The 1,153,433-nt window shown below is 40.4% G+C and overlaps 9 protein-coding genes, 2 long non-coding RNA genes and 1 pseudogene across 24 annotated transcripts; 9 read left to right on the forward strand and 3 right to left on the reverse strand.

Annotated features, from left to right (window-relative positions):
* The first annotated feature begins 34,650 nt into the window (after positions 1–34,650).
* CHRM3 (cholinergic receptor muscarinic 3) lies at positions 34,651–550,341 on the forward strand. Its single transcript, XM_032608221.1, has 6 exons — positions 34,651–34,703; positions 172,381–172,489; positions 268,680–268,732; positions 303,991–304,093; positions 451,788–451,908; positions 547,042–550,341. Exon 6 carries the CDS (start codon positions 547,061–547,063, stop codon positions 548,831–548,833), a length of 1,773 nt encoding a protein of 590 aa, XP_032464112.1. The 5' UTR covers positions 34,651–34,703; positions 172,381–172,489; positions 268,680–268,732; positions 303,991–304,093; positions 451,788–451,908; positions 547,042–547,060; the 3' UTR covers positions 548,834–550,341.
* Positions 550,342–552,364: 2,023 nt separating this feature from the next.
* On the forward strand, positions 552,365–566,685 carry LOC116741911. Its single transcript, XM_032609085.1, has 6 exons — positions 552,365–552,416; positions 563,236–563,334; positions 564,220–564,413; positions 564,997–565,103; positions 566,042–566,235; positions 566,505–566,685. The coding sequence occupies exons 1-6, from the start codon at positions 552,365–552,367 to the stop codon at positions 566,603–566,605; spliced, it is 747 nt and encodes a 248-aa protein (XP_032464976.1). The 3' UTR covers positions 566,606–566,685.
* A 3,909-nt stretch (positions 566,686–570,594) lies between these two features.
* On the forward strand, positions 570,595–632,472 carry LOC116741520 (zinc finger protein 33B). Of its 2 annotated transcripts, XM_032608219.1 has the most exons (5): positions 585,513–585,722; positions 586,795–586,927; positions 600,235–600,379; positions 601,031–601,126; positions 627,938–632,472. In XM_032608219.1, exons 2-5 carry the CDS (start codon positions 586,913–586,915, stop codon positions 630,022–630,024), a joined length of 2,343 nt encoding a protein of 780 aa, XP_032464110.1. In that variant the 5' UTR covers positions 585,513–585,722; positions 586,795–586,912; the 3' UTR covers positions 630,025–632,472. The 2 variants fall into 2 exon arrangements, with proteins under 2 accessions (XP_032464111.1, XP_032464110.1); XM_032608220.1 differs by lacking the exons at positions 585,513–585,722; positions 586,795–586,927 and adding an exon at positions 570,595–570,741.
* A 19,228-nt stretch (positions 632,473–651,700) lies between these two features.
* ZNF37A (zinc finger protein 37A) lies at positions 651,701–705,662 on the forward strand. 3 transcript variants are annotated; one of them, XM_032608224.1, is made up of 5 exons: positions 651,701–651,774; positions 655,474–655,532; positions 689,403–689,529; positions 689,810–689,905; positions 700,915–705,662. In XM_032608224.1, the coding sequence occupies exons 2-5, from the start codon at positions 655,518–655,520 to the stop codon at positions 702,363–702,365; spliced, it is 1,689 nt and encodes a 562-aa protein (XP_032464115.1). In that variant the 5' UTR covers positions 651,701–651,774; positions 655,474–655,517; the 3' UTR covers positions 702,366–705,662. The 3 variants fall into 3 exon arrangements, with proteins under 3 accessions (XP_032464115.1, XP_032464114.1, XP_032464113.1); XM_032608223.1 differs by lacking the exon at positions 651,701–651,774 and adding an exon at positions 653,449–653,747; XM_032608222.1 differs by lacking the exon at positions 651,701–651,774 and having other exon boundaries at positions 655,403–655,532.
* Positions 683,597–754,133, reverse strand: LOC116741524. The gene is made up of 7 exons (XR_004346186.1): positions 749,584–754,133; positions 748,939–749,193; positions 748,510–748,823; positions 747,701–747,852; positions 717,364–717,447; positions 716,471–716,564; positions 683,597–683,769 (listed from the first exon to the last, which is right to left on the reverse strand). It is a non-coding gene; the product is annotated as an uncharacterized LOC116741524 (long non-coding RNA).
* A 1,821-nt stretch (positions 754,134–755,954) lies between these two features.
* On the reverse strand, positions 755,955–786,846 carry LOC116741525. The gene is made up of 3 exons (XR_004346187.1): positions 786,719–786,846; positions 756,185–756,301; positions 755,955–756,046 (listed from the first exon to the last, which is right to left on the reverse strand). It is a non-coding gene; the product is annotated as an uncharacterized LOC116741525 (long non-coding RNA).
* A 64,469-nt stretch (positions 786,847–851,315) lies between these two features.
* Positions 851,316–940,964, reverse strand: LOC116741793 (zinc finger protein 33B-like). The gene is given in 6 exon segments (XM_032608864.1): positions 851,316–854,122; positions 898,461–900,571; positions 926,084–926,179; positions 926,440–926,566; positions 938,367–938,425; positions 940,684–940,964. Coding segments are annotated over 5 exon segments (3,120 nt in total). The 5' UTR covers positions 938,382–938,425; positions 940,684–940,964; the 3' UTR covers positions 851,316–853,351.
* On the forward strand, positions 856,469–882,564 carry ZNF25 (zinc finger protein 25). The gene is made up of 6 exons (XM_032608863.1): positions 856,469–859,412; positions 861,697–861,810; positions 876,005–876,131; positions 876,431–876,526; positions 878,551–878,614; positions 879,106–882,564. The coding sequence occupies exons 2-6, from the start codon at positions 861,796–861,798 to the stop codon at positions 880,187–880,189; spliced, it is 1,386 nt and encodes a 461-aa protein (XP_032464754.1). The 5' UTR covers positions 856,469–859,412; positions 861,697–861,795; the 3' UTR covers positions 880,190–882,564.
* Positions 940,965–951,534: 10,570 nt separating the features above from the next.
* On the forward strand, positions 951,535–970,189 carry LOC116741790 (zinc finger protein 248-like). 5 transcript variants are annotated; one of them, XM_032608858.1, is made up of 7 exons: positions 951,535–951,642; positions 952,602–952,655; positions 953,394–953,495; positions 953,588–953,629; positions 962,077–962,203; positions 962,480–962,575; positions 967,249–970,189. In XM_032608858.1, the coding sequence occupies exons 4-7, from the start codon at positions 953,615–953,617 to the stop codon at positions 968,727–968,729; spliced, it is 1,719 nt and encodes a 572-aa protein (XP_032464749.1). In that variant the 5' UTR covers positions 951,535–951,642; positions 952,602–952,655; positions 953,394–953,495; positions 953,588–953,614; the 3' UTR covers positions 968,730–970,189. The 5 variants fall into 5 exon arrangements, with proteins under 5 accessions (XP_032464749.1, XP_032464748.1, XP_032464751.1 ...); XM_032608857.1 differs by having other exon boundaries at positions 951,553–952,655; XM_032608860.1 differs by lacking the exon at positions 952,602–952,655 and having other exon boundaries at positions 951,555–951,642.
* A 13,312-nt stretch (positions 970,190–983,501) lies between these two features.
* LOC116741913 (zinc finger protein 33B-like) lies at positions 983,502–994,689 on the forward strand. Its single transcript, XM_032609090.1, has 8 exons — positions 983,502–983,618; positions 984,270–984,396; positions 984,661–984,757; positions 985,258–985,316; positions 985,743–985,783; positions 990,640–990,766; positions 991,019–991,111; positions 992,250–994,689. The coding sequence occupies exons 1-8, from the start codon at positions 983,502–983,504 to the stop codon at positions 992,648–992,650; spliced, it is 1,062 nt and encodes a 353-aa protein (XP_032464981.1). The 3' UTR covers positions 992,651–994,689.
* On the forward strand, positions 992,762–994,689 carry LOC116741792 (annotated as a pseudogene).
* A 17,521-nt stretch (positions 994,690–1,012,210) lies between these two features.
* On the forward strand, positions 1,012,211–1,058,228 carry BMS1 (BMS1 ribosome biogenesis factor). 7 transcript variants are annotated; one of them, XM_032608832.1, is made up of 24 exons: positions 1,012,233–1,012,275; positions 1,013,974–1,014,049; positions 1,014,160–1,014,369; positions 1,015,097–1,015,287; positions 1,016,269–1,016,348; positions 1,019,805–1,019,993; positions 1,020,630–1,020,772; positions 1,021,513–1,021,634; positions 1,021,946–1,022,139; positions 1,023,198–1,023,337; positions 1,025,133–1,025,890; positions 1,026,106–1,026,207; positions 1,027,114–1,027,271; positions 1,032,341–1,032,422; positions 1,047,623–1,047,696; positions 1,048,297–1,048,473; positions 1,051,647–1,051,835; positions 1,051,924–1,052,104; positions 1,052,304–1,052,362; positions 1,053,345–1,053,467; positions 1,054,233–1,054,380; positions 1,054,710–1,054,885; positions 1,056,989–1,057,150; positions 1,057,683–1,058,228. In XM_032608832.1, exons 3-24 carry the CDS (start codon positions 1,014,194–1,014,196, stop codon positions 1,057,911–1,057,913), a joined length of 3,855 nt encoding a protein of 1,284 aa, XP_032464723.1. In that variant the 5' UTR covers positions 1,012,233–1,012,275; positions 1,013,974–1,014,049; positions 1,014,160–1,014,193; the 3' UTR covers positions 1,057,914–1,058,228. The 7 variants fall into 7 exon arrangements, 6 of the variants coding, with proteins under 6 accessions (XP_032464719.1, XP_032464725.1, XP_032464720.1 ...); XM_032608828.1 differs by lacking the exon at positions 1,013,974–1,014,049 and having other exon boundaries at positions 1,012,211–1,012,275; XM_032608834.1 differs by lacking the exon at positions 1,013,974–1,014,049 and having other exon boundaries at positions 1,012,211–1,012,275; positions 1,054,752–1,054,885.
* Positions 1,058,229–1,153,433: the final 95,205 nt, after the last annotated feature.

Below are 1,153,433 nucleotides of genomic sequence, written 5' to 3' on the forward strand. Positions count from 1 at the left end.
ATCCATACCTCCTCTTTTTAGCAAAATTAATTCCAGATTCATTACAGTTATGAATGTAATAATGTAAATCACATAGATAAATGGTCTATGTCTCATGGGTTGGGATGGCCCTCTAACTGTGCTGCCAAGGCCAGAAAGAGTTATGAGTAAATTGGTAGATTTGTCTACATAATCTTCAGTCAACCAATTACAAAATAGGGGAAATATTTGCAAACACACGTAACAGTGCCCAGTCAAAAAATATATAAACCTATCCAGTAACATAGCAATTACATCCCTAGGTAAAATTTAGCAGAGATTGCAAAAGAGGTTTTTTTTTTTTGCACTGCTAAGTCATTAGGGACAATCTGGGTGCCCATTCTTGGGAGACTGGACTCATAAAATGTGATTAATGAACAGCACAGAATATCTTGCAGAAATCAGAATTAATCAACTAGATATACACCCAGCAATACGGATTCTTCTATTTAAAAAAAAAACATGGTGATGAATGAGTTAATTATAAAATAGGATGAGATGTATAGCGTATAAAATTTATGTAAACTAACTTCATAAGTGCACAAAAGGACAACATACATTCAGAAGCACATGCAAACCAAAAAAGTGTACATTAAATACTTTAGAATGGATATCTGTGTGGGAGGAGCTGAGAAATAAAACAAAGGAAATGGAATATATAAAAAAACATAAAACAAAAACAAAGGAACAAAACAGAATTAGGCTTTGCAGAGACCAATGATAATGTGCCATACCGTTGATGAGTGTAGTTATCTCAGTGCACTCAAAGTTCAAAAAATATATCATCAGTATTTTAAAAATAGGCTAAGGCATGAAAAAGTAAATGAGCAGCTAAGAAATACAAATAGGTAGTAAGTATATGAAAAAGACTTCACTTTTACTATCAATTAAGTACTTACAGATTAATATAAAAATTGCTATGTGTTTATTTATTGACTAGTCCATTGAGAAATGTGATACCAAGTAGGAAGTATCATTCATAACCATTGCTAATGGCACTAGACAGTGGTAGAGAAACTTTCTGGACCATTCAGACAAGGCTCAAACAATACTTGAACAAAAATGTGTATTACAACAGTCTTTATAAAAGCTAACAGCTGGGAAGAAATATCCAACCCTTAAGGGTTAAATCACATAAATGCTTCATCAAACAGTGGAATACTTAGAATTGATGAGTTAGAGGCATTTTTCTCTGTCTCCATATTTTTAAATCTTTCTACAATAGACATGCATTATTTTCTGCAAAACATGTAAGAAACAAATAATAAAAATAAGATGAAATAAATTTGGAGGGGTTTCAGAAATTAAACTCCTGTAGAAGAAAAGCTCTACTGTTTATATTCTGTTCTGTGACAAATAACATTAGAATTTTAATGTATTTTACTATGCTTCTTTTCATATAGATAACCTGAAGTGGTCTTTATTAACCTGTAACTTCATACATTCCCTTCCCACAATTAAGAAATGTTTGTGATTGTTATTAAAAATCTACATGGACATTTACAATATAGTTAAGAGGGAAAACATACTTAGATTTTTCTGCAATAAAAAGGCTTTTAAAAAATATGTGTGCTAAACCAGGCGAAAGAGTTTCTTGAATAGGAAATGGCATAAAAAGGTGTTTTTCCCTCATTAAATTAATTCAGTATTACATTTTGATAAAATGTAAAATGAAATAATTGCAAATTTGATATATTTCATGTGATTTCTCGGTTCATGGGTAAATAGTAAAATTTATGGACAGCATTGTTTTAAATTAAGACTTGATTTTCTAATGTGCCTTTCAGTTGGTGTGGAAGATGCCAGACTCCATGAAGACTGGATAATCCCACAGGCTTCTAGGAGGTCATAAACACTTTAATGTCGGTGGAAGGTGAGAAAACAGGAGGCTCAAAGAGGCAAGTTCAGCAACTTTCATTCATTTAACCTCATTCATTAACTATTTATTGAGTACTTCCTATGTGTCAGTATTCTGGAAAAAAAAAAAGAAAGGACGGTTCTTTTAGAGCGGTTTGAGGTTCAGAGCACAATTGACCGGAAGGTTCAGAGATTTCCCATTACTGCCCCATCCCACATATGCACAGCCTCCCCCATTATCAACATCCGCACCAGAGTGGTACATTTGTTACAACTGGTGAACCTGCATTAGCACATCATAATCACCCAAAGTCCATAGTTTACATTACAGTTCATTCTTGATGCTGATCATTCTATGGGTTTGGGAAAATGTATTACAACACGTATCCATCATTATAGTACCACACAGAGTAGTATTTTCACTGCCCTGAAAATCCTCTGCGGTACACCTATTCATCCCTCCTCACCCATAACCCCTGGCAACCACGGATCTTTTTGTTGTTTCCATAGTTTTTCTTCTTCCAGAATGTCATACAGTTGGAATTATACAGTGTGTAGGCCTTTTCAGATTAACTTCTTTAACTTAGTAATATTCTTTTAAGGTTCCTGCCTATCTTTTCATGGCTTGATAGCTCACTTCTTTTTAGTGTTAAACAATAGTCCATTGCCCATATATACCACTTATTTATCCATTCACCTACTGAAGGACACCTTGGTTGCTTCCAAGTTTTGGCAGTTGTGAATAAAGCTGCTATAAATATCCACGTGCAGGGTTTTGTGTGGACATTCTTTTTTAACTCCTTTGGGTAAATACCAAGGAGTGCAATTATTTTTTTTTAACAGATGTTTTTCAAGCTAATCAGATGTTTCAGGTATCCAATATTGAACCTTCACAGTCTAATAACTTTTATTCCTTATGAAATGGAAAAATAGTTTTATTCTGAGCTGAGTGCTGGAAGTTGCCTTGCGCATCTGTCTTTGCCAGTGAAGTTGTCACTTACAAGAAAAATTTGTCCTTCACATCATCTGACCACACAAACCTGTATTCCCCCTGTGTAATTCTCCTTTCCTGTTGTCAGACTTATTTACTTTTTTAACAAGATGTTTGTACTCTCTCCATGTACACTCTCATCCACAAAGATGCAAATGATTAAAGTACAAAAAGGTATGACCTTTTTGACCCAGAGGTGTGTCTTGGTCAGCTGTGTACAGTGAGAACTCTGAGAGATGAAGGGCTGGAGCAGAGTCTTATCTTGCCAAAAAAAGTTTATCACTTTTTTTTCCTCTGCAGCTACAAGGTATGAAGAATTCACTCTTTTATTTGTGGTCTGATGACAGTTTAAAGTTTTATTGAGGATGTGGTCAGGCAGTGGTAATCTGCAACCCACATACAAAATATGGCACTGAAATCTTTACAATTAACTGTGTATGATTTAGTAGGGTCATTTAGAAAGATGATTCATCAGCAGTAGGTGTAAACTGGTTCACTAAACCTAAAGCTTAAGGGGAAAGAAGAGATAGAACAGTTTCTTGATTCCACTTTAGGCTATTAGCCAGGTGATTCAGAGTCCTTAAGAGTCCTGATTCAGGCTTCATTTCTCACCTCTGATAGGATACTGGAGTTTCATGCCAAAACACTTATCTTTCCACACTTCAATTATGTAAATCTCTGAAATAAGCCTCTAACAGGGGTATAGGGATTATGCTACTTGTAAGCCTGTGTTCCAAAGCACTAATATTTTTCTTCATTCTTCTTTATATTTGAGTGTGTGAATTATTTGTGTACAGGGTTTTCTTTTCCCAGTGAGATTGCACATCTTGTAAAAATTGTGTGATGGGCACTGCTTTCTTTTGGTACCTTTTCATCTTTTCTCAGACTGGTCATACCTAGTCTTTTTATGCTTCTGAGCCCTGGCAGACACTCTCAGACAATTATAACAGACACTCTCTCTGGGTAGCCCTTAGCCTCGGCAAAAATATTCACCCTTTTCTCTTTAAAATCTGCTTTCAGCAAGCTGTCAATTTAAAAAAATCTGAAAGTATCTTCTTCTAAATGGTTAATAACAGCTCACTGGAGTTCACTGGTATTCTGCTTAGCAGAGCTTGCAGGAAAACATATCCTTTTATGATAAAAGGAAATGGATCCTTTATTTGAGGCAGTGTTCCACAACTAAGGGCAGCAGAATCTCTTGGAATGAATTTTTAGGAATGCAGGTTTCCAGGGTACCAGACATGTATCCTTTAAACAATCTCCTGAGATTGAGGTTGGGAAATAAGAATGATTTTACTGGAGCAGACACATAAGGAACACTCTGCTCAGCTTCAGAGTTAGGGTTAAAGCAAGGGGCTTTTCATACCCCTTAAATATTTTCTACCATGACCTCTAAAGAGATTTTGTATACAAGGTATGATATTATATGAGTGCTATAATTTGGCCTTATGCCAAATGCCAAGAGGTTTAGAATCAAATATTGAGCATTGTACATCTATTACAACCTCTAAGACATATATGGTCAGCTCAAGATCAAGTTCTAGAACATTCGTTGATTGTATATTGTAACAGCTGCATCTCTTATTTAGAGGAAATTACATTCACTTCATCAGCAAGGTAATTCTGTTTGACCACTGGTTGTCCACATAGTCCAGTCTCCAGTGGTTTCATAATATTTTTATTAGTTTATTGCAAAGCCTTTTGTTGTAATTTTTATTCCAAAAGTAATGTTTGTTACAGCAAATTTAGTAAAAGCAGTAGAATGATTTCCGATGTTTATGTTACTACTATTAACATTTTAATGATGATCCCTTCATTCATTCATGTATATATTCATCCATCCTTCAGTAAATGTTCCAGGAGCCGCTGTAAGCCCTATGGGTACATCTGTGAACAAGCTACATAAAGCTCATATAGTCAAGATAGCAGAAGTGGTACAAGAGAGCAGACAATAATGAAACATAAATTTTGAAAAAGACAAACCTGAGTAATGTGACTAACATGGTACAGAGAGGGACTGAAACTTTAGATTGGATGGTAAGGGAAGACACTTCCCAGAAGGTACTTTTGAGCTGATATCTGAGCGATAAGAAGGAGCTCACCCTGAGATGCTCTGGAGAATCAACACCCAGACAGAGAGACTGGCAATGCAAGAGACCTAAGATGGGAATACACTTGCCATACTTGAGGAATAGAAGGAAAGTCAGTTTGACTAGAGTATGGTCAAAGACGTGGAGACTGATAACAGCAGAGGTAGGAGAAGTAATTAGGGCTAAGCCACGTGGAGCTGCACTGTCCAATAAGGGAGCCGCTGGCCCCGTATAGCGACTGAGCGCTTGAAATCAAGCTGGTCTGAATTGAGATGTGCTGTAAGTGTAAAACATAAATACACACTGGATTTTGAAGAGCTAGTGTAGAAAAATAATATATCATAATTTTTATATTAACTATATGTTGAAATTATGTTTTTAGACACACTGGATTAAATTAAACGTACTTTGACTATGAAATCGTTTGTTTCACTTTTTCTAAAATTGCTGCTGTAAATCTTAAATTGCATGTGTGGCCCACATTATATTGTCAAGGGCAGCGCCAGCTAGAGACTTGCATGCCATAGCCTGGAGTTTCAGTGTGCTTTAAATACAATGAGAGGTATTCAGTAGATTCTAAGGAGGTGATATTATTTACCCTTTAATGAGATTACATTGTTGCTGTGTAGAGAAAGGACAAGAATGGTGGCAGGGAAACCAGGCATAAGATCAATGATGGTAGTTTAGACCAGTATGGTATAAATGAAGATGGAGAGAAGAGCATAGTTTCAATATTTGCTGTGAAAGTTGGGCTATAGGAAAAAGAGATGATTTCCAGTTACTGAGTAACTGAATAAGTGGATTCTTGGGGTGCCCTTTTCTGGGGTGGGGAAAACTGGAGTAGAAATGGGCTTGAGAGCAGGGGCAACAAAGAGTTGTGCTTTTGAAATATTTTGAGATGCCAAGTAGACTTCAAAAATGAAATTGTTAACTGAGTCCACGCTCTATACTTCTCATCTAATGACAGGCCAATAAATCAAGAGATAAGTTGTTGTTGAAGCAAGGAATAGCGACTTTATTTGGAAGGACAGCAGACCAAGAAGATGGTGTTCTAGTGTCCCAAAGAACCATCTTCCCCAAGTTAGAATTCAGGTTTCTTTTATACTAAAAGAAGGGAAGTGGGTAAAGTCCTGGTTCCAGCCAGACTCCTGAAAGGGTGTGTTAATTTCTTTCTTCCTGCAACCCTGCACTGGTTGGCCTGTTCAAGATGTTTCCTGTGAGTTAAACAAAGGTATTTTAGCTTAACGCTCATTACCTGGGAGGCAGGGTTCCAGGAGATGGGTCACTGTGTATGATTTAAGCTTATAGGCAACATCCCTTTAGTGACTAACTTGTAGTAGAATACAAAGGTTCTTCCCTTTTACAAAATCAAGTAGAGGAGGAAGAAGGGCCAGTAAATTGCAGGACAATAATACATGGCAATGTCCCCAAGGTCAAATAAATAACTTGCTTCACATTATTTGAGAGTGGTTCACAATGTCACATTCTGTTTAGTAAGCAAGGAAGATGTGAGCAGAGAATTAGCCATTACCTGTGGCAATGTGGAGATAGGTAGCAACCTTGATGAGAATAGTTTCTTATAGTCATAGTGATGAATGTCCAACCGACGTGGAAGGTAGAGTAAATGGGGGTGATAAAATTAGAAAATCACTTCGCTGTACAGTAGAAACTAACACAACATTGTAAAGCAACTATACAACAAAAATTAATTTAAAAAAAAAGAAAATTAAAAAGAGGTTAGCAGCTCATTTGAGATTTGTTGTGAAGATAATCAGACAGAAGGAGTAGTAGCTGGAGAGAGACATGATGTCTGTACTTCTTTTAAAAGTGAAGGCCTATTGGGGGATTATCTGTGTGCTAAGGAGAGTTATTCCATAAAGTTGGGAGAAAACCAATGCAGTAGAGAGAGAGGATAATCGCAGACACAAGATTCCCGAGTACAATACCTGGAACAAGATCCAGATCTCAAGGACTTTGATATGACTAGGATGCTTTTCCCACTGTATCTGAAGAACAGACAGTGTAGATGAGTACAGATACAAATGAATATTTGTCCTCTCTCTCCCCACTTTTTTCTGTCCTCCCACTATGTGTGTGTGTGTGAGTGGGTGTGTATTTACAAATCTCATATCATTCCAAACTTATCAGTTTGTAATATTTGGAGACAGTTTTGAATGCATTGATCAATGTGTTCTAGCTTCAGATATCATTACAGAGAACTCTTGTGCCTCTTTCAGGGTTAGGACCTGTCACTTCACTTTGGTCAATTTTATAATATGATATTAAAGTCTCCTAAAAATGTGACATTGATTAAGTCTTTTGCTTATTAGTTCATTATTCTGAACACTTAATGATTCACTTCAGTTTGGAGATTAATGTCCTCCACTTTGGGGAATTTTCTGTATTACTTCTTTGATTATTTCCTCCTTTCCAATGTTTATTTTCTCTCATTGTGCAAACCCTATTATTTGGGTGTTCCATGGATTATTCCTACAATGGTCACACCTTTATTTCTTATTATCCATTTGGTTGCCAATATGTTCTATTTTCTAGTAGTTTCCAGTAGACTTTAACACCCTAAACTTCTTCTTTTCAAAAGAAAAAAAATGTTACACGATGCTTTTAATTTCCTAGAAGTCTTGCTTTGATCTCCGTTCTTCTTCACTACATTTTACTCTTCCCTCATGGGTTTGGTATCTTATGTCTCTGAGTATATTAATTACAGTTTCTTTGAAGTTTTCTTTGCTTTCAACATTGCTTCTGATCCTTCTGAGCTCCTTATGTGTTATTTGTTTGTCGGTTTCTACCTTTCCTGTTAGAGACTTACCTCATAAGTTTTGAGATACTCAGCTATCTGTTCATATTTAAAAATTGTTTTAAGCTCTGTGTGAATGGCAGAATATACTGACTGGTAGGATTCATTGTAAGACGATCAGATGGCCTTTGGAGAATACTAAATAGCAAGACCTAGTTTTTTTTCTAGAATGGTTCAGTTTATCTCAAGAAGGATCCCTCAAATTCTTGATCTTGTGTAAAATTTGATTGCTTGTGTTCCACAGCCAGGTAGGGGACAGAGCTTGGGAGGAGGGTAGCAGTTCAGCATTTACTATATGAGCTTCCATCTAACACACCTCTTGAATCTTGCACCTCACCCTACATTTTTCAGTATCTGGTTTTCCTTAACCTACGCCTCTCTGGTTCAGTTTTCTCCAGAGAGCAGTTCCCCTTCCCTAAAAAGCCTGGAAGCCGTAGTTGTCTGACAATGTAAGGTGGAGGTGGGAGCTAGGGATCTAACTCCTTCTGTAAATTCCAGGCCACCCCAGGCTTCCATCCCATCTCCAAACATACTCCTTTCTATAGTTGTGATGCCTTAGCTTGTAAGTTTTTCCAGAATTCTAAAGAACAAAATCTGCTTTCTTCCTGTTGATCACCTACTTTGTAGATACACATATTTGATCTTTCTCTACTTTGTTAAATAACTTAATTCCTACTTTTCCTTTCCATCTTCGTATGTTGTAATTCAGAATTATAGATGTCTTCTAATTTCATGAGAAATTAAACCGGTGTTTCTGCTTCTCGGCAGAGGTAGCAACATTGCTGAGTTGCTAACGTTGCTAGGTTAACTGTTTACATTTAATTTCGACAATGGAGTTCTTCTTAACAATCAAGATTCTTGAATATATTGCCTTTCAGAAACTCTAAATTAATAGCAGCATTTACAGTGTTCTATACCCTCATATGTATGCTGAGTATTACTTTTTATCCTAAATATTAATCAAAACATAGTATGGTGGGCTTTCCTCATGGCACAGTGGTTAAGAATCCGCCTGCCAATGCGGGGGACATGGGTTGGATCCCTGGTCAAGGAAGATCCCACATGCCACAGAGCAACTAAGCCCGTGCGCCACAACTACTGAGCCTGTGCTCTAGAGCCCACGAGCCACAACTACTGAAGCCCGCACGCCTAGAGCCCGTGCTCTGCAACAAGAGGAGCCACTGCAATGAGAAGCCCACACACCGCAACTAGAGAAAGCCCGTGTGCAGCGACAAAGACCCAATGCAGCCAAAAATGAAAGAAAAACCAAACATAGTATGGAAAGAATAGCTTCTTGTTCAAATTCTCATACTTAAAACCCAAAAGGGTTATTATCTTCTGAAAAAAAGAAGAAAAAATAAAACCTTCAGAACCAGAATGGAACGCAACTAATTCTGGTTTCCTGGTGAAACAGAGGTGACTTCATGAAGGAACTAATATTTCACCTATATCTTGAAATATTTGCCCACCTTTTTTTAAAGGCATTTAAGGAAGGGATTATAAACAAGAGAATGGAGGCAAATAGGAGACCAACATGTTCAGAGAATAATGAGATATTTGGGAGGAACAAAGAGTTAATGTATGAGAAAGGATTTTGAGAAAAATAAAAAGCTTCCATAAATTCAAAGAAGCATTACTTTTATTGATATAAGTTCCATCTTCATCCTGGAGTTTCGTGTCTCCTCAGTGAATAATATATATGCTTAATGGTCTAGTTTACAAGGAACCCACAAATCTTTTTCAGGAGAGCCCTAGAAGAGATTCCATTCCAATTTCACAAGAATTATTACTTGATAAAAAAGTTCATAAAATTGTCTTTTGCTTTTTTTTTATGATTAAGAATTAGGCTATTGTCAATGGTTGTGATACATCATGCAGAATTCCCTGAGTCCAGCTGATTTCCACTCACTGGTGGTGGACAGTTCCAAGCATGCTGCCAGTGGCCAACATCTTGAGTGCCCCTCTGCTTTGCTGCTTCAAGGCCCTCTTCTAATCCACAGGAGGCCATCCAGCTGCAAGCTGGCTTAGCCTGCAAAGGTAGGAGGACTAACCTCCTGGGAGCAATCCGCCACAAGCTAGAGACAGGAGTCTTGATAAATGCCCCAGCCTTCCTGTCTTCTGTGGTGGCAATGCTAAGGCAGGTTCTACACAGTTCCTCACCAGGGTCCATGGTGGAATTGAACCTCATTTGCTCACAGTGGCAACTGGATCATCAAAACATAGAGCTGGCTCTTCTTCCTTCTTTTTCTCTTTTTATACACTTTTAATTCTGCTCCATGAAATTTCTTCTGGGATAATTTACCTACACCCAATTCCTTTTCTCAGGTTGGGCCTTTGGGGAAATCAAAATAAAACATATACTTAACAAATTATGTGCCTCTACTACTTACCTATTTCTATTAACTCCACGTAATTTGCAAGCATCTAGACTTTCCTATCTCTTTATCTTAGACTGACAATTTAAAATTATGGCATTTTTTCCCAAATTGTTGGCATTGATTACATTGATATACTTAGAAGAAAGATTCATCAATGATACATAAAGGAAGAACACTGACCTAAGAACCAGAAAACCCATATTGTGTTCCAAGATCTCGTATCACCTAATGGGGAGACTGTATAAAAGTCATTTTACCGCTCTAAAACCTCCGTTTTCTGGTTTATTGAAATGAAGGTGATATAGAAGGTTATTCCAAGGCACTGGTTTTATGATTCCATGAAATTGTTAGAGACAGGCCTGCTTTAGACAAAGCTGTCAATTGAGCCAGCTGCTAGGTGGTCAGTTGGTCACGGTTTGGAGGCCCACTTGCACGTGTGTTGGTCACGGTTTGGAGGCCCACTTGCACGTGTGTTGGTCACGGTTTGGAGGCCCACTTGCACGTGTGGCCTGCCATCCTCAGGCCCAGAGCAACTTCTCACCAGCCTCCCGTCCAAATCTGTCACTTGCTTGGAGAGTTCCTAATATTTCAACTGCCCATGGCCTTAAATATACATAATAATTAATTTACGTAAATAGCAGGTACTGTCTGCTTCTAGAGAGTGCAACAAAGTAAACCATGTAAACAGGAAACTTGCTAAGGAGGACAAGCCTAGAAATCCCATGCTAACCCCAGGTTCTTCCCCTTTCTTAATCAGCCCTCTTAGGTAACACACATGAATATGTGACTTTCTCCATATAAGTCACCTGGCTTTGTGTTGGCCCCCAATCTTGGCTCCAAAGGTGAAGTGTCTAGACAAAAGGGAGGTGGATAACCAGTGGTGGGAGGAGCTTGGAGGCAGGAAAGGCTTTACTGCACTTTGCAAGTCATCCTGTGTCACTGGTTGCCGATTCACTTACCCTGAAGGCTGGCTCTGCCAGAAGGTATTACAAGAAGAAAGTAAAATAATCTCTTTGTTCTGACTCTAGAAATGCTGAAAGGAAATTCCTGTTCACAGCAGGTGATTAAACAAGCTTTATTAGAGGCCATTACATGGAGTCACTAATGCTGCTTTGTTGCAGTAAAATGGTTCATTTTCCCATTTTCTCATTCTCTGAAATTTCAACTAGAATTAATTAGATTTATCAACAATTTTATAACTCCAAACTGGCTGCCAGAGTCTCATAAGAGCACTTATAACCTGGGCTCTTAAAGCAGTAAAGCTCAAACTTACCCACCAAATTCCCCCTAAGTTAGAGGAGAATGGAGTTACATCTTGAAGAAAGGGATGTCCATGAAGTTTCCGCTACAAGCATGAGAATTCTCCAGAGCCTTCTCTTTCATCTTAAAAATTCATATGAATTTGCCTTCTACTCAGTAATAAACCTCAACTTAGGTCAATTTCAAAGTAATGTATGAAATTATTTACTAATTATTTTACCCCATCAAAATGTTTAAGGAAGAATAATAATTTGGATTTTATGTTTTATTCATATATGATTTGCAAGGATGAAATAGAAATATTTCTCTCTCTTCTCATGACACCTCTAAACTGCTCCTGTGTCATATATTCAAACTGAATTCACTATGAAGCATATTTTTGGTGCATCTGAAATCCTATATCACATCTAAATATGCAATTCATTGGGATTGACATATATACAGTGATATGTATAAAATAGATAACTAATAAGAACCTGCTGTTTAAAAAAATAAATAAAATTCAAAGAAAAAGAAATTCAAACGTCAACTCCATTATCCTTGCAAGATTAACATAATGATCAAAATTAATTATCTATCGAGTGAAACTGGAAGAAAGAGGATATTATGGTCTTTGTGTCTTTAGGCTTCAGAATGTATAGGTTTAGCATGATAGCTACATCAGCTGAACAAGTCCAGAAATTACTTTTTACTGCTGGCATCTGACCTGCCACAATATCTAGGGCAGGTTCAAAGTGAGCGCACAGTGTTCAACAGAAACATTCATTTCTCTTCCTATATCCCCTTTTTCACCTCACAAACTCATCCTTTTCCTTTCTTTTCCTTCCTTTTACTTTATAAACCCAATCACTGCCCACTTCAGAGCACATTTTTGCAATTTTGTTTCCACTCCACATTCTCCTGCATGGTAGATACTGTTGTTTTGTCTCATTAGAGAAAGGCATAAATATTCTTCCTCCTTTCCCTTTAGCCACTCTCTTTGGATTTTGTATTAATGAAATCATTACATTTCCTTGCCTAATCAATTATTACTCTGCTATTCATAAATCCAGTAAGTTTGATGGCAAAACTTTGATGGCAAAACTCTGCCAAGTCCTTTGGATATCAGAGAATGGAAACCTCTATATAAATGTCTGCTGTGATTTCTATTAGATGAAGACACTTTATGGTATGTTTTATTGCCCATTAATAAATGACCGGAGTGGTAAAGATATCTGGCGAGAAGCCTCGTTTCTTGCAAGCACAAAATATGTGGGTTAATGGAGCAATTAAACATACTTTCATATCCCAAGGCTGTAATAATATTAGGAAGAGTAAGTGAACTATTAAAAAGGAAAGACAACTTTAAATACAGAGAAAGAACCAGAAGCTTAACTTCTGTAAAAAGTGAGCAGGAAATATATGACAGAATTTCAAACAATAAGCAATTTATAGGGCACCAGATAAATTGATATCTTTATATCTTTTCTTGTCCAAAGAGGTATCTTGTTTTACTGAGGTGAAGGAAATATAAAGTGGGTAAATAATCCTACAAAAGAAGCAAACAGGGCTTCCCTGGTGGCGCAGTGGTTGGGAGTCCGCCTGCCGATGCAGGGGACGCGGGTTCGTGCCCCGGTCCGGGAGGATCCCACATGCCGCGGAGCGGCTGGGCCCGTGAGCCGTGGCCGCTGAGCCTGCGCGTCGGAGCCTGCGCTCCGCAACAGGAGAGGCCGCAACAGTGAGAGGCCCGCATACTGCAAAAAAAAAAAAAAAAAAAAAAAAAAAAAAAAAAAAAAAAAAAGAAGCAAACAATAGGGCAGTAGTAGGTCCTGTGGGGGAATAGTAGTCAAAAAGCATTTTAAGAGGTATTAGCAGTTATGTCATTATGGGATGTTGGTATAATAGGCTGTTTGTTTGGGAGATATAGAGGACATGAGGGTTTGTAAAATGAAGTGCAGGGCCCAACATTGGTCATCTTTGTATTCCTAGGACGTTGCACATTTGTGGCATGTAGTGCTTGTTCAATAATTGGTAATCTGCCAGTATTAGTATACCAGTAACTGGTAATAATGGTAATAAAGGTAATAGAAAGATTGGGTTTATTGGTAACTTCTTGACAAAGTCAATTTGAAAGATAAAGTTTAGAGGAAGATTTACCCACTTGATATCAACAGCATATACATCCTCCCAGGACTCTCACCTTCTTTGCCTTTCCTCTTCTATCCAGCCTGTTTCTGAGACTTCTAGTCTCCCCCTTCTGATTCCTTTGTACTCTAAGGCTTCCACCACCCAGACTCAGTACACTCATTATGATAATCGAACTTCTTAGCTCCTATACCCTGCAGGCTGAGGGTTGCTATAAATAACTGCCTAACCATAAACTCTTGTGGCCTTAAAAGTTAGCTGAGACTTTAGGGCAACTTGTAAAAATTTCACTTTTTTTTTTTTTTCTTGCGCTGCTTCTTTCAACTCCCTCAGTAGCTTCCGAAGATTTCTCTTCTTCATTACTCTCCTTACACTCTCTAATCAAATTCCATCCTCCACACTACAAATGAACACTTGCCCCCCAATGCGTGAGCTCTGCTTAGTTAACCATTACGCTTAGTTCCCATATTCTTCCTCACCTATGACAAATCATGTGTATATGTGTGTAAATCTTGGCCTAAAGTCATTTGTAGATGTCCAAAAAAGCCACAATTTTTACTTCAAATGCATTCAAGAGTAATGAAAGTCTATGCTGAATTCCCCAGAGTAAGTACTAACAGGATTATACAAATAGCAAGATGTCATAAAACTTCCCCAAATTTCGACTAATCATTATAGCTACTGTCCTAACATCTTTATTTTCTTATTCTCTAAAAATTTTTTGCCTGTTGCTTCCTTATCCAGATGTGTTAGGGTTTCCTCTCCCAGAGGAGTGCCATGTATTTCCTTACATAACTCAGTTTTGCTTGCAGAGACCTCTTCCAATCTGTCATCAAAGAGGCCATTTGGCGCTTCCCTGGTGGCACAGTGGTTCAGAATCTGCCTGCTAATGCAGGGGACATGGGTTCAAGCCCTGGTCCGGGAAGATCCCACATGTAGCGGAGCAACTAAGCCCGTGTGCCACAACTACTGAGTCTGTACTCTAGAGCCTGCGAGCCACAACTACTGAGCCTGCGTGCCACAACTATGGAAGCCTGTGCTCCTAGACTCCATGCTCCGCAACAAGAGAAGCCACCACAAGAAGCCTCGCACTGCAATGAAGAGTAGCCCTGCTCGCCACAACTAGAGGAAGCCCACGGGCAGCAACCAAGACCCAACACAACCAAAAATAAATAAATAAAATTTTTAAAAATGTTTAAAGAAAAGGCTCTTTGTGGCAAGTCACAGAGTGAGCAAAGACTCCTTAGAATGCAGTGAGAACCGTGAGATGCTTTGAGTATATGTGTTTCTACATTCATGCTTGTCTTTGCTTTCTCTCCTTCAGTTCTCGAAGACAATTATGCCAGCTCTTTTCAGCTAACCCTGCTGTCTATTCCTTTGAGCACACACCTTTCTGTCTTCAAGAAATTATCCATCAGTATTTCTTTCTTCTATCCCTGTATCTAGAATATATTTAAAAAACACCTAACTAAGTAATAAGAAAAAATAGTTTAAAAACAGGCAAGGGACTTCCCTGGTGGCACAGTGGTTAAGAATCCGCCTGCCAATACAGGGGACACGGGTTCGAGCCCTGGTCCAGGAAGATCCCACATGTCTCAGAGCAGCTAAGCCCATGTGCCACAACTACTGAGCCTATGCACCACAACTACTGAAGCCTGCATATGCAGAGCCTGTGCTCTGCAACAAGAGAAGCCACTGCAATGAGAAGCTCGTGCACCGCAACAAAGAGTAGCCCCTGCTCGCCCAATTAGAGAAAGCTGGTGCACAGCAACGAACACCGAACGCAGACAAAAAATAAATAAATTTTAAAAAAGTAAAAACAGGCAAAATAACTGAACTGACATTGTACTAAAGAGGGACCAATGACAAATAAGCAACATGAAAAGATGCTCAACATCAGTAGTCATTAGGGAAACACAAATTAAGACCACCGTAAAATACTACTATACAACTATTTGGCTAAAAGTAAAATGACTGACCATATCAAGTGTTGGTGAGAATATGGAAGGACTAGAACTCTCATACGTTGCTGGTAGCAACATACAATGGTACAGTTTGGTAGTTTCTTAAAAAAAATGAACGTAAACTTTTTGTATGATCAAGCCATTTAACACCTTGGCATTTACCCTAGAGAAATGTAAGTGTATATCCAAAGAAGATTTGTACAGAAATGTTCATAGAATCTTTATGTGTAATAGTCCAAACCCAAATGTCCATTAACAGGTGAATGGATAAACAAACTGTGGTACTCAGCACACACACAAAAAAAGGGATTAACAACTGATAATAACTACAGCATGAACAAATCCCAAAATACTACACTGAATGAAAGAAGCCAATCCAAAAAAAAAAATACAATATATAATACATGAGTCCATTCATAGAAAATTCTAGAAAATGAAAACTAATTTATAGTGACAGCAGATCAGTGGTTGCCTGTGGGGGTGACAGGGAGTGAAGACAAGGAGAGGTGGGAGTGACAAGTTACAAAGGGTCAGGAGAAAACTTTTGAGGGGCTAGATATGTTCATTAAATTGTGGTTATGATGTTACCAGTACACATAAAAACACTCCTGTGTTTCTCCTTCAGTCTCACAATAGTTTTTTACACCAGATATGTGATTTCTCCACATGTCAAGCAATTCTGCAACACTAACTGGGTGTCCTACGTTTCAATGCAGTCCTGACACTATCTACTTGGAGTTAGCATCAGATCCTACAGGTTAAGGGCTCAGTCCCACAAGACTGCCCCTACTTCAGATGTCATTCCCAAGTCCCAGGCTGTCACATGTACTTCTCATCAATGGGCTATAAATAGAGATTCTCATGACTCTTCTTTGTGATCAATAATTTGCTAGAATAGCTCAGGGAAACACTGAGTTACATTTATTGCTTTATTGTAAAGGATATAATAAAGGTAACAGATAAAAGATAGCAGCCAGATAAAGAGATGCATGGGGCAAGTTATGTGGGAAAGGGCATGGTCCCTCTGTGCTCTCTCTGGGAATGCCACTCTCCCAGCACTCCATGTGTTCACCAATCCAGAAGCTCTTCAAACCTATAATATTGGGATTTTTATGGCAGCTTCATCATTTAGTCATGGTTGAATATTAACTCCATTTTCAGCCCTTCTTTCCTCTCTGGAGAATGGGAGGGAGGCCTGCTGAAAGTTCCAAGCTTCTAATCATTGGTTGGGTCTTTCTGGCAGCCAACCCCCATCCAGGAGCCTACTGAGAGTTGCCTCATTAGAACAAAAGATACTTCTATCACCCAGGATATTCCAAGGAATTTAGGAGCTCTATGTCAGGAACCAGGATCAAAGACCAAAAATTAAAACAAAAGATGCTCCCAATTCTCTTATCATTTAGGAAATTGCAAGGGTTTTAGGAGTTCTGTGCCAGGAACTGGGAGCAGAGACTAGAATATATATACATATTTTTCCTATTATCTCATTATACGTATATATATATATATATATATATATATATATATATATATACTTAACCAATTTTGCACTTTACTATGTACACTTTATTGTAAGTCAGTTATACCTCAATAAATCTATTAACATTTTCATACACTTGCTTTCCTATTTATGTCTTAACCCATTAAAATTTGGTTTCTATTCCTATCACTTTAGAGAAACAGCTTCAATAAGATCTTCATTGATATTTGAATTGCTATCATTTATCTATCTATCTATCTATCTATCTATCTATTTTATCCTTATTTTACCAGATCTTTCTGGTACATTTGATAATTGTGGTAAGTTCCACTACTTGAATTCCTTTACTCCACTGGCTTCTGTGACACTGTAGTCCTTTTTTATTTTTTAATAAATTTTTAAAATTTTATTTATTTATTTATCTTTGGCTGTTTGGTCTTTGTTGCTGCGTGCCAGCTTTCTCTAGCTGTGGTGAGCAGGGGTTACTCTTCATTGCAGTGCTTGGGCTTCTCATTGTGGTGGCTTCTCTTGTTGCAGAGCCCCGGCTCGGCACGTGGGCTTCAGCAGTTGTGGCACTTAGGCTCAGTAGTTGTGGCGCACGGACTTAGTTGCTCTGCGGCATGTGGGATCTTCCTGGACCAGGGCTCGAACCCATGTCCCCTGCATTGGCAGGTGGATTCTTAACCACTGCAGCACCAGGGAAGTCCCTGTGACACTGTAGTCTTGTAGTGGTCATCATACCTTTCTGAGAGTTTTTGTCTTTTTTCTGTACGTACTCCTTTTTCTTTTCTGATTTCTAAACCGTGGTTGTATCCCAGGATTTCACTGACATCTCGTCTCAACCTAAATATTCTTCCTGAATATTCTCCTTGACTGTCATTGACCCAGCTGTCTCATAGATGCTGGTCACCCACATCTACATTGCTAGTGTGAGACCCACACTAATCTTCAGAGTATTATTTCCAAATGCTTGATGGACATCTCCACTTTTATTTCCCATAGAATAGTGGATACAACAAATGAAACACTGAAATCACCATCTTCACTCTTAAACAAAGTCATACTCCAGAACTAACAGCCTGGATTTTAAATATCATAAGCCCACCTATCACCCACGAATCACTCTTGCATTATCCTCTTAAATCACTTCCTCCTGATTTCTTGCTTGTATTACCTGAAACAGCCTCTCAAGTAACCCCTCTCTTCTAGTCAACTCCTCTTCAAGCCCATGTTTCCCGTAACGGCTGCCATTTCACACATCAGCTGTGATGCTTTATTAACCACAAGATGAAATGCAAACGCCTTATAGGACTAATCAGATACAGAATTTTCTAAGGTCTGGCCTTATCTATCTTGTTAGCAAACATGTACATTTACCTTCTGCTACCAACACTCTGCTCTGGCAGTAGTCAAACAGCTTTTAGTTCTGCACATACACTGTGCTACATATTGCTAACATGTCATTACTCCCACTGTCCTTCCTGCCTGAAATGCTCTTTCTTCTTCTGTTTTTTTCTGGATAACTGTGCTTGTCTGTCCAGATTTAGCAGAGGCTTTAACTACTCTAGGAAGCCTTGCTCAATCACTCACCAACTCAGTCACACCACAATTACTACTGTTGCATCCAGAGCCTTTTTCAGTGCTCTCCAAATATGGTTTGATCTAAATCACTCTACTTATTAGTTATTTATGTAATAATCACATTTTACCAGAATAATTTAGTGTCATTCTATGCCTAATACATATCTAATATGTCTCAGGTACTGTGATAGTAACCTTACAAACAATTATTCCTCTAAATATTCCTTTGAATCAAACATCCCCATTTTTAGGGTATAATTTAAGAAATTGAGATGTAAAGAGATTAATTAACCAGTTATTAGTGGGGAGATATGGGATTTGAACTCATCTATGTAACTACAGTAGCTTAAGCTCTTAATCACCACTATAACCAATTTTGTTCTCTCTCTCTCTCCTTCTTCTCCATCTCTTTCTCCTCCTTCTCTTTTCTCTTCTCTTCTCTGTTTCCACCTCTCTCTCCCTCTCTCTTTCTCTCACAGCAGAAATTGTGTGTTCACTTCAGAAATTGTGTGTTCTTAGGGAAGAATTGGACCTACACAGCTGGCGTTCAACATACATTTGCCCAGTGAAAAAAAGAATTCTGACAACTAAATCATTTTCTTTCCACTGCATCAAATTAAAATTGGAAAAAATAATAACTTTTAGTAGGAACAATTCTGAAAAGTCATCTGCTCTGATTTGATCATATTTTTTATACTGATAAATTAAATGTCTGGTAAATTTTATTCTCCAGTGACCCTATTCATTCCTCAATCTTAAAAGTGGAACAAATATGGATCTGAATATTATGAGATTTTTTTTTAAATCCCAAATAAAATGCATTCTGTAACTGGCAAGAGGCTGATAATATAATGAGCCTGTGGTAGAACTCATTTTACATATATTAGAAGACTGAGTTAGTTACAGAATTTTGGAATGGGTACAGAAAAGAAAAAAAAGACTGAGAAATGAAAAATTGGTTGAAATGTTGGCAAAGACTTAATAACTAAATGTCCTTAAAAATAATGATATGCCAAACTAAAGGAACTTAAAGAGGGACTTCCCTGGCAGTCCAGTGGTTAAGACTTTGCCTTCCAATGCAGGGGTGTGGGTTTGAGCCCCTGGTCAGGGAGCTAGGATTCCCACATGTCTTGTAGGCAAGGAAACCAAAACATTAAAAAAAAAAAAAAAAAGCAATATTGTAACAAATTCAATAAAGACTTTAAAAAAATGGTCCTCATCAAAAAAATCTTTAAAGGAAGTTAAAGAAAAAACTTTAGTCAATATGAAGGAATGATGTGGGGTGAGTTCTAATGCCAAGAGTGCTTGTAAATCCTGAAGTGGTATGCCTTAATGAGCTCAGGGAGTTCAGAGATAAGGCATTGATTCCGTGGGTTTGTGTACTTTGTGTTATCTTCGGTTTGAAGGAAGTTTAATTTTAACATGCATTGAGGGCCCGCAAACTATCTGTAGCCATAGGAGGTATACTAGATATATTTGTTCAAAATGTGCCCAGTCCTTTGCAGAAGGCACAAATACAGAGCTAAAAAATAGTCAGCTAATAAGTTTTTTTTTTTTTAAGTCAGGTTGCCTGTATCAGTGAAAGCGCCACAACTTCTAAGAGTCCTGGAAGATTTTTTGCTTTTTCTCAATTAATTTGTATTCTCATTTATGCATCTTGACTAATTTTTTATAAGGTTTTGACTAAGTTTGGGGCATATGTAAATGAATAAAACTTATTTTCTACCTACATGAAGCCTACAGTTAAGAAGATGAAAACAACCTTTAGTACCTGATATTCCCATATGATCTTCAGCTAAGTGTTAGATCCTAGGCTTGTTTAGGATGATATAGAAATGTACATATAGCAATATAATCAGTTATACAGATTAATCTCTTTTATAAATAGGGTGGTGATGTAGATTGCACTAGAATTATAAAAGGATGAGTAAAATTTTCTGTGTTAGGGACTGCCTTAGGGCTAGAAGTAGGTAATACTTCTAAATATGGTATACCTTAATCCTAAGAGAAAAGGGAGTATGCAGCAGAGATCGTTAGTGTTTTTATCTGGTATTCATTTTCCCTTTCTTGTTTACAAAACTGCAATTATAGTCTAAGCAAAGAACAATGTTTCATAACCTCTTTTGCAAATGGAATTGATAATGATAAGTAAAGGGGAAGATGTTGGATGGATCTTTTTGACCTTAAAGTGGTCTATCCCAGGCTAGAGGTTATCCTTTTATTTATTTATTTATTTATTTTGCGGTACGCGGGCCTCCCACTGCTGCAGCCTCTCCCGTTGCGGAGCACAGGCTCTGGACGCGCAGGCTCAGCGGCCATGGCTCACGGGCCCAGCCGCTCCGCGGCACGTGGGATCCTCCCGGACCGGGGCACGAACCCGTGTCCCCTGCATCGGCAGGCCGACCCTCAACCACTGCGCCACCAGGGAAGCCCGAGGTTATCCTTTTATCTTCCCTCCTCTCCACTTCCTCCTTTTTCTTGCTTCCAGCACAGACATCATTACAGGAACTCCAGCAACCACTGTAGACCATGAAGAGATCTTGATGAAAGCTACAGATTTCTGTTGAAGCAGAATGCTGGCAGGAACATGCCTCCCTGGTGATTGCAATGTTACCATACTTCTAAGATTTTTTTATGGGTGAGGTAATTGAGTCTCTATTATGTCTAATGGTGAAGTTAATTTGAAGTTTTATTTTATATGTATCAAATTTAATCCAAAAAGCACCCATACAGAAATAGGATAAAAATAGTCAGCTAATAAGTTCAGGTAAGAGTCAAGAACTTGATCTGACCAGAATAGAGAGTAAGATCCCACTAATGTCACTGACAAGTATTAACACCACTTCTCTCGTATACAATTCGAATTTTCAGCCTCCCCTATACAATTATAACTCTTCATTTAAGATGGCTTCGGACCTGTTGAGTACATAACCTTCAAATGTAGCTCTATGTTATTGACATCTATAACAATCAACCCAAATTTTCCAAGGAGAACAACTAAAAATTGTGGATAATGTTCTTTTAAAAAAATCAAAGATATTAAACTGCTGTCAATGCAGCCTGGATTCAGGGACCAACATCTCCAGGAAGAGGAAAGTATATTGGGGTGAGCCTTGTGATTCACTACTTTTCCCTTAGAGACATTTGTCTCTGTGAGCCAAGTAGCTGATGTTGGTTTGCAACTTCCGGGATCCTCAGGTGAAATTGAAAGTGGCCCCCTTATACACAGGGCAAGGAGAGACTGAAGAAAGAGGCAAACCACCCCAGATTGGCAGGTAGCAGATTGAATAAGCAAGGGAACTTACATACAAGACTTGTCTTGGGTGGCTGCAAGATGAGATCTCTGCCAGAATCTGAAAAGTTTATACAGAGGCTTTAATGAGGTGCAGTTACATATTGTCCAGATGGTCTCAACAACACTTTACTCTCTGAAGATTGCATCCTTGAAACAGCTCAGGCTATGGGAATGGTGGGTGGAAGGTGCTTTCCAAGGACACTGGGGACGGTAAGGGGCCGCTGATTGGCCGGATCCAGTTCACAAGTCAACCAACGCTCAAGTCCTTTTGATGACCTCCAACAGCTGAATAGCCTAGCAGAAAGCAGGGACTAAAATGTTAAGTAGCAGAGCAGACTATCAGCAATCTCTGGTTGATAAGAAAACCAAAATTGAAGTTCAGGGCTGGCCAAATATAAGGGTCCTGGTAACCATCCCAGGCATTCAGGTGGAGCCCTTGAAAAACTAAACCCTAGATGGCAAACTGGAAATTGTGCGCTCTCTCTAGATTAAAACTGAGTTTCAAATCAACTCATGCTAGACTTGATTAAGGTTGTCTAAGTCTAGACTAACTGCTTGCATTTTTGAGAAATTAAAGAATATTTAAATTAATGATGGGATATATCATATTCATGAATTGCAAGATTCAATATTATAAAGGTGTCATTTCTGCCCCAAACTGATCTGTAGATTGAATGTGATCCCAATTAACAATCCGGCAGGCTTTTAGTGGGAAGCTACCACTGGTTGTAAAAGTTTTATGGAAATGTGAAAAATTAAGAATAGCCAAAACTTTTAAAAAAGAACAAAATTGAGCTACTAGAAATACAGTGATGAGAAAAGCAATGAGGTCGCTGCCACTATAGGGTGCACAGTCCTATGGGAACATCAGAATATGAGCATAAGTTTTTTTCAAAAGAAAAGCATAGGCTATAGGGGCAATCCAACCTAGTTTAGGGAGCCTTCCTGAGAAACTCATCTTTAAGCTGAGCTCTTGAGGATAAAGAGTCGTTATCTAGGAGAACAGTAGAGGTAAGAACCTTCTAGGAGAGGGAAGAGTTGGTGAGAATTCCCTGAGAAAGAGAGAGGGCTTATAAAATAGAGTGGAGGGTGGGACATGGGGATTGGAATGAGGATTGGAAAAGGATAACTATAGATAGGTAAGCAGGGACTAAAACTTGGTAGGGCTTACAGGGTGTGTGAAATAATTTGTACTTTATGCTAAAAGTCAATATTTTAAGGGACATCCTCCCCCAGGGAATACAGATATAGAATTTGCATTATCAAAAGACTTCAAAATATTATTCTATCTGCAGTGGGGAAGATCAAATAGAGAAGTTGGGAGAGAAACTAGCAGGATCTTCCTAGAAAACTTCATTAGAGAAATGCAGTTGTTTAGAATAAGGTAGTAGAGGTAGAGAAGAGTAGATGCAATAAAAACTAAGACACACATATATGGTACTAATAAATGCTAGTACATTGTTGTTAAATGTTGGGAGAGAGACCTATTGATTTATGAACCTTGGAATACTGGGGAAGAAGGAAGGAGGAAAGGAAGATAGGAGGAATGGAGCAGCGGAGGGAGACAGGAAGAAGGGAGGGAGGAAAGGGAATTCAGAATCCCACAGTGTCTGGGAGGTATGGCAGCAAAAAGAAGGAGGGGGAATCAAAACTCCAAAATTCGGGCTTCCCTGGTGGCGCAGTGGTTGAGAGTCCGCCTGCCGATGCAGGGGACACGGGTTCGTGCCCCGGTCCGGGAAGATCCCACATGCCGCGGAACGGCTGGGCCCATGAGCCATGGCCGCTGAGCCTGCGCGTCCGGAGCCTGTGCTCCGCAACGGGAGAGGCCACAACAGTGAGAGGCCCGCGTACCGCAAAAAAAAAAAAAAACTCCAAAACTCCAAATGAAAGGTTTATAGACAGAGATTGAAACAGTAATAGAAAGTTTTGTTACAAGTCAAAATACAGTCTTCACACTGTTTACACAAGATTGTGGGTCCTTTTAGCACAATCTACATGGTTAATAGCTCTGGAAGCACCAGTCAATATATTTGATGATAAGTAAATAAGTCTTAATTATAATCATTAATAATTCAACAGATAATCAAGAATAATGTATAGATGCCTTTTAACTTGGTTTTATGATATTTTTACAAGGACATTCAATTTCTAAATTACGTATTTCTTACTTTGGCAGCTGTTGTAATTATTTTGTGTTCCTGGGCACAGGCTCTCTAGAGCACACAAACTCCAAAGCTTGTAAGATGATGGGAAGGAAATTCATGAGTTAAAATTACACCATAGGTAATCCATGGTAAATGAGATACATGATAAAAAAAATTAAATTTATATATTATAAAAAACTATATGAGCAGAGTCATTTGAGTCATAATAAACAGCATAAAGTTTTATTTCATTTTGTTTTACTTAAGAACAACTGTTCCCATCACCAGAATAATTTTATTTGTAGGCAGAAATCACCACTGTGTGATTTTGAGCTTGATGGAAAACTAAATATGAATCCAGCTTCTGCCATCTATTAATTTTTGTCACATTTAATAAGACATTCATGCCTATTCTAGCCTGTTTTCACCCCTACAGAATGAGTTTCATCAAAAGATCAAAATAACAGAAATAAAAGTATTCAATGTATTAAAATATTACCTGTAATTATCATACACAATATTGTTCCCAGATATGACATTGCCTCAGCTACCAAGTTAAAGGTCATTTTCTTGCTTTAAAATTGTTCTCAATCTTGATATTACTCATTAACATTCTTATTTTTGAACCTCAATATATTTATAAGTTTATGAAATTTTTAAAGAATGAGTTCAATGACAATTAGTGGTTTGTTTAATGTGTAAGGTGATGAGTCAAGGGAATATAGGACTGTTATGTAATAGACTGGAGAGGTCTGTCACTAGGTGACATGAAACATTCAGAAGCAAAAAAGGTTTGGAAATGGAGGAGAGGAGGGAAGATGAGTTCCACTGGGCAATGTTTAATATGTCATCATTAAATCTGAGCTAGTGGAAGTCTTGGCTATGGATGGGATGGCTCAAGTATAGAACACAGAGCAACAGGAAGAGGGCCAAGGGCTCCGGGGAACTAAGGGAGCACCGAGACACAGGGAGAGAAATAAACCAGAGCTCCAGTTAAACCACATTCCAACAAACAGTATTGTCAGAAGAAATAGAGGCAAAAGCAGAACAAGAGAAAAGGAAATATGTGATTACCAACATGTTTCTCACCAGCTAGTCATGGACCCCTTTTCTCTCACAGCTACTTTCTTGGGTCACTCCCTGTTAGCTGTCAAGGTGTCCTAGAGCGGAGGTCCAGCTGTCATCTCCGTTTTCCAAATTCTGCTGGAGAAACCCGTCATAAGCAGCTCCTTACCAGAGGCATTTATGACAAATTGGTAGAGGGTGACTAACTTGGAAGCGAATAAGCTCAAACTTCAGTCTCTCCTTGTATGAGCACTCTTCTAAGGCCTTGGGGCTATTTTAGTATTCATAAATGTATGTTATTTTCTCCTGAAGAAAACTCAGCCCCAAACCAGGGTCCATCCATGCATACTGGATAAATTCACACATCTTTGATTTGGAAAGGACTTTAAAGGTCATATGTGTCCTCCAACCTTACAGGAATCCCTCTGCCAACATTATTTAAAAATCATCATCTAGGGCTTCCCTGGTGGCACAGTGGTTGAGAGTCCGCCTGCCGATGCAGGGGACACGGGTTTGTGCCCCGGTCCGGGAAGATCCCACGTGCCGCGGAGTGGCTGGGCCCGTGAGCCATGGCCGCTGAGCCTGCACGTCTGGAGGCTGTGCTCGGCAACGGGAGAGGCCACGACAGTGAGAGGCCCACGTACCGAAAAAAAAAAAAAAAATCATCATCTAAAGGAGGTAAATGGCCAACTGTGTTTGGATTTTGCTCTGTCACTTGCCCAGTTTCCCCATCTCTAAAAGGGCAATAATATGAATTTCCTGAAAAGGAAGCTGTTGAAATAAATAAAAAGTTCATAGCACCTCATCTAGCACAAAGGTGGGGTTCAAGAGTGATTGTTACTATTGTTCTGTATTGGAATGTTTCCAGAGATTAAAATCTCACCACTTCTTTAGGACAGATGGACACTTTATAAAGGTTAAGCTACGTCTTCCTTATCATGAGCTGGAGCCCATATCCCCATAACTTCCTCTAGAACTACACAATTTGTTTACCCTTTCTTCAAAAGTTTAAAAGAGCCATTCATGTCCTCTAAGTCTTCTAAGAAGAGCTACATTCTTTAACTATAACTTGACGTGTCTTGAAATCTAGAAAGCACAGCTTAGTGTCTGGCATTTAGCGAAATTCAATGAGTGATCTAAAGTAAGTGAATGAGTAAGGGGATACATGAAAAAATAAAATTAATCTCAATCATTCTATCCTTGGTTCTCACTACTTAAAATCTGGTGGACTAACTCTGAAGAATCAAAAGTATTCTGTCCAAAAGAGAGTGCTAAGGAATTATCTCCTTATGTAATCAAATTACTACTTTTATTCTCTTGACACAAAGAAAATTGTACATGTTTTTAAACAAGTTAATCCCAAGTTTTTGTTAATGAGCTTTAGACCAGCCAGGTATCCCCATTCTTGAGAGCAGGAATTCGGTGTCACTTAAGTTTGCATTCTCCACCTCGTCTTGGACCTAGTGCTTTGCCTCTAGTAGATACTCAACATATAATTTTTAAAATTTGAAATATGACATACACATAGAAATGTGCACACATTGTAAGTGTGCAGCTTGATAAATTTTTACATATGTATTTACTTCGGTAACCACCATTCAGATCAAGATAGAACATTATCCGCACCCCACAAATTTCTTCTTTTCCCTTCCTTGTAAATACTCCCCTCCAATCAAGTAACTATCTACCACCATAAATTCGTTTACTCTTTTCTTGATTTGATTGTTAAGTTAAAATAAATGTGTGAGTTTATTTATGGATTTTCCATTACTTTCTACTGTTTTTTAAATTTTATTTTTTTTAAGACTTGGTTTTTTTAGACCAGTTTTAAGTTAACAGCTAAATTGAGGGGAAGATACAAAGATTTCCCATTACCACCTGTCTGCACACGTGCACGGCTTCCCCCATTATCAACATCCCTCACCAGAATGGTACATTTTCTACAACTCATAAGCCTACATTGGCACAGCATAATCACCCAAAGTCCATAGTTTTACATTGCAGTTCACTCTCAGTGTTGTATTCTCTATAGACAAATTTATCATGGCATGTAGCCATCATTTTGGTATCAAACAGAGTATTTTCACTGCCCTAGAAATCCTCTGTGCTCCATCTATTCATCCTTTCCTCCCCTCCAATCCCTGGCAACCACCGATCGTTTTACTACCTCCATAGTTTTTCCTTTTACAGTATATCTCTTACAGTTGGAATCATACAATACATAGACTTTTCAGATTGGCTTCTTTCACTTGGTAATATTCATTTAAGGTTCTTCCATGTCTTTCCATGGCTTGATGGCCCATTTCATTTTAGTGCTGAATAATATTACATTGTCTGGATGTATCCGTTTATTAATCCATTCACCCACTGAAGGACATCTTGGTTACTTCTAAGTTTTGGCAATTATGAATAAAGCTACAATACACATTCATGTTCAGTTTTTGTTTGGACATGTTTCCCACTTCTTTGGGTAAATACTAAGGAGTGCACTTGTTGGATCATTATGGTGAGAGTATATCTTGTTTGTAAGAAACTGCCAAAATGTCTTCAAAATATCTGTATCATTTTGCATTCTTTCCGATAACGAACGAGAGTTCCTTTGCTCCATATCCTCGTCAGAATTTGGTGTTCCAGATTTGGGCCATTCTAATAGGTGTGTAGTGGTATCTCACAGTTGTTTTAATTTGCATTTCACTGATGTGAAGCATCTTTTCATACCCTTATTTGCCATCTACATATTTTCTTTAGTTAGGTGTCTGTTAAGGTCTTTGGCCCATTTTTTAATAGGATTGTTTGTTTTCTTATTGAGTTTTAAGAGTTCTTTGTATATTTTGCATAGTGGTCCTTTATCAGATGTGTCTTTTGCAAATATTTTCTCCCAGTCTGTGGCTTCTCTTCTCATTCTTTTGACATTGCCTTTCACAGAGCAGAAGATTTTAATCATAATGAAGTCCATCTTATCAATTATTTCTTTCACAAATCATGTCTTTGGTGTTGTACCTAAAAAGTCATTGCCATACTCATGGGCACTGAGTTTTTCTCCTATGTTATCTTCTTGGAGCTTTATAGTTTTGCATTTGACGTTTAGATCCGTGATCCATTTCGAGTTAATTTTTGTGAAAAATGTAAGCTTTTTTCCTAGATTCAGTTTTTTTGCATGTGGATGGATGTACAGTTGTTCCAGCACCATTTATTGAAAAGACTATCTCTTTTCCATTGTACTGCCTTTGTTCCTTTACCAAAAATTAATTCGCTATATTTTTCGAAGCCTGCCCCTGGGCTTTCTATTCTGTGCAATTGATCTATTTTTCTATTCTTTCGCAATTCCCACACTATCTTGATTGCAAAGCTTTTTAAAAACTTTTTATTTTTTATTGGAATATAGTTGGTTAACAATGTTGTGTTAGTTTCGGGTGTAAAGTGATTCAGTTATACATATACTGTATAGATATATGTAGATATACATGTATCTATTCTTTTTCATTCTTTTCCCATTTAGGTTGTTACATAATATTGAGCAGAGTTCCCTATACTATACAGTGGGTCCTTGTTGGTTATCCATTTTAAATATAGCAGTGTGTACATGTCAATCCCAAACTCCCTCACTATCTTGATTACATAGCTTCATAATAAGCCTCGAAGTTGGGTAATGTCAGCCCTCCAACTTCGTTCTTTTCCTTCAGTATTGAGCTGGCTATTCTGTGTCCACAGTGTCTTTGTACAAACTTTAGAACCTATATTTGTCTATTTTCTTTTCCTTCGGACAATACCATAATGTCCTGATTACTGTAACTTTATAATAATTTGAAAATCTGGTAGGACGCCTAAAAGTCCAATTTCTAAATTCTTCAGTGCTGTTTTAACTACTCTAGTTCCCATGCATTTACCTAAAAATTGTAGAATCACCTTGTTAATTCATACATACAATGTAGGGATTTTGATTGGGATCACACTGGAACTATAGACCCATTTGAAGAGATTCAACATCTTAAAGTGTTTAATATTTCCATGGTAGAATTTTTCCATCTTTTTATTTTCGACCGTTCTATATTCTTACATTTAAAGTTTGTTTCTTGTAAACAACAAATAGTTGGGTAATTTTTGAACCCATTCTGAAAAATATTTGCCTTTTTAAAGGCCATTTATATTTGATATAATTAATAATACAGTTGGATTTTACGTTTTCTATCTTGCTATTGTTTCCTATTTGCCCCATCTGTTCTTTGTTCATTCATTCTTCCTTTGCTGCCTTCTTTCACAGCAATCAAATATGGTTGACAATTCAACTTTATCTTCTCTATTACCTTCTTCTATAGGTATCATTCTTCCATTGGTTACACTAAAAAAGAATCATCCTTAATACTCTATACCTTAAATCATTACCAAATTCAAGAATAGAATATTTAATCTTTCCACCTTAGTGTTATTGTTATTATACGTTTGACTTCAGTGAATGTTTTAAACCCCACAAGGGGGACTTCCTTGGTGGCACAGCGGTTAAGAACCCGCCTGCCAATACATGGGATGTAGGTTTGATCCCTGGTCCAGGAAGATCCCACATGCCACGGAGCAACTAAGCCTGTGCACCACAACTACTGAGCCTGTGCTCTAGACCCTGTAAGCCACAACTACTGAGCCTGCAAGCCACAGCTACTGAGCCCGTGTGCTACAACTAATGAAGCCCACGCACCTAGAGCCCGTGCTCCACAACAAGAGAAGCCACCCCAATGAGAAGCCCGTGCACTGCAGCGAAGACCCAATGCAGCCAAAAATAAATAAATTTATTTTTAAAAACCCCACAAAATAGTCCCATTATTTATGCTTTAAACAACAGTCTATTTTCTCATACATTTACCTTTTATGGAGCTGTTTATTTTTCCTTACACTTCTCTGATTCAGACCAGGATCACCTTCCTTCACCTTAAAAGGAATATCCTTCAATAGATATTGTAGTTTATGGTTAGCTGACAATGAATCCTCTCAGCTTTTGTCTATCTGAGTGTATCTTTTCCCACCTGCAATTTTAGCTTTTTCTTCAATGGGCATAGAATTCTAGCTTGACAGGTTTCTTGTTCCTTTCAGTCCCCTAAATATGTCTTTTATTGTCTTCTGGCTTCCATGATTTTTCTGTTGAAGTCAGAAAAACACTGTTGAAGTCAGTGTTCATTCATATTTTCCCTCCAAAGGTGACATTTTTTTCTTCTAGCTGGTCTAAATATTTTCTTTTTATCTTTGCTTTCCAAGAGTTTGAATCTTACAGACCTCGTTGATGTTTTCTTTGCTTTGGGGTCATTGAACTCCTTGAATTTCTGGGTTGACACATTTCATCAGACGTGGCACGTTCTCATGCATTGTTTCTTTGAATGTTGCTTCTGGTCCTACTCGTCTTTCCAGATATTTCCTATGAGCTTGTATATGAGACCATCAGCCCCATCTCCTGTTTTGCCCCGGCGCCATCCATCTAGTTAGTTCTTGATTTAGCAGTCCAAAAAGCTCATTTTATTCTTTTTCATAGAATGTAATAATCTGCTGAAATTCTCTATCTTTGTATTCATTTCCAGGGTAGTTTACTTAATATATTATTTATGGTTATTCAAAAGTCCTTGACTATTAATTCCAAATCATTTCTTGGTCTCTATTAAATGTATTATTATTAATTTTTGTCATCAAATTTCTTTTTTCCTTCTTTTCTTCTTCTTTTCGTGTCTACTAAGTTTTTATTGCATACTGCATTTGTAAAAGTTCTAGCTTAGATTTTCTTCCTCTAATGAATTTTGAGTTGTGCTGTGGCAGAATAGTTAAAGCGTTGGTGGATCACCTTAATGCTGAAAAGGCCTCGTTTTTTGTCTTTGTTTTTTTTTAATTAATTAATTTATTTATGGCTGTGTTGGGTCTTCGTTTCTGTGCGAGGGCTTTCTCTAGTTGTGGCAAGCGGGGGCCACTCTTCATCGCCATGTGCGGGCCTGTCACTATCGCTGCCTCTCTTGTTCTCTGTGGAGCACAGGCTCCAGACGCACAGGCTCCGTAGTTGTGGCTCACGGGCCCAGTTGTTCCGCGGCATGTGGGATCTTCCCAGACCAGGGCTCGACCCCGTGTCCCCTGCATTGGCAGGCAGATTCTCAACCACTGCGCCACCAGGGAAGCCCTGAAAAGGTCTAGTTTTATTAGGGCGAATCTATTTTGGTTTTATTCATTTTCCTAGGGCGTTATTTGTACACCCAGAAAGTATCCTTCGGGGTGGTCTCAACCAAATGTCTAAGGTGTTCACCAAAGTCCCAACTTGAATATCTCCCCAGAATTGTGTGATTTTCAGGATCTGTACTCAGATTTCCACTTCTTAGCCACTATACTCTATCAGGCTTCCAGAATCTTGCCCTGGGACTACGCAGCGTAGGCATTCGGCTAAGGAATGCACAGGAATTTCCGCAGAGACTTCTGGGGTTTCCTTTCCATGCCCCTCTCTCGTGCCCTCCCAAATCTCAGTTACCTTTGCAGCTCCAAGCTCTTGAGCTATGTGTCCTCTGCCTGGTGAAACTCGCTGCTTAGTCTCAACTTTCCAGTACTTCTGCTGGAAAAAATGGCCCCTAGGGAAATATCTGTGTGAGTGGGCTCCTGATTCAAACATTGTAGCCCCGTGTTGGTTGCTTTTAATAACTGAAAATGTAGTTTTTTATATTTCGTCCAGGTTACGTAGTTATTTTATGGTAGAAGGCTAAACTATCTGTCTTGTCCATATCCAAAGTCTTGTCTAATAATTAAATGAATAAATCTTTTGCTTATCCTGTTCTTTTTAAAAACAAACCTAAAATGCAAGATTTCAAAATACATTTTAGTTCTAGTTTATCTCCTTTGTTTTAGATCAGCATCTGAAGTAATGTACTCTTTGGGTCTGATTTTGGCATCTCGCAAGTTAGTACTGCCCCTCCTTTGGCTCATCCTCAAATCTAATAAGTATCCCTTTTATATTTTTCTCTTAATTATAATTTGATAAATCTGCTGAGCAGTAGGGCAGTAAGCTCAGAATCAAACACCTTACTCTGATCTAGCAAGAATCTACTTACTGGGACATTTGGGGCAACGCTGTCCAAACTGTTAGTTTTTAGTTTGTTTAATATTAACACAGTTTACATTTACCTTGTTCATAAAGATAATAGGAAGGTTGGCTGAAATTAGAAAATGCCGTATGTATCAGTTTAATGGCTACTTACAAAGAGAAATGAAGTTAACCTGGTAAGATATTTTTACTACATTGTAGTTGTTTCCTATTCTTTTCTGGCTACTGCCAAAAAATTCATTTCAGGATCCTCTATAGAATATTGCCAGGGAATCCATCTCAAACTTAATCACTGTGTAGATAACAGAATCTACTTAAAAAAATAGAACATATCTCTATGCCCATTCTTCTGGCCCCTTGTCTGTTACTTATGGATTTACCAAATATTATCAAAGTTACCCCTGTTCCCACAGGCAAATAGCAATTTCATACTCCTCTTACTAGCTATGTAACAGGCAATTTACTTAGACCTTTAAATTCCTGTGCTTTATTAAATGGGGATGAAATATTTGTGTGAAAGTTTGCTTTGAAGATTAGGGTAATATATGAAGACAACTATTGTTATTTCCTCTGAGTTATCCAAACAAGATGGCTTATATATTGATATCATTGTCATTCTAGTATTCTGCATGTAATTCACCTGAGCTTGGATATTTGAATTAATTTAAGTAGCCACACGTTTTCTCATTATCTTTTTTCCTGTTATGATCTTTAATCTCTGTAATCAATGTTTAGTCCCTTCTCTCCTAAAGATTGTTCTACCTAGAAGGGACTATATAGACTCAGAAAGGAAGGTGTATATGTATATTTCTCTCTTCCCTTAGCATTACTTACTTTCTCCAAGAAGAGGTTTACCTTTTTCTGTTTGTCTTGCTCCAAATAGAATTAACAAAATCATGGCGCCTCTTTTAATATTGTTAAAAAGTTTAATTTCATACTGTGCTTTTTTTTCTTGTTTTTTTCCCCAGTTACCACTGTTGATTATCTTTGTTCTTTGTGGGATTCTCTTATAATCTTTCCTTGCATACTCTTTAAAATACCCTCAGCCTTCTGTGGGGTAACCTCATTGGCATCTTTGCCACTTTGAGATCTTTCCACTAGTTAGCTGAAAGTATTTAGTAAGAAATTTATTTTTCCCTCCCTTCTTTCCTTTTCCCTCGTTTCTTTCCTTTTTCCCCCTTCCGTTCCTTCCTTCCTCCCTCCCTCCCTTTCTTCTTTCCCTTTTCTTTCCTTTTAGCTTCCCATTCCTCTTGAGTTATATATGAAACTTAAAAGCCTGGCTAGCAAGTCCTATCTTTTTTTTTTTTTCTGATTAAAAAATAAAACAACTGTGTGTTTGTGTGTGTCCGCACACCTGTGTCTTTTCCACACACGTTTGTCTCATTTACTCCTAAGGCGTAAACTTCCAGAGAAGGAAAAGCCAAGAAGTCCTTTATTAGTACATTGCTCTGTATGAACAAACTCTCACTAAATGTCAAAAAATGAATGCATCAGGCTGCTCTCTGGGGAAAGGTTTTCAGCCGAGTCGTATACCGTAATTGAGCTGATGTTCTTTCATCAGTAAGTTGTGCCCAGGAATCTACGTCCTTCCAATCCTTCCAGGCAGTTCAAGCAAACCAATTTATAAGAGAACACGACGAAACTAATTGGCCAACAAAAGCCGTCCTTGAAGCACCAGGCGCACGATTAGGGGACACGTGTGCCCGGGCTGGGTGGGTGGGTGAGTCTTGCGTCTTCAGGGAGCCCGCCCGAGGAGGACGCTGGGCTCTCCCACAGCCGGGCGCCCTCGCCCCCGACCAGGCGCGACCGGCGGAGCCGAGCGAGCACGGGGGAGTCGAGCGCCACGCCGGCGGGGCAATTGGGCATGCTCAGAAGGCCGGCAGGTTTGGGTCTCACCCAGGCAGCTTGTGCATTACACCAGCACGCAGCCGGGGCGGGGGTTGGGGGGGGGAGGAGGGAGGAGCGGGGGAGGCAGAAGAGGAGGAGCGGCCAGCAGTAGCCACGACCGCCACCACCAGGCAGAGGAAGAGTTCGCGAGGAAGGAAAGACCCTCCTCGCACTTGAAGCGGCTGGCATTTGCTTTTGGAAAAAGAGAATACAAGATAAAGGAGGAGACGGGAAGAAGAAGCGGGGGAAAGAAGTAAGGGGGGAGATAGAGGAAAAAAGGACGTGAACCGAAAGGGTTAGATCGTGCAGGGAGCCCGAGGCGCGGGGGCGGCAGTGCGGAGCCAGGAGCGCCGCCGCTTGGGCAGGTGCCGCGGCTGCTGCCCGGAGGCGGCATGTGACGCGCGGCCGCAGCTGCCCGCGGGCGGAGCGCTCTCGGACCCGGGAGCGCACACCGCGGGGCAAGTCGGTACCATCCCGAATCCCCACGCTCCTCCTCAGTTCGCCGGGGCGGCAGCGGCGCTTCTGGAAAGACAGGCGATGAACCGAAGGGCGGCTCCGGGCATGGGCGCGCGGTCCTAGGACACTCGCTTCCTGAACGCCGAGCGGGAGGCGACCAACGGACGGTGGACCGGGCGCCTCCCGCGCTTTGGGGAAGCGCAGACGACCGGCGTGGGACGGCCACCTGGAGCGCAGCGGCCAGGTAAGGACTGCCCGCACCAAGCCGGCGCTGGGTAAAGCGGGTGGCGGTAGCGGTTGACCTAGTTTTTTGCCTTGTCGCGTTGCAAAAGGAGGAAAAAGTTTTCTGCGCGAGTAGGAAATGTCCTTGCTATGGGGAGTTTAAAGCGGGTACTGGGGAGGGAGGAGAGAGTTGGTCTGTCGATTTGGGGGGCCGGGCGGAGGCTTGAACCTGGAGAGAGCGGCATCTGGGGCGGAGTTGGAGTTCTGGGACCAAGGGTGCGAAACGCCGGGGTGACCATGTGCGGGGAAAGCGACGAGAATAATGCGAGCGGTGGCCGGGAAAGAACCTGGGATGCCCCACCCGGCGCTCCTTCGCTTGGATTCTCTGTCCCCCGAATGCGGAATCCGAGGCACGGAGTGTCCGGACAAGAGGAGCTTCTTGGGTCGGTGTGTGTGTGTGTGTGTGTGTGTGCGCGCATGTGTGTGTGGTGCGTGTGTAGGTCCCCCCATTTGATTTCCTAACGCTTTTAAGAAGGTTAAAGCAGACACCGGCCAACCTCGCAGTGGGGCCGCTACCTCGGATTGCATTTCAGGGACGAAAGAGGCAAATTTGGCACTTAGTGTAACACCTGGGCGAAGGTACTGAGCCCGGGTGCTCGTCTTCACTGACCCAGGCAGAGTTTGCGCTCGCGGAGCGGCAGCCGCTGGATTGCGGCGGATCTTTTCTCTGGAGCCCTCCCCCAGCGCAGCTTCCTTACAGCTGGGTTAATTTCTGTGTGATTTGAAGCGGTGGGGGTTAGGGGAGGGTTGACTCAAGCAGCAGAATTCACTTGTCTACTTGGCGCTTGTGCGTGCTGGCATGGTGATCCTGTTCGGCGTGTGTGCAACTCTCCTAGCACGCAGGTTGGAAGTGGTAGAGGAAGCAGAGGTTTGGGAATTGCATCCCATATGGATAGATTTCAAAACGCAAACATTCATTTGTCTGCAAGTGCTGTTTGAACCTGTTCGATGGCTGTAAGGATATGCTTCCCTCCCGGTGTCCGTGTTTGCAATGTGAAACGATGGCTCTCCTTAGGAGGTAATTTAAGTGTTTATGTTGTGAAGGACACTGATTATTTCACTGTATGCTTTGCACAGACCTATCATTTCTCTCTTGGCCTCTGAATGCCAGCAAGCCAGTAGTCCTCCATGTGGGGTCTTTTGGGGTTATGATTGGAAAAATAATCTTTGTAAAAAGTATATTGGCTGGTTATATAGTGCCAGATAATCTTATGTTGTGAGATCATTGTATTGCATGAAGCATTCATCACTATTTTCTGTGTTTAAAACAATGCCCCTGTATTTACTTAAGAGGCACTACACAAGAACATACACTTCAGAAAGGGGAGAGCTGACGCTGGAACAAATCCATGCATATAGACAGGGTTGTGGTAGTAGCTTATTAATTAAGAAGAAGAAGAAGAAAAAAAAAACCTGAGGTCTTTCTGTTCCAAATGTGGTGGGATAGATATGGTGGTGGGATAGATATGGCGTTGGGTGCACCCTCTTGTTATGGGAGCTGGTACTGTGGAGTATACGTAGAACACGCGTGCCTCTCCAGTGTGGATTCAGCATGCCACAGATACGTGGTTTTGATCATACACTCCTATCACTGAATAACCCATCTTTAGATTTTGTGTACATGGTTTTTTGCAATTAGCTTAATATGTAAATAGCTATTGTTGAGCTAGAAAGCACATTAATTTTGAAATGGGTTTCCATATGGAACTGTAACTTGAGCTTAAATTACTAATTTAAAATTAATTACATTGCAGGTCTGATTTAGACCGTTTCTGTAGGCTGGGGAGGATGGTATAAGATTGAATTTAATATGAAAATAGTAGTATTGAAATACTGACTTTTAAATAACAACCCATATTCCAATGTGCTTGATATTTAAAAAAGAATATGAGATGAAAAGTAGATTTTGAAAAGGATCCTTGACAGTGTATACCTTTTGCGTGGAAAATTATGAGAAAAGTGTAATTTGGGGAAAAGTAAAGCAAGTTTATGGAATTGGTTAAGATTTACAGAATGATCCAGAGTGTTACAGTAATGAGTAGCTCTGCATTAAACCTGCATTTAAAGTTATTTAGGAAACTTTCCTTTAAAGTTTAGAGAAATGGGTGATTGTTTATTACCTCATTTGTCTTCCTGGGACAAAAGGTAAAAATATAACTTCAAAAATATTATTTATTTCTGAAGATTATTTAGGCATACTTAAAAGTTCTTTAGGGCGCACCCTTTCATTTTCTCATCCTTATAAAGACAGCTGATTTATTTCCTTACAAAAAGAAACTTTGTTATTTTAAGTTTGTAAAAACATGAACTTCTTTGCATGATATTTTAGCATTTGATTGCAGACAACCTGTTGAACATGAGTCTAGAAAAAAATACGAAATTTGCAGAACTAGAATTTCTTGAATCCATACCAGGAAACTGATTAGACAGAAAATTAAACCATATGATTAAAAGCAAAGCTGCCTTGTGTATTTGAACATAAGAAAGTAATTTTCTCTATCGTTCCCGGAGCCAACATAGTGTTCTCTCCTAATAAAGTTGTTAACATTGGCAAAATTAGTTGCTTACCCCTAAATGGCCTGGACGTTGTCAGTGTAACTATTAAGAAACTGGGTCTTGTTTGCAGTGCAGGGAAGTTTATGTTGAGAACAGCTGTGATGTAGTGGCACTTCAGATAGGAGATGAATGAACTGTGACGCCTATGAAGCGTGAGCCTCTGATCGGGACGCAGAGAGATGCATCTGCCCTTCACTTATGGGGCCTAATTTGATGTCATAATGTATTGTGACTAATAGCATTTTCCTCACGTTGTGGTTCTGAAGTATCAGTGAGTGACTGGAAATGTTTTATTTTACACAATAGGTTGGTGAATTTAAAACACGTTTTTCTTACAGAAGAGTATCAAAAAGGCATATATGGCTCCAGTAAAAAAAAAAAAAATCAAATCCCTCCACCATGATGATTTTTTAAAATTAATCAGGATAATAAAATGTGTCTCATGCTTAATCCTTGAATGCAGTGCTTTCCCAGGTGTGATGGCAGTGACGTGTTCCACAAGATTTTTCACCTTTCAATCTCATTTAGTCCAGAGGAATCCCTATCCTGGTTATTAGTCTTAACAGAACTTTGAGATAAAATTTCACCGTGAATGGAAAGTTTTAATTTTAGAGGGAGAATGTGAAGAGATCATTGAAGGAATTTGACAGGAGGCAAAGCTAGTCAAATTAGAAATTAATTTCAATTTCTCGAATCTGACAGTCTCTATCTTCTCCATTAAGGAAGTGGTCCTTGCTCCTATCAAATTCAAAGTAGCCGCTTTGAATCCTAAATCAGTTGTCCCTGTACTTCTTCCTCCATGGACGCTCCGCAGAAAGGCTGTGCAAATGCAAAGGTTCCCCCCCTTCCGTTGTGAACCCAGCGTCTCTAGAGAGCTCTGTTAGACATCTCCATTCCCTAAAAGTTGCATATCCTGTGCAGTACAGATCTGCATTAGCATTGTCTTCAAACAAAGAAATAAAGAGTTTTGATGCAGTGAAGCTACTGCAAATGTCGAATCACAGTGGGCCTTACAGGAAGACTGTTCCCTCTCCAGAGCATTTCTTTCCCAGTGCACAGATGGAGATGATCGGACAGTAGTTGCAGAGTGGGTTTAAGAGTTGAAAGGCATGATGCCTGTGCACACACTTTTTGATCAGTCTCTAAAGCACTGTAAAATGCCGTGCGCGATTTGGTTGCCCACCCACCTTTCTATTCCTTGGCGTGGAGCATGGAGAGCCAGTGTGTAGGTGTCCCTCTGGCTCAGTAGTTGGCTACTGTGTGTTCCTTTTTGTCCAGAAATTTGGGCAGCTTGCAGACTCCCCTGCCTCTGGCAGGCTCTCCCCTTCAGGCTGGCAGTTTTGTTCTCCCACCTGTTGGAACTTCCTGCTCATCAGCTCCCAAGGGCCAAGTTCTCTGGCTGGCGTGCACCTTCTCAGACTTCGTCTGCGGAGGTGCAGCCGTGGCTTGCCACGCTGACACAGGACCTGGGATCTACTGGTGATGACAGCAAGCCAACAGAAGGAATAGTTGAGCCACTGCCATCTTCTTCTCACCAGTTGTGCCAGCTCATCCTGAAGCCAGCTAGAATGTGAACACTTTGAGGAGGAACAATGGTGGAAAAAAACCACAGTAGCTGGCGGGTGCGCTGTGGGGTTTGAGCTCTTGCCTTCCCCAGCCCTGTTCTGGTGAGACTGGGGGTTGGGGGAGGGCTGGCCTTCCTGATTCATCAACTGGTGCAGAAACAGAAGGGAGTCTGAGACGGGATTACCTGCCCTAACCCTAGTGAGCTCTACTAATTGCCATGCCCAGCTAGCCTCGGTTTCTGCAACCCTTGTCATATTTGCCATTTCATAGGACTAAACTTTTCTCATGTTTTCAGTTTGCATTTGCAGGACTGAAGTTGTGCCTAGAAAGACTTTAGCGTGACCTTGACAGTTAGTCTCACCCTTTCCAAGAACTTCTGTCCAGAAGCAAGAGTTTACTCCCTCCCTTGCCAGTCTCTGCTGCAGTCCTGAAGTGGACAAACCCCTAGCTAGGCCTGAGGCAGGGCCACCCTTGGGACAGTGTATCATTTCTGCCTGGAGACTTGTGCTGCCAGGTTCCACTTGACAAATCTCCTTGTGTGTCATTGTTGGCAGGATCAAATCTCTGTTCTCCACTCTCCTCCTGGCCACTGTAATTTGAGTTGTTGACTCTCCGCTACGGAATTAATCCTTCATTAGGTCATTTGTTCTAGCCTAGCCCCAGCTTATTTCCTGTCCCCGGTGTTCCCTTGAAATCCGGCACACCAGCTGAGCCATGACATATTCTACCTTCAGTCACCTCTACTGCAGGAAGTGATGCTCGTCTAGACATCCTGGGTTGAGCAGGATATCCTCCAGTGACTGCTGTTTAGATAAAAGTCAGGTGAGGTTAAACCAGAGTAAAATACTACCAGCTGGTTTCAGAGAGGAGAGGGCTACCAAATGTCTACTGCAAAGGCTGTGCCTTTATGGTCGTGAGGTGTTTTGATGTTCTTCCACTGAAGCCTTCTAATTGATCACAAGTAGCTATGGCCATGGCATTAGATTCATACAAAACTATCCTGTCAGTAAGTAAGCTCTGGGAAAAGGCATCTGCTGACAGTCTGTGTCAGTATTTTTGTATTTATCACTTTGGAGTAGATTACCTCATTAGAATTGCTGGCGCGACCCAGTCTGGAGAGAAACCTAGTTATTGCTTAGCTAGGTACCACTTCTTGCCCACAGCCATTTGAAGTTTCATCCAGCCAGCTCTCACCTCCAGGGGACCCCAATCCAGTGGTATTGTGTAGACTCCAAGAATCCGTATACATTTCAAGTATCATTGGGTTCTATGTATCTGTATCTGTGTGTCTATGTATCTATGTTTATCTCTATTTCTATGTCTTTCTATCTGTATCTATCTGTGTACATTCATTTAAAAGTATTATTGAGCACAGTCATTTTTTTGGTGATTTTCAATTTTTTTTAGTTCAAAATAGTCTAAAAGCACAACGTCTCTCATGCAGAGATCCCTCAAATCAATTGCATTGGAAAGAAGTTCTCATACATGAAATGGAAGCAGAGAGCCTCCTGTCTTCCTTGCCTATGATTTCTCACATATGTGATAACACACGTCACATGCATTACCTCGTGGGAAGGGAGCCCTGCAGGGAAACTGGCATTGCCACAAGGTTCCTTTACATGGGGTCCTCCTTTCTTCCTTCTTTATCCCCAAACCCTTCTCATCACACAATAACCAGCCAACCTTTTTCAGCTTTCCTTGAGTGCGGCTATCACCCTGCTTTCCCTCTGATAAATTATTTTAAATCCCTCAATTCATTTAATAATAAGAAACTGAAAACGTATCTAAGCAGCTACAAGCCACATGTCCCTCATCTGAGTTCTGGTTGTTCTCACTATCTTTAATATTAAAGTCGACAGTCAAGGGTAACCCAGGTAGTATTTATGATTCTTTCTAAAGAAGTTAAGTTCATGAGAGTGTTTAATAAGTACATTTTAATAAATACTTGCTTGAGTAAAATGAGTCTATCTCTCTGTCTGTCAATCATCTGTCTACCTATCCAGCCATCTCTGCTTTTCACTTATACACAGGAGTGTATATCCCTGTGGTAACTAGTGTTATCTAATGTGCCAGGCACAGTGGACATTCTTTTTTTGGGTGCTCAGAAGGGTGAGTCCAGGGCTCGGCCTTTCAGGAGCACGTGATCAATAGGAGGTGAGAGCAGCTCCAGAAATCTCAGAATTGGAAGGTGATGTTAGACATTGTATTCGCTCCCTAGGGCTTAAAACAACAGAAATGTACCGTCTGGTAATTCCCACACTCCCTTCAAAGGCCCTAAGGGAGAACTCGTACTTGCCCCCTGCAGCTTCTGATGGCTGTGGCTGCATTCCCCGACCTGTGACTGCCTCTCACCACTGCCCGGAGTCAGATCGTCTCCTCCCTTTTCTGTCTGTGTGTTTCCTCCTTTGTGTGTCCATCTTATAAGGATACGTGTGATTGCATGCAGGGCTCACCCAGAAAATCCAGGACAAGCTCCTCCTTTCAAGGGCCTTAGCTCTCACACCCTTTTACCATATAAGGTAATATTCATGGGTTTGGGGGATTAGGACGTAGACAGACATATCTTTTGGGGGGGGCGTCATTCGGCTCACAGCAGAAGTCATCAGTGAAGGGCATCCTACTTTGTGACTCCCCATTGATGATTGTCCAACTGTGTGGTTTGTACGATTTGAGAAATTAACGCCCGCAACGCGTCTCATTCCATTTCCAGAGAGCAGGGAGAGGCAGAGCCTCCTTACAGCTGAGGCAGAAATCCAATTCCTACTCACTGTGCCTGTTGGCCTTCCTAATCATTCTGAAAATTATGATGGGAATACTTCTGATCTTTCTTCCATAAGAAAATCTTTATCAAGTTCAATAGTTTCAAGTTAAGTCAACCTAGCCCTTTCCGCCTCTTCTAACTTTTCATGTTCATTCCTAACATCTTCATTTACACTCGGTGAGTAACATCCACATATCTCTAATTTTACCGACTTCTGACTTCCATCCTCAAGAGGTTCACAGAAACCGCTCGGCCAAAAACCACCTGTCCCCTCTTAGTCACAAACAAAAGGCCCTTTCCCGGGCATCCCCCTTCATCTCTTAGCAGCACCTTCAACCACCCTTCATTTTCAAAGCATTGTACTTCCCTGGCTGTCTTCCTCCTCTGGTTCCTCTTCCACCTTCCAGCCTCCCTGCACCATCTCCCGAGCTGCGTGAGGCTCTGCAGGTCTTTCTCCTCCGTTGACTCCCATGCCTTTCTTGCACCCTTTTCCTTTTGTGACTTCATCCATTGTCATGATTTCCACTACTTTTCAATGCGGGTCACGCATCTCATCATCTCCAAGCCTGGTGTGGCTTCTGGAAGGGGCATTTCCGTGAGCTTGCTGGGTAGCACCGCCTTCATTTGTTTCCTCCTCGCCCTGCTCCCCTGAGGTTTCCCGTTTACATGCCTAGGGTGGCCACCCTGTGGCTCGGAGTTTTCTGAGTAATCTTGATTTGCTCTCTTGCTTAGCTTCCCACATTTAGTCAGATACCAAATTGTAATAATTCAACCAAGTAATAGCTCACTCAACCTCTTGGCTTCTTTTCTTTCCTACTACCAACACCTCCGCTCAGGGCTTTTCCAACTTCCATGTGTAGTCAGGTCACATGGGGATCTTGTGATAAAGGCAGACTCTGATTCAGGAGGGCTGGAGCGGGGCCTGGGGATCTGCATTTCTAACACCCCCCCAGGTGATGCTGATGCAATCAGACCTTTATACGTTTCTCTGAGTCTCCAGGCTTCCCAGCTGATTTCACTGATTATAGTCCCTTCTTCTAATCCACTTTAGAGATTACTTTTATTGAAGATCAAATCTGATCATTTTTTCCCTCCTATCCTCAAAACACTTCTCTGACATCCCCTTCTATTACCTACTGAATAACAATGAAATCTCTTACATCAGCATTCAGCTAGCATTCCATATGTTCCATGGTTTGGATTTACATTAAATTCAATCTCAAGTCTCAAGGTCACCTTTAACTTTACCCGCAGTACTTGCTGTTCTGTACACCTCCTCTGCCATTTTCATGATTTTCACATGTTCTCATGCTGCTTGGAATGCCCTTTCTTCCACATCCTCATGGGTCCAAATTTTAGCAATTTGTCAAGGACAAAGTGCTTGAAATGCCACTTTTCACTGTGAATTCATCTTTTAGTACTTTATCAGATTCTCAGTTTTATCACTGATCACATTCACTCTTATTTGTGTGTATGTGTGTGTGTGTATAAATTATTTCAAATACTAGAGTGTGAAGTGCTTGAATGATGATGCCATGTTTCACTTGTCTTTGATTGCCCTGAAGTACTTACGATGGAGTCATCCCCATAAAATGCTCAGTATACATATCGACATATAAAGTATGTAAATATAGTGGTTTTGATGTTTTTCTCATTATAAAAATAATATGGATTACACAGAATTCAGTCATGAAAGAAATATATTATGTCAAAAGTAAAGGTCCATCATGACCCAGTGCCCGCAAAGATAACCGAGGTTAACAATTTGATGCAGAATCCTCTGATATTTTTCTGTACATATCCTAACATTCATGCAAAACTGGGATAATAATAGACTTTTGTGAGCTGACTTTAAATATAAATCTACCTCCTTAATTTTTAAATCTGCAGTGTGTTCTAAAAGATTGACTGATTTCACTGCATAAAAATCAATCCACTTAAAGTGGCCCAGCAATAAAGAAATCTGTTTGCTTTGAACTTCTGATTAGTTAAGCATGTCTATGTTCAGCACTTTCTCTGCCCCCAGGATCATACTAGACACTTCGGATTTGTAAGAGTAACACACAAACACTGCCCCAGAAGACACAAGCTGTTCTTATGCCTTCAGGCTAATGTCGGCCAGTGGACTAATGGAGGTGTAGTGGTCACTCATTTTTGATGCCAGATTAAAATCATCATGTTTGATGACATGCACTCTCAGATTGTTAACTTTTATGTTGAAATTGAAGCTTTTGCATTATTTAGATCCATAAAGTACAAGTGACTCATTTTGAATTCTGAATGTGGACATTTTAGTCTGTCTAACGCACACATATATATGTGTATTTGGTTTTGTTTCATGAATGAATATAAGTTTGGAATAAAAACAGAAAAACTTTAACAAAGACAACAGAATCTTGTATGTGCAATAAAACTACAATTTAGGGAGAAGTCTGGAGAAAAAACACCATAATGATCTGTGTCTTAGAATGCCAGTAAGTCAAGACAGAATATGACACATCTGTTGAAAAGAGAATTCCTTTAGAATTTGTAATCAATATTCCCCTAAGAATTTTGAAGAGAGAAATCTTTTTTTTTTTTTTTTTTTTGTGGTACGCAGGCCTCTCCCTGCCGCGGCCTGTCGCGCTGCGGAGCACAGGCCCCGGACGCACAGGCCCAGCGGCCATGGCCCACGGGCCCAGCCGCTCCGCGGCATGTGGGAGGAGAGGAATCTTAATAATGATGAATGTTTGTTATTGCTACCCTATTTGTCATTTAGAAAAATGTTTGTGGTAGAATTCTGGAAGATAGTTTTCCTGGATAGTGGGAGGGCAGGTATATGGTCAGGGAATCTAGAATTGTCAGCAAAATTGGCTGTGTCTTAAGAAGAAATACTTAAAACTAGAACGCCAAGACAGTAAGGGGAAAAAACTTTGAACCTGTATGAGATTTCTGCAGTGTGAGTTAGTGAAATTATATAAAGAATATTTCTGCGTCCTGTTGAGTGATTCACCCAGGGTCCCAAAATTCACAGGCCTGGATCTTTTGACTCTGTGTCTGGTTTTCTCTATTCTTTCATGCTAGATCTCTTCTCAGGACTCAACTCACCTCTTTCTCGCTTGACATCCTCTCTCGGTGATTTCAGCTGCACTTAGGGCTTCAAGTGTCAGTAGACATAGTTTTGTAGACCATAGCTCTTCCCTTGAGTGCTAGATTTCCATGCTGGCACCCTGTTGGACATTTCCACAAAGAATATCAATCAGGCACCTCTCATGTACCATTTGGACTCTGGAACCCATCATCTTTCTCCAAAATATGCTGTTCCTCCTATTTTTTCCTATATTAATTGACTGCATCACAGTCATCCTAGGAGCTCAGACTTGAAGCATCTCGAATCTGCATTTCCTTTATACCCTCCCTCCTCTCGTGCAGTCTCTAAATCCTACTGGATTTTCGTGAACCGTCTCATCAGTTCCTTCCTTCCTACTCCCACTCCCATTTTCTTGATACAGGCCTTCGCCAACCCCCCCCAACCCACCCCCGCACTGTCCCGATGGCCTTTGACTTGTCTTTTTGCTTTGTTTGCTTTTACCTATTCTACAGTGAGATCAAAGTCCATTACCATTTCACTCTCCATAACTTTCAGTCCCTTCTTCCTTTCCCCCCTCTGCTGTGGCGCTGTAGCCACGTCAGCCTGCTTTGAGGGTCCTGCGATGTGCCTCTAGGTAGACCCTCCACACTTCCTGAAATGTGCTCCCTAGCTTTGGCCTTAGCAGTCCTGCAAACAGGAGGAGGCCTACGTGCCTCCTCTAAGACAATTCGTCTCTTCATTCCCCATGCCCCTTGAGTGTATTATTCTTTGCCATACTTGTTTCCACTAGAATAAACAATGCAAATATCAAAGTTTTCCTCTGGATTTTGAGCTTCTTATCAGGAGCCACCCATTATTTATTTCTCTATACCCAGGACTTACACATTGTGAAATGGGGATGAGCAACTCACTATATTGAATGATGGTGTAGATCTCTGTCAGGGCAGAGATGTTTATGTTATGTTTTATTCACGATACAGTCCAAGGGTCTAAACAGTGCTTGGCAATAGTACTCGCATTAAGTATTTGTTCTTGAATGAATTCCTTCTTACTGTTCCTTTTGGGGTGGGGGAAGAAATCTGAGGTTTAGAAGTTTTCAGTGTATTTTGATAATGACAGGATAGTTTACATGTTAATAAACAGTAAGGAGTTCTTGATGAATATGATACAGAACATAATAAAATTATCCCAGGTCAGACTCAGAGTTTCACTTGTTTGAAGCGTTGTCTGCAAGGATATAATGGTTGCCCTGGTGACCCTAACATTTTGAGAGGCATTGTTCTCTCAGATAACATCTAACAAATTAGGGCTCTTCCCACCAACTTGTTCTAGTGGCCAGGACTTTTGAAGGAGTCATTTTTCATTGATCACCAGTTGCTATAAGTAGCCAGGTCTCCTAAGGGCTTTTCATAATCACTGAAAAGATTTCCATGACAGGGATTTAAGGTGATGTTTCTACCATTGTGGCCTAGGATCATTTGACCAAAATCACCTGGGGTAGTTGTTAAACTGTAGCCTTGGGGATTGAAACCAGATCAGCTGAATTAGAATGGGGGGAGGGACAGGGTCTTGTCAATCTGCATTTTAAATAAATACCTTGAGTGATACTTCTGCCCGCTAAATTTTAAAATCCACTAATGGAAGAGAGAGACAGAATATTTTGTTTGAGAGAACGATTGAATGAGCTAGAGAAACACTTTAGAAACACTTTGTATTTTTTTTAGGTAGATTAATAGCCTGGATTGGCAAGGGGTACATTATCTTAGGCTGCTCTCTGGTAAAATGAGCCATTCAATTTAGGGTGTTTCTCAGGCTCTGAGGAAGGGCAGAGTGTTCTTTTCCACTGAAATTTAAACACAATTGAGGAATGACTGAGGTCTCAGGTATAGAATTAAGGTGAAACCATTTCCATCACATGTACCCCTTGGTAACTAAATATATAGATTTTTAAAAATATGGATAACATTGTTCACAAGGTGCTATAAAAACAAATTATCTCAAATACATCTAGTCCTGAACATTTTTTCTTTGTTTCTTGTGTTGTACCATGGAACTATATCAGAAGCGGACCACATTTTTGCATGTGTATAATGCTATATTTAGAGTCTAACTTTCTGAGCAAGTACATCACATATGTTATTGATGTGAACAACAGGATGTCAATAAAGGAATGACAAAATAGTCTATAAATGCTGCATATGTGCACAGTAGTTTAATTATTATGAATGGTTTTAGAAATGGACATAGATGAGTTTTGCTCAATTAAAGGGCATTTTATAATAGATCTTCTAGAGGTGAGTGTATTTTAAAAAGCATATACAGTACAATTAATACTTTCACACAGATTTAATGTAAACTATTACATAAATTTTAAGAGAATTAAACAAAATTGTCAATCACTCTGTTCCTTAGAACTTTAGAAATTCCTCTGGTAGGGGACCCACACAGTCTGGTCTATTTTCAGCTTTTCTCCCGGCCATTCACTTGTTCATTAAATTTAAGTTCCTGAATTGTTTCAGGCACTGTTCTAGATGCTAGAGATAATTAGATGAATAGTCATTCTGCTTTCATGGAACTTATGTCTTTGTGAATTCAAATCCATAAAACCTGAAATAATATTCCCAGGGTTTTCTAAACAGGCCTGTTCCTACTTAGTGTCAAGAAGAGAGGAGATGGGGGTATTAGGATAGTGTAACCAATTAGATGTGTGATCTTCCTTAGGCTTTACTTTCCCCTCACCTCTTAAACATGGGGTTTAGGTTAAATTTATCTCGGCAAAATACTGCTGCTTTTCTAGAAAAATTAGACTGCTGATACTAACTTTTGCCACTAGATGGCAAACGTCTGCATTTGTGTGTCCAATGAGTGAGTCAAGTTTTGAAAATTAAAATGAGGTTGAAAATGATTCACTTGATATGAAAAATAATGTTGTCAGTCTCACATGAATGAGAGGTAGCGGTTGCTACTATGTGCCATGGTTTCCATCCTTTAAACGTGACCATTTTAAAACTCCCTGGCATCTACTTTTCCATGTGGCTACCTGCTCTGTTTCTTTTCAAATGCAGGGCAACCCATTTTTGAAATGCTTTTTGAAAATCACATATATTGCTGAAGTTATGATATAACAGTGAGTCTTTAATGTACTTTTACCAGTGTTCTTTTTGTATGAAAATTAAAATAGTCTTTTCAAGCTGAGGCATAGATGAATACACTGGGTGGATCTAGAGAATGTGTTAACTCTATCAGATATAACATGAGAAACAAATGTTTCATTTTCCTGTGACAGAAGAAACAAAGATACTAGATAGTCTCTGCCTGACTACTTCATTTGATCTACTTTTGGCCACAAGAGTCCAAAGAAAATGAAACAGGAACAGAAGTTACGTCTGGCAAATCACATATATAAACCAAGATTAGCATCACTGTTACAGAACTGAAAGCTGGCCCAAAGCCTGGGGATGAAGAGCCCACCTGTATCCCCTTTTCAGCAAGGAAATAACTAACCAAAGCATGAATACAAGCATGTCTTTTGGAAGACCGAGGGTGCCATATCAAGTCCAAACAACACTAAGCTATGAAAAGTAGTGCCCACTGACTCTAAATTTCTGGGAAACCCATACCAACTACACATACTGCCTTTGACTTTCTAAGACAAGATTGTTTTGAGGCAGCTAGGTTCAGAAGGGGTTATACAAATTTGCAGCAAGTCTTGACCCTAGATATGTGTTTATAATCTACAAAGATGTTCACTTGTAAAACAGAGTTTTCTGGGCCAAGTTGTTCTTGGGATTCAAAGGGTGAAGAAGCCAGATCTTTTTGGAGGGTTACCAGGTACTTGGTGGTATAAAGGATTTCACTTGAGAGAGATACTGTAAAAGGACCAGTAAGGTTTAAATAGATGGAGACGCAAGGTAGAATATTTAGGCAAAACTTAACTTACATATGAAAACCCCTTGCCGTTTTTGGTCTATACCATGAACACTCCATCTCAGATCCTTTGCACTTACTGTTCTGTTTGGAACACTCTTTATCCAGAAACCTATACAGCTTGCTTCTGCACTTAAGATGTGTCCTCAAATATCACCTTGTCAGGCCAGCATTTTGTGATCACCTCATCTGAATCAGCATGCACCTCTTTCATCATTCACCATCTCCTTAATCTGTTGTTTTTCTCTTCTGAGTATTTATCACCACCTGATACAATACATATTAATTTTTTTTTGTTTCATTTATAGTCTGTTTACACCCACTACAGCATGAGCTCTCTGAGACCAAGGAATTAATCTTTTATTTTAATTGCTAAATATCCAGTTCCTAGAACACTGCCTGGCCCAGAGTAGGCTCCTGTCAAACCCTAAATGACTAAATGGATATGCAATGCGCTTTTCCTAGAGCCTGCAGGAGTGACGCCCTGCTGACTGTTTTTTTTCGTTTTATGGCTTCTGGCATCTTAGTTTCCTGACCAGTGACTGAACCCGGGCCTTCGGCAGTGAAAGCTTGCTGTCCTAACCACTGGACCACCAGGGAATTTGCAGTGCCATGTTTATTTTTCTTATTTATTTTGTTAACATCTTTATTGGAGTATAATTGCTTTACAATGGTGTGTTAGTTTCTGCTTTATAACAAAGTGAATCAGCTATATGTATTTATATATATCCCTTCCCTCTTGCGTCTCCCTCCCACCCTCCCTATCCCACCCCTCTAGGTGGTCACAAAGCACTGAGCTGATCTCCCCGTGTGATGCAGCTGCTTCCCACTAGCTATCTATTTTACATTTGGTAGTGTATATATGTCCATGCCACTCTCTCACTTAGTCCCAGCTTACCCTGCCCCCTCCCCATGTCCTCAAGTCCATTCTCTACGTCTGCATCATTATTCCTGTCCTGCCCCTAAGTTCCTTAAAAACTTTTTTTTTTTAAGATTCCATATGTATGTGTTAGCATACGGTATTTGTTTTTCTCTTTCTGACTTACTTCACTCTGTATGATAGACTCTAGGTCCATCCACCTCACTACAAATAACTCAGTTTCGTTTCTTTTTATGGCTGACATATTCCATTGTATATATGTGCTGCATCTTCTTTATCCATTCATCTGTCGATGGACACTTAGGTTGCTTCCATGTCCTGGCTATTGTAAATAGAGCTGCAGTGAACATTGTGGTACATGACTCCTGATGAATTATGGTTTTCTCAGGGTATATGCCCACTACTGGGATTGCTGGGTTGTATGGTAGTTCTACTTTTAGTTTTTTAAGGGACCTCCATACTGTTCTCCATAGTGGCTGTATCAATCTACATTCCCACCAACAGTGCAAGAGGGTTCCCTTTTCTCCACACCCGCTGCAGCATTTATTGTTTGTAGATTTTTTGATGATGGCCATTCTAACTGATGTGAGGTGATACCTCATTGTGGTTTTGATTTGGATTTCTCTGATGATTCATGATGTTGAGCATCCCTTCATATGTTTGTTAGCAGTCCGTATCTTTCTGGAGAAATGTCTATTTAGGTCTTCTGCCCATTTTTGGATTGAGTTGTTTGTTTTTTTGATACTGAGCTGCATGAGCTACTTGTATATTTTGGAGATTAATCCTTTGTCAGTTGCTTAATTTGCAAATATTTTCTCTCATTCTGAGGGTTGTCTTTTCGTCCTGTTTATGGTTTCCTTTGCTGTGCAAAAGCTTTTAAGTTTCATTAGGTCCCATTTGTTTATTTTTCTTTTTATTTCCATTTCTCTAGGGTGTGGGTCAAAAAGGATCTTGCTGTGATTTATGTCATACAGTGTTCTGCCTATGTTTTTTTCTAAGAGTTTTATAGAGTCTGGCATTACATTTAGGTGTTTAATCCATTTTGAGTTTATATCTGTGTATGGTGTTAGGGAGTGTTCTAATTTCATTCTTTTACATGGAGCTGTCCAGTTTTCCCAGCACCACTTATTGAAGAGGCTGTCTTTTTTCCATCGTATACTCTTGCCTCCTTTATCAAAGATAAGGTGACCATATAACATGGGTTTGTCTCTGAGCTTTCTATCCTGTTCCATTGATCTATATTTCTGTTTTTGTGTCAGTTTTGTGTCTTGATGCCTGTAGCTTTGTAGTATAGTCTGAAGTCAGGGAGCCTGATTCTTCCAGCTCCGTTTTTCTTTCTCGAGATTGCTTTAGCTATTCGGGGTCTTTTGTGTTTCCATACAAATTGTGAAATTTTTTGTTCTAGTTCTGTGAAAAATGTCACTGGTAGTTTGATAGGGATTGCACTCAATCTGCAGATTGCTTTGGGTAGTATAGTCATTTTCACAATGTTGATTGTTCCAATCCAAGGACATGGTATATCTCTCCATCTGTTGGTATTATCTTTAATTTCTTTCATCAGTGTCTTATAGTTTTCTTCATAGAGGTCTATTGTCTCCTTAGGTAGGTTTATTCCTAGGTATTTTATTCTTTTTGCTGCAGTGGTAAATGAGAGTGTTTCCTTAATTTCTCTTTCAGCTTTTTCATCATGAGTGTCTACGAATGCAAGAGATTTCTGTGCATCAATTTTGTATCTTGCTACTCTACCAAATTCATTGATTAGCTCTAGTTTCTGGTAGCATCTTTAGGTTTCTCTGTGTGTAGTATCATGTCATCAGCAAACAGTGAGTTTTACTTCCCTCTTTTCCTATATGGATTCCTTTTATTTCTTTTTCTTCTCTGATGGCTGTGGCTAAAACTTCCAAAACTATGTTGAATAATAGTGGTGAGAGTGGGCGACCTTGTCTTGTTCCTGAACTGAGAGGAAATGGTTTCAGGTTTTCACCATTGAGAACGATGTTGGCTGTGGGTGTGTCATATATGGCCTTTATAATGTTGAGGTAGGTTCTCTCTATGCCTACCTTCTGGAGAGTTTTTTCTATCAAAAATGGGTGTTGAATTTTGTCAAAAGCTTTTTCTGCATCTATTGAGATGATCATGTGGTTTTCCTCCTTCAATTTGTTATTATGGTGTATCACATTGATTGATTTGCATATATTGAAGAATCCTTGAATTCCTGGGATAAACACCACTTGATCATGGTGTATGATCTTTTTAATGTGCTGTTGGATTCTGTTTGCTAGTATTTTGTTGAGGGTTTTTACATCGATGTTCATCGGAGATATTGGCCTGTAGTTATCTTTTTTTGTGACACCTTTGTCTGGTTTTGGTATCAGGGTTATGGTGGCCTTGTAGAATGAGTTTGGGAGTGTTCCTCCCTTTGCTGTATTTTGGAGGAGTTTGAGAAGGATAGGTGTTAGCTGTTCTCTAAATGTTTGATAGAATTCGCCTGTGAAGCCACCTGGTCCTGGGCTTTTGTTTGTTGGAAGATTTTTAATCACAGTTTCCATTTCAGTGCTTGTGATTGGTCTGTTCATATTTTCTATTTCTTCCTGGTTCAGCCTTGGAAGGTTGTGCTTTTCTAAGAATTTGTCCATTTCTTCCAGGTTGTCCATTTTATTGGCATAGAGTTGCTTGTAGTAATCTCTCATGATCCTTTGTATTTTTGCGGTGTCAGTTGTTACTTCTCCTTTTTCATTTCTAATTCTATTGATTTGAGGCTTCCTTTTTTTCTTGATGAGTCTGGCTAATGATTTGTCAATTTTGTTTATCTTGTCAAAGAACCAGCTTTTAGTTTTATTGATCTTTGCTATAGTTTCCTTCATTTCTTTTTCACTAATTCTGATCTGATTTTATGATTTCTTTCCTTCTGCTAACTTTGGGGTTTTTTTTTTCTTCTTTCTCTAATTGCTTTACATGTAAGTTTAGGTTGTTTGAGATGTTTCTTGTTTCTTAAGGTAGGATTGTATTGCTATAAACTTCCCTCTTAGAACTGCTTTTGCTGCATCCCATAGGTTTTGGGTCATTGTGTTTTCATTGTCATTTCTCTCTAGGTATTTTTTTATTTCCTCTTTGATCTCTTTAGTGATCTTTTGGTTATTTAGTAGTGTATGGTTTAGCTTCCATGTGTTTGTATTTTTTACAGTTTTTTTTCCTGCAGTTGATATCTAGTCTCATAACGTTGTGGTTGGAAAAGATATTTGATATTATTTCAGTTTTCTTAAATTAACCAGCACTTTATTTGTGACCGAAGATATGGTCTCTCCTGGAGAATGTTCCATGAGCATTTGAGAAGAAATTGCATTGTGTCGTTTTTGGATGGAATGTCCTATAAATGTCAGTTAAGTCCATCTTGTTTAATGTGTCATTTAAAGCCTGTGTTTTCTTATTTATTTTCATTTTGGATGATCTGTCCATTGGTGAAAGTGGGGTGTTAAAGACCCCTACTATGATTGTGTTACTGTCGATTTCCCCTTTTATGGCTGTTAGCATTTGCCTTATGTATTGAGGTGCTCCTATGTTGGGTGCATAAATATTTACAATTGTTATATCTTCTTCTTGGGTTGATCCCTTGATCATTATGTAGTGTCCTTCTTTGTCTCTTGTAATAGCCTTTATTTGAAAGTCTATTTTTTCTGATATGAGAATTGCTACTCCAGCTTTCTTTTGATTTCCATTTGCATGGAATATCTTTTTCCATCCCCTCACTTTCAGTCTGTATGTGTCTCTAGGTCTGAAGTGGATCTCTTGTAGACAGCATATATACGGGTCTTGTTTTTGTATCCATTCAGCCAGTCTATTTCTTTTGGTTGGAGCTTTCAGTCCATTTACATTTGAGGTAATTATTGATATGTATGTTTCTATTACCATTTTCTTAATTGTTTGGGGCTTGTTTTTGTAGGTCTTTTTCTTCTCTTGTGTTTCCTGCCTAAGAAGTTCCTTTAGCATTTGTTGTAACGCTGGTTTGGTGGTGCTGAATTCTCTTAACTTTGGTTGTCTGTAAAGGTTTTAATTTCTCCATGGAATCTGAGTGAGATCCTTGCCGGGTAGAGTAATCTTGGTTTTAGGTTTTTCCCTTTCATCACTTGAAATATGTCCTGCCACTCCCTTCTGGCTTGCAGAGTTTCTGCTGAAAGATCAGCTGTTAACCTTCTGGGGATTCCCTTGTATGTTATTGGTTGTTTTTCTAACTTGCCGCTTTTAATATTTTCCTCGTATTTAATTTGTGATAGTTCGATTAATATGTGTCTCAGCGTGTTTCTCTTTGGGTTTATCTTGTATGGGTGTCTCTGCGTTTCCTGGACTTGATTATTTTGTTTCCCATGTTAGGGAAGTTTTAGACTATAATCTCTTCAAGTATTTTCTCAGACTCTTTCTTTTTCTCTTCCTCTTCTGGGACCCCTATAATTTGAGTGTTGGTGTGTTTAATGTTGTCCCACAGGTCTCTGAGACTGTCCTCAATTCTTTTCGTTCTTTTTTCTTTATTTGGCTCCCTGGCAGTTATTTCCACCATTTTACCTTCCAGCTCACTTATTCTTTCTTCTGCCTCAGTTATTCTGCTATTGATTCCTTCTAAAGTATTTTTAATTTCAGTTATTGTGTTGTTCATTATTTGCTCTTTAGTTCTTCTAGATCCTTGTTAAATGTTCCTTGTATTTTCTCCATTCTGTTTCCAAGAGTTTAACTCAGGTTAACTATCATTACTCTGAATTCTTTTTCAGGTAGGTTGCCTATTTCGTTTTCATTTATTTGGTCTTGTAGGTTTTCACCTTGCTCCTTCGTCTGTAACATTTTTTTTTTGTCATTTCTTTCTTTCTTTCTTTATTTTTTTGATGGGTGAAGCTGTATTCCTGTCTTACTGGCTGTTTGGCCTGAGGCATCCAGCACTGGAATTTGCAGGCAGTTGGATAGAGCCAGGTCTTGGTGCTGAGATGAGGACTTATGGGATGTGTCACTCTGATTAATATTCCCTGGGGTCTGAGGTTCTCTGTTAGTCCAGCAGTTTGTACTTGGAGATCGCACCACAGGAGCTTGGGCCCGACCTCCCACCTGGGAACCAAGATCCTGCAAGCCGGTTGCTGGGGGTTCCTCCCGTCCCCTTAGGTGCCGTGCCCTATCGGTGCCTGGTAGGTGCCTTAGTTGTGCAGAGACACGAATTCTGCGTCCTCCTTTTCCACTGTCTTGGCTCCGCCCCTATTTTTCTTATTGCAGAAGGGAAAACTGACAAACCTATCCCATATTTTCCTTTCAACCAGGGCCTTTTCTTTTGAACATCCATGTTGAAATAGTCACTAATAGCATCATTTACAGTGAATAACAGATTACAGGTTAACAATTGTAGGCTTGAAGAATAATGAAATAAACTAGCACATTCAATCAAATTGAATATGGCCAGCTTTCTTTTCAATAATGCTATTTGACCCTGTTTTTCTGTTAGAATTAGATAAGAGAGAAACAACTTGTTGCCTTCTTATTCTTTTCAATTCTATTTTTGTAAATGCCCACTGACTTAATTATGAACATATGCTTTAAAAAGGAAGTAAAGAAATTCTTCTCGTTGTAAAATGGAAGAGGAAGATGGAGTAGAGATTTTCTGTAGTTGGGATTCTGTGTCATACTTTAGGAGGTCAGTGGTTGAGTGCCTACCGTGTGCCACTGTGCAAAACATGATACACAATCAAGAGTATGTTGGCCTGGGATGCTCTTGACATGTCATAATATACTTAATTTTCTACGTTACTTTGCTAACATGATTTATAGTGGTTCAGTTATGCTGAGTCTCTCTAAAATAATGAAATGGTATACTCTGTTAGCGTTTTCACAACCAAGTCCAGGTTTTGAAATATTGCTAAACATGCTTGAAGGTAATGTTTTCTGTCTTTCCATCCATCACACCTTTATTAAGCAGCCGCTAATGCCAGGATGCTGCTCCATGCTGGAGACAGAGTGATGAGGAAAGAAGACAGGGTCTTGCCCTAATGGAGTTTGAGGTTTGAGTGAATCAACTAATTTTTCTTTCTGTTGAGAAGTAGCTTTAAAAAGTAGTATAATGTAAGAGACAGTCTGGTTTGAAGGATGCTGATGTGGGCATAATCATGAGAAGATCAGCGTCCCTAATACTGTAAATTGTGTTCTGTTGGTGGTTGGGTAGAAGGCACTCCCTGGAGATACGGTTTCTTTGGAACCTGGAAATCACCAAATCACACACACACTCAAGTTTAGAAACTGTCTTGACCTCAGTTGGGCCTGAATTTTTCCCATCTCAGATCTTGAAACCATATGTGTATGTGAAAACCTTTGATGGTCTGGGCTCTGAATCAAGGCAGAAAACCATATTTGTGTAGGTGTGGCTTCAAAGCAGATATTTGGAAAGTTAGGAAGATATCTTTCTGGGATCACATAGGTTAGTGGTCAAATAGAATTTGGGATGGTCGTGAGCTTGGCTCATTGATCTCTGAAAGGTAATGAGATGCTTGGGGTTGGTATCAAAGAATTCACTGAAGAGAGAATGTCTTTTGTTAAAACAAAATCAGTGATCTAGGTAATAGGGCAGTTTTGATTTGAGGGTATCTACTGTTCTCTTCTAACATTTTAAAGAAGCTTCTGGTGTATGGTATTAGATGTCTGATATTAACCTTAAAAATGGTTTCAATCACAAAATGCCCTCATGCTCCCAGAATTTGTAAGGTCCTTCTGAGTGTTTACCAATTTACATTCCCAAGTTCTCCAACCATTATTTCTTCTTTTACCTTTTCCTTTAATCCAGTGTTTCTCAAGTGGATTTTCCTCATTAATGCCCTCCCCATCCTAGGAGCCTTTTAGACTTTTTTTTTCCTTAATCATGAAAATTTTAATGCCATACATTTATTGTATATTTGTTTATAAAATGTGACCATTTAGAGAGTCAGAAACCATTGCAATCTCTAAGACATTTTCACCCTCTAAGAACTCATTTTCACCCCCTTTGGGGTGATATCACCCCCATAGAATGCATGCTTTAATCATTTATAGCAGGACGATATGAAGGCAGGAGTGATTCCATGCCCCACCGCACTCACAGTCCCTCAGTCCCCTTTCTCTCTCCTGTCCCCAGAAGTTCTGCAGTGTTGACATGATTCCCTCACTGAAGTCTGCAGGATCCCTTCTCACCCCCTTCCTCCATTGCCGTCTCTTAGTTGAATGCTCTGATCCTTCAGGACTGGTCCCTGTGAGACTCACCAGCTATCCCTAGAGAAGGATTTCCATTAAAACGTCGACAGGGATGTCCCTTATTACTTGGTTTCTGAGCAGTAGAAAAGATCAGTATATTTTTTTCGGAGGCAAAATGAGAAAATCCAAGCACGATTTCATGTATCTTCCTGCTTCTTATTGCTTTTTTTCAGCCCCATTGGCTCAGGGAGTCCTAAGCTGGTTGTGTTCTTCCTGGCAAATCTGCCTGTTCTCAGCACCCAAGTGCAGTTGAGATACAGGACTGCCTAGATACATCCACTCTGTTGTGTTTTTAATATGATTTTACACAGTCCTTGCATTCTTGTGCCACCAAAGAGTTTTCAAGCTTTTGTAGTACCCCAGGCCTTTAGAAAGTCGCAAAGTTCCCAAGGCTGCAATAAAATGATAGCATCCTCAGTGCCCACCCTTCCTGGATCCCCATTCATGAGAGGCAACCATTTTCATCTCTTTAGGCTCTTTTTTCTGTTATTTACTTCCGTATTTCTAAATAGCATGCCCAGACGGCTATGTTTTGCTTTTTGACTTTTAGAATTTACTTCTTACTATATAAAATGAGGGCCGTTACTTCTTACTATATAAAATGTTTTAGCCCGTTAGAAATCATTTTACTCCCAAGAGAATCATTAAAATTTTTGTTATATCAAATTCATTACAAGAATGTTTTGACTATATGTTTTACTCATTACTGAACCATTTAGAGACCTATGATATTTTCTTTTTTTTGTATTATTTTTTGGTTTTCTTGGAATTAATAGTGTCTCATACTCTCCCTTCCTCTCCTTCCTTCCTTCTCCCTCCCTTCCCTCCTCTCTCCCTCCCTCCTTTCCTTCCTTCCTGTCTTTCATCTCCTCAGGAGTCTTCCAGCCTTTTGCTCTAGTCAGGACTGGCTGCTCTCTAGAACTGCCAGGTAGCTGTCCTCTAGGATTTTTCCGTCACTATACCCATCCCCATATTGTTTCTTTTCTTCAGAGTTCTTCAATTTTATTATCTGCAGAGTGAGAAGGATAATTACTATCCTGGCCTCTCCTGGTTCTCAGGAGCATTAAATGAGTGTATATGCAAGTACATATTAGAACTCGCATGTAGGACTTCCCTGGTGGCACAGTGGTTAAGAATCTGCCTGCCAGTGCAGGGGACACGGGTTCGAGCCCTGGTCCGGGAAAATCCCACATGCCACGGAACAACTGATAAGCCCGTGTGCCACAACTACTGAGCCTGCGCTCTAGAGCCTGTGCTTCACAACAAGAGAAGCCACCGTAATGAGAAGCCCACGCACCACGACGAAGAGTAGCCCCCGCTCGCCACTACTAGAGAAAGCCTGCATGCATCAACAAAGACCCAGTGCAGCTGAAAAATAAATCAATAAAAAAAAATAAAATTTAATTTAGAACTTGCATGTAGTACACACCCCAAAAAGGTAATAACAACTTACTGCTACTGTGTATACTGTTGTATACTCATTTATTTTTCCGTTACATATCTTAAATGGAAAGTTTCTGTGGGACAATATGAGTAGAGTAGGAGCTTACCGTAGAATAAGTTAAGAGTCTTGTACAGTGGTAATGTAATCATACTTACTGGAATTACTATTAATGGTCTACCATACTGCAGACTTTTTTCAGGGATCAATCAGAGCAGATACCACTTGAAGGAGAGAAGGGTAGTTCTTTTCAGTGTGACTGAGGTTTGCTGGTTAGCCACTGCTGCCCTCACCTTCCTACACTCTGGCCCTGACAAGACAAGCCCATTTTCTATGAAGGTGGGAACGTTCTGTAATCTGAATGTAAGTTGTATGCTGTCTTTTAGGAGTGTTCTATATTTTATGAACCTCAATCATATTAAAATCAATATTATTTGAAGAAAACTGAATCATGAAAGAGTGAGTGTCTATGTTGGAATGGAGAACTCACTTGTCCAGGGTATTTAGCTAATTAATTAAATGGAAAGGCTGAAAATCAAGTATATTTAGATGTTTCTTTGCCACTAGTGAGGTTTGGAGATGTAGAGGATACACATATACATGTACAAACACATTTTTAACAAATAACCAAATGCCAGCTTGTTTCCCGTTGTTATTATTTCCATTGCAAATGTTTGCTTGGGTGCTTTAAAATCATATTGATGATATCAGAATAATATAAACCCAAGGGGGAGGTGTTTGTTGAAAAGAAACCAGGGTTCTTGACAAAAATAATTTGAATTTTAGGCTCTTCTAGGCTCTCATCATTAGTGGAGCCTCCACAGTAATTTTATAAGCAGCCCCTGTGTTGCCATTAGGAACAGGTGGTGTTTGTCAGCTGAATATCTAAACGTTCTGAATCTCTGGGCACGGGCACACCTCATCACTGCTATACTGTTTCATCTATTCCTTTGCTTGCTTTCTATTCATAATTAATTTTGTATTGAACCCACTGGCTTTGATGACAGTTAAATACTTGTTTTTGACATAATGAGAAGAATACTTCTTCAGTGAATCACACAAGTGGCCTACCTTTTTTAAAAAGGGTTAATCCCTTCCTTACTTTGATTTTTCGTAAACTTAAGTAATGTGAATATTCATTTAGGTTGCATCTACCTAAGGCAAGTGTTTACAACCATTTGATGTTATTTGGAACACACTATCTTCCATCCGGTCCCATTGGCTTCTGCTATGTGACATTACACAAGCATCAACCTCTACCTTATGTTTGCTCCGAAGCAGGTAGTAAAAAATCTGGAACAGAGCAAAATAGTTGAGATCACATAACAGACATTTCGAGACAATGGACTAGCATAGACAGTATGCCTAATTTTATATATTTCTTTAAATTCAGTCCAGCTGAGATTAAGGAGGATTAATTCAATGTATAGAGTAGAAGTTGAAAAGGTATTTTATTTTATGATCAGTTTATTGGGAGCTCCTGCCCTTAATGGAACCATGGCTCTTAGTGCAAATACAACTAGGTTATAGGAAACCACAGTTTGAGCCTTTCTAGAGAATGATTCACTGACAATAATATAAATATTAATATTTACAAAATATTGTGTGCTTACTCTGTGTTAGAACAGTGCTAGATACTTCCCTGTGTAATGTATCATTTAATTCTTGAAACGATATACAAGATAAGTACTCTCTCTTGTTTAATGGATGGATATAGTAAACCACAGATAGGTTAAATGACTTGTCCAGGTCAGGTTTCAAACACACGAGTGTTCAGTTCTGGTTAAAGACGTTTGCAACCTCTGGACTAAAAACATGAATCTCACAGACTGATCAGAGAAAAAGTTTTCTTTTTACAGAAGTTACTTCTTATATTCCTTTCTACGTGTCACAGTAACAGCTCATTAAATTAAAAAAATTAAGGCCACAATAAAAATATGAAAAGCAGGAAAATGAAATTAACTGGAGGAAAAAATAAAGTTGTAAACAAGTAAGGGACCCAAATTTGGATAGGGAAAATTTTAATATATCTAAAAGTATAATTCTTTAGCTGCATTGCTGTGGCATACCCATGATAATTTTCATTACCAGTGAAGCTAAAACAAGAAAGATTAGTAACTGCTTAAGCAGCAGCTAGAGAGGAAAAAAAAATTTTTTTAAGTCAGACTTATAACCAGATTCCAGTAATATGTGATTTTATTCATTTAAGTAGGATCATCCAGGGCTCTGAGTATAATGTTCTCTGTGCAACTTGGAAACCGATTCAGTGGTCTTATGTAAACAGTGCATAACTGATATAAAAGATGACAAGTAGAAATCCTAAATTTCTATATTTGGTATAGATTTTCCAAGTAGATGAAAGGGAAGCAGAGCAGACTGTTCAAATATGAACATGGGCTAGTAGGACATTGCCATTGTACCTACCTTCCTTGATTATCAGTCTGTTGAGAGCAATAAAAGAAAGGCTCTTCAAGAACAGAATTAAGTATTGTGGGGAAACCATATTTGCTCTGAATTTCAAAATCTGTTTTTAAAAGGATAAAATCTTAGAGACCATATTTCATATGGTCATGGGTCTTCAGTGATTATAAGGCTTTTTTTAATTAAATGATAGTTTAGTTTTGTAGAATAATTTTTATCTACACTGACTTTCCTCTAAAGTTTAGATTCAAACAAATTACAACATGTTATCAATACATAAACTAACCATTGACATGTATGGTAAAGTAGAAGGATATTTCCCCTTCATAAAAGATTTTCTCTATAGAACACCCTCTCTGGGGTGGGGAGGAGAACCTCTGACAGGCATTTCATTCGCTTCCTAATGAGTCTCATTGTTTTGAAGGATAACTGTTCAGCAGTGTGTACTAGAATGAAATATTCTGGTATCTTTTTTCCAAGGAAAAATATCCACCTGCACTAATGACTGAGTTATCAGTAGTGGTGTAAACTATGTTCTCTTTTTGCTGCCAATTAATAGTTTTCTTCTTTTCAGAAAGTGATTTCATGGAGTGCTACTTTGTAAGTCAAAAGAAGAGGGGGAAAGTGTAAGTTAAAAAGTATAAGGTTTAGGGCTTCCCTGGTGGCGCAGTGGTTGAGAGTCCGCCTGCCGATGCAGGGGACGCGGGTTCGTGCCCCGGTCCGGGAGGATCCCACATGCTGCGGAGCGGCTGAGCCCGTGAGCCATGGCCGCTGAGCCTGCGCGTCCGGAGCCTGTGCTCCGCAACGAGAGAGGCCACAGCAGTGAGAGGCCCGCGTACCGCAAAAAAAAATAAATAAATAAATAAAAGTATGAGGTTTAACAAAGATTATGCTCTGACATATCAGACTCATTCCATGGTTGGTACGTTACAAGACTTCCAGAAGGGTACATCTATAACCCTTCTCCCCTCCAGCGGATATGGTTTGGCAGCCCAGATTACTGCCAGCTAGTAAGCTACCTCAGCTCTCCCTTTAGATACGAGGATGGACAGTTCAGAAAGATGAGGAACTGGGTCATGCCATTGTTGAGGGTGGAGGCAGGAGACCAGTAGGAAGGAAAGTGGTGCCAAAATCGCTTCTCCAGTTCGTGGATAAAGGGTATTGAACAAGGGGATAAATTATTACTATTTGAGGCTTTAAAGTTCATTTGTAGGATGAAGAAGAAAAAAACCTTGAAAAGGATGGAAACCCATGGTATCAGAGTCTACCTGATAACAGATTGACTAGGTGATTTTGCAGTCACCCTTACCTTCTGCTTCTGAGTTTCAGGAAGAAAGATGCATGTTAACATTTCATCATCCTCCTAAGATGTGAAGAAAACAACTTCAGCTGTGAATATGTGTTGCTCACACATGCTGTTTTCAAAAGAAAAAAAATGTGTCGATGGAGAAAGATTTTGTGAAATGAAATTCATAGGCTTCATGATTGAATAAAGAATATGGTATATTTTAGAACAAGCGGTCTGTGCTTCTGGGTAAACTTTGTGCTTGTTCCATTTAGTTCTTAAAAGAAAAAAGAAGTTATTCCTGGTTGCCCTTCTCAATCGCTTCATCCTACTGGCCAGTCATCGCATCTTTTGTTTCAGGAGATTGCCATAGATATCAAAAGGTTAACTTTGTAATGGACAACAAATTATGAGTGCATGGTGGTATGTTTATTATCCTAGACAGTCATTGTAAATTTATGTTTTAAGCCGGCATATGAGATTGGAAAATTATTAAAATTAATGTTTTAATTTTTGCTTTCCATAATTTTACACATAATATGTATATCCCCTAGAATGTAATTTGGTACCAGAAATGACTTTTTACTGTCCAAAGACATCTGTTTTCGATATTCCTAAATTTAAATTTTAGAAGTTGACAAGGACTTATTAACTTTGAGTTCCATAGGTTTCCCTATAACTAAATACAAATTGAAAAGCACAAATCTTTAAGTCTAGACACATGAATACAATGAAGAAAAAAATAATCCAGGTCATGATTTTTGTTATAACTATTTAACAGCAGATAACCAATTGTAACAGATTTATTTTTCCTTTTCAACAGATTTTTAATTTACCTTTGCCAAATATTTGCTTCTGAGCTAAAACCTACACAAGATAGGATGCCTATACATCTTAATAAGAAATAAAGCAGACTAAGTATCAGATTTCCTAGATTGCTCTATTAGTTAAAAGTTTCATAAATGACTGCTAAAACATATATACGTTAGGGTGTTGAAGCAGGGATGCTAAACTCAGATGCCTACAGCAGTGAGGCAGTGGGCCAAGTGGATGTAAAGTGTAGCCCCTGGGAGAGGGTAGGGACTCAGGCCAAGTAGATGGTGCACACCATTGTGAAGGTGACCCACTGCTCACCTGAGCCTGTCTTTATAACACGACAGTGCTGACCCTCTGTTGTCAGATGTTCTATGCGTTTAACAGATGCTTAAAATCAAGTTTTTAACATGACTTTTACTAATGTTTAGATGTTGCTTTATATGCATATATTTATATGCCATAGATGTTTATATGTGTTATTTTTTAAATATTGCATAAGCAAACAAAAGATTTACCAGGATCAGATCTATCTGGGTGGCAGGCACTTTCAGTCTGCATTAAGGAACTCATTTGTGTGTGCACACAGTGTCCTATAAATTGTCTGAGAAGCATTTGTGATTTTTTTTTTAGTCCATTTGATATATTAGGGAGAAATTTGGTTTTTTCAGGTTATCTTTTTTTTCTTGAAAACCTTGAAAGGTTTAAAATTATTTTTATTTATCCTAACCATGTATAGGAAGAATGTCCTTTATTTTCTTCATAAAGAATAAGTAAAATATCAGAACTTTGTACTACTTGGTTATGGTCATATGTAATGTGTATTTTTGTTTTTTTAAGAAATTGCATCTACATCACTCTAGAATGGACTTGGTCATTATTAATCTATTATTAAATCCAATGTTAACATACATCATACACCAAAAGTCAGTGAATAAATGCATGAAAGAGTGCCTACATGGATTTCTTTTCAATGTAGAAAAACACTGCAGGAAAGCCCCCCACAAAATGAAGTTATTTTGTGCTAGCCACTAGTGATAAAATGATGAGCAAGAAAATCTGTGTGCATAATAGAAAGTATGATAATGGTAGTTATCCAATTTGTAGCATGCTGAGTATCAATAGATAAAATCTGCTTGCTTTAAATGAAGGAACTGAAATTTTCAATGTATTCTTCCTTTTATAAACTCAGTGCTTCTCAGGGAGAAATTATGTTGATATTGATACTGGAGTGGGACAAAGTGTAACACTTGAGAAGGAAAACATCTCCCATGACAATGAGTCATTTGGTTGGTTGGTTTCCTCATTGCGGTTTCATGGGACACGGGTGCAGTCACTCTGGGTGTCTGCACATTCTAGTCTAAGGGTTCTTGTATTTTTTACCTCTGTCTGTTAGATGTCTAGCTGACTTATGTTTTTGACGGTAGAGACATCTGTTCTCTCTCTAATCCACAGTATTGCCTCAGTGAATTTGACTTGATCTGACTCTATATGTCCAGCTCTCAAGAGGATTCTTTTAAGTATAGTCTACTTATTCAAGTCAAACAAATTTTAGTGCTGTGAGCTCCCACCCAACCTTTTCATATGGATTAACTTTTTTGGAAGAGTCAGGTTGGAAATGTTTTTTGGAAGAGTCAGCATAACATTTCCATGTGTAGGTATAATTTGTATTGACATTTAGATTTTTCTTTGCGTTTATAACAACATACAAGTTGGATTTAAGCTTTGATGTCAGGAAATCACAAGAGAAGAATATATAAGGGTATTTAATTCATCTACCTTTTATTTTGAAGGATGATAGTTTACAGAAGGATCAGACTGTATATGATTAAAGTTTTCAGACTTGAGTCTGTAGTCCATATTGTTCATATATTCCAGCAATTCAATAAATTAAATGTTAACAATGTCCACATGTAATCGTCAGGATGCAAATGGGGAGCAATTTATTGTATTAAAAAGATTAAAATTGAAATAACTTCAGCCTTCTCACTCTGCTTTGCGTCATTTTTCCTGGTATTATTTTACACCACTTGAACTAGGGAGCCGTTACCTTGAACAAGCACAACTAGTGTGGTGCCAGTGAAAGCAATTGTATTTATATCTTTCTCCCATTGCTGCTTCATGTCATTTCAGTGGGACTGATCATTTACCTGCCCCAGAATGAAAATCTACAGTCCAGTGACTTTCTGGTCCTCCTGTCAGATGCACGGACTAAACTCAGTGGTTAGACTGTATACTCCATCTAATGGTCAGAGGTCTAACATGGTTTTAGGGAAGGTCTTTTCTTTATTCTCAGGCTCCCTGAAGATCAGGACCTTTAGTCAAAGGAAGAGAGTGAGAAGGCTTCTCATTGTTGAGGACTTGAACTCTCTCACAAAACCACATCTGGCTTAGGGGTTCCTTTTCATTGTTCCAGAGCACTCTGCTTGCCTCTATCTGAGGTAAACTTATCACTCTTACCACAAACAACTGTTTCCCCTCTTTATCGACAGGACTTGATGTTTTCTGCATCTGTGCTTTCCACACGCTTTACATGGTAGGCACATAGGCTGGATGAATAAACTCAGAACTGGAATGCTCAGAGTTCTTGCACAGCTTTTACGAAATTCAGATGCTCTGACTCTACCTGCGAGATTTGAGCCGGCAGACTTTTTAAAGTTTCGCAGAGGATCTTGATTTACAACAGAGTTGAAAGCCACTGAGCTTGATGTTTACGTTTTGGCAAACTTAATAGCGTCCACACAATTTAATTAAGGGAAATTTACACTTTTAACCTAAAAATGAGTTTCAGAATAAGGAATCTTATGAGGTCTTTCTAGTTTTTCCTCATTCTGAATAAAATTATTAAAAGTACCCTCTATCTTTTAAGATTGATAAGTAGGTATTGATTTCAGTATAAATCCTCTGGGACAGCTATGCCAACTTTCCCAGTTATTCTCTTTTAGTAAGTTTTATGCAGGTGGTCAAAGTTTAAATGTATCTTTGACCTCAATATATCTTTATTTTTTAAGAACAAAGAAAGCAAAAGTTATATAAATGTATTATGATAGTAAAACATTGAATCATCAGGGCACCATGATACAAGTTGTTTCCCCTTCGCATATTGACATGTAGGTCTAGTGGCTGTTTGATAACTTCATGTAATCTCTTACAAGTTATTCTACTTAAAAAAAAATCATGTTTTTAATGGTGAAAAGAGGCAAAAGAGTCTAGAGGAAATGAGTAAAACCTCTAAGATAGGTGGCGTGTGGGTAGAGTTAGTTTTTTATTTTTTTAAAGGAAATGGATACTACAACATTCCAATTTACTGATTTTTTTAGACTACACCAAATTTCTTTAATAATTCAGCAGATATTTATTGTGAATCTATAAGGCACATTTGGTTGTCATGAAATGGCAAGATTATGCTGTATGTTTAGCATGCTTGTTAAAACAAATTCTTCCTGATTTTATTACTTTTTGATTTTCAGGTTTAGTAAGCAGTTACCTTGGAAACATGGTGTCTATTAGTGATAACTAGGAGCCTTATGTATGCTTTTCATTTTCTGACTGCCTTGTATGAAATGCCACAATGTTTTAAGTTCTTTATTTGGGGTCCTTGACCTTTTCATTAGAGTAGGATAACTTGGGCGGGGGATAAATTTGCATTGAGTTATATAAACTTAACTATCTTTTTGCTAATAAGTACTTATCATTTAATTACACTTAAATATTAAACTATCCTTTAAGACTGTAGTCCCCGACCTTTTTGGCACCAGGGACCGCTTTCGTGGAAGACAGTTTTTCCACGGACCAGGCGGTGGAGTGTTGGTTTCTGGATGATTCAGATGCATTATATTTATTGTGTACTTTATTCCTGTTATTATTACATTAGCTCCATCTCGGATAATCAGGCATTAGATCCGGAGGTTGGGGACCTCTGCTTTAAGATACCCTGTAAATAATGTCAGTTTTAAAACTTGCATTGATGCATTGCTTTTATATGTGTTAAATATGTGACTTTCTATTTATAAAAGTTTCTTTGCTCTCCAGAGATTGAGCTATCGTTCTTGATTTGACCTCCAGAACGTAGTTTAGGAAATATTAAGTGTTCTTAACTTTTTATTGAGAAATCCCAACCATCAGTGTGAGGCTTACCCTGTGGAATGCTTCACCTCTAATATATTCTTTATCTCTCCATTTCTCTATATTAGGCTAGTTTTACAGTGTCTAGTTTTCATTGCCAAACCACACCATACTGATGCCAGATTTTTTTTTACTGGACTAACGAATATGTTTAATTTTTTTTAACATGTGAAGAATTCAACTTATAATTTATATTACACCATGGAATGTGCAAAATACAATAACTTTAACATGTGTACAGGTAATTATGCTCTGTATCTGACATGTCACCATTGCTAAATTATAACACAGATAACATTACAGAAAAGTGAAGGCCATGTTGACACCTTAGCCAAGAGATAATAAATGAGGCAAGAAACAACTTACCTATTATGGCCAAAAAAGGGGGAGTTTATCTTCCTTTTATATTTTACAAAATGTTTTAATGCAAAAATTAGCAGTGGTCTCAATACTACCATAAGGAAGCTTTTGATTACAGTGTTTAGACATAGACTACGTTCTTTCTGTTGCAGACTTCAGCTGAGGGTTGTGAATTTTACTTTGTGCAGTAACTTCGTGTGTTAGACCCTGTAAATCCTGAGAAATGACTTGCCCAGTGCGTGTATTTGGAGATTTTCTGGGAAGTCAGTAAACAGTCTTCTGTTTTATTTTCTTTTTTCTATTTTACTTTTTTTCTTCGGAACAAGTGTTAGAAAAATATGGATTGTGGTTGTACTGTGTTGAGCTCCACTTTTTTATTTTTATTTATTTATTTTTTTTGCGGTACGCGGGCCTCTCACTGTTGTGCCCTCTCCTGTTGCAGAGCACAGGCTCTGGATGCGCAGGCTCAGCGGCCATGGCTCACGGGCCCAGCCGCTCTGCGGCATGGGGCACGAACCCGTGTTCCCTGCATCGGCAGGCAGACGCTCAACCACTGCGCCACCAGGGAAGCCCCCACTTTTTTATTTTTAAAAGACAGTCTCATGCCATTGAGAAGGTTAAGTTTTTATAATGATAATGACTTGTTAAGTGGGAATAAAACCCATTTAACACATGAAAGCTGTGATCTTACAGAGCAAGTCATTGGGGAGATCACTTTGAGTTGAGAAAATGTGTGGTAAGAGAGGGTGAGCCTCAAGTTAAAATATTCTGGGTGCCAGTTCTGTTTGATCTTGGCCAAGTTTCGTAACTTTTGTTTGATCCTTTGTTTTCTTATCTGTAAAATGGAGGTAATAATACCAATCCCAAAGGGCTGTAGCTAGGACAAAATGAAGTAAAGCCTGTTAGTGTCACCTGCATGGTGCCTGTATCTAAGGAATTTGGGGGGAATTAATTGAAATTCCCAAGAAACTGTCTTTCTCATTCTTTTCTTGGTCTTTTTAGGACATTCATTAAAAAATATGAACAGCAGGTGTGCAATGTTGATCCTCATATTTTTGCCTTTAAAAGAAAATCATATGCAGTTAGGAAGTTAAAATTCTCATGATGAAGATAACTTGTTTATGCAACACTTTTGACTGGCATAGAATCTCTACCACACATGCTCAAAGACCACCTGGATTCCATTTATCCAAAGGTATCTATTAATCAGTTACCCTGCATCTAGCACAGCACTGTGGAGGAGGATGAAGAGTGGGGATGAGGGAAAATACAATATCAGATTACAGTTTTTGAGCAGCATTTGGGAAAGCCAAGCCAAGTAAGTGAAACAATACAAATTACAATCGTGCAATGTATATTTGGGTGGGATTTTGTTATGAAACCATGTCACTAAAATTTAGAGTCAGAAACTATTATGAGGTAGGATTAAATTAGGAAATTGTAAAAAGCTTCGATCAGAGTGACTGGTACAGAATAGAAGCCCAATAAGTAGTAGGTTTAAATGTACTTATAGGGCTTCCCTGGTGGCGTAGTGGTTGAGAGTCCGCCTGCCGATGCAGGGGACGTGGGTTCGTGGCCCGGTCCAGGAGGATCCCACGTGCCACGGAGCGGCTGGGCCCGTGAGCCATGGCCGCTGAGCCTGTGCGTCCGGAGCCTGTGCTCCGCAACTGGAGAGGCTGCAACGGTGAGAGGCCTGCGTATCGCAAAAAAAAAAAAAAAAAAAAAAAAAAAAAAAAAAAAAATGTACTTATATATGTCATTATCATATTTTTCCTAAGAAATAGAAAAACATTCAAGAAAAAAGCCGTAAAACTGCAGTCCAAATGCTTCTTCCTTTGTGATGCTATCTTGAATATCCAGAGAGTATTAATCTGTTTCTCCACTGTGCTTCCATAAATTCTAGTCATACCGATATTAGTGCTCCTTACACATAACGTGGCAATTAGTGGTGTATCCTCCTGGGTAGACCAGGCATCCTCAGGGGAGATGGTAAGAACTTATGCAGCCATATAGTCCCTGCCCCAACACAAAACCTGCAACAGAAGAATTTGTTAATATTCGTTGCATTAAATAATGGGTTTTTGAGCTGGGCATGGAAAGAAATGTTAGATTTGCATTCATGGCAGGACATGAAGGTGCAGGGTGGTAAGGTCACTCCAGGAATGAGAACAATCTTTCAAGATGTGGAGATTGCAATGAACATCTCATTTTGTTCATTCATTCAACAAATAGCTATTAAGCAGCTATTTTGTGCCAAACACTTGAGTGAAAGCAGATATCGCCTCTCCCTCTGGAACTTACGAACTAGTGGGAGAGATCAGCATTAATCAAACAGTTGTAAGACTTAAGTACACATTTATAACTGTGATAAATTCCACACAGGAGAGGTACATGGAGCTCTAAGGCAGCATCTGACCTGGTCAGAGAGGACAGAGTATATGTGCAGTTGGGTGATGAGAGAAGGGGGAGGACTCCCAACAAAAGGAGCAGCATTGCAGGCACCACTGGATGGCCTAAGAGAAGGCTGTGGGGTCAGCACAAGGGGATCTATGGACAGGGTCGTGGGTATCAGCCTGAAGAAGGCACTGGGGCCGGAGCAGATAGGGCCTTGTAGGCCGCATTAAGGAGTATTGACTTTCTTATGAGTCAAACTTATCAGAACAGTCCAAACCACTGAAAGACCTTGAATCTCTTTTTTGAAATTTATTCAAGTATAGCTGATTTACAATGTTGTGTTAATTTCTACTCTACAGCAGTGATTCTGTTATATACATATATACACATATATATACATTCGTTTTCATATTCTTTTCCATTATGGTTTATCACAGGATATTGAATATAGTTCCCTGTGCTATACAGTCTACAGTAGGACCTTGTTGTTTATCCATTCTACATCGGTGCTTTGTGACCACCTAGAGGGGTGGGAGGGGAGACACAAAAGGGAGGAGATATGGGGATATATGCATACGTATAGCTGATTCACTTTATTATAAAGCAGAAACTAACACGCCACTGGAAAGCAATTGTACTCCAATAAAGATGTTTAAAAAAAAAAAAAAGAAAGAAATAGCAGCCTTCACTTGTCTTCCCTCGCATAGAAACAGCCCAGGTCTCAAGCATTAAGTCATTCCACTTTACTTGTAAACCTTGGTCAGAGAGCTTCTTTTTCATGTTTGGCTTCTTCCACTGGAACAGAGACCCACAAAATATAGGCATATGGTAAATGATTATTCAAATGAGTCAAATGAAAGAAAACAAAGGTGGGAAATTTTTCATGGGGCAAAATTAAATTTTCTCCAAATGATGATCAGATTCCCATGATGCCTCTAGCTTTATGTACTATTTTTATTATTTTTCCTGTAGAATCTTAAGATACTCTATTCCTTGTAATTGTGTTCTTTCAGAAATCTCTGATGTATCTTTCAGTGGCATGCTGGAGCCAGCTCAGGAGAGCCAGATGTGCCCATCTTTTTCTAGCTCCTTCTTCAGTGATGTTGCTTTGGTAGCTTGAAATTGACAATGATGGCAGTGTTTTCACCATGGAAATTGGCACATGCTATAAATCAGAGATGTGGCTTTTTTTCTCAGAAAGCTGGTTATTAATTAACTTCTAGCACACCATTGCTATGAATTCAAAATACAAAGCAAAATTAAGTTTGGTGAATTAAATTAATTCTCAAACAGATGTGTGTGTGTGCATCGTGTGTGTGTGTGCATCGCTCGTGTGTGTGCATCGCATGTTTGTGCGTGTGCAAATTGAAGTGATCTGAAGCTGTTTGTAAGACGTGTGGAAAAAGTGAAATTCTATTATTCTAATCTTCATTTTGTACTTCACTCACTCAATCACTCATTCAACCAATGCACTTAACTGGTTGTCTCTTTCCTCAAATTGATTACAACCTAGTTGGTGAGAGACAGCAGGGATTCCTTCTCAATATAATGAAGATGGATTCTAAACTAAAGGAGAGGCCGTGCAGATGAAGAGGAGGAAATAGATTTAAGAACTATATAGGAGACAAAACCAAGAGCACTTGATAAACCAGCAAGAGAGTGAGCAACAGAAGATAATTGCCAATTTCCTAGATGGTGCAGGTGGTGGATGGTTGTTTTTCTCTAAAATGAGAATGCAGCCAGAGACATGGATTGAAGGGACATGTGGGTTGAAGGGAAGGCAGAGGTGGGTGAGAGAGATGAGTTTAATTAGGGGCATGTTAACTTGATGTTATTTTAGAATACTTAGACGGTGCTTTGAAATATATATGTATTTGGAAATTGGAAAGAGATTGGGTTCTAGTGAATTAAAGTAATTACCATTGGGTTCTAGTGAATTAAAGTAATTACCATGTAGTGGTAATTAAAGCTGGGTGAGACTATGATGGAGTGTTAGTCAGGATCCCAGCAGGAAACAGATGTCATTCTCAAATGGGTAATGAAGGAGAATTTGATGAGAAGACTATTCATAAAGGTTATGGGAAGGATTAAGGAAACCAGCTGAGTTGGTGAAACACTGGGATTAGCAATAGCAGAGAGCTATTACCACTCTTAGGCCTGGGGGACCCAAAGGGAAGGAGATGGACAAGTGGAAGCTGAATCTGTAGAAGTGGCTGCAGGAGAGAGTTGCCCAGTAGTATCTATAGCCTTCAGTAGAGGAATGTAGCCACTGCCAGAACTTGGCCCAGCAAGAGAAGAGGTTGGGGGACACATCTGATGTCCCGCCTCTCTGCCCTTTGGCCTCCCATTAGCCAAATCCATAATAAGACCAAAGGGCAAGGAAACGCCTTGAGGCTCCATAGAGGTCATCTTCCTTGGGTGCAGAGCAGGGTAGAGAAAGGTAGAGAGTATGATAGTGGATTTAGAATGGCAAGTGGAAAATAACCAATGAGATGATCTAGAGACTGAGCCAGGACAGAACCTTAAGAAGCACCAACACTGAAGAGACAGGTAGAAGAAGGAGCCTGAGAAACGGCATCCAGAAAGACTAGATGCAAACCAGGAGTGGGTAGTTATGCTGAAAGGAAGAGTGGTCTAAGAAAGAGGAAACAATTGTCACATGCAAGGGAACAATCTAATAACAGAAGTCCAAAGAATGCCCAGAAAATTAGCCATTTAGGGTCCTTGGTGACTATCTTTACTTCACACTGTGATTTTCAGACAAAGTTACGCAATTGGTGGTAGGCACAAAAACAGATTTGTAAAATCCAGTGTCAGTGTTCTTGAGTCAAATGTGAAGAGAGAGGTAGAAAGTGTGCCACCCTCAAAGGTGGACCCCTCCTCCCCCCACGGTATCTCCTGTTCCATGTGTGCTCCTGTGTCTGCAAGCACACATTGTGAAAGGTAGCTGAGGGGAGATGGGTAAGTATCACCTTGAGTCCACCATGACATTATCCAGGAGAGGAAGACAGTGGTAACTGCCAGCAACAATAAAGGAGGAGAACACTCCTTTCTGAAGTCTCCTGGAGTCTGACAGTAGCAGACACATGTGCGAGAGTTCAGTATTTTCCATTGCAAAACTGGTGGTGACGTTATTGTTGAAAACTTCCCTAATATGGGAAAGGAAAGAGTCAGTGAAGTCCAGGAAGCGCAGAGAGTCCCATGCAGGATAAATGCAAGGAGAAACACACGAAGACACATATTAATCAAACTATCACAAATTACATACAAAGAAAAAATATTAAAAGCAGCAAGGGAAAAACAACAAATAACACACAAGGGAATCTTCATAAGGTTAACAGCTGATCTTTCAGCGGAAACTCTGCAAGCCAGAACGGACTGGCAGGACAGATTTAAAGTGAGGAAGGGGAAAAGCCTACAACCAAGATTACTCTACCCAGCAAGGATCTCATTCAGATTCCACAGAGAACTTAAAATCGTTACAGACAAGCAAAAGCTAAGAGAATTCAGCACCACCAAACCAGCTTTACAACAAATGCTAAGGGAGTTTCTCTAGGCAGGAATCACAAGAGAAGGAAAAGACCTACAATAACAGACCCAAAACAATTAAGAAAATGGTAATAGAAACATACATATTGATAACTACCTTAAATGTAAATGGAGTCAGTGCTCCAACCAAAAGACATAGACTGGCTGAATGGATACAAAAACAAGACCCATATATATGCTGTCTACAAGAGACCCGCATCAGACCTAGGGACACATACAGACTGAAAGTGAGGGGATGGAAAAAGATATTCCATGCAAATGGAAATCAAAAGAAAGCTGGAGTAGCAATTCTCATATCAGACAAAATAGACTTTAAACCAAAGACTATTACAAGAGACAAAGAAGGACACTACATAATGATCAAGGGATCAACCCAAGAAGAAGATACAACAATTGTAAATATTTATGCACCCAACATAGGAGCACCTCAATAAATAAGGCAAATGCTAACAGCCATACAAGGGGAAATCAACAGTAACACAATCATAGTAGGGGACTTTAACACCCCACTTTCACCCATGGACAGATCATCCAAAATGAAAATAAATAAGGAAACACAAGCTTTAAATGATACATTAAACAAGATGGACTTAATTGATATTTATAGGACATTCCATCCAAAAGCAACAGAATTCACCTTCTTTTTAAGTGCTCACGGAACATTCTCCAGGAGAAACCATATCTTGGGTGACAAATTAAGCCTTGGTAAATTTAAGAAAACTGAAGTCATATCAAGCATGTTTTCTGACCCCAACGCTATGAGACTGCTATCAATTACAGGAAAATAATCTGGAAAAACTACAGACACATGGAGGCTAAATAATACACTACTGAATAACCAAGAGATCACTGAAGAAATCAAAGCGGAAATCAAAAAATACCTACAAACAAATGACAATGAAAACACGACCAGCCAAAACCTATGGGATGCAGCAATTCTAAGAGGGAAGTTTATAGCAATACAATCCTACCCAAGAAACATCTCAAATAAACAACCTAACCTTACATGTACAGCAATTAGAGAAAGAAGAAAAAAAAAAAACCCCAAAATTAGCAGAAGGAAAGAAATCATAAAATCAGATCAGAAATAAATGAAAAAGAAATGAAGTAAACAATAGCAAAGATCAATAAAACTAAAAGCTGGTTCTTTGAGAAGCTAAACAAAATGGATAAACCGTTAGCCAGACTCATCAAGAAAAAAAGGGAGGAGACTCAAATCAATAGAATTAGAAATGAAAAAGGAGAAGTAACAACTGACACTGCAGAAATACAAAGGATCATGAGAGATTACTACAATCAACCCTATGCCAATAACATGGACAACCTGGAAGAAATGGACACATTCTTAGAAAAGCACAACGTTCCAAGACTGAACCAGGAAGAAACAGAAAATATAAACAGACCAATCACAAGCACTGAAATTGAGATCGTGATTAGAAAGCTTCCAACAAGTGAAAGCCCAGGGCCAGATGGCTTCATAGGCGAATTCTATCAAATATTTACAGAAGAGCTAACACCTATCCTTCTCAAACTCTTCCAAAATATAGCAGAGGGAGGAGCACTCCCAAACTCATTCTACGAGGCCACCATCACCGTGATAGCAAAACCAGACAAAGATGTCACAAAGAAAGAAAACTGTAGGCCAATATCACTGATGAACATATGTGCAAAAATCCTCAACAAAATATTAGCAAACAGAATCCAACAGCACATTAAAAAGATCATACACCGTGATCAAGTGGGGTTTATCCCAGGATTGCAAGGATTCTTCAATATACGCAAATCAATCAATGTGATACACCATATTAACAATTTGAAAGAGAAAAACCGTATGATCATTTCAGTAGATGCAGAAAAAGCTTTTGACAAAATTCAACACCCATTTATGATTAAAAAAACCCTCCAGAAAGTAGGCATAGAGGGAACTTACCTCAACATAATAAAGGCCATATATGACAAACCCACAGCCAACATTGTTCTCAATGGTGAAAAACTGAAGCCATTTCCTCTAAGATCAGGACGACGACAAGGTTGTCCACTCTCACCACTACTATTCAACATAGTTTTGGAAGTTTTACCCACAGCAATCAGAGAAGAAAAAGAAATAAAAGGAATCAAAATCGGAAAAGAAGAAGTAAAGCTGTCACTGTTTTAAGCTGTCACTGTTTGCAGATGATATGATACTATACATAGCGAATCCTAAAGATGCTAACAAAAAGCTGCTAGACCTAATCAATGAATTTGGTAAAGTAGCAGGGTACAAAATTAATGCACAGAAATCTCTTGCATTCCTATACACTAATGGGGAAAAATATGACAGAGAAATTAAGGAAACACTCCCATTTACCACTGCAATAAAAAGAATAAAATACCTTGGAATAAACTTACCTAAGGAGACAAAAGACCTGTATGCAGAAAACTATAGACACTGATGAAAGAAATTAAAGATGATACAAACAGATGGAGAGATATACTATGCTCTTGGAATGGAAGAATCAGCATTTTTTAAATGACTCTATTACCCAAAGCAATCTACAAATCCAATGCAATCCCTATCAAACTACCAATGGCGTTTTTCACAGAACTAGAACAAAAAATTGCACAATTTGTATGGAAACACAAAAGACCCCAAATAGCCAAAACAATCTTGAGAAAGAAAAATGGAGCTAGAAGAATCAGACTCCCTGACTTCAGACTATACTACAGAGCTACAGGCATCAAGACAATATGGTACTGGCACAGAAACAGAAGTATAGATCAATGGAACAGTATAGAAAGCCCAGAGGCAAACCCACACACATATGGTCACCTTATTTTTGATAAAGGAGGCAAAAATATACAATGGAGATAAGACTGCCTCTTCAATAAGTGGTGCTGGGAAAGCTGAACAGCTACATGTAAAAGAATGAAATTAGAACACTCCCTAACACCATACACACAGAAAAACTCAGAATGGATTAAAGACCTAAATGTAAAGCCAGACTCTATAAAACTCTTAGAGGACAACATAGGCAGAACACTCTATGACATAAATCAGAGCAAGATCCTTTTTGACCCACCTCCTAAAGAAATGGAAATAAAAACAAAAAGAAAGAAATGGGACCTAATGAAACTTCAAAGCTTTTGCACAGCAAAGGAAACCATGAAGATGAAAAAACAACCCTCAGAATGGGAGAAAATATTTGCAAATGAAGCAACTGACAAAGGATTAATCTCCAATATTTACAAGCAGCTCATGCAGCTCAATATCAGAAAAACAACCCAATCCAAAAATGGGCAGAAGACCTAAATAGACATTTCTTCAAAGAAGATATACAGATTGCCAACAAACACATGAAAGGATGCTAATCATCAGAGAAATGCAAATCAAAACTACAATGAGGTATCACTTCACACCAGTCAGAATGGCCATCATCAAAACATCTACAAACATAAATGCTGGAGAGGGTGTGGAGAAAAGGGAACCCTCTTGCACTGTTGGTGGGAGTGTAAATTGATACAGCCACTGTGGAGAACAGTATGGAGGTTCCTTAAAAAACTAAAAATAGAACTACCATATGACCCAGCAATCCCTCTACTGGGCATATACCCTGAGAAAACCATAATTCAAAAAGAGTCATGTACCACAGTGTTCATTGCACCTCTATTTAGAATAGCCAGGACATAGAAGCAATGTAAGTGTCCATCGACAGATGACTGGAGAAAGAAGATGTGGTGCATATTCCATAAAAAGAAACGAAATTGCGTTGTTTTAGTGAGGTGGATGGATGTAGAGTCTGTCATACAGAGTGAAGTATGTCAGAAAGAGAAAAACAAATACTCTATGCTAACACATATATATGGAATCTAAGAAAAAAAAATTGATTCTGAAGAACCTAGGGGCAGGACAACAATAAAGATGCAGACGTAGAGAATGGACTTGAGGACACAGGAAGGGGGAAGGGTAAGCTGGGACGAAGTGCAAGTGTCACAGACATATATACAGTACCAAATGTAAAATAGCTAGCTAGTGAGAAGCAGCCGCATCGCACAGGGAGATCAGCTCGGTGCTCTGTGACCACCTAGAAGGGTGGGATAGGGAGGGTGGGAGGGAGATGCAAGGGGGGGAGATATGGGGACATATGTATATGTATAGCTGATTCACTTTGTTATGAAGCAGAAACTTAACCACTGTAAAGCAGTTATACTCCAGTAAAGATGTTAAAAAAAAACAACAACTGGTGGTGAATTATTTGACATAAATGTTTAATAGTACTAGGCTTGGTCTCCAACAGTTTGAGTAGGTAGTTCAGAATGCAAAGTATGACCTGGTTGTGAATTGGACAAGGAATCCCAAATCATTGCATGGAATAGTTTAGAGGAAAAAGATAAAAGACTTTGTATTTAGTAGGCAATGTCAGGAGACTAGCATTTTGAATTATGAGTGAAATGCATATAGGGAAAGGAATAGTATATAGAAAACATTCCCTGAATGTTTGTTAAGTAAAACAAAATAAAACTTAGTTGCAGAAACGTTTAGTCATGAAAATACTTGATAGGAGAATTGTTCTCTTCTTAAACTGTTGGTCATCTCACCAAAGGATCAGCAAAAGTAACATTTGCCCTATATGTTTCTAGTTGATTTTTTCCATTACAAAATATAACTTCAGTAACAAACCAACTACACCAAAAATTTTAATAGGCAAACGTAGCCATCCCTTTGATAAATTCCTTTCAAGGTCGTTATTCTCTCTGCCCTCTTTTTCTACATATTATATATGCAATAATATATAGTTTTCCTTACTAGCTTTATATGATGGGCATTCTATTACTTTACAGCCATCACTTTTAGTGGCTGAATAATAGTCTGTCCGGAAGATGCAAGATGGTCTTCTTAGCTTTCTCCATGTTACTGGGAGTTTGTGTTTTTTCATGTTTTTCCCTATTATCAATATACTTGTGATGAGGTCTTTGTACCTAGAATTTTTCCCCCTGAGTATTTGGTTGTTTCCTTAGCAAATCTTTTGGAATTCCTGAAATCAATTTACTAGGGTCAAAAACATTGGTAGGGATCTTGATGCAATTTACAGCTAGTTGATATTACTGTTGCTTAAGCTCGCCTTTGAATAAATACAGTTTTAATTGCTTCAGCCCTTTGCATATCTAACAACTCCCTCAACCAGGTAAACCTGGTGGTTTTTAATCTTTAGGCCTGTAGAATGCAAATGGTAGTAGCTCTGGGTAAGAGGGAAATTAACAAACAGACTTAAAATCCATTATCCCTGAGTACGAAGTTAAAGATTAAGTCTGAATACATGATTCTTAAGTCATTATCTGTGATTTATTTCCATCTAATAATTATTTGCTGTAACACTTCAAACTAGATCAAAAAGGCTAGCTGTGATCTCTGTAGTCATACCCACTGTAACATATGCTGTAAAACCGTGATGTAACTGTTATTAACCAGTACTTGTTTAATGGGTTTAACTCTTGCCCCAGCAAACACCGCTAGAGCTCAAGCACGTGGCACATATCTTCTCTGCTTTGCTCTTTTACACTTCTGAGAATGTGTTGATTTTTCATATCTGGTGTTTTTACTTGGCTAGTCTGATTGCATTTTTCTTCTCTTTGCATTTAATTATTTTTTCCCTTCTGTCAGTATTTTCTGCCCGTCTTTATTATCATGAGTTTTTCTCACCATCTCACGGTAATTCTTTTGCATTTTCCAAAACTACCTACACAGGATTCTGCCATCTTTATACTTCTTAAACGTATTAAACATGTGATTACAGTTAAATAAAATACATGTTCAAATTACAAAAAAGCATTTGATTAAGTAAATAAATGCCCAGACAGTCCTTTAAATATTTTTGCACTGTGCAATAATAGGTGAAATCTGTAATTTTACACATTTTTTGAATTTTCACTTCTGATTCCAAGTTAAGTCAGTAAATGCCCCAAATGCATAGTTTCATAAACTCTCACAAGCTACCACCATGCATCTGTCTAAGATAGGCTCAACATTGATAAGTTAATAGGTTAATTTTCATGTAACCACTGGATACTTTTTCATTCATTGGCCAAAGTGATCAGAAGAAAACCATGTTCAGCTGGATTTTGGGAAAATATTGACACAGATAAACTGGTAGACTCACTATTTTTTCTTGAGATTATTTTTAGAGCAGTTGTAGGTTAACAGAAAAGTTGCAGAGAGGATACAGAGATTTCCCATATACCCACTGCACCTGAACATGCATAGCTCTCCCCATTACTGTCAATATCCCCCACCAGAGCGGTACATGTGTTGCAACTGATGAACTTAACACTGACACAATCACCCAAAGTCTGTACTTTACGTTAGAGTTCACTCTTGGCGTTTATTGTATATTCTGTCGATTTGGACAAATGTAAAATGACATGTGTGCATCAGTAGAGTATCATACAGAATATTTTCACTACCCTAAAAATCCTCTAGGCTCTGCCTATTTCACCCCTTCCTATCGCCCCTACTCCTGGCAACCACTGATCTTTTAACTGTCTCTATAGTTTTGCCTTTTCCAGAATGTCATACAGGTGGAATCATACAGTATGTAGCCCCTTCTGATTGGCTTCTTTCCTTTAGTAATGTGCATTTAAGTTTCTTCCATGTATTTTTATGACTCGATAGCTCACTTCTCTTTAGAGCTGAATAATACTCCATTGTCTGGATGTACCACAGTTTATTGATCCACTCACTTACTGAAGAATATCTTGGGGCTTCCCTGATGGCACAGTGGTTAAGAATCCATGTGCCGGGCTTCCCTGGTGGCGCAGTGGTTGAGCGTCCGCCTGCCGATGCAGGGGACATGGGTTCGTGCCCCGGTCTGGGAAAATCCCACATGCCGCGGAGCGGCTAGGCCCGTGAGCCATGGCCGCTGAGCCTGCGCATCTGGAGCCTGTGCTCCGCAATGCGAGAGGCCACAACAGTGAGAGGCCCGCGTACCGCAAAAAAAAAAAAAAAAAAGAATCCGCCTGCCAATGCAGGGGACACGGGTTCGAGCCCTGGTCTGGGAAGATCCCACATGCTGCGGAGCAACTAAGCCCGTGTGCCACAACTACTGAGCCTGCGCTCTAGAGACCATGAGCCACAACTACTGAAGCCCACGCACCTAGAGCCCATGCTCTGCAACAAGAGAAGCCACCGCGATGAGAAGTCTGCGCACTGCAACGAAGAGTAGCCCCCGCTCGCCGCAACTAGAGAAAGCCCGCGTGCAGCAACGAAGACCCAACACAGCCAAAAATAAATAAATAAGTTTATTTTATTAAAAAAGAATGTCTTGGTTGCTTCCGAGTTTTGGCAATTATGAATAAAGCTGATATAAACATCCATGTGCAGGTTTTTGTGTGGACATAAGTTTTCAGCTCCTTTGGGTAAATACCAAAGAGCATGACTGCTGGATTGTAGGGTAGCGTATGCTCAGTTTCTTGAGAAACTGCCGAACCGTCTTCCAAAGTAGCTGTACCATTTTGCATTCCCACCAGCAATGAATGAGAGTTCATCTTGTTCCGCACCTTCACCAGGATTTGGTATTGTCAGCGTTTCAGATTTTGGCCATTCTAATGGGTATGCTGATATTTTGCTTGTTTTAATTTGCATTTCCCTGATGACATATGATCTGTGGGGAAGACTGAATTTTAGAAAAACACTTTCCATACCTAAAAATAAGGTTTTTTTACCTTCCAGATACAAGTATGTGTGTATATATGTATATCTTCAAATATCTAAGTAAGGATATCTTAGTTACTTTTAATATTCAGTGAATAATAGAAAAGCATTTTCAACATACCGAGCATCATAACATCTGTTCCTCTTAGTGGACATCAGAGTTCCTTTTAAACGAGTCTCTGCTTCTGATCCATACGTTACAGTACTGAGCCAAAGTTTTCACCGTGACTGATAGAATAAGGCTTTCATAACCCTTACATATTGAAAAGTCTAATGATATTAACTCATTTATTCACTTGTTCATGAAATATTTATAGGTACCTACTATGCTTATAAAATGCTCTGGGGTACAATAGGAGTAAAATTAATTTCCATAATAAATCTATGCAACCTAGCTTATTTACCCCCTAAGGTAAATTTATAGGTTCATAAGGGTCATATAACAGGTTTTTGTTCAGTCAGTCCTCCACAGATGATCAAGTCTGCCTCATTGATTTTCATTTCCAGGAAGAGGATTTTTAAAGCCTATAAAATAGTAATTAAATTGCCTGAGGATAGAACTAGGCTTGCCAAATAATGAAATTAACAAGGTTCAGTGGATCTACAAGACACAATAGCCTCTTTAGGAACAAGGAAATAAATAGTATCAACAAAAGGTACTGTGTGTGGACTTAGGTTGGAGCAAAAATAAACTTGGAGTTGAAGGTCAGGCCCTGCTTTTCGAAGTGAAAGACTTACTGTCTGTTAGCCGTGAAGTTCCCTGAGGTTGCTTGCCTTTCCCATGCGCTGTAATTGAAAGTCAAGGGATAGCATCAGTTACCACTTGAGTGTATAATGATGATTCATTTCCTTCTTTAGTGCTTATTAAGTACTATGAGAGATACAAATAGATAGTGTTTGGTGCCCTTTGAAGAAATTAAGCTAACAGGGATACCTTTTTCCTACCTTGTGGGATTTTGAAATGCTGTTTAACTAACTAAACTTCTGGGCCATGATCCTAAACTACTTTCATTTCCATTTTACTGTATCCAGATACTTTTTCCCAAGGGTCAGGGATTCTTCTGCTGAGGGTACATCTCCAGGAGTGCTAGAAGCTGTAACTGTTTATTAACTGAGTTAATAAACACTCAGCAAGCCCCTGCCCATGGCTCCCCTTGGTCCTCACTCAACCCAACACAAACTTTTTGTAACCATCTCTCTCATCCTCAAAGAATGTGGATTTGAAGGGAACTAAGATGGTTTCTGGATGCTGTCAAGGGGGTCTAGAGGGGGAAGGGGAGAAAGACAAGTGAGAAGTTCAAATTCAAAATCCCATCTGGAGGTGGTCTGTTAGGTGATGACCTTACTCAGTCATTCCATAAGCAGTTTTGTTATCTTCTGGGAAAATTCTGGGAACATCTTGTTGTTGGTTGATAACTTCTCAGGGGCATTAAATCAGCCGGTCTGTGCTTCAGTGATTTGACATGATAGATTTGAAAATGCATTCATCTTCTATATTTATAATGAAACACATTAATCCTCTTCTTTAGTCATCTAGGTTTCATTTGCGTTTAATCTTACCTAATTAGCTGCCGCTATGCTGCCGCTGTTTGCTACAAGGGGAGTTACTGGGGAAAATGCTCTGTATGTAGATTGTAAGCAGAGCTGCTTTTGCAAAGGTGAACTAATTTTGGCCTATCCTGACCCCGTGGTACGCCATTTATAAGTGCTATGCTAGGATATCTACTTTGTTTACTTTGAAAAGTTGGTTTTGATGCTCATTTATGAATATATGGTATGATAAACAGCAGGATATGTATGAAAATGGAGTGTATGAAAGCCAATTATGGTATCATTTAATAATCTAATTTAGAAAGAAGATGAGTTTTCTTTGGTACCACAGACTTGAAAGAGAAACTCAAATTCCATCTAATGCATTTTCTACCCAAAGACAGTCTGTTAAATAATACACAAATATCACTGTCTAAGCTGCTTTCATAGGCTCTTTTATTTTTGAGCACTGGGGCGTCCCAGGATATTATCCTGGGTCCTTTTATTCAACAATTTTTTATTAAGTTCTGTCCTCTTCGTTATCCTCTCCCACCGCACTCTGGGTTACCTTAACCCCAAACATGACTTTATCAGTTAAGGCTTTTCAGCCAGCCCAGTGCTCTGTCTTCATCTCTACCAGTGTTATTAACTGTCTGATCCATGGCTCCATCAGTTGCCCCAAACCTCCACTTCAAACCCAGGACCCAAACTTATCTCTCCCCAAATATCAGAACCTCTACAGCCACCTTTATCCATGGTCTCAGTGAATGGAACTCAGAGGCTCTCAGTTGTTCAATTCAGAAAGCTCAGATCAGCCTAAATTCCCCTGCTCTCACCGTGAGTCATTTAGTCATGACAATCCCATTTCCTAAATATCTCTCTTATCCATTCTCTTTCTTTTAAAAGCACCTCTATGGCCTGGGTTCAGGCTCTTCTCATTTTTTGCCTCAACAAATGCACTTAATCCTTAGGCTTCAGTCTTGTCTTGTCTTTTTTTTTTTTTTTTTTTTTTTTTATTTTATTTTATTTTTTTTAACATCTTTATTGGGGTATAATTGCTTTACAATAGTGTGTTAGTTTCTGCTTTATAACAAAGTGAATCAGCTATACATATACATATGCTCCCATGTGTCTTCCCTCTTGCGTCTCCCTCCCTCCCACTCTCCCCATCCCACCCCTCCAGGCTGTCCCAAAGCTCCGAGCTAATATCCCTGTGCCTTGCGGCTGCTTCCCCCTAGCTATCTACCTTACTACGTTTGTTAGTGTGTATAGTCTTGTCTTTTCTACCTCTCCTCCTACCCCTACCTCAAAACTTGCTTTTGAAGATCACAGTCTGATCAAATCACTTCTTTGTTTAAACTTTTTCTTTGGTTTCCCGTCAGTTACACTTGAACCTTGATAATGCCTGGTAACTTCTGCACCGTCATCTCTAAACAAGCCTCTCAGTAGCTGGGCAGGCAGTATGTTGTGATCCCATACTCCAAGTCTTTACATTGTCCTATTTTGTCTACCTGGAGGGCCATTTCTTGCCTTGTCTGTATAGCTAATTCCTGTTCCTCTTCAGAGAAACATCTCTTGGATATTTCCTAAGACCCCCCATCTATATAGGAGTAGAGTTACTATGCTGCCCTTCTGTATTCCAGGAACCTTTTGTTCATGACTCTTATAATTTACCACATAGCACGTGTGTTTATATGATAATCTGGTCTGTTTCCTCAAATATGTAGTGACTGCTTTGAGAGCAGGAACTGTGTCTTATTTACCACTGTTTTCATAGGAATGGGCATATTCAGTGGGAGTCAACAGATACTGAGCACCTACTATCTGCTGGGCACTAAGTGTTTATAACACATCAGCGAGTGAAACAGTGAATGAAAAATCCCTGCATACATGAATTTATGTTCTAGCATAAATAATATTTGGTTGGTATTGAGAGAGAAAGAAGGAAGCAGGAGGACAGAGAAAGAAGGAAGGAAGGATACCTTGAGATGAAATGATGGAATTGTAATTGCTTTGACAGGAAACAGGAATGGGTATTTTGGTTGAGAATTTGAGATTTCCAAATATCAGTCTGTAGAAAGCGAAGCAGACCTCTTGAGATCTTGTGTTTTTTTCTCATGCTGGCTGCCACCTTAGGACTTCATTGTAGGACTTTACTGCCTGTGGAGGGCAGTATTGTTCCCATGTATTTCCAATTAATAAATGTTTTATAAAACTTAAAGAAAATTATATGAACATTTATTTAACTTTTTTTAGAAATTTAAAAGAAAACTAGTAATGTTCGATGCTTTCAAGGAGGGCATAAAAAGTTTCCCCACTATTGCTGGTGGGATTTTCTTATCCCAAGGAAATCCTGAGTGAATAAGTGAATGAATGTTTGCATTGATACCTATAGCTTTCCTACAGATCAGTATCTGAGGTAGGCATTTGGAAGTTTCATATTTATTTTTGGCAAATGTCCATAGTTTTAAAAAGATGCTCTGCTGTTTTTCATGCTTTACAGATAAAGTCTAGAAGGTGAGTTCCAACATGTTTCTTCAGTGCCTAGATTTAATCTTGAACTCAAATGGACCTTTGCTTTTCCTGGAAATAATTTTATAGCCTTATTTTTTTAAAATTATGTGCTATATATTATAACTTAGGCCGAAAGTCTAAGCTTTTCATAAATTTATTTATGTATTTATTTTTAGCTGCGTTAGGTCTTCGTTGCTGCACGCTGGGCTTTCTCTAGTTGCGGTGAGCGGGGGCTGCTCTTCGTTGCAGTGCGCGGGCTTCTCATCGCAGTAGCTTCTCTTGTAGCAAAGCATGGGCTCTAGGCGCATGGGCTCAGTCGTTGTGGTGCACGGGCTTAGTTGCTGGGCGGCATGTGGGATCTTTCTGGACCAGTGCTTGAACCCGTGTCCCCTGCATTGGCAGGCAGATTCTTAACCACTGTACCACCAGGGAAGTCCTACCTTTTTTTTCAGCATTTCCATAGTGTGATGTTTTGCACTGCTAGGGCTTTATGTAAGGCATTGTTAGGAGGATCACATTTCTCTTTTGAGAATTAAAGATATGTGGTACTTTCTGAAAATAAGTTTGAAAGATACTGTAAATAATAATGAGACAATTTTTTTAAAAAAAATCTGTATATGCACATGTGTGCATGTGTGCGCTCATGGGCATGTAAGAAAGAGAGGGAGCGAAATCTTGGCTATTTAGCTTAGTATTTTAAAAGACAGTAGGATTGGTTTGGAAGAGTTTTCTTGAAGTTTTCCAGCAGATTGTAAACACGTTAATTTAAAAGAGACCACTTTCACTAGTCAAGGCGTCTTTGAACTGGCTAGTTTGAGGGACACCAGCCATTTGGAACTTGGAGGTTCCCAAGGGACCGTTGGTCCTGAGCGTTCGGGGGTAGAGGCACCAGGATGAGCACGTGCTTCCCCACGGCAAACAGAGCTGTGGGTCCTGAGCAGCTCTCGCGAGACCACCATGAACTGAGCGGGCAGGTGGCCCCTGCCCCGTGGCATTTTCCTGTGGGCAGCCCGGCGGTGTGTGGGGATGACACAGCTTTCTTTGCTCCTGTGTCTGCTGCTGTACTCTTTCCTCTGTTTCACCCACCTGTCCGAACCAGCCAGGGAAAAGTCGCTGGTCCTTGTTTTGTTTGAAAGTGAAAGAGCTTTATGAATTTCTCTCACTTCATTAATTGCACTCAGATACTTTTTCTATATGGGATTTCTTGTAACCTCTTTTTCAAATGTTATGCAAATGAAAAACGTCAAAGAAATGGTTACTTTTTCTAGGGCAGACATATTAAGTTTAGTAGTAAGGTAGGCTTCTGTCTTTATGCCTTGTTGTTTTCTCCAGCACCTTCTCAGATAAAACCCAGACTTGAGTGTTACTCTTACTCCATCTTTATTGGGAGGTATGCTTTTGCCTACCCAGTTTTTTGTTTGACCTTATCACTGAAGGAAGCCCCCATGAAGTGACCTCTCATGGGATTTCCAGTTCTAGACCATGTGAATGACTCACCAGATACAACATAGCTCACACAGGAAGTCTTTTTTTCTCTTAAATAAGTGGCCTCACATAGTCTGTAGTCTACTGAGTAATGCAAACTTGAACTTCTGTCCCGGTTAAACAATTCTTGATGCCTTTGTCATGCTTCGTTCAGAGCTTTGAAATAATACTACCATCTCTGCTCTGGGACACTGTCTTCTCCCCCACCCCCAGTGGTCTTGGGGACCTTGGGGATTGTGGTGGCATGGAGAGCCTTTCTGATTGGACCGTTGAAGTGGCAGAAGACGAAACAGTGACCAAATAGAAATGAGTCCAAAAGGTTCACCAGAAGAGCTCAGGGAATCTGAGACTGGAATCTGAAACTAGAGAGCATGGACAGCATTTGATCGCTGCTGCTAAAAGTACAAAGCATTTCATCTGTTTAAGATGAAAACTAGAAGGATTTTGGAATTATTCTTGCAGATTTCTAAGGCCTTATTGTCTTCCTAGTGCTTTGCTTCCTGAATAACTGTGCTCCCCACTGGGGTCATTGAAGTAGAGAATGGAGGAATCACATGGTGTAGGTCACAAGGAATAGAAATGGCAGATGTAACCACGGATCTAAAGCTCGTTAACGGCTCCTTATGCACTGTATTTCTTCTTCAGCCATAAGCATGTTGCATTTTAAAATATACCAAAACACATTCTCACCTAAACCGTCTTGCATGATATTATAAGTACATTAACATTTATTTCTACCCCGGGATGTTTCTTAATAGTTAAAAAAGATGTAATCTCTCAAATGATAGCTAAAGTGTAATTGAGATGTAAAACTTACATAAATTATAAATAGTGCAGATTTTCAACACATGCATAAACACAGACATATTCAAGTAAAGCCAACTCTGTGATTTCAAATTCATATCCAGCTGAAAATGGAGCTGCCCTTTATAAACTAACTAATAAAGAACAAGATTCTGCTTTGATTGGCTCAAGCTGAACAAGGCATTATGCTGTTTATCTTAGAGTGCTGACCCTGGTGGAGTCTGGAGTCTGATTTTTTATATTTTCCTGTGATACACCAAAGTTTGTCATATAAGCTCCTTCCTGTAGATTATCTGTATGACATGGAGTCATAGTGAACCTGCAGTTACTATGAAATTGATAGAACTGTTTTGTCAGTCCCAGCAGTGACTCAATATTTGAGTTATGAGAAGCTTTTCTGAGCTACAGAAGGTTTAAGGGATCTATATGTTAGAAGAGATAATGGATCTTTTTATCAAGTTATGTATCTCTTATAAAGAGCATCGAGGCTTTCTGATTGTGTGCAATCTAAGAAAACATAGTTATTTCACAGTGTAATATTTTTCAGTAGTGATGGGCTTCTGAAACCTATTCCAGAATTCTGAAAGGGCCTAAGCAAAAGGTTGCCCAAATATGCACCACTCATCAAAGAATAAAAAACCAAATCAACAGAACTTAGGGACTCTGGAAACAAAGAATGTCTCCTGTGGAATCAAAATACAACTCTGATTGTAATGAACAATAATCACCCTCCTTCTAAAGAGTTGTGTAAGTTGAGCCTAGCTTATTATCCTGTTTCTTAAATAGTTGCAGGAGTATCTTCTCTTGGAGTACTTAGTGTGAAAATCTAGACTCAGACACATTAGTGGCAGTTACTGAAAAGGGCACATGGCCCTGGGTAGCCCAGCAATTCCATTGAAGGCCACTAGATAATGGTTAGTAACAAATACAGTTTCGAAACATGTGCCTTGGGTCTGTGTTGGATTGGAACTCCTGGGTTATCGTAGGTGGTCAGGTCAAGATGTGGCTGTCTTTTGAGACCTAAATCCAAATGGCTCTACGGACTTTAATAATAACGCTAGCACTTTGTAGCTTTTGTATTTAGTCACTTGTGGGAAAAGGTAAATTTATGGAGGAAGGAGAAGTAGAATTAGAATTTGTGGTGCTTCTGAGGACAGTAGCTTCTGGGGGGGCTGGGGTCAGAGCTTTGGATGCAAGTGGCCAGCACCAGGACACTGGATACCTGGAAGTTTGTAAGGACAGGAAAGGGGGAAATTGAAGTAGGGTACAAAGAAAGATAAGAGAGGGCTTGTGCACAAATTCTAATTATTTGTGTTTTTTAGAATAATGGAGAAGGCAGTCAACCAACATACTGTATGAAGTTGATCTTAAAGATGTCCAGGTTGTTAAAATTCCTTTAAACTTAGGTTTCATTGGGGTATTAGGATCTATTATAGTCACTTCGAGATTGTTATGCCTAAGCCTTTGCACCTGAATGGTGCAAGCTGGGCATGTCTAGGACGCTGGGGCTGTCAGTACAGAGAAGGTTTGCTAGGGAGCAAAAGGCAGTCATGTCTTCAGTTAGGACAAGGCATCTGCCCATTAGATCTTAGAAAATAATGTGCGAGAAGATGGTGTCAGGAAGTTTAAAAGACCTCACTACAAGGCCAGGAGGCCAGTAGGTTTAGACGTGAGTGAAAAGTGAAGAAGCTAGTACTTGAAAATGAGTCACAGGGGAAAAGAAGAGAGGACAGGAGACCAGCAAATCTTGGTCTGCTGGTCTCAGACAATGTGTGTGTCCTGTTTAGGAGAAATACTGGCATTAAGGGCAGGACTAACTCTATATGCATGTGTTAGGTCATTCCAACTTGGAGGAACATAAGGCATTTTTATCATTAAAGTGATGTAAAAAGGGTCAAAGTATTCCTATCTCATAGTCATATCAGTACTTACTGAATGTAATATTTTTTGCCGGAGAACAGGTCTCAGTGCTCTGTTGTTCTTTAGCCAATTAACAAATGTATCCTTTCGCATAGTGCTAAAATGGCACGTCACCCAAACTGTACCTAATTAAGTAATTTCTTAATCCTTGCCTGGAAACCTGTAATATTAGCTCTGACATCTTTATGGTTAAACTCCGTAAAGAGTTCAGTCTCCCCTGGGTGATTGAATTTGCATTTACTCTTTGTAAGGCAGACGGTACTCTCTTTGACAGTCATCCCGTTGCTTGGTCCTCTGAGTATTGACAGCTAAATTTATAAATCAGCAGATTGAGGACAGAAATGGAATAAAAGCAGAAATAAATTCTCCTGATAGTGGTGATTAACTAGAGGAAAGGTTTATAAAGTTTCCCCAAATTATTGGTTATTATTTTAAGCATGCATCATCATTTGCTGATGAATAGATCTGAAGTGGAAACAAAATGTGAAAGAACATTTATAATTGGAAAAATTATTAGAGCTCTTGGTTCCTAGCCGAGTTAAGCAGAAGTAAGACAAAACAAAAAAGGAAGCAAAACCATGACCATTACCTAAATCGGAGCTAGTTTTCATGCTTTCCTGTGTCGTTCTGAGTAAGGCTTTGGACACTTGTGCGTTTCATCAGTATCTCTAAGATGTTTTAAAGTCTCTTTTCCCTATAAAAAGGTAGAGGGGCGAGTTGACATTTCTTTTGCTTCATTTTTCATTCAGAGCTCCCAGTATTTCTCTACATTTGAGCAGAATGGAATCTACAAATGGAGGGTATAAGAATTAGTAGATTTAGAGCTGGGCATATCTGTCTGCAAACCAATAATAGGCTGGTTTTCAAATGTTGGGGAGGGGGATGGACACTAAATGGACCAAACCAAGTGCCAGGACATTTTGAAAAGGTCCTTAGACGGTGGAAATGCTTGTGACCTGTGCTAAAATAAAGCAGTGAAAATCCTTACAAGTGAGTTCTTGAGAGAGATTAGGAAAGGCTTTCCCAGGTTGTTAAAGCTCTTCCTTATTTTTCGTAGTTGTAATTAATAATTTTAAATAAGACAAAATTCTTAATTCTTGCCCTGACCAGTTTATTTTATAAAGCTGTTTGTGTGTGTAAGAATCCGTACCCTTCTCATTAGCCGAACTCAAGTTACCACGCACAGGTGAAGAATCTTAAAGTCCTTGAGAACAAACACCTAAGAGAAATGAAGATACAACTCCAAATACATCATTTATGTCTTTAGCATACGGTGCTATTTGAATTTCATTGTATACCTAGAGAAGAGGCGGCCCATATATTAATTGTCAAAGTGTATATAATTGTGTGTTTTCTCAAATGCTTCCTTTCACATAGCGGGGCTGAATATCAGGTCCTGTCAGATTGTATGTCGTTTAGCATTGAAGACATCAAATGCATGTTAGTTCTTGATGCGGCGTAGATAGACACGACGTTTTTCTTTCTTTCTGTGTTCTTGAGGTTAATGAATTTTTCAGGTTGAGAGGTATGGACTATCTCTGGAAACAAATGTGTGCAGCAAGAACTGGCCTGGGAGAGAAAATCAGAATACTCATTTCCTACTTAGAACCTGTGTAGTTTCTTTTCTGGTGAATTCTTTGTGCTGGTTTCCTCTCTCTACCCAACAGTGGGCGTGCCAGTTGTTAATATGCACAAGGCCTTCGGCTACATTTTACCCAAGGCTGAGGTTTAAAAAAATGTATTTACAAATAAGGATAAAATGTCAATTTAATAGATGCACCTATCTTTAACATTTTGTGTTTAATTTATTGTGAGATAACAAAGCTTACTTTATTCCATTTACTAGTGAATTTCAAAAGTCTGAGGTAACTGTTCTCACTTATAAAAATATTTGAAGTGAATTTACAGTATTTTTCTCCTCCCATATGTGACTTGCAACTTTTGGTGTTCGTAGGGGATGAAAGTCATTTATAGAAGAGTCATGTATTTGAGGAATAATCTGATGGTTGCATAATTTCTCATGAGTCATATAGTCTCCTAATATGGTATCAAAGTGAATATTTCTTACTGAAGTCTTCGGCAGCTAAGGAGAACTTTTTTTGTAGTGTTACGGGTATAAAATTGATACCAGTTCTTCTAAATTAATAATTATGAGAACATCAAGTCTGGAAAAAATTGCAGTAAACTATTACATTTACATAAGCACAAATGAAGTTGGAATTGCAAAGATCACATCAAAGTGTCTGTGGGGAAGAACAGATGCTAGGATGAGATTTTGGGGACTTTTTTTAAGTTGACTGTGACATCAAAAGTTGTATATAATAAGTACAGAGTACTTTGTTGGAAACTATTTACTTTAATGAAGATTCTAAGAAATGGTTAGGAAGTGAAAATTTAAAGAAAATTATTTTTTTTTTCGTTTAAACATTAGTCATATAATATTTTGACTTGTCAAAGGCTAGGTATGCCTCAAGTTGGTTGAGTGGAAACTTGAGTCATCACAGAGAATTTGAGAGAGACTGAAAGAAGAGTCAATTAAACATTTGTTGAGGTCTTCCTTTTCTCCTAATTGTATTATTTGAGCTCTTTCGTATAAAATGTGTTTCATATTTTATAGTTAACAAAATCTTTCTACACTTACTGTGTTATGCAACGCCTACCAAAAAAAGAGCTTGTGAGACATTCACTTTTAATACTTGCAATCATGACCTTTTTGTACTAAGAACCAAGCATGCCAGGTACATCATGTATATGTCTTCTTCGATTCTTACAAGAACCCTTCAGCTTAGTTATTAGTATTCTTGCTTTAGAGATGGGCTAAAAGAAAAAAAAAAGAAAAAAAAAAGCCTTAAGCTGGTTGTGGGTCTTCCCTCAAGAGTCACACAATTCCTATGTACCAGAGAAAATATGAAAGCCCATCATATTTTAACTCCATCTGACTTCTCTCTATATATTTTTAATTGCTCTCTCTTTGAAAAAAGAAGAAAATAAGATGAAAAGAGTTAAATAACACACACACACACACACACACACACACACACACACACACACACAGATTCTACTGGATACAACCAGTCCTACAAAGGTAAGCAAGACATTTTGCCTTATAATAGGAGAGAGAGGCATTTCATATACAACTGAAATAAAAAGAGTGCTTTGAATAAATTGAGGAGGATATAAAATACTAGGGATTTATAAAAGAGGAAGCAATTAATTCGTATTGGAGGGAATAAGAAGGACTTCATTAGAGGCCCTGATGGGCGAGCTTGGATCTGAAAGGTGGGTAGATCTTTGTTAAGGAGAGACGTCAAGTGTGAGGAGTAGATAGGGATGGAGATGGAAGACTGCAAGGCAGGGGGTAGGGGGTGGGGTGGAACTAGATCAGGGAACACCTGGAATGTCACGCTGAAAAGTCTGTTCAATTCAGTTGATCTCAGAGAATTTAGGGGGGAAAGTCAACTGAATGTTAGAATGATAACTCTGATGAAAGAATATAGCATGTTTTAGTTGAAGAAAAAGAGAATTAAAAGAGAACAGAGAATGTTGCATATGTCCTAGTGGCAAACAGGAGGGACCTGAAATAAGAGAGTTGGAGTGGAAAGGATGGAGAGCCTCTCTAAGGTAGAAGGATTGGATTGGATGATTTTTCGTTTGATGATGATTTACTTGTAGGGGCACATGGAAAGAGAAAGAACTAGGATGGTACCAAGGTCTCTGGCATTAGTGACAGGGAGGATGGAAGGTTTGGAAGGTTTAGGGGGATGGATGATGATTTCATTTTGTGCAACAGGCCAGCAGATTTGGCACTGAGGAGATGATTGACACTGGAGGTGGTTATCTTCATGAAGCGTAGTCCGATTGTAATGTGGAAGAATGTGTGAAAGTTGGGGAAGTTGAACCATACAGATATGAAATAATAATTTTTCAGAAACTTGTCTAGCTTGGCAAAGGAGAAAGAATGAAGACACAGGTGATGCTAGCTTGTCTAATAAAAATGATGCTGGTGATCATAGCTGAGAGTTTTTGAGCTCTTCCAGGGGTCAGGCATTGCCCTAAGTATTTCCCCATTTACTCCTCATTGCACCCTTATGAAAGAGATTGTATTATTATTTTCTTTCTACTGATGAAGGAAAAAACACACATAGAACGTAATGGAAAGTGACTACGCATATAACAGACACGTTTCAAGACTAAGGCATCTGAGTTTAGGAGTGAGAAAATGGGTTCACAACAGGAGCTGGAATGTCATTAATGTTTCGTGGCACTCTGCGTACTCCTTTATTTTACAGTTGCTGGTGGATAGTGTGGCCACCCTCTAAGGCATAGGGTGGAGGCATAAGTTTGATGTTTATTCTCTAATGCCCCTTCATTAGAAAAGCAGGCTGTTTAACATGGATCTGTGACTCTTTCCAAGATCATTATGTAGGTATGATTAAGAATAGAAACCTCAGTGCGTCAAGTTAATGTTTATAAAAGTGATTAGAACAGTGCTTAATAAGAAGTCAAATAATATTAGCCATTATTATTAGCATCATCATCCATCTTTTCATCCATCCATAGAGCCAGTAAATATGGAGTGCTATTTACTAAGCACTGGGGATTTGAGATGAAAGACAGAGCCTGCCATTAAGGAATAGTCCAAGGGGGAGGAAAGCAAAGCAGGCAACTACAGAGGGTACTGATCCCTTAAAAATAAAAGATTGAGTTAATTATCGAACATCTCAAGTGGTGTGTGCTTTCTAAGCCTTGAAGACAGAAGATATAACAAATAGAATTGAATGCATTTTTATTTATAACTTTTATACCAAATGAAAAATCAAATTAGGAGCTTATTAACCTGTGAATATAACTTGTAGCAAAATAAAGGGAAACTGTCTTTAGTATATAATGGTATCGATTAAACTGTTAAGAAATTAGTAAACATCTGAGATTAACGATCAACGTATGTGACTAACCATTTGCCAAAGAGTGATCAACATGTCTAAACAAGAACAAAAACACTGCAACTTAAACAGTAATCAGAAAAATATAAATTAAAACCATTATGAGCTAACTTTTCCTTTGTAGATTAGACACACATTTTTAAGACATTTTCATTGATAATGTGCAGTGAAATGGGCTAACTCATGAATTACCAACAGCAGTATAAATAGTACAATTCTTGAAAAAACAACTTAGTAATATGTGTGATACTGTATGGCCTGTTCTACAGCAATACTGTTATGTGTGGTGAAAGCGATGTGCATTTCCATTTCAGCCCTATTTAAGCAGAAGAAATTGGAGTAATCTAAATGTTCATTTAGAAGTGGGGAATGATTAAGTAAGCAGCGACTCTATAAGGGATCTTTTAGAAGGGCGTTAGTAATATTATTCAATACCATGGAAATTGCCCATATAATATTAAATAAATAAAGCAGGATACAAAAATTATGTATGTAAAAATATAGGCATTAATAAAAAGAGAGGACATATATATTGTTTTTTTAAAAGTAGATAATCTTTTTAAAGGTTTTTAAAGTCTTTATTGAATTTGTTACAATATTGCCTCTGTCTTATGTTTTGGATATTTGGCCGTGAGGCATATGGGATCTCAGCTCCCCAACCAGGGATTGAACCCGCACCCCCTGCATTGGAAGGCGAAGTCTTAACCATTGGACCACCAGGGAAGCCCCGAGAGGATATATTTTGCTATTGTATTGGGTTTGGGAGTAGCAGGTCTATAAGTGACTTTTTTGGTTTTTCCACATTTTACAAATTTTATTTAATTAGAATCTATTCATGAATATGTGTGTACGTAATCAGTTTCATCACCAACTTAAAATTGATTAAGATTTTAAAATATTTACTAAATGACTTCACTTTGATTTTTCAGAATAGCTTGTAAGATAGGGCTGGTAATATATTTTTCTTTTTAGAGATAAAGAGGGATTCATGACTTCCCAATATTAAAAATATTATGTTAGAAAATGTCTTAAGAATCTTTATACAAAAAAAGATGTAGGAAGACAGGATTAAGTGAAAGTGGCTTTTCTAAGTTAGTTTCTATACGTATTTTCTTAGAATATTCCAAGAATTTGGGGAGAGAGAGAGGGAAGGGCAGAAAGGAAAGTTCTGGAGGAAAAAAAAAATGCATGCATTTTTTTCAAGAGCAACTGAGTGCCAGAAAAGCAAACAGAACATTTACAAATTCTTAATACTATAGTAGGAGCTTTTGGTTCAAACAGGAAAAAGAGAGCCTTCAAGTTGGAATCAACTTATCAAGAAGGCATCTTTGGAGTTGACATTATGAATTAGAGTGTTTTTCTTGGCCTCTACACTCTTTTTAGTATCTTCTCAGTTTTGGGCTGGGTTTGGTGTGTCATCATTCAATGCTAGATGCATCCCAGCCACACTACAGGGTGTAAACCCCACCCAACACTTTGTCCTTGAGAAAACACACACTTCAGGTCAGACAGACCTGGATTCCAGTCTGGATTCTGCCACTTCACCATCACAAGGTCTTGGGGGAATTATTCCAACTCTCTAAGCCTTGTTTTTATACTAAAGGCACCTTGTAAAGTGATTTGGTGGGATTAAATGAAACAACATAGGAAAAGATTTAGCAAAGCGTCCAACACATCATAAATGCTCAAGAAATGTTTCTTTCCTAAATCAGCCACTGTCAGGGTGTTGTTTACTCTGCTCTTGGTTCTGAAAGGTGGACACAGTGTTCCTATATAATTCACTTTCTATCAGAGTCTTAGCCAAATTATTAACTTTATTTTTTAAATAATTATACATGAAATAACATACTTGGCAAGTTATTAATACATTAGGTTGGAGCCTAGCATATATTTCATTAAAAGATATCTCAAATATAGTGAATTATTTTGCCAAGAAATGATATGTAGTATTTGTTACAAACTTGAGGTAAAAATACTTGTTTTTTTAGAACATGAACACTTTATCAAGTTTGTAACAGATATTTAGCCCAATTTTACCTCAGAAGAGAAGAGATGACCTAAGTTGCCTAAAAATTGAAATAAATGTTCTTTCGTAAACATTCAAAATGATGTTTCAACAGACTTATTTATCAGGACTAAAATATTGCTGTTGTTATAAGATAATTTTAAAGGAAGTATTGGTAATAATCTTCCCATAAAACACCAAGTAATTTTACTTCAGGCAAAGAGTTAATTTTTTTCAATGTGGTTGTAAATCATCTAAACCATGAAAAAGGATACTAGAGGATGGACTAGAAATAACAAACTTAGACCAAAATTCTCCGTGGGTCAATATTAGGAATTGAGAGCCTTTCTACTTTTAAAATACTCTGTTCTGTGGGTCTTCGGTATCACAAAGTATAAAGTTGAGGAATATCAGATTCTTTTCAACTAGAGGATGAACGCTGAGCCTTCCATTTGATTTTTAACACAACGGCTCTGTTTATCATAACCGTTTGTTACCATAAAAGTATAAACTGAAAGGTAGCAATGATGGGTGAGTGTAATATATTACGTTAAATAAACTTGTCCTGCGCGCAGTGCAGGGAAAGCTCTGTTTACATTACAGTAAGCTGTTTTCTGCTACATTTACAATTCTGCTGGGCAAGGAAATTAAGAGGGCTTATGACAGCTCAATTTAGTTTATCTGGTCAACCCCCCAAGACATTATTAGTATAATTTTAGCATATTTAACTCTATTTAGGTATTTAGCAATGCAATACCAACAAAGTCTTTTTTATTTTTAAAGGAAAGAATGTTTTAGCTTTATCATTTAGAAAAAAGAACAAAAGAAAATTACTGGGCCAAAACCTGAACAATACAATCCAACATCGTCAAACTTGCAAAGAAGGTGATTATGAAGATCACTGTGTGAGGCTGAAGGAGACTTGAAAAATGGAAGGATGTTTAACATATAAAAATAATTTTTCATACTCCTCCCCACAAATTGATTCTGGTTTCAACTTTGGTTTGATCCCAGGGTAAAAATGGAGGAGTTGAAAAGAGGTGTGGAATTTGCAGATAGTTCTAAATTCTATTCTGTATTAAGTAGAATAGATACCAAGACAAGAAATTTACTTAATGACAGTGTTTTTTTCCCCAGACTTCATTTTCTCAGCTTTCTATTATTTAGGATGACTTGTCACTTTCTGCTGTGTGTGTGTGTGTGTGTGTGTGTGTGTGTGTGTGTGTGTAGTTGTAGCATAAAGTGGCAGGGCAGCAACGTGCAGTGGAAGGAGACATGGGTTTGGGATTAGAGCACCCAAATTCAAGTCCCTGCTCAGCCATGTGTCAGGTAGGTGCCCACTTACACTAAGTAAATTGTTGGAGGCTTAGTTAAGGCTCTCAAATTCTGGAAACTCAAAATTATATGATAAATATGGGTTCCCTGTTCCTGTTAATCATATAGGGACCTTTGCAAGTTACACATTTTGTGCCTTTCAAGCCACTGTTCTTTACCTTTTCCTCCAGCCGAATAGATCCCACTTCTCTTAAGCGTCTCATGGCTCTGCATTTGCACATGCTGTTCCCTTTGTCAAGAATGCTTTTCCCCTCCTCCTCCAGGTGAGAGTTTTATCATACTTCTGTGCCCATCTCAAATTCCCCCTCTACTCTAAAGCTTTTCTCTGAGGTACCTTTAGTTATCTCTTGTTTTAAATATATATACTGCTTCCAACAGACTCACAGACATAGGAAACAAAATTATGGTTACCAGAGGGGAGAGGGAGGGAAGGAGAGACGAATTAGGAGTATGTGATTAACAGATACAAACTACTATACATAAAATGGATAAGCAACGAGGATTTACTGTATAGAACAGGAAATTATATTCAATACCCTGTAACAACCTATAATGTGATATAACCTGAAAAAAATATAACTGAATTACTGTGTTATACACCTGAAACTAACACAATATTGTAAGTCAATTTTATTCCAATTTAAAAAAATATATATACTGCTTCTAAAATTAATATAAATACATTCTATAAAAATATAGAAATAAAAAGGTAAAAATATCAACCATAAAATATCAACCATCTAGACATATCTCCATGTCTGGAGATAAATATCATTAGTATTTTAGTGTAGTTTCTTCCAATTTGTTTATGCACACCCATTCTCCTCCTCCGAAAAGCAAGCAGTTACAACAACAAAATCAACTCAGGAACTGATATGTATATACCTCTGTATTCTGTTTTCCACTTAATATTAGGTCATGTGCATTTTTTTTTTTTTTTTTTTTTTTTTGCAGTATGTGGGCCTCTCACTGTTGTGGCCTCTCCCGTTGCGGAGCACAGGCTCCGGACACGCAGGCTCAGCGGCCATGGCTCACGGACCCAGCTGCTCCGCGGCATGTGGGATCTTCCCGGACTGGGGCACGAACCCGTGTCCCCTGTATTGGCAGGCGGAATCTCAACCACTGCACCACCAGGGAAGCCCAGATCATGTGCATTTTTAAAAGCTTTAAGTTTTCTTAGAAAACATTATTTTAATATTTTCATAATAGACCATCACACAGGTAGAGTGTAACTAATGTAAGAGTTCCTCTCTTGTTGGCCATCGAGGCTATTTAACATACTTTTCTTTTATAAACAAAGGATTCTTGTGCACATCTAATACTATATCTGTAGGACAAATTCCTAGAAGAAGAATTCCTGGGCATGTGCATTTCTAATACTTTTGAAATATACTGCCAAATGGGCCCCTAGTGAGGTTGCATCATTTTTCACTTCTGCTAGCCTAGTGCAGTAGTGCCTGTTTTCACTGAGCTCTTCCTGCAAGGGCAGCACTCATCACACCGTATTTTAATGATTTATTACTTGTCTGTCTTGCTCCCTAGACTACATACTTCTAGGTGGCAGGGGCTGTATCTTATTCATTTTGAATCCTAGGGTCTAGCGCAGAGCCTGCTCTGGAAAATAAGTGCCGAGTTAAAATCTACAGAATGAATTATACTTTACCACTTTTTGTTTCTAATCTATTTGTCATGTATTTCTATAAGTTGATTCTTAATTGTTGATGATATTAAAAAAATATGAAATTCTGCCATTTCTGTCACTTCGTTGAACAACCCTGTCATTTCAGTATGTTAATTTTAGGACTGGCCTCGTTCTAGCCTATGACAGATTTCCTCTCTCACACAGTGTTAGCTGTGTAGAGGATAAATATGGTCATGAAAACTGAGTTTGTAGCTATCCCACTTTTGCTTATGAGTGTTTAGAAAAAAATCATGAAGCTAGGTGTAAAAACGTCCTTTAAAAAAGGATATAGACTTTTTTCACAATGCTTGGGAGTTCCTTGCTGCTGGTATAATTTTCCTTGGTTACTCAGGCTCGTAAATGCCTGCAGTGGTAATATATTCATTTTGTATCGTGTGGCATTACAAGATGTTGATAATTTATCCTTGGTTAGGTGTCTCTCCTTAAATCCCTTAATCATTCTTCTCAAGCCGGTATTGAGGTATTACTTATAAAATAGAACATTTGTGGATCTGATCCTAAGAATCGCATTATAGTGGTGAAGTGATAGATGGAATGTGTCGGTGCTGAATGGCACTGTATATTATCAGCCCAGTAAGTGCTCAGTGAGTGGAGAAAGCACACCCTAGCCATCTGAATTTGAGGTAAAACAGCCTATATTTTATAATCCGGCAGAATTAAATTTGTAAGTCATACCGGACAACACCAAGATTACTGCCAAGGATACATATTGAGGTAAGAAGAGACTGTTAAGTCACAAACGTGGCCTCTCATGGTATTGAGGGCACAGAATGGGGATTTGGATGCTGGCTTAGATGTGGCCGTGGGCAGCTTACCCCAGCTCTGGCGCCTTCCTTTCCTTCCGGCATACCAAGGATAGGAATGGTACAGACTCATTTCACAGATGTCGTGCAGATTAAACGAATTCAGCGCCTGTGGAGCACTTTAAGCAGTGCCTGGAACATATTTTTTTAATCAGATTTTCTAATCAGGGTTGCAAACTTCAGTAAGATCGTTTTAATGATTTTAACCTGGTAGCCAATAAAAAAAAAATCCAGCCAAGGGATGGGAAAAAATAAAAGAAAATATATTGTACAATGCAGTATTACTGAATGCAAAATAGATGAATAAGGTAGTCAAAATGAACATAATACATAAAATATTTGATCTTTGTTTCCTAAATCCTATTGCCTTTTTAAATTGAATACTATATTTTAATACAACTTTTTAATTAGATTCTAGAAATAAAATTATCAACTGATTAAATGCCATATACTTAAAAATTAAGCAAAGTGTGAAATTTAAACAGACTGGCCTGTATTGTTATTACATTATACAACATTCTAGCATAAATATACTTTCCATAAAATAATATGCCCATCCTTTAAAAGGTGGTGTTTATCCATTTCCCATAACTATGTAATACAAATTGATGCCCACACGTTATAAATCAAAGTCCCATTTTACCCAGATTTTGGACACATGAAACAAAAATTCACAAGTTAAAATAATTGTGAATACATGTGTCTTAATTAGTTTTTAACCTGAGTTTGGATTCCATAAATGTAGCAGAAATCACTGGCCGTTTATTCAAGCTAATCGGAATATATTTCTTTAAAAAGTTGATATAGTTTATTATTAAACAGTTAACAGTACTCTCATTACCCAGCCACGAAGAGCTACAGCGATAAGTGATGATGACAGTTCCACGGGGTTGCGACTAGAGTGAGAAAAAGACCAGGAATTCTAGAAATTAATTGCTTCATTAAGCCCAGATTTTAAAAACAGTTTCCTGTTTTAAAATATCTCTGCCTGAAAAACCACTGAACTGCTGAATATGTTCCAGTATTTCCAGTATCAATTTTCACTGTAGCCAAGATATTTCACCAAGATGTAAGTTCACTGTAATAATGTTGGATCAATCAGAGTCTATTGCCTGATGTCAGCAAACAAAGAAATAATGGAAGTGTCAAAATGCATTACCCAAAGGGAGTATAAATTGTAAGAAAACTCTAGATTAATATCTGACAGTTACATTTGAAAAGAGTGTCGTTTCTATTCCAGAACGCAGTGAAAGTTGGAAGGATGAAACAGACTCTTGATTTAGCCTTGCTTCTAATTAAACGATGGTGGGGAGAAGGATGGTAAGAGAGACGAGGAGGACAGGAAGTCTGCTCAGAAGCCCCGAAGTTCAAGCTCAGTGTACTGTCATGAACATAATTTAACTTCTCCATCTTATTTCAGCCCTACTTCCAAGAAATAAGAAAGAGGAAGTCTTTTCGCTGTTAATCTTTCATTCCTACCTCACAGTGTTTATCATTGTGAACATAGAGCTAATTCAGAATAATAAATGGAAATGACTTTGTTGCTATCCCATGTGTTGTAGCAAAAGCTAAGCTAAAATGCCTACTTTTAGAAACAGATTTAATTTTTTAATGTGGTTTCACCTAAATATATGCGAATGTCTACAACAACATCCATGTTCTCATCTTAAATGGCAAAGCTACATCTCTGTACAGTTGTGCAAACTGTCGCATGACCACATTTCATATCACATTAGAAACGAGATGTTGCCCACTTATATTTCCGCACACTGAGCACAGACACGTTCCAAAATGAAACAAGTTTAGCTGTTAAAAAAAGGATGCCCATAGATGTAAAGTACACCTTCTACTAGACAAGACATTAATTATGCATCCTATTAGACAATCTTAGATACTGCAAAGATTCTGAAACAAAGTATTCTTATTCTCATGAGCACATCTAACTCTGTCAGTTCAGAAACAGGCACCAAAATGGATGCACCGGGGATTTCTTGGGGGAGGTGTCTGTGAAGGCTGAAGAGGAAGGGTATGGGGCTAGGCAGGAGGACCTTCAAACCACACTGCAGGTCTGGCATCTCTGAAGGGGGAGGGAAGTAATAGGATGGGAGAGTCTCAGACTACAGTGCAGTTTGGAGAAAAGCTTGGCCAGGTTGATAGGAAGTCTCCGAGGCACAGAGATGGGCAGAAGTAGCCTGATTCTAGGACCTGCCCTTGCTTGGCCACTGGCTAGGAGTGCCTGGAGGTGGGGCGGGGACAGGGGTCCTGGGCCTGATGGAGGGCACGTGGCCTGCTGTGAACACCACAGCGGATCAAAAAATACATTAACTCCGGGCTGAGGCAACGACCCTTCCCAAAGCAGGTTCTATCAATGGGAGCTCTGAGCAGGCAACGTTGTGGCCACCTTAATGACTAATACGTAAGAGGTAAAAATTCATCTTTTACAAATGAGCGGCATTTGAAAGTGTATCTACCTCTGACCTGTTTTATTGTTCATAGATGTTACATGTATTTTGTGGTTTGGTTTCTAAGTGTCAGCCCTCCTGTTTCTGAGTGCCAGCAGTGAAGTAAGCAGCCTGCTACTGTCACTCCACAGGAATCCCCTGCTTCTTGCATCTTTGACGTTCGTATGATCCTTTCCCGGTTCTAACCAGGGCAGTCAGCGGGAGTTCGGATTCAGCCCTCCACCTGGCTTCTTTGTATGATCTTAGGAGGGTTACTGAACTTTTTAATCCTCAGTTTTCTCGACTTGTAAAATGGTAAGAATAAAATAAAAGATGGAAAGTGAGGATTAATGAGAGAACACATATACACCTCTCGATATGATGCTCGGCATGTGGTAAGCACCTTAAAACTTGAGCAGTTTTTATTTTGACTGTAACTTTTGAGTATTCTTCTATTATCTATCCATTTCATACTCTTATCCAGAAATATCTGGGTTACTATATATGTTATATTGCTTCCATTTGAGCTGAGGAGCTTTGCTTTGAAAGCTCCAACTGAGTCTTTCAACTTAATATTTAATAGAGAATAAGTGATGTCAGAGGTCCATAAAGTACCAAATTAGGCCCGTGTCTAGTGCTGTAGATTTTAAATGTGACATTGTGCCTATTTGCAAGCAAAATGCAAGTTTCATGAAGTGTACTAAGCTTTCATACTTCTGAGAACAAAAATAAATGTCAAGGACCCTGAGGTTTATGGATAAAAGGAAGCGTGTTACCTGTCTGGATGGAGGCCAGGACACCTGCAGTTCAGAGACCTGGTTTACTAATCAAGAAATGATACACATTTTGTTACTTTTGTTGCTTTGTGAGAAATGCTCACCATAAAATGATAAACTGCTTGAGAATGTGCATGATGGATAGTTTAAAAAGTAAAGGATTTCCCTGGTGGCGCAGTAGTTAAGACACGGGTTCGAGCCCTGGGCCGTGAAGATCCCACATGCTGTGGAGCAACTAAGCCCGTGTGCCACAACTACTGAGCCTGTGCTCTAGATCCTGCGAGCCACAACTACTGAGCCCACGTGCCACAACTACTTAAGCCCACACACCTGAAGCCCGTGCTCTGCAACAAGAGAAGCCACGGCAATGAGAAGCCTGCACACCACAAGGAAGAGTAGCCCCCGCTCACCGCAATTAGATAAAGCCCATGTGCAGCAACAAAGACCCAATGCAGCCAAAAATTAATTTTTTTAAAAAGTAAAGTATTTTGAGAATTATAAACAGTGGGATTCAATACAGTATTGTGTGGACCCAAACCAAGTGATTTGTGAAACTGTTTTATCACTCGCCCCTGCCAGTGATGGAAGTTGCTCCTCGTGTGAAAGTATAAATTTGTGGGTTTCAGTTGTGCTGCCCTTGTGTTTTGTCCAGGAAGTTACATACCACAGAGACAGATGAGTATTAGTAGCTTGCATATAGTTGGGAGAAAAAAGAATAGAATATATATTCTAAGAAACTATATAAAGAAAGGGTAGAGGGCTTCCCTGGTGGCATGTTGATTAAGAATTCGCCTGCCAATGCAGGGGACACGGGTTCGAGCCCTGGTCCAGGAAGATCCCACATGCCGCGGAGCAACTAAGCCCGTGCGCCACAACTACTGAGCCTGCGCTCTAGAGCCCGTGAGCTACAACTACTGAAGCCTGTGCGCCTAGAGCCCGTGCTCTGCAACAAGAGAAGCCACCGCAATGAGAAGCCCACGCACTGCAGCTAAGGGTAGCCCCCGCTCGCCCCAACTAGAGAAAGCCCGTGCACAGCAACGAAGACCCAGTGCAGCCAAAAATTAATAAATAAAATAAATAAAAAAATTTTTTAATTAAAAAAAAGAAAAGGTAGAATATATAGTATGTTGAGTGCTGATAAATCTATGGAGAAAAATAAAACTGAAATGAAGGCTTTGGTTTTGAGTGACGAGGGTTACCGTAAACTGTGACTGTTTTTCCAAAGGCCCATATTTTAAGATACTGGCTGGGTTTAGGGGTGTAGTGTGTGGCTGGGAAGCAGAGCTGAATGCATGGTCTGGGTGATGTTGGGATGGTTCTTACTAAAAGAGCACTAACTGTGTGTCACACACTATTCAGGGACTTTACACATATTCATTGAGATCAATTCTCGGAGCAGCCCTATGAGGAAGGTACTTCTGTCTCCATTATACAGATGGAGAAATTGAGACACGGCATGGTTATATAACTTGGCTGAAGTCACGAAGTTAGTCAGTGGTGGAGTTGAATTCAGACCCACGGAGTCTGGCTCCAGAATATGTTCTGAAAAGGAAAATGTGTCTGGGAAAGAAGGGCTGGCTCCTGTTTCTCCATTAGCTTGTAAGGAAGTATAAGGAGTAAGTATTAGGGAAGAATGGAAAGGTAAAAGAAAAAAATGGCTCAGGGAAGAAGTGGATCCATATATGCTTTTTCTCCTTCTCTGTTCTCTCTCGGGCATGGGCTTCCAACTCCCATTTTTTTCCCATCATAACTGAAGGGTTGATGCTTACTGGGGAAATGCTCCAGTGTATTAAGAGAGCTGTACCTTAATTCATCTTTTCCGTGGTGAAAACCAATGAACTCATTTCGTATTAGGGGATGGGTTTGCCCAACACAGACCATTTGAGAATGATTTGTAACTAGGGAAGCTAGTGGTTGATTTCAACCGAAGGCTGCATATCGTATTGTCTTTTTTCTTCTTCATTAATGCTTTGGGCAATTATCCTCCATCTTTATATATTATTGATCCTTGCATCTAAGTAAAACATTTTTCCTTAACCTAAATTCCTTTACATCAAAAATAAAGATTCTATACACCTTTTTCCAAAAAAGATTTAAGGCAATTTTCAAAAATACTTCAAATATAACACAATAAAATGAAATAAAGGAGATAAGGAAAATAATGATAGGAAAGAAAACAGAACTGGCAATAAGTTAACATCAATTCATGTGTACTTAAAAGTGATGGGAAACAAATAGGATTATAGACTCCTGGTAATCCACACAGAAAGGAAAATATAAAGTAAAATGCAGTGTTCTTTGGGTTTGAAAAGATTAATAGAAGTGTAGTTATCTGTGTACCACAGAGAGAAACTTCCATAGTTCCTTATATAGAGATATTGTGTGAAGTAATGAATATCATCTGTGATGCTGATGGTAAATTAAAAAGTGTATACAAAAGATACATTGGGGGCTTCCCTGGTGGCGCAGTGGTTGAGAGTCCACCTGCCGATGCAGGGGACACGGGTTTCTACCCCGGTCCGGGGAGATCCCACATGCCGCGAAGCGGCTGGGCCCCGTGAGCCATGGCCGCTGAGCCTGCACGTCTGGAGCCTGTGCTCCGCAACGGGAGAGACCACAACAGTGAGAGATCCGCATACCGCAAAAAAAAAAAAAAAAAAAAAAAAAAAAGATACATTGGACTGTTTCTTAAAATGACCTTTATTGAGGTCTATAACATAATATCCAAGAAAAATTCAGCCAAAACAGTTCTGCTACGGTCAAACATGACATGGTTCCCATGTGCATGTCCTGATTATTCTGGCTTGATTCAAGGATCAAATTCAGTGTGCTTGCAGAAGAAAGTTCAAGATTATATTCTCTGACAAATGCTTTAAATTTAGATATGATGTGCCAATAAAGAAGGACAGACTTATATGAGTTATAGTTTCTGATCATGTTTATTTTAAAAATTAAGTTGTTTTTCTTTTATTGTATAATGAAAGCATTCAAATTTAGAAATTGTGTATGACTTCCTCTGAGAGGAGATGTAAACTGATGCATTTTCTGTTCAATATACATAGATGATAATGACGTTTGAGTCTCAGACCATCTCAGGGAGAAATAAAGATGACAGAAATTGCAAAAGCTTACGTTATTCTTTTTTCCCCCTGCGGTATGCGGGCCTCTCACTGCTGTGGCCTCTCCCATTGCGGAGCACAGGCTCCGGATGCGCAGGCTCAGCGGCCATGGCTCACGGGCCCAGCCGCTCCGCGGCATGTGGGATGTTCCCAGACCAGGGCACGAACCCATGTCCCCTGCAACGGCGGGCAGACTCTCAACCACTGCGCCACCAGGGAAGCCCTTCCGGACGTGCAGGCTCAGCGGCCATGCCTCACGAGCCCAGCCGCTCCGCGGCATGTGGGATCCTCCCGGACCGGGGCACGAACCCGTGTCCCCTGCAACGGCAGGCGAACTCCCAACCACTACGCCACCAGGGGAGCCCGCTTATGTTATTTATTTATCTATCGATCGATCTATCTATCTATTTATTTATTTATTTTTAAACAAATTACATTGTGGGAGAATTGGCTTCCTTTACACCTTCACGGTTCCTTTACATCTGTTTTTCTTTGGTGTATGCTTAGCAAACATTCTACACAAGCAAACCTTAGAGAATGTGCTTGTCTCTCTATATATTGATACAATACATATATATATGTATGTGTATATGTATACACATATGTACATATGTGTATGAAAGTCCCCTGACAGGATGGGCTCTTCAGGTGGTATTTCAGTTTGATTTACCATGTGGTTTCATCCAACACATGCAAACATAGACCCTTTCCCTTGGAAGGTCACTAGTAACCGTTTTCTACCCTAATTCTCTCCCCACTTCCTACCACAGCCCATCCCCAGCCTATCCCAGCCCCTCCCAGCTCCTCTGGGGACATCTTTGCCAATTACAGGTTGCCTACTTTTCTTCACTGTTTCCCTTCCTACCAGGTCTTTCTACTTCACATTCTCAATTCCTTCCCCTTTCAAAAGTAAATAAGTAAAATGACAGGAAAAACCAACCTTTTGTCGAACCATCCTTGGGCCCCTCCACCCCCAGATAATACCATGTCTATTCAAAGGTAAGTAGAAATATTAATTTTTAAAATTATATTTGATTTAGCTATGAGTTGAGTTTCTGTTTCCTGCATCCATTTAACTAGTAAATAATTGTGGAACTTTTTTTGTCCTTTTCTCTGAAACATAAAAAGCGTAAGTGCTGAATTTATTTAAAGTGGAAAATGAGATTTAGGGGCATATACTAAATTTGAGAACTCAGGAGGCATTCCTTTTATTTTTCCACAAACCGTTTCCTCTGAGCAGAAGTGTTTACCGGTTTGTTATTGTTATTTTGTTTGTCACTGGGAAAATAAATAATGTATTTTGGGTTATACAAGGTTAGTCATATTAACAAGAACCAGTTTTTGTTACCTGAAGTTATTTGTTTCAACAGTTGTGATTCTGAAAGCCCACTGTCATCAAAAGAAAAAAAAAAAAGTCTTTCGTATTTATGTTTGTTCCAGATCATAAATACTTTTGTTTTTTATAATATAATGCATCCCAGGGATACAAAAAGCAGTCAGCATTTCATTTTGTACATTCACACTTTTACAGCTGCTTGCAGGGTACGTGTAAAAATAACTGGACTACAAGTTCACTTTTCTGGCAGATTAGGATAACAACATAGATGATTGATATTAAACTACTCAGAAATGCTCTAATAGAGATAACTTTAAAATGTGTAAGATAAAGTCTTAGATTAACTTTATGTACATAGTGTGTTGGCAGCTAAAAATCATTTGATAAAGTTTTGAACTTATATCTCAAGTTTAGTTGACAACTATTTCTGCAGCTTTTTTCTTAATTACATTAACCTAAAGTTTTAAAATCCCATAGTGTGAACTAAACTTAATTTGTACATTTTATGGAATCCGTTTTGGACATTTGGTATAATATCTCTCATACTTTGACAGAATTTTCTGATCACCGTTCGGCAAGTATATGACAAGAGGAAAAGAGAAAATTAATGAGTCATGATTCCTAGAAAAAGCAGTTTATTTTATGTAGCTAATATACATGACTGCATTTTGATATTATTCCAGACTATGCATAATTACTTCATTAATTGGGCAACATAGATGGCCAAGTGGAGGATATTAACATCTTCTTGTAGTGGTTGTGATGATGACATGAAATAATACTAAGCTCCTGGCACAGAGTCTTGTATGTAATAAATAATGATAGTAACTAGTAAGCAAATAAATGAAGTGAATAAGTAAAAAAATACAATCGGATTATATTAGTGTTGCAATGATATGAGACCTTATTTTCAACCAAGGAGAGAATTTTTTTCCATATATAAGCTAATTTTCGTAAATTTTCTTGGCAAGGTCTGAAAGCCTTCCAAGGCTTTCATGACAGTGTTCCATTCTGCCTCTCCTTATTCCTCCTTGCACATTCCTTTGCTCTTTTCCTAGAAGAACTGCGCTTCTCTGCCATCCTATTTGATGTTAGCAGCCTAGCTGACTTTTCAGAATCAGGCTCTCCCAGTTGTGATCTATCACTGCCATATTCATTTTTCTTAAATAGTACTTTCACAAGACCTCTTCTCAGCAAGTAAATGTTCAGCTATCTCCCATTTGGCCTTAGAATTAGAATCTAAAAGCCAAGTATCTTACCTTTCCACCTCTCATCGGCATGCGTTCCCTGTATTTGCCTGGTGTTTCTTCTTCCTGTGGTGGACTTTACTTCCCATTCCTGCCAACTCCTTATAGCCTCCACTGCCGTGGGGGAACTTCTCCCCTTGTGTGGACAGTGCTCTTTTCTCATCCCCAAAGCCAATGTAACACTTGACTCTGCCATAATAGAAGTATACCTGCAGTTTCATGTTTATTCTGGGTGTGATGGATTAAAGATGACCACAAATTATTTGACTTTCTTCCCATGGAGGTGTGATGTCTGTGTGCCCTTCCCTTGGCCATGGACAAGCTCTGTGATGCTCTGACCGACACAATATGGCAGAGGGACACTCTGCCAATTTCCAGTCCTGGGCCTTAAGAGATGGGCAGCTTCGGCTGCTTTTGTCTTCCTAGAGCGCTCGTTCCCCAAGCCTCCGTGTAGAAAATCTGACTACCCTGAGGTGGTCCTGTTTCTTTTATGAAAGAAAGGACTGTAATGGGTTCCTGACTCTGACTTATGTTTTATATATATATATATATATATATATATATATATATATATAAATTTATTTTTTTTATGTGTTTATTTATTTTTGGCTGCATTGGGTCTTTGTTGCTGCGCGCAGGCTTTCTCTAGTTGCGGCGCGTGGGGGCTCTTCGTTGCGGTGTGCGGTCTTCTCATTGAGGTGGCTTCTCTTGTTGCGGAGCACGGGCTCTAGGGCACGTGGGCTTCAGTAGTTGTGGCGCGCAGGCTTAGTAGTTGTGGTGCACGGACTTAGTTGCTCCGCGGCTTGTGGGATCTTCCCGGCCCAGGGCTGGAACCCGTGTCCCCTGCATTGGCAGGCGGATTCTTAACCACTGCACCACCAGGGAAGCCCTAACTTATGTTTTAATTTGAGACTTTCCCCAAAAGAGTAGTCTCCAAAGTACAGTGTGAAAGACAGTGTGTTTAGGTGTAGGAAGTAAATATTATAAATTGCATTGCTAAGTATTTTTGTTGAATATTTTAAAATTTCCATTGGGTGCATCATTTATATTTTAGTAATGTGTGGTATGGAATACATGGTTTTGATTTATGTATGAATATACATCTACTTGAGGTATAATATATATTTTAATGAAAAAGTGCATTGTTAAAGTGTTCAAAGTTCCAGGAGTCTGTAAAAATAATCCTGGACCTCTGTGTGTATATGTACCTACCTGTGCCTCCTAGAAAAAGAGTAGTAATTAACTTCTGATGCAGAGTTACAAGTCCCTGAAATGTGGAGAACGCACGTATAAAAGAGACGTGAGCCAAAGGCTCTCCTTGCAGATTTCCAGATCTATGCCTCTAATTTGATTTATTCTTCCCAAACCAGTTCCATTTCTTTAGGTGCCTACATAATTTCTCTACACGTTTCATAATAATATCAAAATGTAAAATGGAGATTTGATATTTTCTGAATTTTCTTTATTTATACAGCAAGCAAATCAGTCTTGAACACCCATGATAGCTACATGGCGCTGGGCTAGGTGCCGACATGGCAGAGATGTGGAAATTGTGGTCCCATCTCTCAGCTCACAGAACGTTAGTGAAAGCTATGCCCTGGGCTGTCTAGAGAGGAGTGAGGTAACAGAGAACTTTCCAGGCTTGTGAGAAGGCGTAAGGGAAAGGAAAACTCTGGAAATGACCCAAGACATTTAGAGGCCAGTGAGCTGTCCATTTTGGTTACAGCATAGGATATGTGTCCAGTAAAACTGGACTGAAGTTGGAAGGATTAGATAGGAGTAGAGAGTCTTGAATGATGGGGTGAGGACCTTGACGACCCCTCCATAGGTGTGAGATACAGCCCAGCAGGTGGTTGAGCAGGCTCCAGATGGAGTAGTGTAGGTGCTTTGCTTATCAGTTTCCCCCTGTGGTGATTGTACTTTTGTTCGCCATTTGTGGCTCCTGTTCCACAGCCAAGCTAGGAGGTGTGCAAGGTTAAGGGTCATTGTTTTGCTCTTCCGTGTCACTACAGCCACGTTGATGACCAGGTAGCTTAGATTCAGATGATGCTTAGTTGGACTACATAATTCCAAACCTTCAAATCTGAGTAGTGAAATGTATTTCTGAGAAGGAAGATTCTTCACTTTCATTTCATTATTATGTAGCATTTATTATTTTAAATTATAAATTACACTTCTATTCCAATTTGGAAGATCCACCAAAAATCCCATAATATGGACAGGATGATGATATTATCTGTAGTTAACAAATGAAGAAACTTGGTCCAAGAGGTTTCAATCAGCTTCTCATGGTCACTTCTCTGATTAAGTGCAAGACTAGGAATAAAGTTCACATGTTTGGAATTCCGTCGCTATGCTGTCTCTAGTTACTCTAAAGATATTATAATCCTGGAGAAAGAGAAATTGAGCTTTTAAAATAATAAAGAAACATTGTGCTGTTGCCCTCTTTAAATGGAGCGGCTGGGCCCGTGAGCCATGGCCGCTGAGCCTGTGTGTCCGGAGCCTGTGCTCCGCAACAGGAGAGGCCGCAACACTGAGAGGCCCGCGTACCGCAAAAAAAAAAAAAAAAAAAAAAAGTGATAAAGTATACTGAATTTTTTCCTCTGGTAATTTAGTATTTTTTCTTTAACAAGGTACAGTTGGCAATTAGGAAAGTGATCCTGTCACTTTAAGAACTCCATCCATGGGAGCTGCATGCCTTGAAAATAAGTGCTTGTTTTTCTTTTATTTAAAAAAAAAAAAAATTCTCTGTGATGAACAAGTCCCAGAGATAGGCAAATGCGTACAGGTTGTTGAGTTAAATGCCTTTAGATCTTGAGTAAGAACACACAGACATTAAGAAAAAACATATCTGGGGAAAATTATTGCTGTGACACTGGGTATATTCTATAAGCTTTACTTATTGACTTTATTTAAAAAGCATAACACTTTTGCTGAGATAGTTTGAATCTTGAGTTGAAGGGAATTATGATGAATGTCATGCTCTTCTTTGGCTCAGGGGGTTAGATCAGTTCTATTTTAAGGATGACACTCGGGGAAATAAAGAAAATAAAACTGGCTTAGTAATGGAATAGGCTTTCCTATTCTTGTGTAAGGCTTAAAGAAATCTCTGCTTCTCCCTATTCTGACTCACTGCTGTTTTCCCAGAGTGCGTGTCCATTTTGGATTAGCAGTTGAGAAATGATGATTTAATAGACTCTCACTGCCACTTCTGAAGTGACCATGATTCTTAATTTTATTGAGAAGGGAAATAAAGTATAGCAGGTTATGAGAGTAATACTGAGTTTTCTCTGAAGCTTCGGAGTCTTCAGCTGTCTTTATCATTAGAGTGTGTTTCTACCATTACATAAATGATAAATATATTTTTTCTATAAATAATGACTCAGTAGCACTAATTTTAAAGTATAGTTTTTCAACAAAAATTAATTTTGTTGAAGTCAATATCTGGCATTATGTTTCTGGCAACGTGAGGGTGACAGTTGCCAGTCCTCTATGAATGAAATTTGCTGTTTTAGGAGGAAATGAAATTTGCTGCTTTGTTAGCTCCTAGACACAGCAGTAAGATCTTTAAATTCTTTGCTTTAGATGGTACACTCAAGTATTTGGAACGATGCCATTTTACTATTTAGCATTTGACATACTGAAAATAAAAACAGTGAAAATTGAATGTCATTCCTATGACTCTATCTTCAAATTTAGTGTCAAAAATATGCTTTAAATGGTTAATGTGTAATAACTGTGTAGTCTCATGTGCAAAAAAACGTTGAAAAGACTTAGTATGACCCTGTCACTTTGAGAACTCCATTCCTGGGAAATTCAAATACAGATTGCAAACTATGAAACTCCGGTACCTACTATGTGGATCCTTAGGTCCACTCTCTTAGCCAGATTAGGAAAGATAGGACCAGAAGCCCAAGTAAAGCAGGAGACAACTGTACACAAGTCCAGCAGATTCATTAGCAGACCATTATTAGTAAATAGTATCAACTTACTAATACATTCCTACAGAAAGAAAAATGATACTGGGATTATAAAAGCCAGAATTAATAAGGGAAGACCAGAGGTGGTTAATTCATGTGAAAGGCAAGTGTAAAGAGAACAGTAAATCTGACTAGGAGTCAAAAGTGCTAGTTCTAGTCTGTAATTGACTCCAACAGGGAAATCTGGGTAATTTATTCAACCTGGGTTTCAGGGTCTCCTCCTCTAAAGCTAGCACTTATCACAGAATTGTTATGAAGGGTCAGATGATACCCTTCATAAGGGTATCATCTTTCCACGTAGAATAGATCATACTTGTGTCTTTGTCTCCCTTCCTCCCATACCTTGTCCTTGCAGTTTATTCTATTCTTTTATTTCACATGTCCCTCTCTGCCTGTTAGACTGTCAGCTCATTAAGGTTTGATTCTGAATCATCTTACCTCCAGCTTCTAGCACATTGAAAGTTCTTAATAAATGTGTGATTAACGTTATTTTCCTAATCATTACTATCACATAAGATCTTCACACTAACTTTAAATAAGTAAATAAATTTGGGGTATCTTCTGGATACAAACCTTGAGTACTTTCTCAGATTCCTTTCATGGCCTCCTTTCCAAAAGCACCACCTGTTTCTGGGACTGTGTCCACCCCTGCCCTTGCCAAGTTTCCTGAACAGGCTGGAGTCTGCAGTGAAACCCTAGGGCTGTGTGGCCCTTGCACCCCACCCACTAAGCTCTATCTGTGCCATTCACCTTGTGAGGGATTGAATAGTGGTCCTCAGAAATGTATGACCAACTCCTAACCCCTGGCACCTGTGATGGTGACCTTATTTGGCAATAGGGTCTTTCAGATGGCATTAAGGATATTAAGACGATCTCTCTGAGTCCCATAACTGCTATCCTTATAAAGGAGAGAAGAGGGCGATCTGAGCTACAAAGACACAGATAAGAAACACGGGGAGAAAGTGATGTGAAGATGGAGGCAGAGGGTGGAGGGATACAGCAAGAGCTGCCAGCAGCCACCAAAAGCTAGGAGAGATCCACGGAAAAGATTCTCGCTCACAGCCTCCCCAGGGAACCAACTTTGCCAGCACCTTGGTTACTGAGTTTTGACCAACTGAAAACCGAAGCAACCAGCCAGAAAACATCCCTGTTCTTCCTTCCGTCCTTAGACTGTGCCACGATGTGGTTTCTTCTTGCACTCTTTCCAGGGAAGCCTCAGTGTCTACCTGTCACACTTGCCAAGCTCCCTGCATTATCTCTTCCCAGTTCATTGTGGAGGCCAGCACTATAATAACACCATAGGGCATTGTTTCGTGTTTTCACAATTAGATATAAAGTCTATACATTTTTATAATCTCTTAAACAGTCCTAAGAAATGGGCGTCCATTCACTACACTGATATTACACTGATTATATGAGATAACTCAATGGCTCATTAATTGTACTTTGAAGAATTTCAAAATAACTTCTGCATTAATGAGACTAAATTTTAGTTGGTATTTCATTGTTGCTGGACTCTCTTCTTTTTTTTGGTCAAAGAGTGGCTTCAGGAGCTCAGCTGAGCTGGGAGAGGGCTGAGCTGCCAAGTGTGGCATTGCCGGAACACTCCATTAAAGCGCCAAGCCCAAACTGAAAGAGTTAAGCCTTTAATCACTTTCCGAGATGACGCAAGCAACAGGCTAAAGTGGGAGAAAGTGCTGACTGCCCCTGACCCATTTTCCCCTACAGAACGGCGCACTGGTGGGTGTCAGGTGGGTCAGCCCAGATGGCTCACTGTGGAGCCAGCCCGGAACTATAGGCTCCGGCAGATTTATGGGCCCTGGAGTGGGGAAAGGGGAGCCAAAGGGGTAAAGGAGTGGAAGAGTACTGGGTCCTGAGTCAGCGTTGAGAAAGGTGTCTTCAAGGTTTTGCTCTCCTCCTCCACGAGGAGGTTTTGGCAAAGACTCTTGAAGAAAACAATTGCCCAAAGCCTCCGATAAAGAGACCTAGGAATGAAGGCACCAGGGCTAGTTATGCAAAGCTGTGTAAGAGCACGACCAGCCAGAGGAGGGGGTAAGTCTTGACTGCAACTCCTTTCTTATAAATTGATAAAAGTCTACAACTTTATGCCGTATTTACATCAAAAAGTTAAATTTAAATAAATAATAAAAATAATAAGTTGGTAATACTTACACTATGCTATTGTATTTGGGGCTATAAGCAGAGCCAGTGATACTGCCTACTCACAAGAATAGAGTTAAACTATATTTCTACTTTTGTATTAGCTTTGGGGCACCAGAGTACCAGACAGATATATACAATTAAGAGGAGGTTCTGCGAAGAACAACAAAACTGTTAGGAACATGGGATGATTTATTTACTAAGTAAAATTAAGTTGACAAAATACCTGAGAACTGTGGGATAATATCAAACATTCTTCTGTTAGTGTAAGTGCAGTCCCTTTAAGAGAGGGGAAACACATGAGGCAGAAGAAATATTTGAATAAATAATATCTTTTTTTCCCAAAATTAAACAAAGACAGCAATCTACAAACCCAAGTTTAGTAAACCCAAGCAAACGGAATACAAAGAAAACCATACTGATATGCAATATAGTCAGACTGCTGCAACCAAAGATAGGAGGGAAATCTTTTTTTTTTTTTTTTTTTTTTTTGCGGTACGCAGGCCTCTCACTGTTGTGGCCTCTCCTGCTGCAGAGCATAGGCTCCGGACGCGCAGGCTTAGCGGCCGTGGCTCATGGGCCCAGCCGCTCCGCGGCATGTGGGATCCTCCTGGACCAGGGCACGAACCCATGTCCCCTGCTTTGGCAGGCGGACTCTCAACCACTGCACCACCAGGGAAGCCCAGGAGGGAAATCTTAAAACATCCAGAATAGAAGGTGCATAACCTACAGGAGAACAAAGATAAGAAGAACAGCTAACTTCTCATCAGATACGACGGAGGCCAAAAAGATGATGGAGTGTTTTCAGAGTGATGAGGAAATACCTGTCTACTTAGAATTCCACATCTAGAAATCAATATTGTTCTAACATGAGGACTCAGTAAAACATTTCAGGCAGACAAAAGCTAAGGCACTGTGTTGACACCTTATTTGCACTAAAGGAAATACTGAAAATAAAAGAAATGATTTAGGCTGAAAGGTAATACCAGATGAAAACTCAGATCTGTAGAAAAGAATGAAGAACAGCAAAAGAATGAAGATAAAACAAAGGGCTCTTTTTGGTGTATGTCTGTCTGTCTGTTCTTATGTCATATATTTATTTATCTGTAAAGCTTAACTATTCAGAGCTTATATATAGCAATGCACTGGGAGATGTAGAGCACATGAGCGCATCTCACAGTACTTCATACAGTCTTACAGAAATAAGAGAGATGATTTATTGAGTGCCTCCTGTGTGCCTGGTTACCATTCTTTGTACATATAGCTCAAGTTTATAGCCCTTACTTTATGGACTAGGAAACCAAGGCTCAGATAAGTGAAGTCACTTATCTACAGCCTCTAAGTTGCAAAACAAAAATGTCAGCCCTTGCTCTCATATACTCCAAAATGGATGAACAAGGTTTTAACATTGTTTGTATGAATAGGAGACTGAAAATAACTTGATTCTATACATAGGAAACTTTAATAAATTATTGTGTTTTTATTTGGTGGAATATTATGCAGCTGTTGGAGTCAGAGACCTAAGTGGGCTAACCTAGAGCAATATCCACGACATCATTTTAAGTGGAAAAAGTCCAGATTGAATATAATGAGAATAGTGTATTTATGTCTGTGTGTGTATGCATGTGCGTGTGTATATATATATATATATATATATAAATATGCATATTTTGATGATTTTATGCACAAACACACATTCAATACATATACACATAGAGAGAGACCAGCTCTTAACAATGCATAAGAACTGCTAAGAGATTTTGAATCTAAGGAGAAGTGCTTTAGAACTTGAGGGTCAGGATTGAAAGAGAGACCTCCTTTTTTACAGCACTCACTTTTGGTGTTTTTAAAATTTTTACTACATACTAGGATTTTTTCCCCTGATTTTAAAAAGCCTAGTTTTTAAATAAATAAGTGTTTTGCTCATTTCACTACACTAAATTAATGGAGGACTCACACATAAGCTTATTAGGGGCAGAGGCTGTTACTTCTTTCCTTTTTACCCAGCTTAATGTGCTGGTATATAGGCATTAATATTCATTGACCTTAAATTAAAAGGGTGTTGGTAATATTAAATAGTAAAATTTCTTTTAAATACTGGTATAGGGCTTCCCTATACCAGTAGTGGCACAGTGGTTAAGAATCCGCCTGCCAATGCAGGGGACACGGGTTTGAGCTCTGGTCCGGGAAGATCCCACATGCCACAGAGCAGCTGAGCCTGTGCACCACAACTACTGAGCCCATGTGCCACAACTACTGAAGCCCGTGTGCTACAACTACTGAAGTCCGCGTGCCTAGAGCCCGTGCTCCGTAACAAGAGAAGCCACCGCAATGAGAAGCCCGCGCACCGCAACGAAGAGTAGTCCCCGCCCACTGCAACTAGAGAAAGCCCACACGCAGCAATGAAGACCCAATGCAGCCAAAAAATAATAATAATAAAAAATAAATAAATAAATTCTAGTGTAAGAGACAAACACAGAAATAAATAGGACTGTTTAGAATAATACATAATGCAGAAAGTAATATTTGAACAGATGCTGAATGGGTAGTGTTTTGGGGGCTGAGCTATGAAATATATCACTTTAGGCAAGAATGATACACAGATGGGGAGGCAGAAAAGTGTAGATATGTGTTGGCGAAATGGAGTCTTTTTTTGGAAAATGATGAGCTGATGAAGGTAGGTTGGTGCCCTATGTGGAGTGAGGGGGGTTCCATTGACGGGTTTTGAACAGGGTGTCCCTCAGACTTAAGAGTATTTCAGAAAGATTAATCGGCAAGGAGTTCTTTCTCTGAAGCAGAGTTTTAAGTCAGTCCTCTTTGCCATTATAAGGACCCCCTTCGTTTTCTCTTCTCCTTTCCTACTCTTCCAGCCTCCCCTCCCATGTTTTGACTCCACTTCCTTTTCCTCTGCTCTCTTTTTCTGGCACTTCTTCCCCTGCCTGGGCATGGCAGTGACAGCCCAGTGACACCCTCCTGCTTTTCTGAGCGGCTCTGCTTACTCATGGAACCAGTATTCTCTCACACCACTGTTGAATATACCATTTCTTTTTGTTTTTTCATTTCTCTTTTCTGCATGTCTTTTTTTTTTTTAAACTTCTGTCCACATGGACATGAAACTGTGATGGGAAACAGTATGGATCTTTCAGGGAGAAATACCCCCACAGGCCTTGAAGCCAACAAAAGGGACAGTTTTCATATTTCTGCTCCACAGAGTAGCAGGTTGGAGCTTGGAGTAGCACATACCCTACAAGACTACAGTTTCTTTTCTCTGCAAAAAAAAAAAAAAAGATAACATTTTTTGCCTAGAATACCTTTCTCATCCCCACTCTGCCCAGCACCCTCAGTTCACCTGGCTAACCCATGCTCATCCTTCAGTTCTCAGACTGGATTCACTTCCTCTAGGGAGGCTTCCCTGACGTCTCACACCCAGGTTGCATCTACACAACCCTGAACTATATATTTCTGTTATTACACTGAATTCTCCACTGAGCTATAAATTTCATTCAGTTTTGTTTCATATCTGTCATATTCATCTTTTATGACCACTTCCTGGCTTAGATGCTGGAATTTAGTAGACTCTCAGCAAATATTTGTTAAATGAATGAATGAATGACGTGATATAAAAATATAGCGAGGTATTTCCATATTGTTTTCTTGAAACTAAATTCCTGAGAACTTTTTTCGTGTCTAGCATTTTTTGTATTCATGCAATTGTAAAGCATTGCTTTTTCCCCCAGAAGACACTACAGTATATCTGTGCTGACTTCATAATCATGTTTGTAAGAGGCACTATTTGAATCAAATGAATTCTTTAGTTTTGGTTTATTGCCTTCTGAAGGTAAATTTGAGAGGGGTAAGGAGAATATTTTGAGGATACTAGTGTGAACTTAGCAATAATTAACAGATTTGTTCAAGTGTTTGAAAAGACTACTTCACAGAAAGTCAGTATTACAGGTCTTCCAGCTATTACATGTCTGTTCTACATCTTTTACATTCTAATTATTCTACCCTTTATTATACAGGAAGGCATTAAGGATTTGCTGGCTAAAATGAGGCTTAAGAATATTGCACCAGTAGAAAAATGCTCCTTTCCAGAAGCTGTTAAGAAGCTCTCACTGTCATAAGCTCTCATTGTAATTCTAATCTGCTCTTCTGTGCTTCTGTGAAATTAGCTAATCATACCCTGCCTGGGTTCCCAGTGTGGTCTTTCATATCCTGCACGCCACCGTAAAAGAGGCCGTTCACTGTTGGACTTCCCAATCAGATGGAGCCCAAGTAGTTGAATATGGTCGCCCCGCAAAAGAGTGGACGGGGGAGGCACAAACTTGGGTTTGCAGGAGCAAATGGGAGTGGTTTGCCCTCCTTTTGCAAAGCTTCTTCAGCTGGGAAGTCGTTTTTGACAAGATGCTTTGTCACATGCTTGACATCTTTTTTCTTTTTTTTAATGAGGGAGTGACTGGAAGATAATTTAATCTGAAATGCTGACACCTACCTAGCTACAGATTAATGGGATACTGTCTGAAAACTTATTTCAGCACCAGAGACAGAGTCTATATAAACAGAAGATGGTATGAATAAAGTAGCGGCACATCGTGCCCCTTTCTTGGCTATTTAACTAGGCTGTGGGTAAACCATTGCCCTTGCTTTGTGTCTACCCTCACATTGGCTGAAAAGATAATTTGGAATCACGGCAAATGTGGACCTTATAAGACCAGGATATTGCCTACTTGTAACACAGTTATTAATTTAGCGACCTATCTTTTGGATGCTTATTTTATATAGGAATGAAAACAATAATTCCACTGCAGTGGACGTTGTTGAATCACGTAAGGTTATTAACAAAATGTGTAATCTTCTCAGCTTTGAAACATTCCTTCAGGATCTCCAAAAGATCTTTATTTATTTATTTTTGCGGTAGGCGGGCCTCTCACTGCTGTGGCCTCTCCTGTTGCGGAGCACAGGCTCCGGACGCGCAGGGTCAGCGGCCATGGCTCACGGGACCAGCCGCTCCGCGGCATGTGGGATCTTCCCAGACCAGGGCTCGAACCCGTGTCCCCTGCATCGGCAGGCAGACTCCCAACCACCGCGCCACCAGGGGAGCCCAAGGTCTTTATTTTTAGAGTGTTTCTAGGATCTCACTCCGGCGAGAACAACACAGTCACAAGCATGGAAGGGAGTCAGACATGGGGACGGGGGCAGGAGTGGACGTGTTGTAAGGGCTAGGCATCCTGCCTCGACCGAGGCAGTGACATGGTGCGAAGCTCACAGTGTGAAGCTTAGACCCTCAGGTTGCTGTGTTCTGAGAAAGCAAAGTTAAGATCTAAAAGGAATCTTATGGCAAAACCTTCTGTAAAATAAAACCTCATATAAGAGAAAATAATGTAAGTGAACTTCAATGCATACGTTTTCGTAAACCTGTATGTTCACCTGTCCGATCTTGCTGGGAAGGGGAAGATAGTGCACAACTCCATTATGGCAATCTTGAAGTCAACTTGATTTTGGCTAAACATTTCCCCGTTCATTATGACATAAGGTCATAATTAATATTCTGAAACGGAGCATTATTAATTTTTATCTATTGTGTTTATCTATTTTATCCCGCTATGAAAACATTACTTTATGGACAAATTTCATTATCTTAGGGTGCCTGGGAACACAGCTGTCACCTGTGTCTTCGCCGTGTCTCAGATTCATAGGATTAGGGCACAAAGCTTACCTGTCCACAGGAGTCACAGAGCAGGCCGGGAGTTTGCTGTTAAATGGGCAAGGCTAGTCTTTTCATTCTCGGACCATATGCCACCTCCCATCTCTTTTCTGAAACATGCACCAATCTTGGTCTGCCTTTTCCTTCTCTCTCTTTTTTTGTTTTTTGCGGTACGCGGGCCTCTCACTGTTGTGGCCTCTCCCATTGCGGAGCACAGGCTCCAGATGCGCAGGCTCAGCGGCCATGGCTCACAGGCCCAGCCGCTCTGCGGCATGTGGGATCTTCCCGGACCGGGGCACGAACCCGTGTCCCCTGCATCGGCAGGCGGACTCTCAACCACTGCGCCACCAGGGAAGCCCTCCTTCTCTCTTTTGATAAGAAATGTGGGAATAGAGAAGTATATCTCCACTAGGGAAAGATATAAATTCCAGCTCAATGATAAATTGCAAATGAGATTCGGCCTCAGTGTTGGGAAGCATCAAGGGATGGCAGGGCTGTGGCCCCCTGGGGACCCATCCCGTCCTGAGCAATAGTCCCTACATAACTCCTACTCGTCCCTGCCATGCATGATCAGGGCACAGTGTGGACCAATTTCCCGATTATTTCAAGAGAAAGCAGGTATTAGGTTTTCATTTTAAAACTTCTTGATTTTAAAAGATTGCTCCCCAAAAGCACGTGTGTCACCAGTGAAGCTTCCTTACTAAGATCCTTGACTGCAAACTCTAGCCCTGCATTTGCAGATGTGAGATGGACATTTTCACTGAGCCGTCTTTGCTTTCACCTCGAGTTTGGTTTCACTAATGCTAAAGGGACTCCCTCCTGTTAAAGCTAGAAAATTTGCTCCTCTGCTTAATATTTTATTTCAGTTAATGACCCCACCCCTCCCCAGTGCTCCTTTTAATGTTATTTTTAAGTTCCTCGCACTGTTAGGCAAAGTCTATTTTTTTTTCTTCATAATCCTCTCAAAATTATCTTTCCCTGTTCATCTCCACTAAGCACCTACTCGGGTTATCATTAACTTATTCCTGAACAAATGCAATAACTTGGCTACTTTTCTTCATTCAAGGAGAGAAATTTATTAGTCGGTGGGTGTTGAACATTGTGTGATGTGCTTGGGACACAGCGCTGAATAAGCCACGTTCCCCGACTGCTGTGATGGTTCTCATTCAGCTGTCTTTTTTTTTTGCAACATCTCCTGTACAGATGTCAGGTGTATCTTTCTTAGTTTCTATACTGATCATGCCCCACCCTCTAGAACATCTATAAATCCCTCCTGCTACCAAATGGATTCTAAACTGCTTAGAGTTGAAGGCTTTCCTTAGTCTAGCTGTGGTCTGCCCTGTATTCCAGCCTTCATTTATCACAGTGCCTTCTGCGGACATGACAGTCTTGTATCTTAACTCCCAGCTTACTTCTCCACAAACCCCATCTTCTCTCCATCCTGTTACCCTTCAACTGTCCCCCACAAACAATGGAAAATATCTAGTCCTTTTCTATCTATAGGAACTTGATCATGACATGGTTTAGAACAAGCGTTGGCAAACTTTTTCTGTAAAGGATCAGGGAGTAAATACTTAGGGCTTTGCAGCCCACATGGTTTCTGTTGAAACTACTAAGTCTGTAGTTGTAGCCTGAAACCAGCCAGAGAAGATGTAAAGGAAAAAGCATGTTCCAGTAAAACTTTATTTACAAAACAGATGGCTGACAGGCTGTAGTTTACTGACTCCTGACTTAGAATGTCCTCCTCTATGAATGTGTTGCCGAATTTTCTGTTCTCTGATGCTTTCTCATCGTCACCACCAGGAAAGAATTCTTGTTTTGATTTGTGGCACTCACCTCTATCATATCTACTGTAACAAAGTGGTTACCTCCTCAGCAAGATGGCAGATTCCTGGGTGACAGGGTCAAGTGTCATTCTTCTTTATATCTCCTGTATTCAGTGTTGAGTGAATGAAAATATGAAGACATGAAAATTATATAATGTAATAAATCAGCATTACCTCAATAAAAAATAGATCTAAAATTTTAGAAATAAACATTTGCTCTATTTCACTGAAATTTCTGGATTTTGACATGTATCACAATTCCAAATGTTTAGATAGAACTTAGTGGAAAAAAAGCAGTAAAAACCAATGCAGGGAAGACCAAATTCTTGTTATAGTTATACTACTCTTTCTTCCTTTCAAATATGGAAACCAATAAGGAAAATTGAAACCATACATGTGTTGAATTTTGTAGCATCAGTCAACTCCAATTAAGTGTAAGGAAAAAAGCTCTCATTTAAAACATTAAAGTATGATAGAAAGACAAAGCTATTTTCTGTGATTTTTGTGCATGATAGTTTAGGTAAAGAACATTCAAAATCCCAATTAAAATCTCATTAGCCTTTCAAATTAACTATAAAATTATCATTAATAGTATCTATGATAAGCCTGAAAATCTCAGTGAAAACAAATTTTAAAAAAGAAGAGAAGTAGTGTCTAATTTTTAAAAGTATTGTAGGAAACTTAGTATAAACTTTTTTTCATAAACACAACAAATAAATACTTAGATTTTGGAAGAAGAGCCCTCATGTATAATATCAATAAAAAGGATAACATATCTGGGAAGAAATTCAGTAATAAGTATGTAGGAACCACATGAAAAACTTCAAACCTCCACTATTGGCCTAAATGAATGACTGAATACATGGAAACACATGGCATGATTTTAGGTGGGAAGGTTTGGTATCGTGAAAATATCAAGTCTCCATAAATTAATCTCTAACTACATTGCATTCCCAATCAAAATAACAAAGTACTGTTTTAGGAACACTTACAAAGATGCTAGAAAAATAAACCTAAGATAATATCAAATTTATCAATCATATCAAATTTATAAATCTTAATCTATAAAGGAAAAATATTTTCCTTTCAGAAAATCCATACTACTATATATACAAAGTCAAATGACAAACATGCTTGTATAATAGTTGCAAAAACAATAAGAACAACAACAACAGATAGACAGAAGAGAAATATCCTTAAAATACAAAGAGAGGAATACAAACCACGAAATAGAAAATTAAGCGTAGAGCAACTCACAGTTAAAGAAATTTGAATAAGTAGACAGTAACCATATGGGAATAAAGCTCAGCCTCATTACTAAGTAAAGAAATGCACATTAAAATGAGGTACTTTTTTTAACTACCAGATTGGCAAAGATGAAAAGGTTTGTTAATTCTCAGTATAGTAAGGGTATCGGTGAACGGGCACTCTTCACAGCCTCTTGATTGAGAGTGTAAATCGGTATAGAGCTGTTGATAGGCAGTTTGGCTAACTTTGAAGTGTGAAATGCACATCTCCTTCAACTCTTCCCAAGAGTCAAATTCCCCCCTTAGGAAGATTTCCTACTTGTGTAATTTTGAAAGATGTTATTGAAATTACAGTGGTCACACCTAAATGTTCATTAATAGGAGACCCACTGAATTATGGTAGATCAGTACTTTGGACTACTAAATAGTTATTAAAACGAATTAGACAGTTTTATAGGTATTGAGATAGGACAGTCTTCAAAATATAGAGAGAAGAAAGCAAGATGTAGACTGTTCTATGCATGTTACAGTTTCTTCTATATAAATTGTTTTGCACTTGATATGCATAAAAATTTCAGAAGAGTTGGTAAGAAATTAGTGTTGTAGCATAGTGTCTATAGTAGGTCAGGAGATGGTGTGGAAATTGATTTTAGATATATCAAAATTTATATCTATTTTCAATTTAATCATATTCTATTTTTATAACAATAGTCTTGTTGCAAATAAAGATTACCAAGCTTTGCCTAGATACTTTGCACCAGAGAAAGGCAGGATGCAATTTTTGAGTATGAAAAATACTTAGTAGGTTAGTAACAACACAGCTTCTCATACTAAGTATCACTTATATCACTGTAATGAATGTAATCTAAACCTTAACATATTTTCAGGACCTCCTGCCTCATAGCTGGGTATGGCAGGAATCACAGTTGAATTTGTTAAACTTTTTGTTTTTCCTCTACTCCTGATTTCCTGGAAGGTATTTTTGCCCAAACGCACTTGGTCTCAGTGTACTCTCTCACTCTTTCCTCTACCCTGCCCCCGGGAAAATGAGTTAGCAGAAATGTGGGCAGAATAACCTGGTGGGGTGTTTGCTGCTCTGGGCCAGGCTGTGAACTGGGGGGTAAAGCCCCCACCTTGGCAGAGGGGGCCCGCCCGGTCCAGAGCTGTCAGCAACAAGGTACGTGAAGTCAACCTCAATCAGCCTGTTCTCCAGGACAGATATTATCAGGGTGATGAAGACCTCCATATTCTGACTCTTTGGTCTTACTGTTCATTTGTCCAAAACTCATCTGACAAGACAGATGGTACTTACTGAGTCTCCTCAAAACTCCATTGTTACACTATTCAAGACCTGAAATAGTCCTGAGAACTCACCATTGCGAGCCTCTCAGTGTATAGGTAAAGAAACTGAGGTTCAAAGCAATGAAGAAACTTGTACAATTTGAGACAGTAGCTGAACTGAAACTAAGGCACAGATTTAGTTCTCTTCCAGTAATTAAAAGAGTTTGGGGGCTTCCCTGGTGGCTCAGTGGTTGAGAGTCCGCCTGCCGATGCAGGGGACACAGGTTCGTGCCCTGGTCCAAGAAGATGCCACATGCCGCAGAGCGGCTGGGCCCGTGATCCGTGGCCGCTGAGCCTGCGCGTCCGGAGCCTGTGCTCCGCAATGGGAGAGGCCACAACAGTGAGAGTCCCGTGTACCACAAAAAAAGAAAAAAAAGAGTTTGCAAGGAACCACTAATATTAAAAACAAAACACTCTTGGGAATTGTGTTTCATGTAATTAAATATTAGAAATCTACAACTGAGGGACTTATACATTGCTGATGTATTAATGGTTTTCATGTAGACTCATGCAAGATGACCAATACAATTTCTCAGTAAGAAATCTGGATCCGCCTGAAAGATCCCCAGTTACTATTTGGAGAACTGTGTTTTTGTTGCTAAACTAGACACAATAGGCCAGGCTTTATTTGGCAGGTTATTACCTTGAACCACAACCCAATTATTACATGGGTTTTATAAAAAATCCTGTCCATCCTGTACTGAAAATATCTCAGCTAAATTAATCTCTGTGGGAAGTTGCTCTTACCACATATTTATAAGCTGGAAGTTTATTTATAGTTGAAGTTTCTTGAAAACTTTGTTTAAAAAAAGTAGCTTTAAAAATTATTTGGATAGACTTCCAAACACACAGTAGGGATTTGAAAAGCACTAAGGCTAATAAGGGTTTTGTATTTAGTTAATAGGTTCCTACTGAGCAGAAGATCAAAATCCCCAGCTTGCAATGTGATTTAACTCTAAAGTCAACTAATCCAGGTTCTGCTGTTTAATAGTGTCCAGTAGGGTCCTTAAATACAGACTGTGTACTAAGGATAAAAGCACTAGTTGAGCCTGGCTGAATTCATGTTATGTTCACTTCAGTAGACTATTAACCTGATATTGAACATACATATGTGGATATTTGCACATATGACACCTAAATAGGTTACCAAAAATATTTGCATATTTTCAGCTTTTTACTTCATCTCCTCCCTAAGGAAAATGTTTCTTCCAAGCAGATACAAATAATTTCTTTGCCCCCGGGTCTTCTTTTTTAATCATCTTGATATTAAAGCATTCATTGCCGTTGTTCACTATTCCATTTTTCCATGTCCGTCTGGGGCAGTCGGTTCCTCATATCACAGCTTCTATTCTAATGACATACAAAATTCTTAGTGGCTCTACCTGCAGTTTTGCAAAATTCACATAATAGGTACAGGACTCAGCAGTATTTATGTTGCTTCACGTATTGTTACTGAGTTTGTCTGCCAACTGTACTACAAGAAGGAGGGTTACATCAGTGTCCTTAGAATTAAACTCATTGGAATCCATGTAGATATTTGCATTTTCTGTGCATTAAACCATCAGCTCTTAGACAAAAGCCCAGACCAAGAGAGCAACTCAAGAAACAGGCAGGCAGTGGACTTTACCCCTATCTCTCTTCCCTCTAATTTACCTTCCTTTTAGCTGAAGCCCTCCTTAACCACTCGCTCCAGTGTGCAAATTTGACTCTTTTCTGTGAACCACCCACTCCTTCCCACCTCTGAAATACTTCTGTTTATCCTGAGCTGGTCTGTGGTAGGACTTACATTCTCTGTGGGCACAGTGGAATGGGGGTTACGGCTGCCTAAGTAGCAGACAGATCCCGCTTGGGTGTCAGCCTTACCTCCCTTTGAATCCAGTTCTGCTCTTTGCCAGTTGTGAGCCCTCAGACTAGTCACACTCAGCTTCAGATCCCTCGTGTGTAAAATGGGGATGATAGTAATAATTGCTGTTGCAGAATACTGAAGAGTCAATCAACAAATCCATGTAAAGTCCCCAGCACATAGTAAGCATTCACTAGGTATTAGCTATTATTGTTCATGATGACTGTGCCACTGCTCTTGTTTTTGTTCATTCCTGCACACCCTGTCTTGGATTTCCCTTCTCCTACCCAAATTCAACCTATAAAATAACTAGGATTACAAGGGCAAAGGGGTGGAGAGTATATCTGCTATTATTGGGTTGTCAGAGGGACCGGGGTCCTGGAGCAATATTTCCTGATACCGCCAGTGCCTAGTTCTGTGCTGTGCTGGAACCTAAGGACATTCATCATCTTTCATGCATTCTCTAAAATGATGCCTCCACCATGCCTTATTTTCTTATGTGTCTCTATATTTCACTTTTTCTTGGGGATGTAGATGCAGAAATCATTCAAGGCCAAACCAGATGAAAATAGCATAATGGTGTCATCTGAGGGTAGGCTAGCAGGAACTGGCCTTCCGCAGTACAGATACTATTATTTCCATTCTATGTGTTAGAATTCCAAGGCTTGGAGAGACTGAACCAATTATCTACATTCAAATTACAGCCCTACACTTGCTAGTTTTATGAGTTTATTTTTATCTTACTAAGCCTGTTTCTTTCTTTGTAAAATATGTATAATATCTACCATGTGGATTATGTTAGAGATTGAAGAAGATGATATCTGAATAATGGCTGACATAATCTATCATATATTATATATGTGTATATGTATATACACATATATACATATATATAACACATATGGAGATAATAAATATTTTTCCTGCAGTGATAACTCTTGTCTCTTTTTTCTCCAGATTTTACTACAAATTAATTAATTATTATTATTATTTTTTTTTTGCGGTATGCGGGCCTCTCACTGTTGTGGCCTCTCCCGTTGCGGAGCACAGGCTCTGGACGTGCAGGCTCAGCGGCCATGGCTCACGGGCCCAGCCGCTCCGCGGCATGTGGGATCTTCCCAGACTGGGGCACGAACCCGTGTCCCCTGCATCGGCAGGCGGACTCCCAACCACTGCGCCACCAGGGAAACCCACTACAAATTAATTTTAAGCAGCTCCTTGTCTTGATACTTACAATTATCCAACACAGGTGAGGCATTTTTAACATCACACAGTTTTTATGTGGGAACCATAATTACACACACTGAAGTTTTGTTTAAATTTTATTTTTTTTTAAACTTCTGCAGTCAGTGTCCTTTTTTTAGCAGACAATTATTGAGATATAGTTTATTCACATGTTCAGCTTTATAAGACAATACAGATTGTTTTTCAGAGTGGGTTAAACCAGTTCACACCCACGCACAGGGCATACAATTTCCATGAATGCACATTCTCAACAATAACTTTTGTTGTTTGATGTGTTTTTTAAAAACCCATTTCTCAGGTGTAAAATACCATTTCATTATGATCTTAAGTTCCATTTGAGTCTGGGTTTTGTTTTGATGAATCCCTGATGTTCTCTGCTGAAGAAAAGCTACTACTGAATCCATTCTGTCTGCTTCACCATTGCTTTTGAAAATCCACTTTCCCTGGCCAGTCCTCTTATCTGTATGTGTACGTACGTTTGCTGAACTCCACCTCTTATGCTTTTAGTGAGGAGTATTTTGGTTTGGGTGTATGCTAAAATACCTAGGCAGACCCAGAAAACACAGTTGCACTGAAAGTTCCCAAATATGGCCTATTGAAAAGAGTAACCAGGATCTTGTTTTTGGAGAGTAAATTTAGAGAGAAATGTTATTCCAAGGAATGTGAAACGGTGATAACTTTTTGGAAGACGGTTGGTGATGATGATGAGGGTCAGTCTGGTCATTCCTTTTATGCTTTGGAATAGGGGCTCAAGGCCCTGCTTTTGCAATTACTTTTCATTTTATCCAGTGTTCTCTAGGGATTGTAAAAAGGCTGATTAATATACATTCCAGTTAAACAGACTTTGGAAAAAATATGTCAACAAAGACATTATTACGTAGTGTTCCATGCGGTAGTAATGATGGCAAGTAGTGACGGAGCAGGGCAGCGCCAGAGACTGTCACTAAGCCCTGCAACACACTGAGGGTGTCGGTTGAATGTCTATTTGTGCTTCTTTCATTGTCTTAGTACTTTGCTTGTTCATGAACTATTTCCCCAACACATTACTTGGATGAGGAAGAAGTAGATCACAGTGCTGTTTCGAGGTCTTCCTTTCCTTATCTGGAAGTTGCTGTCTTTAAAGAATAATAGAAAGTGGAGAGACTCTCTAAGGCTGTAATACTCTACATCTATAATACTCGCTTTTTGTCCTTGCTTTCTTTTTCCTGAGGTGATAGGAGAGAGGTAAAACGGCAGTATGAGTGAGGCCAGAGCAAAGTAATGGTGATGGGCCTAGCAAGGAATGAGGCCATTGCCAATGCTTGGAGAAAATCGGGAGGAGAAACTGGGTATGAGTGAGATGTAAACCATTTAAAACAACTGGAATAATAGAGACGGCAACCGGTCAGAAGGGATGTGGCCATGGTGCTGGAGCGGGGAGCCCACCATGCCACTCACTAGGTCTCCAGTGGAAAAGTTCTAGAGTGTCTTGGGTTATGAACCAGGCCTGTCCGGGCAGCATGGGAACAACTGGGGTACAGCTATTTACTAACTGATATAAACATGTCTTAATAACTCACTAACTGCTATGACTATCTGTCATAGGGCTGCAAATGGAGCAAGATTGAGGTCCCAGTGATGAGAACTGCTAGTCAGATATGGACATTGAGCACTGTTGATTCGGGGAATTACATATTTGCTTTATTCAGCCTTTTTTTAATCATATATAAGTCCATATCAAGACATTTGCCTGGTGGAACGAAAGATCTTGCAAGCGTCAAGTTTTACTATAAACAATAAGAATTAAACTTATGCTAGGGATTTAGGGATTTTGAAATACCTAGCACTTTAAATTTGATTATTAGTCACACGCATTCTTGGCTTTTATAGTCACTGTATTTATTATTCAAGATAACCTAGTAATTACAAAAATAGATTGCAGGATATAGTTTGTTCCGTGAAAAATATATTTAATTTAAATAAAATTAAACTTCCACTGCATGAATTCTACAGCTTTTTGTGTGTGTGCAATCTAAGTTTCCTAAAGAGCAGGTGGACCCAAAGGAGACCAAAGGTTGCTTTATTAATAAGCCAAATAGAGGAACATACACCATGAGTATAGACTTCCAGAGAATTTTAAGAAAACTGTCTCTGATGAATAAATTATTCATCAATGTTGCAATAGACAACACCCTAATATCATGAGCTGAAAGGTAGGTGTCTGGCAAAACCTGATGTATTTTGTGTGTAAACTAATAAAGAGTTGCATGTAAAATGTATCTTTTTCCTCTTGTCCTGCTGGAGAACAGATAGTTAATAAAACTGAGAGATCAGCTCCAGCTTCTAGGTATTTACAAGCTACTGTTCAATTACATTTTAGACGTACCTGCCACCTCCATAGTATGCTATGCCTATTTCAATTTATTTCGCACAATCTCTTATGGAAATCCACATTCCCTAGTAAACGTAAACATGCTTGCATTCAAGAACTTTTATCTTTATAACCTCTTCAGTGCCAAGCAATGTGGAAGACTGTTAGGAACTATTTGACCTGAATTTCATTCGTGGCTGGGATTGTAAAATGGAAGGCCACCTTGGGGAATGGCTAGAAACAAAGTGGGAACTTCTCCAACTTGGTCTGTTACCTCTGATGGTCCCATGATTTAGAAAAGATTTGGCTTCTGGATTTAGGAGATCACTCGCTAGTATCACAAGCTTTTAAGGAGGTACAAATAAAGGACTTTTGTAGTTCAGACTGAGAGATTATTTCTAGCAGGGACATCAGGATTGACCTTTCAGAGGAGATAGGATTCAAGATCAGGTTTAAAAGGTAGATATTTTAGGCAGAAGGATGAGTTACTCATGACTTCATTCAGTAAGCATCTATTGGATACTTGTTATATGTTAGGCAAAGGAAACAATGTTGAGATATGTATGGCTACAACAAGGAACTTTCAGTGGCTTTGGAGGGTAGGAGTTAAGCGTGGGAAGGTGTAGGGCTGGCCAAAAACTTCGTTCGGGTTTTCCTGTAAGATGGTATGGAAAAACCCGAACAAACTTTTTGGCCAACCCAATAAATTGGGACCTTAATGTGCAAGGCTGGGTGAAAGATTGTGTTTTATTTTGTTTTTAAAATAAATTTATTTATTTATCTTTGGCTGTGTTGGGTCTTCGTTGCTGCGCACGGGCTTTCTCTAGTTGTGGCGAGAGAGGGCTACTCTTCGTTGTGGTGCGCGGGCTTCTCATTGTGGTGGCTTCTCTTGTTGCGGAGCATGGGCTCTAGGCATGCGGGCTTCGGTAGTTGTGACACGCAGGCTCAGTAGTTGTGGCTCACGGGCTCAGTAGTTGTGGCTCACGGGCTCTAGAGCACAGGCTCAGTAGTTGTGGCGCACGGGCTTAGTTGCTCCGCGGCATGTGGGATCTTCCCGGACCAGGGATCAAACCCGTATCCCCTGCATTGGCAGATGGATTCTTAACCACTGAGCCACCAGGGAAGTGCCAAAGATTGTGTTTTTGTTTTTTTATTATTTTTTTTTATTAATTTGTTTATTTTATTTAATTTATCTTTGGCTATGTTGGGTCTTCGTTGCCGCAGGCGGGTTTTCTCTAGTTCCGGCGAGCTGGGGCTACTCTTTGTTGCTGTGCACGGGCCTCTCCTTGCGGTGGTTTCTCTTGTTGCAGAGCATGGGCTCCAGGTGCGCGGGCTTCAGTAGTTGTGGCGCATGGGCTTAGTTGCTCCGTGGCATGTGGGATCTTCCCAGACCAGGGCTTGAATCCATGTCCCCTGCATTGGCAGGCAGATTCTTAATCACTGTGCCACCGGGGAAGCCCCAAAGATTGTGTTTTTAAAAAAGAGATGGAACCATGTCTCCCATCCCATGAGCTCTTCTTGGACTCTGCCACCACCACCACCACCATCAAGGGGTAGAGTTTGTGTCTCTTTCCCTTGAACCTGAGGAGATCTTCTGTCACTGCTTTGACCAGTAGATAAAGTGGAGGTAACTTCGGACACCAAGTCATAAAAATGACATGCACTGCCACCTTGTTCTCTTGAAATGCTCATGCTAGAAACCCACCTACCATACTGTGAAGAAGCCCCAGAGCAGACTAAGACGAAACCCACATGGAGAGGAACCGAGACCCCTTGCCCTCAGCACCCACTGGGCTCACAGCTGGCAGCTAGCAACCAGTATGCTCGCCCTGTGAGTGAGACACCTTGAACGTGGCTCCTCCAGTCCTCGGTTGAGCTGCTCCAGGTGCAGAGGAGCCATTCCCACTGAGCCCTGCCCAAGCTAAAAGAATGGATTGTTACTGTTCAATAACTCCATATTATAATGGAGTTTAATGATAATTAAATAGATTTAAGCCTTATTAATTAATTATATCATCAATCTATATTACTACTCATCTACATTCATATATAATTTTAGTATTTATTATATAGCGTTAATTATTAATACATAGTTATACTTGGAGTATAGTTAATACGATAGTATACTATAATTGATGATATTAATAAATCATAGTTTAATAATAACTAGAGACATAGTTTAATAATAACTAAACAGACCTGTTTACCAGCTCTGTATTTTGGGAAAGTTCTTGATCTCTTGAAAATTCTTGGCCTTGGTTTCTTCAACTTTAGAAGTGGGGATCATACTAGTACTTGCCTCTTAATGGTACGGTAAATAAGTGGAGTTAATGAGGAAAGCGCCTGGGATGTAGTAAGTACTCGGTGTCTGTTCGTCGTGATGATGATGACAGTGATCATGATGATGTTGATGAGGGGGATGAAAGCAAAGCGATCACCTTTACATGGGCTACTTGCTTCCTCTGTTATATTTTCAATGTTATTTTTATGGACTGGTTTATGTGAATTGACTAAAACTCACGGAATTCAGGGAATTGGTCTCATTTATTATTATTTAGTTAGTTAGTTTGCTGTACGCGGGCCTCTCACTGTCGTGGCCTCTCCCGTTGCGGAGCACAGGCTCCGGACGCGCAGGCTCAGCGGCCATGGCTCACAGGCCCAGCCGCTCCGCGGCACGTGGGATCTTCCCGGGCCGGGGCACGAACCCGTGTCCCCTGCATCGGCAGGCGGACTCTCAACCACTGCGCCACCAGGGAAGCCCTGTCTCATTTATTTTTGTATGTCGAGCACAGCTGTGCTTGTTGGACTGTCGAAGAACAGGCATTAGAGTGAGAAAGATAACTTCTGTTTTGGACTTCTGGGGTTTAGGATATGAGGGGCATATCCCTATAATTTGTATAAAAGTCCCTGAAAATATGAGCTTTGTGCTTATGAGAAGAGCAGACATTTGACAGATAATTGAAGACACAGTTGAGAAGACCTCCATGGTATATGACTGATAAGAGTACAAGGCAGAGTGCAGTAATTATTTCAAGCACAAGCTACGGAACCTGCAGCTTCCTCTGACTGGGGAGACAGAGAAGAATTCCCAGAAAAGGTGATACTAGAGAAGCTTCTTCTTTAAATCTTGGAGAGTCACTGGACATGACTATCAATTTTATTCAAATTTAGTTTCCAAAGCAAAGAATTAGATCCGCTCTCGCCGGGTTAGTATTCAGAGAAAAATGGGAAGTGAAGCTACACATTTTCAGTTTTAGAGTTGTTGGTAGTTGAATATGGAAGGGCTGTTATGAAGTTGGGCACTTCTGTACAGTGAAATGGGGTCTCAAACTGTGTCCCTCAATATTTTCTAGAATTTGAGTGAATTATCATGAATGTCAGAAGTTCTCATTAAAATATAAAAAACATGTTTAAGCACCAAATACGGACACAAATGAATTCCTTGTGTTGTTTTTGTTATTATTGTTTGTTTATTTTTTTAACTTCACCACCTCTACTTTGGCCGTGTTTTAATTACTTTTGCTTTTGCTGTTCTCAGTTTAATACTTGTAGTATTCTTTCCTCTTCTAAGTTTTAGGGTAAAAGTGGTCTCTGTTCTCTTTCTCAGCTCACCAAAGTCTGGTTTCTGATTTTCCTTATGATTGACTTATGATCTGGCCTTCTGTTTTTACTTCAAGTATAATCACCCATAACCTCCTATTTATAATTCCAGTTGGCACATTCTTATGGAAAAGAGTAGAAGCTTACAAAGAGGACCAGAATGTTTCCCGTATTTTTGCCTATTTTTAGAGCATGAAAGTTAAAGTGTTATGGGTCCTCTTATGAACAAAGGCAACAAGAATTATGTTAATCATGTTCTACAGTCATCTGTCTCCTGTGCATACTGTCATTCCACAAACATTTATTAAATACTTTAGTGTACATGCCAACACAATTTTTATACAGTGGGATATAACACTTGACAAAGTAGGACGAGGTCCTTATTGTCTTGGAATTAACATTTGGGTACTCTAAAATTTGATGTTTATTAAAGACACCTGTTCTGCTTGTTTAAAATTCAGATTTCTAAGCTTCATTCCAGATCTCCTGAATCATAACCTTGTGTTGAGGCCAATAAGTGTAACAGGCAATTCTAACATTGGAGGTCCAGAAACTTAGCCCCATACTAAGCCTTTGAGTGTGCCCTTCCTCTTTCTTAGTATAACCAGCCCAGACCTCCCTCTTACCTATATATGTATTATCCTTCTTAATATACCTCTCTGGAGTTCTTCTTCCTGTAAACTTAATTCTCTCCTCCGTAGCTCTTTCCTCCTCTAAGTTGTTAGTAGCTAAGAACTTCCAAAACCATCCGGCAAGTTAATCCTGTATGAACTTGAGCTGGCTCTTTGTCTTCAGTATTCAGTATTTGTCTTCAAATATTTTTCTTCTGTTTGTATTCCCTTTGGATCTGCATTGTAAGTTCCATAAATACACAAACATGTGTATGATGCTTCTGTAATCACTCCTAAAGCTTAGCCGGGTGTTTTTGACGTAGTACATCTTCACCGTATAATTACTGATCAAATGAACCATGAATCAGGTATCAAATAAGCTCTGTTATGATTCCAGTGCTCTGTGACTAGTTGTGATATAGGACAACTCATCAATCTCCTTCAACTCTGGCTTTGTCATCTGTTGAACTGTGTACTCCTGAGGGCCCTTTCAGTTCTATGTTGTGAGATGATGATTTGAAGAATGTGATAAAAGTCAGCTTTGCCTGAATTGTCAGCAGTGCATAAGACTAGAAGAAGCAGGATTTTTTTTCAAAAGAAACAATCCCAAATAAATATACTGGATAAACTGTTAAAGGACTAGGTCTTAATCTCATGCTGTATAAATTGCTCTAGTGTAATAAACACTTATAACGCTCTCTGAACCAGGTATTTTAGTGATAAGGAACTTGTCACGTTAGTTCCAACACAAGTTCTTCAGAATCAAGCTACTATTTTACTTTCTTGATTTAACTAAACCATCCAGTGAAAATGTACAGGGGAAGAATAAATATATTTGATTAATATTATTTCTTGAAAAATATTCTTTCTTGTTACATCTCTTCCTGGACATGTTACAGCTAGAAGATTTTTTTTTTAACTCTTGAGTAATTACATATCCTATTGTGGTCTTGAAATTATTTTAATAAATTCCACTAATGGGAATACGCAGTTATAGGCTATTTTCATTTATATAAAGAAGAAATTAACCTAGAATTTTCTTCCAGCAACCATGCTTTTGACTCTGGGAAAATCTGTGTGCAAGATACTTGCAAATGTTTCCCTTAAGGTGCAGCTGGAGTTGGTTTCCAGTGATCACTCCAGCCAGAAATTCCCAAGATTCTGGGATCACGTGAAACCATTCCTGTTAACAGAGAAATGTTGATACTGTAGGTAGCAGATAGAAACAGTGTTGTTGTTTTTTTTTTTAAGAATGTCATGCTGGGGCTTCCCTGGTGGCGCAGTGGTTGGGAGTCCGCCTGCCGATGCAGGGGACACGGGTCCGTGCCCCGGTCCGGGAGGATCCCACATGCTGCGGAGCAGCCGGACCTGTGAGCCATGGCCGCTGGGCCTGCGCGTCCGGAGCCTGTGCTCCGCGGCGGGAGAGGCCGCAGCAGTGAGGGGCCCGTGTACTGCAAAAAAAAAAAAAAAAAAAAAAGAATGGCATGCTGTTCTGAACTTTATTTATGCCATTGTAATATCTATAAGAATAACATTATTTTTATGTTTTAGAATAAATTCAGTGCATAAAAATATGTGTCTGTGCATTTCTGAGCATGCATTTTGCTTTGGAATTATGTCTTGATGAGTTTTATTTGCTTAGTCAACACTTGAAAACTTTTAAGAAGTAAAAGCTATTTATCCTGTGTAAGAATTCTGAGATACCATAGAAAAAGCTGTAGTTTTCACTGAGGTTGATTTGTCAAAATATATCCTACTTCCAGATTATTAGGGTAAGCCAAACAAGGTAACTCTATTTTTCCTACCAAATACTGGTTTAGAGAAGAGTAGGTGCAGTAATCCAGGCCTACGAGACATGAGCAGAGTCAGCTGGAGACTTCTGCCAAGTTTTTTTGTTCATTAGAAAGAGACGTAAGAAAAGTTGTTCCCTCTTCTTTCTCTGGGTGTTAAGAAATACAGATGCTGCAGCCATCCTGTTACCATCACTGAGAAGGTACCGGCACAGCTGAGAGAGGGGGACAGCCTGCATCTTTAGTGGCATCATTGGATTGGATCGTGCCTGGAGCCCTTGCTGACGCCCTAGGCTTATTGTAACGTGAGATAATAAATTTCAGCTGCAATGAAATGACAATTTCATTGAAATTGTAATTAAATTACATTAAATTTCAGTGTCGTTGAAAACCTCCTAACAGATAAAGAATAGATAATGAAATCTTAGGGGTGAGATAGAATAGTCCAGAAGAACAAAATGAAACTACAGCAACAAAGATAGAATATTAAAGAGGGAAACAATTCTATATGAGGAGTGAAATGTCCAAAGGCGAATCAAAGAAAAGTACCAGATGCAATTAATTGAACAGTATTCCGTGTTGATCATCACATGGTCGGTGTTTATAGCTTATGCACTCCGATGCAGGAGGTTGGAGAGAGATGTTCATCAAATTAATTCCATGCAGTTTTATTTTATTAACAACTATGAGGGCAGTCTAGAACCATGGATATTACTTTCCAGTACTGTGGATAATATGTTTGAAAAATTAATTACACATGGAATAAATCAGTCATCTACAGCTGTGAGGTTACTGGTTCCTGTTTCCATTTTTTTCATAGTTGTTATCTTGCAGATGTATTTAAGATCAAATCATTATAAAGGTGAGATTTATAATTTGCCCTTGTAATTTTGTTACTCCGTAACTGAAAATGAATTCATTTTCTTCTGGTGAGATTTAAGTGTTTTAAAGGGTTCAAAAATGAAAGTGTCAAGTCTGATTTCTATGGTTATTTTTCTCCTTAAAAAATAAATTTCCAAAAAGATTAGATATGTCTCTTGCATTTTTGTCTTTACTTTGTTAAATGATTTCAACTATGGGGGAATCATAGCTGAAATCATTTAAAAATAAATAAATAAATCAGGTTCAATTTATTTAGGAGTTGGACCAGGTTATGTTGGGAGAAGAGTTTGGAGAACTTTTGCCTGGCAGATAACCGATCAAATATTTTGATTAAATTGAATTCCATAAAGTACAGACTGATACTTACTTTCATATTTACTTCTTGATTGGAATGAAATGTGTTTCATGGGAAGTTCAGAAGGAGAGGACAAAAGTTAAAATCCTGCCACTGCCAAATCCGTAGATCAGGGAAACAAAATAAGCTTTTTGTAAGGTAATCAAAACTGTAATAAATGATATCTTTGAATTTTTATTGCAAGTACATTTTTAATTCACTTATTTAAAGAGAGGAATGTTATAGGATTACCAACTGGTTATGATATGTGTACGTGGATTGGAGGGTTAAGACTAAGAGAAGAAAGATGGAACGAGGGACTTGTTTTGGATGAGGTTTTGGGCTAGGACACTGACATGGCAACTGGATGGAAGGAACCAGCATGAGGTGAAAGACTGACTTCACAGGTGAGCAGGAGACTGAGTTGAGTGAGAAACAGGAATCCAGAAGGGCGATCCAATCTGGAGAGGGTGTGGTTTTGGTGGAAACCCCAGTTCACTCTCGGACCATCATGATGCAAAAAATGGGATGCCCACGTCCAGGTTTTCAAGCCGCAGGTAGCATTCAGGGCTCCAGTCAGGTGCATGGAGATGTGGGGGCCTTCTGAGTTCAGGTGATAGCTAAAGGATTTCAGTTCAACTCAGCAGATTTTGCTTGAATGAATGCCTAGTCTGTCTGGGAGATCTCATGGGAAAGTGGCTAAAAGTGAAAGCACAGGAAGTAGCAGAGGCCTGAGCTTCAGGACTGTGTCCTTGACCCCCACCCCCTCCTCAGTCTCTTGTTGACTCCACTACTGTTTGACAAGCACTTCAGGGTGTTTATTCTCTTTAGAGGCTCGTTGTCACCTCCCTCCTTCTCTCCCTCCCTCCCTCTCTCCTTCTCTCCCTCCCTCCCTCCCTCCCTCCCTCCCTCCCTCCTCCCCCCTCTTCCTCTTCTACTTCCATATCCTTTTGCTGATGGACATTCATTTTCTGGTGCCCCATTTTCTTGAAGGTGTATCCAGTCCTCTAAGGGACTTAGCTTAATGTGGAGGTGTCAGTTCCATACCTTGTATGAGTCCAAGGCTTAACCTCTTTACCCAAGAAGAACTACTAGAATCGAGACTCCTGGTTGAGCCGTGAGGCAGGGATGTGTCTCTGAGTATCTGTGGTTCTGCAGCAGCCCAACAGCCCAGCTGTCAGAGTCCCCCTTCCACCCCAGGCTCTGGTGATTTTTCTCATGTTGCTGTGAGGTAAGCTATGCAGTCGAGCGATGCACATTCTCATGCCCTTTCCAGCATAGGTAGGTATTTTATATTGAAAAAGATTTTACATTTTAGGTCACATTTCTGATATTAGAAATCTGTATTTGGGAAGTTAGTCCAATGCCAGCTGATTTTCCAGTGATATGTTTTAAATGTTTTAATAGGTATTGTAAAAAATACAATAGAAGATAACAAAAAGAGCATACAGTTATGAGCCTTTTGGTATCTTAACCTGACGCTTTCTTTTTTTTCAGATTTTGATTAAATTAACTTAAATCTGTATATTTTTTAATTTTGTCTCTGTTTTTCTGAAAAGGATAACTTATTTATTTAAATATCCATCGATGCTGGGTTTTTTTCCTATTTTCTACAAACTTTATAAACTTTCTAACAATTGGAAATAGAACATTTTCTGTAAAGTAGATATTCAAAATTCTAAATTTTTAAATGATCTTTTTATAAGTCATTTACTCGTATTATTTAAGATATTAATTAACCAATCCGATCAATTAGCCATTTAACAAATATTCACGGCAGTGGACAGTTACTGTTCTGGGCACTAGAGATTCAGTTGTTAATAAACTTTCCGATATCACAGCATTTACAATCTTCTGGAGCAAACACATTATTTACTTATTTCAGTTAGAATTTCTTTTGTGAATGAAAATAAAGATACCTTTGGAAATTGTGCCTTAAAGTACAGCTTACTTTGAGGTGCATGTTTGTTTTTATACTGGGCTTTATTTTTTAGAGCACTTTTAGGTTCGCAGCAAAATTGAGGGGAAAGTACAGTGGGTGCCCCTATACCCCACACCCTCCACCCATACTCTCAGTATCACGAGAGTGATATATTGTTTGCAATCGATGAACCTACATGGGCACTATATCATCACCCAAAGTCCTTAGTTTACATTAGGGTTTACTCTTGGGATTATACATTCGGTGGGTGTTGACAAATGTATAATTCACCCACCATTATATAATAGTATCCTAGAGAGTAGTTACACTGCCCTAAAAATCCTCTGTGCTCGGCCTGTTCATCCTTCACTCCCTCCTAAACCCAAACAACCATTAATATTTTTAATGACTCTACAGTTTTACTGTTTCAAGAATGTCATATAGTTGGAATCATATAGTATGTAGCCTTTTCAGACTGCTTCCTTCACTGAATAATATGCATTTAAGATTCCCCCATGTCTTTTCCCGGCTTGATAGTTCATTTCTTTTTAGCACTAAATAATATTGCATTGTCTGATATACCATAATTTATTGATCCATTCACCTACTGAAGGCATTTTGGTTGCTTCCAAGTTTTGACAATTATGAATAAAGCTGCTATAAACATTCATGTATGGATTTTTGCGTGGACGTAAGTTTTCAACTAATTGGGATAACGACCAAGGAGAGTGAGTGCTGGATCACATTGTAAGAGTATGTTTAGTTTTGTAAGAAACTGCTAAACCGTCTTCCAAGGCAGTGGTACCATCTTGCATTCTCACCAACAATGGATGAGAGTTTCTGTCACTCTGCATCCTTGCCAGCATTTAGTGTTGTCAGTGTTTTTGGATTCTGCCTATTTTATTAGGTGTCTATCTTGTTTTAATTTGCAATTCCGTAATCACATGGAATGTTGAGCATCTCCCCACATGCTTATTTTCCATCTGTATATCATCTTTGGTGAGGAGTTTGTTCAGGTCTTTTGCCTATTTTTTTTCATTGCATTGTTCATTTTCTTATTTGAAGTCACGCTTATCAATTATTTCTTTCATGGATTACACCATTGGTGTTGTATCTAAAAAGTCATTGCCATACCTGAAGTCATTCTAGATTTTCTCCTATGTTATCTTCTAGGAGTTTTACAGTTTTGCATATTAAATTTAGGTCTGTGACCCATTTTGTGGTTGTGAAGGGTGTGAAATCTCTGTCTAGTTTTTTTGTTGTTGTTGTTTTGTTTGTTTGTTTTTGCATGTGGATGCCCAGTTGTTCCAGCACTGTTTATTGACAAGAGAGTCTTTGCTCCATTGATTTCCTTTACTCCTCTGTCCAAGATCAGTTAACTATATGTGAGTCTAATTCTTGGCTCACTGATCTATTTATTCTTTCTTTCTCAGGTACCACCCTGTCTTGATTACTTTGGCTTTATAGTAAGTCTCGAAGTCAGGTAGTGTCAGTTCTCCAACTTTGTTCTTCAATATTCAGCTGTCTATTGTGTGTCTTTTGCCTCTCCAAGTGTAAACTTTAGAATCCCTTTGATAATACCTGTAAGATAATTTGCTGGCATTTTGGTTGGGATTGTGTTGCGCCTATAGATCAAGTTGGAAGGGCTGACACCATGACAGTATTGGTTCTTCCTTTCCATGGACATGAAATATCTATTTGTTTAGTTCTTCTTATTTTATTCACCCAGAGTTTTGGGTTTTCTCAGGTAGAACTTGTTTTATTTTTTGTAAATTTATAACAAAATGTTTCATTTCTGGCTGCTAATGTAAATTTTATTTGTACTTTCAAATTCTACTTGTTCATTGCTGGTATATAGGAAGGTGACTGACTTTTGTGTATTAACCTTGAACTTGCAACCTTGCTACACTCACGTATTATTAGTTCAGGAGTTAAATTATTTTATTGGACATTCTCTATATAGACAGTCATGTCATATGTAAACCAAGTTTTATTTCTTCCTGCCCCATCCATATTCCTTTTATTTCCTTTTCTTTAAAGTGCATTAGCTAGGACTTCCAGTGGAATGTTGAAAAGCAGTGACCTGATCGGAGGAAACATCCTTGGCCTGTTGACGATCTTACCGGGAAGGTGGCTAGTTTCTCATGAGGTCCCTTTTTTCAGCTAACTGGTTTTGAGCGTTTTCTATGTGCAGAACTTAAGTGTTTTACTTGCATTACTTAGTTCAATTCTCAAACCTGACTGCTGTCTGCTAAACTTGATCAAGAAGAAAATTTGCAGGGGGAAGTGTTCCATTATTTGGTGTTGGACCATGACACAAATAAAATTTTGAAATTTGCAAGACTCAGTTCATAAAGTCCTCTCTAAACCCAAATATCACCCAAAAAATGAAGATTAAAATTATCCCATTGAATTTTTGAGAACTTACAAATATTTTCCTTTGTCAACATCATCTATTTTTAAATAAATAACAGAAATGTGAGTAAATATAATGCTCATGGAAATACAGTGGTTTTCTCTATCAGTATGTGTATTCACTGGCCATATTTTAATGCTTAAAATGTTGCCAGTGTTTGATAATTGTATATATTTTCCTACAAATACACTAAATATTCAAATCAAAAGTTCTTTAAAATTCTTATTAAAAAATAAATTAAAATTTTATCTGAAAATTGGGAAGACTTCAGGTGGCTTCTGAATCATATATTGACTTTATGAATAAACAATAAGATTAAAAAGTACATACGAATCAAAAGGCAGAAAATGTGTCATATCATTGTAACTTTTAATGGAACATCTAGAATAATTTGTAATTGTGCACTTTTTTAAAAATTCTGGGATAAGGATGGGGTAGGGGCAATACGTTTTCTTAGCTTAAAGAATTTCACAATATTTATACTTCATGAAAAGCAATGTCTGTTGCAAACCTGGTTTTCTGCCATAAACAAAGGGAGAGTTATTTCTCTGGATTTAACTTTTTATTTTTCTAAAGCATTCTGCATGGTTTCAGAAGCATTGCAGACAAACAAATATTGTGAGAAATGAGAAGTGACAATGTATTTAACTCCTTGCATCAGACTTTTAAGCAGGCGGAAGTCTGTATGTCTAATGAATAAAATGTGAATACACTGAACTCCGTCATCGTTGCCAAGATAGTACAAAATGATTTTGACGTATTCACTTCGCAATGAATAAAAGTGTAATACCATTAATAACCAGTTAGATATCTAAAACATGTTATATTTTAAATTTTTATGACTTTTATGTTTATTAAGATAAAAGCTCATTAAAAGCCTCTGGACATTTTAGGAACATGAACTATGAAATTAAGACTGCTATTCTTTGGGCTGGTTATTGAATGGAACCATAGGGCACCTTCTTCCTGATAACCTCCTTATAATGGTATTAAGAGCTAGATAACTCATTGCTTCCCCCCTGCCCGTTTTTTTTTTGTTTTTGTTTTTGTTTTTTTTTTTTGGTCTAGATTTGCAGAAAGCTCAGAGTTAATTTTTGCTTATGTTTTTGCTAATGTTTTGCTTATTTGCAGCAACCATTTGTAGGCTAGTCCTTCTAGTATGATATCTCGTTCTCTTTCTAGAGGGAATCCACCATATGTAAGAGGGCCTTCCTAGCAGGAAGAATATTGTAAGCAATTATGAAAACATATTAAGTAAAGGGATATAGCTAAGAAATATGCTAAGAGATTTATTTGCAAGTAGTTTCTCTGCAAGCTTGAAAATAACACAAGCTCCAGCCTTCAATTCCCTTTTCTGTAAAATGGGCATCAAACTTACCTTGCAAGGCTATTGTGAGAATTAGGGCAGATGTTGCCTGTAAAGATGTTTTTGCACATACATAGCCTGATAAATATTAATGACAGCTACATCTGAGTATTTTCTGAGCTCTTATTCTCATGTCAGAGACTTTGGTAATCCTATTATCAAAGACTCTGGTTAAGCCCATATTGATTTCTACTAGAGTGTGAGATGCTAGAAAATCTATAACCTCTTAAAGCTTCAGTTCCCTTCCTCTGAATTGGGGAAAACCAGTGCATCAACCTCCAAGGCTTTCTGAGAGAATTAAAGGAGAAAATGTATGTAAACCTTGGCACGTTATAAGTGCTTGAAAAATGCTAGCTATTGTTATCACTGACTACAGTATTTCAGTAAAACCTTGACGCTTAGGTTAGGATGGTTATTTCTCTCAATTCACAGATTTAAGAGCTGAAGTAAAAACAGACTAAGTTGCCTGACTTCACTCAGTTAATAAGTTAACTAAGCAAAGTGTTAGTTTCCTTAGTTCCAAAATCTTAGCTTTCCCATTTATGTTACATCTGTGAACATTGCTGTGTTTTTCATTTAGACCATGGACAAATGAACAACGTGAGTTTACCATAAACATAATATATACCTTATAAAGTTGCTCCAGAGTTTAGTGAAGTTGTGATACATGGGGTGTTCAGTTATCAGTTGATATTAATGAAACTCAGGCAAAGAGTGTCCTTCAGACTTTCTAGGAGTTATATAATGGAGTTAAGAAAATTTTATCATCTGAATTATTTTTGGTTTTTCTCCAGGGACTGCTTTTGTCTTAAGGAATAAACATTTTGGAAGGACACATTTTAGAAAGCACTGTTTTGATTGTCTTATATATTCTACTTTACAATTAACTAAAGCAAACCGGGGATAAATAATCAGTGTATCTGATGAGATAAAGACAGTTTCCACATGTTTTAATTTAATTGCTTTTTAAAGAGCACGAGGGAAGACTAAATAGTCAAATTAATTTTCTAGGCCAACTGTAATACGCAAAAACAATAAGCTCATTCAATATATGCAGTGGAATAGTAAATACAGATGAAGCATTGCAACCATTTATAAAAGAGAATCAAGTAAATGTGGATTTGACCCTATCTAAGTCCAATCATCATTTAACCCCACTGCACCCCTTTTGTCAACCCAAATCGTTCTCAACTTTACAACTGGATTGGGGTTGCATAATATAAGCACAAGGGTAGTTAATTGGTTTCAGTGACATATGCTGTACAATCTCCCAAACTGAGGTCCACAAAAGACACATCCCATGAGGTGCTCTCGGTGGAAGGTGGAGAAAGCAGATGTGGCCAGATGTGGACAGTTGTTAATCTGGGTGAAGACCGTTACAATTTTCTGCAGGTTGGAAATTTTTCAAAATCAGAAGTTTGGGGGGAAAGAAACAGAAGCTAGTTCCAGAAAGTTAACCGGTGCTCGAAGTTGACCTTTAAATGCAGTGAAGACAATAGCATGATTTAGGGTCATTATGAGAAATTGTGTACACCAGTACTTAGGAGGAGGAAGTTTATGTGTAATTGTTGCAGATGAATCCCCTTGCTTAAAAGGCCGAGGGACAGTGGTTGGGCTGCCGAAGACGGGAAGACAGCGTGCCTTCCTGTCTAGCGTGATCTCATCCCTCTTCTGAGTTTAGCCCAGTCTGTATTTGATACAGAGGCTACTATAGACACAGAATGATGGACTAATGGTATTTGCATTAGAATGATTTGCCTCTCAGAAGTCATAAACCTATATTTTTGTTTGACTGTAATTTAGGGATAATTGGAATGTAATTTCTTCAATGTAAATAATATAAAAATTTAGTGTGTGGTGCACACTTATCTAGATAAATAAAAATTTGTACAGATTTTTCTCTGTAGTAATTTAAACTCAAATTTTATGATTACATATTCTAGTTTAAAAATGCATCTGTTATGAGGCAGTCTTAACAAATATAGCATCTTCCCATATGTTTTAAGACCTACCAAAATTAACTTGCAAAGTTTTTTTGTAGTTCTTTCACTGATATTAGAAATCTGGTTTTCTGTGTTTGGCACTTGAGTTGTTAGGGATTCATATGTTAAACAGTTCATTAATTGGGTGAAGGTAGGCATAAGTATTCTTTTTATCATCAAAGCAAGACCTATTTTGAAATAACTCTAAACTATTATTAGCAGAGAGATTTTTTTTTAAGAGTTTTAGAAATTTTTATTTATTTAATTTAGTTATTTTTGGCTGCTTTGGGTCTTCGTTGCTGTGCGCGGACTTTCTCTAGTTGTGGTGAGCGGGGGCTACTCTTCATTGCGGTACATGGGCTTCTCATTGCGGTGGCTTCTCTTGTTGCGGAGCACGGGCTCCAGGCGTGTGGGCTCAGTAGTTGTGGCTCACGGGCTTCAGTAGTTGTGGCGCATGGGCTCAGTAGTTGTGGTTCACGGGCTCTAGAGCGCAGGCTCAGCAGTTGTGGCACGTGGGCTTAGTTGTTCCGCGGCATGAGGGATCCTCCCGGACCAGGGCTCGAACCTGTGTCCCCTGCATTGGCAGGCGGATTCTTAGCCACTGCGCCACCAGGGAAGCCCCAGCAGAGAGGTTCTTAACAGAGAATATTCAATGTTCATCAGATTTATTTTGACATCGCAAATATTTATCTGTAAGAATTGCTCTCCCAGTTTCCTTGCCATTTAAATTTACTTTGTCATTTTCTCCTGCTTAAAAGCTAGCTCCTTGTTCTTATTCTTTTCCTTTCTCCATCTCTTAAGGTTCAAAGTGTATTGTCTCACATGTCAAATACCAAATGTTTAACTGTAAATGTGCTCAATTATTCCTGAGGAAAAAACCATTTTAATTCTCATAGTGTATTAGTATTCTTGTATCCAAGAAATGCACACAAAAAATTAAGTTGAAATCAGGACAGTTTGAGGATAGAAATGTTTTATGGTCATCAAGTACTCTAGTGTTTAAGAGTAGAGCAGATCTGTCATAATTTAAGTCAAATCAATAACTAAAATAGCAACCTTCCCAGGTTCTTCCAGGCCTTGCAGCAGTAAGCTCCCTTGAGCAGATCTAATACTGACCCTGTTTTAGGGAAGCTTTCAGGTATTTGTCAAGGCATTTGTTGACTTTCAAAAGGCAGCTACAATGCAAAGCATTTTGTACGTACATGACATACTGTTAGTACAGACTTATGAAGAGTTTCAAGTGCACCTTGGTAAAAATACTGTCTGTTTGGAGTTACATAATAATAAAGCACAGAAAAGACAGTGATCTGACCCAGTATGAACTTGAAGGAATCAGGGTTGGCAGTGAGAGTGCAAAAATAGACATATGCAGGAAATCCTTTAGAATGTATTTGATTATTCTGATTTCTATTAAAATAACTGGATTAGATGGTCCTCCCACATTGTAGCAGCATCCAGAAATCTATTAGCTTTACTTCCAAGCACAGCCATAAACTAGACTTTGTCTATCAGCCGAAGACCAAAGATCTTCTTTTGTAGTAATCAATACACAGACCAGTTTGAAGCTCTCCCGTGGTCGACAGATGGTCATTGCTAAGCGCAGTGTTGCCCTGTTCCCACCTCTCTTATGACATGAAAACTATTTTCCTGGACACAGGCCTTCAGGGTTATGGCTCCAGTAAAGCCAGAGGACTACAGGTGGCTTTGTGAAGACAGTGGGTCTCTGAATAACACAAGAAAACAGTGGATCTTCTTCAGCCTCCTGGAAGACAGCTTCCTTCCAGGATTATTCACTGAAAACTTGTGCTTCGCATAAATCTATAAAATTCTCCAGTGTTGACATAGTAATAATCGTTCCCATAAATAGAATGAATATATACTATGCATTTTTCGGTTATTCACTAAATGTTTGAAGTAATTTCTAATATTGAAATAATATACCATGTGAATTCTGCTAAACTGTCAAAGGATCTCTTCAATGCATTAATTTTATGAAAAGATAGTGAACTTTTTTTGCACAGCTGGACATACATATTTACCCTCTGTTGTGTATGTGGGAAGGTTGTATATTGTTTTGGCCATAGTACTGTTCTTACAGCGTGATGCTGGTAACTCTCTGTCAAAAGATGGGAATGTGTTCTCTTTCCTTGAACATGGGCAGACTGTTATTACTGCCCCAATTCTTAGAATAAGAGGTTTTGATTTCCATGCCATCGAAGACGTTACAGGGTCCATCTTGCTCTCCTGGATTGTTGTAATTACGGGGCCAGGTGTCATGTCAGGAGGACCTTGAAGCATCCTATGGAGCAAGAGGGCCGTGCAGAGGGTCTGATGCCTTAGGCCATCAGCCGGCACCAACTTACCAGCCATGTGAATGAGCCTCCTGGGAAGCTGATGCCCCAGCTCCAATCGAGCCCTTAGTTGGGCCTCCAGGCTCGACCAACACATGACTACACTGCATGGAAGACCCTAAGTAGACATCCCCAGTCAAACTCTTCTCCAGATCCTGTCCAACAAATACTATGAAGAATAATAAAGCATTATTATTGTTTTGAGCCACTATGTTTTTGATTACTTTCTGCAGTAAGTGATGGCAGACACTGATCTTTGTTGGGCATATGTATTCATTATATGTTCTCCTTTTGTGCCTGTAGGGAAGTGGGCTTTCTGGCCACTGAAAATCAGGAGGTAGAGACATTGTTCGGATAAAGGCCTTTGAGTCCATTTTCTCCTTCCAAGAGGTATGTGGCCTTGCAGATGCTGAGCTTAGTTTAAGAACAAGGCACTCGCAGTGTTTCTAATCATTCCCCTACGAAAGTTGATACATCCATCGTTAGTTTAAATGCTTCTGGAAAGGTTATATAACCTCACAGAAGAAAAGGTGGCCTTCTAGCAGAAACTTGAACTTTTCAGACCTGGTACAATCCTTTCTTGGGTCCGCAATGTCAACTACATCTGGGGGTGTCCATATGGACTCCAGGGCCCAGGAAGGCTCTGCTGTAGGAGGCTGAGTCAGCTCCAGCCTTGCCTCATAAGATCAGACATCGTGATTAACGGAAGCAGAGAATTAATCTAGCCCCCAGGGGGTGGTGTCGTGTGGTCTCTTCCCACCTGTCTAACCCACGTGAAAAGCAGCACTGGAAAAGCCGAAAATGACAAAAGTCAAGCTGATTGCATATGTAGATGGGTTAGTCAGGATTCTCCAGAGAAGTAGAAGCAGCATATATAGTTGACCTTCGAATAACGCCAAGGTTAAGGGAACCAACCCTCCCCGCCCCCACAGAATTTTAAGTGGGCCCTCTGTATCTGTGGTTCCACATCTGCAGATTCAAGCTGTAGTACTGTAGTTCACATTTATTGAAAAAAATCCACATATAAGTGGACCCGAGAAGTTCAAACCTATGTTGTTCAAGGGTCAACTATGTGTATATATTTATCATAAAAAGTTGACTCACCCAGTTATGGAGGCCGAGAAGTCCTAAGAGCTGCAGCGGGCAAGCTGGTGTCCCAGGAGAGCCCATGGTGTATTCCAGTCTAAGTGCAGGCCTGAGAACCAAGAGAGCCAGTGGTGCCAGTTCCAGTCTGCGTCCAAAGACAGGAGAAGACAATTAATTGTCCCAGTTCAAGACCTTCAGGCAGAGAGAGTAAGTTCTCACTTTTGCTCTAGTCAAGTCCCACACTGGGGAGAGGGCAGTTTCCTTTATGCAGTCTGCCAATTCAGATGTTAATCTCATCTTGAAACACCCTCACAGACACACCCAGGATAATGTTTAACCAAGTATCGGACACCCTGTGACCCAGTCGAGTTGACACAAAATTCATTATCACAGTAGGTAATGTATGTTATATGTACATGCATGTAGAAACATATTTATGACTATATATGTACATATGCACACGTACACATACATACATATATTCTAACCATTTACCGGCCACTTACAATGCACCATAAATAACCATTTCCAGTGTGTCAAGGCAGAGATGTCACCTCATAAAATTTTCTCAAAAATCTTCATAACCACTATTTACATATTTTATAGATGAAGAAACTTAAGCTGAACAAGTTATCTGCACTAGGTCCATCCCAGAACTAACTTCAGAGCGATAATTTGAAACAACTCTGATTTTAAAATCTTCCCACTATGCCTCAAAAATGTATCATCACTCAGCATCAAGAAATAATTGTGTTAATTAGTCTCCTCTAATAAATTAAAGAACTCTAGTGTAATCGTGCCAGGTACACGACAGGCATCCACAGAACACCTGTGGAGGGGTTGACTGCATTTCAAAACACGCGTAATGGAAAGCTGTGCAGCAGAATCACCCCAAAACCTAGGCTTAACTTTTACTTTTTTTCTTTTTGGCCCTGCTGCACAGCAGCTTGTGGGATTCTAGTTCCCGGACCAGGGATCGAACCAGGGCCCTTGGCACTGAGAGCATGGAGTCCTAACCACTGGACAGCCAGGGAGTTCCCTAGGCTTAACTTTTAGAGAGTAAATCACAGACAGCATCTTATTCCACAGCCATGCCTGTTAACTGAGCAAACATTGATAATGATATTCTTAATGCTGACCCGAGGTTCTTTCAGAATCATCAAAGGATTTGTGCCATTTAGTTTTACTGTTTCCTGCACTCGAGTTTTACAAATTATTGGAAAAGAGAATATCTGTCTATACCAACTTGCTATTAATGAATTATTTTATCAAAAACATTCCTCTAGTGATTTCAGATAGGAGTAAGTATTGTCAAAAATGGTGTATCAAAAATATGGACAGTGTCCACACAGTGCAATTCAAAACTGCCCCCAAATTTTCCAAAGCAGTCTCTCATGCATTCCAAGGTGGAATAAATGGGATATTATTGAGTGAAAATGCCGTGCCGTTTTCATTTGCAAATCATCATTGCTGCCATCCAGCAGTTTCAGCCTGCTCTAGGAGTTCTCATATTTTGCCTTCCACAAATATGTTAAAAGATAACTTTTAGAAAAGTTAAACGTTGTATGTTACATTTGGAATGTTTCACTAAATTCAGCATTTCAAAATGAGATCAACTTAATTCTAAGAAATTGAATACAATTCTTCTGATGTAGTTAATTTTCTTTATTGCCTGCATTTCTGAACCTTTCATTTGGGGGCCTTTCATGAGATTGGGCAGTTAAATGACAGTACGTGAATATAGCACCATAGAGACAGGCACACATGTGTGTACTTGTCCAAGTTTCCTTTTCGTGGAAAGCTTTTCCTCCACCTCTGCACATGACTAGTTCACTAACATCCTTCCGGATCCTGCCCAAAGTCACTCCCTTAGAAAAGAAGTCATCCTATTCCCCACTGCTTCATTGCTCTCTGTTTATTTTCTTCCTAGCAGTTGTCACAGTGTAATTACCTGTTGAGGTATTTGTTTACTTGGGTATCATCTATCTTCCCCACTGGCATGTCAGCTCTACAAAATCAGGAACAGGTAAATTTTATTCCATGATATACTCCTAGCTCCTAGCAGAGGGCTTGGCACACAGTAGGTACCCATTAAATATTTGGCGAATTGTTGAATAGTTGGCTTTTATTTCAGCTGGTATCTCAGAATATACTATAGTAAACAAGTCAGTTCTGTATATTGGTCTGTTCCTTCTTACTAAGGAAGGGGCAACATAGTAAGAATCCTTGAAACTTACACTCTTGAAGTTTGAAGTAGCTTTATGATCTCTTTAGTCCTGCTTGGTCATTTAATGGTGGAGTTACAAGTCTTAAATGTAAAGATAATGCCCAGGATTACACATCATTAGTAAGTAACATATGTCCAAGCAAGATGCCTGGCTCACAACTCTCTACTCTAGATGCTAGCACTGCAATAGGAAATTAATTTCTCAGTAGTGATGTTTTGCAAACGAAAATATCATTTCACAGTTCCAGATAAGCTGATGAATGCAAATAATCAGAGTGACACATGTGGTTTAAGATAAAAAAAAAATCTGAATCCATTGTCCCCCATATGTGAAAATGTTTTATCTTAATTTTTTTTATATTCTTACTTTATGTCTCTGTTATTGTCATATTGTAATTCTGAGATTCTTATTTCAGTTTATTTTCTTGATCAAAATAGAACCAGGAACATAAAAGGTACCATAGAGGCATCCAGTAACTATTAGCAAGAAACTATTCACTCTTTGGTAGAACAGTGTTTCAGAAGGGCCAAAAGTATAGCTGAAGTGATAGAGGTAGAATGAAATTAATGGGAAGAAACAGTGTAATGGTGTCACATAAAACCTTGCTGTTACGATTTCTGTGATTTAGTACAAAAGTTACAATCAGAAAAAGAGTGGTCAGGTCAAGAAATTGAATAAATAAAAGAATAAATTAATAAATGAGACATTCATGATGAGTATATTAAATCAGTTAAGTTTGTTAGAAAGTAGGATCTATAGGGTGGAACTGATAACAGAAGGGCCTGAGTTGTGGAATGCCTGTATAATTTCAAGGCACATCTCTCAGCTTTTAAGGGTTAAAACCACCCAAATCGTTAAGCCTGCACCCTACCCTTCAACAGTTTTGAAAATCCAATAACCCCACCTGTTATAATTCTGGATTCCTACTGATTTAAATAAAAAATATATATACCAGTTTTGCATATTATTATTTGCTATTTTTTTCCCAAAAGCAGGCCTTCTATGACTTTCAAACTAAGTGCAAATTTTATTGACAGCGTATGTTTTTATCTTCTCAAGAAGACAGCTCCTTGTCATTGTTGTTTCCAGCAATTTGGCATTTGATTTCAGTCACTTCCTCTCCTGTTTGTAATACTTGAGCCATCATCCCAGCAACATTGCTCTGTATCTATATAGAGGTGTAGTTTTTTGAAAACATGGACAAAGAACTCAGTTATTTGTTGCCAAGTCCATCCTTTGGGTTGGCTATTATCCAGCTAAAATTTCATAAATGTAACCAAGAAAATTGTTATCGTAGGGGTTTTTCTGTTAAATATAATCAGTGAATTACTCAGACTGAAGTCATAACCTGAGCATGAAAATCAAGTTTCCTTTCCAGTTTTAAATTTCATTTTGTTTTTTAATAATTATTTTTTTTACTTGGAGTACAGTTGATTTACAATGTTGTGTTAATTTCAAGTGTATAGCAAAGTGATTCAGTTATATATATAATATATATTTTTTCTTTTCCATTATAGTGTATTACAAGGTATTGAATACAGTTTCCTGTGCTATACAGTAGGACCTTGTTGTTTATCTATTTTATATATAGTAGTATGTATCTGTTAATCCCAAGCTCCTAATTTATCCCTCCTCACAATTTCCCTTTGGTAACCATAAGTTTGTTTTCTATGTCTATGAGTCTGTTTCTGTTTTGTAAACAAGTTCATTTCTATCATTTTTTTAGATACCACATATATATATATGATATAATATATTTGTCTTTCTCAGTCTGACTTACTTCACTTGGTATGATAATCTCTAGGTTTATCCATGTTGTTCCAAATAGCATTAGTTCATTATTTTATATGACTGGGTAATATTCCATTGTATATATACCACATCTTCTGTATCCATTCATCTGTTAATGGACATTTATGTTGCTTTTATGTCTTGGCTATTAAATTTTAATCAGAGTGAACCACGTCTTACCTCCACAGTAAAAATAAATAAAATTAAATGATTAAACAAACATAAAATTTTGAAAAAAGAAAATGATAAAATGTAAGTAGATTATTTGAGCGGCAGCTTCTTTAGTGTTCTTCCCAGTCGCCTGGCTTAGTTCAGAGGCCTGATCAAGAAAAATTGCTTCCATCACTATTCTTTGATTTTTCTCAAATCTATCATTTTTTTAGGGAAAAAAATCTAATCCCTTATTTTAATACTTGGATAAATGAAGAAGTTTTTTTATATTGAGTTTTGTAAAATGAAAATAAGAGCAAGTTCAAGCATTCCAGTCTGTCAACACAACATCCTTTACAAAATACTAACCAGAATACATTATTGTGCATTTTTGGCTTCATATTTCTTATACAGATATCCACGTATTAAGATAGCCAACCTAATGTTTACTTTCCTAGCCATATGATGTTGTATTGCTGTATCCTAGTTTGATTACTGGTTATTATATTGTTAGGCATTTTGGTTTTCTCTCTTTTTAAAAAAACTTTTAATCATGTATAGTATTAACAATCGTGTACAGATTCAGCTATTTATTTGGGTTTAATTCAAAGGCTCAATTTAAGTTGAATAATGCGAATCATAACATATTCCCAGGTTGTTCTTTAGAGAAAATAAATGAATTAACTGGCAATATACGTATATGTACCACTTCACCTTCCCCCAACCCACTATCTCATGACAGCATATATTTTTTTATTTTAATGCCTGAAAGTAGATTAAATTTGTGGCTCTTTACTCACTCTCAGGGTGGTGCATTTTTCAACAGGACAACTTTCTGTCTGTTTTATCATTATTTGGAATAATGGCAAGTAGGCAGGAAATGAGGTACTATGCATAACATATCGTCCACCCCAGCGGTTCTCCACGTTGGCTCCATGTTACCATCAACCCAGGGACCTTTTAGAAACCCAGTGCTCAAGACACCCCAATTCCACTTAAGTCAGAGTCCCTAGGAGTGGTAATCAGGTATCAGTACTTATTAAATCTTCTCAGATGATATTCCACTGGGCAGCCAGGTTTAGGAAGCACTGATTGGGAGTTTCAGCTTGGTTGGATGGGGGATTGGAAGGAGAGAAGTAGTCGTAGCTGCGTCTTATGGGGCAATCAAAATTAAGTGGTATTGCCTGCCTTACTCGAATCTCTTGTGCTGAAGCAAACTCTGCCTCGCCCCTGACTCTTCTCCTGTTGTCCACGTCCTCACCCATCTAGTCTCCACGTTGGAATAACCCATAAGACAGGGCTCCTTACCCAGTAGTCCCTCTTCCGCTATAGTCAGTATGATCAATGTCTATCTTCTTGTGAACTTTTTTCTGCTCCTTTTCTTTGCAGAGCTAAATCTTGCTTCCTGAACCTCCAAATTATGGCTCAAGTTGTACTCTCAATGAATAACTGGTATTTTTATATTAGAGTCCCAACAACTCTACTTCGTCCCAGTGTTTTTACAGGTACCAAGGCACACCCTGCCCATTGGATTTGACCTCTGTGTTGAATATGGAGGCTGGCCTGGGTACCAGTGATTGCTAGTGGCCCCTGGTTGGGTTGGGCTCCCATAGCGTTAATAAGCAAGACATTTTCTGGCCTCAGCAAACACATTCCTGCTCTGATTCCTTTGCTGCAGTTAAGTGCAAGTGAAATGTTGATGCTATATTTGAGGACCGACTCCTATCAGATAGTAGGGAGCAGGGGAAAGGGACCCCTTTTCATTTATTAGATTTTTCCTTTTTTCCTTTTATTTTCTACCTGCTGCAAACTAAGTCTGTCTCATCCATAATGATAATAAGCATATAAATAATGATGAGAATAACTTTCATTGGATTCTTTTTACATTTACATACCAAAATGTCTTCTACAAGTGCTATATCTCATTTACTGCTGTAACAACCTACAAAATAGTTACTATACTTATTCCCATTTTACAGATGAAGAAACAGTGGGTTACATAAAGTTTCTTAGTCAAGGTAACATATTTAATAAATGATAGAGCTAAGAGGATTCCAACCTAGAATTATTTTATTCCCAGAGCCTGAATTGTTAACCATTGTGTTGTTCAAACTGGGCTTCTTAAAAAATATGCAAGGCCCTCAAACAACCTACTCCCAAACTCCATTTTATATCCTTCTGTGTTCTCACTCACTGCCACTCTCACCCACCCTTTCCTCAAGCACTACTGACCTACTGGTTATTCCCTGAACCTGTGACAACTGCATATCTTTCCCTGTGCTGTTCCTTAGGTCTGAAATTTTTCCTCTCTCCTTCCAGGTGAACTCCCACTCACAAATTTCAAGCCTCAGTTCAAATGTCAAACTATTCTCTTTGAAGCTTTAACTGAGCATCCAAGTTGGTTAATTGCTCTTTTCCCTGTGTTCTTACAGCATACGGTAAATATCTCAATCATAGCATTCATCACTTACTACCTGAAAACTTCTGACAATTTAATTAACCTCTGTAAGCCGCAGTTTCCTCATCTGTGAAGTTAATCAAAGAACCTATCTCAGAGGCTTATGAATATTAAAAGATAGATAATGAAAGATACATAACTGCATATTATTTAGAAAGCATTTTTAGAATATTAACTATTTTTATTACCATCTCACTGTAGACAGTTTTTTAAAAATCTGTTTTCTCATACTGTACAGTTAGTTTCTATAAGGATGGGTGTGATGACATGTATTTTGTACTTTTGTATTTTGCTAAGTGCTCAGCACAGAATGGAAACCTGTGAGCTCTTGCAAGTTCCTTAACTTCTCTATCTCCAAAATGAAAACGCTCATAGAGTTGATATGAGGATTAAGAGAAAATGTAAAACTGATTAGCATAGAAGGCCTTTAATAAATGTCAGTAGCTATCATTATTTAATAAATGAGTAAATGGATGGATGAATTCAAGAGGGAGTAAAACCCTTTCATGTTGCTGCTTTCTTTGTCTTATACTGAGATGATGGCAGATCACAGCTGTCCATGTCAGCCATCTCTTAGCTAGACCTTGTTGTGTGATGGGATATGACAAGTCTTGAGATTCTGTCTCATTAATACTCAGCAGAACTGATTCCTGCTGTCGTGCAGGGAGTATGTGATGTATTGATCAGTGAGAGGCTTGGCACATCTTGTTGAATGTCTCTTGTGACAACAGGATAAACACTTTCTGTAGATCCTTTCTGTTCTGCACTGGGCTTTTGGCTGGCCATCTGTTGGAAGGTGCAGGTCATCAGGATGACAGAGTAAACAAGGTGTCCTCTAAATTCTAGTTGATCCAGCTACAGTAAATGCCAAAACATGACTTGAAAAGTGTAGTTGACAATCTTTGGTACAAATAGGACCTGTAGATCCTGGAACAGCAGAGGTTAGAGATGGAAATAAAAGAGCCTCCACTTAGCTTGGGATGGAGACCAGTCGTAACAACATATTTTCTTCTGGACTAACTCAAAAAACCATTATGGATATTCCCCTTCTTATTCAGGCTTAAAAGACTAGTCTACACTAGCTGGATCTTCTTCCTCCTCTTCCATTCACTTTTCAACCCACTGATGTCTTTTTCTAGTACTTGAAGTGTTTCAGCAATGGTTCCCTTTGAGGAAAGAAAACAAGATTTTAAAAATTGTTACTGAAGAAATACTTGCAAATCTTACCCTGTTTCCAGGGATAATACATCATGGAATATAGCATATCTTCAGTTTAGTGAGTACCATCTGCTCTGATATGAAGTGAGAAGTGAGTATAGAAAGCCCTAATTTAACATGCCTTTCATTTTGAAGCTTAGATAGCTGATAGTTATGAGGTGTCTTGTTAATTTTCTGTTACTTTCACTGACGATGTATTTCCTACCTCAGTCCATTTATTATTCACCTTTACATCAACCCTATAGTCCTCCATCTTCAGAAGTTACCTGATGCAGACTCAGTACTAGCTTCAGGTGCTAGTCTCAATCCTTTTCTTCTACCAAAAATAGCAAACCAAATCAATGTATAAATTAACCAATATGTATAAATTAACTAAGTATAAGTTGTTGTTTGAATGCAAAATTGGTTTAATAGGAAAAAAAATCAATTAATGTAATGTACCAAATTCATGGAATAAAGGGAGAAAACACACTGTCATTTTAGTAGATGCAAAAAAGCATTTGACACAATCCAACATCCATTCCTGATTTAAAAACAAAAACAAAAAACTTTCAGCAAACTAAGAATAGAAGGACACTTTCTTAGCCTGTGAAAAACGGTATCTACAAAAAACCCTACAGCTAACATTATACTAAGAATGAGAGAGGAGCTTCAAGATGGCGGAAGAGTAAGATGCTGAGATCACCTTCCTCCCCACAAATACATCAGAAATACATCTACACGTGGAACAACTCCTACAGGACACCTACTGAACGCTGGCAGGAGACCTCAGACCTCCCAAAAGGCAAGAAACCCCCCAGGTACCTGGGTAGGGCAAAAGAAAAAAGAATAAACAGAGACAAAAGAATAGGGACGGGACCCGCACCAGTGGGAGGGAGCTGTGAAGGAGGAAAGGTTTCCACACACTAGGACCCCCTTCACGGGCAGAGACTGCGGGTGGCGGAGCGGGGAGGCCATGGATCCGCGGAGGAGAGCACAGCAACAGGGGTGCGGAGGTAAAAGCGGAGAGATTCCCGCACAGAGGATCGGGGCCGACCGGCACTCACCACCCCAAGAGGCTTGTCTGCTCACCTGCCGGGACAGGTGGGGCTGGGAGCTAAGGCTCAGGCTTCGGTCAGAGCTCAGGGAGAGGACTGGGGTTGGCGGCCTGAACACAGCCTGCAGAGGGTTAGTGCACCGTGGCTAGCCGGGAGGGAGTCCGGGGAAAAGACTGGACCTGCCGAAGAGACTTTTTCTTGCCTCTTTGTTTCCTGGTGCGCGAGGAGAGGGGATTAAGAGCGCCGCTTAAAGGAGCTCCAGAGACAGGTGCGAGCCGCGGCTAACAGCGTGGACCCCAGAGACGGGCATGAGATACTAAGGCTGCTGCTGCCGCCACCAAGAAGCCTGTGTTCGAGCACGGGTCACTCTCCACACCTCCCTTCCGGGGAGCCTGTGCAGCCCGCCACTGCCAGGGTCCCAGGATCCAGGGACAACTTCCCCGGTGTTAACTTCATTAACAACTGAAGAGGAAATAGACAGTCTACCTGAAAAAGAATTCAGAATATTGATAGTAAACATGATCCAAATTCTTGGAAATAGAATGGAGAAAATACAAGCAACGTTTAACAAGGACCTAGAAGAACTAAAGGGCAAACAACAGTGATGAACAGCACAATAAATGAAATAAAAAATTCTCTAGAAGGGATCAATAGCAGAGTAACTGAGGCAGAAGAACGGATAAGTGACCTGGATGATAAAATAGTGGAAATGCAGAGCAGGATAAAGAAAGAAGAATGAAAAGAATTGAGGACAGTCTCAGAGACCTCTCGGACAACATTGAAAGCACCACCATTCGAATTATAGGGGTCCCAGAAGAAGAAGAGAAAAAGAAAGGGACTGAGAAAATATTTGAAGAGATGATAGTTGAAAACTTCCCTAATATGGGAAAGGAAATAGTTAACCAAGTCCAGGAAGCACAGAGAGTCCCATACAGGATAAATCCAAGGAGAAACACGCCAAGACACATATCAATCAAACTATCAAAAATTAAATACAAAGAAAAATTATTAAAAGTAACAAGGGAAAAACAACAAATAACACACAAAGGAATCCCCATAAGGTTAACAGCTGATCTCTCAGCAGAAACTCTGCAAGCCAGAAGGGAGTGGCAGGACATATTTAAAGTGATGAAGGAGAAAAACCTAAAATCAAGATTACTCTACCCAGCAAGGATCTCATTCAGATTCAATGGAGAAATTAAAACCTTTACAGACAAGCAAAAGCTAAGAGAATTCAGCATCACTAAACCAGCTTAACAACAAATGCTAAAGGAACTTCTCTAGGCAGGAAACACAAGAGAAGGAAAAGACCAACAATAACAAACCCAAAACAATTAAGAAAATGGTAATAGAAACATACATGGGCTTCCCTGGTGGCACAGTGGTTGAGAGTCCGCCTGCAGATGCAGGGGACACGGGTTCATGCCCCGGTCCGGGAGGATCACACATGCCACGGAGTGAGAGAGTGGCACGGACATATACACTACCAAACTTAAAATAGATAGCTAGTAGGAAGCAGCCGCATTGCACAGGGAGATCAGCTCGGTGCTTTGTGACCAACTAGAGGGGTGGGATAGGGAGGGTGGGAGGGAGGGAGACGCAAGAGGGAAGAGATATGGGGACATATGTATATGTATAACTGATTCACTTTGTTATAAAGCAGAAACTAACACACCATTGTAAAGCAAGTTACACCAATAAAGATGTTGCAAAAAAAAGAATGAGAGACAATCTTTTTTTCCCTATGACAGAAAAAAAGACAAGGCGCTCAATTTAAAACTCAAAGTTGTACAGGACATTCTGGCAACTGCAATAAGGCCAAAATTAAATATAGGGATAAGTAATTAAAGACATCCAGATTAGAAGAGAAGTAAATTATGCTTATTGGCAGTTGTAGAAAACCCTGTGCAATCCATGAAAGTAGTATTAGAACTAGTAAAGTGTTCAGCAAAACCAGAAAATATAAGACAATGTGCAGTCAACTGTATTTCTATATACTATCAATGAACTTTCTGAAAATGAAATTAAAATAATTTTATTCACAAAAAATATGTAGGATTAAATTTAGCAAAAGGGGTACAATACCTATACAACAAAAATTATGAAACATTTCTGAGGGAACTTTCTGAAGGATGAACATGTTATCTTAAAGAAGTTAACGAAGATTTGAATAAATGCAGAGCCATCGCATGATCATGGATTGAAAGGCTTAATATTGTTAAGATGGCAGTTCTTTCCGAGTTTATCAGTCGATTCAGTTAAAATCTATTAATATGCACTCAGATTTTTTGCAGAAGTTGATGAGTTGATCCAGACATTTATGTGGGAATTCACAGGACCCAAAATAATCAAAAGTTTTTTAAAAAGACAGATATACAGATCAATGGAACATAATTCAGAATCTAGAGATAAACTCGTACAATTATGAGTCTTCCACATATTAACATATGCTCAATAAAAGAAACCAGACACAAAAGGGTTTAATTTGTAAGGCATTCTGGAAAAACTTCAAGAGTAGAAAGCAGAGCAGTGGTTGCCGGGGCTGGGGAGGTGGCAGGGTACTAACTACAAAGCACACAGGTAACTTCCTAGGGCAGTGGAGATGTGTATCTTGATTGTGGGCATGGATACACTACAGTGAACATTTATGAAAACTCAACAAGCCGTATACTAAAAAAGGGTGAATTCCACCGTAATTTTGTATTTTCTTCATGCTTTATCTTAAAATATAGAAAACAAGAATTGAAAATTGAGGGATTTTTTTTAAAATTTGTCTTTTCTGTTTTTGCCATTTCAAAGACAAAGGCTTGAAAGGAGCACATTTATTTGCCCTTTGCTTATCCTGTTGACCAAACCTTATTCTCCAATGCAGGCAACCTAGTTTTCTACACTAGAATAGCTGACTTGCCATCACTAACAAAACCTCTGTCCCATGTACAGCTCCGTCTGTCCTTTTCTCGAATTTTTCTGCTCTCATCGAGTCCAAGTTCAAATAGATGTATTTTGGGAAGCTTTCCTCAATCAACCCAATTTGATGTGCATATCATCTCATTCTCTTCAGTAGCCCCCACATTCAAATGTATGGAAATTTGTATGCATGTGATTTCTTTTATACATTGAATTATTTGTCTCATGTGTCACTTCATAAAGTTATATCAAAATGTATCTCATTCCACTGCTTGGTATACTTTTAGAAGAACAAGATTTCCCCTACCCAAGCCATATGAGCCTCATGGTGACTAGAGTCAAGCTTTGTACCAGGACCACTCTGTTGATGAGTTTGATGGTAATGATAAAAGAATAAATAGGACTCATTTCAGACTTTGTTTCTCATTATTGTATTTGGCCATTATTTTTTAAAAGCTTTGGGGCCAAAAACAGGAAAAAACTACATATTTGTTAGAGATGATGAATTTAGATGAGGGAAATTACATTTTCCCCCCAGTTTTATGGAGAAATAATTGAATACATCACTGTGTACGTTTAAGGTGTACAGGAAAATTATATTTTAAAATGTTAGAGGATCATGAGAACTTCTGATAAGAAACTTAAAAAATAGTTTAATGGAACCAATGATTTTATTTAGGGATTGAGTATAGCTCATATAGTTTGATCATGTCAGGTGTCATAAAATGTTAGAAGCATTTTCTGTGACTCTACTTAAAATAGAATTTTTGTGGATTAAGTGTTACAAGATACCATGCACTTAATTAATTCTAAGGAAAATATGTCTCCTTTTTACTTTGTCTTGTAGAAAAGAATGTCTCTAGAATGGGCTTCTAAGATGAATTTTTCTTACAAGATATGTAGGAGTTCACTCTACCTGATAAAGTTTAACGTTAAGATCCTAGAAAAAAACAAAAAAAGCAAAGTGTAATGAAAATTGGGAGGTTAAGTATGAAAGTAATCAGGAATATACTGGAAAAATGTAAGAGAAAGGATTGCCTGGTAGTTTAATATAATTTTGCTCTAAATGTATGCAGAATCACCTCTAACGAAATGAGAACAAAAAGGATGCAAGCAGATTCAGCTGAGATATCATTTATGTCTTTTAGATTTTCACTCTATTAGTTGCATGAAACAAAAGATTTATTTTTGCAAAATGCCCCCTTAATTAAAGCCTTAAATAGTAATATATTTGGGAACATTTTCATTCTCCTTTAGGGGGAAAAAAGGCCAAATCACTCTGTTTTTTTTTTTTTTTTTTTTTTTTTTTTTTTATGCGTTACGCGGGCCTCTCACCGTTGTGGCCTCTCCCGTTGCGGAGGACAGGCTCCGGACGCGCAGGCTCAGCGGCCATGGCTCACGGGCCCAGCCGCTCCGCGGCATGTGGGATCCTCCCAGACCGGGGCACGAACCCGTGTCCCCTGCATCGGCAGGCGGACTCTCAACCACTGCGCCACCAGGGAAGCCCTCACTCTGTTTTTAGAAAAGAAAAGCATTCTGTTCTTCCTATTCGTCAAATTTTATGTGAATATGATAATAAAACCTACTGAATAAAACCTCCATAATTAAGCTCAGTCTTCCATGATGGTAGACTACTACATTAGCAGTGAGGCTAATCTGCCTGCCACCTCTGTTGCCCCATTGAGTATAGGCTGACTTGGCAGTTCTGGCTGGTTAGCTGGTTGTCCCCTGCTACTTTCCCTCATCATTACATGAGTGTCAGAACGGAAATGTTCGTTAGAGAACACACACACTGATATACGCTTCTACATCCTTAATTTTCAGAGCATTTTCACGTGTTTATTAACTTATTTGATCCCATTTCATAGATGGGGAAGTGAATCCCTGGCTAGATTACTTTCATATAACAACATCATCGTGATGCCAGAATTTGCTGCCACCTCTCACCTCCAGAAGTCTACCTATTATTTCTGATTTCAGGAACATTCTCTGTGACAGAAGATAGAGAAATTATTGTATGGTGGAAAGTGAATGAAATTTGGCAAAATTCAACCTAAGTTTGAATCATCAGTTTCTTAATCTGTTAAATGAGGCTAATATATATTTTCAAGGTTGTGATAAGGATTAAATGATACAGTCCATATTTGGAACAGCTAGCATTTTACCTAGTTGGTGGGAGAAGATGACTAAATGATACAGAATAATAAAAGTAATAATCTGTGCTGTAGTACAGCTGTCATTGATTGAAGGGTGTAATACCACTGCTAGAAGCTGCTAAACTTCAGTGAAGACTTACTTAGGAGATGCTGTCTTTCTATAAGCATGCTCATCCATCCAAAGATATTCCACTACCTTCCAGGCAACTGTGCTACATGCTGTAGATGCAGCAGTGAGCGAGTTTCTGCTCTCATGCAGCTTAAGTTCTAGGTGGATCTTTAGCATTTGCAGCCTGGGCTGCTTTTACAACTTTCTTCCACCAAATGATTATACTTTTATCAGAGCCTGAGTAGTAGAATTAATTCAGCACCAAATCTTTGTTGAGGGAAGGAAGATAGATTAAAACTTGGAAGAAATCTTTCTGTTAGTTAATATTGGTATCATGCACTCAGCATATCTGGGGCAAAAAGATCTCAATCTATCTGTCTCTTCTCTCCTAAAAGGGAAGTTCATCACGTTGCTGTCATATTACCAACTTTCGGTGGAACCCCAGTCACCAGGTCTTACTTGAGACCTTTCTTTCCTATCTAGTATATTTTAAGTCCTTTGCATTTCTTTTTTTCCCCCTTAGGCCCTGTGTTTCTAGAACCCCAGACTCACATTGAGTGTGGGATCTACCTTGTGAAAACACTTTCACACTCTTGTCAGCAAATTCTTCAGGCTCCTTGTGTTGCGCTTGGGTTTTGCTTAGGCCTAAGAATCCTGTCCTATTGGGAAGATCTTTTTTCCCCTCATCCCTACATTTGTTTTTTTGTTTGGGAATCTCAGCAGTTTTCCTGGCCTGGACCTGTTGTTGGTACTTCTGAAGCTTGTTCCCTAGAATCAAGGAGTCAGCCTCATGGAGGTCAGTGGCTTTTGAGGGCAGGGCCATCGGTTAGGCTGGAGTAGAGGCAAAAGCTGTGAAAGAGGCTGTCATCCGGGCCTTTGGGTACAGGCTGTTGCAGCTTGACCTTGAACCAGAGGGATGAAGCCTCACCTGGAATTGCTGACGAGGCTGAGGCAGATTAGGTATCTTGAATAGCATGCACTGTTTTCAAGTTGCAAGCCTGCCGCGTGTATGAGAAAGCATGCTTTAGACTTCAGCAATGCATTGCTAGTTCCAAGCCTGTGAGGCGTCTTAAGTCTGTCGCTCCCGACTCCATTCTGTATTTGGAGTCCAGGAGGCAGGAATAACATTTGCTTTAGGGTTATGTGACTATCCTCATGGTGTCACGTTTCCTTCTTTGGATGAATTTACCTAAATTCTAACCTTGGCTTTGGTTTTCCAGTTCCCAAAATGCCCAGAGGAGAACGTGGTTTGACTACTCCCCATTCTATCTCAGTAATTTATTTCTAGCTGAATAATGTACTTCTAGTCCTAGATGGAGGACATGGTTACTAGCATTCTCTTGGCTAAAGGCATTCTCCTCCAATGGCAAACAGTCTCTACTGGGATGGGGAACATAGCTTCAAGATTAATACTCATGAGCTGTGACTGAGGAAGAAGGGAAACTTTGTGAAGAGTGCGTTCTACTAACTGGCTTAGAGTTTACTGGTGGGGCTGCCAGCCCGTGTTCTTATGTCCATCAGGAAGTTGGAGGCTTATGGAATTCAGCGGGTAACTGCCAGGAAGGTCAGTAATCTTAATGGTTGGCCTCACTGTATAAATGCATAGTTTAAGAACAATCTGTGTATATACACATATGGTAGAGGAGTTCCTATCCAAAGCCTTTATCGTGCCCTCTACTTTAGGATTATTGCTTGTTCTTTGTTTCTTAATAATATCCTTGATATCAATTTGTAAGTAACCTAAAACGTACTTTCTCTAATATATAAGTGAGAAGGCCCTCTTTTTATCCTTATTTAAAATGATACTTCCCTTGCTTAAATGTAGAGGTTAGAGGAGACTTGGGCTAAGAGAGACAGCGGTATGAAATGATGCATCTGAAGTACTGAATGCAAAAGCCACACTTGCTGCCATCCTAAGTGATGAGGTTGTCCTCTTTCTGCCCTAAGCACACAGTATCCTGTTGCCCTGTTTACTTGCAGTCTTTCTCACTTAGTCAAGAGAGATCTGAATATTAGTACTAAGGAATGCTTACCGCATTTGTCTTTTAACTGTGCCCTGGGATTAAAGGAAGTGCGATCACTTCCAAAGACTAAATAGCATTTGTGAAATTTGTAAATATTTTAACTCCAAAACATACCCGAGGCATCTCTATACCCAAGATACTGGGAAGCCCTCAACTTTTTGAAAATCGTCATATCCACTTGAGCTAACTATGATTTCTGAATCATAAATCATTTCATTTCGAGACAAAACTAGGAAAGTATCCAAAGACATGCACGAAGATAGCCATCTAAAAGTCCAGGCTGGTAATGTGAAAAGAGAAAACCCCAACCTGAATATTTTCTATGCTTTTTTGGCTGTCTTCCTTCATACTGTGCTTCCAGGAAACCAAAGGCCTTTTCAGGTTTCAGAATCAAGAGTGCACGGGCTTCTCAAGTACTTGAAAGTAATTATGCATTCTAGCAGACAGCTTAGAAGTTGTAAGGGTGCCATTTCCATCTCAATGTAAATGCATATTTTGCCTCTGTGGATGTATTCCGGTAGAAAGCTTCCTCATTCCAATAGTGGGTCCTATGAGGTCTTAAGGTAATAATTAAGCTTGCTTTTCTTTCTTTGTTTCTTCTGTTCTTTCATTTCTTAGGTTTCAAAGGTGACTTTTAAGTTTGCTTTTCTTGGGTTCCATCTCTAATATCCCTAGCATATTTCAGGTGGCCGAGGTAGTCATAGACTGCTAATTTTGTTGCAGTTTGGTAAAGAAATACCCCTTTAACTACCCTGCCTGTTTACAGATCTGTTGGTCTAGTAACAATTGTCTGTCTTTGTTTTAACTGGTACATTGACCCTATTGTCCCTCCTAACATTAAGGTTCAGAAATTACTTTCATTTGTTCCTAAACTTATCTGTTGCTGTTATTTGAGAATGTTTAAGTGAATAGCTCTCTGATATGGAATTGTGTTTTGAAGGATAACTTAGTTCAGCTCCCAGATTCCACCACCCTACCTAACATCCTAATACCTTAGATGCTCAGGGTCTGTGATGTTCTGCTAAATTCTGCATTTGCAAAGAGTTCTATTCCCAGGAACCTTTCTTTTACTAATAAAAGAATTAGATTGAATCAGATTTGATTCCTACATTTGCTCACTCACTGGCTATTTGGCTGTAAAATTCACTTGATAAGAACTGCAGCTTTTTAAAAGACGGATAGTAATAGCAATTCTGGAAGACATTGAAAAGAAAACAGATACGCGTGTAAAGCCCCCATCAAAGTGTTGTGCACAGGGGAAGGCACATAAGTAACACTGATTGTGATGATGCTCCTGCTAAAAAAGGACAGGTAGAGGGCTTCCCTGGTGGCGCAGTGGTAGAGAGTCCGCCTGCCGATGCAGGGGACACGGGTTCGTGCCCCAGTCCGGGAAGATCCCACATGCCGCGGAGCGGCTGGGCCCGTGAGCCACAGCCGCTGAGCCTGCACGTCCGGAGCCTGTGCTCCGCAACGGGAGAGGCCACAACAGTGAGAGGCCCGCGTACTGCAAAAAAAGAATAAAATAAAATAAATAAAAATAAAAAAGGACAGGTAGAAGAGGAAAAGGAAGAGAAGCGAGGGTTGGGGAGAAGCAGAAGAGAAAAAAGAAAGGGGAGAGCAGGAGCGTATAGTGGCTGAAATGATGAGATTGTACCATTTGGGGAGGGCTTTCCAAATATCTCTTTCTTTCCTGTACATAGTTCTCACCTACAGTGCAATTACAAAGCATGATGAGAGACTCTGAGAGGTTGTTTTTCCTCTTTTTTTTTTTTTTTTTTTTTTAAAGGAGAAGCCAATAGAAACTGCTTTCCACTTTCTCTGTGTTGGCTTTGCCCTAACTTTTGACCTTCTTTCTGCATTAGCTCACCTCCCCAACGCCACTGCGTCTGACAGTTTAACCACTTCTGTACCATCGCGACAGCACTGATTCATAAGAGAGCCCTTTATCCACAGTCTGTCTAATGGTTGTGTCAACCCAATTAGATAATGTTGGAGCTTGATTTAAAATTTAAATAGAGTTGGAGGCCGGCTGTCTCTGTTTTGTAAACTACATATGAAAAATAATCCACTGATTTTTGTCTAGTTAATTTAACTGTACTTTAGTTAAATTGAAGAGAGAAGAGTGATTGGAACACTAGGAGAGCAAATGTAGACTAAACACAGAAGTTAATTTTCAGTACAACTATTCTTTAAACTCTAATAGCCAATAAACGTAAGCATGAAGTGACAGTTGCCTCATTACAAATGTAAACACACATATAAACCCGCCCGGTAGCAATTTAAACCAGACTTAGAGATATACGTCCTACTTTGCTTATGCCTGAGCCTTTCTCACCGAGGTTGTCATTCTTTTTGGTTTATTATTTTCTACCTTACCACTGTGGCTATCAAATGCAGTTACTAAAATAGTTAAGCCTAGTGAAAAATAATTTTAGAGTCAACGAAGAAAGAAAAAATACTCTTCAAATAGTCTTCAAGTTATGGAAAACCTAGCTAAAATGTATAGTTTCATCCGGAATATCACTATTTGCCTCAGACCTAACCATTAGTTTGCTCAAACCATGGATAAATCAGGCGTTAAACTCTTGACATAATCATCATAGGGAAGAGAAGCCACCCACTCACACAGGAGGAGACGCTTCTGATTCCTAGATGAGTAGGTTTCATAGCTTTGCAATCAAGGTCACTTTCCTGCACCTTCACTGGTAAAAGGTGCTTTTGATCAAACAGAATTCTTTGAATTTTTGTACCTTTGTGCTCTTATAATGTGATGAGAATAAAAGAACATTATATGCTTCGTGAGTGGGTGACACTGATTAGAACTGCCTTCAGAGGAAAGTCTGAACCTAAAAAGAGCAGTGAGCTGGATAGCCTCTGGTGGGGTTAGTTTTCAGATAGCTGTCTGAGCACAAATCCACATGTTTTTGAGCCTCAACTGTTGCTCTTGTCAAATATTCTCACCCTTTTTTGGATAATAACTTTTGACACTGTTCTTTTTGAGGTTCTGCTGAAATAGCTCTCTCTTTTTCTCATATATATGTGTGTGTATATGTATCACATATATATAATATATACATATGAAACCTTTGTGTATAGGAGTTAGCATCATCATATGTTGATTTCTTATGCTAATTGGGAAATATTAAAGTAAACTATGTCTGTTTTAATTGGAGTAGATGGTTTAAATGATTCCATTTCAAAGAAAACTTCAGTCATTCTTATTTTTTAAATCAGCCCCTAAACGTTTCCACTCCTAACAGCAAAATAAATAAATGGACAAACAAACAGCTCTTTACTGAAACAAGAGTAATATATTATCTTGCTCGGAGAAAAAAATGAGCTTTCAAATGCGGAGAAGGTCTAGGATGTTATCACCACTTTTAGAAATGTATATACATATCTGTTTTTTTAAACATAAATTTGAACTCAAGCAAATTTTCACTTGCTCAAATAAATTGGTGAACTTCAAATAAGTTACCTATAATCGAAAGTTTTATTATATGTATCACACTGTCTTCTAATTTTTGTTAAGCTACCCTATGTGGAACTGCCTGTAATTTTAATGAATCTATATGTAATGTTTTGTATTCTGCATTTATGTACACATTTCCTTATATCAGCATAACTTTCCTACTTATTATAGCAATAAAGCATCGTATACGTTTAACAGTGTAACATTCCATAGTGTTGAACTGATTCCCCTTTGTTGGGTTATGGTATTAATAATAGTAGTAATAACAGCTACCATTTATCAACTGTTTACACAATTAGTGTTCTGTTAAGAACATCTTTTTACAATGTAGAGACCAAGCTTAGTTTCTTGTATGGCAATGCCTAGACTTTAGAATTTGATATACTTAAGTCTCTACTACCTGTGTGATACTAGTCAAGAAAAAATTCTCTTGTTTCCTCACCTTCAATTTTCTCCTCTAAAAAAAAAAAAAGAAGAAGAAGAACAGCTACTTAGAGGTTGTACCTACCAGAGTCTGGCACATGGTAGATGTTCAAGATATGGGAGAAGTTTGTCATTGGGGACTACTTCTAAAGATGATTTAATAACCAAGTGTGTAAAATGAAGACATTTGTACGATTTTGTGCATATTTCCAAATGGTGTTCCAGGATAATTAAGTGGTCAGGGTCACCAACAGTGTTCTAAATGTCCATTTTTTATGTATCAAATCCTCACCAACTTTACCTTTCCATCATTCTTTATTTATTCCTTAAGAAAATAATAGAGCCTGTTGTTCACCAAGCATTGATGAAGTCACTCTTTGACTCCAGATTGCATCTTGCATGAAGGAGGTGCTGTCCATTCAGTAAGGATCAAAAGACTTGGGGGCAGTGTCCACTGTGAGGTCAGTGAATAGGCAGAAATATAGGCCAAGTGTGTGTGTGTGTGTGTGTGTGTGTGTGTGTATGTGTGTTTCCATTGCCATGTCTGTCTTCCCCATGAGACCATAGTTTTTTCTCTTGATGTATCCTATCAATGCACTTGACCAAGATATAGCCTCCTGGGAAAGACACATGTAAATAAATAATAATACAGTATTAATCATAAAAATAGATTTAATGCGCAAAATCTTGTGGCTGTATATTTCTGCCTAAGGGATTAAGGATGGCTAAAGAATTCCCTTCTGAATTAAATTCTTTTTCAAGTGAATACTGTCTTACCAGTTAAATAGAGAAGAGCCCAAAGTTAAAAGGTGTAGTCCACCTAGAGAAAATACGGTGCAAAGTCAAATGTGACAGCATAGATGAGACCTACATGTCCGGCAGCTATTTTCCTACAGCTGTAATGATCGCGGTAGTTGATTGCTGTTAAAACAAGAGGGTGAGAAAGTAAGCAGGGCCAGAAAGAACATACGAAGCTGGTAAGTATCCTGGGCCTCCCATGTGACAGGCAGTATGCTGGATTTCTTATGCATATTTTGTCCTACAACTCTCAGAATAACCCTGTTGAAGAGGTGATGGGAATAAGACTTTGAATAGAAAGTAAGTTGTCCAAGGTCGTACAGCAAGAAAATAAGTGGAATTGATGTTCAGACCCAAGTCTCTGAGATCAAAACCCCTCTTCTCTTCACCAACATGCAATTAAAATGTAAATGGGAAACCACTTAAGTGTCATTCCATTTATTTGGGTGTAATTAACTTCTCTAAAGATAAATCTTTGGGATTTTATTCTATGTTGTCTCAAACTTCATCAAAAGCACAAAGCGGATGTGCTACAAAACATTATTTTAACTTTCTTTGATATCTTTCAAATGCAAATACTTCATCTATGGTTTCCTTGTGTTACGTAGCAGATTCTTTTTTATATAGTCTTTGTGCTTTGTTTTGTTTTGCTTCATCACCTGTTTATCCATCCTTAGATATGGCCCACCATTTGCCCTTCTATGGGATAGATGGAGTGTCTTTTACCTGCTTGGGGTTTCTCCGTTTGCTCTTGTAATCTTCTTCAGACCTTCAGCAAAAAAACAAAACAAAACAAAACTGGTTATCTAAGTTATCTGCCTTTCTTGAGGCTGGCACATATGGGAAGAGAATCAGAGCCCTGGAGGTTTGATTTCCTTCATAAGAACTTCATTCTGCTATATTGAAAAATGACATCCTGGTAGCCAGATTTCTCCATCCATCCTCATTGGCCCAGCTTGTGTGCCAGATTGAGTGTGGCTGAATTTACCTTCCTTTCTGGTGCTTCCTCCAGGGAAGAACCCCACTGCCCCCAGAAAAATTCCTGCTATATTCATAATATTGCATCGTCCATGGGTCTTTGTACGGAAGTGGATTCCCACCTCCTGCTTCCAATCTGCCCTGAAGCAGCCCCTTTCTCTAGTATCATCCCCTCCAAATTGAGAACTAACAGTTTTCTAGACCAGAAATCAGCCAGTGATTTCTGTAAAGGGTCAAATAGTAAATATATTTTAGACTTTGCAAGTCATACTATTTTTTTCACAACCTCTCAACTCTACTGTTGTAGCATGAAAGTAACCAGAGACAATATGTACGTGAGTGGTTGTGGCTGTATTCTCATAAAACTTTATTTATAGACTCTGAAATTTGAATTTCAAATAATTTACACTTATATGATTCTTTTAACTTCCTCCAACGATTTAAATGTGCAAAAACCATTCTCAGCTCACGGGCTACCCCAAAACAGGCAGCAGGCTATGGTTTGCCAGGCCCTGCCCTACATAGGCAGGGTGCTGAGACGCTGTTCGTCTGCAGGGTAAATTAGGGTCTGACCATCAGAGTCTCCAGTCTGGCTGCTTCTCTACAGCATCTCCAATCCAAAGCAGCACTTCTTAGTTTCCTGTGATCATGAAGTTTCTACCTGGAGTCTTTAGTCATTTCAGTTTTCTCCTCTGTTGGGATCTGACCACAGGAAAGGTGATTAGGTTTTGTTAGCCAGCTGATGGCCAACCTAGAAGTGAAAGGTGGATTTTTTCTTTTCTCCCTCTCTGGAAAATTTTTGTTATTTTCCCTTTTGCTGTTCTTCAGAAACCTCTCCGATTGAACTAAATTAAACTGACTACTGACTAGTTTGTAATTCTTTGAATGATTATATTTGAACTCCATTCACATGATTTTTACATGTTTCTTCCTACTTTTTCCTGAGATTGCGTGGCAAACAGGAAGACAAGTTTGGCAAGTAAGTGAAAGGACTGACAAAGCGAAAAATGTGACTTGAGACAAAAGATATATGCCAATTCCTACTTCTGTTGTTGCTGTTACTCATTTATTTACTCAGCAGATATCAGTGTGTGCCAGGTACTGTGTCCCAAAACAAGATCTCGCTTTACATTTTGACATACAAAGATGAGCAGAATAACAGTGCTTGTCTTCTAGGGAACTACAGGGGAAACAAAGATACGTCTTTATGTAATCCTCCTGGTATCTACTTTTTATATCGCAATTTACATGGAGCGCAAGTAAGCGTAGGAAAAAGTGTGTGCTTGGCACACTCCACACGATATGGAGAAGAAGCGTAAGCTATAGAATAGGGACTTGGACCCACTGCCCTGCTCCTCTAAGCCTTAAATGTTGTCAAGTGAGGAGATTACCTACATTGCAGTTTTGTTGTCAAGACTAAATGAAATTTCATACAGAGATGTGCTATAAATGCTCAGCACATAGCCCCGCCCCCCAAAAAAATTTACATCAGAGTATGTTAATTTTTTGGGTTTAGTTTGTTATTGATAAGTTTATAGCCTCCAGTAATGTGATACCAGTTTACTACTAAATTTATTACTTCCTAATTGCTACATAATCACTAAATTTATTACTTCTTTACTGACTGTACAGTGTGTTTCCACTGCTATATTACTCATAATATGGAAAACAGAGGTGTGTAAATTAAAGCCCTTTCATTGGATTGCTTGTCAGACTTTTTTTTTTTTTTTTAATGCTGCAGGTTGGAAAGCTGCTCTTGGGCAAATGGTATGAAATGGTGTTTACTGACTGTCATCTCTTTGTGTGCCTGTTTAGGTCTGAACAGTGATGGCGCTTGTTTCAGTTATGAGTCACTCAGTGGACTGTGGATTGACTGAACTGTGCCCATTCCCATCATGATGTACACCACCAAGGCTCCTCACTAGTAAGTATTCTCTATTCAGTATCATTTACATGGTTATATATTGAGGTCTTCAACACAGTATGCACTTACCTTGCAAGAAGTGTACAAAATACTTGCGTTTGTTTTGCTGTTATGAAATTGGCTAGACTTAGTCTATGTACCAACCAAATGCAAAAGGAAAAAATAGGTTCAGATGTATCTGTTATGTATATGTGTGCATATTGATATGGTAATACATATGTATCTAAATAGGCAGAGTTTAGAAGTGTAGAATTTTACCTCTCTTTTAACTGAATAAAAAGTTTCAGTGTCTTTTGGTTCTTTAATATCATATAAATCAGTGTAAGCCTGCAAATTTTACTTAGTTTAATATTGTGAAACAGTTCAATTTTATTGCAGTTTTATCTAACAGGGTATCTAATACACTTTCACTTACACAAGTATCATACGGGTAATTGACATAGGTTGTTTATGGTGTCACTGAAAGGAAATTCTACTCAATTCCCTTAATTTTAGTTCCAGCTCCGACATTTATCATCTGACTAGTCCCTTAAATATGTAGGGCTCAGTTTCTTCATCTGCAAAATGAGAGGAAGAATTTCTGCTTTACCTAATTCACAAGATTAAAGGACAAATAAGATAATGAATTGAAATTATTAACAGTAAAACCCCATAAAAATAGATATCGTCTGTGGCTGACTATTATTACAAGTAGGGAGCTGGAAATAAAGTTGTGACCACAGTGTTCTTTTTAAATTGGTTAATAGAGTCTAACATTTTATTTGTTATTCACCTAAGAGATAAATGATAAAATTACACTTAACGTTAACTCATGGCCCCAATTATTTTTTGTATTTCAGAAAGTTATGTTTAAATGAAATATGAAAAAACACATGTTTCTCACACACAGTGCACACACAAATCCCCACCAACCATAATAATTAGGTTTCTACTTCTGATCTCCAGGATGTTTACTCTATTATAGTTTATTTTTAGGTGTTTTATTCTTGGAGGAGACAAGATACACTAGATACTTATTATGTATCATTTAATTTCAGGATCCCAAGGGAGCAACATAGAAATTCGATCAAATATTACTCCTTCAGTTTAATGTGTTAATTTTTTTGTTTACTGAAATCTCTTTAACACCTCATCTGACCATTCTCTTTAGCCAACAGAATACAGCTAGCCTGTTTAAAATAAAAGACTGTAAATGAAAATCTTGACAACTATATTTAGTAATATTGAGAAAGACTTTTCCACTAAAATTAAACAAATTATTACGTAACCGAGTCAGTGCAATAAAACTGGTTTGGAAATTCTTTTCCAGAAATTAGTTATGATTACCATTGAAGAGGCCATGGTTTATTACACAAATAAAATTTTTACATATAAGTGAAACAAAAATCTTAAAAATAGGTAACATACATTCACTTGCTGATATTGTAGTGTAGTCCTTAAGTATGGTGGTGGGGCCAGGGGTGGGGCAGGGAGTGGTAGAGTCAGATTGCCTGGGGTTACAACCCAGTTTCATCATTTTCCTGCTTTGCAGTGTTGAACAAGTCACTTAACCTCTCTGTGCCTTAGTGTGCTCATCTGTAAAATGGGTCTAATAATACGAGTATTTATCCCATAGGGTTGTTGTGTGAATTACAAGAGGAGTTAATGTGGTCAAGCTCTTGGGAGCGCTGTGTGACAGTAAGTAACCAATCAGCATTAGTGATTATTATTCACTGGATGAGCATGGGATTTTGGTGCTGACTATGTACTTTGGAATCAGAAAGTCCTAGGTTCAAAACCATTTATGAATTAATGGTGAAATCCAAAGTAGTTACTGAACTTTTTGAAGCCTCGGTTTATGAGAAATAAAATGGAAATAATTACAATATGCTCCATAATGCTTTTGTTAGGATGGTGGAACACAACATCTGGCAAGAAAGGGTGGGCTATCACCATTGGGAATTGTGAAGGTATAATTGCAAATTACTGTGTAATGCAATTATAAAGTAACGTAAATGAGAGATTCTCTGATTCTGAAAGTGTCTTTGCAATACGTTTTATTTAGGGGACTTTTAGAAATGTGTTCAATTATAGGATTTGCTTTGTTAGATCCAGAATTTCAAAAAAGACAATAATTTAAATCAAATTACAAGTACAAACATAACAAATACAGCATCCTGATTTAAAAAATAAAGGTGACAAAAATCCATTGGCCTTCTTTAGGCCTAACAGAGAACATCAGCTCGTTATTTAATTTGTTAGGAAGATTGGGCTGTTACCACATTTCAAATGACTTTCTGGAAAGAAAAGGAAGAAGGAGGAAAGGAGATGGAAATGTAGAATATGTGTCACAAAACAATGGAGAGGGAGGGTTTGAACTTCCACTTTCATAAGCCTAGGCTCTAAGACAGACTCTCTACTTGTTCTTGTTATGAAGAAATTTAAAGTATTGTCTTTTGGATTTGTATTGGACAAAATTCAGTGGTTGGAATGGGTGGCATTTTTCGAATGAGTCATGATTTGTTTCCAAGGTGGAAAATACTGATAAGCTGGGGCCGTCATCCAAGAGTGGATTGTCTGGCTGCTATGTATCAGTCAGAACAGAAAGCTCAGTCTCTTTCTCTCACATGTTAATTATACACCATCTGAAACAATGGCGGTGTTGGGTCTGGTCCATCTCTGTATCCATCTAAATCAGCAGCCAGAGAGTCTTTTGCATGTAAATGGGATGTGACTTGTCTGTAACTCAGATTATAACATTATTGAACGCTTCTGTGTGCACTCCCTTTTATTCTTGTTGCTTATTTTTGCAATACCTTTAGCCTTTATAGAGTTTGTGCCTGACATGGAAAATCATGTTTCTGGAGGAGGCTTTTGAGCGTAAAGGTTTTGGAGGTGGATTCCTGGGTAGGAGCCCACAAACCATGGATGTGGTGTTAGGCTGGACGGCTGCTTTGCTGACCCTGCTTGGGGCCCTGGGTGAGAGATGACCATGGTGCTTATTCCTGGGCCCTGCCTCATTCCATACTTGCAGTCCTTAAATGTGGCCAGCGTTCACATTTTGACCTCTCATATTAGGATTTAGGATGTAATAAAATGAAAAAGCAGGGTCATGATGTTGGAACACAGTCGTACTGAGCAGATAGATGCTCATGTGTCCTTATTTCCATGACCATTATGGATTTGTGATGTTAATCTTAAAAACTGTTCGTGACTTTAGATGTCTCCTTCTAAAGGAGTCTGACTTAGATGTCAGTCTAGTACTTCATAAAACAATATCTCTAAAAACTAGAGAGAAGTACCAGAGTTTGGAGGAGACCTCGGGTATTCAGAACTGAAGTCTCCTGTAATTTGGAGATAGAGATAGATGAAGTGTCTGTATCAGTGGGACTTTAACAACAGGCACACTTTGTCAGGCTATAAGTCTAAGCGTAGCATCATCGTGATAAAGGGAACAGTTTAAGCCTCCCATTCACAGTTGTGAATGAGCGGGAGGTATTCGAGGACAAGCGGAAGATGAGTCCATTAAAGTTGAATGTCTGCTGCAGAGTCACCGGAAGTGGAATCAGATGAGTTATGAGTGCTCTGGGGCGGGGGGCTTTCTGTGGCCCTCTCTTGTTTTCCTGCTGCAGATCCCCTCCACCTATTTGCTGACCACCTGTTTGCTGACCAAGCCCTACCTAGAAGCACCCCAGCCTTACCTGTGTGACACCGCAAGCCTCCTAATGTTTGCAGATACTGCCCATCAGACTCTGATGCTTCCTTCCAAACTCATTTTACCTGCTCTGCCACCTATGAAAACTTCCTTAATCCTCTTAAAATTGACTGTTGCCTCCTTTTCTTTAACCTCTGTACTGTATAGATGCCTCTTTGACAGAACACATTCACTTCTTTTGCAATAATTGGTTGACATTTCTGTCTTTGTCTCTTTGGTCTGCTAAAACAGCACCATTAACTGAGTAGCTTATAAACAACAGAAATTTAATCACAATTCTAGAAACTGGGAAAACCAAGATCGAGTCACTGGCAGATTTTATGTATGGTAAGGACCTGTTTCCTAGAAAGCCATCTTTCTGCTGTGTCCACACCTGGTGGAAGTGGCAAAGGTGCTTTCCTGAGCCTCTTTTATGTTTCATAAGCGCACTAATCCCATTCATGAGAGCTCCGCACTCATCATCTGATAATCACCTCCCAGAGGCCCTACCTCCAAATACTCTCACATTGGGCATTAGGATTTAACATGAATTTGGTGGGGCGTTCAGTCTGTAGCAGTATCCATCTTTCCTGTTACATTCTTGGTTTATTGAGGGCACTCCTTGTCTTATTCAGTAAAATTGTTATTAATGTAAGTCAGTAAAAAGTATAAACAGAAAAATGAAAAGTGGCCACTTTCAGCATACCATGAAGGTTGTATCATTTAAACATTTTTAGCCAAAGGTAACAGGAATTTTGAAAATATATAACTCACCCTACTGACTTCCTTAGTAGTTTATCATTAAGCATATTGTTTTTAGAACAACATTTCAACAATGATGAGAATTATTTGACCTCACCTTGACTGAAGTTAGCATGATTTCCTCCATGTAAATTAATAAGACAACAATAAAACAGTTCTTAGGGTTTTATATTATTATATTAATTGTATATAATACATTATTACATATATGTATATATATATACACACATATATATTTCATGTTCATAGAAGGTGTCAACTACTAATTTTATCTGAGAGAGGAGGAATATATCAAGTGTAATCAAAGGTTCCTATAGGTTCAAGCTGTTTTTTAAAAAAACTTAGAGGGAAACATAACCAAATCCCCAAAACCCCTCTAAGTCAATAAACAAAACCTTTGTTATAGAGCCAACTGAAATTTTATCTGAAATTTATTTCGGTAACTGTATATCACTCAGAGGAGGACTTAAAATTGTTTAGGTTAAATATTCTTGAGTAGTACTATTTTAACAGGAAAGCCCATTAAGTCCACCAAATCAGTATGGAAACACTCTGACTCTCATCTTTGTTACTTAGTGTACATCAGTCATACACAGAGGAGTCAATATGGGCTGACTAGGAAGAGTTGTAAGTAGCACAGGGTATCTCAAGCCATTCAGCTTTCACAGATGGCTGTAGACAGATAAGTGGAAAGCATTAAGCTAATAAAGACATCTTTAAGAGAGGAAAATGGGCTGACAGGGTACTCCAGTTTTCAGTGCATGAGCTATTTTAGCTTGACATGCTTTAAGCAAAAAGGCATAATGTTTGAATGAATCCTTTATTAAGAATATTCATCCAGTTGTGTAAGCAGAAATATAGTGGAGTAATGTAGGTATTATCACAGTATGCAAGCTTTGATATGCTCAAGTAAGTAGAGCAATGCAGCAAGGATAATAGTCTTCAAAGACCTGGGAATTTTAAAAATTGTGCCCAAAGGTAACATTTGATAGAATTCCAGGTTGTTTCCTGATAACTTTGTTAGTCTCTATTTTATGTATTAGTCTTGAAACTACAGTAACTTGGTGACCATTTTCTGACATTCTTTTTAGCTAAAGGACCTAGAGTTGCATGTTGAAATTTAATGATAATGCTGATAATGGCCACCATCTACTAAGGTAGTAACTATGCAGTGGGCTTTCACTGCACAGCATCCTTTAATATTCACAACAGCTCTGCAAGGATGGCTTTATCTTCTCTTTACAAAGGAGTTGTATAATGTGCAGGGTACCCTACCAATTTATATGCATAGTTATATAACCTAAATTTGTGACAGCTTCACCACTATAGAATGATACATAAATATGGACGCACATAATATTTTATATGTGGAACTAGAAAGCTAATTTTACTTTTAAAATAAAATTAATTTTGAAAATATAATATGCTTCAGGTTTTAAGTCATGCTTATTTAATATTCTGAAGAATAAATAGCTTATAACATTATAATTAAAGATTTCCCCTTTTATCCTTCTCCAGCAATTGATATGGATAAAAATGAGAATCTGTATCTGTTAGAGACATGTCCTCAAGCAGATACAGGCAGGTGTCTTTCAGGAGAACGCATTAACCATTTTCAAGATTGAACCGTTTATCCTTGAAGTCGGATAATATCTTCATTTAACAAGTTTTATTCCATTTTATTTTTTTCACATTAATGGTCAGTGTCAATACCATGGTATGAGCATGTGTGGAAGCATTAATTGATTGATTCCACAAGATGAAGACTAATATTCTTGGTCTCAATAAGTATCTTATATCCACTAACATCCCACCAAATGCTTTCACATGAACTCTTTCTTTTCAGCTCAATTAGTTGAAAAGAATTCTGTTGATTCACCTCACATTTTGCTTCTCTGTATGATGGACAGAGACCACCAGGGTTTTACTGTCCCTTAGATGTGCCACTCAACTGCTCTATTTACCCAAACAAAGAAAATATAAATGTAATACCAAATATGCCTAGGAAGCAGAGATAGTTTTGAAGAAGCAGTGTTTTTTTTTTTTTAATTAAACAGCAGATGCTTTTTAAATGAAGCACCTGCTGGGGCTTCCCTGGTGGTGCAGTGGTTGAGAGTCCGCCTGCCGATGCAGGGGACACGGGTTCGTGCCCCGGTCCGGGAAGATCCCACATGCTGCGGAACGGCTGGGCCCGTGAGCCATGGCCGCTGAGCCTGCGCGTCCGGAGCCTGTGCTTCGCAACGGGAGAGGCCACAACAGTGAGAGGCCCGCATACCGCAAAAAAAAAAAAAAAAAAAAAGAAGCACCTGCTTTTTAATAAAGAAGATAATTATAATATTTGGAAGTCATTTGAAATTTAAGGGGATTACATTACCTGAAAAGAAAGTCATGTTTTAAATTATGTTAGTTACATATATGAAACTGGAGAACTTAGGTATCCCATGTATTCATTCAACAAATATTCATGGACTTACTTCTATGTAGTAGGCCCTGGGCTATGAACAATAAACAAAGTTCCTGTCCTCATGGAGTTTATATTTCTAGGTAGCCACTGGGGAGTGAGGGGACTGGTGGTGGAAAGAAAGGAAGTAGAATAGAATATGTGTGCGTTTATGCATATATATATATATATATATATATATATATATACGCACACACACGTATACACATATATTTATATAGAGTGATATATATCACTAAATACATGTATATACAAATAGTAATAAATTTAATTTTAAATAAAAGCCACTTCTTTTATAGCAAAAAGAATTCTTGTTTTGAACTTTTTCTAAAACATTTCTGTAGCAAAAAGAATTCTTGTTTTGAACTTTTTCTAAGTTTCAGATTACAGAGTTTGAAATTCTTACTCACCAAAATTTCATATTTTAATCATTTCCAGAAAGGGAAATTCTGATAACATATCTCAGTCATTATTTTTAAATAGTTCATATGTTTGCTATCTTACTTTCTTTATTCATTTTAAGAATATTTGTAGGTGTTCCAGAATCTAAAGGAGAAATCCCCGAGACTATTTTGTACATCACCAGGTTGCACTGAGAGTGCAGTCGGCTGATGGGGGACAGAAAACTTGAACCCTGTGAGACCCAAAGGGGGAAAAATGACACTGAAGGAAGAGAAGCGATTTCTAAATTTTTTTTTGTTCTTTAATGGAAGTTCAAGTCCTCTCTGTGTTGAAACACGGAATAATGCGGGCATGTTGTGCTTGTATTACCTAATTGCACAAAAGTTGGTTATGGAACCAGATTCGTTTCATATAGGTTATTTAATAAGAAGTGTGATATCACACGTGCACCTAGTGCTTGTGACAAAAGGAACAATTCAAAAATTGGAAAAACAAAGCGTCAGCCGTGCATTCACTGTTATGAGCCAGTTTTCCAACTGGACAGTGAGTCAATCATTTTTAGTGGTTTTGGATACAATATAATGACCTCTTTATTAAGCTCAGCAAGTAAGTGGATATTAAACTCTGTTTACTTTGATTGCAATGATAGATAAAGTAGACCATTCCTTTGGGGGAAGACGAAAAACCTTATAACAGTGCAGTCATTTAAAAAATATTTCTTTCTTTCCATGAATCACAGGTTCATGTTTGAAAACTTACCTACTTTTTAACTCTGAATACATGGTTTTGGTGACTTTCTCAAATCAAGATAATTTAACTTTAATGCCACTGATGTAAAAATCAGTGCTTGATACACAAATGTGCCACAAAAGATTTCGTAGCTGTTCTTACTTCATTTTTGAATTTAGTTTTTAAAAAAAATCTAGGTTAGAAAATAATGTCAAATGATTAGGTCTAATGGCTTTTTGATGATGGGGTAAAAAGAGTGTTGAGGTGAAGTAATGCCAATAGTGCCTCAGTGCTAATTTTGCTGTTTTTCATTACTCCATTTAGGGAGCAAAAATAAAGAAATGTCTGCCAAAGTAAAAATTGTTGACAAATTGGGTCCCTACCCTAGGTACTAACAACCTGCAAAATGTAGCACTTGAATAATAGAGTAATTAAAACTGAATTTTTTTGAGTGTCAAACTGTATAATCATATCAAATAATGCAGAAAAATAAATCGACTGAAATACTCTGAATATTAAGCCTATTAAAATACATTAAACAGATTATGGTAATGTCAGAGGCTTCCTTACTTAGGTTAGGGTTGCATCTGTACCTTTCACAAGGAAGAGGCACGTAAGTTGCAAGGTAGAGGTGGTAAATTTAAGGCAAAGAAAAACCCTTGTATATATAAAGAGTTCTAGGTTGTTTATTTCATTTTTTTTATAGCTCTCCCTGGAAAATTAACACAAAGCGGGGCACATAGGAGAAGGAAATAAATGTTAGATGAATTGAATGATGCTCCTGTTTATTAATTTGAGAGATCAGCTACAAGTTTAGAATACATTAATAAAAGTGTTTATTTTTTTTAATCTTAAAAAGTAACTGGGTCATGGACTTTAATCTCATTCTTTCCTTCATGTGTTGGGCTAGGGGGCCCTCAAGGGCTGTGCAGAGTAAGGAAAAGATAATTAAGAGAGAGAATCCTCTTCCTTTGTTCAGACTCTCTTCTTCCTGCTAATGAGAAAGGTGAGAAAGGCGACTTGATCACATTGTTCCTGACACCCACACTTCTTTGTTTTGCTGGCTGCTGAACAAAATTAGTCCTGCCATCTAAATTCTCTGTCAGTGTTGTTCAAACTTCAGGGATGACCTAAGAATCAATCATAAAATCAATTTAGTATGTTATCATCAGCATTTTAAAATGAAATATAATAAAATAAAGACTATATTCCATAATTATTTTTAATAACTTGTATATACACGTGTGCCTGACTTACATGGTAAAATGTGTTTTTTACTGAGGGTCACAGTCAAAACAGAAAACCAGTGTTATTAATCTAATCCCCTTAAATTCTTCTCAGCCTTTTCTGTTGGGTAATTTGTCCTGTGTAACTCACACATTTTCAAAATCTTCACCTCATTTACTTTTTTCTGTCAGTTTAGATAGTAGCTCTTTAGTTTCTCAGTGTCTTCATCTTTATAGCCAGCTCTTAGTATAGTGAGAACTGGAAGAAGTGCTCACTAGATGTTTGTTGTTTGAAGAAATGAATTAATGGTATTCTAAAAAGAACTACAATTTTGTGAGTGCAAATGCCAATTTATTTATTAACGTCACCCTTTTTCTCTTCCCTTAAACCCTATTATGATTACTGGCAATTGCCACCATGCAGTTACACTTTGGAATTTGAGTCATTTTCTCAGTTCCTTGGCCTCTTTAATCAAGATGAGTGACCAATCCAGGTGACTCTATCACTTAATAGCCTTTACAACAATCTTCTTCTTTACTTTGCCATGACTACTATGTGGCCCTGCAGTTTATACCTAGGTTGTGGCCATAAACCTTTTAATATCTATCTGACTCCAGCACTACTCCCTACTAGCATGTCATTGCCCTTGCCATTGGGATTCTTTCGGACACACAAATCTGAATATTTTACTCTTTGGGTAAATATCTCCTGTAGCCATACTCCCTTTGCCTTAAAATTTACAATCCAGACATATTTGAATGAGAATAAAATGCCCTACAATATCTGATTTCAAGATATACTCCAAATGTATCCAGCCACACCCTACCATGCACCAAACATTTGAACTTGGGTTGGCATTCTAAACTATTACCTGAGTTACAGTCTTTTGTGTAACTCGGCCAGTGGACTAACGCATGTTCTCCTCTTTGCCTAGAATGACGTCACCTTTTCTTTTTTTTTTTTTTTTTTTTTTTCCTCTGTGGTACGCGGGCCTCTCACTGTTGTGGCCTCTCCCGTTGCGGAGCATAGGCTCCGGACGTGCAGGCTTAGCGGCCATGGCTCACGGGCCCAGCCGCTCCGTGGCATGTGGGATCTTCCCGGACCAGGGCATGAACCCGTGTCCCCTGCATCGGCAGGAGGACTCTCAACCACTGCGCCACCAGGGAAGCCCAACGTCACCTTTTCTTATGCCTGGAAAATGACTACACATCCGTCAACATATGGGTCAAGGTTTTGCCTCATGTCAGAATACTGAGTCATCTCCTCTGCTGTTACTACTAAGTATGTAGGGAACTGATAATCCTTCGCTGTCTGTATGTTCATCCTCCTGTCCCTAATTGGACTCTGAGCTTCTCCTGCAGAAGTATTTTCAGTTCTCCATTGTAACCCTAGATAGAACCTATCACAGTGCTGGACACTTGGAGGATGCTCAGTAAACATGGGCTGAATGAATTCTTGTCTCAGAAACATCTAAGAACAGTCACAGCCATTCCCCATCACTTTTCCTTTTACTTTCTTTCCCTAAGACTGTGAGTTTTATAACCTGTGAAAAGATCATATAAGCAAAGCAATTTCTCTACGTTGTTGTCTGCAGAAAGCCACTGATAACCAGTGAAAGCCCTGAACTTGGGTTATGATCTTTTTATATGGATTCACCAATTCATAGGTCTGGTAAGAGTATCCCTACGGTGTATTTCCTAAAGGAATGTTCTAATATGAGCTTGAATACTTATCTAAACACATAAATTTAAAATCAAATCTTGGGTTTCAGCTTAACTTTGACCTTAACCTTGACATTGAATACCATTATATAACACATTTTCCCTAATTTCTTCATTACACTCAAACATTTTTAACTAAATGCCAACAACTGACGTATTAAACTATTGCATCAGATTTTAACACCAAATTCATAGGGGTTGATTTTTATAAATATAAGATTTCCTTCATAAGATTTCAGGAAAAATTAGGTAGAATTTCAAGACAGCACAGTGATTGGGTTAATTTGGTAAATAAGACATTACTGTTAGTGCAGGAAGCTAATTAACATTTATTGTGCCTGAGTTAATTATATTGTTACATTTCACTGGATGATCATGGGAATGTATATTTTATAAAGGAAGATATTTCATTAACTCCTTAACTGCATATATATGTAACACCAGTCCAGTGACTATGATATACCTTACCCACTCTTTCCCCCTTTCTGTCCTTGCAGAGCCAGTTTTCACACAATTGATCATTCCCAATGTGGCATGCAAATCAGCCATTAAGGGGAAATAAAACATTTCATGTCCCTAGTCTGTTTGTTTTGGAATTAACAGCAGTGGATGTCACATTGCATTTTTCCAAGTAAATTTAAGAGTGATGGATGAACTAAATATGTACCACTTATTCATAATAAAAGGTACAAATGGTGAAGTATGGCACATTGTATGCAGAATTCTCTGGGACCAAACATTTATGTATGCAAAGAACAGGAACAAAACATAGAAAATTTTTGTTTTGTAAAAATTGTTAAGTGATATACAAGCAAATTAATTAGAATATGTATCAATACTTCTTAGTTAATAAATTTACAGTAATGTTTACAAAATGAAATATTGTTAAACTATTTTTGCTAAATGTCTTTTAGTACCTTCAGCTGTTTTATTATAACTCATAAGCTAACTGATATTTTTAAAGACATTTGTTTCTATGACCATTAATTTTCCATATTTTTATAAACTTGAAAATACAAAAAGTAACACAAACACCTCTAATCTTAGCCATGAAAAACTCCAAAGTAAGTTTTTTCTTTTTTTTTTTTACATCTTTATTGGAGTATAATTGCTTTACAATGGTGTGTTAGTTTCTGCTTTATAACAAAGTGAATCAGTTATACATATACATATGTTCCCATATCTCTTCCCTCTTGCGTCTCCCTCCCTCCCACCCTCCCTATCCCACCCCTCTAGGTGGTCACAAAGCACCGAGCTGATCTCCCTGTGCTATGCGGCTGCTTCCCACTAGCTGTCTATTATACGTTTGGTAGTGTATATATGTCCATGCCAATCTCTCACTTTGTCAAAGCTTACCCTTCCCCCTCCCCATATCCTCAAATTGATACTCTACTAGGTCTGTGTCTTTATTCCTGTCTTACCCCTAGGTTCTTCATGACATTTTTTCCCCTTAAATTCCATATATATGTCTTAGCATACGGTATTTGTCTTTCTCTTTCTGACTTACTTCACTCTGTATGACAGACTCTAGGTCCATCCACTTCATTAAAAATAGCTCAATTTCGTTTCTTTATATGGTTGAGTAATATTCCATTGTATATATGTGCCACATCTTCTTTATCCATTCATCCGATGATGGGCGCTTAGGTTGTTTCCATCTCCTGGATATTGTAAATAGAGCTGCAATGAACATTTTGGTACATGATTCTTTTTGAATTACCGTTTTCTCAGGGTATATGCCCAGTAGTGGGATTGCTGGGTCATATGGTAGTTCTATTTGTAGTTTTTTAAAGAATCTCCATACTGTTCTCCATAGTGGCTGCACCAGTTCACATTCCCACCAGCAGTACAAGAGCTTTCCCTTTTCTCCACACCCTCTCCAGCATTTATTGTTTCTAGATTTTTTGATGATGGCCATTCTGACTGGTGTGAGATGATATCTCATTGTAGTTTTGCTTTGCATTTCTCTAATGATTAATGATGTTGAGCATTCTTTCATGTGTTTGTTGGCAGTCTGTATATCTTCTTTGGAGAAATGTCTGTTTAGCTCTTCTGCCCATTTTTGGATTGGGTTTTTTGCTTTTTTTGTTATTGAGCTGCATTAGCTGGTTGTAAATTTTGGAGATTAATCCTTTGTCAGTTGCTTCATTTGCAAATACTTTCTCCCATTCTGAGGCTTGTCTTTTGGTCTTGTTTATGGTTTCCTTTGCTGTGAAAAGCTTTGCAGTTTCATTAGGTCCCATTTGTGTATTTTTGTTTTTATTTCCATTTCTCTAGGAGGTGGGTCAAAAAGGATCTTGCTGTGATTTATGTCATAGAGTGTTCTGCCTATGTTTTCCTCTAAGAGTTTGATAGTTTCTGGCCTTACATTTAGGTCTTTAATCCATTTTGAGTTTATTTTCGTGTATGTTGTTAGGGAGTTATCTAATCTCATACTTTTACATGTAGCTGTCCAGTTTTCCCAGCACCACTTATTAAAGAGGCTGTCCTTTCTGCACTGTACATTCCTGGCTCCTTTATCAAAGATAAGGTGACCATATGTGTGTGGGTTTATCTCTGGGCTTTCTATCCTGTTCCATTGATCTATCTTTCTGTTTTTGTGCCAGTACCATACTGTCTTGATTACTGTAGCTTTGTAGTATAGTCTGAAGTCAGGCAGCCTCATTCCTCCATCTGCGTTTTTCGTTCTCAAGATTGCTTTGATTATTCGGGGCCTTTTGTGTTTCCATACAAGTTGTGAAGTTTTTTGTTCTAGTTCTGTGAAAAATGCCAGTGGTAGTTTGATAGGGATTGCATTGAATCTGTAGATTGCTTTGGGTAGTAGAGTCATTTTCACCATGTTGATTATTCCAATCCAAGAACATGGTATATCTCTCCATCTATTTGTATCATCCTTAATTTCTTTCATCCGTGTCTTATAGTTTTCTGCATATAGGTCTTTTGTCTCCTTAGGTAGGTTTATTCCTAGATATTTTATTCTTTTTGTTACAATGGTAAACGGGAGTGTTTTCTTGATTTCACTTTCAGATTTTTCATTAGTGTATCGGAATGCCAGAGATTTCTGTGCATTAATTTTGTATCCTGCTACTTTACCAAATTGATTGATTAGCTCTAGTAGTTTTCTGGTAGCGTCTTTAGGATTCTCTATGTATAGTATCATGTCATCTGCAAACAGTAACAGCTTTACTTCTTCTTTTCTGATTTGGATTCCTTTTATTCCTTTTCTTTATTCCTTTTATTTGGATTCCTTTTATTCCTTTTCTTCTCTGATTGCTGTGGTTAAAACTTAGAAACTATGTTGAATAAGAATGGTGAGAGTGGGAAACCTTGTCTTGTTCCTGATCTTAGTGGAAATGCTTTCGGTTTTCCACCATTGAGGGCGATGTTGGCTGTGGGTTTGTCATACATGGCCTTTATTATGTTGAGGAAAGTTCCCTTTATGCCTACTATCTGGAGGGTTTTTATCATAAATGGGTGTTGATTATTGTCGAAAGCTTTTACTGCATCTATTGAGACGACCATATGGTTTTTCTCCTTCAATTTGTTAATATGGTGTATCACATTGATTGATTTGCGTATATTGAAGAATCCTTGCATTCCTGGAATAAGTCCCAATTGATCATGGTGTATGATCCTTTGAATGTGCTGTTGGGTTCTGTTTGCTAGTATTTTGTTGAGGATTTTTGCATCTATGTTCATCAGTGATATTGGCCTCTAGTTTTCTTTCTTTGTGACATCCTTGTCTGGTTTCAGTATCAGGGTGATGGTAGCCTCGTAGAATGAGTTTGGGAGTGGTCCTCCCTCTGCTATATTTTGGAACAGTTTGAGAAGGATAGGTGTTAGCTCTTCTCTAAATGTTTGATAGAATTCGCCTGTGAAGCCATCTGGTCCTGGGCTTTTGTTTGTTGGAAGATTTTTAATCACAGTTTCAATTTCAGTGCTTGTGATTGGTCTGTTCATATTTTCTATTTCTTCCTGATTCAGTCTTGGCAGGTTGTGTATTTCTAAGAATTTGTCCATTTCTTCCAGGTTGTCCATTTTATTGGCATATAGTTGCTTGTAGTAATCTCTCATGATCCTTTGTATTTCGCAGTGTCAGTTGTTACTTCTCCTTTCTCATTTCCAGTTCTATTGATTTGAGTCTTCTCCCTTTTATTCTTGTTGAGTCTGGCTAATGGTTTATCAATTTTGTTTATCTTCTCAAAGAACCAGCTTCTAGTTTTATTGATCTTTGCTATCGTTTCCTTCATTTCTTTTTCATTTACTTCTGATCTGATCTTTATGATTTCTTTCCTTCTGCTAACTTTGGGGTTTTTTTGTTCTTCTTTCTCTAATTGCTTTAGGAGCAAGTTTAGGTTGTTTATTCAAGATGTTTCCTGTTTCTTAAGGTAGGATTGTATTGCTATAAAGTTCCCTCTTAGAACTGCTTTTGCTGCATCCCATAGTTTTTGGGTCGTCATGTCTCCATTGTCATTTGTTTCTAGGTATTTTTTGATTTCCTCTTTGACTTCTTCAGTGATCACTTCGTTATTAAGTAGTGTATTGTTTAGCCTCCATGCGTTTGTATTTTTTTACAGATCTTTTCCTGTAATTGATATCTAGTCTCATAACGTTGTGGTTGGAAAAGATACTTGATACAATTTCAATTTTCTTAAATTTACCAAGGCTTGATTTGTGGCCCAAGATATGGTCTATCCTGGAGGATGTTCCATGAGCACTTGAGAAAATTGTGTATTCTGTTGCTTTTGTATGTAATATTCTATAAATATCAATTAAGTCTGTCTTGTTTAATGTATCGTTTAAACCTTGTGTTTCCTTATTTATTTTCATTTTGGATGATCTGTCCATTGGTGAAAGTGGGCTGTTAACGTCCTCTACTATGAATGTGTTACTGTCGATTTCCCCTTTAATGGCTGTTAGTATTTGCCTTATGTACTGAGGTGCTCCTGTGTTGGGTGCATAAATATTTACAATTGTTATATCTTCTTGGATCAGTCCCTTGATCATTATGTAGTGTCCTTCTTTGTCTCTTCTAATATCCTTTATTTTAAAGTCTGTTTTCTCTGATATGAGAATTGCTACTCCAGCTTTCTTTTGGCTTCCATTTGCATGGGATATCTTTTTCCATCCCCTCACTTTCAGTCTGTATGTGTCTCTAGGTCTGAAGTGGGTCTCTTGTAGACAGCATATATACGGGTCTTGTTTTTGTATCCATTCAGTCAGTCTGTGTCTTTTGGTGGGAGCATTTAATCCATTTACATTTAAGGTAATTATCGATATATATGTTCCTATTCCCATTTTCTTAACTGTTTTGGGTTTGTTATTATAGGTCTTTTCCTTCTGTTGTGTTTCTTGCCTAGAGAAGATCGTTTAGCATTTGTTGTAAAGCTGGTTTGGTGGTGCTAAACTCTCTCAGCTTTTGCTTGTCTGTAAAGATTTTAATTTCTCCGTCAAATCTGAATGAGGTCCTTGCTAGGTAGAGTAATCTTGGTTGTAGGTTTTTCTCCTTCATCACTTTAAATATGTCCTGCCAGTCCCTTCTGGCTTGTAGAGTTTCTGCTGAAAGATAAGCTGTTAACCTTATGGGGATTCTCTTGTGTGTTATTTGTTGTTTTTACCTTGCTGCTTTTAATATGTTTTCTTTGTATTTAATTTTTGACAGTTTGATTAATATGTGTCTTGTGTTTCTCCTTGGATTTATCCTGTAAAGGACTCTCTGTGATTAACTTGATTAACTATTGGACTTGATTAACTATTTCCTTTCCCATATTAAGGAAGTTTTCAACTATAATCTCTTCAAATATTTTCTCAGTCCCTTTCTTTTTCTCTCCTTCTTCTGAAACCCCTATAATTCGAATGTTGGTGTGTTTAATGTTGTCCCAGAGGTCTCTCAGACTGTCCTCAGTTCTTTTCATTCTTTTTACTTTATTCTGCTCTGCAGTAGTTATTTCCACTATTTTATCTTCCAGGTCGCTTATCCGTTCTTCTTCCTCAGTTATTTTGCTATTGATCCCTTCTAGAGTATTTTTAATTTCATTTATTGTGTTGTTCATCGTTGGTTGTTTCATCTTTAGTTCTTCTAGGTCCTTGTTAAATGTTTCTTGCATTTTCTCTATTCTATTTCCAAGATTTTGGATCATGTTTACTATCATTATTCTGAATTCTTTTTCAGGTAGACTTCCTTTTTCCTCTTCATTTGTTAGGTCTGGTGGGTTTTTATCTTGCTCCTTCATCTGTTGTGTGCTTTTCTGTCTTCTCATTTTGCTTATCTTACTGTGTTTGGGGTCTCCTTTTTGCAGGCTGCAGGTTCGTAGTTCCCCTTGTTTTTGGTGTCTGTCCCCAGTGGCTAAAGTTGGTTCAATGGGTTGTGTAGGCTTCCTGGTGGAGGGGACTAGTGCCTGTGTTCTGGTAGATGAGGCTGGATCTTGTCTTTCTGGTGAGCAGGTCCACGTCTGGTGGTGTGTTTTGGGGTGTCTGTGGATTTATTATGATTTTAGGCTGCCTCTCTGCTAATGGGTGGGGTTGTGTTCCTGTCTTGCCAGTTGTTTGGCATAGGGTGTCCAGCACTGTAGCTTGCTGGTCGTTGAGTGAAGCTGGGTGTTGGTGTTGAGATGGTGGTCTATGGGAGATTTTCACTGTTTGATATTTCGTGGAGTTGGGAGGTCTCTTGTGGACCAGTGTCCTGAAGTTGGCTCTCCCACCTCAGAGGCACAGCCCTGACTCCTCTCTGCAGCACCAAGAGCCTTTCATCCACGCGGCTCAGAGTAAAAGGGAGAAAAAGTAGAAAGAAAGAAAGAGGATAAAAGAAAATAAAATAAAGGAAGGTAAAATAAAAGTTATTAAAATAAAAAAATATTAAGAAAATAATTTTTGTAAAAAGTAAAAAAAACAAAAAGGACGGATAGAACCCTAGGACAAATGGTGAAAGCACAACTATACAGACAAAATCTCACACAGAAGCATACACATACACACTCACAGAAAGAGGAAAAGGGGAAAAAATAATAAATCTTGCTCTCAAAGTCCACCTGCTCAATTTAGGATGATTCGTTGTCTCTTCAGGTATTCGACAGATGCAGGGTACATCAAGTTGACTGTGGAGATTTAATCCGCTGCTCCTGAGGCTGCTGGGAGAGATTTCCCTTTCTCTTCTTTGTTTGCACAGCTCCCAGGGTTCAGCTTTGGATTTGGCCGTGTGCTGAGTGTAGGCCGCCGGAGGGCGTCTGTTCTTTTCTCAGACAGGACGGGGTTAAAGGAGCCGCTGATTCGGGGGCTCCGGCTCACTAAGGCCGGGGGGATGGAGGGGTACGGATGTGGGGTGAGCCTGCAGCAGCAGAGGCCGGAGTGACGTTGCACCAGCCTGAGGCTCGCCGTGCATTCTCCCGAGGGAGTTGTCCCTGGATCCCGGGACCCTGGCAGTGGCGGGCTGCACAGGCTTCCCGGAAGGGAGGTATGGATAGTGACCTGTGCTCACACACAGGCTTCTTGGTGGCGGCAGCAGCAGCAGCCTTAACGTCTCATGCCCGTCTCTGGGGTCCGCGCTGTTAGCCGCTGCTCGCTCCCATCTCTGGAGCTCCTTTAAGCAGTGCTCTTAATTCCTTCTGCTCGCGCACCGGGAAACAAAGAGGGAAGAAAAAGTGTCTTGCCTCTTCGGCAGGTCCAGACTTTTCCTGGACTCCCTCCTGTCTAGCCGTGGTGCACTAACCCCCTGCAGGCTGTGTTCACGCCACCAACCCCAGTCCTCTCCCTGCGCTCCGACCGAAGCCCGAGCCTCAGCTCCCAGCCCTGCCCGCCCCGGCGGGTGAGCAGACAAGCCTCTTGGACTAGTGAGTGCTGGTCGGCCCCGATCCTCTGTGTGGGAATCTCTCCGCTTTGCCCTCTGCACCCCTGTTGCTGGGCTCTCCTCCGCGGCTCCGAAGCTTCCCCCCTCCGCCACCCGCAGCCTCCACCCGCGAAGGGGCTTCCAGTGTGTGGAAACCTTTCCTCCTTCATTGCTCCCTCCCACTGGTGCAGCTCCCGTCCGTATCCTTTTGTCTCTGTTTATTCTTTTTTCTTCTGCCCTACCCAGGTACGTGGGGAGTTTCTTGCCTTTTGGGAGGTCTGAGGTCTCCTGCCAGCATTCAGTAGGTGTTCTGTAGGAGTTGTTCCACGTGTAGATGTATTTCTGATGTATGCAAACTGAAAGACAGTCTCGCTCTAGACACTGAAACTAGTGAAGGCAGGCCGGAGAACCCGAAGCTCTCAGGAAGGAGCGCAGCTGCCACCTCAGTTGCGGTCAGCCGAAGTCTCTCTTCAAATAGTTTTATATTCTTGTCTTCTAAAATTTATATATATGTATACAAATGTGGGATCACAGTACTTGTACCTTTTTCGTCTTAAAAGTATAATAGTGCATTCCCATTTTGCATTCCTCTAAATATTATTCTAGAAGATAAGGGCTACTTAACATATTGTATGGATAGATCATAATTTATGGTGTGTTATGGTGATACTTTAGTTTGTTTTCAATCATTCTGTATTACAACTTTCTTTAACATCCTTGCATACTTTTTTTTTTTTTTTGCGGTACATGGGCCTCTCACTGTTGTGGCCTCTCCCGTTGCGGAGCACAGCCTCTGCACAGGCTCAGTGGCCATGGCTCATGGGCCCAGCCACTCCGCTGCATGTGGGATCTTCCCGGACTGGGACACGAACCCATAACATAAGCCCCTTGCATATGTTTTTTGATTGTGTCTAGGTTCAGATGACAGTTCCAGTTCTGATCCCTTCTCTGACAATAAGATTCCATGCAACAAAGATGGTGTCTTTACTTGAATGCCTAAATTAACTTGTCCAAAACAGACTCAGAAAGCAAACTTGTGGTTACAAGGGGAAAGGTCGGGTGAGAGATAAATTAGGAGGTTGGGATTAACATATGCACACTACTATATATAAAATAGACAATCAACGACGACCTACTGTATAACACAGGGAACTCTACTCAATACTCTGCAATAGGGCTTCCCTGGTGGCGCCGTGGTTGAGAGTCCGCCTGCCGATGCAGGGGACACGGGTTCGTGCCCCAGTTCAGGAGGATTCTGCATGCCGCGGAGTGGCTGGGCCTTTGAGTCATGGCCGCTGAGCCTGTGCGTCCAGAGTCTGTGCTCCGCAACGGGAGAGGCCACAACAGTGAGAGGCCCGTGTACGGCCAAAACAAAAAAAACAAAAAACAAAACAAACAAAAACAACCTCTGCAATAACCTATATGGGAAAAGAATCTGAAAAAGAATAGATATATGTATTATAACTGAATTACTCTGTTGTACATCTGAAACTAACACAGCATTGTAAATCAATTATAGTCCAATATAAAATAAAAATTTAAAAAAAAAAAAACTTGTCCAAAAAACTCTGTAGATTTTGCCCACTTAACCCCAAACTTGCTTCTCCCCCATCTGTCTAATCTCCCTTTTCCAGACTTTATTCCCAGGGGATCCAGACCAAAGGCTAGATGTTTTTCTTCTTTTCTCATTCCCCATGTTCAGTTCATCCATAACTTTATTGACTCAGTCTTCAAAACACATTGTGAATCTGCCCTCTTTCTTCCAACTCTGCCAGTTCCATCTAGTCCATCAGTCTTGCCTGGACCCTTCCAGGTGGTCCTTTCTCTCCTGCTCTCCCATGACCACTCTTGTGTCAGTCATATCACTCACTTGTTCACAGTGCTGCAGGGGCTTTCAGAATACCTGAATACAATCTAAACTTTTCTATGGCTGTCACGGCTCCCTATGATCATGACCTGCCCGTTTCTCATCTCCTCCCACCATCCTCCACTTTCCCTCTTTATCTACCAAGCTGGCAACTTTCTGTCTTTGTGGGCTGGAATGCTGTCCCCTCACACTCCAGATGCCTCTTCCCTTTTGTTAAGGATTCAATGGATGTCATCTCTCTCAGTGGCTTCCTGCCTATTGAGTGCAAAAGGAGCACTCCAACCACTCTGAACAGACCTCCACATTGTGTTTCCTTCATATATGTACCATTTCTTAAACACTCATGCATTGGCTTATTATACAGTACATCTGTTCATCAGAATGTAAGCTCCATGGAAGCAGAGAAAGAACCTGGTCTTGTTCACTCACAGCTCTATCCCTAGAACCTAGAATAGAGCTTACTGTGTGGTAGACACTAATTAATTACTAAACAAATGAATAAATCCATGAAGATTTACTACTATAAATTGTGTAAATAGAATTTCTCAGTCAAAAAGAAATTTTTAATTGAAGTATAGTTAATGATGTTGTGTTAGTTTCTATTGTACACCTAAGTGATTCAGCTAGACTTCTCTGGTGGCACAGCAGTTAAGAATCCACCTGCCAATGCAGGGAACACGGGCTCGAGCCCTGGTCCGAGAAGATCCCACATGCCGCGCAGCAACGAAGCCTGTGCGCCACAACTACTGAGCCTGTGCTCTACAGCCCGTGAGCCACAACTACTGAAGCCCGCGTGCCTAGAGCTCACACTCAGCAACAAGAGAAGCCACCGCAATGAGAAGCCCGCGCACCCCAATGAAGAGTATCTCCCGTGCACTGCAACTAGAGAAAGCCCGTGCACAGCAACGAAGACACAGTGCAGCCAAAAATAAATTAATTAAAAAAAAAACTAATTCTAAGTGATTCAGCTATGTGTATATATATACAATATATATGTATATACTTTTTCAGATTCTTTTCCATTATAGTTTATTATAAGATATTGAATATAGTTCCCTGTGTTATATAGTAGGACCTTGTTGTTTATCTATTTTATATATAGTAATTTGTATCTGCTAACCTCAAACTCCAAATTTATCCCTCCCCTGGCTTCCCCTTTGGTCACCATAAATTTATTTTCTATGTCTGTCAGTCTGTGAGGCTCTGTGTTGTAAATAAGTTCATTTGTGTCATATTCTAGGTTCCACATATAAGTGCTATCATATATTTGTCTTTGTCTGTCTGTCTTCACTTAGTATGATAATCTCTAGGTCCATCCATGTTACTGCAAATGGCATTATTCTTTTTTATGGCTGAGTAATATCCCATTATACATATACATATCTATCCATCTTCATCTGTTCATCTGTCCATGGACATTGAGGTTGCTTCCATATCTTGGCTATTGTAAATAGTGCTGCTGTGAACATTGGTGGTGCATGTATATTTTTGAACTAGAGTTTTCATCTTTTCGGGATATATGCCCAGGAGTGGGATTGCTGGATCATATTTTAATTCTATTTTTATTTTTTTAAAGGAACCTCCGTACTCTTTTCCATAGTGGCTGCACCAATTTACGTTTTCACCAACAGTATAGGAGGGTTGCCTTTTCTCCACACCCTATCCAGCATTTATTATTTGTAGACTTTATGATGATGGCCATTCTGGCTGGTGTGAGCTGATACCTCATTGTAGTTTTGATTTGCATTTCTCTAATAATTAGCAATGTTGAGCATCTTTTCATGTGCCTGTTGGCCACCTGTATGTCTTCTTTGGAGAAATGTCTATTTATGTCATCTGCCCGTTTGATTGGGTTGTCAACCTCTTTGATATTGATGTGTATGAGCTGTTTTTATATTTTTTGAAATTAATCCCTTGTTGGTCACATCATTTGCAATTATTTTCTCCCATTCCATAGGTTGTCTTTTTGTTTTGTTGATGGTTTCCTTTGCTGTGCAAAAGCTTATCAGTTTGATTAGGTCTCATTTGTTTATTTTTGCTTGTATACCTTTGGCCTTGGGAGAAATGTTTTGCCTATTAATCCATAGTCCCCATACCCCAAAATGCCAGTTTTCCTTCCCACCAACCCTTGTACAGCAGGACTAACTTTACTGCACTCCCTGCCCAACACTGCATACATAAATTCGTTTTGCGAGTTCACTGTACCATGTTTAAGCAATTGTTTTAATTTCCATATTAGTGTCTACATATGGGGTCAAAACATTTGGAAGTTTGAAAATCTTTTTCATTAGAAGCTGCAGTCACTTCTGACCCAGTCCCTGTAGGCCACATGCATCTGATGACTTCTGCAAGAAAAGTATAAAGAAAGTGGGGACCCGTTTAGTGAGATAAAATGTTAGGGACCATCCTCATTATTAGTTTTTCATTTACATATTTACATTTAAGTCATTTGATCCTCCTAACAATAGGATAGATACTATTCCCCTTTGTCAGATGAAGCGACAGCCTTTGAGATTATGGTTTGTGAAGCTAATATGTCATAGAACTGAAATCTATACCCAAGGTTGCTGGTGCCCAAACCCAAAAACTGTTAGTACAACATCATAAGAAGAAAAGGTTTGTGTCTTTTACCCAAACTTCCTGAGACTTAATGACTAAATTTCATGTAGATTCTGGATGTTAGTGTTCTATTCAGAGCATTTTTAAAGGAGACAAGTGTCATTCCTTTAGAAGATTTCCACAGACTCAAATATTTGTTTTACTATGTAAAGTTACACAGGTAGTGAAATGGAAGAGACTGGAATTCATCATTTATATGGACAAAGAAACAATAAATTACTTTTGAAAATTTCAACGGATGTTTTATTTATGCCATTAATATAATCACATCATTATAATTTGCACTGAAGGAATTTATGTTATCTTCTAGAAATGCTTACAACCTCAGAGACTTACCTACCTTCTCAAGAAGGGTAATGTTTTCCTTATTCCAGGGTGGATGTGGAGCAAAAAGAAAAGAGACTGTAAAAAGGTCTATCCAGGTGCAAGTTCTCTCTTTCAGTTTATATAATCAAAATTATGAGTATTTATTTGTTTCCAAGAATAAGTAGATCATCACAGACATAGCTTACCTCAAATCAGGAAGGTAAGTATGCATCAAACTGTTAGTTTCTCAGATAGCTAACTTAATACAGAGTCATCAGAATGTCATTAAAATAACCAATATTGGGGAAAATAGGAAAGGTAAGAGATAAGAATGGCTTAAGCTAAAAAACTAGAAATAAATCTGAATTACTTTTATACTAGTTCTCCAGATATTTGAATGACTTTTCATGATTGCTGTTTTTTAATCCAAAGCATTTAACAGTGTAGTAACTCAATAATCATGCAGAATTCCAAATGGGTTCATAGAATTTTGATTTTTTTATATTATAGCAGTGATCTGTTTTAAGACACGGAGGCAAAATGTCAGTGAAAAAGTTGTGTTTTGTGACTTTATAATTAAAGGGAGATGGGTGTAGTGAATTGGAGGGTCTCTTTATTTATGGTAACTGTGTGGATAGCTAGGTATGCATTTGACAAGAGGCTGTTTGTAGGAAGCTAATTTAAAGTGGAAACAAATAGTTGTGAAAAATGAGGAAATCCTGCTGGAGAAAAAAGTGTGGCAGGATCACCTCAAATAGGAGTGTTAGAATAATTTACTATTGTAGGAAATCCAGCAGCTGGTTTATCTAAAGCATTCCTCTTTTTCATGAGCACGGGAACAAGAACAGGAAATGGTTCAAAAAGCACGCTGACGTTCCGGTCACAGATTTCTGTAAACATTTAATAGCAAAAAGTGATTTTTAGAAGCTCAGTGCTTAGCCATGTCAGGGAGTCTTTAATGAGATAATGCATATATTTCTAACCTTGGTTACTTAGAAATGATTCTAGAATGAAGAACTTCAAGTAGAATAAAGAGGAAACAAATTTCGGCTTATGTCATTCATAAAAAGTACACTGTATTTAACTCAACACTTAGAATTGGTTTTACAGAATAATGAAGATTAACTAAACATTGAAAAAATTATCCAGAGACCTAATGTAAAGTAGAATATGAGTAACATTTTATAAAACAACACTTAATTGTTCCAAATAAGGAAATAGAAGGACTGGTATAAAAAGTAGTTAAAAATCCCCAAAGATACAAGAATTAGAATAGACAAAGGAAACGTGTAGATCACATGCCATAAAACATATCTAGGTCATTGCAAAGCACCGAGTCGATCTCCCTGTGCTATGCTGCTGCTTCCCACCAGCCAACTATTTTACATTCGGTAGTGTATACATGTCGGTGCTACTCTCACTTCGCCCCAGCTTCGCCCTCCCACCCCATGTCTTCAAGTCCATTCTGTATGTCTACCTCTTTATTCCTGCCCTGAAACTAGGTTCATCAGCACCTTTTTTTTTCTAGATTCCATATATATGTGTTAGCATGTGGTATTTATTTTTCTTTCTGACTTACTTCACTCTGTATGACAGACTCTAGGTCCATCCACCTCACTACAAATAACTCAGTTTTGTTTCTTTTTATGGCTGAATAATATTCCATTGTATACATGTGCCACATCTTCTTTATCCATTCATCTGTTGAGGGACATGTAGGTTTGTTCCATATCCTGGCTATGGTAAATAGAGCTGCAATGAACATTGTGGTACATGACTCTTTTTGAATTTTGGTTTTCTCTGGGTATATGCCCAGTAGTGGGATTGCTGGGTCATATGGTACTTCTATTTTTAGTTTTTTAAGGAACCTCCATACTGTTTTCCATACTGGTTATATCAATTTACATTCCCACCAACAGTGTAGGAGATTTCCCTTTTCACCACACCCTTTCCAGCATTTATTGTTTCTAGCTTTTTTGATAATGGCCATTCTGACCAGTGTGAGGTGATATCTCATTGTAGTTTTGATTTGCATTTCTGTAATAATTAGTGATGTTGAGCATCTTTTCATGTGCCTCTTGGCCATCTGTATGTCTTCCTTGGTGAAAAGTCTATTAGGTCTTCCACCCTTTTTTTTTTTTTTTTGCGGTACGCGAGCCTCTCACTGTTGTGGCCTCTCCCGTTGTGGAGCACAGGCTCTGGACGTGCAGGCTCAGCGGCCATGGCTCACGGGCCCAGCCACTCCGCCACATGTGGGATCTTCCCAGACCGGGGCACGAACCCGTGTCCCCTGCATCGGCAGGCGGACTCTCAACCACGGCGCCACCAGGGAAGCCCTTCCACCCATTTTTTTTTTTTTTTTTTTTTTTTTTTTTTTTTTTTTGCGGTACGTGGGCCTCTCACCGTTGTGGCCTCACCCGCTGCAGAGCACAGGCTCCGGATGCGCAGGCTCAGCGGCCATAGCTCACGAGCCTAACCGCTCCGCGGCATGTGGGATCTTCCCGGACCGGGACACGAACCCATGTCCCCTGCCTCGGCAGGCGGACTCTCAACCACTGCGCCACCAGGGAAGCCCCCTTTCCACCCATTTTTTAACTGGATTGTTTGTTTTCTTGATATTGAGCTCCATGAGCTGTTTGTATATTTTGGAAATTAATCCTTTGTTTTTTCATTTGCACATATTTTCTCCCGTTCTGAGGGTTGTATTTTTGTCTTTTTTATGGTTTCCTTTGTTGTGCAAAAGCTTTTAAGTTTAATTAAGTCCCATTTGTTTATTTTTGTTTTTATTTCTGTTACTCTAGGAGGTGGGTCAAAAAAGATCTTGCTTTGGTTTATGTCAAAGAGTGTTTTTCCTATGTTTTCCTCTAGAAGTTTTATAGTGTCTGGTTTTACATTTAAGTCTTTAATCCATTTGGAGTTTATTTTTGTGTATGGTGTTAGGTAGTGTTCTAATTTTGTTCTTTTACATGTAGCATCCAGTTTTCCCAGCACCACTTATTGAAGAGGCTGTCTTTTCTCCATTGTATGTTCTTGCCTCCTTTGTTGTAAATTAGGTGCCCATATGTGCATTGGTTTATCTCTGGGCATTCTATCCTGTACCATTGATCTATATTTCGGTTTTTGTCCAGTACCATACTGTCTTGATTACTGTAGCTTTGTGATATAGTTTGAAGTCGGGGAGCCTGATTCCTCGAACTCCATTTTTCTTTCTCAAGATTGCTTTGGCTATTTGGGGTCTTTTGTGTTTCCATAGGAACTGTAAGATTTTTTTGTTCTAATTCTGCGAAGAATGCCATTGGTAGTTTGATAGGGATTACACTGAATCTGTAGATTGCTTTGGGTGGTATAGTCATTTTCACAATATTGATTCTTCCAATCCAAGAACATGGTATATTTCTCCATCTGTTTATGTCATCTTTGATTTCTTTCATCAGTGTCTTATAGTTTTCTGAATACAAGTCTTTCGCCTCCTTAGGCAGGTTTATTCCTAGGTATTTTATTCTTTTTTTTGCAATGGTAAATGGGAGTGTTTCCTTAATTTCTCTTTCTGATTTTTCATTGTTGGTGTGTAGGAATGCAAGAGATTTCTGTGCATTAATTTTCTACCCTGCTACTCTACCAGATTCATTGATTAACTCTAGTAGTTTTCTGGTAGCATCTTTAGGATTCTCTATGTATAGTATAATGTCATCTGCAAACAGTGACAGTTTTACTTCTTCTAGAGGGGTGGGATAGAAACGATGGGAGGGAGGCTCAAGAGAGAGGGAATATGGAGACGTGTATGCATATGGCTGATTTGCTTTGTTACACAACAGAAACTAACACAGTATTGTGAAGCAAGTATACTCCAATAAAGATCTATTAAAAAATTAATGTAGAAAAGCAAACTAGTCTACCATCAGTTAAAAGGAAAGCATATTTGTTATGTGGTTCAATAGCCTTAATGTAAAATAGAAAATTGATTTTCATTAAGTATTCAGAAAAGTCACATTTCTATGGCCCAAAGAATAAAGAATGTTCAATAGAAAGAAAAAAAAAAACATATCTAGAGGAAACCTGGAAAAATACTTTAATGGAACTCATTCCCTGTAAGGACTATTATTATTACTTTTAAAAATCATCCCAAGAAATTTAAATGTAATCTCTTTATAAAGACCTCATAAAGAAAGAGATTTCCATTACAGGGGCTAGAGGGTGGGGGAAATGCAGAGATGTTTGTCAAAGGGTACAAATAATTCAGTTATAAAATTGAATATGTTCTGAGGGTCTAATGTACAGCATTAAGTAATATTGTATTGCATATTTAAAATTTGCTGAGAGTAGAAGTGTTTTCATCACACACACAAAAGTTTTACTTTTCTTTCCATTTTACATAGTGAAACAGAAATTAATTCTTTATTCCCTTCAAAATATTACCTAAATATTTAAAACCATTTTTGTTCTCATGGTTGCCAATAGAATCATATTTCCTAAAATATCTATTGCAGTGGTTAGCCACTGCAACTAACTATATTTTTAACAGAAATACATGTGCATTGGAAGTTTTGCCTTTTTCTTGTTTAGGGTCATTAAGAAGACACAGCTAGGCAAAAAATATGTTATGACACGTTTTAAATGATACACGTCTTAGTATACGGGTCTCCTTGATTCTAAATTTTATTTGGATTGAGAGGAACAAAAATCAAATGCTGTGTATTAGTTTTCTATTGCCACTACTAAAAAGCAGAACAAAACAAAATCTTTGTGGCTTAAACAATAGAAATTTATTCTCTCACAGCTGTGGAGGACAGAAGTCCAAAATCAAGATGTTGACAGGGTCTCACTCCCCCTGAAAATTATAGGGAAGAATCTGTTCCCTGACTCTTCCAGCTGCTGGTGACTGCCTTTATTCCTTGGTTTCTGGCCACAGCACTACTATCTCTGTCTCCATCTTCACATCACCTCCTCCTCTGTATAGGTCAAATCTCCCTTTGCCTTCTTCTTTTTTTTTTTTTTTTTTTTTTTTTTTTGCGGTATGCGGGCCTCTCACTGTTGTGACCTCTCCCGTTGCGGGGCACAGGCTCCGGACGCGCAGGCTCCGGACGCGCAGGCCCAGCGGCCATGGCTCACGGGCCCAGCCGCTCCGCGGCACGTGGGATCCTCCCGGTCCGGGGCACGAACCCGCGTCCCCTGCATCGGCAGGCGGACTCTCAACCACTGCGCCACCAGGGAAGCCCTGCCTTCTTCTTATACATAAGTAATACCTTTAGGGCCCACCTAGATAATCCAGGAAAATCTCCTTACTTCAGGATCCTTAATCACACTGGCCAAGACCCTTTTTCCAAATAAGGTAACATTTACAGATTCCAGAGATTAGGGATTTCATCCTAATCCAGGGATTAAGATATCTTTGGGGGGCATCATTCATCCTACTGAATGCTGCAACATGTAGTTTTCTATTCTCTAGTAGCTTTACATCTGACACAGTTTGGGAATATATTAGAATGTAGGTGTTAACTAGAGCTTTTAGTTAACTAAAACTAATGAAAGTTACCATAACTGTAAATAGTGCAAGGTGGAAAGTGTTTGGGGTGAAAATATCTTTGTATCCAAATTACTTTTCACCCCAAATATTTAATCTGTTTTCAATTACTGAGGTCATGCTATAAAGCTATCTATTGTTCTGTGCCAACTAAGTGCTGTAGAAATCAAGTTTTAAATGTTTCAATAAAAAGTGATTTGATTTACTATAAATTATTTTTACAAGGTTTCTTGTAAAGAAACCTTGCTTGAATGGTTTGCCTAAATGTCTAAATTCCTAAAAAGAATTTCTTGCCTAAATGTTCCTCATGGTGTTTATTGGAAGTAGATTGGAATACTTGCTATTAGGTGTTTCTAAATTTCCACAATCAGGTGAAAAACTCTCTTGTTTTTGTTTTGTTTTCTGGTGATAATTTTCCTCACATTCAGGCAATTTGTTATCATGGTTAACAAAATTAAGGAGATAAGATAACAAACTCTGATCTGGCTTTGTATTATATAGCATGTCCAACTGAGAAAATGATATATGTTAAAACACCACATGGGTCTTTAGAGAATGGACTTGAGGACACGGGGAGGGGGAAGGGTAAACTGGGGCAAAGTGAGAGGGTGGCACTGACATATATACACTACCAAATGTAAAATAGCTAGCTAGTGGGAAGCAGCTGCATAGCACAGGGAGATCAGCTAGGTGCTTTGTGACCACGTAGAGGGGTGGGGTAGGGAGGGTGGGAGGGAGACGCAAGAGGGAGGGGATATGGGGATATATGGATACATATAGCTGATTCTCTTTGTTATACAGCAGAAACTAACACAACATTGTAAAGCAGTTATACTCCAATAAAGATGTTAAAAAAACAAACAAACAAAAAAAACACCGCATGGGTAAAACACTGTTTTCATTTCAAGCATCTTTAATTTTGATTCAGCTGCACATCCCCAAGAGCAAGCTGAGCTCTAGATATTAATGTGAATCCGGAGATTATGTCATTGTGTCTGTTATTATGTTAATCAGTTGAAGTGAATTACCAGTGTCCAGCAAGACATTACTCACTTTGCAATGCATTCCACTAGCAATTTATCTTAGTAATAAGAGGTAAAAGAGACATATTAGTTGCTTAAGTGGCAGCAGTTGTACCTGCTAATGGAAAGGGAGGCTGTAGTTATTAAAACACATTATATCTTTTGTATCTGAGTTATTCATCTTTACTTAGATGCCTAATTTCCATTCCCTTTGATTCAGATTCTTCTGTATATGTTTATTACCTTTGAAGAATTCTTTGGATCCAGGCTAATCATTTACTTTCTATCCTAAATTGCTGTGAAATATGATGGGACACTAATTCCCTTTGGGACGTGAAGATTTCTCCTAGGAATGTAGATTGGAAGGGAACTTTGAGGAAGAGTCCTTGCTCTCCTTTAGGTCAAATGTTTGTAATTCAGTATTGAGTTTTAAGCTCATCAGCACTGCCAGGCTCTTAGCCTATGGAACAGTAGGTCCAGTGGCAGAGCAGTGGCCCCAAAATGAAGGGTTACCCACAAAGTACAGCTTTCTCCAGGTAAACAAATATGATTCCTTTCCCTAATCACAAATACATATAATGTGTCTGGGTACAAGTGTATTCTCAATGATAGACTAAAAATTCTTTGCAGAAATGTACCACATTTGTATAGAGTTAAATTAACTAGCTCAAGATCTTTATTCCAGAATGACTAGAAGACCTTATTCTAAGAAAAGCATCATTGTATTAGAATGATTGGCTGGAGTAATCATTTATTTCATAAATATCTCAGAAAGTTAAATTTAATTCTTTGCTGAAATTTCAGCAAAGAATTGGCCCTTCTCAACAGTAAACAAAGTTGTAACTATCCCATCAAAGAAGTATTTAAGAATTACTGTTAGGGACTACTTAAGCTATCTATGACCTCATTAAAACTGATAAACTCTCTTTATGTACATGCTAGTTTAAAAAAGAATTCTTTATGATGTAGTCAAGATTTTCGTTCTCTCTACAACACAGATATGCAGATAAAATTCATTCCGTCTATGGTAACTGTAAACTACTGGTTAAAACACTTGGAGAATTTATTTTGAAGCGATTATTTAAACAGTGCCTTAGATACTGCACATTCTCTGATGGAAATGATCAGCCTCAGGCCACCTACCACCCCCACAGGTGAAGACTGCTTCTGTGAGTGGAGGTGAGTGTATGGCTTCCATTATATCATAGAGGATGTGATGCACATCACTGGGGACCAGGGCCCTCTGGCTGTCTCCATCGGGCTCCAGGATGCTGCCCTCCTTACCTCTGCTTTGCTTGCCCTGTTGGCGTGTAAGGATGAAAGGCGGATTAGTGGAAACATGGAGACTGCTCTGTTTTGGCACCGAGCCTGGTGGCTTTCCCTGCCTGACTCCCCCTCTCCGTGGCACCCGCTGGTGGGTTCTCTCTAGGCCCCCACGGGGTCTTCACTTTATCCCATTGGGCTCCAACTGGGCTGGCACTCAGCAGCCCCTTCCCCCTGCTATGACGACCTGCCCTAGTCTGCAGGCAGCCTCTCAGCTAATTCCGAGCCCATCTGCACCTCACGTGAACAGGGGGAGGCCAGGAAATGGAACTTGCATCGTCTCCCATGCTCAGTCCTGCAGGGCGGCCACACTTCGTTTCTCATGGCTGTACCCCAGACTTGTGTGGGCAGCCTCTTTCCTGAGTCCAAGGTAGGGAAGTGAGACAAAAGCCCTGCTGGGCATGCTTTTTTCTCTCTTCCTTAACACACCCTCCCATCCCGTGGACAATGCAGGAAGAAGGGCAAAGTAGAGAACACCTACCTCGCACCCTTGTGTGGGTCCTGGAGAAGAACAGACACCCAGGACCCACACAAGGGCAGCTTTTCCTGGATGATATGCTGCTTCTTCTGGATACAAGCCTAATAATTAGTCCCAGAGAGAGAATAGGGGCATGGTCTCTGCGCACTGGGACATCTGCAACTTAAGTGTCTGGGCTTAGCTCTTGAGAAATTAAAGGAGAGAGACTGGAATTCAGCAAGTCTTTTCTCTGTGTATCATGCCTGGCTCTCATGTCTCCTGCTAAATTAGACAGTCAATTTCTTTTCATTTTGTGTCCAGAAAAGGAAAGGCTACACTGGAACATAATTAAAGGAGAAAAAGTAGATTACGTTGGTCTAATATTTACAGTCGTATTATCTCTAATATTTAAGTATATATGTGATGCATGTGCGTACCTACGTATGTAAATACAATAATCTTGTCATCTGTTAGCTACACAGCAGTAAGAAAGTTGCTTCATTTTGTAAACTTTAATTTGCTCTGTGGATATAAAAGTACATACATCACAGGATTGTTTTTTGTTTTGTTTTTTGTGGTACACGGGCCTCTCACCGTCGTGGCCTCTCCCGTTGCGGAGCACAGGCTCCGGACGCGCAGGCTCAGCAGCCATGGCTCACGGGCCCAGCCGCTTCGCGGCATGTGGGATCTTCCCGGACCGGGGCACGAACCCGCGTCCCCTGCATCGGGCAGGCGGACTCCCAACCACTGCGCCACCAGGGAAGCCCAGGATTGTTTTTTTTTTAATGGTAAGCAGAGCTTAGTAGGTGAAATGACAGATAAAGGCTTTAAGAGCTTTAACGATCTCGTAGTGATCCTTTTTGACCCTTGTTCCCACGGTAACCATCCCTGTGGCCCCTCCAGCTTTGTGCAGTGTCACACACTGCTTTGCACTTCTTTTCCTCTCAGTGATCTCTGTCCCACACTTCGTTACTCTCTCCTGCTCTGTCAGGGCAATTGCAGCCCATCAGCAAGGTCCCTAATGTGCCCAACCCCAAGTGGAAATGGTCAAAGATCCAGCTCCTTTTCTCTTAAAAGTGTTCTTTGTACTAATTTGTAAGTGCAAATAGATACGTGGGCATTGGGCACGTGCCTCTTTCTTCCCACTCAGATTCAACCTCTTGATGCTGGTCAGTGCGTTGGAACAGGGCTGACTTCCTTGATTTCTTTTCCCAAGGATAAAAGCTCAGCCAGTATGTCCTGTCTCGCCATGTGTCAGATGCCACGCTAAGTAATGTACATATAATGTCTAAATTACCTTTACAAGCATCCTGTGGGAAAGTTGCAGTGCTCCCCATTCTAAATTGGATTTGACCTAAAGCTGCATTTATTAGCTAGTTTAGCAACTCCTATGAGTTACCAGCTAGGACTTACACATGTGCACAGGATTATAGATGCAGGAGCTGGGGGAAGTATTCCTTTACCCAGAATGATTTTTGAGCCCCGGGGGGGTTTCCATAGTGACTGCTGAAGAATTCCTGGGCCACCTTGATGAGGTGGAGAAGAGATTTCAATGGATCACTTTTTCACAAATTCAGTCCTCTTTTTCAGGCAGTTATGTGGATACCAGATACTGCTAATTTTCCGGTCCGAAAATGAGAAGCTTTAGTTATTTCTAGGCCATATGTCAGTGAATTACTGCTAGAATTCTGATATTGTTGGGGGTCATGTTGGATGAGGTTTCCTAATTCAGTATAAACTGGCATCAGGATAATGCACATGTTTTCCAGCCAGTATTCATCATAAAGAATAACCATCAGCAATGAGCAACTTCATAAATTTGTATTTGTCTCCACTGCTCTTTTAAACCATTTTATTTAAATGATGGCTTCTATTTCCATTAGGTACTTAATATGTCAAATCTTTGTTCTCAAGAATTACTGGATTTCATACATCATTTTGAGGCAACGATGTTCCCCTGGTCAAATAATTAAGTTATGTGATCTGGTACATGTATTATATATACGTAGCCATTGTTTCAAATTTCTTTCAAAGTGATTGGTTTCTTTCAAAGAACAAAGTCATGTTATTAAGGATTCCACAAAACATTTCAAAGTAAAGAGAGAGAAAAATAAGCCTGTATACTTGATATATAGCCTTCTCTCGCTTGTGATTATTTATAACCCTTTTTGAATTTGCCTTTCAAGCCCAGCACTCTTTCTTCTCTAAAACATTCTTCTGATTCACTGAATAGGTATCGTATTCTCTCCCATTTCACCCAAGCTTCCAGGGGTTCTTTGGCATATGTGACCCTTGAACTACCATATGGAGTATACACCATATATACGTGTGTGTGTGTGTGTGTGTGTGTGTGTGTGTATGTGTGTATATATATATATATATATATATATATATATATATATGGAAGACATAGCGCACAAAGGCCTTATATCTTTTCTTCATTCCCTACGCCTTTCCATTACAAGGCTCATCTTCTTTTCCAGCATCCTTTCTCCTACTGCTATTCAGACCCGTTTTTTTCCCCCCTTTAGCCATCACCTTCCCTTTTCGTCTCTGATCTCTGGCTCTACCCTTCCAGTGCTCTGCTGATTAGCTAACCAGACAGTTTGACAGTGCCCTCTAGGTGATGGAGATCAAAGAGATGAAGATGCTGAGCAATATTACCTTGATACACAACAAGAGATTCTCTGTAGGAAGTTTCTTTGATCAATTTAACATCGATACATCTCAGGGCCAGAATTTGGCCCTGGTTCCCTGGCAAGTCCCAGGAAATTCTCTTCTCCAAGCCATATTCTTCCCAAGGTGATCGCTAAAGTTCTTTAATGATTTCACTACATAGCGTAAGAACAAAATTGTATTAAATGCACATAACCTGTATTAAAGAACTTGTACGAATGTACATAATACTGTATAACAATGCAGCATAGGTCCCCATAAACCATGCTCTTAATCCCCTTCAGCTCTCTTGCTGGTAGTAGCCATTTTGGCCAAGATCTCCTTTAGGTGACCCTCAGGTTCCGCAGTCAAATCTCTTTACAATTGTCCTGTTCTCTTCTGAGTTTTGTTCAGATCATCTCTCTGAGCTGAAATCCCCATTTTATAACTCTGTTAGTCTTGTATTTCTTTTAAGTCTTTCGTTTCTGGCCCACAGTTTTCATATAATTCTATCCCCATAGCTTTATCATCCTGGACCTTGTCTTTCACACGAGGTCACCGTCATGCCCTAGAGAGACTCCTAGTTAGTTATGCAGTTAGTGGTAGAGGTTGGATCTGATCTCTTGTCTCCTGATCTAGTGCTCTTCGCACTGTACCAAGGCAGCCTTGATAGCATCACACCTACAAGCAATCCACACTGACCTACCCTGACAGCCCCTGAGAGTCGTTCTTTTATCTGCACACAACGGTTGTTAGGTGGAAGAGAGATTCGATCTGCCTACTCCTTGCCCCATTTTCGCTTACTCTTAGCAGAGCAGCCACAGTGGCCCTTGTAAAATATACACCACAGCGTACTGCCTTTCTGCCATATCCCTACCAGGGCTCCCCATTGCACACAGTGTCAAAGCTAGAGGCCTCACATAGTCCTGAAGCTCAGCGTGGTTTGGGTGTCCATGTGCTGTCAAGCCTCCTCTCCTACTTCTGCTCTTCACTCCTCTCCAGCCCATCATCCTTGCTGGTCCTCATACCTGCCACACATGCTTCCACTGTGGCCTGGAGCCCTCAGCTCCCAGATGCACTAGGACACGCCCTTCAGTTCCTTCAGGTCTTCAGTGAGATCTAACTTCCTGTACCAGGCTTACCTGGACTGCCTTGTGTAACAGAGCCAGCTGCCCTTCCTTTCTCCCCACTGAACCCTAGGCATTTCCCGCCACTCTTGGCTTTCTCTACTTATTCATTTTTGCCATGTTCTTATCACCTTCTGATGTTGTATGTAATTTACTTTTTTATTGGATTTATTGCTTATTGTCTTATTTCCTCTGCAATAATTTATATTCAATAATGGCAATGATTTTCATCTGTATTATTATTACCATCATCAGCATCACCTAGATTAACAATGCCCAGCATATATTTGGTATTCAAGAAATATTTATTGGATGGAAGTATTCATCTTAACCGACCGATGATTTGACCCTAATATTACCCATAGAACAGAAGACGCCATTCCAGAATTTTAAAGTGCCGATTTTATAGTGGCAGAAACTATGCCTTGATTCTTATGTAAAATAAATATGTCAGTGTAATGAAACTCTTTAAACTTTGTATGTCCTAAAATAAGAATGGAAGGATTTAAGTTAAGGAGTTTTTTGTTTTCCAGCTGGGATATTACTTTTGTGGTGAAGTTTCTCCTTTAGGACAATAGATTTTAAAGAAAGATTCTTCATATTTATTAGCACTCAGCCCTTAAAATTCTCTGAGTAAAGTAGAACAGAAGGTGGTGATGGTTCCTCGTTTTGCTGAGTAGGCTTAAGAGTCTTGGGGGGTGTTTTTCATTCACTTCTGATTAACCAAGGTCATCAGTCTATCATGAAGGCAGAGAGAGAAACTCCAAGTCCTAGGAAAGCCCAGGGACAACCAAAATAGCTCCCATTATTTTATTCCTAATATCTTACAAGAATCTCCAAGGAGGAACCAGAGTACTTTCTGACTTACTGTGCTTTAAATTGGTTGCATCTCACCACTTCTCACTTCGCAGAGAAAGTAGAACACCTTTGAGAGTGAGGATGGGCCTGACATCATGCCCAGGACACAGAGTCAATTCTGGCTCCTGGTTTAGGTCTCTGTCACCAGAGATAGGTGTGGGCTGAAAGTCCTGGATGTTTCGTGGTATCTGGCAAAGGGCTTCATGTTTTCCCCTAGGTCAAGCCAGTCATTTAGATTCTCTGCTAAAATAAGATTCCCTTCTAGAGGTTGGGAAATCTATGGGATATCAGAGCCAGGAAGGTGTCACCTCTGGTCAGTTACGGCCATATGCAGCCATCCGTCAGGACTTGAGCAGGACAGCTATGTGATGACAAGCTGGGTCTGAACATGTGCATGCGTGCCCTTCCATGGGCTGTGTACAATTTTAATATTTTGAACACACACACACATATTTAATTATTTTTTTATTGTGGCAAAAAAAGCAAAACCATGGCATTAAATTTACCATCTTAACCATTTCTAAGTATACAGTTCAGTTGTGTTAAGTATATACACATTGTTAAGTGCAGTGAATCTCCAGAACTTCTTCATCTTGCAAAACAGACTCTCCTCATTAAACACTAACTTCCCGTCCCCTCCTCTCCCAGCCGCTGGCAACCATCGCTTGGCTTTCTATCTCTATGAATCTGACTACTCTAGGTGCCTCATATGAGTAGAATCAGACTTTTTGCCTTTTTGTCTTATTCTGTCTTTGTCTTCTTGGTGACTGGTTTATTTTACTTAGCTAATGTCCTTAATGACCATCCATGTTGTAGGCTGTGTCAAGAATATCCTTTCTAAGACCAATTAATATCCCATTGTGTGCACGTACCACTTCTTGTTTCTATTCATCTTGTGAGACTAGACCTCTCCCCGCTCCGTGCCCTTCCTCTCAGGGTCACAGTTAATAGCATTTGTAAATGAAATTATAGTGGTTATAGGATGTGCTTGAGATGATTCAGAAAGTGGCCTCAGAGAGTATTAGAACAGCTTCTATTTTTAAGCGAGGAATAGAGGAGTAACTCGTGAGCAGTTTGGTTCATGATGAGGAAATATGAAAGTTCACCATTTCTGCAGTGACCATGGCCTACAGGTGTTTTATCACCGCAAAGAGACCCACGGCTCCTTTTGTGTCACTCAGAAAGACACGCATTGTGCACGCAAACATGCACAAGCCCAATCCTCCGTGAAGATCAAACACATAGAGATTTTAGGTGTAAAGCTTGACTACTTACTTCTCCATATAAAAAACATTTCCAAAGGCAAAAAAAATGATCAAAAACAGTTGAGAATTTTCAAGACCATTTGAAGACTTTAAGTTGAAAGTGAAACATTAGAAACTTCATCTGTTTGTAATTGCTCCTCTGACATGTGTAAAGGACTTCTAATGGATCTCTGACTAGGATCCAGAGGCTTCTGATGGATCTTCGACCAGGGGTTATTCTTGTCTAACCTTTCCTCCCTCCCTCCCCCTCTTTCTTTTCTTTCTTTCTTTTGGTGTTTATTCACTGATAAAGTTATGCTATGACCCTTGTCCTTGTAATTTCAAAATGAGAAGTATATTTCTCATTTATATTTCTTCAAATACATTTTGAAAAACATAATGGACAATAAGCTGGTCAGAGAAAATTCATAATGAATGCAGCTCTTCACCTGAGATGAGAATGGCCAACTTGGTTGGGATTGACACGTGATCTTCTCCTGCACGGGAGCCAAACAGCACGTGTTCACACGACACCGTGCACACCGCGCATCGTCCCCTCCCCTTCCTTGCCGTTCCAGAGTGATCAGTTATATAAATCCTTACAACTGTTAAAACGTGCACTTGGGTTTCAGAATGATTGCTTCTGAGTATGAACTGCTTCCTAATTTTGCATTGGTACCTATTCCATTGTAAAATTCTGCAACGAATTGGTCACATTTGAATGTAATATCCTAAATTTTTTCCTAATCTTATTTCCTGTCAGATTTATGTGTTGGTTGCTATGTCACATATGCCCAAGCCATGCATTATCTTGAAGGAGTCAAGTCCTCTTTGCAGCATCCTCACTTCCCCTTTTGTTTGCGTTCCCTTAAAGTGACCATCACAGGCATTGGGATCCCTCGTGAGAATAATTAGCTTCTAACAAAACCTGGTTCCTGAAGGAAATGATAGACTTATTGGTGTGAAGACATTAATGTCTGACAGGGCTTATTATGTCATTCTTCCCAAGGGTATGTGCATTTTTGTAACAGTCAATGCTGTAAGCCTGAGGAACAGAACACTAATGGTTAGGTTTTAAATGCACGCAGTGGACCAAGGAAATGAGTGTTTGGTGTTTTTTTGTAAGATGTATGCTCCTGAGTACCCCTGAAGTCCTGTCACACAGATGATTGTCTTTATGGGAGGCCAGCTAGGTCTTTTGGCACCTTCCAGTCATTTTTAGCACCTTCTAGTCATTTTTAGCCCCATCTGTGTGTGCAATTATGGTAAATACATTCATGAATTTGTGTCTTGTGCCTTTTCAGTTTCTTGTACAAGAAAAGTTTGCGTATATTTTAAGATTTTGTATATTACATTTCATATTTTATGTTTACCAAAACTATTTAAGTTTTACAAAGATGTATTACATATATCTCAGTGATACCACTTTCTTCGGGAAAATTATTGACAAGTTGATTATGCACTTTATTAATATTATTTAGCTCTGAAAAACTGGAAAATTTCCAAAAATCAAATCTATCCATAATGGTCAAAATTTACTACCATGGTCAGCATTCAAAATATCACACTGCAGAATCTGAAGGGCATTCCAAAAGAGGCACTCTATCATGTTTTAATCAATGATATTTTCTTTGTCGTTAGTATATAATCTCTTACGTGACTATTGTGAAGATGACCTGACTTACTAGAAAGTATAGATTGGAATGTGTTGGATTTTATAAAATGAATATGATTATCCCAGGTTGAGTTCTTCATTAAATGCTGTCTTTTCAGCGGTTCCCAAGCCTAGATGAATATCAAAACCACCTGAAGGGCTTCCCTGGTGGCGCAGTGGTTGAGAGTCCGCCTGCCGATGCAGGGGACGCGGGTTCGTGCCCCGGTCCGGGAAGATCCCACATGCCACGCGCGGAGCGGCTGGGCCCGTGAGCCATGGCCGCTGAGCCTGCGTGTCTGGAGCCTGTGCTCTGCAATGGGAGAGGCCACAACAGTGAGAGGCCCGCATACCGCAAAAAATAAATTAATTAATTAATTTAAAAAAAAAAGAACACCTGAAAAGCAAGTTACACCAGGACTCTGCCCAGTCCCCTGACCCAGCGTCTCCAGGTCTCCTACCCAGGATGCACAGATGTAATTGGCTTCCCCAAGTGATTCTTACGTAGCCAGGTTGACACCTTTCGATGGACCATTGGGAATCATTGATCTCTGTGGCCCTAGTTCAGAAAACTTGGAGCAACCTCAGAGTTTCTCATCCCCCTTCTATTAAGTAACAAGATCCTATTGACTTTATTTTTTTATAAATTTATTTATTTTATTTTTTGCTGCGTTGGGTCTTTGTTGCTGCTCGCGGGCTTTCTCTAGTTGCGGCGAGAGGGGTCTACTCTTCGTTGTGGTGTGCGGGCTTCTCATCTCATCGCGGTGGCTTCTCTTGTTGCGGAGCACGGGCTCTAGGCGCGCGAGCTTCAGTAGTTGTGGCACATGGGCTCAGTAGTTGTGACATGCGGGATCTAGAGCGCAGGCTCAGTAGTTGTGGCACACAGGATTAGTTGCTCTGTGGCATGTGGGATCTTCCCGGGCCAGGGCTTGAACCCATGTCCCCTGCATTGGCAGGTGGATTCTTAACCACTGCACCACCAGGGAAGCCCCATGATCCTATTGACTTTATAGTTTAAATATCTCTCTGTCCAGCTTTTACATGTATTAACATAAATGTCTCACCATTTCTCTCAAATAGAGGAATTAGATTCTATTCTGGCATAATTTTAGCATGTACTAAATACCTGTTGAATGCATGATGAAAGGAATGAATGAAAGAAATTGTGACAGACCTTGTTAAATGCCTTTTTGACCCCAGGTTTTATGATATTACACATTTCCCTAAGTTACCAATCTACCAACTCTACCAAAGAAAATAATGAAGTTAGTTTGACACATACTGGTTTTATTAAACCCATACTGGTTCTTAGGGATTTGCAAGTCTCTCTTCATGATGTCCATTGCTGTGCTAATCTATTATAGAATCATTAAACATATTAATCTCAATATTTGGGAATTACATTGCTCTTAGAAATTAGAATAGCATATGTCATTTTCCAGAATTGTAGGGACTCTTATTTTGTATAATGTTTTAAAGATCTCCAGTCATAGAGAAGTTTTCTTACTTGTGGGTCCTTTCAGTACCTCTAAAGGTATTTTCCCTGAGGCCAGGATACTGGAATTCACAGAGCAGCCCTGTATAATCCCTGTATTCATGTCGTGGAGTTTAGATTTCACCTTCGCAGTTTTCATATTCACTTAGAAGCTCATTCTCCTTGACAGAGAAGACAGAAATTTATGAAAACTTGAAGAGTTTTCACTTTCATTTTCACCTTTTCATCCAGTAACATAAGTCCATTGTTCAGAAGCACTAAATGTGAGCTTACTTACTCCTAAAACAGTTCTTCTTACCTTTAATAATTATTGTTCACTCAGTGTGAGTTTTAGATTTTTTTAAATGGTGTTATTTGTCCTTAATAACAGTTCATACTTACTTAGTACTCACTGTGTGTCAGGCATTGCTGTAAGTATTTTATACACGTATATTAACTTATTAATTAATCTTCACAAAAACTCTATGAGATAGGCACTATTATTATCACCATTTTACAGAGGAGGAAACCAAGGCACAGAGAAGTTAAGTAATCTGTTCAGGGTCATACAGCTCAAAGATGTCTGAGTTGAGAGTTAAATTTAAGCGGTCTGGCTCCAAATATTAACCACTGTGCCAGACTGTCTCTTTACTTAGCTGTCTTCCGTTATGTACCATTTGTCCATATATTTCATCAATAGCTTAATACTGTATGAATTCACATCCACATTGATTCTCTTAAGGGTTACCTACTCCTTCTTCTATTACTAAGAGAACTTATGAATACACAGAAGAACATTACTTCTCTCCCCATATTTTCCCAAGTCTCTTGGAACCAGACGGTACTATGCAGAAGACAGACAGACACACACACACACACGTGCACACACAGTTACATGAACACGTACGTTGTGCGTTGAAAAGAAACTAAACATATTCGGCTGAGTATTACTGTCAGTTTCCATATTTTCTTCACTTTTAACCAAATTGTTAGTATGCTATTATCTACCAAGGAAGGAAACTAAAATTCCTCCATGCAGTTCACACTTTTCAACTATTTATATAATCTTCTGTTTTGGCAAATAGTTTAGCAACTGTTTATGCCTTGTTGAGAAGTCACTGTTATCCTCACTCAACAAAAGAAAAAACTGTTAAGTGATTGATTTGTGGTCCTCGAGAATTTCTGAAAACTGATAATCCAATTGAATGTTTCTGATCTCACCCCCAGACCTAGTGTCAGAATATCCACCAGAGCTGACTCCCACTTGATATTTGTATGTGGTTTTATATGGACCACTTTTCCTATATATAAAATATACTCGTATTAGTCATATACGTGAATTATTAAGAGATGTGATGTTTAACATGATTCCAGTGAAAATGCGCCTTCCTGTTGGTTTTCTGGTGAGCACATCTCTCTATATTGGAAGCAGACGATTCTTTACGTCTAGGGCATTTGACTACCAAAACGTATGTTGATTGGGTCTTACTCAGAGCACTTGACAGTGACCCAGGGGCGTCGTGGCCCTTTACACAGACCTCAAGATGCTGCGAAGTTGCATTTTGTCCCCCTTTTTCTAATCCTTTCAAGACAGATGCTCATTTTAATTTAGGGTTTCTTGACAGGAAGTTATTATATGAGCCATATGGTACCACTACAGACCCTGTACTCTCATATTTAAGGTTTTGTTTCTCAAATGAGAATGTTAAAAACATGAAGGAGGAGGAGTATGTTATCATAAACAAGTTATCTTGTTTAAGTTTTAAAGCATCCTTATGAAGTAGTTATTGTTCTTCTCTTTTGGATGGAAACAATCAAAACTTAGAGGGTAAGAAATTATTTAAGGTCACACAACTGTTAAGTGGCAAGGCTAGAATTCAAATTCAGGCCTGTCTGTTACCAGCACTCTATCTTGCCTGTGTATGTGTGTGTAAAATGCTTGCAGTTTCCTTTGGGCAAACATTTGTTGAGGACCTGCAAAGCTGAACTCCCTGTGCTGGTCACCTCTGGGTACTGACATGATTAAGGCCCAATCAAAGTGAATACAATTCACCATGGTTAACTATGTGTCGAGTGATTGGTAGGTGACCAGCACTGTGCGAATGTCTTGGTGGCATTGTCTCATTTAATGCTCATAGTAATCCTAAAAGGTTGGTAATATCCCCATTTGATAGATGATGAAACTGAGGCTCAGAAGATTAAGTTGTCACTTAGTATGTAAACGGAAAAGCCAAGACTTGAACTTAGGTTGCCTGACCCCAAAGCCTGTGTATCTAACCACTTTTCCTTTCAGAAGAAAAATTTTCCTACTTTTCAAGAGTATACAGAGCAGAGAAAAATAAGTTCTACAGATGATTTGTGATGTCTTTCTTTTTATCCTTTTTCATCCCTGCCGTAATGCTGTGACAATAAAAGAATACTTATAAATATCCAGTATTTGTAGGACATTTTTTAACCTACCCACTTTGCAAATACGTGTCACTTAAATAACTAAAACTTTGGATTTCTGGTAAGAGGGCACAGTGACACTAAATTGTGTGCTGAGTACAACCATAGTTTATGTGCTAGAAACTTTGGATACTGCTGGGTAATACAAATTATGCCAACCTGCTAACCTCTATGCGTTTTTTCCTTATGTTCTTGTTAACTTGACAGCCTCAAACCAAGGAGGACTCAGGCTGCACTGTAGAATTGGAGAAGTTACGGGCCTAGTTTGTCTGCTAAAAATGCTTACTTCTAATCTATATTATCATCTCACTGGGAAAAATGAACCATTGTATAATAATGTATGCCTGGGGTACTTACCTTTTGAGTATTATTTTATTGCTAATGCAGTTTGTTACCTGTAGAAAAATTGTTCACTCAAGTGGAAAATCTCTCAAGACATGGTCTCCCTGAGACCCACACACAGCCTGGCTTCAGTTACCAGCCGTGTGCCTGTGGCTCTCAGACGATTTCCCTGGTCAGCAAGAATCCGCTGAGCTCCAGAATGATACATCCTCCATTTCATTGCGTATCACCTGTTCTGTGCTGCAGGCATCTCATACCGAACACGTTGTTTTCTCTCATTCCCTCAAAGCTACCTCTCCAACCCCATCCTAATCCACAGTGCTACCGTCTCTAACCTGAGTTACTGAAACACCACCATAGCCTGTGCCTTAACTAATCTCTCCCCTCTGGAATCCGTTCTTTACATAACAACTAATGTGAACCTTCCAAAATCACGCAGGGCCTTACTGATGGGATCAAGCTGTGAGTTCACGCAGAACCCTTCCATGTCTTCCATGACGATCAAGTCCAGTGGCTTTAACTTGACTTGTAAGACACTCTCTGATATGGTCCTGGGTGAGCTCTCCAGAGTCTGGCTAAGCCACTTTCTTTTTTCCCTGCTGCCCTTCAGCCAGTCGGCAGGTCTCTCGGTTTTCTGGATGAGAGCTTACACACACCCATGCCTTCACATGAGCTGCTCACTGGTCTGGCTAACATCTTCCTTGTCACCCATTCAGTGAAACGCTGCTCACTTTGGACCAGACTAATTTCCCATATCACCACTCACCATACTACAGTGATAGTTTAATATCTGTCTTCCTTGGGAGGGTGAGATTCTGTGAAGGCAGGTCACATGTGTGAATAAACCATATGGGAAGTCAGTATGTTAATAACTATCTGTGTATTTTGTATTAAATATGCATATGTGTTTATAGCTTAATTACAAATGACTTACTGAGGATATAAAACATGGAAATACTCAAATACATCAGCAGTCTCAAAAATATTTATGTTAATTACTATTATGTTTATTACTAAATGCTAGGCACAAGAAATAATGCGTTTGTTCAGTAAATATTTAGTAAATTCTTCTGCTCTGCCTTGAAAATGTGCTAAATATAAGAGATATGAGGCATAGTGTGTCTTCAAAGTTTTGGACAGTTTAGTTGGGAAGATAGAACACAGACACAAAGAACTATGGTAATTGAGGCCAATCTAGTGTAGGGGTACTAGGTCTCAGAATCTATCCTTAGTGACTAATTACTTAGCTAGGAATTACTTTGAAAGTAATTTTACTAATTTTGACTTGCTTTTCTCTCTGTTTGCTCCTCCCACACACCCACTTTTCCCAGCAGAAATGTAAGATTTGTTTAATTCCCTTCATTTGGCATCATGACAACATAAAGTTATCAGCGTAATCACTGTAAGAGGACTTTGTTTCATTTTTTGTCACCCAGCACATTTTTATTGTCAGAATGGTTACTAATCATTCATTTTTATTTACTCTAGCTGGGGAAGTTTTGCAAAAAGTCTTGTGACTATTTAGAAAAAAATGCTTTAAATAATGGGCTCTCTCCTAGCCTGTTGACCAGCGAACACACCATAGACTCAAACCTCATGACTCCATTAGATTAAGCCTTGAGTAATAGATAAGGTCTGTTTCTCCCCTTGCCGACTGGGGCTTCCTGGCCACAGAGCCCCCTTACTCTTCCAGACCATGCTGGGCCCCAGAATGTCAGAGCAAGGCTGTATATTTCTCAGGTTCAATTAGAATAACCATTCTGAGTGACTGAGATAGAAAACAAAGATAGAGATGATTCCTGTCTATTTCAAACTCTTGGGCTCTTAAGTTTTTTGTGTTTTTTTTTTTTTTTAGTTTTGTTTTATAGTTTTGTTAAGCTGAATTCGAATATTTTAGTGGTGTATTTAAGAACACGTGGAAGAAAAGAAGAGAGATGGGGTAAGGGTAAACATAAAATAGACTAAAAAATAGTACAGTAACAGAAATGATGAATTCTTTGGAAGCTGATGAGTAGCTAAAACCTTGTGTTGAGATAGCGTCAAGGAGGGTTGGGATTAGAGTAATTCTCATGGGTGTCCAGATTTAGCCTCCTCTCCTCTGTTTACAGTGTGTTCCTCATAATCTCGTTCAGGATGCCAGTTTGAAACGCATCTGTTGGTTTTGTGGCCATCACGTTGACCAGCAGTGTGTCACGTCAGTTGTAGTTCCTGATACTCTTGAAGTTCCTTAAGACCTCAAATTCATATTGACTGAGATATCCATATCATAATTCTAAAGTCGAATTAATTTTGTGAACTTTTGCACTAGGTTCTGGGTGGAGTGATTCAAACAGGTCCATGGCTTACTACTGTCAGAGGCAGTAGTTCATCATGAAAGCAACAAAATAAAACTTGAAAAATTACATAAGTGATCATTTGGAGATATAATGAATATATATAAATCTATGCATACTTTAGGACCCATATTCACATATGTAAAATATAGTCAAAGTCTAAGGACTTAGATGCTAAAAGGATGATAGTCTGGAAGTTCCAGTTGAAAAAGGGGTGGTTGCCCTTCCTCCCTTGGGATTTTCCAGGTGTGTTATCTGGGAGAAAAAATAGGTGCTCAGGACTTTTATGAGAGTCAACTAGCTGCTCAGGAGAAAAGGGTGTTTCAGTTTGGTGAGAGTGGAGAGATAGGTGAAGCTGAGGTCAATAGGAAAAGATTTTGACCAGTTATGTCTAATGTAATTAAAGGAAGTGACTCCTCTTATTAAAGGAAGAGATAATATGATGCATTCGTGGAACAGATCCCTTTGTAACCTGTGGTAATTCAGAGAAGTTTAGGAGAAACCTCACTTTTGATCATTTTGTCATAAAAGTCACCCCTCAGCCTTTCCCTAAATAGTATTCACGAATAAACATGGAGCTGACTGGATCCAGGACAGCTTGTGTCTAATGATCGCAGTTGAAGTTGCTGGAAATGTTTGCCAGGCATATCATTACCTTCGTTTTCAGGCTGAATCTCACGAAAGCCAATGAGGAGTTCTATTTCAGTAAGTCCTTGTACTTTAAAAGAAGACAAAAAACCTGAATTCTGAATGGCCACATAGGATTAACTTGGTTTGTAAACTATAGTAACCACCTTATATCGAATTTTCAGTAGGATGCAAGGAGGAGAAAAAGAGCTAGTTGTTAATGGACACTTGTGATTTCCTAGGCGCTTTGCTCTCATTTTTGCCAAAAAAAAAAAAAAGTTTTTACTCTGCAATGTCAGTTTTACTTATCATTCCCATTTTAGAGATGAGAATACTCCAGCCCAGTCAAGCAACCTTGCTAGAACTCAACTAATCAATCATGATGGAAAGCCAGAACTTCTAGGTCAGCAGTCCATCTACTTTCTATCCCCCTTGCTGCCTTTCTGAAGAATATTTCTCTCTACCCTGTTCTGCCTTAGGAAGCAGACAGCCCCAGACAGACCTCCAAAGTCTGTGAATTAACGTGTTAAAGATGTTTAGATTCTTCACGAAATAACACCTGAGGCCAAGTCACAAAAAACACCTATATAACTTGTATCAGAGTCAGAACTGATACAAAGTCATATAGGTGTTTTTTGTTGCTGTCTCTTAGTGAATTTTAGCTCTGGAATTACACCATAGCCTATTAATATATAATTGTGGTCCACACCGCCATAAAGGTCTCTCTGTGAAAACCACAGAGGTGAGCTTGGACTGCAGCCTATTTTCTGCAGCGTGGAAATTTCTCAAAGCGAATGTCAGGGCTTTGGATACTCATGAATCAAAACACAGACAGAAATAAAATTTTAGGTGCCTCTTAGAACCAAAACTAAAGGCCAGAATATAATCCCCTTCTCATTCTTCAACGTCCGAAGGAGATTATTCTTAAATTCACCATTAATTTATCTGTAAAGTATTCAGGTGTTCTTTGCGAAACATTTCAGTTCTTTTCATTATATGTATTCAGATGTTATAAAGCAGATATGTTGCACACTTCCTTTTTCTTCCTGTGTGAAAATTATAAGTTTGACATTCAGGGGGAAAAATGTGCGATGTAAGCTTCTTAAATTTTTTGAGTAAGTTAAAATTATTTTCTTGCACTTTATGTGATACTCCCTGAGCGACAGCCAGTTCCAGGGTTGGTACCGGAAGTTTGGTGTTCCGGTTTATTACCTCTCTTCTTTTTAGAGATAAAGAGGAAGGTTGAAAGGTCAGCTTTATTTAGGATGAGTATCGGCACCTCTTGAGAGGCAGGTGTTTTGGGTAAAGCTGGATATGAAAACACGGCTGGTGGCGAAATCTGGGCTCCTTGTAAGTCCTCAGGGCTGTCCCTTTCCAGACTTGTCAAGAAATCTGAGTGCACGTCCCTTACCTGAGCCAGCAGGTGGTCGACCTCAGCTTTACCTCACACATTCAGACCAGAGTCAGCAGGGTGACCCTCCTGGTCACCCTCTGGGAAGGTGGGCCCTGACCCTTACCACCAGTGTTGAAGGGAGCAGCCGGCTGGGTCCTGGTGCCTTCCTGCAGGTCTGTGATGTGCCCACAGGGACGGGGCAGTGACGTGCAACCCACCCCCACCTAAGCAGTAAGCTCAGCCATCCATCCTGTAAATGAAAACACCTGTAGAGGCCAGCCTTTTAGTCAGTTTACTGCAGCTCCCTTTCTCTTGATGAAAAATATAGTGGAAAGAGGGATATAAAGTTGAAGAGGGTCTCCTCTCCCTAACCCCACTCCCACCCCCAAACACACACACCAGAAAAGACTTTGCTTCTCCTCAAGAGATTCCTTCATTGACAGGCAGAGTAGGGATGCGGGGAAGCAGTGGGGTGCCCATGCAGCAGAGGGGTGCCCATGCAGCGCAGGGGAATTTCAGACCGTGCACTTAAGGGTAGTGGGGTTGGCAAAACTGTTTAAATTACCTACAGACACTTTCTAGTCTCTGTTTTATTTTTCTGTTTATCTGTCTGTCTCTCTGTCCTGCTCTCCCTCCTTTCTCCATTTCTCTTATCCCTAAAAAGTAACAAAGTCATTTTTTGTAGGGCTTAATTCAGCAGTTTTGGCCAAGGTTACAAAAGCATGTTCTGGCAAAGAGAAACATCCTGTCAGATTCATATATAAAGAAATTTTCTCCTGTGCTAAGCAACAAAAGAAGCTCCGGAATGTTTTTTTTTTTAATTTTTTTACGTTTTGGCTGTGTTGGGTCTTCGTTGCTGTGCAGGCTTTCTGTGGTTGCGGCGAGCAGGGGCTACTCTTCGTTCCGGTGTGTGGGCTTCTCATTGCGGTGGCTTCTCTTGTTGCAGAGCACGGGCTCTAGGCGCGCGGGCTTCCGTATTTGTGGCTCATGGGCTCAGTAGTTGTGGCTCACGGGCTCTAGGTGCGCAGGCTCAGTAGTTGTGGCACCCGGGCTTAGTTGCTCCGCGGCATGTGGGATCTTCCCGGGCCAGGGCTCGAACCCATGGCCCGTGCATCGGCAGGTTGATTCTTAACCACTGCGCCACCAGGGAAGCCCCAAGAATTTCTTCAATTCTACAGACCTGACATAACCAATATAGTTTTCTCACACATGCTAATTATACTTTCATTAGACCAGTGAACAGGCTAATGCGTTGCGATTTTCTTTTTTTCTTTTATTTAAGTGCAAAGATTTCTGAAATTTGGGTTTTGAATATCCTATTAGACCCATAGATCAGCTACATATCTTCGCTCTCCCAGTTCAAATCATGTAGCTTATTTTTAATTCTATGTGAATCCTCCATAAAAAACATTATGAATTGAATACATTATGCCATTTTCTAATTTTGAACAAACTTGATTTAAGCATGTATGCAGATGGGTTCATTTGCTAGTTAGAATACCACCCCTGCAGCTCACAAGGGACAGGTGAGGGACAATATTTATGAAGCCATCGTTTAGAATATTGTTCAGCCTTCATACTGTCCAGTTGGACATGAAGTGACATATCTGCAAGCGCCTCTCTACTGTGTGGAGGTATTTTTATTGTTGTTAACAAAGTACCCATCTCAAGAACTCTGGTATGCAGAGGACCTCTGGTGTGCAGCACATTGCATGGTATCTGGGAGCAATTCAACAAATAATTGTTGCCTGAATAAATGCTCCTGTACTTAACGCATGGCCATGATCAAGCCCCCATTAGAAATGTTCAGTTGTCCTTTGCATTTTACATTTTTAGATGTTATATTGCAGTGATTTAGTGCACAATCATCCTGTGAACAAAAGACGATTTTGAAAACCTAAAGCAAAGTTAAAAAGAAAAAAGCATTGAGACACTTTGAAAAAAGAAAAAAGAAGTCTATATATGTCAACTGTCATGTGCCCCACTGTCCTGCTCTGTGGCAGAGGAGCCAGAATGCCAGCAGGTCTGGGTGCACTGCTGCTCATAATAGCATTTTACAAAATCCTGCACAGTCTTTGGATATGCAGAGCAGTGGAAGGAGTATATGCACGTGTATATGATGGTTCACAAACGCCCAGGGCACTTTGTAGAAAAGGAAGTTGGTTTATGAATCCAGCTTAGACCTCCAGGTGTTACAAGAAAGCAACACTGTTACCCTAGTGAGTTACTGAAACATCATTATAAGTGAGAACTGAAAAATATTAATTTATGAAGAATCAGTGTACTGGTTACAATGCAAAACCAAATTTTAATATCTACTAAATCACTCAACTGAGTGAAAATAGCCTCCTACACGTGCAGACATCTCTCTGCCAAAGATGATTCAAGGTGCTAAATGTAAGCACTGTCCTGGGCTTCCTTGGTGGCACAGTGGTTAAGAATCCGCCTGCTAATGCAGGGGACACGGGTTTGAGCTCTGGTCCGGGAAGATCCCACATGCTGCGGAGCAACTAAGCCCGTGTGCCACAACTACTGAGGCTGCACTCTAGAGCCTGCGAGCCACAACTACTGAGCCCGCGCACCTAGAGCCCGTGCTCCGCAGCAAGAGGAGCCACCACAATGAGAAGCCCGCGCACCGCAACAAAGAGTAGCCCCCGCCTCGCTGCAACTAGAGAAAGCCACAACGAAGACCCAATGCAGCCAAAAATAAATAAATTTATTTTTTAAAAATGTAAGCACTGTTCATGAAAAAAAATCATATATTAGTGCATAGTATTAGTGCATAAAATTACATAAAATTATATATTTCTGACTTTGCATCTGAAGTACTGTATAAGTCTCCATTAAATGTATGACTAGATACAAGACCATTTATTTACAAATGCCATAAAATGCCTTAGTGATAAACATAAAGTAGTGGTATCTTTTATTTTTATATGAAAACCCACATTTTAAGTATCACTGATATTTTTAAATCTTATTTTAGATTTCTCTCTGAGGCATGTTGTATTGTTTGTCTGTAAATTGTCTTGGACCTAAAATTATGGATGTGATGGATCCACAGCACTCAATATCACCTTCATAGATCACCTGGTCTGTCTGATTCCCTTTCTCTCATCGTCCCCCAGGAGGCCAAGATGGTGACCTTGCCCCTGTGGATCTCTAGCTCTACCTTCAATATAATAGGTGCTGAAGGTTTGTTGATGAGATGACTGAATCCTTTTTCTTAATACTTTCATCTTCAATTCATTCACTGGTTTATTAAGTTAACCATTAAAAATCTGTTAAATGCCCATGATATATCTTGGGATATAAGGACCAATAAGATATGATTCTTATCCCCAAGGATTTTACAGTCTAGCATAAAAAGAGGACAAATAGGCAAAGAAGGGCAGTACATCTTACCGGTTTTATGACCTACGTATAAAACAAGATGCATGTGGGACTCAAGGAAAGGTTGGCCAGTTCTCTTTGAGGCGGGGAAGAAAGTTTACTTAAAGGACTATGGTTTAACCCATTTTTAGTAAATTGAAACTTTATAATTAAAAAAAAAAAGTAGAGACCAAAAATTTCCCTATATTTATTCTAGCTTCCCTGATCTTCCCAATAGGAAATTCTTTATCTTTTACCCAAATTCTTCATGATGCATTTTTAACTTGAAGTCCCTTAGTTTCTCCAGGGAAGATAGAAAATAAAGGATTGGTATCCCTTATTTAGCAGTCTGAATTTTTGGCAGTCTGAATTGCTGGATCAGAACCGAAAAGATTAAATATAACTGGAATAAACATAAAATCCTATATTTAAATTAAAATTTTTATCATACGTATAAGAGATAAGAGAAGCACAGTTTTACATGGGAAAAAAAAAAGGTCTGAGGATTTTAGTTGGCTACAAACTTAAATATAAGCCCATTGCAGGATGTAGCTGCTAAAAATGTAACTCACCTCCTTGCTCACAGTTGGCATTCATGGAAAATGTCTTCACATCACAGTGAGAATTATGCTCAACTGTGCTGGGCACTGGGCGGAACACATCTGAAAAATGATCCGTTTGGTTCTGCATGTCATATTGAAAACTGTGGAAAACCTGAACACTTCTTTTGGAGAAGACCATCCACACATGCATCTCTAGACTAGCCCTGGCCAGCATCCTGATCTTCAGCTCCAGCCATCTGCTGAGCAGCTCTCTCACCCATTTGCACCAATTCTCAATTGTTCCATCACTTCTTTAATCCAAACAGTCCACGATCAGTTATGTAAAATCGAATTGCTCTTGCTTCCCTCCACAAGCACTCTCCCTGTAATGCAGGCTTCCATTCGTAGCATCTCTGCTCTACGTCCACCCAGATGGAAGACTTTGGGTTTCTTTCTTCTTTAACCTCTCCCTTTTGCCTCTGCTTCTCTGACATTCCCTGGCACCAGCGACAGGGCTTACACACGTCATTGTCTCTCCTTTACGTTTAATCAGCCTGTTCTTCTGTCTCTTGTATTCATTTCACAGCTAAGGTGAAAGAATATTGTCACACCATCTTAAAAATGCTAAAACAAGGACTTAAACTTACTACTGATGAAGGGTTATTTTTTCTTTTTTAATTTTAAAGTAAAGACTTCGGCAAAATTCACCCTGCGTGTGGTCTTTATTTTAAAAAAAAATACAAGAAATAAGAAGATGACTCTGAACTCATACTCTAAACTGGAGTTTTCATAACCACGTAAATGAATGTATGGGGGCTTCAGCTGAGAGTTGAGAATAATTGAGTTCCCACCACACACGTTTTCGGGGCCTTGTGTCTGAGAATGTAGCAGAGTAACACAGTTTGAGGTTTATCTAAGTAGAACTGCTACAAATTCTATGTCCTGAAAAATGACAGTGTTTCTGAAATTAAAAAAAAAAAAAAAAAAAGACAGTATTTTGTCTGTTTTTGTAAGGAAGAGGGGTGCCATTTCCACTCCCTCATTCCCCTGGAGAGAAAATGCAGTAAGTGAAATGGGAGATAGCTGCCTCAAGCTTAGGCATGGGATGTCAGAGTTCAAAGGTCTTGATTGGCGAGCCCCAGAGCCCTGCTCCAGAACTCTGAGCTGGCAGAACACAGGGTCCCAGGCTTGCAGAGTTCCAGTCTTTTATTTTCTCTCTTGAAAAGAAGCTGGCTTTCTGTAAGTGGAGCTTATTCATTTGAATTAGGACTTCTCACCATGTCTTCATTAAAAATAGATGGAGTCCCTGATATATGACACTAGTACATTCCTTAGTGGCCTAGATGTTATAGTGGCAGAGCTGTATTGAAAAATGAATTTTAGTCTCAGAAAGCTTCATTGTAGTGAAGAGGTTTTGGCTTTTTTTTCCCCGAAATACAGCTGGTCTAGAAACGTGCCCTTATATTTATTTGAGCACAAAGTGATCTATCGTGATTGACCTTAAAACTAAAATTGAAATCTGCATCTATAGTAGCCCTGCCACTTTTTTTCCTCTATAGAAATCGTCAGGTATTTTGTTTTTGCTTTTTGTTTGTTTTTTAATCTTCATTCTAGTGCCTGAAGGACCTGATTTCTCCTTTAGTTTCCAAAATTTGTTTGGGTGTCAGACCAAAGTATAATAACTGGATTAACTTGATTTATTTCTTGCTTTATTTCTTACTTTAGAACGTTCCTTTAAAAAAAATATGAAGCTCAAATATTTTATCTCGTTTGGCTGAGATCAACTCTGTGATCTGTTTACTAGGTTTAAATAATTTCAATATTACTTTCAAGCCATCTAAAAAAAAGACTGTATTAACTTATATTTAAAAGTAAATAATTATATTAATTTCAGCAGCTGCCCCCAAACTTTTCCCTTCTCCATTTCTATGAACAAATGAGTAGAGTTTTGGTGTTTTTTTTTTCATTTTCTCTTATTTTTACTGATTTCTCTAAAAATATGTACTTACGGACCAACTTAGAAGAGCAATTTCAAATCTGTTGCCTATTTTTAACCTCAGTTTAGAGAATATAGACGTTTCTTTATCAGGCTCAGAATTTCCCTAAAAGCACAACTTGAAGTAATTTGAGTTAAAAGATGAATAATACCCTGAGTAGTTCTGGACTATGGCGAGTCCAGTAAGGTAGCATTTCTCAAGTAGAGGACACAGTGTCAAGCCGTCCGTGAACCACCAGGTGAAGAAAAACATCAACTGATAGAGACCTTCATTCAGGCCTAAAGATGTAACTGACATATTACAGCAGTTGAACAGTTGGTTATAAAAGCAACCAATTTGTTCAAAAGCAATCCCTAGCACCTTTAACCCTTACTCAAAAGCAATTGCTATTAAGTTGAAAATAAATCTTCAGGATTGTAATTAAACCCCTGAAGTTCAAATCCACAGATAAGCAAGTTTATCATTTGCTGCTTTATATAACCACTTTAATTGTGCTGTTAGGTATTTTCCATATCATTGGCATCTTTTTTCCCCTTTGAAACGGTATTGATTACCAGTGGCCTTGGGATATACCAGGAATTTCTGTAAAACATGTAAGTAGATAAACTTTTTCTCCCTTTTGATGTCCAAAACATTCTGCTAGGTGTAAAGTATTTCTGTATTCTGTGTTCTGACACAACATAATGTTATTAGTTTTAACATTTGGAAATCAGAAGTGAAGTACTTTGCACATGACTCGTTTGATTCACAAGCAAGGCACTAAAACTGCATTTGTAAAACCAGAAAAATTTGATAAGCACAGTTGTACTACAGGGAGTTTGTTGACTTTTGTTTTAGGAGACTAAAAGTGGCAGCAACAAAGCTTTTCCCCAGATGGTTCATTTTCTATATGTGTTATGTTATCGTGAGATGCACTGGCAGAGAATGCATTTTGCAAGATGTTTGTGTTTATAACAAGCACTGTTTGTATCTGTACAGGAATATCTTAATTGTGAATATAGCAGTCATACTGTTGTACCTATAAATTACTGTCTAAAACCTCTGAATTTATTGTTCTGGAACCTACTTGATATTGATGGAAAGGCTCATCTAAGTTCAAAGTCTGCTTAAGACTGTCTTCAGATGTTGATGGTATTTTGAGAAAGTATAATTTCAGATACATTTGTGGCCATTTCTAGGTTTGATCAAAGGCTCACTATATTTCAATTTTTGATAGCTAGAATTCCAGTAGCCTGCAGAAAGCTGCCAGCATGCATGATTAAAGTATTTTAAGAAAGGAAGTAGTATGAATTTGTTAACTGAAAAAAAGACTTAAGTCTTCAGAAATATTTCCCATAACTTAAGGTATTAAAATATGCAAGTTGACCTCTACTATAATCACTTATCTATATTTTATTTTTATAAAGCGCAAAAACATTGGATTTATTTAAGTATTCAAAACTCATGTATTTCCAAGATGTTTCTTATATTAAAGCATTTTTCTAAACTTCTCTTTCAGTTACCCAGCTCTTCAAGGTTGTGGATGTTGTGAGTAGTCATTGAAATGACGTTTTGTATTTATTCATTTCGGTGGAAGAGATTAGAATTTTCCTCCAACAAATCTAAACCTACCTTAACCGTTTTGCCATAAAATGGTAAAATTAGCTCCAGTGCTGCTTGGAAACTGGATTTATACCAGGGGAAATATGTTCAATGTAAACATCATTGTCAAAATTTAGTTCTATTTTTCTACTTTCAACTTTACTTCCTTAATTTTAGAGTTGATTTTTAGAATACTGCAAGTTTTTGCAGAGAGTCCCATAATTTTGACCACTATTACACCAGTCTTTCTTACTACATGTTGTTACATGTGTTTTATTTAAGAGACAGAACCTTGCCTACAACATACAGCATCTTTATACCAGGAATCAGTGTTTGTTCATGCTTCTTAGTTTTAATTAGAGAAAAAAAATCCACTTTAAAGTACATTTCACCTGGATGGACTTATGAAACTCAAATTTTTTAAATTCGGTGTGTAATATTTCTTCCATCTCTCAACTTTCACTAGACTGTTTGAAGTCACTAGAAATAAATCAATGCTGAGATAACCCCTCTAAGAATGCCTTCTTTAAATCTAGTAATTTTCCACCTCTGACTCTTCACAAGAAAAGCATTTGCAGCTCCTGGGACATTTCAGCTGTTGACACTTCAGGAACCTCCAACTCTGTGTAGGTGTTTTGAAGTAAATTTGAAACGTGGAGGTGGAAGAAAAGCCATATGTCCCTGAAAGTTGTATTTTATTTTATTTTTTAAGTGAAAGATTGCTGCAAGTACGAAAGGAGAGACAACAAGCAGCTCATCCATAAGGAAAGTCCTAAGAAGAGAACCAAAGTAGAGCCTCTGGTGTTTAAAATATTCTTAGCAAAAATAACAAGCCATTGTTTTACTCCTTGGAGAGTATGACAAATAAAAAAAAAAAAAATAGCTGCATAACTCTGCGGTTTCTGTTTGATGGATAAAAAATTCTAGCAGCAATGAGTATATCACCTGATGATACTAAATTTTAATTCATAAAGAAATTGATTAATTTTAAATCAGAGAATGGACTCCAGCTCTAACCATCACACTTTTTGAGAAGGGTGCTTTCTTGCAGCAATGCATGTATGTCACAGTGTTTCAGAATTTGCAGCACTTTCTGAGGAAGCAGAGGTACTCTTTGTTGATGATTTTAAAGTAGGTTAATATTTAATGGACAAGAGAACACAAAAATGTTTTTTTTCTTTTGAGTATCTGCACATAAATACAAATACTTTATATATTTGTTAGTGCTGTGGAAGTGACCACAATTTTTAAAGCAAGATTCAGGGGAACAGAAAACAAAAGAAGCTTCATTCTCCTGTGTGTTTCTGAGGGAGAGAGGGAAGGAGGGAGAATCTGAGAACCAGAGCCTTTTCACAAAGAAAATAAGTAATTTTTAAAATTTTCCAAATACTTCAGAGTTTAAGCTGAAGAATCAAAATAAAAAGTAAAATAAACACATCTGAGTCAATTGAATTAAATTAAAGTGAAAGATTTATGGGTGAGAATTCAATTATAATTCACTTCAACTTATATTTGGGGAATATTCCTCTTTTTACATCATCCTACCATTTATTATCATCATCACAATGCATTTTTGGACATTTCCTGTGAGCAGGGCCCCGAGGACACAAGAGGGTATACAGAATGTTCTCCGTCGTTGAGTGATTCCAATCTGTTTTCACTTTTTATGTTGGAAAAAAATAATTGCACCTTTTTTTTTCTTTCAATGGCTTTATCAAGAGGGAAATTTATTTCCGAAAGGTAAAATGGTATATAATAGCACAATTACCAGTAGCTAACATGTAGAGGATGCTGAGAAATCTTGTCCAAAGTATAAAGTAAAACCACAGTAAAAACAGTAGTGTTAGAAGTTTCTGGTCTAGTGGGTTCTTTTGGTGGTTGTTTTTAATGAAGTGACTGCAAATTAGCTTTCTCATCATGAATTGTTTCTAATGATACCTTTTGATTTTTTTAATCTCATTAATATTAGGCTAAATGATTACAATATTAACTTGTGTTTATTCTCCCAGCTGTCCCCAGACCCCACTTCAAGCATATAGCCATGCTTTAGTATTTTCTTACCTCTGGTTAGGTTCTTGTATTTTTTTTTTTTTTCTATCAGGAATATTTCCTGTTTTCTGTTAAAGCCTAAACTTGTTGACAGGATTGTTTGCCACAGTGTATCTTGTGAGGGCAATAAGAAGAGAAGAAATGATTTGCTAGAGCTTTCCTTTCCCCCAAAAGTACAACTCTTGACAGTTGAGGTCTCTGAGAATAGGGGTCCCTTGTATAATTCAGTGCGGGACACAGCACGTCTTCAGAGGTCGTTCTAGAAAGATTCTGGGTTTAGACATCTAGTTCTTAATTGTACAGTTAATTCTCGTGCCTCATCATAGCACAGAGCCGGGACGTTGAAGGTAGAACCCAAAGCGGGTAGCTGACAAATGACTGCTAGGGTGGGTGAGGGGCTCCCTCGTGTTTCGGTGGTGCGTAAGACACCACCGGGACCTGGGAAAAGCCTCAGTCGTTATTGAGATTGTTATTATGTTATTATTCTTTAGATTTCCTTGTCAGCCCAGCAGAACAGAGGCTTCAAGTTGGATCTTTGTTGATTCAGAGAGGATAAGAAAGCGTGTTATTTCCTGGTTCCCTTGCGTCTTGAATGTGCCCTGAGACACATCGGGATCCATTACTTTTATATTCTTGTGAAATTGATGTAATGAAAAGGTCGCTGGACTAGCGCTCAGGAGACTCTGATTCTAAGTCTGGGATTGCAACCTTGTCTTAGTAGAACTTGGGACATAAATAACTTCGTATTTTCACTGAAGTGATGTTAAATGGAGTTTGCTGTATCCATGACCCCAAATTTAAAGGTAGGGTCACTTGATTCAAGGTTCCTGATTACGGATAATACATGAATATGACCCATGGACAGAGTCACAGATGACTCAGAGCAGGGTCGGTGCCCCCCAACTTGTTTGGGGAAGCAGCGCTAAAGGTTTCCATTTTTACGCTTTAATTGGCTCTCAGATTTTGAGTGGATGTAAACTGCTCTGAACTAATTTTTCTACACACCAAAGTGCCCTCTCCCCCCTCTCCTCTCTCTTTTTTTTTTTTTTTGCCAAAATTGAGAGTGCTTTTTCCAAATGTGGGCTGTGAAAGTCAGAAGAGATGAGCTTGAGGGCTAATCGTATTCTCCCCCAAGCCCCAACCCAAACCTGTGCTACCACCAAGGTCTGCACAGAGGCCACCAAATACAACCAAGACTTCCCATGCTACCACCTCCAAGTTCAGGCCCCCCTCGCGCACACTTTGGCTCTTCCATCATCCTGTCCCAGCTGCTCCCTCCTCTTGTGACATGTCTTTGGGGATCTTATTTCTTCTCTGTGTTTTCAATCCCTCTCTCTTTTAGCTTCTTTCCACAGCCTGGACTCAGCTTTCTTTTCTTTTGAAAAGAGATCCTTCCCTTTGTTGTGTGTTCCGTGTAGACATTGCTGCACACCTTCCCGTCACCAGCAAGCTTCTTCAGAGGTCAGAGGGACTTGGCTTTGTCCATTTCTTTATCTCCCATTTACAGCTGCACCGGCGGCCATGAAGATTCTGCCTGCAATAAAACTGTTCTCTCTCAGATGAACAAAGACCATCTCATCACCAGACTCACTGGACCCTCCTCCACTTCTCCACCCTTCTGCCTTTCAGCTGTCTCTCACGGTGACTCTCGACACAGCTCTCTCCTCCCAGACTTTCGCTTACTTCTCATCCTTTGTCAGTCTCCTTTGCAGGCTCTAGGTGGCTTTTCTTCCTCTCCTGGATCCTTAAACATTAATAGTGTTCCACAGGGTTACTCCCTGACCCTCCGTTTTTCTTTCCTGACACCATATGCAAGGGCTCTCCATCCTTTTCCCTTGGCTTTAACTTCTACTCACTTGCTGATTATGCCTAAAGTTGATGTCTTACCCATACCTCCTGCCAAGGTAGTATAAGACCCACACCCAGTAACGTCCATTATATGCCCACTTGGCCACTCCTTTTATGCACACATAAGAGCTAATTTTCCCCTAAACCTACATGTTCATGTATTTTTCTTCTCCTGGTTATAAGCCATGCCACTCACCACCAAAACCGGGAACTTCAAAGTCGTCTGTGAATGCTTCTCTTTTCCCCCTCTTCATTCACATCCAATCCACAACTAAGTCATATTTAGTTTAACTCTCAGATCATCTCTGGTGTCCTCCTCTGCCTCTCCATCCTCGCTGCCGCTCCCTTTAAAGCCCACATCATCTCAATAGTGATGGTATCAGTAGGCATTTTGACGGTTAGTCTCCCTTGGGCACCCCCATCCCATTACATTCTCTGCCCTTCCTCCTAGATTGAGCCCTGGGAGGCTAACTTCCATGTGGCTCTTCTTATTGAACTAGATTCATGGGAGGCTCTGAAGGATGACAGGGAGCGAGGAGAGAGGTTGGGTCCCCATGGTTTTGATTTGTTTGCCTTTCTCCAGGGACACAGCTCCTCCAGGGAGGCCCTCCTTCCATCCCCAGTTTTCTCCAGGCTCTGACATGGCTCCCTCCTGCCCCTTTCTGCTTTGGGCTGGTAACAGGTTTTCACTGTTACCGGTCTCTGGTGCTTCACCTTTTTTTGGTGGTTCTTTGTTTCCGCTCACACCTCTGTAAACAGCCCCTTTGGTAAAATGTCTTCTCTTAAACCCTTCAAGTGTGCCAGTCTGTTTCCTGCCAGGACTCAGACGGATGCACCTTTTAACTAGTCTCTCTCTTTAGCTCTGCGTTTCTCCAATCCCTCCTCCACCCTCTTTTTGCAGGATGAACTTCTTAATGTAAATTTGATGTCACCTACCTACTTAAAACCCTGCAGTGACTTCCTCGGCTCCAAGAATGAGAATGAAGGCTTCTGTGGCAAACAGTGTCCTTTATGATTCGCAGCCCCTCCAGGCTTTCCCCACACCACCTGCCCCTTCTCAGGGTGGAACTAGTTAAGGCCAAGTGCTTGTAAGCCGAATCAGTACAGAAAGCCCTGTGCTCTAGCTCCAGAGAGACTGACTCTGGCTGTGCTCTGTGTGACCTGCTGGTCCCCCTCTCCCAGTGCTACCACCATGTGAACCAATAGGTATTTTTTTCAGATTTTGTCACTTAGGTTAATATCCAAGAAGAGGAATGGAGATGAGAAAGATTGCTTTTTTCCCCCAGTGGATGACTTTTTTCCTTGGAAGATGTTAAATTGGAAATAAGGATGAAAACGAGACGGATGAAATGAGGGTTACTCAGGGAAGCTCAAGAAAGAGGCATTTTCTCCTGTATGCAAGTACCTCTGGATAGATCAAAGGAATATTTCCCCCCTCCCTCTGTTCCTCCCTTCTTTCTTTCTACTTTTCTTTCACTCCTTCCGTCTTTGTTTCTATTCATGTTTCCCTTAGCATTAATCTCCAGGCATGACATGTTTTCCTACATTATCTGAAGTGTATTTGAGATTTTTAAACCCATTGATTTAAATATGTGGGATGGGAAAGAGGGAGAGGGGTAATTTTAAAGCCCAGTGATCGAAGGCTGCGGCCATGGTTCTCCTTTGAAATATTACTTTCAAGAATCCAGTGGAGAGGATTATGTAATTTCTTAAGTGGATCTTCACATTTCAGGAAAGGTATTACTTTTCCTAAGGGAGCGAATTTCATGCTGGATCATTCCTTTCAGCAAGCCCCACCTCCTGCCATCCTCCACTCTCAAATCTCTAACTGTTTCCTCCAGTTAATTTGCTGAGGTCTGGGGCGGGTGATTGATGGGAGTTTTTAGAGAAGCATAGACTCTTGAGTGGTGGTGGTACAAGGAATGACAATGTTGGGTTGTTTCCTGATCCATAAAACAAGCAAATAATTTTTGTGACCTGATTGATCCCCTGTGACAGAAGTGGTTTTTAACCTGTATTTTCTTAAAGGAAATGTCAATATGCATGAAAATCTGGGAGAGAGTATTGAATAATAAAGTGGAAAGAAATGGGAATGAGTTTAGAGTTTTAGAGAAACTTCTGAGTTTTTTTTTTTTTTTTTTTTTTACAGTTTTGTAGTTCTGTGACCAATTAGGGGGGAAATAAAAGGAGGCTCATGAAAGCAAGACTGTGTGACATTGGACAAATGACTTAATTTCTCTGAACCTCAGTCTTATTTCTGAAATGAGGGGAAAGAGTATACCACATGTACTTATTGTGATGATTCAATAAAATAGATAACCTAGAAAACATGTAAGAGGGTCCAAAGCCTGAGTGCTCAGTAAATGGGTAAATGATGGCTCTTGCTCTGTTCTGGTGGCTGGTCTCATGGCTGTTACTTAGACATTCTTGGACTTCTCATTGTTGTCTGTATGTATGCTTTTTATGTCAATTTGGTCTCAATCCTTTCGTTCCTAGTTGTGCAATAACCTTTCCACCGTGTTAATCTTCAATTTAAAGCTTCCGTAGTTTCCTCCTTTATTCTCATAAAACCTTTAATATCAATGCCAATAATTTGGTCCTTTTTAAAAAATCCGTGTTTTGAGTAAGAGGAGTTATGTCTGACATTAAGATTATGATTTTATAATAAAAATTTAATTCTAGTAACAACTCTGGACAACTTTCAGTATTTTTTTTTAAGATTTCTTTTTTCATGTGGACCATTTTTAAAGTTGTTACTGAATTTTGTTACAGTATTGTTTCTGTTTTATGTTTTGGCTTTTGGGCCGTGAGGCACGTGGGATCTTAGTTCCCTGACCAGGGATCGAACCCACACCCACTGCTTTGGAAGGCAAAGTCTTAACCACTGGACTGCCAAGGAAGTCCCAACTTTCAGTATTGTTAGGGGTGAAGTCTCCATTTAAGATCATGAATTTTGGTATGAGAAGAAACTAAATAATTTGGAGTGTGAAATACTGACCTAATAAGGGGTTTTAATTAGGGATGCATTCAGGTAGGAGAAAACAGATATCTGTCTGTCAAGAAAAGCACATCCTGGACTCAAACCAAAAAAAGTGTTTGTTGATAGATCTTTACACAATAAAAGGTAGCATTTTAAATAACATGTAAACAATAGATGCTTAATACATACCTTTTGAAGTAATGCTCAGTATTCAAGCAATTATTTATGAAGCCTGCTGGAAGTACGTCTTATAGGACTAGAAGCACTTTTCTAAAAATCTGTAGAAAAATTCACTTTTGCAAGCTATTTGCAATAATAATGTAAGGAACTTTAACCATTTCTACATGTGCAGCTCAGTTACATTAAGTACATACACATTGTCATGCAACCAATCTCCAGAACTTTTCGTCTTACAAAACTGAGACCCTGTCCCTATTAAACAACTCCTCATTCCCCCTAGCCTTTGGCAACCACCATTCTTTGTTTCTTTTGTTTTTTTTTAATTGGACTATAGTTGCTTCATAACGTTGTGTTACTTTCTGCTGTACACGAAGTGAATCAGCTATATGTAGACATGTATCCCCTCCCTCTTGACCTCCCTTCCATCCCCCGCTCATCTCACCCATCTAGGTCATCACAGAGCACCGAGCTGAGCTCCCTGTGCTATACAACAGATTCCCACTAGCTGTCTATTTTATACATGGTACCATTCTTTGTTTCTCTACGTCGACCACTTTAGATATCTTGTAAATGGAATCATACAGTAGTTGTCTTTTTGTGACTGATTTATTTCACTTTGCATAATGTCCTAAGGTTCATTCGTGTTGTAGCCTAAATCTGAAAGCTGAATAAATACTCCATTGTTTGTATTGATATATACCACATTTGTTTATCCATTTATCTGTTGATGGACACTTGGCTTGCTTCCAGAACTCATGGCTGTTGTGCATAGTGCTGCTATGAGCATGGGTGTGCAAATATCTCTTTGAGATTCTGCTTTCAATTCTTTTGGATATATATACACAGGAGTGGAATTGCTGGATCATATGGAAATTCAATTTTTAATTATTTTGAGGAGCCTTTATACGGTTTTCTATGGGGACTGTAACATTTTAGATTTCCATCAACAGTGCACTTTGATTTCTCCACGTCCTCAACATGACTTGTTATTTTCTTGTTTTTGATAGTGACCATCCTAATGGATGTGAGGTGGTATTTCATTGTAGTTTTGATTTGCATTTCCTTAATCATAGTGACATTGAACATCTTTCCATATGCTTATTGGCCATTTGTATATCCTCTTTGGAGAAATGTGTATTCAAGTCCTTTGCACATTTTTCAATCAAGTTGTTTTTGTTGAGTTGCAGTAGTTCTTTAAACATTCTGTATATAATCCCTTATCAAATATATGATTTACAAATATTTTCTCCCATTCTGGGGGTTGCCTTTTCACTCCGTTGATTATACTCTTTGATGTATAGCAGTTTTTAATTTCGATATAGTTCAGTTTGTTTCATTTTTAGAATTATTTTTAATTTCTTAAATATATAGTGAATGAATATAGAGTTGTATTATAGTACTTCTAGTTCATTGTTGTTGTTTGCTATGGAAAAGAAGTAACATGGAGATATTAATAGTAGTCCCTTATCACCACAGGATAACATTTTTAAGATGTTTAAAGATAGTCCCTTATCACCACAGGATAACATTTTTAAGATGTTTAAAGATAGTCCCTTATCACCACAGGATAACATTTTTAAGATGTTTAAAGATAGTCCCTTATCACCACAGGATAACATTTTTAAGATGTTTAAAGATAGTCCCTTATCACCACAGGATAACATTTTTAAGATGTTTAAAGATAGTCCCTTATCACCACAGGATAACATTTTTAAGATGTTTAAAGATAGTCCCTTATCACCACAGGATAACATTTTTAAGATGTTTAAAGATAGTCCCTTATCACCACAGGATAACATTTTTAAGATGTTTAAAGATAGTCCCTTATCACCACAGGATAACATTTTTAAGATGTTTAAAGATAGTCCCTTATCACCACAGGATAACATTTTTAAGATGTTTAAAGATAGTCCCTTATCACCACAGGATAACATTTTTAAGATGTTTAAAGATAGTCCCTTATCACCACAGGATAACATTTTTAAGATGTTTAAAGATAGTCCCTTATCACCACAGGATAACATTTTTAAGATGTTTAAAGATAGTCCCTTATCACCACAGGATAACATTTTTAAGATGTTTAAAGATAGTCCCTTATCACCACAGGATAACATTTTTAAGATGTTTAAAGATAGTCCCTTATCACCACAGGATAACATTTTTAAGATGTTTAAAGATAGTCCCTTATCACCACAGGATAACATTTTTAAGATGTTTAAAGATAGTCCCTTATCACCACAGGATAACATTTTTAAGATGTTTAAAGATAGTCCCTTATCACCACAGGATAACATTTTTAAGATGTTTAAAGATAGTCCCTTATCACCACAGGATAACATTTTTAAGATGTTTAAAGATAGTCCCTTATCACCACAGGATAACATTTTTAAGATGTTTAAAGATAGTCCCTTATCACCACAGGATAACATTTTTAAGATGTTTAAAGATAGTCCCTTATCACCACAGGATAACATTTTTAAGATGTTTAAAGATAGTCCCTTATCACCACAGGATAACATTTTTAAGATGTTTAAAGATAGTCCCTTATCACCACAGGATAACATTTTTAAGATGTTTAAAGATAGTCCCTTATCACCACAGGATAACATTTTTAAGATGTTTAAAGATAGTCCCTTATCACCACAGGATAACATTTTTAAGATGTTTAAAGATAGTCCCTTATCACCACAGGATAACATTTTTAAGATGTTTAAAGATAGTCCCTTATCACCACAGGATAACATTTTTAAGATGTTTAAAGATAGTCCCTTATCACCACAGGATAACATTTTTAAGATGTTTAAAGATAGTCCCTTATCACCACAGGATAACATTTTTAAGATGTTTAAAGATAGTCCCTTATCACCACAGGATAACATTTTTAAGATGTTTAAAGATAGTCCCTTATCACCACAGGATAACATTTTTAAGAAGTCCCTTATCACAACGTCCCTTATCAGAAGTCAGTATCAGAAGTCCCGTATCAGAAGTCCCTTATCACAACATCCCTTTAAGGTGTTTAAAGATAGTCCCTTATCACCACAGGATAACATTTTTAAGAAGTATAGTGCTTATTTTTTTTTTTTTTTTTTTTTTTTTTTTATGCGTTACGCGGGCCTCTCACTGTTGTGGCCTCTCCCGTCGCGGAGGACAGGCTCCGGACGCGCAGGCTCAGCGGCCATGGCTCACGGGCCCAGCCGCTCCGCGGCATGTGGGATCCTCCCAGACCGGGGCACGAACCCGTGTCCCCTGCATCGGCAGGCGGACTCTCAACCACTGCGCCACCAGGGAAGCCCTAGTGCTTATTTTTATCTGAAGTTTTTTGTAAGGAATTCCTGCAATTAAAGGCAAAAATTTAGGCAAAGTTAACTTTTTGGAAAAGATAGATAAGGCAAGAATAAATAATAAAGTGTTACTTCAAGACTATCTGAGTTATTCTAAACAGATGCTATAACTACTACTGCTATTCAGTGATAGGCAAGGCCATGTATCCTGTATCCTGGTGGGCATTCAGTTGTCTTGGACAAAATAGACACATGCTATTTATAGACTACTCATCACCAAGTTCTCACCTGAGGTTGGTTATTCAGTCTTCCTTAGCCTTTGGAAGGAAGTTGTCTCTAAAGTAAGCATGTATAGTAAAAGCCAGTGAGCTCTGGGTTTGACCTTTATTATAGCCAAGGGTTTTTCAGTCTGGGTCTAGAAACTGACCCTCTGTTTTACCAGAGAAAATGTATTAGTGACCCATGAAAAAGAGCCTTATATGATTAATGAACTTCAAGGTAAGTTGGGGTGCATGGGCATTTCTTTTAACCTTAACCATGTATCATTTTATCTATATCTGTCTACACATACACACACATATATAGCAAAATTTTATATACACACGTAGACACAGACACATTATGGATAGTTCATAGACACGATAAATTTCACAATAAATGAACAGCTTTACATTAAGTTCTGTTTGGAGTGAAAAGTATAAGTATTTTTCTGTAGCTTAGTCATTTGCCACTGGAGAGAGTGGTTTTATGGCCCAAATTCTATTTGATTTTCTTTGGTGGTATTATGAAGTTTCAGACATGCAGTAAAAGATGAACTTTGATAAGAACAAGAAGATACCTAGTTACATGTTAATAAAAATGAAGAGGGCTCATAAATTGTACATTTAAAAATTGAAATATATTTTTAAAAAATTTCACTCCTTAAGTAAATCCTTTTTCTTTGAATTAGACATCCTTGTTGTTGAGTTTGAGATTTAAGATAAAGGAGTAGACATTTCTTGCCTGTGTGTTTGTGTTCCGTGAGTGAAAGATGTTGATTATTTACACTCTAAGATATAGTATTTCTTTGGTTGGAAATTTAATAAAACTGTAAATGGGTTAGAAAACTTAGCCCATCTGGGAAAACTGAGGTTGGATTCTTTCTTTTTTAATGACAAAAGCAATGTGAAAAAATTTAAGTTTTCTAAACACAGCTTTAGTATGCTGCCATGATATTCGTTCACTTCATTGATTTCATCTACCTGACCCCTGTATTTCCTGGGCTAGATGAATTCTTGAATATATTTTCACCTATTTTCGAAATTATTGAGAAACGGAAAGATTCTCCGCAGTCTCTGACAGTATGTCTAGCAATATACTTGCTTCTCTGAGATTTATGTCTAGAGCCAAGGGAATCTTGGCTGGCTCTCTTTCCCCTGTACACTCAGCGTGTCAGGCGACAGTTGCCCTCTAATGAAGTGGTAGACTGTGCATCTCCAGAGACTGGGGTCATTTTCTGTGGCTTACAAATAATCCAAGAGAAATAGGTCCCAGCATCAATGTCATCAGAAGCATTTCAACCTGAGAATTTTTAGCTATTTCCATCGTTCCTTTAATCTAGGCATTTGCAGATATCTTTCCTCTGAAATGGTGCCATTGGGGAAAGTGGAATGCCAACTAATATTTTAAATTTCTGTACCTTTTAAAGGTACTATTTCTGGAATGATTAATTACAGAGTAAGTTACTTCAGTGTTGCTTTCTTACTTTATGATTGTGTGAGTTCATTTCATTAAGGTCTCTTTATTTTCAGTCAGAATGCCCTATTTAATGACTAAGATTTTTAATAGAAAAATTGGATTTGATAATATATTTCTAAAGGTAGGATGAAATACATATCTCATGAGTCATTTATGGGTTGAGTTACACTGGTTTTTACGCCAGGAAGAACCACATGAGCTATCCAAAATTTAATCAGCTAACATTTTAAATATCTGTATGGTTGTATGGTCCAGATAATATAAACGAGTGAAGAATCATTGTCACGTTCAAAAGTTTTTATGCAAGAAGACATTTACATATCTTAAGATCTAGATATATTCAAAATCTAATCAAGCCATCAGCCTGTGTGAAAGTTTCAGACTATTTTAGTAGAAGGAAAAAATAAGTCATGCCCATAACTGAATTTAGGGTTATGGAACATGTGTTTTCTCCCCTCTTGATAGTCAGTGATGGAGCCATTGATATAATGACCATGTGGAGTTGAGTGCCTCTCATAATATTGAGCAACAAAACCCTGGCCCAAGGAGCAGGTCGAAAGGACTCACAATCAGGCTGACAAAGCAAGCATCTTTCAACTCTGAGAAGATGTGGAATTAAAATATAAATGTTTAAAAGAAGCAAGACCATAATATTACCATTTTTGTTTTAAGGAGAATCCGTGCATATTTGGTAATTTATGGACATGTCATTTTAAGATTGTCTTAGTAGAGTTACAGTCTGATAATTCTACTTTAAAATGTGTCATCATTTAAACTTGGGATTTTGACCAGAAATCTCACTGTTTATATTTTCCATTAGAATATTTAAGATAAAGTTTCTGGCATTTGTAAGGTTAATTTATCAGGTTATGAGAACTACCTAATACTTAGGGAAATTTTCCATTCAAGCATGTATAACACTTTAAAAGGATTAGACATACCAATTGAGAACAGCTATCATTCAAGGTCACCCTGGGATCAGTTTCCAAAGTGTGCCTTGGTACCCTTTGGGGTCCTTCCAGGTCCTTTAAGGGGTTTCATATGGTCAAAACTATTTTCATAATACTACTAAGAGACTATTTGCCTTTTTCACTCCTACCCCTCAGCATGTCCAGTGGACTTGCCCATAGACTTCATGAAGGTACTATATTGCAACAGAGAGATTGCAGAAGCAGATAGAATCCAGCCGTCTTATATTAAGCCAGACATTAAAGAGATTTGCAAAGACGTAAAGCAACGCCACATTTTTACTACATTTTGTTTTGAAAAACATAGTTATTTTCCACCAAAACATATTTTTTATGTTAATTTTTTATGAATTTATTTTTTGATTTAAGCGAATTAAATATGTGTTTTAATTTCTAAAACAGTAAATGTTGACAGGTGTAATTCATTTAAGAATAGCTCTTTTAGGGTCCTCAGTAATTTTTAATAGTGTCAAGGGATCCTGAGACCTAAAACTTTGAGACTCACTACTCTAATGATTGCTAAAATTACCAGATTTATAAAGTAAGACAGTCTAAGTAAAATGCCTAAGGAAACCTCGATTTTGATTTGTGAATTTAATGAATTGAATTCCAAATTCAATTTGAAATTTTAATTCCGAAGTAAACCTAAAAATAGTCTCTTCTATGTACCAAAAATGCTCTTGGGCTTCCTGGGTGGCGCAGTGGTTGAGAGTCGGCCTGCTAATGCAGGGGACACGGGTTCGAGCCTTGGTCTGGGAAGATCCCACATGCCGCGGAGCAACTAGGCCCGTGAGCCACAACTACTGAGCCTGCGCGTCTGGAGCCTGTGCTCCGCAACAAGAGAGGCCGTGATGGTGAGAGGCCCGCGCACCGTGATGAAGAGTGGCCCCCACTTGCCACAACTTGAGAAAGCCTTCGCACAGGAACGAAGACCCAACACAGCAAAAATAAATTAAATAAATTAATAAACTCCTAACCCCAACATTTAAAAAAAAAAAAAATGCTCTTAACATCAATAAAAAATGTGTGATTACATAAATCAGGCAACACCTAAGTTTTAGTTTCCTGACTGCAATCCTGTCACACACTCTATCTGAAGAGGGTACTGGGTTTTCACTGTCATCCACATGCCCTCTCTTCCCTCTTGCTGCTAAGGTTTCATTTAGGTAGAAAAGTGTTATTTTCTAAACTTAAAGAGCAAAATAAAGTTTCTACATAAAAAGAATATTAATAAAAGTCTGTGTGTTATGGGCAAGCCCAACAGGCTAACCCCATTGTTTCCCTGGGACAAATTACCTCATCATTCTGGGCCTCGGTGCTCTCAGCTATACCAGGCTGATAATAATGCAATAATCCTGCATAGGATTGTTGAGAGGGATGAATTAGTAAATTTAAGGTGATTATAATAATTCCTGGTACATGGTAGCTGTAGAAAAAGTACCCAATTATTGTTTGTATTTTTATTTAAAAATTGTCAAATTCCCATTAACAAATGCATAGGCATCTTGCTGAGACAACTTTTTCTTGGTTAGCAGGTTGCCTGTATTCCTTGCTTTCATATACCTAGGGAAAATAAAAGTACCTGTAAGACTGATGTTAATTGTGGGCCCAGTTTCTTTAATAATTTGGAATACTGGCAAATTTTTTAAAAATTCCTGACTCAGCTTTTTCTTTGTCATAAAAATTTTATTTTATTTGACTTTTAAAAATTTATTTTTATTTTATTTATCTCACTGGTATGCCACTAATATAAAAGTGAAAACCAAAGAAAGTTCAATTTAAATCAGCCATTCCATTATATGTATATGTATGTGTATTAAAAATTAATTTTGGAATTTATTCCTTGATCTGAAAAACATCTAAACTTAACTTGCATTCCTTAGATTTATTTTGAAGTGTTTTTGCAATGTAAGTCGTGGTTGTAAACTTAAAACTATAAGAGCAAGTGGGATCTATTCCAGGGCTGCAAGAATTGTTTTAACATCCACAAATCGATCAGTGTGGTGCACTACATTAACAAAATGAAATATAAAAATCATATGATTATCTCAATAAAAGAAGAAAAAAATTTGACAAGATTCAGTATTCTTATATGATAAAAACTCTCAACAAACTGAGTATAGGGGGTATGTACCTCAACATAATAAAGGCCACTTAATGGGACTTCCCTCGTGGTGCAGTGGTTAAGACTGCATGCCCACAATACAGGGGGCTTGGGTTCAATCCCTGGTCAGGGAACTAGATCCCACATGCCACAAGAGCCCACATGCCACAACTAAAGATCCCACATGCTGCAACTAAAATGATCTTGCACGTGGCAACGAAGATCCCACATGCCACACAGCTAAGACCCGAAGCAGCCAAATAAATAAATAAATAAATATTAAAAAAAAAAAGTAAAGGCCATTTATGACAAACCCATAGCCAACAGCATACTCAACAGTGATAAGCTGAAAGCTTCCTCTAAGATCAGGAACAAAAAAAGAATGCCTACCCTTAGCACTTTTATTCAACATAGTACTGGAAGTCCTAGCCAGAGCAATTAGGCACGAAAAATAAATTACACCCTATGTTCTGTTTTAATATTGGAACATCAGTGTTCGTTCTTTTGTTTGCATTTAGAATTAGGGAAAGCTTTCATTAGGCGATTTCCCATTGCCTTCTAGGAGTCTGTGTATTTTTAAAGGAAGGTGCATTTTCACTGGACAAAATGCCCAAATATTTATTAATAAGCACAGCAGTGTTCATACTCTCTCAGGTTCTAAGTTTCTTTATTTTATGGGGCCATCCTTGTATCATAGTAAATATAATAAATTGCAACAACATCCTATGTTAAATATAATATTATTTGTAGTAAAACTTTGAAGTTTATGTATAACTTTATTTTGGAATCATTTAGTTACAAATGAATCAAGCTTATTTGTCATTGGCTGAGATTTCTTGATAAACATCATGGTAGATGCAAAATTTAACCCAAGTATTCTGCCATCTGAATCCTTAAGTGCTTATCACATCTAACTCCTTCTCTCAGAGGTTGCTTTTGAAAATATTCCAAACATAGTTACTTGAAATGAACTTTTGTGGGTTTCAATAAATTACAGTCTTGGAAAAGAGTTGCTCTGACAAAATTCTTGTTGGCAAGGATATTTCCTGCTAGATACTTCCATCTGTTTTAATTGTTCTGTATGCCCTAAAGTAAGCAACATGGATATTTTACATGCAAGGAAGTACCATAGTTCTCTTGCCAAACCATAAAAGAATAAACCTTGGTACTTCTGTGATTTAGAACATGGAAAAACTCATTTGGTAATTTTGAGTACTACCATGCTAATGCAGAGAGTAACAATGACACCACTAGCCAGTGGCACACACGCAAGAACATTAAGGAAGGGCAAAGTTTATCTGCTCCATTACTCAATTCTAGACAAAATGTGACAATTTTCATCAGAACAAAAATTTAAATACAAAACTATTAGACATGATGTTAGCAAAAAAAGATTTTTGACTTCACAGATTCTACATGCTATATAAAGCAATTCAATTCAAAATTATTTTTCTTGCACAGCCCCATTTTTTTTAATATTTCATCATTTTTTTTAACATCTTTATTGGACTATAGTTGCTTTACAGTGTTGTGTTAGTTTATTTAGTGAATCAGCTATATACATATGTATATCCCCATATCCCCTCCCTCTTGTATCTCCCTCCCACCCTCCCTATCCCACCCCTCTAGGTGGTCACAAAGCACCGAGCTGATCTCCCTGTGCCATGCAGCTGCTTCCCACTAGCTATCTATTTTACATTTGGTAGTGTATATATGTCAATGCTACTCTCTCACTTTGTCCCAGCTTACCCTTCCCCCTCCCAGTGTCCTCAAGTCTATTCTCTACGTCTTTATTCCTCTCCTGCCCCGAGGTTCATCAGAACCTTTTTTTTTTAGATTCCACATACATGTGTTAGCATACGGTATTTGTTTTTCTCTTTGTGACTTACTTCACTCTGTATGACAGACTCTAGGTCCATCCACCTCACTACAAATAACTCAATTTCGTTTCTTTTTATGGCTGATTAATATTCCATTGTATATATGTGCCGCATCTTCCTTATCCATTCACCTGTCGATGGACACTTAGGTTGCTTCCATGTCCTGGCTATTGTAAATAGTGTGGCAATGAACATTGTGATACATGATTCTTCTTGAATTATGGTTTTCTCAGGGTATATGCCCAGTACTGGGATTGCTGGGTCATATGGTAGTTCTATTTTTAGCTTTTTAAGGAACCTCCGTACTGTTCTCCATAGTGGCTGTACCAATTTACATTCCCACCAACAGTGCAAGAGAGTTCCCTTTTCTCCACACCCACTCCAGCATTTATTGTTTGTAGATTTTTTGATAATGGCCATGCTGACCAGCGTGAGGTGATACCTCATTGTAGTTTTGATTTCTCTAAGTATTAGTGACGTTGAGCATCATTTCATGTGTTTGTTGGCAATCTGTATATCTTCTTTTGAGAAATGTCTATATAGGTGTTCTGCCCATTTTTGGGTTGGATTGTTTTGTTTTTTTGATATTGAGCTGCATGAGCTACTTGTAAATTTTGGAGATTAATCCTTTGTCAGTTGTTTCATTTGCAAATATTTTCTCCCATTCTGAGGGTTGTCTTTTCGTCTTGTTTATGGCTTCCTTTGCTGTGCAAAAGCTTTTAAGTTTCATTAGTCCCGTTTGTTTAGTTTTGTTTTTATTTCCATTTCTCCAGGAGGTGGGTCAAAAAGGATCTTGCTGTGATTTATGTCATAGAGTGTTCTGCCTATGTTTTCCTCTAAGAGTTCGATAGTGTCTGGCCTTACATTTAGTTCCTTAATCCATTTTGAGTTTATTTTTGTGTATGGTGTTAGAGAGTGTTCTAATTTCATTCTTTTACATGTAGCTGTCCAGTTTTCCCAGCACCACTTATTGAAGAGGCTGTCTTTTCTCCATTGTATATTCTTGCCTCCTTTATCAAAGATAAGGTGACCACAGGTGCATGGATTTATCTCTGGGCTTTCTATCCTGTTCGATTGATCTGTGTCTGTGTTTTTGTTCCAGTACCATACTGTCTTGATTAATATAGCTTTGTAGTATAGTCTGAAGTCCAGGAGCCTGATTCCTCCAGCTCTGTTTTTCTTTCTCAAGATTTTCTCTATTCGGGGTCTTTTGTGTTTCCATACAAATTGTGAAGTTTTTTGTTCTAGTTCTGTGAAAAATGCCAGTGGTAGTTTGATAGGGATTGCATTGAATCTGTAGATTGCTTTGGGTAGTATAGTCATTTTCACAATGTTGATTCTTCCAGTCCAAGAACATAGTATATCCATCTGTTTGTATCATCTTTTTTTTTTTAATTAATCCATTTATTTATTTATATTTTTGGCTGTGTAGGGTCTTCGTTTCTGTGCGAGGGCTTTCTCTAGTTGCGGCGAGCGGGGGCCACTCTTCATCGCCGTGCATGGGCCTCTCACTGTCGTGGCCTCTCTTGTTGCGGAGCACAGGCTCCAGACACACAGGCTCAGTAGTTGTGGCTCACAGGCCCAGTCACTCCGTGGCGTGTGGGATCTTCCCAGACCAGGGCTCGAACCCGTGTCCCCTGCATTGGCAGGCAGATTCTCATCCACTGCGCCACCAGGGAAGCCCATGCTTGTATCATCTTTAATTTCTTTCATCAGTGTCTTATAGTTTTCTGCATACAGGTCTTTTGTCTCCTTAGGTAGATTTATTCCTAAGTGTTTTATTCTTTTTGTTAGAGTGGTAAATTGGTGTTTCTTTAATTTCTCTTTCAGATGTTTCATCATTAGTGTATAGGAATGAAAGAGATTTCTGTGCATTAATTTTGTATCCTGAAACATTACCAAATTCATTGGTTAGCTCTAGTAGTTTTTTGGTGGCCTATTTAGGATTCTCTAGGTGTAGTATCATGTCATCTGCAAATAGTGACAGTTTTGCTTCTTCTTTTCCAATTTGGATTCGTTTAATTTCTTTTTCTTCTCTGATTGGTGTAGCTAAAACTTTCAAAACTATGTTGAATAATAGTGGTGAGAGTGGCAACCTTGTCTTGTTCCTGATCTTAGAGGAAAATGGTTTCAGTTTTTCACCATTTAGGATGATGTTGGCTGTGGGTTTGTCATATATGACCTTTATTATATTGAGGTAGGTTCTGTCTATGCCTACTTTCTGAAGGGTTTTTATCAAAAATGGGTGTTGAATTTTGTCAAAAGCTTTTTCTGCATATACTGAGATGATCATATGGTTTTTGTCCTTCAGTTTGTTGATATGGTGTATCACATTGATTGATTTGCGTATATTGAAGAATCCTTGCATTCCTGGGATAAACCACACTTGATCATGGTGTATGATCTTTTTAATGTGCTGTGGAATTTTGTTTGCTAGTATTTTGTTGAAGATTTTTGCATCTATGTTCATCGATGATATTGGCCTGTGGTTTTCTTTTTTTGTGACATCTTTGGTTTTGCTATCAGGGTGATGGTGGCCTCGTAGAATGAGTTTGGGCATATTCCTCCCTCTGCTATATTTTGGAAGAGGATAGGTGTTAGCTCTTCTCTAAATGTTTGATAGAATTCGCCTGTGAAGCCATCTGGTCCTGGGCTTTTGTTTGTTGGAAGATTTTTAATCACAGTTTCAATTTCAGTGCTTGTGATTGGTTTATATTTTCTATTTCTTCCTGTTTCAGTCTTGGAAGGTTGTGCTTTTCTAAGAATTTTTCCATTTCCTCCAAGTTGTCCATTTTATTGGCATAGAGTTGCTTGCAGTAATCTCTCATGATTCTTTGTATTTCTGCAGTGTCAGTTGTTACTTCTCCTTTTTCATTTCTAATTCTATTGATTTGAATCTCCTCCCTTTTTTTCTTGTTGAGTCTGGCTAATGGTTTATCAATTTTGTTTATCTTCTCAAAGAACCAGCTTTTAGTTTTATTGATCTTTGCTATTGTTTCTTTCATTCCTTTTTCATTTATTTCTGATCTGATCTTTATGATTTCTTCCATTCACCCAACTTTGGGTTTTTTGTTCTTCTTTATCTAATTGCTTTACATGTAAGGCTAGGTTGTTTATTTGAGATGATTCTTGTTTCTTGAGGAAGGATTGTATTGCTATAAACTTCCCTCTTAGAACTGCTTTTGCTGCATCCCATAGATTTGGGGTCACTTTTTTTTCATTGTCATTTGTTTCTAGGTAATTTTGATTTCCTCTTGGATTTCTTCAGTCATCTCTTGGTTATTTAGTAGTGTAGTGTTTAGCCTCCATGTATTTGTATTTTTTACAGTTTTTTTCCTGTAATGGATATCTAGTCTCATAGCATTGTGGTGGGAAAAGTTACTTGATATGATTTCAATTTTCTTAAATTCACCGAGACTTGATATGTGACTCAAGATATGGTCTGTCCTGGAGAATGTTCCATGAGCACTTGAGAAGAAAGTGTATTCTGTTGTTTTGGGATGGAGTGTCCTGTAAATACCAATTAAGTCCATCTTGCTTGATGTGTCATTTAAAGCTTTTGTTTCCTTATTTATTTTGGTTTTGGATGATCTGTTCCTTGATAAAAGTGTGGTGTCAAGCCTCCTACTATTATCATGTTACTGTCGATTTCCCCTTTTATGGCTGTTAGCACTTTCCTTATGACTTGAGGTGCTCTTATGTTGGGTGCATAAATATTTACCATTGTTGTATCTTCTTATTAGGTTGATCCCTTGATCATTATGTAGTGTCCTTCTTTGTCTCTAGTAATAGTCTTTATTTTAAAGTCTATTGTGTCTGATATGAGAATTGCTACTCCAGCTTTGTTTTGATTTCCATTTGCATGGAATATCTTTTTCCATCCCCTCACTTTCAGTCTGTATGTGTCCCTAGTTCTGAAGTGGGTCTCTTGTAGAGAGCATATATGTGGGTCTTGTTTTTGTATCCATTCAGCCAGTCTGTGTCTTTTCGTTGGAGCATTTAATCCATTTACATTTAAGGTAATTATTGATATGTATGTTCCTCTTACCATTTTCTTGATTGTTTTGGGTTTGTTATTGTAGGTCTTTTCCGTCTCTTGTATTTCCTGCCTAGAGAAGTTCCTTTAGCATTTGTCATTAAGCTGGTTTGGTGGTGCTGAATTCTCTTAACTTTTGCTTATGTGTAAAGGTTTTAATTTCTCCATTGAATCTGAATGAGATCCTTGCTGGGTAGAGTCATCTTGGTTGTAGGTTTTTCCCTTTCATCACTTTAAATATGTCCAGCCACTCCCTTCTGGCTTGCAGAGTTTCTGCTGAACAGTCAACTGTTAACCTTACGGGGATTCCCTTATATGTTATTTGTTGCCTTTCCCTTGCTGCTTTTAATATTTTTTTGTTTGTATTTAACTTTTGATAGTTTGATTAATATGTGTCTCAGTGTGTTTCTCTTTGGTGTATCCTGTATGGTACTCTCTGTTCTTCCTGGATTTGATTGAATATTTCCTTTCCCATGTTAGGGAAATTTTTGACTATAATCTCTTCAAATATTTTCTCACACTGTTTCTTTTTCTTTTCTTCTGGGACCCCTATAATTCTAATGTTGGTGTGTTTAATGTTTTCCCAGAGGTCTCTGAAACTGTCCTCAATTCTTTTCATTCTTTTTTCTTTATTCTGCTCCCTGGCAGTTATTTACATCATTTTATCTTCCAGCTCACTTATCCGTACTTCTGCCTCAGTTATTCTGTTATTGATTCCTTGTAGAGTATTTTTAATTTCAATTATTGTGTTTTTCATCACTGTTTGCTCTTTAGTTCTTCTAGGGCCTTATTGAATGTTTTTTGTATTTTCTCCATTCTTTTTCTGAGATTTTGGATCATCTTTGCTAACATTACTCTGAATTCTTTTTCAGGTAGATTGCCTATTTTATCTTCATTCATTTGGTCTTGTAGGTTTTTACCTTGCTTCTTTGTCTGTAACATATTTTTTTGCCGTTTCTTTTTTTTTTTTTTTTTTTGATGGGTGGGGCTTTATCCCTGTCTTACTGGGTGTTTAGCCTGAGGTTTCCAGCTGTGGAGTTTTTAGGCAGTTGGATATTGCTGGGTCTTGGTGCTGAGATGAGGACCTCCGGGAGGCCTCACTCCAATTGATATTCCCTGAGGTCTCAGGTTCTCTGTTAGTCCAGCGGTTTGGACTCAGACCTCCCACCACAGGATCTTGGGTTCACTCTTCTGCCTGGAACCAAGATCTTGCAAGCTTTGTGTCATGGTAAAAAAAGAAAAAACAAAAAGGAAGAAAGAAAGGAAAAAAGGAGCAGTACAATATCAAAGAATAAAAAATAAATAAAGTTAGAAAGATAAAAAAATGTATTAGGAAAAATAAAGCTATAATTGAAATAACCGGTCACTGGGGGTTCCTCCCATCCCTTTAGGTGCCCATGGTCTACCACCGGTGCCTGGTCAGTGCCCTAGTTGTGAGTAGATGCGAATTCTGCATCCTCCTAGTAAGCCATCTTGACTCCGCCCCCCATTTTTTCTTTAGTTTCTATTTGTATAAATTATAGGACATTGAAAAATACTATAAATTAAAATATACAGCTGATTTATTATTTTCCAGCTTTATTAAAGCAAGAATTTTATCTATAAATTGCATATTTAAAGTGTACCGTTCTGTCTTATAACATAATGTATACATATATGAAGCTGTCTACAAAAGATAATAAGTATGCCTGTCACTTTTTAACGTGTTGTAATGTAATTCTTTGTAATCCCTCCCTTCCACCTCCCATGGGTCATTCTCCATCATCAGGAACCACTGACGTGCTTTCTGTCAGTATAGATTCGTTTGCATTTTCTGGAATTTCATATAAATGGACTCCTGTAATAGGCACTCTTTTTTTTTTTTTTTTTTTTTTTTTTTGTGGTACGCTGGCCTCTCACTATTGTGGCCTCTCCCATTGCGGAGTACAGGCTCTGGACGCGCAGGCTCAGCGGCCACGGCTCACGGGCCCAGCCGCTCCGCGGCATGTGGGATCTTCCCAGACCGGGGCACGAACCCGTGTCCCCTGCATCGGCAGGCGGACTCTCAACCACTGCGCCACCAGGGAAGCCCTAGGCACTCTTTTTTGATCTACTTTCTTTCACTCAGCATAACTATTTTAATATTTATTCATATTTTTGTGTGTATCAATAGTTTATGCCGTTTGTTGCTTATTATTATTCCATTATGCTTATACACTACTATTTATTTATCCATCCGTCTTTAATAGACATTTGGCTTGTTTCCAGCACTGAGTTGTTAAAATTAATCTGCTTTAAATGTTTGTGTACGTGTCTTTGTATGGAAAATGATGTCAGTTCTCTTAGTTCAATATCCAGGATTAGAATGTCTTACGGTAGGTGTATGTTTAACTTTGTAGGAAACTCCTAAGCTGTTTTTCAAAGCGGTTATAGATTTTACATTCCTAGCAGCAGATGGGAGTTCCAGTTCCTCTACATCCTTGCTAGAGTTTGCTATGATCAGTATTTAGTTATTCTAACAGATGTGTAGTGGTACTGATTTTTATTTGCATTTTCCTAATGGCTCATGATCTTGAGCATCTATCATGTTGCTTATTTAACATCTGTGTATATTCTTTAGTGAAGTGTCTAATATATTTTGAAATATTTTGTTCATGTTTTCTGTTGGGCTGTTCATCCTATTATTGAGTATAACAATTTTTTGCCCACTTTTCAGGTATAGTTCTATAAACTAAAACTTAGAGCTAATTTGATGCTGTTTAAAATCACCTTTTATTCCATAAATTCATCAAACTAGATTTCCATATCCTTTAAAATTGATCTTAAAAGAATAGTCCAAAATGTGAACCATTTCTAGTGTTACTGTTCATGCTTTGAGAGCTGATATCATTATTTGTGCCTGTTATATTTTAATGTGTATGTCTTGTATATATGAGATTATAATTTCTTCTTAAACGATATATTGCTGTCCCATTTCTCATGCTATGGTTATCAAGTTCTTTTTAATGCTTTTCCATATCTGTAGTATATTTATAAAACCTTGTAGCTTTATATAGATATAAGAATAGCTAAAACTTGCCAGGCACTAAGCAGTTTTAAGCCCTTTACATGCATTAAACAAATTAGTCCTCACAACAGCTTGGGTGTACTATTGTGATCCCATTTAGAAATGAGAAAACTGAGTCTCAGAAAGGGAAGACACTTGCCTGAGGTCCCGAGTAAGTGGCAGAGCTAGGATTCACATCAGGCTGTGTAGTTCCAGTACGTGCCTCTGTTAAAAGCTTGAAATATGTGCTTCTGTGAAAAACTTGAAATTTTTCTTTTCAAAAACTGCTCCTGACAATCATCTTTTTGCAGAGTATCAGCAGAATATAAATCATGCCCTAATTTTCTCTCTCCAGTTAACCTTTGTACAAAAGAAAATTTTCAGTTCTATCTTATTTTCCTTTTTAAGCAGTGAAATTGCCGAAATATATGTAATGGGAGGAAAGAAAACAAAGTTTAGCTTACTGGAAAAATATGTAAATTGTAATCTGAGTTCTTATCCATTGTACAGATTGAATATGATACACTCTTACGTGCTAATTTTTACAACATGACTGCCAAGAGCATAGTATCATATGAACAGACACTCCATTAAGCATTGGCTAGATCCAAAGTTTGTAAGTGGAATTTTTTGCCTCAGAGAAAATTTAAGGAGGGTCATTTCTCTATGTAGCCTGTGTAGACAAAATTCTCTAACATGGCAAATTTGGACAGATCTACCTAAAACTTATTGTCAACAGGTTATAATTAAGAAGTTTATGATATCAATGTTAATGAAAAATGAAGTAAAGAGAAAATTTTAATTGAAGTTAAGAATTCTAAGTACAATTTATAAAATTCTAATTTATGTAAATTTATGCAATTAGGTTCATTCATAAAATGACTGGGTCATAGAGCTAGAATGGCTCTTGTGGCTTTTCTAATGTGGATCTCTGCCTTTATCAGCTCCTCATGAACCTGGCAATAAACTCTCTCTGCTTAAAGATACTCAGAAATAGAAATGCCGTGTCTTTTTTTTTATCATAAATCTCAGCATTTTATCATGTCAAAGGGATAATCACAATTTCTGCTGCCCTAACCTTCTTAGAAGGGAGACTCTTAGAAAACATTTGCCAGATTTTAAATTTTATTTGCATTGGTATGTCACAAGACATAATACCACGTATCATTTTGCAGCTTTTACTTAATTTTTATTAGGTAATTTTATTAACTGATAGATAGCTGTAGTGTGCATTTTTGCATGATGAATTGCCACTTCTATAAGTCAAAGATAGCAACACTTTCGGGGTTTTGCAAAGTCCTCTTTAGGATTTAAAACTTTTCCTTAAATCAGAAAATATCTTTTTTCTCATTCTGTAAATTGCATGCCCTTTTTTCAGGCGGCTAAGAAAAAAGCAATCAAACCCACAGATAAACAGAACCCAGCCCATTCCTCACTGCCTGTGAAACTCACTCTTCATTATGCAGTGAGAAATATCAACTGAGACAGGGTCTTGTTCACCATCCCAGAAGCAGCTTCATTTCTTTGGGTTTTTGGGTTTTTTTTCTTCTTCTCTTCTCCATCATTTCTTTTCCCTTTCCCTGCAGGATGCACCTAAAAGAATGCTGACTGTTGTCTCACACTTATGTTTCTGTACCCACCATGGAACTTACTCCCCACTGTGTTTCCTTGTGGGGTGAGGTGGGATTTACTCACCCAGCAGCAGTGTGGAATTGCATTTGGGGGAGAAGAGCCCCAGTTCTGGGGCCTCACGGCCTAGGTTCAAACGCTGCCCCTCACCACTTGTGTCATCTTGAGGAAAGCTACTCAGTTACAGGGATGATAATAAGAGTACCCTTGCCATTGAGTTATCATGAGAATTACAGGAGGTAATTCATGAAAATCCTCTGGAATATGTTAAGTGCTAGGTATGTACGCTCTTTCGTCTTTGGATGTAAACTCAGGATTAGGGTGAAACTATATTGCAGAACAGGCAGATGTGATTTGGGGTGTCCTCTCGTCCTCTTCCGTATGACTCTTCCAATACTCCGAGGGGGACCAAAGCGGGGAGCGAAGAAGTGATGTGACATTCATGCAGCCCAGGTTTTTGCTAAGCCAAGTTCAAACTGCACTGACTGTGCACAAGCAAAGGCTAAATTAGGTAGGCTCCTGCTTATAGCCTTTTCTGCCCTCTTGCCGATTATCTTTGAGGAGTAACTGATGACTTGGAGAAGAACAAGCCGTTTCAGAGCAACACACTGCTGTGTTTTTTTTTAAAAATAGAATTAAGACAATGTGCATCTTTATGCATATTTAAATATAGGGTTTGTAGTTACAGAAAAATGAGGATCACACAGATGATGTATTTTTTGAAATCTCCCAGCCTCAAGTACCACATAATATAACTTAATTCACTGTCAGTCTCATGCCAGCACACAAAGGCAAAGCCTAAAGTGAGCCAGGCCTCAAAATGAGTAATGTTAGTTGCTGAAAGGTCTGTAGGTACAAGAGCAATGAAAACAAAGAGACCATAAGGGGAAGAAAAGCAAATCTCTGTCACTGTGTATATGTGTATCTATCTATGTTTCTGTCTATGTCTCTCTCCCTCTGTTGGTCTTTCTGTGTGTGTGTGTGTCTTACTCTGTCTCATTCTGTCTCATGCTGTCTCTCTCAGTCTCTCTCTGTCCTACACATGTGCACACATACACATATGAATGACTTTAATTATTCAGAAATGGAAATATAACAGCAATAATCAAGAAAGATGCAGCATTGCATATAAGAGAAAAGGATAAGAATAGGGAAGTTAAGTATCCCTTTACCTGGCCCGTGCTTTCTTCAAGATCGATTTTGTGTCTCAAGCTGACTAGTTACACGTCAAAAATTAATCTCTCATGAGCCTGACTTAGGAAGAAATACACAAGCTGGGAAAGTAGCCACTTATTTGAAAACAAATTTGCAACCAATATTGATCCCTTACAACTGTTTAGTTGTAAAGGATGCAATGAAAACGTCAATTGGATAATATTTGGATGAGCAACCAAAAGATGCAAAAGAACAATGTTACGTATGAAATTTTCGACAAAATGAAAATCTGAGTTTAAGGATTCATCATATCGTGTATGTGCGGTAGTGGTTGTCAGGTCACACTAGGAAGACATGGAAATAATTGTTATAATTTTAATGCTTATTCACAGAACAGGCTTATACTAGACCTAGGAAACGTAAGTCTTGGATTAAGTTCCAACATCTGTTTTTAAACTGTACCTCAGATTCCCAGTGATTCGTGCTGCCCTTCTAGGTTGTTACAATGCCCGGCTGTTACCTCGTCCAAGAAAACTTGTATTCTCTCAGTATAACTCGTGTGATTAAAGGAACATAGTGTGCTTTAATACATGCAAAGGTGGAATGATTTCATGTATTACAGAAATGTTTACACTTAGAGTATTTTTTGAATCCCTAAATGAGTGTCTAATTTCCAAAAATGTAGGTAATCTCTTTCAAAGTAATGAATATTTCACAGTGGGATTAGTGTATTTTAAAAAGCAAAATGGAATACAAAGGTTTAATATTCAAATAAAAATACCCTACTGTTAGCTTGAAAAGTATTCACTTCTTTCTAGTCTCCATTAGGTGGGAAAAAGTCAACATATATTTTCAAGTGTTATCTGGTTGACTATTCCTTAAATAATTCTTACTGTTGTTTTTTAACAAGTAGAGGTTTTTTAATTGTAGTATGGTTGACTTACAGTGTTGTGTTAGTTTCATGCGTACAGCAAAGAGGTACAATTATACATATATATGAATGGATAAAGAAGATGTGGTACACGCGCGCGCGCACACACACACACACACACAAAATGGAATATTACCCAGCCATAAAAAAGAATGAAATAATGCTATTTGCAGCAACATGGATGGACCTAAAGATTATCATACTAACTTCAGTAAGTCAGACAAATACATATGATATCACTTATATGTGGAATCTAAAATATGACACAAATGAACTTACAAAACAGAAATACACTCACAGACATAGAAAACAAACCAATGGTTAACAAGTAGAGTTTTATTAAAGTCTGTTTTCTTCTTCCCTTAACCTTGCCCATGAGTTTGGCAGGGGTGATCTCAGAAAAATGGGTGTTACTAGAATGAGACCGTTTCTGTAAAATCCAGACGGACCTTTCTAAGGGAAGACAGGGACCCCTCCATTACTGTCAACCATCAATCAAGAATAAGCTCCCCCCCTGGCCTGGCCCTGGGCATCCTTCAGACTGCTTCTGGTTCACAAAGACTGGGGTATAGCCTTGCTTACTAGAAGGCATTGATTGTTCAACAAACACAGCCCAAGACAAAATATAACGTCTATAGGTATTTTCAGGATTTTAATCTGGCAACTCACAAATGAACTAAGGAGAGTCAAATATCTTAAGTGGGAAAGAAGAATAATACTACATGAATAATACAAATATCTTCATTACCATAGTGCCTATTCCCTGATATAATTCGTGTCATTCTTTTGTTCCACTACTTGGACCCAAACTGAGGGAAGTCTTTTAACACTGGATACAGCAAACATTTTTTTCCCCAAACTCTGGGAAGCCAGGATCCTTTCTTACGTATCAGTTTTATAGTGAGATGTGGGAATCCACATATGACTTTTGAAAATGATACCTAAATCACAGTCCACACTCTTCCTTCGGTTTCTTTATCTTCCCCCGCAGTAAACAACCTAGTGCTTTCATTAACGTTTTTGCTTCTGTGTCTTCTTGTAAAAGTTTAAAGGTGTATTGTATAAAAGCAATGAGAACTCATTGTGAGATTTCAAAAATAAGCGAAAGAACACACACACAAAGAATAAAAGGGACTGTCACAGCCATTTGTTCCAGACACAAAAGAAACCTCCAGGGGACCATTCGAGTGGTCATCTGATCTACAATCCCAAGTTCCCAAGTTATAGCCACTGTTAACATTTTGATCTGCAATTTGACCTATATGAAATTGCTGATAATTGACTGTTTGGGACCTGTTCAATCAGCAAATTCATTTGGTTAAACCTAAATTTTCTGTGTCTTTTTAAGGATTACTTTATGTGTGTATTTGTGCTTTTAAGATTGTAGACAGGTTGTCCAGACAACATTATACCTAGGTTGGTTTTTTTATCCTAATATAATACAGAGTACATTTTGCCATGTGACTGTTCTTTAAAAGTATAATCTTTAAGTGAGAGTTTCTTTTAAGGATCTCTTTCATCTGTTTTTTTGCTTCATAGATTGGGGGTCCTGGGCTCCAGGAGGGGTGTTATTCAGCAACATGTGTTAACCGTTTACCAACCAAAGGCATTGCTTAAGCCAGCAGAAAAAAACTATATTAGCTTAGGACATTTGAGCATTTTCTGAAAGGTATTTAACAAGAAAAACTCCAGGGAAACTGATTAAATACATTATTTACGCCACCAACAGTATTATATTTCCTGAGAACAGCTGTGCAATAGGAATTGACAAAATTATAATTCTTCATATCAAAATTGACCTTTCCAAACATTTGAGAGGTTGGAATTTTAGCTAAATCCATTTTGAAGAGTTCGTTCGATTTTCAAGATTGTATCTAAGAATGTCATGGTTGCATTTCAAAATGTGGTATTCGAAAATATGTATTTCTAAATATTATCATTGAATGTTTTTTCTATCCCAGATCAATTAGTTTTTGTTTTGCAACATAGCATGCAGTATTTCGTTTTCAGAAAAATAAATTTATTTTTCATGATGTCATGGAGTCTTTGAATTTTGAGAGAAATACTTATCCAGACTCAAGAGCAAATTAATTTTCAAGATAGGCTAGACTCTGACGAATAGATTTTTTTTTTCTGAAGTACAAAAGGATCCTGAGCTGTTTGTGCAATGCAGCATTTACCCTGGTTCCCCTAAGGAAAACCTCACCTGGCCAAACAAGATTGGGAAAAGCAAGAGTCAGGATATACATGCCTTGAGGAAATTCCAATGCATTGCTCAGTTTTAACATTTCTGACTAATCCTGTTGTAAAGATAATGATAACATAGTATTTAAGCCAGTATTTCCCAAATTTATTTGAGCACCAAATCTCTTTTTGGAATATTGTGGAGCTCCTAGGACTTGGGGTGAAGTCTAGAAAATACTGTAAACACCTATGAAGAGTCCTTTGATTGCTCGATTTTGTCTCCTCTACACACTGTCATCTTGGTCATTTATTAGAATCCCGACAGTTAAGGTGGCTCTCTACTACAATGCCAGCAAGCGTTACTTTTTATAAAGATGATAAATTGTTGTATCAAAAGCTTTGATCTATAGTGTGGCATTTAAATATCAATATTTTTAATAAGCAAAAGTATACAGCACTGTGAATGATGATGAGTTCTAATATTAATTTCCATTGTGTTCCTTATACACACATATACACACACACACACACACAATGGATGACAGATTGTAGATCAGATGACCACTCGAATGGTCCCCTGAGGTTCCTTTTGTGTGTGGAACAATGGCTGTGACCGTCCCTTTTATTTCCCCACACAGTTACTGTTTCATGACAGTATCCCTGAGTACCCTGCTTATCTTGTATCTTCTAGAAGCATTTACAAATCTTCTCAGTCTCTACCTGTAGTTAAGTTTGTTTCTTTTAATCACCTGTATTCCCATGGAGTCTGGCCTAGCTGCATTTCTCTCTGAGAAGTGCCTGCAGTTAAGAGTTTACCAGGCAGGACCTCATTATTTGCTCTGGTCTTCTCTGTGTGTCTACTTTGGTAGCAACGTGGACCTAAGGGCACATTTGGGGCACACAGTCCTTACCTACAGTCTTGTGAAAGAGATGGACCCATGAATAGATGAGTGGGGGTAACTTTTAACTACAGGGGGTGTGGGAGTCTCAGAACCTAGCAGTCCAGAGAGGGAGTGTGGTGAGGACAGAAGCTGAGAGAGGCCAGCAGGGCATCAGGTGGGGCAGATCCTCTCTGACTTGGACAGGAGCTCAGCCTTCATCATGTGGAGGCTTTGTTTTCCAGTTACTTTTCCATTAGAATGTAATATATGGCCATTAAAAAAAAAAAAACTTAGAAAATAAGAATGTTAGATTTTTAAAAATCACACACATTCCCATCATTTAAAAGACAGGTACATTATCATTTAGCTGTAGTATTTCCTTCCTCTTTTTCACAAGGGGCAGTTATTTTTTTTATCATTCCTGTGAGGTAGGTTGATGATTTTAACTTCAGGCTCTGGATGAGAAAAGCAAGGCACTGAATCACATTAACTACCCAGAGTCCAAATTGCTTCTATTGCTGAAGACCCAGCATGGAAATTTCCTGAGTCCTGAAACGAAGAGTAAAAATTGGGGGAAAAGAAAGAAAAAAAGGAAAACTTTATTCTCCAAACAAGCAAATTGTAGGTATAGAGAAAAATATGCCTTTATTATTATTAATTTTAACTTTTAAAAACATATCTGCCTTAGACGTTTTAAACTGAGCTAATATGATTACTAATTCTTCATCATCTAATGAATTCCAAAGTGTAATAATAGTTTGGCTGTCTCATTACCAAGGAGAGATCTTAGACTACAAATTTGTTAGTGGTCCTTTAAGATGTTTCTCTGATTCCTGTGTTTTTCCATGTAGAGCAACTTACTGAAAGGAGTGTTTACTCATTTTCACTTGATACAACACAAGCCTTTAAAAATCCTTTCTCTGAATAGTAGTTCTTGTTGTTTTCCTGAAATATATTTTTCCAAGGATTATTTCCCTTTTATGACACAGCATTGGAACACTGGCTAAAGGTTGTTTCCAGTCTGCCCTTGGTACAAGACTGCCTCTGAGAACCAACAGATAATAAAGAGATGCTGCTGAGAACACTGTTTTTCTTGCCAAAAATCAGATAAGACTTATCTATTGATCAGTAGATAGACAGAGATAATACCCAATTACAGTGGAAAGTGGGAAACAAATTGCTAAATATTTTTGATAAGTGAATAGCATTTCCTACTAAAATAAATGTGATGATCCTAGGACCTATAAGTTACAGTTTTAGGAATATATAACTATAAAAATTAACATACATGTACAGAGACAAAGGATTATTGTTGCTAAATTGTTTGTAATAGAAAAAAGGAAACAATCCTGTTCTCATAAACAGTAAAAGGAATTGAATAAAATGTGGCACATCCATGCTGAGGTGGGTTCATCAGCTCTCACAAAGCGTGTGTTAGATCCACTGGGATGGATGAGGAATTTGTGCTGTATTGTTTAGTGAGAAGGGAATATGCATAATAATATAAATGGCAAGATAACAGTAAAGGAAATGGGTAAGTTTGAATGAAAAGTGAAAGCACATGTAATGATAAACATCAAACTGTAAACATTCAAGGGATTAAATTTGGGAGTGAGAATGGGAGGAAGACAAAATCTTTTTTTTCCTTTTATGTAACTAAGTATTGTTTGGTTTATTAAGTGAGCTTAATAAGTGAGTGAGTAATAACTTTATAGCTTAGAAAAGAAGAAAAGCGTTTTATTATGTATTGTTATATAGGAATGGTCATTTACTTCTGTTTCTAAGTTGCTAGGCTGCCTAGAATTCAGGCTGACAGAGATTAAGACCTAAGAACAGAAAATGAATGACAGAAGCAGGGTGAACAACACAGCTTCCTGCCCCTTAGGATTCTTCCCACTGTTTCCATAGGTTCCTTAGAATTGTAAATAAGTTAGTCTCCTAAACTTACTCACAAGTGCATGTATCAACTCATAAATAACTCTATCTCCACTATGAATAAAAAGGTAGAAAATAATAGTTTTTCTGGATAAAAGGAAAAGTGAAAGTTTGTAACCCATGGCCCCTCTTCTCGCCTCATTTCTACCAGTAATACAGATTAACTACTTTCTGACCACTCTGTCTTACCAGTTTAAGAAATATTATGGTAAATCTCATGCAGTAAATTACTTTCACCCTTTCATTCAGATAATAGGTCCCACAGAATATCCAGTGGTGTGAGTTGCCTTCAAATTAATTGTTATGAAAGGAGCTGTGGTTTTGAAATGTGCTTGTTTGTTTTTTATCCTTATACCGAAAGGTGTTAGTTAGCAAACAGGGATATTTCTCTTCTGTCATCATACATGTTCTACTTAAAGGTCATATTTTATTTTAAATCCACCACTTGGAAGAGAAGGACAAAATTCAGAAATGGTAGGACTTGGGCTAAATGATTCTTTAATTCTTTTCAGCTTCAACATTCTATGATTTTGTGATTTTAAAGAAAAATAAAAGCCAAACCTACAGATAAAGCTAGGCATAATCTTCCGAAGGCTTTTGTTCACTGTAGGACTGAATAGAAAATTGGGAGTATCTTAGTCTTCTAGGGCTGCTATAGCAAAATACCAGATTAAGCTTAAACTGGAGGCTGATGGGCCAAGATCAAGGTGCCAGCAGCGTTGGTTTCTGGGGAGGGCTCTGTCCTTGGCTTGCAGACAGTGCCCTCTCAGTGTGTCCTCGTGGGGCCTTTCTTCTGTGCATGGGGGGTGGCGGTAGAGAGAGAGCAAGAGAGAGCTTGTTCTCGAGAGCACTGCGTATCTCCTCCTCTTCTTATAAAGACACAGTCCTATTGGATGAGGGCCCAACCCTACGACCTTGGGGGTTAGGGCTTCAACTTATTATGACTTTGAGGAAGACACAGTTTAGTCCATAACAGGGAGAAAAATAGGCATAGGATACTGTAGGATACTAAAGTTGTGTATGTTTCACTTTATGCTAAGTTTCTGCTTTCTGAGTTTTCAGTGCATCTTTTAGTAAAAGCAATAAATTGAAGTGACATTTAACTGCCTTTTCCAGCCAGCAGTCATAATCTTTAAAGTCTGATTTTATAAAGTCATGCGTTATTTCATTAAATTGTTAAAATGTCTTTATGGTTAACATTTTATGCAATATATATATATATGCATATATCTTTCTAAAGGGTTACATTTAAAACTATCTTTTAAAAAGTTTTACTTTTAAAATAGCTTTAGTGTTGAAAGAGCTGTTTAAACTTCAGTTAGATGTTAAATGTCATCAAGTTTCTGTTATTTAACTGGCACTGTAGAAATACTAATTAGTTGTTAAATACCTTTTTTTCAGAATTATAAAGCCAATTAAAATATAGAACACAAAACTCACATCTAATTACAGAAAGAACTAACCAACAAACATTCATATTATTGGTTAAGTTCCTTTCAGTCACTTTTCTGTGTCCACAGAGCAAAAAGTGAAATTACAAAATTTGGGGAATACTCTTCACCCTGTTTTATGTGTCTAGCTGAATTTAGCCTCCAACTTTTACCTCAGCAGTACGAGATTGGGTTTGCTCAAATTGGATTGACAAGCAGTCCTTTTCCATGAATGGGGGTAGTGTTTCCTTCTCCCATTAAGACTCTGTCAAAATTGAAATGAAGAACAACACTTTTCACTTAATTGTCTGTTGATACTGCCTCGAATTTCTGGAACTCTTGGCCTAATGAGATTTATAGGAGTCTCAGTATCCACTCCTGCAGGCCTCAGGCTCAGGTTGTGGTAAGAATTGAAAACCAGCAGGCTGCAGGTCTCAGGCCTGCCCAGTCTCTGTGCAGTAAATGGGGAGATTCATCCCCTTCTGTTAGTTTCTGGGAGAACCAACAAGAGATCTGGGGTAGACCTTGGCAAGAGACAGTTTGTAGTTTATCTTCCCCAAATCCTGGTTTGCTCTCCTCATTCTAATTTAAACGTAGATGCCATCCACCGCCATGCCAGCACACCTCCTGTGAAGGTAAGGGACTTAATGATCTGATCTGCTCCACCATTACCAGCCCACTCACCCCAAAATACTGAATCTTGCCCATGTTCCCAACCACTGGCTGAGGTCTTGTTAGCTTATATGAACCACCAAGTTGGCTACGGTCTTGATAACAAGTGTGGAACCTGCCTGGAAGACTTCTGAAACTGTGCTCCCCGTCAGCCAGCCTGGCCCACTGGATCTCATTCTGGGTTTGCAGTGTCTCCTTAGATACTTGTCGACTGAAAAAAATACACAAGCTAAAAATTGAGGATTACGTTTATTCGGCAGACATACTTAAGCCTAGGTGACAGCCTCTGAGGGATTGCTCTGAAGAGGTGAGGGAGGAGCCGGGATACAAAAGAGTTTTTGCAAAATAGCTAGTAGTCGGAACATCAAAAGGTTACTGTTAATTAAAGAAAAACAGACATGTCAAGTTAACGAACTTAGCATTTTTCTATGTAGAGGAAGACGCAAGAGTCTAGACTCATTGAAACCATTCCTTTGATGTGCCCCTTAACTATCTAGGGCCAGTGTCTTGCTTTTCTCCTTCCTGAATCCCCTCAGGATGCACAGTCAGGGGGCAGCTGCAGCAGCGGGCTGACGGCTTGATGGCCACAACATCCCTTGTTTACTGATGTGGCAGGCAACATTGTTTGTCTCCACGCTGAAGTCAGTGGTGATACAATACTCACTGATTGAAAAAAAAAAAAACAACTCCCAAAGTGGATGATTTTCTTTAGCTCCGGAACGCCATTCCCATTTGCGGTCTCCTCCCTCCCACAGTGTTGTGCTGTCAGGAATGCCCAGGTAGAGCCTATCTTAGAACACTTGGTGTCCACCAGGAACTCTTGTTGTGCTGCTCTGAGCAAGGCCTATTGACCAAAACAGCCAAATGACTTCCCAGAATCCTTGTAGTGATTGATGGACCAAAGGAACCTCTCTACTCATTCCGACCAGGAGTTGTGTTCATTTCATAAGCAAGATGAAGTCAAACAAGGATAGAGAGAGGAGGATAATGGTAAATAGAAAAAGATAAAGCAGCACCAAGTTTTCTCTCGACAATCCCTGTAGAGCTGTGGTTCTACACAGAGCAAGCAAGCATCTGTTTCTTTATCTATAAAATGCGGGTAGCAATAGATAGGGCTGTGATGATGAAATGATTGGGTGTATGTCAAGGGCTTGGAATAGCGCCCGGAATATGGAGAACATTCAGTAAATGTTTGTTGTTGCTATTGTTGTTCCTACTATTATTAAATGGAATTTGAAATGGAAAGGATCTAAGCTAGTTCCTTAACTGGTCAACTTGGAGACAGTTATTTGATCCCTGAGCCGCCTCTGCAAATTGGGAGTAATACCAGTCTGGCACACAGGAAACAACACTTATTCTCTCACCCTCTTTCACCTGCTGTGATTTTTGTTTTCCTTCAGTTACAAAGGAATGAATGAGTTTATTCGTAAATTAGTTCTGTCTCTCCCTCTCTAGATGGTGTGGATAAAAAAGAGAAGATGGGCTCTGAAGGGAACAAATAAAAATGCAAATCTGAATGAGCAAAGATATTTCGTGAATGCTGTTTTTGAATAAGAACTGAATGCAAACCAGACCTAGCATAATATATACATTTTTGGAACTATATTTATCCTATTCCCATGAAATAGGCTGTCAGGCTCAACTTTGTCAAAGCACTTGTTATCGGATAAGGAGGTTAAAAGACTAAAGATACGTGGTGAAATTAAATAGGGGAATATTCTAGGTCCTCCCTGAGAGTTTGGGGTCTAATTTCCACCAAATACTAGGAGTTATTCTGTCTCTGGCTTTGTTTTCCTCATTATTTGGCTAACTGCATAATTCCAACAACGATCTCTAGAATCGCCAATTATATTTTGATTATGAAACCTTTTGAACCATGTTTACTGGGATTTGGAAGAACCTGTCAGTTATACTGAGAGATTTGAAGCTTACCCCTAAATGAATGTCATGTGCAATCAATTTGCAATGGAGTGAATGTGAAGCTAGGATGAAAGCCAGTTCCCTCGCTGGTTTTCAAAATGAATGCTTTGCTGAATCTAATCTAGAGAAACTTAGATAAACTTCAGGGTGTTCAGTCTTATTTATTGTTCTCCGATTCATTTAGCGAATAAGGTCTTTTTATTAGCAGACACGTTAATGACTGAATGGTGTTCGTTTCTTTTGTCATTAATCGTGTCACTTAATTTTTATTATTGAGAGATATGTATTTGCTTATTTTCAGTTATGTGAATCTCAATATGTAGGCATGTTGGGACACTCTTAATTGGAAATTAGACAAGTGTGTCCTGGATATTTATTAATTTTAATGATAAAACCCATATAACAAAGACATATTGAGCAACTACTAGGTGCAAGACACTTAGTAAGTTACTGTGAAAAGACCGGCACGTGCTTAGTGGAATTCACTGAGCACTTGCCCTTTAAGTCGTTAGATTCGATAAGGAATCTATGGTGAAAGATGAATTCTAGGCTCACGGGCATGCCCCGTATGGCAGAAAACGTCTATTTGTTAGATAGAGAGGAGAGACAGAAATCAGTATTAAAGAGGCCTCCATATTGGTTTTTGGTAGACTTCCTTGATTATACTTTCTTTATTTTAGACTTTTATGGATTGCATTTTTTGGCAACAAGGTTGATTTTCCTTGTTTGATGACTTACCCATCACTTCCTCTGGTAGGAATGGGTGTTTTAATACACCGTTGAATTTTCTCCTGAAGTTCCCATTGTAGAGATACTGTTTCCTGAGGAGATGCTTGTATCTAAAAGGAGCAGGGCAATGAGTGGAAAGAGAAGACAGACAGCCTGGATTCAAGTGACCTCTGCTCACTCACACCCTCAGCCTCAGTTTCCCCACGCATAAAGTGAATGGCTCTCATGAAAGAATGGCTCCAGCCACTTCCTTCCTTAGGACACACTTCTCAGACTGGGGCCCCCAAGGGAGGAGCAATCTGAGAGGCCTCGCTTGAGTCAGGTGCCCGCCTTTTGCCAAAAGGAGGAGAGGATCCCTTGATTGATAGTTCCAGTGCTGGGAGCAGTAGTAGAGGGAGAGGCTCTGGGCATGGGGGGGATGAGTGGTTTTGAGCCAGGAAAGTGGCTGATGTTCCCTGAGATACTGCTTCTCCAGCTGTGAAGGACCAATGACTTTTTTTTCTTTTCTTTTTTCCCAATCCTTTGCAGGTTGATACTTTTTTTAAAAAAAGACATGTAAAATAAAACTCTATCTTTAAATTATTAATCAAACATTTCTCTACCTCTGGGCTTATCCTGTCACAGACTCTCAGAGGAGTTCCTTGCATCCTTGCTGAGGAAATCCCCCTGCACATGCCCCTAGGATCCCTCTACTTCTTACCTCGCAGCCTCTTCTCATCCTCCTGTCATCTGACTTACCCTTCACCTCTCTAGAAACTGCAAAGTCCTCCTTTGAAAAATCCAGTAATATCTTATCAGGTCTCATCCTCAAGTTCTCCTGTAGCACTTACTGTTCCTTCCAGACGGATGCTGTGTCCTCAAGGACATCCCTCACAAGAATACACTTCCCTCCTCCTCTCATGGAACTTGGTGCCTTTTTCCTTCTCTGGATCAACCTTCTAAGAGAGATGCTCTTCTAAGATTCTGGCCCAAATGTCTGGCTCTGTACTCTTTAAAATGTGAATATCAGTGTCCAAAGAGGGGTTAGGGGATTTTCTTTAAGATTTGATTATATCCCAAGATATCTGCAAACAATGTATTTGACAAGGGACTGAAATCCAAAATATATTTTAAAAACTTATACAACTGAATGTCAAAAAAAGAACACCAACAACCCGATTAAAAAATGGACAGAAGCGGTCTTCCCTGGTGGTGCAGTGGTTGAGAGTCCGCCTGCCGATGCAGGGGATACGGGTTCGTGCCCCGGTCCGGGAGGATACCACGTGCCGCGGAGCGGCTGGGCCCGTGAGCCATGGCCGCTGGGCCTGCGCGTCCGGAGCCTGTGGTCCGCGGCGGGAGAGGCCACAACAGTGAGAGGCCCGCGTACCGCAAAAAATAAAATAAAACAAAATTTCAAAATGGACAGAAGACCTGCAGATACAGTTTTCCAAAGAAGGTATACAGGTGGCCAACAGGCATATGAAAAGATTCTCAACACCACTACTCATAAGGTAAAAGCAAATCAAAACTACAGTGAGATACCACCTCACACCTGTCAGAATGACTGTTATCAAAAAGACAAGGGGCTTCCCTGGTGGCGCAGTGGTTGAGAGTCTGCCTGCCGATGCAGGGGACATGGGTTCGTGCCCCGGTTCGGGAAGATCCCACATGCCGCGGAGCGGCTGGGTCCGTGAGCCATGGCCGCTGAGCCTACGTGTCTGGGGCCTGTGCTCCGCAACGGGAGAGGCCACAACAGTGAGAGGCCTGCGTACCGCAAAAAAAAAAAAAAAAAAAAAAAAGACAAGAAAAACAAGTGTTGGCGAGGATGTGGAGAAAAGGGAGCCCCTCGTACACTGTTGGTGGGAATGTAAATTGGTGCAGCCACTATGGAAAACAGTATGGAGGTTCCTCAAAAAAGTAAAAGTAGAACTACCATATGATTCAGCAATTCTACTTCTGGGTTTTTATATGGAGAAAACAAAAACACTAATTTGAAAAGATATATGCACCCCTGTGTTCATTGCAGCATTATTTACAATAACCAAGATATGGCAGCAACTGATGTGTGTATTGATAAACGAATGGATAAAAAGGTGGCATTCTGGAATATTACTCAGCCATAAAAAAGAATAAAATCCTGCCGTTTGTGACAACATAGGTGTACCTAGAAGATACTACGCTAAGTGAAATAAGCCAGAGAGAATAAAACAAATACTGTATGATTTCACTTATATGCAAAATGTAAAAACCAAATGGACAAAATAAAACACAAACAGACTCATAGATACAGAGAACAAACTGGTGGTTGCAAGAGGGGAGAGGGATGGGGGAACAGGTGAAATAAGTGAAGGGGATTAAGAGGAACAAACTTCCAATTGTAAAATAAGTCAGAATGATGTAATGTACAGCATGGGGAATATGGTCAGTGTATTGTAACAACTTTGTATGGTGACAGATGGTCTCTAGATTTATTGCGGTGATCATTTCATAATGTGTACAAATGTCAAATCACTGTGTTGCACACCTGAAACTAATCTAATATTGTATGTCAATTATAATTCAATTTATTACAGATTTGATCCTATCTCTGTGTGAGAATTGAACCAATCATAAGATAACGGTGTGTGTATACTTCCAGTAGTGTCTGGGAGAAGATAGTGGACTGGAACTTCTAAGGGTCATTCCTGTGACTTCTCTTTGAAAGTCGACAGCACTAAGTCATTTACTGAAAAAGGAAGGCACCGTCACTAACATGTAAAATTAAGGGATGAGCAACTTTTTTTTTTTTCTCTTCTTCTTACTTTATGTCCTTTCACTGTGACTGGAGCTTTGGCAGGTATGAGGAGTGGAACTACAAAGAGCCTTTCATCCGAAGTCAATAGATGTGTTTCTTTTGCCAATAACAGGTGCCCTAACTCTCTGACCACCTGTGTCCTCACAGTTATGAGAGGCGGTTGGGCACCATGATCTTTGAAGTCACTTTCTAGAAAATTCTGTGATGTTCTTACATTTTTAGAAATCATTGTGTGTAACCTAGTGACTTTCCCTTTTCCAGGGTCCTGGCTTAGTGTAAACCCTATTTTCTTGTTCTCTTCTAGCACCTGTTTTCTGATTAGAGACGAAATACATGACATTCAGAACTTCCACTAAGGTACTGTAAGGTAAGATCTTTTTTTGAGTTGAGTTCTTTGCTTTAAAAAGGGGGCTGATGGCTTGATCTGTGAGCAGAGGTTAATGAAGAATAGGAATTTCTAGGTTGGTGTCTTTCAGTACAATTTATAATTGTTACTGTGTGCATCTTATATAAATAAGTCATGCTCAACTTTCTGTGTCTCAGTAAAGGTACTTTTTTTTTTTACTAATTTGTTCATCAGATTCAAAATTACAATGAAGGAGTTTGTTGAAATATGAAATAAGTTGATTTTATTTCAGAAACGTATTGTATCTTAACTGTAGTAATGTGAGGGCTTTTTAAATAGTGGAAAATGTTTGACGTTTTAGCAAATATAGGACCTTATAGCTTGTCTAATTCATAGCTTAAATATTATCTTTTGGTTATTTATATCACCTTATTTGGAATCCTGTACAAAATCCGATCGTAAGTATGAAGAAAGAGCAACATTGTGAAAAAGCTCAATCCTTTTTAAATGTTATTGTTCATAATACTTTTTCTATTCAGCAGACAGTGCAGATAGCCTACCCAATATACATTCTCCCCTATTCCTTTCTTAAAAATTCCTGGAGTTTTGAAGGACAATAAGACTTCCCAGACTCCTTTGCTGCAGCCACATGACCCATTTCTGGCTCATGAGTTCTGAGTGATGGGCCCTGGGGAGGGTTTCCCTTCCTGAATTAATTCCCTTCCTGAAATAAAAGAGCAGAGCTTCAAGAGGAGAATATTTTTGGAACATTTTCCTTTGTTATTGCCCCATCTTTCTACCTGAAAAGTAGTTCTGAAATTTGTAGCTGCAGGGTCTTAATTTATGAAAGTGACTGAGTGATGACACAGAGAAGTCAGTGTCACTGGAAGAAGAATTTATTACTTGCATTTCCCGAGAGAAGGGGGCACTCCATGAAAGGCCATCTGAGGAAGACCAGGTCTGGTCAAGGGGCAGAAAACAGAAATGAGGAGAAAGTCTAGGTCAGTGTCTTTCTTGGGAGTTTCCTCAGGAAAGGAGAGGCAGGGCAGGGTAAACAGATTAGGACTGGCCAGTTAGAATAATGTCGGTGGGCCCTGGGCTGCAAGGGTGGTCTCTGGTTGCCTGGTACTTGGCAGGGTGTTGATTTAGGCAGGGGAAATATTGACTTGGTGTGTGAGTTAGATAAGAAGGTGGATGGGTCTATACACTCAGGATTGTTTGGTTTCCATGCGAAAGATGTGCTCCAGGCCAAACCCTTTGCTATTTCTAAGAACTGGCTAGTCTTGGGACGGACAGTTTCTCCCTGGTCAGCAACTTTTAAGATGTCAAAACATCACAAAATACAGAAAATAAAAAAACATGATTAATACAAAGCACAGCCCCCATCTTGTAATCGCAAGGACAAAAGCCACAACCAGGGATATTGGAGCAGAAAGGTAAAAGGAGCTTGACACCTTGATGACACTCTTAAGCTCTAGTGAAGCTACCATTACATTTCCTGTTGTAGGAGACAAATAAATCCCTTACACAAGCTTGTTAGGTCTTCTGATACTCGGAGCCAAATGCAGACTTAGCTGATTCTAGCGTTCATATCTGGTCATGATGCTACATGTATTTCTATACCTTATATAGTCTTCACAGTAGTGCCATCCGGGTAAGTATTATGATCCCCATTTTACAGTGAGGAAACTGATGTTTTGAGATGTAACAACTTTGTCCTATGATAGTAAGTGTCAAAGGCAAGGTTTGAACTTGGACCTGTCAGGTGCCCTTCCCGGTACTCTGCTACGTCAGTGCTGGTCCTGGCATTATGATGCCAGGAGCCTGTACTGTTGTTGTGGCATCATCAGTGCACTAATCCTTTGCATGTCCTTCGATAATACAGAAATTCCACTAGATTATCCATTTATAAAACTAAGTGAACTGGGGCTATTCCATATTTTTTAATAAAAGGAAAGAGGGGCTTCCCTGGTGGCGCAGTGGTTGAGAGTCCGCCTGCCGATGCAGGGGACACGGGTTCGTGCCCCGGTCCGGGAAGATCCCACATGCCACGGAGCGGCTGGGCCCGTGAGCCATGGCCGCTGAGCCTGCGCGTCCGGAGCCTGTGCTCCGCAACGGGAGAGGCCACAACAGTGAGAGGCCCGCGTATCGCAAAAAAAAAAAAAAGGAAAGAGAAAACTCTGGTTTGGGGGAATCAGGATGAATTGAAATTGCCTATGAAAGCAGGTGAAAGAAGTACTAATTCCAAGTTTTTTATTTTGCTTTTTGTTCTTTTGAAATAAAAGTTTAGGACTAATGGTCTAAATATGGCCACCAAAACTAAGCTTTTAAGCTACAGTCCTAATATTAAATACTTTCCTTCTATCAGTGTCTATTACTTCACTCAGTAGGCTCAGAAAAAAATGCAGGAAAAAGATAAATTACATAATAAAATTCCTTTCCAAAGAAAGACATGCAAGATATTGAATAAGGTACTGAGCTGAGTCGGGGGAGGAGGTGCTGGATAATGGAAAAGTCCCTGGGCTGGAAACTAGGAGATGGGAAATCAGGTGACAGCCAGCTCTTTGGAGGCTCAAAAAAGCTCCTTCACCTCTCTGGACCTTTGCTCTTTGTTTGTAAATGGAGGGTGTATGATATTCTGATATTCTCTTAATATAAAATAATAACTTACCTTGTTGGATGTCCATTGCTAATGCAGGGAAATGCTGTGTCTACTAAAGTCAACTTTTTTCTTTTTGGCCATTAAACTAAAGAGTTATCAGTTATTTTCCTTTTGCTGTCCTTTATTTCAAATACATCCTGAAATTCTTAATTTCTTTCTGTATCTTCTGTTACAACCCTGCTCCAAGTCATCATTCTCTCTTGCCGGGACAACTGTGTAAGCTTCCTGGTGGTCTCCTGGCTTCTATTCTTGCCACACCAAAATCCCTTCTGTGTGCAAGACCAGTGTCTGGGGAAACTAAATCAGAGCTTGTTATTCTCCTGAGACCTGCTCAAAACCCTTCAACTCCTTTCTCTGCATTTAGAGTAGAACCCAAACACATGACCACATCTTACCTATCTGATACAATCAGGCTTCTGCTTGTGCCTTTTCTCCCTGCTTCCTCAACACCAGTGTCCCTGTCTTTCATTCTGTTCCTTTGTGTTCTTGTCTCCCTAGGGCCCTGGCACGGCAGTCCCCTGGCTTGCAGGGCTCTGTCCCTGAAGTTTCCCATTGAGATCTCAGCTGCAAATCTTCCCTAACCACTGTCTCTAAATGAGCACTATTCCAAGTTTAATTCCATTTAAAAACTAGAAGTTTTAGGGACTTCCCGGGTGGTCCAGTGGCTGAGACTCTGTGCTTGCAGTGCAGCAGACCCGGGTTCGATCCCTGGTCAGGGAACTAGACCCCTCATGCTGCAACAAAGATCCCGTGTGCTGCAACTAAGACCCGACGCAGCCAAAAAAATAAATAAAGTAAGTATTAAAAAAAAAAAAAAACTTAGAAGTTTTATTTTTAAGGCATATTAAAATACCCCCATATAGGGGCTTCCCTGGTGGCACAGTGGTCGAGAGTCCGCCTGCCGATGCAGGGGACACGGGTTCGTGCCCTGGTCCCGGAAGATCCCACATGCCGTGAAGCGGCTGGGCCCATGAGCCATGGCCGCTGAGCCTGCGCGTCCGGAGCCTGTGCTCCGCAACGGGAGAGGCCACGACAGTGAGAGGCCCGCATACCGCAAAAAAAAAAAAAAAAAAAAAAATACCCCCATATGGAAAAAGTACTTATTTGTATAGCTTAAGGGATTTAAGCAAGACATGAAGAATTCTGACATGTGTTTATGGTTTGTTGTATGGTCTAAGCTCCTTGAGGGCAGGGCCTCTCTGGTCTCTTTTCCTCACTGCCTGAACCGCAATACCTATAAAGATGCCTGTTCCCTGCAAGAAGCTTAGTAAATATTTACTGAATGAATGAATGTAGAGTCAAAAAATGCCTTAGGCAGAATATCCCAAAAGAAATTAAACAGTGCTTATAGATGTCCCCGATGGGTTTATTGCTCTAGACTGGAAAGAAAGAAAGAAAAAAAAAAAAAGATGAAAAAACAAATTCTGAGAACAGGGACAGACAACAGTGCACACAGAAAATAGCAGTAAATCCTTGGGAGGGACCACTTTTGGTATTGGCACTAGTGGCATTTCTGATCTATGGTGATGGGTGACAGAGCTCAGTGCTTTGGATCTTACATAGATTTATTAGTTAAGCCTGGCACATAGTTGATTGGAAATGTTTGTTGAATGAAGGCCCAAAAGAATGAAATAATAAATTATCGAACTACTAAGAGCAAAGCTGCCTTTTTTTCCAGTGGCCAACATAATATTCCCATGATGCCAATATTTAGTCCCTGTTAGTAACAGACATTCCAAATACAGTGAGTGTGAAAAATTTTCCATGAAACTGAGTTCAGTTACTGTGCTAGGCTTCTCCCTTAGAGAGCTTCAGAGTTAATTCCATCTTCCAAGTCAGTTGTCACAGGGACGATCCAGGATGGCACACCATGCAAATGTATTAAAATGCTGATGGGAAAACGGAAGCTCGAAAAATGTCTTATCTGTCAATTAAATGATGTAGGCTCGTGGTTAGATTACAGTAATTCGGGGGGTTTTTGTTTTCTGCCAGTTGAGATTTGACAGCTGTTTATAAAATATTTACGTTCTGATTTCAGTCACATTGACAGCACTTTTGGATCTTTGGAAGATGATAATTATATGTTAGGAAAATGTTTTAAAAAGTTTGAAGCTGATCTGTTGAGGGGGAAAATCTGTTTTTAAAATTGTACAAAGGAAGGAAATCCACTTTATAAAAGGATATACTTCTAATAAAAGTCAGAAATAATAGGCATTTGTGACCTGAAGACACACTGCATGTGATGGGAAGGAGTATCCTTCTCCACTCTGCCTATTTTGGGTCCCTTAGCTTTTCTTAACTCTGTCTAGCTGGGTATAAGCTTCTCACCTTTTTTCACTTAATTATGTATGTGTGATATTTGTGTGGTAGTTATTTGGGTAAATTAGATAGGATTTGGGGGCATCCATATGGAATTTCGTGAAAAAAAATTTCAATGCATATACTTTGTATTAAAAGAAGAGAAAATAACGAAACAGAAACAGACTCATTGATGCAGAGAACAGACTTGTGGTTGCCGAGGGCGAGGGCGGGTGGGGAAGAGATGGATTGGGAGTCTGGGATTAGCAGATGTAAACTATTATATATGGGATGGATAAGCAACTGTATAGCACAGGGAACTATATGCACTATCCTGTGATAAACCATAATGGAAAAGAATATGAAAAAGAATGTGTATATATGTATCACTGAATCACTTTGCTGTACAGCAGAAATTAACACAACATTGTAAATCAACTATACTTCAATAAAATAAGTTTTAAAAAAAGAAGAAGAGAAAAGAAAAAGTATCGGGAAGAAAACTAAGTATTGAATATCCAAATAAAATGTTTTCAAATGTTTTAATGAAAAGCGTAAATTCACAAATAACTTTTTCTTATGAGGTATTATGTTAGAAACGCTGACTTGTAATTTCCAATCAGTGGTCTGTCCAAAGTCTTGATACCTGCTGTTTGTGGGATGCTTTGTAAGAACAAGGAGATGATAAAAAGTTTAAAACCTATTTTATAGCCATTCAGAAGTTTCCTGGAATTGAAATTATACCTAGAGAATTTGATGACTATTACTTTCTTTCATTGACAACTGTAATGTTGAAATTTCTTAGAATAAGGCAAGTGATTCTGGAATCCAGCCTAACATGTTAGTATCAAATATTTAAAATTTTTGTAGAAAGCATATATTCTTTTGTAGCCATCACCCTGCCCATAGCTTGGACCCCACTAGATGTGTATATCAGCTCTAAATGGACAGAAGTGGGCTCAACCCTGTCTAAAGGGACCAGGAGCAAAAGTATAATTGGAGGCCCTGGACCCGCCCTCCTTCCCACCCCTGGCGCTTTCCCGCTCCTCCAGGGCCTTATGTGGACACTCAGCCTGGAAGTCCAGCCCACCCCTCCCCACTGTGTCACAGCTGTCTCTTGACCACCTGCTGGGTCCTGGATGCAAGGGAGGATGTATCTTGTGAAAACAACACTGTATACCCTAGAAATGAGGAGACTTGGGCCTGTGGGCAAGGGATTCTGGGGACCTGAGTATGAAGCCTGGTCTAAAAGGAGCCCAGCTCCCCTTGGGCATGTCCCTTGGAAAGGGTGAGGGCCAGAGCGGGTCCTCTGATGCAGTGCTTCTCAAATGCAAATGAGTGTACAGTCACCTGTGCAAATACAGATTCTGATTCATAAGGGCTAATGTGGGCCTCCGCTTTTGCATTTCTGCGGTGCACCCAGCTGCTGCCGTCAGTGACTGCGCTCGGAGAAGCAAGACTGTAATGCACAAACCGTGGCAGGAGTCCCTTGGCTGGGTCTCCGGGAGGTACTGGACAGAAGTACCAGCTTTAGGTAAAGACAAAGATGTGGGCCTGCCATGGAGAGCTGTTCTCTCCAGGAACCCCCAGCCCGGATCCTGTCCACCTGGTCCTCCTCCCTGTTCTGCCCCAGACCCCTTGGCAACCTGTCCCTCCACTCCCTCCATCTGCTTACAGCACCTAGTCCCTGAGGGGCGGCAGCTCACTCTCTGTCTGGACACTGAACTTGCCGTCCGGGTGACAGAGCCCACCTTCTCTGTGCTCAGAGCATCTCGGAGGAGCAGCAGGCACTGGGAATCCCCATTGTCCTTGCAGCCTGCGAGACCTGAGGCTCAGCACAGACCCGGCTCAGCCACACCTGCCTCTAAGGATTGGGCCCCATGCCCAAAACCTGCTGGCCACACGGGGGTCTCAGGGCATCAGTGTGAATCTTACACACCAGGGTACTGCTGCCTAACACGTAGAATGCCCCACAATTAGGCTTAAGAAGGCACTGTAAGTGAAGGTAGTAAATCTAATAGTTCTCTAGCAAGATTTTAATACATTACACGGAAATAGATGAAAAAGCAAATTCATTTTCAGAAATGACCCAAGTGAAAGCAATCCATTTTTTAAAAAAATACTTAGGGGCTTCCCTGGTGGCACAGTGGTTGAGGTCCACCTGCCGATGCAGGGGACATGGGTTCGTGCCCCGGTCCGGGAAGATCCCACATGCCACAGGGCGGCTGGGCCCGTGAGCCATGGCCGCTGAGCCTGCGCGTCCGGAGCCTGTGCTCCACAATGGGAGAGGCCACAACAGTGAGAGGCCCATGTACCACACACAAAAAAAAAAACAAAACAAAAACTTAAATTCTCAGTGGAACATTTGAACTAAAAGGAAAAGAAAATCCAGATCAGGAACAAAATAAAGCAGAAAGTCACAGATGGTATTTTTAAATAAAAGGAGCATTTGTTTGTTATGCAATACACAAAAGAAATAAAATGCAAAAAAAATCAAAATAAGTTGATCAGATGATCAAAATATATCACAGAGTAGCATTTAAGACACAGAACAAAGAACCCACAAAAATAGTATCAGAATATGAAAATAAAATAAATCTTAGGGGATAACTAAAAATTATAACGAGAGTAGCTGTAGAAAACTAAGAGTGATAGGTAAAGTAATAGAGATGATTTATTTCATAAAAATCCAAATTTGGAGTTCGTAGATGATACTTTTTAACTAAAAGAAGGTTTTAGACACAGTTTCATAACATGGATAAATTAAATTACATTCTAAGAGAAATGAGGAAGCTCATAGGCTTACAGTGAAAATCACAGAAAAGAATGTGAAAATGAGAGGCACAAGCTTCACAGGAAACAACATGCAGCATGCATGCAGGTATAAGAAGAAATAAATCCAAAGCACATATAAGAATGCCTTGAAAAAAAAAAGATCTCATAATGTGATAAAAGGCAAAAGCTGTGGAAGTGCTGTGTTTACATTGCAGCATATTATAGGGGGAAAAAAGAAAATTCAATTTACACAGTTTCTTATTATTCTGAGATTGCAAATTCTGTCCAGTTTCCTTTCAGCAAAACACTTATTCAATTCTTGCTGTATGTTCCTGAGGTGAAATTTCAGACGATCTGTGCTAACGCTTTAATACACAGCTTCTCTCTTGAAGAGCTTGCAGTCCAGTTTTGATGACAAGGTGCACACATTTTTTAGTAAGTGTTAAAATATAAGACCAGATTTAAATAACGTGACCAAGTTGTTTAAATACCAAACAGATTATGACCCCATAGTTGTCATGGATTGTATGTTTAGCATGTTTATATGCTTGATACTTTTCACAGTGATAAACATATATAACTTTTGGAAAATGTTCATGATGTGTTGATGACCTGCCAAGGTAGGATAAAAGATAACATTTTTATGTGGCTTCAAGGGCATGGAGACCCCTCTATAAGAAGAGGGTGACATATTATGAGGTTTCAGGAAAAGTAGGGCTTATAGAGGCAGAAAAAAAAACCAACCCAGTAGGCATTGCAAAGGATCACAGGTATAGGGTAGAATGTTACAGCCTCAGGACTTGGCTTGTGTGGAGGAGGGATGGCGCTCTAAGAACAGGGCAAAGTGGGTGACACCAAAAGGAGAATAATTATATTTCTAAAGGAGCTTGGAATTTCATTTGAAAATAACAGAATACACTGAAAGAGTAGGAGCAGGGGAATAACATGAGGAAAATTAACTGGGCAACATTCTGTGGAAATAGATTGAAAGCGGGAAAATACATTGATAACATTTTCAGGAAAAAGGAGATTCGAGACAAAAGAGGAAACTTCCAGCAGGAGGAAAGAATAGCCTCAAAAGACAGCATGAGGCAGTCTGGCCCTGAGTCCTTCCTACATCCGTTCTGTGTTTGCTGCCTCTTGGGTCTTCACACTTTCTGGTTCTTTGGAAGAGTTGCCTCTCATATGTAAATGGAAAATGGGCTCAAGTCGCAAAGAAAAAGCAAACAACACCCCTGCCTAGGTTTTCTTTTGATTTCTGTGTCTCCCTCCTTCTCTTTCTCCCGTCTTCCATGACCCTGTTCTTTCCTTCAGTTTCCTCATGTTCCCAGAACTCCTCAAACAGCTGCAGTTTGGCCTCTGATTCCACCCCTTCCCTGGAACGGCAGTTGCCAAAATGAGAAAGATCCCCTGGTTGATAAACCCCAAGAATTTTTGAGTCCTAACTTTCTTGACTGCTCTACAAAATTTGTTACCAATGACCTTTCTGAAATTCCCTCTTTCCTTGTATTCCAAGGAACTTTCCCCTGCTTGAATCTCCTGGCACTCTTTTCCCCTCATTGTCTTTCTCTCTTTCTCCCTCCCTCTTTTCCTTCCTTTCTGTTTCTTTCTTCTGTCTATTGCTTAAGTACAAATCCCCTTCCCTGCCCCTGCCAGAATTCTGTTCAGAATTCTTTTCTGCCTAATTCACTTAACTTCCAGGCTTAAGCTATGACCTTTAGCCCAGTGACTCAGATCTCTGCCCCCAGCCTAGACATCTTTCCCTAGTCCACTTCTGTGCATCCAGCTGGACCACTGTAGCTGGACTTTCACCCCAGACCCCCAATCACAATGGCGGAACTGAACTGCTCTGTTCCTCTTGCCCCTCCCCACTTCTCCATATCTCTGTCCTAGCCTTCTGTGCATCATACAGGAGCAACCCAGAAACTGAATACATCCCTTTACCTTTCTGAAATGAAAGTCTCATTATCATTCAACTTGAGCCTCTTCCTAGCTGTCTGACCTTCAGCATTACTTAACTTCTGTGTCTCTCTGTTTTCTTATTTATAAAATGGAAAAAAAATAATAGCACTTGCCTCACAGGAGTGTTGTGAAGATAATAAATGGCACATTGTAAGCTCTCAGTAAATATTAACTATTTTATTGTTTGAAGTAAGCAGACTCCCCTTGACTTGAAAAAAACAAAACTAGTTTTCTTAGTGTGTGATTTGGTTTTTGCCTAATTCTTGAGCTTTGTTTCCCACCATTTCCTAACTTCCACCCTGATTTCTTTCTTTTTTGTGTGTGTGGTACGCGGGCCTCTCACTGTTGTGGCCTCTCCCGTTGCGGAGCAACAGGCTCCGGACGCGCAGGCTCAGCGGCCATGGCTCACGGTCGCAGCCGCTCCGCGGCATGTGGGATCCTCCCGGACCGGGGCACGAACCCGCGTCCCCTGCATCGGCAGGCGGACTCTCAACCACTGTGCCACCAGGGAAGCCCTGGAATGAGGTTTTATATTGAGAAGTGACATTAATTACCACATTATATCAGAGCATCTGAACAAGTACACTAAAATAGTTACAAATAAGCTAAATTTATTTAATTAAATTACTGGGTTTTGTAGCATCATGCACATAATATAAAAATAGTGTAATAAAATATATATACATTATGTTTTGATTTCCAAATGGAACAAAGGATCACGAGGGCAAACCTAACATAGTGAGTGCCTGGTGTACCGTAGCAGCCGGACAGTGATGGGTGGATAAATGGATGAATAAATCCCACATTTGCAACTCCTGTGACTTACATTGGACCTCTCCATCTTAGAGAAAAATAGCTAACACATTCTATTTGTTTCTTTACAAAAAAGTGCAATACAAAGTGATGCTTAATGATGGAAATCTAGATAATTAGGGACTTTTATATGAGTTGCTGTGTCACGTCAAAGAGCAAAGCAGGGCATTATGAAATACATGTAAGGTAAGTGTAGATAGGATTGTGTTCCAGACAAAATGATACCATTAAGTATCATCTGAAATAATGTCTTTTGTGTTTCAAGATGAAAATATTCTTATGAGAAAACAAGGGAGGGAAGAGTTAAAGCTGGAAGCAATGGAGCATAGCACAAGGAACAGTGAGGGGCATTCAGAGAAGCTTGAACGGTAGGCTTGGCTAAGGCAGTCAGGATCCTCTCTCCTTCCCTCTTTCCCTGCCCCCAGCTAGTCCCCAGAATTGGAACATCAGTGACTTGAGTTGCTCACTCTAGCACTGTCTCAGGGGAGTATAAAGAAACTGGTACTTAAAGCGTGGTCTCTGGACCATCAGCCTCAGCATCATCTGGGAACTTCTTGCAAATGCAGAGTCTTAGCCCCCCGTCAGCCCTACTGGATCGGAATCTGCAGTTAACAAGTTCTGCAGGTGATTCACATTAAATCACAGATTAAAATTTGAAAAGTATTGGCATAGAGATGAGAAGTGTGGGCTTTAATGCAAATTGATCTGGATTCAAATCCCCATGCCACCATGGGCAAGCTAATTTTCCGATTTTGTTTCATCATCTGTACTCTGTAGTTATAGGTACCTCATAAATACTATTATGTAAGGTAAATGAGATCGTTCCATGTAAAGTGTTTATGTAGTGCCTTGGATGTTTAGTAAGCATCCAGTAAATCTTAGGTGTTTTTCATTATTTCCCTTCTGCTGAGCAAAGGAAATAATAGTGAGGAAGATGACTTCTCACTGTGACCTTTCCCTCTGCTTCCTCCATCTTATACTTAGCACACACTTGCAGATAGATCTCATAATCTTTCTGAGTTTACTTCTGCCACTGGAAGTTTTTTCCTGTTTACATTACTATGGACAAGTCACTTAACCTCTCTGAGCCTTGTTTTTCTCCTCAATATTATGGGATGGTCACATCATCCCATCTCACAGACTTGTAAAAATTGAGTGAAGTGGTTCATAAGATAGCATTTCATTCATTGTGGAAACTAACACAACAGATTTCACAGAAGAATCATCTGAAGATGAGAGGGTAAATAACATAAGATGGTAAATTAGATCATTTATAATAATGACGGCATCAGTGACTGATACGGCCATTCCCCCTTCGATAGGGAGAGAGAAGGTGGGCTCTGGTTGCCTATGGGGAGGAGAGGAAATTGGTTCCCTCTTCAGAGACAGAGGCCTCTGCATGTAGATCCCAGAAAGTCTATCGTTGAAAAATGATCTAGACTTAAAAGGGATAAGCGTTTTGCTCTTTACCTACATAGCAGCAGAAAATGAGACACATATACTTAAAGAGTAAGACAAAATTAAACAAGTAGGCATCGAGGAAAGTTTCTAAGGAGGAATTAGAGGAAGGACTGCATCTGGTTGTATGTCAGCAGGGCTTCGGAGACAGAAGGTGTTTATGGTTGGCCTTGGGGGAGAGAGACTCCTGAGAGGGAGTTGCAGTGCAGTCTTCTTGGAGGGAGTAGCATGAGGAAAAACAGAGCCAGAAAAGCCTGAAGCACATAAAGGAAGGATTAAAAAAAAAAAAAAAAATCTACTTTGGAAACTCCAGATTACAGCGGGGTGGAAAGAAAAAATGAATGGTACGGGTAGGTGTGGGTCAGATTTTGAAGGACCTTGTTTGCTCAATTCCTAATTTCTCGTTGATGGCTAGTCATTTATTATTTTGGAGGTGGGAATTGTCACGACCAGGGACGTGTCTCAGAACATTTATCTGGCATCCAAGTGGGAGTTGCTTTAAATCAGGAATGAGTAGGGAGACTAACTCAGCAGATATTTTGTGGCCCAGGAAAAGTAATAAGACCCTGAGCTGAATTTGTAACACTGGGAATGGAAAGGAAAGAACAGTTTGCAACAAATGCCTTTCTAACAGGTTTAAGTTGACTCTTTCATGTCAGCAAGAAACCTCAATGTTAGAGGAAAATAAAAATGATTCACCTCATAGTGGGTGTCGTTCTTGCCAAGTTCCATCTCTCGGTATATTTTTTAACGTTAGTGTGAGTAGATGTGCAGATACACTAGTTACTTATTCTATTTTTACGTCCCTGTGCAGGCAAAGAGAAAAGGGAAGAATTCTATTCATGTGTCATACTCTGAGACTTATGGTAGTTTGCTAATAATAAGTTCTATTGTCTTGGTCTCAAAAGGCATTCAGGGGCTGAACCAAGTATAGTAGGGTCTCCCAGACCCCACTGATTACACAGCTGCAAAATTTGTAGCCTAAATGTCAAGCTGCCCTAGTATTTTTGCAGGCCAAAACACCAAGCAAAGTCAAGTCAAATTGTTTCTTGTTTTTCTTGAAAATTTGCAGGATCTAACAATAGAGGTCAAGTCTGGCTCAGAAACTTTAGTCCCTTCTTTAACCTCCTGGATTGTTGGCTGAGCCTGGTTTTTTCCATCTGTTGAATGAGGGACAGTCATACTTTCATCTATTCCTGCCTTTCTAAGAAAGGCTTTTTGAGCTCCTTGGTTTCAAGATATTTTCGTAGAGTTGAAAATTAAATATACTTCAGATGTCCTCCCACACGTGGCTCTAGGCCAGTTTCACCCTTGGTGTAATTCTTTAGACTGAGGATTATCTGCGTTCATCTCACTTTACTCTCAGAGTTTGGTGCCTACCTGCCTTCTCATCTCTATAGTTCATTAACCTGCAAATCAGGCATGATATTAGTGTCATCTTGAAACATCTTCTCTGTATAAACAGTGTTTCTAAAGGCTTCCCGAGTAATATGAAATGAAATAGTCGACTTGATGCCATCCCTTTTTTTGTAAATATAAATATTAAGAAAATGTAAAGAAAAAAAACTGACATATATATAAGTATTGGGATTATAAGTGATTTTTAAAATTTTTAATTATTTCTTCTTTTCAACTTCTCCATAATGAACAAATATTACTTACATGAGTTAAAAAAAATATTACTAAAGTACCTTTTTCTAGCTTTAGTCATCATACTTCATTTTTATAACTTCTGTGTTTTATTTCTAAAAGACATATCCTTGAAATGTTTTGATGATTGTGTGCATCAAAGAGTTATTTGTTTCTATAGCAATGGTTCTCAAATTTTAGGATTTCAAAATAGCTTAGGAGGCCAAGAGAGAATTATGAATTTGGGGTTTTGAAAATGGGGATCACTTAAAGCAAACTAAGCTTTGCTGACAACATTTTTAAGGGAAGGATATTATAATACTATGCTTTTTATACAATATACTTTTTATAATAGAAAGGATTTAGTCTAAGAATAAAAAAGGACCTTTCACGAGAAAGGCCATAGGTATATTTGCAGCAACGTTTATGCATGATATATTTATATATGTATATACTATTTCAGCTTCATTAAACTTCTATTTAATGACATATACTGAATAAATTATTTTGGAAACAGCCATTTTACAGTGGAACATGACGAGGAGCTGGAATACCTAAAACGTCTCAGTGTTCTCTCTGTAATTTTATTGCCATTATAAAATTACCCAGCTCTACACAGGATATTGAGAAAATGGAAACAATAGTCTTTAATACTATTGCACTCAATTTGGAATGTTTCCAGTAAATCGAGAGAAACCAAGGTAGAACACCGCCCTGCCAAAATTTTTCCACTGCAGAACCTGGTATTAAGGATTGAGCTGACTGGCTAACAAGGTGGGCTCAGCAGTTATGGGCCCTGATGATTCAACACACAAAGGTCAGAAGCTTATGTGAACTATTCATCAAGATTGCTACCAGAATAGGTGTTTGAGACTCCCTTTTCTTCTTTAATTCCCTATTACACTATGATACTTTTTTCTCGATCGGAAATCTATATTAGGTACTAAATCTCATGATAACACCAATTTTTAACTCCCGTTTGATTCTGTGATTTGAAGTTTGGACAGGTAAGTCACTGGACCTCAGAAAATGTTCACAGTGGTAGGCTGCCTTTTAAAATAAAGCAAAACCTCATGAAAAATCTCATCTGTCTCCACTGCCCTTGGTTGCTTTGTGGGCTTCATATGTCCTTTAAATAACTAACATATTCTTCCTCCTACATTCCTTGGAGAGAAATGGCAAGGTTTATCTTCTTACTCTGACAGCTTTGTTGTTACATCCTTGGTGAAAAATTGAGGGCAATGGAGTATATTTTATTGGGGTTATCTTAAGTGGTCTAGTATGTGCCTCTTTCTTAATTTCAATTTGCAGTTATTAATATGCTCTGTTTATGGGTCTCTCTAATAAGGAAAAGTTCCCAGATTACGAGTTAAATATCTAAAAGAGCTGAGACCATCTATTGAGGTCTACTCTTTTATTCTGATGAGTGATTCTCTTTGGATTTCAAACAGTGAGATGAGTGTATTGTTATCAAATAAATCTGTAGCTTTACCACGGGCTTCCTCTGTGTGATTCACTATACAGTTCTAACGTCATTTGTACTGATTTACAAATAGGTTTTATTTCTCATACTAACTAGTAGATTGAATGTGGGTCTTGTGTTGGAAGGCATCCCGAGGCTTCCTTGGGCTCGACCAGAAGGAATGTCAAGATTGATTCATGATTTCTATAAAACGACAAGAGCAACAAGTTGCAGCCTGAGCGCCAGAGGGTTGCCACCCCTAATTTGAGATAACATGTTTAAGCTGTACTCTGTAACATTTATTTATGTTGTTCTCCAAGATCTTTCCATAAATCCAGACTTTCAATTTCAGTATGTTTGCTTAGAATGCCTGGTATGCCTGGTATATTAGGATCCAATGCATAATAATAATTGTTTGATTAATGGATATGAAAATTATCAAATTTTGGCACCTAGAAGTTGCCAAGTTGTAAAAAGTATCTGTGCATCCTCTTGGCTTCTTCAAAATAATTTTACTGATTTTGATTTTCAGTAAGTTCACTTATTCCATATCCACTGTGTGAAAACACTAGTCCAGTCAAAGTTCTTTATTCTCCATGGCTGTTTTTCCCTCTGCTCCAGGTTTTCATACCTGCACAGGTATGAGTGTCTTTATCTTCTGTTTCAAACTGTCTGCTTTTGTGCCTGTCCTCTGCTCCTTATGTCTCTGGGGAGAAGGGGCTTTTCCCCTTCACCTCTAAGTAAGCCTCTGCTCTGCCATTATCCTCTGTCCCTCCTGAGCTCTTGTAGCTCAGCTCAGTTGTTCCCAAGGTTTCTAATAACTGACCTGTTGTCCTCTTGTCTGGAGCCTTCCCCTCTCCATAAAAGATGTACTCGTCTCTGCTATTTCAGTATAAGCTGCACTTCATCTTGCTCTCTCTGTCTCTCACCTCCAGCTTTCATCCCCTTTTTCCCCTCTGACAGGTGCCTCTCTAGCCTCCAGACCTTCTTTCTCCTAAGAAGCTTGATTTGATGATGGAAATGTTCTACATCTGTGTAGTTCGGTGAAGTAGCCACTAGGCTCTTGGGGTTACTGAACACTTGAAATGTAACTAGCGTGACTTGAAGAAATTATTTTTTTCTTTGCATTTAATTTAAATTTCAACCATTCCCATATGGAAAATGGCTACAATAGTAGGCAATGGGTCAACCTTCTCACCCACAGAACACCGAGAATTATTTGAATCTATCTTCTCAGTTCTCCAAGGATAACCGGTACTATTCCAAGATACGTAGAAGAGAAGTTAAGTCCTTACATACAGTAGATGCTTGACAGCATTAGAACTTTCTGCTTTCTGCTTAGGTAACTGAAGTCTTTCTTCCCTGCCCATTGAAAGAGGAAGTTTAAATATCTGTCCTTTGCGAATATGACAGAAAATATCTGTCACCAGCATGTCTAAAAGGCAGTCAACGTACGTTTCTCATTCACACCTCCTAACTCTCTACTTTAATCAAATTGATCACTGCCCTCCAAATGCTCCTTTTACTTCTACTGCTCAGCCCAGTATTATGCTATATCCTCAACCACTTATATCCTTCTTCCTCTCTCCACTTACCAAACTATATACTTTCTTCAAGGCTCACATCTTGGCTTTTCTCAGAAGCTTGCACAGACCAAATTAAGCCTATGAAAAGTGGAATCCTCCAGTCTTTAAAAAATATTTATCTGTTGAAGTTTTACTACATTCTAGGCAAAGAGAAGAGTGGTTAATAATAATAGATTAATATTGGCTGAAATCTTAAGTGCCAGACCCTCTTCTTAGCTCTATGTGCATGATTCATTTACTTCTCATAGTACACAGTGTGATAGATATTAATATCATATAAATTTTACACGTGAGGAAACGGAGGCATCCAAAAGTACCATGCTCAGTCTCCTGGTCAGTAATTGACAGTAAGGTCCTGCTCTTACAGAGTTTCTATCAGGGGACTTGCCAGTTCTTCATGTTCCTCAACAGTACTAATGGATTTCTAGTTCTGTTCTGTTTTACCCTTTGGTTACTAAGCATCTCACAGATGTAGACCTTTCCTTCCCAGTAACAGTCTAAACTCCTAATATAGGGACCAAGCTGTTTGTTCCTTTGTGTCCAGCAAGAACTTAACATCACATTTTAGGCAATAGTTTCCACACTACAGATATGACCCACTCGTAGGTTCTGAAATCAGTTTGCTGTTTGCCTACTTCACAGCCAGACTATTTTAATGAGATGGAACGCAGTAATATCAAACTGTGGTACATCCATACAACAGAATATTATACAGCAATGAAGAGAATGAGCTGTCGAACACATGGAGGAACCTCAAATTCATAGTGCTATGTGGAAGAAGCCAGTGAAAAAGCTCTGTGCTGTGGGATTCCGATGATATGACTTTCTGGAAACAGTAAGACTATGGAGACAGTAAAAAGATCAGCGGTTGCCAAGGGTTGAGGGAGAGGGAAGGAGTGAGTGATGAATAGATAGAGCCTGGGGGGCGGGGGCGGTTTAGGGCAGTGAAACGCTTCTGTAGAACTGTAGAATACTGTCATGGTGAACACATGCCATTATACATTGTCAAAACCCATTGAATGTACAACACAAAGAGTGAACCCTAATGTACACTATGGACTTTAGTTAATAAAGATGTATAAATATGTGTTTATTAATTGTAACAAATGTACCACAAGAATGCAAGATGTTAACTATAAGGAAAACGGAGGCTGGGGGGAGTGATGAGAGAGATATATGGAATTCTCTGTGGTTTCTGTTTCAGTTTTTCTTCAATCCTAAAACTACCCTAAAGAATAAAGTTTATTAATGAAACAAAGTGGAACAAAATATCTAAGCACACCGTGCACTGTGAGAATAAATATTGCTACAGGAAACGTTTGTTGCAGTTTTAGGATCCTCATTTTGTGTACACAGGTACATGGGTACACTTGGTTGCAATGTAAAAAAATACGTATCTGATTGCCGCGTAAGAAGTCCAAAAAAGGTTGAAGGTCACTGTTTCAGAGATTATTGTAAATACAAAACAGCTATTTTCCAGCTGATTGAAAACCATCTTAGAATTCTGGTAATGATTGTAAGCTTGCCTCACGTAAGTAGGAACAGTCTTTCATCCAGACTTTAGTAGGTATGAAATATCACCGGCGTAATGTATCCGTTTTCTAAAATGATTATACATGATAGTTATAGGATGCTATATGAAAGCCTTTAACCATGTGATATAACAGAATTAACCCAAAAGGTATAGATGACAAAATGGCTCTGTCTGAACATTTTTCAGCCTTCCTGACTGGATGTGGTAGCTACCTATTCAGGTTTTAGTAAGATACTGGGAGTATCTTGATTTTTTTTTAAGTTGAGGTATAGTTGATTTACAATGTTGTATTAGTTTCTGGTGTACAGCAGAGTTATTCAGATATATATGTGTGTGTGTGTGTGTGTGTGTGTGTTCTTTTACAGATTCTTTCCCATTATAGCTTATTACAAGATATTGAAAGTTGTTCCCTGTGCTCTACAGTCGGACCTTGTTGTTTATCTATTTTGTGTGTAGTAGTTCTGCTAATCCCAAATTCCTAATTTATCCCTTCCCCCCTTTCCCCTTTGGTAGCCATAAATTTGTTTTCTATGTTTGTGAGTCTGTTTCTGTTTTGTACATAAGTTCATTTGTATCGTATTTTAGATTTCATACATAAGTGATACCATATATTTGTCTTTCTGTTGTCTGACTTACTTCACTTAGTGTGATAATCTCTAGGTCCACCTGTGTTGCTGCAAATGGCATGATTTCATTCATTTTTATGGCTGAGTAACAGTCCATTATATATACGTGGTATGTGTGTGTGTGTGTATATATATATATATTTATATATATATATATGCCACATCTTCTTTATCTGTTCATCTGTTGATGGACACTTTGGTTGCTTCCATGCCTTGGCTATTGTGAATAGTTCTGCTATGAGCATTGGGGTGCATGTATCTTTTCAAATTAGAGTTTTCTCTGGATACATGCCCAGGAATTGGATTGCAGGATCATATGGTAACTCTATTTTCAGTTTTTTTAAGGAACCTCCATACTGTTTTCCTTAGCGGCTGCACCAATTTACATTCCCACCGACAGTGTAGGATGGTTCTCGTTTCTCCACACCTTCTCCAGCATTTATTATTTGCAGATCTTTTGATGATGGCAATTCTGACTGGTGTGAGGTGATACCTCATTGTAGTTTTGATTTGCATTTCTCTAATAATTAGCAATGTTGAGCATCTTTTCATGTGCCTACTGGCCATCTGTATGCCTTTGGAAAAATTTCTGTTTTGATCTTCTGCCCATTTTTTGATTGGGTTGTTTGTTTTTGTTGTTATTGAGCTGTATGAGCTGTTTGTGTATTTTGGAAGTTAAGCCCTTGCCGGTTGCATCGTTTGCAAATCTTTTCTCCCAGTCTGTACGTTGTCTTTTCTTGATTTTTCTTTTCAATACAGCAGAACTGGTTTATAGCCTCAAAACAATATCAGGCCTAGTTTTTAGGAAATATCTGAAGTAACCCATGAGCATAGAGACTGTATTTATTTGGTTCCTACTGTTGTCCCCTAAGCTTGCTCAGAATAGGTGCCCAATAAATAGAAGTCGATTTTAGACTGACTAAAGTTAGCAGTTTTATGCAATTGTTAAAAAAAGGATAGGAGTGTTTATTTGGTGATTTTGTTTTTGTTACAGGTTGGTTGGTTTTCATCTTTCTTTTCTTTCTTTTGGGGTTTTTTGGTGTTCTTTCATTTTTTCTAAATATCTCACATGGATTCCCATGTCTGAGAAACAGGAGGTGTTAGTTTGGGAGCCAATGCGGTCCTGGTGCTGGGGCAGCTCTGAGTTGGAGCTGAGAGGGGCTGCTGTCCTGTCTGCTCTGCTTCCTCAAGCTTTTCAATCTCACCTCTTTTGTTCCTTCTTTTTCTTATCCCCTCTTTCAATACAGATGACCCTGAGAGCTTTGACTTTTATCTCAGCAAACTTACAAGAATATCAGAAGAATGAACACAATGAATTTTAATTTTGTCAACAGTTTGCTAAACTCCCAGACCCCATTTACTTCACATTTCTTTTTCTTACTTTTCTTTACCTTGCTGCCCATCCCAAGAGAGTGAAACATGAATGCTTCCCTGTTGCAAATATACTGGAAGGTGATCTCATCACATATCAGTGCTATAATGGCCAATGGAATGGAATCATAGGAGAAAGGAAGAATGGTAAATTCTTCCTTTAAAGTGGTAAATTAATTTCTCGTTTATGGCCTAATTATCTTTAGTCCAATTTATACTCTTAAGGAGGAATAAATAAAACCAAAGTCGTTCATATTAGGTTTCCAACGCAGTAACAAGCTAGTCTTATATCTGGGACAGGAGTTGACCAATGCCAGTTTACTCTTATATTTCGTACACTGTCAATCAAAATACATTTATTTTGCAGTCTGTTAATTATAGTCAGTCCTTACCAGTAGAAGACTCTTTCAGTATTCCTTTGGAGACTTTTTGTAAAAATACAGATCCTTGTGCCCAGTCTCTGGCCTCTAGAATTAGAATCTCTGGAGATGTACCAGAAATCTTTCCCTCTAAAGAAGTCTCTGGGGAATTTCGATGAGTTCATCAGCTTAGGGAACCAGTGGGATAAAATCTTGGTACAATCTTGGATGGTAAGTGAAAGTCAATTACACATCAGAACAATTTTCTAATATATATACATGAAACACATAAAAAATAACAGTGTTATGTTTCTTCTTAGTCATGAAACCAAGTTTCACAAATGTGATACTCAGATTTATCCTCTGGGTCTTGCCTGTGGTCCCCATGAAGTATTGAAAGCTACCAAAATCCTAATGTCATCTCCACTTAAAAACTACTTTTATGACGTCAGAAAGCAATAGATAAGCATTCAGTTATCTAAGAACCCTCTTTGTCTGTAAATACTTAAGACTCCTTTCTTTTCAAGCATAAAACAGTATCTTCACTTAAATTGTTCTATTCAGTCCAGCTCTATTAGGTCATGTATAGAGCCAGGGAAGAAAAATAGCTGTTACTCCATGTTTGGTTTATCACTGATTCAGTGGTATCAAAAGCGTTTTTCAAATTCCTCCTTGTGTGTGGCCCCGTTCTTTGTGCCCTACACAAAGTGAAAGTTGCAAGCACGCTGGTCTTGCTTCCTTTGAACTAATGGGGCCTTCTATATATATCCAAAATACTTTCCAAACATTTTCATTTTTTATTCTGTGACATAGAGAACACAATTACCCTTGTTCCTTTGGTGGAGGGACCTGTACCATGTAGAAAGTTTATTTTGTTCGCCACACCTTATTTTTTTAATTTTTTAAATTTTTGGCTGCATTGGGTATTCATTGCTGCGCTTGTGCTTTCTCTAGTTGCGGCGAGCAGGGGCTACTCTTCGTTGCAGTGTGCGGGCTTCTCATTGCGGTGGCTTCTCTTGTTGCGGAGCGTGGGCTGTAGGCACGCGGGCTCAGTAGTTGTGGCTCATGGGCTCTAGAGCACAGGCTCAGTCGTTGTGGCGCACGGGCTTAGTTGCTCTGCGGCATGTGGGATCTTCCCGGACCAGGGCTCGAACCTGTGTCCCCTGCATTGGCAGGCGGATTCTTAACCACTGCGCCACCAGGGAAGCACGACCACACCTCTTATCTTCAGAATCTTGCCTTGTGAATTCTGGGCTCTTTTTCTTCCTCAGTCTCCTGCGGAGACTGTGCTGCGAGTTCCCTTCAGGCCACACCAGGCATCTTGTCCAGACCCCTCATTGCCACCCGCTCTGATGCTCCGGCCTCTCTCACCCCTTCCTCTGGACTTGCCCCGTCACCCTCCTTGAAGCCCTCCTCTTCTCATGTTTCAGTGTCACAGGATATTATTGGGCAAAGCCACAAGGCTTGTAGACGAGGCTCATTGTAACTGTGGCTCCTCCTGCCTCCTCAGTACGCTTCCGGTCAGCCTTCACCATGGCTTAGTCCACTCTCCAGAGTGGCTTTGCCGAAAGTTCCCCTTCAATTTCCACCCCTAATTCTATACACTGCCCTTCTGACCCAAGCTCTCTTGGAATACCCCCATGACCTGCTTCTCTGAGAAACCTAGAGCCCACACATCTTTCCTCCAGTCTCTTCAACACATCTGTCCTCATTCTGCCCCTTTCTCTGTCTCTGAAGAGGAAGTGTCCCTCCAACTAAGACATTCACATTTCTACCTGGATTCTCATCCTCTCCCTGGTCTCTGACATCTGCCCTTTCTGCCTATTTCCTGACTTCGAACCCTGGTGTTTTAAACATTAAAACTCAATTTTATTCTTATCACGAGAAAAAAAAAAGAATAACTATGTATGATGACAGATGTTCACTGGACTTCTTGTGGTCATCATTTTGCCGTGTTTACAAATATCGAATCGTGTTATGCCCTTGAAACTCATATAACATTATATGTCAATTGTACCTCAATAAAATTTTTTAATTAAAATTTTTTTCTTGGGAATTCCCTGTCGGTCCGGTGGTTAGGACTCTGCACTTTCACCGCCGAGGGCACGGGTTCCATCCCTGGTCTGGGAACTAAGACGCGGCCAAAAGAAAATTTTTGTAATGTAAAATATTTCTTGACCTCACCTCCCAGCCTCTTACTCCTTCGGAAGGATTCCAGTGTCTGCTGTGTGCCTGGCGCTGTATCCTCCAGCTCGCATGCATTTTCCTGCTTCGCCTTCACAGCCAGATTCATCAGCGTTGTCTGCCCTGCCCTGCCTTCCCCTCCCCTCTCATCTGTAAATCACTGTCATTTAGTGTCTCCACTTTAATTATCCTGAAACATTGGTCTTAAAGGTTATCAGTGAACCCTTCTTTGAGGTTTTGTGACACTGCCGTCAGTATCTTAGCATCCTTGGGTTCTTCTGCTTTCTCTTGTCGGTCTCTAGGTTTGGGCTGGACTCTTCTTTTCCACCTCCTGCCTCCTGAAATAGTGATTCCCTAAAAATGAGTCTTCCTCTACTCTTTTACACTCTCTTTGCTTCCTTTTCTACATCTCTCAAGTCACTCTCCCAGCTGTTACGCAGGTAGGTCATCTTCATGTTTAATCTTTCAACTCTCTCTCCAAAGCTTAATTTCTGTGTTATTAGTTGTTTGTATTGCTGAATGAGTCCCCCTCACCCCAGACTCAGCATCTCGAAAACACAGATCTATTTACTATCTTTCCTGAAATACACACACACCCCTTTCCCTTTTTATCTCAAAGGAAGTACTGTTCTTCTGGTTCCTTGACCATGTAAAAATATGTGAATAATCACCTTTGTCTTTTGTATCCAGTCTGTTGAGAATTTGTCTTGTTGGGTGTCAGAAGGTTGACAGTGACTGATAGTGAACTGATAGGCTAAGAATGCCTGGGCCTGTATTATTACTTGTATTGACCCACCACAGACATTTCCCCAGCTAGAGCCAGAGTTGTGGCTTGACCAGCTCTTGTGGTTCCTATTATGATTGCAGGATGCACTGTAGCAAAAACCATTAGGGAACTTTGAAGAACAAAATTTATTACTCACAGGTCCTGGAGGGTACATGGCACTCCTGAGAACCGGACAGCAAGGTCAAGGGTAGAGAGAGGGGGTGGGCTTGTAGACCCGAGACTCTGTCTTTATTGGCGTCTAAGGGTGGGGTCACTAGGGTTTCTCAGGTTCACTCTTTATTGGCAAATTTAAGACAGAAGAGCAGGAATTAGGGTGCAGGAAGGGAAAAGCAGGGTCACTCCAGTAGGTTGTTATCTAGGTCACCCAGTTCTTTCTACGAGGGGAACTTTGTGCGCGGGACAGCACGGTTTCTTATCTAGTGGCTTTATTAGCGGCTGTGTCACACAGCTGGCAGTATGTTTATCGAGACTTTGAAATGGGTGCCTCGGCAATCAAAAGCTTAATGTCAGGAACTTACATTACAGTCAGAAAGCTCAAAGTCAGGCACTCACACTCAGAACTCTGGTGACACGTTTTCTTTGGCACCTGTCCCTTATTCCACCCACCTGAACATCCTTCTCTGTTTCTCTGTGCCTGGTACATTGCAGTCATCTCCCAGGATCTATCAAGACCTCATCTTTTCTTATGATCCCCACCATGACTGCACCCCACGATCTCTCTATTTCATTGCTCTCAGTTACAGGGTGATTATCATTTAACTTCTGGGCAGGTCTTCAGTGTGAATTTAAACAGTAAAAATATAAAGTTCCGTTGCAGGAAGGGGGACCCCTTCCAGGGCCTGAGAGTGGACTCATCGTGTCTAACACTTAGAAATGAATTGTCCGAGGAGACACACGTACTGACAAAGCAAAAGACCTTGTTAGAAAGGGATGCCTGGGCGGAGAGCGGCAGGGGAAGAGAACCCTCGTGGCTCGCAGTCTCAGGTTTTCTGGTAATGGGGTGAGTTTCCGGGTTGCCTCTGGCCAATCATCTTGCTTGGCCCATGCTGGGTCTGACTCAGACTCCTTCCTGGTGGCACGCGCATCTCTCAGCCAAGGTGGATTCCAGCTTGAGGGCTTCTGGGAGGTTGGCAGGGCATGTCGTCGGTCCCCTCCCTCCTCCTTTCGGCCCCTCCCGAATTCTTCCAGGCTAGTGTAACAAGATGTACTGTGGGCTGGTGTGTCCTCCCTCCCTTCTGCCCCTCCTGAATTCTCCCAGTTAGTTTTTTCCAGAGGCAGTGGGATCTCCTGTTTTGAGACAACTCAGGCAGGCAGCTATCCTCATTCCTGGCTAAGGCAGGTGGTTTCGGTCAACAGTTCCCTAAGAGTTCCATGAAGAATCTGAAGCCCAAAGGGGAGAAGTAACTTTCTCAAGGAAATATTCCTTCATTTTCTCCTTACGCACGTGCCACCTCCTATAAATACAGGGGCAGGCACTCGTGGACCCCCCCTGACGTGTTCGCTGCTGCTGCCTCCCGACCTTTTCCTGATCTCTCTGTGTCCGGATCCCCTTGTCTTCAGTGTGTTCCTGTCAAAACCTGACCCCACTCCACAGGTTCTAGCACAAATCGACTTCCTCTTTGTCCTCTTTCACTGTCTTCCGGGGCCTGAGGGACACCAGACTCATCCTTCTCTGCTCTTGTGGCTTTACAACCCTGTGATGACCCCTGTTGTCTTTCTCATGCAGCTTAAAGCCGTGTGCAGTCAGTGTTTTGTGTTGAATCACTTTGAAATTGAACAATGTGTGCAGACTCTGAGCACTTGATTTTATCAGGAATTTACTACTGCTTAGAAATGTTCCTTAGTCATCACTTAAGGTCGAAATGCTTTGAAAATTTGATTTGGCCTATGGTTCTTTAGCCTCTTGCCCTGTGTCCAGTCAGCATAGCTTCTAGATCTCTTTGATGTAAAAACCACCTCTAGTGCGTCAGTCTCCTACTCAAAACATTTCAGCGACTGTGCTGCTCTCAGGCTAAAATACGAGTTCCTGAGGACCAGCGTTCAAGGCTTTCCCAAGTTGGGCTCCAACCCGATTTCCTCTATCTCAGGTCAGTGTCATTCTCCCTTGGTCCCATGGTGTGTCCTCTCTGTTCTTGATTCTTAGCCTTTGTTTTTATTGTTCCCCATCCCTGAAGCACCTCCCTCCTGTTATTTTATGAGTTGTACTCATAATTTGAGATCTAGCTTATCTCCCACAAAGCATTTCCTTCTCTCTCAGTTTATCCTTTCTGAATCTGTGCTTTTCCCATGACGCTATAGTCCTCACTGCCAATAACACGAGCACCACGTTAGATAGAGAGATAGATAGATAGGTAGGTAGGTAGATAGATAGATAGATGGATAGATGGATAGATGGATAGATGGATGGGTGGATGGATAGATAGAGAGATGAATGGATGAATACATAGATGGATGGATTCACATTATATATATAATATACATATATATATATAACTTTTTATCATATTACTTATGACGTGATTATCTTTTTGCCTAAAAGATAAAATAAACTTCCCAAAGGCAACGAAGATAATTACACTTCTCTACATCCCACAAAGACACTAGTATATCATGCTTTCTACCTGTGCATTTCTTTGGAATAATTAAATGTAGAACATCTTGGTAAAGAGACAGGTGTCATATGTCCCTATCCTAGGAATTTTTCTATATCCCTTGTTCTATAGTCAGACTCTTTTTTAAATTTTTGTTCTTTAAGTTTGCTCCTAAGGTGAAACGTTTTAGTAGAAGCTATACTTAGAAAAGGAATGTGTCTAAAGGAAAATGAGAGCTCTGTGATAATAGGATTGCATGTAGCCCCTGCACAGCTTCCACTCTTAAACACCCTGTGCCTTATTGTTCTAGTTTAATATTAGGAACAATTCTCAGTTTGTCCATAATGGGTTAGGTTCTGGAGAACAAAGTTCTAATTTAGCACATCGGAGTGTGATTGTAGCACTTACGTTCTTTGTTGGTAATTAGTACATGTTTTTTGTCCACTCTTTTGCTCATTAGAAAAACAGTTTGGGATCTTATACACAGAAACAACGGGTGGTTCTAGAGATAATAGGATCGGGGGAAAACACCATTTTCTATTTTATACATCACTAAGAAACTGAAAGGAACATTAATGTCTCTAAAGACCATCCCTGCCTACATAGTTGAACACTGCCATCTATTCAGTATATCATTAATCAGTCTATTTTGACCGACTTCATGCTGAGCTTCAATCTCCTGGAAAATCTATTAAATGATTTATAAAATCTGTAAAAATAATGTCAGCATGGAGTCTGTGCACACTCTGTGTTAGCCAGAACTTCCGGACCAGAACCCTACTCATGTGACTGGGAGCCTGGAGCCAGCTTTGCCTGAAGTTGGCAAGACTCCGAATGCCTTAAAAGGGAAAGGTAGGATGAAAATAATTAAGTCCAATTTTCTTTCCCTTTTAAATTTTTTGTACTCTTTATTTGTGTTCACTGTGTTGAATTGGTTTCCTTGTTCCATTTGTTTCAGTCATCACGTTAAGCAGACTGTCAGTCAGCTTTACTTAACAAAGTGGTGTTTCTCTGCACCTTGCTGTTTCATTTGTTCCTGAAAGGGCCTCTCTTCTGCAGGTAGGCTTACTGAAATTCGTGATTGTCGAATATAAAGGACCGGACCGAGAGGTTTAATTAATTTTCTCTCAAATTATTCAGGTCTTGACTTATCCGTGTCACACAAGTTGATTCTGTGAAAATTGCTGTTGACTAAGAGATGAAAGGAGAAAAGTAGAGGATGAAATGGAAAACGTAACAAAGATGCAGAAAGACGTTACACAGGATCAGGAGATAAGGATGTGGAGAGGAAGTAGTTAAGGCAGACATCTACCGCTAACTAATATAGTAAGAATATCTTAATTAAAGAAACACAATCCACTAGATGTTTAAAACGTTTTAAATAAAAAATTGCAGACATGTTCAAAAGTAGACAGAATAACGTAATCAGTCCCCTGTGCTGACCACCTTTCTTCGGTAAGTGGCAGTACATGGCCAGCTTATTTCTTTTCTGTGACACCCTTTTCCCACAAACACTGGATTCCTTTAAAACAAATGTAAGACCTGTGTATTTCCTTTTGTACCTAAATTAATATTTTAATATTAAAAATTACTTAAAACTATTTTAAGAGATCAGTTCTGATATTATAAAAGAATAAGAAGGGCTTCCCTGGTGGCGCAGTGGTTGAGAGTCCGCCTGCCGATGCAGGGGACACGGGTTCGTGCCCCGGTCTGGGAGGATCCCACGTGCCGCGGAGCGGCTGGGCCCGTGAGCCATGGCCGCTGGGCCTGCGCGTCCGGAGCCTGTCCTCCGCAACGGGAGAGGCCGCAACAGTGAGAGGCCCGCGTAACGCATAAAAAAAAAAAAAAAAAAAAAAAAAAAAAAGAATAAGAAACCAGGTAAAGTTAATTTTAATCTCAATATTATATTGAGATATAATGTATATACAATAACAAGCCCTCACTTTTAGTACATATTTGGTTGAGGTTAAACAGATTTACCTGCCATGCTGTTACCACTAAATCAAGCTGTAGGACATTTCCATCGCCACACAGAGTTCCTGTGTAGCCCTTCCTCGTCAATTGACACACACCCTATCCCACCCCAGTCCCAGGCAATCACTGTTCTGCTTTTTGGTCCTTCGATTAGATTTCTCTTTTCTAGACTTTTATAATAATTGAGCCCCACAGTATGCACTTCTATATCTGGCTTCTTTTGTTCAACGTAATATTTTTGAGGTTTATACATGGTATTGTGAAATAGTATCAGTGATTCATCCCTTTTTATTGCATTGCATCCCTATTTAATTCCATTGTATGACAGTAACAAGATTTGCTTTCTCCCTTCCATCTGATGGACATTTTTTTCCAGTTTGATTATGAATGAAGTTGCTTTGCTTATGAACGTTGATATACAAGTTTCTCTGTAGACATATATTTTCATCTCTCTTGGGTAAATAACTAGGAGTAAAATTGCTCAGCTACATATTAAGCGTATATTTACCTATATAATAAACTGCAAAACGGTCTTCCATAGTGGCTGTATCATTTTACATTCCTACCAGCAGTGTAAGAGAGTTACAGCTACCTCACATCCTTGCCAAGGTTACGATAATCAGTTGTTTTAATGGTGTCATGGCATCTAATTGTGGTTCTGATTTACCTTTTCCTAGTAACTAACGTTGTTGAGCATCTTCTTCATAGGACTACTAGACTCCTCAAACTTTGATCACCACTTCCTCAATTTAGTAAGGCAGCCAAGCTGTGCCTGACTTCCCCTTCCTGTGCCCACTTCCCAGAAACCTCATCCAAACCAAGAGCCCAGTTACAGGTTTCTCTTCTCTTCTTGGTTTCCCTTCTCTGTCATCACAGTCCTACACTACTTATCCAATTCCTCAAAATAGTTATTTCATTTATTATATTTTCTCGGGGTTTTGGGGGGATGGGGGGTGCCAGGGTATAGGTTATACTCCATCGCTGTACTCTGTTATGGCTAAAAGTGGAAATCCAAGTTAGTTTTCGAGAAAGAATTTTCTAGATTTTTTTAGTTTATCAAGGGTCAGCCCAGAAAATGCCAGTCATATATGGTGGAAAAACCCTTCAACTTATTACATCTAGGCTCACTCTCTGATATTAATAGACTACAACACCAAGAAAGAAAAGGGAAACATGACCCCTTGCTGAGTCCGAGGAATTCTGCAAAACAAGCATGACGGTGGAAGGAAGGAAAGTGAAGCAGTCTAATACGTGCCTCCCAACTTTCTCTCTTGGAGTTTCAGCCCAGAGAATGAGGACTGTATTTATGAGAAGGACATGTGTACCAAGACAGGCAACTACTTCATATGCAGCCCTCTGCCAGCATCATAGCAAACTTAGCAGTTCAGCCTGGTCAATCGGAGGAAAGCCTTGGAACTTCCCTTCTGGTGTGGCATAGATAGGACCCTGCAGAATGTGTCAGTGGTTCTTACCTGAGGGCTGCAGCACCCCAGGGCTGAACGTGCATCGCAGTCAGACGTCAGAGAAGGCTGCACAGTCAGCAGGAGGTTGGATGAGGCTGAGTTAAACAGAAATGTCTATCCAACTTTAATTGATCAAGAAGTAACAAATGGTATGCATGCCAGTGGCGAGCCTAATTCTAAATGTCAGCTGGGCTAGGAGCGCCCAGATGGATAAGGAGCCCTGCCGCAGAGGTCAAGGGAGATAGACTAAGTCATGTTTTGAGATGCAGAATGTTTCTTCTCTTCCTGAGTTTACTGAAGCCATACCCCTCTCCAGTGTGTGTGTGTGTGTGTGTGTGTGTGTGTGTGTGTGTGTGTGTGTGTGTGTGTTTAAAGAAAGAGTGAGAGAGGAACGCTAATGGAAAGGCTGACTTACACAAAAGAGATTGAGCAGTACTTGAATTACATTTAATTTTGCATTTCTCTTTATATGTAAATGTATAAACAACTGCCGGGGGAGAGGCAGGGGATGTGGTTTGTGAATTTCTTTTTTTTTTTAATTTTCTTTACGTCTTTATTGGAGTATAATTGCTTTACAATGGTGTGTTAGTTTCTGCTTTATAACAAAGAGAATCAGTTATACATATACATATGTTCCCATATCTCTTCCCTCTTGTGTCTTCCTCCCTCCCACCCTCCCTATCCCACCCCTCCAGGCGGTCACAAAGCAACTACCAAACGTAAGGTAGATAGCTAGTGGGAAGCAGCCGCATAGCACAGGGAGATCAGCTCGGTTTGTGAATTTCTAATGATCTGTGAGATTTACAGACTTAGAATGGATGTTCCTTTGCTTTCTAAGAGCTATTGAGCCAGGAGATAGGCAATGTAGTTTTTCCACCTTAATCTCACTTCTAGAGGGTAGGAGATATTTTGGAGCAGCAAATGCTAGAAATTTACTGCCTACAACCAGGAATGAGATCACGACTAGAGAGAGATGAATAGATACCATCTGAGACAAATGACGAACACTTGCTAGTTCACCCTTGTTCTTATGTGAGACAGAAGCCAGTAGCTATGAGTTAGCTATTGTCTCTTCAAATGCACCTTCTCCCTGCCCTGGGAAGACTAAATGGCTTCCCAGGGATGGAGGAGACCCTGTTTGGGAGATGGGTGATGTCTTAAGGAAATGAAGAAATGGGAGATTCTGAGGCTCAGCCAATTTTCTTTAGCTTTTTTTTTCCTTTAGAAAATGGGATAGAGGGAATGTAAGAAGGTGAAAGTTATGTTACAGTGTGGAAAAGACTGTTGATCATAGATTCATTTAAAATCACATGCATTAGCAATTATGTCAACAAATCTTCTTGGTTTTGTAATCTAATCTAAGTTTTCTGTGGACGGTCATTATAAGAAATTGATTTTCACCATTCTGTTAAAATATGTATATATATATATAATCTCAGCCTCATACTTAGTATATCTCTTTCATCTCCTACCTCCTTCCTCCACTATCAAATACTTAACGATGTAACAAAATAATATTTTATGTGCTGGAGACCATTTCACCATGTAAACACGTATTCCAAATATATATCATGTTTGTGGGTGTGTATTTTTATTCAGTAGGTATTTCAAATGAGTACAGTTTTAAAATATGAGAATGGGGTTAAGATTTTTTAATGCACTCACAGCTACTCTATCCTAGCACCACAATTTTCTTTATTCTGGTTACGTGGCTAGTATTTATTCACATATACATTTTGTACCTACTTATAATCAGAACATACAGTTTTCTATACCACTTTCTCTATATTGTGCCTTAGTTATTACTTTATTGGCTACTTAATATACTGTGGAGTTAATATACAAACATTTTCTTAGATGCCCTGCTGTGGGATACACAAATAGTTTCTGTTATTCACTAGTATTATGAATAATGCTACAATGAACATTTTCCTAATTTTGAATCGTTTCTTTGGGATAATTTGTGAGTGGGATTAGTAGGTCCAAAGATATGAATATATTTCAGGACCCTAAATATAGGTGTGGGTGAGATCGGTGATTCAGTGGGTTCTACATATGCGTAATACCACCAAGATATATGAGTTTATCCATTGTTTTCCCAATAGTCCCATCTGCATTTTATTATTTATAATTGTAGCTAATGCAGTCTGTGTCATTTTTTAAATTTTGGCTTTGTTTGATTGCTATTGAGATTTTTTAATTTACATAGTGCTTACTGTTTGAGGATTACTGTGGTTTTAATTAGGAAAATCACCTAAGTATCAGGCAAACGTAGTTTCAGATCCCAGCTCGGGCCACTTCTTGTTGTGTATTAAGTAAATTAGCCTCTCAAAAAAAATAATAATTCATTTGTAAACTAGTGACGATGATACCTTCTTCACAAGGCTCTTGAGATGATCAGATGAGAAATCAATGCCTGGTGTGTTAGTACCATAATGGAAATAATTGATTCTCCTTCCCTCTGCCTGTACCTCCCTCATCTCATCTACCAATCCACCTGCCCCGACTTCTTCTTGCATGGATTAAGCATCCAGGTTCTTTTGGTACAAATTTTCATAGAACCCGATTTCTCATTCCAGAGTTTACAGGGGCTAGTTGTCAGGTTTCTCTACAGAACCAATTTCTATCGTGCCAGCAAATGCTGGATTGTACAGCAAGTCACTGAGGTCAAATCTGTTGGATCCCATGAATTTCCTAAGTATTCATACAAACAAATGGGAAATGCATTCGAAATAAATTTTTTTCCATAAGTTACTCATTTTAGAATGTTGTGTGTAGTCCAGTTTCTCTTTTAAATGACTTAGCCAAGTTTTCTTCCATTAGGTTGCTCACAGGTATTTTTGATTCGTTTATTTGCTTCTACGTTTCGGTTTCAAACAATGCTTCTGCTTCATCTGCTCTCTGCTGCGTGTCAAGAACAAGCTTACTTCTGTGGTAACAAGTGTGGTTTGTCAAGCAGCTGTAACACAAGGTCATTGCTGGAAGTTGCATATCTGGATGATACTGTCATTTGGATTTTGTCTGTCTTACATCCAGTGTCTGTCTGTATTCTAGGCATTGCTGTTCATCTGTTGCCTGGCATTGGTTTCTATCTTGAGAGCCTCTGTAGCAGAAGCTGCCTTTTTAAGCCATCACGCTTCTTTAAAGCCAAAATAATTCCTAATATGTTGTAAGGTCTCAGAAAGCCTGTAACAGGCATACAGTTTCTCAACTGGAAAAGCATTGAAAATAAAAACTGCTATCCTCTTTCATGAGGGCAAGGAGATTTCAGGGCTACCGAAATACTTTTCCAGTCTCTCACCTTCATGATGAGAAATTGAACTGAGTAAGATGTATTCTAAGCAGTTTCACTTCAGGAGTTTAAAAGAGAAAAAGTGGGAGGAGAGAGAAGAAGAGGAAGGGAAAAAATCCTCTACAATCTTTCCAGCCTCAGCAACTATATTTCTCATCCTTTGGAGAATGCCACAGGCTCCTTTAGAGTTTTTCTTATATAAGCTATGTGTCATAGACAAGGTTTCTTCATTTTTGCATTACTAAACCTGCTTTGCCCTCATCTCCATGCTTTCTCTCCCCATTTTTACATGTTACGAATGAGTGCTGGACTCCATTCCTCTCTGAATAGATGCACTAATTCCAACCTCTGCCTAGAGTTCAAAGCCCTTTTATCCACACACTACATCAGCAAAGTTATTAAAGTGCTGGTGAAGTCAGAGGCGAGACCCTCCAGGCCTGAGAGAGGCTCATATGTAACACTTAAGTCCACAGAGGGCGTTTGAGGATCAGAGCTGGGTGTAGACGGAATCACCGGTTTCTCCACGGTTGCTGGACCAGTCTTGCCTTCAGTATGGCCACACGGAGAAGTCTTTTATTAAAGATATCAAAATCCAGGAGGTGAAAACATGTGGAATTAATCACAATTTTTCTACCCCATGCTTGACTTCCTGAAATTGGAAACAGGAAAGGTGATGGTGGCCGCGGTTTGGTTGTGCCCGGAGTCCACACAGCAGCACAGTCGGAAAAGCACACGTCATGAAATAGGACAGAGACTGGAACGTCCATACCACATGCCACATGCACCGCTCCCTGCACAGAGAGGGCACTGGACTGGTCTACACGAATCACTTTTTTTTTCCAATTGTATGAAGCTTTTAAATTTTTTATTTTTATTAAATGTAGGTGATTTACAATGATTCAGGTGTACAGCAAAGTGATTCAGTTATACACACACACACACACACACACACACACACACACACACACACATACATGTATGTAACTTCAGATTCTTTTCCATTATAGGTTATTACAAGATATTGAGTAGAGTTCCCTGTGCCATACGGTAGGTCCTTGTTTATCTACTTTATATATGGTAGTGTGTATCTGTTAGTCCCAAATTCCCAATTTATCCCTCCCCCACCTTCGTTTTGGTAACCATAAGTTTGTTTCCTATGTCTGTGAGTCCATTTCTGTTTTGTAAATAAGTATATTAGTCATAAAAAAGAATGAAATACTGCCATTCGCAGCAACATGGATGGACCCAGAGATTATCATACTAAGTGAAGTAAGTTAGAGAGAGACAAATCCCATATGACATCCCATCGATGCAGAATCTGAAAAATGATACAGATGAACTTACACCAGTTATCTTCAGGTCTTGGGCAGACCCCTCAACTTTGTGAAGCCAGGATGCGATGACGTGTGTAGAGGAGCTCGGGAATAGGTTCAGCTTCTATACAATTATTGGAGTGGGTGCTTTCGTTTGTACCGCCGTGCCGTGGACTGATTTACAGCCCTTTAAATCTGTAAAAGGATGTTCTGCCGTTTCCTTTGTGCATGTTCTGTTCCCTCACATTATTTATTGTAGGCCCGATATAAGGCAGCTTTCAGAACACGCCGTTCTCCCTCACAGCTTCCCGTGTTTGAACATGCTGCCTGAAAAACACCCTTCTCCTCCCTCACCCCTGCTTCGCTGGCATGTCTTTGTCTGCCTGTCACTCTTCTACTCAACATTCAAGGCTCAGCTTAAAAACCCTCTGCTCAGTGATGTCACCCCTGTACCCTGTCTGCACTGTGAACACAATGACTGAGTCCTCAGGGTTGATGAGGGTCCAACGTGGCCTTGCCCACTTGAGTGCACTTGGGTTTTTTGAAGGCAGGACCAAGTCCTATTCATTTTCTCAACCCAATATCTGGTTCATGTTATTGACTCAGTAAATATTGATCAAAATGATGGATGAATGTCAAATACTTGTTGCCATGAAATAAATTGTACTAGTCAGGTGAGTGGTTCTTCGCTAATTCACTATGAAACTTGTGAAGGAAACTCAACACTTAGCTTTCTATATGTGTTTTAAATATATGTGCCTTGTGTGCATATTTTAATGGGGAAGCATATAAAGTACTCCCAGTTATTGGAAGTTTCAACCTGAGAACTTGTGACCGTATATGACAGAGTCTACGAGATGTGGCATCTCGTGGAAAAGTAGGGTACACAGCTCACTGTTTCCCCAGTAACTGCCGTGGATCACTCCTGCAGCAGGATGCCAACAGGTGTTGTGGAATGAAAGGGTTTCCTTGATGAAGTCCATTTGGGGAAAGTCTGGGATAAATCTCCATTTATGAAATCTATCATTTAATTAAAATACCATTTCACAATCAAGTGATCCAAGTGTCCTACTTCTTCTTTTATCTTGTTTTAGATTTATTTACTCCTTCTTTATTTGTTTGGTTTTCAGCTTTTGTGGTGACATGGCATCTGGTTTTTTTCTACAAGGAGAGTTCAGCACACAGCACAGTCCTTGATACACTGGATTGGTTTGATGATCCTACCTGGAACAGGTACATAAAAGCTTCAGTGTTTGCTTACCCATTCTTTGAATCATACCTAAGGATGTATATCCATGTCTGCTTTTCTTGTAGTTGACTGAGGATGAAATTTGTTCTGGAAAGTAAAATTCTCGTGTCAGAGATGACCTTTGTCTTTTCTACTTAGCGTATGTGTTTATAGTATGACCTACAAGACTCCCCAGGACCCTTCATTTCCTTTGTTATGGGATTAATACAAATTAAGAAGACATTCATGCCAGTAGAGAAAGGAAGTTCCATGCTTATATGGTTCTGAAACTAATAAGATTTAATATACAACTCTATGGAACTCAAGTATATGAAATATGACAGATCCCCTGGTATGTTTATAAATATAGTATCTGTAGCTCAAAAGTCTAACAGAAGGATGTAAACTTTTTTTTCCAAAATTAGTTCAGTCTTGGACAAAATTGAGTACCAAATTATGAACTAAATGGGAATTAATTAATGATCCTTTGATCCTCTTAGGTTTTGTGACAAGTACTCCCTTGGTATATAATGACATAAATATGACATAAAACCAAAAAAAATACAGTATTTGAAAGTTTCATTGTTTAATGAATACTCTTGAAGGGAATATTCTGAAATTAGATTCTCATGAGATATAAGCCTTGGAGCTCCTGATTTAATTCAGTTCAGACTACTTTGATGAGTACTCTGTGTGTGTGTGTGTGTGTGTGTGTGTGTGTGTGTGGTATTTTATCACTAACAGATACTTTATTACAAGATTCATTGCTTTATTGTATTCATCTTGCAAAATATTGTTGGGAATGTGGTAGACTTGTTGAAATTCTGGTATGTATTTAGAAAAGCGTCCTATGTATATAAATTGTATTTTCAAAAGTAAAACTTTATAACAGCTCCCCTGCCCACCCCCTCCCCCCAAAAAAGTCTGCTGAAAACCACATTTGAGAAGTAGCACAGACCTGAGACTTAATAAGATATAAGACCTAGCTCTGCTCCTTAACCCATAACCTTGGAAAAACAAATTATGCTTCCTTAGAAAGGGGGAGGGGGGAGGGAGGGAGAGAAGGAGGGAGAAAATAAATTCACAATTGCAGGGCACCAAATACTCCAGGTCACCTTTATTCTTAATGAGGTATCAAGTAATTAATCGATGTGTTTCCAGGAGTCTCCAGAGAATTTCACTCCTGCATTCTGTGACAGTCTGAAATCCATTAGAGTTTAACCTCCCTGATTTAAGGCAGAAGTTGCGACTCGTCCCCTGAATGTTAGGGCTATCTTAGGTTGTTTATTTTATAGTTTTGGTGAGTTTTCTTTGGCCTACACAAAATTGATACACATGTGTTTAAAAAATTGCCAAATCAAAACCATCAGGAGAGTTGACATTCAAATCTGGGCTTCCAGTCTTCTTTTCCTCTGGAAATTGCACTACAAGTAAACTAGTTACTCATCTGCCACAACTGTAGCTGTCATACAAATTACCTCCCTCGTCTTAACCTCTCCACGTCTAATCCATCAAGTCCTCCAAAGCCTTGCTGGGACCCAGTGGTTCTCAGCCCTCACTGTGAAAAGGTCATTTTCTGAGAGCTCAGGCTGCACCCAGAAAAGTAAGCCAATAGCTCTGAGGGTGGAGCTGGGCTTCAGAACTGTAGAAAGCTCTTCAGATGATTCTGATGTGCAGCTGAGGTTCCGAACCACTGACCTAAATAACATCTTCTTGTCTCTGTGTCAAAGGCCGTGCCCCCAGTCCAAGTCACATTCACCACTTTCTGGTCTCAGCCGTCTTCCACTGTCATCCCTAAATCACCTTCTCATCTTCACCCAACTGCCAGAGTCATTGTTTATAAATAGAAACATATCTGGTCAATGCCTGGCTTAAAGCTCAATCTCATCTTCACCCAACTGCCAGAGTCATTGTTTATAAATAGAAACATATCTGGTCAATGCCTGGCTTAAAGCTCTTCAATAATAATAGCAGTAATGATATCAACTGATGACGATCATTGATACCTGGGTTGAATAAAGAATCTGAGTTGAGGCTTTGTTGAAGGATCAGGTCATTCATTGAGACATTAAGTATCAGAAGCAAATGGGGGAAAGGGCACAAAAGGTGTGACTGAAGGTACCAAGGAAATTTTATTCCGTTTCCACATGGGGCCTGTTGCCTAATATGACGATACCTTCCCCTTGCCTGCCCCTCCAGGTAGTGACCCTTCGGCCAAAAGCATTGCCGACTTCTACCAATTGCCATCCAGTCAGTGTCCTGATGTCACACCACTGTCAGAAGCACAGGGGTTTTATAGTTTGGCAGTGACATTATTATAAGATTGATGTTCGAGCACAGCTACCAAAGTTTATTAAATGTCACTCCTTCGTAGCTGCGTGATTCACCCAGCAAAATAAGTTGATACTAGTAAATTTTTTAGGCAGAATAACTGAATTAGGGATGTGTGTTTGTCAGGGTTGGTAGTTAAACCTGGGATCATATCTCTTGCCTGTCTGACATATAGTTCCTCCTCTTCACCAACAAGAAACGTAAATCCGATTATTTATTTGAGCTGCAGTGGAGACTTTTTTTCTCAGAATGACTGTGTAATGACTGTGTAGACCATAGAGGTAGTTACTGAAGTCTTTCCTTTAGACTCCAACCACCCATAACTGGAGACGGTGTGCTTCCCATTGGAAGGGAAGAAGATAAGGTGTCATCAGAAAGTTTTCATCAAAGACACCTTCTGACATACTGTGATGTTATTTTATTTAGAGTTTAAAAATAAACGAGTAGGGCTTCCCTGGTGGCACAGAGGTTGAGAGTCCGCCTGCCGATGCAGGGGATGCGGGTTCTTGCCCCGGTCTGGGAAGATCCCACATGCCGCCGAGCGGCTGGGCCCGTGAGCCACGGCCACTGAGTCTGCGCGTTCGGAGCCAGTGCTCTGCAGCGGGAGAGGCTGCAACAGTGAGAGGCCCGCATACCGCAAAAAAAAAAACCAAAATAAACTAGTAAATGCAAACTTCTTTGAAGCTGAGTGGAAACTTGGGTCCATGTCAGCACTCCTTATGTACAACATACTCAACTTTATTTCATACTGGTGACATTCTTTTCCTTCAATATAAAACCATCAGTGTTTCACAGTTGACATTATAAAAAGTTCAAGTATGTGTGTTAAGACAAAAATGTGCCTCCGATGTTCAGGTAATGGAGACCAATAAAGATGTTGAAAACTCCGTTACCTAGGTATTAAATTAATGCTTGAGGAATAGCTATCTCCTTTACCTTAGGGGACCTAATTTACCCAAATAATATGTCTGGGCAGAGTTATCCTACATTTAAGGAAACAGTTGATATTTTCAGCTCTCTCCTAAATATTTATTTTGGAGGACAAATGGAGAACAAAATACACAGAGAGGCACAAGCGCATACACACAGAGCATCCCTAGACACAGTACAGGATAGTGCTTTTTGACAAGATGCCTTTGTATTTCCTTTGGGGATCAAGCTGGATTGGCCTTGCGTATAATTCTTCTCTGTGGTGAATAGAGTTGTAATAAGGCCACAGATTCTTCTCATGTAGGAATTTCTTTGAAAGGATTCAGGCAGGGATGTCCATTATGTTTTAGGGTTCTACATTAGTATAGACAAAGCTTTTCCAGTAAGATAAATCCATTTTTCTAAATTCTTTATATAACTGAGTGCCTGGGATCTGGACAGAGGAAGATTAAAAATCTCTCTAAAATTTACCGTATTGCCACCACGTGAAACAGCTGTTGAGAGGGAAATTAATAGTGTCTGAAATGAACCTTGGGTTAAGCATACTTCACTTTGCATTTTCTACTATTTTTTTTCACTTGCCATTAACTCCCTTTAATCAGAGAGGTTCCCTAAATTAATTAGGATTAATTTTTCAAATCTAATATAAAAGATAAATGTATCCTATATTTATTATAGGGCAGGAACAATATGGACGCTGAGTTGATTGTGAAGACCTGTGTTATGTTATAGTAATACATCAAACGGCTCCAAAAATATACATGTTTGTCGTAGATATTTACTATTATATCAGACTTTTTCTTATTCCCATCATTATTCTAGCACTTTGTGTTGACTTTTAAGAGTGAACATTTTGGAACAAAAGATACATTCTTCCAGGATCCTCCATGCTTGAACAATATTAGACTTTAGAAAATATTTGTGAAATGAATGATGAATAATTCAAATGCATTTTAATCTTAGGCACAAGCAGATGAAATTATACCAAAGCTAGGAACTGACTTAGCCAGTGAACTAAATATATAAAACAATGACCAAGAAAAATGGTAATTCATCAGATCAGATATTATATCCGGTATGCTCTGTGGAATCAGAGAGATGGGCATCATTTTTAAAGGATTTGGACAAAGTCAAAGGGCCAGCAAATCTAATATTTTGGTGAGCAGCTCATCCTGATTCCATTAAGGCATGGCTGTTCACTTCCCTCTTCTCATTCACCAATATTTTCATCTTTAAAATCTTTTTTTTTTTAACCTGTCATGTTAAGGGGACATTCTAGTCTCAAGACTCCTGATTGAGGTGCCTTATCTTTAAAAACTTTGCTAGGGGCTTGTGGGACATTAAGAGGTAAAACACTATAGCATTTCTGCACTTGTGAATAATTGAACAGAGTCTAATGTTGTCTGATCAGGTAATAGTGCTACCCAAGTAAACTCTCTAGGAAGTACTTGAGTCATTCTTATGCCTCCATCTACTTACCTATTAAATTTCTGACTTCTTGGCAAAGCTCAAAGCCAATTAAAGTCCCATATGCTTTACATTGCTTCCCTTTTGCATTTTAGAAAAAGAGTAGGTGGTCCAAATGGATGTGATGATCTTATCAGCCAACAGTAATATAAGCCCTTCATACATAAAATTATTTTTCTTGGAAGAATGTGAAATTTCACTTTGAAATTATATTGCATTCTTAGTATCACATGTGATACTAAGGGATACATAATCTCATATATTTAGGATCCCTAAGTTATATTTCTATATTGAAGAGATATTTAAAACAAATTATTTTACTTTATCTGAATATTAATAATATGACCAGTGATAACTTTGATTACAAGTATTCTGAAATTGGGAACTTTACCATATTTAACTTAGCCATCTTAATGTTCAAACGTATTTCTCTTTATATTATTAATTTTTTTTCTTTAAACATTTTCATTCTCTACTGTTCACTTGTTTGTATTGGTGTCTGCCCTCTGCTTTTTTTTACCCCCCCCAAAAATACTTTAAATAGATTATAAGAAGAATAAAACCTAATAATTATCAACGAAATAGGAAATGAAGGCAGAACAAATATAAATAAAACTGTAGAATCAACTGAGAAATAAACACCAGTCACAGGCAGACCCTAGGGACCAACAGCTGCTGCTGCTGATTATCAGACATGACTCTGGGTTTGGTGGGGTCTAAAGCAAAATTCTGTTGGGCAATTCTGCTATCTGAAAAAGATATATTTGCCTAACGTTAAAATACTCATTCTGTAAAAACAGAAATTACACATCTGAGAGGAATGGAGGGGCAAAGAGTGTTTATGATACTGTGGGAACGTGGGACTAATATTTGAGGATTACTGATGTAGGAATGAGATACAGCTGTCCTGAACCATGTGTGTCTGTCATCAGCCCCTTTTTATTTATGTTTGTAGTCATGCTTCGGCTGATGGTTGAAAGAAAACCATTGAAGTCAGAATTTTATGTATTTTATTCCATTGGCCTTTGAACCTCACTGTGTTCAGAGGTCTTGATTTTGTTTTCTGTTCTCTACCACAACACTAAATTTTAAATGATGTTTTATGAAAACAAGTAGAAGGTATAGTTGCAAAATTGTGGGACTTATGTCCACATAAAAGTGGAGATGGTTTTATTGAGTTAACTTCTGTAGTTTATTTCCCTTGGCATAAAATTACGTGTTTGCCTAACACTTTTTATTTATGATATTGGCTACTACTAGATATGTGTATTTTTTTTTAACATCTTTGTTGGAGCATAGTTGCTTTACAATGTTTTGTTAGTTTCTGCTGTATAACAAAGTGAATCAGCTATATGCATACATATACCCCCGTATCCCCTCCCTCTTGCCTCTCCCTCCCCCCCCTCCCTACCCCACCCCTCTAGGTGGTCACAAAGCACTGAGCTGATCTCCCTGTGCTATGCAGCTGCTTCCCACTAGCTGTCTATTTAACATTTGGTAGTGTATGATACATGTATTTTTAATTTGTTACTCTTTGAGCTTTTTTGGGAAAAAAAAAGACAAGTCTTTATATTTTCTTTGACTGAGACTATTGAACAAAGAGAAGTAAAGTGCTACTTATTTTCCTAGACAGCAACTTGTTGGATTCATGACACAAGCTTTATATCATTGTCCTGCTCTTGAAATCTACCCCATTTTAAATCTTCTATCAAATCCTTTGCAATATGAAAATTGTTGTGATTAATCCTCATAAAAGCACGGCACACGATTTAATCATTTTAAAAAGTAAAAGAGGGGATCATATTTTGCAAGCATCATTCTATAAGGTAAAAGGGAGTTGGGAATGCCTACACATGGATTCTGGCCTTAGAAGATTGAAGACTTGTTTTCATTTTGGAAAACCAGTAGAGATAGATCTATAAAAAAAGATGAGTCTTTAATTTAAAAAAGCTTCTCCTCCTGGTAAAGTACTTAACGATATATTAACATATGGCTTATTTCCAAGTACCACATTATAAACTACACACAGTTTTGAAACAATGGTAGCAAATAGAAGCAAGTAATGAGTGGCCAAAATCTCAACTTAATGTTCGTCTCCCATGAGTTACCTATGACTTCGAGGATAGTCTTAACTTCTGGTCGCAGTGCATTTATTTCCTGTTTAGAAAAAAAAGATAAAGACATTTGAGAGCCTGTCTCAGAGTTGTAAACAAAATATCACCATGGTGGTTCTGAAAGCTATCCTTCTGGGACATTTTTTTCAACTAATAAAAACCATTTTAATCTAAACTGATTATCTGTACAGTGCAAAACAATGAACACAATTGAGTTTCCCCTTTAATATGCTGGACCATCTCACATTTACAAGGCACTGTCATGGTCCGGTCCCTGTGTGAGTCCCCTAACACATACGTTTACTTCAGAATCTCTTATTTAGTCTTCAGAGTAGCCCTGTGAGATAAGTAATATCCTCACTTTACATGTAACAAAGAAAAATGGGTTACAGAAAAATTCTGTCATGAGTCATTCCTGTCTAATTACTAAGAAGGATAAACTGTGATAACCGGAACTTTTGCTCTCTTAATGCAAAACCCTTTTCCTCTAAATCAGTGCTTCTCAATCAGGGTGATTTTGTCCCCTAGGGGAACATTGGGCAATGTCTGGAACCACGTTTGGTTTTCATAACTGAGGGGGGAACTCAGTTGGTTTCATGACTGAGTTTCTTTGCAAGCTCGTATAAGCTACTGTCTTCATGCGTCCTACGTATGCTCCACATTCCGGTGTCTTACTGTTTCCTCGGAATTATACAAACACTGTGCTTGCACCTACTCATCATTCTGCCTGGAGTACCCTGAACCCCCTTTCCTGACAAATGTGTATTCATCTTCAAGACCCAGATGAAATCTCACCAGAATGCTGATGTCTTTCCCCATGCCCTGCTCATCTTCTCCCCAGGCAGAGTTAAGCTCACCACGTTCTTTCCCCAACCCCTCCCTTCATAGTTACCCAGCACTTATGGCTCTGTATTGCAACTTGTTGATTTCCTTGATTGTTTACCCCTGAGACTGAGTTCTTGAGGACTGACACCCCCATCGTATTCATCATAGTATTCCTTAATGGCAGTGCAAAACAGTCACTAAACAAATGTTTTATTGTGAATTGAATAAATGCTAAGTGATCCATGAATCCCTCTTGATTTACCGTTCCCTTGCAGCTAGGGAAATGATGCAATAAATTAACTTGCCCAAGCATCCAAAAGGATTAGCAGTGAGTTTCATTAACTTGAGCTTTCACACTCTCACCCTTTTTTAGTTGGAAAAAAGTCCAAATAGAGAAAAATGTAATGTTTTAGAAGGTGACTCCTAAAACTTGAACACCTTTAAAAGATGTAGTGTCGGGCTTCCCTGGTGCGCAGTGGTTGAGAGTCCGCCTGCCGATGCAGGGGACACAAGTTCGTGCCCCGGTCTGGGAAGATCCCACATGCCGCGGAGCGGCTGGGCCCGTGAGCCATGGCCCCTGAGCCTGTGCGTCCGGAGCCTGTGCTCCGCAACGGGAGAGGCCACAGCAGTGAGAGGCCCGCGTAACGCAAAAAAAAAAAAAAAGAGATGTAGTGTCATTCAAATTCCTCTACTTATGAATATAAGTACTTAGAAAAAATTTAAGGTATTAAAATATTAAGAAAAAAGCTATCACTGAAGGTCAAATGTTGTCCATTCAACGGATTTGTATTGATTGCCTAACATGTGCCAGGTTACCTGGAATACTATTTTTTATTAATACTATATTTTAATAATTATAGTAAGTTGGGGGGAAATTAACAAGCTGTGAGATGTGTCTTCTAATGCCCTAGAATAGTTAATTGATTCACTTTTGCTTAGAAAATATCTACACATTTTATATTTGATCTATGACTTTAAATTTATTTGTTAATAATTTTCTTTAATGGAAGCTGATGTTACCTGGTAACCCTGGTGCCGGGTTCAGAAGTTATTCATCAGTATTGTTTATAAGTGAGTATATTCCAGAACAATAACTTCATGTAGTATTATCACAGCATCATCTTTCTGAGTAAATTAGATCATAGATACTTAGATATACTTTAAAAAATCAGTTCACTGCATAGTTAAATCCATTCTAAGTTTCAAACCCTTTAATATAGAATAAGAAACAAATTTGTGGTCTTCGTATCACAAAATTATAAAAAAAACTGCCTTTACTAATATAAATGTGACCTATTTTAACTAGGTGCACTCAAGAAATATATACGTTAGAGTTTATAATTATATTTTTCCCACCATCAAATACTACTGTTATCAGTGCATCGTGCCATACTGTTTCACATTAAGCCACAAAACTGTCTGCTGCTAAAGTAGTTTCCAGTCTGAAAAAAGGATATACCTCTTTTACTTTTTGTAAATATATTGCAGTATTTTTCATTGATCTATTTGCAGAAGGGACTGATATAAATGTAACAGTGTGTAAGTAATAATGTATATAATTAATGTATAACTCTCTGTGTGTCTGTGTATTTCCCATCAACTTAAACACATTGTTTTGGGTTTTTCCCCCAAATATTTTATCATGCTGATTTTCAACAAAGATCTAATAACCATTTTTTTAACTTTATTGAAACTGCATTATCAGTACAACATTTAGTGTTTTAGTCGCTGTCTATCTGAATGCTAAAATTATTCAAGCTTACTAAGCACACTGTGCATATTAGCATAATTTGTACACATGCTCATCTTCCTTTAAGAGTAACAGTATTTTATGTTGGTGTAGCTACGGTTTAGCAGTACTTCCATAGAGTAAGGAGTATAGTTAGTGGATATGGGCAGCAGCTTTGCACCCAGCAGCTCTGGATTCAAGACCTGGATTAAAACCCACCAATTGTGTTTCCCTGTTTCTTGACTTATCTTGGCCTCTGCTTTCCCATTCACTCTGCCCACGAGGGCACTCAGGCCCACTTTGTGGAGTGGCTGTTGAAAGGATTCAGTGAGATGAGGTATATAAAAGGAATGCCTGGGCATGGTGAGAGTTTGGAGAATGGTGATTTTAATTTAGACCTCACCAAGGTCCTTAATAGTTTAATTCTATGTCAGAGGGAGGGACAAAGGGAAAAAGTGATGTCCCCAGAGACTATGAAGTGTCTAACTCCAGGTCACACAGCTTTGAGGTTCTAGCGTGAAGGCTTCCCTCCTACAGGCCAACATTAGGCGTGACTGATCTTTGCATCCTCTACGTTCTGACACATAGTAAGCATTCCAGAAACAATGAGTAAGTGAGTTTTAAGAATTCCTGTGAAGAATTAAAGTCATGGATGAGCACATGGAAAGTGACCCACAGTACTGTAGCAGAAAATCATCTTTTGTGCTGAGACTGTGTTTGTTGCTCTCACACCCCATGAGCAAGAATCCTATATTACTTGTTTTTATGTTGCCAGTACTTAAGCGAGGGCCTTGTGTAGATACTCAGTACAGCTTTATTTAATAATTGAATAAATAAATGGATGAACTTGAAAAACTGAGAATTAAGTTTTATTGAAAATGTTTTTAATTTTAAAAAGATGTTATATTATTATTATTATTTTGCCACTAACATTTTGGAAAGAACATATGTCTTTCAGAAGTTTTTTTGTTTTGTTTTGTTTTTTTAACATCTTTATTGGAGTATGACTGCTTTACAATGCTGTGTTAGTTTCTGCTTTATAACAAAGTGAATCAGTTATACGTATGTTCCCATATCTCTTCCCTCTTGCGTCTCCCTCCCTCCCACCCTCCCTATCCCAGCCCTCTACGTGGTCACAGACCACCTAGCTGATCTCCCTGTGCTATGCGGCTGCTTCCCACTAGCTATCTATTTTACATTTGGTAGTGTATATATGTCCATGCCACTCTCTCACTTTGTCTTAGCTTACCCTGCCCCCTCCCCATATCCTCAAGTCCACTATCTACTAGGTCTCCGTCTTTATTCCCATCTTGCCCCTAGGTTCTTCATGACCATTGTGTTTCTTTGTTTTTTAGATTCCATATATATGTGTTAGCATACGGTATTTGTTTTTGTCTTTCTGACTTATTCACTCTGTATGAAAGACTCTTGGTCCGTCCATCTCACTGCAAATAACTCAATTTCATTTCTTTTTATGGCTGAGTAATATTCCATTGTATATATGTGCCACATCTTCTTTATCCATTCATCTGTCGATGGACACTTAGGTTGCTTCCATGTCCTGGCTATTGTAAATAGAGCTGCAGTGAACATTGTGGTACATGACACTTTTTGAATTATGGTTTTCTCAGGGTATATGCCCAGTAGATGGATTGCTGAGTTATATGGTAGTTCTATTTTTAGTTTTTTAAGGACCCTCCATACTGTTCTCCATAGTGACTGTATCAATTTACACTCCCACCAACAGTGCAACAGGTTTCCTTTTCTCCACACCCCTCTAGAATTTAATGTTTGTAGATTTTTTGATACAGCCATTCTGACTGCTGTAAGGTGATACCTCACTGTAGTTTTGATTTGCATTTCTCTAATGATTAATGATGTGAGCATCCTTTCATGTGTTTGTTGGCAATCTTTATATCTTCTTTGCAGAAATGTCTATTTAGGTCTTCTGCCCATTTTTGGATTGGGTTGTTTGTTTTTATGATATTGAGCTGCATGAGCTGCTTGTAAATTTTGGAGATTAATCTTTTGTCAGTTACTTCATTTGCAAATATTTCTCCCACTCTGAGGGTTGTCTTTTCATCTTGTTTATGGTTTCCTTTGCTGTGCAAAAGCTTTTAAGTTTCATTAGGTCCCATTTGTTTATTTTTGTTATTATTTCCATTTCTCTAGGAGGTGGGTCAAAAAGGATCTTGCTGTGAATTATGTCATGGAGTGTTCTGCCTATGTTTTCCTCTAAGAGTTTGATAGTGTCTGGCCTTACATTTAGGTCTTTAATCAATTTTGAGTTTATTTTTGTGTATGGTGTTAAGGAGTGTTCAAATTTCATTCTTTTACATGTAGCTGTCCAGTTTTCCCAGCACCACTTATTGAAGGAGCTATCTTTTCTCCACTGAATATTCTTGCCTCCTTTATCAAAGATAAGGTGACCATATGTGTGTGGGTTTATCTCTGGGTTTTCTGTCCTGTTCCATTGATCTGTATTTCTGTTTTTGTGCCAGTGCTGTACTATCTTGATTACTGTAGCTTTGTAGTATAGTCTGAAGTCCGGGAGCCTGATTCCTCCAGCTCCATTTTTCTTTCTCCAGATTGCTTTGGCTCTTTGGGGTCTTTTGTGTTTTCATACAAATTGTGAACTTTTTTTTCTAGTTCTGTGAAAAATGCCAGTTGTAGTTTGATAGGGATTGCATTGAATCTGTAGATTGCTTTGGGTAGTAGAGTCACTTTCACAATGTTGATTCTTCCAGTCCAAGAACATGGTATATCTCTCCATCTATTTGTATCATCTTTAATTTCTTTCATCAGTGTCTTATAATTTTCTGCATACAGGTCTTTTGTCTCCTTAGGTAGGTTTATTCCTAGATATTTTATTCTTTTTGTTGCAATGGTAAATGGGAGTGTTTTCTTGATTTCACTTTCAGATTTTTCATCATTAGTATATAGGAATGCAAGAGATTTCTGTGCATTAATTTTGTATCCTGCTACTTAACCAAATTCATTGATTCACTCTAACAGTTTTCTGGCAGCATCTTTAGGATTCTCTATGTATAGTATCATGTCATCTGCAAACAGTGACAGCTTTACTTCTTCTTTTCCAATTTGGATTACATCTATTTCTTTTTCTTCTCTGATTGCTGTGGCTAAAACTTCCAAATCTATGTTGAATAAGAGTGGTGAGAGTGGCCAACTTTGTCTTGTTCCTGATCTTAGTGGAAATGCTTTCAGTTTTTCACCATTGAGGATGATGTTGGCTGTGGGCTTGTCATATATGGCCTTTATTATGTTGAGGAAAGTTCCCTCTATGCCTACTTTCTGCAGGGTTTTTATCATAAATGGGTGTTGAATTTTGTCGAAAGCTTTCTCTGCATCTATTGAGATGATCATATGGTTTTTCTCCTTCAGTTTGTTAATATGGTGTATCACATTGATTGATTTGCAGATATCGAAGAATCCTTGCATCCCTGGAATAAACCCCACTTGATCGTGGGTGTGATCCTTTGAATCTGCTGTTGGATTCTGTTTGCTACTATTAGTTGAGGATTTTTGCATCTGTGTTCATCAGTGATATTGGTCTGTAGTTTTCTTTCTTTGTGACATCTTTGTCTGATTTTGCTATCAGGGTGATGGTGGCCTCCTAGAATGAGTTTGGGAGTGTTCCTCCCTCTGCTATATTTTGGAAGAGGATAGGTGTTAGCTCTTCTCTAAATGTTTGATCGAATTCACCTGTGAAGGCATCTGGTCCTGGGCTTTTGTTTGTTGGAGGAGTTTTAATCACAGTGTCAATTTCAGTGCTTGTGATTGGTCTGTTCATATTTTCTATTTCTTCCTGGTTCAGTCTCGGAAGGTTGTGCATTTCTAAGAATTTGTCCATTTCTTCCAGGTTGTCCATTTTATTGGTATGTAGTTGCTTGTAGTAGATCCTTTGTATTTCTGCAGTATCAGTTGTTACTTCTCCTTTTTCATTTCTAATTCTATTGATTTGAGTCTTCTCCCTTTTTTTCTTGATGAGTCTGGCTAATGGTTTATCAATTTTTTTATCTTCTCAAAGAACCAGCTTCCAGTTTTATTGATCTTTGCTATCTTTTCCTTCATTTCTTTTCATTTATTTCTGATCTGATCTTTATGATTTCTTTCCTTCGGCTAACTTTGGGGGTTTTTTGTTCTTCTTTCTCTAATTGCTTTAGGTGTGAGGTTAGGTTGTTTATTTGAGATGTTTCTTGTTTCTTAATGTAGGATTGTATTGCTGTAAACTTCCATCTTAGAACTGCTTTTGCTGCATCCCAAAGGTTTTGGGTCATCGTCATGTTTTGTCATTTGTTTCTAGGTTTTTTTTGTGTGTGTGCTAGGCGGGCCTCTCACTGTTGTGGCCTCTCCCGTTGCGGAGCACAGTCTCCAGACACGCAGGCTCAGCAGCCATGGCTCACGGGCCCAGCCGCTCCATGGCATGTGGGCTCTTCCCGGACAGGGGCACGAGCCCATGTCCCCTGCATCAGCAGGCGGACTCTCAACCACTGCACCACCAGGGAAGCCGTGTTTCTGGGTATTTTTTGATTTCCTCTTTGATTTCTTCAGTGATCTCTTGGTTATTTAGTAGTGTATTGTTTAGCCTCCATGTGTTTGTATTTTTTACACATTTTTTCCTGTCATCGATGTCTAATCTCATAGCGTTGTGGTCTAAAAGATACTCGATACGATTTCAATTTTCTTAAATTTAACAAGGCTTAATTTGTGAGAAAAGATATGATCTGTCCTGGAGAATGTTCCATGAGCACTTGAGAAGAAAGTGTATTCTGTTGTTTTTAGAAGGAATGTCCTATAAATATCAATTAAGTCCATCTTGTTTAATGTATAATTTAAAACTTGTGTTTCCTTATTTATTTTCATTTTGGATGATCTGTCCATTGGTGAAAGTGGGGTGTTAAAGTCCCCTACTATGATTGTGTTACTGTCGATTTCCCCTTTTATGGCTGCTAGTATTTGTCTTATGTATTGAGGTGCTTCTATGTTGGGTGCATAAATATTTAAATTGTTATATCTTCTTCTTGGATTGATCCCTTGATCATTATGGAGTGTCCCTCTTTGTCTCTTGTAATACTCTTTGTTTTAAAGTCTATTTTGTTTGATATAAGAATTGCTACTCCAGCTTTCTTTTGATTTCCATTTGCATGCAATATCTTTTTCCATCCCCTCATTGTCACTCTTTATGTGTCCCTAGGTCTGAAGTGGGTCTCTTTTAGACAGCATATATACACGTCTTGTTTTTGTATCCATTTAGCCAGTCTCTATCTTTTGGTTGGAGCATTTACTCCATTTACATTTAAGGTAATTATCGATATATATGTTCCTATTACCATTTTCTTAATTGTTTTGGGTTCGTTATTGTACATCTTTTCCTTCTCTTATGTTTCCGGCCTAGAGAAGTTCCTTTAGCATTTGTTGTAAAGCTGGTTTGGTGGTGCTGAATTCTCTTAGCTTTTGCTTGTCTGTAAAGGTTTTAATCTCTCCATCAAATCTGAATGAGATCCTTGCTGGGTAGAGTAATCTTGGTTGTAGGTTTTTCCCCTTCATCACTTTAAATATGTCCTGCCAGTCCCTTCTGGCTTGCAGAGATTCTGCTGAAAGATCAGCTGTTAACTGTATGGGGATTCCCTTGTGTGTGATTTGTTGCCTTTCCCTTGCTGCTTTTAATATTTTTTCTTTGTATTTAATTTTTGATAGTTTGATTATTATGTGTCTTGGCGTGTTTCTCCTTGGGTTTATCCTGTATGGGACTCTCTGTGCTTCCTGGACTTGATTAACTATTTCCTTTCCCATATTAGGGAAGTTTTCCACTATAATCTCTTCAAATATTTTCTCAGTCCCTTTCTTTTTCTCTTCTTCTTCTGGGACCCCTGTAATTCGAATGTTGGTGCATTTAATGTTGTCCCAGACGTCTCTGAGTCTGTCCTCAGTTCTTTTCATTATTTTTTCTTTATTCTTCTCTGCAGTAGTTATTTCCACTATTTCATCTTCCAGGTCACTTATCCGTTCTTCTGCCTCAGTTTTTCTGCTATTGATCCCTTCTAGAGTATTTTTAATTTCATTTATTGTGTTGTTCATCACTGTTTGTTTGCTCTTTAGTTCTTCTAGGTCCTTGTTAAACGTTTCTTGTATTTTCTCCATTCTATTTCCAACATTTTGGATCATCTTTACTAACATTATTCTGAATTATTTTTCAGGTAGACTGCCTATTTCCTCTTCATTTGTTAGGTCTGGTGGATTTTGCCTTGGTCCTTCATCTGCTGTGTGTTTCTCTGTCTTCTCATTTTGCTTAACTTACTGTGTTTGGGGTCTCCTTTTCGCAGGCTGCACGTTCATAGTTCCCATTGTTTTTCGTGTCTGCCCCCAGTGGCTAAGGTGGGTTCAGTGGGTTGTGTAGGCTTCCTAGTGGAGGAGACTAGTGCCTGTGTTCTGGTGGATGAGGCTGGATCTTGTCTTTCCGGTGGGCAGATCCACATCTGGTGGTGTGTTTTGGGGTGTCTGTGGCCTTATTATGATTTTAGGCAACCTCTCTCATAATGGATGGGTTTGTGTTCCTGTCTTGCTAGTTGTTTGGCATAAGGTGTCCAGCACTGTAGCTTGCTGGTCATTGAGTGGATCTGGGTTTTGGCATTGAGATGGAGATCTCTGGGAGATTTTTGCCATTTGATATTACATGGAGCTAGGAGGTCTCTTGTTAACCAATGTCCTGAACTTGGCTCTCCCACCTCAGAGGCACAGCCCTGATGCCTGGCTGGAGCACCAAGAGCCTGTCTTCCACAGGGCTCAGAATAAAAGTGAGAAAAAAAAGAAAGAAAGAAAGAAAATAAAGTTATTTAAATAAAAAAATAAAAAGTAATTAAAAAAAAATTTTATGTAATTAAAAAAAAAAGGAAGAGAGCAACCAAACCAAAAAACAAATCCACCAATGATAACAAGCACTAAAAGCTATCCAAAAAAAGAATAAAACGGACAGATAGAACCCTTGGACAAATGGTAAAAGCAAAGCTATACAGACAAAATCACACACAGAAGCATACACATACACACTCACAAAAAGAAAAAAAGAGAAAAAAAATATTATATCGTTGTCCACCTCCTCAATTTAGGATGATTCGTTGTCTATTTAGGTATTCCACAGATGCAGGGTAGATGAAGTTGATTGTGAAGATTTAATCCGCTGCTTCTGAGGCTGCTGGGAGAGATTTCCCTTTCTCTTCTTTGTTTGCACAGCTCCCGGGGCTCAGCTTTGGATTTGGCCCCGCCTCTGCGTGTAGGTTCCCTGAGGGCGTCTGTTCTTCGCTCAGACAGGACAGGGTTAAAGGAGCAGCTGATTCAGGGGCTCTGGCTCACTCAGGCCAGGGGGAGGGAGGGGTGCGGATGCGGGGCGAGCCTGCGGCAGCAGAGGCCAGTGTAACGTTGCAACAGCCTGAGGCGCGCACCGTGCGTTCTCCCGGGGATGTTGTCCCTGGATCCCGGGACCCTGGTAGTGGCGGGCTGCACAGGCTCTCCGGGAAGGGCGGTGGGGATAGTGACCTGTGGTTGCCCATAGGCTCCTTGGTGGCGGCAGCAGCAGCCTTAGCATTTCATGTCCGTCTCTAGGGTCTGAGCTATTAGCCGCGGCTTGCGCCAGTCTCTGGACTTCCTTTAAGCAGCGCTCTTAATCCTTTCTCCTCGCGCACCAAGAAACAAAGAGGGAAGAAAAAGTCTCTTGCCTCTTCGGCAGCTCCACACTTTAACCGGACTCCTTCCCAGCTAGCCGTCGTGCACTAACCCCTGCAGGCTGTGTTCACGCCGCCAACCCCGCGAAGGCCAAGCCTCAGCTCCCAGCCCCGCCCGCCCCGGCGGGTGAGCAGACAAGCCTCTCGGACTGGAGAGTGCCGGTCGGCACCGATCCTCTGTGCGGGAATCTCACCGCTTTGCCCTCCGCACCACTGTGGCTGCCCTCTTCTCCGCGGCTCCGAAGCCTCCCCCCTCCGCCACCCGCAGTCTCTGCCCGCGAAGGGGCTTCTAGTGTGTGGAAACCTTTCCTCCTTCACAGGTCCCTCCCACTGGTGCAGGTCCCGTCCCTATTCTTTTGTCTCTGTGTTTTATTTTTAATTTTACCCTACTCAGGTACGTGGGGAGATCTTTGCCTTTTGGGGGGAGGTCTGAGGTCTCCTGCCAGCATTCAGTAGATGTTCTGTAGGAGTTGTTCCACATGTTGATGTATTTCTGATGTATTTGTGGGGAGGAAGTTGATCTCCACGTCTTACTCTTCTGCCATCTTGAAGCTCCTCTCCGGTAGGTTTTTATCTTAGAGTCCGCCTTACTGTATTCTTTTCTACATTCAGTCTAAAATTCTACAGTTACTTTGTCTTCTCTTAGTTTTTTGTTTGTTTGTTTATAAACAACTGACTTTGTTTTCTCAATTTTCATGTTTTTCTTAAGACTCTTATTGAAATAATATGAAACTACTCATGTGTATTAAATTAATAAAAAGTCAAGACTTGTAGATATTTATTTGCTTTGGTTTATACATAGTATATAACTCAAATTCAGGTAGCAAAGTAGTGATGGTGGTGCTTTGAGGAATCTGTGTTACAAGGTCAAAAAAGAAAGATACTCACTGGGCATAACAAGTTGCAGTAACACAGACACTTGTAAAGTCCTTTAAGTCATTTTGTGTTTTCAGGACAGTTAATCTTGCACTGAAATCTTATTTGCTCTCATGTTTTTGACAGTGAAATGAAAGACTCTATCACTTTGGTCCCAATATTATGTTAAATTCACTGTTGATTAAGTCACAATTAAAGATTTAGCTCAGAGAATAAAGACTGAAGATATACTTTTTGTTTTAAAATAAGGTAAACATCACTAGGTCTCTCCATGGAAGTCTTTAGTAACAGAGTAAAAATGTGATTTGTTTGAATGTCACTACTTTGTTTTGTTGAAAGATGCAGAATGAGATTTTCTCAGTTTATTTTTTTTCTGGGGAGAATTCTGTATTGAAGTGTCACAAGTTTTAGTTGCAGGAAGAATGATGAATAATAAAATATTAATGGGGCCAAACGTTGCATTGGCTTTGAGCACTATCTTTGTATACAAAGAGATTTACATTGAAGCTTAGTTTAAGTAAACATTCACATAAAACAGTGATAAGGGGCTTCCCTGGTGGCGCAGTGGTTGGGAGTCCGCCTGCCAATGCAGGGGACACGGGTTCGTGCTCCGGTCCGGGAAGATCCCACATGCCGCGGAGCGGCTGTGCCCGTGAGCCATGACCACTGAGCCTGCGTGTCCGGAGCCTGTGCTCCGCAATGGGAGAGGCCACAACAGTGAGAAGCCCGTGTACCCAAACAAAACAAAACAAAACAAAACAGTGATAAGAACATGAATAAAAATGTAAATTTCTCTGATTAGAGTGTGATAAGAGTGAAAAAATTGTAAAATAGTGGGGCTCATGAATTAGATTTTTGAAAATGCTGCACATTAAAAAACATAAACTCCCTCCACAAATATAGGAAAATTATTTTGTATTTGGTATTTCCTATACTTCACCAACCTTGCACTATATCTTCAAAAAGAGTATATTTTCTCTTTTGAGAGATCCTAAAACTGGGATATTTATTGACTACATACTGTGTGCCAGACATTCTTTTAGGTACTGAGGCTCTGACAGCAGATAGAACAGAAAAAGCTGTGCCTTCATAGAGGTTATATCCTAGTAAGGGGCAGATAGAAGGAACATATGTAAATATACAGTGTCAAGTGAAATCAGTCTTATTAAGTGTATTAAGGCAACAGAGAATCATGGCAGTGGGGGGAAGGGGGAAGCTCCAGTGTTTTTTAATAGAGAGTGTTCAAGAAAGTCGTTTTTAGTAAGGTCACATTCGAAGCGAGACCAGAAGAAGCCCAGGCAGGGGAACCAGCCATCAACAAATGCCCTAGGGTTGGGGTATTGGAGGAGAGACAGAAAGGAGCCATCAAGCCTAGAAGGGAGAGCAGGAAAATGGTGAGTAAATGGAATCAAGCCAGAGATGAGTGGAGGACGAGCCATTCATGCAAAGGCCAAGTAGACCATTGTAAGGACTTTGAATTCTGTACTAATTGATCTGCGAAGCCATTGTAAGACTTTGAACTGTAAGGGAGGAAAACTTTTCTTCTACCCTTCTAGGTATTTTAATTTAAATTGACATAAGACAGATTAACTGGAGAAAAACAAATTTAATTTTGCACATAGGGGAATCTCACATAGACATGAGAAGCTCCCAGACGGTCAGGCAACTGAGGCTTATGCGCCATCCTGAGCTCAGGGGAAGGGAGGAGGGGTCTAGGGCTTCAAAGGGAAGGAAGACAATTCACAGGACGGTGGCAAGAGCAAATGTTTGGTAAACAAATGTTTGCCATGCCAGGTGGAAGCCAACGGACCCAGAGGGGAGTTTGAGCAAACACCCTGCCTGGCTCCCTGCAGCTTCTCACACCAGCCCACAGTCTTTATAGTTATCCCTGGTGATGGTTCTCTTCCTGGACCAGGTCTTCTATCCAAATGCTTTTAGGCAGTTAAAGGAGAGGTAAAAAGCTCCTCCTGAGTCTGTTGGGCCTTGATTGTCTTCAGATCAAGATAATCCACTTGCCAAAGTGACACATGCTGGGGCTGCCTGCCCTGAACCCCATCAGAGCTACAGAATGAACTAATATAAGGATTTTTTTTAAAAAATAAATTTATTTTTGGCTGCGTTGCATCCCCGTTACTGCGTGCAGGCTTTCTCCAGTTGTGGTGAGCGGGGGCCACTGTCTGTTGCGGTGCGCGGGCTTCTCATTGCAGTGGCTTCTCTTGTTGCGGAGCATGGGCTCTAGGCATGTGGGCTTCAGTAGTTGTGGCACGCGGGCTCAGTAGTTGTGGCACGCGGGCTCAGTAGTTGTGGCACACGGGCTCAGTAGTTGTGGCTCGTGGGCTCTAGAGCGCAGGCTCAGTAGTTGTGGCGCACGGGCTTAGTTGCTCCGCGGCATGTGGGATCTTCCCGGACCAGGGCTCAAACCCGTGTCCCCTGCATTGGCAGGCGGATTCTTAAGCACCGCGCCACCAGGGAAGTCCTATAAGGATTTTTTTAGAGGAATCATTCTGGCTTTTCTGTGAAGAAGAGATTAGGGAAAGGGTTGTATTCCATCAACAACGTGCAAGAGCGTGTGGAGTAGAAGGGAGTGTTTCTCGTTCGTGCATAGCCACGCCTTGCTGCAAGGAAGGTAGCCATGTGACCAGCTCAGTGTCTGAGGGATTTATGATTCCAGGAAAAGGGAGAATGGCTAGAGGTGTGTAAAGGGCAGTGTTGGTGTTGCTTCTAGAAGTAGGACCTGGAGTAGGAGGGGTTAGTGGAGGGGAGGTCATGAGTTAGGATTTGCACATGAAGAATCTGAGGTTCTTAGATGAATTCCAAGGGGACGGTTTGGGAGAGGCCCCCAGGAGGTTTGGATTTCAGGAGTTGTCTGGTTGGAGAAGATCTGGTGGCATTTCATATTATTATATGGCAGTTCAAGGCCTGGTAACGAGAGCATGTAAACTGAGAAGGGATAAGAACCCTGCTGGTGCTTCTAAGCCCATATGGTCCTAAAAAATACTCAAAGGGTCACCTAACCCTCGGGAGGGAAAGGAGAGGTTGCTGGGTGGACTTCTCTTTTTCTTCAAAGTCTGTACATTTCCTTTTGCTGTAACTCCCAGAGTCCCATGCATTCACATTCCAATTTGTGGCTCCAACTTAATGTGAAAGCCAGTTTGGGGAGGTATAATACTTGAAATTCCCAGATTGATCCCAACTTGGCAAAATAATCACCCAGAGAAAGGGCTACATTAACATAAATTGAGCAGATTTCTTGCAAAAGTACTTTCTCATCTTAAAAAAAAAAAAAAACACTTAAAAATAAGACTATGTTTCTCAAAAATTACTCCTTATATGGAAATTCACAGTAAATAATTTTTTCTGCTTTGGAAAAGGACCGTCGTTGAAAAGAGTTGCATATAGTTGTTTTTGTTAGTATTCCTAAAAATTCAAAATGTTTGTGCGACATGTAGTGGCTGAAACTTTTAACGTATATTTATTTCTAATTCATCTGTTCATCACAAAATACCTAAATATATAAAATCCAAGTGAAAGGAATCCAGAAAGTTGAGAAACTGCAGAGTATCTGAAGTTGAAGTCATTAAGGATGCTTGGACCCCAGCTGAGAGCAGCCCCAAAAAAGCAGAAACCCTTGGTTTCTAGGTCCCTAGGTGGGACCAAAAGAGCTAAGGAACCAGCATCGCTCAGGAAAATGTGTCACACTCAGATGGGAGTTGTCAAGGGCTGAGCCCTTGATGCTGGCTAGAGGAAGCTGCTCTCGGGTGTGAGAAGCCAGGAAGTAGTCCTGTTCAGGTAAGGAATCATCCAGGGTCACGGAGCTGGGCAGAGGGGCTTGAAGGGCTGATTCACGATCTCCAGGAAGCAGTAGGATTTCATGGTAAACCTGTAGGAGGCCATCTGCTTGTAAAGGGAGGCATTGGTAAGTGTGATTAAGGACTTTCAAAGGTTTCAGTTATAAGAGTAATTTTTTAAAATATCATGGATGGATATGATTTGTGTTTGCTCAGAGCATTTTTGTTACTCAACATGTTGTTTGAATATTTTCTGAGTCTTACCCAAAATCAAGAAAAAGAAAATATTTTAAAGGTCAGAGGCTATAAGCTTTTCATCCTTTAGCGAAGAGACATAGGTAATATAGTCCATGTATTCAGTTTAATTTAAATTGGGGCTTCCCTGGTGGCGCAGTGGTTGAGAGTCCGCCTGCCGATGCAGGGGACACGGGTTCGTGCCCCGGTCCGGGGGGATCCCACGTGCCGCGAAGTGGCTGGGCCCGTGAGCCATGGCCGCTGAGCCTGCGCGTCCAGAGCCTGTGCTCCGCAACGGGAGAGGCCACAACAGTGAGAGGCCCGTGTACGTGTACGGAAATAAATAAATAAAGTGTCAGCTTGAGGGCGTAATTACTAAGCAATTGTCTGAAGATAGATTAGAGTGACATTAAGCCATGTTCCTCCTGTCTACCTGGGGATCTCGTCATATAGTAATTCATACATTTTAAGTTTTAAATATTGTTGCTATGGAGAAAATATTCATAATTTTAAATGAACTCTAAGGGTTTTATCTTCAGTCATGATGATGTCTCCTAATTTGGAGGCGCCTATAAGTAGTGGAAGAATTGGCTCTCTCCATATTTTGATGAGAAATAGAATGTCCCCTCTTAGACTCAATGCTTACAGCCCCCTAAGGCACACCATTTGAGGATTTTCCCTCAAGACCAAGTGTCTGGAAAGATCAATTGTGAAGTAATGAAATCAAAGAGTACTTATTTCCATGTTTTGACGCGTATCCTGAGGCAGTAGACCCCAGGGGATGCAACTCTCTCAAAATGAATTAGCAATTTCAAATGTCATGGTATGTCAGTTTCCTCTAGGCTAATTCCCTGGAATTTGTTCTAGGTTCTTTCTCTTGAGTCTGAAAGGTGACCACCTTTTAGGCATCTTGAGCAAAACATTTAATATCTTCCAGATAAATATTCAGAGGCTGGACTCAGTGGAGCAGGGAAAAAAATAAGTGCATCTTTCTTTTGAAGAAATTGGCTTTGTGGATGACAGTGCCTTTCATCCTCCAGAGAATTTTGCATATGCAGTGGGCTAGGGAGTTTTATGGCGGGGCACTGAATCTATGGAGTTTAAGAGAATTAAGCTTTCAAGGAACAACACTCTGGGATTTAAACTCTAGTTCGAGATGATTTATATGTCAAAAGTAATTGAAGGCTTGTGGTTAGTTACAGTTGCAAAAGACAGACTCCCCTGGAATAAGAAATAGCAGCTGAGATGGAGTAAGGAACTGTCGTGCCTTTCTGTTTTGAAGTTTTGCCAGCTATTTTCAAAAATAGTAAGGTAATCCTGCTGTTATGCTCAATACTGGTGAGACCGTAATGAGTGTATTGGTTCCATAACTCAAGAGGAGTGTGGAGAATTTGAAGAGGGGTTGAAGGATAATCACAAAGATGAGTAACAGAACAAAAGGTAGGAAAAGTTAGGAAAACTGAAGAACTCATCAAGAACTTCAGCGTTCTTGAAACTCGTGAGTAGCTCCTTGAGAGAAGATGGTGTACATGTTTACTCTCTTCCTGGCTGGAGGGCTTTCCACTGCAGAAAGAGAACGGTTCCTTGACAGTGAAACTTGGGAAATAGCAGGAGAGGGAACCGAAAGAGATTGTAAAGTTGAATAGTAATAGTTCAAAGAGTTAGGGTGAGTAGAAGATCTATTTTCATCTATTTTTTGGCTTCAGTAAATTCTGACCCAGGTTGACTCCTTAGCCTTTTCCAACCATTTCTATGAATTTATTCATGTACTCCAGAGAAATACATCTTAAGTGCCTTTAGGAGTAGGAAATCAGATCATGCCTCGTGTTTGTATTCTTTGCGTTCACGCACATCTCTGTCTCCTCAGTATTTTCTTCACATGGCTTTGTAAGAAAAGTTTGACGGTCACTGCCCTCAGCACTCTACAAAATGATGGCCACATAGTTCAAAATAGACTCTCTCTCCACCTCCTTTTTGTTCACAAAGCTCCAATAGTTCTTTGCCTTTTCAGGGTGCTACTGATTCAGCTGTCTCCCCTCAAGTTCATATGTTGAAGCCCTAACCCCCAATGCAATTTTATTTGGAGACAGGGCTTTCAGGAGGTAATAAATATTAAGTGATATCACAAGGATAGGTCCTAATAGCGTAGGATTGGTGGCCTCTATCCCCACACCAGGAACCAACTCCACTGGAACCTTCATCTTGGATATCTTAGCCTACAGAGCTATTAGAAATAAATGTGTGTATTATCGAACCACCCAGTCTATAGCACTTGGTCATGGCAACCTGAGCACATTGATACACAGAAGAAAGTTTGCTGCTTGACTCTCATAATTTCATTTGTTTCAAATTGGTTCTCATGAGAAGAAACCTTAGAAATTTTTTTCTCATAATTATCTCAACAGAGATGAGAGGTGGGGAAACTCAAGGTATCGGGGAGAAGATGAGGGTGGTGAGAAAAGCTTGAGGCAGGTTTACCTTCAGCCATTTTTCATCAGAGTGAAAACAGAGACTTGGTTGACCCCATACCTGAGAAGTGCCAGAATACTCCTTTAATCTTTAAATTGGGCTTACTTAATCTAATGATGATATTAGATTAGTTGATAAACTTAACAGAATGTCCCCTGATTTCATAAGTTCCCCTGGAACTTATTTTTCCAATATGATTACAAGATAGCCTCTGACAAATATATGAATGACAGAAAGCCATACTTCAGAAAGATGATTTTCAGTTCCTTTACACATAGCAATAGTTTTTTTAAATATGTATTGGGATGCCATGAGCTTTATGTTATGTGTGGTATGCAGGTTTCAGACCTTTAGGTATCTGCGAAGTTTAAGACATTTAAGGACAGAGGTCGACACTCAGAAATGTAAAATATAGTTAGAGAAGAGTCATATTTGAAAAACAGTTGAAGACTTGTGTTTGCCAGTTGAAGACTAAGTGATCTGATGCCTACCCCCCAGTACAATAGGAATTCAGCTAAGGAAGGCTTCAGTTAGGAATGGAACTTGAACTTAGCTTTGTTTTCTCTATCATTACTGTTTAAAACTTCACTGAACAAAAAACTGTTTCGTTCTTATATCCGTGTATTCACATAGATGATAACAGTTGCTTATAATGGAATGAATGCCCAGAATGAAAGACTGAACAAGTAATAGATATTAATCTAAGAACTGTCTCAAAGACTGGTGATTTGCTATAGAAGCTTATAATTGAATGCAGAAGCCTCTTCATGATACTGGCTGGATTTATTATGATCTGGCAAATTTAGAGAATCCTCAGACCTAGAATTTCTTGAGCCATAGAAATTTCTAAGGATTTTGCATTTATTAATTTCTCTCTTCCTCATAGCAGTCCTCCTTTGAGGTAGACACTGATCATTGTGCCCATTTTCCAGATGAGGAAGTTAAGACTGTAGGATATTGCCTGTGCAAGTCTCAGGGAAGGGAGCTGAACTCAGCAGTCTTGAGTCCATACCTCCTCTGGTCTATACTGCCTCTCACCAGTTCTAGCCTCTGTAGAGTCTGTACTGCCTCACCCTTAAGCTTCTCTACCTCTCAAACTTGTCTTATTCATAAAAAAATAGATCAATATATGACCAAAACTTATGGTCATAATGAAGAAATGTTTATATTCTCTTAAGATATGAAGTCACATAATGTAGGCAAGGTCTTCTGCCTCATTTTCCACCAGGGCACATGGGAGCTCCCCTGGGTCGGAAGGAACAAATCATCTGTCACAGGTGATGGGCACCTCAGCCAAATCAGGCATATGATTATGTCTGTGCTCCCACATGGTAGCCTTGTGTAAATGAGCCATCTAAGTTCTGAATCTTTGAAACGAGGTTAGATGTTCCAAGAAATAAGAAAAGGTCTCTGGCACTATTGGCTGAAGTGCTTATATAATGTAAATTTGCTCTTGCATAATGGTAAATTAATTTTTTTTTCTGTCTGGTGTTAGAACAGTAGAGATTTCCCTCCCTCTGTTTTAAAAATATTTTGTTTCATTTTTACCTTGAGACTCTGGGCTTGAAAATCAAAGCAATTAAAATGTTCCATTCTCTTGCACATTAATGAACATATAAAAATGGAACTGAAGAAAAAATTCTGAGTCATCATTTGTCTTCTAACATAAACTTAACATCCTAAAATTTATCACACTAATCTTTTTTTTAAATATATATATATATTTATTTATTTTATTTATTTATTTTTTTGGCTGCATTGGGTCTTCGTCGCTGCGTGCGGGCTTTGTCTAGTTGCAGCAAGCGGGGGCTACTCTTCGTTGCGGTGCGCGGGCTTCTCATTGAGGTATCACACTAATCTTGATCTGCGTCTTCAGTGTAAAGAAAAGTGTCCTCAATTTTATTACTAATACGCAGGTAATTTTAATAAAAACTACTTTCATTTTCATCAATTTTCATTTACCTTTTAGAGATGTATGTTTGTTTTTCATTGACATCTGTGCTGCAGGCAAAAACAAAAAGAACCCTAGAAATGACACGTAAAGTTGGAGTTGAATATTAAAGAATATTTTAATTTTACATTTAAATTTTTTTCTGATAATTTAAAAAAATATTTTACTATACACAGCACTAACAAAATGGTATTTTGTGGGTTATTTTTATTTAGGAAAATTTGGTTTACTGCTTTGACATGTTGGAACGTTTATATTACTCATAAATTTATTTTTTCTTACTTTCACAAGAAATGTGGGAGATCTTGAGGAGCCAGTGGCTAAAATCATCACCCTAAACTTTGTGTAGTCAACTACAGTCATTAAATGTAAAGCGATAAAGGTTGAAGTTCCTGCTAAGAGCTTAAGCGATGAAAATTCAACCTATGCTATAAGAATTTTTTTTAACTATTTTTGTAGTTAGACAAACTAACTTTTTTCCCTTATATGCCTCAGGGTAGGCATATTTAGATAAAATGAAAGGAAACTCACTTTTATGAGTCTGGTTCTCAAAATTATGTTTAAGAACCAGAGAAAGAATTTTCATTTTCTTTGAAATATTTCAGATTCACTGTTCTATAATTGGATTTTGAACTAGACTTACGCAGTTATTTAATTTCACTTATTTGGAAAATATGCTAGACGATATGTACAATTCAAGTGACCTAATTGCCTCAAAATCATTTACCTTGATTTTTTTTTCATTTAATGTATGCATTACATCTGTAGGCATAATAATATATAAGAAGCGTTACCTCTAACGTCAACATCTTCTTCACCCTTTCTGTCTTTGCACTAACAAATTACCTCTTAAGAATATTATTTACAACACAGAGAGTATGTAAACCATCTTTATCAAGTAAAGTAATAGAAAGCACATATTTGGATTTGAAGCCAGAAGACATGATTTCTGGCCCTGTCTTTGTTACTTGCTAAAATTCTGGCTGTGGGTAAGGCACTTAACTTCTCTAAGCTACAGGTCTGCATCATTAAAATAGAGATAATGATACCTGCTCTGTGGCTTGTATGAAAATCTCGGGTCAAAAGTATAAGTGCTGGGCTCCCCTGGTGGCACAGTGGTTGAAAGTCTGCCTGCAGATGCAGGGGACACGAGTTCGTGCCCCGGTCAGGGAAGATTCCACATGCCGCAGAGCGGCTAGACCCGTGAGCCATGGCCGCTGAGCCTGCGCGTCCAGAGCCTGTACTCCGCAACGGGAGAGGCCAAGTGAGAGGCCCGTGTACCGCAAAAAAATATATATATATAAGTGCTATCTTTTGTAAACTGTAACGTACTATAAAAAGACAAGCTCCTGTATGCTCTCACTTTGTAGAAGTTGAAAGCTGTTAAGAGAGTAGATCTGAAATTTTATCACCACGAAAAGAACTGTAATAATATATGGGGATGGAGGTGCTGACAGACCTTATTGTTGTAATCATTTTGCAGTATATACATGAATCAAATCATCACATTGTACACCTTAAACTTATATAATTGTATGTCAGTATCTCAATAAATCTGGGATTGTTTTAAATAAAAAAGAATAAATAACAAAAGAAGAGAGACATTATAAGAAATAATATAAAATTATGAGTAGAATACTATCTGTGGCTAGAGTATCCAATAATGTAGCCACTTGCCACATGTAGCTATTCAGCACTTAAGATATACTCCAAGTATGAAGTTCATCATGTTATGAGGACTTACTATGAAAAAAATGTAAAATATCATATTAGTAATTTTTATTTGACTACATGTTGAAATTCTAATATTTTGGATGTATAGGGTTAAATAAAATATATTATTAAATTTTTTTTAAGCGCAAGCTCTCATTGGGGCCGCAGAGTAGGTGTCTTGATGGCAACATGAACACTCGTGTCCTCCTCCTACAGTTCATCCCATCCCTGTCATTTTTACCAGCCTAGGGACTTAGGATGAGTTCCTTCACCTTTCTGAGTTTCAGTTTCTTCATTTATAAAATAAGAATTATGAAAACATTCCCTTCCTGGGGCAAAGTGAAATTTAAACAAGAAAGTACATGTAAAGCATTTGTAGAAGAACCTGGAAGGTTCTGAGCATAAAATAAATAATAATTATTATTATCTTCGTTAAAGGTAATAATAATTAAAATACACATATTCGGCAGCATACTGACACATTTTTGTACTTGGCATTTGCAGTACATGCTCAGAGTAGTCTGTATGTTTAGAAGAGAAAAAAAGTGATTTTTCAGTTTTTATACTATTTCTTTTTCTGTACTAGATAATACATATGTGCTGTAAAAGCTCAAAATATACAGAAAAGCACTGAGAAGAAAACAAAAGCACCAGCCATCCAACTATCCAAATATAATCACTGTTTAGCATGTTTCAGAAGGAAAAATACTTGAGCAAAAGTGATTTCAGGGAAAACGAAGGTAAACAGATGACAGCAGTAGAAAGTGGACGGATTTGGGTTGCAGAGGAACCAGTCCCTAAGAATGGAAACCAGTGGATGGGGTGGGATTGGGTTGGAGGGCAGAGGCATGGACTCAGGAAGTATAAGAAGGGCAGTTTTAACAAGGACTGATAATTACTTCAAAATGCCAGAGACTAAGCAACTAAAGCACTTGCCCTTGCTTAGGGTAGAGTCGCACTGATTTCAGTTGCCTCCATAGCATTTGGCTGCCCTACTATCAGTGATGTCTGGTTTACAGAGTTATCCACACAGACACAGGGAGAGGGGTCAAGAGGTATGAACCACTTTCCAATCCTTTCCCGAGAAAAATAAAATAGAAAAAGGAAAGATCACTAAATTCCCTCTATCCTTCCCTTCATAACTTATGGTGTCAAAAAAACACTGTCCTCATGGACAGAGAGTGAGTAAGAACTGGCAGCATGGAAAACGAGGAAGAGAAGGAAATTTGACATCCTTGGATTCATGCTGATGGAACTGGAGAATTATTCATACACAGGGGCAATTAAAAAAAAAGATTCTAAGAAAGAAATGACAAACCAAGTTTGTCAAATTCATTTTCTAGAAACAGGCATTAAGAGGTAATTATTATTTTGTAAAACCATGCACTGTGACAGCTATTATGAACGCTACAATGTCTGTACTTGACATTACTACATAATTAAGAACAGATTATTTCAAATCTTGAGAAATTACTCTCTTGTTTCCTCCTTAAAGGTCATTATTCCTAAATCATTAATCTGAACTATTACAGTGCTTTAATAGCATATATAAAAAATAGTTTAAAAGTTTAAGGCAGGGCTTCCCTGGTGGCTCAGTGGTTGACAGTCCGCCTGCCGACGCGGGGGACACGGGTTTGTGCCCCGGTCCGGGGGGGCTCCCACGTGCCGCGGAGCGGCTGGGCCCGTGAGAGCCATGGCTGCTGAGCCTGCGCTCCGCAACGGGAGAGGTCACAACAGTGAGAGGCCCGCGTACCGCAAAAAAAAAAAAAAAAAAAGGTTAATTAACTAAAATACATACACTTGCTTGGGGAAGAACCACACTGAGTTTCCCATTGCCCCTGTAGTATTCAGCCCGAAGAAACAATAAGTTCAATAACTAGTTACTGAGGGTAGACTGTGTGTCTTATGGGCTGTGACTGCAGTGTATGGTCCCTACCTCCACATGGCCAGGGTCCTGGTTGTCTGTGTCTCTCTTGCCCCTGGGAGTCACTTGTATAACACAAGTGGTAGAGGCTCAGTCAATTCTTGAGGGTTAATTAGCAGGTGTGTTCTCACAAATTTAACTCTCTAGCACAGTTTTAAAGTTGTATATACTTATTTATCAAAACCTGGAAAATAAAAATTTAAAAACATTCATAGTCTCAACACACACACAACCACAGCTAGCCTATTGATATTTTTCTTTAAAGAGTTTTTTAATAAGTTTTTCTCACCATGACTTTAATAATATTACATGTGTAATTTCTGACTTCTTTATTTAATGTATCAAAAGTATGTTCAGCTTTATTACATAATTTTATAAAACTCATGGATGAGTGGTGTCATGGATTGAATGTTTGTGTCCCCCCCAAATTCCTATGTTGAAGCTCAGACCTCCAGTGGTATTTGAAGATGGGGTCTTTGGGAGGTGTTAGGGTTAGATGGGATCGTGGTAGTGGGGCTCTGGTCTGACAGTATTAGTGCCCTTTTAAGAAGAGATAGCAGAAAGCTCATTCTCTCTCCATACAAGCACAAAGAGGTCATGGGAAGACACAGTGAGAAAGTGGCTGTCTGTAAGCCAAGACAAGAGAGTCTTCATTAGCCTGAATTGGCTGGTACCTTGATCTTGGACTTCCCAGCCTCCAGAACCATGTGAAATAAATGTTGTTTAAGCCATCTTGTCTGTGCTATTTTGTTATAGCAGCCTGAGCAGACTAAAACAAGTGACTATATTATATACTGTTTGATTGTTTCTAATTGTTAATAGCAATCAATATCATTATGATATATATCTTTTACATAAAATATTTTTCTATATTTCATATTACTTTTGTGCAGATTCTCAGAAGTGGAATTATTTGACCAAAGAGAAGAACGTTTGCTAAGGGTTTATAAACTGTACCAATTTACATAGCCAAATGGAATATGGAAAAAGGCTGTCTTCAACCTAACAGCACTGAACAGAAAAACGTGATTAAAACTCTAAATGTTAGTTAAAATATCAGAGCTATGTTTGAAACCAGCCTCAGGAAAATAGGGAAGACATTTAATTTCTTTTATCTTTACTTTTTCCTACTCTTAATTTTCTTCCCATTCAGCAGGATTGTATTTTCCTTCACTCTGGAAGGAAAAGGAATCCTGGATCCATATGCCTTCAGTTTTTAAATTTATTCTGTACCTTTCCGCCAGGGTACCAATATTCTTTTCCGTTCTCCCCTGCCTGAGACGTTGATGTTATATAATGCTAGAATCTTAGCTGTGCAAAGGATTTCAGAGGCTATCAACCAACATCCCATCTAATACATGCTATTCACTCTGTGACATCTTCAGCAAGTATTGATTTAATCTTAAATCACCTTCAGTGATAGGAAACTCACTATCTCACAAGCCAGTCTCATTTACTGATATCCATCTCTGACTGTTGGAAAATTGCCCCAGATGGCAAGCCCAAAACTCTGACACCTCGTCCTGTTAATACTGATACTACCTTCTGGAGGGATCATGAAGAACAAATCTAATTCCACTTTGACTTGAAAACCTTCAGAAATTTGAAAAGAGCAATCAAATCCACCTTCTCCTGGATAACTCTTTATCAGTCCAGCCCCTGTCCCTGTGTGATATGACTTTGAGTCTCATTAGCATTCTATCACCCTGGGGATACTCTCCACTGTGGGCCTGTTCCTGTGAAAGCAGATGTCATAAACCCACAGCCTGCAGCCTAGTTTTTGATCCTTGAGTATTTGGGAGGAAAAAAAGAAGGATCCGAAGGGCATGATTTCCTTGGTTTGGCAGGTTCCCCCTTATTTCCTACTGCTAGAAGTTATGAGTCACCTAAGTTACCTGCCGACTTTTGGAAGCATTTCTGTGGCCTCTGTCTTAAAGGGTAGATTCCTCAACTCACCTCAGTACTGTAGGTGATCTGAACAGTTTGGAGGAAAAGAGAGCTGTCCTCTCCCTCATTTCATTACATTTCACTAATGGGTGAAAATCAATGTAGTACTTTTATCAGCCATTTGTACTCTTGGCTTTTGTTTACTCTTCATTTGTCTTCTTAATAGTAACTCGAGTTCCTAAGACATTCTTCCACCCTTTGACATTCCTGATGAGTCATTTCTCGGCTGTCTTTTACTTGTGCAGTTAGTTTTTTGAACCTAAGTAAGACTTTGCATTTGTTACCACGGCTTATCTTTTCCTAAAGTCAGTCCACCAAGGCAAAATGGGAGAACTTTTTGCATCCTGGTTCTGTCAGTCCTTCACAGGATTGTGTTGTCTGCAGAAAGCTTTGTCTCTGTCATATGCTGATAAGCTGGTGAGCAGGACCAGGCTGAGGAGGTATCCAGAAACAGGGTTCTGCAAACGTTCTTCTTCCCCCCAAGCTCAGCTCTCCTTTCTTTTCTTTGAGTCTTTCCTCCTTCACCAAGACTCGACACTGAGGTGTGGGAGTTCTGACTTTCAAATGGCCTTCAGGTCTTTCTCCTCATTCTCATGGATGGGAGCTGTCCCTCACCTAATTAGGCCTAGAGTTTTTTTGTTTGTTTGTTTGTTTTGCGGTACGCGGGCCTCTCACTGCTGTGGCCTCTCCCGTTGCGGAGCACAGACTCCGGACGCGCAGGCTCAGCAGCCATGGCTCACGGGCCCAGCAGCTCCGCGGCATGTGGGATCTTCCCGGACCGGGGCACGAACCCGTGTCCCCTGCATCGGCAGGCGGACTCTCAACCACTGCGCCACCAGGGAAGCCCAGGCCTAGAGTTTTGTGAGTAATTACCTAGTTTGGCCAGCTGACTCTTTCTTTTAATCCATCTTTCATAACATTACCCAACCATTTTCCTAATATATCACACTCATCATGTCTGCTCTGCTCCTGGTCTTTTAATAGACGGTAGTTAGCCATGCAGATTCTTCTCTGTGGGGTACATGGCCTCAACGATCCCCTTCCTTTCAAACCCACCCATCGTCCTAGGCAGCCTGGACTTCTGTGTTTGCGTATGCTCACTCCTTTCTTGTTCTTGCTATTTCTTTTGCTTAAAATATTCTTTATTCTCCTTCCCGTCCGTCCAATTCTTACCTGTTCGTTAAAGGCCAGATTTAATCCTTTTCCTCTATATAATTTATTGACCCTGGTCCACACTAGTCAACTTTAAGTCAACTGCTAAAATCTAGGTAATAAATATTCTGTTATCACTCTCTTAATAGTTCCAGTTGTGTTATGTTCCTCCTTCTGGGCTGGAGAGTAAGTGCCTTGAGAAGGCACCAGGTCAATTAATGCTTTGGTCTAAACCACTTCCTGAAATAGCATCAGTCCTCTAGTTGATGCTTGGTAAATATTGCTCTTGGGTTGAAACAGTTATCTTTCAAAGGAATGTGGTGCTAAAATGAATCGCTGATTAATCATGGAATTAATTTGATTGATGGGTTGAGTGTGGAATTTACACTGAGGATAATATTTGGGGATGATCAACTTATTTCCAGCTCTTCTAACAATATTTCTGAAGAGCTGTCGACTTGCCCCACAAGCATGGCTGTCTTGATTCAATTCTGGCATTCCTATCAAAGAAGGACACTGTGGGCAGTTCTTCTTTTAAAAACTCTGTAGGTAAATTCTTCCCTTTGCTGAGTAATGGGCACTACTCCGAGCTGTCTTTCACAAATGCTGATTCAGAACACATTGTGTGTGTGTTCAGTTTACGTCTAGAAAAGCAGGCATTGCCTTTTTCTCCATTCTTTTTTTTAAATTCATGTCATATACTAAATCAATGTCTAACATTTACAAAAACAAAATTCTCCTCATTTGCTACACAATAACATCTTAAGACTTGAATTCGACCCACTGAGTTATATATTTCTATAGAGACTTGAGTCTCCATCCATAAAAGTAGCATGCAGTGAGTAATTTCTTTTGTTTGTCCTGATTTACAGTGTCTTTATTTCAACATTTACAGTCTTCAATAGATATCATATATGAATTGATAAAATTTTAAAGTGCTTTCAAAATTCCACAGACTGAGTTATCCCATCCCCCTCCATTATATATTGTTATGATTAATTCAGAGTTGTATCACCCACTGCAGAAATATATTGATTAGGCCCCTAATTAAGAGTGGCATTGGGCTCCATCTTGCATAAAGAGAGCAACACAGATAAGCCATATTTCTACTCTCCTGGGACACTCAGTTTTGCTTGATTCTTTTGCACATTTACACCAGTTTCTGGTTCCTAGGGTGACAGAGGAAGTTTCTAAATTGTCTGGAAATTACATATCCCTACACACTGGAATCCCTTTAACTGGGTGATGTAGCTTTCACTACCGCTGTGCCTGTGGGCAAAAAGCAAAGTGCAAGGCGCTTCCAGTTCCCAGTCACATTCAGGAGGCGCCAGGTTAAGGAAAACACAAAAACATTCGTGTTTACTAATATGGTTTGATTTCTATTGTTTTGGGTAGAGGTGTGAGAAATTACTACAGTACGAATCAAGAAATGCATAAGGGCAACCAGCTGATGACTGTTATCTGGTAATATTTCATTTTCTCTTCTTTTTACCCCAAATATGTGTCCTCTTATTCCCGATAAAGGAAGCAAAGTCTTCTTGCTCTTGTGAGACGATAACATAATAAGCATTAAATTCAAATTTTGGTATACCTGTCTTCAAAGCTTTAGGCTGAAATGGTTTAATCAAATTATAACACAAATTGATGTGTATATACATCACTTTAATAAGTAATAATGTCATCTTGTAAGAATTAGTTGAAATTTGTGTTTGGTTCACCTCTATTCAGAATTTACTTGTTTATTAATTAATGCAGGAATAACTCTTTTTTTTTCATAAATTTGACATTTCAGCTGGAAAGAAGTGGAAGAACTTTGGGGGAATAGTTCTTTGGGACGGTAATAAACATTTGTCCTTTAGATATTTTATGAAAGTCTCAGAGGCTTAATCCAGCTTTGTTCATTTTAAAGAAGAAATCTTGTTGGGGAAAGTTTTTAAAACACCCTTTCACAGCTTTTTTGGAAGTAGTCTATATCAGCTGTGATTTCTGCACAACATATAACTTTGAAGGTAACTAACACAAAAAGCAGAAAGAGCTGCACATATGAATCAAAAGTACGTGCAAACTTTAGAGTGGTTCTGCATCTTGTGCCCTTGGGGAAGTGTGGGGTGAAACAAACAATGAAGAGCTGGCCATGAAAATTATAAATGAATGGGAGAATTCTTCCTCCCATTTAACTGATGTATCAGTCAGGAAAGAACTTTTTGCAGAATGGTGATTTGAATTTTTGTATGGATTACAAAAAGGGAAATTTTGGTAAACCAGATCCATGAAGAAGACGTGATTTGAAAGAATGTTGAAAAGACGATAAACTATCAAAAGTGTATTTTAGCTTCTTATCGCAGAAGCAGGAAGACAGTTCTCTGCAACCTTTTTCCAAGCAGCTGGATCTCTCTTGTGCAATACAAGTAGCAAAATAAATATGAGGTACCTTCTCTGTGTAGAACACTCCGATCAACATCATGAGTGGTACCAGAAGGAGGAAGAGGTAGCCCTCGTCCCAAAGGACTTGGTTTATTTCTTAGAGGAAGATAAGATGTATACGAGTAGCTACAATGCAAGAGAGAATTTGTTAGTATTTATAATAAAGATACAAATAAAGTGCTAGAGAGAGCTTAGAGGAAATAAATTTACTCCAGCTAGGGATTTTGCAGAAGAATTTACATGGAAATCATCTTTGTGCTAATCGTAAACGTTAATGAGAAATTCTCTACGCATATGAAAAGAAAAGGCTCTCCAGATAAATTTGGAAAAGAAAAAAGTATGGAACATGGTTGCAGAAAAGCAAATAGCCCCCTTTGAATATAGTTCAAGTTATACTTGCATATATTAGTGTCCTAGGACTGCTGTAACAAAGGACCACAGATGGAAGGACTTAAACCACAGAAATTTATGGTCTCAGAATTCTGGTGGCTAGAAGTCCAAATCAGAGTGTTGGCAGGGTTGGTTCCTTCTGAGTGCTGGAAGGAATCATCTGTTCCATGCCTCTCTCTTAGCTTCTTATGCCTGTCAACAATCTTTGGTGTTCTTTGGCTTGTAGATGCATCTCTCCAGTCTCTGCTTTTGTCTTCAGATGGTGTTCTCCCATGTCTCTGTATCCAAATTTTCACTTTTTATAAGGACATTAGTCATAGTGGATTAGGGCCCACCTGGATGACCCCATTTTTACTCGATTACCTCTGTTAAGACCTTATCTGCAAATCAAGTCACATTATGAGATGCTAGGAGTTTAACATATCTTTTGGAAGGGAAACAGAACAACCCATAACAGTATGTAAAGGAGAGAAAAAGGACAATTGGGGCTGGAAAAGAGATTCACTTTTGTATCAAGTGGCCTTGATGTTCAAAATAAGGAACATAGACGTTATTTTAGGCAGTGGAGCTGTGTGGCCAATGTGTGCAAGGTGATTACATTACCTTGGGATACCAAGTAAGCTTTTATACACGATTGGGATGTAAAGTTGTGAAGGAAAGGGTAGACATAAATGATATTGAAGACAAAGAGAAATGCAAATTTAAAAAATTTAACTCTGAGATGAGGAATTTGGATATAAGGGAGGATGGTTAATTGATTACAAGATGGAAGGAAAATTTATTGAGGAAAATAATACCTTCATTCAACTTCCAAGAGTTGGAAGAGACACTGAACACAGCAAGGACCCAGCGTGCAGACCATTTCCCCACTCCACGTTATGACAGTATCTAAAACCCTGTTTTCAAACACCATCTTGAATGGTGTTGGATGGGCTGTCTTCTTGGAAGTTTGGAAGGAGGAGAATTTGCTAGCCACGAAGCAGAATTGGGAGAGACTCCCACTAACTTCTTAAAACTAGAAAAAAAAATTACTTCCTCTCTGCCCTACACATGCACACACACACGTGAGAGTATGAACAGGCATACTCTCACACACCAGAGACAGGGAAGTGCTAAGGGGATACATACAGAAACTAAATTTATTGTACAAGTGATTTCCAAACAAATGTAAAAAACAAAATGATGTCTTTCAACATATGTGAGGAAAGTGAAGGCAGTATACAGGAGTGGAAGGAACAGAGTTTGGAGTCTGGGAGGCAGCCTTACACAGAGCTCCATAATCTGTTTTCTGGGTGACTGTGGACAAATGAACTAATCTTTCAAACTTAGGTTAATGTGCTATGTAAGGTGGGGATAAATATGTCATACAGTTATTTGGAGGATTAGGTGAAATAAGCTATATAAAGAACACAATAAGTGTTCCATAACTCTTTCATTATTATGAATTCTAATTTTCATAAGCCAAAGGATTCCAGACGTTACTCCCCATAGAGTTAAACATGTGCTTACGCACAGACTGACTTGCTATCTTATTCTTAAGCCGAAAGGAAATTAACTGGATAATAAAAATTTTAATCTGAATCTGTGGATGGAAAAACACATGGCTTTTGTGGCACTGTGATGATTCTTAGTGAAAGTGGTAACTATTGTTTGTGTAAAGTTTCCTTCAGTTTGTTTAGCTTTGCAAACCTAGATGTTCTGAATAATGAGATACTTGTTTTAGAAGTAAATAAAGTCTACATTTTCAAATGAATGTACCAATAATTTTGTTGGAAGAAAACTTAAGGAACAATTCTAAACTTTTAATGCAGATGTGTGATATTGGGCCTGCAGAGAAATAGAATAGCACGGAAGCACTGGTTTTGAAATAGGATGTAAATAAAACATCTTCCTTTTCTCGTTGCTTTTGTATTTTTTGGTACGCAATAATTCCAGTAGACGTTTTCTGGGCAACAGAGTTTGTCAGCATTTACTCTGTTGAGAATGTAGAAAAGAAAGCAGTAATTAAATACCTTCACTTATCCTACTTTACCCCTGACTCTGTAGCTAAACTTAAGCATAGATTGAAAATAAACATACCTTGGGATAACTTAATATAGAAAAGTATTGGGTATCCTTGCCCTTGAAGCAATCTTTTATAAGGTTATAGATAGTAAATGCTTTCGTGTATACTACTTTAGCTTTTTCTTTCAATCTGTCTCTGACTTGGTAAATAAATGCCCTGGGATATTTTGTTAAGTGAAATACCCACTTATCTTTTTAAAGAGTAGACTATGGCAGCATCTGAACGTAGTAATTCTGGAACATGGGAGAGAATGTAGCCTGCAGGATGTTTGAGTCTATGTAGTAACACCTTATTTTATGGATTGAAAAAATAGCCAGGAGACAAAACAAAGCAAAAACCAATCCTACCAATATAACACTACACAATTTTTTAGAAAATAGGAAAAAAATAGTCATAATTTCACTCAGCTATTAACATTCTTATTCTTTTTCCTAGTTATAATCACAGCATGTGTAAAAGTTTACAGACATTATATTTTGGAACCTTAATTAAATTTCCCATCATAATGTGAACTCTTACATTGCTTCATTAGATTTATAATTATCATTTTATTAGATATATAATATTTCAGAAAATAGTCCTTCATCTAATTAAATATTTCCCTATTGTTAGGCATTTATAGTAATCTCAATGTTTCAATATTTTCAAAATTATAAATAACCATGCAACAAGTTCTCTCTTATATTAGCTAAGATTTCATGTTATGTGTCTTACCTGAGAATATAATTCCTGAGGTTAGATTGTTCAGGTTTCCACTTCTTAGAACCAGGAAAGAAAATATATTTCGAATTAGAAAAATGTCTTAGCAGAGTTACTATGAATGTGTCTTGAGTTTTTTTAAGAAAATAAACCTACAATGTTAGCATTAAATATTCCATAAAGAAATGATAAAATTAATTTTCTGAGAAATTAGGATATCCAAATTGATATTACTTTGTAGGCTTAAGCAAAAATAGATCAAAAAGCTTTTCCTCCTTCCTGGAAGTGGTGTTTATGAGCATGTAAGATACATATTTGAGTTCCTTTTATGAAATATGCAAGGTAACTTAAGAAGGTAGCTACTTCTCAGAGGCAAAAGGGCTAGAATGGTTAATTAATTAAATAACTTTTATGAGTCTCTAAGCTTGTCTTCCTCCTTGGGTGTAGAAATGGTTTCTGAGCCTGAAGTGTAAAGGTAGACTTGATCTTATTTATCGTTATCTTTTGTTGGGCTGTTAAATTGTTTCATTCGCAATAGTTTGTTCCTATGGTCCCATGACAAGTTCAGTAACATCAACCAGCCTTCAAGGTCCATGTTGCCAAAAAGAAATTTGCAACTTAAAAAAAAAAAAAAAGTTACCCAAAACTCTTATCTATCTAGTCCTGCCTAGTTATTTGCATATTTTAAAATATATAATGCTTCCTCTTCCTATTTTTCTGCAACTAAATAGAGTATTCATTAAAAGTTTTAACAAACAGAGTACAGTCACACTGACATTGCAGCTACTTGAAACCGTGAAGCCGGTTCCCACCCCAAGCCTTTGCTCTCTCTGTTGCCACTGTCTAGAATGCTTTCACAGACTGTCCCCTGGTGAGCAGGGGCCTGCTCAAATGTCTCCATCCTCAGGCAGCTTTCACTGACGACCAGATCTAAAATAAATAGTCATACTCCAGACAGTTACTCCTTTTACATACGTACCCTGCTTTATTTTCTCAGTAAAGCAGCTAATGTTATCTTATTAATTTTGCTGCAATTTTGTGTTCCCCTCTAGAATACAATTCCTTTTAATCAATGACGTTATCTGTTCTGTCCATATAGACCAAGCTAGAATAGTCCTTGTTATGTGGCAGGTACTCCGTATTTGTTGAAATAATGAATGAATTGCGAATAAGTGAATTAATGAATGAATGAAATCCATGTTATAGACATGGATCAGCTGAGAGGGGTTGGGATCCCTTTAAATGGTTATTGGCTGCTTTTGGAAATAATTGGTGTTAGAGACAGGCTTTTAAGAGTTCTCTGACTTAGGAGGCAGTTTCTGGCAGGTTCTTATTTGTTGGGAAGTTCTAGTTAAGTAACTAAATAGAAATAAGTTTAAAGAGATAGCCAATGGTATATCTAAATTCTTCATTACTGACAAATAATTGCTTGGTAGCAAAGCTGCTTGTTTAATTTTATCCTTAAAGCCTAAGTGTTTAAAAAAAGTCAATACCATAAGTCAAAACAATATCCATATTAAATAGGTTAAAAATGATATTAATTGGCATTTGGCACAAAATGTCATTGTATCATGAGATACAACTAAAAGAAACTATGTGGTCCTCCTATACCATGGCCGGATAAGAAAGGAACTGATGATGGTTCTTATAATGGCAATTTCTTTTCACCATCATTGACCCTGAAGGCTGGTTAATATTGTAGGACTTATCATGGGAACCCAGGAACAAAAGATTGTGAATTAGACAATTTAATAGCCCAATTACATACTAAAAGATAAACAACCTTTCTATCTATATCTATATTCGTATCATTGAAGATCAATCGTTGCAAAATTCCCCGATCTAAGTTGGGCAGAGATTTCTTAAAGTCTTAGTAATTTCCTATCAGTAGGTAGGCAGATAATGCCAGAAAATACGTCAGGGCTGTCTGAGTAATGACATAGCATTGTGAATGATTAGTATTGTTGAAACTGTAGAGATAGATGTGATGTGGGTCTGTGTGTGCAACACATGGGGAGGGACCCAGGAAGGGGGCAACCTGAGGTTCACTTCCAAAGCAAGCCTCAATTAAGCATGTAAATTAAAATATTTTCCTGCATATTATTTAATCATTTAACCAGGTATAGTGCAGAGAATTTGATAGCTATAGAATATCAAGTTTAAATTAAGTAATTTAATAAAATTTTCTTATGTGTCATTCTTGGGAAATCACTCCTTTCTGTGCATAAGGACAAAAAAATACAGCCTGTCTCTGAGCACCTGTCATCCATGTACCCAGCATTTTTCAGTACTCCCCAGACAACCTACTTGTCTTCCTTGTCAACCTCATTCATGCTCTGCCCTCTGCTGGGAAAGCCCATCCTCCTCTTTTCTGGTTTTGTTCGGCTTCATTTTAGGGAATTGAAGGGATACTGTTCTGAGTTTTCCCAATTATTTGACCACTCGTGCTCACCCTGTTAGACCTGCCAAAAATGACACCTCCCCTGTGACACCTGCCTGAGTCCCCAGGTGAGATAAGTGGGGGCTTCTTTGGGGCCCCCATGGCTTTGTGCAGATGCGACCACTCTGGCTCTGGTGAGATTATTTAGGTTTAGTTCATTGCTTACCCATCTGTCTGTCTCTCCTTCCACACCATGAGCCCTTGGGGCTCTGCATGGATTATATCTGTAACAAGTTGGAATTTTTCTGCTCCTCTGAGATCTGGTAAACTTTATTCACCCATATCTAACTTTGCATTGTCTTAGAGTCCAGAGTTCGCCCCACAGGTCCTGAAAATTACTGGAGTTAATTTCTGTTCAATCACCAGTGTCTTCATTCCAAGCTCAACGTGCCTTAGTAATTCCCTAGCACCCAGACTCACCACTCAGCCCCTTCCCAATTTGCCAGAAAAAATATTTGACTTTCTCCAGAATTTGATGAGCTTAGTTAATGATTCACCAAATATTTGAGGGGTTAGGAGGAAAGGGTCACAAAACACAACAAACCCTCAGTCCCCTGCCACTCTCCCGGTCCCCCTTTCCCTGTGTAAAGCGTCAGCCAGATCCTTCCCCAAAGCTCGCTCAGGGCAGCTCCTCCTAGACAGGCTCCTCGTGTTCTCAGCTTTTATCCCTAGCAAGCTTGTTCAGAAACATTCCCACAAAGGAAGCTCCCCCTTTAAGAGAAACTCTCAGACTACCCAAAAAGGGAACAACTGCTTTGATCTCAGGTCTTATTCATCTTTGTCAGGAGTACAAGACCAAGATTTTTGTAGATGCTAAAAAGAAAATAGGCTGGACTCTGTTGTCTCAGTTAACTTGGTCCCTGATCAATTTCAGGCAACTTCAGCTGTCTTCTATTTTGGTTATCCTTGGTTGTGATTTGAATGACTTAATTGATTTGTGAGCTATTTTAATTTTCCTTTTGCCCTTCACAAAATTCTCCTCAGATCAGAAGAGAAAAGTAGATTGTGTGGAAGTCATCTCTTACTTAGAAATACTTGTGTAAAATAAGTGAAATCTATTATTTAAAAAAACTAAAAATATCAAAATTCACCTTTGAGTTTATCAGTAGGATCATATACTAATAGAACTCTGTGGTTGGAATGAATGAACACCCAGAGGTCTCTGTAACTGGGAGGATATGTGTGACTATTGAAAACACTCAGCATTTTAATGAGCTCCTCTTGCCAACATTTAGGAGGATATAAGCACGAGGGCGTATTGCTTCTATCACCATAATGGCAATCTCAAAAGCAGTTTCCCTTAAGAACCTGAGAAAGGTGATAGAAAGATCTATTTTGTGAAGACTGAAAGAGAACCCCGAAGCACCAATAAATTAACCCTAACCCTAACCCTAACCTTATTAGAATTCATCTGTTAGATTAGAATTCACCTGTTAATGATAAGGTAAAATGTTCCATAGTGGAAGGATAACCATATTTTGTGTGGTAGAGATGGTCTGTTATCCCCAAGGGTAGAGTGACTATATCTGGACTATTTCATTGCTCCCCTGAAGTGGAATTTGACCGTAAAGTAAAAGGACATGTTTTTGGCCTTTTAATTTACCCAGGATTTAAACATGGGTATGATCTATGACGAGCCAATCAGAGATGTGTTTGGCATTCTAAAGCCCCTTTAAATCCTTGTCACAGGGCCAGTTTCCAGTGCCTAAAAAGGAAGTCCACACAGGCAACACAAACACTGCCTGCTGAGCCTGGGCACAGTCTGCTTCTGCAGAGACTGTGTAAACGTTCTTCATGGGCGTTCCTATGTGGTAGTAGACAAGAACATAAAACACATTTAAGAGTGTCATCTCCATTTTGGTAGCTTAGCCAAATAAACTAAACTCTGAACTGGAAGTCAGAGATCTGAATTACAATTCCAGCTCTGTGATCTACTGTCTGCATAACACGACCCAAGTCATTTCTGAGTTCTGGGTGCCAGTTTCTCCATCTGTAAATATGGGCGATACTACTTGCCTTATCATTAAACTGTCCATGCTGTAGGAGTGGTTGATATCTTGTGTATCCTTCACATCTGCAGTCGTGCCTGGTGCAGTGCTCAGTAAGTGCCTTTTGAGGAACTGATTTGGGTTTGTCGTAGTCATCAAATAAAATGATAAGCAGAACAAGGTCCAGATAAAATATGGAATGATGAATGCAATTATATTATCGATGATACGTCATTGGAGATGACGTTACTTATTCAACAGTTTGTACGAACACCAACACCACATGATTTTGTTGTTGAAGTATGGTGGTTGTTTTTTTCAAATTGAAGTATGGTTGGTTTACAGTGTTTCAGGTACACAGCAAAGTAATTCAGTTATACATATCTATACATATATACGTATATATATATACATCTTCTTTTTCAGATTCTTTTTCATTGTAGTTTATTATAAGATATTAAATATAGTTTCCTGGGCTGTATGGTTGGTCCTTGTTGTTTATCTATTTTATGTATGGTAGTGTGTATCTGTTAATCCCGAATTCCCAATTTATCGCCCCTTCGGTAACCATAAGTTTGCCTTTTATGTCTGCCAACACCACATTGTAAGAAGCCTTCTTGTGTAATGGATTTGGTCATTCTGTGACTCCAAACACAGTTTCCCATGCTCAGAGAGTTTTGCACTTACCTATTTTATTCTGTTATGTCAGCTAAAGCTAGTGTGACCACATGTCCCAGTTTACCAGGGACCTCCACAGTCTACCTATGTTGTCCCAGCATAATTATTAATAATTACCCCCTTTCACCAGCAAATGTCCCAGTTTGGATGATAAATCATATGGTCATTCTATTTAAGCCTAAATAATGATGTTCTATTTATATTCTATAAGGAAAAGAGACTAAGCAAGAAACTGGAGAAATGTATACAGCTCTTTATGGTTTTACACCTTGATCTTGAGACTAGACATAGTGTTAAAACAACAGATTTCTCTTATATCACTTGAGTAAGTCATCCATCTATGTCTAACCAGCAATGCTTACTAAGTCAGATTCTACCTCAAGGCCTTAATTTCCTGGCTTAGAAGTGCTTTCTGCTTGCCTGCAGGAGATCTAATCTTCTACCAGTTTCCCCACCTGAAAAACTGGAAAGTCCCAGGGTCTGCATTCATTCATTCTGTAGATATTTGTAGGATCAGCACAGCTAGCATGACATAGACAGCTAGGTGTGCAGTTGTGAGCATGAATGTGACCATCCTTCATGGAGGTCACCTTCTAAAGAGAGAAACAAATATTACTAATCACCCAAACATAAAGCTGTGCTTCTGATAATGTTCAAAAGAGAGCTGGAGGTGTCGGGTGCTCTGAGAGCTGATAATAGGTGGATGTGAGCTGATCAAGAATATTCAGGGAAGGTTTCTTTGAGGAAGCTTCAGCCGAGTTGAGATCAGAAAGGTAAGTCAGCATTACCTTGGTGAGGGAAGAAGAGTAGACGTGGAAGATCTCTTGGGCCAAAGTCCTGTGGTGGGAGGGGAGTATTAGAATAAGAGTGGGAGGGTACAGAAAGACCAGAACTTGCCCGGACACAGTACAGCAGTCAGGGAAAGCCTTGTGGGAAATGAAGCTGCAGAGGTATCATAAGAGGTAGGGAAGAAACAGAAGTGTCTTAAACCAGGGGGTTGTGATCAGATTTGTGCTTGGAATATATCAGCTCACCTAAGTTGTGTAAGATAGATTGAGGGGCAAGGGAACCAGAAGAGGCAAGATTACAAGGTAGGAGGCTTTCATAGCAGTCCTGGCTGGAGATGAAGATGGACAGATTACAAAAGGAGAGAAATATGCTGGCTTGATACTCAGGAGGTAAAATCTGTAGATCGACGTGATGTTGGTAAGATATGGGAGGGGGGAAGGTGAGGATGGGACCAAGGATGACTTCCAGTTTCTAGCTTGGGCATTGCGTGGTTCACAAATGCATCTTGGCTGCCTTTCATCTTTCACTTTGTCCATCTGACACCAGTCTTGTGTTCATTCTGCTGCAGGGCATGGGATGCTATCCCCAAGAGTGGGCAAAGACCCTGATCTTAATTCCCCAGGAGGATAATTGTGAGACATTTTTCTTTCTTTTAGAAGACTGTACTAAAGTTCAGGGAAAACAGAAGAGAATTATAACACAGAGAGTAACTCAAAACTACCCAGAAGTAACTACTTTTGGAGCCCAAAAGCCCACACTCATCCTTATGGAGTCTACAGCAAGGTGTATCACTACTTAACCTAGAAAATACCACCAGGTTGCAAGGGTAGACTTACATTCACCAATGGGAGTGATTTCGCACATGTAGATGCTTCTTGATATTAAGGCCCTATCCTCCAAAATTCTGCAATAAGGCCATGTCTTTCTTACCCTATTATAATGCCCTCGTTTCCTTTCCCAAGATTACCTTCTTCCCATAATTGACTCTGCAGATGACCCTTCAACTGGTAAAAAACCAACCTCCCAGCAAAAGGGGTGTCACCTTGTCTTATGATCTCAATAGGTCAATGAGATGGAAACACAAAATCAGAACATTCTGTGATATTCGGACTTAAATTACCCCCTGTAGTTAAACCCTGGAGAAGGGTGTGTTATGAGCAGATTTCATTAGCTTTCTTTGGCTGCAATGTGGATGATGGAGTAGAGAGAGGCAAGACTAGGTATATGGAAGTGAGAAAGAGACTTCCATAGCAATCCCAACATGAGAAGATGAGAATTTGAACCAAGGTAGTGACAGTAGTGGCAGAGAGACACAGAAGAAAAAAAAATCAAAATCATTAAGGCTCAATGATTAAGGCAATACATCATAATAATTAAGAGTCAAGGCTCTGGAGACAACAAATCTAGTTTCTAGACTTGGTTTACTATATACTAGAAATTTGACCTAAGAAAATTGCTTAATTTCTCTAAACCTCAATAACCACATCTGTAAAGTGAGAAGGGTGATACCTACTTTACTAGATGGTTGTGAGGATCAAATGGGTTAATGTTTCAGAACACTTTGTTGCCTGTCACAGAGTTAAGTGTTAGGTTGAGCTAGGAATTTGATGGGCTCAATTTGGTGAGTTTTGGGTTAGAGGTGCTTGGTGTCTTGGACCATCTAAATAAATGGACAGTTACACAATGGTAAGTGCAACAAGTGAAAAAGATGTGGGAGAGAGAGTGATAGAATTGTGTGGATAAAGGCACTAACTATCGCGTAAGACTCAAATGAGTGAGGTATTAAATAAATGGAGGGAAAAAAAGGTTGAGGAAAGACAACTGGAGAAGAAATTGTTAAAAGTGGGCAAATGAATGGTCCCTGGGCAGGGGGGTGCAGGGGGGAAGAAAACCCTGGAGAAGAATGGCCAGAGAGGTAAGGAGAAATTCAGGAAATGGTGATATTCTAGAAGCCAAGGCAAGAGAGAATTATAAGGAGGGAGTGGCAAATAGTATCAAATACCACAGATTGAGTTAGTAAAAACTGAAAAGTATCCATTAGATTTATCAACCAGGAAGTTATCGATTGCCTTGAAAATATAAACTTCAGTGAAGAACTGGTAAGAATTGAAGACATCTAGATTGGTTAGGAGTGAATGATTGACTGAGTACACAGTACATTTTTAAGTAGTTAGAACATAAAAGGAAAGAGAGAGGGTAGTATAACTAGAAGAGGAGATAGGCTAGATGCAAGGATTTTTGTCAGTGTTCTGGTTTCTTTTGTTTTGAGCAGGCTTGTGTGCAGTGGTGCCCTGATAAACCAGCAACCCGCGGATGGGAGAGGAGACAAAAGCCCTGATTTGTAGCTTTTGCCATCGCCTTGGTGCACATAATCCCACCATGACTGAAGTCAAGCTATAAGTGTAATATTACTGAATGCAGTTAAAAGATATACATACCTAGGGGCTTCCCTGGTGGCGCAATGGTTGAGAGTCCTCCTGCCGATGCAGGGGACACAGGTTTGTGCCCCGGTCCGGGAAGATCCCACATGCCGCGGAGCAGCTGGGCCCGTGAGCCGTGGCCGCTGAGCCTGCGCATCCAGAGCCTGTGCTCCGTAACGGGAGAGGCCACAACAGTGAGAGGCCCGCGTACCGCAAAAAAAAAAAAAAAAAAAAAGATACACACACCTAGAATCAGCCACCAGCTCCAATGTACCACTGCATAGAAGCCAGTGCAATGGGAAAGCTTGAAGGTTTGTATGAGAAATGAAATATCTGATCGAATAGGTAAAGAGAGTGAGGGTTAGGAGGCAAAGATTTGGGTTGGAATAAATTGATAGTGAGGAGATGAAGCGGAGTAAGTTCTCACTTCATGGGCTAGCACAAGCCCATGTACATTAGGAAATGAGGGCTTTGCTGAGAGGGAGCAAGTGGTGATTGGTGTCTAATATTGGGTTGGAAGGAACAGATAATGTTCGAAGGAAAAGTGGGTGTGGTAGGAGAGTTGGACAGCGTCGAGGTCCCAGTGATACTGAGACCAGGGCTTTGTATCAGCACCATTCTGCAGTCACATGGATTTTTCCAGAAGAACTTAGCAGCGCAGAAATAAAAATTATTATATTGTTCTCGGGTTAAAATTTTGCAGGAGAATGTGGAGGGTGGGCAAAAATTCAGGGGAGCAGTGGGTATTGACAAAAGCATGTTTAAAGTGATAGGCTCTGACGTCTAGGATGAAGAGAGGGAAGAGTGGAGCCAGAAGCATCGATTCAACCATTGCCGTTGAAAAAAGAAAGTGGCCTTTTTTTGGGGGGGGCTGTGTTGGGTCTTCATTGCTGCCCGCAGGCTTTCTCTAGTTGGGGCGAGCAGGAGCTACTCTTCATTGCAGTGCGCGGGCTTCTCATTGCACTGGCTTCTCTTGTTGCAGAGTACGGGCTCTAGGCGCATGGGCTTCAGTAGCTGTGGTGTGTCAGCTCAGTAGTTGTGGCTCATGGGCTCTAGAGTGCAGGCTCAGTAGTTGTGGCACACAGGCTTAGTTGCTCCGCGGCATGAGGGATCTTCCCGGGCCAGGGATCGAACCTGTGTCCCCTGCATTGGCAGGGGGATTCTCAACCACTGCGCTGCCAGGGAAATCCAAGAAATGCTACTTTTAAGAGAGTTAAAGTCTTAATGAGGTTGTGGAACAGATATAGAGGAACTACGAAATCGAGAAAGCTGAAAAGATGGGGGGGGACGGTGCTGGTGAGAGAATATCACAGAGTGAATAAGTAAAGAGGGAACAGAGTTTGGGTGACCATGAATGTGACGACTGAAGCAGAGTAGAGGTGAAGATCATTAACGTGAGTAAGGCGAGGCGTGGATGGTCATTCAAAAGGGACATTATAGTCACCCAGGGTCTTGGATTGGATACTAAGATTTTAAACCACGTGTCAAAGTCTTTGTTGGATGAATAGGGGGGTCACTGGGTTTACAGCCGTTCGCAGGGGAAAATGGGGTATAGTTAAACAGTGCAAGCCTCAAAAGAGAGCATGCTCTATAGAACAGTGAAGAATAGTATTTTTTTAAAGTGATAATGAAGAAAGCTAGCCAGTGAGTCCTGAGACAGTATGATTTTCTTTTTTTTAGTTAAGAGCCCGCACTTCAGTAAACATTAGGAGACGCAGGGAGAGCCCAGGTGCAGCTAAGGTGGAAATCAGGGGAAGGCAGCTCTCTCCAAGATGAGAATCACAAGAGGGTTTTTGGTTTATTTGGCTTGGTTTAGGTTTGTTATTTAATTTGGTTTTAGCCATTTACACAAGCATATTTGAAGAATATATGTTTCTGAAGATAGTTATAAGATGACATTTTCAGGAATAGTAATTGAAATGTCTTCAGTTCAGAAAGACAGGTATTCTTAATCACCGTCCCTGTTCTGTGGGGGTTTTTTTGTTGTTGTTGGCATGAGTAAAGCTGTCATGAGTGCATCTTCCAGAGAAGTAAAAGTTCAAGTGTAAGATCTGAGATAAATTGTGAGGTTCTCAAAAAGGCTTATACCTATGCTGGACCCACATGCTTGCTGAGAAAGTAGCCACTGGCCTTGAAAGAAATCAGTTGTATTGACTTTGTTATGCTGGCACCGAGAAAGCACAGAACAGACTCTTTTGAATAACGGGAACCTTGCTGGACACTTCAGCATCACGGAAGGGAGTTAGGGCCATTTCTTTGACAGAAATAGAAATATTTTTCTTACCAGACAATTCCATCATCATTGGAAAACACTAATACAGAATTTAAGAAGGAACAGACACACCACATTTATCATAGTTATGTTACTAAAGAGTAAATTAAATGTGGTTGTTGATTATTATCAGTTGGTTAGGGATTTAGGGATTGAAGTGACATTTCTTCAGATATAAGCAGTGACCTATGTGGTAAAGTCCTTGTGTGGCAGAAATGTGAGGTTGGGGACGCTTATGCCTTTTGCTTTCTCAAAGTGTGGTTTACTCTTTTATGCTACCTGTCACTTCTAGCTTAAACGTTGTCCAGGAAATTCACCAACACTGAACAAAGAACCGGCTCCCAGACTTGGGTTTTATCCTTCCTCCTCTTGAAATTGACTTTCCTTGAGGCAGTGTCCTGAAATGACTGTCCTGCCCTGGCTAAATGGTAGTAATTTGTGTTTAACTCCAGTACTTTATCAAGCAAGCTCATTTTATGCCATGTCAGTGTCTAGAGTGATGTAGCTACAATAGGACAGGGAAGTGGATTTTTCTACATTTATTTCCGCTTCACGTGAAGCATGATTTTGCATACTGACAAGTAAATGTTATAGGTGTAAGGGAAAAGGGTAGCAGCCACATATTATTTTGCAAATAATGGTATACAATGGTATCAAAAAATGCCAAGAAAGATAACAGTGCATGTTATAATGTTCCTGTCAAATAATGGCAAAGCTTTAATCAACGGATATACAGACACACTCAGGATTGAAATGCAGCTTCCAAGGTTGAAACATGGCAAGTGGTTCATTGAACACTGCACAGAAGGTAAATGAACTGTGTATTTTCCGATCACAATTGGAATTTTAAGTGAGTGGAATGGAATAAACTCAGTTTGGAATTTGAAATAAATTCAGTTGGAATGTGTCTTAGAGACCAAGGTTTACACAAGAGCTACACAAACCTCTCAGCATGGAACATGGACACAAGGTGAAATTTTCCTGGCATCTTAGAAGAGCCATGATATGGATTTCTGCAGGACCAGGGCACAGGCAGTTGGTCCAGAGCTATTTGTTTCCGCTTGGGGAAGGAAACGTAGACACTTATTTAATACCCTGGGGTGGGAGTAACATTCCATCTGGTGGATGAAGTTGTGTATGCTTTCTCAGAAGGCGCTATTTTTAGCTTGGTGTTACCAATAAAATATTTTCATCCTGTTTCCATTTTTCTTTCTTTTGATGTCTACTTCAGTAGTTCTAAGTGACTTTATCTATCACACATAGTAAAACTAGTTAGAAAAAAGAGAAGTGTCTGGAGAGAACACAAGAATCAACTTACAGTAATTCAGAAGTAACCACCAGGAGCAATTTCCCTGTCTTGTTGCCAAAGCTGTTTTCTCAAACTATAGATTCTCATGAGCCCGTAACTTTGCAGGGGAATCGTAAAGGAGACTAGACTTTGCATGCAAAACTGAAGAAGCAATTGGTAACTAACAGTACATCTTTTTTCTAGGTAAGTTTAAGTCACAAAAAAGACTTAATCTGCAGAGTAGAAAAACCTACGTATTTCTTAGGAGCTTAGAAATACTGGGTTAGTTAGGGCTCCAGGGAAATGCAAGGTGCTAGACTTCAAAAAAGACATCATCTGTAGATTGACACACTGGAAAAGGCGGATGACTCCAAGAAAATGGAGAAAATAAAAAGAGCACGGGCTGTGGATTAGAGGTTCATAGTTAGAGTTCAAGGGTTTCGGAAGTGAATGATGAAGTGTGTGAGCTTCAGGAATGTGGGATAATCAGGTTTGATGGATTGCTTGTTCTGAGTTTATAGTTGTTTGGAGGATGGAATTATTCCCTTGTACTGCATGTTACATTTTCCACTAAACATATTTCCATTCAGCAGTAGCTTGTGATTATTTAGCCCTCGTTTGCATTCAGTGGAAAATCAAGATAATGCCCTAGAATTTTAGCAAATATTTGTTTTCCTGGCAGTGACAGACTTGCCAGTATTACTCTTTCGGGGGCAGATGTACAGTGTTTATAGTTTCCACTGCTTGGAGCTTCTATACATTTATCCTTGGATTAGACTCAAAGTAAGCTGATTTTAGCGAGCCACGGGTAATTCTGACCATTTCATCTGGCGATTTTAGTCCTGTATTGTTGCAGCTGACCTGTAGACATAAGGAATTACTGGGTCAGCAGCTCACGGAAATGTCTTTTGATTATGAGCACACTTTCAACATGTGTCCACTGAAGGTAAGGGGGAAAATATTGCGTGATCTACTTGAATGCCAATTTTACTTAAATAAAAGTGGGATTTCAGGCATGGCCTAGTTGTATCTTCTTAAATTTAAGTAGTTGTTCAGCAATTCTGTGTAAAACAAGAGGTCTTTGAAGAACTGAACACTCGGATGAAGCAACTGTGCCCTTCAAACCACATCCTTCCTGCCGCCTGTGGGAAAGAGGAGGTGTTTGTGTTGGGCTCTGAGCACATGCAGAATAGATCTGTGTGTATTTCCACAAATAAAAGGACATTGTGTGTGTGTGTGTTTGGCACCTGTCATGGCAAGAGCAGTTGATTGCTTCCTAAAGCTTTGTTCCAACTCCAGGATCAGCAGGATTTTTAAACACTGAACTAGGAACTAGGCACTAAAAATACGTACACAGGAGACCTATGATAGCATTAAGTTTCGGAAGCAAGGCGAAGACTTGCAAACTGTGTTAGAGCTGTGTCATTACTCTCCTTATTATGGTTCAGGGGAAGGGATTTGACAGGCTGTGTATCCAACCTGCAGACTAATGAGCCATGCTGTAGTAGCGATCTGAGGTAATGCTTATTGCTTCAGTGAAGATGATCCAGAATGTATAGAACATGAGCATGTATTTCGCTAAAACTGGAAATTTTGCCCTGTCTGTTTTCTTTGCTTATGTTATTCATATTGGGTTTCATAGAGCCACTGGCAACTCACGATCTTGTCATTTATTCAGAGACAGAGGAGCACCCAATCAAAAAAAGTTTAAGATAAAATAAAAGTTATATTACAAATTAAGCTTGGATCATTAAAATGAAACAGTAATTCTGTAATGCCACTTGGCTCCAGTTTTCTCAGGGCAAAAAAATCGGGACTTTTACATGTTGCAAATAGTTACCAAGTGAACAAAGAGCTCAGTGTGATGTTTTAAATATGCCTGGTACTTCCAAACGCTTACTCCCAAGTCTTCAAGGGTTTTGTCTGTAGAGATATGGGAAATTTGAGTGGTTTTTTTTTTTTCTCTTTTAGATTTTCTCTTACTTGATTCTCAAGAGCTTTTACTGTATAAAAGTTCATGAACAGGCAGGATTTAAAGAGAAAACAAAGTCTTATGAAATTCACGTGGAAATCATGAGTATTGTATTTGATCCTTACATCAAAGTGGTCACCTCCTTGAATATGATGAAAATAAAGACAAGTGCCATCCCCTTAGGTTTTTTCAAAGGCACTTTTTTCAATGTGAATTAAATTTCCCTCTTGAAATATCTATGGCAGGGGAGTGATTGTGTCGAGAGGCAGTATGCATTTTTAAATTTTGTTTTTGTTTTATTTACACTCAACTGAAATAGATTGAGAAGAATATATATTTATTTAAGGAAGGAGCTCCATCAATTATTATAATATGGGAATTATATATTGTGAATTTTTAACATAATGATAATTTTATTCAGGTGATCCAATTAAAGGAGCACTCTTTTGAAGAACTGGAATATGTCAAAAGCCCAAACTCCATGCTGTGTAAGGATGTCTATTTCTCAGAAAACCCAGTGTGTTTCAGTTCTCAGAACAGATACTATAAAAGACTCCCTGTATAATTCGGTGAGTGAAATTCTCTTCAAAGAGAATGCTGCATACAGAAGATGAGGTTAGTGATAGGTAAGAAAGGCATGTCTTTCTCCAGCTCACCTTACAGTAGGACCACCATTCCCCCCAGCTCAGATAGCTCTACTAAGATCATAATCCCAGAGATTTCATGATCAAGTGGGAAGAACCACGTTTAAATGATAGGCCTGGCATTTAACATTAAGAATGGCATTTTATTGAGTAATCATTAATGGTTTCAGGGCTTCTAAAACACAATAATGTGTAACCCATGAACGATATAAATGCATTTCATTAACAGGCAGTACAAAGTTTCCAACTGAAAGTAACTCAGAATGGGAGTTTATATGTTAATGAAGGTCAGAAAAAGTACCCTCGTAACAGATTAAAAAGAATGAGAAAAATCTTTTACATATTGTCAGTTCAAATAAAGAACATTTCATTGAAATGATTCCTACATTGAAAATTCATCATGGAATAATCAACGTGTTCTCTTTGTACAGTATGGGAGAAACAAAAGAAGTGTTATATAATCTGGTAGGAGATTATAATGCACTCATTTGTGTTATATGCACCTGCGAAACAATTGGAGAAAAATGCAAACAAGACCAAAAAAACATAAAATTGTAGCATGAAAAAGTAATGTTGCAGAAGGTGAGGGAAGGGAAAGGGGTTGATGTGGGAGATTTCCAGGACAGTGAGGTATTTTTAAGAAGGACCTTGAAATGGGTAAAATTTGTACCCTCAACAAAAAGTAGGGAAAAGTATTCCAGACGATGAAATCCTAGAAGAAAATGAAAAAAATAATTATTTACCCAGTTCTCGTTCAGCTTTTGGTTCTAGGGATAAGCATTTAGGAACAGTGCAACTTATTTGATCTTCTCCTGCATAAATTGTTCAATTTCTTTAATGTTCCAGCCAACGTCTGTGAAGCAGTTTAACCACTTGATTTTGCCAGGCAATTTATAAAGATGTCGTCACCTAGAAAATGCTAAAAGGATTGACTGAAACCAATTTTCTTCTACTCTTGTGAAATATGCCTTTGTTTCAGTCAGGTTGACGTGATAGCTAAGAAAACAAAAAGAACCCACGGGACACATTTCTTAGCGCCCGTTGGCCATGTGGGCCTAACCACTCAGATGTACCTAGTTAGCTGCACGAACAGATATTATTGCTATCTGCCCCCTCCCCAATTTAAGTATTATTTTTACCAAATGAAAAATCTTTCCTCTCGCAGTTTAATAGTAAAAAGGACACAAATAACAAGATCTGAAGATGTAGATTCTAGTCTTGTAGTTACTTCTATTTGTGACCTTGGTCAAGTCAATTGCCTTATTTTCATCTTAGTTTTCACTCATTGAGTTACTGTTCATTAAGCACACTGAGCAATACAAATGGCTCGTCTGCAATGCAAGTATACTGGAGTTAAGAATCTTCAATATTTAAACTATTAAATATAACTTTAATGTACAAATAATACATTTCATTTAGAGCTAAACCAACATATGCAAGAGTTGCGTTTATGATGGTCATTCAAGTGAATTATAAGCCTGGAAAAGCTATGCACTTTTTTAAGAACACAGTTCATAAACACAATTGTGCTGTATTGAGTCCCACATTTCTTTTTCGTGAGTTTCTTAAGTACATTCCAGTGTAGATATAGAGCAGATATCACTTAAGAGATTATAAAATGTTAAAAGGGAAATAAAATTCAAACTAGGTTTGGTTGATTGTGTCATCACTGTAGTAATTTTTTGGATTAAAGCTTGATAGTTCCTTATTGAGAGAGATACATATATAGAGAGAGAGAGAACCTAGATGAGCACTTGAAGTCAATGGAGACTTAGGAATTTACTCAGTACCCTCTGCTTTCTATCTCTCATTTCCTCTGTGTAATGTGAAAAATATTGCTGAGTTGCAGTGTCAGTGCTATCTAAATCTGCTTTCATGAGAAAGAGGCCATCACTTCAATTTATGTAGCCATATGCAAGGCATCATCACTCAGTTATTTACCAGAAATACCAAACACAAGTAACAGTTCCCTTCAGTAAGCATAAAACAGGGCCTAAGTAATTTCTAGAGGTACTTTATTAGGAGGATAAAATAGTTTTCTAAAGTATAATTGAATTATAGCTTTTATTTTTTAAATTTTAATGTCAATATTTTTCTTTGAAAGATTAATAGTTTATATTATCTTTTGACAGCAATGACATAAACAGAATTAGATTTTTTACTTTTTTGGGACTTGATATTTTCAACTTTATCTTTAAAGTGCATAATGGGTCACAAGGACTGGCAAGTTCAACAACTGGGCAAATGTTTATTAAGTTCCCCTAATGTTATTGCTAAACTATATTACCACAACTTATAATAATAATAGCTGACAGATATTGAACAATTTGTTTGTGCCAGACAGAGTGTTTGGTGCCTTATATGCTGTATCTCACTACACTAATCTTGTGTAGGATGTCAAGTGATTAACTATGATCCCTGTCCTTTGGGGTGAATTGTATGAAATGTTTCTAGAACTAGATTGGAAATTACTGTGGTCAGTGTGACTGACCCAGGGCTAATACAGCTCTTTTGTGGCCCCTTCTCTTCTCACCACTGAGCCCCTGTAGACTAGTAGCATTTTGCATCTTTAGAGCCCCAGCTTGGTTGAGTGCCGAATTGTGGAGCTTGACGAAAATCCAGGGACTTTCACTACAAAAAATCAGGAAACAAACTCCATTTTAGGAATGAGTATATTTGGGCCCTGAGTTGATAGTCACTGAAGCCAAGCTGTACAATCTCTGTTACTTTCAAATATAGTTGAAAACTTACAAATCTACCCTTTGTCTCTGTCCAGATCAATGTTGGCCAAAGCCCGAAGCCTTGCCTTTGTTGGCCATGTTGTAGATGCTGGAACAGTGGTCCACTTGGCAAGGATGTCGGCTTAGGAGGGCATGAGTACATTCCAGTTCTTATAACCCTCCCCGATTAACAGAAGCATGTCCTGAGCTCCTCGTGGAGTGGAGTGAGTGTGATTCTCTTTCTCAAGTCGTTTGTTGATGAGACACATGGCAAAGCCCAAACAGTGCGCCTGCGGGGCCAGCACTGAGAAAAAACAGTAATTTTTTGGAGTGTTCTTCAGATTGAGATATTTTATTATCACAAGATATTATAGTGGTTAAGAGTCAGTTTGAGAAGTATGAATTAATGGGTTAAAGTCCAGACTTTGCCATGTATTTAATTGTGTGTGCTTTGGGAAGTTACGTAACCTCACTAGACTTTAGGTCCCTTACTTGTAGAATGTGTATACCAGTAGCGCTATCGTGCGGGTTCAATGAACTTGTACAGTCAAGTGCTTAGCACAGTTTCTGGTGCAAAGAACACATTTAACAAATGCTGATGTTAGAATAGTTTATAATAATGGTTCACCAGTCTGGCATTTTCTCCACATGGATGTTTTAAACATATCTCAAATAGAGCACGTTAATCTTCTTTTGGCATGCCGTATTTCAGCTTTTCACCAAATCATCTAAGCTAGAAATTCTAGTTGCTTCCTCTTTTTTTCTCTTATCTCCCACGTGCGATCAATGACCAAGACCTGATGATTTTACCATGTAAATATTCCTAAATTTTCTGCATTCTTATACCAGGGCCTATTTCAGGCCCTTGTCATCTCTGGACCTGATTACTAAAGCAGCCAATCACTTATTCGCTCATTTAATCTTGCCTAGTAACCCCTCGTCACTCCCTCCCCAGCAGTGTTCTACAGCGCATGCTCCCTCTGGCACTCTTCCCATCACCTGTAAGTGTTTAAGGGTAGCATCTTCGTTGATCTGTCTGCTGCTTCCCTCTCTAACTTAATTTCCTTCCTCAACGTACTTTGCACTTTGGAAGTTACCTAGGAAATGATTTTTTGAAAATAATTTTGCTATTAGAAAAATTCTAGCTTTTTCATTGTCTGGAGAATAATGGCACTATATTTTCTTTGCTCTTGTGGTATAATGCTAGTATACTTTACCAAGTGATGGGGCCGTTTTTCTACCATCGTAACAGTTAAATTGAAGCTTGGAAAATGAATATTAAGTAAGAACCTAAAGTCAATAAATTATTGATAATTTGTTGGCAAAATATAAATTCAATGAATACACATATTAGGTAGAAATATACATATATAAACTAAAATTGAATATATGTTTACTTAAAATGGATGCAGATATACAAGAGTATACATGTTTTTGTATACTAGAATAATTCCACCCTCTGCAACCTGATGTGCTTTTTGTTTCTTGTCACTAGACACGCCAGTTGTTTCTATGGATGTTCATACTTTTCATGCCAAATGTCTCATTGCATAAATTAAGGTGATATAGTTGCCTCACCTATTAGGTTTTAAGCTTCTTGACAACAGGGAAACTCTTACAAGTGTGAATCCCTACTGTGCTTAGAAAAGGCAAAACACTCTGTAACCCGTCTGTGAATACTTGTTGATTGGCTGATTGAGGGTCAGATCGTGAATTTTGAATTATTTACCCAACAATAATGAGAGTTCTGCTGTCTGGCAAAATAGTTTAGACAGACTCCCTGCCCTAAAATCCAGCCTGGAATTTGCAAACTGTTTCAAGGGAGGAAAGGTGAAGTGGGTTAAAATAAAAATGGTTGCTGGCTTGAATTCAAATGAGGAACAGTATAGTCTGATTCTTGAGATGTGCACGTTTTCCCCTTTTTAAAATTTATTAAACTTTTCCATACTCCCATAGTCTGACACAGGAGTCAGCAAACCAGGGCCCTCAAGTAAAATGGGCCCCACTGACTGTTTTTTAAATGAAGTTTTATTGGAACACAGCCATGCTCATCCGTTTGCACAGATAGAATAGAAACTCTCAGGTCCTTTAATGGAAGTTTGCTAACTCCTGATCTAGCATATTAGCTCTTCTAATTTTTTTGTCTAGATTTACTTATATTAATATGTAATTTTGGTACATTGTGAGTGGTTATATGTTTTATCTGTGTATTATAAATAATGTTCATCTTGGCACTGAACTTTTGAATAAAAAATAATGGTAAATTAGTTCCCTGGTGGTCTAGTGGTTAGGATTCAGCGCTTTCACTGCCGAGGGCCTGGGTTCAATCCCTGGTGGGGGACCTAGGATTCCCACAGGCCACAGGGCACGGCCAGAAAAAACAGAAATAAAAATAAATGGTAAATTCATAATACCCGTGGAGTTCATGTGCCCTATATTACTAAACTAGACCCCATTTGTTGGGCATTTAGTTTTTTTCTATTATATTTTGACTGATTTTGATTTACCTTTTTAAAAATATGACTACCATAGACTTCAAAGTATAAAGTATTAATGTAACTCCTGTATCTAGAGAGGTTTACCAGGTGGTTTACCAGGTTTGGGGGGATAGAACTCACCTTTATGGCCTCAACAATTACTTTCCTGATTATCTACAAGACATATGGTGATATTTAGTGGACAAAGCACTTGCCTGAAGTCAATGGGGAGTAATTCTGTGTTCCACTGAGCATAAAATCCTGTACAGTCTCTATTTTAGTTTTCCTCTGTGAAAACAGACACGACAATAAATGCCTTATGGAGCCAACTCCAAGAAATGATGCGCTGATGAAACTGTGTGTTTGTGAATAAATAAGAATGATTTATTTACTCTTATGATGTCAGCATCTCACAGTGCCTAACAGATAGCAGTGCTTATTAGATATTTATCATCTGAATTAATAACGATGCAGTAGAGAACTGTAGATGTTCTGGAAGGCTACCAGAACAGTAGTTAAGCGTGTCGCCTCTAGAGAGTTAGCAACCCTGGGTTTGGATACTGGCTCTGCCACTCACTACCCCAATCACTTTACACGCATTAGTTAAACTCTAAGCCACAGTTTGGGCACCTGTATGATAAGTATAATAACAGTACCTACATCACAGAGTTACTGTGAAGATCAAAAATGGTAAAATCCAAATACAGCACTAACAATGTACTTAGCACATGGACACTTCTCTGTGTACGTAAGTTATTATCATGTACTAGTATGAATCTCAAGTGAAGAGGTATAGCCTGTTTTGAAGGTAATTCTTCCTGGAAGGTCTTCATCTTCTGTTTGGATATCATTGTTATTCTGAGGAGCCTGGACCTGACCCCAAAAGAATGAATATTCAAATCTTCTCTCATTTCAAAAATGTCAGTTTCATAATTTCTTTGCCAATCGAGCCCTCGACAGGGAGGCACTCTCTCTGACCTTTTTTTGGTATTATCAATGGTTTAAAAGTCTCTATTAAATTTTAAAAAGCTCTTGTGCTACTTCTCCTTGATGCTTATTATAGGTTTGGAATCGTGTGCTATAAAAAGCATTTGGCTGTATGTGCTTGTATAATGGAAGTAATTTAATTGGGGACTCTGCCTCCACAGATCAGCAAGGGTCAAATGACTTTTTTAAGAGTACGTGAGAGAAGTATTACAGAAGTGGGGAGAAAAGAGGAAAAAAAACAACCTCATCATTTGCTTTCAGCACTGAGTTGTTCATGCTTCATTAAGGCCATTGGTGAGTCTCCCAGGCTGTATATTTGCAAACCTGCTCCACAGACAGACAAGCTCTCCACATGTGTGCTCCTAGAGTGGACAGCTAATCACCTCACATCTGTTTAGTTTCTAGCTGCACAATTTGAAAATCCTGGGACACGGGCACCTCAAACACGCTGCACCTAATATACTTACGCACTATTTTGTCAGAAATTCTTGCTGCCTTCGAAGTTTCCTTACTGAACTTCTCCAGGATTACACTTGTCACTTTGGAAGAGTACAAGAAAAAAGATACCTTTCTTAAAAAGGGGATAGATGACCCAACCAAGTTCATCTACATAACCTACTTCCTTTTCACACAATGTCAGCAGAATTAGAGTTAACCGCCTCTCTGCCTTTTTTTTTTTTTTTTTTTTTTTTGCGGGTTGCAGGCCGCTCACTGTTGTGGCCTCTCCCGTTGCGGAGCAACAGGCTCCGGACGCGCAGGCTCAGCGGCCATGGCTCACGGGCCCAGCCGCTCTGCGGCATGTGGGATCTTCCCGGACCGGGGCACGAACCCGTGTCCCCTGCATGGGCAGGAGGACTCTCAACCACTGCGCCACCAGGGAAACCCTCTCTGCCTTTTTTGATAAAGGTTTCCTGTCTAAGTGGAAGAAACAGCTTGCCTCTTTCTGAACATACACACACTCATGTCACCCCCCACCGAGAGATGCTAAATTGGTGATCAGGGTTACAGGCCATTTGAATGAGATTAGGATAGAAGAGATTGCGACCTTAGGGGTCCTGGCAGAAATCCCTAGTTTCTGATTTATGCAACATTAGGATATACGCATGTTGTGGCCAACTCTCTGGTACACGAGGTACTGTAGGTACAATGATTAGGGGAGAAAACTAAATCTCCTAGAAAACACCACGTCCGTCTGTCAGTATTCCTGACTCAGTTTGGTTGAACGAGTCTTTTAGATCTTTCAATCTTTGTCCCCTGTTTTGTAAGTTCACGATAGTAGTTTGGTTATGTGTTATGTACATAATTTTTTTCAAAATAATTAAAATAGAGTACATTGACAAGTCTTTATAGAAAATGCAGCAGAAATGTTTTATTCCCTTGTAGCTGATGGTGTTGCAATTAATGGAATAACTTCATCCTTTCCCTTTAGGATATTCCCAAATCAGAATGGAAATTTGGGCACAAAGTCTCTGTTTTTCATTCTAAATTTGACTCAGAGGTCTCTCTTTCATAAGCAGGCAGGTCTCCATTGTGCACACACACACACACACACACACACACACACACACACATACATGCATGCATACACACTTATTTGTATCCTTTGAGCCACCAAAAGGACTATCACTGCTATAGATAAAACCAACACAGGTTCATTCATTCAGTTCTTCATCTGGAGTCTTTTGAGTACTCATCGTGTTTAAGGTGTTGTCTAGATCAGCAGTTCTCCAAGTGTGGTCTGTTGAGATGGTTTTTGTTTTTTGGGTTTTTTTCAAGACTCTTCCAGAAGGGAGTACACCAGGTCAGAACTCTTTAAAATATTAAGATGATACTCTGTGGACATTTGCACTGATGATATAAAAACAAGAGTAAATAAAACTGCTGGTTCCTTAGCAGGAATCAAGTTAGGGATACAAAACTACCAGTCACTGTAGTCTTCAGCACCCCTTGCCCACACAGATTTCACTTAAGAATGTTTGAGATGAAGCAGTTAAAAAATAAAAGCCAACTATTTTGTTAAATCTCTATCCTTGAGGACACATCATTTTAATATTCTCTGTGCACAGTATGAAATATGCATAAATTTCTGTCTCATACTGAAGCGTGATGTTTGGCTTAAAAAAAAAACACGTGCTTGTTTCAGACGCAAGCTGAACAAACCACTTTTTTCATGGAACACCATTTGTATTTGAAAGAACAGCTAACAGATAAATTCTGCTTATTCAGACTTGAATATTTTGCAGATATTTTCTTTAAAATGAATGAAATGAGCTGTGAGTTAAAGAAAAATAGTTGACAGTACTTGTTGACAATGGTAACTTTTAACCTTTCAAGTAAAAATTAAAATTTTCAAAAAATTATATCCACCACATGAGTTTGACAGCTTTATAATATTTTAAAAGTTTGAGACAGGTGTAATGAGACTGGTGACATTAATTAATGTGACTATTTTGTATTGCAAAAAACGTGTTGAAATCTGGAAGATCTACATAAGTCAATGAACCAATGTTTATTTTAAAAAAAGCAAGATGGTACAGAATTATGCATTGGTAAAAGATTCATTCAAAATACAGTGGATTTTAATATAACATTGTATGAAAAGTGTGGTTTTAGATTTCACATTGCATTTCATAGTTAAGAAACGACTACTGTTGAGTTTGGGTGTATTTTCAAAGTAAAATATCCACAATTATCTGAAATAAAAGTATTAAAATAATATTCTCCTTCTAACTATGTACTCTGTATGAACCCTGATTCTCTTCATGTATATCAACCAAAACTATTAATATATATCTCATTAACAAATTCAGAAACAGAAACAAGAATCTGTCTTCTGTAAAGCCAGACATAAATGCAATCTGCAAAAATGGAAAACAGTACTACTCTTACTAGGTTTTTGTTTTAGAAAATACAGCCACTTTTCAACAAAAATATGTTATCTGTGTTAGCATGTGACTGGCTTGTTATTATTTTTAAATTATCAGTTTTAACTTCAAATATGGTAAATACTGTTATGTATGGCCCCATAAACAAATGGTCTTTCGTGTACCCGATAATTTTAATAGTGTAAAGAGGAGTTGAGACCAAGAATTTTGAGAACCAGTGTTTTAGACATGGAAATGCAGAATCAAAGACACATAGTTGCTACCTTCAAAGTTTAATAGAGGAAGCAGAGCAAGCAATACAGCTATTATATTTCGTGCAATATTGAAATAGAAATTTGTAAGGAGACCATGAGAAGGCAGAGGCAGGACTTCTCACTCACAGGTGGGACAGGAAAGGCTTCTTGAAAGAAATATCACTGTATCTGAGTCTTAAAGTTCCTCTGAATCTTGATGTTTATCTGAATCTTGAAGATCAAGTACACATTAGGCCAGTAAGGAGAGAGTGGGCATTCTTGTAGAGAGAACAGTCCATTCAGAGAAACTGATGATAAGAGCACAGTTTTCTGGAGACTGCAAATTTAGGTTGCGTGAGCGAGCCACGGGTGCTGAGATGGGAGCAATAGAAGTTGGCCGTGGTTCTGACTGTGGTGAGAGCAATTGAAAGATTCCCCTGGTAGAAGGATAAACTTCACAGTAGTATGGATGCTCACGTGGGCATTAGGAAAGACTGGCTTAGGGAGAAGTAATTTAGGACTCTGTTGCAATAGTCTGAAGAAGGATTGATAAAAGCCTGTACTAAGGCAGTAGCATGGCAGGGGTGGGGAGAATGAAGGAGTGGATTTGAGCAATGTTAATGAGGTCATGTTTATAGTACTTGGTAGTCAAGTCAGCTGAATGCAGAGGAGGATAAAGAATGTGGAAAATATAACTAAGTTTTTAGGCTTAGGTGGTTGGACAGCAGTGATGCCATTCTTTGAGTGAGAGAAAAAAAGGAGGGAAGACATTGGGGAAGGATGGTGTTGATAAATATACTTTAATATTTTGAGCCGTATATGACTGTGGATCTTCAGTTGGAGAGAGCCAGTGGGTAGCTGAATGTATACATCTGTTAAGAGAACACAGAGGCTAAAAGTAGAGATGTGGGAGCTATCAGTATATAGATGTCAGCCAAATCCGTGGGTCTGATACTGAGATCACTCAGACAGTGGGTACAGGATGAGAACATAGCAGGTCTGAGGATATCAGTGTGGAAGAGATGAACAAGGCACAAGGTATTATACTGCAAGTTATATTAGCTATTGTAGTACATTTAGCCTTATTGGATATAGTTTTGTTTTCAACTTCAGTTAACCTAAGATTGAGATTAAGGAAGATCTCAGTTAGTGACTTATTCATAATTGAAGAATTCAACGATTGATTCTCTGTCACAGTTAGTTTGTATATGCCATTACTACTTTGCTATCTGTATGCATTCTTGCATGTGAGCGAGAATAAGAGTGGGGAGAAGGGGAGGGTGGCTTAGAGTGTAGTGAATGTGAATGTGTATAGAAACTGTAATGCTTTCTAGTACAGATCTTCCCTTTTTAAATAGCTGGCAGCATTTAGATAATTGAAAGCATTTTAATTTTGCTTTAGACTCACATGCATCTTTGGCCAGTCATTTATGGTCTATAATAAATAGCCATTAGAATTGTTCCCTCAAAAAACACTTGAAAATCCTTACTGCTGGCCTCAATGATTTGGCAAAAATGATGATCCAGAACTGGAAAAAAATTAACCAGTAATTAGACACTTGTGTTTTACATTTTTAAATGTCTGTTAAACTGCTTTATGAGGATTGTGGTTCTGGACTATAAAGAGCATATGTAAACAATTAGGTTCAAACACAGTTGTTTAGCAACCTGTAAATTTCACTTCTAACTCAGAAGAATCTCTAGAAAATGCTCAGTGATACAGCCGTGGGACACAGCTTGCTTGAGCAGAGGCCCTTCTTCCCCAAATTGGTACTCGGTCCGCCCTCTACCCACATACAGATGAAATTCAGTGATTCAGATGAAGTTGTTTAAAACATATCACATAATCACAATTAATATCTCATTTTGTTTGATTAATTGGGCTAAATTTATCCAAAAAGAGGAACAAATGTCATTTTAACGTTGCTTACATTCTTAGAAGTGTTGTTTTCCCTCCAGATGTCTCTATTGTCTACATGCCATTTTATTCAGTTAAGATTTTACGGCATCTTATCCTTTCACCTTCTGTTTTCCTGGTCACTTAATCCTGTTGACCAAATTCTTCTGTTCCCTGAGTTCTCCACCTGTTTAAGTTACCTTGCTGTGGCCTCTAATTTCAAACCGTAGGACCAGCTACCTCAGTCAGTCATGAGACAAAGCGGAGACAGCTCCAGCAGCTGGACAGCTCCCCAAGCTGTGCAGGCTAGGAAGAGGCTCCAAGAGCAGGAAGGATGCTGAGAACTAAAATGAGGACTCCAAAGGTTTCTCCAGCTGTCTCAAAGACTTAGGAACAATTGGAGAGAATTGAGGCAAAAAGTTCTATTAACAGTGGTCAGGTAGCTATTTGTAGATATATATGCCCAACATATAGTAAGCATCTAAGAAATACTTCATTATTATTATTGTTGTTTAGTCATTTTCAAGGTATATAGTCTTAAGTTAGAGACTAGCAATAAATTCTTGTTCTGCTACCAGTCTCTGTAGGTGCTTATAAAGGTACTTGAGTTTTATCACAATGTACATTCATTACATTTTTAAATTTTTTTAAGTATAATTAATTTATAATATTTTATCTATTTTATTTATTTTCGGCTGCGTTGGGTCTTCGTTGCTGCGCACGGGCTTTCTCTAGTTGCAGCAAGCAGGGGCTACTCCTCGTTGCGGTGCGCGGGCTTCTCATCGCAGTGGCTTCTCTTGTTGCAGAGCACGGGCTCTAGGCTCGTGGGCTCTAGAGCGCAGGCTCAGTGGTTGTGGCGCATGGGCATAGTTCTCCGCAACATGTGGGATCTTCCTGGACCAGAGCTTGAACCCGTGTCCCCTGCAGTGGCAGGCAGATTCTTAACCACTGCACCACCAGGGAAGCCCTATAATATTATATTAGTTTCAGGTGTACAGCATAGTGATTCAGTATTTTTACAGGTTATAAAAAATGAAGTAAAGTTGAAGATGAGGATTAAATAGGAAACTGGGTTGAGTCAAGAATTAAACTCAAATATTAACTTAAGTATGCCTCCAATACATTTTCCTCGTGTAGGGAAGGGTGAAAGGAGGTAAATTGATTTTAAGCATCTGTGATCTTTCAGACATTGCTAGGTCCTTAACAAACCTATTTCATTTAGTTCAATTTGATATAAAGCATCTCCTCTCTTAGACTTCTTCGTATAAGGTATTAAACTATACTAACTTGATTCGAGATGTTGTGAATCCAGATTTTATTTTCATATAAGCAGTTTTTCAAATGACAGAAACCATTGTATCCTGCAGACTTTCCACACGTTTACACAGCACAGAGGGTACTAGTCAATCGTTAGTTATTTTTATTTGTGGCATTACTATTACCTCTGGCTCTGCAAAGCAGAACTTTTATTCATGAAAGGCAGCTAACCTAATATTGATAGCAATGAGCATCTCAAGCATTCAGATTTTGGTCTCTATAAATCATTTGCCATTTAAAGAACAGAGTCGCTCTTGTGGAAATGGCTAGCTCCAAATCTGCGATAGGAAATGTTCAGAGTGAGCCTAGAGTATCTTGTGCTGACAGTGAGGCCAAAGACCACTGGGGTCATGTCACAATGACTTGGATTCAACTTGAACGGACTTCTGTTAGTCAGAGATGGGACAATTTGAAAATCAAAAAGTGTATTCACAAATAATTGAAATATATTAAATGTGTTACAATTCTATGGATTTGTGATAATAATGCCAAAAAATTGGTAATTTTCAAGGAATGCCAGGTACTCGACTTAATATTCTGAAAGCTGGTTAAAAAAAAAAAAAGGAAAGAATTTTTTCTGCCTTTCCTTTGCAAACTGTATCTTGGGCTGTACCACATAATTGATGAGAGAAGTGTTGTCTTTTTAGAACTCCAGTTAACCTATGAAGAATGGCAAACTTGGAATCACTACTTTTTAACCTGTAAATGAAATAATGAATTTGAGCAGTGATCACCAATCACTGTCAAAACCATTAGTAGAAAAAGCTGATGAGAAATTTACACATGATAAATAAATCAGGATCTTCAACAAAGGGGGAAAAAGGGAGGGCCCATATATTAAAAGAGAACTAAGGCCAGACAGTTGCAGTGTGTGGATCCTGATTTGAACAAACCAACCATAAAATAACATTTACGATACAATCAGGGAAATGTCATTAGTGAACATCAGGGAATCTTTGTGAACTGTTTAGGTGTGATACCAGTATAGTGGTTATGTATAAGTGGTTATATAAGCAAATCTGGGATTTGCTTCAAAACAATCCAAGATAGAGAGAAGTAGGTGGAGATTTAGAAGAAATAAGATTGCCATATGTTGGCAGTTGTTGAAGCTGGGTAATGGAGTTCATTACAGTATCTCTACACTTGTGTACGTTGGAAATTTTCCATTATTTAAGATAAAAATAAATATTTTTTATTCTGTAGGGTAGAGTCGTTTGAAATACAGTGCATTTGTATTTGCTCCCAAATGGTGGTTACGTCAGAATGGGAAAAGTATTATTATACTTTTAATTTACCTATCTTTTTAGGGGAGAAAACAAGACTGAACATATGTCCTCTGACCCAGAAACGTAAAACTTTACTATAAAGTCAGTGTAGCATGAGTTTATTATCTCTGATGTCACCCTGGCTGAGATCACTGTGACTGATCTCAAACTCCAGTGGCTCCACATGGGTCTTCTTTCAAAGCAAAAGTCAAGTCGTTTCTGCCACCACATCATAGATGATGCTAACTTGCTTGATCCATAAATTGGGTATTCAGAGCACATTGCACATGCCTGTTTCCTGTACTGCCAAATGGTCGTATTCGGCAGTGTCTTCTGCAACAACGTGTTTCCTGTAGCCGACAAGTTTTAAACGAAAGACAATTTTTCCCTGCTTTTATTATTTTTAAAAAATGATAAGCCAATTTAAAAATCATGGAAGAGTTTTGACCGAAACAAGTCACTGTCATATTTTTTCCCAGACATGGATTCATGACTTTTGAATAAACTAAAAGCAGTGACTAAAAATAATAAATAATAAATGAAAGGGCATTTGGGCTTGAGGCGTAAGTTGCTGTCACATTTCTTTTTTCTGACCATCTATAGTGCTTCATTGGATTGATCATTACCTCTGGAGGACTGAATTTTGTTCAATTACTGCTTTTTTCTTGTCCTTGGAATGTGCCACCCAGAGAAAACTGCCTCCCCTAAGGTGAATGCTGACAAATGAACATTATGATATAATTTACACGAACAAAATACATCAGAAAAGCAGTTACACTGAAATCATTTAGCTGCTCAAGCCACACAGGAGGATTTCATTGGAGATGCATGGATATGCCATAAGTTTTGCTGGTCACACCCTTCAGCAATAAGGAGTCCTGTAAACATTGTGGACAAATAAATTAATGACCTCCCGATCCCCATTTCTACTACCTCTTCCCTTGAGATTTGAGCCTAGAGGACAAGGAGAACTAAAGCAACATAATGTTATGATGTTCTCCACTAAATGACAGCAGCTAACAGAAACTGCTCTCTCTCCATGTGCCATATGTAGCTCTAGTGCTTTTTTATATATCAAGGCCTTTAATCTTCACAGAAGTCCCATAAGGAGGGTATTCTTTTTTTTTTTTTTTTTTTTTTTGCGGTACGCGGGCCTCTCACTGTTGTGGCCTATCCCGTTGCAGAGCACAGGGCCCGGACGCACAGGCTTAGCGGCCATGGCTCACGGGCCCAGCCGCTCCACGGCATGTGGGATCTTCCCGGACCGGGGCACGAACCCGTGTCCCCTGCATCGGCAGGCGGACTCTCAACCACTGCACCACCAGGGAAGCCCGGGTATTCTTTATTATTGTAGGAAGGTATGTCACATGAGGAACTGGTGGTCTAGGAAATAAGCTGTGCCGAAGCCAACAGGCTAGGCAACAGGTTATAGAACAAGGATTTGAACTCTGCATTCTGCTCTGAACCCTGCGCTTTTAATCTCTACTCAACACAGCTGCTTTGAGAATGAATAGGTTAAAATATCTGCTTAAAAATAATATCCAGTTAAAGAATATAACAAGAAGAAAGAGGAGGAGGAAGGGAAGGGGAGGAAGAAGAATTTAAAACTTGTTGATAAATCTTTGTGTAACTCCATCTCCACTTTAATACTGTCCTGAAGACGAATGACACCAGCTTCAGCTGCATTATATGCAGGGACATGGGTGTGCCACAGTTATTGCTATGGGAATAAAGGATTTATTTTAGGGTATCGTACCAGATGTTGAACCTAATGACTGTAAGATTAATATAGGATGCTACAAATTTTGCTTTCTGTCATAGATTTGAAACTCCATGTCAGTTTATTGTTTTTGAAATGTTTCCAAGATTAATTGCTGATCTCGCTGATGTTAGTTCCATAACAGAGGATGTCAACAAAATTCACATCCCCAGCGTTGAATTGGCAACATTGAGTCGTTAATGTTTTGTTTCTTTAAACATAATAAAGTGTAATAAAGTAACTTGTAAAGAAATTGCCTTCTAAAATGGCTGCAACTTGGCATCTACTTAAAATATTCCATCGAGTAATCACAGAAACGGATTTTCTGCTCTTAATATAATTTAGCATGAAAGTTTAGTCTGGCTAAAAAATGTGTGAATACACTTATATAACACATTTGTATTCGTATGGAATTACTGCTACTGCAGAAATATTTTTAAATAGTTTATTGTTGGGTTTATTTCAAGGATTTTCCCCAAAAAACACTAACTTCTGGGCAATTAAGTATATATTTGAGTTAACGTCTATGTTTCCCATGTACAAATCACACTGCAATATAGCATTCTAAAGTATACATATTGAGAATGATGTACCTGAGTCTATTTACAATCATTAGTCATCCGGGGCATATTTATTTTATTTACCAGAATTTTGAGCCACGTTTTCATAAAATGACGAAGTGACTTTTGTTGTCCTCTATCACCACAGGTAATGGGTAGAGCCACTTTGTAATGATCTCTTTGGAAGAAAGGAATTTTCCACAAAAAAATTAAAAACTTAAATCTAACCCCTAGATCCAAGATCCCTCAAGGAAAGTGTGATACTGTTACTGTTGGGGTAACAAGTTTATTTAAAGAAAAAAACAAAACACCACTAACCATAGGTACAGGTGTTTAAATGCTTCAAATGTCATTTACCAAAGTCCCAAACACATAATTCAAAGCTGGAGCTCTGCCAGGCAGCTCTGACCTTGCTTCCTTTTTTCAGATACCCTCTACTCCTCGCCCTGGAGATATAACCACTTTCTTCTTGCATATTTGTATCACTACTCTTTGCAGCTTAGACCTGGCACTGTGGGTTGACCTAGAGCAGAGGAATATTTTCCGGAGTTGAACTGCCTCTGTTCGTAACACGATGCTTCTGTCTCTGCCACTCAGATTTGTTTGAAGTTAATAGATAATTCAGAAATTCTTCCTAAAATACCCTGCCTAGGAGAGAATCGTGATGGATTACAAAAATGCCTGTCCAGGTATCTTTGAGATCACACCTTTGAGAGTCCACAAATGGAAGTAAACTGATCAGAACACATGTGAAAACTGTATTTATTTCTCACGGTCAATTAAAATTAATAGTAATTACTCATGGATGTAGCTTCCTTCGTTTGCCTATTTCTTTAATTGCCCGCAGAAATTAAGAGAACCTCTTACAATAGTGAATTGGAGTGAGGGTTGCGAGTTTCATTCCATGACAGTTTCGCAGGAAAGCATCTACGTGACTGGACTTTTTCTTTAATCGTACTCTATACCTGCGTTTTGGAAATCAGCTTTTGGTCCCTTCTCTCAGACCCATCCTCATCCCTGATAACCTTGTGCTTTTCATTTCTCACTCTGATGCCATCAATAGTTGTAGGGTCCACCTCTGTGGATCAGGGTAAGCCTCCGTATAAATATTAGGGTGGGGCTTCCCTGGTGGCGCAGTGGTTGAGAGTCCGCTGCCAATGCAGGGGACACTGGTTCGTGCCCCGGTCCGGGAAGATCTCTTCCACGTGCCGCGGAGCCATGGCCGCTGAGCCTGCGCGTCCGGAGCCTGTGCTCGGCAACGGGAGAGGCCACAACAGTGAGAGGCCTGCGTACCGATAAAAAAAAAAAAAAAAAAAGAAAATTTCCTCCACAGGGGAAGTTTTCAGTCTTTCGACGCTGCTCTTGGATGGCTGGACGTGGTCAGTTTGGTATTAGAAACCCGTTAAATAGATGTTTGGACATGAGGAATAAAATGAGAGAGAGAGAAAGCCAAAGCCTAGCCTAAACTTTCTTTTCCCAGTTCTTATGCACTGGGAACAGAGACTGAAAATCAACCACTTGGGCAGTCTTTCTGCTCTCAGGAGGTTTGCAGAGTGTCCTCAGTGAACTGTGTACAAAATAGATATTATTCAGAAAGTTGTGTATTATTAGGAAAGGATTGAAAATGACCATCCATGTAGGGCCCCGGAAAGGATGGGTTTCACGTAAGACTTGTTTTTCAGGTAGAAGCCTCGTCTCAGTCACTGCTGAAGCGGGGAACGTGTCACGTCTTTTCTGAGGTTGCTCCTGAGGGATTCTATGCGCCCGCTGCCGCATCCCCCTCTCACTATCCCTACCTGTTTCCATAGATTTCAATAGTTTTGTTAATGTTCACTACTGGAAGAACCTACGAATTGACTCGCTGCCCTGAGCAGGTTCTATCTTGGGACATGATGGGTGGAGAACAGCCAAGAACATTGTAGCAAATAGGTGTCCCGTTGGGCTTTTCAATATTATGTATTTGACAGAGCGCGGCAGCACCAACATGCATCGGCATTGAAAAAACGCAGCGCCCAGTGCTGTTTGAAAGCTCCCCGTCATTTCAGAAGCACTTGGAAACAGGCGTGCACTGGGCTTTGCTGCTGTGCTTGCAGGGTCTATTAATAGGAGTTCAAGACTTGTACTTGTATTGCCCTTCTTATCTGAGAAAAAAAAGTCCGAAAGCTTTACTTTTCCAAAACAGTACCAATCAAGCCAGCTGTGGCCATCTTCCCACATTACATCACGTAGCTCTTAAAACTTGTCGGGTGAGCTGAATCACATTCACTTTTAGGCAAGATATTTCCTTTGTGCAGAAGATATTATAGGATTCACATTGAATGAAGGTGGTGAATGCTGGACTTCCCTACCCAGTCTGGGAACTAGCCAACTCAAGGGATAATGCCAGGGCACTGGGTGATTCTGAAGGGCTCAGCTGCATATTATATACCCCGATAGCCACAGTCACGTGCCAGAGGAGAGTTAGGTATAAGTATAGATATAGGTATAGATGCTTTTTTTGGCTTGTTTTAAATACTATAATGTAAAAAAAGGGAGTGTGTTCCAATCATCTCAGGGAAAATAGTGGAAGTGATGTTAAAAAACTTAATGTCTTTGTTTTCAGTAAGCTAATATTTTTATTTTTTACATGAATTTTCATAGCATTTTTATCTATTACACTCGTCCATCAACTGGTAAATAGATAAACACATTGTGCCATATCCCAAAAAGGAATACTACTCAGCCACAAAAAGGAACAAACTATTGATGCATGCAACAACATGGATGAATCCCCAAAGCACCATGCTGAGTGAAAGATGGCAGACACCAGAGAGTACAGAATAAATAATTCCATTTATATGAAATTCTAGAACTGAAATGATGGAAAACAGGTCGGCGATTGCCAAGGGTTAAGATAAAAGAAAGGAATTAACTACAGATTGGCAAAAAGGGAACTTTCTGGGATGATAGAAATATTCTGTATGGTGATTACAGTAATGCTTCAGGAACCTAATATTTTTAAAGACATCGATTTGTCTTACACACTGCTAGCTGGTGGGTGCTTGGCACCTGGAGGCCAGTTGACTTTGCGTTTTGTCCTGTTACTTAATGGGAGAGTGTGAGCTGCTTTACGTAGGAGAGCTGTCCAGGGAGATGTCTTTTTGTATGGGACTTTACTCTATGGTCATTAATGGAGTAAATGTGCTAGTTTCTGAGTCAGAAGAGCAGAAAAAGGAAGGGAAATATTCTACAAAGGACAGAGCACAGTGATTCAGTAGTGGAGCAGAGTCAGCCTGCTGGGAGGAGTATGGGTGCCTCTTGCAAGGTCACTTTCCATCATACAACCGTCTTCTTCCTGTCAGGGAAAAGGATGTTCTCTAGGTCAGGAATTTTAGAGGTTGAAACTGAAGTTAAGAAAACTATTCTCCTTTAAAACAACAACTGGAAATCTCTTGAAAATAATACCATGAAGTGCTTTGCCTAGGATTTGAGGGAAAAAAATATTTCTTTTTTCCTTACTATTGTTTACCAATTTTCAAAGCTGGAAGTTTGGAATTTTGACAAGATGTCCTAGGCTCCATCAGAGCTGCTCAAGCAGCAACATGAGTTCTGCTCGTTCTGAGGTGCCGCTGGTTTCCAAGCAAGTTGACATTGAGGATGTTTTTACAAACATGCACTGAGGTGAGGGTGAAGGTTAAATTTAGTTAAATGAATCGTTACTGTTTTTCAAAATGATTCCCCCAGCCTAATCTCATTATCACTCCCTGTTCTTATTTTTTCTTGATGTATTCATATATTTTCTTCTCACCTCTGTGTGTGTGTTCTGTAAGCCATCTCATATCCTTTTAGTGAAACATCTGGGCTTGAACCAATAAAAGAATTCCATCACTGAAACCAATGGAATATTGGCTGAATTCAATCAGTTAAAGCCTTCTGAGATGTTTGCAGTTAAATAAAGTCACCACACCCACTCACATATACTTACATTCACACACACACACACACACACACACACAAAATCTTATATTTGTATGTAAACATAGTCAAAGCTATGTTTCGCTCTACAAAGATAGAGTCACGGCAGATTAGGAGAAGAAAATAAGACTTCTTTCTAAACAATAAATCTCATTTCCTTTTGCCCATCAGCCTCCTTTCCACCTACCCATCTAACAGCCTCTGCATGGGGCGGAGTCCGCCCCACATATCATGGCAGTTGTGGCTTCTACTCATCCCTTAAGCCCTTCACCTTGTCACCATCTTCTCCAACCAACTTTGCCCTATCCAAAGCCTTCTCACACTCCTCCAAATCCCAGGCCTCTCTCATTCTTTCGAAGATCTGTTCCATTTCAATGATGACCTATAGGCCCTAGCAGTTAACATTATTTATCCCTTAAATAATTCGACATTTTTGCCTCCTAATTATGTAGTGTGTAAAAGTACATATGAGTTCTGCGTCTCATGAGTCACAAAGTACAACATGAGGCACCTAAAAGTACTTCATGATTTCAGTTAGTCGAGAACTAATGTAGAAGTTGGTTTCATAATACACTTTTGGAGAAATGTCTCTCAACTTTTAAATTTCTTCCAAGATATGATGAATCCAACTTTTTTCTGGGGAAAAAAAAAGATAAGTGAAAACAATTGCCATGTGTATTTGCTTGAACAGAATGTTGCAATTTTCGCCGTATCACTGCAGCATGCATACATATTTTGGTCCTTCTCTGTCTATGTGGCTTTGGCTAAACTTGACACAAGAGAAATTTTATGTTAAAATGACCTATTTTAGGAAATATTTTTGTGATTTAAGTTATTTTAAGAACTGCTGTCTCGGTTATCAGCTGCGGTACAACCACCCCAAATTTTAGTGACTTAAAGCAATAACCATCTATTGATGACATTTCTGTACTTTGGATTGGTCCCACCTGGGGTCACTCATGAATCTGGAGGTTCAGCAGAGGCCACATGGCCCCACATTGTCTCACTAGTCTGGGTGGCAGCTGCTGGGGCTGTCTGCAGGTGATTCAGCCCTCCTTCACTTGGCTGATCTGGCAGGATAGCCTGGTTTCTTATGACACTCTAGCCAGTCCAAGAGGGGAAGAGCAGAAGCAACAGACAGGGCAGTTACACGTTAGGACCTTCACATGCTCTTGGTCAAGGCAAGCCACAAGGCCAGCCTAGATTCAAGGGAAGAGAGGAGATACACTACCACAATGGGAAGAGCAGGAAATAATTTGTGACCATGTTTAATCTATCATCGTCTTAATTTTTATCAAATTCATTTAATTAGTAGTAGATATGCAAATAAGAGAAATAAGATTTTCATGTTGCAAGACTGAATATTAGGCAAGCCACAGGCCAGGCTGGATTCAAGGGAGGAGAGGAAATACACTCCCATGAGGGAAAGAGCGGGAAATAATTTGTGACCATGTTTAATCTATCATGGTCTTAATTTTTATCAAATTCACTTAATTAGTTGTAGATATGCAAAGAAGAGAAATAAGATTTTTACGTTGCAAGACTCAATATTCATGAAACAAGTATCTGGTGTCATTTTTAAACCTCTAACAAAGTTCATTCAGAAACTATGGCCCTGTGATAGTTGAAAGAAAACCAAAGAGCTGTATTGCTGTTTTCCGTTTTCTTTGTACTTACCACCATCTAGCTCTACCTAAACCTCAACTGAATATAGATGTTTTAAAAAGCTACCAATTTCTATAATTTATTGTAAGAGGGAACAATTTCAGGATATGTTTAACATCTAGTCATATTTAATGGAACCATGCCTTGGAACCTAAAGTAAAACAAGTCAGACGAAGAAATAACTTCTATTTAAGTAGAAGCTAACAATTGTTTAGGAAATGAGGATGCCTTCATTTTAGTACCTACTTTATTTATAATTTGAACTAAAAATTGAAATTGGTTTTCTTTTTTTTCTAAATTAGCTACACATTTATTTGTTTCAGTGTTTTAAAATCTAAGCTTTATGTCTTTTCTGAACACTCAGACTAATTGAGTTGAAGTGATTTAATGATATAACAGCTCAATTAAGTAAACTCTCAGGATATCTTCCATCTTATGAGTCTATTAAAAATAGCCCTCTATCCTGTAATAAACCATAATAGAAAAGAATACAAAAAAGTACATATATATATATATATATATATATATATATCTCTATCTGAATCACTTCGCTGTACATCAGAACCTAACACAATGTTGTATATCAACTATACTTAAATGAAAACAAAATAGCCCTCTTGGTGTACCTAGTACCTAGATCTTGGTCTTTAATACCATTTTGCACTAAAAGGAATCCTTGGAGAAATGGTTGAGTCCAGAGCTGGCTCGGGAAATACACAAGATGAGCCTAGAACATCTTGTTAGGCCACAAGTAAGGAAGTGCTCAAAATAAATAAATAATGGAGTATGTTACAAAGACAGGGGAGAGGGCTTCCCTGGTGGCGCAGTGGTTGAGAGTCTGCCTGCCAATGCAGGGGACACGGGTTCAAGCCCTGGTCTGGGAAGATCCCACGTGCCACGGAGCAGCTGGGCCCGTGAGCTACAAATACTGAGCTCTGCGCGTCTGGAGCCTGTGCTCCGCAGCAAGAGAGGCCGCGACAGTGAGAGGCCCGCGCACCGCGATGAAGAGTGGCCCCCGCTTGCCACAACTAGAGAAAGCCCTCGCACAGAAACGAAGACCCAACACAGCCAAAAATAAATAAATGAATAAATAAATTTAAAAAAAAAAAAAAAAAAGACAGGGGAGATAGCTTGAAGGTTTTCAACTGGTCAAATCAAAAACAATTTGAACACAAAATAATTAAGTACACTAATGAATTATAAGCAATTGCAAAAAATCAGAAATCATGATTCATATTAATAATATAATAAATAGGTAAATAAATAAGTAGGGGTGAAGGGAGTACTCTGGAGGAATCAGGCTCCCTGACTTCAGACTATACTACAAAGCTGTAGTCATCAAAACAGTGTAGTAGTGGCACAAAAATTGAAATTGGTTTTCAAAGGAAAGAGAGAATTTTTGTTTTTTTTCCATTAGCAACAAGTTTCTTTTTAGAGGATTGTAGGCTTGAGTTATTTAAGGAGGGATCCCCTAATCACATGCTACTATAAAATTAGCTAATGATGCAAACAATAATAACAGCTGCCATTGCACTAAGGTTTCTTGAGTGTCTATTGCAGTTTTAAACAATTATACCTTTTAATCCTAGTTTGTGGAAGGTGGATATTGAGGATCTTCAAGATTATGAAATTTGCTGAGGGTTACACAGCGGAGATTGGAAGCTGGTATGCCTGACTGCTACTCACCTCTACAAATAAGGGCAGGCATCACACCTTCTAACAAGCTTCCTCTGTCAGCCTCACTGAATTGAAATTTGGCGCCGAGCTCGCCCATCATGCCTGTAATAAAATATATAGCATATAAGTAAGTGATAAAAACTGTAGGGAAAATAGGAAAAGGGAAGGTGTATGGGGCAGGGGTGGTGATGGGGGAGTCATCAAATCAGTTTTAGATGGAGTTCAAGGAAAGCCTCACTGAGCAAGGGGCCAGGTAGCTAGGGAAGAAGGATGTTCTGAGCAGAAGGAAAGAAAATTGCAGATGTCCTGAGGCAGGAGTATGAACGGCTTGTTCAGGAAAGAACAAAGGAGGCCAGCATGGCTGGAGGGCAGCCAGGAAGAAGGGCAGGTTGGCAGGGGAGGGTTTGTTTTAGATATTTTAATTTTCATATGCTTATGAAACATCCATGGGGAGATGTAGAAGAGACACATAAATAGATAGATGTAAGAATCCAGACTGCCAGGAGGACATCAGGGCTGGTACCTACCTGTAGACGTCGTCGGTTCATAGACTGTTTCAATCGGTGGCAACTCAGATTGGGAAGAGAATAACAAATCTGTGGTGACTTGTCCAGGGAGAGATGCTATCAGGGCAGGATCCTGAGGAAGTTGCCTGGGATCAAGGAGCAGAAATTGGGGAAGAGGACATGGCAGGTGAAGGGATCGGCTTTATGCAAGGACACCGGACGTGGGGAGGTTTGGAGTGTGGGGAGCAACATCAGATGTGGCCGCTTGCAGGACACAACACTGAGGGAGAAGAAAGGGTGTAGGAGAGGGGCTAGTAATAAGGTTAGAGAAATAGATTGGAGAGCCAGATTGCTAACATCTTTATATGACACACTAAGAAATATAGTATTTGTTCTGCAACCAGATGGGAGCCATTGAAGGCTTTTAAGCAGGAATGTGACATGATCAGATGCATCCTTTAGGAAAATAACTAGCAGACCAGTGAAGGTTGAATTGGAGATGAGAAAGATTTAATTCATGTACATAATAACTGTCGACAATGTTGAAAGTGATGGTCACACGATGTACAGGTTAAGTGCTATGGAAAGATTTATATGTACCTCTTTAATGTTGAAAAATATCTCTGAAAAGACAAATAGTGATCTGTGTGTGATGTTACTCATTTTTTTCTTTCTTTCTACATAAGTCCAGTTTATATCTTTTAACCTTATAGTCTGTAATTTAAGAAGAAATTACAGACTTTAGGAAGCAGGTTCCAAACCCAAGTTAAAAGGACCCCTGTTTGTAACAGCTACAGCATCATTGTTTTTCATTTCATTTTAGTTTGTTTTGCCTTCCAGTTAAAATCTCTAAATATATTTATTTCAGTTTATATAGCGCCCATCAGGAAGACATCTACCTGGGTGCCTTACAGTTTTTTATTTAATTTTTATTTTATATTGGAGTATAGTTGATTTACAATATTGTGTTTGTTTCAGGTGTACAGCAAAGGGATGTTACTCTTTATTATAATTTTTGTTAGACAATAATATGCTATGATTGACTTCTTTTTCCTAAAGGCCTTTCTTATCTTGAAAGGTCTAAAATTATAATCTATTTTGAAATGTGAATACACTGTAAATATTCACATCTCTGTCCACAGGGCCGAACCCTCAGGTGCCACAGTTAGCTCACCATTTTACTTGGTTCCTAAAGAAACCTATCCAACTCACTTGTAATTAAATCCCATTTCAATGGGATATGAGAAAAAAAGAAAGATGGCAGTTCAGAAATGCCCTCGTGTTTTCTATCCCAGAATACCATCAGCCATGTAATACTGGTCAAATTGTAGTATTTCATTTTGGAAAAACAGTGGAGCATTTAGCCCAAACACAAGGTATAGGAGCCAGAAATACGCATCCCTTGAAGCTTGCTTAAAGGAATTCCCCTTAATCAGACGGGAGCCTATTCTTCCTGTTGATGGAGATTGAGAGCAAAGCCACATTTCTTGCATGTCTGTTCTGTGCCAGGCAACTTTCACATGAATTTTCATTTAACTTTTAAAACGCTGTGGTATAGGTGTAATTTTACAAGTGACAAAATTGAGGCTCTGAGATTTAAATAACTTGGCTAAGGATAACAGCTCTTATCTGAAGTGATTGTTACTTCCATTTCACCTCTGCTTACCTTATTAAGAGAAAACATACTTGATGTCTAAAGCAAAATCTCCACAGACAGGTAGCAGAAAGGTCCTATGAATATTGTTTCTCATAGAAGGGTTTGAGTGCTGTTGACGATTCATCCATCTCAATAAATATCCAGTCTCTTTCTTTCTAAGTATTTCTTTCTGCATCCCTGGTCACGATGCAAGTGTTGACTGAAAAAATGCACAACCCGGCGGTTGAGAGTTTATGTTTTATTTGGCCGACTTTCTGAGGACTTCAAGCCTAGGAGACAAGACTCTCAGATCACTCTGAGGGACTGCTCCAAAGAGGCAAGATGGGGAGCCAGGATATATAGTTTTTGCAGCAAAGACCAGGTAGTCGGAACATCAAAAGGTTACTGTTAATTAAAGAAAACCAGACCTCTCAAGTTAAAGAAATTAGCGTTTTTCTGTATATGGGAAGATGCAAAGCCTGGGCTCATTGAAATCATTCCTTTGATATGCACCTCGGCTACCTGGGGCCAGTATGCTGTGTTTTCTCATCGTGAGTCTCCCCAGGGTGCACTGTTGTGATGGGGGGAGCTACAGCAGTGGGCATTCTGTTTCCATCCTGAGTTCCCTCAGGGCTCACCTTTGGGGCAGCTGTAATGTGCTGGCTTGATGGCTGCAACATTCTTTGTTTATTGATATGGCAAGTGGCATTCTTAGTTCACGCAGGTATAGGTATGAAGGGTTGAAAAAAATTGGGAGGGTTTTTTTTTTCCCCTCCAGGACTTAAAAGTCTTATTAAAGATGAGCATTTATTACTTTAAGTATGTCATTCCATTAAGAAGATATTTGGCTAATTTGGGTGAATAATTGATGAAATTAAGAGAAAAATCTAAATTTGTTCTTGTATCATGAAAAAAAGATTAAAAATCATTTGCATTTTCCTGCATTCGAATGGACTGGTTTCTACTGTCATTTTCTCATCAAGGGACTCAATAAATATCATTCATAGTGTAAATATTTATTGAGCACCTACTCCCTCCCTACTAGGCATTGTTCTGGAAGCTAAATAGAGAACAGTAAACAAAATAAACAAAACTCCCTGCCTTTTGGAAGCAGACATCCAGTATAAGTTTGTGGTATGTTCAGTGAAAGATGTACATCCGAATCACCCACAGAGCAGTTTAAAGATGCAGAGTTCTTCCCATCAGAATGTGAGGACATTTGCATGTTTTATCAGTTTCACACAGGATTGTGATTAGAAAGCTCAGACTGAGAAACTTCCGTAGAAAGAAGTGGTGACACGCTCACCTGTTTCCTCCATTGAAACCGGTCTTGCTCCACTTTTCTTATCAAATCCCCACCCTTTGTCAGATATGGAGGGAATATGAGAAAACACAAGGCACAGAGTTATTGCTTTGAAAAAGTGTGGTTTGCTCAGTGTTTTAAATGTATTGATTAAATCAACTTTACAAGTAGAATAATGTTTTAATCCATGAGAAATATTGATGTATAAAGGGACACTATCAAAATAAGAATGAGGAAATGATCTTCTTCTAATTTGAATAGACACCTATAGCTCTCACTGTTTCATAAAATTGTACTAAATCATCAACTGTTGGGGTATCTTAAACCACCGCTCCAGAAGGTGTACACACACTGACCCATTTTCTGCACTAATCTAAAATGTATTGGATATTAACTACTTTTATCGTTAATTCTCATTTTGAGAGTCACATTTCTCATTTTTGTCTTATTTTGGTTTTCCAAACATCAGTGCTCTCTTGTTATGAGGACAGAGTTTTAGTGGCACTTCTTTCTAATTCTCAGCCTGATCAGTCTCCCATTGTATACTGTGCTTTTGCTCAGCCATACTCTTAAAGGATAAATCATAATGCCCACCTGTCCTTGACGCTTTTTAATTCCATAAAACTTTAAAATATATGTTTTTCAGTTAATTAAACGTCTGGACAGCTAAGTAGTAAATTCTGTGCAGAAGTGGACTTCGAGGTCAGGAAAATTTCAACTATGAAGTTATTACCTAGAATCAGTTTGCATATATCTTGCTTCATTGTTACCTCTGTTAGACCCAAGCGGTCTACGAGGGATTCCAACTCGCCCAAGAACCGCCAAGAGTCGAGAGCCGTTGCAACACGCAAGAGGTTTATTAGGAGCCGATGCACCGGGGTTCCCTGAACCTCACGCAGGAGGCCGATGGGGAACCCCTAAAAGCGGAATCACATACTTTTTATAGGTTTATTTATTCATAGGGCGGGTATATTCTCACAATGATTGGGTAAATGTGGTGACTTTTGAATTCATTGGCTTAGGAACTTTTGTCCCACCTTCTGGCCGTTATAGTTGTCTGTTCATTGTGGCGGTTAGGGCGTATACCTGTTACGGGCAACTGGAAAATTACCCGCTGTCTGGCAAGTCCCCGTCAACTGAAAAACTCCAAGAATTGGTTTCGATAGGGAGAAGGAGTGGCGCACGATAGGGAGAAGAATTGGTTTCGATAGGGAGAAGGAGTGGCGCACGATAGGGAGAAGAATTGGTTTACGGGAACAAGTGAGGGGGTGGAAAGTCCCTAAAGGCCCCACACCTCAATGTTAGGAAGAAAAGAAGGAACAGCCAGGGAATATGTGATTAGTCCAAGAAGAATGAATTGAATTCATTTGATAAATATAATCAGCCATTACACACCAACTTCATAAACAAGGAACAGTTCGCAGAAAACAAAGGTGTATGCAAATTCCAGTGTGCCTTCTATTTTACGTTAGGCCTTCTCTAGATGTATGCAGGACTGAGATAACTTGACCTTCATGTTGAGTGGATGGCTTTCTTGAGGGAAAATTATTTGTGTGCAATACCAAGGCTGCACTGGTGGCTCTGTGATGGATGTTTAACTCTGAGAAAACAGGTGCTGAAATGAGCGTCGGTATTGAAATACACAGTAATGATGGCTCCTCATTAAGGTGCAGGTAAGGAGAACCTAGGCAATGAGCAATACAGTTACCAAGGCCACAGGCTGTGTTTCTCACTAGTTCAGAAGGCCAAGGATACATTTACTTTTCACCCCTCCATGTTTGCTTTCTCTTTTAGTAAAATTTGGAGTAGGCACTATGTGGTAGAGAAAGGAATCATTACCAGTGGCGAAACTTTACCTTTTGACCCTTGACGACTTTTCAGTAGTGAACTTAAATAGGATCTTTTTTTCCGTTTCGGAGGCTGGTTTTGATCAGACCACTGTACATGGCTGCATAGGTCAGATAAACCCTAAAGCAGGAAAGCAGATGTCTTCTCGTTATCCCTCCAAGCTCCGAGAGCTGGGCACGAAGTTTCAAGGGGGGCTTTGCGTATTGTGTGAGCTGAGTTTCAGGGTGCTGGAAGCCCATTTTAACAAGGGCAGTTAAATCATTAACCAGAATGGTTGCATTTGGTTAAATCAGAATTTCTTTTGTAAGCAAATTAAAATTTAGGTAGGACATGCTGACCTCAGATTATAAAATAGCCCATTTAGGAAGAACTTACCCAAATGGTAAGAGGATACTTGAGTTATAAGGATCTGTGTGAATGATACAAAATAACATAACACTATCACTTCGAGTCTCAGTTAAGGGTTAGGATACTCCATGACTGCCGTTGAAGAAATAGTTATTCATGGATTGAATTCTTACTAATCAGGATAATAATTACCGTATTACATCAAGTTTTATCTTAAATATCACCCGTTCTTACCACTCCTCCATTCATATCACCTCCTCTAACTGCTCTTTTCTGGAGCACTCCTTTTCGTAACTGTTCTGACCTGTACTTACCTGCGTCTTTGCGCCTGTAACTCAGCATTAGAGTTTGCAACTTACTTGTTTGGTTGGCTGGCACAGGATTTAGTAAAATGTGCAGGATATGAATGGAAAAATATTAGATGAATAGATATAAAGTCACTTGGAAGAAAGTACGTGAAAGGCTATAATAATGAAATAGTAAAAATCATACCTATGCTGAATGAATACCCTAGGAAGTCTCCAATGACATGTATTTATTGTAGTCAAATGCACTTTGGCCATTTATCCAGAAATGTCTTTCTTTGATAACTTGTGCTGCTGCTGTCGTTCAGTCAACTCTTCAAATTCCATTTTCCACGTGAGGACTTCTCATTCAAAGATTTTTGTATTGCCATCACCCCAAAATGTTCTTCTTACTGAGTTTCTCCTGATGGATTCTTTCATCTTATCCTTAACAAAGGATGAAGGAACCCCTCTGGGATTTCTTGCTAACTTCAAAATGTGTAAAATAATTATCCCTTGAAGGGATATTCAATGAATAATTGTTGCTACCTCCTATTTGCATCTTTCGTGTTGCTCTAAGGCAGGGGTCCCCAACCCCCGGTCCTTGGACCGGTACCAGGCTACACAGCAGGAGGCGAGCCGTGGACCAGTGAGCAAAGCTTCATCTGCCGCTCCCCGTCGCTCGCATTACTGCCTGAACCGTCGCTTACATTAGTGCTTGAACCATCCCCACCCCTCGTCCATGGAAAAATTGTCTTCCACGAAACCGGTCCCTGGTGCCAAAAAGGTTGGGGACCGCTGCTCTAAGGGAAAACAAACACAAGTTTTCTGTGCTGAAGGTGCCAGCCTCCCAGTCAATTTCTGCGATGTAAATCTGCATTTTACATCAGTCACCTTAAACTGACTTGTGCTGTTAAGATAAGAACAAGTAGACATTGGACGTCTAAATAAAGTTCATATTGTTGGGATTCTTATAAAGATTTTTATTAAAATGTTTTTTACTCATAACAACATTTCTTTTGGAAATGGACTTGTGGGTCACAGTTCACGTGCATAACTAGCTAGCATAATTCCAGAGAAGCAAAGAATCGTCAGGTCAGAAGAAAGAGCATAGGCGCTCAGTCAGACACGCTGTGATTCTCATCTCAGAACCACCAAGTTATTCAAGGATCCTCAGTATTCTCATCTACAAAATGGGGACAGCAGTAGAATCTACCTGAGAGAGTTTGTGGTAAATAAATAATATCCATGTAAAGTGTTTAACCTTGGGTGAAACACAGACTAAGCATTGCAAAACTAGGAGCTATAATAATTTAAACACATTATTATTTTAAAGGTATGCAAGAAGACACAAAACAGAATTAATTTGCTGAAGAGTCCATCAGGGCTATGTATTAGTTAGGGAATGCTACACTGCTCTATCAAAAGATTCCTTATAGTCCAGGGGCTCAAGGAATGCAGAAGTGTATGTATTGTTCACTTAACCCTCCTCAACAGGTATTCCAAGTCAGCGAGTTCTATTTTATGTGATCATTTTCAAGGTCTCTCTGGTTAGCATCACTTCAGCACGGAAAGGACAAAAGAACATAGAAAAGCAAATGTGGGAGATTTAGGGTCAGACATGGAAATTGCATCTGTCAGGTCCACTCAGATTGCACTGGGAGAAAAAAATAGTCACAAAGCTTTTCACAACTGGAAGGAGGCAGGATGGTAAAGGAACATACGTAGCTGGGCAGCCATACGGTTCTATGGAAAAAGAGGAAGATGAATTTTGGTTAGCTGTTAGTCTTCTACGGAAGATTGAAGTTTTCAGAAGATTGGCAGAGCACACGTGGGTCTTAAGGAAATTGCCTGCATTAGAGATTATAAGCCAGCCTGTCTAGAGTTTACAGTTTTGTGGTTTTCCTTGTATTAAATGAGTGAGTGGGAATAAACTTTACAAGATCGTTTCCAGTTCTTGGTATTACAGAATTAGAGAATACTGACTTTCAGCAAAATACCACCTTGGTTATCTTTCCTAATTGGAAAATCACCAACAAAAATATAGGGTAAGTACTACGTGGATTTTGTTTTCCATTTTCAAAGGTGAATAACATTAAGTGTGAAGTTATGACGAACAATTGCCAAATGTATCCATTCAGACATTTTTAAAAACAAAATAGTTGAATTATGCTGGTTTTTCTAAGTTTTTCTGAACTGGAAAATCGTGAGATTTCTGTGATTGTCTATTTGATGTGAAAGTTATATTTTTAAGTGTATTTTCACTAGGCTTCACCTGTTGTGAGATTCACATCATAACTCAGAGGGAAAAAAAGGGATTAGGGTCGGGGTTAACCTCTTCATATCTCGGTAAAGAGAATGTGAAGCTTAAGATATACATCATTTTTATTGATATTTATGTAGAAGGAGATAGGTCATGTTTTTTAAATTCATTCTTTGTGGGCTTCCCTGGTGGCGCAGTGGTTGAGAAGATCCCACATAACACGGAGCGGCTGGGCCCGTGAGCCATGGCCGCTGAGCCTGCGCATCCGGAGCCTGTGCTACGCAACGGAAGAGGCCACAATAGTGAGAGGCCCGCGTACCGCAAAAAAAAAAAAAAAAAAAAAAAAAAAAAATATTATTCTTTTAGGCAGCACAGTATTTGTTTGGAAGAAATACTTTGATAAGCTACCTAAGGTAGAGGGCAAGACTGCAAAGACATAAACTACTGTGTGTAAGATAAGACTCATTTATATTCTTTCTGAAATCTAGAGTGAGCATATGAACTTCTCCCAAGCTTATTAGCACGTAGAATGACTTTGGTTGAAAAACATAGAAGTTTCTTTATAGTTTCTTGAAGGCAAGAGTTGTATCTGTCTTGTTTACCAAGGAGCAGCCCCAGGATCTGGAAGGATGCCTATATCTATATCTATAGACATAGACGATACAGGTATAGACCTAGATATAGATACAGATATAGGTGCAGATGTAAATGTTAGAGACAGTGCATCCTCATATTTTGTTGCATGAATGGATGATTGTAGAAGTCGGAGCTTCAGGGAGACCCCAGCTGACTCCTGGGTTGTATAGGTAACCTGCAGATTGGGAAGATGTCATTTAGCAAACGACTGCACTTGTTACAAAGACGACAGTGGATATTTCCCAAGAGGTTTTTTTTTTAAGACGTTTTTCAACAGAGTAAAACATGTAACTCAATAGAAGTAGACAGTTTCCTCTGTTGACCTTTTGAACATCGAAAGTCACGTGTGACCGAGCTCATTCCTGCTTGAATTGTTAGTGTCTTGAATCGTTGGTGGAGACTTTGCTGAGTTCATTCATTTACTAATTTATTGTTGGTTTTCATTGTTTCTTATGCCAGACTCTGTGCTTATTAGCACTGTGATTACAGTGACAAGCAAGGGGAATAAGACACCCTACTCTAAATGAGCTTATAATTCAGAAGCAAATGTAGCCAAGTCACCACCAGGCTATTAGGTATAGGCTGACTGTGGGGGGGAGGGGAGGGGAAGGGGGGGGGATCCAAGCAAATGTCTTCCAATTGCAGTGGCTGGTACAGAGGAAATATGTCTGATAACCACATTTACAAGCTGTGAATATTTGTGTTCCATGTGAACAAATAATTTTGAACCTAAACAACTTCCGCATATTGACTCGGCAACTATTTAATGGGAATATCACTGCTGGCCTAATTTTAAGCTATGTTTGTTGAGACAGTGATGGTTTCTGTAGACGTTTCAGCACAGCACAGTGACTACAGTGGTTCTCAATTGGGGCCAGTATGACCCCTCCAGGAGCCTTTTGGCAATATGTTGGAGCATTTCTGGTTCTCACAATGACTGGGGATACTGGGCAGAGGGAGGCCAAGATTCCTAGACACCCTACAGCTCAGTACCACAGAGGATTGTTTCACCCGAGATGTCACTGGCTCCCCACTGAGAAGCCCTGGGAGAGATAAGTCGTTCTTTCTCCCTTTCTGTGTCCTGAAGATCCTGCTCTAGGTATCCATCCCGGGCTAAGCATGTAAAGAGGCAATCCGTTCCCACGCTGGGGCACAAGACAAAAAGAGTCATACCTGAATCTGTGATGACTAATGCTATGTTCATAAGGGGAGCGGTGATCCTGGAGCTAACCCCAACCAAAGGACAGTGAGGAAGAAAAACATCAAAGCCCATCAAAGCCATGAGTTATAGGCTGGTCCTCCAGAGGCGGAAAGAGGCAGAAGGAGGAAGGAGGATTTTCTTTCATGATTTGCCTGATTGTGGGGAAAAATGCCCAATCTAATTCTCAGCTTAAGATCATTAATGAATTTTAAATGTGCAGACCCAAGGCTGTCCTACCCAGTCTTAAAAAGATTATGGATCGTTTTAAGGGACTTTTCTGTTCCATCAAAACTTATGAGAACTTTCCTACTTTATTGAGGTAGAATTCTTTTTCATCTTAATGAGATTTATCCTTTCTTTGTTCTCTTAAAACTAAATCTAAAGCATGTCCTTATCAATGCTTCTATTACCCAGGTTAAATATTCCAGAGGCCTCTATCCTCCTATTTTTTTAGAGGAAATCTGTTCAAAACCACTGGGGATGTCGTGATCAACATTCTAAAAGGTTTCATTTACCTTAAGTATGTCAGGCAGCCCCCAGATTTAATTTTGCAAACCATTGTGTTTTATTTCAGTAACACAATAAAACCTCACTTATCAGGAAGTGCCTTATCTGTGAACTTCAAATACCTAGGACATGGTAAACTCAGGGAACAAAGTTCCTGATTTTTACGCCCAAAATGGAAAACTTTTGGCGTCTCCTGGGAGTCAATTTATTTTCAATTTACATAGAGTCCTAAGGAGCTTGGTTACCTGGTTCTCTAGCTTACAACAGATTGGAAAGTGAACAGCCAGGGTCTTGTTTAGTTCAGGCTGGGGACTGGAGCAGGAGCCTACCTGTAGCCTTGCAAGGAAAAGGTAGAGAAAATGGTATCAAACATTTGAAAACAATAGAGGAAGTCCAAAACCATGAGAGTCTGGAGCCACGCTCTTATGTTCAGAGGAAACATCCTAACCAGGTGGTTCCCGAAGCATGGCTGGTGCCCAGCTAGGGGTAGTCATTGATGATCATGGTAACCGTATCGTAAGAAGTGAGAGAAGTTTGAAGCGTATTTTAAAAGGTTCCCCTCAAGTTTGTAATTTTTTTAAGTTGTGTCAATTATAAGACTAAGCTATGGTGGTCTGGGGGAAAAAAAAAAAGCTTATTTAGACTGTCTTATTTCCTAATAAAATTGGATGGATGAGGCAGTTGTATATGAAATTCAGTTGAGAAATCCACCATTGAAAGTTGGAACGATTCAAAGCTGATCACAGCAAGTTCTGTATTTTCTTATGCCCCTCAAAGGGTAGGTGTGTTTCTGAGCTACAGACTTCCTGATACTGTGTGTAGTTCACTTGGTTTCCTCATATGCACATTTGGGTCCGTCCTGGCTCAGATACACATGCTAATGTGTATCCTCAGGCTGGTTCATGCATGAGATCGTCAGTTCCCAGCATTCATTAAGGTGGAAAGAGAGAGCTTCTCCTACTCAGTTCGCACTAGTATGGATAAAAAGGATTGAGGAATTGGACTGAAGTCAGATGCTACCAAAATAGAAGATAACTGTTACATAATATTACTAAAGCTTACATGTTACACTATTTCTATATCTTTGTTTATCACTCTTAGATTAATATAATTGCATTTGTAGAGTATGATTTCAATGAATCAATTTATCTCAGAGAAAGACTAATCAATGTTGATAGAGTAAAATGTATAGCCCTAAAATGTTTGTATGTACTGGGTCACTATTGTTCTAATACCCAATGTCTGATAAGGAAGAAAAATGTAATAGTTACTGAAATGATGATAAACAATGGGAGTGCTTTGAGACAATGAACTGGATGCTCTGAGAGAAAAAAAAAATGGTGGGAGGAAGATTGACCTGTTTTCTATGCGAAGTTTTGAATTATAGAACCATCCAGTTACAGTTATATTTTGATGCCCAAAGTGGGCAGCATAGGTAAATGGTTGCTCTTAGCAAATATTGCCTCTTCTTGTCTTATTCTTTCCTGAGTTTTTAACATAATATTTCTGCCCTCTTACTGCATAGAGCTAAATTTTTAGACTGTTTATATTATGAGGAAATTCTGAGATGTAAGTTGTCATTTGCATTTTTAATCATTATGCAAGTGACTTGTAATCATTGAAGAGTTGTATAATTATACATAATCTATTTAATGGAATCTAAAATAGAACATATGCCTTGCTGTAGCCTCATGTTTCTCATTTGAGAATAAAATAGCATTTCTTTTCCTCACATGACAATGTTGTGAATATTGTTTGTAAAGGACTTTGAGAATTTCAAGACAAAGGTGCTAAAGGTTTTTCAGTACAGAAATGAATATTGTTGCAGTTCTTAATTTATCTTCCTCATTCATGAAATAGTTTCAAATTCCTATTTATTCCAAACTTTGTCTAGTTATTAATTCAAGGAGTGAGATACTGAAAGATCAACTTCACATGTCTTATCTTTTCCTGTTTAGTTAATGGATGTATGTTATGTCTCCATTCAGTATACACAACCTATTTTAAAATAACTATAGGGAAGACTTCTTTATTAAGAATGTCTGAGGGGTAGATGTGGAAGTATTTTTTATGTACTTGCCAGTGGCTTTATAAAGTAGAAGTTCAGTATAAGCAATCCATTTTAATCCTTTGCTGTTCTGACTTTAAAGCTCAATAAACATTTGGTAAATGAATGTTGAATGTTAATGCATTCTGTTTACCCGGCTCATGAAATAGACAAAAGGAAGCAGGTACCTTAATAAAGGCAGCAGTGACTGAAGCACTTAATCCTGGTGATATGAAGATGTTTAAATGCAACTCACTCTTCCTGAGTGACTCTAGGTCAGAAGCAGTCAGTTCAACTGCAAACATCTATGTGTGGTTAAGAAATCTAAGTTAATTTGTAGAATTTAATAATTCCCAGCACTGCCCAACAAAGTAGTACTAGATCGTAACTGTTTGTTGCATAAATAACAATTATTGATATTGGTTTATAACACAGAGTACCTTACACAGCTCTCCTGGACTTAGCAGGGATTCCTGAAACTGCCCAATCTCATTGGACATAATAGTCAAGAATAACACGTTTCAAAGGAATCCTTTCTCTTGCTTGTTACCAGAGTAAATTTTGGCTCTGACTATATCCCCAAAATATTTTAAAATGAATATAAAAATTTAGCAAATTATATATATTTTAATGCAATTTTTTTTTATTGGAGTATAGTTGATTTACAATGTTGTGTTAGTTTCAGGCATACAGCAAAGTGAATCAGACATACACATATATCCACTCTTTTTTAGATTCTTTTCCCATATAGGCCATTATAGAGTATTGAATAGAGTTCCCTGCGCTATGCAGTAGAGTAGGTCCTTATAGAGAGTCAAATATCAGATTTAAGACTGCGCTTGGAAGGTAAGGGATAAGAAACAGCTTGCATCGACCTAATATAATACGTTCCAAGGATTGTAGCTCTTGAAACTTTGAATAGTGTCTCAAAATTGTCATTAGGAAAGAGCCTTTTATAGCCAGTATTTTTCATAACTGTGTACTAGGTGGTAGGCAGGAGATATTTCCTGTTCCTCTGAGTTTTGCCCCAAGCATCCAGCTCTGCTCCTGTACATAGTAGCTCTTGGTGACTAAATGCTGAATGCCTCACTGAGTGGTACTTTCCACAGTGTCTCCCCTCCCCACCCCAGCACACAAGGTGGTATGTGATGATTGTAATGGTCCTGCAGAAGCAGCAGCACATTTCCATGAAAATGGTTGACAATTGCCTACTGGGATATGAATATATAAAAACATTTATGTAGGTGATTCCAAATTTATCCAACATTTTGGGAATTGTCTTCAAGCTTCATAATCTTTAGGTAACAGGAATTGTTAACTGTCTGAACTTTTTTTTAATTGCCTTGTCTATTAATAGCATTTTAAAGGAAAGAATATTTTTTCTACTTCTATGATTTTTTTTTTTCTTAAGAAAACTCTTATCTCACATTGTTTTTTGGTAAATTATTGTGGTTATTGATTGATTTCAGAAGTGGGTGACTTTGTTTTATAAATATTCATGTAATAGAGTTTGGGCTTGATCAATATGATTCTTCATTCTCATGCATCTATTTAAGCTGTCCTGCCAGGAAATTCTAAGCCTCAGGCATCTCTTCTAAGAAGTCAGGGAATCAACTGTACAGATTGTCTCAGAGTCAGGTACCTGATGCTTAAATTTGTGGGTTTTTCCACAGTGTTTGTGGTCAAGCATTCAGATTTATTAAATGGCGCCATACCTAAATCATCAGAGCTGGAGTGAACGACCAATCAAAACTCGGGCATTTTCCTCCTAACTCATTGTTTAGTTTAAGCGGCTTATCCAGAATGTCTGTGGGCTTTAGCAGAGAGGAAGCTCATATTTTAAAATAAATGCGTACACACTTTTGGCTGAATTTTAATGCAATAAAAAATATGTTAATTTGCAACAAGCTCTTTAATATATTATCTAAGTTTCCCTGGGATTTCATTTCATATTAATTTATCAAAGAGAAAGGGAGAATGAATAGGGATACCATTCATACTTTAGAAAAGGAGCTGCAAGCAAAAAAAATAACAGGCTTTCTGGTATTCCGCATAAATCTTGGCCATGTAACCACAGAACGAAAGGGACTAGAGGATTTAACCTTCAGCATTTTCTAGCCTTTTTATCATTCAAAATGAAACAAAACTGTGGCTTCTTGTTTGTTTGTTGATATCTAAATTTGTTCTTCAGTCTGTGTATAAAAATAGCAAAAAATAATCATATTGCTACTTTAAATTTATTTTGAAAAAACTATACAATTAAGAGATTTTGAAACGGAAAAATGGGTGTGGTCATGCCATGTTTCCCCATTTTTATGCAGCCAGGAAGGAACAGAGGAAATGAGTGCAGACCCCTGCTCTTTCTCCTGTAACAAAATTTCGACTGCTTAGTTGATTACAGTGTAATTTTACTCCTGAATAAAAGTAAATAGTAAATAGATAGTAAATAAGACATTATTTTTTAAAACACCTAGAAAGGTGTAGGCGAATAATTTTTAACCAGTTTCTAAGATGTGTCCTTTAATGTCTGTTTATCTTTCACAGTCATATTTAAAATAATCCTATACATCGTCTATAATATATAGCACGTATAATATGTAGCTTTATACATTTACATATAATTTCTAAAAATTTTGCCTCACCAATGGGTTCTCCAGTCTTTATTCAGTCTTTACAAGGTCTCTAAAGTACCGTACAATGTATCATCCCATTTTAAAATTTTCACTGAAGTCTCCACTTTACTTGAAAAAAAAAAAGTTTCTTTATTGTGGCTTGAAAGTCAAGCAAGCTCTGTTGCTAATCTGTCTTTCCCTCCTCATGTCTTTCCCTCCTCATGTCTTTCCCTCCTCATGTCCACCCCTGTCCCTCCGTCTACACTGCTGGTGCTACCCCTTTCCTGTCTGTTCCCTGAATTCACACTACTTCCTCCTACCCACACAGCTTTTCTTACATTATCCCCTTCTTCCCCTGTGAATTCCTCTCTTCTGTTTACCCCACCTTTCTGTCTGTGAAATAGTTTCTCTGATTCTGAACTCTAGGTTGGCAGGTGACGTTCTTCGTTGAGTCTAAAGGGGCTGCTCTGCTGACGCGTTTTTGCAGTGTCTCCGACCAGAAGCTGGCTGTCACTTGTATCTTTACTCCTCTATAGAATTTGTTTGTTTCTCTGAGCACTTTTAAGATTTTCTCTTTTATCACTGGTTTTAAGCAATGTGATTATAATGTTCCTTCATATTTCTTTTGCTTGGCATTTTTTTGAGCTTCTTGAATCGATGGGTTTATAGTTTTCATCAGATCAGGACATATTTCAGTCAATATTTCTTTAAGTAGTTTATCCATTTCCCTCTCTTCTCCCCTTTCATGAAACTCTAGTTACCCATTTATATGGTCATCTGATGTTGTTCTACTGTTCACTGATATTCCATTCTTTGTTTTTATCCCAGCCACTGTATATTCGGTTTGATTGATGCTTTTTATATCTTGTATAATCCTCTTATCGTGTTCATGCTTTCCTGAACCTTCTTCAACAGAGAGAGGGAGACGGACAGAGAATGCGTGTGTGTGTGTGTGTGTGTGTGTGTGTGTGTGTGTGTGTGTGTGTTCTTTTAACATCCTGTCTACTAAATTATATCATCTTTGTCATGGCTGGGTCCATTTCTATTGATTCTCTCTTAATTATAGATTGTATGTTCCTGCTTGTTTGCATGTCTGAGGATTTTTTTTACTTTGATGCCAGATATTGTGAATTGTGAATTTTAAACCCTGGGGTACTGGTATTTTTGTACTCCTGTAAAATGTCTTATCTTTGTTTTGGGATGCATTTAAGTTGGAAACATTTCCATCTCGTTGAGACTTGCTTTTAAAATTTGTTAGGAAGGACCAAAAATTCCTTTAGTCTAAGGCTGCCAAGGCAGTGCCCTTCAGAGTGTTCTGCAGATGTCCCACGCGTCACTCTGGCTGAAGGAGATGTGGACTCTTCCTGGCCTGTGTGCTCTGGAGGTTGCTCTTTTTATTTTTCCTTTTTTTTTTTTTTCAAAAATCCGTTATATTTCTTTGTTTCTTTTAATTTATTTATTTTTCTTATTAGTCATCCATTTTATACACATCAGTGTAGACATGTCAATCCCAATCTCCCAATTCATCACACCACAAACCCCCCCACTGCCGCTTTCCCCCCTTGGTGACCATACCTTTTTATTTTTATTTTTTATTTATTTATTTTTTTTTGCGGTACATGGGCCTCTCACTGTTGTGGCCTCTCCCGTTGCGGAGCACAGGATCCGGACGCACAGGCTCAGCGGCCATGGCTTTACGGGCCTAGCCGCTCTGCCGCATGTGGGATCTTCCTGGACCGGGGCACGAACCCATGTCCCCTGCATCGGCAGGCAGATGCTCAACCACTGCACCACCAGAGGAGCCCCATCTGTACCATTTTCTAGGTTCTACATATATGCGTTAATATACGACATTTATTTCTCTCTTTCTGACTTATTTCACTCTGTATGACAGTCTCTAGATGCATCCACATCTCTACAAATGACCCAATTTCATTCCTTTTTATGGATGAGTAATATTCCATTGTATATATGTGCCACATCTTCTTTATCCATTCGTCTGTCAATGGGCATTTAGGTTGCTTCCATGACCCGGCTGTTGTAAATAGTGCTGCAATGAACATTGGGGTGCATGTGTTTTTTTGAATTATGGTTTTCTCAGGGTATATGCCCAGTAGTGGGATTGCTGGGTCATGTGGTAATACTATTTTTAGTTCTTTAATGAACCTCCATACTGTTCTCCATAGTGGCTGTATCAATTTACATTCCCACCAACAGTGCAGCAGGGTTCCCCTTTCTCCACACCCTCTCCAGCATTTGTTGTTTGTAGATTTTCTGATGATGCCCATTCTAACTGGTGTGAGGTGATACCTCATTGTAGTTTTGATTTGCATTTCTCTAATAATTAGTGATGCCGAGCAGCTTTAATGTGCTTCTTGGCCATCTGTATATCTTCTTTGGAGAAATGTCTATTTAGGACTTCTGCCCATTTTTGGATTGGGTTGTTTGTTTTATTAATATTGAGCTGCATGAGCTGTTTATATATTTTGGAGATTAATCCTTTGTCTGATGATTCATTTGAAAATATTTTCTCCCATTCTGAGGGTTGTCTTTTCGTCTTGTTTATGGTTTCCTTTGCTGTGCAAAAGCTTTTAAGATTTATTAAGTCCCATTTGTTTATTTTTGTTTTTATTTCCATTACTCAAGTAGGTGGATCAAAGAAGATCTTGCTGTGATTTATGTCAAAGAGTGTTCTTCCTATGTTTTCCTCTAAGAGTTTTATAGTGCCTGGTCTTACATTTATGTCTCTAATCCATTTTGGGTTTATTTTTGTGTATGGTGTTAGGGAGTGCTCTAATTTCATTCTTTTCCATGTAGCTGTCCAGTTTTCCCAGCACCACTTATTGAAGAGGCTGTCTTTTCTCCATTGTATATCCTTGCCTCCTTTATCATAGATTAGTTGACCATATGTGCATGGGTTTACCTCTGGGCTTTCTATCCTGTTCCATTGATCTATATTTCTGTTTTTGTGCCAGTACCATATTGTCTTGATTACTGCAGATTTGTAGTATACTCTGAAGTCAGGGAGTCTGATTCCTCCAGCTCCGTTTTATTCCCTCAAAACTGCTTTGGCTATTCGGGGTCTTTTGTGTCTCCACACAAATTTTAAGATTTTTTGTTCTAGTTCTGTAAAAAATGCCATTGGTAGTTTGATAGGGATTGCATTGAATCTGTAGATTGCTTTAGGTAGTATAGTCATTTTCACAATATTAATTCTTCCAATCCAAGAACATGGAATATCTCTCCATCTGTTGATATCATCTTTAATTTCTTTCATCAGTGTCTTATAGTTTTCTGCATACAGGTCTTTTGTCTCCCCAGGTAGGTTTATTCCTAGGTATTTTATTCTTTTTGATGCAATGGTAAATGGGAGTGTTTCCTTAATTTCTCTTTCTCATGTTTCATCATTAGTGTATAGGAATGCAAGAGATTTCTGTGCATTAATTTTGTATCCTGCAACTTTAACAAATCCATTGATTAGCTCTAGTGTTTTTCTGGTGGCATCTTTAGGGTTCTCTATGTATAGCATCATGTCATCTGCAAACAGTGACAGCTTTACTTCTTCTTTTCCAATTTGTATTCCTTATATTTCTTTTTCTTCTCTGATTGCCAAGGCTAGGACTTCCAAAACTATGTTGAATAATAGTGGTGAGAGTGGACATCCTTGTCTTGTTCCTGATCTTAGAGGAAATGGTTTCAGTTTTTCACCATTGAGAATGATGTTTGCTGTGGATTTGTCATATATGGCCTTTATTATGTTGAGGTATGTTCCCTCTATGCCCACTTTCTGGAGAGTTTTTATCATTAAATCGGTGTTGAATTTTGTCAAAAGCTTTTCCTGCATCTATTGAGAAGATCATACAGTTTTTATTCTTCAATTTGTTAATATGGTGTATCACATTGATTTGTGTATATTGAAGAATCCTTGCATCTCTGGGATAAATCCCACTTGGTCATGGTGTATGAGCCTTTTAATGTGTTGTTGGATTCCATTTGCTGGTATTTTGTTGAGGATTTTTGCATCTATATTTATCAATGATATTGGTCTGTAATTTTCATTTTTTGTAGTATCTTTGTCTGGTTTTGGTATCAGGGTGATGGTGGCCTCATAGAATGGTTTGGGAGTTTTCTTTCCTCTGCAATTTTTTGGAAGAGTTTGAGAAGGATGGGTGTTAGCTCTTCTCTAAATGTTTGATAGAATTCACCTGTGAAGCCATCTGGTCCTGGACTTTTGTTGGAAGATTTTTAATCACAGTTTCAATTTCATTACTTGTGATTGGTCTATTCATATTTTCTGTTTCTTCCTGGTTCAGTCTTGAAGGTTATACCTTTCTAAGAATTTGTCCATTTCTTCCAGGTTGTCCATTTTATTGGCACAGAGTTGCTTGTAGTAGTCTTAGGATGCTTTGTATTTCTGCGGTATCTGTTGTAACTTCTCCTTTTTCATTTCTAATTTTATTGATTTGAGTCCTCTCCCTCTTTTTCTTGATGAATCTGGCTAATGGTTTATCAATTTTGTTTATCTTCTCAAAGAACCAGCTTTTAGTTTTATTGATCTTTGCTCTTGTTTTCTTTGTTTCTACTTCATTTATTTCTGCTCTGATCTTTATAATTTCTTTCCTTCTACTAACTTTGGGTTTTGTTTGTTCTTCTTTCTCTAGTTCCTTTAGGTGTAACGTTAGATTGTTTATTTGCGATTTTTCTTGTTTCTTGAGGTAGGCTTGTATAGCTATAAACTTCCCTCTTAGAACTGCTTTTGCTGCGTCCCGTAAGTTTTGGATCATCGTGTTTTCATTGTCATTTGTCTCTAGGTATTTTTTGATTTCCTCTTTGATTTCTTCAGTGATCTCTTGGTTATTTAGTAATGTATTGTTTAGCCTCCATGTGTTTGCGCTTTGAGTTTTTTCCCCTGTAATTGATTTCTAATCTCATAACGTTGTGGTCAGAAAAGATGCTTGATATGATTTCAATTTTCTTAGATTTACTGGGGCTTGATTTGTGACCCAAGATGTGATCTATCCTGGAGAATGTTCCATGCGCACTTGAGAAGAAAGTGTAATCTGCTGTTTTTGGGTGGAATGTTCTATAAATATCAATTAAATCTATCTTGTCTGTTGTGTCATTTAAAGCTTGTGTTTCCTTATTAATTTTCTGTTTGGATAATCTGTGCATTGGTGTAAGTGAGGTGTTAACGTCCCCCACTATTATTGTGTTACTGCCGATTTCCTCTTTTAGAGCAGTTAGCAGTTGCCTTATATATTGAGGTGCTCCTATGTTGGGTGCATTTATATTTATAATTGTTATATCTTCTTGGATTGATCCCTTAATCATTATGTAGTGTCCTTCCTTGTCTCTTGTAACATTCTTTATTTTTAAGGTCTATTTTATCTGATATGAGTAATGCTACTTCAGCTTTCTTTTGATTTTCACTTGCATGGAATATCTTTTTCCATCCCCTCACTTCCAGTCTGTATGTGTCCCTAGGTCTGAAGTGGGTCTCTTGTAGACAGCATATATATGGGTCTTGTTTTTGTATCCATTCAGCCAGTCTGTGTCTTTTGGTTGGAGCATTTAATCCATTCACGTTTAAGGTAATTATATGTATGTTCCTATGGCCATATTCTTAATAGTTTTGGGTTTGTTTTTGTAGGTCCTTTTCTTCTCTTGTGTTTCCCACTTAGAGAAGTTCCTTTAGCATTTGTTGTAGAGCTGGTTTGGTGGTTTTGAATTCTCTTAGCTTTTCTTGTCTGTAAAGCTTTTGATTTCTCCACCATATCTGAATGAGATTCTTGGCAGGTAGAGTAATCTTGGTTGTAGGTTCTTCCCTTTCATCACTTTCTCATGCCACTCCCTTTTGGCTTGTAGAGTTTCTGCTGAGAAATCAGCTGTTAACCTTATGGGAGTTCCCTTGTATGTTATTTGTTGTTTTTCCCTTGCTGCTTTCAGTAATTTTTCTTTGTCTTTAATTTTTGTCAATTTGATTACTGTGTGTCTCAGTGTGTTTCTCCTTGGTTTTATCCTGTATGGGACTCTGTTCACTTCCTGGACTTGGGTGGCTATTTCCTTTCCCATGTTCAGGAGGTTTTCTATTATAATCTCTTCAAATATTTTCTCGGGTCCTTTCTCTTTCTCTTCTCCTTCTAGGCCCCCTATAATGTGAATGTTGTTGCATTTAATGTTGTCCCAGAGGTCTCTTAGGCTGTCTTCATTTCTTTTCATTCATTTTTCTTTAGTCTGTTCCACAGCAGTGAATTCCACCATTGTGTCTTCCAGGTCACTTATCCGTTCTTCTGCCTCAGTTATTCTGCTATTGATTCCTTCTAGTGTATTTTTCATTTCACTTATTGTATTGTTCATCTCTGTTTGTTTGATCTTTAGTTCTTCCAGATCTTTATTAAACATTTCTTGCTGCATCTTCTCGATCTTTACCTCCATTCTTTTTCCAAGCTCCTGGATCATCTTCACTATCATTGTTCTGAATTCTTTTTCTGGAAGATTGCCTATCTCCATTTCATTTAGTTGCTTTTCTGGGGTTTTATCTTGTTCCTTCATCTGGTACATAGCCCTCTGCCTTTTCATCTTGTCTGTCTTTCTGTGAATGTGGTTTTTGTTCCACAGGCTGCAGGGTTGTAGTTCTTCTTGCTTCTTCTGTCTGGTGGATGAGGCTATCTAAGCTTGTGGAAGTTTTCTCTTTTTATTTGTCTTAATCAATTTTTTTTAATGGAGCAGAGTTGATGTACAATGTTGTGTTAATTTCTGCTGTACAGCAAAGTGAATCAGTTATACCTAGATCCACTCTTTTTTAGCTTCTGTTCCCATAGAGGGCAGGGAGGCAGGTCTGCTTTCTCAGTGAATTCTTTGGAGCAGATCAGCTGCTCAGATGTGTGTGTCGGGCATGAGACTTGGGTATGGGAAAGGTGAGGAAGTGGAATAGGGGTTTGAATTGAAGGAGTTTTAAATAGCTCCGTGGAAACCCCACTTCTCAGAATCCTTTCATATCCTTTCTGTGTGTGTGTGGGTTTTCATAACAGAAAGCAATCTTGGTACCTTGAGAATGTCCAAACTTAGCATAATGGGTTGATAAATTAAGTGACATTAACTCAATGGAATAATTTTGGTAAAAGAGGCGATTCTCTGGCGGCTTCTCATCAGGATTTATCTCTTGACTTGACAAATTCTGAACAGGTAAAGACATGTCCACATAGTTACTGTTCAAGAGAGTCTTGTCCATATGAGCCTGAGATTGCCTTTGGTTGGATAACAAGTGTGATCATTTGAAGGAATTTAGTCATGCAGTTGACTGGCTACCACTGAGGTAACGTTATATGACTCTAGAAAGTCTTCTCTGCCTTTTCTGTAGTCTACAACTCAGAATTTTCTAGAAAAAAAATTATTTTCAAGGCCCTTCTGGAATCATAGACTTACAGCAGGCTAGAAATGAAAGGGACCTAGAGATTATCATTTTATTCCCTCATTTTAGAGATGAGGAGAGTCTACCAGTCACAGGGTGCCTTACTCAGTGGTCCAGAACGTACAAATGATACTGCAGTTCTGCCGCCCAGGCTTCTCCAGGGAAATGCTGATCTTTCACTGTGGGAGCCAGCAAACATCTCTACAGCTCTCTCTCTATTCAGAGAGCCTGGGAATCTGTCTCTGTCCTCCTGTTGCTGTTCATTACCTCCTAGGAAGCAAGGAGATCCCTTTGCCATTGGCCCTGGGCCTTGCTGGCTATTTAAGTCCTCATCACTATGGCAATAAGTCCTGTTCAGGGTCAAGTCCAGTTAATGCTTTGTTATTTTCTAGTTATGATGTTTGTGATGCTAATTGTTCATGGCAACAGAAAATAGGAACCTATGCAGACTTTATTTTGACAGTCTGTGACATTTGACAGAAATAAACTGAAAAAACATTTTTAGGACAGAGGATTAGTAGTTGAATCTCTTGATGTTGCTGGTATCAGATTGGTCATAAAAACTGAAGTCTACTTCTGTCCTTACTCAAAAAGTGGCATTGTAGGAAAAGAGCCCAACTTCTGACTTTTGTCTATTTTATTTGATGTAAGAATGTATGAAATATGTTGGAAAGGCCCTCGAGAGGTCAGTACATTCAGCATGCACCTACATGGTCAAACCGGGGGAAAAAATCAAACTGGCAAGGGATGATGAAATGAATGAGTATCTTCTTAACAAAAATACATACTAGAAATGAGAGAGAGAAGTAAGAAGAGGTGGTATGTATAAATAACTGAAATTCTGAGAGCTTATCATCAAATGTGGGATTACCGTAAATAGATATGCTGTCATATAGAAGAAATAAAATGAAGGGAAAACAAGAGGAAAAACAGTTCACCTATCTCAGCACACTGCCCTGCCAAGGCTTGTTGAAATACAGGATGAATAACAAGGGTCCTTTAAGCATAATAAATAAATATTTATTTACCAATACTGCAAATAAAGAAGTTTAAAAGTCTTCCCCTTTAAAATGCAGTAAACTCTTAATGTCATTTCTGTTTTTACTTGATTTTAGTAAGCATGCACAGGGAGCTGTAGAGAGTTTATGAAACATCCAACCCTTCCTCTTAGAGTGTTCTCTGTGTGATACCGGTTATAGCAAATCCAGAAGGAAGGACATCCATGCTCTGAAGGTCATGGATCTTACTCACCCTCCTGGCCAGGTGGATGGGGAAGTGATTTCTACATAAGAAAGGCAGTCAAGCTCCCAACCAGCTAAGCTACTTTAAGAACATGCAGACTCCTATGCTTTAGAACAAAACCTTCCAGAAGGCTTAATATTGACGCAATAGTAGGTTTAGCAAAGAGATGGAATACAAAACAACAACAACAACAAATTCACAAAAACCCTGATTTCTTATTCTAGCTTTGCCCGTGAAACACCGTACGTATCCCTTAAAAGTCCTTTAAAAGTCCCTTAAATCCCCCAGGCCTCTGAAGCGTCCTATTGAAAAACAATACTGTGTGTCTCTTCTACTTCTAGGAAAATATTGTGAGATTTAAAGAGGGGTAATGGGAAGGGACCTTCTGAACATTTAAAAGTAGACATTTTGTGTGTGTGTTATATATGATATATGATACATATGTATAATATAGAGAGAAGATTATAGAGAGACTGAAGCACATAATTCCTAGGACTTCCTAATCCTAAGAAAAAATGAAAAGTTTTGGCCAGTTAAAGCACGTGTGGGTACAAAATACAAATGGAGTTCATAGGATATATGTTAAATAATGTAGCAAAAATAGAAAATGTGGGCAGAAAGGATTTTGCTTGTCGATCAGTTGTTTTTTGTTTTCATTTAGCTTCACTTCTTTCCCACTGACTTTTGTACATTTTTCTTTCTGATAGTATCTCAGTAAATGTCTGCTACATGCAACATGGAAAGCAAGCTAATGCAGTTATTTAAAAAATGGATGTTGTTTGTACATGCCTAAGATAAATAGAAGTTGAATTGCTAATTAAATATTAGTGTATTAAATTAATGGCATAAAATGTGTCCTCAGGGATCTAAACATTTCAGACGTGAGACTTAAATTCCAATTCTGTGTCCTCCATTTCTCCTGCAGGAAAAGGAGAGCCACCCAAAGAGAACCATCTCAGATTTATGTAAAACAGCTTCTGATTCCTCTGAAAGTGTAGGTCCGTGTAATGAAAACAATTCCTTTGAAGAAGAAGTGAAGGGGAACTTTTTACAAAACTCCCCTTTCATTGCAATAAACATTAATTATACTAACCTTACAAATCAAAACTATTAACAGATCACTTCTGATGGTCATTTGAAGTGAACAACTATAATTACGTATTATATAATGAGTGGAGTATATATAAAGTATGAATAACAATCATGCTATTAATAGCTATAATTTATTTCGTAATATTTATCACGTGCCAGGTGATTTATGTATATCACCTTATCTTCACAATGACCATGCAAGATATATATTGTCTTTGTAGGAGATAACATGGTAATCAGACAGATCCATCTGGTTCCAAAGCTAAAGCCTTTTCCAGTTACACCAGAATTTCAAGTGTGTCTTACAAACATTGATGTGTGTGTGAATCACTCTGGGTATCTTGTTAAAGTGCTGGCTCGGGTTCTCTAGGGCTGCGGTCAGAGACCTGAGATTCTGCATTTCCAGCAAGCTCCCAGGTGATGTCAGTCCTGCTGGTCCATGGACCACACTTTGAGTAGCAAAGTTCTAAAGGAGGATAATTCCAGAGTAGGTCAATAGAAATGATTAAAACAAAAAAGTACTCCTATTTAACATAATAGGTGAGACTGAGCTAAACGTGACTGAACTGACCATGTCAATGCAGGTCTTTTCAGAGCCTGTAATTTGCTGTGTGCCTGTGACTTCCAGAAGGAGAATAGTATATACCCCATTTTTCAAATCTATTTGGCAGTAGGAATTTTTTCTCATAAAGCATCATACAGGGTTAGTGTTCACTTCTGAAGCATTGCACTCCATCAAGCTGACTGTTTAAAGGTAATTTTTTTTTCTGGAAAACACTGTAATAAAGACTTGACAGTAGTCAGGACAGGGTGAAATTATAGAACCATTATTATGCCTAATTTATGCCTGGTAGGAACTGGAGTTGAGAAAGGATGGGGTGAGTAGGGAATACAAAGATGAAGAAAGCAGGACTCGTGCCTTCAAGGAGAGGTCAACCTGGTGAAAATAAATGTGTAAAATATTAACTTCAGGGCAGGATTAAATAAGTTCTAAGTTGCAGGCTGAAAAAAAAAGTGCTGTGAGCAATAAAGGGAGGAATTGTTAATTTTAAACTTTTGTTAGTAGTTCGGATTTCTACTTTTTTCTTCCTTATCCAATGTTTCCTTTATTGACATCTTTAGACACTGTGGGAATTGCTTCTGGAGAGATGTCAAGGGCTGAGTACATTTTTCAGATTTAACCTTTTACCATATCATAAGTTTCTTTTTTGCTTTACTTCTCCATGGGGCTGGGCTACAGCATGAGAGATTTTTTCTTTTTCTTCAGAATATGCCCTGCGTGATTTTGCACATCTAGGTTTTGAATTTCTTCTTTAATGCATTTGCTTTATGTGGGGGCGGGGGGGTGGTGGTAGGGCCTGTGGTCCATTTGCTTTTCCCTGCCGGCGTCAGGAGAACCTAGGCAGTTGGTAGAAAGGATGATTGTGTGTCACCACCTGTGCCCGTAGCACCCTCGGCTGGTCTAACAAGGCTCTGAGCAGTCTTGTCTGAACTTCCCTGGAGCTGCTCTGAAAAGTCTCAGGCAGAGGCACCTACATTGTTGTTATGACACTCGGAGCTGCCAAAGAACTTTAGTAGCAGGGTTGCTGGTTCTCATAGACAAGAAGCCCTAAGATCGTCTTTGCTTCACCACGTGAATTTTGGTAATAGAATGACTGACCTATTCAGCATGTAGAAAAGTTGTGTGAGCACCATGTTCCAAAAGAGATCATGGCATTTTGCTATCAGCTTTGTTTCTGTAACTTCTTTTTCTAGATCACTCAATAATTCCAGCCACGTTTTCTTCTCAGGGTCCAGAATCATGTAGGGTCCACCTCTTCCTTTCCAGTCAACACAGTTTCTTTGGGTCAAATTCTGTCCGTTACTGGAGCTCCTTTCCTCTTAAAGATTGCAGAAACAAAACCACAAATGTTATCATATTACTACCTCATTTAAAAGATACTTACAGGGGCTTCCCTGGTGGCGCAGAGGCTGAGAGTCCGTCTCCCGATGCGGGGGACGCGGGTTCGTGTCCCGGTCCGGGAGGATCCCACGTGCCGCGGAGCGGCTGGGCGCGTGAGCCATGGCCAATGAGCCTGCGCGTCCGGAGCCTGTGCTCCGCAACGGAGGAGGCCACGACAGTGAGAGGCCCGCGTACCGCAAAAAAAAATAAATAAATAAAAGATACTTACAGATTTTAGAACACTCTGGTTTAATACCCACCAAAGCTCTGTAATAAGTCATGTTAACAGCCCACTGTGGAAAATCCCACAGCGCTTGGAAAGCACAACTGACCTATGGCATTTTCAAATTTATTAGCTTTTCTTCAATTATGTGTTGTTGCTCTCAAATTCTATGGACGTGTGTTTGTGGAGGCCTAAATCTGCATGGGCTCTGTGACGAGGCAGGGGTCCCGGGGAGCATCTGCCTTTATGAGTTCATGGGACCTTATGGGCCTCTGGCAGCCTCAGCTTAATCAGTAATGCCTGTGATGTGGAAAGTGTATTTGTGAAAAATGGTCAACAAGTGAAAGAGATAATCTCAGTGAAACTTAAAAACATGTTTAACTTGTGCTGTGGGGATATTCACAGGAAATTTGTGACTTCCTATGAAAATGTGACTCAGAAGAAAGCTAGACGCCTGGATAAACATTTCAGTGATCAGGAATTTAAGGATGCAAGGGTGTTTGCCTTAGGTTTTTTGTCTGCTGTTTGGGGGGATGAGGGACAGGACTGCAGGGAAGGTGGCTGCGTAGGTGACCAGGGGAAGGCTGGCGAAGGGCAGTGGAAAGATAGCAGGGCGATGACCTCCACACCGGGAACTGTTGGATTTAAAATAACTAGTATTGGGGCTTCCCTGGTGGCGCAGCAGTTGAGAGTCCGCCTGCCGATGCAGGGGACGCGGGTTCGTGCCCCGGTCCGGGAAGATCCCACATGCCGCGGAGCGGCTGGGCCCGTGAGCCATGGCCGCTGAGCCTGTGCGTCCGGAACCTGTGCTCCGCAACGGGAGAGGCCACAGCAGTGAGAGGCCCGCGTACTGCAAAAAAAAAAAACCAAAAAACAAAAAAACTAGTGTCGGTTGTATACCTGAAACTAATGTAATAGTGTAAATCTGCTAGACTTCAAGAAAAACAAACTTACATGGGTAATAAAGAATCCAGACCTTTGTTGACGGTCACACTTACATGGGTAATAAAGAATCCAAACCTTTGTTGACGGTCACACTTACTTGTCCCAGAATGAAAGTACTCATGAGAGTTTTATATCAATTTGTCATAACAGTGATATCCAAGTAAAATACACTTCCTTAAATTCACATTCCTGATGGTGCTTATCTTTTCTTTCCAGTGGATGAGTTACCTAACCTTTTGATTTCAGAAGCATTTCAACCCCAGAAGCATTCAACACCCACCTTCCTTCTTGACTTTATCCATTGTGAATAACTTGACTTTATCCAATGTGGCATTCTCAGCCTTCCCTCCTGAATCTCTTCAATTCTAACACTTCTGCCCATTCCCACCTTCGGACTTGCCTAATCTCTAACCTGGATGATAAGAATCACCTTCTAATTGATCCATTTGCCCTAAGACTCCTAACTCCAGACTCTTCACACTGCCACCAGGATTGTCTCCAAAAAATGAAAAAAGAAGAAAATCTGTTAATATAGCAAATCTACTTCTAGAAAACTCTTCTACAGAAACATTCACTTAAACAGATAGAGATATACATATCAAAATGTTAGTTACAGTTTTATTTGTGACGAAACAGTTGGGTGACCTGTCTGTCAGTATGGAAATAATGAAATTTATTCTAGTACATATATATTATAGACTGGCAGTCAGCAAATGTTTTCTGTAAAGGACCAGATAGTAATATTGCAGGCTTTGCAGGCCATATGGTCTCTATCATAACTACTCAACTCTGCTCTTAAGAAAGTAGCTATAGACAATATGTAAACAAATGAGCGTGGCTGTCTTCCAATAAAACTTTATTTACATAAACAGAGCTGTGCTGATTTGACCCTTCGACCCATGCGCTGCTGAGCCTGTTGTAGATTACTATGCAAATGTTAAGAACAATGACATAAATCTGCATGTGCTGACAGGGAAGTATACTCTTAGGTGAACAGTGGACTATAGATACATCCTGTTTGTTATCCTGTCTTTGTTTGCGGTTCTATCTTTGTTGAAAAGATAGATACATACTCAGAGGGAGATAGATACAGATGCAGACAAATTGATAAAACAGATGACAGTATACGTGAAAAAGAAAAATCCAGAAGAATACATACCAGATCTTACTAGAAGATTATCCTGAGATAGAATAGGTGTGAAGGCAAGAAAACTTTCCATTTGTATATATTTTACATTTTTATATATTCTGTAGTATTTGAACTTTTACATGATTATGTATTATATTTTTGTTATAGAAAAATATTGAAGTAAAGAATTCTCTCCCCAAATCTGATTCTGTCCCTCCAGTGTTTCAAGACCTTCTAGTATTCTGCATCATCTGTAGTATAAACCCTAAGCAGTTGATCAGAGCATCAAAGGAAGTTCACAATCTGCACGGCCTTCTACTCTGGTGTCACCTCCCATCATCCTGCCTCCTCTGCAAAGTCTCCCTACTCCCATGGCTGCCATGCCACTCCATGACTCCCTCCCTTTACAAAGACCGCTTCCCTTTCTCTAAATGGCTTTTGCCCTGCTTCTCCTCCAGACAGACTCTTAATTATATTTCACAGCCCCAGCTAGATGTCCCCTGCTTTCACAACTTTCCCATCCCCTTCAGGCAGAAGTTGCTCCCAACACTTTATTTTAATGCATTCTTAGTTCCATTTTCCATATCCACTCTTAGAATTAGTTTCTAACCATTTCTCAATCCCCACACTCAGCACAGAGCTTAGCACACAGTACATACTCGTCAAATCTATGCAGGTGGAAACTTCTAGTTAAGGAAATATTTTGAGTATCTTCGTGATATGATAGGGAGATTTTTACACTGAAATTTAAAATATTCAGTAAAGTCTACAACATAGACCCGTATGGCGAAATTTTTTAAACATCGCCATCTAGAAAAGGGGTCTTCGTTAATGATCTGTAAGAGAAACGTGCACATTCGGGTGTCCTTTAGGGCTTAACGTACTTACGTGTTTTCAGCATCATCTCAGCAGCCCAAACAAGCAGGAGCTTGTTGCAGTATAAGTCAAAACGCACATTTTATTCTAAAATGTTGACTTTATAGCTATATTTGTAGTGAAAGTATTCAGCTGCAAATGATAGAATACTCTATTAATGGCCTAGAATGCTAAGAGCTTACTTGTCTCAAATATGAGATCGTCTAGAGGAAGGCAGGTGTTGAACTTGAATTACCTGCTCAGTGGTAGCATCAGGGGCAAATGCCCTTTTCATCTTTACTTTTACTGTTTCTTAGCACATTGATTTTGACCCCCATCCTTGTTGACTTATGGTTGCAGAGTGACTACTGCACCACCAAGAATCACATCCACATTGAAGGCAGGAGTTAAAGTGTAAGAACAAAAGACCTTCTCTTCTTTGGCTTTAACTCTGAAAGAGAAGTCTTTGCCTTACATTTCGTTGGCCCCTTACCCATGGCCACTCATATCAATCTAGTTAAGGGAAGTGAGATGAAGATGATTAGTTTAAATCAATCATGATTTAACCCTCAGACTTAGGAGAATGATCATAGCCTCTCTTAATTGAAGGAATCTCTACTGTTACCTCAATATGTAAGGATTTTGTCAGAATGGAAGACAGAGGGAGGATGAGTGAGCAGCCTCCCTCTTAGTGAGCAAAGAACTTCTACGTCAGTGTCGCTTAGCCATTGTCAGATTGGTAGGTGATTGGACTCAGATATACTAGAAAAAAAATCATGGAATTTATAGTTACACAGAAGGATTCTAGTTCTGCTATTAGCAACTATGGGAACCTGAGATAATTACTTAACTTCTGTGGACATTTTGCTCTACCTATAAAATAGGAGAAAGTACTATATGTCTTACGGTATTATTGCGAGGACTCAACCAAGATGGCTTACCTCAAAGCCTAATGCAATGCACCACGTGGCCGTCATGCCAGCAATCCAGGTCCCTTCTTTATTGGTCTTGGCACAGGGATTGAGCTTGATCGATTCTTCCTTATCCTTGAGTTTCAGTCTCCATTTGAGTCCACTGATGTCACTTTTCTTTGTACAATCATGGCTGTGTCAGGCTAGATATAAATTAGGTTCTTTTAAAGCTCCAAGTGTGTATTTAAATACTCAAAGTAGGAATACCTTGGCAATGTGTTTATTTAAAGAGAGTGGCGAGGTGCTCACAACACAGAGCAGTTCCTGTGTTGCTTAATCATGAAAGCCAAATACGGTTTCAACATGGGGAGAAGAAAGATGTGTACAATCAGGATGTAAAAGAAGAAAATTTAATTTAGGAACCAACGCAAAATGAAATTTCTTTTGAATCTGAAGTCCTTGGATGACATAGCTTTGATTAAATAAAATATTTTGTTCATCAACAATGACAGGCGTTCCATTAAATGAAATAATGAGTCTAAGGGACTGTTTCGTACTTCAGGATCGTCGACCTCCAGGGCCCTTCACCCATACTTTCCTTCTGGCAGCTTTCTGCAAACTCTGGGCTTCCATGTGAGCAAAGTCCCTCAATTTAGAAACAAGAACTATCTGATCCACACCTTGTCAGATATCCCTACTACTAAAAAGGACCAGGAAGGTTTTCCCTTCGCAGAAAACAAAGACACCATGTACCACTCAGTCATTTCCCAACAGCCGCTGTGGTGCAGGGTGCCGAGAGGGAAGGATTTGGGGAAGGGGAAATAACTTCCTTAAAACTTATTGTGCAATAGTTCTGGAGCTCTTCCTGTCATAAAAGAGGGAGTCAATCTCCATGGAAAAAAAGGATTTGGAAAAAAACCCCAGAATCAGAAAACCTCCCATGTAGTCTTTATATGAATTCTGTCTTTTGGGAGCCCTACTGACATGAACTTTGCAATAAGTGCTATTTGATATCATTCCCTTATCTGACAGCCTCCCATATCTTTTCTAATTTAGGGTCAGGGCTCCAAAAAAAGTTCATGTCTTCAGGTAAGTTAAAAAAAAAAAATCAGATTAGTTTTGAGAATTACTAAAATATCAAACAATAACTTTATCTTTGACATCCACATTAATAATCCAGTAACACTTTTCTATTTATTTTTAAAGAAATAGTTTGAAGCTTGAAAGTTTTCCTACTTACTTCTTCAGGAATATTTGAACTGCAGCCTTGCACAATTAAGTATTACTCTCCGAAAAGTACTTATTTGGGAAACTCCAGGTACTCTTTTTATATTTAATACAGTCAGCTTTTTAAAAAGTGTAGGACTGTCAATGAAAATGTTCAAGATTTCTACCCAGATGGGAGAGATTTTTCAGTTTTCAAAATCTTACCGAAAAGAATTGTGCCATGAAAAAGGTTTAAAAACACATATTATCTTTTGTAATATGAACAGAGAAGTGTCCTCAGTCTCCATGAATAGAAAATTCAGTTCGGCTTTAACTTGCACTTTGAGAACTCCCAACATCTCCCAAAGTAGCAGTTGCTGTTTTCCTCGGTTGGTTGTGTACTGCGGCAATGCCTGTAGTGTGTTTGATTTCAAGATTCCATTTTAGGCTGCTTAGTGAAAGAGAGCAGGAGGTATTGTACAAAATAGATTATAGAATACCGTCATGTGATGGGAGAAACAAACGTTCAGTATATTGCAACTTGTCGTTATATAATCAGTGGAGAGGTGCAACAGGCTATCACAGGGCAGAATTTGAGAAGCAGCCTAAGATTTAGGGCTGCTGCTAGTGATACAAAAATGTTTTCAGTTCAGTACAGGTGAGTTTTTAAGAAGGGAGCTTTCTGGGAAAGATTGGTTTAGCTATAATGCCCTGGTGCATCTCAACCTTAAGAGACTTTTAACCTATATACTTTTGTGTACACCTGAAGTTCTAGCATGCTTTGTACACGTCCCAATAAGAGAAGTCTGATAGGTTTTTTTGCATCCCTCCTTTCTTTTGTGCTTGTTATTTGTTTCTCCATTCATTTTCTTTGTATTATCTTCTCTGTTGAAAGGGGCATCGAATGAGGATTTGGCATCTGGAGACATTTTTCCTATTACTTCCACAGCAGCATAGTGTAGAGACTAAAAGCACAGACCACGGAGCCAGACTCCGTGGGTTCGAATCTGGACTCCACCTGTTATCAACCTTGTGCCTCAGTTTTCTCATCTGTAAAATGGGAATAATAATAGCTCCTATCTTATAAAGTTGTTATAAAGATTACATGAGTTAATGATCATAAAGCCCTTACAACAATGTCTGAAACATAGTAAACACCTATATAAATATATCGTAAATTAATTTTTAAAACATAGCCTCACCTGTTATTAAATAGGATAATAACATAAAGGTTTGTTCAATATATTCTCATTTCTCTCAGTGCTGCTACTCAGAACTAGATGACATACTCCATATCTCCCTCAGCCCTTGTCAGAGCATAAGTCCTTTACAAAATTTTATGAAAGGCAAGGAGGAAGAAGAAGAAAAGGAAGGAGAGGAAAGCAGGACTCTTCCCTTAGGAAAGGATCTACTAATTGAGGACCATGCCAGGCGACTGACTGTAGAGTGGAATATAAAGTAGTACATCCTTCATCCATGAGCTGGAACAATAATTCTCTCAACCAAAGTTTTTTGACTGTCTATGTAATACACTGTACTACCTGTATTCTAGAAAAGTTTGTTAAGCAGATGACTGTGAATAATGGGAAGATAGAAGACATCCCTAGGAATAAACAAGAACTCACCAAAAGAAAGTCACGCCAAACCAACATCATCATCTATTTGATAGAAGAGATTAGTAGAGTCAAATGTTGTGCGTCTTGATTTCAGATGAGGGCATCTTGACTTAAGAAAGACATTTGACAAAGTTTCTCAGGGTACAGTGCTTGAGAGGAATATGGATTGCTTAATAATGCAAGGAGATGGATGTTTAATTGGATCAACAACTGTGGAAAAGAAAACGAACATTATTTCATAAAACTTTTTTCTGGAAATTGTGCTATGTGTGAGGTGGGATAGTTATAATCGACGAAGACTTCACGTAGACAAAACGTTGAATGTATCATGTTTAAGTCAGTAAACTTTAAGCCCCAAATTTGCGCAAGGTCCAAAGTTTTTGTTAAGGGAATTAGGTAGGTGGGTGGTGCACAGAGGGGAGAAAACATAACCTTATACTATTCTTTGAGCAGCCAGGTTATAAGGCTAACTAATGATTTATGCTATTTAGACACAAATGCAGTGCGAATGAAAATGAAGGCTTGAAGAGAGCCGACTGTATTCCAGGTTTTTATGTAAGACACTAGCAACAAACTTAAATCCCTCAGATAGTTGAAGGGTGTGTTTCTGGGTACTCGTGTATTGATAATATGCCTTTGGCCAGTTTCTTTTCTTCAGGTGAACATAAGAAACACAGAACTGGGTTTGACCTTTGATCATCTACCTCAGCATTCTGCCTAAGAGCAGCACAGCAAGCAAGGCCATATCCTTAAATTCAAGACATTACTGGGATATAGTCTCAAAGCATAAAATTGCACTGTTAGACTTGATATTATGCAAGTCTTTTGGAGTTCTGTCTACTTGTACCCTTTACCAATTCTTGAAGTAATGAGTGACAAAAGTTTACTATATACTGATTAAATGGTACTTTTATTTATCCTAAATTGACTTCTGCAATCTCCAAGACATCACCTCTACCACCCTCTCTCCATCTCCGGGTTTTAACAGCATCGGGCTGTAAAAGTTCCATGTTGACCCTACCCGTGCCCTTTTGATTCTGTAGACTTCCATCAGCTCCCTCTTCCACATTCATCTTGGCAGGTGAGAATTTATACAAATTTAACGGCCCCCTCCTGACCGTGATCATTTCCACTCCCTTGCTCTGGCCCCCATCCAGTAACATTATAGGATTCTCACAGGGCAGTAACGAATAACTGAAGTCCTTGCTGTGAGGTGGATGGTTGTGAATCGTTGGTTTGCATACAGTTTTCCTGATAGCAGCTAGGGGATTTGGATTGGATTCAGAAATGACTTGGACGTTACCCACACGCAATCCTGTAATTCCTCTCCTTAGAGCCACAATTACAAGAGATGCCAGGTCCTATTCATTTTGGCCTTTTTTGTCCAACTTTTCCTTCTCTGATTATAAACACTTGCCATGACCATATAAAGTCCTATCCTTAAAGGACACTCACTTATAGGTTCAGAAAGGTGATGTCTCTGAGTGCAGCTCCGTTTGCATTCTTCTTCCTTCAAAAAGTGTGGTTTAACGGTATCTTCTAGTCGCTTGTCAGAAGGAGGAGTGGACAGTTTTTCCTTTCTTTATATTTATAGCGATCACTTACTAATCAGTCTTGACTTATGGGTTTGTTTGTTTTTATTTGTTTGTATTTTTTAGGGACATAATTAACTTACTAGTGACAATGCCTTACATAAGTCATTTGAGCCTCCCTGTATAAATATTTGGGGGGGGTGGTCAGGGAGAGAGGGGGCTAAGTTATTTCTAATGTCTCTTCCAGCTCTACTTTTCAGTGAATTTAGTTGTCTTTATCTTCTTTTATTGCTCACTAGATTTGCCTACCAAATTGTTAGTTAAAACCGAACAGCGTTGTATCCCACAGTTGTCTAGCATTTCCATTGTCTCTTCAGCTCCCTTGCTCTCTTTCCAATTTGCCATCTGTCCATTTGCTGACTTGGCAATATTTCCACCACCCTTGTGCCAGCTTTGCAACCTCTAGGCAAAGCTTGCAGCTCCTTACATGTGATTTGAGGGTCTCAGTATAAATAAAACCAGGGAGGCAGAGGGAAGCCTTCCAGCCCCTGCCATGTGATTGCTCCCCTGTAAACCACACAGGGCCCATCCAGCATCCTCTTGGCCCATGACTATAGATGAACCCCCTGTAACCTCATTTGGAAGGATTTTGTTTATATAGACAAGGTGAACTTAATGAGTTGGGAAAAATAAAACCTAGTTATGTGACTTCTTAAAGTTAAATTCTGAATTATGAAACCTGCGTGGTTTTAAATGGATTTTGGAATTTAGTTGAGATGAGCATTTGAGGATGTAAAAATAGAAAAATAAATCACTTAAGCCCCTGGCTTTCTGTCCGCCTGCATGGAGACCACATAGCTTGTTTTCTTTGTTACAGTCTCACCCTGTCTCTATTATTCTGCCTTGAGATGTTTGCCCTACTCTTCTGTCTTCTTTCGGTGTGAGGTTTCTTTCTCTTTTCTTTTTTTTTTTTTTTTTTTTTTTTTTGATGTTTATGTAATTTCTTATTACCTTACTGATACTTTGTGGACTTCTCAGCTCATGGTTGCCTGGGATGATGATTTCTCCTGATCCCACATGTATTATCTGGGATTGACAAGGGTTAGTTCCTTCAGGAAAAAATGGGGACTAAACTGATTGTGGGAGCAGCTGTCACCAAGAGGCTATAGTTTTTATTTTAATCTTCATGGAAAGGTTTAATTTGTAGAACCTTCCTGCTTTGGCCCTTAGGAGCCTTTCCTATGCAAGGGAGTGGAAATATTTTCTTTAGGTAGAATTATGTATTAAAAAATATCTGTGTGTGTGTGTGTGTGTGTGTGTGTGTGTGTGTGTGTCCACATGGGTACAAGTGATCTTATAGGTCCAAGTGCTTTCATTATATCAACTGATCTAATATTTTAAACATTATCTCAGGTTACTGACATACATTAAAGGGTTCATCAGCTGCACTTTTAATCCATCTTGTTTCCCCAGTGGTAGCATTAGCCTGTACTTCTCCTGATGTCCATTTAATTTCAGGAGGACTTGGTATTGCTATAGCCAAGATGCAGTCTGATTTCATTTTATTTTAAAAATACATCCTAAGAGCAATCGCTCCCACAGTTATGTATAGTTCATTATATTAACATTTTCTGCCCACTGTGCTAGGCTGTGCTGAGGCAAAAGCAAATCGTAACTATTACCAATGCTTATAAAATACTATGTGCTGAGTATCGTTCTAAGTGCATTGTAAGTATCGCCTCATTTAATCCTCACAACATTCCTATCTCACAAAGACTGTTACTAGGCAAGAGAGACAGCAGTATAGCATCAACCAGTTTTAGGGCATCGTTTAGCACAGTGGAAGGCAGGGTAGGAACTGGGTAAACAGTGCAGAACAGGAGTTTGGAGAGCAACAGGATAGGTTGTGGAATATCTTGTAGCTAAATCAGTTTGAAGTTACATTGGGGGCCGGGGTGTGGGGTTGCTGTTAAAGGACATTATGGAAGCAAATTCAATGATAAGATTTCTTTTTCAGAAAGAGCACGCTGGCTTAAATGCCGAGGTGGTTGGCACAGGGGCCAGACAGAAGTCAGGATGACTAATTGGTGGGCTCCGTAATAAACCAGAGGGAAGGTGAAAAGGTTCAGATCTAGAGTATTGGCTTTTGTAAATAGATGAATGATACTAATTCATATAGAAAACGTAGGAAGACCAGGTGGGAAAGGAAAGATGGCAAGTTCGATGGCAGCTCAAGAGGCCTGTCTGGAAGTCGGAGGACATTTGCTTTGAAGAAATAGAGTTCCCCTTGAGGTAGTCGGTAAAGGCAGGGGACTCGGACAGTTAAGTAAAGCCATTCCCATATAGAGTGAGAAGTCCATGGGGCAGAGGATGCAGCAGAAGCTGCGTAGAAGCTTGAAAGAAGCCTGCAGGCGGAAAGAAAACCAGGAGAGAATTAAATCTTAGAATCTAAAACAGGAGTTTCCAGTGGGAGGAACGTTCAATAACCTGGATTCTGAGAGAAGTCAAATAAGGATAGAGAAAGGGTCAGTAGATTCGGCAGTTCAGAGGTCTTTGTGACCTGAAGATAAGTCGGTGGAGTGAAACAGGCAGAGGCAGACTTCACTGTGAGCCTGCTGGCCCATGCTCAGAGGATGTAGGGACAGCTCTCTCCAGCTTCTCTTCTAATGAGAAGGAACGTGATAACCAGCACAACTGAGTTCACACTACAGCCCTGTCATTTGCAAGTTTTCCGGTCTTAGGTGGGTGACAACACGCCCTTCCAGCAGTTTTCTGGCATGTGAAGTTAATACTGTGTATCTCAAGGACTATTTGGGGGATTAAATGTGCCAATATAAAAAGATTTTACATATAAAAGATGTTATATGTGATATATGTAATATATCTATTGAATACATGTAACATTTTAAAACATTTTATAACATGTTTTATAACATGTTTTATGTATGTATATATATATTTAAAGTGCATTGGTAACGTGAATAGTTATTTTTAACTGTAATTCTTAGATTAAATAGATAAGTGTTTTTCTTCCCTTGAATCCCATTTTGGGCAAATATTTTAATATTGGGAAACCAGACAACCACTGAGCTGCAGCAACTGGGCATTTTTTTACATTTTTCATTTGGATGACCCCAAATGTAAGACTCTGTAGTCCCTGTTAAATCACCAAAGAAAGATGAAACTTCATTCAATTATAGAGTAAGGTATATTTTATGCTATTTAAATTATTTGAAAGAATATTGAACATGTATTAAATATGACAACTCTAGCTGATATAACTGATAAACTCCAAAAACTCAGTGGATTAAAACAGTGTTAACTTATATTTCGCTTATGCAAGAGTCCACTTTGGATTTTTGTCTTCTCTAAGTGGTGATTTGAGGATCATTCCAACTGCTGGGTTTATCATGTCAGATACAGTTTCATAGTCACCCTAAGGTTCTCTCTGTTGCAGCCAGTGGGAAGAGGAAAAGAGCATGTAAGATTGGGCATGGGAGGGGATGCTGTGGGTGGGGCTTGAAGTGGTGCAGATCGTCGGTACTTCTGCCCACGTCCCAATGATAGTACTCAGACCTCCCTAATTACAAAGGAGGCTGGAGAAAGTCATCTAGCTGTATGCTCAGAAGGAAGAGAAAATAAATTTTGTCAAAATTAGCCAGTGTATGCCCAGTATGTAAGCAGTAAGAAATAAGGCATATAGTTTTACTGTTTTAACTAGAATACCACTTTCCCAGCCACACTGAAAAAATATACAGTCAGTTCCACTTTAGTCTTTTGAGGATTACCTGAGATAATTCCTCATTATTCTTCGGAGGATTACTTAAGATAAATATCCTTCCTCTAGCCTGGCGATTGTACAAAAACCTAAACAGAGGCAACCACAAAACTGTTAGTAGCAGAACTAAAAGTGGGAAGATCAGTTCTCTGACCTCTTGCACAGAATATTAGTTCCTAAATCACACTAACCTCCTAGAGCATAGGCACGACAGAGCCAAGACCCGGCTTGTTCCTCAAAATACAGCTTTATTGACATCAGAGTCAGTTGGAGGGTAAAGCTTCATCTACTCTGCAGTCATACTAAATGTGTAACTTTGTGAAAAGAACAGTTAAAAAAGAAAAGGTACAGTGAAATTATTCACAGATAAACTAGTTTGTGTTTTTACTAGCAAAATTCCACATGCACAAAAATAATAGACAAATAGCTGTAGGAGTCTCTCCTGAAGAAAAAAGATAGCATGTATTACAGCTTATCGAGATCAATAGTATTTCTTTAAAAGGGACACATTGGGCAATTTTAGTAATATCATTAAAGATCTGCTGAGCAAGGAGAATTGAGTTGAGTGAACGTGTCTGAGTATCTCTGCGTCTTTAGCTGCCATAGAAATGCAACTGTTGGCATTTCAGTTTTTCTCATCAGTCATATTTTTTGATGTTTGATGTAATGATAGATTTTGCTGGCCATCCTAAGGCTTGCTTTGCCCTGGGAGGTCTTGAACCAAACCGAAAGCTCAGTGTAATCTCTGCCAGTTCTTAGAGCTTGAAGGAGAAAAAAAAAGTATTCCATTAGAATACACAGGCACTAAGATGGTGTGGAAAAGAGGAAATGGGTCTTCGTGAAGCTGGGTGAGGAGACTGGATTGAAAGCCTATGGATTCAGCTGTGAAGATGAGAAAGTGATGCGGGCGTGGGGTTACCAGAACCACATTGGGTAAGTGGGCAGCTACAGGAAGGCCTTTAGTAATGTGTGTGTATGTGTGTGTAAATATATGTATTTAGTCTTTTTTTTTAATTTTTATTGGAGTATAGTTGATTTATAATGTTGTGTCAGTTTCAGGTGTACAGCAAAGTAAACCTGCCATACCTATACATATATCCACTCTTTTTAAGATTCTTTTTCCCATACAGGCCATTACAGAGTATTGAGAAGAGTTCTCTGTGCTGTACAGTAGGTCCTTATTAGTTACCTATACTGTATATAGTAGTGTGTATATGTCAATGTATTTAGTCTTTTAAGAACTACTCAGCATACTGATTTAACAAAGAAGAAGGGTCTAGTGTGGAGAAGAGGCACGTGGGTGGTCAGGATACAGAAGCGGTTTCTCACTTTCCCTTCCTTGTGTCTCACTGTCACCGCTGTCCACAGCTCTGGCTACCTTCCAGCCTCTCTCTCTCAGCTCCTTGGCCACTGGGGAATCAGGCTAGCAGGAAAAAAAAAAAAAAACCTTTTTTTTTCCTGTGCCCTTTTTTCTCCCTGACTTTCACTGCCAGAATAATGGAGGAGAAAAAATCTGCTATTTATGTGTGTGTTAGTTTATGTATTACTGAGTACCTACTATGAACCAGGCATTGTACTGGATACCAGGGAAACAGTGAACAGAAGGCTCTGCCCACTGAGAGCTTTCATTCTGTCCAGCAAAAAGCTTCTGAGATGGAGAATTAATGTTCAGACATCAGCCAAAGAAAGCCTACCTACCTGCCAGGCTCCTAGTGAAGCCTTAGAAAAGACAGAGACAAAAGTCACTTTCCTGCTAGTAACTAGTAACATGTCTTTTAATGTTCACATGTGGATGAGATCATTTTTAAGTTTTTCCTCTTATTCAGCAAACTATAAATATGATGACTTGTTTTCCCCTTGTTTATAGCAATTTGTGAAAATCAAAATGTGTTCGTATGAAACTACAGGATGTTAGGACTGTGGATTTTAAAGATGGTAAAATTGAAGGCTCACAGAAGATACCTAGTTCTTTCCAAGGACATTCAAATCATCGGCCACAGAGTGTTGGGCCCTAGGCTTGAGGCTTGTTCATTAAATTATGTCATTGCTAGTGTCTTCAGTAAATCATGACATGCTTGAATGACACAGCTATGATTGGCATCTTAGAGCAAGACCTAGCCTGTGTTTGTGAATGGCCAAGTTACAGATGCCATTAAATAGAAAATGATTATCCTTTATGATACAAGTATCAATAGGAAGCCGAATCCTGAACTTGCTGGCTGTTCTCAGCTAGAGAGCGTTTGATTCGGCTTGCAATTATTTTTCAAGAAACACTCCCCATGCTTTAGTCATTTCTCATTCTGTGTCCCACACTTGGATATCTTCCCAATTTTAGAATATGAATTATTAAGCTTCCATAAAACACTGCTATGGATTTTAATTTCACCTTTTTAAAATGAGTTATGGGACTTCCCCAGTGGTCCAGTGATAGAGAATCCACCTTCCAGTGTAGGGGACGCAGGTTCAATTCCTGGTCGGGGAACTAAGATCCCACGTGCAGTGGGGCATCTAAGCCCTTGTGGCGCAACTACTGAGCTCCTGTGCCTCAATGAGAGAGGCCGCACACCACAACTAGAGAGAGAAAATTCACACGCCACAACTAGAGAGAAGCTCGCATGCCACAACGAAGAGCCCGCACCGCAATGAAAGATCCCGCATGCCTCAACTAAGACCCGATGCAACCAAAAAAAAAAAAAAAAGAGTCACGATTCTTAAAGGTATTATAATGCTGGTTTCTTAATTCTCTAGGGATTACTGCAGGATTGTTTGCTTTAATGTATTTTATCTTCTGTTACAAGAGATTAAGATTTTGTCTGCCCCTGGAAGAGGGAGAAATAAAATCACGATGACCTCGTCATTTTTCACTGGGATGGAGTCGTGGAGAGGATACTGGTGAGACCAGTGGGCTTCCCTTTGATGGGAATCACCTCTCGGATTCTCCACCAGGTTATCATAATTCCAGGAAAGAATGAGGGGGAGCTTGCCCACGTTAGGGACTTTTTGAAAACTGATGGTAAGCAATCAGATGTAAATCTGAAGAAAAATGACTCCTAGAAACATCCAAAATTTTACCTAACTGCTCAAGCAGATGCGTTAAACATATCAGATTGGAATCATGAGTGAAAACTCCTGTAAATGCTCTTATCTTTTGAGCTTTTAAGCATAAGAGCATTTCGTCTACTAGGATTAGGCAAAGGAACCTGAATGATGGAACTGGCATATCTCCTTAGCTTTTTTGAGGAGTTTAGGGAATTCTCACTTTATCACCACCTTCCGAGTAAGGATTAAGCCAATGTGTACCTTGCGAGAAATGAAATGTGTACTTTCTCCTCCGATTACCTGCTGTCTCAACTGTTCAGGTCAGAACATTTTTCTTTTCTGTACAGCCCATATTTCGGAATGGAAAATATAGAGATTGCAGTAAAATAAATGATATTCCAGCTATTAGCTATAACATTTATGTTAGGAGACAATACGGAATGCACAGTAAAATAAATGGTAGGCTAACTATTTGCTATAATGATGGTGTGCATGGCTGGGGGAACACCTCACAAGTGTAGCAAACACCTTCGCATGACCTTGAGTTTTGTCTCACCACTTATTAGCTTGTTGCTGTTTTGTCATTTTCCCCTGGGCTGACGTCCCATTTGTATTAGATTTATTGTGTGACCATCGTATAAATCAAACAGATATATCTATAACACGTAAGATTTCAGACATTAGAGCCAAAGGGGTGGTAACCAAGAATCTGCCATATACAGTCTGTGCTTTGTTTTAATTAGTGTCACTTGGGCACTTGATACCTAATCTCTCTGTGTTTTTATTCTCCTAGCAGTAAAATATGGGAGTTGGTCTCTAAGAATTTGGAGATTTGTTTCAGCTCTAACAGGGTAGTTTTAATTACCACCCTCTGAACAATGGAGAGAGGCTTTCTCTCCATTGCTGAAAGGCGTGCTCCCATTGTCTCTTCTTGGCATCCACCGCGTCTACACCACCACGTAGAATATTTCATTTGCTATTGTTTGTGTTTCTGTTTATTAATTTGCACATTTTATAAGATATGAAGCCACTTCTAAGATGAAGCAAACATTTGGTAATACATTGCTATGTGTCCATTTCATCATTTTTCTCTTTCATTCTATATTTTCAAGATGTTTCTGTTCGTATCAATGAAATTAGTAGCTCTTTTAAACAGCAGAATGGCCCCTGTGTTGGCCAGATAACAGTACTTAACTTGTTATCACATCTCTGTAAATATCTAGTACTGGACAATTTCCAAAGTTGTTTATATTATCCATACATGAGGACAGGTTATTCATCTATTCATTAACTCACATTTGCAAACTAATTCTTGATGTTCCAAATCCTTACAATATTATACTGGTTATTCTTAAGAGGGTACAATCAACTTTAATAATTATTTTGTACTCTTTGTATGAAAAACAAATCAGTATCAATATCTTTGCTGCGGCAACCAGGTTTTTATTAAACCTCAAATTAAGGAAATATTGGCTTCTCTGGTGTTAACTTATCCAAAGTCCTTTGATTTCATGAGTAGCATTTTGAAAATGAGCTGGCATAAAAAATAGGGGGAGAATAAGGAATATTTTTATTTGTTTGTTTTTATTGATGATCTTTTTTTTTTTTTTTTTTTCTGCTGTACGCGGGCCTCTCACTGTTGTGGCCTCTCCCGTTGCGGAGCACAGGCTCCGGACGCGCAGGCTCAGCGGCCATGGCTCACGGGCCCAGCCGCTCCGTGGCATGTGGGATCCTCCCGGACCGGGGCACGAACCCACATCCCCTGCAACGGCAGGCGGACTCTCAACCACTGTGCCACCAGGGAAGCCCTATTGATGATCTTTTAAGAGTAATTTTACTGAAGTAGATGGGTTTAATGAATATTTTTATTGAGGAACCTTAAGAGTAATTTTTCTTGAGATCCTCCAAGAGAATATATGCCTTTGACTAAAGTGGCTTTCATTTTTGTCCACCAGTGGAGTTGAATTGCATCACAAGTGACTGGGACAAGTACTGGTCAGTTCAACCCCTTATGCTGTGAGTTAGCACATCATTGTCTCAGAGGGTGTGTTTTGATTAATCGTTTCTGAAGCTGATCTCCTGCCTGCTGTCTGAGTTGGCTCTCTTCCAGTCCCTGTTAATTGTCCAAGTACATGCTGATCGGAGTCAGGCAGGAGAATAAAGATAAAAGCCTTTCTCTTAATTTCTTCATTTGTTTCCACCTTCTATAAAGTGCTTTATTAATCTGTGATAATAACGGACTCCTTGAATGGATTTACTATAGCCTCAGTAATTGGGAAAACATTGAAAGAGTCACCGTTTTTACTGAAAGTTGATCATCCTTGTGTTTTCAAGAACAGCTTTTTTTTTTTTTTTTTCAGATTTAGAAGGATCGCATTTTGAATAACTGAAAATTTTTGTTTGCTTAGCTGACAGCACATTAGATCCGACCAATTTTTCTTAGCTTATTTATACTCAGCTCAGACTATCATTTCCACACGATGAGGTATAAGGGGAGTTTATGCTGATATTTTTATGTTGACTGTGTTCAGTGACATTTACATTCTGGCCTGGGGAACACAAAAGAGATATTTCTTGGAGTCTTCTGGCAACGTGTATTTTTTAAGTTCATCAAAAAATGCAAATGCTGAAAATCCTATTGCTATTATAGTTAGTTTTACGACGTCTGTTAATATTACTACTGCTTTGAACAAACGTATATTAAATATGCACCTGGATGGAACCTCATCTTTCTTGAAGAACATCTAAAGTTACACATATATGTGTTGGAGTTTTGATATTTTCCTCCTTTCTCTATACTGTATTCTATTTTTTCTATTAGAGTTGAAGAAATAAAAATAGAATAAGATGAAGTAAGAAGGAAGGCAGTCACAGGGGATTTAAAAAAAAAAAAAAAGGAAGTGGAAAACAGTGAATTTTACCTGTATGTCACAGGGGAAAGAGGTATAGAGGTCTTTTTTTTTTTTTTAAGAGGTATAGCAGTCTCAAAATGAACGGACATCGCAAGAGGTCCTTGCAGATAGGCAGAGTTTCAGTGTAACTTTCCAATTATTTCATAAATAATGAATGGAGACTAGAAATCAGTTGTGTGGGTTCCATGTACATTTTGGTGTAATTAGCTATTCACTTTAGGCTCTTGTGGCTACTGGCAGATGTCCGTGGGAGATCACTTGGATGACGCACCTCTCAGAGGCTTTCTCTCCATTGCTGAAAGGCGTGTTCCCATTGTCTCTTCTTGGCATCCGCCACGTCTACACCACCACGTAGAATATTTCATTTGCTACTGTTTGTAAACAAAGTAAATGAATTCATCAACTATATGAACATTTCCTCTCAACATCACAGTAATAGTTTTTGCAATGAAAGTAAGACCAAAGGCCTGAATTGTTTCCAAAATAATTGGTTTAAAAATATGAAATGGTTAGGCCTGTTCGAAGGAATACCTCAACTGTATGATAGAAACCACTTTATTTAGCGGATGGCTGTTTTCAGTGTGTAGTGTGCAAAACAGCAGGAGCAGCTTGTGCGATATGCCTCATTTCTTCCCCTGTGGGATCTATTTCCTTTTGCTATGCAGCATTTTAAAAGTTCTGTGTTCAGTGCGGTGGTCGTCTAAGAGTGTAGCAACTAGGACACGTATAACAAATTGCTTCCTTGATTCTATGCCTGATGCACAGTTTAAAACTAAAAGGTCCAAACCCAAATTCCGTATTCCCATAGCCCCAAACCTGCCCCTCTGTCTTTTGACACCTCTTTTTTTTCCATTTGCTCAGATCTACAACTTTGGGGTTATCCTTGCTTTTGTCTTTCTCCCCTATTGCTGCTGGCTCTATCTTTAAAAAAAAAAAGACCAAAAAAACCCCCATAATATCCAGCCAGTTCTACCAGCCCCTCACTTTTTCCCAGTCCAGTTCACCCCCAACTCTCATCCGAGTTATTTTAATCATCTCTCACTACACTCCCTGCTTCCATCTTCGAATACACAAGTTTTTCCAGCATATTCTCAACGTGGCAGTCAGCACGAGTCTTACACTTACATCCATTACATTCCCAACACTCTCATTCAAAACTCTATACTGGCTTCTTCTCTTATCCAGAGTAAAATCCAAAATCTTTGCTGACACCTGAGCCCCAGATGATCTGCTCCCCAGGGCTTCTCTAGTGTCACCTCCCACCACCATCCCCTTCCCTCTCTGCCTGGCCCACACCGGCTTCATCACTGTGTCGCCTGTATGGCACACATACTCTTTGCGGGGGCACCTGGAATACCTTTCCTGCAGTTATCGTCATGCCTTGCTGTCTCTTCCTTTAGACCTCTGTTCGATATCAGGCTGTCAGAGAGGCCCCCTTGAACAACCCTAAATAAATAGCCATCCTCTACAATCATGTCATTTCCTTCCTACTGACTTTTATTTATGTTCCTTCATGGTGCTTATTACCACATGAGATATATATATATATAATTGGCCAGGTCCCCCTCCTATTCCAGAATAGAAGCTTCTTGATGGCAAACCTGTTTGTAGACTTCTCTGTTCCTAGCACATAGAACAGTGCCTGGTACACAGCAGATACTCCATAAATATTTGCTGAATGAGAGAGTGATACAAGGCAGAAATCTCACCCTGCACAATGTCACCTGTTGCTCAGTGCTGCGCTGTCTTGGGGAGACAGATAGCTCTGTGAAATACCAAAGAGCAAAGACTGCTTTGCAAATCTTAACTGGCACACATCAGTAGGAAGAGAGGGGTTGTTATAGGCTTAGAAGTCTTCGAAGGCTTCATGGCGCAGATGAGACCAGGGCTCAGCCTGGGATGATGGGTAGTGTTTAGAGTTAGATGCAAGTAAATGGAGAGATTGCCAATCCTATGCAAATGCCAGGGAGACAGTGGGAGATTCATTATTGGATTCTGGGGAATAAAGACCTCAGATGCTGATACCTATATTCTAGAGGTATTTTCAGTGAAGTATCATTTGAAGCTGTTGGAGTGGATGAGTATCTAAAAATGAGAGTATAGCTGGAAGAAGGCAGAGACTGGACCTCAGGAAGTGGCTGCGTTTAACAGACAGGGTGAGGGGTAAAGCCATTAAAGGCAAAACAGAAGAGAAGGCCAGATATGTTGAAAAGAAGCCGAAAAATGAGGTTCCAAAGGAAGATAAGACTTTGAAAGACAAAACTGTTTCCAATATTGAAGTAAAGTCTAGTAGAAGAAGAGCTTTTGAAAGGCCATTGGGCTTGAAACTTAAGAGGTCATGGGTAGACTTTGTGCCGTTTAAGTGATGGGAAGGGATGCAGGCTGGATGGAATGAGCTTCCAAGTGAGCACGTGGGAAAGCAGGGCAGCTGGTACGGATAACAGGCTCGGGAAATTAGGCAGGAAAAGGACCAAGATATAAACGTGATCCAGGAGGAGGGCCAGAGGAGAGGGATCTGCTCTTCTGATGCACACGAGATAAGCCCTCCTTTCCCTGCCTATGCCCAGGACAGAGGAACCACGTCACAGAATCCCTCAGCCCACCCTCTTAGATAACCCACCGGTTCTATTGTTATCTGCCCATGCCACAGAGGATACCTTGCCACCCTGTCCCTTTTGGTGACCCAGGTCCATTTGTAGACATTAGGAGAAACAGTCCTATTGGACTTGCATTGACTTTTCTGCCGTAGCTTTTTCTGCCTTGACCATCTTTTCTAACAGTGCACATCTTACTGTCTTCAGGTGAAAATGCCGCTCGGTGCAGCCCTGTCTTGGGGAGAAAATAAGAGCTCCATAAAATACAGAAAAGCGTCCATTCCCTTGCAGCTTTCAACGAACCCATGAATTATTAGCAACAGAGTCAAATGAGCACATGTCAGAAGCTTAGACTGCAAACAAGTGTCTGCAATGCACACACAATTCGTTATGCACCCTAAGAGTTGCCTCAGGAAAACTGCTTATTGCTGGTCTTGTTAAAATGGATTTTTATTTCTCCGTCATACCAGGTCATTTATTTTTTTTTCAACACTAATGATATGTGTAGGAATGTAAGCATAATATATGAGAATGCTGAGGAATTTTTTAATAGGGCTGGATATAGGTAGGGAGGTGGAGAAGGGAATAGATGGAAAGAGGATTATGGTCGTTTTTCTCAGATTTCCAGGGAAAGAGCACGTCTCCTTTATTTGCACTTCTCTTTTAGGTGGGCGGTCTCTAAAGAATAGCTGTGTAAATTTCTAATGGAGCAGATGGCAAGTTCCTGTGGGACCAGCTCATTGCTGCTTCCCGGTTTCCAGCTAGAAAACCCTCAAGAGAAGGGGGACATATCACTGTCATCTCTGTGTTCCTCACAGCTTTTAGCACAATGTCAGGCTCCCATTAGATGCTCAATGACTGTTTGCTGATTTCTCCATCTTAATCACAGTAGGTTAGAGCCTGTAGTTCCTTGGAGATCATCAAGTTCATTGCTTCTCACTGTTAACACGCATACTAATCACCCAGGGATCTTTATAATATGCAGCTCTGCTCCTGTGGGTCTGCAGTGAGGCCTGATTGTGCATTTCCCACCAGCTCCTGGCGGTGCTTCAACCCCACTTTGCATAGCAGGGATCTGGTGGAATGCATTTCCCAGCCGACACCGCCCCCCCCCCCCCCCCCCCGCCCCCGCCACCCGCCTACCTCTGTGGGTGGGCTGAGGGGACCCAGAGCCAGAAGATGATCAAAGTTCTTCTTCATGAAATGTCAAATGTGGTTGAAGAGAATTTGAGCTCTGATATTTTTTTAAATATTTAGATAAAGTTTTAATATGAAGCAGAATACAAAATGTGATTAAGGAAATTTGTAAAAATAAAAATGTAAACTGTTATAAAAATGTAAGACAAATGGAAGGGATTTTTTTGCAGTTGAAAATTCCCTCTTCAGGTTATACTCCCGGTTGGCCTCCAGGGGATGCATTGTGATCAGATGCTCTTAAAGGTACTTCAGTGGAAAAGTTTCAGAAGCACTAACGTAGTATAGATGAGGAAATGGGGACCCAGGGAGGTTCAAATAGCTAGTTAGTCTAATAATAACTAACTTTTAAGAATTTGTTTTTCTAAATTAAAGTATAGTTGATTTACAATGTTGCGTTAATTCCTGCTGTACAGCAAAGTGATTATATATATATTCTTTTTTATATTCTTTTCTGTTATGGTTTATCCCAGGATATTGAATATAGTTCCCTGTGCTATACAGTAGGACCTTGTTGTTTATCCATTCTATATAATAATAACTAACTTTTACAAGGCTCTTACTATGAGCAAGTCATCGTGCACAAAACATATATCATCACATTTAATATCAGGCTAATTTTCTCAAGTCCATATCACTGTTGTTTCCATTTGGATCTGAGGAAACTGAGGCTTCGAGAAGCTGGGTAGTTTGTCCCAGGAGTCATTCTGTCCAGGACTCCACGGAGAAGCTGGGCTAAACCAGGCTGATGCACTTGGCAGCACTCAGTGTTTCCAAGGAGTGCCGTTGACAATTATGGAAATGTGTCTCGTATGAATCGGGATATTTATTCCTTCCTTGTTTCTTTCATGATAACAATAAGAAGATTAACTAGGTTTTCTGTTCAGTAACTGAGCTCCGGTTCTAGGCTTAGAGAAAATCAATAGTTTCTCACTAATATGTACTTTTCCTGCCAAGCAGCCATCAGAGTTAAAGGAAAAGAGTGTCTATAATGAGCTTTTATAAATTGCATTACTAGGTGACAGTTAATGGGTTTCATTCCTTACACAGATGGGATTAAAAAGAGTAGTACTCAGAGCTGCCCTGGTGGCGCAGTGGTTGAGAGTCCGCCTGCCGATGCAGGGGACACGGGTTCGTGCCCCGGTCGGGGAGAGTCCCACATGCCGCAGAGCGGCTCGGCCCGTGAGCCTTGGCCGCTGAGCCTGCGCGTCTGGAGCCTGTGCTCCACAATGGGAGAGGCCACAGCAGTGAGAGGCCCGCATACCGCAAAAAACAAACGGTGACTGCTCCGCTTCTCTGCATTTCAACTCAGCATTCTGGAAGCTATCCAGACATCTTCTGGATTTTTCCATGCTTGTGACACTACACCTTCCATGTTTGTGATAGCAAATATGCACTGAGCTCATCATGGGATGAGGCTAAACGTGCCTGCTGCCCCCAGATCTCCCTGGTGACCAAGGGCAGGTGAAGCAGGAACTTTAGCCCCAGTGGCAGGTCTGTTTTTCTTGTTCATTATGGCTCTCCGTCCTATAAAAATAGACCAAATTTTTCCTCTTCCCTCTAATGAATCCCTGACATTTCCAAACATGAGAAACAGTGGGTCATTTCTATGAAGTGAGATTTTTGTAGAGGTTTGGGTTTGGATAAAGCCAAGACGCTTTGAAATTATACAGTCTGACATTGCCGAGATCATCTGTAGGTCCAGGGTAAGTAGAAACCCTGAGGTTTTGTATCTCTCCCCTTAAACTAATAAACATTAAAGATGTGCTAAAGAAAAAATATGATTCTGAACCACACGATATCATCATTTTTAAATTTATTTCATACTGACGGCTGAGAATATGTAAAAATTTAACACAGCTCGTTAGGCAAGAAATACAACAGGAGCTGAAACGCCACACGGCAAGGCAGTTCAAAACACTTCTACGCCTGTGCGTTACATGCTAAAGACCCCATCCAGTGGCTTAGCGGTGCCCTCTTTATCAGCGGCAGTAAGCAGCGCCTAGCCTTTGTGAGAGTAAGAAGCTGAAGGACCCAGGACTCACTCTCCATGTAAATGGCATGCGTAGTCAGCTCTAAATCTTAATTTGAGGTTTGATTGAGAGGCGCAGGGAAGCTGCTCCACAGGAAAATCTCTCCTCTAACGAAGCCTAAAATCCACCGTATGCACACTCTGATCCCTGCTAAATCTGGCCATACTCTTCCCATTGTCTTTACAATACAAATATCCCTGAGAAAAATGATACATTAAGTTCCTCACATCACAGTGTGAAGACATGTTTTTTAAGTTTTTTTGGTGTGGACCATTTTTAAAGTCTTTATTGCTTCTGTTTTATGTTTTGGTTTTTTGGTCCCGAGGCATGTGGGATCTTAGCTCCCCAACCAGGGATCGAACCCACAACCCCCTGCGTTGGAAGGCAAAGTCTTAACCACTGGACCACCAGGGAAGCCCCTGGAGATATTTTTGGAGTCTTCCTTCAGAGCGGAGCAGGGGGGAAAGCTGTATTTTTTCCTAATGCACGGGGACACAAGGTCTTACCTTGTTGGAAGTTTGGGGTTGGGTAACTATCCTTTGTGCCAGTCCATTTTGATATAGTCTGTTATTACAACACAAAGCCTAACACATGGCAGCAAATTCAGACAACACTGTCCTTAAAGCATATCCTGCAGGTGAACTTTGGTACATATTTGCTTATCACTTATTCACTTGGCTATAGTGGGGAACACAGAAAGAATAACGTACTTAAAAAACAGAGGGCATGGGCTTCCCTGGTGGCGCAGTGGTTGAGAGTCCGCCTGCCGATGCGGGGGACGCGGGTTCGTGCCCCGGTCCGGGAAGATCCCACGGGCCGCGGAGCGGCTGGGCCCGTGAGCCATGGCCGCTGAGCCTGCGCGTCCGGAGCCTGTGCTCCGCAACGGGAGAGGCCACGAGAGGCCCGCGTACCGCAAACAAAACAAAACAAAACAAAAAACACAGGGATGCATTTTCATCATCACACTCCTTTCAAAACCATGAGTCAGTTACCAAATCCTTTCATTTGTTTTAACATCTTTATCAGAGTATAATTGCTTTACAGTGGTGTGTTAGTTTCTGCTGTATAACAAAGCAAATCAGCCATACATATACATATATCCCCATATCTCCTCCCTCGTGCGTCTCCCTCCCTCCCACCCTCCCTATCCCACCCCTCTAGGTGGTCACAAAGCACCGAGCTGATCTCCCTGTGCTATGCGGCTGCTTCCCACTAGCTATCTATTTTACATTTGGTAGTGTATATATGTCCGTGCCACTCTCTCACTTCGTCCCAGCTTACCCTTCCCCCTCCCCGTGTCCTCAGGTCCATTCTCTACATCTGCATCTTTATTCCTGTCCTGCCATACAGTACATTTCCCAGAGAGCATGGTGTATCACCACATTAGGCAGGAATCCTGGGAAATGTTTTCCTTTTTTATCAGCTGGAGCCGATTCAAAGAGCTTTGAATTTCAAGAGGTGACTCGTTTCTCTACCCATCCTCACTGATCATTTCACTGTCAAATTTAATTATGGATTAAATTCTTAAAGATCAACTTTTTTTTCTTAATATGAATTTTCTAGTCTTAGCCACTAAGGTAAAATCTGAAAGACATATGGTAGGTAATCATAGTTAACAAGTTAAATGATGCGGGCCAGCTAAGGGTATGTACCACATTGCCAAGCAGAGCGGACCTCTCATCAAGTGACGCAGAAAAGCAGGGCACCAGCTCTTCCTTTCAGAACTGTCTATTGGAGCTCCCAGTAAGTGCCTTAAGTCAAAATGGCATTTGTCTGAATTTAACTCTGCTGTGGTAGCCCTGGGTACAGCAGCAGACAGACTGGTATCTTGCCGTTGTCAGACTTGCCAGATTTGCCAACCAAACCAATTTACTTTTTAAACTATGATGATCAGAGGATTTATAGTCTCCAAGAGCAGTAGACATTATGCTAATGGGAGAGAGGCAGCCTTCCCCTTCTTGGGGAACATTTATCTCTCCTGGGTGATGACAGCTTTATGATTTTACTGAGAAAATCCATGGAAGGTGCTTTTACAAAATCGACTGTCTTTTGAGATATTTCCAAGGACAATGGCACAGGAAAGAGGAACCATATTATGAAGCAGAAGCTTAATAAAACTCGGGAGTGAAAAACGAGATGTCATAACCATGAGGGGAAATCGACTTTCTTTCACTTGATCCATCCCATCCCATTGCATCCTTACATGGTATCCATTGCATTTCTTTATTCATAATGGACCACAATGGGGAAGTTATTCTTCCTGTGGTAAAGCCCTGTGCATTTGCTGTTTGACATGCTCTGCTGGGAAATTCTCAAAGTTAGGGGCCTTTGAGTTGTATTGTTCCTCCTTGGCACAGGTAGAAGGGCTACCCCACCACTTCGTACTGTTGGAAGTCTTATCCTCATTTCGATCAGAACTGCCTTTTGTTTAGAAGGGAGTTTGTCTTGCAGCCAGGTTTCTAAGGGAAACAGGCTGATGGTGACCCTGACTTCCACGGCATCTTTCCTGTACATCATGTGGTCCACAGGGCATGTGCAAGTTCATCCCCAAATCCTATGACTCAGCTTGAGTGAACTGCAGTCCTTTCCTCCTAACTGGGGCCGAGGAGGCAGCAGAAGATAGAGCTCTATCATTCTTCAAAATCTTCTGCCCTAGCTGCGCACACTGATGCTTTTTTTTTGCTGTGTCACTTTGCTCTCGTATGTTTTCCTCTTGATTTCTCTCTGGCTGTGACTTGTGCAAACTCTTTTCTTCTCCTTTATCATATCCTTGTACTAATATTTCTACTCTTTCATTTCTTCTCATTCTTCCCAGAGATGATTAAGTCACTTCCATCTCCTATTCCTCCAGTATCCTAAAGTCATCCTCTGCTCATTTCCTTCCCTCTTGCATTATTTCCCTTCTAGACCTAAAGTAAGTCATAATGATGAGAGTAGTAATGATTGCATGTTGAAGCTGCTGTGTTTCAGGACACACTGGGCTACACACTTCTTATTTGGCATCTCAATTAATCCCTGCAAATGAGAGGGTGGTATCATGCCCTTTTAATTGACGAGAATCAATGAGGTTCATAACAGTGATTAGTTGGCAGAGCTGCTGGTCCAGCGCAGTTTATCTGACTCCTGGTGTACAAAAAAAAACACCATAGCTTGCTTAAAGATGAGCTGTAACTCATAGGCCTCAGGTGAATTTGAACAGATATTTACACCCCTTCGCTCAGGGTATTCATTGACCTGTATCCATTGATGCAGATAAATTCCTTTTCCTGCAAACCTATCAATAATTATATATTGAATATTTAGCTTAAGAAATTCATAAGGGGCTTCCCTGGTGGCGCAGTGGTTGAGAGTCCGCCTGCCGATGCAGGGGACATGGGTTCGTGCCCCGGTCCGGGAAGATCCCACATGCCGCGGAGCGGCTGGGCCCGTGAGCCATGGCCGCTGAGCCTGCGCGTCCGGAGCCTGTGCTCCGCAGCGGGAGTCCAATGTTTTTTTCCAGCGTCTTAATAAATGGTATTTCAGTACTACATTTTTTTAAAAAACAGGCTCTCTCCTGAGTGAGTTTTGTATTTTGAAAGCTTTTGACTCCTTGGACCAAGATATCAAGGAACCCAGCCTGCCCAGACACCTTTGACACATCTCCACATAAAGCCCCTACCCTGCTCCTGTCAGCAGGTTCCTGGGAGAGGTTCTGGGATGGAATGAGCCCTCGGCTGCCAGCCCCCAATTCAGTAGCAGCTTTTGCCCAGCTTCGAGCAGCCATCTAATGAATAAGAGGCCCGAAAGAAGATCTCATATCTCAGAACTTCTGCTCTTCCAGTGTCCTGACTGCTTGCTTAAAATGGCCTTGGCCTCATTCACTTAAAAAAAGAAACAAAACACTTGTGCACAGGTGTTAAGCAGGACCCTGCAGTATGGGTTGGAGTTACACCCCACATACACATCTGTGGGCCTCCAGAGATTATAATTGTTGAGTTCATCAGGAGTAAGTGGGCATATGCTTAGCAAGAAAATAGGATTGACTGCAGGAATTAAGCTGACAGCAGGAAGTGAATTAGTGGGCCAGATGCATCAGGCCTTCAGAGTAAGGGCATGTAGCGTTGCAGGTCACGTGACCTTGAGTGTGCCCACACGCCATAGGGCCAGGCTTCGTCTGAGAAATGGGCCATTACTGTGTTCACATATATCATAGAAAACAAATACATACCTGCATGCTGTTTCCCCTTCTAAAAAACTTAGACAAATTTTAACTTTCTTTTCATGGTTCAGAATAGGCAGGGGTTCTCTTGGTTGGTTGGTTGGTTGGTTTTAACTTGAAGGATAGTTGATTTACAATTTTATGTTAGTTTCTGGTGTACAACATACTGATTCAGTATTTTTATAGCTTATGCTCCATTTAAAGTTATTATAAAATATTGGCGAGATTCCCTGTGTCATATAATATATCCTTGTAGCCTATTTATTTTATACACAGTAGTTTGTACCTCTTTAATCCCCTACCCCTATCTTGCCTCTCTCCCCACTGGTAACCAACCACTCGTTTGTTCTCTGTATCTGTAAGCAGACTAGGCGATTTTGGCAAGGAAAGTTAATCGCTGAAAGAAAAGCTAGGTATACAAGGCATCTAGAAATATTAGATGTACTTCCGTTATCTTTCAAGATGGAAAGATAATAGTTCCAGGAAGAACCATAAAGAAGCATGTATTCTGTCATCTCTCCGTAGGCTGCTCCCTGGTCAAAGAATATTCCAAATGGCTGTGGCTGCATTGTGACTTTTGATGGTGATGATAATGAAAATTCCCATTAATGCAGTTTCTTTATTTGAGGTTAGTATTAGATGACTGTGTCTAACAAAGTCTCGGGATTTGACTAACACTCCATCTGCAGGTTTTAGTTGCTAACACGATGAAAATATAAGAAAAGAAGCAAAAGTCTTATTTCGGTAGAAGATCATGTGACCTTTTTAATCTTTAAAAACGTAGTTCCTTTTTGTTCTTTAGAGAAAGAAAAGTAGCTCCAACTCCCTAATACCTCTTTGTAAATAATTCTTCTTCTGGCCTTTTTATTAGTGGGTTTTAGTTTAGAGTTTTATGGCAAGAATAATGTTTATAGGTTGGCACAACGTAAAAAAAAATCACCTTGTTTAAAATTGCCCTACCATTTAAATATCATCATTTTGGCAGTGAATACCTTCTAAACTTATCCTTCTCAATTGTGGGCATTAAGCTCATAAATAGGAATGCTAGAGGGGGAGAAAAGGGAGTCTCTTCCAGGAGAAGAAAAGCCTTGGAGAAGTGAATGGAAAATGTTGCCTCTGTTTAGCATGAATGAGCCTGGGATTTAAATAACATTCTTCAGGCCAGATAAATAGTTTTTCTTTGGCTTAGTAATCATGCATGGCATTCAGATATTTAAGTGAAATGTTTTCTGGCTTTCCTCACTTCCTCTTTGATCTTGACGTGCCCTGTTGTATTTTAACTCATCAGCTTCACCAAATAAAAACTCTAATTTATTCTTTTTAGTACATGTAACCGAGGCAAATTTGCTGTAAGACATTGGAAATACACATAATCAAGTTTTTTGCTTTATACACACATATCCCTAAATGCTGAAATACACCAGGATAATTAAAAGTAGTCGCTGCTTGATGGCTGCATCATGAGAGATTATGATCTCATTTATTCTTTTCTTTGCTCTCTTTTCAAGCTGTTCCACAACGACTATGCATTACATTTATTTTAAAATGCAGATTTTTTAAAGAGAACTATTCCAAAATTTATTTGAATTCTTTGTTAGTAAATGTCATTTTTGAGACACTGGTTAGTTTGTAGTTCGGGGGGGTTTTTTTGTTTTGCTTTTAATTTTTATTGGAGTATAGTTGATTTACAGTATTGTGTGCGTTTCAGGTGTACAGCAAAGTGAATCACTTATACATATACGTATGTCCACTCTTTTTTAGATTCTTTTCTCATATAGGCCATTACACAGTATTGAGTAGAGTTCCCTGTGCTATACAGTAGGTCCTTATTAGTTATCTATTTTATATATAGTAATGTGTATATGTCAATCCCAATCTCCCAATGTATCCCCCCCCGTTATTACCCCCTGGTAGCCATAAGTTTGTTTTCTACATCTGTAGCTCTATTTCTTTTTTGTAGATAAGTTCACTTGTACCATTTTTTTAGATTCCCCATATAAGCGGGATCATATGATATTTGTCTTTCTCAAGACACTGGTTATTTTGACCCAGATCTGAATAGCCCCAAAGTCCAGTTGCAGCCAAGCTCCTCTGAAGTATTTACTGCATGGGAGTTCGATAAAGACAGCCTTACAGAATGTATGCACACATCATGACAAGTCACAGCTGAAATCAGATAAGCAAAAAGGAATTGCAAGTCTATTTTGTGCCTCTCCCTTTTTGTGACCTTCAGGCAAGGTAAATCATTACAGCCCTGATCACTCAGTAGAATGCTAGCTTATTCTATGGGCAGGATTAATCTGCACCAGAGAAGGTGGGAATTCATGTTGGGCATTCAAAACAAGGGAGGCAAATAGAGTTTGCCCTAGAATCGTGCTATGGGTAAGGAGACAACCTCACGCTGCCTTTATTACATGCTATGTGAACTATTTTCACTCTTATACAGGTGATCTTTTCTAGGTCTAACGATATATCAGATCTGGAGGAATAAAGAAGTCTGTTACTTGTCACCTGGAAAGGGCCTGGTGATCATCTTTGCTGTGTCCATAGGGCTGATTAATCAAGTGTGACAAGACTGTCGCCCCTTCTGTTTCCTAAAACTCAAAATGGATCATGAAGAAGGAATCAGGGCGAACCACTGATTTTCTTCATAACCTTTAACTGTACATAGACTCTGTATAAGCCTTTCAGACAATTGCCTAAAGTATTTGCATTCCCTAGAAACAGACTAAAAAGAATTAATCAGCTCTTCTCTGAAACCCAGCACAGGTGACTGCTCGTGTTGATGCAGTTATTGAAAAGCCTTATTTATAATACTGTCTTCTCCTATCAGTAGTATCTTGACAAGCTACCAGTGAAGCATTGCATGTTAATCTTTACAAAAGGAGGAAATAAGGAAGTCAGAACCAGGGGTCTGTGACTCTAAAGTCTATTTTTTTTTTTTTCTCCAAATGGCTCAGAAAGATCAGCCTTTGAACCCAAAAGATTTCAGCTCGGAAGTCAGTGTGAACCCCGCCTCTTTGTCCTGTCCCTCCCCCAACACTGTCCCTTCCCAGGAGTACATCTTGGGCCCACTTGTTGTTTTTCCTTTTTGCTTCAGCAAAGCCTCCTTTTGCCCTTTCAGCTGAGCTGATTTGCCACATGAGAAGATAAGGAAGCCACACACTTCTCCACCTAGGTGGTAGACAGACTCAGGAAAGGCCAAGGCAGCGTCTGCTCAGCCAAGGAGGAGCGGGTATTTGTGGCCATTGCAGTTTTCAATCTCGGGACTCGCAAAGGTTCCTCCTCTGCCTTGAGAGGCAGTGTATTCTCAGGAGGCCCACGTGTGGAATGTGGCCACCGTTAGCGTTGTGTTTATCAGCCTGGGCCAAGCTTAGGGGACCCGAGATGATCTGTGTGCTTCCGCTGTCAGAATGTAATGACTGTTCTTCCAAGTATCCTTTTGCAATCTCTGGGGCTGGGGTGAAATGCCAGCTGTGAGGTAATCCTCACCAAAAAGGGATCTGTGCAGCTTTGCATTCCCAGGCTATGAAAGGGATGCCGGAGACCTTGAAGGCCCACTTGACTGTCCTGCTGAAGCTCTGATGAAGAGCCCACAGACACTTGGGGGCCAAGTCACAGCCCGCTTCCCCATGGCCCTGGGGACCGTGCTGCTGGTATTCCAGAGGAAAGCTAGGCTAGCCCTGGGAAGTGTTGACTTCCTCCTGTGAGATCAAAAAAAGGCCCTGCCAGGGGAACACATCCCAAGATCTTCAAGGGGAATGCACCTGAAGGACTGGGAAGGGGGAGGATTTCCAAAGTATGTGCTTAGGATCCCAGAATTTAAACCTGTGCCACGTACTTCAAATGTTACTTTCCTGGAATTGATTGGAAGTTTTTTGTTTGTTTCTTTTTGGGGTTTTTTTGCGGTACACGGGTCTCTCACTGCTGTGGCCTCTCCTGTTGCGGAGCACAGGCTCCGGACGCGCAGGCTCAGCGGCCACGGCTCACGGGCCCAGCCGTTCCGCGGCATGTGGGATCCTCCCGGACCGGGGCACGAACCCGTGTCCCCTGCATCGGCAGGCGGACTCTCAGCCACTGCGCCACCAGGGAAGCCTTGATTGGAAGTTTTGTTTCCCAGTAGCCTATCATAGAGGGCCAAGTGATAAATGTTAAATTTCAGAGTACTTGCAATTATCAGTAGTGTGTCCTTGGCCAAGTCCAAAGACACGTTGATCATTGGCTACTGAGAGCTAACAAATGGGGCTGGACTACCAAGTTGTGATTAAACACTGCCCCCTGCTCATCAGCCCTTTGAGGCTAAGGAAAATAGTTGTCCTCATTTCACCTTTCATACGTTGTAATATTGCCCTGGTAGCATTTCTGAAAATGGCCATCTGTAAGTGTAAAATTCACTGCTGAGTACCTGTACCTGTACATGTGTGTGGTTCTAACTGAGCCATGGTTTCCAGGATATACTTAGAATCATCCTAAGTTTTGCTTCTAAGAGCATAGAGCAACCTTGCTACCTTACATATTCAGGGCATAAGCATACTCAGTACGTATGTGTGAATTTTTAAAACGTCTCCTCTCTTTTAAAGCAAGACACAGTTTATGGATTTGCACTTGCCCACGATTTGACTTTGTTGGTAACAGCCATCCTGATTGCCAAGTCTGGGTAGCATTTCAGGGTATCACTGAGAATGCTCTGTCTGTGAACTGTGTGAGCAGACCGATGCTACAGTGAGGCTCTGCCTTTTGTGTTTCCCGGGTAGTCTGTGATTAGATTTATTTTAGCAATTGTGATGTGGTGCTCATCTGGCACGTGATAGCACACTGACCACAAGACCTGTTGTCTTGTACTCAGGCCATCCAAGACCATGTGAAAATTATCTTCTTTGCCAGCCACTTTGATCTTGTCACCCTGGCACTGAGAGCTTCTGGCTGTTTCCTAAAGCCCTTCACGTTAGCCTCAGCCTCCTCACTCTGGTTGCTGCAACTTGGCCCTCCCCTAACCACAGCTTTCCCCCTGATCTCCTGTCACCTCCTTTGCTTCAGCCAAAGAAAGCTATTCTCAGATCCTTTTGACACAATCTGACATTCTTGATACCTTGGTTTCACTAGCACAGTTTACCGAAATAGAACGAGGATACATAAACCAAAGTCTATAAGGCATGTGTTAGTTCCGTTGGCTTCCTAACCTTTAGAAGTTAGGAAAGGATACGAGAGAATGAGACCTGCATGTTGATTCATGCTTTGCATCTTTTACATGGTTATCAGGCATTTAATGTCAGAGTCACTTTAGGAGAAATTTCAAGAGGGAGAAGGAACTGTTCCGTGTTATTTTAATCACAGTTTAAGGATGTTTTAAACCCAATTAAAAAACATGATAAAAGAAACAGAATTTATAGCATCAAAAAGTATCACAGGTGGGGAGGCAACCAAAATGAATAGAAGGTAAAGCTATTCAGTGACCACGGGTACATTTTCAAGTGAGCAGCATGAAATGAAGTACAAGGCACAGAATGTGGATTAAATGACTTTTTTTTTTTTTGCGGTACGCGGGCCTCTCACCGCTGCGGCCCCTCCCACTGCGGAGCACAGGCTCCAGACGCGCAGGCTCAGCGGCCATGGCTCACGGGCCCAGCCGCTCCGCGGCACGTGGGATCTTCCCGGACCGGGGCACGAACCCGTGTCCCCTGCATCAGCAGGCGGACTCTCAACCACTGCGCCACCACGGAAGCCCCTAAATGACTTTTTAAGCCACCTTTATTTATACATTCATTCACTCATTTGATAAAATATATCAAAAGCCTGATATGTGTCAGGTGGAATCCAAAAAATACAAAATATTGTCTCTACCCTGCAAAACTAGCAACACAAGTTACAGTTATAGGAAAGTGAGACATATAAGATACAGTGGGGATAGAAATTATAGTGGGTTCCCCATGTAAGCCCTTTAAGTCTACTTATTTTAAATACTATTTTAAAACTCATGATTTATACTAAGAAAATTTATGGACCAGTTTTATAATAATGCTAGTCTCTTTGCAGTTGTATCTATTCACTCTTTTTTCAGTCCATTTCTTAGACCTTTGGATATCAGTCGTGTAGAGAGTACACCTAGGATTCTTGTATGAACCTGAAACCATGGCTACCAACTCAGCAGCAGGGATCCTGGGATCAACACCAGAAGCAAAGCTTGGTTTCATTTCAATCATGTGTGAACTGGCTGATTGCCACCATCCTGGGGAAGGATTTTTGTCCCCTTGGAGTCTTTTGCTATAAACTAGTATCTGGTAGAAAACATCACTTCTCTTAGAGGAAAGATGATCTGGTCCCGCCATTATGATGACTCTCCAGCAGTGAGATGGGAGGTCCTATCCAGTGGTGTTGGTGATTGCTGAGCAACAGAGCCTGGGTCTCATTGAGGCATTCCCAGAACTGATGGTGAAACTTGGGGGAATTCCCTTAACCACTCGTTTGAATCTCCCCTACCAAACGGAGAATGTGCCCATAAACATGTATGTGTTTACTTATAAGATGTACGTGGTAGGGCTTCCCAGAAACTATAGAATATGTTGTTAAACATTTCACATGCATCAAGTCCTTTTGCATTTCCCACCTATGTGACCTTGGGGACTTAACTGCAATGCTGCGATTACTTCATTTGGTTGGGATTTCTCAGTGCCTTCCCCTCCATTTGGAATAAGACTGGGAAGTAGGAGATAAGCTGTTTGCTGAAGCAGTTGAGAAACTGAATATTTGCCAAAATTAGTTCATGGAGAAAAGTTTGTTTGATCAAACAAGTGTTTGAAATTCTGGTTAGTCTAAGTTAGATTTTTTTCTCACACCTTCCACCCCACCTTTTTAAGTGTAGGTTGTACTTCTTAGGACCGTTAGTATACTGATATGTATTGTGAATCTCTGAACTGGAGAATATAGTGGGCATCCTTTGCTAAATTCATTTTTTAATTGAAGTGTAGTTGATTTACAATGTCGTGTTTCAGGTGTACAGCACAGTGGTTTGGATATATATATATATATACTACCCCTCTTTCTTCTTTGGTAACCATATGTTTGTTTTCTATGTCTGTGGGTCTGTTTCAGTTTTGTAAGTTCATTTGTATCATTTTTTTTAGATTCCATATGTAAGTGATATCATATGATATTTGTCTTTCTCTATCTGGCTTATTTCACTTAGTATGATAATCTCCAGGTCCAGCCATGTTGCTGCAAATGGCATTATTTCATTCGTTTTTATGGCTGCGTAATAATTTTTAAACTTGTATGGAAACACAAAAGACCTCGAATAGCCAAAGCAGTCTTGAGAAAGAAAAAAATGGAGCTGGAGGAATCAGGCTCCCTGGCTTCAGACTATACTACAAAGCTCAGTAATCAAGACAGTATGGTACTGGCACAGAAACAGACATATAGATCAATGGAACAGGATGGAAAGCCCAGAGATACACCCACGCACCCATGGTCAATTAATCCATGACAAAGGAGTCAAGAATGTACAATGGAGGAAAGACAGTCTGCAATAAATGGTGCTGGGAAAGCTAAATTCATTTTTTTAAAGAAAATTTCATGGAACTAGTTTTCTGCAGAAGCTTCTTTAGGAAGTAGTGGAGTAACAAACCAATGTATCTCCTTCTAAAACCTGCCCTCTTTCTACTGTGAAGTAAAGGCAACTTTCACACATAGAGTTGTAGGAAGGCCTTCCCAGTGACAGAGTTCTTTGCTTTTATTCACACCCAACTTCACAATAATCCTGTGAAAGTTATTAACTTGCCTTAGGAAAAAAAAACAGATGAAATAATCTCAAAAGGCCAATCTGAGATTTTTTTTTGGTTGTTTAAATCCAAATTTAAATGAAAGATTATAATCACTTTAGGTGCTCATGGTCTAGAAGTCAAATGGTAAATATCAAAGTGGGGTTGAAGTTCAGTATGTAGTTTCTTTCTCTCTCTCGCTCTCTCTCACTCTTTTTCTGTCTTTCTCTTTCTGATTCTCTTTCTCTCATTCTTTCATTCTCTCTCCCTTTCTCTTTCTCTCTCTCTCCCTCTCAGTGTCACAAAATGCATATGGATTATCTAAATCTTGCGCATGGGATTTAGACAAGGCACCGTAGAGTTTATCTGATGTTATTTCTCAGCAAACTCAGCCTTCCCTGCTTTACAGTGTTGGCTGCTTCTCCTCTTAGTCACTCATAGGAGAAATAGTCTTGAGTCACATGGAGACAGATATAATGTGAGTTTCAGAAGCACACAAAGCTTCCTTTCCCTCCCCCAACCCCACCCACAGGGGAATGCACCGGTTTTCCTTTCACCTGCGGTAACTACCACGTGTACCTGCTGGCACCTTCAGCATTATGGATGTCAGTGAAATTGCCTGTAATGTTGATTTGTCTGTCATCCCAGGGATGAGGCACGCTGATGAGTGGCTGAGCTCGGGAGAGAGAGGGTCGACAGAAGGCAGCACGCAGAAGTGCTGTAAATGAGGCATTGTGTTTCAGCACAGCAAGTGGTTTCTGAGTGTGACTGAGTCGGCCTCAGAGATAGGAACAGGATTTTGGCTCCTCCTGATTCTTTTCTTTTCATTATTATTTTATTTTATTGAAGTATAGTTGATTTACAATGTTGTGTTCAGTGATTCAGTTATACATATATATGTATGCTTTTTCATATTCTTTTCCATTATGGTTTATCACAGGATATTAAATGTAGTTCCCTGTGCTATACAGTAGGATCTTGTTGTTTATCCATTCTATATATAACAGTTTGTATCTGCTAATCCCAACCTCCCAATCCACCCTCCCCCCAACCCCCTCCCCCTTGGCAACCACAAGTCTGTTCTCTATGTCTGTGAGTTTGTTTCTGTTTCACAGATAAGTTCATTTCTCATATTTTAGATTCCACATATAAGTGATATCGTATGGTATTTGTCTCTCTCTTTCTGACTTATTGATAGTTCACTCAGTATGATCATGTCTAGGTCCATCCATATTGCTACAAATGGTATGACTTCATTCTTTTTTATGGCTGAGTAGTATTCCATTGTATGTATTTACCACATCTTCTTTTTTTTAAATTTTATTTATTTTTGGCTTCATTGGGTCTTTGTTGCTGCACGCGGGGCTTTCTCTAGTTGCAGCGAGCAGGGGCTACTCTTTGTTGCGGTGTGCGGGCTTCTCATTGCGGTGGCTTCTCCCGTTGCGGATCACAGACTCTAAGCGTGGGACTTCAGTAGTTGTGGCTCATGGGCTTAGTTGCTCTGTGGCATGTGGGATCTTCCCAGACAAGGGCTCGAACCCGTGTCCCCAGTATTGGCAGTTGGATTCTTAACCACTGTGCCACCAGGGAAGTCCCTACCACATCTTCTTTATCTCTTCATCTGTCGAACATTTAGGTTGCTTCCATGTCTTGGCTATTGTAAATAGTGCTGCTGTGAACATAGGGGTTCATGTATCTTTTCAGATTATAATTTTGTCCAGATCTATGCCCAGAAGTGGGATTGCTGGATCATATGGCAACTCTGTTTTTAGTTTTTTGAACCTCCTGATCCTTCATGTTACTGTATACTTGCTTTTCTTTCTCTTTCCTCTGGCAAACCACCCATCGATCCCTTTTATACATTTTAGCACCTCATCATGTCATCAGAAGGCAGAGATAAAGTCAGTTTTGCCAATCGAACGTCACAGAAAAGGGTTCATGAATAAAATTGAAAGTAGCTGTGTTGATTTATGTATACCCTCCTCTGTACTGTCATCGCAAATCAGAGCGTACTCATTTTCAGGACTCTCCCAGGCAAGGGAATATGTGACTTTGAACTACATTTCAACTCCCTTCACTTTGTTTTGTGGAAATTTTTTCTCCCATTTCTTTTTTTTTAGTTAATTAATTAATTTTTATTTTTGGCTGCATTGGGTCTTTGTTGCTGCACACAGGCTTTCTCTAGTTGTGGCGAGCAGGGGCTACTCTTAGTTGCAGTGTGCAGGCTTCTCACTGTGGTGGCTTCTCTTGTTGAGGAGCACGGGCTCTAGGCATGGGGGCTTCAGTAGTTGTGGCACGTGGGCTCAGTAGTTGTGGCTCGGGGGCTCTAGAGCGCAGGCTCAGTAGTTGTGTTGCACGGGCTTAGTTGCTCCACGACATGTGGGATCTTCCCAGACCAGGGCTTGAACCCATGTCCCCTGTATTGGCAGGCAGATTCTTAACCTCTGTGCCAGCGGGTAAGTCCCTTTTCTTCCATTTTTAAGCAAGTTTCTTTATTTGTAAAATGAAGAGGTTTGTCTAAAACATTCTAAGAGCCCTCCTGCCTTGTTGTCTGATTCCATATACTATGCATAAGTCCATATCTTCATTGAAATGGTACTTATTTCAGAACTTACAGTAATTGAACCCAATAATATAGTACAGTCTTTCTGAAAGCTTAAATCTTTCAGAAGAAGTAATTTGAAAAGTGGAAGGAAGTGAGCTCATAGACCCAAGTATAAAGAAAATGCCAGAATATTTGCCACCAGGTAGGTCTAGCTCAACCTACAGGCAATTAAATCAAATGTGAAGCAAAATGCTATTTGAACATTGAACAGAGGTAAATTGACTTCAGGAGGAGGAGGGAGACATTTTCATCTTGAAACCTGTATTTGATCTTGAGGCACACGTTGCCTGGGTCTCCTGCTACACCTTTGGTCCGGATTTTATGTGTCTCTGAATTGCACTCTTAATTGACTCTTCTCCAGATGAATGATGTGTAGTGACAGCACTTCAGCAAAATCAATGTGGCACTTTTATCTCAATGACAAATTGGATAGTAGGCCATTACAGTTCATCAGACATCAATACAGTTCATTCTGGTTGGCCTTTTTTTTTTCTTTTTGGCTAAGAGTCATCTAGGAAGCCAAAAGAAAGAAAGAAACAAGCAAAAACAACAAAAAAGGGGCTTCCCTGTGGCGCAGTGGTTGAGAATCCGCCTGCCAGTGCAGGGGACATGGGTTCGAGCCCTGGTCCCGGAAGATCCCACATGCTGCAGAGCAGCTAAGCCTGTGCGCCACAACTACTGAGCCTGGCGCTCTAGAGCCCACGAGCCACAACTACTGAGCCTCCGTGCCCCAACTACTGAAGCCCGCACTCCTAGAGCCCGTGCTCCGCAACAAGAGAAGCCACTGCAGTGAGAAGCCTGCGCACCTCAATGAAGAGTAGACCCCGCTCGCCGCAACTAGAGAAAGCCCGTGCACAGCAACGAAGACCCAATGCAGCCGAAAATAAACCAATAAATTAATTATTAAAAAAAAAAAAAAAGAAAAGAGAAACGACAACAACAGCAACAAAAAAAACAAAGCCAGGCTTCTAGTCAGCTTTCTCCCCTCAGACTCTCCTCCCAGTGTTGTATATCCAGAGGATTCACCCACCAGTTAATGCCATCTGGATGCTCTCATAGCTGGCAGAGCCACAGGGCTGCAGAGAAGCTTCTAGAAGGCAGAAAAGGCTGCACCTCAGTATGATTGATGTCTGCTGCTACCCATTCCCATGAGGCTGATTCAGGCTAAGGGAATGTGTTTGCCTTGCTTCAAAGAGATGGTCTTTCCTAATACAGTGTTGCTTTACTACTCCAGCAGGAATGCTCCTTTTTTTTTTTTAAATCCACATAATCCTGTTTTCCTGAGCAGAATTATTAATAACTTCCAAGAACTCCCTCACTAATCCCACGGAGAGTCTATAAGTAAGATCTATAGTGAATGACACTGTTTGAAGGAACGCAAACTGAGACACAGGTGGAGGAAGAAAAAGAGTCAATGTCAGCCTTTCGGATACCAGGCTCAGAACTTTGCTGGCCGTGCCTGCCTGCCCCTCTCCTGGTCCAGGAAGTACAGAGCAAGGTGGATTTCTTCAGGAAGTCACCGGGAGGTGGAATTTAGTGGTTAGGAACAGGGGAGTGAGTCCACCTGGGCTCAAACCTTGGCCCCTTTATTGGCTGTGTGACCTGAGAAACTACATCCAGCCTCTCTGTGCCTCACGTTCTTTATCTATAAACTTAGGGATATTAGTACTTCAAAAAGCACTTGTTTCAAAAAGCCTTGTGAGGATAGATGAGCTGATTATGCCAAAAGCTTTGCAGAATACTTGGACATAGAAAGTGCCACCTAAGAGTTCACTGCACTCGTGACCCTCTCTAGGGAGCCAGGAATGCCCATCATGGAAGCTCCCTGTTCAATCCTGAAGACCTACTTAAATCCAGGCTAGCTCTTCGTTCAAGGTCTCCTTCCCTGAGTCTTTGCACAACAGCCTTTACCTCCTTACCTTCCCCTTCCTAACAGGGGTTTCTCAGTCAGTTTGATGTGAGTCATATTCTCTAATGGTCCCCTCCCCAGAACTGCTGAAATTTTCAAGATAGGACACAGCCCCACTGAAATCGTCATGGGCCAGAGCTCCCCCTGGGTCCTTGGGACCACCTAGAGTCTTTCAGACTTTCCCCCAGCTCTTCCCAGATGATGCCTCCCCCTAACGCATAAGCACTCACATGTACAACCTCCACCCTCACCCCCGACAAACCCACTACTCCACCCGCTGGCTTCCACAAACTCGCACCAATTTCTCAGCTCAGATCTTTAAATCATAAAGAGATTCCCCCCTCTCCGGACTCAGGGAACTGCAATTCAGTCAAAAAACAAGCTCCACTGTTACCGTGCCCCTTCCCTGTTCAAATGTCAAGAGACACTTACTTGCCATGGAGCATTAGAGACATGGCTTTCTTTTTCTGAGCCTGTTTCTGCACGCATAAAATGGAGATAATAAAGCCTGTTTCACACAGAGGTTTTGAGAATTAAATGAATTAATAGTACCTGCGGTGTCTGCCACACTGTCTCTGTCTACTCTGATGGCCACCACAGACTGGGTGGCTTAGGCTACAGTCATGTATTCTCTCACACATCTCAGGAGGACAAGTTCAAAATCAAGATGCCAACAGAGTTGGTCTCGGGTGAGATCTCTCTTCCTGGTTTGCAGGTGGCTACCTGCTCATTCTATCCTCACTGCCCTTTCCTCTGCGCATGCCTAGAGAGAGATCCCTGGTGTCCCTTCTGTATTAGGGGCCTACACTTATGACCTTATCTAACTTTAATTACCTCTTTAAATGTAGCGTCTCCAAATATGGTCACTTCGGGGGTTAGGGCTTCAATGTAAGAATGGGGGCAGGGGGGCAGCGTGGATACACATTTCAGCTTACAGCACACATCATAGTAAATGATATTCACTCTCGCCCTTCCTGTGCTCCTCCCACCCGCTGGCAACCCCTTGGTTTCCAGTTATTAAATCAAATGTATGTGTCCCTCTTGTCCTAGAGTCCTGCCTCACGTGTAATCGGTTGACTGAGAGCCACAGTCCTGCGTCACGCATATGGCCAGACTCCCAAGGGCCAGGGTACTCTGTGCTCCTGAGAGCACCTCAGGTTGTAGGGATGTCAGTCATCCTCTCTGCCACCCACCACTTAGCGCACCTGCCTGACCGGAGCCCACCGCCAAGCTGAGTAGCAGTACCCCTCTGGGAGATCTGCCCTCCAACCAGTGTCACCTGGAATAACGGAGGCTGGTGGGCACGGATCCCACAGTTGCAGGTGTGCATCTTAGGACCCCTCTGAGAGGCACATGGTCAGTTACTTCATCATACGCACAGGAAGGGTTTGGGTCAACACTTTCCACAGTTACATCTCTAATATTTCTAGAGATCAGCTATCATCTTGGGACCTGTGGTTCCTTCGGAGGGAGAAGAGTAGCAAACAGATCTACAATCCCTTGCTAGCTCAGCCTGCATTTGACCTCAATTTTCTACTGTTTTCTGGCCATGTTGAGAAAGATAGTTAAAGGCATTGAGCTGCATATATACGCATTTAAAGGATCAGGGAGAGTTGATTGGAAAGTTAAATGCATGTACAAAAGCCTGTAGAAAAGATAAGTGTGAAGATTAAAGTCATTAAGATGACTGTGGCAAGTATTTGCTATGTGGAAATGTTCACTGAAGAAACGTGTATGGAAAAAATCTCACTGAAGCCCTGTTACCGTGAGCTCTGACATATGTCAGGCTGCTAAATCAGATACCATTATCCTGTTAATGTGTCGTTTACAGTAAAGCTTGAAGTGCAGAGCAGGCTAGAGGTGTCTAAGAGCTGTTTTGCCCTGCCAGTCATCGTTGGTTCTCATAAATGAAGAGGTTGTGTGACTGATCTGGGGTCCCCTACTCCCCTCTGACCCTGGTCCACACCCTTTTCACAGTTCATCTCTAGACACTGTCTCAGGGGCTTCCCCAGAGACAGCTACCTGCCCCTGTGCTCATAGGGCATCCAGGACACGGGCGAGGCCGCACCCCATGTTCATCAGGTGGGCAAGACCTCCAGGGTGTTCAGATAATCCATTTTTGAATCCCCAAGCCCAGAAGAACCCGTAGTTCTACAGCACAGTAAATAGGAAGATACCTCACAGATCTTCAAGAGAGACAGCAAAACGAGTGGCCCAAAATTGTGCTTTTTCTGCTTTACATTTCAGGGGCAATTTTGTATTTCTTTAAACAGTCTCACACTAAAGCTATAGCCGGGCTTCCCTGGTGGTGCAGAGGTTGAGAGTCCGCCTGCCGATGCAGGGGACACGGGTTCGTGCCCCGGTCTGGGAAGATCCCACATGCCGCGGAGAGGCTGGGCCCGTGAGCCATGGCCGCTGAGCCTGTGCGTCCAGAGCCTGTGTTCCGCAACGGGAGAGGCCACAGCAGTGAGAGGCCCGTGTACCGCCAAAAAACAGCTATAGCCATTTTAAAATGGCCACAGCTAGATGTGTATATTGTTCATTAGGGACTCACACAACAGAGGCATCGAATGAGATTTCTTCTCGTCTCTCCTTACATTCTCTTGCATCGTTAAACTGAAGGCAGACTAGAAACGTCATGACCCATGGTGATTCTTGTGGGCTTATTTCTATCTTCCGATGTGCCTCCGGACCAGCCAAGGAGGTGAACAGCAGAAAGAGCTGCATGTTCTGATGTAATAGGTTAGGTGGTCCTCCCAAATCAGAAGAAAGCATCTGTAGTTCAGCTGTTGTTAAAATTCAAGCCGCCTTATTTACTTTACGGAGTGTCCATCGTGTAGGATAAAGTCGGCCAACTCTTTCAGTGATACTGTGGTTAGGGTCTGTAATCAGTCACGTACACACTGATCTCTGCCTGGTCTAAGGAGCAACAGCAAGTCCCATCCTCTACCCCAGTTAATCTGCTTTAGTATGTGGAGCGATCTGACCTGTCTCCAAGAAAACAGGGCGGTGGAGGCCCTCTGATTCCTTTACTTGGAGTCCTTGCTGGTCTTGAAGCGACTCTCCACTCACATCAGTTATCAAGATATTCCCAGATTCTGGCGCACATTTTGAAGGCACTCACTTCCATTCCGCACTACCTGGTGCTGCATGGGAAGTAGAAACCAAGAGCCAGGAGCCAAGGGAGTGTCAGTGATGAAGGGCAGAGGGGTGCAGATGGGCCCCAGGCCTTATGCGTGCTGTCTCCCAGACATGTCGAGGGCACATGTCGATGTGCCCTCGACATGCACACCAGGGCTCACTTCCTTGTGGAATGCAAAAGGGGCAGATTTGAAACTGCTTTATTGAAGGTTAAGAACAGAATCTTTAAATTCCAAAATCAGAATACAGTTTTCTAAAACTGCACTTTGAACATTCGCAAAGTAATAGAGGAGAAACGTTAATGGGAGTATTTCTGGTTGGAAATCTAACCCACTACATTATAATGCCGTTCAAAAATTATGGCACCGTCACCAACACAATTAAGTATTAATAATTTCTCTTTGTCCCAGCAAAGATTATAAAGCAGAAACTAACACACCATTGTAAAGCAATTCTACTCCAATACAGAAGTTAAAAAAATGATAATAATAATAATTGCTCTTTTATAACCAACTAACAATACATATGACTTAATTCTGATGCTGGGATTCCCGAACAGTGTCTTATAACTTGTATTTGTGTTTGTAAAACAGGATAGAAAACTAACACAAGGCTAACTAAGAGGAGTACCAGGAACTGCAGGAGAAAAGCTTTTGGCTGCTTTCCAGGGACTGTGCATTTGTTTAACCAGAATCTGTTTCAACACATGTAAAGGTGGGTGTACAGTGATGATAATTTACCCAGCATGAAATGTGAGTATATTGAAGAATCGTTATTCTCCAGAAACGCAGTGAGTACTTCTTCAAATAACTTTTGCAACTAGAAAAATTGCCAACACAGAAGAAAAAGTTTAGACTGAGACCCAGATCTTGCTTTTCAATATCAATCCAGGAAGGTAACTTTACAGTTAAGTTAATTATTATATAACCTTAGTAAACAAAGATTCCTATTATCTATCCCCACGTTTACCCAAACGTGCGAGGCAAAAAAATATGTATAAATAATCAATAGGAGTGAAACTTGTGTTCTGAACGCTAAGACCATTGCTGAAAAATGAGACGTGGAAATGTTTTTCATTCAGTTGTGTCTTTGAGGAGCCTAGGAAATTTGCACTGTTTGCATCATTACCTGAGTAACATAGGTACCCAGAGTAGCAATGAAACAGTAAAAAAAAAAAAAAAAATCAGTGAAAAAGAAAAAAAGGACATGCATGGAGAACCAAACCCAACAGCTGTAGTTTCCCCACAGTTATAAAGTGGCAAAGAGATAGACTAGAACTCTGGTCTCAAAAAAATAATAATTAAAATAACAATAATAATAAGGAGGAGGGTGAGAAGTTAATATCAGAAAGATTGGTTCAGTCAGGTACTCAGAAGTTTGAGAGTGAAATGTTACAAACCAATGGTGGAAAGTTTATCACAGATTTATGCCAAAGTGGGATCATTGTCATTATACATAATCTAATTTCAAAGCACTGTATCCTACATTATGTTTAATAATTTTTAAGAAAACTTGATGAAGGAGGCAGATAAGGTGATACCCCTCCAGAAACTGAGGCTTGGAATCAGTGACATAATGACATTCAAGCTAGGAATGTAAAAACCAACAGCCTTATGGAATAATAGAGCCAGAAAAGGCCTCCAGGTACCACGTGGTCATGCCTGATCCCTTTAAGCAGGATGATAGCTAATGCTCCCAAGAAAGTTGACAGGCAGATGGTGACAAATTCCCCTAGCCTTGTTCCAGGAAGGCCACTTACGTGATGCCCAAGGCAGAGCCTGGCTTTCGCTCACTTCTGTGCATTCTGTGTATCCAGCAAGTGGACCATTATGCCTTTGTCCCGGCTCCCTTCCCTCTCAGCCTCAAGTCAGTATCGTCAAGAGAATATCATTGATTGCTCAGAACATTCCCCATGAAATAACTTACTAATGAGTCCAGGTCATCTTTAAGAAACCGTTCAAAAAATAGGTATCACTTTATGATGCTGATAAAATGAATTATTTTTCTCATAAGTAAGCAGTTTATGGGAGGTGTTTCAAATAGGAAAGACAGAAAAAGCAGACAACTCCAGAACACATTTTTTAAGTAAAATGACAAACTAGGGAAAAAATAGTTTTCCAAAAGGAATTAAAGAGAAAACTGCCAAGCAGAGAGAATGTCAAATGATACTAAACGAGGGCAAATGCGGTGAAGAAAACTATAACTGTGCAGCTGTGGGCGGAACCAGATCAGACGCTGACCTTCCACAAACACCTAAAGAACACAGCTCCCGAATAATAAATGTTGAGAGTAGCTGGAGGGGTCCCTGTGTGCCTGGGCCGGTGCCTCCTCGACATGTGCGTGGCTGTCTGCTACCCGGACACGGAAGGCCAGACCGGGGTTGGTGCCTCCAGCCCACACTGGCGATGCCTCATTTCACTGCAGTTTCTCATGGCATATTTATTAACTATCTTTGATCTTTATCGTCTAAAACATCTGTTTTTTTTGTATTTTGGGTTTTTTTTTACATCTTTATTGGAGTATAATTGCTTTACAGTGGTGTGTTAGTTTCTGCTTTATAACAAAGTGAATCAGTTATACATATACATATGTTCCCATATCTCTTCCCTCTTGCGTCTCCCTCCCTCCCACCCTCCCTATCGCACCCCTCCAGGCGGTCACAAAGCACCCAGCTGATCTCCCTGTGCCATGCGGCTGCTTCCCACTAGCTATCTACCTTACGTTTGGTAGTGTTTTTTAAAAATATATTTTACTGAAGTATAGTTGATTTACCATGTTGTATTAATTTCTTCTGTACAGCAAAGTGACTCAGTTATACATGTATATATTCCTCTTCATATTCTTTTCCATTATAGTTTATTACAAGATATTGAATATAGTTCCCTGTGCTATACAGTAGGGCCTTGTTGTTTATCCATTTCATATATCCTAGTTTGCATCTGCTAATCCCAAACTTCCAGTCCGTCCCTCCCCCACCCCTCTCCCCCTTGGCAACCTCGAGTCTGTAAAACATTTGTGTTATGTCCTGAGTCTAGGATTGGAAAACCTTATAATTTCATTACCAGTAACGCCATGTTGAGGATGATATGTGCTAGAAATAGTCAGCAAACATATTTATCATGTTCCATTTAGGACCCGAGAATACACAAGGTGGACTCAGTCCCTTCAGCCAGGGCGTTTCCAACATGGAAGTGTAGACTAAATTTTCTTCCCTGGCTTAACACGTAAAACCATCAAATCCCAGTATTCAATTCTAGTGCAGTGCCAGTCACATCCATTTATCGCTGGCACGTAATCACATTTAGGGGAAAAAACTAAAACCTCTACTGTTTGTGTATAAACGGAAGATAATTAATGAATGCATTGTTTCTTTTTTTTCCACCCTGGAAGACGTAAAGATAGACTAGTTTAATATAACAAAATAAGCATATCCATTAATTAGAATCATGTTTGTGTTCCTTTTTTTTTTTTAACTGAAGTATAGGTGATTTACAATGTTGTGTTAGTTTCAGGTGTACAGCAAAGTGATTCAAATATATATATATATAAAATTCTTTTTTCATATTCTTTTCCATTATGGTTATTACAGGATATTGAATATAGTTCCCTGTGCTATACAGTAGGACCTTATTTTTTATCTTATCTATTTTATACAGAGTAGTTTGTATCTGTTAATCCCAAACTCCTAATTTATCCCTCCCCAACCCCTTTCCCTTTTGGTAACCATAAGTTTGTTTTCTATGTCTGTGAGTCTGTTTCTGCTTCTGTATCCTTTAGGATGGCAAGTATCTTAATAAGAAAATATTGACTACAGGCAAGCCTTGCAAAAGAAAGGTAGTGATTGAGAACACACTCAGGGCAGAGGGAAAGAAATTAACACCTTGTTAAAATACCCATCGGTTATAGAAAGTTAAAGTAACTTAGAACAAACTAACACATTTGGGTATTGACAACAGATCTAAACAAAATCCTAGCCAATGAGTTCTAGCATTTTTGTCTCACAGATTCTTCCTTTTTAATATGTTTCAGATCCAATACCTTTGTTATTTCTTTGAGCTATGCCAGCCAGCCCTAATTCCTCCAGATAAAACCAGCAACAACAGCATTCCCTTTTAGCCCATCTTCATCAGCAACAAGCATCTTTTGCAGCTGTATGCGCATGAGGTGCCTCTAGGAGATCACTTATACATGTATTTGACAGATGTTTACTGAGTGCCCCTGGGTGCCAGTGCAAGTACTGTTTGCTGGGCATTGGGTCACAGTTGTGGGCTAGGCCTGCCCTCAAGGGACGTACAGTCCAATGCATAGCTCTTCAGTTCTAAGAAACTCACTTTCTCATTGTCATGATTTCTTTGCAGAAACATGAAAATCACGATGTTTAGTGTTTTATATCAATTGCATAGGATTTTCCTCATTTATTCTGGCCAGTACTGTATGTTCTAGCCTAGACACTGTCCCACCCGCATTTTACCCCCACCCCCGCGTCACTCATTTCTCAACGTTTATGATTATTCTGTGCACGATACTAATAGGCCAAGTGCCCTCCCTGAGTACTGCTTCCAAACTCTTGCTACCTTGAAAGTGCCACTCAACAGTGTCCTCTTCTGCAGAGCTCCCATCTGACGTTAAGTGCTTTCCACGGTAAACTTAAGCACTTGTGCACCGTTCTCATCCTATATCTGTGTTTCTCTGTGACTTTAAGCCTTTTAAAATTGCACACACTCTGAAGAGATACTTGCACACCCACGTTCATGGCAGCCTTGGTCACAGTACTCAAAGGGAAGAAGCAACCTAAGTGTCCATGGACAGATGAATGGAAAAACAAAATGTGGTGTATCCATACAGTGGATATTACTCAGCCTTAAAAAGGAAGGGAATTCTGATGCATGCTGCATTGTGGATGAACTTTGAGGACATTATGCTGTGTGAAATAAGTCAGTCACCAAAGGGCAAATACTTTATGATTCCACTAATATAAGGGACCTAGAGGAGTCAAACTCATAGACAGAGGAAGTAAGATGGTAGTTGGTTGTCAGGTGCCAGGGAGAGTGGGAACAGAGAGTTATTGTTTCATGGGTACAGAGTTTAGTTTTGCAAGATGGAAAGAGTTCTTGAGATGGATGATGGTTGCCCAACAGTGTGAAGGTACTTAATACCACCGAACTCTATGTACACTTAAAAATTGCTGAGGATGTATTTTATCATAATTTTAAAATGTGTTTTTAAAAATTACTCATACTCATTCCCCCACCCCACTCATTTGTGAATGGGACTCTTTTGCTATCTTATAATGCTGATGTCATTTGTAATGTTCTCTAGACACTGAAAACATAAGATAAACAAATATGCTCGATAGACATAATAAATATGATTGCAGAATGACACCACCTGAGACGGAGAGAAACTTCTTCAACATCAAAGCATGTCAGTCCTTCCTCTGGTTTCAGTGTCATGCAACAGAGTCTGATTAAACCAAGGTCAATGGAGCAGATATTTAGGGAGAGGAGTGTGGCAAAGAACCAAACAAGAAAAAAAAAAAATTACGTTAATCCACAGCATCGGAAAAATGAAAAGAATCGGGTAAAGTAATCAGTCGAAAAGCTTTGAGATAAATACAGAAGCAGGACACTTTATTAAATAGATTTTTGAAACAGGGCGGAAGCAGGCACCGTCATCAATAAAAGAAACCTGTGAGACATATAAGATACACAAGTGAAGGGACTTCCCTGGAGGTCCAGTGGTTAAGACTGTGCCTTCCAGTGCAGGGGGTACAGGTTCGATCCCTGGTCAGGGAGCTAAGATCCCACATGCCTCACGGCCAAAAACCAAAACATAAAACAGAAGCACTATTGTAGCAAATTCAATGAAGACTTTAAAAACAGTCTACATTAAAAAAAAAGATGAGTGAAATCAGATGAGAGAAAGTGCATCAATATATTGAGGGGAAAATGCAAGAAAATCGCATTTCCACAGTAGAGGGAAAGACACGAACCAATGGAAATAATAATAATATATTTCTTCCCGGGCCAACACTAAATGCAAGTTGCAGAGCTGGCCTGTGGTGGAACTCGCAAGTTTTATTGGCAATATATGTGAGGAGACAAAAAGCAGCATATGGAGGAATACAAAAATATACTCTCTAGAGACACTGCCTCTTCAGATGTCAAGAAAAACCTGGCTGAAGTGCAGCGAGAGTGGCACACTGCAAAGTTACAGATTCAAGGCCACCCACAGAACCAAACAGCAAGGCTTAGGCAACTTATTACTGAAATAGCCCCTTTCTTCTCTGCGTTCAGTAGAAGACTCTAGGGGACGAAGAGGGAGAAGCTGAATCACTCCAAGGTGCTTAATGACCCCACCATTAATATGGAAATTACAATGGAGAAGGGACTAACTCTGTGCCCAGTGAAGCATCCCTGTTCCCATCACCTCAGGTCGGCTTGGCGTCCCGGGCAGCCTGGCATCCTGTCCGCTCCCCTGTTCCGTGTGACAGTAGGGGTTACATCATTGTGTTGCATCCTTGCTACTTGACTCGATGCCTCATACACTCTAGCTAAATAAAAGGTGTTTTTTAAATTAAAAATGATGACTAAATAGAAGCGTGAAGACATTGTCATTTGTACCCTGGCTCCACTGCTCATGAGCCCTGTGGGCTCCATTAGGATGCTTTAACTCTCTGTATTTCAGGGTCCTCATTGGTAAATTGGAGGTAGTAATAGTTCCTACCTCAGAGATTTTTTTTAAGGATTAAATGAATTAGAACAGGTAAAAGGTTTAGACCAGAGCCTATAATAGCGTACCTCAATAAATATTAGCTGTTTCTCATATTATTTTCCCTAAGTGATTGCATAAACCTAGTAGCCATCATAAATTTTGCTATACATAGAGAATAAGGAAAATCTTTAAGTACAAATTTAACCCACTAAAAAATTCAACATAATTTCCACCTAACAGTAAAACCTCAATTGTCCATAAATTTTCGGCAGTATATCACATTGAACTGCAAAGATTTTTATGGTACCTAAGTAGTAAATGCTAAGATAATTTTAATGTGCTTTAAATAAGAAAACATTATAAAGTGCACCATATAATTATTTTAGAATATGTGGGAGATAATTTAATTTTCTCTTTGCATTTCAGATTTACTTTTATGATCATAAATTATTCATTCCTCATCAAACACATTTTTATTAAGTATCTATTATGTTTCAGGCATTGTTCTAGACACAAAGGATGCAGTGATGAATTAAAGTCCCTGCTCTCATGGAGCTTGTGTTTCCATTAGAAAAAACAAACACACACACATACACACACATAGTGTTATGGGGCAACAATTGTCGTGAAGGAAAATGGTTCCAGAGGGCATAGCATGAAGAAGATGGCTTATTTAGTGTAGCCAGGAGTGGGCTCTGTTGCAATGACATTTGAGTAAAGAACTGAATGACGTGATGCTGCTCTCTGGGAATCGACTAGTTCAGGAAAGAGGACAGGTGATGCAAAGGCCCTGAGGTGGGAGCATGTTTGGAGTGTTCATGGAGCAGCGTGGAGGCTGTATGGCAGTGGGTAAGAGAAATTCAAGAAGGTAACTGGGAGCTGTAACATGGGTTTGGATTTTGCTCTAAGTAATAGGAAAAGATTGGAGGGATTTTATGCTGAGGAGTGAGATGTTTTATGTTTTACAAGTGCCCCTCTGGCTACTGTCAATATAATGGATGGTAGGAGGCCCAAGATGGAAGAAGCAGACAACTCAGGAGGCTGTTGTGTGAGTTGATCATGGCTTGGACTAAGATTCTGGACATATTTGAAGTGGAGCTACAGGGACCTGCTGATGGGCTGGAGGTACTAAGGGTAATAGATGCTGGTGTAGATTCCATGGGGCAAGATAAGTGTGATTTCCCACGACAGGTATGCAGACTTGCTTTCTTGAAATGTCCTTTATGTCAGCTTGCTTTTGTTTTTGTTGTTGTCTGTTTAGGTTTGAACTTATTTCTATCCTTTTGTGAAAGAAATGAATCTGTGTGGTGAATTGGATTGTTTAACTGTAGTTGTGTGTGGAACTAGCAGTTCTAAATCTAATTTCAGCAGTGGGAATCTTGGCCTCTTTGAGCCTCAACTTCTTTAATTGTAAGGTAAGAAAAACTGTTGCCTCTGAGAATCTGTGTGACTCTCCTACCAGAAGGTATGGCAACTGTTGCTCTAAAGCCTAGTTTAAGTTCTTTTTTCTTTCTTTCTTTCTATCTTTCTTTCTTTCTTCCTTCCTTCCTTCCTTCCTTTCTTCCTTCCTTCCTTCCTTCCTTCCTTCCCTCCCTCCCTCCCTCCCTCTCTCTTTCCTTTGTCTCCCTCTCTCTTTCTTTCTCTCTTCCTTTTTCTGCTCACCAAGGAATTCTAGAACTTTCAAACTTGATTAGCTTAGTTTCCATTGAGGTCAAGAGTTATTCCAGCGATGCTGAGGTTTGAAAATACCTGCTATCTAGTATAGTGTTTTACTTTCCATATTTAAGAAGCATTTATTTTCAAATCAATTTCAGTATATCAGTCTTTGGTGTTTCTTCTCATACCAGCCTTCCTTAAAACTCTCCAACCTGGGCTTCCCTGGTGGCGCAGTGGTTGAGAGTCCGCCTGCAGATGCAGGGTACACGGGTTCGTACCCCGGTCCGGGAAGATCCCACATGCCGCGGAGCGGCTAGGCCCCGTGTGCCATGGACACTGAGCCTGCGCGTCCGGAGCCTGTGCTCCGCCACGGGAGAGGCCACAACGGTGAGAGGCTCGCGTACCGCAAAAAAAAAAAAAAAAAAAAAAAAAAAAAAACTCTCCAACCTGCCTTGTCTGCATGCAGGTTGGGGAGGACTGGGAATGGCAGCCAACAGAATGGTTAAAGCATGAGGAAAACCTCATGGATTTCAAACCCAGCTCTGCCGCTTACTAGCTGTGTGATCTTGAGCAAATTACTCAACTTCTCTGTGTTCAGTTTGCTCATCTCTAAAAAGAAGATAACAACAGTACTTCCCTCACAGGATTGAGGATCAAATGAATTCATGTCTGATAGGCAATCGGGGCATTACCTGACACATGGACAAGCTGAATAGGACTTGATAATTATCATTCCTTCACCCTGCTCAAATACTATACCCTTCCTTTTAAAGAATTTGAAAAAGTCTTAATATTTAAAATCTCTGTGTCTCCTTCCAAGAATTCTTTTTAATGGTAAAATGATACCCATGCCCTGGAACTGTGACTTAAGACAGACTGTGAAATGTGCCTTTTAAAATACCATGAATTTTCAAATCAGAAAGAACTCAGTTAACCCCATCCTGCTTATTTATGGGCTCCATGCATTTGGGGAGATTCTGAGTTTCTAGTCCTACATCTGTCACATAAACATTAAAATACGTACTTCTTGAGGTGGTTGTAAGGTTTAAAAGAGATAATGTATGTAAAGTGCTGGAAAATACATTACATTCTTTATCCTTCACTCTCAGTCAAAACGTGCTTAATTTAAAGCAGCGTATGTAATATTTAACATGATGTCCACAAGAGTCAGAAATGAAATGTGTCAGTGGACCACGCTTGGATGAGAGTTGCTTCTAAGAAAATGAGGCCATATATGATGACTCATGTGGGCAATGAGGGACAGATGACGTCCCTGAGGGGTGGGCACTGCCAGCACATGATCTCCACAGGACCACTCTGTAGCCTCTCACCACCCTGAAACTACTGTGTTTTCGTTTGGTGTCTCCTCTGTCTCCATTTCAGAACATCTAGTACCAGTTGACTGGGGAGACAGAAAATTCCCCTATTCGTTTCATGAGGAGTTTTTCTCAATTGTCTTTCTTTGTGTTTGGTGTTGTTTTTTTAATGCGGGCTTTGTATTCTAAAAGCACATTTAAGAGAGTCAGAGCTATACAATGTTGCCTTATTTCCTTTCCCATCACCTGTCACCCAGAGAGGTGGGTAAAAGCAGCATAGCTCCTGGACCAGGAGTCGGAATAAGCGGCTTGGTCCCAAAACACTACGTAGTGGCCAGAGACTGTTGGAGGACTTGGTTAATCTCTGCATTTTCTCACCTCTAAATGGAAGATACTGAATCAGATGCTTTCTAAGCCTTCCTTCCATCTGTAATCCTTGGATTCCCCGTGAGCGATTTATTTGAAGGGTGCAGTTCAGACGTGGTTACACCCCAGGTCCTGGATGCACCAGGAAAGGGTGCAGGAGGCTGCTGGTCTCTGAGGTTCACTCCTTCAACAAAGCCTTTTGGCATCAAGCGCTGTATAAATACCCTCTTGACCGACTTGAGGGAACAGATACACTATGAGAATACCTGAAGGAACTGTTTTTCTTTGTATATGAATTTTTTTTTTTTTCTTTTGCGGTATGCGGGCCTCTCACTGTTGTGGCCTCTCCCGTTGCGGAGCGCAGGCTCAGCAGCCATGGCTCACGGGCCCAGCCGCTCCGCGGCATGTGGGATCTTCCCGGACCGGGACACGAACCCGCGTCCCCTGCATCGGCAGGCGGACTCTCAACCACTGCGCCACCAGGGAAGCCTGTATATGAATTTTTAAAATATGTTGCTATTCCTGACTATGGTGGTAAGCGTTCTGGCAATTTTAACAGATTTGAGCAGAAAAATGAGAACTCATCCTCCACAATTTTGTCTCCAATATAGAAGGAGTATCACAGAGATTATAAAACTGTTGAGAGTTCCAAGGAAGGGGATAATTTATCATTACAAAGTTAGCCTGGCAATTATCCATTCTCTGAAAATTAAGTCAGAAGTCCAGAAGCAAAGGTGAGGTCTGGAGGTGCCCTGACCTGGAGCAAAAGCCCACCTGTGGGATGGGGAACGCTCTTTGCCAGCAGCATTCCGGGGACGTAATTTACTAAGTACCATGTGACGAAATCAGCAATACAGATTGAAAGCAATATTTTTATATTTTATCAGGAATAAGCAGTAAGACTTTTTAAGTAGCTAGACTTTTCTTTTCGTCTTAGAAGCATCCTTCCCCCAAAGCAAATGGGCGTTAGCATTCTTTATGTGATATGCTTTCTCTGTGTATTTACGGCATTATGTTTTTGCCTCAGCTGTCATGCTTATTTTTTTGCTCATGACCTTAATGGAAATGAGGGAAAAAATTCACTCTACCTGCCTGTGGTCTAGGACAGAATGTTTCACTTAACATTTTGTGGTAAGATCACTTAGAGAAAACTGCTGCATGTGAATCTGTGTGGTCCCTCTGTTGTAGTGCCAGCCTCCTGATTTCTGGAGGAAACTGCTTTTCCACGGGTTAGTTGCCAGCCAATTACCTTTTGTCCTATTCTTGTTCTTCAATTATAATTTTGTCAAACGGAGACAAAAGCTGCCACATCATGTGAAAAGCAAATGATTATTGGTATCTGTGCTGCCTATGAGGACATCTGGATTTCCGTGGCTCCTTGTTCATCTTTGAATTATTCTTTTCCTTTGCAAAAATCCCTAGCATTTGTCTTCATTCTGGGACATTTAGAAACCCTCCACTGGATCTATTCCTTATTAGAGCATATGCTAAGAGGGCACCCTGGCCTTCTTGAGCAACAGGGACACTGCCACTGGGTCCGCTGTGCAGCACACAATTGCATAAGCTACAAAGCCTTGTGGCTTAATTCTCCCAGAGAGTTAGTGCACTCTGCTTTCATATTGACCTGATTTGAGGTCCACCTTCCTTGTGCAACGAGGCTGGGACTGAGCCAGAATGAAATGACTCAGTCCCTCCCCTTGAAAGTGAAGCTTTTTCCTTGGATTGAGCTACTTACCTTGACTCTGTCCTCCTTTGGGACGAGATCTTTCTCAGCAGGCTTTGATTGCTCATACAAAGACACCCAGGCCTGTCCTGTCACTAGGATGAATATGGCCTGTGCTTAAGATGGGGACCCACAAGCCAGAATTTAATGTCCGTGGAAATCGAGAACTAGCCCCTGAGAGGAGAGCTTTCTCAAAATCCTTCAGGCATTGACTTCTCAGAGCCTCTTCTGGGGTCACAGTATCTTATGATCTACATCCCAGAGGAGGTTGAGACAAGACCCATCAAAGGAGGCCGATGCACTTAGACTCAGGGTATTATTCATGGAGCAGCCTCTACCCCCAAATTTCTTGTTACCAACCGAGGAATTCCTATTCACTAACTAGGGAGAATTTTCTTTTAAATCCCGAAGGAGGGGAAGACCTTCCATGTGTGCTGTTCGTAACTGAATTAAAAGACACCCGGGTGGGGTCCAGAGGCTCTGCCTTGTGATTACTTTCGGCATAAAACCACCTCATTACCGAGTCCTCCTGGTACTTCTGTAGCTCAGTTCCCTTGGAAGGTGTCCAAATCCAAAGCTACCTTTACACTAAATTCCTCTGTGCCCTGAATAGTGAGATTATCGGGTCCACCCACCGGCTCCTGCACTTCCTTCCTGCTCAATTTAAATAAACAGTGAGCTGTTTTTCTTTTTGACTAAGTGCCAGTCTATACAACAGCAACAGGAAGATTGTTTTCTATCTATATGCAAATGGGCTGAATTTTCTCCAGTCCTTGGGAAAAGACCCTTTTAACCAAATGACTTATATTGCTGTTTCTTCATGTATAAAATTAGTGGTTTGGGGATAAATAACGTGAGTTCCCTTCCAGCTATATAATTTCACATCACAAACACTGAGGAGGACAAGCTTTGCACACACTAAGCAATTAAAGAATAAACACAGTGGTACATGTTTAAATGCCCGGTAAATACCCATCTGCCTAGCATGATACTCTAGTTTTTTTCTCAACCGGACATCAGCTTCTTCCTGTTCAACTTGCACCATAAACCTTTAAGCAACAAAAACACCCAGCCACTTAGCAAACCCTAAAGCATCCTAGACCTACCTGCTCCTGGCAGCCAAGTTCATATAGTCCCCACTAACCTGAATGCCCCTTACCCTTCGACTTCTGGAAATTCCCATTCCATCTTTAAAGACCTGCTCAAACGTCACCTCCTCTATTAAGTCCTCCCCCTGGACTCTACCTCTCACTCTCGGCGTAACAGGAGACTTTCTTTCTGTGTATGCACAGCTCTTTACTCAGATCTGTGGTCTGATACTTGAAATACCATAGCAAAGCTTGCTGTGTACATGGCTGCCTGCACCAAGTAGGCTGAGATCTGGTCAGGTTTCACTTACCTTTCATGCTGTCTAGCACTATGCCTGATATGGAGCAAGTTCTCAATGACACTCGTTGCGTATAGCTTGAATACGATCCATTAGGGAAAGGTTCTTAAAATATTCTGTTTAAGCTAAAGTTTAACGTGTACACACGATTGTGTATTTAAAGTCAATGCTATAGGAAAAGCAAATGAAGATATGGGCAAGCTTTGGTTCCTGGCAAATTTAGTTTGCTTTCATTACTTGGAGATGTTAGAGGCCATATCTGGTGAAGATTCAGGTGGTAGGCCTGGGGATCAAGGGAGAATTACCCTTTCACCTTAAATTGCCATTTTGATTTAACGTGTTTCCCTGCTAGCAATGTTTTGTCTAGCAATGATAAAATATAAATCACATGGAGCTCTCATGGGCCAACATGAAACTCGGCAGATCTTCAGTCTTCCTGGATTCTCCATGCCAGCTCATTCCTATGCCTTTTGTTTGAAAATGAACAGAGATAGCTCTGCCTTTCTTCCCTTCTTTTTTTCCTATTCCTTCCTTCAATGAAGACATTAAAGCGTGAATCTTTTCTACATTTCTGTGGCCATTCAGCAAGCAACTGTCCAGCTCCCACTGTGTTCTCTGCACCACACAAAACACAGGGAGAGAAATCAAAAGATGGTTTTTGGGTAGTGCTGTCCAAGAGAGTATTCTTTTTACTCAGGAAAAAATATTTATGTAACAACATTTCTTGACTTTCTTCTATGTGTGAAGGCACCGTACGAGACAGAGATGAATAAAGACTGGTTCTCAAAGTCCTTAGAGTTTCAAACAGTGGTTTTCACATTTCGAGTCATGAAATCAACTTAGTAGATTCGGAAGAGCATTTTTACTTATTTAGGATAGCATAGAATAGAACACATCAGGACACCTCCCACAAAGTGAGGATATTGTCACACGAAATTCATTCTCAGTAGAATGCATATGTGTGTGCATTGAATCACAAGGTAGAATGTTTTTATTTCTGTAAAACGCAGTCAAAGAAGTTAGAAGCCCACTGATTCAGAAGAATCAATGAACATGTATACAAGTCACTGCAATTCAGGTTTTAAGAAATTGAAGATGAGACGAAGAGTGGGAGTGAGAGGATTCCATGTCAAATTTATAAGCTTCAAGGACCTCAACTGCCAAAACTGTGTCACGTTTGTGCCACTTTATAACTTCCTTCCTAGGACCAGTCAATTCTGTATTAAAGTGTTATCTCTAAGCACCCCGTCATGCTTAGAGTATTGGAATTAGATGAACTAATTCTGTGAATGTCCTGCTTCAATTGTTAGTATTCATAACAAGTAGAAGGAGACTGATGGGGAGACCTCATATCTGTCTTCTGACTACTATTTATCATCTTTATTATATCAATAATACATATTCACCATATTACATTGCAGTATTTAGAAAACTGACCTATAACCTCATCTCCCAGAGATAATAACTTTTAGTATTTTCCTCGAGGTCATTTTCTGTACATATCATGTACTATACATTTATGTAAGATCACTTTCTTGGATGTCTAAATGTTTTTGAGGAAAGCTCGTGTATTCAGTCTTCTTAAAGAAATAACCAACCATATCCCTAACACATCTTTTGCATCAACTGAAGAAAAACCTTAAAGATTTTCAAGATAATCTTTAGAGTTTTATTTTCAAATTAATTGTAACTAATATGAGTGAACCCCCTATGTGCCAGTCGCTAGGAACACAGGTAGGTAAGCATGTTCCTTCCCTTTAAAGGGTTTGTAATCTAGTAGGGGATAAGAAAAAGGTAAATCACCAGAAAACAAAACAAAACAATGCGATAAGGCTCATTTGAAAAGTAAGTATTACGTGCAGAGGAGAAAATGAAGCAGGTTTTCTGGGGGGCATCACAGGGAGCTTTCCAGAGGAGGTGACCTCGGTAGAAAGAGTGGTGCTGCCAAGCCGGCAGGGAGCCTACCCGATAAAAAGCCAATTCAAGAACCATTTCCAGGCACGATTCAAACACATAACCAACTAAGAGGTAGCAAAACCTGGAACGGGTAGTGCATAAGGGGATTCATCTGACCACAAACCTGGGGACCTTCTCTTTCTAGTGGCACAGGGATCAATCATGACTGGAGAGAAAGAAATGCAATTCTAATTCGCTCTAGCTCACTTCTTGGCCGTACATTAGAGTCATAATAAAGGAAATGTTCGTTGTTGGCTTTCAACTTTTAGAGTCAACCTAAAAACAAAATAAAGAAAATGACGGGGCTTCCCTGGTGGCGCAGTGGTTGAGAGTCCGCCTGCCGATGCAGGGGACACGGGTTCGTGCCCCGGTCTGGGAGGATCCCACATGCCGCGGAGCGGCTGGGCCCGTGAGCCATGGCCGCTGAGCCTGCGCGTCCGGAGCCTGTCCTCCGCAACGGGAGAGGCCACAACAGTGAGAGGCCCGCGTAACGCATAAAAAAAAAAAAAAAAAAAGAAAATGACGATAATGTAACGGATGTAGATAACAGTTTTGGCAACAGAAATACTAAAGATGTGGTCAGCAGAAGATGGAAAAGGGGCAGAAAGAGGAAAGTTGGGCATAGCAATAATACCTCATCTTGCAAAGCCAGGAAAACAGATCAGAGTTGATGTTATAAGAATGCAGGGGTTAACTATTTAAACTGTAAAGGCCACGCCATTATTGCTTTGAGTAAAAAATAAATAAAAGCATTGACAACAGGTATCATTGAAGGGAAAAGCCTACCATAAATATAATACCTTTAGTCGGAGCTATTTCAAAGATTCTCTAACTGTAGTACTTATTCTCTTTAAGCTTTTATTCCTGGAACACTGAACTCATAGCATGATTTTATTTAGGAAACAGTAGTCTAATAGGAAATATATTAGCGTAAGTAAAAAGGTAATTCTTACCATTGATGTCATAAATTTGTTTTGTTTTGTTTTGTTTTGTTTGCGGTACGCGGACCTCTCACTGTTGTGGCCTCTCCCGTTGCGGAGCACAGGCTCCGGACGCGCAGGCTCAGCGGCCATGGCTCACAGGCCCAGCCGCTCCGCGGCATGTGGGATCTTCCCGGACCGGGGCACAAACCTGTGTCCCCTACATCGACAGGCGGACTCTCAACCACTGCGCCACCAGGGAAGCCCATAAATTTGTTTTTTTTAATGTAGCCACATCTTTTTGACTAATGTGTTTTGATTGTTCTTCTTGCTGAAAGAGCAAATAGAAGTTGCAAAGTCAAAAAAAAAAAAGAATCCTTTCCAATTCTAGGGACAAAGGTTGAAACTAGGTAAGAAGAGCCAGCTAGGATGAGGGGAATAAATCAGTCTCCTTTATCTCGCACTTGAATTCATGGAGCTCTGCGTATGTCCCCAGAAACCCATTTGTTTTCCCTGTGAAAATTGTATCAGAATACCCAGGAAATAATACCATGCGTAGCCCATAAAGTCAGTGCAAAAGGACAGGTGCATATGTATACAATAATATATTCAGTGCAGAAAGAATGTACTCAGTCAGGGTTACTTAGAGGTCGGCTTCTTTTGAGTTGATGGAGGTACATTGATAGAGGAGAAGGAATTCAGTGCCATGTGTGCACAGGCATGGATGGCATTTCGTGGATAGAACTGGCCACAGATTCCAGCCAATCACCTGGTATCACCTCTTGTTTTCACCAAGGGGAATATTAGCTTCATCCTGATGAAGCTAAGGTGACCAGTTCCCCAACCAACAAATCCACAAGTGAGAAATAAGAAGACTCAACAAAACATCAGGAAATGCAAGTTATTTTAGCCCTGTCTCTCTCAGCTATTTCAGAACCAAAATCTTATCCTCAGACCAAGAAAGGGTGCAGCTTTAGAGGAAGTATGCTTTCTGTTGCCTAGCCAAGCATTCTGTTGGCTAGCCAAGCATCTGAGCCTGGCCCAGTGTTTGCTGAATGAAGCCATATCAAATCTTTCTCTCTCTATTTTTTTTTAAACGCGCAGAATATAAATATATTCCAATTGATAAAAATATAAGAAACCCTGTGATTATGTGATTCCTATTCCATTATTTTTCTTGCCTGGGGAGCTGAGATAAGAACCAGTCTGTCCTTAACACCCGCCTCTGCTAAAAGTGTGGGATCCAGATTTATTCCCGCTATCCCCGGACAGAGCCCTCAGAGCTCCTTTTCACCTGAGAGCAGACCCTCTTAGGATTCCAGGAAGGAGCGCTGTGGATGTGTATGGAAATCAGTAACAAAAAGAAAGTTTCTTAAAGTGTAAGATGGATAGAGGGGTAGGGAATCTTTTTGAGCACATAGCATCATTTCCTGCTGTCAGAGATGCGTAATAAATAGGGTTGTAGGAGAAGATATGGAACGCTTTTGCCTGGTGCTTCGTGGATCACCCAGTGAAATGCTAGCTGAACCGCGGATTGAGAATCTGTCATGCCTCAGGGTGTGTGAAGCACCGGGGACGCCTCTTGCTTTTCTTTCATTTCCATGCTTACCCTTTGAAGAGTCTGTTTAGAGCCAATAAATGATACCTTTGACACATCCTTAATGATAGCTCAGGAGAGCCAGAAAAATATCCAGGGGTCTAGATTAGGATGAAGTTGTCGAGGTCATCCAACCCAGCCTCTTGTCTCCAGGTGGTCCTGTCCCTGACATTGCCAATTATAGTTTTGAGATGGGAGGGACCCTGGAGAGGGAATCAGGTACAAGTCCTCACTGTTCCCCTCTCTTAGCCCTGCTCTCCTTAGAAAGTGGCAAACCCTGACAGACATTTGCAACCAATTAATTCCACAGATATAATGGCTCCATTATGTTATATGTTTTAGGTTATACTCCACAGAACACTACTGTGAGACAGAGCAGTAAAAACTGTATGACTGTAGTGAATTTGAATTCCTGCAAAATATTTTTGCACTTAAGCACTTAACTACACAATTACATAACGATTACTAGACATTTCTCCTTTGCAATTCCATCGGTTTGCTGATTTTACTTGTTTATCTCAAGTCCCCAGTCTCCTAAAGACGGAATTGGGGTCTCCTTTTGATAATCTCTTATCTGTATCCACTCAATGCAGCCTTCTCTCTCTCTCTCTCTCTCTTCTCGAGTTTCAAGTGTCATGGAGAAGATACATTGCGTGCAGAGATAACAATACTAAAAGGTGGAAATGATAAAATGGCAACATTCTGTGGAATTTTAAAGAACAGAGAGAATACTTCAGAATACAGGACTCAAAGAAGGATCGTTGGGCAAGCGGCATTTGGATTGAGTCCTAAAGACCAGGACATGTAAAATGACATGTAAAAATGGGACAGAGTGTGCTAAGAGGTGGATAAACAATGAGGTAGGAAATTTCAAGGAGTATTAGGTACACGAGAAGTTGTTTCTTTTGACTACAAAATGGGGTCTATTAATGGAAGGGTAGCTTAAAGTCAGACAACAGTAGGCAACAGAGCTTCAGCTTGATTCTAGATTGTGGGAACCAGGGAAGGTGTTTAGGCAGAAGGAATAGATTTGATCAGAAACAGATGTTTGTGGTTAAAGATTCCAAGCTACACAAATACCATCTGTTTTCATGCAGTGTGGGATAACACTGCACATATAGGGATCGTGTTGGCTGTCACTGGAACAGAACACATGGTAGACACGTTCCTTTTTTCACTGCTCCTCTTAAAATTTGTAAACTCTTTAAAATTTCCACGCCCATTTTGTACAAAACTGATCTCATTTTTTCCTTACCATGAGCCTATGAAATTTTATCCCATTGTATAGGTGAAGAGAAGCACACTCAAGGAGATTGGGTGATTTGTCAGCTGGGCACATAGCTAGTTAGTAACTAAGTGAACACTGGAATCTTCTTCCTCCAGATCCAGGGAACTTCTCATTGTGTGACAGGCTGCCCCCTACATAGTTCTCATGTACTGTTAACCACAAGCCCTGTAAAATACTATGGGTCCTTTTATGTGTAAAACATTGTAATAAATAAAGAGAGCTCTTATTGCAGACATTTGAAAGGATTTTCTGGGAAACTGACATTTCTAAAAGACGCAGCTAGTTTTTTTTTATATATTCAGAGAAGAATCAAGAAGATTCAAATTAGACTAAGGAAGATGTCAAGCAAAGTGTCATATCTAGAAAATTAAAGCTTGGATGACGACCCATTTTCTAAGAGGAGGAGTAAAAAGAAGGGAGCATTATATTCATCCTTGAAAATATAGGATGCAAAATAAATATCCCTTCCCTCTGATCACCCTTCAGGCCATTTGCAAACACCTGATCCTCCAAATAACCCCGTAAGAAAGGCATGGTGGATGTTATTATGCCCCGTTTGGTAAATAAGAACATCAAGGCTAATTAATTTGCCCCAGATCATGCTAGTAAATAATTGTTCTTGTAGATCGTGTGGCTCTTAATTCAAAGCCACTTTCACTGCCCTTAGATCTGACACACGAGTGAGGATTTGTTTGTTTTTTTTGTGTTTGTTTTTTTAATTTATTTTTGGCTGCATCGGGTCTTCATTGCTGCACGCAGGCTTTCTCTAGTTGCAGCGAGCGGGGGCTGCTCTTCGTTGCAAAGGGCAGGCTTCTCATCGCGGTGGCTTCTCTTGTTGTGGAGCACAGGCTGTAGGCGCGCAGGCTTCAGTAGTTGCAGCACACGGGCCCTAGAGTGCACAGGCTTCAGTAGTTGCGGCGCGTGGGCTCGGTAGTTGCGGCGTGCAGGCTGAGTAGTTGTGGGTCGCGGGCCCTAGAGCGCAGGCTCAGTAGTTGTGGTGCACAGGCTCAGCTGCTCCGCGGTATGTGGGATCTTCCCGGACCAGGGATCGAACTCATGTCCCCTGCACTGGCAGGCGGATTCTTAACCACAGCACCACCAGAGAAGTCTTACAGATGTTTTGAGATGATTAAATAATAAAGTGCTATCAGCTGTATGTTGTTTGGGAAATATCATTTATTCCAGTGGTTCCACATGCTGATCAACCACATCTTTTAGGTTTTTCTGGGACAGTTCTTTGTTTGGCCTTCGGGAAGTGCTATCCAAGTCAGAACAGGATGCTTGGGAGCAACATTACCATTTTTTTCCTTAGCTATTTAAATGCTTTAAAACATTCAGGGACTGGTGGCGCAGTGGTTGAGAATCTGCCTGCCAATGCAGGGGACATGAGATCGAGCCCCGGTCTGGGAAGATCCCACATGCCGCGGAGCAACTAGGCCCGTGAGCCACAACTACTGAGCCTGCGTGTCTGGAGCTTGTGCTCCACAACAAGATAGGCCGCGACAGTGAAAGGCCCATGCGCCACGATGAAGAGTGGCCCCCGCTTGCCGCAACTAGAGAAAGCCCTCGCACAGAAACGAAGACCCAACACAGCCAAAAATAATTAATTTTAAAGAAAAACATTCAGGGTCAGTAATCAGAACCTCCTGAGGGTCCAGTTATTGATATGTGTCCTCTGAACAGAGAGGCATGGGTGAAGTGGCTCACAAGGGGGCTAGCAAGTGCCATGGATGCCTTGAGAGGTTCGATATTAAATTCAGTGGGAGGTGTGAGCAGTCCTTCCGCACAGCGCACCAGAACTGGAAGAGGAGAAGTAAAAAGAGACAGAAGGAGGTGACATGGGCTCTCCTCCCAGCACTCAAGGACGAATGTCAGTTCCTGGTGCAGAGTGCAATCCAGCTTTGGCCTCAGTTTTTAAGTGATTAATGAAATTGTTACATGTTTTATTTATTTTTAATTTTGACAATAGTGCAGGAATACATTCTTACTCCAAAAACGTCACACAGGAAAGAGGGAACTAATATCTCCCTTGACCAGCACTCAGTCTCACCCTCCTCCCCAGATGTAACCACACTCTTCGATTTTGGTTGTATCCATCCAATTGTCTATAAATTTACCTTAATGTGTGCATTCAGAAATACATGGGTTTGTTTTGGTTGTGGTCTTTTTTTTTTTCTTTTTGGCATCCCGTTAAAGATATTAAGAAGTCAGTTACCTTAGGACACTGTGTAAATTAAAGAGTTCACCCCATTAACCTGTCCTCTATGCCTCATAACTCATTCGAGAGACCGTCACTGTCTGGCAGCCCTTGGACCCTTGACAGGGTGTTGATTTCCTATTCTTAATCATGTCCAAAGAAACAATCTGGTCTGCAGTTCCAGCTGAACTCCTGACAAACTGATATTTGGAGGAAAGTGACAGACAATACACAAAAGAATATTCTGTAAAGAAGCAAATAGCAGTATCAAAATGTAGTCTTCTGGCCTGAAGAAAAAGGCGTGGGCAGCAGAAGCGGACACTGTTCATCTATGGCCGGATGTTAGAATTTGAATGATTACTCATCAAGTACACACCGTTATCCTGGTGTAAAGAGAAAACATTTTAAAGATCCGATTTTAGGGCTTCCCTGGTGGCGCAGTGGTTGAGAGTCCGCCTGCCGATGCAGGGGACACGGGTTCGTGCCCCGGTCCGGGAAGATCCCACATGCCACAGAACGGCTGAGCCCGTGAGCCATGGCCGCTGAGCCTGGGCGTCCGGAGCCTGTGCTCCGCAACGGGAGAGGCTACAGCAGTGAGAGGCCCGCGTACCGCAAAATAAGTAAATAAATAAAGATCCGATTTTAAAAGTCACACCAAACAAAATCTATTCGGACAATAGAAATCTCATTTTTGCATTTGTATGTTCCTCCCATAATTCAAATAACATCAGTTAGAATAAGAAAAAGAGTTACCATGGTGTTTTCTCTTCAAAACTTTCAGGATTATTTCCATTTGTAGTACGCTGTTCAGAAATTGAGCACAGTCACTGTTTGTTCCATTTCTTTGTGATTAATATTCCTTGCTGTCACTCTGGCATATGAAGTGATTGTCCCTTGATTCATGGTGCACGTGTGGGCAGCAGCAGACACGGAGAAAGCGTCATAATTTTAGGCCATTTACAAAGGCCCAGCTATCAGAACAGATTGCTCAGAGGTCATCCACTTACACTGTACTTCAAGACACCCTGCCTCTCTCTCTGCTGTGAAACTGACCCGAGGCATCTTGTTCAGTAATGAGCAAAGATTAAGTGAGAACATCTAGTATTGCCTTTCACTGATCCTTAAAGATTGAGAAATGACTTCAGATATGATAAAGCTCTGTACACTTAACTCTGAATTTTCTTGTGGAATCAGCCTCTCGTTGAATGATAACAGTGTTAGTATGTGTTAGACATTGGCCCTTGGGAGGCAATTTGCTTGAACTTTCAACATGAGCCTTGAGCTACTATGCTCTAGAGATGAATTGAGAAGAAACGTGGGATTTGGTGGGACATGTCGGAACCTGATGTTGCATTTTGGTAAAACAGAATTAGGTTCGTTTCTGATCTTCTGTTGGGATTCACTGTAGAATTTTATTGTGTGCAGATTCACAAGCTCCCAGCTGTCTCAAAGGGGGAAAATAGGAAGTAAAACTCTATTATTTGTTGAATTGCTATTTTTCATTAGGGCCCACAGGGCCCCATATTTTTCCACCACAAGAAATTTTCCATGTGGTTAGAAACGTGAAAGGCTATGGGACTTGGTATTCTGAATCCATTGACAATTAAGGTAGAAAATGAATCCCAAGAGTCAGACGGCCAAGGCCCCGGGAGCTGACTAGACTTACTTCGTTTTCCAGTTGGAGTCATGAGTAGTGTGTGACTCCTGGCATAACTGGCTTTTTATTTTTGTCTCCAATGGGAAGATGGCCCCAAAGGATAGCCTCAAAAGCCACAGAAAGTTGGCTCTATCTCCAGTGGCTGAAAACTGGAAGTAAACGGGGTATGATGAGGAGAGAAATTGTGCAAAATAGAATTATAGAATTGTGCAAAATAGAATTATAGAACAATAATACTTTGCATCTGGAAGGAAACTTGGAGTTCATTTATTCCAGAGAATTCTTAACTGTTGGTCCTGTGTAGTTTGAAAATCTCCTTCAGGTGAGGGCGAAATGGGCTGCCCCTAATTTTACCTCGTGAGACTCAAAGATATTGAAAGATTTATTTAAGGCTATCCAACTTATAACAAAACTAAAATTTGAATCCATGCCATCCATCTCCAAGCCCCATGATTATTGCATATCATAGAATTATAATATTTTACCTTTAAATCCCATTTTCTTCTTCCTTATTGATGATGGGTGGGGAGAGCTGGAAGGAGAAAGGAAGGGAAGGGGAGGGAGGAATGATAAACACAGGAGAAAAGTACAGAACTATATAGGCATCTTTTTTGCCCCAGATGTTTTATCACTTTGAGGTATTAGGAATCCAGGCGTCTTCATAAAATCCCAAAGTTAGATGGATCGTCTAGGCTACCCCAGCACACACACACACTTTAAACATAGAGTATAGCAGATTTGAAAGATGTTAGAATATTATCACCATATCTCAAAACTCTTGGGTTTCCATTCCCATGGCCACCATGAGGGATTCAGATCTTTGTCATCCCTCACCCAGACTATCTCATCAGACTCCTAGATGGTCTTCCTGCCTCTAGAACCTCCATTGTTTTGACCATCCTTTAAATCAGAGCCTAAAGTTTTGTGGTGATCATCTCATTCCTCTCTTCCAGAAACTTCAGTAGATAAGATCCCACCACTTACTGAATAAGGACAAAACCTCTTACGTGGCTTTCTTGTCCCAAGTTGCTTTTGTTGCCTTTTACCCCTTTTACTTCTTACTTTCCAGGTAATATAAATTTGTGGCCCCAAACGAGGACTGTGCTTTGATGACTTGGTGGCTTTGCTCATATTAATCCTTCTGCCCATAAACGCATCATCATCGTACTCTTTACCTCCATTTACCAAACTTTTGCCCATCCTTCAAAACTTAGCACAACTGTGGAATGTGATATTCACTTCCTTTAGTCATTCTATAACAGTGCCTTTGTAGCACCCAGGGACCCATGCTGACTTATGTTACAGTTATTGATAGATATTTCTTACCTACTCTATTAGAAATTCTGTTGCATTCTCATTTTTCTTGGCATTCCTCTGAGGCCTTATCATTTGCCTTGATATAGCGGATTAGCTGGAGGCATGAATGATTCAGCAATGGTTGTATATAGACAAAGGCAGAAATCCAGCAGAAGATTTAGTTATCAATAAAAGAGCAAGAGTTTCCCGTGCTAAAATTTAGGTTAACCCAGTACCCTTAGCATTTTCACCTGTTACCAGCTAAAAAAACCAATTTTCTACATAAAAGTACTGGGTCCCTTTCCCCCTTCCAAAAAAAAAAAAAAAAAAAGGGGGAAAGAAATGGATAAATTTTTAAAAACAAGGACCTAAAGATGCTAGTTTTAGTTTCCCTTTCAACCAATAATGGACAGGTAATTTATGTCTAGAGGACATTATTTGCCGACTTTTTTTCTGAAATTATATTTTTTTCACTAAGCCTTCAGGAGGAAAAAATGTTACGTTTCTACACTTAGAATCAAAACTCAAAGTTTAGGAGATTTGATGTATCAGTGAGCTCAGTATGAGTCATTGATGTCAGGCACTATTATTTTCTATGGCAAACGTGATCCCAGACTATAGGAAAAGAAATGCAGTCAGTATCTAGAATAAAGGAGGTGATAGTCAATCCCCTCTCCAGATGGATCCAACCACATCTGTTCACTTTGAAATTACGTTTAAGATGAAACATGATTGCTTCAACCCTAGGAAGTAGCGCTGGGGCCAGTAGATGGCATTTTAACTCAAATTCAGGGAAAATTCCCTGGGAATAAGAACCATATGATGATGAAATGAATAGCTCTTGCTAATATTTGCGGTTAAGGATAGAGCAGACTCTGATTTGTTATTCCATTCAGTCCTTCCCACCAGTAGATTCTATTATTATCAAGCCCATTTTACCAATAAGAATATTTAGATACGAAGAGACTTAAGTAATTTATCCTGGGTTACTTGATGAGTAAGTGGCAGAGCAGGTAGTTTACCCCCATGCATTTGACTTTAAAGCCCAGGTTCTTAACCAAGACACTGATACCCTTTTGGTAATTGAAGGTGGAGGAGGGAGAGGGGTGGGATAAAGATGGCCTGAGAAAGTTGTAGATGGAATGCAATTCAAACAAAGGGAAGGGGCTTGTAGTAGATGTCATAAAAATTGTTACCAACCCCCAGATTCAGGGGAGATTTAATCTGCCTCCAAAGGATATGCTCTTTGAAAGGTAGAAGGTCACAGATGGGCTAAATGGCACGGTATCAGCAGAAAAGAGCTTATAGCCAGTTCACAATGAGTTTTCCCTTAAGCTCCACTTAGTCACAGTATAAAGAAGCTACATAATGCCTATGAAAGAGCCAATGAATAAGGAGATACTAGAAAACTGTAGGAAGTGCTTCCTCAATGAGGGGATGGATGAGTGAGGAAAAGAGATGGTATAAACAAGATGTAGCAAAGTGGCAGCCCCTGGGCCAAATCAGGAATTAGACCCACAGATATATATATATATATATATATATATATATATATATATATTTTTTTTTTTTTTTTTTTTAGTTGATTTTTACTCTGCTAATTTGGGGGAGGAAAGGGTGTGTTTTAGGTCTGTTTGTGTTTGCTTTTCAAATAGTTAGTTGCCAGTATTTTTAAATCAGAATGTTTACATACATGCTTTTCTTGAAAAGTCAAATCTGGCATTGCTGGACCTGAGTCCTTGCTTCCAGAAGGTTCCTACCATACACTGTGGTCTTAGACCTTGTCTGCTTCACTCAGTATATGGTCTGCTCAGCTCTTGTAGTCATTTCAGCATGGTCCCACCATTTATTCCAACTTTAAGAATACTTTTTAAGTTGCTGGAGTTCACTAAGTGACTAAAGCATCATTTTGTTTCTGAAACAGTTTTGCATAAAGAGGCATTAAAGAAAAAAAAACCTTCAGTAAATCTAAAGAACAACAACAACAAAACAGTTCAAAGCTTAGGCCTTTCATGTCAAATTATAGCTTCTGACCTATGTTACAGATACATGCTAAACACATGTCAAGGGTGGGCACATATATCACTGTAAACCGTATACAGTCAAATGGGCCCTTGCTTACTCTGGTTAATCTTCCTTTATTTTTGCTTTTCCAAAGAAGGATCACTTTTAAGCATTGCCTTTATGAAAATGGATTTTAAATTTGCATTGATTTTACAGAATGAAGGTTTGGTAGAGAGTGATTTGTCAACAGAGGGATAGGTGGAAATATTTTTTAAATGCATACTAATAAAATTTTAACTGCTAAAAAAGAAAATGTATCAACACACTTATCTCAGGTTCAGCGATTTTGAAATTAATCTTACAATATTTTTTAAAAAGCTGTGATTTAATAGATGTTTTCAAGGACAGGGCTCCTGCTGTTGTAATAAATCTGTGCTTTGTTTCCTTGTAAATTTTCTTTCTGACAGAGACAGCAGTGTCAATGTCATTTTTAAAGTAAATTTCAGAAAATGCTTTCTCTTGAAAGGCCTATAACAAAAATTATATTCCTGGGACTTCTATAGTTATTGGCTATTTGAGACTTGAACATTTATCTAGACATAAAGGAAAAATTATTACTCCTAGTAGATCTCTAGTGATTTTTTTTTGTTATAACACAAGAAAAATCCAACAGACTGTATCTAAATTCAGTAAAACTAATTGCCTCCATTTCACATAAGGAAAGGAGTCTCAGTCTAGTGCACCAATGGACAACACAATGAAATATACTCCAGACGTGCCAGCTTGGCCAAAGTCTGAGAGAAAACTGAGAGACAGGTCTTCCCAAGCAGCAAGTTAGCAAAAGGCTGAGTGATATGGACAATTCATGACGAATACTAATTCAGAGGAACAGCAATGCAGAACAGCATTTCCCACAGTGTACTGTGTGGAAGGGATACTAATAACCCAGGATATTAATAGGTATTATTCCAACAATTTAAAAAGCTGTGGTCATATAAGTTTGGGAAACAGTGAGTTAATGAAGTCAAGCGTTTTCTTTTATTACAGAATTCTCTGAGTTCTTATAGTTATTGTGTTAATATGAATGGTGAATTCCCAGGAAAGATGTGGCATGCAGTAATTCTTAAAAGAAATCCAGTTTGGATAGAACATCTCTTTGGATGAGTACTCCATATACTATACCTTTTATATTGATTAGGAATAAGTCCAGCTGCAGGAGACAGGATACTAAGCTTCAGTAATAGTGACTTGTTTCTCTTACATGTAAAAAGAAGTTTAGGAGCCAGGACAGGACTCACAGGGCTCCATGTTGATAGAGTCCTCAAACTCCCTCCAGTGTTCTGTTCTATCTGTATTTTTATGATCAAAGATGGCTGCTGTAGCTCCACCCATCACATCCATATTCCAAAAATAAGATGAAAGTGAGGGTGATATCCCTCCTCTCTTTTAAGGAGATTTTCTGGAAGTTCAGCCAACATTTTCTTTTATTTCTCAATGAACAAGACTTAGTCCGGACTGCCAGGGAGATTGGAAATGTAGTCTTTTAGCTAAGTGGTTATATGCATGACTAAAAGTAGAGAATCTGTTTAGTTCAGAGAGAAAAGGAGGATGGGTATAGCATAGGCTATTAGAATATGCCATGCCTCCGAAATCACCAAAATAGATAAAATAATATATAACATAAATATTTATCTTTGATTTAGGTACATTTAAGGATTAATTTACAAAGGCTTTAATGTTTTTACCAGTATGAATTTTTTAAGCCCATAACCAAAAAGAAATAAAGAAAAAGAAATAGATGTAATGTTGAACTACATGGGGAAAATAAGTAAATGAAAAATAACTACATGGATTCATGATAGTGGGAAGCTGATCTCATTATTTGAAATATATAGGAGATAACCACCATTTAACCCAGTCTTCACCCTCATATTAAAATATCTTTTTGTTAAGATTTTTATGCATAAGTTTGCCTAATTGTAATATATATATCCATCCATCCACGGCAAGGGAGACATTGTCTAAATTCAGAATTTTTTCATACCGTCCAATAAAATTAGCTCTGACTCAGCTCAGCAATAAATCACTATTACAAATGCTTTAAAAAGGAGTAGGAAGAGTTGTGGTCAATGTTTCTGTCATTCAAAGTTATTCTCAAAATTCTCCTAGTTGGCTCAGTCATTTGTTCTGCTAGGTTCAAACCCATATCAAATCACACTATGCTTTATTTATCAGTAGTTTCCAAACATCCTGTTGTTGCAGTTGGTTTTATATGATTTTAATGATTCTCTCAAGACATTAGAGAAAATTGTTACAGTTTACTGACTGCTAGGTATTGTGTTAAGTGGTCTGTATACATTGTCACATTATCCTCATAATATCTCCATTTTTCAAATGGAAACTGAGGCGCGTGGAGATTAAATAACCTAATGTTCACATTTAGGAAGCAGCAGGTGCAAGCTTTTTGGTCTTAGTTTCTAAACTCTATGCTGTATTTCTCCAATTTGGAAAGAGACTATTAATCCTTTCAGAAGTGTTTATTATATCTATTTGAATGTATTTCTGCAAGGGCCTCTCAATATACCATGTTCATGTATAATAGAACAACACATGCCTATTGTTTATTATCAAGAATAATAGGGCTTCCCTGGTGGCGCAGTGGTTGAGAGTCCGCCTGCCGATGCAGGGGACACGGGTTCGTGCCCCGGTCCGGGAAGATCCCACATGCCGCGGAGCGGCTGGGCCCGTGAGCCATGGCCGCTGAGCCTGCGCGTCCGGAGCCTGTCCTCCGCAACGGGAGAGGCCACAACAGTGAGAGGCCCGCGTAACGCAAAAAAAAAAAAAAAAAAAAAAAAAAAGAATAATAAACCTTAACTCATTAAACTGTGGTATTAATGTGCCATGGTGTTTACACAGCATGCACAGGAATACAGTTCTGAACATTCTTGGTCCTATTAGATTGAAAATAATTTGATCATCTGCAAATAAATTTCACCAAACCATCATTAACAGGGTAGAGTTTTCAAAATAAATGATTCCATTTTCACCACGGAGTCTTTGAGACTTAGTCCTTATGGATAAACTTTAAAGCATTTTAAGAAAAGGGACAGAATGCTAGTTTCAGCTGATTATATAAAAAAGTGATGATGGATAAGTAGTCTTTTAAAAATCAACATCTGTTCCCTATGTATCTTCTAGTCATATTTGCTTAGTTTACACTTCAGGCAAAATCTGGGCTGTTTTTAGCAAAGCCAACACATCAATGGAGGAAGGCGCTGAATACCATTCTGATTTTGCATATTTACTTCCCTGTCCCAGGAGTCTTTATTACTGATGATGATTCAAGTATCATTGCAGCACAAAGATAAGACCAACAGCTACCTTCTTCCATCTACAGACATTTCCTATTATAGGTGCAGTGCACGCCTGGCGGTTGAGTTTAAAACAGACCTAAAATCCTGTTTATATAGGAGTTGTTGACTTCATCTCTTTAAATACTAGAAAAAGTGTCATATGAAATGATAAAATTTACAAGAAACAAAACACAGATATTTATTGTGCAGCAAAGTACAAAGAGACCCTAATAAAATAGTTTTACATTCTTCCCGTATTCTAAGGTAGTAGTTAAAAGCAGAAACTTTTTTTTAAATTAATTTTTATTGGAGTATAGTTGATTTGCAATGTTGTATTAGTTTCTGCTGTACAGAAGAGTGAATCAGTTATACCTATATATACAGCCACTCTTTTTTAGATTCTATTCCCATATAGGTCATTACAGAGTATTGAATAGAGTTCCTATGCTATACAGTAGGTTCTTATTAGTTATCTATTTTATATATAGTAGGATGTATGTGTCAATCCCAATCTCCCAATTTATCCCTCCCCCCACCTTTCCCCCTTGGTAACCATAAGTTTGTTTTCTACATCTGTGACTCTATTTCTATTTTGTAAATAGGTTCATTTGTACCAATTTTTTTAGATTCTGCATACAAGCGATATCATATTTGTCTTTCTCTGTCTGACTTAATTCACTTAGTATGATAATCTCTAGGTCCATCCATGTCGCTGCAAATGGCATTATTTCATTCCTTTTTATGGCTGAGTAATATTCCATTGTATGTATGTACCACATCTTCTTTATCCATTCTTCTGTCAATGGACATTTAGGTTGCTTCCATGTCCTGACTATTGTAAATAGAAAACACAAACTTTCGATGTAGGTTGATCTTGATTTGTTCAAAGAAGCACCATTCTTTCACTAGCTGTGTGACTTTATTGATTAACCTCTTGTTTCCTCAGTTTCTTCATCTATAAAATGAGATGATAATGATACTTGCCTCATGGGGTTTTTCTAAGAAATAAGAGAGTTAACATAGGTAAAGTTCTTTGAAAGTGACCAGTAAATGTTAGCTGTTCTTGTTAATATTAGTAATGGGTGTAATTGGTATCTTCAGCTCATGAATCCTGGTTTTCTTACTGAAATGTATCTGCTCCCTTTTTGACACTTGACATACACTTTTAATATAAATATGTCCAAATTCCTAGGAAAATACTTAAGAAATATATAATCTTTTCAAAACTTTGACATGATTTGCTGAGAAATACGTTATAACCAGCCATCTATGGACAGTAAGTTTTTAATTATGGGACATGCCGGCTTCTTTTTGCTGTATGTTCTCATTGGTAAGAGATAAAATGGTATCTACCCAATATAGGAGAGTAAGTGGTCCTATCATCCCACATATTTATGTCAAGCAGAAGAAAAATGACTTCTCCCTTTCCCAAACTATGGGCTTCCATGACACATGTGGCATTCTTGGATCTGTTACAGACCCTAAGATTCAGCTCCTGTATCCCAAAGAAAATAGTTTAAGTTCTGGGAAAAGTGAGTAAAACCAAGGCTGGTCTGGCTCAGGAAAAAACAATATTGATGAGGAAAACTCACTGTTATTACTTTCTAGTGAAAAACATAAAATGAACTGAATGAATGAAAAAGTGTAATTCATTTTGAAGAGTAATGGTTACCTAGCAAATTTAATCATTGATTTCAGAAATTAACTAAAATTTGAAGAACACAATCTAGAGCCTTTAATCCTTCATTAAGAAACTATTTGCTACTTTAGTTGGAATGCGTATCACTCTGAAATACCAAGGAAATTCGAAGAAAAAATAATTTCCATCTTTTTTATTTCAGAAGAACCATATATCTTTGCTAAATTATTGCAAATACAAGCAAAGCATTTTTATCTTCCAATATTATGTAGCAAGAACAGGCAGAACCACAGAAAGGCACGTTTTTAAGCCTCTTACTTACCCCTCACTCGTTGAGAAGAAGCTACTTCATATAATGCAATTGTCTAACAAATGAAATTTGGGTATAAAAGACTCCAAATTTGATTTCAACCATGTTTGATTAAAAAAAAAAAACTTTCCTGAAACATATTAAAGACCCACAGCCCTTTTCAGATAGGAAATAAATAGCAAAATTTGACACCTTCTTCGGAAGCCAGGATTGTCATAATATAGATATGGAAAAAGCATGTGCTGCTCTCAGCAGTGGCCTAGGACTTAATTTATAGGAACTCTTGCTGTCATCTGCTTACCTATTGACTATTTGCTTGTTTCCATAAAGCTAGCCTAGTAAAGGTACAGTTGCCTTACCTCTAGGGATGAGTCTATATAAAATTAGTTGTGAAATGAAAGGCTTTCTCCAAATGACTTTGCTACCATCTAGTAGACATTGGCTTCTCAAAGTGACCAGCAACATCAGCATCACTTGGGAACTTGGTAGAACTGAGGAATCTCAAGTTCAGCCCCAACCTCATGGAAGCGGTCTGCATTTGACAAAATCCCTGTAGGCACACTAAAGTTTTGAGAAGTGCTAATTTAGATAATCTGGTTTATTATCACCCTTAACTTAGCACAAACGTAAGACAACAACTCTAATTCAACTCCAATTAACTGGCTCCATTCTTATTTACAGTGAGTTTGTTGAAGGTCTGTGAAGGAAGTTTCTCCCTCACCAAGTCAAGGAATCATGCTAGGGTATTTTGGAAAAGGCTTTTTTTTTTTTTTTTTTTGGCTGCATTGGGTATTCGTTGCCGTGCGTGGGCTTTCTCTAGTTGGGGTGAGCAGGCTTACTCTTCCTTGCGGTGCGTGGGCTTCTGATTGTGGTGGCTTCTCTTGTTGCGGAACACGGGCTCTAGGCACGCAGGCTTCAGTAGTTGCAGCGTGCAGGCTCAGCAGTTGTGGCTCACGGGCTCTAGAATGCAGGCTCAGTAGTTGTGGCACACGGGCATGTGGGATCTTCCCGGACCGGGGCACGAACCCGTGTCCCCTGCATTGGCAGGTGGATTCTCAACCACTGCGCCACCAGGGAAGCCGTGGAAAAGGCTTATTTTTAAAAGCTACGTTTGTTTCATAAAAGAGACATGGAGGAAAATGGGACAGTCTGACAAAACTGAAAAAGCAATTAATTAGACACTTCGCATCATACGTTAACTGTAATGTGAGCTTGGTCTAGTCATTATAACTCTGAGCCCGTTTCCGCCTCTGAAAATTTCTCAAGTCCCTTTCAATATAATGCTCGTGCACTTGTGCAAGTATAACAACAGGCATAGTTTTCAAGTCTTCAATTATATTCTTTGTATAGGATTTCAGATACAAGCACTAATAGGTCCTTCCAGAGAGGGAGTTTTTCATTTGTAACAAAGATCATGAAGTCATGGATAGTGGCTAAGACTAAAATCCAGGTCTGTTGATTCAGCATTCAGACCTACATTATCAATAAATTCTTCAGGAAATTATGTGTAAATGAAAAAGGTGCCCATACTCTTGGATTAGGAGCAACCAATATGAAAGGTTTCAGTTGCCCATATTTTATCAATTTTTCATATACTCTAGAATTAGTCAGCAAATACTTTGAATTCATGACATGAGGTATTTTCAAGAAATTACCAGTACTGCTATATAGTATATTTTAAAGTTCATAAGAAAGTAGATCCTAAGAGTTCTCATCATAAGGAAAATTTTTCCTTTTTTTTTTTTTAATCTATATGAGGTGATGGATGTTAACTAAACTTATTGTGGTATGGTAATCATTTCTCAATGGATGTGAGTCAAGTCATTATGCCGGACACCTTAAATTTATACAGTATGGTGTAATGATTACACCTCAATAAAACTGGAGAAAATGAACAGTGATGGATAAACAGGAAATTAAAAAAACAACATACTCAAAAATATTTTGAAGAAATTAAATGAAAATGAAAAAAGTTTGTACATGGTAGTTTTACTAAAAAATTTCATGCGTCATTGTGAACATTCTAATTTATGTATTGACAAGAATTACATGGTAATTTGTACTTTGTTTTCTCTTTATAAGAAATTAACATGTTCTGTTGTTTTTTTTAACATATTTATTGGAGTATAATTGCTTTACAATGGTGTGTTAGCTTCTGCTTTGTAACAAAGTGAATCAGCTATATACATACATATATCCCCATATCTCCTCCCTCTTGCGTCTCCCTCCCTCCCTCCCTATCCCATCCCTCTAGGTGGTCACAAAGCACTGAGCTGATCTCCCTGTGCTATGTGGCTGCTTCCCACTAGCTATCTATTTTACATTTGGTAGTGTATATATGTCAGTGCTACTCTCTCACTTCGTCCCAGCTTACCCTTCCCCCTCCCCGTGTCCTCACGTCCATTCTCTATGTCTGCGTCTTTATTCCTGTCCTGCCCCTAGATTCTTCAGACCTTTTTTCTTTTAGATTCCATATGTATGTGTTAACATACAGTATTTGTTTTTCTCTTTCTGACTTACTTCACTCTGTATGACAGACTCTAGGTTCATCCACCTCACTACAAATAACTCAATTTCATTTCTTTTTATGGCTGAGTAATATTCCATTGTATATACGTGCCACATCTTCTTTATCCATTCATCTGTTGATGGACACTTAGGTTGCTTCCAAGTCCTGGCTATTGTAAATAGAGCTGCAATGAACATTGTGGTACATGAATCTTTTTGAATTATGGCTTTCTCAGGGTATATGCCCACTAGTGGGATTGCTGGGTCATATGGTAGTTTTACTTTTAGTTTCTTAAGGACCCTCCATACTGTTCTCCATAGTGGCTGTATCAATTTACATTCCCACCAACAGTGCAAGAGGGTTCCCTTTTCTCCACACCCCCTCTAGCATTTATTATTTGTACATTTTTGATGATGGCCATTCTGACTGGTGTGAGGTGATACCTCATTGTAGCTTTGATTTGCATTTCTCTAATGATTAGTGATGTTGAGCATCCTTTTATGTGTTTGTTGGCAATCTGTATATCTTCTTTGGAGAAATGTCTATTTAGGTCTTCTGTCCATTTTTGGATTGGGTTGTTTGTTTTTTTGATATTGAGCTGCATGAGCTGCTTGTGTATTTTGGAGAACAATCCTTTGTCAGTTGCTTCATTTGCAAATATTTTCTCCCATTCTGAGGGTTGTCTTTTCGTCTTGTTTATGGATTCCTTTGCTGTGCAAAAGCTTTTAAGTTTCATTAGGTCCCATTTGTTTACTTTTGTTGTATTTCCCTTTCTCTAGGAGGTGGGTCAAAAAGGATCTTGCTGTGATTTATGTCAAAGAGTGTTCTTCCCATGTTTTCTGCTAAGAGTTTTATAGTGTCTGGCCATACATTTAGGTCTTTAATCCATTTTGAGTTTATTTTTGTGTATGGTGTTAGGGGGTGTTCTAATTTCATTCTTTTACATGTAGCTGTCCAGTTTTACCAGCACCACTTATTGAAGAGGCTGTCTTTTCTCCTTTGTATATTCTTGCCTCCTTTATCAAAAATAAGGTGACCATATGTGCGTGGGTTTATCTCTGGGCTTTCTATTCTGTTCCATTGATCTATCTTTCTGTTTTTGTGCCAGTACCATACTGTCTTGATTACTGTAGCTTTGTAGTATAGTCTGAAGTCTGGGAAACTGATTCCTCCAGCTCAGTTTTTCTTTCTCAAGATTGCTTTGGCTATTCAGGATCTTTTGTGTTTCCATAAAAATTGTGAAATTTTTTGTTCTACTTCTGAGGAAAATGCCATTGGTAGTTTGATAGGGATTGCATTGAATCTGTAGATTGCTGGGGTAGTATAGTCATTTTCACAGTGTTGATTCTTCCAATCCAAGAACATGGGACATCTCTCCATCTGTTTATATCATCTTTAATTTCTTTCATCAGTGTCTTATAGTTTTCTGCATACAGGTCTTTTGTCTCCTTCGGTAGGTTTATTCCTAGGTATTTTATTCTGTTTGTTGCATTGGTAAGTGGAAATGTTTCCTTAATTTCTCTTTCAGATTTTTCATCATTAGTGTATAGGAATGCCAGAGATTTCTGTGTCCTGCTACTTTACCAAATTCATTGATTAGCCCTAGTAGTTTTCTGGTAGCATCCTTAGGATTCTCTATGTATAGTATCATGTCATCTGCAAACTGACAGCTTTACTCTTTTTCTGATTTGGATTACTTTTATTTCTTTTTCTTCTCTGATTGCTGTGGCTAAAACTTCCAAAACTATGTTGAATAATAGTGGTGAGAGTAGGCTGCCTTGTCTTGTTCCTGATCTTAGAAGAAATAGTTTCAGTTTTTCACCATTGAGAACAGTGTTGGCTGTGGGTTTGTCATATATGGCCTTTATTATGTTGAGGTAAGTTCCCTCTATGCCTACTTTCTGGAGGCTTTTTATCTTAAATGGGTGTTGAATGTTGTCAAAAGCTTTTTCTGCATCTATTGAGATGATCATATGGTTTTTCTCCTTCAGTCTGTTAATATGGTTTATCACATTGATTGATTTGCATATATTCAAGAATCCTTGCATTCCTGGGATAAACCCCACTTGATCATAGTGTATGATCCTTTTAATGTGCTGTTGGATTCCTTTGCTAGTATTTTGTTGAGGATTTTTATATCTATGTTCATCAGTGATATTGGCCTGTAGTTTTCTTTCTTAGTGACATCTTTGTCTGGTTTTGGTATCAGGGTGATAGTGGCCTCATAGAATGAGTTTGGGAGTGTTCCTTTGCTGTTTTTGAAGAGTTCGAGAAGGATAGGTGTTAGCTCTTCTCTAAATGTTTGATATAATTTGCATGTGAAGCCATCTGGTACTGGGCTTTAGTCTGTTGGAAAATTTTTAATCACAGTCTCAATTTCAGTGCTTGCGATTGGTCTGTTTATATTTTCTATTTCTTCCTGGTTCAGTCTCGGAAAGTTGTGCATTTCTAAGTACTTGTCCATTTCTTCCAGGTTGTCCATTGTATTGGCATATAGTTGCTTGTAGTAATCTCTCATGATCCTTTGTATTTCTGCAGTGTCAGTTGTTACTTCTCCTTTTTCATTTCTAATTCTATTGATTTGAGTCTTCTCCCTTTTTTTCTTTATGAGTCTGGCTAATGGTTTATCAATTTTGTTTATCTTCTCAGAGAACCAGCTTTTAGTTTTATTGACCTTTGCTATTGTTTCCTTCATTTCTCTTTCATTTATTTCTGACCTGATCTTTGTCATTTCTTTCCTTCTGCTAACTTTGGGGGTTTTTGTTCTTCTTTCTGTAATTGCTTTAGGTCTAAGGTTAGGTTGTTTATTTCAGATGTTTCTTGCTTCTTGAGGTAGGTTTGTATTGCTATAAACTTTCCTCTTAGAACTGCTTTTGCTGCATCCCATAAGTTTTGGGTTGTCGTGTTTTCATTGTCATTTGTTTCTAGGTATTTTTTGATTTATTCAATGAGCTCTTGGTTACTTAGTAGTGTATTGTTTAGCCTCCATGTGTTTGTATTTTTTACAGCTATTTTCCTGTAATTGGTATCTAGTCTTATAGCGGTGGGGTCGGAAAGGATACTTGATACGATTTCAGTTTTCTTAAGCTTACCAAGGCTTGATTTGTGACCCAAGATATGATCTATCCTGGAGAACGTTCCCTGATCACTTAAGAAGAAAGTGTAATTCTGTTCTTTTTGGATGGAATGTCCTATAAATAACAATTAAGTTCATCTTGTTGAATGTATCATTTAAAACTTGTGTTTCCTTATTTATTTTCATTTTGGATCATCTGTCCACTGGTGAAAGTGGGTGTTAAAGTCCCCTACTATGATTGTGTTACTGTCGATTTCCCCTTTTATGGCTGTTGGCATTTGCCTTATGTATTGAGGTGCTCCTATGTTGGGTGCATAAATATTTACAGTTGTTATATCTTCTTCCTGGATTGATCCCTTGATCATTATGTAGTGTCCTTCTTTGTCTCTTCTAATAGTCTTTATTTTAAAGTTTATTTTGTCTGATGTGAGAATTGCTTCTCCAGCTTTCTTTTGATTTCCATTTGCATGGGATACCTTTTTCTGTCCCCTCACTTTCAGTCTGTGTATGTCCCTAGGTCTGAAGTGGGTCTCTTGTACACAGCATATGTATGGGTCTTGTTTTTGTAACCATTCAGCCAGTCTGTGTCTTTTGGTTGGAGCATTTAGTCCATTTACATTTAAGGTAGTTATCGATATGTATGTTCCTATTACCATTTTCTTAATTGTTTTGGGTTTGTTATTGTAGGTCTTTTCCTTCTCTTGTGTTTCCTGCCTAGAGAAGTTCCTTTAGCATTTGTTGTAAAGCTGGTTTTGTGTTGCTGAATTCTCTTAGCTTTTGCTTCTCTGTAAAGGTTTTAATCTCTCCATGGAATCTGAATGAGATCCTTGCTGGGTAATCTTGGTTTTAGGTTTTTCCCTTTCATCACTTTAAATCTGTCCTGCCACTCCGTTCTGGCTTGCAGAGTTTCTGCTGAAAGATCAGCTGTTAACCTTATGGGGGTTCCCTTTTATGTTATTTGTTGTTTTTCCCTTGCTGCTTTTGATATTTTTTCTTTGTATTTACTTTGTGATAGTTTAATTAATATGTGTCTTGACGTGTTTCTCCTGGGATTTACCCTGTATGGGACTCTCTGTGCTTCCTGGATTTGATTGACTATTTCCTTTCCCATATTAGGGAAATTTTCAACTATAATCTCTTCAAATATTTTCTCAGGCCCTTTCTTTTTCTCTTCTTCTTCTGGGACCCCTATAATTCAAATGTTGGTGTGTTTAATGTTGTCCCAGAGGTCTCTGAGACTGTCCTCAATTCTTTTCATTCTTTTTTCTTTATTCTGCTCCCTGGCAGTTATTCACACCATTTTATCTTCCAGGTTACTTATCCGTTCTTCTGCCTCAGTTATTCTGCTATTGCTTCCTTGTAGAGAATTTTTAATTTCATTTATTGTGTTGTTCATCATTGTTTGTTTGCTCTTTAGTTCTTCTAGGTTCTTGTTAAATGTATCTTGTATTTTCTCCATTCAATTTCCAAGATTTTGGATCATCTTTACTATCATTACTCTGAATTCTTTTTCAGGTAGACTGCCTAGTCCCTCTTCATTTTTTGGTTGGGTAGATTTTTACCTTGCTCCTTCGTCTGCTGTATGTTTCTCTGTCTTCTCATTTTCTTAACTTACTGTGTTTGGGGTCTCCTTTTCACAGGCTGCATGTTTGTAGTTCCCATTGTTTTTGGTGTTTGCCCCCAGTGGGTAAGGTTGGTTCAGTGGGTTGTGTAGGCTTCCTGGTGGAGGGGACTAGTGCCTGTGTTCTGGTGGACGAGGCTGGATCTTGTCTTTCTGGTGAGCAGGACCGCGTCTGGTGGTGTGTTTTGGGGTGTCTCTGAACTTATTATGATTTTAGGCAGCCTCTCTGCTAATGGGTGGGGTGTGTTCCTGTCTTGCTAGTTGTTTGGCATACGGTGTCTAGCAGTGTAGCTTGGTGATCATTGAGTGGAGCTGGGTCTTAGCGTTGAGATGGAGATCTCTGGGAGAGCTTTTGCTGTTTGATATTACATGGAGCTGTGAGACCTCTGATGGACCAGTGTCCTACACTCGGCTCTCCTACCTCAGAGGCATAGGCCTGACACCCAGCCGGAGCACCAAGACCCTGTCAGCCACGCGGCTCAGAAGAAAAGGGAGAGAAAAAGAAAGAAAGAAAGAGAGAAAGAAAAAATTAAATTTAAAAGTTATTGAAATAAAATATAAGAAAAAAATTATTAAAAATTAGAAGGTAATTATAAAAAAAGAAAGAAAGAAGAGAGCAACCAAACCAAAAAACAAATCCACCAGTGATAAGAACTGCTAAAAACTATACTAAAAAACAAAAACAAAAAACGGACAGCCAGAAGCCTGGGACAGGCCATACAGACAAAATCACACAAAGAAGCATACACATACACACTCACAAAAAGAGAAAAAGGAAAAAAAAAAAAAGGTATCTTTTGGGAAGTCTGAGGTCTTCTGCCAGCGTTCAGTAGGTGTTCTGTAGGAGTTGTTCCACATGTAGATGTATTTCTGATGTATTTGTGGGGAGGAAGGTGATCTCCATGTCTTACTCCTCCACCATCTTGAAGGTCTCTGTTTCTTACAACAGATATAACTCAGGGACAGCCAGATGGGAGAGACACACAAGGCAAGGCACATGGGGAAGGGGCTGGAAGCTTCTATCTCTCTCTACGGGCATCACTCTTGCAGCACCTGCCTATGTTCACTCTCCTGGAAGTTCTCTGAATGCTCCTGTTGTTGGTTTTTTTAGGCCATTATTTTACTTGGATTTTTCTTTTGTGTGTTCTGCTAAATTTATCAATTTATTTTAATTTTTTTTCTTACTCCTTGAGTTTTTTGTCTTTGTTCTTTCTATAACTTCTTAAATGGAATGCTAGGGTGTTTATTTTCTTTGCTTCTATTAATATAGTGAAATCATTTATGACTAAAAAGTAATCTCATAAAGGTTTGGTCTCATCCTCTTTTTACTTTTATTTTTTAATCTCAGCATCTCCTTCACAACCAAATAAATGTTTGGGGAAGTGGTTTTAAATATCTAAAGAGTTGGAAATATTAAGTTCTTTTTATTGTAAAGTTCTAGTTTTATTAGATTAAATTTAAAGGCAGATTCTGTTGTGAAATGTAATTTGACACTTCTAAATTGTAGAAAGTAAAAGTAAATGTAGCATTTTGAAACATTTTTTAAAGTTCAATGCCAAAAAATATGTGACTTGGAAAATGAAATATATTTCTAAGTTCCAACATTGTAAAGAATTGCCTTTTCTGTAGAATTTAATTGCTTTTTTAATTTGAAAAAGTGAATACTCTTTGTACCCCCACTGTTTATTTGTGTAAAAACTTCATCAGTGTGTGTCTCCCTGTTGACATAGCATATTCTTTATCTGCAGAGAACATGTGTGATTCACCTGTATGTTCTTTTTCCTCTCCTTTATGCAAAGCTCAATAGAAAATCGGTATTTTTGAAATTAGATTAAGTTGAAAGGAGAAGAGATAATGGATGAAACTGCATCACCTCCAAACACATAAAAAAACTTAAGTGTAAAAGTGATCTTATTTATCTTTCCATCATTTTCATATTATAAAGGACTAGAACTAAATGGAAAGAAAGAGTTGAAAAAAAAATGCAAAGGAAAGGATCTGGTCTGATTTTCTCAAAGTTTTGATAAAGGCCCACCTTGGTGGAGAAATTAAGAAATACATTACTCTCTGTTTTCAAGAATTTTAAAGATTTTTGTGTATGTAGCTTCTAGGGGGAGAGGGATATATGTGATATTTTATTTAAGATATGAGTCATGTGAAATCTAAAAAAAATACCTGATTAAGGTAAATTCATTCTTCTTTAGAATTTTGAAATTTACATGAAGACATCAGCTGCAGTAGGCAACATAGATGAAGAGACTGTCCAGGATTCTATCAGAAGCAATATCCATGGTTTTAGAATTGATTTTACTCTTCAGTCCCTCTGAAAATGGAATCATTCAGAATTTACTTTAAATATTCATTCATTCATTTAGTCATTCATTCATTAAATACTTGCTGAGCTCCTACTATGTGCCAGGCGCTCTTCTCAGTAGGGGATGCAGCACTGATCAACTACAACAAAATCCCTTCCCTCATGAGGCTTACAGGTGGTATCCTGAGCTGAAAGGAATGACAAGGAGCATGAAAGCACAGCATCATGTGTTTCACCCATGAAAGTACAGGTGAGAAAAAACAGTATGAGAGCAAGAAGAAATGCCAGTCACTAGCAACAGTATGATAAGCTAGTAATAAATGTTTCCCAGAAAACAGAGTTCTGAGAAGAGAAGATCAGTAGGGTCAGAGTACAGCAAAGAAGGAAACAGTTGGGAATGTAAGAAAATGAAAATGATTTGTTTCTTATTTTCATAGGCTTTCATTCAGTGTCAGTTTTGGAAGCTCTTAATATCAACGTAAATTATTGTTTTTCCCTAAATCCTAAAATGGATAAAGTGGAGAGTATTTAACTGAATGCTGGAGAACAAGATGTGAGCTGTTGAAATATGGTATAGAAGACAAACTAAGGATGTTCTTCATATGTTTTGAAGAGAAGGATGTTTCAGGTGAAAGGTTGAAAATATTCAATAAAATGACCAATATAGAGATACAGATAAAGATACACATATACATATATAGATATACACATCTGGTGAGAAAGAATCATTTAAAATATCAATGCAGTTTATTGTTTTTTTTACTTTTTTTTTTTTTTTTCGGTATGCGGGCCTCTCACCGTTGTGGCCTCTCCCATTGTGCAGCACAGGCTCCGGATGCGCAGGCTCAGCGGCCATGGCTCACGGGCCCAGCCGCTTCCCGGCCCGAGGCACGAACCTGTGTCCCCTGCATCGGCAGGCGGACTCCCAACCACCGCGCCACCAGGGAAGCCCAAATGCAGTTTATGATAAAGGGCAATTTAAAACATTTGAGACACGAATAGATTTATTTCTATATAAAATAGATAACTGGGCTTCCCTGGTGGCGCAATGGTTGAGAGTCCGCCTGCCGATGCAGGGGACACAGGTTCGTGCCTCGGGCTGGGAAGATCCCACATGCCGCGGAGCAGCTGAGCCCGTGAGCCGTGGCCGCTGAGCCTGCGCGTCCGGAGCCTGTGCTCCACAACGGGAGAGGCCACAACGGTGAGAGGCCCGCGTACCGAAAAAAAATTTTTGAAAAATAGAATACTTTCAAGATGATTCTTTAATGAATAAATATTAGGTCAAGACATAAATAAATTCAGTGAATATATAGCTTTGTGTTTTTAGGCTGGTAAATTCATACCATGATACATGAAACAATATACACATAGAATGAGTAAGGAAAGGATGTGGGAAAGGAGTTGAATTATTTATTTTTTAATTGAGGTTTTTTACAATTGTTTCGATATAACTGACATATAACATTATATTAGTTTCAGGTGTACAACATAATGATTCAGTATTTGTATATGTTGCAAAATGATCACCACAATAAGTCTGGTTAACATTCATCACCACACATAGTTAGAATACTTTTTTCCTATGATGAGAACTTTTAAGATGTACTCTCTTAGCAACTTCCAAATATTCAATAATGTTATTAACTATAGTCACCATGCTGTACTTAACATCCCCAGGACTTATTTATTGTATAACTGGAAGTTTATACCTTTTGACCCCCTTCACCCGTTTCACCCACCCCTCACCCCCTAGCTCTGACGACCACCAATCTCTTCTCTGATTCTGTAAGCTCATTTTTTGTTGCTTTTTTTAAATTCCACAGGTAAGTGAAATCATGAAGCATTTGTCTTTCTCTGTACGACTTATTTCATTTAACAGAATGCCCTCGAGGTCCAAGGTTCATCCATGTTGCCACAAATGACAAGATTTCCTTCTTTTTTGTGGCTGAATAATGTTCCATTTTATACATATTCTATTATGTGTATGTGTGTGTATTTTTTATATATTCATCCATTGATGGACACTTAGGTAGTTTCTATGTCTTTGCTATTGTAAATAATGCTGCCATGAACATGGGAGTGCATACATCTTGTCCAGTTACTGTTGTTGTTTCCGTTGGATAAATACCTAGAAGTGGAATTGCTGGACTGTATGGTAGCTCTATTTTTAGTTTTTTGAAGAACCTCCATACAGTTTTCCAGATTGGATGCACCAATTTACATTCCCACCAACAGTGTGTAAGCGTTCCCTTTTCTTCACATCCTCACAAACCCTTGTTATTTGTTGTCTTTTTGATAATAGCCATTCTGACAGGTGTGAGGTGATATCTCATTGTGGTTTTGATTTGCATTTCCCTGATGATTAGTGATGTTGAGCATCTTTCATGTACCTGTTGGCCATTGGTGTGTCTTCTTTGGAAAAATGTCTATTCAGATCCTTAGCCCATTTTTTAATTGGATTGCTTGGTTTTTTGCTATTTTATTTTTTAATAAGGATCTAATGAAAGAGTGAACTCTTTATTCTAAAATATAGTTCAAAGATTTTATAATGGAAGTTACTTCATGTCATGATGTGATACTTTAGAAGTCATTTTATAAGGTTATCAGATTTGCAGGTAATTATTAGAAGGACTATAGGACAGATATGCATTGAGAGCTAGCTAGGTATTGTGAATATTTTGAAATGTAGTTAAATAGGAGTAAATTAGCAAATATAAAATCATCCATGTGCCATTCCTTTCCAATTAACCACCAAGGGTAAAGCCAAAACAATGACAGATCTACAAAGATGATTTGAAAATTAAGTCCCATGATTCCTGCTTTTACTGTCATTTATGTAAGACTAGAGATATTCCTCAAAAGGGAAACATGACAATGCAATTCCTGGGTAGGATTTTTAATAAGTATATTGAATTTAATTGGCCCAGTTGAATCTCCTTCTTCCATGAGCTTTCAAACTCTCCCAATACTGTAAACATCTAACTTTACAAAGGCCAGCAATGCCCTGATAACTGTTAGGAGAGTTTAAAGCAAATATATCACTTCTTTATACTTTCTGTGTCTCACCAATAATAAACTTCTGTAACCTATGCTACCCTCATTAAAACTCCTTCGTATTCGATCTTTTGTCATTCACTAATGGTTTCCAACCACATTGCAAGCTCTTGCAGTTTCACCATAGGGAACAGAGCTGGCCCTAATGCCCACTTGATTGACCGTTTGAAATGCATGCGGTGTGGGAACTGAGCAGTCAGTGATTTATGAAAGCTTAAGTGGATTGTTTCTGGGTTATCCTTGAGAACACATTTTATTCTACGTATGAACCTCTTTGTTGATAACACTTGGAAAATTCTTGGTCATAACCTATAGGTCCAAATGTAAAGAAGCTAAAAAAATAGTAATTTCATTTGAAGATGTCTGTTAAAAGCATCTGGTCTCTTATTAAACAATTGTTTACGTCTCTACGGTTTAGGAGCATTAAACAACACTCTCTGTCATGGTGGCCGTGTCCCTAGAATGAAGGAATTTAGCAAGATATATTGAATCCATAGGCGTTTAAGCTTGCATTCATGCTTTGTCCAATGTGCAAAAAAAATGGGCATGTTTTAAAACGAGAAAAATGCCAAAGTACTCAACTTTTATGGGCTCTTTTTAGCCTGAAGGTGATTGACAGAAGACATGACTCATATGCCACCTGGGTTCATAATGAAAAAAAAAGAAATCCTTTCCAAACTGCCTGTCGCCTTGCCTTTGTACCTAAGGAATCACATCCACCATGAAACATGGGCTCTCTGTCGTTACTGTTTGCAGGGAAGAAATGATAAGTCCAAAGGTCTTACCAATCTGTTCATTCTAAATCACTGTGGCTGTTAGGGATTTCAGAAATATTTTACTGTGTGGAAAATATGAAAAATTTAAGCTCTAGCATGTTCTCTTCACTCTTTTAGAGCTTAATACTGAATGACTCAAAAGAATTCAGATAAGGGGAAGGCATTTTAAAGTTAATTGCTCCATTTTACAAATTCCGTTGCTCAGATTCAAGAATAAAAGCCATTTCCTAGTTTTTGTCAGGTACTTCTTTCACTGTGTATCAGTTGTCAACTTCATTCATAAAGTCTGCAAAGATTGAACAGCCTTATTATGCAGTTGTTTCTGGTAATGCCCTTCACTCTTGACTTTGCAAATTGAAATATGTTTTATTGATCCAGATGCATTAAGTGTTTCAGACACTCTTCAGCATATTCCACCTTGCTCGCAGCTACTTTAGGAATGCCTACTTGAACGTAAACGATGACTGTCCCTTGATTAAACCCTTGCCTTCCAATAATGGCTTTAAAATGGTCAAAATGATCATGAGTCATCATACATTCCCAAAATATTTTTTGGCACTTGAGGAAAAATAATACAGAGGGAGTTTTAGGTTTGAAGTGGACCTTTTTTGATGTGCAGCTTCATTGTGAAATGCATTCAGAAATTACATAACTCAGTTTTACATCAAATATTTTTATTTAAGCTTCAGATGAATTACTATTGTCAAAACACGTTAGACAAGAATTTCCTTCACTACATGTGGACAAAGCAGACTATAAGCGAGATAAACGCACATTAGTCTAATATATTAATGTGTCCTATGAAACCTAGTCAACATTAGTGGGTTTTTGGTAGCAAATGAACCTTTTTTCTGATTCACAATACACACATGCGCGCGCACACACACACACACACACACACACACACAGGCTTTATTCACAGATAAACTTATCTGTTTATAGATTGACCAGTGGGTAAAATCAGAGAACATCTCTTTATATCGCCTTTTTACATTATAACTAGCTTTCTCTCCCATCATTGATTATATAAATTTTCAAACATACTGAAAAGCTGTAAGAAATTTTACAGTGAATATCCCTAAACCCACCTCCTAAGAGTCGATAATTAGGGTTGTGCTGTATTTGCTATGGCACATATCTGCCCACGTGTCCATCCAACAATTTGTCATGTGTATTTAGTAGATTTCAAAGTTAGCTGCAGACATCGGTACTTGTTCCCCTAAATATTTCAGCAAACATATTGTAACTCATTTTTATGTTGTTGTGGTTTTCTTTTTTAATAGTTTCCAAGAGGGGATCATTTCAGGAGATCTTAAGTATTATAAACTACTGAAAATTTTAGTCTAGCTGTTCTAGCTTCCGCAAAGATCTAATATTCTCCATTCTCTTTCTGGCTACATCCATCCACTGCTCCCTTGAGACTGATGCTAACTGTCCTAACTCTGTGTTTCCATCTCTGTTCCTTCTGCTTCACCACACTGATTTTTTTAGGCAGCCATGAATCAGAGTTCTTGAACCAAGGTGCTCGTATCTGTGTAGGTTGTATGAGATCACTACCAGCAAGACAATTGGCAGCCATAGAATATTGCAGACCATGAAAGGCAGGGATGGTTGACAAAGTGTCTAACGCAGTGTCTGTGACACCTAGATGGTGCTTGATCAACGTTTGTGGGTGGGAGGTTGGAAGCAGAGAGGAAAGGAGAGAGGGAGGAAGGGAAACCACAAGCTAAGATAGTAAGTGAAGGCTTCTTGGAAGAGCTGACATTTATTTGAATGAGATTTCATAAAGAGAGTAGGCAAGGCTCATCTCAGTAGAAAATGTTAAGCAAACCCTCAGCTGAACATAATCTCTACAGCCCATTAAAAGAAATGAGGGCTTCCCTGGTGGCGCAGTGGTTGAGAGTCCGCCTGCCGATGCAGGGGACACGGGTTCTTGCCCCGGTCCGGGAGGATCCCACATGCCGCGGAGCGGCTGGGCCCGTGAGCCATGGCCGCTGAGCCTGCGCGTCCGGAGCCTGTGCTCCGCAACGGGAGAGGCCACAACAGTGAGAGGCCCGCGTACCGCAAAAAAAAAAAAAAAAAAGATAAAGAAAAAGAAATGAATCCCTTGCTAAATTAAAAGTAGAGCTGGCCAGTGTGCTCTTTGTGGCAGCAAGTTGATTGGAGAAATCTTCCTGAAGACAGGTAGCATTCAGGGGTGTTTTTAAAACTTAGATGATTTTGTAGGCGTCTGCTTAAAGGACTTGAAAATCAGATAGAAGCCACAGGGTAGAAATGAATGAGTGGCGAGTTTGGGGCAAACAGAAAGTTGCTAAAGCAAGATGGATAACTTTCAGCCACTGATCGCAGTGTTTATTTTTTTTAAATGGTAGTATCTCAACACACTTCCCAAAGGGAAAGAACCATTTTTATTTGGAACAAGAATCTCCTTACATTTAGTATATGAAAACAAAGGCCCTTTTCCCAAATTGATTTACAATGATACTCTGTAGGCAAAAATACTAGTCTGTTGCCTAAAGATGAGAAGATGAGATTTATTGCTTTCAAGATGAAAAATATTAAATAATCCAAAAAATTACATGTGTATATAATTTAAAATTATATATATAAAATATCAAGATAAAAATAAAACATCCTTCTAAAATTTATCATATAATTCCAAAAGGTTTTGAAGTTACAAGCTAGGTCTAAGGAAACTGAACTAATATGTACCATTTGTTTTTATTTATTTATATCATTTAAAAATTACTCTTATTAGTTAGTGATGCCAGAGGCTCTCTATGAATAATTTGGGCTATCACTTGAAGTGCCTTTTTTTTAACTTTGTCCAGGTCCATGAAGAGACCTTGAAGGAAGCTGGATAAGCATAATCAATGACAGTACAGTCAGACTTTCTAGTTCAATTGGACACAAAAATTAAAATAATTTATAAGATGACAAAGAGTTTAATTTTCCATAAGTCTTTATGTTTTACCACTATTACTATCTATCTGAAATCTTAGATGTTTTAACATGATCTGAACTTGCTTTGGACATTACCTAGTGTGGTCCCTAGTCAGTTAAATGATCTAGGTGTTAAAATGTTTATGTTTAAACAATTTATATGCTATAGAAATATGGCTATAAATATGTGTACAAGGTAGAGGTTATATAGTTCTCACCGTATCCATCTCTCTTACTGGTTGCCTTAGAGCAAGATGACTTCAAATTAATTCACTCAGTGATGCACTGGTCATTTTATTAGACAGCAAGAAAGCATCAACAGTGAAATTCATTGACTGGTTTTCAAGAGCTCTCACAAACTGGCATCCTTGTGATTTCACAATATTGCACAGCCAAATGGTGGTGTTCTTTAATCATACATATGAATGCATTCACTCTAAGTATATATTAGATCATCCCTTTCCTTCTCCACACATCCCCTTTTAGAGCTGGCTCTTACTTTTTATTGTCACTTGAATCAAATCAAAGAACATCCAAAAGGAGTAGTAAGAGGAACGTTCGTAAGAAGTTGAATATGTGCTCTAGAATCAGACTGCCTAGACTCCTGTGTTTGTTCTTCCACTAACTAGCTATGCAACTTGCAGCAAGTTACTTAACCTTTCTGTGCCTGAGTATTTTCATTTGGAAAAAAAGAGATAATTGTACTTGCTTCATACAGTTTGCGGGATTTTTTTTTTAATCAAGGTAAAATTTATATAGCATAAAATTAACCACTAACCTTCTTAAAGTGTACAGTTCAGTGACATTTAGTATGTTCACAGTGTTAGTAATGATCACCTCTGTCTACTTTCAAGTTCTTTTCATCACCCCATAAAGAAACCTTGTACAAATTAAGCAGTCACTCCCGATTCCCCTACCCCCAGCCACTGGCAACCACCAGTCTGCTTTCTGTCTCTATGGATTTATTCTGGATATTTCATATAAATGAAATTACACAATAAGTGACCTTTTTTGTCATGCTTCTTTCACTTAGCATATTTTCGAGGTTTGTCCGCATGGTACCATGTATCAGTACTTCATTACTTTTTATGGCTGAATAATAATCCATTGTATGGAAATACTACATTTGTTTATCCATTCAACAGTTGCTGGACATTTGGGTTGGTTCTCTCTTTTGACTGTTATAAATAATGTTGCTGAGAACATTTGTGTACAAATTTTTGTGTGGACATATGTTTTCATTTCTCTTGGAGTAGAGTTACTGGATCATATGGCAACTCTATGTTTAACCATTTGAAAAACTGAAGGACTGTTTTCCAAAGTGGCTGCACCATTTTACACTCCCACCAGCAATGTATGAAGATTCTAATTTCTTCATATCCTTGCTAACACTTGTTATTTCCATTTTATTTTGGTTTTTTTTTTTTTTTTTTTTTACTATAGCTATCCTAATGTCCAGGAAGCAGTACTTCATCGTGGTTTTAATTTTCATTTCCCTAAGGATGAGTGAGGTTGAGCATGCTTTTCACATGCTTGTTGATCTTGTACCATTTTTATATAAGAATTGAATGAGCAAATAATACTTATATAGTGCATACTACATGTCATACTACATTGTACTAAGTTATATATATAACTAAGTTCTATATATATAAAAGTGTGTGTATATATATAATACATACATATAATCACTGAATCTCAAAATAGGTACAGTATTTTTATATATAAGGTATTTAGAACAGTACTTTGCAGATAGTAAATGTGAGTTAGAAAGGAAAGCCAGAGAGAACAAGCATAGGAAAGAAGACCATATCTTTCTTCTCTTACTACGCCATTGATTAACGTTTATGACTGACTATCCAAAGATATCAAAATTGTTTCTCCTCTTCTCTCTGTCATACAGCAATTCACCAAAAGTAGGACAACTACTTCATTGCTTTTGGTTCATCAGCAGTGAGGATTTTGTTCTTAGGGTGGAGCAGAATGTTTTTAAGGTTCTGTATTCTAGTGGCATTGATATTTTTAGCCAGTCGGGATCCAGAGATGAACTTCACTCACTTTAAATTAAACTCATGTAAACTGTTACGGGGAAAATGTGCACCTTTATTTCTCATACCCAATCGTAATTTTGAGAAGGAGTGAGAACATGACTATTATATTCTTACTTTAGCATTTGCATATGACTCGAAGGTTTGGTGGCTCCATCTATCACAGTCCATTGATAGTTGCTAGAAATATAAGCTTTGCCATTAGCAGGGACATTTCAACAAACCAACACAACCTAATTTTTCAGAAATGTCTGATTCAGCTATGAGCAAACAATAAGGTGCCAAGTATGTACCTAACGTCAAAGGTTAGTCTAAAAGTATTTAGCAACAGACATGGCTTGGTTATTACTAACCAATCCAAAAAGATTCTGGCCTTGAACAGTGGCGTGGCCATGACAGTGTGTGTCAGCTAGATGCCTGCTTATGTAAGATCACTCTTTCTCTTCCGTACTTAGATCCTCTTTTATGAATTAAAGAGGCAGGGGTATATTGGGGAGTACTAGAGCCAGACAGACTTGGTTTTGATTCATACTTCGGGCATCAAGCAGTCTGGCCTGTGGCAAGGCCATTTGTTTACTGTAAAATGGATATAATAACAACTATTTTGCAAGATCATTATAAAAACTACATGGAGTAGATAAAAAGAATCCAGGAGGGCATCTGAAACAGAGTAGGTACTCAATATATCACAACAGTAGTAATTGTCCTTGTGGTTACTGTGATTCGTATCTGGCCAAAATCACTTTGACCTCAAGTGGGCATTAAAAGAGCTTCAGAAAGACTCTCAAACCCAGCCTCAAACAATGCAAAGGCTGAAATGCGCAGCCCAAAGAATTTGACAGCAGTTGGAAACGAAATCTATCTCTAACTCATATGTGGCCACAATGAGGAGAAAGCTGCTAAGGAATTGGTCGGTGGTGGAAATTGCTCAGGGTGTTGGAGCTGAGCACTAAACTTAAATCAGAGAATCTCTGGCCAAGTTTCAGCTCTTCATTCACTAGGTCTGTGACTTGGGCAACTCAATCACTTAACATAAACAGAAGCCTGTTCTTTCATTTATGAAATGGAACCATAATAATGCCTATGAAAGTTCATTGTAAACTACAGGGTATTATACAAAAACATCATTGTTATTAAATGTATGAATACCTACACTTCTGCCTTTAACAATGAGCACAGTATCAAAAGAATACAGAGATTCCTTTAAAAATTAAAAATAGAACTACCATACAATCCAGCAACTCCACTCCTGGGTATTTATCCAAAGAAAATGAAACCACGGATTTTAAAAGATACATTTACCCCTATGTTCATAACAGCATTATTTATAATAGCCAAGATATGGAAGCAATCTAAGTGCCCATCAGTAGATCAGTAGATGAATGGGTAAAGTAGATATGTATAGAGAGAGGAATATTACTCACTTATAAGAAAGAATGCAATCTTGCCATTTGCAACAACATGGGTGGACCTAGAGGGTATTATGCCTAGTGAAATAAGTCAGACAGAGAAAGACAAATACTGTATGATTTCACTTATATGTGGAACCTAAAAAACAAAACAAATGAACAAACATAACAAAACAGAAACAGAGTTAATAGATTCAGAGAACAGAAAGATGGTTGCCAGAGAGTAAGGGGGCGGGGAGAGGAAAGAAATAGGTGAGGGACATTGAGGCATAAACTTCCAGATGCAAAATAAATGGGTCACGGTGTGAAATGTACGGTGAGGATGTAGTCAGTAATTATGTAATATCATTGTATGGTGACATTGTAACTAGACTTACCTTGGTAATCATTTTGAAATGTATAGAAATATAAAATCACTTCGTTGCGTAACAGGAACTAACATAGTGTTGTAGGTCAGTTATGCCTCAAAAACAAAAAACTCGTAGAAAATGAGATCAGATTTGTGGTTACCAGAAGTGGGAGGGCCGTGGGGGGAGGAGGAATTGGAGGAAGGTGGTCAAAACATACAAGTTTCCAGTTATAAGATAAATAAGTACTAGGGATGTAATGTACAACATGATAAATATAATTAACGTTTTGTATGTTATATATGAAAGTTAAGAGTAATTCCTGAGTTCTCATCACAAGGAAAAGTATTTTTCTATTTCTTTAATTTTATATCTATATGAGATGATAGATGTTCACTAAACTTACTGTGATAATAATTTCATGATGTATATAAGTCAAATCATTATGTTGTAAACCCTAAACTTATACAGAGCTGTATGTCAATTATATCTCAATAAAAGAGGAAGAAAAAATAATTTTAAGAATGTAAGCCTCCTAAAACTGTAAATTATTATAAATATGCTTGTCCATCAATTATTCCTAAATATACAGATAGCAACTGATAGGGTGGAATTGAGAAATTAGTCTGTGCAGCTCAAATTCTTTTTTTTTAATTATTGAAGTATAGTTGATGTACAATGTTGTGTTAGTTTCTGTTGTACAGCAGAATGATTCAGTTTAAATATATATGTGTGTGTGTGTGTATATATGTACGTGTGTATATCTATGTATATAAGTATATATATGTATACACACATACATATATATATATTCTTTTTCACATTCTTTTCCATTATAGTTTATCACAGGATATTGAATATAGTTCTCCGTGCTATACAATAGAACCATGTCATTTATGCATACTATATATAATAGCTTCCATTTGCTAATCCCAAACTCCCAATCCAACCCTCCCCCGCCCCTCCTCTCCCTTGGCAACCACAAGTCTGTTCTCTATGAGTCTGTTTCTATTTTGTAAATAAGTTCATTTCTGTCAGATTCCACATATAATTGTTATCACATGTTTGTCTTTCTGACTTACTTCGCTTAGTATGATAATCTCTAGGTCCATCCATGTTGCTGCAAACGGCATTATTTCATTCTTTTTATGGCTGAGGAGTATTCCACGGTATATGTATGTACCACATCTTCTGTATCCATCCATCAGTGGACATTTAGGTTGTTTCCGTGTCTTGCCTATTGTAAATAGTGTGCAGCTCGAATTCTTAACATCAAATATGTAGGTGGTAGCATTTATCTAAGAAATCTGAAGCATTTCAAATATCTTTTAAATTAATCCCTAGAAGTTTCACTCACATCTATTATTTTGTTCTTATCATATCCTTTGAGCACTGTTGTTATTATTCATATTCAGAGGTTAAGAAAATTAAAGACCAAAAAGTATAGGCTCCAGTATCTCACAGGTCACTTAGTGGAGTAATTATGACTAAAATTTAGAGGGTTTTTTTCTTTCTATAATTAATATCTATTATAAGTAACATTCAGTTCAAGTCCATTAGTATATTTTATGAGTCAGGCCCTCTGCTAGACCGTAGGAATTCAACGTGAAGAAAAAGAAGCTGTGGAGCTTAGGAAGGAGAAGGAACTGTTAGTCCAGTAACCACACAATTAAACATAAAATCACAATTGGAGAGGTGTCTTTGAAAGCAAGTGTTTTGGTATTTTGAGAGCCTGCAGTGGGAGATTGATGTAGATGGGGAATCAGGAAAGATTTCCCAAGGAAGTGATGATGGAGTTGAGATCTAAAGGATAAATTTATATTGATTCAGCAAGACCAAACAGAAAGCTAATTCCAGGCAGAAGAAACAGTATGAACAGCATGTGTTGAAAAGAAACAAGGCCAGTGTTAAAGACTGAAAGAGGACTGAGGCACTGGAGTGCAAGAATGGTGCAGAGAAAGGTCCAAGATGAGGCTGGAGAGGTACAAGGGTCAGCTCGCCCAGGGTCACACAGGGCTTGTAATTGTTCATGTGACCAAGTGGGACAAGGCAGGGGTAAGACAATGTTGAGTGATGTGTCTAAGGTCACATGAACTTCTTTGTCCCCTCTCCATAAAGACGTAGCAGAGTTCCTGAGAGCCGAAAGCACATCTCTAAAGCCCTTGGAAATGTCCCTGAGAAATTCAGATCTTCCAATCCAGTGTTTGATATTGTTTTCTTCTTCTGGGCCTTCTTAGTTCACGTAATTTTAGTAAGGATTAAGCTGATCAAATCATTAAAAAGTGGATAAATGTTTTAGTGGAAAGAACAAAAATGGTTTTGGGAGAGATGAACAATTTTGTAGATAGAACATTGAATTCTCTGAAATAGGCCTCTCTTTTGAGACTGTGGAGCCCAGAGCCATCAGGAAAATCCAATAGAACAGCTTAAACAGTAAATCAGCCTTCCTATCTGGTTTTCTGGTTTGCAGTAGGGGAATGGCATGACGCTATCCAGACCCCAGCCTCTCAGTTTAGACAGGAGTGCTTGTTCAATGAAGGCTGCAAAATTAAGAAGATTGCAAAGCCTTCTGAAGTCTGTGGAATTCTCTCATGATTTTGTGAATGTTACCTACTAGGTAAACCCTAGAGGAAGTTTGCTAAGTTTCTCAATAACTATGCAGACTTTTAGAAAAAAACAACTTTTATGCTGGTTTATTTTCCTCTTATCTGAGAAATCTAGGGTATTATAAAGGAAGCTGTATCAGAAAATTGAAATGTCCCTGCAGCATAACTGCTTGGACAGTCATCATCCCTTTGACTTTATTTACCCATAAATCGAAGAAAAACATTCATAATTAAAAGTTTATCAAAATAATCAGTGTAGTGGTGACTGTACTTTGGAAGTCATTAAGTGACAATTCCAATGACATGGTTATTTTTACTTTTTTTCTTTGCTAAGTCCCAAGAGGATGCTAGAACACACAAAAAATAAGAATTGAAATGTAAACATAGCACTTGGAGGTAGAGATTTTCAGGAAAAGTGTGTTTGAACATGTAGGCAAATAATTAAATTTAATGTTTTCATAGTTATTCATTTGATTTCTATAAGTGGCCTATTACTTAGTAACATGTTGTGAAAATAAATATAACAAAGACACACACTGTTTCATAAAGCAGAAAGAAAAACGAGGAGCTCATAGGCTCTGAATCACGTAAGTGCAGCCCACACTCACAGAACCTTCTTTCCATTAGGCTGTATACATCACAGCATAGATTCCCATGAAATTAAGGGACACTTTTAGGAAAATTATCACAACATTTTTCTAATTTATTTTCACCCCTTTAATTCTAAATGAAATGCTTGTGGAAAAAAAAAAAGATTCACAGAAAAATGTCCCTAACGTTTGGATCATTAAGGTGGATGTTAGGTTACAGAATCCATATTCACATAAATGTTTTTGAGCCTCAGGTTGGATGTCAGGAGGTGTTTTTACCTGGAGGGAACTTGCAGTCAGTTGATGAGTCTTGGAGTGGGTGGTAGGAGGCTGGAAGAGGATAGAGCGAAACCTGGGCTTGTTCGGCTCCAAACGGTGTACTCCTAATGGCTAAACCACAGCACCTCATATTATGTAGGTTTGTAAATTGCAAGGCAGAGACACTTTGTATATAAGCTTGGACCCTGTTGCTCTGAAAGCAGAATGACATGCTCGCCATCCTCTGAGAGTATGGAGACAGTGGCTGGTCTTTATTCTGGCTATCATTGCAGCGCCTGCAGTGACCCAGCCATCACCTTTTGAGACCCTCAGAAGCCAGGGCCACTTTCTGTCTGTTCCTTCCGTGTGGGCAGCTCAGACTCAGAATCCCCAAGAGCAGAACACATCAGGTCCTGAGTCACTTTGCAGTAAGAATGACCTCACTGGCCAGAACCTTAGCCCAGCAAGTTGACATCACCCAGTAGAAGCATTCTTGTCTAATCAGTAATAAACAGGGTAGCAAATAGAACCACTGATGGCTGGTTCCTAAAAATGGGAACATGGAAAGCATGGAGTCACTATCCACATTACTACTAACGTTGTTCTAAAGTTACTGCAATCAAAAAAGAAACTAGATCTGAAAGGTTTTTTACTTGATTCTCTTGGATTCTCTAAGTATAGAATGATATGCAAATTGAACTATCCAAGATCTCATTTTTTATCTCTCGGACTGGAGAAGATTAACAAGCATGGTGACACGTTATGTTGTCAAGAGTGAGAAGAATCTGGCACTCTCATGTGTTGCTGATGGGAGTGTAAATTGATACATCTTCTAAGATGGAGAATGTGACAACATCTATCGCAATTACAAGTTCATTTCTAGGAATACTTATGCATGTTACATAAGTACAGAATGAAGAATGTACACTGCAGCACTGTGTGTAATAGTAAAAACACAGAAAACACCTAAATGGCCACTAGTTGATTAAATCATGACCCACCCATGAAGTGGAGTCAGTGCAGTCATAAAGAGAATGAGGAATCTCCTTGTGAAAGGACATGGAATTATTTTTCTCTGTGGTATTCTAAATGAGAAGAAGCAAGATGGAGAACAATATCTCTAGTAGAAACGCTTATATGTGTACAGCATGCCCCCATTTGGATGAAAAGAAGAAAACAGAATCTATAAACTTACATATGCATAAAATATCTCTAAAAGAATCACTAGACGCTGAAAACATTGGTTGCCTGTGGCGTAGAACACTGGGTGTCTGGGAGTTAAGGATGTCAGGGAAACATTTCCATTTGGAGTTCTTAAATTGCGAACCATATGAATATATTACCTTCTCAAAAATAAATGAATAAAATGTAAATTAAAGAAGGAAGGGGAAGGCAGAGGAAGAGTGGGGGAGTATGGCAGGAATTTAGAGATGAGTGGCTGATCTGGTCCAAGTAGCTGGAAGGACACATCACCTGGAGAAGGAGTAAGGGCAGAGAGGGCGTTCCATGTGGTGGGAAGGCTGGAGCAGAGGGGTAGGGCTGGGAAAGTGCAGGAGGGAGAATGTTCAAAGGGCAACAGCGACTCAAGTTCGACCAGAAAGAACAGAGCAAGAATCAAAGGTAGAGGACTTCCCCGGTGGCGCAGTGGAGAAGACTCCGCACTCCCAATGCAGGGGGCCCAGGTTCGATCCCTGGTCAGGGAACTAGATCCCACGTGCATGTCGCAACAAAGAGTTTGCATGCCACAACTAAGGAGCCCGCCTGCCGCAGCTAAGACCCGGTGCAAGCAAATAAATAAATATTAAAAGAATAAAAAGAATCAAAGGTAGAAATATTGGGGGAGCATTGCGTAGGGCATTTGGCAGCAGGCTTGAAGGGGCTGCCTTTTACTTGGTAGACAATGGGAAACCATCAGAGGCTTTTCATTAGAGGCAACGTGATTAAAACTGTTCTGTTAAAAGCTTAACCTGTTACCAATGGAGGTGATAAATTTAAAAGAAAAGACATTGCATGTCAGCTCCTTGAGCACAGAAACTCATGCTGGTTCAGCCCTGCAGCCCCTGTGCCCAGAGCAGTGCCTGGTGCAGAGTAGGGAGACATTTAGGCAGGACTAGCTAAGGCATTACCATGTGCTAGACACTGTTCTAGAATGTTCCATGAAGGGCCTGGTTTAATTCTGGCAACAAACGTATGAGGGGGCTTCTGCTGTTGTCCTCATTTTATAGATGGAAGAAATTGAGGTTGGGAGGGTTTAAAAATACTTGCCCAAAGTCACAGCCAGGAAGGGTGGAGCCTGGATTCACCAAGCATTCTGGCTGTAGAGTCTGTGCTCTTGAAGTACATTGAACTCTGTTTGAAATATCTTTGTAAACTAGGATGGTCACAGTGTACCTGAAGAGGAAGGCACGGATTCAGAAAAAAAGAAATACAACAGCACACACTGAGCCCAGTAAAATTAGGGTGACATCCTTACACTTGCCATTAAATTAGGTAATGAATGTGGAAGTTGTTTAAGGAAAAAGAAATGATAATACAGCATATTCCTTCCTTCATTCAACAAATAGTATTAGTCATTTTGTGCAAGGAAATTCATTTGACTGGATATAGGATGAATAATAAATACTAACCCTACTGTTAAGAATTGTCTATGAAAAATAATAAATATCATTTATTATTATGCACCTAGGATTAATAAACCTTTACCTGGGATTTTGCCTGCATCATGCTATTGGATCCAGTGATCATGGGGTACAATAGATAGCACTGCCCCCATTTTACATAGGAAGGATGGGTACTCATCCATGAAAACTGCTCTGCCAGGGGTCCTGCAGCTAGTGTGTGGTAGAACCGCAGGGAAATCTGTGTGTCTGACTCTGGACCCCTTGGCTGAAGCCCCAGGCCGGCCCCTGCAGCCTCCCCTTCCCTGCCAAACTCAGAGTAGGACTGCTTGCACAGAGCTCCTTTCTAGCCCAGAGCTCCAACCCAAAACCTCAGTGAGGCACCCGCAGAATGAGAGGACATTGCTCAAATTGAAATAAAATAAGAAAACAAATAAATATAACAAAATACCTTTTCCCTGACACCAACCCAGGAGAGGACTTTTTTTTTTCCTGTCTTATACTGATACAGAAAGTTTATTTAAGTTGTACTTTGTGGTTTCCTTATCTGATATTCAGATATATTGTAATTTTTTAAATATCTTTATTGGAGTATAATTGCTTTACAATGGTGTGTTAGTTTCTGCTTTATAACAAAGTGAATCAGCTGTACATATACATTTATCCCCATATCTCCTCTCTTTTGTGTCTTCCTCCCACCTTCCCTATCCCACCCCTCTAGGTGGTCACAAAGCACCGAGCTGATCTCCCTGTGCTATGCGGCTGCTTCCCACTAGCTATCTCTTTTACGTTTGGTAGTGTGTATATGTCCATGCCGCTCTCTCACTTTGTCCCAGCTTCCCCTTCCCCCTCCCTATGTCCTCAAGTCCATTCTCTACATCTGCGTCTTTATTCCTGGAGAGGACTGTTTTTAAATGAAGATTGTGCTGAGGACAGCAAAGCCTGAACATACAAAATCAATGGTTATATGATCATGTTTTGCATATTTGAAAAGTGAATCAGATCGTAAGAAATAGGAATAGACCCACTAGGAGTAGGGCATTTTCTGTGACACTGAAAGTCACATACAGTATACGACTGTCTTTCTTTCATGATAAAAGAACTTAAGAGTGTACCCAGAGAAATATGGCATATTTTTATAGCTGTGTCTCTAGCCACGCCCACTGGGGCCCCGAACAACACACGACCTCCTACGTTATCTTCCATCTCCCCTCCAAAGGTAGCCTTAGATGCACCGTGGAACTGGCAAAACCTCCAGGCCCCAGAAGTGATGGGGGTGCCGGGTCGCTCCTGGTAATCAGTGTCATTTCATGAGCACTCTGGAGGCATCTGCTGTCACCTGTCTTGTATTCAGCTAGACATGGGTGAGCCAAGGAGGAAAATGAGGCAGAAGCCCCCCGATGATGTGCCCATGGCACCCCTCCTCCAAGCGCTTCCTTATCTTTCCCTCTCCCGTCCTCCATGCACTGCCAACAAATATGGAACATGGGCCTCTGAAGGAGTTTGCAGGAAAGTACTACTGTGTGGGCAAGAAATCAAACTGCTCGGCAATAGCCTTGGATGCTTTCAGAGAAGAATGTTAGGGAACTACTACAGCATGTTGCTGTAAGTGGTCTCTGGTGACCTTAAACGATAATGCTGCATCAGGGTACCCTAGTACAAACTTCCACTGGGCATGTTTATTTTACATCTGTCACCAAATACCACGTGTATTTACTCATGTGGTGTAGCTGGACTGCCACCCAGAGCCCGTGTGGAGGGGCTGTTCTCCTCATTTTCTCTGTCTCTGTCTCTGTCTCTCTCTCTCTGTAAGTGGCAGCTCCTGACCTTAAATGATAAATTAGATAAAAGATATTTCAACAGAAACACCCAAACAAAGCTCACTTTACTGTGAATGCTACCCTGCTGCTTTGCCTCACCCACACCTTCAAGCCAAGTCTGTGACCCCATCCTAGGAAGTCCTCAAGTTCATTCTCAACCACCATCCGATACTCAAAATCCTCCTTTACCACCCTCCTCCCTGCCTCCCTGCTCAACTGAATAAAAGAAGATCCAATACTTCCAGCCATGCACCAGGGGAAAGACCCCAGAGCCTGGAGCCCCATCTCAGCCTTGGGGGAAGGATAGGTGAATTAATGAAAGTATGGTGCTGAGACAGGAGCCTTTGCTGCTTAATAAGCCCTGTTGTTATCACTGATGCTACAACTTCATGTCTTTGAGCTTCAATTTCAAGATTGAGAAAATGTGGACAATAGCCTGCTTCTCATGAAATAAAAATACCTGTGAAATCGCTTTGTAAACCTTAGGTCAGGTTCCCGGGAAACAGAGCCTGTGGTGAGAATTCCTGTGCCTGGAATGGTTGGGGCAGTGTTCTCAGGAGCTGAGCAGGGATGCTTCTTGGCTGGAGCCTGTTTCCACCCAGTCCCAGGAGAGCCCTGGAGCCCACCTGCACTGCAGAGTTGGCCCCACCCCGAGGCAGGGCCCCAGGTGAACCACTGTGAGTTATCAGCCCTGACACAGCAGGGCAGTAGGGAGGGACGTTGTGTAGCACTGGAACATGAAGAGGGTGTGTGCAAGTGGGGTCTGCGCGCCGCCCCAGCACCGTGCACCGAGAGGAGCCGTGGCACGTGACACTACAGATTGTCAGCCGCATGCAAGGCAGTGTGATGCAGACTGAAAGCTGGGCTCGGAGGAAGATGAAGGAGTTGAGAATTGGTCCTGAAACAGTGGTGGGAGGCAAGTCAGAGGGATGCTTTTTCAAGCCCCAGGAGTGAGCCAACGGTTCTTCCCCACTTCCGGCTCTAACCTCTCGGTCTGAAAAGAACACGCAGTCAAAAACAGCCTTGCAGCCTGGAACATGATAATTAGCCAATTAGGTGGAACAGAGAATCCACCTGACCCCGAGGCCTGCCGCTTCCTTTGTGGAGGCCTGGCTCATCCCATCCACACCCGAGGGCTGCTTCCTCCCTCTGACCCCCAGAGCCCTAAATTTATACTTATTACGGTATTTATGGCCTCTTGGTAGGTATTCTCTCTTACTGTGCGTATGTCATCATTTGCCCCAATTGTGAATTCCTGTAGGAAAGGGCTGTGTCTAAAACTTTTATATGCCTTGTTCTACCTGGATGTTTGGTAACTATTCATTGATGGGACATAAATTCCTTAATTACTGGAGTGCCAGAGGTTTCAGGCATCTGGAAAGGAGGGGAGAGTCTGTGAAGGGGAGAAGCCCTTGCAGTCACGTTCAACTCGTTTCTTGGTTTCTGGTGCATTGTCTTCTATTCAGAATGGGCTGTTTGGGCTTATTGTTTCCACTGCCATGTATCCTTTACATTTGACAGCCATTCTGGCATGCTTCTTGGCTAGTTACTCCTTGGTTCTCAAAGCCGAATAGGATAAGGGAACATTCTATGAGGCTCTCCTGGGAAGATTCTCAACGTGTAAATCGCACAATCTTTGCACACGAGGAGTTTATTATCTAAAGAAGGAAAGAAAAGGTGTTTGCGTACAAGGCTGACAGAAGGAAGTAGACCTACAAGTCACATATGCTGTACAGTCGCAGGTTTAGACCTAGGGACATTAGGAGAGGTGAGAAGCAAAGAGCTGAGCGTTTCCATTTCCCAGGCACCTTACACTTGTCCAAATAAGTGGAATTACCCCTTCCGGGCAGGGAGGACAGATGAAACCTCGTCTGTTAGTTTCCTGTGCAGGCCTTCGATTAAGTCATATGATAAGGATTAATATTGTTTGTTGAGTGTCAGCAAGGTGCCAGACATCTGACACCATCCCTTCCTGCGAGACGGACAATTCAAACACAAAATGGATCAGCTGACGAGATGGCTGCATCTCAGAGGTGAGCTGTTTCAGGGTTCCAGGGACTGGTTTTGTTGTTTGCTCTTTAGATATTTTTCTCCAGATTTTCACCTGGCGTTCTGGAAAGAAGTAAAGTGCCCCCTGTGTGTTTTGTGTTGGGCAATCACTCTGCGGTTATGCTTCCAGAAGGGCTGTCAACCTCGTTAGCCACCTTCCTTCATATTCAAACCTGTCTAAAGCAGAATTGCTCTAAGGAGATCCTGCTTTCCATCCATTCTCACTGGTACATTAAATAGGTGACTGATCACAGGTGCCGGGTACGTTTATCCTCTTTTAGACTAAAATGACATTCATTCGTTTTCGCCTCTGGCATAGCTGAAAGCTAGCTTCACTTCAAGTGAGCAGGGATGAAAATGATAACAATTACAGAAGCAATTTTGTGCTTTCCTTCTCCTTGTGTCTCCCAGACTCGTAGCTAATGTGCTGCCCTTCTGATCTAAGGTACCATGTCTGACCTACCCCAGCAGTGAGATGTTCCCTGTGAGTTCTGCAAAGTGAGGATTGTGGAATTGCTCCAAAACTGCTAGTGAGAGAAGATGATCAAGAAAAGTTAAAATTATGATGGCATTTATTTAAACACATATTATTACTTATACAGAGGATGTCTGGGAGCTACTACAGAGTAGCCTATGGTATTATTATTTTCTGTGTTTTATGTACAGTATGGGTGGAAATAAGTACTGTAGTAAACCTGAATCAGAATATATGATTAGTGGTCTGTTTCTTCTTCTCTTTGCTTTGTCTTGGTCTGTTAATTTGTAATATGTCCCTGTCGTTGTATTTTGGGTAGATACTTGCAATTGCATGAGCTACCCAGCCTAAAAGGGATTCTGGGGCTCAAATGCTTACTGCCTTAGACTTAATATAAGTGCATTAACCTAGAAAAGGTTCTCCTTTCTCCTCAGTAAAAGGCAGCATTCCCAAAGATTGGCCAAATAGGAGGGGTACACTGAAAATTTTAATTGGGGCCAAGAGTAAAAAAAGTTCTTGGGCCACAAATATGCCCATGTTTATATGCAGACTTTTTACATCTTGCTAATTAATTTGGACAATTGTGTTGATTGAATTCTGAAAATAGAAACACAAAACAATTAGTCCCTGGTTGTTCTGATAACCTTGGTAAGGTGGCCAACATACCTCACCCCCACCCTAGCCCCCGGCCACTTTGGGAATTGCTGGTGTTTACTACATAGATGAGGCCTGGGTTTTCAGCCTACTCTGACCTGGAGCTACTGATTAAACACTGTACATAGTGTGGTCAAAATACAATTTCCTGTGAGTCGGAAGACCTGAACCTTTGTCATTACCACTTCTCAATTTTAGACTGAAACTCTAAAGGCCTCAGTTTTCATGTCTGTAAAATGGGGTAAGAAGCTGCCATGTCACTTGAGGTTGGTGAGCTGACGATACCTTCCAACTCCGACACTCTGTGACAAATCAAAGTTCCAGTTATACCCAACAGACCTTCAGGCATGGCTAGGCCAGGAAGAGTAGTACCTATGGAGAGACCCTTCCTGAAGAGGACTAGCTCACTACCTATGTGTGAGAGGGGCCCACACTCAAAATCATCTCCTCAACAAGCAACTGGGGCTAAATGATTTATCCAGAAGAACTGAGAGATGGCGGGCTACGACACTCATCCTTTCCTGAAGCAGCCCTTTAAGCCTGAGTCCACACGGTCTACTTTTATAAAGAAAAACCGGGAAAAAAAAGTAAACATAATACTTGTGGAAATGTCCAAATATCAGAAGGAAGTATCAAAATCGGAATATAACATTCTGACAGCCTGCAGTCAGGCTAAACCGTGGAGTATTTTTGGCATCACGAGTCTGTTTTTTCAAGTCGTATACATGCTGTGATCGATGTCATGAACAGACCTCAGGAATCAGCAGTCTCCGAATTCCTCAGAACATAAGCCACCTGCCCCAAACAGTGCTTTCGTCAAAGTTTCTCTTGTTCGGCTTGAAAGATCTGCAGAACAACCCTTCAGTTCATCTTTTTTTCCTTCTGGAACTACATGCAGAATCGAGGACCAGAAGATTGTTGTCTCCAGAAAGTACTTTTGAAATGGCCCCAGTATATTGATGGCCCCAGGAATTGTTAGGGAAGCACGACTCTTCCTGGGATCCTCAAACGGTTTTAAAATCACGACTGGACTCAGCAAGGACCCTGGGATGTGTGCATCCAAACACCTCTGGGGTCATTGAGGCTAGAACTGTGAAAAAGCTGAAAGCCCACGCTGGTAACATGATCGTGTGCAGAGGAATTTTCTGAAAACTGCTTTTTACAGCCATCACTTCCTGTAGCAGACCTCAGTTCTTTTCACGTAAGAGTCAGAACCCCGGAAGCAGGCCGTGCATAATTTGCTGTTTCTCTGTGTGTCTTTCTCACATTTCCCTGTACGTGCACCCTCCGGTACTGCCACCCTCGTTTCATTTTCCTCTGCGTGTGCCACCTACTTCCTGATGCTGACCTGCCGTCTTAGATCCAGGATCTGCTTCTTCACAGGCCAGCTGAAGAACCCCCTCTCCTCCCAGTTGTGTTCCTAACACTCAGGCTCTGTCTCCACGGTGTTCACTGAATTCTTAATACACGAGGACTGTCATTTATCTCATGCCCACCAGTTGACTAGGAATTTTACACACATCATTTTATTTTAGCTTCACAGGAACCCAGAGAGAGTATCCCCATTTTACAGATGAGGAAACCAGGCTCAGGAGGACAAATGACTTGCCAGAGGTGCCAGCATTCGTCTTTGGAGCTGGTTTTGAACTCAGTGTGAACTCAATTTGAACTTCCCTGTGTGTAGGTTTCCTTCACATGGTTTCCTTGCAACTTTACTTTTAGGATATATATACATTCTAAATAAATATACATGTAAATATGTGTATGTATGTGCACATACACACATATATGTATTCATTTAGAACACACACACATGTATATGTTCGATGTCCCTGGTTAAACTTAAACCTAAAGGCAGGGTCAGTATATTATATGTCTTTGTATTTGTCTGACTAGAAAAATGCCCAAGAAGTCATTGTTCATTGTTCAGTCATTTGGCAAATATACTGAAATGCCAACTACCTGGGAAGCCTGTGCCACTTGCTAGGTAAACAGTAGTAATAAGACAGACAAGATCCCTGCCCTTCAGGACCAACGGCTCGAGAGTAGATGCATGTTACAAAGAAGGCTAGGTGTGCTTCCATGGCAGGGGGCCACAGACTTTTTCTGTGAAGGGCCAGATAAATACTAGGTTTCACTGTCCTATGGTCTTGCTTGCAAGTGTTCAGCTCTGTTGCATGAAAGCATAAACAAATGGGCCTGGCTTTTTCCAGTAAACTTTATTTGTAGAGACTAAAGATGGAATTCCATATACTTTCCATGCATTGCAAAATGTTATTCTTTTGATTTTATTCTGAACCACTTAAAAATGTAAAAACGTTTCCTAGCTCAACAGACCTTACAAAATTAGAGGGCTTGTCAAATCTGGTCCACAGTCAGCCCCTGACCTATGGAACAGTGTGACAATTAGGATGTGACTGAGTCGTGTTTTTTATTGACAATAGTGATGTTAGGGGCTGTATCTTCAGACAGTGTTGTGTAGCCATTGCTGTTGTATGTTCAGTCTGCCTCAGATTGTTGATCTAATCTTGGTGTTTGATTTAACATGTTGGGGGAAATGAGTAGCAATTGGTCAAAATTAACTGGAAGTTAGTATTTTCCTATATAATGCTTCTTATAATCTCTCCTGTTTTTTCTTCCAAGACAATTTCAAAGGAATTAAAGGACAGAAGTTTATATTTAATTGCTCCCTCCATCCTCCAACCAGGACACTTACTGCCACCCCAGCCTCTTTCCCAAACTGTCCTCCTCGAAGGTAGTTTTATACATTGCTGTAGAAGTAAATCGCATCCCCTATACTTGACTGCATCTTCGTCCTTAATTTGCGAAGATGGGGGCTTCAAAAAGCTGATTTCCATACCTTTCCCACTGGTAACATGCTGGATAACTCCACTTTTGCAGATTATTCAAAATCGAAGAATGGCAGTCCAGCCTTTGTTCCCAGTTCCAGCTCTCCTTTGGCTGTTAGTGGTATTAGCCCAATGGATAGGAACTATTTGAATAACCAGCTTCAATTTACGGGGTCTTCGCACATAACTGATAGTTATACACAGAGATAAAGAGCCCCACATCCTTAAAATTGATCTGATTTCTCAATGTTAAAATATCGGTAAGCATTTACGGTTGACACGCATTTATGGTTACGGCTTCTGTGGTTTATCAGCTTCAAAGCAGCTGGAGATAGTGTAAGCAAAACAGAGAGGTAGTGAGATGATAACAAGTATCCCAGGGAACCTGAGGCAGGGAAAAGGGCGAGGCTTACGTGAGGCCCTAACTAGGACCTGGAAAGCCATTAGGACCCCAAGCAGAATTGTGTCTTCCGCTGTGCCCTAGTCTCATCCGCAGACCAACTCTCTCCAAACTTCTCTACACATCCATAGCCTGAGGGTGCATCTCCACTGTACAGGAAACTAGCCTCCACTGACCCACCGCCTGCCATTCGGTCCCAGATGCACATTCTTGGGAGAAAGAATGTCATCCGACCTGCTCTGGTCAGCTCACCCTGGCCAACCATCTGTGCCAGCATGACAGGGTTAAATAGCAGAAACTAGGAAACCAGAGGGATTTCTGCTGAAGTTACTCTACATTTGGGTATACTATATATTCTTTTTTCTTTTTTTTTTAATTTTGGTTATGCCAACAATCAGTTTCTAGAGTGGTTATTGAACACTCCATAACCCTTTTTTTTAAAATTTATTTTATTGAAGTATAGTTGATTTACACTGTTGTTTTAGTTTCTGGTGTTCAGCAAAGTGATTCAGTTATACATATATATACTCTTTTTCATATTCTTTTCCATTATGGTTTATTATAGGATATTGAATATAGTTCCCTGTGCTATACACTGGGACCTTGCTGCTTATCCATCCTATATATACTAGTTTGCATCTGCTCATCCCAAACTCCCAATCCATCCCTCCCCCACCCCCCTCCCCGTTGGCAACCACAAGTCTCTTCTCTATGCTCATGACCCTTTTTTAGCTTCACTTTTGGGGTCACTAAAGTGTTTCAAACCAGGCAGATTTGCAAAAAGTTGTTTGCCTATTGAACAGCTCTCAGGAAGAGACAAACATCATTTTGTTTTCGCTTTCCACAAGTCATCATCATTGATATCTTCAACAGAGAGAGCAAGTACAAAATGTCTGGAAAATTGCTGCGCGAGAAGTGGCTTACAGAACACAAAGCAAGTTTATGTTAGAATTTCTCCCTCTCTCTCTCTCTCATAAACACAGGCCTACATAGAGTCTTTGTGTTTGCTTGCAATTTTAATCTATAAAAGGCACTCACAGGTAATTTAGGTTCCACTTAAGATTCTATCATAATCATTCCTTCAGAACCTAACTGAAAGATGTGTATTTTGAAACGTACAGGCACTTATCATTAAAATCCTATAGGAAGTTGGGGACTTTAGGGAAACCACAGTCCTATTTTTTTTTTTTTTTTAAGAATCAAATTTTCAACTACACGGTAAATAAATTCTACCTGGTGAATAATAACACCAGTTGTCATTTATTTAGTGCCTATTATGTGCTAGATACAGCTGTAGGTGATTTCTCACTTTCAAAACTGCTGCTGAAAGATAATCGCTCCATTTTACAGATGAAGAGACTGAGGCTCAGTTTTGTGAGAGGATTCAAACCCAGGGGTCAGTTGACATGCTTCTTCCCGTGCAAAGAAAATCCAGAATTTTTTTCTAACAGAAAATGTTATGTGATGACCATCTTCTCGGTGTTTTTAAATTGTTAGATTTAAAAAAAAACAAAATCTACCCTTAGCTGACCACAGGTGCTAAGGGAGGTGGGCAATCAGACGGACAGTTGAAGCGCAGTTGGTTTCATCACTGCCGTGTGAGAACACGTACTGGGTGCTCTGTGACTGCCCAGCTGAGGCACCTAACCCAGCCTGAGGACGTGCGGGGTGGGGGAGGATTTTCCATCAGCATCTTCTGGGCTTGACCAGGTGACCCTGGAAGGTGAGGCAAGACTTTCCAGGTCCAGAGAGTGGCCAGTGCAGAGACACAGCAGAAAGAAAAGAGGTAGTCCTTGAACTTGAATGAGCATCAGAATCCCCTGGAGAGCTGGTTAAAACAACCGTGATTGCTGGGTGTCACCCCCAGAGCTTCTGACTCAGCAGGTCTGGCATGGGGTCCAAGAACTGTGCACTTCCAGCAAGCTCCCCAGTGACTCTGCTGCTACTGGACGCCCCCGCCCCCGCTTGAGAAGCACTGCTTTAAACATCCCAAGCCTCAGTAGGCCATTCAAACTGGGCTTTGCTTTCCAGGTTGTATCAATTGGGTGTTTATAGCCACATGTTACCTCAGAAACCAATTTTGTGTCACTAAACGTTTACTAAGGCATCTGTAAATCTGTCAGGCTTTCTTCGTTCAATCTGAAAACTCCCCCAGCAAGGGAGCCATGAATCGTCAAATTGAAAATCGGGCTCCCCAGTGAACTGGTTGGTCCAGGCACCGGCTACATACTGGCAGTTGCTGGTGAGTAGAAGCCAGAGTGATGAAAGCCAGAGAGGAGAGAGAACTGCCCTCCTTCCTTCTCGCCCCTCCAACCCTCTTAGAGGAGTACTCGCTGGCCCAAAGCAGAACCAGTCAATCACACACCCCTCCGGGCTCACACACAGCTTCGTGTCTGGTCCCTCTGCCTCAATAAAAATCTCCCCTCCCCAGTCATGACAACAGCACTGGACATACTTCTATTATATCTGCTTCTGATGGCCATGAAGATGCAATGGAGAGTTTCAAACATCTCTTGTTGCTGTTAATTTGTATGATACTCCTCTGAGTTCAGAAGAGGAAACAGCAGCAATCCCAGTTTTCAGCTGAGGAAGCAGAGAGTAAGATACTTAGTAATGAAGGCAGCAAGCAGGTGCCCCATAAAAGAACTGTGAACCAGAAGGCAGTGCGGGTTGCTAAAGCTGCCAACAACTGGCCTAACAGGAAAGTGGGAGAAGGGGGTAAAAATGAAAGGGAAAAAAATGAAAGCAATAGAGAAGGAATAAATCAAGAGTGCAGATTGATCGGGGCCCCATCCACAAATATACCTGGGTTCTCATTTGGATAATTATCAGTTGCCTCACGCTGCCCGCAATCGCATTTTCCCCAAAGCTTCCCATGTCCTAAATCAAACAGAAAAATCCACATCTCCAGATTTTACCTTAATTTTCCCAGGGTTCTTTCCTAAGCTACTGAGTTGGAACTCACCCTCAACCATCTGCTTCCTGTGCCCTTTGAATAACTATTTAAAGGAAGTTGTTTGCGTGCCAGTTTCACCAATGGAAGAAAACCTTTTTATGGTTGTTTTCCCTGCAAGGCAGTAGGTCTCTCTCTTGATGGACCATTAGTGAAACAACAGAACCTACAGAAACAACAGAAGCACTGAGGGGGTTAGAAACACAAGAGTTCTACAAAGTTACAGCTGGAGAACAATGATTTCCTCCATTGTCCTCATTTTACCCAGGAGAAAATTGAAGCCTTCAGGGAAAAATGACTTGCCCCGAATCATCTGCTAATTAGCGCAGACCTGCTCCAAATGATGGTGATCATTAGTTGTTCCTTTGGCTTGTTTTTACTAATTAAGAGGTTTTGAATTAAGAGGTTTCCCAGTGATGGGGTTTCTCTTGTGACGCAGTGGATAAGAATCCAACTGCCAATGCAGGGCACGCGGGTTCAAGCCCTGGTCCGGGAAGATCCCACATGCAGTGGAGCAGCTAAGCCCATATGCCACACTACTGAGCCTGCACTCTACAGCCCGTGAGCCACAACTACTGAGCCCGTCTGCCACAACTACTGAAGCCCACGTGCCTAGAGCCCGTGCTCTGCAACAAGAGAAGCCACTGCAATGAGAAGCCCACACACCGCAACGAAGAGTAACCCCCACTTGCCGCAACTAGAGGAAAGCCCGTTGCTCAGCAACGAAGATCCAACACAGCCATAAATAAACAAATAAATAATCTTTAAAGAGGTTTCCCAGTGATACTAGTAAAGGATAACTGTAATCATTCAACACTTACTGGGTCCTTACTATGTGCAGACACTGTTCCTAGGTCGGTGCTACTATCTCCACTTGACCATTTAGGAAACTGAGGTACAGAGAGCTATAGTAACCTCCTAAAGCCTTTCACATGTGTAGTCTTTCACATATTTAGGAAACACTGAGAGTAGTCAGTTGTTAACTTGCATGGGAGCAATAAGGCAAATTTGAAGGAAAATCTAATCTATGCTAAATTTTAACCTGAAATGTACATATCTTTATACTACCATGTATGTCTGCTACAACGAGGCCATATGGCCTAGCAGCCATAGCAGGGTCCCTTGCAGACCCTCATATAGAGCGAACTGGCTGCACCACGTGTATCAGATAAACCTATAGTGAATTGAAATTTACCGATGGGTGGGATTTCTATTCCAGGGTACTCCACAGTTTTGAGGCTACTTTTTACAATAGGGAGGATTCTCTCCAAGGTGATTTGAGGATCATCTTGCTGTAGTAGCTTAGGAAATACATATCCATGCATTCCCTCTGCATGGGATGTTTTCTTTGTGGCTCTGGAGAATTTCCTGCCTGTGTCCGCCCCCTGTGGTCTAGGTTCTGTTGAAACATCAAATGACATTTAACCAATTACTCAATAGAATAAGTGCCCCCCCCCTTTGACTCATCATTGTAAAATATAAAAGTTTTGTCTTATCAAGAACCAACATCTCTCAGCCCATAATGCTCCCCCACCCACACTTTGCATGGCTTCACTTTTTTATGCTTTAGTTCTCAGGTTAAAGGGCACCTCATTAAAGAGCTGACCCCTCCCCTCATTTTCTAAAATTGGGTCCCCAGATACCCTTTAACTTCAGCTCAGAGCTTTATTTCTTTGCAGCACCACAATTGTGTCCATTTTTTGAAGGATTGTCCTTTCTGTTAGAATGTAACCTTTCATTTGTCTTTTTCATCCCAAAAGCACAGAATCGGGCACTTTTATGTCTTTAGCAAACACGACCTATTCTATATGTGCTCTGCATTTGAAGTGCTTAATTTTTTTTTTTTTTTTTTTTTTTTTGGCTGTGTTGGGTCTTTGTTGCTGTGCGCGGGCTTTCTCTAGTTGCGGTGAGCGGGTGCTACTCTTCATTGCGGCGTGCGGGATTTTCATTGCGGTGGCTTCTCTTGTTGCAGAGCACAGACTCTAGGCACGTGGGCTTCAGTAGCTGTGGCACGCAGGCTCAGTAGTTGTGGCTCACGGGCTCTAGAGCGCAGGCTCAGTAGTCATGGCGCACGGGCTTAGTTGCTCCGTGGCATGTGGGATCTTCCCGGACCAGGGCTCGAACCCGTGTCCCCTGCATTGGCAGGCAGATTCTTAACCACTGCGCCACCAGGGAAGCCCTGAATTCTTATTTGTTGAACATATGAGCATGTTACTGAATGCAAGTTTGTGTGCCCAATGCACAGAAAAGCCAAACAAACCAAAACATCACAGTTTGGATCAGAGAAAGGTTTATTGCAGGGCCATGCAAGGAGACGGGTGGCTCGTCCCCAAAAATCCCCAACCCCCCCAAAGGATTTCAACAAGGCTTTTTAAAGGCCAGGTGAGGGAGGAGCGTGATTACTTGTTGCACACTTCTTGGTGTCTGACATCCTTTGTTCTTGCAGCTGTGCAGGTAGGTCAGGTCACAGTGTTCCTTTAAACCTCCAACAAGACAAATGTTATTTATGTAACTTTTTATTTCTATATGAATGCACTCTTAAAGGTCAGAACCCTGAGAATGGGCTATCCTGTATATTTCAGGCTATCCCAACCTTTCACAAAAGGTACAGAGCCAGCATGACTAAGCACAGGCAACAAAGCATAAAGGTTAAAGTAAAAGAAACAGATCTAATATGGAGTCAGATGTGTTCTTCCCTGTTACAAACATATGAATAAATGAAACTGAAATGTAAGTAAAGCGGCTGAGGATGAAATGTCCCCCTACCTACTGTGTCTGCTTTCCTACCACTTCACATCCGACATCTGTATGTACCTTTATCCACATCTCTAATTTGGGGGTCTTTTTTTTTTTTTTTTGAAGTATTATTGAAAGTGTTTCTCTCCTCTTAAAATTTTTCTAATGCAAATAAAAAACACACTGATGAAGCTAGCATTCCAAAGGAACTATATTCATCATATGAAAAGAGAACCCCATCAACAAACACAAACATCAGCCTCTGTTTGCTAAAAGTTCTATTCTCAAGAGGAGAGCTAAATTTGCCCGCTTTATCCTATGCTAACTTTAGCCCCCAAAAGATATGCCCACATCCTAACCTCGTGGAACTTATGAATGTTACCTTATTTGGAAAAAGGGTCATTAGAGATGAAATTAAGGGCCTGAGATAAGAAGACCATCCTGATTATCTATGAGGGCCCCAAATCCAATGACAAGTGTCCTTATAGAAGACATCCAGAGGAGAAGACAAAGAGGAGTCGGCAAAGTGACCATAGAGGCAGATTACTGCCACAAACCAAGGGATGCCTGGAGCCACTAGAAGCTGGAAGAAGCCTGGAAGGGATTCTGGAGGAACTGCAGCCCTGCAACACCTTGTTGGACTTCTAACCACTAGGACTGTGAGAGAATAAATGTCTCTTGTTTTAAGCCACCTAAATTGGGGTAATTTGTTATGGCAGCCACGGGAAGCTAATACACTGATACGTGATGATTATAGTAAGGCTTCTTAGTTTCCTTAATGAAGCTTTTTGAGGCTGATATGGTTCGTCTCTTTTGTGTAAATGGAAAAGGGGTAAGAAAAATAGCTCACCACAGGCATCTTGAAATATCTTTTTTCTTTTAGTAACTCTGGCTTTACTGAGCGCGCCTGTGCGTGCAGATTCAATCCAGCAGTCCTACGGTGCTTACGAGTACGTTTTAAATATTACTCTTCCTAGGCAGTCATTCGGCAGGTCTTTGTTTAAGTTCTGCCCATCACTTTATTTGGCGTTGTGGAGGGAACAGCGAAACAGAAGCCTGTTTTTAACTTCAGTGGTTCTGTTTCATTCTCTTCAGCTGGACTATAATCCCCTGAGTTAAAAACACATGACTCAAACTTCGTTAAGTATCTTTCAAGGCCTTAGGAGGCTGAATCTGTAGGAAAGGTGCAGAATGAATTCTTGTTCAGTGGCTGGTAGAAAACAAGTAAAGTATGCTTAGCCCCCAACAGCAGATGTCTTAGAGATAGAGGACATGGATCAGGCCACTGGGCTTGATTCCTTCTTACTGTCAAAGAGTTTACAATCTAACTGCCTGTTTAGAATCTGATAAGAATTGGGGTTGGGGAGGCGACCAGGAGGAATGCCTGAAGAGAAATTTTTAGAGATCATTGGAAAAATTGTAACAGGCAGGTGCCTTAGAAGGAATGAAAAATAATTGATATCCCTGAAATGCCCCCATGGTACACAGTATGTGAGGGTGTCTTGATTCTGTAAACCCGTGAGATAGAAGACACGTGCCAGTCATCTAGGACAATGGTTCTCCACCTTGAACATGCATTAGAAATACCTGGAAGACTTGTTAAAACACAGATTGCTTGTCCCCACCTCCAGAACTTCTGATACAGGAGATCTGGAGTAGGCCCCCAAAATGTGCATGTCTAACAAGTAACCGGTTGATGTGATGCTCAGAGTGTGACAGGGACCACACTCTGAGAACCAGTGGTTGAGGAAACTCATATGAGTGAAGCCCATACTCATCTAATTGAAACTGGTTGGCTTGTTGGCAGTTATTGGCGATCATTTTCTGTACCCTGAAAGAAATATCACTACGTTGCTTTTGTGCTAAAGCCCTCAGTATATTTTTAGCAGCAGATAAGTTTATTTGGTGACAACTTTGGTACCATCTTTCTGCGGTGGGTACTCCAGCAATCGCATCGTGCCTTAATCAAGTAAAGGGCACACCTGCTCGGTGCTTCCCATGTCCATACAGTGACTAAGCCATTAATCCTCTGTAAACATGACACCTGCCGTGGTTTTTCCCTTAAAGGTCCCATAGGGAACCTTTAGCTCCCTAGCAGGCCCATTCCCATACGGTGGAAGGCAACTAAGCTAAATAGCTGACTGATCCAAGTGCACCAGGTTAAAGTGGGTCCTACATCTTGCTCATTCTCTGATCTTGTCCAATGGAAACTAACCTCTCTCTGGTTCCTCACTAGATTATTGAGGGGAAGGCTAATTAAAATGCTCCTGAAGCGGTTTCTAAATGATCTTGTGACTATTCCTAAGAGTTTCGCTAAGAAATTTAGTACCATGTAGGCTGCTCCCCTGATTTCTCCTTAGGTGTGTTTTGTTATTTCAAGCCAGAGTGAATCATGTAGCGGTGATTGTTTAAGTAAGCAAGGAGGGTAAGAATGGTTCTTCTTCAATCCTTGTTGAAGTAGAGTCTAAGCCTTGAATTGAATCTTCTCCCATACCCAAACTTTGGTGAGAGAGGGATAGTCTTGGGTTGCAGTTGTAAGCATTCCAAAACTGATCTTGAGCGCTGGATGGCCAGCAGAGGAGTCTCCCACAGGAAGGGAGATGTGCTAAAGACCAATGATAATCCTTTGGGTATGTGCAGTGAGGGTTTCCAACACTGATGGATATGTATTCTAATTTAAAATACCACAGGGAGGAGAAAATAGACGTTCCCATGGAAACATTTTTTCAGGGCCAGCTCTTCTGTCTCATCATCATATCTTATTTAAATATTTCCTGGAAACAGTTCTAACTTAATCCTTCTGTATGTCTTCTATCTTCAGTGGCCTTGAATAGCCTAACATCTGGTCAGAGTTTTTCTTTAAATAAATTGCATGATAGTGGGCAGTTCCTTCGACTTCCATAGGTCTTCTTACAATAGTTGCAAATCTAATATCATGTGAAAATTGCATTAGCGTTCATTTCCAGATCTGTAATTAAGAATTTTAAGTTGGCTGAACCTCACATTCCATCAGGAACTACAGTAGACACCGGCCTGCAGCTGGATATAGTACCATTTGTCACAGATATGCTGTTTATTCCAGCTGGGCTCCAGTGAGCCTTACTGGGCCTCTGTGCGTGACATTGTACCACATACATGGAGAAAATTGTCCCATAAATGTTGCTTTGGCATGTGGTATTATAAAAGTGACCTCCTATTTATTATTCTTTATTATTCTCAGAAACACTAAATCCCCCAACCGTGATGTTTGCATGTTTACATAGGACCCCTGAGGGAGAGAGGAGTGGTGGCATTTTGTAGTCATAATTTTGTGTTCATTTTGTTAAAGGAGGACAATAGATTTAGAGAAGCTCCAGTCTCCACAAAATCTGTATCTGCCCCTGGTTGGAATATATTGAAATATGAATTTTATAAAAAGCCTTTTCTTTTGCAGTCTCTTTTTAGAGTGGAAAGCTTTTCTTGTTGAAGTTGTGGTGTTGATGGTCATTGTGGTGTTTTTCTCTGGAGACAGATGCATTCTGACACCAACACTCGTATGTCATTAAGAATGGCAATGAAAAATAAACTGGATAAAGCTGTCTATTCTGATGCATGTCCATGCCTTCATGGAGAAACCAAGCAGTGTGTTAATCAGCTTCCCCAAACAATTAATTTTCATCAGTAACTTCCCACATCCAGGTTTCCTAATGTGCCAGGGCCAGAGGAGGAAGGCAGTGATCTTAGTGCTGCTTCCTCTGGAGTGTGACACCTGCCCAGAAGTCTCAGGTCACCTCAGTGTATTACTGAGTCCAAGCTCGTACTACTCCCTGAACGACAGGCCAGTAAATCGAGACATCAGGTATTGGGGCAAGGAACAGAGACTTTATTCGGAAAGCCAGCAGACCAAGATGATGGTGGACTAGTTTCCCAAAGAACGATCTTTCTAAATTAAAATTCAGGCATTTTTTCTACCAAAAGGGGACGGGGTGTGGTTGGTTGTTTCAACTTCTTGGTGCAGGAATCTTTTGTTCTTGCAGCTGTCCTTGTAGGTCAAGCTAGGATGTTTCTATAAACCTCCAACAAGGCAATTGTTGTTTTCTGTTCTGCAACTTTTTATCTCTGTATGAATGGAAAAGTGTTACACTTTTAAAGGTCAGAGCCAGAATGGGCTCTCCTGTATGTTTCAGGCTATAGGCAACATTCTTTTACAAAAGGTGCAGAGACTGCGTGACAAAGCACAGGCAACAGAGCACAAGGGTTAGAGCTAAAGGGATGAAGCGTACAGACCGGCCCTGACTTATGATGGTTCGACTTAGGATTTTTCAACTTTACGATGGTGTGAAAAACAACACACGGTAGAAACCGTACTTCAAATTTTGATCTTTTCCTTGGCTAGTGATATATGGTCAAAATACTCTCCTGTGATGCTGGGCAGTGGCAGCTGCATCTCCCAGCCAGCCACGTGATCACAAGGGTCAACACCTCATACATTTACAACCTTTCTGTACCCAGACAACCGTTCTGTTGTTCACGTTCAGTACAACATTCAGTAAATTGCATGAGATATTCAACACTTTATCATAAAATAGCCTTTGTGTTCGATGATTTTGGCCAACTGTAGGCTAATGTAAGTGTTCTGAGCACGTTTTAAGGCTAGGCTAAGCTATGATGTTTGGTAGGTTAGGTGTATTAAATGCATTTTTGTTTTAGGATATTTTAAATTTACAATGGGTTTATCAGGGCTTAATCCCATCATAAGTCGAGGAAGATCTGTACATCTCCATCACTTTTGGCTTATGCAGGCTGGTTCAACCAGGCTACACCAGTGATGGAGAACAGCAAAGTACCTCATCATCTCCACGGCAGCTGGTGACCAGGAACCAGTCCATTCACTTTAGCAGGTGTTCATGGGGCAGTGTTTCAGCCTTCAGTCCTGGGCTGAGATACGCTGAGACTGTGTCAAAAATTTAACCAATTCTAGGGCTTCCCTGGTGGCGCAGTGGTTGAGAGTCCGTCTGCCGATGCAGGGGACATGGGTTCGTGCCCCGGTCCGGGAGGATCCCACGTGCCGCGGAGCGGCTGGGCCCGTGAGCCATGGCCGCTGGGCCTGCGCGTCCGGAGCCTGTGCTCCGCAGCGGGAGAGGCCGCGGCGGTCGGGCCCGCGTACCACAAAAAAAAAAAAAAAAAAAAAAAATTTAACCAATTCTAAATGACAGGCCCTCCGGAGGACATCAGGCATAATGAGGGAGGTTAAGTATGAAAAAGACGATCGTTGGGACTTAGGGATTGACATGTACACACTGCTATATTTAAAACAGATAACCAACAAGGACCTACTGTATAGCACAGGGGACTCTGCTCAATGTTCTGTAATAACCTACATTAGAAAAGAATTTGAAAAAAAAGATAACATGTATAATTGAATCACTTTGCTGTACACCTGAAACTAATACAACATTGTTAATCAACTATACTCCAATATAAAAGAAAAATTTAAAAAAGAAAAAGACAATCAAAGAGTATAACTTTAGATTCTGGAAGACCCTCACCCTATTTAGTCTTGCACCCTCTTACGAACCATTTCCAGGTTCATCTGTCACAGAGAAAGAAGAATCAAATGTGTTGACTCTTAAACTAGCGACGTATGAACACAACAATAATCACGTGATTAATGCCAATTACAAGAGGAGCCCACTGTAGGGTGAGCTAAACAGAGTGTGTTTCAGTGTCAGATACACACAGTAATCCCAGCACCGGTATTTAACTAGTCCAGTGTCCCTGGGGCAGCTTCTTAACTCCTCTGAGCCTCAGTTTCCTCAAACATAAAATACTAAGAACATCCACCTTATAGAGTTATGATAAGGATTTACCCTAATGAATATGTATATATATATTTTGAATATATATAATTAATATATGTATGCCATATACAGAGTGGCACATTACATATATATATGTGGCACTTATGGAGGCATATTACGTACACGTGTGTGTGTGTGTGTATATATATATATATATATATATATACACACCTTATATGGAGTGGCACATTATATGGCATTTATGAAGGCGTATTCCATATATGCCATATATGGAACATATATATGGACATAGTAAGCACTCAATGGATGACAGGTATGATCAGTTATTATAGAATTAGTTGTGTCATAAAGCATGTTGTAGACCCTGAAATATATCAGTTCAGCAATATGCACAGCACTTTGCAACACGCAGTGCAATCTCCACTGCGAATGTTGTGTTTCATGCTGCATCACTTAGATCCTGAAGACTTTAAAATCATTTGATAGATAAAGAAGATGTGGCACATATATACAATGGAATATTACTCAGCCATAAAAAGAAGTGAAATTGAGTTATTTGTAGTGAGGTGGATGGACCTAGAGTCTGTCATACAGAGTGAAGTCAGTCAGAAAGAGAAAAAAAATACCGTATGCTAACACATATATATGGAATCTTAAAAAATAAAAAAAGTGGTTCTGAAGAACCTAGGGGCAGGACAGGAATAAAGACGCAGACATAGAGAATGGACCTGAGGACACGGGGAGGGGGAAGGGTAAGCTGGGACGAAGTGAGAGAGTGGCATGGACATACATACACTACCAAATGTAAAATAGATAGCTAGTGGGAAGCATCCGCATAGCACAGGGAGATCAGCTCTGTGCTTTGTGACCACCTAGAGGGGTGGGGTAGGGAGGATGGGAGGGAGGCACAAGAGGGAAGAGATAAGGGGATATACGTATGCATATAGCTGATTCACTTTGTTATACAGCAGAAACTAACACATTACTATAGAGCAATTATACTGCAATAAAGATGTTAAAAAAATAAAAATAAAATCAAATCATTTGAAGCTGGGGGTTGGCAATTGCTAAAAGAATTCCTTTGGTGAATTATGGCTGCCCCCATTGTGGTATATTAATTCTATGTAGTGTTTCGTGCGTGTAATCAACAGTAAGGTACAGCTAATAATAATGTTTACTGCAGACAGAGACTTCATATCTCAGCCACTGAATTATATGTTTTCAAATATTATCCCAGGGAAGATAAACACAAGCTTCACCACAGAGGGTGAAGTCATCTACCCAGATAACTTAGGTGTACATGGAGAGTTTGCTGTCAGGTGTGTCTGGCTCCAAATCATCCACCGGCTGGGTTGTATATACGTATGAGCCCAGTTCCTTGACTTCGGGAAGCTTAGGGGCAGGTGATAAGACATGATACTTCTGAACTCATCAGCGCAAAGTACTCTCATGCCAAGATGCCCAGGCAAGGCCCAGGCAGCCAGTATATCGCTCAGAGGAAGTGCAGCTTCCTTTTAAAAGTAATTCCAGGCACCAAACCACAACAGTCAACCTGAAGTTATTTTTTGTTTGTTTTTATTCATAAACCCCAGTATAATTTCTTCTTTTCTGCCTGGATAAATCTTTTCATTTTATTGATTTCACACTTTCAGGGTTTAATTTTTAATTCACATTCCTCTCGCATTTTACAATGAGGATTCGCACTGCTTCTTTGGACTAGCTCAACTTTCTTCCTTGGCCTCTTTGTTTTTCATCCCATGGAGCCAGAATTAATAGTGATGTGAGTTTTAGTTTCCATTTGGGTTCAGGAAATTTAAAACAAGAGATCATTGTTTTCCAATATTTAATTACACAGGCTGTGCCAAAATATACATTTTATTATTATTTTATTTCAATTCTCACAGTTTCTGTTCTCATTGTTTCATTTTAAGAGATAGGTAGTACTTTCAATGAAATAGTCTCTTTTTTTATACTGGTATATCATATTTAAAGAATTTAATTTCCATTTTATTTTTTAATCAAAAACTGCAAATGCCCTTGGAGTTTAGTGTTTTAAGAGTTGTTTAAGCTCCTGATCCATCTTATACTTCATCAGAGTGCTTTCATATCTATTCATTTGTTTGGTTTTCTACACAGTTTTGTGATGTAAGAGAGGTAGTCAATGGATAGCTCTTTTAAACACTGATAAACTGAGGCTGGCCTTTAACTCCTTCTGAAATTACAGTAGAACTTGTGGGGGAAAATGAGTTTGGATACCCGCCAGACTCATTTTTGGAGTGTCTTAGGGATTTGTATTGGCTGCATTTGTGCTCTTCACTCTTTCACTTCAAAGAAAGAATCCTCAGCAAACACAGCAACATGCCCTTACCTGCCCTGAAAATTCTATTTGAGTCAAGAACACAATCTGCCAATAGATGAATCCTCAACAGTCCCTCTCTATGTTTTTGAGTTCATTTTAAAGTATGTGTGACATAGGTTTATCTGCACTGAATGAGAAAGATGCCCATGATACACTGTGAAGTGAAAAACAGAAAACTAGGGAACATAATATACCATTGTTTGGGAGCAAAATTTTGGGTCAGATTGCTTGCTTCACATCTTAACTCTGCAACTGAGGAGCTGTGTGATCCGGCTCAGTCACTTAACCTCTCTGTGCCTCCATTTTCTCATCTGGACATTAAGTAAAAGACTTAACTCACAGGGTTGTTAGGCAGATTAAAAGACTTAATGTGTGTAAACAAAGAGAACAGTGCCTGGCACATAGTGAGTGCTTAAAAAAAACACATATGTATTTTGTAATTACAAGAACACGTTTGGGAAGGACATATCCATTCATCTAACAAATATTTACTCAGTGAACTGTTGCTAGTGGTTACCTCTAGGGCATGGGAATGAGAGAGGCAAGGGCAAGAGGACTGAATTTCTGCTTTATACACTTGCGTATTGTTTGGAAATTTTGCGTGTTCATGACAAATCCACTACTAGGATAGAGGTTAGGAATAGACTCGGAGCCAGCACACCTGTGTCTTACAGTTAGTTGTATGTGGACTCCGGGCAGGTCTTTTAACCACCTGCTATACCAGTTTCTTTAGCTTCAAGTAGAAAGCCTAATAGCCTCCACCTCACATGATTATGATGAGGATTAAATGAGTTAACACATGCACATCACTTAGAAAAGCACCTGGCTCCCTGAAGAACAGATGCTATCACGATAGAAGAAAGGAAACACCGAGAGCAAAACCTGCAGTGTCCTGAGGTCATCATGATGTTTGTCCTCAAAGTCATATAAAAAGAACTTAGAAAGCATGTCCGTGGAAGGACAAAAGAGATCAAAATATAATTGTGGTGTCTTGTTTTCATTTACCTAGTTTCCTATCCTTCCCACAATGCTTGTTTTTAATTTGAAGTATAGTTGATTTACAATGTTGTGTCAGTTTCCCACAATGCTTTTAAATCTCTTAGCCATGCATAAAATTCTTCGCTGAGTATTTAAAGCCATCTTGCTAGGTTTTTTTTTTTTTTCCCCATGACTGGTGGGGTTTTTTCATTTTGTATTCTGTCTCCTTCTCCCCATCCTTCAATGCTTCTTCTTCTTCAGTAGAATTCATTTTGATCTTCAGGACGTTTTACTTTCAAGTTGTTGAGAGAAACGATGATTACTATGTCTTTTTCTTGCCTAATTTGCTTTTATAAAAAAAGATGAATATTTATTAATCATATGTATCAAATATCTATACATTAAACATGTTACCTATGAGGAAACCACTTTATTTTATCACAAAAAAAGACTTGGAAACTTAAAGAAAGGGAGGAAGAAAAGAAAAGAAAAAGTAAGCCTTTGTTTCTGTCCCCAGAGGTTTATAACCTAATAGTAAAATGAAAATTCATATATACACAAAGTAATATTTCAAACATTTAAAAACAAGGAATGGCACAGGTGGCTGCAAGTGCAAGTGGTCATCTCACCATGGCCACCTTGGCATATCCCAGTAAAACAGGAGGGAAGGGGGCAGGGCACAACCTTTAAAAGAATGACATAGCCCTAGGACATGACAAAAACTGGCTAGAAGCAACTAGGTCCAAGATGGCAGAATATTCAACTTCCAGTGGACCTTCAGCCTCATCACACGCTCCTTGTAATACATTAGCTAAATGACACACCCACCAGCGTCATGACAGTTCTGAGGCTAATCACAAAAGGCCATAAAGTGGGCGGTGGCCCAATTCCTGGAAATCTCCACCCCTTCCCCAAAATAACTGGAATAATCCTCCCACTCATTAGCCTATGAAATTACCCAGCCCATAAAAACTAACCACACCATGTTTCTCCTAAGGCCTCTCACTTTCCAAGATGGCCCACACTCTGTCTGTGGAGTGTGTTTCTCTCTAAATAAATCCACTTCTTACCTATCGCTTTGTCTCTCACTGAATTCTTTCTTCAGTGAGACATCAAGAACATCAAATTCACCAGGACCATATTGGCGAGACAGCCAGGAGAATTCGGTAAGCCTCAGCCTCTTGCCTCCCTTGCGCTCGAGAGGTGCTGCCTTACTTCCAGCCATCTCCATCTCTCTCTCCCTCTCTTTCTTATAGTCTGTCTCATTTTCAGACCTGTTGCCACAAAAATGTGGGCGCAGGACAAGCAGTTAAAAGCCATCAGGGTGCTTGGCGTGGAAAAGAAGTCTCTGTGAGAGGATAAGTGGATTGTGGAACAGACTACAGAGACGCTAGGTCTGTCCACTCCCCTCAAGGCAATTGCCACGCAATGATTTCAGGCTCACAGTTAAAAGCATAACACTGCCCCCTCCCCGCGGCTACTGTCATAGGCTTATTATTGGTCCACCTACACCGAATTATCCTTGTCTCAACTCTGCATCCCTACCTCACTCTTTCCACTCTTATCTCGTGCCTTACTCTGCCGCAAATGGGGAAAAAGAAATCTGCCAGGTACTCTCCAACCTTGCTGGTAGGTCTTTCACTTCCTAATGTTACATATGGGCAGGGCATGTCAGGGAAAGTTTCCAGCCATCGTCACAGGCAACCAGGGACCCGAGCCGTAGGATCTTTGCCATCTGGGTTTGCCTTATCCACCATTTGATTAACTGTTAACAGGTCCAGTTGTGTAAAAATATGAAATCCAGCCTTACTTAGTGTTTGTGCCATGGTTACAGCAGCTGTGATCCCTTCGGGAGCTCCCTCATGCGGTAGGCAGGCTGTGCTCATGACCCCCAGGTATGAGGAGGAGGATGGTCCTGAACCACGTGGTTGGGACTCAGGGTAGTGGGACCATCTTTCACCTCCCAACCCCCCACCTCCTGGTGTTTGGCTGGCCCCTCCAGGGTCTGCCCTGACCCCACCCTGTTAGGGCAGGGCAGGCAACTCAAGCTTGGTGGGTCACACACATGACCGTGCCCGGGGATACATGCTTGACCCGAATTTGCTGTGCTTGCCTCCCCAGGGTCACGAGATTTGGAGTGTCCTTCCAGGGTCATAGGGCCTTCCATCCCCCTAACTACAGTCACGGTGCCTCCACTTCAGCTGCCATATCCGCCCCTGCACCCAGCCCCACTGCTCACTGGCCAGAGCACATGTGGGAAGAGGGGAGGGTGAGGATGGCACCAAGGCCCCAGGGGTGCCACCCACAAAAAGAAATGGAAAAGAGAGGGTTTTTTTCCTTTTTCACAAACCACCTCCCTAAAGGGCCAGTGCCTGTTTTCCAAAACTTACCACCTTTGTAGAGAAAAAGGCTGGGACTTAAATAGGTCCTAGAACCATGAGGATGTCCATTCCAGGGCAACATATCCCAGAATACAGCGATTAATCTATAGAATCTATAGAGAAACCTTCAGGAAGGTCACTTATCCTGGGTGCTGCAGATGCCAGGATAGGACACGTGTCCCAGAATGCTGGGGCCAGAAAGACTGCCACGTGGGGAAGTAGCTAACCCACATTGTGGATAAAGTCGACAGGACTAGGGGAATGGGGACACCTGGAACCAGTCCTGTCTTAGCCCCTATGGGACCTCTTAATGCTAGTGCTTCTCTCTGGTACAGGAGCATTCTCTCCCTGAAGGAACAATGGGGAACACCTCCTCCATCCCCAAGGACTCACCCCTCGGGTGCATTTTGAGTCACTGGGACAAATTTTCTCTAGATTCTTTAAAACAAAAAAAGCTCATTTTCTTTTGTGATGAAGTCTGGCCCCAACATAAACTTGAGGACGATGAGGCCTGGCCAGAAAATGGGAGCCTCAACTATAGTGCCATCCTACAGCTAGACATCTTTTGCAAAAGGCAGGGGAAATGGACAGAAGTTCCTTATGTACAGGCTTTTATGGCCCTAAGAGAAAACCTGGAGCTATGCAAGTCCTACGTTAGGGAACCCCGCCAGCTGGGACCCATTCGGGCTACACAAAAGCCCTCTCTAGTGGCACCCAGAAGAACAGGAGCTCCAGACAGAGGACCCAAACCCCAATACTCTTCCACCATCTTCAGTCTCTCCGCTGCCCTACTGTCCTATAAGCCTCTTTATGCTTCCATACCAGAAATGTAGCCAGAGCCTCTTTGCCCCCTTCAGGAAGTAGTAGTGTTCCCGGTGAATTTGAGGTTCTTGATGTCTCATTGCAGACAGAATTCAATGAGAGACAAAGTTATAGGTAAGAAGTGGATTTACCTAGAGAGAGACATACTCCACAGACAGAGTGTGGGCCATCTCAGAAAGCAAGAGGCCTTGGGAGAAACATGGTGTGGTTAGTTTTTATGGGCTGGGTAATTTCATAGGCTAATGAGTGGGAGGATTATTCCAGTTATTTTGGGGAAGGGGTGGAGATTTCCAGGAATTGGGCCACCGCCCACTTTATGGCCTTTTGTGATTAGCCTCAGAACTGTCATGACGCTGGTGGGTGTGTCATTTAGCTAATGTATTGCAAGGAGCGTGTGATGAGGCTGAAGGTCCACTGGAAGTTGAATATTCTGCCGTCTCGGACCTAGTTGGTTCTACCCAGTTTTTGTCATGTCCTATGGCTATGTCATTCTTTTAAAGGTTGTGCCCTGCCCCCTTCCCTCCTGTTTCATTCCCTCCCCCAGAGATTTTACTCCCATATTCTTACGGGAAGCAGAGGGGCGACAGTCCATCCTCTGTGACTGCTTCAGTGCTGAGTAGGGGCATCGACCCTGCCGTCAGGGAGTAAAAAATCTCTGTGTGCCTGATCTAGGGGCCCCAGGGGCAGGACAACTCCTTGTTTTAAGTCGGTATGGGCTGGAATCCTCACATAGCCACCTTCTTGATGTGGAACTGTTGTAACTGTTTCCATAGCCTTTCTGTGGATCTTCTTGATGATGAAGTATTTTTTGTAACAGCATCATAGTACGAAATATCTAAAAATGACAAAAGACTTAAGAGGCATGGTTAAACATCTGATTACAGTGTTATTGATAAAGAACCTTGGTTACAGTAACCAGAATTACAAATGATTACATTTAACTTAACATACCAAATAATCCTGGTTAAATATTTTTCTTTGGGATACCTCAGGGCCCCCCTAAAGCATCCCAAAGTTAGCTGGAAATCAAAAGAACTTTAATTAAAATTTGATATTTGGGAAGTTTGTCAAGAAGTTTTAAAACGCTTCGTCAAATAAGATCATAGGGCACTGTGAGACAACACATTTCTCAACCAAAGTTACAAGAGATCTCAAAAGCAAATACAAATCACTTAAAGGCAAAGAAACTCACAAAATCTGTTGTCAAAGGCAGCGTTTCAAGAATACTTTGGAGGGAGAAGCCAAATGCAGTCTTGTCCTAGCCCGTTCCCAACAAAATCCATTTCCCTGACTAGATGCAATTCAATCTTAGAAAATCCTGACCATGCACAACTCTTTTCTCAGGGTCCACTTTCCACCAACCTTTCATCACTTTCTGTATCCATCACTTTATTTTTCCATCTAGAAACAGCCAGCTCTAAGTCAGACCTACTTCCTTTTCGCTTAATAAAATGCAATTCCATTCCTCATACTTTCTTTACTGAAAACACACATCCTACTTTTCTTAGAAGTTATTTTTTTCCATTTTAAGTTATTTTTCTTGCTAACAAATTTGCCAGATATACAGTAATAAGGTTTTATTTGACCTCTAGTAAACCTAGGTACAACAGAAGTACTATACTTAACATTGATGACTATAAAGACGTGTCTGTATTAATCAGACCAACAAGCTTAAGCCACCTTTAATACCAGATATCAGTTTAGTATTGAATATTTCCCAGATGACACGAACCTGAAATTCATTTTGGCCAGTTTTATATTTCTGAGTATTTATATAAGCACTTAATTAAGTCAATTAAGTACAGCTCTTTTACTAATTAATTTTGGTAATACCATACATTTAAAACACATATAGAGGGCTTCCCTGGTGGCTCAGTGGTTGAGAGTCCGCCTGCCGATGCAGGGGACACAGGTTCGTGCCCCGGTCCGGGAAGATCCCACATGCCGTGAGCGGCTGGGCCCGTGAGCCATGACCGCTGAGCCTGTGCGTCCGGAGCCTGTGCTCTGCAACGGGAGAGGCCACAAAAGTGAGAGGCCCGCATACCGCAAAACAAAAACACGTATAGATACATATGAATACACAAACAAACAGAGAGACCTCATAGTTCTCATTTCAAAATTTCAGCCCTGAGTCGGGTACAACGTAAAACCCATCAATTACAAAAGGTTGGGTTCAAATTGGGCTTCTGGCAGATGGAACAAATCAAGGTCACCTGTCTAGATGGCTAAACCCTTTTTACTAATGTTTACAGAAAAGACACTTAGGATTTCTACTTATACTTGACAAGTCTAGTTCTAAATTACTTTACTCCCTTTTGCAAAATTTGCATTTTATGAGGATGGCAGAGATGAGGGTTCCTGAGAAGACCAGGTAGGATTGGAATATTACAGAGAGATTGGCATGGCACCAAAAGCACATATTTAATGAGAGCTCATATTTAATTTGAGATTAGGGGTTGGAGGCCTTGTCAAAACTCTGGTTTTATGGGGTGTTGGTGCCTGGAAGGGAAGTTATTAGTTTCCTTTATGGTGATTTTTATAGGAGTGACGAACTTTGTCTTCCCTGGGATTCCCTGATCCCAGGCCTGCGGATCTATAAGTTTTTCAATTTCTGGGGAAATATTTTGGGTTGGACTGTCTGTGTCTTGTATAATACATAGTCCAGCCAAAAACACTCCTTGGCTTTGGTCTTCAGAGAGAGTAAGAGTTGCCCCCAAGGCTGAGAGAAAATTCCTCCCCAATAATGGGCTGGGGCATTCAGGCATGACAAGAAACTTGTGAGTTATAAGAGTCTTTCCCCAGGTGCCAGGTAGAGGGGTGGCGAAATATTTTAGTTTTGGCTTTCATCTGTCCCCAGTGATAGAGCAGGTTTAGGGGCAAGGGACCTAGCATGAGACATCAGGACAGAGTAAGTGGCTCTCGTGTCCACTAGAAATTGGACAAGCTTATCTGCCACGTCAGTGGTCACCCGTGGTTCCTCCCATGTGATGATGACAGTCTCCTCAGGAGCCTTGGGAGGTCCCGGTCCCATCAGTCAACCACTGTCATGACTGGCGTGGGGGAATTTCCTCACTCCCTTCAGTGCTCGGGGCATTCCCTCTTCCAGTGGCCCATCTTGTTGCAGAGTGGGCATGGCATTTTGGGTGTAGGCTGGGACCTGTTTCCTGTGCATTCCTTGCTCCAGTGTTCAGGACTCCCACAGCTGAGAAAGGCTCCCTTCCTTGGCAGAGGTCTTCTGGGAGTACTTTTGGGGTGATCAGGTGGTGGGTTAGGTCTTGTCATGATGGCTGCCAAAAGCCTGGCTTCCTGTCATTCCTTCCTTAAGTCACGCTGTTCCTTCTTTTCCTCCTCAGCCTGGTCTCTTGCTAAAAATACTGAAGGCTATGTCAATAAGAAGGTTGAGAGGGGTTTGGGACCCCATGGCAAGCTTTTGAAGCTTCCAACGGATGTCAGGGGCTGATTGGCTAATGGAAGTGGGCTGCAAATACAGTTTGTCCCTCGAAAGTATTTGGGTCTACATTCGTATACTTTCTGAGGGCATCTACCAATCGGGCCTGAAATAGGGCTGGATTTTCATCTTGGCCTTGGGTGATCTCTTTAACCTTATCATAGTTAACAGGTTTAATTATGCGTAGTTTCATCCCTTCAGTGAGGCAAAGGATCATGCGATCCCTGCTAGTGATACCAGGCTGGCCTGGTTGATAGTCCCAGTTGGGATCCATTAGAGGTACTGCTGTCACAGGGTTCCTATGTGGTTGGGCAACATGTAGGCTGTGCCCAAATTTGGGCCTTTTCCTCACTGGTGCAGCAGTGGGAAAGGACAGTATTTACATTCTTCCAGGTTAAGTCCAAGGAAAGAGTCAGGGCCTGCAATTCTTCACTGAGGCGGTTAGGGTCCTCCGAGAACCTGCCTAAGCAGGTGCAGCACTGGTCAAGGTCAGACAAGGAAAAAGGGGTGTAGACTTTGGTAATTCCCTGAGGCCCACCTACTGAAACAGGAGGGAAGGGGGCAGGGCACAACCTTTAAAAGAATGACATAGCCATAGGACATGACAAAAACTGGGTAGAAGCAACTAGGTCCAAGATGGCGGAATATTCGACTTCCAGTGGACCTCGAGCCTCATCATATGTTCATTGTAATACATTAGCTAAATGACACACCCACCAGCGTCATGACAGTTCTGAGGCTAACCACCAAAGGCCAAAAAGTGGGCAGTGGCCCAATTCCTGGAAATCTCCCCCCCTTCCCCGAAATAATTGGAATAATCCTCCCACTCATTAGCCTATGAAATTACCCAGCCCATAAAAACTAACCACACCGTGTTTCTCCCAAGGCCTCTTGCCTTCTGAGATGGCCCACACTCTGTGTATTGTCTTTAAAAAAAATCCACTTCTTACCTCTCATTTTGTTTCTCACTGAATTCTTTCTGCGATGAGACATCAAGAACCTCAAATTCACCGGGAACACCAGGGACCCCAGTTCTGGGTGTGAGGATGAAGTGGGAGAGGAGGGGTCTCCCACTTATAAAACATCTATTGAGTGATGGCAGTTGTATCAGATGCTTCACCTGTTACCTCACTGAATCTGCTTAACAACCATACGGTATTACTGCTATTACTATTCTGAATTTTCTGGTGTGTGTGGAGACTGAGAGTTTCCGAGCTTTCGTAACTAACCGGAGATGCCACAGCTGGGTGAACAGTGAGCTAGGACTCAAACCCAGGGTACCACCTTGCAGGACTCCTAGTGCCATCAGGGTGCGTGACAAGTGTTAAGAGTATGAGGTCCAGAGTACATTCAAGGGCAACAAAGAGTGATTACAAAATTTGTGTATTACGTGATGCTTGTTTTTCCAGAAAACTCTTGTGTTTGTATTGTGACAACTACCAGATGAACCTTCAAAGAGAGGGTGTGGTTATTTGAGAACCCCTCTCTCTTTCTCTTAGGTGGAAGAGGCTGAAGCCACCCCTGGGCAATGGCCTGGTGATCAAGGGAAGACTCCTCTCTCAGGTTCTTCCAGTCCTGAAAGATGTATTCCACCTAACTCTTTCTTTTCTTGGGTCATTCCCAGCCAAATGCCACCATATCTGAGGTCGCTTTGAGAACCCTAGAGAAGTTTGTCAGCCTTACCTACAGCTGGAGCCCCCAGCCTGTTGCAAATACAATGTGTTTCTTCCTTCCTGCCACCTTTACCTTCTCCAAGCTTATCTCCTTGAGCCCTTATGAGTTCTCCTGTCCAAAGTATAACAGTGTTAATCTCAGTAATGCTGGGGTGGAGACAATCGTTCTGGGTCTACTCTGGGAAGGAAATTGCGCTAGATGTCGGAGGAAGGAGTTGAGTAGCAGAAGATGGAATCTTTGGTGTAGTGAGGGAGACAAGTTGAAATGCTGTGGGCTCGGATGGGAGGATGTGCAGGGCGTGCAGGACTGCTGGGCGGTGGACTTTGAATAGTCTGTGTACTCCCTTCGGAATGCTGTGTTCTCCTTTTACTGGCATGGCAGCCTGGAGTTATATTCCTCAAACTCACAAAATAGCCTCGCCTTTCTCCTTCTATTGCAGTGATTTTGTTCAGTTGATGGTGTCTCCAGGTGGTTCCTAGACAGCAAGAACTCTGTCTTCCACATAAGGCCTGCAGTAAGCACTCAGACACATTGACTATCTGAAATAATGATGGAAGAGCCAAATAAATGAATGTCAGATTCATCCTCAGGGGGAGTGGGGAGAGTGTGATTTCCAGAGAAATTAAATGTGAGCTGATTCTGGAAGAGACTTAGAGTATGCCAGGTATGTGAGTGCCAGGACGTTTTCCAGTTTCTCCTGGCAAATGGAATGTTGCAACATTTTCTGAATCTCTACTCTCTTTCTTTATAGTAGAGTTTCTCAACTTCAGCACTATTGACCTCTTGGGCTGGATAATTCTCTATTGTAGGGGCTTGTCTGGTGCATTGTAGGATGTTTATCAGCATCCCTGGCGTCTACACACCAGATGCCAGTAGCACGTTCTCCCCAAATTGTGACAAGAAATGTCCGCAGACATTGCCAGATGGAGACACAGTCACCTTGGGTTGAGACCTCAACCCAACAAGTGTTTTATACCCAACAAATGTCAGCTCTTGTTAGCCTTGAAAAGCGCCAATCTATAAAATCAAACAGTCATAGAAAATTATTCAATTAGTCTTACCATTTTTGAGAAACTGTCATGGACCCGTCAGACTATACTGAGTGTTTTCTACACATTCTATCCAATCCTCAAGTATGATAATCCTCATTTTATAGATGAGGAAGCAGGATCAGAGGACTCAGATAATGTGCCCACGTGGCAGAATCAGTATGTTTCTGACCCTAATGCATCGTGGCAGGGCTTGTTACACTGTTTTCTACGTGTCTCCCACTTACTTCTACTTTCTTTGCAAACAGACAGTCTTCTGTACATGTGTGAATTGGGCAGGACACATGTAGGCTGAAGTTTAAAAGGAAATCACATGTATGGACTATGGTCAGATACAAAAATAAATACTCTGATAAATATGGACCTTGAAAAATATCATAGCTACTCTAACTTAAAGTAATCACAAGAAGTCAAAATCAAGCCAGAAGAACCTTCTTCCCAGATGTCCTTACAGTATGTAAATGGAGATGTAAGAAATATTTAGCCCAAATGACTGTTTTCATTAAAAAGATTTCCAATCAGAATTATTTCTACAATTATGTTAGCTCTAATAACATTACAAAAGCACGGTCTTCAAAATATTAATAAATAACAATGAATTTGCAGAATGTTGAAACCATACTGAACGTACCTTAGGTCGTAAAGGTTTGCAGTAGAACAGAATTCAGCTGCACTCTGTCCCTCTTTTTTCCTCAGAAAAGGACTGCAGGGGGAGTGCATGGACTCCTGTGGGCAAAGTGGGCTTACTGATATTTATTTATTTATTTTAAAATTTATTTATTTTTACTTTTGGCTGTGTTGGGTCTTCGTTGTTACGGCGGGCTTTCTCTAGTTGCGGCGAGCAGGGGCTACCCTTTGTTGCGGTGCACGGGCTTCTCATTGCGGTGGCTTCTCTTGTTGCGGAGCACGGGCTCTAGGCATGTGGGCTCAGTAGTTGTGGCATGTGGGCTCAGTAGCTGTGGCTCGCAGGCTCTAGAGCGCAAGCTCAGTAGTTGTAGCACCCATGCTTAGTTGTTCCGTGGCATGTGGGGTCTTCCCGGACCAGGGCTCGAACCCATGTCCCCTGCATTGGCAGGCGGATACTTAACCACTGCGCCACCAGGGAAGCCCCCAGATATTTTAAAAGAACTGCTTCACCTCTGTTTTTCATTTCTTGTCATTTCTCTAGAAATTCTAATAACAAAGGCTTGAGAGTGCTGAAGCAGATAATCATTAGTCCCATTTAGGCTTTTGTTTTTAAGGTAAAAACCATGTTATTTCAGTAGCAACTGCTATGCCTAGGCAGTGCTGATGTAAGTGCTTTTCCAAGCAGCCTTCATTTTTGTTGTCAAACTGAATAAAACATATGAAAGGCGGCAACCAAGGGAGGCAGCACGATGCATCCACTTTTTGAAAACAAGCTTTGTCCTTTTTAAATGGAATTCTGTTCCAGTTTTGGCTTCTGGGATGTTCTGTTTTGCACCAGGAGTGACTGCACCATATTAGGGCACATCTGTCCTCCCTGCGGCTTGAAATGAATAACACGAGCTGAGTTCACAAAGTTTGATTCTGCCTGTGCGCATCTGAAAAGGTTGGATGCCCTTTAAAGACATGTTTGATTGCCGAGCGTGTGTTGACCCTGTTTGATATCCTTCACGGACTGCATGACTGAACTAAGCTGAAGTTTCCCCATCACCAGCCTGGGGAAACGGGCGGCTCTTTGGCGCCTGCTGGAGAGGTTGTTCTCCGAGTCCGCTCTGCCACCTAGTGGTCGGCGTTGGCATTTCCTGTGCCCGACCAAGGTAGTTTCGGGGAAAGTCATTTTAGCTGTTGAATACCGTGATGAATTATGACAGAAAACAGAGACACTCTTAGCAAAGAACGCAGTCCAAGAGAGACCCGAAACAAGCCCTGCAACATGATGCATACCAGATTTCGAATATGGAAGAAGCACTAAATAATAGGTCTTAGAAAAAAGCATGATTGTGAGTTGCAAGATATTTTTCCTTTTTTTCCCTGAGCCTTCATGATTAAAATAATAATAATAATAGAGGTAGAAGTGATTTAGACAAAGGCTTCAGATTTATATTGGCCTTTTAGGACTCTCTAAGAACTTTCACATGTATTTTCATATCAGATATTTAAACATTTTTTTAAGTTATCTATATATTTTACAGATTTATAATCCCAGAAAAATTTTATTCCATAACTAGGGGGAAGGGAGTTAATTTCTCATGAGTGTCCTTCGCTTTCCTCTAAACTTAGTACTCTCAAATTGTTCTTTCGTATTTTCTCCTTCACTTACTCCTTTTAAATTTTAAAAAGATGTCAAACTATCAACTGCAGTGGTTTTCAAACATTGTTGAATGTGACCCACAGTACAAAAGACACTTTACATCATGACTATATATTGAATGTGTGGGTGTGGGTGTGCACATGCGCTAATCAGAACTTTTATGAAACAGTACTGTTATCATTATGTGGTTCGTGTTCTGCTGTGTCCCATTCAATTCTGTTTATTTCCTTTTCTTTTTTATTCTCATGCTGGCCCACTAATTGGCTCCTGACTTACATTTTGAAAAACTAAGTGAATCAATTCTGTTGGTGCTGCTAGATGGAATGAAGTGAAAACGGTCTGGAAATCTATATATACTCAGAGATGAAATCAAGAACCATCCTATGTGTACAGAGTTGTAATTAACCCACATGGAAGGATGACCCTCCTCCCAGAATCCAGGAGGGCTCTGGAAGGTGCTTGTCTCGCCCACCGGCAGGATCATGTTCAGTTTTGAGCTCCTTGCCTGGGGGCTGGGCCTGCACCACTTCAGTAGCAACGCCCTGACTGTCCCAGGGACCCCACAGCCCCCAGCTCCCAGCCTGGACAGGAACCTGCTGTAAATCCCAGAGCGGATCTAGAGCCACACACACACACACACACACACACACCCCACTTCTGCTCCTATGTGATAACCCCGTTTGCCCTTATGCAGGCTGCATTCCTAGAACTCCTGCCTGGGACCACTTACAAAGTACTAAGGTCAGCAGGCTTACAGGCCTCTCTGTTCCCACCACCTGTTTCTTCCTGAGCATTAAAAAGCAATGTTTCCCTTAGCTCTCCTCACCAACATAAGTCAATTCAATGAGCACTAACCATGAACTCCCTTGACTCAAAATATACTAACTGTACAGCATAGAGGCTGTTGAGTCAGGATGAGGAAAAGAGCATGGAGCATAGACGTGACGTCCCTTTCTCGGAAAAAGCACCTTAAACAGAATACATTTAGTCCAGGTTTATCGTTGTTTCATCTCGGTCTCAACTAGAACCCCTGATTCTTAGGAAGTCACATATTACTTACGGAAGGATAGCTGTACAGGAAGAAAGGCGTTGGGTGACTATCATGTCTAATAAGAACTTTTAGATATTCTGTGTTGAAGTCCTTATGAACTTTTGATCAGGTTCTAATGATGTCCTACTGTGTACTAACAAGACATCAATTGTCAAGCCTCCAGAATGGGAAGATCCTTTTTATGAGATGAATATGGCACAGTGGCATGGAGCCCAGAGAAAAGGTGATGGAAAATGTCTCAGGTACAGGGACCTGAGTGAAGGTTGGGGGAGGGAGATCTTTCTTATTTGCCTAATGTTTAGGCCACTGCACCATGCCTTAATGCTCAAAGATCAATGTGTTTGCAGCTCAAAAGACTTTATCTCAAAGCTCTGTCTCTACTAGAGTATTTAAAGACCAATTGACTGTATATACATGGATTTATTTCTGGTTACATTAGTCTCTATTTAGGCCAGGAAAGACATATCTTGTTTTATTGCACTTAGCTTTACTGCTCTTCACAGATAATTGCATTTTTAACAAATTGAAAGTTTGTAGCAACCCTGCATCAAGCAAGTCTATCAGTGCCATTTTTCCAACAGCATTATTTTTTAATTAAAGTATGTACATTGTTTTTTCAGGCATAGGGCTAATGCACACAGTATCTGAAACTTTTAAGTGATATTAGATAGTGAATTAGTGTTGAATTATAAAAAGAACAATGGCTACCGGTAAGTATGCCAGAGATTTCAGGTCAAAGATCACCTAACAATCTGTGGTTCACAGGTTTTCTGATATGAATCAACATACCCCTAGACACCAGAAACACCAGGACAGGTATTTAATCAACCCATTATAGAAAGCTGGTCCTAAGTGTAGGTGTCTTTCCTCAATTCTGGTTTCTTTTATATTCTGTATTCCAACAAAGCACGATTGGACTGGAATATTGTATAACGTGCATTGCCCTCACGATTCACAGAAATGAACTGAAAGAGAGAATTGATCTCCGGCTTATTTCTAAAATTCCTACTTATATTCTTCACTGTTATCGGTCAACTGGGCAAAATAAGTTGGTATTAATTTGTACAAACATAATGTGTTATTTGCAGTGAACAATGTGACATTTCCTTAAAAACTACGTGCTTTTTAAAATTATGTTATCCATGTCCTGTATCTCATCTAAGGTGTAAGTCCTTGGAAGGCAGAGTCTGGACTTATTGAATTCAGCGGCACCAATATTAACGACCTAAAGCTAGTAGTGGTTCAGTGAGAAGTGCTGATGTAGCTGATGACAGTTATGTTAATAAGGACCCTTTCAGGTGCAGATGACAGTAACCTTTCTCAGGTAGCCCAGGCAGCAAAGGAAATGGTTGGCTTACATAACTGGCAAGTTCAAAGAGGCAGAGTTGACTTCAGGAATGGCTAGATCTAGGTTTGAGAGCCCATGATGATCATACTGTCTCTATTCCCCCACATTCCCTCCCATCTCTCTCCTTCCCCCATATCCCTTGCTTGCTTGAAGCAAGCAAACACAGATTTTTCCATGTGGGTATAAATAGAGTCACCAGCACCCAGGAATCCCAAGGCACAGAGAATTACGCTCTCTCTTTCCAACATCCATGTCAATTCCCCATATCTACTCTTACTGCTCCTATTTTTTTTTTTTTTTTTTTTTTTTTTTGCGGTACGCGGGCCTCTCACTGTTGTGGCCTCTCCCGTTGCGGAGCACAGGCTCCGGATGCGCAGGCTCAGCGGCCATGGCTCACGGGCCCAGCCGCTCCGCGGCATGTGGGATCTTCCCGGAGCGGGACACGAACCCGCGTCCCCTGCATCGGCAGGCGGACTCTCAACCACTGCACCACCAGGGAAGCCCAATACATTACTTTTTCTAACTGTGTGTTAAAGAGATAATATAATGGAAAGTGATTTATGCGTATTTCCCCCCTTGCTCCAGGTTGCTGTTGCTTCTTCCAGTGAGGCTTACGTGGCTGGAATTGCCTTAAAGTTGCTTATGTTTGACGCCTGGGTTAGGAAAATGCCCAGGTGGATAAAATGCAAATGAATAAGATCAATTTCTCACGTAGTGTGATGATCAAGCTATGCTGGATGAGTATCATATATGCAGCTACTCTTTTTCCCCTACTTTTCAAAGAAAGAGAAGGAAGGAAGATCTTGTTTGATGACAACATCATGCGGAAGTATATGTGGTCTGTATTTAGAAAGGTGGAAGTTGTGGAGAAAAAGCACAATGTTTAGTGCATGTCACCAGCTAATCGTGCTGCCTACCTTGAACAGATCGATCTCTGCCTGCCCTGTGCTGTTCACCTTTATTTAATTTACCTATTTTTATCGAAATAAAGTTGACAACTCCTCAGCTTTAAAATAAGGGGATGAACAGATGTGCTGGACTCTCCCAGGTTCGCCTCTAATATAGGTCCTATTATCCAGTAATAGGAGGAGTGCTACTTTTAAAGGATGCAATGCAAAGGACAAATCAAATGAAGGCAGAAATGGTCCTGACTCCGTCTTTTCTCTTTTCTCCCCAGACTATGTCAGAGAGTCACCATGACCTTGCACAATAACAATACAACCTCACCTTTGTTTCCGAACATCAGCTCTTCCTGGATTCACGGCCCTTCCGATGCAGGGCTGCCCCCAGGAACGGTTACTCATTTTGGCAGCTACAACATTTCTCGGGCAGCTGGGAATTCCTCCTCTCCAAATGGCACCACCAGTGACCCTCTGGGAGGTCATACCATCTGGCAGGTGGTCTTCATTGCATTCTTAACGGGCGTCCTGGCCTTGGTGACCATCATCGGCAACATCCTGGTGATAGTGGCATTCAAGGTCAACAAGCAACTGAAGACCGTCAACAACTACTTCCTCTTAAGTCTGGCCTGTGCCGACCTGATTATTGGGGTCATTTCAATGAATCTGTTTACTACCTACATCATCATGAACCGATGGGCTTTAGGGAACTTGGCCTGTGACCTCTGGCTTTCCATTGACTACGTGGCTAGCAATGCCTCCGTCATGAATCTTCTGGTCATTAGCTTTGACAGGTACTTTTCCATCACGAGGCCGCTCACGTACCGAGCCAAACGAACAACAAAGCGAGCTGGTGTGATGATAGGTCTGGCTTGGGTCATCTCCTTCATCCTTTGGGCTCCTGCCATCTTGTTCTGGCAATACTTTGTTGGGAAGAGAACTGTGCCTCCAGGGGAGTGTTTCATCCAGTTCCTCAGTGAGCCCACCATCACCTTCGGCACGGCCATCGCCGCCTTTTATATGCCTGTCACCATCATGACTATTTTATACTGGAGGATCTATAAGGAAACTGAAAAACGTACCAAAGAGCTTGCTGGGCTGCAGGCCTCTGGGACAGAGGCAGAGGCAGAGAACTTTGTCCATCCCACAGGTAGTTCTCGAAGCTGCAGCAGCTATGAGCTTCAACAGCAAAGCATGAAACGCTCAGCCAGGAGGAAGTACGGACGCTGCCACTTCTGGTTCACAACGAAGAGCTGGAAGCCCAGTGCCGAGCAGATTGACCAAGACCACAGCAGCAGCGACAGCTGGAATAACAACGACGCTGCTGCCTCCCTGGAAAATTCCGCTTCCTCCGACGAGGAGGACATGGGCTCGGAGACAAGAGCCATCTACTCCATCGTGCTCAAGCTTCCGGGTCACAGCACCATCCTCAGCTCCACCAAGTTACCCTCGTCAGACAACCTGCAGGTGCCGGAGGAGGAGCTGGGGGCAGTGGACTTAGAGACGAAAGCCAGCAAACTCCAGGCCCAAAAGAGCATGGACGACGGAGGCAGTTTTCAGAAAAGCTTCTCCAAGCTTCCCATCCAGTTGGAGTCAGCCGTGGACACGGCCAAGGCCTCTGATGTCAACTCCTCAGTGGGCAAGGCCACGGCCACTCTGCCTCTGTCCTTTAAGGAAGCTACTCTGGCCAAGAGGTTTGCTCTGAAGACCAGAAGCCAGATCACTAAGCGGAAACGGATGTCCCTCGTCAAGGAGAAGAAGGCGGCCCAGACCCTCAGCGCCATCTTGCTTGCCTTCATTATCACCTGGACCCCCTACAACATTATGGTTCTGGTGAACACCTTTTGTGACAGCTGCATCCCCAAAACCTATTGGAATCTGGGCTATTGGCTGTGCTACATCAACAGCACCGTGAACCCCGTGTGCTATGCCCTGTGCAACAAAACATTCAGAACCACTTTCAAGATGCTACTGTTGTGCCAGTGTGACAAAAGGAAGCGGCGCAAGCAGCAGTACCAGCAAAGACAGTCAGTCATTTTCCACAAACGGGCGCCCGAGCAGGCCTTGTAGGATGAGGTGTGTTGTCAGTAGCAGTCACCAAACGCACACATCAACCCACAGACCTTAGGAGGGAGTGAGGCGAGGGGGGGGGGGGTGATTTCTGGCGCTGATAAAAAATGTCTTTATCACCCAGATGTGAAAGAAGCTGCCTGTTTACCGATCCATTAAATAAATCCATTTTCATATCAAAAGTCAAATACCAATTCAGCCAAAAATAAATAAATAAGCATATTACTGGATATGAAGAAATTTATTCTGAAATAGACTTTGTTTTTTCTTAAAGAGAAAGAAATAATTGTTTCATAGCAATTATATACCCAAATTGGTCTGCCTGGGCCTTTTCATTCCCATTAGCTCTGGAATCTCGGTGAGGATAACTAGCTGGCCCAGTTGCCCTGTCCTCCCCAAGGGTCCCCAAAGTGTCGATCCACATCCCACGTGGAACACGTCAGGCTAGTGAATCCGTGGTTCTGAAATTCTTTCGTACGTTGCAAAGCCTCACCTTCTCATCCCTGTAGAGCTCCCCGTCTTCTCGTTGGTGTGTCGTTGAACTCTATTTGTGGACTTGATTCTTGATTCTTGCAAAGTACTGTTTTGTGCAGTTCAAGTTTCGTACAAATAAAAGATGCATAGGTATATATGTATATATATGTGTGTGTGCGTGTGTGTGTGTGAATTCCACACACACACACACAGTGTATATGATACAGTGGGAATCACTGAACCGGCAAATTATTCCGGCAATATATTCTTTCAGTACTCTGACGTTTCTCTCGGATCCTAACACAACGTAAAAGTGAACTTAAACCCCGTGTAGTGTTTTGGAGACCAGGGCTGTTTTCCCGGAGACTATGCGGCAGGGAACAGCCAGGCCCTCTGGGCAGGTCTGTGTGGAGCGGTCAGCCTGGTGAGTCAGATGAGCACCAAGGTTCGACCAGACTCTGAGTAAGCTGTTACCTCTGTGGACACCCTCAACAGAGCTAAATCGAATGGGGGCCCCTCTGAGCTCTAAGAATGAACCACATCCGCATGTCTGAATTTAATGGTCCAAATCTGAATGTTTCCAAACAAAACCTTTGCTATCTTACCTGCTTGAAACTCAGTAATAGTGACACGTTTGAATGGCATACACAGCATTACGTGGAACAAAGCAGAAGAGACCTTCTGAGGGGCAAAGAAGAACACGAGATTCGATTTCTTGCTACTTGACATATTTAAATGAAAAAGGGCTTACACCTTTTGTCACTTAGCTGGGGCCAGTGCTTTCTGCTGTTCATTGCGCAACCTTTACCCAGGAATGGGTGGGGTTCGTGAAGTCATAAGTCCTCTGAAGAAAGTATTACACCTTGAAAAGTATTGCTTCAAATTGATTTCCCTAGTACATTTCTAAAAAGTGATTTTGTATTCTCTTCTGAATTGGCCCAAACGCTAACTGTTCTATTTGGGGGAGGGGAGGGCTGTTGCTGTAGCCGTCGTCTGTGTTGCTGCTGTAGGTGTCAGGGTTCTTTTTTTTTCCTTTTGTGGGCTGTGTGGGGAGTGGGAGGGGTGGGAGGTGGGGGGCTGAGGAGAAATCTTCCCTCTGTACAGGGTCTCCGTGGTGTGAACCCGGAGCCAGGGTAGAAGCTGCTTTTGTGTTCAGTGTGAGCTGGTGTTTACAGCAGATGTTGACAACAGTGGAAGTGTACTCAGTGGTGTCTGTGTTTCTGAACTATTTAATTTTGTGTTCTGTTTATATGAAGATGTATTTATGCATATTTCACCGAGTCCTATTTAATGTTGATAAATATTACTCTTTAGTATTCAGCAGGTGGTGTCCCTTGAAAGTGATTCTTTAAGGTCCACTTGAGCAATGGGTAGGGTATATCGAGCTTTCTTGTGGCTAAGAAGAGGAAAAAGTCATCCTGTTGGTGCCAGGAGGTACCTAACTCTTTCTAGGTAATCAAAAGTCAACTTTAACTTCAACATAATGGTTTAATACCGTTCTAGTTAAACCTGATGGGAACCGGTCAAAGCAACCCTCCACCAGTGTATTTGAAATCACATGACAAGGGCAAAAAAAAGGCAAATCGGCATAATGGAAAGAATTATTTTTTTTGGCCCACGTTCGACCAAAGAATAAGAAAAAACAGAGACTATTTTCTAACATGTATAGCAAACTACAGAATGTTATGTTATTAACCTGTGAAATGTCTAGTGAGCAAGTGCATCTATATTTTATTACTCACGTTGGCCTGGCACTAATAAATTTGTGAATGCTGATTCAAGTCTCCCTGTACATCAGTAATTCCCATTCTCTTTGAATCTCCTATCTTGCCTCCCTCTCAAAAGACTGTTTCCTGTATTTAAAAAGAAATAGAATTAAACTTAAGAAATGAAGAAACGTAAGCTTTAGCAGAACTGTGAAGGTTAATAACAACTCTACTTAAATATGATTATCTCCTCATCCTTGTCCTTTATATGATGCTGAGAATGGAAGAAAAGAAAGACGTCCAAGACGTCAGCTCTTCTGTTACTGGTTTAATTATCGAATTATTTTTAAATCTCTTGTGAATGAAAACTGCTTTTAAATACTGTCTACTGACTCTGTTTATAGAAATGTATGTCCAACTCTTAGGTCATTTTCAGAAAAAGAAAATAAGAAAAACAGATTCTTTTGAGTTTGGAAAATTTAGGAGTGTAATCAAAGATGTAGTGAAGTGTTTAAAACCAGACATAGCTACACATGCATTTCTCAAAGGACTTGTCACTAGAAAAGGTATTCAGCATTTACATAAGATCATCCCCCCAGACGGAAATCAAATTGTTTTCAATCCATATGAATGAGGTTTGCAGAGCTTTCATGATTATCCACTTTAATTGAGAGTAAAATGATCAAACCTAAATAAACTACACGTGAAGAAAGCACCCCCAACACACACACACACACCCACACACGCGCACACACGTGTGCACGCGCGCACCCCCGACCCTGTTCTCCCATTCTCTATTCTCCAGGGTCTACCAGATGGATAAGAGAAGTGAGCTTTCTGGTCCCGTATTCCCCTTGGCTCTGCTCTCTTTTATCCATCACCTATCTGTAGTCTTTCTGCTGGTTCACCATATTACCCTGAATCATCCTTGACTTCAAATCTAGCCTTGAGTCTCCAGATAAGTTCCATTTCTATTTACTCTTTCACATATAATAGTTCTAGACTCTCACAGAAAAAAAAAAAAAAAAAAAAGAAAGCATAAGAAGCTGCAGGGACTAAAGATCTAGAAGGTATAGCAGCTTTCTCTGTCCACCCCTGTGTGTGCAGATGGGCAAGTTCATTGCTCTGGAGAAGGATGAGAGCCCTTTGTGCATCACTTGTGAGAAGGGGGAGGGCACAGCTCTGATACAGAGTTAGCTGCCTCGGGTCAATCTCAGGAAGGAAAAGGGTGCCAAGGCACAGGCACAGTGGAGAAGCCTGATGGAGACAACACGAGACGGAGGCAGAGCCTCCGGATCATTCTGGGTGCTCCATACTTATCCGAGTAGAGACGATTCCCAGATGGGGACGTATGGCTGAGAAACTGGACAGTACATCCCAGGAGCTTCAGAGGACAAGTGAAGGTATCACAAAGAAGCTCTAACTTAGCATAAGGAGCCCTGAGCTTTTGGCCCAGTTCTGTCACCAGGTAATTACATGGCCTCTGCCACGCGTGCCATTTACCCTTAAACTCAATGGGTTGTCCCCATACGCTCTTACTCATTAACAACATGAAAGCATCTCAGTTTGCCTTCTAATAGCAAACAGGTGAAATAGAGTCAGGGCGGTAGGTAAATAACTACCATGATGAATGTAAATGCTCTAACTGAAGAACACTTGAAAAATTCTGATTTTATGTATCCCTCAGAGTTATTTACTTCTATTTCAGTACAATGATCTCTAAGGAACTCTCACAGTTTGTTGGTAAACCTGGAATTTTATTTCAAATACCGCTTTATTCCAGGATGATCACCTAAGGCCTGACAACCTTACAAGTAGAGCTGCTGGGTAGCGGGTGTTTGGTTTCTCGGTGGTATTTCTCGAAATGGACTGAAACTGTATAGAATACAGCACCCAAAATGCTGGTCCTTTCTTCAGCCTGACAGCCCTACTTGTACCACCTCCTCTAAAACCATATTTTTTCTCATATATGTCACGCGTGACAAGCTTGGCACAGCAGTGCAAACGCCACCCCATCGTCGGATGCAGGTCAATTTTACTCCTTGCCTTTATGGACCTAGGTCATGCTGTCTCTCTTGGTGTTTTCATGCCTCTGTTTTGTAGGAATTCCGCCTCTACTGGGACTCATGCTGTGAGAATAAATATTCCAGCCCTAAGAGGTTGGCTCCAGGGACAGAAGCCCAGGGCTCTTGAGAGCTAGGAATATTCCATTTTCTTTTTCTGGCTTTGGTGTCACTGCCTGAGAAAGGAGGCTCGTGTTGAGATAATAAAGATGAAAAAAGAAAAACAAGTTCCCAAAGTGACTGTGTTCAACATAAGTTTGGAACTGCATAATATTTTGTCACCAGGCTCCAAGATGGACAAGGGTTAGACTTGTTAACTGGACACACATTACATTCACAGCTTCACACACAGAGGTAGACAGTGCACTCGGACATGTGGAAGCGGACACCCAAGCACTTTAGCACAGTGTTAGGACTGTGGTCACTCTGGTAGAACCGGGAAGACTCAGCACAGAATTCAGACCCTACAGTTCTTGGCCTGGGCTGGGAACTCCCCAAATAATCCCCCAGATCCAGGGCGGCTCTCATCTGAGTTACACAAGACGTTCTATACGAACGGGAAATGGAAAAGGAGGCTATACTCTCAGCTGCAAAGAAGTATTAATAACACTTCCCTCACCCAAATAATCTTATCTTAAGCTTAAAAGATTATCCTCAGAATATAAAGCTTTATTTTTGTTCTTTCTTGAAGTCCAAAATACTTAATCATTCTCGCAATTTACATACCAAACCCTGAACTATTTTTATCCTAGATTCTGTGATTTCCTTAATGATAGAAAGCAGGTCTTCCTCATCCTGTGGCTGGCACATTATCTGTCAAACAGTAGACATTCAATAAATGCTGTTGAATGTTTAATAAACTCCTTATAATTAATATAGCAACTATTTATCAGAATTATGTGTACGTCAATGCCCCACACTTCGACTGTAGCCGGAGGGCATTGAGCTGGGAAAGTAAATTAAGGGAAAAATGCTTCATTGATATGATGGTTTCCTAATAAAGTATTACTAAGCAACAAGGAGAAATATTTTAATAGATTTGAAGTAGTAAGTGTAATTAAGAGGACAGGAAGGAAAGAAAATCAACTCTATCCCTAGAATTTGGAAACGTTTTACCAGGTTGGTCAACTCTACTTGATCCTAGTAAGGGAAATACTGAGAGAGCCTGGAGAGTCTATACATATAAGTCTTCTGTTTGTACAGGTGAAGTTCTGTAATTTGGCTTAAAACATCCTTGCATGTAGTTTTGCTTGGCATGAAGGTTAGGAGAGAATCCATACTGTTCTGCAAAGCATTAAACAAAGCCCTCTCTTCATATCCTCTGTTCATTCCTCATGTAACACGTGGATATTTTCAGCCTCCTACGTACAACACTCCAGAGAAATTTCTTTGGGGCTTGTGCTTAGAGCTATGGCAAGGCAACGTTTTCAGGAATGCCCCCCCCCCCACTTTTTCAAACACATGGAAACTGTCTCTAAGTTTGGTGCAGGTTCGAGGAATAATAATTAAAATAGGCTTCAAGTTGGTGAATCAGCACATTGATTTTTCTTGGCAGAAAGCTTTCTGGGAAATGTCTGTGAAATGTTCAGTGATACTCACATCCTTCTAATTTATGAGGGTGTAGAAATCACTGTCCAAAGAGATGGCTATATATTTGCTTTGTAAGCAAAAGGCATGTATCATAGTTGCATCTAAAATAGTGTCCCCATCTTTATCAAAGGCACTGAATTTTAACTGTTTTTATTTCCTAGTGTCCAGCACTTCCTCAGTAGTCATTTTAGGTATGTCATATGCCATTTTTATTCCTTCTTCTAAAAATAATTCTATTGTCTGTACTATAAAATGATGCCTGCAACTTTGTGGTGATATTATCCCCTAAGTTTAATAGTGAAATAAGGAAATAAAACTATAAATAAACAAAGAATGTGGTTGACTTTCTTTTTAATCCGAGGTCTATAATACAGCAACAGTTTTTTTATTGTATAAAAGGGTGGAGTACATTGAAGGGATAATTCTGAAACAGACCTTTATTTGCATTGACTTCTCTGTTTTTTACATGTACTAGAACTTTCTTCAACAATGAACATTGCTGCTGCCATAACTCAAAATAATACTCTGTGTTTTGGACTATGAGTTAAGCATGTATTAACTATATCTGCAGACATAATCCTAATTTTAAGACTGCAAGTAAAGAAAAATATTTCTCTCTAGATATATACTATGGACCTAACACAAATAGATTACTAGTTACTTCTCCAGCAAAGATGGGTTTATTTGGGGTCTGCATCCTGGCAAGCCTCATGCAAGTCCCCAGACAGCAAGGGAAGAACACTTTTACAGCGGGCTGCGGGGATGGGGGGAGTGGGATTTGGGAGGGCTCTAGTAAACAGAGTCCATAGCTTGCTATGGGCTGAGTCCTTGCCGGGAGAAGAGTTTTCCTTCTTCCTGTTGGGCTCTGCTGTCCTCACAGGACTTGAGAGCTCCCCCTTCTGGTTTTCCAACTCCCTCTGAGGTTTCTGTTTATTAATTTTTTAATAATACTTTGAAGTGGGTTTTATTTTCCTCTTTTTAAAAGAAATGCTTATTATCGTCCTTTCCCCCTTTGCTGTTTCCTTTGCTGTGCAGAAGCTTTTTAGGTTGATGTGATCCACTTGTTAATGTTTGCTTTCATTTCTTTTTTTAAATTTTTAAAAATTTTTATTTATTTTTAAAATATTCATTTATTTGGTTGCGGCAGGTGGGCTCCTTAGTTGCGGCATATGAACTCTCAGATGCGGCATGCATGTGGGATCTAGTTCCCTAACCAGGGGTCGAACCCGGACCCCCTGCACTGGGAATGCAGAGTCTTATCCACTGCACCACCAGGGAAGTCCCTGCTTTCATTTCTTTTGCTTTTGGTGTTAGATCCAAAAAATCATTGCCAAGACTGATGTTAAGGAGCTTACTACCTATTTTCTTTCTAGGAGTTTTATGGTTTCAGGTCTTCTATTCAAGACCCTAATCCATTTTGAATTCATTTTTGTGTACGATGTAAGATAGTGGTCCAGTTTGATTCTTTTGCATGCAGCTGTCCACTCTTCCCAGCAGCATTGATTGCAGAGACTATCCTTTCCCCTGTTGTATATTCTTGGCTTGTTTGTTGTAAATTACTTGACCATAAATGTGTGGGTTTATTTCCAGGCTCTCTATTCTGTTGCACTGATCTGTGTGTCTGTTTTTATGCCAATACCATACTGCTTTGATTACTACAGCCTTGTAATAGAATTTGAAAGTAAGGAGTGTGATGCCTACAGCTTTGTTCTTCTTTCTCAAGATTGTTTAGGCTATTCAGGGTCTTTTTTGTTTCTGTACAAATTTGAGGATTGTTGTTCCCTTTTTCTATGAAAAATGCATTAGAATTTTGATAGGAATTGTACTGACTCCTATAGATTCCTTTGGGTAGTATGGAGATATTAACAATATTAATTCTTCCAATCCATGAGGATGAACTATCTTTCCATTTATTTGTATCTTCTCCAATTTCTATCGCCTATGTGGTATTATGGATATTGTTATTCCGAATCAGCGTACATAAGTTGAGATAAAACAAGTGACTAATCAGATACTTGAATTCAATTAGAGAACCAGAATTGCCAGTGTGGAGGAAAGGAGATACAGATGTAACAGAAGAAATTGAGTAAAAACTATACGGCTCTCTGTATGAGTTGGATGTATCAATATAAACTCCCAGAGTGTTCTACCATATATGTAATTTCTAGCTCTTCCCACAGAAAAGAACTAGAGACAGTGATCAACTCAGTAGCAAGGAGGATTCCTAACATCCCAACGGTAGTCTTTAATAAAGGAAACCAAGCCTTCCTGAAGAAATAGCTGATTCTAGTCTTGGGCAGGCAATGTACAAGATGGGCTTGAAACATCTTGCCAAAGTAGATATCAAGGAAGCATTCAGGCTACTAGAAAAGATATTTACATAAACAAACAGTTGATATCTAGCAGAAGTGGCACAGCAGGGCAGTGGGAAAATAACATTCTTCTTAATAAGTGGTACTTAAATATCTACATGGGAAAAAGACTTCTACTTCACTACATACTAAAGTAAATTACGGGTGGATTAAAGACCCAAATTAAGAAGTCAAAGTTAGAAAGCCTTTAGAAGATAAAAGTCGGAAAGTTGTTAAGAGAATATTTTCATGACCCTGAAGGAGAGAAAAACTTCTTAAACAAGATTCAAAAAGCATTAGCCACAAAGGAGGACAAGACATAAAGTGAAAAGAAAGCCATGATGGAAGAGATCATGCCAAAACATATAACAACATTGAGCAAATATAGAATATATGAAGAATTTCTGTAAATCAGTAAGAAAAAACTATGCAACTGCAGGAGATAAAAATTCCTTACTATTCCTCACATTGAAAGGTGGCATCTAATTTCCCTTCCCTTGAATCAGGCTGGACTTAGTGACTTGCTTGATTAATAGAACACATCTGGGACGTGCAAGACTAGATCAGAAGAAGCCTCGCACCTCCCACCCGGATGTCTTGCAGTGCTTGCACTGGGGGAAACCAGCTGCTATGTAAGAAGTCTAACAACACTGAGACCACCATGCTGTGAGGAAGCCCTTCTCCAGGAAGTCCAAACCCCAGCCTTAAATCATCCCAGCTGAGGCCAAGCGCCGCTCATATTGAAGATTCATGAGCAAAGTACATTATTGTCGATATTAAGCCACTAAGTTTTAGGGTGTTTTTTATGCAGCAATAAAGAGAACTGAAATAGCAACCCAGTTAAAAAAAAAAAAAGACGAAAGATTTGAACAGTGGTTTCCAGAGGCTTGGGTAGTAGAAATAGGGAGACGTTGGTAAAAGGGTACAAACATTCAGTTACAAGATGAATAAAGCCTCAGGATCTAATGTATAACATGGTGACTATAGGTGATAGCACTGCATTATATAATTAAAGTTTGCTAAGAAGGTAGAAGTTATATGTTCTTACCCAAAGAAAAAAAGAGTAAATATGTGAGGTAATGGATATATTAATTAAAATGAGGAGAATTATTTCACTATGTATACTCATATCAAATATCACACTGTACACTTTTTTAAAATTTATTTATTTTTGGCTGCATTGGGTCTTTGTTGCTGCACGCGGGCTTTCTCTAGTTGCGGCGAGCGGGGGCTCCTCTTCGTTGCGGTGCGCGGGCTTCTCATCGCAGTGGCTTCTCTTGTTGCGGAGCACGGGCTCTAGGTGGGCGGGCTTCAGTAGTTGTGGCACACGGGTTCAGTAGTTGTTGCTCACAGGCTTAGATGCTCCGCGGCATGTGGGATCTTCCAAGACCAGGGCTCGAACCCGTGTCCCCTGCATTGGCAGGCGGATTCTTAACCACTGCATCACTAGGGAAGTCCCCACACTGTACACTTTAAATATCTTACATTTTATTCATCAATCATACCTCAAGAAAGCTGGCAAAAATAAAAGTTCACCTAAAAAAAACCAAATTAAGTCAAATAACAGCCAAGATGGTTCAAGAGTACATTTAGATGGCACAATTATTTTAAAAATAGCATCAGCGGAGGCAGAATGGCGGATACACGTAGGGCAGAAGGAAAAGATTCCCATTGGACAGGAGCCCTGGGAAGATTTTTTTAAGGTGTTAATAATGTCTTTTTTTAATTTCCCCCAGGTGATGGTTACACAGGTATACCATAGTATATATGTGTTTTGTGTGCTTTTCGGTAAATATATTTCACAAGTTAAAAAAGAGAGAGAGGACTTTGACAAGCAACCCTCCCTCCAGCTGCATCTGTGCACAAGGTCTGTTCTCTTGTTGCTGTGCATGAGGTGCTCTGGCTGTTGCAAAGGCAAGCTCTGCTCCCTAGGACATCGCTCCAGCCGCTCTCCCCTGTCCTGGATCAGTATGTTCACCTCTCTGTTAGGCCTGGTCACCTCCCTCCCTCCGGCTGCTGCCCCATCTCTCCTTCCCTTTAAAACACTGTCAGAGGCTCGTCTAAACTCCCCTGCACTGCTCCTCCAGTTCTATCTAGAACCCACTCCAATCAGGCTTCACCCCCACCATTCACCCAGCTGCTCGGTCAAGGTCACTCGTGGCCTCCATGGTGTTGAATCCAGGGACACCCCCCCCCCCCGCCAAGTCCTCATCTTGTCCCATCAGCATTTGGTACAGCCGATCATCCCCTTCTCCATGAAACACTCCCTTCCCTTGGCTTTACCGCCCTCCCACTTCCAGGTTTTCCTCTTACCTCCTAGCTTCTCTGGCTTGGGCTACTCCCTACCTCAATCCCAACACACCTACATGTTTTGCTGTTTTCACCTTCACTCTCTGGATGGTCTCATCTAGTTCCAAGGCTTTAAATGCCGTCTCTCCATGACTCCCCACCCTTGATTTCCAGCCTAGACCTCCTGTGAATTCTTGTCTCTTTTATCCTCAGCATCTAACCAGCAACACCACTAGAGGTCAGCTCTAACTGGACATGTCCCAAGGTGAGCTCTTCATCTCCCCCTCCCGGAACGTGCTTCTCCAACAGCCTTCCCCAACCTGACAATTCCAACCTTTCTGATGGTCAGAAACTTGTGAGTTTCCCTCGAACCCCACATCCAATCAAACAGTAAGTCCTATCCGCTCTGGCTTCAACTTAGAACCAGAATCCAGCCTCTTCTCACCGCCAGCACCCTGGTCTCCTGATATCACAATAGCCCCTACCTGGTCCCGTGACTCCTCTCTTGTCCCCTGCTGTCTTTTCTCAGCTGCAGCAGCTAAAAAGATTCAGTTATTGGGTGTCCGTCCTGCCACTCCCAGGCCAGGAGCCCTCCTGCCTTCCCCTCCCTTGGAGGAAAAGCACACGTCCCACTACGGGTTCCTCCCAGGACTCATCCCACTCTGCCCTCCCCCCCCATCCCAGCTCCCTGGCCTATTTGAATCCCTTGAACACACCTGTGCGCTTGCTGTTTGCTCCACCCAGGATGCTCTTCTCCCAGACAGGTATTTCCATCAGAGCAGTGGGAGTGGAGTCTAGACAAGCATCTGACAGTGCTTGCTTTAAGGAGAAGAAGAGATGGGGTAGTAGCTGGAGAGAGATGGGAGGGTCCAGATCCAAGTGATGTAAACATGTTGACGATCGGTCACCCCACAATAGACTGTAAACTCCAAGCCGGCAGGCTTTTTGTAGGTTTTCTTCACTGCAGTATTCCTGGGCCTAGAATAGTCCCTAGCACGTTTAAAAAAAAAAAAAAAAAAAAAAAAAAAAAAAAAAGGTGACTTGTACCAGCACATAGTGGAACAGCAGAAGTGAGGATTTGCACCCGGGTGTCCCTGACCACTGATCTTTAGACACCAACTAGGAAACTGAAAGGGGCGGGGCCTGTGAGGGGCGGGTCAGGATCTGGAAGCCCCGCCCCCGGCTCTGGCTTGCTTTCTTCTTCTCTAAATTCCACCTGGGAAACCAAGCAGGTGGCAAGGCTCAGAGAGCACTGCGAGACCTTTCCTCCCCGGGTCGCCAGGTGACGACAGAGCCCGCTGGGCTCACCTGCCCACCAGTGGCTGAAGCAGTCCCAGGGCTGGCCACCTGAGGTTGCCTAGGGTCCCAGGCTCCTGCCATTTCCTCTGGCAAGTACTGGGGCCCAGCAGGCCAGAATGACAACTCCCAGGACCATGGAAAGAGCCCTGAGGGAGGAACGGAGGGCCCTGGGCAGAGCAACCTACAGCAAAACCTGAAGGAGGAGGCATCCACGTGAAGAGTTCAGTGGTATCCAAGCCTGGGACTTTGGAAGGCTGGGGAGGGGGCACCCTTGGAAGAACAGACAGAGGCCAGTGTGGCTGGACTGAGGGGAGCAGGCCAGGTGGGCTGCTGGCAGGACGAGGGGCTTGAGGTCTGGCTAAGGACTGGGGCTTTTCCACAAAATGCTGCTGAGTTCCTGTCTGTTAGCAGAGCGACAGGAGAAGGTCTGTCTTTTAAATATCCCTCCTTTGGATCAGAGGGAGTGAGAAACAGAAGCAAAGAGCACGAATCAGGGACAGTGTCCGTGGAGGCCTGAACTAAGAGAGGAGGGATGCATTTTGAAGTTGGGATCCAGGGAAGGGGACGAGTTGATTGCATGTGGGGGTGAGGAGGAAAGGGAACAGACAGAGTCCGAAGGTTCTGGCTTGAGCAGGTGGGGAAATGGAGCTACATGGATGTTGGGGGAGGGATGGGAAGACAGGTCCAGAAGGCAGTTTGGGGCCAATTAAAAGTTAAACACTTCTGGGGCTTCCCTGGTGGCGCAGTGGTTGAGAGTCCGCCTGCTGATGCAGGGGACGTGGGTTCGTGCCCCGGTCCGGGAAGATCCCACATGTCGCAGAGCGGCTGGGCCCGTGAGCCATGCCACAACAGTGAGAGGCCCGTGTACCGCAAAAAAAAAAAAAAAAAAAAAAAGGTTAGACACTTCTGAGGTTAGATCAGCTCTGATCTACTTTCCAATGAAGTCCCTGGGAGAAACTGCTTACCAGAGGATTTCAAGTGAGGATGAGGATACTCTTACCCCAGCTGATTAAACAGCATCTTGTTCCTGGTGAAGTTGACTGTTTATACTGGGGTTGGGCCTGTATAAAATGTTCCAGCCAGCCTCAGTATTGAGGAGAGGTATTTAAGGACAGGAACATAAAGGCAGAAGCAAATGAGACTGTCATGTCTGTGTGCTGATGGCAGCCTGTCATCTGCCAGTCTGTCCCTGGGCCACTGTGAGTCCAGCCAGAGAAGCCAAGCTTGTCAGGCTGTGAGCCCCGTGAAGGCAGCGGTCTCACTGCGGCCAGCACAGTGGACAGTGGAGCCAGACTGTGTGAGTCTGTCATCCCAGCTCCTGCTACCTGTATAGCTTGTGTCACTGTGTCCTAACCTCCTGGGTTAAGGCTGGAACACTTCTCATCAGATTTGCTTTGGAAATTAGAAGCCCTAAGATCTTAGGAAGCTCTTGCCCATCCCTCCCTATGGGGGCGGTTTTCTTCTGGGCTCCCAGAGTGAGCACTGGCGTCATACACACACACAAACACTCACAAACACATACATGTGCACAGTGACATTAAATAAGGACTACAGAACAGGATCAGAAGACGAACAGACATGGGGGAGGTAATGCGAGAAAGGAAAGAAAGGTTGGATGCAGGACCTACATGTGACACGACTCCCACACTTTTCAGATCTTATCCCAACTATGCCTGAGGACATCCCTCAAAATACATGCTAGAATAATTCCTACTGTGCAGGTGGGGAGACAGGTCCTGAGAGACACAGTGACTTATCCAGGATGGAGAACAGGTAAAATGGGGAATTGAGTCTGGAACCCAGGTCTGCCTCCTCAAAGCTGCGCTCAGACCCTCCCTCCCCGGGAGCGGCGGAGAGGGCTGTGAGGTGTGACTGTGTGAGATATGGGGTTGCGTGGAGAAGGGGTGAGCCGTCGGCAGCCCAGAGGGCTGTGTGTAGCGGTGTTGTCTGAGGAGGAGATTCAAGTAAGGGGCCCCCAGGAAGTGAAGTCACCTCCTTGGCAACAGACCCCAACAGAACTCTGAGCCCCGGGAGCCAGGCACACACGTTCTAGCGACAGCCCCACAGCCGGCTCACTTGGCTGGAGACGCTTCACAGAGGCGGATGTTCTCCTGCTGTGTCCTGACTTCCCAGGGCTTCTGCTTCAGGAAACCCCTGAGTGGGAGGTTTCTCAGATGCGTTAGGTGGTTCAATACTTAACCTGGATGACTCTGGTCCTTTACCAAGAGGTCCCTAAGGGAACACGAGGTGGCCTAGAGCAGGCCAATCCAGGCCTGGCCGCGTCTGGGAGCCCTCCCTGGGCAGCCTCACATCCCTGCATCTCCATGTGGGGGGAAGGGGGACTTGAGGGGAGGTTTCCCCTCTGGGCAGGAACGGATGGATGGGAACTTGGTCAGCTGGTGGTCCTGTCATGATCACACTCAGGCACAAGGGTGACGGAGGATTCCTGAGGTGTCTTTTATCAGTGCCAGTGTGGATCCAAGGCCCTCAGGTTGTCATCTTTTTTCCCTCCTTGGAGGAGGTCGGTGCAGAGAGTGGTGTGCGTGTGTCTGCAGGGGAGATGGCTGGTGGGTCTGAGGGGCAGCGCAGGCGGCAGGCAGGGCTCTGAGACTTCACAGGGTTCCACACAGGAGATCGCACAGGAGCTGGTCCATGGCGCCCCCTGCTCCATCTCCCTGCAGGAGGGGCAGGAGCCCCACACCAGCAACAGAGCCCAGGGCAGGCTCAGGGTGAGTGCCAGCGAGGAGGAGACTGCACACCCAGGAAGCCCCAGAGCCGCCCTGCCCCTCCCCTGGGTCCCTCCTGGCGTCCTGCTCCCAAAGGAATCTGGGGCCCCATCTCCTCTCCCGCCTGCCCTCACGGCCCAGGCCCTGCCCGGTCCAGATGCAAAGTCACTATCCACATATACGTGGGAATCTCAGAAAGAGACTTTCATAGGATTCCACTTCATTTTTTTTTAATTTATTTATTTTTGGCTGCGGTGGGTCTTCGCTGCTGCGCGCGGGCTTTCTCTAGTTGCAGAGAGCAGGGGCTACTCTTCGTTGCAGTGCTCGCGGGCTCTAGAGCACAGGCTCAGTAGTTGTGGCACACGGGCTTAGTTGCTCCGTGGCATGTGGGATCTTCCCGGACCAGGGCTCAAACCCGTGTCCCCTGCATTGGCAGGCGGATTCTTAACCACTGAGCCACCAGGGAAGCCCCCACTTAATGTTAAGTCAACTTTGTTTCTGCATTTTTCTACAGATTTTCCTCTTTTAACTCCATCCTCAGGTGTCCATGTTGGCCTGACTAACCTGATCCCTCCCGCCCCAGGGAGACTCTGTGTTCTCATCCCCAGAATGGGATGTTTTGATAACAATCACAGGGATGATGCAGTTAATACAGGGGGAGCTGTCAATGCTGTGCTACAAACTGCCCCGAGATAGTAACACATGTAACCATCGCCCACCGCCAGTTCTACTTGTGAAGCCAAAACCTTTATTCTGCTGAGGGCACTCCTGTCCCACCTCTTGCCACAAGTCTCTGAGGCTTGGGGATTCAGTCTCAGCTCCAGCCCCAGCCCTCCTGGTGTCCTTCACGCTGCCTCTGACTCATGTCCCTGCTCTGTTCCACCCCAGGGGGAAAACGTGTCCACAGGGGACAGGAATGTGACCCGCATGGTGTGGAGCGTCCAGGCAGGCAGGCTGGAGAAGCTGGTGGGAAACCTGGTGCCTGCCTTCCTGGGCAGGGCCCCCTCCGACCTCCCCACATTCCTGGGCACCTACAGGGCTTTCCCTACCACCCAGCAGATGCTGGACCTTCTCTTCACAAGGTGAGCACTTTTTCCCGATGGGACACTGGTGACTCGGCCACCTTCTAGCCGTGAGGTTTTGGAATGTCACTCCACCTCTCTGAGCCTCAGCTGGCCCCTCTGCACACTAGGGTAAAGAGAGGACCAGCCCCCTACGGTGACTGTAGAGACCAGCGGTCCTTCACGGAAAGTGCTTTCTGGGGGCCTGGCCTGTGGAAAGGTCTGCTGGAGGGGCCGTGGTTGTGCTAATTCATCATGTCCCTCCTCCCCATGAGGAAGCCTCCGCCTCAGTTGTCACTGTGCCTCTCACCTTGAGATGAACTCTTTTCCCAGTTGAATGGTGATGGGTGATTCCATTAGGGGTGCCCTGTCCTGGATGGGTGAGAGCAAGTGTTCCTGGGAGTGGGCAGTGGGGCCCCAGGCCACTCAGATGTGTGCGATGGGGCTGGTGGGGCTCATTCATTCTTCATATAGAGGAAGGCCACTAGGTGCAGGCGCTTTTCTAGGCACACCCATCTTTAATGCATCGAGCAGACATCAGTCCTGCCCTCCAGGGCTTCCGTTCTACCGGGGGTCACACCGTCACACCAGCTATCACATCCAGGTGTGTCCTCAGGACAGTCCATGTGACGCCTTCCTGGCCTCCTCTAGTTATGGATGCATCCTCCCTTACTCTGATGAGGACGGTGGACCCCTGCACCAGCTGAAAATGTGAGTGGGCTTTGATTCAAGAGGGAGGGACTCCCTTCTCCAAAGAAGATGCATGGAGATGTGGGGTCTGTAGATGGGCAGGGCTGGCAGAACCCTGGATCCCACTCATCTGATGGTTCGTGCTGAGGGCGGAGGTCTGAGGGCTTCTCCTGGAAAAGAGGAAAGGAGTCCAAGAGAGCTGCAGACGGGGCAGGGGTGCTGCGAGGAGCATCCGGGAGGTCAGAGGTCAGAGTCAGCCCCTAAGAGAGTCCACACCCATCCCCTCTCCATCCCAGCCCTGCCTCCACCCCCCCCATTCTGAGACCCAGAACACAAGGTGTGGAGAGCATCCTGGTCACTGTCTGGTGGATCCTCACCGGTGGGTGCTCAGCTGGTGCTCGGGGACCCAGTGACACGCAGGGGGCAGCTGACCCCGCCCTGTGGGAGGTGAGTGTCAGTAGCAGGAGGAGGGCCAGGCAGGGCTCCGAGAGGATGAGGCAGCATGTGAGTGTAGGAGATAAATCTGAGGTGTTAGGAGGCCCACAGGAAGCCTGGATGGGGTGTTCCCTCCTGGGTCAGATGTTCATGGAGCACCTACTGTGTTCCCGAGAGGGCAGGACCAGAGCAGACACCCTGCCTGTCCTCACAGAGGTGACACCCAGTGGGGAGGGGCCAGGAGAGGGACAGAGCAGTGTGTCAGGCTTCCCTGAAGAAGTGGAGAGGTGGACACACCGTGGATCAAGGGCTGTCACTTCAGCAGGCTCGTTGCCAGCCCCTCCTCTGTGTCCAGGTCCCCTCTGCCAAGTCTGCCAGGTTAGATGGTACGTGGAGTAGAACTGGCCTCTGGATGGGCAGAAGCAGAAGGTGTAGAGGCTCAGGTCCCCGCAGGGCTGTCCTGGGGGCGCAGTGGGGAAGGAAGGCCAGGCCTCTGACTCAGCTGCCCACCTGACTCCCCCCAGGGCCGTGTCCTCCATGCTGGGCACCTGGCTGCACCATTACCCTGAGCATTTCCACCAGCCCCCAGAATTTCCCCGCCTGAAGATGCTTCTGGCTTACACAGAGCTCAGCATGCCTGGCTCAGACCTGGAGCAGCAAGCCCACCTTCTCCTGGCACAGCTGGAGCACCTGGAGCCCCCTGAGGCAGAGGGTGTTGGTGAGGGGGACTCAGGGTGGGTGAAGGGGGGCAAGTGGGGAGGGGAAGGGGCGGAGCCACACGGAACAGAGCTTCCCGAGGCTGGAACTGGGCCAGGAGCAATGAGGAGACTCAGATCACTGTTCCCCTGGACTGCAGTCTGGGAAGCCTTCCGGGGGGTGGCATCTTGGACTGAGACTTCATAGATTGGCAGTGAGAAGTTTCCTGTCTTTGGGAGGCACATGGAAAAGCAGTCCTATTGATGATATTGTCTCATCTTGGGTCTATAGCACCAGCTCCAGAAGAAGCTCTGGCAACTTCTGCAGAACTAGAGCCAGCTACACCTCTACTGCCTGCTACAGCTCCAGAGCCAGAGCAAGTCCATTTTTAATATGTTTTTTTATGATATTTACCAAATTGTTTAATCTAGATATAAAGTTCACTCAAAATAAAATTTAATAGTTTGATTTTTTTAACTTGCACATGTAAATGGCGGTAAGTACATTCACAATGTTACATAACCCCCCTCTAACATGTCTTCCAGAACATTTGCATCCTTTTTGTCCCTGAATAATATTCCATTCTGGGAACACACCGCATTGGGTTCTCCTTTCATCTGTTGGTGGACATTATGAATGTTTTCACCTTTAGGCTCTTGTGAATAGTGGTGCTCTGAATATTTGTGTACCAGCATTTGAATGTCTGTATTCACTTCTTTGGGGTATTGATGTAAGAGTGGAATTTTGGGGTTGACTGAAAACTGTATGCTTGTCCTTTGAAGACCTGCTGAAGTGTTACATACGGTGATTGTACCATTTGACAATCCCCCAGAATTATTTAGGTGTACAATTTCCATGCTTCATTTATGTTGCAATTTCCTCTCTCTCTCTCTCTCCCCCCCTCTCCCCGCCCCCCTCTCCCTTCCACCTGGTCTCTCACCCTGGGGAACAAGTCTATATGTTATGAGATGCTGACTGAAGAGGTCCCCGTGGCCTGGCACCGAGGGAGACCAGCAGACAGAGGAGCACCTGGCTCCTGACTCAATTGAGTCCACAGCCCCAAACCCCTGGGAGACACTGGCAGAGGCCTCCAGCTGAGTCCTGTTCAATTCCCGGCCTACAGATAGTGTGAGATAATGTTTGTTGCTTAAGCCACTAAGAGTGGCTAATGCTGTCGCACACAGTGGATCACTCACATGGCCATCAAGCACCGGGCCCTGGCCCTGCCCTCCCTACTGTCCCCTACTGTCCTCCCAAGCTCCCACCAGCCACACTGGCCCCCTTCTGACTTCCTCTCTGGCCAAACACATTCAGCTTCTATGTTTCGTGCCTTCTTCTAGGCTAATTCTCCCCAGATGTGTGCAGGGCTGGCTCCTTCTCGTCTCACTGCTGGGAACAGACATGTCACCTCAATGCAGCCTTTCCAGATCCCCTCCCCTAGTGGACTCCAGGACCCCGTTGTGGCACCCTGCTGTTTTTCGATATAGAACTTGCTGTTTCTTTCTTTTGTTTCTGTATTCTTGATTTTGTCTATTTTCCCTTCCAGACTGTGAGCTGCTAGACGGCAGGGACCCTGGTGGTTCTTTTCATCATGGCCCCCATTTGAGGGCTCAGGGCACAGCTGGTGAATGAATAGATAAGAGGCTCCATCCCGCCACTGACAAGCTCAGATGTTAGAGATCGATGCTAATAAGAGGAGGTACAGGCCAGATCAGGGGCAGGGGAATTTTCAGGAGTCCAGGGGACACTCTCCTGGCCCCAGTTGCTCCAGTAGAGCACACTGGACACATCATTCCCCCTGATGGGAACCACCCATACTACACACCAAGCAGGGAAGCCACAGCACAAAACATACCTTTGTTTCAGAGAATTCAGGGCATCAACTTTCCTTGGGCCCCAGGGGGGCAATGTGACAGGATCCATAGGAACCAGGGGCTTTGAGAGTGACCTTGGAAGCTTCCCTCAACCTTCTCTTGTCCACATTGGCCCTGGGGTGTCCACTGCCCTTACAAGGACTCCTCAGCACAGCCAGTGCAATGGATCTGGCCCCAATTCCAAATGAGGCCCCTGATGGTCCAACATGGTGGTCTTTGCTTCAGTCCAAGGAAGAATGATCCAGGTTTCTGTCATTGTCTTTCTGCTTTTACATTTGTCACCGCCTCAGTGTCCCCCCTTCCCCTGACCCCATGTCCTATTGTCCCTTTCTCTGATGTTAGTGTGAGTGTCAGTGTACACTTGTGTGGACTTCCACAGAAGTCTACTCCACATGGGTGGGGGCGTACTGGGGTCCTAGGAGCTCTAATTCCAAAGCAAGCCCTGTGGGAGAGGGCAGCCCTAGCCTAGGAGGTCCAAACTCTCCCTTATTCTCAGGACTCTGCCCCTGCCCAGTGCCCTGGATTTTCCCTGCCCCTCTCTGGACCTCAGTTTTCCAATTGTACAATGATGGCTTAAACAAGGAGCTTCCAAACCCTGCACACAGTCTACCCAGGCTTCCACATCCCTGGATGTGGTATGTCTGGGAGACATGAGCACCCTCAGGCCTCCCTCACAGGTTTTAGGCACCCCAGTGGCTCTGTGGGCCTCTCTGCCCTGCAGCTAGGAAGGGGTTTCAGCCTCAACTAACCTTGTGCCCTGAAGGACAAGGGATAGTTCCCCAAGAACTGATGAGGCCTTTTAAGTAATAGAAGATGACATGGATGTGGACCAGGCCAAAGAATGGGATCTTCAGAATATACGGGCCATCTTCACCCCTGCATCTTCCATGGTACATACGAGGAGGTTTCTCTGAGATGGGGACTGTGGTGTCAAAGTTCACACAGTGTTTCAGTGCAAAACCAATAGTTCTCTTGATATTAGATTTCCATAATATAACAGAAAACCCACCCGAACAATACAGGTTCAGACAAGAGGGAGACTGTTTCCTCTCTCATGTAAAAAGATTTATGAACTTGGACAGTCCTTCCTGACCCTCAACTGCACAGCACTGTAGTCAGCCATCATTTGTCTTTCTGTCCCATCATCTTTTAGCTAGTGTCAATCCTGAAGGCTGTCTCCTGGCCCAAAATGGCTGCTGGAGCACCAGCCTAGGCCAGACATCATATCTTCATTTTTGAGGTAGGAGGGAGCAAAGATGAAGGACCAAAGGGTCCACACAGCTATCTCTGCCTATGTAAGCAATCCCGTAAGTTCCATATAATCGTTCTGTTCACGTGTGATTTGCTTAAAGTTTGCCTGGCCACTCTGTGCTGCAAGAGAGGTTAGGAATTAGAGCATTAAAATTGGTGAACTACTGGGGCTTCCCTGGCGGTCCAGTGGTTAAGACTTTGCTTTCCAATGCAGAGGGTGCGAGTTTCGATCCCTGGTTGGGGAGCTAAGATCCCATAATGCCTTGCAGCCAAAAAACCAAAACATAAAACAGAAGCAATATTGTAACGAATTCAATGAAGACTTTTTAAAAATGGTCCACATCAAAAATATCTTTTAAAAATATTGGTGAACTACTGTCCTCAATAAAACTGTGTTTGTCTTCCTAAGGAAAAAAACAGAACGAAAACTGCATGGTGATGAGCCATGCTCTTTTCCTACACTAATCACCAGGATGAAGAGTTCAAGATTGAATGTTTGTCAAATGCATTGTTCGTAATTTCCCCGACACAGTCTCTCCTTGGCTTTTTTTCATTCCTAGAGGAATTGGAGATGTGGTTTGTAACTAGGATATTCACGTGGGAAAGGTTCTTTCAATTCCTAGGCAAGCAACTGGGAACAGTTTGTTATCTTTCATCTGCCTGTACCTTGGAATCAGCTGAGAGAAAATCCTTTTCTATTCTCTAATGAAAAGGACAGACGAGGAGGGTGGGGTCTTTGGGGGAAGCAGCATGTTCAAAAAGTTGGATGAAAATTGAGTATCTGTCTTCAAAAAAAAAGAAAAAGAATCTCTGTGATCAAGGTAGTAGACCTAATGGACCCTTACATTTTCACCCTAGGGACCATGGGCCTCATGGTGATTATTAGTAAACGTGATGCACGCTAAATAAAACTCCACGTGGCACAATGTATTATTGACTGAAAACTGATGGAAGGAAAGTAGAATTTTGAAAACATTTGATTCCTGTTAACTTGACTCAGGTCGGTTGACAGCGGATAAATTATGATCACTGAAGAAATCTTACAAAGACAGCATCTATAGTCAGCAAATTATGATTTGGACAAGAAAACGTGTCATTTATTTTTTAAAAATTGATTTCAAGTAAAACGCTTTCAGGAAATTAAAAATAGACACGGGTATGCAGACCGGGGGTCCTGAGGCCTGGAGGCGCCCCGCCCCTCCCGCCCCGCCCGGCCCCGTCCGCCCCGCCCCCGCCCCCTCCCTCCCGAGGAGAGTGCGCAGGCGTGAGCGGAGGCAGGTGAGAGGGCTGCGCCGCTGGGATGCTGGGGCTCCTGAAGGCCCGCGTCCTGAGGAAAGGGAAGTTGGAGACCGAGTCCGTCCCGACACTGTGACTCTCCCGGCGGCGGAGCCGCGCAGAGACGAGTAAGTACAGCTCTACCCGCAGCCCCTCACCGCGCGCCCCCCGGCCGCCGCCCCCCGCCTAACCAACAGCCAGGGGCCCGACCCCTCCAGCCCCGAGGAGCGCGAGCCTCCCTCGCTCCTCGGCTCCGGGACCGCCGCCACCGGCCGCAGGGTGAGGACGCCGGGCCGGGGCCACGAAGGCGGCCGTTGAGCGGTGGGCGCCTCGGGCGCTCGCAGCCCTCCCTCCTCGGCGCCCCTCGGGCCTCCTCGTGGCGGGGCTGTCCCCACGCGCCCGCGGGGGCTGGCCTCTGGGTCTGCTGCGGACGCCGGACTCGGCCCCGTCGCCGCGGGCTCGCGGGGCCTGGACGGGGAGGCGCCGCAGAGGAGCCCGAAGACGGGGCCGCGGGGCGGGCGTCTCGGGCACGGTGGGTCCAGAGGGGTGCAGGGGCCTCTGCGCTCGGGATGCGCGCGGGTGATGGGCGCGCGCACAGCTCGGGGATCCTGGACCCCCGGCCGCCAGGAGCGGTGTTCAGACGGGGGCCTCTGTGCCCTTTCCTGAAGCCCTCAGGAGGGTCAGCTCCAAAAGGCTGAAGGTTCGCTTTCAGCGTTTTCACCCTTGATTAACTGAAATGACTCGTAACTGACTCGCAGAGCGCTCTCTGGAGGGTGTGTGAACTAGTAACATCTAACCAAAGTTTGAAATAAGGAAATTCTGTGCTTTTATATTTTTGCGTATGGAGGGCTTTTTGAACAGTTTATGTTTTTCTTGTTTGTGTTACTCTTTTCCAGCAACAGGTTGTTGCGAAGCAGCGTTACTCTAAGTTAAATGAGCGTTTAAAATTTCATGTTTGAGTAGTTATCATAGGCGCTCAAATATTTGAAAATTCTAGCTACTATTGGGCTTGGTTGGGTTTTTTTTGTTTGTTTTTCTGGGGTTTTTTTGGTAAATTTTGCATGAAGAAAGGAAGACTTCCGAATCAGGGGAAATGTTTATTTCGTGACATTCTGCTGTGCACTATTGCGATTTTGAATGTCTAATCACAGGTAAATCTCAGATTGTCTCCAGCAAGTGTGTATTTTGTTTGAGAATAGTTTGTTGTTTTGTTCTGTGGGTTTTTGTGTGCTATTCTCTTGGTACAAATCTGCCTAGTTAGCAGGCCTCAAATCATCACAGAATGTACTTAAAACTAGTGATTGGTGCAAGAGTATTCCTAGGATAAAGTTTGAAATTATATCTCTTATCACATCCCCGCAATGTAAAGATAGGCCACATCACCTGAGACAACAGCCTTGGCTCAGTTAGTAGAAACTAAAACTTTAAGAGAGAGAGAGAAAAAAAAGAAAGGAATGAGGCTTTTTTAAACTCAAGCAGGCACACTGTGAGATCTCCGTGTCTATCTGGATGTATATATGTCTGTGTGTCCAAGATATGAAATTTTGTCCCTTTTTAAAAAAAAATGTTTATTTGACTGCAACGGGTCTTCGTTATGGCTTGCGGGATCTTTTAGTTGAGGCATGTGGGATCTAGTTCCCTGACCAGGGATCGAACCCAGGCCCCCTGCATTGGGAGCACAGGGTCTTAACCACTGGACCACCAGGGAAGTCCCTATTTGTGAGTTAACTTTTTTTTTTTTTTTTTTTTTTTTGCGGTACGCGGGCCTCTCACTGTTGTGGCCTCTCCCGCTGCGGAGCACAGGCTCCGGACGCGCAGGCTCAGCAGCCATGGCTCACGGGCCCAGCCGCTCCGCGGCATGTGGGATCTTCCCGGACCGGGGCACGAACCCGTGTCCCCTACATCGGCAGGCGGACTCTCAACCACTGCGCCACCAGGGAAGCCGTGAGTTAACTTTTATAAGTGGTGTTGGTAGGGTCCAGCCTCGTTCCTCTGCACATCCATATCACATTCTCCCAGCACCTTTTGTGGAAAAGACTGTCTTTTCCCCCTGAATAATCTTGCTGTTCTTGTCGAAAGTCATTTGACCATATATGTGACGGTTTCTTTCTGGGCTCTGAATTCTATTCCATTGATGTATAATTCTGTTTTTATGCCAGTACCAAACTGTTTTGATTCTTGTAGCTTTGCAGTAAGTTTTGAAATCAGGGAGTGTGCATCCTCCCACATTGTTTTTCTTGCTCAGAAGTGTTTGGCTCGTTGAGGGTCTATTCATTGTAAAGTGAGGTTTAGGATGGGGTTTTCCATTTAGGATGGGGTTTTGATAGAGATTGCATTGGAATTGTAAATTACAGTGGGTACTATTGAGATGTTAGCAGTCATAAGTCTTCCAGTCCGTGAAAATGGGATTTGTGTCATTTAGTCTCTTTCACAAATTTTGGCAGTTTTCCTTGTGTAAGTCTTCACCTCCTTGGTTACGTTAATTACTAAGTCGTTTACTCTTTCTGATGCAATTGTAAATTGTTTTCGTAGTTTCCTTTTCAGATTGATCATGTTAGTGTATAGAAATAAATGATTTTTAATGTTGACTTTGTATCCTGATACTGTGCTGAATTTATTTATTAGTTTGGACATTATTTTTGTGACGTCCTTAGGATTTGTATGCATGAGATCATGTCATGTGAGAACAGAGGTAATTCTGCTTCCTCCTTTCAAATCACTGGATGTCAGTGATTTATTCATTAACTTATTTATCGATCTATCTTTCCTAACTGCTATGGCTAAAACTACCAGTACTGTGTTGCATAGAAGTTGTAAAACCCAGCATTCGTACATGCTTCCTGATCTCAGAGGGAAAGTTTTCAGTCTTTCACCATTGAGTGTGATGTTGGCTGTGGTTTTACATATACGGCTTGAATTCTGTCATGGTAATTTTCTTCAAACCTAGTTTGTTGAGTAGTTTTCATCATGCAGAGGTGTTTAATTTTTTCAGTTGCTTTTTCTACCTTGAGGTGGTCATGTTTTTTCCCCCTCATTTCATTACACCCATGCATTTTCCTAGGTTGAAACATTCTTGCATTTCAGGAAGCAATCCCACTTGTTCATGGTATTGAATTCTTATTATGTAGATAGATATAAATAATTATTATATAAATAGATATATATGCACTCCCAACCTCAGCTCAGGCTTCCTGAACCATGGTAGGGTGGCAGGTGATGGCCAGGACACAGCACTGAACCATAGAAGTTTATGCCTCCAGTTAGTCATGATTATTGTTATTATTAATCCATGACTGTTGTTTCACACAGTCGATGACTGTCTGACTGAGACCTGCTTTCCCCCATCTCCTGCTTCTGTGTCTCTCACACTCCGCTCCTTCCTTCTGGGATTCATTCACTTCTTCCTTAAATACATCCTTCCTCACTTTCAGTGAGAGCCTGAGAGAGGCAAACTCTCTTAGTCCTTTTTATCTGAACATGTTCATATTTTGCTTTTATTCTTGAGTGATAGTTTAGGGAGAAAAATATACAGATGTTTCTGTGATGCTTCCCTTGACATGAAGATGTCTTTGCTTTGTGTTCCTCCCTGAATTGTGACTGCTGACTGGGCTGCTGTTTGGTCTCACTGTGGTCTGCCTTCCCTGCTCTGTGATAAAGTCTTCAATTATCTTTAGTATTCTCCAATCCATTACTGTAGGGTGAAGTTCAGTTTGTTTTTATTTTTCCTGCTCAGGACTGGAATCTGAAAATCCATGTTTTACAGTAATTTTAAAAGTCTTCAAATCCTGTGTCTTTACCACTCCTCCCATTTCTCATCATAAAATCCCAGGGAATATTAAACTCTTTCTTTCTACACTTCATCTGTCTCACTGTCTTTGCCCTGTTTTTATTTTGCATTAGTTTATCTCTCTGCAACATTCGGGTTCACTAATTCTCTCTTCAACCCCGGTTAACTTGCCGTCCAATCCACCCAGTAGTGTTCTTATTTCCATGGCAGTGTTTTTTTACTTTTAGAATTTTTTTTTATCTTGTTTTGTTTTTCTAATTTTCCTGGTATTTTTTTTCATGGTGTGTTATTCACTTATGATTCCAATGCAATCTTCTGGATCTTTAACCAGTTTACAGTAATTTCTTTTATAGTTTTATCAAATTACCTATTTCATGAAGGTGTTGGGGTTCTAATCCTCCCATTTGTAGTCTCTGCTTACTCTTGTTCGTAGTGAGATCAGGGCATGTTTTGGTGATAGCGATTCTTTCTGGCTTTGGGGTTTTGACGTATACATGTTTCTTTTTCATGTTAAGGACATTTCTAACTATTGCCATTTTTGTTGTGTTATTTTGGTTTTTAATTAGAAAAGGATATTGAATTTTCTTAAGTGCATTTTCAGGCCCTATGGAGGTGAACATATAGAATTCTTCTTAAAAAGCAATTCTTTCATGTTCCCCCTGACACAAAGACTTCACTTACCACCCTAGTTAAAACAAAACGTCCCCAACTCCCCACCTCCAGCCTCTTCCTCTGTTTACTTATATCCATAGCATTTACAATCAGACACTGGCTGCTTGAATCACAGGCTGTCTTAGTCCGTTTGGGCTGCTGTAACAAATACCACAGACTGGGTGGCATATAAGCAACAGAAATTTATTTCTCAGAGTTTTAGATGCTGAGAAATCCAAGATCAAGGCACCTACGGATTCTGTGTCTGCTGAGGGCCCACTTTCTGGTTCATAGGTGGTCCTTTTTTTGCTGGGTCCTCACATATCAGAAGTGGAAAGGGGACTCTTTCTGGCCTCTTTTACGAGGGCACTCGTCCCATTCATGTGGGCACTGCCTTCTGACGTCATCACTTCCCACAGGCCCCACCTCCTAACATCATCACGTTTGAGGCTAAGGTTCCAACATATGAATGTGGGGGACATAAATATCCAGTCCACAGCACAGGCCTACAGTTTCCCCCCCGTTAGGGTAGTGTCTTTCTGGCTCACCCAGAGCCCAGACAGTAAAGCTTCCTCAGTGAGTAGAATGTTTCTAGTCACCCTTCTGTTAGGGGCACAGTCCACCAGCAGACCTGGCTTTCTGTGTGTGTCCATCCTTGATCCCTGCCTCCTCTCCCACCAAAAGGGAGTGAAACTCAGCCCCTCACCTGGCTCCGTGGACCAGTAGCAGGAACTTCACGCTGACAGCTGAAACATTGGGTCACAAACTTTTACCTGGTTTTCCCTTCTCTCTTCACTCCCAGGGCCTTTCCCTTTCTCTCTTATGAGCTGGGCCAGGCCATCCCATGTGTTTGCTCTACATCTTGCCTGGACCAGGAGCTGCCACATCCCTATCAGTTGCAACTACCTTGTTGACAGTGGGAACATGTCTAGGCCTTGAGCAGAAAATAGCCTTTTGTGGGTTTCTTTTGTAATGTAGTTTAAAAAAATGTAATGTAGTTTTTTTCTGTATGTAAAAAATTAATTCCGTTCTCCATTGTTTTCTTTTGAAGTACCGTTTTAAAAATAAAATATATTTAGGAATTCTGGGAAGTTGGTGTGATCATGGAAGCATAGTTTTTATGTTCCAGAATCTGCATATAAACACAGAGCATAAGACATTAAAACCGAAACCCATGGGCAATATTTACAAGGAGACTAGATGACAAGGTATCCCCCTGTTACTGCAAAATACAACTGGGTGGACAACAGCCGTTATACCTGCTCAACATCACCCTAAGTGTGGGGAAAGCAGAAGGAAGCAACCGTGTAACTGGACACATGAGGGCCCTGCGCATGCTCAGTACAGAGGCAGAGCAAGCCTGCGCGCGCCCCTTCCCAGGAGAGCCCCATGCATGCGCGGTGCAGGGACCAAAGGAGGAACCACAGCAGAGCTTTGAGCTTGTGCTACGCAAGAGCCTGTCCAGGAGCTGCAGCTGAGACTGGGAGAAACTTGGTTCACTCCACCAGTTAGTGAGGCAGAGGTCTAAGGTAAGGCATGGATGTCTTTGAATTCTCACACTGAGCCGCCAGGGCTCCTTTGGGACTGGATTATGCATGCACAGCAACTGTTGGGAGCGCTATCAAAGTAAATAGGATGGGAACAGTAAAGACAAAGGACAGAGAAGCTCCAACTCCGTGCTTGGACCAGGGTGAGGTGAGAAAGGCAGTGGCCTCGGGCATAAAATTTCAGGGGCACCAACAACTCAGTAATCAAGATAAATGAGGCTTTAATGCAATAATTATTCAAAAACTAAATTCAGTGTCAAAAAGTCCTTGATGAACAAAATATCAAACTTTGAAATAAAGACAGAATCATTAAAAGTCCCATATTGAATCATATTGGAGCTGGAGGCAAAAAGAAAAGTCAGTGATACTGACCCTATCTTTATTACAGTGTTTCAGGAGAGTGTTCCAGGAGCCTTCCTTGAGGAATCTACTGAAGAACCAGCTTCAGAAACCACAATAACTAAAGAGACATTGCAATAAGGATTAGTGTGAGCAGTAAATATATAGTTACTTCTAGAATTAAGATTAGATGCGGGTTAAAAAGAAGAGGTTATACTATGTAACTGATACAGATTTGGGCCCTTGGACGCTTTACTCACAGAAATTGATGAGGCCGGAGGAGGAATTCAGGCAAGCCTTTATTGGGACTAGTGCTGCAGCACAAGGGAGCGAAAACAAGTAACAGGTGCCCTTGTTCACTCTTGGAGGGGGTAGGCTACTTCCTTAAATGGAGTGAGGGTGGGGGCAGGACTGGTGGGTCGGACTGAAGTGTGGCTTAGGTGGCCTGCCCACCCCCTTGGTGGTGCTGTGTGCAGGGATCATGTGCAGTACCCTGCTTTTGCTCCTGGCACCTCAGAAGCAGCAGTTGGTTTGTGGCCCTTAGTATCTTACTGTTCCTAATTGCCCCCAACTGGCATGCATGCGGCTATTTTTAGTCCCTTATAGTTATATACTATTCAGTTGCTGGAGGAGACGTTTGCCCAGGTACAAGTACATGCGTACAGGTAGAGGATCCCAGGTCCCAGACTATCTCAATGGCTTTATGTTCTGAGAATGTAGATATGGTACAAACAAAAAATGGGGAAGGGAAGGAGAGAATTTCATGCAAAAAAAGTTTTAACTGTTTTCAGAAGTCACAACTAGTTCTGATATTGTATTGTTCCTAGGATATCATAGTTTTTTTTTTTTGAGGTATAGTTGACATATAACATTATGTTAGTTTCAACTGTACAATGTAAGGATTCATTATTTGTATATATTGTGCAATAAACACCATGGTAGGTCTAGTTGAGATCTGTCAAGACACATAGGTACAAAAACTTTTTTCTTTTATGAGAATTTTTAAGGTTTGCTTTCTTAGCAGTTTTCACATATGCAATATAATATTATTAACTATGGTCACCATGCTGTTTCTTACATCTCCATGACTTATTTATGTTATATTATAGCTGGAAGTTAGTACCTTTTCACCTTCACCCATTTCACCCCACCTACCTCTTGTCTCTGCAACACCAATCTGTTCTCTGTTCCTAAGATTTTTGTTTTAAAGATTCCACATATAAATGAGATCATGCAGTATTTCTTTTTGTCTGTGTTATTTCACTTAGGATAGTGCCCTCCAGATTCTTCCATGTTGTCACATGGCAAGATTTCATTCTTTTATTTGGCTGAATAATATTCCATTGTATATCTGTACAACAGTTTCTTTATCCATTCATCCATCATTGGACACGTGTTGTTTCATATCTTGCCTATTGTAAATAATGCTGCAGTGAGCATGGGGATGCATACATCTTTTCAAATTACTGTTTTCCTTGTATCAGAAGAGGGATTGCTGGGTCGAATGGTAGTTCCACTTTTAGTTTTTTGAGGAAACTCCATACTTTTTTCCACAGTGACGGCACCAGTTTACATTCCCAGCAACAGTGCAGAAGGGTTGCCTTGTCTCAAAATCCTCTCCAGCACCTGTAATTTCTTGTCTTTTTTGATAATAGTCATTCTGATAGGTGTAAGGTGACATTTCATTGTGGTTTTGATTAGCATTTCCCTGATAATTAGTGATGCTCAGCATTTTTCATACCTATTGGCCACCTATATTATCTTTTTTGGAAAAATGTTTATTCAGTTCTTCAGACCATTTTTTAAATCAGAGTGCTTGTTTGTTTGCTATTGAGTGGTATGAGTTCTTTATATATTTTGGATATTAACCACTTATCAGATTCATGAATTGCATATATTTTCTCCCAGTTGGGATAGGCCTTTTCATTTTGTTGATGGTTTTCTTTGTCATGCAGAAGCTTTTAGTTTGATGTAGTCCTCCTTGTTTATTTTTGCTTTTGTTTCCTTTGCTTTTGGAGTCAGATCCAAAAAAATCATCACCAAGACTGAGTTCAAGGAGCTTACTGCCTATTTTTTTCTGGGAGCTTTGTGGTTTCACATCTTACATTAAAGGCTTTCATTCATTCTGAGTTAATTTTTGTGTGTGTGTCAAGATAATGGTCCAGTTTCATTCCATTACATGTAGCTATCCAGTTTCCCATCACCATTTACTGAAGAGGTGGTCCTTTCCCCATTGTATATTTTTAGTCATTTGTCATAAACTAGCTTAACATATATGCATGGGTTGATTTCTGTGTTCTCTATTTTGTTCCACTCATCTGTGTGTGTTTTTATGCCAATACCATACAGTTTTGATAACTATAGCTTTGTAATATAGTTTGAAATTAGGGAGTGTGATGCCCCAACTTTGTTTTTCTTTCTCAAGATTTCTTTGGCTATTGGGCGAGTTTTATGGTTCCATATAAATTTTAGGATTTTTGTGTTCTATTTCTGTGAAAAATGCCATTGGAATTTTGATAAGGATTGCATTAAATCTGTAGATTGCTTTGGGTAGCATGGACATTTAACAATATTGATTCTCCAATCCATGATGATGGAATATCTTGCCGTTTAGTTCTGCCTTTTTCAAATTCTTTCATCAATGTCTTATATGGTATTATGGATATTGTTAATCTGAACCTGTGTGTGCATCATTTGAGGTGAAACAAATGACTAATTGGATATTCTAATTCAATTATTTCCCATGTCCTTGAGAACGAGATTTTCCAGTGTGGAAGAAAGGAGATACAGATGTCACAGAAGAGGTTAAGTAAAACCTTACAGTTCTCAGTTTGAATTGGCTGTATCTGCATAAACTACAATAATATTTTTTCGTATATGTAATTACGTGTCTAGGACTTTATCTATTTCTTCTAGGTTATCCAACACATTGGCATATAATTGTTCATAGTAGTCTCTTACAATTCTCTGTATTTCTGTAATGTCAGTTATTTCATTTTTGATTTCATTTATGAGTCCGCTCTTTTTCTTAGTGAGTCTAGCTAAAGGTTTGTCAATTTTGTTTCTGTTTTCAAAAAACCTTAGATTTTTGAAATCTAAGATTTGTTTTCTGCTATTGTTTTTTGTGGTCTCTCATTTGTTTCAGCTCTGACTTTTGTTATTTCTTTCCTTCTCCTAACTTTGGGCTTAGTTTCTTCCTCTTTTTCTAGCTCCTTGAGATGTAAAGTTAGGTGGTTTGCTTGAACTCTTTCTATATTCTTAATATATGCATTTATTGCTGTAAAATTCCCTCTCAGAACTGGTTTTGAAGCATCCCAGAGGTTTTGGTTTGTTGTGTTTCCATTTCATTTGTTTCAATATATTTTTTTGATTTCCCTTTGCTTTTTTTAATCCATTGGTTGTTCAGAGTGTGCTGTTTAATTCAATTTATTTTTAGATTATGCAGCTTTCTTCTTGTTGATTCCTAGCTTCATACCATTATGGTAAAAAAAATACTTGATACAATTTCAATATTCTTAAATGTGTTAAGACTTATGTGGCCTTTCATATGATCTCTTCTGGAGAAAATCTGTGTGCACTTGAGAAGAATATGTATTCTGCTGCTGTTGAACGGAATGTTCTATAAATATCTGTTAAGTCCATTTGGTCTAATGTATGGTTCAAGTCCAACTTTATTTGTCTAGATGATCTAGCCTTGTTGAAAACAGGGTATTGAAGTCCCCTACTATTATTGCATTGTTATGTATTTCTTCCTTCAGATCTGTTAGTATTTGCTTAATATATTTAGATGTTCTGATGTTGGGTGCATATATATTTGCAATTGTATCTTCTTGGTGAACTGACCCCTTTATCATTATGTATTACCTTCTTTGTCTTGTTACCATTTTTTGGCTTGTATAGCTATCCCTGCTTTCTTTTGTGTCACCCTGCACAGAATTTATCTTCCATTCCTTCACTCTGAGACCATATGTCCTTAAAGGCTGATGTGAGTCTTTTGTAGGCTGCATATAATTGGGTCTTGTTTTTCTTATCAGTCCACCTACTCTGCTTTTTGATTGGTGAAATCAGTTCATCTACATTTAGAGCTATTATTGGTATGTAAGGAATTACTGAAATCATCTTGTTAATTGCTTTCTGCTTGTTTTGTATTTCCACATATTCTTTTCCCCTCTTCTTGCCTACCTTTGTAAATTTGTGATTTTCTGTGGTGGAATCCTCTGTTTCCCATTTCTTCTTTTCTTTTGTGAATTTATTCTAGGTTTTTACATTGTGGTTAACATGAGGCTCACATGAAATATCTCATAGATAATAAAGTCCATTTATAGCTGATAGTAACTTAACTTTGCCTACAAAAGCTTCACACTTTTACTCCCCCTTTTATATTTTTGATATCACTTTTACCTCTTTATATTATATATATTCATTAGCACATAATAGCTATAATTATTTTTAATACTCCTTTCTTTTAAGCTTTATGCTTTAGGTAAGTGGTTAACACACCATTCTTTTATAGAATTAGCGTTTTCTAAGTCTAATTGTATATTTATTTTCACCAGTGTGTGTATACTTTACATTTTCATGTTTCTGGTTAGTGTCTTTTCATTTCATCTTGAAGAACTTCTTTCAGCAATTCTTCTAGGCATGTCTAGTGGTGATGAAACCCCTCAGCTTTTGTTTGTCTGGGAAAGTATTTCTCCTTCATATCTGAAGGATAACTTTGCTGGTTAGAAATCTTGGCTGGAGTATTTTTTCTTCCAATCCTGTGAATACAACATTCCATTCTCTCCTGGTCTATAGAATTTCTACTGAGAAATTTGCTGGTAGCCTAATGGGGGTTCCTGGATAGGTTTGAATCTTTTTTTTCCCTCTGGCTGCTATTTGCATTCTCTCTTTATCTTTGAATTTGACGGTTTTCATTATAATGTGTCCTTGGAGAAGGTCTTTCTGAATTGAGAGAATAGTGTGAACTATTAGCTCATGATCTTGTATGTCCATATCTCTCCCCAGGTTTGGGAAGTTCTCAGCTATTATTTCTTTAAACTTTCGTTCCCCTTTTCCTCTCTTTTCCTTCTGGAACCCAAGTTATTCCAATACTTGTACATTTGTAGAGTACCATCAACTATGTAGGCTTACTTCATTTTTTTTTCTTTTTCTCTCCTGATTGGGTTATTTCAAAGTTCCTATTCTGTAGCTCACTTTGGCTATCTTACATTTGGTCTGCTCTGATGTAGATACTCTCTATTGCATTTTCATTTATTCATTAACTTCTCAGCTCCAGAACTTCTGTTTGTTTTCTTAAAGATTTTTATCTCTGTGGTAATATTTCATTTGGTTATGTTTTTTTTTTCTGATACCATTGGATTGGCTTTCTGAGTTTTCTTGTAACTTTTTTGAGTTTATTCAAAACAGCTCTTTTGAGTTCTTTGTCAGCTCAATCACAGAATTCTTTGCTTTTGAGCCTGGTGTTTGGAGAATTATTGCTATCTTTGGGTGATGACATGTTTCCTTGATTTTTCATGTTCCTTGTAGTTTTGCATTGCTGCTTTCACATTTGATGTAGCAGACACCTTCTAAATTCTTTACTATTTGCCTTCAGGTGAGTTATACTGTACATTTGTGCTCAGTTTTTTTTTTAATATATCAGGGATTTTTTCCCCTGCCTTCGTATGGTTACATCTTCTCCACTCTTCTTACCCTCTTGTGGAAGGGTTCTTAAGTTTTTATGTCTCTTCTGAATTTTACTGGTCACCAAGCTGGCTACCACAAACTATCTTTTTCTAGAAGATGGCACTATACGTCAAGTTTGTGGTTTTTTCCTTGCTCAAAGATCCTGGTCTTGGGACTTCCCTGGTGGTGCAGTGGTTAAGAATCCACTTGCCAGTGCAGGGGACGTGCGTTTGATCTGGGAAGATCCCACATGCCACAGAGCAGCTAAGCCTGTGTGCCACAACTGCTGAGCCTGCACTCTAGAGCCTGTGAGCCACTACTACTGAGCCTGCATGCTGCAATTACTGAAGCCTATGTGCCTAGAGCCCGTGCTCCGCAACAAGAGAAGCCACCGCAATGAGAAGCCCACGCACCACAACAAAGAGTAGCTTCTGCTCTCCATAACTAGAGAAAGTCCACGCACAGCAATGAAGACCTAACTCAGCCAAAAAATAAAAAAAAAAAGATCCTGGTCTGTTTTCCTGATAGCACTCTGTTTACTGGACTTACTTTTGCCATTGTTCTTGGGAGCACGCACAAGGGGCTGGCTGCAGAGTGGTGGGAAGTGTGTTTTAGCACTTGGGGCGTTGGTGGTGCCTGTGGACCCAGTGGGGAGATCCTCACTGAGGTACACCCACAAGCTCATGGGTGGACTTCCTGCTCAAATCTTTTTTTTTTTTTTTTTTTTTTTTGCAGTACGCGGGGCCTCTCGCTGTTGTGGCCTCTCCCGTTGCGGAGCACAGGCTCCAGATGCACAGGCTCAGCTGCCATGGCTCACGGGCCCAGCCACTCTGAGACATGTGGGATCTTTCCGGACCGGGGCACAAGCCCGTGTCCCCTGCATCGGCAGCGGACTCTGAACCACTGCGCCACCAGGGAAGCCCTGCTGAAATCTTGAGCACAGTCACAGGAACCACATCCATTAATGCCCTTTGATATTCTTATTGGCTCTTTCCTGATATAATCCCTTCCCCCAGTCGTGGAGTTCCTACTGGGATTTTATTTGAGATTGCTATGAATTTGTACATCAGCATGGAGAGAACTGATATTTTTATAACATTGAGACTTCCTATCTAGGAATTTGTTATATCCCTCATTATAGTTTTTTGTAAAGATTTTCATATTTTTCATGCTATTATTAGGGTATACCTTTCAAATAATTTAAATTTTCTGAAATTTTTTGTATTGAACTTGAAATCGACTTTCTAAAACTCTTATTTTGGATACTTTTCTTTGAATTTTGTGTATATGATTGTTTTACTATATTACTCTAAGAACTTTAGAAAAATGCTGAATAAAGTTGGAGATAGCAGGCATCCTTATTTTTGTCCTACTTTTAAGTTGAACACTGTCCATATTAACTATAATATTTGTTGTAGGTATTTGTAAAAATACTTTTTTTAAAAAGGCAAACATATAGGCATGAAGAATACATAGTGGTTGCCAGAAGTTAAGAGTGCTGAGAGGTTTTTGTTTCAAAAGGGTATGAAGCAGTTTGGGGGGCAATAATGAAACAGTTCTGTATTTTGACTGAAGTGGTGGTTACACAGATCTATGCATGTGTCAGAACTCATAAAACTGTACCAAATAAAATGAACTTCTGTGTATATATATAAATTTTAAATTAAAAAAAGTTAAATCTCAGTAAATGATATCTTACATGTTTTACATAAACATTTACATTTCTTTCAATTCTCATAATCAACTTTTACAAACACGTATTCATTTGAATTTTCTTTTTTATTATATTGCTGCTTAGTTCTGTAGCCTATTTTAAGTTTTTTCTTTCTATTGATTTAAAGATCTTATTAAGTAATACATCTTTTCTTTTGTATAGTAAAAATATAATTTCCTGGTTTCTTTGCTTTTAACATCTTTTAAAAACTAGAACTGAGTTGTTTGCTATTCTTCATAATAAAATGTATCACATTAAATTTATGGGTTTCTTTGTGTCACAACTTCTCATCTCAATTTATTTTCTTTTACTAAGTGGTTTACTTTAAACATTTCAAATCTTGAATCCATGTGAACTGTATCGTATCACATGTGATCTATGGATATAAACTTTATTCCCAATTGTTGGAAATGACTTGATGTTTGGAATATTTCATTCTTTCCCTCATTGTTTTGAAATGCTACGTTTATTATACTACATTTTAAAAACATTCTTAATCATGGACGTTGTATTATCATGAAGCAGATGCCAAACTACTTTAATAACTGAGCAATCATTATACGTATTGATATTTCTTAGGCAGCTTTCTCCTTTTTGAAATGCTTTCTGGATGTTAATTTAGATTTATTTTTATTCCAGATGAAGTTGAGAATGCTTTTGTAAAGTACACAATACTTTAAAAAGTCACGGAGAAAAAAGTACATGCAAAAATTTGTTGAGATTCTTATTGGAATTTTGTCCAAAATTTTTGAATCTTTCTATGAAAGGGTATATCTCCCTTTTTCAAGTAATTTTAATGTCACAAATGAAAGAATGTTTATATGACTGTTTCCTTTTGGATTGTGTCTTATTTATCTACAATTTTCATTTATTGCTTTCATGATTTTAATGAACTGGCTTTCTTGTCCGCCCCTCCTCCGCTTTTTAATTCCTGAACAAATCGCTGATGATGGCGCATATTATTCTTTTATTAATGGGGTCTATTTCCCAGTATTAAAAACAAGTGAAATTGACATACAGGTTCCCTTTCCTTGACAGCTCTGTGTGTAAATTTGCATTCTGGCTGCACAGAGAACTCAGCTGTAATCCGTAACTTTGGGGGGAGTCCCTGACCAGCTTAAAGCTTAGGGAACTTAAAACTCCAAACTTCCCACTGCTAGGTAAGGCTGCACTCTCAGCCAATCCCGAACCGCCAGTCGCGGAGGCTCAAGACGTTTGGCTCAGACTGTCTGGCCCTGCGTGCGGGCCATCTGCGCATGCCTAGAGCCACCTTTGTGCACGTCCGCCTCTGTGCGCTGCAGCCTTTACTTCTGTTTTCCTCAGGCCTTGCTTGGGAAGCGGTTCCCGGGCTGGCGGGTTTGTGCGCTCTTCTAGGGCCAGTGCTACACGACGAGGGAGAGGCGGGTGAGCCCGGGAGGGTTGGGGGAGGGCCGACGGGAGCCCTCGGTTTGGAGGGCGGGAGGGAGAAGGTCGGTGCCTGGTGGTGGGAAGGAGCTCTGCGGACCCCCGGGACGGCGGCAGGCTGGCGTCTCAGTCAGGAAAAGAAGCCGAAGCCCCTGCTTGACTAGCCCCAGCACTGAGCTGGCGCGGCTGTCTGAGAGGCCCCCTTTTTGAGGGCGCAGGAGGAGGGCTTAATACGCATGCGTGACGGGTGCAGCGAGCCTCTCGGGGTAGGTGGGCGGTGCTGCGGGGAGAGCGCGCGAGGCTGAGTAATACAATAGTTAGCTTTGTACACATACCCATGCCTATGGTTCTCCATTTATGCTTTTTGGATTCCGAACTGCTCTTCGGTCATGTCCATCACTTCATCTTGATACACGTTGTCTCTCTGTTCCGCCTGCCCGAGCATTCAGGAAGGATCAAGAATTATCCGGTTTTTGTATCATGTGATAGAATTTCTGTCTTTTTGTTTCTGAAGATTAGTGCCTTGTTCAGATCAGTTAGTGGCAAAGACTAAAAGATCCGACTCCTAAGCCAGTACTGTTTACTTTTCCATATAACTAAAAGCAAGTTTTTTATGAAAGATCCTTTTGAGAAACAGCAACAAAGATAAATTAAAACACGGGTCTTAAAGCACTGCTTTTTATAGCTTTCTGTGGAGTCAGTAACCAAAGGTTTAGTAATATTAGTGGGGAAATTGATAAACAGCTTAGTTTTGAGTTTTATTATTTTTCTTTAGTCTTGAGTGTTTTTTTTTTAACAGCAGCTTTGGTGAAGAGTTAATATTCCTTCATAATGTGTTTTTTAATTCGTTTTGACCAGTTTTATCATTTAAACTTTTTTTGTGAACACCAGGGGAGATTTAAACTGTTAAAATATCCTTAGGAGGTGAATACCTAACTCTGAACAATTTTATACTCAAGAGCTACCTGATTATATTAGAGTTCAGGTAGGTGGTCTTCTACCATCTGTCTCCCTGACTCTTCTGAAGGTCAAAGGGACATTGAGGTTTTTCCTTATCTAGTGGTGTGTTTAGCTTTATAGGGAAGGAGAATTCAGGAGCTGCCACACAGGCCAGATCTTTCATGACCCCAGTCCTCTTCTAACCCAGCGTATCTTGAGAGTTGTCTACATTTTCCCAAGAACAGCAGAAAATGAATAAATCCCAGGTAAGTTTGTTGATTCATTCCTTTATTTAACAATGGATTTTGTGAGATTTGTAAGAGTCCATGTGTTAAGATGGGAAATTAGTTATAGATAAAAATCAAACTTAATAGAAAATATAAAGTTCACAGATCAATAGCAGGACCAAATTGGCTTACAGATATATACTAATCATTATATAATGTATAGTTTCTAAGTTGACCCGCAGATACATTTATGACGACCATGGCAGAAAGGGAGACACTGTATCTTGGATACAGTTTCCTTTCAAGACATAAAGACATATCTTCTTACTGGAAGATATTCTTCTTGGTGTTAACGTAGGGACACATAGTGAGTAACCTTCCAGGGACTCACATAGTAAGTAACCTTCCCTGAAATGAGTGCCTCAAACCATTCCTTACTGGGAGTAAAAGGGTCCAAGAGAGGGTTCAAATAATCAATTTTATGATAGTCTTATTAATTTTGGTATACAACTTGGTGTGTTTAGATTAATAAATGGCCTGCACGCCTATTACAAAATTACTTTATCTTAGCCCAGCTGTGTGTACAAGTCCTGCAGCAGATGGTTCAAAGTTAAATTCTCTGGTAAATGTTTCTGAGCCTCTCAGTCAAATTTCATCCCATAGCATTCTGTCTTGGTTCTTCTCCACTTCAGAATCTGTTCAGGTCACCAGTGACTTAATTGTAGTTGCCTTCCTTGAACAACTGCTACATTACCCTACTGACTACTCTCTCCTGGAAAGTCTCCTTTGCCCACTTCTGATACCACTCTTCTGATGGCTTTTTCCTGGAGTCTTCCTCATTATGCCCCATAGTTCAGTTCCGAGTCTAGTTCCAAGTTCTACTAGTCTTCTTATTTTACCCCTGTATGTACACTGGAAAAATATATAGTTAGCTGAACAATACTGTATATTGTTTTGGGTGCTTTTAAAAAATATGTAAATTATTTTAACATATGTATGATACACATTTTTCTCCCAATTCACTAATAATTTGAGATCGATCCATATGTAGTTTATTTTATTCCTTTTAAAGTTATATTTTCCCATTCCAGGTATTTTATTGGTAGACATTTAGATAATTTCCACTTTTCAGTAATATAAACAGTGCTGCTATGAATATCCGTGTCATTCTCTCCGCACAAATACAAGTGTATCTCTAGACTCTAGAGCAGTGCTTCTCAAAGTGAGGTTCTTTGGCTAGAAGCAGCAGCAGCACCCGGAAACTTGTTTGAAATGCAGATTCTCATGCCCTATCTCAAACGTACTGGAAAAGAAATTCAGGGGTGAGGCTCAGCAGTCTGTTTTAACAGGGTGTTCATGTGATGCTGATACCTGCTGTGTTTAAGAATCCCTGCTCTAGTGTTCTATGATTAATATTTTTGAGTTATAGGATATGAGGATTTCTAATTTTTCTACGTACCTTGTTATTCATTAGCAGACTACTTTTCTTCCCTCCTCACCAGGTATAAAAGTTATTTCCTCAGTAATGGGTGAAAAACTTCACTTTAATTTTGTGACTGATTACTGAGGTTGTGCAGTTTTCATAAATTTATGGCTTTTCAGGTTGTTTTCTTCCACTGAGTTTTGTAAGCATTCCGTATGTATTCTAAATGTAACCTTTTGTTGTAATTGTTACTAATTATCTTAGTATGTTTTTTGTCTTTTAATTTAATGGTATGTTTTCTGTAACTTTTATATTATGATACAATCCTCCTGTGCTTTCTATTTATTTTTGGCTGCATTGGGTCTTTGTTGCAACACGCGGTCTTTCTCTAGTTGCAGCGAGTGGGGGCTACTCTTTGTTGAGGTGCACAGGCTTCTCTCAGTGGTGGCTTCTCTTGCTGCAGAGCAGGGGTTCTAGGCACACGGACTTCAGTAGTTGTGGCACGCAGGCTCAGTAGTTGTGGCTTGTGGGCTCTAGAGTTCAGGCTCTGTAGTTGTGGCTCACGGGCTTAGCTGCTCCGTGGCGTGTGAGATCTTCCAGGATCAGGGCTTGAACCTGTGTCCCCTGCATTGGCAGGCGGACTCTATTTTTTAAATTAATTAATTAATAGTTAATTATTGCCTGCATTGGGTCTTCGTTGCTGCACGAGGGTTTTCTCTAGTTGCGGTGAGCGGGGGCTACTCTTCGTTGTGGTGCGCGGGCTTCTCATTGCAGTGGCTTCTCCTATGGAGCACGGGCTCTGGTTCACATGTTTCAGTAGCTGTGGCACGTGGACTCAGTAGTTGTGGCTCGCAGGCTCTAGAGCACAGCCTCAGTAGCTGTAGCACACGGGCTTAGTTGCTCCATGGCATGTGGGATCTTCCTGGACCAGGACTTGAACCCATGTCCCCTGCTTTGGCAGGGGGATTCTTTTTTTTTTTTTTTTTTCTTGCAGTACGCGGGCCTCTCACTGTTGTGGCCTCTCCCGTTGCAGAGCACAGGCTCCGGACGCGCAGGCTCAGTGGCCATGGCTCACGGGCCTAGCCACTCCGCAGCATGTGGGGTCTTCCCAGACCGGGGCACGAACCCGTGTCCCCTGCATCGGCAGGCGGACTCTCAACCACTGCGCCACCAGGGAAGCCCTGGCAGGGGGATTCTTAAGCCCTGTGCCACCAGGGAAGTCCCTGCTTTCTATTTTTCATTCTGTTTTCCTTAGCCCAAGGGCCTAATGAAATTTTTCTTTATTTTGTCTAAAAATACCAAGCATGTTTTTTGTCTAAAAATACCAAGCATGTTTTATGTCTAAAAATACCAAGCATGTTTTAAAGAAAATCTTTTAAAAAAAAAATAGTATCTTAATCCATCTGGAGTTTTAAAAATATATATATGTGTATATTTGTGTGTGTATGTATATATATATATATATATATATATATATATATATATATATATATATATGTAATGTGATTAAAGGACCTAATTTTATTTTGTCTGTCTGTGAAGAATAAGCACAATAAAAGGATAACACTTCCTGACCAAGCACCAACAAAACAGATTTGAGTGGGAGTGCCTGCCATATTTCTTCATTACGCATGCTGCTGTCTTGGACTGGGTAGATTTTGTCATATTCACAAAGTATTCACTGAGTCTTATTAAGAATGAGAGTTTAATTTCTCCGAATGCTTTCTTAACATTTTATGGGGGATATTTCCACATCTCTTAATAACTAATCTTTGTGTTTTGAAACAAGACCCACTAGGTCAAAAAGTATTATTCTTTTAATGATCTGCATAATTCTGTTCATCAGTATTTTTTTCCATAAACTTGTCTATAGTATTATTATTATTATTATTTTTGTGGTACGCGGGCTTCTCACTGTTGTGGCCTCTCCCGTTGCGGAGCACAGGCTCCGGATGCGCAGGCTCAGCGGCCATGGCTCACGGGCCCAGCCGCTCCGCAGGATGTGGGATCTTCCCGGACCAGGGTACGAACCCATGTCCCCTGCATCGGCAGGCGGACTCTCAACCACTGCGCCACCAGGGAAGCCCTGTAGTATTATTTTTAAAATGTTTAATCTGTTGCTTTTTATTTCTAACAGTTTTTCATTTGTGACTTTTATTACAGATATGTATTTATTAGTTTTTCAAGGAACCAGCTTTTGGCTTCATTGATCTATAATTTTCATTAACTTCTACCTTTATTCCTTGCTTCAGCTGTCTTGGTTATAGGCTATTTTTTCCAACTTTTTGTTGAAGATGAGTTTATTTTAAAGCTTTTAAGTGTATGCATTTAAAGATGTAATTACCCTCTGTGTACCATTTTAACTACAAAATCCAGGTATCAATATGTAGTGCTTTTTTTTTTATGCAGGCTTCAGTTTCTATTTTCATGCCTTCTTTGATCAATAAATTAGTGTATCTTAGTTTTTAATAAATCTTATTTGTATATGTGTAGCAAGTTTATAGAAAAGTCAACAGATCTTAACTATATCTTAACTATAGAACTCAGTGAATTATTACAAATCCATTTCCCATGTACTGTACTTTTCAAGGGACTGTACTGTAAGATTTAAAATGTTTTCTTTATTTTTTGTGTTTGTTTTTTTATGTATTATTTGTGTGAAAAGTATTATAAACCTATTACAGTACAGTACTATATAGCCGATTGTGTTAGTTGGGTACCTAGGCTATCTTTTTTGGACTTAGAAACAAATTGGACTTACGAACGTGCTCTCAGAACAGAACTTGTTCATATGTAGGGGACTTAGTGTATTTCTCTTCTTGGATAATCATCTTTGCTCATTTAATTCTTTTGGCCCTCAGTGTTACCTTATCTCATATAAATATAGCCAAACCTACTTTTATTTTACTTATATTTTCTGCAGCATGTTTGATTTTTTTTGCCCGTCATTTATTTTCAAATTTTCATGTTCTTTTCTTACAAATAACCTGTGGCAGGTTTTGTTTTTCAAGTCAGGTATGTCTGCCATCGATAAGAAATTTAGCACATTCATATGCCATCTTATAGCTTAGTTGCTGTTTTTTGCTATTTAGTTTAATACATATCTTAGTATGACATCATTGACATTTTTTATGTTCTTTATATTATATTTTTTGTCGTACTTTCTGGTTCTTTATGCACTGCTAGTCACATTTATTTTCTTTTTTTTCTAATTTGGTAGATTGCTGCTTTTTGGTTCTGATTACCAGCACATTAGTAATTGTTGTAATTGAATCTGTATTTCTTTATTAACATATGTATGTTAAATAATACTTTCTCATCAAGATCTTTTGATTGTCCATTGCTCGTCTTTCATCCAAGCTAGAGAAAGAACTTCAGAAAAATTTTGTATTTCCACATCACTCCTAAAAAAGTGCCTTGGTTTTGTTTTGATATTTCATACTTTTTTGTTTCAGGCTATTCGTTTCGTGAACAGTATATCAGTTTTATTTCAGAGACTTTCAGTCAAACGGATGTTATAAATTCCAAAAAATATCTGTATTTTTTTCCTCAGTTCATTGAAGTAAAGTGTACATAACTTAAGTGTCAAACTTAAGTATCCCATGAGATTCCCTGGTCCTCCAAGTTCCTCATTATTCTGACTTCTGTTATTGTTGATTACTTTTGCTTCTATGTCTGGCTTTCACTCGATATAGTTTCTGTGAGATTCATTCCTTTTGCTAAGTATATCTATTTCTTTTTATTGCTGTATAGTATTCCACTATATGACTCTGCTACCGTTTATTTCTCCATTGTATTTGGGCTCTCTCTAGGTTTTGGCTATTTGGGCTCTCTCTAGGTTTTGGCTATTAAAAACAAAACTTCTGTGAACATTTTCTACAGGCCTTTGGTTAAGAAAAACACACATGTGGGGTGTATAACTAGGGGAGGAATTACTATATATAGCTTGAGAAGAAATTCCCAAATGTTTTTCCAACATGTATATGTTTACTTATACTCCCACTAGCAAGGTATGAAGGTTTCAGTTGCTTCATGTTCTTGCCAATATCTCCATTTGGTGTTTTCTGACGTTTTCGTTTTAGACATCTAAGTGTGTATAGTGGTATGTCATTGTGGTTATCAAGTGAGGGTAAGATAGGGTGTAGGCAGTAGATAGGGGCATGAGGGAACTTCTGGATTTAAGGTAAAGTTTTGTTTCTTGACCTGGATTCTGGTTAAGTGGGTGTGTTCACTGTGAAAATTCATTGAGCCATTTGTACACTTAAGTACACTTGTGCATTGTTTTTGTATATATATTATATTTCAATAAAAATTACAAAAATCACAAAGAGGTGACAATGACAAATTAAGTTATCTAAAGAAGTCTGAAGAATAACATTAAGCTAAAACCAGGAGTCAGAATAAGATTACTTATTTTATACATGGGGATTAGGTTAACAAATATAATTGTATCAACAAATATAATTATACCTATAATTATATCAAGAAATGTAATTGTACATATTTCAAGTGTACAATGTGATGATATGATATGCATACATATTGTGGGATGATAACCAGGATCAAGATAATTGACACATCCATCACCTCACATAGTTAACTCTTTTTTTTGACAGTGAGAATGCTTGAGATGTACACTCAGCAAAGTTCAAGTATACAGTACTGTATAATTAATTATAGCCAACTGTACTGTACATTAGAGCCTCTGAAGTTATAATAACTGAAATTTTATACCTTTTGACTTACATCATTCCATTTCCCCATTCCCCCAGCCCTTAGCAACCCCCGGCAACCCCCATTTCATTCTCTTTCTATGAAATTGGCTTTTATTGTTGTTTTTGTTGTTATTTTTAGATTCCACATATAAGTGCTACCAGTAGTATTTTTCTTTCATTGTCTGGCTTATTTCATATAGCATAAGTCCAGCCACATTGTTTCCAGTGGCAGAATTTCCTTCTTTTTGTCGCTGAATAGTATTCCATTGTATATATCCATTGCATTTTCATTATTCATTCATATGTTGATGGACCACTTAGGCTGTTTCCATGTTTTGGCTATTGTAAATAATGCTGCAATGGACATGAGGGTGCAGATATCTCTTTGGGATAGTGATTTTGTTTCTTTTGGGTTTATACCAGAAGTGGAATTGCTGGATCATATAGTAGTTCTATTTTAAATTTTTTGAGGAGGCACTACAGTGTCCTCCATAGTGGCTGCATCCGTTTACATTCCTACCAGCAGTGCACAAGGCTTCCCTTTTCTCTACATCCTTGCCAGCATTTGTTATTTCTTGTCTTTCTGGTAATAGCCATTTTTAAGGTGTGAGGTGATTTCTCCTTGTGATTTTGTTTGCATTTGATGATTAGTGATGTTGAACACCTGTTCATATACACGTTAGCCATTCATATGTCTTTGGAAAAATGCTTATTGAGGTCCTTTAACCATTTTTCAATTGGATTATTTGCTTTTTTTGCTTTTGAGTTGTATGAGTTCTTTATAGATTTTGGATATTAACCCTTTATCAGAAACATGTTTTAACATTTTCTCCCTTTCTGTAGGTTGCCTTTTCAGTTTCTGATTGTTTCCTTTGGTGTGCAGAGGTTCTTACGTTTGATGTAGTTCTACTAGTTTATTTTAGCTTTTGTTGCCTGTGCTTTTGGTGTCTTATCCAAGAATCATTGCCAAGAACCATGTCAAGGAGCTTCTTCCCTATGTTTTCTTCAGGGGTTTTAATGTATCAGGTCTTATGTGTAAGTCTTTGATCTATTTCAAGTTAATTGTTATGAGTGGTATAAGATCAGGGTCCAGTTTTATTCTTTTGCATGTGGATATCCAGTTCCCCAACACCAGTTACTGCAGACACTGTCCTTTTCCCATTGTGTATTATTGGCAACCCTGTCAAAAATCAGTTGACTACGTAAGTGGTGGGTTTATGTCTGGGCTCTTTGTTCCACTTGATCACAGCTATTTTTATCACACATAAGTCTCCCTTTCCCTGAAATTAATATTCACTTAATGTAACTTAATTGGTTCTTTATTCATTCTTCCAGAACCATTTATGAATATTTATTATGTGTCCTAATGTGTGCCAGAAGCTGAGGATTCTAAGAAGAATGAGATATATATTTATAACTCCTTATAAGGAGAAACTCTTAGAATTGTGTAGGGCATTAAAACAAACACATAATTTTTTGTATCATTAACAAGTCCTACAATAGAGATGTAAACAAAATCCTGTTTTGTTTTCCCTCAGGATTTTTTTCTGGTCAAAAAAAAAAAGAAAAAGTGGGACTTTCAAACTTAAGATAACTGTTTTTTACATTGAGTGATTTAACCTATTTTCATTTATTGTTGTTTGGTTTTAGTCCTTCCATCCCACGGTATATTTATTTGTACTTTTTCTGTTGGTTGTTCATTACATGTTTATTCTGTTTGTTTTTTCAACACTGAGCTTACGATGCAATATTCTGTTTTAACATAAGATACCTAAATTTTATCATCTCTCTACCACCTTACATCTTCATAAACTTATGTTACTTTACTTCTCATTCAGTGTACTCTCCCTCTTCAGATAGTTTAAGGAATCTTCAGCCTTGGTACTCATGATATGTATCTGCATCAACAGATAAAAAGAATTTTAGTTACATGTTCTTTATTAGCAGCATAAGAAAATGTCACAGCTTCATACCTTTCCTTTCAGAAGGTATAAATTATCCTGTTGCAAACTCTACAGCTGCTGGCTGTCACTTTACTAGCATCTTGTTATTGCTGCTTTTATGAATTCATTCACCATTTCATATATGCCATTTTCCTCCTCGTTTGCATTCTGATTTTTTTGGTTTTGTTTTTTGCTATGTTATGATTCAGTAAAGTGTGTAAGGTGCATTCATCGTAACTGTATACTGATTTTTTTTTTTTTTTTTTTTTTTTTGTGTGGTACGCGGGCCTCTCTCTGCTGTGGCCTCTCGCGTTGCAAGAGCACAGGCTCCGGACGCGCAGAGGCTCAGCGGCCATGGCTCACGGGCCCAGCTGCTCCGCGCATGTGGGATGTTTCCGGGTCACGAACCCGTGTCCCCTGCATCGGCAGGCGGACTCTCAACCACTGTGCCACCAGGAAGCCCTGTATACTGCTTTTAAAAAATAACAGCAACAACACATATATGTCCTAGTAACTACCAACTAGGTCAAGATATTTAATATTTCCACCACCCCTTCAGGTTCCTTTCCAATCTTTAACAACTTCCCTTCCCTTATGTGGCACTGTTCTATCATTATTTGTTAATGTTGCCTGTTATTGAAACTTAGATGTATAGAATTAGTGTGTACACTTTTATATGAGGCTTTTTCATTCAATATATGTTAGATTCACCCATGTTGCTGCCTGTAGTTTATTCCTTGTATTACTGCATAGTGTTCCACTACATGAAAATACTACAATTTACTTACCCATTCTCCTTTTGAGAGGATTTTTTTCTTTTTATATCTAGTAGCTTTAGTTATAAAATTTTGTATTTTTTTAGTTTTTTACTCTAGATATTACAGTTTGTGTTTGTGATGTTGTTTATATGTAATGAATATTTATTTGGGTGTTCCTCCAGGATTCCTTAACTTAGCTCCTAAAACTCTAATAATATCCCTAAGAGCTGTAAGGGCATCTGTTGTTATAATATTTAGTTTTTGTTCCCAGTTCCTGAAGTAGCTTCAGAGAAATTAAGGTAGAATTGGTGTCTTTTGCTGTTCGTAACAAGCTGCTTTCAACCACACCTGAGTTTGTGTTAATGAGGTGACTTTTGGAATGCCTCTAAGAATGAGGTACGGGTACCAGGAACACTAACCATGTGATTAGAGGGTTGGAACTCTCTGAGGAGGGGTGAGGGGCTGGAGGCTGAGTTAGTTGCTAATGACCTGTGCTTAATCAATCATGACTATATAATGAAACCTCCATAAAAATCTTTGAATTTATGGATTCAGAGAGCTTCCAGGTTGTTGAACATGAGGGTGGCGAGCTCTGAGAGAGCATGGAAGTTCTGTATCCTTTTCCCCTTGCTTTGTGTATCTCTTCCTTCTGGGTGTTCCTGAGTTGTATCCTTTTATAATAAACCATTAATCTAGTAAGTAAATCATTTTTCTGTGTTCTGTGAGCCACTCTATCAAATTATTGAACCAAAAGAGGAGGGCGTGGGAACCTTGATTGATATCCATTGGTGAGATGTACACGTGACAATCTGCATTTTCAATTCGTGTCTGAAGTGGAGTGGTGTTGTGGGACTGAGCCTGGGATCTGACGCTATAGTGTCAGAGTTGAGTTAATTCCTTGGAGTGGGAAAAACTCCCACAAATTTGTTGACCTGAGGAGAGTAAAACAGAGGAATTGAGCTTTTCCTCTACAGTTTTCTTATTTTTGCCTACGTGCTTTTACCACTTGACAGACAATACAAGAATCTTAAAACAGTTTTAAGTATCCTTTTACTAGTGTTTTGCTGTATTTTACTTTTGTGTTTGTCACAGATTCCAGAAGACGTTACTTGTTGGTTTAAAGTCCATTTTCAGTTTTATTTATTACTTCCCAAAGCTTTGTGCTTCCATCAGGTATCATTTTCCATAACTGTAGTATTTCTTGTCTGTGTGTACTGTTGATAACTTTTTCAACCCTTATGTGGAAAATATATTCATTTCAGAAGAATATTTTTGCTGGATTTGGAATTTTCTAGTGACATTTTTCCTAGCTGCTTAAAATGACATTCCGTTTTGTTTTCTTATTTGCAAATAGCCTATTCAAATTTTTACCCAGTGTCTTCTCATTTTCATAGTTTCTGTTGAAGGGTTTGCTGTCAGTTTAGTTACCAAGATGACTGGCCTTTTTTTCCCCTCATTAATTTATAAAATGTCTTTCTTTATTAGGGATAGGACTTCTTTGTCAGGTATATGTATTCCAAATGCCTTCTCCCACTCTGTGTGTTGAATTTTTATTCTCTTTCTTTTGATAAGGGTAGGTTTCTTAATATTATAGTATTATATAATTTGTGTCCCATTTAAGAAATCTTTGCCTATTCTGAGGTCATGAAGGTATTTCTTATGGCATTTTCTAAAATTTTTATTGTTTTACTTTTCAAGTTTAGATCTATATACTGTCTAAAATACATTTCTCTTTACACTTAAGGTAGTAATAAATGTTCATTATATCAGTAATTAAACTAGCATCATTTATTGAAATGATTGTCCTTCTGTTACCCTTGTCATAAATGAAGTGATATATATGTGTGGGTCTGTTTTTGGCCTCTTCTTCCATTCTGTTGATATGAAAATTCTTATGCTGGTATCATACTGTTTTAATTATGGTATATTAATAATTATACATGATAAATGATACTCTTTCTGGCTTAATTTTTTTTCAAGATTGTTTTGTCGATTTTCACATATTTCACAATTAGCTTGTCTGGGATTTTGTTTGAAATTGCTATGAATTTGAACATCAGCATGGAGAGAATTGATATATTTTATAATATATTTTATAATATTGAGCCTGCCTATCCACGAATTTGTTACATTCCTCCATTTATTTGGGTCTTCTTATTTTCCTTCATTTTATTTTTGTAAAGATTTTCGTATTTTTTCTTGCTATTGTGAGTTGTACCTTTAAAAAATTTAATTTTCTGAAATTTGCTATACTGAACTTGTATCTAATTTCTAAAACTTTTATTTTGGATACTTTTATTTGGATTTTCTGTGTACTTGATTGTTATACTATATTACTCAAAGAACTTCAGAAAAATATTGAATAAAATTGGAGATAGTAGGTGTCTTTATCTTGCTCCTAATTTTAAGTGGGACACTTTCCATATTTTACCATTAAGTGTGATACTTGGTGGAGGTATTTGTAAAAATCCTTTATCACATTGAGAAAATTCCTTTCTATTTCTAGTTTGCCAAGAGGTGTTTTTTTTTTTTTTTTTTTAATCCTGCTTTTCTGTATTTACTGAGTTGGTCATATCATCATCTCTTAGGTTTAAAAACTATTCTTTCTTGTAATTCTACCTTTCAGAAAATTCCGTTGTGGCCTTCATGACCTGTTCTTTTTCTGTAAGCTAGTTAAAAAGTGATTTTCCCTCAGCTTCCAGTCTTTTTTATTTTCACTCTTAATTTTCTGAGAGCCTTTTGATTCATTCTTGATGACTTCAGACACTACTAAACTATTAATGTCTACCAAGTCCTTATTTTCATTCTACACCTCCAGTATTATGCTTCAGATTTATTATAGTTAAGACATATCTTGCAAAAGTACAGTGCCCAATCTATTTTCTTCTAATGTTGCTGGCTTGCTTTGTGACTCTAGTATCTGTACAGGTGTTCATGCATATACCCTGAGAAAACATTTCCTTTTCTGTCCGTGAATTTTTTTTTTTGCGGTACGCGGGCCTCTCCCGTTGCGGAGCACAGGTTCCGGACACGCAGGCTCAGCAGCCATGGCTCACAGGCCTAACCGCCCTGCGGCATGTGGGATCTTCCCGGATCGGGGCAGGAACCCATGTCCCCTGCATCGGCAGGCGGACTCTCAACCACTGTGCCACCAGGGAAGTGCTCTATCTCCTTTTTTTTTTTTTTTTTTTTTGTGGTACACGGGCCTCTCACTGTTGTGGCCTCTCCCGTTGCGAAGCACAGGCTCCGGACGCGCAGGCTCAGCGGCCATGGCTCACGGACCCAGCCGCTCCGCGGCATGTGGGATCTTCGCGGACCGGGACACGAACCCGTGTCCCCTGCATCGGCAGGCAGACTCTCAACCACTGCGCCACCAGGGAAGCCCCTCTATCTCCTTTTATCAATGCTCTATTTGCATCCCAGTTTCTACTTTAGTAGTTTATGTAAATGGTGTGTTTTGTCCTTTAGCTTTCCCTTCCCTTTTTTAAAAAAGAGAATTGGTTCTGATATAAAAACCTGGTCACATACTTTCAGTATATCCTTGAATCTCTTCTTTGGCTCCTCTTTCTCTGCAACAGTGATCCCCCAAGTAGAGGCATGAATTCTGGATGATATCAAAAACAATACAATTGAATATCTTCTCTTATATGTTCTACAGACATTTCAAGTTCAGTAGGTCCAAAATCTTTCCTGTCTCATTTTCTACACATCCTAATTATTGTCTCTGAATTGAAGGATTGGAACCTAGAATATGTATTGTAGTGAAATAAAATACTAGACTTTTTTTACATTTTAAGTCTAAGAATAGAGCTAAAGTTCATAATAAATTTATTGTTAGTTTATTTCTATAATTTATAAATATAAACTTCTCTAGTGTTCAAAAATATTCTTTAACGTGGAAAGTTATCACATACTTTGGAGACTATTGGTCTGAAGTTACTCTGTAATCTGTTCCTTGAATACATCCATGGCCCTTTTTCCTATCTCAGCTCTTCCTCTGCTGTTTGCCTTTTTGCTCATTTCCTGAAGATGTTAGAGGGCCGCTGCCTTTGCCTGTGCCCTGGCCTTGTGTTCATGAAGAACACAGTGTTACTCTTTATCCAACAGCTGTTCTTCCTCAGTGAAGCTCAAAATAGAACTAGTTTTGCTTCTCATTTTATATTAAATTAAATATTAAATATAAATTAAATATTATGTGTGTACTTTAACAATAGTGCTTGTAACATATTACTGCAAGTTTTCTTACCAGATTATATGCTTCTTGAATACAGGATGATTTTTAATAATCTTAGTATTTCCAAGGACTAGCATAGTTCCAGATCCATTGTGCGGGCTTGATAATTAATGCAATGGCAGAATATTTCTACTATGATTTCTCTTCTTCTCCCAGAGTATAAAGCAAAAGAAACATTCTGCAAACCAATTTGGTAATCTGTAAACAGTAATCATGGTAAGGATATGTTTCCATACATCTTCTCCCATGTCACCTTAATTTTGAACATTTCAGATTGAACAGAAATTCCAGGGATCGGTATCATTTACGGATGTGACTGTGGGCTTCACCCAAGAGGAGTGGCAGCACCTGGACCCAACTCAGAGGTCCCTTTACAGAGATGTGATGCTGGAGAACTACAGTAACCTTGTCTCAGTGGGTAAGGTCTGTTTATTATGTAATTCTAAATGGCATTTAAAAATTTTCTTTTAAACCCTAATCCTCAATTAGGGTTAGATTAAATTATTAGATCCTCATGGTGGGATTAATGCACTTACAAAAACAGAAGGAGAAAAGGGATCTTTCTGCGTTCTCCACCATGTGAGGACACAGCAAAAAGATAGCTATTTGCAAACCGGGAAGAGAGGCCTCACCAGATTCTGACCATGCTGGCACCTTGATCTCAGACTTCTCAGCCTCCAGACTGTGAGAAATAAATTTCTGTTGTTTAACCCTCCTGGTCTGTGGTATTCTGTTATAACAGCCCGAACTGACTAAGGCATCAACTAATAATAAATGCCTGAGAATCTTAAATCAGACCCTCATCCTGGCCACAAATTTATAATGGGAAAAAATGCTTTTAACTAAGAAACACATGGACATTCTGTAGAGTTTAATGATATTTAAGATTGGAAGTCGGGAGTCAATGTTTATTGGTCACTTTTGGGCACCAGGAAGACATTTGTATTTACTTCTCCAAGGAAATGTTCAGTGGCACTTTCATTGACCAGCTCTAGAAGCTTCCTCCTCTTCCAGAGGCCCTGAAGTCTAGGCCACCCGGTCCAAGTCCTAAATTATTTCATTTTGACAGGGTATTGTGTTACCAAACCAGAGGTGATCTTCAGGCTGGAGCAAGGAGAGGAGCCATGGATACTGGAGGAAGAATTCCCAAGACAGAGTTTTCCAGGTGAGTTAATGTGTACTGAACAAATGAATATCAGGGAATTTATTAGTCCAGAGGTTGACAACTTTAAAATGTTTTTTGAAGAATATCACATTAGAGAGTCTAATCCTTATAAGTGACTTAAAATACTGATATTTTGAATCACACCTCCAGATACCACTGTTACAAAAAATGTTCTCCTTTTGATTCACTTTTTGAATATTCATCATTCTTAGATTTGTCAGTAGTCCAGTTTTTGCCCATCTCATCTTTACTCTTGTTTTTCTTGGTTACTCTATGATTCTCAAAGCAATTTCAGTTGCCTGCCTTACTACCTCCATTGCTCTGCATTCCTGTTGTTATTGGCCATTTTTTGACTTAAATAATTTTTGAGTACCTGCTATACTGTAAGAGCTGAGTGTAGTGTGAAAAAAATAATGTGTCTTAATGAGTTTATAGAAGTAGTGTTGTTAATGGCCACAGGTATGTGAAAAGATGCTCAACATCACTAATCATTAGGGAAATGCACATCAAAACCACAATGAGATATCACATCACACCAGTTAGAATGGTTAGCATCAAGAAAACAAGAGTTAAGATGTGTTGGCAAGGCTGTGGAGAAAAGCGAACCCTTGTACACCATTGGTTAAGATGTAAATTGGTTCAGCCAGTTTGGAAAACAGTATGCAGGTTCTGCAAAAAATTAGAAATAGAACTAGAATATGACCCAGTATTTATACTTCTGGGTTGTATACCCCCCCAAAATGAAAACAGGATATTGAAGAGATATATGCATTCTGATGTTTATTGCAGCATTATTCACAGTAGCCAGGGTATGGAAACAATCTTAGTGCCCATCAACAGATGAATGGATAAAAAAGATGTGATGTGTACAATATGTATACACAGTGGAATATTATCTAGCCACAAGAAAAGGAGGTCATCCTGCCATTTGCAATACGGATGGACTTTGAACACATTATGCTAAGTGAGATAAGTCAGATAGAGAAAGACAGGTTACTATATGATATTACTTATATGTGGAGTCTGAAAAAGCCAAACTCTTAAAAACAAGAGAGTGACGTGGTGGTTACTAGAGGATGAAAGATGAGGAAATAGGACATACTATTTAAGGGTACCAACTTGTAATCAGTAAATAAGCCTTAGAGAGCTAATGAACAGTATAGTGAATAGAGGCAACAGTATGGTATTATAATCATCAAATTTGCTAAGAGACTAGAACTTAAAGAGACTAGAACTTAATTCTTCTAACTACTAAAAAGAAATAATTATGTAACATGATAGTTGTGCTAATTATTGCTACAGTGGCAGTCACAGTATAGCTTATAAATTTGTCAAGGTAACATGTTGTACACCTTAAATTTATAAAGTTATATGTCAAATATATTTTAATTTTTAAAAAAGTAGTGTTTTGATTTACATTTCCCTGATGATTAATGATGTAGAGCACCTTTTCATGTACTCCGTGGCCATCTGCATGTCTTCTTTGGAAAAATGTCTATTCATATCCTCTGCTCATTTTTAAATCAGATTTTTTTTTTTGCTATTGAATTGTATGAGTTCTCTATGTATTTTAGATATTAACCCTTTATCAGATACATAGTTGTAAATATTTTCTCCTGTCAGTAGGTTGCTTTTTTCATTTTGTTGATGGTTTCCTTTTATGTGCTAAAGCTTTGAAGTTTGATGTAGTCCCACGTGTTTATTGTGCTTTTGTTGACTTTGCTTTTGGTTTCAAATCCAAAAAAAAAAAAAATCATTGCCAAGACCACTATCAAGGAGCTTATTACTGCCTATATTTTCTTCTAGGAGTTTTATGGTTTCAGGTTTTATGTTCCCATCTTTAATTCATTTTGAGTTAGTTTTGCATGTGGCTGTACAGTTTTCCCAACACCATTTATGGAAGAGACTGTCATCTCCATGTTGTATATTCTTGGATCCTTTGTTTTAAATTAATTGATTATGTATGCATGGGTTTATTTGGGGGCTCTCCGTTCTGTTCCATTGATCTATGTCTGTTTTTATGCCAGTACCATGCTGTTTGATTATTATAGCTTTGTAGTATAGATTGAAATCAGGAAGTGTGATACTTCCAGCTTTCTTCTTTGTTCTCAAGATTGCTTTGGCTATTAGGAGTCTTTTGTGGGTCCATACAAATTTTAGGATTGTTTGTTCTACTTCTTTGAAAAATGCTGTTGAAATTTTGATAGGGATTGCTTTGAATCTGTAGATTACATTGGGTCATATGAACATATTAATAATATAATTCTTACAGTTCATGAGCATGGAATAACTTTCCGTTTATTTGTGTCTTCTTCAGTTTCTTTTATCAGTGTCTTATAGTTTTCAATATGCAGGTCTTTTATCTACTTGGTTAAATTTATTTTTAGGTATTTCATTCTCTTTGATGCAGTTTTAAATGGGATTGTTTTCTTACTTTCTCTTTCTGATAGTTTGTATTAATCTATAGAAAAAACAGATTTTTGTATGTTGATTTTGTATCCTCCAACTTTACTGAATTCATTTATTAGTTCTAAAAGTTTTTTGATGGAGTCTTTTCTATGTGTAATATCATGTTATCTGTAAATAATGACAGTTTACTTCTTCCTTTCTGATTTCGATGGCTTTTTTTTTAATTAATTAATTTATTTGGTTGTACCAGGTCTTAGTTGTGGCAGGCAGGCTCCTTAGTTGCAGCTTGCCAGCTCCTTAGTTGCGGCACGTGGGCTCTGTAGTTGTGACATGCAAACTCTTAGTTGTGGAATGCATGTGAAATGTAGTTCCCTGACCAGGGACTGAACCCAGGCCGCCTGCCTTGGGAGCATGGAGTCTTATCTTCTCTGGTGGGGAAGTCCCTGGATGGCTTTTATTACATTTTCTTGCCTACGTCCTCTGACTAGGACTTCCAATACCATGTTGAATAGAAGTGTCAAGAATGGGCATCCTTGTCTTGTTCCTGATCTTACAGAAAAATCTTTCCGGTTTTTATCATTGAGTATGATTTTAGCAGTGGTCCTGTCATACATGGCCTGTATTATGTTGAGGTACATTTCCTCACTACCCACTTTGTTGAGAGTTTTGATCACGAATGAGTGTTGAATTTTGTCAGATGCTTTTTTTTTCTCCATTTATTGAGATGATCATTGATTTTTATCCTTTCCTAATATGATGTATATCACATTGATTTCCAGATGTTGACTCATCCTTTCATTCCTGGAATAAATTCCACTTTATCGTGGTGTATGCTGCCTTTATTGGATTGTTGAATTTGATTTGCTAATATTTTGTTGAGGATTTTTGTGTCTGTCTTCATCAGGGATATTAGCTTGTAATTTTCTTTTCTCTCAGTGTCTTTGTCAAGTTTTAGTAACAGGGTCATGCTGGCCTTCTAAAATGAATTTGGAAGTGTCCCTCTCTATTAATTTTTTGGAAGAGTTTGAGAAAGATTGGTAATAATTCTTTAAGTGTTTGTTAGAATACACCATTGAAGCTGTCTGGTCCTAGGTTTTTGTTTGCTGGGAGTTTTTTTGATTATTGATTCAAACTTCTTACTAGTAATTGGCCTGTTAAGATTTTTAATTTCTCCCTGATTCAGTGTTGGTAGGTTGTATATTTCTAGGAATTTATTCCTTCTAGTCGTGAAATTTATTGTGGTATAGTTTTTTATAGTAGACTCTTACCCTTTGTATTTCTGAGGTGTCACTTGTAACATCTTCTTTTTTGTTTTTGGTATTATTTATTTGAGTCTTCTTTTTCTCACCGTGAGACTGTCTAAAGGTTTCTTAATTTTGTTTATCTTTTCAAAGAACCAACTCTTAGTTTCATTGATCTTTTCTACTGTATTTTTAGTCCCTATTTCATTTTTATCTGCTTTAGTCTTTGTTATTTCCTCTTCTACTAATTTGGGCTTCATTCCTCCCTCTTTTTCTAGTTCTTTGAGTTGTAAAGTTAGGTTGTTTATTTGAGAGTTTTCTTATTTCTTGATGTAAGCATTGTCATTATGAATTTCCTGCTTAAAACTGCTTTCACTTCATCCTGTGAGTTTTGGTCTGTTGTGTTTACATTTTCATTTGTCTCAAGATAGTTTTTTTTTCTCCTTTGAATTCTTCTTTGACTCATTGGTGTTCACTGGCATTTTGTTTAGTCTCCAAATATATGTGAACTTTCCAATTTTCTTCTTGTAATTGGTTTTTTTAATTCTGTATCATTGTGGTTGGAAAAGATGCTTGATATGATTTCAGTCTTCTTGAATTTGTTAAGACATATTTTTGTGGGCTAACACATGATCTATCCTGGAGAATGTTCCTTGTACATTTGAGAAGAATGTGTATTCTGTACCTTTTGGGTGGAATGTTTTGTGTATATCTGTTAATTAATCTGGTCTGATATGTTGATTAAGTCCACTGTTTCCATATGGATTTTCTGTCTGGATTATCCATTGACAAAAGTGGGATATTATCCCTACTCTTATTGTATTGCCATCAGTTTCTCTCTTTAGGTCTCTTAATATTTCCTTTATATTTAGGTGCTGCTGTGTTGGCGTGCATAAATATTTACAAACATTATATCCTCTTTGGGTTGAATCCTTATGATCTGTGTTGGTTTCGAATGCATTAGATAAAGTAGCCTCTCTTCTCTCTTGAAGGAGTAGTCTCATGTAAGAGATATGTTTTACCTCTTCAACTCTGCCCTAGCTCTTGGTTGTCCTTTAAAACTTTCCTATTGTCTAAACAGCCTAATTTATTTTTAGTGGCTCCCAATATGTGAGGGTGTTCCAAGACCTATCAGTGTCCCAAAGCAGAGGATCTCACTCAGAATCTAGATTGCGGCTGATTGGAGGCCAGACCCTCAGGCAGTACCTTTTAAAGAGTGCAGATATATAATTCTGTGGGACCACAGGTATAAGCCTTGCTAGCCACTAGAGCCAGGTGATCTTAGAGGTGTCTCTCTAAGATTGTAGCCAGTTGCAACAGTCAGGGTACAAGACTAGTGTGAAGTTCATTTCTGGAAGAGATAACCCATGAGCTGGAGTGAGGCACAGGGAGGGTGCAGAGAAGTCACCCTCCAGGTGGAGTGAGTTAGGAGAGCACAGAGTTGCCACTCATTTACTGTTTTCAAAATGATAAACCTACCTTGCTTTAGAGGGGTAAGTTCCACGTGGTCATCCCTTTATAATCCTTTTTTATACGTTACTGGATAAAATTGATAGTGTTTTGTTGAGGATTTGTGGGTCTTCAATACTCATAGTATGTTGATCTTAGTATTCTTGGATATTGATCTGTAGTTGTATCTTCTGATGTTTGGTTTTGGTACCATGGTAATATTGGGCTCATAGAATGAGTTAGGAAGTGATCTTTTCCGTTTTTTTGAATAATTAATATTAATTATTTTTCTAAGTGTTTGGTAAAATTCCACCAGTGAAACCATCTGAACCTGAGGCCCTTTTATGGGAAGTTTTAAAATGACTAATTCAGTGTTTTTACTTGTTATAGGTTTTCCAAATTTTCTGTTTATTCTTGAGTCACTTTCTGTATTTTTCCTAATTTCAGGAATGTTTGCCTTTCATTAAAGTTATCTAATTTGTTGGCATATAATTGTTTCATAACATTTCTTTACAATTATTTTTGGTTTTGTAATGTATAAAAATATTATAATTTTGTAATGTTAGTATATTATATCCCTAGTGTATATACCATCTTTCATCTGTAATTAGTAATTTGAATCTTCTCTGTCAGTCTAACTAGGGATTTGTCAGTTCTGTTAATCCTTTCAAAGAATATCTATTTTCTTTCTATTCTCTGTTTCATTAATTTTTACTCTAATCTCATTTCCCTCTTCTGCTTGCCTTGAGTTTGTATTGCTTTTTTCCTCCCCCTGTTTTTCTAAGGTAGAGGGTTATGTTATTGATTTGAGATCCTTCTCCTTCAATAGTGTTATTTGCAGGTGTAAATTGCCCTATAAGTAACTGGGTTACATGTGTCTCATAATCTGGTATGTTTGTCTTCATTTTTACTCATCTCAAAGTATTTTTCTAATTTCCCTTGTTTACTGCTTTTTTGACTCTTTTATGTAGGGATGTGTTATTTAATTTGCTCCTATTTGTGAATTTTCAAAATTCCTTTGTATCGTTGATTTGTAATTTCCTTCCATCATGCTGGCAGATCTTTTTACATCTATTCTGGGGAATGTTTCATGTGTACTTTTGAAGAATGTGTATTCTGCGACTTTGGGGTGGAGTTTTTGTATTTAATGAACGTTAGATCTGGTTGCTTTATAGTGCTATTCGTGCCTTCTTTTTTGTTTGTTTTGGTTTTTCTTCATATTCTGCCCAGTTATTTTATGCATTACTGAAAAGTGGGATATTAAAACTCTCTAATTATTATTGTTGATGTGTGTGTTTCACCTTTCAATTCTGTATTCACTTCATGCATTTTGAAACTGTGTTGTTAGCAGCATACATGCGCTTAGATTTATGTCTCCTTTATCAGCTAACTTTTTATCATTATATAATGCGTCCTCCTTATCTCTAGTAACATCTTTTATGGTAAGTGTATTTTGTCTGATATTAGCATAGCCACTCTAGCCTTATAGATGTTGTATACTTGTTATATGTTTTTCTGTTTTTAAAATTTTTGATCTATTTGTAGCTTTGAATATAAAGAGTATCTCTTGTAGACAGCATGTGTTTGGATTCTCACATTTTATTCAACCTGACAATTGCTGTCTTTTTACTGGATTTTTCAGTGCATTCCAAATTTGTTATTATTCATATAGTTGGATTTACACCTGCCGTTTTACTTTTTGGTGTTTACATGTGCCTTTTTGAGCCTGTGTTCTTTTTATTACTGCCTTCTTTTTCATCAAGTGGGTATATTTTAGTATAGCATGTTGATTCCTTTAATGATAATTTTACTTAAAAAATTATTTTCCTAGTGGTTGCTGTAGGATTTACTTAATAAATTCTTACCTTTTCAGAATGACTTCAGGTTTATACTACCTTACCTCCAGTGAGGTATAGAAAACGTTACTCATATATAGCTCTATATTTTCTTTTCTCTTTTTGTGTTATTACTTTTGTACATAGTACATCTGAATATGCTTAAATCCAACAATACATTGTTGTACTTATTCCTTTCTATAATTTGAAGTTTCTTAAGGGACTGGACAAGAATGGATAGCAAGTATGTATTTATGGTCTGTTACATTAACTTGCTTGTTCACCATTTCTGCTTCATTTGTTCCTGTGGATTCACATTACCATCCAGGGTCATTTCCTTACTCCAACATGGCTTGTCCTCTGCCTCCATTTTGCTTTATTGTCAAATATGTTACATTTTTATATTGCTACAGGGCCCAGCACTACAATACAATTACATACATGCTGCCTTGGTAAAATTGTTAGGAGAAGAAATTTGCCTTTATACCATCCTTTAAAATTACATAATTACTTTTACCTACAATCTTTGTGGATTTGAACCAGTGACTAGGGATCACTTGCTTACAGTCTGAAGAATTTATTTCTTGTAAGGCTGGTCTAGTAGCAGTGGATTCTTGTTCGGTTTTTTTGTTTTTGCTTTCTTTTAGTTTTTAATTTGTGGATTATTTCATCTTCAGTTTTCAATATGTCTGCTATTTTGGTTGGCAGATTTTTTTACCCCAGCACACTGAATATGGTCATCCCACTTCCTGGACTCTTGTTTCTGATGAGAAGTCAGGTGTTAATCTTATGGAGTTCCTTGTATGTTAATAGTTGAATTTCTCTTGATGCTTATGAAGTTTTGTATTTGTTTTTTAAGTATTTTTACCTCCTGCTTCTTGGCGTGGATCTCTGTGTTTACCCATTTGGAGTTTATCTTGTTGAATTTGCAGATTAATATTTTTCTTTACGTTTGCAAGATTTTTGCCATCATTTCATTGAATATTTTTTCTGCTCCTTGCTCTTTTTCTCTTCTTCTGGTAACTCCCATTATGAATGTTAATGTAGTTAACAGTGTCCTTCATTTACCTGAGGCTTTTGTTCGTTCTCTTTTCTCTCTGTTCTTTAGATTGCATTTTGTTGATTGATCTATCATCAGGTTTACTAATTCTTCTTCCTGTAAGCTTCAGTCTACTTTAGAGCCCTTCCAGTGAATTTTCTGTTGCAGTTATTATAAATTTCAAATCTAGAATTTTAATTTTGTTCTCTCTCTTTATTCTTACTCTCTATGTGACGAGGTGTCTTCATACCAATATTTACTTCCTTAGGTTTGGTGGTTTTTTGAACATATTTATAATAGCTGTTTTGAGGTCTGCTAAGTCAGTATCTGCATCCTCTCTCAAGCGGTTTCCATTCTTTCTAGTTCTGCTATTTTTCCACTATATGTGGAATTTTCCTGTTTCTTTGTATGTCTTATAATTTAAAAAATACTTTAGATAAGATTTTGTACCTACCCTCATGGTGATTCATTCTTTCTCTGCAGAGCTTGTTATTTTTGCTTACTTATCAATATTTGTTTTAGTGACTTGGCTGGACTATTTGAGTGAATCTTTTTCTCCCACAGTGTGCTGTCTCTGATGTCACTTGTCACAGAGCTCTGCCTTGGGCATATACACTGTTCTTAGAATGACAATGATGTTAACAGAGTACTCATTGAGTGTCTCAGTGATGGTTAATTTTACATGTCAACTTGAGTGGCTGAAAGGATGCCTAGGTAGCTGCTAAAACATTATTTCTAGATGTATCTTGGAGGGTGTTTCTGAAGCATTAGCATTTGATTCACTAGACTAGAGTAAAGAGATCCACCCTCACCAACGTGGGCATCATCCAGTCTTTTGGGGCCCAAATGGAACAAAAAGACAGTTGAAGGGCACATTGTTTCTTTTTGAGCTGGGATGTCCATCTTCTCCTGCTCTCAGACATCAGAGCTCCTGGTTCTTGGTCTTCAGACTCTGAGAGTTATACCAGCAGCCCCTTAGTTCTCAGGCCTTTGACCTCAACTGGGAGTTATACTATGGGCTCCCCTAGTTCTCAGACCTTTGACTAGGGAATTATCACTGGCTTCCCTGGTTCTCTTACCTTGCAGACAGCAGATGTGAGACTTCTTGGCCTTAACTGCATAAACTAATTTCTTTTAATAAGCCTCTCTTTCTCTCTCTGTATCTATCTGTAGATAGATATATACATGTATGTATATATCTATATGTATCTCCTGTTGGTTCTCTTTCTCTGCAGAATCCTGATTAATATAATCTCTTTCTCTGATCTCTTTGTTAACTTGTCTGCCTCTGTTGGTATCACACCTTGCATTTAGCCTCCTCTGCTAATTGTTGTGTTTTGGTTTTTTTCCTGTCCCTTTCTTTTTTTCTTGGAGTATAATTGCTTTACAATGTTGTGTTAGTTTCTGCTGTACAGTGACGTGAATCAGCTATATGTATACGTGTATCCCCTCCCTCTTGGAACTCCCTCCCTCCACCCCCAATCCCACCCATCTAGGTTGTCACAGAGCACCAAGCTGAGCTCCCTGTGCTATACAGCAGGTTCCCACTAGCTATCTGTTTTACACATAGTAGTGCATTTATGTCAAACCTAATCTCCCAATTCATCCCACCCTCCCCTTCTCCCCATGTCCACACGTCCGTTCTCTACATCTACGTTTCTTTTTTTTTTTTTGCGGCACACGGGCCTCTCACTGTTGTGGCCTCTCCCGTTGCAGAGCACAGGCTCTGGATGCGCAGGCTCTGCAGCCATGGCCCACGGACCCAGCTGCTCCCCGGCATGTGGGATCTTCCCGGACCGGGGCATGAACCCGTGTCCCCTGCATCGGCAGGCGGACTCTCAACCTCTGCGCCATCAGGGAAGCCCCTACATCTACGTTTCTATTCCTGCCCTGCAACTAGGTTCATCTGTACCATTTTTCTAGATTCCACATATATATGTTAATATACGATATTTGTTTTTCTGACTTACTTCACTCTGTATGACAGATTCTGGGTCCATCCACATATCTACAAATGACCCAATTTCATTTCTTTTTATTAGCCTCTACTAATTAACTGATTGCTCTGCTGTTTCCAACAATGTCCTGCATCATATATTGCTATACAGATTGGTCCAATTAAATTTGAGCCCCTTTCAGATGGTAGTCTTTGATGTTGCCCTTCATGTCACCATTTAGGAAATCACCTCCCAGAAAATATAAGAAAATTATTACTGTAGGAAATCTGGGTGTATGAGTGTATTTACATGAGTGTTTTTTGGTAGATAGGAACAAATCCAATAGCTTTAGATGCCTCTTCTTACTTGTCTGTCTCCCTTGTTCCTTCTGGTGTATTTTTAGTTGGTCTGTGGCTTAGCTTTTTGCTCTCATGGAGCTACTAGCCTCTTAATTACTTATCACTGAAATTTCATTGTTTTCAGTGGTGACCTTAGGCTTGAACTTACCTACACTCTGTTCCACACAAAGTGAATTTTCTTGAGAAGAGCTTCTGAGTTCTCTCTTCTTATGGCCTGCCTCTATCTCTGGGTGAAAGCAGTGCACCATTGCACTGGAGCCAGGAGCTGGGACAGTGTTCTGCTTTTCTCAAAGTGACAGTGTGTTTTACCATCAGTAGGAAATGTGTGTATGTTTCTGATAGCTTGTTTTAAACATACATGGAATACCTTTATATAAAATGTTACTGAAAAACTTAAAGAAGCTTCATATTTGTGAATATGTGTATCTGGCTGATCACTGGAAGGGCCAACATCATAAAGATGTATTCCTCTCTAAATTCATGTATCTATTCAATTAATTCTAATTGGAGTTCCTATGAACTTTGTTGTGTTTGTTTTTGTTTTCAAGAAGTCGAGTTACCCCTTAAAAAATTAGAACCCAGAAAATGATTGAGATATATAATAAACCTGTGGTAATTTGGTTTGTTGGTTTGGTTCAGGGAGAGCCCAGAAGATGACCTCTCCATGTATGGGAACTTGATCTTTGGATAGATCTGGCACTGCAAATCATTGTCAAAAGATAGGATAGTTTTCTAAATTGCAGTTAATACATGTAGTGTGTTACTTACATGTATCATTACTGTGTCTCTCCACTGGGATGTAAGGTTCATGAAAGCAGAGATTTTGCCTGTTTTCTTTTCAGCTATGTCTCCACTTCCTAGAATAATACACATAGCAAATACTCAAAAATGTGATGAATGTTAGCCTCTTATAAGTTAATATAAAAATACAGCTCAATTTTTTAAAAATGGTCATAAGGCAAAGATGCAAAGCTTCATTGGTAATAGAGAAATGCATAATAAGACTAGAATTAAATACCAGTTTATATCTATTTAAATAAAAAGAATTATAGAGTCTAACAATACCAAATATTGTTTATAGTGCAGAGAAATGAATGTTTTTATTCAGTGCTATGGCCAGATCACGTCGGAAAACAATTTATTACCTTTTATAGTTGAATATACACATTCCCTTTGATCTGGTTTTATACTTATATCCTTGAGATACACTTTTATATCTCAAACTGTGATGAGGAACTGGTGTTTCTGTTTTCTTTAAAGATTTAAAATATATTATTGATAAATACTTTCATAAAACATAAAAGATACAGAGCAAAGACATACAAAATATAGGGTTTGCTTTTTTTATTACAGGCATACCTTGGATATATTGTGGGTTTGGTTCCACTAAAGCGATGTATCCCAGTAAAGTGAGTCATAGCAATCTTTTGGTTTCCCAGTGCATATAAAAGTTTTATTTATACTATACTGTAGACTGTTAAGTGTGCAATAGCATTATGTCTAAAAAAAGCCAATATATGTATCTTAATTTAAAAATATTTTATTGCTAAAAAATGCTAACCATTATGTGAGCCTTCAGTGAGTTATAATCTTTTTGCTGGTGGCAGGTTTGAAATATTGTAAGAATTACCAGATGTGACACAGAGACATGAAGTGAGCAAATGCTGTTGGAAAAATGACAGTGATGCAGGGTTGCCACAAACCTTCCTTTTACAATTTGTTGCCACAAATTTGTAAAAAATGCAGTATCTGTGAATCTCAGTAAAGTGAGGCACAGTAAAATGAGGTATTCCTGTATTAGATTCAAATATAAAATTATGCTTTAAAGTTTCTGTTAAAAAAAATAATTTTCCACACCCAGCCAAGATGGAATAATAGAGACTGGATTTACCGTCCGATCTGAAACAACCAAAACCATCGGACAAAGTAAATGAAACAGAGAATTTCAAGACAGTAGTCATCAACCAACCAACGGCAGAAATTACTTACAGCCAGAAAACATAGGACTTGAGGTCTATGATAACTCTACCAGGTCACTGAACCCTGATAGAGCCTTGCACTCTCGCTAAATTAGGAATTGGAGTTGACAATCCAAAGAGATTAAAGCCGCTTACGGTTCACAGGATAGAGGACAAAATAGGCAGTAACTGCACAGAGAGAATAGTCTGGATATCTACAGTGGATTGTCCTTGAGTATTCAGCAGAATATTGATCAGCTCATATAGTGAAGAAATTAAAGAGAATTTGAAAATAACTGGAAGACACAGTGCACACCTCTCACAGAGGGCCCGGAAAAGGACTGTTCTCACCAGCCAGAGTGGAAAAAGTCGTAATTCACAGAGTGTTAGGTAGAACACTTAGAAAAGTCTTGCCTCAGAGTGAGCAGCAACGCACCTTGGAATGAATACTTATTTAAAAGGCTGCAGTGCTGTGTCAGTATCAGATGGAATACATTTCAAAGCCAATGTATTTTTTTTTTTTTTAATTTATTCATTTATTTATTTATGGCTGTGTTGGGTCTTCGTTTCTGTGAGAGGGCTTTCTCTAGTTGTGGCAAGCGGGGGCCACTCTTCATCGCGGTGCGCGGGCCTCTCACTATCGCGGCCTCTCTTGTTGTGGAGCACAGGCTCCAGACGCGCAGGCTCAGTAGTTGTGGCTCACGGGCCCAGTTGCTCTGCGGCATGTGGGATCCTCCCAGACCAGGGCTCGAACCCGTGTCCCCTGCATTAGCAGGCAGATTCTCAACCACTGTGCCACCAGGGAAGCCCCAAAGCCAATGTATTTTTAAAATAATGATGAGATTAAATTTATCAAAAGAATTTAACAATCCTAGACTTTAATGCCACTATTAAAGTTTTTCAGTGTGTGAAGGAAAAACTGATACAACTTGAAGGAGACAGATCCATAATTATAGTCAGATGTTTCAGCCTCTCTCTCCCAATAACCAATAGAAGAAGGAAATGGCAAATGAGCATAAAGATATAGTAGACTTGAACAACACTAAATAACCAAATTGACTTAATTGACAGTTATAAAGTATTCCTCCCCTCCCCAAACCAGTGGAATACACATTCTTTTTAAGGACACATAAATATTTACCAAGGTAGATTACTACATTTTTGGACATAAAACAAGTCTGAATAAATTTAAAGGGATACAAATCATTTAAATTATTTTCTCTTACCAAAATAGAGTTAAATCTAGTTCAATTAAAAATCGGTAACAGAAAGATTTGTAAAATCTCTAAATACAGTGGAACCTTGAATAACATGTGTTTGAACTGCACAGGTCCACTTATACTGGATTCTTTTCACTACATACTACAGTACTCCATGGTCCATTGTTGGTTGAATCCATGGATGTGGAACCCTGGCTATGGAGGGCTGATGGTAAAGTTACCTGTGGATTTTCAACTGTGTGAAGGGTCAGTGCCCCTAACCCCTGCATTGTTCAAGAGTCAACTGCAGTTAGAAACTCAGTAACGCACTTCTACATAACCCATGGTTCAAAGAAGAATTCAAAGGGGAAATTAGAAAGTATATTGAACTTTTAATGAAAATACAACTTGTGGGTGGGAATTCCTTGGTAGCCTAGTGGTTAGGATTCCGGGTTTTCACTGCCATGGCCCAGCTTCAGTCTCTGGTCAGAGAACTGACTGAGATCCTGCAAGCTGCATGGCACAGCCAAAAAAAAAAAGGAAAAAGAATTTGTGGGAAATTTACATATAAGATTTTTTTATATAGGTAACATAAAATTGATATAATATTTCATTGATTTCATTATTTTCCATCCAGATCTTTATTACTACTTTTCTTTTGCTTACTTACGGATTTAATTTGCTCTTTTCAGGTTTTTTAGAGTGGAAGCCGCTAACGTAATTGATTTGGGACCTTTCTTCTTAGGCAATCAAATTAATTTTGTGTGTGTATATCTCAGAAAAATATATATGGAATTCTGTGTATGTGGCATACATGTAGTGTATTTTATATAATTAATATATAATGTAAATTTCATGCATATGGGAATATATATCCAACATACACATGTGAAATTTGTGTTGGATAAGAAGGAAATTCTCAAATCAGTCACTTCAGCTGCTTGTACCTTAAAAATTCAGAAAAAAAAAAAAAAAAAAAAATCCAGAAAAAAAGAACAAATTAAACCCATAGTAAGCAGAAAAAATGAAGTAATAAAAAACAAAGTGGAAAACAATGAATAGAGAACATAGTTGAGAAAATTAGTGAAATCAAAAGCTGGTTCTTTGAGAAGACCAGTAAAATTGATAAACTTCTAGATGAAACATTATTGATATCAAGAATGGGAGTGGTGATATCACTAAAAATTGTACAGATATTATGAGGAAAAATAAGGGAGTATTGGGCCTGTAACTTTATAAATTCAGCAATTTAGATGAAATGGGCAGTTTCCTTCAAATAAATGACTACCAAAGCTTACTCCAAAGGAAATAGATAACGATTCCACAAAGAAGATCCCAGGTCCAGATGGCTTTATTAGTGAATTCTGTCAGACATGAAATAATACCAGTTCTACCTAAATGGCTTCCAGAAAATTCAGGAGGAGGCTATACTGGAAATTCATTCTTTGAGGCCAGCATTGCCCTAATACCAAAACTAGACAAAGACATTGTCAGAAAAGAAGCTACAGACCAGTGTGTATTTTGAACATAAATGCAAAAACTCTAAATAAGATTTTAGCAATTAGAAACCAAAAATATATTAAAAGACTCAACATCATGACCAAGTGGAATCAATCCTAGGAAGGCTTTTTTGACATTTGGAAAGCAGTCAGTGTAATTCTCTGTATAAAGGCCAATTTCATGGGTATGCAGCCTGTTTAGTAACACAGTACTGCACTCTCAGAAGGGGCCCTGTACTTGGTTTAATGCTCTGCAGTTGCCATCTCAAAATTCCTAACAGTTTTGTCTTTGAACTTGTGATTTGTGTGGCAAGTCTCATGGGACAGTGGAGCATTATGTGTGAACAGACAGGATACATTGAATGGCAGTGTGCTCACTAAGCTTTTGGTCTGGCTGCTTGGTGCAGTCTGGTGTCCTGTATTCCTGAGTGGGTGAACAAGACCCACGTCCTCATTGGTGACAGCAGCAGCAGAACCAGGGCAGTAGTGCAATGATTGCAGGCCCAAGAGAGAACCCCCAGCGGGAGTCTAGCTTGCTGCTTCTCCCTGGAGCCTATCCCTTTAGCACGTGCATAAAATATTAACTTTCTGGGCTAAGTACTGGGACTGTACTCTGGTACGCAGGCAGTAATCATAGTCAATAAGGTATTACAAAATAAAAGCATACTCATAGATGGTGCATTAGGGTGTACCAGGTAGTCACTAGAATTCTTCAGAGTGTAGACTCTGGTCTTGAAAACAACTGCTACATTGCAAAGCTGGTGTCACAGGTTTAGAAATAGAAATTAGACTTGATGGAAAAGAATATTATTTTCATATGTAATTTTGGATGAACCAACTAGGAACAAGGAAGTCAGTTTTGAAATTACTTTTTTTTTTTTTTTTTTTTTTTTTTTGCTGTACGCAGGCCTCTCACTGTTGTGGCCTCTCCCGCTGCGGAGCACAGGCTCCGGACGCGCAGGCTCAGCAGCCATGACTCACGGGCCCAGCTGCTCCGTGGCATGCGGGATCTTCCCGGACCGGGGCACAAACCCACGTCCCCTGCATCGGCAGGAGGACCCTCAATCACTGCGCCACCAGGGAAGCCCTGAAATTACTTTTAACTTTTTTTAAATTTATTTTTGGCTGTGTTGGGTCTTCGTTTCTTTGCGAGGGCTTTTCTCTAGTTGCGGCAAGTGGGGGCCACTTCATCGCGGTGCACGGGCCTCTCACTATTGTGGCCTCTCGTTGCGGAGCACAGGCTCCAGATGCGAGGCTCAGTGGTTGTGGCTCATGGGCCTAGTTGCTCCGTGGCATGTGAGATCTTCCCAGACCAGGGCTCGAACCTGTGTCCCCTGCATTGGCAGGCAGATTCTTAACCACTGTGCCACCAGGGAAGCCCTTTTAACTTGTTTTTGAAGATACAGCAATAGACTGCATAAACAGGTGTTTTGAATTATATACAAATCCTGAAGCCATTTTTGGTTTCTTGTACAGATTATAGGAAGTGTCAGAGCAAACATTAAAATGCTATTGTATAAATTTACATTTAAAATTAAAGTCTTGGTCAACCTAGAAGAAATGGACAAAGACTGAACCAAGAAGAAATAGAAAATATGAACAGACCAATTAGCAGTAATGAAATTGAATCAGTAATTTTTTAGAAAAATCATAAAAACCAGAAGTCCAGGACCAGATGCCTTCACAGGTGAATACTACCAAACATTTAGAGAAGAGTTAACACTTACGTTTCTCAAACTATTCCAAAACATTACAGAGAAAGGAATGCTTTCAAATGCATTCTAGGAGATCAGCATCACCCTAATACCAAAACCAGTGATATCGCCCCCCAAAAATTATCACTGATGAATATACATACAAAATTCCTCAACAAAATATTAGCAAACTGAATTCAGCAGTACATTATAAGGATCATACACCATGATCCAGTGGGATTTATCCCAGGAATGCGAGGGTTATTCAGTATCTAAAAATCAACCGGTGTGATACAACACAGTAATAAATTGGAGAATAAAAATAATATGATTATCTTACTAGATGCAGAAAAAGCTTTTGACAAAATTATACATCCATTCACAATAAAACTCTCAACAAAGTGTGTGCAGAGGGATGTGGCCATATATGATAAGCCCACAGCTAACATCATATTCAGCAGTGAAAAGCTAAAAGCATTTCCTCTATGATCAGAAACAAGCCAAGGATGCTCATTCTCACTTTTATTCAGCATAGTATTGATAGTCCTTGCCACAGCAGACAAGAAAGAGAAATAAAAGTATAAATTGGAAAGGAAGAAGTAAAACTATCACTGTTTGCAGGTGACATGGTATTATACATAGAAAGCTCTAAAGACACTGCCAAAAAACTACTAGAGCCCATCAATGAATTTGGTAAAGTTGCCGGATACAAAATTCGATACAAATTTTGCAATAGAAATCTGTTGCATTTCTATACACTAACAACGGACTATGGAAAAGATAAATTAAGAAAAGTCTCATTACAATTGCATCAGAAAGAATAAATACCTAGGAATAAATCTTAACTAAGGAGGTAAAAGACCTGTACTTGGGAAACTAAAAGTCACTGATGAAAGAAATTAAAGATTACACAGATGGAAAGACATACCATGCCCATGGTAGAAATAGTGGTTAAAATGACCGTACTACCCAAGGCAATCTATAGATTCAATGCAATACTTACCAAAATACCAGTGGCATTTGTTACAGAACTAGAACAAATAATTCTAAAATTTGTATAGAAGCACAAAAGACCCCAAATAGCCAAAAGCATCTTGAGGGGAAAAAAAGCTGGAGGTATTATGCTTCCTGATTTCAAACTATACTGCTGAACTACAGTAATCAAAACTGTATAGTACTGGCACAAAAACAGAAACATACATCCATAGAACAGAATAGAGCCCAGAAATGAACCCACATTTATATGGTCAATTAATCTATGACAAAGTAAGCAAGAATATACAATGGGGGAAAGACAGCCTCTTCAATAAACAGTTTTGAAAAAACTGAACAGCTGTATTTGAAAGAATCAAACTTGTCTGTTTCTTGCACCATGCACAAAAATAAATTCAAAGTGGATTAAAGACTTAAATGTAAGAGCTGAAACCATAAAACTTCTAGAAGACAACATAAGCAGTATTCTCTTGGACATCAGTCTTAGTAATATTTTTTTGGATTTGTCTCCTGAGGAAAGGGAAACGAACGGGACTAATCAAACTAAAAAGTTTTGCACAGTGAAAAAAATTGTCAACAAAAAGAAAAGGCCACCTACTGAATGGGAGAAGGTATTTGAAAACCACATATCTGACAAGGGGTTAATATCCAAAATATACGAAGAACTCACACAACTCAACATCAAAAAACAAACAGCCTGATTTAAAAATGGGCAGAGGATTTAAATAGACATTTTCCCAAAGAAGACATGCAGATGGCTTCCAGGCACATGAAAAGATGCTCAACATCATGAATCATTCAGGGAAATGCAACTCAAAACTACAATGAGTTATCACCTCACACCTGTCAGAATGGCTTTTATCAAAAAGACAACAAATAGCAAGTGTTGACAGGATGTGGAGAAAAGGAAATCCTTGTGCACTGTTGGTGGGACTGTAAACTGGTATAGCCACTATGGAAAACAGTATGAAAATTCCTCAGAAATTTAAAAATAGAACTACCACATGATCCAGCAGTTCCACTTCTGGGTATTTATCTGAAGAAATTGAAAACACTAATTTGCAAAGCTATATGTGCCTGTGTTTATTGGATCATTATTTACAATAGCCAAGATATGAAAGCAATCTAAGCATTCATCAATAGATGAGTGGATAAAGATGTAGTACACACACACACACACACACACGAATATTACTCAGCCACTAAGAAATGAAATCTTACCACTTACAACAACATGGATGGACCTAGAGGGTATTATGCCTAGTGAAATAAGTCAGACAAAGATGAAGTCGTATTATTTCACTTATATATGGAATCTAAAAAAACAAAGCAAATGAACAAACAAAACAGAAAGAGAGTTACAGAGAACAGAGAGCAGGTGTTTGCCAGTGGGGAGGGAGGTAGGGAGAGGAAAGAAATAGGTGAGGGAGATTAAGAGGAACAAACTGCCAGTTGCAAAATAAATGAGTCACAGTTATGAAATGTATAGTGCGGTGAAAATAGTCGATAACTATATATATCTTTGTATGGTGACATAATATAACTAGACTTATCTTTGTGATCAGTTTGAAGTTTAATAAAAATATCAAATCACTACGTTGTATAACAGGAACTAGCACATTATAGGTCAATTATATTTCAAAAACAGACAACGTCATAGAAAAAGAGCTGAGATTTGTGGTTACCATAGGTGGGGGTGGGGTGGGGGGTGGATTGGATGAAGACAATCAAAAGATACAAACTTCCAGTTATAAGATAAATAAGTACTAGGGATGTGATGTACAACATGATACATATAATTAACACTGCTGTGTGTTATATATGAAAGTTGTTAAGAGTAAATCCTAAGTATTCTCATCACAGGAAAAAAATTCAAAAATATATAAAATTAAACTCTTACATATACCTATTTTAGAGAGTTAGTTTTAGAAAACTGTTTCTCAAGAATCTTTATCTCTAGATATGTTAAAATCTATGTTTTGAAATAGTGTATCAGAAATTTAGCCCATGTTGTCTGTTTTGCAGTTTGTAAGTTTATATAGTTAGTTCTCTATCACTATATCTATTGAGTCTTATAAGTAATGAAATACTTTGACTAAAGCATAATTTTAATAGCTTTAAGTATAATTTTGTTTATGATATTTTACCAAGTGGCCCCACATTTTCATTTTGCACTGTCCCCCATCAATTATGCAGTTATCATTACCTCGTATTTTAAAACTAAACAAAAGAAAAACCTATATGATCATTTTAGTAGATACAGGAAAAACATTTGACAAAATCCAGCATTCCTGATGAAAGCTCTCAAATGAAGAATAAAATAAAGGGCATCTTATAGAAAACTGACCAATGTTGTGCTTAATATTTGAAAACTGAATAGTTTTCTTTAACAATATCAGGAACGAGACAAATAGTCTATTCACACTCATTAATACAATGTAACCTGGCTAGTGTAATCAGGGAAGAAAAAGAAAAGGCCAGAGTGGAAAAGAAGTAGAACTGTCTTTATTCACAAAAAAATGATTATGTAGAATGGAATCTACAAGAAAAAAAAAAAAAAAGACTAAAACTTTTAAGTGCATGTAGGTTGCAAGATAAAATTCAATATACAAAAATGAGTTTTATTTCTATATACTACCAGCGATTGATTGGAAAATGAAAAATTTTAAAGTATTATTTGCAATAGCGTGAAAAATATTTTTTTGGCTGCTGTATCTGGCAAAGATGTGAAAGACCTCACTGAATATTATAGACCATTGCAGAGAGAAATTGAATACCTAAATAAATGGAGAGAGATACCTTCATGTTCTGTACATGTACACATTTATGTATGATACATGTTCATGTATCCAAGTGCTCAATATAGTTTAACATTTTTCTCATTAAAAAGAACTGTAAAAATAAAGAAAAAAACCCTGTAGATTCAGAACAATCCCAATCTAAGTCCCAGCAGGTTTTCTTACAGTAATTGACTAGCTGATTCTTAACTTCATATAGAAGTGCCAAGGAGCTAGAATAACAAATAACTTCGAAAAATAAAAGCTAAGTTGTAGCAATAACACTGCCTGATTTCAAGACTTACTATAAAGTTATGATAAACAAGACAGTGTGGGGCTTCCCTGGTGGCGCAGTGGTTGAGAGTCCGCCTGCCGATGCAGGGGACACGGGTTCGTGCCCCGGTCCGGGAAGATCCCACATGCCACGGAGCGGCTGGGCCCGTGAGCCATGGCCGCTGAGCCTGCGCGTCCGGAGCCTGTGCTCTGCAACGTGAGAGGCCACAACAGTGAGAGGCCTGCGTACCGCAAAAAAAAAAAAAAAAAGACTGTGTGGTGTTAGCATCAAGAAAGACACATAGAGGAATCGATCAGAATATGGAGCCCAGAAATAAATCCATTCATATATATTATGTCAGAACTTATCAAATTATATAGTTTAAACATATTCAGTTGATTCATCAGCTGTGCCTCACTGAAGCTATTTTGAGATTGCTGTGAAAGTTTCTAAATGGTTGCTCTCAGTTTATTTATGTCATCACATCTTGTTATATACATATATTGGCTGGCAGCAATATGCAAACCCCACTTTTGAGTAGCACTGCTTTAGGGACACTTTTCCAAATATTCACCAGGGATGTATAGAAGAATGTCTCTATATTGTTCATAATAACAGAAAAACTAGGATCAACAAGACTATCCATCAAATAGGGGTATCAGTATGTAAATTACAGTACATTCTTACAGTGGTCTTGTATATATATCTGTGTACAACAGTGTGGATGAACTTTGGAAACTTAGAGTGAAAAAAATAAGTCAAAGAAATATAGCATAATATTTCAATAAATTTCAGAATGTATGTGGAAATTTTTTAAATAAAACAATTCTGATGAAATCCAGTTTCATGATAGCAATACCTATGTTTTTGGAGGATTTTTCAGTGAAAGGAAGGTATTTATATAGCTGAAAACCACATAGGTATTTTCAGAGATACTGCTCTTCTTGAATGGACTGTATAATGGATGATACATTATCAGGGTACAATTTCCTTGAGTGTGACCATGCATTTATTCTTAGGAGATAGAATGCTGACGTATTTGGAGTAATGGGTCATGATGTTAGTATTTAACTAAAATAGTTAATGGTTAAGAAGGGTTTATATAGAGAAAGATAAAGCATATGTGGCAAAAGTTTAACAATTTGTGAATCTGGGTGAAAGGTTTAGAGGTGCTTATTCTACTGCTTAGGCAAACTTGCTATTTTCTGCTTCTTATGTGGAAGTTTTTCTGTTTATATTTTCTGTCTCTACCAGGGTAAATTTTGATTAAGTTGTATTTTCCTAGGAAGTTATTTACTTTTTCTCTTTCAAATGGGTTTGTGTCAAGTTGTACAAAAAGAGTCTTTTAAGATTTCTTCATACCCTGTTTCAGTGATTGTTTCTTCCTTATCATTTCTTGTTTTGTATGTTGAGATTTCTCCCCCTTGTTTTGTTGATTAGGTTAGGCAGTGATTTGCCTATGTGAATTTTTTCAAAGAACCAGGCTTTTGACTTAATGTGTTCTTTTTTTCTGTTTGTTTCATTAACTTCTAATCTAAGAAAACTGTGCAGAAATGAAAGACCTGATTCACATATTCAAAGAGACCACCAGAAATCTGGGGAAACATACCTTAAATAGTCCTAAGACATACCTTAATAAAACTGCTAGACCTTAAAGATGAGATTTTTTTTTTTAATTTATTATTTATCTGTTTTTACCATTATTATTTCGTTCATACTTTCTACTTTCTTTTACACTACTATTGTCTTTTTCTAGTTTTTTTGAGTCAAGAATTGTTTTCATTCTTTCTTTTTTCATTGGTAGAAATATCTAATGCTGTGAAATTCCTTCTGACCAGTACATGTATCCCATACATCCTCATAAGTAATATTTTCATTAATTTTTCGTTTTAGAACTTCTTCAGCTTTGGTTTGTGTTTCCCCTCTCACCAAAGAGCAGTTTACTACAGAGTTGTTTTTCAGGTCCAGATGAAAGGTCATTCTTCCCCATTAATTTCTGTTTTTACTGTATTATTACCCATGCATGTTATCTATATCAGTTTTTGTGAATGTTTCATGTACACTTGAGATGTAAGTATATTTTCTGTTATAAGTTTTGATATTATAAAATTAGATACGAATTTGTAATATGTGTATAATTATTATATTTAAGTTTTCTATACCCCTCACTCTTTGCTTTAATCCATCTTTAAATACTTTTCGTATTAGCGTTTTTCTGTTTTTCCTTGCTTCTCTGACTTCTGCTTCATAAAGTTGTTTGGTCTGTGTAGGCACTCATAACTGTTATTTCTGCACTCAAAGTTAGAGATTTTAGCATTGTAAAGTGTTTCTTTGTCCTTCCTGATATCAAGATTGCACCTCTGCTTCCTTCTTGTTTCCCTTTGTTTGGAATGATACTGTCCATCCCCTTGTTGTTAGCCTTTTTGTGTCATTTTCCCTAAGGGCGTTTTCCCTATACAGTATAGATTTCGGTTTTGTCTGTGACTCACTTTGAAAATCGTTTTGGTTTTATTGGTGAGTTAAGCTCATTCGTATTTATTGGTATGACTCGTATGTTTGGTCTCAGTTTTGTCTTGTTACATTTAATGAGTCTATCACATTTACTGAATTTTTCTATCTGGTCTTTTTCCTTTGTTCTTTTTGGAGGGGAGGCAATTAGGAAATCCTGAATTTTCGTTCTACTTTTATACTGATATAATGGCATTAGTTACCCATTTCCTTACTTAACCCTCTATTTGATTTTTCAGGTTTTGTTGACATCCTTTAGACTCTATTTTTCTTGTGGCTATTTCTGAGCTTATTCTTATTTCCTGTTTTTTTCTCTCCTGTTTCCTATAGTTTTTAAATTACATTATTTCTGTTTCACCAGGACATGTAACATTTATGTGTTATTATTCTGTCCTTGTTTTCATCCTTACTTTAGTTGTAGAGCTACAGTTAAATGTATTCATTGTTCAGTTTTTCTGCCAGTGTCTCCTGTCAGATCTCAGTTGCTTGAAGTTTGTTCTCTTCTAGAAGGTTTCATGATTACAGTTATTACCTAACTTTGTGAATATCTAAACTGGTTTGCCTTTTTCCATAGCTTCTTACTTAAAGGATTATAAATAAAGGATAAAACCGCTTGACTCCCACTTCCTTTTCTTGAAAGTGGTGCTCCACTGAGCTTTGTTTTGTTTATTGCCAAACCTACATTTATGTGTTTGTTGAGACTTAGTCTTTTTGTCCAAAGGATTTTTCTTCATTTTAGTAATTTTACTAAGGTATGTCTTAGGACTCTTGCAGCTCAGTTTTTCCAGGTTCATGGTGGTCATTTTGAATATGTGGATTAGGTCTTTTATCTCTGGACAATTTTCTCAGATTATGGTTTTTAATTTTAGATTTATTCCATTTTCTATTTTTTCCTCTTTATATTTTTAAATTTTATTTTATTTTTGGCTGCGCTGGGTCTTTGTTGCCATGCACGGGCTTTCTCTAGTCGTGGCGAGCGGGGGCGACTTTTTTTTTTTTTTTTTGCGGTACGCAGGTCTCTCACTGTTGTGCCCTCTCCCGCTGCGGAGCACAGGCTCCAGACGCACAGGCTCAGCGGCCATGGCTCATGGGCCCAGCCACTCCACGGCATGTGGGATCCTCCCAGACTGGGGCACGAACCCGTGTCCCCTGCATCGGCAGGCAGACCCTCAACCACTGCACCACAGGGAAGCCTCAGGGGGTTACTCTTCATTGCAGTGCATGGGCTTCTCATTGCGGTGGCTTCTTTTGTTGTGGCGTGTGAGCTTCAGTAGTTGTGGCGCACGGGCTCTAGGGCATACGGGCTTCAGTAGTTGTGGCACATGGGCTCAGTAGTTGTGGCTCACGGGCTCTAGAGTGCAGATTCAGTAGTTGTGGCGCACGGGCTTAGTTGCTCCGTGGCATGTGGGGTCTTCCCAGACCAGAGATCAAACCCATGTCCCCTGCATTGGCAGGCAGATTCTTAACTACTGCGCCACCAGGGAAGTCCCTATTTTTTGTCTTTAGAGACTACAGTCACACGTACATACAGTTTTAATTTTTTTTATTATATTTTCACAGACTACATTTTTTTCTGGATGGTGAAATTATAGGTGTTTATTTTTTCCATTTGCTTTTCTGTATTTTCATTTTTAAGTATAGATGATTTACGATGTGTTAATTTTTGCTGTACAGCAAAGTGATTCAGTTATACATATATGAACATTTTTAAAAATATTCTTTTCCATTATGGTTTATCACAGGATATTGAATATAGTTTCCTGAGCTATACAGTAGGACCTTGTTGTCATCCACAGTATGTATAATAGATTGCACCTTCTAACAACAAACTCCCACTTCATCCCTCCCCCAACCCCCCTCCCCATTGGCAACCACAAGTTTGTTCTCTGAGTCCATTTCTGTTTCATAGATAAGTTCATTTGTGTTACATTTTATATTCCACATATAAGTGATGTCATATGGTATTTGTCTTTCTCTTTTTGACTTACTTCACTTAGTCTGATACTCTCTAGTTCCATCCATATTGCTGCAAATGGCATTATTTTATTCTTTTTTATGGCTGAGTAGTATTCCATTGTATATATGTACTACATATTTATACATTTCTGTGTTGATGGACATTTAGGTTGTTTCCATGTCTTGGCTATTGTGAATAGTGCTGCTATGAACATAGGGGTGCATGTATCTTTTTGAATTATAGTTTTGTCTGGATATATGTCCAGGAGTGGGATTGCTGGATCATGTGGTAACTTTATTTTTTGGCTTTTTTTGGCTTTTTGAGGAACCTTCATACTGTTCTCCATAGTGGCTGCACCAACTTACAGTCCCACTAACAGTTAGACTACCTTTTTTTATCCAGAATTTACTTGCTTATTCAGTTTTCTTCTTTTTTTAGTTTTTTCTTGTTGTGTTTTTGCTGCTTTTATGCCTTTTTTTTTTTCCATTGCTATTTATTAAAATTTCAGTCAAGTCTGTTTTCTTTTTGGGCTGTTAGTCTGCTTGGGCTGCTATAACAAAATACCACAGACTGAGTAGCTTACAAAACATATTTATTTTCTCACATTCTAGAGACTAGATGTTCAAGATGAAGGTGCCAACAGGGTTGGTTTCTGGTGAGGCCTCTCTCCTCAGCTTGCAGACAGCACCTTTTCACTGTGTCCTCACGTGGCCTTTTCTCTGTGTACATATGGAGAGCAAGTGAGCTCTGGTGTCCCTTCCTCTTCTAATAAGTATCCCATCCCCATCGGCTTAGTGCTCCACCCTTATGACTTCATTTAACCTTCATTACCTCCTTAAAGGCTCTGTCTCCAAGCACATCCACATTGGGGATTAGGGCTTCAACATAGGAATTTGGGAGGGGGACACAATTCAGTCTGTATCTGATTCTTTGTAATTTAAGTCCTAAAGTCACTTTGCCTTTTTTACAGTTTTGACCAGCCCTTGCTTGTCTCCTTAGTCCCACATACTACAAGTCCCTTCATTCGGGTTTCCCAGTAGTCTGAGCTCTATCAGAACTGTGACATCATCTCAGTATTTTCCCACTCACAGTGGAACTTTTTCTTGCTGGGAGTAATTTTTATTTGTGGTTAATCACCTCTAAGTTTTCTGTCTCTTGTTTTACATGTGTTTACCACAGTCTCCAGCTGACTCTTTTCGTAGATATGGGCTGTATCTCAGTTTCTTCTGTATTTGAATATTTATTTCCTTACTTAGTGGTGATATGAAGTTAGTAGTATTCTGTATCTCCTAGCTGTGCCAAAGTCATGGATTGTTGTTGGTAATTTTATTTGTTCTCCTTATATTGATCTTTTTAGTTTTTTGGAGGATTCATGGAGAGATTCAAATTTAAAGAGTTTCTGTTATTCCTCAGATGTTGGAAACCAAATGTATGTGTTCTAATAACAGTTTCCTCTCCCTTTTTCCACTATACTGGCCTTTTTCTTTCTTGCATTTGTATTTTCACCTGAAACCCTAGAAATAGAAAAAATACATACTTGCAGTTATTTTCATCCCTGGAGAATAGACAAGAAAGCAAAGTCAGCTACAAACAACGTAGAGCATTTGTATATAGTATATAGGTCTCGTTCCATAAGAAATGTGTTAATGGTCATGTTATGAGATTAATTTTTCTTGTTTATAGAAGTCTGGAAGACTGAGCACATGAAAGAAAAGAGCCAAGAAAACCAGCCTAAACATGTGTGGGAAGTTGTATTCATCAATAACAAAATGCTGACTAAAGAACAAGGTAATGTAATAGGAAAACCACTTAACTTGGACACAGATTCTTTTCCTTCCAGAAAAATACTCTGTGGGTGTGACTCATGTGGAATGAACTTCAACTATGTTTCAGAATTCGTTATCAATAAGAAAAACTATTTAGGAAAAAAGACTGATGAATTTAATGCCTGTGGAAAATTGCTACTCAATATTAAACATGAGAAAACTCACACTAGAGAAAAAAGTGAATTTTTTAAAAATGGGAAAACGGTCAGTCATAATGAGGATCCTGTTCAGCTTGAGAAGATTCAAACTTTAGAGCAAAATTTTGAATATAGCATATATCGAGAAACCTTCCTTGACAAGGCAGTATTGTATACACACAAAAGAGAGATCACTGAAGGGAATGACTGTGAATATGATGAATATGGGAGAAGGTTCTGTGATAACTCATCCTTCTTGTTCCATCAGATAACTCCCCCAAAGGAAAATGACTATGAACTTAGTAATTGTGGGAAATCCTTATGTGTGAAGTCCACCCTTTTGAAACATCATGGGGCACATTTGAAATACTATGAATGTGATGAAAGTGGGAATAATTTCAGGAGGAAGTTGTATCTCTCACAGCTTCAGAAAACTCATACAGGAGAGAAACACTTTGAATGTAATGAATGTGGGAAAGCTTTTTGGGAGAAGTCACACCTCACTCGACATCAGAGGATACACACGGGAGAGAAACGCTTTCAATGTAATGAATGTGGAAAAACTTTCTGGGAGAAGTCAAACCTCACTAAACATCAAAGATCACACACAGGGGAGAAACCCTATGAATGCAGTGAATGTGGGAAAGCCTTCAGCCACAAGTCAGCCCTCACATTACACCAGAGAACACATACGGGGGAGAAACCCTATCAGTGTAATGCATGTGGGAAAACTTTTTACCAGAAGTCAGACCTCACTAAACATCAGAGAACACACACAGGACTGAAACCCTATGAATGTTATGAATGTGGGAAATCCTTCTGTATGAATTCACACCTTACAGTACATCAGAGAACTCATACAGGTGAGAAACCCTTTGAGTGTCCTGAGTGTGGGAAATCTTTCTGTCAGAAGTCACATCTTACACAACATCAGAGAACACACTTAGGAGATAAACCCTATGAATGCAGTGCATGTGGGAAAACTTTCTACCACAAGTCAGTACTCACCAGGCATCAGATAATTCATACAGGGTTGAAACCTTATGAATGTTACGAATGTGGGAAAACCTTCTGCTTGAAGTCTGACCTTACGGTACATCAGAGAACTCACACAGGGGAGAAACCCTTTGCATGCCCTGAATGTGGGAAATTTTTCAGCCATAAGTCAACCCTCTCTCAACACTATAGAACCCATACAGGGGAGAAACCCTATGAATGTCATGAATGTGGAAAAATCTTCTATAATAAATCATACCTAACTAAACATAACAGAACACATACAGGGGAGAAACCCTATGAGTGCGGTGAATGTGGGAAAACCTTCTGCCAGAAATCACAGCTCACTCAGCACCAGAGAATTCACATAGGGGAGAAACCCTATGAATGTAGTGAATGTGGAAAGGCTTTCTGCCATAAGTCAGCTCTAATCGTACATCAGAGAACGCATACAGAAGAAAAACCCTATAAATGTAATGAATGTGGAAAATCTTTTTGTGTGAAATCAGGACTGACTTTGCATCAGAGAAAACACACAGGGGAAAAGCCTTATGAATGTAATGAATGTGGGAAATCCTTCAGTCACAAATCATCCCTCACGGTGCATAACAGGGCTCACACAGGGGAGAAATCTTGTCAATGTAATGAATGTGGGAAAGTTTTTTACCGTAAATCGGACCTTGCTAAACATCAGAGATCACACACAGGGGAGAAGCCCTATGAATGTAACACATGTGGGAAAACGTTCTCTCAGAAGTCAAACCTCATTGTACATCAGAGAACACACATAGGAGAAAAATCTTATGATTGAAGCGAATATTAGAAATGTTGAGCATTTCAGACAGTTCACACCATGGAGAAAGCTCTGTTGACATTCTGAATGTTCAGTAACCTTCATCCACAAATTGGCCTTATTTTACTCTAAAGTAATGACATGGGACATATCTCTAGACTGCAACAAGTATAGGGCAGTCTTGTTAAGAGGTAACATTCCATTGAACGTCACATAACTAATACTGGCATAAAACCTCACAGATATTTTGATTTTGTAAAAATATAAACTAGGTTATGTCATAATTTATGTTGGGGAGAAGTCTGTCCATTTGAGACATATGGCTTGAAGATTTTCTTTAGAGGTAATCAAACATTAGAATTTAGAAGTTGTGTTTTGGTTTTGATGTCATAGTTATTTTTAGGGAACATTGTAATTTGTAGATGTATATTGTGCAATGTAAAGCTTTAAAGACTAAAAAAAAAAGGAAGAGTAAAATAGACTCATAAGAAGTTGCAGTAATAATACATAAAATTCTCATGTGCTCTTTACGAAGCTTCCTCTAATAGTAATGTTACATAACCATAGCAAGTGCAAGGAATTGATGGTACTCTACTACTAAGTCAGATATGGACCTTATTCATATTTCACCAGGTAGTCTGTGTGTTTATGTGTGTATTTCTATGAAATTTTATGGCTTATATATTTGAGTTAACCTTCACAGGTTGCAAAATCAAAAAGGAATCTGGAATCTGTATTACAATAAGATTATAAAGGAATCAGGATTTCACAATAAGAAGTTTCCTTGTATTAATAATCACAGCTTTTCTGCCACACTGATTTTGGCAACCATTTGAATATGAAGCTTTTTAAAAGCAGAGATAAATTGAGTAATTAGGGCAACAGCATTAAACACCTGTGAAGTATCCCTTAAGTTCACAGGGCTTAGGTATGTACGTTATATAAACTATATGTTTCCTACACAACACAGAACTTAATGAAATTGTGAATAGAAAATAGATACTCCTAGTTTAGCAGTTGTTAACAACATTAGGCACATCTCCCATGTGTATAGGGCCTGGAGCAACAGTTCAATAAAAGGAAGCCCACAAAGCTAATGTCTAACATCTTAAAACTTATATATCAAAATAACAGAATGTTCAATAAAATGTATTCTATGCATGGCGATATCTAGGCCCTACTCCCATTGCCCCTTTTCTCTTTTCACCCATGGTTCATCGCAAACCATGATGTGCCTTGAGTATACATATGTAAATACTCTAGCCTTCAGCCTAAATTTATCCAAACCCTGTGTAAGCAACTGCTTTCCAAGACAGGGTCCAGGAAAGAAGCCTCAGACTAGATGACACTCAGGGCTGTAAATTAGACTGTAAATTCAAGGGTCTGATGTACCCAGAGATCTGGGCCCTTAATGACTGCTGATTCTGTGAGAAGGAGGATTGAGCCTGGAGCAGGGCCAGAGTAGAACTAGAGTGGTGCTTTTATTGACGGGGCAAAGGTGATATACTAAATTACATGATCAGATTATGTAAATAATTAGGTTAAGCTAATAATCTAAAATTACATAACCAAATGATCTTAGATTGCACACAGAGTCTAAACTTCCATTTTAGGAAACTAGACAAAGAAGAGCAAATTAAGTCCAAGGAATAAAAAACAAAAGAATAATGAGAATTAGGGCAGATATCAGAGAAATTGAAAACAGGAAACCAATAGAGAAAATCAGTAAAACCAAAAGCTGGTTCTTTGAGAAGATCAATAAAATTGATAAATCTCTAGCCAGTTTAACTAAGAAAAACAGAAGACACAAGTTGCTAATACCAGGAATGAAAGAGAGCCGTAACTACTCATCCCATGAGCATGAAAAGGATTATAAAGAAATGTTATGGACAACTCTGAGCCCACAAATTTGATAACCTAGATGAAATGGGCCAATTCCTTGAAAGACACAATCTGCCAAAACTCACAGAAGGATAAATTGGAATAGGCATATATCTATTCAAGAAATTGAATCAATTGTTAATCTTCCAAATCAGAAAGTATTAGGCCCAGATATTTTCACTGGTGAATTCTACCAAATTAAGGAAGAGATGGTATCAGTTCTCTACAACATCTAACAGAATGTAAAAGCAGAGAGAATACTTCTTACTCATTGTATGAGGCCAGTATTACCCTAATTATAAAACCAGGCAAAGACATAACAAGAAAGGAAAACTACAGACTAATATCTCATGAACATAGATATAGAAGTTTTCAACAAAATATCTGCAAATTGAATCCAACAATGTATAAAAAGAATTACATGCCGTGATCAAGTGGGATTCATCCAGGTATGCAAGACTGGTTCAACATTTAATAATCAATTAATGTAACCCATCATGTCAACAGACTAAAGAAGAAATATTATATGATCATATCAATAGGTGCAGAAAAACATTTCAGAAAATCCTAACACCCATTCGTGATAAATAAGAAACTCTCAGTAAGCTAGGAATACTAACTTACTATAAATAAATACTAAGGATTTTCCTTAACTTGGTAATAAACATCTATAAAAATCCTACAGCTAGCATCATACTTAACGGTGAGAAACTAGTTGCTTTCCCAGTAAGAAAAGGAACAATGCAAGGAGGTCCCCTCTCACTACACCTTTCCAGCATCCTTCAGGAAGTCCTAGCTAATGCAGTAAGACAAGTAAGGGAAATAAAAGGTACAGATTTGGAAGGAAGAGATAAAACTATCTACGTTCACAGATAACATGATTGTCTATGTAGAAAATTCCAGAGAAACAACAACAAAACCTTCTGACACTAGTAAGCAATTACAGCAAGGTTACAGGATATAATGCTCAAGCAGGTGATAAAAAGAAATGAGCTATCAAGTAACAGACACACAGAAGAACCTTAGATGCGTATTGCTAAATGAAAGAAGTCAATCTGGAAAGGTTTTATACTGTATGATTCCAACTGTAATGCATTCTCATAAAGGCAAAACTGTGGAGACAGCAAGAAGATCATGGGTCCGGGGTGAAGGTGGGAGGAATGAATACATGGATTACAGAGAATTTTTAGGATGGTGAAACTATCCTGTAGGATACTGTAATGGTGGATACATGTCATTGATTTGTCAAAACCTACAAAATGTAAAACACAAAGGGTCAATCCTAATGTAAACTATGGATTTCAGTTGTAAAACTATATCAGTATTGGCTCATCAGTTGTAAAAATGTACCACACTAATGCAAGATATTAATAATACGGAACACTGTGGAGGGAGGTGGAGGTGAAGGGGTATATAGGAATTCTGTGCCTTCTCATTTTTTCTGTAACCCTAAAACTACTCGAAAAAATGGAGTGTATTAAATAAATAAACAACCCTGCCTCATATAACAGTATAGATTAATCTGTGAGGATGCTTTCTTACATATTTACAAAATTGAAAACTCACATCACTCAGTACCAATTTTCCTATGTGGGGTTGGGCTGGGGAGGGGAATGCATTCTCAGAAATCATGTATTGACAACCACTGAAGCGTATCTTCAATTACAGCTTTCTGCTTTTCTAAGACTTATTACCTTTTTTTGGAGTTATCTTAAATTCCTTACCTCTCATTATAACACCTTGTTTCTGTACTAAAGTTTTTGCTTGTCAGTCATATGTATTTGCACTGCAGCTATAATTGCCACTAATGAATATTTGGGTTGTTTCTATAGTCTTCATAATACTTTATTTATTTTAATATCTATTTATTTATTTGGCTGTGCTTTGGGTTGTTTTTATAGTCTTCATAATACTTTGTTTATTTTAATATTTATTTAATTATTTATTTGGCTGTGCTGGGTCTTGGTTGCAGCCTGTGGGATCTTTGTTGCAGCATGCGGGATCTAGTTTCCTGACCAGGGGTCAAACTCGGACCCCCTGCATTGGGAGTGTGGGGTTTTAACCACTGGACCACCAGGGAAGTCCCCAAAATACTTTAAATTATAGCAACTTAAGGCCCAGTGTAATAGAGTCTCTTAACACCTGAAACTAAAAGGGCCTCTAATGTCCTAACTGCACATTTCCCTCCCCATTCTACTCCCACAAATAAGGTCCTGTAATCAGACAGTCCTCCTGTTTTACCAAGGCAACCAGGTGTACCTGTGGTTCTTGCTTTTCCCTGAGTAGCGAGTTTCACTTCCCTACCAGCCCGCAAGATTATTCAGAAAAGCCAGTCCCATCCTCTCACAGGAACTAGGGGTTGCTGCATCCTCTTGATAGTACAGAGCCATTTCCCACAACCCCTAGTTGTTCCCTCTGTTCCCAGGTGCGCTACCTGTGTGACCTTAGATGGCATGTGGTGCCCTCTCGCCTGGCCTGTGAATATGCATAACTAGTAAACTTATGTAGATCTCACCTGTCCAGTGTGAGATGTCATGTGTTCAGCTATTCCATTACCCCAGGGCAGGAATCCCGCCACCAACAGAGTGACTAGAAGGCAGTTAATACAGTTGGCATCATGAGCAGGATTATCCATCCAAGACAGGTCACCTAGTCAGTGTTAGCTCATTGCTCTTGGCTAACTGGTTCTGTGATGTGGCAGAGGCCACTTGGGATAGAACCACCAATCGCTGGTAGGCTTGCACTTTGGCCTGCTCTGCTCTGTGGTCTTTTTCTGGAGTGTCGCTCTCCCTTCCCACTCTGAGAGGCTGTTGTCGCTAAGAGAGAATTATTAATTGGCTATGCCCCTGTGTGGCTTGCCATTGGGTTCAGTCTGTTCGGCAGGTGGTCTCTGAGCTACCTATGAGGCCGGCTGCTGGACTTTGATACTCTCCCTTGTAACCACCCAGAAGGTCCATGCCGTGGGTGATTGGATAGAGACAAAAACTGAAAGCCGAGACTTTACATGGCTAGAAATCCAAAATAACCGAGGAAATTTGCACAGAGAAAACAGAGAGAAAGAAACCTGCGTGGCAGAAAAAAAGACCACAGCCATGGCAGACAGAGGATGTTCAATCAATCAACCTCTGGGTTATGGGCCCAGCATCCTTTTGCTGCACCACCTGCTACCTATTTCTATGTTGTAAAAAAAAAAAGAAAAGGAAAAAAATTCTGTGCTCATAGTTAGAGGGGAAAACTCCCATCCTGTGGCACAGCAAAGAGGTTAATTCAAATGCACCTTAAGCCTGGGATCCTTAAGCCATATGCAGAAACCATTGCCACGGAGCAGGCCCCTAACCCTGACGATCCTGATCGGACGCTCTCTGGAGACGGAAATTTGTAAGTTTGATTAGAGTAAAAAGAACCCCTCCTCCTCAGAAGTATATCCAGTAACCACAAAAAGAAAAGAAATGGAAAGAAAGAATGAAGGGAGGGAGGCAGACTTAGACACAGGGAGAGGAAACAACAAAATAACTGATACAAAGGTCCACAGTTTTTTGTTTTTCTTTTTAATTGAGGTATAGTTGCTGTACAATATTATGTAAGTTAGGTCCACAGTTTGACCCAATTGGAAATCCAGAATTTACTAATATAATTTATACAACAAAAGATAAAAGGGTGCTGATTGGCTTTTATACCTTCCAAATTAACTTTAGTGTTAACTCTAGTATCTGCTGAAATGTACCATTGGCAAACTTTCATGGCCTTAATACAGGGTTCAAGTTATAGTTATACCTGAGCATCCCACTAAATGTAATCACGTTACCCCTAAAATCTTAAGAGGAGTTATTGAACATAAAATAGTGCTATAGACTCAATTGTGTATTGCTCCAAAATTCGTAATGTTGAAATCTAATCGCCAGTGTGATGGTATTTGGAGGTTGGGCTTTTGAGGGTGATTGGGTTATGAGGACAGAGCCCTTATGAATGGGGTTAGTGCCCTTACAATAGAAACTCCAGAGAATTCCCTTGCTGCTTCTGTCATATGAGGACTTAGGAAAAGACAGCCATCTGTGAACCAGGAAGTGGGTCCTCACCAGACATCTGGCACCTTGATCTCGGACTTCTCAGCCTCTAGAACTGTGAGAAATAAATTTTTGTTGTTTATAAGGCACCCAGTCCATTGTATTTTATTATAGCAGCCCAAACAGACTGAGTCATTGAGAAGAAATAGACAGTATTTCTGTTGGTTAAGGTGAAACATCCTAAGATTCATGGTACCCATTGATTTAATTTTAACATAATCCCATAGAAGGCATGGATGCTCTGATCCAGTGAATAATAAAATTATATTTTTGGCACTTACAAATTGAGAAAATGGGACCCCGTGTACCGTATACCCCAACTGAAACCATTATAAAGACCTATCTAGAGAAATGGTTATCACCTCTGCTTCTCTGTTTAATGGTCCAGTTTAGCTTATTCTTAGTCTGGAAATATTCTTAGTCTGGAAATAATGATGGTGCTTCACAAGGGATTATCACAACCTTAATGCTATGGCCCATCTGTTAAGGACCCAGTACCCAATTTATTAAAATTATTGCTTCCATCCAAATAGCAAGTAGTAAATATTTTCTTATTCCAGGTTTGGCTAATATGTTCTGTTCAGTGCTCTTTTCAACAGCCTCTCAGCCACAGTTTGCCTTCACCTCTGAAGGGACACCAGACACCTTTACCAGGCTACCCGTGGGATACCTCAGCAACTCTGCCATTGCAGTCTTCGTGGGCAATACCTTAACTGCATCCAGTTTTCTCCAGGAGCACAGGTATGACATTACATTGATGACATCCTCCTCTGAGGAAATTCATTTCACAAATCCACTTGGGACATATAAATACCCACAAAAGAACTCACAAAAAGAGGCATAAGTTATTTCACCACACATAACACAAAGATCTACCCCCTCAGTTAAGTTCCTGAAAATTATTTGTAAACCAAGGGCCGCTCCATCCCTGACACCATCAAGAAACAGCTATTGACTGGTTTTTTTTGTTTTTTTTTTTTAATTGTGTGTTCTTAACACACACAGTGTTAATACAGATATGTCCTTTAGTCCTTTTTGGGTTCTGTAGGCAACATATTTCCCCACTTAAAATTTTTTTTTAATCTCACTGATGCTGTTACTTTCAAATTGGCCCAACTTGTACAGGGCCTCCTCCAAAAGCAGGCTCAAGAATCAGTCCAAATTGAAATCAACAGGTACTCCCATTCATGCCCCCAGAGACTCTTTCACTGTGGGGGCTTTAGCAGCCTCCTGGAATCCAAACCAAGGCTGCAAGGAATACCGTGCTGGTGGATGAGGCATTCTGTAAATCTCTTGATGTTGGTTTTGACAGATGCATTGCAGGCAGGGAAGGCAAATCCATGTACTCCAAATCTTTTGATGGTAGGTACAAAATACCATCTGTTTTGTGATGGGAATGATCTAATGCAGTCACCCTGATAACAAGTAGCTAAACTGATCCATCCACGAATGGTGCCAAGTTGGTTGGTAATTGGTGCTCTACTGCTGGCAGATTAGGCACTTAACAGGGACTTTAGCCAGATCGGCCTCGACGAGAGTAAGTCCGTTTTGCTGAGCCCATGCATAATCTCTTTCACTCCCACTGCGGCCACTTCATTCATGAGCCCACTGGGCAATGCCAGAAGAGGCTGGGAAAAGGGCCTGACTGACAGAAGGAGATGGGCATCCACAGAATGTGTCCTTAATTATTCAGTCCTCCAGTGAGGTTACTCTTTGGTGAGCATTCACATGGTACACAAATACCTTCACTCTGCCCATTTGGAAAGGTCTGGGCATGCACCTCTTCCCGAGAACTTTTCACAGCTTTTCCAGGGTACCCCTTCTTAGTCCTTGACCATTTAGCTAAACCGTTAGCCACTGTACATAAATACGTGTAAAAAAAAAAAAAAAAAAAAAAAAAAATACGTGTAGACCCATAACTTTGGCCATCTCTGCTTCCAGGCAAAATAAACCAGGTGCACTGCTCAAATTTCTTCCCCTTTGGATGATTTCCTTTTACCACTGACTTTCAGGGCCATCTCAGAGTGGGGCTGCATACTGTGCAGAATCATCTAACCCAAGCCTGAGGTTTTTTCTTTCTCAGTCATCTGGTCATAGGGAACTCCTCATGAGGCCATAGCTGTGGATTTGGGGGTGGGGGGCATGGGGTTAACAGATATACTGAAAGCATTTGTAGGCATTGAGGATCTCGGCTCCATTGAAATCTGTTCTTATTTTCCTGTCCCAGTTTTCAGGATTCTGTTCCCTACCAGTCAATGCCCTAACTTGTAATGAGGCCGTGTAAGGTTAGAAATTCAGTTTACATAGTAATTAAGCTACCCAACAGATTTGTCACTGGGTTTCCTTTCATAAATCTCAGCCCTGCAGCTTTAGGGGATGAGGTGCTTTCAAGATTATCATTGAAGCTTTAAGGTCCCTGTGTGGATCTTGAGCTGGGAATTTAAATCCCCGAGCTTCTCATCTTCTTTCCCCAAAGTTCTCCAGCACATTTAGAAGTAACAACCAGTTCCATTATACTCCTTGTGTTCACTAAAATATCTAGAGGAGAAAATACTTGATTTCCCAGAGCCTTGCTTTCTATAGGCACTTGATTACAGGTATCTAAAGGTGATAATTTGTGTATCTGTATTGCCACTGCATGTCATGGACTATCAGTGCCCCTTTACAACTGAAACAGGATCTTTAATAGCTTTAAATCTGACTCTAGTCAGATAACAGCATCTAATTAAGAAATACCAGACCCAGTTCAGAAAAGCCAGACCTAATTTGGTACAAATTTATGATTCAAGAAGGATTTAATTAGAGACATAGAACCATAAGAAGAGTGTGTATGTCTAAAGGGGTTTATTACAGGGCTTTAGCTTTCTACAGCTGTGGGAACTGGTTAAGCAGTCTCTATAAGGTTGTTGTCTTCATGTCTGATGAAGGCGCTTGAAGTCCGCAAGGCAGACAATAAGGAAAGGAAGGTGGATGTAATGTGGAAGAGAGCAAAAACAAACGAGAACTCACAACCATGAGTGGCACCGACGAGGATGGGTTAAAACTGGAGTCAGTTCTCATTGCCTCTGACCTTGATGGTGTGGTGTCCTACAGAAGCTTGGCCCCTCAGTCCCTGAGGTGGTGTGTGCATCAGAGGAGCTGAAGGATCCATGTGGAACACAGTCCTAGAGGTGTCTCATGCCAATGAGGTGGTCAGTAGATCAGCAATAGCACGTGTGAGATACAAAATGGCTGTTACATCACATATGCCCTCCAAGTCTTGCACAAGAATCTCTTTTATGGTCCACCCCATGGGAAACATATAGGAAAAGGAATTTTGGGAAATGTAATTCAGTCTCGCCTAGGTAACACATTACAGAGCAACCACATTGGCCTATGAAGGAACTGTGAAATCAGTTCAATGAATCAGAGCTAACATTTTAAAAGAAATAAAACATAATATCAGAATTCATTATAGATATAGGTAAATACTGTTTTATGAAAAATATTTAAGGTCAGTTATATGTTATTCTGGACTGAAGTGGTTTTCCCCCAGATCCATCCTAATGTGACTGTTTTGGAGGTAGAGCCCTTAAAGAGAGAAAGTTAAATGAGGTCATAAGGGTGGAGCCCTAATCCAACATGACTGGAGTCCTTATAAAAAGAGGAGGAGACCCAAAGACGATCATTGCACAAAGAAAAGGCCATGCAAGGACACAGCGAGAAGGCAGCCATTTGCAAGCCAAGGAGAGAGGCCTCAGGAGAAAACAAATCTACCAACACCTTGACCTTGGACTTCCAGCTTCCAAAACTGAGCCAAATAAATTTCAGTTAAGTCACCTAGTCTGTGGTGATATTTTGTTATGGCAGCTGAATGTTTGTGTCCCACCACCCCAATTCATATGTTGAAATTTAATCTCCAGTGTGATGGCATTAGAAGGTGGGACAGTTGGGAAGTGATTATGTCTGGAGAGTGGAGCCCTCATGAATGGGAACCCCAGCCTTTCCACCATGTGAGGACACAGTGAGAAATTGCTGTCTGTTAACCAGGAAGACAGTTCTCACCAGAATGCAACCATACTTGTGCATTAATCTTGGACTTCCCAGCCTCCAGAACTGTGCAAAATAAATTTCTGTTGTTTATAAGCTATCCAGTCTGTGGTGTTTTGTTATAGCAGCCTGAATGACTAAGGCAGCAGCCTTAGCAGACTAGTACATGTGTGTACTAAAGATTGAATCAGTCTTCTGGCAGATTTTTTTAAAAAAACTAAGACAATCTTTCTAGAGCAGTTTCAGGTTCATAGCAAAATTAAGGGGAAGGTACAGAGAGTTCCCATTTCCCACACACGCACAGCCTCCCGTGTTACCAACATCCCGCACCAGAGTGGTGTGTATGTTATAATTGATGAGCCTACATTGACACATTGTAAAAGTCCGTCATTTACATTGCAGTTCACTCTTGGTATTGTACATCCTGTGGTTTGGACAAATGTATTGATGACATTTATCCATCATTATGGTATACTGAGTATTTTCACTGCCCTAGAATTCCTCCGCACGCTGCCTTTTCGTCCTTCCATCTCCACCCCAACTCCTGATTTTTTTATTGTCTCCATAGTTCTTTGTTTTCTGTAAACACTTTATCCCACTTTAATATTTTAGTTTTTTGCCAAGGTATCATTTAGTATACAAAATATTTTACTTAGTCTCTTTATTATTTTATAGTCCCTCACTAGAATATAAACTCCATCAGAACAGGGAGTTTTATCTATTTTACGCACTACTATGAATCCAGTGCCTAAAACTGGCACATTGTTAATAGTCAATGAGTGAGGGGCTTCCCTGGTGGTCCAGTGGTAAAGAATCTGCCTTCCAGTGCAGGGGACACGGGTTCAATGCCTGGTCGGGGAACTGAGATCCCACATGCCGCGGGGCAACTAAACCTGCGTGCCGCAACTTCTGAGCTCGCACGCCTCAACTAGAGAGGGCTGTGTGCCACACACAGCAGAGCCGACGCGCTCTGGAACTCACGCACCACAACTACAGAGCCCATGCACCCTGGAGCATGCTTGCCACAACTAGAGAAAACGTGTGCGTCGCGACGAAGAGCCCACACGCTGAAACCTAAGATCCTGCGTGCCTCAACCAAGATCCCACGTGCCGCAACTAAGGCCGTACGCAGCCAAAAATCTTTTTAAAAAATGTTGAATGAATGTTTGTATTGGATCATGAATTTAAATGTATTTCTTACTGTAAATTGAGGTTGAAGATATTTGCAAACTTTGGCAATGTCTTACAGAAGTAAAAGTAGTCTTATCATACAATCCAGCCATTGCTCTCCTGGGTAATTACTCAACTTATTTGAAAATTTAGATTCACACAGAAGCCTGCATATGAATATTTATAGCAGGTTTATTTCCAAAATTGGAAGTAACCACGATATGCTTCAGTAGGTGAATGGTTAAGCAAACTGTGGTACATCTATACAATGGAATATTATTCATTGATAAGCAAGGTGTTAAGTCACTAAAAATCATGGAGGAATCTTAAATGCATATTGCTTAGTGAAAGAAGTCAGTCTGAAAGGGCTGTACAATGTATGATTCATATTATATGACCTTGGAAGAGGCAAAACTATAGAGATAGTAAAAAGATAAGTATTTGCAAGACCTTTAGGGGGACGTTGGGAGGGTTAAATAGATGAAGCACAGAATTTTTTTCCTGATTGGTGAAGCTGTTTATTATTCTGTGTGATACCATAATGATAGATACATGACATTATGCATTTGTCCAAACCCACAGGAGTTTACAGCACAAATAGGGAGCCTTAATGTAGGCAAATTTAAAAATCATTGAGGAGTTCAAGGAATACCAGGAAGTATTGCAGACTATGACAAGAGAATCTATGTAACAACTTCACTGAAGGAGGTGGGCAGAAAAGGTGCTAACTAACTTTGGAAATGAGACTGTTAGCCTCAAGACAAAAGAAACTGCACATAAGCACTCTAGGTGATAAAGTTGTTTTCCATGGGGTACAGGTTAGCAATTCTAATTTATACTGGAATGGAACAGTTAAGTAAGTGGATGGCAGATGAGGGAGCCAGGTTTATCACTATTGCATTGGAAGGTTACATATCAGCGAGAAGAGGAGGCTAGAATGATCCACGTGGTACTCTGGATTAGAGTTGGAAACATCAGTATGAACTTATGTTTAATTTAATATAGATACATATGGTTATATATGAGAATTATATAAATAGGCTTATGTTCACGTTAGTATACACAAAATACTCCCTTGCTCTGTCATCTGAGAGACTATAAAAACACCAAAACCCTAATAGCAGTATGTACATGCAGTGCCCAGATCTTGGTTCCTAAAACCATATTCCCATAAAAGGAACCAGGGCTTCTTGGAGAAGTTGCTGATTGTAGGACTTGGGCAGGAAATAAATAGAAGAAGCCTGGAGCATCTTATAGTACCAGAATGTAAGGAAGTGCTCAAACAAAAAAATACCACCTTGATGAGGATATGTCAGAGGACCACAGGAGCCAATCATACTGATACAAATTATTAAATAAATGGGGGAGAACAGAGCTTCTATGTAAAATTCCAAATAATTTATGTAGATTGCCACCAAGGAGGAAGAGCATAACTCCCCATTCCTGTGGCTGTGCATGGTTACTTCTAAAGTGTACCGTATGGAAAGAAAGACATAAAAATATAACAACCATGGAGAAACCGGACAAACAAGTGATCAAGGTCAGTATCAGCAGTGGTAGGTCATGTTGATGGTGTGTACCTCTGGTCTGATGTGATGAAAGTGGCATTTTATGTGCTTTTCCTCCCCAAATCCCACAACCACAGTTTAATCTTAAAAATTTCAAATTTCAGCCAAGAGGCATACTGAAAAGTATCTGACCAGTACATCTCAAAACTGTAAAGTTCATACAAAACAAGGAAAATCTGAGAAACTGTCATAGCCAAGAAATGCTTAAGTTGATATGACAACCAAATGCAATGTGATATTCTGGATGGGGTCCTGGAACAGTAGACGACATTAGATGAAAACCAAGGAAATCTGAGTAAAGTGTGGATGTTAGTTAATAGTAATTGATCAATATTGGTTCATTAATTGTAACAAACGTGCCATACTGATATAAACTGTTAATCATATTGGGAGCTAGATAGTGTGGGTTATATGAGAACTCGCTGTACTGTCTTTTCTACAAATCTAAAATTATTCTAACAAAGTCTATATATAAAAATGTAATGATAGAATTAGGACATCATTATTTTGCCTCGTCCAGTGAATTAATGGCATCATCAGTTGTTACAAAGAGAGACTACTAGTTAATTATATGCCTCATGGTAAAAGAACACACACTGCATATGGTCTTGCTAAAGTGATCACCCTCAGCATGATTAGGCCTGTCAATCCAGCAGCCAGTTTGCATGGAGTACAGAGGACAAAGGAACACTGACTGCACCATGAATGTGTAAGCAGCAAAATCTGGACTGCACCATGTCAGATGCCCCAGGTTTTTCAAAGCCAAATTGAAAAGAACAGAAAGATATAGAAGAAAATCTGTAGAAAAAATTGAAAGCCATAATCGGTTCTTATATTTTTGCTTTTTTAAATGGGAAAGACTAAACTATAATTCTAGAGATGCACACTTAGAGATAACACATGCTGTAAAGAAACGAAAAAAGAATGACTCTAAAATTCAAGATGGTATTACTATGGGGAGAGGTAAATTGGGCAAGGGAAAGATTTTTAGGGTGGCTGGTAAAGTTCTATTTCTTGACCTAGTGGTAATTACTAGGATGTTTGCTTAATAACATTTATTTATGCTGTATATTTGTATGGTTCTCTGTATATGTGTTTTATTTAGTAAAAAAAAGTTTTGTTTTGTTTTTTTGCGGTACGCGGGCCTCTCACTGTTGTGGCCTCTCCCGTTGTGGAGCACAGGCTCCGGATGTGCAGGCCCAGCGGCCATGGCTCACAGGCCCAGCCACTCTGCGGCATGTGGGATCTTCCCGGACTGGGACATGAACCCATGTGCCCTGCATCAGCAGGCGGACTCTCAACCACTGCGCCACCAGGGAAGCCCTAAAAAAAGATTTTTAAAAATTGAATATACGGGATGAATTGGAGTTCAGGTGAGGAAGGGAAACCTGGAAGGAGTCTTTTATAGTAGTTTAGATGAGAAGTGATGAATGCCTAGTATGAGGAAATGGTGGTGTGGAAGGGCTCTAAATAAGAGAGAGAGGCAAGAGGCAATGAGTAAGATTGAGTAGACATTTGGGTGTTTGGTATGAGATAGAGACAGATCAGGGAGTAGGTATCTTATATCGAGAAGACTTGAACTTTTATTCTTTTGAAAAGAGCAGGATGTAATAATAGTTTCCATGGGGAACCAAAGGGCAGAGAGTAGGTGCTGAGCTTTGTTTTATTCATCTTCCTTCCACACTTTCTTATCAGTCTGATGCTTGAGAGCAAAAAAAGTTTTTTCATTTTCTTCAATTCTGCCTCCCTCTATTAACTGCAGCCCTTCAGTGTAACTTCACTGTCTCTGCTATCTATAGAACAGAAACTGAGGAGTCTGAGGTATCTTCATTCCAAGTGAATTTTATAAGATCACATATATGGAATTACATGAGTGCATGCACATTTATTTACTTTCAAATAAAGTGACCCTAACTGATATTGACATGTAATTCAATGATAGAGGTATAATTGCCTATAAACGTAGAAGAAAATTAAATGACCCCATCCTCTTTTCAAATAGGCATAATTAAATTAAATATGCATAAACTCCAGAGAGATTGATTGGTTTTAAAGAATTGGCTCACAAGAAGTGAGCTTACCAAAGGCTCCAAACAGCATCCCTATCTGCCACTAACACTTCAAGCACGTATAGAAGGGATATCTTGACATGCTCTACACCACTGAACCCCTAGAAGTTTCACTAAGGTAAAATTCCCCTGAATTTTTTCAGATTTATTTTTCACCTTTCGACATGCAAATGTATTTCTGCTCTCTTTCTCTTGTCCTGGGACTTCCATAATGTATTGCATATATTGGTTTTCATCCATGGATTGTTGTTAAATTGGTGTTTCTAGGGAGAGAGAGGGCTGGAATCTTATTTTTGCCATCTTGCCGATTCTCCATTTATTTAGATCTTTAAAAATCTTTCAGTGAACTTTTCATCAGGCAAGCCTTGTACAGGTCTTTCAGTTTTCTTTGTAGAAATGTTACACTCCTTTTGTTAAATTCACTCCTAAGAATTGTTTTCTTTTGATGCTATTGCAAATGAGTTTGTTTTCTTAATTTTGTTTTTGGATTGCTCATTGCTAGTGTATACAAGATCAATTGATATAGATAGATAGATAGATAGATAGATAGATCTTGTGTCCTGTAACTTTGCTGAATTCATTTATTCTAATATTTTTCAGTGGGTTTCTAAGCATTTTCTGTATACAAGGTCATGCCATCTGCATATAGCAATAGCATTACCTCTTTATTTCCCATCTGTATGCCTTTTGTTGCATCTTCTTTCCTAATTGCCGTAAGACCTTCAGTACAATATTAACTAGAAGTGGTGAGAGTGGTGTGAGGGCAAATAGAAATGAAAAATAAGAGGATTATTATTCTGTTAAAGATAATGGAAGAGACATCCCTGCTTCGTTTTTGTAGAGCATTTTCTTTTGTAAACTTGTAAATTCTTTATCCCTTTGAGATGAATATGAACCTTTTAAAAAGCCTCTTGGCAGTTTTGCACCCCTGCAGAGTATCTTTCTCAAGGAGCCTCAGAGCCATCTCTTTGAAATACTTCTAGGGAGATAGCACTCCTTTTTCCCAGTTTCTGGGGTAGGGTGGGAGCCTAACTTCAACGAGAGCCTAACTTCAACGGGTGCCTTGCTCAAAACTGCCTCTTGTCATAAAGATATGAGAAGCTTGTTTTTCCTTTTATAAAGACAACAGATGGTCATCCCAATTACCAGACGAATTTTGGGTGAACTGTGCAATAAATGGTACTGTCAAGTCCTCTTACATAAGGACTAGTTATTGTTTATCTTGAGAACATGTATGTAATGAGTTGTACCTGCTTGGCTTTATAAAAGGGTGAGATTTCTCTCTGTCTTTGCAGTCTCTTAGCAGATTGCCTGTAATGCACATCACATTCTGGTTTTATGCTTACTCAATAATAAAATTCTTTGTCTTCTACCTTTGGAAGTAGGTTTTCTGTGTTGGGAGAAATTTTTATTTTTAATTATATTTCTCCTACAATTTTGGTAATAAGAATGGGATGAGTCTGGCAGTTCTTGATTTGAGCCAAATCAACTGAAAGTCTGTGGCCTCACAATAGTCAGTAAAAGACCCTAAGTTATTATAGCTCTATGCTTTTTTGGAATACTGGCTAAACAAACATCCCTGTTCAAATTCAAGATTTTACTATTGAATGAACATGGGTAATAATGGGCTCTAAACTCTCATCAAGATCACCGTATGGTTGGAAAATATGGGAAGCCAGGAATGTTGCCCGCAGGTCTCTTTTTTTAAAGCAGTTAATATCTGTCACATTGGGAATGGGCGTACACGTTGAGACTCCAATCCTGCAGTGGCCAGAGGACAATCCTTTTGATTTGCAGAAGTTCTTAGAAGGACTTTATTCCAGTAAGTGAGTTGCTGATATTTATGGGATGAATATCATTCTAACTATCCTAAGAGGAGTTAAAAATTATTTGGATAGCCAGAAGGAAATACAGAAAAAACAGGAGAGAAAAGTGTGAGAATTAAATACATTTTCTCTTTTACAGAACCCTACTCCTCCTCACTCTGCTTGTCCCTCCTCCTGCTTTCCCTGAATGTCTTTACCCCTCCGTGCCTGAAACTGACTCAGGGGAAGAGTGAGGTGATGATCTTTCAGATGGGTGGTTCCCTTCAGGGCACAACTACGCGGGCCTTCCACTGCTGTGGCCTCTCCTGTTGCGGAGCACAGGCTCCGGACACGCAGGCTCAGCGGCCATGGCGGCATGTGGGATCTTCCCGGACCGGGGCACGAACCCACGTCCCCTGCATCGGCAGGCGGACTCTCAACCACTGCGCCACCAGGGAAACCCAGGGCACAACTTCTTTAGCTGGTAATAAATTACCTGCTCGGTTTGAGGACACAGAGTTATGTACTTTGTGGCCTAGACTGGGTCCATTTCATGTCTTACACCAGATGACCCCTTAAGTAGTCCCTTATTATCCACACATAGCTAGGAAGGCACAAATGATAAAGGGAGAATCATGGAAAGATTAAGAGCTTGGATAAAAGAGTCTGCGTAGTAAGGCAACATATGGAGAGTAGCTGTACTAGTCACTTGGAAAAAGGCAAACAAGGTGTTCAACTAATTAATGTAAACACAGGAAGGGAAACCAAAGTGCCCACATGATTCATATTTTTCTTGTCTCAACATGAAGGAAACCAGCCCATCCTATTTGGATCACCAGCACAGCTGATGCCATTGAGAAGCCAGCCAGAACTCCTGGGTAATTCAAGTGCCTTTCTCACCAGCTGATGTTACTCATTTAAAGGCTTCTTTTCCCCAAGGCCCCGGAAGACATACACCTCAGTGTGTTTTCAATTTGCAGCCCACACATGGCAATGTATACTGATGTATTGCATAGAATTCAGCAACCAGCAGCTGCGTGGAATCCTGTAATTAGCAGATTTTGCTCCTTTGATAGAGCAGTCACGTTAGGGTCTGGAAGATCACTACATAAAGGGGTGTGGTGGCCAGGGGAAGCTGACTCTCTGCCACGCCACCCCTCATAACTGTGGAGTAACTAAGGAAGTTACGAACTCTTTGAGAAGAGTTGCTAACAGCTGTACTCGAAGCCTTTCCACTGAAGTTGAGCTGGGAGATATTGCAACAGTGTACCCAGAAGACATGTGAGTCCCCCACTGATTTCCGTCAGTGGTTTGTTGAGGCTTTCTCAAAATTCCCTGATGTGAACCTGGGGTCAGGTCAAAATATGCTCTGGTTTTAGCAACCTTTGTTTTGACTCTCTAGCCAACTGTCCAAATGCAAATTAAGGAAAAGTGGGAGGACGGCAAGGATAGACTGTTAGTCAAATCTGAGCAGCAGCTACTCACCTTGGGGATAATATAGAGGAAGTGAAAAAAAAAGAAAAGGCTTCTGTGTTGGCTGCTCAGTTAGAACTCCTTGCTAAGGGAATGCTCCCTACTCCAGTCAGTCCGTGACGGGATCAGCGAGAGGGGACTGTAGAGAGAGACTCCGGAGGAGGCAGGGCTTGCAGGGACAAGAGAATCAGCAGGACCTAGAACAAAACCTTCAGCCAGGAAATACTTGGCAAATGGCTCAAAATTGGCAGATTGTGAGAATCTCAGAGGTGGGAGCTGGTGAACCACGTGTGTCAGTAACTTTCCCTCAGGCTAATCTCTGCCTGCTCTAATAAAGCCTGGTGCTACTTATTCTGCAATTTCCTCAGAAATTTCTCATTTTCCATCTGGCGGCAGATCGATACAGAGGGTTAGTATTTTGCATCAGTCTCCTACTTGTTCCTTTTCCTCCACAATTCCCATGCAGATAGGTCCTCTAACTTGGGAATGCATGTTCTTTCTCCTGATTCTTCTATAAACCTATTGGGGAGAGACCTGTTGTGCAACTAAAAGGCTATCATATTCTGTACTCTGGATGGAGTAGCTGTGGAGCTCCCTGGGGAAAAGACACCTGATTTGGTCATGATGTGGCCTTTGAAAGAAAAGGGGTATGGCAGGGAGTGGCACATTCACACCATGCTGGGCAAGCGCACCAAGTGAAACAAATAAGTGCGTCATGCTGGGCCTAGGAAATGATTTTTCTTTCCTTCTACCTATGTGGAGAGGGTTTCTGAATTGGAAGATTTTGTTTTTAACATCTTTGCCTTGTTCCTGATCTTAGGAGGAAAGCATTCAGTCTTCCATCATCAAATATGATGCTAACTGTGGGTTTTTCAAAAATGGCCTTTATTAGGTTGAGGCAATTCCATTCTATTCCTAGTTCTGTCTTGTATCATGAAAGCGTGCTGGATTTTGTTGAATGCTTTCCTGCATCTATTGAGATAATCATGTTTTATTAAATGAGATAACTATGAGTTTTTTCTGTTAGTATGATGTATTAATGTAATAGTCATTTTCGATATTCTGTAATTGATGGTTTAGCATCTTGAATTCATGGGCCAAGTTAATGGCTAAAGATGTTGGCATACCTACCATCCCTGTGTTTCCACAGGTGCGTAAAACCCCCACCATCTGTGTTTTGCTTCCTGCTCAATAGGGCACTTCCCCACCTAACATAGTATAGTTAGGTTACTATAGTTTATCACCACCACTGTAGTAAGAAAGGCTTTCGTTCATGATTTCTCTTCATGTCTTCTGTCTCTTGACTGGTGTTTCCCCATGTGGCCCTGCATGGTGTGGTGTCTCCCGTCCTCTTGAACATTGTAAGTAATGAAGTCTTCTTTCAAAGACAGTTGTCTCCACGTCTATCATTTTATCATGCCTGATTAAAACAAATCCCAGGTACGTCTTAATTGGTGCAGTGAGCAGGGTGGTTCAGTGACAGATGAGGATAACATGTCTCCAGCCGGCTTTTGGCTTACTAACTGGATCCAGCTGACAGCAAATAATGCTTGGGAAGGCTCTGCTGGCTGTTGACATACTTGCTTTAGGAGCCACCGCGTAGTGTTGTATCTGTTGGGTTTTTCTGGTTATCCAGTCCAATTGCGTCAGAGCCCAGAAAGCTGAGCCCACCCTGAGCTTAGGGTGCTGTAGTCTGAGCAAAGAGGTCCCCACTTGGTCCCTATGTGTTGTGATGCACCTAGTCTGGATGTGGTCTCCAGGGGTGCTTAGGGTAATCGGCTATCATACTGAGCAAAGGTTCCCTAAAGGGATGGGAACAGTTACCCTCCCACCCTCACCTGGCGAGCTTGATCTGTAGGTAGGGGCTGCTCCAATATTCTCCCTTATTTTCCTTGTATGCAAAAGACATACTAGCCTGTCTCATTAGGTAGCAGGATGCTACCTTGCTAGGCATCCTTAAATTGGAAGGAACTAGTGACGATCAGTTTGAGGGCACCCACCCTACAGAGACCATGGCTCCCCACAAATGTTATGTTATTGCAAAATCCTCTGCTGTTCTCCACCGTGCTGTTGTCACAATTTGATCCCAGACCCAGTGATATAAGATATGAGGGCCCATCCCTGGAGACCAATGGCCCAGTGTTTAATGAAAAAGGGGAAAGAAATATCTGTTTCGAACTCCCCCCTGCAAACTAAGAATGTGGTCCAATTAATAAAAAATTATAAAATAATCAATTATATCTCCTAAGTGCTGCTGATTATCAGTACACAAAAGGTCTTATACTCTTAAAAAATTTTAAAGCTAAGGCTGATGCCACTCTTGCAAATTCACAGTGCTTTCAATGGTTCAGCCTGTTTGCGGTTAGTTGTGAGTTCAGACGTGTGAATGACAGACACATTAATGTGTCATAGGATTATCAAGTTCAGTCATTTCAGTTTTTGCAGTGGTTGCTATTATCTGTTTTTATTTGTGTACATTTGAATCCTAAAACGCCAAAATGCAAGTGTAAACTTTACAATGAATTTTCTGAAAAGTGGAAATTAATTAAGCAAGGAAAAATTCCCTTTGAAGATTTTTTACAGTATGTAAAAATGGTAGTGGTAATTCCCTGGTGGTCCAGTGGTTAGGACTCCGTGCTTTCACTGCCAAGGGTATGGGTTCAGTCCCTGGTTGGGGAACTAAGATCCCACAAGCTGTGCAGTGTGGCCACAAGGCAAAAAAAAAATGTAGTGAGTCAGATATAAAGCGGCATATACTAACAGCTAAGCATAAGAGATGTATAATTTCTTCAGCTAGTACTATAGAAAGAGATAAAATAAATTTTTTGATTAATAGGAATTCAGATTGAGATATAGTAATTGCAGTGGAAGCTGTAAATACCCTCCACGCCATACATCATCACCTGTCTTTCAGCTCAAATGACTGTACTGCTGCCAGAGTATTTTCTACTTCCAGAGTTGCAATCAAAATTTCAAGTGCCAGGGCTTCCCTGGTGGCACAGTGGTTAAGAATATGCCTGCCAATTCAGGGGACCCGGGTTCGAGCCCTGGTCGGGGAAGATCCTACATGGTGCAGAGCAACTAAGCCCATGTGCCACAACTACTGAGCCTGTGCTCCAGAGCCCGTGCTCCACAAGAGAAGCCACTGCAATGAGAAGCCGGCGCACTGCAACGAAGAGCAGCCCCCGCTCACCGCAACTAGAGAAAGCCCACGCACAGCAACAAAAACCCACTGCAACGAGAAAGCCCACGCACAGCAACGAAGACCCAACGCAGACAAAAGTTCAAAACCTTTAAAAAGGGGCTTCCCTGGTGGCGCAGTGGTTGAGAGTCCACCTGCCGATGCAGGGTACACGGGTTCGTGCCCCGGTCCGGGAGGATCCCACATGCCGCGGAGCGGCTGCGCCCGTGAGCCATGGCCGCTGAGCCTGCGCATCCGGAGCCTGTGCTCCACAATGGGAGAGGCCACAACAGTGAGAGGCCCGCGTACCGCAAAAAAAAAAAAAAACTTAAAAAAAAAATTGCAAGTGCCAGGATAAAGTCCATTGCAACAACAACAAAAATAGCTTCAGTTATGATTACAGAGATTATCAATATTCTAAATGCCTCATCATTTTTCTTTTTTTTTTTTAGCATCATCGCTGTGGATGCAGATTACAATGCAGAAAATACATATTTTCCCCTTGCTTCTACATTGCTTTTGGTTGAGGTAATAAAAATACAAATTTTGGTGGATGTTTGCATAAAGGTGCAGACATGTTTATTCCAAGATTAAACAAAGCATGAATGATTCTGTGGAAGATGTTGACTGTGCTGCCCATATTCTGCACAGTGCTTGCTGTTCAAATAGTTTCTGATGTTCTTTCTATTGATGTTGAAGTAATTGTCATGAAGTTGTTCTCTTACTTCAGCACTTATACTATTTGAATTGAGTGATGAAAGGATTTTTGTGATTTTTTTAATTGGCATTCAGTATTTTTCATTTCTCTTGCATTCAGAAACTCATTGACGCTCTTTAACAAACACAGCTGTAAGAGTTCTCAGTTTATTTAAAGCACTGAAATAATTCTCAAGAAAAGGCTCCCAATTCTTGTTTAACCTTTTAAATATTCCATTGAATGAAGCTAATTTGCTTATTTCTTGTACATAGATTTCAATATCTTTTTAGCAATAGGATTGTGGAAATTGAAAGAAGAGCAAAAAGTGTTAGTGAAATATTCCACTGTTTAATGAAACTTAGTGAAATCTTCATGTCAGACTGTTCTTAAAAGGGAAAACATTACTCATGGAATAATAGGAATAGGAAAATAAATTTTGACTTGTGGATAATCCTTATTGTACTTGCCATGACTGTATTTTGAAATGAGTTTCATCTCTTGAAGAATTTGATTCTTTTACATGGATGTTACTAACTGCTCTTATAGCATGAGGACAAGTGGAATCGTCATGTGTAGTGTTAAAAAGGAAAGGAAAAAAAAGTTCTCTTTTATCGGTGGGCAGCATGTTAAAAACTTGTTAGTCAAGAGATCCATCGTAATCCTGAAGAATGGAAAAGGCAAGTTTTGCCATGAATAATGGTATTGTTTCAACAAATCAAATCTGAAGAGCAATTCCTAGAGTTGTTAACTTTATGCCATTATATCTGCTCAGAACGCTAAAGTTGAAATGTGTTTTCTCATTAATTAATGTCCAATGGACAAAGAACGAAGTAAGTGAGATGTGACTACTGTAGAAGATATGTTATAATGAAAATGGAGCAATGTAACAGTCTCTGGAAGGAATTCTATAACTCAATTCTGCAAGGAACTGTTAAGGAGAGCCAATATATCAGGAAAATAGTTAATGAAAGACATGTAATTTAGATACTTAAAATTTATTTCAGATGAACAACGAATAAAAGTATGTCTCATGGCTTGTATTTGCTAAATCTGGCAATTTTACCCAATGTGTCCAAAGTCACCGACCCTTTTCTTTTTTTTTAATTGAAGGAAGTACACTTGATTTAGTGTTGTATTAGTTTCAGGTGCACAGCAAAGTGATTCAGTCATATATGTGTGTGTATATATATATATATAGAACTTCAGTTTTATATAATCTATATACATACACATAAAAATACTTTCAGATTCTTTTCCATTATAGGTTACTACAAGAAAATGAATATTATCCCCTATGCTATACAGTAGGTCCTTGTTTATTTTACATATAGTAATCCCAAACTCCTAACTTATCGCTCCCCGCTTCCCCTTTAGTAACCATAAGTTTATTTCCATCGCAGAGACTTTTCTAATTGAAGTGGCTCTAAGGCTTTCAGGAAATGTACCGTGCACAGCTTTCTGGCACAGGACGGGGCTGTTCACTATGGGCCTTCTGCGCATGTGCACTGCCTCCCCCTCCCCCCTGCCCCGGATGCCGGGTGTGTTCCCGTTCCGCGGCCGCTGTCTCGCGAGGAGATGGTTGCGGAGCCTCCGGCGACTGCGAGGCCGGCAGCTGGCGAGCAGGACGCTGCTGTGGAGCACCGGGGGAAGTTGAAGCTCCAGGCTAGAGGCGGGTGAAAGAGGAAACGGCTTTGTGTCCAGATTCGGTGTAAATCTGGCCCCGTTTTTATGCACCTGATGAGAACCTGCACTTCCCAGCGCTTAATTTTCTCATCTCCAAGGTGCCCTGTCGTTTGAGGCCTCGGTAAGACCGCGCGGAAACTGGCCCTTGGCTGTCAGTAGATGCGCACTTTTCTTCTCAGCGGAGACCCTTGTTCTTTTCCACTCAGGATCTCGCTGAATCCTCCCAACCACCTGTGGTCAGCGTCGCGTCCCCTTTCTAACAGTGAGGCTCCAAGACGGGATAGGAATTCAAAGTGGCGAAGGGAGCAGGGGAAGGAGCAAGGATAGATCCCATGCCTCGTTCTCTGCCCAGCATGAAATCTGAGCAAGAGTCGGTCGCAGCAGTAAGCAGCTTGAGTACCCTAACCCCTCAAGGAAATAGTTTTGAAGTGAATGCAGCATTGGTTTTGGGGGATTTCTTCTTGTTTCTAAAGAACCTGTGAACATAAGTGGAGGCGTCCAGGCCCCTCTGACCCCCTCCAGCTTTGCCTGTGCCCTCAGTAGCACCAGTTTGCTTTTACAGGAGGTCCTGCTTAAGGTCCAGGAGCTTTCGATCTTGGATGAATATTCTAACTGGCTTAGAATATTCTAACACCTTTCTTGCAACAAAGCGGCTTTTGTGAGGTAGGAAGGGGGATTCCCGGGAGCGGGAATTGTCCCGGTAAGACAATCAGTGCGCCTGAGACCTCAGGAGAGATCCAGAGCCCAGGTGCAAAGACGCTTGTTGCTCAGCTGGAAGCAATTTGGGTCCTCCTGCCGGAACCAGTCATATGCAGACTGTCACAGACGGTGATGGTGGAAACCTTGGGCCAACTTTCCAGAGAGATGTAAGCTGTGGTTGGGATAGGAGGACAAGACAAAAGGAACAGAAGATACTGCTTCTTGGGGAGTTGTGAAGGCATCGTGTGGTGGGAAGAGCTGACCAGCCACAGGGGAGGGAATTACCGTCTTCCTTCACTCTTTACTCCACTCGTTCTGAGCTCTGAGCTGTTCCCACACTCGGCACAACTAGAGATATACTGATGCCCCCTGTATCCCGATCTTACAGAATCAGAGATGGTACTGCAAGACAGGTCGTTAAGACTTGGACTTAAGACAGGTCTATTTCTGCTTTACTTAAAAGATGGAGTTGGATTGGGGTGGGCAAGAAGTGGGTCAAAAATGTTAAGTGGTTACAATTCTACGTTTTGTTATGGCAGAATCAAGAGGAGACATGGAGTTTCTTGATGGTCTAGGCAGGTCTTTTCTGCATTAACAACAGATAAGTCAAAACCAATTTGGTTTGTTTTGTTTTTTTTAATTAAAAAATACTTTTGAGACCTGAAACCAATTTAAGAGTAAACCGTTTTTTTTCCTTCCAAAAAAGACCAGCCCTTTTTTCCTTCCAAAAATACCCCATCCTTTTTTTCAGAATCTTGTTGAGATTCTCTGGTTTGTAATGAACATTACAAATTTTTGTGCTGAATATTTTTGCTCAGCATCAGTTTTAATGAAAGCATTGTGTTCTATTCCTTGGCTTTTCCTAATTGGCTTAATTAGTTAAATGTGTTGTTTATATTTTTTCTGTGTTAGAGCATACATTGTTAACAAATCAGCAGAAACCAAATGTTTTTACATTTGAAAACGAACCTGTCCAAACATTACATAATCATCCCAGAGTCATGCATGGACACCCGAGTGCTTCCCTCCCTCACTGTTAACCTTTCTGCTGCCTCTCAAAGTGTCTCCCATTCTGAGGTGTTTTGCCATCTGCTATGTGGAGCTTTCTAGGCAGGTGATGTCACTCATGAGCTTTCCTTCTTTTTCAGGTGTAGCCCCTCAGTTCTCTACATTCTTCCAGGAGCAGCAGAAAATGATCACATCCCAGGTGAGTCGTTTAATTTATGCACAGTTTTGCTTAACACTGATTATTTGAGGTTTATAAAATATCTATGCATTCATATGAAATAGTAGAAATAGATATGTTAACATCAGGAAAAATATAGAACAGAAGTCAGCAAATTGCAGTCCATGGGCCAAATGTAGCATGCTGCCTGTGTTTATATGTCCCACAAACTAAGAATTTTTAGATGATTGAGAAACAAATCAGAGTAGTACTCTGTGGTGTGAAAACTGTATGAAATTCAAATCTCAGTGTCTGTAAAGTTTTACTGGAACACAGCCATGCTCATTCATTTATGGCCGTGGCTGCCGTCAAATTACAAGGGCAGAGTTGAGTGGTTGTGACAGAGACTGTGTGGCTCACAGGCCTAAAACGTTTACTATGTGGACATTTACTGAAAAGGTTTGCTGACTTCTGATATAGAACAGCAGATCAACAGTAGGACAAAGGTGCCATGTAGGTAAATGCAGATCCTGTGATCTTACTGAGTTGTGAAACTGGGCCATAAAAAAGTTTTTTGATATAGACTTCATTAGGTGACATTGTGAACCTTTTTTTTTCTTAATTTTTGGCTGTGTTGGGTCATCGTTGCTGCACGCTGGCTTTTTCTAGTTGCAGCAAGTGGGGGCTACTCTTCATTGCGGCACGCAGGCTCAGTAGTTGCGGCACACGGGCTTAGTTGCTCCGCAGCATGTGGGATCTTCCTGGACCAGGGCTCGAACCCGTGTCCCCTGCATTGGCAGGCAGATTCTTAACCACTATGCCACAGGGATGTCCAGTGACATTGTGAACCTTCTAGTGACTGTCTTGCAGTGTTGCATAAAGAGGTGGTAGGAATAAAGTGAATGATTTTTGTCTAATCCAGGGGAAAAGTTGAGATGTCAAAAGAAAATATGTGATAAATAATTCAAATGAATTAGAGCAGCATTAGGACGCATGGTTGTTCAAAGAAGGGACAAGTCTGGGTAGACCAGGGTGACCTAGGTTGGTTAGTAGGATGAGGCAGGCTATGTGACAATACTGAGGACCGGGCAGAATATAAATCTTTGTAGAATATGGCAAGGGATTCCCCTATTTTAATTGTGACAAAATACATATAACATGAAATTCACATTTCAACCATTTAAAAGTGTAGAAATTAGTGGCATTTTGTACATTCATGATGTTATGCAACCATAAACACCACCTACTTCCAGAATATTTTCATCACACCAAAAGGAAAACCCTTACCCTTAATAAGCAGTACTATATAGCTTAATAAACAGTTATTCCCCATTCCCCTCAGCCCCTAGCAACTGCTAATCTGTTTTCTGTTTATGGATTTGCCTTTTCCGGATAGCTCATATAAATGGAATCATGAAGCCTTTTGTGGGTGGCTTCTTTCACTGATCATGTTTTCAAGACCCATCCATGTTGTAGCTTGTATTACTACTTCATCCCTTTTATGACTGATTAATATTCCATTGTATGTTTATACTACCTTTTGTTTATCCATCATTTGATGGGCATTTGGGGGTGACTCCATGTTTGGTTATTGGGAGTAGTGCTGCTGTGAGCATTCATGTACAAGTTTTTGTTTGAAGACCTATTTTCAGTTCTTTCCTGGGAGTGAAATTGATGGATCATGTGATAATTCTGTGTTTAACTTATTTTGAAACTGCTAAACTGTGTTCTGCAGCAAGTCCCTTGCAAGGCCTTATGAATTTTATGTTAGCTTTCCTATTTCCACACAAAAAGGCTGTTGAGATTTTATAATTTTTTAAACTAATTAATTAATTATTTGTTTTATTTTTTGGCTGAGTTGGGTCTGTGTTGCTGCACGTAGGCTTTCTCTAGTTGCGGCAAGTGGGGGCTACTCTTTGTTGCGATGCGCGGGCTTCTCATTGCGGTGGCTTCTCTTTGTTGCAGAGCACGGGCTCAGTAGTTGTGGTGCACAAGCTTAGTTGCTCCACAGCATGTGGGATCTTCCCAAACCAGGGCTCAAACCCGTGTCCCCTGAATTGACAGGCAGGTCCCTAACCACTGCACCACAAGAGAGGTCCAAGACGAGATTTTGATAAGGATTGCATTGAATCTGTAGACCACTTTGGGGAATCTTGCCACTTTAACAATATTAAGTATTAGAATCCATGAACATGAGATGTTTTTCCATTAATTTAGGTTTTTAATTACTTTCAGCCATGTTTTGTAGTTTTCAGAGTACACAACTTACATATACTTGCTTAAATTTATTCTTAGGTATTTTGTTCTTTTATTTTTAAAATTTTTTTATTATTTTTAACATCTTTATTTGAGTATAATTGCTTTACAATGGTGTGTTAGTTTCTGCTTTATAACAAAGTGAATCAGTTACACATATATATATGTTCCCATATTTCTTCCCTCTTGGTCTCCCTCCCTCCCACCCTCCCTATCCCAACCCTCTAGGTGGTCTCAAACCACCTAGCTGATCTCCTTGTGCTATGTGGCTGCTTCCCACTAGCTATCTATTTTATGTTTGGTAGTGTATATATATCCATGCCACTCTCTCACTTTGTCCCAGCTTACCCTTCCCCCTCCCCATATCCGCAAGTCCATTCTCTAGTATGTCTCTGTCTTTATTCCCGTCTTGCCCCTAGGATCTTCATGACCATTTTTTTTCTTAGATTCCACATATGTGCGTTAGCATACGGTATTTGTCTTTCTCTTTCTGACTTACTTCACTCTGTATGACAGACTCTAGGTCCATCCACCTCACTACAAATAACTCAATTTCATTTCTTTTTATGGCAGAGTAATATTCCATTGTATATATGTGCCACATCTTCTTTATCCATTCATCTGTCCATGGACATTTAGGTTGCTTCCATGTCCTGGATATAGTAAATAGAGCTGCAATGAACATTGTGGTACATGACTCGTTTTGAATTATGGTTTTCTCAGGGTATATGCCCAGTAGTGGGATTGCTGGGTCATATGGTAGTTCTATTTTTAGTTTTTTAAGGAACCTCCATACCATTCTCCATAGTGGTTGTATCAATTTACATTCCCACCAACAGTGCAAGAGTGTTCCCTTTTCTCCACACCCTCTCCAGCATTTATTGTTTGTAGATTTTTTGATGATGGCCATTTGACCAGTGTAAAATGATATCTCATTGTAGTTTTGATTTGCATTTCTCTAATGATTAATGATGTTGAGCATTCTTTCATGTGTTCGTTGGCAATCTGTATTTCTTCTTTGGAGAAATGTCTATTTAGGTCTTCTGCCCATTTTTGGATTGGGTTGTTTGTGTTTTTGATATTGAAGTGCATGAGCTGCTTGTAAATTTTGGAGATTAATCCTTTGTCAGTTGCTTCATTTGCAAATATTTTCTCCCATTCTGAGGGTTGTCTTTTGGTCTTCTTTATGGTTTCCTTTGCTTTGCAAAAGCTTTTAAATTTCATTAGGTCCCATTTGTTTACTTTTGGTTTTATTTCCTTTTCTCTAGGAGGTGGGTCAAAAACGATGTTGCTGTGATTTATGTCATAGAGTGTTCTCCCTATGTTTTCCTCTAAGAGTTTGATAGTTTCTGGCCTTACATTTAGGTCTTTAATCCATTTTGAGTTTATTTTTGTGTATGGTGTTAGGGAGTGTTCTAATTTCATACTTTTACATGTACCTGTCCAGTTTTCCCAGCACCACTTATTGAAGAGGCTGTCTTTTCTCCACTGTATATTCTTGCCTTCTTTATCAAAGATAAGATGACCATATGTGCGTGGGTTTATCTCTGGGCTTTCTATCCTGTTCCATTGATCTATATTTCAGTTTTTGTGCTAGTACCATACTGTCTTGATGACTGTAGCTTTGTAGTATAGTCTGAAGTCAGGGAGCCTGATTCCTCCAGCTCAGTTTTTCGTTCTCAAGATTGCTTTAGCTATTCGGGGTCTTTTGTGTTTCCATACAAATTATGAAATTTTTTGTTCTAGTTCTGTGAAAAATGCCAGTGGTAGTTTGATAGGGATTGCATTGAATCTGTATATTGCTTTGGGTAGTAGAGTCATTTTCACAATGTTGATTCTTCCAATCCAAGAACATGGTATACCTCTCCATCTATTTGTATTGTCTTCAATTTCTTTCATCATTGTCTTTTAATTTTCTGCATACAGGTCTTTTGTCTCTTTAGGTAGGTTTATTCCTAGATATTTTATTCTTTTTGTTGCAATGGTAAATGGGAGTGTTTTCTTAATTTCACTTTCAGATTTTTCACCATTAGTGTATAGGAATGCTAGAGACTTCTGTGCATTAATTTTGTATTCTGCTACTTTACCATATTCATTGATTAGCTCTAGTAGTATTCTGGTAGCATCTTTAGGACTCTATGTATAGTACCATGTCATCTGCAGACAGTGACAGCTTTACTTCTTCTTTTCCAATTTGTATTCCTTTTATTTCTTTTTCTTCTCTGATTGCTGTGGCTAAGCTTCCAAAACTATATTGAATAATAGTGGTGAGAATGGGCTGCCTTGTCTTGTTCCTGATCTTAGTGGAAATGGTTTCAGTTTTTTTTTCACCATTGAGGACGATGTTGGCTGTGGGTTTGTCATATATGGCCTTTATAATGTTGAGGGAAGTTCCCTCTATGTCTACTTTCTGGAGGGTTTTTATAATAAATGGGTGTTGAATTTTGTTGAAAGCTTTCTCTGTATCTATTGAGATGATCATATGGTTTTTCTCCTTCAGTTTGTTAATATGGTGTATCACATTCATTGATGTGCATATATTGAAGAATCCTTGCATTCCTGGGATAAACCCCACTTGATCATGGTGTATGATCCTTTTAATGTGCTGTTGGATTCTGTTTGCTAGTATGTTGTTGAGGATTTGTGCATCTGTGTTCATCACTGATATTGGCCTGTAGTTTTCTTTCTTTGTGACATCTTTGGTTTTGTTATCAGGGTGATGGTGCCCTTGTAGAATGAATTTGGGAGTGATCCTCCCTCTGCTATATTTTGGAAGACTTTGAGAAGGATAGGTGTGAGCTCTTCTCTATTTGTTTGATAAAATTTGCCTGTGAAAGCATCTGGTCCTGGGCTTTTGTTTGTTGGAAGATTTTTAATCACAGTTTCAGTTGCAGTGCTTGTCATTGTCTGTTCATCTTTTCTGTTTCTTCCTGGTTAAGTCTCAGAAGGTTGTGCATTTCTAAGAATTTGTCCATCTCTTCCAGGTTGTCCATTTTATTGGCATAGCTTTGCTTGTAGTACTCTCTCATGATCCTTTGTATTTCTGTGGTGTCAGTTGTAACTTCTTTTTCATTTCTAATTCTATTGATTTGAGTCTTCTCCCTTTTTTTCTTGATGCGTCTGGCTAATGGTTTATCAATTGTGTTTATCTTCTCAAAGAACCAGCTTTTAGTTCTGTTGATCTTTGCTATCATTTCCTTCATTTCTTTTTCATTTATTTCTGATCTGATCTTTATGATTTCTTTCCTTCTGCTAACTTTTGGGGGTTTTTGTTCTTCTTTCTCTAATTGATTTAGGTGTAAGGTTAGTTTGTTTATTTGAGGTGTTTTTTGTTTCTTAAGGTAGGATTGTATTGCTATTAACTTCCCTCTTAGAACTGCTTTTGCTACATCCCATAGGTTTTGGGTCATCGTGTTTTCATTGTCATTTGTTTCTAGGTATTTTTTGATTTCCTCTTTGATTTCTTTAGTGATCTGTTGGTTATTAAGGTGTGTATTATTTAGCATCCATGTGTTTGTATTTTTTACAGATTTTTTTCCTGTAATTGATAGCTAGTCTCATAGCATTTTGGTCAGAAAAGATACTTGATACAATTTCAAATTTCTTAAATTTACCAAGGCTTGATTTTTGACCCAAGATATGATCTATCCTGGAGAACTTAAGCACTTGCAAAAAATGTGTATTCTGTTGTTTTTGGATGGAATGTCCTATAAATATCACTTAAGTCCATCTTGTTTAATGTATCATTTAAATCTTGTGTTTCTTATTTATTTTCATTTTGGATGATCTGTCCATTGGTGAAAGTGGGGTGTTAAAGTCCCCTACTATGATTGTGTTACTGTCCATTTCCCCTTTTATGGCTGTTAGTATTTGCCTTATGTATTGAGGTGCTCCTATGTTGAGTGCATAAATATGTACAGTTGTTATATGTTCATCTTGTAGTAGTCCCTTGATCATTATGTAGTGTCCTTCTTTGTCTCCTGTAATAGTCTGTATTTTAAAGTCTGTTTTGTCTGATATGAAAATTGCTACTCCAGCTTTCTTTTCATTTCCATTTTTATGGAATATCTTTCTCCATCCCCTCACTTTCAGTCTGTGTATGTCCCTAGGTCTGAAGTGAGTCTCTTGTAGACAGCATATATACGGGTCTTGTTTTTGTATCCATTCAGCCAGTCTATGTCTTTTGGTTGGAGCATTTAATCCATTTATATTTAAGGTAATTATCAATATGTATATTCCTATTACCATTTTCTTTTCTTTTTTTGTGGTACACGGGCCTCTCACTGTTGTGGCCTCTCCCATTGCAGAGTGCAGGCTCAGCGGCCATGGCTTACGGGCCCAGCCACTCCATGGCATGTGGGATCTTCCCGGACCGGGGCATGAACCCATGTCCCCTGCATCGGCAGGTGGACTCTTAACCACTGCGCCACCAGGGAAGCCCTGTTACCATTTTCTTAATTGTTTTGGGTTTGTTATTGTAGGTCTTTTCCTTCTCTTGTGTTTCCTGCCTCAAGAAGTTCCTTTAGCATTTGTTGTAAAGCTGGTTTGGTGGTGCTGAATTGTCTTAGCTTTTGCTCGTCTCTAAAGGTTTTAATTTCTCCATCAAATCTGAATGAGATCCTTGCTGGGTAGAGTAATCTTGGTTGTAGGTTCTTCTCCTTCATCACTTTAAATATGGCCTGCCACTCCCTTCTGGTTTGCAAAGTTTCTGCTGAAAGATCAGCTGTTAACCTTATGGAGATTCCCTTGTGTGTTACTTGTTTTTCCCTTGCTTCTTTTAACATTTTTTTCTTTGTATTTAATTTCTGACAGTTTGATTAATATTGTCTCGGCTTGTTTCTCCTTGGATTTATCCTGTATGGGAGTCTATGTGCTTCCTTGAGTTGATTATTTCCTTTCCCATATTAGGGAATTTTTCAACTATAATCTCTTCAAATATTTTCTCAGTCCCTTTCTTTTCCTCTTCTTCTTCTGGGACCCCTTTAATTCAAATGTTGGTGTGTTTAACATTGTCCCAGAGGTCTCTGAGACTGTCCTCAATTCTTTTCATTCTTTTTTCTTTATTCTGCTCTGCAGTAGTTATTTCCACTATTTTACCTTCCAGTTCACTTATCCGTTCTTCTGCCTCAGTTATTCTACTATTGATTGCTTCTAGAGAATTTTAAATTTCATTTATTGTGTTGTTCATCAGTGTTTGTTTGCTCTTTAGTTCTTCTAGGTCCTTGTTAAACGTTTCTTGTATTTTCTCAATTCTATTTCCAAGATTTTGGATCATCTTTACTATCATTATTCTGAATTCTTTTTCAGGTAGACTGCCTATTTCCTCTTCATTCGTTTGGTCTGGTGGGTTTTTGCCTTGCTCCATCTGCTGTGTTTTTTTCTGTCTTCTCATTTTGCTTAATTTACTGTGTTCAGGGTCTCCTTTTTGCAGGCTGCAAGTTCGTAGTTCCCATTGTTTTTGGTGTCTGTCCCCAGTGGCTATGGTTGGTTCAGTGGGTTGTGTAGGTTTCCTAGTGGAGGGGACTAGTGCCTGTGTTCTGGTGGATGAGGCTGGATCTTGTCTTTCTGGTGGCAGGTCCACATCTGGTGGTGTGTTTTGGGGTGTCTGTGGCCTTGTTATGATTTTAGGCAGCCTCTCTGCTAATGGGTGTGGTTGTGTTCCGTCTTGCTAGTTGTTTGGCATAGGGTGTCCAGCACTGTAGCTTGTTGGTCATTGAGTGAAGCTGGGTCTTGGCATTGAGATGGAGATTGCTGGGAGACTTTTGCCATTTGATATTACGTGGAGCTGGGAGGTCTCTTGTGGACCAGTGTCCTGAAGTTGGCTCTCCTACCTCAGAGGCACAGCCCTGACACGTAGCTGGAGCACCAAGAGCCTTTCATCCGCACGGCCTGGGAAAGCTAAGACGTATCATGGGCACAGGTGGGTGAGCCCAGCTGGACAGGACCTGTGTTATGACCATACCAGAGCCTGAATGGATCCTCTGACCTCTACATGGCCTCGTGCTGGGATCCAAGAACTCCTGCGGAATGTCCTACCTATGCTTGGGTCACTGCAGACATGTACTCAAGTCCGGGGTCTGTCCTGCTAGGTGACTTGCTAGTGTTGCAGGGTCTTCTGCAGAGGCAGGGGTGGCTGTGGCTCACTGTGAGGACAAGGACAGTGGCAGCAGAAGTTCTGGGAAGTACTCCTTGGCGTGAGCCCTTCCAGCGTCTGCCATCGGCCCCACCAAAGAGCCATGTAGGCTATATTTTGTTCTTTTAGATGCTATTGCATATAGAATTGTTTTCTTAGTTTCTTTTTTGATTGCTTACTGATAGTGTGTTGAGATACTACTGATTTTCGAGTGTTAATCTTATATCCTGCTTAGCTGAATTTGTTCTAGTTCTAATAGTTGCTTTGTAGATTCTTAAGATTTTCTATATTTGCTATCATGTCATCTGCAAATAGAGATAGTTTTACTTCTTCCTTTCCAGTTTGAAGGCTTTTTATTGATATTTATTTTTTTGCCTAATAGCTCTGGCTAGAATTTCCAGTACAAAGTTGAATATAAGTTACCAAAGCAGGCATCCTTGTTTGTTTTTTTACCATCTTAATGTTCTTAAGTGTACAGTTCAGTAGTGTTAAGTTTATTCACACTGTTGTATAACCAACCTTGAAAACTTTTTCATCTTGCAAAACTGAAACTCTACATTCATTAAACAAAAACTTCCCATTCCCCTCTGCCCCCTAGCCAGTGGCATCCTCCATTCTACTTTCTGTTTCTATGAGTTTGACTACTCTTGATACTTCATATAAGTGAAATCATACAGGACTTGTCTTTTTGTGACTGGCTTATTTTACTTAGCGTAATGTCATCACGGTTCATCCATGTTGTAGTATGTGTCAGAATTTCCTTTTTAAAGGTTGAATAATAGTCCATGCGTGTATATATCACATTTTTGTTTATTCATTCATCTGTTGATGGACAGATGTTGATTTGGTTTGCTTCTGCCTTTTGGCTGTTGTGCATAATGCTTCTATGAACATGGGTGTACAGGTACCTCTTTGAGACTCTGCTTTTAGTTCTTTTGGATATATACCAAGAAATGGTATTGCTGGATTACATGGTAATTAAATTTTATTTTTTGAAGAACCACCGTACTGTTCTTCACAGCAGCTGCACCATTTTATATTCCACAAACAGTGCACAAGGGTTCCAATTTCTACGTATCTTCATGAACACTTGTTATTTTTTTTTAGATTCCACATATAAGTGATATCATATGATATTTGTCTTTCTGTATCTGACTGACTTCACTCAGTATGATAATTTCCAGGTCCATCCATGTTGTTGCTAATGGCATTATTTCATTCTTTCTAATGACTGAGTAATATTCCACTGTTATGTATGTACCACATTTTCTTTATCCATTCCTCTGTCAGTGGACATTTACATTGCTTCCATGTCTTGGCTATTGTAAACAGCACTTCAGTGAACACTGGGGTGCATAGATCCTTTTGAACCATGGTTTTCACTGGATATATGCCCAGGAGTGGGATTGCTGGATCATGTGGTAGCTCTGTTTTTAGTTTTTTAAGGAACCTCTATACCGTTCTCCATAGTGGCTGTATCAGTTTACATTCCCACCAACAGTGTAGGAGGGTTCCGTTTTCTCCACACCCTCTCCAGCATTTATTGTTTGTAGACTTTTTGATGATGGCCATACTGTCTGGTGTGAGGTGTTATCTCAGTGTAGTTTGATTTGAATTTCTCTAATAATTAGTGATGTTGAGCAGCTTTTCATGTGCCTCTTGGCCATATGTCTGTCTTCTTTGGAGAAATGTCTATTTAGATCTTGCACCTGCTTTTTGATTGGGTTGTTTTCTTGATATTGAGCTGCATGAGCTGTTTGTAAATTTTGGAGATTAATCCATTGTTGGTTGCATCATTTGCAAATACTTTCTCTCATTCTGTGGGCTGTCTTTTCGCTTTGTTTATGGTTTCCTTTGTGCAAAAGCTTTTGAGTTTAATTAGCTCCCATTTGTTTAGTTTTGTTTTTATTTCCATTACTTTAGGAGACAGATCGAAAAAGATATTGCTGTGATTTATGTCAGAGTGTTCTGTATTTTCCTCTGAGAGTTTTTTGGTATCCAGTCTTAGATTTAGGTCTTTAATCCATTTTGAGTTTATTTTTGTGTATGGTGTAAGAAAATGTTCTAGTTTTATTGTTTTACATGTAGCTGTCCAGTTTTCCCAGCACCACTTATTGACTAGACAGTCTCTTTTCCATTGTATATTCTTGCCTCCTTTGTTTTACATTAATTGACCATAGATGTATGGGTTTATTTCTGGGCTTTCTATCCTGTTCCATTGATCTATATTTATCTTTTTGTGCCAGTACAATACTGTTTTGATGACTGTAGCTTTGTAGTATAGTCTGAAGTCAGGGAGCCTGATTCCTCCAGCTCTGTTTTCCTTTCTCAGGATTGCTTTGGCTATTCGGGTTCTTTTGTGTTTCCATACAAATTTTAAGACTTTTTGTTCTAGTTCTGTGAAAAATGCCAGTGGTAATTTGATAGGGATGGCATGGACTCTGTAGGTTGCCTTGGGTGAATATTGTCATTTTTACACTATTGATTCTTCCAATATAAGAACATGGTATAACCTTCCATCTGTTTGTATCATCTTCAGTTTCTTTCAGCAGTATCTTATAGTTTTCAGAGTACAGTCTTTTGCCTCCTTAGGTAGGTTTATTCCTAGGTATTTTATTCTTCTTGAGGTGATGGTAAATGGGATCGTTTTAAAATTTCTCATTCTGATCTCTCATTGTTAGTGTATAGAAATGCAACAGATTTCTGTTTATTAGTTTTGTATCCTGCAACTTTGCCAAATTCGTTGATGAGCTCTGGTAGTCTTCTGGTAGCATCTATTAGGATTTTCTATGTATAATATCATATTATCTGCAAACAGTGACAGTTTTACTTCTTCTTTTCTAATTTTGATTCCTTTTATTTCTTTTTCTTATCTGATTGCAATGGCTAGAACTTCCAAAACTATGTTGGATAAAAGTTGCAAGAGGGACATCCTTGTCTTGTTCCTGATCTTAGAGGAAATGCTTTCAGCTTTTCATTGTTGAGTATGATGTTAGCTGTAGGTTTGTCATATATGGCCTTTATTGTGCTGAGGTATGTTCTCTCTATATTTATTTTCTGAGGAGTTTTATCATAAATGGATATTGAATTTTGTCAAAAGCTTTTTCTGCATCTATTGAGATAAACATATGGGTTTATTCTTTAAGTTATTAATGTGGTCTATCACATTGGTTGATTTGCAGATATTGAAAAATCCTTGCATCCCTGAGATAAATTCTACTTGACTATGGTGTGTGATCCTTTTAATATATTGTTGAATTCGGTTTGCCAATATTTTATCGAGGATTTTTGCATCAATGTTCATCAGTGATATTATCCTGTAATTTCTTTTTTGTGGTGTCTTTGATTTCGGTATCAGGGTAATGCTGGCCTTGTAGAATGAGTTTGGAAGCATTTCTTCCTCTGCAATTTTTGGGAACAGGTTGAGAAGGATAGGTGTTAACTCTTTTCTAAATGTTTGGTAAAATTCACCTGTGAAGCCATCTGGTCCTGAACTGTTGTTTGTTGGGAGGTCTGTTTGTTTGTTTTGCTTCATTTTTAATTGCAGATTCAATTGCTGGTAAGTGGTCTGTTCATACTTTCTGTTTCATCCTGGTTCAGTCTTGGGAGATTTTCATTTATTGTAATTTGTCCATTTCTTTCAGGTTGTTCATTTTATTAGCATATAGTTGTTCATAGTAATCTCTTATGATGCTTTGTATTTCTGTGGTGTCATTGTAACTTCTCCTTTTTCATTTGTGATATTGATTTGGGCCCTTTCTTTTTTCCTTGATGAGTCTGGCTAAAAGTTTATCAATTTTGTTTATCTTTCTGAAGAACCAGGTCTGAGTTTCACTGAAGTTTTTTATTCTCTATTTCATTTTTTATTGCTCTGATTTTTATGATTTCATTCCTTCTACCTTTGGGTTTTGTTCTTTTTCTAGTTCTTTTAGATGTAAGCTTAGGGTGTTCATTTGTTCTTGTTTCCTGAGGTAAGCTTGCATCACTATAAACTTCCTTTTTAGAACTGCTTTTTCTACATCCTATATATTTTGGATCATTGTGTTTTAGTTTTCATTTATCTACAGGTATTTTTAAATTTCCCTTTGATTTCTTCAGTGATCCATTGATTGTTTAGTACCATATTGTCTAGCCTCCACATGTTTGTGTTTTTTGCAGTGTTTTCTTGTAGTTGATTTCTAATTTCATGGCGTTGTGGTCAGAAAAGATGTGTGATATGATTTCAGTTTTCTTAAATTTACTGAGGCTTATTTTTTTTTGGTGTCCTAGCATGTGATCTATCCTGGAGAATGTTCCATGTGCACTTGAAACGAATGTGTATTCTGCTGCTTTTGGATGGGATGCTATATAAATATCAATTAAGTCCATTTGGTCTATTGTGTCATTTAAGGCCAGTGTTTCCTTGCTAATTTTCTGTCTGTATGGACTGTCCATTGATTCAAGTGAGGTGTTAAAGTCCCCCACTATTACTGTTACTGTCGATTTCTCCCTTTATATTTAATATCTGTTTTATGTATTTAGGTGCTCCTGTATTGGGTACATATATGTTAATGAATGTCATATCCTCTTTTTGTATTGATCCCTCGTTATGTAACCTTCTTTGTCTTTTGTTAAAGACTTTGTTCTAAAATGTATTTTGTGTGATAAGGGTATTGTTTCCTCTGCTTTCTTGTTGTTTGTTTGCATGAAATATGTTTTTCCATCCCCTCACTTTCAGTCTGTATGTGGCTTTAGCTCTGAAGTAAGTCTCTTCTAAGCAGCATATAGATTGGTCTTGTTTTTTAATCAGTCAGCCACACCATGTATTTTGATTGCAGCATTTAGTCCATTGATGTTTCAAGTAATTATTGATAGGTACATACTTATTGCCATTTTATTACTTGCTTTATTCTCATTACTAATGCTTCACAGTCTTTAGTAAATTGCTTATTTCTATTTCAGTAGTTGCTTTTTCAGGGATTTTCTCTTGCTCTTCAATTGAGACAAATTCTTCCTGTCTTCTCATTTGGCTTAACTTACTGTGTCTCTATGAAATAGGTGAAGCAGTTATCTACTGCAATCCTGAAGAGGTGACCTTATGTGGGAGCATTCCCATACTGTCTGCGTGTGCCCAGTGGCTTTGGTGGTATAGCTGGATTTGACTTGAACACAAGTCATGTCTTTTCTCAGGTTCTGCTGGCAATTATCACATTGATAGTAGGTGTTGCTGGAGATGTAGGGACTAGGGCTGGATACAGGTTTGAGCTCAGGCTTCCCCTCTGCTCAGTGGCTGTCTCTGCCGTGTTGGGGTTGGGGGTGGGTTCTGTGTTGCTGGTCTAGAAGCCCTGAGGGCTGGGTCCAAGCTGGCTCCATTCTCTTTAAGTATGTGCTCTCCCATTCCCAGCACTGGCACCCTTAGTCCAGAGGGAAGCAGCTCTGGAGCAAGGTAGGGTACTTGGCTTGAGCCCCGCGCGCAGACCATGGCAGTCCTGCCAGGGCAGAGATCTGGACTGCTGATGCACTGCCTGTGTGAGTGCCAGCAATGTCTGCCCCCCCTTTCTCCAACGCTGCTTTGGGTCTGAGCCTCCTTTTTCCCTCACAGCTGGGCTCTTCCCTTGCCCTCTGCTTCCCTTGACCTGGTGTGGAGTTGTGCTGTAGAACAAGTAGGGCCCATGTGGGCTCTCAGTGTGGGTCTGGGCATGTGGTGTTCTTACTGCAGATGGAGATCATGGCTGCTTCTGATGTGCTGTCTAAGCACCAGTAATGGCTGTCCCTGCTCTGTTCAGATGCCATATTGGGTTTGAGCCACCTCTGTTACACACATCTTGGACCTCACCCAGTGAGGAGGTGCACTGTGAAGCAAGTGGTGCTTGAGCGTTTGCTGGGCTCAGGCTTGGGTGCCTGCTGGGTCAGTCGCAGGAAATTGGTCAGCCATGAATGCAGTTTTCAATCTGCCTTGCTTCAGGAGCAAGCAAGCATGTGCATGCTCCTCATTGGCAAAGTCCAGGTTTCCCATAGCCTTCCTATTACTCTTACTGGCACTCCAACCAGCCGAGGGGCTCAGCTTTCCTATGTTGGGTCCCTGAATATGTTGCTCGACCACTCGCTCCCCAGAGAGGATTTCCATCTGTCTAATCTCCTTTTTCTTCCATGTCTTCTCTCAGGGGCACAGGTTCCAGCCTGATCACTTCTCTTAACTTCCTACCTGATTCTGTATGGATCTTTCTTACAACCTTGGTTGTACAGGATTCTTTCTGCCAGTCTCCAGTTAGTTTTAAATGAGAATTGTTCCACATCTAGGAGTATGTTTGATGTGTTTGTGGGGAGAGGTGAGTTCCACATCATACTGTGCTATGTTGATCTTCCTCTGTCAAGTGAGTAGTTTGCCCACTAAGTTAAATCTGGTCTCACTTATTTACAAAGACCTATAATATACATGTACTTGGAGACATTCTCAAAGTAACTAGGAGATTTGGGTATGATATTAGGGTTTTACAAAGTTACAAAGCAAAGAATAATAAAAACAAATCACCAAGAAGTAGTTATTGAATCCAGAGAATCCTCAAGGGCTCAGGATAAGATGGATCATTTTTCATATGAAAGTTAGAATTATTTTTCATCCTTAAATTCTCCAGTTTTCTCAGAAATATCTTGTACTCATATTTAAAGTATAAGAAATCAATGAACCCTTCAACTGATTTTATCACAACTTTATTCATCACAAAAATAAATCTCTTTTAATTAATGTTTATTTAACTCAGGTATTCATTCAGCAACTACTTATGAGAATCTACTAAGTATCCCTTGCTCTGTACTGTAGGTTCTAACAAAAATGAAATATTGGCCCCTGCAAAAGAGCCGCTCTCAGTGGGGCACAAGTGGAAGATGGGCGCACTGATAGAATACTTGAAAAGCCTTGTAACTCAGGTGCACACAAAATTCTGCTTCGTGTTCTTTTTTAAGAAATTGCAGCTGTTTTATTGATCACCTTATCACACTACCCTGTAGTAAAAAATATGAATACGTTGATGTTTAAGTGTTGTTTGAAAAAGTTTCCTGTCATGATAAAACTCTCAGTCTTATTATTTCAACTAATCAAAGTGAATATATTTCAAATATTTATGAATAAGTATTAAATACAAAAGTAAAATTTTACTGGAAAAGCATCTTATAGAGATGGAGTTGGATAGATTTTTTTACAAACTAGTTTATCATTGGATGAAAATTACTAAAATGAGAAATAGAAGGCATTAATTCTATTGCAAGTTCAATTCCATGGATGTAAGCATTGAGAAAATTTGTTTGCGTAAATAAGTAGATATGAATGAATGGAGTTTTATTATAGTAATGCCTCTAAATTTTTTGAATCCTTACAAATCATATGGCACTAAAGATCTAACAAAGAAAAATATACTTTTAATGATCTATCATCTGGTAACTCTGATTAGGTTCTGTCTCAACTTAACTGAAAGCAAGTATAGTCATCCCTTGGTATTTACAGGGGATTGGTTCCAGGATCCCCTCCAAGGATATCAAAATTGACTGATGGCCTAAGTCCCTTAGTTGGCCCTCTGTATCTGCAGGTTCAGCATCCTTACATATGGAGGGTGACTGTAACTGAAAACCACTTGACTTGTAAAATGATAAGTTCTCACTCCAGTCAGTTGTTCCTTTCTTTGATGTGCTTGAGGGTTTTGCATCGTGGGGGTATTTCACCTTAGTAAGGTTTTCCATATTCTTTATGAGTATGTTTTTTGGTAAAGAACATGTATCCTGACATTTTAATTCTAATATGAAATACTCTGCCCTTTATATTGAGAATGTAACCTGTTTTCATTTTGTTATGGTTACTTATTTGAATTTATAGTAGCTTGACTTCAATAACTTGCAAAAAACTGCTCCTTTATATCTCTGTCCCCATCCCTTTCAGTTGTTGTCACAAAATTACATCTTTCTTTCTTTCTTTCAGTATAATTGCTTTACAATGGTGTGTTAGTTTCTGCTTTATAACAAAGTGAATCAGCTATACATATACATATATCCCTATATCTCTTCCATCTTGCGTCTCCCCCCTCCCACCACAAAATTACATCTTTCTATAATGTGTGCTCCAAAACAAAAACGAATAATTCTTTTAAATGTCTTAGTCTCCAAATTATGTAGGAAAAATAAGATTTGGAATTACAAACCAAAGTTACATTAATACTTTTATTCTAAATTTTTAAAAATGTATAACTCTCTTAAATCACATAAAAAAGATCAACTACAGTTAAAAATGATTGCTATAGTAATACTAGTTCTATAATTGCCTATGTATTTGCCTTTATTGGATCTTTATTTGTACGGCTTCAAGTTACTGTCTAGTGTCTTTTCATTTTACCTTGCAGGACTCCCTTGAGCATTTCTTGCAGGGCACATCTAGTGGTCATGAACTCGCTCAACTTTTGTTTATCTGGAAATATCTTGGTTTCTTCCTGACTTTTTGAAGGACAGTTTTGGTGGATATAGTATTCTTAGTTGACAGGTGTTTTCATTTAGCCCTTGAATATACAGAAGTGCTGTCTTCTGACTGCCAAAGTTTCTGATGAGAAGTCTGAAGGTAATCTTAACTGAGGATCTGTTGTATGTGATGAGTCTCTTCTCGCTGCTTTCAAGATTCACTCTGTCTTTTGAAAGTATGATTATAAAGCGTCTTGATATGGGCCTCTGATTTCATTTTACTTGGAGTTTGTCGAGCTTCTTGGATGTTTATATTCATGTAACTCATTAAATTTGGGAACTTTTCATTCAAATATTAGTTTGTCAAATATTTTTTGTATATTTCTGTGAATTTCTTCAAAGATTCTCTGTGCCCCTTTCTCTTTCTCTCCTTATTCTGAGACTCCCATGATGTGTATTTTGCTCCAGCTGATAGTGTTTCACAGGTCCTATTGCTCTGTTCACTTTTCTTCAATCTTTATTCTTTCTGTTCATCAGCATTGATAATTTCCATTGTCCTATCTTAAAGTTCACTGATTCTTTTTCCTACCATCTCAAATCTGCCTTTGAATATCTGTATGAATTTTTCATCTGTTATTGTACTTTTCAGCTGCATAACTTCTTTCTGGTTTCCTTTTAGGTTTTCTGTATCACTGACATTTCCATTTTTCTCACACATCATGTTCTTGACTTTGTTCACATCTTCTTCAAGTTCTTTGAGCATTGGTAAGATAGTGGTTTTAAAGTCTTTGTCTGATATATCTGCCATTACGTCTTTTGCAGGGACAGATTCTGTTGATTTATATTTTTCTTTTTCACGGACCATACTTTCCTGCTTTTTTGTATACTTTACTCTGTATGTGTGTGTGTATGTATATAAATATGGAATTTCTGGCTCATATGGCAATTTTATGTTTAACTTTTTGAGGAACAGCTAAACTGTTTTCCCCAGTATCTTGAACCATTTTTCATTTCCACCAGAAATGTATGATGGTTCCAGATTCTCTAATTCTGGCCAAAATGTGTTTTCTGCTTTTTGATTATAGTCATCCTAGTGTGGGTAAAGTGGTACCTCATTGTGGTTTTGATTTGCATTTCCTAAATGACTAATGATGTTGAGCATTTTTTCATGATTTGGACATTAAAAAAAAATCTTCAGAGAAATATCCAGTTAAGTCCTTTAAACATATTGTATTTGAGCTGTTTTTCCTTTTCGTTGAGTTGTAAGAGTTCTATGTATATTCTGGATAATCAGGTATTAGATACATGATTTGAAAATGTTTTCATCCATTCTGGATATTGTCTTTTTTCTTTCTTGATAAGATACTTTCGTTTTAATTTTGATGAAGTCCAATTTATCTGTTTTTACTTTTATTGTTTATGCGTTACTGTCATATCTCAAAATACATTACCAAATTTTATATTTCATTCTAAGAGTTTTATGGCTTTACCTCTTATATTTAGATCCATGTTGATTTAATTTTTGAATATGGTGTTGACATAGTTGTCTAACATCATTCTTTCCTTGAGATATACTGTTGACCCAGGTCCAGACTATTCTTTCCCCATTGAATGGTCTTGGCCCACTTGTTGAAAATTAGTGGTCCAGAGATATGTGTTTATTTCTGGATTCTCTATACTGTTCTGGTGGTCTTTGTGTTTGTTTTTTAATATTATTTATTTGGTTGCATGGGGTCTTAGTTGCAGCAGGCGGGCTCCTTAGTTGTGGCTCCAGGGCTCATTAGTTGTGGCATGCGGGCTCCTTAGTTGTGGCATGCGAACTCTTAGTTGCGGCATGTGTGTGGGATCTACTTCCCTGACCAGGGATCAAACCTGGGCCCCCTGCATTGGGATCATGGAGTCTTATCCACTGTGCCACGAGGGAAGTCCCCGGTCTTCATGTTTATACTTACACCAGTACCTATAGCTTTGTGCTAAGTTTTGAAATCAGGAAAGTGTGACTCTTCCCAATTTGTTCTTTTTGTTTGTTTAAGATTGTTTGTGCTATTTAGGACTGCTTGCAATTCCCTAATTTTTAGTATCAGGTTTTCCATTTGTGCAGAAAAGGCTGTTGGAATTTTAATAGGGATTGCATTGAATTTTCAGATCACTCTTGGTATTACTGCTTTTTTTTTTAATATTTTTTTATTTGGCTGGATCTTTAGTTGCAGGATGCACGTGGGATCTAGTTCCCTGACCAAAGATCAAACCTGGCCTCCCGGCATTGGGAGCACAGAGACTTAGCCACTGGACCACCAGGGAAGTCCCAGTACTGCCATTTTAACAATACAAAGTCTTCCAATCTATGAGCGTGGAATATCCTTCCATTTATTTAGGTCTTCTTCAAGTTCTTTTCACAGTTTTTTTGTAGTTTTGCATATCCCTGGTTAAATTTATTACTAGGTATTTTACTCTACTGGATAATATTGTAAATAGAATTTTTTTTTTTAATTTACTTTTTGGGTTGTTCATTGCTGGTATAGAAAAAAAAAACCCTGATTGTTGTGTGTTGATTTTGCACTGTTATATAAATAAGTTCCTTTGTACCTTTTTAAAAAAATAGATTCCACATATGAGTGACATCATATGATATTTGTCTTTATCTGTCTTACTTTGCTTAGTATGATAATCTCTAGGCCCATCCATGTTGCTACAAATGGCATTATTTCATTCTTTTTTATGGTTGAGTAATACTGCATTGTATGTATGTAGCACATCTTATTTATCTATTCCTCTGTCAATAGACATTTAGGTTGCTCCCATGTCTTGGCTATTGTAAACAGTGCTGCAATGAACATAGGCATGCACGTATCTATTCGGATTATGGTCTTCTCTAGGTATATGCCCAGGAGTGGGATTGCTGGATCATATGGTAGTTCTATTTTTAGTTTTTTTAGGAACCTCCAATCTCTTCTCCATAGTGGTTTTACCAATTTACATTCCCACCAATAGTATAGATGGGTTTCCTTTTCTCCACACCCTCTCCAGCATTTATTGTTTTTTAGACTTTTTGGTGATAGCCATTCTGACTGGCGTGAGGTGATACCTCATTGTAGTTCTCATTTGCAATTCTCTGATAATTAGTGATGTTGAGCATGTTTTCTTATGCATTTTGGCAATCTTTATTTCTTCTTTGGAGAAATGTCTATTTAGATCTTCTGCCCTTTTTTTTTTTTTTACATACATAGAGCTGCATGAGCTGTTTGAACATTTTGGAGATTAATCCCTTGTTGCTCACGTCGTTTGCAAATATTTTCTCCCATTCTTTGGGTTGTTTTTTCATTTTGTTGATGGTTTCTTTTCCGTGCAAAAGCTTTTAAGTTTCATTAGGTCCCATTTGTTTATTTTTGTTTTTATTTCCGTTATTCTAGGAGATGGATCAAACAAGATATTGCTGCAATTTATGTCAAAGAGTGTTCTTCCTATGTTTTCCTCTAAGAGTTTTACAGTTTCTGGTCTTACATTTAGGTCTTTCATCCATTTTGAGTTTATTTTTGTGTGTGGTATTAAAGAATGTTCTAATTTCATTCTTTTGCATGTAGCTGTCCAGTTTTCCCAGCACACCATTTTTTGAAGAGACTGTCTTTTCTCCATTGTATAGTTCTTGCTCCCTTGTCGTACCTTAATTTTTTTGTGTGTCACTTAGATATGATTTACAATTTCACTTCCAAAGGTCCTTTTCAGAAGACGGCTTTTCAACGAATCTTATTTAACACAAAGTGTAGAAATTTGTTAGTTTACTAACTCTACTTTTGTCATACATTGGCAATCTTTTTACTATCTAGAGACTAGATGTTATAAAACTGGGACCCATTTGTCCAGTATATACATAATATATACAGTAAAGTTAAATGAAATGCATATAACATATAGAGCAATGGGTAAGTTGAAATGTTCTAGTACACACTGGCAAAACATCTTTTGCCATCTTCCCTCCCACCTCCCTCGACCCAATGAACAAGCAGAGAGTACACTGTTCAGAGGGGAGGTTTAACAATTCCATTTCTGAAGACAGTATTTCCCATCAGTTTTTAAAAGATATTTACAAGAAGCATTATTCTACTGCTTCTACTTTTAAATACATAAAGCACTTCTAAATATCTAGAGAGACTAGATATTTCAAATAAGAACTTACTTGTGCACTATGTACACAGCACTGTTAAATAAAATAGCACACGTGTAACAATGGTTATAATCTGAGGTATCTTCTAAATAGGACCATTTTGGCCTGAACTATTCCTTCCCTCACTTCCTTCTCTCCACCACCAATCCAGTGGACAAGTACAGGCATGTGTAATCTCAGAGGTAGTTGAGCAAATTCATACCCAAAAGTCATTTACACAAGATAAGCTTCCCTATGAATTTCAACACAAATTGTACAAAATGTGCTAATTGTACTACTTGGTCACACACTAGCAACCCCTTTAACATCTAGAGACTAGATGTTGCAAAATTAGCACTCATTTGTCCATTATATACACTATATACACAGCAAAACAAAATACACATAACATACAAAAAATGGTTTTGTCTGAAAATGTCCAGGTACAAACACACTAGCATATTACCTTTTGCAATTCTTTCCCTTCCATCTCCTCCAAACCACTGAACAAGTTAGACAGTAGTATACTGCTCACAGAGGCGATTTAACATTCCCCAAGATAGTACTTCCTATGAATTTTAGCAAAAATATATTTACAGAGAGAGATTTTACTACCTCTACATTTACCATACGTTGGGTACTTCTAAACATATAGCTGGACTAGATGTTTCAAATAAGGACTTAATTTGTCCACTATATACAGAGCAGTCTTGAATAAACTACACACATGTGACAGTTATAATCTGAAAGTGTCTTTAACATATGTGCATTCTAGCCTAAGACAACCCCCTTCCCTTCTCTCCCATCTCCACCAACCCAGAGAGCTATACTGCCCAAGTTTTCAGAAGACAATCTTTCCCAGAAATTTTAACACAAAATGTACTATTTACTAACTCTATTTTTGTCATATTCTGGCAACCTTTATAACATCTAGAAAGACTAGATGTTGTAAATTAGGACTCATTTGTCCATCATATACACTTCATACACAGCAAAGTGAAACAAAATGCATGAACGTAAAAAAGACAGTAGTTAATCTTGCCTCACTATAAATACACTGGCACAGAGATCTTTTCACTTCTTTCTCCTCCACCCGACCTTGAACCAGAGCACAAACGCAATGCATACTGTTTAAAGAGGTGGTTTGGCCAACCTTGCCCCCCCTCCAAATAAAGAACAATATTTCATATGAATTTTAACAAAAGGATATTTACAAAATGTCTTTTTATTACTTCTACTTTTAATATATATCAGGCACTTCAAAACATCTAGAATGATTAGATATTTCAAAAAAGTACTTATTGTCAACTGTATATACAGTAGTGAGGAATAAAATACCCACAAAAAAATGGTTGTAGTATGGAAATGTCTTATAAGTATGACCATTCTGCCACAGAACTTTCTTTTCTTCCTCCTCAAGGTTTTGCATTCCATGTCCTTTAACCCACTGAACAAATGTGGACCTCTGTGGCTCCTTTCTATTGTTTTCTTCATCTCTATTTCATTTATTTCTGCTCTGATCTTTATGATTTCTTTCCTTATACTAACCTTGGGTTTTGTTTGTTCTTCTTTCTCTAGTTTCTCTAGGTGTAAGGTTAGGTTGTTTGAGATTTTTCTTGTTTCCTGAGGTAGTATTGTATTGCTATAAACTTCCCTCTTAGAACTGCTTTTGCTCAGTCCCAAAGGTTTTGAGTCATCATGTTTTTGTTGTCATTTGTCTCTAGGTATTCTTTGAATTCCTCTTCACTTTCTCCAGTGACCCATTGGTTGTTTAGTAACATATTGTTTAGCCTCCAAGTGTTTGTGTTTTCTACAGTTTTTTGCCTGTAAGTCATTTCTAATCTCATAGCGTTTTGGTCAGAAAAGATGCTTGCTCTGATTTCAGTTTTCTTAAATTTAATGAGGCTTGATTTGTGGCCCCAGATATGATGTATCCTGGAGAATGTTTCTTGTACACTTGAGAAGAAAGTGTATTCTGCTGCACTGGGAGGGAATGTTCTCTAAATATCATTTAAGTCCATCTCGTCTAATATGTCATTTAAGGCTGTGTTTCCATATTGATTTTCTGTCTGGATTATCTGTCCATTGATGACAGTGGGGTATTAAAGTCCCCCACTATTACTGTGTTACTGTCAATTTCTTTTTTTTATGGCTGTTAGCATTCGCCTTATATATTGAGGTGCTCCTTTGTTGGGTGCATATATATTTGCTATTGTTATATCTTCTTCTTGGATTGATCCCTATATCATTATGTAGTGTCCTTCTTTTTCTCTTGTAACAGTCTTTATTTTAAATGTTTTTTTTTGTTTGTTTTTGTGGTACGCAGGCCTTTCAGTGTTATGGCCTCTCCTGTTGCAGAGCACAGGCTCTGGACGCGCAGGCTCTGGACGCGTGGGCTCAGCAGCCATGGCTCAAAGGCCCAGCTGTTCCGCGGCATGTGGGATCTTCCCGGACCGGGGCACGAACCAGTGTCCCCTGCATCGGCAGGTGGACTCTCAACCACTGCGCCACCAGGGAAGCCCCAGTCTTTATTTTAAAGTGTATTTTGTCTGATATGCTTATTGCTACTCCAACTTTCTTGTGATTTACATTTGCATGGAATATTTTTTTGCATCCCCTCACTTTCAGTTTGTATGTGTCCCTAAATCTGAAGTGGGTCTCTTGTAGACAGCATATATACGGGTCTTGTTTTTGCATCCATTCAGCCAGTCTCTATCTTTTGGTTGGAGCGTTTAATCCATTGGCATTTAAGGTAGTTATGGATTTGTTTGTTCCTATTGCCATTTTCTGAATAGTTTTGGATTTATTTTTGTAGGTCTTTTTTCTTCTCTTTCTGTTTTGTTCTCTTGAGGTTTGATGACTATCTTTAGTGTTATGTTTGGGTTGCTTTTTCTTTTTGCGTGTGTATCTATTGTAGTTTTTTGGTTTGAAGTTCCCATGTGGTTTTGATATAGTAGTCTATATAAGATTGTTTCAAGTTGCTGGTCTCTGAATTTCAAATGCAATCCCCTTTTCCTGCATTTGTACTCTCCTCTTCTAATGGCTGCTGGTTTTGATATCATATTTGTGTGTGGATGATTTTCTACTTTTACTGTATCCTTCCCTTTACTGGTGAGGTTTCCCATTTGTGATTTTCTTATTTCTAGTTGTGGCCTCTTTTTTTTTTCCTTCCCCTGCCTAGAGAAGTTCCTTTAGCATTTGTTGTAAAACTGGTTTGGTGATGCTAAATTCTTGTAGCTTTTGCTTGTCTGTAAAGCTTTTGATTTCTCCATCAAGTCTGAATGAGAGCCTTGGTGGGTCAAGTATTCTTGGCTTTAGGTTTCTCTTTTTCATCACTTCAAATATATTGTGTCACTCCCTTCTGGCCTGCAGAGTTTCTGCTAAGAACTCAGCTGATAACCTTGTGGGGATGCCCTTTTATGTTATTTGATGCTTTTCCCATTTTTGCTTTTAAGGTTTTTTTCTTTGTATTTAATTTTTGTTAGTTTGATTAATATGTGTCTCAGCACGTTCCTCCCAGATGGGACTCTGCACTTCCTGGACTTGGGTGACTGTTTCCTTTCCCATGTTAAGGAAGTTTTCAGCTGTTATCTCTTCAAATATTTTCTCAGGCCATTTCTCTTCCTATTCTTCTTCTGGGACCCCATAATGCAATTGTTGGTGCATTTAATATTGCCCCAGAGGTCTCTGAGACTGTCCTCATTTCTTTTCATTCGTTTTTGCTTTATTCTGCTCTGTGGAAGTGATTTCCACCACTCTGTTTTCCAGCTCAGTTATTCATTCTTCCACCTCAGTTATTCTGCTATTGATTCCTTTTAGTATAGTTTTCATTTCAGTTATTGTGTTGTTCATCTCTATTTGTTTGTTCTTTAAGTATTCTAGTTCTTTGTTAAACATTTCTTGTATCTTCTCAGTCTGTGCCTCCATTCTTTTTCCGAGATTTTGGATCATCTTTACTATCATTACTCTGAATTCTTTTTCAGGTAGATTGTCTATCTCCTTTTCATTTAGTTCTTCTTTGGGTTTTTAGGTTGTTCCTTTGTCTGCAATATATTTCTCTGTCCTCTCATTTTGTCTAAATTTCTGTGCTTGTGGTCTCCTTTCTGCAGGCTTCAGGATAGTCGTTCCTCTTGCTTCTGGTGTCTGACCCCTGGTGGGTGAGGTTGGTCCAGGGGCTTGTGCAGGCTTCCTCATTGGAGGGACTGGTGCCTGCTGTCTGGAGGGCAGAGCTGGGTCTGGTTCTTCTGGTGGGCAGGGCCGTGTCAAAGTGTTGGTTTTGAGATGGTTGTGAGCTCAGTACAACTTTAGACAGCCTGTCTACTGATGGGTGGAGCTGTGCTCCTGTCTTGCTGGTTGTTTGACCTGAGGCTTTCTAGCACTGGAGCCTTCAGGCTGTTGGGTGGGGTCGGGTCTTGGTGCCGAAATGGGGACCTCTAGGAGTGCTCACGCTGATCACTATTCCCTGGGGCCTCCACTGCCAGTGTCCTTGCCCCCACAGTGAGCTACAGTCGGTCCCCGCCTCCCCAGGAGACCCTCCAAGACCCCTAGATAGGTCTGCCAGGTTCCTTTGGAGGTACTGCTTTGTGCTGTGTCCCAGTGCACATGAGGCCTAGTGTGCATGGCCTCCAAGAGTGGAGTCTGTTTCCCCCAGCCCTGTGGAGCTCCTGCACTCAAGCCCTGCTGGCCTTCAAAGCTAAATGCTCTAGGGGTTTTTCCTCCCAGTGTCAAACCCTCAGACTGTCTTGGAGGACTATTTTTTTTAATTTAATTATTTTATGTGTTTATTTTTGGCTGCACTGGGTCTTCATTGCTGCACGCAGGCTTCCTCTAGTTGTGGCGAGCAGGGGCTACTCTCCATTGCAGTGTGTGGGCTTCTCATTGCAGTGGCTTTTCTTGTTGCGGAGCACAGGCTCTAGGCACATGGGCTTCAGTAGTTGTTGCACACAGGCTCAATAGTTGTGGCTCACAGGCTCTAGAGTTTAGTAGTTGTGGCACACAGGCTTAGTTGCTCCGCAGCATGTGGGATCTACCTGGACCAGGGCTCGAACCCATGTCCCATGCATTGGCAGGTGGTTTCTTAACCATTATGCCACCTGGGAAGCCCTGCAGGGCTATTTTTATGTGGGAAAGTCTGTGTAGCCTGCATGGGTTTAACATTTTTTGGTCCAAGGGCTGTTTTCAGTATGGGTGTCTGCCATCTTTTTCTTCAGCTTATGCTTATCACCTTGGTAAGAGGTGTGACTGATGTTTTAGTGACCAGATCCTGCACCGGGTATTGAGCAGGGCCTCCTCTTTGCTCTGTGGTTGTCACTGCCCTGTTGGGGGTGGGGTCTGCTCCCTAGTTGTTGAAGAGGCCCCCAGTCTGTTTCTTTTTTTTTTTTTTTTTTGCGGTACACGGGCCTCTCACTGTTGTGGCCTCTCCCGTTGCGGAGCACAGGCTCCGGACGCGCAGGCTCAGCGGCCATGGCTCACAGGCCCAGCCGCTCCACGGCATGTGGGATCTTCCTGGACCAGAGCACAAACCCGTGTCCCCTGCATCGGCAGGCAGACTCTCAACCACTGCGCCACCAGGGAAGCCTCCCAGCCTGTTTCTTAGCTGTGTTTCTGATCTGTGGTGCAAGGTAGGCTGTATTGGAGCACTCCCACTGGGAGAGAAGCCACTGAGTACACCTCCTCTGCATGTGTTTACTTCTGAGCGTGCTCTGCTGTATCACCTTTCACCCGTTGTCCGAGCTCACAAACTCCAATCTCGTTGGCACTGCTTTCAGCCCCACCTTAACCGTGGGTACGCCAGCAATTGGTCCTTGTTTCTCTCAGGCATTGTTTTCACCAGGCCACCAGCATAGACCCAGGTCAGTTCCCAGGACTGCAGTAACCATGCATCTGGAACCACTGTGGGCGCTGTGGAGGCAATGCATACTCTGGCCTGGCCAGTCTCCCACATGTACTTGCTCAAAGTCCACAGCTGCTAAAGCTAGACCCATCTCAGCTGCAGGAACACTTGTCCCTTCAGATGTTCCTGAGGTGCTGAGTTTATAAAGCCAGTTGTGGGGGTGTAATTCTGTGGTTCACACAGTGGGAGGAGAGATTTCAGCTCTTCTTTCTTAGTTGCATGGGTCCTGGGGCTCTGCTGTGGTTTCAGCCTCACCTCTGCACGTAGGCTACCCACAGGCATCTGCTCCCGGGGCTGCCCTGGAGCACATGAAGCCCTCCCAGGTGGGAGGGGGCTGAGGCAGCAACCAGGGGTGCATGAGCCTGCCCAGGCAGGAGGGGGTAGAGGTGGCCACTGACTGTGCCATGTGTGCCTGCCCAGGCCAGAGGGGCTGGGAGCGGCCACCAGGGGCACATAAGCCCGCTCTGGCAGGAGCCCCTCCTAGTGGCATCCCCTGGGCTTTTCCCCTGAGCATTCCCAGTTATGGAGCTCCTCACTCCCACCCCTTCACATTGCCTCCTTGCAGCCAATAGCAGTCCTCTTTTCAGATCTGTTCTCCAAGCACCCTGTTTCAGCACCCAGCCCCCATTGTACTGGTGGACGCACCTCAGCCTGGGGTGCACAGGGCTGTGGCATGGACCACCTTTATAGGTCTCACTCTGTCTGGCCTGCCACAGACAGATTGTTGCTCTCTCCTCCAAGCCCCTGAAGCTCCCCTTTTGTCCCAACTGATCTCGCCACTGGTGAGGGGGCTCTCAGGTGTGGCAACCTCTCCTCTCCTTTAGCTCCACAACAGAGGTGCAGTCCATCCTGTTTCTGGGCTTTTTTTTTTTTTTTTTCCTTTGGTCCTATGTGCTTACATGGGGTTCTTTCTTGTCTTTTTAGGTGTCTGAGGACCTCTGCTAGTTTTCAGCAGGTGCTCTGTGAGAACTGTTCCATTGGCAGATGTGGTCTTGATGCGTTTTTGGGGGGAGGTGAACTCCATGTCCTCCTCCTCCATCATCTTGACTCCTAGCATATTTAATACAGTTGACTTAAAGCCTGTGTTTAGGAAGTTCAATGTCTGGTCTTCTTAGGGACATTTCTGTCAATTTATATTTTTCCTTTGATTGGGCCATACTTTTTTGTTTCTTTGTTTTTTTGCTTCTTTGTGATTTTGTTGTTGAAACTGGACATTTGTGTATCATAATGTTGTAATTTTAGAAATTACTTTCTTGCTCTTCTCCAAATTTTGCTGTTCTTGATTGATGAAGATTACAGTTATCCAAATGACTCTTCCAAACTGCTTTTGTTTGTTTGCAAAGTCTGTATTTCTTATCTGTGGTCACTGAATTCTCTATTCCTTTAGCTTGTGTTCAGTTAGTGTTTTGAACATCCATCATCTCATATAGGTACAACACTAAAGAAATAGAAAAAAAATTTTTCCTTGTGATGAGAATGCTTAGGATTTACTACTCTCTTAACTTTCATTTATAACATACAGCAGTGTTATCTTTATCATGTTGTACATTACATCCCTAGCACTTACCTTATAACTGAAAGTTTGTATGTTTTGTCTACCTTCATCTAATTCCTCTTCCCTCTCCTCCCCACGTCTAGTAGCCACAAATCTGATCTCTTTTTCTCTGAGTTGGTCTGTTTGCTTTTGAAGTATAATTGACTTACAGCACTATTTTAGTTCCTTGTATACAACATAGTGATTCTACATTTCTGTAAGTTTCAAAATGATCACCAGTAATATGTCATTTGTTACTATATGAAGATATTATATAATTATGTTCTCCACACTCTACATTTTATACCTGTGACTCTATTATTTTGTTAAGTGGAAGTTTGCACCTCTTAGTCTCCCTCACCTATTTCTCTCCTTCCCCTACCAACCTCCCCTCTGGCGACCACCTATTTGTTCTCTTTATCTATGACTCTGTTTCTGTTTGGTTATATTTGTTCATTTGTTTTGTTTCTTGGATTCCAGATATAAGTGAAATATGCAGTATTTGTCTTTCTCTGTCTGACTTATTTCACTTAGCACAGTACCCTGTAGGTACACCCATGTTGTCACAAATGGCAAGACTTCACTCTTTTTATGGCTGAGTAATATTCCATTGTGTACATGTGTATGTGTTTGTGTGTATGTATACACACGCATACATACCACATTTTCATTATACATTCATCTGTTGATGAACACTTAAGGAGCTTCCACATCTTGCCTTTTGTAAGTGATGCTGCAGTGAACATGTGTGTGGGGGGGGGGTGAGCGAATATCTTTTCAAATTAGCGTTTTTATTTTCTTCAGATAAATAGCCAGTAATAGCCAGAAATGGAGTTGCTGGGTTGTATGGTAGCTCTGTTTTTAGTTTTTTGAGGACTCTCCATTACTGTTTCCCATAGTGGCTTTACCAGTTTACATTCCCACCAACAGCGTGTAAGGGTTCCCTTTTCTTCATATCCTCACCAACACTTGTTATTTTTCTTTTCAGTAATGGCCATTCTGACAGATGTGAGGTGATATCTCATTGTGGTTTTGATTTGCATTTCCCTGATGATCAGTGATGCTGAGCATCTTTTTATGTGTCTATTGGCCATCTGTATATCTTCTTTAGATAAATGTCTGTTCAGTTCCTTGCCTGGGTTTAATTGGATTGTTTTTCTGATGTCAAATTGTATGAGTTCTTTGTATATTTTGGATGTTAACCCCTTGTTGGAGATAACCATTTGCAAATGTCTTCTCCCATTCATTAGGCGGCCTTTTCATTTTGTTGATAGTTTCCTTCATTGTACAAAGCTTTTTAGTCTGACGTAGTCCCACTGGGTAGTTTTTGCTTTTGTTTCCCTTGCCTGAGCAGAATATCCAAACCATTGCTAAGATTGATGTCAGAGCCTATTTATTTTTGAATTTTATTTATTTTTTTATACAGCAGGTTCTTAATAGTTATCCATTTTATACATATTAATGTATACATGTCAATCCCAATCTCCCAATTAATCACACCACCACCACCCCCTGCCACTTTCCCCCCTTGGTGTCCACACATTTGTTCAGAGAGCCTATTTTTTGTTTGTTTGTTTTTGCCACACAGCACAGCTTACAGGATGTTAGTTCCCTGACCAGGGATTGAACTCATGCCCCCTGCAATGGAAATGCAGAGTCCTAACAACTGTACTGCCAGGGAAATACCCTGTGTATGTTTTCTTTTTTTTTTTTAATTAATTTTACTTATTTATTTTTGGCTGATTGGGTCTTCATTGCTGCGTGCGGACTTTCTCTAGTTGCGTTGAGCAGAGGCTACTCTTTGTTGCGGTGTGTGGGCTTCTTGTTGTGGTGGCTTCTATTGTTGTGGCACATGGGCTCTAGGTGCACAGGCTTTAGTAGTTGTGGCTCGCAGGCTGTAGAGCACAGTCTCAGTAGTTGTGGCACGTGGGCCTAGTTGCTCCAAGGCATGTGGGATCTTCCCGGACCAGGGCTTGAACCAGCAAGTCCCCCCTGCATATGTTTTCTTATAGAAGTTTTATGGTTTCAGGTCTTACATTTAAGTTTTTAATTCATTTTATATTTTATGGTGTGAGAAAGTAGTCCAGTTTTCCCAGCAAGAAGCTGTCTTTTCCCCATTCTCACCTCCTTTGTGGTAGATCATCTCATACACTTTAAATTGTCTCTAGATTACTTATAATACCTAATACAATGTAAATGCCATGTAAATAGTTGTAAATACAATGTTAATTCTATATAAATAATTGCTGTTATGTGGCAAATTCAATTTTGCTTTTTGGAACTTTCTGGAGTTTTTCTTCCCCCAAATATTTTAATTCTGTGGTTGGTTGAATCTGTGGATGTGGAACCTGTCCATATGGAGGGCCAACTGTATATAGATATGTTTTATAAAAAAAAAGTGTCCTGACTTTATAGAACGGCTGCACTTCAGCTTTGGTTTTCATTAACTGCTGGATCTCCAGAGTGGAGGTCCACCAAGGTGCCCTAGGAGTCAGTTACTTTGTCAGTGAGTTACTTTACCAGTCATTCATCTTAGCACCTCTGCTGACCCCTGGCCCTGGTTGGAGGGCTTAGAGATTGGTAGTCTCTGGCTGTGGCTGGAAGCCGCTGCTTCTGCCCACTTCTGTGCTTCTATAAATTGTAGGTACCATGCTTCTAGTTTCTTTTGTCTGATACTATCCACTTATATCATCCAGAAGTTGCACAAAATTGTCTTTCTGGTGTATTGTTATTGGCACATTTGTCTGTTTTACTTTTTATTGTTTCTTCCACTTATATTGTTGGAGGCATCAGAGATAGATGTGTGTTTTAAGTCCACCATCTTTAATTGGAAGTGTCAGTTATTTGTGAAACTGTGTTATTATTTCCCACTATTCTCTTGGCATCTGGTTCTGTTCTTACATTTCAGAAAATTTCTTCTCAGCCTTCAAAGCCTATTTTTCTTTTTTCTGCCAGCCTCTCAAATATTGGTGATCCCTCAAATTCTGTGCTGGTATTTTTTCTTTCCTCAATTTGTCTCCTCTGTGACCATCTGATTCACTCTGGTGACTCCAGTGACAGAGTTGCAATTATCACCCAAATCCTTCTTTTCATACTACACTTCTAAATTCCAGATTCATCTATCCAAACTTACAGTTGATATTTCTACTTCCATGTTCTGAAGATATCTGGCATACTGTATGTCTAGCATCTGTTTCATTATCACTGTGCATCTACCCTGCTCTTCCTCCTGTTTCCCCAGACTTGACAAGAGGTTTCCAGAACCTCCAAGGCAGATCATGCAGACCCTCTGGGAGTAACTCTTCCTCTCTCCCTTTGCTCAGCGAGTTCCCTGTTCAGCATCTCCGCTAATAATATAGGCGACTCCCCTCTTAATAGAGGCGATCCAGCACAGATATTTACAGCGTTGGGATTACAGCATGTGAATTGGCCAGTGGGCAGGTACCTTTTCAGGACATGCACAGGACTCAGATGTTGTTACAGAAAGGTCCTCCTTAGAGCCCACTGGATATCAGCATTTTCCCTCAATCAGAATCCAGAATGAAAAGTTCACGATCAGGTGTAGACTCTGGGATTGGAGAAAGTGTACACGTCTCCAGTGGTACTTGCACAGTAAATAGTGACAGATTGCAAACAATGCCCTCAAAAACATTCTCTCCTGCCTTCCTTAGCTTGGTACAGCTCTGTCTGCAACAAGATCCTGAGAAAAGGCCATCAGCAAGCAGTGTATTATCCCATGTTTTCTTCATACAGCCTTATTTTGAGTTTCTTTAGCAGATGAAGGAAGAAAGCCAGAGTTTAGCACTTACACTGTTGCCTCCTGCTTGTCACAGGCCATCCACAGCACCACCTTCAGCCTCACCTTGGACTGAGCTGGAATGGGATTTTCCTGATGACAAAGATTCAAACTGGAAATTCTAGGGCTGCCAAATCCTTTTATGTCCTATATACTTGACACTTCCTCCCTGCTGCTTTTTCTTCTGTATTGCTAGGTACAAATACTAGAATTATACTTGAAAATACAGCTGGGTGCACTTGAGAATCTATCATTTAGAACCACTCTGTTCAAAGGAGCATGAGTTTATAGCCCCTTCAGTTAGCTCAGAGTGCTATAACTCCAGGGAAACTTCAGAATTATTAGTCTAACTACATTTAGTGTCATCTGTTCTCCAAACTTTTTTCCCAAGCTGTGACTAGCTCTTCTTTTTGATCTCTCCATATAATTTTTGAGCCAGTTAAATTTTTCAGCATTTTGTTGCCCTCAGGAGAATGAAGCCTCAGAGGACATTGCTTGCAAGTACATTTTTTACTTCCAGATTCTCTAGCCTTTTTAATCAGCTATGTTAAATCAACAGGCTAGTTTATCCTGGCATCAAACCCATTTTTGATAGAAGGGGAAATGTTTATACTTTCCCATTTTCTTCTGTTAATACTTATGGTAATATCAAACTGAGCCTCACACATTAAATGATTCACTTGAAAGAAAACAACAAACCAACTTTGGGATCATTGCTTCCTCGGCAACAATTAGTTTATATAACTAGGACGGAAGTGTGTATTTCCATTTCACTATTGGCTTCATGCTGTTCACAGCAATGACCTAGGGTGAGTGGAGATGGGGGAAGAGAGAGAGGCTGTGCCCTAAGGGAGTGTGCAGTATAATTCTGCATACATCATATACTGTCAGTCCTTTAGAGCATGGGAAGAAAATGTTAGCTTATTTATATTTTTATCTGAAAAGTAAGAACAGAATTAAGCTCTCCTCATATGTGAATTGACAGTATTTATAGATAAATATAAATAAAACTGGTGGTTCCTCAAGAATTTTATGGATTAGATGAGTGATGAAATATTTGGAGATCACCAACAGAATTTAAGCCAAATATATTCCCTAGTTTCCTCCCCTGAACCTTTTGCCCCTGCCTCTGCAGCCTCTATCTCATCACAGGTTCAGACCTGCTCTCCTGTCCTGTTGTACAGTCCATTGACTTGCCACGTTTTTTCAGGTCTTCTTAACTTCTTGCAGTTTTGCCGCATATTTGCAAAGAAACTACTATTTATATTTAAGCACTGAAAGTTTTATCTGCTCAGTGAAATCCAGGGTGCTGATACTCTCACATGAACTTGCACAGAACTCCTTTATGATCTGTCTGCATTGTACATATTTGTGATATGGGTCCTTTAAGTCCTATGGTAGGTATATCTTTCTATCTTTCCTTATGAGAATAAGCTCTTTGAGGCCAGGAAGAGTATATTTTTCAACTTGGAATTCTCAAAAACTAGGACACTTTTAGGCACATAAAGGCATGCAGATATTTTTCCATTAAGTAATAAATTAATCCACCAGTGGTATTTCTACCATGGTTTCTTGTTTAATCACAAAGTGTAACACAAAGCAAGCTATATAGTAGAGGTCCTTTGTAACATGTTCTGGTCAATTTTCAGCAGGAAAAATGTTAAGAATTACTCTTTAAAATTCTTTTTCCACATCACCTGACTCTGACCACTGCAGATTGAGCAGAAGTGTGTTTTTCTAGGGATCACTGTCATTCAGGGATGTGACTGTGGGCTTCACCCAGGAGGAGTGGCAGCACCTGGACCCTGCTCAGAGGATGCTGTACAGGGACGTGATGCTGGAGAACTACAGCCACCTCATCTCAGTAGGTAGGTAGCGCTTATTTCCCATGTAGACCCCCAGTATACATGTCCTTTCTTATTTACAGAAACCTGTGGAATTTTTGTAGTATATAATAATATTTAGGTTTGGGATTTACAGGCCAAGGACAATTTATTCCTTTTGGGTACCAGAAAGAATGTGTTGTCCTCTGCCCCATAACAGGATGAGATGAGCTTTTTTTTTTAATTGTATACTCTTTGAGAACAGTGTATCAAAGACCCTGACACTCATCCAATTTGTCTCATGTCATATAATTATCATTCACAGGGTTTTGCATCCCTAAACCGGAAGTGATCCTCAAGTTGGAGCAAGGAGAGGAGCCATGGATATTGGAGGAAGAGTCCCCAAGCCAGAGTGTCCCAGGTGAGTCTGGGAGTTTGAGCCAGACGGAGTTTAGGAGGAAACCAGATCACAAAGGGGTAGTTCAGAGATTAAGGCCATTGAAATGGTCTTCAGGAATCATGTTTTAGTGGCTCTGGACCTTTGGAAGTAGCATGTTAACATGACTCAAATATCCAGTGTCACTGAATCGTGCAGTGTCTCCCCAGTGTCACTCTTATACACAAATGGTATCCTTATTTTACAGATGTTTAAGTGTTCAAGTAAATAAAGTTTTGTATATGCATACACCTATATAGCTGTTGTCAAGGTGAGCATATGGAACATTTTTTTAGCACCCCAGAAGGCTCCCTGGTGTCCTCCTCCCAGTAAATAACATCTCCCCCTTCTATTATCATAGAACAAGTTTGCCTGTTTTTCACTTCAGATAACTGTAGTCATACAGTAGGTACTATGTATATATGTGCACTATGTATATACATACACACAATATGTAAATGTGTGTATATACTATGTGTGTGTGTGTGTAGTGTCTGCTGCCTTTGGATCAGTACTATGTCTGTGAGATATATATGTCATATACATTAGTAGTTTGTTTATTGCTTTATATTGCTGTGCAGTGTTCCATCGTGACTATCCCAGAATTTATCTGTCCATTCTATTATTGAAATATAATTGGGGTACATATTTGAAACATACTTGTTTTAAAATATATTTATTTTGAATTTGGGGGTATTTGAAAAATGGTGTTATATTTTTTAATTGAAGTATAGTTGATTTACAATATTACATTAGTTTCAGGTATACAACAGTGATTCAATATTTTTACAGATTATACTCCATTATAAGTTATTACAAGATAATGGCTATAATTCCCTGTGCTGTACAATATATCCTTGTTGCATATCTATTTTACACATAGTAGTTTGTATCTGTTAAACCAAACACCTAATTTGTCCCTCCACCCTTCAGTCTCCCCTTCAGTAACCATGTTTGTTTTCTGTATCTGTGAGTCTGTTTCTGTTTTGCATATACATTCGTTTGCATTATCTTTTAAAATTCTATATGTAATTGATACTGTACAGTATTTGTCTTTTTCTGGCTTATTTCACTAAGCATGATATCCTCTAGGTCCATTCACATTCCTGCAAATGACAGATTTTTTTTTATGACTGAGTACTCTTCTGTTGTGTGTGTGTATATATATGTGTGTGTGTGTATATAATTTTCTTTATCCAGTTGTCTGTCAATGGGCACCTATGTTGCTTCCGTGTCTTGGTTATTGTAAATGCTGCTGTGAACACTGGGGTGCATGTATCCTTTAAAATTAGTGTTTTCGTTTTCTCCGGATATATACCCAGGAGCATTATCTGCAAATAGTGACAGTTATACCTCTTCCCTTCCAATTTGGATACCTTTTATTTTCTCTCTGTGTCTGTGGTTGCTGTGGATAGGACTTCTGATACCGTGTTTAAATAGAAGTGGCGATAGTCTGCATCTTTGTCTTGTTCCTGGAAATAACAGGAAGGCTTTCAGCTTTTCACCATTGAGTATGATGTTGGCTATGGGTTTGTCATAAATGGCCTTTATTATGTTGAGATATGCTCCCTCTATACCCACTGTGATGAGTTTTTATCGTGAATGAATGTTGAATTTGGTCAAATGCTTTTTCTGTGTCTAGAAAAAGCATTTTTTCTTTCATTAATGTGGTGTATCACATTGATTTGCAGATATTGATCCATCCTTGCATCCCTTGAATAAATCTACCCACTTGATCATGGCATATGATCCTTTTTATATAATGTTGAATTTGGTTTGCTAATGTTTTATTGAGGATTTCTGTATCTATTTTCCTCAGAGATATTGGTCTGTACTTGTGTCTGGTTTTGGTATCAGGGTAACTGTCACCTTGTAGACTGAATTTGGGAGTGTTCCATTCTCTTCAGTTTTTTCAAACAGTTTGAGAAGGGTAGGTATTAGTAGTTTGTTATGTGTTTGGTAGAATTCCCCTGTGAGCCACCCAGTCCTGGACCTTTGTTTGCTGGGAGTTTTATTAGAAAAACAAACTATTGTGGGTTTTTGATTTGTAGTTATCATGTGGTTCATATATGTTGACCTAGAACTGTATTTATTTTAAACTTATAGTCATTTAAATTCAGGCACATTCTAGAAGATCTAAATTCCCCCACGTTTTGGTTTTTAACATATTTTACATCTTCATGTCTATCTCTTAACTGTTTATTGTAGTTACAGTTTATTTTTACAAATGTTGTCTTTTAACTTTCACAGTAGCTTATTTTAGTGGTTGATCTACAGCCTTTACTATATTTTTGCCTTTTCTGGTGGGATTTTCTCCATCCTATAGTTTCTTATTTCTTGTTGTACCTTCCTCCCACCTTTTTTCACTTAAGGAAGATCCTTTAACACTTCTTATAAGGTCAGTTTACTATTGATGACTGTTATAGTTTTTGCTTGTCTGAGAAGTTCTTTATCTCTTCTTCAATTCTGAATGATAATCTTGCTGGGTGGAGTATCCTATGTTGGAAGGTTTTCCCTTTTAACACTTTAAATATCTCATGCCACTCCCTTCTGGCCTGAAAAATTTCTGCAGACAAATCAGCTGATACCCTTATTGGGGTTTCTTATACGTGACTCTTTCTTGCTGCCTTTAGAATTCTCTTTATCTTTAATGTTTGCCATTTTAATTATGATATGTCTTGGTGTACGTCTCTTTGGGTTTTTCTTGTTTGGGACCCTCTGTGCTTCCTGGACCTGAATATCTATTCTTTAGGTTCAGGGTTTTGAGCCATAATTTCATCAAATATGTTTTCTACCTGTTTTTTCTTTCTTCTCCTTCTGGTACCCCTATAATGAGAGCATTAGTATGCTTGATGTTGTCCCAGTGGTCCTTTATAAACTATCCTTCTTTTTTTAAGTTTCTCTTTTTGCTAATCTCATTAGATTTCCATTATTTTATCTTCCAGATCACTTCTCCATCCTTCTATATCACCTATTCTGCTGTTAATTCCATCTAGTGTATTTTTCATTTCACTAATTGTGTTTTTCACCTCCAAGTGTTTTTTTTCTGTTTTCTAGTTCCTTGTTAAAATTCTTACTGTGTTCATATATTCTTTTCACTAGTTCATTTATCATGCTTATTACTAATGCTTTACAATCTTTAGCAAATTATATCTGTTTCATTAGTTGATTTTGTTAGGGTTTTCTTCTTGTTCTTTTGTTTGAAACAAATTCCTTTGTCTTCTCATTTTTCTTAACTTTCTCTGTCTTTGTGAAATTAGGGGAAACAGTTACCTGTCCTGGTCTTGGAGTGGTGTCAGTGGTGTCCTTGGGTGGGTCCCTATATGGTCTATGTGTGCCCAGTGGCAGGGTATTCTGGCACCTACACCTTGCTGAGGGCTAGGGCTGGAGGTGGAGGGGCTAGAAGCCAGGTGTCAGCCAGGGCTCCTCCTATGCTCAGGGGTCGACACTGCCTCCCAGGGCCAGGGCTGGTGTCAGGTCTTAAGTTAGTGGAGCAGAAGCCTGGAGGGTTGGGTCAGAGCTGGTTCCGTTCCCCAGAAGGTTGGAGCAAGAGGGACTGGCGTGTGTGCCCAGTGCGAGCCAGGGTGCGCTCTGTGCTTGTCCTGGCACACAAGTCAGTGTTCTAGGACACTCCTGATCTGCTGCCCCTCCCTGCACTGGTAGTGCCCCCCCCCCCCCATACCATTCAGATGTAGTGTCAGGTCCAACCTAGCTCCATGCCCCGAACTGCGTAGGCTCCTCAGTAGCAACAGCCTTTGCCCTACTGGGGAGCTGCACTGTGGAGCAAGAGGGGCTGGAGCGGGTGCTTTGTGTGGGCTGGGGCACGTGCTGTGTCAGTTGCAGGAACCAGCCCAATTTCTGCAGTCTCAGTCTGCTTCCTCTGCCTGTTCCCTGAGCAGGCAAGCACGTGTGTGCACTTCAAAAGCAGAGTCCAAGTTTCTCACAGCTCCCCACACTGCAGGTCCCACTGGTCTTCATACCAGCCAAGAGGCCTTATCTTCCTGGTGTTGGACCCCAGGGCTAGGCTGCCCAATAAGGGGTTGGACCTGCTTCCCCCCCCCGCCCTGCCACAGGGAGGATCTTTGACCCTCCTTTTCTGTGTCCCCTCCTAGGGGCACAGGTCCTGAACTGATTGTTTCTCTTCCCTTCCTTCCCAACTCTGTGAATCTTCTTTATAGCCTTAGTTGTGTAAGAGTCTTTCTGCCAGTCTCCAGATTGTTTTCAGTGAGACCTGCTCCAAAATAGATGGTTCCTGGGGGAAGGTGAGCTAAGCGTCCTCTACCGCTGCCATCTTGATTTCCTCTTCTGTAAGTATTCTTGTGTATGTCTTTTGGAGGACCTAAACTCTTATTTTTGTCAGATGTAGAGCCAGAAATAGCTTTAGTAATATTTAAACTGTTTTCCAAAGTAATATTTAAACTGTTTTCCACCAGCTATGTAAGAGTTCCAGTTACATTACATCCTTCTGAGAACTTGATAGTCAGTCTAATTAATTTTATCCATTCTAGTCATTGTGGTGTGTTACTCAGTTTTAATTTCCATTTCTCTGATGACTAATGATGTTGAGCATCTTTTCATATGTTTGTTGCTTATTTGGATATCTCCTTTAGTGAAGTGATTATTCAGGTCATTTACTTTTTTTATATTACTAGGTTGTTGGTCTCTTGATTTAGAAGTGTTTAACAATATATTCTGGGTATGAACCTTTTGTCAAATTTCATGTATTGAAAAGTATCTTCTCAGTTACATCTTATCACTTCCTTAATGATATCTTCTGATAAACAGAAGCTTATTAAAAAGACTGTGGTCTTTTTAATTGAAATTTAATTCCTTCCATTGAATTGTGGTTTGTTTTTATTTTTGCAATTCACCTTTATTCCTTTTTTTTTTTTTTTTTACACCTATGTAACTAGAACCCAAGTTTGTGGATGAAGAGATAACCATGACAGACAGGACCCTTAGAGAATGAAGGGAGTTCAGTCAGACATCCAGAGTTAACACACTGTGTTCCCCAATGTTGGAGGTTTGCTGTAGAGCTGGGCAGTTTTAAACAGTTGACGTTTCTATGTTTGGGCAGCCTAAGAGTGCTTGTATGATAATCATACAGTATGGTGAGGTGGGCACGGGCCCCAATTACTTATTACCTCTTTTCACATGGTGGAGCTAAGTGAAACTGTTAAAAAATGTTTCTCCAGCTTTTAAAAATACAAAGAATGATTTCCAGAATTCCCCAGGAAGTAAGAACCGTTTTCCTTTTGAGCTGAAGAATGTATTGCATTTTCTACTTCACTGCAGAGATACTTCCTACTCTAAAATACCATCTTTTCATCCACATACAAATTGTGGAACAGAGGGGAACTGGGGCCAGGCACGGAATATGAAGAGGAATAATTTCACATCAGGTGGGCTGGAAGCCAACAGCTGAGTTTTTAAAAAAAATTTTTTATTGGAGTATAGTTGATTAACAATGTTGTGTTAGTTTCAGGTATACAGCAAAGTGAATCAGTTTAAAAAATATATATGTATCCATTCTTTTTCAGATTCTTCTCCCATATAGCTTATTACAGAATATTGAGTAGAGTTCCTTGTGCTGTAAGGTAGGTCCTTATTATCTACATAGTAGTGTGTCTATGTCAATCCCAATTTCCTAATTTATCACTTGCCCCCATATTTCCCCTTTGGTAACCGTAGGTTTGATGTCAAGATCTGTGAATCTCTTTCTGTTCTGCAAATAAGTTCATCCATTTCATTTTTAAATTAGATTCCACATATAAGTGATATCATATGATCTTACTTGGCTTAGTATATGATAACCTCTAGGTCCATCCATGTTGCTGCAAATGGCATTATTTCATTCCTTTTTATGGCTAATATTCCATGGTATATATATGTACCACATCTTCTTTATCCATTCCTCTGTTGATGGATGTTTATGTTGCTTTCATCTGTTTGGTATTGTAAATAGTACTGCTGTGAACATGGCCGGGGCAGGGGGTGTGTGTGTATCTTTTCGAAGTATGGTTTTCTCTAAGTATATGCCCAGTAGTGGGATTGCTGGGTTGTAGAGTAGTTCTATTTGTAGTTTTTTAAGGAACCTCCATACTGTTCTCCATAGTGGCTGTATCAATTCACATTCCCACCAACAGTGCAAGAGGGTTCCCTTTTCTCCACACACTCTCCAGAATTTATTGTTTCTATATTTTTTTGATAGCCACTGTGACCAGTGTGAGGTGATACCTCATTGTGGTTTTTGATTTGCATTTCTCTGATTAGTGATGTTAAGCATCCTTTCATGTGTTTGTTGGCAATCTGTGTATCTTCTGTGGAGAAATGTCTGTTTAGGTCTTCTGCCCATTTTTGGATTGGGTTGTTTGTTTTTTTGTTATTGAGCTGCATGAGCTGCTTGTAAATTTTGGAGATTAATCCTTTGTCAGTTGCTTCATTTGCAAATACTTTCTCCCATCGTGAGGGTTGTCTTTTGGTCTTGTTTACAGGTTTCCTTTGCTGTGCAAAAGCTTTTAAGTTTCATTAGGTCCTGTTTATTTCTGTTATTATTTTCATTACTCTAGGAGATGTATCAAAAAAGATCTTGCTGTGATTTATGTCAGAGCACGTTCTGCCTGTGTTTTCCTCTAAGAGTTTTATAGCATCCGGCCTTACATGTGAATTGCGGTTTTAGCTTTGTCATCTATCAGGTGATCACATATGTATGTATCTGGGCTTTCTTTACTGTTCCATTGACTGATTTATCCATCTTTATGACAATACCACACTGTCTTTTATTATAATATTGTAAGTCTTGACACCTGGCAGAGTTAGCCTTCTAGGTTTGCTGTTTTCTTCAAGATTCTTGGGTATTCTACAGCATGAATGTTGCCAAGAACATCTTCAGTCTACAGAATGTATTAAAATGATATCTATGTTTTTAGACATTCTGGACAATTCTATACTGTTATAGGTCTTTTGTATTTTCATTAACAAGGTGATTCTAAAATTTAATTTCCACAAATATAAACACACCTGTTAGGACGTTATTTGGGATTGTGTCACTCCTTTGGGGGAGAACTGACATCCTGACCATGGTATACCTCTACTTAGGTCTTTAAATTCTCAGTTGAGCAGTTTTGCCGATTTTTCTTTAAATATATTCCTAAATATTTTATATTATTTTTGTCTTTATACTAGCATTAAACAAACAATTATAGAAAAAACAGTACAAATAGTATATAGAAAAAGTTTATGTTTGCACATTTACCTTGTATCCTGCAACCTTGCTGATGAATTCACTTTTTCTGGTAGTTCTGTAGATTTGTAAAAATTTTCTATGTAAACAATTCTGTCATTTATGAATACAGACTTTTTTGCCTTTTGTACTGGCATTCCTAGCCAGTAGAGTGTTGTACAGAAGTTCTGACCTCAGGCAGATACTGTTCAGTATGTTACCATTAATTTTGACATTAAGGATTTCTGTAAATGCCCTTTATCATTTTAAGGAAGTTCTCTTCTATTCCTCGAGTTTTTTAAAAAAAAAACATGAATTCAGTTCTGTCAAATGCTTATCTATCTATCTCTGTATGAGATAAATCATATGGCTTTTCCTACTTAGTACTGGTGAGTAGTCTTGATTAAACCAGTCTGATATTTCTGAAATACATCCTCCTTGATCAGAATGTATTCAGTTTTTATAATCACTGAGTTTTTCTGTGTGTATTCTGTAGCTGGCCTTTGCTGTAATCTTTCCAGGTTTGGGGTTGAAGACTGTCCTATTTTTGTAAGATGAGTTGAGCATTGTTTCATGATGATTTTTCAAGATTGTGTTATTCTTTATTGTTTGAAAATTCAAAAAGCCATTTCACCCTGAAGTTATTTTTATGCAGATTTAAATTTTTTAACTTGATTAATCTCATAAATACAATACATGTAGTTTAGTTTCTGGAACAGATGGTGAAATATTATTTACTTAAAACCAACGTACCAACGTACCTTAATATCTTACTCTTGGTGCAGTGAGACAGAAGCTAGGTGTCCTACACATACACACAAAGTTGGTATTGCAGGTGAAGAACACTGATAAAATGAATCTGGGCTTGCTCCTGTAGAAGGGAGAGGTAGCTGTCCCACTCTTTTAAAAGGAGAAAGAAAAACCTTTGCTCCCTTGGGGAGGATCCTGAATTCTTTCTTTAACCTTTTGGTATATGAATTTCTTCAGGGGAAAAAAAAGACCACTGTCTCCAGCTTCACACCTAGGATGTCATCAGGGCTCCCAGGTTTCAGCACCTGCACTGAAATGTAAATCTCTCTAATCTCATTCTTTGACCTTAGGTTCCAAGTTTCATTAACATTTGCTCACAAAGTAACATTATTTTCCAGAGTCCCACAGTGCTACTCATTTTACTTCTCCATAGGTGACTTCTGGCCAGTTTTTCTACATATGTGCTATTCCTCATTTTGTTTTAGCCTTTTAACAATGAAGGTCTGTGGTAGAAAGCTGGATAGTTTCCTCTTCAAATTCTTCTCTTGGCCTTTTGCATGGCCCAGCTGTACCCAGGTGCAGCAGGGTATACTAATATTTTGCCATCCATACAACTCTGGCCAGTCAGTTGAAGCTGATTTAAATGCCTTCCAGGCTGAGGCAGGATCATGTATCATTTCAGCTAAATTTAGGAACAAATTCCACACCTCTTTCTAGTGGAATAACAGCACTATAGGTAAAACTCCTCACAGACTGAGGGTCTGAGGTCTCTTTCTTACACTACCAGGTGTTTGCACAAATACTTGAACATTTCTGATAACTATCCCTAGGTGCAAATCACACACACATTCTGATGTAGTAGCCACAAAATAACACAAAGCTGTTTTTTAAAAATTACCCTTGTGAGTGAGGTCAGCATCATGGCAGTTTGAGATATTCATTTTGTCACTCCCCTTCAACCTACAAATAGTAAAACATCTGTAACTCAAATCCTCTGCCCAACACACCAGGACACCAAAGAGTTCCATACATCAGTACATCTACAGGTGGGTGGATGAACACAGAGGAGACAGAACCAGGGGAACAGCAAGGAGTAGATGACAGTAGATGAAAACGAGCAATTTTATAGGGGATAAACAGCTGGGCTTACCCAAAGAAAACTATATTCATTCTAGATTTGTAAAATGATGGCTAAAAAATGTTTGTCTCAGTGATACTTTAAAAAAATATATTGTCAGGCTTTCCTGGTGGCACAGTGGTTGAGAGTCCACCTGCCAATGCAGGGGACATAGGTTTGTGCCCTGGTCTGGGAAGATCCCGCAGAGCGGCTGGGCCTGTGAGCCACAACAGTGAGAGGCCTGCATACCACAAAATACATATATATATAGTCAGTTCTCAAGGGCTTAATTTCCCAAGTATACAAACAGCTCATACAACTCAACAACAAGATAACCCAATCAAAAATGGGCAGAACACCTAAATAGACGTTGCTCCAAAGAACACAAAGATGATGATGGTCAATAGGCACATGAAAAGATGCTCAACATCACTAATTATTAGAGAAACGCAAATCAAAACTACAATGAGGTACCACCTCACACCGGTCAGAGTGGCCATCATTAAAATGTCTACAAATAACAAATGCTGGAGAGGGTGTGGAGAAAACGGAACCCTCCTACACTGTTGGTGGGAATGTAAATTGATACAGCCACTATGGAGAACTCTATGGAGGTTCCTCAAAAAACTAAAAATAGAATTGCCATATGATCCCACAGTCCCACTCCTGGGCATATATCCAGACAAAACTCTAAGATACATGCACCCCAATGTTCATAGCAGCACTATTTACAATAGCCAAGACGTGGAAGCAACCTAAATGTCCACTGACAGAGGAATGGATAAAGAAGATGTGGTACATATATACAATGGGATCTTACTCAGCTATAAAAAAAAGAATGAAATAATACCATTTGCAACAACATGGATGGACCTAGAGATTATCATACTAAGTGAAATAATTCAGAAAGAGAAAGACATATACCACATTATCACTTATATGTGGAATATAAAATATGACACAAACGAACTTATGTATGAAACAGAAATAGACTCACAGATATAGAGTACAGACTGGTGGTTGCCAAGGGGGAGGGATGGAGTGGGTGTTTGGGAGTAGCAGATGTAAACTAGGATATATTAGGATATATAAGAGTGAATAAACAACAGGGTCCTCCTGTACAGCACAGGGAACTAGATTTAATATCCTGTAATTAACTATAATGGAAATGAATATGAAAATGTATATATATATATATAACTGAGTCACTTTTCTGTATACCAGAAACTAACAACATTGTAAATCAACTATACTTCAATAAAGTAAATTTTTGAATATATACTGTCAGTTTTGGGACATTAAACTCAAGGATATAGAATACTGTAGATAGTAGAGGAGTAAAAACAACCACACATAATCATAAGTTAAAGGTAAAAGAAATTTCTAGGACCAGGTTTAGAATTTTATTCCTTACGGTTTTCGTGGTATACAGAGATGTTGAAACATGGATATGAAAGCAGGATAAAACTGATACTAACTCAGGTGAAATCTGGGGGAAAGCCAGAAGGGATTGAAACAGGGTTTGATGGTCAGGAGAGGTCCACTGCTGACCAACTCTGATGTAATGAAGGGAACATACCATACCTACAATAGAGCTGTAAGTCTGAATCTGTGGCAAGAATGGCTTGTCTACTCATTGATTTGCTCTTTTGTTGCTTATTTTTATTCCTCATGAATCAGAGCTAGAAAAGAACTACTGTTCCTTTATGAGTTAAGGCTCTTAGAATATTGATTTCTTGCTGCTGGGTAGAATGGAAAAGAGAGAGAAGACTGGACATATACACTGTTGTCATATTCTAGGCACGGAAGAGATAAGACCTAAACTGATCAGCTCCCTGAAACCTAATGCTAATTATTTCCTCCAAATATCCTTGTGAACTAATCTTTCTTGTCACTCTATTTCAGAATTAATTAATAGCAGTAGAAACTATTCAAGAAAGAAGTTTGATGAGTTTAACAAAGGTAGAAAATGGTTCCATGATGACAAGCATGAAGGAATTCACTCTGAAGAGAAACCTTATGAATATAATAAAAATGGGAATGGCCTCTGTCTTAATGAAGACTCTGTTCAGCCTCAAAAAATTCAAATTTTGGAGCAACCTTTTGAATACAGTGAATGTAGGAAAGCTTTCCATGAGAATTCACTCTTTGTTATACATAAGAATCCTTACACAGGACAGAACACCTGTGAATACACTGAATACAGAAAAACCTTCTGTGATATGTCATCTCTCTTTGCTCATCAGAGAACACATCCAAAAGAGAATCATTATGAATTTAATGAATGTGGAGAAAATTTCTTTGAGGAATCCATTCTCTTTGAACATAATGTTCACCCTTTGAGCCAGAAGTCAGATCTCATTCCAATTCAGAGAAGCCACTCAATTGACAATATTATTGGATATAATGAATGCGGAAACTTTTTCAATGAAAAATTAGTCTTTGGCATACAACAGAGCATACAAACAGGAGAAAAACCCTATGAATGTCATGAATGTGGAAAAACCTTCAACAAGAAGTCAGCCCACACAAGACATCGAAGAACCCACACTGGGGAAAAATCCTGTGAATGTCATGAATGTGGGAAAACTTTCTGCAAGAATTCAGACCTCATTAAACATCAGAGAATTCATACAGGGGAGAAACCTTATGAATGTCAAGAATGTGGGAAATCCTTCAGTGAAAAGTCAACCCTCACCCAACATCACAGAACACACACAGGGGAGAAACCATATGAATGTCATGAATGTGGAAAATCCTTCTCATTTAAGTCAGTCCTTACTGTACATCAGAAAACACACACAGGGGAGAAGCCCTATGAGTGCTATGAATGTGGGAAGGCCTTTCTCAGAAAATCAGACCTCATTAAACATCAAAGAACTCACACAGGAGAAAAACCTTACGAATGTAATGAATGTGGGAAATCCTTCTCTGAGAAGTCAACTCTCACTAAACATTTGAGAACTCACACAGGCGAGAAGCCCTATGAATGTACTGAATGTGGAAAATTTTTCTGCTACTACTCGGGTTTCACAGAACATCAGAGGAGACATACAGGAGAGAAACCTTTTGGATGTAATGAATGTGGGAAAAACTTCCGTCAGAAATCAGCCCTAATTGTTCATCAGAGAACTCACGTAAGACAGAAACCCTATGAATGTAATGAATGTGGAAAGTCATTCTGTGTGAAGTCAAAACTCACTGCACATCATAGAACACACACAGGGGAGAAACCCTATGAATGTAATGTTTGCAGGAAATCGTTCTATGTGAAGTCAAAACTTACTGTACATCAGAGAACACATTTGGGAAGAAACCCTATAAATATAATAAATGAGGGAAATCACTCTGGGTGAAGTCAAGAGTTTATATAACAAAGAACACAAAGCAGGGAGAAAAATCTGTTAAGATTTTGAGAACATCTTTGGTCTAAAGTCAGTTCTCGTAATACAGCAGAGAACTTACAGAGGGAAGAAAATAATATGAAGATATTCTGGACATAGGAAAACTTTCTACTGGAATTTGAACCATACAGTGTATCAGAAAGCTCAGAGTACAGAAAACCTATTGGTGAATGAATACAGGGAACCTTCTGCCCAAAGCCACACCTCACTAAACATCAGAGAAATCACACAGGGTAGAAACCTCTATCAGTAGTCATAAAGATGACTTCATCCACAGGCCAGAGAAAATGCACAAACTATATAGCAAGTTATAGGAAAGCATTTACTATGAGTTGGTGTTTTATGGGACTTGTGTGAAATGTTTGAAGTAGCATTTCAGTGGATATCAGATAGTAATTTAAGTGGGTAGAAGCTTTAGGTTAAACCTAAGCTTACCATACATCAGCAATTTTGAACTGAAGTGTCTGGCATTTAGGAAATGTGGAGAATGTTTGCATTTAGACATAGCATTTATACAATTTGGCCTATTGCTGGGTGTGCTATTCCTTCCAATTTAAGGTACTGGACATCAACTGGAACCAGGAGTTATAATCAACTCACGTGTTTATTGCTGAGGCATATGGAAAACAAGGGAAGATTTTTTAGCAAGGGGACCCACCTGCAAGATTTCCTGATGTCCAGGTAGAGAGAGAGAGAGATCCTTGTCTTGGTGATATACATAGGACAGGTGCTTGCCAGCAGGATTTCTAATTGTGAGGCTGACTAATTTTGAGTGGGCTGTCCTGAAATGGTGGATCAAAGGGGCAATGTAGGTTCCTTGAATGCAGCTACCTGGTGTAGTGGAAGTGGTATGAAATATAGGTAGTTTCTGCCTTACCAGTGTTTAACAGTTTGGCCAGATGCCATCCTGCTGTGAAGTGACTTACTGCAACCAACTTAACATGTTTCTTTAAAAAGCAGAACATTCATGTATAAACATATACACTGTTAAGTATGGAACTTTAAAAAGCACAAATAGATTTTACTACTGAGTAAGATACAGTAGTTTGCAGCAGACCAGTGCACTTACTAAGAACAACTAGAAAAGCAGTTCACAAAAAGCATCTATTTACTCGCAACCTATTGCAGAAGCAAAGAGGGCTAGAATGGTAATATTCAGGAGAGGAGTGAATGACAGAAAGTATATGGGAAAATATAGCTGTTTTTCCTGGGAGCACTTGCCAATTCTGGCTACAGGGAGGAACCTGAATATTGAGCTTGGCTCAGGCAGAGGGCTATATAGCTTGGTGGGGCAAGGGGGGTTAGGGTGCAGGGAGACTAGAAACCAGGGAATGGTGAACTTTGCCAGTCAAGGCTGGAGTGAAAAATTCTGAAACATGAGAGGCTTCAAACACATAGCCAGTTTCTCAAAATTTTGAGAATACTGACACAGGGCAGGAACTTGAAAATCTAATCTCAAAAACACAAGTAGATTTTCTTTTTCAGTACTGAGAAATAAATGAATAGAATTCAGGAACTGCCAGTAGGATGGGCCCCTGGCAAACATAGCATGCTATCAATAAAAGCACAAGGTCATACCAGAGGTAGATTGTACCTTACCCAAACTGCAAACAATCTGAGTCATATTTAAAAATCTACCAGAAAGAAAACTCATAGGAATAGATGGCTTCACTGCAGTTATTCTAAATATTAAAAAAAGACATAATACCAAACTTTTATAAACTTTTCCAGAGATAGGAAGATAGGAATTTTCCTGTTCACTTTATGAGGCCAGTACAACTTTGATACCAAAACCTTTAAGACATTTCAGGAAAGTAAAGTTATAGACCAATAACTTACGAGTTTAGATACAAAATCCTAAAATTAAAAAAATTCCAGCCATATCAAAGGACAATATATCTTGACTAAATTATGTTTACTAGAGGAATCAAAGGATAGATTTAGTATTTCAAATTCAATCCATTTGGCCTTCTACTCCTCTCATTCTCCTTTCTCCCTTTGCACTTTGTAAATTTCTCTTCTGCCTTCCCTTCCTAGAGTTTAACAGGCAGAATAGGCCTGCCGTGAGGGATGAGAAAGGTGTTGTGGTGATGTGCCAACCTGCATCAAGAGTGCTGGGGGCAAATGGAAGAGATGGTTAGCATGGCTGAGATACTGGTAACATTGAGCAGATAAGTAAATGTGTTGAAGATGATGAGAGCCAGGTTCCTCACTGTTAGAAAAGGTATCTATAAAAATGGAAAGGGGGGAAGTTAGAAAACCACCTGGAGTGTTGGACTGGAATGATACTCATTTTAACTACACAGAAATAATTATAGTAGTCATTATGTGTGTGTTTGTGTGTATTTTATGGATCTGTCTGACAGCTCAGTAGCACTGAGCACACCAATTACCAGGTTATTAATTACTAAATACTATCCTCCCACCAAAAATGGAGCAGGTCTCTGGAGTGATAGCTTATTCCAAGTCAGAGATGGGGAGAAATATCTATCAGACAATAAGAAAATGTTCTAAGAATTATGGAAACATGTCAAAAGAACCACCTGGGACAGGTTCCAGTGGCCAAATTTGAGACAGTTTGAACATCAAAACAAATAACAATAGTATCATAATATAAGTGACTTAAAAATGTGAATCCAATAATTTGTACAGATATAAATAAGTGAATAAATACATAGAGGAGGGAAAGCTTTCTTTATAAGCCAACTAATAAATGTAGGAGGAATAATGGCAATAGAAAAAACACTATTTGGCAACCATCATACTGGTGGTTGATTCAGTAAGTAGGTGCCAACATAGAGTTTGTGGGTAGAAGTTTAATGAAGAACAGGTATTGGCATTATCTCCAAATATTTTGCCACAAAATACTAATCAACTACAAAGGTGAAAATCGTGATTTTTATGATAAACCTGGCAGACACCAACATAATCAAGTGATCAAAGTTCACTTCACCAATGGTAGGACAGGTCAACGTAATGTACTCCCTGGTGAGATGCTCTGAGAAGAGCCAACACATTTGTGCTGTATTCTTACCAAGAAAGCATAGCCAGAGTATGCTAATGCAGAAATATCAGATGAACCCCCTTGAAAGGTTATATTATAGAATGTAAAGCCTATATTTAAATTGTCAAGGACATAAAAGGAAAAGACTGGGAGACTGTTCCAGGTTGGACTAGACTGAAGATGTTTTAAAATAAAAACAAAAAGGAAAAATAGAATAGTTGGGACAATAAAGACTGTGTAAATTCGATGGTAGTGTTTATTTCCAGACTTGGGTCCATAGGTAAGTAAGTGTTTTGTTTCAGGAAAATACACACTCAAGTACATAGGGGAAACGAAGTCTCGTGTCTGCAGGTTATTTTCAAATGCTTTAGAAAAAGAGTAATGAGTGTGTGTGTGTAGAGACAGTTAAAGTATGTGCTCAAGGGACAGATGGAGGAAATGCAGTGCACAGGGGGAAATCGGAATGCGTTTTTTCTACTAGTGACTTTAGTAAGTTTGAAATCATATCCAAGCAATACTTAAAAGTTTAAGTTAATTGATGTAGCCTACCACATTAGAAAAAAATAAGTTAAACCATATTAGTGTCTCAGTAGATGTGGAAAACATTTGATAGAATTTTACACACATTCATGATTAAAAAACTACACTAGGAATAGAAGGAAACTTCATTAAAAACAAGTAAAAAGCTAATACACAACAAACATCAAACTAAGTAGATGAATACTGGAATATTTCTTCCTGATATTAATAATGGGACAAGGACCTCCCTGGTGGTGCAGTGGTTAAGAATCAGCCTGCCAGTGCAGGGGACATTGGTTCGAACCCTGGTCCAGGAAGATTGCCACATGCCACTGAGCAACGAAGCCTGCGTGCCACAGCTACTGAAGCCCGCGTGCCTAGAGCCCGTGCTCCACAAGAGAAGCCACTGCAATGAGAAGCCCACACATCACAATGAAGAGTAGCCCCCACTTGCCACAACTAGAGAAAGCCCGTGCGCAGCAATGAAGACCCAATGCAGCCAAAAATAAATAAAATTTTAAAAATAATAATGAGACAAGAATGCTTGTTACTGCCACCACTACTATCTAACAGTGGACTGAAGGTTTTTAGCTATGTCAGGTCAGTAAGGCCAAACAAAAATAAAAATAAGACCTAAAAACTGGGAAGACTGAAGTAAAACTCATTATTTGCAAGTAATACCACTGTTTACATTTAAAAATCTATGGAAAAATTATTAGAAATATGTGAATTTAGCAAACTGGCTATATAAAAATTATATTTTTATGTATAAACAACCAATAGAAAAATTAAATGATGCCAGGAGAATTGCATCCTTCCTGGATAGGGTGGCAAAGAACAGATTTATTCTCCTGCCTGGCATAATTGGGGAAACGGGAAACAGAAAAATAAAGGAAATAATTATGTTCAAGTCACTGGACATACAACAGCCCTAAAACAGTTCCAGAAATCCAAAAAGTGCATCACAAAATTAAGAGACGTTCAAAGACAAAAATAAATGAAAGGGTGTTAAGAATGACTTGTGGGGAGAAGACAAGATGGCAGAGTAGAAGGAAGTGAACTCACTCCTTACGGAACCATCAAAATCACAATGAACTGCTGAACAACCACTGCCAATAAATAAATAATGCTTGAACCTACCAAAAAAAATACCCTACATCCAAAAACAAAGAAGAAGCAACCAAGAGACAGTAGGAGGAGCACAATCACAATAAAATCAAATCTCATATATGCTGGGTGGGCGACTCACAAACTCGATAACAGTTATACCACAGTTCTCCCACAGGAGTGAAAGTTCTGAGCTCCCAGCCTGGGGGTCTGGCAACAGGAGGAGGAGCCCCCAGAGAGTCTGGCTTTGAAGGCCAGGAATTCCGCAGGACTGGGGTAAACAGAAACTCCACTCCTGGAGGGCGCACAAAGGGTCTTGTGTGTACCAGGACCCAGGGAAAAAAGTGGTGACCTCATGAGAGACTGGGCTAGACTTACCTGCTAGTGTTGGAGGGTCTCCTGCAGAGGCAGGGTTTGCTGTGGCTCACTGCGGGGACAAGGACATTGGTGGCAGCAGTTCTGGCAAGTACTCACTGGCCTAAGCCCTCTTGGAGGCTGCCATTCTCACCAAGACCTGGCCCCACCCAACAGCCTACAGGCTCAGTGCTGGGACACCTCAGACCAAACAACCAACAGGGCAGGAACACAGCTCCACCTAACAGTAGACTGGCTGCTTAAAGTCCTCCTGAATAAACTGCTGCCTGATAAACACACCCCAACATGGCCCTGCCTACCAGAATGACAAGACCCAGTTCCACCCACCAGTGTGCAGGTACCAGTCCTTCCCACCAGGAAGCCTGCATAAGTCTCTTAGCCAGCCTCATCCACCAGGGGGCAGGTAGCAGAAGCCAGAAGGAACTACAACCCTGCAGCCTGCAGAATGGAAACTGCAATCACAGAAAATTAGACAAAATGAGACAGCGGAGGAATACGTCCCAGATGAAGGAACAAGTTACAACCCCAGAACACCACCTAAGTGAAGTGGAGATAGGCAATCTACCTGAAAAAGAATTCAGAGTAATGATAGTAAAGATGATCCAAGATCGTGGGGAAAAAATGGAGACACAGATGGAGAGGATACAAGAAATGTTTAACAAAAACCTAGAAGAACTAAAGAACATACAGATGAACAATACAATAACTGAAATGAAAAATACACTAGAAGGAATCAATAGAATAACTGAGGCAGAAGAATGGATAAGTGAGCTAGAAGACAGAATGGAGGAAATCACTACCATGGAACAGAATAAAGAAAAAAGAATGAAAAGAAATGACGACAGTCTAAGAGACCTCTGGGACAACATTAAACACACAAACATTTGCATTATAGGGGTCCCAGAAGGAGTAAGAGAAAGGACCTGAGAAAATACATGAAGAGATAACAGCTGAAAACTTCCCTACCATGGGAAAGAAAATAGTCACCCAAGTCCAGGAAGGGCAGAGAGTCCCAGGCAGGATAAACCCAAGGAGAAACACGCCAAGACACATAGTAATCAAATTGACAAAAATCAAAGATAAAGAAAAAATATTAAAAGCAACAAGGGAAAGGCAACAGATAACGTACAAGGAAACTCTCCCATAAGGTTATCAGCTGATTTCTCAGCAAAAACTCTGCAGGCCAGAAGGGGGTGGCACAATGTATTTAAAGTTATGAAAGGGAAGAACCTACAACCAAGAATGCACAGCAAGCTTCTCATTCAGATTCAACAGAGAAATCAAAAGCTTTTCTGACAAGCAGAAGCTAAGAATTCAGCACCACCAGACCAGCTTTGCAACAAATGTTAAAGGAACTTCTCTAGGTGGGAAAGAAAAGACCACAACTAGAAACAAAATTATGAATGGAAGAGCTCACCAGTAAAGGCAAACATACAGTAAAGATAGGAAATTATCTGCACACAAATATGATATCAAAACCAGCAATTGTGAGGAGAGCACAAGTGCAGGATATTGGAAATGCATTTGAAATTAAAGATCAGCAACTTAATACAATCTTATTTTTTTGATATAGACTGCTATATCAAAACCTCATAGTAACTGCAACTGAAAATCTACAATAGATACACACACAAAGAAGAAAAAGGAATCCAAACACAACACTAAAGTTAGTCGTCAGATCACAAGAGAACAAAAAAAGGAAGGGAATAAAAAACACCTACAAAAACAAATCCAAAACAGTTAACAAAAATAAATGGGGCTTCCCTGGTGGCGCAGTGGTTGAGAGTCCGCTTGCGATGGGGGGGACGCGGGTTCGTGCCTGGTCCGGGAAGATCCCACATGGCACGGAGTGGCTGGGCCCGTGAGCCATGGCCGCTGAGCCGGCGCGTCCGGAGCCTGTGCTCCGCAACGGGAGAGGCCACAACAGTGAGAGGCCCGCGTACTGCAAAAAAAAAAAAAAAAAAAAAAAAATGAAGGATTTCCTTAGTGTTGATGACTCTGAAGACTGATTTCTCCCTAAATTGAATGATTAATTCAATGCAACCCTAACTGCCATCCAACAGCAGGTTTTGTTGTTGGAAATCATGAATTTAAAATGTATTTGCAAATGCAGTGACCAACAATAACTGACACAGTCTGAAAATAGCAAAGTAAAGCTGCAGGACTCAGACTGCTACATAACTAGACTGTTACAGGCAGACCTCAGAGTTACTGTCTTGGTTCCGGACCACAGCAATAAAGTAAATATTGTAATAAAGCGAGTCACACTGGTTCTCAGTGCATATAAAAGTTACATTTAGGGCTTCCCTGGTGGCGCAGTGGTTGAGAGTCCGCCTGCTGATGCAGGGGACACGGGTTTGTGCCCCGGTCCAGGAAGATCCCACATGCCGCAGAGCGGCTAGGCCCATGAGCCATGGCTGCTGAGCCTGCGTGTCCAGAGCCTGTGCTCCGCAATGGGAGAGGCCACAACGGTGAGAGGCCTGCGAACCGCAAAAAAAAAAAAAAAGAAGCCAGTGGCATACTGGGAGGAGACAACTGCAGTGCATGTTTCTAACCAAGGATTCTTACACAAAATGTGTAAAGAGCTCCTATAAATCAAAAAAGTCAGAAAAATTAGCAGAAAAACATAAATTGAACATAATTTACAAAGAGTATATTTAACTGGCAAGTAAACATGTGAAAACTTGATCAGCTTCAGTAGCCATCAAGGAAAGGTAAATTATAACAAAAATTAAATACCACTACACACCAGAATGGCTAAAACAATTTTTTAAAAACTGATGAAGATATGAAGCAACTGGGATTCATACAAGTTTGGTGGAAATCTAAATTGTACACTTTGGGAAACAGGCTTTTTCTACTAAAGCTGAGCATGCATGTTAATTTTGGGGTTTTTTTGTTTTTTGTTTGTTTTGCTAGTTTTTTGTTGTCGTTTTTGGCCGTGCTGTGCAGCATGCGGGATCTTAAGCATGGAGTCCTAACCACTGGACTGCCAGGGAATTCCCCTATTATTTTGGATGTGTAATTGTACTTCTAGGCATATATCCAACGGATAAATACAAATATTTTTACTGAAAGAGTATTCACAGTAGTACTATTCTCAATAGCCCGGATACAGACAACAGCACAAATGTCCACCAACACTAGAATGGATATATAAATGTGCTCTATTCACTCAGTGATACACTCTACAGGATTGAGAATGAACCAACCACAACTGCACGCATACAAAAGAAACAGCACAAAGGAGTACATACTATATTTCACTCAAAAAGACAAATTTAATATGTGGTGTTGGAAGTTGGGATGGTAGTTGCCTGGATGGTGACAAGTTGGAAGGATTGACTTGAGGGAGCTTCTCTGGTGTTAACAGTGTTCTGGTTTTTTATCTGTATATTGACTGTAGGTGTATTCACTTGACAAAAGTTATTGTGAATATTTATATATACTCATAGTTTAGTATAACTGTTCCTTAATAAAAAACAGAAAGTCTGAACATGTTGGCTCTCTGAAATCCCTCCAATAGTTTCTCAGTTCTTAAAAAACACAACACAAATAAGATGATTCATTAGGATAACAGCAGTAAGTATGTATGTGAAGAATCCCTGTGTGATGTGCTAAAGGTATGTGAATATATTACATAACATATTTTGTCCCCTTAGCTATGTGACAAAGATTTTTCACGTTAAATGCTAACCAATTTCTCTTAATATACATTTTAAGGCAAATAATATTTTACAGTTGTCAAGTTTACCTTACCTAGTATATGTTCTCTTATGGTTTCCTGGCATATATAAGTGGATATAGCCAGTGTTTTCTATTAACTCTTTAATAAAGAATTTAAACATTGTGTTTATTAAGTTTTCATGTGCCTCAGCATCTACCAGTGGGTATAATGAAAATACTAATTAAACAAAATAAGCATTATCATGTTAATTAAAGAAAGCAGATTTGAACTACTTCAATTCAACACAGTATTGCTTTCCATTATATGAAGAAAATATCCTGTTAAAATGTTCAGGTGAGACATCTAGGTATGAGTTGTATAATCCAAGCTAAACAGGAAATACTTACATCTGTATTATGATGTTGTGTATATATTTTTTCCTATTCCTTTCTTCCCAATAAACAGGAGGATGTAGAGTTAGATACCAGATTGCTTGAGTTTATATGCTCTCTGGCTTTGTCTCTTAAAAGATTTGTGACAAATTAACTATCTGTATTCAGACCCTCATCTATAAAATGGGCACATTAGTAGTGCCTACTTCATAGCGGTGCTCAGAATAATTTATGAACTATGAGTTATGCATACATTAGCTGTTATTTCTTGAATTACCTTTCAAACAATTGAAAGATTCTTACGAACTCTTTATTCCCTATACTCATTTTTTTCCCTTGGTAGCATAGCCTTATTTGTATTTTCTTACCTTCGTCTTAGAATGCTCAGAGTAAACCTTGGTTAGATTAAGACAGTCATGGAAAAGTTTCTCCTTGGGGATTTGTTTGGGATTGGCACATGTCCTTATTCTGGCCAGAGCTGTTTGCAGAGGTGTTCTGAAAACTTCTGGAAAGGCTTCTTTCTTGTGCAGCTGAAAATTTTCATGTCTGGACATGACCCTTAGTTATACCCTGCATCTCTGAGCAGTAGGTGAAGACTGAGGGTGGTAGAGCAGAGAGTGAACAGATCTGGATTCACGAGGATGTCATTCAGCTCTTTAACTGTTCTGCAGTGAGGACAGTCGGAGGCTGTACTCAGCAGTGGGCAGAACTCAGAGTAGCTTCCCTGCCCAGGCAGGGCCACAGAACAGCCCCCAAGGCTGGCAAGACTCTTGTTTGGGGAGTTAATCAGGGAGAACTGTGCCCCAAGTTCCTTGGCCAGACATGGCCCAGTGTCCTGGTTCTGCAGATGTGCAGTGCTGCTGGCCATGCTCTCTGAAGTGCTGTTGGGTTAAGCAGCTTTCCAGGTGCTCGGGTCAGGCTTCCTGGTAGGGTGGGGGTATGTATTAGCTCTCCTGCCTGGCTGGAGTGGGGGGAACAGCTCCACCAAGCTTTGCATGGCTATGTTTTTTGTGGTCTTACCTCAATCCAGTTCTGTGGTCCTGCTTGGGCAGGGAAGCTACTCCATAGCTCTACCTATTGCTGAATACAACCTCCAACACTACCAATCAGGAAACCTAACCAGAACTCCTGGGAATCTCAGTAGCTCACCCCGCAGCCCTGATTACAGTGGCACTTGAGCAGAGAGTTTGGCCAGCAGCTCTGCATCTGCAGAACAAAGATAGTGGCCCCATTTGTCCAGGGAGCTTAGTGCACAGTTCCGTCTAACTTGATCCCCAAACAAAGAGCCCTGCCAGTCTTGGGGGCTGATCTGCAGCCCCAACTGGGCAAGGATGCTCGTTTATAGCCACACCCAAAGTGAATACAGCTTCCAGCCTGGCTTGACCAAGAAACCTAGCCAGATCTCCTGGGAATCTGTGTAGCCCATCCTGCAACTCTGATTACAGTAGCACTTGAGTAAAGAGCCCATCCAGTGGCCCTACCCATTTGATAGAGCTAGGACAGTGGTCTGTCAGGTCATGGAACTTGGTACATATTTCTGCCTAATTTGATCCTCAAACAAGAGACTTGCCATGCTTAGGGCCTGTACAGGGGCCCACCCTAATAGGGAAACTAATTTGTAGCCCCTTCCATTGCTGAATAGAGCCTTCAGTCCATCCAATTAGGGAGCCTAACCAGAGCACAAGAGGAGCTGCCTAGCCCATCCAACACCCCTGCTTACAATGGCACTTGAACAGAGAGCAAAGCCCTTGGCTTTCCTCATCTGCAGGGTAAATCTGGTGGCCCCATGCAGCCAGGAATTTGACGTACAGTCTTGCCTTATTTGGGTTCCCAAACAATGAGCTGTGCCGGCCCTGGGACCTGTTCTTCACCCCACCAGGGAAGAGAAGCTCATTCATAGCTCCATCTAACTGCTGAGTATAGTACTGATACCCAGTCCTGACTGTCCAGGAAGCCTGACCAGAGAACCCAGGCAATAGCAGAGCCCATCCTATGGCCTCACTTGAGCAGGAAACCAAGTCAGCAATTTCTATTCAAATGTTTTCAGCCAGAGGCAGCCCCTCCTGACCTCAGAGCTTGGGCAGAGGCCTTGCCCCAAAAGAGATGGAAAGCAAGCCGCAATTGCCCAAAGTATGCTACCAGTTGCCATGTCCAGAAACCGAAACTGAGCTGACTGGTGAAGAACTGACTTTACCAAAGTTAACCTGTGAAGTCTGGAAGAGGAAACCGTTTGCTCAAATGTAGAAACCAACATATGGATTCAAGGATCATGAAAAATCAAGTAAACATGACACCATGAAAGGAAACTAATAAAGCTCCAGTAACACCCTAAAGAAATGGAGATCTAGGAACAGTCAGACAAAGAATTCAGAATAATCCTCTTAAATAAGATTAGTAAACTACAAGAACACAGATAATTAAAGGATATTAGGAAAACAATGCATGAACAAAATGAGAAGTTCAACAAAGAAATCAAAAAAAATTGAGAGCTGAAAAAAAAGAAACTGCACTGAAGAATTCTGTAGTATCTCAACAGCAGGCTCAACCATGCAGAAGAAAGGATCAGAGATCTAGAAGTTATCCAGTCAGCGGAACAAAAAGAATAAAGATTGCAAAAGAGTGAAGAAAGACTACACAATGTGTGGGGCACCATCAAAAGCAACAATATCCTCATTATAGGAATGCCAGAAGGAAAAAAAGGACAGATGGCATATTTAAAGCCGTAATGTCAGACTTCCCAAACTAACAGAAATGGCCACCTAGATCCTTGAGACCCAAAGGACCCCAAATATGTTGAATCTGAATAGGGCTACACTGAGACATATTATCATTAAATTGTCAACAATCAAAGACAAAGAATTTGCAAAGCAGGAAGAGAATGGAGACAAGTTACATGCTAAGGAACCTCCATAGGACATGGTGGATTTCTCAACAGAAACTTTCCAGGCCAGGAGAAAAATGAATGATAAATTTAAAAATGCTAAAGGAAGAAAAACCCCATCAACCAAGGATTCTATATCCAGCCAAGGTGTCCTTCAGAAATGAAGGAGAGATAAAGACCTTCCTGAACAAATAAAAGCTGAGAGAGCTCATCACCATTAGATCTGCCTATAAGAAATGCTAAAGAAGCTCTCTGGAAGAAAAGGACACTAATTATATAATCATAAAAACATAAGAAGGTAGGACAAAACTCACTGGTAATGGTAAATATATAGTCAAAGTTAGATTTTGTAATACAGTAATGGTGGTACATAGTTCCCTAACTCCAGTTTAAAACTTAAAAAAACAGTAAAAATTAGCATAAGTAAAAAATCTATTATATATGCAATATGAAAAATATGTAAACTGTAACATCAATAACCTAAAATGTGAGGGGAAGGAGAAGTAAAAGTGTAAAGCTTAGGAATGCTATTGAAGTCTTGTTATCAGTTTAAAACACAGTGTTATAATTTTAACATATTTTACATAAGCCTCATGGTAACCACGAGGAAAAAACCTGTAGTATTCATACACACAAAAAACATGATAATGAAGTCAAAGTATACTAATTCCAAAAGACATCAAACACAAACACAGCAGGATAAGAAGCAAGGAACAATGGGTCTACAAAACACTCAGAAAACAATTAACAAAATGGCAATAGTAAGTTATTACCTATCAATGACTGCTTTAAACATAAGTAGATTAAAGTCTCCAATCAAAAGACAAAGATGGCTAATTGGACAAAACAATAAGACCCAATGACATGCTGCCTGCAAGAGACTCACTTTAGCCTCAAAGACATACATAGACTAAAAGTGAGGGAATGGAAAAAAATATTTCCTGAAAATGGTAACCAAAAATAGCAGTGGTAACTGTACTTATATCAGACAAAACAGACTTTAAACTGACACTGGTAGAAAGGGAAAAGTGTTATACACACACAGACACACACACACATGTAAAGGGATCATTCCATTAAAAAGGTATACAATGTTTGTATATATTTATGCACCAACATTGAAGCAACTAAATATCAACATATAAAGTAAAACTACATGGGCTAAAAGGAGAAATAAACATCAATACAGGAACAGTGGGGGATTTTAATACTGCACTTTCAAAAAGGATAGATCATCCAGAGAATCAATAAGGATCCAGTGGTTTTAAACAGAACTACATACCAAATAGACCTGATAGACATATACAGAACGTTCTATCCGACAACAGCAGAATATGCATTCTCATCAAGTGCACATGGAACATTATCTAGGACAGACCATATCTTAGGCCACAAAACAAATCTTAGCAAATTCAAGAAGATTGAAATCATACCAAGTATCTCCTCGGACCACAATTACAAGGAACTAAAAATCAACAGGAGGATAACTGGAAAATTCATGAATACACAGAAAATAACAACACACCCTGAACAACCAATGTCTTAAAGCAATTAAAAGGGGAATAAAAAAGTACCTTGAGACAAACAAAAATGGAAAGACAACATACCAAAACTTATAGGATACAGCAAAAGCAATTCTGAGAGGAAAGTTCATAACAATAAATGCCTACATTAACACATTATTGACCGGAGATGTATTAATACATCTTTTGTTACCCAAACGTTACTGACCAGAGACGTATCAATAAGTTTTTAGAGAGTGACATAATTTACATCACCATGCGAAGTTGTCAGAGCTTAGAATTGATCAAGGGTTCATTATACAACTTATGACTGCCGTTATCATTCACATTTTGCTCCATTAGGTTTTTGTTCCAACCTTCTGCATAGTTTATTACCATAAAGTTTTCAAAAATGATGCATTGCAAAATTTTGTGAAGAAGAATTTTTCAGTGAATTTTGTGCAGATACTTCCTCTGACTGTCCAAGAGGCATATATACTATTGTATCAGAAAATTATAGTTCTTATTCAGACGATGTGAATATTAGACCAAAAAAAGACAAAAAATCTTAGTGACTGATTCTGATATAGAAAGTGAAAATGAAACTTACAGTGCTGGAGAATGCTCCTTTGCTTCTACAGAAGAGTGGATTGAAGACAACATTTCAGGAAAATTAGAAGACTTTACAGGTGTGTCAGGTGTAACTGCAGAATGTAATAACCAGCAAAGTGTTAGTGAAATAACAGAATTAATTTTTGGTAACTTGTTCGAGTTGGTCACTTCTCAAACTTGTATCACCAACAAAATGAAAAATCATATAAAAAGTATGATAAGGTTTTAAAATGGACTGCTGTAACCAACAGTAACATGAAGAGGTTTCTTGGATTAATAATTTTGATGGCACAAATAAGAAAGTCACACTGGAAAGGATATCGGTCGACTGATCCCTTACTTGAAACACCTATCTTTCCAAAGATTATGACGAGAAGAAGGTTCAAACAAATAATGACATTTCTTCACTTTAACGATAACTTGGAAACTCCTCTTCCTGCAGACAGAATTTCAAAAGTTAAACCTCTTTTGGATTATTTTCTACCAAAATTTCAATCAGTCTATATACCCAGAGTTATCACTTGATGAGGCAATGATAACGTGGAGAGGATGACTCAGATTCAAAACCTATAATCTGGGAAAACTCACAGAATATGGAATTTTGGTCAGGATGGTTAGCTAAAGTGAAACTGGATATATATGCAGCCTTGAGATTTACACAGGTGAAGGAAAGAAACTGCAAGAAACAATATTATCAGTCCTACAACCTTATCTTGGTTCATGGCACCATATTTAACCAAGACAGTTATTACAATGGTGTGTCCACATCTGAAATACTGTTGAAAAATAAAACCAGAGTTTGTGGGAATATAAGAGAGAATCATTGTCTACCAAACCAATTAAAGGAGAAATCTAAAAATCTATGGCAGGGGAGGAAAATGACATTCTTACGGAAGGGAGAAGTGATTCTTCTTATATGGAAAGACAAGAGGCTGGTCTGCATGGTGACAACTATTCATGACGCCTCCACAGCATCTACAGGAAAGGAAGACAGAAGGATTGGCCATCAGACAACTAAGCCCACTTATGTATTAGAATATAATAAATATATGAAAGGAGTTGCTTGATCCGATCAATAACTGGCAAACTTCAATATCTTCCAGAAAACTCGAAAATGGTATAAGAAAGTGGGTTTCTATTTGAGTAATGCAGGGGGCCTGGGTTCGATCCCTGGTTGGGGAACTAGATCCCGCATGCATGCCACAACTAAGATTCTGCATGTCACAACTAAGAGCCCACATGCTGCAACTAAGAATTCTGCATGCCGCAACTAAGAGTCCTCATGCCACACTAAAACAGATCCCGCAGGCTGCAGCTAAGACCCAGCACAGCCTAAATAAACAAATAAAATTTATTGTAGCCTTAATGCACGGAATAAAATGACTCACAAGCAATTTTTGTTAGCAGTAGCTAGAGAATGGATAACTGACCATTCTGGTGAAAGTAGTGGTAGTCCCACACCTGGTCCTTCTTGTGGCGTTTCTAAAAGAGCCCCCCACAAGTCGATCCACCTTGTCGACTATCAGGTAAAATAAAAGAACATATTCTAGAGAAAATAATACCCACAGGACTAAAAAAAAAAAAAAAATGCTGCCATAAAATGTAGAGTCTGCTCTTCCAGGGGAAACTACAGTGAAACAGAGCATATTTGTAATAGATGTTCTGTTCCCCTGCAGAGGTGCCTGCTATACTGCCTATCACACTCCAACGACATATTAGAATGCTTTAGTAAGACATGTACAAAGTTTCAAATAAATACATTAAGTGCAAAAAAAGTTGATATTTACTCAAACACGGGTGTTTCAATATTCACTTACATAACAAATTGCCAGCCACAGGCATTAGTTTTTGCAAAAAAACTCCCCTGGTCAAATAGTGTGTTAAGAAACTGACACCGGGCTTCCCTGGTGGCGCAGTGGTTGAGAATCTGCCTGCCAATGCAGGGGACACGGGTTCGAGCCCTGGTCTGGGAAGATCCCACGTGCCACAGAGCAACTAGCCCCGTGAGCCACAATTACTGAGCCTGTGCGTCTGGAGCCTGTGCTCCACAACAAGAGAGGCCGCGATAGTGAGAGGCCCTCACTTGCTGCAACTAGAGAAAGCCCTCACACAGAAACGAAGAGCCATACACAGCCATAAATAAATAAAATTAAAAAAAAAAAAAGAAACTGAAACCATGCCCCACAGGGTTAAAAAAAAAAACAAAACTTAAAACCATGCCCCATAGGGTTAGTAGAAACTGGTGATTTACAGAAGTTGAGTTTGTATTACAGCTTGCTAAAAACCCCTCTGCTTGTAGCCTGCCTTCACTGAGCAAACTTGCCTTGTTATTTTATTGCAAATTACATGCTCTTCAAGCTTCATGTAGCTTAAACAATAAAATGGTCGCCTGAGTTGTTTTCCAGGAACTTGCAGTCAGCTGAGTCTAGTTCAAGCTGAGCCAATTAAGACTGGTTGGGACCACTAATCCTAAAACTGGGCCTATGCAAGTGTTTGATGAATGGCTTTTTGATGTCAGAGTGCCCAAAACTAGACCTTCATATCACGCTACACACCTCCATTTGTTTTTTCCAGATTACATATCTTCCTTTTGTTTTTAACATCTTTATTGGAGTAGAATTGCTTTACAGTGGTGTTAGTTTCTGTTGTATAACAAAGTAAGTCAGCTATAATATACACACATCCCCATATCTCCTCCCTCTTGCATCTCCCTCCCACCCTCCCTATCCCACCCCTCTAGGTGGACACAAAGCACCAAGCTGATCTCCCTGTGCTATGCGGATGCTTCCCACTAGCTATCTATTTTACACTTGGTAGTGTATATATGTACATGCCACTCTCTCACTTCATCCCAGCTTACCCTTCCCCCTCCCCGTGTCCTCAAGTCCATTCTCTATGTCTGCATCTTTATTCCTGTCCTGCCCCTAGGTTCTTCAGAACCTTTTTTTTTTTTCAGATTCCATATATGTGTGTTAGCATATGCTGCTTTCCTCTTTCTGACTTACTTCACTCTGTATGATAGTCTAGGTCCATCCACCTCACTACAAATAACTCAATTTCGTTTCTTTTTATGGCTGAGTAATATTCCATTGTATATGTGTGCCACATCTTCTTTATCCATTCATCTGTTGATGGACACTTAGGTTGCTTCCATGTCCTGGCTATTGTAAATAGAGCTGCAATGAACATTGTGGTACATGACTCTTTTTGAATTATGGTTTTCTCAGGGTACATACCCAGTAGCACGCCTCCATTTTTGAACATATATCCCATGAAGAAAAATGTAATTCAGATACACCTGCACAGAACACAGATTGCCTCACCTCTTCCCTACCTCCAATCATCTTTCCCCACACCTAAGACCACCCTGCTTCTTTATGCCATAAATATTCCAAGCCCCCCAACATTAGGGAGGCAGATTTGAGACTTGTTCTCCCATCTCCCCCCCTTTCTTTGCTGCAAACCTCAGTACCTCAGCCTGTTAGCTTGTTGCACATCAGGCAAACAAACTTGGTCTGGTAACGAAACAAGAAAGATTCCTCACTCTATGCCTCAAAGTAGTAGAAAAAGAACAAACTGAGCCCAAAGTAGAAGGAAGGAAATAATAAAGATTAGAGCACAAATAAATAAAAGAGAGAACAGGAAAACAACCTAAAAATTAATAAAACAGAGTTGGTTCATTGAAAAGATGAAATAAATTGACAAACCTTTAGGTAGACTAACCAAAAAAAGAAGAGAGAGGACCCAAATCAACAACATTATAAATGAAAGAGGAGCCATTACAACTGATACTACAGAAAAACAAAGGATCATAAGCTATATGAAAAAGTATACACCAACAAACTGGATGACCTAGAAGAAATGGAAAAATCCTTAGAAATGTACAACCTACAGACTGAATCGGGGAGAAATAGAAAATCTGAGCATATCAATAACAAATAATGAGTGGAAAAAAAAAAATCTCTCAACATCGAATACCCCAGGACCAGATGGCTTCACAGGTGAATTTCACCAAACATTTAAAGAAGAATTAATCAATCCTCAAATTCTTAAAAAGAAAATCAAAGAGGTGTGAAATTCTGAAACTCATTTTATGAGGCCAGCATTACTCTAATACCAAAGCCAGGGAAGGACACCAGAGGAAAAGAAAACTATGGGTCAATATCCTTAATGATTGCCTTGGGTAGTATAGTCATTTGTAGCAACATGCATGGACCTGGAGATTATCATACTAAGTGAAGTCAGTCACACAGAGAAAGACAAATATCATGATAGTGCTTATATGCGGAATCTAAAGAACAAATGATACTAGTGAACTTACTTACAAAACAGAAACAGACTCAGAATTAACTCATGCTTACCAGGGTGGAAGGATGGGGGTGTGGGGAAGGACAGACAGGGAGTTTGGGATTGACATGTACACACTGCTGTATTTAAAACAGATAACCAACAAGGACCTACTGTATAGCACAGGGAACTCTGCTCAGTATTCTGTAATAACCTGAATGGGAAAAGAATTTGAAAAAGAATAGATATATGTATAAGTGAATCACTTTGCTGTACACCTGAAACTAACACATTGTTAATCAACTATACTCCAATATAAAATAAAAATTAAAATAGGTAATATCCCTGAGAATATAGATGGAAAAATTCTCAGTAAAATATGAGCTAATCAAATTCAGCAGCACATTAAAAGGATCATTCACCATGATTCAAGAGGGATTTATCCCTGGGATGCAAGATTGCTTCAACATACACAAATCAATAAACGTGATACATCATTCTAATAGAATGAAAGAAAAAAAAATCATATGATCATTTGATAGATATAGAAAAAGCATTTGACAAAATTCAACATCTGTTCAGGATAATAACTCATAACAAATTAGATCTAGAAAGAATATACCTTAACATAATAAAGGCTATGTATGACAAGCCCACATCATCATACTCAGTGGTGAAAGGCTGAAAGCTTTTCCCACTAAGATCTGGACAAGGATGCCCACCCTTATCACTTCTATTCAACACAACAGTGGAAGTCCCAGCCAGAGCATGCATGCAAGAAAAACAGGCATCAGAATTGGAAAAGAGTAAAATTGTCTCTATTTGCAGATGGCATTGATTTTATAGAGAAAATCCTAAAGACTCCACACACACACAAAAAAAAAAAACCCACCCTGTTCTTTCTAAGCAACAAATTCAGGAAAATTACAGGATACAAAAATAACATTAAAATATCAGCATTGCTATACACTAACAATGAATTTTTGAAAAAGAAAACTCTTCCATTCACAATAGCATCAAAAACAGTAAAATACCCAGGAATAAAATTAACCAAGGTGGTTAAAGATCTCTACACTGAAAAAAACTACAAGACACAGATGAAAGAACCTGAAGATAAACACAAACAAATGGAAAGGTATCCCATGCTCATGGGTTGGGAGAATTAGTAATATTAAAATGTCCATACCAACCAAAGTCATCTACAGATTTAGTGCAATCCCTGTCAAGATTCCAATGGTATTTTCTTTTATATAAGAAAAAAAAAAACCCTAAAATTTATGGGAAACAGCCAAAGACCCTGAATAGCCAAAGCACCCTGAGAAAGAACAAAGCAAAGGTTCATTCTTTCTGATTTCAAGCTATATTATAAAGCTAAGGTGTTCAAAACAGTATGGTACTGGCATAAAACAGACACATAAACCAATGGAAAAGAATTGAGAGCCCAGAAACAAACCCATGCATATATGGTCAACTAATATTTGATAAGGGAGCCAAGAATACTCAATGAAGAAAAGACAATTTCTTCAATAAACAGTGCTAGGAAAATTGGATATTCACAGGTAAAAGAATTATAATAGATCCCTATCTTACACAACTCACAAAACGTAACTCAAAATTGATTAAAGACTAAATATAAGACTTGGAAAACATAGGAAAATAACTCCTTGACATGGGGCTTGGCAATGATTTTTTTGCATGTTAACACCTAAAGCACAAGCAACAAAATAAACATGATTACATCAAAGTAAAAAGCTCTGCAGAGCAAACAAAATGAAACAACAAAATGAAATGGCAACCTATTGAATGGAAAAAAAATTTTTTGTAACCCATATATCTGAAAAGGGTTAACATACAAAAGTTAAAAAGAACTCATGTAACTCATGTCAAATCTGAACAGATGTTTTTCCAAAGATGACATTCAAATGGACAACAGGTACACAAAAAGGTTCTCAATAATTAGAGAAATGCAAATCAAAACCATAATATCTCTAGCCTGTATCGACCTAAATAAAAAAGGAAAATGAGACAGGCTCAAATTGTCAAAAAAATGACTTTATTCAGGAATAGCAGAGAAATACAAATCAGGACATGCAAATTGAAGCAAGCTACAAGTGAGTCCACTGAGGGTCTGGGGTAGGCTGTATTTATGGGCAGGGAATGTAAAGAGAGTTCATCTAGAGTCTGTTAAAAAACAACACACACACACACACACACACACACACACATATATATACCCCAGAGGTCAGCTTTGAAAATTTCCTGTACAGACAAAACCAGTCTAGTCATACAAACAAAGCTCAATTCAGCTTATTTTTTTGGGACCAATCCGACCTGGGTCATTTCTTGTTCATGACTGTGGAAACCATAAGCAAAACTTCCCAAGGTTGATTTCCCCTGACCAACTCCCTATTATTTAAGAAAATTCAAATATTAACAGTTTCCTATAAATCAGGCACACACAGGAAATCAGTCCATAACTTTTGTTTTTCTGAGGGCACATGTATAAGATTTTCCATTTTATATCCTTTGGTTCCACTTTATTTCTTTTAATAAATTTATTTATTTTTGGCTGCATTGGGTCTTTTGTTGCTGCACCTGGGCTTTCTCTTGTTGCAGCGAGAGGAGCTACTCTTCATTGTGGTGCCTTCTCTTGTTGCAGAGCATGGGCTCTAGGAACGTGGGCTTCAGTAGTTGTGGCACGCGGGCCCAGGAGCTGTGGTGCACGGGCTTAGTTGCTCCGTGGCATGTGGGATCTTCCCAGACCAGGGCACGAACCCATGTCCCCTGCACTGGCAGATGGATTCTCAACAACTGCACCACGGGGGAAGTCCCTGGTTCCACTTTAGATTGAAATTCTTTCACACCCGTTAGAATACCTATCAAGAAATGAATGCTGGCAAGGATATGGAGAAAAGGGAACTATATTGTGCACTGTTGGTGGGACTGTAACTTGGAACAGCCACTATGGAAGACAGTGTGGAGTTCCCTCAAAAAATTAGAACTACCATTTGACTTGGTAATTCCACTAGTGAGAATATATATGAAGGAAACAAAAACACTATGTCAAAGACATAGCTGCACCCCCATGTTCCCAGCAGCATTATCTACATTAACTAAGACATGGAAACAATGAAAGTGTCCACTGCAAGAGGGAGGAGATATGGGGATATATGTATATGTATAGCTGATTCACTTTGTTATAAAGCAGAAACTAACACACCATTATAGAGCAATTATACTCCAATAAAAATGTTAAAAAAAAAGTACCCACTGATAGATGGAGGGAAAAGATTGTATTTATATGCAGTGAAAGAGTCAGCCATAAAAGAAGGAAATCCTGCCATCTGTGACAACATGGAAAGACCCTGATGATTTATTCTAAGTGCAATAAGTCAGACAGAGACAGACAAATACTGTAGGATCTCACTTATATGTGTAATCTAACAAGCAAACAAACAGAAAAACCAAACTCATAGAAAAAGAGCTGAGATTTGTGGTTACCAGAGGTGGTAGGTGGGGATGGGCAGTTGGATGAAAGTGGTCAAAATGTATAAACGTTCAGTTCTAAGATAAATAAGTCCTGGGTATATAATGTAAAACATAATGGCTATAATTAACTCTGCTGTATGGTATATTTGAAAGTTGTTCAGAGCAGATCCTAAGAATCCTTATCACAAGGAAAATAGGTTTCTTCTTTTTTCTGTATCCATGAGATAATGGATATTAACTGAATTTACTGTGCGAATCATTTCTCAATATATGTAAGGCAAGTTACTACGCTGTATACCTTAAACTTGTAATTCACACACAGCACTGTGTCATGGAGTGAATATGTTTATAAAAGTGGAACCTGTATTCTACAACACCTATAGAAGAGTGTTATTGGAGAAAAGAATGTGAAAGGGGGGACAAGATGGCGGCGGCAGAGGAGGACGTGGAGCTCCTCCCCCCACAAACGCCTCAGGAACACATGGAACAGTTGCCACAGAGCGCCTGCTGAACACTAGCAGAGGACGTCAGACACCTAAAAGGGCAAGAAAGATCCCCACGTGACCGGGTAGGACAAAAGAAAGAATAAGGAAAAAAGGAAGAGGAGAGGACGCGGGACGGGACCTGCGCCCCTTGGGGGAGCTGAAGGAGAGGAGAGGTTACTGCATCTGGGGAAGCCCCCTCACTGACAGGAGATCAGCTGGGACAGAAGGGGTCCTTCGGGGGCTCTGAGGCGAGTGCAGCAACCAGACTGTGGCAGGCAGGACAGAGTGAGACCTGAACAGAGGGACCGAGCCACAGCCCTGGCGGCCTCAGCCTGAAAAGTGTGTCCCCAGTGCGGACGGGGACTGGGTGCTGGAATATGGGGTTTGGAGAACAGACCCGGGGAGGGAACTGCTGTTGGCCCTGAGAAGGGGACAGCCTGAGGGCATGGGAGTGAGGAAATCCGCAACCTGGAATGCTCGTGAAGGAAACCTGGACCACCATAGGAGCAAGGTACCAGTTGCTGAGAGACGCACAAATGGCGTGGCCACCACTGCAGCCTCTCTCCCCACCGGCTGACACCTGCCTCCCCAGGCACTAGGAAGGGCTCCCGCCAGGGCTGGCTCTCTCCCGCTCCCACGTGCCCCACCCCTCCAGGCCAGCTCTCTCACGCACGCTGCCGCCAACTCTCCATGCAACGCAACCATCCCTGCTGGGGCCGGCTCTCTTGTACCCGAGGCCTCTGGATACACTGCCTGACCCGTCCCTACCAGAGTGGACTCATGTGTTTCAGGGCAGCCTCAGGAGCAGACACCTGTGGGTGGCCGACATGCAGAGGTGGAGCTGAAACCACAGCTGTGTCCCAGGGGCCATGCAACGAAGGAAGAAGCTGAAATCTCTCCTCACAACTGCACAAACCGTGGAATCACACACACCCCCAATGACCAGCATTGTAAACTCAGCACCAGCAAAACATCTGAATGGTCGACAAGTGCTCCCACAGCTGAGACGAGTCTAGCTTTAGCAGCTGTGGGGTTTGTGGGCAAGTACATGCAGGGGACGGGCTGTCCCCATAGCACCCGCAATGGGTCCAGATCCATGATTACTGCAGTCTTGGGACCTGACTTCAGTGGATCTCCGCTGGTGGCCTGGTGAAAACAACACCTGAGAGACACCAGGGCCAACTGCCAACATACTCATGGTTAAGGTGGGACTGAGAGCAGTGCCAACAACAGAGTAACTTCTGAGCCCGCACAACAGGTGAAAGGTGACACAACAGAGCACGCTCACAGGTGAACATCTCCAGAGGAGGAATACTCAGTGGCTTCTCTCCCAGTGGGAGTGCTCCAATCCCATCTACCTTGCATCGCAGATCAGAAACACAGCTAAGAAACAGATCTGGGGGCCTCTTCAACAACAACTAGGGAGCAGACTCTGCCCCTGACAGGGCAGTGACAACCACAGACCAAAGGGGAGGCCCCGCTCAATACCCAGTGCAGGATCTGGTCACCACAACACCAGCCAAACCTCCTATCAAGGGGATAATGGCCAGCATACACTGAGGAAAAGACGTGGCAGACACCCATGCTGAAAACAACCCTCGTAACAACAACAAACAAAAAACGCAGGCTACACAGGGACATTCCCACATAAAAATAACCCTCCAAGACAGTCTGAGGGTCTGGCATTGGGAGGAAGAACCCCCAGAGCATTTAGAATTGAAGGCCAGCAGGGCTTGAGGGCAGGAACCCCACAGTGTGGGGAGAAATAGACTCCGCTCTTGGAGGGTACACACAAGATCTCATGTGCACTGGGACCCAGCACGAAGCAGTACCTCCATAGGAACCTGAGCTAGACCTACCTAGGGGTCTTGGAGGGTCTCCTGGGGAAGCGGGTATGGGCTGTAGATCACTGTGGGGGCAATCACCCTGGTAGCAGAGGCCCAGGGAATATTAATCAGCATTATCTCAGCAGGAGGTCCACATTTTGGCACCAAGACCCAATCCCACATAACAGCCTGCAAGCTCCAGTGCAGGAATGCCTCAGGCCAAACAATGAGCAAGACAGGAACACAGCCCCACCCATCAGGAGCATATTACATATCAATCAAACTAACAAAAATTAAATACAAAGAAAAAACACTAAAAGCAACAAGGGAAAAGCAACAAATAACATACAAGGGAATCCCCATAAGGTTATCACCTGATTTTTCAGCAGAAACTCTGCAGGCCAGAAGGGAGTGGCATGATATACTTAAAGTGGTGAAAGGGAAAAACCTACAACCAACAATACTCTACCCAGCAAGGCTCTCATTCAGATTCAATGGAGAAATCAAAAGCTTCACAGACAAGCAAAAGCAAAGAGAATTCATCACCAACAGACCAGCTTTGCAACAAATGCTAAAGGAACTCCTCTAGGTGGGAGAGAGACCAACAACTTAAAACAACCTTGTACATATATAGACTGCTATATCAAAAACTCATAGGAACAGCAAACCCAAAACTACAATAAATACACACAAAAAAGAAAAAGCAACCCAAACACAACACCAAAGATGGTTATCAAACCACAAGAGAACAAAAGAGGAAGGAAGAAAAAAGACCTACAAAAACAAATCCAAAAATATTCAGAAAATGGCAATAGGAACATACATATCGATAACTACCTTAAATGTGATTGATTAAATGCTCCAAACAAAAGACACAGACTGGCTGAATGGATACAAAAATAAGACCCATATATATGTTCTCTACAAGAGACCCACTTCAGACCTAAGGACACATACACAGTGAAAGTGAAGGGATGGAAAAAGATATTCCATTCAAATGGAAATCAAAAGAAAGCTGGAGTAGCAATACTCACATCAGACAAAACAGACTACAATAAAGACTCTTCCAAAAGACAAGGAAGGACACTACATAAGGATCAAGGGGTCAATCCAAGAATAAGATATAACAATTGTAAATATATGTGCACCCAAAATAGAGCATCTCAACATATAAGCCAAATGCTAACAGGAATGTAAGGGGAAGTTGACAGTAACACAATAATAGTGGGGGACTTTAACACTCCACTTACACCAGTGGACAGATCATCCAGACAGAAAATTAATAAGGAAACACAAGCCTTAAATGACACATTAGACCAGACAGACTTAATTGATACCTATAGGACATTCCATCGGAAAGCAGAAAAATACACTTTCTTCTCAAATGCACATGGAACATTCTCCAGGATAGATCATATCTTGGGTCACAAATCAAACCTCAGTAGGTTTAAGAAAACTGAAATCATATCAAGCATCTTCTCTGACCACAATACTATGAGATTAGAAATCAATTACAGGGAAAAAACTGTACAAAACACAAAACACATGGAGGCTAAACAATGTTACGATACAACCAGTGGAGCACTGAAGAAATCAAAGAGGAAATCAAAAAATACCTAGAGACAAATGACAACAAAAACACGATGATCCAAAACCTATGGAATGCAGCAAAAGCAGTTCTAAGAGGGAAGTTTATAGTCATACAATCCTGCCTCAAGAAGCAAGAAAAATCTCAAATAAACAATCTAACATTACACCTAAAGGAACTAGAGAAAGAAGAACAAACAAAACCCAAAGTTAGCAGAAGGAAAGAAATCATAAAGATCAGAGCAGAAATAAATGAAACAGAAACAAAGAAAACAATTGCAAAGATCTCAAATTGCTAAAACTTTAGCCAGACTCATCAAGAAAGAAAGGAAGAGGACTCAAATCAATAAAATTAGAAATGAAAAAGGAGAAGTTACAACTGATACCACAGAAATATAAAGGATCATAAGAGACCACTACAAGCAATTATATGCCAATAAAATGCACAACCTAGAAGAAATGGACAAATTCATAGAAAGGTACAACCTTCCAAGACTGAACCAGGAAGAAAGAGAAAATATGAACAGACCAATAACAAGCACTGAAATTGAAACTGTGATTTAAAAACTTGCAGCAAACAAAAGCAGAGGACCAGATGGCTTCACGGACAAATTCTGTCAAACATTCTGAGAACAGTTAACACCTATCCTTCTGAAACTCTTCAAAAAAATTGGAAAGGAAGGAAAACTCCCAAACTTATTCTACAAGGCCACCATCACCCTGATACCAAAACCAGACAAAGATATCACACACACTAAAAAAGAAAATTACAGGCCAATATCACTGATGAACACTGACACAAAGACACTCAACAAAATACTAGCAAAGTGACTCCAACAACATATTAAAAGGATCATACACGATGATCAAGGGGAATTTATCTCAGGGATCCAAGGATTCTTCAGTATACAGTAATCAATCAATGTGATATACCACACTAACAGATTGAAGAATAAAAACCATATGATCATCTCGATAGGTGCAGAAAAACCTTTTGACAAAATTCAACACCCATTTTGAAAGTGCACATAAAGGGAACCTACCTCAACATAATAAAGGCCATCTACGACAAACCCACAGCAAACATCATTCTCAATGGTGAAAAACTGAAACCATTTCCTCTAAAATCAGGAACAAGACAAGGGTGTCCACTCTCACCACTATTATTCAACATATTTTTGGAAGTCCTAGCCACGGCAATCAGAGAAAAAAAGAAATAAAAGGAATCCAAATTGGAAAAGAAGAAGTAAAACTGTCACTGTTTGGAGATGACATGATACTATACATAGGAAATCCTGAACATGCCACCAGAAAATTACTAGCACTCCTCAACGAATTTGGTAAAGGTGCAGGATACAAAATTAATACACAGAAATCTGTTTCATTTCTATACGCTAACAACAAAAGATGAGAAAGAGAAATAAAGGAAACAATTCCACGTACCATCACATCAGAAAGAATAAAATACCTAGGAATAAACCTGCCTAAGGAGCCAAATGACCTGAACTTAGAAAACTATAAGATACTGATGAAAGAAATCAAAGATGACACAAACAGATGGAGAGAGATACCACGTTCTTGGATTGGAAGAATCAATATCGTGAAAATGACTATACTACCCAAAGCAATCTACAGATTCAGTGCAATCCCTGTCAAATTACCAATGGCATTTTTCACAGAACTAGAGCAAAAAATTTTACAATATGAATGGAAACACAGAAGACCCCGAATGGCCAAAGCAATCTTGAGAAAGAAAAACGGAGCTAGAGGAGTCAGGCTCCCTGGTTTCAGACTACACTACAAAGCCACAGGAATCAAAACAGTATGGTACTGGCCAAAAACAGAAATATAGATCAATGGAACAGGACAGAAAGTGCAGAGATAAACCCAAGCACCTATGGTCACCTAATCTATAACAAAGGAGGCAAAACTATACAATGGAGAAAAGACAGTCTCTTCAATAAACGGTGCTGGGAAAACTGGACAGCTACATGTAAAAGAATGAAATTAGAACACTCCCTAACACCATACACAAAAATAAACTCAAAAGGGATTAAAGACCTCAATGTAAGCCTGGATACAATAAAACTCTTAGAAGAAAACATCGGCAGAACATCCTCTTACATAAATTGCAGCATGATCTTTTTTGATCCACCTCCTAGAGTAATGAAAATAGAAACAACAATAAACAAACGGGACCTAATGAAACTTACTTTTGCACAACAAAGGAAACCATAAACAAAACGAAGACAACCCTCAGAATGGGAGAAAATATTTGCAAACGAAGCAACCAACAAGGGATTAATCTCCAAAATACAAGAAAACCTCATGCAGCTCTATATCAAAAATACAAACTACCCAATCAAAAAATGGGTGGGAGATCTAAATAGACATTTCTCAGAAGAGGACATACAGATGGCCAAAAAGCACGTGAAAAGATGCTCAACATCACTAATTATTAGAGAAATACAAATCAAAACCACAGTGAGGTATCACCTCACATCAGTCAGAATGGCCATCATCAAAAAAATCTACAAATAGTAAATTCTGGAGAGGGTGTGGAGAAAAGGGAACACTTGTATACTGTTGGTAGGAATGTAAATTGGTACAACCATTATGGAGAACAGTATTGAGTTTCCTTAAAAAACTAAAATTAGAACTACCATATGATCCTGCAATCCCACTCCTCGGCATATACCCAGAGAAATCCATAATTTGAAAAGGTACATGCACCCCAATGTCCACTGCAACACTATTTACAATAGCTGGGACATGGAAGCAACCTAAATGTCCATCGACAGAGGAATGGATAAAGAAGATGTGGTATATATACACAATGGAATATTACTCAGCCATAAAAAAGAATGAAATAACCTCATCTGCAGCAACATGGAAGGACCTAGAGACGGTCATACTAAGTCAGTCAGAGAAAAACAAATACCATATGATATTGCTTATATGTGGAATCTAAGAAATATTACAAATCAACCTGTTTATAAAACAGAAATAAAAGTCACAGATGTAGAAAACAAACTTATGGTTACCAGGGGTGAAAGGTGGGGGAGGGATAAATTGGGAGATGGGGATCCACATATACACACTACTATATGTAAAACAGATAACTAATAAGGACCTACTGTATAGCATAGGGAAGTCATCTGAATACTCTCTAATGAGCTACATGGGAAAAGAATTTTATAAAGAGTGGATAAAACTAAAAGCTGGTTCTTTGAGAAGATAAAAAAAATAATAAACCATTAGCCAGACTCATCAAGAAAAAAAGGGAGAAGACTCAAATCAACAGAATTAGAAATGAAAAAGGAGAAGTAACAACTGACACTGCACAAATACAAAGGATCATGAAAGACTACTACAAGCAACTGTATGTCAATACAATGGACGACCTAGAAGAAACGGACAAATTCTTAGAAAAGTACAACCTTCCAAGACTGAACCAGAAAGATATAGAAAATAAGAACACGCCAATCACAGGCACTGAAATTGAAACTGTGATTTTAAATCTTCCAACAAACAAAAGCCCAGGACCAGATGGCTTCACAGGTGAATTCTATCAAACAATTACAGAAGAACTAACACCTATCCTTCTCAAACTCTTCCAAAATGTAGCAGAGGGAGGAACACTCCCAAACTCATTCTATGAGGCCACCATCACCCTGATACCAAAACGAGACAAAGATGTCACTAAAAAAGAAAACTACAGGCCAATATCACTGATGAACATAGATGCAAAAATCCTCAACAAAATACTAGCAAACAGAATCCAACAGCACTTTAAAAGGATCATACACCATGATCAAGTGGGGTTTATCCCAGGAATGCAAGGATTCTTCAATATACTCAAATCAATGTGAAATACCATATTAACAAATTGAAGGATAAAAACCATACGAAACTCTCAATAGATGCAGAAAAAGCTTTCAACAAAATTCAACACCCATTTACGATAAAAATTCCCCAGAAAGTTGGTATAGAGGGAGCCCAGCTCAACATAATAAAGGGCATATATGACAAACCCACAGCCAACATCGTTCTCAATGGTGAAAAACTGAAACCATTTCCTCTAAGATCAGGAACAAGACAAGGTTGCCCACTCTCACCACTATTATTCAACATAGTTTTGGAAGTTTTAGCCACAGCGATCAGAGAATAAAAAGAAAAAAAAGGAATCCAAATCAGAAAAGAAGAAGTAAAAGTCTCACTGTTTGCAGATAACATGATACTATACACAGAGAATCCTAAAGATGCTATCAGAAAACTACTAGAGCTAATCAATAAATTTGTAAAGTAGCAGGATACAATATTAATGCACAGAAATCTCTTGCATTCCTAAACACTAACAATGAAAAATCTGAAGGAGAAATTAAGGAAACACTCCCATTTACCACTGCAACAAAAAGAATAAAATGCCTAGGAATAAACCTACCTAAGGAGACAAATGACCTGAACTCAGAAAACTATAAGACACTGATGAAAGAAATTAAAGACGATACAGATGGAGAGATATACCATGTTCTTGGATTGGAAGAATCAACACTGTGAAAATGACTATACTACCCAAAGCAATCTACATATTCAATGCAATCCCTATCAAACTACCAATGGCATTTTTCACAGAACTAGAACAAAATTTTTTACAATTTGTATGGAAACACAAAAGACTCCAAATAGCCAAAGCAATCTTGAGAAAGAAAAATGGAGCTGGAAGAATCAGGCTCCCTGACTTCAGACTATACTACAAAGCTACAGTCATCAAGACAGTATGGTACTGCCACAAAAACAGAAATATAGATCAATGGAACAAGAGAGAAAGCCCAGAGATAAACCCACACACATATTGCCACCTTATCTTTGATAAAAGAGGCAAGAATGTACAATGGAGAAAAGACCACCTCTTCAATAAGTGGTGCTGGGAAAATTGGACAGCTACATGTAAAAGAATGAAATTAGAAGACTTCCTAATACCATACACAAAAATAAACTCAAAATGGATTAAAGACCTAAATGTAAGGCCAGATACTATAAAACTCTTAGAGGAAAACATATGACATAAATCACAGCAAGACCCTTTTAGACCCACCTCCTAGAGAAATGGAAATAAAAACAAACAAATGGGACCTAATGAAACTTAAAAGCTTTTGCACAGCAAAGGAAACCATAAACAAGATGAAAAGACAACCCTCTGAATGGGAGAAAATATTTGCAAATGAAGCAACTGACAAAGGATTAATCTCTAAAACATACAAGCAGCTCAATATCAATAAAACAAAGAACCCAATCCAAAAATGGGTGGAAGACCTAAATAGACATTTCTCCAAAGAAGATATACAGATTGCCAACAAACACATAAAAGGATGCTCAACATCACTAATCATTAGAGAACTGCAAATCAAAACCACAATAAGGTATCACCTCACACGGGTCAGAATGACCATCATCAAAAAATCTACAAACAATAAATGCTGGAGAGGGTGTGGAGAAAAGAGAACCCTCTTGCACTGTTGGGGGGAATGTAAATTGATAAAACCACTATGGAGAACAGTATGGAGGTTCCTTAAAAAACTAAAACTAGAACTACCATATGACCCAGCAATCCCACTGCTGGGCATATACCCTGAAGAAACCATAATTCAGAAAGAGTCATGTACCACAATGTTCACTGCCACACTATTTACAATCGCCAGGACATGGGAGCAACCTAAGTGTCCATCGACAGATGACTGGATAAAGAAGATGTAGCCCATATATACAATGGAATATTACTCAGCCATATAAAGAAATGAAATTGAGTTATTTGTAATGAGGAAGATGGACCTAGAGTCTGTCATACAGAGTGAAGTAAGTCAGAAAAACAAATAACATACACTAACACGTATATATGGCATCTAAAAAAAAATGGTTCTGATGAACCTAGGGGCAGGACAGGAATAAAGACACAGACGTAGAGAATGGACTTGAGGACACGGGGAGGGGGAAACGTAAGCTGGGAGGAAGTGAGAGAGTAGCATGGACATATATACACTACCAAATGTAAAATAGCTAGCTAGTGGGAAGCAGCTGCATAGCACAGGGAGATCAGCTCGGTGCTTTGTGACCACCTAGATGGGTGGGATAGGGAGGGTGGGAGGGAGGCACAAGAGGGGGGCGATATCGGGATATATGTATACACATAGCTGATTCACTGTTATACAGCAGAAACTAACACGACACTGTAAAGCAATTATACTCCAATAAAGTTGTTTAAAAAGAAGAGTGGATATATAACTGATTCATTTTGCTGTACAGCAGAAACTAACACAATATTGTAAATCAACTATACTCCAAAAAAAACTAATTTTAAAAAACAGAAGTGACAGAATTCTGCAATGCATTTAGAAAGTAATTAAAACACGTAATAATAATGGTTATATGAGTGTGCATGCAAGCTACTTGACAAAAGTGTTATTTAAGGCAACAGGTGTGATAGCTGTTCTCTAATGCATTAAGAGAAGTTTTTAGAAACAAATACAATAAAAGTGGTTATAGTACTATGTACATGTTACTTTGAGAAGAGTGTTATCTCAAGGAAGGCATGTGATAGCCTTGTAATAATGCATTTTGAGAAATATTTTAAAACATATGGAATAATGATAGCTATAAGAGTGCAACCCATTTGCTACATTAAAAAGCTGTGTTATTTAAGGGAATGGTTGTAATATCCACCCTGTAATGAACTTAGAGCAGTGTTTAGAAAGACACGTAATAAAGATAGTTATTAGAGTGCCACATATCAGCTTCACTGAAAAGAGCGTTATTTCAGACAATGCATATGATAGACATTCTATAACGCACTGAGGGAAATGTTTAAAAACACATGGAATAATGGTTAAAACAGCGAAACCTGCTTGCTACACAGAGCAGAGAGTGGTTTAAGGAATTGGATTTGAAAGACATTCTGTAATGCATTTAGAGAATTGTTTAAAAACCTATGTAGGAAAATGTTTAAAAGACTGCTATGTACAAGCTACTTTGACCAGAGTGTTATACCAGGGAATGGACGATATAAACATTCTTTAATGCATTTAGAGAAGTGTTTAATGCCCTTTGATAATCTCCTCTGCTTGCTTCCTTTGCTTGTTATGTATTCAAAATAGTTATATGAGCGTTCTGTGCCAGATACTTTGACAAAAGTGACGTTTCTATCTCTAGCAGTACGACAAGAAGGAGCCAGCCAGTCACAGGTCTGGAGATACTCAGCACAGAAGAATGCACAGCTGTGTAGAGGCACGGAAGCAGAATGCAGAATGTATCTGGCCAGAGATGAATTTAGTAAAGGAGGCCAGTGTGGCTGGAAGGGGGCGTGGGCGGAGAGTAGGGGAGAAGAGTATGGGGCGGGCGTGGCCCGCTGTGTAATGACTGAATTAGTGGTCTGTTGCTGTGGGACAACATTTCCCAATGCTGCTGGCTTGAGCAACAAGCATGTATTATCGCAGGTTTCTGGGACCAGGAATCGAGCGTGCCTCAGCTGGATGCTTCTGCCGGGGTCTCCCAGGAGGTTTGGAGCTGTGAACAAAACTGAGTCAGGATCTGACCTCACTGAAGGAGTAGTATAAAGATGCAGTTTGGACTGAAGTTCTGAGTTCTCCTCTGTCTGTTGCCTTCCTCAGTTCTGGGCCATGTGGGCCTCTCCAGATAGCAAGGGACCAGACAAAGGGCAGGAGGGAGAGACAGAAGGGGAGACAGAGAAAGAGAGAAACAGAGAGAGAGAGACAGGGAAGGAGGGAGGTTAGACACTGACTGCTGACAACCAAATCTTGGAAGTGACCTTGTATCACTTCGCCACCTTCCATGGAACAGAATGAGACACTAAGTCCTGTCCACGCTCAAAAGTAAGAGATGACACAAGGATGTGTTCATCAGGACGTGGGGACCACGGGGGTCCCTCCATGAGTGGAGGAGGGGGAGGCCCTGAGAGCCTTACTGCCTTGCCCAGAACCACAGACTGCCAATAGGCAGAGCCAGGTATGAACCCAACTCTGTGTCCTCAAAGCTGGGGCCTGGCTGCACCCAGGTTCTCTCAGGGGCTCTGGAAAAGGCTGTGCTGGTATAGTTAGAGCAGATACGGAGACGGCACGGGGAAGAGGGACAGCATTTTGCAGCCTAGATGGGTATCTGGCAACTTCTTCTCCTAGGAGGTGCCTGTGTCATGGGAACCCTGAGTGAACCCCTGTCCACACCACAACCAGGGAAGAGGGATCTAGAGACAGCTCTATGCTGAGTTTAGTTCTTATACTTCTGAATCTCCCTCTCACCGGACAGTTGAAAACTGAGGTCCATAAACACACACGGACTACCGCAGGGCCCACGACAGGCAGCGTCCAGGAGTAAGGGTGTGTTATGACCCTCTAGGCCAGCCTCAGACCCCTCCCACAGGGACTGCTTTGGTAATGAGAAACCCTAAGATCTTGGTAAGTTCTTGTCCATTTTCTCCCTATGTGTGTGTGGGGGCGTGGGCATTTTCTACTGGGCATTCAGGGAGTGAACACTGGCAAACACACACACACACACACACACACAGTGACATTAGACATTTAGACTGTGGTGTCAGAAGGGCAACAGGCGCAGGGAGGTGACAAGAGAAAGAACAAAGGGTTTGGAGGCACTTCCAACATGTGATACCACTCCTCCACTTGTACAGATACTATTCCATATATGCCTGAGGACATCCCTAGAAGTACAGGCCACAATAGTCTCCATTGCACAGACAGGGAAACAGAAAGGTCCTGGGAGACACAGTGACTTATCCAGGATGGAGAACAGGTAGAATGGGGAATTGAGTCTGGAACCCAGGTCTGCCTCCTCAAAGCTGCGCACAGACCCTCCCTCCCCGGGAGCGGTGGAGAGGGCTGTGAGGTGTGACTGTGTGAGATATGGGGTTGCGTGGAGAAGGGGTGAGCCGTCGGCAGCCCAGCGGGGCTGTGTGTAGCGGTGTTGTCTGAGGAGGAGATTCAAGTAAGGGGCCCCCAGGAAGTGAAGTCACCTCTTTGGCAGCAGACCCCAACAGAACTCTGAGCCCCGGGAGCCAGGCACACACGTTCTAGCGACAGCCCCACAGCCGGCTCACTTGGCTGGAGACGCTTCACAGAGACGGATGTTCTCCTGCTGTGTCCTGACTTCCCAGGGCTTCTGCTTCAGGAAACCCCTGAGTGGGAGGTTTCTCAGATGCATTAGGCGGTTCAACACTTAACCTGGATGACTCTGGTCCTTTACCAGGAGGTCCCTAAGGGAACACGAGGTGGCCTAGAGCAGGCCAATCCAGGCCCGGCCGCGTCTGGGAGCCCTCCCTGGGCAGCCTCACGTCCCCGCATCTCCATGTCCGGGGAGGGGGACTTGAGGGGAGGGCTGTAATGGGGGAGGGATGAGCTTGGGGCCGTTAGCCATTAGCCGTCCTGCTCCACCACGGGTCAGCATCGCAGTGGTCCCCACAGCTGCAGTCTCCCTGGGTCACAGGCCACAGGACCTGGCCCCCATTTGCGCACTCACCCTCTTCACCAGCACAGTCACCATGTTACTGAAGGCCAAGTCCATGTGCCCAATGCACTGGTGAGGCCAAACGATACCAAAACATCAGAGTTTGGAGCAGAGAAGGTTTATTGCAGGGCCATGCAAGGAGATGGGTGGCTCATGCCTTAAAACCCCCAAACTCCCCAAAAGCTTTCAGCAAAGCCCTTTTATGGGAAAGGTGAGGGAGAGGCGTGGTTAGCTGTCGCAGACCTCTTGGTGTCAGATACTTTGTTCTTGAGGTCAGGTCATGGTCAGGTCACAATGTTCCTTTAAACTTCCACCAAAACAAATGTTACTCTCTGTTCTGACAAGAAAGGGGAAGGTCCCAAGGCTCAGCTTTCGCCCTCCAAGGTCCACGCCCTGGCTAAGAGGAGGGGGTCCCTGCATGGGCCGCTTAACCCTGCCCCAGAGCATCCGTCCAGCACCCAGTCTGGGTCCTCCCGCCAGTGCCCAGGTCTGGCTGAAGAGGCAGATCTCAGCTGGCGGCGCCCTTAGGGCTGAGTGCCCAGACCTGCCCAGTCGTCATCACTGAGGGAGCCAGGCACCCAGCAATCAGCCTGCCCTTTGGCTTTTCATTTAAACTGGAGAGAATCATCTGTATAGGATCAATAGTAAATACCAATCAGGTTATTAACAATTGTCCTTCCCAGCTCACAGCAATTGTCCTTTTTGAGAATAACCCGAACCACAGAGGTGGACCTTAAGTAATGATGGGCCATGTCCTTGCAACTTAACCCTGACCTCTGGCTACCTCCTAGCCGTAGACAACTGATCTAAGCTGTACCAATTTTTGAAACTTGGAGAGACTAAAGCTGGCTGAAGCTGTTACCTTAAGGCAGTGTCCATGTACTCATGGACTGTGACCCCTGGAGACTACCACCGCCATTAGGTCGTAGAAATGGGAATGGTGGAGAGGTGCACTGCTGCTTCAAGGCCTGGGCCTGGCCAGTGGGCAGCTGTGGCGAGGGCTCTGGAGCTCTGCAGGACACAGCCCTCAGCCTGTCCCCAGGTCCCCAGCTTGCCCACTAGCCCGAGGCCGGAGGCCCCAGAGGGCCTCAGGGAGAAGGCTGGGATCTGTCTCTCACGGCGCCCAGCTGCGAGGACCACTGCGAGGCTGACTGTGGGTAGAGCAGGACCTCTAACCACCAAGCTAACGGTCTTGCGCTAACAGCTGCACGCCCGCTCCGTCCCTGTTACATCCTGAGAGGGCACGGCAGGGGCCTGGACAGCAGCCGAGCTGAAGGGTTCACACTGTCCAACAGCAGATGCTGGGCGTGTGGGTGGGCACAAGCCAGCACCTCAGGCCCCAGGCCCGTGCACCGAACGGCCCCTGTACTGGGGTGGAGGGCCATCTTGGGGGGTCAAATCCTGGGTCCTAGCGGGGCAGCCCCGGCCAGCCCACCTGTCCAGACATGTGCGGCCGTGCCTTGGAGAGGGCTTGGTAGGAGCCAGCAGGCCGGACATGCAGGCAGCTGCAACATCGCCTGTGGGGCCGTTTAGTCCCCTCCCCAACCTCAGGAGGGCGAACGCCCGCGCTTCAGGGCCTCCCCTTGCTCCCAGTGGCGACCCCACCGCAGCCACACTGGGCCTCCACACGTCCGAGCGGACAAGCCCGCACCGGGGCCGTGACCACCTCTGTTCCAGCCATGCGGGGCAGCCACCGATGAGGTAGCCACCATGGCTCATGAAAGCTCCCGGACAGCTGCACCGTTGGCCGGCAGCGACGGCCCACCTGCTACCTTGAGGAGTGACGATGGCAGAGGCAACCTCTGGCCCAGGCTCACACCAGCTGCCCGGCAGGCGCCACATGAGCCTGGTCTGACATCGTGGGATGCTCCTTGAGCCCCTTCTCTGGCTGTTACCTTTAAGAGTATTACACTTTCAGATTAAAAAGTTGCAGAACAGAGAACAGTACCTGTTTTGTTGGAGGTTTGCAGGAACATCGTGACCTGACCGTGACTTGACCTACGTAGACAGCTAAAAGAAAAAGATTTCTGCACCAAGTTCTCCACAACCAAACACTGGTCGCCTTTCTGGTATAAAAGAAGTCTGAATTCTGACTGGGGAAATATGGTTCTTTGAGACACTAGTCTGCCATCTTCTCGGTCTGCTGGCTTTCTGAATAAAGCCATTATTCCTTGCCCTAACACTTTGTCTCCCGATTTATTGGCCTGTCATGCAGCGAGCAGGACAAGCTCGGACTTGCTATCAATTCTGGTGAGCCAGCCAGCAGCCTTGCTGCTTGTGGCCAGACAGCCCGGGTTGGGAAATTTGGAGGTAAGGCCCTAGCTAGCGGCTGCCAGGACCACTTATACTGAGGATCTTCCCTTCAAAATTCCCTGCAGTGGCACTGGCTGCCCTGGTGCTTGGCAGCTGGAGCAAGTGATTGAATTTGGGAGCCGATGGGCTCCGTAGAGTAGGGTAAGTCACTCCAGTGTGTCCAGCCGAGAACATTCTCCCCCGCTCAATTAGGGCTTTTTCTGTAAGGTAAAGGCCAACTTGTTTTGCATTTGATTGGGGTACCCTGTTGGAGAGGAGAATTATTGTGGGAACCTGTTCGTTTGCTTTTGTTTCGTGTTCATTCAGGATGGAATTTGTTTGTGGTTGTGGTATTGGAATTTATGCCTTCTGTGTTTTGTTGCTCTTGAACTTGTAAATATAGGAAACGCTCCATCTGTCCCTAAGGAAAGCTCTTTGGGGCGTATCTCAAATAAATGGGCAAAATACAGCCGTGGGCCTATGACTAAGAAAGAGATAATATTCTATTGTAATAGTGTGTGGCCCCAATATATGTTAGGATCAGGAGAGCAATGGCCCTTGAATGGCTCAATTATTATACGATCTTGCATTTAGAACTGTCTTGTGAAAGAGCAGGTAAAAATGATGAGATTCCGTAGGTAGAAGCATTTATGCTATTCATCAGGAGGAAAAAAGTCAGATGGCTGCCACCTTATGGTGCAGCAGTCTAAAAGGAAAACCAAGGGAAAATCTGTTCTACAAGAGGGAGAGGGAGAAAATGAGACTGAGGACATGTTATTTCAAAACGTAAACCCTCTCTGACCAAGCCGGCTCCCCCACTGGCCCAGCCAGCTGCACCAGCGGTTGTTCTGACCACCCCATGCCACCAGTATATGCACTCATTTTACCAATTCCTGTTTCCCCTACTTACGGGGATCAGTTAGAAGCTTCTACGTTAACCCCTGGGGCACAGGGGCCTGCTTTGGTGTCACCATCGAAGACCCGACAGGGCACCCAATTTGGACCGGGAGCCACTTCTGGATTGGGGCAATTTCCCTTGCACCAATACCCCACAGGAGGCCTTAATGCAAACGGCCAGCCAGCTGGGTTTCTATGGATGCACAATCCATTCTCAACTTCAGATTTGTTTAATTGGAAAGACCATAATCCTGCTTACTGAGAGGACCCCCTCCACATGACTGAACTTTTCACTTCTATCTTTGCCACTCACCATCCCCCCACCATCCCCCCGGGGTGGACATTCACACGGTTATGAATATGATTCTTACCGGGGATGAAAGGAGGATGGTCACTGGCTAGCAAGGAAGCACACCAGCTTCATCCAGCAGATCCAAATGGAACTCCAGAAGCAATTCTGGCGGTTCCTACTGCTGAGCCTGACTGGGATCCTAATAATGGAGATATACCGCATCTAGAGCATTATAGGAAGTGCGTCTTAGTGGGTCTCCAAAAGGGGTACCTAGGCAAAAGAGCTTAAGCAAAATTCAGGAGATACACCAAAAATCCAATGAGGATCCATGAGACTTTCTACAAAGAATTTATCAAGCTTATAGATGCTACACTGATGCAGACCCTGAGGCCCCGAAAATATGAGAATGGGAAATATGACCTTCATTGGGCAAAGTGCCCCAGATGTAAGAAGAAAATTACAAAAATTCGATGGTGCATTTGGAATGAACCCTTCTCACTTGGTAGATGTTGCTTTTAAAGTGTTCAACAACAGGGAACAATGACAGAAGGAAGATGATGCAAAATGGAATTCCACTTTTCTGGCAGCAGCATTAGACTCCCGGAAGGTGAGTGACCCAAACAGAGGTAAGCCACCGCTGGGGAGGGAACAGTGTGCTTACTATAAGGAGGAAGGGCATTGGAAAAAAGATTGCCCTAGGCTAAAAAATAAGACGGGCAACAATAAAAGAAAGACGGGCAGCTTTTACACGGTAGAAAGAGAGGAACACTCTGATGATGAATGAAGAGAACCAAGGGCTCCCTTGGACTTGAGGTGTCCAATTCCAGTTTCCCCACAGGAGCCCCAAGTAACTTTGACTGTGGGAGACAAGTTGATTGACTTTCTGATAGATGCGGGTGCAACATATGCTGTGGTAAACACCAAGGTGGCACAGAAAACATCTCAGTCCATCCTGGTCATGGGAGTTTCTGGGCAAGTACAAAATCGTTCTCTCTTACAGTCTCTAGAATGCCAATTAGGGGACCTCACCCTGAAACACAGTTTCTTATATATGCCAGCGTGTCGATCCCTCTTTTGGGCCGAGATCTCCTTTGTAAATTAAATGTTCAAGTAACTTTTTCACCAGAACAGCCTGACATCAGGGTCCCACTGAAGCACATTTTAAGCCTACAGAGGGCACTCATGGACACCCCAGAAAAGGAGACAGAGCTCTTTTCCCCCGAAGTCTATGAAAAGATAAGGCCCCAGGGAAGGCCAAAAATGCATGTCCAATACAAATCCCGTTACAAAGGACCCCTGGGACACCTAATCTAAAAAATATCCTCTGAGGCAAGAGGCCCAAAAGGGAATTAAGACAATTCTAAAAAAGTTTTCGGGAAAAGGATTCATTAAACCTTGCAGGTCCCCGTATGAGACCCCTCTTCTCCCAGTCAAAAAGCCAAACTCAGCAGAGTATCCCTTTGTCTAAGACTTGAGGGCTATTAATGAAAGAGTCCAAGATTTGCTCCCTGTGGTACCTGAGCCATACACTCCGTTCACAACGATTCTGGGGGAACACAGGTGGTGCTCAGTTTTGGACTTGAAAGGTACTTCTTTCCTGCATTCCTATTGCAGAAGAATCACAGCAGCTATTTGCTTTTGAATGGCAGGACCCAGAAACACAGGTAGTCCAACAGTATCCTGCCTCAAGGATTTAAGAATTCCCCTACCTTGTTTGGGGAAATGTTGGCTAGGGACCTTGGAAACTTAATATTGGATGAAAGACTCTTACTCCAAAATGTGGACAATTTGCTCATAGCGAGCCCTACATGTGTAAGTGTCTACAAAATACCATCAGAACCCTGAACTATCTGGCCAACAATGGATATATGGTTTCCCAGAAAAAGGCCCAAATATGTAAGCAACAAGTCATGTATCTGGACTTTGTCCTTCCCCAAGGACAGCAGGATCTTTTGCCTGATAGAAAACAGGTAACTGCAGGCTTGGGAACACCCAAGACTCGCAGACAGCTGAAGGGGTTTCTGGGAATGACAGGGTTCTGTTGGATTTGGATCCCGAACTGTGGGCCCATAGAAAGCCCCTCTATGAGACTTTAAAGGGACATGATCTTGAGTCCCTTACTTGGACTAAAGTAAGTTTCAAACAGCCTTTGAAACAATAAAAACAAAGTCAGTCTCAGCCCTGGCTTTGGGACTACCAGATTTAAAGAAACCTTTCAAATTGTATGTACATGAGAGACAAGGCATAAGTCTCAGGGTGTTAACTCAAACTCTGGGGAATATCCCTCTACCTGTTTCCTACTTCTCAAAACAACCAGAACAGACTTAAGGGATGGCCTCTCTGCCTTCAAGTTGTAGCAGCTACTTGTGACATACTTCAGGAAACTCAGAAGTTTACCCGGAGGCAACCCACCATTCTGTATGTCCCTCACCATGTTCTTTCTTTACTGGAACAAAAAGGGGGCTATTGGTTGACTTCTGGGAGAACGGGAAAGTACCAAGCCATTCTCTTCGACAATTGCAATGTAAGACATCAGGTCACTTCAGCCCCAAATCGAGCCACAATGCTCCCAATTAATGCTGCACAGCCCCCAGAGCACAAATGCCTACCTGTCATCGAGCTAGTATACTCTAGCAGACCGGACTTAAGCGATTAACCCTCGGCTGGGCCAGATATGGAACGGTTTACCGATGGAAGCAGCTTCATGGACCAAGGTAGGTGACATGCTGGGTATGCGGTGGTAACCCTTAGAAAGAGCCCTGTCCCCAGGTAGCTCAGCCCAGAACGCAGAAATCATTGCTCTGACAAGAGCCCTACTACTCACTGAAGGAGAGTGAGTACATATATACACAGACTCTCACTACACATTCTCCACGGTGCGTGCTCACGGGGCAATCTGGAAAGAAAGGGGGCTCCTCACTTCAAACAGTAAAGACATAAAGCATGCCTCTTAAATCCTGTCACCATTAGAAGCAGCCCACAAGCCCTCACAATTGGCCATAATGCACTGCCCAGGCCACCGAAAGGGTGAAGCTCATATAATAAAAGGCAACTGGTTAGCTGACCAAGCTGCAAAGAAGGCAGCAAAGGAAGGCAATTATCAAGCAGTAACAGGGTCACTTCTCCTGCAGATCGACTTGTCAAAATACCAGGAGGCTCAGATTAGTTAAAGCCCTCCTTAAGGAAAGTATCCCCTGATCTGGACTGCCTAATACCCTTCACAGTGATAATGGGCCTGCTTTTGTCTCTAGCATAACCCAACAAGTGTCTAAAGCACTGCAAATTGGAAGCTACATTCATCCTGGAGGCCACAATCAACAGGAAAAACCAAGAAAATGAATTATACATTAAAAAGGAGCATTGCTAAGATATGCCGAGACTAATTTAACTTGGGATAAGGTTTTGCCAGTTGCCATGCTATGGATCAGAGTAGCTCCCAGAAGCAGGCCTAAATTAAGCCTCTTTGAACTACTGTATGGTAGGCCATTCCAGATGTCTCCTCTGTTCCACCCCAAGGGAAAAATGTGTCCACAGGGGGCAGGAATGACACCCGCATGGTGTGGAGCGTCCAGGCAGGCAGGCTGGAGAAGCTGGTTGGAAACCTGGTGCCTGCCTTCCTGGGCGGGGACCCCTCCGACCACCCCACATTCCTGGGCTCCTACAGGGCTTTCCCTACCACCCAGCAGATGCTGGAGCTTCTCTTCACAAGGTGAGCACTTTTTCCCGATGGGACACTGGTGACTCGGCCACCTTCTAGCCGTGAGGTTTTGGAATGTCACTCCACCTCTCTGAGCCTCAGCTGGCCCCTCTGCACACTAGGGTAAAGAGAGGACCAGCCCCCTACGGTGACTGTAGAGACCAGCGGTCCTTCACGGAAAGTGCTTTCTGGGGGCCTGGCCTGTGGAAAGGTCTGCTGGAGGGGCCGTGGTTGTGCTAATTCATCATGTCCCTCCTCCCCATGAGGAAGCCTCCGCCTCAGTTGTCACTGTGCCTCTCACCTTGGGATGAACGTATTTCCCACGTGCAAGGTGATGAGTGATTCTATTAGGGGTGCCCTGTCCTGGGTGAGTGAGAGCAGGGATCCTTGGGGCCGAGCAGTGGGGCCCCAGGCCACTCAGATGTGTGCAATGGGGCTGGTGGGGCTCATTCATTCTTCACATATAGAGGAAGGCCACTAGGTGCAGGCATTTTTCTAGGAACACCCATCATTTAATGCACCAAGCACACAACAGTCCTGCCCTCCAGGGCTTCCATTCTAGTTTGGAGTCAGACAGTCACACTAGACCTCACAACCAGGGCTACCCTGGGAGCACAGTGTGGAAGGAAATGCCCGGTCTCTGACTCAGCTGCCCACCTGACTCCCCCCAGGGCCGTGTCCTCCATGCTGGGCACCTGGCTGCACCATTACCCTGAGCATTTCCACCAGCCCCCAGAATTTCCCCGCTGGAAGATGCTTCTGGCTTACACAGAGCTCAGCATGCCTGGCTCAGACCTGGAGCACCAAGCCCACCTTCTCCTGGCACAGCTGGAGCACCTGGAGCCCCCTGAGGCAGAGGGTGATGATGAGGGGGACTCAGAGTGGGTGATAGGGGGCGAGTGGGGAGGGGAAGGGGCGGAGCCACACAGAACAGAGCTTCCCGAGGCTGGAACTGGGCCTCTGAGGAGACTCAGATCACTGTTTCCCCAGACTGCAGCCTGGGAAGACTTCCTGGGGGTGGCATCTTGGATTGAGACTTCACTGATAGGCAGTGAGAAGTTTCCTGTCTTTGGAGGCACTGGAAAAGCAGTCCTACTGATGATATTTTCTATTCTTGGAGCTACAGCACCAGCTCCAGAACAAGCTTTGGAAACATATCAAGATCTAGAGCCAGCTACACCTCTACTGCCCACTACAGCTCCAGAGCCAGAGCAAGCTCAAGCCACAGCTATTGTTCAAGCTCAAGAGCCAGAATATGCATTACTGCCAGCTCCTCAGCCAGAACTAGAGAATGGTCATGCCCTAGCTCTCATTTAAGCCACAGGTTATCAACTTATTTCCAAGATCTACTGCAGTGATTTACAACAGAACAAACAACCAAGCAAACTAATGAAAACCCAGTATGGCCCATCTGCCCCCCACAGAAATGTTAATGATTCAAAGCCATAAGCTCTGTATTATATCTACAGATATTATAATATATAGTTACATATATTATAACTATCCAAAGAGTAATACTTTTATCTCTGAATAAGAGCACAGAATTTCAGAAAATACGCAATGTGCATCAAAGAAAATAATCATTCCTCCTTTAGTCACCTTCCTGGTATCCAAGGTCAAGACCCGTGATAGGGGAGACAATGTTTGCTTTCCCACAGTCAGAAAGCGTTCGCTAGCACACCCTCTCTCTCGATTACTCTTACCACCAAACCAGCCAGTTTCTATGTCAGTCTTTCTCTGTCTCTATCTCTGATTCCCTCCTTCTACCTGTCTTTGTCTGTCTGTTTTCCTCCCTCTCTATTTCTGTCTCTCTCCTCTTACTCTCACTTGCTCTCTTTTGCTTTTTTGCCTCATGGATACCTGAGTAATGTTTCTCTGTCTCTCTTAAGTCACCTTAGGCAGTACTGTTTCGTAACATACAGTACATTGGCAAGTGCCCCTGTCAAAAACTCACTAAACCCAGATGACAATAATTAAAATCCCATGCTGCCTGGGAAGTATTCATTTACAGTTATTTACCTCTTAGTGGATACATGCCACAGTCATTTCTAGGTCAGGACACACTGATGTACCCGATCCCCATCTTTGAAATGTGCGCCATTGACTTCAACAGTGAAATGACGCGCTTACTTCCTCATTACTGAAGACCAAAGAGCAACGTGTGTTCATTTTTCAGTCATTTCTGAATGTTGTGTGTGGATAATTAGATAAACCAAGAAAACATTTCAATAGGGAAAGACAGCCAATCTTTGTTGACGTGTTGTGATGTCCCAGGCCTTGCGCTCAAATGCTAGTAACTCTCTTCCTTTAATTACTCATCTCAAACCTGCCCAGAGAGGAAGGCTTCACAGGTAGTTCTTTGGAGGCAAGCAATAAAGGAACAAACTCCATGGCACAACCGGCCTCATGCTTCATTGTTTCATGGACTTTTCTTTCTCACCATCCATTGAAATGGGCCTATAGCCACTCGTCTCACTCTGGCCACATGTTCCCAAGGGATGCACAATCACTGCCAGGATTTGAGTCACTGTTGTCTCAAGCACCCAGAAGAGAAGCACCGAGAGAAAGAAATATGTCCCCTCCCCAGCGTGCCCTCAAAACTGAAGTCCCTGTAGCAGACGGCATACTGGGCGTACAAGCCATGAGAAAACCCTCGTCTCGTACCCTTCCTCTAGTACGTCACTTTCACTTGTTGGGTTTTTTCATTTCGTTCTTCACATTGCATGACACCATCTGGCTAATGCTTTTAAGCAAATTTCCAGACCTTAAAGACTGACTCCAGATTGCTTAGCCCTGACTGCTTCTGGTCGTGGACCCTGAGAGGATGAATAAAGACATTCAAGTTGACCTGAATTCTGCTTTCTAGAATGCCGAGGTCTCAGGCCAGTTGTTCTCTGGTAGTTATACCAGGGTAAGGGTTCTTTTGAAGCAGTGGTTGCACAGCATCCTTTTGACACGGCTTCAAAACAAGTCTCCTTCTTCAGTCCTCTTGGGAGTCGCCTGTTGAAGAGCAAAGGGGAAAAGTCTTAGGGGGGGAATTCCATATAAATGCAAAATGATGGTGCCAGACCAGCTGTTGTCCTTATGCCACATGTAAAACTTCTGAGTCCAGAGATTATACTCCATTTTTTTTTTTTTTTTTTGCGATACGCGGGCCTCTCACTGTTGTGGCCTCTCCCATTGCGGAGCACAGGCTCCGGACGTGCAGGCTCAGCGGCCATGGCTCGCGGGCCCAGCCGCTCCGCGGCATGTGGGATCTTCCCGGACCGGGACATGAACCCGCGTCCCCTGCATCGGCAGGCAGACTCTCAACCACTGCGCCACCAGGGAAGCCCCTATACTCCATTTTTAACTGAATGGGACACTGGGAGTTCAACATACGCCTATCAGAAAAGATGATAGTCAATGTTATTGGGATCTACCAACCACTAACAAATAATCCATAGAATTACATGCAAATGAAACGCCAAGCCATAGAAAAACAGGATTTCATTCAATTGATGGAAGAATTTTTCACATATTGATTCGTGGGAGGGGCATTATGGCTTATGCTAACTAGAAAAACCTGTCTTATGGCCTGTCGTACATACATTGCACATCTGCTTGAACTATTAGAAAAACACAGAATGCCTTTATCAGATTGTTTTCAACACCTACTTTCAAGATAAGGGCAAATGTCCCCCTTCTGATGATGCCCAGGCTGGTTCTCCTTGGAGGATGAGTTTCTCTTTCCAGACAGTGGGGTCATGCTGCCTAGCTGTGTACGTGCTAAACTTTCTCTTTTGAAACCTTGAAGTGACATACTCCATATCTGACGTTTGTTCCTTGTTATGAAAAGATATAAAACTGTGTTTCAGGCATTCCAACTGGAGCCAGATGGCCATGGTGGATGTGGTTTCAGACACGTTCCTGCACCACAGAGATCTTGGATTTCCTAAACTCTATCAAACTCCAGGACACCACCAGCCCTTCTAAAAGAAAGAAAGAAAAAAACAAAACCTGCTAAAAGCCGCCAGCTGCAAACTTATGGCCTCAAGGTCTTCCCCTGTGAGTAGGCAAGGGTTTCAGACCCCAACCAATACTTACTTAACGACACCCTTACTTCTTGCCAGCTCCAATTATAATTCTTTAGAAATAACTCATGGAACTAAGTGCAACATTGCAGATTTTGCCTTTATAAGCCGCCTCCATTTTGTACTCCAGGAGAAGACAATTCAAGTGCTTCTGGAATCTGTGTCTTCCGGGGTCTAGTTTTCAGTTTGGCAAAAATAAACTCTCTTCTATTCTTACTGCAGTTGGTTGATTATTTCCATCGACACAATAGAAATTAACCACTTAAAACTGAAAACAAAACACAATAAAACAAACAACAAAAAAGAACCAAACCGACTCACAATCCCAAACTTGGTCTACTGGAAAATAAACATATTTTTATCAACTGAATTGAAAACATTTGAAAATTTATGTAGCATTCCATCCAATTACAGTACCAACTTTAAGACTTTTGGTAGAGAAGCCATTGATGGGCAACAGGGCTACCAACTTCCTTTTCCATTTCAAGAAAATGCCCAAGCCACTCTCAATCTTTTTCCCCAATTTATTCCTGAAACACAGCCCAATAAAATCTGTCACTGCAATCTTAATGGTCACTTATACCTTCGTTAACCCTGGAAGGGCATCAAAGCATCTGGATGATCCAACAACGAAGTCCAGATGCTGATGTATACTTACCGCTTGATGTGCTGAAGAATCCATGTTGGGAGAGCCACCTGGACTGCACAGAAACTGCTGGCCAATTGCTCAGTTCGTGGAAGCACAGGACTTATAAAAGTACAAGGATGTCTCACCCCATTTCAACAGCTTCCTACGGTAAACCCTCATTCAAAATTTATGACCTTGAAGGAATCCCACGAAGCAAGTGGAAATTAAATGAAAGGCAAGTTCAGAGGCTACCAGGTACTTCTGAAGCTGCCATCATCCTTTCGCCAGTACAATTTTATTTCAGGGCTCTCTAGCTTTCACATACTCAAACAGTTTGCTTTCGGTTGCAGTCCATCACTCTGGGTTCCTCAGGATTCGGTTTGGGTGTGTTCTTTCCAAAATGAAGAGGTTAGCTTCCTTGTGTATACTGCACATATCCCTCAGCATCTCCAGAAATCCACTTCATTCCATGCCTAAGTCATTTCCTTCATTTGAGGGTGAGATCATGATACTTCAAATACTAAGGGTGAATGGATAAGTCCAGGGTCTACCCACACGTCACGGTCTTGAGTCCCAACTTCTTGACAGCTTCCTGGGTGTAATCTGAAACCCACCCCATTACTCACATGCAACAACAGTCTGAAGAAAGGGGTAGACCACACTAGGGTAGGTAGCATGTTTAACAAGCAAGGGAACTTACTTCTGAAGCTTGTCTTGGGCAGCCACAAAACGATTAGGTTTCCCACCTGTATGCCAGAACCTTAAAAAAGGTTACATAGAGGCATTAAGGGTTCAGTCAGCTATACTGTCCAAAAGTGTCAACAACATCTTGCTATCTCAAAGTTGTGTCCTTGTTAAGCTTACTTCTTGGGGAAGCCAAGCAGAATGCACATTCCAAGGACAAGGCTCGGTGGGTGGTTTGAGGTGGTTCCATTACCTGGGTCCATCTCCCAGGTCAATCCAGGTCATGTTCTCTCCATGAATTCTAACAACACATGCCCAATATCACTGAATGCTTGGCTGAGGGTAGCCAGTCTCATACAAATACAATGTATTCTAAAGCAATGTTCCCTGACAAAATCCCCAAAAGGGAAATGAGACATAACTTTAATGGTTTAAGGGAAGGGAAACTAACCATCTTTAGCTGGTTACTCCTTCTCTGATCTGGGAATATCAGAAAATATAGAAGTGCAGAAAAGGAAGGGCATGACACAAGTTGGAGAAGACAAAGACAATTCAAATAAAGTGGGAAGTACAATGATAGCCCCACAGCATTCAAGATAGACATCGTTATACATAATATGAAAACAAAACACAAAGCCGAAGTACCGATTTACATTTAAAAAATGGTGTGTTTAAAAAATAAGAAAAAAGGCGGCAGCAACTTAGATGATGGATGACACAGCTGTGTTTGAAAGGAATGATTTGGATGAAAAATACTACCATGCCAACATTTCAGTTTAGTCTGGTCTCGTGACAATTCAAAAATTAAAAAAAAATACACAAATTACCAACTTTACTGTATTCTTTTCCCACCCAGGTTTATGAAACTCAGAAATGTGGACTAGATGAAGACAATTAAGCCTATTTAGAATTGGGAATGAGAATAACTATACCAGCAATTCATTAAAATCAATTAGGTTAAAATAATGCTGATGTGAGTGTGTTTACATGTGTGTTTGTGTTTATGTACGTTTGGGAGAATGGCCACTGGCTCTACATAACCAAAACATCATATTTTAACTCCACATACTGTTTGGTGGAAGCACGGGATTCCTCCCAAATAGGAGTTTGCTCTCCACCCTCAGATGCAGCTAGGGCTTGTTGAGAACTGCCTTACAGCACAAGCGGTTGCCTGAGGAGGCCTCCAGCGTGGGCCCAACAACTTTCAGAAGGAGGCCCTCAACTGTAGCATCTGTGAAAGCATAAAACCCTCAACCTGGTCCAGGATCTGTGTCTTAGGTTAGGGCTCCTCCATTCTGGCTACTACATGTTTTTGTTTGTTTCTCTGTCCACTCTAAAGATGGTCATCAGGTGGTACCATGGATGGCTGCCACTGGGACCAGAGCTGTCTTCAAGTCTCAGGAGAATGTCTTGAAGACACCCAGATTCTGGTCCCTTGTTCTCAGGTGCCAGAGATCGGAGGGTGATGGGACCATCTTGATGGATCAGGACAGTCTTTCTCGAGAAGGTGGAAGTTTTTGCGGGTAAAATTCCCTGAAGCTTCTGATTAGATAGCTGCTCTCGCCAAAGCACTGGCCGCCAGACCTCTACCAGCTCCCAACTGGACAACTCAGGTGGTAGGCTGCTTGTGAGAGCAGAGGCCTTTTTTCTGGCAGTGCCACGTGGCTTGCGGGATCTTAGTTCCCCGACCAAAGATCAAACCCACCCAGGCTCCCTGCAGTGGCAGCATGCAGTCCCAACCACTGGACCACCAGGGAAGTCCCAGAGCAGAGGCTTTGATATGCACAGCATCCAGGGTATCCCGAGAGAACGCAGATGTACTTCCACACAGGCCACGAGATGATGGTGTGGGCTCCAATGCCCATGCCTGGGCTCCTCTACAGCGGGCAGCACTGGACACACAAGGGGCTAAGCCACAGCCCTTAGCTCTGTCTACAGTCTGTAGAAGTCCTGCCAACAAAGGATCTGAATGTTTCCAGCCACCCTGATGCAGTCTTCCTCTCACTGTATTGAAAGACACAATCCTTTCCACAAGGAGTCCCTTTCCAAATCTCAAGCCCCATTTGTCCTGAGGCTACTGTGTTCAGGCTCTTTTTCCAGAAGCGCTATCCCACTGTGTGTGGCCATTGTAACAGATTCTTCCTGTCAAATGAAAATAGAGGTAGATCTGTACATATAGATAAGGGAAACCGGAAAGATGGGACAAGTAAGAATGGACCAAACCACAACCAAGAAGTCACACTGAGTTCAAAGACATATCTGTTGAATCAGTGGAATGTCACACACAACCTGAAAATCCAAGGCACACTTTTCAAAGGAATGCAGCAGGTCCTGTTGATGGAAGACCACCAAGAGCCTCAGAACATAGACTTTTTTCAAAATCCACATGGAAAAAGTACAGGTACGTATACAGGCCCATACATACAAACATGCTAAAATGATGGAAAGAGCAAAGTTCCTATCCTTTCCTGAGTCACGGGTTAGAGATGCTATTGTACCTTTCCCCGCCATTTTTTATATTGCAAATGTTCCCGGGGCAAATAATATGCAAAGTCTCCACTCTATGAAGGACTGAAGCTTTGAAGCAATCATCGCTAGTTAAGAGGCCTAAGTTGCTTCCAGTTGCCAGAGCCGACATTCACAGCCATGATAAGAGCTCACGTTCCTGGACCCACGTTTGAGCCACATCACATCCCCTCCTCTTCTATACACCAAGCACACTTCAGATATACCTTCCCATCTTGCCAGGAAGGTAACATGTGTGAATGAGTCCTTCTTCTACCTAATCTCCTTGACTTGTTTCGACTCCAGTTCAGGGATGGTGCAGACAGAAGAGTTGGGTCACATTTGTCATTAAAATGCTAGATTTCCTTAAGGCTTCAGGAAGGGTGCCCCTCCTGGTGTCCATGCTTCCTAAGAGTTTGTGTGGAGCTGGGCAACACTCACTGAGGCAACAAAGTGCCACCAATAGGACAGAGGGTTTTCAAGTGAAGGATGGGTCTTCTTGCCTACGTGCTGCTCCCGAACACTAAGGGCTGCTTGTTCCTTCTTTTTATCATTATGGCCCTGCCTCCCAGGAAAGAAGGCCTGGAAGGGGCTCGGGAGAAGGTTTCCTTCCTCCTCCTAAGTCTGAGGCCCTGGTGAGCTTGGGAGCGTGTCAAGAAGAGCCTGAAATTCTTTCCTTGCTGAGGGCTGCTTCCGGGATTCCCGGTGGTTCCTCTCCCCGTGCATCTGCCTTCAGGAAAGGCTGCGCCTTGTCCTGAATGTCTGAGGCTGACAAGAGTCCATCTAAGAGGCTTGATGAGCTTCCAAGTGCTGGGTGCTGATCCAGCGGAGGAGATGTCTCTTCACCAGAGCGCCTGCTGTGGCCAGACATGTGTCTCAGCCTGTGCAGGCTGCAGAATCCTCCATTCCTGAGGCTCCCATCTGGAGATGACAACGTGGGTCCCCTAGCGCCACCACTGCATCGTTTGGGATACGCATAGCCAAGCCAGATCCTGCAGGTGCGGCTGAGGATTGCCAAGGTCAGGCTGAGGGCAGTCTTGGAGGGGGAGTGCGGCCAGGCCAGTGTGCAGGTTGTTCTCCTGGCATGTTCCCTGGGATGGAGGCCAGAGAGCTGTGTGAACAGGTGGAGACCCAGTCCCGGATTTGGTCCTGCTTAGGAGTGACTTGCAACTGCTCCCAGAGGTTCAGCTTCTCTCTTCCCTGCACAGCAGAGTGGGCTGCACCACCACGGACCTCAATGACGAGCCCCCCTGCCCCTAGAGGGAACACGAGGAACAAAGAACATGGGGGAGAGAAAAGGAGCTGCTGTGGCCAAGGACTGGATGCTCTCAAGCAGACTGGAGGGAGGAAAATGATGAGAGCTACTGTGGGCAGTGGACAGGTGGCTCTGGTCCTACGAAACAGTCAGAGCTAGTCCGGCACTGGGGCCTTCTGCCAGTACCTTCACGGGCCCACCTCTGCTCTGCTCTGGGTGCAGAGCTCTTCAGTTCTGAAACCACATCTAGGGAAGAAGGAAGGCAGGCACATCAGAAGTAAGACATTCCAGATCGATTTGCCCCGATCTGTCTGGCAGAGGGCAGTTTCGGTTAGGCCTAATCTCAGGGGAATTTGATCTAGACCTGCAACCTGGGCCTTGGAAATGAGGGGTACGTCATGTCAACACTGGACACCTGGCTTCCAGCAGATCCCTTATTGATTGGCTAGAATGTCAGGCCCTTCACACACGGCCCAGCACCTCTATTGCCCTCTCCTCTTCTGGAAATGGACACCTTCAGATCAGGCCCCTAGGAGTCCAGTGGGGAGTAGTTAGAGATTTGCGTGCACTTCCTTATACACTAGGCTCTAAGTCCTCAGCTATACAGGCATTGCTCCAAATCTTTCCCATATCTGTCAGTGCCTGGGATCCAAATGAAAAGTCACCTTTCCTGGATGGCATGCTTTTCCTGGATCAGGCGTGAGTTGACATACATGGCTCCAGTCCCTATGTCCACTAGCCCATCTCTTATGGACAGGGATCCAGGGCCAGGTAGGTACCGAGTCCAGATGAAAATCACCTGGGTGTAGATTCAACGCCCAACTTTCTGGGCTGGATCAAGAAAGGGGCTCTCCTGATCAGGTTGAGGTTCCTCCCAATCCATGGTGAACAGATGCAAGCCACTTGAAGCACAGCCATAGGTTCTTGATTCAAATGTGAGTCTTTCAGAGACTCTGTCTCCATATACCTATGGATCTGCTTCCTGACTCCTATATTCAAAAACACCGTGTCAATAACGTATGGAGACCAACAATTCGCACCCGGGCAACAGTCCCTCCCCCCACTTGAGGATAATGTCAAAGACCCTACATCATTAAGGCATCCTTCCAAGAGGGAAGGGAGGCTGGGTGGGTTGAGGGCAGGCTCTGCACAGGTCCAAGGGCCTTGAGGCCCGAGATGCCATACGGACAAACGTGCTGCCACACACAGTTCAGCGCCTCCACTTTTATAACCAAGACATCTCTCAGGCAATATAACAGCACTGCTAAGCCTGAACAGCAGTGATGCTATTTCCTACAAAGAGAGAGCAATGCTCACTTCTCCCGCTTTTGTCCTGCCACTCTTTCTACGTGTATATGCACTGCTGCCAATTTGATTTTGAAACTCTTACCTTGGAAGGACTCTCACTTGCAATGCCAGGCCTTTCCCACCCACAGCTTTGCCCTCAATCAGCGGGATAACCACCCCTAGAGCCTACATGTATCCAGCACCCTCTCAGGGGTTAACGACCCTTCCACACGGGACAAATCATGTTCCACTCACTGAGAACTTACCTGGATTTGAGATTCTGGAATTCCTGTTTGACAAGCCAATTCTTCTCTGGTTGCAATGCCAGGAAATCAGTTCTTCTTGAAGGCCTGCACAAGGATACCTGTTTGAGATGGAGAGGTGAATGTCCACTTTCTCCTGGCCCCTTTATGGAAGCATTCTGAAGAACGAATAAAGAAGAGATTTAGGCCAGTTGCACATTCAGTGCAGATACAATGCGTGATACGCATGGAATATAATATCGTTTATATGTAATTTATCGTATACATATATACGTAGGTATATACATATATATTTTTTCTCGCCACCTTTCTCCCCACTGAGTGCTCAGAAGTACTCACCCAACAACCCTAGCTCAGCAGCCCTAGGATAAAGGTGCTGAGGTGGTGGAAGAGGGGAACTCTGACTTCTTCGCAGTTTCAGGACCAGAAGATTCAAAGACTTCCTGGCCGTGCATCATCACACCCTACAACCAGGGACACGATGCTCATATCTGCAACACTAATGGGGCAAGAACCAAATGACCATTGGTTTCCCTCCTAAGCATTCTTTGCCACACATTTATCATTCATATTCAGAGGTGATCCTGTTTCCAGGAGATCCTCTGAGGAAATGCACTTGGAAATGCTGGGTACTTACTTTGAATCCGAGGCTGAGGCTGTCGATGATGATTTAATTGCCCCCTTCTCTTAAGGTTTTCATGGACACCACCTGGCTCTGCCTTAGAGTTCTTCTTCATTGGTTCTGAAACCAATCCTAAGCACAAATAGGGAACCCACTGTCACTCAGGGCTTATGAACATACTTCCAAAGATCTCTTGCAGTGATATACAAGAGGACAAACAAATAAGGAAGCAAACTAATGAAGACCCAGAATGGCCATCTGTCACCAGTGGAAATATGTGATTCAAAGGCAGTAGTCTACATAAAGAATAATGCTTTTACCTCTGAATAAGTGCACAGAATTTCAGAAAATACATAATCTGCTATCAATAAAAGTAGTCATTTCTCCTTTAGTCATCTTCATGGTATCCAAAGTAAAGACTCATGACAGGAGAAAATGCTTGCTTTCCCAAAGCCAGAATGAGCTCGTTAACACACCCTCTCTCTCCATCATCCTCTTCCGGTCAATGGTGCCAGTTTCTCTGTCGGCTTTTGTCTCTGTCTCCTTCTACCAGTTTTTGTCTATCTCTGTTTTTCTCCCTCTCAGCCTCTGTCTGTTTCTTTCTCTCACTCTTTTGCTTTTTGCCTCATCTTTCCTGTGGTCGATGCCTGAGTAATGTTTCTCTGCCTCTTTTTTTTTTAATTTTAAATTACTATTTCAAGAATATTTCTTTTTTATGTTTATTTTATTTATTTTTGGCTGCATCGGGTCTTAGTTGCGTCACGTGGGATCTCTCGTTGCGGCATGCAGGCTTCTGTCTAGTTGCGGCATGCAGGTTTTTCTCTTCTCTAGTTGTGGCGCACAGGCTCCAGGGAGCGTGGGCTCTGCAGTTTGTGGCACAGGGGCTCTCTAGCTGAGGCGCATGAGCTCGGCAGTTGTGGCTCACGGGCTTAGTTGCCCTGCAGCATGTGGGATCTTAGTTCCCTGACCAGGGATCGAACCCGTGTCCCCTGCATTGTACGGTGGATTCTTTACCACTGGACCACCAGGGAAGTCCCTCTCTGCCTCTCTTATGTCCGCATAAGCAGTACTGTTTTGTAACACACAATGCATTGGTAAGTGCCCCTGTCAAAAATTCACTAAACCCGGACAACAGTAATTAAAATCCCACGCTGCCTGGGAAGTACTCATTTACAGTTACCTCAGTGGATACACGTCACAGTCACGTCTAGGTCAGGAGACTGTTATGTACCTGATCCCCATCTTCGAAACGTGTGCTGTTGTCTTCAACAGCGAAATGACAGGCTTGCTTCCCCATTACCAGAGACTGAAATGCAGTGTGTTTTTTTTTGTTTTTGTTTTTTTTTTTGGTCATTTCTGAATGTTTTGTGTGGAAATTCTAATAAATCTAGAAAAACCTTCAATAGAGGAAGACAACCAGTTTCTGTGGACTTGAGGTAACGTCCCAGGCACTGTGGTCAAATGCTAGCACCCTTTAATTATTCCTTGCAGACCTGACCAGAGATGAAGTGTTCGGCACAGGTAGTTCCTTGGAGAAAAGCAATAAAGGAACAAACCCATGGTACAACTAGCCTCATGCCTCACTGTTTCATGAACGTTCCTTTCTGACCATCCACTGGAATGAGCCTATAGCCACTCAGATAACTCTGGCCACATTTTCCCAAAGGATGCACCATCATTGCCAGGATATGAGTCAATGCTGTCTTGAGCACAAAAGGAACTGTCACTTAATCCTTGTCAACCTACTTGCAAAGGTTAACTAGTGATTCACAATTGAACTGTTACCAAATAAAGACTCACTGCCCTATAAGCATAAAATTCAATACTCCGCCACCAGCTTTTAAGCAAGAGCTTTAGGAGGACATGGAGATGGTGGAGTAGAAGGACATGGAGCTCACCTCCCCTCAACAAACACATCCAAAATACAACTACATGTGCAACAGTCCTCCCAGAACACCAACTGAAAGCTGGCAGAAGATCTCACGCAACCAAAGCTGCAAGAAAGATCCCCACATGACCAGGCAGGACTAAAGGAAAAAAAAGGGAATTGAGATAGGACCTGCACCCTTGGGAGGGAGCTGTGAAAGAGGAAAGTTTCCCTCACTCCGGGAAACTCCTCTGCCAGCTGGGATGGAGCTGCAGGGGTCTGAAATTTGCCTGAGAGGAATGTGCACGGGCTGGCTGGCTGGCTGGCTGCCAAGCAGGACAGAGAGGTACCAGGGCTGACGGCTGCCACCTCGCTGCACTTCCCAGCCCGAGATGCATGCCTGCCGCTGTGCACAGCGGTTGGGTGCTGAAACTCAGGCTTCGTGGACAGACAAGGGGAGAGGACTTGGTTTGGCTTGCGGAGACAGCCCAAAGGGCCTGGAGTGTGGACCAGGCTGCAACTGGGGGTGCGCGTGGGATGAAACCCTGGGCCGCCACAGAAGCCCCATTATCAATGTGAAGGGCAGGGCACAGGTCAGCCATAGAAGCCTCACTGTCACCGTGCTCACAGTGGGGCATGGCTCCGGCCGTTGCAGACCTTACGAGCGTGCACACACTGGGGTTGACTTCGAGCCAACTGTTGGTGCTCCCAAATCGGGGGGCAGCTTCAGGGGGCTTTGAAAGCTCGTGGCCTCAGCAGACTCGGGAAACTTGGGCTTTGCAAGCATGCACATGCCGCAAGCAGGAGGGGCTGGTGCATGAGCCAATCATCGGTGCTCCCACAGCAGAGATGGGTCTGACTTTGTGGGCAGGCACAGTGGGTTGCGGGTAGTGTCACAGAGTCACACATTCCAGCGGACAGCTCCTGGGGAGGAAATCCTTTCCCAGAGGGAGCGTTCCAGTCCCACCTACCTCACAATGCAGTTTAGGACAAGACCTGTGGGTTTCTACTCCAACAAATGGGGAGCAGACCCTGCCCCCAACAGGGCTGTGACAACCACAGAGCAAAAAGGAGGCCCCACCCAACATCCAGTGCAGGCTCTGGTCACCACAACACCAAACACACCCCCTATCAAGGGGACAAATACCAGCACACCCTGGGGAAAGATGTGGCAGGTATCCATACCAAATACAGCCCTTGCACCAAAAATACTGGACTGTACCCACCTGTGGGCAGGCACTGACCCTTCCCGCTAAGAAGCTTGTACTGGCCTCTAGACCAGCCTCACCCACCGGGGAACAGACACCGGAAGCAGCAAACTAGAATCCTGCAGCCTACAGACCGAGCCTGCCAACAGCAAGCTAGACCCTACCCTGGGACCAGCTGGGCCCTGGCCCTGCCCACTAGCAGGCCAAAGCAACCTTCAGTACACCCTGGACCCCTACCCAACTGCGTCAGGAACTGCCCCTTCCCCACAACCAACGATCTGAAACCAGATCTGGGATCCCTGGGCCCTGCGGCCTAACTTCAGGAACCAGCTCTGCCTGCCAACAGTCTGGCACTAATCCCAGGATCTGGCTTCACATGCCAATAGGTGAGCAATGGCCCCAGAGTCTTTGGGACCCTGACTCCGCCTACCATTGAGCCACCACTAGCCCCAAGGCCACCTAGGGTTCTGCAGCCAGCTGCCTTGTGACTAGGTCCCGCTAAACAGCAGCCAGCAGCATCCACAAAAGGCAGGGTCTGGCAACCAACCAGACTAGGGGACAACCAAGCCTACCACATCACCCACAGAGTCAGCTCACCACAACAGAAGGACCCACACAGCCTTCTGGGGGGAACCCTTAGTGCATACAGCTTGGGTGACAAGAGAGGAGTGCACTTCTGTGACGTATAGGACATCTCCTACAGAAGGCCACTTCCCCAAGGTTGAGAAATATAACTAACCTATCACATAATACATAAAAAGAGTAACTTAGACAAAATGAGGTGGCAGAGGAATACGTTTCAGGCTAAGGAACAAGACGAAACCCCAGAAAAACAACTAAGTGAAGTGGAGATAGGCAATCAACCTGAAAAAGAGATCACAGTAATGATTGTAAAAATGATCAAAGAACTCAGGAGAAGAATGGATGCACAGAGCGAGAAGTTAGAAGTTGTTAACAAAGAGTAAGAAAATATAAAGAACAATCAAACAGAAATGAAGAATACAATAAGTGAAATGAAAAATACACGAGAAGGAATAAATAGTACACTAAATGATACAGATGAACAGATCAGTGAGCTGGAAGACAGAGTAGTGGAAATCCCTGGCACCGAACAGAAAAAAGAAAAAAGAATTAAAAGAAACGAGGACAGTTTAAGAGACCTCTGGGACAACAACAAGTGCTCTATTATTTGCATTATAGGGGTCCCAGGAGGAGAAGAGAGAGAGAGAAAGGGCATGAGAAAATATCTGAAGAGATAATAGCTGAAAATTTCCCCAACCTGGGAAAGGAAACAGTCACCCAACTCCAGGAAGAGCAGAGAGTCCCAGGCAGGATAAATCCAAAGAACACACCAAGATACACTGTAATCAAAATGACAAAAATTAAAGAGAGAATATTAAAAGAAACAAGGGAAAAGCAACAAATAACATACAAGGGAACCCCCATAAGGCTATCAGCTGATCTTTCAGCAGAAACTCAGGGACTAGCATGATATATTTAAAGTGATGAAAGGAGAAAACCTACAACCAAGACTGCACTACTTAGCAAGGCTCTCATTCAGATTTGAAGGAGAAATCAAAAGCTTTACAGATAAGCAAAAGCTGAAAAAAAGCAGCACCACCAAACCAGCTTCACAAAAAATGTTAAAGGAACTTCTCTACGTGAAAAAGAAAAGGGCATAGCTAGAAACAAGAAAATTATGAAATAAAAAAGCTCACTGGTAAAGGCAAACATACAGTAATGGTATGGAATCATCCACACACAAAGCTAATAGGGAGTTTCAAAGACAAAAGTAGTAAAATCACCTGTATCCACAATAAGCAGTTAAGGGATACACAAAACAGATGTAAACTATGATATGAAAACTATAATCATGAGTGGAGAAGAATACAAATGCAGGATTTCAAAAATGCATTTGGGGGCTTCCCTGGTGGCACAGTGGTTAAGAATCCGCCTGCCAATGCAGAGGACACGTGTTCGAGCCCTGGTCCGGGCAGATCCCACATGCTGTGGAGCAACTAAGCCTGTGCACCACAACTACTGAGCCTGAGCTCTAGAGCTCATAAGCCACAATTACTGAAGCCTGTGTGCCACAACTACCGAAGCCCGTGTGCCACAACTACCAAAGCCCATGTGCCTAGAGCCCATGCTCTGCAACAAGAGAAGCCACCGCAATGAGAAGCCCACGCACCGCAATGAAGAGTAACCCCTGCTCACCACAACTAGAGAAAGCCCGTGTGCAGCAACAAGACCCAACACAGCCATAAATAAATAAATTTACTTATTTTTTAAAAATGCATTTGAGGGCTTCCCTGGTGGCGCAGTGGTTGAGAGTCCGCCTGCCGATGCAGGGGACAGGGGTTCGTGCCCCGGTCCAGGAGGATCCCACATGCCGCGGAGCGGCTGGGCCCGTGAGCCATGGCCGCTGAGCCTGCGCTCCGCAACGGGAGAGGCCACAGCAGTGAGAGGCCCGCATACCGCAATGAGAAGCCCACGCACCACAACAGAGACCCAACACAGCCAAAAATAAATAAATAAATTTAAAAAAAAAAAAAAAAAAAAAAATGCATTTGAAATGAAGAGATCAGCAACTTTAAAAAATCAGATATATTTATACATATACATGTACATACATATATATGTGTGTCTATATATATATATACACAAACTGCTCTACAAACACCTCACGGTAATCACAAGCCAAAAATCTATAACAGATATACACACAAGAAAGAAAAAGGAATCCAATCAAAATATTAATGATAGTCATCAAATCACAAGAGAAAAGAACAAAAGAGGAAAAAAGACCTACAAAAACAAATCCAAAACAATTAACAAAGTAGCAATAAATACATATATTGGTAATTAACTTAAGTGTAAATGGACAAAATGCTCCAACCAAAAAACAAAGTGGCTGAATGGATACAAAAACATGACCCATAAATATGCTGCCTACAAAAGACTCACTTCAGCTCTACAGACAGGTACTGACTGAAAGTGAGGGGATGGAAAAAGGTATTCCATGCAATAGAAATCAAAAGTAAACAAATAGCAATACTTGTATCAGACAAAATAGACTTTAAAGACAAGAGACACTACATAATGATGAAGGGAACGATCCAAGTAGATATAACAATTGTAAATATATATACACCCAACATAGCAGCACCTCAATATATAAGGCAAATATTAACAGACATAAAAGGAGAAATCAACAGTAACACAATCAACAGTGTCTTTAACACCCCACTTATGTGAATGGACAGATGGAAAAAGAAAATCAATATGGAAACATAGGTCTTAACAAATTAGACCAAATGGACTTAATTTATATATACAGAGAAAGAGAGCATTCCATTTGAAAACAGAATACATTCTTTTCAAGTGCACATGAAACAGTCTCAAGGATAGATTACATACTAGGCCACAAAACAAGCCTCGGTAAATTTAAGGAAATTGAAATTATATCAAGCATCTTCTCCAACCACAATGCTATGAGACTAAAAATCAACTACAAGGAAAAAACTGCAAAAAACAAACACATGGAGGCTAAAAGATATGCTACTAAAAAACCAATGGGTCAATGAGGAAATAAAATACCTAGAGACCAATGAAGACAAAAACATGATAAACCAAAACCTATGGGATGCAGCAAAAGCAGTTCTAAGAGGGAAGTTTATAGCAATACAATCTTACCTCGGGAAACAAGAAAAATCTCAAGCGCCCTAACATTACACCTGAGGGAACTAGAGAAAGAAGAAACAAAACCTGAAGTTAATAAAAGGAAAGAAATCATAAAGATCAGAGCAGAAATAAATGAAATAAAACCTAAAACAACAGAAAAAAATAACTGAAACTAAAAGCTGGTTCTTTGAAAAGATAAACAAAATTGATAAACCTTTAGCCAGACTCATCAAGAAAAAAGAAGGGAGAAAGCCCAAATCAATAAAATCAGAAATGAAAAAGAAGTTACACCACAGAAATACAAAGGATCATAAGAGACTACTATAAACAACTACAGCCAATAAAATGGACAACCTAGAAAAATGGACAATTTCTTAGGAAGATACAATCCCCCAAGACTGAACCAGGAAGAAATAGAAAATATGGACAGACCAGTTACCAGTACTGAAATTGAATCAGTAATTTTAAAACTCCCAACAAACAAAAGTCCAGGACCAGATGGCTACACAGGTGAATTCTACTAAATATTTAGAGAAGAGTTAACACCTATCATTCTTTAACTATTCCAAAAAACAGCAGAGGAAGGAACATTTCCGAACTCATTCTATGAAGCCACCATCACCCTGATACCAAAACCAAAGATATCACAAAAAGAGAAAATTACAGACCAATATCACTGATAAACATAGATGAAAAAATCCTCAATGAAATACTAGAAAACTGAATCCAACAATACATTAAAAGGATGTAACTGAATCCCACACCATGATCAAGTGGGATTTATCTCAGGGATGCAAGAATTTTTTCAATATCCACAAATCAATCAATGTGATACACCACATTAACAAATTGAAGAATAAAAACCATATGATCATTTCAGTAGATGCAGAAAAAGTTTTTGACAAAAATCAACATCCATTTATGATGAAAATTCTGCAGAAAGTATACATAGAGGGAACATACCTCAACATAACAAAGGCCCTATATGACAGCACACACAGCTAACATCATACTCAACAGTGAAAAGCTGAAAGCATTCCCTCTAAGATCAGGAAAAAGAAAAGAAAGCCCATTCTCACCATATTTATTCAACAAAGTCTTGTAAGTCCTAGCCACAGCAATCACAAGAAATAGAAATAAAAGGATTCTGAATTGGAAAGGAAGAAGTAAAACTGTCACCATCTGCAGATGACATACTATACACAGAAAATCCTAAAGATGCAACCAATAAACTGCTAGAGCACAATGAATTCAGTAAAGTTGCAGGATACAAAACTAATGCACAGAAATCTGCTGCATTTCTATACACTAACAATGAAATATCAGAAAGAGAAATTAAGGAAACAATTCCATTTACCATCACATCAAAAAGAATAAAATACCTAGCCATAAACCTACCTAAGGAGGCAAAAGACCTGAACTCTGAGAACCCTAAGATGCTGATGTGAGTAACTGAAGATGACGCAAACTGATAGAAAGATATACCGTATTCTTTTTTTTTTTGCAGTACACGGGCCTCTAACTGCCATGGCCTCTCCCACCACGGAGCACAGGCTCCGGACGTGCAGGCTCAGCAGCCATGGCCCACGGGCCCAGCCGCTCCACGGCATATGGGACCCTCCTGGACCGGGGCACGAACCCGTGTCCCCTGCATCGGAAGGCAGACCCTCAACCACTGAGCCAAAAGGGAAGCCCGATATACCGTATTCTTGGATTGGAAGAATCAATATTACAATGACCATACTACCCAAGGCAATCTACAGATTCAGTGCAATCCTTATCAAAATACCAATGGCATTTTTCACAGAACTAGAACAAAAAAATTTTTAATTTGTATGGAAGCAAGATCCTGAATAGCCAAAACAGTCTTGAGAAAGAACAGAGTTGGAAGAATCATGCTCCCTGACTTCAGTCTATACTATAGTGCTACAGTAATCAAAACAGTATGGTACTGGCACAAAAACAGACACATAGATCAACGGAACAGGATAGAATACCCAGAAATAAACCCACACACTATGGTCACTTATCTGTGACAAAGGAGGCAAGAATATACAGTGGAGAAAAGACAGTCTCTTCAATAAGTGCTGCTGGGCTTCCCTGGTGGCGCAGTGGTTGAGAGTCCGCTTGCCGATGCAGGGGACACGGGTTTGTGCCCCGGTCTGGGAGGATCCTGCATGTCACGGAGCGGCTGGGCCCATGAGCCATGGTTGCTGGGCCTGCGTGTCCAGAGCCTGTGCTCCGCAAGGGGAGAGGCCACAGCAGTGAGAGGCCCGCGCACCACAAAAGAAAAGGAAATAAGTGGTGCTGAAAAAACAGGACAGCTACATGTAAAAGGATGAAATTAGAACATTCTCTAATACCATATACAAAAATAAACTCAAAATGGATTAAAGACGTAAATGTAAGACCAGATACTATAAAACTCTTAGAAGAGCTTCAAAATGGCAGAAGAGTAAGAGGTGGAGATCACCTTCCTCCCCACAAATACATCAGAAATACATCTACCTGCGGAACAACTCCTACAGAACACCTACTGAACGCTGGCAGAACACCTCAAACCTCCCAAAAGGCAAGAAACTCCACACGTACCCGCGTAGGGCAAAAAAAAAAAAAAAAAAAAAAAAAAAACAGAGACAAAAGAATGGGGACAGGACCTGCACCAGTGGGAGGGAGCTTTGAAGGAGGAAAGGTTCCCATACACTAGGAAGCCCCTTCGTGGGCGGAGACTGCGGGGGGCGGAGGGGGGAAGCTTCAGGAGCCACGGAGGAGAGCGCACCAACAGGCGTGCAGAGGGCAAAGCGGAGAGATTCCCGCACAGAGATTCGGTGCCGACCAGCACTCACCAGCCCGAGAGGCTTGTCTGCTCACCTGCTGGGACGGGTGGGAGCTGGGAACTGAGGCTCGGACTTAGGAGGTTGGATCCAAAGTAGAGGACTGGGGTTGGCTGCATGAACACGGCCTGAAGGAACCAGTGGGCCACAGCTAGCAGGGAGGGAGTCCGAGAAAAAGTCTGGAGCTGCCGAAGAGACAAGAGACTTTTTCTTGCCTCTTTATTTCCCGGTTCACGAGGAGAGGGGATTAACAGCACCACTTAAAAGAGCTCCAGAGACAGGCGCGAGCCGCGGCTATCAGCGCGGACCCCAGAGACAGGCATGAGAAGCTAAGGCTGCTGCTGCAGCCACCAAGAAGCCTGTGTGCAAGCACAGGTCACTATCCACACCCCCACCTCCAGAGAGCCTGTGCAGCCCACCAATGCCAGGGTCCTGTGATCCAGGGACAACATCCCCGGGAGAGCGCACTGCATGCCTCAGGCTGATGCAAAGTCACGCCGGCCTCTGCCACCACAGGCTCGCCCCGCATCCATACCCCTCCTTCCCCCCCGGCCTGAGTGAGCCAGAGCCCCCGAAGCAGCTGCTCCTTTAACCCCGTCCTGTCTGAGAGAACAGATGCCCTCAGGTGACCTACACGCAGAGGCGGGTCCAAATCCAAAGGTGAACACCTGGAGCTGTGCGAACAAAGAAGAGAAAGGGAAATTTCTCCCAGCAGCCTCAGGAGCAGCAGATTAAATCTCCACAATCAACTTGATGTGCCCTGCATCTGTGGAATACCTGAATAGACAAAAAATCATCCCAAATTGAGGAGGTGGACTTTGGGAGCAATGATATATATATACATATTTCCCTTTTTCTCTTCTTGTGTGTATGTGATTGCTTCTGTAATTTTGTCTGTATAGCTTTGCTTTTACTGTTTGTCCTAGGGTTCTGTCTGTCCGTTTTGTTTTGTTTTTCTTTTTTTAACCACTTAAAAAAGTTTTTTCTTAGTAATTTTTTCTTTTAATAACTTTATTTTATTTTACTTTATTTTATTTTATCTTCTTCTTTCTTTCTTTTTCTCCCTTTTATTCTGAACCGTGTGAAGGACAGGCTCTTGGTGCTCCAGCCAGGTGTCAGGGCTGTGCCTCTGAGGTGCAAATATTGCCATTTGCAGCAACATGGATGGACCCAGAGATTATTATATTAAGTGAAATAAGTCACACAGGAAGACCAGTATCATATACCACTTACACGTGGAAACTAAAAAAATAATACAAATGAACTTATTTACAAAACAGAAACAGACTCACAGCATAGAGAACGTATGGTTAGTAAAGGAGAAAGCAGGGGGCGGGGAGAGGGATAAATTAGGAGTATGGGATTAAAGATGCACACTATTACATATAAAATAAACCACAAGAAGTTACTGTATAGCACAGGGAACTGTACTCAATATCTTGCAATAAACCATAATGGAAAAGAATCTGAAGCTGTACACCTGAAACTAACACAATACTGTAAATCAAGTATAGTTAAATTCCTTGAAAAATGAAAAGTTTAATGTGAGGTCAACTGGTAGGGAGACAGGAGGCAAGCCTCCCAAATCTGTCTCCCTGATCCAGGGTTCGTGGAGAACTTTTAAGGGTTAGGGGAATTTCAAACTTGGAAGCTGACTGGCTATTCTTACATCAGTCCATATAAGCTACTCACGCTGCTAGAACATAGATTTTCCTTATTGAAGGCCTTTGCACATCTTAACGCTCCCATGGCAACACTCTTATTCTTTCAGTCCATAGACTAACTTGCGTAGAATTCATGGTTCTGGGGTCATCCAGACATGGGTTCCTGTCATGCACATGTGCAGTGCTGTCTCTAATATAATTCAAGGTTTGATTATTCAAAACCCTATTTATGGAGGCAAATCCAGTTAAAGCTGGTGAATGTTTTATGTGCTACTTCAACTCTTTTTTTTTAATTTTTTGGTACATTCCTAAATCAAGGGAAATAGGGCAAGGACCATGCTAGATTCTTCCTTCTGATTAGGTGCGTGGATTTTTTAATAAGATAAATGACATTGCTTTTCATTGAATTGTAAATATTCGTGATTCCCACCTTGAACCCTTAAGTCTCAGACAATCATCTTGCCAGTGGGGGAGGGCTTTTTAAATACAGGAGATAGACAATAAGTACAAAATTTGGTGAATGAAAAGATTAACCCTAATATACTTAGAACTATGACTCCTAATTTTTTTTTTTTTTTTTTTAAATAATCCCAATTGATACATCACTGTATGACTCCTAATTTTAACTGTCCTTCCAAAACAGACATTACTTTAGGAATCCATGAAAACATTTTATTGTAAACATTTTTAGCGATTCAATTGGCAATAATACTTAGTCTTAAGGAAGGGTCTCCTATATAACATTCCATAAGGGTTCAACTGGAGCTTGCTTCTAGGGGCTACTCTTAAATCTAAGCAGGGCAACTAGTAAGACATCCCTAGTTTAGTTGGTTTCTTGACATATTTTGGTGATTGACTTTACGGTATAATTTATTTCAGTCTTTCCCACAGCCCAAGGTCTCCATGAAGCATATAACTTCCATTGTATTCCGAGGGCCCCAGACACCAAGTTACCTTGGTTATGAAAGCTCCTAGGTTGTCACTTTGAACTGAAGGAGGCAACCCCAAATGAGGGATAATTTCTTTTAGTACGGACTGTTACCTCAGAAGCTTCTCTGTTCAGCATGGAAAGGTTTCGACCCATCCTTTGAAGTTGTCCACAATTACCAGCAAATACCTGTAATTTCCCACAGCTCTTAGCATAACAGTAAATGCTATTTACTAATCACCTCCTGGTTTTGTCCCTAAGGTCTGCACCCCTTTTATTATTGGGGGTGACCCAGTTTTAGGATTGTTTCTGAACAGATCAGTTTTGTGTTACCTTTTGGATGGTCCTTTGCATTTGTGAACCAACTATAAACATTTGTAGCCAGTGGCAGGTTGCATCCCTCCCGTTAATGGGTTCCTTGACGTAGGTAATTATTTTTTCCACTAAATGCTTGGGTGTAAGCACTAGTCTCTGTTCATTATAAATCCAGCCTTCTTTGATCGTTTGGTACTGATCAAAGTCTCAAGAGTCAGCATGATATCCCTATTTGTCTGCTCTCCCTAGATCTATTTCAGAATACTGGGGCTTAAACAGGTATTGATCCTGTTTAAGGGATCTTATAAGGGCTATAAGGGTACATCTTCTGGGCAGATGTATTTCTGCTTCCAGGACTTCCTGATGAGTTGCTACTGCATACCCAGCCTTTCAAAGTCTGTGGTCCATGAAGCTGCTCCCATCCATAAACGTGTCCTTAACTGTATATTCTAAAGGCTGATCAGTCAGGTCAGATGTATGAGAATAGACTTCTTCAATTATTCGTATGGTATGGAACACCTTATGGCAAGCTGCAGCCCAGCTTAATGGCTCAATGTCATTTCCTTTAAGAGCCTCATATAGATGTCTGGCCACGAGTCCAAAGTTAGGAATCGAAATATGACAAAATCCAGCCATTCCTAAGAATCCTCTCAATTGCCTTCTGGTGGTGTGTACAGTAACCCAAGCTAATACTTCCTTTGATCCAGCAATACGTTTCTTCATCCTTTTGCTAACTCAACCCCTAGATATTTTACAATTGGTTGAGAAATTTACACTTCTCCCTTGGAGATTTTATATCCCTGGTCTGCCAGAAAGCTTAAGGTGAGGATTGTATTTTTTCCTACAGCTTCCTTAGTTTTACGAGCAATTAGTGTATCATAGTAAGACTCCCTCATTTAATTGGAAATCCCTTAAGTCCTTGGCTAAGGGCTCCCCGAAGATGGTGGGGACACTCTTAAATCCTTGTAGAAGTACCATTCAACAATATTGTTGTTTTATATTAGTGTTTCAGTAGCACCATTTAAAGGCAAACAATTCCTGGGACTCAGGACTTAGGGGTATGTAGTAAACAGCATCTTAAGTCCCGAACTGTAAACCAGCAAAAGTCTCTAAATAAAGTTGTAAGCGAAGTGTAAGTATACACCACTGCATGTATATCCTCTACAATTTGGTTAATGGCTCTCAAATCCTGTACAGAACAATAATCTCTGGTCCCCAGTATTTGTACCAGCAGGACTGGAGTGTTATATGGGGACTGGCAAGGTCTGATTAATTGGCACTTGAGAAAGGTGGTTATCAGCGGCTTTATACCTTCCTTCACAAGCCTCTTTAAAGGGTATTGCTTTAAATTGGGAGCCTTGGTGCATGGATGGAGTTCTACTACTGGGTTAGCTGTCTTGGCTCTTCCTGGCCTACGTCAGTGCAAATATCCACTCTTACCTTTTGTAGAATTTCTTCAAGGACTTCTGGTTGAGGCTTGCCTCCCAATTGTGAAAGTGCAGCTTGGAGGGAATAGGCTTGATCTGGGAATTTTTTTTTTTTTTTTTTGGCGGTACGCGGGCCTCTTAACTGCTGTGGCCTCTCCCGTTGCAGAGCACAGCCTCCGGACGTGCAGGCTCAGCGGCCATGGCTCACGGGCCCAGCCGCTCCGCGGCATGTGGGATCTTCCCGGACAGGGGCACGAACCCGTGTGCCCTGCATCAGTAGGCGGACCCTCAACCACTGCGCCACCAGGGAAGCCCGATCTGGGAATATTTTAATGTCTACTTCTTCTGATAAAATTCATTTAATTTTGTTAGTAGATCTTGCCCCAAGAAGAGAATAGAACATTCAGTCACATACAGAAAGCTGTACTTTAAATATGTTTTTTTCTCACTTATATAGATCAGGGATAGAAAATGGGGAGTTCACACATATAAATCCCCTGGGGGGACTTCGGTCATCTAGACCTTCGGGAACCTGTCTCAGCAGATACTGCCCTGCCTGAAGCAGAGTACCCCCTGGGCTGAACTGAGTACCCTGCCAGGTACGGGGAGAGGAGACCAATCCCTTCTGACTAGCTGGTAAGGAAGGGGCTAGGGCTAGACCTGTGGCTCTAGGAGCACTGCTGGCGGAAGCCTCCGCAGGGCTCGCAGAGATTCCCCCTTCATACAGCAGCGGAACCGCAGCAGACACCAAAGGAGCCAAACATTGTGGTGACCGTGAGGCTCTGCTGCAGGCAAGACAGGCTTTTTCTGAGGGCCTCCCCTGTAGCTGCTGAACAGGGTACAAAATAACCCAGAAAAGCCAAGTCGAGGTCAAACGTTGTGAGCCCACTCCTTGTTCCTGACGACTCTTGATCTGAGGAAAGCTGATGATCACAGTGCAAGGCAGAGCTGACGGGAGGACAGCCAAGAGTTCTCCATCTGGGAGTCTATCCTCCTTAGTGAAGTCAGCACTCTGCAGTTGGCTGACTGGATTCCCTCCAGTGAGCGCTCACAATAGTTTACTTCTCAGCCAACAAGAACACGGAAGAGCCTGGAACAAGTGCCTTTAGCAAATGCCTGCCACCTCTTCCCAGGCTTCATGGATTGGGCCCAACGTCAACAGCAGTCCCATCAGAAACTCAGGGCTGTGTGATGCAGCAATGTTGGCTGCACCTGGAAAATCCTTGCGTTCATGAAAAATGAAAGAACCGTGGTTTACCAATTGTTGGCTCAGAATACACTTTCCTTTATAGGAAGCACCTGGGCACACTAGAAGCTTGCCCCCCTCAACTAGTCTCCACCTTAGTGCCGGTTCTGAGGGGTTAGCCTGCCCCTCTGAGAATGGGGAGAGAGATGGGGGAGAGAAAACATGAAAGCAAGTAACTCCTAAGTCAAAGGCTTAGTTAGTATCCCAGGTTTAAAACCCAAGAACTGAAAACAGTCTATGGATTGCTAATCTCTAGAAAATATCTTTCCCTCAGCTCCCCCCCCAAAAAAGCAAAGGGAAATCAATACAACCTCAAGAGGCGTGAGAAAGCAAGAGTCTTAGGATTTAGGAACCAATTCCGTCTCCTAGTTTGGTTTCTGGAAAGAAGCAAGCAAATGCAGTAGCAACTATCCACGATTTGGCTGTAAGAATTCCCTGGAGAAGCCACTGCAGAAGATGGACAGTCTCAGTGATGACCAGTTTGGATGTGAGGGTTCACTTAGGGAACACTGCGTAGCTTTCCGTTAGAGATGATTGTCAAGCACTGTAGCCTGAAAGTCACACATGCTACCCAGCTAACCAAGGAATCTGTCCAAGGCTGTAGCCAATCTGGTCAGAGGTTCCTAAGAATTGCCCCCACCCCATGTGCTGAAGGCAGGCTTGCCTATTACAGAGAAGCCTATGAAAGTCCAGGCCCTGTGTCACGCATCACCTTGAAAAGTTTACTGGATGAGGAGGAGGGTAGAAGAGGTGACTGTACCACCTTGAAGAAATGCAAGTGAGGAGCCTGTTTTAGACACATCTGAGCTGAATTTGAGGAGGAATTCAAGAATATACAGGGTGAAATACCGAAGCCCTCACTTCCTCTCTGAGCAAGTACAGGTATAATCTTCCTGGTAGATGACTAAAACATTTTATCTCCCCAGCAGAGATCACAGACAAGTTAATCTAGATGTCTGGGCAACTTCCATGTAGAACTATTCATCCCAAGGCCTCCATATGGCCCATGGCCTCTAGCACCACCACCGATTTCTTCCTCCTGGTAAATCTGTTACACACACACACACTTAAGAGCAATTCAATGCTAACTCCCTGTTAGTTTGGCTCATACAAAAGAAGATTAAAACTCTCAGTGAGGAAAACCCCAAAATGTATAAAATTCCTTTAACCCAGGCATGGGGTATGTTCTGGGGTGGAGAATTTTCCTGCTTTACACTCCTTCCTTTCTCCTTTCTCCTCTCACCCCAACGAGGTAATCAGGGCTGGTTCTATTAAGGATGCACACCTGGGGGCTTCCCTGGTGGCGCAGTGGTTGAGAGTCCGCCTGCCAATGCAGGGGACACGGGTTCGTGCCCCGGTCCGGGAAGATCCCACATGCTGCGCAGCGGCTGGGCCCGTGAGCCATGGCCGCTGAGCCTGCGCTCCGCAACGGGAGAGGCCACAGCACTGAGAGGCCAGCGTACCGCAAAAAAAAAAAAAAAAAAAAAAAAAAGGATGCACACCTGTATCAATACTGCCAGGAAATTACATTAGGCCCAGGTGAAACACCCTGACACTTCCTTCAGGCAACATTTCTAGTCAGGGAGCAGTGTAATTAATCTCCTGAGTCAGAGGACCCTCACTGATATCAGGTTTAATAAAGTTTTGCTACAATCATCCAAGAACAAACCTCTATGAACTAATCCTAACAAATAAAACAGTTAGACACAGAAAAACACGGACAAAGAAATCCGAGATGCTAGGACTTCAACCCAGGCTTCAAGACTCTAACCCAATCTTTTGAGAACCTCACTGGCTGTAACCTTTCATCTTGTCTCCCTACGGTGGGACTCCATCCCCAGTCCTAGCCTTGGGACTCTAACCCTAGTCTCAGAACTCTAACTTGACAGAAATCTCCCCAGGGTAAGACTCTAACCCACAATCCTGATGACGTTATTAGACAATTTAGGTACAGGAGCATTTTGACAACGTTACTCACCCAAAAGGCGTCTGGTCCAGGAGCCGTTTCTTTTCTAAAAAAATGAAGCAGTGCTGAGGAGCCTGAAGAGCCATGGCTGGGAAGCAGGAACCCCACAGCTGACCCTCTAGACAAATTTGGTCTAGATAGCCGGTCAAGGATGGTGGCAAGAGCGTGTACATGCTCTACCAGGAGCTAAAGTGCCTCAGGCACTGTAGAAAACTCTGTGTTACCCAAATTGTTACCTAGCAAGGGCTCCCTACTGGACACACGTAGAAGCCGACACTATGGCACTGGCTTTTGGAAAAGAAGAGCTTTACTGCGAGGTTAACCTGCAAGGCTCTCAAATTTGCCTCCCTGATCCCGCGTCTGGGGCAATTTGTAAAGGGTTAGGGGAATTTCAAAGTTGTAAGCTCATTGGCTAGTCTTGAATCAGTCCATATAAGCTACTCCTGCTGCTGGAAGCCAGATTTTCCTTATTGAATGGCTTCTCAACTAAGGGGCTCAGGTGGCAACATTTCTATTCCTTGAGTTCTGCAGACCGAGATTCTTAGTTCCAGGGTCATCCTGAAGATATGGGTTCCCAGTTTGCACACGCGCAGTGTTGTTTCTGTAAAATGCCTCAAGGTTTGAATAATCAACAACCTATTTAAGGAGACAAAACCAGTTTAAGCTGGTGCTGTTTCAATTTGATTCATCAAAAATCTAAGGAGGCAAAAGCAGTTTAATCTAGTCAATGTTTTACTTGCTGTTTCAGAACAAACAACTGAAAACCCAGAATTGGCTGTCTGCCCCCTGTGGAATTATTTATGATTCAAAGGTACTGTATTGTACTAAGAAATCCTTGTTGCTTATCTATTTTATGTAGTTTGTATCTGTTAATCCCATACTCCCAATTTGTCCCTCCCTCCATCTCCCCTTCAGTAACCATGTTTTCTATGTCTGTGAATAAGATTCATTTGTATTATTTTAGATTCCAAACATAAGTGATATCAAATCGTATTTGTCATTCTCTGACTTACTTCACTCAGTATAATATTCTCAAGGTCCATGCATGTTGGGGCAAATGGCAATATTTCAATCGTTTTTATGGCTAATATTCCATTGTGTGTGTGTGTGTGTGTGTGTGTGTGTGTGTGTGTGTGTGTGTGTAAAATATATATCAAGCCAGTCATCTGTTTATGGGCGCTTGGGTTGTTTCCACACCTTGGCTATTGGAAAGAGTACTGTGGTGAATATTAGGGTGCATGTATCTTTTCAAATTAGAGTTTTCATTTTTTTCTGGATATACGCCCAAGAGTGAAATTGCTGGATCATACTGTGACTCTATTTTTAATTTTTGAAGGACCTTCCATACTGTTTTCCATAGTGGATTCACCAATTTACATTCCCACCAACCATGTAGGAGGGTTACCTTTTCTCCACACCCTCTCCAGCATGTTATTTGTAGACTTTTTAATGATGGTCACTCTGACCAGTGTGAGGTGGTACCTCATCGTAGTTTTGATTTGCATTTCTCTAATAATTAGCGAGGTTGAGCATCTTTTCATGTGCCTATTGGCCATCTGGATGTCTTCTTTAGAAAAATGTCTATTTATGTCTTCTTCACATTTTTCTATTGGGTTGTCTGTTTTTTCTATATTGAGTGTATGAGCTATTTATATATTTTGGATATTAACCCCTTGTCAGTTGCATTGCTTGCAAATATCTTCTCCCATTCTGTAATTTTAAACTATATTGCCAAGCTACAGTAACCAAAACAGTATGGTACTGGCCTAAAAACAGACACAGAATAGAGCCCAGAAATGAACCCATACGTGTATGGACAATTAATTTATGACAAACCAGCCAAGAATATACAATGAGGAAAGGACAGTCTGTTCAATAAATGGTGTTTGGAAAACCAGGCAGCTACATGCAAAAGAAGCAATATGGACCACAATCCTACACCACACACACAAATGAACTCAAGCGCCCACCCCCACCCAGCTCTGACGGCCACCAACTGCTCCTTGACGTGGACGGCCTCCTTCTGATGGGTAGCCTGCGGCCACCTCGGACAAGAGCTGTCAGGTGGGGGGGCGAGTAGGCCACAGGCTCTCAGAGCTGGGTACAGCAGGGCGGTGTGCGGGACCCCCAGGCAGGCGGCAGGGACCCCAGGGCTACATCAGAGCAGCCACACAGCACTCGAGCATTGAGGGCACCAGGGGCACTTCTGGCAGCCATGCTGCAAGTGAGGACACAGTGCATGGGGGGCGGCACACGAGGGCGCGGTGCTCCGGGAGGGACGGGAGGTTTCCATCCAGCCTCAGGGGGCCACAGGCACTGCCAGCACAGCCTAGCCTCAGTTTCCCCAACTGCACCCTGACCTCCAGGATCCCTACCAGCTTGCTCCGAGGTGCATGCACCTTGTTCATAGCATCCTACAGGGTGTGATCCTCCACCCGCCGATTTGGGGGCATCTGCCAATGTCTGGAGGTGTTTGGGGTAACGCAGCTGGAGGGTGGGAGTTACCGACATCCAGGGCAAAGCAGCCAGGGATGCTGCTGAACCTCCCACAATGCACAGGACCACCCCGCGCTACTGCAATGCTCCAGACCCAAGTTATCTGCGGTGCGGAGGTAGTTGAGGAGCCCTGCTAAGCGGTCTGGCTGGTAGGAGTGACTCCAAGCATGGACATCTCCTGGGAGCTGCTTTGCAGTGCAGAGCTCAGGTCCCCACCCGACAGCTGCCAAATCAGAATCTGCATTTTCACCCAAGTGCCGGAACGTCTGAGATGCACACAGCGCTGTGGATTTGAGCGGTTAACAATCCTAATGTGTGTCCTAAACATTCCCATAGTCGATGGTGGCAGGCAAGAACTTCACCAACCAAGACGAATTCAAGTAGAATTCAAAGAAAACACTCAATTTATAGCTCAAGAGCAAACTGCCCTGAGCGCTACCTAAAGCTTAGGTATATGGTTCACGACACTATGAAATGTTATACTGTTATGAAACGTGTTCTATCCTCCTAGTCTCCAGAAGGCTTCACAGGACTGTAACAATGTCTGCATACTTGTTTTTGGTTGCGCTGGGCATTAGTTGCAGCAGTCAGGCTCCCTAGTCATGGCTCTCCAGCTCCTTAGCTGCAGCATGCAAACTCCTAGTTGCATGCATGTGGGATCTAGTTCTCTGAACAGGTATCGAACCGCTGTCCCCTGCATTGGAAGGCGGATTCTTAACCACGGGACCACCAGGGAAGTCTCAATGTCTGCATACTTTATGTAGCCTACTGACCTGGTGGAGGTTTACATACGTTAGTGCTTCATCTCATAAAATCCTGCAAGGTGGGAGAAAATATTCGCATTGACTAATTAGAAACAAAAACGTTGGGCTTCCCTGGTGGCGCAGTGGTTGAGAGTCCACCTGCCGATGCAGGGGGCACGGGTTCGTGCCCCGGTCCGGGAAGATCCCACATGCCGCAGAGCGGCTAAGCCCGTGAGCCATGGCCGCTGAGCCTGCGCGTCTGGAGCCTGTGCTCCGCAACGGGAGAGGCCACAACAGTGAGAGGCCCGCATACCGCAAAAAAAAAAAAAAAAAAAAAAAGTTGCCCTCAGAGAGGTAAAGTTACTTGCCCAAGGTCACACAGCTAATAAGGAACAAAGCTGAGAAATGATTCCCGATCGATCTGATTCTATATGTATGTGATGTTGTGCTCATCTTACAGGGTGAGTGTGACCTGCCCCTGATGATCATATGGCTCAGTGGTTCAGTAGTAATGAGACTGATATTTTTTAAAGGACCACAAGAAACTGTCTTTTATTTTTATGGACCCAGAGATATGAACGAATAAATTCCTAAGGGGGAAAATAAATTCCCTTAGAGGTCACTAATTGGATAGAGCAGTGTATACAGCTACTAAATCTGAAATTACTCAATTTCAAAACGCTTCTGGGATTCATAAGTATAGTTTGCAGACATGAGTTTTCCTGCTCAGGTGGTCAAATTAAATGGTCAAATTCCTTACCCTCTAAAAAAAAAAAGAACTCAAAACGCATTAAAGGCTTGAATGTAAGACCTGAAACCATAAAACCCCCTAGAAAAAAACATAGGCAGTAAACTCTTTGATATCAGTCTTGGTGATAGTTTTTTGGAATTCCAAAAGCCAAGGAAATGAAAGCAAAAACAAACAAGTGGGACTAGATCAAACTAAAAACCTTTTGCACAGCAAAGGAAACCATCAACAAAATGAAAAGTCAACCTACCCAGTAGGAGAAAGTATTTGCAAATCCTATATATGATGAGGGGTTAACATCCAAAATATATAAAGAACTCATTCAACTCAATAGCAAACAAAACAAAAAACCCCAAATAATCTGATTTTAAAATGGGTAGAAGCTCTGAATAGACATTTTCACAAAGAACATATACAGATGGTCAACAGACCCATGAAAAGATGCTCAGCATCACAAAGCACCAGGGAAATACAAATAAATGGAATGAGATACCACCTCACATCTGCTAAAATGACTATTATCAAAAAGTCATGAAATAACAAATGTTGGTGAGAAAGTGGAGAAAAGGGTTCCCTTGTGCACCTTTGGTGGAAATGTAAACTGGTACAGCCACTATTGAAAACAGTATGCAGTTTCCTCAAAAATTTAAAAATAGGGACTTCCCTGGTGACCCAGTGGCTAAGACTCTGTGCTCCCAATGCAGGGGGCCCGGGTTTGATCCCTGGTCAGGGAACTAGATTCCCGCATGCCACAACTAAGAGCCTGCATGCTGCAACTAAAGATTCCCACGTGCTGCAACTAAAGATCCCACATGCTGCAACTAAGACCCAGCGCAGCCAAATAAATAAATAAATAAATTTAAAAATTAAAAATAGAACTACCATATGATTCAAAAATTCTACTTCGGGGGATTTGAAAAAAAGGAACACACTAACTGGAAAAGACATATGCACCTCCATGTTCATTATTTGCAACAGCCAAGATATGGAAACAACCTAAGGGCCCATCCATGGATGAACAAAGAAATATATACCTGTGGGTGTATATATATATGTGTGTGTGTGTGTGTGTGTGTGTGTGTATATATATATATATATACACACACACACACACATATATATATGTTATTCACCCTTAAAAAGGAATGAAATCTTGCATTATGCTAAGTGAAATAAGCCAGAGAAGACAAATACCGCATGATTTTACTTATATATATGTTATCTTAAAAACAAAAATAAGGGCTTCCCTGGTGGCGCAGTGGTTAAGAATCCACCTGCCAATGCAGGGGACACGGGTTCGAGCCCTGGTCCAGGAAGATCCCACATGCCGCAGAGCAACTAAGCCCGTGAGCCACAACTACTGAGCCTGCGCTCTAGAGCCCGCGCACCACAACTACTGCAGCCCGTGTGCCACAACTACTGCAGCCCATGCGCCTAGGGCCCATGCTCCACAACAAGAGAAGCCACTGCAATGAGAAGCCCACGCACCGCAATGAAGAGTAGCTTCCGCTCACCGCAACTAGAGAAAGCCCGCACGCAGCAACGAAGACCCAATGCAGCCAAAAATAAATTAAATAATTTTTTTTTAATTGAAAAAAGATCTCCAACACCCGACATTCATAAATATAGAGAACAGATTGGTGGTTGCAGAGGAAGGAGCTTGAGGATTGGTGGAATGGGTTAAGGTAAAAAGATACAAACTTCCAGTTACAAAGTAAATAAGTCATGGGGATGTAATGTACAGAATGGCAACACCATAGTAATAATACTGTATTGCATATTTGAAAGTTGCTAAGAAACTAGATCTTAAAAGTTCTCATTACAGAATAAAATGTCTAACTATATACGGAGACAGATGTTAGAGAGACTTATTGTGGTGATCATTTCCCAATATCTATAAATATCGAAACTTCATGTTGAATATCTGAAACTAACATAATATTATGTCAGTTGTAACTCAATAAAAAATAAGGTAACTACTCTATCCTAGGAAAAAAATGCCAGAACTAGTTATGACTTTCTGAAAATGGTAAAAAAATTTTTACAGATTTCAATTCCCTCCTCCTCTACCCCCATTTATTGTTTGTACCATATCTACATTCGCAGAACATAAAGCCATTACGTACTACAATCTCCTCTTTTCATCCCTCATTTGATCTTAATTCTACAATAGCTGTATATTTACTGCACACAGTATTTCTTACTGCAATGTCTCTAGTTATTGTGGTTTCTGAAGCTGACTTTTTAGTACATTCCTCAAGGAGGGCTTCTGGAACACTCTACTGAAACACTATAATAAAGACAGCATCAGTATTACTGATTTTTCCTTTTGCTCAGTATGGCTCAGCACAGAACTGTTAATGAATCTATACTCAAAAATCTGATGTTTTGCTCATCGAGGACTTGGCATTACAATTTGCTTTTTGAAAAATTATTGCTTTAAACCTCATTTATCTTGATTTCTGACTTTTTTTGGTGGTCCCTGAAATTTTGTGCCTGAGGCCAGTGCCTTTCTTGCCTCACCTGGTTCTAGCCCTGAGTTAGAGCTTCTCTGTCCTTTGTCTTTACTGTTCCCATCCTAAATATTTAATGCTCATTTCACTCCCAACAGTTGCTGTTCTCTATGGGCTCCAGTCCCATGGAGCTCTGGGGGTTCAGTGTGAGAATTCACAGACATTCATGCCTTACCTCAGATCTCTGCCTCACTAACTGTGGAGTGAACCAAGTCCCTCCCAGTCTCAGTTGCAAGTCCTGGCCAGGCTCCTGCACCGCACAAGCTCAAGGCCCTCCTGTGGGTCCTCAGTTGGCCCCTACACCGCGCATGCGTGGGGCTCTGGGGGGAAAGGGGCTGCTGCGGGCTAGTCTGCTCCTTATAAAGAGCATGCCCAGGGCTCTCAGGAATCCAGTTACGCTGTTGCTTCCTTCGACTTTCCCCACACTCAGGGTGATGTTGGGCAGGTCTCGTGGCTGTTGTGCTCCCACTTGTGCACTGAAAAATACCTTGTCACCTAATTTGGTAAAAATTCTCCATAGGTTTTGGTTTTCATATCCTATCGCTCTGTGTTTATATAGGGATTCTGGAAGACATAAGACCATGCTTCCACCACCACTGCCATCTTCCCAGAACTCCTTAATTTATTTTTAAAGGATACTTAAAAAAAAAAAAAAAGAGTGGAGAGCCAGAATTATTTTGTCACGTACAGACAGGATTAAAAAAAAAACCTACATAAAAAACAAAACCAGACTCTATCGTCTGCTCAAAGCATATGTATGTTCTCATTGTTAACAAGGCAGATTGCAACTGCTAGAGACATGACAGCCCCTGGTCCAGGAAAGATGTAGACCAGACAGTCCAAACACCCACGTGCTACACACACCCAGACCTGTGATGGCCTGGCCCAGCTCAAAAGGAAGAACAGGGGGCTTCCCTGGTGGCGCAGTGGTTGAGAGTCCGCCTGCCAGTGCGGAGGACACGGGTTCGAGCCCTGGTCTGGGAAGATCCCACATGCCGCAGAGCAACTAGCCCCGTGAGTCACAATTACTGAGCCTGCGCGTCTGGAGCCTGTGCTCTGCAATGGGAGAGGCCACGATAGTGAGAGGCCCGCGCACTGCGATGAGGAGTGGCCCCCACTTGCCGCAATTAGGGAAAGCCCTCGCAGAGAAACGAAGAGCCAACACAGCCATAAATAAATAAATAAATAAATAATTTAAAAAAAAAAAAAAAAAAAAAAAAGGAAGAACAGGAAAGGCCCAGGGAGTGAAGAGAGGAGGGAAAACCAGGTGCGACTTTGGGACCAATGTTTCCGCTGTCAGGGTGAAGTTCCTGCTACTGGTCCGCATAACCAGGTGAGGGGCTGAGTTTCACTGCCTTTAGGTGGGAGAGGAGGCAGGGATAGGGATGGACACACACAGAAAGCCAGGTCTGCTGGTGGACTGTGCCCCTAACAGGAGGGTGACTAGAAACATTCTACTCACTGAGGAAGCTTTACTGTCTGGGCTCTGGGTGAGCCAGAAAGACACTACCCTAAGGGGGGGAAACTGTAGGCCTGTGCTGCAGACTGAATGTTTCCCCCAAATTCATATGCTGAAATCCTAACCCCTAAGGTGATGTTATTGGGGGGTGGGGCCTTTGGGAGGTGACTAGGTCATTAGGTCATCCCACGAATTCAATGAACACCTTATAAAAAAAGGCCTGAGAGAGTCCCCTTCCTTCTGAGGACACAAAGGATGAAACATCACAGAAACAGTTGGTGTATTTTTCATTCTAAGCTATCACTCAAGAATAAAAGCAAAATAAGAACATTTCCAGATTAAACAGACTGCGAGAGTTTGCCTCTCTCAGGCTCTCACTGAGAGTGAGGAAGGATGCATTTAAGCAAGTGAGTGAATCCCAGAAGGAAGGAGTGGAGTCTGAGAGACGGAGGCAGGCGATGGAGGGAAGCAGGTCTCAGTCAGACAGTCATCGACTATGTGAAACAACAGTCATGGATCAGTAATAACAATAATCATGACTAATCAGAGGCATAAACTTCTGTGGTTCAGTGCTGTGTCCTGGCCATCACCTGCCACCCTACCAGGGTTAGGGAAGTCTGAGCTGAGGTTGGGAGTGTATATGTATCTATTTATATAATAATTATTTATATCTACCTATATAATAAGAATTATACACCATGAACAAGTGGGAATTTTCCTGGAATGCAAGAATGCTTCAACCCAGGAAAATATTATACATTGGTGTAATGGACCACATTCATGGAATACAGGGGAAAAAAAACCCATGATCATCTCAATTAATGCAGAAAAAGTAACTGAAAAAATTCAATACCCTTTCATGATTAAAAAAACACTCAACAAACTAGGTTTGAAGGAAATTACCATGACAGAATTCAAGCCATATATGTAAAGCCCATATCAATATCACACTCAATGGTGAAAGACTGAAAACTTTTCCTTTGAGATCAGGAAGTACGTAAGAATACTGGGTTTTACCACTTTGCAACATAGCACTGGTAGTTTTAGCCATAGCTGTTAGGAAAGACAGATAAATTTTACAATTAATGAATAAATCACTGACATCCAGTGATTTGAAAGGAAAATGTAAAATTATCTCTGTTCACACACGACATGATCTCATGTGTACAAATCCCAAGGATGTCACAAAAATAATGTCCAAACTAATAAATAAATTCAGCACAGTATCAGGATACAAAGTCAACATTAAAAATCATTTATTTCTATACACTAACATGATCAATCTGAAAAGGAAACTAAGAAAACAATTTTATTTACAACTGCATCAGAAAGAATAAACTACTTAGTAATTAACTTAACCAAGGAGCTGAAGCCTTGTACGAGGAAAACTGCCAAACTTTGCGAAGAGAATGACACATATCCCATTTTCATGGACTGGAAGACTTATCGCTGCTAAGACCTCAATACTGCCCACTGAAATTTACAATTCCAATGCAATCCCTATCAAAACTCCATCCTAAATGGAAAACCCCATCCTAAAATTCACCTTACACTCAACAGACCCCCAAACAGCCAACAATTTTGAGGAAAAAAAGCAATGTGGGAGGATGCACACTTCCTGATTTCAAATCTTACTGCAAAATTAGAGGAATCGTAACAATGTGGTACTGGCATAAAGACAGAATTAAAGATCAACGGAAGAGAATTCAAAGCCCAGAAACAAACCCTCACACATATGGTCAAATGACTTTTGACAAGAGTCGCAAAATCATTCAAGCAGGAAAGACAGTCTTGTCCACAAAGGGTGCTGGAAGAACAGGATATGAACGTGCAGAGGAAAGAAGCTGGACACGGCAAACACTGTTTATAAAAGTTAACTCACGAATCAGTCAGAGACATAAGGGTAAGAATTAAAATTATGAAACTCTTAGAAGCAAATATGGGACAAAATTTCACTACGTTGGACACAAAGACATCCATCCATCCATACAGACACAGACAGAGATTTCAGTTCCCTTGCCTGAGTTTTAAAAAACCTCCTTTTCTTTCCCTTTCAGTTTTAAGTTCTACTAACTGAGCCGAGGCTGTAGTCTCATGTGATGTAGGCTGTGTTTACATTTCAGGACACAACAAGAGTTATAACTTCAAGCTTTCTCTTAGGAATACTTTTTCTCTCAGGCTCAGAATTTTGAAATGATATTTTCTCAAGCCGGCTTTCTCTACAGCTTTAGAATGTCAAAAGAGCTCCATCCTGACCATTTAAGAGTTAAGTGCTTGCAAGCACTGCCTTTGTTCCAATTCTACATGAAGTCAGCCTGTGTTTCAGTGGGTAGCTGTCTGTCAAGGGAGCTGTTTGGCTTTCGAGGCATTCTCATTATTAATTTGGTACCTAATTCAGATACGGTCTGAACAACCTTCTGAGGGCAGAGTGAATGGAGTAAATGTGTGCTACTTCTGAGTCTAGCTCCCTAAGGAGTTACCCCTGAGTCTGTTCCACTCTTTCACTTGTCTCAGTTTCCCCATATGGCAGAAAAACTGCTGTGGATGCTCAGAGCACGAGGTGATCAGTCTTATTGTGCCCTCAGGTGAGCAGAATTTACTTAATGGTTAGAGTGAAATCCCCTGTAGGACCACTCATCGTCAAGAGGATTGATTGTCAGATACTTCCAATACTTGTTCTCTCTCAGCTGCTTGCGTGAGAACACCTGTGGCCAGAAGGAGCAAACCCCTCTTTCCTTCAGAGCTGAGCAGGCTCAGTCTCTCATTTCACTAGCAAGCAGTGTGTTCAGACATATATACATAATCTTTCCAATTTAAGCCAAATTTCATTTCGCTCCAACCCAGTTCACTCTAAATTTACCCCAGGTGCTTGCCTAGTAATTTCCCCCCCGAATCCCTGCCTAGGGAATGAACCAGTACCCTCTTAGCACTCCAAGTCCCAAGAAAAATAGCTCGAGTAAAATTCAGAACATCACTTAAAGCAATGCTGTCCAGCTACCAGGAGAACTCACCAAAGAACCTAGGAACACTGAGAAGCAGGTGGAGCTCAAAGGGCCCGTACTGCTACCAAGCACCAGTTTGGGGCAGACTTGAGGTATTCTCTGATGGGTGGCTCTAGACTATACAAAGAATAATGCTTTTATCTCTGAATAAGAGCACAGAATTCCACAAAATACACAATCTGCAATCCATGAAAATAATCATTTCTCCTTTAGTCATCTTCCTAGTAAGCAAAGTAAAGATCCGTGATTGAGGAGACAATGCTTGCTTTCCCAAAGCCAGAATGAGCTCGCTAACACACCCTCTCTCTCCATCTTCCTCTCCCGTTCAACCCTGACAGTTTCTTTGTCCATCTTTTTGTCTGTCTCTGATTCTCTCTGTCCACCTGCCTTTGCCCATCTCTGTTTTTCTCCCTCTCAGTCTCTGTCTCAGTCTCTCTTCTCTTTCTCTCACTTGCTCTCTTTTGCTCTTTTTGCCTCATCTTTGCTGTGGGCGATGCCTAATTAATGCTTCTCTGCCCCTCTTATGTCCCCACAGGCAGTACTGTTTCATAAAACACAATCATTGGCAAGTGCCCTTATCAAAACTTCACTAAACCATGATGGCAATCATTAAAAACCCACGCTGCCTGGGAAATACTCATTAACAGTTGCCTCTTGGTGGATACAGGCCACAGTCATTTCTACGTCAGGAGACTCTTATGTACCTGATCCCCATCTTCGAAATGCATATTCCTTTGTCTTCAAAATGAAATGATGTCCTTGCTTCCTCATTAACAGAGACCTAACTGCAGTGTTTTTAAAAGTCATTCCTGAGTGTTTTGTGTGTAAAATTTGCTAACTCAAGAAAAAATTTCAATAGAGGAAAACAACCTACTCCTGTCCTACCAAACATTGTACCTTGCACCAATCACTAGTTTTGACTACATTCTATTATGATTTGAAGCCTGATAACCAGGCTGTTTGGTATCAACAAAAAATACATAAAAACCCACAGAACAAAAAACAAATTCTCAAACAAAATATGCACTGCTGGAGACAATCTGAGATTCACCTGCAATTAGACATTCGAAACTGCAATAGTTTGGGACTTCCCCTGTGGCCCAGTGGTAAAGAATCCACCTTCCAATGCAGGGGACGCGCGGTTGATCCCTGGTCGGGGAACTAAGATCCCACATGCCGTGGGGCAACTAAGCCCACGCGCCACAACTACTGAGCTCTTGAGCCTCAACTAGAGAGCCCACGTGCTGCAAACTACAGAGCCCACGCGCCCTGGAGCCTGTGCGCCACAACTAGAGAGAGAAAACACGCACGCCACAACTAGAGGGAAGCTCGTGCACCGCAACGAAGAGCCCGCACATCTCAACGAAGATCCCGCGGGCCGCAACTAAGACCCAACACAGCCAAAAACATAAATTAGATAATAAATTAAATAAGTAAATAAATACAAAACTGCAATAGTGCATAGAACAGTGTCATGAAATAAACACTTATCCTGATTCCTAAGTCTTCCCTTTCTCATGCAAAATTTAACACACAAAAAAACCCAAAACAAAAAACAACCTAGCACCTCAGTAACTAGAATGTGCAAATATTTGAGAGTCTATGATAATTGCTCAGAAACGAATTTTTAAATGATCATTTAACTTAGAGGAACACTGCCTCGCGAAAAGATGGCCTGTTGCTGGAACAGAGTTCCACAAACAAGAAAAACATAAACCGTTCAAAAAGCCCTACATAAGCAAAAACATAAAAAGTCCAGAATTTCCTTATTTCTAACTTTGGTTAGATGTTACTATGTCACACGTTACCATCCAGAGAGCGCTCTGCGAGTCAGTTACGCGTCATTCAGTTAATCAAGGGTGAAAATGCTGAAAGCAAAGCTTCAGCCTTTTGGAGCTGACTCTCCTGAGGGCTTCAGGAAAGGGCACAGAGGCCCCCGCCTGAACACCGCTCCTGGCGGCCGGGGGTCCAAGATCCCCGAGCTGTGCACGCGCCCATCACCCGCGCGCATCCCGAGCGCAGAGGTCCCTGCACCCCTCTGGACCCAACGTGCCCGAGACGCCCGCCCCGCAGCCCCGTCTTCGGGCTCCTCTGCGGCGCCTCCCCGTCCAGGCCCCGCGAGCCCACGGCAACAGGGTCGAGTCCGGCGTCCGCAGACCCAGAGGCCAGCCCCCCCGGGCGCGTGGGGACAGCCCCGCCGCGAGGAGGCCCGAGGGGCGCCGAGTAGGAAGGGCTGCGAGCGCGCGGGACGCCCACCGCTGAACGGCCGCCTTCGTGGCCCCGGCCCGGCGTCCTCACCCTGCGGCCGGTGGCGGCGGTCCCGGAGCCGAGGAGCGAGGGAGGCTCGCGCTCCTCGGGGCTGGAGGGGTCGGGCCCCTGGCTGTTGTGCAGGCGGGGGGCGGCGGCCGGGGGGCGCGCGGCGAGGGGCTCCGGGTAGAGCTGTACTTACTCGTCTCTGCGCTGCTCCCGCGCCGGGAGCGTCAGTGTGGGGACGGACTAGGTCTCCAACTTCCCTTTCCTCGGGACGCGGGTCTTCAGGAGCCCCAGCATCCCAGCGGCGCAGCCCTCTCACCTGCCTCCACTCACGCCTGCGCACTCTCCTCGGGAGGGAGGGGGCGGGGCGGGGCGGGGCGGGGCGGGCGGGGCCGGGCGGGGCGGGGCGGGGCCGGGCGGGGCGGGGCGGGGCCGGGCGGGGCGGGCGGGGCCGGGCGGGGCGGGGCGCCTCCAGGCCTCAGGACCCCCGGTCTGCATACCCGTGTTTATTTTTAATTTCCTGAAAGCGTTTTACTTGAAATCAATTTAAAAAAAATAAATGGCACGTTTTCTTGTCCAAATCATAATTTACTGACTACAGAGTCTGCCTTTGTAAGATTTCTTTAGGGGATCTTAACTGGTTCTCGGTCAAATGACCTGAGTCAAATAACGGGTATCAAAAAAATTTTAAATCGTATTTTCCTTCCATCAGTTTTCAGTCACTAGTAAGTTTTACCATGGGGTTTTATTGGGTGTGGATTATATTTACTAATAATCACCATCATTGGGTCCCTAGAGTCAAAATGTGGGTTTCCAACAGGTCTACTTCAATAATCACAGAGATCCTTTCTCTGTTTGAGAGATACTGAATTTTGATGCACCTTTTTGAACATGCTGCTTCCCCCAAAGACTCCACCCTCCACGTATGTCCACCTCATTAAATAATAGAACAGGATTTCCTCTGAGCTTCTTCCAATGTACAGGCAGACAACAGCTACAAAATGTTTCCCAATCGCCTGCCTAGGAATTAAAAGAATCTTTTCCACTCAAATATCCTGGTTAGAAACCACATCTCTAATTTCTCTGGGCATGAATAAACACCAAGGACAGTCTGTGGTGGGGAAATGAACAATTCATCTGAAAACTACTGTATTTGCTCTCCTTCGTCCTGGTGTTTAGAGTAGGAAAACACCACTGGTCAACACCAATTGGTTTTCATTAAGTTTTCCTTAAGAGGAGAAACTCGGTTTTATTGAGGACAGCAATTCACCAGATTAAATACTCTAAAGCCTAACCTCTCTTGTACCTCAGAGTGGCCAGACAAACTTCAAATCAGATGTGAATGGAAGGATTATGTGGAACTTACGGGATTGCTTAGAGCAGAGACAGATGTATGGGCTCCTTTGCCCTTCAGCTTTGTCCCCTCTGGCCTCAGAAATGAAGACATGGTTGCCGGTCAAGGCTGGCGCTCCAGCAGCCATTTTGGGCCAAGAGACAGCCTTAAGGTTGGATACCAGCTAATGATGATGGGAAGAAAGACAGATGAGGCTGACTACAGTGCTGTGCAGTTGAAGGTCAGCAAGGACTATCCAAGTCCATAGTCCTTTTTCACGAGAAAGGAAAAAAATCTCCCTCTTGTCTGTGCATGTTTTGTTCTTGGTTTTCTGCTATATTATGGCTATCTACTATTAAGGGAAGTATTAGTTTTGCATTGAAACACTGTGAACTTTGACATGACAACCCCCATCTCTGGGAAGCTTCCTCATATGTACCATGGTGGGAGCAGGGGTGAAGATGGCCCGTATATTGTGAAGATCCCATTCTTTGGCCTGGTCCGCATCCATGTCATCTTCTATTACTTACAGTGCCTCAGCACATCTTGGGAAACTGTCCCTTGTCCCTCAGTGCACAAGGTTAAGTGAGGCTGAAACCCCTTCCTGGCTGCAAGACAAGAGAGGACCACAGAGCCACTGGGGTGCCTCCAAACTGTGAGGGAGGCCTGAGGTTGCTCATGTCACCCAGAAATACCGTACCCAGGGATGTGAAAGCCTGGATAGCCTGTGTGCAGACTTTGGAAGCTCTTTTTTAACCCATCATTGTACAAATGGAAAACTGAGGCCCAGAGAGGCTAAGGGAAAACACAGGGCACTGAACAGGGGCAGAGTCTTGAGATGAAGGGAGAGTTTGGACCTCCTCGACTAGGTCTGCCCCCCTCCCACAGGGTTAATTTGGAAATTAGAGCTCCTAGGACTCCAGAACATCCCCACCCACGTGGAGTAGATTCCTCTGTGTGTCTACACAAGTATACACTGACACTCACACTAACATCAGAGGAAGGGACCATAGGGCCTGGGGTCAGGAAAGGGGAGGTGACAAATGGAAAAGAAGAAAGATAATGACAACATTTATTATCTCACACTATCTGTGGGCCAGGAATTGAACATAATTGAGCTGGAGGCCTCTGCCAGTGTCTCCCAGGGGTTTGAGGCTGTGGACTCACCTGAGTCAGGATCTGCTTCATTCAGTGTAGGCCACAAGAGTCTCTTCAGAGGCTTCTTCCCTAGAGTGAGGGACCAAGGAGAGAGAGAGGGAAGAGAGGGAGAGAGAAAATTCCAACATAGATGAAGAAGTGGGAATTGTACACCTAAATTCTAGGAGATTATCAAATGTTCCAACGACTGTATACAACACTTCAGCAGGTCCTCAAAAAGACAAACATGTAGTTTTCAGTCAAAGCACAAATTCCACTCCTAGATCAATATCAAAAAGAAGTGAACGCAGACATTCAAATGCCTGTACAGAAGTATTCAGAGCACCACTATTCACAAGAGCCCAAAGGTGAAAAAAATCCTGACGTCCATCAACAGATGAAAGGAAAGCCAAGTGTGGTGCGTTCATGGAATGGAATATTATTCAGTGACAAAAAGGATGCAAATGTTCTGAAATAGATGTTAGAGGGGGTTATGTAACATTGTGTATGTTCTTAAGGCCACTCACATATACAATTTAAAATAATGAAAGAATTAAATTTTATTTTAAGTGAAATTTGTATCATAGAATAAACAAGTTAGTATATGTAATTTAAAAACATACATTAAAAATGGAATTATGAGGGAGGAGAAGAAAGGCTCCAGTTTTGCTGCTGGCAGTGGGGCAACTCCTCATCTGGCCCTGAAGGCACTGCTAGTGCTGGTGCTTGTTGCTAATCTGGGAGCAGCACCTGAGTTGCTAGAAGAACTGGGTCTGCTGTGGTCTCTAGATCTAGAACTGGAGCTGGGTAACACTCCGGGGCCACAGCTGGTTCCAAAGCACGATGGCGCTCCAAAGCCAGGGGGTAGCTCCCTGGTTGAGGTTGGCTTAAGTTCTGGAACTGAGGCTGTTGAGGACACTGGCTGAGGTTGTAGAGCAAGTGCTACGACAGGTTTCCGTGATGATTCAGCCTTTGACTATGGAAGGAGAACTGTTTCTTGTACCTTCTCTGGATCTCCATTTGGAGCCTCTGTAGGTGCTTTTCATCACTCGGAGCTTAAATGAAAGCTACGGCATGAGCATTCTCTGTCTCTGGAATTGGAGCTACCATATTTGCATGATCTAGCCCTTGAACTTGAATAGGAGCTGTGGCTTGAGCCTGCTCTGGCTCTGGAGCTGTAGTGGGCAGTAGAGGTGTTGCTGGCTCTAGGTCTTGAGGTATTTCAAGAGCTTGTTCTGGAGCTGGTGCTGTAGCTCCAAGAAGAGAAAGTATCATCAATAGGACTGCTTTCCCACAGGTCTCCCAAAGACAGGAAACTTCTCACTGCCAAGCTACGAAGTCTCACTCCAACATGCCACCCCCAGGAAGTCTTCCCAGACTGCAGTCCAGAGGAACAGTGATCTGAGTCTCCTCATTGCTCCTGGCCCAGTTCCAGCCTCTGGAGGCTCTTCTGTGTGGCTCCGCCCCTTCCCCTCCCCACTCACCCCATCACCCACCCTGAGTCCCCCTCACCATCACCCTCTGCCTCAGGGGGCTCTAAGGGCTCCAGCTGTGCCAGGAGAAGGTGGGTTTGCTGCTCCAGGTCTGAGCCAGGCATGCTGAGCTCTGTGTAAGCCATCTTCAAGCAGGGAAATTCTGGGGGCGGGTAGAAATGTTCAGTGTAATGGTGCAGCCAGGTGCCTAGGATGGAGGACATCCTAGGGGGGAGTCAGGTGGACAGCAGAGTCAGAGGCCTGGCCTGCCTTCCCCACTGCGCTCCCCACTGACACTCATCTCCCACAGCACAGGGCGGGGTCGGCTGTCCCCTGAGTGTCACTGGGTCCCCTGAGCACCAGCTGAGCACCCACTGGTGAGGATCCACCAGACAGTGACCATGATGCTCTCCACACCTTGTGTTCTGGGTCCCAGAATGGGGGGTGGAGGCAGGGCTGGGATGGAGAGGGGATGGGTGTGGACTCTCTTAGGGGCTCTGACCTCTGACCTGCCGGATGCTCCTCGCGGCACCCCAGCTCCGTCCGCAGCTCTCTTGGACTCCTTTCCTCTTTTCCAGGAGAAGCCCTCAGACCTCCGCCCTCAACACGAACCATCAGATGAGTGGGATCCAGGGTTCTGCCAGCCCTGCCCATCTACAGACCCCACATCTCCATGCAATTCTTTGGAGAAGGGAGTTCCTCCCTCTTGAATCAAAGCCCACTCACATTTTCAGCTGGTGCAGGTATGATAGGGCACTGCAGGGCGCAGCCGTTAGCACTGGGCCATTGCTGTGCGCCCTTACTCCACACCCTCTTAACAGGCAACGGTTACCAGGAGATCATTAATGCATAGGGTTAGAGCTGCATTAGAGGTCCTGCTCAGCCATTGGTCAGCACCACAGAGGGCCCCATTCAGCCATTGGTCGGCGCTACGGTGGGCCCCGCCCCCAAGTGAGCAACTGTCAATGAGGGACCCTTAGTGGGGGCATTGAGCCAATGGTCTGGGGAGTGGTTGTCGTCAGGTGGGGAGAGAGGTAAGAGGCAGATCCCGGCCTTCTTTCTCCCTGGGGCCCTCAGCTCCCCGGCCTCGGGCTGGCGGGTGAGCTGGGGGCCCAGGGAACAGGCTGGGGGTGTGTCCTGCAGGGCTCCAGAGCCCTCGCCACGAGGTCCACTGGCCGGGCCCAGGCCCTGAGGCGGCGGTGAACCAACCTCTCCCCCATCCCTGCCTCTGGGACCTAATGGCAGCGGCAGGCTGCATGGGACACAGTCTGGGGGACCTGGCCCCCACCATTTGAGCAGCCTGAGGACCCTGAGGGCCAGCTGGGTGCTGGGTGCCTGGCTCCCTCAGCGATGACGGCTGGGCAGGGTCTGGGGACCCGGCCCTGAGGGAGCCACCATCTGAGATCTGCCTCTTCAGCCAGGCCTGGGCACTGGCGGGAGGACCCAGACTGGGTGCTGGACGAACGCTCTGGGTCAGGGTAACTCGCCCCCCGCCCCCCGCGCAGGGACCCCCTTCTCTCAGCCAGGCCTGGCCCTCGAAGGGTGAAAGCTGTGCCTTGGGACCTTCCCCTTTCTTGTAGAACAGAGAGTAACATTTGTTTCATGGAGATTTACAGGGACATCCCTACCCAACTTATTTTTATTTAACAGGTAAATCCTCTAGTCAACTGGCTTCAATCTACTTCTCCCACCTTCAAGAAAGAAGAAAAAAAAAAAAAGCAGGAAAATCACCGGCTGAATTGAAGTTGCTTCTCTCTGAAGTTACAATTCAATTTGTTGATTCACCACAGGGTTTGCTAAAAAGAGGGCCAATCTCTGTCTCTAGATTTACAGTCGCATGCTAGCTCAGTCATTTTACCTCTGTTCATACACTGCTGATTATCTTCAACAAATCACAAAGATATCGGCGTTTTATATTTACTACTTGGTGCTTGAGCTGGAGTCGCAGGCAGCACCTCAAGTCTATTAATCCAGGCTGAGCTATGCTAACCTGGAGCGCTTGGAGATGCTCAGATCTGTAACGTAGTCATTACAGTCCCTGCACTTGTAATAATCTTCTTTATAGTTGTACCCATTATGATTGCAGGGTTTGAAAACTGACTTGTCCCACAAATAACTGGGGCACCTGACAGAGCATTTCCCTGAATAAATCATAAACTTCTGACTACTTCCCCCATCATTCTTACTCCTGCTCGTATCACCAGTAGTAGAAGCTGGTTCTGGTACCGGTGGAAGCACATACTCAGCTCTAGCCTGCAATCTGGCCCACGCAGGAGGCTCTGTCAACCTAACCATTTTCTCCTTACATTTAGCAGGTGTCTCTTCAATTCTTGGTGCTATTATTTTTATTACTATAGCCTTTAATATAAAACCAGCAGTTATATCCCAATACCAAAACACCATTATTTGTTTAATCTGTCCCAACTATAGCCATATTACTATAATTACCACTCTCAGTCCGAGCAACCAGAATTGCCATACTGTTAAGGGATAGAAATCTCAACACGACTTTCTCTGACCCTGCAGGAGGAGACCCAGTCCTATACCAACACCTATTTTGATTCTTTAGTCACCCTGAAGTCTGTATTCATAGCCTACCAGGGTTTGTTATAATCTCACATATCATTACATACTATTTAGGACAAAAAGTGCCTTTCAGCTACTTGGGAATAGTATGAGTTATGTCCACTGGCTCTTTAGGATTTATCTTGTGGACCCAGCATTTGTTTACCAGAAGAACAGCTGTCGACTCATGAGCAGACTTTGCATCAGCTTCCATAATTATTTCTATCCCTACAGGAATAAAAGTATTTAGACGATTAGCAACTCTTCATGGAGGTAATATTATATGACCTTCCACTATGTTATGAGCTTTAGGCTTTATTTTTCTTTTTTACAGTAGGTGGTTTCCTCCACAATACATACTATGTAGTAGCACACTTCCATGACGTAATGTCCATGGGAGCAGTCTTCACTGTTACAGGAGGCTTCCTACACTGATTTCCACTATTCTCAGGTTATACACTTAACTCAACATGAGCAGAAATTCACTTCTCAAGTATATTTGTAGTAGTAAATATGACTTCCTGCAGCATTTTCTTGGCCTCTCGGGGATGTCACTATGTTACTCCGAGTACCCTGAGGCACACACAACATGAAATATTTTGTCTTTAGGCTCATTCATCTCAGTAAGAGCAGTAATGCTAATAATCTTCATATTTTGAAAAGCGTTTGCTTCCAAACAAGAAGTCTCAGCAGTGGAAACTGCTACTCCTAACCCAGAATGGTTACATGGATGCCCTCCACCATATCCTATGTTTGAAGATCCTACCTATGGAAATATAAAATAAGGAAGGAAGGACTCAAGTCCTTTTCAACCAGTTTCAAGCCAACACCATAACCATTATGTCTTTCTCAATAAACGAGATAAAAGTAAAAAGTGATGTAACTTTGTCAAAGTTAAATCACAGGCTAAAATCCTGTACATCACTAAGGCATATCCATTTCATCTAGGCTCTCAAGATGCAACATCACCGATTATGGAAGAACTTTTACTTTTTCATAATCATACATTCATAATCATTTTTATAATAAGTTCTCTAGTCCTCTATATTACTTCACTACTATTGACAACTAAACTGACTCATATACATAAAATAGATGCACAGGTAGAGAAAATGTGAACAATTTACTAGCCATTATTATAATCTTAATTGCCCTATCATCATTGTGAATCCTTTACGTGATACATGAAATCAATAACTCCTCCCGAACCATAAAAACTATGGGTCAGTATTGATACTGAAGCTACGAATACACAGATTATGAAGATTTAAATGTTGGCTCCTCTGTAATCCCCACATCAGATCTAAAACCAGGAGAATTATGACTAATAGAAGTCAACAACCGAGTACTATAGAGATACGTCATTGAATATTAGTTTCATCTCAAAATGTCTTACACTACTGAGCTTTTCCTTCTTTAGGCCTAAAAAGAGCTGCTATCCCAGGAGGGCTAAATTAAAGAATCTTAATACCGACAGGACCAGGCCTGTGCTGTGGACAATGGTCAGTAGAGTTTGTTTTCCTGAGTTCAGAGACAAGACAGAGGGATATGGCTGAGACATGGGGTGAATCTGGGGCCCATGCGTGATGCACTCTCCAAGCTCCAGGATAGAAATGGGGTCTCTGGGGTCCCAGCCCACCCACCGCACCCTCCCGAGCAGCATCTTGGCAACATTCCCTCTCAGTGATGAGGCAGCCTTAGCACTTGTCACGCCTCGATGTTGCTTCCTACGTGGGCCCCATGCTCTTGGGACCACACCCCACACTCTGCAGGTCCATGCTACAGGGTCCTTTGTGCTTCAGGAGTAGAGACCACACAGCAAGCAGCTCCCTCCCCAACCAGCAGGAGGAGGGGAGGAGAGCAGGGGCACCAGGGGAATCTCACTCAGACAACAACACCCCAGGGGTGCCAGCGGGGCCAGTGATGATGCAGATAGGGCCCAGGCCAAGAGATGGAACCAGAGGACCCAAAAGCCAGCTGGTCAGGTGCTGGCTCATCTGCACCCCGGACACCCTTGTCCCTCGTACACCCCCTTCCTCATACACCCTCTCCTTAAATGCAGGTTCTTCAGATGCAAACAGGCAGAGCTTCAGACTGAAAGTCAGCTCTTCCAAAGTGACCCGTCAGCAAACACTGCAGGATTCCACTCCAGTGGGTGCCCTGGAGTCGACAACTCAGGGACCAAAGTGGGTATCGGTGCCAGGGGCAGTGGGAGGGAATGGGGAGTGAGACTTTCACGGTGGTGGAATTTTGGTTTTGCAAGATGAAAAGTTCTAGGAATGGTGGTGATGGCTCCACGAGAAAGTGAATAGATCTGATGCCTCAGAAACGTGCACTTAAAATGGTGATGATGGTAAAGGGTATGTGACGTGTGTTTTATTTCACTTAAAATAAATTCTTAGAATAATGTCTTGTTAATTGAGATTCCATTTCCACTCCCCTTCATCACAAATGTGGGAGACCCAAGCACAGTCCCTCACCTCAGGGGCCATCATGGTCCCCTCCCATGGCATGTGAGAGACCATTCTTAGGGGGGCTAGTCTGTGCTCACCTGAGCTCTGTCAGGGGACCCCAGACAGTGGTGACCCCCATGGATTAGATATATGATGTGCTATGATATTAATATGACACCACCAAGCACTGTCACTCACCAGAACACAGCAGCTACCCACTCAAACATGCCTGACCTCATATGAACGTGACAAGATTAAGAGAAGAAAAGGAACCACAGGTTAATCAGGGCAACACCCTCAATACAGAGGTTGGAAATCTCAGAGGGGACAAGAAACACTGCAGGAAAAGAGCAGATAAGGGGTCTCCTCGTACACATGATCCCGACCCATGCAGATGGGGTGCGACCGGCACAATCCCCACACCATACACCTGGGGTCACACATCCACACTCACCACGGTGACCCCACCTCCCCAGACCCTTCATCTGGGGTCACACGTTCTCACTCACCAGGGTGACTCCAACTCCCCAGACCCCCAACACCTGGGGTCACAGGTCCACACTCACCAGGTGACCCCACCTCCCCAGACCCTGCATCTGCGGTCACACGTCCACAGTCTCCAGGGTGACCCCACCTCCCCAGACCCTGCACCTGGGGTCATACGTCCCCTTGGTCAGGACACCATGGCTCTGCTGGTTGGCCCCCTAGTGTGGAAACAAGCTGGGTTCCTGGGAACTCCTGGGGTGGCAGAAAGAAATGTAGGGTTGGTCTCCTCTCCCCATACTTGTCCCAGACAAGTCCTCCTCTTTTCACTTTGGTTCTTTGTGATTTTAACTGCTTTTAAAGCTTTCATGCTAGAGTTGAACACACTACCTTGATTCTGACAGGCTCAGTCCTTTCTTGTCTCACTGATGTGTGGAGAAAGCTCACAGGACAGCAAGTCTGAAAGACAAGGGGCAGCTCTGGTCTCTGCTGAGTAGGGACGGTTGACTGGAAGGAGAGCACAGCTGCTGCCTCACCTGTTGCCCATCAGCCTTTTGCCTGATCCGTGTAACCTGCAATCAATTCACCAGGTAAACCTGCCTCCCTGTTCACCATGCATGTGCTGGTAAATTGGAATAATTTCCAGGTAGCTCACCTGAGGATTCTCCACGAGCCCCAGGGAAGGTGAACCTTGCAGGGATAAAGACTAAGGCCCCGACCACAGCACTGACCCCTGGGAGGACCAGGTAACCACACTGAGAACAGAGGCTGTTACCTAGACAAGCCCACCTCAGCTCCAGACCCCAGACACCTAAGCACTGACATTCAGATGCAGGCATGGAGCTTTCCATTACTGAGACCAGGCCGGAGGTCTACCCAAGTCTCCACATCCCCCGTGAAGCTCCCAGTACTGAGGCCAGGCCAGGTCTCTACCCAGGTCCCCATAGTCCTAGCGTACACAGAACACGGTCAGGTCTAAATGTTCTTATTACAGATAGCACATGGTCAGCTCTAAACATAATCAGTAGACAGGACATGGAGAGGTCTAAATCTACTGTGTAGACAGAACTTGATCAGGTTTAAACTAGCTTAGGGCTGATCTCCCAGGAGGTATGGGTCACAGACATGGGGCCTCTCATTTTTGGACAGGGTGCTCACCCCCATGTGGGAACTAGGATGTACATTTCTTGGAGAATAAATCACATCAGGCTCCACCCTTCACCCACATCAGGAAACTGAACAAAATTTTTGTCATTAAACATTTCAACAAGCAAAACAAAAATGTTACCAATTTCTCTGGCCACTTGATGGTCAGGAACCAGGGCTGAGCCAGGAACTTCCTGTAGTGCAGCCCTGTCTCCTGCAAGAACAGATAAGAAGTGGCCTGATTCCAGCCTCCCAGGCTTCCAGCCATAAAAAGGAATGAAATTGGGTCATTTGTAGAGACGTGGATCGATCTAGAGACTGTCATACAGAGTGAAGTAAGTCAGAAAGAGAAAAACAAATATCGTATATTAACGCATGTATGTGGAACCTAGAAAAATGGTACAGATGAACCGGTTTGCAGGGCAGAAGTTGAGACACAGATGTAGAGACCAAACGTATGGACACCAAGGGGGGAAAACCCCAGTGGGGTGGGGATGGTGGTGCGCTGAATTGGGCGCTTGGCATTGACATGTATACACTGATGTGTATAAAACTGATGACTAATAAGAACCTGCAGTATAAAAAAAAAAACAAACAAAAAAAAACAACTAATACTAAACTTTCTTTGGGTTATTTGTATGGAAATATGTTAATGTAAATGTTTCAGACATTACATGAAATTTCTAAAAATCTTATATGTTCTGGTATAATGTTATAAGTCACAATTCTAGTTATTACTTTAAAATGTATATCTCAGAAATAACTACATTTCCTTGTCAAGTGCATTATTATGAACTTTCATCAAAAAAAAAAACCTTAAGAAAGAAAAAAAAAACTTATTCTTTCAATTTCTTCCCAATTACAATACCCAAATATTACATACAAGGTTTGGCAACCTACCAGCTGACAACGTGATTAGCTTTTCTTTCAATCTCGTTGAAAGCAAACCATGGGAACCTTTCAAGATGATTTATGAGAATCCTTTTTCAGCGTCTGGGATGCAGAACAAAGGCTTCACCAGGCTCAGCAACTGAGCATCTGTCGATTTGATCAACTACTCTTTCACTGAGAAAGTCCTGCTTAACCTGATGGCCCAGGAAAGTTGCAACACTGTCCATCTTATTCTGCCTTTGGGCATGTGGTATTTTATTTTAATAAAGGGCTCTTACGGCAGGATGTGCTTTAAGTGCATTTTCTTCAAATCTGCATATTTTAGGTTATCCTGCTTGTGGAAGATCATTGGCGTGTCCATCCTCCCTGCTTGGCCCGCCAGCCTGGTTGGATTCTCTGATAGTCAAGACTCATTTTAATGTTCACTGCAAGAAAAATGTGTGTGTTTTTGTTGAGAGGAGGCTCACCAAACCGGTGAGAGGCAAACTGCAGAACGCATCCCTGAAAGCAGCCCCACTGAGATCAGAATAAAATGGAGCTGGGGTGAACACGGTTCCTATTTAAGTCACAAAAACAAGAGAGATCAAAACGCCGCTTCTCATTAAGCCGCTGAACATGCAATGATGCATTATTACCTAAAACTCTGGGATATTTTAACAGCTTTATTGAGGTGTAATCGACATACGACGAATGCACACGTTTAAAATGTACAATGTGGTAGGTTTTGAAACACATGTACCCCCATAAAGGTAATGATTATACTGTCAATGAAAAATTAATCAATGGTCAATCTAAGACAGAAATGGAAAATTTCATTTGTGCCAACCTGAGGATTATAACCCGGGACACAGTTTTCCAGAAAGCTCTGAGGACTGTTCTGAAGAGGTGAGGGGGGAGGCCAGTATGCATGTGAATTTGATGAAGGGGTACCTGCAGGTTACGCTGTTCAGGAGGAACGGACACTTTAATGGTTTTTGTGCTTTTCTAAATGTGGGAAGAGGCAAGAATCCAGGTTCATAAAAATTTTCTCCTGAAAATACTGAACTCTCTGAGGGCCAGTTCTGCCAGTTTCCCCAGAGCACAAAGTGCTTCATCCTGGTCTTTACCCTGAATTCCTTTCAGGGTGTCCTGTAAGTCAGCGACTGTGGTGGTTGATGACTTAATTCTTATAGAACTGGATGGTGGGCAACCTTCTTTATGTTACAATCCCCTCCCTTTTGGTCTTAATTTTCACCAAGGTTTAGGAGGCATTTCATGACCAATTTATTCCACAGTGCTAGGAATGCTCATTCCCAGGTCAGGCGACGATTTCCTTGATAGGCCACTCAGTGTGCTGCTACTGGACCAGGCCCTGTTAACAGTAGCCCAAAGCCTCTGGGCTGCCTGTCCTACTAGTCTGTTATGGTCCAGGAAATGGTTCCCTCTTGTAGCTTCTTCCCATATCTAGAGTTACACTATTACAGTCACTGATCTTAAAAAAACTATGTATTTGACAATTGTTTTAGATCACCTACTCGTCATTATTTTTAGAAGAGGCTCAGTCACACATTTGGTAATGCAAGAAACAAAAATCTTGTAAAGTGGGCAGAATACAAATAATATAGTTAGTGACATTAATAAGGTCATAAATAAGTATTTCAGCTAAGAACTTCTTTAAGTGCAGCCCAGTATCTCCCCAGGTCATCTGATCGGTCTGTTCTGCACCAACCATTCTATTTAAGGGACATGATATAGTGGCCTTGTCCATAAAGCCCACCAAAGACATCTGCATGTACAAGGTGAGTGGTGGGTCATCGTGACCCCTTACAGGATAAGGAAAGGAATGTTATCTTCTAAGGAGTTACATGGCTGTCGCCAGAAGGAGAAAAATTGATTTCTGTGGCTGAGCAGGTATTTCTGCCATTGGGGAGGTCAGGTGAACTCATAATGCAGACGCACATGCACACTAGTGGGGAGGGAGGAGGCCAAAGGGCAGAGAAAAAGTTTATGTTTTAAATTTGTCTTGCTTTGCCTTAAAATATCATTCTGTCCTGACCTTCCCGGGACCTTTCCTTTCACGTAGAGAAAAGCTGAAAAGAACTACTTGTATTTAAAAAGTGACACATTGTTGATGAAGCAGAGAAGATGGCGGAGTAGAAGGACGTGCTCTCACTCCCTCCTGTAAGAACACCAAGATCACAACTAGCTGCTGGACAATCATCGACAGGAAGACACTGGAACTCACCAAAAAAGATACTCCAAAGACAAAGGAGAAGCCACAATGAGAGGGTAGGAGGGATGCAATCACAGCAAAATCAAATCCCATAACTGCTGGGTGGGTGACTCACAGACTGGAGAACACTTATACCACAGAGTCCACCCACTGGAGTGAAGGTTCTGAGCCCCACGTCAGGCTTCCCAACCTGGGGGTCCGGCAACGGGAGGAGGAATTACTAGAAAATCAGACTTTGAAGCCTAGTGGGATTTGATTGCAGGACTTCGACAGGACTCGGGGAAACAGAGACTCCACTCTTGGAGGGCACACACAAAGTAGTGTGCTCATCAGGACCCAGGGGAAGGAGCAGTGACCTCAGGGGATACTAAACCAGACCTACCTGCTAGTGTTGGAGGGTCTCCTGCAGAGGCAGGGGGGTGGCTGTGGCTCACCTTGGGGACAAGGACACTGGCAGCGGAAGTTCTGGGAAGTACTCCTAGGTGTGAGCCCTCACAGAGTCAGCCATTAGCCCCACCAAAGAGCCCAGGTAGGCTCCAGTGTTGGGTTGCCTCAGGCCAAACAACCAACAGGGAGGGAACCCAGCCCCACCCATCAGCAGTCAAATGGATTAAAGTTTTACTGAGCTCTGCCCACCAGAGCAACAGTCAGCTCTACCCACCACCAGTCCCTCCCATCAGGAAACTTACACAAGACTCTTAGATAGCCTCATCCACCAGAGGGCAGACAGCAGAAGTAAGAACTAAAATCCTGCAGCCTGTGGAACAAAAACCACATTCACAGAAAAACAGACAAGATGAAAAGGCAGAGGGCTATGTACCAGATGAAGGAACAAGATAAAATCCCAGAAAAACAACTAAATGAAGTGGAGATAGGCAACCTTTCAGAAAGAGAATTCAGAATAATGATAGTGAGGATGATACAGGACCTCGGAAAAAGAATGGAGGCAAAGATCGAGAAGATGCAAGAAATGTTTAACAAAGACCTAGAAGAATTAAAGAACAAACAAACAGAGATGAACAATACAATAACTGAAATGAAAACTACACTAGAAGGAATCAATAGCAGAATAACTGAGGCAGAATAAAGGATAAGTGACCTGGAAGACAGAATGGTGAAATTCAGAACAGAATAAACAAATGAAGACAGCCTAAGAGACCTCTGGGACAACATTAAACACAACAACATTTGCATTATAGAGGTCCCAGAAGGAGAAGAGAGAGAGAAAGGACCAGAGAAAATATTTGAAGCGATTATAGTTGAAAACTTCCCTAATATGGGAAAGGAAATAGCCACCCAAGTCCAGGAAGAGCAGTGAGTCCCATACAGGATAAATCCAAGGAAAAACATGCTGAGACACATAGCAACCAAACTGGCAAAAATTAAAGACAAAGAAAAATTATTGAAAGCAGCAAGGGAAAAACGACAAATAACATACAAGGGAACTCCCATAAGGTTAACAGCTGATTTCTCAGCAGAAACTCTAAAAGCCAGAAGGGAGTGGCATGATATACTTAAAGTGATGAAAGGGAAGAACCTACAACCAAGATTACTCTACCCAGCAAGGATCTCATTCAGATTCCATGGAGAAATCAAAAGCTTTACAGACAAGCAAAAGCTAAGAGAATTCAACACCACCAAACCAGCTCTACAACAAATGCTAAAGGAAATTCTCTAAGTGGGAAACACAAGAGAAGAAGAGGACCTACAAAAACAAACCCAAAACAATTAAGAAAATGTTCATAGGAACATACATATCGATAATTACCTTAAACGTGAATGGATTAAATGCTCCAACCAAAAGACACAGGCTTGCTGAATGGATACAAAAACAAGACCCATATATATGCTGTCTACAAGAGACCCACTTCAGACCTAGAGACACATACAGACTGAAAGTGAGGGGATGGAAAAAGATATTCCATGCAAATGGAAATCAAAAGAAAGCTGGAGTAGCAATACTCATATCAGATAAAATAGACTTTAAAATAAAGAATGTTACAAGAGACAAGGAAGGACACTACATAATGATCAAGGGATCAATCCAAGAAGAAGATATAACAATTATAAATATATATGCACCCAACATAGGAGCACCTCAAAACATAAGGCAACTGCTAACAGCTATAAAAGAGGAAATTGACAGTAACACAGTAGTACTGGGGGACTTTAACACCTCACTTACACCAATGGACAGATCATCCAAAATGAAAATAAAAAAGGAAACAGAAGCTTTAAATGACACAATAGACCAGATAGATTTAGTTGATATTTATAGGACATTCTATCCAAAAACAGCAGATTACACTTTCTTCTCAAGTGCGCATGGAACATTCTCCAGGATAGATCACATCTTGGGTGACAAATCAGGCCTCAGTAAATTTAAGAAAATTGAAATCATATCAAGCATCTTTTCTGACCACAATGCTATGAGATTAGAAATGAATTACAGGGAAAAAAATGTAAAAAACACAAACACATGAAGGCTAAGCAATACGTTACTAAATAATCAAGAGATCACTGAAGAAATCAAAGAGGGAATCAAAAAATACCTAGAGACAAATGACAATGCAAACACGATGATCCAAAACCTACGGGATGCAACAAAAGCAGTTCTAAGAGGGAAGTTTATAGCTATGAAAGCTTACCTCAAGAAACAAGAAAAATCTCAAATAAACAATCTAACATTACACCTAAAGGAACCAGAGAAAGAAGAACAAATAAAACCCAAAGTTAGCAGAAGGAAAGAAATCATAAAGATCAGAGCAGAAATAAATGAAATAGAAACAAAGAAAACAACAGCAAAGATCAATAAAACTAAAAGCTGGTTCTTTGAGAAGATAAACAAAATTGATAAACCGTTAGCCAGACTCATCAAGAGGGAGAGGACTCAACTCAATAAAATTAGAAATGGAAAAGGAGAAGTTACAACAGACACCACAGAAATACAAAGTATCCTAAGAGACTACTACAAGCAACTCTATGCCAATAAAATGGACAACCTGGAAGAAATGGACAAATTCTTAGAAAGGTATAACCTTCCAAGACTGAACCAGGAAGAAATAGAAAATATGAACAGACCAATCACAAGTAATGAAATTGAAACTGTGATTAAAAATCTTCCAACAAACAAAAGTCCAGGACCAGATGGCTTCACAGGTGAATTCTATCAAACATTTAGAGAAGAGCTAACACCCATCCTTCTCAAATTCTTCCAAAAAATTGCAGAGGAAAGAACACACCCAAACTCATTCTATGAGGCCACTATCACCCTGATACCAAAACCAGACAAAGATACTACAAAAAAAGAAAATTACAGACCAATATCACTGATGAATATAGATGCAAAAATCCTCAACAAAATACTAGCAAACAGAATCCAACAACACATTAAAAGGATCATACACCATGACCAAGTGGGGTTTATCCCACGAATGCAAGGATTCTTCAATATATGCAAATCAATCAATGTGACAAACCATATTAACAAATTGAAGAACAAAAACCATATGATCATCTCAATAGATGCAGAAAAATCTTTTGACAAAATTCAACAGCCATTTATAATAAAAACTCTCCAGAAAGTGGTCATAGAGGGAACCTACCTCAACATAATAAAGGCCATATATGACAAACCCACAGCAAACATCATTCTCAATGGTGAAAAACTGAAAGCATTTCCTCTAAGATCAGGAACAAGACAAGGGCATCCACTCTCATCACTATTATTCAACATAGTTTTGGAAGTCCTAGCCACGGCAATCAGAGAAGAAAAAGAAATAAAAGGAATACAAATTGGAAAAGAAAAAGTAAAACCGTCACTGTTGCAGATGACATGATACTATACATTTTTAGAGAATCCTAAAAATGCCACCAGAAAACTACTAGAGCTAATCAGTGAATTTGGTAAAGTTGCAGGATACAAAATTAATGCACAAAAGTCTCTTGCATTCCTATACACTAATGATGAAAAATTTGAAAGAGAAATTAAGAAAACACTCCCATTTCCCACTGCAACAAAAAGAATAAAATACCTAGAAATAAACCTGCCTAGGGAGACAAAAGACCTGTATGCAGAAAACTATAAGACACTGATGAAAGGAATTAAAGATGATATAAACAGATGGAGAGATATACCATGTTCTTAGACTGGAAGAATCAATATTGTGAAAATGACTATACTACCCAAAGAAATCTACAGATTCAGTGTAATCCCTATCAAATTACCAATGGCATTTTTTACTGAACTAGAACAAAAAGTCTTAAAATTTGTATGGAGACACAAAAGACCCCGAATAGCCAAAGCAGTCTTGAGGGAAAAAAACGGAGAGGGAGAAATCAGACTCTCTGAATTCAGACTATACTACAAAGCTACAGTAATCAAGACAATATGGTACTGGCACAAAAACAGAAACATAGATCAATGGAACAAGATAGAAAGCCCAGAGATAAACCCACGCACCTATGGTCAACTAATCTATGACAAAGGAGGCAAGGATATACAATGGAGAAAAGACAGTCTCTTCAATAAGTGGTGCTGGGAAAACTGGACAGCTACATGGAAAAGAATGAAATTAGAACACTCCCTAACACCATACACAAAAATAAACTTAAAATGGATTCGAGACCTAAATTTAAGACCAAACACTATAAAACTCTTAGAGGAAAACATAGGAAGAACACTCTTTGACATAAATCACAGCAAGATCTTTTTCGACCCACCTCCTAGAGTAATGGAAATAAAAACAAAAATAAACAAATGGGACCTAATGAAACTTCAAAGCTTTTGCACAGCAAAGGAAACCATAAACAAGACGAAAACACAACCCTCAGAATGGGAGAAAATATTTGCAAACGAATCAACAGACAAAGGATTAATCTCCAAAATATATAAACAGCTCATGCAGCTCAATATGAAAGAAACAAACAACCCAATCCAAAAATGGGCGGAAGTCCTAAATAGACATTTCTCCAAAGAAGACATACAAATAGCCAATAAGCACATGAAAAGCTGCTCAACATCACTAACTTATTAGAGAAATGCAAATCAAAACTACAATGAGGTATCACCTCACACCAGTTAGAATGGGCATCATCAGAAAATCTACAAACAACAAATGCTGGAGAGGGTGTGGAGAAAAGGGAACCCTCTTGCACTGTTGGTGGGAATGTAAATTGATACAGCCCTATGGAGAACAGTATGGAGGTTCCTTAAAGAACTAAAAATAGAATTACCATATGATCCAGCAATCCCACTACTGGGCATATACCCAGAGAAAACCATAATTCAAAAAGACACATGCACCCCAATGTTCATTGCAGCACTATTTACAATAGCCAGGTCATGGAAGCAACCTAAATGCCCATCGACAGACGAATGGATAAAGAAGTTGTGGTACATATATACAATGGAATATTACTCAGCCATAAAAAGGAATGAAATTGGGTCATTTGTTGAGACATGGATGGACCTAGAGACTGTCATACAGAGTGAAGTAAGTCAGAAAGAAAAACAAATATCGTATATTAACACATGTATGTGGAACCTAGAAAAATGGTACAGATGAACCGGTTTGCAGGGCAGAAGTTGAGACACAAATGTAGAGAAGAAACGTATGGACACCAAGGGGGGAAAGCAGCAAGGGGGTGGGGATGGTGGTGCGATGAATTGGGAGGTTGGGATTGACATGTATACACTGATGTGTATAAAACTGATGACTAATAAGAACCTACTGTATAAAAAAATAAATAAAATAAAATTCAAAAAAAAAATGTGACACATTTTTGTTTTCACCCCTCTCACCAGCGCTGCGGACACCTTGCCCTTGTGGGCTCCCACTCGGGGGCAGTGGTTCTCATGTGGTTGGAGGATGGACGGGGCACGAGTGCAGAATTGTCCTGACTCCACCCACAGCTGACTTCCTGCCAGCCAGTGAGGCCACCTGCCCCATCCCCTGTCCTCTCCCTTAACACAAACATCCCCGGGCCAGGAAAGGCAGGCAGTCTTGTGTTACAGGCATGCCTGCTGTGTGGTGAATCATGTCCTCAAAATTCACATGTTGAGTCCTGACCCCCAGGACCTCAGAATGGGACTGTGTTTGGAGAAGAGGTCTTTAAAGAAGTGATTAAAGTAAAATTAAGTCACTAGGATGGGCTACACTCCAACGTGACTGGTGCCCTTATAGGAAGAGATTAGGACATGGACACACAGAGGGATGACCATATGAGGGCACAGGGAGAAGACGGCCATCTACACACCAAGGAGAGAGGCCTCAGCAGGAACCAGCCCTGCTGACACCTTGCTCTGGAACTTCCCGCCTCCAGGAATGTGAGAAATAAATGTCTGTTGTTTAAGCAGCCCTGTGTGTTGTGTTTGTTATGGTAGCCAAGTTATGACGCCTTGCGTTTATGGGGCCTTAAGGAGTTAATGTCCCAGGAAGAGGGGACTGCACCAGGGTCCCACTGCACGTGAGCTGCTCTGCACGCATGGGCTCCAGGCAGGCCAGTTTCAGGGGCAGCTGCAAAGTGACTCCTTCCAAACCATGCACTCTCCCATGCCCTGGACAGGGGGGCACATGTCCCTGTTTGGGGACCTCTGGTCTCAGCTGGGTTCTCCCATGCACACGTGGAGTTGTGCCTTTGTGGTCGACACAAAGGTTGGGGTTCTCGGGCACACTGTCGGGGAGGCCTGAGCTGCCAGGCCTCCTTGCAGGAAGGGCTGCCCTCTGCCCCCCGCCCTTCCTGGGAAGGACCTGCCCGTGATTTTGTAAGCTGAGAATCTGACTCCGTTCTACTTCACACACAAGTTATTTCTGTACGGCTTTAAGATATGCTGAATTTTGCAGGAATAGAAAAACAATGTGATTCTAGGAAAGCTTGTTCTCACAGTTACTCAGAACTTTACCAAGAATTCTCTGACATTTTGGAAAATCAAATCTCCTGGTAAAGTGGCTCAGAGTTTCTGAATTGCCAGTAAATGCACAAGGATTGCTGTCACCACAGTAATTCGAATTATATATAGCGATGCCTATTTGTCCTTGTTTTAAAACATCATATATAAAGTTTGAATCGAGTTGAATGTTATCTGGTGAGGCTCTCTTCTTGGTTGTATGTGGCATCTTCTCCCTGTGTCCTCACATGGAGAAGATGTGAGGAAGCTCTCTGAGGTCTCTTTTATAAGGACACTAATCCCATGATAGGGATTCCACCCTCATGACCTAATTACTTCCCAAAGGCACCACCTCCTAATAGCATCACCTTGGGGGTGAGGATTTCAACATGTGAATTTTGGAGGGACACGAACATTCAGCCAAGAACAACCACAAACTATATGATTCCATTTATATGAAATGTCCAGAACAGGCAAATCCACAGAGACAGGAAGTGGGTTAGTGGTGCCAAGGGCTAGGGGAGGGGGAGGGGGGTCTCCTTTTGGGGGATCAAAAGAAAACAAATACGGATCGCCTAAGGGCACAGAAACTTACATAATCTGTTATCAAAAGGAGCACTTCTAACACAGAGAGATCAAATTCCAGTCTTGTATTACCTTAACAAAATCCATTTACTTAGTTAACTTCAATTTAAATTTAGTTAATCCTGACCATGGATAAAACTTTCTCAGTAAAATGTAATTCCATTTCTCATACCTTCTTCACTGAAAACACATATTCTACAATACTGAAATGTCTTATTTTTAGTAACTTTAATTATATATTTAAATTAGAAAACCCCGACTCTTAAAAACCTTAACTTCTAGTAACAAATAAGAGGCAAGTAATAGTTTCCAAAATCTGGAGAAACTATTTTAGATGATTTTCAGAACATAATTATTTTTACAGTTTACCTAAAAGCTCTTATCTCATTTACATTTACTTTAAAGTTTCATTATATCAAGTTGTTCTTCTTGCTGACAAATTTGCAACAGATATGACAGATTTTATCTAATTTTTACTAAACCTAGGTGCAGTGAAAGTACTATACTTAATGCTGATGGCTCTAAAGACATGTCTATATTAATTAGATCAACAAACTTAAACATTAATATCAGGTATTAATTTAATACTAAATATTTCCCAGTTCACGTGAACCTGAAACTCAATTTCTCTTATATTTAGAATTGTTTGGTTTGTAAGCACTTACTTTTCTTTAAGCCAATTAAATAGAGCTCATTTACAGATTAACCTCAGCAATGTTATCCAAACACAAAAACACATCAAACACACTAACAGAGAGACATCATAGTTCTTATTTCAAAATTTCAGCCCCGAGTCAGGTACAGCAATATAAAACCCATCAGTTTACAAAAGAGGTTGGATTATTGGCTTTCTGGCAGATGGAGCAAATCAAGCTTACTTGTCTAGATTGCTAAACCCTTTCTACTAATATTTATGGAAAACAAGTCAAGTTCTAAATTACTGTACCCTCTGTGGAGAAAAGGGAACCCTCTTGCACTGTTGGTGGGAATTTAAATTGATACAGCCACTATTGAGAACAGTATGGAGGTTCCTTAAAAAACTAAAAATAGAATTACCATATGATCCAGCAATCCCACTACTGGGCATATACCCAGAGAAAACCATAATTCAAAAAGACACATGCACCCCAATGTTCATTGCAGCACTATTTACAATAGCCAGGTCATGGAAGCAACCTAAATGCCCATCGACAGACAAATAGATAAAGAAGATGTGGTACATATATACAATGGAATGTTACTCAGCCATAAAAAGGGACGAAACTGAGTCATTTGTTGAGACGTGGATGGATCTAGAGACTGTCATACAGAGTGAAGTAAGTCAGAAAGAGAAAAACAAATATCATATATTAACGCATATATGTGGAACCTAGAAAAATGGTACAGATGAACCAGTTTGCAGGGCAGAAATTGAGATACAGATGTAGAGAACAAACGTATGGACACCAAGGGGGGAAAGCGGCAAGGGGGTGGGGATGGTGGTGTGATGAATTGGGAGGTTGGGATTGACATGTATACACTGATGTGTATAAAATGGATAACTAATAAGAACCTGCTGTATAAAAATAAATTAATTAAATTAAATTTTAAAAAATAACTTTCTTTTTTAAAATTTGTATTTTAAAAAGATGGCAGAGGTAAGGGTTTCTGAGAAGATCAGATAGGACATTTGTATCTCAAAGATACAGGCAAGTTTTTCCTCAGATGACTTTGTTTCCCCTTTGTTTAATATTTACAAGCCTCTTAAGATCACCTGTATCTATTAGAAAATCAATCAACTTGTTCCCCACTGTCAATGTTACCTGGGCTCCTGTGGGGAAGTCAGAATCGGACGCCTCAAGTCCACGGAAGTCCCCTGGCCTCTTACAGGATATCAGGGCAAGGGAAATTGCCCTGCTGCAGAAGTGGCTCCCGGTCCAAACTGGGTGCCCTGTCAGGTCTTACGTGGTGATACTAAATAAACTAGGTCCCGTGCCCCAGAAGTTACCATAGAAACTTCTATTTGATCCCCATGGGTAGGGGAAACAGAAGGCGGGGAATATGTTGGCAGCGTGTGGAACAACTGCTGGTGCAGCCTGCTCGGCCACTGGGGGAGCTGGATAGGCTGGAGGGGGGGGTGAAGTTTTGAAATGACATGTCCCCACTCTCATTTTCTCCCTCTTCCCTTGTAGAACAGGTTTTCCTCCGTGTTTCCTTTCAGACCGCTGCACCATAAGGGGGCAGCCCTCTGACTCCTTTTCCCCCTGATGCAACATCATAAATACTCCTACATATGGTAACCTTATCTCTTTTCCCTGCTCTTCTGCAGAACATTTCTAACTGGAAGATTGTATAATAGTTGAGTGAGCCATTCAGGGGCCATCGTTCTTCTGATCCTAACATATATTGGGTCCACACCCTATTACAATAGTATATCACGTCTTTCTTAGTCATAGGCTCACGGCTACGTTTTGCTCATTTATAATATATTCCCCAAAAGGCTCTCCTTCAGGATAGATGGAGTATTTTCCACTTTCAAAAGTTTGATAACACCAAGACACAAAAGGCGCAAATTCCAACACAAAAGGCACAAACAAACTCTAGCACTGATGCACAAAAAACAAAGACAAAACCAAAGAACTAGCTACTAGATCAGGTAGACTTACCCTACAGAACCAATGAACTCGTTCCCAGCGAACCGGTTCCCAAGAATCAGGTAGAGTCTAACAACGATTCTCCCCTGCAGCAGGGTACCCAACCAGACTGGCTCGTCCCGTAAAGGAAAAGCCCAGATAGAGGGGGGGAATATGTTCCCGGCGTGCACGCCAGAGTGACTTACCCTCCAGAATCAAATCGAGTCCGTCAACTCGTAGCCCCAAATGGAAGTTGGTCGGTTCCTGACCTCAACCGCCAAGCGCTGGGGTAGCTGGTGCCGCTTCAGGGAACTCTGAAGGGAAGGTCCTCAGGACAAACTGTCCTGGCAGCTGCTAGGGTCTTGCCCCAATGTTCCCTGCCGGGGGCCGGCTAGCCAAGAGCAGCAAGCCTGTTGCTGGCTAAGCCAAGTGCGTTACTGAGTCCCAGCTCGCTCTGCTCGCCACACAACAGGCCAATGAATCGGAGACGGCGTTGAGGCAGGGAGTTAAGACTTTGTTCGAGAAGATGGCAGGCTACTGTCTCTGAAAAACCAACTTCTCGGGGTTTGGATGCCAGTTTCTTTTATAGAACAGAGATGGGGAGGAGATGAGGAAGTAAAGTAAAAAGGGCATAAGATTTGCAAATGTCCCCTGGAATGGCCAGCCTCAGGAGGGGATGTGTTAATTTCTTCTTTCTTGCAGCCAGCCACAGGCGGTCAGGGTCAGGATGCACAAAGGCACTTTGGTTTAACATTCAGGCAGAGCGGCAGGGTTCCCTGAGGCAGACCATTCTGTATGATTATAATAACAAAAGCAATGAAAAGCAAAGGTTAAAGTCAAAGAAACAGATCAGACTTGGAGCTCTTCCTGTTACAGGGGTGGGGAGCTTTGTCAAGGGGCCTGATGGAGGAACCAGGCACAAGATCGGGCTTGGGCCAGGGCTGTGGGTGTAGAGGAGAATTAGCCTGGGGACTGGCCACAGACTCTGGAGGACGAGCTGACAGTCACTGGGGCACAAAGAGAGTGGGAGCCAGGGAGGCGCCAGTGTTACCAAACCAAACTTGGTTCCACGCACCCATGCGTGGTAAAGCCAGTCTACTGACACCAGGCTGTGGTGAAGGGAAGTGCAATGTTAATTGTAAAAGCGCCAGTACACGGAGGACGGGCAGCTTGCTCTAAAAACCAAACTCCCTGAAGGGTTTCAGCAAAGCAATTTTAAAGACCAGGTGAGGGAAGGGGGTCGCAGGGTAAGTGATCATCTGGTGCGCAATTCTCTGGCTGATGGTGAGGTAACAAGGCGGTTAACATTATAAAGTCTTAGGCACCAGTAGCTCTGGGGCTACGTGTTCATGATCATCAAGTAGTTAATTTCTTCCATTTGGTGGTGGTTTTAGTATCAGTGAAACTCTGGAAGTGTGCATCAGATACTATTATCTAGGTACTTCATAGAGGAGTTACAACAAAGGATATGAAGGAGGGGTCTGTCCCAGGAACGCCCCATAGGGTCCTGCCTGGTTACAGCAGGTGTCTGGGCTCAGCAGCCAGGGGAGGTGGGGCTACCTCGTGGGTTGGGGAGCTGCAGGATCACAGTCCTCTGAGGGGCCTGTTAGCCCCCAAGGTGAGATGGGGATGCAATGGCTGGACAGCGGCATCTGGCCTGGAAGAGGGGTCCAGGCTAGAAACGTCACTGGAATCATCGCAGGGAGAAAGAGGAAAGGCCAGGTGGAAGCAGGTAGATCACAGCAGACTATGTGCAGGTGACTGCGGTCCTGATAGAAGCAACTCAGAGCCAGAAAGGAGTGGCCATCGGGGGTTCAGCTTCATTCTCTTGTTCCTTTGTAAAACTGCTATGACAGTTTGAAACACCACCAGGAGACGTCTGGGCCCAGTGCTGCCACGGCTTCATCAAAGGGGCCCGGGTGGAAAACAGAACCACTGCAGGCCCTGCTCGTGTCCACACTGGGAATGAAGCCCATCAGGGCACCAGGGCTCACAGACTTCAGTGAACCTCTGCCCTCAGGACTGGTCTTCCTCCTTGCTCTCACCTGTGGTCAGAGGCCCAGGAACCCACATCCTGGCTCCGCCCCACCCCCAGGACTGAGTAGTATTCCACTGCATATCTGTACAACATCTTCATTCTTCTGTCAGTGGACAATTTGGTTTCTCTGTCTTGGCTTGTAAATAGTGCTGCCTTGAAAACAGGGGTACACTTGTCCTTTCCAATTATGATTTTCTATGGATCTAAGCCCAGGAGTGGGACTGCCGGATCCAATGGGAACTCTATGTTTTGGTTTTTAAGGAACATCCATACTGTTCTCTACAGTGGCTGCACCAACTTGGATCCCCACCAACAGTGTAGGAGGGTTCCCTTTTCCATATGCCCGGTCCACCATTTATTCTTTGTAGATTTTTGTTGGCAATGGCCCTTCTGACCAGTGTGAGGTGATACCTCATTGTAGTTTTGATTTTCATTTCTTTAATAATCAGTGATGTTGGATGTCTTTCCATGTGCTTGTTTTTTATACAGTGTGAATAAAATTTTCCTCTTGCAGTTGGCTTTTTGTAAGTCGGTCCTGTTTTGAATTCTTTTCCGATGATTTACCCCAGGGCATTTCTTGAGAGCAGGTGACATTTGGAGCCCTGCAAGGCCTTGTGAAGATTAAGTGCCCATCAGCACCGGTTTTAAAGTTGTTGTTATGGGAAATGGCCACAAGGCGGCAGCATTTATCATGCCCAACTCTGGTTACTCGGGCAACCAGAGACTGAGGGAAAGTCCTCTTCCAGGATTGTCAATTAGGGTGGAACGTGCCTGAAGAAACACCCGAGGCTTGTGTCTCATTGTTTCTCCCCCCTTACCTTTTATCCCAGGGACAAATCCCAACTCCTGAAACACCACTCTGCTGAGGGTGCTGTCATCCATAGGTGGGGCGACCCTAAGGAAGGAGGCTGGAAGTGGGAACCCCGCCACCAGGAGACATGGAGCCCAGGAAACCTTTCAAGGCTCTTCCGGCCTCGAGACTCCATCATCCTTTGGGTGCACTAGGCTTGCTTTCGCTGTAGGAGGGCCCACCTGGATCTGGAGATTGTGGGCTCACACAGAGGGGAACAGGAACTCCAGGGGCTCAGTGGCTGCCTCATTGGCATTCTCACTGGCTCACTGGCACATCTTCCCCAGCTCCCTCAGCCCCACAACAGTCCAGCTTTGGAACACAAGCCTGCTCAGGCTCCAGGGATGTGACACTGGCCCAGATCACCAAGGACTGATGGGAATAGGTCAGCATTTCTTTCTTTCTTTTTTTTAATGTTTATTTTGAATTGGAGTATATAGGTGATTTACAATGTTGTGGGGGTTTTTTAAAGTGTACGGCCACTTGATTCACTTATACATAGACATATATGTGTTTCTTTTCGGGTTCTTTTCCCATATTGCTTATTACAGAGTGTTGAGTAGGGTTCCCTGTGCTATACAGTGGGTCCTCGTTGATTATTTTATAAATAGTACTCTGCATATGTTAATCTCAACCTGCTAATTTCTCCCCGCCCCGCACCTTTCCCTTTTGGTAACCATAAGTTATCTTTCTAAGTCTGTGAGGTTGTCTCTGTTTTATGAAGAAGTTCACTTGTATTCATTTTTACGTTCCACCTAATAGTGATATCATATGATACTTGTCTTTCCCTGTCTCACTTACTTCATTTAGTATGATCATCTCTACTTCCTTCCCTGTGGCTGGAAATGGCATTATTTCATGCTTTTTTATGGCTGAGTAATATTCCATTCTGTTTATGTACCACATCTTCTTTATCCATTCATTTGTCCTACCCTTAGGTTGCTTTCTTGTCTTAGCTATTGTACCTAGTGCTGCCATGATCGTGGTGGTGCAGGTGTCTTAAAATTTTGGTTTTCTCCGAATCTATGCTCAGCTGTGGTTTTGATGGGTCACGTGGTACTTTCACGTTTAGTTTCTTAAAGAACCTCCATACTGTTCTCCATAGTGGCTGTACCAGTTTACATTCCCATCAACAGTGAAGGAGGGTTCCCTCCTCTCCACACCCTCTCCAGCATCTATTGTAGATTTTTTGATGATGGCCATTTTGACCAGTGTGAGGTGATACCTCACTGGACTTCTGATTTGCATTTCTCTAATAATTAGTGATGCTGAGCATCTTTTCATGTGCTTTCTGGCCATTTGTATGCCTTCTTTGGAGAAATGTCCATTTAGATCATTGGCCCATGTTTTTATTCAGTTGTTTGTTTTTTTGATATTGAGCTGCTTGAGCTGTTTGTACGTTTCAGAGATGAATTCCTTGGGGGTATCTTCCTTTGCAAATAATTTTTCCCATTCTGAGGGTTGTCTTTTTTGTTTGTTTATGACTTCTTTTGCTGTGCAACCACTTTGAAGTTTAATTAGGTCCCATTTGTTTATTTTTGTTTTATTTTTCATTATTCTAGGAGGTGTATCATAAAAGAATTTGCTGCGATTTCTGTCAAAGTGTGTTCTGCCTATATTTTCCTCAAGAGTTTTATAGTATCCGTCCTTACTTTTAGATCTGTAATCTATTTGGAGTTTATTTTGGGGGGGGGGTTAGGGAGTATTCTAATTTCATTCTCTTTTTAATTGTTTAAGGAACCTCCACACTGTCTGCCACAGTGGCTTTTACCAATTTATATTCCCAGCATCAGTGTAGAAGGGTTCCCTTTTCTCCACACCTTCTCTAGCATTTCTTGTTTGTAGACTTTTTGACATTGGCCATTCTGAGCGGTGTGAGGTGATAACCTCCTTGCAGTTTTGATTTCCACTTCTCTAATCTTTAGCGATGTTGAAACCTTTTCATGTGATTTTTTTTTTTTAAAGAGTGGGAGTAAAAGTTACCTCTCAATTGGCTTCTTGAACATCTGCCCTGTTTTGAATTCTTTTTTGATGACCCACCCCAGGACGTTTCTTGAGGGCAGGTGCTTTTTTAACTTACAGCCCCGCAGGCCTTGTGAATATTAAGCGCCCATCAGCACAGGTTTTAAAGTTGGTGTTACAGGATAAAGGCCACAAGGCAGAAGCATTACTTCAGGCCCAACATTTTTTTTTCTTTTGTAATTTCATTTTTATTTTATATTGGAGTAGAGTTGATTTCTGATGTTGTGTTCATCTTAGGTGTCCAGAACCTTGCTTCAGTTACACATAGACATATATGTATTTTTTTCAGGTTCTTTTCCCATATAGGATATTACAGTGTTTTCAGTAGAGTTCCTTGTGCTATTCTATAGGTCCTTTTTGATTATCTGTTTGATATAAGTTAGTGTGCATCTGTTAATCCCAACCTCCTAATTTATCCCTCTCCCTACCTCTCCTTTTCAATCACCAGAAGTTAGTTTTCTAAGTCTGTTTCTGTTCTGTAAAGTAGTTCATTTGTAGGAATTTATAGATTCCACCTGTAAGTGACATCTTAGGATATTTGTCTTTCTCTTTCTGACTTACTAAACCTACTATGATTATCTCTAGGTCCATAGGTGACTGCAAAAGGCATTATTTCATTTTTTTCATGGCTGAGTCATATTCCATGTGTACATGTCTCATTTCTTTATCCATTCATCTGTCGACGGACATGTTGTCTGCTTCCATGCCTTGGCTATTGTAAATAGTGAAGTGCACACTTGGGTGCACGTGCCTTTTCAAATTCCGCTTTTCAACGCATATACTCTTAAACCTGGGACGCCGGATCATACGGTAGCTCTCTTTTCACCTTTTAAAGGCATGTCCATAGTGTTCTCTATAGTGGTTGTTACCAATTACATGCCACTAGCACCATAGGAGGGTCCCCTTTTCTTAACCCCTACTTTAGCACTTATTGTCTACAGTCTTTTTGATAATGGCCATTTTCACTGGTGCATGGCGGTGTCTCTTGGTAGTTTTGATTGGCGAGTCTCTAGTAATTTGCCATGATGAGCATCATTTCATGTGTTTTTTTTTTAAATGGTGTGAGTTGTACATAGTTGTTGATATTTTCTTCTTGATAGTTTGCCCTGTTTTTAATTATTTTCAATTACTTGCGACTGGAAATTTTTTGAGGGCAGGTATAATTTAGAGCCCAGCAGTCCTTGTGAATATTAAGCGCCCATAAGCAATAGTTTTCAGATTGCTGTGGCCGGAAATGTCAACAAGACGGCAGGATTTCTTTGTGCCGAACTCTGGTTAGTCCGTCTCCTGGAGCCTTAGTAGAAATCCTGCTTTGGGGCTGTAATTTGAGTAGAAATTTCCAGAACAAACACCCAATAGCTCAGGTCTCATCAGGTCTTCTTTTTATTAATTTCTATTTTTCACTGGAGTAACACTGATATGCAATGTTGACTTTGTTGTAGGTGTACACAAACTTTCTCATTTATACACACACACATATCATCTCTGGACTCTTTCCATATAGATTATTACAGAGTGTTAACAGACATCCCTTGGTATATATAGGTCCTTGTTGATTATCTATTTTATATGAAAGAGTTTGTGTTTCTTAATGCAATCTTCAGAATGTATCAATTGCCCCCTTCTTTAAACTTAGGTAACATTTATTTTTTTTAAGTCTCTGAGACTCTTTATGATTTCTCAATTATTTTACTCATGTGCATTTTAAGATTCCTCCTATAACTGACACCTTCTGATATCTGTCTTTCTTGTTCCGACTTACTTCACTAGTTTAATTATCTCTAGGTTTCTCTATGTTCCTGCAAACGGCATTATTTCATTCTTTTTCATGGCTGAACCATACTCCATGTGTACAGGCACCACTACTTCTCTATCCATCCATCTGTCCATGGACATTTTGTGTGCCTCCACGTCTTGGCTCTTGTAAATGGTGCTACAGTGCACGCTTGGGTGCATGTGTCTTTTCGAATTCCGGCATTCTCTGCATATAGTCTTAGGGGTAGTACTGCCGGATCATACGGTAGCTCTCCTTTACCTCTTAAAGGCACTTCCGTAACGTTCTGTAGAGTGGCTGCTACCATTTACATCCATAAAAGGGTTCCCTTTGCTCCATGCCCTCTCCACCATATATTCATTGCAGATTTTTGATGATGGCGTTGCACTCTTGCAAGTGGAACCCTCGTTGTAGTTCTGATTAGCACATGTCTGCTAACTGCTATTTTGAGCATGTTCTTATGGGCCATTTTTATTCATAATCAGTGTAAGTAGAATTTACCTGTTGAAATTGCCTCCTTGAAAGTGTGCCCTGTTTTCAAATATTTTTGAACACTTAGGCCTGGACATTTTTAGAAGGCAAGTATCATTTAGAGCCCAGCAGTCCTTGTGAATACTAAGTGCCCAGAAGCAATCGTCTGGAGGTTGCTTTTGAGGGAAATGCTCATAAGGCACAGTATTTCCTCCGGCCCAACTCTGGTTAACTCGGCAACCAGAGCCTTAGGGGAAATCCTTTTGGGGGTTGTAAATTTGAGTGGAATGTGCCAGAACAAACAGGCAAATCTTGTGTTTCATTACCAATTCTTTAATTAGATTAATTTTTAGTTTTTTACGGCAGTAACATTGATATACAATGTTGTGTATGCTGTAGGTATAGAGGATCATTTTCAGTTATACATATACAGATATCTATGCATGTTCGGCTTTTTTTCCCATATAGGTTATTAGAGAGTGTCGATAGACTTCCCAGGTATAAATAGGTCCTTGTTGATTATCTACTTTATATGAAAACAGTTTGTATTGGTTAAGCACTAAATCCTTCTAATTTATCCCTTGACCCCTTAAGTACCCTTTGGTAAACACAGGATTACTTTCTAAGTCCCTGAGTCTGTTTATGTGTTCTCAATTATTTCAATGGTGGGTATTTTTAGATTCCACCTGTAAATGATATCATATATGTGTCTTTCTGATTCTGACTTACTTTACCAGGTATGATTATCTCTAGTTTTCTGTATGTTCCTGCAAATGGCATTATTTCATTCTTTTACGTGGCAGAGCCATACACCATTGTGTACATGTATCACTTTTTTTTAATCCGTTCATCTGTCCATGGACATTTTGTATGTCTGCACATCTTTTGTATCAGTGCACGCATGGGTCCATCTGTCTTTTCGAATTCTGGTATTTTCTACATATAGTCTTAGGCACTACCTAAGTAGCACTGCCAGATCACGTGGTGGCTCTATTTTTAACTTTTAAAGGCACTTCCGTAATGTTCTCTATTGAGGCTGTTACCATTTATATCCCACCGGGACCATAAAGTATCTCCTTTCCTCCTTGCTCTCTCCACCATTTATTTATTCATTGTCGATTTTTGAGGATGGCCTTCCCAATCGGTGCAAAGTTATGTCTCATTGTAGTTCTGACTTGCATGTCTCTGCTAATTTCTATGTTGAGCATGTTCTTATGGGCTGTTTTTATTCATAATCAGTGTGAGTACAATTTACCTGTTGAAACTGCCTTCTTGAAAGTGTGCCCTGTGTTCAATTATTTTTGAACACTTAGTCCTGGACATTCTTTGAGGCCAAGTATCATTTAGAGCCCAGCAGTTCTTGTGAATATTAAGGGCCCATAATCAATCGTTTTGAGTTTGATTATCCGGATTTCCTCTGGCCCAACATCTTGCCCAGCAAACAGAGCCTTAGGGCAAATCCTGTTTGTGGCTTGTAAACTGAAGAGGAGTGTGCCAGAACAAACACCCAAATCTCGTGTCAATTTTTAAATTAGATTAATTTTAGATTAATTTTTAGTTTTTATTGGAGTAACAGTGATATACAATGTTGTGTATGTTGTAGGTATAGGGAATCTTTTTTTGTTATACATAGAGAGATATATATGCATGTTTGGCTTCTTTTCTCATATATATTATTAGAGAGTTGATAGCCCTACCTTGGTATACGTACATCCTTGTTGAATATCTGTTTTATATGAAATAGTTTGTATTTGTTAATCCCATCCTCCTAATTTTTCCCTTGTCCCCTTCTGTCCCCTTTGGTATCCATGGTTTTTTTTTAAGTCCTTGAGTCTGTTTATGTTTTCTCAATTATTTCAATGGTGTGTATTTTAAGATTCCACCTATTAGTGATATCATATAATATTTGTCTTTCTGATTCTGACTTACTTTACTTACTATGATTATCTCTAGTTTTCTCTATGTTCCTGCAAATCGCATTATTTCATTCTTTTACATGGCAGAGTCATATACCATTGTGTACATGTATCACTTTAAAAAAATTTGTTCATCTGGCCATGGACGTTTTGTTTGTCTCCATGTCTTTGTAATCAAATTTACTCTGATAAAAATACAAATTTAATTTAAAAAATTCAAATGAGAACTAATGAGATATAAGCTTTTGGGGGTTTGTCCTGGCTGATTCCACTCTAATTTACAACCTAGGAACAGGACTTCCAGGAAGGGTCTGTTGCCATAGTAACCAGAGCTGGGAATGGAGAAATTGTGCAGACTTGTGGCCGTTTAGCAGCTTTCAATCCAGTGCAATGGTCACTTAATATTCACAAGGACTGTAGGGTTGTAAATGACACCTGCCCTCAAAAAATATCCTGGGGTCTGGAATTGACAAAAAATTTCAAAACAGGGCAAACTTTAAAGTACATAATTTCAAGAGGTAAATTTTTCTCGCTGTAATTTTTAAAGAAAAAAAAAGGACATGGAAAAATGGTCAATATAACGAATAATTAGAGTCATGCAAACCCAAACAACAAAGAGGTATCACCTCACAGCAGGCAGAATGGCAATCAGCAAAAAGGCTACAAACAATAAATGCTGAAGGGGTTGTGTAGAAATGCGTGCCCTCCTATGCTGCTGGGGATATGTAAACTGGTAATAGCAACTAATGAGAAAAGAACGGAGCTGCCTTTAAGAGGTAAAAATTGAGCTACCATATGATCCAGCAGACCTATTACTGGACCTATAACCCGAGAAGACCAGAATGGATAAGACAGAGGCACCCAAAAGAGCACTACAGCCATATTTACAATAGCCAAGACTTGGAAGCAAGCAAAATGTCCATCGACACATGAATGGACAAAGAATAAGTGGTACATGTACACAGTGGAATATTAGCTACAAAAAAGAATGCAACATAGCCCTTTGCAGCACCATAGATGAACCTAGAGATAATCATAGTACGTGAAGTAAGTCAGAAATAGAAAGACAAACATAATAGGATATCATTTGTAGGTGTTATCGAAAAATTGATACCAATGAACATACTTCCATAGAGAAAGACACTCACAGGCTTAGAAGACAAACTTATGGTTAACCAAAAAGAAAGGTGGGAGGAATGGATAAATTAGGATACTGGAGTTAACATACATATACTAATACATGTAAAATATATAATCACCAAAGACCACCTTGTACCAAGGAATGTCTACTCAACACTCTGTAATAACCTACATGGGAACAGGATCTGAAGATGAATAGGTATATGTATGTGTATAAATAAACCAAATTCTGCACACCTAAAACAAACACAGCATTGTAATCAAATTTACTCCGATAGAAAATAAAAAGTAAATTAAAAAAAAGAAACAACAAGTCATGAGACATAAGATTGGGGTTTTGTCCTGCCACATTCCACTTCAATTTATAACCTACGAACATGAATTCCAGGAAGGCTCTCTTGCCATGGTGACCAGAGTGGGGAATGGAAAAATCCTGTCACCTTGTGGCGGTTTCCCGCAACAGCAGTTTTAAACCCAGTGCCAACAGTCAGTTAATATTCACAAAGACTGCAGGGCTTTAAAAGACACCAGCGCTCAAAAATGTCCTGGGGTTGGGAATTTACAAAAACTTTCAAATCAGGGCAAACTTTCAAGAAGATAATTTCAAGAGGTAAATTTTTCTCACTGTAATTTTTAAACAAACAAAAAATGACAGAAAAATGCTCAACATCATGTATCATTAGAGACATGGAAATCTAAACTAGAAAAAAAACATCACCTCACATCAGTCAGAATGGCCATCAGCAAAAAGTCTACAAACATTAAATACTGAAGTGGTTTTGGAGAAAAGCATATCCTCTATGCTGTTTGTGGGATGTAGTCTGGTAACGGCCACCAAAGAGAACAGAATGGAGGTGCCGTTAAAGGTAAAAATTGCGCTACCATATGATCTGGCCGACCCACTACTGGGCCTGTAACTGGAGAAGACCAGAATCGGATAGGCAGAGACACCCCAATGGGCACTGAAGCAATATTTACAATAGCCAAGACATGGAAGCAAACAAAATGTCCATTGACACATGAATGTACAAAGAAGCGGTACATGTACACAGTGGAATATTAGCCCCTAAAAAGGATGAAATGATGTCCTTTTCAGCACCATAGATGAGCCTAGAGATAATCATACTATGTGAAATCAGCCATAAAGAGAAAGACAAATATCTTATGACATCATTTATAGGTGTTATCTAAAAATTGATACCAATGAATAAATTTCCACAGATATTTACTCTGTTAAATAAAAATTAAATTTAAAAAAAAGCAAGCAAGAAGTAATGAGACATAAGCTTTTGGGGGTTTGTCCTGGCACTTTACACTCCAATTTACAACCTCGGAACACAACTTCCAGGAAAGTTCTTTTTCCCTAATAACTAGAGTTGGGAATGTAGTAATCCTGCCGCTTTGTGGTCATTTCCCACAACAGCAGCTTTAAACCTAGTGCTAACAGTCACTTCATATTTCCAAGGACTGCTGGGTTATAAATGATACCTGCCTTCAAAAAGTGTCCTTAGTCGGTAATGGAAAAAAAATTCAAAACAGGTCAAATTTTCAAGAAGAAAATTTTAAGATGTAAATTTTACTCACACTTTAAAAAAAAAAAGGACATGGCAAAATGCTCAATATCATGAATTATTAGAGACATGCAAATCCTAACTACAAAAAGGAGGGGAGAAGGAATGATACACATGCCCTGGGGTGTTTGTGCAGGCACATTCCACTCTAATTTCCAACCAGGAGAAGGACTTTCCCTAAGGCTCAGTTTGTCCCAATTACCAGAGTGGGACATGAAGAAATCTGGCAGGTTTGTTTTGTGGCTGATTCCCGAAACAACAACATGAAAACTGGTGCTTGGAGGCCCTGCATATTCACAAGGCCCTCAAGTCTGTAAATGACACCTGTGTCTTGGGGTTAGTTTTGGAAAACAAATTCAAAACCAGGCAGAACTTCAGGAACCAGATATCAAGATGTAAATTTCCCTCACAGTGATTTTATATTTTTTTTAAAAAGCACACCAGAAGCTACTCAACATCAGAAATTGTATGCTAATGCAAAAAAGACTACAACGAGGTATCACCTCTCACCAGTCAGAATGACCATCACCACAAAGTCTCTGGAGAGAGCGTGAAGAAAAGGGAACCATGTTACACTGTTGCTGGGAATGAAATATGCTAACATGTGCTAAAAGGCACTCTGGAGAACAGTATGAAGGGTCCTTAAAAACAGAAAAATAGAGCTACCTTAGGATCCAGCAAAACCACTCCTGGGTGTAAATCTGGGGAAACCCAGAAATCGACAAGACACATGGACCACAATGCTCACTGTAGCCCTGCTTACAAGAGCCTAGACTTGGAAGCAATGAAAATGTCCATCAAAGGATGAATGGATAAAAAAACATGTTGTACATATATACAATGGAATATTACTCAACTATGAAATGAATGAAATAAGGTCATTTGCAGCAACTCGGATGGACCTTGATACACATACTAAGTGACATAAATCAAACAGAGAAAGGTAAATTTCATATGATATCACTTATAGGTGGAATCTAAAAATTGATACAAATGAACTAACTTACAAAACAGAAACAGAGGCACAGACTTAGAAAACAAACTTGGCTGCCAAGGAGAAAGGTGGGGGGAGGGAGGCATAAATTAGGAGGTTTTAATTAGCATACATACCCTTATAGAGAGAAAACAGATAATCAATAAGGACCTACTGTATAGCACAGGGAACTCGACTCAACACATTATAATTTCGTCAATGGAAAAGGAATTGGAAAAAGAATATATAGATGTCTCCGTGTAAGTGACTCCAGCTGCTGTACAACAAAAAGAAGCACAACATTGTAAACAGCTGCATCCATTATATGATTAACATTAAATTAGCAAAACAAACAAACAACAACAACAAAAAGAGAAATGGTTACTAAATTGGTTCAGGCCCACTGACCCAACACAGCCTCACATCCCTGGAGCAAGCGCTGGCTTGGCTCTCAAGGCTGAGTTGCCAAGGGGCTTAGGGAGCTGGTGAGGATGTGCCCGCCAATGCAGCCCCACGGGAGTTGTACTGCCTGATCCCCACTCCATGCGTCCAAAATCTCCAGGTGCAGCGGAGCCAACCTACAGCTAAACATGCCTGGGACACCCAAAGGATGGTGCACCCTCTGGGCAGGAAGGGATATGAAAAGTCACCTAATCTCCACATCTCCTGGTGGTGGGGTTCCCACCTCCAGCCTCTTTCCTTAGAGTCTCCCCACCTGGGGAAGACAGCACCCTCCAACAGCCAGTTTTGCACAGATCGGTATTTGTCCGGGGATGAAGGGTAAGGGGGGTTGGGAATGAGACACAAGCCCTGGGGTTTTGGACAGGCACAGGCCACTCTAATGTCCAGTCAGGAAGAGGACTTTCCCGAAGGCTCAGGTTGCCCCAGTAACCCGAGTGGGGCTTGAAGAAATCCTGTCCCCTTATGGCCATTTCCTGAAACAACAACTTGAAAACCGGTGCTCAGGGACATTGCCGCTCACAAGGACTGCAGGGTTGTAAAGGACACCTGCCCTTGAAAAATGTCTTTGGGTAAGTAATCGAAAAGGACTTGAAAACAAGGCAGAATTGCAGGAACCGGATTTCAAGAGGTAGATTGGACTCGACATTAAAGTCGAGTCATTGGACATTGCCAATGACTGGGTTGGCCATAATGGGCATTGGGGTTTTTCCATAATACCTTATGGAAAACCCCCAACGCCCTTTATGGCCAACCAAATATTCGCGAAATGCAAATCAACACTACAAACAGGTATCACCTCACATCACTTAGAATGACCATCATCACAAAGTCTAAAAACAGAAATGCAGAGAGGGCATGGAGAAAAGGGAACCCTGCTACGCTGATGGTGGGAATGTAAAATGCTACCAGCCACTCTGGAGAACCGTATGCAGTTTCCTTAAAAATCTAAAAAATAGAGCTACAGAGGATATGGCAATCACAACATTGTAAATCTGGTATACTCCATTATAAAAATAAAGTAGCCTAACATGTGAAGTATTTAGGTATGAAATTCTTCATTATTTTTTATTTTTTTAATTTTAAGTTTTTCTAATTTTTTTTTTTATTTGCTTGACAGGGTCTATTTCCAAATCGAAAAACAAGACCGTCCTTTTCGAAAAACCAGCTTTTAATTGTATCTATCAAGCATAGTGTTTGCTCTACAATTGGTTATTTTAGGTTTTCCATTTGAAATTCGTCCTCCATTTCCATTGTTTAAAATTTTGTCTTCCATTCCTAGGTTCAATGTATGTTTTTTGTAATTAATACTTGTAATTTAAAACCTCAGGTTTTTACTGAAAAAAATAAAGCACAGCTGCCATAAGTGAAAAAAGACACAAGAAATGAAGTTATAGTAAGTGATAGATGGAAGAATGTATTTTCCCCATAGATAAGACAAAGAGTTAAAATCAATTACATACAAAGTTACCACAAATTAAGAAAAAAGAATAGAAAACCTGACAAAGGGCATAACAAAAACTCACATCTAAGGAATTGCAATTGTCAGTGAATTTCAAATTTATCCCTGACCTTAGCTAGCCATAAGAAAAGAGCATTTTAAATGACTTCCAATCACTACTTTTTTTTTTTTTTTTTTTTTTTTTTTTGCGGTACGCGGGCCTCTCACTGCTGTGGCCTCTCCCGTTGCGGAGCACAGGCTCCGGACGCGCAGGCTCAGCGGCCATGGCTCACGGGCCCAGCCGCTCCGCGGCACGTGGGATCCTCCCGGACCGGGGCACGAACCCGCGTCCCCTGCATCGGCAGGCGGACTCTCAACCGCTGCGCCACCGGGGAAGCCCCCAATCACTACTTTTATACAAATTTTTAAAAATTGTAGCATGCTTTACCTGGCACGAAATGCACCTCTTTCACAACAGAAACAAGCAAATACCCTTCAAGATGCAAGGCTAAGCACATCTCTTTGTGCTTCTTGCATAGGATATAGGGTCTTGATTGGATAACTGCAATAGCATGGATTCTATGGAGGAGCCATTTCACCCATCAGCTTACCTTTTCCCCAATTAATCAAATGATCTAAGATGCTGGGGGGCTGAGAAGACTCCTTCAAGGAGAGACTGGTGACAAACCTTCGTTATATGTTAGTTAACCATCATGTACTCGTGGGAAACACTAGGAAATCGAAGGCTTGTGTTCCCCTGGCTGTTGATGGCGGAGTTTTCGTTAGGAGGGAAGGCCCCTTCTCAGCTACCACCCACTTCATACCAGTGTTTCCCAATTTCCCTGAGCCTGAGAATTCCTGGGAGCCTTGCTGGAAGCAGAGTTCACCTGGTGCTTCACGGAAGACTCAGCAGCAGGACCAGAAGCATGGACTTTTCACAGCACGAGGGGCTTCTTAACATCAACAAAGACCGGGGAAACACGCTTCAAATCATTCACTCTTTGCTGCTTTATCGACAGCTTCATGGGTGCACCAATAAGGTACAAAAAACCGCACATATTTAAAGTATACACTTCAATGAGTTTTGTCATATGTATATACACAGTAAAGCATCAGCCTAATTAAGATAAAAAACATACCCATTGCCCCCAAAAGTTTCCTCATGTCCCTTTGTAATCCACACCTCCCTCCCTCCCATCTCCAGGCAACCACTAATCTGATTTCTTCCACTAGAGATAACATTGCATTTTATATGAATGACATCTTTCTGTATCTGGCTGCTTTCACGTAGCCATAAATATTTTGAGATTTACAAGGAAATAAATAAATAGCTACAAGGATACACTGTGCAACACAGGGAATACAGCCAGTATTCTAAATAACTTTTTCTTTCTTCTTTTTTTTTTTGGCTGAACCACACGGCATGCAGGATCTTAGCTCCCCAGCCAGGGACTGAACCCACGCCCCCTGCAATGGAAGTCAGGAGTCTTAAACCACTGGACCAGCAGAAAAGTCCTAAATAACTTTTAATGCTGCATAATCTATAAAATTTTGAGTCACTATGTTGTACACCTGAAACTAGGATAATATTGTAAATCAACTATACCTTAATAAAAAAAAAAAGAACACCATTGTGACCACCATCCAGGTGAAAATTTTACTTTTCCATCCATGGCAGAATACCCTCCCTGTGCCCCATCCCAATCTCAACCACCTCCCTACTTCCAAAAGGACTCACTGTCCTGATTTTTATAGTCATTACTCTCCTTGAGTTTCTTTTAGTTTTTATCACCCAAGTGTGCTCTCTAGAATCTACAGTTTAGTCTTGCTCATGTTGTTGATGTCTTTTAATCCTCTCTTAGCCACTAAGTTCCTTCTCCATCCCTTTCTCTTTCTTACACTGTATCCATGGAAGAACCCTAGCCCTTCCCCCATGGGATTTTCCAATAAGAATTTTGTAGACTGTGTTCTCAGGATGCAGTTCAACACATCCCTCTGTTCTCTATTTCCTGCAAATTTTCAACTGTATTCAGAGGCTTGATCAGACTTGGATAAATATTTTTGATGAGACTCTAGGTATTGATGTGCTCTTTCATCAAGGGGCACATAATCTCAGGTTGTCTGTCTTTACTGAGATGTCAGCAGGGATGATTTTCAATGCTTACATTAATCCATTTGGGGGTGAAAAATTATGATATTCTAATTACATCATTTCTTTTTATTTATCAGCTGGATTAATCTAATAAACAAATACTTCCCTTCATCTACTATTTCATCACCCAGTAGAACCATTCATAAAGGAAAGGCAGATTAGATGCTTCTTTCATTTATTTATCCGTTATCAAGATAATAAATTTCTAGCCTGTCATACTCCAAAGATGATGAATTAATTTAAACACACTGGGATGAAGTGAAGAATTAAAACATATGTGACAGATTTCAATACATGGCCGTTATTATATTTGTTGATGTTCACATTGTCCCATCTTTTACATGGTGGACCCTCTTCAGGTTAACTCTTAAGTCCTTTTGACATGCCCCTAATAGTCTGAATGCTTCCTTGATATCTGGTTTGGCAAGATGTTTCAAGCTCATCTTGTATATTTCCTTCCCAGGACTAGAATCAGTCATTTCTCCAAGAAGCCTTTGTTTCCTTTAGTGGGAAATAATATTGAATATTAAATACTGAACATGGTGAAGTTAGGAATCCTCTTTGCTTCTGGTTTGATCACTGTTTCTAGTCTTTTCAGTGGGAGGAGATAGATTTTACACATATGATACAATACTCTGGTAGGTTATACAGATATACCCAATTCAAATTGAGAACTATAAGGTTTTTACTTAACCTCTTCTGTGACATCTGTATCTCCTTTCCTCCACACTGGGAAATCTGGTTCTCAAGGACACAGTGGAATAACTGAATTAGAATATCCAATTAGTCATTTGTTTCATCTCAACTGATGCACACACAAGTTCAGATTAACAGTATCCATAATAGCATACAATACACAGATGAAAGAAGTTGAAGAAGACAGCACTAAATGGGAAGATATTCCACCTCACGGATTGGAAGAATCAATATTGTTAAAATGACCATGCTACCCAAAGCAATCTAAAGATTTAATGCGATCCTTATCAAAATTCCAATGGAATTTTTCACAGAAATAGAAGAAACAATCCTAAAATTCTATGGAACCACAAAGGTCACCCAATAGCCAAAGCGATCTTGAGAAAGAATAACAAAGCTGAAGGATTTACACTCCCTAATTTCAAACTACATTACAAAGCTATAGTAAACAAAACTGTATGGTGTTGGCATAGAAACAAATATATAGATGAATGGAACAGAGGGGCGAGCCTAGAAATCAACCCATGTTTATATGGTCAGTTAATTTATCACAAAAAGCTAAGAATATACAATGGGAAAAGGACAATCTCTTCAGTAAATGGTGATGGGAAAACTGGACAGCCCCATGCAAAGGAATGAAACTGGACCACTATCTTAAAACAAACACAAAAGTTAATGGATGAAAGCCTTGAGTGGAAAACCTGCAATCACAAACGTCCTACAAAAAAACAGGCAGTAAGCTCCTTGACTTCAGTTTTGGTGATGATTTTTTGGATCTGACTCCAAAACAAAGGGGGAAAAAAGCAAAAATAAACAAGTGGGACTACATCTAACTAAAAAGCTTCAGGACTTCCCTCGTGGTCCAGTGGGTAAGACTCTGCACTCCCAATGCAAGGGGCCTGGGTTCGATCCCTGGTATAGGAACTAGATCCCACATGCATGCCACAACTAAGAAGCCTGCATGCCCCCACTAAAGATCCCGCGTGCTGCAACGAAGATCCCACGTGCTGCAACTAAGACTGGGTGCAGCCTAAATAAATATTAAAAAACTAAAACTAAAAAGCTTCTGCACAGCAAAGAAAACCATCAACAAAATGAAAAGGCCCATTAGAATGGGAGAAAATATTTGCAAATCATGCATCTGATAAGTGATTAATATCTAAAATATATAAAGAACTCATACCACTCAAGAGCAAACAAAGAGGCACTCTGATTTTTTAAAATGGGCAGAAGAGCTGAAGAAACATTTTTCCAAAGAAGATATACAGGTGGCCAATAGGTATTTACGTGAAAAGATGCTCAACATCATTAATCATCAGGGAAATGCTAATCAAAACCACGAGATGTCACCTGTCACCAATTAGAAAGTCTACTATCAAAAAATACAAGAAATAACAAATGTTGGAGAGGATGTTGAGAAAAGGAAACCCTTGTGAGGTGTTGGTGGGAATGGAAATTAGTGCAGCCACTATGGAATATGGTATAGCATTTTCTCAAAAAATTAACAGTGGAACTACCATATGGCCCAGCAATTCCACTTCTGGTATTTATCCAAAGAAAAGGAAAACACTAATTTGAAAAGATATATGCACCCCTATGCTCACGGCAGCACTATTTAAAATAGCCAATATAGGGAAACAACCCATTGTCCAATGACAGATGACTGGATAAAGAAACTGTGGTACAGATATACAATGGAATATTATTCAGCCAAATAAAAAAATGAAATCTTGCCATGTGATAACATGAAAGGACCTTGAGGGCATTATGCTAAGTGAAATAGCTCAGACAGAGAAAGACAAATACTGCATGATCTCCCTTACACGTGGAATCTTTAAGAAAAAAAAGAAAAATCCTAGCTCATAGATAGAACAGACTGGTGGATGCCAGAGGCAGGAGGTGGGTGGGGTGAAATGACTGAGGGTGAAAAGGTACAAACTTCCAGCTATAAATAAGTCATGAGATGTAAGAAACATCATGCTGACCATAGATAATAATATTATATCGAATACGTGAAAGTTGCTAAGAGAGTCGACCTTAAAAATTCTCATGAAAGAAAAAAAATGTACTTATATATGGTGACAGATTTCATCTAGACTTATTGTGGAGATTATTTCACAATATATACAAATAACGAATTCTTATGTTGTACAGCTGAAAGTACCATAATGTTATATGTCACCTATACCCGAAAAAAAATAAACTATGATATCCTTAGAACAATAAAATATCAGAACTAGTTGTGACTTCTGAAAAGTTAAATTTTTTTTGCATGAAATTCTCTCCTTCCCTTCCCCATTTCTTTGTTTGTACCATATCTATATTCTTAGAACATAAAGCCATTATGAGATGGGTTGGGACGTGGGACCCTCTACCTGAGCGCTTGTACCTGCACCTGGACAAACGTCTCCTCCAGCAACAGAATAGAAGGCAACTATAAGGGACTAAAACCAGCTTCATGCCAGCCAGGTAGAGGCAATTAGGAACAATAAGATACTAAAAGGCCACAAACCAACCGCCACTTCTGAGGTGCCAGGAGCAAAGGCAGGGTACTGCACATGATCCCTGCACACAGCATCAGAAAGAGGGTGGACAGGATACCTAATCCACACCTCAGTCCGAGTTACCAATCCTCCCCCACCCTCATCCCATTTAAGGAATCAGCCCCCCACTGGAGAGCTAGCAAGGGCGCCTGTTACTTGTTTTATCCCTTGTGCTTCAGCGTGAGTCCCAATAAAGGCTTGCCTGAATTCCTTGTCTGGCTCTTATCAATTTATGTTGACTGAAGAGTCCAAGGGCCCAAATCTGTATCAGTTACATAGTATAACCTCGTTTTAACCCGCATTTAATCTTAATTCTAGAAGTAACTATATATTTACTGCTCACACTAATCCTTATTGCAATGTCTCTTTAGTTATTGTGGTTTCTGAAGCTGGTTCTTCAGTAGGTTCCTCAAGGAGGGCTCCTGGAACACTCTCCTGAAACTGTAATAAAGACAGGGTCAGTATCACTGGCGTTTCCTTTTGCCCTCGGCTCCAATATGGCTCAATACGAGACTTTTAATGATTCTGTCTTTATTTCAAAGTTTGGTATTTTGTTCATCAAGGACTTTTTGGCATTGAATTTGGTTTTCGAAAAATTATTGCATTAAAATTTCAGTTATCTTGATTACTGAGTTGTTTGGTGTCCCTGAAACTTTGTGCCCAATGCCAGTGCCTTTCTCACCTCACCCTGGCTCAAGCATTGAGTTGAGCTTCTCTGTCCTTCCTCTTTACTGTTTCCATCGTACTTATTTTGATCACACACCTTCTAATGGATGTCAATTGTGGGGTGCAGTCCCAGTGGAGACCTGGGGGCTCAGTGGGAGAAGTCAAGGACTTTCATGCCTTACCTTAGACCTCTGCCTCACTCACTGGTGGAGTGAACCTAGTCCTCCCGGTCTCAGCTGCGGCTCCCGGCCTGGCTCCTGCTCGGCACAAGCTCAAGGCTCTGCGGCGGGTCCTCATTTGGCTCCTGCACGGCGCATGCGTGGGGCTCTCGGGGGAAGGGGGCGGATGCGGGCGCACCTGCTCCTGTACTGAGCATGCGCAGGGCCCTCAGGCGTCCAGTTACGCTATTGCTTCCTTCTCCTTTCCCAACACTCATGGTGATATTGGGCAGGTCTCATGGCTGTTGTTCACTTGTATTTTGTGGTAACAGGGGGATACCTTGTCATCTAGTCTTGTTGTAAATATTGCCCATGGGTTTTGTTTTTAATACCGCTCTGTGTTTATGTGGGGATTCTGGAAGACAAAGACTATGCTTCCACAATTGCCATCTTCCCAGAATTCTTAATTTTATTTTTAAAAGGATACTTTAAAAGAAAGCAACGGAGAACCAGAATTATTTTCTACACACAGAAAGCTTTAAAAAAAAAAAACTACATAAAAAAATCCACAAAAGAGTATTGTTAGCTAAAGGCCTACGCATGTTCTCATTGTTAACGAGGGAGACTGCAGCTGCCAAGGATGTGACAGCTCCTGGTCCAGGAAAGATGCAGACCACACAGTCCAAACACTCTTGTGCTACAAACACTCAGTCGTGTGATGGCCTGGCCAAGCTCAGAAGAGAGCAAGGGAAAGGCTGTGGGAGTGAAGAGAGAAAGGAAAGCTGGGTGCAAGTTTGTGATCTAATGTTTCAGCTGCCAGGTGAGGTTCCTGCTACTGGTCCACAGAACCAGGTGAGGGACTGAGTTTCACTGCCTTTTGGTGGGAGAGGAGGCAGGGATCAGGGATGGACACACACAGAAAGCCAGGTCTGCTGGTGGACTGTGCCCCTAACAGAAGGGTGACTAGAAAACATTCTACTCACTGAGGAAGCTTTACTGTCTGGGCTCTGGGTGAGCAAGAAAGAGACCCCCCCTGAGGGGAAAGCTACTAGGCCTTTGCTATGGACTGAATATTATGTCCCCCAAGTACATATGCTGAAAACTTAACCTCTAAGCTGATGATATTAGGAGGCAGGGCCTTTGGGAGGTGATGAGGTCAGAAGGCAGAGCCCCGATGAATGGGATGAGTGCCCTTGTAAAAAAGGCCTGAGAGAGCCCCCTGGCTCCTTCTCACATGTGACAACACAGCAAAAAGAGGGCCACCTATAAACCAGAGGATGGTCACTCACCAGACACTACATTGGCAGACACCTTGATCTTGGACATTCCAGCACCTAAAACTGCAAGAAATAAATTTCTGTTGTTTATATGCCACCCAGTCTCTTTGTATTTGTTATAGCAGCCCAAACAGAATAAGACAGCCCGTGATTCAGGCAGCCAGTGTCTGATTATAAGGCCAGCATCTGAACATAAGTAAACGGAGGAACAGGGTGGAGGTGGGGAGTGTGGGACATTTTGTTTTACTGGGGTGATAAGTGAGGTCCATGTACTTTTCATTCTAAACTATCACTCAAGAATAAAAGCAAAATAAGAACATTTCCAGATTAAACAGACTGCGAGAGCCTGCCTCTCTCAGGCTCTCACTGAGCGTGAGGAAAGATGTATTTAAGGAAGTGAGTGAATCCCAGAAGGAAGGAGTGGAGTCTGAGAGACGGAGGCAGGAGATGGAGGGAAGCAGGTCCAGTCAGTCATTGTGTGAAACAACAGTCATGGATTAGTAATAACAATAATCACGACTAATTAGAGGCATAAACCTCTGTGGTTCAGTGCTGTGTCCTGGCCATCACCTGCCACTCTACCAGGACTCGGGAAGCCTGAGCTGAGGTTGGGAGCACATATACATCTATTTATATAATAATCATTTATATCTACTTTGTAATAAGAATATATACCATGAACAAGTGGGATTTATTCCTGGAATACAACAATGTTTCAACCTAAGAAAATGTACCAGTGTAATGCACTACATTTACAGAATGAAGTAAAAAAAACATGATCATTTCAGTTATTGCAGAAAAAGCAACTGAAAAAAATTCAACACACTTTCATGATAAAAAACGCTCTAAAACTACGTTTGAAGGAAATCACCACAACATAATTCAAGCCATATATGTAAAACGCACAGCCAACATCACACTCAATGGTGAAAGACTGAAAACTTTTCCTTTGAGATCAGGAAGCATGTAAGAATGCTGGGTTTTACCAACTCTATTCAACATTGCGCTAGTATTTTTAGCCACAGCAGTTAAGAAAGATAGATAAATACATTAATTAATTAATAAATGAATAAATCACTGACACCCACATTTGAAAGGAGGAAGCAGAATTATCTCTGTTCACACATGACATGATTTCATATGGAGTAATTTTAAGGATGCCACAAAAATCATGTTAGAATATATGAATTCAGCAAAGTAACAGGATACAAAGTCAACGTTAAAAATCATGTGCATTTCTGTACACTAACATGATCCCCAAGGGAATCAGAGGCATCCCCTGAGCCCTGGAGTGGACAGCCACACAGTAGGACAATCAAGGAGGCCAAAGTGAGCAAGAGAAATCAGCAGATGGTGAGATTTGATCTAGGAGATACCTGGGATCAGCTCGGTCCTGGCTGAGGAGTGCTATGAGAAGGCCAGCAGGTGTAAAGGGCCTGGCAGGTGAGGTGGCAGACGATTTACGACGACCTCCTGTCAGGACAGCTCTGGGAGAGTCCCGATTTCTAATACATTCTCAAACCTGTCAGATCTTGCTTCCCAAATGTATTCATTCGGCAGTATTGGCCTGTCTTCTTTGCCAAGTGCAGGGCTGGCGGTCTGTGATATACTGAAACCAAGGTGTAGACTCTGCTGCCAGAAGGTTGAGCATCAGTTGTAATGTAATACAGTGAAGGCTGTTGTAGGCAGAGTACCAGGTAATTAGAACCATAACCCATCTCTCTCCCATAATTATTTTTTTAAATTAATTAATTAATTTTTGGGCTGCGTTGGGTCTGCGTTGCTGTGCACAGGCTTTCTCTAGTTGCAGAGAGCAGGGGCTACTCTTTGTGGCGGTGCACCGGCTTCTCACTGCGGTGGCTTCTCTTATTGCAGAGCACGGGCTCTAGGCGTGCGGGCTCAGTAGTTGTGGCGTGTGGGCTCAGTAGTTGTGCCTTGCGGGCTCTAGAGTGCCGGTTCAGTGGCGCATGGGCTTAGTTGCTCCGCGGCATGTGGGATCTTCCCGGACCAGGGCTCGAACCCGTGTCCCCTGCACTGGCAGGCGGATTCTTAACCACTGTGCCACCAGGGAAGTCCCTCTCTCCCATAATTATTATAACCATTATAATAATGACTCTGATGCTCTTTTAGGATAGACAGGATTTTAGCAAAGTTCCCCAGGGGGAAAGCAGGCAGTGCTTTGGGGATAGGAGACATGTGGACCCGATCTTGGCTGTGCTGAGCAGGAGATCTCCACTTTTGACCGACTCCACTGATACCTACTGCCCACCTTCAATTGTCTCCTATGGCGTCAGGGACATTCTCACTGCCTTATAAGCAGACAACGTGCCACCCAAAGATTCACAGCACAAAGAAGGGGCAATGTGATTGAAAAATATCTCTAATATGTTACATAGATGATGTTTTGCATAAACAGATGTTTATAGATGGTTGGAGGGAGAGAGGAAGGGCCAGAGGTGGACAGACATGGGGAGGAGTTGGACACATACTTTTTTTTTTTTTTTTACACTAGGCCACCAGGGAACTCCCTTTGGCATTATTTTTTTTTAACATCTTTATTGGAGTATAATTGCTTTACAATGGTGTGTTAGTTTCTGCTTTATAACAAAGTGAATCAGCTATACGTATACATATATCCCCATATCTCCTCCCTCTTGCGTCTCCCTCCCACCGTCCTTACCCCACCCCTCTAGGTGGTCACAAAGCACACAGCTGATCTCCCTGTGCTATGCAGCTGCTTCCCACTAGCTATCTATTTTACATTTGGTAGTACATATAAGTCCATGCCACTCTCTCACTTGGTCCCAGCTTACCCTTCCCCCTCCCCCTGTCCCCAAATCCATTCTCTATGTCTGCGTCCTTATTCCTGTCCTGCTCCTAGTCTCTCCAGAACCTTTTTTTTTTTTTAGATTCCATATATATGGACACATACTTTTAAATGTCTGTAAAGATCATAAGGGACAACATGCAGTCAGTGGCTCACCTTATATCTGTTACTTTTATTGGATTTTCACTAGTTTCCAAATGAGATTGGAGAAGAAAAGCAAGCAAATATACCTTAAAGAATTCCTCTAAGTTTATAAAACACATTCTGATGAAGGCTAACTTGGAAATGACCGCTTTTGAAGGGGGCAGTGTGTTTGTCAGAAGCAGCTACACACCGCCCTCTGGTGGCCTTGTGAGAAATGGGAAGAGTGCTGCAGGGCTCTATAGTTCTGTCAGCAGAAGTCAATCACACTTACCCACCTTCACAGTTCTGCTGTTAGAGCAAACCAAATTCTGTAGATTCAGTGTTTCTGAGGGGTGCCTTCTAGTGGAAGTCCTTGTCTGGACTATGACACAATAGGCCAATGAGCCCCTGAGTCAGGCGGCCCTGGGTCCACAGCAGAGAATAGAGATGAGGTCGATGCCTCACAGGGAGAGGACCTGCAGGGAAAGGGTGAGAAAGTGCTGGCGTTCACTTGTCTACATCCCAGCTGTGTGTGTCAGGTTTCAAGGAATTAGTCTATCCAACCAATGTAATTTATGGCACTTTTCTGTTTAAACTAACCATAAAAAATTTTAGAAGACTGTCACTCAACATATCTATATAATTTCATCCAAATTTATATAGAGTTAAAAAATGAGATTAGCTTATTTACTGGTCACTTTTTCATTTAACATTAGTAATTATTCCATTTGAAATTTTAGAAAATATGAATTTAATGGCTGCATTATATTCCTTATGATACCTTGTACTTAAAGGACCTGCTTCTACAGCTCCTGCTGCATCTTCCTCCACACCCGTATCTTGCTCATCTCTGAAAGTGGAGTCCAAATCCTATCATCTCCAGGCAGCTTCCAAATCTAAAATCATCCCCTGAACTTCCAGATCAGGTTGTCTTTATCCTTTTCTCCCAGGATGGCAGGCACTTTATACCATGTCCTCTCTGCTTCTATGGATTCAGAGCTTCTCCCCGACCAAGATGCTGCTCAATCAATTCTCAGTTTAAACCCACAGAATGGAAGAAAATATTTGCAAATGATGCAACTGACAAAGAATTAGTCTCCAAAATTTACAAAGAGCTCATGCAACTCAATACCATAAAAACAAATAACCCAATCAAAAAATGGGCAGAGGACCTAAATAGACATTTCTCCAAAGAAGACACAGATGGCCAAGAGGCACATGAAAAGCTGTTCAACGTCGCTAATTATTAGAGACACTCAAATCAAGACTACAATGAGATATCACCTCACACCAGTCAGAATGGCCATCATCAAAAAATCTACAAACATGGGGACTTCCCTGGCGGTCCAGTGGTTAAGACTCCACGCTTTCGTTGCAGGGGGCACGGGTTCCATCCCTGGTTGGGGAACTAAGATCCTACATGCCACATGGCACAGCTAAAAAATAAATTTAAAAAAATTTACAAATAACAAATGTTGGTGAGGATGTGGAGAAAAGGGGACTCTCCTACACTGTTGGTGGGAATGTAAATTGGTACAGCCACTATGGAGGTTCCTTAAAAAACTAAAAATAGAGCTACCATATGATCCAGCAATCCCACTCTTGAGCATATATCCAGAGAAAAACTTGGTTCAAAAGTATACATGCACCCCAGTGCCCACTGCAGCCCTCTTTACAATAGCCAAGACATGGAAGCAACCTAAATGTCCATCGACAAATGAATGGATAAAGGATATGTGGTACATGTATACAATGGAATATTACTCAGCCATAAAAAGAGAATGAAATCATGCCATTTTTCTAAAAATTTATTAAATTTATTTATTTTTGTATGCGTTGGGTCTTCGTTGCTGCGCGCAGGCTTTCTCTAGTTGCAGCGGGCGGGGACGCCTCATTGTGGTGGCTCCTCTTGTTGCGGAGCACAGGCTCTAAGTGGACGGGCTTCAGTAGCTGTGACTCGCGGGCTCTAGAGCGCAGGCTCAGTAGTTATGGCACACAGGTTTAGTTGCTCCGCGGCATGTGGGATCTTCCCGGACCAGGGCTGGAACCCGTGTTCCGTGCATTGGCAGGCGGATCTTAACCACTGTGCCACCAGGGAAGCCCCTGAAATAATGCCATTTGCAGCAACATAGATGGACCTGGAGATTATCATACTGAGGGAAGTCAGACAGAGAAAGACAAATATATCATATGATATCACTTACATTGGGAATCTAAAAAAAGAAAAAAATGATACAAATGAACTTATCTACGAAACAGAAACAGACCCATAGACTTAGAGAATGAACTTATGGTTACCAGAGGGGAAGGGTGGTGGGGCGGAGGGACAGACTGGGAGTTTGGGATTGACATGTACATCTGCAATATTTAAAAAAGATAACCAACAAGGACCTACTGTATAGAACAGGGAACTCTGCTCAATATTCTGTAATAACCTAAATGGGAAACGAATTTGAAAAAGGAATAATTTTTTTTTTTTTTTTTATGGTACGCGGGCCTCTCACTGTTGTGGCCTCTCCTGTTGCAGAGCACAGGCTCCGGACGTGCAGGCTCAGTGGCCATGGCTCACGGGCCCAGCCGCACCGCGGCATGTGGGATCTTCCCGGACCGAGGCACGAACCCGCGCCCCCTGCATTGGCAGGCGGACTCTCAACCACTGCGCCACCAGGGAGGCCCTAAAAAATTTTTTAATGAAATTAAATTAAAAAAAATTAACCTAGGTGCAATAAGAGTATTACACTTAAAGAAAAATCAAATCTCGTTCTACTCTCCACACAGTGCTTGGTGTATGATAAATACTCAATATAGATTTGAAGACACAGTAAATCTAATGAATTACTCCTGTTGCTGACAACTTTGTCTATGGAAATCCATGCTCCCCTTCTTGGGGCACACAGCTGGAAGATTTCCCAGCCTCCTTTGTGGCCATAGGACCACTTTGTTGTCAATGGAGCAGGAGAGGAACTGATGTGTGTCCCTCCAGACCTGGCTCATTTTAACCTCCCACATGCATTTCTCCTGGTTCTTGGCCCTTCTTCTCATGGAGGCAGATGGGGATGAGGTCCTAGGGATGGTAGAGGCACAAGATGGGAGACTCTGGGATCCTGAACGACCACATGAAGGAGTGCAGCCTCCTCAAAGTGAACACCCACCCAGCGCTGAGATGTGGGAAATATAGTGATATGCTGCTGAAATTTTGAGTTATTTGGTAATTCAGCATAAACTACTATACCCACAAAAATTTTAATCACAGAATCAACTTAAATAGCCATCGATCTAATACATTTAAAATGACAAAAGTCAATTTTGTATTTTTAATAGTTTTGCCCTCCAATTTAACCCTGCTCTTCTGACCCAGTGGTCTGACCTCAGAGAACTTAAATTCCTCAACAATTTTTACTGAGTTTAATAAACACTGCAATCAGCATTATAATAATATTTGAAAAAGTGTTGAGAAAGACATTTTAATTCCTTGATCCTGCTTTGAAAACACAGCACAGTAAATTATTTATAGTTTATCCATGTTTATTTTTAATAAACTGAAAGTATTTTGGTTGGGATCTATTTTTAACAAATAAACGACAGGATTCTTGTCCACATCACAGCTGAATGACTATAAATTCTCTCTTTGGAAGTTCTGTCTACTAATCATTATGTGTACTCAGTCGATTGGCCTAGGTCAAATATCAGACATCAAAATTCTTCAAAATGTTCTTTTTCTTTCATCAATATTCAGTCAATAATTCATTTGATGAGGTGGATTTTTATATGGTGTGGATTATTTCTCCATGACGTAGCAAGTGACCTTAAGTTCGAAATGCTGGGGTCTAGTCAGTCCATTTCTTTGAAGACAGCAATTCACTTTTGGTCCAGCTTTTAAAACACTTGCCCCAAAAGGGTCCACCACCCTCCCATTCTGCCCACCTCGTTAGAGAAGAGCATTTTCTCAGAGCTACTTAGAAGGACAGGCAGATGAAAGCTACACAACAGCTTCTGTCACCTGTCTAGGAACTGAAAGAATCTTCTCACTCAAATATCCTGGTGAGGAAACCACGTTTCTAATTTCCCTGGGAATCAAGAAACACCAAAAAGAAAGTATGTGGTTGGTAAATGAATGTCCATTTCATCTGAAAATCACTCCATCTCCTCCCCTTCTTCTTGTTGTTTAGTGTAGGGAAAGAGCCCTGGTCATCACCAGGTGGTTGTCGTTCTTTTTCCCTTAGAAGAGAAACTCCGTTTTATTGAGGCCGCCAATTCACCAAACTCAATGCTCCAATTCCTCTTGTTACCAGATCCCCATCTTTGAAATGTGTGTCATTATTTTCAACAGTGAAACCATGTGCTTGCTTCCTCATTACCAGAGACGGAACTGAAGTGTTTTTAAAAGTCATTCCTGAGTGTTGTGTGTGGAAAATGTGCTAAGTCAAGAAAAAATTTCAATAGAGAAAGGCAACCTATCTCTCTTAACAAAGCACTGTACCTTACATCAACCACTACTTCTGACTACATTCTATTATGATTTGAAGCTAGCTAATTAGGTAGATTGGTACCAACAAAATACTACAAAAAAACCCCCACAGAACAAAAAACAAACTGTTCTCAAACAAATTATGCATTTGCTGGGGACAATCGAGATTCACCCACTGTTAGATACTCAAAATTGCAATAGTGCTGCATGGCAGAATATCATGAAATAAACATTTCTCATGATTCAGAAATCTTCCCTTCCTCATGCAACATTTACCAAAAAGCCCCCCAAAACAACCAAGCCCTTTTTAGTAGCTAGAATTTTCAAATATTTGAGCATCTATGATAACTACTCAAAAATGAAATTTTAAATGCTCATTTAACTTAGAGTAACGCTGCTTCGCAAGGGCTTGTTGCTGGAAAAGAGTAACACAAACCAGAGAAACATACTGGTCAAAAAGCCCTCCATACGCAAAAATATAAAAAGCCCAGAATTTCCTTATTTCAAACTTTGGTTAGATGTTACTATGTCCCACGTCACCCTCCAGAGAGCGCTCTGCGAGTCAGTTACGAGTCATTTCAGTTAATCAAGGGTGAAAACGCTGAAAGCGAACCTTCAGCCTTTGGAGCTGACCCTCCTGAGGGCTTCAGGAAAGGGCACAGAGGCCCCGGTCTGAACACCGCTCCTGGCGGCCGGGGGTCCAAGATCCCCGAGCTGTGCACGCGCCCATCACCCGCGCGCGTCCCGAGAGCAGAGGCCCCTTCACCGCTCCGGACACACCGCGTCCGACACGCCCGCCCCGCGGCCGCGTCTTCGGGCTCCTCTGCGGCGCCTCCCCGTCCAGGCCCCGCGAGCCCGCGGCAACGGGGCCGAGTCCGGCGTCCGCAGACCCAGAGGCCAGCCCACCGCCGGGCGCGTGGGGACAGCCCCGCCGCGAGGAGGCCCGAGGGGCGCCGAGTAGGAAGGGCTGCGAGCGCGCGGGGCGCCCACCGCTGAACGGCCGCCTTCGTGGCCCCGGCCCGGCGTCCTCACCCTGCGGGCGGTGGCGGCGGTCCCGGAGCCGAGGAGCGAGGGAGGCTCGCGCTCCTCGGGGCTGGAGGGGTCGGGCCCCTGGCTGTTGGTTAGGCGGGGGGCGGCGGCCGGGGGGCGCGCGGTGAGGGGCTGCGGGTAGAGCTGTACTTACTCGTCTCTGCGCTGCTACCTCGCCGGGAGCGTCACAGTGTGGGGACCGACTCGGTCTCCAACTTCCCTTTCCTCGGGACGCGGGTCTTCAGGAGCCCCAGCATCCCAGCGGCGCAGCCCTCTCACCTGCCTCCGCTCACGCCTGCGCACTCTCCTCGGGAGGGAGGGGGTGGGGCGGGGGCGGGCGGGGTGGGGCGGGGCGGGGCGGGGCGGGGCGGGGCGGGGCGGGCGGGGTGAAGCTGAATGTGTTTGGCCAGAGAGGAAGTCAGAAGGGGGCCAGTGTGGCTGGTGGCAGCTTGGGAGGACAGTAGGGGACAGTAGGGAGGGCAGGGCCAGGGCCTGGACCCCTGGTCTGCATACCCGTGTTTATTTTTAATTTCCTGAAAGTGTTTTACTTGAAATTAATTTTTAAAAAAATAAATGACACGTTTTCTTGTCCAAATCATAATTTACTGACTACAGATTTCTTTATGGGATCTTAACTGGCTCTCGGTCAAATAACCTGAGTCAAATAACGGGTATCAAAAAAATTTTAAATCATATTCTCCTTCCATCAGTTTTCAGTCACTAATAAGTTTTACCATGTGAGGGTCTATTGGGTGGGGGATTATTTTTACTAATAATCAAAACGATGGTCCATGGGTTCCTAGTGTCAAAATGGCGATGTCTGATAGTTCTACTTCCTTGATCAAAGAGATCTTTTTTTTGACAGATACTGAATTTTGATCCAGCTTTTTGAACATGCTGCTTCCCCCAAAGATACCACCCTCCATGTCTGTCCACCTCATTAGAGAAAAGAAGAGGAATTTCTCTGAGCTGCTTTCAAGGTACAGGCAAACAAAAGCTACCAAAAGTTTCCAGTCACCAGCAGGAATTGAAAGAATCTTTAATACTCGAATATCCTGGTTAGAAACCACATCTCTAATTTCTCTGGGAATGAAGAAACAACAAGGAGAGACTGTTGTGGGGAAATGAATGAACAACTCATCTGAAGAGTATTCCATCTTTAACTCTTCATCCTGCTGTTTACTGTAGGAAAAAAGTACTAGCCATCAACACTTGGTTTTCATTCTTTTATTGAGGACAGCAGTTCACCAAATTCAAGGCTCTAATTTCTAACCTCTCTAGCAGCTCAGAGTGGCCAAACTTCAGGCAAATCAGTTGTGAATAGAAAGATTGCCTGGAGCTTTGGGGACTGCTTAGACAGTGCAGACACAGCTGTGTGGGAGCTATGGCCCTTCATCTTTGCTCCGTCCTGCCTCAGAAATGAAGACATGGTGGCTGGTCTAGGCTGGTGCTCCAGCAGCCATTTTGGGGTAGGAGACTGACTTAAGGATTGACACTACCTAAAAGCTGCTGGAACAGAAAGACAGATGATGGCTGACTATAATCATGTGCATTTCAGGGTCAGCAAGGGCTGTCCAAGTTCATAGATCTTTTTACATGAGAAAGGAAAAATTCTGCCTCTTGTCTAAGCCTGTATTGTTCTGGGTTTTCTGTTATATTACGGAAATCTAATATTAAGGAAACTATTGGTTTTGCACTGAAATACGGTGTGAACTTTGATGTGACAACCCCCATCTCTGGGAAACTTCCTCATATGTACCATGGTGGGAGCAGGGGTGAAGATGGCCCATATATTCTGAAGATCCCATTCTTTGGCCTGGTCCGCATCCATGTCATCTTCTATTACTTACAGTGCCTCAGCACATCTTGGGAAACTGTCCCTTGTCCCTCAGTGCACAAGGTTAATTGAGGCTGAAACCCCTTCCTGGCTGCAGGTCAGAGGGACCCAAGAGCCACTGGGGTGACTCCAACCTGTAAGGAATGCCTGAGGGTGCTTGTATCACCAAGACATACCCAGCCCAGGGATGTGGAAGGCTAGCCAGACTGTGTGCAGGCTTTAGAACTTCTCTTTTTTTAACCCATCATTGTACAATTGGAAAACTGAGGGCCAGAAAGGGGCAGGGAAAACCCAGGGCACTGGGCAGGGGCAGAGTCTTGAGATGAAGTGAGAGTTTGGACCTCCTAGGCTAGGGCTGCCTCCTCCCACAGGGCTTGCTTTGGAATTAGAACTCCTAGGACCCCAGAACATGTGGAGTAGATTCCTCTGCATGTCCACACAAGTGTACACCGACACTCACACATCAGAGGAAGGGACCATGGGGCATGGGGTCAGGGAAGGAGTGGACCTTTGGATGGTGAAAAATGGAAAAGAAGAAAGACAATAACTGAAACCTGGATCACTCTTCCTTGGACTAAAAGAAATTCCCCCTTGTTAGACCATCAGGGTCCTCATTTGAAATTGAGGCAAGAACCACTGCACTGGCTGTGCTGAGGAGTCCTTGTAAGGGAACTGGACACCACAGGGCCAATGTGGACAAGAGGGCCCCTTTCCGGGGTGGGGGCCTAACATGCTGGGGCCCAAGGAATGTTGATGTCCTGAATTCTCTGAAACAAAGGTATGTTTTGTGCTGTGGCTTCCCTGCTTGGTGTGTAGTATGGGTGGTTCCCATCAGGGGGAATGATGTGTCCAGTGTGCTCTACTGGAGCAACTGGGGCCAGGAGAGTGTCCCCTGGACTCCTGAAAATTCCCCTGCCCCTGATCTGGCCTGTACCTCCTCTTATTAGCATCGATCTCTAACATCTGAGCTTGTCAGTGGCGGGATGGAGCCTCTTATCTATTCATTCACCAGCTGTGCCCTGAGCCCTCAAATGGGGGCCATGATGAAAAGAACCACCAGGGTCCCTGCCGTCTAGCAGCTCACAGTCTGGAAGGGAAAATAGACAAAATCAAGAATACAGAAACAAAAGAAAGAAACAGCAAGTTCTATATCGAAAAACAGCAGGGTGCCACAACGGGGTCCTGGAGTCCACTAGGGGAGGGGATCTGGAAAGGCTGCATTGAGGTGACATGTCTGTTCCCAGCAGTGAGACGAGAAGGAGCCAGCCCTGCACACATCTGGGGAGAATTAGCCTAGAAGAAGGCACGAAACATAGAAGCTGAATGTGTTTGGCCAGAGAGGAAGTCAGAAGGGGGCCAGTGTGGCTGGTGGGAGCTTGGGAGGACAGTAGGGGACAGTAGGGAGGGCAGGGCCAGGGCCCGGTGCTTGATGGCCATGTGAGTGATCCACTGTGTGCGACAGCATTAGCCACTCTTAGTGGCTTAAGCAACAAACATTATCTCACACTATCTGTAGGCCGGGAATTGAACAGGACTCAGCTGGAGGCCTCTGCCAGTGTCTCCCAGGGGTTTGGGGCTGTGGACTCGAGTCAGGACCCAGGTGCTCCTCTGTCTGCTGGTCTCCCTCGGTGCCAGGCCATGGGGGCCTCTTCAGTCAGCAACTCATAATGTACAGGCTTCTTCCCCAGAGTGAGGGACCTGGGAGAGAGAGAGAGAGAGAGAGAGAGCGGAAACTGCAACATAGATGAAGAAGTGAATAGTACACCTAAATTCTGGGGGATTGTCAAATTGTAAAAACCACTGTATACAAGACTTGAGCAGATCCTCAAAAGGACAGGCATACAGTTTTCAGTCAACCCCAAAATTCCACTCCTAGATCAATCAATACCCAAAAGAAGTGAATACAGACACTCAAATGCTGGTACACAAGTATTCAGAGCACCACTATTCACAAGAGCCTAAAGGTAAAACAGTCCTAATGTCCATCAACAGATGTAAGGAAAACCAACTATGGTGTGCTCCTGGAATGAAAATTATTCAGCGACCAAAAGGGTACAAATGTTCTTGAATAGATGTTAGAGGGGGTTATGTAACACTGTGAATGTACTTACTGCCATTTACATGTACAATTTAAAACAATTAAACTATTAAATTTTATTTTAAGTGAACTTCATATCATAGAATAAACAATTTAGTATATGTAATAAAAAATATTAAAAATGGACTTGCACCACTGCTAACCAGATCCACCAGACAGTGACCATGATGCTCTCCACACCTTGTGTTGTGGGTCCCAGATAGGGGGGTGGAGGCAGGGCTGGGATGGAGAGGGGACGGGTGTGGACTCTCTTAGGGGCTGACTCTGGCCTCTGACCTCCCGGATGCTCCTCGCGGCACCCCAGCCCCGTCCGCAGCTCTCTTGGACTCCTTTCCTCTTTTCCAGGAGAAGCCCTCGGACCTCTGCCCTCAGCACGAACCATCAGATGAGTGGGATCCAGAGTTCTGCCAGCCCTGCCCATCTACAGACCCCACATCTCCATGCAGTTCTTTGGAGAAGGGAGTCCCTCCCTCTTGAATCAAAGCCCACTCACAGGGCTTCCCTGGTGGTGCAGTGGTTGAGAGTCTGCCTGCCGATGCAGGGGATGCAGGTTCGTGCCCCGGTCTGGGAAGATCCCACATGCCGCGGAGCGGCTGGGCCCGTGAGCCATGGCCTCTGAGCCTGCGCATCCGGAGCCTGCGCTCCGCAACGGGAGAGGCCACAGCTGTAAGAGGCCCGCGTACCGCAAAAAAAAAAAAAAAAAAAGAATACATACAAAGCCCACTCACATTTTCAGCTGGTGCAGGGGTCCACCGTCCTCATCAGAGTAAGGGAGGATGCATCCATATCTAGAGGAGGCCAGGAAGGCGTTACATGGACTGTCCTGAGGACACACCTGGATGTGATAGCTGGTGTGACGGTGTGACCCCCGGTAGAACGGAAGCCCTGGAGGGCAGGACTACTGTCTGCTCGATGCATTAAATGATGGGTGTGCCTAGAAAAGCGCCTGCACCTAGTGGCCTTCCTCTATATGAAGAATGAATGAGCCCCACCAGCCCCATCGCACACATCTGAGTGGCCTGGGGCCCAACTGCCCACTCCCAGGAACCTTGGCTCTCACCCACCCAGGACAGGGCACCCCTAATGGAATCACCCATCACCATTCAACTGGGAAAAGAGTTCATCCCAAAGTGAGAGGCACAGTGACAACTGAGGCGGAGGCTTCCTCATGGGGAGGAGGGACATGATGAATTAGCACAACCACGGCCCCTCCAGCGGACCTTTCCACAGGCCAGGCCCCAGAAAGCACTTTCCGTGAAGGACCCGCTGGTCTCTACAGTCACCGTAGGGGGCTGGTCCTCTCTTTACCCTAGTGTGCAGAGGGGCCTGCTGAGGCTCAGAGAGGTGGAGTGACATTCCCACATGTCACAGCTAGAAGGTGGCCGAGTCACCAGTGTCCCATCGGGAAAAAGTGCTCACCTTGTGAAGAGAAGGTCCAGCATCTGCTGGATGGTAGGGAAAGCCCTGTAGGTGCCCAGGAATGTGGGGAGTTCGGAGGGGGCCCCGCCCAGGAAGGCAGGCACCAGGTTTCCCACCAGCTTCTCCAGCCTGCCTGCCTGGACGCTCCACACCATGCGGGTCTCATTCCTGTCCCCTGTGGACACGTTTTCCCCCTGGGGTGGAACAGAGCAGGGACATGAGTCAGAGGCAGCGTCAAGGACACCAGGAGGGCTGGGGCTGGAGCTGAGACCGAATCCCCAAGCCTCAGGGACTTGTGGCAAGAGGTGGGATAGGACTGCCCTCAGCAGAATAAAGGTTCTGGCTTCACAAGTGAATTGGCGGTGGGCATTGGTTACATGTGTTACTATCTCAGGGCAGTTTGTAGCACAGTATTGACAGCTCCCCCTGTATTAACTGCATCATCCCCATGACTGTTATCAAAACATCCCATTCTGGGGATGAGAACACAGTCTCCCTGGGACGGGAGGGATCAGGTTAGTCAGGCCAACATGGGCACATGAGGATGGAGTTAAAAGAGGAAAATCTTTAGAAAAATGCAGAAACAAAGTTGACTTAATATTAAGTGGGGGCTTCCCTGGTGGCACAGTGGTTAAGAATCCGCCTGCCAATGCAGGGGACACGGGTTCAAGCCCTGGTCTGGGAAGATCCCACATGCCGCGGAGCAACTAAGCCCGTGTGCCACAACTACTGAGCCTGCGCTCTAGAACCCGCGAGCACTGCAACGAAGAGTAGTCCCTGCTCTCTGCAACTAGAGAAAGCCCGCACGCAGCTATGAAGACCCACCGCAGCCAAAAATAAATAAATTTAAAAGACAATGAAGTGAATCCTATGAAAGTCTCTTTCTGAGATTCCCACATATATGTGGATAGTGACTTTGCATCTGGACCGGGCAGGGCCTGGGCCATGAGGGCGGGCGGGAGAGGAGATGGGGGCCCAGATTCCTTTGGGAGCAGGACGCCAGGAGGGACCCAAGGGAGGGGCAGGGCGGCTCTGGGGCTTCCTGGGTGTGCAGTCTCCTCCTCACTGGCACTCACCCTGAGCCTGCCCTGGGCTCTGTTGCTGGTGTGGGGCTCCTGCCCCTCCTGCAGGGAGATGGAGCAGGGGGCGCCATGGACCGGCTCCTGTGCGATCTCCTGTGTGGAGCCCTGTGAACACAGTGCCCGGCAGCCAGGCAGGAAGCCTCAGAGCCCTGCCTGCCGCCTGCGCTGCCCCTCAGACCCACCAGCCATCTCCACTGCAGACACACGCACACCACTCTGCACAGACCTCCTCCAAGGAGGGAAAAATGATGACAACCTGACGGCCTTGGATCCACGTTGGCACAGATAAGAGGCACCTCAGGAATCCTCTCTCACCCTTGTGCTTGAGTGTGATCATGACGGGACCACCAGCTGACCAAGTTCCCATCCACCCGTTCCTGCCCAGAGGGGAAACCTCCCCTCAAGTCCCCCTTCCCCCGACATGGAGATGCGGGGACGTGAGGCTGCCCAGGGAGGGCTCCCAGACGCGGCCGGACCAGGACTGGCCTGCTCTCGGCCACCTCGTGTTCCCTTAGGGACCTCTTGGTAAAGGACCAGAGTCATCCAGGTTAAGTATTGAACTGCCTAACGCACCTGAGAAACCTCCCACTCAGGGGTTTCCTGAAGCAGAAGCCCTGGGAAGTCAGGACACAGCAGGAGAACATCCGTCTCTGTGAAGCGTCTCCAGCCAAGTGAGCCGGCTGTGGGGCTGTCGCTAGAACGTGTGTGCCTGGCTCCCGGGGCTCAGAGTTCTGTTGGGGTCTGCTGCCAAGGAGGTGACTTCACTTCCTGGGGGCCCCTTACTTGAATCTCCTCCTCAGACAACACCGCTACACGCAGCCCTCTGGGCTGCCGACGGCTCACCCCTTCTCCACGCAACCCCATATCTCACACAGTGACACCTCACAGCCCTCTCCGCCGCTCCCGGGGAGGGAGGGTCTGTGCGCAGCTTTGAGGAGGCAGACCTGGGTTCCAGACTCAATTCCCCATTTTACCTGTTCTCCATCCTGGATAATTCCTAGTGTAATAGCGTGCTGCAGCGTGCATCCCTAGGCCATTGCCGCGAGCTTTACCCACCTCCCCCACGCTGTTACCAGGCAACAGTTACCGGGAGACCATTAATGCGGGACGGTTAGAGCCGGGTTAGAGGTCCTGCTCAGCCATTGGTCCGCGCTACAGTGGGCCCCGCCCCCAAGTGAGCAACTGTCAATGAGCGACCCTTAGGGGGGCACTGAGCCAGTGTTCGCGGGGAGTGGTGGTCGTCAGGTGGAGAGTGAGGTAAGAGGCAGATCCCGGCCTTCTTTCTCCCTGGGGCCCTCCCGCTCCCCGGCCTCGGGCTGGCGGGTGAGCTGGGGGCCCAGGGAACAGGCTGGGGGTGTGTCCTGCAGGGCTCCAGAGCCCTCGCCACGACGCCCACTGGCCGGGCCCAGGCCCTGAGGCGGCGGTGAACCAACCTCTCCCCCATCCCTGCCTCTGCGACCTATAGGCAGCGGCAGGCTGCATGGGACACAGTCTGGGGGACCTGGCCCCCACCATTTGGGCAGCCTGAGGACCCTGAGGGCCAGCTGGGTGCTGGGTGCCTGGCTCCCTCAGCGATGACAGCTGGGCAGGGTCTGGGGACCCGGCCCTGAGGGAGCCACCATCTGAGATCTGCCTCTTCAGCCAGGCCTGGGCACTGGCGGGAGGACCCAGACTGGGTGCTGGACGAACGGTCTGGGGCAGGGTAACCTGCCCCCCGCTCCCCGCGCAGGGACCCCCTTCTCTCAGCCAGGCCTGAACCTCGAAGGGTGAAAGCTGTGCCTTGCGACCTTCCCCTTTCTTGTAGAACAGAGTAACATTTGTTTTGGTGGAGGTTTAAAGGAACATCGTGACTTATGACCTGACCTCAGGAACAAAGGATCTGACACCAAGAAGTCTGCAACAACTAACCACGCTCCTTCCTCACCTTTCCTGTAAAAGAGCTTTACTGAAACTTTCAGGGAGTTTGGCGTTTTTTTTTTTAAGGCATGAGCCACCCGTCTCCTTGCATGGCCCTGCAATAAACATTTCTCTGTTCCTAACTCCGTTTGGCCTCACTGTGCGTTGGGCACATGGACTTGCGTTTCGGTAACACTTGGGTCTCTCAAGGCCTGTCTCTCTCCCCCCCACCTGCCCAGTGGGGATGATTCTAGCATGTATTTCTAGGGATGTCCTCAGGCATGTCCTCTTCTGATCCCACCCCATAGTTCCTTATTTAACATCACTCTGCAGGCCTGCGTGTCTGTGCGTACACAACAATAAGCACACAGCCCTCTGTACGTGCGCGCGTGCGTACACAACAATGAGCACTGTGGGAGGCCAGAAGAAAACTGCCCCCACATAGGGAGGGATGTGCAAAAACTTCCTAAGATCTTATGGTTTCTAATTTCCAAAGCAGTCCCAATGAGAGGTGTCCAATCCTTGGCCTAGATCAGGACACAGTGACACAAGGCCATACAGGTAGCAGGAGCTGGAGTTGGGATAACAGACTCAGACACTGGCTCCACCGTCCACACCCGTAACCACAGTGCTGGGTGCAGCAAGACAGCCGCCTTCAGCAGGGACCCATCCTGGCAGGCTTGGCTACTCTGGCTGGACACATAGTGGCCCAGGGTCAGACTGAAAATGATGGGCTGCTGTCACCAGACAGACTTGACAATCTTATTTGCTTCTGCCTTCATGTTCCTGTCCTTAAATACCTCTCCTCAGTACTGAGGGTGGCTGACACCTTTTACCCAGGCCCAACCTCAGTATAAACTGAGTCAACTTCACCAGGATCAAGAGGATTTTTTAGTCAGCTGGAGTAAAAAGATCCTCAGCCTCGCTGGAAATCCCCGGATAAGCAGTTTTCCCAGTGACTTCATTAGGAGTCAGGCACCCGTAGTCACTAGATGGGGAAAAATCACATGCTCAAATTTATAAATATTCTCTCATAAAATCATCTCCTTATTAATAATGTCTTACCTGATTAAGGACTTCACGTGTCCTGTCAGATAATATATGCCTACATACTCACATAAAATGCTGCACATTTCCACACTGCATGTTTTATTCAAATATGGCATACATACACACACACACCAAATCCACTCAGAATATAGTTACAGTAGCTATTTGTACTACTCCTTTCCTTTAACTTCTATATATTTGAGGGGGTAACAGATAATCCTAATACAGAGTTACAGTTTTCTAAGTTTATTTTCACCTTTACCAGTGTCCTGTGTATTTTCATATGTTTTCACGTTGCTGATTAGCATCTTTTCATTTCAGCTTGAAGGACTCCTTTCAAGGCAGGCAGTGTCCTATAATTGGCCCATCTAGGTTATGCACCAACAGAATAATGTGGACAGGAATGCAGAGCCTAAAAATACAATAGCCACTTCAAAGGGTAATTCTGCATACATTTTTTTAAACATTTTTATTTATTTATTTATTTTTATATTTATTTTTGGTTGTGGTGGGTCTTCGTTTCTGTTCGAGGGCTTTCTCCAGTCGCGGCGAGAGGGGGCCACTCCTCATTGCGGTGCGCGGGCCTCTCACTATCACGGCCTCTCTTGTTGCGGAGCACAGGCTCCAGACGCGCAGGCTCAGTCGTTGTGGTGCACGGGCTTAGTTGCTCCGCGGCATGTGGGATCCTCCCAGGCCAGGGCTCGAACCCATGTCCCCTGCATTGGCAGGCAGACTCTCAACCACTGCGCCACCAGGGAAGTCCTGCATACAATTTAAAAACGGGTTTCAAATCAGTGAAATAGGGTGAATAAATCAAACGGTGAGAGATCAACTGGCTATTCATCTGGAAAAAACCAAAGTTGGGTCTTTACTTTGCACCATATTTAATCAAGCAGTAACAGAAGGGGGTCAGTTGATCATTCAATTTAACTTAAAACATATTTGTTTCATATGTTTTAAAGAGAAGACACCTGACAAAATGGAAAGTTCTAAAAAGAATCTTCTTGCATCAACAAATAGAAATTCCTTTCAAACAATGGAATGATAGACAATTTTATTTCTAAAGTTCAAGTTCTGAACATAAATGCCTTTGGTTATAACAGAACACTCCAAGTCAAACTATTCAGTATCTGTGAAGTAGATAATAGTATCTCCATTTTGCAAATGAGGAAACTGAGGCACAGAGAGATTAAATCACTACATAGGTCACACAAATGATAAGTGGCAGAAATAGAACAGCTTGTCTGAGAAAACAATGCCATGTCACATAATTCAAGGAAGAAAACTGTGGCATTCTACCACACTAAATACAAACACAGATAGTTCTTAGCTCACATAAAATCTGGGCTTCACACCTAAATTTATATAAGCATATCACTTAGACATATAAAAAATATAAAATGAGGGTAACTTCTTCAACAAGTGCTGTTTTTAATCTGTAAAGTATAAGTACTAATGTTCAAGGCTACTTTTGAACATTGACTCAGATGTGTGTTATAAACAATTGTGTACTTGTTCGTTGCATACTTTAAGTAAACCTTGATTCTATTAAACATTGTTTGGGTCATTTACTGAAAGGACAGTTTGGTAACAATGTTTATACCCATTTATATATGTCACCAAAGAGTAGAGAACACAGGATATGTGGCATTTTATGCATTCAATGTGTCTTCTAAAGTATATGTTGTGTAAATATATGATGAAACAACAATAGTATTTAGTGTAAGAAACCCTGATATAAATAAAGTTATTTAGGTAAGCGTCATCATTTCACTACGATTATTTTGGGGTCTAAAACAAAAATCAAACATACATGAAATAAGTGTTAAAGAGCATACTTATGCGTATCAGCCTGACATAGCTCAGAGGCTATTTACATACACATTGAAAGCTGCTATTCTGATGCTTCAACTCATTTGTGCCTTTTTTAAAGCTACATATTCCATGGTGAGCATGACTAAGTAAACATACTGTGTTATATTTCTAATAAGATATTTGGTACTGCATCCAAAACCTTGCTTCTAGAATTAGATTATTTCCAGATGAAGATTCCCCCAACATTTTTTTAATGAATTTATTTATTTTTGGCTACGTTGGGTCTTCGTTGCTGTGCGCGGGCTTTCTCTAGTTGCGGTGAGCGGGGGCTACTCTTCGTTGCGGTGCACGGGCTTCTCATTGTCGTGGCTTCTCTAGTTGCGGAGCACAGGCTCTAGGCGCGCAGGCTTCAGTAGTTGTGGCACATGGGCTCGGTAGTTGTGGCTTGCGGGCTCTACAGCTCAGGCTCAGTAGTTGTGGTACACGGGCTTAGTTGCTCCACGGCATGTGGGATCTTCCCAGACCAGGGCTCGAACCTGCATCCCCTGCATTGGCAGGCGGATTCTTAACCACTGCACCACCAGGGAAGCCTCCCTGACATTTCTAAAGCTGACAATTTTCTTCTGTCACATATTCTCTGATATACAAATTTTGAAATGTGTTTTGAGATTATAAGGTTTTATTCTACTCTCAATTATCTGATGTTCAGTAAAATCTGTGTCTTTGTGAAAATCTTCCTACAGCCATTTCATCTTAGGGTTTTTCATGGTAAATATCTGATTTACAAAATGTTTGACTTGCTGATGAAGGGTTATTAAAATGCAGGATATTGACAGGGGTTTCTCTATTACTGAATTCTCTGACATAGAGTGTTTCTCACTCCATCATTAGATTCACAGGCTATATGAAATACAGGATGGCTAAGATAAGCTATGACAACAAATAGACCTGAACACGTGATGGCTCAACACAATGCAAGTTTATTTCTTGTTCCTGAAAAGACTTAAGGGTCATGGTAGAGAAGGGAGGGCTCTGCTCAGGGAGTCATTCAGAGACCCTGGTTTTTTCCAACTTGTGAATCTGTAATCTCTAATGCCTCACTCCCAAGCTGTCCTGAGGATGATCTTTGACAGGGAAAGAGTGGGAAGTAGGAAGGATTCCAAATGAGGTCTTTCACGGGCTTGGAAATAATGTACATCACTTATGCCCACATTCTGATACAGAGCTTGATTGCATAACCTCATGTGGATCAAGGGAAAGCTAGAAAATCTTAACTAGTTGTGTACCCACACAAAAAAGGAAATGAGTATTGGGAAAAACATAGCCAGTTTATGCCACATGGGGCTTCTGCCCTATGTGAATTCCCTGATAATTAGTAAGGGTTGATTTCTGGCAGAAAGTTTTCCCACATTCTCCACATGTATAAGGTTTCTCCCCCAAGTGAGTTCTCAAATGATTAGTGAGGGTAGATTTCTGACAGAAATTCTTCCCACATGCATTACATTCATAGGGTTTTTCCCCTGTGTGAGTTCTCTGATGTTTAGTAAGAGTTGACTTCATATGAAAAGATTTCCCACATTCATTGCACTGGAAGGGTTTCTCTCCTGAGTGAGTTCTCTGATGTATATCAATGGCTGACTTCTGACAGAAAGTTTTACCACATTCATTACACTGAAAGGGTTTCTCTCCTGTGTGAGTTCTCTGATGTTGAATGAGAGCTGACTTCTGGCAGAAAGTTTTCCCACATTCATTATATTCATAGGGTTTTTCCCCTGTGTGAGTCCTCCCATGTTGAGTGAGGGATGATTTTCAGTAAAAGGACTTCCCACATTCATTGCATTTGTAGGGTTTCTCTCCTGTGTGTGTTCTCTGATGGTCTGTGAGGGCTGATTTGTGACTGAAGGTCTTCCCACATAAATTACATTCATAGGGTTTCTCTCCTGTGTGAACTCTTTGATGGACCATGTGCATTGACTTCTGTTGGAAGGACTTCCCACATTTAGTACATTCATAGCGCTTCTCCCCGTATGTGTTCTCTGATGCACTGTGAGGTTTGACTTGTGATTGAATGTTTTCCCACATTCATTACATTTGAATAGCCTCTCTCCTCTCTGATTTTTCTGAAGTTGAGTGAAGTGTGACATTCTGCTGCAATTATTTTCAATTTGACTGCTTTCATGTTGCTTCATTTCCATGTAGATTCCATGACATTTCAAAAGAGAGGACTTCTCACAGAAACTTTCCTCATGTCCGTTATATTCACAGAGTTTCTCTCCTGTATGAATTTGCCTATGTGGGATTATCACAGTCTTTTTCTCTAAGGCTTTCCCACCATTATTATATTTAAACGTCTTCTCTGAAGTTTGGATGTTTAGGTGTTGAATAATACCATTATTACAATCAAGGGCTTTCTCATTTTGATTATTTTCATAAGAATCCCCTTGAGTATGAGACTTTTCCTCCTTAATAACAAATAATTTTTCATGTATATTTAACACATCAGGCTTCTTTCTTGAAAAGTTTCTATTACTACTAATTGATACTGAAGTATTTTTCAAACTTGTTCCATATAAGTCATATTTATAAGGTATTATTCTTGAAGAAACAAAGTTTGTGCTCATATTAGATGATTTTCCTAAAGCATTAACTTTCTCTGAAGTCAATGTTTTGTTGTTGAATGCAACTTGTGGCAAATATTTGTTTTGGTTGTCCTGGATTCTCTCTGTTAGGTCATGAGTTTTGCAGTCTTCTAGAAATGAAAATATTGAACATACCATAAGAATTTGAACAGATTTCTAATAGGATTGGACTAAGATACAAATGTCATACTATATATTTGACTTTTGGTTTCAGGAGTCTCTCAAGATCAAAGTGACTCTTCCCCATCTAGTTTGTTTGGGAAAACAAATGTGGAGAAAAGGGAGAAAAGCTAATAATAGGCAGACGTAATTATTCAGCATTTTACAAACAGAAATTTCAAAGTGGGTAGAAATGAAAATGTAAACTCGAGAAACAGCAAATAGAGGATGGAAGATTTTACAGAAGTGGTAGCTTCGGGTTGGAGGAAAATCACAGAGACTGGGATGGGTACAACTGAGCTAATGAGTAATTTCAGTGACAAGGAAAACAAGTAGATAAAGGTGTTAATGGGGAAAATAAAGAGATGGACTACAGAGTAGGTCTAATACCCTCAAATCCACATTGTTTTTAATAACATTGTGACAAGTTTTCATGCTCCAGTTGAACTTCCCTTATTTCCATTCTACACATAACGGCAAAGTAAATCTCTGAATGCACCAACTGCCTCATGTTTGAGGGAAGAGTTATTAGATTACACTCTAATTTCCCTTCTAGCCATGATTCACAGGAATGTACAAAAGAAAGTACAAAACAATGGCAGACTAAGTCACCTGTGGCAATCTAGTTCTGACTATTTTGGCTGTGATACCTTAATATTGATCTATCATAGTTGTTTGACAGGTAAACTACCATGATAATCACATTTACTTTCACTTACTTTTCCTTAAAACCTTGCCTGTGCCACAATACTAACACTTAATTTTGCTTTATATCTCACATTTCTACATTTCAGGCTTCTACATATTATTAGAATTTAAGGGACATATTTTTCAATCCAGTCTTAGAAAATGAGTAACAATCATGTTTATTTACCATTTAGAAAGTCTTGTTCACATTTGTTATCCAGTGCAACGAAGTCTATCCCAAGCTGAAAAACCACTGACCAAGTACCACATAGAAAACTATTACAAGTCATCATTCTAGCAAACAAAATTTACACCAACTAAATGCCCATCAGATTTTCAAGCTACCAATCTACAGCTCCATAATCAATAACCCCTGCCCCAGTCTAGTCACTTCTTTGTCTCATTGAACTGTCCACTCTTCACAACAAGCTGAAAATGTGTTTTCTCACTCAGCCTTGGCTCTATTTAGTATCTAGGAAAAAAATGTCATAATGATACTATTACTCCAAATCTCCACAAATGCCTTCTCAAATCTTCCTACTTTCTAAACTTTCAAAAGTTACATTTACTCTAAATCTAAAAGTAGTTCCTGTCTAGACCACATGAAAAGCATCATTCTACAAATTTATTCTACTACCATTTCCTGGGACCAGTCAAATAGAAATCACTTGGATAAGTGGTATGAAGAAAATAAAATTGGGGAAAATTCTAGGTGGGGTTTTAGTTAAGGCAGTACATTTGAAGGGAAATGAAATTTGAAATACTGTAGACAAAATAGTGTCTCATGTTTGTTTTAATATTTCTTTGATTTCTAGTGATGTTACATATTTTTCATATACTTAGTGACTAGTTGTACTTTCTTTTTTAGTATTTACTTAAAAATTTTGGGGGGCTGCATTGGGTCTTAGTTGTGGTAGGTGGGATCTTTCATTGCGGTATGTGGACTTCTCTCTAGTTGTGGCGCATGGGTTCCAGAGTGCATGGGTTCTGTAGTTGCGGCACGCGGGCTCTCTAGTTGTGATGCACGGGCTCAGTAGTTACGGCACCTGGGCTTAGTTGCCCTGCGGCATGTGAGATCATAGTTCCCCGACCAGGGATTGAACCCGTGTCCCCTGCACTGGAAGGCAGATTCATAACCACCGGACCCTCCAGGGAAGTCCCTGTACTTTCTCTTTTATAATTACATTTCAATATTTCTAAGACATGCATTTTTTCTCGTATTTTAACAGCTCTGAAATTGGATCTTGTAATGCATCTTAAAGTAAATGGTATGTCATAGTTTAATTGTCCATATATTTTCTTTTGCAATAGTAAATAGAATATTGAGACATCTGGCAGTCCACTGCATTGTAGATTGAATGAAAAGCTGCAGCAGGATATTCTTTTTCTATTTTTATTGCATGTTAGATGTTCATCTTTCAACTGATTTGTAAGAGCAGTTTATCAAAAGTGTGAAATCTGTGTCTCATAGTTATTAAATATATTTTCTCAGTTTGTGTTTTAACTTTCTGTTATATCCTTTCTGGTTTCTGCCTTTTGTTTCATGCTATATCAAATTATGTTCTTTAAAATCTTTTATTTATCTTCTAGGTAATTGATGGTTTACTTTTTAAATTTACATGCTGAATTCATGTACCATTAACCTTATTTTCTCAAATCATTAACTGAACATTCCAAACTATCTCCATTGTTTGAAATAACAATGAAAAAATAAATTTATGTATTCATTTATTTTTGGGTGCGTTGGGTCTTCGTTACTGCACGCAGGCTTTTCTCTAGTTGCGGCTAGCGGGGGCTACTCTTCATTGTGGTGCACGGGCTTCTCATTGCGGTGACTTCTCTTGTTGCAGAGCACAGGTTCTAGGCACGCAGGCTTCAGTAGTTGTGGCTCGCAGGCTCTAGAACACAGGCTCAGTAGTTGTGGTGCACAGGCTTAGTTGCTCTGCGGCATGTGGGATCTTCCCGGACCAGGGCTCGAAACTGTGTCCCCTGCATTGGCAGGCGAATTCTCAACCACTGCTCCACCAGGGAAGCCCTGAAATAACTATTTTAACATATACTCAATTCTTATGTATTTGGATCTGTTTCCGTTCTTCTTTGAAGCCAGCACCAAACTTTTAAATTATGTTTATAATAATATGCATTTCCAATAAAATTTCCTCCCTATTCTCTGAGGTTATATATTTCCTGATGAAGTTTAAAATTATTTGTCAATGAAAACAAAAGCAAACTCTCAGAAAAAAATTGTCATTTTGAATTAAATTGTTAAGTTTTATAGTTTCCTGTAAGAGTAAACACAAATATTTAAAAATTGAATTTTCCCTGGTTCAAAAAGGGGAAAAGATTTTCCTCCCCTCTTTTCTTAGAGCATTTCCTTGAGAAAACTGAAATCCTTTTTTCTGTCCCTTTGAGATGCATGCGAATGTTTTTAAAAAGTAAATAAACCTCTTGTTAGTTTTACAACCCAGGATTATCTTTGTTAAAGGCCTTGGAGCTATGTCTTTGAAATGTAAATAAACATCAAGGAAGATAGCACCCCATCTCCCTGTGTCTGTGGTAAACTCCTAGGCTTTTGGCTACAAGTTGTAGCTACTTGCTTGTCATAGAGATGCAAGAAGCTTTACTTTTCATTTGGATAAAGGCAATTAACTAATAGAAATGGCCACCCCAATTACCATGTGAATTTAGGATGAACAGTGTGTAGTAAATGGTGTTGTCAAGTTCTCTTAGTACAAAGAAAGGGTTGTATCTGCCTGGCTACATAAAAGTGTGATATTTCTGTCTGCAAACTCATTAGCAGATTGCCTGGAATGCGCACTGCAGTCTAGTTTAATGCTTAGTTCATTAATAAAATAATTAATAATAATTAATAATTTTTCTTTCTCCATTTCTGGAGAGGATTTTCTGGGTTGGCAAGAGACTATTTTTAATCATTTCCCCAACACCTCCCACCCAGGATATTGGTGTGTGTGTGTGTGTGTGTGTGTGTATACAGCTATGCACACATGTGCACACATTATTCAGATATGTATATATATTTTCTCTATATGAATTCCACGTTTTTTAAGTTAATTTTATTATAAAAATTTAGTATTTTTGTCATTACCTTGAGAGGAAACATTTCTATTGTTGGCCCAGAGTAAACTGATGTCATAAAGTTAGATCAGAAAATCAGCATACATTCAGTATATATTCCTTAGTGAAGTAATAGTCAAAATATACCATTAGCGTAAAATTTGAGTAAAAATCTCAGAAGAGTGTGCACCTAACATTAAGCGAGGTTTTTTCCTTTTGTAAAGTGGGATGTGTGCGACTCGTCTTCTGTTTTAGCTTATTCATGTTTTCATCACGTTTCATGTGTCATTTCCATAATTCTGAAAGCTAATACTCCTAAAATAAAGTCAGCTGTTACAGGGTGTTATTCTTTGAATGTACTACTGTACTTAGTTCCGAGTACTACCTTTCGATTACTATCGATATTCATCGCACTACCTCAAGGTAGCTTCCTGCTTTCAAGCGGGTGGCCAGTTCTAATCCGTTACCGCTGCGAGTGAGGAAAGGACCGGGCCAGCAGAAAACACTCGGACCGCGGGAAGAAGCCGACCCTCGTGACGTCATCCGAAGTGGAGGCGCCGGGAGCCTCCCGGGACGCGCAGTGCCTGCGTGGGGCGCGGGAGTGTTTCGCGCATGAGCAATTCCACCGCCCCTCAGCAGCCGCCATTCTCCGTCTCGCTCCCCGGCGGGGAGAGGGCTCAGGCGCCTCCAGTCTGCTCGGCGCCGCGGAGGGCGGGGCCTGGAACCTGCGCGGGCCGGGAGCTGAGGCCGAGCCCCTGCAGGTGTGTCGGAGGCTTCGGTGCGGGTGCTAGGCCGGGGGCAGGGGGAAGCCGGTCTCCACGGCCGCGCCGAGTCGGAGACCCTGGCAGCCACCGCCCCCCACCCCGACTCTGAGCGCCGGACTGGCCTCCGAGGAGGGCTGGGGAAGAGGCCAGGCAGGGGGCCTGGCGGGGAGGCTGGCTGTCCGCAGTGCGGTTCCTCCCCAGAAGCCTTGTTTCTCGACCTGCGTGAAAGGGGCGGCTGGAGGAGGCCTGGGGCGCCGGGCTTATAGCGGGACGTACGCGCGCGAGAACAACCGTTTGTGACGTGGATGCCAAACCCGTCACGTCGGCGCTGGCGTGTGGGCGGCGCAGGCTGTTGGAGATGTGGGTTGTAAAGCCTGAGGGGCTCGGGCTTAAGGCCACCGCCCGCCGGTAAATGGGCAGGTTAATCTGGGTACGACTCGGATACTCATCTGTAAAATTATAATAGCCTTTAGGGTCGTTTTTTGTATTGAATAGGGTAGTGTATATAAAGTACGTTAAGGATTCAATAAAGGTGAGCTGCTTTTCTCATTAAAAGGTATGCTGTTCTTTTCATTATTGGCTCATTTAATCATCTTAATCATCATGACCATCCTTTGAATCCGTATTTACCACCTCCATTTTAATAAATACAAGTACCGAAGGTTCAGAGAGATAACTGGCTTAGCCATCATTAGCAGGGATTTGTTTTACTCTGTATCTCATGCTGTTTTCCACCCTAAAATCCACAGGCTTGGGTTGTATTTAATCCAGTGATTGTCCCTGAGCACCACCAGAGTAGAGTGTAGTGGACCTAATTGTACAATGTAGTATTCTATTTTCAAAAATTCTTGAGGCTTCCTTAAAACTCCTGTGTAAAAGGTTAATTAAGGCCTTTCCTGCATTCTCTAACCTGTCTCGATACCCAGATGACTGTTACACATGTGAATTTAAACCATAGTTGAAACCCTGAATTTTAAGTTTTACTGGAGAAGCTGAGAATCCTATCCAGGCCAGAGGGGAAATGGGACAGACTTTTTTAAAGGTGAAAACTGCGATTTCATCCATGCTCCATATTATGAAGGTGATATCATAATGCCTCTGATTGGATGGTGTATCTAGGCTCTAGTAAGTAGGCATCATGTAAGCACCAGGGAAGTGGTTTCTTCTGCATATGAGAAGGACCTCGGCATCTGGCACCTTTTGCTCCCCATGTGAAGTGCCTATTTTGGGGTTATGGTGCCAAATTGTTATTTTAGAAGTTATATTTGTGTTAGTGTCAACAGTTTAGATGGCCATGTCAGAATTCATCAAGGCCTAATTAACATTTTACTCTAGGCCCCAGCCCAGGGTTGGAGGGGACAGTGAATTCTGGGGTTCTGTTGGATTTGTGGTACTGAATGAAGACTTATAGAATCAGAATAGTGCATGATTGTTTAAAATTACCTAATTCCTTCTCATGTTAAAGATAATAGCATAAGTGGGAAGCAGCCACATAGCACAGGGAGATCAGCTCGGTGCTTTGTGACCACCTAGAGGGGTGGGATAAGGAGGGTGGGAGGGAGATACAAGAGGGAAGAGATATGGACATATATGTGTATGTATAGCTGATTCACTTTGTTGTACAACAGAAACTAACACACCATTGTAAAGCAATTATACTCCAATAAAGATGTTTAAAAAAAGATAATAACATAGAAACTAAGATAGTCACTAGGTTTGTTAATAGCAGAGCTTAGCATAGAACTGAAGCCTCCCTGTCACTGTACCATATTTTAGTCAAAATAGGGTTTTTGGAGAAGTGATTCTGGAGAAACTGAAATTTAGAGAGATGAAACATCTTATTTTCAAGAGCTCTGAAGACTTTCTAACCTTGTGGGGTTTATAGTATCAATAGGAAAAATTGTTATGACATGTAACTTAAAAGAAAGATTTTCCATATCAATAGATGTTTCTCTTCAACATCATTTGTGATGTCAGCATAGGGTTCCATACTTTGGATATATATTATATACCTTGCTTAACTAATCTGCTATTATTGGACATTTAAGTTTTATATTCTTTTGTGTTATTTAGTAATGGACATATAATTTTCAAAACAGCCAATAGGAAAGAAATGTTTAGATTCAAAAATGTCCCAGATTCATCAAGATTATATGAGAGTCACCAGTGGACAGGTGGGTACTCCTTTCTCATGGTCCTTCCTATTCCTTCTAATGGCTCAAAGAGACATTTTCCCAGAGGTTTATCTTTTACTAAAATGTTGTATGTAAATTTCTCACAGGTGATTCCTGACTGCAAGATAAGGTCTCTTATGACTTCTGTCTTCCAACTTTCCCTGTTCTGACTTCATAGTTTCTATACTTTCCAATAGCAGCAGAAAATGAACAAGTTCCGGGTGAGTCATTTATTTACCTCTTAACTTTATTTCACTCTGTGTGTGTTTTCAGTGAATTTTATGAACGAGAGCCCATATATTAAATTAGAAAAGTGGAAATCATTAAAAATCACCTTCAGGGAAAATACTGTTTGAATACAACAGCAGTTCCAAGGTGTGGTCTGGGAGCCCCAAGACCCTTTCCGAGGGTTTGTGAAGTCAAAACATAATACCAGGATGCAAATTGCCTTTTACACTGAGGACATTAGCACTGATGGTGTAAAAGCAATAGATTGCTGCCTATCTGGCATACATCAGGATGATGACACCAATGACCTTGTCTTCCTCTGCAGTAGTAAAAAAACTGCTACCTTTACTTAAGGATATCTTTGATGAAACAGTAAAAGTTCCTAATGTTATTAAATCTTGACCCTTGAGTACACATCTTTTTAATACTCAGTGGGATGAAATGGCAAGTTCACCTAAAGTACTTTTGCGGCATACTGAAGTATGATGGTTGGTTGTCTTGAGGAAAAGCACTTGTGTGATTGATTTGTGAGCTCACCTAGCCACTTTTTTTCATGGAATATCATTTTTATGTGAAAGAGCAACTGGCAGACAAACTACGGTATTCACATGGTATTCAAACATTTTCTCAACAATGAGTGATGTGAGCCTGTCATTTCAAGGAAAATAACTTAGTATTTGTTGCTAATATTAAAAGTTGAGCTTTCAAGTGAAAATTAGAATGTTGGAAAACTTGTGAAGTTGACAAATGCTGATACTTAAAGACTTTTCTGATGAGATTGGTAAGGATATTAACAAATGTGATTCTTTAATATTAAATAATAAAATGTGTCAACATTTGAGTAATATTTCTGATGTATCTGCTCAGAGGCAAACTCAAGCAGTTTAAGAGGACAGAGTGTTAGAAGTGAGGAACAGGGAATAAGTTGGTTAGGGAATGCCACTCTAAAAGGTAATATTTGAGGAATATCTTGAATTAAATGAGAGACAGCCAGGTAGAAATCTGGAGGAAGAGCATACTACATAGGAGGAATAGTAAATGCATACACCCTGAGGCACGTTCCAGAAACAGTATTTAGGATACTGAAACTAGAGAGAAGTGAACTTGGGGGAGAACAGTAAGAGGTAAAGAGGTAGAAGAGAGTAGAATGTATATGACTTTATAGGCTGTAGAAGACATGAATTTTGATTTTATTGGTTCATTAAATATTTAAAAAATCATACTTTATGCAAGTAATGTACATAATGTATATGTATAATTTAGGGAATACTGATTAAGTAACACCACTGTATCCCATATCTGGCTTAAGCAATGAAAATTACTAGTACTTTTGAAGCCCCTGTATGCCCTTCCTTAATCTCATCCCACCATTACCCAGAGAAAAGGAATCCTGAATTCTGTGGTAACCATTTCTTTGCTTTTTAAACTTAATTTTTAAAAACAAAATAGCATATTTAGCAATTAATTAAATGCCCAGCCCTTTGGTAAGCCCTTGACGTAGTTTATCTTACATAATTCTCACAGCCAACTTCTGAAGTGTTGTTATTATGACTATAACATAAATTTTCAGTGTGGACATTATCTATTATTAATTAGAGATCATAGCCTTTAGGCCTGATGGTGGAAAGAAAGAGACTCTAGAAAAATTTAACCTATTCTATGGTTCTGCTTTGGTCAGTCTTGAACTCATTTATACCTTATATATGAAAATTTCCTTATCCAGCATTTGTTCAGGTGTGGCACATGATGTTTTTCTTACCTTATGCTCTGTAATTAACTGCTGAGTGGTCAGTCTGGAACAAAAGAAATAACTAGTGAGCCTTTTTTTTTTTTTTTTTTTTTTTAGCCTTTTTGTTTTTTGAAGTAGTTTTAAGTACAGTCATCACTACCTACTCTTGGAAAAATTTATTTTGTGCAGATAATTGGATTTTTTAAGGCATTTTGGCCAGATTAGAAAGTCTTTTTTATTCCTTCTTGCATCTCTCAAGTTCTGCTGCCATCAATTTCTGCTGTTTGAAAACATCCTTTATAGTTATTGTTTTTATTCTGCTTGCTTGTTGTTTTAGTGAGGGTCTGCTGGTGGAAAATTCTCAGTTTTCTTTATATGAAATATCCACGAAGAGCTTTTTCACTGTGTATAGAAATACTGGTTGAGGGCTTCCCTGGTGGCGCAGTGGTTGAGAGTCCGCCTGCCGATGCAGGGGACACGGGTTCGTGCCCCGGTCTGGGAAGATCCCACATGCCGCGGAGCGGCTGGGCCCGTGAGCCATGGCCGCTGAGCCTGCGCGTCCGGAGCCTGTCCTCCACAACGGGAGAGGCCACAACAGTGAGAGGCCCGCGTAACGCATTAAAAAAAAAAAAAAAAAAAAAAAATACTGGTTGACAGTTCTTACCTTTTAAAACACTGAAAAGCATTCATTGTCTTCTACTGGTACTATTGAAAATTCACCTGTTAACTTGTCACACCTTTGAAATAAATTTGTGTTTTGGGCTAGCTGCTTTTTAAGATCTCTTTTATCCTAGTATGTTTATATCTATATTTCTTTTTATCCTAATTAGATTTACTGTACTTCCCTTGGGTTGAATATTTGAGTATTTTGTGTATTACACTGTATCTCCTTTATTGACTTTGAAGCTTTTTTTGTGTGTGTTATTTTGCTTATTGCTGAATCTGGAGATTACAACATGCACCATTAAAATAATGGTGTCTTCAAATACTGTATTCATGAACAGTGTAATAAACTTTTATCAGTATAATTCTCTTTACAGCCTCCTCACCCTGTGGTCCTTGTCTTATATCTCACTTATACATATATTTTTAACCCCCAATACTTATTATTTTTGCTTTAAACAGTATTCATCTTTTAAAGAAACATGTGTGTGTTTGTGTGTGTGTGTGTGTGTGTGTAAATAAAACTCTTTTGTGTTTATGTACATATCTGCTTTGGGAGCTCTTTATTCCTTCCTACAGGTCTGGGGTTCTCTCTGATATCTTTTCCCTTCAGGCTAAGCAACTCATTTTATTATTTCATGTATTATTTCAGCACTGATGGTGACAAATTTACTTGGCTGGTCTTTCTGAAAATGTCTTTATTTCACCTTGGTTTTTGAAGGATATTTTGCCGGATATAGAACTTTATCGAGAGTTTTCTTTGTATCTGCATTTTTAGGATGTCTTTGTCTTCTGGCTTCTGTTGTTTCTGATGAGAAGCTAGTCTTCATCTTACTGTTACCCACCTGAATATAATGTGTTCTTTTCCTCTGTGCTTAAGATTTTCATTTTATCTTTAGTTTTCAATAGTTAGACCATGATGCACACAGGCATGATTTGTTTTGCATTTATCCCTTTTGAAGGATGACAAAGATTTGTGGGTTGTTGCCTTTTTTTTTTAACATCTTCATTGGAGTATAATTGCTTTACAATGATGTGTTAATTTCTGTTGTATAACAAAGTGAATCAGCTATACATAAACATATATCTCCATATCTCTTCCCTCTTGCTTGTCCCTCCCTCCCACCCTCCCTATTCCACCCCTCTAGGTGGTCACAAAGCACCAAGCTGATCACCCTGTGCTATGCGGCTGCTTCCCACTAGCTATCTATTTTATGTTTGGTAGTGTATATATGTCCATGCCACTCTCTCACTTTGTCCCAGCTTACGCTTCCCCCTCCCCGTATCCTCAAGTCCATTCTCTAGTTGGTCTGCATCTTTATTCCTGTCTTGCTCCTAGGTTCTTCTGACCATTTTTTTCTTTTCTTTTTTTTAAGATTCCATATATATGTGTTAGCATACGGTATTTGTTTTTCTTTCTGACTTACTTCAGTCTGTATGAGACTCTCAAGGTCCATCCACCTCACTACAAATAACTTAGTTTCGTTCCTTTTTATGGCTGAGTAATGTTCCATTGTATATATGTGCCACATCTTTATCCATTCATCTGTTGATGGACACTTAGGTTGCTTCCATGTCCTGGCTGTTGGAAATAGAGCTGCAGTGAACATTTTGGTACATGACTCCTTTTGAATTACGGTTTTCTCAGGGTATATGCCCAGTAGGTTGTTGCCTTTTATCATTTTTTAAAATTCTTGGAACTCACTCTTCAGATAGTTTCTTTGCATCATTCTCTTTTTCTTTCTAAAATCCCAATTACACAGTGTTGAAATATGTACATATTGTCCTAAATGTTCAGATGCTCTGTTCAGTTTGGGTTGTTTTTTGTGTGTGTGTCCTTTAGTTTGGATATTTCTGTTGAGCTGACTGTTTTCAAGTTCATGGCATCCTTCTTTTGCTCTGTCAGTTCTCTTCACTCATAAGCCTGTAGAATCCACTTCTGATATTGTATCATTCAGTTCTAAAAATTCCTGTTTTTTCTTTTGTCTTTCTTTCTCTGCTAAGATTTCGCATCATTTCATTTATATTCTCAATTTTTTTTTCACTAGGTCATTTGGTTTTATTTATTTAGTTTTAGTGTAATTACTTTAAAATCCTTATCTGCTAATCCCAACATCTAGGTTAATCTGTAGGTCTGTTTCAATAGGCTCCTTTCTTCAGTATGAATCAAAATTTTCTACCTCTTTACATGTCTCCTATTTCTTTATTATTGCTAGACATTATGTATAAAAGTACAGTAGGGATTGAAGTAAATAATACCTCCAGAAAAAGTCACGTCCCTTCCTCTGTCTGCTCGCTAAGTCAGATATGTAGCTTAGACGGCCCTGGGCTTTAGTGAGGTACTGTTCACCACCAAGCTTCACATGATTGAGGGCAGTATCAAGGCTTTCCCTTCAGGGGGCTTGGGTTGTGAACACCACCAAAGCTCCACTGATGTGCTTTTAGCTTAGCCACCAGCTTTTCTTTTGGGTGACTGAGGAGTTGCTGCCCTGTAGAGCTTTAAGTACCAGAGACATCTCTTCCTGCCCTGGTGCTCTGCTCCCAGCCTTTGGAGGGTTGTGGCCATGCACTCAGTAAAGGCCTGTGGGGGGAAAATGGTGAGTGTTTGTATTTCAGAGCATCCATATAAATTATGGAGCTTTCCTTTGGTTCCAGAAACTGCTTCCCCAACTTAAAATAAACTGACCACTTTGAGACATTTGATAGGAAGTAAAAAAGTTCTACAGAGGGGGCTTCCCTGGTGGCGCAGTGGTTGAGAGTCCGCCTGCTGATGCAGGGGACAAGGGTTCGTGCCCCGGTCTGGGAGGATCCCATATGCCGCGGAGTGGCTAGGCCCATGAGCCATGGCTGCTGAGCCTGTGCATGCCAAGCCTGTGCTCTGCAACAGGAGAGGCCACAGCAGTGAGAGACCCGCGTACCAGCACGACCACAACAAAAAAAAAAGTTCTACAAATACTAAGCTTATGTTTGGGGACCTCTTGAATATGAAACTCCCACTCAGTCACCAGGTAGTATCAAAAGGCAAGTTGGTGTTGACTTGCTTTGTGACCAGGGGTCTTAGGGATGCTAATACATCACACAAGACCATAAGCAAACATTAAAAGTTTGTTAAAAGTTGAACCAGTTTCCTCTCTTCCCTACTTGCCCCCAAGAATGAAATAAGTTGTGGTTTTCTGTTGTCTTTTGAAATATTTGTCTCTTCTGAATTTTATCTTTTGTTCACCTTTGGATTCTCAGATCTCTGATTTTAGAAAACACTAGGTTAGAGGCTTGTTCTCGTTAAGGTTAAGATCAACTTCTCCTTTGCTTCTCAGAATTTGTTTCTATTCAGAATTTCTTTCTTTATGCTTATTTTAGAGATGCTGGCTCTGAGCTGCTTTCTGCTCTACATTTTTGCCCTGGCTATGAAATTGGAAAATGCCCTGAAAATGCTAACCAGAGGTATAAGACTCATCATAATTAATTTCACTTTTTTCTTGGATCTTTACCTCTCAAATTCTAGTGCTTAAGTTAATATTTGATGCTTTTGTATAGCTATTTTTAGTGTTTTGTAGTTTTTTTTATTTTTCTTTTTTAAAATTAAAGTATAGTTGACTTATTTTTAATTGTAGTAAAATACACATAACAAAATTTACCATCATAACCAATTTTAAATGTATAGCTGTGTGGCATTAAGTACATTCACATTGTTGTGCAACTGTCACCACCATCCGTCTCCAGAACTCTTTTCATCATCCCACACTGAAACTCCGCACAAATTAAACACTAACTCCCCACTCCCCCCATATGTTGGGAACCACCATTCTACTTTCTGTCTCTATGAATTTGACTACTCTAGGTGCCTTATATAAGTAGAATCACATAGTATTTGTCCTAGCTTATTTCACTCAGAACAGTGTCTTCAAGGTTCATCCATGCTGTAGCATGTCACAGAATGTCCTTCGTTTTAGAGGCTGAATAATATTCCATTTTGCTTATGTAATGTACATAATTTTGTTTACATTTGTTGATGGACACCTGGGTTGCTTATACCTTGTAGCTATTGTGAATAATGTTACTGTGAACATTGGTGTACAAATATGTTTGTGTCCCTGCTTTGAATTCTTTTGGATACATAACTAGGAGTGGAATTGCTGCATCATATGGTAATTCTATGTTTAATTTTTTTTGAGGAACTGCCATACTATATTCCATAGTGGCTGGACCACTTAACATTCCCACCAGCAATGCACAAGGGCTCCAGTTTCTCCACATCCTTGCCAATAGTTGATATTTTCTGATTTTCTTTGTTTTTTGGGTCTTCTTTTTTTTGAGAGTAGTAATGGGTGTGTCATGGGTGTGAAGTGGTTTTAGTTTTGTTTTTATTTTTATTTCTAACTTACAGCAAAATTCACTTGTTTTGGATGTACATTTCAATGACTTTTGACGTATGCATAAAGACATGTAATCATCACCACAGTCAAGATACAGAACAGTTTAATCACCTCAGCATTTCCTTGGTTCCCTCTATGTAGTCTCCCCATCACTAATTCCTAGCAATCACCAATTTATTCTTCATCTGTATAGTTTTGCCTTTTCGTGAATGTCATGTAAATTGAATCACATAGTATGTAGTTTTTTGAGACTACCTACTTTCATTTAGCATGACGCATTTGAGATTCGATCATGCTGTTGCATGTATCAGTAGTTCTTTTTTTACTGCTAAATAATATTCAGTTGTATGTGTATACCCCACACACCAGCTGAAAAATATTTGGGTTGTTTCTGGGTTTTTTTGGCAATTATGAAAAGAGCTGTTATAAACATTTGCATTCAGATGTCTGTGTGTGCACAGATTTTAATTTCTCTTGGGTAAATACCTAGGCATGTGCTTACCATGTCATATGGTCCTGTTATAATTAACTTTATAAGAAACTGCCAAACTGTTTTCCTGAGTAGCTTGTATTCTTACCACAATGTATCAGAGTTCCACTTGCTTCCCATTCCTTTGTTTTTGTCTAATTTATTTCTTTATTTTTGGCTGCATTGGGTCTTTGTTGCTGCATGCGGGCTTTCCCTAGTTGAGGCGAGCAGGGGCTACTCTTCCTTGCGGTGCGTAGGCTTCTCATTGCCGTGGCTTCTCTTGTTGCGGAGCACGGGCTCTAGGCGCACGGGCTTCAGTAGTTGTGGCACGCGTGCTCAGTAGTTGTGGTGCACGGGCTTAGTTGCTCTGCAGCATGTGGGATCTTCCCGGACCAGGGCTCAAACCCGTGTCCCCTGCATTGGCAGGCAGATTCTTAACCACTGAGCCACCAGGGAAGTCCCTTGCTTCCCATTCTTGTCAGTACTTGGTATTTCAGGGTTTTTTTTCATTAAGTCATTTTGATAGGTAGGTATTGCTATCCCATTATGGTTTTAATTTTCATTTTTCTAATGACTAATGATACTGAAAATCTTTTGATGTGCTTGTTTGTTATCCATATATTTTCTTTTGTGAGTGTCTTCAAATCTTCTGTTCATTTTTAAATTGGGTTGTTTTCTTAATGAATGTTGAGAGTTCTTTATATGTTCTGGATACAAGTACAATGCTTTGTTAGATTTGTGATTTTCAAGTATTTTCCTCACTATCTGTGGCTACTCTTTTCATTCACCTAACAGTGTCTTTCACAAACATGTGATGAACTCCAAATTTTTCTTTTTAGTTTCTTTTGGTATCATTTCTAAAAAGTCTTTGCTTATCTCGAGGTCACAAAGACTTTTCTTCTAAAAAATTTTGGAGTTTAACATTTCATATTTAGGTCTATAATTGGTTTTGAGTTGATTTTTGTATAAAGTATAAGTTATTGGCTAAGCTTCATTTTTATATATAGATGCCCATTATTTCCAGTGCCATTTATTGAAAAGCAAATGTATATATGTTATCTTAATACATATCAACTTAGCATGTATACGATAGATACAGAAATAATTAAAGATATGTGTATACACATGAGTTAATATGCAAACATACATTTACTAACTGTCTGCTGAAAGGGCCTATAAGCAGTGACACCTCAGTAGCCATGAGCAAACCCAGCACACAGATCTTGGTTTCTAACTATCTTTCTACAATAAAAGGAACCAGCATTCCGTGGAGAAATTGATTGATTTTGGGGCTGAGGCAAGGGTAGTACAAAATAAGTCCAGAGCATTTTGTACTGTCAGAAATTAAGGAAGTGCTCAAAAACAGGGTGATGGGGACATGTCAAATGAACATGGGCACCAACCCAAAAGAGCTTCTCATGGCAAAGCTAGAACAATTTGAGCAACAAAGTAAATAACATGGTATTGGATTCTAACCCAAAGCATTAAATATTTGAGAACATACTTATATAAGTAAATGATTGAATAAATGGGAAAAGAGAGCCCTTTGAAGGATTCCAAGTAATATATCTAGATTCTGCCCCCTCTTAGAGGTGGGGCTTATTCCCTCCTTTCTCGATTATGAGCTAGACTTAGTGATTTGCTTTCAAAGAATAGACTATGAAAAAGAAACATAGTTACTTTACAGTGGAGAAAAGTGGCAAACACTACCTTAAAAAGTGATCCAGGTTAACATCACCCATGATATCATGTACCCCCTGATATATTGTGATAAGAAGCATTCTTTGTTATTCTCCCACAAAACCTAAAATCTCAGTCTGATCAAGAGGGAAAAAAAACACCAGACAAATCCAAATTAAAGGGCATTCTAAAAAGTATCTGTTTAGTATTCATCAAAATTGTCAAGGTCATATAAAACAGGTAAGACTGTCACAAACCAGAAGAGACATGACAACTAAATGCAATATAGTATCCTGAATTAGATCTGGAATAGATAAAGGGACATTAAAGAAAAGACTGGTGAAAGTCTGGAGTTGGCTTAATAATCCATTTGTTCCAGCACTTGTTTTTTGAAAAGACTATCCTTAATCCACTGAATTTCTTTTGAACCTTTATCAAAATTATATGTGTGGTTCTATTACTGGACACTGTTTTTGTTCCAATGATCTGTGTGTTTATCCTTTTGCTAGTAACACAATTAATATAGCTTTGCAATAAGTCTTGAAATCAGGTAGTGGATTTGCTGATATTTTGTTGAGGATTTTTGTACTTATAACCATGAAAGATATTGGTTGGTAGTCACTATGGTGGTAAATGTTTAATCAGATTTTGGGGACTGGGAGAGAAATCTGGTTTGTACTGTTTACCAATTTCTATGGTATAAATACCCCTGCCAGGGCTAATTTCAAGCTACAAAATGCTGTTAATCAATTGCCCAAAATTTGACAATCAGCACTCTTGATCTGGTACAAACAGGTGCAAGCCACCACTGTAGTTTTCTTTCCTGATAATCCTTTTGTTAGGTTTGGGTATCAGGGTAACGTCGGCTTCATAAAATGAATTGAGAACGGTTCTCTCCTCTTTGTTTTATGAAAGAGATTGCATATAATTGGTATTGTTTCTGCCTTAAATGTTTGGTGGAATTCACCACTGAAATGTTTGGTGGAATTCACCACTGAGACCTGAAGATTTCTTTGTTAGAAGGTTTTGTTGGTTTAAATGAAGTGAAATTCACATAATATTGACCATTTTAAAGCGTACAGTTAGGTGACATTTAGCACATCCACAATGTTGTGGGACCACTACAACATATAGTTCCAAAACATTTTTGCCATCCCCAAAGAAAACCCCATTCCCATTAAGCAATCATTACCTAGTCCCTCTCCCTTTAGCCTCTGGCAATTACCAATCTACTTTCCGTCTCTGTGCATTTACTTATTCTGGATATTTCATATAAGTGGAATCATATAATATGTACCTTTTCTATTTGGCTTCTTTCACTTAGCATAATGTTTTCCAAGTTCATTCACCCTATACCATGTATCAATACTTAATTTTCATGGCAAAATAATATTCCATTGTATGTTTATACCACAATTGTTTATCTGTTCATCCACTGATGGGCATTTAGGTGGTTTTCACTTTTTGGCTGTTGTGAATAGTGCCACTGTGAACTTTTGTGTACAAGTATGATGGGTTGTTTGGTATTTGTATGTTTAACTTTCTGAGCAACTGCCAAACTTTTCCACAGCAGCTGTACCGTTTTACATTCCCACAAGCAATATATAAGGGTTACAGTTTCTCCACAACTCCCCATCACCTGTTATTTTCTGTTTTTTTTTTTAAAAAAAAACACCCATCATAGTAAATATGAAGTGGTATAATTGTGGTTTTGATTTGAATTTCCCCTAAGGACTAATGATGCTGAGCATCTTTTCATGTGCTCATTTGTATAACTTAAAGAAATGTATGTTCAATTTCTTTGCCCATTTTCTGGCTGGGTTATCTTTTCTGTTATTGAATTGTAAGTATATTTTATATATTCTGGATAATAACACCTTTATCAGATACGTGATTTGCAAATATTATATTACATTCTGTGAGTTGTCTTTTTCCTATTTTGGTAATATCCTATGATGCATACAAGTTATATATATATATATATATATATATAAAATTTCATTGGCTGCCACGCCACATGGCATGTGGGATCTTAGGTCCCTGACCAGGGATCAAACCTGCGCCCCTTGCATTGGAAGCGTGGATTCTTTACAGCTGGACCGCCAGGGAAGTCCCCATAAAAATTTTAAATTTTGATAAAGTCAGCTTATTTTTCTTTTACTGCTTGTACTTTTGGTGTCATATCTAGAATCCATTGCCAAATTCAAGGTAAGGAAATTTATTCCTATGTTTTCTTCTGAGTTTTATCTCTTAATATTTAGGTCAGTGATCTATTTTGAGTTAATTTTTTTTATATGGGGTGAAGTAGAGGTCAGGTTTCGTTCTTATGCATGTGGACATTTGGTTGTCACAGTGCCATTTGTTGAAGAAACTATTCTTTCTCCATTGAATGGTCTTGTCTTCCTTGTTGAAAATCAGGTGGCCATAGATGTATGGTTTTATTTCTAGACTTTCATTTCTATCCCATTGCACAATATGTCTATCTTTATGCCAATCACACTGTTTTGATGCTTTATAGTAAGATTTGAAATAAGTGTGAGTCCTCCAACTTTGTTTCTTTCCCAATTTTATTTTGGCTATTAGGGACTTCTTGCAATTCCATATGAATTTGCGGATTGGCTTTTCCATTTCTGTGCAGAAGTCATTGGGATTTTATTAGGGATTTCACTGAACTTGTAGATTCCTTGGAGTAGTACTGTCACTTGAACCATATTAAATCTTATAGTCTATGAACATAGAATGTCATATCTTTTATTTAGGTCTTCTTTAATACTTCCAGCAATGTTTTGCAGTTTTCAGTGTATAAGTCTTACACCTCCTTGAGTAAATTTATCCCTAGGTATTTTATTCTTTTTGGTGCTACATTAAATGGAATTGTCTTAATTTCTTTTTTGGATTTTCATTACTGGTATATAGAAACACAACCAATTTTTGTGGGTTGATCTTATAATTCTGCAACATGCCGACTTTGTTTATGAACTCTATTAGTTTTCATTTTTGTGGATTCTTTGGGATATTCTATATGTAGATTAATGTCATCTGCAAATAGAGATAGTTTTTTTTTTTTTTCCTTTCCAGTTTGGGTGCCTTTATATCCTTTTCTTGTAAAACTGCTCTGGCTAGAACTTCCAGTACAGTGTGGATTAGAAGTGGCAGAAGCAGGCATCCTTGACTTGTTCCTGGTCATAAGGAGAAAGTTTTCAGTCTTTCACTACTGAGTATGCTATTACCTGGGGTAGAGGTGGATTTAAAATGTTGTTTATCATTTTGAGGAATTTCCTTCTATTTCTAGTTTACTGAGTGTTTTTATCATGAAAGAGTGTTGAAGTTTGTCAAACACTTTTTGTGAGTCAATTAAAATGATCTTCTACTTTTTCCCCTTTGCTCTATTACTGTAATTGATTGACTTTTGTATGTTGAACCACTCTTGCATTCCTGGGATAAATCACACAAGGTCATGGTATAGATTATAATTTATTTTTTTATTTTGTTGGATTTGATTTACTAGTAATATGTTAAAGGTTTTCGTCTTTATATTCATAAAAGATATTTTAACTCTTTATAGGGTAGAATACTTATCTCCACTTCATTTAATTCTTTTTCTGAGGTTTTGTCTTGTTCTTTTGTTTGGAACATATTCCTCTGTCTCCTCATTTTGCCTAATCCTCTGTTTTTATTTCCATGCATTTGGTAGGTTGGTTACATTTCTCAATCTTAGAGAAGTAATCGTATGTAGGAGATGTCCTCTGAGGCCCAGCAGTATATTCCCCTGTGATCACCAGAGCTATAAGCTCTACGGGTTCCCTATATGTGGGCTACATGAATCCTTCCTTGTTGCGGGGCCGACTATTGTGGGCACACTGGTAGGCAGGGCTGACCCTCAGCCCTGTTGGAAGCCAGGCCCTGCCTCATCCAGTGGCTCCCGGCCCACTGTTGGGAGGGGCTGAGTCCCTGCCTGGCTAGCTGCACGGCCTGTGGGGTGCCTGGAATGGGACCCAACGTGGCTGGCTGCATGGCCTGAAGTGTCCTGGGATTGGTGATGACCCATTGGTGGGCATGGAAGCCTCCAGCACTAATAGGCTAGAGGGAGGACTCCAGAATGGTCCCTATTAGCACCAGTGTCCTCATGGTAGAACAAGCTCCCAAAATGGCTGCTGCCAGTGTCTGTGTCTCCAGGGGGAGTTCCAGTTGCCTCCTCCCTCTCCAGGAGGCTCTCCAAGGTCAGCAAGTGGGTTTGAGGAAGGCTCCTTTCAAATTACTCCCTCTGCACTGTGACTTGGAACGTGTCAGATTTTTGCATGCACCCTTTAAGAGTGGAGTCTGTTTTCTACAGTCCTCTGGCTCTCAAGCCGTACTGGCCTTCAAAGCCAGACGTTCTGGGGGTTCGTCTTCCTGGTGCAGGACCCCCCAGGCAGGGGAGCCCAATGTGGGGCTCGGACCCCTTACGCCTTGGGGACAACCTCTACAATTTTGGTTATCCTCCCATCTGTGGGTCACCTACATGGGCGTGTGGGTCTTGACTATACTGTGTCTCTTCCCCTCCTACCCATGTCACTGTGGTTCCTTCTTTGTATCTTTAGTTGTGGGGAATATTTTCTGCTACTCTTCAGATAATTTTCAGAGATTGTTGCTCTGTGAATAGTTGTAATTTCAGTGTGCCTGTGGGAGGAGCTCAGCTCAGAGTCTTCCTTCTCCACCATCTTGGCCATCCTTTGTGACCATCTTTCATCTTGTACATACTTCTGTCATAGCACCTGCTATGCATATTGCATTTAAGAATTTAATCTTTGCCTCCCTGTCAGCATGTAAGCTCCTTGATGACAAGAACAGTTGCTTTCGGGACTTCCCTGGTGGTGCAGTGGTTGGGAGTCCGCCTGCCGATGCAGGGGACACGGGTTTGTGCCCCGGTCCGGGAAGATCCCACATGCCGTGGAGCAGCTGGGCCCGTGAGCCATGGCTGCTGAGCCTGCGTGTCCAGAGCCTGTGCTCCACAACGGGAGAGGCCACAACGGTGAGAGGCCCACGTACCACAAAAAAAAAAAAAAAAAAAAAAATAGCTTTCATTCATCTCTGTATCTCTGGCAGAGTTCCAGGCATGGAGTGATATCTGAGTAAATATATACTGAACAAATATTTTATATATGTATAAAGCAGGGTGGCAATATATCTAACTGCAGAATAAATACTATAGTTAGCACATTAACAGTTCACATGTCTTTTTGATGGTACTGTATTTTGATCGCTTCAGTTTTAACTGAAATACGTTGTTTCAGGGACCAGTAACATTCAAGGATGTTACTGTGGAATTCACCCAGGAGGAGTGGCAGTTGCTGGATGCTGCTCAGAGGACCCTGTATAGGGAGGTGATGCAGGAGAACTATCGTCACCTCATCTCAGTGGGTGAGGAAATCTTCCCTATCTGTAACTCCCAGTAGTTTGCATTTCCTTTCTCAGTTACTGGAATTTGTTAAGTCCCCTATAGCGTTGAATACTAGCTTTGTTTTAGGGGTCAAAGTTGATGAATCCATTTTGGGTACCAGAAAAATATGTGTGTCCCCATGCACTCCACTGATACAATCTAAATTTGCCAAGCCTATGTGGGACCTTCCTTGTTCTGCTCCTAAACTGCACTTCCTTATCCTTCAGAGTTGCTGTATTCCAAGCAATTTGTATTGTTTTCTTTATCTTTCTATTAATAGGTTATTGTGTGAATAAGCCAAATGCAGTCTTCAAGTTGAAGCAAGGAAAAGAGCCATGGATATTAGAAGTAGAATTTCCACATCAGAAGTACCCTGGTAAGTTAGAAATTATAACCTGTGAGGAGGTTGGTGCCTTTGACTTTTGAAATTTTTTTTTTCAGGAATCTCTTTTTTAAATGCCCTGTACTTTTGGAAATGATTGAGGATACTTGATCTGCATATGTAAGCAACATAAATCACAATTCCAGTTTTCGTTCTCCATCTAAATTCCCTCTTTTGCTTGACATTTTTTAAATAGATTTACTTCTCTTCCCTATATACTAACTTTGACTTAAACTTTCATTTTGTCTTTTTTCTAGAATTCCCAGTTACTACTTGCCATTAAAGTATGCAACTATAATCTTAAAATCTGTCTTATAAATTTTGTCAAATGGCATTTTCCTCCTTTCATTAACAACAAAATGCCTTAGTTTTTTCAGCACCCATTTTAATTTCCTATTCTCTCTTTAAACTCTGAAATCAGTTTACAAATCATTATGCCTTTCATCGGTTATATTATTTCGGAGTAGATACAAAATACACCTAATTTTCTGTCAAGAGCTAGTCTGGCACTTTATTGCCTACTGCATCTTATTATTTATTTATGTATTTACTTTTGGCTGCATTGGGTCTTGGTTGCCGCACGCGGGCTTTCTCTAGTTGCGGCGAGCGGGGGCTACTCTTGGTTGCAGTGCACAGGCTTCTTATTGTGGTGGCTTCTCTTGTTGCGGAGCATGGGCTTCTAGGCGCGCAGGCTTCAGTAGTTGTGGTTCACGGGCTCTAGAGCGCAGGCTTGGTAGTTGTGGTGCACAGGCTTAGTTGCTCCGTGGCATGTGGGATCTTCCCAGACCAGGGCTCGAACCTGTGTTCCCTGCATTGGCAGGCGGATTCTTAACCACTGGGCCACCAGGGAAGCCCTGATTCTTATTTTTCCTTGTGGCCCCAAAACACATGCTAATTTTCATTTCATCTGCTCTCTTAAATGTCTTTCATATGTAAGATCTTATGTCATGAGTATCCAAGTTAACCTTGTACATGTCCTTATCAAATAACTTTTTTTATGTTTTCCCCACAAATGCCATGAAATTCTAACCCCAAGCCTCTGCTCATAATCTTTCACTTTCTTTCAAGCATTTAAAGATGAATAAATATGAAGGTCCATAAAGATTCTAGAACAATGTTGAATAATTACTCTTTAAAGATCAGGCAGCAAATTGAAGCAGACATGTGGGAGCTAAGATGTGAAAGCAGAATAAAACTAGTGTTGAGTCATAGGTAACTCTCTTTTGGAGATGCAGTATTTGGTGGTCAGCATTGAAAATCTCTGGTGCTACAACTGGGAATTCGTTCTGTTATAAGGATGGCTTGCACTCTGCTTTTCTTTAATCTCTCCTTTTGGATGTATGTGTTTCTGGGTCTTCTGAACCAGCAAAAATTAAGCCAACTAGACAGAGCGGAATTTTCCTCTGAACGTTAGGAAATGGATGTTTTGAGAAAGTCACTTTAGTGTTGGCATCAAGATTGTTGTATTATGGGTAAAGAGAAATAAAGTGGAAGTTTATAGTCTACTGATTACTAGGAATCCTAACACAGTAAACTAGGTTTGAGTGGGTAAAGACCCTATACTTTAGCTCTTTCATCCAGTTTAATCTTTCCTCTGATATTTGCAGTGAACACAGTTGTCTACTAATTTTTATTTTCACCCTACTTACTATTCATTGTCCTTAATGGACTCACAGCATTCTCTGTGTCTCACATTACTGTTCAGCAGCACTTTGAATGTCCTTTGTTCTCTGCTCCCTATTCTTTGTTTTTTTTTTATTTTTTGGCTTAACCTTCTCCAGGTTTTTAAGATCATATTTGTAGTGTCAAAGATACTTGGGTTTATAACCAGGTCCCTTCCCCTCTGCTATAGCAGTTTTTAGTGTTATTTATGTTTCTTCTAAACCACTGAGATAGAGGAAGTTTGCACTTGAGAGTTCCTTCATTTGAGGATATTGGCCTGAAGCCTAAGAATCCACCCTATGACCATAATAATGTGTTAAGATTTATACGGTATTAAATTTTGGATTCCTTTGTAGAAGACCTATGGAATACTCATGACCAAGGAGCAAGATACCAGGAAAGCCAAGCTAAAAATTCAAGGCAAGTTCAAGAATTCAATTTTGAGATTAGAAGCTTCGTAAGAAAGGGTCTTGATGGGGGTACTAGAAGTGAGAGAGCACTAGTTAATAATAAATGTGAAAAAACTAACACTGGAGAAAATTCCAAAGAACATAATCCAAATGGGAAAGCCTTGTTTCATAATAGAGACCTTGTTTATAATTCAAGATCAGGAGATTACAACTTTGCAACAGTCTTTTGATTCTTCTTACTTACATGATAAGGGAGGCTTTATTACACAAAGTGGAGTTCAGGCAGTTGAGAGACCTATAATGCAAGTGAAATTCCTTCTACCAAATGTTAAGCCATAATGTATTTCAACATAGAATATTCACAATGGAGAAGCCCTATGAATCTAATGAATATTGGAAAAATCTCTAGAAATTGGTTCTCAGAGTTACTTGGAAAATATACACAGCAGACCAAAAAAAAAAAAGCCTTATACATTAATGAATCTGGAAATTTCTCTCTAGGAATGGAGAACTCACAAAACATCAGAAAACTCATACCAATGAGAAATCCTATAAATGCAATGAATGTGGAAAGTCCTTCTGCCAGAAGTCTGTCCTCATAATACATGAGCATACTCATTCAAAGGACAAACCCAGTGAATGTGGGAAATTTGTCTCTCGGAATGGAGACCTCACAAGACAACAGAAAACTCCTACCAGAGAGAAGACCTATGAATGTAAAGAATGTAAGAAAACTTTCTACCACCTGTCATCTCTCAGTAGACATTTGAGAACTCATGCAGGAGAGAAACCCTATGAATGTAATCAGTGTGAGAAATCCTTCTACCAGAAGCCACACCTCATGGAACATCAGAAAACACACACAGGAGAGAAACCCTATGAATGTACTCAATGTGGGAAGTTCTTCTACGTTAAGGCATACCTCATGGTACATCAGAAAACACACACAGGGGAGAAACCATATGAATGTAAGGAATGTAGGAAATCCTTTTCCCAGAAATCACACCTCACAGTACATCAGAGAACACATACAGGGGAGAAACCCTATAAATGTAAGGAATGTGGGAAATTCTTCTCTAGAAATTCACACCTCAAAACTCATCAGAGAACTCACACGGGAGAGAAACCCTATGAATGTAGGGAATGTGGGAAATGCTTCTACCAGAAGTCAGCCCTAACAGTACATCAGCGAACTCACACAGGGGAGAAACCCTTTGTATGTAATAGATGTGGAAAAAACTTTTACTATAAATCAGACCTCACTAAACATCAGAGAAAACACACAGGGGAGAAGCCCTATGAATGTAATGAATGTGGTAAATCTTTCTCTGTGAATTCAGTCCTCAGATTACATCAAAGGACTCACACAGGAGAGAAACCCTATGAATGTAAAGAATGTGGGAAATCCTTCTCTCAGAAATCACATTTTGTCATACATCAGAGAAAACACACAGGAGAGAAACCCTATGAATGTCAGGAGTGTAAGGAAACTTTTTTCCAGAAATCAAAACTCACTGCACATCAGAAGACACACACAAAGGGAAAAGCTTATAAAGAGTATAAATTGGGAAGTTCTTCTGTCTGAATTTATCCTTCAGAATAATCAGGTAATTTACATGAGACAAAAACCTTATGAAATATCAATATGGGAAAATTTCAGCCACAGTCTTTCATCATGGAGAGAAAGTCTGTAAATATTTTAGGGAGAAATTTTTACCATATTTCAGACTTTCACTAAGTATCAGACAACTTAGATGGTAGAAACACTACAAATTGTAAAACATGAGGGAAACCTCTCTTTCAGAAGTCATACTTTTTATTGTACAGCATAGAAACCATACGAGAGAAATCCTGTAAGTAAATGAATGTAAGGAAATTTCTGTCAGGGTAGCCATCATTTAGACATCCAAAAGCTCACATGAGTGAGAGATTCCTATCAGTATCCTGACCATTCAGAAATCTTTTTATATCAGTTGGACTTAGAATACTGTAAAAGGGGATAATCACAAAGACTGAAACACATATGGAAGGCTTTATCAAGAAGTGATGTTTTGGTGAATGTCAGATCAGTGATAAAGTATAGAACCTTTATAAGTATTTAAATATGTGAAAGCTTTTTAACAAAAATTCCAAGAGAATCTGTACCTAGGGTAACACTTTTACTAGAAGTCATGTTGCAGAAATCTGATTACAAGGTGGTTGTTTTTCTTTTAAAGAAACCTGCAAATATCTAGATATATGGAGCTTCTTAAAAAGCACAAATAAATTGAATAACCAGGTGACATCATTAAACACATGTGAAGAGTCCTGTAGTATGTAGGACTTATGTGTGAATGTCAGTGTGCTACGGAACACAGATTGTGGATGTTTGATGTGCATGTGGACCCATCCATAACTGTACATAGGGAAATATGTAGCCTTATTTAGTTCAGTAACTTTTTTTTTTTGCGGTACACGGGCCTCTCACTGCTGTGGCCTCTCCCGTTGTGGAGCACAAGGCTCCGGACGTGCAGGCTCAGCGGCCATGGCTCACGTGCCTAGTCGCTCCCCAGCATGTGGGATCTTCCCGGACCGGGGCACGAACCCGTGTCCCCTGCATCAGCAGGCGGACTCTCAACCACTGCACCACCAGGGAAGCCCTTAGTTACGTAACTTTTATGTATATGAAGATATTAAGTCTCAGCAGTGACTCTTGTTAATAGAATGTGTATTTAAGTGTAATACTCTTTTAAAATTATAATGTATCTTTTCCTCCTATTTCTGAATGGATTTGGATTTTACTGAACTAATCTTTCAGAAAGAAGCTAAAAATGTTTTTGTAAATTTTTCAACTCATGGTCAGCCAAATTTTACATTAGGGATACATTTATTTATAGGAAAAACCTAAGTTCATTTTAAGAAACAGCTGAAAACACCCTACACAATAAAAAAATGCTATGTAAAGAAACGTCTGTCTTAGTGTTGTTTTAGCAGATTGCAGAGCTGTCTGAATTTGTATTTTGTATGAGAGTCCTAAACATTCTTCACTACCTTTTTCTTCCTGGTAGAAGCAACATGATATAGAGGTTAAGAGTGTGGACTCTGGACTCCTACTGCCCAGGCTCAGTTTCCAGCATGAAGCATGCACTTAACCTCTCTGTGCCTCAGTTTCCTTTTCCATAAAAAAGAAGTGATAATGTGTTAGGATTGTTGTGAGGTGTAAAAAGTTAATATTTTTAAAGCACTTAGAATAGTGTCTGAGACACAGGAAGAGCTATATGTTAGATACTATCATCATTATAATTTGTATTTCTTGAATTATGTTGCAAAATAAATAAAAGGTTGACTACCAGCATTCATCCCTCACTTCATTGCTGTAGTGCCTTGGTTTGGTTTGGTTGTACATTTTTCCACAAGTGATTCAGATCTGGCCCACTGCCTGCAAGCTAAGAATGGTTTTACATTTCTGAATGGTAGAAAAATTAAAGAATATCTTGTGACATGTGAAAATTATATGATATTCAAACTTAAGTGTCTATAAATACGAATTTTATTACAACACTAATACAAAAACAAAGCAAAAAACATTTGTACCTGTTTTGCCTGTGGCTGCCTTCACATTACAGTAGCAGAGGTGAGTGTTATGCCTCACATGCCTAAGATGAGCCTAAGATAGTTACTATCTGGTGCTTTACAAATTTAAGTTTTCTTAGAGCTGAAAACATCACAGCCAATGTAAAGGTATACTTTTATATATGGTATATGTTTCAGAAATGATGCATATAGCAATCTGTGGGTAGGTGGGGGGTTTTCCAATATATTATGTGCATTATATTTATATGTTACAAGACTAAGCATTAGAATTTTTTTTCAAATGTGTTTTACCTGCTGGACTGTTGTAACATCAAAGCAAATTTCCTGATGGAATGTAGCAGTAAATTATGAAATAAACATTGTCTAAGTTAAATTAATTGATCCCTACTCACAGTATTCCTGTATTTTCTTCCATGTCAGTGGCCAGTTTTCCCTGTATCATTTTTAAAAATATATTTATTTATTTTGGCTGAACCAAAATAAGCCAGGTCTTAGTTGTGGCATGCGGACTTCTTAGTTGTGGCACACAGACTTCTTAGTCGCAACATGCGGACTCTTAGTTGTGGCATGTGGGATCTAGTTCCCCGACCAGGGATCGAACCCAGGCCCCCTGCATTGGGAGTGCAGAGTCTTACCTACTGGACCACCAGGGAAGTCCCCCTGTATCATTTTTTAATTTTCTCACTATCTCATAATAAACTACATCTTTATGTCCTACTTAACTAATGCAACCCAATAACAAAAGCAAAATAGAATACCCAACTCCACCAGCTACATTACTAGTAAAATTATTTTATTGCCCACGCTTCATAGAATTGTTAAATGCTGCTCCAATCTAAATTCTGCCATCTTGGACCAATGCAGCCTGTGGTAGGGGCCTTGGAGGGCAGGGGACCCAGCCTGGGAGCCCAGCAGGCTTCCTGGGCCTGAGTGGGCAGAGCAAATGCCTTTTGCTGCTCCTCTCCTCCTCCGGTCCTGGAGGGCCCCTCCTGCCTGCCTCTCCTGTTCTCCCCCGGCCTCCTTCCTATGCCCCCAGGATCAACACGGACCGGAGGGGGCCTCTGGGGGCACAGGACCTGGCCTGAGAGCAGGGCAGACTTCCCTGGCCGGCTGGGCAGGGGAAATGCTCAGTGTGCTCCCCACTGATCTGAGCCCCAGAGGGTCCCTCCAGGTGTGGGAACCCCTCCCCCTTCTCAGCCACCCCTCAGGGGTGCCAGTCCTGTCAGGCCTCCACTTCTCCACATCCCCCAGTCCCCGCACATCCTACTGGTTCACTTGGGGTTCCTCATATCTCCTTGGGTGTTGAGGTCCCTCACCAGCATCTGGCAGGCACTGGTGTTGTGGGGAGATACTAACTCTGAGTCTTCCCATACCGCCATCTTGACTCTGCCTTGGGGGCATAAGAAGGAAGCCAGGACGAGAACAGGAGACACAGGTGGGTGGGGCCTTCCAGGACTGGAGTGGGAGAAGGAGCGGAGGATGTCTGCCCCGCACACTTGGCCCCAGGAAGCCCGCTGGACTCCGAGGCAGGGTCCCCCACCCTCTGAGAGCAGGGGCACGCCTGGGCCCCTTCTGTTCCGCTGAGCTTAAACCCCACCCCCCCACACACCCCAGGGCCTTTTCTAGCCCTGTGTCTCCTAAGCATAAACCCTGCCCACCACCCAAACACCACCTCTGATTAGGCCAGGCCCTCCACAGCCAAGGCCCTTTCCACCTTTTTGTTGTTGTTCTCCTCTTTTTTACTATTGTGGTTTTACTTTCTGGTTGTTGTTTCATCTATATTTCTATTTTTATATTCTAATATATCTGTTAGTTTTCCAGTCTAATTTTATATTTTACTCTTTGTTACTGTTCTTTTTTTTTTTTTTGCCGCCCCATGTGGCTTGCAGGATCTTGGTTCACAAGCTTGTGGTCGGGCCAAGCTCCTGCAGTGGGAGCTCCAAGTCCAAATCACTGGACAAATAGAGAACCTCAGACTCCAGGGGATATTCGCTGGAGTGACGTCTCCTGGAGGTCCTCATCTCAGCACCAAGACCCAGCTCTACCCAACAGCCTACAAACTCTGTTGGAAGCCTCAGGTCAAAGAACCAGTAAGACAGGAACACAATCCCACACACCAAAAAAATAAAAAATAAAAAAAGAGACATGGCAAAAAAATATGTCACAGATGAAGAAGCAAGGTAAAAACCTGCAACACCAAATAAATGAAGAGGAAGTGGGCAATCGACCTGAAAAAGAATTCAGAGTAATGATACTAAAGATGATCCAGAATCTTGGAAATTCCTAGAATGGAGGCACAGATTGAGAAAATACAAAAAATGTTTAACAAAGATCTAGAAGAACTAAAAAACAACAAACAGAGATGAACAACACAATAACTGAAATGAAAAATACAACAGAAGGAATCAATAACAGAGTAACTGAAGCAGAAGAATGAACAAGTGAGCTGGAAGACAAAATGGTGGAAATAACTGCTGAGGAGCAGAATAAAAAAAAAAAGAATGAAAAGAATTGAAGACAATCTCAGAGACCTCTGGGACAACACTATACACACCAACATTTGAATTATAGGGGTCCCAGAAGAAGAAGAGAAAAAGAAAGGGTCTGAGAAAATATTTGAAGAGATTATAGTGGAAAACTTCCCTAACATGGGAAAGGAAATAGTCACCCAAGTCCAGGAAGTGCAGAGAGTCCCATACAGGATAAACCCTAGAAGAAACACACCAAGACACATATTAACCAAACTAACAAATACTAAATTCAAAGAAAAAATATTAAAAGAAGCAAGGGAAAAACAAAAAATAACATAAAAAGGAATCCCCATAAGGTTATCAGCTGATTTTTCAGCAGAAACTCTGCAGGTCAGAAGGGAGTGGCAGGATAAACTTAAAGTGATGAAAGAGAAAAACATACAACCAAGATTACTCTACCCAGCAAGCATCTCATTCAGATTTGACAGAGAAATCAAAAGCTTTACAGACAAACAAAAGCTAAGAGAATTCAGCCCCACCAAACCAACTTTACAACAAATGCTAAAGAAACTTCTCTCGGCGGGAAACACAAGAGAAGAAAAAAACCCACAAAAACAAACCCAAAACAATTAAGAAAATGGTAATAGGAACATACATATCGATAATAACCTTGAGTGTAACTGGATTAAATGTCCCAACCAAAAGACACAGACTGGCTGAATGGATACAAAAACAAGACCCATATATATGCTGTCTACAAGAGATCCACTTCAGATCTAGGGACACATACAGAATGAAAGTGGAGGGATGGAAAAAGATATTCCATGCAAATGGAAATCAAAAGAAAGCTGGAGTAGCAATACTCATATTAGACAAAATAGACTTTAAAATAAAGACTGTTACAAGAGATAAGGAAGGACACTACATAATGATCAAGGGATCAATCCAAGAAGAAGATATAACAATTATAAGTGTTTATGCACCCAACACAGGAGCACCTTAATAAATAAGACAAATGCTAACAACCAGGAAAGGGGAAATCAACAGTAACACAATAATAGTAGGGGACTTTAACACCTCACTTACCCAATGGACAGATCATCCAAACAGAAAATAAATAAGGAAACACAAGCATTAAATAACACAATAAACCACATAGATTTAATTGATATTTATAAAACATTCCACCCGAAAGTGGCAGAATACACTTTCTTCTCAAGTGCACACTGAACATTCTCCAGGATAGATCACATCTTGGGTCACAAATCAAACCTTGGAAAATTTAAGAAAATTGAAATCGTATCAAGCATCTTTTCTGACCACAATGCTATGAGATTGGAAATCAATTACAGGAAAAAAACTGTAAAACACACAAATACATGGAGGCTAAACAGTGTGCTACTAAATAACCAAGAGATCACTGAAGAAATCAAAGAAGAAATAAAAAAATACATAAAAACAAATAACAAAAACACGATAACCCAAAACCTATGGGATGCAGCAAAAGCAGTTCTAAGAGGGAAGTCTATAGCAACTCAATCTCACCTCAAGAAACAAAAATCTCAAATAAACAATCTAACCTTACACCTAAAGCAACTAGAGAAAGAAGAACAAAGAAAACCCAAAGTCAGTAGAAGGAAAGAAATCATGAAGATCAGAGCAGAAATAAATGAAAGAGAAATGAAGAAAACAATAGCAAAGTTCAATAAAACTAAAAGCTGGTTCTTTGAGAAGATAAATAAAATCGATAAACCCTTAGCCAGACTCATCAAGAAAAAAAGGGAGAGGACACAAATCAACAAAATCAGAAATGAAAAAGGAGAAATCACAACTGACACTGCAGAAATACAAAGGATTATAAGAGACTACTACAAACAACTATATGCCAATAAAATGGACAACCACGAAGAAATGGACAAATTCTTCAGTTTGTCCATTTGATCTAGGTCATCTAGATTGTTGTCATGCAACTGCTCATACTATTCTTGTATAATCCTTTCATTTCTGTAAAATCATAGTAATATCCCCACTTTCATTTCTGATATTAGTAATTAAATTCTTTTTTAAAAGTCAATCTAGCTAAATAAAGATCTGCCAATTTTGTTGATCTTTTCAAAGAAATTTTTTACATTTTGTCTTGTTTTTCTATTTTATTTATCTCAGCTGTAATCTTTATTGTATCCATCTGATCTATGAATGTAAGATGTTTTTCCCAGGTACTTAAAGGTCATTTCAAAGTTTCTTTCAACAGTGTTTTGCATTTTTCAGATTATAAGTTGTGCAGTTCTTTTGTCAAATTTACTCCTAAGTATTTTATTCTTTTTGATGCTATGTAAATAGAATGACTTTTTAAATTTCATTTCTGAGTTGTTATTTGCAAATGTGTAAAAATACAATTGAGTTTTCGAATACTGATGTATCCTGCAAACTTGCTGAACTGGTTTATTAGTTCTAATTGTTTTTTAGTGAATTAAGATTTTCTATATATTAGATCATGTCACCTGTGAATACAGATAATTTTACTTTAATTTTCTATTGGTGTGTTTGTGGAACGTTTTCGATACTTTTGTTTTCACTCATTCTATATCACTATGTTTTATATCTACTGTAAATAAAATGTAGATACTATTTTTAAATGGGGTCTGTCAAATTCTGTACTCTATTTAGTCAATTTACAATTACTGTAATTAATATTGATATATTTAAAATTCCATCTACTCTGTACCTTCTATTAGTTTTACCTCTCCTATCCATTCCCTTCCTTTTTCTCTTTTTTATGAATTCTTTTATTTTTTCCCAATTTTACATTTAACCCTCAATATGGTTAGTCCACAATTCTGCTTTGTTGGGTTCTACTGGATCAGTCCATAGTTCCACTTCAAGAACTGCTGGTTTTGTTGGTGTACTCCTAAGGCCTTCTCTTGGCTACTCCAAAGGACCATTTCTTTGATTACTGCTGGTGTCCACAGTTCTGTTTCTTCAATTACTGTTGATTTCTGCTAATGTACACATGACATAAAGGAATAACAGATCTGTTATTAATGGGAATCTCACTGAGAAACCAAACCTGCAAAATTGGTGAGCATGGGTTGAACGCTTAAATGGTGTGTTCTCCACCTAACTCTTAAGACTCCTGTGCTAAAATAAACTAGTCATGGAATGGGGTAGATTGTCACTAGGTCAGCTGTCAGCCTCGAGAAAATTTCCTTGCAATGAGGTATACTGTAAAGCACCGCAAAATCCCCAACCCAATGGCACATCCCTCTTAGGTATTAATATGGTTCTGAGAGATCCAAGATTAGTTAAAGAAAGGGGATCTTCAAGTTTCAAAGAATTGAGTGTGCCACCTTCCAGCACACCTCAAGAACTGTGCTCCTAAAAGCTGTGGTCCCAAAAATGGCAAAATTTTACTAAGATAACCTAGAATTACAATGGCCATAATGGGGAATGTTCCAATTAGATATGATCATTCATTTGAGAAGTACACTTGAAAGCAAGGGCTCCCAAATCAAACAAACAGAATGGGATACTTATTTTATATGCAGAAGCCTCCAAAAGACTTCAGGATTCCAAAACAGCATCACTGAAAGACTCATTACAAAGGCTAATGAAAAATTAAAGACACAAATGTACCTAAAACAAAAGACTAAATGACTGATGTGTCTCCGACCACTCCCTTTCTACCCTCATTTACCTGAGTGCTCAGTCTACTATCTTAATTGCCTTTCCACTCTGAAGACATTGTAAGGCTATAAACAAAAGACTACCAAGTTAGTCGCCTTATAGCTGCAACAGCTCCAAGGCCAGAAACCTAGAACACCTGAGCCTCCCCTGTTGCACCCTCCTAGGGGTCCATCACCAAAACACTGGCCCAGAAACTAGTGTCTCATTTGTAGTAAACTGGGGTAGTGAAAAAAGATTGTCCTTTGTCAAATCCTTCCATAAAAACTTGAATGCCCCCATTTTCACCCCCAAAGAAGACACCATATGGGGCACTCCCAGGGCTGACAGGACTCCGGGGAATCCTCCAGCAAACTTCTAGCAATTATTCCCTTAAACAGCTAAGAGAAACTGAGAAAGGAACGAAGGGGGACAGGGCACAACCACTAAAAGAATGAGAAGGGGGACATGGCCTTTAAGAAAAACAGAATATGACAGAAACTTATTAGAACCAACTAGGCCCAAGATGGCAGAAGATCTGACTTCCAGGAGACCTTATGCCTCATTGTACGCTCACTGTAATACATAAGCATGCTAAATGACACACCAACCAGTGCCACGACAGGCACCATGACAGTTCCAAGGCTGACCATAAAAGGTCAAAAAGTGGGCAGTGGCCCAATTCCTGGAAATTTCCATCCTTTCCCCAAAATAGTTAAAACATTTCTCCCACTCATTAGCATATTAAATTACCCAGCTCATAAAAACTAACAACCCTATACCCCGGGGCCATTCTCAGCCCGTCTGCATTCTGCCTATGGAATATGTATCTCTCTAAATAAACTTGCTTTAACTTTACTTTGGCTCACTCTTGAATTCTTTCCTGCTTGAAGCCAAGGACCCTCACTTGGTGGTCCATCCCAGGGATTCACTCACACGTCCCAGGACATGACATTTCTCTCTCCTGCAACAAAACTAAAAATTAGTGGAAAACTGCCAAAGTATGGTAGGTTCTGGGGCAACTCTCTCTCTACCCAACTTGCTCCACAGCCTGTAGATGGGATCCTAGGAAAACTGGCAGAGCCAGCAAAGGGTGAGAATTCTTACCAGAGTCAACTGTCCTAGATCTATGTAGTGCCTGGTTGAGAGAGAAAGATAAAATTTCATATTGTCCCTTTCTTTCCAAATTCAGATTCTTGTGAATTTGGTTTTGAGATACCCATTGGTTGTCATCCTTTCTCTTCCAAGGACAACTACTGCCTTCTTGTTTGTCTTATATTGTGTTCTGAGAACTGGCTTGGTTTTCTGCATGCCTGGGACATGGAAATTGTTGGTTCTTACATATGCAGGCAGCTCAACAGTCAGGTTGGAGGCCAAAAAATGTGGCCTGACAGAAAAGGTGGGTTGCACCCCATTTGCGGCTAGGATCCTATCAACCATTGCTAGCTCCCAGAGGGACTGTCTTACTTTCTTTTGGCTATCTTTGGAACTGGTTCTGCATCTTGGGAGGGCAATATCTTTTGCACCCGCTTTTTGGGAGGCCTCTTGTGTCCAAGAGGTTATTCAATACTGACAGGTATATTTACTGTTTGTCTCAGCTGAAACCTGATAAGATATCGGAAAAAAAAAATTTTTTAAGGGGCACTATGATCAAAAGTTGACCAAACTGGAAGCTGATATTCAGAGCCCCATAGGAACTTTTTAAAGGCCTTCTCCCCTAAGCTAAAATGAAACTGTGTACCCAGAGGAAGAAAAGCATTCCAAAGGGAAACAGCTCTAAATCAAGACCAATGGAATCTTTTGATTTCCATCTTGGTTGAGGATCTCCTCTATAACATAAGGGAGCAAGCTAAAGATAATACTGTCTGATGAGTGGGTTAGCTTCTTGATGTCATTCAGGTTGCAACCCAACTCTCTAAGGAATTAAGAACAACTGTCCTTGTCTTACAAATTTAGTCTTAGCAAGAACAAAAATGCAGCTGTAGAAGCAATTCAAAGCCCACCTAACCTTTTTACCAATCCCCAAAACTTCCCTATTCATCTCAAAAGTGTTATAGATATTGTTAAAAATCTGGACTCAGGGAACAAAAGTCCTTCTTGGTAGAATTTGTATATATATATATATATATATATATAAATTTTTTAAAAGTTGGCCCTCTCTTTTTTTTTAAATATGTATTTATTATTTATTTGGTTACGCTGGGTCTTAGTTGAAGCAGTGGGCTCCTTAGTTGTGGCTTGTGGGCTCCTTAGTTGCAGCATGCATGTGGGATCTAGTTCCCTGACCAGGGATTGAACCCAGGCCCCCTGCATTGGGAGTGCAGAGTCTTAACCACTGCACCACCAGGGAAGTCCTAGAACTTACATTCTTTCTCTGTGCCTTTAGAGAGTCATCTCTAGGAACCCAGGTCATTCTTATCAGAACTCAATGGAGAAAGGATAGTCTTGTCAACAAATGGGAGTGAACAACTAGAAATCCATATCCAAAAAAATGACCACAGACACAGACTTACAAGTTTAGCAAAAAGTTAACTCAAAATAGATCACAGTGGTGTCAAAAATGGTGGAGTAAGGAACTCAAAATTATGCAACTCCATAAAAGCAACAAAAATATGGGCAAAAACTGTCACAATCAACGTTATGAAATCTGGAATTCAATTAAAGCCTTGCATCCAAGTCAGAATGCAAATTCAAGGAACATGGCTGATTTTTGGTAAGAACAGTGAAACTGTGGGACATTCTAACTTGCCCCCATCATGGTCCTCACTCTCCAGCTTAGGAATAAAATGTCAAAATAATAGCCCACATTTCCAATATTAGAAGAATCACAACAAACCCCACTCACAAACACTTATATTTATCTGACCTGTCTGATAGCACAGCTCAAAGGCCTTGTATTTCTTTCAGCTAATTCAAAACTGGCCCAGTGCTAAAGTTGCTTCCTGGGGGGCATCTGTCAAAAATATTTACAGACTGATGTTGCCTAAGGTGATGGATGGCATTTGAGGTGAAGCTACAAATAGAAAATCCCAATAAATTCACACAAAAAGGGATTAAATCCAAAGCAATTCATCAAGTGGCACTATACAAGATTAATCCACAAAAATCACTGAAACTACAAAACATCACAGAAAGAATTAAAGACCTAAATAAATGAAATGACATCTCATGTTCCTGGACTGGAAGACTTAATATGGTTCAGATGACAATATTACCCAAGGCAATCTACAGATTTAATGTAATCCTTATCAAAATCCAAACAGCTTTTTTCTGCAGAAATGGAAGAGGTGATCCTCAAATTTACAAGGAATTGCAAGGGAACCCAAACAGCAGAAACAATAATGAAAAAGAAGAACAAAGTTGCAAGATTCACGTATTCTGATGTCAAAACTCATTACAAAGCTATAGTAATCAAAACAGTGTGGTACTGGGACTTCCCTGTTGGTCCAGTGGATAAGACCCTGTGCTTCCAATTCAGGAGGCATGGGTTTGATCCCTGGTTGGGAACTAATATCCCACATGCCACATGATGCGGCCACAAAAACAAAACAAAACAGTGTGGTACTAACAGAAGGATAGACATATAGACCAATAAAATATAATTTAGAGTCCAGAAATAAACCCATACATCTATGCTCAATTAATGTTCAATGGGGGTAGGGGTACCAAATCATTCAATAGAAAAACAACAGTCTCTTCAGCAAATCGTCCTGGGACAACTGGTTATTGACATGCAAAAGAATGCAGTTAGACATTTCCTTCAGAATATATACAAAAATTAACTCAGAACAGACAAAGGCCTAAGTGTGAGAGCTAAAAATATGAAACTATTAGAAGGAAATAGGTGAAAATCATAATTAGATAATTTCTTATGTATGAAACCAAACAATCAAACAACAAAAGATAAATTGGAGTTGACTGAAATTTAAAACATTTCTGCATCAAAGGAAGGACATTATCAAGAGTAAAAAGACAACCTTCAGTATGAGAGAAACTATTTCCATATTATATACCCGATAAAGGTATACAACCCAGAATATATATAGAACACTTATATCTCAAAAACAAACAAAAGAATCCAATTAAAAATGGGAAAGTAATCTACTGCATAGACATTTCACCAAAGAAGATATGCCAGTGGCCAACAAGTTCATGAAAAATGCTCAATATCATTAGTTATTTGGGAAATGCAAATCAAAACCACAATAAGATACCACTCACACCCATTAGGATGCCTAAAATTTTTTAAATACAAAATATCAAGTGCTGGTAAGTATTAGCGAAACTGGAACCCTCATACATTGCTGGTGGGAATGTAAAATGGTGCAGCTGCTGTGGAAAAGTTTGGCAAGTTCCTAGTAATTCCACTCCCAGTTATAAAAAAATTCACACAAAAACATGTAATATATGTGTTCATAGCAGCATTATTTACAGCAGTCAAAAAGCAGAAACCGGGCTTCCCTGGTGGCGCAGTGGTTGAGAGTCCACCTGCCAATGCAGGGGACGCGGGTTCGTGCCCCGGTCCAGGAGGATCCCACATGCTGTGGAGCAGCTGGACCTGTGAGCCATGGCTGCTGAGCCTGCGCGTCCGGAGCCTGTGCTCCGCAACGGGAGAGGCCACGGCAGTGAGAGGCCCGCGTACCACAAAAAAAAAAAAAAAAAAAAAAGCAGAAACCATCCAAATGTCCATGAACTGAGGGATGGATAAACAAAATATGGTAACTCTACAATGTAATATTTATCCAGTCATAAAAAGGAATGAAGTATTCTTACATGCTATAAGAAGGATGACCCTTGAAAATATAATGCTAAGTGAAAGAAACCAGACAAAAAAAGGCCACGTAGTATATGACTCAATTTATATATAAAAAGTGCAACTCCATAGGCAACTCCATAGAGACAGAAAGAAGATTTATTGGTTGTTAGGAATGCGGATGAGGGTATAATTGAGACTAAGTGCTGATAGGTATGGGATTCTGGAAAAGAAAAAGAACATTAGGGAAAAGTTACGGATATATAAATATTAAAGTACTGATATGAACTTCAGTTAACAATAAGGTGTCAATATTGGTTCACTAATTATAACAAATGTACCATATAAAGATATTAATAATGGAAAATAGCTGTGGGGTATACAGCAACAGAAAAAACAAAGCAAAATAAAATGAAATAAAACAAAATAAAAGGCTTAGTGTCAATGACACAATACCTACTGGTCTAAAATATATGTAACTAAAGTGTTAGAAGAAGAGAAAAGACAGACAGGAAAATATTTTTTAAATAAATAGGAAAATGGGTTCCAATACTGACCAAAACTACAACCCTAAGATCAAAGAACCCTAAGCATGATAAATGCAAAAAACAAAAAAACAAAAACAACCCAACCAAGGCACATCATAATCAATTTCCTGAAAAAGATATGAACAAAAAAGTTTAAAAAAAAGTTTAAATGAGTCTGAGGGGGGGGAAACATGTACAGAAGAACAAAGATAAAAATTTCCTCAGACTTCTTATCACAAACTACCTAAGGCAAAAGACAATGAAATGACATCTTTAAAGCCTTAGAAGAAAACAAACTACCAACATATAATTCTATATCCAGCTAAAATAACCTTCACAAAAAGGCAAAATAACTCCCCTCCAAATAAAGAAACGAAAACCTGTGAAAATTCATTACCAGAAGTACTGCATTACAAGAAACGTTAAATGAAACTCTCTTAGGCTAAAGCAAAATGATATCAGATGAAAATGTGAATACACACAAAGTAATAACAAACATCAAAATTGGTAAAATAAGACAAATATAAAATACTTTTCACTCAAATTTATTTAAAAAGAAATTTTAAAGTAAGCACAATAGTATATCGTGAGATTGATAATGAACAAAGAAATGGAAAATATGATAAAAAACAGTGCATAATAGGAGAAATTTAAGTACACTCATGTATTTTAAATATTAAATGATCTATTACTTAAAAGTAGACTTGACAAATTAAAGAAGCCTACTGTAAATTTAAAAGAAACATCTATATGGTAATTTTAAAAAGAGGTATAGTAAATAAGCCAATAGCATTGATAAAATGGAATATGGAAAATATACATTCAAATTCAAAAAGGTGAGAGGAAAGGAGGCCAAAAGTATAGATGAGATAAATAAAAAACAAAAGCAAACTATTGGTTTATACAATATGGTGTAGAGCCATTTCTCCCTGCTCCTCTCTGTAAAACTCTTCCTATGAAACAATATGAGACAATCAACAGTGAACTGTGAAAAGTATTAAGAAAAAGGCAAACTGGTTTATGACCCCAGGACTGGAGGAACAACTGTAGCACGTTCCTCCACTCAACAGAAGAAGGCCATCCAGACTCACTGTTTCCCAACCCTCAACCTAGCAACAGAAAGTAGGTAGTTTCATTCTTCTCCCCAGATTAAAAGGGAGTCCTTTTGACAGCTCCAGGCAAGCCAGAACCGCTGGCAAAGGGGACTGATCTAGAAGATCCCATCCAACAACAGGCAGCCTGGGGAGGCACCCCCCTCCCCTACCAAGAAACGGAGGTGGGTGGGCCGAAATGACAAGAGAGACCCAACCAGCACAAGCACCTTGTCAAGGAAGCCTCTTTGCCTCCACAGGCTAAGAGACACCAATTGAATGGTGAGATATATCATATTCATGGATCAGTAGAGTCAATATTATTAAGAGGCCAATTTTCCCCAAACTGACTTACAGAGTCAGTGAAATCATAAAACAATATTAAAGCAGTCTTTTTTTTAAAAGAAATTGACAAGTTCATTCTAAAATGTATGTGAAAATGCAAAGGACTTAGAATAACCAAAACAATTTTGAAACAGGAGAACAAAATTAGAGAACTTATACTATTTCCAAAAAGATTTACTATAAAGATAAGGGAACACAGACAGTGTAAAGAAGATATAAAGGTCAGAGGAACAAAATAAAGGGTCCATAGATAGACCCCCCCACATAAACAAATAATCAAATGATTTTTAAAAAGATACCAAGTTAATTCAGTGGGGAAAGGGTAGTCTTTTCAACAAATGGAGCTGAAACAGTTGAATATTCAAATGAAGTAATATAAATCTAGACCCTTACCAAAGACCACATACAAAATGTACTCAAAATAGATCATACACCTAAACATAGAGTTAAAACATTTAGAAAACATGGGGAAAAAAATCTTCGATGCCATTGGATCTGCAAAGATTTCTAAGAAAAGAAAAAACTGATAAGCTGAACTTCATCAAAATGAAAAGCTTTTTGTGAAAAACCACAGACTGGGGGAAATATTCACAATTAAGAAAGAACTCTTATAACTCAATAATAAGAAGACAAACAACCCAAACTAAGAAGAGGCAAATGATATGAACAGGTGCTTCACAAAATAAGATATACAAATGGCCAATAAGTAACTGAAAGATGCCTAATGTCATTATTCATCAGGGATATAAATGAAAACTACAATGAAGAACCTATACACTCCTTAGAATGGCTACATCAAGAAGTGACAATACCAAGCATTGACAAAAATGTGGAACAACTGCAACTCTTGCACACTGCTGACGGAAACGTAAGATGGAACAACCACTTCAAAAAAGTTTGATATTGCACATAATAACCATACCAACCCAGAAATTTTACTCTTAAGTATTTAACTGAGAGATATAAAAACACCAGTTTACACAAAAATGCACATTAAGTTCATTACAGCTATGTTCTTAACAATCAAAAACTGCAAAGAACAGGCGAATGGATAAAAAAACGAATATATGCATACAGTGGAATACCACTCAGCAATAAAAATGAAGGTATTTACTGATACATGCTAAAACATGTATGAATCTCAAAACCATGCTGAATGAAAGAAGACAAACAAGAGGACATCTTGTATAATTCCATTTATGTGAAATGCAATTTAAAAAATCAATCTAACCTAGTGCTAGAAAGCAGATCACTGGTTTGCCAGGGGCCAGAAGGGAGAGGGACATCCCAGGAGGGACTGGGAAGGGGAATGAGGAACACTTCTGCATAAAGGGTATGCTGTCTTTCTTAATTGCAGGAGTGATTATATATGGTTATACTCTTATTAAAACTCATTAAATCAGCTACTTAAATAGGGTATATTTTACCACATTTAAATTACACTTCAAAGTTGATTTTAAAAAAACTCAAACCTTATTACTTTATATTGAAAATGAAAAATTTAAAAATCATAAACAGAAAAATGGACAATATTTTTATAGTTACATAGTCATATATTATGCTATTTTTTTAAGTTTTCTTGATATGGACCATTTTTAAAGTCTTTATTGAATTTGTTACAATATTGCTTCTGCTTTATGTTTTGGTTTTTTGGCCACAAGGTATGTGGGATCTTAGCTCCCTGACCAGGGATCGAACCCACACCCCCTGCATTGGAAAGTGAAGTCTTAACCACTGGACTGCCACGGAAGACCCCATATATTACGTTTTATTAAAATGAGTCAACTAAAGCAAAATATATCAACATGTATAAATACCAAAACCATGCATTTGAAGACAAAAGTTGCAGAACATGTTCCCAGTGATATACCTGTAAAACAATGTTATATCACACACATACACGCAATAATATATGTGTATTATTGTAAAAGTAATGAGACATGTGGGATCAGTATTAACCAAATTTAGAATACTGTGGAAGGTGGTAACAGCTATAGGATGTAGAATGGGCTATGAAAAGCTTCCTGTAAATTTAAATGGGAGCACTGAGGTCTTATGTCCTAGAGTATTCTAGCCAGTACTCTAGCTTCATTCACACTCAATGTTTCCGGTTACTGAACCTAAGAAGAGGAAGCAGAAGCAGTCTCAATGCTGCCCCTGGCTGATCCTGGCAATTGTTCTGAGGATCTAGTCCATTCTGAGATCCCCTAGAGGTAGGCCCCTGGATGAACCAGACAATTAGGCAGTACAGTCATCCCTCAGTATCTGCTGGGGACTGGTTCCTGGACACCTCTTCAAATACCAAAATCAGCTGATGCTCAAGTTCTTTACAGTAGGCCCTCCATACTCTTGGGTTCTGCATATATGGATTCAACCAACCACAGAACCGCAGATAGGAAAACACAGACATGAAGGACCAACTGTATTTGCATGGGTAACAGCACAGTTGGGGTGCAGACTCATCAAAAACATGTGATGGCTCATGATATGGAAGGCCATGGGCTGATACGTGTTTCTCCAAAAGTAGAATCAGAGACTGAGAAGATTATTCAATTTATTTGTGCTTTTAAAAAAGCTTCATATTCCAGTTAATATTTTTATAAATGTCTATTTTCAGTTTTATTTCTACTAAAAGATTTGAAATAAGTGCAAAGTATAACTTTTAGAATAACATCATATCTAAAGGAAAATTTCTGTCCATACTTCCTAAGTTGACAGACTTCCTTCAAAACAATCTTCAGATATAATAAAGTCTGAATTCTGTTAAAGCCTTCACATTCAAAACATCTTTAAGACTTCATCTCAACATTGCCTTGTTCAGTAAAATGGCATTTCTTGAAATAGGCTCAACTATATTTGCTGTATTCTTCAGGTCTCTTCCCTATTATTTCCCTGACATACAGCAAGTACAACTTGTGTATGAAGTTTCCAAAAAAATACAAGATGTTGACAGTTCTCCCCGGGTGTGGTTTATCTGACTGTTAGTAATGGCCAAGTTCTGGAAGAACATTTTCCTACATACATTTGATTCACAGGATTATCTCCTACGTAAGTTATTTGTTTAACAAGCCCTAACTTATAATATTTCCCCACATTTCCTATATACATTAGTAGGGTTTCTTCTACATGTATTCATTTTTTAGTTGTCTTATTAATAGATATTCATTACATTCATAGTAATTTCCCCTGTGGTTACTCTTTCATTTACTTTGGAATATGACTTAGGGTAAAAAAATTTGCCACTTGACATTCATAGGGGTCATGTTCTGTGTGAACTCTCCATAGTATTTCAAGGTATGAAATGCTAGATACTAAGATTTCTCTCATTGCTAAATTTAAAAGATTCTTCCCCTGTATGTAATTTTGAATGTACTGTGAGAACTGATTTCTTAGAGGTTTTCCCACACTCAATACATTCATAGGGTTTCTACCTTATGTGTCTTCTCTGATGTACTTTGAGACCTGAGTTGCAACTGAAGGTTTTCCCACAATGATTGCATTCATAGGGTTTCTCCCCCGTGTGTGTCCTCTGATGTTTAGTGAGATCTGACTTATGATAGAAGGGCTTCCCACATTCATTACACTTATAAGGTTTTTCCCCTGTGTGTATCCTCTGATGTACAGTGAGGACTGATTTCTCAGAGAAAGATTTCCCACACTCCTTACATTCATAGGGCTTCTCCCCTGTGTGAGTTCTCTGATGTGATCTGAGGACTGAATTGCAAGTGAAGGTTTTCCCACACTGATCACAGTGAGAAGACTTCTCCCCTCTGTGTGTTCTCTTATGTACTGTATAGTCTGACTTATAGTAGAAGGTTTTCCCACATTTTTTACACACATAGTGTTTTTCCCCTGTGTGAGCTCTCTGGTGTACTGTAAGGTATGAATTTCTAGAGAAGAATTTCCCACATTCCTTACATTCATAGGGTTTCTCACCTGTGTGAGTTCTCTGGTGTTTAGTGAGATCTGACTTATTGTAAAAAGTTTTTCCACATTCATTACACTTAAAAGGTTTTTCCCCTGTGTGTATTCTCTGATGTACCGTGAGGACTGACTTCTCAGAAAATGATTTCCCACACTCATTACATTCATAGGGTTTCTCCTTTGTGTGTGTTCTCTGGTGTACTTTTAGGCCTGAATTGCGACTGAAGGTTTTCTCGCACTCATTACATTTGTAGGGTTTCCTCCCTATGTGAGTTTTCTGGTGTTTAGTGACATCTGACTTATGACAGAAGGTTTTCCCACATACCTTACATTCATATGGTTTCTCACCTGAGTGAGTTCTCTGATGTACTGTAAGGTATGAATTCCTGGAGAAAAATTTCCCACATTGACTACACTCATAGGGCTTCTCACCTGTGTGTGTTTTCTGATGTACTGTGAGAACTGAGTTGCTTATGAAGGTTTTCCCACATTGATTACATTCATAGGGTTTCTCCCCTGTGTGAATTCTCTGGTGTACTGTGAGATATGACTTATGGTAGAAGCTTTTTCTACATTCCTTACATTCATAGGGTTTCTCTCCTGTGTGAGTTCTCTGATGAATTGTGAGGTGTGAATTCCTAGAGAAGGATTTCCCACATTCATTACATTTATAGGGCTTCTCTCCAGTGTGGATTCTCTGATGTAAAGTGAGAAGTGACTTCCTAGAGAAGCATTTCCCACATTCATTACATTCATAGGGTTTCTCTCCTGTATGTAGTCTCTGATGTTTGGTGAGTTTTGATTTTTCACAGAACACTTTTTCACATTCATTACATTCATAGACATTGTCTCCTATGCCTGTTCTCTGAGTTACATTAAGAACTGACTTCTCCCAGAAAGGTTCCCTCAGGCTGTTACATTCAAATGTTCTCTCTCCTGTGTCAGGAAAGTTTGATCTGCTGAAATTATCCACTTTTTCAATATGTACATAATCTTTCACCTTCAAATGAACTCTATGTTTCAAGAGAGAGAATTTCTCAGAGGCTTTACCATGTTCATTAAACTCATAAAGACTTTCTCTTTTTTGGGGGGTTGAATAATTACAGAATGTTTTATCACATTCCCTATGTTCACAAGGACTCTGTCCCTTGTGAGCTTGTTTATATGTGATGAAAAGTGTCTTCTCACAGAAATCTTTCCCACGTTCTTTGTAGTCAAAAGACTGCTCTACATTTTTAATTTTCTCATATGGCATGAAGTCTTCATTATGACTGAGGTACTTTCCATTTTGAATGAATTCATAAGGTATCTCTCCCACATGAGTTTTTTCATGGTTAATATGAAGGAATAATTTTCCATATGCGCTGAGATCATCAGACTTCTTTCTTAAATAGTTTTTCTCAATAATTAATTCTGAAATATATTTCAAACTCATACCACTTGTGTCACATTTACAAGGTATTTTTACAGAAGAAACTGGGTATGTGCTGAAATTAAACATTTTTCCTAATACATTACCTCTCTCTATAGTCAGTGTTTTGTTGTTGATAAACGGAGCTTGCCCGAAATGTCTGTCCTGGATTTCCTGACTCTGCTCTAGTTGATTATCAACTTTGCAGACTTCTGGAAAAGAGAAAAAAAAACACTATAAGTTATTAATTTTATTACTATTATGATAAACTTACACTTACATACAAATGCCCTTTTATATGATTGGCTCAGTTTCTTGAAATAAGAGTAATCCAAGATGTTCGTGTCCCTCATCCTTTTGGCTTAGAAGAAATAAACAAAACCTGACAGAGCAGAAATGGGGGATAAAAACTTAGAATGCACCCATCTACATTTAACAATTTATAAATATGTACTTCAAGACTTAATATAGAGGTTAAAAATAAATACAAATCACAGTGAATAAAGGAAGACAGACTTTGAAAAAAGAAAGACTGATCCAGGTGTTGGAAATGCAGAGAAGCAGAGAGGCAATGATTAGTAGGTAAGAGTACCCTGGAGAAATATCAGAGGGACTGATTTGATCTTTTGAAGGATACAGATTAGACTTTACATGATATACTTAAAATACTGCAGCTAAATCTCTATGATTTACGTTGCTAGTTCAATTCTCCTCTTTTTAAAATTATTTTAATTTTCTCTTATATATTGCTAATTTATTATACTGTTAATACCAAATTAAATTTATGGAAAAGTACCAATTTGTTCCTGCTTAAGGAGACCTGTAGCCTACTTTCTTATTCATTCTCTACTCATGTGACTTACAAAGAATACAAATGTCTACCAGGAAATGTAAAATCAAAGAGACAAGGAAGACTGCCAGAGGGCCAGATCCATTTGTTTTTTTGTTTGTTTGTTTTTGTGGTACGCGGGCCTGTCACTGTTGTGGCCTCTCCCGTTGCAGAGCACAGGCTCCAGACATGCAGGCTCAGCGGCCATGGCTCACGGGCCCAGTCGCTCCACGGCATGTGGGATCTTCCTGGACCAGGGCACAAACCTGTGTCCCCTGCATCGGCAGGTGGACTCTCAAGCACTGCGCCACCAGGGAAGCCTGTTTTTAGTTTTAGTATATTCAGGTTATTCTCTAAGAGTTTTTGCAAAAGTTAACCTATCCAACCATCAAATGCTAACTTTTCCTCATCTTAAATTTTCTGTGACAAATTTAATATGTTAATATATTTTTTTGTTTTTAAACCCAGATCTCTACATTTCTGGGTTTTATTTATATTTAAAACCATGGAGGACCTGACCTAAAATATTCACTGATACATTTATTTATCCTAATAATTCTCAGCTAGACTTCATCTTGTTATCTTCCTGTTCAGTATTTGCAATATAACAATGATGACCCTGTTCAAAAACCTGTCCAGAGCCCACTGTCTCCAAGCATCATTAGACAAAATAGACTGTAGTTACCATTCTGGGGGGAAAAATACTTTTTCCAACTATATTCATATTGGGTAACCACAATATCACTCCACAAGGCCATAATAAATGTATTCTTTCTAGAAATGACAGGCTATTAATTTGCCAGAAATTGTTCAAGTTCAACCAAGACTTTCACTAAGCTGGTTTACATTCCTATTTTGGCTTTGCTTAGAACTTAAACATTAAACATCAGGGAAATGACACTGTCTCATATCTGCTTCCCAATATGTCTTTACAAACATCTCTACAATTTCAAGTTCTATTTACACTGAAATTTAAAATTTATTACATTCTGTACATCTCATTCTATCACAACACTGGACAATACTCCTTTGTAACATAAACATCCTCTATTAACTGCTGAAATTTAAAATACTCAGTTGTCTTTTTTTTTTTCCTTCTTTTCCCAACTATAACCCATGGTCTTACAAGTGTTTACCTCTGATTTCCTTTGAATACCTTGAGTGGAGATGGAATTAATAATGGTCCTTAACAAGCAGTGTGCTTTTCAAAACACAAATCTCAAATTTTATTCAAACCTGTAATTTTTGAACAAGAATCTAAAGGTTTAAAATTCAATATGTGCATTCAGAAGTTAATTCTTTTGTAGTGTCTTCTGAATGAATCAGTATAAAGGCCCTCTCACTCATCAAGAGTAACAAGTAATGATCCAGTATCCATTATAAGTTATATAACAAAATAAGATATGCTCTCTTTGGAGAAAGCATAATATACATAAGAAAACAGCCTCATTCGATATCCATACACTATCAAGAATTAGAATCTACAGCAGATAATGTTTATCTAAACAAGTAAGAAACATTTCATAAAAGCTGGGGAACCTTGAGATTAAATTTTAAAATTTATCAAAATATTTTTACTTCAAAGGATAAAAATTAAAAATAAAGTGAATACATGTTGCAACATGTATACACATATATCATAAGCTAATGGGAAATATCAAGATTTGTTGGAAATACCTCTTTAAAATAACTGCTTATTAAATCTATAATTTTTATTATGAAAATAATGTACAAATATCTCATTAATGGGTATAATCAATATTTAAAACAAATCATTCATTTCAAAGCACTGTTAAAAAGCACATAAATACAGAGACTTTCAAGCTTTCTCTTTTATATCAATAAATTCTAAACTGATTTTTAATGGATATAGTTTCTATTCTGTTTCATGAATGGTAAAGCCAGGATCTGAAGCACAAAGACAAAGGAAGTAGAAAACCACAAGTATTTAAATAAAAATCAGTGGATGGTCACCTTAAGGCAAGCACTGAGTATAAAAAAAAAAACTAATTAATAAATATAGCATTCTATATAGTGGAATAACATCCCTTTTTGGATCACTAACCAAAAAGGGCTAAATTATTTAAAAACAAATATGCTAGTACTGAGTTTATACCAGCTATTAGACCAAATTCTTTGGGAGGGGCACATCAATGAATAAACCTTAATCCTGACCCCATGACCTTAGTACATAGTAGAGGAAATGTGGAAAGTGGATGCACAAATACAGCTATACTATATTGCAGAATATAATAAACACATAAAAGAGAAATGAAGGATTATGAGAGTGGGAACAGGTAGAGATTTTTTTTTTGAGGGGATCTATGAAGGCTTTTTAGAGGAAAGGGTAGAGATTTTTTTGTTGTTGCTGTTCTGGACTTACAGAGGATATAAAAATTATAAAACAGATTTTTTTAGTACTATATTTTGAAATGAATAAGAAAATCAAACAATGGCAAAATGTATAGCTCCTTCTGAATATTAATAATTTTTATCATGGTAAATGAAGCATTATATGAATCTGCTGTACAAATACTGAACTATGACCAATTTAGTCATTAATATGTAGAGGGAATAATTTCCAAATTCTAAATATGAGTTTGGGTATTTTTCATCTTATAAATATTACTTGTTTTGTGAAAATATAATTTTAAGCAGAGTGCTCTTTTTTGCTCAAAATTTATTTATGGAAATATATTATTTTTCTCCTTCGCCTCAGATGTTCGACAAAGTCAATAAATAATCTAAAAAGAAGAGTAAAAAAACAAAAAACAAGAAAAATGCTTAAAAATATTAATAATGATAATAACAAGAAGAAAAATAACAAACCATCTCCATGAGCCGGGCTCTGTTCCATGTACTTTTCACATATTAATTCATGAGAATCACTGAGTACATAGGAATCAAACATAGAGCTGTAGGGAAGGAAAGCATATATATGGGTGATACTCAGGAAGGATTAAATGGGAGTTTAGCACCCCCAGTTTTGTGCCAGCATTATTAAGGGACTTCCCTGGTGGTCCAGTGGGTAAGACTCCACGCTCCCAATGCAAGGGGCCCAGGTTTGATTCCTGGTTGGGGAACTAGATCCTGCATGCATGCCACCACTGAGTCTGCATGCCGCAACTAAGAGTCTGCATGCTGCAACTAAGAAGTCCACATGCTGCAATTATGAGCCCGCATGCCGCAACTGAAAAAAAAAGATCCCGCATGTCTCAACTAAGACTCGGCACAGCCTAAGTAAATAAATAAATAAATATTTAAAAAAACCATCATTAAAAGAGAAAAACTTAAATTTCATATACTACACATTGGGAAAAATGTAACTCAGGCTACTAACATGATAAATTAGATGCTTTGGGGGGAAAAGTATAATTTCATTTAGAAACTAGAACAAACTAAAACAATATGGTTAGTGTTTTGGGTGGTGTCAGTGGAAAATGAGAAAATAAAAATATTTTTTAAACACTTTTACAAAAGTATAACAATAATAGTGATCTAGGGACTTCCCTGGTGGTCCAGTGGTTAGGAATTCACCTTTCAGTGCATGGGACGCAGGTTCAATCCCTGGTCTGGGAACTAAGACCCCACATACCACAGGGCAACTAAGCCCACGTGCTGCAACTAGTGAGCCCGCGTGCTCTGGAACCCACACACCACAACTGGAGAAGCCCAAGCCGCAACAAAGATCCCATGCATGGCAACAAAGAGCTGGTGTGCCACAACGAAAGACCCCGCATGTTGCAATCCCGTGTGCCTCAATCCTGTGTGCTGCAACTAAGACCTGATGCACCCAAATAAATATTTTTTAAAAAACCAATAACAGTCATCTAATATCAGTAAGAAAGGATGATAGAGAGAAAAATAAAATGCTGCTATGTCAGTTTTAAGAGTAGAAGGTTCACAGAACCTAATAAATGAAGACTAGTAGGGAAGATTGTGATTTGTGAATGATGATTTTAATAGTAGTTCTTGCCACATTAGAGGAATTGGAGTATCCTGTTAGAGATGTTCTGCAGACACATAAAACACAGAATGCTGAGTGAGCAAAAGATGCTGAAGATACAAAGTTACTAAAACCTGATGTCTTAGATATAGGTTATTTTATTATTTGAAGATCCAATTTGACAATTTGGTAAATTTAGTCCTTTTATATACAATTATGGTGATTATTAAAATATGTCACGTTGTCTCCATTTTACTTGCTACTTTGTATTTATCACAGTTTTACTACTACTTTTATTGTACCTTTCTTTCTTTGTTTTAGACTGATTTTTTAAAATCTTTTCCACTTTTTTCTCTTTACAACTTTCGAGGTTATACATACCTGTTTCTCCACTTTAGGTGGCTGTCCATTAAATTCTGTCATTAATATTTAACTTAAAATCTAAGGTGATTCTATAACCGGAACCTCTTTTTCTGAATAAGAGAAGAGTCAAATGCCATTTGATCACCTCCCAACTCAATTATGCAACTATTTTTTAGTTTATCATAGTGTCTTTTTTAGCCTTACAAATTAGATATCATAATGATTCTATCCACATGTTGTTTAGACTTAGCTATAAATTTCCTAATTTCTTATAACTTACCACTCCTCTCATCTCAAGCATTCTTCTGGGTTTCATTTTCTCTCTTCCTGTAGTATTTCTATTTTAATTTTACTAACAAAATTATACAATAAAAGATTGTTCCTATAATTTATTTCAGGACCAATCCAAATTTAATCATACACTCTGACAAAGACTCTCTCCTTGACTAAATTTTAGTTAAGCTCCTCTGAGACTTATTCTTGACTAGGTCTTGACCTTGGCCTTTCATGTCTGTCTCTACTGAGCAGTTTCAGCAAGAAACCTTGTCAGTCTAGTGACAATCTCCTCACCCTTGATATCTCCTCACCCATAAGTTCCTCATGCTCCAACCATGATTTATAAACCCTTGGCCTGCATTTAGCAAGAATTCTGTTAGGCCAGTTTAGCAAGAATATCCCTAACCTTGATGTCTCCTCTTAGTAATTTTCTATTCACTTACCCCTTCACTCTGCTTGTTGGCTACAAATCCCCAGCTGCCTTTGCTGTATTTGGAGTTGAGCTCAGTTTTATTGAAACTTTATCCCTCTATTTCAATAGTTACTGAATAAAATCTATATTGCCTTTAACTAGTATCTGGCTTTATTTCTCTTTGACAACACTCATCCTTTAAAAAATAGCTTCCTGAGTTCATTATTCTAGATTGACAAATATTTTTTGCTTCAATTTAGATGTCTCTGGCAATGTCTCCTTCCTTAGGCGGTAACCTGATTTTCTCTCTGGCTGCTATTAAGATCCAGTGTTCTCAAGTTATACTAATAGTACTTAAGTATATATTACTTTTTATTTATCCTGCTTGGTGTGCATTTTGTATCCACATATGTGGCCTTACTGAAGGATTTCTGGAAAATTCTAAGCTATTATTGCTTCAAATATTGCTTCTCCGTTCTTCTTTCTGCTTCTTGTGATCCAATGATTCACGTTATATCTGTCTTCTCATCCCTATCCTATACATCTTTGAACGTACTGACCTATTTTCCTTCTCCTGTCACCCTATACTTGGACTGTGTCATTTATTTAGTGGTATTTTCTAGTAAAGTCTCTTCAGCTGCATCTAATCTGGTACTTAATCCATTTTTTAGAATTTCAACAACTTATTTTTAGTTCTAAAAATTCTAATGGGGGTTTTGGACGGAGCTCAGGGAGAGGACTGGGGTTGGCGGCTTGAACATAGCCTGAAGGGGTTAGTGCACCACGACTAGCCGGGAGGGAGTTCGGGGAAAAGCCTGCACCGGCCGAAGAGGCAAGAGACTTTTTCTTCCCTCTTTGTCTCCTGGTGCGCGAGGAGAGGGGTTTAAGAGCGCTGCTTAAAGGAACTCCAGAGACGGGCGCGAGCCGCGGCTAAAAGCGCGAACCCCAGAGACGGGCGCGAGCCGCGGCTGAGGGCGCGAGCCCCCGAGACGGGCGCGAGCCGCGGCTGAAAGCGCAAACCCCAGAGACGGGCGCGAGCCGCGGCTAAAACCGCGGACCCCAGAGACGGGCGGGAGACGCTAAGGCTGCTGCTGCCGCCACCAAGGGGCCTGTGTGCGAGCACAGGTCACTCTCCACACCCCTCTTCCGCGGAGCCTGTGCAGCCCGCCACTGCCAGGTTCCCGGGATCCAGGGACAACTTCCCCGGGACAGCGCACGGCGGGCCTCAGGCTGGTGCAACATCACGCTGGCCTCTGCCGCAACGTCACGCTGCCTCTGCCGCCGCAGGCCGGCCCCGCACGCAGTGCCCCTCCTTCCCCCATCCCCCAACCCCCGGCCTGAGTGAGCCGGAGGCCCCGAATCAGCGGCTCCTTTAACCCCGTCCTGTCTGAGCGAAAAAACAGACGCCCTCCAGCGACCTACACGCAGAGGCAGGGCCAAATCCAAAGCTGAGCTCCTGTGAGCTGTGAAAACAAAGAAGAGAAAGAGAAATCTCTCCCAGCAGCCACAGAAGCAGCGGATTAAAGCTCCACAATCAACTTGATATACCCTGCATCTGTGGAATACCTGAATAGACAAGGAATGATCCCAAATTGAAGAGGTGGAATTTAGGAGCGAAATCTATGATTTTTTTCCCTTTTCCTCTTTTTGTGAAGGTGTACGTGTATGCTCCTGTGTGACATCTAGTCTGTATACTCTAGCTTCCACCATTTGTCCTAGGGCTCTATCCGTCCATGACTTTTTTTTTAAAAATTCTTTTTCTTAATAATTAAGTTTAATTGTAATAACTTTATTATACTTTACCTTCGTTCTTTCTTTCTTTCCTTCCTTCCCTCCCTCCTTTAGACAACGAATCACCCCAAATTGAGGAGGTGGTCTCAGGGAGCAGGATTTATGATTTTTCCCCCTTTACCTCTTTTTGTGAAGGTGTATGTGTATGCTTCTGTGTAAGATTTTCTCTGTATAGCTTTGCTTCCAACATTTGTCCTAAGGTTCTATCCGTCCCTTTTTTTTTTTTTCTAAATATTTTTTAATTCAATAACTATATTATACTTTATTTTATTTTTACTGTATCATCTTTCTTTCTGTCTTTTTTTCCTTCTTTCCCTCCTTCCTTCCTCCCTCCCTCCCTCCCTCCCTCCCTCCTTTCTTTCCTTCTTTGCTTCTTTCTTCCTTCCTTCCTTTCCTCCTTTCCTTCTTTCTTTCCTCATACTTCTACTAATTCTCTCTACTTTTTCTCCCTTTTATTCTGAGCCGTGTGGATGAAAGGCTCTTGGTGCTCCAGCCAGGAGTCAGGGCTCTGCCTCTGAGGTAGGAGAGCCAACTTCAGGTCACTGGTCAACAAGAGACCTCCCAGCTCCACATAATATTAAACAGCGGAAATCTCCCAGAGACCTCCATCTTAACACCAGCACCCAGCTTCACTCAACGGCCAGCAAGCCACAGTGCTGGACAACCTATGCCAAACAACTAGCAAAACAGGAACACAACCCCACCCATTAGCAGAGAGGCTGCCTAAAATCATAATAAGGCCACAGACACCCCAAAACACACCACCAGACGTGAACCTGCCCACTAGAGAGACAAGATCCAGCCTCATCCAGCACAACACAGGCACTAGTCCCCTCCACCAGGAAGCCTACACAACCCACTGAAACAACCTTAGCCACTGGAGACAGACATCAAAAACAACGGGAACTACGAACCTGCAGCCTGCAAAAAGGAGACCCCAAACACAGTAAGATAAGCAAAATGAGAAGACAGAAAAACACACAGCAGATGAAGGAGCAAGATAAAAACCCACCAGACCTAACAAATGAAGAGGAAATAGGCAATCTACCTGGAAAAGAATTCAGAATAATGATAGTAAGGATGATCCGAAATCTTGGAAGTAGAATGGACAAAATGCAAGAAACAGTTAACAAGGACCTACAAGAACTAAAGATGAAACAAGCAACGATGAACAATGCAATAAATGAAATTAAAATCACTCTAGATAGGATCAATAGCAGAATAACTGAGGCAGAAGAACGGATAAGTGACCTGGAAGATAAAGTAGTGGAAATAACTACTGCAGAGCAGAATAAAGAAAAAAGAATGAAAAGAACTGAGGACAGTCTCAGAGACCTCTGGGACAACATGAAACGCACCAACATTCGAATTATAGGGGTTCCAGAAGAAGAAGAAAGAAAGAAAGGGACTGAGAAAATATTTGAAGAGATTATAGTTGAAAACTTCCCTAATATGGGAAAGGAAATAGTTAATCAAGTCCAGGAAGCACAGAGGGTCCCATACAGTATAAATACAAGGAGAAACACGCCAAGACACATATTAATCAAACTGTCAAAAATTAAATACAAAGAAAGCATATTAAAAGCAGCAAGGGAAAAACAACAAATAACACACAAGGGAATCCCCATAAGGTTAACAGCGGATCTCTCAGCAGAAACCCTACAAGCCAGAAGGGAGTGGCAGGACATACTGAAAGTGATGAAGGAGAATAGCCTGAAACCAAGACTACTCTACCCAGCAAGGATCTCATTCACATTTGATGGAGAAATTAAAACCTTTACAGACAAGCAAAAGCTGAGAGAGTTCAGCACCACCAAACCAGCTTTACAACAAATGCTAAAGGAACTTCTCTAGACATGAAACACAAGAGAAGGAAATGACCTATAGTAGCGAACCCAAAACAATATATAAAATGGAAATAGGAACATACATATCAATAATTACCTTAAATGTAAATGGACTAAATGCTCCCACCAAAAGACACAGATTGGCTGAATGGATACAAAAACAAGACCCTTATATATGCTGTCTACAAGAGACCCACTTCAGAACTAGAGACACATACAGACTGAAAGTAAGGGGATGGAAAAAGATATTCCATGCAAATGGAAACCAAAAGAAAGCTGGAGTAGCAATTCTCATATCAGACAAAATAGACTTTAAAATAAGGACTATTAAAAGGGACAAAGAAGGACACTACATAATGATGAAGGGATCGATCCAAGAAGAAGATATAACAATTGTAAATATTTATGCACCCAACATAGGAGCACCTCAATACATAAGGCAAATACTAACAACCATAAAAGGGGAGATCAACAGTAACACATTCATAGTAGGGGACTTTAACACCCCACTTTCACCCATGGACAGATCATCCAAAATGAAAATAAATAAGGAAACACAAGCTTTAAATGATACATTAAACAAGATGGACTTAATTGATATTTATAGGACACTCCATCCAAAAACAACAGAATACACATTTTTCTCAAGTGCTCATGGAACATTCTCCAGGATAGATCATATCTTGGGTCACAAATCAAGCCTTGGTAAATTTAAGAAAACTGAAATTGTATCAAGTATCTTTTCCGACCACAACGCCATGAGACTAGATATCAATTACAGGAAAAGATCTGTAAAAAATACAAACACATGGAGGCTAAACAATACACTACTTAATAATGAAGTGATCACTGAAGAAATCAAAGAGGAAATAAAAAAATACCTAGAAACAAATGACAATGGAGACACAACGACCCAAAACCTATGGGATGCAGCAAAAGCAGTTCTAAGGGGGAAGTTTATAGCAATACAAGCCCACCTTAAGAAGCAGGAAACATCTCGAATAAACAACCTAACCTTGCACCTCAAGCAATTAGAGAAAAAAACAAAAAAACCCCAAAGCTAGCAGAAGGAAAGAAATCATAAAAATCAGATCAGAAATAAATGAAAAAGAAATGAAGGAAACAATAGCAAAGATCAATAAAACTAAAAGCTGGTTCTTTGAGAAGATAAACAAAATAGATAAACCACTAGCCAGACTCATCAAGAAAAAAAGGGAGAAGACTCAAATCAATAGAATTAGAAATGAAAAAGGAGAAGTAACAACTGACACTGCAGAAATAAAAAAAATCATGAGAGATTACTACAAGCAACTCTATGCCAATAAAATGGACAATCTGGAAGAAATGGACAAATTCTTAGAAATGCACAACCTGCCAAGACTGAATCAGGAAGAAATAGAAAATATGAACAGACCAATCACAAGCACTGAAATTGAAACTGTGATTAAAAACCTTCCAACAAACAAAAGCCCAGGACCAGATGGCTTCACAGGTGAATTCTATCAAACGTTTAGAGAAGAGCTAACACCTATCCTTCTCAAACTCTTCCAAAATATAGCAGAGGGAGGAACACTCCCAAATTCCTTCTACGAAGCCACCATCACCTTGATACCAAAACCAGACAAGGATGTCACAAAGAAAGAAAACTACAGGCCAATATCACTGATGAACATAGATGCAAAAATCCTCAACAAAATACTAGCAAACAGAATCCAACAGCACATTAAAAGGATCATACACCATGATCAAGTGGGGTTTATTCCAGGAATGCAAGGATTCTTCAATATACGCAAATCTATCAATGTGATAAACTATATTAACAAATTGAAGGAGAAAAACCATATGATCATCTCAATAGATGCAGAGAAAGCTTTCGACAAAATTCAACACCCATTTATGATAAAAACCCTCCAGAAAGTAGGCATAGAGGGAACTTTCCTAAACATAATAAAAGCCATATATGACAAGCCCACAGCAAACATCATCCTCAATGGTGAAAAACTGAAAGCATTTCCACTAAAATCAGGAACAAGACAAGGTTGCCCACTCTCACCACTCTTATTCAACATAGTTTTGGAAGTTTTAGCCACAGCAATCAGAGAAGAAAAGGAAATAAAAGGAATCCAAATCGGAAAAGAAGAAGTAAAGCTGTCACTGTTTGCAGATGACATGATACTATACATAGAGAATCCTAAAGATGCTACCAGAAAACTACTAGAGCTAATCAATGAATTTGGTAAAGTAGCAGGATACAAAATTAATGCACAGAAATCTGTGGCATTCCTATATACTAATGATGAAAAATCTGAAAGTGAAATCAAGAAAACACTCCCATTTACCATTGCAACAAAAAGAATAAAATATCTAGGAATAAACCTACCTAAGGATACGAAAGACCTGTATGCAGAAAATTATAAGACACTGATGAAAGAAATTAAAGATGATACAAATAGATGGAGAGATATACCATGTTCTTGGATGGGAAGAATCAACATTGTGAAAATGACTCTACTACCCAAAGCAATCTACAGATTCAATGCAATCCCTATCAAACTACCACTGGCATTTTTCACAGAACTAGAACAAAAAATTTCGCAATTTGTATGGAAACACAAAAGACCCCGAATAGCCAAAGCAATCTTGAGAACGAAAAAAGGAGCTGGAGGAATAAGGCTCCCTGACTTCAGACTATATTACAAAGCAACAGTAATCAAGACAGTATGGTACTGGCACAAAAACAGAAAGATAGATCAGTGGAACAGGATAGAAAGCCCAGAGATAAACCCACGCACATATGGACACCTTATCTTTGATAAAGGAGGCAGGAATGTACAGTGGAGAAAGGACAGCCTCTTCAATAAATGGTGCTGGGAAAACTGGACAGGTACATGTAAAAGTATGAGATTAGATCACTCCCTAACACCATACACAAAAATAAGCTCAAAATGGATTAAAGACCTAAATGTAAGGCCAGAAACTATCAAACTCTTAGAAGAAAACATAGGAAGAACACTCTATGACATAAATCACAGCAAGATCCTTTCTGACCCACCTCCTAGAGTAATGGAAATAAAAACAAAAATAAACAAATGGGACCTAATGAAACTTCAAAGCTTTTGCACAGCAAAGGAAACCATAACCAAGACCAAAAGACAACCCTCAGAATGGGAGAAAACATTTGCAAATGAAGCAACTGACAAAGGATTAATCTCCAAAATTTACAAGCAGCTCATGCAGCTCAATAACAAAAATACAAACAACCCCATCCAAAAATGGGCAGAAGACCTAAATAGACATTTCTCCAAAGAAGATATACAGAATGCCAACAAACACATGAAAGAATGCTCAACATCATTAATCATTAGAGAAATGCAAATCAAAACTACAATGAGATATCATCTCACACCAGTCAGAATGGCCATCATCAAAAAATCAAGAAACAATAAATGCTGGAGAGGGTGTGGAGAAAAGGGGACACTCTTGCACTGCTGGTGGGAATGTGAATTGGCTCAGCCACTGTGGAGAACAGTATGGAGGTTCCTTAAAAAACTACAAATAGAATTACCATATGACCCAGCAATCCCACTACTTGGCATATACCCTGAGAAAACCAAAATTCAAAGAGAGTCATGTACCACAATGTTCACTGCAGCTCTATTTACAATAGCCAGGACATGGAAACAACCTAAGCGCCCATCATCGGATGAATGGATAAAGAAGATGTGGCACATATACACAATGGAATATTACTCAGCCTTAAAAAGAAATGAAATTGAGCTATTTGTAATGAGATGGATAGACCTAGAATCTGTCATACAGAGTGAAGTAAGTCAGAAAGAAAAAGACAAATACCGTATGCTAACACATATATATGGAATTTAAGGGAAAAAAATGTCATGAAGAACCTAGGGGTAAGATAGGAATAAAGACGCAGACCTACTGGAGAACGGACTTAAGGATATGGTGAGGGGGAAGGGTGAGTTTTGACAGGGCGAGAGAGAGTCATGGACATATACACACTAACAAACGTAGTAAGGTAGATAGCTGGGGGGAAGCAGCCGCAAGGCACAGGGATATTAGCTCGGTGCTTTGTGACAGCCTGGAAGGGTGGGATGGGGAGAGTGGGAGGGAGGGAGACGCAAGAGGGAAGACATATGGGAACATATGTATATGTATAGCTGATTCACTTTGTTGTAAATCAGAAACTAACACACCATTGTAAAGCAATTATACCCCAATAAAGATGTTTAAAAAAAAAAAAAAATTCTAATGGGTTATTCAACAATCTGCCTAGCCATTTAGACATTCTTTCTTCCTTACTGATTTTATTTCATCTTTTATTTCTTTGAATGGATGCTTTACACTTAACTATCTAAAAAAGCCATTATCTTAATTAACAGGTGTTGGAAAATATATTTTGTTATTTCTGCTTAATCTCACGAACAATATATTTCTTTAAGTTTTTTTTTAAGCTCATATTTAATAAGTGAGAATCCTAATGTCCTGTATTGAGGGTGCTTTTCCTTAAGAGAGAACTCATTTTCTTTTGCTTAAAGCAAGCTACCAATCTGAGATGAATTTAGCCAACAATCTGGATCCCCTATTATGGGAGTATAGGGGGACAGGAGTAGAAGATAAATACTCTATACCCAGAGAAGGAGCAGAGAACCCATCTTGGGCCCAAAATCCGTAATTGATACAAAAGTAGAAGTCTCTTACCACTGAAGACCATTGAAGAAAATGGAGGTACGCTGAGGAAACCCCACTACTGAGGCCCAGGCTCACACCTAAAACTGAAGCTGGATCAGAACAACAAAGAACACCCTTGCCCCCACCAGAAGTACAGCATGAAGTAACAAGTAGTAGCAGCTCACTGCTGGAGGAAGAGCAAGAGCAGAAAGATAAACCTCTGTAATACAGCTTTGGGAGGACAGCTAAAAGCTGAAAATGGAGCACAAATACTGAGAAAATTCTCCTGACGTGAAAGATCCAAGAACCACGGAATAATATCAAACACAGCCACATATAAGTAACTGGAGTCGCAGAAAAAAAAGGTAGAAAAGATGAAAGACATCAAACCATGTATTTGAGAAGCTGAGAAAACAACAAAAAAGAAAAATACAGATAAAACAAAGCTAAACCTAGAAACATCAGAGCCAAACAGTTGAAAACCAAAGATAAAAAAAGTCTTGAGGCTTCCCTGGTGGCGTGGTGGTTGGGAGTCTGCCTGCCGATGCAGGGGACACAGGTTCATGCCCCGGTCTGGGAGGATCCTGCATGCCATGGAGCAGCTGGGCCCGTGAGCCATGGCTGCTGAGCCTGCGTGTCCGGAGCCTGTGCTCCACAACGGGAGAGGCCATAGCAGTGAGAGGCCTGCGTACCGCAAAAAAAAAAAGTCTTGGAGGCAGCTAGAAAAACCAGAACATTAAATACAGAAGAACAAAGGAGGAAGTAAGAGTGTAAGCCAGAAGACAGTGGATCAGCTCTTTAAAGTAAGGACAGAAAAAAAAGTGCCAATCCAGAAATCTGCACTCAGAGAAATTCTATGCTTCACAAATGAAGATTAAATAAAGGCCTTTTTAGGCAAATAAAAGCTGAGAAAATTAACTGCCAACAGGGATTCCCTGGTGGCGCAGTGGTTAAGAATCTGCCTGCCAATGCAGGGGACAGGGGTTCGAACACGGGTCCCACGTGCCCCAGAGCAACTAAGCCCGTGTGCCACAACTACTGAGGCTGCACTCCAGAGCCCATGAGCCACAACTACTGAGCCTGCATGTCACCACTGCTGAAGCCCACGTGCCTAGAGCCCATGCTCCGCAACAAGAGAAGCCACCACAGTGAGAAGCCTGCACTGTGAAGAGTAGCCCCCACTTGCCGCAACTAGAGAAAGCCCGCACGCAGCAATGAAGACCCAACACAGACAAAAATAAAATAAATAAATTTACAAAAAATAACTAACTGCCAACAGACCTGTGTTACACGTAGTACTAAAGGAAGTACTGGAGAGAGTAAGATAAACAAAGAAATAAGAGTGCTGAACATGGTTTTTAAAAAGGTAAATAAAAGACTTTTTAATCACTTTCAAAGATGATTGACTGTCTCAAGCAAAAATATTAATTATACATTGTGGGGTTTCTAAGTAAAAATGTATGGCTACCACATCACATAAAGTGGGAGGTGACAGGAGTATATTGTTATAAGACTGTAAGACCACATGTAGAATAGTATACTTAGACTGTGATAAACTGAAGATGTATACAGTGTACCACAAGGCAACCACTTAAAAGATAAATTAAGACAGAGGTATTACTAATAAGTAAATAGTAGAGATAAAACAAACAAAAAACTCAATCTAAAAGAGATTTTTTTTTTTCCTGCACCAGGCGGCTCACGGAATCTTAGCTCCCTGACCAGGGATCAAACCTGGACCCTCAGCAGTGAAAGTGCAGAATCCTAACCACTGGACTGCCAAGGAATTCCCCAAAAGAGATTTTAAAAAGGAAAAAAGGGGGAGAAAAGGATAGATGAGACAAATAGGAAACAACCGTGAAATAAATTTGAATCCAAACATACAAAAATTATGTTAAATTTAAGTGGTCAAAATACTCCAATTAAAAAGTAGAGGTTTTCACATTAGATAAAAAAGACCCAAACATATGCTATCTGTATGAAATCCACTTTAAATATAAAAGAATGGGAAAAGGTATACCATGGAAACATTAACTAAAAGAAAGCTGGAGTAACTATAATAATATCAAAGTAAACTTTAAAACAGAGAGTTCTCTCTGAGTTCTCTCAGAGTTCTCTCAGAGAGACATTACATAATCATAAAAGGATCAATCCATCAAGAGGACATAAAGATCCTAATGTGTATGCATCTAATAATTCTTCAAAATTCATAAAGCAGAAATCAATAGAACTGAAAAGGAGAAATAAACAAATGCAAAATTATAGCTAGAGACTTCAATACTGCTCTCTCAATGTGTCACAGACAGAGCTTTTGTTATACCCCAATCCCATTTTCCCATTGCCATGTGATTTTTAATATACTATTTTGCATAAAACAATGATTTTTAAGGAATGCACACATCCTGTTTTAACAGAATTCACTGTATTACTATATTCCTTTCCATGTTTTTAGCCTCCCCTTATCAAGAGATATAGCCTTTCTGTGTTGCTCAGATTTGTAACTGTTAAGGTCTGCACATCCTAACTAACTGTTATCAAGTAAGTTTTTGCTTTAAATTCTGTGTTCTAGGATCATCCACTAAGATAACATGTATGTTTATTTCCCCACATATAGGCGTCTGTGAGGGTTTTTTTTCCACAGATGGCAAGTCTCTCTTTTCTTACTTGTCAGAGAAACAATAGTGCTACTGAAAAACATGGCTTATGTGTCTGTTTCCACATGTAGCCTTAGTATGTCTGATTTGCAGAACCAAATTGTATCCAAAAAGGCTCCAGCTATCCTGTGCCCAACATTGTAGTTAATCTAAACATTTAGGTTTCACACCTCAGAGCGTTTACTTTGTCCCTGATAAGTACTTTGTCAATTCCTTTTAGTGTCAGAAATGCTTTTGTTTTTTATCCATCTGTTGATACATACACTCCTGCTTGATTTTTTCAGTGATTTTGCAGCTTCTATATTTGTACTGATGTGGGACTTTAGATGTTCTCTAGTGTTATTAAATGGAGTTTATATTGCTCACTTACTTTAATGTTTCTGGATGATTTGCAGGCAGGGATAGAGACAATGCTGACTTCACACATCCTTCTTTGAAGAAGTTCACTCTGTCCTTTAAACACTGTCTTCTTTTGGCTACAGGACACCACATTCTGTTTCCCCCTAATCTCCAAACTGCTGCTTCTCTTTTTTCTGCTGAGTCATCTCATTCTCATGGCTTCTGAAAGGTAGTGTCCCAGGGTACAACCTTCAGGCCTCTCAAATCTGTGCATTCCTTCTCCTAAGGAGAGACGTTATCTAATCCCTTAGCTTTAAATACTGCATTTTAAAACTTTAAATATTGCCATGGCTGATAATTTCCAAATAAATATCTCTAACCTGGACTCTCCCCTAATCTACCTCTGCTTATATACATACCCATATGTTTATTCACAAGTAAACTTGGATATTTTATAATCACCTGAAATTTGGTATATGCAATTTAAACTCCTAATAACTCCTCCCAAGTTGTTTCTCTCCAATTTTCCCAATCTTGGCAATTGGTGCCCATTCATCCAATTTTTCTGGATGAAATCCCTGGAGTCTTTCTTGACTCGTCTCTTCCTCTCACATTCCTTGCCCAATTCAAGAGCAAATCTTATAGGTCCCACCTTCAAACTAAATCCAGAAGTCAATCACTTTTATTCTTCCTCACTACTTCCAACCAAGGGTAAGCTACCATCACATTTACAGAGATTAAAATACTATTCTGACTGATGTTCCTGCTTTCAGCCCTCTGCCCTCAATAGTATTTTCTTTGCTCAGCAGCCAGAGAAATCAATTTAAAAAAACATATCAGCATATGTTGCTTACTGGGTTAAATTATACCAATGGCTTCTCATCTCACTCAGAATAAAATCAAAGTCCTTATCGTGGTCCAAATGGCACCACATAATTTCAGCTCCCATTACCTCTACAATGCCAACTCTTTCTACCCTTCACTCACTCATTTCCCCTAATCCACAGTCATATTTATGTGTCCTCAAAAACACCAAGTATATCCCTGCCTTGGTGGACTGACATTTGATGTCACCTCTGCCACCAAGACTCCCCATGATTCTCATCCTCATTTTATTCAAGTTGATAATATTAGAAAGGCCTTTTTGACCTCCTTTCTAAAATAAAATACTCCATCATTCTTAACCTTCTCTAATTTCCTAGCTATTTACTGGCACATTTAAGTGTATATATGTGTAATTGTTTGTTTCTTATCCTTCTCTCCCTATCAGAATGCAAGCTCCATGAGATCAGGGGCAAAATTTAGTTCACTGATATATTTCCAACACCTAAACAGAGTAATGAACGTAGGTACTCAATATCTGTTGAATGAAAAAATGGGGGCGGGGCGGGGGAGTCAAGATGGCATACTAGGAGGATGTGGAATTCACGTCTCCTCACAACTAGGGCACCTACCAGGCACCAGTGGGGGACCGCAGACACCTAAGGGGCCGGAAGTAACCCCCAGTGACTGGGTAGGACATGGGGCTTGGGAAGAGTAAAGCGGGAGGAGAAGTGGAGGCGGCAGAAAACTGGCGCTCCTGAGGGGTGGCTGGGGGAGGGGAAGTGATACCACGCGGGAAGGGGAAATTTGGGGAACCAATGGGAGGGCAGAGGATCAAAAGGGAGCGTGGCCAGGTTTCCCCTGCCCACTTGGACCCCCAGGAATCTGCTGAGATCCCGGGCCTGATCCTCTGCACACCCAGGCCTCCTCCAGCTGCCCAGATCCTGAGGGAGTGGGTGGGGGGAAAAGGGGAGCAAAAGTAAAGGCTGGACCTCTGGGACCGGCACCCTGAAGGGTGGCTGGGGGAGGGAAGGAGTTCCTACACCCAGTAGAACCCACTCACGCTTAGCGGTCCAGTGGCTACGGGGAAGATGGTGGGGGAGGGGCATGAAGGAACGGAGGGGAATGGGGCCAGCGTTTTCCCTGCCCACTTAGGCACGCGGGAGCCTCTTGGGTTCCAGGGACTAATCCTCTGCCCTCGGAGCCTCCCTCCTGCCGTGCAGAGCCCAAGCCTTGCCCCTGCACCCCCACCCGGTGCCCCACCTCTGCACTCGGAGACCCCCTCTGAGACCCCCTCCAACGGGCTGGGTCTAAACCCCACCGAGGCACCCTCACTCAGGGCCCTGCCTCCAAGCTCTGGAACTCTACATTCCAGAGGCCCTCCTTTCCACCTGCTGCCTCTCCCCTTCTAAGCAGGTCCGAAGCAGAGGCCCCACCCCACACTCAAACGTCACCCCATCTATGCCCCACCCCACACTTGAATGTCACCCCGCCAAGGCCCTACCCCATACTCAAACGTCACTCCCCCACCTGCCTAGGTCCTGCCCCACCCAAAATCCCGCCCCTGCCTAAGTTACAACCCCTGCCTAAACTCTGCCCCCAGAGTCGAGGCTTTTTTTTTTCTTTTCTTTTTTCCTCTTTTAGACTGGGGTTCTGTTTTACCTTGTTGATTCTTTTATATTTTTATTTTTCCTAATAAGTCTTATTTTTCTAATTTTATTTTATTTTTTATACTTTGTTAGTGATCTCTCCTTTAGGCTTGTTCCCCACCCCACCCCCTTTTTTTTTTCTGTTGTGGTTTTATTTTACCTTGCTGCAGTTGTTTCAATTACAGTTTTAGTTTTCCTAATATATTTTTTACCTTTTTAATTTTATTTTGTTTTTTATTCTTTGATATTATACTGTTCCTTTTTTCTTTCTTTCTTTTTTTTTTAACCACGCCACGAAGCTTGCGGGATCTTGGTTCCCAGTCCAGAGGTTGGGCCCGAGCTCCTGTGGTGGGAGCTCTGAGTCCAAACTGCTGGACTAACAGCGAACGTCAGACCCCAGGGAATATCAATCAGAGTGAGGCCTCCCGGAGGTCTTCAGCTCAGCACCAAAACCAAGCTCTATCCAACTGCCTGCAAATTCCATTGCTGGGCATCTCAGGCCAAACAACCAGTAAGACAGGAATACAGTGCCACCCATCAAAAAAAAAAAAGAAAAATGAAACAACAAAAAAATGTGCTACAGACGAAGGAGCAAGGTAAAAACCTACAAGACCAAATAAATGAAGATGAAATAGGCAACCTACCTGAAAAAGAATTCAGAGTAATGATAGTAAATATGATGCAGAATCTCAGAAACAGAATGGAGAAAATACAAGAAACATTTCACAGGATCTAGAAGAACTAAAGAGCAAACAAACAGTAATGAACAGCACAATTACTGAAGTTAAAAATACTCTAGAAGGAATCAATAACAGAATACCTGAGGCAGAAGAATGGATAAGTGAGCTGTAAGATAAAATGGTGGAAATAACTCCCAGGGAGCAGAATAAAGAAAAAAGAATGAAAAGAATTGAGGACAGTCTCAGAGATGTCTGGGACAACACTAAACGCACCAACATTCGAATTTTACGGGTCCCAGAAAAAGAAGAGAAAAAGAAACGGTCTGAGAAAATATTTGAAGAGATTATAGTCGAAAACTTCCTTAACATGGAAAAGGAAATAGTCCATCAAGTCCAGGAAGTACAGAGAGTCCCATACAGGATAAACCCAAAGAGAAACACGCTGAGACACACATTAATCAAACTATCAAAAATTAAATACAAAAAAAAGTATTAAAGCAGCAAGTGAAAAGCAACAAATAACATACAAGAGAATCTCAATAAGGTTAACAGCTGATTTTTCAGCAGAAACTCTGCAAGCCAGAATGGAGTGGCAGAACATATTTAAAGTGATGAAAGAGAAAAACCAACAACCAAGATTACTTTACCCAGCAGGGATCTCATTCAGATTCGATGGAGAAATTAAAACCTTTACAGATGAGCAAACGTTAAGAGAATACAGCACCACAAAACCAGCTTTACAACAAATGCTAAAGAAACTTCTCTAGGCAGGAAACACAAGAGAAGGAAAAGACCTACAATAACAAACCCAAAACAATTAAGAAAATGGTAATAGCAACATGCATATAGAAAATTACCTTAAATATAAATGGATTAAATGCTCCAACCAAAAGACACAGCTGGCTGAATGAATACAAAAACAAGACCGGTATATATGCTGTCTACAAGAGACCCATTTCAGACCTATGGACATATACAGACTGAAAATGAGGGGATGGAAAGAGACATTCCATGTAAATGGAAATCAAAAGAAAGCTGGAGTAGCAATTATCATATCAGACAAAATAGACTTTAAAATAAAGACAATTACAAGAGACAAGGATACTACATAATGATCAAGGGATCAATCCAAGAAGAAGATATAACAATTGTAAATATTTATGCACCCAACATAGGAGCACCTCAATACATAAGGCAAATGCTAACAGCCATAAAAGGGGAAATCAACAGTAACACAATAATACTAGGGGACTTTAACACCCCACTTTCACCAATGGACAGATCATCTAAAACGAAAATAAATAAGGAAACACAAGCTTTAAATGACACATTAAAAGATGGACTTAATTGATACTCATAGGACATTCCATCAAAAAACAACAGAATAAAACAACAGACTGCTTCTTCTCAAGCACTCATGGAATATTCTCCAGGATACACCATATCTTGGGTCACAAATCAAGCCTTGGTAAATTTAAGAAAATTGAAATCATATCAAGTATCTTTTCTGACCACAATGCTATGAGACTAAATATCAATTACAGGAAAAAAACTGTAAAAAATACAAACATGTGGGGTTCCAAGGTGGTGCAGTGGTTAAGAATCTGCCTAACAATGCAGGGGACACGGGTTCGAGCCCTGGTCCAGGAAGATCCCACAGGCCATGGAAAACCTAAGCCCATGCACCACAACTACTGAGCTGGTGCTCTACAGCCCGCAAGCCAAAACTACTGAAGCCCGTGCGCCTAGAGCCTGTGCTCTGCAGCAAGAGAAGCCACCGCAATGAGAAGCCTGTGAACCGCAGCGAAGAGTAGCTCCTTCTAACCGCAACAACAGAAAGCCCACGCAGCAACGAAGACCCAATGCAGCCGAAAATAAATAAATAGATTAATTAATTTAAAAATACAAACACATGGAAGCTAAACAATATGCTACTAAATAACCAAGAGATCACTGGAGAAATCAAAGAGGAAATCAAAAAATACCTAAAAACAAATGATAATGAAAACACGACGACCGAAAACCTATGGGATGCAGCAAAAGCAGTTCTATGAGGGAAGTTTATAGCAATACAATCCTACCCCAAGAAAAAAGAAAAATCTCAAATAAACAACCTAACCATACATCTAAAGCAATTAGAGAAAGAAGAAGAAAAAACCCCCAAAGTTAGCAGAAGGAAAGTAATCATAAAGATCAGACCAGAAATAAATGAAAAAGAAATGAAGGAAACGATAGCAAAGATAAATAAAACTAAAAGTGGTTCTTTAAGATAAACAAAATTGATAAACCATTAGCCAGACTTATCAAGAAAAAAAGGGAGAAGACTCAAATCAACAGAATTAGAAATGAAAAAGGAGAAGTAACCACTGACACTGCAGATATACAAAGGATCATGAGACATTAGTACAAGCAACTATATGCTAATAAAATGGACAACCCGGAAGAAATGGACAAATTCTTAGAAAAGCACAACCTTCTGAGACTGAACCAGGAAGAAATAGAAAATATAAGCCAATCACAAGCACTGAAATTGCAACTTTTATTAAAAATCTTCCAACAAACAAAAGCCCAGGACCAGATGGCTTCACAGGAGAATTCTATCAAATATTTAGAGAAGAGTTAACACCTATCCTTCTAAAACTCTTCCAAAATATAGCAGAGGGAGGAACACTCCCAAACTCATTCTACGAGGCCACCATCATCCTGATAGCAAAACCAGACAAGGATGTAACAAAAAAAGAAAACTACAGGCCAATATCACTGATGAACATAGATGCAAAAATCCTCAACAAAATACTAGCAAACAAATCCAACAGCACATTAAAAGGATCATACACCATGATCACGTGGGGTTTATCCCACGAATGCAAGGATTTTTCAATATACGCAAATCAATCAATGTGATACACCATATTAACAAACGTAAGGATAAAAACCATATGATCATCTCAATAGATGCAGAAAAAGCTTTTGACAAAATTCAACACTCACTTATGATAAAAACCCTCCAGAAAGTAGGCATAGAGGGAACCTACCTCAACATAATAAAGGCCATATATGACAAACCCACAGCCAACATCATTCACAATGGTGAAAAACTGAAAACATTTCCGCTAAGATCAGGAACAAGACAAGGTTGCCCACTCTCACCACTATTATTCAACATAGTTTTGGAAGTTATAGCCACAGCAATCAGAGAAGAAAAAGAAATAAAAGGAACCCAAATCGGAAAAGAAGTAAAACTGTCACTGTTTGCAGATGACATGATACTATACATAAAGAACCCTAAAGATGCTACCAGAAAACTACCAGAGCTAATCAATGAATTGGGTAAAGTAGCAGGATACAAAATTAATGCACAGAAATCTCTTGCATTCCTATACACTAATGATGAAAAATCTGAAAGTGAAATTAAGGAAACACTCCCATTTACCATTGCAACAAAAAGAATAAAATATCTAGGAATAAACCTACCTAAGGAGACAAAAGACCTATATGCAGAAAACTGTAAGATACTGATAAAAGAAATTAAAGATGATACAAACAGATGGACAGATATACTATGTTCTTGGATTGGAAGAATCAATATTGTGAAAATGACTATACTACCCAAAGCAATCTACAGATTCAATGCAATCCCTATCAAACTACCACTGGCATTTTTCACAGAACTAGAACAAAAATTTTCGCAATTTGTATGGAAACAGAAAATATCCCGAGTAGCCAAAACAATCTTGAGAAGAAAAATGGAGCTGGAAGAATCAGACTCCTGGACTTCAGACTACACTACAAAGTTACACTAATCAATACAGTATCATACTGGCACAAAAACAGAAATATAGATCAGTGGAACAGGATAGAAAGCCCAGAGATAAAACATGCACATATGGTCACCTTATCTTTGATAAAAGGCCAGAGTGTAAAATGGAGAAAAGACAGCCTCTTGAATAAGTGGTGCTGGGAAAAATGGACAGCTACAGGTAAAAGAATGAAATTAGAACACTTCCTAACACTATACACAAAAATACACTCAAAATGGATTAAAGACCTAAATGTAAGGCCAGACACTATAAAACTCTTAGAGGAAAACATAGGAAGAACACTCTATGACATAAATCACAGCAAGATCCTTTTTGTCCCCCCTCCTAGAGAAATGGAAATAAAAACAAAAATAAACAAATGGGACCTAATGAAACTTAAAAGCTTTGGCAGAGCAAAGGAAACCATAAACAAGATGAAAAGACAACCCTCAGAATGGGAGAAAATATTTGCAAATGAAGCAACTGACAAAGGATTAATCTCCAAAATATACAATCAGCTCATGCAGCTCAGTATCAAAAAAACAAACAACCTAATCCAAAAATGGGCAGAAGACCTAAATAGACATTTCTCCAAAGAAGATATACAGATTGCCAACAAACACATGAAAATGTGCTCAACATCATTAATCATTAGAGAAATGCAAATCAAAACTACAATGAGGTATCACCTCACACCAGTCAGAATGGCAATCATCAAAAAATCTACAAACAATCAATGCTGGAGAGGGTGTGGAGAAAAGGGGACACTCTTGCCTTGTTGGTGGGAATGTAAATTGGTACAGCCACTATGGAGAACAGTATGGAGGCTCCTTAAAAAATTAAAAATAGAACTACCGTATGACCCAGCAATCCCACTGCTGGGCATATACCCCGAGAAAACCATAATTCAAAAAGAGTCATGTACCACAATGTTCACTGCAGCTCTATTTACTATAGCCAGGACATTGAAGCAACCTAAATGCCCATCGACAGACGAATGGATAAAGAAGATGTGGTACATATATACAATGGAGTATTACTCAGCCATAAAAAAGAAGCAAAATTGAGTTATTTGTACTAAGGTGGATGGACCTACAGTCTGTCATACAGAGTGAACTAACTCAGAAAGAGAAATATAAATACCATGTACTAACACATATATATGGAATCTAAAAGAAAAAAAAAAAAGGTTCTGATGAACCTAGGGGCAGGACAGGAATAAAGACACAGCTGTAGAGGATGGACTTGAGGACACTGGGAGGATGAAGGGTAAGATGGGACGAAGCAAGAGAGTAGCATTGACATATATACACTATCAAATGTAAAATAGATAGCTAGTGGGAAGCAGTTGCATCGCACAGGGAGATCAGCTTGGTGCTTTGCAACCACCTAGAGGGATGGGATAAGGAAGGTGGGAGGGAGATGCAAGAGGGTGGGAATATGGGGATATACATATGCATAAAGCTGATTAACTTTGTCACACAGCAGAAACTAACACAACACTGTAAAGCAATTATACTCCAATAAAGATGTTAAAAGAAAAAATGAACACATGAGCAATACTTAAGATTAATAAGAATTCATACCTATCACCAGGTGTCCTTCTGTTTAATACAGCCTAACTCACCTGGGGAGCTCTGGCTTGGGGACTCTTCCTCTAATACCCATGGTTGCTCTCCTTGTTCCAACCTGAAGATCAGTTCTGGTTTAGGGATGCAATACCCTGTGAATGGGAAATGACATGGGAATTGCGCTAGGCTCATGGGCTTTACGGCTCCTGAAGAAAACAGAAAATGAAGCTTCAGGGACCAATTTCAATCTATTATTGGGATAAGAAAAATTCTTTATGGTGTTTCAGCAGTCCTTCTTCTTATCACCCTGGATCTCAAGCCTAAGTATCTTCAAACTCAAAAAATTTCCACAGGTGTCAGCAACCAAGACAGGACATGCATACTAGGAATCGACATGGAAAACAATCCCTACCCACTGAGACGAGGTGACTATAGTTCTCCAGCATCACATCCCTGTACAGTGTCCTCTGAGCAGGGTCCAGCTGCTGCCACTCCTCCTGGGTGAAGTCCAAAGTCACATCCTCAAATGATAAGGATTCCTGAAATAGCACATTTGTGCTCAAATTTAAGTAATCAGAATTGAAAGACATGGAGAAGCTACATGAGAATGGCTATACTGTTCACTATTCAGAGTCAATCAGAATACGTTTTGGGATGTCTACTTCTGCACTGTACTTGGTTGGAGAGGGAGAAATCCTAACAGATATTCCCTACTAATTCCCTCCAGTTATTAATATGTTATTGATGCTTGCATGCCATAAAAACTATCCTATTTTGGGGGAATCTGAAGACAAAGCAATGTTACTGTTATCAAGAAGCATATAATCTGAAAAACAGACAAATATACAAGCATATAACTACAATAAGATGTTACTATTGTGAAAAGATGAGCAAAGTTGATTGCGGTTTCAAAGGGGACAAAAGTTCTATTCCTGCTATTAGGGTGGGTTTCACTGAGGAGGTAAAATTCTGAGTGGTTAAACAACATTAGAGTAACATTCATGAACCTGGGGCAACAGCATAACCATGGATACCTCTAAGAATAGTAGTTAAAGGAAAAGCAATTAGCACATAAGAGAGTACCATTTGGGACTATGATAAGATAAAGAGCTATGGAGTTATTCAGGGAGTGAGTTATTGAATACTTTTGGATATAACTCCTGTAGAATAGGGGTGTCCAAAATATCTGCTTACTCTTCCTTCTGGGAAACTTATTTATTTATAAATTGTAAACTTATATTGTCAATCTATATATAAAATTTCATTCTTATTTTTTTAGATTAAAAAAATGTAGGTAGGCATCTGAGTATTTTCTTCCCATAACTGAACAGTCTCATACAATCGTCACTAAGAGTAGATTCTATCTCAAGAAACCCCTTTCTTTGCTCATCTAGAAGGAGCAACTCCTCAACCGTTAAAGTTTTATCAAGAGATTGGAGTAATTCAGTAATATCTTCAGGCTCCACTTCTAGTTGTAGTTCTCTTGCTATTTCTACCATACCTGCAATTACTTCCTCCACTGAAGTCTCAAACTCCTCCAAGTCATCCATGATGGCTGAAATCAGCTTCTTCAAAATGCCTGTTAATGTTGATACGTAGACCTCTTCCGATGAATCACAAACATTCCTAATGGCTTCTAGAATGGTGAATCCTTTCCAGGTTTTTACTTTGCCAGATCCATCAGAGAAATCACTGTCTATGACAGCTATAGTGTTATGAAATGTATTTTTTAAATAACAAGACTTGAACATCAAAATCACTCCTTGACCCATGGGCTGCAGACGCTGTGTTATCAGGCATGAAAACATTATTAATCTCATTGTACCTCTCCATCAGAGCTCTTGGGTGACCAGGTGCACTGTCAATGAACAGTAGTATTCTGAAAGGAATCTTTTTTTCTGAGCAGTAAGTCTCAATACTAGGCTTAGAATATTCATCAAACCATGTTATAAACTGATGTGCTGTCATCCGGGCTCTGTTGTTCCATTTATAGAGCACAGGCAGAGCAGATTTAGCATAATTCTTAAGGGTCCTAGGACTTTGCAAATGGTAAATGAGCATTGGCTTCAACTTAAAGTCAACAGCTGCATTAGCCCCTAACAAGAGAATCAGCCTGTCCTTTGAAGCCAGGCATTGACTTCTCCTCTCTAGCCATGCAAGTCCTAGATGGTATGTTCTTCCAATTTAAGGCTGCTTTGTCTACATTGAAAATCTGTTGTTTAGTGTAGCCACCTTCACTAATTATCTTAGCTAGATCTTCTAGATAACTTGCTATAGTTTCTACATCAGCACTTGCTGCTTCACCTTGCACTTTGATATTATGGAGACGTCTTCTTTCCTTAAACCTCATGAACCAGCCTCTGCTAGCTTCAGATGTTTCTTCTGCAGCTTTCCTCACCTCTCTCAGCCTTACATGGAATTGAAGAAAAGAGAATTAGGTCCTTGCTCTGGATTAGGCTTTGGTTAAGGAAATGTTGTAGCTGCTTTCATTTTCTATCCAGACCACTAAAACTTTCTCCATATCAGCAATAAGGCTGTTTCACTTTCTTATCATTTGTGTGTTTACTGGAGTAGCACTTTTAATTTCCTTCAAGAACTTTTCCTTTGCATTCACAACTTGACTAACAGTTTGGTGCAAGAGGCCTAGCTTTTGGTCTATCTAGGCTTTCGGCATGCTTTCCTCACTAAGTTTAATCTAGCTTTTGATTTAAAGTGAGAGATGTGCGATTCTTCCTTTCACTTGAACACTTAAAGGCCATTGTAGAGTTATTAGTTTGCCTAATTTCAATACTGTTGTGTCTCAGGGAATACAGAGGCCCAAGGAGAGGGAAAGAGACTGGGGAACAGCTGGTTGGTGGAGCAGTCGAAACAGATACATTTAAGTTCACTATCTTATATGGGTGTGGTTTGTGGTGCCCCAAAACAATTACAATAGTAACATCAAAGATCACTGATCACAGATCACCATAACAAATATAATAATAATGAAAAAGTTTGAAATATTGTGAAAATTACCAAAATATGACCACAGACAAGAAGTGAGCAAATGCTTTTGGAACAATGTGCCAAAAGACTCGATGCAGATTTACCACAAACCTTCAATTTGTAAAAAAAATACAGTATCTGTGAAGTGCAGTAAAGCAAAGCACAATAAAACAAGGTACACCTGTATTATACATGACAATGAAAAATGGAAATGGCAAGCGTCTCTCAGTAAAGAAATGGAAAACTAAAATGTGGTATGGTCTCATAATAAAATATTATATGACATTAAAAATTTGGACCAATCTTAAGTACAATATTAAAATTTTTAAATCGGAGGTACAGTAACCTACATATCAAATGAGATAACTGACATAATTCTAAGAAGCATATAAAACAAAATATATATTCTTCCATGATACATACATTTCTGTCTAGTTACACAAATAGAATGAGAAATTAATGTATAAACATGTATATGAACAGTGAGTCAAGGATGAAAACCCAGATGTGGGAGGCTGAATAATGGCCTAAGGATATTCATGTCCTAATCCTGGAACATGTGAATATTACTGTATACGGCAAGAGGGCCTTTGTAGATGTGATTAGCTAAGAATCCTGAAAAGAGAGCATCCTGGATTATCCAGGTGGATGCTAAGGATAATCAAAAGTGTCCTAATAAATAAGAAGGAGCCAGAAAGAGATGTGACTACAGAAGAGGAGAAGGCAATATAAAGAGTTAACTGAGACTGATGTGATATGCCTTGAAAATGGAGGAAGGTGCCATAACAGCTGAAAAAAGCAAGGAAACAGATTCTCCCACCAGAGCCCAGAAGGTACAAGTCCTGTCATCACCTTGTAAGATTAATTTGGACTTCCCTCTAACTTTGTATTGGTTTAAACCATTAAATCTGTGGCAATTTGTTACAGCTGTAACAGGAAACTAATATACAGGGATACATTAATTGCCAGGAGTCAAAGTCCTTAATTGTTCTGAAGGAGACATCACTAGAGGGGTAGAAGGAGGGCTGTATGAAGTTATAGGAGCTGCTAGTAGAGGCTGTGCAGAAGAGCAGGCAGTGAGGTCAAATGATGCAGAGAGGTCAAGTAACTCCAAAACTGCAACATATCATTGGTAACAGACTCTGACCAGGGAAAACAGCAGAGCACAGAACTCTCAGGGCCACATCCCTCCAAAGGAACACATAAAAACCTGGCAAAAACGATCAGAATCAACTTTAGTAGAACTCTGGAAAATAGACAAAGGTTACAACAATCAAGAGAATGATTAATCAAGAAAAATGCAACTGAAACCTGGTAGGAGGGATCTTGTGTTGTTTTAACTTACCCTTGCTTCATCTCACCCTCTCAGGCTGTATTAGCTTGCTACAGTTGCCATAACAAAGTATACAGACTGAGTGGCTTAAACAACATAAGTTTATTATCTCACAGATCTGGAGGCTAGAAGTCCAAGATTAAGATGTCAGCAGGGCTGGTTCCTTCTGAGGGCTGTGAGATAAGAATCTATTCAAAGCCTTTCTCCTTGGCTTTCAGATGGCTGTCTTCTCCCTGTAACTCTACAACGTCTTCCTGCTATATGTAGTTCTGTGTCCAAATTTCCCTTTTATAAGGACACTAGTATTGGATTAGCGCCCACTCTAATGACCTCACTTTAACCTGACTACCTCTGTAAAGACCCTTTCTCCCAGTAAGATCATATTCTGAGATATCAATGATTAGGACTTTAACATATAAATTTTCAGGAGACAGTTCAACCAGTAACATTTGGTCTTGAAGATGGACTCCAATATTCTTGGTGTAGATTCCTGGTGCCAGAGAGAGCAGAATGGAGTTGTTTCTCAACAATTGGGGTTGTTTGTTTTGAACTGTCTGGTGGAGACCTGAAAAGACTACAGCAGAATGCTCAGAACGTCTCACATCAGAGAAATGACTACATGAAGGGCATTTACTGAAAACATTTAAAGGCAAATGAACCAGCTGCTGCCACTGGGGCAAAGGACGTCAGCTGGAGCAAACAAAAGATATGTCAAAAAAGTCTGTGAAGAAAAGCTGGGGAGTGAAATACTTTGGGGCTTTGAAAAGTTTCCATATAGTCCTGGAAATCTAGAAGACCCACACATATCTAGGATGAGGCACGTGTTCAAAAAAGACATGACAAAATCCTAAGCTCTCAACTCTGGGTGACTATCAAGCTCTGTACAAATAAGAAGTGAGGGTGAGGGAAGAGTTTTAAACTGCCCAGTGTGGTGTTGAGGATATGCTCCAATACACACAAACCCTACAGTAAGGACTGGGGAGATTTTTAGTTTTGTTGACTCCAGGCACTTAAGGAAATCTCTGTTAAATCACTAGTTGAGCACTATGTAAATGGGACAGAGATTTCAGTAATGACATGCAACAAAGAAGACAGTCTTTACAAAAATAGTTTAGACATTTATGAAACAAACAAAAAACCATGCCTCACACAACAGTAACAACTCTGAGGGTTGGGGAGGAGATCTGATCTCTGAATTAACACATTATAATATTCAAAATGTCCAGTTTCACCAAAAAATTATAAGGCATTTAAATGAGAAAGTATAGCCCTTTCACAAGAAAAAAATTCAGACACCTTCCCTGAGGAGGCCTAATCTTTGGATTTACTAAACAAAGATTATAAATCAATTGTCTTAAATAAGGTTAAAGGAATAAAGGAACCATGGGGGGGGAAATTAAAGGAAACCAGAAGAATGATGTTCCACCAAAGAGAATATCAACAAATAGAAATCCTGAAGTTGAAAAGTACAAAAATTGAAATAAAAACTTCAGTAGAGGGTTCAACATCAGATGTGAACAGATGGAAAAAAGAATCAGCAAACTAGAAGATAGGTAAACTGAAATTATACAGTTTGAGAAAGAAAAAAGAATAAAGAAAGATAAACAGAGCCTAAGAGACCTGTGGGACACTGTCAAGCACACCAACATTTGCATATTGGGAGTACCAGAAGGAAAGTAAAAGACAGAAAAAATATTTGAAAAAATAAAAGCCGAAAACCTCCCAAAGTTGATGAAAGACATGAACCTACACATCCAAAAAGCTCAAGGAACTTCAAGTAAGATACACACAAAGAGACCCACTAAAACACAGTATAATCAATTGTCAAAGATAAAGAGAATCTTGAAAGAAATAAGAGAGAAGTGACTCATCATGTACAGAAGATCCTGAAAAGGAATATTCAATTTCTCATCAGAACCATGGAGAACAAGAGGCAGTGGCATGCATATTAAAGTGCTGAAAGAAAAACTTTCAATGAAGAAGTCTATATTCAAAAATACTGTTCTTCCAAACAAAGAGAAATTAAGCCATTCTCAGATAAACAAAAGCCAAGGGAGTTTGTTGCTAATAGACTTGTCCTTCAAGAAAACCTAAAGAATCCTTCAGGATAAAATGAATGGAAGACACTAACTCAAAGCTAGTTAAAGAAATAAAGAACACCATTAAACTATAAAGGTAGGGACTTCCCTGGTGGTCCAGTGGGTAAGACTCTGCGCTCCCAATGCAGGGAGCTCAGGTTTGATCCTTGGTTGGGGAACTAGATCCCACATACATGCTGCAACTAAGAGTCCACATGCCGCAACTAAGAAGTCCACATGACACCACTAAAGGTCCCGCATGCCCACATGCTGCAACTAAGACCCGGCACAGCCAAAATAAATAAATAAAATAAATAAATAAACAAACAAACAAATAAATAATTTTAAAAACTATAAAGGTATATGTGAAAGCCAATATTATTATATTTTTGGTTAATAACTCCTTTTTTTCTCTATCTAACTTAAAAGACAAAAGCATAAAACAATAATTACAAATCTATGCCACATGGATTAGATCCCTAGGGTTGCTATGACAAATTCCCACAAACTGGTGGTTTGTAATGAGAAATTTATCCTCTCATAGTTCTAGAGTCTAGACGTCCAAAAGCAAGGTGTTAGCAAGGCCATGCTCCCTCTGGGACTCTAGACAGAAACTTTCCTTGCCTCCCCCTTATTTCTGATGGTGGCCAGCAATACTTGACATTCTCTGGATTGAAGCTGCATTACTCCAATCTCTTCTGTCATCACATGGTGTTCTCCCTGTTTGTCTCTATCCTTCTGATACTGTGATACAGTAAGGAATATAGATATATTTTGGTCTTTGTCTCTGACAGGAGGAAGGAAATAATAAAGATTAGAGGAGAGACAAATAAGTGGGGGAAAAAAATAGAATGAACAAAACCAAAAGTGCTTCTCTAAAAAGCAATCAACAAAACTGACAAACCTCTAGCTAGACTGACAAAGTAAAAAAGACTCAAAATATTAAAATCAGAAATGGAGACATTACTACCAACCTAACAGAAATAAAGAGGGTTATAAGACAATACTAAAAACAATTTACGTCAAAAAATTAGAAACTTAGATTAAATGAATAAATTCCTAGAAACACAAATAACCAACTGATTCAGGAAGAAATACAAAATGTGAATAGCAAGCAAAGAGATCAAATCAGTAATCAAAAACTTTTCAACAAAGAAAAGTCCAGAACCAGATGACTTCACTGCTGAATTTTAACAAACATTTAAAGAAGAATTAACACTAATCCTTCCCAAACTCTTCCAAAAAGAGGAAGAAAAACCCTGAAAAACGTTTTTCAGACCCCTGAAAAATGCAGGGGTTAGGGGTGATGACCTCAGTGTGGTTGAAAATCCGAGTATAACTTCAGAGCTATCCCTCCTTATCTGCGGTTCTGCACCTGCAGATTTAACCATCCATGGATTGTGTAGTACTGTAATATCTAGTATTGAAAAAACTCTGCATATAAGAGGACCCATGCAGTTTAAACCTGTGTAGTTCAAGGGTAAACTGTACTTCTTAACTAATTCAATGAGGCCAGCATTAATTACCCTAATATCTAAGTTAGATAAAGGCATCACAATAAAATGAAATTACAGGCCAATATTCCTTATGAATATAAATGTAATATCCTCAACAAAATACTATAAAATTGAGTCCAAACAACATATTAAAAGGATCATGGGTAATTCCCTGGCGGTTCAGTGATTAGGACTCCACACTTCCACTGCTGGGGGCAAGGGTTCCATCCCTGGTCGGGAAACTAAGATCCCACAAGCTGCGTGGTGCATTATGAATGAATGAATAAACAAACAAATAAATAAACAGATCATGAATCATGATGAAGTAGAATTTATACCAGGAATGCAAGAGCAGTTCAACATGAGAAAATCAATTTAATATACCAAATGAAGATGAAAAATCCCCATATGATGCTCAAGTGAAGCAGAAAAAGCACTTGACTACATCCAAAACCTTTTCAGGATAAAATCACTCAATAAACTAGGAATAGAAGTGAACTTCCCAACCTGATAAAAAGGCTTTTACGAAAAACCCATAGCTAGTATTTAATGGTAAAAGACTGAAAGCTTTCCCACTAAAATGCGGAACAAGACAAGAATACCCACCTTGGTCACTTCTATTCAACACTGTAAAAGAAGTCCCAGCCAGAGAAACCAGGCAATAAAAAGAAATAAAGCCATCCAAATTAGAAACAGTGAAGTAAAACTATCTCTGTCTTTAGATGACATGATCTTACACACAGAAAATCCTAAAATATCCATCAAAAAATTATTAGAGCTAATAAATTCAATAAAATTGTAGAACACAAGATTAACACACAAAATATCAGTTTAATGAACAATCCAAAAGTAAATTAAGAAAACAACTGTACTTACAATACCATCAAAAAGAATAAAATACTTTGGAACAGAGTTAACCAAGGAGGTCCAAGACTTGTATACACTGAAAACTACAAAACTTTGCTGAAAAAAATTAAAGACCTAAATAATGGAAGGACACTCCTTGTTCATGGGATAAAATACTTAATATAGTCAAGATAAGAAGACTCCCCAGTGTTCCACAAATTCGATGAAAAATCCAACAACCTTTTTTGCAGAAATGGACATGATCTTTATATTCACGTGGAATTGCAAGGAACCTCGAATAGCCAAAACAACCTTGACAAAGAAGAACAAATCAGAGGACTCATGTGTTCTGACTTCAAAACTTGCCACAAAGCTAGACAATCAAAACAGTATGGAACTGGCATAAGGGTACACATATAGATCAAGTGAACAGAACTGAAAATCTGGGAAAAAACCTACACATCTCTGGTGAACTATTTCTCATCAAGAGTACCAAGACTACTCAACGTGAAAAAAACAGTCTCTTCAACAAACGGTGTTGGGACAACTGGATATCCACATACAAATATATGAAACTGGACCCCTTCCTCATGTTATATACGCAAAAATTAACTCAAAATAGATCAAAGACCTAAATGTAAGAGCTAAAACTGTAACACTCTTAGGAGAAAACACGGTAAATCTTCATGATCTTGGTTTGGCAATGAGTTCTTAGATATGACATCAAAAGCACATACAACAGAAGAAAAATAGATAAACCAAACTTCATCAAAATTAAAACCCTTGGGCTTTCCTGGTGGTGCAGTGGTTAAGAATCCTCCTGCCAATACAGGGGACACAGGTTTGAACCCTGGTCTGGGAAGATCCCACATGCCATGGAGCAACTAAGCCCGTGAGCCACAACTACTGAGCCTGCATTCTAGATCCGAGCCGCAACTACTGAGCCCGCGAGCCACAACTACTGAAGCCTGCGTGCCTAGAGCCTGTGCTCCACAACAAGAGAAGCCACTGCAATGAGAAGCCCACCCACTGCAACGAAGGGTAGCCCCCGCTCGCTGCAACTAGAGAAAGCCCGCTCGCAGCAACAAAGACCCAACGCAGCCAAATATAAAATAAATAAAATAAATTTATAAAAAAAGAATCAAGCACCACTAAACTAATTTATTTAAAAAAATTAAAACCCTTTTTGATTCAAAGTATATACTATCAAAAGAATGAAAAGACAACTCAAAGAATGGGAGGAAATATTTGAAAATCATATAACTGATAGAAGCCTAGTACCCGAAATACTCTTATAATAAACAACCCAATTTAAAAATGGACAAAGGACACGAATAAATATGTCTGCAAAGTAGTTATAGAAATGTCCAAGAAGCACACAAAATGGTGCTCATTTGTCATTAGGGAAAAGCAAATCAAAACCACAATGAGATACGACTTCGCACACACTAGGATGGCTATAATAAAAAAATACAGACGTTAACAAGTGTTGCTGAGGATGAGGAAAAACTGGAACTCTCATATATTGCTGGTGAAAATGTAAAATTGTGCAGCCACTGTGAAAAAGTTTGGTGGTTCCTCATTACGTTAAAAATAATTAACATAGGACCCAGCATTTCCACTTCTAGGTATATACCCATAATTGAAAACAGGTTTTCTTTTTTTTTAATGAAATACAATTATTTAATGAGACTATTCAAGACTGGAAAAGATGCAGTGATACAGGCAGAAAACAGGTTTTCAAACAAAAATGTGCACAAATGTTGACGGTGGCCCTATTCACAATAGCTGTAAGGTGGAAACAACAAAGATGTCCATCAATTGATACCTGCATAAACAAAATGTGGTACCTCCATACAGTGGAATATTGAGTCATGAAAAGATATGAAATCTTGGTAATAGGGTACAGATTTTCAGCTATAAAGTGAAAAACGTCTGAGGATCTAATGTATAACATGGTAACTACACTGATAACATTGTATTGATTGTATAATTGAAATCTGCGGAGAACTTAAATGTCTCACAAAAAAAGAGAAAAATATGTGAGGTGGTGGATGTGTTAATTTACTAGATGGGAGGAATCCTTTCATAACATATATGTATATCAAATTGTCATGATATGTACTTTAAATATCTTACAATTTTGTCAATTATACCTTAATAAAGCTGGGGGGTGGGAAAGGAATGAAGTCTGATACATGCTGCAATATGGATAAAATTCAAAAACATACTAAATGAAAGACACAAAAAACACATACTGTATAATTACATTTATGTAAAATATCTACAAGAGGCAAGTTCTTAGAGTCAGAAAGTAAATTAGTAGTTGCCAGGGACTGCGGTAAAAGGGGAATAGAGAATGACTTTAAAGGGTATTAGGTTTTATTTTGGGATGATGGAAATATTCTGGAACTAGATAGTGATGATGGTTGCATGATACTGTGAATGTATTAAACGCCACTGAAATGTACACTTTAAAATGGTTAATTGTTTACGTGTACTTAAACAATATATATTATTGGTGACTTTCACTGACCAAATTCCAGCAAATGATGAGGCAGAATCCATTCTGCATGAAGCAGATTGAAATGTAATTAGGTGCAGAAACACCTGCCAGAAAATCTTCTCTTAACTGAACACTCTACATACTGAGCAAGACAAAGAATTTTAGAAATTTATTTTAAGGACATGCAGTCAATTTATTCTGTAGATGTTCTAGTTTTATGCAGGGGTGGGCCCCCCCAAAAAACCCAAGACCATCAGAAAGCTGTCTACATGAGCATCAGTAATATGGCCTCCTGAAAAATCTCATTAACTGGGTTTTGCTTGGTACCATCTTTTGCATCCACGGAAGAATAATTACAGGCATTTATTTCATGGTTGCCACCAAAAGGTTGTTCATCATTTACAGGAAAAGAAACAAAAGGTTTTTTTTTTTCTTCTTTCAGCTTTCAATGTCAGAAAATCTTTTGGCTCCAAAAGGAATCAGGCAGCTTTATTCACATGATCAATAAAAGCCATGTAACATAGTCTTTTTTTTGGCCATGACTACCAGAATGGTCAGAAATATTTGCAGCTTTAATGAGAACCTACTCTATAGCTCAGGGAACTCTACTCAATGCTCTGTGGTGACCTAAATGGGAAGGAAATCCAAAAAATAAGAGGGGATATAGGTATACATATAGCTGATTCACTTCGCTGTACTGTAGAAATGAACACAACATCATAAAGCAACTATACTCCAATAAAAATTAATTTTTAAATAAATAAATAAATATTTGCAGCTTGAATTTGGTAACCACATAATTTCTTATGATCTGTGTGTATGTGTCTCCTTGCCAGTTCTGCTCTAGTGACCTGCTATTCCAATGCTACTGGCCTGTAGACCTCAATATCACCATCACCTGCAATCTCAGGCCCCATTCCATGTTTTGCAAACTTTCCAGGTGATTTTAATGCACATTAAAGTTTGAGAACCATTATGCTATGCTGTTTCCCTCAGTTTCATTTTATCTATTTCTACTTTTCCATTTCAAGTATAGGAGTCATTAACCTCATAAAATACATTGTTAAACAGTGTAGAAAGACTTTAACAACTCACATAAGATTTCTTCATATTATGCTGGTCTTGGAAAAATGTTGAAATCTCTGAAGGTATAGCTGGGATAGAAAGAGAGGAATAAAGTCATTAGAGATATAGACTGCCTGCAACTCCTGGATTTGCCTATTTAAATGGCTACAAAACTAGCCTGGGTAAAATGCTTCTATGTGGGAGAATATCCTTTTCATCCTGGAGAAGGGGCAGGAAGGGACATATGAAAAAAAGTACTCACATGTCTATGTGTGACTGTGATATGGTCATGCAGAGTTTGGGTATGCAATTTTTCACTGGGTGAATGTAATTATTTTCTACTTTTTTTAAAACAATATATGTACCCCTTTATTTCAAAAAAATTTAAAAATTACAAGGAAATTGGTCAAATAACAATACCCTAAATGAAGGAACACTAAGCTTTCATTAAGATATACAGCAAATGTTGTAATGTACACATATATTTTCTTATTTACTGCTTGAGGTAGAGAATTCACCCAAAGCTACAGAAAAAGGGAAGGAGGCACTTCAAGGCTACTTTTTAAGTGTTTTTCTAAAGTATGTGTATAGATAAACAACAAGGACCTACTGTATAGCACAGGGAACTATAAAATATAGTTATATATATAAAGCTATTCAGTATCTCGTAATAATCTATAATGGAAAAGAATCTGAAAAAGAATATATGTATGTGTAACTGAATCACTTTGCTGTACCCCTGAAACACTGTAAATCAATGATACTTCAATTTTAAAAATCAACTAATTAAAAAAATTTTTTTAATATGGATAAAAGTAAAAAAAAAATACAAAAAAGTATATATAGATCCTCAAAAGACTGCCTTTTAAGAAACATTTTACCAATGATGATGCAGCAGCAACCGGCCTGGGTATCAGGAGACTCAACATCTACTCTTGGCTCTGCCACTAACACAAAGCCAGGGAAATTCATTTACACCTTCAGGACCAATTTTTCCCAACTTTTAACAAGACAAACAGAAAGTTCTTCTTATACTGTTTTGTATAAGAAAATCATCAGCGTATTTTTAGATGCCAGATTCACTGTGCTAAGAGCTCAGAATCTGGGATGAGTGAGTGAAAAATAGAGAGTGCGGGTTTAACTGGGATTGCTAAAACAGAATTCATTCCAATCTAGCCTGTAAAGCTCCTTTCCTCACACCATGTCCTCAAAAGCTCTCCAGTGAACTTGTATTTCCTGAGCAGCCTAACCCTCCTTCATTCCTCTCAGCCCAGTTCCCCTGCCTTCTGAAAACTGGTCCAGACTTTCCTCCATCAGGCAGCCTGTGACGACTTCTGAATGTGGCAACATCCAAATCTCACTCATTCTGAGCAGGCGGTGCAAACCTGGGATCTGCTCCCTTCTAGGAACTACTGCCTCTGCTAAGACACTTGCTCAAATGGTGGAGTGGTTCTCTCCCACGTCAGATTCTGTTCCTAGAGACTCCTCCTTACTTCACAAGAGGTACTTTATTCCAAGGTAGATGAGAAATGCACCTAAGGAACAAATTCATTTTCATTGGAACCTTCACCCAGGCCCGCAGTTCAGCTCTTAGTATCCATTATTCCATAGAATCTCAGGTCGGACCTTCAATGAACTCAAACCAAGGCTGCTCAGAACACAAAACTAGACTGTTACAGAACTAACTCAGAAACAATTATGTTGTCTGTCCCCAGGACTCCGAAGACATCTAGAAATCCCAGAAACAGAGCTGTTACATGGTAATACTCAACCGTTCAAATTATTTCTTCACACGTCAAATTATTTTTGCTAAGTTCTGGGGAGGATGCAGTGCTGGCTTTTATAACCAAGACAGTAAATGCGAAAGACCATGACATTCGGAGAAAATCTGAGTATGTCTTCTAGTTTGTTATCTGATAGTTTTGTGGCTTTGTCTATATAACTGTCCTCTCAGTCTCAGTGTTCTAATCTGCTACAGTGGGGAGAGTTATACTGACCTAAGTGACAGGTTGTGAGCCATAAAGTAACGAGTAAGAAGAAGAATTATTTCTATGAACCACGGTAGCTAACATTTACTGCCAGGCACTGTGCTATGGTATTTAATCCTCTGAACAACCCCACGAGGCACATGTTATTAATATCTTGAGTTTCACAGACGAGAAAATGAAGTCTCACGTAGGTAACTTTCCCAGATAATTCCTTTATACCTAGTTCTGCCCTGCACCCAAGCTCCCCTCAAACCCGCCCCCCACTCGCGGGCAGGGCGCACCCATCACGCATGTGCACATGCCCCACTCCCGTGGCCGCAGAGACCAGGCGGCCTGCGTCGCGGAATTTGCAGCCTCACCGAGGTCTGGCGTCCACACGCCCGACGCCGACGACTTCTCCAGAAAGAAACTCCGCCAAGGCCGCCACCTCCTGCCCTCTCAGGTTCTTACGCCGCGGGTCCTGCTCCTCCCCACCTTCGGGCACCGCAGTCCACCCGCCTACTCCCTTGAGCCGCGCAGGGCCGTCCCCTCCCTCCCCCCGGCCCTCGGCCAACCCTTCTGCCTCGCGCGCCACTCCCACTAGGGCCGCACCAGCTCCCTGAGCGGCGCGCAGTCCCGGACGCTCCGTGACCGTCTGCCACAATCGCCCCGAGGCTTTCTAGAGGCAGCGCCTCCAGGCTATTAGACATGCGCAGAAGGAGACGCAAAAAAGAGACCGGTTCCCGTGACCATGCGCGGTGAGCTCACGAACTTCCAGACTCCATTTCCCAGAAGCCTGCTCGCCCAGTACCTTGAAAGAATTTCGGTAACATTTTTGTTCCTTAGCAATTCAGAGATTGTGGGCTAGGGTTATCACTTCTACTGTATGCAGCCCTGAGTTCTTTTAGTACCTCAGAAAAACAGTCTCACAGCCAGTGTGCCTTTTAAACACCAGGCTACCCAAGGAAGCAAAGTTGTAAATCAATGTGAATTATGAATATGAACAGGAACGTTACTTTAAATACTAAGAAATTAAATGAATTAAATACTAGGAAATACTAGCAATAAGATGATACTGTTTAAAAGTAAACAGTATATGGTAGCATTTCTCTCAGCAGTGAAAAAGATAAGCAAGATGGCGCGTTGTATTTCAAAAATAAATCCAGGCTTCGGGTAAAGAGAAGCCTCTAAAAAAGACTACTGCAATAGAAATAATGCCCTGACTTAAGGATCGGAAAGCGTCTCAAAATTAAATAGAAAAAGGCTTTTCTTTTCTAGGGAGGAATAAGAAGGATTAGCGGGAACTCGAGAGGAAATTGAGTGAGTGGAGGAGGTGAACAAACAGCGTGATGGGGTAGTCTGACTGGAAATTTGTCTGACTCTGTTAAGCCCTTTTTGGAATGAGCTGTTAAGGGATGGGAGGATATATTCTGTATTTCTGTGCTTGGTCACACTGGGGGACAGCCAAAGTTTGGGGCTTGTGAGGGCGAGAGAAGCCTGATTAAAGTTTGGTCCAAGCTAAGTCAGTGTAGACCTACCCTACAAGAAATTCTAAACTATTTCTGTTAGCCTGAAAAGGAAGGATACTCAACACTAGACAGAAACTTAAAGCCGTATTAACAAATAAAGAATACCAGTAAAGATAACTACATAGGCAAATATAAAAACAAGTACTGTTGTGTTTCTTTGTTAGTAACTCCTTTTTTTTTTTTTTTTTTTTCTGAGTGGGATTGTGTTCCCGTCTCACTGGTTGTTTGGCCTGAGGCTTCCAACACTGGAGACTGTAGGCTGTTGGGTAGAGCTGGGTCCTGGTGCTGAGATGAGGACCTCCGTGACACCTCACCCTGATGAATATTCCCTGGGATCTGAGGTTCTCTGTTGTTAGTCCAGTGGTTCGGACTTGGAGCTCCCAACGCAGGAGCTTCAGCCTGACCTGGCTCGTGAACCAAGATCCTGCAGGCTGCATGGGGTGGCAAAAAAAGAATGGGCTCAACAACATGGACTTCTTACCAAGGCTGACTTGGCTAATGCTACTGCTAAGTGTCTGATCTGTCATCAACAACAGACATCAACACTAACTCCTGATGTGGCACCATTATCTGGGAGGACCAGCAAGCTACCTCCTGGCAGGTTGATTATATTTGACCTCTTCCATTATGGAGGGGGCAGAGATTCATTCTTACTGGAATAGATACACATTCTGGATATGGATTTGCCTTCCCTACGTGTAATGCTTCTGTCAGCACCACCCCTTGTGGTCTCAAAGAATGTCTTATCAACCTCATAGTATTCCTCATAGCATTGCATCTGGTCAAGAAACTCATTTCACAGCAAAGGCTCATGCCCCTGGAATTAACTGGTCTTACAACATACTCTATTACCCAGAAGGAGCTGGCCTAACTTGAAAGGTGGAATGGCTTACTAAAGACTCAATTATGTCGCCAATTGGAAGACAATATCCTGAGAGGATAGATAGTGTCTTCAGGAATGTAGTATATGCTTTTAAGTAAGCATAAGCCACTGCCACTTTCCCCATGGTTGCTAGGCTCCCAGCACCCATGGAGCATTCTTGGTACTACCAAATCAATGAGAGAGTTTTTAATATACCTTCACATGCTAGTCCACAAGATTTTGGGGCCTCAGGGGTCTTAGAAACTCAGAGAATCCTCAAGCCTGAGGAGACTCCAGGCCTCAGGGCCCATACAAGTTTTCCCCCTTAAAGTAAATGTAGTAGGAGCAGTAGGGCCAAGGTGGTGCCATTCTTGATTCACATGCATATATTTACAAATATTCTCAACAATAGTGTTTTTAATTATGTCTTGGCTCATGTTGAATATAGTTGTGATGGTCACTCACACAATGTTATGAGCCTCTCCCTTAGGATAGCAGGTTACTATGACCCTAAGGGTTCATCCTTGAGGTCACCAAGTTGACCTACTTGAGCACAAGACAGAAACCTGGGTTTCAAGAACAATCCAGGACCTTATCCTTTCTTTCTTTACCCCTATTCTAGGCTCAATATATTTGAAAAATTCAAAAATATGTACATATGGGGACTTCCCTGGTGGCACAGTGGTTAAGAACCTGCCTGCCAGTACAGGGAACATGGGTTCGAGCCCTGGTCCAGGAAGATCCCACGTGTCACAGAGCAACTAAGCCTGTGCACCACAACTACTGAGCCTGTGCTCTAGAGCCCGCGAGCCACAACTACTGAGCCCACGTGCCACAACTACTGAAGCCTGCATGCCTAGAGCCCGTGCTCTGCAACAAGAGAAGCCACTGCAATGAGAAGCCCGTGAACCACAACGAAGAGTGGCCCCCGCTCACTGCAACTAGAGAAAGCCCACGCACAGCAACGAAGACCCAATGCAGCCAAAAATAAATAATTTATTTAAAAAATATATATATATACATACAAAATTTTTCCGTAACAACCCCTCCAACACAGAAGAAATGCTCATAAATCTGGAGGTAACTAAATTAAAGTTCTAGTTGAATGCAGGAAGAAGAGAGTCAATTAGCCTAATTTATCAAGATCTCTTGGGCTGCATCATGAGACTTGTTTATTCGGGCCTGTGAGATAATGGAAAACATATTTTGGTCTCTGCCCCCAGTTCCTGGCACAGGGCTCCTAAAACACTTGAAGATTCCTAAGTGATAAGAGCACCAGAAGCATTTCTCTTCTAATATTTGGTCTTTGACCCTGGTTCCTGACAGTGCTTATGAAACTCTGGGAATTTCCTGGGTGATATTTCCTTTTGTTCTGATGAGGCAACTCTGGGTTGGCTCCTCCATGGGCCCCTCGATGGGTGTAAAATCAGTAATCCAACCTTCTAAATTAAGACATTTAAAAAGCAAGAGCAAAATAAACTTGAAGCAAGTAGAAAGAACTGATAATAAAAGATTAGAGCACAAATTAATAAAACAGAATAGAAAAACAATAGAGAAAATCATGAAACAAAAAGCCAGTTCTTTGATAAGATCAATAAAACTGAGAAACCCTTAGCTAGATAGATGGGGGGATGAGGGGAGAAGGGAGGAAGTGAGATAGGGGAGACTCAGATGACTAGAATCAGAAATAAAAAAGAGGAATTTACTATCCGCCTTATAGAAACAAATAAAAATAGATTATAAGAAATACTATGAACAATTGTATGCCAGTAAATTAGGTATCTTACTACAAATAGAAAAATTCCTAGAAAGACCCAAAGGATCCAAACTGACTGAAGAATAAATGGACAATCTGAACAGACCTACGACGTGTAAAGAGATCAAGTCACTAATCAGTAATTACCAGCAAGAAAAGCCTAGGCCCAGGTGGTTTCACTATGAATTCTACCAAACATTTATAGAAGACTCAATAACAATTCTTCACAAACACTTCCAAAAAAATAGAAAAGGATGGTACATTTCCCAACTCATTCTGTGAGGTCAGTATTATGCTGAAAACAAAACCAAAGGCATGACAAAAAATAAAAATAAAAACAAGAGACAAGTATCTCCTATGAATATAGGCACAATAATCCCCAACAAAAGAATAGCAAACTAAATCTTACATAACATACAAAAAATTATAAATCACGATGAAATTTTCCCCAGGAAGCAAGGTTGGTTTAACATTTAATAATCTATGTCATATATCATATCAATAATATAAAACTAAAAACCACATGACCATCTCAGCACACACAGAAAAAGCACTTGACAAAATTCAACACGCTTTTATAATAAAAGCTCTCAACAAGTTAGGAATAAAAGGAAACTTCCTCAACCTGGTAAAGAGCATCTATATAAACCTACAGCTAATACTATACTTAATGATGAAACACTGGATGCTTTTCCCCTAGGATCAATAATAATTCAAGGATGCCAATTATTTCCACTTTTATTCAACTGTGTACTAGAGCAGTTGTCCCCAACCTTTTTGTCACCAGGGACCGGTTTCATGGAAGAAAATTTTTCCACAGACGGTTGGGGGGTGGGGAGGGATGGTTCAGGCGGTAATGCGAGTGATGGGGAGTGATGGGGAGCAGCAGATGAAGCTTCGTTCACTCGCGCACCGCTCACCTCCTGCTGTGCAGCCCAGTTCCTAACAGGCCGTGGACCAGTACCAGTCCGTGGCCTGGGGCTTGGGGACCCCTGTACTAGACGCCTTAGCCAGGGCAATTAGGCCAGAAAAATAAATAAAAATCATACAGATTAGAAAGGAAGAAGTAGGAATTCCTTGGTGGTCCAGTGGTTAAGACTTAGCACTCGCACTGGCAGGGCCCCAGGTTTGATCCCCGGTAGGGGAACTAAAATCCCATAAGCCAAGGGGTGTGATCAAAAAAAAAATAAAGAAAAGAGAGGAAAAGAAAGGAAGAAGTAAATCTCTATTTGCAGATGACATTATCCTGTATATATAAAATCCTAAAGAATACTTGAGTTCAACCAGGTGCCAGGATACTAGGTCAATATAAAAAAATAATTCTATTTCTATACACTTGTAATGAACAATCTAAAAACAAAATTAAAGAAACAATACTACTTAACAATAGTACCAAAAGAATAAAATACTTAGGGATAACTTTAACAAAAGAATTACAAAACTTGCACCTAAAAACTGCAAGACACTGATCAAAGGAAATAAAAATCTAATTAAAGGAAAGAAACTATTCTATTTTATTTTTTTGGCCACGCAGCATGTGGGATCTTAGTTCCCCGACCAGGGATTGAACCTGTGCCCCCTGCAGTGGAAGTGTGGAGCCTTAACCACTGGACCACCAGGGAAGTTCCAAAAAAGCCCAAAGTTTTAGATCACAGGTCTTAGTATTGTTAAGATGTCAATACTCCCCAAATTAGTCTACAGATTTGATGCAATTCCTACCATAATCCCAGCTGGCTTCTTCATAAAAATTGACAATTGATTCTAAAATTTATATAGATTAACAAGGGACATAGAACAGCCATAACAATCTTGAAGAAGAAAACAAGTTGGAAGACTCACACTTACGAATTTTAAAACTTACTGTAGAGAAGCAGCATCAAAGACAGTGAAGTATGGTCATAAGTATAGAAATACAGATCAACAGAATAGAATTAAGAGTCCAGAAATAAACTCATACATCTGTGGGCAACTGATTTTTGGCAAGTGTGTCAAGAATATTCAATAGGGAAAGAATAATTTAAAAATAAATGGTGCTGGCTGTTGGTAGCAATGTAAATTGAAACAGCCACTGTGGAAGACAGTATGGAGGTTCCTTAAAAAACTAAAAACAGAACTACCATACGACCCAGCAATCCCACTACTGGGCATATACCCTGAGAAAACCATAGTTCAAAAAGAGTCATGTACCACAATGTTCACTGTGGCACTATTTACAATAGCCAGGACATGGAAGCAACCTAAGTGTCCATCAACAGATGAATGGATAAAGAAGATGTGGCACATATATGCAATGGAATATTACTCAACCATAAAAAGAAACAAAATTGAGTTATTTGTAGTGACGTGGATGGACTTAGAGTAAGTCAGAAAGAGAAAAACAAATACCATATGCTAACACATATATATGGAATCTAAAAAATATATATGGTTCTGAAGATGCTAGGGGAAGGATGGGAATAAAGATGCAGATATAGAGAATGAACTTGAGGACACAGAGAGGGGGAAGGGTAAGCTGTGATGAAGTGAGAGAGTGGCATTGACATATATACACTACCAAATGTAAAATAGCTAGCTAGTGGGAAGCAGCTGCATAGCACAGGGAGATCAGCTCTGTGCTTTGTGACCACCTAGAGGGGTGGGGTAGTGGGGGGTGGGAGGGAGATGCAAGAGGGAGGGGATATGGTGATATATGTATACGTATAGCTGATTCACTTTGTTATACAGCAGAAACTAACACAACATTGTAAAGCAATTATACTCCAATAAAGTTTAAAAAACTGGTGTTAGTACAACCAGATAGCCACTTACAAATGAATAAAGTTAAACCCTTATTTCATACTATAGGAAAAGATTAACTCAAAACAGATCAAAGACCTAAATGTAAGAGCTAAAAGTATAAAATTCTTAGAAGAAAACATAGGGGTATATCTGCATGACCTTGGATTTGGCAATGAATTCTTAGACATGATACCAAAAGTACAAGCAACTAAGCAAAATATAAACTGTACTTCATTGAAATGCAAAACTTTTGTGCTTGAAAGGACAGTATCAAGAGAGTGAAAAGACAACCTACAGAACTGGATTACAAGGACTTCCCTAGTCGTCCAGTTGTAAAGAATCCACCTTACAATGCAGAGGACGCGGGTTTGATTCCTGGTAAGGGAACTAAGATCCCACATGCGGCGGGACAACTAAGCCCGCGTGCCACAACTACTGAGCTCGCACGCCAACTGGAGCGCCTGCGTGCTGAGACTACAGAACCCACCCGCTCTGGAGCCTGGGCGCCACAACCAGAGAGAAGCCTGCATACCGCAATGAAAAATCCCGCGTGCTGCAACTAAGACCCAACACAGCCAATAAATAAATAAATATTTGCCTTGATCGGTTTTTATAAAAAAGAATTGGATTACATATTTGCAAATCATATATCTGATAAGAGACGTGCATCTAGACTACACCAAAAACTTTTACATCTCAATACTAAAAGGACAATAAAATAACACAATTTAAAAATTGGCAACTGATCTGAATAGAAATTTCTCCCGAGAAGATATACAAATGGCCTATAAACTTATGAAAAGAGGTTTATCCTCATTATTCATCAGGGAAATGCAAATCAAGACTACAGTGCAGTTGTAGTTCATAACACTAGGATGACTAGAATAAAAAATCAGATAAAAGCAAGTCTGTGTAGGGGAGTTCCCAGGTGGTCTAGTGGTTAGGATTTGGCACTTTCACTGCCATGGTCCGGGTTCAATCCCTGGTCGGGGAACTGAGCTCCTGTAAGCCACGTGGCATGGCCAAAAAAAAAAGTGTGTGTAAGGATGTGTAAAAATAGGAACCATCATACACTTCTGGTGAGGATGAAAAATTGTGAAGCCACTGTGGAAAAAAGTCTGGCAGTTCTTCAAAATATTAAACATAGAGTTACCATGTGAATCACCAATTTAATTCCTAGGTAAATACCCAAGAGTAACGAAAACATGTCCAAGCAAAAGTTATACATGAATGTTTTTTGCAACGTTATTCACAATATCTAAACGGTGGAAACAATTCAAATGTCCATCACCTGATGAAGGGATAAAGAAAATTGATACAAAACAAAAATATTCCATACAAGGGAATATTATTCAGTCATAAAAAAGAATGAAGTATTAATACGTGCTAAAACATGGAAGAACTTTTTAAAATAAACTTATTTCATTTATTTATATTTGGCTGCGTTGGGTCTTCATTGCTGCGTGCGGGCTTTCTCTAGTTGCAGCGAGGGGGGGCTACTCTTCGTTGCGGTGTGTGGGCTTCTCATTGCGGTGGCTTCTCTTGTTGTGGAGCACAGGCTCTAGGTGTGCCGGCTTCAGTAGTTGTGGCTCGTGGGTTCTAGAGCACAGGCGCAGTAGTTGTGGTGCACAGGCTTAGTTGCTCCGCAGCATGTGGGATTTTCCTGGACCAAGCCTTGAACCCGTGTCCCCTGCACGGCAGATGGACTCTTAACCACTGTGCCACCAGGGAAGCCCATGGAAGAACTTTGAAAAACATTATGTAAAGTGAAAGAAATCAGTCACATATTGTTTGATTCCATTTATATGGAGACAACAATAGATTAGTAGTTGCATGGCATTGGGGAGATGAAGGTATGGGGGATGATAGCTAAAGCATATGGGGTTTCTTTTGAGTTGATGAAAGTGCTCTAAAACTGACTGTGGTGATGATCACTCTTATCTGTGCATACACTAAAAACGACTGAATTGTACACTTTAAATGAGTGAGTTGTATGTTATATGAATTATATCTCAATAAAACTGTTATTTCTTAAAAATGATAAGAATACTTTAAGAGGATCCAAAAGTTAACCTATGATAGCTCTCAATGCCCAAACACAAAACAATTTGAGCAACATAATAACATAATAGTATTGGATGAAATTAAAAGAGTGAGGGTAAAGGAACTGACCTAAAAAAAAAAGGGAGCAACCACATGAATGAATCTTAAATGAATTTTGCTAAGCCAAACCCAGGAGATACTTATAATTCCATTTGACATTCTGAAAAGGGTAAAATTATAGAACAGAAGACAGATCAGAGAGTGCCAATGGTTGAGTAAGAAGGTGGGTTGAATAACCATGGTTGGGAATAAAATAAATATCCATACTGATATAAATAAATGATGTAATAAATAAATGCTGGAAATGAAAGTTTTCCCTTACAGGGGATTCCCAGTTAATAAATATAGAAGAAAGAGGTGAAATATAAAATCACCAATTGGAACACCACAGTAATAACTGTTGCAGGCAAGATCTACCAGTGAAAGCTAAAATTAGTGGCCAAAACTCTAAGTAGGAATAGTATATTTGCATAGCCTTAAAGGTTCTCGCCCCAAATTTACTACTAAATGTGGTGATTTAAAAATATGACCCTAAATTTGAGATGGAGCTTATTCTGCTCCCACTGAGTGCACTGGACTTAGTAACCCACCCCTAAGCATAGATTGGAAAGGGAAAAATCCTAAAGATATAGTGGAGAAACCTGTCAGACACCACCTTCACCAAGTAACCAAGGTTAATATAAGTTGTGTTGATATCATGTGTCCCCTCATACATAGGTAGGACACATCCTCTCTGTGGTATTCTTTCTAAAAATTTATAACCTCAGTCCAATCAGGAGAAAACATCAGACAAACTCAAAGTCAGGGACATTCTTCATAATATCTGACCACTATTCTTCAAACATCTGAAGGTAATGAAAGACAAGGAAAGACCACGAAACTATTGCAGATGGGACGAGACCAAACAGACTTGATGATTAAACGTACTGTGGTATCCTGGATTGAATCCTGGATCAGTAAAAGCGCGTTAATGAAAAAACTGATGAACTCTGAATAAACTCTGTAGTTTAGTTGATACAATTGTACCCTTATCACTTTCTTAGTTTTGGTAAATGTACCATGGTTATGTAAAATGTTAACAATTAAAGGAACTTCCCTGGTGGTCCAGTGGTTAAGAATACGCCTTCCAATGTACGAGACTTAGGTTTGATCCCTGGTGGGGGAACTGAGATCCCACATGCCACAGGGCAACTGAGCCCGCATACGCGCGCAACTAGAGAAATCCTCACGCTGCAACGAAGGTCCCATGTGTGCCGCAACTAAGACCTGATGCAGCCAAATAAAAATAAATAAATAAATGTTAACAATTAGGTGAAACTGGGTGAAGAGTATATGGGAACTATCTTTGCAACTCTTCTGTAAATCTGAAGTTAGTAAAAAAAAGTTAAACGACATTGATCAAAAAGTTAACTACATATTCTTTTATGAAAAGTTCATCATAAAATAATACACCCATATGCTCATACTGTGCTAAAAATATCATGAGGATGCCCACATAAAAGAATGTATATTTGGTTCCAGGTAAAGCATTTCTGAGAGATGATAAAGTGCTTTCTTCGTAAGTTTGGTGTGTGAACAGTTTCTTACATAGAAACAGTTTTTATTATTAATACTGAATTGCTAGGTTGCTTTTTTCCTCATTCCGGAGAATAACTAGGCTGCTCACAGATATTATTTTAGTTTACATAGATTTATTGTCTAAACTATAGAAGATAAATTTATCAAAACTAAAATAACATCTGTCCACGTTCATAAATTAAATTCATGTACCACTTTGCTTCTCTTGGTTTGTGTCTAGTCGAAAACGCACACTGCTTTGACATACATCTCTGGGACACAGACAGAATCCAGGGTCCAGGTAGCAGGAGTGAATATATCAGATAGTAATATCTCAATCCAGTCAACAAGGCAGAAACTCTGCAGCTGATTTCTAAAGGAGTGCGCATGGCGTATACTGGGCAAGGTAATCTTAAGAAACGTACTGAACAATTTATGTGCCAGACGCCATCCTAAGTGCTTTTACAATGTAAACGCCCTTAATCTTCATAAAAACCGTTAGCTAGGTACTGTATTACTATTAGCTTACTTTTGTACAATTTAGGAGTGAGGCATTGCTTCTAAAGGTAGAGCCACTTTTCCAACCCAAGCTGCCAGAAGCCAACTTCCAACTCGCCGCCACCGCGCCACGCCGCTCCCTCCCTCTGCGCATGTGCATCCCCGCCTTCTCCTCCCGGCTCGTCCTTCCCCGGCCTCCAGCCCCTCGTGGGAAACAATCCCTGGCCTCCAGGTCCACGCGGCGAGGGAGCTGCGGGTGAGCCCCAGAGGGTGGGGGCGAGGGCCAAGGGGACCCCGTGCGGCTCGGGGAGCCGGCGGAGGCAGCGGTGCCGGGTGGTAGGTTGGAGCCCCGCGAACATCTGCAGGACCCCAGGAGTCTGCGGCGCCTGCAGAACTGAAGGGACTGCAGGCGGCGGCGCCTCTGCCTGGAGAGGCCGGAGTCCCGCGCGGGAACGCGGACTCTCGGGCTTGCTCGGTCCTCAGCTCTTCAGCCCTTGAGCTGAGCGGGCGGCGCCGTCGTGTGGCCGCCCGTGGGGATTGCGCGTGCGTGACGTGTGCGCTAGGCCCGCGGGGAGGGAGCGGGGTTGTCAAGGGGAGAGCGCGTGCGTGACGTGTGATCTGGGCCTGCGGGGAGGGGCGAGGAATGCGGGGAAGAGCGAGTGCGCGTGCGCGACGTGTGTGTGTGTGTGTGTGTGTGTGTGTGTGTGTGTGTGTGTGTGTGTGTGTGTGTGTGTGTCTGTGTGTGTATGTGTCTCTGTGTGTGTGTCTGTCTGTGTGTGTGTGTGCGCTTTACGTAGTGACGTGCTGGGATTACGGGGCGCAGGGAGGATGTGGGAGAGAACGACTGCCCCAGGAAGGGGCTTGGAAATACATGAATTTCCTGGACCAAATAGCCGCTGGGAGATTTGTCTTGCTTAGCTGTAAAATGCGGATATCTAGAGAGCTCGCCGCACTGTGTTGTTTTGAGCGCTCACGTTTCGTTGGCTGCTGTTGTATTTAATTGTTTTGTATGTAATACAGGCGGCTGGAGCTTGGATAAGTCTCCAGGGCCTCCATTCCTCAGTTAATTCATTTGTGAAATGGGATTGGAGGGGGCTAAACCAGCTAGCCACCAAGGCCTTTTCCTAGCTCTAACATCACCCAGATCCCAAGTTATTATTTATTATGTATTCATTTGTTATTTGTTGTGTATAATCATGACACGGTATCCTGAAGCCATCGAAGGCTGTGTGACGGTGGAAGGTCTGAGACAAATTTAAGAAGAGAGAGGTGAGCTGGAGCTGAGATGGGTGGGCATGCAGGCTGCACAGGAAATGTCACCTGTTTGGAGAGTTTGTGAAGGCATGGTCGGGGTTGAAAGGCTTACCAGCCATAGCTAAGGAAATTCTGTCATTGTCTGTCCCTAACACCTCCTCCTCCCCTCATTCTCCAGTCGCTCTTTCCTGAGGTGAGCCACCCTCAGTGTCCCATTTTTCATGGCATCTAGAGAAATGCTGAGGTTCCTGCTCCCCTGGCTGGATAGACGCGCAGGATGATAGTGCAGGCAGGTCCTTTTTGGGTTATCTGTTGCTTACTTGAAAAATGAAAAAAAAAAAAAAAGAATTGAGCCTTCTCGAAGGTGAGTGCCTGACGTCATGCAATTTGTTAGTGGTAGAATCGAGGTTGAAAGTCAGGTCTGCAGATTCGTGGGCCACTGCCCATTTTGTGACTGTTAGGTCAAAGTTAGTTTTTTTATTAAAAGATCCTTCTGAAAATTGTAAGCAGGTGAGAACATTAAAAAAAAAAAAGAATCTTGCCTTAAACACTCCCATCCCTTTTTTCAGAGGTTTCTTGGATTATCTGACCTCATAGGATTAATGGTGTTAGCAGATAACCAGATGAACAATATGGTTTGAGGTGTTTTTCTCCCCCTACAACATCAGTTTTGGCAGATCCATAGTGTTCCTTCCTTTAGATTACTGTTCAATGTTAAACTCATCTCATGTTTTTAATTTTTCTGTGTCACAGAACCTAAATTGGTAATAAATCAATAAGAAACAAATGTTTACATTCACTCAGTGAAAAGTATCATGTCTAAGCTCAACATAAATCGGAGCCACACATGGACAAGTAAGTATCTTGTGTGTGGAGCTGTGTAGGCAGGTGAATCCAGGAACTATAAGGCAGGCCAAGTTCTTACTTCCTTCTTCCTTCTCCTTCAGCTCTCCCTCCTCCACTAAGAGTGAAAAATGAACAAATCCCAGGTGAGTTTTTGTTTTTGTTTATTGCCATTTTGTATGAAAATGCGTTTTCTAAAGTTTCTAAAGGTTTATAAAACCTCATGTTAGCTCATTTGTATTTCTAGCTTAAGTAGCAGGTAGTCCTGGCTTTTGTTTCTGCATTTCCATTTCCATTTCTACCTAATACATGCAGTCTTGCTTCTTTACCACCACTCACCTGAATCAGTTCTGGAAAAGACCACCAAACTGTAATCAAATCCAGTTTTTGTCTTTGTCTTACTTGACCCTTTTGCAGCATTTGGTACTATTATCCATAGTCTCTTTGTTTTGGAATTCTCCTCTGTTGTTGTCTATGATACTACCCTCCTAGCTCTCCTTTTCCTAACTTCTGTCCCTCATGAAGTTGGCTTTGCCTTTTGCCCCAACATTGCTTATCCCTGGGTTTATTGCTTATCCCCTGCTTATCTATCCTTAGCCAACTGCCCTTCCCAGTATACCTATTTTTCCTGACTGCTTTTGTTTTATTTAAAAAAATGAAATAATTAAAAATTGTTAGTATATTAACATGGTTTTAAAAAAACGTAAGTGATACAAAAAAAGTAAGTAGAGGGACTTCCCTGCTGGTCTAGTGGTTAAGACTCCGTGCTTCTACTGTGGGGGGATGTGGGTTCGATCCCTGGTCGGGGAGCTGAGATCCCGCATGCTGCTTGGTGCGGCTAAAAAAAAAAAGTAAGTAAAAATTCACACCCCATCCTCTCTGTAGCTGATGCTTCCTCCAGGTAGGGTGACATTTATTTCTCATCTAAACTGTGACACTTTCACTGAGAGTGAAAGAAGTTTTATTAACAATTATGCTGAGACAGCTGGCATATATTGGGACAGTCCCAGATGAACTGCAGTGTACTGTCACCCTACTATAGGTATACATTATTTCTATTTCTTGTTTGTCCTCCCAGCGTTTCTTTATTCAGTTGAAAGAAAATATGTGCTCCCGGCCTTTATTTAAAAGGGAATCTATTATTAGAGCTTCTTAAATTTAGATGCACCTGTACATCCCTGGCAACGTGTTAAAATGCAGATTTTGATTTAGTATATCTGGGTGGGGCCCTGGAGTCTGCATTTCTAATCAGCTCCCAGATGGAGTTGATTCTGCTGCTCAGGGAACCACACTTGAGTAATGAGTGTATACACTATTTCCCATTCTTTTTCTTCTTCTTCTTTTTTTTTCCTTTTTTCACTTCTTTTTTCAGCCTGTTCCCAGGGATCTTTCTGTAATAGAACATCTTTCTTTGTTAACAATCACATGGTAATTCAATTGCGAATGTTCCATAGTTTATTAAACTAGTTATTAACTATTTCCAACCTTTTGCTACTACAAACCATGTTTTAATTAATAGCCTTGTACATGTAGGTTTATTCTACCAGATAAATTCCCAGAAGTGAGATTGCCAGGTCAAAGATTGAATACAATTGATAAACTTGATCCTTTGGTGGATTATAGATAGTATCATTTTGTATTTCCATTGGTACTGCATGATAGTGCTTTTTTTCCATAGCTTCTCCCATAGAAATACGTGGTTCACTTTTGGATTTTGGCAACTGATAGGTAAAAATTAGTATTTTATGTACTTTACATCTGTAATTATCTTAACTATGAGAGAGGTTGAAGATTTTTTTCATGCATCTAAAAGGTGTCTTATTTTTATATTTCTGTGAACTGTCTGTTCATATCTTTTGCCCATTTTGCTCTTAGGTTTCTGGCTTTTTTCTTTTTTTCAGTGTCTGGTTAGCTCTTTGTATATTAGGGATACTAATGCTTGTCTTTTATGTGAGTTATTTTCTGGTATATCATTTGTCTTTTGATGATTGTTCATGCTTTTTTTTCCCCGTGCAGGTATTCTGCTTCAGGATACCACATTTCACTTAGTCATCATGTTTCCTTAGGCTCCCCTTGGCTGTGACAGTTTCTCAGACTTTCCTTGTTTTTGATGGCCTTGTCAGTTTTTGAGGAGTACAAGACAGGTGTTTTGTAGAATGTCCCTCTCTTGGGAATTGTCTGCTGTTTTTCTCATTATTATATTGGGGTAATTGTTTTCGTGTAGAAAGACCACAGAGGTAGAGTGCCATTTGGTAACATCTTATCAGGGTAAATGCTCTTCACATGACTTTTCATTTTTCAACAGATGATGAATCACTTTTGATCACGTGGCTGAGGTCATGTGGTCAACTTTCTCCACTGCAAAGTTATTCTTTTTTTGTCTGTTTTCATACTGTACCCTTTGGAAGAAAGTGGGGAGTTTATGCTACACCTCCTTCATGGTGGAGTATCCACATAAATTATTAGGAGTTCTGCACAGGAGACTTGTGTATTTATTAACTCAGTCAGTGTTTAATATCAATATGAACTCACGGCTGGTTATTTTTTACCTTGTTTATAGTCCAGTACTACCTTGGTCATTTTGTTGCTCAAATTGTTTCAGCTTGGTTATTAAATAGAGCACTTTCAACTGGTTCCAGGGTCTTTCTGATGTACCCCATTATTGTGTTTTTGTTTGAGTACTTCTTCTATACTTTCTGGTAGTAGAAGATATTCCAGGCTTATCTTATATTTCCTGCCCTAGAATTAGCCATTTTTCCCTGAAGAGCTCTGGTTCCTTTTATTGGAGCATGGTATTAGAAACCAAGATTAGGGGGCTGGATTGCTACTGGTTTCTAAATCCTTAGAGACCCTCTCAGCTGACTGAACAAGAAAATATATATGTATACTAACTCACATGTATACACATATCTATAAATATTTCAGTATGTAACCATCTGTGTTTGTATTAAGCTAAGTATTATTTCACACTGATGTCCCCTGCTGTAATCATTATTACATGGAACATTCTAGCGTTCTCTCCTTGCTTGTCTGCAACTCCCATTTTAGCAATCTGGCTACCACCATCCGCACTTCCTTTACTTAATTGTTCAGTTCCAGCATACATGTATAAGTGATTTCTGAGTCATTAACCCATGGACTCTTGGTTCCTTCCAGTTTTTGGTCATTATGAATTAAGCTGCTAGAAACATGTAGGGTTTTTTTTGTTTTTTTTTTGTTTTTTTTTGCGGTACGCGGGCCTCTCACTGTTGTGGCCTCTCCTGCTGCGGAGCACAGGCTCCGGAAGCGCAGGCTCAGCGGCCATGGCTCACGGGCCCAGCCGCTCCACGGCATGTGGGATCTTCCTAGACTGGGGCACGAACCCGCGTCCCCTGCATCGGCAGGTGGACTCTCAACCACTGTGCCACCAGGGAAGCCCCAACATGTAGGTTTTTACATAGACATACATTTTTAAATAGCTAGGGTGTGAAACTGCTTGATCATATGTTAAGACTGTTTAGCTTTGTAAGTAACTGCCAGCCAATTTTACAAAAGTGCTGTATCATTTTACATTCCTACCAATCAGAACTCCTCTTCTGCATGTGGAACTGAAATTGATGTTGTCATCGTTTTGGATTTAACTGTTCCAGTAGGTGTGTCATGGTATCTCATTTTTGTTTTAATTTATATTTCCCTAATGACAGATGATATTGAGCATTTGTTCATAAATTTATCTGCTATCCATATGTCTTTGCTTGACATGTTTATTCATATCTTTGGTCCATTTTTCTATTAGGTGATTTGTTTTCTTACTATTGAGTTTTCAGAGTTCTTTTGCGTATTTTGAATGTAACTTCTTTATTAGATATATATGTTGCAATATTTTCTTCAGTCTGTGGCTTGACCTTTCATTTTCTTACAAATGGCTTTTGCAGGGCAAAATATTTTATTTTAAATGAAGCCCAACCCATGTATTTTTTTAATGGAATGTGCTTTTTTCTGTTGTATTTAAAAACTCATCACCAAATCCAAGATCACATAGATTTCCTATGTTCTATATTGTCTTCTAGAAATTTAATAGTTTTGCATTTTACTTCTAGGTCTGTGATTCATTTTTAGTTAATATTTGTATAAGGTGTAAGGTCTGTGTCTAGGTTCATTTTTTTGCATAGATGTACAGTTGTTGAAGAATCATTTGTTGAAAGACTATCTTTTCTTCATTTAAATGCCATTGTGCCTTTGTCAAAAATCAGTTGACTATATAAAACAAACTAGTGAATATAACAAAAAAGAAACAGACTCACAGATATAGAGAACAAACTAGTGGTTACCAGTGGAGAGAGGAAAGGGGGAGGGGCAAGATGGGGTAGGGAATTAAGAAGTAGAAACTAGTATGTATAAAATAAATAAGCTACAAAGATATACTGTACAACATAGGAAATATAGCCAATATTATATAATAACTATAAATGGAATATAATCTTTACAAATTGTGAATCACTATGTTGTACACCTAAAACTTATATAGTAGTGTACATCAGCTATACTTCAATTACAAAAAAAAAAAAAAATCAGTTCACTATATATCAGTGGATCTGTTCCTGGGACCTCTGTTCTGTTTCACAGATCTATGTGTTTCTTTCAACAATAACACACTGTCTTGGTTACTTGTAGCTTTATGTGTCTTGAAATCAGGTAACGTATATCCTCTTTTTCCTTCTTCCATATTACGTTGGCTGTTCTAGGTCCTTTACCTTCCTGTTTAAATTTTAGAATCAGTTTTTCAGTGTCTACAAAATAGCTGGGATTTTTATTTGAATTTCACTGAATTTATAGATTAAGTTGGAAGGAATTGACATGTTAACAGTACTGTCTTCTGATTGATGAATGTGGAATATCTCTCCATTTATTTAGATCTTCGATTTCTTCCATCAGTTTTTGTTTTTTCTGCATATCCCTGAAATATATTGTGTTAGATTTATATTTGAATACTTTGTTTTTGGTAGTCATATTGTAAATGGTATTTTTTTCATTCAAAAATTTGAAATTCCAATTGTTTATTCTGATATGGGAAAACAGTTGACTTTTTAATATTGACCTTATATCCTATGATGTTGCTATATTTGCTTATTACTTCCAGGATTTTTTTGCTTTTTCTTTTTGTAGATTCTTTGGGACTTTCTACATAGACAATGTTGACTTCAAATAAAGACAGTTTTATTTTTTCTTTCTAATCACATTTCAGTTTTTTATTTTATTTCAGTTTTTTTTTTTTTTTTTTTTTTTGCGATATGCGGGCCTCTCACTGTTGTGGCCTCTCCCATTGCGGAGCACAGGCTCCGGACGCGCAGGCTCAGCAGCCATGGCTCACGGGCCCAGCCGCTCCGCGGCATGTGGGATCTTCCCGGACCGGGGCACAAACCCATGTCCCTTGCATCAGCAGGCAGACTCTCAACCACTGCGCCACCAGGGAAGCCCTTTTTGTTTGTTTTGTCTTGTTGTAGGTCTTTCTGTACTAGCTAGGACTTGAATAGGAGTATTAAGACAGGACATCCTTGCCCTGTTCCTGCACTTAGGGGAAAAGTGTCCAGTCTCGTAACATTAAGTATGATGTTAGCTTCTTCATTAAGTCGGGAAAGTTCCCCTCTATTCCTAGTTTGCTGAGAGTTTTTATCATGAATGACTGTAGGATTCTGTCAAATGCTTTTTCTTCATTAATTGATATGATCATGTAATTTTTCTTCTTTGGCTTATTGATATGTTGGATTATATTGATTGATTTTTTTTTAATGCTGACCCAGCCTTCCATACCTGCAATAAATTCCACTTGGTTGTGGTTTGTATTTCTTTTTATACATTGTCAGATTTGATTTGCCAATATTTGAGAATTTTTGCATCTATGTTATTGAGAGACATTAGTCTTTATTTTTTTCATAATGTCTTTATCTAGTTTTGGTATTAGGGTAATGTTGGCCTCATGTAATGAGTTTGGAGATGTTATTTACCAGAGGAGATTATGGAGAATTGTTATTATTTTTTCCTTAAATGTACAGTAGAATTCACCAGTGACGCCATCTGGGTTTGGTTCTTTCTATTTTGGAAGTGTTTTAATTATTGATTCAGTTTTTTTTTTTAACAGAAATGAGTCTATGCTGGTTATCTGTATCTCCTTGTGTGAATTTGGTAGTTGTGTCTTTTAAGGAATTTGTCAATTTCATCTATGTTACCAATTTTTCAGGAATAGAATTATTTGTAGTATTCTCTTATTATTTTTTAAATGTCATTAGGCTTAGTAGTGTCAACCTATCTTTCATTTCTGAGATTTCCAATTTGCCTCTTTTTCTTGGTTAGGTTGGAGGTTTTTTAATTTTATTGATCTTTCAAAGAAGCAACTTTGAGTTTTCGTTGGCTTTTTGTATTTTTTTCACATTTTCAATTTGATTTATTCTAATTTTATTATTTCCTTTACTTTGCTTGGTTTAGGCTTAATTTGCCTTTTTTCTCTAGTTTACTAAGACAGAAGCTTAGGTTTTTGATTTTAATCTTTTCTAATGTATACATTTGATGCTATAAATGTCCTCTGTGCACTGCTTTCACTGCATCGCACAAATTTTGATACATGGTATTTTCATTTTTATTTCCATTTCATTTAAAATATTTTAAAATTTCTTTTGAGACTTCTTTGACTTACAGGTTATTATAAGTTGACTTATAGCTTATTTAAAGCGTATAGGTTAGATTTATAGGTTATTTATAAGTATGACTTACAGGTTATTTATAAGTATGTTGGTTTAATTTTCAACTCTTTGGGATTTTTCAGTTATCTCCTGCTTATTGACTTCTATTTAATTCCATTGTGGTCTGAGAACATATTTTGTATGATAGCTATTGTTTTAAATTTGTTAGGTGTGTTTTGTGGCCAGGACTATGGTCTATCTAGGTGAATGGACCATATGAGCTAGAATAGAATGATAGAATGTGTGTTTTATTTTTTGGATGGAATATTCTACAGATGCCAGTTAATCATGTTGATTGATAGTGCTGTGTAGGTCATCTGTATACTTACTGATTTTCTGCCTGCTCAATTGCTCAAGATAGAAGACTCCAACTATGGTTTTAGATTTGTCTATTTCTCCTTTCATTTCTATCAGTTTTGCTATATGTATTTTGATACTCTTTGTTAGATGAATATGTTTCAGATTGTGTCTTCTTTCTCTAATATATTTGAACCCATCTAATGGTTCTTAATTTCAGATATTGTAATTTTCAACTTTGGAATGCCCATTTTATGCACGTATGTATGTATCTCTGTGTGTTTGTATACACATGTATCAGAGGTCCCCAGGAACCATTACCAGGTTCAGTGATTTGCTAAGATGACTCAGTATGTAGTTGTACTTACTGCTATCACTTATTGAAGTGAAAGGGTACAAAGCACAATCAGCAAAGGGAAAAGGCACATGGGGCATAGTCCAGGGGACACCAGGCACAAGCTTCTAAGAGTCTTCTCCCAGGATACACCTAAGTCCTCTAGCAGTGAGATGTGGCAACTGATGTGAAATGTCTGCCAGGGAAGCTCAACAGACACTCAGTGTTCAGCATGTTTATCAGGGGCTAGTCACATAGGTGCTTTCTGCTTAGCATATAACAGAATTCCAGACTCCAGAAGGAATGTATGTGTGCAGCAAAAACCATATTGTTTACACAAACAGTTTAGGCTCAGTGAACCATTCTTATTAAGGACTGGTAAGAACCCTCCTGAAATCCGATTTCCCAGATGCCAGCCAAGGAACACCCTTGTAGCAGATCATTCAGAGGATAGCAGTCTCAGGCCTGCTCTGTTAATTCTTTCTCCACAACACACATACCACATATCTGTTGAACTTCTCCCATCCTTTCATTTATTTTTTTCATATTTTCCTCTATTTTATTGAACCTATTAATCATAACTCATTTTGAAGTTCTTGTTTGTTCCAATATCTGAGTGTCCTATGGGTACGCTTTTATTTTCTTTTTTTCCTTGGTCTTTGTCTCTTCATATAACATGAAATTTTTTATTGGATGCCAAACATTGTATTTAACAACACAAATATTGGTAGAGGCTCCAGAAAATGATCTCTTTTAGCAGAGAGGATTCATCCGTTTCTCTGTTGGGCAGGTAGAGTATAGGACTGGTCACTTTAATCAGTCACGGGTTGAGCTTGGTTAGGGCCTGTACCATATTAATTTTAATCCCTCTGTTCATTTTAACAACGGAAAGTTTTACTTCCTTAGTGACAGTTAACTGTATAATATAAAAGATAATATGAAAGAACATTTTCTTGGTAACCCCAGTCTACTTTGTGCATAATGCTAGCTCCTACAATGTCTAATTTAATAAATGTTAATGTGTATGTCTCCTTATCAGGAATAACAGTTGTAGCAACTAGTTCCACCCCCTTAGTGGAAACTCAATTTGTACAAGATATTACTTTTTTCCTACATAGGATAGCATAAAAGAAGGCAATCCTATATACCAATTTTTAATAAACTCTAAAGAGATTAGTTCTTTTAAATATTTACCACTCATAGAGCTCTGACAATTTCATTATATAAAAGGAATATACTGTTACAGGAACAAGTGTCATTCAAAGATGTGTGTGTGGACTTCACCCAGGAAGAGTGGTACCTGCTGGATCCTGCTCAGAAGATACTATACAGAGACGTGATCCTGGAAAATTACAGCCATCTTGTCTCAGTAGGTAAGAATTTTTTCTCCATGTGAACGAGGAGCATGCATTTCTTAGTTGATGAAACATAAGAACTCCCTGTGGAATTTTCTGTTGGAGATTCAAGGGATCAGATGACTGATCCCTTTTGGCCACTATAAAGAATGCTATATTCTTACCTCTTTAAGGATTGGTTCATTTAGGCACCTCTTTTAGGTAGCTCCTGAAGCTATACATTTCTTCCCTATTTTTTTCAGAGTCCCCGAAGCCAGGCTGTTCAGCCATAGTCCTGTGTTATTTTCTTTACAGGGAATTGCATTACTAAGCCAGAAGTGATCTTCAAGATCGAGCAAGGAGAAGAACCTTGGATATTAGAGGAAAGATTCCCAAAACAGTGCCGCTCAGGTGAGTTAGTGAGTTCACAGGCAGATGGAAGCCAGAGGAAATGAGATCTTAGGGCACTGGTTTATGGTTTATTAACTTTGAACTATTTTTCCAAAAAAACATTTTTTAGCCCCAGACCTTTGGAAGTGATTAAGGACAGTTGGCCCACATCCCTTTGTTACCTTAATCACATTCCTCCATATGTCACTTTCACTCATAAATGCTTCCCTTTGTTATTTGACATTTTCGAGTGATTTACCTATATCCATAATCCAAACTCATTTGGCTTCATCTGAGATAATTTTTCTTGGTTACTTTATCTTTTAAAATTGTTCACGTTCTCTGTATTGTCTTTGGACATCTCTTGTTAGGTAGTATGCATTCATGCAATACTTCCATATATTCATTTAACAAATATATGCTGAGTGCCCAATATGACCCAACTATGTTTATAGGTAATTAAAAGAATGTCCCTATTATCACAGAGTGTCTATTACAATGAGGGACAGAAAAGCATACGTGTGTGTATAGGTGTAGGTGTGTGTATGTGTACGGAGTTATACATGCTTGTGTACACACACATGTTGGGTGGTGATAAATACTGTAGAGAGTTAAAGCAGTGAAAAGGGGGTTGGAGAATGATGGCATGTGCTATTTGGTATGGAAGTCAAGAGAAAACCTTTTTGATGAGGTCCACAATAGACAAGTCTCTAATAAATTAAAATGTGAGCTCTGTGGATTCTGAGTATTCCAGACAGAGGGAACATCAGGTGCTGAACTTCTCAGACAGGTGTGCTCTTAGGGTGTTTGAGGAATGGCAAGGATGTCAGTGTGGCTGGAGGTGAGAAGGCCTGGGGGAGATTGGTAGTAGATGATGTCATAAGTAGCATGTACCATGGGAGACCCATTAATTTTATTTTGAGTGAGGTGGGAAATCCTCAGGCTTTTTTGAGTAAACATAAATCAGATTAAGCTATAAGATTGGATTTACAGTTTTAAAGGATCTCTCTGACTTCTGTGTGGTGAACATGTGGTGGGTAGATGATGCTTAGGCATGAGCAAGGAAGGAATAACAGGACACTACTATGTACTCGGGAGGAGAGAGACTAGTGGCTAAGGCTATGTTGAAAGTGCTGAGAAATGGTGGATTTGTACATATATCTTGGAGATGAGGCCAAGAGGATTTGCTATTGGGTTGGATACAGAGTGTGAGAGAGAGAGGAGTTGAGCATGATTCCAGTGATTTGTCTCAAGCACCTGATAACTTAGCGTACCATTTACTGAGATAGAGAAAATTTGGAGGAGAGATTATAGGGGAGTTACTACAAATTTTACATTTGGACACAAGAAGCTGAGGTAACTGTTAGAATCTGGTATTGAAAAGGCGATTTCATATATACATCGTGTGAAGTACATAATGAGGCCAGACCTAGAAGTATCCATTCGAAAGGCATCAGCTTTAGGTGGTGTTAAATGTTGGGGCTAGATGAAGAGTTTTAGATTAGAGATTGGCAAACTTTTTTGTAAAAAACCAGAGAGTAAATATTTTAGGCTTCGTGGGCCACACATGGTCTCAGTTGCTGCTGCTGCTCTTCCTCCTCCTCTTACCTCTTCCTCTTCCTCCTCACTCCTCTCTGCTGCCTCTTCTGTTGTTTTCCCTCTAAAAACATAAAAAACATCCTGAGTTCTAGGACTACTGTCTTACAATCATAGTTTGCTGTCTCCTTTTCTAGAGAGTAATTGTAAATGAGAGAGGTAGTCCTGGGATGGTACCACTTTTACAAGGTGTGTAAATCCATTAAATCTCGTCATTAGAGGAGACTGAGAGGAACAGTCTGAGGTACAAGAAAATTAGAGAGCCTGGTTTCCTAGGGGTCAAATAAGGAACATTCAACCATCCATTACTGCCTTAAATGGCAACCATGGGATCAGGGTATAGAACCCATTATCCCCTATTGCTAGTTTTTTCAAATACTCCTGATATTGTTTTCCTTTCTATCTTCTTCATGTCTTCATTTTCTCACTTTTCACTGATGTCACTCAAAACCATAACTGTGTCTCTGTTCTGTCGTTCCTGACTTGATCTAATTCCTAATTGGTTTTTATTTTTTTACCTAAAGCATCCAATTTATCTTTCACTAGCCTGACAAAATTGCTCCTTATTAATAAATGAATTTACAGTCTCCTTCCATTGACTGTCACAATGTGGTCCTGTTCTATATATCTCAGAGTCTTTCTTTCTGCTCTTCAGAGTTTATGCTAAAACTCATACTATCTTATGTCTTAAATTTCACTTATAAATATTTTATCCTTTTTCTATAACTTTTACTTTTATTTTGCCTTTTCAGAAACTTAATTAAAATTGTAAATGTAAAGTGTTTAAACATTGCATGGTATATAGTAATGGCTTGTTATTATTTCACTTATTTTAAGTTAGAGATCAATTTTTTGCTGCAACTTAAATAGTCCGTATTTTGTAACCCTAACCCACTAGTATCTGTATCCCCAAAACTCAGACCTGACCATATGACTGCTGCTTGGGGTTTCTATCATTGTTGAGATTTTGTTTTCCCAAAGAGAAGGCCCTTTCATATTTTTCCTGATTCTGATATTTTAATAATTACTTTGTTGAGCCAAATTTAGAAGAGATCACTCTTTTTCATCCATTCAGAAAGCATTCTATAGTACTCTTCCTAAATGCACATTTCCTTATTTTGTCCTCATGTACAGGTTGGAAGTAATTCATATGCACATTACTTTCTAAGAATGATTAATGTACCGTGTCCTCAATGAAGTCAGAGGAAACAGGATTTTGGTAACACCTGTCAAGAGCTAGACTGTGGTCATGACAAAGAATTTAGCATTGAGCACTGAATTTGTTTTATTTTACAGTGAATTAAACAGACAGTAACTTCTTCTAAGGCAGCAAGTGGAAGCTAAACATGGTAGGGATGTTGTAGAGGTTGTTGGCTTTTGTTCTTTTATTAATATTTTTGTGGTTTGTTGTTTTAAATTAAAGTAAGTAGCATTTCCTGAAGGATGTCCAGGTCCCAAGGATAGCCAAGGCTGGAGTGTAGCTAATTAAGTGAAATGTGTGTTGTTAGGAATGAACAGTTTATGAGCGCTCCAGCTAGAGTTGCACAGATAGTTTTTAATGGATTTGTGGAATTGTGATTTGAGCTCTTACTGTGAATCTAGTTTTTGTTTTGATTTGTGTTTGCCAGTATAAAAACTATTATCAGTTAGTCTTTGGAGCAGTGGGCTCAGGACTGTTCTAGATTTTTTTTTAACACGTAATTAACGTTGTTGCACTGGGTACCAACAGTAAAGTATAGACAAGAATTTTTTATGATAAAGTTTGTTGAAGGTCTCAGAACCATATAGAAAAATGTGATCATTATGGGTCTCACCAGTAAGTAAAAGCCACAGATGAGGCTAGATATGAAAGCAGAAAACCTCACTGTAAAGATAAACCTAGATATAAAAGCAGACTTAAAAATCAGTATTGCTTCAGAAACAAAATTGTTTTGGGGAAAAGTAGACTAGCAGACTGAAGTAAAGAAACATATGACTTGATGGTTGGGACAACTTCATTAACAGCTGTGAGAAAAACCAAATGAACCTGGTCGTTTTGCAGAGATGGTCTGCCCCTCCTCTATTTTATATTTCCTGTTGGGCATTTGTGTTGTTGTGAATCACAGCTAGATAGAGAGTTAGAGTCTGGGTTAAAGCACTGTCCCTTAAAACATGAGGAAATAGGTGCTTTCAGAAATTTATTTTGATGTTGCTATATCAAATGGGAAAAAGAGGAATGGCAACATGCATATTAGTGAGGATCCTACCACAGTAATCAAGGTGTGGGAAGATAAGGACAAGAAACCATAATCTGTCTCTGTCAAACTGAGTGCTTCCTCTAATATGTTTCTCAGACAGTCTATTTTCCTTTAAAAAAACAAAACAAAAACAAAAAACCTCCTTTGTTGAACTCATCCAGTTCTTGGAGTTTCCTGCTCCCTACATGAACAATGCTCAGAAAATCTCCATCCCTTGCTCACCGTGTCTTGAGTTCATTTCACCTTCTTTAGCCTGCTGCTCTTACAGCATTTTAAAAAATAATTATTCCTTGTGAATTAAACGAAAAGCTAGATCCTGGGCTAGCGGACAATTCTTCTGAACCTGAGGAAGTTGGTGTTTTCAGAACTTTAGGCTGGTGTTGATGTGTAGAGTAGAAGCAAGTACTCTAGTAGGAATCCCACCCAGCAATCAGTGTCTGAGGGGATTAGGACTGGACTGTTCTGTCTCCACCAAACATAGTTCATCCCCTGAAAGCCCTTGTCTGCTGATCTTCAGTGTCACTTTATTCAGTGTTCAGTGTCTCTGTTGGGCTCACTCCATTCTCTTGAGCTTCCTGATTTCTGAATCAGCCACTCACCGGTTCCTTGTGCTTTGAATTTGTTTCACCTTTTTCTGTCCAGTTTTAAAGGTTATATTAATAAAGTATTCCACTGCAGCATGTATTTATTTTCCACTCAAACTAGAAGGGTAAAGGAAATGTATACTTGGATTTAGTTTACACCAGAAAACTGAGCCTAAAACAAAAGAATCGACTGCATAATAGGGCATTAGTGTAAAAATCCAATTCCATTAGAAATATACTAGGATTTATAAGACGTGGTTATTTTTCTCATTTCTAGAAGACTGGAAAGTTGATGACCTGATAGAGAGCAGCCAGGAAAATGAAGATGAACATTTTTGGCAACTTGCTTTCACCAACCAAACGTTAAGTACAGATAGTGCTGACAGAGTAAGGAAAACTTTAAATCTAGGTACAGACTCTGTTCCTTCAAGAAATTTTCACTATAAGATATGTGACACATGTGAAATGAGTTTGAAAAATATTTCAGGCTTAATTATTAATAGAAAGAACTATTCTGGAAAGAAGCCTGATGAGTTTAATGTATATGAGAAATTGCTCCTTGACATTCGGCATGAGAAAACTCCTACTGGAGGGAAACCTTATAAATATAATCAGAAAAAGGATCGTAGCCAGGATCTCACTCAGCCAATTTTTGACCCACCTTTTGAATATAATGAAAATGGACAAGGCTGCCATGGGGAGGCAGATTCTTTCACAAACAAGAAAGCTCAGATAGGAGAGACACACTGTAAGTATAATGAATGTGGAAGAACTTTCATCCAAAGTTTAAAGCTTAATTTATCTCAGAGAACTCATTTGGAAATGGAGCCATATGAATGCAGTATTTGTGGGAAGTCCTTCTATATGGATTTAAGATTGGGGCATCAGAGAGCTCTTACAGGGGAAAATCCTTATAATGAATATGGGCAGATTTTCTGTGACAGTTCAGCTTTCATTATCCATCAGGGAAATTACACAAGAAAGATCCCCCATGAATATAAAGTAAGTCACAAAATGTGGGAAAAGTCAACCCTCTTTAGACATCAGATAGTACACTTGGGGGAAAAACCTTATGAGCACAATGAAAATGGAAATACTTTCAACAAGAAGTCACATCTCACCCAACTTCGAAGAGCTCACTCAGGAGAAAAAACCTTTGAATGTGGTGAATGTGGGAAAACATTCTGGGAGAAGTCAAACCTTACTCAACATCAGAGAACACACACAGGAGAGAAACCCTATGAATGTACTGAATGTGGGAAGTCCTTTTGTCAGAAACCACATCTTACCAACCATCAGCGAACACATACAGGAGAAAAACCCTATGAATGTAAGCAATGTGGAAAAACGTTCTGTGTGAAGTCAAACCTCACTGAACATCAGAGAACACACACAGGGGAGAAACCCTATGAATGTAATGCATGTGGAAAATCCTTCTGCCACAGGTCAGCCCTAACTGTGCATCAGAGAACACACACAGGAGAGAAACCCTTTATATGTAATGAATGTGGGAAATCCTTCTGTGTGAAATCAAACCTCATTGTACATCAAAGAACTCACACAGGAGAGAAACCTTATAAATGTAACGAATGTGGGAAAACCTTCTGTGAGAAATCAGCTCTCACTAAACATCAGAGGACTCACACAGGGGAGAAACCCTATGAGTGTAATGGATGTGGGAAAACCTTTAGTCAGAGGTCAGTACTCACTAAACATCAGAGAATTCACACAAGGGTGAAAGCTCTTTCAGCATCCTGAACATTCTGAAGCCTTTATCCACTCTTTCAAATTCGTTATACAGGTTTTTAAAATGAGATTAATGAAACCCAAAGAATGCCACAAATTATTAGAAAGTGAAGTTTTGTTGTGCTTCAGATAATTAGTACTAGAATAAAACCTTATAATGTTTTGAATATGTGAAAGCTTTTAAGAAAAATTAAAACTTTCCATCAGAAAATTTATATTGAGGGGAAATTCATTTAAATAATATGGCAAAAACCTTTATCTCAAATTTATGTTGTGTAGTGCCATATTCTGGATGTGATGCCGAAATTGTATTGTAAATCTAATGGATGATACTCTTTTACAGTCATATTCACAGAATCATAAGCTTAAAAAAGTTAAATGACAACAGCATTAAACATTTATGTGAAGAGTCCTTGATGTTTGCAGGCCTTATGTGAGTATGCTAATATCATAGAAATTTGAGGTATTCTTGATATGTATATTAGAGCCCAACATGCTTGTGAAGAGAAACTCTGAACCCTTAGTTAAGTAACTATTATGGTCTATATTAATATTTCCCACACTAGATATCATCAGTGTCTTTATAGGTTGACACAATTATGTACATATGTATATGTAAATATGTTTATACACACATACCAACACACAGTGGTGTACTGCAGTAAGCTTATACTGGCTTGCAAGTACTGCTGATTGTTAAATTTTCAGGAATTTTGTGAGCCAGTTGTTAAAAAGAGTCATTATTTAAAAATTAAACTATATAAACTTACAGTTAAATATTAAAACAAGGTAATAAGTACTCAACACTCATTACTTCCTAATTATTTTACAGTATTTTGCTGTTATCTTTGTTCTTTAGGTTATTTGTATTGTTGAATCTGCATGGTGAATACTGTATAATGATGTGCTACTGGACATCTCTTCCCAGCTCTACATTCTGTGCCATCATGTTGGTAGCTTGGCTTTAGTGCGAGTATTTACACCATGATAATTGGCAAACTCTACAAATCAGGGTTTTGTTTTCTCAGAGAACCTGTAGTCACATATTTACAGTAGCACATCACTGTGTATTTATGAAAATACATTTGGAAAATTTAAAGTACAAGCCACATACCCCTTTTTCCATTTTCTGATATAAATAAATGGCTATGGCCATTATTACTGAATGGCCTCTTGAATAAAGAAGCCAAAATATGTTTTTGTGAGGTTTTTAACTACCTCTGCATCAATCCTATTCTAAATACTACCAGAGTCTCTCTGTAGTATGGCCAGTATATGCTATTTTACAACCATATTGCTTACCTTTCTTCTGACTTTGCTGGCATATGTGAATGAGTATGGCCATTTTTACTGAGCTTCCACTTCCATAAAAGAGCCAAACAATATTTTTCTGAGGTTACTCAGCTGCCTTGGGTCAGTCAGTAATGCAAATGCTATTAATAACAATGATATTTACATAAATTTCGCAAAGGTTAACATCAGTTATGAACAGTAATGCTCACTGCATTCTACAAATAAAAAGTAGTGGTGTATAATGAAATGCCTCTGTCATATTCTTGGTGCTTCGTTGCTGTATCTATTTAGGCATGATGTGTGTAACCCGAGTTGTATGTAACAAAGGAACTATGTATTTAATTTAATAGACTGTAATATACTGTCTCTCTCTCCTTTGTCTTAGTGTTTCCTTTGCTTCCTTGGAACACATTGAAAGCAGTTCCAAGAGATACTGCCCACCCAACAGCCAATCCCTACTCCTTAGTTGCTGGACTGTTTTGTCTCTTTGTCCGTCCTTCCCCCAGATGATTTAGGGGTAAATCCACATTAGTCTAAGTTAATCGTGAAGATTCTATTCTAATGATTTTGTTGGGATGGACATGTGAGCAGTGAGATATTTGGAAAATATTCTGCAGTGCTTTGGGGAAAGATCTCAGTGATAAAGTATTGTCATGACATGGGAAGAGATTGTCTCTCTTCTGCTGGACATTTTCATGTCTGTATGTTACACTAGATTATAGTTATGACCCTGAAGGACAATAGCTTGAAGATAACAGTACACAAGATGGGAAAAGCCTGGCTCAGAGATGATGTCACTAAGCTGCACAACTCTTTTTGGACCTGCTCTCTACTAGGAGTTTGTATTACTGTGGCTATAGTGGCTTCTTATTTATTCTCAGGGATGTCTGTTACTTAGACCTGAAGGCAGTCCCCTGATACAGATGAATTCTTGTCTAAGTGTTAATGTTCTATACAGCAATTTTAGGGAAGAATTACTTCTTTTGACAAGTTAGTATAGGGATGGCTGTTAGTATCAGCCATGGTTCTGGTGAAAAACAGAATTCTGCTTCAACTAAGAAGACTTTAGTGGCAGACTTATTACAGTACAGTAGTTTGGGCCAAAAACAAGGGATATTAAAGCACCTAGAGACTAGTGTCACCAGGAAGCCATTACCATTCTAAGTCCTTAAGGGGCAAAGGATGGAAGCAAGTGTTACCAGAGCCCAATAAGAGCTGCTCTTATGAAGGAGGGGCCTCCTCATAGGAGGTATTGTCACTACCAAAATTTTGGCACCAAATCTCCAGAGCCCTCAGGTGCCACGTGCAGGTGAGCACAAGTGGGCTCAGAGGATGTAGAAGGGAAGGTCTGGGTGGAGCTATTGGAGAATAAGCATCACAATGTTTTTTATTCCTGTAAATTCCTATATAAAGGCTCAGTATTAGAAATAAAGTTATTCTACTAGTTGAAAGTTAAGTGTTTCTGCCTCATTGTGCTGTTACATTGTCATAAAGTAAATTCCTTTTGGAACTGAGCACTGTGGCAGGTATGTCTTTCCTTTGGTATATGTGAAGCAGACATGTTAAACTGATTATTCATATAGCCCTACATGGTGTTTCTTGTTATATGTGGTGTGAGGTTAGCAGCTCTCTGTTCTTCCAAATAGCCAGTCCTCTCTGCACTGTTTGATTAATTCATCCTTTTTCTTGTTGGCTTGATATGACCAGTTGGAATAACTGGTTACCCCCCTCGAGAGCATAATAAGACTAGGTGTTTACCTCACATATTATAATGAGTACATTTTTGTGTGGATTTTTAATTGAAATATAATATTTTGACAATATTTCTGATTGACAAAATTCAAATGCCCATAAAATAAGACTCCAGTGTATTATAAATTCTCTATAGGTAGATATATATGGATTAAAATACATGGCAAAAGGCCCAGGATACCTGCTGAACTAAAAGCCAATAGTTACTTCAGGGGAGGTAACTGTTGGGGTAGAGTCTGAAGAATAGTCATCCGTTATACTCCAAAGAGTATTTATGCCCTCTTCTCTCAGTATGGGCCCTGGTTAATCAGCACAGTCCTAGGAAAGCTTAGGAAATTTCGCTACCTCCTTGGGCACCAGTCATGGCCACCATGCTTCTCCAAGTTCCTCTTCTATTTTAAGGAATGTGATTAAAGACTGACAAGAGCAGAGCATGTCTTCACAAGGGGCTTCAAGGAATTCTGAACCCCGTCTTATTCTTCAAGGACTTGGGCTTCTTTGCAGGGGGTTAGACAACTGAGAATTTTTGGCTGTGTGTTATTGGAAGTAAGTTCAGGGTTAGATCTGCTCTTTCACTTAGGGATAACTACCCCTATTTTGTAGTTGAGGATACTGAGCCCAGAGAGCATCAACAATTCCATCCTGTGGACTCCAGACATGCTCAATGTGGGGCATGCAGGATATTAAGCATCACTTCTCTACCTCCTCAAGCATCTGAGGGGAACTTGCTCTCAAACAGTGGTGTGTAAGAGTAGACGTCAGTTCCTCAAGATTATGTAGTGGCTATTGCAACTTTTCTACATTGTTCTAGTAATGTAACCTATTCTTGTGAGCATGGAGTTGGCATTTACTCCAGATGGCACCATCTATTCCTGGCTCCACATCTGTATTCATCCAGGAATGATCCTTTGTTAAAATAGGCCAATGAGAACCCATCCTAGAATATTTTTATTGAGAAGTCATCGTGACCAGATAGTTGTTACCAGCAGCCATATCAAGAAAATATATCTGCAAGGGAGAAGGTGATGGTGACAAGTGTTATAAAAATAAAATGGGAAAAGTTGTCAGAAAGATGGTTTGATTTTATGTAGTGTGGAGAGGGAAAGACCTCATTGGGGAGGCCAAAGTGGAGGAAAAGAGCCACTTGGATATCTGGAGGAAGTTGTGTGTATATGTGTGTAATACATACACATGTGTAACCTGTTTTTGTTTTTTGTTGTTTTTTTTTTTAATTGGGCCCGTTTTCTGTCTTGAACTTGACCTCCCCTTGCTTGGTATGAGCTATCATCATGCCTATGCTTGGCAGGGAAAGGTGGAGCCATAGCCTCTGGGAGGGTTTAATTCATGGGTATCCTAGATGTCCTCAGCCACTACCCCTGTTTATTGCCCCCAGTTGGAGACTGCAGCTGTAGTTGCCCTGAACCTACCCCTTTATCTGTGTTTTTCTGGGGAAGGCTTATCCTGTTGAATCCGTTATTTTCACTTAATCGTCTGCCACCCCAACACTATTAAATAGGCCCATTTCTCTTCACTTTTTTTAAAACACTACCAATATCATATACTGAATTCCTATGACAATCTTAGGACTTCACATGTTTTTTTACCTGACTCAAAACTAAAATATTTAGATTATAATAGCCATTAACGACACATCTTTAGATAAGCGTTAGTCTTTATTTTCACAAAATGTTTGGTTCTTCCCATTATTCCACATAAAATTTACATTTGTTCTAGCAATGGAACAAAAAAAATGTGAAGACACATAACTTCGTTGAGATTTTGTTTGGAATGTTGTGCCGTAACATACTTCATTTTGTAGTCAGGAAAATGATTTGTACCTCTTATTACTCAAATCTTTTAAACTATTGTTCAGTAAAGTTCGTTCCCTTCATATAGACTCTACATATTTTTTATTTATGTCTAGATATTATTTTCTTTGAACTTGTATACCTCTTGACTATATTATCATCATGGACAGAAGGGGGACACTTTATATTCTTAAAATATATTTACTGGGGCTTCCCTGGTGGCGCAGTGGTTGAGAGTCCACCTGCCGATGCAGGGGACACGGGTTCGTGCCCCGGTCCGGGAGGGTCCCACATGCCGCGGAGCGGCTGGGCCCGTGAGCCATGGCCGCTGAGCCTGCGCGTCCGGAGCCTGTGCTCTGCCGCGGGAGAGGCCACAGCGGTGAGAGGCCCGCGTACCACACACACACACACAAAATATATATATATATATATATATATATATATATATATATATGTATATATATATTTACCAATAAAGATTTTCACTATATATTTAATGAAAAGACAGTCACACAGCATTATACCCTTTGTAAAAAAAGTCAGAGTTGGTGCTTAACTTTGAGAGCAGGGGTCTTCTTTTGGATTGTATTTCTTTTTTGGATTTTTTTCCATTTTTGTTTAATAATTGTATAATTTTTCGAATCTAACATATTTTGCAACCCAGGAGAAACCCTGATGATCATGGATATGACACTTTTTAATTGTTGGCCTCTGTTTTCAGCTTTATTTAAATGTTTTACGTATATCCATAATTGAAATGGATATATTTGTGGCATATATTTGCGGTAGTTTTATGTTAGTATAGAGTCAGGGTGTGATTATAGCCCATTTTTAAACTATGTCCTTGGGATTGTAAAAGAGCAATACCTCCAGAGAGAAGAGATTATTTTGGGGAGCACTAAAGGAGGGATCATTGAGGCTAATGGATGCTGAATTCAGAAATGTGACATATTGGGCCTCTGATGACACTGGGGAAGGAAGGTGCAGCCCTTTGCTCAGCACATGTACAGTTCACTGTCTCCAGCCTCCTAAGGCTCCAACCTTTGTCTTCTGGAGACCTGGTTCAGGACAGAGAACAGGAAAGGAAGTTTGTGCACTTTTGGGTTCTGTGGAATTTGGCAGAGAGACAAGGAGTTGAGACTGGCTTACAGTGGGTAGGATCCAAAATTTCTCCAAATGCCTCTGAATTGGGCCCATTAATGTTTTAATTTGTGTCCATAATATTTTTGTGCCTACCCTGGACTTACCTTCAGATAAAGGCCTTTGAGGACAGGCTGTGCTCCAGGGTCTGTGTTTTAGACTGAAGGGGAGGGTGCAGAGGAGAGAGGGTGAGGACTGGAATTGAGCAGGGGATCAGCTATGGTTGCATTTGTTACTTTCTTTGAGGAAAGCTCCCTATGTCGGTGGCCAGATGTGTGCAGTAAAATGTATACGTCTCTATTCCAGAAGACCTTTCTGAAGCTGTGTACGCCAGGGCGTGAGGTTCATGAGTGTGATTGAGAAGGGTTGTTAAAGGCTGTCCGGTAAGAGCTGGGGCTGTGGGGTGTTAGTGGTCTGTAGTAAAGCACACGGTTCAAGAGCATAGAGTTTGGAGTTATTGTCTGCATACACGTCCAGATTCTATTACTTAATACATTTGTGAGTCTAGATAGGCAGTTTAACCACTGAAAACCTTAGTTCATCCCTGCCTAAAATGTGAATGACGGCGGTACCTACTTTATAGAGTTGTAGGACTTAAATAAGATAAGCAAGTAAATTCTAAATATATTTATTCAATTCAATAGATATGAGTCAGTTTCTCAGTTGATTAGGAGTTATTTGAAAATCAAACAGAAAAAACTCTGTGGAGAGTTACATCACCAAGACCGCGAAGTAGGAGACCCCAGCCTTCCCCAACAAAGGTCAACAATTAGACAAGTTATCCAGGAACAAAGACAGCTGTGGGAGAGCTCAGGAATCCACTTAACAAACTTCAGCAACAGAGTAGAACAAAAAACCTGAGAAGAACTACTCAAAAAGGGATGGAAGAACCACTTCATTTTGCCTGCATCATCCCACCCCGCTGGCCCGCGCTGCTCAATGCCAGACGGACCAACCCAGCTAGAAAGAGCTCTCACTGGAAAAGGAGGAGCAGGTGAGCAACCAGCCTCCCCAGCGTTTCAGGGTTCCAGAGGAAGGACCCACTTCAGTTTCACTCCGCCCAGAGACCAGCACAGGTGAGATGTATAGAGGTAGCTAGGAACACGGAAGAAGAACGGAGGCTACCAGTATCACCCACACAGCAGTAGCAACCACGGTTCCCAGTGACCTGTTCAGCAGAGGATCCCTGCAGCTTTCCCACTGAAGAAACCAATAGGCAGCACAGCCACAGACTCCCTGCAGGTGTCACCAGTTTTTGCCCAACAGGTATTTGCATTTACAGACACCAGCTGCCTGAGTCCGCCTCAAGGCCCTTCTGCTCCACCACCGTCCACCAGAGCCTGAGATCCACAGCAGCAGCTAGTGAAGGCCTCCGCAGCTGCAGGAGTGCAAGGCACCAGCCTAGCCCTCACAGCTAACCCCCACCACCATATGCACCCTTGGGGTTACCTCCTCCAGCTGTGCATTTGCATGCTGCCAGCCTGACCCTTGTCAGCAGCTTCCATTGCCATGTGCACACCTGGTATGCCGTCCCGCGGCCATGGAAGTGCATGTTGTCAGCCAAGGTCCCCATAAATGCTGGTGGGCCTGGATTCAGCCGTATCTCAAGTCACTGGCCTGCAACACTGGGCTCACAGGCAGCTAGGCCCACTGCCAGCTGTGCACCTGCACTTCCCTGGCCTGAACTTTGTCACTAACATCCGCTGCTGTGTGCCTGTGGCAATACCTTACAGCCACAAGGGTGCACGGCAACAGGGCCCCATTAACTGCATCGGGGCCCAGATTCGGCCTTCTCTCACCACTGGTCTGCACCACTGGGCTCACCTGCAGCTACCCCTGCAGCTGTGCACCTGCACGCTCCTGGCCTGACTCCCTTCATTGGCCTCATTGCCATGCAAGTGCCTGTGGAGACACGCTGCAGCCCCAGGAGTGCACACCAACAGCCAGGGGCCCCATGGCAGCCAGTGTGCCCACAGTTGGCCGAGGTCCTTGTTTCTGGCCCTGGTCCTCACCACTCTGTGTCTGCAACCAACCCCTGCCACTTCACAGCAACTGCGGCCGGCCCCAGAGCTGAGTGTATGCGTGCCACTGGCTCTGGCCACCACTGCTGCCTGCCCTGATCCTTAGCTGCTGGACCTGGAGGTGCTGCTGAGAGCCCTATCAGTCCTTGCAGCCACTGGGGACCCCCACAGCACTCACCAAGGGCCACATAGTTGCCAGTGCCCTGCCCCCAGTGGCCTGAGCCAGTGAGACATCACACCTCCCCTCCACCAAGCCAGAGCTGCCACACACTCTAGCACTTGGCACCCTGCACCAGTAAACCTGCATCACAGAACATTCTGGCATGTCCCCACTCACAGGTGATAATCTTTCCTTACTAAAGTCAGTCCATAACATCTGCAAGAGGTGACTGCTTGTTCATATGTACAAACACCTATGCAAGGATACAGGAATCAGGAAAAATTAGGGAAATATGACAATACCAAAGGAACACAGTAAACTTACAGTAACTGACCCCAAAGAAATAGAGATTCATGAATTGCTTGATTATTCAAAATAATTGTTCTAAATATCCTCAGAGAGCTGTAAGAGAACACAGATTAAGAATTTAGTGAAATCAGGAAAATAATACAAAATCAAATTGAGAAGTTCAATGAAGAGAAAACATGAAAAAAAAACACAACAAGATTTTAGTTGAACAACACAATGACTGAAGAATTGAATAGCTTCACCAGCAGACTGGATTTTAAAGAAGAAAGAATAAATGAACCCCCCAAAAAGAAAAAATATCACTTGTAATTTATCCAGTCAGAGGAGAAAACAAAAAAAGAGTAAAGAAAGACTATGGGACTAATGGGACACCATTAAGTGAAACAATGTATACATCACTGGAGACCCAGGAGGAGAGGGAGAAAGAGACAGAAAGCTTATTTAAAGAAATAATAGGGCTTCCCTGGTGGTGCAGCGGTTAAGAATCTGCCTGCCAAAGCAGGTGACATGGGTTCGATCCCTGGTCTGGGAAGATCCCACATGCCATGGAGCAACTAAGCCCATGTGCCACAACTGCTGAGCCTGCACTCTAGAGCCCACAAGCCACAACTACAGAAAGCCTGTGCGCAGCAACGAGGACCCAACGCAGCCAAAAATAAATAAATGAATGGAAGGGAGGGAGGAAGGAAGGAAGGAAATAATGGCAGGACTTCCTTGGTGGTGCAGTGGTTAAGAATCTGCCTGCCAATGCAGGAGACATGGGTTCAAGCCCTGGTCCAGGAAGATCCCACATGCTGTGGAGCAACGAAGCCCATGCGCCACAACTACTGAGCTGTGATCTAGATCCTGCTAGCCGCAACTACTGAAGCCCACACGCCTAGAGCCTGTGCTCCGCAGCAAGAAAAGCCACCACAATGAGAAGACTGCGTACCGCAATGAAGAATAGACCCTGCTCACTGCAACTAGAGAAAGCCCACGCACAGCAACGAAGACCCCACGCAGCCAAATATAAATAAATAAATTTATTTATTTATTTATCTATTTATTTTTTAAAAAAAGAAATAATGGCTGGAAACTTCCCAAACCAAGAGAGATATTTGGACAGCCAGTTACATGAAGCTAATAGATCACCCCATAATTTCAATCCAAAATAATGTTTTCCAAGACACATTATAATAAAACTGCCAAAAATCAAAGCCAAAGAGATAATTTAAAAAGCAACAAGAGAAAAAAATTTTCTCTCATACAAGGAAACCATCATAAAGCTATCAGTGTATCTTTCAACAGAAACCTTGCAAGCCAGGACTGAGTAGGATGATACACTTGAAGTGCTGAAAAAAAAAAGCTGCCAATCAGGAATACTTTACCCAGCAAAACTGTCCTTCAGAAATGAAGGCACGATACTCTCCCAAACAAAAGCTGAGGGAATTCATTACCAATAGAAGGAGTTATTCAAGTACAAACAAAAGGTGCTAATTAATAACATGAAAATATACAACACACTGGTAAATATAAGTGTTCTAAGTCAGACTTAGAATACTCTAACACTATAATATGGTGGTGTGTTAAACATTTAACTCTAGTATAAAGCTTAAAGGACAACAGCATTGAAAATAGCTATAGCTATAATAGTAAATGGATATACAGTATAAAAATGTAAATTGACAACAACATAAAATGGGACGGATAAAGAAGTATAGCTTTTATATGCGATGGAAGTTCAGTTGTTTTGAGCTTAAAATAAACTGTCATGTCAATAAAATGTTTCAAGTAAGCCTCATGGGAACCACAAAACAGAAACCTATAGTAGATACACTCAAGATAAAGAAAAGGGAATCAAAGTATACTTTATGCAAAAGAATGAAATTGGGCTGTGTATATGCAAAAGAATGAAACTAGACCCCTATCTTACATCACTCACAAAAATAGAAATGGATTAAAGTCTTAAACATAAGACATGAAACTGTAAAACTCCCAGATGAATGCATAGAGAAAGAGCTGCTTGGCACTGGCAATGATTCTTTGGATAAGACACCTGAAGCACAAGCAACAAAAGAAAAAATCAACAAGTAGGACCGCATCAAGCTAAGAAGCTTCTGCACAACCAAAGAAACAAAATGAACCAGCAGACTATGGAATGGGGGGAAATATTTGCAAATCATATATCTGGTAAGGGGTTCATATCCAAAATATATTAGGAACTCACACAACACAATGGCCAAAAAACAAAACAAAACAAAAAAACCCCCAAACAATTCGATTTTAAAATGGGCAGAGGAACTGAATAGACATTTCTCCAAAAAAGACATACAAATGATGTCGAAAAGGTGCTCAGACTCACTAATCATCAGGGAAAATCAAGACAAAATGACAATGGCATATCACCTCACACTTGTTAGAATGAATCTTATCAAAAAGACAGTTAACAAATGATGCTGGTGAGGATGTGGAGGAAAGGGTAGTCTGGTGCACTGCTGGTGGGAATATAAATAAGGCTACTAAGGAAAACAGTACAGAGATTCCTCAAAGTGTTAAAAATAGAACTACCATATGATCCATAAACCCCACTCATTGTATATCCAGAGGAAATGAAATCACTATCTCAAAGAGATACTTGCACTCCCATGTTCGTTGCAGCATTATTCACAATAGCCAAAATACACAAACAACCTAGGTGTCCACTGACAGATGAATAAACAGAAAATACAGAAATAATTTATACATATTATATATATATCTATACATACATACAATGAGGTATTATTCAACCATTAAAAAAGAAGAAAATCCTGCCACTGAAACAACACTGATAGACCTTGAGGGCATTAGGCTAAGTGAAATAAGTCGGCAGTGAAGGACAAATACTGTATGTTCTCACCTATATGTGGAATCTAAAAACTCATAGAGGGCTTCCCTGGCGGTGCAGTGGTTGAGAGTCCGCCTGCCGATGTAGGGGACACGGGTTCGTGCCCTGGTCCGGGAAGTTCCCACATGCCGCGGAGCGGCTGGGCCCGTGAGCCATGGCCGCTGAGCCTGCGCGTCCAGAGCCTGTGCTCCGCAACGGGAGAGGCCACAACAGTGAGAGGCCCGCGTACCGCAAAATAAATAAAATAAAATAAAAATAAAAACTCATAGAAACAGTGTAGAATGGTGGTTGCCAGGGGCTGAAAGGTGAGGGAAATGGGGAGATGTTGGGCAAAGGGTACAAACTCATTCATAAGATAAGTTCCATGAATCTAAGGAAGAGCATGGGGACTTTATAGTCAACCATATTGTACTGTATAATTGAAAGTTGCTATGAGAGCATAGCTTCATTGTTCTCACCATAACAACAAAATGGTAATTAATGTTAAGTGAAGAATGTGTTAACTAACCTTACTGTGGTATACATTTTGTAATATACAAGTGTATCAAATCATCGTATTGTACACCTTAATCTTACACAATGTTATATGTCAATTATATCTCAATAAAGCTCGGAAAAACCTCTGTCTTCTTATAGAGCTTATTTTCTAATGGGGACAACAAAAGTACAAACAGGTACTTATGACTCACTCCACAGATCCACTCCCACATGAAGCAAGCAAAACTGATGAAAAAAAAATTTTTTTTAAAGTAAATTCTCTGGAAATTGTCCTAAAGGCATATGGCAAAAAAGAAACATACAAGAAAATCTACTTAAAACTCATTAAGAACAGCAAGAGTTTGTCATATTTGAACCTCAACTAGCTCACCTGCCCCCCAGCTCAGTGTGACAGTAACTCCAGTCACGTGCAGCCAAAAGAACAGCTGTCTTGCCTCCCAGCTCCCAGACGCATGCTATGGCATCTATTGTGGCGTCTCCCATTGCGGAGCGGACGCACAGGCTTAGCAGCCATGGCTCACGGGGCCAGCCGCTCCGTGGCACGTAGGATCTTCCCAGACCGGGGCACGAACCCATGTCCCTTAGCATCGGCAGGCGGTCTCTCAACCACTGCGCCACCAGGGAAGCCCCAGCAACCTCTTTTAGAGGCTGCCTTGTAGGCGAGTGCCATTTAAAGAGAAGTCAAGAGCTCCTGTTCCTCCAGACCCCACTCCTGTTTCAGGTGTACCATGCTGAGAATACTGAGGTCCCAGTCACCCTCATTTTGACTAAGTAGGGTAGAGGTTCCAGGCCAAAAGGGAAATGAGAAGACCACAGGCTACTATGCCCATATGGCACTATTCTCCTAAAATACCGGTGTTACAGAGAGAAGAATGCCGCTGTATCCACTCCTATATCTGGGGCATGCCTCAGAGATTTTTGCCAAGGGGGAAAGGCAGGTCATAGAATCAAGAGGTCCAAAGCTCTCTCCAAGGTACTGACTTTATTTAAAAGAGTGTACAGGATGGTTAAGCCTAAAGGCACTCAAAAATCAGTGAAGGTATGGTGAAAAGCAATTAAAAAGAGGCTGGTAGTTTCATGAGAGATCTAAGCTAAACCACAGAACAGGTAGTTTACTAGAGAGAAGCAAGGAAAAGATGAGTAAGAGTCTACCTGAGATCAAAATGAGCCCCAAATACCTCAAAAACTTTTCACAGAAAGGCTTTGGTAGTAAATTGCAGTTAATTTAAGTCAATTTTAGTTATTAGCATAGCAGTGGTTATCCATTCCCCACTTCCTAGTCCTGTGGCAGTCAGCTATTCACATGTTCCTGGAGCATGCAGGTTGCAGGAGCCTTGCATGCAGCTTGCAGGAGACAGCGTGGACATTAAGAACCCTGTCCTCTAAATATGAGGGATTTGTGCTCTGTTTGCTCACTGCTGCTTCTGATTGTGGAGAGGCAGACACAGAGACAGGCAGCCACTGTTGCACCCCCCATACCACTGCTGTAAGCCACTCCCCCTCTGAATAAACTGACTTCTTAGGATTTAAAGGGCTGGCACTCTTTTCTCCTTCATTTTTCTCTTTTTCACCCTTTGGGAGTCATACATTTAAAGACGAGGATATTCAAAAGCAACCACAAATACAGGAAAATTTAGAAAGTACCACACATGCCCAAGGAGAGGTGCAGGCTCAGAAAAGACTTGAGAAGACCTTAAGTTTTCACCTCACACTGATCCCAGCCCAAAGACATCCTATAACAATTAAACAAACAAAAAACACACTTAAAAGCCAGGGAAGGGAGAAAATCTGATCTTCAGAGACACGACGTTGTACGATTCAAATGTCCAGGTTTCAAGAAAAAAAAAAAGAAAAAACCACGAGGCATACAAAGAAAGAGGTAAAAAAGAATTTAAAGAAAATGTCTCTGAGAAACACCAGATGGTGGGCGTAGTAGATAAAGACTTTAAAACGGTCCGAAACATGCTCTAAGAGCTAAATGATGATATGGACAAAGTCAAGAAAACAATGTATAAACAAAATTGAAATACCAGTAAAGAGGTAAAAAAGCAAAAAGGAAAAAATTCTGGTGCTGAGGACTTCCCTGGTGGCACAGTGGTTAAGAATCCACCTGCCCATCACTTTTAAGAAAGCTTACAACTGGGGCCCTGTACCATCTCAAGTCCTCTGTAGCTCCTCTTGAACATTTTTTGCCATAATAATAATAATTATTATTTTTTTGAATTTTTATTTATTTATTTATATTTTTGCGGTACGCGAGCCTCTCACTGTTGTAGCCTCTCCCGTTGCGGAGCACAGGCTCCAGACACGCAAGCTCAGCGGCCACGGCTCACAGGCCCAGCCGCTCCGCTGCATGTGGAATCTTCCCGGACCGGGGCACGAACCCGTGTCCTCTAAATCAGCAGGCGGACGCTCAACCACTGCGCCACCAGGGAAGCACTAAAGGTTATTCTTTTACACAGATTCACTCAACGGCTCCGCATCCCATTGCGGTGTTTTGCAGTCTCTTGCAGTCCTGAAAGAACTAGCCTCAGTGAGCTACAGAGCCAAGCCACGCGGGGTAGAGAAGCCTCCTCTTTCGTGCATAACCCTTTAAACCCTCCGGGAGGGTGTGGCACCAGGGCTTATGGGAAATGTAGTCTTACTTTCCCTGGCTCACACTGCGCGTGGTTCAGTAAGCCCCTCTGCCGCGGCTCGTCCTGCGCACGTGCAGTTCACTAGCCCCAGTGTCTCGCTTTTCCGGGTCTTGCGGAGAAAATCCTGGACCGTCCAGGTCTGTGCGCGCTCAGGGAGCGGGTGCTGCCTAAGTCAGAGCTGCGGGTGAGCCCGAGTTGGGTGAGGGCCGAGGGGTTGCGGTGCGGCTTGAGGACTGGTGGGAGGTGGCAGTGGGAAGGAACCCCGCGGTGTGACCCCCGGTGAGAGAGCCTGCGAGGAAGGATGGGGGCGGCCTCGGCTGCGAGGAGGGATGGCGAGGTCGGGGCGCCTCTGTCAGGGGATGCGGACGTATGGAGCCCCGAGAGGCTGCCGAATCCACGCGACTGCGGGAGGGGGGGCGTGAGTTTTGTATCCAGGCGGAGCCAGATGTAAATTAATTACTGCTGGCAAGATGATTGATCTACCTGAGAGGAGGTTTTCTCATCTGTAAAACGAGAGTATTGATATGTACCACACGGGGTTGTTCTGAGGATTAAGTTTTTACATACGTTTTGAAAATACGGACGTAAAGTTTTTACATATAGCACAGAACGTATAGTTGATATTAGCTGATAAGGTGTTTGGAAGATACTTTGCTGTTTTCATTAGCTGTTTTGTTTAATCTTCACAACAGCCTTTATGTAACTGTTTTCTATTTTGACAAAAAAGGAAAACTGAGGCTCAGAGGGTTCAAGTGAAATACACCAGGTCACACAGCCACGGTAGATATCCAGCCTAAAACCAGCCCTGTATTCCTCACAGCACTTCCCGCGGGGCACAGGGAAACAATCCCAAAGTGTGTGGAGTGAATCTCACCTTGTGGTCAGGTATTCTGGGATTTCTTGCCATCTCAGAACCCTTGGGGCAGACTACATAATGTGTTGCTTGGACTGCTACACTGTCCAGTCTTCAGCATCCTCAGTGGCCTTGGAGTTTAGACAAGTAAGTTCTGTGACATTTGGAGCCCGGAATGAAACTTCTAAATAAGATGATTTTGTCCTTGAAGCCTAGGTTCCTGTTCCTTTGCAAGTAGCAGTCTTTATCTTGCTCAGAATGAGCAATGCTTCGCTAATATCACTACATCCAGAAGACCTCACCATGATGGTGAAAGGTCTGGACCAAGTTTCAGGAAAGATAGGTGAGTGGGTCCCTGAGAGTGGTGGGCAAGGAAGTGTTCATTCTTTGGAGGGTTCACGTGGTCATGGTCTGCAGAGAGAGATCACTAGGCCCAGCTTTTAATAAGCTTACCATGCCTTCAGCCTCCACTCACTTTCTCCGAATTCTGAGCTGCTCTCCTATGATGTCCGTCATGATGTGTGCCCTCTAGAGGGATGCTGGCTGCTGCATCTACCCTGACATCATAGAATAGGGTCATCTGTGTCTGCTTCATTTCAAAGCTGAGAAACCTTGACTGTGAGTGTGCAAGTAACCTGCCCATATGCACCCAGTTTGTTAGTGGTGGAGCCAGGAGTAGAAAAAGGCTGTCCATGTTATAACGGGTAAGTCACCCACCAGGTTTTATTACAACTCAGTTAGAAACAAACAAGTTTTTAAATAGACCTTTTCCTGAAGGAACTCCCCCATCCCTTTCTGCAGGGTGATTTCTCTGACTCAGAGGGTAGGCAACTCAGTAGGATATAAGCAAACATATCTTGAGTACTTTTCCTACAACATTGATGATGAAAATAACGGTTTGTCTTCTGATGTAATATTATTTCTTCAATTAGTCCTGAATTGGTTCTAAAGGAAAAATGAAATTAATAAATCATTAGGAAGTAAACCCAGGGTGAAATTGCTCAGCCAAGCTCTATAACTTGGCTGTCAGAGTTGCACATGTGAATTCTCCCTCCGCATAGTTCTTGCTGACTCCTCAGAGGCCAGAGAAACTTTTTCACACAGAGGGGTGTTTAACCAGCTGGTAGGCAGAAGTTCTTAGGAAGCTCAAAGATTCCTAGCAGCCAGGTCTCACATGACCCACTCCTGTTTTCTTTTCCTATAGCTGTACATACAGCCTTCTCTGTACTTTCCCAAAAGGAACAGAAGAAGAACAAGTCCCCGGTGAGTTGTTTGTTTATTCATTTCTCACATTGTCTTCCATTGCAAAAATGATTCAAGATTAAAATGATAAAAATTATTAAGGAATATATAGAGTTAACAGATCTAAAACAAGGAAAAGTCAACATTTAATTACATGGAGATAATCATAGTTGCTTTGTTAGTATATATATTACACATATTGTATAACTCTCATTTTTACAATAATAATTATGTGCGGATTTATCTCTGATACTTTGTACAAAAGGAAAATGCTTTGCTTTGACTCTAAGAATAAACAAAAGTAACTCTTCATGGAACATAAAGACTTTCTGGCCTGAAGTCTGAAAAAAATTTCTTTGTCTTAATGAAAGTGTGGTAGTTGACAACCTCACTTAACAAGCGTGAAGTGAATGCTACCTCTGTTTCTCTTCTCTGACTGTTCTTTAGTGGGCACAGGAGGCAGAGAGCCAAAGCATGACTCAGTTGATGTAAGTTGATGATTTCTTCTGTCTGCTTCTTGGTATGGTCTTCTTCCTGTTGCCTTTTAGCAAAGCTTATCCCCACGCATTCCTCCTCGGTCCATTATAATTCTTACCTTACTACTGTTCTTGACTAATTTCATACCATTTGGATTTTTAACTATATCCGAGGATGAGACAGCCACTCCAAATCTGAAATTCAAAAGCTGAATTTTGTGCCTCGTTAAGTAAGTAAGACCTATCACTGGCCAGACGTATTTTCACAGCAAACTGTTGATTTCCTATAGGGTTTTTGCAAAGAGTTAGTATATTAGTTTCCTATGGCTGCTGTAACAAGTTACTGCAAATTTGGCGGCCTAGAACAACAGAAATTTATTGCCTCGCAGTTCTGGATGCCAGAAGTCTGAAATGAAGCTGTTGTCAGGGCCGCTCTCCTGCCTAAGGTTCTAGAGAAGACTCTGTTCCCCATCTCTTTTGGCTTCTGGTGGCTGTTGGGAGAGAGGGAGGAGATGGAATGGAAAGAAAACCAAGATGAAGAAAAATATTCCTTAAACCCTGTATCAGTCAGGGTTTTCCAGAGAAACAGAACCAATAGTGTGTGTTTGTGTGTGTGTGTGTGTGTGTACACATATATGCATATAACGCATGTACACATACCCATATATATTCATACATGTATATATTCATCCATTTTAAGGAATTGGCTCACGTGATTGTGGAGACTGGCAAGTCTAGAATTTGTAGGGCAAATTGGTAGGCTGGAAATTGTCAGTTATAAATATATATGGAAGTTGAAAAATAATACAGCTAATATTTAGTACCGAGTTCTCCTTCCCTGAGTTCCTCTAGCTGCAGGTCTAGAATGTCTCCAGTGGCAGCAATGTCAGCAGTCCCACAGCTATTTCTTCTAAAACACCATTTATATTCAATTTGAATTTCATTTCTAAAAAACCCCTTTTCATTTCTTTATTGCTCCTTCATCTTTGTTGGCCAGTTCCCTGTTGCAGTTAACTGTTTTTGCAAATGTCTTATTGCTGAGAGACAAGGAGGCAACACAACTACATGCTTTGCTGTGTGTGGTGAATGCACAGCAACCAGTCACTGGCAGACTTTGGAAAAACCGACATGATTGATCATTGTTCATGATGTGTGTCTGTTATTTCGTAGTGATTTGTGGACTGAAAAACAAGCAGTGAAGTTTCTACTTTGTGCAATTACAGTTATCCTAGTAACTAAAAATCTGACCCTTGTTGTTGGGCTGGTGTTATTTAACTAAATTGTGGTGACTGAAATTTGTGACTATTAGAACCATGCAAAGTTGGACTATCTGTATAGACATAAACATTCATACATACCTATCTATTGACACAAATTTATAGATGCTTAAAAGTTTTTCCTGGCAGTGTAGGTTATCAGAGACTTAGGAGAACTCTTGTGTAAAGGAATAATCCCAAGATTACACATCATCTATTCCCTGAACAGACCAGGGCATTTTTAAAATTTATTTATTTTTTGGCCATGCCATGCGGCATGCAGGATCTTAATTCCCCAACCAGGGATCGAACCCGTGCCCGCTGAAGTGGGAGCGTGGAGTCTTAACCACTGGACCGCCAGGGAAGTCCCTAGACCAGGGCATTTTATATCACTGAAGCCCCAAACTCAGTGCTCTCCTGATTTTATGCTATTTGTTAATCCAGTTTGCATCCATACCAGTTTCTAAGCTTTCTGAGGGTAGAAACAGTGTTTTATGTACTTTATATATTCACAGAAACTAGGACACTTTCATACATATAATGTATTTTATGCTTGTGTAGACATCTATGTATGTATATACACTGTAAGGGAGCAAAATTTGCCACACCAAAATGTGTCTCTTTGGCATGAGGATTAATTTAGGCTGATTATTATTATTAGTTTTTTACATCTTCATTGGAGTATAATTGCTTTACAATGTTGTGTTAGTTTCTGCTGTATAACAAAGTGAATCGACTTTGTATACATATATCCACATACCTCCTCCCTCTTGTGTCTCCCTCCCACCCTCCCTATCCCACCCCTCTAGGTGGTCACAAAGCACCGAGCTGATCTTCCTGTGCTATGTGGCTGCTTCCCACTAGCTATCTATTTTACATCTGGTAGTGTATATATGTCCATGCCACTCTCTCACTTTTTCCTAGCTTACCCTTCCCACTCCCCGTGTCCTCAAGTCCATTCTCTACGTCTGCATCTTTATTCTTGCCCTGCCACTGGGTTCATCAGTACGGTTTTTTTTTTTTTTAGATTCCATATATATGTGTTAACATAAGGTATTTATTTTTCTCTTTCTGACTTACTTCACTCTGTATGACAGACTCTAGGTCCATCCACCTCATGACCAACAACTCAATTTCTTTCCATTCTATGGCTGAGTAATATTCCACTGTATATACATTAGGCTGATTATTTTTAAGAAACAGAAGACTCAGGAAGTCTTTCTTTTTACCTAAAGAATTTAGATATAGGGCCTTTTCCTGGAGTAGAGCTGTCACCAGAGAAGCTGCAAAAAATGAAGGCTACATGTGGTTGGGGAAACTCTACAGCAGCGGTCCCCAGCCTTTTTGGCACCAGGGACCAGTTTTGTGGAAGACAGTTTTTCCATGGGACAGGGACGGTGTTCGGGGATGGTTCAGGCGGTAATGTGAGTGATGGGGAGCGATGGGGAGAGGCAGATAAAGCTTTGCTTCCTTGCCCACCACTCACCTCCTGCTGTGCGGGTCCAAGGCCCGGGGTTTGGGGACCTCTGCTCTACAGGGCCTAGAGATCAGAGTCTATTCTGTGTCCCATTGTCTCTGCAGGCCCAGTAAACCTTTGTTCACCAAACTTTTGCTTTTCCATTTCCATGTAAATTGCCTTCCTCCCCTTTGAAGTCCCAAATCACTACCACCAACATTCTTTTTTATCTTTTGCTCAAGATGGTATTTAAAGTGAGGGTTTTGGCCATTTTTGCAAGTTACTTAGCTTTCCTGGGTCTCTCCGCTGTATACATTTTATTAAACTTTTGTTTGATTTTCTTTTGTTAATCTCTCTCATGTCAGTTTATTTTTTTTTATGGAAGTATAGTTAATTTACAATATTATATTAGTTTCAGTTATATAGCATAGTGATTCAGTATTTTTGCAGATTATACTCCATTATAGATTATTACAAGATAATGGCTATAATTTCCTGTGCTATACAGTATATCCTTGTTACTTACCTATTTTATACATAGTAATTTGTATATGTTAATCCCATACCCCTCCTCCTTTCCCTCTCCCCTTGGTAGAAATGTAAATTGGTGCAGCCACTATGGAAAACAGTATAGAAGTTCTTCAAAAACCCAAAAATAGAATTGTCATACTATCCAAGGAATTCCACGCCTGGGTGTAGACTCAGAGAAAAATGAAAACACTAATTCAAAAAGGTACATCCAGGGCTTCCCTGGTGGTCCAGTGGTTAAGATTTCGCCTTCCAATGGGTTCGATCCCTGGTCGGGGAGCTGTCCCACATGCCTCGTGGCGAAAAAAACCAAAGCATGAGAAACAGAAGCAATGTTGTAACAAATTCAATAAGGACTTTAAAAATGGTCCACATCAAAAAAATCTTTAAAAAAAAAAAAAGGTACATGCACCTCAATGTTTATAGCAACTTTATATATAATAGCCAAGACATGGAGGCAACCCACGAGCCCACCAACAGATGATTGGATTAAGAAGCTGTGTGTTACTCAGTCATAAAAAAGAATGAAATTCTGCCATTTGCAGCAATGTGGATGGACCTAGAGAATATTTGCTTAGTGAAATAAGTCAGGCAGAGAAAGACAAGTACTGTAGGACGTCGCTTTTATGCAGAATCTAAAAAATAATACAAATGAATGTATATGCAAAACTGAAACAGACTCACAGATACAGAAAACAAGCTTGACCTAGAGAATATCATCCTTCCTTTTATCCATGTGGTGTAGCACATTGATTGATTTGCAAATGTGGAACTATTCTTGTGACCCTGGAATAAATCCAACTTGGTCATGTTGTATGATCCTCTTTACATATCGTTGGATTCGGTTTGCTAATATTTTGTTGAGGATTTTTGCATCTGTATTCATCAAAGATATTGGCTTGTAATTTTCTTTTTTTGTAGTGTCTTTGTCTGGTTTTGGTATCAAGGTAATGGTGGCCTCATAGAATAAATTTGGGAGTGTTCCGTCCTCTTCAGTTTTTTGGAATAGTTTGAGATATGTATCTGGTAGAATTCCCCTGTGATCCCCTGACCAGGGGTCAAACCCGTGCCCCCTACAGTGGAAGCACTGAGTCCTAACCACTGGTCTGCCAGGGAATTCCTGAAGGGAGTTTTAAAATTACAGATTCAGTTTCACTTCTAGTGGTTGTTCTGTTCAAATTGTCTGTTTCCTCTTGACTCAGTCTTGGCAGGCTCTGTGTTTCTAGAAATTTGTCCATTTCTTCTAGGTTGTCCAATTTGTTGGCATATAACTGTGTCAAAGCCTCTCTTACGATTTTTTTTTATATCTCTGTGGTATCCAAATTGGAAATGAAGAGGTAAAACGCTCATGTCAATTTAATTCTTAGAGCAGCCAGAAGAACCCAGAAGGGTGGAGGAAAATTTCTTCCTCTCTGACAACATTACGCATGAACTAATAGATTAGTTGGGTATTTTCACTATGTTTCTCTTTGTCCCACCACATATACACAAAACAGGGAATATGGTAAACATATAAACTTTTTCTAATAAACTCAACAGTGAACATGGTGAGGAATTAGTTCCTAAATATCTTTTCTCTGTCGTACAGTTGTGAATATTTCAGATTGATCAGATATATGCTCTAACAGGGCTCAATTTCATTTGAGGATGTGACTGTGAACTTCACCCAGGAGGAGTGGGGTCAGCTGGACCCTGATCAGAGGACTTTGTGCAGGGATGTGATGCTGGAGAACTACAGAATCCTCATCTCATTGGGTAAGCAGAGCTTCTCTAAGTAACAACATCAGACCTATCTTTTCTTTGTTACCAAAGCATATGGATCTTTTGTAGAGTTTAATGATATTTAGGTTTGGACACTAGGAATATTGTTTGTGTTTTCACCTCCCCATTGAAAGATTCCAGTGGGCTCCTTCATTGTGCAGTTCCTGAAGCTGGTCCTTGGTTTTTCTTCTGAGTTCCTGAAGCCAGGCAGTGTTCTCTATGTCCTGTATCACTTTCCACTATCAGGGCATTGCATTACCAAACCGGAGGAGATCTTCAAGTTAGAGCAAGAAGCACCATGGATATTAGAGGAAGAATTTGCAAGCCATTGTTACCCAGGTGAGTAATCCAGGGGAAATTAGATCCCAGGTGGTTGTTTTAGATATAAGCATCTTTGGAGCATTTTGAACAAATCTATTTAGAGGCTCCATCTGTTTGGAATTGACTAAGGATATTTAGCCTACATGCCTCAGGTACCTAAATTCACCACCAGATATAGTCTCACACATAAATGTTTTCTTTTTCGCTTGGCTTTTTGGGAGTTTAATCCCTATTACCTGTACCTTGAATTTCATTCCTATCTCATAATAAATATTTTATCTTAGTTAGTCCCCTTTCCTCTAAGCATTCTCAGTTGCCCACATTCCCTTCTATCAAGGACTCCTTTTGTTTTCAGGAGTTAATTAATTAATTAACTTAACCAATACTGCTTGAGCACTTGGTCCATGCCAATCATACTCTAAATGAAAGAGATACAGCAGTGGGTGAAATAAGTCCCTTGCTCTCAGGGAATTTACTTATTAGCAGGAAACAGACACAGGAACCTGACTGCCCTGTGAGAAAATGATGTACAGGGGTGGCAAGAGTAGAAGCAAGGAGACCAGTCAGGAAAGGAGATAGTGCCATTGACTAGGTTTAGGGGGACAGAGTGTATAAAGTGATGGAGTTCTGGGTGTATGTTGACAGTGGGGTTAACAAAATTGGCACATGGACTCTAATCTACCTCCTCTAAATACTTCATTCCTCTGGTAATTTCTTAGAACAACATCCTTGTCTACTTGTGCTCCCTGTCACATTTACTGCGTAATTCTCTTGATTGGGCATATTTTACTGTGAATTCCACTCTTTGTAATTCATCCATTCTTATTGAACCTTTAATTCTCTATTCCTGATGTTTCTTTCACCCCTTCTATCCATTTTGGAAGGTATGTTCGTGAAGGACCACATAAATATATGTACATTCATTGCCAACTTTACTCTCCCCTTTTCTACCCTGGTAGCTTTGATTAGTTGGTTCACTGTCACCCCGTCCCCTCAGCTCCTCGGAAAAGTGGAGGAAATGGAAAAATTTATTTGGAACTTTTATCTCAAAAGAATGATTCTGAAACCAAAGAGTCAGATAAATAGTATTTGTGTATTAGCCCAATTTAATAAGTAGTTTAATTCATAATGTATGTTTAATTTTTCTTATTTTTAGATGAATTGAAAGTTGATGGCATGATAAAGAGCAAAGTAAACCAAGACAGACATTTATGGCAGGCTGCATTTATCAATAACAAAAAAGTAGTTACTGTGAAAGAGAATGTATTAAGAAAACCATTTAATTTTTGCATAGACTGTATTCCTTCCAGAAGAATGCCCAGTAAATATAACCTAGATGGAATCAGTTTAGAAAATACATCAGAGTTAGCCAATAATAATAGAAACTACTCAGGAAAGAAATCTGATGATACCGGTGGGTGTGAGAAATTGATTCCTGAAATTAATCATGAGAAAACTCATATTGGAGAGAAACTTAATGATTTTAATAAAAATGAGAGCACTTGCTATCATAATGAGGATTTTTTTCAGCAACAGGAGAGTCACAGTGTGGAGTAACTATTTGAATATAATGAACACATTAAAGCGTTCCATGGTAATGCCCTCTTCATTACTCAAGAAGGAACTCACACGGGAGAGAAACTCTGTGATTATGGTGAATGTGAGAAAACGGTCAAGGATGAGTCAAACCTCATGTTACATCAGGTAATTTACTCAAGGAAGAATCACTATAAACTTAATGAATGTGGGGAAACCTGTGATAAGTCAGTCCTCTGGAAGAAACGTCATAGACTTCACATGGGTGAGAAATACCATGAGCGTAATGTATGTGGAAAAGCCTTCTTCCAGAAGTTAAACCTCACAGTACACCAGAAAACACACACAGGAGAAAAACCCTATCAATGTAATGAATGTGGGAAATCTTTTTACCATAAGCCAGCCCTCACTGTATATCAAAGAATTCATACAGGAGAGAGACCCTATGAATGTACTAAGTGTGAGAAAACCTTCTATCAGAAGTCAGCTCTCCATCGTCAACATCAAAGAACACACACAGGGGAGAGGCCTTATAAATGTAGTTAGTGTGGAAAATCTTTCTCCCAAAAGTCAGACTTGACTGTGCATCAGAGGTCTCACACAGGAGAATAACCTTGTAAATGTTATGAGTTTGAGAAATTCTTCAGTATAAAGTCAAAACTTACTATACATCAGAGAATAGGCTCAGGGGAGAAGCTCTACGAATGTAGTGAATGTGGGAAGATGTATTATATGAAGTCAACCCTCAATAAACATCAAAGACTTCACACGGGAAGAAAATATATGAATGCAGTGAATGTAGGAAGACCTTCTGTGGGAAGTCAGTTCTCCTTAAACACCAGAGAACTCATACAGGGGAGAAACCTTACGAATGTGTTGAATATAGGAGAACCTTTTCTGAGAAGTCAACCCTCAGTAAACATCAGAGGATTCATACCGGGGAGAAACCCTTTGAATGTAACAAATGCAAGAAAGCTTTCTGCCAAAAGTCACAACTCATTCAACATCAGAGAATTCATACAGGGGAGAGACCTTTTGAATGTAACGAACGTGGGAGAATGTTTTGCCAGAAGGCCTCCCTCAATGTACATCAGAGAACACACACAGGAGAGAAGCCCTATGATTGTAACGAATGTGGAAAATCTTTCTATAATAGTTCATCCCTCGTTAAACATAAGAGAATTCACTCAGGGGAGAAACCCTATAATTGTAATGAGTGTGGGAAGACCTTCAGCCACAGACCCACTCTTGCCACACATCAGGGAATACACACAGAAGAGAAACAATGTAAAGACATTTATACAAAACACTCCTCCCACAATTCAGAGCCTTTGGTATGACAGAAACTATATCTGGGGAAGAAACTCTATGCATGTAATGAATGTGAGAAGTCCTTCTGCCAGAAGTTAGCCTTCAGTTTATATCAGAGAACTCACACGGAAGAAACCCTGGCAGTGTTTTTATCAAGATACATTTCATTTTGTTACTGAGCACATTGCTAGTCTGTATTTCTGAGTTTCTCTTGCATCCACGTGGGACAATGTGAATGAGAACTGGCCAATGGAATGTGAGCGTAATGATGTCATTCACTTCTAGGTCTGAGACATAATGGGCTCCGTGGCAGTCCTTTGTGTTCTGTGTTCTCTGCGGGGTAGGAATGTAGTTGCCTTCCATTGAGAGGTCTGTATGCACTGTATCTCGGTGAACTCACACAAGGGTGGAGACTCCTGTCAAAATCCTGAATGCTTAGAAGCCTCATCCATGAATCAAACTCACTGTAATGGGAAAAATCAGAGTCAAGAAATCTATTGGTTACAACAAATGTAGAAAGGCTTTACTAAAAGGTGTGATATTTCACTGAACCTCAGGTAAATCAGAGTACAGTAAAACTTTATAAACGTTTGGCTTTCTGAAAGTTTTCAGTAAAACATACTTTATTATATTTCAGAGAATTTTTACTGAGGGAAACAATTTAGAAAACAGAAATTTTTTTTTTAGAAAAATGTTTGTTTTGGTAACAAAACTTTTGCTAAATATAATAAAATATTTATATGTATGTAGCCGCTGTAGTACATGTGTTTTTGTAAAATATCACAAATATTTTGAATGAATCATGTATACAGCGTTATGTATGTGTGAAAAGTCCTTGAACTGTGGGAGACTTTTATATGTGAGTGTATTGTATAATATTTTCTGTGTTTAAAATTTTCACTGGAACCCAATAGAATCAAACTAAAACATCAAGATCCTTAATTTAATGACCATTATGACATAATTATCATTGTAAATGTCACTGCAGTCTTTTATATTTTAACACTATATATATATTTTTTAATTAATTAGTTTATTTTTGGCTGCGTTGGGTCTTCATTGCTGCATGTGGGCTTTTCTCTAGGTGTGGAGAGCAGGGGCTACTCTTTGTTGCGGTGCGCGTGTGGGCTTCTCATTGTGGTGGCTTCTCTTGTTGTGGAGCACGGGCTGTAGGCGCGTGGGCTTCAGTAGTTGTGGCACATGGGCTCTGTAGTTGTGGCTCACAGGCTCTAGAGTGCAGGCTCAGTAGTTGTGGCGCATGGGCTCAGTTGCTTCGTGGCATGTGGGATCTTCCCAGACCAGGGCTTGAACCCGTGTCCCGTGCGTTGGAAGATGGATTCTTAACCACTGTGTCACCAGGGAAGTCCAAACACAATATATATTTTATGTGAGATTATATGTGACACATTTAAAGTATCATGCTACAGTTGACCCTTGAATAACGCAGGGGTTAGGGACACTGAACCTCCGTGCAGTTGAAAATAATAGTATAAATTATAGTTGGCCTCTGTATCATGGTTCCACATTCACAGATTCAACCAACCATATATCATATAGTCCTGTAGTATTTACTATTGAAAAAAATCCACATATAAGTAGAACCACACAGCTCAAACCTGTGTTGTTCAAAGGTCAACTGTACACACATCTTCTCTACTATGTCCTGGTGTATATTAATGGGTATGGCCATTGTTACTGAATGGTCTGTTCAGTAAAGAAGCTAACAGTATTTTTGCCAGCCACATGTTTCTCTAATAACAATTATTTACATACAAAATAGAGGCTAAGTTCACAATTTTTACCTCTAGCATAAGCCTGAATTTAAGAAAGCAGCTGTGAACAGTAATGCTTGAGAAAACAACCCCCTCTTTCAATATCCTGAAATGTTTAAATGGGGACCCTAAGTAGGTTTGAGTGTACCAGCCCAGTTTAGATGGAATTAGGAATTATTTGTATAGTAACATGCTATATATCGTTGTCTTTACTTCCTAGTATTAGCAACCATGGTATGGTGTAGAAGTTGGCAGACGTTTTCTGTAAAAGGCCATATAGTAAATATTTTAACCTTGTAGGCCACATGTGCTTTCTGTCACTTTTTTTTTACAACCTGTGAAAACCATTCTTAGCTCATGGCCCATTGGAAAACAGGTTGTTGGCCAGGTTTGGCCTGTGGGCCAAAGTCTTCTAACCTCTGATGTAGCAGTTAAGAGCATGGACTCTGGAACCAGAGTTACTAGACTCAAATCCCAGTTCTACTGCATATTAGCTGTGTGACCTGGGCCAAATCCCTTATCTGTTCTACAGTTCCTTATTTGCAAAATGATGATAATGATATTACCTACCCCATAGGGTTCTAGTGGAGATTAGGTAAGTTAGTAAATGTAAAGTACTTAGACCATTGGGTAGAGTGTAGTGTTAGCTTTTCTATGAGTAGCATAATTTCCTTGCAACAGATTTGTAGGAGCTTTTACAGACTTGGGATTAGTTATTCACCAGCTGTCTCTCACTTGTTCCATGCCAGCAGAATGTTGTTTTTGCTTCACTGTCCACCTTTCCTCTGTATGATACAGGAGATAATGATCTAACCTAATTTATTTTCAGCTTTTTGACTATGACTGTTAAATAAAATTGTAAGATACAGCTGGCCCTCCATACCCGAGGGTTCTACATCTATGCATTCAACCAACCACGAATTGAAAATATTTGAAAAATAAATTCTGGAAAGTTCCTAAAAGCAAAACTTGAATTTACTGCATGCCAGCACTGTTTACATACCATTTACATTGTGTTTACAACTATTTACATATTATTTGCATTGTATTGGGTAGTATTTAATCTAGAGTTGGTTTAAAGTACATGAGAAGGTATGCATAAATTATATGCAAGTAATACACCATTTTATATAAGGGATTTCAGCATCCACGAATTTTGGTATCTGATGTGGGTCCTGGAACCCTTTCAGGACATTTGGTCCTGTCCAAAACATCCATTGAGACATTTGGTCCCTGATCCATTAAATAATGCAAACATTTAACTTCATTAAAAATTTATGTAATTTTTATTGTAATTCATGATGGATTTTGGATTTCACATTTATTCTTCCTCGTCGTGAAGTTTGGCAGGGTTACTCTTCAGTCGATGACCAACTGCTCCTGAGTATATATTGACCTGATTATTGGTTTCATGTTCGTTATATCTGCTAACAATTTTGGTTATATGAATTTGATTTTGTTAGTATCGTTGTGAAATTGGTGGCCCTCTTTGAATGGGACCACCAAGAACTGGGTGATAACTTATTCATTGCTTTGCTATTCATCCTTTAACACTTCGGTAAATCTCCAAATTGAAGGATGATGCACTACCATCAGCTTTGGAAATGTGTTATGCCAGCCTTTCACTGTGTTGTTTGTCCTCTGATCACCAGTTAGTACTGATGTATACACATTCCAAGTTTCTGGTGGAAATCTTGCAGTTTCTGGTTTTCTGCTTCTGCCATGCCTTCCATGAACATACACTCTCTCTACATAATCCATTAGGTATCTAAATTTTCTTTTGCAGTCTCCACAGTGTACTCAAAAGTTTCATTTATAACTTCCATAGGCAAATGGAAGTTCAAACAACAGGGATGTACAGGTGTTACTGTACATTGTCATATACCCTGGCGTTAGATCCAAAGAAGACGTTTTTTACCACAGTGATTGTGTAACAAGCATCCTTTTACTTATGCACTTGGTAGGGGTAATTGAATCTTACTGATATTTGCAATCTTGAAATTCATCATGCGTGACGAAGGGTTAATGTTGAGGTTTCTTTCCCATGCAAATTCAGGTACTTTCTCATACATGTTTATCTGTGTCTTCTCATCCTTTCATTGTCAGTGCATAAATCAGTGGCATAGTATAACCCAGTACTAGACTGTGGACAGTAAATAATTGAGTGACATGTGTTGGTGTCATCTTGAAGATGCCATCAGTGAATCTTGTACTGGCACTGATATAGTGAATATTGTCATAAGTTGTGTAAATAAGAATTCTTTTTTCAGCTTGAGCACCAGAATCGTGCATAAAAAATGGTTTGCCTCATCTGGTCACTTTACACTCCTGGAATTTCAGTTCCATGCAATGATGTTGGGTTTGGAGGTCAGTGGGTTCTGGAGCTCCCACCATCTCCCCTTTGGAATATATTCAGGGTTTCATAAGCAGGTATGAGGAAACTGACATTGTTAATTCAGCATACTTCCTAACCAGCAACCCCAGATTTTTATAATCTTGTTCATACACAAACTGCATGTTCCTTGGGAGTGTCAGTAGCTTCCATCATGTACTCTGAAAAGTTGATAACTCAAGAATGCAGTTCAAATGAGACCTCCCAGGAAGCTCTCAGATGTCCTAGACTATGCCCCCCAATCACCATGTCACTGGTTCAGTCTGCCTGGAGAGCAAGGTTAAAGAGTTGGAGCTGAGTGTCAGAGCTTCATTTGGAATTTTGTGATCAAACGTGTGGACTCAGCAATTGCTCTTATGACAACTTAAGTGGCCATGAAAAATCATGTAGATGGCTCCAAGAGAGGTTCAAGGAAATCCATCTGATCCTTCCTTGTCTTGTGATCTTTCTTAGTACAGAACAAGGAGCTTTCCCTCGTTGGCTCAATCAGAGCCCTTTTCCTCTGAAGTGAGGGATAAAGGACAAGATATCAGGTCTCTTTCTGCTTGAGGATAGGTAAGGACAATGATCTTTGTGTGGGCAGGATAGCTTTAACACCTAGAACTGTTTGAGGTTTTTTCAAATAAAAATCACAAAGATCTGTTCCTTCAACTTAGGAGAGATGCTAGTAACAACTAGGCTTGTTTGATGAGTTACTATTGTAAAAGTTGCATGCGAAGAGTTAACAAATCAGAAGAGATACTCCTCAATCTGCCCTAGGTTAAATTTGTAAAGGTAAAGTGTTATTAATATAAATATTTCAGAAATTTTATACTTTATGGATATCTCTGGAGATTTGTCAGTGCCCTCTCTGTTGATAACATGTTTATAACCTTAGGAATAAAATTCTTATGAAGTAGTTACGTACAATTTTTCAACAGAGAAGTGTATTCTCATTCTGTTATTATTTGCTACAGATATAAATTTACCACAGCCACCAAGTGTCTGTCATCTGCAGGTAGTTTTTCATTCTGAGGCTTGCCTGAGCACTCTGCTATAAGCTCAACAGATCAGAGTTTCTGTCTTCAGCAAAGGACAGTCATGGAGCCTCATAGTATAGTACTGTCCAAAGTACTTCAATGATGGATACTTCAAAGAATAGACCCTGGTTACAGCTTCTGAGATAACATCACTTGGACAACTTTCAGACTTTACCAGTGGACTCGGGATTTCCAAGACTCTTCAGCCCAAAAGTAGATGGCTTCAGGAGAGCAGGCTAGTAACCCAAGACCCAGAGGAACAAGAATATATTACATTGGATCAAATGAATTGATGAGAAAAATTTTATTATTGCTGTTCATAGGAATATTTTATGTTGTTTTAATTTTCTATTTCCTGTATGTTATGGGATGAATCGTGTTCCCCCAAAATTCATATATTGAAGTCCCAACACCCAGTACCCCAAACATGACAGTATTTGGACATAAGATCTTTAAAGATATGATTAAGTTAAAATGAGGTCTTTAGGGTGGCCTTAATGAATCTGACTGATGTCTTTATAAGAAGAGGAAATTTGGACACACAAAGAGACATTAGGAGCACACACAAACACACACACACGGGAAAGTCCACATGAGGACACAGCAAGAAGGTTGCCATCTGCAAGCCAAGGGAGAGAGGCCTCTTGAGAAACCAAACCTACTGACACCTTGATCTTGGACTTCTAGCCTTCAGAATGGTGAGAAAATATATTTCTGTTGTTTAAGCCACTCAGCCTTTGGTATTTTGTTACAGCAGCCTAGCAAAATAATTCACTGGATTTATGAGGAAACTTTTCTATTTATAATCCAAAACAATTTAGTAGACTCTGCTTTTGTAAACTGAAACTGAAACATTAAAACAGTCCAGTTCCCTGGACTGCCAAGGAAGTCCTGGGTATGATGTCATTTTTAAGGAACAAGGTCTATTTATGAAGCCAGTGCCTACAAAGCCCTCGAAGGAAAACTAGCCTGATAGTGTCTTACTGAATTCCAGCCTTACCTTGCAGTCAGAAAGATGATTTTCTGGAACGCCAGGAACATTCGCAGATGTAGAGGATTTTGAGAAAGAGCAATTCACCCAATGTCTAGGTACCAAAAATGTGATGAAATTTGGTGGAGTTTCTTGGGATGGGTTTCCTAGCTCCTGGGATACCAAATACTAGTGGCTTTAAAAAGTACTGCTAACTATCTCGGTAAGGCTAGATCTTTAGCATGTAACAAAAAGTTTCACATGGATGCAAGATTTAGAATTTAAAAACTGACCTGTCAAAAGTATTTTAAAATATTAATAAAATGTTCTGTCGCTTTTGTAATTATTTACTGAGCGTCAACTGTGTGCCAGATCCTGTTCTATGGTTTAGGCACAAAGTGAGCAAACGAGACAAAGTTCTAATCTGAACAGAGCTTGCATTCTTGTGGTGGAAGCAGCCAGTAAGCACAGAAGGTATTCAATATAGTAAAAAAAGATGATAGGGTTCTCCAGAGAATCAGAATCAGGAGGAGATATATATATATATATATATATATATATATATATATATATATATATATATATATATACGTGAAGCCCAAGGAAGTCACTTTTGAGCAAAATGTGTAACTCTTCAATGGTCCTTGGACATCTAATGAAATAAAAATTGAAACTTTGCAATGTGATGACACAGAAATCACTGGGGAATTTACTGAAGGTAATTTAGAACCGTGGGTGTGAAATCAAAATTGTAGTGCATTGAAAAGTAAGGTAAAGTGAGAAAATGGAGACTGGAAATTGACAACACTTTTAAGAAGCATCTCTTTATGAGGGAAGAAGGAAAAAGTATGTGGCTGCTGGATAATGTGAGGCCAAAGGAGAGAGGCCATTTAAAAAGCTTTTCATTATAGAAGTTTAAAAATATATATACAAAAGTAGGGGGGATTGGATGATACCCTTCACTTGGATCAACAAATATCAACATTTTGATACACTTCTTTTATCTTTTTTTCTTTTATGTTTTCTTGTCAACTTTTAAAGCAAATCTCTGATACCATGTCATGTTACTCCTACATACTCCAGTATGGATCCTAAAAAATAGAAATTTTCTTGTATAACACCACAGTGCTGTTATCAAACCCAATAACTTTAGTAATTCTTTAATGTTATTTAGTGTCCAGTCTACACTCAGAATTCCTGATGGTCTCAAAAATATCTTTTTATAGTTGGTGTGTTCAAATCGGGATTCAAACACAGTCCACACTATGCATTTGGTGGTTAGGTCTCTCAAGTCTTTATTAAATTGAATGCTGTCTCCCACCCCTCTTTTTTATGCCATTGACTTGAAGAAAACAGGTCCATTGCCCTGTAATATATTGCTTGATTGTTGATTTGGCTGATTGCTTCCTGGTGGTGGCATTTGAAATTGTTCTCAAATCCCTTGTATTTCCTATAAGCGGGAAGTTAGAACTGAAGGCTTGACTAGATTCAGGTTCAGCTTTTGAGGGCCCAAATACTTGAAAGGTGGTGCCGTATACGTCATCATCATCATATGAGTAGACACTCGTATAATCTTTGACACGAAAGGTGGTGCCGTATACGTCGTCATCATCATATGAGTAGACACTCGTATAATCTTTGACACTCACACTTATAGTGACCCTAAGATTGATCACTGGTTTTAGGTGATGACAGCTTGGTGGTTTTGTAAAGTTCCCCATCAACTTTCTTCTAATCCTTATATCATCATTAATAATTATTGCATGAAACAATTGTTTCATGAGGGTCAAAAATGTATTTTTCTAATTAGATCATTTCCGTATTTATGGTTGGAGTTATTTAAAGGAAAATTCTCCATCATTAATTTCAGAGGAGAGGGTTGATTTTCTAGCTATCTCCAATGCTGACCAACGAAGTTCTGTTTTTCTTCTGCTCCCTCTCCATCTATCTCCTGTGTATTATTTGAATTCTTGGACTTTTACATATTTAAAGGTTTTCAATCAATTGCAGTCTATTCTATGCTTAAATGGTCCCATCTTTGGTCACTGGGAGTCCTTTCAAAATGACTCCTGTGTTCTTTTGACCCCACTGTCCTTTTGTTGAAATAAGGGTTACTGACAATAATAAGGCAACTACTGATCTGTTCTCCATCCTTAGAGTTTTGCCTTTTCTGCAATGTCATATTTTGGAGGCTGACTGCTTTCACTTAGCAAAAGGCATTTAAAATTCATTCATATTGTTGTGTGATTCCATTTCAACACTGAATAATATTGCAATGTCTGGATGTATCATACTTATACATTCACCTGTGGAAGGACATCTTGATTGCTTCACTTTTGGGTTATTATGAATACGTTTTTGCACGGAGATAAATTTCAAGTAAGTTGGCCAAATACCTAGGAGCATGATTGCCATATTGTGTGGTAAGAGTATATTTAGCTTTGTAAGAAATAGCCGAACTATCTTCCGAAGGGGCTGCACCATTTTGCATTTCCACCAGCAATGAATGAGCATTCCTGTTGCTCCACGGCCTCACCACCATTTAGTCTTGTAGATTTTTAAAAAAATTTAGTCATTCTAATGTGCGTGTAGCATTAGCTCATCGTTGTGGTAGACTTACTTTGAGAATCGTTTGGCAGTATCACGTGAGCTCCTCTGATCGGCAATTTCACATAGGTACAAAGAGACATTGTTTATAAGAGCAAAACCCAAAGCTAGTAGCAACCCAAACATATAGTAGACAGAAGAGTGAATAAATTTATAATATTATATTCATAGAATACTATGTAGCAGTCTAAAAATATTTAACTTAATACATAATTTATGGAAGTGTACATAGCAATAAAACTATAATGATATGATATTCATAATGATAAAATTATTAATAAGGGTTGCTTTTTTCAGGATCTCATTGAGGAGGGCACACAGGGAGCTTTAAGGTTATTGGTTATATTATTTTCCTTAAGTTGGGTAATGTGTATGCCAGTGTTTCATTCTTTGTATCATATATATATATTTTTTTTTATTGCGGTACGCGGGCCTCTCACTGTTGTGGCCTCTCCCGTTGCGGAGCACAGGCTCCGGACGCGCAGGCTCAGCGGCCATGGCTCACGGGCCCAGCCGCTCCGCGGCATGTGGGATCCTCCCAGACCGGGGCACGAACCCATGTCCCCTGCATCGGCAGGCGGACAATCAACCACTGTGCCACCAGGGAAGCCCCATATATGTATTTTTTACATTGCATTTTCTTATACTGGTGGCCAGGGGCATTGCACTGTTTCATAATGCAAAGAAATAAGTACTTGATAGACAAAAATATTAATTCTCTTTACCCTAAATGCTTGCAGTCTTTGCTCATGTGTCTTTTTCTCATATGTAAACCTCTTCCTTATCTTCTTCAACCATGTTAACCGTTTTTTTTTGAGGGCGGGGCTGCGACATGTGGGATCTTGGTTCCCTGACCAGGGATCGAACCCATGCACCCTGCATTGGGAGTGCAGAGTCTTAACCACTGGACCGCCAGGGAAGTCCCTATGTTAACCCATTTTTAAAAATTAATTAATTAATTAATTTTTATTTTTGGCTGCATTGGGTCTTCGTTGCTGCGTGTGGGCTTTCCCTAGTTGCGGCGACCGGGGACTACTCTTCGTTGCAATGCTTGGGCTTCTCATTGTGGTGGCTTCTCTTGTTGCAGAGCAGGGGCTCTAGGTATGCGGGCTTCAGTAGTTGTGGCACGCAGGCTCAGTAGTTGTGGCTCGTGGGCTCTAGAGTGCAGGCTCAGCAGTTGTGGCACACAGGCTTAGTTGCTCTGTGGCATGTGGGATCTTCCTGGACCAGGGCTGGAACCCGTATCCCCTGCATTGGCAGGTGGATTCTTAACTACTGCGCCTCCAGGGAAGTCCCTGTTAACCCATTTTTGATGAATCTTCTGAAAAATGCCCTGACAGCTCTAGCCCATGATGTTCTTTCCCTTACCTAAAATCCGATAGCTTTGCCATTTGTGATAGTCAATTTTATGTGTCAACTTCAGTAGGTCACATATAATTCATCAAACACCAGTTCTGATGTTGCTCTGCAGGGTTGTTTTTTTTTTTTGAGATGAGATGAACATTTAAATAAGTAGACTTTGTTAACCAGATTACGTTCCATAACGTGGGTGGGCCTCATCCTATCAGTTGAAGGCCTTAAGAGAGGGAATTCTGTCTCTAGAGACTCAGGCTGCAACATTAATTCTTCCCTAGGTCTCAGACTGGTGGCTTACCCTGCACATTTCAGACTTGCCATTCCCACAATCATGTGTGCCAGTCCCTTAAAATAGATCTCTCTCTCTCTCTCTCTCTCTCTCTCTCTCTCTACATACACACACACACCCCTATTCTGTTTCTCTGGGGAACTCTAACATGTCACCTACTGTATATCCATTTTTGAGATAACATATTAAAAGCATCTGGAAGTGCCTGTCAAATTGTAGGTACTTATACGTATTCATGTTTTTTCTCTGACTTCTGCTTTCTATCTTTATTGTTTAACAGGTTCATGTTTTGTTTTCCTGTATTAGTTATTTATTGCTGTGTAACAAATTACCCCAAAACTTAGTGGCTTACAGCAACACTTTTATCTCACAGTTTCTGTGGGTCAGGGTCTGGGCACAGCTTAGATGGGTCCCTCTGGCCTAGGGTCTCTGACAGACCACAGTCTTGGCTGTTATCATCTCAAAGGTCGACTGGGGAAAGATAAGCTTCAAGGCTCACTCACCATGGTTGTTGGCAGGATTCAGGTCTGTGCAGGCTCTTAGCCTGAGGGCCTCAGTCCCTCACTTGAGAGGAACACTTGGAGGCTGTCCTCAGCCTGCTTCATGAAAGTGTGCACTCTGAGATGGCAGGAGAGAGTATACCCACAGGAAGGAAGTCACAGTCATTTATAACTTAACCACGGAAGTGACATCCAATCACTTTTGTTAGATTCCATTCATTAGAAGCGAGTCAGTAGGTCCGGCTTCGAACTCCAGGGTGAATTCAAAGGTGTGAATACCAGGGGATGGGGGTCATTGGGATCATGTCAGAAGATGCCACCACATTTTCATTTAAATCCATTCATTATTCAACAGACAGGTATTATATATGCCAGGCACTGTTCTAGCCACTTGTACCAGTGAATAAAACATACAAAATTCCCTGCCTTTAGCAGAGAGAGATAGTTAATTACATGTTTGTATGTTTCAAGATGATAAATGCTATAAAAATTAGGTCAGGATAAGAGCACTAGGAGTGAGGGGGGGAAGTCAGAAAAGGCTTCAGAGAGAGGGGACAGTTGAGCAAAAGCTTAAAGGAGGTGAAGGAACTGGCTACATGAATATCTGAAGGAAGAGAAACCAGTGCAGAGACTCAAAGGCAGGAACATGCCTGCATCTTCAAGGAAGAGCAAGGAGGCCAGTGGCACTGAAGTCCAGTGAGCAAAGGAGAGTGTAATAGGAAATGAGGTCTGAGAAGATAGGACCGAAGTCTGCAGAGCTGGGAGGTTATTGTAAGGATTTTGACTTTTTCCTGAAGTGAAATGGATGCCGTTGAAGGGCTTTGAGCAGATGAATGACATGATCTTACTTGTTTTATAAACTTGAAAATTAAATATAATATACACTCAGAAAGCACACAGCTGGGAAAACTGGACAGGTACATGCAAGAGTATGAGATTAGATCACTCCCTAACACCATACACAAAAATAAACTCAAAATGGATTAAAGACCTAAATGTAAGGCCAGAAACTATCAAACTCTTAAAGGAAAACATAGGGAGAACACTCTATGACATAAATCACAGCAAGATCCTTTCTGACCCACCTCCTAGAGTAATGGAAATAAAAACAAAAATAAACAAATGGGACCTAATGAAACTTCAAAGCTTTTGCACAGCAAAGGAAACCATAAACAAGACCAAAAGACAACCCTCAGAATGGGAGAAAATATTTGCAAATGAAGCAACTGACAAAGGATTAATCTCCAAAATTTACAAGCAGCTCATGCAGCTCAATATCATAAAAACAAACAACCCAATCCAAAAATGGGCAGAAGACCTAAATAGACATTTCTCCAAAGGAGATATACAGACTGCCAACAAACACATGAAAGAATGCTCAACATCATTAATCATTAGAGAAATGCAAATCAAAACTACAATGAGATATCATCTCACACCAGTCAGAATGGCCATCATCAAAAAATCTAGAAACAATAAATGCTGGAGAGGGTGTGGAGAAAAGGGAACACTCTTGCACTGCTGGTGGGAATGTGAATTGGTTCAGCCACTATGGAGAACAGTATGGAGGTTCCTTAAAAAACTACAGATAGAACTACCATATGACCCAGCAATCCCACTACTGGGCATATACCCTGAAAAAACCAAAATTCAAAAAGAGTCATGTACCAAAATGTTCATTGCAGCTCTATTTACAATAGCCTGGAGATGGAAACAACCTAAGTGCCCATCATCGGATGAATGGATAAAGAAGATGTGGCACATATATACAATGGTATATTACTCAGCCATAAAAAGAAACGAAATTGAGCTATTTGTAATGAGGTGGATAGACCTAGAGTCTGTCATACAGAGTGAAGTAAGTCAGAAAGAAAAAGACAAATACCGTATGCTAACACATATATATGGAATTTAAGAAAAAAAATGTCATGAAGAACCTAGGGGTAAGACAGGAATAAAGACGCAGACCTACTGGAGAACGGACTTGAGGATATGGGGAGGGGGAAGGGTGAGCTGTGACAGGACGAGAGAGAGTCATGGACATATACACACTAACAAACGTAGTAAGGTAGATAGCTAGTGGGAAGCAGCCGCATGGCACAGGGATATTGGCTCGGTGCTTTGTGACAGCCTAGAGGGGTGGAATAGGGAGGGTGGGAGGGAGGGAAACGCAAGAGGGAAGAGATATGGGAACATATGTATATGTATAACTGATTCACTTTGTTATAAAGCAGAAACTAACACACCATTGTAAAGCAATTATACCCCAATAAAGATGTTAAAAAAAAAAAGCACACAAAGCACAAGTGTACAGCCCAATAAATATTTACAAAGTAAACATACCCATCAGTTAGCACCAGATGAGGAAAGAGAACGTCACTGGCATTCGAGAAGCTGTCCCCAGGACCCAACCTAGTCATACATCCCCTCCTCTACAAAAGTAAATTATCTTGACTTCTATTGCCTAGTTTCAAATTTTATATAAATGGAGTCATACAATATATTCTCTTGTGTCTTGCTTCTTTTGCTAAATATCATCTGTGTTGTTGCTCAAGGCAGCTTATTTTCATCGTTATGTATTATTCCATTGTATGAATATACTATAGTTTATTCCTGCTTCTATTGATGGACTTTTGGGGTTTTCCAAGTTTGGACAGTGCTATGAACATTCTTGTACATGTCTTTCAGTATATATTTCTGTCGCTGGCTTGTAGAGTAGGTGTATGCTCAGTAATGATAAATATGCCAAACCATCTTCCAAGGTGTTTATACCAGTTTAAATTGCGATTGATGCCTTACGTTTTTACAGGATCACTCTGGCTGCTGCATTGTGAAGTGACTGTGCAAGGGTAAGGGTGGTTGGAGGAGGACTAAGAGGTCGTGCAGTAACCCATGTGTGGTAAGATGGGGCTCAGCCCAGAGCAGGAGTATTGGAGATGGTGATACGTGGTTGGATACTGGTTATATTTTAAAGGTAGGATCAACAGGAATTTCCTGACAGGTTGGATATGGAGGATAGAAAAAGAGAGGAGGCCAGGATGTGTTCACGGCGTTTGGCCTAATCATGTTTATGGACAGAACTGTCATCACCTGAGATAAAAGCTGGGCAGCCGGTTAGAGAGAAGATCATTAGTTCCATTAGAGCCTGTTATGTTTGAGATGTCTATTTGACATCCAGCTGGATTGTCAGGGAGGTGGCTGGAGTTCAGGAGAGAGGTCTGAGTCATTGATACAAATTTGGGAGTCGCTGGCAAATGATATATTGATCAGGGTCCAATTGGGAAAAAGAAAACACACTGTAATTTGAACAGGCAAAGTTTATGTTAAGAATTATTACAGGATGGTATTTTACAATTCAACAGTTACAAGCTAGGACTTCTGTGGAAGTATCTCTTTCTCATTTCCCTTCTTCCTCAACCCTCTCCTTCCCTTTCCTCTTTGAAATTTAACCTGGTGGATGTGGACTTATTGCTGCTGAGATCCATCTTGATACCAAATGAAGCCTAAATACAGAATCCATGATAAAGGAAAACATAACCGCAAATGGAGAGATGTGCCATTATGTGTGCCCTTGAATCAAGCTTTTCTTTTTTTTTTTTTTTTTTTTTTTTTTTTTTTGCGGTACGTGGGCCTCTCACTGCTGTGGCATCTCCGGTTGCGGAGCACAGGCTCCAGATGCACAGGCTCAGTGGCCATGGCTCATGGGCCCAGCCGCTCCGCGGCATGTGGGATCTTCCCGGACTGGGGCACAAACCTGTGTCCCCCGCATCGGCAGGCGGACTCTCAACCACTGCGCCACCAGGGAAGCCCCAAGCTTTTCTTGAAGTAATTTATACTCTTGGGCCTGTCAACTCTATTAACCAATACATTCTCCATTTGCCCAATCCAGTTTGGATTCTATTTTCTAATACTACAGGAAGAGTTATAATACAGATGCTTAGTTTTCAGTGTGTTTGAAGTATTTTCTTGAGAAATATTAGTTTCTCATTTCTCCTGTATTAGCCTTGGTGTCAAACTACCTGGTTTAAGTCTTGATCCTGACACTGTTAAGAAATCACCAGCTACTAAAGCTCTCTTTGCCTCATTTTCCTTAGTAATAAATTGACAATAAAAATATACCTTACTGACAGTGGTTTTGTGAGGAATAAATGAGATGAAATGTAAAATGCTTACTAAGGTGTCTTTCACATGCTAAATAAATGTTAGCTATTTTTACTGTTTAACAATTAAATAGTGGTTATTATTTTCCATTGCTGAGAGATATTTGATTTATTCTGCAGTGTGTTTTGCTACAAATCTGCATATTTTTGGCCTTTAATTTCCCAATTACTGAATTTTAAGGCTTGTAGTGTGTTCCAGAATAAATCATCCATATCACTATTGCTGAAGTGTGTGTAAACATAATCTCTTCCTATAACTTATTTTGTACATGTCATTGGTGACATATCATAGCCTATGAAATTCTCTTATTTAAGAAACTTATAACAAATGATAAAAGGAGAATATAAAATTACTGAATTAACTGTGCAAAAAAACCCCAAGAATTATTAACTACAACAGGGAATTAGAGAAATGAGTAATGGACTTAGTAAGAAGTAAAGAGAACTCTAAAGCCTATAAGAAGAGCAGATGTGAGGAGCAGCCGCTACCCTAGGGTGGAGGTGGAGGGCCCAGGAAGAGGTCCCTCCCCCAGCCCCATACTTGCCCCCCAACCGCTGAGATCCAGACCTCATTGGAGGGGTGTGGCCATGGCCTACCAGTGTCAGGGGAGTCCCTGTGGTGCTGCATCACTGGAACTTGTTGGAAATCCCTCTTTAGGTGCTGGGGAAAGGGGCGGTGTCTTGGGAGAGTCATGCCACGACAGAACTGCTGGGAAGTTGGGATGGGGGAATGGGGGGCTGCTGGCCACCACATACCGGAAGAGCTGGCCCTGGAGAAGTACCCACCTTCAGAAGCCCAGCCATGAAGCACAGCAGAACCAGGAAGAAAGACTGCTTCCTCCTGCAAAGTCTCTCCGTCACCCTCTATTGACAAAACCTAACATCATACCAGTGTCAAAGTAAATATAAAGGCCCTAACTCCATTTTTGCAGAGTGGGTAATGAAGGATGAGTTTGTAGCACAGTTACAGTCAATCAGTGACTGATACAGATAGGATATAAAACTAAAAGACAGAATGAAATCACCAAGGGAATAAGTATAGACACAGAAGAAGACCAAAGGCTGAGCCCTGTGGGCTGTCACTTTAATAGGTCAGGCAGGAGTGGGAGAACCAGCAAAGGCCACCGTAGAGGAGCAGCCAGGGTGGTAGGTGGTATTCTGGGAGCAAAGTGAATCAAAGAATAGGAGGAGAGGAACCAGAAAACATATTGACAGCTCTTTTGTGAAATTTTGCCTCAAAGGGGAGCAGGGGAAAGGTGCAGTAACAGAGGAAATGGGGTCAAGTGGAGTTCGTTTTGAAGATGAGAGAAATAACTACGTGCTGTGTGATGGGAATAGTTCAATAAAGACTGATGATGCTGGGGAGAGAATAGACGGGCTGGAGTGACGCCCTGGAGTAGTAAGGGATGATGGGATCCAGCACTCAAGTACAGAATTCCTTTAGGTGGACACAGGGGTAGTTCATCTACAGTAACAGGCAGGCAGCAGAGAGGGACACAGCTGGATGTGGTGGAAGTCTTTGGTGGCGGGAGTCTCCATTTCCATTTTCTCAGTGAAGTAGAAAGCAAGGAAGGGGGAGGTGGTGAGAAGGATTGAAGAGAGAAGAGGAGGTGTGAAATACACATTTAGAAGAATGGCATAGACCAGGCAAAGTTAGAATTATTAAAGTGAGGGTAGTCAGCATGGTTCTGGGTTTTCCTCCAGCCATGCACTGCTGTAGTATGGAGTAGATGGGCAATTGGCTTTATCCAGGGCTCTCAATTTACCAAACAGGTATGATGAGGCGACAGGGAGGTGAGGGAGTTGAGGATGCAAGACACTGCTGATAATGATTGACCATGGAGTTTAAGCTAGGTTACTAGGGAGGGAGAAGTCATAAGGGAATAAGGTAGTACGATGTGGGTTGGAGGTGTGGGCAGGGTTACGAAGTCTTGATTTCAGGGCATTAGAGGGCATTATAACCTGTATTATAACAGGTTATAGAGGGCATTATAACAGGCATTAGAGGGCATTATAACCTATAAAGAAAGCAGGTGGTGGTTATAGTGGGATGCTTCCAGGTTTCCATTCCTTGAACGGGACAAAGTCTAGGATGTGTGATCACAGGGAGAGTGAGAGTCTGAGGTAAGAAAGAGGATAAGAGTGGGATTCATGGAGCCAAGAGGTTGTTAGAAGAATTACGTACCTGTACACTGAAATCTCCAAGAAGTGAGGGGAACAGTGTTGCAGGATGTCACAAAATTATAAGCTCTTCACAGATGAGAGAAGTGTGTGCCCTATACAGTCGCCTCCCAAGCACAGCACAGAATGTGTAGTGTAGGCAGAGTGAATACCTGTGGGATGCTGAGGAAGAGAACAGGTCCGCTGTGAAAAGGCATGAAGCATACATGAGCCTAGTTTTGTGAGGTAGAAGAACTGAGCCTCGGGTGCTTTGGTGGGATCATATTGAAAAGAAAGCCTCCAAGACAAGAGGGAGATTCAAACTCTGAAAATGTACCTAGCTTTGTAGGCACTAGGGCATTCCAGCTCACCCGAGAGGTGGGAATGGGCAGAGCCCTGGGAAGGCAAAGCTGTGCTTCAAGAAAACGGCAAGACGGGCATCCCCCAGGGAAAGCTTTTCCTGCAACAGAGAAAGGCCAAAGCATTTCGTGCTGGGTCAGAGTCTGTCCCTGTCCTAAGAGTCTGTTGGTCCCAGCAAAAGAGGGTCCTAGCACTAAAGACGTCCGGAAAATCTCCAGCTCTGTCATCTTTAAGGATGAGCAAGCGGACCAGCCATTGAGACTCCCAGCCGAGTGCTATTCCATTGGGCCAGTCGGAGGACGCAGTGCCTGGGGCTTTAGGAGTGGGCCGGCGCAGTGACTCCGGGATGACCAGGATAAATGTGTTATTTCTGGCTTTTGTCCCGAACCAGGGAGCGGGTACCATGCCGCACCGTCACCACGGCCTCCGGGTGAACTCGGTCGTGCGCTGCACCCGGGGCTCGGAGACTCAGGGTATCACCAGTGCAGTGCGGACGCTGCGCTGCGAAGCGGCGGGGCGGGGCGGGGCGGGGCGGGGCTCCAGGTGGAGAGCACCGCGCAGAGTTTGCCGGCGTCCGCCCTCAGCCAATCACGAGCCGTCCTTCGGCTTTCCCCTGAAAGTCGTCCCTCCGCAGTTCTCTTTCTTTGGCCTCCTTGTTTCCCGCCGGCGTGTAGAGTCCTCGGGTACGTTGCATTTCCGTTTCCGGCGCTGTCTGTGCAGGCCTGAGGAGGAGCCGCAGTTGCGTTCCCGGTAACGGTCGCGTGCTGGGTTAGGCGGCGGCGGTGGGGTCTTCGGGGCTGGGACTCCGGGAGGGTCGCGAGTCGCGCGCGTGGTAAGGTCCTCGCTCGGTTCTCCCGGACAGTCTGCCCCCGGGCAGCGCCTCGTGGCCCGGGCAGACATATTTGGTACCTGCCGGAGAAGTGCTGAATGAATTCACGCAGAGAGCCGGTACCGGGAGAGGAGGTGACAGGGAGAGGTGAGAGGTCGTTTCCTACCGGGGTAATCCTAGCAGGTGACTTAAACCGGAGCCAGATCTGTGGACTCCAAATTGTGCTTTTCCCACCCCTATACCCCGAAAAAAGGAGGAAGGCATCAGTACAAGTCGGAACCCAAATATAGTGGAGATGAAAAATAATGTCTCTGGAATTTTACAGCTGTTTAGTGAAAGCGTGCCTAGAACCCAGCTCTCCTGACTCCCGGCTAGGATTTTTTGACATTATGCTGGTATATGTGGACTTTCTGTTTCCTCTGGTGTGTGTCCGTGGGAAACCTCTGGCTGACCTCCAGCGGTTGTGCAGACTTCTGATGCGGCCCTTATAGCATGGTACAGAAGACATGGGTTTGTATTTCTTCCATTAGTTCAGATCGCAGCTGTAGCCATCTCCATGCACAATGCCTAGTGCATTATAGGCCGATGCAAATGTATATCGAACTGAAATGAATTCAGTACCTTAATTGAATGAAGTGACCCCCCCCACCCCACCCCTTCTTTTTTTCAAGCAAGCGCAGCAGATTGTATGCGACCCAATTTTCTAAAGAACTCTAATCCAGTGGTTTCCCACTTATGGGCCATAAATTCCTGGGCCTCTCAGAAATCATTGTAAGGGTTTCTACAAATCCATGTGGTGTCCAGGCATCATCCAGAGTCAGTCAGATCTCACGCACGGAGATACTGCTGTTTTTTAAAGGCATATAGATGAGTATTAGAACTTGAAAATTTTACATATTCAACAGTTGTAAAAGTAATACTGCTATTATGTTGGAGGGTTGTTAAAATGATTTAGTTTTTCAGAATAAAATATCTTAAAAATAGTGTAAGTTTGGAGGCCACTTCATTAGTCCAGTTGATATTTAGGGCTGAGTTAGTATGATAACCACTAGTCACATATGGCTATTTAAATTTAGAGTTGAATTAATTAAAATTAAATAAAATTTAAAATTCAGTTTCTCAGTTTCACTAGGTACATTTTAAGTTCTCAGTAGCTACATGTGGCTGGTGGCTACTGTGCTGAAAATATAGAATATTTTCATCATTGCAGAAATGGACAGTGCTAATGTAGACATTTAAGACAAATAAAAAGTAACTTAAGCAGAGGTAACTAATTGATAGCATAATAGAGATAAGTGAAATTGGTGATAATTATTTTATATTGTTTGTCTTTGGCTGTGTTGGGTCTTCGTCGCTGCGCCCGGGCTTTCTTTAGTTGCAGTGAGCGAGGGCTGCTCTTCGTTGCAGTGCACGGGCTTCTCGTTGCGGTGGCTTCTGTTGTTGCGGACCACGGGTTCTAGGCATGCCGGCTTCAGTAGTTGTGGCACGAGGGCTCAGTAGTTGTGGCTCGCGAGGTCTAGAGCTCAGGTTCAGTAGTTGTGGCGCACGGGCTTAGCTGCTCCGCGGCGCGTGGGATCTTCCCAGATCAGGGCTCGAACCCGTGTCCCCTGCATTGGCAGGTGGATTCTTAACCACTGCGCCACCAGGGAAGTGCCAAAAGCCGGGATAACGTTAAGCAGTTTCCACACCTGTTGGGTAAATAAATATATATCTCTTCGTAAAGAAGTAGATGAAATTTACTGTTTTTCTCTGGGTGTTTTCTGGATTGTAAAATGCTTCCCCTGCCCCCACCCAACTCACTGTAGGTTAGAGTTAGTTGTGGATTGGTAAAAAGCTACTATGGAGACGAAGGACCAGAAGAAACATAGAAAGAAAAACAGTGGGCCCAAAGCTGAAAAGAAGAAGAAACGTCATCTGCAGGATCTCCAACTTGGAGATGAGGAAGATGCCCGGAAGCGAAACCCCAAAGCATTTGCAGTCCAGTCTGCTGTGCGGATGGCGAGATCCTTTCACAGGTATGTTTAGCTGGAGTCTAGTGGTTCTTCCAATTATTCTTTGTAAATAGTAGGAGCCTCTCCAGAGGTTTGGGTTCACGAGTCTGTTCCAACTCTGAAGGACATGGAGATGCAAGTCATATTTCTTTTACTGAAATGTGAGAAGTCTTTGCTGTGGACGTCACTTTGCCTCCAGCATCTGCACACTGATTGGGTTCTTTTGTCCAAGAGAAAAAGAGTTTTTCTTTATAGAATTTGTTTTGTTTGTAAACTTTAAACAATCTCTATGGTAACAGGTGTGCTTGTGTTATTTTCTGGATATGTTTCATATAATTGGAGTATGTAGTATTAAACAGCTTTATTTAATGGGTCCTTATTATATGTACTTTAAAGGCAGTGTACTTTAAACATTATTGAATTAACTTCTCCTAGTAGGAGAGCCAAATTTAACCCAATAGCCTCTCCTTTTATTTATTATGGTACACTGCCTCCATGTTTGCCTCTTGTTTTCTTTTTAAACTATTAAAGTCAACTAATAAGGCAATCAGATTTAAGGTGTGTATAGTTTTCAGCTCTGCTATTGTGTTGTATGTATTTACTGAAGTGGTTATTTGGATTGGCGCCAGAAGTTAACAAGCTAATTGTATTCACATATTGTCTGTTCTGCTCTCTTTAAAGTTTGTGCTTCTAGAGATGATGCCTTTTATATTTTGAAAGTGAATTTACTTTTTTTTTTTTAAACAAATAGGACTCAGGATTTGAAGACAAAAAAGCATCACATTCCAGTGGTTGATCGAACTCCACTAGAGCCCCCACCAATAGTGGTAGTGGTGATGGGGCCCCCAAAAGTTGGAAAGAGCACTTTGATCCAGTGCCTCATTCGGAACTTTACCAGGCAGAAGCTGACAGAGATCAGAGGCCCCGTAACAATCGTGTCAGGTAGGAGGTGCTGTCACAGACTGATATGGCAGGTGTTGTCATCTGTGGGACATGCATGTCTTTGTTTAACATTTTCTTCACTGGTAAATGGTAAAGTAATATTGTCACTCCATGTTACTGCTCTTGTACTTTTATTAAGGTGGCTGTAGCTTCAGAAAAGGATAGATTCCCAGAGACAATAATGGTGTAGATGTATACCTATTGTAACTGTTGTATGGATTTGCCAGTGGCAGGCCTGGGCAGGCTGGCTTGATTATGGTGAGCACCTTCATTTAACAGATAGTGAGTACCTGCTATGTACCAGGTGCACCTGTTTGCCCTCCTGAAGCCACGTTCTTGTGGAAGTGAGGGAGTTTTTCCTTTCTTTTTCCTGTGAGAACTTGTCTGCTCTGGGAAATGGTGATGTTTCTAAAGTCTGAGGGAGGATGAAACAAATTCCTAGATGGCAGTGGTAGAATCTGAAATCTCTTCTCATAGTAATAATATAGTTGGATTGAGGCTTTTTTTTTTCTTTAAGGCATTCCCATCATTTTGACTGATTTCTTTTAGCTTAATTTAGAAATAATGATTGCTCCATGAACATTCTGTTGCATTAGGTTTGAGGGTTTTTTCGCTGTAGTGAGAACAGGGGAAGCTTTGATAGAGATAGAAGGTTTGGCCCACTGCCGAACGGTAGGATCACAGCCATCATGAAGCCTACTTGTCTGCCCATTCCAGTTGGAATTTTACCTATTTGAGCACTTGATTCTTATGGGTAGGCTTTTGATATTATTTTAAAATTAGAGAACATAACAAGAAAACTAGTTTACTTTATTTGATATTTACTTTATTTGATCAGTTTTCTCCTATAAAAATGAACTTCTGGCATACTCTTGTGAATGTACAAGGTGCTTTACTAGATGCAATTAAAAATAATAATTAGAGTTAACAGATTTTTTCCAAGGCTTTTTAAAAGTAAAATTTTCATCTTTTCACTTATAGGTAAAAAGCGCAGACTCACCATTATTGAATGTGGATGTGACATTAACATGATGATTGATCTGGCTAAAGTAGCAGATTTGGTAAGTCATTGGGGGCAGCATGGGTTTCTGATGGGGATTTACAGCAATGTGGTAGGTTATTTATCCCATGTTGAAGGGAAGAAAGATTTAAGATTATTAAAAAAATGATGAGTATCATCAGGGATACAAAAGATGTGTTTGAATTGATGATGACAATAATTGTTATAGTAAAAATAGAATGTGCATAATGAAATGTATTCTGAAATCTAAAAGTAGACCGTAGGTCAGAGAAAACCTTTAATGAATGTAGCTAATAAAAACTCATTAAGATATGCATACATACATACAAGTTTATAATAGTACCATTTCTTGGACCCTTAGTAGGCACTGTGCTAACAGCTTTCTACAAATTTAGCTCATCTAATTCCCCAGTATGCCTTAGAGGTAAGTAGGTGTTAGCTCTAGTTTACGTATGATGAAGTCGAGGCTCCCAGGAGTTAAGCAGTTTTTCTGAGGATGAGAATTCTGCTCTTGATGGTGCCAGAAACTCTGTTCTTAATGATTATGATAAAATATGGATCTTTTTACCATATTGGGTAAAAAATCTCATGGATTACCCTTGAGAAGTTGTCAGTTTATAACAGAAAATCTGTACTGCACTCAGCATCTGGAAATTGTACAGCCTTGATTGCATTTACAGAAATGTTAATGTCTGTTAATTACCTTTAAAACTAGCAAAAATAGGGCTTCCCTGGTGGCGCAGGGGTTGAGAGTCCGCCTGCCGATTGGGGGACATGGGTTTGTGCCCCGGTCCGGGAAGATCCCACGTGCCGCGGAGCGGCTGGGCCCGTGGGCCATGGCCGCTGAGCCTGCACGTCCGGAGCCTGTGCTCCGGGAGAGGCCACAACAGTGAGAGGCCCGCGTACCGCAAAAAAAAAAAAAAAACTAGCAAAAATAAGCCAAAAAGGAAAAAAAATTAAACCGTATTGATTAGGAAGTGTGGGGTAACGGATACCTCGTTGGTTTTTTTTTTTTTTTTTTATTTAACACCTTTGAAGAGCTGTTTGGGACAATGAGCTACAGATTTTACCCTTTGACTCAGGAAGTCTCCTAAAACTAAAATAAAAAGTAATTTAATATAGATGTTACAGTTGTACCATCTTAATATCAGAAAATAAGTACCATTCAAATTTTGAATATGTAATGCTGCCATTAATAAAAATAAGTGTGTTATTGCCAACACAAAATAGTATAAACTTATTAAATCTTGTGTACTTGAAATGATTGAAATAGTTCAGCATGTCATTAGTTTCTCTTTTATGTAACATATATTGTATACTAATCTTAAAAGCATACACATATTAAGAAAGATGCCTTTCATATACATCTTTTTAAGATTTAAAAAGGAGCACATGCGTTTGGTAAGATATTCAAACTGTGCTACAGGGTATGCATGATGCATGATTTTGCTTTCCTTGCTCTGACCCCTAGTCTCTCAGTCCCCCTCAGCAGTATTTTCCAGATACATATATAAATAGACATATAACCCTTTTAAAGCACACAGTTTATCATACACAGTGTTCTGTGCTTTGCTTTCTTTCACTTAGTATGTCTTGGAGGTGTAAAATAAGCACTAAGTTCAACCTCATTATTTTTAAGTATTCTGTTGTATGTACCATTATTTATTTAGCCTAGCTTAATGTTTTTTTATTTTTATTTTATTTATTTTTGGCTGCAATGGGTCTTTGTTGCTGTGTGCGGGCTTTCTCTAGTTGCAGCGAGTGGGGGCTACTCTTGGTTGCGGTGTGCGGGCCTCTCATTGCGGTGGCTTCTGTTGTGGAGCATGGGCTCCAGGTGTGTGGGCTCTAGGCGCGTGGGCTCTAGAGCACACGCTCAGTAGTTGTGGCGCACGGGCCCAGTTGCTCCACAGCATGTGGGGTTTTCCCAGACCAGGGCTCGAACCTGTGTCCCCTGCATTGGCAGGCAGATTCTTAACCACTGCACCACCAGGGAAGCCCAGCCTAGCTTAATGTTGATTGCTCTGTTCTGGGTCATAAAGCTTCCTAAGTCACAGTGAAGGCACACAGTACGTGGATTCGCGCGTGTGTGTGCACGCATGCACATGTATGAACATTGGAGTAATAGAGGCTTTACTTATCTTCAGTCGACAAAGATTGTCAGCTCAGGGACTGTTTGCCACCCACCTGTTCTTCTGACTCTACAACCGATTGCTTGCAACTTGTCACGCCATGGTATCAAATGGGGTGTAGGAATACTCCACAGCCAGCCCACACAGCTATGCTTCCTCACGATGCTCAGTGGTCCACCTTCATGTATTTTGTGCTTTAGGATTATGAATGTTCCCTAGTTTAATCAAAGATTAAGTTTTTCTTTTCTTTTTTTTCAATTATTTTTAGTTAGCTACAGAAAGATGAGGACAGAGATGTCTTAAGTCGCTAGGAATCAACTATGAAATTGTTTTGCATGTTTGAAGAGTATAAATTTTAAAAATTGGTCTTATGTACTTATATTTTCTTACAGATTACCATCCATGACTATCCTTTGACTCAGTTCTGAACTGGTAGACTTTTTTAGTTTCTGAGCAATTGCATGTTACCAATTAACTTCTAAGGTAGAGCTTTCTTACTACATACTCCCAGTGGAAAACTTTTTTTCCCCTGAGGAGATTGCAACAAAAATGTTTGGCTTTCTTCATGTTTTTGATGCTTTTTTTCATTGATTACCACTTCCTCCCATTCTTTTGGTTATCAGAGATCTGTTATTTGGTTTCCTTGTTAGAGATCTGTTATTTGGCTTAAGAACACCTTACAAAAAACTTTATTTCTTGGGCTTCCCTGGTGGTGTAGTGTTTGGGAGTCTGCCTGCCGATGCAGGGGACGTGGGTTCGTGCCCCGGTCCGGGAAGATCCCACATGCTGTGGAGCAGCTGGGCCTGTGAGCCATGGCCGCTGAGCCTGTGCATCCAGGGCCTGTGCTCTGCAACGGGAGAGGCCACAACAGTGAGAGGCCCGTGTACCACAAAAAACAAACAAACAAACAAATTTCATTTCTTGAAGTGAGGACTTTTCAGGTAAGGGCCAAATTAGATCTGGTCCTTTCTGAGTTATTTCTCATATATGCACATTCTTGAAACATGGTTGAGACTGTGTCAAGGTTGCCTTTTAGAGCAAGTCAAAGGATAGTGTTTTCTCTATCATGGTGATTCCCTAAATAATCATTTGATTTAGTCTAGAGCAGGAGTTGGTGAAATTTTTCTATAAAGGGCCAGATAGTAGATATTTTAGGCTTTGTAGGTCCCAGTTTCTATTGCAATCACTGAACTGTGGTTGTAGCACAAATGTAGGTGTAGACAATATGTAAACAAGTCAACATGGCTGCGTTCCAATAGAACTTTAGTTATAAAACAAGTGATGGACCAGATTTGGCTCATGAGCCATAGTTTGGTGATGGTCTATTTTGGGTAGCCTCCTTGAGAAATTGTGTCTTCTGTTTTTAGGTTCTGATGCTTATAGATGCCAGCTTTGGGTTTGAAATGGAAACATTCGAGTTCCTAAACATCTGTCAAGTACATGGCTTTCCTAAAATTATGGGTGTTCTCACTCACCTAGATTCCTTTAAATATAATAAGCAACTGAAGAAGACAAAGAAGCGACTAAAACACAGGTTCTGGACAGAAGTCTACCCGGTAGGAAGCGAATTAGTTATTGAATACTAACACTCTAATCCTTTAAAAATAGAATGAGTGGGAGAGATTAACAAACATCTTTACAGGATCACCTCCTTAGTTTCCTTATTATATCTGTTCATAGTCCCTAGAATATTTCCTTGAGATAGTCTTTATTCTGGGCCTCTTGATGTGTCTCATTTGTCTCTGCATCCCCCAGCACCAGGCAGTGTCTGGCTCTAAGTATTTTGGATTTGTAATTTAATAGAATTTGTCCAAAGTTTTTCCTTGTTACAGGACCAGGAACTGTAGCACACACATACTGCCACTCCTTCCTCTCCCCCATACTACTGTGTTGTGTCCCATCGGTCATAAAATATTTTCTGTGCCCTGGAGCCTCACTGTTCCTTATGTATCCATACTCCAGATAGACGCCACTGCTTGACTTGAAACTAAATATATTTGCAGTTCTGTCCGTACAAAGCCCTAAAAAGATGAGTCCTGAAAGAAGCCAGAGAAGTTCTGGAAGCATTGGCACAGTGGGTCAATAGAAGTCTCCCTTTCTTAGGATTGCTTCTTATTTAAAGCCCTTTATTTTGGTGCAGTGTTGACAAGAATTTCATTGAAATTTAATTTTTTGTTTTTCTTAATATTTAGGGTGCCAAGCTATTTTACCTTTCTGGAATGGTACACGGAGAATATCAAAACCAAGAAATTCACAATCTGGGCCGTTTTATTACAGTTATGAAGTTTAGGCCTCTTACATGGCAGACTTCTCACCCTTATATTCTGGCAGACAGGTAAAAAGTGAATGCAAACTTTTTCTTCCTGACCCATATGTTTCAAGGCTAAAAAGTTTGGAAAAGAACAATAATAGAGCTTATTTTGTCTTATTATTGAATAGTGGTGAGAGAAATGTACTTGATGGAAAATATCTACTTTTTTTGTATCATTACTTAAAGATGCTGTGGCTTCAGGAGTAAAGTACGAAATGTTTAGAAAAATGTGAGGATTCTGAAGCATTTAAGGCTACAGGATGTGGGCCCCATCCTGCATTTTTATCCTTAATTTTCAGTGATGCTGCCTTTGGACTGTAGTGCTCCAGTCACTCAGATGTGCCCTTTGCTTTCCTTCCTTTATGCTTTTTTCATATATTTTGTCAGTCTGGAAAACCCTTTCTCCACCTGCCAAAATCCAAGCCACACTAAAAAATCCAGGTCAAAGCTTAATCTTCTTCCATAAATGGTTTTTCTGGATATGTTCTCTACTTTTCCTCAACTCCAGGGCCATGTTGTTTCCCATTTTTGGTGTCTTGCTTGTGGAATGTGTATCCTGTAGAGCCTGAGAGAGATGCAGTCATGTGTTTTTCCCTTTGCCCCTGGTAGATGGTGAACTCTGCTCCCTTATTTCTGTATTTTCTATACTTTTCTAAACAATATGTGTAGTGGATTACTGAATGTGATGAATCACTGAAATGTGAAGAGAGGTACAAGAACTATGACATTTATTTGTGCCATATAATTGGATTTTATTTTTCTAGGATGGAAGATTTGACAAACCCAGAAGATATTCGAACAAATATCAAGTGTGACCGAAAGGTGTCTCTTTATGGTTATCTAAGAGGAGGACACTTGAAAAATAAAAGCCAAATTCACATACCAGGTATCCTTTTGTTGTAAAATATACTATATTTGTAAAACTCTTGGGATGACTTCATTTCTCAGGAAAACTGAAAAATGGCCAAACAAGATAGAGCCATCTTCCTGGAGGTTTTAAGAGTTAACTCAGCTCTGCATTGGCCACCCAAGGTGTTGAGTTGACCAAATTTCCTCTGCTCTGATGGTGTTTAGCTAAAGAGATACAGTGCTAGTGTCAAACTGTGCCCTTGTTGCGGTTGAAGCCTTCCGACCGTGGGCCATTTCTGCCACCAGTCACTTGTCAGCTGAAGCTATCTTCCTGTGTCTGTCTTCCAGGTGTAGGAGATTTTGCTGTGAGTGACGTCAGTTTCCTCCCAGACCCCTGTGCCCTTCCTGAACAGCAAAAGAAGCGCTGTTTAAATGAGAAGGAGAAGTTGGTGTATGCACCTTTCTCTGGAGTTGGTGGTGTGCTGTATGACAAAGATGCGGTCTATGTTGACCTTGGGGGCAGCCATGGCTTCCAGGAATCGGTGAGAGGGAAGTCACGGGAAGTTATGTAGTCACCTTTTATTTACTGAAGCTTTTTATCTTTAGTCATATTTATGATAAAGGCCACAGTGCATATTGTAAATGTTCAAAATACTTAAATTGCACCAAGCAGAAAGTAAAAGTCACAGCCTCCATACCTCCCTGCTGCCGAGACACACAGGGGATCCCATGTCCCCAATGTGAGCTTTGGAAGCAGTTTGGTTCCTGTACTTCCCATTTCTCATCATATAAAATCAATATGTTTTCTAGCTCTCTTTGGTCATTCTCTTTTTTTTTTTCTGTTTTTCTCTAAACATATACATATTTATTTAGATTATATATCTAAATTATTATATATTATTTGCAGATACCATATATATGGTATTTGTGTGTTAGAAATAGTATTTGCTATATGGGATCCAACTGTAAATGCTTTTGCAACTTTTTGAGGGCACCTAAGAATATGTGAATCTGTTTTTCCCCTGTTAGTATTCATAGAACTGCTTCAGTTTTTTCATAGCTGTGTAGTATTTCATCGTATAGATAAACTTTGTTTACTGAACCAATCCTTGGAGGGCTATGGGGCTCAGTCCCAGTTTCCCCTGGTTTGAGCAAGTACTATAGTGAGTGCCTTCGCACATGCAGCTTTGCCCACTGGGAGGGGTCTTTTTATGCAGTAAATTCCTTGAAGTGCAATTTTTGTATCAAAGGTAACAGATTTTTAAAAAATAGACTCCAGATTTTTATTTCTTTGACTGTTCTGAAATGGGGTTTTTCTGTAAATGCTTTCTGTAGCATTGGCAACACAGTATTTAGGTTATCAGACTGTATACCCCATGTACTTTGGAAAAGTTTAATGAGGACAGAGATCAATTTTAGGCCTTGTAAGAATTCTTCTTTTTCTTCGTCTTCTTTTTTTTTTTTTTTTTTTTTTGAGGCAGTAAGAAAGGTTCTCAGGAACTGTGTTTAAGGTAATTTTGGGAAACTGATTGAAACCAGTGTATTTTTCTTCAGAATCCTTGTGCATTTCTCACTTTCCCTTTCTTGGTGGCCTTGACAGGAGGAGGTGAGGCCCACCCATGAACTGGTCCAGAGTCTCATTTCCACCCATTCCACTATTGATGCCAAGATGGCTTCAAGTAGAGTGACACTGTTTTCTGATTCCAAACCACTGGTGTCAGAGGATATAGATAATCAAGGGTAAGTGTGCTGTTTTTGTGTTCTTAAAAAAAAAATTATATTACATAAGGTTATGTCATACATCATTCAGCCATCATAAAACGTTTTGGTGGGATTCATTCCAGGTTGTTTGGTTTTGCTTTTTGCTTTGTACATGCTTGTATTTCTGAGGGCTCTTTACTTACGTGACATTACATGGAAGTATTTTCTTGAAATCATATGAAGGATTCAGTTTTTTAACAAACTCAGAATATTCCTTAAATTTCACAAAACCTTTTCCATAGGTTGCTTTTGTTTCTTAGGAGTCTTGAGGCCACTTGGCTTTATTTTAACGGCCAAAATAACAAGCAGAGTCAGGGAACTTTTTCAGGTTGCTGTCCAGAAGCCACATACCTTGTCTCTAAAATTTTTACTTAGATTGTGTTGTAATATCTCCTGTGGCTTAATTTCCACTAATATAGGGCTATGTGAATTATTATCAGTCTGGGTTGGGAATTTGTATATTTATACATAGTGGGTATTTTGGTTTTATTGTAGTGGTTTATGACTGCCAATAAAAATTAGTCTGAAAATGATTGAGATCATCTGATTTATCATTTATTATAAGTATATACAAAAGCAGGAAAAATTTTTTGGAAAAAATCATCTGCTGCCCTCTAACTAGCAGATGGTATAGCATGGTAATTAAGTGCAGTGGGCCTACTAGTTTGAGGAAATCAATTAATTTCCTGATACCTCACAGGAGTTGTGATGATTAAACACAATAGTGCACATAAGCTACTTATCATGGTGCCTGACAGATAAGAAGTATCACTAAAAGATCCCTGTTATTACGATCATTATTATTAGCTCTTTTCATTTTTGAGCATTCCTGTAATTATCCTTGTGTACATGGGTACTCTAACATAGTTACAGTTATAATACAGGTAAAATTTTTATTTCTATATTGTGAACATTTCCTTTTTCTATATAGTTCCTCATATATAGTCATCATTTTGTTATTATTGATGTATTCAAACTTATCCATTCTCTTTTAGTACAATTTTTAGTATTTTTCTAATTTTTTTTTTGCAGTTTTATATAATACTGTTACATTAAATAGCTTGATAGTTTTTTATTTCATCCCATATTTTTGGCATCTTGATGATTCTTCTTCATCAAGCATTGCATTGGTGATTTCAAAATGGGAATATTCTTAGTTATTCCTTCTCCATTCGTTAGCTGGCATTCTTTAACAAAGAGCTTTCACCCCTTTATTTTAGTATCACTGTTGACGAATGGAGTTTTTAAAAAATATTTGTTATTATCCCATTACTATCATTAGTCTTTGTGATGCTTATATTGTCCCTTCAGTCTGTCTTCTGTGTCCTTTTGGCGTGTCCCTGTTAGTGCTTGAGCATTTTTTGCTTTCTGACAGCAGGATGTTCCAGGCTTATTTTGTACTTTCCCTGTCTTGGACCTGCAGTCAGCCATTTCTCTAAGGATCATCTGTTTCAAGCTTGGAACTAATGGGTCTTCTAAAAGATCTATTAAGCACTCACTTCCCTTTTGAGCAGTTTCTTTCTAAAATTAGACGTTTTTTAATAAAGGTTATCTCTTTATTTTCTCTATAAGTTCTTTTGTAGAGTGGTGTTATGGAAATATGCATGAGTTTGCTTATTAACTATTCCAGTATTTATCACATCATTCCTTTATATGCTATGTCATTTAAAACCATTCCTTGACATTATTTTCTATTTCTTTGCATATTTATTGACTTGCAGATTAGCTTGTTATTGTACAAACAGAATTATTTTGCATTTTCTCTTTAATATAGGCTGTGGATGCCAAAAGAGGAAAAGCAGGTGGATTTAAAAACTGGTCGAGTGCGTCGGAAAGCCATTTTTGGAGATGAAGAAGATGATTCCGGAGATAGTGATGATGAAGATGATAAAGAAATGTCTGAAGGTGACAGGTTGGAAAATAGCTCTAGTGATGATGAAACAGAAGAGGGGGAAGATGCTGAAATGACTGGTAAACAGTATATGTCTGGTAAAGGTATCAAACGGCAAAAACTTGAGATGGAAGAAGACGTTGAGGTGGATTTGCCAGCGTTTGCTGACAGTGATGATGACCTTGAGAGAAGCTCAGTAGAAGAAGCAACAGAGGAAGCTGATGAAAGCATTGAAGAAGAGGATTCCACTGCAGAGGAAGAGAGGGATATTTTAGAATCAAAAGCTGTTAGAGAAGGTGGTAAGCCAGGACTGTTACAAACTAATGATCTGAGTGATAGTTTGAATCTGGAGAAGTCTTTGACAATGAAAAAAGCAACCCTCACCACTTCAGATTCAGGTCATTGCACAGCTGAAGAGGCATTTGCATCTGAAGATGAATCTGAAGAAAACTCTCTCAGTACAGAGGAGGAGGACTCAGAAAATGAAGAGGTTATTAGGAAAAAGTTTCCAGAGCCTTCTCAAGTGGTCAGTAGTCAGAAACTGGGGTCAGAGAACTTAATTGATGAGACCAGTGATATAGAAGACTTACTCAGAGAGGAAGATTATAAGGAAGAAAATGACTATTCCACAGAAACTTCAGGTATGCTTAAATTTAATTTAACTGCCGTTACAAACTTGGCACTGAAAATGTTCTACAAATAGAATGTCTACCATTGGGGATCTGCTGTTTTGGAGACTTTGTTAACTGTTCAAGTATTACACCTCATTAAAGGATTTCAGGATGAATGAGTGATGAGCTTGAAGCAGAGAGGACAGACAAGCAGACTTAACTGATGTCTGTGTTGGTCCTTTCAGGTGCCCTCAAGTGGAAGGAAGACCTTTCCAGGAAGGCAGCTGAGGCCTTTCTGAGGCAGCAACAAACAACTCCAAACCTTCGAAAGCTCATTTATGGGACAGGTAAAGGAGCTCTGGTTCAGATCTAGAAATATTTTAGTTTCTTAGACTATTTTCTGAAAAGGAGATGAAGAAATTGGTTAGAGGATTTGGGTGGTACTTTTGATATCCATAAGATATTCCTGGGCGTCATAGTTTATATTTGGCAGATGTTTTTAATCATCAGCTCATGAGGACCGTAAATCAGTTGTACGAAGTAGATTTATGGGTTTGCCATAAAACTTTTGATAAGAATAGTCTTCATTATGCCGTTTTGTACCCCCTGTAGAAAATCCTTCATGAATTTTTTTGTAGAATTTAGTACCAGAAAAATAATTCTGCCTGAAAAGGTGTTTTTTCCTCTCTGAGAATGAGTGCTCTGTATTACTCCTTCTGTTTTTTCCTTTCGCCTTTCTCCTCTGATTTTATATTTTATTAAATTTGTCTATATGTTCTTTTTGGAAAGAGCTTGACTCAGTAATGCAAAAAATAAAGTGGTGAACCTGATATTGTGGTCCCTATTTACTGTATGGTTAGAACAAGGCCAAGGAGTATATGTGAGGTAGGAGCGTGGAATCGGGGGTTGGTATTTACTGACTTCCATTCAGGTTTTGTCTAAGTACTCTTAGTGATTAGAGACTCAGCACTCTTCAAGAGAAACTCTTTATTATAATTGAAAGCTCTGTCTTTAAATGTCCCCTCCCTGCCCCATCCCCCAGTATTCTCCCTCCTCAATGGACACTTTGCTGCTGCCTTGCAGGAGGGCAGATGTCCTCCAGACCTGCTCAGCAGTAGTTCCATGGCCTTTCTGTGTCTGTGGCTGATGTGCTCAGGGGCACACACCATACCTACTGCAAACAGAGACCCTCAGTCCCTAGTCCTCTAGTGGGTGGATTTATTCTCACTTTTCTATCATGGTGGTCTCTTTAGTGACAGAGGATAACGAAGAAGAAGATGGTGATACCAAGGAAGAGCTCGGAGGGTTGTTTCGTGTCAGCCAGTCTGCCAGCGAGTGTAAGCACAAGGCTGACTCTTTGGACTGCTCCAGATTTCATGTGGAGGTGCCCCATGATTGGGATTTAGAGGAGGTGAGGCTGAATATAAATAGTGTGTTTGACTTATGAGAAAATTAGGGAATATTTTTAAAAGATTATGTGATTTCAGTATTGCCTACCTGTTATTTGCTTCTTATTTTTTGTGTTTTTTTTTAACATCTTCATTGGAGTATAATTGCTTTACAATGGTGTGTTAGTTTTCAACTCTTAGTGTGAATAGTATTGTTAATCTTTATTTTGAAGCATTGCACGTAGGTTTTCATACATTTGAGATACTTTGTGTTTTATAACTAGGAGATACGTAGTATCCCTGAGTTAACATTTATAATTTCTACTATTTGTAAGCAAACAGGAATCCATGACACTGGTAAATTTTCTTCCCCCACTCATCACCCTGTAGTCACACTAGAGAATTCATTCAGTTCTTAAACTTGCCAGGTTTAATCCCATCTTAGACCTCTTGTCTTCTGTTTTCTTTTCTGAAATGTTCTTCTGATCTTCCCAAGGCTGACTTCTTTTGATCATTTGGTTTAGCTGAAATGTCACTCCTCAGGGAGGCCCAATGACTATCATATTATGTATTTTAATTCACTGGGTAGCACTTGTGCACTTTACGAGATTTTTATGTAAGCATTTTTTGGGTAAAATTTAATACAGATTATAGAAAACCACATAAAAGTAATTGTTTAACTTAATGGATTACTAGGTGAGTACCTCTGTAACCACCATGTGTCCATCCTAGTCATAGGCCTATCCTCCCTGCAGAAGGAATCACGACTCTTATGGTAATCATTTCCTTCTTTTCTTTATAATTTCATCCTTCAAGTGTGTATCAGTGAACACCAAAGTTTAGTTTTACCAGGTTATTTTTGTTTATTTTTCTCCATGCCTTCTAAATCTCTCAATCTACAATATTCCCCTCCACCCATCTCTTTTTTCCTTACCTTTTCACTTGTTTAAGAAACCAAGTATTTGATGTGTAGAGTTTCTCATATTCTGGATTTCCTGGGCGCGTTGCATCCCTATGTGCGGTCTGTCAGACTTCACTCTTCTCTGTATTTCCTATAAATTGGTACAGAGCAATACCAATAGAATTGTCTATGGTGATGGGTAAAGAATTGGCTTATGTGGCTACTTGTGGCTATTGAGCACTTTAAATGTGGCTAGTGAGACAGAAGAACTAAAATTTTAATTTTATTTAAGTTTTGTTTAATTTTAATTAGAATTTAAATAACCACATGTTGTAGCTACCCTCTGGACAATGCATCTAGAAGTTTGATTAGATTTAGGTTTGAGGTTTTCGTTTTTTGTTTTCAGATTTTTTGGCAAGACTGCTTCCTAGGTGGTGGTGATTTTTCATTAGGAGGCACATAAAATCATCTTGTGATGTTAGCTATTGATGCTCAATGCCTAGATCCATTAATTTGTTAAGGATGTAAAATGGTGATATTTTGTTCAAATTCCTCTTGTTAGCTGGAATACTTCTATAAAGAGAAACTTCTCATCTACTATTTGGTTACCCAGTTCCATATAAGCAGTATAAATGCTTGATTATTTTTATCAGTTTTCAGAACGATTCCCCAAAGGTGACTCTTTTTTTTTTTTTAAGTTTTTTTTTTAACTCATGAATTTAAATATAGTTGATGTGTTTCCTTTCACTGCACTTGTTATCCTTGCTGATGATCATATTTATCGCATCTGTGACCAGTGAGAGTCTCTTCAAATTGGCTCCTGAGTCCTTTTGACGTGATCCTAGTAGTCCTTAGATTGCTTCATTGCTGTCTGATATGATAAGGTGTTCCAGTATCGTCTTGTACATTTCTGATGCCAGACTTGGAAACAGCCATAAGAAGTCCTGATTTTCCTTAGTACAAAATGGTATTTCAACATCACAGTCTAGGTCTATGTATACTCATTGCTATGGGTTGGTCATTGTTTCTAGGCCTTTTCAGTGACCAGAGCTAGGAAAATTCATACATACATTTTCAATTCAGAGTCAGGACTACAGGCTTCTTACTTAATCTCTTTTATCTCCTGTTTATATCTCTTGTTTTTCCACTGTAGAATTAGTTCCTGTTTGAACTTGAAGATGATTAAATTAGAAAATTGTGTAATTATTTGCTTTATCCCAGTTATACATAGAAGTGTCAGAATAACATTACACGTGTTTCTATTAATATGATTACTAAAAACAGTTAAAGTTTTTTCCTTTATTTTGAAAAAATATATTTATTCATTTGGCTGTGCAGGGTCTTAGTTGTGGCACGCGGGATCTTCGTTGCCGTGTGTGGTATCTTTTAGTTGCAGCATGTGGGATCTAGTTCCCTGACCAGGGATCAAACCCGGGCCCCCTGCATTGGGAGCACGGAGTCATAATTGCTGGACCACCAGGGAAGTCCCCTGAAGTTTTTTTCTTATATGTTCTCCCTTTTGTTTTTTCAAAAGTGGCTATACCATTTTGCATTCCCACCAGCAGTATATATAGCTTTTGAGTCCTCCGCATTGGAATAACATCACCAACACTTGTTATTACCTGTTGTTTTTCTTGTTTTTTATTGTTATAACCATTCTAGGAGGTGTGATGTAATATCTCATTGCAGTTTTGATTTGCCTTTTCCTGATGGCTAATGATGTTAGACATCTTTTCATGTGCTTGTTTTCCATTTGAATATATTATTTGAAGAAATATCTATTCATACTATTTTCCCATTTAAAAAATTGGGTTATTTGTCTTTTTATCATTGAGTATGTATTCAGGATCCAAGTCCCTTATCAGGTATATGATTTGCAAATATTTTCTCCTATTCTGTAGGTTATCTTTTCTGTGCCCTTTGAAGCACTAAGTTTTAAATTTTGATGAAGTCCAATTTCTCTGTATTTTTGTTGTTGTTGGTATCATATCTAAGAAACCATTGCCAAATCCAAAATCATGAAGATTTACTCCTATGGTTTGTGTAAGGGTTTTATAATTTAGCTCTTACGTTTAGGTCTTTGATACACTTTGAGTTAAGTTTTGTATTTGGTGTGAGATGAGTCCAACTTCATTCTTTTGCATGTGGATATCTAGTTGTCCTAGCACCTGTTGAAAAGTCTGTTCTTTCCCCTATTGCCTTGTCTTGGCACCCTGGGTGAAAATCACTTGACTGTAGATACATGGGTTTATTTATGGACTCTTAATTATATTCCATTGATCTATACATCTGTCCTTATGCTAGTACCATACTATTTTGATTACTATTGTTTTGTAATAAGTTTTGAAATCACGAAGTGTGAATCCTCCAACTTTGTTCTTTTTCAAGATTGTTTTGTCTTTTCTGGCTCCCTTGGGTTTTCTATATTTTAGAATCAAAGAATTCTTTGCAGAATCTTCTGCAAAGAAACCAACTGGGATTCTGATAGGGATTGCATTGACTTGGGTAGTATTGAGACCTTAACAATACCAAGTCTTCTAATCTGTTAACATGGGATGCCTTTCCATTTATTTAGATCTTTCAAGAATGTTTTACAGTTATCAGAGTATAAGCTTTGCACGTCTTTTGTTGGATTTATTCCTAGTATTCTTTTTGATGTGATTGTAAAAGGAACTGTTTTTTGAATTTCATTTTTGGATATTCATTCCTAGTGTATAGAAATAAAGTTTACTGTTGTGTATATATATATATATTTTGTTGTCGTTGTTGTTGTTGTTGTTTGTTTTTGCGGTACGCGGGCCTCTCACTGTTGTGGCTTCTCCCGTTGCGGAGCACAGCCCCCAGACGCGCAGGCTCAGCAGCCATGGCTCACGGGTCCAGCCACTCCGCGGCACGCGGGATCCTCCCGCTCCAGGGCACGAACCTGTGTCCCCTGCATCGGCAGGGGGACTCTCAACCACTGCGCCACCAGAGAAGCCCTACTGTTGTATATTGATCTAGTATCTTGCAATCTTGCTGAAGTCATTTATTCTGATAGTTTTTCAGTAGATTCCTTAGGGTTTTCTATACACAAGATCATACCACCTGTGAATAGAGATAGTTTTTCTTTCTAAACTGGATGCCTTTTATTTTATTTTCTTGCCTAATGGCCCTGACTAGAACGCCTAGTACAATGTTGAATACAAGTGATGAGAGGAGACATCCTTGTCTTACTCCTGATCTTAAGGGGAAAGCTCCCAGTCTTTCACCATTAAGTGTGATGTTAACTGTGGGGTTTTTTATGGATGCCTTTTATCAGATTTAAGAAGTTCCCTTCTAAGTTTGTTGAGGGTTTTTATCTTGGAGGGTCTATTTTTTAAAATTTATTTGGTCTCTGGTTCCCCTAAGTCAATTGTTAAACTTCATGAAAGCAAGGATCTTTTGGAACAGTTTGCCATTCAGTGCCTGCAAAGCTTCTTGGCACAGAGTAGATGTTCAGTAAATACTGAGTGATTGTAGGCATGAAGGAATGAATAAATGAGCAGATTTGCTTTTGCATCCATTGTAATCATGCTAGCTTCAAGGCTACTCTTTGAGAGTGAGGTTGTATCTGAAAAATGTGAATCATGATCAAAATGTGATTGAAAGCCGGGACCCATGTGAAGATTTCTTTATGTGTGCTTTTGAGCCCTTGGCAGTGACTGACATGTGCTGTCCTAAGTCAGGTTCCCCAGGAAGCAGTCTGAAATAGAGAGTTGTGTACAAGTTTTAGCCTGTATTTGAGAGGTGCATCCAGCATCCACTACATGTGTGTACTGGATGATCTGGCAGATCTGGAACTGGGAGCCTCATCAATACTATTTGTACTGTTGGGCTCATACAAGACATTTTGTCTTTGGCAGAGGAATTACGTTTTCAAACAGCCATGATAAGTCTGGATTAACGAATTAGTAAATATCTGTTTGTTTACTTATGAAGTCACTGGGCTGATGTTATTTTCCCTATCCACTGGTTAATGCTATAATATTTATGTTTTTATATCTGTTGTTATACTATATACATCAAAGTTATTTCATAGGCCCACTTGGAATGAAAATATCCATAGAACTGTCTTGAAAAGTATTTAAAGGCAAATTGTCACCTACTGTTTCTCAAAGCAGTTATTTATTGAATGATTGGAGCCTGTCAACTAAGCTGACTTTTCTGTATAAGGTTATGAACAGTATCAGAGATTGCTTCGTGACTGGGAAGTGGGAAGAGGATAAAGATGCAGCCAAGATCTTAGCAGAAGATGGTAAGTAAATGGCTGTATTCTTCAGAGAAGGCTGCCTTCTCTCTATATTATTTTCTTCCATATCTTTAATAGTCAACTTGAAAATATTAGTCACTTGTGAAGTGGCTTGGGGAACTCTGACAAGAGTTCTGACAGGAGTAACATTCTAGTTCCTCCTTTCATGATGGTCTTATTTTCTCCCTCTGGTTAGTTGACTTATTAGATATGGACATTGAAGAAGAGTGGGAAGCTCTCCATAAATTTTATCATGCATTGTTAAAAATAGTCATTCTTGTTTATGTGCTGTGGTTAGATTCACGTTAAGATTCAGGTTAAGCATTTTTGGCAGGCATGCATAGGTATGTAGAGGCTTCCTAAGAAATATTTTCAGTTTCTTCTATGATCATAGGTCAAATTTGGTTTTCTTGTAGTGGTGGTTGTGGTTTTTGTGTTTATATTTTGACATTTTCATGAGATTTTTTTTTTTTTTTTTTTTTTTTTGGTACGCGGGCCTCTCACTGCTGTGGCCTCTCCCGTTGCGGAGCACAGGCTCCGGATGCGCAGGCTCAGCGGCCACGGCTCACAGGCCCAGCCGCTCTGTGGCATGTGGGATCTTCCCGGACCGGGGCACGAACCCGTGTCCCCTGCATCGGCAGGCGGACTCTCAACCACTGCGCCGCCAGGGAAGCCCATGAGATATTCTTCATAATATTTTCTGACAAGACTTTCAGTGAAATTTTGAATTTATAACAGAATAAAGCGCTCATCTGTTATTTGCACTTTCTCATTTCTAACATTGTTCCTTTTTTGTGTGTTTTAGTTAGATTTGCACATTCTCTATTTTGTTAGATCCATAACTTTTGGATTGATTTTTCATTTTACTATTTTTCTCATGATTAAAAAATTTAAAGTTTTGATTTTTTTTCTTGTCTTTGTTAGTTGTAGGATTAGAAAAGGAATTTTTTGGTTTTGTTTTCAAGGAAAGCACTTTTAAAAATTAAGGTATAGCTTAATGTTCAACCTAATATATTTTGACAATTACATACATTTATATCCATCACCCAAAACGAGAATAAGAACATTTCTGTCACACCCTAAATGTTTGTCTGTGTCCTTTGCAGTCAGCACCCACCCCCTACCCCAGGCAGCCACTTTTGGATTTCTGTCACCATAGATTTGTTTTGCCTGATCTTGGACTTCATACAGATGTAGTCAGACAGTATGTATTTTTTAGTGTTTGGGTTCTTTCCCTCAACACAATGTTTTACTTTTTGATAAATCAACCTTGTTGAGATATGTTTTACATACAGTTAAGTATACCTGTTTTAAGAATATTCTTATTTGGCTAGTTTAGACAATTGTATATGTTCATGTACTACCATTACAATCAAGAAATAAAGTATTTCCATCACCACAGAAAGAACCCTCATGCCCCTTTGCAGTCAGTCCCTACTCCCACCATCACAGCAGTCCCAAGGCAACCAATGATCTGCTTTCTCTCACTATAAATTAGTTTTCCCTTTTCTAGAATTACATATTAAAAATACTCTCTTTTGTCTGTAGATTCTTTTACTTAGCATACTGTTTTTGAGGTTCATTCATATTATAATTTGTTTCTTCTTATTGCTGAATAAGTATTCTGTTGCATGGGTATGCCAATTGTTTATCCATTTTTCTCTTGATGGCCATTTAGGTTGTTTCCAGTAGTTGACTATTACAATTAAGGCTGCTCTGAACATTCACGTATAGGTCTTTTTTTGTGGAAATTGGTTTTCATTTCTCCTTGGTAATACCTAGGAGTAGAATGGCAGAGCTATGGGGTGGGTAGATGGACAACCAACTTGATAAGAAACTAACAGAGTTTGACTCCATTTTTAATGTTAGACTGATGACAGCTCTTAAGCCCCACCTGTTCTGTCCCCCTTTCTGTCCTACATCTGGACAAGCTGATAAAAAAGCCAAGTTCCTCCTCTTTTGGCATCAGGAGGGAGTTCAAACCATATACACTCCAGCTGTCACCAAAGCCCCACCACCTCCTAACTACCAATAGCTCAAGCTATTCTCCTTTTCCGCCCGCTCTCCCAAGCTGTATTTGAACTAGCTTGGGAGGTCTGCCCAACTCTCCCCAAAAAGTCTCATTATGTGAATTATAAATCTTTCCATATCCTCTTGATTCATGTGTGTGTCATCTGTCTCAATATGCAAACCATATTTTGGGTGGGAGGTTCATCCTGTCTCTGTGGGTTGATTACAAAGTAAACTGCCCCACAGTTCTTCAAAGGGAACTCCAGCAGTGGATGACAATTTCAGTTCACATCCTAGTGGGTGTGAAATAGTATCTCGTGGTTTTAATTTATAATTCCCTGATGACTAAGGACGTTGCGTATCTTTTCATGTGCATATTGGCCAATTTAATATCTTCCTTTGTGAGGTATCCATTTAAGTCTTTTGCTTATTTTTTTAAAGTTTATAATAGTTTACATTTAGAGAAAAATTGTGAATATAGTACAGAGGTCCCACATACCTCACACCCAGTTTGCCCGATTATTATCATCTTACATATGGATGGTACATTTGTCACAATTAATGAACGGAGCACTAACAAAATCTTGGGTCTCTGCCAGTTTGAGCACCTTTCTGTGTGTTAGGGGGCCATTTGTATTTCCTTCCATGACTGTCTTTGAATATGCTTTGCCCATTTTCTATTGGGTTATTGTTGATATTTTTTCATACTTACAAGAATTTTTTATATATTAGAGAAATAAGTCTTTTGTGATATGAGGTGCCACATTTAACCCCCTTATTTTAACATTTGTATTTTAACTTTATGATTCTTTCATGTGGAATTTTTTTTTTTAATGAAGTTAGATTTATCAGTTTTGCCTTAAATGACTTTTGAGATTTGTCTTATACTTAAAAAGGTCTTTTGTAAAAAAAAAAAAAAAAAAAATCTGAAAAAGGAGAAGAAAAATCTTCCATTGTTTTTTCTAGTGCTTCCTGATTTCCTTTTTTTTTTTAGCATTTAAATCACCGACTCATCTGCTGTTTATTTTAGTGTGAGTTGAGAGGCATAGATAGAGTTTTTCCCAGGTGGCCACCAGGTTCTTTCCAATACTATTTGTTCTTTTCCCAACTGATTAAAATGCTCTTTTTGTCATATTCTTAATTGATAGATATAGAAAAAAGTTTTTGGACTTTTCTAGTTTATGTCATTGATTTCTGTTGGTTCATTCATCATTGCTATGTTTAAAACCCTTATATAGCTTTATAGTATGCTATTAAGACACCAACTATTAAAACTGGTATGACTGGTTCCTATCTCTCCCTGTCTCTGCTAGGTTTTTTAGAATTCTTCCGACTATTCTCTTACTTATTTTTCCACAGAAACTTAAGAATCATCTTTTCCGTTTCCAAAAGAAAGTGTGGTGGATTTGTGTCTTTTATAGTAGCTGTATTGAGGTTTAATGGATATACAGTAAACTGCACATATTTAAAGTGTACAGTTTGATAAGCTTTGACATGAGTATACAATCACCACAATCAAGATAATGAACATACTTTTCACCCCAAAAGTTTCCTCATGCCACTTGTTATCCCTCCCTTCTGTCCTTTCCCTATTACCAGGTAACCACTCTTCTGCTTTCTGTCACTATACAAGAGTTTGTATCCTCTGTAATTTGATATAAATGGAATCATACGGTATGCAGTCTTTTCTAACTTATTGTACTCAGCATAATCATTTTGAGATTCATCTATGCTGTTGCATCTTCATTCCTTTTTATTGCTGTGTAGTTAATTTCTTTTTATTGGTGAGTAGTATTCCATTGTATAATGCAATACAGTTTGTTTATCTGTTCACCTTTTGATCGACATTTATGTTATTTCCAGTTTGGGGCTATTGCAAATAAAGCTACTGTGAACATTCTTCTACAAGTCTTTGTATGAACAACTGCATTTATTTCTCTTGGGTACATATCTCAGAGTGGACTAAATGAATCATATGGTAGATGTAGTTCTAATTTTTTTTAAGAAATAGCCAAATTGTTTTCCTTAGTGGTTGTACCATTTTGCATTGCCACTAGCACTTTATGAGACTTCCAGTTGCTCCACATCCTTGCCAGTGCTTGATATGTTGGTCTTTTTAATTTTAGACACTTTTTAAGGTTTAGAGTGGTATCTCATTTTATTTTCCTGATGATTAATGATAATGAGCCTTTTTTCACATGTGTATTTGCCATCTGTGTTTCTTCAGTGAAGTGTCAAATCTTTTGCCCATTATTTTACTTTGGTTGTGTGTTATTATTGAAGTTTAATTCTAAATTACTTTTGATACAATCCTTTATCACATGGAATTTGCAATTTTTGCCCATTGTGTAACAAAGACCATCATATATGATCTGTGAATGAAGACAGTTATACTTCTTTCTGTGCCATCTGGATGACTTATTTTTCTTGTCTTAGTACACTGGCTTAAACTTCCAATACAATGTTGATTAGAAGTGGTCAAAATAGACTGTATACATATTGTAATATTACACCTACTGTTAACCATCATTTTACCACTTTGAGTAACATGTGGAAACTTTTCTTCCATTTAGGCCCTTTTATCTTCCCCACTTAAAAAGGTTTTTTTTTATTATTATGTAAGTTACAGATGTACAATATAGTGATCCACACTTTTAACAGGTTATACTCCATTATAGTTATTATAAAATATTGGCTATATTCCCTGTGTTGTACGGGGAATATATCCTTGTAGCTTATTTTATACCTAATAGTTTGTACTTCTTAATTCCCTACCCCTCTATTGGCCCTCCCCACTTCCCTCTTCCCACTGGTAACCACTAGTTTGTTCTCTGTATCTATGAGTTTGCTTTTTTTTTTTGTTATATTTAGTAGTTTGTTGTAGTTTCCCCACTTTTAAATATTGGCTTGAATATTAGATAGTGATATAATTTTTTTGACTGAAATATGATTTTACAAATTCATAAGCTGGATAGTCTGTTCGGTGTATCCATATTTCTGTTCTTTTTCTTTTGTTTCTGATGGTCTCAGATTTCTCCTTTTATAATTTCCTTTCTGCCTAAGAACTTCCTTTAGCCATTTTTTAAGGGTAAGTATGGTAGCTACAAATTCCTGTAGCTTTCCTTCATCTGAGAATGTCTGTTTCCTTCTTCATTTATAAAGAATAGATACATAGGCTGTCATTTTACTTGGTGTGCGCCTACAGGTAATCTGTCATTTCTTTCTGGCTGCTTTCAGATATTTTTTATTTGTTTTTAGTTTTCAGAAGTTTGATTGGTGTGAATTTTGTTGGGTTTACTCTGTTTGAGATTAACTCATCTTCTTGAATCTGTAAGTTTGTGTCTTTCAACAGATTTAGGAATCTGCAGTCATTATTTGTTTCAGCTCCAGACTCCTTATGAGACTCTGATGATACAGATGTTGGGATTTTTTTGTTTCTGTCCCACAGGTCTTTGAGGTGCTCTTCACTTGTTTTTTTTGCTCTATGTTGTTCAGACTGAATGAATTCTATTATGTGGCCTCAAGTTCTCTAAGTCCATCCTCTTTCATCTCTACTCTTACTATTGAGCTCATGTAGCCAGTTTTTTAATTTCTGTTACTGTATTTTTCAGTTATATAATTTCCATTTTGTTCTTCAATTTCTTGTTGAGGTTTTCAGTTTTTTGGTTGTTGCTGTAAGATTTATAGTTGCTTGTTGAAGGATTTTTTTTTTCGGATTTTATAATTTTATTTATAATGGCTGCTTCAAGGTACAAGTCAGATAGTTCCAACATCTGATTCATTTCAGTGTTGTTTTCAGTTGTCTTTTCACATTCAAATGATGATTTTCTTGGTTCTGGGTATGACAGGTGATTTTCTATTGTAGCCACACATTTTATTTGGTGACCCTGGGTCCTATGTAATTTTTAAATTTTAGCAGGCGATCATCCTGTTTAGGTTTAATGTACAGGCCCTGGTCTACTTCATGGGCTGTGGTTCCAATGACAATTTAATTTCAGAGCCTTTGTGGTACTGTTTTGCTGTACTTGGTTTATCTGGTGCTACTTGTTCCTGCTGGTGCTGCTGGTTCCTGCTGGTGCTACCTGGGGGGAACAGAGGAGCTTCCCTAGGCTGGGCCACCTAGTGTGGCTAGGTTGGGGAAAGTTGTTTTGGCCTCTGGGGCCAGTTTGCTTGTTCTGGGGGCATCTCCTTTGCTTGGTCCTGCCTGGACGCATATTGTTTTTTTTGTTTGTTTGTTTGTTTTTGTTTTTTGCGGTATGCGGACCTCTCACTGTTGTGGCCTCTCCCGTTGTGGAGCACAGGCTCCGGATGCGCAGGCTCAGCGGCCACGGCTCACGGGCCCAGCCGCTCCGCGGCATGTGGGATCTTCCCGGACCGGGGCACGAACTCGCGTCCCCTGCATCGGCAGGCGGACTCTCAACCACTGCGCCACCAGGGAAGCCCCGCATATTGTTTTTAAGGTGGAAGAGGAGAGTCTCACGCCTGGTGGAATCCCTCCTTGCTGATAACCCTTGGGCACCTGGTACATCTTGGTGGAGGAAAGGAGATTCAAGCTCGTTGGGAAGGCTAGCACTTTCCTTCATCACTTGCTGTCAGTGGGATACCCAGTTTACCTGGATTGCTGGTGAGATCTGGTTCAATCTGAAGGAAGAATGGGCCTATCTCATTCTGCGGCTGCCTTCTGTTGCCACTTGCGGATTGGGAAATGGTGGCCCTAAGTTGCCTTTCTGTGGGTTGTGGTATAGTGAGACATAGGCCACTATGTCATTCCTCTGGTCATGGGGACGCTCACCAGCCCATCTTTGTCTTTCCACCTTTCAGAGTTCTCCTTTGGTTGTCTCTTGTGCTCTTGCATCGTTTCTGGAGTTGATGGTTATACACAGTCAGGACGAACAGAGGAGATATGTCTACACCATCTTTTCCAGACTGGAACTCCTTGGTGGTTATTTTATTTTCTTTCTTTTTTTTTTTTTTTAACATCTTTATTGGGGTATAATTGCTTTACAATGGTGTGTTAGTTTCTGCTTTATAACAAAGTGAATCAGTTACTATGTAAAAGAGAGAATTAGAGTCTTCATGATATTGAGGCTTCCTTTCCAAACACATGATGGTTTTACTTGTTCAGTAGATAACATTAATAATACCTCCTTCGTTGAGTCATGTTGAAGAATATAGTTAAGGCACGTAAAACACTTAGAGCAGTGCCTGCCTGGTATGTGAAGCACTTAAAAGCATTAGCTAAGGTTATTCCATGTGTCCTTTATTTTATTTTATTTTTTTATTGGAGTAAAATTGCTTTACAGTGTTGTGTTAGCTTCTGCTGTACAGTGAAGTGAATCAGCTATATGTATACCTATATGCTCTCCCTCTTGGCCTCCCACCCTCCCCCATCCCACCCATCTAGGTTGTCACAGAACACCAAGCTGAGCTCCCTGTGTTATACAGCAGGTTCCCAGTAGCTATCTGTTTTACACATGGTAGTGTAATTATGTCAAACCTAATCTCCCAATTCGTCCCACCCTCTCCTTCTCCCAATGTGTCCACATGTCTGTTCTCTATGTCTACGTCTCTATTCCTGCCCTACAAATAGGTTCATCTGTACCCTTTTTCTAGATTCCACATATATGTGTTAATATATGATATTTGTTTTTCTCTTTCTGGCTTACTTCACTCTGGATGACAGACTCTAGGTCCATCCACATCTCTACAAATGACCCAATTTCATTCCTTTTTATGGCTGAGTAATATTCCATTGTATATATGTACCACATCTTCTTTATTTATTCATCTATCATTGGACATTTAGGTTGTTTCATGTCCTGGCTATTGGAAGTAGTGCTGCAGTGAACATTGGGATACATATGTCCTTCTGAATTATGGTTTTCTCAGGCTATATGCCCAGTACTGGGATTGCTGGGTCATATGGTAGTTCTATTTTTAGTTTTTTAAGGAACCTCCCCATACTGTTCTCCATAGTGGCTGTATCAATTTACATTCCCACAAACAGTGCAACAGGGTCCCCTTTTCTCCACACCCTCTCCAGCATTTATTGTTTGTAGACTTTTTGATGATGGCCATTCTGACTGGTGTGAGGTGATATACCTCATTTTAGTTTTGATTTTCATTTCTCTAATAATTAGTGATGCTGAGCAGCTTTTCATGTGCCTCTTGGCCATCTGTATGTCTTCTTTGGTGAAATGTCTATTTAGGTCTTCCGCCCATTTTTCATTGGGTTGTTTGGGTTTTTTTTGATATTGAGCTCCATGAGCTGTTTGTATATTTTGGAGATTAATCCTTTGTTGCTTCACTTGCAAATATTTTCTCCCATTCTGAGGGTTGTCTTTTCGTCTTGCTTACGGTTTCCTTTGCTGTGCAAAAGCTTTTAACTTTCATTAGGTCGCATTTGTTTATTTTTGTTTTTATTTTCATTACTTTAGGAGGTGGGTCAAAAAAGAACTTGCTGTGGTTTATGTCAAAGAGTGTTTTCCTATGTTTTCCTGTAGGAGTTTTATAGTGTCTGGTCTTACATTTAGGTCTTTAATCCATTTGGGGTTTATTTTTGTGTATGGTGTTAGGTAGTGTTCTAAGTTCATTCTTTTACATGTAGCTGTCCACTTTTCCCAGCTTCAGTTATTAAAGAGGCTGTCTTTTCTCCATCGTATGTTCTTGCCTACTTGGTCGTAAATTAGGTGACTAGTCTGTGTGGGTTTATCTCTGTGCTTTCTATCCTGTACTATTGATCTATATTTCTGTTTTTGTGCCAGTACCATACTGTCTTGATGACTGTAGCTTTGTAGTATAGTTTGAAGTCAGGGAGCCTGATTCCTCCAGCTCTGTTTTTCTTTCTCAACATTGCTGTGGCTATTTGGAGTCATTTGTTTCCATACGAATTGTAAAATTTTTTTGTTCTAATTCTGTGAAGAATGCCATTGGTAGTTTGGTAGGGATTGCATTGAATCTGTAGATTGCTTTGGGCAGTATAGTCATTTTCACAATGTTGATTCTTCCAATCCAAGAACATGTATATTTCTCCATCTGTTTATGTCATCTTTGATTTCTTTCATCAGTGTTTTTTAGTTTTCTGAGTACAAGTCTTTCACCTCTTTAGGTAGGTTTATTCCTAGGTATTTTATTCTTTTTGTTGCATTGGTAAATGGGAATGTTTCCTTAATTTCTCTTTCTGATTTTTCACTGTTAGTGTATTGGAATGCCAGAGATTTCTGTGCATTAATTTTGTATCCTGCAACCTTACTAAATTCATTGATTAGTTCTAGTAGTTTTCTGGTGGCATCTTTAGGATTTTCTATGTATAGTATCATGTCATCTGCAGACAGTGACAGTTTTACTTCCTCTTTTCCAATTTGTATTCCTTTTATTTCTTTTTCTTCTGATTGCTATGGCTAGGACTTCCAAACCTATGTTGGATAAGAGTGGCGAGAGTGGACATCCTTGCCTTTTTCCTGATCTTAGTGGAAATGCTTTCAGTTTTTCACCATTGAGTGTGATGTTTGCTATGGGTTTGTCATTTATGGCCTTTATTATGTTGAGGTAGGTTCCCTCTATGCCCATTTTCTGGAGGGTTTTTATCATAAATGGTGTTGAATTTTGTCAAAAGCTTTTTCTGCGTCTGTTGAGATTATCATATGGTTTTTATTTCTTAATTTGTTAATATGGTGTATCACATTGATTGATTTGTGCATATGGAAGAATCCTTGCATCCCTGGGATAAATCCCACTTGATCATGGTGTATGATCCTTTTAATGTATTGTTGGATTCTGTTTGTTAGTATTTTGTTCAGGATTTTTGCATCTGTATTCATCAGTGATATTGGTCTGTAATTTTCTTTTTTTGTGATATCTTTGTCTGGTTTTGATATCAGGGTGATGGTGGTTTCGTAGAACGAATTTGGGCGTATTCCTCCCTCTGCAATTTTTTGGAAGAGGTTGAGAAGGATGGATGTTAGCTCTTCTCTAAATGTTTGATAGAATTCGCCTGTGAAGTCATCTGGTCCTGGACTTTTGTTTGTTAGAAGATTTTTAATTACAGTTTCAATTTCATTACTTGTGATAGGTCTGTTTATGTTTTCTAGTTCTTCCTGGTTCGGTCTTGGTAAATTGTACCTTTCCAAGAATTTGTACATTTCTTTGTGGTTGTTCATTTTATTGGGTTATAGTTGTTTGTAGTAGTCTCTTAAAATCCTTTGTATTTCTGCTTTGTCAGTTGTGATTTCTTCTTTTTCATTTCTAATTTTGTTGATTTGTGTCCTCTCCCTTTTTTTCTTGATGAGTCTGGCTAAAGGTTTATCCGTTTTGTTTATCTTCTCAAAGAACCAACTTTTAGTTTTATTGATCTTTGCTATTGTTTTCTCCATTTCTATTTCATTTATTTCTGCTATGATCTTTTTTTTTTCACATCTTTATTGCAGTATAATTGCTTTCCAATGGTGTGTTAGTTTCTGCCCTACAACAAAATGAATCAGTTATATATATACATATGTTCCCATATCTCTTCCCTCTTGCATCTCCCTCCCTCCCACCCTCCCTATCCCACCCTGCTATGATCTTTATGATTTCTTTCCTTCTACTGACTTTGGGTTTTCTTTGTTCTTCTTTCTCTAGTTGCTTTAGATATAAGGTTAGATAGTTTGAGATTTTTCTTGTTTCTTGACGTTGGATTGTATTGCTATAAACTTCCGTCTTAGAACTGCTTTTGCTGCATCCCATAGGTTTTGGGTCATCATGTTTTTGTTGTCATTTGTTTCTGTGTATTTTTTCTATTTCTTTGATTTCTTCAGCGATCTCTTGGTCATATAGTAGTGCACTGTTTAGCTACCATGTATTTGTTTTTTACAGGTTTTTTCCTTTAATTGATTTCCAGTCTCATAGCACTGTGGTCAGAAAAGATGCTTGGTACGATTTCAATTTTCTTAAATTTTCTGAGGCTTGATTTGTGACCCAAGGTGTGATCTATCCTGGAAAATGTTCCGCGTGCACTTGAGAAAAACGTCTATTCTGCCAATTACGGGTGTATTGTCCTATAGATATCAATTAAATCTATCTAGTGTATTTTGTCATTTAAAGCTTGTGTTTCTTTACTTATTTTCTTTTTTGATGAACTGTCCTTTGGTGTAAATGGGGTGTTAAAGTCCCCTACTATTATTGTGTTACTGTTGATGTCCCCTTTTATGGTTGATAGCATTTGCCTTATGTATTGAGGTGCTTCTGTGTTGGGTGCATAAATATTTATAATTGTTATATCTTCTTCTTGGATTGATCCCTTGATCATTATGTAGTGTCCTTCCTTATCTCTTGTAACAGTCTTTATTTTAAAGTCTATTTTATCTGATACAAGTATTGCTACTCTAGCTTTCTTTTGATTTCCATTTGCATGGAATATCTTTTTCCATCCCTTCACTTTCAGTCTGTATGTGTCCCTAGGTCTGAATTGGGTCTCTTGTAGACAGCATACATATGGGTCTTGTTTTTGTATCCATTCAGCCAGCCTGTGTCTTTTGTTTGGAGTATTTAATCCATTTACATTCAAAGTTATTATCAATATGTATGTTCCTATTACCATTTTCTTAATTGTTTTGGGTTTATTTTTGTGGGTCTTTTTCTTCTCTTGTGTTTCCCGCCTAGAGAAGTTCCTTTAGCACTTGTTGTTGGTTTGGTGGTGCTGAATTCTTAGCTTTTCTTTGTCTGAAAAGCTTTTGATATCTCTGTCGAATCTGAATGAGATCCTTGCTGGGTAGAGTAATCTTGGTTGTAGGTTTTTCTTTCTCTTTCATCACTTTAAGTATATCCTGCCACTCCCTTCTGGCCTGCAGAGTTTCTGCTGAAAAATCAGCTGATAACCTTATGGGTATCCTTTGTATGTTGTTTTTTGTTTTTCCCTTGCTGCTTTTAATATTTTTTCTTTGAATTTAATTTTTGTTAGTTTGATTAATATGTGTCTTGGTGTGTTTCTCCTAGGGTTTATCCTTTATGGGACTCTCTGTGCTTCCTGGACTTGGGTGGTTTCCCATGTTTCCTTTCCCATGTTAAGGAAGTTTTCCATTATAATGTCTTCAAATATTTTCTTAGACCCTTTCTTTTTCTCTTCTTCTTCTGGGGCCCCTATAATTCAAGTGTTGGTGCATTTAGCATTGTCCCAGAGGTCTCTGAGATTGTCTTCAATTCTTTTCATTCTTTTCTCTTTATTCTGCTCCTCGGCAGTTATTTCCACCATTTTGTCTTCCAGGTCACTTATTCGTTCTTCTGCCTCAGTTATTCTGTTATTGATTCCTTCTAGTGTATGTTTCATTTCAGTTATTGTGTTGTTCATCTCTGTTTGTTCTTTAGTTCTTCTAGCTCTTTGTTAAACATTTCTTGAATTTTCTCAGTCTGCGCCTCCATTCTATTTCTGAGGTTCTGGATCATCTTTACTATCATTACTATGAATTCTTTTTCAGGTAGTTTCCCTATTTCCTCTTCATTTACTTGGTTTTTTAGGTTTTTACCTTGTTCCTTCATCTTGACACTTGACATATTTTTTTATCATCTCTCTCTTTTTTTTTTTTAATGGGTGGGATTTGTATTCCTATTTTACTGGTTGTTTGGCCTAAGGCTTCCAGCACTGGAGTTTGTAGGCTGTTGGGTAGCGCTCAGTCTTTGTGCTGAGATGAGGACCTCTGGGAGACCTTACTCTGATGACTATTCCCTGGGGTATCAGGTTTTCTGTTACTCCAGTGGTTCGGACTCAGAGTTCCCACCACAGGAGCTCTGGCCCAACCCCTGGCTTGTGAACCAAGATCCTGCAAGCCATGTGGAGTGGCAAAAAAAAAAAAAAAAAAAAGGAAAAGGAAAAAAGGAGCAGAACAATAACAAAGAGAAAATAAAATAAGATTAGAAAACTAACAGATATGTTAGAAAGAATAAAAAAAGAAAAATATAGATCAAACAACAACCAGAAGGTAAAAGAAAACTGCAGTAGTAAAAAAGAGGAGTAAAAAAAAAAAAGCCAAACAAGGCCTTGGCTATGGGGGTGGGGCTTATGCAGGGACAGGGTTTAGGTGGTGGGTGGGGCCTATGCTTAGAACCCAGGGCTGGAACAGGCCCTGTGGGGTGGTGGGGGTTGGGGCTTAGGCTCAACACAGCAGGAGGTGCCAGGAGTGCCTCTGTCCCTGGAGGGCAGAGCACCAGGTCCAGGACCCCAGCAGGCTCACTGGGCCTGAGTGGGCAGGGGAAATGCTAGACGCCTTCCCCCTAGTCCTCCGATCCCAGAGGACCCCTCCCCATTGGCCTCTCTTGTCCCCCCCACCCCCACCCCTCCCCATGCCCCTAGGACCCACACAGCAGGAGAGGGCTCCGGAAGGCAGGGGACCAGACCCCAGCAGGCTTCCTGGAGCTGAGTGGGCAGGGGAAATGCCTGCGGTGCTTCCCCTGATCCCCCGGCCCCAGAGGGTCTCCCCTGTCCACTTCTCCTCCTCTTTCCCTCTTCCCCCCTCCTCCCTTCCTCCTATGCCCCTAGGACCAGTGCAGCCTGGAGGGGGCCTCAGAGGGCTGGGGACCTGGCCTGGGAGCCCAGCAGGCCTCCTGGCCCAAGTGGGCTGGGGAAACACCAGTGACACCTCCTCTGACCTGGTCTTAGAGGGTTCCCCCGCACTGTCTACCTCTTTTCCTCTTACCCCCTCCTCCCTCCCTCCCACACCCCTAGGACCCATGAGGCCAGAGGGGACCCTGGAGAACGAGCACGGATGACTAGGCTGAGAGCCCAGCAGACTTCCCAGGGCCGAGTGGGTGGGGGAAACGCCCACGGCACCTCCCCTGATCCTCTGGTCTTGGAGGGCCCCAATATCCCACCTCTCCTCCCTGTACCTCCTTCCTATGCCCCTGGGATCAACGCGGACTGGAGGGGGCCTTGGAGGGAGGAGGACCTGGCCTGGGAGCCCCGCAGGCCTCCTGGGGCCCAATTGGACAGGGGAAATGCCTGATCCTCCGAGCCCCTGAGGATCCCTCTAGGTGTGGGAACCCATCCCCCATCCCAGCCACCCCTCAGGGGTGCCATTCCTGTCCGACCTCCACTTCTCCTCCCCTCTCAGTCCCCCATGTCCTACCCAGACGCTCTGGGGTTCCTCCCGTCACCTTGGGCATTGAGGGCCCCCACCAGTGTCCCACTGGCACCCTAGTTGTGTCTCCATGTGTCCTTTAAAAAGCATATTAGGGCTTCCCTGGTGGCGCAGTGGTTGAGAGTCCGCCTGCCGATGCAGGGGACACGGGTTCGTTCCCTGGTCCGGGAAGATCCCACATGCCGCGGAGCGGCTGGGCCTGTGAGCCATGGCCGCTGAGCCTGCGCGTCCGGAGCCTGTGCTCCGCAACGGCAGAGGCCACAACAGTGAGAGGCCCGTGTACCGCAAAAAAAAAAAAAAAAATTAAAACTTAAAAAATTTTGAAACTAAAGTTCTAGTACATTTCTTGTTAGGATTATTCCTAAGTACTTTATCCTTTTTTGTTTTTTATTACAAATGAAATCTTCCCATCTTTTATACGTCCTTTGGTTCTTTGGCTCTTTCTTATATGAAAATGTTTTGATACCTTTCTAAATGTTGCCTCCCAGGGTTTTAACTGGCCTGTTTCTTTTAAGGGTAGGATCCATAACTAAACTTAACAAATTAATGAGCTCTTCTTATGGGCTTGACATTGTTTTGGATACTACTGTTACTCTAAATGATGTATTTTATGTAATCTCAGATCTTTCCTAGGTATGTCACATGGTTGTGCTGTGTTGATCTCATTGTTGAGACTCTTTTTCATATGTGCTGTTATCATGCCATGACTTTTCAAGTCACTCTTTGAACTGTTGGTTTGGGGACTGACATGCAGGGCCATGCATGCCACCTTTGTATGCATCAGTACTACAGAATGTTCATCACCTATCCTGGAAAAATAGCTTGTGGCTAAGTGGCATTTTGAAATAGAATATGGAAAAGTGGATTGGACCCATTTCCTTAACCTAAACAGGTGATGAAATACTGACAAAATTTAACAAGAAAAAGAAGGCTGTGTAAGTGCGGGATTCTTTAGGGGTGTGTAGCAATAAGCACAGTAAAAATGAAGTTTGAGATGCCGAGCACATAGTCCACTTGGTGCTGGGTGGTGCTAGAGTGTCACATGCAGGCCCTACTTACAGGGGAGTCATTTGGATGTTCTTTTCCCAGAGGAGCTCTATGGTGACTTTGAAGACCTGGAAACAGGGGACGTGCACAAGGGAAAATCAGGCCCGGATACTCAGGTATGACCTGGCCATGGCCAGCCATCAGCCACTGGTCCTTGATCTGTGGTCAGTATGTTCTGCAAGAGGCCCCATATGAGATGGATGGATTCCTTCCTAAAAGTGAAGAGGGTGGGAACAGACCAAAAGTTGTTGGTTTATTTGTTATTGTTAATTTTCTTGAGTGATACCTATTACCTCTTCTTCTTGTTATGATTCTTCAGTCATTGAAAGTTTTAGCTCCTGGGTCACTGTCTTGCCATCATTCTCCTCCACTTAATTTTAAGTGCCGCTTTAAAAAAATAATAATTCCCTGTTTTCCCTAAAATTTCTTTAGAACAGTATCTGGGAGCATCTGGGTTGGGAACAGTTGCTATTATTTTTATTCATGTTTGGCATTCCCAGCCATATTAAGGAATGGCGGCTAATTGTAATGCAGATGTCTAAATGTCTCTTGTTGCAGTACATGTTATTTAGAGACAAAGGCTGTTTTATTTTGTTTTCATCATGATCATAACTAAGATTTTCGCAGCTCAAATAGAACTTTTAAAATCTGCCTTAATGTTTAAAGAAGAAGTTCTCCACAAATTTTTACAAAATTTTCTCTTCTGGAAATTTAAGGTTGAAGATGTAGAGGAAGAAGTTAAAGACGAAATTGACCCCAATGCAGAGGAAAGTGCCAAGAAAAAGCATTTGGATAAAAAGAGAAAATTGAAAGAGATGTTTGATGCAGAATATGATGAAGGAGAAAACACATACTTTGATGATCTTAAAGGAGAAATGCAGAAACAAGCACAGGTGAGAAAACTCAGTTCCTATCAGCCTCATTTCAGGGCTGTAATAGTGCTGTGAATACGTAACTTTGTTTAGGTCTTTGCTCCCTGCCTGCTTCTGGGCCTCCTGTTTGGGCTCCTAGGTCAAGATGCAAATAGGTGTGTTTATTCATGCAGTTATCTAATTGTTTCTTCAGTCAGACATTCACCAGAAAAATATCAGTGTCTGTTTTGTACCAAGCATTAAATGTTGCGGAAGCAGAAATGGCTGAGACACGGCCACCATTTTTGAGGATCTTACAGAGTAGTGATTTGAGACAGTGTGTTTATTTACATGCAAGCATTGCCTTAGTATTCTGATTGCCACTCCCTGGAACCATAACTGAATAATTTGAATGTGTACGTGATTCTTGGCCTGTGTGGCTTATGCATATACCAGTGCTCTCTGGGGATGGTTTTCTGAAAACCCACCTTGGTCAGAGTTCAGAGAATACTTCGAATATAAGGTCAGATGCAAAGATAAAGGGAGTCTGTGGAATGCTGAAAGGGAGATAGTGGGGCCCTGCCGTCCGGGGATGCTGAGCAGGCTGTTTGAGTTGATGAACTGACTCTGAAGGAGGCAAAGATGTGTACAGTTGATGGCAAGTGTTTGAGATGCGCTTTGACAAGTGGGGCCACCAAGAATCCCTGTAAACGGGAGCATACCTTAACATGTCTTCTGCAGATTAAGTATATGATTTGTGAAAATGCAGCTGACAGGGTTTGCTCAACCAAGGTCTTCATCTAGTTAAAGAAGTATCTTCTTGTTATTCATTAACATAGTGATTCAAAGTGTGTACTGACCTTTGATAGAAGTGACTAGGAAATGTAAGGCTGGTTCTGAAGTCTTTGCTTTAGGCCATTTATAATTTAAAATCACCAGGGGGCTTCCCTGGTGGCGCAGTGGTTAAGAATCCACCTGCCACTGCAGGGGACATGGGTTCGATCCCTGATCCGGGAAGATCCCACATGCTCCAGAGCAACTAAGCCCGTGTGCCACAACTACTGAGCCTGTGCCCTATAGCCCACGAGCCACAACTACTGATGCCTGTGCACCTAGAGCCCGTGCTCTGCAACAAGAGAAGCCACTGCAATGAGAAGCCCGCGCACCGTAATGAAGAGTAGCCCCCGCTCGCCGCAACTAGAGAAAGCCCGTGCGTGCACAGCAATGAAAACCCAATGCAACCAAAAAATAATAATAATAAAATAAAATCACCTAAAACCTTGTGGGTCATTGTAAAGAACTTCGAATTTTTTACTGTGAATGAAATGGGGGTCCATCGGGTTTTTTGTTTGTTTGTTTGTTTGTTTGCGGTATGCGGGCCTCTCACTGTTGTGGCCTCTCCCGTTGCGGAGCACAGGCTCCAGACGCGCAGGCTCAGCGGCCATGGCTCACGGGCCCAGCCGCTCCGCGGCATGTGGAATCTTCCCGGACTGGGGCACGAACCCTTGTCCCCTGCATCAGCAGGTGGACTCTCAACCACTGCGCCACCAGGGAAGCCCGCATCAGGGGTTTGGAGTAGAGACATGCATGATCTGCTTACCCCTTGAAAGGATTACCCTGGCACAAGTTCAGTAAGATTAACATGACTTACACTGGGGAGGGGGTGGGGGGTTGCAGTGATGAGAGGAAAGAAAGAGTCAAATTCTGGCTATACTTTTTTTGAAAGGTAGATCAATAGGATTTTCTGGTGGATTGAATGTGAGATGTGCGAGAGGGAAGATAAGGATGACTTACTGGAGGGATTGGGTTGTCATCAGTAAGATAGGAAAGCCTTTCATTGATGTCAGTCTACCTGGGAAGATGAAGTTTGGATCTGTTAGGTTTGAGATACCTTTCAGACAAGAGGAGTGTCAGGTGGTCAGTTCTGGAGAGCTGTTGAGGCCAGGGACTTAAATGTGATGTACTCAGGATCTGGGTGCTTTTTAAAACTATGAGATAGGTGGAATGACCTGGGGAGTAAGCATGGAGTCAGGAGAGGAGAGGACCAGGACTGGTGCTTCAGGAGACTGGGCAGAGACAAGAAAGCAGCAGTGGAGGCTGAGCAGCTCCCAGGAGATAGAAGAAATGTAAGAGGACGTGCAGTATGCTGGAAACCACTGTAGAAGGAAGTGATAAATTGTTTCAAATCCTGCTGATGTGTTAACTACAGTGAAGACAAAATTGACCACTGGATTAAGAACATGGAGACCTTTAGTGACTTTGGCAAGCATTTCAGTGGAATATTGGTTCAAATACAATTTTAGGGGATTTATGAGAATATGAGCAGCATAACTGGAACCAGACTTTAGAAAACTTCTGTGGCATTTTGCTTCAAAGATAAGCAGAGAAATGGGGCAATAGTGAGAGGAAGTGCAGTCAAAAGGTTTTAAGATGAGAGAAATAACAGGAAAGATTTGTTGGAATAAAGTCCAACAAGAGTGGATGATCTAGGGTGCAAGTAAAGGTTGGCATTAAATAGAGGCATGGATAATCTCTAACAGCTGCCTAGTAGAGCGTGCTGTGATTAAGGAAATGTATATCTTACTGTCTTATATTGTAGCCACCTAGCCACATGTTGATACTGACCACTTGAAATACAGTTAATGTGATTAAATGACTGAATTTTAAAATTTTATTTAATTTCAACTTAAATAGCCATGTGTGGCTACTATATTGAACAGCGCAGAGCTGTAATAAAAGGCTGAATATGGGTGTAAACCCTGGTAGAGGGGCTAACTGTGGAAGTTCTTTTAGGCTGCTTAAATTTTGAGTGAATTAGGAAACAGTCAACAGCTGAGAGTGAGGATGAGGGAGGAGATAACTGGGTGTTTGATGAAAAGAGAAAAAGTGTGAAATAATTGGGAGAGTAAGAAAAGAAAGTGTGGATGGGGAAGTTCAGAGTGTCGACCAACATTAAGGGCTGCTTGCAGAGTTATTTGTATTTACTATAATATAGCTTGGAGCAACAGAGAAGTAAACAGTTGGGGCATATCCTGAACAAACTGTATAGATAAAACATATTATTTTTAATTAGGATAAAGCCTAAATAATTCTGTACATGGTTCCTTTCTTTAGAAATTGCTCTTTTTTTAAAATGTTAATCTTACATTTATTAAAAGTAACAGAATTATGGGTTTTTAATTGTTTTTGTTTTATTTTTCCCCTCTCATGTATAGCTTAACCGGGCAGAATTTGAAGATCAAGATGATGAAGCCAGAGTTCAGTATGAGGGTTTTCGACCTGGGATGTATGTCCGAATTGAGATAGAAAACGTCCCCTGTGAATTCGTGCTTAACTTTGACCCACATTACCCAATTATTTTGGGTGGTTTGGGCAATAGTGAGGGCAATGTTGGATATGTACAAGTAGGTACCCTTCACTGTATGCTTAACAATTGAGGTTCTTTGGTCATACTTGTACCAGTAATCTTACTGAAATCTCTTCTCCTTTCAGATGCGTCTGAAGAAACATCGTTGGTATAAGAAAATCCTCAAGTCCCGAGATCCAGTCATTTTTTCTGTAGGGTGGAGGAGGTTTCAGACCATCCCACTTTATTATATTGAAGACCACAATGGAAGACAGAGGCTTCTGAAATACACCCCACAGCACATGCATTGTGGAGCAACCTTTTGGGGTAAAAGGGGATTAGAATAAACTTGCTTGTAGGTTAATTTAAATCTTTTAAGCTTTATCATTGTAATTTTGCTTTTTTCCTTTCATGAAATCCCAATTCATAAGATTTTTCTCTTTTTTTTGGATTGGAGTATATATGTAAAGCAGAATCCAGAATGTGTGGTTCACTGTATTTTTTTTTTTTTCCTGTTTCCTTTAAGGTCCTATCACTCCGCAGGGTACTGGGTTCTTGGCAATACAGTCTGTCAGTGGCATAATGGTAACTATCTTTGATCGTTTATTTTATAGATTGTGTTTGAGTTATAATGTCTGGATTATGGAATATGTACCTGAAACTTTAAGTTGAAAATTATTCATTTTAAGTATTTATAGTAAACTTCTCTTTGCTTTTAAATTTCCTGCATCTTTTTTTTTTTTTTGTGGTACGCGGGCCTCCCACCACCGCGGCCTCTCCTGCCTCGGAGCACAGGCTCCGGAGCGGCCATGGCCCACGGGCCCAGCCGCTCTGCGGTACGTGGGATCCTCCCAGACCGGGGCACGAACCTCTGCCCCCTGCACCGGCAGGCAGACTCCCAACCACTGTGCCACCAGGGAAGCCCTTTCCTGCATCCTTTTAAGTAAGGTGTGGGAGTAGAGAAAAGGGAAATAGAAGAATTGTAATGGTACTGATGACATTTTATATTTTTATATTTTATACTTTTTAATATTATTCTAAAAATATTTAAGCAGTGCTCACCATGAGCTAACCACTCGACTAGGTTCTGGCATACATTGGATACCAGCTAGCCATAAGACTACCCCCTAGTAATCTGGTTTAGCAAGGTATGTTCACACAGTCTTCATTTGACCAATCAGAGCAGGTTTTATTGGCCTCATTTAACAGAAAAGAAAACAGAATAATGGGCAAATGGAATCCATCCTTAATGTCCAAAATTTAATTTCTCAAACATTGTAGCCAAATCTTCATATTCCCTTTCATTCATTCATCTTTGTGAAACTGTGTTACTGTGAAATCACCCTCAGGAAAATGCTCAAGATATCATCAATTTTGGCGTACATGTATTACAGTTTCAGATAGCTTTTGTTAAAACACTGTTTTGCATGTTCATATATTCTTTCTTACTTTTTCTTAGGTGATTGTAAGTGAATTGCACTTTGGTAATTTGTTGCATTACAGAGAAATGTAGTTCTTCTCTTGCTGACATTATTCCTGTATTCACATTTTGGGGGTTCCTTTTTAGGCTGATTTCCGGATAGCTGCCACAGGAGTTGTCCTTGATCTGGATAAATCTATAAAAATTGTGAAGAAATTAAAGCTAACTGGTTTTCCATATAAAATTTTCAAGAACACTTCATTCATTAAGGTATATATATATATATATCTGTATATTCATATGCTTATAAATGTGTATATTGTTAAAAGAGGAATGAAATATTCTCATATAGGTCTAAGATATAGTTCTAGTGTTTTCAGAAAAGTATTTGAAATCTTTTATAAACTTGGTCTTTCATATTTTTAGTTTACTTCTTTATATTTTATATTCTTTATATTTAGTTTACTTCTTTAGATTTCTGAGCATATTTAAGTAACACAGAGCAATATAACATGGGAGGGTAGTTTGAGCAACATTTATTGAAAATTTCATCAGTAGAGGGTGTTTCCATTAAAAACACAGAGTTAAGATGATCATAAAATGTTCTTATAACGTAATACTACCATCAGCATTTATCTTGCTGTCTCTTTATTTTCTGAGTGTGTGCACCTAAGTAATAGGATATGAACTGTAGTCAAGCCCTGTGAGATGACAGCAAAGGCCATCTAGGCCAGTTCAGACCAATAAATATCTTTTTGATCTTCTCTTCTACAAAGATAGCAGTGATGAACATGTTAATGAGCCCACAATAGAGTCTTAATTAGTGTTATTTCAGGGAAGATAGAGTTGTATTCCTTTTGACCTAGTAATTCCATCTTTAGGGGGAAAAATAGAGTTGATTTTTTATCACCTTTCAATGAATTATTTTTTGTTTTTTAACCAAGGATATATTTATGAACTAAGAAGTAAAATACCTGACTTTGTGTGTATGTATTTTTTTAATATATATATGTATATGTATATATATACCTGTAGGGAATGTTTAATTCTGCTTTGGAAGTGGCCAAATTTGAAGGTGCTGTGATTCGAACTGTCAGTGGAATAAGGGGACAGATCAAGAAGGCGCTCCGGGCTCCAGAAGGAGCTTTCCGGGCCACCTTTGAGGATAAACTGCTGATGAGTGGTAAATATCCTTTGTGGTGTGTTCTTAACAGCATGTTACCTACCATTCACTATTGATTTCTAGCCAGTGTGAACTATAGGTGGTAGTTTATGTCTTTAGAAACAGGCGTCAGCTGTAGCTCTCCCCAGTTGGAGCATCTTGTGTAGCACGCCCAGCCACACCCAGTAAAAGCTTTGTGTTATTCAAAAGTAGTTCACTTTGTGAAGTCTCTCTTCAAATACTGTGCAGCCAGCTGGAGAAGTTTGGAGTGAATATTTTGTTCTTTTGTTTACCGAGATGGATATGAATCTTCTTTTGAAAATGTTAATGTAAATTTCCTCTCTTTCCAGACATTGTCTTTATGAGAACTTGGTATCCTGTCTCTGTTCCAGCCTTCTATAACCCAGTAACATCTTTGTTGAAACCAGCTGGTGAGAAAGACACCTGGTCAGGAATGCGGACAACTGGTCAACTCCGGCTCTCCCATGGCATCAAACTAAAGGCCAGCAAGGATTCTCTGTATAAGGTACAGTCAGTCACCCATGTGCTCTGTAGATGGGTGTCACCCAGAAGCTTCATATGTAATGTTTTTTGTGGTTTGAATTTTCAAGTAGAAAGTCTAACATTAAATTTGAATGAACATGTTGTATATTCAGACTATTTTGGAAGGAACACAGGACAAGTGGTAGTAGTGGTTTTCTGTGGATTGGAAAGGAGACCTAAACTTTTCACCTCTTTTGAACTATATACCTCTTTTGAACTTTTTTTTGTACTATATACATGTATTAATTTGAAAAACATTAATGTACTGATTCTTATTGAAGCAAGGGGGAGGGTTTTTTTGAGAGTTTTAATAAACTTTTTGTTGAAGTGTTAACATATACACAGAAAAGTACACAAATAATAAGTGTATACAGCTCATTGAATTTTAGCGTACCTAAGTTGCCATCGCCTGGATCAAGCAATAGAATTACCAGCACAGTAGAAGTCCCCCTTGTGACCTCTCCCAGTCACTACCCCACCTCCACCTCAGAGATAGCCGCTATCCCAACCCCTGACACGGAAATTACTTCTGCCTTTTTTTGAGTTTTATAAAATATACCATGTACTGTTTTGCCTGGTTTCTTTCCTTCAGTATTATGAGATTCATCCATGTTCTTGTATATAGCAGACATTTATTTGTTTTTATTGTTGAGTAGAATTTCATTGTATGAGAATGTCGGTTTTATCCATTGATGGACAGTGTTTCCAATTTTTGGCTACTATAAATGCTGCCCTGAACACTTATATGCAACTTGTTTGGTGTGCATGTGCACACAGTTCCGTTCTATAGATCTCCATGGGTGGGATTGCCAGGTTACAGGGTACATGCGTTCAACATCAGTGTGTGATCCCTGTAGTATACTGAAATACCAGGTTAGACTTGAACAGCTTATCAGAGTTCTAGTTATTCCACATCCTTTCCAGTAGTTGGCCTCATCAGTATTTTAAAATGTTGAGTTCTCAGTGCTTGTCTGGATTCCCATTTTCATTCAAGTTTTGGTCTCTGAGAATGTCCATTGTTTTGTTCACAGGTTAACAATGCGTTTGACAAGATTTGTTTGTGTTAATGCAGGATATTTAATTGTTTTGTAATAAGAGGGTAATTCAGGGTATCGGTCTGCCATTCTGCTAGAAACAGAAGTTTTCCAGACATTAGTTTTTCTGTAAAATAGTTAATAAAATTTGAATCACATTGCCATGAATTTCTCTTAAAATATACTTTAGGACATAGTACCTGTTGTCCAGTCTGTGGTGCTTACTTGTTTTTGAGAAGCAGATTTCTCTGATTTCTTTCATTCTAAAATATTTTGGTGTCTTAAACAGAGAGTATTGAATATTATTGTGGGTGATGTCTTTAACAGTAAATTTATAAAGATACAGCAGACATATTCTCTATATAGTTGTCGACCTTGGTAAAGGTCTAGGGCAAAACTTTCAACTTATTAACTACTTCTGAGGCAGTTAAGAATTTTGGTCATCTCAATTTAAGCATAGAATTTGGTTAGCTTGAAAACTGAATGTAGAAGTAGTTTTGCCTTCATTAGTCATTTAAATGTCACTTTTCTCAACCAGCCTTCTATTAGAAACAGAATAAAGTTAAACTTCTTAATGAGAATCAGGGATGGGGGCATTTCAGCTGCTCATTGGCGGAATAACTATGTCCTTAAATCCAGAGAGGTTTATAGTCAAGATGAAAAGCTAGTTATTCTTGTTAGGCTAGAAAAAACCATCTCAGTGCCCCAAAGATAAGGCCAGAGTTTTTCATTAACAGAAACTTTGGATCTTTTCATCTGCTCTGTTGAGATCCTATCGTCCATACTGTAGATATGGGCACAGTTGATTTCTTGGAAGAATTGTAAATATGTATATTCTATATATTCCTTTGTTTTGCTTGCAGCTGTGCATGCCCATTGAGGCAATATATATTTGATGGATGATTGAGTCCTCATTTCTGATGGTCAGCAAACTGTGGTGTTACTGATCTTGTGGAAAAATCAACACATTGAGAAGATTTTATGCAAGTTTTAAATGTACATAGATCATAATATAAATATGTCACAGTCTTTGTTTTATTTTTCTTTTTCAGCCAGTTGTGAGGCAAAAGAAACATTTTAATTCACTGCACATTCCAAAAGCCTTGCAGAAGGCCCTGCCATTTAAGAGCAAGCCCAAGACCCAAGCAAAGGCAGGCAAGATTCCGAAGGACAGACTGAGACCAGCTGTCGTACGGGAGCCTCATGAAAGGAAGGTACTGTTGATGGACGGCTTCCAGCATGTTGCATTTAGATGTGAAAATAATGCTTTCAGTAACACACGTGGCATTTTTACTGCATTCTCACTTTTCATTAGGAAAGGATAAGGGCCAGACTTATTCAAGGCACTTGATCTGGAAGTTAGAAGAAAGGCCGGAGTCCATTTCGCTTCTTTTGTTTGGTCATGCTCTGCCTTATGCATTTTAATGAGGAATAATAGGCACACAGCTGGCAAGTCGCTCTTAGTTGTACAGAGTATCCACAGAGTGATTTAACAAAGGTGGTTTTGTGGTCAAGGCCATTATTTAAGTATTTTGCTAAGTAAATATGCTCCTACTTATATTTCCATGCAAATTATAATTTCCTAGTTCAGGATAAATTTTCACTAGGTTAATATTCATTTGGATCATGAATTGATTGTAACTTTGATGCCATCAGCTGTGGTGTTTAGGCCTCCTGAAACTTAGAAGGAAAGCATGCTGTAGCTGTAAGAATATTCTGATGCTCTCTGGGTTTTGCCCTCGTCAGATCCTTGCGCTGCTGGATGCTCTGAGTACAGTGCACAGTGAGAAGGTGAAGAAAGCCAAGGAGCAACGGCATCTACACAACAAAGAACACTTCAAAGTGAAGCAGAAGGAGGAAGAAGAGAAACTGAAGCGACAGAAGGACCTCAGGAAGAAGCTCTACCGAATTCAGGGTCAGAAAGAAAGAAGAAATCAGAAGTCCAGCCTGAAGGGGCCTGAGGAGCAATTGAAGTGATCTCCAGACAGGCAGACAGACAGACAGTCATTTGAATCTGCAGTGATAAATGGTTTCATATATTGTAGTACTTTTAAATAACAGGTCAGGGGACTGGAGCCTAAGCACAACCTCTTTGTTGGATATATTGCCTAGACTGTGCCTTTGAGAGGAGACATGGAGACTGCTGATAGGACACCTGTTCATTCTCAACACCTGGGTTATGTCACAATAAAGCGATATAATTGATGGTTTTCTAGATTCCCTCACATTCCTCTTACCTGTCTCAGTTTAATTTTGTGCTACAAAAGTATCATTAAAATATTTTCTTGTTAATTTGGCTTAGTAGTTTTCATTAGGGAATGAATGCTTGATAATTGCTTACTCTACCACCTTCATGATGAGTCTTCCAGAAGGGAAAAAATATTAACTTGAATCCTCAGCATTAAGGTAAAATTTTAGAGAAGGATATATAGTTATCTTTAATTTTTTGTCTGTCACATGTTATATTCTTTGATTATTGACCCTAATGGACATTTTACATCTTATTTCACATGTTTTTCAAGTTAGTATACTAGCTAGTTAACACTAAATACTGTTTTAATGCTTTTAGACTAGGGATGACATCTGTGGAGGTAGTTAGCATTCTCTCTGAAGTTCATGTTGATATACCCTCTGGGTCTAAAATGCATGCTTGAGAGCCATCAACACCTTGCTGGGAGTGGGTAGAATCATTTAGGAATAGGAAGGGATCAAGATGAAACAGTCAGGTCTTAGTCCAGCGTTCTTTCCTCAGTATCTTCACTACCTCAAAGAACATCACCAAGTCCAATCCGCATATGCAGGCCAGCGCCCAAGAAGCCCAGATGATCTTGCCGAGATGTCCATTTGACTAAAAGCTGAGCAGGTCCAGCTTAGCAAGGCTGTGCACAGAAGCCAGACACGTAACTGACATGAACAAAGAGAGCAGCCTGTCTTTCCCAGTGTCTTAAACTACTTCCTGCAGACTTGACCATCCCAGTGCTAGGTGCAAGGAGGGTCTGGGTAGGGCTCCAGGCTCTGCCACTCTTCATGGTGTGACTGGGTAAGTTCCTGAGTATCTTGGAGTTTCAAGTTTCTTATGGGGATTAGTTTATCATCCCCATGTAATATGGGGATGATAAACTAATCTTGCAGTCTGTGAGGATTTAATGAGACAAAATGCAAAGTGACTGGTACAGAACAGATTTTTAAATTTTTTGTTTCTCCTTCTGGTCCCATTTTAAAGAGCTGTATAGGTCTGTGAATTTGAACACTTATATAGGTTTTAAAACATACCTATATATTCATGTAATCAACATGACTATCAAGATACCAAACAGTCCCATCTTTCCAAAGCACTTCCTCATGCTATGCAACCCAAGCCTTCCCCACTCCCCACTACCAAAAAACTGATGTGTTTTTCATCACTACAACTTTGTCATTTCAAGAATATCATGTAAGTGGAACAATACGGTATGTAATCTTTTGAAATTGGGATCATATCTTTGAGATTCATCCCAATTGTCCTGTGTATCAATGGTGCGTTCCTTTTGATTACTAGTTACCAGCTGTACAGGCAGGCCACAGTTGGTTATCCATTCTCCAGTGGAAGAGCATTGTGGTTGTTTCTAGTTTTGGGCAGTTATGAATGTGGCTGCTGTAAATATCTGTGTAGAGGTTTTCGTGTGAACATAAGTTTTCATTACTCCAGGGTAAAAATACCCAGGAGTAGCACTTCTGGGTCATATGGTTTAAAAGAACTGTCAGACTGTCTTCTGGAGGGGCTGTACCATTTTGCATTCCATCTCACTGGTTTTAATTTGCATTTCCCTAATGACCAATAATATTGAGCATCTTTGCATATGCTTACTTGCCTTTCATATACTATGTTCTCTTTGGTGAAGTTTATGTTCAAGTCTTTTGCCTACTTTTTATTTGGATCTTTTTTTTTTTTTTTTGCGGTACGTGGGCCTCTCACCGTTGTGGCCTCTCCTGTTGTGGAGCACAGGCCCCGGATGCGCAGGCTCAGCGGCCATGGCTCACGGGCCCAGCTGCTCTGCGGCATGCGGGATCTTCCCAGACCGGGGCACGAATCCGTGTCCCCTGCATCGGCAGGCGGACTCTCAACCACTGCGCCACCAGGGAAGCCCTGGATCGTTTTCTTATTGATTTTGAGAGTTTTTAATATATTTTGGAAGCAGTCCTTTGTCACATATGTGATTTGCAAATACTTTCTCCTAGTCTATTGCTGTCTTTTCGTTCTCTTAACGTGTCTTTTGCAAAATTTAAAATATTTGTCAAGACTAATTTATTACTTTTTTTTCTTTTATGAATCGTGCATTTGGTGTCATGGCTCAGAACTCTTTTCCTAACCACAGATCGTGAAGATTTTCTATGTTTTCTTCTAAAAGCTTTATAGATTTTCATTTTGAGTTAACTTTTGTATAAGGTGTGAGATTTAGATTGGGGTATTTTTTTTTAACTTACAGACAACAAATTGTTCTAATACCATTTGTTGAAAGGCTATCCTTTCTCCATTGAGATACATTTGCATCCTTGTCAAAAATCACTTGGGCATATTTGTGAGGGTATATCCTGGGCTCTCTGTTCTGTTCCGTTCGTTGATTGATGCGTCTATACCGTTGCTGCAAGATCTTGATTATTGTAGCTTTACAGTAAGTCTTAAAATTGGGAAGTGTGATTCCTCTAAATAAATTTATTTCTCTTTTTCAAAATTGTTTCAGCTGTTCTAGGGCCTTTCCCTTTTGGTATAAATTTTAATAAGCTTGCCTACATTTACCAAAATATCCTGCTGTGATTTTGATTGCATTAAATCTGTAGATCAACTTGGAGAGCATTGACATTTTCACTCTGTTGGGTCCTCCAGTCCATGACATATCTCCCCATTTATTTAGGACTGTTTTTGGCCTCAAACTGTTTACTGCTAGTTTTTAGAAAAACAATTAATTTTTGTATGTTGAGCTTACATTCTGTGACGTTACTAGGCCCATTTATTAGTTCTAGATCTTTCTTGTGGGGGAGGGGAACACACTCCTTGGGATTTTATACTTAGACTATCATGTTGTCTGCAAGCAGAGACAGTTTTTATTCCTTCCTTTCCAACTGTATGCCTTTTTTTCTTATGTGTTACACTGGATAGGACTTCCAGTATAATGGGAAATTGGACTGTTCAATGTGGGCATCCTTGCTTTGGTCCCAATTTTTTGTAGATGCTCCTTCTCAGTTTGAGGAATTTCCTTTCTGTGCCTGGTTAGCTGGGAATCTTTATCGTGAATGAATGTTGAATTTTGCCAAATGCTTTTTCTTCATCAATTTATATAATCATGTGGTTTTTCATCTTTCGACTGTTAATATGATGATTACATTGATTTATTTTTCAAACCATATTTGAACCTACATAGATGAACCTACATAGATATTGCATCAAGTGTAGCAAACAAAATATTAAAAAATAATATTTACAATTGAGTGACGTTTATCCCAATATTGTATCCCTGGATGGTGTATTATTATTTTAATATTTTGCTAGATTTCATGCACTAATGTTTTGTTGAGGATTTTTGCATCTATATTTATAAGGGATATGGTTCTGTAGAGTTCTTTTGTCTTTTATCTGATGATGGTATCAGGGTAATGCTGACCTTATAAGATGATTTGGGAAATGTTCCCTCCCCTTTTATATTCTGGAATTGATTGGGTAGAATTGTTGTTATTTCTTCATTAAATGTTTGATAGAATTTGTCAATGAGGGAATTCCCTGGTGGTCCAGTGGTTAGGACTCTGTGCTTCCACTGCAGGGGGTATGGGTTTGATCCCTAGTCAGGGAAATAAGATCCCGCAAGCTGCGTGGTACAGCCAAAAAAACAAAACAAAACAAAACAATTTGTCAATGAAACCATCTAGGCTTGGACATTAAAAAAATTTTTTTTTAACAATGAATTTAATATCTTTAATAGTTACAGGGCTATTCAGATTATTTTATCTTGAGTGAATTATGGTAGGTTATGAAATGGAATTGATTTATTTCACCTAAGTTGTCAAATTTATAACTATAAAGTTATTTGTAGGAAGGATTCCCTTACTACCCTCTTACTATCTTTTGGGTCTGTAGTGATACCACCTCTTTCGTTTCTGATATCGGTAATTTGTGTCTTCTCTACTTTTGTTCTTTTGTTTAGTCTTCCTAGAAGTTTATTAATTTTATTGATTTATTTTCAAAGAATGAGCTTTGGGTTTCATTGATTTTCTCTGTTCTTTTGCTGTTTTCAATTTCATTGGTGTCTGCTCTTTATTTCTTCTCTTGCACTTGCCTTGATTTTTTTCTGTTCTTTTTTCCTAATGTCTTAAGGTTGAAGCTTAGATTAATGATTTGAGACCTTTCTTCTTTTTTAATATAAGCATTCAATGCCATACATGTCCCTGTAAGCACTGTGTAGCTGCACGTCCCAACCAGACTTCTGTGGCCTGTGGTCACAGTGTCAGTTCCATTTACAAAGTCCTTGCAGTGTTATTTGGGTCAGTCCCATGTGTGGATTACCCATAGCCTGGGTAGGACCGGGACATTGATCTATCTCTTAGGCCCATTCTCAGAGTCAATGATACGCTCTTTAGAGTCAGATCTATGCATGCACAGCTCAGGAGGGAGCCCAGGAGATCATTAACAAATATGGGGGGGTCACTGTCCTGAACTCCTCCCGTTCCATGATTTCCTGGTACTTTCCAGTCACCTGGGCTCTCCTTTTTAGCCCTCCATCCAAGACACTGCAGCTTCCTTACCATGAGTGTGCCCACATCCAGGGTCAAGCAGTCAAAGGACAGAGAGTAAGAAAACAATGGTTAAAAGAAAAAACCAAACCCACCCTACTTGGATCAAAAAAAAAGGGTGTGCCTGTGGGCTGCAGGGGGCTGGGGCAGGAGAAAATGGAGTAGAGAAGAGGGGGTATTTCTTGCACTCTCTCTGGGTGTTAGGAGACACTTTTCTGCTCCTCAGCCAGAACCAGAGTGCTTTCCTGAGCGCTCTGTTTGCACCTACGTCCACCTCCGAGTTCAGGCTGCCTAGAGTGAGGATAACTGTGAGATACTAGGGAAGGGAAAATGGTACAGCTCACCACCAGCTCAGTGTTACTTTGAATTATGGTCTCGTGTCCCAATTCTCCTGCTGTTATTTGACTTTAAAAGTCCTCAAATAGCTTCTCCGTGCATTCTATTCAGCTTTTACACTTGCGTTTCGGTGGGAAACAGAGCAAAATGTACTTACTTACTTACTCTGTTTTTCCCTGATCTGAAATCCTCTTTGTTTTTCTCCTTAAATTCCTACAAGTAAGATTCTGAGGCCATTTTTTTTAAAATCCTTTTTATTTTGAAATAATTAAAGATTCACAGGAAGTTGCCAAAAAATTACAGGGAGGTTCCTTGTGCCATTCCTCCAATGCTATCATCTAGCATAACTGTAATACAATATCAAAATCAGGAAATTGACCTTGGTACAATCCACAGAGCTTATTCAGATCTCATGAGTTGTTCATGTACTAATTTGTGTGTGTGTGTTACTCTGTGGTATTATCATGCGTGTAGCTTTGTATGTGTGTAGCTTTGATGAGCACAATCGTGATACAAAACTGCGCCATCACTACAAGGCTTCCTCATGCTACCACTTTAGAGCCACACACCCTCACCGCATCCCTAACCTCTAACAACTATTAGTCTGTATTGTATCTCTGTATTTATGTTACTTCACAACTTTATGGAATCATGTAGTTTGTGTCCTTTTAAAACTGGCTTATTTCACTAAGCATAATTTCCTTGAGTTCATCCAAGTTGTTGCTAGTATTAATAGTCTCTTCCTGTTTAATGCTGGATAGTATTCCATAATGTCTATTATGTTCTGCAGTTCAGCATTCACCATTGAAGGACCTTTGAGTAGTTTCCCGTTTGGGGCTATTACAAACAAAGCTGCTATGAGTGAATATACACATACAAGATTCTGTGTAAAAGTAAGTTTCCATTTCTCCTGTAAAAACGCCCAAGATTATATTTTCTGGGTCAACTGGAAAGTCCATTTTTAATTTTAAAAGGTACTTCCAGGGACTTCCCTGGTGGTCCAGTGGTTAAGACTCTGTGCCTCCATTGCCAGGGCCACAGGTTTGATCCCTGGTCGGGGAACTAAGATCCCTCATGTGGCACAGTGTGGCCAGAAATTAAAAAGAAAATAGTGGAGGGCTTCCCAGGTGGCGCAGTGGTTGAGAGTCCGCCTGCCGATGCAGGGGACGCGGGTTCGTGCCCCGGTCCGGGAAGATCCCACATGCCGCGGAGCGGCTGGGCCCGTGAGCCATGGCCGCTGAGCCTGTGCTCCGCCAGCGGGAGAGGCCACAACAGTGAGAGGCCCGCGTACCGCAAAAAAAAAAATGAAAAAGAAAGGAACTTCCAAACAATTTTCCAGAGTGGCTGTACCATTTTACATTCTCACCAGGAACGTATGAATGCTCCAGCTCTCTGCATCCTTGCAAACATTTAGTGTTATTGCTTTTTAAAAGCCATTCTAATAGGTGTGTAGTCATAATTCATTGTGGTTCTAATTTGAACTTTCTTAATGACTAATTATGTTGGCCATCCCTTCATGTGCTTATTTGCCATCTATATAGCCTCTTTGGTCAAATATCTGTTCAAATCTTTTGTACATTTTCTATTTTGTTCATTTAATGTTGACTCCTGAGAGTTCTTTATAAATTCTAGACACAAGTTCTTTGTTAGGTATGTGATTTGCAGGTATTTTATCCCACCTGTAATTTCTCTTTTCATCATCTTAGGATCTTTTGCAGAGCAAAAACAATTTTAATTTTGATGGAGTGTGGTCCAGATTTATCAACTTTTTCTTTTATGGATTATACTTTTGGTGTCAAGTCTAAGAACTCTTTGCCTAGTTTCTCCTTTCCCCTCCCCTTCTGCCAGCGCCTTGATCTTGGACTTCTCAGCCTCCAGAACTGTAAGAGAGAAACTTTGGTTGTTTAAGCCACCCAGATGAATGGTGTTTTTGGTCTAGGAGCCCAAATGGGCTAAGACAATGGGAGATAAAAAGCAAACCCAGGAGTTCAGTGCAGTGTCATCCCTCAAGTCCTCTGCTTCCCAGCCAGTCTGCTTTCCTCTTTCCACCTTATATTTTATTTATTTATTTTTTATCTATTAATTTTTATTGGGGTATAGTTGCTTTACAAGGTTGTGTTAGTTTCTCTTTCCACCTTACAGATTCCTTTTACGATCGTCTCTTAGATTATTTCCAGCGCATTTAGTCATATTTAGAGAGAAGGAGTGAGTGGTGAGTGGTGTACACCATCTTGTCGTGGAATGCCCAGTCAATCTTTCAAGGGTTTGGAACGTATCGTCACAATGTCTGTCCCTTGGGAAAGGTGTAACAATTCATACTCCCACTGGCAATGTCTGCATGCATCCATTTTCTTCTTCCATGAAAAAGCATCTGATGCTGATTTTGTTTTTAAATTTTGCTTCTTGTCCCTAATAAGATGATTAATTAATATGGGCTGCTGGCTCTAGTCTATGAATCCAAACCTTGGAGATGCCACAAGGGGGATAATTAATTGATAGAGCCCAGAACGAAGATGAAAACCCAGGAGAAATCCCATGGAGGCAGAGCCCAGTGGGGTGAGGGAGGGGAGGGGAGGCACATTCCAGTTTGGAAGCTGCTGCTTAGCTAACCAGGGCCAGGCTGGGACAGCTTCTTTCCTACCCGCTCCCTGGGGTCCCTGCCTGCCCAGCACTGCTCTTGTGAGGAGGAGATCCTGTGCCAGACACAGGCATCTAGGCAATACCAGAGTAGCCCGGAACCTACCTGGAGTGAGTGCCACACCACCTTGGCAGGTTAGCGGGCTGCCCCATGGCACGTCCCCACCTGAGCGGATAGTCAGCTATGATGCAAGTTGACAGCCGCTGGACAAAGACAGCACCCAGGCTGGAAGACAGGGAAGTTCCCTGAGGCCCAGACTAGCCCCTTGGGAATGAGTAAAATAGGGGAGACTGAGCCAGGTAATCTCACCCTACTCTCTGCCCTGAGGAGCATCCTGCCCACCTTCCCTAGCCGTCCCTGGAAGGTGCTGCCTGGGGCTAAGGCTGCCGGCTCCTCCTCCCAAGTGACCAGCTAAGGTGGCTCACCTTCCTCAGGGCAAGTGAGCCGCTGTAGGGAAAAACGAGACCGTGAGAAGAGTAAACTCCGAGAGACAAAGACCACAAGCAAACTGAACACCAGAGGGAACAGGTAAACAAGACAGGAAAAGCATTTACATGTGCATGATACATATCCTCAGGAGGATGTTGGAAATACGAGGCTAGATGATGCAGTTATGAAGAAGAACCAGCTGGGGTTAAATAGCTGTGAACAATGGACGTGCTGAAATGGTTAACTCAATGGGAAGGTTAAAGGGCAGAAGAACAAACGAATGAACATGAAGGGGTTGAGGGCTCCAGATGGAGAGCTAAGGAGGGGCGGAGGTGGGAAGGGAAAGCTTGTTCACATTCATCTCCTATGAGTGCCAGAGGGGGAGGAAAAGATCAACAGATAAGAGGAAATATTTGTAAAGTAACAGAATTTTCCCATTTCCGATTCCTGCCAGTGATGCATGTGCTCAATGCTTTTAATTTTTGCCAGTCTGCTGGGTACAAGACATATTTCATTATTGTTTAAATTTGCATTTTTATCAGATAACTAGAGGGCTTTAGCATCTCTTCAAGTGTTTATCGGCCATTCTCATATCTTCTGTAATTTGTGCATCTCCTTTGCTCATTTTTCTGTTGGGTTCTTGGCCATTAGTGACCTTGCAAAAATCTCCTTATATATTCTGGATGTAAACCCTGTGGCTGTTTACAAACCTTATAAATATTTTTTCCCTAATATGACACTTGTCTTTTGGGGTTTTTTTTAAAGATTTTTATACACACACACATATATATTATTTATTTATTTTTGGTTGCGTTGGGTCTTCATTGTGATGTGCGGGCTTCTCATCGCGGTGGCTTCTCCTGTTGCAGAGCACGGGCTCTAGGCGCATGGGCTCAGTAGCTGTGGCTCATGGGCTCAGTAGTTGTGGCTTGTGGGCTCTAGAGCACAGGCTCAGTAGTTGTGGCTCACGTGCTTAGTTGCTCCACAGCATGTGGGATCTTCCCGGGCCAGGGCTTGAACCCGTGTCCCCTGCATTGGCAGGCGGATTCTTAACCACTATGCCACCAGGGAAGCCCTGACACTTGTCTTTTGACAAGTCCATGATGCCTTTCTTTGTATAGAGGTTTTAAGTGTCCATAACAATCAAATCTGGTATTTTCCTTTACGGCTTTGAGGTTTTGTGTCTTGTCAGGGTGAGTCATTTCTACCTATTTAATTACAAAAATGACCCTCTATTTTAAATATCCTCCTATTGTAAAAAAAACTTTCCATTTGTTTTCTAAATTTTTTATTTTTAGCTTAAAATATTTAACTCGCAATTATTAAAGTATTACTTTTCTCTTCAAATTAATATTATCAAGCTATTAATTATTGGTTTAATTTACTTTCATTGATTTGTTTTTCATTTAGTTTATTTTGAAGTAATATATGCACATATTTAGTTTGTAAACATTCCAACGTTACAGGAATAGTGTAAAAAGAATGCTTTTCTCTTTAACTTCCTTCCAAACTCTCTGCTTCACAGCTAGCCACAGTGATCTGATTGATGTGTATATTCCAGATCTTTTCTGGACACTTATATTCATGTATATTTATTTTCCTCCATGTGTTATCTTTAAAAAAAAACACAAATAGGATTGTCTTGTTTGGAAGCTTTCTACTTTTTTTTTTTTAATTGGGGTAGAGTTGTTTTACAATGTTGTGTTAGTTTCTACTGTACAGCGAAGTGGAGTTCCCTGTGCTATACAGCAGATTCTCATTAGTTACCTGTTTTGTACATATTAGTGTATATATGTCAATCCCAATCTCCCAGTTCATCCCATCCTCCCTTCCCCCCTTGGTGTCCATACATTTGTTCTCTACATCTGTGTCTCTGTCTCTGCCTTGCAAACTGGTTCATCTGTACCATTTTTCTAGATTCCACATAAATGCATTAATACACAATATTTGTTTTTCTCTTTCTGACTTAACTTCACTCTGTATGACAGTCTCTAGGTCCATCCACGTGTCTACAAATGACCCAATTTTATTCCTTTTGGAAGCTTTCTATTTTTAACTACTGTATGTGTCTCAGAGGATCTTTCTATATCATTGCAGTGTGTGTGTGTGTGTGTGTGTGTGATCCTTGTTTGGTTTGCTAATCCTGTAGAGAACTGGGAGCTTTGCGTTTTCCCCTGTGTTTTGGTGACATCCATAACAGCATCCCCTGTCCCTGGAGGCTGATGGAGCCCCTCTAATCCCTTTTTACCTTTTTCATTCTATGTTTATTGTTCTTTTCAGGTTTTCTGCCTCTTGTTAAGCCTATTTTGGTGATTTATATATTGCAGGAAAATCTTCCATTTCATCCAGATACAACAAAACCGACCAGAGTGAAGCTGTGCCTACCATCTTCTTGTGGTTTAAATCATCTCCTTCATATCTGCAGTCGTGTCCCTTTGTTTAACCTCACATTTTCAGTTTCGTACCTTTCCCCTTTTTTCTTTTGCTTGACTTCCCAGAGGTTTGCTTATTTTAATGGTCTTTTCAAAGAACTGGTTTTTGGTTTTATTTATCAAATCTACTTTTATTACTGTTGTTTTCAAATTAAATTAACTTACTTCTTATTTCATCCTTTTTAAAAAAGCTTAGTTATAGCTTTCTTATATTTAAGTATACATGTGTATATCAAGGCTATAAAATGTCCCTTTGGACATATGCCATAGGTTTTGATAGGTCATGCTCTTATTGTACATCTCTTCCTCAACTTACAATAGGGTTACATCCTGACAAACCCATTGTAAGTAAAAAATATCAGAAGTTGAAAATGTATTTAGTATACCTAATCTACCAAACGTCATAGCTTAGCCTGGCCTACCTTAAACACGCTTAGAACACTCACATTAGCCTATAGTTGGGCAAAATCACGTTAACACAAAGCCTATTTTATAATAAAGTGTTGAACAGCTCATGTAATTTATTGAGTACTGTACTGAAAGTAAAACACAGAACAGTTGTCTGGGTACAGAATGGTTGAAAGTTATCAGTTGTTTATCCTTTTGATCGTGTGGCTGACTGGGAGCTGTGGCCCAGCATTGCGAGAGGGTACCATATTGCATTTCGCTAGCGCAGGAAAAGACCAAAATTCAAAATCTGAAGTAAGTCCTACTGAATGCACATTGCTTTCACACTATTGTGATGTTGAAAAATCGTTAAGTCAAAACATTTTAAGTCAGGGACCATCTGTATAGTCTGTTTCTAAAGAGTTTTTCATTTTCTCTTTAACATAAGTTGCCTTTCTCTTTTTTCCCCTTTTATTCTGTTTATTACAAATTCATTTGAGGATGTAGATTTCCCTCTAAATGCCAGTTTTGTTGAATTCCATATTTTTATATGAATACCTTACTGCTATTGAGATCCAAACATTTTATAATTCCCATTGTGGAAATTAATTTTGTTTCCAAAATGCATTTTTAACATTCTTATTGTCCCTAATTGTATTGCAACCTGGGGACAGAATGTGATCTGTGAAAGGTGCTGAGGGCTCCTGGCTCACCCAGCACAGCATCAATGTTTCCAAATGCTCTACGGGAGCCTGACAGGAACATATGTTCTCTGTTGGGTTCAAATCTTTCTGTAAAAAGCGAGTTACAGATATTCTGATCTATTTTACTGTTCTGTAATAGCCTCACTTGTTTTGTTTGCTGAAATCTCTGGTGCTGGTGAATCTTTTAACATATCCTGGATGTTTCTCTGCTTAGGCTGAAGGGGTAGAGTGGAGAGAGGCCAGATACCTGTTGTCCAGGACTGGCACCTTCTCATTTGCTCTCCTTGCGTATTGCCAGGTAAGTGCTCCCCTGTCTCAGAGCGTAGTGAGCACAGTAGGCAGGAGTTGCAGGGTGGGGTGCATTTCTCCTGGGTTGGGGGTGTGTGTGCCATCTCTGCTGTTGTAGGGGAGACACTGCCCACTTCCTTGCCTCGTGACAGATATTGTTGGTCAGCTGGCTCCCACCTGGCCTGGGCTCCTGGCCGGCCCACTGTGTGGAGATGGTCCCCGCAGGGATGGAGAGGAATGCAGGCTCCTGGGAGAGTACCAGGGCCTCCCAGGGCCACAGCTGCTCTGACATCAGCGTGTCTGGGAAGCCTCACACGTCTTCCCCGGCGGGCCGTCCTCCTCCTGTGGTGATTCTCAGGGTGCCCCCCTCAGCCTGCAGCTGTCTGCCTTGCACTCCGTCTTACCCCACTCCGTCACCTCCTTATCCTCTGCTCTCCCAAACTGACTCACGTTTTCCCTGAGGTTTATGAGAAACAGCTCTAGCATGGTGCTGTAGCAGGGTGCTAAGAGTTGGAGTTTCTGAAATCAGGGACTCAAACAGATATTTGCACACCCATGTTCCAGGCAGCATTATTCCCAATAGCCAAAACTTAGAAGCAACCTAATTGTCCATCAGTGGATGAATGGATAAACAAAATGTGGTGTATCCACACAATGGACTATTATTCAGCCTTAAAAAGGGAAGGAAATTCCGACATACGCTACGAGGTGGATGAACCTTGAAGATATGCTTAGTAAAATAAGCCAGACACAAAAGGGCAAAAACGATGTGATGCCACTTATATTGGTACCCAGAAAAGACAAATTCGAAGGGATAGAAAATAGAACAGGGGCTGGGGGGAGGGAGAACGGGGAATTGTTTCATGGGTTTGGAGTTTCAGGTTGGGAAGGTGAAAATTTTCTGGAGATGGATGGTGGGGACGTTTGCACAACATTGTGAATGTAATTAATACCACTGAACTGGATACTTAAAAATCGTTAAAATGTAAGTTTTATACATATTTTATCACAATTAAAAAAAAACGCATGGATTTTGGAGCCAGTCTGCCTGTATCAAATCCTGCCTCGGCCATTAAGTCGCTGGGCATTAAGCAGGTTGCTAAATCTCCTTGTTCCTCATTCCTCATCTGTAACATGGGAATCCTAGCGTTTAAAGCGTGGCTCTGGTGGGTAACACTGGCAGAGTCGTTAAAGCGGCCTGGCCCAGTGTTAGGGACAACTGCAGCCACCTTCCCTGGGGTGCCTCCATGGGGCTGGGATTGCGAGAAAGGAGCTCTTTTTACCATCTTGTTCATCCCCAGCCTTCTTCCAGGAGGGCTTGGCCATGCTTCTCCTCCCACCCAAGCCTCAGCACCCCTGCCCATCGTGCCCTACTTGTTCATTGACCTCTAATAACATCTCGTTCATGCTCAGCTCTAGAGTGACAGGCACCAGCCCCTGACCATTGGCGTCTCGGTTCCCCGTGGGCTCGGCGCAGGCGTCCATCTGATTTCTCCCAACACTTTATTGCATCTGTTTGTTGAGACACCTGCTTCCCCCACTGGCCGTTAACGTCCTGGACAAGGTGCTCGGCTGTGATTGACCGAGGCCGCGGGGTCCTCTTGGGTCCTCCGCTACCGCAGCCTGCCTGCCTACCGGGCTCGGCAGTGCGGCCCCCTCCCGGGAACTGACCAAGATATCGCGTTCTTTGCTGCCCTAACACCCGGCCCTGCTGCCCGTCAGCAAATGCTGTGGGCTGGACTGGTCCCCTTCTGGGGGCCTCACTTTCCCCGTCGGTGATTTAAACCAACGAGGTCATCGTAGCTCTGATACCGTGTGCCTTTCTGACAGGGAGCGGTGTCAAGCCCGTGTAAGCTTAGCGGGGCCACCCAGGTGAGAGAGATTGTACGTGCACACGTGTGCGTGCGTGTGCGTGGGTGCGAGTGCGCCGCGTGTACGTGCGGGCAAATATGCATATTTGTGTGTTCAGACGGAGGAAGGCCCCAGCTCCCAGCAGAGCGGGAGGCTTTCTTCCTCTCCAGACCCTGGAGCGTAGAGGAGGGGGGCCGTTTCCGAAGTCTTCGGTGAGTAAGCTCGCCGCTCGCTCTGCTTGGGCTCCGCGGGGAGCTACACGCAGAGGCCGGGAGGGGGCGCCCCAGACAAGCAAATGCAGGGCGACGGCAGGTGGGCCTCCGCCTGATTGCCAGGGAGGGGGTAGCGCACGACTCGGATCCTTGCCTACCGCTGACAGTGGGAATAATAATTATCAATCACGACAGTTACTGCTTATTTAGCGCTTATGCTCCCAGGCACCGGGCTGACTGCATAACGTGCGTTATTTCGCCAATATTTGGAACCCTGTATTTTTGTAAATCTGTTATTAAAAAGCTCCCAGAGTTGAGCTAAAAGTATAGAGACCCGAGTTCTTTCACTCAGTAGTTGTGTGACTTTGGACACGTGTTTGAGCCTGAGATCCTTCTACATAAAATAGATTTTTTTTTTGCCTGTGTGTGTGTACATACACACAGGTGTGTGCAAGTGTGTGCGTGTGTGCATGCACACGTGTTTTCATGGATGTGTCTGTGTGTGTGTGTTTGCACGTGTACATTAAAGACCCTGGAGTTGGAGTTTGAGGAGTCTAGAGGACATGCCAGGAAGGCAGTTGACACCAGGCATTTGGTGCCCAGGAGAGAAGCAGCGATCCCCATGCATCCTGCGGGTGGTGTTCTGGGGAGAGAGGCTCAGAGCCTGCTTACAGTAAGGAAAGAGGGGTGCTGGGGGCTGGACCAGGGCAGTCCTGTGCTTCAGGGGAGGTGGAGAGCATGCCTGAGAAGATGGAGAGAGTGGTCAGAGAAGGGAGTGGAAATAGGGGGCATGGAGAAATGCACAGGCTGCCGGGAGGGCATCTCGGCACCTGGGCTGACGCTGTCCCTTGGGAAGGAGGCTGCGGTAGGGACTGTGCTCACCGGTTGGAACAGAAGCCCTAGAAGGAGGCCCATGAAGTATGGCCGAGTGGGCATAAGGCAGTGACGGTGCCACAAGCAGGAGAGAGATGGGTTATTCCACAGGTGTGGTTGGGACAACTAGTTAATCCACTGAAAAAACATAAAGTCACTCCTTACACTATGGTTACCATAAATTCCAGATAGATTAAAACTTTAAATGTAAAAAAAAGAGGAAAACTGAAAAGAAGAGACTTGTGAGAAGGTGGTTAATTGGGGGATTATCCCAGGAAGCAGGAGTGAGCGAGTGGAGACGGGCGGAGGTGGGTCAGATACTGACTGTGGGACTTTGAGGCTGACAGCTTCATCGGGGTTCCTCCTGCCACTGCTCCCCCCAGAAGTTCTTCTGAGGTCTGGATGCCTCGCACACACAGTCTCCCTGAGTCAGGTAAGAGAAGCGTTAGGTGAGATGCAGCATCTGAAGTCAGGGGCCGCGGAGAGTGTCCTGGGCACCCGCTGCCGTAGGTTTGGGGAGGAGAGAAAAGTCCCGACCCTGGAGACTGCGGCTTGAGGACCTATTTGAACTTGCTTAGACCCTTCCACGCCTTTTTTAGGTCCACATATTTTTCCATGGTTGCAATCATGGAAAGGTACGCTGCTAAGCAGTCTTGACTTATCCACTTTATTTTATTATTTTTAGTTTTTATTTTTTGGCCACACAGCTTGTGGGATTCTAGTTCCCCAACCAGGAATTGAACCCAACCCCCCTGCAGTGAGAGTGCAGAGCCCCAACCACTGGACCGCCAGGGAAGTCCCAGTCCACTTAATTTTAGGACTTGGATCTCTCTCTTATGATACTGGTTAGTCCGGCTGTTGCTGTTGCTGAGACCTCCCTGTGGCTGGGCACTCTGGTTGTCGTCAGCATTCTGCTCTCCCGCCTCGGGGCTTCCCTGAGGCCAGCTGGCGTGGACTTTCCAGGGTGGACCACGCTCTGCACTGCGTTGCTGTCCCCATCCTCACCATCACTGCCAGCACTGGTGGACAGCTTTCCATGCACCAAGCCCAGTTTCAGGTGCTTTACAGGAATTTTCTCTCAGCCCTTGTACTAGAAGCAGAGGCACGGTCGTCACTCCCTTTACTGACGATGTGCTGGAGCTTGCAGAGGTTAAGTGACAAGACCAAGGGCATCACTGTTTCCATCTGGTTTGCCACCAGCCCAGCCCTCCTCCCTGTGTCCACGTCCCTTCCCACCTTAACAGAGATACCATCAGGAGCCTCACTGGGTCCAGTCAGGGGGCTCTGGGGGCTCCATCAGCCCCTCAGTCCCTGGGCTTCCCTGAGGTACAGAGCTGACTGGTCTCTCCCAGCTCTGGGAAGGTGCGCGTCTTGCCATCAGGGTCTCCACAGGGCCTGGCATGGGGTCCCGGAGAGATCTTGTTCTATGAGCCCCCCACCCTGCACGTGTGCACACACACATGTACACACGTGTGTACACACGCACCCCCATGCCCTCTTGTCTCTGAACCTTGAATTGTACCCTCCCTTGCCCATTCTTGCCCATCCTTCAGGACCACCCTCAAAACCCCATCTCAACCATCTCTGGTTCTCTTTTCTTCCCTTCCTCATAGAAGAAGTGATGCTGTCCTCTGTCACCAAACATTCATTAGGTGCTTAGTGAATGCCGGGCCCTCCTGTGTCAGGTGCAGCTACCAAGTGCAATCTGTGTGCCGAGCCCAGGCTCCTTTGGCCTGGCCTGGCCTCCTCACTCCTTGCAGCCTCTGCAGTGCGCTGTGGCTTCTGAGGGTGGAGCTGTCAGGAAGGAGGTGCGATGTTAGAGTCCCACGGTGGGCTGCCCCTTGTGCATCAGCAGGTCTGTGTCCTAGTCTCTAGGTGTGTTCCTTCATGCCTGCATTTGTACATTTATTCAACAAATTGACGTTGAGAAACTCTCATATGTACTTTCTCACCATGGTCAGGACATAGGACTATAGAGTTAGCTATTCTGGGCAGCTAACATAAAGTATTCTTAGAGAAGAAACCAGGAGGTGGCGTTATAGGATGTTGGCCTTGGGTGTATCCCTTAGTCTTCTGTGGTTGGGTTAATAGTTGTGTCCCCAGGATACCGAACTGCAAAAATGAAGAAGCAGACTTTGAGATCATCCCCTCCCCCCCACCCCATCCCACCCCAGCCATTAATTCCATGGGGGACGGCCCTGTCTTCTCTTTCTAATAACAATCAACTAAAGACAGCCACTATCATCTACTGAGTAAGCTCTCTGGGCCGGGCTCTGTGTTTAGTGCTTTATATATATTCTGTTGTTTTGAACCTCAAAACAACCCTATACTTATACCCATTTCACAGATAAGGATATTGAGCCCCATTGAGGTTAAGTAGATTCCCCCAAGGTCTCTTAGCCAGTAGGTGGCAGCACTACAGTTGGCTTCACCCCCGGAGCTCCGGGGCTTATACCCACAAAGCCGCATCGTATTATCTCTGTGCCAGGCTCTTCACAGCAGTCTTGACAAGCAGATGTGATTGGTCCTGCCCCACTGAGGCGCAGGCAGGCTGGAGCGAGGATGGTGGAGCTGGAAAGAGAGTCCAGAGCTCGTTCCCCTGAGTAGGCGGCCCTGATGTGAGGGGGTGGACTCAGATCCACGCCTACCTGCTGCACACAAGTTTTCTAGGCAGCCCTCCTTACCTGTAAAACTAGGAGGGCCTAGGATGTGGGCCCGCTGGGCAGGTAACTGGGCCTTCGCCTGACAGGTGTCTGCACACGTGATCGCTGGGGAGGGTGCCTGGGGCTTGGCAACCAACGCTACCCGCTGGCCCTGTGATGGCCCTGATCCCAGGTGGGGCGGCCCCTCCAACCTCCTGCCCTGGGTCCCAAGCCCCGGCCTTCCCTCCTTCTGCTCTCTCTGGCACTGGTTGCCCTAACTCGGCCCCGCGTGAGCAGTAGCCCTTCTAGAAACCATGTCCTCCAGGGAGATTTGATTATGTCCTGGTGGTGCCACCTCGCTAATGCAATCAGGAAGTTTCCTCAAGACTTCAGCTGCTTTGCCGGCAGCCGGGCCTGGCTCCCTGGATGACCACGCTGCTCCTTGGCTCACGGCTTCTCTCCAGGCTGGACGGGCCTAAGAGACCCTCCACCATCCACACCAGTGCCCACAGGGAGGGGCTGGCTCTGGGGCACGGCCTCGCCAGAGTGTCTTGTTGTTGCTTTCCTCTCTCCTCCCACCCTTTGAGGTCCTTGGCTCTGGTTTTATTCAGAATCATGGAGAGTCTTTATCTGTTTAGAGAAAGCACTCAGCAATGAGGAATCAGTACCTTAGACCTTCCAGGCAATGGCCATTTTCCATCAAGGTTAGGCTCTTAATTGAAGATTTTAAGAAGAGAGGAAAATTGGGGAGAGTCCAGAAATTCTCTCCAGTATAATCTGTAATCAGAACCAAAGAGATGTGTTAATTCCCGTGGGTTCTCTTCCTGGGATGGCCCAGAGTGGCGTCAGCAGACACGGGGAGTCGGGGTGAGAGGGCACTGATGGGGTGAAACATTCCAGGAAGCAGATACGGGGAGGGCTGGGGCACACCTTGCTCTTGGTTTCCCTGTGCCCTTACCTCCTCACTCCAGTCTGCACCCAGGACTGACCTCAGAGGCAACTCGCTGTCGTGCCATCTGAAAACGTGGGGACAGAGCCTCCAGGGATGAGTATGCGCTGCAGCTGGGCAAGCGGGGGCCTTGGGGGCAGTGCAGGGTAGGTGGTGGTCAGGGTCTGGGGCTGAGTTGAGGGTCTGGGTTTTCCCAGCCCGGCAGGAACTAGAGGATGAAGGTGAGGATGATGCAGGACCAGCGGAGGTTTCCCAAGAGGTGGCCGGAAGAGCCACTTCTCCAGGTGCATCGGGCGGCCGGGGCCCGGCTCCAGGGGCACGTGCTGCCTGTCCCATGTGCCCTCTCCATGTGACCTGAGTGGAATTCCCTCTGGCCTGGCCTCCTCACTCCTTGCAGCCTCTGCAGCGCGCTGTGGCTTCTGAGGTGGAGCTGTCAGGAAGGAGGTGCGATGTTAGCTGTCCCCTGGGGGTTACTTAGCCCTGGGCTCTGGGCCCGGATCTGCACATGGGCTGAGGGTCCCCCGACAGATGCCGCTGGCTTCAGCAGAGGTCCCCACGAGCCCACTCCACGGCCCCGCTTTCTGACCACGCAGAGTAGCTGCCGGTTGGACAGAGAACAGACGGGGCCTTGGACCTGGAGGCAATCATGGACAGGATGGTGATGGTGACACGGCCACGTCGTCGTTGATTTCCACACCAGCCTGATCCAGTCCCACCTGTGATTTCTCTCCCTTTCCTGTTTAACAGTTCTGAGGGCTCCAGGCCTGAAGTGAGAGCTGGGATGGTTGCTCTTTCTGTGGGTCAGGATGGAACCCAGGAAATTAGAAAAAAGTACCGTTACCATGTGTTGAGACCCTACTACATGCCAGGAGCTTTAAGATTCCCTAAAACAATCTTGCAGGTTATGCTCCATCACCCTCCTGGCGACACAGGAGGAAATGGGGCTCCTGGAGGCTCAGTGACCCTCCCCTGAGGGTCCAGGTAACCTGGCCCAGATGACAGTGCCGACGCAGAAGTGAGGCTGGGATTGGAGGCAGGTTTGTCCAGGTCCCTGGCCCTCCCTCCACAGGCAGCGCTGTGAGAGGAAAGGGTGTCAGTGGACGGTGGGCTTGGCTCCCTTGGGAGAGCTGGGTCCCCACGACCTGCCAGCCACCGCATGCTGGGCTCCGCGGGAGAGCTTGGAGGGCGGGCACTCCCTCCTTCCTACTTTCTGCCTGAGTCCTCTGGGTGCCTTCGGGCCACATGGCGGCGAGCTTTTCTGTGCCCCCAAGGGGACCAGGACCCCTGAGAGGCGGGCGTCCTCCCATCTCCTGGCCCAGGAGTCCGAGCACTACTTGCTGCTCTGCCATTTCTTCCTCCTTAATGTTCGTGCCTGTCACAGAACAAAAAGCAAGGCTGTGTCAGGGAACCAGGGGCAGTGGCCAAGACTGCCACCCATTTCATTTTTTTTTTTTTTTTTCCTCTGGAAAGCCCCATGGTTTGGCTTTCTGCCTGCCACTGGTTTCTGACAGTACTCACTTTTGGATCAATTCGGAAAGTGACCTACATTGATTACATGACTGAGTTCCCACAGAAATGTGTCCAGAAGCAGAACTTAAAACATGGCATTCTGAGGAGGTTGGAGTGAGATCTGGTCACACGAAGAACGCCCCTGTATTAGTCAGGCAACCACTGGGGACCCTCCGATGTCTTCAGGCCTTTGTATGAGCAAACACGCAGTGACAGGTCTCCTGCACTGGGTTGGGAAAATACTGATCTTTCCGAACAAATGACTATGGCTGCTTGTCCTGGGTAATGAGAATTATAATATATCCTGTTTTCCTTTTTACCTTGGCTTCTAGGAAGCTCAGCGCCAAGTTTTATGCTCAGCTCCAGACCGACTTTCCTTGGCCTGGTTCTCTGGTACGGCCCCTGGTCTCTCTCTATCGAATGAGGCTGTTGCTCGATTTTCGTACATTTTCCCCCATTATTGCGGATTGTGGGACATCTTTTCTGGAAGGAGGTCAGGCATAAAGAGTGAGTAAGAAATGACAGCAGGTGACTTTGTCCTTGAAGGGCTCTCTGCCCAAGATGGGTTATGGCTTATGGGCTGGGAAGGAGTGGGACCGAAGGCCTCAGGGGTGGTAACCCGGGAACAGGTGTCAAGGAGCACACACCTACAGGGGCGTTGTGGCATGTCATGTGACATGGACACTAGAGTTACACAGAAGTGTTCCAAATGAGCATGACTGAAACTCACTGTGCACAGGAGGGAAAACTGGGTCACAGTGGTCACTACTTTCCTGTTTCTTGACTGTCTTGGCTCGTACTTGTGGCGACATTGCCTGTGTCTGTGTTGTGCTTTGCTCACTAACCTTGTTGCAGAAAGAGAAGCCTCAGGCTTTACACCAGCTCGTGTCTGGCAGTGGCCTTCTTACGTCTTGCTGAGACCCAGATTTTCCCTATTTTTTTCCCCCTGATGTAGATGGTGCTACAGTGAGCCTGCTGGAGCCTAGAGCATTTCCCTTCTCTTCAGTCATTTCTGGGGGTAATCGCCCAAATGTGGAATTAGTGTGCCCGAGGAGGAGCATTTGAATGCATGCAATGTGTGGGACCAGCCTGAAGGACGGGGCCAGTTCCCAGGCCACGCCCCCCCAGATGCTTGCTCTTGTGCCCCACACTTGTCACTGCTGGGTTTGGCATTAAGACACTAATTTGGTGTAGCACTGAATCTGAATTTCTTTGGCTGCTATGTGGTTGGACAGTTTGCTCTAGTTTTTGTTCTCGTGCGATTTTTTTTTTCTATTTGTGTTTCATTCTCACAAACTATTTGTTCAGACCCATCACACCTTTATCAATCAAGGACTTGCTGAATTCATTAAAATTTGAGTGAATATTTTGTAAAACTAGCTATAGGTCAGTCATATTTGATAGAGACCGTTTCTAGGCTGGTTTCCTTCCAATTTTAGGTTTTTTCTTAGAAATTCAGATTGTTTTCTACTCAAGTCAAGGCCCTGATTTTGCTGGTGAGAGGGGACCGTCCCTGTCCCGATGCAGTTCCCCATCCCGAGTCTGGGGGCCAACTGAGCCTGGCTGGGAGAGGTCTTGGGGGGCACATCCTGTGGAACTGAGGCCTGGACACATCGTCCTTTATTCCCACTCGGGCCCCAGAGGCCTGGGACCTGGGGCAAGGTGGACACCCGGACAGGGGTTGGGGGCACACGGTGCCTCCTGAAGGACCAGGGTGGGTAAGCTCCTCACTCAGCCCCGGGAGGGCGGTTGCAAAGGAATTCTTTATTTTTTTGTGTGTGATACACGGGCCTCTCACTGTTGTGGCCTCTGCCGTTGCGAAGCACAGGCTCCGGACGCGCAGGCTCAGCGGCCATGGCTCACGGGTCCAGCCGCTCCGCAGCATGTGGGATCCTCCCGGACCGGGGCACGAACCCGCGTCCCCTGCATCAGCAGGCGGACTCCCAACCACTGTGCCACCAAGGAATCCCAGGAGTTCTTTTTTTTTTTTTTTTTTTAATTAATTAATTAATTTTTGGCTGCGTTGGGTCTTCGTTTCTGTGCGCGAGCTTTCTCTAGTTGCAGCGAGCGGGGGCTACTCTTCGTTGCGGTGCGCGGGCTTCTCAACGCAGTGGCTTCTCTTGTTGCGGAGCACGGGCTCTAGGCGCACAGGCTTTAGTAGCTGTGACATGTGGGCTTAGTAGTTGTGGCTTGCAGGCTCTAGAGCTCAGGCTCAGTAGTTGTGGCACACGGGCTTAGTTGCTCTGCGGCATGTGGGATCTTCCCAGACCAGGGCTCGAACCTGCGTCCCCTGCATTGGCAGGCGGATGCTTAACCACTGCACCATCAGGGAAGCCCCTGAAAAGGAATTCTTCCCTGCGCTGTGTGGCTCTCCACCCCTACCTGAGAAGGGAGGTCCCATGACCCTCAGGGGCCACATGGCCCTCCATGCTGGTCTGTGCTGGATGAGCCCTGGAGGACACTCTAGGGGTGGGGTGGGGAGCACCCCTAGTGGAGGGTTTTGTGCGGCAGAGTCAGAAACAGGGAGGGGCTGAGTCACAGGCACTGAGCAAGACCCCTCCTAGCTCTTCTCGTTCTGCAGACCCAGCATCTCCTCAGCCTCCTGCCCACCTCGCCCTCCCTTGGGGTTCCTTGGCAGACAGTCTCGCTGATCACGTACTGTCCTCTCCCCACGACCCTTCCCTTGCCGGCTGCTGCAGTTGATCCCCAGGCCTCTGTGCAGCACTTCCTTGGTGCGGCATCCTGGAGGACTTCCTGGTAGAGGTGTCCCTGCAGGCACAGGCTGGCAGTGTACACAGCCCACAGCTAGGCGCAGTAGGTGGTTATCAGACTAATGTGTTTGTTGGGTGGTAGGTTCTGGCAGGCAAGTGAGGTTCCCTTCAGGTCCCTGTGGGATCCCCTCAGCCCCTTAAGATGGGAGTGTGGAGTTCAGGGTGCTCTGGGTGGAGTGGGAGGCTGGGAGGTGCTCCTTTTCTGCCTCACGGCAGAGCCTGGGCGCAGTTCCGGAAGGCAGCCAGACTTCCCCCTGTCTCCGGCCTCCTTTGTGTATGAGTCACCATCTGGAAGTCGCCCTCATTTGTTTTAATTTAACGGGACTCGGCTCATTCTGGGAGCACGGCCACTGGTTTGTCCTTCCTTCTACTGTAGCTTTATGCTTCTGTGAAAAATGCGGGCAGGGTGCAGAGTGCTTTGCAATAAAGCACTTCCCCCTCATCATCTTTTAAAAAATTTTTCTTAACAGAAGCAATGGGAGAAATTTACTGGCCTGTCAGAAAAGCCATCGCTCATCAGACTGGAGAAAGGAAAAGCAGAGGTCATCAGTTCATGGGCAGTGTCTCAGGAAGGGATTAAATCATTTAGCAACATGTCCTTAAGAAATCACTGCAGCCTCACACTGCCATTTTCTTTTCCTGGATTTTCCCATCAAATACATTTTCCAAATGCAAGGCGAGTCCGCTGCTGATGGTCGGAAGGCTGTGCCTGCTCCATTTCTAGAATAGGCAGACCCGCATGCATGTGGGCTTGTGGATGATACACACACGTGTGCCTGCATGAGCCAACAAATCGGTATTTGTATGATACAGTTCCATAAACACACACACACACAACCATTGTCTAGCTGTGATGTTCGATTATTTTTCTTTTTTTGGCTGCATCACGGCATGGGGGAATCTTAGTTCCCCAACCAGGGATTGAACCCGTGCCCCCTGCAGTGGAAGCACGGAGTTGCAGGACCCTTGATAGTCAGTGGACCAATGGTTGGGAGCTTTGGCTTTGAGGCCTGCTGGACCAGCATTCAAATTGCAGCTCTGCACTAGTGAGTTGTGTGGCCTACCCTCTCAACACTGTCCTCCTTGGGCCACGTGAGCCTGGAACATGAGGTGCTGTGACTGGCATTTATGCTGATGGATGGGGGTCCTTTTGCTTGACAATGTTCCTGAAGTTCTGGCAGCCTCTGTCAACAGGACAAAGACAGCACCAGGACACTCCACTAGCCATGAGGCGTGAGGTATGGATAACTAAGATATTGTGGCTAATTTTATGGGTCAACTTGACTGGATGATGGGGCTCCCAGATTAAACATGATTCCTGGGTGTGTCTGTGAGGCTGTTTATGGATGAGATTAGACTGAGTAAAGCAGATTGCCCTCCCATGTGGGTGGGCCTCATATAATCAGTTGAAGGCCTGAATAGAACAAAAAGTGGAGGGGGGATTTGTTCCCTTCCTGCCTGTCTGATTGAGCTGGGACACCAGTCTTCTCCTGTCCTTGGACTTGGGCTAACATCATCAGCTCCCCAGTTCTCAGGCCTTTGGACTCAGGCTGGAATTACAGCACTGGCTCTCTTGAGTCTCCAGCTTGCAGATCCTGGGGCTTCTTAGCCTCCATAGCCACAGGAGCCAATTCCTCATAATAAGTCAGTCACTTATCTCTCTCTCTCTCTCTCTCTCTCTCTCTCTCTCTCTCTCTCTCTCTCTCTATCTATCTATCATCTCTCTCTCTACCTATCTATCTGTCATCTATCTCTCTCTATCATCCTCTATCATCTATCTATCTATCTATCTACCATCTCTCTCTCTACCTATCATCTGTCATCTCTCTCTCTATCTAATCTATCTATCTATCATTTCCTATTAGTTCTGTTTTTTCTGAAGAACCCTGACTAACATAGATATGAAGGTGATCAAAACAGCCCAGCCAGCCATGAAAAACAAAACAAAACAGACGAAATATCCCTGTTGGAATTAAGTAGGAAAACTTTCCAAGCACGAATTGCTCCCTTTTCTTCATCCAAAAACCACTGTGCTGGGCCCTGGTCTAGGAAACCAGGGATGGACAAGCTGCCTGTCTGTCCTCATGGAGCTTGAGTTCTTGGCGAATGAGTAGAGAGGCGCAGAGGGTGGACCCTGTGCCGGCAGCGGCAGGGCCATGGCAATGCTGGGGGGACGCATGAGGATGGCCAGCCTCTGTAGAGGACAGAGCACTGTGGGCACCACCCGCCTCATGGGGGGGTGCGGGTGCGAAGGTGGGAGAAGCTTAGCAGGTCCGTGGAGCAGCATGGGGCTTGGGGAGCTGCCAACCCCCACAGGAGCCACCCCAGACAAGGCAGCTGGCACTTGGCCAGGCTGACGGACTGCATCTTCAGTCTTCATTACATCCTACAGGAGGCACTGAGGCAGAGACTGCCCAGGGCAGGGGAGGCGTGAGCCGCAGCCCTTGCTGGGCTCTGAGGATCTGGAGCATCCCGCTCCAGCCTCCCTCCCTGGGGCATCTTCTATTTTCCTCTCCTTGTGACAGTGTCATGCTTCCTGCCCAGGCTCAGAGGGCCTGTCACGCTCCTTCACCTGGTCTTTCCACAGCGTTACCTGCAGTCTTCCTGGCCGCTAGCAGGAGTCAGGAGCATGGCACAGGGCCTGGTAAGCGATGGATGGCCTCAGCCAATGGGGAGCTGAGAGTCCCTGGTGCCGGCATGGTACCTGGAGATGAGCCCCTTCCGCCACCTTGGTGAGCATCACATGGGAACTGGACCACGCCTCACCCACAGTCACTCCTGGCAGGTTCGTGGGGCAGCTTTTGCTCGCTGCCCCCACCCCTGTTACTACATAAGTGGCGACAGCTGGAAGTGCCCCTTGGGCAGCTGGAAACGGGGGTGGATGGGGCTATGCCAGAGACGCAAGGCCAGAGGCGTGCTCATGTCAGAGGACAGTGAGATCTGGAGTCGGCCTGGCCTTCCTGTGCCACCTACACCTCCCTCCTGGAGCTCTTAGTCACCAAGGGCTCTCCGTGTGTCTGCCCCACACCCAGGGACCCAGGGCTAACCCTTAAGGCATTTGGGGCCCCTCCCTGTAGCCTCGCCCCTTTCTGGGCTCTAAGGGATCGCCATCGCATTCACAGCCCAGCCTAAGAGATGCCTCCGTGGGCATCCCTGTTGTCCCTCCTGCCACGTCCCCCTCTCCCTGTAGGTGTATGTGAGTCATGAGAATCAGGCACTGAGCCTTACCATGTTCTCCATGGTTCTGCTTCCCCCAAGAGAGACCGAGGGCTGAGGTCAGAGACACACCAAATCCATCTTTCATGCTTATTAAACAAGCTGTAAGTGAATACGTCCCCATGCCTGCAGGCACCAACTGGATGGGGGACGCAGAGTTAAAAACTGTGGCCCCTTCTCTCCAGGAGCCAAAGCCTATGAGGTTAAGGCATTAAGTTCTTGGGGGACTTCAGGAGCACACAGGATCGGGGTCAGGGGGCGACAGGCTCCCCAAGTAAGCCCTAGAGAGGGAGGAGCTGACCTCGAGGGGGAGAGGGTGATCCAGGCTGAGGCGACAGCCAGCACAAGACTGGAGGTGAGGGACACGGTGGGCAAAGTGAAAAGCTCGTCCCTCTGACCAGGACTTCCCTAGTTTTAGCAATAAAAATCCCGCGGGCCAGAAAACCAAGCCCAAATGGGATGGTTGGTCCCCCTGCTGGGAGGCAGGGTGTGGGTATAAGAGGAGAGGCCAGGAAAGCAGGCCCAGCTCAGAGGGTGACAGACATGCCCAGGAGCTTCAACTGGGCCCTTGTGTGGTGTGGAGCCACCAATAGGTTAGACTGGTGGGGGGCCCACGGGGTCAGACTGTGCTTCTGGAAGGTCCTGAGGCTGCACTCAAGGACGACGGGCAGGGGGAGGCAGAGGTCGGCCAGGAGGCTTCTGGTGGTCAAGGCCAGGTGTCAAAGTCCCTTGAGTCGGCCACAGTGGGGGAAGGGGAGGCAGGCAGGAGGCGAGATCAAGGACTCAGGGACCCAACGGGCGTTGAGGTGAGGCAAGGGCCTGCCCAGAGTGCGGCTCGGGTGTCCAGGGCTGGGTCGAGGGGATCCATTCCTCCAGGGGAGCTGGCTGGCTCTGTGTTGGACCCATGGAACAGGAGGTGTCCTTGACTGGGTGAGACAGAAGTGCGGGGGACCCAAGCTGGAGTCACCGTGATTGCAGTGTTCCCAGTGAGCTGGTCACTGAAGGTCCAGAGGCCCCTGGGAGTGTGCAGACTGAGGGCAGCTGGTGGGCAGGTGGGGGTGGGGAGAGCAAGGGGGCCCCATGGAGCGGGGCATGGGGCATGGACAGCAGAGGGGAGAGGTGGCCATCAGGGCCAGGGAGGGGACAACAGACGGAAGGGTGTCCTTCAGGTTTGCCAGTTCGCTGTTTCATGGGGAGACCAGCATGAACCAGTGGAGACAGTGGTGTGGCCACTGGTTCCCCAAGTGGGTGAACAGCTGCCTCACTACCTTCCTTGGTGGCATGAGTGTGCAAGAATGAGAGACAAAGCCAAGGGTGCTGGAGGAGGAGGGCCGGCCAGGCGGACCCCGCCCAGGGGAGACCCCGGACATCACTGCTCCCTCAGTCTCCTAGTGTGAGTGAAGTGGCAGGTCCCCTTGTCCACAAACTGGCAGAGCTTGTATGAGATCAGATTATGTCTGAAGACATTTCATGAACACAGCTGTGGGGATCTCTGAACCTGACTTCGTTGTTGTTGGTTCTGTGAGTAGATTTTAAATTCTTTTTTTTTTCATTTTTTTTTAACATCGCTATTGGAGTAGAATTCCTTTACAAGGGTGTGTTAGTTTCTGCTGTATAAAAAGTGAATCAGCTATACATATACATATATCCCTATATATACTTCCTCTTGTGTCTCCCTCCCACCCTCCCTATCCCACCCCTCTAGGTGGTCACAAAGCACTGAGCTGATCTCCCTGTGCTATGCGGCTGTTTCCAACTAGCTATCTATTTTACGTTTGGTAGTGTATATATGTCCATGCCACTCTCTCACTTTGTCCCAGCTTACCTTTCCCCCTCCCCATGTCCTTAAGTCCATTCTCTATGTCTGCATCTTTATTCCTGTCCTGCCCCTAGGTTCTTCAGAACCACTTTTTTTTTTTTTAGATTCCATGTATATGTGGTAACATACAGTATCTGTTTTTCTCTTTCTGACTTACTTCACTCTGTATGACAGTCTCTAGGTCCATCCACCTCACTACAAATAACTCAATTTTGTTTCTTTTTATGGCTGAGTAATATTCCATTGTATATATGTGCCACATCTTCTTTATCCCTTCATCTGTTGATGGACACTTACGTTGCTTCCATGTCCTGGCTCTTGTAAATAGAGCTGCAATGAGCATTATGGTACATGACTCTTTTTGAATTATGGTTTTCTCAGGGTATATGCCGAGTAATGGGATTGCTGGGTCGTATGGTAGTTCTATTTTTAGTTTTTTGAGGAACCTCCATACTGTTTTCCATAGTGGCTATATCAATGTACATTCCCACCAACAGTGCAACAGGGTCCCCTTTTCTCCACACCCTCTCCAGCATTTATTGTTTGTAGATTTTTTGATAATGGCCATTCTGACCGGTGTGAGGTGATACCTCATTGTAGTTTTGATTTGCATTTCTCTAATGATTAGTGACGTTGAGCATCCTTTCATGTGTTTGTTGGCAGTCTGTATATCTTCTTTGGAGAAATGTTTTTTAGGTCTTCTGCCCATTTTGGATTGGGTTGTTTGTTTTTTTGATATTGAGCTGCATGAGCTGCTTGTATATTTTGGAGATTACTCCTTTCTCAGTGGCTTCGTTTGCAAATATTTTCTCCCATTCTGAGGAATGTCTTTTTTTCTTGTTTATGGTTTCCTTTGCTGTGCCAAAGCTTTGAAGTTTCATTAGGTCCCATTTGTTTATTTTTGTTTTTATTTCCATTTCTCTAGGAGGTGGGTCCAAAGGATCTTGCTGTGAGTGATGTCATGGAGTGTTCTGCCTCTGTTTTCCTCTAAGAGTTTTATAGTGTCTGGTCTTACATTTAGGTCTTGAATCCATTTTGAGTTTATTTTTGTGTATGGTGTTAGGGAGTGTTCTAATTTCATTTTTTTACATGTAGCTGTGCAGTTTTCCTAGCACCACTTATTGAAGAGGCTGTCTTTTCTCCATTGTATATGCTTGCCTTCATTATCAAAGATAAGGTGACCATATGTGCGTGGGTTTATCTCTGGGCTTTCTATCCTGTTCCATTCATCTATATTTCTGTTTTTGTGCCAGTACCATACTCTCTTGATGACTGTAGCTTTGTAGTGTAGTCTGAAGTCAGGGAGCCTGATTCCTCCAGCTCCATTTTTCTTTCTCAAGATTGCTTTGGCTATTCTGGATCTTTTGTGTTTCCATACAATTTGTGAAATTTTTTGTTCTAGTTCTGTGAAAAATGCCAGTGGTAGTGTGATAGGGATTGCATTGAATATGTAGATTGCTTTGGGTAGTATAGTCATTTTCACAATGTTCATTCTTCAAATGCAAGAACATGGTATATCTCTCCATCTGTTTGTATCATCTTTAATTTATTTCATCAGAGTATTATAGTTTTCTGCATACAGGTCTTTTGTCTTCTTAAGTAGGTTTATTCCTAGGTATTTTATTCTTTTTGTTGCAGTGGTAAATGGGAGTGTTTCCTTAATTTATCTTTCAGATTTTTCATCATTAGTGTATGGGAATTCAAGAGATTTCTGTGCATTAATTTTGTATCCTGCTACTTTACCAAATTCATTGATTAGCTCTAGTAGTTTCCTGGTGGCGTCTTTAGGATTCTCTATGTATAGTATCATGTCATCTGCAAACAGTGACAGTTTTACTTCTTCTTTTCTGATTTAGACTCCTTTTATTTCTTTTTCTTCTCTGATTGCTGTGCAGACTATGTTGAATCACAGTGGTGAGAGTGGGCAACATTGTCTTGTTCCTGATCTTAGTGGAAATGGTTTCAGTATTTCACCATTGAGAGCGATGTTGGCTGTGGGTTTGTCATATATGGCCTTTATTATATTGAGGAAATTTCCTTCTATGCCTACTTTCTGGAGGGTTTTTATCATAAATGGGTGTTGAATTTTGTCAAAAGCTTTTTCTGCATCTGTTGAGTTGATCAGATGGTTTTTATTGTTCAATTTGTTAATATGGTGTATCGCATTGATTGATTTGCATATACTGAAGAATCCTTGCATCCCTGGGATAAACCCCACTTGATCATGGTGTATGATCCTTTTAATATGCTGTTGGATTCTGTTTGCTAGTATTTTGTTGAGGATTTTTGCATCTATGTTCATCAGTGATATTGGCCTGTAGTTTTCTTTTTTTGTGGCATCTTTGTCTGGTTTTGGTATCAGGGTGATGGTGGCCTTGTAGAATGAGTTTGGGAGTGTTCCTCCCTCTGCTATATTTTGGAAGATTTGAGAAGGATAGGTGTTAGCTCTTCTCTAAATGTTTGATAGAATTCGCCTATGAAGCCATCTGGTCCTGGGCTTTTGTTTGTTGGAAGAATTTTAATCACAGTTTCAATTTCAGTGCTTGTGATTTGTCTGTTTATATTTTCTATTTCTTCCTGGTTCAGTTTTGGAAGGTGTGCTTTTCTAAGAATTTGTCCACTTCTTCCAGGTTGTCCATTTTATTGACATATAGTTGCTTGTAGTAATCTCCCATGATCCTTTGTATTTCTGCAGTGTCAATTGTTACTTCTCCTTTTTCATTTCTAATTCTATTGATTTGAGTCTTCTCCCTTTTTTTCTTGATGAGTCTGGCTAATGGTTTATCAATTTTGTTTATCTTCTTAAAGAACAAGGTTTTACTTTTATTGATATTTGCTATCATTTCCTTCATTACTTCTTCATTTATTTCCGATCTGATCTTTATGATTTCTTTCCTTCTGCTAACTTTGCAGTTGTTTTGTTCTTCTTTCTCTAATTGCTTTAGGTGTAAGGTTAGGTTGTTTGTTTGAGATTTTTCTTGTTTCTTGAGGTTGGATTGTATTTCTATAAACTTCCATCTTAGAACTGCTTTTGCTGCATCCCATAGGTTTTGGGTCGTCATGTTTTCATTGTCATTTGTTTCTAGGTATTTTTTTATTTCCTCTTTGATTTCTTCAGTGATCTCTTGGTTATTTAGTACTGTATTGTTTAGCCTCCATGTGTTTGTATTTTTTGCAGAGTTTTTTGTATAATTGATATATAATCTCATAGAGTTGTGGTCAGAAAGGACACTTGATACAATGTCAATTTTCTTAAATTTACCAAGGGTTGATTTGTGACCCAAGGTATGATCTATCCTGGAGAATGTTCCATGAGCACTTGAGAAGAAAGTAATCTGCTGTTTTGGAATGGAATGTCCTATAAATATCAGTTAAGTCCATCTTGTTTAATGCATCATTTAAAACTTGTGTTTCCTTATTTATTTTCATTTCGGATGATCTGTCCATTGGTGAAAGTGGGGTGTTAAAGTCCCCTACTATGATTGTGTTACTGTCAATTTCCCCATTTATGGCTGTTAGCATTTGCCTTATGTATTGAGGTGCTCCTATGTTGGGTGCATAAATATTTACAATTGTTATATCTTCTTCTTGGATTGATCCCTTGATCATTATGTAGTGTCCTTCTTTGTCTCTTCTAATAGTTTTTATTTTAAAGTCTATTTTGTCTCATATGAGAACTGCTACTCCAGCTTTCTTTTGATTTCCATTTGCATGGGATATCTTTTTCCATCCCCTCACTTTCAGTCTGTATGTGTCCCTAGGTCTGAAGCTGGTCTCTTGTAGACAGCATATGTACGGGTCTTGATTTTGTATCCATTCAGCCAGTCTATGTCTTTTGGTTGGAGCATTTAATCCATTTACATTTAAGGTATTTATCGATATGTATGTTCCTATTACCATTTTCTTAATTGTTTTGGGTTTGTTATTGTAAGTCTTTCCCTTCTCTTGTGTTTTCTGCCTAGAGAAGTTCCTTTAGGCTTTGTTGTAGAGCTGGTTTGGTGGTGCTGAATTCTCTTAGCTTTTGCTTATCAGTAAAAGTTTTAATTTCTCTGTCAAGTCTGAATGAGATCCTTGCTGTGTAGTGTAATCTTGGTTGTAGGTTTTTCCCTTTCATCACTTTAAATATGTCCTGCCTCTCCCTTCTTGCTTGCACAGTTTCTGCTGAAAGATCAGCTGTTAACCTTATGGGGATTCCCTTGTATGTTAATTGTTGCTTTTCCCTTGCTGCTTTTAATATTTTTTCTTTGTATTTAATTTTTGATAGTTTGATTAATATGTGTCTTGGTGTGTTTCTCCTTGGATTTATCCTGTATGGGACTCTCTGCACTTCCTGGATTTGACTGACTATTTTCTTACCCATATTAGGGAAGTTTTCAACTATAATCTCTTCAAATATTTTCTTAGTCCCTTTTTTTTTCTCTTCTTCTTCTGGGACCCCTATAATTCAAATGTTGGCGTGTTTAATGTTGTCCCAGAGGTCTCTGAGATTGTCCTCAATTATTTTCATTCTTTATTCTGCTCTGTGGTAGTTATTTCCATTATTTTATCTTCCAGGTCACTTATCCTTTCTTCTGCCTCAGTTATTCTGCTATTGATTCCTTCTAGAGAACTTTTAATTTCATTTATTGTGCAGTTCATCATTGTTTGTTTGCTCTTTAGTTCTTCTAGGTCCTTGTTAAATGTTTTCTCCATTCTATTTCCAAGATTTTGGATCATCTTTAGTATCACTACTCTGAATTCTTTTTCAGGTAGACTGCCTATTTCCTCTTCATTTGTTTGGTCTGGTGGGTTTTTACCTTTCTCCTTCATCTGCTATGTATTTCTCTGTCTTCTCATTTTGCTTAACTTACTGTGTTTGGGGTCTCCTTTTCGCAGGCTTCAGATTTGTAGTTCCCATTGTTTTTGATGTCTGCTCCCAGTGGCTACGTTTGGTTCAGTGGGTTGTGTAGGCTTCCTGGTGGAGGGGCCTGGTGCCTGTGTTCTGGTGGATGAGGCTGGATCTTCTCTTTCTGGTGCTCAGGACCACGTCTGGTGGTGTGTTTTGGGGTGTCTGTGACCTTATTATGATTTTAGGCAGCCTCTCTGCTAATGGGTGGGGTTGTGTTCCTATCTTGCTAGTTGTTTGGCATAGGGTGTCCAGCACTGTAGCTTGCTGGTCGTTGAGTGGAAATGGGTCTTAGCGTTGAGATGGAGATCTCTGGGAGAGCTTTCGCTGTTCGTTATTATGTGGGGCTGGGAGATCTCTGGTGGACCAGTGTCCTAAATGCGGCTCTCCCATCTCAGAGGCTCAGGCTTGATACCCATCCAGAGTGCCAAGCTCCTGTCAGCTACACAGCTCAGAAGAAAAGGGAGAAAAGAAAGAAAGAAAGAAAGAAAGAAAAATAAAACAAAATAAAGTTATTAAAATAGAAAAAAATTATTAAAAATAAAAAAATTAAAAGGTAATAAAAAAAAAAGAAATAGAGAAAGAAAGAAGAGAGCAACCAAACCAAAAAACAAATCCACCAATGATAACAAGTGCTAAAAACTATACTAAAACACCACTACCACCAACAACAAAAAAGTAGACAGTCAGAACCCTAGGACAAATGGCAAAAGCAAAGCTATACAGAAAAAATCACACAAAGAAGCGTATACATCTATACTCACAAAAAGAGAAAAAGGAAAAAAATATATATATATAAGGAAAAGAGCAACTAAATCAATAAACAAATCTACCAATGATAATAAGCTCTGAATACTAAACTAAGATAAACATAAAACCAGAAACAAATTACAGGCAGAAAGCAAACCCCAAGTCTACAGTTGCTCCCAAAGTCCACCACGTCAATTATGGGATGATTTGTTGTCTATTCAGGTATTCTACAGATGCAGGGTACATCAAGTTGACTGTGGAGATTTAATTCACTGCTCCTGAGGCTGCTGGGAGAGATTTCCCTTTCTCTTCTTTGTTCGCCCAGCTCCTGGGTTTCAGCTCTGGATTTGGCCCCACCTCTGCATGTATGTCGACTGAGGGTGTCTTTTCCCCGACCAGACAGGACGGGGTTAAAGGAGCAGCTGATTAAGGGGCTCTGGCTCGCTCAGGCTGGGGGGAGGGAGGGGTACGGAATGTGGGGCGAGCCTGCGGTGGCAGAGGCTGGCATGACGTTGCACCAGCCTGAGGCGTGCCGTGTGTTCTCCTGGAGAAGTTGTCCCTGGATCACAGGACCCTGGCAGTGGCAAGCTGCACATGCTCCCGGGAGGGGAGTTGTGGATAGTGTCCTGTGCTCGCACACAGGTTTCCTGGTGGCTGCAGCAGCAGCCTTAGCATTTCATGCCCGTGTCTGGTGTCCACACTGATAGCCGCAGCTTGCGCCCGTCTCTGGAACCCATTTAGGCGGTGCTCTGAATCTCCTCTCCTTGCGCACCCCGAAACAATGGTCTCTTGCCACTTAGGCAGGTCCAGACTTTTTCCCGGACTCCCTCCTGGCTAGCTGTGGCGCACTAGCCCCCTTCAGGCTGTGATCACGCAGCCAACCCCAGTCCTCTCCCTGGGATCTGACCTCCAAAGCCTGAGCCTCAGCTCCCAGCCCCTACCTGCCCCAGTGGGTGAGCAGACAAGCCTCTTGGGCTGGTGAGTGCTGGTTGGCACGGATCCTCTGTGTGGGCATCTCTCCGCTTTGCCCTCCACACCCCTGTTGCTGCGCTCTCCTCCATGGCTCCGAAGCTTCCCCCCCTCCCGCTGTCTCCACCAGCGAAGGGGCTTCCTAGTGTATGGAAACTTTTCCTCCTTCACAGCTCCCTCCCACTGGTGCAGGTCCCGTCCCTATTCTTTTGTCTCTGTTTTTTCTTTTTTCTTTTGCCCTACTCAGGTACGTGGGGAGTTTCTTGACTTTTGGGAAGTCTGAGATCTTCTGCTGGCGTTCAGTAGGTGTTCTGTAGGAGTTGTTCCACATGTAGATGTAGTTTTGATGTATTTGTGGGGAGGAAGGTGATCCCCACATCTTACTCCTCTACCATCTTGAAGGGGCCCCCTGATTTTAAATTCTTAATGTTCAAGGCATATTCAGGTTTTCTCTTTCTTTGTGAGACTCTGTAAAAAGTTTTGTTTCTTCAAGTTATTATCCATTTTCTAAATATTTTCAAATGCATTGGCATTATAATGATCTATAGTTACTTTTAAATTTTCTGTTCTTTTTAAAATTATATCCTCTTGAGTCCTTATATTATATGCTAATATTTTTTCTCTTTTCATTCTCTTCATTATTTGTTCTAGCGGTTTGTTTATTTTTATTAGTATTTTCAAAGAACTACCTTTTTGAGTTTGTTGATCCTTTCTATTTTATCTTTATTGTCTATTTCATTAATATTTTCTCTGATCTTGATTATTTCCTTCTTTTTATCTAAAGATTTGTTATTTTATTTTTATTAACTTCTTCATTTGGACTCTAAGTATTGTTTCCTAACAGATAACATTAAAAAGTCCCCTAAAAGTACCTTTCAGTAGCATCCCTCAGGTTTGGATATGTATTATTTTCATCGATGATGTGTTATAAGCATTCATACAGTATGAATTGTTATATGCCTCACTTTTTGCACTCAGTATTTTGTTTGTGAGATTCAGCCACATGGTTGCCTGTTGCTGTAATTTATTCATTTTCTCTGTTACATAATATTTCATTGAATGATTATGTCATGGTCTGTCCATCCTAATGTTGGTGAATATTTGGCTTGTTTCCGATCTTTGGTTATTATGAATGATACTGCTGTGACCATTCTTGTACATGACTCTTGAGATACATGTCCAGACATTTAGATTGGGTGTATATCTAAGAGTGAAATTTCTGGGTCATATGATATGCTTATATGAAACGTTAGTCAGTGATGCCATCTGTTTCCAAAATATTGGTACAATATAAACTCTTGTCAGCAGTGTGTGAGTACCCACCCCGTTCTCCACAGGCTTGATAGCACTTGATATTGTCAGTCTTTTAAATTTTAGACATTCTGGTGGATGTGTAATTGTGTCTCAAAGAGGTGTGAATTTGCATATCCTTGACTACTAATGAGATTGAACAATTTTGCAAGTATGTTACCCACTGGCATATCTTTCGTATGAATTCCGTGTTCAGTTTTCTAGGCTGTTTTTCTTTCTTCTTTTTTTTTTTTAAACATCTTTATTGGGGTATAATTGCTTTACAATGGTGTGTTAGTTTCTGCTTTATAACAAAGTGAATCAGTTATACATATACATATGTTCCCATATGTCTTCCCTCTTGCGTCTCCCTCCCTCCCACTCTCCCTATCCCACCCCTCCAGGCTGTCACAAAGCACCGAGCCAATATCCCTGTGCCTTGCGGCTGCTTACCCCTGGCTATCTATCTTACTACGTTTGTTAGTGTGTATATGTCCATGACTCTCTCTCGCCCTGTCAAAGCTCACCCTTCCCCCTCCCCATATCCTCAAGTCCGTTCTCCAGTAGGTCTGCGTCTTTATTCCTGTCTTACCCCTATGTTCTTCATGACATTTTTTTCCCCTTAAATTCCATATATATGTGTTAGCATATGGTATTTGTCTTTTTCTTTCTGACTTACTTCACTCTGTATGACAGACTCTAGGTCTATCCATCTCATTACAAATAGCTCAATTTCATTTCTTTTTAAGGCTGAGTAATATTCCATTGTATATATGTGCCACATCTTCTTTATCCATTCATCCGATGATGGGCGCTTAGGTTGTTTCCATCTCCGGGCTATTGTAAATAGAGCTGCAATGAACATTTTGGTACATGACTCTTTTTGAATTTTGGTTTTCTCAGGGTATATGCCCAGTAGTGGGATTGCTGGGTCATATGGTAATTCTATTTGTAGTTTTTTAAGGGACCTCCATACTGTTCTCCATAGTGGCTGAACCAATTCACATTCCCACCAGCAGTGCAAGAGGGTTCCCTTTTCTCCACACCCTCTCCAGCATTTACTGTTTCTAGATTTTTTGATGATGGCCATTCTGACTGGTGTGAGATGATATCTCATTGTAGTTTTGATTTGCATTTCTCTAATGATTAATGATGTTGAGCATTCTTTCATGTGTTTGTTGGCATTCTGTATATCTTCTTTGGAGAAATGTCTATTTAGGTCTTTTGCCCATTTTTGGATTGGGTTGTTTGTTTTTTTTGTTATTGAGCTGCATGAGCTGCTTGTAAATTTTGGAGATTAACCCTTTGTCAGTTGCTTCATTTGCCTGTCTTTTCCTTATTGATCAGTAGACTATAGAGAGAGAATTAAATAATTTGGGTCTTTTATATGTATTGTAAATATATTCTTCCAGTACATGGGTTGCTTTTTCACTTTCTTAGTGGTATCTTTTGATGAACAGATATTCTTAACTTTAATTTAGTAGTCCAACTTAGCAATCTTTCTTTATAGTTAGTGCTTTTTGTATCCTGTTTAAGAGGTTTTTCCCTACCTCCCAGATCACTCTCCTATATTATCTTTAGTACCCCTAAAATTGATATTTATGCATGATGTGAAGTAGGAGTCAAGCTTTATTTTTTCCCCAAATGGATATGTGGTTGTTCTGGCACCATTTATTGAAAACTCCATCCTTTGTTCTCTGGCCTACAATGACAACTAAAATCAAGTGCCCGTAGATGCATGAGTCTGTTTCTGGCCTTTCTGTTCTGTTCCACTAATCTGTTTGTCTATTCTTGCACCAGGACCACTCTGTCAGACAGCTTAAAATAATTTTTATTGATATTTGGTAGAACAAGTCCCGTCACCTTGTTTGTCTTCTCAAAGCTATTTGGGGGCCATTTCATTTCTATTCTAAACATTTTGTTTGTCAAATCCCCCTAAAAACCCTGGTGGGATTTTGGCTGTGATTGATTGATTGCATTGAATCTATTTATCATTGTGGGGATGATTAACATCTTTACTTTATTAAATCCTCCAATCTAAGAACATGATAGATCCCTCTAGTTATTTAGGCATTGTGTTTCTTTGTAGAGCTCCAGCACACACTTTGTTAGATTTATTCCTGTGTATTTGATTTCTTTTTTGATGTTTTTTTATATTATATCACTTAAAATTTTTAAATTCATGTTTGTTGCAGATATATAGCAATGCAATTGTTTATTTACTTATTGAAGTATAGTTGATATACAGTATTGTGTTAATTTCTGCTGTATAGCAAAGTGATTTCAGTTATACATATATATACATTCTTTTTAATATTCTTTTCCATTATGGTTTACCACAGGATATTGAATATCGTTCCCTGTGCTATACAGTAGGACCTTGTTGTTTATCCATTCTATATATAATAGTTTGCATCTGCTAATCCCAAACCTCCAGTCTATCTGTCCCCCACCCTCCTCCCCCTTGGCAACCGCAAGTCTGTTCTCTATGTCTGTGAGTCTGTTTCTGTTTCATAGAAATGTTCATTTGTGTCATCTTTTAGATTCCACATATAAGTGATATCATATGGTATTTGTCTTTCTCTTTCTGACTTACTCTACTTAATATGATAATTTCTAAATCCATCTATGTTGCTGTAAATGGCACACTTTTTTATGGCTGTGTAGTGTTCCAACAGTGCAATTGTTGTTTCTATATTGATCTTTTATCTAGCAAGTTTGCTAAAATTATTTATTCATTTAAAATTTTATCTGTGGATTCTTTTGGGTTTTCTGTGTATACCATTATAACATCTACAAATGAAAACAGTTTTATTACTTTGTTTTCATATTTTAATTTGTTTGCTTGACAAAGGCCAAAGTTAATGAATATCAGTAAACTCTCAAGAAATACCTCAGATCACTGTCTTGTATCCCATTTTACTCTTACTCTTCTCTAATATTTTAGTTCCCACTTGTTTTGTAGAGCAAGAGTTTTAAAATTTTGATAAGGTCCAACTTACCAATTTTGATAAGGTCCAACTTACCAATTTTGTGTCAAGTCTAAGATCTCTTTGCCTGACTCTAGACCCCAGGGATTTTTCTCCTATATTTTTTTTCTAAAATTTTATAGATCTACCTTTTACATTTGAGTCTATGATCCATTTTGAGTTAATTTTTGTATAAAGCATGAGGTGTCAGTGGAGATTTATTTTTTACTAAGGATATCCAATTGCTCCAGCACCATTTGTTGTAAAAGCTATCCATCCTTCTTTTTTTAAAATTTTTAAAATTCTTCCTTCTTGAATTACTCTTGCACCTTTGTCAAAAATAAGTTGAGAATATTTATGTCAGTCTATTTCTGAGTTCTTGAATCTGTTCTATTGATTTATGTCTCTGTCCATCCACCAATACCACACAGCTTTGATTACTGCATATAGAGTAAGCCTTAATATTGGGTAGAGTACTTTATTTTAGTTAATATCAGGTGCTTTATTTTTATTCGTCAAGATTACTTTAGTTATTCTAGGCCCTGTGTTTTTCCATGTAAATTTTAGAATAAGCTTGCTTATGCCTACAAAAAACCTTCCTGAGAATTTGATAGGAATTGCATTAAACCTATAAATCAATTTGAGGAGAACTGACATCTTTATAACAGTGAGTATTTCAATCCATGAACACAGTATTCTCTACATTTATTTAGGTGTTCTTTGATTTTTTTCCATCAGTATTTTGTAATTTTTAGCATACAGACCCTGTACATGTTTTGTTAAGTCTACACTTAAGTATTTAATTTTCTTCAGAGTGATTATAGTTGGTATTGCATTTTAAATTTGTTTTCACTTGTTCATTGTTAGTATATAGAAATACAGTTAATTTTTATGCATTGATCTTATTTCCCGAGACATTGTTGAACTCCCTTCTTATTTCTTTTTTATTTTATGTGTAGGTTCCTTAGGATTTTCTATGTAAACAATCATGTCATCTGCAAATAGGGACAGTTTATTTCTTTCTTTCCAATCGGTATGCCTTTATTTCTTTTTCTTTCCTCATTGCAACAGCTAGAACTTCCAGCGTTATGTTAAATAAGAGTGGTGAGAGTGGACATATTAAGGGAAAGAATCCAGTCTTTCATCATTAAGTGTGATCTTAGTTATATGTGATAAAGATGCTCTTTATCAAGTTAAAGTATTGATAATTCCCCTCTATTCCTAACATGATGAGAGTTTCTGGGGTTTTGTTTTTATCAAAAATGGGTGTTGGGTTTTGTCAATGCTTTTCCTGCATCACCTGATATGATCACATGATTTTTCTTCTTTAGTCTGTTGGTATAATTGATGACATTGCATACTTGGAATAAATCCTACTTGCTAATGTTGTTGGAATTGGTTTTCTAACAGTTAGTTGAGGAAATTTGTGTCTAAGTTGATGAATGATATGGGTCTGCAGTTTTCTTTTTGTATACTCGTTTTATCTGGTTTTATGTGATAATACCAACCTCATAAAATGAGAAGTGTTTCTTCTTCTATTTTGGGGGAAGATAATGTATAAAATTGGTGTCATTCCTATTTTAAATATTTGGGAGAATTCTCCAGTGAGATTATCAGGGCCTGGAGATTTCTTCTTCAGAAGATTTAAAATTACAGATTTAAAGTTCAATTTTGTTAATGATTGTAGGATTATAAAATTATGCATTTCATCTTTGTTGAGTTTTGATAATTTTACTTTTCATTCATTTGAGAAATGAGACTCCACCCCCATTTTAATATAAGCATTTATTGCTATAAGTTTCCCTTTAGCACTGCTTTAGGTGCATCCCACATATTTTGATATGTGGTATTTTCAATTCATACAGTTCTATGTATTTTTGTAATTTTATTTTGAGACTTCTTTGACCTATTTCTTCTAAATTGTTGAATATATGAGCATAAAGTTGGTCATAGTATTCTTGTAATATACTTTTTTTTTTTTTTGCGGTATGCGGGCCTCTCACTGTTGTGGCCTCTCCCGCCGCGGAGCACAGGCTCCGGACGCGCAGACTCAGTGGCCATGGCTCACGGGCCTAGCCGCTCCATGGCATGTGGGATCTTCCTGGACCTGGGCACGAACCCGTGTACCCTGCATCGGCAGGTGGACTCTCAACCACTGCGCCACCAGGGAAGGCCTTGTAATTTCCTTTTAATGGCTGCAGGATCTTTTATGAGTTCCCTGTTTCATTTCTGATATTGGTGATTTGTGTATTCTCTCTTTTTATCTGTGTAAGTCTTGCTAGAGGTTTATCAATTATACTGATGTTTTTTGAAGTATCAGATTTTCATTTTATTAATTTCTCTACTGCTTTTCTGTGATCAATTTTGTTGATTTCTGCTCTTTATTATTTCTTTGCTTTGCTTTGGGTTTATCTTGCTCTTCCTTTTCTAGTTTCTTAGATTATTGATTTTGAGACCATTTTGCTATTAGTTTCCCTTTCAGACTGCTTTAGCTGCAACTCACATTTTTGATATTTTGTATTTTTACTTTCATTCACTTCTTGGTATTTTAAAAATTTTCCTTTGGGACTTCAACTTTGACCACATGTTATTTAGAATTGGGTTACTTGCATGTGTTTAGAGATTTCCTTGTTGTCTTTATATTATTGATTTCTAGTTTGATTATATTATGGTCAGAGAAAAACATCTGTACAATATCTATTATTGTAGCTTTGTTGTGGTATGTTTTGTGGCCCTGGATATGGTATGTTTTGGTGACTACTCAATGGACACTTGAAAACAAGGTATATTCTGCTGTTGTTGGGTGGAGTGTTCTATTGCTATCAGTCAGATCTTGTTAGTTGACTGTGTTCTTCAGATCTATATCCTTGCCAATTTTCTGTCTAGTAGTTCTAACAGTTGCTGAGAGGGAGGTATTGAAATCCTCAACTATAATTGTTGATTTTCTATTCTTCCTTTCAGCTCTATCAGTTTTTTTTTTAACATTATCAGTTTTTGCTTCATGTATTTCGAGGCACTGTTTTTGGTTCATATACACTTAGAATTTTTATGACTTCCTGGTGGATTGATTCTTTTATCATTATGTAATGTTACTTTTTGTTTCTAGTAATTACCTTTGCTCTGAAGTTTACATACGTGGATAATATAGCCATTCCTGCTTTTTTAAAACTAATGTTCATAGGATAAATAATTTTTTAATTTAATTTTATTTATTTTTGGCTGCATTGGGTCTTCGTTGCTGCATGCAAGTTTTCTCTAGTTGAGGCAAGTGGGGGGTACTCTTTGTTGCGGCACATGGGCTTTTCATTGTGGTGGCTTCTCTTGTTGCAGAGCATGGGCTCTAGGTGCGCAGGCTTCCATAGTTGTGGCATGCGGGCTCAGTAGTTGTGGCTTGCAGGCTTTAGAGCGCAGGCTCAGTAGTTGTGATGCACGGGCTTAGTTGCTCCAAGGCATGTGGGATCTTCCTGGACCAGGGCTCGAACCCGTGTCCCCTGAATTGGCAGGTGGATTCTTAACCACTGTGCCACCAGGGAAGCCCTAAATTTTTTTTCTATCATTTTACTTTTAACCTACCTATGTCATTGAATTTGAAGTGAGGTTTCTGTTTTGTTTTGTTTTGGTAAATAGTAGGTAGTTGAACTATGGGTTTTTACGTGTTTAATCTACTTCTCCTATCTGTCTCTGTGTTTCTATATTTAGACCATTTACATTTAAAGTAATCATTGATATGTTAGAGCTTAAGCTTGCCATTTTATTATTTGTTTTCTGTTTGTTTCCTCTGGTTCTCAATCCTGTTTCTCTTTTATTGTCTTCCTGTTGGTTACTTCCATAATTTTTAGTATTTCATTTTTATTTGTTTATAGTGCTTTTGAATTATTTCTTTGTATAATTTTGTATAATGTAGTTTTCATTTTGGTTGTTCTACATATTACAATATACATGTGTGACTTAGTACAGTATCAGTGTACTAAGTACTAGTAAATGTACTAGTACTGAGTACTAGTATCATTGTTTTACCACTTAAAGTGAAATGTGGAAACCTTTCTTCCATTCAGGTCCATTTACCTTCCTTAATTTTATATACTGTACTCTTCAGCATCAGATAATGCTATAATTTTTATTTCAATCTTTAAATATGCTTTATAAAACTCATGAGAAAAAGGATAGTCTATTTTTGTATATTTCTGATTATTCTGTTTTTCTTTCTTCCTTTCTGATGTTCCATGATTCCTTCTTTCATAATTTCTTTCCTGTTTGAAGATCATCCTTTAGCCAATTTTTAAGGATATATCTGGAGATGACAAATTATTTGTTTTCCTTTATCTGAGAATGTCTTTCTTTCCCCTTAATTTTTTAAATAGATCTTTATTTGAATATAATTGCTTCACAATACTGTGTTAGTTTCTGTGGTACAAGAAAGTGAATCAGCCATATACATACATATATCCCTATATCCCCTCCCTCTTGAGCCTCCCTCCCACCCTCCCTATCCCATACCTCTAGGTTGTCACAAACACTGAGCTGATCTCCCTGTGCTATGCTGCTGCTTCCCACTAGCTATCTATTTTACATTTGGTAGTGTATATATGTCAGTGCTACTCTCACTTTGCCCCACCTTCCCCCTCCCCCCAGCATGTGCTCAAGGCCATTCTCTATGTTTATGTCTTTATTCCTGTCCGGCCACTAGGTTTGTCAGTAGCATTTTTTTTTTTTTTTGAGATTCCATAAATATGCGTTAGCATACAGTATTTGTTTTTCTCCTTCTGACTTCCTTCACTCTGTAATGACAGACTCTGGGTCCATCTGCCTCACTACAAATAACTCAATTTCATTTCTTTTTATGGCCAAATAATATTCCATTGTGTATGTGTACCACATCTTCTTTAACCCTTCATCAGTCGATGGACATTTAAGTTGATTCCATGTCTTGGCTATTGTAAATAATGCTGCAGTGACCACTGGGGTGCGTGAATCTTTTCGAATTACGGTTTTGTCCAGATATATGCCCAGAAGTGGGATTGCTGGATCATGTGGTAGTTCTATTTTTAGTTTTTTAAGGAACCTCCATACTGTTCTCCATAGTGGTTGTACTAATTTACCTTCCCACCAACAGTGTAGGACCAACTTTTCTCCACACCCTCTCTAGCATTTGTTATTTGTAGAGTTTTTAATTATGGCCATTCTGACCGGTGTGAGGTGGTACCTTATTGTAGTTTTTATATGCATTTCTCTAATAATTAGCAATGTTGAGCATCTTTTCATGTGCTCTTTGGCTATCTGTGTGAAGAAGACTCTGATTCTTATTTAAATTTTCTATTTTAGCAGACAATCACCTTGTTTAGGTTTAGTAAAAGGTCTTAGCTTACTTTTGTGGGCTGTGGTTCCAATGGCAATTTAATTTTCAGGCAATTTGTGGTGTTATTTTTATTTTCTTGGTTTTACTCAAGCTGCCAGGCTCCCATTGGTCCCTGCTCTTGCTACCTGGAGGGCTGAGGGGTTTCTCTAGGCTTGTCAGCCTGTTGTCACTCAGTGGGGGAAGGGAGTCTCAGGCCCGCAAGGGCAAAGAGGTCTTCCTGTCTGGGCCCCTGTTGTGGCAGGATCTCTCCTGCTTGTGGGGGACAGAGAGTGCCTCCCAGGTTAAGTGTTTGTTGTGGTGGGATTCCCTCTGCCAGTGCCCTCTCCCCTACCCTGCTATATCTGGTTAGGGAGGCAAATCTCAGGCCTGCAGAGAAGGGGAGCACTTCTCCTGGCCATTTATTGATAGTGGACTCCCAATCTGTACCACCTTGCAGGTGGTACTGAGCTTTTCATAGGGAATGTCTAGGGAGAATCCTCTTGTCTAATGGTATGAATCCCTGTGACATACGTGGAAACTCATATGGTTCTTGGTGGTGTTACACCATTAGAAACACTGCCAGAGTGGACTGAAGAGTATAGAGAGAACACAAAATGAAATGAATACAAAACAGAAGGCTGTGGGACCCCCAAAATTCTACAGGCAAGAAATGGCAGCCCATAACACTACTCATGTGCTACCCTTTAAGGAAAAAGAAAGATGACTCTGCGGGCAGAGCCACTAGCTCAAAGGGCTAAGCCTTGAGCCACAGAGGATTAGTTCCAGACCTTGAAACAAAAAGAGTCTACATGGTGGGGGACAGCCAAGAGGCCTTCTCTGTTACCTTCAGTGTGTCCTGGATGCCCTCCCTGTCTCAGAACCCCTGCAACCATCCCCTCAGAGGGCAGAGAGCATCTACCTCACAGGCTCTCTACCACCCCCCTCACAGTTCCTCTGTGTTCAGGGCCCTCTTGGCTTCCCTTCTATCTCCTAAGCCCACCTTCCCTGGCACCCAGGCTCCTGCCTATGCTCCTCAGGTGTTATCTGTTCCATCAGAGCTTCTTGCTAGATGGGTGTGGGGAGGACACTGTGTCTTAGTAGGGAGGAGACTCTGTCCTCTGGGACCTTGCCTGAGGCCTTCTTATACCACATGTACTAATTTTTCCTTTCCATGGCAAGTTGATTGGATTAACAGTGACTACTGTTTCTGGATCCTGTTAAACAAGGTACCCCAAGGTCTTCATGACCTATTCTAGATGGGTTGTCCATTTGCCAGGCCCCTATTAGGAATCCTTTGTTGTTTGAAGTCATGCTTGCTTTTTATAGATCCATAAAACACCATGGGGAAAACTGCCCATTAGTGTCTCAAATAAGGTAAAAAGGAGGCTACAATTGGATGTTGCCTTAGTAACACAACAAAGGAATACAAACATTTGTCTCCCATGGGATGCTCACTTGGCTATTCCTATAGGGGCTCGCTGTAAGTTGAGAGCAAACCTGGTATTTTAGCTACTCATTTCTGTGTGACAACCACTCCATGTATAGGTTCTTATAAGTGAAGTAGAGAATCTGTTATGCTGTTCACACTATGAAGATGAACCACCTCCTCATCTGTTTCTAGCTGTTTATGCTAACAGAGGGTGTGTGTCCCTCCATGTTACAGAAGGGCTAACTTCTTTTGCCTTGACCTTGGAAAGTGTACAGTTCCAGCAGTAATATGTGTATGTTGGAGAGGAGAGGGAATGAATGATATATTTAAAATTTGTAAAGGCATTTATTTAAGATAATTTCTCCCTTTATCCCCATCACAGTCTCTACCTATTTAAGTGAAACAGGACTGAATTTGAAATTCATGGACCCTAAGAAGGGGACTAGGGTGTGGATCTATTTCATCTTAGTTTGGAGAGATGTGGGCATGGCAGATAGTTGATGAGTATGTTCTTAGCTAGAATAAAGAAAAAATCTGGGCTTCCCTGATGGCTCAGTGGTTGAGAGTCTGGCTGCCAAAGCAGGGGACACGGGTTCGAGCCCTGGTCTGGGAAGATCCCACATGCCATGAAGCAACTGGGCCCGTGAGCCATAACTACTGAGCCTGCGCGTCTGGAACCTGTGCTCCGCAACAAGAGGGGCCGCGATAGTGAGAGGCCTGCGCACCGTGATGAAGAGTGGCCCCCGCTGGCCACAACTAGAGAAAGTCCTCGCACAGAAACGAAGACCCAACACAGCCAAAAATAAAAATAAATAAATAAAAAGAAATATAGTAAGCCCATTACATGTTAACACAGATAGCAATATTAAAAAAACTTTAAGAAAAAATCCCCTTGTAATGTGTATTTCATTTGTCTCTCTTATGAGCCAGCATTTGGTGGAAGTTTAGGGTTAGGGCTCAGGACTGCTCAGAAGCAGTGATAGCTCACAGGAAAAAAACCCCGTGGGGACTTTCCTCGTGGTCCAGTGGCTAAGACTACAAGCTCCTAATGCAGGGGACCTGGGTTCAATCTCTGGTCAGGGAACTAGATCCCACGTGCCGCAACTGAGAGTTTGCATGCCAACTGAAGATCCCGTGTGCCACAGTGAAGATCCCACACGTGGCCACGAAGATCCCGTGTGCCGCAACTAAGACCTGGCCCAGCCAAATAAATAAATAAATATTTTTAAAAAGGGAAAAAGCTCCATGTTTCATGTGGTCTTGGTCACCTATGTTTGCCAGGAATAAAGTGAGAGGATAGAACTGCTAGATCACCCAGCAAGAGACCCAGTGAGAGCTGGAAGCCCAGCCTGTCACAGCAGCTAGAGGGCAAGTTCCTTCAATCTTCTGCTTCCCAACATCCAAGCAACCCCCTCCCATAACTCCTTCTATAAACACATAAATCCATTTTCTCATCAGGGTGATGACTCTCCTTGAAATGAGGCTTCTCCGCGAAGTGGGCATCAGAAACGCTGGCTCAGGACCTGCAGTGCCAACTGCTCACTCTGTGTCTGGGGTGGAGATAACTCCTAGAACTCTTTGGGAATCAGGATCATTTAGAGTTCTGGGGGCTGGGGGTGCTTTTTAGGTCAAGGAAGGCATCAGTCTGTGTCTTGGATCGTTCTGTCTCTTTTCTCCTTTTTTCTGTAATAAAGTGAGGAGAAACCTTTAAATGCTGACCTTGGAAAAGGAAATGAATTTCCTCTCATTTCTTGGAAAAGGAACAGAACTAGGCCTGGCAGAAGCTCAAGTTGTTACAAACAGACCCTGAGGCCAGGTCTGCCGCCCCACACCCCATCCATCCCAGTAAACTAAGGAGCCCTGCTTGCCTCTTTGAACTAGGAAAGCGGCTTTGGCTGAGCAGGGAGGATGTTCTTGGGCAGAGAAGAGAAGGTAGCAGAAGGTGGCAAAGTTTTTCCTTCAGCAGTGGGTGCTGGCTCAACCACAACAGAAGGCAAAGCCAAGGTGTGTGCATCACAGTCCGAGGTCTCAGGCACTGGGTAGGGGCTTTTAGAGATGCCCTGGGCAGGGCAGAAAGGAGCTTGGGCCATGGGATCTGAGCCCTTGTTGTGGCCCTCCCTTCCCCTCACTGCCCTGCCTTTCTGCAGGGGCCACTTCTGCTGAGCACTGAGAAGAGAGTCGCTCTGGAGCACCGGCTCCAGAGGCAGGCTCTGCTCTGTCTCCTTTGGTGACACCTTTCACAGGGACACAGGGCAGGACCCCACCTGGCTCCCTGTTGTTGACCACAGTGGCCTGGGTCACCCTGAGCTGTGCTGTCAGGAATAAAGACATGGAGCATTTCAGCTTACAAAGGCGGTGTTCGCAGTGCTCTGAAAGGAGAAGGGCTTCACCAACTCACAGAAGGTCAAGCAAAACAATACTAGAGCCCAGTAGCTACGTGAACACAAGGGTCCACCTTTGAAAGCCAGACAGAGGGGATGACAGCTGGATTATGAAGACTGTTGTAATGATGGAATATGAAAGTCACAAGTTGAATAAAAAGGCACAACTAGAGGAAAGACTTATGCATAATTTGTGCGTGGTGTCTGTGTGTCTGTGTGTGTGGTAGGAAGAAAGGAGATGAGGTAGGAAGCAGGAAGATTGACAGGTTAAACTCGTGCTTCTTTTTTATTGACCTCTGTGAGTTAGCTTGGCCATACACATGTAGACTCTTATGCATGTGTGTACATACGAGTGCCTGTTTTAGGTCAGGGAGTGAAACCAGATAGACTGGAGTTCCACCTGTCAGCTAGGTGACCTCTGGGCCTTTGCACGTGATATTCTTTCTGCCTCGGAGACTCCTGCCCTGCTCCTGGCCTGCTAACTCCTATCCACAATTCACTTCTCAGTTTGCAGTTTGGAAGCCTTCTCCCACACCTACTCCCACCTCCGGGTTAAGACAGGTACTCCTCTGCTGCCATGCATCCTGGCCTTTCCCCAGGTGTCACGCTGCACACGCTGTCCTGTGATCGCTCTCTCACACACACACCTTTTGATGAAACAAAATGTGAATATACATATAGAAGGAACTTATGCGATGCAATTATATTGTTTACATAATAATAATACAGTGAACATCTGTGTACTTGCACCTGGTTTAAGAGGAGGATATTTTCAGTCACTTGGAATATACCCTCCCCCTTCCTTTCTCACTCCCCTGCCAGAGACAACCACTCTTCTGACTTTGGTGATAAGCAGCCTTGCTCTTCTTTATTAGTATATATAATGAACTTTATATTATTGCAATTTTATTGCATGCATTCTTTTTTGTTTGTTTGTTTGTGTTTTTTTTTTTTTTTTTTTGCGGTACGTGGGCCTCTCACTGTTGTGGCCTCTCCCGTTGCAGAGCACAGGCTCCGGACGCGCAGGCTCAGCGGCCATGGCTCACGGGCCCAGCCGTTCCACGGCACGTGGGATTTTCCCGGACCGGGGCACGAACCCGCGTCCCCCGCATCGGCAGGCGGACTCTCAACCATTGCGCCACCAGGGAAGCCCCATGCATTCTTTTGTGATGCTCACTCTCCATGAAATTTTTGGAATTTAGCTATGTTAATGCATGTAGCTATCTACAATTCATTCATTCTCACTGTTACGCAATTTTATTCCATGATATGTATATACTATAATCTATTTATTTTCTTCTGTGCTAATGTGCATATGGGTTGTTTTCACTTTTTTCCTGTTGTTCACCGTGCTCCCAGGAAGTGTATGAGATGCATGGGCAAGAATTTCTCTAGGGTGTGTGTGTGTTATTTGCAGGAAATATTTATTTATGTTTGTATATATACTTACAGGAGAGGAAGTGCTGGGTCGCAGGGTGTGCACAGTTCACCTCTTCTAGGAAATGCCAAGCTGTTCCACCAGTGGTGAGTCAGAGTTCCCGTTGATCAAGTTCCCATTGATCAACATTACAAACACTGTATTATTGCCAAACTTTTAAATGTTTGTCAATCTGGATGTAAAATATTATCCAATTGTTGTTTTGATTTGCATTTCTTTCATCAGTAACATGGTGGAGCATCTTTTCATATTTTATTGTCCATTCAGGCTTTCTCTTTTATGACTTCATAAAAGTCTTCTCAAGTCTTTTGCACGTTTTCCCAATGAGTTTTCTTTTCTTATTGACTTTTGTGATGGAGCCACTCATACCAGGCTCATGAGAACCGACTGTGCCCATCTCTTCCCTCTGTACTCAGAGACCTCATGTTGGTGGCTTGAAATCAGCTATGTGGGAGTACTTATATCATGGAAATCAGCAAATGCTACAAATCAGAACCTTTTTTGGTTTGGAGAGTCTGTCGTTAGACATTTTCTAGCACATCACTGCTTATAGGAGTTTTTTATGTTTCCAGGCTCTAGTCATTTGTTGATTACATGTGCTACAAATATTTTATACCATATCGTGGCTTTTAAAAATGTTCCATTTAAGGTACCCTGATTAACAGAAGTTCTTCATTTCAATGTGGTTATATCTTTAAAATTTTCCCTATATGTGTAGTATGTTTTGTGTCTTATTTAAGAAATCATTCCTACTCTGATGATATTAAGAGATTCTCTCATATTTTCTTTTGAAAGTTTTGGAATTTTGCATTTTACATTTGAGTCTATAACACACCTGAAATTGATTTGTGTGGGTTGTGGGATAGGGGTCCAACTTCTTTTTTTTTTTGATGTAGACCATTTTCAAAGTCTTCACTGAATTTGCTACAACACTGCCTCTGCTCCATGCCTTGGCTTTTCTTGGCCCCGAGGCATGTGGGATCCCAGCTCCCCAACCAGGGATCAAACCCGCACCCCACCATTGGAAGGCAAAGTCCCAACCACTGGATTACCAGGAAGTCCCAGAGAGTCTGAGTTCTTAACCAAGACAATAGTAAGCTATGTTCAGACATCACCTGCACTATTTACAGCCCTGTGATATATGTGAGAGTTGGCTTCAAACATCCAAACAGCCCAAAACCCCTGAGCTGGCATGATTCAGTTGGTTTTAGGATTAACACAGAGGAATTTATCTGCAACCCACCATCCATCTCTGTATGTCCTTCACCTAACCTAGTGTCACCATCCAATGTTTTGTCCTACTTGCTTTATCTCTTTCTCTCCCTGTCTTTCTCTCTCTCCATGTATATACGTTTGCTATACCATTTGAGAATAAGTTGCAGTTATCACAACCATGCCTAAGTATTTCAACCTGTCTCCTAAAGCAAGGACATTCTTTTATATAACCATAATACGAGTATCTAATTTAACATTGATTTTTTTCTTTTACATTTTTGAACAGTAGAATGTATTTTGTTTAAGTTTGATGTTCTTTCATGATAAATTCAGGTTATGCATATTTGGCAGAAACATTGCGGGAATGATGTACCTTTCTTAGGGCATTCATCATGATGCTGGTTTGTCCTATTACTTGTGATATTAATCTTGAGTCAATATCAAGGTAGTGTCTGACATATTTTTCCAGTGTAAGGGTATCTTTTTTCACCTTTAAAACTAATATGTAATTTGTATAAATAATCTATTCATCAATTAACTTCTGTCTAATGGTTTAGCATCCCTTGATGGTTTTTTGCCTGAATCAGTTATTGCAATGGTGGCTGCAAAATGGTGGTTTCTAACTCTAGATCATTCTTCGTAAAGAAGGGTGTTCATTAATTCGTTTTATAACTTACGCTAGTAGTATGAAACCATGTATTCTATTTTTATTTGCTGTCTTATAATGTATTACTGTCAGTTTTCATTTTCATGCTCAGATTATCTCAGATTTTGCCATTGGGAGCCTCTTCACTCTTGATACTGTGTCCTTTGTCATGCCTAATGAGTTTTCAAGCACTTTCTTACTTTCTGGCACAAGAAAATGTGGCACAATGTACTTTTCCTGCCTCAGTCTTGGATTTAGCCATTTTGGCCAGGATTTGTTTGTTTGATTTTTTTGGAGAGGGGATGAGGGTAGAAGGGAGAGCTTTGACTATCAATTTAATTTTAAGTTTTCTGGGTTTACCTATTCACATTCTTCTTATGAACTTTTGGCTTTATCTATTTTTATAGGATTTTATTCATTTCATTTAGGGTTTCCAATTTTTTCACATATAATAAAATACTTCTCTATTATTTTAAAAAATATCCACTGTATTTGTAGTGAGGTGGATGGACCTAGAGTCTGTCATACAGAGTGAAGTAAGTCAGAAAGAGAAAAACAAATACTGCATGCCAACACATATATATGGAATAAAGAAAAAAAAATAGTTCTGAAGAACCTCGGGGCAGGACAGAAATAAAGACGCAGATGTAGAGAATGGACTTGAGGACACGGGGAGGGGGAAGGGTAAGCTGGGACGAAGCGAAAGAGTGGCATGGACTTATATATACTACCAAATGTAAAATAGATAGCTAGTGGGAAGTAGCCGCATAGCACAGGGAGATCAGCTTGGTGCTTTGTGACCACCTAGAGGGGTGGGATAGGGAGGGTGGGAGGGAGACGCAAGAGGGAGGAGATATGGGGATATATGTATATGTATAGCTGATTCACTTTGTTATAAAGCAGAAACTAACACACCATTGTAAAGCAATTATACTCCAATAAAGATGTTAGAAATACATATCCACTGTGTTTGCAGTTATTACCCATTTTGATCTGTATTTTCTCTCATGTTTGCTTTTATACTTGTCTTTTTTCATTGAGGAGTATTGTGAGATGTGTGTCTATCTTATTAACTTTTACAATGACTTCAGTTTTGCTTTTGTTAATCTTCTCCATTGTTTTATTTGCTTGATCTCTGCCCTGATAGTTATCATTACCTTCTATCTTGTTTCTTTCTCTTTTTGTTGTTTTTTATAAATGTATTGGCTGCGTTTGGTCTTCGTTGCTGTGTGTGGGCTTTCTCTAGTTGCGGCAAGCGGGGGCTACTCTTTGTTGCCGTGTGCGGGATTCTCATTACGATGGCTTCTCTTTGTGTGGAGCACAGGCTCTAGGCACGTGGGCTCAGTAGTTGTGGCACACGGGCTTCGTTGCTCCGCGACATGTGGGATCTTCCCAGACCAGGGTTTGAACCCGTGTCCCCTGCATTGGCAGGTAGATTCTTAACCACTGTGCCACCAGGGAAACCCCTATCTTGTTTCTTTCTTTGGCTTTACTTTGTTGCTCTTTTTCCAACTTTTTAAATTGAATGCTTGGCTTGTTTGTTCTTAATCTTACTTTCTCAAAAATGCATTTAAAGCTATAACTTTCCCTCTGAATATGGCTTTTTGACAAATTGTGTTTTTATCTTTTAGTTTTAAGTATTCCTCAATATCTTTTTTAACCCAAGGGCTATATTTATTTCCAAAAATTGTGGGATTAAAAAAACTCTCTTATGCTGTTTTTAATTGTATTGTATTATACTTAGGAAACATGTTCTCTGTGAAATTCATCCCTTGAAATTTATTAGGGCTTCCTTTATGTCCTAGTGCATGGTCAAGTTCTGTGCATGTTCCATGTGTGCTCTAATTCAATGTGTATCAAATATCCATTGGGTTTAGAATTCTTTATATATCTATTTAGTATAGTGTTCAGGTCTTGGTACGGGTGCTTCTTTTCTTTATCTGCTTGATCTATCAGTTTTGGAATGGTATGTTAAAATATTGTTTCATCTATGTAAGCTGCAATTTTGTCCACTGTGGCTTTTATATATTTTGATACTATAATGGTAGTTACACATATTTTCATAGTGTGATATGTATATTTTATTTTTTCCTTTCAGTAGTTTACAGTATCCTCAGTTTCCCTAACATTTTATCCTAAATTCTATTTTGTGAGATACCATATTTCTTTGTTCTAAGTCAAGCATTTTTCCACAATTTAACATCTCTAAGTCGAGTTTCTTCTTACACTTGCTGTCAGGGAGGCAGCAGATGTGACCTAGTTGTCATTGCCTGTATTTAGGTGCACATGATAGCTGTTCTTTTTGTCATTACTTCAATTGAATTATGTGCATCATTGGTACTATATGTGTTGCATTTGGAACTGAAATGAAACGTTATAATATATGCACAAAGACATGGAAATAGAGCATATTAGAGCTCTTAATATTAAATACATTTAATATTAAGAAAATAAATATTTTTCATTGGAAAAATGAATTCTAAATTATTATACAAAGCAATAATCAAATGCTTCATGGAACCCAAGAATTGAAGATACAAGTAGATGGAGGCATGTTTCTTTTATTACTAAGATTCATACAGAAGGGCTCCCTATCACACCAAGTGCTCCAATCAGAGGGAAGCTACTTTGTCAAATTCCTTGGAATGGATGAAGAAAATTAAAAACAAGTGGCTAGTATGGCCTATTGATATGTCATGCACGACTAGAGTCATGGTGTCAAATATCAATTTGTCAGAAACTTCCTGCTGACTTGATCTGAAGCTATTTAACTTCCAGTAACACATGTTTCAGTTGGGAAAAAAACATGAAGCTATGAATTACATCAAATAAGAAATGCTAATAAAACCCTGATGCTTCTGTGGAGCCACTGCTAACGTTGCTTTATTATGAGCACAGGTTATAACAAGTAATGCATCACTATGTTGCTATGAATAACTACCAAAGTGAAAAGTTGCCACCATATTTAATTTTAAACTACAGAGCAATAACTGAGAGTGAGCTATTTCTCCAAATATGGTACTGTGCTGGCACTGAAAAGAAAAGTAGGACATTAGGTAAACTGACAGCAGACTAACTTAAAGAATCTGAATAGGTGTCCAGGCAACCTAAGCAACTAACCAAGTACACCTGTTCTGATGTATCTGATCAGCTAAAGAATAAACTCATTAAAAAGTGAATTGAGTTGGTTGTTATTTCCATGAGGCAAGACCAGAGTATGACCCCTTGATGATTCCATCAACAAGCCATTTAAGAACTATTTGAAGAAGGAAAATGATTTCTGTTTGTTGTCTGAAAACCTTCCACTGGCAAGTTCTGGTAAGATTGTAAAAGCACTAGCATCAACCTGACATCAACTGGTGTCAGGGTCTCAGAAGAAAAGAGAGAATAGTGCCAAAGAGAAGAGCGGAGCACTCTTAAACAATGCTTCATCACAAAATCTATTATTATCCTGGAGGACATTTTAGTGTACTTAAAAACTTGGGTAACTGAGTGAAACATTAATTCAGAAGAGTTCTACTCTTATGTGAAGAAGTTTTAATTTTTCCTTTTTATGTATTAACAAGGGTGATATATGATAAAAATCTACATCTAAGTAGGTCTAAAAGAGTTATTTTAGGGACTGGTCCACCTGCCGATGCAGGGGACACGGGCTCGTGCCCCAGTCCCGGAAGATCCCACATGCCGCGGAGTGGCTGGGCCCGTGAGCCATGGCTGCTGAGCCTGCGCGTCCAGAGCCTGTGCTCCGCAACGGGAGAGGCCACGGCAGTGAGAGGCCCGCGTACCGCAAAAAAAATAAAAAATAAAAAGAGTTATTTTAATGCATATAAAATAAAAATCTAAGTGATAAGAAAGCATTGTGTCATGATTTAATCAGTAGGGATTTTTTTCTTTCTTAATTATACATAAAATAATATAACTGATGAAACCTCAGATACAATGCAGTATAGGTATTACAATTATTCCACAAGCTTTTTGTTTGTTTATATTTCCATGGAATGGCTATTTGCACCTTTGATTTTCAACTCTTCTGTGTCTCTTTGTTTTAAAAGTTTCTTCTGGAGACCACATATTGTTGGATACTGTTTTCTTGCTGTTGTTTTACCCTCAGCCTTTTAACTGTTGGATATAATCCTTTTATATTTTTGTAATTATTGTGATTGTTTCTGAGTACTTATTTCATATTTCCATTTACTGTCTTCCATTGAATATGTTGTTTTTTTTCATTGATTTAAAAGTTACAACTGTTATTTTTACTCATACGGCAATTGCCTTAAAATCCAAATACGTGTTTATTTACCTCTTTTATTTTCCTAAGCATATTAATATGTACATCTTTCCCCTAACGATGTAAGTACATTAGATGTTCACAACACTTTCAATCTCTTCCTGATCCCTCAATCCCTGTCATCTTGATATTGTTTAGAATCTTAATTCTTTTTTTTTTAGTAAATTTATTTATTTGATTTATTTATTTTTGGCTGTGTTGGGACTTCTTTGCTGTGTGCAGGCTTTCTCTAGTTGCGGCAAGCAGGGGCTACTCTTTGTCGCGGTGCGTGGGCTCTAGGCATCGTGGCACGCAGGCTCTAGAGCGCAGGCTCAGTAGTTGTGGTGCACGGGCTTAGTTGCTCCATGGCATGTGGGATCTTCCCGGACCAGGGCTTGAACCCGTGTCCCCTGCATTGGCAGGTAGATTCTTTTATTTTTTTAAATTTAATTTTATTTATTTTTTTATACAGCAGGGTCTTATTAGTCATCCATTTTATACACATCAGTGTATACATTGTCAATCCCAATCTCCCAATTCATCACACCTCCCCCCACCCACCACCGCTTTCCCCCCTTGGTGTCCATACGTTTTTTTCTCTACATGTGTGTCTCAATTTCTGCCCCGCAAACCGGTACATTTTTCTAGGTTCCACATATATGTGTTAATATACGATGTTTGTTTTTCTCTTTCTGAGTTACTTCACTCTGTATGATAGTCTCTAGATCCATCCACATCTCTACAAATGACCCAATTTTTTTCCTTTTTATGGCTAAGTAATATTCCATTGCATATATGTACCACTTCTTTATCCATTCATCTGTTGATGGGCATTTAGGTTGCTTTCACGACCTGGCTATTGTAAATAGTGGTGCAATGAACATTGGGGTGCATGTGTCTTTTTGAATTATGGTTTTCTCTGGGTATATGCTCAGTAGTGGGATTGCTGGGTCATATGGTAATTCTATGTTTAGTTTTTTAAGGAACCTCCATATTGTTCTCCATAGTGGCTGTATCAATTTACATTCCCACCAACAGTGCAAGAGGGTTCCCTTTTCTCCTCACTCTCTCCATATTTGTTGTTGTAGATTTTCTGATGATGCCCATTCTAACTGGTGTGAGGTGATACCACATTGTAGTTCTGATTTGCATTTTCTAATAATTAGTGATGTTGAGCAGCTTTTCATGTGCTTCTTGGCCATCTGGATGTCTTCTTTGGAGAAATGTCTACTTAGGTCTTTTGCCCATTTTTGGATTGGGTTGTTTGTTTTTTTTAATATTGAGCTGCATGAGCTGTTTATATATTTTGGAGATTAATCTGTTGTCCATTGATTCGTTTGCAAATATTTTCTCCCATTCTGAGGGTTGTCTTTTTGTCTTGTTTGCAGTTTCCTTTGCTTTGCAAAAGCTTTTAAGTTTCATTAGGTCCCATTTGTTTAGTTTTGTTTTTATTTCCATTACTCTAGGAGGTGGATCAAAAAAGATCTTGTTGTGATTTATGTCAAAGAGTGTTCTTCCTATTTTTCCTCTAATAGTTTCATGGTGTCCGGTCTTACATTTAGGTCTCTAATCCATTTTGAGTTTATTTTTGTGTGTGGTGTTAGGGAGTGTTCTAATTTCATTCTTTTCCATGTAACTGTCCAGTTTTCCCAGCACCACTTATTGAAGAGACTGTCTTTTCTCCATTGTATATCCTTGCCTCCTTTGTCATAGATTAGTTGACCATAGGTGCATGGGTTTATCTCTGGGCTTTCTATCCTGTTCCATTGATCTATATCTCTGTTTTTGAGCCAGTACCATATTGTCTTGATTACTGTAGCTTTGAAGTATAGTCTGAAGTCAGGGAGTCTGATTCCTCCAGCTCCGTTTTTTTCCCTCAAGACTCCTTTGGCTATTCGGGTTCTTCTGTGTCTCCATACAAATTTTAAGACTTTTTGTTCTAGTTCTGTAAAAAATGCCATTGGTAATTTGATAGGGATTGCATTGACTCTGTAGATTGCTTTAGGTAGTATAGTCATTTTCACAGTATTGATTCTTCCAATCCAAGAACATGGTGTAACTCTCCATCTGTTTCCTTCATCTTTAATTTCTTTCAGCAGTGTCTTATAGTTTTTGCATACAGGTCTTTTGTCTCCCTAGGTAGGTTTATTCCTAGGTATTTTATTCTTTTTGTTGCAGTAGTAAATGGGCATGTTTCCTTAATTTCTCTTTCAGATTTTTCATCATCAGTGTAAGGAATGCAAGAGGTTTCTGTGCATTAATTTTGTATCCTGCAACTTTATCAAATTCATTGATTAGCTCTAGTAGTTTTCTGGTGGCATCTTTAGGATTCTCTATGTATAGTATCATATCATCTGCAAACAGTGACAGTTTTACTTCTTCTTTTCCATTTTGAATTCTTTTATTTCTTTTTCTTCTCTGATTGCCGTGGCTAGGACTTCCAAAACTATGTTGAATAATAGTGGTGAGAGTGGACATCCTTGTCTTGTTCCTGATCTTAGAGGTAATGCTTTCAGTTTTTCACCATTGAGAATAATGTTGTATATGGCCTTTATTATGTTGCGGTAGGTTCCCTCTATGCCCACTTTTCTTGAGACTTTTTTCATAAATGGGTGTTGAATTTTGTCAAAAGCTTTTTCTGTATCTGTTGAGATGATCATATGGATTTATTCTTCAATTTGTTAATATGGTGTATCACATTGATTGATTTGTGCATATTGAAGAATCCTTGCATCCTGGGATAAATCCCACTTGATCATGGTGTATGATCCTTTTAATGTGTTGTTGGATTCTGTTTGCTAGTATTTTGTTGAGGATTTTTGCATCTATATTCACCAGTGATATTGGTCTGTAATTTTCTTTTTTTGTAGTATCTTTGTCTGGTTTTGGTATCAGGGTGATGGTGGTCTTATAGAATGAGTTGGGAAGTGTTCCTCCCTGTGCTATATTTTGGAAGATTTGAGAAGGATAGGTGTTAGCTCTTCTCTAAATGTTTGTTAGAATTCGCCTATGAAGCCATCTGGTCCTGGACTTTTGTTTGTTGGAAGATTTTTAATCACAGTTTCAATTTCATTGCTTGTGATGGGTCTCTTCATATTTTCTATTTCTTCCTGGGTCAGTCTTGGAAGGTTATACCTTTCTAAGAATTTGTCCATTTCTTCCAAGTTGTCCATTTTATTGGCATAGAGTTGCTTGTAGTAGTCTCTTAGGATGCTTTGTATTTCTGCGGTGTCTATTGTAACTTCTCCTTTTTCATTTCTAATTCTATTGATTTGAGTCCTCTCCCTCTTTTTCTTGATGAGTCTGGCTAATGGTTTATCAATTTTGTTTATCTTCTCAAAGAACCAGCTTTTAGTTTTATTGGTCTTTGCTATTGTTTTCTTTGTTTCTATTTCATTTAATTCTGCTCTGATCTTTATGATTTATTTCTTTCTGCTAATTTCGGGTTTTGTTTGTTCTTCTTTCTCTAGTTCCTTTAGGTGTAACGTTAGATTGTTTATTTGAGATTTTTCTTGTTTCATGAGGTAGGCTTGTATTGCTATAAACTTCCCTCTTAGAACTGCTTTTGTTGTATCCCGTAGGTTTTGGATCACCATGTTTTCATTGTCATTTGTCTCTATGTATTTTTTGATTTCCTCTTTGATTTCTTCAGTGATCTCTTGGTTATTTAGTAACGTATTGTTAAGCTTCCATGTGTTTGTATTTTTTCCATTATTTTCCCTGTAACAGATTTCTAATCTCATAGCATTGTGGTCCGAAAAGATGCTTGTTATGATTTCAAGTTTCTTAAATTTACTGAGGCTTGATTTGTGACCCAAGATTTGATCTATCCTGGAGAATGTTCTGTGTGTACTAGAAAAGAAAGTGTAACCTGCTGTTTTTGGATAGAATGTCCTATAAATATCCATTAAATCTATCTGGTCTATTGTGTCATTTAAAGTTTGTGTTTCCTTATTAATTTTCTGTTTGGATGATCTGTCCATTAGTGTTAGTGAGTCGTTAAAGTCCCCCACTATTATTGTGATACTGTCGATTTCCTCTTTTAGAGCTGTTAGCAGTTGCCTTATATATTGAGGTGATCCTATGTTGGGAGCTTTTATGTTTATAATTGTTATATCTTCCTCTTGGATTGATCCCTTCATCATTCTGTAGTGTCCTTCCTTGTCTCTTGTAACATTCTTTATTTTAAAGTCTATTTTATCTGATATGAGTATTGCTACTGCACCTCTCTTTTGATTTCTGTTTGCATGGAATATCTTTTTCCATTCCCTCACTTTCAGTCTGTATGTGTCCCTAGGTCTGAAGTGGGTCTCTTGTAGACAGCATATATATGGGTCTTGTTTTTGTAGCCATTCAGTGAGCCTGTGTCTTTTGGTTGGAGCATTTAATCCATTCACATTTAAGGTAATTATTGATATGTATGTTCCTATTACCATTTTCTTAATTGTTTTTGTTTTATTTTTGTAGGTCCTTTTCTTCTCTTGTGTTTCCCACTTAGAGAATTTCCTTTAGCATTTGTTGTAGAGCTGGTTTGTGCTGCTGAATTCTCTTAGCTTTTGCTTGTTGGTAAAGCTTTTGATTTCTCTATCGAATCTGAATGAGATCCTTGCCGGGTAGAGTAATCTTGCTTGTAGGTTCTTCCCTTTCATCACTTTAAATATGTCATGCCACTCCCTTCTGGCTTGTAGAGTTTCTGCTGAGAAATAAGCTGTTAACCTTATGGGAGTTCCCTTGTATGTTATTTGTTGTTTTTCCCTTGCTGCTTTCAATAATTTTTCTTTGTCTTTAATTTTTGCCAATTTGATTACTATGTGTCTCAGCGTGTTTCTCCTTGGGTTTATCCTGTATGAGACTCTCTGTGCTTCCTGGACTTTGGTGGCTGTTTCCTTTCCCATTTTCCGGAAGTTTTCTACTATAATCTCTTCAAATATTTTCTTGGCTCCTTTCTCTCTCTCTTCTCCTTCTGGGACCCCCAGAATGTAAATTTTGTTGCGTTTAATGTTGTCCCAGAGGTCTCTTAGGCTCTCTTCATTTCTTTTCATTCTTTTTTCTTTATTCTGTTCCACAGCAGTGAATTCCACCATTCTGTCTTCCAGGTCACTTATCCGTTCTTCTGCCTCAGTTATTCTGCAAGTGATTCCTTCTAGTGTATTTTTCATTTCAGTTATTGTATTGGTCATCTCTGTTTCTTTGTTCTTTAATTCTTCTAGGTGTTTGTTCTTTAATTCTTCTAGGTCTTTGTTAAACAATTATTGCATCTTCTCGATCTTTGCCTCCATTCTTTTTCTGAGGTCCTGGATCATCTTCACTATCATTATTCTGAATTCTTTTTCTGGAAGGTTGCCTATCTACTTCATTTAGTTGTTTTTCTGGGGTTTTATCTTGTTCCTTCATCTGGTACATAGCCCTCTGCCTTTTGATCCTGTCTATCTTTCTGTGAATGTGGTTTTTGTTCCACGGCTGCAGGACTGTAGTTCTTCTTGCTTCTGCTGTCTGCCCTCTGGTGGATGAGTCTAACTCCAGTTGGATTCTTAACTACTGTGCCACCTGGGAAGCCCTTTTAAAAAAAATTTATTTTATTTTTTCTGATTCTGTGGATGAAACTTATTTATTTTCAGAGAAGAGACTATTTATTTAGAATGAGAACAAATCACAACAAATTATAAAATTTAAAAAGATGACAAATGTTATAAGCTCACAAAATCCAGAAAAATAGCACTACAATCAATTATAGAACATTTCATCACCCTGGAAAAACTCTCATACCCATTAGCAATTATTCCCCTTTTTACCTCCCCTTCCCTACAGCCCTAGGCAACCACTAATATACTTTGTCTCTATAGAGCTGCCTATTCTGGACATTTTAAGTAAATGGACTCATACACCTTGTGTAGAATCTTAATTTTTAATTGCCATAATTATGTTCTTTTCTTTTCTTTGTTTTTATATTTCTTTTCTCCTTACCTCTTCCCTCTCTTCCTTCCATCTTTCCTTTCTTCTTGCCTTAATTTTCCCCTATTTTCCTTTCTTTCTTTTTTTCATCCCTCATTTCTTTCTAAAACAAAGACAGTATTTGCTGATGTATTTCAGGACCCTATTGCCCACATCTTCTATATCATACTTCTGAATTTGTTTCTCTCCTTATTTCTTTGTTTCTGTAGAACTCTTCTCGTTGTGGGTTTTTGTGAGTCTTTGAGTGATAAGCCTGAGGCCCTATATTTGCCTGAGTGTATTTTTAATATTCTCTTAGGTTTTTGTGGAAAATTGGCTGGAGATTAAAATTCTAGTTTCAAAGTTCTTTTTCTTCAATACTTTAAAAATATTTTTCAATTGCTCTATTGCTTCCAGTGTTGCTTTTAAAAAGTTTGAGGCCAATGTGATTCTTACTTCTGTGTAAGGTTTTCTGTAAGCTTTTAGAATTTTCTCTTTGTCTCTTGTTTTCTTAAGTTTCACTGTGATGAGACTGGGTGTGTCTTTATCTTGTCTGTTTAGCACTTTATGAGCCCCTTCAATTCGAAGTCTTTATTTCTGGGAAATTTATCTTTGCCTTTATTCAAATCTGTCTCTCTCTCTCTTTTCCATTTGTGTGTGTGTGTGTAGGATTCCATTACCTCCTTCCCTTCTGGATGTTGGCACTTCCACATCTACCCTCCATGTCTTTCAGCTTGCTTTTATAGTTTTAAACACTTTATTCTTTTCTGCCTTCTGAAATGTTCTCAACTTGTTCTTTCAATCCCCTGACCTGCTCCTTAGCTCTCTGCAGCATGCTTAAGGCCCAGGCTGATAAATATTTAGGTAGTTTCCAAACAATGTTTACTATGAAAAAATAGTGCTGCAGTGAATACCCCACACCATTTCACATATGTGAAAGGATGTCTATAGGATAAATCCACCCCCCCAAATTGGAAATGCTGTCAAGGGCCATCTGATTTTGTGATCTCTGATAGTTAAATTGCTCTCCATAGGAGTGGACCAATTTATACTCCAGCCAGCAATGTTTAAGAGCCCCAGCCTCAGACAGAACATCTCAGATTTTTAAAAGATTTTGCCAATCTGATAGGTGAAAAATAGTTTTTAGTGTAACTTTAATTTGCATTTCTCTCAATATGAGTAAGGTTAAGCATCTTTCCAGAATTCTTTGTATTTTTTAATGGACTTTCTATCCAATGCCTTTATACATTTAAAATTGAATTATTGGCCTTATTCATGATAATTCTTTGGAGCTCTTTGTATATTAGGGAGATTAGCTCTCTGTCTGATATGAGATACAGTGTTTCCTCCAGATTATCATTTGTTTTTTGATATATAAACACTATATTGCTTATAGTGTTTTTTTTGTTTTGTTTTGTTTTTATGATATAAAAAATTTAAAATTCTCTTATAGACACATTTATCAATCTTTTCTTTCACAATCTTTTTCTTTTCTTTAGATTTTGAGTTATGGTAAGAAAGGCTTTCCCTCCTTCAGAGTTTTAAAAAGAATCTTCCAAAAATGCTTTCTTCTAGAACTTTTTGTTCAGTTTTTAATATTGTAATCTTTAATCTATTTGGAATTTATCTTGGCTTCATGGGGCAAGTACAGATATACTAATTTTATTTCAAAATGAGTATGAAGATGTCACAAAATTATTTATCAAAAAATTCATCTTCCTCCATTATTTGAGATTCCACCTATATTGCACACTAATGTGCTCTACCTGAATCCATTACTAGATTTTAAAATCTATTCTATTGGTCCATCTAACTATCCATGAAATCAATACCATACTGTTTTAGTTACTGAGGCTTTATAAAAATTTTAATAACTAGTAGGACTCTTACTCCATCATTACTTTTCTTCCTCATAGTTTTACTAGACAGTCTTTGTTTTTTTTTACTTTCCAATGTATACTTAAGGACCAGTTTGTCTAGCTAAAAAAAAAGTCCATTGATATTTTCATTGAATTCACATTAAATTTATGAAGTAAGTCAGGGAGAATTCTCCTTTTTATATTATTGTCTCTTCATCTCCACTTCCATTTGCTCAAGAATTCATTTTTGTTTCTCCACTGGTATTTTTAATATTTTAAGGTTTTTTTCATTTTAAATTTAACATATAGGTCTTGCATATTTCTTGAGTTTACTCCTAGGTATTTTGAGTTAATAATGCTGTATCGAAATTGAAGTCTTTTCTTAATTGATATTTTCTTTTTCTTTATTAGAGCTTTATTGAAATATATTTCACGTGCCATAAAATTCACTTAAAGTGGTTTTTAGCATAGTCACAGAGTTGGGCAACACCACTACAAACTAATTTTAGAACACCTTTTTTTTAAAATTTATTTTATTATTTGTTTTTTTAATTTATTTTTCACTGTGTTGGGTCTTCATTGCTGCATGCAGGCTTTCTCTAGTTGCAGTGAGCGGGGCCTACTCTTTGTTGCAGTGTGCGGGCTTCTCATTGTGGTGGCTTCTCTTGTTGTGGAACACAGGCTCTAGGTGCGCCAGCTTCAGTAGTTGTGGCATGTGGGCTCAGTAGTTGTGGCTTGAGGGCTCTAGAGCGCAGGCTCAGTAATTGTGGCACATAGGCTTAGTTGTTCCATGGCATGGGGGATCTTCCCAGACCAGGGCTCAAACCCATGTCCCCTGCATTGGCAGACGGATTCTTAACCACTGTGCCACAAGGGAAGCCCCTTAGAACATTTTTGATCCAAAAAAGAAACCAGGTTCACATTAGCAGTCACTCCAATTCCTGTTCCTCCCCCTGCCCCAACCTGCTCCAGCCCCAAGCAACCACTAATCTACTTTCTGTCACTATTTGCCTATTCTGGACAGTTTATATAAATGGAATCATATAATATGCGGTCTTCTGTGACTAGCTTTTTTGCATAAAATAATGTTTTCATTCATGTTGTAGCATGTATCAGTACTTTGTTTTTTATTGCCAAATAATATTCCACTGTGTGACCATACCACATTTTGTGTATCCATTCATTAGCTGATAGACATTTAGGTCATTTCCACTTTGGGGCTGCTATGAATAATGCTACTATGGACATTCGTGTACAAGTTTTTGTGTGGACATGCTTTTAATTCTCTTGGGTATTAAGAGGTTCTGGAATCAATTCCAATGTGTGTGGAGGGTGGTTTCTCACACCACCATGCAATTCTTGGACATCAGCTAAGTGTCCTACAGCTCAACTGAATTCTGACACTGTTTACCTGGAGGTGGCATCAGATTCCACAGGTTAAGGGCGCAGTCCCACAAGACTGCCCTCCCCACCCCCACCACTTCAGATGCCAATCAAAAGTCCAGGGTGTCACTGGGGCTTCTGACCAACTGGCTATAGATTGGAAGTTCCAATAACCTCCTCCTTGGTTTGATTAATTTGCTAGAGTGGCTCACAGAACTCGAAGAAACATTTTACTTACTAGATCACCAGGTTAGTATAAAAAGATATAACTCCGGAACAGTCAGACGGAAGAGATGCATAGGGCAAGGCAGCGGTCCCCAACCTTTTTGGCACCAGGGACTGGTTTTGTGGAAGACAGTTTTTCTACGGATGGGGTGGTGGCGGGGGAATGGTACAGGCGGTAATGGGAGTGATGGGGAGCAATGGGGAGCGGCAGATGAAGCTTTGCTAGCTCGCCCGCCACTCACCTCCTGCTGTGTGGCCCAGTTCCTAACAGGCTGGGGACTCTGGGGCAAGGCATGTGGAATGGGTGCAGAGCATCCATGCTCCCTAGCTGAGGGTGTCCCTCTCCCCAAATCTCCACGTATTCACCAACCTGGAAGCTCTCTGAGCCCAGTTCTTTTGGGTTTTATGGAGGCTTCCATACATAGCCATTATTGATTAAATCATTGGTCATTGGTGATTGATTCAACCTCTAACCCTTCCCCCATCCCCGGAAATCAGAGAGTGGGACTGAAAGTTCCAACCCACTATTTATGGTCAGTTCCCTTGGCAACCAGCCCCCATGTTTAGGTGCTTTCCAAAAGTCACCTTATTAACATAAACACAGTGTGTTGGAAAGAGGCTTGATACAAATAACAATACACCCATTTCACCTTTACGGCTCTGAAGCCATTTCATGAACTGAGAGCAAGACACCAAATACTGTGAAAGAAGATGCTCCCATTGTTCTTATCACTCAGGAGATACCAAGGGTTTGGGGAGCTGTGAGCCAGGAACTATAAACAAAGACCAAATGTATATGAGAAAAATATTTTGGTCATCTAAATGGCCAAATACATATTTCTTATAAATCACAGTACTTCAGGTATATACCTAAGGGTGGAATTACTGGGTCATATGGTAACTCTATTTTTAGCATTTTAAGGAACTACCAAACTGTTTTCTAAAGTGGCTGCACCATTTTATATTCCCATCAATAGTTTGTGAGGGTTTAAATTTCTATGCAACCTCATCAGTACTTGTTATTGTCCATCTTTTTTTTTCATAACCATTCTAGAGAGTATGAAGTAGTATCTCACTATGGTTTTGATTTATGTTTCCCTAATGACTAATTCTGCTGAACATCTTTTCATATGTTTATTGACTATTTGTGTGTCTTCTTTAAAGGTGTGTACTCAAGTCCTTTGCCCCGTTTAAAAATTAGGCTATTTGTCTTTTTGTTATTAGGTTGATAATTCATATTTTCTATTTGATTGTTGCTTTTATATGTGAAAAGCTATGGATTTTGGTATATTAATTTTGTTCTCTGCTAATTTAATATATTTTCTTATTGTCATACTTTTTCATTGATTATCTTGGATTTTCCAGGTATACAATCATACAATAGTTTCTCTTTCCAGTATTTCTACTAATTTATTTCTCTTGTCTAATTGTATTGGCTGGTTCCCCCAGTGCAATATTATATCATAATGGTAATAGAGGACATTCTTGTTTTGTTTCTGACACTGTTAGGAATTCTTCTAGGGATATGAATTTTTGAGATTTATATACATTTATCATGTTATGAAGTATTAATCTATTCTCGTTTCATTTAAAATATTTAAACTAAGACTGGATATAAAACTTATGGTCTATGGAGGTGATCATATAATTTTTCTCTTTAGAGCCATTGAATTCATGAATTATATTAATTTCCTAATATTCAGTCATCATCTTATTATTGGAATAAATTCTGCTTAGTCATAATGTGTATATCTATCTTAGTGCATTGATAAATTTTGTTTTTGAATATTTAATTTAGGATTTTAAAATCGGAATTAATAATTAAGATTGGTCTATACATTCTCCCTTTTTGTGGGTGCACTCCTCATCAGGTTTCAATATTATATTTACTTCATAGAAAAATATTGGAAGTTTTCCTCATTTTCACCACTTCATAGCAGTTCAAAAAGCACTGAAAGTATTGTTATTTATTAAAAGCTATGTAAATTACCTTATAAAATTATCTAAGGCTATTCTGGAGAATAATTCATTGAAAACTATGTTAGTTTTCCGGGGCTGCCATAACAAGGTACCTCAAACTGAGTGGCTTCAACAACAGAAATTTATTGTCTCACAGTTCTGGAGTCCAGAAGTCTGATATCAAGGTGTTGACAGGGTCATGCTCCTCTGCAGGCTCTGGGGAAGGATGTGTTCCAGCCCTCTCTCCTAGCTTCTGGTAATCCCTTGGTTTGTGGCAACAAACTTCCAGTCTTCTCATGACATCTCCCTGTGTACCTGTGTTTGTGTCCACATTTCCCCTTTTTATAAGGACACCGGTCGTATTGTATTAGGGCTGAACCTGCTCCACTGGGACTTCATCCTAACTTAACTAATTACATCTGCAATGACTGTATCCCTAAATAAGGGCACCTTTTGAACTGCTGGGGGTTAGAACTTCAATATATAAAATTTGGAGGACACAATTCAACCTGTAACAGCAATCTTATCTACCTCTTGCAAATCACTCTATTTATATTTTCTAACTCTTTTGAAGTTCATTCCGATAAGTTATATTTTTCTAGGAAATTACTGATTTCTTAAATGTTTTCAAATATATTTGAATAGAATTGACCAAGTAAATCTTTATAATTCTTTTAATTTTTTGTTTCTGGTTATTTCTCCCTCATTATTTCTTTGTGGTATTAAAAACATTTTTTTCCCTCATGTTACTCGCTTATAGATTCCAACCCACCACCATCCCCCCAACAACCAGATTTTGAATTTATTTGTCAATTATGCTATTTTGCTTTTTTTAAAAAATATTTATTTATTTGGCTGTGTCAGGTCTTCACTGCGACATGTGGGATCTTTTGCTGTGGCGAGCGGGTTCTTCATTGTGGTGCGTGGGCATCTCTCTAGTTGTGACGTGGGCTCCAGAGGGTGTGGGCTCTGTAGTTTGCGGCATGTGAGCCCTCTAGTTGAGATGCGGGAGCTCAGTAGTTGTGGTGCGTGGGCTTAGTTGCCCCGCGGCATGTGAGATCTTAGTTGCCTAACCAGGGATTGAACCTGCGTCCCCTGTATTGGAAGGTGGATTCTTTACCACTGGACCACCAGGGACATCCCATGCTATTTTTCCTTTTTCCAAATCACTAATTTCTGTTTTTATCTTTGTTAATGACTTCTTTATGTTTTCTCTCAGTTTATTTTTCTTTAAATGACTAAATGAATTTATTTAAAAAATAATTATACAGTAAAATTGACTTTTAAAAATCCTTTTGGTGTATAGCTTGATGAATTGTTTATATATATATAGTATATTTACATAGCTACCACCATAATCAGGATGCAAAACTGTTCTATGACCTAAAAACACAAAACTCTCGTGCTATTCACACCATCCCTCTATTTCTAGCTTCTCTAAACAACTGATCTGTTCTCCATCACTATAATTTTGTCTATTAGAAAATTACCTAGGAGTAGAATCATATGGTCTATAACCTTTTGAGACTGGCTACTTTCACTAAGCACAATACCTTTGAAATTCATCCAGATAGTTTTGGGTATCAAGATTTTCTTCCATTTTCACTGCTGAGTAGTATTCTATTGTATGGATATACCACATTCATCCATTGGAGACCATTTGGGTTGTTTTTGGCAGTTATGAATAGAGCTGCTAGGTACATTTGTGTACAGGTATTTGTGGGAATGTAAGTCTCCTTTTCTCTGGGATAAATCCCCAAGAGTAGGATTACTGGGTCATTTAGTAAGGGTATCTATAACTTTTTAAGAAAATGCTCAACTGTTTTCTAAGTGGCTGTACCACTTTGCATTCCCATCATGAACTACAGGAGCCAAACACAGCATTTTACAGAGTGACACTCTGAGACATATTTAAACACTGCATGAGAAGATGAACATAGTTGTTTTTGTAAAGCCCTGTGTTTAGCAGTGTGTGGTTCTTGTAGTTCATGCTCCTGTGAGACTTGTTTAAAGAATGTGCTTAACAGAGAGAAGTGCATAAGGCAATGATCTTAGTTATTTACATTTGCATAGTATATTTGTCCATCTTTCAGTGCTTCTCTTGTATTCAGCATAGAGCTGGGTTTTTACTTTGTGATGTAATCTGAAAATCCTTTTCCAAAAAACACATGAGGAGCCCTCATTTACAATTATTTATAGGCCAAATATGCTAACTCTGATCTCTGTCTCAAATCCTTTTTTATCCTCTCAGATTCTTTTAGTTCTTTCTTGTGTGTTTCATTTTGGTTGCCTGTCTCATTTCTATCCCCTGTGTCCCTTAATACATTTTCCTCATGGCTACACTCTTTTTTATTCACTTTGATTTTCTCACCATCTTGTATTTCTACTTTGTAATCTTCCTTTAAATATGTTGTTGCTTTATAAAGTTTTTTTTTTCAATTCGTAGAAAGATGTTTTGTTATTAACAATTTTATGGCAACGTTTTTCAGGTGGGTATTCTTTGCCTGGTAAGTTTTACTGATCTTACTCCCTTTTTTTCCCCCTGATTTTGTCTTTATACTGATGCCATGCCAGCAGCCTTTTAGCTCATCGTGTAATGAGTTGGATTTTCCTTGCTTTGATATCGGTAGGAGGTTATTTTAGGGAATGTTTTTTACTGGCAATTTCTGAGAATTGCAGCCTCACGCTGGATGTTTTCATAGTACTTACTCCTTTGTTGGGTCTGTCACCTCCTGCTTACTGCTCCCGCCATCCCACAGCCATTGATGCAGGTCACCGATATAGGTCTATACTCTGGAGTGTGCCCCTTACCTATAGGAAAGACACTTTTTGTGATTGTCTCCTGAGATCTGCTGCTCACAAGGACTTCTCTCCGGCTCAGCTTCTCCCCATATGAATTCTGAGCAGATTTCAGTTTATTTTGATAGTCCTTACACAAAATTTGAGTCTATAGATCATTACTGTGTCCTACTTTTGCTGAAGGTGGAGTCTACGCCTTTTTTCCATTACCCTGTAATTTTTGTAGTGTAACTGGGGAAAAAACTACTGTCACATGCCACTCCCATCTTTGCACCCCAAGTCTCCACATCCCACTCTGAAATGATTTGGTCAAGGTATTAGTGGTCTGTGTGACCCACACCATCATTTCTAAACTGAGATCCATTGTCACCCACAGCGGCTTGTTTCTGACACCCTAACCACCTATCTCATATGTCCAAGTGTCATTTTGTGTAGTCCTAACTGTTGCCATTCCTAACAACAGATAGAAAAGTTGGCTCTACATATTCAGAATTTAGGGTGCAACACCTATCGTACATACTTGCTTTGCTGTGTTAATTCATCTATCATTAATATCTCCTTTCCATTCTCTTGACCTCATGCTTTTCCAACATGCTTTCCATGGTACAGAAACATTCCATAGGGGGCTTCTGAGGAGCTAATGCAGGGACTGGGCCACACCTTCTGGGATCATCAGTGTTTCCTGGAGAGTGACTCTTTTGCCCGGTCACATTTACAGGCTCGTTTGCTCCAACATAACACGTTTTTTGGGCACTATGCATGTTTTCAGATCCTGCCAGAACCAGCTGCTTAAGTGTCATCATCATCATACATTATCATATCATGTTGTTCTAAATTCACTAAGCAACCTTCACAAGGTTGTCTTCTCCTGAAGATTTACCATCTTGGAACACCACTGCAGTTATGGACTGCATGTTTGTGACTTTCCAAAATCCATATGTTGAAATTCTAACCCCATTGGATGGTATTAGGATGCAGGGTCTTTGGCAGGAAATTAGGTCATGAGGGTAGGGCCCCATGATGCGATTAGTGCCCTTATAAGAAGAGGATAAAAGCTAGCCCTCTCTCATTCTCCGCCATGTGAGCATACAATGACAGGGTGGCTGATTGTAAACCAGAAAGGGGGCCTCAGCAGAACCCGATCATGCTGGCATCCTGAATCTTGGACTTCCATGCTCTACAACTGTGAGAAGTAAATGTTTGTTGTTTAAGCCACTTGGTCTGTGGCAGCCCAGGCTCACTGAGATAGACACAAATGGGTGATTGCCCCTGCTTTGAGCCAGCAGACACCGATTGAGTCTCCTGGGCTTCCACTGCCTGCTACATTGTCTGTGGCCCTGTCCTTGGTGGTCGGGCTCTCAGCCTGGCTCCCATCCCGTGACAAGGACCAGGAGATTGCTGGGCTGGAGGACCCAGGAGAAGCTTGGCTGTGGCAGGGGATTGGATGCAAGGACTCTCCTGCCCACGGGGCTAGTGTCCTCTGGGCCTGTCTGGTCACCATCTCCTCCCCACCCTCCCACCTCTCAGTGGGCCAGGTGCTCTGGCACTCTAATTTCTAAGAGGGACCTCAAATAGCAAAGACGCATAATTCCCGACAAGTTGCTGCTCTCCCTCATGACAATGTGTACGATTTATCTTCTGGGAAGGAACATCCTGGCTTTTGGCATAACTTCCTTAAGACTCCCATTTGTTCATTCATTTCAAGAGAAAGGAAAAACCTTTCATTATAGAGTGAGCACTGAGAGTGAAGTGAGATGGGGAGTCTCAGCCCCAGAAAGGCTGATTTGGCTAAGGGTCCCTGCATGGCCCAGAGGTATGGCTCCCGGCCACCCACCATGTTCTCCAACACCCTCTGCCAGAATGCTGGCCCTATTTCATGCCCCCCCCCCACAAGTGTTCCTAGGTCTGATCCCCAAACACCCTGCAGTCAGAAGGTTCTTCTCATCAGCCCACAGGGGCTCTTCTCCATTTTTAGACGGCTTGGCCTATCTGCAGCTTTTAGCTCTGCTGGCCAATCTCCTTTTGATTTTTATTACAAGATGGAAATATATTAAGTGAAATATAAAATTTTCTTCCTCCATTGCCCTTCTCCACCCCCATCTCCATCTTTGGAGGTATTTGCTATTGATACCTTGGGGGATATTCTTCGAGATTTTTTCTGCACACCTGCAAACACACACATACACATTTGTACATCTATATTAGACACTGTTGGTGTGACCTAGATTTTCTTCATCTAACCAATACACCCATCCCAGCTGCTAATGGTTCAGTGTTGCACCCTTTTCTGGAGAATCACCTCGGCAGAAACCATCTACCTTGTCCAGCAGTGTCTGGGAGGTCAATGCATGTCCCATGGGGGCAGCCCCCAACCAGTGACTGAATAATGCAGAAATGAAAGCCTGGTCCCCTTGCTTTGAGGTGGGGCAGCTCCGTGGTGCCATTCATGCTCCAGAGCACCCGTTGAAATCAGGTGACGCTTCTGATGGGCCCACAACCTTCCCTGGCTTCCTCCCCTGCCCTTTCCTGCTTCCCTCAGTCCCTTAAAAGTTTCCCCTTTCTCAACAAATCCCCTGCAAATTAATGTCAGTATATAATGTATAATACATATGTATGCAAATATACACATAGGTATTTTCGGAAAGGAGTCCATGTTTATCTGAAACATTTGGTGACTTTTTCACTTTACAGGACACCATAAACATCCCTGAATATAAGTCTACTTAATTTTTTATGGCAGCAGAGTTGCACTTGGAATTGATCTTCCATAATTTAGGTGAGCAGTAGTCCTATTAATGAAACTGAGTTCATTCATTCATTAAATGAATGGCTTATGAAGTGCTACTGTGTGCCAGGTGCTGCCTTAAGCACAGGGGTTGCCTCCAATTTTTCTCTGTTACAAAAACGATGAATATTTTTGTAAGCGTATTCAAGCATTTGTGTAAGTGGTTTTGATGGACAGATTCTTGGAGGTGGATTTGTGGGTCAACAGAAAACTGCATTTACAGTTTCAATGGGTCTTTTTTTAGGAAATGTTCCTCCTTCAGCTCCTCCCTGTGTATCTACTTTGCTTTTTCTGACCTTCCTTTGCAACCTGTCCTCCTGGGCACTTGCCCACCTGCCCAGTAAATGCCCAGAAATCCTCAGGAGGCCAGAGCTTTCTGCTCAGCCCTCTTCACGCTGGTTCTGCTCTTTCCTTGGTCTATGTGCATCCACCCTTCCTGCTTCACCAGGCATTGAGACCAAGGACTCTTAGACCAGCTCGGGTCCCCACTGGGACTCAGAGAGGGTAAGTGACTGTACTAGTCAGGGTTCTCCAGAGAAACAGAACCAATAGGATAGAGGTGGTTATGTATATAAGAGGAGGTTTATTATATGAATTGGCTTATGTAATTATGGAGGCAGAGAAGTCCCACGACCCGCCACCTGCAAGCTGCAGTACCAAGAAAGCCAGTGGTGTAATTCAGTCCGAGCCTGAAGGCCTGAGAATCAGGCGGGGCTGGTGGTGCAAGTTCCGATCTGATTCTGAAAGCCTGAGACCCAGGGGCACTAGGGCAGAAGAAGACGGATGTCTCAGCTCAAGCAGAGAGTGAATTCACCCTCCCTCTGCCTTTTTGTTCTATTTGAGCGCTCAGGGGATTGGGTGAAGCCCACCCACATTGGGGAGGGCCCTCTGCTTTACTCAGTTCACCAATTCAAACGCTAATCTCTTCTGGAAACACCCTCACAGACACACCATGTTTTACCAGCTCTCTGGACATCCCCTAGCCCAGTCTAGTTGACACATAAAAGTAACCATCACGTGACCCAGTTTTCCGGACCCTCTTGTCCAGGTTTCTACCAGACGTTTCCACTGGGCTGTCCCAGAGGCACTTCAGATTCACCGTGTCCTGATTATTCTCTTAACCTCTGCCCCCAAACTCACTCTTTCTATTCCCTGTAATACACAAGGGAAAGTGTCCCATCACCTTAGACACCTTGCTCGCTGTCCCCGTCCTCTCGGCCAGGACTCTGATGCATTTCTCAGGCTGACTCCTGGGTGTCTCTTTGTTTCTGTCCTAGTCCAGGCCTGGATTCATGACCTGTAACCGGCTTGCCACCTCCCCTGGCAGTATAGTTCCTCCTCCCCACAGTCATGGGAGGGCTCAGCATGGGCCCTCCCCCAACTCACACAGCCCTGAGGGCTCTCAGGGCAGGGGAACAAGTAACGGTGGTACAGCATGGGCATCAGAAGCAGCACAGGCTGACACGGGCCATTCATCCCAAGTGCATCTTGGATCCTGAGGACGTGGGACCAGCACCACGCTCACCGGGTCCCCTTGAGCTGATGGACGTGGCTCAGCCGCTCCAACCCCCTCCCTGGCAGCCGCCTCTCACCTCGCACAGCCCACAGCGCAGCATGGTACCTCAGTGACATGTGCCGACCGAGTGCATAGGAAATCAGAGGAGCAGAACATCTCCATGGTGGAGCCAGGAGAGGACTGAGATGCGCTTTTGTGAGGGCACCAGCTAGGTTCGGCAGGAGAGGAAAAGGATGGAGGTCAAGCCACCAGGCTGGTTTCCTAGAAATCTGAGACTGGGCAGGTCACCGCACTGCTTGGCTTCAAGTGCCTCATCGGCAAATCTAAGGCAACAGGTACAGAGTCTCAGTAGGCCTTTCTAGGAAAGTAATTTCTTGAGATCTTAGAGTATTTGCAGAACAGTAGGGAAAACAGACTATTTTTATGGGGTTATTGTTCTTTTCTGGATGGTGACTATCCAATGCCTCACTGCATAGTTAGGTGTGAGTAGATGTGTAATGAATGAGGGAGTGAGAGCCTGGGCTTTCCCATTAGGAAATTGTATGACTTTCCTGATGTAACAGAAGCTGAGACAGGAACCTGAGGCTATCATTTGCTTTTACTTCACTGGAGAATTGTTTAATTTTTTTAAATCTTTTTTTAAAAAATAAATCTATTTATTTATATTTTATCTTTGGCTGCATGGGGTCTTCATTGCAGCAAACAGGGGCTACTCTTTGTTGTGGTGCACGGGCTTATTGCAGTGGCTTCTCTTGTTGCAGAGCACGGGCTCTAGGCGAATGGGCTTCGGTAGTTGTGGCTTGTGGGCTCGGTAGTTGTGGCTCATGGGCTCTACAGCACAGACTCACTAGTTGTGGCACACGGGCTTAGTTGCTCTGTGGCATGTGGGACCTTCCCGGACCAGGGCTCGAACCCGTGTCCCCTGCATTGGAAGGCAGATTCTTAACCACTGCGCCACCAGGGAAGTCCTGGAGAATTGTTTTAAATGGGAGTGATTGGTATACTGCTGGTGGTTGTGCTTGTTGGTAAACTTTTTTGGAGGGTGGGCAGTTTAGTAATCTTTATGGAAGACCCACAAAGTACGCATGTCTTTACTCACTGAAATTCTAAACTTTACTTACTGAAATTCTAAAAAAATAATTTAGGATGTATGACAAGGTTTATTCACAAAACTCATCGTTACAATGCTATTTATAATAGAAAAAAAATTGAAAACAACCCATGTGTCCAACAATACTTATATCCAATCAGATTCTGTGTATCCAATTAAAATTAAAATTTATTATTGAAGTATAATTTTGATACAGAAAGGGAGTCACAATAAGTTATTAAATTGAGTCATGTTACAAAATATTATAGTATGTACTCTATGGAAAATTTTTAGAACAAAAATATATATACATGCATATTTAAAAACATCTGGCAGGGCCCTGATACTCAAAGTGCAGTCCCTGGACCAGCAGCCTCTGCATAACCCAGGAGCTTATCGGAAATGCAGAGACCTGAGTGGGTGCAATGCAGCGTTCACTCACTCTCCATGTCTGTGTGTGGAATGATGAGGAGTTTCCATCTCTTCTTTCTTGGCTTATTTATTTATTTGAGATTTAAAAAATTTTTACTGAAGTATATTTGATTTACAATGTGTTAATTTCTGCTCTACAGCAAAGTGATTCAGTTATACATATATATATTCTTGTTCATATTCTTTTCCATTATAGTTTGTTACAGGATATTGAATATAGTTCCCTGTGCTATACAGTAGGACCTTGTTGTTTATCCATCCTATATATAATAGTTTGCATCTGCTAACCCCAAACTCCCAATCCATCCCTCTCCCATCCCCTGCTTATTTATTTTTGACTAATGGATATTACTGATATAAACAGGAAAAAAAGAGTGATGGGCATTCTCCACAAAGCACATGGGTGGGCTTCATTGTCCTCAAACCTTTCTTGGCTCTTTCCCATCTGAAAGGGTGGCAGGTGGGCCAGGTCAGCGTGGTCTGTGTTCTTGCTGACCACTCTCATTTTAAGCCTCATTTTTTCTTGGGTGCATTTCAATCCTCCAGGCTGGCTCTTAGCTTAAAGAGTGTCATGTGAGATGGGTTCAAGATGGCGGAGTAGAAGGACATGCTCTCACTCCCTCTTTTGAAAACACCAGAATCACAGCTAACTGCTGAACAATTATTGACAGGAAGACACTGGAACTCACCAAAAAAGATACCCCACATGCAAAGACAAAGGAGAAGCTGCAATGAGATGGGAAGAGGGGCGCTATCACAATAAAAATCAAATCCCGTAACTGCTGGGTGGGTGACTCACAAACTGGAGAACACTTATACCACAGAAGTCCACCCACTGGAGTGAAGGTTCTGAGCCAAACGTCAGGCTTCGCAGCCTGGAGGTCTGGCAACAGGAGGAGGAATTCCTAGAGAATCAGACTTTGAAGGCTAGCGAGATTTGATTGCAGGACTTCGGCAGGATTGGGGGAAACAGACACTCCACTCTTGGAGGGCACACACAAAGTAGTGTGTGCATCAGGACCCAGGGGAAAGGGCAGTGACCCCATAGGAGACTGAACCAGCCCTACCTGCTAGTGTTGGAGGGTCTCCTGCAGAGGCAGGGGACAGCTGTGGCTCACCAAGGGACAAGGACACTGGCAGCAGAAGTTCGGGGAAGTACTCCTTGGTGTGAGCCCTCCCAGAGTCCACCATTAGCCCCACCAAAGAGCAGGGTAGGCTCCAGTATTGGGTTGCCTCAGACCAAACAACCAACAGGGAGAGAACCCAGCCCCACCGATCAGCAGACAAGCGGATTAAAGTTTTACTGAGCTCTGCCCACCAGAGCAAGAGCCAGCTCTACCCATCACCAGTCCCTCCCATCAGGAAACTTCCACAAGCCTCTTAGATAGCCTCACCCCCCAGAGGGAAGACAGCAGAAGTAAGAAGAACTACAATCCTGCAGCCTGTGAAACAAAAACCACATTCACAGAAAGATAGACAAGATGAAAAGGCAGAGGGCTATGTACCAGGTGAAGGAACAAGATAAAACCTCAGAAAAACAACTAATGAAGTGGAGATAGGCAATCTTCCAGAAAAAGAATTCAGAATAATGATAGTGAAGATGATCGAGGACCTCGGAAAAAGAAAGGAGGAAAAGATCGAGACGATGCAAGGATTGTTTAACAAAGACCTAGAAGAATTAAAGAACAAAGAAACAGAGATTAATGATACAATAACTGAAATGAAAATTACACTAGAAGGAATCAGTAGCAGAATAGTTGAGGCAGAAGAACGGATAAGTGACCTGGAAGACAGAATGGTGGAATTCACTGCTGTGGAACAGAATAAAGAAAAAAGAATGAAAAGAAATGAAGAGAGCCTAAGAGACCTCTGGGACAACATTAAACGCAACAAAATTTACATTATGGGGGTCCCAGGAGGAGAAGAGAGAGAGTAAGGACCCAAGAAAATATTTGAAGAGATTATAGTAGAAAACTTCCCAAATGTGGGAAAGGAAACAGCCACCGAAGTCCAGGAAGCACAGAGAGTCCCATACAGGATAAACCCAAGGAGAAACACACCGAGACACATAGTAATCAAATTGGCAAAAATTAAAGACAAAGAAAAATTATTGAAAGCAGCAAGGGAAAAACGACAAATAACATACAAGGGAACTCCCATAAGGTTAACAGCTTATTTCTCAGCAGAAACTCTACAAGCCAGAAGGGAGTGGCATGACATATTTAGAGTGATGAAAGGGGAGAACCCACAAGCAAGATTACTCTACCCAACAAGGATCTCATTTAGATTCAGTGGAGAAATCAAAAGCTTTACCAACAAGCAAAAGCTAAGACAATTCAGCACCACCAGACCAGCACTACAACAAATGCTAAAGGAACTTCTCTAAGTGAGAAACACAAGAAAAGAAAAGGACCTACAAAAACAAAACAATTAAGAAAATGGTAATAGGAACATACATATCAATAATTGCCTTAAATGTGAATGGATTAAATGCTCCAACCAAAAGACACAGGCTCCCTGAATGGATACAAAAACAAGACCCATATATATGCTGTCTACAAGAGACCCACTTCAGACCTAGGGACACATACAGACTGAAAGTGAGGGGATGGAAAAAGATATTCCATGCAAGTAGAGAGCAAAAGAAAGGTGGAGTAGCAATACTCATAGCAGATAAAATAGACTTTAAAATAAAGAATGTTACAAGAAACAAGGAAGGACACTACGTAATGATCAAGGGATCAATCCAAGAAGAAGATATAGCAATTATAAATATATATTCACCTAACATAGGAGCACGTCAATACATAAGGCAACTGATAACAGCTCTAAAAGAGGAAATTAACAGTAACACAATAATACTGGGGGACGTTAACACCTCACTTACACCAATGGACAGAATATCCAAACAGAAAATTAATAAGGAAACACAAGCTTTAAATGACACAATAGACCAGATAGATTTAATGGATATTTATAGGACATTCCATCCAAAAACAGCAGATTACACTTTCTTCTCAAGTGCACACGGAACATTCTCCAGGATAGAGCACATCTTGGTTCACAAATCAAGCCTCAGTAAGTTTAAGAAAATTGAAATCACATCAAGCATCTTTTCTGACCACCAGACTATGAGATTAGAAATCAATTGCAGGGAAAAAACTGTAAAAAACACAAACACCTGGAGGCTAAACAATACGTTACTAAATAACCAAGAGATCACTGAAGAAATCAAAGAGGAAATCAAAAAATACCTAGAGACAAATGACAATGAAAACATGACGATCCAAAACCTATGGGATGCAACAAAAGCAATGCTGAGAGGTAAGTTTATAGCTATACAAGTCTACCTCATGAAACAAGAAAAATCTCAAATAAACAATCTAACGTTACACCCAAAGGAACTAGAGAAAGAAGAACAAACAAAACCCGAAATTAGCAGAAGGAAATAAATCATAAAGATCAGAGCAGAATTAAATGAAATAGAAACAAAGAAAACAATAGCAAAGATCAATAAAACTAAAAGCTGGTTCTTTGAAAAGATAAACAAAATTGATAAACCATTAGCCAGACTCATCAAGAAAAAGAGGGAGAGGACTCAAATCAATAAAATTAGAAATGAAAAAGGATAAGTTACAACAAACACCACAGAAATACAAAGCATCCTAAGAGACTACTACAAGCAACTCTATGCCAATAAAATGGACAACCTGGAAGAAATGGACAAATTCTTAGAAAGGTATAATCTTCCAAGATTGAACCAGGAAGAAATAAAAAATATGAACAGACCCATCACAAGTAATGAAATTGAAACTGTGATTAAAAGTCTTCCGACAAACAAAAGTCCAGGACCAGATGGCTTCTCAGGTGAATTCTATCAAACATTTAGAGAAGAGCTAACACTCATCCTTCTCAAACTCTTCCCAAAAATTGCAGAGGAAGGAACACTTCCAAACTCATTCTGTGAGGGCCACCATCACCCTGATACCAAAACCAGACAAAGATACTACAAAAAGAGAAAATTACAGACCAATATTACTGGTGAATATAGATGCAAAAATCCTCAACAAAATACTAGCAAACAGAATCCAACAGCACATTAAAAGGATCATACACCGTGATCAAGTGGGATTTATCCCAGAGATGCAAGGATTCTTCAGTATGCACAAATCAATCAATGTGATACACCATATTAACAAATTGAAGAATAAAAACCATCTGATCATCTCAACAGATGCAGAAAAAGCTTTTGACAAAATTCAACACCCATTTATGATAAAAGCTCTCCAGAAAGTGGACATAGAGGGAACCTACCTCAACATGATAAAGGCCATATACAACAAACCCACAGCAAACATCATTCTCAATGGTGAAAAACTGAAAGCATTTCCTCTAAGATCAGGAAGAAAGCAAGTATGTCCACTCTCACTACTATTATTCAACATAGTTTTGGAAGTCCTAGCCACGGCAATCAGAGAAGAAAAAGAAATAAAAGAATTCAAAATGGAAAAGAAGAAGTAAAACTGTCACTGTTTGCAGATGATATTATACTATATATAGAGAATCCTAAAGATGCCACCAGAAAACTACTAGAGCTAATCAATGAATTTGTTAAAGTTGCAGGATACAAAATTAATGCACAGAAATCTCCTGCATTCCTATACACTGATGATGAAAAATCTGAAAGAGAAATTAAGGAAACACTCCCATTTACCTTTGCAACAAAAAGTATAAAATACCTAGGAATAAACCTACCTAGGGAGACAAAAGACCTGTAGCAGAAAACTATAAGACACTGATGAAAGAAATTAAAGATGAAAGAAACAGATGGAGAGATATACCATGTTCTTGGATTGGAAGAATCAATATTGTGAAAATGACTATACTACTCAAAGCAGTCTATAGATTCAATGCAATTCCTATCAAATTACCAATGGCATTTTTTACAGAACTAGAACAAAAAGTCTTAAAATTTGTATGGAGACACAGAAGAACCCGAATAGCCAAAGGAGTCTTGAGGGAAAAAAACGGAGCTGGAGGAATCAGACTCCCTGACTTCAGACTATACTTCAAAGCTACAGTAATCAAGACAATATGGTACTGGCACAAAAACAGAAATATAGATCAATGGAACAGCATAGAAAGCCCAGAGATAAACCCACGCATCTATGGTCAACTAATCTATGACAAAGGAGGCAAGGATATACAATGGAGAAGGGACAGTATCTTCAATAACTTGTGCTGGGAAAACTGGACAGCTACATGGAAAAGAATGAAATTAGAACACTCCCTAACACCATACACAAAAATAAACTCAAAATAGATTAGAGACCTAAATGTAAGACTGGGCACTATAAAACCCTTCGAGGAAAACACAGGAAGAACACTCTTTAACATAAATCACGGCAAGATTTTTTTTTTTTTTTTTTGTGGTACGTGGGCCTCTCACTGTTGTGGCCTCTCCCGTTATGGAGCACAGGCACTGGACGCGCAGGCTCAGCGGCCATGGCTCACAGGCCCAGCCGCTCCACAGCATGTGGGATCTTCCTGAACCGGGGCACAAACCCATGTCCCCTGCATCAGCAGGTGGACTCTCAACCACTGTGCCACCAGGGAAGCCCAGCAAGATATTTTTTGATCCACCTAGAGTAATGGAAATAAAAACAAAAATAAACAAATGGGACCTAATGAAACTTAAAAGCTTTTGCAAAGCAAAGGAAACTACAAACAAGAAGAAAAGACAACCCTCAGAATTGGAGAAAATATTTGCAAATGAATCAATGGACAAAGGATTAATCTCCAAAATATATAAACAGCTCATGCAGCTCAATATTAAAAAAACAAACAACCTAATCCAAAAATGGGCAGAAGACCTCAATAGACCTTTCTCCAAAGAAGACATACAGATGGCCAAGAAGCACATGAAAAGCTGCTCAACATCACTAATTATTAGAGAAATGCAAATCAAAACTACAAGAGGTATCACATCACACCAGTTAGAATGGGCATCATCAGAAAATGTACAAACAACAAATGCTGGAGAGGGTGTGGAGTAAAGGGAACCCTCTTGCACTGTTGGTGGGAATGTAAATTGATACAGCCACTATGGAGAACAGTATGGAGGTTCTTTAAAGAACTAAAAATAGAATTACCATATGACCCAGCAATCCCACTACTGGGCATATACCCAGATAAAACCATAATTCAAAAAGACACATGCACGCCAATGTTCCTTGCAGCACTGTTTACAATAGCCAGGTCATGGAAGCAACCTAAATGCCTATCGACAGATGAATGGATAAAGAAGTGGTACATATATACAATGGAATATTACTCAGCCATAAAAAGGAACGAAATTGGGTCATTTGTAGAGACTGTCATACAGAGTGAAGTAAGTCAGAAAGAGAAAAACAAGTATCATATATTAACGCATATATGGGGAAGTTAGAAAATGGTACAGATGAACCAGTTTGCCAAGCAGAAATTGAGACACAGAAGTAGCGATAAAACGTATGGACACCATGGGGGGAGAGTGGCGGGGGATGGTGGTGGTGGTGGGATGAATTGGGAGATTGGGATTGACATGTATACCCTGATGTGTGTAAAATGGATGACTAATAAGAAAAATAAAAAGTAAACAACAACAAAAAAAGTTGTGGGGGAAAAAAAAATGAAGAGTGTCATGTTCAGAACCATCACTGCTTTCCAAGGGGCTCTGCTGCTCCCAGGACAGGGCATGAGGTGGAAGGCACTCGGCACCCGAAAACCCGTGTGCAGACCAGGCCCTCTTATCCGCCTTCCCACCCCACTGCCTTGTCCTCCCATTAAGATTCAGGCTGGCTTGGCCAATTAGCTCATTTCTTTTCCAGTAAGTGACTTGGCTGCTTATGTATTCTCCTTGCAGCACCAATGCCAGACACATTTCTCAATCCTCCTCCGCTGGTCAGACAAGGCCAGGAACAGACCGTTTCCACCTTCCTTGCGTCAGTCTGTCAGGCTGAGGCAGGTGGCTCTGCTGGAAGGCCACCGCCCTTGTCCCCGGCTGTCCAGGGGGCTATGTGCCTTCAGCTCCAGTGATGTCAGGCGGATACTCCACCTGCGGATGAGAACAGCTGCCTCTCTGGAGTGTGACTCTTCTGATCAGAATCCCAGTATGCATAATGGGACCGTGACAGTAGCTGGCAGCTCTCCTCGTGCGTTCACGGGAGCGGGCGACGTTCTCCAAAGCCTCTGAAACAACCAACATTTTCACCCCCTTGGCAGAGGGGTAAACCAAGCCCTGCTGTTCCTTCTAGTTGAGTGAGGAGGGTCTTGGGTTCCTGTCCAACTCCGGTTCTAATGGTAGGTGACCTGAAGTGGAGATGCCAGTGCAAATATTTGACCCTGGTTTCCCATGATTGGGATCTTTAAAATCCCAAGAGAGTGCTGAGCCCAGTTACCTGATTTCATTTGCTTTATTCATTCCTTGATGAGAAGTGGCCTCCCTTCAGTTTTAGGGCCAACTTACATGGCTGGGTTTGAGGGGAGGGCAGAGAGAACCAAGATACCTAAGATGGGATTGCACCTCAAGAAGCCTGTCGTGTGACTGAGGAGGTCAAGTTGGCTGAACAGCACCTGAGATTGGCCCTTCCCACACCTCTGCCCACACATCCCCCAGGGCTCCTGGGCAAATGCAGATCCTGGTCTGGGAGGCTGGGCCCGGCCGAGCTCACGGTGCCTATGGCTGGCTGCTTCAAAGACACACACTGAGGAGCAGGGCCTGGAACGACCTCAGTGCTCAGAGGCTCATTTTCAGGAAGGTGCACCCAGGAAAGGGGAGTTTCTGTGCACGCAGCTATGCTGGGAGGACTAGCTGGGGCCCATGACCAGGGCTCAGAGTGGGGAGCGGGTGGAGGCAGAGCCTTCTCCCCTGCCCTCTCCTCCTCCATCACTTCTCACACACAGCACCCTGCCGATGGCAAATGCTCCCAGGTGGCCCGTGTCAGCCCAGGGGGTTGTAGGGGACCTGCCCCCACTTGCGGCATTAGCCCGGCTTGTCCTCGCCACTCACTCCATGGACCTGGCCCTGCACCACGGTCCTTCTCAAGACGGCACACGTTACCCCACTGACCTTTGCTAGAGCAACACCATCAGGGAGACATGGGGAAGGGCATGCTATGTTGTTCCAGCACTCTCCTGTAAGTCCCCAAAGTGGCTGACAAAACTAGGGGACACATCAGGGTTCCTTGGCAACTCTTCCTCTCTCTTCCTCTTCGGACTTCTTTATTTTATTGTCTTTTACTTCCCTCCCATGCCCATTTCTCATCACCCGGTAAGGAGCACACTGTGCTGGTCCTCAGGGTCCCAGGCCTCCCCTGGTATAGCCTCATGGGTGCCTTAGATGCTGGCTCATCTTAGGGCTGACTCCATACTTCACTACATGCATGGTTCTAAGGAGCCCCCAGACTCAATCAGCAACATTCATTATTCTTATATCTACGACTGCTCATGGCTCACCCTAATCCCAGAACTCCTGTGAAAGGAAGCCCTGGGCCTCTTGCTCTTCCCAGAGGCAAAAGGGAGAGGTGGGAAAAGTGATTCCGACAACATCTACTGATTGCTTGATAGAAATGTTATTAGAACAGTCTTGTGCAAGGTCCTGGCGGATGGGGTTGGGGAGGGATACAGAGTCAAATCAGATCTGGCACTCTCCTGCAAGGACTACTTTTTGGGGGAGATGGAGAGTACTTGGCTGAAACATGAAGGGAATAATAAAGAAATGATAGCCATCTGGAATGAGTCATCCTGACGGAGATCAAGAAGGGTTTCATGGAAGAGGCAGCATTTGAGTCTTCATTGATGAGTTACAACTGAAGGGATTGATGAAGAGATGGGAGAGGGCACTCTGGGCTGGAGAAGGGCTGGAACAAGGCGAAGAGGCCTACAAGACGTGCTGTGTTTAGAGAGTGTGTGAACGCTGGGGTGTGTGGAGGGTGCAGAGAGAGATGAGCCCAGGCTGAGAGGTCAGGACCAGGCTCGGGATGACCTGGAGGGCAGGTGAAGCAAAGGACCTGTGTCCTGGAGGCAAGCAGGAATGACGAAGGCCGACAGGGTGCCTGTCTGGGGCTGAAAGGACAGGTCCAAGGAGGCACTCGAGTGTTGAAGGAAGAAATGATCGGACCTGTACTTTATTATTATTTTTGGCTGGGCAGGATCTTAGTTCCCCGACCAGGGATCTGAACCCATGCCCCCTGCAGTGGAAGTGCGGAGTCCTAACCACTGGACCACCAGGGAATTCCCTGGGACCTGTACTTTAGTTAGCTCTTCTCAAAATGTGTCAGATGAGAAAGGACTTCATGATCAAATAGATATAGGAAATGCTGCATGATGCCCAGTTAAATGTTTATTTGCTGCAAACCTCTCAGAGCCTTTTATCTGAGGAACCTGCATTAGAAATTGAGAAGAAAGATTGGCAGCGAGCAGAGGGGAGGTGGGGCACAGCCTTTTCGAATGTACATGACAAAAGACTTTGTGGATTATTGATCCCTGGGAACATACTCCTGTGAATTGCCGCTCCCAGGGGGCGGTCATTCCAGGCCTGTTGGAGGGTGGGAGGGGAGATGTGGTCATGGGGAGAGCTCAGAGCCTGTTCCTGGGGATGCTGGGAAGGTGAGTGGCTAGTGGTCAGGGTGGAATCCTCCCTGGGGTGAGAGCTGGTCACTGTGTGGTTCCTACCCTTGGTGGGCCAGGGTACCTCAGAGGATGACAGTCGGACACAAGAGGCTTAGACGCTGCAAACCAGAGTAGGACTCAGGTTCCTTAGGTTCCTGCAGAGCACCAGCCAGGCAGACCCTGGCTGAGGCCCCATCCCTGCCGTTTCCTTTCTTTTTTTAAGATTTATTTATTTATTTTTGGCTGCAGTGGGTCTTCATTGCTGTGCGCAGGCTTCCTCTAGTTGCAGCAAGGGGGGGCTACTCTTGGTTGCGGTGCGCAGGCTCTAGGCCTGCAGGCTTCAGTAGTTGTGGCAAGTGGACTCAGTAGTTGTGGCTCCCAGGCTCTAGAGCACAGGCTCAGTAGTTGTGGCACATGGGCTTAGTTGCTCCACGGCATGTGGGATCTTCCTGGACCAGGGCTCGAACCCATGTCCCCTGCGTTGGCAGGCGGATTCTTAACCACTGTGCCACCACGGAAGTCCCCTGCTGTTTCCTTTCTTTCTGGTCACAGCTCGCCTTTTCCAGGAGGGAGAAACAGAAGGTTGTCCTGCCAGGGCCATATCAGTGTTCCTTCCTTCCGGGGGCTTTAACCCATAGGACCCTGAACAGCTTTTTTGGGGTTGGCTTCCCTCAGTCCCCAGGCTCTGTCACCTTGGCAAACGGCTGTGCTCAAAGAAGAAAGACCTCCCCAGTGGGATCCTAATCTTGACCATTTCTCTCTAAATGGATAAAAGGGCTCCTGGCACAGGCCCTGCTTTCATTCTCTGATCTCCTGTCCTCCACTCCAACCCCAGACTCACCTCTGGCCCCAAGCCCTTCATCTTCCCCTCTCACTGCTTCTCAGCATCCAGGATTTGGTCTTTCCCACTCTGTCCATAGTCTGCCAGTGCTCCATCACCAAAGGCAGGAAGCTAGATTAGTGAGGTGGGGAGTATGGGGAGTGCGGGGGGGGCCTGTGGGGTGGGAGGGCTGGGCCAGCTGGACGGTCCTGCAGAGAGGGGCGGGTCCTGCGGGGAGGGGCGTGTCCTGTGGAGAGGGGCGGGTCCTGCAGAGAGGGGCGGGTCCTGCAGAGGGGGTGGGTTCTGCGGGGAGGGGCGGGTCCTGCAGGGGCCGCTGAGAGGAAAGCAGGTACTCCAGCCCTCCTGTAGCACCTAACTGCTCACCCAAGCACCCTGGATGAATGCTCTGCCCTGATCCCTTGTTGCTGTTCGCAATATATTCGGCACAGTTGCCACCCATGTCCACACGCTGCCCTGGGGCCTTCGCGCCCCCGTGTAGACAGGTCTTGACGTTCGGTCTCCACCCAGCAGAGTGATGCCCGCGGTGCTTGCTCATCCGGGTACGGTTGCTTGTAGCTGCGGGTTTCTGCTCAGCGCCGCTCGCTCCGGGCAGGGCTCTCTGGGCCTCAGCGCGCAGCTGGGCGCCTTCCGCCGTCAGTCCCTGCTGCCTCCGATGCGGGAACCCTCCTTAGGGAGCAGTGCCGTCCTGGGCGGTGACCTGGCCTCTCTCTGCAGGAAGCATAGAGGTGACCAGTCAGATCCCTGAGGCAAAGGGAAGTGAGGGCCAAGTTGATGGCACAGGAGGGGTCCTGGGAAAGCCCGGGAAGCCGCGACTGCGAGGGGGAGATGGGGCTGTGGGGCTTAATTTTACTGACCAGCAGGATGCTGTGGGCTGCCCGTGGGCAGGAAGAGGCAGTGAAGGCCCAGGTGTGCAGTGACGGGAGGTGCGAAAGCGCGTGTGGTGCCTGGGAGCTGTGAGGCCACCACCCCCAACTTCCCAGACCTCAGCGCGCCCCCCCGCCCAAGGTCTTAAGGGGACATGGAAGGACACACTGCATACTTTGAGCTTCACGGGTGTGACCAGCTGTCTCCTCCCCTCCCTTACACCTGCTCTGTGCTTTGTTCTGAGGCAGAGGAGGCAAGGGCGGCTCTGAGTGGGGTCTGGACTTCTGGAGAACCCTGTGTGGGAGGCGGGGAGGTTAGAGGGGAGAGGCTGGAGGCAGCACAGGAGGAGAATGGCCTGCAGGTGGAGGGGAGGCGCCTGGGCTGCAGAGGACAGGTAGGGGCCGACCTCCAGCCCAAATAGGACTCTGGAAAGGGAAAGTGTCTTCACAGCCTTTCTGTGGAAAGGATGCACCTGTAGAGAGCTGGATGCCCTTTGCCTGCAGTTCCCACGTGCTCCCACATGCTGGGGCCTGGCGCCCACCCGGCCACACAGTCACACACACTCAGAAGCAGCCAGCTGTGTACAGACCCTTCCTGAACTCGGAGCTGGGGTCACAACTTCAGACAGCTGCGCAAGGCTTTGTCCTCCAGCCGCGGCCCCTTCAACAGCCAGCAGGAGCGCTCCTGGCACAGCCCTGCTGTTGATGCCATCCCTCGTCCCACCTCCCCAATGAGTTATTTGAACTTCTGACCGCCCTCTACCTGCAGAACAAGCCTGGTGATGTCACCGACTGATGTCACCGGCTGCAGAGGAACAGGAGTCTGCTTCAGTTTCCCTGCCCTTGTGCACCTGGCCAAATGCCCAGGTATGCACTCCATCCCCCCTGCTGCTGGAGTGCAGTGGGGCTGGTGGGCAGCCTGAGGTGGCAGGTGGGGAACCCCTGAGATCCTGATGTCACTCCGGCTCAGGCTGCAGGTGGAAGCTCTGAGCCAGGCCTCAGGAAGGGCACGCTCCAGCTGCTGCGGGCCAGCTGGGTGGACAGGGACAGAGCCTGCCCTCCCCCTCCTCCCACACCGTGGATGGCTCCAAGGAGGTGGATAGGCCACATGTCCACATATCTCTGTTCGGGTGTAGGTTCCCTGGCCTTTGACTCCCGCTGGGCTCAGACATCAGGAGGCACCAGCAGGTAGCAGAGAGTGACCTGGAAGCATTTCTTCTCCCAATTCCTCCACCATCAGGTTGCCATGGATGGCGGTACCCTCTACCAAATGCCCGGCTTCTGTCAAGCCCTGTATCTGAGGCAACGGCCACAGCCTGTCCTTGTCCCTTCACACCTGAAGAGCTCACTGCTCTCTGCCCTCCCCCACCTTTATAAATAGACTCTCTATTATCAGATGTCCCTGTTCGGGTGTGCCGGGGTCCTGACTGGTGCCACTGGTTGGAGGCTGCTTGTTCTCCCATGGTTCTCCTTGGATTTATTCCATGCCTTTGACAGACATTCCCTGAGTACCTCCTGGGTACACCAGGCCTGTATAGGTGCCACTACAGGGAAGAGTAAGACTTGGGTCTGGCCTGTGGTAGGCTGAGCCACAGCGGGGGAGGAGGTGGGAGGGAGAGTCAGGGGCCTGTGATCCCAGTTCCCCCAGTGTGCTTCCCAATATCCCAGTGCGTGTCCCAGGAGGGGGAAAATGGGACCTGTTGGCAGTGCTGTGTAGTAGTCTCTAAATCAGCTGCATCAACTGAGAACATAAGTCACCGTCCAATTATTATTTTCTTTTCTTTTTCATCCAATTATTTTTAATGACAGTCCAGCACTGTCATTTCTCATTTTTTATCAGGATGGTCAAAAACCCATCTATGATGAGGGTAGATTGTCCTCCCATCATTTTTGTCATGCTCTGGTTTTGCACGTGGGACAAGAGACTCATGCAACATGGGCACACACGCACACCAGCATGCAAAACAGCATTCTTTATTTCTGTAGGTACAAATGTGTGTGCACAGACGCACAAATGGTCTAGAAGCAGCCACACCAAATTGCACCTGTGCCCCCTCTGGGGTTGTGGATAGTGGCAAAGAGGGGATTCAATTTGATCTATAAGGTCTGAGGGTTTTTTTTGTGGGGAGGTTGGTATTTTTTTTTGTAAATCAGTACAGGTTCCTGGATTGGATTTTTAATTTCATTTTATTGAAGTATAGTTGACTTACAATGTTGTGTTAGTTGCTGGTATACAGCAAAGTGATTCATATATATATGTGTGTGTGTATATATATATATATATGTATGTATTCTTTTTCATAATCTTTTCCATTACGGTTTATTACAAGATGTTGAATATAGTCCCCGTGCTATACAGTAGGACCTTGTTGTTTATTTTATATATAGTAGTTTGTATCTGCTAATCCCAAACTCCTAATTTATCCCTCCCCCACCCTTTTTCCTTTTTGGTAACTAAGTTTGTTTTCTGTGCCTGTGAGTCTGTTTCTGTTTCCTAAGTTCATTTGTGTCATGTTTTAGCTTCCACATATAAGTGATATCATATGATATTTGTATTTCTCTTTATGACTTACTTTGCTTAGTATGATAATCTCTGGGTCCATCCATGTTGCTGCAAATGGCATTATTTCATTCTTTTTGATGGCTGAGTAGTATTCCATTGTGTGTGTGTGTGTGTGTGTGTGTGTGTGTGTGTGTGTGTGTGTGTGTACCACATCTTCTTTATCCTCTGTTGATGGACGCTTAAGCTGTTTCCATGTCTTGGCTATTGTGAATAGTGCTGCTGTGAACATAGGAATGTATGTATCTTTTCAAATTATAATTTTGTCCTTGGCATATTTTGATATATGCCAAGGAGTGGGATTGCTAGATCATATGGCAACTCTATTTTTAGTTTTATGAGGAACCTTCTTACTATTTTCCATAGTGGCTGCACAAATTTACATTCCTACCAACAATGTAGGAGGATTCTCTTTCTCCACACCCTCTCCAGCATGTGTTATTTGTAGACTTTTTTAATGATGGTCATTCTGACCGGTGTGAGGTGGTACTTCAATGTAGTTTTGATTTGCGTTTCTCTAATAATTAGCAATGTTGAGCATCTTTTCATGTGCCTATTGGCCATATGTATGTCTTCTTTGGAGAAATATCTATTTAGGTCTTCTGCCCACTTTTTGATTGTTTTGTTGTTGTTGTTGAGTTGTACGAGCTGTCTGTATATTTTGGAAATAAGCCCTTGTCAGTTGCATTGTTTCCAAATATTTTCTCTCAGTCCATAGGTTGTCTTTTGTTTTGTTGATGGTTTCCTTTGCTGTGCAAAAGCTTATAAATTTGATTAGGTCCCATTTGTTCATTTTTGCTTTTACTCCTATTGCCTTGGGAGACTGACTCTAAGGTCTGAGTTTTTAAAGAAAAATGTATTCATGTATTCCTTGAGTAATTAAAAGGTAATAATTTAAAAGAAAATATAATGAGGAAAATATTCAGAAATAGGATCCCTATAATATTAAAAGTATATAGAATGCTCAGAAATTGTTAAAAAACTAAACACATAAATAACTAGGGCTACCACATGGTCTAGTAACTCTTATCCAATCAGATCTATTTAGTCACTTTTTCCTGACCTGATGGTCTGGGGAGAGGAAGATGGACTCAACCTTCTATCCCAGGAGGGGCTGGCCCTCTGAGAGCTGAGAGAGGGGCTCGCACAGTCAGGGGAGCACAGGGGAGGTTTCCAGGGGTGACTCTAAGCAGAAACCAGAAGGCAAGCAAGGCATAGGTGGAGGTGGGGAGGGGAAAGGGGAGAAGTGGTACCAGCAAAGAGAGAAGTATGAAATAATTCCATAGGTGGAGGGACCCAAAGCTTCCCGTACTTTCCTGTCCTGGAGGAAAGGGCCCAGTCCCTGACCTTTGTGAGCCACCACCCTTGCAAAGGAGGCCCTGTGCCATACTTCACCACTCACTGGCTGACCAGGGCACTCACTCCAGTCTTGGATGATGGACATGGCCCTCGAGGTCTCCACTGGGGGTGTCCTTGGAAAGCTGGGGTCATGGAAACGAAGGCTGCACGCCTTGGCCATCTTCTTTCTCCAGGGACCCTGTAATTACAGCTGGTGATAAACCTACTGTTTTTCCAGATTAGCAGCCTTAATACCTCATGAAAGCCATTAACAGGCTGGTGCAGTGGATACACATCTTTAGATGTAATTAGTAATGTTGTTAGCCTAATCCATAATCAATACTCGGGTAATTGCTTCCTTGGGTTTATATTTGGTCCTTGGGGTCTTGGTGCCATGAGGAACATCCATCTTCAGATGTGATAATGAGTGTGTGTCAGTCACCGACGGCCCTGCTCACCCAGGACCCCTCAAGGGACAGCTCGGCGAGCAGACACTGATGGCCAGACAGTAGGCTTTGTCCCCAGCGTACACCTGGGACCCTTTGGAGGGCGTGGCTCCAGTGAATCCTGGGTCCATCAAGGACTTGGTTTCCTACTTTGGGACTAGAGGGTCTATTTCAGAAACCAAGTCAAAGGGTGTGGTCCCAGGGCCTGGGAAAAGGTCAGACCCCAGACAGTGCCCCCTGCATTGCCACCCTTCCAGAAGAATCTAGGGAGGGTACTGAGGATGGTCCTTTGACTAAAGGTTCTGGGACATCATATCCTTCACATTTTTCCTGCTCGTGCTCCCTCAGCCCTTCCCCTCAAAGCCCAGCACACCATGGCCTGCCTCCCCCACTTGCCGGAGCACCCAGGGCTGAGCCCAGCACTGTTTCCTCCCTCTCTGAGGCTGGCGACAGCAATGGTGGCTCAATGTCGGCAGAAGAGGAGCCTGTCGAAGGCGATCCTTATGAATGGGTTCTCATCTGACTGTAATTGGAATTAATATTGAGGCTCCGCTTCCAGGAACTTCCCCAGAAGACAAATCCAGGCTACAGAGGTCTGGGCTGGAATGCTCCAAGAGCCAGCCATAAATCTCTCCCCAACATGACGATGCACAAGCTAATTGCTCTGGAAGCACACAGCATGTCATTCTGCGTCCTCCCAGCCTCTATCCCCTCGCTGGGAATGGGGCCAGGGAGAGGTGGACGGGAGTTGGCACAGTCACCGTGAAGGAAAACATTTTAATTCACTTAATTATGAGGCTCTCAGAAAACCGAGCTCTGTTTCTTCTTGAGCTGGTCAAAGGAAATGAGAAATGACACTTTCCCACCCCGCCTTCCCCTTGGCTGAGTTGGAAGTGCTGGATGTGGACAGCACCAAGCTGAGTGCATCCAGGAGCAGGTCCTGGGGGGCCAGTTGTACAGCCTGAGCAGGCCTGTACCCCCAGCCCTGATCAGCACTCTCTCTCTCTCTCTCTCTCTCTCTCTCTCTCTCACACACACACACACACACACAATCAGCATTATCTCCTTCACTTCTCAATGTACAAGGTTTCATGTTGGATCTACCCTAAGTGTGCATTTGATAGATGGCAAGATAGTAACAGACATGAAACTTCAAATAATAATCATAAACTTTGAAATAATAATCCATAAACCTTTAAAGGATAACCATAAGCCCTTCACCAGAATACCTGTGCCTATCTGTCCCTCTGTCTATCCATGACATGTGATATATGTTAGTGCATCCAAAACGTGCCCCATTTAGCTACTGGGCACCGTTAGTTATTGAGGATGCAGGCAGGGCTTGGGTTCCATTCTAAGTGCAGGACATTAGGGTTTGGAGCAAGAGTTGCCCTGGTTGATACTTTTAGAAGAGTCAGTCAGAGGGACCCTGGATACCAGACTGAGGAGGTAAGACTTTCTCCTGGAGGAGAAAGGAAGGGGCTTTTCAATAGGGAACTGACAGATGGTTCTTGCTTATCTTTGGCCCCTTGGCCTGCCCAAGTGCAAATCCCTGCAGGCCTAGCACCTGGCAGCCTTGGGAACTTGCCCGCCCTCGGGGAGCTCACGTACCTGTGCAAGCACTAGGTGCTGCCGACAGCAGAGCTCCACTCCTCCCTGGGACAAGGTCTCCTTTTGCAGTTCTCCATTTCCTTCTCTTCAAAACAGTATAGTGAATGTACACTATCTGACACTGAATGTATACTTTAAAAAGTTTAAAATGGTAAATTTTAGGTTATGTGTATCTTATGACCAAAATTTTATAAAAATTCAACACCCATTCATGATAAAAGTTTCAGAAAAAAGAACAACAAAGGGGAACTTCCTGAACTTGATAAAGAGCATTTACAAAAAACCTACAGTTAACCTTATACTTTTTTGGGTACTATCCTTTACTTACTAGGTATTTCTTCACATTTACTAGGACTATTCCTAGCTGAAAGAGAGCCTTCATCCAGATCCACAGTCAGCACAGGCTGCATTAAGTTCTCAAAGTAATTTGCTAATTAGCAGTAGCAATAATCTTGTGCATTGTTTCCATCGTTCTTATTGATTTCTTTTGTCTCTACCTCTCTGGGATTTTTGCATTAACACATCAATTGAATAAACATTCTTCATTATATATATTGTTTATTAATAATTTAAATAGTGTGTACCATTAATTTTACTCACAAGTACATTTTAAAATTGAAAATGTGCTCTAGATTTTCCTTTACTAGAAAGGAATTACCCTCATAGGGTGAGAGAAGACTGTAAACTGTTCACTTATAAAATTTTAAATGTATTTTGTTTCTGTAAGAACCAAAATTTAAGTACAGTTAACATTATACTTAATGATGAAAGATAGATGCTTTCCTCCCTAAGATCAGGAAAAAGGCAAGAATGCCCACTCTCGCCACACCATTGTACTGATCGTTCTAGACAGTGCAATAAGATAAGAAAAAGAAAAAAAAAGATAAGAAAAGGAAATAAAAGTCATTCAGTGTGGGAAGGAAGAAATAACATCGTCCCTCTTTGCTGGTGACATGACTGTCTACATAGAAAATTCTAAAAATATGCAAAAACCCACCAGACCCTCTTAGAACTAATGAGTAAGTTCAACGAGGTCACAGGATGAAAGATAAACAAAATCAGTATATTTCTATATACTAGCATGAAAACAGGAATACTGAAATTAAATTTAAAACAGACCTACTGTATGATTCATCAGTCCCACTTCTAGGTATATATGTGAAGGGAATGAAATCAATATCTTGAAGAGATATCTCCATTCCCATGTTCATGGCAGCATTACTCACAATAGCCAAGATAAAGAAACTACCTAAGTGTTGAAAATAGGTAAAGAAAATATTATATGTAATTATCCATAAAAAAGAAGGAAATCCTCCATTTGCAACAACATGGATGAATCTGGAGGACATTATGCTAAGTGAAATAAGCCAGACAGAGAAAGACAAATACTGTATGATCTCACCAATACGTGGAGTTTAAAAAAAGTCAAACTCAGCGAAGAAAAGAGTGAAATAGTGGTTTCCAAGGGCTTGAGTGGGGGTAGGAGGAGGAAGTAGATAGATGTTGGTCAAAGCATAGAAACTTTGAATTATGAGATGAATAAGTTCTGGAGATCTAATGTACAGCATAGTGACTATAGTTAATAATACTGTATTGTATACTTTCAATTTGCTGAGAATAGATTTTTAAGCTTTCTTACCACATACATACAAAAAAGGTAACTGTTTGAGGTGATGGGTATATTAATTAATTGTGGTAATTATTTCACAATGTATATATATATGTATATATATATATATCAATAATCATACTGTATACTTTAAATACAGACAGTTTTGTCAGTTATGCCTTAATAAAACTGGAGAAAGTACAATACTATTTATAATCACTAAAATAAATTTGTGTAAATCAAACAAAACATGTGCGGTATTTGAATGCTGAAAAGTACCAAACACTGACGATAGAAACCAAAGAAGGTTTAAATAAAGGGAGATATGGGAATTCCCTGGCTGTCCAATGGTTAAGACTCTGTGCTTTCACTGCTGGGGGCCTGACTTTGATCCCTGGTTGGGGAACTAAGATCCCACAATCTGTGCAGTGTGGCCAAAAAAAAAAAAAAAAAAAAAGTTTGGATAAATAAAGGGAGATACATATTGTGTTTGTGGATTGGAAAACTCAACATTGTAAAGATACCTATCAATTCTATCCAAATTGAGATCATTCTAAAACTTATATGGAAATTCAATGGAACTAGAATAACCAACAGAGTTTTGAAAAAGAAGTATAGAGTAGGAGGAATTAGTCCACTTGATTTTAAGACTTATTATACAGCTACAGGAATCAAGACTGTAGTACTGGTAGAGGTTAGTTACATAGAGGAATGGAAGAGAATATAGAACCCAGAAATAAACCCTCACAAAAAAGCCCAACTAATTTTTGACAAAGGAACAAAAGTAATTCAGTGGAGGAAAGATAGCTTGTTCAACAAATAGTGTTGGAGAAATCAGACATTCATTGGCCCAAAAAACTGAACCTCAACCTAAACCTCACATCTGATAAAAACATTAACTTAAAAAAGATGATAGACTTAAATGTAAAACTTAACACTATAAATCTTTTGAAAAAAATAGGAGAAAAATTTCAGGATCTAGGATTAGGCAAAGTGTTCTCAGACTTGACACCAAAAGCACAATCCATTAAAAAAATCAATAAACTGGACTTCTTCAAAATTAAAAACTTTTGCTCTGCAGATGATTCTATTAAGAGGATGAAAAGAAAAACAAAACAACAACAACAAAAACCTTATGTAATGGGAAAAAAAGGAGGATGAAAAGACTAGCAATAGACTGGAAAATATATTTGTAAACCACATATCT

Source organism: Phocoena sinus, chromosome 16, assembly GCF_008692025.1.
Source record: "Phocoena sinus isolate mPhoSin1 chromosome 16, mPhoSin1.pri, whole genome shotgun sequence".
Taxonomy (NCBI): domain Eukaryota; kingdom Metazoa; phylum Chordata; class Mammalia; order Artiodactyla; family Phocoenidae; genus Phocoena; species Phocoena sinus.

What these genes read in the sequence shown, in the direction of transcription:
- ZNF37A (XM_032608222.1), top strand. Translation starts at nt 655,443, where the DNA reads ATGTCACTCATGAGCTTTCCTTCTTTTTCAGGTGTAGCCCCTCAGTTC. An exon ending in AGAAAATGATCACATCCCAG is followed by an intron (nt 655,533 to 689,402) that starts GTGAGTCGTTTA and finishes GTGTTTTTCTAG; the next exon opens with GGATCACTGTCATTCAGGGA. An exon ending in CAGCCACCTCATCTCAGTAG is followed by an intron (nt 689,530 to 689,809) that starts GTAGGTAGCGCT and finishes TATCATTCACAG; the next exon opens with GGTTTTGCATCCCTAAACCG.
- LOC116741790 (XM_032608858.1), top strand. An exon ending in CAGCCATCTTGTCTCAGTAG is followed by an intron (nt 962,204 to 962,479) that starts GTAAGAATTTTT and finishes TTTTCTTTACAG; the next exon opens with GGAATTGCATTACTAAGCCA. An exon ending in CCCAAAACAGTGCCGCTCAG is followed by an intron (nt 962,576 to 967,248) that starts GTGAGTTAGTGA and finishes TCTCATTTCTAG; the next exon opens with AAGACTGGAAAGTTGATGAC.
- ZNF25 (XM_032608863.1), top strand. An exon ending in TCGTCACCTCATCTCAGTGG is followed by an intron (nt 876,132 to 876,430) that starts GTGAGGAAATCT and finishes TTCTATTAATAG; the next exon opens with GTTATTGTGTGAATAAGCCA. An exon ending in AGCCAAGCTAAAAATTCAAG is followed by an intron (nt 878,615 to 879,105) that starts GCAAGTTCAAGA and finishes ATTTCTCTCTAG; the next exon opens with GAATGGAGAACTCACAAAAC.
- LOC116741520 (XM_032608219.1), top strand. An exon ending in CAGTAACCTTGTCTCAGTGG is followed by an intron (nt 600,380 to 601,030) that starts GTAAGGTCTGTT and finishes TCATTTTGACAG; the next exon opens with GGTATTGTGTTACCAAACCA. An exon ending in CCCAAGACAGAGTTTTCCAG is followed by an intron (nt 601,127 to 627,937) that starts GTGAGTTAATGT and finishes TCTTGTTTATAG; the next exon opens with AAGTCTGGAAGACTGAGCAC.
- LOC116741911 (XM_032609085.1), top strand. Translation starts at nt 552,365, where the DNA reads ATGGCTGAGAAACTGGACAGTACATCCCAGGAGCTTCAGAGGACAAGT. An exon ending in GCTTCAGAGGACAAGTGAAG is followed by an intron (nt 552,417 to 563,235) that starts GTATCACAAAGA and finishes GGTTCCACACAG; the next exon opens with GAGATCGCACAGGAGCTGGT. An exon ending in CCCCTGCACCAGCTGAAAAT is followed by an intron (nt 565,104 to 566,041) that starts GTGAGTGGGCTT and finishes GACTCCCCCCAG; the next exon opens with GGCCGTGTCCTCCATGCTGG.
- LOC116741913 (XM_032609090.1), top strand. Translation starts at nt 983,502, where the DNA reads ATGGGGGCGGCCTCGGCTGCGAGGAGGGATGGCGAGGTCGGGGCGCCT. An exon ending in CAAAGCATGACTCAGTTGAT is followed by an intron (nt 985,784 to 990,639) that starts GTAAGTTGATGA and finishes ATGCTCTAACAG; the next exon opens with GGCTCAATTTCATTTGAGGA. An exon ending in CAGAATCCTCATCTCATTGG is followed by an intron (nt 990,767 to 991,018) that starts GTAAGCAGAGCT and finishes TTCCACTATCAG; the next exon opens with GGCATTGCATTACCAAACCG.
- BMS1 (XM_032608828.1), top strand. Translation starts at nt 1,014,194, where the DNA reads ATGGAGACGAAGGACCAGAAGAAACATAGAAAGAAAAACAGTGGGCCC. An exon ending in GAGGATATAGATAATCAAGG is followed by an intron (nt 1,023,338 to 1,025,132) that starts GTAAGTGTGCTG and finishes TCTTTAATATAG; the next exon opens with GCTGTGGATGCCAAAAGAGG. An exon ending in GCAAGGATTCTCTGTATAAG is followed by an intron (nt 1,054,886 to 1,056,988) that starts GTACAGTCAGTC and finishes TTTCTTTTTCAG; the next exon opens with CCAGTTGTGAGGCAAAAGAA.
- CHRM3 (XM_032608221.1), top strand. Translation starts at nt 547,061, where the DNA reads ATGACCTTGCACAATAACAATACAACCTCACCTTTGTTTCCGAACATC.